The 1,153,433-nt window shown below is 43.1% G+C and overlaps 1 long non-coding RNA gene and 1 pseudogene across 1 annotated transcript; one reads left to right on the top strand and one right to left on the bottom strand.

The window, feature by feature from the left end:
• Window positions 1-14,361: 14,361 nt before the first annotated feature.
• On the bottom strand, window positions 14,362-14,451 carry LOC126102816 (U6 spliceosomal RNA; annotated as a pseudogene).
• A 361,581-nt stretch (window positions 14,452-376,032) lies between these two features.
• On the top strand, window positions 376,033-945,164 carry LOC126100922 (uncharacterized). The gene is made up of 3 exons (XR_007522229.1): window positions 376,033-376,115; window positions 734,155-734,222; window positions 944,990-945,164. It is a non-coding gene; the product is annotated as an uncharacterized LOC126100922 (long non-coding RNA).
• Window positions 945,165-1,153,433: the final 208,269 nt, after the last annotated feature.

A 1,153,433-nucleotide genomic window follows, 5' to 3' on the forward strand; every position in this document is an offset into this window, starting at 1 on the left:
CAAGAACATCTCCAACTGTAATTCGGTCTCTACTGTACGATTTGTGGTAGAGTTCGATGAGAACTGTGGCTTTGGTAATCATGAAACAATTGACGAAACAGAGCTGCCAGAGTTGATTCAAAGGATTTGCGGCACTTGCGTCGTCACTTTCCAGACACTCCTAGTAGGACTGTAGTGAACTGCCCTGTGTTCTATTAAGTAGTGCGACCAGTCTCAAAAATGGTTCAAATGGCTCTGAGCACTATGGGACTCAACATCTTAGGTCATAAGTCCCCTAGAACTTAGAACTACTTAAACCGAACTAACCTAAGGACATCACACACACCCATGCCCGAGGAAGGATTCGAACCTGCGACCGTAGCAGTCCCGCGGTTCCGGACTGCAGCGCCAGAACCGCACGGCCACCGCGGCCGGCGCGACCAGTCTCACATCCGCTTAGTACTCGCGTAGCTTCTGTGGGAATGAGGGGTAGATAACTCAGTGATTCCGACGTTGAACTTCTCTGAGAGGTAAGCCTCCACTTTTAGGCGCCTTTGCACGACGCACCAGACCCAGTTTGCCACCACCTCTGGGCCCAAATGGGTTTCTCAGTGCTTATTCTGTTAGCTGCGCCTCGCAGAACGAAATTGCTCTCAACTTCATTAGGGGAGTCGGCACCGCAGCGCGCTGTGCGTAGACCGCGGTGCCCTTAAGGGCAATTTTAGACTCGGGGGAACGAGCGGGTAACTTTAGATTTACCGCGTTGCTGCCGCTCAAAGCTCCATAGATTACAGAAGAAGACCATTTCTGTCGACCTGAAGTTGCGTGGCAAACTTGTTACGACTTCCACTGAAATATTTACACATTTCTTTCCGTTAGAAGCAATTATTTAATGTGGCAGTACTCATTAGCACTTTATTTATGCTCAAAGGTCTCTTCCAGATTTCTTCATATGTTAGTAGTAGAGCCAGAGACATACTAGGCGAATCTGATGTTATCGACGGCGACGTAATGCGTTGTTGGTAGATTTCTCCATCTCTCCTCCACCCATCCCTCTGGCCAATTGCCCAACGTATAAAATGGCGGGCAATTCAAATATTAGAACGAAATTCCAACAATCGGATATGATGGAGATGGTCACTTATCCTACGCAAAAACTCCAAGTGACGCACGGCAGAGTATTCCGTATGATGCCAGAATCCTAAAGGCGATCGAAAATGGTGGACTAGTGTACATCTACATCTACTTGGATACTCTGCAAATCACATTTAAGTGGAGTGTTCATCGAACCACCTTCACAATTCTCTATTATTCCAATCTCGTATAGCACGTGGAAAGAATGAACACCTATATCTTCCCGTGCGAGCTCTGATTTCCCTTATTTTATCGTGGTGATCGTTCCTCCCTATGTAGGTCGGTGTCAACAAAATATTTTCGCATTCAGAGGAGAAAGTTGGTGATTGGAATTTCGTGAGAAGATTCCGTCGCAACGAAAAACGCCTTTCTTTTAATGATGTCCAGCCCAAATCCTGTATCATTTCTGTGACACTCTCTCCCATATTTCGCAATAATACAAAACGTGCCGCCTTTCTTTGAACTTTTTCGATGTACTCCGTCAGTCCTACATGGTAAGGATCCCACACCGCGCAGCAGTATTCTAAAAAAGGACGGTCAAGCTTAGTGTTGGCAGTCTCCTTAGTGTAGTTTTCCTAAAAATAAAAATCTGAGATGGTGGACACTGCACACCAAAACGATTATGTTCAATAATGTTCATCGATGCATTACCTGTTCTCACATATAGCCATATGACAGTATGTCTAGTATTGTCGAACATGGTCGTTTTGGAGATCCATGCGTAGGGCGAAATAATGTTGCATGGGTACACAGACAACAAATCTTTGAACATGGTACAAGTTCTGTCATCGTTATTGTGACACTGTACTCCTTCTCTATGTATGAATTCGGACCTTGACATCAGTTTTATGGATAACAATGTACCACCATTTCTAACAGCAACGTTCGAGGAGCTCTTGAAACGAGAGGATATTCAACAAATGGGGTGGCCTTCCCTATTTAAATCCCATCGAACACAATGCGTTGGAGAGTCGTATTACAGCACTGCCACTTGCAGCAACTGATGGAGAAATGGAACACGCTACCACATGAACTCCTTACCAATCATGTGGTCAGAGTGGGATGGCAGCACGTTGAGGAGCATACATTGCTGTCCGAGGTAATCATACATCCTGTTAAGAAGGATATCCCACGTTTCTAATGTCAAGGGGGCCATCATGGATCGCTCTGAGCTCAGTGTAATTATTGTTTACAAATAAAACTGTCATTTCAGCTCATCTAATTGCGTATTTCTTTCAGTTACTTTTTGTATTATATTACAGAATTTCGTCCTGTGTATGGTCCAAGTTTCATCCAGCTGTTACTCGACACTGACGCAACGTGTGAAAATCACTTTCATCCTTAATTTTTGTGCGCCTCTGCGTATTATTATACAGTAGGGTGGAGAAAAATATAACAGTTCAATCCGGAATTGCCGTAATATAAGTCCAGAAATGGAAACAGTAATACCAGCGTACACTTTTTATTATGAGTGGCTTATAACTGATTTAAAATATCTAGAGGACATGTGATGACGGTAGGGGTTTATAACCCGTAAGAAGGGAAATACAGGAGGTGGAAAATTCTGTGAAAAGCTACACACAGTCATCAAAGAGAGTAATAAAACAGATATACCATACGTCTATGGGGACAGGAATGCCGGAGTTGGCAATACTCGTATCAAGGACGATGTAGGAAAGTTCAGAGCAGACAGAATTAACAGTAAAGTAGGGAAAAGACCATAATTTTCCACATGTAATGCTTTAGATCTAACTAATACGATTTAAAGGTAAAGAGATATTCATAAATACACTTGGAGCGATAGAGATTGAACCTTAGGTAAGAGAAGAGAAGCATTTCTGGTAAATTCTTTCTATACACAGCAAGCGCCATACACTGCGACCATTACCTGCTGACGGACGAAATACTTCCAGAACTTGATAGTTATAACTAAGAATTAAATTATTACTAGAAAAGAAAACGAAGGAAATTAAAGAACTACACTGTTGAAAGAAAAACCCATAGCAGACCTCTATCAGCATAAAAAAGATATTTAGTGGACAATGAAAGAAGAAGGATATTAAAGAAGAATAGAATGGGATAAACAACTGTATGCAAAGAGCAATGGATAAACTTTTAGCCCAACAAATCACCTTGAAACGAAAGAAGTGGCTGAGAATATGCAAAGACGAAATACGAGGGTTGTTTTTTAAGTAAGGGCCGTTTTTATTTTTAAAAAAAGATACAAATACTTTTGTAAAAAAACTTTTATTTTCTGATTATACACACTTTTACCTATTTTTTTACATAGTTGCCTTGTTTATTTAAGCACTTGTCATACCGTACAACTAAGTTTTTAATTCCATCTTCAAAGAATTCGGCCGCCTGCTCCGACAGCCAAGAGTTCACGGCCGCTTTCACTTTATCGTCGTCATTGAAGCGCTGCCCGTCAAGATGGTATTTCAGGTACCGGAAAAGGTGAAAACCGCTAGGAGCAAGGTCGGGGCTGTATGGTGCATGGTCCAAAACTTCCCAGCCAAAAGAATCAATCAAATCCCGAGTCTTTTGAGAGGTGTGAGGCCTAGCGTTATCGTGCAGGAGCAAAACTCCTTTTGTCAGCATGCCGCGCCTTTTGTTTTGAATTGCTCTGCAGAGCTTCTTTAGCGTTGCACAGTAGGCATCTGAGTTGATTATCGTTCCTCGTGGCATAAAGTCCACAAGCAAAACACTGCGCCGGTCCCAGAACACAGTTGCCATAATCTTGCGCTTTGACAGCGTCTGTTTGGCTTTGACCTTGACGGGTGAGGTTGTGTGTCGCCATTCCATCGATTGTCGCTTGCTTTCGGGAGTGATATGGGATACCCATGTTTCATCTCCAGTGACAATTTGACTCTCCTTCCTCGTAACGAATCAAAAAGTCCAATGAGGTGGCAAATCTCTTCCCTTTGTGGTCCTCTGTGAGGAGTCTGGGTACCCACCGAGAACACAGTTTCTTAAAGTTTAGGTTTTCAGACACAATTTTGTACAAAACCGATCTTGAAACATGTGGAAATTCCAAAGAAAGAGTGGAAATTGTGAATCTTCTCTCCTCACGAATCTTTGTTTCGACTGCAGCCACCAAATCATCAGTGATCACAGAGGGCCGGCCTGAGCGTTCTTCGTCATGGACGTTTTGACGGCCATTTTTAAACTCTCTAACCCATTGACGCACTTTACCTTCACTCATTGCATTCACGCCAAAAACTTCTGTTAACTGACGATGAATTTCTGCAGCTGATAGACTTCTCACGGTCAAAAAACGTATCACTTTGTTTCGACTGCAGCCACCAAATCATCAGTGATCACAGAGGGCCGGCCTGAGCGTTCTTCGTCATGGACGTTTTGACGGCCATTTTTAAACTCTCTAACCCATTGACGCACTTTACCTTCACTCATTGCATTCACGCCAAAAACTTCTGTTAACTGACGATGAATTTCTGCAGCTGATAGACTTCTCACGGTCAAAAAACGTATCGCTTTGTTTCGACTGCAGCCACCAAATCATCAGTGATCACAGAGGGCCGGCCTGAGCGTTCTTCGTCATGGACGTTTTGACGGCCATTTTTAAACTCTCTAACCCATTGACGCACTTTACCTTCACTCATTGCATTCACGCCAAAAACTTCTGTTAACTGACGATGAATTTCTGCAGCTGATAGACTTCTCACGGTCAAAAAACGTATCACTTTGTTTCGACTGCAGCCACCAAATCATCAGTGATCACAGAGGGCCGGCCTGAGCGTTCTTCGTCATGGACGTTTTGACGGCCATTTTTAAACTCTCTAACCCATTGACGCACTTTACCTTCACTCATTGCATTCACGCCAAAAACTTCTGTTAACTGACGATGAATTTCTGCAGCTGATAGACTTCTCGCGGTCAAAAAACGTATCACTGACCGTATCTCACACGCGGCGGGCGATTCAATACTCGTAAACATTATAAAGTAGCACAGCGATGCGTACACGTCAGCTACAGAGCTGCAGTTGTTTCATTTTCTTACAATAATCATTTCCAGACAATAATGAGTTTGATTAGACCAGAGGGCCCAGTGCATGACAGTGCTTTGTTGACAACTTGGGTACATGGCTTCGTGGGTTCTGCGCCACACTTGAATCCTACCATCAACTGTTTCCTACTTAAATAGGGACTCACTTGACGACGACGCGGCCTTCCAGTTGCTAGCGCCCGAACGATATTGTGACAAGTCCAGGAGAAGTGCTGTAAGCGATATCGTGCATTCTGAGGTGGTCTCGTGCTGCATGCTCACGTGAAACGTTCTTCCCTGAAACTTTTTTCCTAAGGGATCCCACGACCAAAAGATCTGAAGAGGAAGGCGTAATGCCAAACCCAGTCAAATGCAAAGGAAACGACCATGAATATGGGTTCGTACAGTTCACTTAAGATGTAGTGATGTGTCAGCTACCTACGATAACCCACCAACAGCAAAAGCTGTAGTGTCTGCGTCTAAATCAGAACACTGCTAGGAACTATGTGTTTAAGCTATTCACATTAGTCGCAGCTGCAATTTAACATAGACAATTAGAGTTTTCAGCAGTTATGTCAATTTTCAGATTTACAAAAGCTGGAACAAAAATGTATAAATAGAGAAAAAGAAGCTATACTTCTAAATCATAATGAATTGCATACAGTCGTTTGGAGACTGTCATAATTCTAATTGTGAATCAGCCACGCATTGCGCGAAACATTATAAACAGTACACAAACAGTTTTAAAGCTTGGAAGAATGTTTCAGGGTACGTTATGCTGAGAAGTAATTGCTAAGAAAGAAATTCAACGCGTTGCTCGGTTTTTGAGTTAAGCAACTCTGAAGTTAGCCAGACAGACCGTTGTGCACGCAAATTCAAGTTGCCCACAAGATACAATTAGTGTCAATTGTTCTCATAGTGTGGATGATTGCATTCTGTTTGTCAGCCCAACCTATTCTGCAACGCCTTAACAGGTTTTTTAGCTCGTTTCTGACCAACCCAGTGTATAATATTAAACAAAAAACTGTGTATACGACAATTTATTGTTCAATTTTCTTCCTCGAAATTTATTTTATCAGAAAACGGGAAATCTTTATTTATGGACCTCGGCTTATGGTTAGAAAACTACTCTGGAATCTGAATTGTCTGAGACATTGTTTTCCTACCTATTCGCAGACTGAGACTATGTGAAATACTGCGATTGAAGCTACTATCCTCGCAGATATGGCAACTGGGGAGGTCTCTCTCATACTCCGTAGAAAAATGATCACAAACGAATTACTCATTTATTTTAAGCTACTTCAATTTCGGATCAAGGTTTCGTTTGCAGTACCAATAAAAAAAGGTCAGAGAGAAGGGGAGGAGAGGGGAAGATAAGATGGACAGGGGAGGAAATAGACAGGGAGGAGGTTATGGATAGAGAGAGGGGGAAGACGAGGAGGAAGATAAAGAGAGAGTTAGGACTGAGATAAAGAGAGAGAGAGAGAGAGAGGGGGGAGGGAGGGAGGGAGAGGGAGATTAGGACGTACATACATACCCAATTACATTTAGCATTTGCGAAGCACTGTCGGGTCCAGGGTCCGCTAGTATGAAATACTAAAGCTGTAAACTGAAAAGAGCTAAAGATATCTCAGGACATTTTCGTAGCTACAAAAATATTTTCGTATGCGGTCTAGACGACGCTAGATCACGGTGAGTGAAGTATTCAGCTGAGGTGTCAGCGGTGAACACCATTGACTTGTTTTCCGGCACAGGGTGGAAGCACGGGGAATTTGTATGTGGTGGCTGATCGCCATAGGGGTGCAGAACAGACATGCAGGTTATTCGTACACACCTTCAGAGTTTTCGAAGTATATGTGCTGATTGAATCCATTTCCCAAGTTTGCAACATTTCCTGGTTTTTGTGTATCTGTATTTACGACTACATCTATACTCTGCAAGCCACCTTATGGTGTGTAGCGAGGAGTACATCGTGTAGTAGTATCACTTCACCTCCTCTTCTTCTCCTGTTCAGTCACGTATGATCTGCTGGAAGAACGACTACTGGTGAGCCGGCATGTGGGTTCCAATCGCTCTGATTTTATCTTTCTGCTCTTCTCGTGAGTTGTACATAGGAGGAAACAAAATACAGGGTGGTCCATTGATAGTGACCGGTCCAAATATCCCACGAAATAAGCATCAAACGAAAAAAATTTAAAGAAAGAAACTTGTCTAGCTTGAAGGGGGAAACCAGATAGCGCTATGGTTGTCCCGCTAGATGGCGCTGCCATAGGTGAAAGGGACATCAACTGCGTTTTTTAAAATAGGTACACCCATTTTTATTACATATTCCTGTAGTACGTAAAGAAATATGAATGTTTTAGTTGGACCACTTTTATCGCTGTGTGATAGATGGCGCTGTAATTGTCACAAACGTAAAAGTACGTGGTATCACGTAACATTACGCCAGTGCGGACGGTATTTGTTTCGTGATACATTACCCGTGTTAAAATGGACCGTTTGCCAATTGCGGAAAAGGTCGATATCGTGTTGATGCATGGCTATTGTGATCAAAATGCCCAACGGGCGTGTGCTATATATGCTGCTCGGTATCCTGGACGACATCAGCTAAGTGTCCGGACCGTTCGCCGTGTAGTTAAGTTATTTAAGGAAACAGGAAGTGTTCAGCCACATGTGAAACGTCAACCACGACCTGCAACAAATGATGATGCCCAAGTAGGTGTTACAGCTGCTGTCGCGACTAATCCGCACATCAGTAGCAGACAAATTGCGCGAGAATCAGGAATCTCAAAAACTTCGGTGTTGAGATTGCTACATCAACATCGACTGCACCCGTACCATATTTCTATGCATCAGGAATTGCATGGCGACGACTATGAACGTCGTGTACAGTTCTACCACTGGGCACAAGAGAAATTACGGGACGATGACATATTTTTTGCACGCGTTCTGTTTAGCGACGAAGCGTCATTCACCAACAGCGGTAACGTAAACCGGCATAATATGCACTATTGGCCAACGGAAAATCCACGATGGCTGCGACAAGTGGAACATCAGTGACCTTGGCGGGTTAATGTATGGTGCAGCATTATGGGAGGAAAGATAATTGTCCCCCATTTTATGGATGGCAGTCTAAATGGTGCAATGTATGCTGATTTCCTACGTAATGTTCTACTGATGTTACTACAAGATGTTTCACTGAATGAGAGAACGGCGATGTACTTCCAACTTGATGGATGTCCGGCACATAGCTTGTGTCCGGTTGAAGCGGTATTGAATAGCATATTTCATGACAGGTGGATTGGTCGTCGAAGAACCATACCATGTCCCCCACGTTCGCCAAATCTGACGTCCCCGGATTTCTTTCTGTGGGGAAAGATGATGGATATTTGCTGTCGTGATCCACCGACAACGCCTGACAACATGCGTCAGCGCACTGTCAATGCATGTGCAAACATTACGAAAGGTGAGCTACTTGCTGTTGAGAGGAATGTCGTTACACGTATTGCCAAATGCAATGAGGTTGACGGACATCATTTTGAGAATTTATTGCATTAATCTGGTATTTACAGGTAATCACGCTGTAACAAGATGCGTTATCAGAAATGACAAGTTCATTAAAGTACATGTATCACATTGGAACAACCGAAATAAAATGTTCAAACGTACCTACGTTCTGTAATTTAATTTAAAAAACCTACCTGTTACCAACTGTTCGTCTAAAATTGTGAGCCATATGTTTGTGACTATTACAGCGCCGTCTATCACAAAGTGAAAAAAGTGGTCTAACTAAAACATTCATATTTCTTTATGTATTACACGAATATGTAATAAAAAATGGGGACTCCTATTTAAAAAACCCAGTTGATACCCGTTTGACCTATGGCAGCGCCATCTAGCGGGCCAACCATTTCGTTCTTTGTAGTTTTTTCGTTTGACGCTTATTGCGTGAGATATTTGGCCCGGTCACGATCAATTGACGACCCTGTATAGATTTTCTGCTCTAGCAATGTATGATATCAGAATTTTGATAGTAAACCTCACTAAGATGAACAATGTCTCTCTTGTAACGTCTGCCACAAGAGTTGGCTGAACATCTCCGTGACACTTTCGCTCTTATTAAATTTATTTGTTATGAAATGCGCTGCTGTTCTTTGGATTTTCTATATTTACTTAATCAATCCTATGTAGTACGGATTCCAGACTGACGAGCAATATTCAGTTATTCGTGAAACTAAGGATTGTAAGCTACTGTCTCTGTGAGTGGACTGCACCTCCTAATACTTCTTCTACAGGCTGTCTGCCATCGTGGCCGAGCGGTTCTACGCGCTTCAGGCTGGAACCGCGCGACCGCTGCGGTCGCAGGTTCGAATCCTGCCTCGGTCATGGATGTGTGTGATGTTCTTAGGTTAGTTAGGTTTAAGTAGTTCTAAGTTCTAGGGGACTGATGACCTTGAGTCCCATAGTGCTCAAAGCAATTTGAACCATTTTGTCTGTCATCTTCCTTACTCTAATTAATTTTATTTGACGTTACACTTGACATCGCTTTGTGTACATGTTTCTAGATGTTTTATGGATGTCATTGTTGGCAGCTATCAGTCTTCTGTCGTGTAATCATACTACAATAGGAAGTTCGGGCCTGCCACTGTGGCCGAACTGTTCTTGGCGCCTCAGTCCGGAACTGCTCGACTGCTACGGTCGCAGGTTCGAATCCTGCATCGGGATGGATGTGTGTGATGTCCTTAGGTTAGTTAGGTTTAAGTAGTTCTATTTTCTAGTGGTCTGAAGACCTCAGATGTTAAGTCCCATAGTGCTCAGAGCCATTTCATCCATTTTTAGGCAGTTTCTGCTTGATGATATGCAATACGTTATTTATTTTGCACATAATAACGCAGTGTGTGTGCGATGCGTTGATTCTCTGCAGGTCTTTCTGCATTTTGCTGCAAGTTTCTAGTCTTATGACTTTTTTGTATGTGATAGCATTATTCCCGAAAACCTCGCGAAATTTCCGACGTAATCTATTAGGTACATTACAAACGGTTCTATAACACTCCTTTGTGCCAGATCCGAAGTCAATCTCACGTACGTGAGAGTTTTCTGCTGTGAGAGCTAGGAAGTTTTCAGTCTAATCACACTGCTGCTCCGATATTCCGTACGCACGCATTTGGTTCATTAGGCAGCAATGCTAAACTGTTTCTAACGCCTTCTGGCAGCCAAGGAACGTGGGACCAAGGTACGTACCACAACCTATTATATGACAGTTAGACAAACAGAGCGTGCTGTGGTAACTATATATTGTATGTTATTCGGGCGTATTTAGCAGATGACTTTTTGGTGGCCTCTGTTGAACTGTCACGTTACTCAATGCTGCATTCTGACTATTTTCGTGTTTGCAGTTGTACGCCGACGCTACTTTGTTGTGTCACAGTAGTGTGCGCTCTTTAAATTGCAACCCAAAGCTACTGTTGGGTCTGCCTTACGTAAAATCTCACATTCTTCGCATATTGTTTTTTACCCATCGCAGAAATTGAATTTTGTTCTAATCGTGCTGGCGATGCGTCTTTAGTTGTACCTTCTAGGTAAGCGTACTTAAATCAACACACAAGATCTACTCCAAAATCATTTCTGGGTAATTTAACGAATAATCAGACATTTTCAAAAATGCCAATCAAGATTCAGGACAGGGAGGAGCTATACTGTTAGCCTACTTTGAAGCAAATTGTTGAAAAATATATGGAGGTAATAAGGAAACATACATGACCGTAACTGCTATCATTAGAGCTTTTGATCATATTAAAAGACGTGGGCTCTTTCACATACTTAACACGAGTTTCCATAAACATGTAACTGAAGTCACAAAAAGTACTCATGAAGAGTCATATATAACTATTACAACCAAAGATAATCAAAGCAGATAGAGCGTCCACCTACTGAAGTGTATCACCCAAGCTTTTTTAATTATACGTACATCAGAGAAATCATTTTTGCACGTATGAGTGAAGTACCATTTTAATCTTTTAATCTCAAAAATCTAGACAATGTAAGGACGATGTCATTCGTTTATGATCCGGTAGTAATTGCAAAGACTGACAAAAATCTACAACGAGCAGCTTATCAACTACAAACAATGTGTACTTCGAAGAACCTGCTGATATCTGACTAGTAACGATGATTTCATTTCATGGGAAAAATCAGCTTATATCCAGAATCAGCAGAGGAAGTAAGGAATTTGAATAAGCAGGATGCAGTGTACTGCATGAAGACATAATTGATTTTCTACGTAAGGTACAGGAATTTGGCTATTGGTACATTTAGACCAAATTCAAAAAGGATTGTAAGAAAAGAGACACTTCTGAAGTTTTTCGAAACAGTGTCACTTCCATTTATAGTTTATGAATGCAAAACCTAGATAAGAATTTAAAAAAAAAGACACTCAAAGAAACGGTTTGCGGAAATGAGAGTTCTGACATGTAGCAGGTTGCATAAAGGAAATTAGAAAGCGAAATATAGATGTATGAGCGGATTTATGTTTGTAAATTAGAAAAAAACCGGATTTATGTTTCTAAATTTAAAAAAAAAAGAAAGAAAATATACATGAGGAATACAGGAGGAACTAGAAAGAGAACATCTGTGGGTTGGACAATTGCAAACAATTAAAAAATACTATAAAAATAAACCAGATAGACGAAACAACTTAAGGAGACCTAAAACCCGATGGACTTGACCAATCCCTATACGCAGACCTGGCATTCAGATCCTAATATGACCAAGAGATGAAGATGACGATGGTGATATTCTGAAAAAAACTGTCGGATACGAACGGAAATTTTCCTTCTAAATTTCGGTAAACCAAGCATTTATTTAATTTTGACGTCAGTGTGCTATTTATATTTCGTTTTACACCGTGATCCACGTTTCGTCTAACCCAGTGAAATCAGTACCATGAAATTCGTTTCTTGGTATCACCTGATTCAGCATATTTATCTCTTTTTTTTACTTCAAGTAATTGATGCCCTGTAGTAGCCTTACGTCTGTTAATGAGCGAACGAATTCAATCTTGCTACGTCTCTGCAGATGGCAGTCTCGTCGATGATGATAGCCGTACACCGAAGTATATGTTTGATTTCAATGTTTTTATTGTTACATTTCTCTATGGTTAAACGTAGAAAATTTTAATGAGTGTTGCTCTCCTGTTCCACAATAAATGTTAGATATTTTATTAATTTCGCGCTAGTAGTTGTCCAAAAAGCTAAAATCTTCCACAACTCTCGTAAAGTGCAGTGAGCGCTATTTCAGTGGTAACCTCACCACCGAGATACAAGAACACAAAAACACATAAAAAAAAAGAATGCGTTCTGTGCCCTAATTTACCCGCCGCATCTTCTACGATTTTAAACTGCAGTCAATTCCACATCGCTCTCCGCTCAAAAAGGATATATCTCGAAGTTAACTGCTGCAGTCTGTGAAAGTGCTGCGCAGGACTTCAAATGAAAAGCTGCTTCTTTCTTTTGATCTGACTCATTCCTCAAAGTTCCCAGTCTGAATTTCCTGCAGTTACACTAATTGCTGTCATTGTCATTAGTATTCAATTTATTGTGGAATAAATTTCTATGGCTATTTGAAGTGAAACGATACGTTCCGAAACTGTCAGTGCATCGTCGAAATCCATGGAAACCAAGGAAATTGCCAACGACTTAATTATTGTTCTTCCTCGTTAATATGCAGAAATTTTCTTCTGTGGAGGCTGACGTGCAACTCAATTGATCATTCACGTATTGTGTTGCTAGCGAGTTTCCACCATGACTCCAATTGCTGTGCTAGAAAATGTCCGCACTGGAGAAGCAGCGAAAGAGATGCATCGAAGATCTCTTCCTGTTTAACTTTGTAAACTTTTTGCGAGTTTTGGTCTGTGTAATGGATACTCGGAAACTTTCCAGCCAAACTTTTCCAACAATTACTTATGCAGTTCGTGAAATGTGGATGGATGTTCCCAAACAGCAGACATTTTCCTGATAACAACATTTTCACACTTGTTTCAAATAGCCAACCAGATAATATGCCATATTTCAAAGACATGAGTGCATGTATTAATATCTCTTCTCACCAATTTATCTTTGATTTATTTTTTAGTATGATTCTCATTTATGACGACGCACTTGCGCACAATGCTCCGTTCGAATAATTTACGTCCAGAGATTTTAACCAAGCTGTGATTGGTGTCCCTGCAAGGCGCCTACGTACGTCTGCCATGCGAAATTGTGAATCTGAAAAAAATTGAAACTCGACATCTCGTGGTAAGTAAATTTCTGTAGCTGCGCTATTAAAAAATAAAAACATCTGACTTATAAGTGTTGTTATTCAAAAGAGTTAATTAAGGTTAATCAACCTTAAAACATGTAAGAGTTTTCAGCTCCACTTTCCAGAGGCAGGCAGCATCACTTCCCGATCGCAAGAAGTAACAACTAAATTTTTTACACTTTAATGTCAATGGACAGCTTTGGGGATAAGCGGCACTTATGTCTCCAAGCACCAGTCTTCAGATGTACTGTCTGGCAACATAGGGAGAATGTAATTATAGAAATGACTCATATGTTTTATTATGAGTCATTTCTATAATTACATTCTCCCTATGTTTCCAGACAGTACATCTGAAGACTGGTGCTTGGAGACATGTCATAAGTGCCGCTTATCCCCAAAGCTGTCCATTGACATTAAAGTGTAAAAAACTTAGTTGTTACTTCTTGCGATCGGCAAGTGATGCTGCCTGCCTCTGAAAAGTGGAGCTGAAAACTCTTACATGTTTTAAGGTTGATTAACCTTAATTAACTCTTTTGAATAACAACACTTATAAGTCAGATGTTTTTATTTTTTAATAGCGCAGCTACAGAAATACAAACAACAAGCAAATTTCTTTTTCGTGTAATCAGAATTCTATAATTGAGAATGAGAGGAATCTGTCGAAAGAGAGAGTGATATCGGACTTGATGATGATGAGGTCCCATACTCCGAGGAGCGTAGGGGACGATGCGGGAGACCCGCAACGTAGTACGAGGCCAGGTCCTAGCTGAGGTGGTTTGCCATTGCCTTCCTCCGACCGTAATGAGGATGACCGATGATGATGAAGACGACACAACAACACCCAGTCATCTCGAGGCAGGGAAAATCCCTGACCCCGCCGGGAATCGAACCCGGAACCCCATGCGCGGGAAGCGAGAATGCTACGGCAAGACCAAGAGCTGCGGAAAAATGTGGAACGCTTCACGATTTTGCGTGTCATCCTTGCGCAGGGGCCATGCTAACTTACCAGATTAAAAATGAGACGAAAATTGGACCAAATAGCGTTAGCGAAAAAGCACCCAAGCTGACAACTTTAATTTGAAGTGGTTTCAGCATCCATAAATTTGCTGAGTATATAGTGTTTAACATTTTAGATTGTTTCAATCTCGAGTAGTAGCTCTTTCGTAATGATCATTAAATTAAATCTAGTGTAGAGCATTGTTGCATATGGAAGCAAAGCTTCAAAAGTTGCTTTTAGTGAATGCAACTGTGTAATTTTTTGTTGTTTTTTCGAGCGCAAATATTTATATACGTCCAGTGTTAGCAGTTTCACTGTATACCAACAACAATTTTTTTGTACAAGAAGTTGACTTTGTCACTATGATAAATGAGCTACGCGTCAAAATTTCTGAACTTTCTATGAATGTAGGACTGATCAGCGTTATAACTCAGAACATCAATCAAATTAGTCCAGTCTCTGAGGAAGTTGGTCAAGCAATTTTGGAAGAAATAGGAAGTAAAGTAGACAGACTCTATACGGAGGTCAGCAATAAGTTTAAAAAATGGAGCACCGTTAAAGATCAGCAGTTACATAAAATCGCTGGTGAGTTCACCTACGTGGATAGAAATCTAAGGACAGAAATGGGATAAGCCAATAGAACAAATTTTTAAACACTGTTGTGAACGAGAGGCATGTAGATGAAATATTGCCGAGAGAGATCGAAGATTTCGAAACTATTTCTGACACTGAAGAAAAAGAAGAAGACTTCAGAAAAGAGTGGGCGGCGGCAGGGCAATCCACAAGCATGTAGAAGATGGATGTTACGTGCAGAAACGACAGTATTTCACCTGTCACTTCATTCTCACTCTGCGAAATTCCTTTGGTTCCTGTCTGACGAATGTCAACTTCGGCAACTGTTGTTAAGGATACAATGCAATGTTTATGTTGTTTATCGTTGCCATTGCTCTGTTCTGTATCAACACCACGAGCACTGTAGCACTGCTGTGCGCTACTTGTCGATTAAGCAGTTCAACGAGGCTCCATAGCCTCAGGCTGTGCTCACCATTGAATACCTTCAGTCCCGCACCCTGTTGCCATTAGCAGCCAATATTGTAGTTGAATGGTAGACAATACGTGGGGCGTCGAATGCCGTAAACAACATTGGCGTTTTACGACTTCGCACTCTTGGGTTTTCTTGTAATTAAGATGATCAAAAGTTGCATTGTATGTCAACGTTAGAAAGTACCTAAAATAAATAACAATATAAGAGCTTTATTAAATACTAATACAAACGTGTTTACTTGATTTAAATCATACTCTATTGCATGATATACATAAGTAGCAATATTAAGTATGAGCTTTTTAACATGAAATAGTTTAAAAAGTAGATAGTCTTATGCACAGTTAACAAACGGAAGTATCAGTGTTTCAAGTGAAATAGTTTATAAAGTTTATACATGTATTCTCAGGTAGCTTGATACACTCATATGCAAGCAAAGGAAATATCACAAACTTTCTACACACATTTTAAATATTTTCTTGGAGCATTGTGAATAATTGAGTTTATCACATACTTGTAGGCCACCATTTTTTTTCAGTGTGAAGGGAAAATAATGAGTTCTTTTTCTCTTCCCTAGCTTGAAACTTCTTTCTCTTTTGTTGGATCCCCATCTCTTTGCCATTCAAAGAAACTATCTGAAATGGTTTTCTAGTCGTTACCCGGCCAGTCTGGAATTTGTAACATTATATGCATATGTCCTCTGATTACGCTGAGTTTTATTGTCGTTCTGTGTAGTGTCTTAGTATCACTGTTGGGCGCTCTGGAACTCCCAAGTTAAATAGTTTATCTCACCGTGAAAAGCTGTGTCCATTTCGGTGTTATGATTTACCCCTTCCTGGACAGAGTCAAAACCACCTTGTTCATTCTCGGACGTGCTGAGAATATCATACATACTTATTTCAGGATCCCTGTCATCGTCTGAATCTGATATGTAATGTTCTTCCGGAACATAGAGATGTCTGAATTATAGTTCTAATCACTCCTGTCGAAGTGCACCATTCTTTTGATGACAGAATGGAGGCTTATACAACCCTATTACACTGTTACTGGCAAAACTTTCGTGGTATAAGGTGGTTGGCCACGAAACTCTTCTGTATCCCACCATTAGTAGCCATCTACAAATAATGACATATTTGAAAACTAGGGAGTATAGTACAAAAAACTTACTCATTTAAAGCAATATCCGTCTATTTGGTGGAGAAAAAATCTTAACTTTACAGTAATAGCCACTTATCAGACAATGTGGCTCACGTGTGTGCGAGAGTAAAATAATGCTGTCGCGAAAGTGAAACGATAATGTCCACGTAATACCAAGTTCAGCTCACAAATTAAGCATAGAAAAAAATTTCAGATTAGTTTGACTGTGCAGGTGTGCCAACTATACATTCAGAAGTGTTGTGCTCCCCTATGAGACGGACGTTAGCAACTGAACGTAAGTAAGGTTACAATGAATGTAAATTCGAGAGTTACCGCTTTGCACCACACAGTCGTAGCCGAGGAAGTTCGGAGTGCCCTTTCAAAATGAGTTGCCTCTCTAAGATGACAGCCCGGAGAGTACCTTATTCATGGCGACTCAGACGAGACTAAAATAGCTGCAGATTATGCAAGTCCACAGAGTAGAAACGAGGCATTTCTTAGAGGAAGGTATGCTCAAGCACTGACAATTTGCAACTCTTTTACCAGGGAAGAAAGAGAACGGCAAACGAACGATGGTATTCACTGGCGTATTTATGTAAGGCAGTGTCACCTTGTGGACTGCCGAAGCAGCATATCTGTGTAAAACGTTTGAGAATATCGAGTAAACTTCCCTTGGCAAATATTGGTCAAAAAGCATTCAAAAGAGTTTGAGGGAATGTATCATGAATCTTTCAGCACCACCACTAGAAATCTTCATCGATATTTCGAGAAATACTTGAACAAGGCCATCTTCTGGGCCCGGGAGATTCACAGACGGATATTCTGCGAATATTAAAAAAAAATTATCCATCGGAGCCGGAGAGAGAAACTGGTCATTTTCCCTGAAGATGACATGGATCTTTTCTGTTATTTGTAGACATATTGGATTTGCTCGAAGAACAAAGGACAGCTATTGAAACAACTAATGAATAAGCAACATTCAGGGATCCTTGTGATGTAAAGGATATGCGCTTTGCAATTAAAGAATATTACAGCCAGTACGCACTCTGTGAGCATTTCAACCTTTAGCGAGTGTCAAGGCAGATTAATGACGCACAGACATCCTACTGACACAATGGTGATCGGGATTTCACGGACTGCAAGTCCGGCTGAGCAGACGAAACGGTAGATATCGACCAAGCTATCAACGTAGACAATGAGAATTTCAGATCTGCTACAGACATAGCCAGGAGTTAAATCGATGAGAACAGTGTCACTCACTGCAAAGGCTAGGAAATGTGGCGAGAATAGAAGCGTTAAACTGAAATTAGCCGATGAAAAGTGCTGTCGTGGCCTCTGGAACATTGCAACCATTTAACACAAGACCAGTTTGTTAAGTTATTAGCACGGAGACTTGTTGCAAGATGTTTTACACGCCGAACTAATGGACTGTTGTACGAAAAAAGTGAAATAATCAGCAACTGAGATGAAGGTCTACAGAACAACGAACGTAACAGCCGTTCAGGAAACGGACGCAGAACTTTGTGTTATGGAGAGTGAAACATACAAAGAGATGTATAGATATGTGTATTTAAAGTTGCATAAAATATTTTTGTCTGCCAGTAACGTATCCAGTGGGCCTTCACCACCACCCCTCACCCTGCAGGCAGCTGCTGGACGCACAATTCAGTGATCAGCCGGAACATTATGAGCAATGACCTACTACCGATATAAACCCGTCCAGGCGATAGCAGCGTCACATAGCGAGGAATGACTGCTACTTAGACACACCCACGTGCAGGTAGTATAAGTGAGCGTTCTGTCCGTTTGTAGAACGGGTCATGCACGCTATCTATCACTGAGGGCTGATTGTGTTGGCCCGAAGTGTCGGCACGAGCGTTCTGGAAACTGCACGACTTGTCTGGTGTTCTAGGAGCGCAGTGGTGTGTCTTCAACACGTGGTGAAACCAAGGTGGAACCACGACCACATGTCGTGGCTAACCTTTCTTACAAACGTCAGACGTCGTAGGTCGAGCAGACTGGTAAGACAGGACAGGTGGCAATCTCCGGCGGAACTAACATCAGACTGAGATGTTGGAAACAGTACCAACGTATGTGAACACACAGAGCATCGGGACTGGACTTTGGAGCAGTTTCAGAACGCTGCAAGGTCTGATGAATCCCGATACCTTCTTCATCATGCTGATCGGAGGGCCACTTGACACTTGTATTGCTGACTGGAACAACCTGACGGCGGTTCCATTACGCTATGGGGAACTTGTGCATCCATAGGTCCAGTGGAGCTCCTGCAAGGCATCATGACGGCCAAGGAGTATCATACACTGGTTGCAGGCCACGTACACCTCTTCATGATGATCGTGTTTCCCTATGGCAGTGGTGTTTTTCAAGAAGATAATGCAGCATGTCACAAGGCCAAGAGTCTGCTGGAGTGATTCGAGGAACCGTGGCGAGTTCCTATTGACATGATGTCCCCCCCCCCCTCCAACCCCCAGTGACACCCCTCCAACTTGGCAAACCTGAATCCGGTCGCACACGTCTGGGATGTGATTGATCTCATCGTCCACCTCCCCGAAATTTACGGGATTAGGTGACTTGTATGCGCAGATGTGTTGCCAACTTCCTCCAGCGACCAGGTCTCACTGCTTCCTTGCCAAAGGTGGACATACCGGCTGTTAGGTAGATTTCACCTAGCCGTACTGTGTCGATAAGTCGCGGTACGTCTTCCGCATGCCATCTTTGTCTTTAGCTGACGCGAGCCGTTTTGATGTAAACAAGTGGCAGTGTGAAATGGACGGCGGCAGGGGGTGGAGCAGGAATGGTTATTCAGACAAGGCGTGTTGTGATTTGAGCCGTGATATTTCTCTAAGAGACGACTGGATTTCAATATTCGCGTGTTGAAGGATAAGTTTTCATCCTGGCGGCTCCGGAGGATATGAGGCGGCCGAAGTTATTCCTACTGCGAAAGTCCGTGATTGCGACGCCTTGGTTAAGATGGAAGCGCGGCGTCTTAGAACTATGGTGAGTTACCTTACTTCTGTTAAGTTGATTTGATGACAGTGTAAGGCTCGCAAAATGTTCCTTTATATTCTCTTCCAAAGAGCGGCGCTATTTGCTTATGCGACTTACTCGCCTTCACGGTGATTAGAACTCAATCTTCCTGCTTGCTTATGCCCCGGTCTTGAATATGTTGAGCTCGAGTTCAGAGACCTGTACGTGTTTGTGCCGACTACGGATTATACCAGCGTTAATTGTGATTTTCTGTAATTAAAGCATACCGTGTTTTTTACCTTTTATACATGATAGCTTTGTGGAATTTAAGTTACCTTACTTATTGCTGCACAGTACCTTTGATGCTGGCTAATTAACTTATCAATTCTGGGAGAAAGGGATTCGTGCCAATTGCTTGGTATTTAAGGTACTACCTGCTAATGTAACCAAAGTACTTTGCCAAACCTGTGCATCTATTCAAATCTTGTAGATTTTCAGTCCTGCGTGGCAGCTCCTTGCTACCGTCACGCTATCGGGCGTTGTTTTGAAACAATTGCGATTGGCAGGCAAATTTTCGTCAAGAGTTTGGTGCGTGTTCAGTAATAAGGCTCGGTTGTCTTTTACTTTTAATACTGGATGGTTTTGTATGTGGGTGCGTAGTTACGCTATTAGCCGTATTATGTTCAGTTTAATAACTGAGGGGCTAAGTATCATTTATGATTTTATGAATTGTTGAAGATTGTTTTTCTTGCCAGGTAATACTTACTAGTAAATACAAGCGCCATGCACAGAATTTTCTCTATTGTCTGGGAGGTTTCTGTATCTGATTAATGTTGAGTAACTACCTGGGTGCAGTCACGGGCTGCCATACCTCTTGATCAACAACCTCTATCGATTCTTTTTAAAAATCATGCATTTTTTGAAATGTCTGAGTGTGTCCTTTTGGGGAACTGAATGTAAATTTAAGATAATTGTTTTAGTAAGTTCTCATTCCTTTCTGCGATACCAAGCAAATTGTAAACCAGTAAACTGGCTGTCAGAAAATACGATAAAGTGAATTGTTAAGTTGTTTGAGACACAAATTCTTCTGGTTGTAGCTATTGCGTTGAAACAAAGATTGTATATTTAATTTTTGTATCGTTCTTTGTCACATATGCTTGTACTAAAACTCTTTTATCCTAATAATTACATGGCACCTCATTACAGGAATTGAAATTTATTGATTAGTGATTCATTCTCAATTAACTGCAACAAATTTCCTTGCCTTTGTGAGAAGTGTTGTTGAAAGTACTTGCTTCCATAACGGTGATAGGTTCGAAGCTTCTTTACTGTCATTGAACATAAATATTTTCATAACTATACACAAAATTTTAGGTGTACATTGGTTTGAACAGTATAACGTAGGTCAGTGTGACAGTGCATTAAAATTTACTTGGATGCAAAGTGCACACTGCAGCGCACGTCCAGGGACGTGCATATTTATGAAATTCTCTTGATACTTGTTGTTGTTCTTAACTTGCCTTTCTAATTAATTGTTAAAAGATTACAAGCAATTTTTTCTTAATGGGTTTGGTTGACCCTCTAAACAAACGATGTTCAATAAAATTTTGCTCACGAATGATGTTCAGCCCTTACTTGGGCCTAGTCCTCCTCCTGCTAGACAACCCCACGGTGGACCTGTGTACCAGTCATAATGTTATGCCTGATCAGTGTATATAGTACGATACAGGAATTTCATGTATGTATAAGGTAAAGAGTATGTATATAGTTAAAGATTTGGAAGCCCGCCCGACTAGCCGCGTGGTCTAACGCGCTGATTCCCGGGTGGGAAGTTGTGCCGGTCCCGGGCACCAATCCGCCCGGCGGATTAGTGTCGAGGTTCGGTTTGCCGGCCAGTCTGTGGATGGTTTTTAAGGCGGTTTTCCATCTGCCTCGGCGAACGCGGGCTGGTAACCTTATTCCACCTCAGTTACACTATATCGGGGATTGCTACGCAAACACTGTCTCCACGTACTCGTACACCATAATTACTCTACTACACAAACATTGGGGTTACACTCGCCTGGTATGAAACGTTCCTGGGGGGTGGGGGGCGGGAGAGAGAAACAGGGGGGGGGGGTTGACCACTGGGGGCCGAACCGCACGATAACGTTGGGTTCGGTGTGGAGCGGCGGTGAGGTCGGTGGACTGCTGTGGCCTGTTGTACGGCTGCGAACCACTGAAGGCTACGACGGGACGAAGCCTCTCCGTCGTTTCTAGGTCCCCAGTGCAATACACAATAAAATACACGCGAAGTATGAAGATTTTGGTTTAGACGTGCCTTGTCCAAACACAGGGCAGTAGCAGTAATAGCACTTCTTTATTACTGGCACTGTCAAAGTGAATAAATGAATGTGAGTTGATTTTGTTTACAGAACATATTAAGTACAATATTTTGTAGACTTGAGATAGGATTGTACCGGTGATGTTTATGGTATGAACAGATAGATCTGTTCTGATTTCGTCAAGCGATAGAATAGAAGGTTGACAGACTGTTAGGATATGATAGAAATTCGGCTGTTACAAGAAATATATATGGTTTTAAAGATCCATGGAGTTCTTTTTGCTAGTGTAGTTTGTTTGTATTCCATTTCATTAGCTCCGTTCTAATTTAAATAGACTGATGATGTGTCTGTTGGCGGCTAAGTAATCTCAACCTACAGTAGCTAATGGAAATCAAAAAATAATAACACACGAATGCTGAGCTACAGTTAGGAAGCATGTAATATTTCGGAAAGAAACGCGGAAATAAATGTGAATCACCTACTATTGTGTAGAGAGTGAGGAGTTGTAAGCATCTACTCACGGGGAGGGCTGAAAACCGAGAGATATGGACGCATTGTATCATTTCATTCGATTAAAAACTACACACCATTTGAACCACAATGTTAAACCGTCGCTAGGACTGATGTATTATTGGTACAGTTGGTATGCAGGAAGTATTAGGTAATATTGATTTTAATACGAAGTAGATCCAAATGTAATGGAAAACAAGAAAGAGACAGAAAAGCAACTAAGGACTAACAATGCATTAGCTTATTAAATACGTCGACACAAATATTTCTATGTATTGTTTGTTTGGATTTCCGTTCCAGCTGGATAAACTTTGCAAGTTAATAATACATAATAATTTCATTTATGCATGTATAACAATGTAGCATCCGTGGTCTAGGGATAATATATTTTATTAATAATGAAAATGTCCTCGTTCCCGGGTTAAAAACCTGCCACCGCCTAAATTTTGATTAATAATCAGCATTGGCAGTGAAGACTCCCGGCAGAGGAAGTCACCTTCACTCTCCCAACGGTCTTGTCAAAGAGTCGGAGAGCGGACAGACGTTCAGGATACACTCTTGTCCTTGGGATGAGACATTGTCCCTAAAGGAGGGAGAATAGTGATGACAAAAGTATGAGGATGCAGCAGGCAATGGAAAACACAGAATTAAAGATACATAATGTGTATCCATAGGACATGCGGCCTTTAATTGTAAAAGTGTCATGATGATCTCTCCATTGGTATAAGATTCCAGAATAGTTCCCAATTCGGATCTCTGGGAGGGGACTGCAATTGGGGATGTGACATGACAAAAGGATTCAATAACCAAAGAAAGGATAACGTTCTACGAGTCGGGGCATGGGATGTCAGAAACTTGAACGTGGTAGGGAAGCTAGAGAATCTGAAAAGGGAAGTGCAACGGTTCAAACTAGATGTACTAGGAGTAAGTGAAGTGAAATGGAAGGAAGACAAGGATTTCTGGTCAAATGAGTGTAGGGTAATATCAACAGCAGCAGAAAATGGTATAACAGGACTAGGGTTCGTTATGAACATGAAGGTAGGGCAAAGAGTGTGTTACTGTGAACAGTTCAGTGATAGGGTTGAGCTCATCAGAATCGACAGCAAACCAACACCGGCAGTGAGAGCTGAGGTATAAATGCCGACGTCGCAATCTCAAAATGAAAAGGTAGGGACAGTATATGAGGATATTGAAAGGGTAATACAGTATGTAAAGGCAGATGAAAATCTAATAGTCATAGGGGACTGGAATAGAGTTGTAAGGGAAGGACTAGAAGGAACGGCTACTGGAAAATATGGGCTTTGGACAACTAATGAGAGAGAAGAAAGACTAATTAAGTTCTGTAATAAATTTCAGCTAGTAATCGTGAATACTCTGTCCAAGAATCACAGGAGGAGTAGGTATACTTGGAAAACGCTGGATGATACGGGAACGCTTCAGATTATATCATGGTGGGACAGACAATCCGAAGTAAGATAGTGCATTATAAGGCGAACCCAGAAGCAGATTTGACTCAGATCGCAATTTTGTAGTGATGAAGAGTAGACTGAAGTTTAAAATATTAGTCAGGAAGAAACAATACGCAAAAAGGAGGGATGCGGAACTACTAAGGAATGACGAGATACACTTGAACGTAACTACGGCTACAGATGCAGCAATAAATCGTAGCTCAGTAGGCAGTAAAGTTGAGGAGGAACGGATATCTCTAAAAAGAGCAGTGACAGAACTTGGAAAGAAAAACATAGGTACACAGAAAGTAGGTGTGAAGAAACCATGGGTAACAGAAGAAATACTTCAATCGATCGATGAAAGAAGGCAGTACAAAAACATTCACGGAGATACAGAAATATACGTCACTGAGAAATGACATAAACAGAACGTGTTGGGAAGCTAAGCGGAAATCTCTGCAATAAAAATTTGAAGAAATCGAAAAAAGGAGTGACTCAGCATATAGGAAAGTCAAAATATCCTTCGAAGAAACTAAAACAAGGGTGGTAACATTAAGAGTGTAACGGGAATTCCACTGTTAAATGCAGAGGAGAGAGCGGATAAGTGGAAAGAGTACATTGAAGGCCTTTACACATTTCCGAAGAGTGCGAGAGCTGATAAGTGTAAGAATTACCATACATTCAGCGTAAGAGCTCTTGCATCAAAGTTATGTACAAGATTTACCTACAGAAGAATGCAAAAGAAAGTTGAGAAGGTAAAATAGTGCAAGATATTAGAAAAGCTTAGAAAAGTAGGGGTAAACTATAGGGAGAGACGGGTAATGTACAATATGTACAAGAACCTAGAAGGAATAATAGTGGACGACCAAGAACGAAATGCTTGTATTAGAAAGGGTGTAAGACAAGGATGTAGCCTTTCAACAATGCTGTTCCATCTGTACATCGAGGTAGCAATGATGGAATTAAAACAAAGGTTCAGGAGTGGGATTAAAATTCAGTGTGAAAAGATATCAATGATACGATTCGCTGCTGGAAAGTGAGAAGAATTACATGGTCTGCTGAATTGAATAAACAGTCTAATGAGTACAGCATATGGACTGAAGGTAAATGGAAGAAAGACAAAAGTAATGAGAAGTAGCAGAAACGAGAACTGCGAGAAACGTAACATCAGGATTGATGGTAACGAAGTAGATTAATTCGAGGAATTATGCTAGCTAGGCAACAAAATAACCAACCAGGGACGCAGCAAGGAGGTCGCGAAAAGGAGACTAGCACTGGCAAAAAGGGCATTTCTGGCCAAGAGATGTCTAATAATATGAAATAGCTTTTAATTTGGGGAAGCAATTTATGAGGATGTACGATTGGAGCATAGCATTGTATAGTAGTGAAACATTACTGTGGAAAAACCGGAACAGAAGAGAATCGAAGCATTTGAGATGTGGTGTTACAGAAGAATGTTGAAAATTAGGTGGTCAGTTAATGTAAAGAATGAGGCGGTTCTGCGCAGAATCGAAGAGAAATGTGTTGAAAACACATATTATGAACCTTCTAAACTTTTCACGCTGATTAACACCATAGAATCAGGGTACTTTCTGATTGTCTTTTTTTCTAATGAAAAAGCGATTCTGGTAGCTTAAGTCCAAAGTTTTTGTTAATCACTTCATTTGCGTCCTAGTGGTGATATTTCCATAGAAACTTCGTCCTGTAATTCATATTTCCTTATGTGTACACGAGAATGAAATACCAGTTTTCATAGATTTAGCTGTTTTCGTTTTCTCTTTTTTTTTAATATAATTAAATATTTTCCTTACAATTTCCATCCCCTGTTACACCTCCTTAGGAGTGTAATTTCGGACGATCTCTTCTTAAATGATACCTACAGAATAAAATCAAACCCACTACAAATTTCAAGTTTGTATCCTTAGCGATATGGGCTAGTTTATGACGAGTTAGTGAAACAGTGTGGCCCTATTTCACCCCGTAGAGCTTGTATTTCCAAAAACAGTCAAACATGTATTTTTCTTTAGTTGTAACCGAGGAGTCAAATACCAGTTGTCATTGATGTACCTATAAAAACATTTTAGTAGTTGTTTAATAGCGATTTATTTTCAAGAAACTTTCACCCACTATTTGACCCCCATAGGGGCTAAATTTAAAAAAAGGTTGAAACATGTATTTCTATATTTATGACCGGGAAACCAAATTTGATTTTCCTAGGTCTAACTTCAAAATTGTTTCAGTAGCGACATGTTTTCAAAATACTTTTCATTCCCTATCTCACCCCCTCAGGGGTCGAATTTCGAACAATCCCTTCTTAAACGACGCTTATAGTACAAGCAAGATCAACACTATCTTCAAGTGTCAAGTTTTTATCGCTAGCGGTATGCGCTGGGCGATGATGAGTGAGTCATTCATCACGAACTCCTGCTCCTTCGGCAAATGGACCGACGGGTTTACCCTCTGTTCTGAAACAGCATGCCTAGAAAGACTAATCGTACTACCCAACGTGTTTACTGAATAACGGAAAAATGATTGAGGAAACGTTTCAAGACAATGGCTACCTGTTTCGAAGGTAGAATGCCCCTAATGTAGAATGGCTGAGTAAAGATTGCAAAGTGCTACTAAGGCGTAAAATCGTTAGAATTGGAAATCTTATGGCAAGGAAATTCCAGTGGCTTTGAGAATGTTTGATCAGAAAAACATATAGTTAAAGCGAAAATACAATTAGGACTCAATGGCACACACATCATTGGTGCGCAAAGTGAATGGTAGAAAAAACCATAGCACATGAATTGATTGCAGGAAAAAATCTGTCTCTCAAGAAATATTTAAACAAACTCATTGAATGGGATTGTGACAAGTTTAAGTGCCCCAATATTTAGGTGGATTAGCCGGCCGCGGTGGTCTAGCGGTTCTAGGCGCTTCAGTCCGGAGCCGTGCGACTGCTACGGTCGCAGGTTCGAATCCTGCCTCGGACATGGATGTGTGTGATGTCCTTAGGTTAGTTAGGTTTAAGTAGTTCTAAGCTCTAGGGGACTGATGACCATAGATGTTAAGTCCCATAGTGCTCAGAACCCTTTGAACCATTTGGGTGGATTAGTCGAAATCAGATTCTGTGCTGTGTACTGATATTCACCCACAGCACGCTCTAAAGTTCTGAAAATACCGTGAAATACATGCTTTGAGAAGGTCTATTGCTCGGTACACAACTATCTCTGCAGAGTGCTTGCTATTGTTGTTAAACGGAGTATGGCAGTAGCGAAAGTTGAGAATGTGACTACAACATTCAAACAAATGAGACAACATAATACAAAAATTCTACAAGCATGGCTTGAAAATCAGTCATAATGAGATTAAAGGTAATGGATACTGAATGCATCGAAAACAAAATTTGCAAAAATAAATTGTCAACTATGAGAATTAGCTATTGGGTTTTATATTTTTACGAGCTGAAGCCAACTTGTAACCTGCCCACTGTATTTTTTCTGTATGGACTGTAGCCCTACTTTACCTCCCACTCTACATATTACCAAAACTATGTACTCGCAAATTGTTATTCAAGTTAAACTCATACGCTTACCTTTGACTGAACAGAACCTATTTTGAACTGTAACTGATATGATAGAACTTCTCTTTATATTAAATGCGCAACTGAAGTAAAAAAATTATCTAGCCCTAATCAAAATTTCCACTCACCTCGCGTGTTGACAACATTGTTACAGATTTCTCGAAAGCACAACAGCAAGCAGGCAGCGGCTATGCTAGATTTCTGTTCCTAAATAAATAAACTGTTGCATACCACATGATACAATGTGGTAGTGCGTAATGACAGTGAGATGGGGAGAGTCCAAGATAATCATTTTAGAATGAAGTATTCAAAAAGACAACGTAAAACTTCGCGTGATCTTCACACGTAACTTTGGTCTGAATAATTCTAAGCTTAACAAAGTGAACAATGACTATAAAAGAGTACAGTGTTAACAGAGATTTTTATAAAAACCAAACTTCTTAATAAGTTGACACGTTAATGCATAATTCAGGGAAGTGGGGTGGTCTTTCTCTCACCTCTGCGCAAGTGAACAGTTAACTAGCTACCAACAATCATTTCTACTACTTAAGTGCGCCGTGTTGCAGTCGTACTTCAAACTTCTTCATTAAAAAAAAAAAATCATGATTCTAAATTTATATTGTCTCCACTTCCAGTATACATATCTTATTCGTCCGTGCTGTCATTTACAATAAATGTTTCTTCGTCTAACAGATACAGTCACAAGTCAACACAGCACTACTAAATATGTCCATCGCATACCACCCTGCATTTAAGAATTTATCAGATCGCGCAGAGGCAAAGACAGTGTCACGACAAGACCAAAGATAATTTAACAGTAACGTAATTTGTTCTCTGTTGTGCACATCGATAACACACAAAAATCAAAATGACATGTCCACCTTACAAACTGGTCAGGAAAAGAACTCAACAGGAAAGTAAAAACCAGCGCACAACTATGAATAGGATTCACGCACTGAGTTTTCCGTATAAAGTTAATTTTTTCTTCGTACATCCATATTTAAATTGGATGAGTGTGGGACACAGCTGGTATAATTTTTGACAAAAATGAAACTCCTCCAACTGTACTTAAAATTTTATATTTATTTGGCTACTAGTTTCGACGTCGCGACAACGCTATCTTCAGGCCCGTACATTGTTATGAAATCAATTGTGTGTGGCTCAGTACTAGATGTCCGCTGTGACACCAACACGTGCTTCACATGGATGGCAAGCAATAACTAGTGTGAAGTTAAAACCAGTGGCTTTTTGAAAATCAGTTATAATGACTTGGGTGACTTGCGTGCCCCTAGCCTACTCCAGTTTTCCAACCGATGAAAGGGGACCCACAGCTCAATGTGGAATCCGAACTATGTGTCGATGCTAATGATTCCACGCATCGCTGGGAGGTAAAGGCTTGGTTACAACAGAAACTGAAAATTCCATGATCCGACCAAAATTCGATGCAGTGACACCTCCTTCACCCATTTTCTTTGGCATTGTTGTCGATGTTTGGTCTGGGCATACGTAACATAACCCCTCTTCAAGTTGATAGGTGAATACTGCACTGCTTTCTTTCTTTTTTTTTAATTACAGAGGACATCCAGCCCTCTGACTGAACGCTCTGTGCTACTGCGTCAGCACCGTTAGACCTCCAGGCCGGTTATGTATCTAGGCAGCTCCTGTATAGGGTTTGAAGACCGAGTTAACGAGTATCAAAATAAGTGACATTATGGCCGTTCCTTTTAATTGTAATTACAGCCAAGGGACGGTATACGTTATTACGTAAATTTAAATTTCAACTTGATACCTGTACCCGTTGCTGACGAAAAGGTGTCTTAGCCAACGCACAGTCTGACAGACCAGAAAAAAATTACAAAAAAAGTATTTTTTAATGTGATATAATTCCAGATCAACAATTTTCGGAATTTTTCCTTTACTTGTACTGTGAAACCTTCTCTGTTGTCAAATTTCATGGTCGTGGGTCAACGGGAAGTCCCATTAGGCTTTGATGAATGATTTTACCTGTATCGAAATATGTGGCATAGAAGGCCGTATCTTTTGACTGCTGTGTCTTAGGGCCTTATATTTTTCGCAGCACTTACACCACAGGATGTGACATACATTTCAACGTGATATCTCTGCCTGTTCCTGAGAAAGAGGGATCTTAACAGTCGGACCGACAGACAGGAAGACACAGGGACTGACGGATGGGCAGAAAACAAATTGGTTCCATAAGGGTTCCGTTTTCACCGATTGATGCAGGAATCCTATAAATGGCATGGGATGTTTCTGTTAAACCAAATGTAGTTTTCAAACCAAGCCTCAGATGTGTGTGAAACGCGAATTTCACTAATCGCTTGAACTGCAAGTTTTGACTTATGACAGCGAAACTACGAGGGTTATTCCAAAAGTAAGGTCCGATCGGTCGCGAAATGGAAACGACTATGAAAATCCGATAAAGCTTTGCACAGATGTGTTGGGTAGTGTCTCTAGTATAACCCCAGTTAGCATCACGTCGCTCTTCTCATTTCTGAGCTCGCAGTGAGTGCGTAAAGATGTCTAGAAAATAGTGTCTGCCGCCAAGTACGAGGGCCTGGTGAGAAATTTCGCCTGAAGCTATGCAGCCAACATTACATAACTGTCGTGCTGTTTCGTCTTCACGACAATTCTCAGCCGCATTCTGCAGGGGCAATGAAGATGCTCCTGCATCGTTTGCAAATGGAAATGTTAGATTACCCACAATACAGTCCGCAATTGTCTCCCCCTGAGTTTCATCTCTGGTCACATGAACCGCTGTCTTTGACGACAACATTTTGACACAGACAACGAGGTGTAGGCCAGCGTGGAGAATTGGCGGAAAGCACTGGCGGCTACCTTCTATGATGAGGCTATTGAAAAGTTGGTACAACGCTATGACAAAAGTCTAAGTCAGAACGGCGACTACGTAGAGAAGTAGCTGAAAGGTGTAGCTAATTGTTACAAGTAAAACATTTCTGATGTTCACTGTGGTTTCAATTTGGCAATCAATCGGACCTTACTTTTGGAATAACCCTCGTAGATTTTTAACGCTCATTGTATTACACAATATAGTGCTTGTTGGGTAACCTAGTACTGGATCAGTGAACAGACAGCAATGGAAAGCGCAACCGAATTTGATGAAGTGGGCATGTCATATGCCAGGTGGAATGAACTAAAGGTGGACCAAGGATTCCAACAGAAGAGGGTATAATGGATGACTGACGAAGTCAGAAAACGTACATAGACACACGTAGATAAAAGCCAAGAACTTTACTCCACAGGGAACGCTAAATTTTCAGATTTTTTATAGTGTATTCTTCCACTAGTATCTGTACACGCAGTAGTACCTACATCACGTTTCGTGTGATACGTGTCCTACAGCGAGAATGGGTCAGCATGTTTATACCAGACTATCAATATTCAAAAACTGCCAAAACTGTGGCTGGTCAACATCAGTAGAGGGTGTTCTTTTATGAAGTATCTAACGTGGGAATGTGACGAAACCCAGCGCTCAGCGTTCGAGACCATTCGGTGTCTAATATTTTCGTGATGCATTCCTTCTGCTTTCCGGACGTTTATGACGTGATATGTATTTCAGTAGTAAAGTTTCTTTTCCGCAATAATGGTGAAACGCGAGGAATAAATCGCTATAGCGACATACTTTCTTTCTATCATCAACTTTCTATAAATTTTGCAAATTTAAGTGAACTTTTGCAGTACTTGAAATTATTACTTTTGTGTTTTGTGTATTTTAAGCACGTCAAGCCTTTGTGGTATTTACGCAAGAGTTAGTTTGATACACGTGACGCTCTGAATTCGCATTCTGGCGCGTTATTTTCAGCCAAAGAGGAGTTCTTGTGTTTAATCCAGTACTAAAATTTCTAGATTTCATCGTCTTAAATTCCGTGCCCTGTGTCACTGTCCAATTTTCTGGTGTTTACCAGGTTTCGGCTAAATTAATATAGTCTTCTTCAGAAGCACAAAATTACTATAACATGCTATAGTAAGGTACAGTCAACATTAAAGTTAAAACCTATAGTACCGTGGTGCCATGTCAAAGTAGTTTTAATTACTCTGGCATGTTATAGTAATTTTATGCTTCTGAAGAAGGCTAGATTACTTTAGCCGAAATCTGGTAAAGACTAGAAAATTTGTGCATTTGAGGCTGATTCTTCAAAATATTAGTCCCTTGATGCCTTAGAACATGTCCTACCAACCGACCCCTTCTTTTAGTCAGGTTGTGCCACAAATTCCTGTTATCCCCACTTCTGTTCAGTACCTCCTCAGTAGTTACGTGATCTACCCATCTGATCATCACCATTCCTCTGTAGCACCACATTTCGAAAGCTTCCATTCAGTTCTTGTATAAACTATTTATCGCCCATGTTTCATTTCCATACATGGCTACACTCCATCAGAATACTTTCAGAAAAGACCTCCTGACACTTAAATCTATACTGTATGTTAACAAACATCTGTTCTTCACAAACGCTTTCCTTGCCATTGCCAGTCTACATTTTATGTCCTCTCTACTTCGACGCCGGCCGGTGTGGGCGAGCGGTTCTAGGCGCGTCAGTCTGGAACCGCGCGGCCGCTACGGTCGCAGGTTCGAATCCTGCCTCAGGCATGGATGTGTGTGATGTGCTTAGGTTAATTAGGTTTAAGTAGTTCTAAGTTCTAGGGGACTGATGACCTCAGATGTTAAGTCCCATAGTGCTCAGAGCCATTTTCTACTTCGACCCACTGGACTCGCATTCGGGAGGACGACGGTTCAATCCCGCGTCCGGCCATGCTGATTTAGGTTTTACGTGATTTCCCTAAATCACTCCAGGCAATTTCCGGGATGGTTCCTCTGAAAGGGCGCGGCCGACTTCCTTCCCAATCCTTCCCTAATCCAATGAGACCGATGACCACGCTGTCTGGTCTCCTTCCCCAAACCAACCAACCAACCAATCTACTTCGACCATCATCAGTTATTTTGCTCCCCAAATAGCAAAACTCATCTACTACTTTAAGTGTCTCATTTCCTAACCTAATTCCCTCAGTGGGATGTACCACGAACGTATCTGTTAGGACAGTGCAGCGAAGTTTGGCGTTAATGGCAGCAGACGACAGACGGGAGTGCTTTCGCTAATAGCACGGTGTGGCCTGCAGCGCCTCTCTTGGGCTCCTGCCCATATCGACCGGACCCTAGACGATTGGAAAACAGTGGCCTGGTTATATGAGTGCCGATTTCCGTTGATGGAACTGACGGTAGTTTTCGAGTGAAGCACAGACACCATGAAGCTATGGACTCAAGTTGTCATCAAGGCACTGTCCAAGCTGATGTTGTCTGCATAATGCCGAGTGTTCTGTTTTCATAGACTGGACGAAGCGATCATTAACTGTAAATCGTTATATTCGTCACTTGGAGACCATTTGTAGCTATTCATGTACTTCACGTTCCCAAACGACAACTGAATTTTTCTGGGTGACAATGCCCCTCGTCAGAACATTCTGGACAGTTCGAGGGAATGATCTGGCCAGTCAGATCGCCCGTCACGAATCCCATCGAGACTTAATCCAATGGAAAATTCGTGCACAAAATACTGCATAAGCAAAACGCTCACAATGTGAAACGCTGTAGGGACGGCGTGGCCCAATATTTCTTCAGGTGACGTTAAAGAGTTGTTGGATCCATGCCACGTCGAATTTCTGCTCTGCACTGGGCAAAAGGAGGATCATTACGATATTAGGAGGTATCCTATGTTTGTTGTCACCTGACTGTACGTATTCAGGCTACGCTTCGTTCGTGGCGTCATCGGACCGCTGCTGGGAGACCCGGAGATAAAGTAGTTGCAATGACGTGATTTGTAGATTGTCCTAGCATAGTAACACTCCGATTTGATTAAACTATGGTATCCGAGAAACGAACTTTGTGGGACCCTGGTCCGAGTGCATGTTCTGCTACTGCCGATATGTAGGCGACAATTTCTTTTATGTTCCTTAAGCCACGTGTTAACGCTTCTCTTTGTAGTTCCCATGTAGACGGATTCAGTGTATAAAATCCATTCCAAATGCGATAAGCATGCGTAGAAACTACGAAAAGGAATCATTAACAAACGTCTTAATGAACGTAGGAGCATTCGTAATCTGGACAAGATGGGTTCTTCGGCAGTAGCTGAACATGTGCTGGGACCAGGGAACCATAGGATTCGTCTCTCTGAGGCTACGCCACAGAAAGCATAGAGATTAAAAAACACAAAAACAACTTCAACAGAACAGAGAAGTATTAAAATTAGACAAGTTGTGGCCTTAGTAACACTATCTAGGTTATGTATTAATCGATGATCGAGATTATAAAGGCGATTGTAGATGTTATATTTGTTCCAGTACTATAACTACATCTAAAAGACTGCATAAACTCATGTCAGTGACACTCCACGACCTTGTGCAACGGTATGATGTCACGAACCGACCATTTCCTATAAACTTATAAACAGTTCGCCTTGAGGAGCTCCTTTGATAGTATAATTTCTTTACGAGTTGTTTTAGCCTCTGTTGATGTCTCCACCACTGGAAGACTAAATGTTAGGCAGAGAAATAAGCCTTCTACCATGGCCTAGTGCGCATAAAACAAATATCACCAAAAACTTTACACCATATACTGTTAGTTACCGGTTTGGTCACAGTGGGTAGATCGAACTTAGCATGCTGTTAACAGTTGTAAATATATGTAGTTGCCTGTCGTATTTTATAGCTTTCCGGTTTTTATATCAATTTTAATTTATCGTCTTGTCTTTGTGTTCATTTCTTGTGAGTTACAGAGGGGACTTATCAACGGAGAAATGGGGCATTGTCCGGTTGCCCCCAGCCTACATACGCCGATGATGGGATTACTAAAGCCAAGATGATAGCAAATGAGCTTGATTGATTCAGTTAACACGGGGATATACTAAAACATCTTCAACATTCAAAATATCCCTCATTGAATACTGCCTTGTCACTGGAAGAAATTAAGCCCATTTAGTGCTACTCAGCATTTCTAATGGAATGGGAGACTTTCTTTTTGGTTAAAGAAGCCAAACTATTTACGTTATGTGTGCATCGATAACGGAAATTATTCTGGTTATTGTAGGTGTCAAACGTGACCCTGTATCTACATCTACATCTGAAAGACTACTCTGGAATTCACACTAGATGAATTAATCGAATTTCTGAGAACGTTGCACTGAAAGCCCAGTAGAAAATGAAGACTGCTAGAGTTTTCAACGTCTCTTGAATGAAATTGTGTACCGAATTAGCAAATTTTGCGACAGTTCTTATTTCTTAAATTATTGTGTTTAAAATTCCTTTTCAATTTACTTTGCGCCACGTACGGACGTGGGAATGAAAGCCACGTTCTAGGATCTTCAGCACTTTACGTCGATTTTTGCAAATTACTTTTTCACCACTTTCCGTCAAGAGATTCCTCCTCACAGTAGTATCTGAAGGCATACTGGCCTTTGCGCAGATGCAGGTAGGGGATTAGAGAACGTTGGCGCTCGTGGGGGGAGGAATTCATTCATTGACGGCTACTTTTCTCCGCTTTCCTGCTTCTCAATAAGACCGAAGGGAAGATACGCCCTTTCCATTCAAATAAGTTCTTTCTTACAATCTCCTTAGCTCGGCTCAATATTCATTCCGCGTTCCCGATGAAACGACTTGCCGCTGAATCTGTTAGGGAATGGAGTGACGTCATAGAAGTTTAATATATGGCCCCGTTAGCCGCTGTAGAAGACGATGTAACACTTCAATGAAGACAGCATCATATTTGCTGGAAAGGTCAACAAATATGATTACTTTCCTTGAAACATTTTTCTTCCATTCAAACAGATGTTTATTAACTGTGGATAAACCGAGTAGTAGTCAGCGTTTCCATAGAGAAAGAGAAATTCGTTTTATTCAACCTTCAATGGCGATGTGATACTCGTAAGGGCTCACGTTCCTCAAGAATGTGAATCCAGTGTGCTAAACACGCTACTAACCTGGAGCGAATTGTATAATTTCATCTGTGTGCTTTGGTAGTATAGTTTCTTGAGTTTCTGCGTGTTAATTTAATATTTAATACAAACAATTCTCCCGTTTTCCTCTGCAGTTGCAGTCGCTTGTCCAAATTCAGAGGAAACCTCTCTGCCTGCAAGATTCGGGCAATCACGGAGGGTGGGATTATTGGTAGTTGTGAGCTCCACCTGAAGGATAATTTGGAAAATATTTCGAGTAGATTTCCCCACCATGTTATAGTTCTGGGTGGAGATTTTAATTTGCCGGATATAGACTGGGAGACTCAAACGTTCATAACGGGTGGCAGGGACAAAGAATCCAGTGAATTTTTTTAAGTGCTTTATCTGAAGACTACCTTGAGCAGTTAAACAGAGAACCGACTCGTGGCGATAACATATTAGACCTTCTGGTGACAAACAGACCCGAACTATTTGAAAAAGTTAACGCAGAACAGGGAATCAGCGATCATAAAGCGGTTACGGCGTCGATGATTTCAGCCGTAAATAGGAATATTAAAAAGGGTAGGAAGATTTTTCTGTTTAGAAAAAGTGACAAAAAGCAGATTTCAGAGTACCTGTTGGCTCAACACAAAAGTTTTGTCTCAAGTAAAGATAGTGTTGAGGATCAATGGACAAAGTTCAAAACCGTCGTACATTATGCGTTAGATGAGTATGTGCCAAGCAAGATCGTAAGAGATGGAAAAGAGCCACCGTGGTACAAAAACCGAGTTAGAAAACTGCTGCGGAAGTAAAGGGAACTTCACAGCAAACATAAACATAGCCAAAGCCTTGCAGACAAACAAACATTACGCGAAGCGAAATGTAGTGTGAGGAGGGCTATGCGAGAGGCGTTGAATGAATTCGAAAGTAAAGTTCTATGTACTGACTTGGCAGAAAATCCTAAGAAATTTTGGTCTTATGTCAAAGCGGTAGGTGGATCAAAACAAAATGTCCAGACACTCTGTGACCAAAATGGTACTGAAACAGAGGATGACAGACTAAAGGCCGAAATACTAAATGTCTTTTTCCAAAGTTGTTTCACAGAGGAAGATTGCACAGTAGTTCCTTCTCTAGATTGTCGCACAGATGACGAAATGGTAGATATCGAAATAGACGACAGAGGTATAGAGAAACAATTAAAATCGCTCAAAAGAGGAAAGGCCTCTGGACCTGATGGGATAACAGTTCAATTTTACACAGTGTACGCGAAGGAACTTGCCCCCCTTCTTGCAGCGGTGTACCGTAGGTCTCTAGAAGAGCGTAGCGTTCCAAAGGATTGGAAAAGGGCACAGGTCATCCCGGTTTTCAAGAAGGGACGTCGAACAGATGTGCAGAACTATAGACCTATATAACGTCGATCAGTTGTAGAATTTTGGAACACGTATTATGTTCGAGTATAATGATTTTTCTGGAGACTAGAAATCTACTCTATAGGAATCAGCATGGGTTTCGAAAAAGACGGTCATGTGAAACCCAGCTCGCGCTATTCGTCCACGAGACTCAGAGGGCCATAGACACGGGTTCACAGGGAGATGCCGTGTTTCTTGACTTCCGCAAGGCGTTCGATACAGTTCCCCACAGTCGTTTAATGAACAAAGTAAGAGCATATGGACTATCAGACCAATTGTGTGATTGGATTGAGGAGTTCCTAGATAACAGGAAGCAGCATGTTATTCTCAATGGAGAGAAGTCTTCCGAAGTAAGAGTGATTTCAGGTGTGCCGCAGGGGAGTGTCATAGGACCGTTGCTATTCACAATATACATAAATGACCTGGTGGATGACATCGGAAGTTCACTGAGGCTTTTTGCAGATGATGCTGTGGTGTATCGAGAGGTTGTAACAATGGAAAATTGTACTGAAATACAGGAGGATCTGCAGCGAATTGACGCATGGTGCAGGGAATGGCAATTGAATCTCAATGTAGACAAGTGTAATGTGCTGCGAATACACAGAAAGATAGACCCTTATATCATGTAGCTACAAAATAGCAGGTCAGCAACTGGAAGCAGTTAATACAATAAATTATCTGGGAGTACGCATTAGGAGTGATTTAAAATGGAATGATCATATAATGTTGATCGTCGGTAAAGCAGATGCCAGACTGAGATTCATTGGAAGAATCCTAAGGAAATGCAATCCGAAAACAAAGGAAGTAGGGTACAGTACGCTTGTTCGCCCACTGCTTGAATACTGCTCAGCAGATGCCGGCACGGTAACTCAGCGTGTTCGGTCAGAGGGTTTAGCTGCCCTCTGTAATAAAAAAAACTGAGTGAACGGATCAACGAACAACCTGAACGTGTGTCATCGGACGTCCGCGACGAACAAATTCAACGAACAATATGGCACAAAATGAGATTTAAAAAAAAAAAAAAAAAGCAGTGTGGGATCCGTACCAGATAGGGTTGGTACAAGACATAGAGAAGATCCAACGGAGGGCAGCGCGCTTCGTTACAGGATCATTTAGTAATCGCGAAAGCGTTACGGAGATGATAGATAAACTCCAGTGGAAGACTGCAGGAGAGCCGCTCAGTAGCTCGGTACGGGCTTTTGTCAAAGTTTCGAGAACAAACCTTCACCGAAGAGTCAAGCAGTATATTGCTCTCTCCTACGTATATCTCGCGAAGAGACCATGAGGATAAAATCAGAGAGATTAGAGCCCACACAGAGGCATACCGACAATCCTTCTTTCCACGAACAATACGAGACTGGAATAGAAGGGAGAACCGATAGAGGTACTGAAGGTACCCTCCGTCACACACCGTCAGGTGGCTTGCGGAGTATGGATGTAGATGTAGATGTATGTGCGTTAGAGAACCCCATAGGGACATGGTTGCCAAGGAGGGGAAGAAAGCCAATATGCACTCCTTGTGTATACCGGGTGGAGTCATTCCGGACGTGGGAAGGATCTTTCCGGATGCCATGAAAAGCACAGCACGCAGTAAACTGTAAGTGTTAGCTTACGTCGGTGTCAGAGACGTATGTTGCTTTGGATCGAAAGAGATTCTCTCTGCGGTTAAGTGGTAAGGGCTGCCAGTCTCGCATGAGAGATGAAAGAAGAGCTCATTATTTGCAGCATGGTCGACAGGACCGATTGTGGAGGGCATGAATCAGATGGTTCTGCAACCGCGAAGGCTGCAGATTCCTCGACTAACGCTATAGGGTGGTTTGATTTCAGGTTCCGCAGAATACGTCAGGAATCCACTACACGCTGGAGGCGGTTACACGGGTGGCAGAGACTGAGTGGCGTGGACTGGGTGGTTTTTTTTTTTAGGTTAGAGGGCCTCGGGGTGACACAAAAAGGGCTTCAGTATCAAAGAGTGCAAGTCGAACAGGAAGAACGTAGATCCAGGAACCATCAGTATAACGGCTGTAACCTGTCTTAGCTGTGCTGGGAAAGTACTAGAGCACAAAGCTCTAATAGAAAGCACTGATGTTCAAATCGTTATAGGCATAGATAGCTGGCTGAAACAGGAGATAAGTTCTGCGGAAATTTTTACGAAGAACTTAACGAGTTCAGAAAGCATAGGTTAAATACAGTTTACGATGGCGTGTTGTTGCTCTTAGAAGTAGTTTACCTTATAGTGAAATTGGCGTAGATAGATCCTGTGAGTTAGTATGGCAGAGGTCATAATTTGCAACTGGTATAAAATAATAATTGGATCCTTTTACTGGCCTGCCAACACATATGATACAATTGCTGGAACACTCGAAGAAAACTAAATTCAAAAACGTATCCGAATCATAAAATTATGGTTGACGGAGACTTTAATTAACCCTCGATGTGTTGGCGAAAATACGCATAAAACATCATCCGAAATTGTGCTAAACGCCTTCTCTGAAAATTGCAGTTGGTTCATGAGCTCAAGCGAATAGTAAACGGTTGTGAAAACACACTTGACCTTAGCAACGAATAAACCTGACCTAATAACGGATACAGGGATTAGTGAACACAGGGTTGCCGTGGCCAGGCTCGATACTGTAGCCTCCAAATCCTCCAAAAATGAACGAAAAATATATTTATTCAGAAAAGCTAATAAAAATTCAGTAGACGACTTCCTGACAGTCAGTCTCCACTCCTTCCAAATTAGCAATGCAAGTGTAGACCAGATGTGGCTTGAATTGAAAGAAATAGTATCGGGGCCAATTGAAAGATTTATACCTAATATATTAATGCACGACGTAGCTGATCCCACTTGGTACAGAAAACGGGTCAGAAAATTGTTGCAGAAACAAAGAAAAAAGCTTTCCAAATTTAAAAGAACGCAAAATCTCCAAGATTCGAGTTCTTTTACAGAAGCTCGAAACTTAACGCGGACTTCAAAGCGAGATGCTTATAATAGTTTCCACAACGAAACTTAGTGTCGAAACCTGGCAGAAAATCCTAAACCTGGTAGAAAATCCAAAAAGATTCTGGTCGTATTAAAGTAGGCAAATGTTAAGACACAACGATGCCTTCCCCACGCAGTAGCAATGGAAATACTATTGACGACATTGCTGCTAAAGTAGTACTGCTAAACACTGATTTCCTAAATTCCTTCAACAAAGAAGATGAAGCAAACATTCCAGAATTCGAGTTAAGAACAGCTCCCACCAAGAGTAGCTAAAAACTAAGTATCTTCGGAGTTGTAAAGCAACTTAAATCACTTAATATAAGCAAGTTTCCCGGTCCGTACTGTATCGCAATCAGGTTCCTTTCAGAGTACGTGAATGCAGTAGCTCCATACTTAACAACATTATACAATCGCTCACTGGGCGAAAGATACGTACCCAAAGACTGGAAAGTTGCATAGGGCACTCCAATATTGAAGAAAGGATGTAGGAGTAATCAGATAAATTAGAGGCCCAGATCATTAATGTCATTAACCAGCAGGATTTTGGAACATATATTGTGTTCAAATATTGTGAATTACCTCGAAGAGTACGGTCTATTGACACACAATCAATATGGATTTAGGACACTTCGTTCTTGTGAAGCACAACTAGCTCTTCACCCACATGAATTGTAGAATGCTATGGACAAGGGATTTAAAACTGATTCCGGATTTTTAGAAGGCTTTTAACACTGTACCACACAAGCGGCCTGTACTGAAATTGTGTGGTTATGGAAGTATTCTCAGTTATGTGATCGTATTCGTAATTTTAGTCAGAGAGGTCACAGTTCGTGGTAATTGACAGAATTCATCGGGTAAAACAGAAGTGATTTCTGACGTTCCACAAGGTAGTGTTACAGGCCCTCTGCCGTTCTTTATCTATAAATACGGTTTAGGAGACAGTGAGAGCAACCGTACCAGGTTGTTTGCAGCTGGAAAATTTGGAAATTTGTGGTAAGTTCCTATGGGACCAAACTTCAGAGGTCATCGGTCCCTATGCTTACACACTAATTAATAGAATTTAAAATAACTTACGCTAAGGCTACACTGTGCGGCTAGAAAATTTAACAGATCTACTGAAGAGATTGCCTAGACTACTCTTGTCCTTCCTCTTTTGGAGTACCGCTACGAGGTCTTGGATCCTTCCGATATAGGATTTACGCATCAAAAAGTTCAAAGAAGGCAGCACGGTTTTTAATATCGCGAAACAGGGGAGAGTGTGTCACTAACATGATACAGGTTTCGGGATGGACACCATTGAAACAAAGGGGTTTTTCTTTGCGGCGTAACCTTCTCACGCAATTTCAGTCACCAAGTTTCTCCTCCGAATACGAAAATATTTTGTTCACGCCGACCACCTTGGGGAGAAATGATCATCATAATAAAATATGGGATACTAGATCTCGCACGGAAAGACATAGATGTTCGTTTTTATCCGCGTGCTGTTCGAGATTGGAATAATAGAGAACTATTGTGTAGGCGGTTCGATGAACCCTCTGTCCGGCACCTATGTGTGATTTGCAAACAATCCTGATACGTCCGCTAAACAAGCTGGGCAGAACAAGTAATTAGAGTTGTGGAAAGGGCAAATAAGGTTGGGGTGAGTTTCACCTTCTAATTGTAATTTATTGTAATTTAATAACACCTCTACAACTAAAGCGGCACATAGCCTGACCTTTATCAAATGCAACCCTTTCACGGCTGAAGGTCTCCAAACAAGAAATTTGAACAAATGAACAAGATAATACTCCAATTAAGATGGTAAAAAAGTAATAAAAAAAATCACAGCAAAGTAGATAGAACAAACATATGCAAGGTGCAAAACCAAAGGCTGAAGGCCAAAATTAGGTTTGAAAATTTTAGAACATATTAGAATAGACTTTTAAAGGCAGAAAGCCAGAATGTTTAAAAACAAGAAATCTTAAAAATCAACAAGATAAAAATGCAATTAAAAGGCAAATAAAATAAATAAATAAATAAAACATATCACAGGTAGCTGGAAAGCCTCAGGGTAAAGCAGATAGAACAAACATAGGTAAGGTGCAACACCAATGGCTGAAGGCAACAATCAAGTTTCAAAATTTTAAAATATATTACCATAATCTTTTAAAGGCAGAAGGCCGCAATGTTTAAGCTTGAAAGTTATTTTAAGTAATTAATTTTGCAAATTTTTTAAGATGAAAAGAAAATACAATCATAAGCCTAAAATTTTAAGCAGCTGAAAACAGAAGCCTCGAGGGAGGTCGGTCTGCCCTCGTTCACTTAGGCGAGACAGGTGGTGAGCCCAACTACACTTGATCCATCGGAACCCAACCAGGGGACAGCCACGGACCGACCGACACAACGACTTGCTTCCGATCAATCGGTACATGATAACTCAAAAACAAAATGTTACGGACGTAATTATCCACAATCAAATATGTACAAACACTCGGCGTTGTTCACAGGAACACCTCCCCCACAGCGAACCACCGAAACGAACCACACAACATGAATGGACGTGGCTTGGGTAGTTGAAACCAATACTCATTTTTGAGGTCCTGGGTCGGAGAACCAAGAAGCTCATAGCGATCGGACAGCTCCATACACGCTACGACACTGCGCAGGGCCCGGCTGCCGACCAAGGCGACTGCAAAGCACAGAGATGTCCTCCCTGTTCCGCAGCAACCAACCTACTGCCCTCAGATTGCTAAAATAATCGTCAGTGGACATAACGCCAACTACACGCACAACCTGACAAACACTTGCATGAAGAGGTGAACGATACCCACCAATAACTAAGCACGCACGAAGACAAATCGGCAGTCGATGGACACCCACACAGCTGACTCATGAACGACCGGCGACCCAAAACGCGTCGTCCGGTACGACGACCGACCGACGATACACCAAGACCGTAGCCGGGCTCAAGTGATGCGTGGCGGCAATGGTCGGGCGAGCCATGTCGACGCAGACCGCACTGCTGCTCCAACCCGACTGCACTAGCGCCGCTTTGCAACTCCCAGACTGGCAGGTTCGGACTGCGCTCCAGACGCGTTCCAACTGACTGGCAGATCCGAACTCGTGACCCGAACTGGCCTTACGACAGACAACGACCGGGAAGTAATAGCAGACGAGCAAAGATACTACGAGAGGGGATATATCAATAAGCTCTGCTAACGCCGGCCACGGTCAGGCAGAGCAGCAACTCAGTGCCAGTAGTAATTTAAATTAATGTAGTGACGTGGGAGTACGTTAAAAACAGGGTGTAAAATACATGATGGCAGGAACATGAGCCACGCACAGTTCAAATCCATATACATGTAGACACAGACGATCGAAACTCCAGAAAGCTTCATTTTTTTTGAACTTCCAGTGTAACGTTCTCAAAGATTTGATTAATTCATATACGTCTATCCTGCGTGGAGATAATTGATCGCAGAATTATGTGTAGTATTCCCCACTAACGTGGCTTTGCTCTGGTCATTTGCGCTTCCGTGATTCATTCTTTCTACATTAGATGGTAACCATCGAACTCATATGACGTTGTGTTAATCACAAATAAGGTTAAATGATAATGCTGCTGAAAGGTGTTGTTGACATGCCATGATGGGGACAGCTGAAAACGTGTGCCCCGACCGGGACTCGAACCCGGGATCTCCTGCTTACATGGCAGACGCTCCACCCTTCTGAGCCACCGAGGACACAGATGAATAGCGCGACTGCAGGGACATCCCTTGCACGCTTCCCGTGAGACCCACATTGCCAACTGTCCACAATCTACATAAGTAATGTTCCTAATAGATATTTGCCCATCCACTCGTTTCTCGCGCCCATTTAAGTTGACGATTCCCGTAAGAGTTCAGCTAACCTGTGCGCACTCGCACAGACTCCTCGGTGGCTCAGATGGATAGAGGGTCTGCCCTGTAAGCAGGAGATCCCGGGTTCGAGTCCCGGTCGGGGGCACACATTTTCAGCTGTCCCCATCAAAGTATGTCAACAACACATGCCAAATTTAAAAGAACGCAAAATCTCCAAGATTCGAGTTCTTTTACAGAAGCTCGAAATTTAATACGGACTTCAAAGCGAGATGGTTATAATAGTTTCCACAACGAAACTTAGTGTCGAAACCTGTCAGAAAATCCTAAACCTGGTAGAAAATCCAAAAAGATTCTGGTCGTATTAAAGTAGGCAAATGTTACGACACAACGATGCCTTCCCCACGCAGTAGCAATAGAAATACTATTGACGACATTGCTGCTAAAGTAGAACTACTAATCACTGATTTCCTAAATTCCTTCAACAAAGAAGATGAAGTAAACATTCCAGTATTCGACTTAAGAACAGCTGCCACCAAGAGTAACTTAAAACTAAGTATCTTTGGAGTAGTAAAGCAACTTAAATCACTTAATATAAGCAAGTTTCCTGGTCCATACTGTATCGCAATCAGGTTCCTTTCAGAGTACGTGAATGCAGTAGCTCCATACTTAACAACATTATACAATCGCTCACTGGGCGAAAGATACGTACCCAAAGACTGGAAAGTTGCATAGGGCACTCCAATATTGAAGAAAGGATGTAGGAGTAATCAGATTTCAATTAACTACCATTTACTCTAGAGAAACTGCACGGTCGTCAGTAGTATCTATTCTTTCAAGAACAGTTACTATCTTGATACAAATGAGGTTTGAGTTTTATAGACCTTCGACAACTGGTGATAGATATTTCAGGGGTGGACATAAGGATGGAAACACCACGAGAATTTTTATGAACGGCAGAGCCCCTCCACGCCCACACCGGCGTCCTGACCAGCTCCGTATCTGTTAGTTGCTAATCGAGGACTTCGCGGGATGTGGAGTCGTGATGTTATCCATGCGTCTCGGTAGGGTTAACCAGTAACACTGTCGCATCAAGGAGATAGATGGTGGACGGAAAGTGAACGAAGGGTAGCAGTTTCAAGAGCATAGGAAAAAACGTGCCAAGGGAAAAAAACCTCTGCAACAGTCTCGTCGGGTAGTAATGGCAGTAATGGTTTCTATCTATCAGCGACAGATCATGCCAAGGTAGAGTGGTTGTTAGTTTTGGATATAGTGCATTGCCGTGTACCATTGTCCCAGCTTAGGTCGTCATCAAGTGTGTCAGTCTTTTCGAGGAATGGTACTGCTGGATTGGGCACCTACGAAGTTTCCTGGGCCAGCTCATCGTTGGCAATTTATCGGCTAGTCCATACCTGGCAGTGCCAGTTAATTTTGCTGAGCTGCTGGGATTCACCAGTATTTGTCATGTATAAGTGTTGGTATTATCCATAGGTGGTTAATTGTCCCTATGTAGTTGTTGTTGCGGTCTTCAGTTTTGAGACTGGTTTGATGCAGCTCTCCATGCTAATCTATCCTGTGCAAGCTCCTTCATCTCCCAGTACTTACTGCAACCTACATCCTTCTGAATCTGCTTAGTGTATTTATCTCTTGGTCTCCGATTTTTACCCTCCAGCTGCCCTCCAATGCTAAATTTGTGATCCCTTGATGCCTCAGGACATGTCCTACCAACCGATCCCTTCTTCTAGTCTAGTTGTGCCACAATCTTCTCTTCTCCCCAATCCCATTCAACACCTCCTCATTACTTATGTGATCTACCCATCTAATCTTCAGCATTCTTCTGTAGCACCACATTTAGAAAGCTTCTATTCACTTCTTGTCCAAACTATTTATTGTCCATGTTTCACTTCCATACATGGCTAAACTCCATACAAATACTTTCAGAAATGACTTCCTGACATCTACATCTACATCTACATCTACATCCATACTCCGCAAGCCACCTGACGGTGTGTGGCGGAGGGTACCTTCAGTACCTCTATTGGTTCTCCCTTCTATTCCAGTCTCGTATTGTTCGTGGAAAGAAGGATTGTCGGTATGCCTCTGTGTGGGCTCTAATCTCTCTGATTTTATCCTCATGGTCTCTTCGCGAGATATACGTAGGAGGGAGCAATATACTGCTTGACTCTTCGGTGAAGGTATGTTCTCGAAACTTTGACAAAAGCCCGTACCGAGCTACTGAGCGTCTCTCCTGCAGAGTCTTCCACTGGAGTTTATCTATCATCTCCGTAACGCTTTCGCGATTACTAAATGAACCTGTAACGAAGCGCGCTGCTCTCCGTTGGATCTTCTCTATGTCTTGTACCAACCCTATCTGGTACGGATCCCACACTGCTGAGCAGTCTTCAAGCAGTGGGCGAACTTAAATCTATACTCGATGTCAACAAATTTCTCTTCTTCAGAACCGCTTTCCTTGCCATTGCCAGTATACATTTTATATCCTCTCTACTTCGACCATCATCAGTTATTTTGCTCCCCAAATAGCAAAACTTCTTTACTACTTTGTCTCATTTCCTAATCTAATTCCCTCAACATCACCCGACTTAATTCGACTACATTCCATTATCCTCGTTTTGCTTTTGTTGATGTTCATCTTATATCCTCCTTTAAAGACACTGTCCATTCCGTTCAACTGCTCCTCCAAGTCCTTTCCTGTCTCTGACAGAATTACAATGTCATCGGCGAACCTCAGTTTTTATTTCTTCTCCCTGGATTTTAATACCTACTCCACATTTTTCTTTTGTTTCCTTTACTGCTTGCTCAATATACAGATTGAATAACATCGGGGAGAGACTACAACCATGTCTCACTCCCTTCTCAACCACTGCTTCCCTTTCATGCCCCGCAACTCTTATAACTGCAGTCTGGTTTCGGTACAAACTGTAAATAGCCTTTCGCTCCCTGTATTTTACCCCTGCCACCTTTAGAATTTGAAAGAGAGTATTCCAGTTAACATTGTCAAAAGCTTTCTCTAAGTCTACAAATGCTAGAAACGTAGGTTTCCCTTTCCTTAATCTAGCTTCTAAGATAAGCCGTAGGTTCAGTATTGCCTCACGTGTTCCAAAATTTCTACGAAATCCAAACTGATCTTCCCCGAGGTCAGCTTCTACCAATTTTTCCATTCGTCTGTAAAGAATTCGCGTTAGTATTTTGCAGCTGTGACTTATTAAACTGATAGTTCGGTAATTTTCACATCTGTCAACACCTGCTTTCTTTGGGATTGGAATTATTGTATTCTTCTTGAAGTCTGAGTGTATTTCGCCTGTCTCGTACATCTTTCTCACCAGGTGCTGGAGTTTTGTCAGCACTGGCTCTCCCAAGGCCGTCAGTAGTTCTAATGGAATGTTGTCTACTCCCGGGGCCTTGTTTCGACTCAGGTCTTTCAGTGCTCTGTCAAACTCTTACGCAGTATCGTATCTCCCATTACATCTTCATCTACATTTTCTTCCATTTCCATCATATTGTCCTCAAGTACATCGCCCTTGTATAGACCTTCCATCTTTCTACTTTCCCCTCTTTGCATAGGACTGGGTTTCCATCTAAACTCTTGATATTTATACAAGTGGCTCTCTTTTCTCCAAAGGTCTCTTTGATTTACCTGTAGGCTGTATCTATTTTACCCCTCGTGAGATAAGCCTCTACATCCTTACATTTGTCCTCTACCCATCCCTGCTTAGCCGTTTTGCACTTCCTGTCGATCTCATTTTTGACACGTTTGTATTCCTTTTTGCTTGTTTCATTTACTGCATTTTTATATTTTCTCCTTTCATCAATTAAATTCAATATTTCTTCTGTTACCCAAGGATTTCTACAAGCCCTCGTCTTTTTACCTACTTGTTCCTCTGCTGCCTTCACTACTTCATCCCTCAGAGCTACCCATTCGTCTTCTACTGTATTTCTTTCCCCCATTCCTGTCAATTGTTCCCTTATGCTGTCCCTGAAACTCTATATAACCTCTGGTTTAGTCAGTTTATCCAAGTCCCATCGCCTTAAATTCCCACCTTTTTGCAATTTCTTCAATTTTAATCTACAGTTCATAACCAATAGATTGTGATCAGAGTCCACATCTGCCCCTGGAAATGTCCTACCATACAGTAAAGCTGCATGCCCTCGTGAAAAATTACGGCTGTAGTTTCCCCTTGCTTTCAGCCGTTCGCAGTACCACAACAGCAAGGCCGTTTTGGTTAGTGTTACAAGGCCAGATCAGTCAATCATCCAGACTGTTGCCCCTGCAACTACTGAAAAGGCTGCTGCCCCTCTTCAGGAACCATACGTTTGTTTGGCCTCTCAACAGATACCCCTCCGTTGTGGTTGCACCTACGGTACGGCTATTTGTATCGTTGAGGCACGCAAGCCTCCTCACCAACTGCAAGGTCCATGGTTCATGGGGGGAGGAATTGTCCCTAAGTAGTACTATTTTTAGGCGGTTGTGTTTCCACTTACTGTTTTGATAATAGTTACCCAGATTAAGGATAAAAGGATTGTTCGAGTGTCTCGCTTTCTTGTATAGGGGTGTAGCAAGTTTTTTTATTCCTCCGTTAGAGCCTGAAGGAGGTATTCTCTGTGAAAGTCCATCCGCGGTGCGATTGTGTCGTGGAGCGTTGCTTATGATACGCAGCACATTGTTCTGTATGTTCTGCAGATGGCGCAGACGTGTTGGAGCTGCGTATCCCAAAAGTGAACTTTCATACGTCATCAGTGGTCTAATTAATGAACATGTTCCTCGACACACTCCTACTCAGTGCGCTTTGCTTGGTGAGCATTGGGTATAGCTGTTTGAGCCTCGCGTTTGCTCGGTTTGCGGTTGGTTAAGTATTCAATGTGTCCCTCCACCCTCCCCCCCCCAACCCCTCGCACACCCACGTAAGTGTCTGGTCCAGCCAGGTACCGTTTTATCTCATTTTGTTACAGAAACGTAATGGGTGTTTCGGTTTGCGTGTGAACATAACACCATCTTTCGAACAAAGGCTCGCAGTCCTGAGTGCTGTCTGTAAACAAATTGCTTCCAATCACCGAAATCTGACCAAGAAATTTGGTTTTGAGGTAAATCTCTCCCATTTATTCCTAATTCAAAACCCAACTGCTCCACAACAAGCTCTTCCGGCACTTGGCTGATAAGAACCACCGCACTATAACGGGTTTAATCTAAGAAATCCACTCACTCCTAGGACTAGAGAATAAAAAGTGCAAAAAAAAAACCTTCAACGTTTACCCAAACAGAAATTTATCTTTGTGGATGTACTCATCAAAGGAGGCGCTAATGATTTAAGGAGTCTGTGATATTGAGATCATATGATGAGATGCTACGGATTTGGGTTCAATTACTCGAGTTTTGAAGACCATTTTGTCTTAATTTACGGATTTTAATGTGCGTTGTGTACAAATTTCATCTTGATATGAGCATTAGAAATGCCTTTCAAATATTACAATGTTAGTGTGTGTACTCGCAGCCACATCACCTTTTAGGCCAATTGTGAAATTGATATGCGGACTCCCCTGATTTCAAAACTGTAATAGATAGTAAACTGTATACTGTGTGGGCCACATCCAAAAGAGGATTGGAGGAAGGAGACGTCACGTACCAAAAGGAGAAGAAATGTGAAGCGCGTAGGATGGAAAACCGCTAACTGGAGATGGCAGCCTTACTCTTCAGGAAACTGATTCTCTTCTGTTATATTATTGGAGAGCTATTAGGAAAAATACAAATAAGTTAGATGCAGTGGGGCGTGCTGTGTGAGCAATTCACGTTCACAAGCTATCTATCGACCAAAGATCAATGCATAATCTGTGCCGAAAGACGGATAGTGTAGGTACAACATAATAAATGAAACATATTCACAAATGTACTCACTACTAGGACCTATTAATAACTCAGGTTTCTTGCAGACCATGATTTATTGATGAAGTGTCGTCATAGAAATACAAAAACTGCAAATGAAAGTTGAAATAAATTAATTTGGTTTAGATGCTCAAAAAGGACGTCTGTGGACTGGAGTCCTGCAGATAGGTATACGTGACGCCGTTTTATTATTCAATGAACTACCGAAGCTCTCCTGCGAACCCTGCAGTACTTTCTTTCAGGAGTGCTACTTCTGCAAGGTTTGCGGGAGAGCTTCCGTAAAGTATGGAAGATAGGAGACGAGATACAGGCAGAAGTAAAGCTGTGAGGACGGGGCGTGAGTCATGCTTGGGTAGCATGGTAGAGCCCGCGAAAGGCAAAGGTCCCGAGTTCGAGTCTCGGTCCGGCACAGTTTTAATCTGCCAGGAAGTTTCGAGATGCTAACAACTAGAACAATTATTCCAGTATTAATGTTTCCAAATAATGAGAAGTAATGTATTGTGTCCCATGGTGCAAGCGTCCAGGTGATAGGATGCATTCTAAGTCAGGACATGAATGACAAGCAACATGCAAGAGAATTTACGTCAAGGTGATGAAGTAATCCAAATGGAATTACTAGCCTAGGGGTACAGAGATGCTGAGCCTTGTATCTGGTACTGCCTATTTGCATCGTTACCTGCATAAAAGAAAATCCTTTTAGTACGTGACATCTCCTTCCTCCAAGCCTCTTTTGGATGTGGCCCAAACATTATATAGTTTACTATTACAGCTTTGAAAGCAGGAGAGTCCCATCACAATTTCGCAAATGTGGCTGCGAGTACACACCTGAACATTTTAATGTTTGAAACGCATTTCTAATGCACATATCAAGATGAAATTCGGTGTCCAATGAGTTAAACTGCCCAAAGGATTTTTTGATCCTAATATCCACTTTAATGCTGCATTTAAGTGAATTGGTAACTGAGTAGGTGAAAATATTGGCAGATGATGAAGAGAAGAAGGGCGTTGATCAGTACGTAAATAGTTACATACCAGGTTGACAATGTGCAATCTTAGTCATCAAGGAATACTACTGGAGGCATCCAAACCATCAGAAATGACAGGAATGGACATCTTTGGTCGATTCCATCTAATGCAGATGGTTAACTGCTTTTCATGTTATGCTGCAGTGGTCGCAGTCCTGAATTAAGAACCAGGTACAATGGAGCATGCAATGGTAAGCAATTAGGTGTTAAGGTTTGGTATTCCTGTTACAATAATTACAGATCAAGGCGCCAGTCTCACGTCTGAGCTGATTAAGTATGTGTGTCATGGATTGAAAATTTGGGATCAAGCAATCAGACAAAATAATGGAATACATCCATCATATTATTAATAAGATGTTAAGTTATCAAATGAACAGCCATCAAAATGATGGGGAAATTTACCTGCCCCATGTCATGGTTGCATACAATTCTAAAGTACATCACAGCGATGGGCTCCTACCACCTGAAATGGTATATTTTAGAAAGATGTCAGAGCCTTTTGGAATGATTAAACCTAACTTTGGAAATAATGGGGAGTCGTGAAGAAATCTGAGAGAACATTATGGGATGCATGTAAATGGGTAAAGAAATTGGATAATAAAGTATTCAAGTGTAAAAAACAAAACGGACAGTGTGTTGTTAATCTACCTCAGTGTACAACTGTACGTGAGTTATGGTGGCAAACCTCCACTCATCAAATGGAAAAATGAAAAAATCACTTATGTGGTATCAAGGGCGATGTCAGCTCATAGAAATGATGTCACCCAGAAATGTGAAGTCACAACTACTGATTCTCTGTCTGTTTATGAATGGTGTGTTAAACCTTTTACATGTACAGGTTCCTGTATCATGACATGGAGAGAAATTTAAACCTAAGAAGGGAAGGAAGGAAGTGGTAACTGATGAGCAGAATGCACATAATGTGCTTTACACACTCAATTTATGTAAATATATATCGAATTGTGCTATGTTCCAGGCCGGCAGCTGTCATATGTGCTTAGTGGTAAATTGTGTGATAATTTTGTCCTGCCTTATTGTGTTGGGATTCTTGTAGTTTATTAGATTATGTTATTAGGTTGTGTTATAATTATAAGTGAATCTGAATATTCTGTGCTAATAAAGTGCTTGAAGCAGTAAAGACCCATGTAAAACTTAGAATAGTGAGAATGATACAAATTGCATTCCTCCACACGGCATACCACCAAGAGCATCCTCCATGAGTACGATAATTTTAATGAAACTTTAACTCTTCATGGTAAAAGTAGTGGATGCACTATGGAAATGACTCAAAGCAGAGTTCCGTGTTTCAGGCAGGCAGCCGTCATGTTAAGTAGCTAGTGGTGGATGGTAAGGGTGACCTACAACACATGGGAACTAAGGAATGACCTACAAAGGTTGAAAGAGATATTCACCATCCTGCACCACAGAGCTCAGAGGGAAGAAATATTAAGGGAAATACAGGGAGAGCAGCAGGATTTGGAGGCTTATATGCGCGATTAAGGGAACACCAGCGCCTAATGACAGATTTAGCACCACATAAATTGCTACAATGGAAGAGCGAATGGTTCGATGCAAGTGCCAAGTTGATAAAAATGCTGTTTAGTACAACATATAGTCGTCCAGTGATAAAGTCTTTGATTAATAACCAAAAGTTTGAATAAAAATCATCAGCAGTAGCGGCTATGAACTTCTAAGGAGTCACCTTCACTTTGCCAACAGCTTTGTGAAAGAGGGCGGGGAGGCGGACAGAAATTCAAGGCATTCTCTCGATCTTCGGTAGGAAATTGTCCCTAAAAGGCGGAAGTATCAGCAATGGTTAAGAGCATGAGACTGTAGAGGACAGTTGAAACCACTGCTTTAAAGTCGCATAATATGCAGCCACAGGACATAGGAGCTGTAATTGAAAAAGTGTCACTATGAACTCTACATTGGAAAAAGATTTTGGAATAGTCCTCCATTCAGATCTCAAGCAGGGGACTGCCAAGGAAAAGGAGACCATGAGAAGAGATTGGAAAGAAACAAATGGATAACATTCTACACGTTAGGCTGTGGAATGTCAGGAGTTCAAACATGATAGGCAAGCTAGAATGTATGAAATCTGAAATGCTAGTTCTCAGTCTAGATTTAGTAGAGTCATTGAAGTGAAATTGAAAGAAGGCAAGAATTTCTGGTCAGATGAGTCTAGCGTAATATCAACAGCAACAGAAAAAGCTATAATGGGAATAGGGTTCATTATGAATAGGAAAGGAAGAGAGAGTATGTTATGCTACTGTGAACAGTCGTGATAGAGATGCTCTCATCACAATGGACAGCAAACTAACACCGACAACAATTGTCCATTAGATTTCGGGTATGTAGTCACGCCTATAAAAGTTCTTCCACTGATATTTCGGCTGCGTATTGTGTCGCAAGACTGTGAAAGTGCCAAGCGCTGCCTTACATGCTCCACTAGTTACGCACAAGGACAGACATTTGATTCGCTTATCGATGTATGTTCTATGGCGGTGACAACATGAAGACTTCCCTGTAGTTTAATTATCCCAAGAGCCGAATTCCATGCTTCGTCCAAATTAAAACCATTATCTCTATTAATTAAATTATTAGCTAATCCAATCTCTATAGGTTCCTTGAAGATAGGATCCCAAAAGGAAGAGGTGGATGTTAGAATCTTCACATCACTGTAGTTCATGGAATGCCCCATATCAATAAGATGTTCGGCCACAGCTGACTTGTCTGTCTGTGATGAGCGTGTGTGCACAGAGGCTTTCAGACAGTCGTTCTTCCCGCGAACCATACGCGACTGGAACAGGAAAGGGAGGTAATGATAGTGGCACGTAAAGTGCCCTCCGCCACACACCGTTGGGTGGCTTGCGGAGTATAAATGTAGATGTAAATGTAGATGTAGATGTATCTTCGATGTTCCACACATCTCTCATGAACGGTGCGTGTTGTTTGACCTCTGTATGAATTCTCATAATATCTACAAGGAATCTGCTGCACACCCGCCTTACGAAGCAATAAACAACATACACTGTTAATGAGAAATGTGTGGAACATCGAAGATACACATGCTTATCACAGCCAGACAAGTCATCTGTGGCCGAATATCTTACTGATACAGGGCATTCATGAACTACAGTGATGTGAAGATTTTAACATCCACATCTTCCTTTCTATATTCTGTCTTTAAGAAAGCTATAGAGATCAGGTTAGCTAATAGCGATAATGGTTTTAATTAGGACAAAGCATGGATCCGGCTCCTGGGATACTTAAACTGCAGAGAAGTAGTCATGTTGTCACCGCCGCTGAACATACATCGATAAGCGAATCCAATCTCTGTACGCTTCAGCCACAGGCGGCGCGTTTGTAAGCGTATCTCTTTGCCACCGCCCAGCGTCTGTGACCCGCGTCGCAGTACCGCCGAGGCCGCGCTTGGCAATTTGTGTTTAGTCTTGCGACTATCTGGGAGGATGGCCGGACGATAAGCGGCCGAAATATCACTACATGCCCGAAATTTAATGGACTGTACATTACGCCGGTAGAAGTTGAAAATGCAACCATAGTTCAGATATAAATGCCGACCTCGTAAACAGAGGATGAAGAGATGGAGAAAGTATATTAAGATAATGAAGCGGTAATTCAGCACATAAAAGGAGATGAAAATCTAATAGTTAAGGGAGATTGGAATGCGTTAACGGGAGAAGGAGTAGAAGAAAGGGTTGTGGGAGAATATGGGCTTGGTAGTAAGAATGAGAGAGGCGAAAGACTAAATTGTGTTCTGCAATAAGATTTCATATGGTGATAGCGAGTACCCTCTTCAAGAATCACAAGAGGAAGAGGTTTACTTGGAAAAATCAGGGAGATACAGGAAGGTCGCATTTAATATGGTGGTCAGGCAGAGATTCCATAATCACGTATTGGATTTTAAGGCATACCCAGCAGACTCAGCCCAAAATTTGGTGATGATGAGGAGTAGGCTGAAGCTTAGGAGAATAGGCAGGTTGAATGAATGCGCAGAGAAGTGGTATACAGCAACACGAAGAAATGAAATGATACACTTGAAGTTCTCTGAAGCTGTAGATACTGCGATAATGAATAGCATAATAGGTAGTATAGCTGAAGAAGAATGGACATCTCTAAAAAGGCAGTCACTGAGATTGGAAGAAAAAATATGAATACGGAAGATAACTGCGAAGAAACCATGGATAATAGAGGGAATACTTCGGGATAGATGAAAGAAATAAATACAAAAATGTTCAGGGCAATTCAGAAATACAGAAATATAAATCATGTAGGGACGAAATAAACAGGAAATGCAGGGAAGCTAAGGCCAAATGACTACGTGAAAAATGTGAAGAAATTGAAAAAGAAATGACTGTTAGAAGGACTGACAGGATATAGAAGCGTCAAAACAGTGAAGTAAAACAACAAGGGCGGTAACATTAAAAGTGAAATGGGAATTCCACAGTTAAGGGGCTCCGGAACGCCCTATACTTGCAATGTTAAAATAACGCTTATAAATTACATCTTTCCTAACAAAGTATTTGAGGTAGGAAGTTGAACTTTTTACAGATTATTTATTGGAATATGGGCTACAACTTAACACAGGGATTTTACAAAATTTTAGTTCAGTTATTAAAGATGATTTTTTTCAATTGTAATGAAAATTCACAACCTTTTTTTGCAATTTTTTATTTATACTCGTATATTCAAAAATATACAGTTTTTTGGAAAAAGGCTGTGTTAAATTATGCAGAAGGTACTGTGTAACATTTACTGAAAGTTTGAAACAAATATGTTTGGAAGATCCTTAGAAAACATGTAATTAGTATGAGAAAATAAAAGTTTTGGGAATCGAGCGACAAAGATTGGATTAACATTTTAGTGCATTCCAGGTCCATAGGATGGATTATCTTCATCCTCTGCAAACTCCTCCTCCAGCTTCCTCTTGTTCCTCCTCCTGTTTACTCTTGCTTGTATTTTTAGACTCTTTACAGCCCTGTCTGCAGCCCGAAGGCGTTCCTTGTCTAAAGCAAGCATCGCTCGTACCATGTTAGAACCTATCTTCATTCTCATATTTCTAAATACCTTGCACCTTACAATGTTGCCATCATTGAAAGTCGCAACAGCATCATACACACCAAAGTGAAGTGTTTCTATTCCAACAAATACAGTCTTGGGGATTATGAAGAGTTCCAGACCAACTTCACTACAATGAATACATCTTACACAGTTTGAAAAAATTCCTTTGAGAACCGACATATCAAATATTTCATTCACATCCGATTCGCCCATAAAACATTCAGTTTTCACTCATTGAACCAAGCTTCTTCTGTGAAGTATTTTCTTTCCCACTTTGACTGCTATGGGCAGGTGTACTTGAGAGGTTAGGTTCACTCACTTGGTTATCGTCTTTATTGTTTACAGTAATAACACATACCTTTGGCTTTCCAACATTTCTCCTTTTCTTAAAAGCCTTCAGAGGATTTCTAATAACTTTACTTTTACTCATTATTATACTTCAACAAAACAGAGACTCAAGAAACAGAATTAATTACGAATATTTTCGAGATAACGACAGAGTAAATAAACATGAAACATTCGACAGTCACACCAGCGATATATATTGAACCATCACAGGTTAGCCACAACACATACTTTATCTCACATCACTAAAATGTACCTGATGAACACGGACGTTAATAATAACACCATTTGACAGCAGTTTAACAGCGCCACAGTGGGTCACCCCCATGTAGAACACATTTCAAAAAAATTTTAAAAATAGTTGTAGTCTTCGGAATTGAATAAATTATATATCTATTAAAAGGTAATAGTCTGCAGATCCAGAAAACGCAAAAAAGTAAAAATTGAACTTTTCATGATTTTGAACCTTTCCGGAGCCCCTTAAATGCACAGGAGAGAACTACTGAACTGAATGTGTACATTGGCGGTCTCAATGAGGGTAAGTACTTATCTGATGGCATGATGGAATAAGAAACAGGAGACGATAGGGAAGAGATAATTGATCCAGTATTAGAATCATAATTTAAAAAGCTTTGGAAAATGTAACATCAAATAAGACACAAAAGATAGAGAACGTACTAATTGGGGGAAGTGGCAACAAAACGAGTATTCGTGTTTGTGCTTCGAATGTATGAGATCGTCGATATATCATCCAGATTTCTGAAAAACATCATCCGAGTGGCTGAAAAGAATAATAAACAGAAGAATGGAAAAAGAAATTGAGGATCTGCTAGATGACGATCAGTTTAGCTTTAGGAAATGCAAAGGCATCAGGCAGTCAGTTAAGACGTGGCTGTTGATATAGAAGCAAGACTGATAAAAATCAAGGTATTTTGTTGGATCTGTCGGTCTGGATAAAGCGTTCTACAGCATAAAATGGTGCAAAATGTTCGAAATCCAGAGAAAAATAGGGGTAAGCTGTAAGGAAAGACGGGTAGTATCCAACATGTATAAGAATCAAGAGGAAAAAATAAGAGTGGAAGACCAAGAACGAAATGCAAGGATTAAAAAGCATCTAGTTTTTCGTACCTGATGGAATTCAGAGAACGGTTCAAGAGCATCTGTTAAATGGAACGAACAGTCTAATCAATACGGAATATGATCTGGGAGTAAATCGAAGAAGGACGAAAGTAATGAGAAGTAGCAGAAATGAGAGCAACGAGAAATTTAACACCAAATTGGTGATCATGAAGTAGGTGCATCCTAAGCTGTGAAATATCCCATGATGGACGGAACAAGGAGGACATAAAAAGCAGACTAACACTGCCAAAGGCTATTACTGGTCAAGAAAAGTCTAGTAGCATCAAATACTGGTCTTAGTTACAGCAACAAATTTCTAAGAATATACATTTGAAGCGCAGAATTGTACAGCAGTGAAACATAAGTTGCGGGGAAACGGGAACATAATACAATCAAAGCATCTGGGATACGCTTCTTAGGAGTGTTGAAAATTAGGTTGGCTGATAAGGTAAGAAATGAAGGGTTTTCCACAGAATGGGCGAAGAAAGAAATACATATGGAAAACACTGATAAGAAGAAGGGACAGGATGATAAGGACATGTATTAAGACATCAGGCAATGACTTCCATGGTACTAGAGGGACTTGTAGGGGTAAAGTTGAAGACGAAGACAGTGACTGGGATACAATTAAGCTGGATTTGGACATGTACAATCTTGACTGAATTTACTGTTTGGAAGAATGGCTGTAGCCAAGCTGCTATGATCCTTGGCAGACATCCTAGGTGATGCAAGGGTGTAGGTGGCACCATTGGCAGGAGGCGATGCATCATTTGGTACATGAACAGTTAACTCCTCCGTAGCTCTCTTCCTGAGAGTTCCTTGTTTGGCAACAATTAACGCCAAAACTCTAGCATATAGGAGAACCAACGTAACAGAATTTGTCATTGTTTTGTCATAGCGTAACAGTGTTTAACATTACGAAAGAGGGAATGAATAATCATGTTTAAAGTCAATTAGTTTAAAATAGGAGACTGACAGTATGGTACATAATTGTCAAAGTATGTATTGGGACATTGCGGAAATGCCATGAGCTGGCTCCGTATATATAGGTATTTTGAATGAGCCAGGTATTTTGTGCTGCAGGTAATTTACTGGGCACAATAGAATAAAACTGACACACCTTTTATGGCTAATATAAGAGGCTGCGGATGTGGGTTATTTTCGACCAGTCAGAGGAAGTTACATAGGCTTTGTCCCTGAAATGCTGAGCAGTTACCACATAGCCCAGAACAGCACGGGGAGCAGGGACGTGATACTGAGTCATGATATTATCAAAGCAGCAGAAAAGCAGAGCCACAATAGTGTATGTACAAAATTGTTAAGGCTTTCGTGGCCACTTAGTGACAAACTGCCTATTGGCTTCTGTCTCAGATTCTTCGGCCGACGTTCATATAATGATTTTCCTGACGTTTCGCCAGCGCGAGTGGCTGGCATTGTCAAAGCTTCACCCTCCAAGTCGGTGGTGAACTGGAGCCGAGCTCGCGGCCGCAGACTATATGTACCTGGCGGGCCAACGTCCGAGGGCTTCCCTGCGGTCATTTCCGGTGCGGTTCTCCTCTTGCTATCTGCGACGGTCGTTCGCTGCAGTACGGGAAGCCAGGATCCGTTTACCTTAAGGCTTTCCTCTTTCTTGTTCAAACTGTTCGCGTGTTTTTGTATTTCTACAGCTTCTCTGAACAAGCGCGTGTGATAGTGCTTCTCTACAGCCAGAACTTCCGTGTCGGCGAATTTTATTACGTGGTCGGTCTCATTCAGTGCGTGCTCTGCCACGGCCGATTTCTCCACCTGCCCCAACCTGCAGTGTCGCTTATTTTCTTTGATCCTGGTGTTGATGGATCGTCCAGTCATTCCGACATAAACTTTTCCGCATGTGCAAGGTATACGGTATATTCCCAACATTGCAAGTGGGTCTCTTTTCTCCTTCGCCGATCTAAGACACTCTTTGATCTTCCTTGTCGGTTTGAAAATCGTCTTTACGCCATGTTTGCGCAATATACGGCCGATTCTGTCCGTCACTCTGGGAATGTATGGCAGAAAGGCCGTACCCGACATTTCTTTCTCTGGTTCGTTACTTCGCCGAGTGTTTGCCTCTGTTACACTTCTAATATAATTTGTGGAGTACCCATTGCTCCTCAGGACAGTTTCCAGGTGTTACATTTCTCGTTTGAGGTGTTGCGGCTCACATATTCGTTCTGCTCTCGTTACGAGCGTACTAATCATGCCTCTTTTCTGGCTCGGGTGGTGGTTTGACAGTTTGTGCAGGTATCGGTCCGTGTGTGTCGGTTTTCGATACACGCTGTGTCCCACTGGACTCGGCGACTTGCAAACCTAAGGTGTGGTACAGGTACGTCGATGATACTTTCGTGGTGTGGAGCCATGGTGAAGAACAGCTCGGTGACTTCCTAAGACACTTGAACAGCCTCCATGCCAACATAACATTTACCATGGAAGTAGAAAAGGACAAGAAACTGCCATTTCTATATGTGCTGGTCACAAGGGACGGCGAAAACCTGGGACACAGCGTGTATCGAAAACCGACACACACGGACCGATACCTGCACAAACTGTCAAACCACCACCCGAGCCAGAAAAGAGGCATGATTAGTACGCTCGTAACGAGAGCAGGACGAATATATGAGCCGCAACACATCAAACGAGAAATGCAACACCTGGAAACTGTCCTGAGGAGCAATGGGTACTCCACAAATTATATTAGAAGTGTAGCAGAGCCAAACACTCGGCGAAGTAACGAACCAGAAAAAGAAATGTCGGGTACGGCCTTTCTGCCATACATTCCCAGAGTGACGGACAGAATCGGCCGTATATCGCGCAAACATGGCGTAAAGACGATTTTCAAACCGACTAGGAAGATCAAAGAGTGTCTTAGATCGGCGAAGGAGAAAAGAGACCCACTTGCAATGTCGGGAATATACCGTATACCATGCACATGCGGAAGAGTTTATGTCGGAATGACTGGACGATCCATCAACACCAGGATCAAAGAAAATAAGCGACATTGCAGGTTGGGGCAGGTGGAGAAATCGGCCGTGGCAGAGCACGCACTGAATGAGACCGACCACGTAATAAAATTCGCCGACACGGAAGTTCTGGCTGTAGAGAAGCACTATCACACGCGCTTGTTCAGAGAAGCTGTAGAAATACAAAAACACGCGAACAGTTTGAACAAGAAAGAGGAAAGCCTTAAGGTAAACGGATCCTGGCTTCCCGTACTGCAGCGAACGACCGTCGCAGGTAGCAAGAGGAGAACCGCACCGGAAATGACCGCAGGGAAGCCCTCGGACGTTGGCGCGCCAGGTACATATAGTCTGCGGCCGCGAGCTCGGCTCCAGTTCACCACCGACTTGGAGGGTGAAGCTTTGACAATGCCAGCCACTCGTGCTGGCGAAACGTCAGGAAAATCATTATATGAACGTCGGCCGAAGAACCCGAGACAGAAGCCAATAGGCAGTTTGTCAATAGTGTATGTGCCTTGATTGCTTAATGTTTGGACTATGGTCCTCTTATGGCTTACGTGACAGATATTTACCGTTAGCAAAACAAGGACGTGCCAAATCCGTAAACATACTTCTCATTTCTAGGGGTACTGTAGTCTACCACCCACCAGCTACGAATGGGACCTACGACAGCTTGTGAGACTAAATATGTGAGTCTACATGGACCAACCAGTCTCCACCGCCAAACTCTGCCTCTGTTAGTTGCGATCCTGCTGCTCCTTCTGTCGAATGCCCTCCAAGCGGTGGACTATCTATGAACCTACCTGAGCCACTCCCAGTCACCTATCCTGGATGTCTACTGTACCAGATTGGAAGCACGGAGCCATTCAGCCACCATTGCTAAAGTGGGCAAATTACTTGATGCCTGCCTCCGCTCATTTGGACAGATGCTGCTGCTATCATTTCTTACACGCTGGGTGTACGGTGATTCTGCATGCCTCTCCATTCTCCATCCTATGCTAAAAGGCAGTAACAGTTTCTGTACCATGTAACTTGCCTGTACAATCACCAGGCAGCATTCAATGAAGCAGTCGGCAGTAGTCATATTTCGCTGGAACATCGGTTCGTATTAGAAGTCTGTGAAGTGGAATGAAACGAAGGTATCTCTGGTCAGACGAATTTTGGATAATATCAACAGCAGCAGACGTGTGGATTTTAGAAAGGCAATGAAACTGTTTTCAAGTCTTTATGTTCGTTCTTTCTTGTGACACTGAATTTTATTTGTGACTGGATCTTTTACAGGGAGTGAGAAACAAACTACGTATTTTGAAAGCAGGAAATAGGGCTTCAAGCTTGTCTTAATAAACAATGTGGGACCGGATCCCTAGAACTAAAAGGACGCAGACCCCTAATGACACCATTTGAAAGTTAACTACTCTTTATAGACAACCAGTTCTACTCACAAGATGATGGGCTTCTCATGGTGTCACCATTCAATGGAGCTATAGCCAACATCTTCCTCAACCACATTGAGAAAAGAATATTTGAAACCACGTAAGATCTAAACAATTCAGGGTAGTATTCGCTATGTACGAGGGCAGTTCAATAAGTAATGCAACACATTTTTTTCTGAAACAGGGGTTGTTTTATGCAGCATTGAAATACACCAGGTTATTCCCCATCTTTTAGCTACACAACACTATTTTTCAACGTAATCTCCATTCAATGCTACGGCCTTACGCCACCTTGAAATGAGGGCCTGTATGCCTGCACGGTACCATTCCACTGGTCGATGTCGGAGCCAACGTCGTACTGCATCAATAACTTCTTCATCATCCACGTAGTGCCTCCCACGGATTGCGTCCTTCATTGGGCCAAACATATGGAAATCCGACGGTGCGAGATCGGGGCTTTAGGGTGCATGAGGAAGAACAGTCCACTGAAGTTTTGTGAGCTCCTCTTGGGTGCGAAGACTTGTGTGAGGTCTTGCGTTGTCATGAAGAAGGAGAAGTTCGTTCAGATTTTTGTGCCTACGAACACGCTGAAGTCGTTTCTTCAATTTCTGAAGAGTAGCACAATACACTTCAGAGTTGATAGTTTGACCATGGGGAAGGACATCGAACAGAATAACCCCTTCAGCGTCCCAGAAGACTGTAACCATGACTTTACCGGCTGAGGGTATGGCTTTAAACTTTTTCTTGGTAGGGGAGTGGGTGTGGCGCCACTCCATTGATTGCCGTTTTGATTCAGGTTCGAAGTGATGAACCCATGTTTCATCGCCTGTAACAATCTTTGACAAGAAATTGTCACCCTCAGCCACATGACGAGCAAGCAATTCCGCACAGATGGTTCTCCTTTGCTCTTTATGGTGTTCGGTTAGACAACGAGGGACCCAGCGGGAACAAACCTTTGAATATCCCAACTGGTGAACAATTGTGACAGCACTACCAACAGAGATGTCAAGTTGAGCACTGAGTTGTTTGATGGTGATCCGTCGATCATCTCGAACGAGTGTGTTCGCACGCTCCGCCATTGCAGGATGGTTGGTTGGTTTTTGGGGGAAGAGACCAAACAGCGAGGTCATCGGTCTCATCGGATTAGGGAAGGACAGGGAAGGAAGTCGGCCGTGCCCTTTCAGAGGAACCATCCCGGCATTTGCCTGGAGCGATTTAGGGAAATCACGGAAAACCTAAATCAGGATGGCCGGACGCGGGATTGAACCGTCGTCCTCCCGAATGCGAGTCCAGTGTGCTAACCACTGCGCCACCTCGCTCGGTACGCCATTGCAGGAGTCACAGCTGTGCACGGCCGGCCCGCACGCGGGAGATCAGACAGTCTTGCCTGACCTTGCGGCGATGATGACACACGCTTTGCCCAACGACTCACCGTGCTTTTTTCCACTGCCAGATCACCGTAGACATTTTGCAAGCGCCTATGAATATCTGAGATGCCCTGGTTTTCCGCCAAAAGAAACTCGATCACTGCCCGTTGTTTGCAACGCACATCCGTTACAGACGCCATTTTAACAGCTCCGTACAGCGCTGCCACCTGTCGGAAGTCAGTGAAACTATACGAGACGAAGCGGGAATGTTTGAAAATATTCCACAAGAAATTTCCGGTTTTTTCAACCAAAATTGGCCGAGAAAAAAAATGTGTTATTACTTATTGAACTGCCCTCGTAGATGACATCACATGCCTTCTAGACGAAACACCCAGTCGCATCCAGCGACTCCACGATGACGTAAACATGGTTCATCGAAACAAAACTTCCACCATAGAAACAGAAAATGATAAAATGTTAAATTTCACAATACATAGATGTAACAACCAAGATCGGTTCCCCATATTCAGGAATGTCACCATCAAGAGCACAGCCGCACATAAATGCTCGGATCATCTGATTGCGTACAAACTAGGTGGCTTCCGACACATGCTACACAGACTGGAAAAATATCTGCTCAATGAAGACAACTACAAAAATGAAGTATAGGCAATGAAACAAATAAGTGTAGAAAATGGATGTTACAAAAGCATTATAGACAAAGTGAATCACAATATTAAAACAAAAGTAAAGGGGTCGGGCACACACACACACACACACACACACACACACATACACACACTCACACTCACACACACACACACACACACACACACACACACAAAATCACGAGCGCGTTCAGGATTAATTGATGGTGGACCTAACAACAACTGTTCTAGTCGTAAATTTTCGAGCTAAATAAGTTTCCTACAGTAATATGTGTATACCTGCTGATAACAGACTGTGGAAGGAAAACAACTGTAATACAAAACATAAAAAACCAGGAAAACCGCCATAAGTGCTAACAAGGTGTATACGGAAAACTTTGTCTACTTTTTCAAATTAGTAAATACGTTCTTAAAAACTTGAATTTTTATATGAACAAATAAGAAAGTACCTTTCTCCTGTTGTTTAACTGAAAGAAAATAGAGGCCCACTCATATCTGAGTAATAGAAAGAAATAAAAATCTGTGTTCTGCTCAACACGGACCTCATCTAAAATACGAGGAGGTTCAAAATACGAGCATTTGCAGCTAACTCCAGATAGTTTCTACTGCTGCTGACGTACATTTCGCGTGGAACTGCGAAGAAAAGAGGATTTAGGATCGTAAGGAAGCATGTCGCTTCTCCTTCGATCTATTTGCTAGTGCCGGCCGAAGTGGCCGTGCGGTTAAAGGCGCTGCAGTCTGGAACCGCAAGACCGCTACGGTCGCAGGTTCGAATCCTGCCTCGGGCATGGATGTTTGTGATGTCCTTAGGTTAGTTAGGTTTAACTAGTTCTAAGTTCTAGGGGACTAATGACCTCAGCAGTTGAGTCCCATAGTGCTCAGAGCCATTTGAATTTTATTTGCTAGTGGAATAGGAAAGGAAATGACTAGTACTGGAACATGGTACCCCCGCCATTCACCTCACGAAGGCTTGCGAATTTTGTATGTAGATATAGATATACATCCAAAGAAAGGTATCAAATTACGTTACGGGTTCGTTTATTGATTGTGAGGGGGTAGGGAAATACAGATCGAAGTCTAGTGGTATACTACACGTTACGGAGGCGTTACGTAATACGGAGAAACTCACTGTTAAAACAAAGCACCAAATTATTTCCTCCCATCAGTATGTTGCGATGTAACAGTGACAGGACGATTAAAGAATGTACAACTCATATGGAGGCATGCCAACAGTTTATCTGGAAGCTCATAATTTACAGGTGTGACAGAAAAACTGCGAAGTGGCAGACAACTGTATACGAAGCTGCCTCCACCACGGACCGTAAGATGGACTGCTGTTGTATTACATGTTTTATCCTGTGTGATCTCGACAAGAAAGAACGTACCTTTCTCAATAGTGTTGATGGATTCTGCTGTATAATCTGCGGGTAGGGTCATTGTCACTGTAATTTACATACGCAAACTCTCTAGTTATACTTGATATAACACGTAATGTACTTCTCTCAGTGTGCGAAAAGCAGATACTCTGTGTTTGGCTCTCTCTGTTAGAATATCTACTTATAGAGTTTCACATTCTGCGCTTTATCAGAAAGCACATTCATGTTATCATGTCGTACACAATTTGGTATGGATAAATAATTACGTATTTTAATATTTGTAAATTGTGATAAAAGTAATGAACAACATCAAAAGAAAGAGATGTGCAAAAGAACTGAGGCTGCTTAATGTATGGTAATCTAAACATTCCTATGCCTAAAATATTCAGATGGTGCAATTCGAGGATGTATGAAATCCCAGTCCGAAAGTCTCACTCTCTCATGCTTTGCATAAGGTCCTGAAGAGCTGGCGCAAACCATGTCGAAGCAGAAACGTTCGTTCAAGTTTACCACTCAGAAATGATATAAAAGACCTACAAAAATGGAATTTTAAAGTGGCTTATGTAAATTCCTGCTCTTTATACAGCAGAGCAGAAAACTACAGTGTCAGATGCTATCCTCTGTTTATTTCTCTTTTTGTCAGTCAGTCCTTTTTTCTTTCTTATCTTTCAGGCTACATCATAATTATGCTCGCAACACCATGCTGAAACTCTCAAAGCTGTCTCCTGACTTTCTCGCGAAAAGTACCCCAATACTTTCTTGGTATGAGTTATCTGGGACCGCCCTGTTGCTATGGTCGCAGGTTCGAATCCTGCTTCGCGCATGGATGTGAGTGATGTCCTTAGGTTGGTTAGGTTTAAGTAGTTCTAAGTCTAGGGGACTGATGACCTCAGATGTTAAGTCCCATAGTGCTTATAGCCATTTTTTTGACATAAGTTATGCGATAATTAGTACTAATCATTCATTATGTAGATTTTGTTGCCCTTATTCGATTAGGATCCAAAGTTAGCTGTGAAGGACGAAGCGCTTGCTATTCGAATATCTTCTGTGAATTACATGCAGGGAAATGTAAGAGCTATCTTTAAGCTATTTTTAGGAACATCTTTTTAGAAGTTTCGAGGATGTTTGTGCAACTCTATAGAAAGAAAAAGATGATCATATTATAATTTAGAATCCGACTTACAAGTATACGCAATAATAGATCTTCATTGTGACAATCCAATCTGTAGTGTTTACATAGCGAAGGTGCTGAGCTAAATCACATTCTTAAACAAGTCTTCTCGAGTACAGCTCATGGAAATGCACCACTAGATAGAGCGATAGTTGGAAACCTCTGTTGCCTGACTGACTCGCACTTTGTACCGCATAGCACTATGCAGGTGTTCTTGAAGAAGCACAGAATTTTAGCATGTTGAATTATTAATCGTTGACTAGATCTGTTAGTATCAGTAGGATATAAGTGGGGCCTAATTGTTTTACTCTATCAAGCAGTGGTTCTTAACATCTGTAGACATTTGAATCTGTAGTTTACGCAATCGTTCAGTCCATTCTGCTAAGGGAAACAATGAAAGTTGTTATTTATCATCCGCTACTGGAATAAATTATTGTTAGTAGCTACGTACGGGTATTTAAGCATCGAAATCAAACATATCATAGAACGGAAAAAATTGTTCTGTCGTGAAATCAATAGGGTGTAATAGGTTTTTTGCATTAATTTTCGGCCTAGTGTTTGAGAGGAATCCAATGTGTAGATACCTGCCAGTCGATGAAGGGTGAGGATAGCGAAATATCTGCATATTCCAGGAAGTAGTCCAAGGAACAGTAGAAACCAGAACTCTAATGACAAAGCTTACAGTAAACGAAGTAAATATCAAAAAAGCCGGATGTTTATGTGTGTTTGAATGAATGAATGAACGAATGAATGACAAGGTCAGCACAAAACAGAGATAGTGAGTGGCATCAAAGCAGTTTCTGAGTTTTGAACTTCTGCCCTTGAGTGAAGATTCGCCTCTCCTTTCCTTTGCTATCAGTGGGTTCCTTCGTTTCGAAATGTAGTATCCATCATTATTTCAAAGAAAATTTAACTAAATTTTGCTTAATTTAATCTGTCTGTAGCTTACGTTAAATCGCTGGTGAGAATCTTGTTTTGTATGATTCCACTTTTTATCGATTCCTGTGGTATCGTGTCTGGATGTGCTAACGGGCAGTACACAAATTTTAGCTGCTCCTGATACACACCGCAGCTCAGAAAAGACACTAAGAGGCCTCAGAAGATGGCACAAAAGGGCATCCACTGAATCACCCCTTTTCCCGTGGCTTTGATTTCCACAACTTTGGCAGCTGGAAACGACGGTTCGGAATACGTTCAGCTACAAGAAAATATAGAAATCCACGCAGAATTGAAGCTGTGGGGACGGGTCGTGAGCCGTGCTTGGGTAGCTCAGATGGTAGAGCACTTGCACGCGAAAGGCGAAGGTGGGTTCCTTCGTTTCGAAATGTAGTATCCATCATTATTTCAAAGAAAATTTAACTAAATTTTGCTTAATTTAATCTGTCTGTAGCTTACGTTAAATCGCTGGTGAGAATCTTGTTTTGTATGATTCCACTTTTTATCGATTCCTGTGGTATCGTGTCTGGATGTGCTAACGGGCAGTACACAAATTTTAGCTGCTCCTGATACACACCGCAGCTCAGAAAAGACAGTTCGAGTCTCGGTCCGGCACACAGTTTTAATCTGCCAGGAAGTTTCATATCAGCGCACACTCCGCTGCAGATCATTCAAGAAAATATCCTTAACTACTTCTGACACTTCTGACATCTTCCGACTTTTCAGTCCTTCTGTAGGGATGCAACCCCACTGAATGTGGTCGTATTACTTTGAGTGCAGCGCAACCGTACACATCCGCTCTTGTACAGGTTGGAACCATTAGAGATAGTTCAAAATCATTTGACGAAATTTGAACGCGATCCGAAGCAGCAAAGGGTACTTTTCCTTTCGCAACAGTCCCGTGGCGTGATCACGCCGGAGTGCAACATTGGTATGTGCGTGAATAAAATGGCAAGACCCACACGAATCAGCTGCATCCTCGGTGCCATCCACGCAGCTTTGTTGTGTCTGTTACATATACATCTGTCAGAAACGTTGACATCAGCTCAGTCCGACGGCTACTCTACCGCTTGAAGACAGGTAAATCCTACCCTAGGAGCGTCGAAGGTGTTGCCTAACCCACAGGGGATAGAGCAGCCACTAGGCTGACTCTGTGTCGTAATTTCTGCAGGCACACTTTCTGATCAAAAGTATCGGGACACCTGGCTGAAAATGACGTACAAGTTCGTGGTGCCCTCCATCGGTAATTCTGGAATTCAGTATGTTGTTGGCTCACCCTTAACCTTGATTCCACTCTCGTAGCATAAGTTCAACCAGGTGCTGGAAGGTTTCTTGGGGAATGGCAGCCCGTTCTTTACGGAGTACTACACTGAGGAGAGGTATCGACGTCGGTCGGTGAGGCCTGGCACGAAGTCGGCGTTCCAAAACATCCCAAAGGTGTTATATAAGATTCAGGTCAGGACTCCGTGCAGGCTAGTCCATTACGGGGATGTTATTGTCGTGTAAACACTCTGTCACAGGTCGTGTGTTATGCTAGATCGTGTTGAGATGCAGTTGCCATCCCCGAATGAAGTCTCCATAGTAGAGATCACTAACAAACATTAGTGTGATACCAGTCGATACGAAGATAAAGCGGTAAATCATTCTGAATGCTGATTAGAAACCCGTGGTTTTGATGAGTGTGTAGGCGAGCAGGGGGTGGGGGGGTGGGGTGGGGTGGGGGAGGAGAGGTGAGAGGAGGGGTAGAAGAAAAATAAATTTCCTCCTGTACAGATTTTCAAATAGTGTGCCAACTTTCCAGCAGTTGAATTTGAAAGTAAAAGCCAAAGTAGAGTCCTACACTCAGCGCCAAATTTACGTTACATTTTTAGTACAAAAAAAAAAAAGAACTACAAATGTTATATGACATGATTTGCCTAACAGTAACAAGTAAAATACAGGGTGATTCAAAAAGAATACCACAACTTTAGGAATTTAAAACTCTGCAACGACAAAAGGCAGAGCTAAGCACTATCTGTCGGAGAATTAAGGGAGCTATAAAGTTTCATTTAGTTGTACATTTGTTCACTTGAGGCGCTGTTGACTAGGCGTCAGCGTCAGTTGATGCTAAGATGGCGACCGCTCAACAAAAAGCTTTTTGTGTTATTGAGTACGGCAGAAGTGAATCGACGACAGTTGTTCAGCGTGCATTTCGAACGAAGTATGGTGTTAAACCTCCTGATAGGTGGTGTATTAAACGTTGGTATAAACAGTTTACAGAGAATGGGTGTTTGTGCAAAGGGAAAAGTTCTGGACGGCCGAGAACGAGTGATGAAAATGTAGCATGCATCCAGCAAGAATTTGTTCACAGCCCAGGAAAATCGACTCGCAGAGCTAGCAGAGAGCTGCAAATTCCACAATCAACTGTATGGAGAGTCCTACGAAAAAGGTTAGTTATGAAACCTTATCGTCTGAAATTGGTTCAAGCACTGTCTGCAGCTGATAAGATTAAAAGAATCGATTTCTGTGATTTTATCCTTGCTCAAATGGAAACAGATGAATCTTTCGTTTCAAAGATTGTGTTTAGTGATGAAGCAACTTTCCACACTAACGGGAAAGTCAACCGTCACAATGTCTGTATATGGGGCACTGAGAATCCGCGGAAAACAACTCAGTATGAACGTGACTCGCCTAAGGTGAACGTTTTCTGTGCCATTTCAGCCAATAAAGTTTTTGGTCCCTTTTTCTTCGAAGGTGCTACTGTAACTAGACTACAGTATCTGGAGATGTTAGAGAATTGGCTGTTCCCTCAGCTCGAACAAGAAGCACAGCAATTCATATTTCAGCAGGATGGAGCGCCACCACATTGGCACTTATCTGTCCGTAACTACCTGAACGTAAACTACCCGAGGCGATGGATCGGCCGCCAGGCAGCCCGTGACAGAGCACTGGCCTCCAAGAAGCCCTGATCTTACCCCCTGCGATTTTTGCTTATGGGGGTATGTTAAGGATATGGTGTTTCGGCCACCTCTCCCAGCCACCATTGATGATTTGAAACGAGAAATAACAGCAGCTATCCAAACTGTTACGCCTGATATGCTACAGAGAGCGTGGAACGAGTTGGAATATCGAGTTGATATTGCTCGAGTGTCTGGAGGGGGCCATATTGAACATCTCTGAACTTGTTTTTGAGTGAAAAAAAACCTTTTTAAATACTCTTTGTAATGATGTACAACAGAAGGTTATATTATGTTTCTTTCATTAAATACACATTTTTAAAGTTGTGGTATTCTTTTTGAATCAACCTGTATATTAGAAAAACATCTGACTCGGTTTTGAATGATGTCCGAAGTAATGCTCATCAAATTGGGTGCCGTTTGGCAATGCTTCTTCTCTTTCCTGGTGTTTAAAGTATTCTCTACTGAAAAGTTTTTAAGGCTGAGAACTTGTTGGGCAATGGCTATGGATGATCATGATAAAAATATATCAAGAACGCACTACAGCATACTGTACGGTCTACATAATCCAGCAGACCAATGTCCTCTAATACCCTTTACAATTCTAAGGTTGTAACACTGGACTTTAAATTCTGAAACGGCATCTCATATGCTGAACTTCTTACGCTAGTAAAATATCTATAGAACCTATTTTTTAAAGGTGTTTTAGTTTCAAGCTTTGTTGAGAAAGCGTGATGTTTTAGACACCTAATTCATTTTCCTGGCAGGCTAAATTTATTATTCCATTCGGAGGGGGCCACTTTGACAGTTAAATATAGAGTCAATGCTGCTTTTACACGCAAAATTTCTAAACATTGATGAAATTAGCGTTTTGACACTTCCATTAGCTAGCAGCAGCTGCTCGGTAAATATTTCAGTATTCCCTAAAGTCACAAATGAAGTTTTTTGTAAGTACCTTGATTACTTTCATTCAGTTAAACATGTTTTAACAAATCACTGTGGTCGATTTGATACCACAGTTGCCCACTTCTCACTTTTCGCTTGGCAATAAATATTCGACCAAAGCCCCTTTGTGTGATTTATAAGGACGTTTGTTTTTTCTTCGCTCAAACATCAGAGCAACAAAATTCAGTATATCCAATGGTATACCGAACACGAATTACCTTTCTTTCCTGCTCTGTCGTTTTTCTAGGTATGTAACCAAATTGTCATCCATGCGTTCTTTTTCGTACTAACTCGCTCGACAGTGACATACAATAGATAGTTCAAAATGGTTCAAATGGCTCTGAGCACTATGGGACTCAACTGCTGAGGTCATTAGTCCCCTAGAACTTAGAACTAGTTAAACCTAACTAACCTAAGGACATCACAAACATCCATGCCCGAGGCAGGATTCGAACCTGCGGCCGTAGCGGTCTTGCGGTTCCAGACTGCAGCGCCTTTAACCGCACGGCCACTTCGGACGGCACAATAGATAGTACCAAAGGACTCTCAGTTATAATCAGAGACGTCTTACAGATTCTAGAAGCAATGTAGATGCCTCCAATATTCGGTGTTATGATCTCTAGATTGACTTGCTCAAGGTGACTTTTTTTTTTTCTTTTTGAGTCATCAGTCTTCTGACTGGCTTGAAGCGGCCCGCCATGAATTCGTCCCTAGTGTCAAACTTTTTGTCTCAGAGTAGCACTTGCAACCTACGTCCTCAATTATTTCCTGAATGTATTTCAGTCTGTCTTTTGCTACTGCTTTTACCCTCTAAAACTCCCTCCAGTACCATGGATATCATTCCCTGATGCATTAACATGTGTCGTGTCATCCTGTCCTTTCTTCTTGTAAGCGTTTTACATATTTTTTCCTCGTCGATTCTGCGTAGAACTTCCGGATTCCCTGAACATTCTTCTGCAGCACCACATCTCAAACGCTTCTATTTTCTTCTGTTCCGGTTTTTCCCACTGTCCATGATTCACTACCGCACAATACTGACTCCAAAACTACATTTGCAGCGGGGAGGGGCCGTTCTGTCGTCCTTTCGTCTCCGTACTCTCTCTGTCACTTTCATAGAACAGTTCACTCAGCGCCGCCAGTTTCCTGTCACCGTAACCCCCGGACGTGCTTCAGCGACCACCGTATGGCGCGGCGGTGGAATGTTGTGTGCTGCGGGGAATGGTAATCTTGGCTTTACCGCCTGGATTGCGAGGAAGGACAACCTCTATAAAAACCCCTCAATCTTCCGGTGTGCTCCGCGCCTATGAGATGCATGGCTGTTGGGGTGGAACAGTCGCAAGCGGGCAACCTCTGGGGCACCTGCCGCACCCCAGTTGTATGAGGCTTACTCAGACACGCGGGGCTCTGTCTGAGCGGACCTTTAGTTCCCTAGCTGCTCGTGGGGCGCACATGGCAACCACGTATTTCCCTTTACCAACTTCGCAATCAGTCAAGCGCATGAGGGAGGCTAGTCCTCCAGATATGCAGATGGAAAAGAGTAACAGGGCTCATGGAGTCGTAAATGACAATGTTTTCATCGTGATTAAGAGGAAGGAGGGCTCATTTGAAAAAGTGTCTCCTTTCTACATACATAAAGGTGTAGAAGGACTCGCAGGTACACTGAAATCTGTCAAACGCCTGCGGAATGGTACCCTGTTAGTTGAGACTACTAGGGCAAAGCAAGTGGAGCTGCTTCGAAACTCAACCAAGTTAGGCGAGTATGATATTACTGTCGAGTTGCACAATTCCCTCAACTCCAGTAAAGGCGTTGTCACCTGCCGTGATTTAATGGATATCGATGTCGACGAGCTGAAGCAAGAATGGGCGACACAGGGGATTGTAGACGTGGAACAAAGGACACGTAGGAATAATGGAGTTATTGAGAAATCTGCCACCTTCATTGTGACTTTCAATTCGCCTGTCTTACCTGAATACGTTCTGGCTGGTTTCCTCCGACTTAGGGTTCGGCCTTATATATCTAACCCTATGCGCTGTTTCAAATGTCAGCGATTTGGCCATACGACAATGAGTTGTGAGGGTGAACCAACCTGCGGTATATGTGGCAAGGCAGCTCATGAAGGTGGGACCAACTGCACATCTCCAGCGCTGTGCATCAACTGCTCTGGGAGCCATCCCGTCTGGAGCAGAGACTGCCCCGTCTTTGCGGAAGAACGAAAAATTCAGGAGATCAAGGTGACAAAGAGGCTACCTTATGTGGAAGCCAAAAAAGAGTATAGGGCTAAAAAAAACCTGTCTTTGCTACATCCTATGCCTCCTTGGTGCACAACCGTGCGTCGCAAGTAGACGCTTCGACGCAGACCATGTCCAGCGTAGCAGTATCCTCCACCAATACCTGTACCTGCGTTTGTACCTGCCAGAGCTCTCCCACTAACGATATAGCTATTCAAGCTGCTCCGCCTGCACCAACCGCTATTGCAGAGAAAGCTACAGTGAAGCCTTCCAAGGCCCTCCAGAAACAGAGTGCCTCTCCACTTCCCCCATCCCCAACTTCCACAAAGAAAACGGGACCAGGGAAAGGGGCACGGCGCTTGACGTCAAACCTGCCAAAGGCACCATCGGATGTCTTCATGGCATCCCTGACTGATGAGGAGGAAATCGTCATGGATTTGGATACCTCTTCCCCAGAACCTGGCAGCCCCTCTGCTGCCACTCGCTCTACAAGTGCCTCACCAGCGCGGCGCAAAGACGGGGGGAAATCTAAACTGAAACGCTGATATGGCTCCATACCTCAGTGGAATCTGAATGGAGTCAGACCTCGCTTTGCAGAATTGCTGCTGTTAGTACAGGAAAACCCCTTTTGCATCTCTTTGCAAGAGACACATTTTAAAGAGACTGACACGCCTGTACTTACAGGATATCACATGTACAGGAAAGACGACCTGACTGGTACTAGGGCTCAGGGTGGGGTGGCAGTGTTCATTAAGGACACATTCCACTCCTCACCTGTGACCTTAACCACAACGCTACAAGCGGTTGCAGCTCGGATCCTGGCCCAGGTTAATGTCACAGTGTGCTCCTTGTATTTACCACCCGCTGAGCTCATTGACAGTGAAGCCCTCGCATGGCTCATTGATCAGCTACCCCGTCCCTTTCTCATTTTAGGAGACTTTAATGCTCATAATGCATTATGAGGTTCCAACAAAACCTGCCCCAGGGGCCAGATGATTGAGCAGTTGTTCAGGACTTCCGACATCATACTGCTGAACACAGGTTAGGCCACGCATTTTAGCACCGCTTCAGGTTCGTCTTCTGCCATAGACCTCTCTATTTGTTCGCCTGTGCTTGCGGACATTGCTCAGTGGGTCGTAGACGACGACCTTCATGGCAGCGGCCATTATCCTATCTGGCTCCATCTGCCAGTTGAAATGGGTCGTGTCGCACGGCCGCCGAAATGGTTGTTCCGGAAGGGCAACTGGACGCTCTACCGGCAGTTGGCTGTTTTTGAACGGTGTGAAGGCGTCCAGGATTGGGTGGATCACATTACGGCGGTGATGCACCATGCCGCTGATGTATCCATACCAAAGTCAAAGGGAACACCTGTGAGGCAGCCTGTCCCTTGGTGGAATGACGACTGTCGTACCGCCATCAGAGACAGACGGGCGGCTTTGAGAAGATTCCGTCGGTGCCCCACTGCTGCGCATCTGACAACTTTCCGAATAGCACGGGCGCGAGCGAGAAGAATCGTTAGGGAGAGTAAACGGAGGTCTTGGCGTGAGTTCCTGAACTCCATCAATAGGTCCACATCTTCAAGCAAAGTATGGGAAGCCGTTAGGAGGATCTCAAGGCGATACCCTCGACCGCCAATAGCAGCTATACGTGAGCGGGGGTGTCTCCTAACTTCTCCCAGAGACATCGCCCGGGAGTTGGCAGAATCTTTTCAAACTATTACGGCCGATTCTAGCCAGGACCCAGAATTTCTGCGCTATCGGGGTACACAGGAGAGGGCTGGTTTTGATTTCCGTTCAAAGAACGCTGAGGAATACAATCAGCCTTTCTCTTTGTGGGAGTTGGACTCTGCACTGTCCGTATCTCGGGATACCGCACCTGGTCCAGACCTGATATCGTATAGCATGCTGCAGCAGTTGGATCTGCGGTCAAAGGAAGTCCTCCTTCAACTTTTTAATGAAATTTGGAAGACAGGCGACTTTCCTAGTTCGTGGAAAGAATCGATTTTAATTCCACTTTTAAAACCAGGGAAGGATCGGACCGAACCCAGTAGCTACCGTAGCATTAGTCTCACGAGCTGCGTCGGAAAGACATTTGAGCGTATGGTCAATAGGCGCCTGGTGTGGGTTCTCGAATCCAGATCCTTACTTACCCGCTGCCAGTGTGGGTTCAGGAGGTATCATTCCACCCTCGATAACCTGATCCTACTCGAAACAGCGATACAAGATGCTTTCCTACGTAAGCAACACCTTATCGGGGTTTTCTTCGACCTGGAGAAGGCGTACGATACTACCTGGAGGCATACCATTTTGCGGCAGCTTTATGAGTGGGGTTTCCGTGGGGTTTTACCCACACTCATCAGATCCTTTCTGTCGGACAGGTATTTTAAGTATAAGGTTGGGAATGTCCTGTCTGACCGTTTTAAGCAGGAGAACGGTGTCCCTCAAGGAAGTGTCCTCAGTGTGACAGCTTTCGCAATTGCCATCAATAGTATTGCGACCACAGTACGACGGCCCGTGCAGTGCTCGTTGTTTGTGGACGATTTCTCCATTTTCTGTGCGTCTTCCTCCCTCACAGCTGCTACACGCCAATTACAGCTGACACTCGTGCGATTGGAGGAATGGTCTAAGACCACGGGCTTTAAATTCTCTTTGGAGAAGACCGTTTGTGTAGATTTTAACCGTTCCCGTTCTCTTTTTAATCTCCCTGTTTTAAAACTAGGAGACACTGTTCTCCCCTTTATGGAAAAAGTGAAATATCTCGGGCCTATTTTTGATGAGAAGCTCACATGGTTGCCACACTTAAAGGATCTAAAAGTCCGCTGTTTCAAGGCTTTAAACGTCCTTAAATGCGTCAGTCATAGATCCTGGGACGCTGACAGGGCACGTCTGCTCCAACTTTATAAGGCCTTTGTGCGACCTCGACTGGAATACGGATGTCAAGCTTATGGATCTGCAAGACCTTCCTACCTCAAAATGTTGGATGTGATTCGCCATGAGAGTATTAGGCTTTCAACGGGGGCTTATCGCACGAGTCCAGTTGCTAGTCTGTGTGTCGTGGCGGGAGAGCCTCCGCTGTCCATTCGGCGTCTTCTCCTCGTCGTACGGCACGTGTACAGGGCCAAGTCCACTCCTCTTTCATTGGCGTCCAACACTTTTTCCCAGCCGGCACTGGCACGTCTCTTCCGCCACCGTCCGGCGGCAACAAAGCCGTTTGGCATCCATGCAAAGGAGAGTCTCGAGTCAGTACACCTGGAGGGCATTAAGGTACTCCACCAGGGATGGAGTAGGGGATCTCCCTGGCGACTACAAAGGCCAAGATTACTTCTTGATCTGGCTGCTTACAGGAAGTATGGTACCCCGGACCACCTTTTTAAAATTCAACTTACTGAGATTTTAGTACGCCATTCCGATTTTATTACTGTTTACACGGATGGGTCTAAACAGGGGGATTTGATGGGCTGCTCTGCTGTGTTTCCCGATACTGTTCATCGGATAGGGCTTCCAGAGCAGTTCTCAGTTTACTATGCAGAACTGTTTGCCATTCTGCAAGCATTAGAGCATATGCGCCAACATCGTGGCACGAAATTCATCATCTGCTCTGATTCCCAAAGTGCTCTACACGCTCTTGAACAGATGTACCCAGCAGATCGGATGGTGCAAGAGGTGCAGGACGCACTCCTGCTCTTGCAACAGCAGGGTAAGGATGTAATTTTCTGCTGGGTTCCAGGGCACATAGGGATTCCTGGAAATGAACTTGCAGATGCGGCTGCCAAGGAGGCTTGCTCCATCCCACCTCCTGCTCGCTATTCCGTCCCCCTGCAGGCCATTACGTCTTTCGTGACTCGGAAGGTCATGCGATGGTGGGAGGCTCAGTGGCTGGACGTGAGGGATAATAAGTTGCGAGCGGTGAAGGATTCTGTCCGACCATGGCTCACCTCCTTCCGACAACGACGCGCTGAGGAAGTAGCCCTTACACGGCTTAGAATAGGACATTGTCCTTTGACACATGGTTTTCTGTTACGTCGTGAGAAGCCACCAACGTGTCAAACATGTGGGACACAGCTGTCGATACGACATATTTTAACTGAGTGTGTTTTATATGCGGGTTTGAGGGAAGATTTCAGTTTCCCACCAGACCTACCCTCTCTTTTAACTAATAATGGGGCGAGTGTCGCTAGAGTTTTACGTTTTTGTGTGATGTCAGGCCTGCTTCCCAAAATATTGGGATTGAAGTATTAATGTGCTGTCCAGTGGTTTGGTCACCCATTATTTGTAAGTGGTCACTCAGCCGCCGTTAATTATTTTTACCTGTTTGTACTGCTATTTTATTTTTAGTTTTATCTCCCTGTTTTGATGTGCTGTGTCCAATCTTGCCATTTGAACGATACCAATTCTCTCACCATTTGGCTCTGAATTGAACTTTTGGGAACGGGCGCTGATAACCTCGCTGTTGTGCGCCCTAAAACACTAATCATCATCATCATCGAACAGTTCACCTACCCCTATATTGAAACTTCCTGGCAGATTAAAACTGTGTGCCCGACCGAGACTCGAACTCGGGGCCTTTGCCTTTTGTGGGAAAGTGCTCTACCATCTGAGCTACCGAAGCACGACTCACGCCGGGTACTCACAGCTTTATTTCTGCCAGTACCTCGTCTCCTACCTTCCAAACTTTACAGAAGCTCTCCTGCGAACCTGGCAGAACTAGCACTCCTGAAAGAAAGGATATTGCGGAGACACGGCTTAGCCACAGCCTGGGGGAGGTTTCCAGAATGAGATATTCACTCTGCAGCCCCTATACTTCTTCCATTCGATGTTCCGATGTACCTTCACGCTGCAGTAGTAGATACACGCTAGGCAGTGTAAAGCAACATTGATGAAACCACTATCTAATACCTACCGCACAGGGAACCTGTAAGGTCATTTTCACAAATTTCGGGCGGTAGAAGAACGCAGTTTAACTGCAGTAAGCATTTGAAAATTCTGTTAACGCCTTTGTATACATAAGAAAGCTCATGAAAAGGCTATGAAGTCATTATTTAATGATGAAAATGCTTTATCATCCAAGCTCACTGTGTATCTAACATATTTCACACTTAAAAGTAGCCAGAATTCCTGTAAGTCCGTCCCTATTTATTTTTGGCATCTAACAGTCACTGACCCACCACTATTAACGAGTTTAACTTTCAGTCCGTGTCAGAAGTGCTCGTCAAAGTATTCCATCAAGAACACGGAATATGCCACGCGGAATTGTCTGTACGATCAAAAGATCACACGCTTATAAAACTTCAACTGATTAGTCCCGAAATATCATCCTTTCCTCAAAATGTTCGTAACTTAAACCGCTTTAGTCACGACATGTTCTATCTGAAGTGATCTCACTAGCTCTTCATTTTACATACTATTTTCTCGGAGACACCTAGCTAGGTGTTACTCAGAAGCACGTTAGCGAGTGATTCTCCCGATGCTCCTCTCCTCTCTGCCTGTCTAAGTATCTGCACGAGAGGACCGCTTAATTCTGATTGGCTGTTGATCTGAAATTTTGACAGGATCCCATTCTTAATAATAAAAGATTGCCTACCAAGTTTGAACAAAATCGGATGATAATTACTATGGTTTATTTAGATTTGTACGGGGTATGAATTTGCGTACCGACTGAATGTTACTCGAGACAGTTCTCACGGCTGGTAACGTCAGCTGCGCTGTGAGTCACAACGAAGAAAAAACATAGCCATCCTGAAGCCACCGTACAACATGGCTGCGTTTCTTACTGCACCGAATGTTATTTCGTAATAACTTGCTACGTTACACATTCTCAGAAATTCTTTCTTTAGACTAAGGCTTATGTTTGATTTAGTAGACTTCTGTTCCAGGAATGCCCTTTTTGCCAGTGCTTATTTCTTCTATGTCGTCTTTGCTCCGACTATCATGGGTTATTTTGCTACCTAGATCACAGAATTCCCTAACCTCATCAACTTCTTCACCCCAAGTCTGGTGTTTAGATTCCCGCTGCTCTTATTTCTGCTACCGCTCATTATTTTCGTCTTTCTCCAACTTATTCTCAACAAATAAATTGTACTCATTATACTACCATTCCATTCAACACATCCTCTAACTCTTCTTCACTTTCACTAAGGATGGAAATATCATCAGCAAATCTTATCATATACATTCTTTCAACCGGAATTTTAATCCTGCACTTGAATCTTTCTTTTATTTCCGTCATTGTTTCTTCGATGTATGGGTTAAATGGTAGGGGTGAAAGAGTACATCCCTGTCTTACACCCTTTTCGTACTTGGTCTCCACTCTCATCGTTCTCTCTTGATTTTTGTACATATTGTATGTTACCCGTCTTCCCTAGCAGCTTATCCCTACTTTTCTCATAACTGCAAATATGTTGCACCATTTTATACTGTCGAACACTTTCCAAGGTCAACAAACCCTATGAACATGTCTTGATTTTCCTTCAGTCCTGCTCCTATTATCAACCGCAGCTTCAGAACTGCGTCTCTGGTACCTTTACATTTCCTACAGCCAAACTGATCGTCATCTAACAGAACTGCTATTTTCTTTTCCATTCTTCTGTATATTATTCTTTTCAGAAACTTCGATGGATGAGCTGTGAGCTGGCAGTGCGACAATTCTCGCACTCTGTACGCTCTTGGTATCTTAGGATTTGTGTGGACGATGTTTTCTCCGAACGCCTCATGGTATATCGCCAGTCTCGTACATTCTACCCACCAATGTGAATAATCGCTTTGTTGTCACTTCTCTCAACAGGTTTAGATATTCTGATGGAATTGTATCTGTCCTTCTACCGTATTTGATCGTAAGTCCTCCAAAACTCTTTTTAATTATAATTCTAGCGCACCCGGTTAAACGTGCGGTCTAACGCACTGCTTTGCGGGAGGGTGGGGGTGGCGGTCCCCGGCACGAATCCGCCCGGCGGATTAGTGTCGAGGTCCAGTGTGCCAGACAGTCTGTGGATGATTTTTAGGGCGAATGAGGGCTGGTTCCCCTTACTCTGCCTCAGTTACACTATGATGTCAGCAATTGCTGCGCAAACACTGTCTCCACGTACGTGTACACCATAATTACTCTACCGCGCAAATATTTGGCATTACAATCGTGTTGTGTGAGACGTTTCCGGGTAGGGGGGTCCACTCGTGGGAGCCGAACCGCAAAAAACCCTGGGTTCTGTACGGGTCGGCGGTGGGGTGAGTGGACTGATGTAGCCTGTTGTGGGGTTGTGAACCACTGAGGGCTGCGGCGGGGACGAAGCCTTTCCGTCGTTTCTCAGACCCCTGTTCAATACAATACAATACAATAATTCTAATTCTAATATTGGATCCCCTATCTCTTCCCTGACAACTAGTGTTCCTTCTTCCATCTCATCATCAAGCAAGTCTGCCCCACATAGAGGCCTTCAACACACTCTTTTTGTCCATCCACTCTCCCCTCTGCACCTAGTAGTGGAATTTCCACCGCAGTCTAAATGTTACCGGTCTTGATTTTAATTTCACCGAAGGTTGTTTTGACTTCTGTATGCTAAGTGAGTCCTTCCGCCAGTCATTTCTTTTTCATTTTCTTCACTTTTTCAAGGAGTCATTTCGCATTAGCTTTCCACCACTTCCTATTTATTTCATTCCTAAGTGGCATGTATTTCTGTATTCCTGAACTTCCCTGAGCTTTACTTAGTTTAGCGTATGTACTGGGCGTCTGGTGTATGGCGCAATTTGTCGTCATTCGTCGTGCATGATTTACACAATGACCATTAATGTGTAGCGACGTTATACTGCATATGGGTTACACTTTTAATTAAGGTTGTCTTTAATCATGACGTGTGTTCTGATTGTTAATGCACCAATTTTTAAGCTCTCATTTTAAAGAAACATTTAGCTATTATTACTCTAATTCATCGGATGTTGTCTCGGAGATTTTGAAATTTGAAAGTGTGCTGGGTCCGCTAATTTCTTAAGTTATCATTAGCATGGGTAAGTTTTTAACTCAACGGTTGGATTGTCGTTTTATTAAAAATCAGTGTCTGTTAAATTAACTGTATGGCAATCATTCATAATTTAAAGAAAAATTACTCTATATATGTAGCACATCGTTGAAGTGTAATGAAGTTTGCAAAGTATCCTCACCAGCAGGTTCTTTTTCTTTCGTTATCGTCGTGATAGTCAGCAAGGTGAACAATTTTACCTTATAGTACTCTCGCTTTGCGTTAGTGAAAAACGGAACGTCAGCACAAAATTGAATCTACACTCTCTTAAACACATATATAGCAGAGTACAACATGAAATAACATCGGCTGTATAGGTATAACGCTGTGAAGTATGGCATTCAGAGAACTGTTTGTCTTAAAGTATGTAACTGAGCTTAAATGTTTCTCCACAGGAAAATTACATTAGACGCACACCACCGACCGCATAACTGAATGTCGAAATACTACAATGTTCTACTGAAAATTCGATCTATGTGGAATACTTGTAATGAGACTGATGCCTACTAGGCAGAATAAAACGGAGGTAATACATGTTCTCATGTCTTAAATAAACGAAAAGCAGAATTGTATACCAGCGATGGGATTCTAAGTCGTAAGCAGGTACTATAGCTGCAGAGGTTAATTAAACCTAGCAGTAAAAATAAACTTGGAACATTACAACCGGTAAAATAGAGTTCATTTTCTGTGCTTCAGTGGATGTAACGTATAGGTATGGTGACTTTCCTGTCCTGGCACGTTTCTAATTAGTTCTGTTTTTCAGGTTAGTAAATGTTTCGACTTGTGTATTATATTTAAGCTGGTGCTGAAGAAAGATAATATATATGATAGCCTGTAACTCTTACACGAGCATTTATTCCTAAGGAATGACGGCAGCTGTTAACTGCGTTAACAAAATCTGTGGAACTGAGCTAGGTAATTCATATGTGAATACTTTGTTCTATCACGAATCTGTTGGATACTGATTAACAGAATTTATAATATTAAGATAACAAATAACAAGTCTCACTGCTCTTTAATCTCCCAGTCTATCACTCCTACTACTTAGCTGTGAAGCCGAACATACCAGAGACTGGTACATTCGGAAACCTCGCTGTACTGCCTTATAACTGATGGTTGTATAGATTGTTTAGAAATTTGATCTTATTTCCTTCGACATCCAATGCAGTTTACTCTTGTCAGCATGTATTTAAATCTACTACCAGTATCATCTTTAAGAGATTAGATTAGTACTTGTTCCACAGATAATGAATACGACACTTCGTAATGATGTGGAACGTGTCAGGTTAATAAAAGGTGTCTATACAAGTTATTACATTAGACAAAATATTACATGACACTCTATTTTTTTTTTTTTTTTTTTTTTTTGTGGAGGTCGGGAAATTACCCTCTTACTATATCCAAAAAATCATCTGATGAGTAGAAGGAGTTGCCATTCAGAAATTCTTTTAATTTCGTTTTAAATGCTATATGGCTATCTGTCAGATGCTATTAGGTAAGTGACCAAAGACTTTTGTGGCAGCATAATTTACCCCCTTCTGAGCCAAAGTTAGATTTAACCTTGAGTAGTGAAGATCATCCTTTCTCCTAGTGTTGTAGCCATGTACACTGCTATTACTTTGGAATTCGTTCGGATTGTTAATAACAAATTTCATAAGTGAATATATCTATTGTGAGACTGCAGTGAAGATTTCCAGGTCTTTAAATAAGTGTCTGCAGGATGATCTTGTATGAGCTCCAGCAATTATTCTGATTACACGCTTTTGTGCAATGAACACTCTTTTACTCAATGGTGAGTTACCTCAGAATATGATGCCATACGAAAGCAGAGAATGAAAATAGGCGTGGTAAGCTAATTTACTCAGATGTATATCGCCAAAATTTGCAATGACCCTAATAGCATAAGTAGCTGAACTCAAACGTTTCAGCAGATCCTCAGTGTGTTTTTTTCAGTTCAACTCCTCATCAATGAATACACCTAGAAATTTTGAATATTCTACCTTAGCTACCGATTTCTGATCCAAGTCTATATTTATTAATGATGTAATTCCATTTACTGTGTGGAACTGTTTATACTGTGTTTTGTCAAAGTTTAATGAGAGGAATAGGCAGAGAACCACTTAATGATTTTGTGAAAAACATAGTTTACAATTTCACCAGTTAATTCTTGTCTGTCGGGTGTGATAGCTATACTTGTATCATCGGCAAAAAGTACCAGCTTTGTACCTTCGTGAATATAGAGTGGTAAGTCATTTATATATATTAAGAACAGCAGAGACCCAAGACCGAACCTAGCGGCGCCCCATTCATGATTGTTCCTCAGTTTGAGAAAGCACCAGTTTTTTGCATATTATGTGAACTGTTTATTTCAACTTTCTTCACTCTTCCAATTAGGTATGATTTAAACCCTTTGAGCACTGTCCCATTCATACCACAGTACTTGAGCTTATCTAGAAGTATTCCATGATGTACACAATCAAAAGCCTTTGATAGATCACATTGTTCTTCTAGTCAGTACGTTTGACACGTACGTACTAGAAAATCTACTTGCAGTACAGCAAGAAACGATTCCAAAGAACTAGAAACGGACAGCAGCATGGACCATTTAATCTATTAATCTTTAAATAATTTTCGTAACTCCAGTGGCAGTGTGTAGAATCGTAAACGCACCCATTACCTGCTAAGTTGCTACCATGTGCTGAGCTATGGCGGCCACGCTGTTGTGGACGATGCTGCAACGCCTGCGCGGTGTTCAGCCGCAACAAAAGCGAGCGCACAGTGGCTGGGCGGTCCGCCGATCGCTATCGGGCCAGCGACCGCGCTGCGGACGGACATCAGCGGCGCTGAGCGACGGCCTGTATTAAAACGATGCTATCGCGCACTAACTCACCCTGATGGATGTCCGCGGACACGCCGCCCGCCAGCGCACATTTAATTAAATTCCTCAACTATATATTTCCTTGCGCGCACGTCTCCTCCTCGGGCTTCTGCTGCTGCAAGGTGGAACGCCCGTCTCGCCAGCTGCGTGTGTCGTACGCTCTGCTGTTAAGGGCCAGCGGCATGAGCGGCACTCCAGAGAACACGAGAGACAATCATTTGCAAATATGCAACATCCGAAACATGCCTAGCGTACAGACGAGAGAGGCGAATTGATTCTGTAACGATTACAGTTTCAGTGGCGAACATCTGCTGCCTATCACATCGTTTAAATGCTAATGGTATAGCGATATGGAAAGGAACAAATACAGGGAACTACAGAAGAGTGCAAGATTTAATTTGGTAGAAGTCATTTGGGTAGATGCAGTTAACTTTATGAGGAAACCATATGTGTTTGACTACACAGTCTCAAATGGCTCTGAGCACTTTGGGACTTAACTTCTGAGATCATCAGTCCCCTAGAACTTAGAACTAATTAAACCTAACTAACCTAAGGACATCACACACATCAATGCCCGAGGCAGGATTCGAACCTGCGACCGTAGCAGTCGCTCGGCTCCAGACTGTAGCGCCTAGAACCGCACGGCCACTCCGGCCGGCGACTACACAGGTTAACAGCCAATGCTCACTTAAACGTTCTTCATTGGCTAAACCATTTTCGACATTTCAGTCATTCCCAGTATTCCTAGAAACATTATAAAGAAATACACTTGTCCACAGTAAACTAATAATTTCAATAAACGCTTTGTTACGATAAATAGTACTGTTACATGTTTTTACATGATGTTGGTAAAATATTTCAGTGCGACGGAAGTAAGACGTCCCAGATATTACATAACTGATTATTGTCCGACTTTTTATAGCGAAACGAATGTTCGGACATCAACAAAAGGAATATAAATGTGACCGTCGTAATGTTTAGCTTTGCAAAAAAATATTTCACTGCTTGCAAGTAATTAGAGCTATCAAGAAAAATTTTATTAGTGGTTTCAGCGAAATTTGAAATGCACTGTTAGAAAGTTCGTCTTTTCGAGGCCTAGCTGTTTGGCGCATAGAAAGTTACATTGTCGTGAAGTTCTTTTTTTCGTATTGAAGAAAATTCTAATTACAGAGGAAGTTGAAATTTCCCTGCTTTCTCCTAATTTAAAAAGTGCTCGTTTAGGCTTGAGACAGCTAAATATCTCATAAACGACGCATAATTACTATTATTAAAGGGGACAGCGGCGTGTGCAATAGCGGGTCACCACCTAATGACCCCTCCAGAGTGGGTGGGATCAATTTTGTATTTTCAAAAGTGAACCTTCCATTTTCATTGTATACCCGAGTTATACGACAAAGAATGCTATTCACACTTATTTCGCATTGTTGTAGATGATACTGAAATCGACTTATACTGAATGGGCCTTTTTTTACAGTGAAGAACGACATATCTGATTCTAAACTTCATTTACGATGTCAATTATCGATGTGATTGTAAGCTTATGTGTTCTAACTACTTACACTGATGTTCTAATGTTACTTTAGCATTGCTACTGTGATTATACAGTACAAATAACATGGCTAGACATTGACATTTCTGGCAAACAAGTTACTTGTATGGTTACGTAGTTTTCTATTGTGAGTGAGTGCCCAAACCATAGGAATGCCTCATTTCGTTGGTCGCCCTAGAACGCCGCCATCAGAATGCGGTGCTGTTCCCACGCAAGAGCCGCAGCTTTGGCGCTTGCCGCTACTGAGCTACCGGTGGAATACAAACGACAGAGAACCACTGTAATAACGTAAACTGTCCGTGAAGTGATAGTGACAAGCGCACCTGCGATATACTATAATCAGTGAAATCAAGGCCTCTCCAAAGTTGAAACTTGCGGCGACCGACTCGGGCAGTGTCTTCTCCAACATCGTCACTCCAGCTCAACCTCGGCCATCCCCTTGCTCTTCTTTCTCCAGGTACACCAAAGTGGGCTTTCCTTGGAGGAGCTGTCTCATCGAGTCGTATTACATGTGCAGCCAATCTCAGTCTGCACAACTTTATGAACTTGACCACTTGATCCTCCTTGTAGCAGTCATAAACCTCGTCATTCCTTTGCCTTATCCATCTCCCATTTTCGTATACAGATGCCAAGATTCTCCTCAGTATACTTCTTTGGTGTGATCTCAGTGTTTTTTCGCCCTGCTTTGTGATCGTTCGTGTTTCTGAACCCCAAGTAAGTACCGGACCTGTCAACGTTTTATAGAATCGGAACTTAGTCTCTCGTGACAGAAGCTTGGATTTAAAATGTCGCAGCATTCTAAAATAACATCGATTACAAGCACATGTGCGTTATATAATTTCAGTCGAATTGCTGACATTAGCTTCTAACTCTGCGCCCGGATAAGTGAAACATTCCACTAGTTCAGACGTCATTGCATCAAGGCTTACTGTCGTCTAAAAGGATTTATTTGTGCCATTATATATTTGAGCATTCCTTCATTAATTCTCAAGCCTATCTTCTCCGCACTCAGATATGAGAATTCACTTTGCAGATCTCTAAATTATTTCTCACTATGTCCAAAACATCTCCATATCCAAACAGTTGTACGGACTTACAGCAGATAGTACCTCTTGTCTGCATACCCGACTTACGCATAACTTTTCAGTGCGTCACATCGAAGAGTAGGCAGGAAAGGCCATCCCCTAGTCGTAGCCAAATTCGTGTGGGAAACTGGGGTGATAGCCTAGGCTACACTCGCGCAGTACATTGGAATGCCTTAGGGTGATCTCTATCAAACGCACCAAATTCCCAAACCCCCTTAAATTCCCAGATTGTCTCATAAAGTTTAACCCGATTTATTGTGTCAACTTTGCAAGTTTGAAATTAATGAAAAGCTGGTACACACCAACATTAAATTCGCTGGTCTTTTCTTCTCTTTGCCGGAGGGTAGATATCTGGTTCACTTTCCTGGTCTGAAATCACATTGACAACTGACAGTAATGTTTCCTGTTATGGGTGAGTGCCTGGTAAACGAGATAATTGACAATAATTTATATGCAGTATTTAGGAGTGTTATGCCTCTGTAGTTGCCGCATTTAAATATATCACCGTTCTTGCAAATCAAACACGCCATCCTTACAACCTATTCTTATGACAACTCTCCATTTTCCCAGGTGAGGCACAAAATCTTGTATAATTTGCGATTTAAGTGAACTCCTCAGGCTTTCAGTAGATCTAATGTTATATTATCAATCCTTCGTGCTATATTGATCTTCAGTCGTCGATTGCTTTGTCCACTTCTTGAGAGAGGGGAGGGACTATAGCCTCATCATCTTGTTCTGTGTGGATTAGGATCTCTTCAACAGGGGGCTCATGAACAGTTCAGTAAAATACTACACCCAAACGTTCCAGTATCTCTTTGGAATCAGTTAGTAAGTCTCCATTTTTACTCTTTCGTGTACTAATACACGGCTTAAATGCTCTTCTTTCACTATTAATTTTCTGATAGAATTTTCTGTCATCATTTGTTTTCCCAGTTCTCTCCAATTCTCCAGTCTGCTTTCTTTCTCATTCCCTTTTGTTCTTCCGATGCAGTTTCTTCCCCTTCTTTCCTTTTATCTTGATCATTTCTTACCGCTAAAGGGGATTACGATTTCTCAAGCACTTTCCTATAAGCCAGATTTTTCTCATAACTTATTCTCTTACGTCTTCATAAAACAAGGAATTGATTGGTTGTTTTTCTTCTTTCACTAGCATTTCTTCTGCTCCCTTAATGCCCGCGTCCATGCTAGCACTCCAGTCCTGATCCAGAGTATTACTTACAAGAGGAGTGTACAATGCAAGATTCTTAGTAACTTCCTCGGAGTACACTTTAGCAATCTCTTCAGTTTTAGTTATGGTACCACATCCTTTCTTTGAAATGTTCCTTTCACTTTTCTTGCCTTAGCTACTCGATGTCTTAGTTCCCCAATTATAAGGTGGTGATCTGAATCCACATTAACGCTTCTGTAGATACGTACGTCTAGTAAATCTGAGAAATGCCTGCCGTCATCATTTAATGATAGTTTTGGTTGCAGGTATGCTGATCAGTGCTACACAGTGCTGCTTCATGGATCCTTTTGTGTGGGAACATAGTGATATCTATAGCCATGCTATGTGCCAGAGCAAACTAAATAACTGTGTCCATTATCATTTATGTATTCATGGAGGCTATGCTTGCCTGTTGTTGGACGGTAATGATCTTATTTTCCAGTCTGTGCATTAAAGTGTCCAATAAATAGTTTAACATCACGCACAGGACAGCCGTCAAAGGCTTCTTTGATGTTCTCATAGAAGGTGTTTTTATCCCGGTCATCTACTACTTCTGTAGATGCACGTACATTGATCAATGAATAGTTAGCAAATCGGGTCTTCAACCTCATTTGTATGATTCTAGGTGTTATTTCAGTAAATCCACCCATTATATGTTTAAATTTTTGTCTTACTGTGAACCCTGTACCAAATGCATGGTTACTCACTGGACCATGGTAGAAGACTGTGCAGTTTCCCATATCAAGCAGTCCGCGCCGTTACATAGTGTTTTAGTGTTTTCTATAGGGCATCTATGCCTCCCTTGGTTTTATCGAGCTGTAATGTGTGTAATTAACTTACATTCCAGGTTCCAATAGACACATCACTTTTCCTTTTTCGTTTGCCGTCGCTTTTCCCTTTAAAGGTGCTGTGTAGTCCATGTCTCAGTTCGACTTCTTTACCTTCAGTAATTTTTGAGAAATTTTTCGTTAAGGACCGCGGCTTTCTCAGTTCTTCAAAATGAACATAAACAGTCTCTACCGCAAGACACCTTTACTTTTGCTGTTACCGGTTTTGGTGAGTTGCCAACCATCTTCAGACCATTCTACTTCTTTAGGGAAGTTGGCTTCACTACACCTCTAGAGCCCTCCCTGCCCTATGTTGTGGGACGCACTTTGACTGGCTCCTCCGTCCAGATCAATCTGGCTTGGGCGATCCTATCAGTAGCTACGCTATGCCGGTACATCTCTTCGAGGGAACCTCCAAGGTGCGTCCCTTTGAAAGGTATATGCTCTTAATGATAACACAATACTGATAGAGATTTAAATATATTATATTTAATGCTTTCTGAACAAAACTTTAAAACACAAAAATAAATTAAATTTTGTCATGCGCCGCACAGAATTTTCACAGTACTCCGCTTGAAAATTGTCGAATGGTGAAATTGCGATAGTGGATTCAAGAATAATTAGAGTTTGATGTGAGGGATGACGATGACGATGTCGATGTTACAGAGACGTAAGCTGGATGACTCTTCGCTTATTATAGACATGACTGGTACAGGACGGGAAGTAATTCGTAATATCAGCACGAACTACCCTCTCGATTATTAGCATACCTCAAGGACAAGCTTGTAGTCTTAGATTTAGGACCATCTTCAGACCACTCTACTCCTTTAGGCAAGTTGGCTTCACTGCGCCTCTAGAGCCCTCCCTCGATAAAACCAAGGGAGGAATATCTTCATTCAGCGAAAACGAAGGAAGGAAGAAAGGAAGATTAGGGTTCAGCGTCCAGTTGACAAAGAGGTCATTGGAGACAGCACAGTTGAGACGGCAGGAGGATGCCTTAGGTTATCTTCAGTCAGATATATTCTCAGCAATTAGTAATAAAGTAAAATTTATTAAGTATAAAGAAATACGGCTGCTGCGCTACGAGTGTTTCGAGCGCGGCTTATCGATTGCGGTGCTGGACTCTCTGGAGTCATGAGGACCATCACCACAAGCGCAAGCTCTGATCGTTTTTTAAAGGATGTGGAAGGAAATCATCCTGTGCAAGACTCATTATCTTCGAGTAGTTACTGCAGCCTACATCTCTCTGAATCTGCTTAGTGATCCATCTGTTGGTCTCCTTCAGTGGTTTTTACTCTCCTCGCTTCCTTCCAGTACTAAATTGGTGGTTTAATGGCACACAGATTGCTCTTCTCCCCAGTTCAGTTTAGTATCTCCTCATTAGCTACGTATCTACTCATCTAATCTTCAGCATTCTTCTGTAGCACCATATTTCAAGTCTATTCATCGTCCAAATCTTACTTCCTTACATGGCTTCACTCCATACAAATTCTTCGAGAATTAATACGTTATTGGAGATGGTAATGGGATGCGTCTGTCGACAGAATATTCCATAGCCATTCAATGTCCACTTCCATGCGAGCAAGAAATTCCAGTGCGAACGTTTGTCTTGCTGGTAGTTCAGCAGGAAGCAACTTCTTAACGTGGGTGTTTTTGTACCGATAGCGATGCAGGATGTTTCGCAGGATTTTGTGCCACGACGTTTTCTTCTGCGTTAATAATATGCTGTTCAAATTTGACGTCATTCTGAGCAGCAGTTCTGTTTCTTTTCTTTTTCTTTTTTTTTTTTTTTCATCAGTCTACTGACTGGTTTGATGCGGCCCGCCACGAATACCTTTCCTGTGCTAACCTCTTCATCTCAGAGTAGCACTTGCAACCTACGTCCTCAATTATTTGCTTGACGTATTCCAATCTCTGTCTCCCTCTACAGTTTTTGCTCTCTACAGCTCCCTCTAGTACCATGGAAGTCATTCCCTCATGTCTTAGCAGATGTCCTATCATCCTGTCCCTTCTCCTTATCAGTGTTTTCCACATATTCCTTTCCTCTCCGATTCTGCGTAGAACCTCCTCATTCCTTACCTTACAGTCCACCTAATTTTCAACATTCGTCTATAGCACCACATCTCAAATGCTTCGATTCTCCTCTGTTCCGGTTTTCCCACAGTCCACGTTTCACTACCATACAATGCTGTACTCCAGATGTACATCCTCAGAAATTTCTTCCTCAAATTAAGGCCGGTATTTGATATTAGTAGACTTCTCTTGGCCAGAAATGCCATAGCGAGTCTGCTTTTAATGACCTCCTTGCTTCGTCCGTCATTGGTTATTTTACTGCCTAGGTAGCAGAATTCTTTAACTTCATTGACTTCGTGACCATCAATCCTCATGTTAAGTTTCTCGCTGTTCTCATTTCTACTACTTCTCATTAGCTTCGTCTTTCTCCGATTTACTCTCAAACCATACCGTGTTTTCATTAGACTGTTCATTCCGTTCAGCAGATCATTTAATTCTTCTTCCCTTTCACTCAGGACAGCAATGTCATCAGCGAATCGTATCATTGATATCCTTTCACCTTGTATTTTAGTTCCACTCCTGAACCTTCCTTTTATTTCCATCAATGCTTCCTCGATGTACAGATTGAAGAGTAGGGGCGACAGGGGCTACAGCCTTGTCTCACACCCTTCTTAATACGAGCACTTAGTTCTTGATCGTCCACTCTTATTATTCCCTCTTGGTTGTTGTACATATTGTATATGACCCGTCTCTCCCTATAGCTTACCCCTACTTTTTTCAGAATCTCGAACGGCTTGCACCATTTTATATTGTCGAACGCTTTTTCCGGGTCAACAAATCCTATGACAGTGTCTTGATTTTTCTTTAGCCTTGCTTCCATTATTAGCCGTAACGTCAGAATTGCCTCGTCCTTTTACTTTTCCTAAAGCCAAACTGATCGTCACCTAGCGCATTCTCAATTTTCTTTTCCATTCTTCTGTATATTATTCTTGTAAGCAGCTTCGATGCATGAGCTGTTAAGCTGATTGTGCGATAATTCTCGCACTTGTCAGCTCTTGCCGTCTTCGGAATTGTGTGGATGATGCTTTTCCGAAAGTCAGATGGCATATCGCCAGACGCATATATTCTACACACCAACGTGAATAGTCGTTTTGTTGCCACTTCCCCCAATGATTTTAGAAATTCTGATGGAATGTTATCTATCCCTTCTGCCTTATTTGACCGTAAGTCCTCCAAAGCTCTTTTAAATTCCGATTCTAATACTGGATCCCCTATCTGTTCTAAATCGACTCCTGTTTCTTCTTCTATCACATCAGACAAATCTTCACCCTCATAGACGCTTTCAATGTATTCTTTCCACCTATCTGCTCTCTCCTCTGCATTTAACAGTGGAATTCCCGTTGCACTCTTAATGTTACCACCGTTGCTTTTAATGTCACCAAAGGTTGTTTTGACTTTCCTGTATGCTGAGTCTGTCCTTCCGACAATCATATCTTTTTCGATGTCTTCACATTTTTCCTGCTTCCATTTCGTCTTAGCTTCCCTGCAGTTCCTATTTATTTCATTCCTCAGCGACTTGTATTTCTGTATTCCTGATTTTCCCGGAACATGTTTGTACTTCCTCCTTTCATCAATCAACTGATGTATTGCTTCTGTAACGCATGGTTTCTTCGCAGCTACCTTCTTTGTACCTATGTTTTCCTTCCCAACTTTTTTAGAGATGTCCATTCCTCTTCAACTGTACTGCCTACTGCGCTATTCCTTATTGCTGTATCTATAGCGTTAGAGAACTCCAAACGTATCTCATCAATCCTTAGTACTTCCGTATCCCACTTCTTTGCGTATTGATTCTTCCTGACTAATGTCTTGAACTTCAGCCTACTCTTCATCACTACTATATTGTGATCTGAGTCTATATCTGCTCCTGGGTACGCCTTACAATCCAGTATCTGATTTCGGAATCTCTGTCTGGCCATGATGTAATCTAATTGAAATCTTCCCGTATCTCCCGGCCTTTTCCTAGTATACCTCCTCCTCTTGTGATTCTTGAACAGGATATTCGCTATTACTAGCTGAAACTTGTTACAGAAGTCAATTAGTCTTTCTCCACTTTCATTCCTTGTCCCAAGCCCATATTCTCCTGTAACCTTTTCTTCTACTCCTTCCCCTACAACTGCATTCCACTCGCCCATGACTATTAGATTTTCGTCCCCCTTTACATACTGCATTACCCTTTCAATATCCTCATACACTTTCTCTATCTGTTCATCTTCAGCTTGCGACGTCGGCATGTATACCTGAACTATCGTTGTCGGTGTTGGTCTGCTATCGATTCTGATTAGAACAACCCGGGCACTGAATTGTTCACAGTAACACACCCCCTGCCCTACCTTCCTATTCATAACGAATCCTACACCTGTTATACCATTTTCTGCTGCTATTGATATTACCCGATACTCATATGACCAGAAATCCTTGTCTTCCTTCCACTTCACTTCACTGACCCCTACTATATCTAGATTGAGCCTTTGCATTTCCCTTTTCAGATTTTCTAGTTTCCCTACCACGTTCAAGCTTCTGACATTCCACGCCCCGATTCGTAGAACGTTATCCTTTCGTTGATTATTCAATCTTTTTCTCTTGGTAACCTCCCCCTTGGCAGTCCCCTCCCGGAGATCCGAATGGGGGACTATTCCGGAATCTTTTGCCAATGGAGAGATCATCATGATACTTCTTCAAATACAGGCCACATGTCCTGTGGATACACGTTACGTGTCTTTAATGCAGTGGTTTACATTGCTTTCTGCATCCTCATGTCGTTGATCATTGCTGATTCTTCCGCCTTTAGGGTCAATTTCCCACCCCTAGGACAAGAGAGTGCCCTGAACCTCTATCCGCTCCTCTGCCCTCTTTGACAAGGCCGTTGGCAGAATGAGGCTGACTTCTTATGCCGGAAGTCTTCGGCCGCCAATACTGATTATTTATCAAAATTTAGGCAGTGGCGGGGATCGAACCCGGGACCGAAGACGTTTTTATTATGAATCAAAGACGCTACCCTAGACCACGGGTTACCCCCGTTGTTTTAAAACTGGAACTTTAATTATGGTCACACTGTATCCTGGTTTACAGAGCAGACAAGACTCTGCCAACGTTCATATTCTGTGATGAGGTCTGGATGTCGAATACCCAGTCACCTGTTCGCTAGTTCATCGTCCGTCAACCATGATGCCGAAGACAGTTGCACAAGTACAGCGAACCAGCTTCGTCGTTTCAGAGGCGCTTGTTCAAAGGCGCCTTTCCATTGGAATCTTCCCTTCGTCAAAGTCACTTTTACTAGTGGATTTCCTCATTTGTGGGCCGTATCGTCGCTAGAACAATTCGCCATTCATTTCAGCTATGCTTAGCTCGTCTGGCGCCGTTAGGAGGTGTCGAGTCTAGCGACAGCCAGCGGCAATATTGTTTTGGCTCATCATTTTACCTATCCGGGATGCTTAAAAATGTCACCTATTCCTAACTGGAGTAGTATTAGCCAAAAATCTTGGGAGAAAGGTTTATTGAAAAGGAAAGAGACCTACATATGTGCTTCATAGATCTAGAAAAGGCATTTGACAATGTGCTTTGGGACAAGCGGGCGACTATAATGAGGGAAAAGAGAGTGGACTGGAAAACCAGAAGACTTATAAACTCATTATATCTTAATCAAAAAGTTTCAGTTAAAGTGAGAGGAGAAAGTACAAACTGGATCAGACTAGGAAAAGTAGTAAGACAAGGATGCTGTTTATCACCTACTCTTTTCAACCTCTACTTGGAAAATATGATTGACCAATGCTCATTAGATGACAAAGGAGCAGAAATTGGAGGAAGAAGAGTAGGGTGTTTGAGATTTGCTGATGACATGGTCCTTCTAGCCACAGTGGAAAAGAATTACAGGATTTGGTGGACACCATTGCAACTAACGAAAAAAAAAATATGGAATGAAAATTAACACAAATAAAACAAAAGTATTGGTACTAGGAGGAAATAAGGAAATAAAAGTTATGCTGAATGGAGAAATACTAGAACAGGTGCAAAATTTTAACTATTTGGGAAGCAGGATAGACACCGACTGGAAGTGCACCACAGAAATTAAAACAAGCATAGCAATGGCAAAAGAGGCGTTTTATAAGAAACGGAGAATTTTCTGCAGCGGTCTGGACAGAGAACTCGGAAAGAGACTCGTAAAATGTCTTGTATGGACTGTTCTTCTATATGGCGCTGAAACATGGACTATGAGGAAAAAAGACAGAGAAAGGATAGAGACTTTTGAGATCTGGACATGGCGGAAGATGGAAAGAATAAGTTGGATAGACAGAGTAAAAATGAAGAGGTACTGAGAAGAGTGGGAGAGAAAAGACAGTTACTAGATGTAATAAAGAGAAAAAAAATCAATTGGATTGGGCATATATTAAGAAAGAATGCCGGACTGATAAAAACTGTTTTAGAAGGTTGTTTAGAAGGGAAATGGAAGAGAGGAAGGAAGAGATTCCAGATACTGGATGACATGATGGACGGTACAACACACAGCAGCCTTAAGAAGGAAGCAATGAATCGCAGAAAATGGAGAGGCAAAGGACCTGCTAATATAGCAGATAACAGATGATGAACCTCCATCATTGTTGAGTATTCACTTCTAACTTCCATCACTGCTGGCTGTTAACTTCCAACTGCGAGTCCGACCAGTCACAGTGTCTCTTAACAGAGAGCTCACAGCGCTGCCAACACACAAACTCATACTGGCTACTTACACCGTTAAATGACCCCATAGCCAGATATCCAACGGATTCAGCTCCAGTGAACAGGTAGGCCGTGCTACCGGATTTCCTTTGCCAATCCATCTTGGACGATGGATTGATCAAGGAGATCCATCGCCTCGCGGTGTGGCCGCGCGGTTTAAGGCGCCATGTCACGGACTGAGCGGCCGCTCCCGCCGTAGCTTTGAGTGCCCCTTCGGGCATAGGTGTGTATGTTGTTCTTAGCATATGTGAGTTTAAGTTAGTCTAAATAGTGTAAGTCTAGGGACAGATGACCTCGGCAGTTTGGCCCCATAGAAATTTACACACATTAGACTTTTTTTTCTGAGGAGATCTACTAGCATAGTCTACTCATTCACCAGACCAGAAGCCGTTGGATTTCTGGCTATGGGGACATTCAACGGCATTGGTGTGTGCCCAACACGTCAACATTATGCAGATGTTGTAGGAGCACGTGACCCATGCAAGTAATGCAGTCCGACTATTTGAAAGTGTGCGCGATTCATGCGAAGAGGGACTAAAGGATGCGTCAGGATACGTGGTAGCCACCTGCAGCTCTGCCTATGATATCTGTTTCTACGTACCAGACAGGTAGCGATAAGAGGATAGATTGCCCCATATCGTAACAGGTGTTAGTTTCTGGACATATCGCCTCGGGAAACATTCTTCGTGCTTTGACGAGTACTACCTCTTCTGGGAATATGTGACACTATATTTTTTAAGTACCATGCACTGTGAACAAGAATGGCCCTTGCAATACATCGGACAGTACTTTTCTTCTGATGAAGTCTCTCCATTACGAATGACATACTGAGCTTTGTTTGTCAAAAAGTAATCTATCCTATGGCCACTGACAATTTTCATGTTGAGAAGCGACTATGACAACGCTCAGTTTGTCAACAATGTCGCAGAGACATCGGCGGGAGAACACACAGCTGAGGTACCTTAAAAGCGAGGAGAGTCAAGACGATGGGCTATTTGTTGGTAGCTCTTCCTAAAACCGCATCATACTGGCTGTGAACTGACCTCCCCCTGCGAAACACGGCGAGTACGCCAAGATACCGATAAAATTCCACACACCCATGATGTTGCCTGCAGTGTTCAAGCTGGTAGATGTACAAAAGGTAAGCGCAGCTCCTCACTTGCTAACAAGTATTCCCGCCACCCAGGTAGTGCCGTCCTTCACGGAGTTCTTTCAGAGGCCTCGGTCCAGGTGGACAGAGCGGCGGAAGTCTTGCAGCAGAAGCAGAATTTGAAATTCAGAACGGACCGCACGGCTCGGCGCGTTTTGTTGCAGGCCCGCCAGCCGGGCTGTCGGCACCTTGTTAGTAAGCCTGCCGAGGGCACTAACGAGGCCCGCTGATAACATCTGCTGCGCCGACACTTTGCGTCTTCGTCACCACCCTGACACCTTTGCTCTGCATGCTTCCAACTACACCGACCAGAATCACCGCTGGCTGCCGGGGTATTCAGGAATGTTACTGCGATGCTCTGTGTTATTCAGCCTCAGCCTCGCTTACTCTGTACATGTGCTTTCGAAGTTCATCGCGTCAATCTCGTGATTAGGAGGGATCACATCCGTTCATGCCATGAAAACTGGCTTGATCGCTAAACTTACCCTCTCTGTTAAACACAAACATTTTACTAAATGTATATATGAGCACATCAGAAACCGACTATGTTACGCAATCTTTATTTTTCAGAATAATTCATAGATGATATTTAATTTCGTACCTCGCTACATAACAGCACATAACTGAAAGTTTTAGTCTATATTTACGGTTTTACGTGGAACATATTTAAATTGTGAGACAAAGTCCTCGTGACTGCTTCATGAAATATATCTACAGGGTGGACCATTGATCGTGACCGGACCAAATATCTCACGAAATAAGCATAAAACGAAAACACTACAAAGAATGTAACTTGCCTAGCTTGAAGGGGGAAACTAGATGGCGCTATGGTTGGCCCGCGAGATGGCGCTACCATAGATCATACGGATATCAACTGCGTTTTTTTCAATAGGAACACCATTTTTATTACATATTCGTGTAGTACGTAAAAAACAAACATATGGCTCACAATTTTAGACGAACGGTTGATAACATGTAGGTTTTTTAAAATAAAATGAAGAACGTAGGTACGTTTGAACATTTTATTTCGGTTGTTCCATTGTGATACATGTACCTTTGTGAACTTATCATATCTGAGAACGCATGCTGTTACAGCGTGATTACCTGTAAATACCACATTAATGCAATAAATGCTCAAAATGATGTCCGTCAACCTCAATGCATTTTCCAATACGTGTAACGACATTCCGCTCAACAGCGAGCAATTCGCCTTCCGTGATGTTCGCACATGCATTGACAATGCGCTGACGCATGTTGTCAGGCGTTGTCGGTGGATCACGATAGCAAATACACTCCTGGAAATTGAAATAAGAACACCGTGAATTCATTGTCCCAAGAAGGAGAAACTTTATTGACACATTCATGGGGTCAGATACATCACATGATCACACTGACAGAACCACAGGCACATAGACACAGGCAACAGAGCATGCACAATGTCGGCACTAGTACAGTGTATATCCACCTTTCGCAGCAATGCAGGCTGCTGTTCTCCCATGGAGACGATCGTAGAGATGCTGGATGTAGTCCTGTGGAACGGCTTGCCATGCCATTTCCACCTGGCGCCTCAGTTGGACCAGCGTTCGTGCTGGACGTGCAGACCGCGTGAGACGACGCTTCATCCAGTCCCAAACATGCTCAATGGGGGACAGATCCGGAGATCTTGCTGGCCAGGGTAGTTGACTTACACCTTCTAGAGCACGTTGGGTGGCACGGGATACATACGGACGTGCATTGTCCTGTTGGAACAGCAAGTTCCCTTGCCGGTCTAGGAATGGTAGAACGATGGGTTCGATGACGGTTTGGATGTACCGTGCACTATTCAGTGTCCCCTCGACGATCACCAGTGGTGTACGGCCAGTGTAGGAGATCGCTCCCCACACCATGATGCCGGGTGTTGGCCCTGTGTGCCTCGGTCATATGCAGTCCTGATTGTGGCGCTCACCTGCACGGCGCCAAACACGCATACGACCATCATTGGCAGCAAGGCAGAAGCGACTCTCATCGCTGAAGACGACACGTCTCCATTCGTCCCTCCATTCACGCCTGTCGCGACACCACTGGAGGCGGGCTGCACGATGTTGGGGCGTGAGCGGAAGACGGCCTAACGGTGTGTGGGACCGTAGCCCAGCTTCATGGAGACGGTTGCGAACGGTCCTCGCCGATACCCCAGGAGCAACAGTGTCCCTAATTTGCTGGGAAGTGGCGGTGCGGTCCCCTACGGCACTGCGTAGGATCCTACGGTCTTGGCGTGCATCCGTGCGTCGTTGCGGTCCGCTCCCAGGTCGACGGGCACGTGCACCTTCCGCCGACCACTGGCGACAACATCGATGTACTGTGGAGACCTCACGCCCCACGTGTTGAGCGATTCGGCGGTACGTCCACCCGGCCTCCCGCATGCCCACTATACGCCCTCGCTCAAAGTCCATCAACTGCACATACGGTTCACGTCCACGCTGTCGCGGCTTGCTACCAGTGTTAAAGACTGCGATGGAGCTCCGTATGCCACGGCAAACTGGCTGACACTGACGGCGGCGGTGCACAAATGCTGCGCAGCTAGCGCCATTCGACGGCCAACACCGCGGTTCCTGGTGTGTCCGCTGTGCCGTGCGTGTGATCATTGCTTGTACAGCCCTCTCGCAGTGTCCGGAGCAAGTATGGTGGGTCTGTCACACCGGTGTCAATGTGTTCTTTCTTCCTTTTCCAGGAGTGTATCATTCAACTTTCCTCACAGAAAGATATCCGGGGACGTCAGATCCGGTGAACGTGCGGGCCATGGTATGGTACTTCGACGACCAATCCACCTGTCATGAAATATGCTATTCAGTACCGCTTCAACCGCATGCGAGCTATGTGCAGGACATCCATCATGTTGGAAGTACATCGCCATTCTGTCATGCAGTGAAACATCTTGTAGTAACATCGGTAGAACTTTACGTAGGAAATCAGTATACATTGCACCATTTAGATTGCCATCGATAAAATGGGGACCAATTATCCTTCCTCCCATAATGCCGCATCATACATTAACCCACCAATGTCACTGATGTTCCACTTGTCGCAGCCATCGTGGATTTTCCGTTGCCCAATAGTGTATACTATGCCGATTTACGTTACCGCTGTTGGTGAATGACACTTCGTCACTAAATAGAACGCGTGCAAAAAATCTGTCATCGTCCCGAAATGTCTCTTGTGCCCAGTGGAATAACTGTACACGACGTTCGAAGTCGTCGCCATGCTATTCCTGGTGAATAGAAATATGGTACGGGTGCAATCGATGTTGATGTAACATTCTCAACACCGACGTTTTTGAGATTCCCGATTCTCGCGCAATTTGTCTGCTACTGATGTGCGGATTAGCCGCAACAGCAGCTAAAACACCTACTTGGGCATCATCATTTGTGCAGGTCGTGGTTGACGTTTCACATGTGGCTGAACACTTCCTGTTTCCTTAAATAACGTAACTATCCGGCGAACGGTCCGGACACTTGGATGATGGCGTCCAGGATACCGAGCAGCATCCATAGCACACGCCCGTTTGGCATTTTGATCACAATAGCCATACATCAACAATATATCGACCTTTTCCGCAATTGGTAAAAGGTCCATTTTAACACGGGTAATGTATCACGAAGCAAATCCCGTCCACTCTGGTGGAATGTTACGTGATACCTCGTACTTACACGTTTGTTACTATTACAGCGCCATCTATCACAAAGCGAAAAAAGTAGTCCAACTAAAACGTTCATATTTCTTTACGTACTACATTAATATGTAATGAAAATTGGAGGTTCCTATTTTAAATAACGCAGCTGATATCCGTTTGACCTAAGGCAGCGCTATCTAACGGGCCAAACGTAGCGCCATCTGGTTTCCCCCTTCAAGCTAGACGAGTTTCGTTCTTTGTAGGTTTTTCGTTTGATGCTTATTTCGTGAGATATTCGGCCCGGTCACTATCAATGGACCACCCTGTATATGAGAACGTCTCCGTTTTGTGTTGCTGTGAATTAATCTTCTTTGTTTTGCGTCATGTCTCTTGTACTTCTTATGCCATAGCAAGTAAGTACACGCGATATTTACCATAAACTACCTTAACATTTAAATATGTTTGCTGACACGCCGCTTCCTCACCACTGCTCATTCCACTGCATTTAGAATTACCTCAGTACACGTTTCTCAATCCTGTTCTGTCTCGTATGCAATTTGCATGGCCTTTTTTTTAACGCTGCGTTCTATTTACAGTTGATTTTTTTTCTTAGATAATCCTGCTTTGAACCAAGACTACGTTGTCTACAAATTTTAACGCTGGTAGATGCTACCGTCATAGATATCATATTGTTCTGAATTTTAAGCTTTGCACCCCCCAACTTCAGATTTAGTTTATAGATTTTTCAAAATTAACTACATCATTCTATCTTCAGTAGCTACTATGCACCATTCTACATTCTCTGCATTTCATCTTTATTCTATTAAACGAACGTCGTACTGCACCTTATTATTTCAAAGACCTTTTCTTGCTCAACAAATGTCATGCATTGAAAAAGGCATTCCATTACATATCCGTCAGCTATTAAGTGTAAGTTTCGAAATGTTACTCATCTGTGTGTGGTCTTCGCTCACTCGAATGTTTCTTACACGTCTTCAGTATATTATTCATAACATAATTCAGAAACTTATGATTGTTCAAGTATTCTCACATTCATCCCTTCCTCTCATTGTGATATCGAGATGACTAATCTATATTTGAAATCTGTTCCATTATTTCGACGCTAGATAAAAGAACCCACGTGGATTTAATGTAACCGTAATACTAACTTCTCGTAACGTGTGACATGTCAGATAATCCAGGGCTGTAGCAAAATCTGAGCCGACCGCTGAATTTCGCGCTTCTTTCCATCAACCTGCTTCTCTAAGGCTCTCAGTAACCAGTAACTATCTTATCGCTTTTGTGAATATATAGCGCTTCTTTCATTTGCACTTATCTGAAATTTGACATGTGCCCTTCAAATATCTTAACTTCTTATTCGTCCCGACAGTTTCTCTTCCATAATACTACAATTTCCTGTTGGTTACTTCTCTCTTGTTAACTCTAGCTTTTTATTAATTTTTTTATGAGAAACTCTGAAGAGTAGGAGATGGTTCAACTGGCTCTGAGCACTATGGGACTTAAAATCTGAGGTCATCGGTCCCCTAGAACTTACAACTACTTAAACCTAACTAACCTAAGGACATCACACACATCCATGCCCGAGGTAGGATTCGAACCTGCGACCGTAGTTTTCGCGCAGTTCCAGACTGAAGCTCCTAGGAAGAGTAGGAGAGAGTTACTGATAAAATTGAATCTGCGGACGTTATTTTAACCGCATATCACAGTATGTAACATCTTCGCTTGCGAAACGCTAGCGGCTAGGTTCGATTCTCAGTCCAGCACCCACATATACTCTGCTAGGGTATTTCGCAATATCACACACTTCTACATCTACATTTATACTCCGCAAGCCACCCAACGGTGTGTGGAGGAGGGCACTTTACGTGCCACTGTCATTACCTCCCTTTCCTGTTCCAGTCGCGTATGGTTCGCGGGAAGAACGACTGTCTGAAAGCTTCTGTGAGCGCTCTAATCTCTCTAATTTTACATTCGTGATATCCTCGGGAGGTATAAGTAGGGGAAAGCGATATATTCGATACCTCATCCAGAAACGCACCCTCTCGAAACCTGGCGAGCAAGCTACACCGCGATGCAGAGCGCCTCTCTTGCAGAGTCTGCCACTTGAGTTTGGTAAACATCTCCGTAACGCTATCACGGTTACCAAATAACCCTGTGACGAAACGCGCCGCTCTTCTTTGGATCTTCTCTATCTCCTCCGTCAACCCGATCTGGTACGGATCCCACACTGATGCGCAATACTCAAGTATAGGTCGAACGAGTGTTTTGTAAGCCACCTCCTTTGTTGATGGACTACATTTTCTAAGGACTCTCCCAATGAATCTCAACCTGGTACCCGCCTCAGCAACAATTAATTTTATATGATCATTCCACTTCAAATCGTTCCGCAGGCATACTCCCAGATATTTACAGAAGTAACTGCTACCAGTGTTTGTTCTGCTATCATATAATCATACAATAAAGGATCCTTCTTTCTATGTATTCGCAATACATTACATTTGTCTTTGTTAAGGGTTAGTTGCCACTCCCTGCACCAAGTGCCTATCCGCTGCAGATCTTCCTGCATTTCGCTACAATTTTCTAATGCTGCAACTTCTCTGTATATTACAGCATCATCCGCGAAAAGCCGCATGGAAATTCCGACACTATGTACTAGGTCATTTATATACACTCCTGGAAATTGAAATAAGAACACCGTGAATTCATTGTCCCAGGAAGGGGAAACTTTATTGACACATTCCTGGGGTCAGATACATCACATGATCACACTGACAGAACCACAGGCACATAGACACAGGCAACAGAGCATGCACAATGTCGGCACTAGTACAGTGTATATCCACCTTTCGCAGCAATGCAGGCTGCTATTCTCCCATGGAGACGATCGTACAGATGCTGGATGTAGTCCTGTGGAACGGCTTGCCATGCCATTTCCACCTGGCGCCTCAGTTGGACCAGCGTTCGTGCTGGACGTGCAGACCGCGTGAGACGACGCTTCATCCAGTCCCAAACATGCTCAATGGGGGACAGATCCGGAGATCTTGCTGGCCAGGGTAGTTGACTTACACCTTCTAGAGCACGTTGGGTGGCACGGGATACATGCGGACGCGCATTGTCCTGTTGGAACAGCAAGTTCCCTTGCCGGTCTAGGAATGGTAGAACGATGGGTTCGATGACGGTTTGGATGTACCGTGCACTATTCAGTGTCCCCTCGACGATCACCAGTGGTGTACGGCCAGTGTAGGAGATCGCTCCCCACACCATGATGCCGGGTGCTGGCCCTGTGTGCCTCGGTCGTATGCAGTCCTGAGTGTGGCGCTCACCTGCACGGCGCCAAACGCGCATACGACCATCATTGGCACCAAGGCAGAAGCGACTCTCATCGCTGAAGACGACACGTCTCCATTCGTCCCTCCATTCACGCCTGTCGCGACACCACTGGAGGCGGGCTGCACGATGTTGGGGCGTGAGCGGAAGACGGCCTAACGGTGTGCGGGACCGTAGCCCAGCTTCATGGAGACGGTTGCGAATGGTCCTCGCCGATACCCCAGGAGCAACAGTGTCCCTAATTTGCTGGAAAGTGGCGGTGCGGTCCCCTACGGCACTGCGTAGGATCCTACGGTCTTGGCGTGCATCCGTGCGTCGCTGCGGTCCAGTCCCAGGTCGACGGGCACGTGCACCTTCCGCCGACCACTGGCGACAACATCGATGTACTGTGGAGACCTCACGCCCCACGTGTTGAGCAATTCGGCGGTACGTCCACCCGTCCTCCCGCATGCCCACTATACGCCCTCGCTCAAAGTCCGTCAACTGCACATACGGTTCACGTCCACGCTGTCGCGGCATGCTACCAGTGTTAAAGACTGATGGAGCTCCGTATGCCATGGCAAACTGGCTGACACTGACGGCGGCGGTGCACAAATGCTGCGCAGCTAGCGCCATTCGACGGCCAACACCGCGGTTCCTGGTGTGTCCGCTGTGCCGTGCGTGTGATCATTGCTTGTACAGCCCTCTCGCAGTGTCCGGAGCAAGTATGGTGGGTCTGACACACCGGTGTCAATGTGTTCTTTTTTCCATTTCCAGGAGTGTATATTGTGAAAAGCAATGGTCCCATAACACTGCCCTGTGGCACGCCAGAGGTTACTTTAACGTCTGTAGACGTCTCTCCATTGATAACAACATGCTGTGTTCTGTTTGCTAAAACTCTTCAATCCAGCCACACAGCTGGTCTGATATTCCGTAGGCTCTTACTTTGTTTATCAGGCGACAGTGCAGAACTGTATAGAACGCCTTCCGGAAGTCAAGGAAAATAGCATTTACCTGGGAGCTTGTATCTAATATTTTCTGGGTCTCATGAACAAATAAAGCGAGTTGGGTCTCACACGATCGCTGTTTCCGGAATCCATGTTGATTCCCACATAGTAGATTCTGGGTTTCCAATAACGACATGATACTCGAGCAAAAAACATGTTCTAAAATTCTACAACAGATCGACGTCAGAGATATAGGTCTATAGTTTTGCGCATCTGCTCGACGACCTTTCTTGAAGACTGGGACTACCTGTGCTCTTTTCCAATCATTTGGAACCTTCCGTTCCTCTAGAGACTTGCGGTACACGGCTGTTAGAAGAGGGGCAAGTTCTTTCGCGTACTCTGTGTAGAATCGAATTGGTATCCCGTCAGGTCCAGTGGACTTTCCTCTGTTGAGTGATTCCAGTTGCTTTTCTATTCCTTGGACACTTATTTCGATGTCAGCCATTTTTTCGTTTGTGCGAGGATTTAGAAACAGCTTTGGAAAAAGGTGTTTAGTATTTCAGCTTTACGCGTGTCATCCTCTGTTGCAATGCCTTCATCATCCCGGAGTGTCTGGATATGCTGTTTCGATCCACTTACTGATTTAACGTAAGACCAGAACTTCCTAGGATTTTCTGTCAAGTCGGTACATAGAATTTTACTTTCGAATTCACTGAACGCTTCACGCATAGCCCTTCTCACGCTAACTTTGACATCGTTTAGCTTCTGTTTGTCTGAGAGGTTTTGGCTGCGTTTAAACTTTGAGTGAAAGTTTAGTTTCTGAAAACTACCCGTAGACTATAGTTACCTGGAACCCCTTGGTCTCAGAGCTCCAGTCGAGGAAGGTATGAAGGAGGGCTTCAGCACAGTAGTGAAAGTGAAAGTAATGTGCTGCCAGAAATGAGATTACGACGACGGGTCACGATTTGCGGCTGGAAATCCCTCGTAGCTGGAGCATTACCAGTGGAAGACGGTGCGGCGCCTCTTGGTCCGCTTCCGCAACGCACAATTACGAATGTTTCAGTTTCTGTTTCGTCTCATTCTTCCTTAAGTTCGAAATGTCCAACTTCTTTTTATTATTATTATCATTATTATTATTATTAGTTGCTGACTACTATTCATCACTACAAAATTGCTCTTAGTGTTTATACTTTCCTATGTCATGCGAAACCGTATTCGGCCCGTAAACGTTTCTCTGATCATGCTGTGGTTTCCTTTCAATCTTACTGTATATTCTAGACTTTTCCAAATATATAATTTTCTTGTTGTTTTAAATAACGGTGTTTGCTCCAACTAAATGAAATGAATTATTGTACTCTGGCAGTTCTTCCTTGTTCTGTTCTTCCTGTTCTCAACTCCTCGCAGTTACATTGCTGCTGTACTATCATAACCTCACAGGCCAATGAGAATTTCATTACACGTAAAATGTAACAACATGTTCAATTTTCTCTACCTACATATCATCAGCTTTGAATTGCCCATACCCCTGTGCAGTGGTGTTTGCATCGTTTTAGTTCTTAGAAGAAATAGTAACAGGCTCTGTACCAAAGTTATTAACTCGTAGCTCTGCAAATCGCCTGTTCATAGATTCGGTGATGCTTTTCGTGTGGTCTTCTGTTTAGTCTTTCTTTTCTTTGCGTTCCACTGCAAAAGCTTCTACTTATTTCGAAACAAATAACTCTGTTGAGATATTCTATCATCCCTAACACAATTGAGAGACAAGCTCTATAGTGTTACTTACAATGTACTCTTCCTGAGCAGCTCGAGTGCATATAATCGAAGGTCCAACTTAAAAAAGTCTTCGGTAAACACAGAAGCTGAAGTAATCAATTAAAATTTGTGCTATGGGTGGGACACGAACACAGATTTCTTGCTTACTAATCAGATGTATTATGCATAAGACCACATTGGCACTGAGAATAACAGAGCTGCTCGGACTACACGACCGATATCCACCCTAACACAAACTTCAGTTCATGCCTCAGCCCAGTTTGAATTTCTTCTTAAGGAGAGGTTTACTATCTTTTGGCTCAAAAAACTGATTTTTTTAATTGCATTTATGGACCCATAAAAGTATTTAGAATCCACCCCTGAAACGGTTTTTCCGAATATGGAACGGAAATGCTCGTTATTCGCGGTTGAACAAAATAGTGCACCTGCCTGAAATCGGCCTTTTAACGCACCTGTTTTTTTCTTTCGGAGGATGAGTTATTGTACCGGTGCAAGAGCAGAAACACACAAAACTGAAATGAGAGTTTTAAGTCGTGTGTTTGGAAGTTAGCCACCAAGCTTTTGCATTCCGGTCTCTGTGGAGATTGCGAATTTCCTGGCAGTGAGCAGCTTCAATGAAGGGTATTCAGCAATTCGGAAGACCATGACAACGATGGACGTCACCCTGGGACTCTATTCGACGCAGTTCGCCAAGCTTTCGGACAACCACCGGATTGAAGCGGCCGAAAACCGTTTGTCACCGGCCATACGAGCGGCTCTGGACCAGCGCAGGATGGCCGAGATCGAGCAGAACGCCCTCTATGAGGAAGAGGAAGGACTAGTTTATGCACCCCGAATAGAAGATTGAACGTAAGTTGCATAATATTGCATTTATATGTAGTCAAAACTTCAAACGCGTTTTTCTCGAAATGATTTTTTTTTTCGCGCAGTATGGTAACTTCAAATCTACTGAACCCATTGGCATGATTCTTTGTTTCCGACGAAGGTAACTAAATTGTACCACGTATATTCCGATCCATCAACTATAAGTAATTTTACTTGGCCGACGAAATCGAAAAATCCATGAGAAAACCCTATTTTTTCAAATGGCCGCCATTTTGTTTCCTATGGTCCAAATTGTGGTGTCACCGCCAGACACCACACTTGCTAGGTGGTAGCTTTAAATCGGCCGCGGTCCATTAGTACATGTCGGACCCGCGTGTCACCACTGTCAGTAATTGCAGACCGAGCGCCACCACACGGCAGGTCTAGAGAGACTTACTAGCACTCGCCCCAGTTGTACGACGACTTTGCTAGCGACTACACTGACGAAGCCTTTCTCTCATTTGCCGAGAGACAGTTAGAATAGCCTTCAGCTAAGTCCATGGCTACGACCTAGCAAGGCGCCATTAACCATATCTAGAGAGAGTCTCACTTGTATCATCAAGAATGCTGTATACAAATGTATACAAAAGTATTCCAGAAGCTACGTACTTTTCTTTATAGCATTCATTACGTATCCTGTTTCAGACTTAAGCACCTGCGTGAGTTGACGCGTGCATTTCGGCCTCCTGTTGCCCCACAGTGTTGGCTCTTCTGCCAACACTACACTTAAGCGAAGTCAACTCAGTTTTGATTTCAGACGAGCCGGCTGACCTGTGACATACTGCGAGTGGAGTTCTACATCGAGATTTGGTTTCATTCCGACGGCACTTCCGTCTTCGACATTTCAGGTAGAAAAAATTCTTGTTTGTAGAGGAAATATTAGTAAACATTTTGACCAAATTTGACATAGATATCTATAACACATCCCGAGAAAAAAATTCTCAAGGGACATTCTTTTTTATGGCTAAAGATAGTAAACCTCCCCTTAAATCGTCAGTGTTACCAAGGTTGCCTGATGCTGTAATCGCACCCAATATTTGAGATGAGAAATCCTGCTTGTACCTCAGGCGTAGGTGACCTACTGTTGCGATGGAACGACACTGATCTTAAGACGTACTGAGTGTCAATTTTTATCTTCAATACGGTGCCGTGGATTACACAGTTGTCTAGTAATCAGGAGACCCATGTTAAAACCCTGGCTGTGACACAAATTTTAAATCATTACTTCAGCTTCTGTCCCAATCGAAGATAAAATTGGGCTCAGTATGTCTCCTGGGAAACGTAATTCCATCTGATCAATCAAAAAGAATTGCCAGTGTCCAATAACAAGATACTGCATCTGCCTAATAAGCAGGAGGCCTGGGTTCGAATCTTGGTGCTGGTACAAATTTTAATTCATTGCTTTAAAGAACTAAACTCCTTCCTGACAGGCCATGAAGGCTAGACGGTACCGTCGGGCCGCTGTGTCATCCTCAGTCCACAGGCGTCACTGGATGTGGAGGGCCACGTGGTCAGCCTATCGCTCTCCGGCCGTATTTCAGTTTACGAAACCAGCGTTACAACTTTTCAATCAAGAAGCGCCTCAGTTTGCCTCACAAGGGCTGAGTGCATCCCCATTCTCAACAGCGCTGGGCAGACTGAATGGTCATCCATACAAGTGCTACCCCAGCCCGATAGCCTTAAACTTCGGTGATCTGATGGGAACCGATTTTACCACAGCGGCAAGGCCGTTACCAGTTCATTGCTTTAACCTACATCATTATCACAGATGAAGGTGAGACTCATTATGTCCCAGTAATAACGACTGTTTAAGATTTATGAAAAAGTATTTTGCAAAGCAAGTAGACAGCATAAAGTTTTATTAGATGACTCTTATGTCTTTAATCAGTGTTTTCCGTTACCTACCACATCACTGCACAACTGATCACAGCCGAATCTTCCGTATTTTGGTGAAGGTTCCGTAGTGTATCGCATTTAGTGTTCTCTTATCGGTATCTCATTTAGCCATTGTTCCCTCATCAAATAGCTGTTTGTTGTATGTGGGTGGATCACTAGACTACACGTCTACAACAGTGACAGTTATCTTGATCAGAGACCTTAACACCAGCTGTCATCGTGCAGAGGACTTTCAAAATCAGGTTGTCAAATACGTTAAACGCAATGCTATTGTAAAGATACTTGGATAATTTGAGGAAAATGAGAGTGAGTGTCGTGCGAATTACGTTGTCTGGTTTATATACAGGAGCCCGCTGGTTTGGGAGGCCCTACGAGAAAACGTGTTACACCGACCTGACTTTCAACTTAATGCGAAACTCGGAAACCACTCCGCGAGCACGGGAGCACGTTAAGGCGTTTCCCCCAGGAGATGTTTAAGGCACATAGAGGAGAATTTTCAAGTAAAGAATATCTACGACATGTCTCTCCATTTGCCTCTTTCATGCATAGATTTGGTTCCAGTTGTCACTGGTAGCGTCTGAGAAGCGACGCTGCATTCAGTACGGATCAAAGTTGCACTTTAATTTTTTTTTATTGATCGATTTCACGTACATATGAAAAAATGTGTTCTGCGTTTAGCTTACAGGCTGCTGTCAGGCATTAGAAACCGCGGAGGGGGGAGAGCGTGAGGGCGGGGGGGGGGGGGTCATACGTTCATGTTCGTGCCAAATGCCTTAGCTCTTTTCTGTGGATGATGAACTGTTTGATGTATACGTTCTGAGGATGTTCAGGTTGAAATTAAAGCAATATGTGAATTGCTGTATCAGTTTTACGACCATGCGTCAGTAAAAACAGATAACATAAAAAGTATGCAAGAACCAAGAGGGAACCAAAGGATGGAACACCATAAGAGAAATGCCTGGAATAAAAATAGCGTAAATCAGAGATCATCCACCCAACTAAGCTGCACAGAAGCAATGACATCTGTTAAGGTAAGTTTGAGGAGTGGGATTCAAATTCCGGGTGAAGGATATTAACGATAAGATTCGCTGGTGATATTGCTCTCCTCAGCGAATTTAGGGCAGAGTTACTCGACCTTTTGAACGGAATGGATAGCTTCAAGGGTACGGAATACAGACGGAAGGGAAATCAAAGGTATACGACAGTAATGAGTAACACAAATGCGATTAGTGATAATAAAAGCAGACTAAGGGAATGAATATCGCAATTATGGATATAAAACAACACATGGCGGATGCAGTGTGGAAGATATATGAAGCAGACTAGCGCAGGCAAAAAGGGCCCTCCTCACTAAGAGAAGCCTGGTCCTGCCAAATGTAACTCGTAATTTGAAGAAGATCATTCTAAGAATCTACGTATGGAGCACTATATTAAATGAAATTGCATCATGTATTGTGGCAAAACCAGGAAAGAAGAGAATCGAAGCGTCTGACTTGCGGTGGTATAGAAAGGTGTTTAAAATTAAGTTGACCGATAAGAAAAAGAATTCTTCGTAAAATCAGCAAGAAGAGCAATATTTAGGAACCATTGATTAGAAGAAAGGACAACCGCATAGGACAAAAAATTCCAGGGGAAGACAGACACAGGAATATATCAAACAAATAATGAAGTTGGGTGTAAGAGCTATTCTTGAAGAAGCTGTAATTTCTTTAATGCAATGTTCTGATCCGACAGCGTCTTTCTTGTCTAAGTCCTTTCCTTCAGTCATTCTGCATCTTCCTTATGTTCAGAGGCAATGTTCGTTACAACATGGACGAATCATATGAACTCTGCAAAGGCGACCAGCGGACATCATTTTTGTACACTACCTAGTCAAATATTTATGAAGCTTCCCATTTTCCCAAACGTCCCAAGGGATCCCTTGGGCTTCTCACCCAACATGCAGATGGTACTCTTCCACAGCAGTGAATGGTCTGCTATATAAATGCAGTTGAACTTACTGGTTGTCCAGGGGACTGCTTGCCAGTGTTTCTCACTTGTAGAGTAGTTCATCTGGGAGCTTTCAGTAGTATGGAGGCATAAGAATCACTTTTTAAGCACTTTTTTCAACGCAGTCATGTAGCCACTTACATCACTGGGAAAAGCTTGAAAATCTGTTACAATAATTCGTATTTATATGTCAAGAACGACTCCGTTTACATTAACTATGTGGCTTCAGATGCCCTTAGAACTCCTACTAAAACATAACGACTCAAAAGGAAGCCCGCAAGTCACCATCTAGGGCGACTGCAGCCGCTACGTCTTGGTGAATGACGTCCACGCAGGACAATAAAGAATCAATTGGGTGAACCAGTTAGCCCAACATAGGAAAATTTGTAGGACAGCGTCAAACCACTCCAATGTTTGATGACTTACATAAACAGAAATGAGACCTCAAACATTGATTGAGGATCGGACGTTGACACAGGATATCTGCAGTCCGATATGATCATCAGTCTAATAAAATGGTCAAACATTGTAGTATCTCACGTATTCAGGTCACGACATAAAAATGAACGCTTCCTTGTTCTGCCACCAGTCACCAACCGTGCTAGTTAAACTAGCAGTTGTATCCCATAGAAGGAAGTCACGGCATAGAGAAAGAAAAAGTTGGAGGGCTCAGCTTTGCCAACATCTGCTGCAGATCCACACACAAGATGATCAGCGTTAGAGGACGCGAAACGTAACACAACTGAGAAGTGTGCCTATCCCACGCCCATCAGATACTGTAGTGCAAACATGACCCAAGTCGAGGATGAAGCCACGGTTCGTCAGCAGTTCGACGCTCAGTAGAGCTACAGCGCATACCAGTTTAACTAAAGGAATTTACCATCACAACTGGAATTACTGGGACTATACAATCCTAATGTTATCTGCAACCATATTATCTGTGAGGTAGTATATCTTGGTGTCAGGTGACATCAGAGGGTCAAATGAGACTTATTTTCCAGATTACTGCAAGAAATTCTACACGCATAATTATTATATGGTAAGCTGCCGTGTGACAATGTGGATGACGAGTAACTATATTAGCAACGTTGTAGACCCTTCCTCCACTGCCGCTGCGATGTCACAAAACTATCAGGTAAATGTCTGCCTTTTTTTTGTGGCTTTAGGGCGCACAACTTCAATGGTCGTTAGCGCCCAGACTACGTTAGGAATGCACCGCGAGGCACAAGTTTAAAACAGCAACTAAAAGGGAAAAACACGATTAAAGACAGACTGACAGGCATAGGATTAAAAAAAAAACAGCATAATCAAATGTCCTTAGAGAGGTTGGTCAAGTTGATAAAACGAAGAACGCGAGCAGCTGCTCGTGGGTCATCCGCTATAATGGCATCTAGACTACATGGCAGGCCAAGATCAAGACGCAGTGTGTTAAAATCCGGACAGAACGTTAAAATGTGGTGGACCGTCAGCTATTGCCCACATGGGCAGAACGGCGCCGGCGCAGCCGTCAGCAGATGGCGATGGCTGAACCGGCAGTGTCCAATTCGTAACCGGGCCAAAACGACCTCCTCCCGCCGAGAAGGGCGGGAGGAGGACGTCGTCCAAGCCGCGGGAAGAGGTTTCAAGGCCAGAAGCTTGTTGTCCGTAAGTGCAGCACAATCGGCATGCCACAGCGATAAAATGCGCCGACAAATGACCCTGCTACAATCTGACGAAGGGACACAACAAGAAGCTGTCCGAGGCTGGAGGACCGCAGCCTTGGCCGCGGCATCTGCAGCTTCGTTCCCAGGGATACCGACATGGCCAGGAACCCACATAAAGCTAACCGGAGAACCGACGTCCACCAGCTGCTGAAGAGAGCGTTGGATCCGGTGCACGAAAGGGTGAACCGGATACGGATCACTGAGGCTCTGGATGGCGCTCGGGGAATCGGAGCAGATGACATAAGCAGAATGTCGGTGGCGGCAGATGTAAAGAACAGCCTAGTAGAGGGCAAAGAGCTCAGCTGTGAAGACCGAACAATGGCCATGGAGCCGGTATTTGAAACTTTGTGCCCTGACAATAAAAGAACACCCGACCCCGTCATTGGTCTTAGAGCCATCTGTATAAATGAAGGTCACAGTAATGAACTTCGAACGAAGTTCGACAAAACGGGAGTGGTAGACCGAACCGGGGTAACCTCCTTTGGGAGCGAGCTGAGGTCAAGGTGAACGCGAACCTGAGCCTGGAGCCAGGGTGGCGTGCGGCTCTCGCCCACTCTAAAGGTTGCAGGGAGTGAAAAATTAAGGTGTTGAAGGAGGCGACGAAAGCGAACTCCAGGGGGTAGCAGGGCAGAGACATACAACCCGTATTGACGGTCGAGAGAGTCGTCAAAAAAGGAACGATAAGACGAGTGGTCGGGCATTGACAGTAGCCGACAGGCATACCGACAAAGCAGTGTATCGCGCCGGTAGGTGAGTGGCAATTCACCAGCGTCAGCATGAAGACTCTCGACGGGACTAGTATAAAACGCTCCGATCGCAAGACGTAAACCCCGATGTTGTATGGAGTTGAGGCGGCGTAAGATGGATGGCCGTGCAGAGGAGTATACGAAGCTCCCATAATCCAGCTTGGAGCGGACGATCGACCGATATAGACGAAGTAGGACGGTTCGATCCGCTCCCCACGACATACCACTGAGAACACGGAGGACATTGAAAGAACGGGTACAACGGGCGGCCAAATATGACACATGTGGAGACCAGCTAAGTTTCCTGTCAAATGTAAGACCTAAAAATTTTGTTGTCTCCACGAATGGGAGAGCAACGGGACCGAGTCGTAAGGACGGTGGGAGAAACTCTTTGTAGCGCCAGAAGTTAATACAGACCGTCTTCTCGGCAGAAAAACGGAAGCCATTGGCGACACTCCAGGAGTAAAGACGGTCAAGAGAACGCTGAAGACAGCGCTCCAGGAAACATGTACGCTGCGCGCTGCAATAGATGGTAAAATCGTCCACGAAAAGGGAGCCTGATACATCAGCTGGGAGGCAATCGATTATTGGATTGATCCCTAAGGCGAAGAGACCGACGCTCAAAACTGAGCGAAAGGTGTCTGACAGGACAGAACCCACACGTACCCTTAACTGTCGATCCATTAAAAAGGAACGAATAAAAAGAGGGAGGCGACCGCGAAGGCCTCATGTATGCATGGTGCGGAGAATGCCCGCCCTCCAACAGCTGTCGTAAGCCTTCTCCAAATCAAAGAACACAGCTGCGGTCTGGCGCTTCCGCAAGAAGTTATTCATAATGAAAGTCGACAAGGTAACCAGATGGTCAACAGCAGAGCGGCGCCTACGAAATCCACATTGTACATTGGTAAGTAGGCGTCGAGACTCGAGCAGCCAAACCAAACGAGAGTTAACCATTCGCTTCATCACTTTACAGACACAGCTGGTAAGCGAGATGGGTTGATAACTGGAAGGCAAGTGCTTGTCCTTCCCTGGCTTAGGAATCGGGACAACAATAGACTCGCGCCAGCATGCGGGAACATGTCCCTCAATCCAGATGCGATTGTAAGTGCGAAGAAGGAAACCTTTACCCGCAGGAGAAAGGTTCTTCAGCGTCTGAATATGAATAGAATCAGGCCCTGGAGCGGAGGACCGTGACCGGGCAAGTGCGTTTTCGAGTTCCCGCATGGTGAATGGGGCATTGTAACTTTCACGATTCTAGGAGCGGAAGTTAGGTGGCCTAGCCTCCTCTGCCTGTTTTCGGGGGAGGAAGGCAGGGTGGTAATGAGCGGAGCTCTAAACCTCTGCGAAAAAGCGGCCGAAGGCATTGGAGACATCCTCAGGGGCCACAAGGACGTCATTCGCGACCGTCAAGCCAGAAACTGGTGAGTGGACCTTAGTGCCAGATAGCCGGCGCAGGCTACCCCAGACAACAGAAGAAGGAGTAAAACTGTTGAAGGTTCTTGTGAAAGCAGCCCAGCTGGCTTTCTTGCTTTCTTTAATAATACGACGACACTGTGCACGTAATCGTTTATAATTGATACAATTCGCCACTGAAGGGTGGCGTTTAAAGGTGCGTAAAGCACGTCGACGAGCACGTAAAGGTTCTCTACATGCTGCGGTCCACCAGGGGACCGGTACGCGACGTGGAGAAGAAGTAGGGTGAGGGATGGAATATTCAGCAGCAGTGAGAATGACTTCCGTGAGGTGTGCGACCTGACGATCGCAGCTTGTGAAGGTTTGATCCTGAAAGGTCGCCCTGGAAGAGAAGAGCCCCCAGACTGCTTTGGAGATGTTCCAACTAGATGAGCACGGAGAGGGGGTATGCTGCAGGAGATGGATAACACACGGGAAGTGGTCGCTCGAATATGTATCAGAAAGTGCATACCACTCAAACCAGCGTGCAAGTTGGGTAGTACATATAGAGAGGTGTAAATGGGAATAGGTGTGAGATGTGTCCGAAAGAAAAGTAGGGGCGCCAGTATTGAGGCAGACAAGATTGAGCTGGATGAAAAGAACTGCTAACAGGGAGCCCCTCGGGCAGGATGCTGGAGAGCCCCAAAGGGGATGGTGGGCATTGAAGTCTCCAGTTAACAAAAATGGTGCAGGTAGCTGAGCAATAATTTGCATCATGTCTGCCCTGGTAACAGCAGACGACGATGAAGTGTAAACGGTACAAATGTAAAATGTGAAAGTGGGGAGAGTAATTCGGATGGCAACTGCCTGCAGGCCGGTGTGCAATGTGATGGGATCATAGTAAATATCATCCCGGACCAGCAACATAACCCCTCCATGAGCCGGAATACCTACCACAGGGGGTAGGTCAAAACGCACAGAGGTGTAGTGAGCGAAGGCAATTTGATCGCATCGGCGTAGCTTCGTTTCCTGGAGGGCTACGACGAGCGGACGGTGCAAGCGGAGCAGCAACTTCAAGTCCTCTCGGTTGGAGCGAATGCTGCGAATATTCCATTGAATAAGTGCCATCGTAAGAAGAAAAGGAAGATGAAAGAAGGGGTCACCTCGAAGGCCGCTGAGGACCTGGCTTCGAGCGAGCACTGCCGCCGCGTAAATGTCTGCGTTTTTCGTCCAAAAATATACCAATCTCCGGATGGGGACTACTCAAGAGGGCGTCGCTATTAGGAGAAAGACAACTACCGTTCTACGGCTCAGAGCGTGGAATGTCAGGTCCCTTCATGGGGCGGGTAGGTTAGAAAATTTAAAACGGGAAATGAATAGGTTAAAGTTAGATATAGCAGGAATTAGTGAAGTTCGGTGGCAGGGGGAACAAGACTTTTGGTCAGGCGAATACAGGGCTATAAATACAAAATCAAATAGGGGTAATGCAGGGGTAGGTTTAATAATGAATAAAAAAATAGGAGTGCGGGTAAGCTACTACAAACAGCATAGTGAACGCATTATTGTGGCCAAGATAGATACGAAGCCCACGCCTACTGTAGTAGTACAAGTTTATATCCCAACTAGCACCGCAGATGACGAAGAAATTGAAGAAATGTGTGATGAAATAGAAATTATTCAGATAGTGAAGGGAGACGAAAATTTAATAATCATGGGTGACTGGAATTCGACAATAGGAAAAGGAAGAGAAGGAAACGTAGTAGGTGAATATGGATTGGGGCTAAGAAATGAAACAGAATGCCGCCTGGTAGAATTTTGCACAAAGCATAACTTAATCATAGCTAACACTTGGTTCAAGAATCATGAAAGAGGGTTGAATTCATGGAAGAATCCTGGAGGTACTAAAAGATTTCAGATAGATTATATATTGGTAAGACAGAGATTTAGGAACCAGATTTCAAATTGTAAGACATTTCCAGGGGCAGATGTGGACTCTGACCACAATCTATTGGTTATGAACTGTAGATTAAAACTGAAGAACCTGCAAAAAGGTAGGAATTTAAGGAGATGGGACCTGGATAATCTGAAAGAACCAGAGGTTGTACAGAGTTTCAGGGAAAGCATAATGGAACAACTTACAGGAATGGGGGAAAGAAATACAGTAGAAGAAAAATGGGTAGCTTTGAGGGATGAAGTAGTGAAGGGAGCAGAGGATCAAGTAGGTAAAAAGACGAGGGCTAGTAGAAATCCTTGGGTAACAGAAGAAATATTGAATTTGATTGATGAAAGGAGAAAATATAAAAATGCAGTAAATGAAGCAGGCAAAAAGGAATACAAACGTCTCAAAAATGGGAACGACAGGAAGTGCAAAATGACTGAGCAGGGATGGCTAGAGGACAAATACAAGGATGTAGAGGCTTATCTCACTAGGGGTAAGATAGATACTGCCTACAGGAGAATTGAAAAGACCTTTGGGGAAAAGAGAACCACTTGCATGAATATCAAGAGCTCAGGTGGAAACCCAGTTCTAAGCAAAGAAGGGAAGGCAGAAAGGTGGAACGAGTATATAGAGGGTCCATACAAGGGCGATATACTTGAGGACAATATTATGGAAATGGAAGAGGATGTACATGAAGATGAAATGGGAGATATGGTACCTGCGTGAAGAGTTTGACAGAGCACTGAAAGACCTGAGCCCCCCCCCCTGTGGGTCCGGGGTAAGAATAGGCCCAAGGTATTCCTGCCTGTCGTAAGAGACGACTAAAAGGAGTTTCAACCATTTCAGCATTCCATGTGATGCTCCCCCTTGGGGTTTGACCTCCTTTTTTCAAAATTCTACAGAAGTACGAGCCTTTTGGGGAAGGATGCCTTACGTGGTGTACCACTGGTCCTCAGTGCACTAAGACCTTGGCACTCAGCATTGTACTGGCGTTGTAACCGTACACACTATTCCTCAAATTGGGCCTAAACGCCTGATGGGTTGTACAAGATACGCTCATAGTGCGTCCCCATCTGCACCTACGATCCTGATGGACTTCCCATGGCACCCGAAATCCAGCACGGTAGCCAGCCCGTTGTGGTGGGGTCGTTATGTACCCTCTAGTTTGTATCCCCCTGACAACACAGGGATCGTACTGCCGATACCTGAGCTGCAACCTCCCCACGTCGTCCAAGGAGTAGATGCACGTCTCCTTGGGGCATCAGGACTCCCGGCAACGGTCATCCTGCCAGGTGGCCCTTGCTGAGGCTGGGTGGCGCCTGTGGGGAGAGCCCCTGGTCGGAGTGGGTGGTATCGGGGCGGACGTTTCGCAGATGAAACGTCAACACGTATCAGGTCGCTCTGCGGCCGAGTCTTTCAAAAGAAAAGTTACTGTCTCTAGTTCTAGTTCTCCTGCCATTTCCTCCTTGGCCACTCCCTGGGAGGAGGGACAGGCCCGCCGGCTTGGGGCGAAGTACTTCCCCCGCTATTTGGTCTGTTCTCGAACCGATGGGGGGACGTTCGCCGCCTCCAAGCCCATGTTCTTTGTTCAGCACATTGAAGACATCTTCGGGGAAATCGAGGCTCTCAGCAAGATGCGTTCGGGGTCCGTTCTTATAAAGACCACCTCCGCCACACAGTCGGCGGCGCTCCAGGCGTGCGACCGCCTCGGGGACATCCCAGTGTCCATTGTCCCGCATCTAGCACTAAATAGGACGCAGGGGGTTATTTTTCATCGGGACCTCCTGCTGAAATCTGATGAGGAGCTCAGGGCCAACCTGGAGCGCCGAGGGGTGCATTTCGACCGGCGAGTCCAGCGCGGCCCCAAAGACCGTCGCATCGACACCGGGGCCTTTATCCTCGTCTTCGAGGGGGACGTTCTCCCAGAGAAGGTAAAGGTGATGTGCTACCAGTTCGACGTGCGATCTTACGTCCCACCTCCTATGCGCTGTTTTCGCTGTTTGCGCTTTGGGCACATGTCGTCACGGTGTGAGGCTGAGCCCCTTTGTGGCGATTGTGGATGTCCTCTTTGTGAGGAACATACATGCACCCCACCACCTCGGTGCGTTAATTGTCCTGGCATCCACTCGCCTAGATCCTCAGACTGCCCCGCATATCAGAAGGAGAAGAAGATACAAGAACTCAAAACTTTGGATCGTCTCTCTTATTCTGAGGCCAGGAAGAAGTATGACTGCCTCCATCCCGTGCCATTGACCGCTTCGTTTGCCTCAGTTGCGTCCACTCCTTCTGCGGTATCCTCATCCCTATCCTGTCCCCCGTCTGCCTCCTCCCCCCATCCGGGGTCTCTGGCTCCACCTCCCAAATTCCTCCCTTCCAAATCCTCCTCCCCCATGGCCCCCGCCCCCTCTGCCCCAGGGGCCACCCTTCCTCTTCCTCCTCCTCCTCCCCCCCCGCCGCCTGAGAAGCGATCCTCTTCTCAGGCATCCATTGGGGAAACGTTCGCGACCCCAGCTTCCAAGGTCCGGAGTTCCAAAACGGACCCCGCGCGTGAAGACTTTCTTCGGGTCCAGCCCACCATCCCTGTGCCTCCTTGGACTTCCAAGAAGGCCTCCAAGAAGAAGTCTCTCTCCCCATCTCCACCCCGGCGCGTTTCGTCTGACGCTCCATCCGTGAGTCGCTGCTCCCGGCCGTCCTCAGTTTCGCCAGGACGCTCAGCTGCCAGGCGCTCAGCAGGCCTCTCGTCGGCAAATGATGCCGCCCCTCCTACACCACCAGGGACAGCAGCCGCAGCTGGCGACGACTCGATGGAACAGGATCCGCCTCCCGCCAGTTGTAGCGTTGTTCCCTCGAAACCTGGCCCTCCGCGGCCGTCGAGGTGACCAGCTCTTCCCCCATCTCGTTCCCCCTCTTCTTTGACTAGTGATGGCCTTGTTACATTGGAACATAAGAGGTATTCGCTCTAATTGGGAGGAATTACAACTGCTCCTCCGCCTGCACTGTCTGCTCGTCCTTGGTCTCCAGGAAACCAAGTTGCGCCCGACTGACCGTATTGCCTTTGCCCACTATACCTCGGAGCGGTATGACCTCACCCCTGTGGACGGTATCCCAGCTCATGGTGGGGTCATGTTGATAGTTCGGGACGATGTCTATTACCATCCTATCCCATTGACCACCCCACTCCAAGCAATAGCTGTCCGTATTACTCTTTCTGCTTTTACTTTTTCCATTTGTACCATCTACACTCCACCGTCATCTGCAGTTAGTCGGGCTGACATGATGCACCTGATTGTTCAGCTTCCTCCGCCGTATTTATTGTTCGGCGACTTCAATGCTCATCATCCCCTTTGGGGCTCTCCTGCATCCTGTCAAAGAAGCTCACTCTTGGCGGATGTCTTCAACCATCTCAATCTTGTCTGTGTCAATACTGGCACCCCAACTTTCCTCTCGGCCTCTACTCATACCTACTCCCACTTGGACCTCTCGATCTGTTCTACCACTCTTGCCCGTTGGTTCGAGTGGTATGTCCTTTCTGATACCTATTCGAGCGACCACTTCCCCTGTGTCGTTCGTCTCCTGCACCACACACCATCCCCACGTCCTTCTAGCTGGAATATACCAAAATCCGACTGGGGTCTTTACTCCTCCCTGGCGACCTTTCCGGACCACGAATTTCTCAGTTGTGACAGTCAGGTCGAATACTTCACGGCTGTTCTCATCAATGCTGCCGTACGTTCCATTCCTCGTACTTCCTCTTCTTCACGTCGCGTTTCTGTCCCCTGGTGGAATGAGGCTTGTAGAGACGCTATCCGTGCTCGACGACGTGCTTTACGCACCTTTCGCCGCCATCCTACGTTGGCGAATTGTATTGGATACAAACGACTCCGAGCGCATTGTCGTAGAGTCATCAAAGACAGCAAAAAAGCTTGTTGGGCCTCTTTCACCAGCTCCTTTAACAGTTTTACTCCCTCTTCTGTCGTCTGGGGTAGCCTGCGCCGGCTGTCGGGCATTAAGGCCCACTCCTCGGTACCTGGCCTGACCTCAGGTAATGAGGTCCTTGTTGATCCTGTGGCTGTCTCCAACGCCTTCGGCCGATTTTTCGCGGAGGTTTCAAGCTCTGCCCATTACCACCCTGCCTTCCTTCCCAGGAAAGAGGCAGAAGAGGCTCGGCGACCTTCCTTCCACTCGCTGAATCTGGAAACTTATAATGCCCTCTTTACTATGCGGGAATTCGAACGTGCGCTTGTACTGACCCGGCCCTCTGCTCCGGGGCCAGATGGTATTCACGTTCAGATGCTGGCACACCTTTCTCCGGCGGGCAAAAGCTTCCTTCTTCGTACCTACAATCGCGTCTGGACCAAAGGTCAGGTCCCCATGCGTTGGCGTGACGCCGTCGTTGTTCCTATACCCAAACCCAGGAAGGATAGACACCTTCCTTCTAGTTACCGCCCCATTTCTCTTACAAGCTGTGTCTGTAAGGTGATGGAGTGCATGGTTAATGCTCGGTTAATCTGGATTCTTGAATCTCGATGGCTACTTACCAATGTCCAATGCGGCTTTCGTCGCCGCCGCTCCGCTGTTGACCACCTTGTGACCTTGTCGACATTCATCATGAACAACTTTTTGCGACGGCGCCAAACGGTAGCCGTGTTCTTCGATTTGGAGAAGGCTTATGATACCTGTTGGAGAGGAGGTATCCTCCGCACTATGCACAGGTGGGGCCTATGCGGACACCTGCCCCTTTTTATTGATTCCTTTTTAACGGATGAAAAGTTTAGGGTTCGTGTGGGTTCTGTATTGTCCGACGTCTTCCTCCAGAAGAACGGAGTGCCTCAGGGCTCCGTCTTGAGCGTAGCCCTTTTTGCCATCGCGATCAATCCTATTATGGATTGCATTCCACCTAATGTCTCAGGCTCTCTCTTTGTCGATGACTTCGCGATCTACTACAGTGCCCAGGGAACATGCCTCCTGGAGCGCTGCCTTCAGCGTTGTCTAGACAGCCTATACTCATGCAGCGTGGCAAATGGCTTCCGGTTCTCTGAAGAGAAGACGGTTTGTATCAACTTTTGGCGATATAAAGCGTTCCTTCCGCCATCCTTACATCTCGGTCCCGTTGTTCTCCCATTCGTGGAAACAACTAAGTTTCTGGGGCTCACGTTGGACAGGAAACTGTGTTGGTCTCCGCATGTCTCTTATTTGGCCTGTTGTACACGTTCCCTTAATGTCCTCAGAGTTCTTAGTGGTTCATCTTGGGGAGCGGATCGCACTGTCCTGCTTCGCTTGTATCGGTCCATAGTCCGATCGAAGCTGGATTATGGGAGCTTCGTCTACTCGTCTGCTCGGCCATCCCTCTTACGCCGTCTCAACTCCATCCACCATCGGGGGTTACGTCTTGCAACCAGAGCCTTCTACACTAGTCCTGTCGAGAGTCTTTATGCTGAAGCTGCCGAATTACCATTGGCCTACCGGCGCGACATACTGCTGTGTCGGTATGCCTGCCGGCTGTTGTCTATGCCCGACCACCCCTCTTACCAGTCCTTCTTCGCCGATTCTCTCGACCGTCAGTACAGGTTGTATGTGTCTGCCCTGCTGCCCCCTGGAGTGTGCTTCCGTCGCCTGCTTCGACAATTGGATTTTGCCCTCCCTACCACCTTCAGAGAGGGTGAGAGCCCGACACCACCTTGGCTCCAGGCTCCGGTTCATATTTATCTCGACCTCAGCTCACTCCCAAAGGAGGGTACTCTGGCTGCAGTATATTGCTCACGGTTTGTCGAACTTCGTGCTCGACTTGCCGGTCACACCTTTATTTACACCGATGGCTCCAAAACTGCCGATGGTGTCGTCTGCGCCTTTGTCGTCGGGGCCGCCACCTTTAAATACCGGCTCCTCGACCAATGTTCTAGATTTACGGCCGAGCTTTTCGCTCTCCATCAGGCCGTTCAGTATGCCCGCCGCCACCGCCATTCATCGTATGTACTCTGCTCTGACTCACTCAGTGCTCTTCAGAGCCTTGGAGCTCCCTATCCGGTCCATCCCTTGGTTCAATGGATACAGCAGTCCCTCCATTCTTTCGCTGATAATGGTTCTCCTGTCCGCTTTCTGTGGGTTCCCGGACATGTAGGAGTGCCTGGGAAGAGGCTGGGGATGCTACGGCCAAGGCTGCAGTCCTCCTGCCTCGGCCAGCCTCCCATTGTGTCCCGTCATCTGACATTCGTGGAGACGTTTGTAAGAGGCTTGTGTCGTTGTGGTGGGATGCTTGGTCATCCCTCCAAGGAAACAAGCTCCGGGCAGTAAAACCGCTCCCGACTGCTTGGACAACCTCCTCCCGACCATCTCGGCGAGAGGAGGTCCTTCTGACCAGGTTGCGGATTGGGCATTGCCGGTTTAGCCACCGATACCTGCTCTCCGGTGACCCAGCCCCGCAGTGCCCTTGTGGTCAGGCATTAACAGTGTGCCATGTTTTATTGTCGTGTCCCGGCTTTAGTCAATCTCATGTTGTCCTGTCCCTGCCATCTACTTTACCGGATTTTTAGCTGATGACGCTGGAGCAGCTGCTCTTGTTCTGCGTTTTATAACTTTGACTGGCTTGTCCAAAGACATCTAACTTTTTTACTATTTTATCTGCATCTTTGTCAAGCCTTTCTGGTGTTCCCCCTCCCCTTGAGTTTTACTACATTCCCTGTGCTCTAATAACTGTGACTGGGCGCTAATGACCTCAGTAGTTGAGCGCCCTTAAACCACACCAAAAAAAAAAAAAAAGACCTAAGTCTAAACAAGGCCCTGGGAGTAGACAACATTCCATTAGAACTGACAGCCTTGGGAGAGCCAGTCCTGACAAAACTCTACCATCTGGTGTGCAACATGTATGAGACAGGCGAAATACCCTCAGACTTCAAGAAGAATATAATAATTCCAATTTCAAAGAAAGCAGATGTTGACAAATGTGAAAATTACCGAACTATCAGTTTAATAAGTCACGGCTGCAAATACTAACGCGAATTCTTTACAGACGAACGGAAAAACTCGTAGAAGCCGACCTCCGGGAAGATCAGTTTGGATTCCGTAGAAATATTGGAACACATGAGGCAATAATGACCCTACGACTTATCTTAGAAGCTAGATTAAGGAAAGGCAAACCTACGTTTTTAGTACTTGTAGACTTAGAGAAAGCTTTTGACAATGTTGACTGGAATACTCTATTTCAAATTTTGAAGGTGTTATGGGTAAAATACAGGGATCATAAGGCCATTTACAATTTGTACAGAAACCAGATGGCAATTGTAAGAGTCGAGGGGCATGAAAGGGAAGCAGTGGTTGGGAAGGGAGTAAGACAGGGTTGTAGCCTCTTCCCGATGTTATTCAGTCTGTGTATTGAGCAAGCAATCAAGGAAACAAAAGAAAAATTCGGTTTAGGTATTAAAATCTATGGAGAAGAAATAAAAACTTTGAGGTTCGCCGATGACATTGTAATTTTGTCAGACACATCAAAGGACTTCGAAGAGCAGTTGAACGGAATGGACAGTGTCTTGAAAGGAGGGTATAAGATGAACATCAACAAAAGCAAAACGAGGATAATGGAATGTAGTCGAATTCAGTCGGGTGATGCTGAGGGAATTAGATTAGGAAATGAGGCACTTAAAGTAGTAAATGAGATTTGCTATTTGGGAAGCAAAATAACTGATGATGGTCGAAGTAGAGAGGATATAAAATGTAGACTGGTAATGGCAAGGAAAGCGTTTCTGAAGAAGAGAAATTTGTTAACATCGAGTATAGATTTAAGTGTCAGGAAGTCGTTTGTGAAAGTATTTGTATGGAGTGTAGGCATGTATGGAAGTGAAACATGGAGAAGAATAAAATAGAAGCTTTCGAAATATGGTGCTACAGAAGAATGCTGAAGATTAGATGGGGAGATCAAATAACTAATGAGGAGGTACTGAATAGAATTGGGGAGAAGAGACGTTTGTGGCACAAAGCGACTAGAAGAAGGGATCGGTTGGTAGGACATGTTCTGAGGCATGAAGGGGACACCAATTTACTGTTGGAGGGCAGCGTGGAGGGTAAAAATCGTAGAGGGAGACAAAGAGATGAATACACTAAACAGATTCAGAAGGATGTAGTTTGCAGTAGGTACTGGGACATGAAGAAGCTTGCACAGGATAGAGTATCATGGAGAGCTGCATCAAACCAGTCTCAGGACTGAAGACCAGAACAACAATATGTACGAATATTTGATCAATTCATGTGCTCTTTTCTAATTTTTTAAAATACGTACTTGGACGTTATTGGTTCGTTCTTGGAACTACTGTTCATCTGCACTACGGAGGAGCCAAGTTCACGGGGAAAGCGTGAAGTAAACATCTCGTGAAAGCCAGACTTTAGGATTAGTGGCAGTTGTAAGCAGAATGGAGAATAAATAAATCGACTGCAGCATTAAACTCTATAAATATGAATTACAACGTGTAAGGGAGTCCAAGAAACGACGCCACCCCATAATTCCGATCCACCATATCCAGTTTATAAGCCTTCGGATAAAGTGCTTTTCGCTTCTAAATTACAGTCACTTCTTGATGAATTTTTTCCTGTGTTTGTTGTTTGCTTGTGGTAGAGTACATGATTGACCTAATACATCATTACCTGAAACTAGGTCGTTCTTTTTATATTTACATCGTCGAGAATCGCTTACTGGAATGAATCAGAAGAATAATTTTCTGAACCAAGCGTTGTTTGAGGAAGCTGCAATGCTCATATGTAAAAATAAGTTAATCTAAGGTGGCTTTCACGTTTCTAAACTAAGTGGCCTTTTGACTGATACACAATTGAATAAAGTCTTCTTCACCTCTGATCTTATTTTCTTAATATAGAGTTTTGAGCGTATAAGTGCAGATATTGGTGACTGCGTTTACTGTACTGAACAACATTACATCACTATTGACTTCCTTTGTAGACTAATTATTATAGTAATATGACTTTAGGTTGGTTAGTACCTCCAACCAAATGTGGCAAGAGTAAGCCACAAATGCCTTTTTTCTCCTGGGCAGCAGATCAGGTATTGAAGTGTGGACACTTGTATACAAAACAGGTAGTCTATGCTGACAGAAGTATTTTACTTATTGGTGTAGTTACGGCTGTGCAGAAAACATCAGGTAGCAAACTATGCGACGTGTTTGCTGGAAGGCTGCTAGACTTAGAAAAAAAAAGGTAACCCACTGAAGTGGGTACATATTAAGGTACCAATAATGACAGAATCTGCAATTATGCCCCAAACACCCTACATTCACATATTTAATGCGTCTGTATTTTAAACATACTTTTCGCTGCTTCTCACCTGATAAGCAACATTTTTGCATAGCTTACCATTTTTTTAAATTTGTAACTGTATTCCAATAATAATCGGCGAAGAAAATTGAAGTTCTGGTTAGATTGGGAAAAATTTAATGATTGAGGTGAGAGTATGTGTGTTGCTACACTGAACCACTGGCTTGTGTCCTTGTAGCAAAAGTCATGATATAGTTTGCAACCTAAAAATGAGTGTTATCAAAATTTCCAATGTAAGTGATACAGTATAATGTAAATTTATTAGTAAGAGTGGCGTTATACTTCTTCAGAAAATAAGAAATCGCAATGCACATGAAGTAGTAAAATATAAACCCTGCCGCCACGCGTGGCTGGTTCTGCAGTAAACTTTTTTATAATTGCATAGGCGATACGTTTGCTTTAAAAGTGCAGACTTTTTTTTTACAAACATTTTGAGCAGTTTCAGCTCCACTCGTAGCAGCATTATAATTAACCAGTTTATTAATTAGGACATCTGAGTGTCAAGTTGCAATCGTTTTTGACTGTGAGCGATACACGTCCCACGATTAGAGATGGTTGTATTCACCGTATGCTAAAACACATCCACGTACGGTCGAGTGATTAACCGATCGGAGTGCGGGAACGCTACAGATCCTTCTTCTGGTCATGCTCTCACTCGACTGTTATCAAATGTCAAAGTGCTACACACAAACAGAGTACAGTAGGTATTACTCGACAAAGTGAACCATTGGTAACTTGACCAACTACAGTAATCTCTCCGTTCAAATCAAAGTACCGGTACGTTGTTACCTTACAGTGTAAACACCAAAATCCATGTTGGAAAAAGTCTTTGCAGAAATGTATTTGCACCAAATAGTGAGCTAAACTAACGAAAGGAAATTTACTGATCACTAAGAAAACTAAAAAAATAAATGCTATGGCTTATTGTGTTAAATACATTATATATTAAGAGGGTCAATCTGAGTGGAGCTGGCCAGAGAAGGTTTGGAATTAAAAATGGCTTAAAGCAGGGATGTAATATTTCCTCGTTACTAACGAACCTTTACATAGAAAGAACAGATAAGGAAGATGTGGAAAGATTCACATGTTGCACTAGGAGCCATTAATAACAATCTTTGTCGACATTACTGTTATCTCTGAACGTGAGAAGGAATTACAGAGCCTGTTGAATGGGATAAACATTCGACGTAACAGAGGAACCAATGAAAGACCGAAATATTGGGGATTTGCAGAAATAACGTTAGCAGCAAACTTGCCTAACTGAGGACTATCAAACAGTGCTAAGAATACTACTCTCTAATACTGGGATCTTGGGAGAATGCTAATTCTTGGTGGGTGAAATAAGGAACCATCTTACCAAAGAGAGCATCTCTTGTCAAAAGAAGGTTATTAAAATCAATAGCAGACCTTAACTTGAACAAGAAATATCTGAGATAATACTTTTGAGTATGTGAGTGAATCATGAACTGTGAAAAAACCAGAAAAGAAGAGAATCGAAGCGTTTGTTATGTGGTGTTGAAGAATGATGCTAAGAGTTAAGTGAGCGGAGTAATGAAAAACGAGAAAGGTCTCCGTTATTTCAACGGAGAAAGGAATATGCAGAAAAAACTAACTACAAGAACGGATCAGATGACAGCTTTTGTGTAAGGACAGCAGAGAATAACAGATTGGCAGCTGTGTAGGACCCATGAAAAATGTGTCAGACGACGTGTGATTTAAAGAGAAAAATAAGTTCGCTTGAATAATTCTGACGGATCTGGACGAATACCATCCAAATAGAAATAGAAGTCTCCCTTTATTTAAGTGGTAATTAGGCCCCTTGGAGCAAATCAGGTGCTTTGCAGGCATTTCATTTTTTTTAATATTAATTAACTGTTTCCATAGTGGCTATGTTTGGGAATGTTGACTAGGTGAAATAATGTTGTATTTATATTTTCTGCAACAGTAATTTTTGTCTTATCTTTCATTTCACATAACGCAGCACGATTCAAGCAATATCTGCCCATCTTCAGGCATTTATGCACAGAGAATGACTTGCACTACATTAACATAGAGCGTTTTGTTAACTGTACTTTTCTGTGGGAGCTGTTGGGTATTAGGAGGGAGGGAGGGGTGAGGGGGCACTGTTGGCAACAGACTGACGTCCAGCGATCTCTTCTGCTTGGACTGAGATGTGTCTTACTGTTTATTATGACTGGCACTTAATCTTGTGTGCGATATAAGATAGTATTGCATCAGTTATTGTGTTACGGTAACTGTACAATACACTTTTCAGCATGACAGTTGTTCACTTACGATTTTGGCGCCTGGAAGCTTCTTTTTCATCCTTGGTAGCCTGGCTGTGCTGTTGTGTAACATTACGCTGTGTATTATTTATTTTGTCGCTGTTTCTTGCCATAATTCGCTGTATAATTTTTTCTACATACACCTAAACACGGTATGCTTAATACAATATGGCGGGTTTGTAGCCTGGAGGAGTATCCATCGCCTCATTTTACAGCGATGTACAGGATACTGACAGTCTGGCAGTCGTTTGTTTAGATTGGCACACCTTGCATGTCTATTGCGTTAAAATTGTCATAAGACTACTGCTGATTTGTTACATTTATCCAGACTCTAACAGTTTATACGTTCTTTAAATCGACTTCCAAAATTACCCATCTACTGAACCAGTACGCACCGACGAGAACTGGGGCTCCTCTCCCTCCCTCCACTCCCCCCACCACCACCGGACACACACACAAACGCACGATCCTCACGTGTTGTAATCCAGTGTATTAATGACAGCTTCCAACGTTGTCTCTCTGGATTTACGTTATTCGACACCGAAACAACCCAAAAATAGAGAAAAACCCGTTTCCAAATATGAAAACTGAAATTATTTCTGCTTTCGGAAAACACGGAACGTACTCCATCTACTAAGAAGCATAATGTATTTGTTTCACTTCGGTAATACGTGATTGTTATTGAGCTTTTAAATAAGCACTGTTATTTTACACAGGTACCGCAATTTTAATTTCAGCTCGTGTGTTATCTTACACAACATTTCATACTTGTAAGCGTATTACGCAAAAATATTTTCAATTTCAATCATATTTAAGAAAATGAAGTATGAGGAAACGAATGAAATATAAAATAAAATCGTCCCGATCTGGAGGTCATTCGTTCCGATGACCTTTGTGACTGATGGCCACTGTCGACAAAGTTCACATACATTTTTAATTAGTTTCAACCAGTACACCATAAAAAAGTCGTCAGATAAAGAGAAACGCTATCATCATTGCCATTAAAATAAAAATTAGAGTTATCGGCCTGTCCGACGTCAGAACTGCTCACGCCCTCTTTTTTTAAAGGTTGTATGGCCAGTACTTCTTTTTCCTCTGTGATTTTATTTACTGAAATAATAGTTCCAGTCACTTCGAAGCGTCGATTCCCGCAGCTAAAAATTACGTCTGAACTGCGGCACACCATTGTCATACAGAAATATTAGTATTTACAACTTGTTACGATACTTAAGGTTAACAACGTATGGGATTATCCAGACACGTACACATTTAGGAGCTTCAAAAAATGGTTCAAATGGCTCTGAGCACTTTGGGACTTAACTTCTGAGATCATCAGTCCCCTAGAACTTAGAACTACTTAAACCTAACTAACCTAAGGACATCACACACATCCATGCCCGAGGCAGGATTCGAACCTGCGACCGTAGTGGTCGCGCGGTTCCAGACTAAAGCGCCTAGAACCGCTCGGCCACACCGGCCGGCTAGGAGCTTCAACAGGAAACTACAAGACACTTTTTCAGGTGGCAACTCACAACTTGAAATATCCATACATGTTGTAAGAAATGTGTGTGTGTGTGTGTGTGTGGTAAGCGCGTGTTAGTTCCAATCACCTCCTAAACCAATACATCGATTTCAACCAAATTTTGTACACACATCCCTTACAGTTATGCAATAGGGTGGGGGGAGGGGGTGGGGGTTAAGAATCAGCTTTCTGTCACTCCTGCAGTCGGGTCAACATCAGGAAACCACTGACACCTGGCAGCGTTTCTGACATCTTTCTACCGATAAACACACTGCTGTAGGCGAAAACGGTTGCCGTCTATAGCGCTATGAAGTAACGTTAACAAAATCACGTTGCAGACACACGAATAAGCTGCGCTAAGCAAACATAAACTGTTCGGGATACTGTACTTATACATTTGTACATTTTGCATATTTCTTTGTAGGACTGTTTCATAATTTCAAAGGTGTTTCTAGAATACATGTAAATGAAATTTTTTCGTTATCACACTACAAATACAGTTTCACCCCTCCAGCTTATAAACGATAAAAGAACGATGTCAATTTATCACTTTCTCCAGTTATTATATTCGTAAATCACTAATGTAGTAATAATTTTCCACAGTGTTTGCTGTTGTTGCAGTAAAGTCGTAAGCGTAAGGAGACACACTAAGGGACATCTAAATGCCGTATCTTTTTTTCTGTTTTCTCACGCGACGAGGAAAGATAATGATATGTTGTCTCGAAAATGGTGTTCATACATAGCGCAGTTAATAAAGCAACAAAATGTGCATAGTTCATAAAAATGCAGCTGCTACGGATTTTCCTGCGCAGTTCGGACAAATGCAGAGGGTGGGTATGCTAATCATTGGGAGCTCCAACGTTAGACGGGTGATGAAGCTCCTCAGGGAGATAGCAGGCAAGGATGGAAAGAATTCGAGTGTGCATCCATCCAGTATGTTTGCCGGGAGATCTCATGCGTGATGTGGAGGAGGCCCTGCCGGTGGCTATCGAGCGCACTGGGTGCAACGGGCTACATGTGGTGGCTCATGTCGGCACGAATAACGCCTGCCGGTTAGGTTCTGAGGCCACCCTCGGTTCATTTAGGCGGCTGGCTGATTTCGTCAAGGAAACTAGCATCGCACGCATGGTGCTAATCTGTCCATTTTTAGCGTCGTACATTGAGTTGATCGTGGTCCTCTGGTTTGGAGCCGTGTGGAAGGTCTAAGCCACAGGCCCTGACGGTAACAGATGCTAATTCCTCGACCTCCATTACCGAGTTCAGAATTGTGGGGTTCATCTTAATAGGTCAGGCGTGCACTACACGCAGAAAGCGGCTACTATGGTAGCGGAGTACGTGGGGCGAGTACACGGGGCTTTAGGCTAGAGAACCACTCTCTTGGGATCACACACGATTTGCCTGTTAAATCAGTCACAACGACCGCAGAGAATCTTGGTCCTCGCAGATCAGACACAGAAGAGATTAATATGATTTTAGTAATCTGATGGAGCATCCAAGGAAAGATCCCAGAACTAGTATCGCTTACTGAAGGATGGTATGGGGAACAGAAAGCTGGTTGAAACCAGACATCAATGACAACGAAATCCTAAGTTAAGGTTGGAATATTTATCGCCAGGATAGGTTAGTCGCCAATAGCGGTGGCGTGTTTATTGCAGTAAGAAATTCTATAAAATAAAGGGAAGTTATCACGGATTCCGAATATGAATTAATCTGGGTCAAACTGAACATCAAAGAACGGTCAAAAATGGTAATCGGTTGCTTTTATAGACCACCTGGGTCAGGATGTATAGATGTAGAGCGCTTCAGACAGAACGTTGTAATAGGGGGTGACTTCAACTTGCCAGGTAGTATGCCATTAAAAATGGTGCCATTGCTCTGGATGTCTGGTCCTAAAATTACCTTGAGAAGATAGAGAACTAATTTGAGAGGGTAACGTCTTACACCTCCTGGCAACAGACCTGAACTTATCGAATCAGTTAATTAGGGGAAGGTATCAGTAATCATAAGGCTGTGACATCACCTATGACGACGGGTCCTACAAGGAATGTGATACGCTCTGCTAAACCGGCAGGACAGGACAGATAGAATAATTTGTGCAAAGTGGCCTAAATAAGGGGCTCTCAGTTACACTCGAACATACAACTTTATTATTTGATCAAACATTACAAGAGCCCATAAAAGTTTAAACATACAGCTTTAACCCTTGGGTCTTAATTACCGGCAGAAAACCAGTTTAATTTAAAACGGCTGAAGATCAATAACTTAAAACGCAAGCATAATCAGAAATTGAAAAGACAAGCCTTAGTTAAATTCAAATCGGCTGAAGGCCGAAGACTTAAAAATAGAAAAAAAAAATTTTTTTAATGCCAAAGGGCTTGCGTGAAACAGTACTTTAAATTAGGCTGAAGGCCTTAAGAGTAAATCAACTCTAAATTTAAACACAAAACCGCCTAGAAGCCGTACAAGTATCAACAACAAGAACAAATTCAAAAAAAAAAAAGGCCGTCCACACAAGGGCGCGCAGATATTCGACGGTCGGCCTGTGATTTACACAGTAACGCACGCTTAGGTGAGACACGCAGTCGGGCCAACCATTCACGATCCGACGACAACCCAACCGACCGACAGTCAGCGGACCCACTGACTAGATAACTTACACGTCACCCGACCAGGGCTCAACTGGGAGTTCAATCGAGCAACGTAGAAGATATTGGCGCCCACAACCAATCATACACGGAGCTGTCAAACTACACACCGTGCTGGACACCATCCACATTGCCTGAAATTTACGTCAACGCCCAGGACAGGTACCCGGAACGTTAACGGCTACAACGCAGAAGATTCCGCTGGTGCACTTCAATTCAAATAACCAAACACAGTGAAACTCCACCGGAGGGTGGCTAGAATTTTCCAGCTTGAAAACCACATTGTTGTTTGCGGGAATACCGCAACAGCCGACAACGAACTCCAAACGACACAATGTGAACAGTCTTGACTTGCTGGTAGGTTAAATAACAACTCAACTTTCGTGTCCAGGATCGGTGAGCCACGGACCTCGTAGGAATGGAAACAGCGCCACACTGTCCGACAACGCGTAGAAACAGCCAGCGGGCCAAACGTCGCCCCGCCGAGAATTCCTCACTGCTCCACGCCAACCGACCGACTTCTTAGAGCCAGTAAGCCTTCAACATTTAAAATAACATGTCAAACAAAATCACACAAACTACACACAGTTTCACGAACACTTGCACAAAGAACTAGACAATGCTAACGGCAGTGACTGTACGATAACAGGGACGAAACACTAGTCGGCACACACAGCCAACCCATAAGGGGGCACACGACGACCGGGAATTAATAGCAGTCCAGCAAAGATAATACGCAGGGCTTATATCGATAAGGGCTGCTGCTGCCGCTCACGGGCAGGCAAAACAGCAACTCACTGATACAAGTAATTGAAAATAACATAACGAGGTGGCAGTATGGCAAAACCAGGATGTTAAATAAGAGATGGTATGAACACGAGCCACGCATGGCTCAGAATGTTAAGAACGGTAGGAGGATACATTTGCTCAGCAATGGTGACAGTATAGTCACGACGGACCATCTCGTTATGTTAGATTCAATTACTTGAGTCACTGAGTTGATGCTTTGCCTGCCCGTGAGCGGCAGCAGCAGCGCTTATCGATATAAGCCCTGCGAATTATCTTTGCTGAACTACTATTACTTCCCGGTCGTCGTTTGCTCAGCAATGGTGACAGTATAGTCACCATTGCTGAGCAAATATATCCTTCTACCTTTCTTAACATTCTGAGCCGTACGTGGCTCGTGTTCCTGCCATCTCTCATTTCAGAATATCTCAGCAGTCAGCAACAAATATTTGGCGATGAGAACGAAGATGTGGAGAACATATGGCAAAAATTCAAAGGCATCGTTTAATGTCTCATAGGCAAGTATGTTCCGAGTAGGGTTTTAAGGAATAGGAAAGATCCAACATCGTTCAACAGCCGTGTTAGAAAAGTGCTACGTAAACTAAGAGCACTTCATCTCAGACTCAAGAGAAAACCTAGCGGACAAACAAAAGCCGAACGAAGCGAAAATGAGCGTAAGGAGAGCAATGAGAGAAGCGTTCAATGATTTTGAAAGTAAGAAGTTGTCGACCGAGCTGTGTAAAAACCCCAAGCGATTTTGGTCGCACGTAAAATAATTAAGAGGGTCAAAATCATCTATTCATTCCCTCAGCGACCACACCGGCACCGAAACGGAAATTCACAGAGAGAAGGTCGAAATACTGAATTCGACCTTCCGAAGTTATTTCACCGCGGAAGATCGTAACACTGTCCCTCCTTTGAATAGTCGTACGATCGTCGAAATAGCGGCTATTGAGATAACCGATCACGGAACTGAAATGCAGCTACAATCGCTTAGTAGTGGAAAAGCGTCAGGACCAGTAGAGATACCTATAAGATTCTATAAAGATTATGCGAAAGAACTGGCTCCCCTTCTAGCAGTAATTTATCGCAGATCGCTTGAGGAACGGAAGGTATCTAACGACTTCAGAAAAGCGCAGGTCATTCCCGTTTTTAAGGAAGGCCGTAATACAAAATGGTTCAAATGGCTCTGAGCACTATGGGACTTAACATCTGAGGTCATCAGTCCCCTAGAACTACTTAAACCTAACTAACCTAAGGACATCACACACATCCATGCCTGAGGCAGGATTCGAACCTGTGACTGTAGCAGTCGTGCGGTTCCGGACTAAAGCGCCTAGAACTGCTTGGTCACCGCGGCCGGCGCCGTAAGACACATCTACACAATTATAGACCTATATCGTTGACGTCAGTCTGTTGTATAGTTATGGAATACGTTTTATGCTCATGAATTATGACGTTTTTTGAATTTGAAGATCTCCTTTACAAAAATCAACATGTATCTCACAAACAGAGATCCTGTGAAACTCAGCTCACTCTGTTCCTCCATGAGATTCACAGCGCAGTGGGCATGCAAATATGAATTGTGAGGGTCATTTCTCTTCTTTGTTTTCAGCGCCCTAAATCTCTATGAGCGGTAATGTGTCTCAACAGTTGTAAATTTCAGGCACGGTGTCACATCAATCTGTCACGTCACAAACAGGGACGATCAACATTTCCATCATTTCCCCTTGCTCTTTGGTCCATATCTTGTACGCATCAGCTCGGTACCCTTCTGGAAACTTCGTTTATTTTCTCGGAGGTGATAGCTGATAAACCGAACCGCTGCTTCCCCGGAACTCTGCCATTGGTGACATTGCTTCATCTCTCACAGCCATGACACTATCATTTTTTTCATCAGATGCCTCTTTATCTATTAAAAGTGTACTAATCTCTGCTATTACAGCATCCTTTTCTGTCAACATTTGATGCTTTATTTTTTCTTAAACAGCACATCCTTCTGCTACTGATGCATCTTCTGCAATACCAAAGTAATGCCGAAGAATAATTATTGCCGGTCTCATTATCCAGGGTGAAACACCATCTCTGAGAACACACTTCCACACCACAAAGGTAATTTAATCTACTGTAACAGGAAATATAAACTCACCTGACGTACGGTGATTGCGCTGCTTCCAGAGCGATACGAAAATGTAGGGCTTTAGTAGAAACCTATAATCGGCCTGTCTATTCCTCAGTCTCCTGTCAATACCGATGCAGTATAGCAGCTAAAACTTTACAAAGAGTGTTCCTTTCTGGTCAGTAACAATACAACCTCGACAACTACCGTAACATTTTCTTATAAGGTAACAAGTTCACATGGCTATGTAACATTTCACTTTCATTCAGCCATGAAGCATTTAATTAAAGACAGCAACTCATTTAAAGACAGCACTCGCTCTAGGGGGAAGGGATTATTTTTTGCACTATACGTGACTAGCATGTAGTAACACTTTGTAATTGCTTCAGCATGGTAATTGAACGTTAGAAAAACCGCTCGATATCAGTTTCTTCGATTACAGCCAAATTCTGAGTACTGAATGGTGCTGACGGACCACCTCGAGAGCGCCATCGCCAAAATAAAAGTGCGGTGGACAACAAAACAAGATTCGTTTTCGACTTTTTCAAAGGACAGACGCTTCTCGATACACCAATACTGTACAACAGGACCGCTGAGCAGAAATACCATCTATAATCAGCGTCATGCTATTTGGTACAGAAGCCACCGATCCACAACACACAGCATAGAGGTTAGCATTTGCTCAGGAGCACTTCAAGCTCGAAGCATGGATTAAGATCACCTGCTCTAATGAACATTTTTCTCTTTTTTCTCCTTTTTCTTAGTTTTTTCTACCTATGACACATATGTACACGTTGAACAAAGGAAACGGATCGTCGGAAAGCACATATGACGACACATACTATGTGTCAATGAGGCAACGTCCATGTAGATGGTGAATGTATTCTCTTGAATTGGTGCGGGGAAATAGGGGGGGGGGAGTCTGTTGGGGACCTCAAACGGAATAATTAATGCGGCTGCAGATGTGTCTGCCATTGTGTTTCTCCGGTACAAGATCCTACAAGCCGATTAGGCGCATCTATACACAGGGTGTTGCATTATCCTGGTAGGTCGTGCCGGTGTGTTTTTATTCTGACTGTACCTGTTCCGATCGCATAGTTTGCCCTAGACAATGTTTGTAAACAACCAGTTACTATTAATGCTACCTCTGGATAGAACGTCGCACCGGAATGCATTGCGGTATTTCAATTGAAAGTAAAGTACCAGTAGAGACGCTTTAGAGACGTCTGCGAAACTGTGATGATAAAATCAATCATGGTTCGAAGAACATCCACGACTAATGATAGTCTGCATGATTACGTTATGCGCAGGTATTGTCAACGAGGGAAGTTGCCCGCCCCGTGCACCGGAGACGAAGTGATGTGGTGTGGACATGGAATCAGTTGCAGTCGACAGGTACTGTTGAGGACTTAAACTGCATCGGCCGTCCACATTCGACAGGTGCATAGGCTGATCGATACCTACGACTTTGGAGGCAAAAGAAATCTGCGATGAGTGCTCCTAAACTCAATTCGTCGTTAGAAGTGGTTTCAGGACGTTATTTATCGCTTAGAACTGTCAGGAGACGATTGAGGATTTAGATCTCCGTCCCTGAAGGCCATGACGAGAACCATATCTACATTTCAGCTTGGTAGACTCCATTCCAGATCAACAAGATATCATGTTGAATGGGCGGACCAGGACTGGGGTCGGATGAAACTAGGATCTGTTTGTTCGCTGATACTCGCAGAAAACGAGTTTGTGTACAACCCAATAATATTCACCGCCTTCAACCCTACGTCACACATCTGCAATAAATTGATGGTGGAGTGATGTTCTGGTGTGGCATTACATAGAGTCACTGTACACATATCCTGGTCGTTCAGGGCAGTCTCTCCGTTCTACAGTACAGGAACGAGATTCTGCAACCAATAGTGGAACCGTATTGTCAACATTTTGATGTCAACTTCATTCTCATAGACGGATAACTTGGGTGCTTATCGTGCTGTTCTCGTGAACACGTTCCTGCAGCATGGTACGACCACCAGAATGGAGTGTCCTGCCGTTTCTCCGAACGTGAACACAAATGAACATATATGATCGATGAAAGCGAGTTATACTTGGACGTCGACAACGATCACGTACTGTGCGTGACTTAACTCACAATCGCCATTGAAGAGTGGGACAAATGTGACCTGGGCTGGCTTGATCTCATCGATTTTATACCACAACAGATTCAAGTCTGCATCCGAGCAAGGGAACGAACGTTCATACACGTATTGATGCAGCTCTGGAGATCGGCGATAAATCCCTATGGGGGGAAAAAAACGATTTGGTCATTACACAAATGTTTGTTTCTTCGATTAGGTGGCCTGACCACATTGCACATCAATATATTCGCATGCCTAAGGGTCAGTTTTTCTTTTCTATGCCATGAAATTTGAAGTAACTGGATGATGAAAATCTTTTGTTGATGTGTGTATCTGCAAGAGCAGAGCACCTTCAGCGGTCCCATCGCTCAGAAATTGTGCCATAATGTCTTCACGTACACAAAACGGATGTAATAGAGTTAGAAAGTGTCGACAGCATTGAACCGTACTAAAGCGAGTGAATTATATATTGCCATTGTTAAATTCCGTATAGCGTTTCCAAAGATAAACCGGTGTTAATTTCAGTTTATACGCTCAGGTTTCTCAAATTCACAGCTGTAATTTTACCCTTCTTTGTTTCTTTTATGATGTTGTTATTGCTTTTTTACATAATTCATCTTTACCATTTTAGTTGAATGTACTCTGTCATTAAACTACTTCAGTGATTATAATTGTTTATTTTTATATTACGCCGAATCTGCTTCACTTGTTAAGAAATTTTACCCTATAGGGAATATGCTCCTACCACTTCAGTAGCACAAAAGAAATAGAGACTTACTTACGCTTTGTAGGATAGCAACAGTTCAGTAATTTCACCTAGTATATTAAACAAAATTTAAGTTTCGTTGTCGTCTGTAGAATTCTTTCTCCTCTTCTGTGCTACATTATTGAGAGGGGCGCCATTAACCGTGACACTGTAAGCGAACTGTACGTGGATCAACAAAATGAGAACCAATTTTTTTGGGCTCCCATCCTGCTTCGTGATAAGTTCAAAGATTTTTTTGGTGAGGCTTTCATATAGCACATAGAGTCCCTTCGTGTCGTTTAGATACCCGCAATCTATCATAAGTGCCTACACATATCAGAACAAGGCCTTTAAAGCACAAAACGGGGAGTGTTCTGTTATATATACAATATTGGTAGGGTGTAATTTATCTTGTTATCGATGCAAATGTAACAGTTTTCCAATATGGTTTTAATGGTATCTGAAGCTTTTGGAAAGAGTTGTGCAGTGACATATATCTTATTAATGTTTTAAGGGAATCTTTGTGCATAAATACGCAGAAAATGTCATTGCGAGGGTCGTTGAGCATAGTTTACAGCTCAGCCCAACAAAAACTGGCTATCCTGCCATTCTGGTGTCTTCGGATCTGCCACTTTCCCGGTTATTGTCCTGTTTTAATAGACGTGCAACTGCAAATATTAGATAGGGTTATATCCCTTGCACTTATTTTCAAAAGGTGTCGTGTGTCCTTCAAAAAATATTTCATAAAATATTTGCCTCAATACGAATATCTCGGTAAATGATATGTTCGAGAATAATAACCGTATAGCAGCACCTTCGCTTATTTGCTTCTTATCACCGGCGAAAATCTTGTTTCGATATCATTAATGATGCACATAATTGACCGAAGACTGTTCATGAATCTTCCACAGAACACGCAACTAATCGACAAAATTAGTGTGCTTTAAGATGACACGTTTGCATAATGAACGCAGCGATCACGTCGTTATTGCTGCTTTGCTGTCCAATTATGAAAAGTATGACAAGCCACTAGCCACTTTCTAAGCAGTACATGCACATAAAATAACCTTACAACATGTGTCTCAATATTACTGAAGGAATTATAGGCCTTACAAAGGTGTTGATGTAACAGGAATGAGTTTAGTGATGGCGTGGTAAGCCGTATGTAAATTACGGAACGTGAAATCAAATTTAATTTCTTAATAGTATAAAAGCAGATGCTCTGTGACTACTGCAGACATTTAGTACAAGCTGAGGTACACGTGGTATGCAGTGTACGGACAACATGTCATGCTACGTCCACCGGCTGCCACTTTCGATGATTCACAGCGAGAGCTACTCAGGACGAGAGGGAACAATGAGAAGCGTGCCGAAAACTGATGAACCCATGCAACCACTGGGGTGGAACATAGACACTAAAAGCGTCAAGAACGCACACGTGCAGGTGTATGGATCTTCTTCTGGCTGGGAGCAGGCGTTTTTATCTGCCCTAGAAATCGAGAACGAGTCGACAATTCCAGCACCCCACAGGCACTGAGACGGAATGCAGACAAAGCGCCAAGAATTCGCACAGGGAGCCGTGTGACACTAAAGTCAGGCTGCTTAAAAGAAAGGAATGGAAAAGGGATCGTGAAGATAAGATTAGAATAATTATTGCACGCACAGAGACATTCAAACAATCATTCTTCCTGTACTCCAAGATTAAAACCTAATAACAGGTACAATGGGGCATCCCCTCTGCCATGCATCTCACAGTGGTTTGCGGCGTATACATACAGACGTAGAAATTGGCCGTGAAATTTGTAATTTATTGTCTCTTATGTATGTCTGAAAGTTAATGGAATAAATGGCATCGTTTCATGTTTTATTCATGATTCCATCCGTCTTATTACACCCTTACTCTCATCATCGCTTGTTTCACGATTTCACTTAATGATAATATGTAACCTCCCCCTCACTTATCGACCTTAATGGCAGTGAAAAATTAAACCGCGTGTACCTAATGGAAATTTGGGAAAAGCAATCGTCACAGAAGTTAATCTGTCGGTAAAGAGGGAGGAAAGGGTTACATCTAAATGAAAGGAAAAATGCAAATGAAACAAGTGGAAATTAATTTTGAAAAGGGGTAAAGTTAATAAAGAAAGTAAATGTGCGGCCGTTACGTTAACAATTAACTATTGGTAATTACATATTTGAGATTTGGGGGAAATTACGGTCACCAGTCCTAAGGACAATTACTATAGTAACTGAAAAAGAAAGATTACTACACATATAATTAGCACTAGAAGCGTGGCAACTGAAGGTTGACAAGTGTAGTGTGAAAACTGAAAGTTTGTCAGAAGTAATAAATTTCGCTACACTCTGACTTAATTTAGCAAAAGAATTAATAAAACCGGAAAATCGAAGTTAATTTAGTGATTGAAATTAATAGTGAGCTTTCTTTCTGAACCACAACGAAATTCAGTAAAATACGGCTAGTCTTGGACTACCTCAACAGTCATTTCAAAAGCTACTTGAATCTACGCAATTTAGAAATAAGAGATTTAACTTTGAACTTGAATTAAATGATTCTGAACAATTAACAATAGTAAAATTTAGTACGTACCAAGCTGAGCTGCACTCACAGGTAAGCTAAAATACGGTAACAAAACTCGCACTCTTAATTTTTGCTTGTGTAATCTAAATATTGTAGCCAGCTATGAATACCTTAACTGAACTTTGAAATTAAAGAAGTGAAATAGAATGATGCTGGCGTTTGAATTTCAACGACACTCGGGTTCATTCCGGAAAAGGAAGGGACCCTGCTTGGTAATGCAATTGGGACAATGAGCAACAAACGTTCATTCTAAGTTGCTGTAATTTTGTGATGCAACAATTTTAAAAGTTTGAAAAGCTGAGGTCTGCCATACAGTTCTAAAACTTTACGTGCTTCCAGTCTTCCTTGTTTGTTGATTGAAGGTTTGAAGCCGTCGATCGAGGAGGTGGCGACAGTCACTCATTGTCGGCCGTCGCTGTTGCAGCAGCTGGATGTTGGCGCGCCTTCTTCTCGACACGGTCACCAGACGAAACGGGCTCTTGATGTGCGCCAGCTAATGCTTCTCGTCCGTGACACCATGTCAGAAACTATCATCGCAAGTCGAGCGCAATTACATGCTGCCAAACCCAGAAAGCGCGGCAACTCGCGGGAGCTTCACACAACACACCTGCTCCACTCGCTACTCCAGCCAGACTGTTCTGCTCTGCCCGCGCTCCACGCGACAGAGCTAACACTACCAAAGATCCTAAACACTTTCGTTCCCCACACGACCTATCGATGTAATCGTTCGATAGCAGTTTTCCCTAGGCAAGACCCAGCGTAAAAATACAAATAATATTTACAAAACAAACCAATCATACATCGACATAAATGCATAAATATATATATACAAATAGTAAAACAATTACAATATGTAAAGACACAGAAATGTCATATATTCAGGTAACAAAAATAAGGAAAACAAATTTATAGTACAATAGATGGAAATAGGAGGATATGCATTTCCAGCGTTACAAATATCGTCATCTTCTTGTAGAAATAGTAAACAGCCAATCAGCCGTAAGGTCGAAGGGCTATTAAAACCCCTTTACCATGGTTTCAACGTTTATAAAAAGGTCTTCTACATAGGGAAATATAGACAGCCTAAGCAAATTAACAGTACACACTGAAGAGAAAAAGAAACTGGTAAACCAGCCTAATATCTTATAGGGACCCCGCGAGCACGCAGAAGTGGCGCAACACGACGTGGCATGAGCACGACTAATGTCTATAGCAGTGCTGGAGGGAACTGACACCATGAATCCTGCAGGACTCCCATAAATCAGTAAGAGTACGAGGGGGTGGAGATCTCTTCTGAACTACACGTTGCAAGGCATCTCTGATATGCTTAATAATGTTTATGTCTCGGGAGACTGGTGGCCAGAGGAAGTGTTTAAACTCAATAAAGTATTTCTGGAGCCACTCTGTAGCAATTCTGGACGTGTGTGGTGTGGCGTTATCCTGCTGGAATTGCCCAAGTCCGTTGGAATGCACAATGGACATGAATGGCTGCAGGTGGTCAGACAGGATGCCCGTCAGAGTCGTACCTAGAAGTATCAGAGGTCCCATATCACTCCAGTTGCACACGCCCTACGCCACTGCAGGGCCTCCATCACTCCCTTGCTGACACGCAGGGTCCATGGATTCATGAGGTTGTCTCCATACCCGTACACGTCCATTCGCTCGATACAATTTGAAACGAGACCTGCCCGACCAGGCAATACGTCTCCAGTTATCAACAATCCAGTGTCGGTGTTGACGGGCCCTGGCGAGGCGTAAAGCTTGTGTCGTGCAGTCATCAAGAGCATGCGAGTGGGCCCATATCGATGGTGTTTCTTTGAATGGTTCGCATGCAGACACATGATGGCACAGTACTGAAATCTGCAACAATTTGCGGGAGGGTTGCGCTTCTATCACGTTGACTATTTCAGGCGTCGTTGGTCCCTTCCTTACAGGATCTTTCTCCGGCCTCATTGATGTCGGAGTGATGCTTTACCGGATTCCTGGCATTCATAGTACACTCGTGAAATGATCGTGTGGGGAAATCCCCACTTCACAGCTACCTCGAAGATGCTGCCTCTCAACGCTCGTGCGTCGATTATAACACCACGTTCAAACTCACCTGCCATTGTAGCAGCAGTAACCGACCTAACAACTGTGCCAGATACTTGTATAGGTGTTACCAACGGCAGCGGCATATTCTGCCTCTTTACATATCTCTGTATTCGAATACGCATGCCTATACCACGCCACAGACACTGTTACAGGCATGCGGATCTGTGTTTGCAGGGTAATCCCGCATCCACAGTCGCCCTGTACACAGTCACAGCGAGGGCAGTATGGCACAGAGAAGACTCCTACTGCTGTGGAGGGCCACAGAAAGAATGCAAGCAGGAGCGTCGCAAACAGATTGGGGCCGGTGGCAATGTGAATCATTCTGTTGTTTCTCGGATGAGGTGATAGTTGTCTGGAGACCGAAACTGTATCCTGGAGAGCAGGACAGGGCCAATCACGTGTGCCATCAGGAGGGGTGGATCGTTATTTGGCTGTAAGGGCACAGCGATACCTCCTTAGGCGACCTCGCAGCATCCACTGGACGTGTTGTACCGAGGCAGGCGGTGTACAGAAGGCTTTAGCAGAGCGGCCTTTGCTGTCGGAGATCTGCTGTATGTGTAACTCTGACGCGTCTTCACACAAAAGTGGAGCCGTCAATATGTCACCTGGACGATCGAACAATGCACGAATGTGCCTTTCACAGATGAGTCCCGATTTTGTCTGGAGAGTGATTCCTGACGTCCTTTCATCGAGTGAATCTCTGCAAATCACATTTAAGTGCCTGGCAGAGGGTTCATCGACCCACCTCCACAATGATTCTCTATTTCAATCTCCCACAGCGCGCGGAAAGAACGAACATTTGTATCTTACCGTGCGAGCTCTGATTTCCCTTATCTCATTATGGTGATCGTTTCTCCCGACGTAGTTCGGCGTTAACAAAATATTTTCGCATTCGGAGGAGTAAGTTGGTGGTTGAACTTTCCTGAGAATATTCCGCTGAAAAGAAGAACGCCTTTGTTTTAATTATGTTCACCCCAAATCCTGTAACATTTCAGTGGCACTGTCTCCCCTACTTTGCGATCATACAAAACGAGCCGGCCGGAGTGGCTGTGCGGTTCTAGGCGCTACAGTCTGGAGCCGAGCAACCGCTACGGTCGCAGGTTCGAATCCTGTCTTGGGCATGGATGTGTGTGTGATGTCCTTAGGTTAGTTAGGTTCAATTAGTTCTAAGTTCTAGGTGACTGATGACCTCAGAAGTTAAGTCGCATAGTACTCAGAACCATTTGAATCATACAAAACGTGCTCCCCTTTTTTGAACTTCCTCGATGAACTGCGACAATCCTATCTGGTAAGAATTTCTATGTGTTCCTTCCAATTTAAGGTGTACGAATGTGTAATTCCTAGGTATTCTTTGAATTTACGGCATTTAGATTTGGCTGGTTTCTCGTGTAACCGGTTTAACGTATTCCTGGCGTCGCACGTTTCTTTATTTAGGGTCAAGTGCCAATTTTTGCATTATACAGATATCTTTTCTAAATCGTTTGGCAATTTGTTTTGATCTTCTGATTATTTTAATAGACGATAAACAACAGCGTCATCTGCAAACAACCTAAGACGTACGCTCAGGTTGTCTCCTAAATCGTTTATATAGACAAGGAACAGCAAAGGGCCTATAACACTACCTTGGGGAATACCAGAAATCACTTCTGTTTTACTCGATAATTTTCCGTCAATTACTACGAACTGTGACCTCACTGACAGGATATCGCTAATGCAGTCAGATAACTGAGCGACTTCGTATTGATGAACGATAATGCTCGACCTCATAGAGAACTAGTGATCGATGTTTTTTGGGAAACAGAAATAATTGCACGCATGGCGTTGCCTTCTCGCTCTCCCTATTTGAATCCCATAGAGCATGTCCGGGTTGCAGTACAGAGACGGGTTGCATGACGTCAGCATCCACGCCATATCGTGTAACATGATACAGTCACCATGTCATCCAACATCGCATTTATCATGTAGTCCAATACAACGTGTCATAGTATCGGTTGCATGCATCCTCACTCTGGGATACTTCCTATAATATATGCAGCTCTCGGCTACTTCCTTTTGTAGATACATTCAGCTCTCTAGAAGCGCTTGAATTTGTGTCTACTTATTCTTACACCACTAACCTGTATGTAACATGGGGTGGGTTTAGGGGAGAAATAGTCGTCGCGCACAAAAAATCTAATCCTTCCCCCAGCAATAAAAAGTTGTCTACACCTACTCCCTGAAACGAATCCATCCCCACAAATTTTCTCTCTCCAGAAAAACAGTTTCCGCTATTACGTGTATGCTCTTTAGCCATATGACATTATGTATTGTTAAATAGGACTGGTGAATTTTCTGGATTTTGGGCACAGCAGCAAGGACTTTAGCCTATAAATTTCAGGACGCAAGTGTACCAGCTTCTTGTAGATAAGAGAGCTGACTACGTTTGAAAAGTAAGGTTACCTAGCAAAAAAGCGCGAATATATAAACATATGTTGATTTACATATCTTTCAAGCTGCTAGATGACTCGAAAAACTATTTCCCTTCTTTTACAACCCTAACTCTTCCCAGGACATACTCGCCTTTTTTCTGCTATGAAAGAAACACTTTTTATACTCAAAATATCCACGGGTGTACTGCCGTCTACAGTGTCTAACGGGTTCAATATTTCGGCGATCATACATGTCGCCATCATCAGGTGAACTGACGGACTGAGCTCCTGTGAACGTGCCGGTACGGAGATCCGTACGCTATGACTGCTCAGGGGGAACTGGCTTCGGTCGCGGCGGCGGCCGATTTAAATACCCTCCGCCCGCGGCGCACTCCCTCCGCCGTCGGCGCCCCGCGCCACAGTCGCGCGGTGGAACAGATTGCGACGGCGTCGGTGTGATGGCTCTGTCCGCCGTGATCGTCACAACTATACGTTTGCTCGATTTACTCTTGTACTCATTTCCCCCCTAGGTAGCCATAGCGTACGGATCTCCGTACCGGCACGTTCACGGGAGCTCAGTCCGTCAGTTCACCTGATGATAGCGACATGTATGATCGCCGAAATATTGTGCCCGTTGGACACTGTAGACCGGCAGTACACCCATGGATACTTTGATTATCAAATACGCCGGGAGAAACTCAAGAATCACACTTTTTATACTGGTTGCCAACTTTTACTCTACGATAATATTCTTGTTAGACTGCCGTAGCTTGGCAACTGATGGATGTTTTTGTTGACTCGGGTTACGTCTGCTCTGTTGCACGTTGCTGCATTGTTTTTCTAACCATGTTGCTTGAGTTGGGCGTAGTTGGTCTGGCTCCTCTAAGGAAACCTGGTTGAACATTTCCAGCATAGGTTGCTGTGTGCTGAGAACATACAAGCCTCAGCATCAGGTCAGGTGTCCGAGGGAGGATTTTGATTTGTTTCTTAACGTTTTCATATTTTTCATTCTCATTTTTGTTGTTCCGCCATTTTATATTTGTATTTTATAAATTTTGTTTAACTTTTTATTGCACGCAGAAGTGGCCGAGCGGCTCTAGGCGCTACAGTCTGGAACCGCGCGACCACTACTGTCGCAGGTTCGAATCCTGTCTCGGGCATGGATGTGTGTGATGTTCTTAGGTTAGTTAGGTTTAAGTACTTCTAAGGGACTGATGACCACAGAAGTTAAGTCACATAGTGCTCAGAGTCAATTTTTATTGTTTACTTTTTAATTTTTTGTTCTTAGTTGCACATATTTTATTCGTATACGCATGGGACTGTATACGCAAACATCTGAGCAAGTAATAACCATTAATATCCCATACAGTGCACAGTATAACAGCAGAATTAATTATGATACTGAACGAATGAATAAATTCTGTGCGAAGTTCAAGATAATAATTTATATAAATAATTTATATTACTACATAAACTTACGATACAACCATAACACATAAACAGACTTACTTAAAAGCTTACTAAATCGCATACTGAACGATTGGCGCAACAAATAATGAACTACCGAAAAGCTTAAATATTGTTATTATCTCCTATCTTAAAATTTATGTCATTCTTCATTTAAAGTATGCAATAATAAAAACTGGAAATTAAGAAACCACTGCTGGAAAACCCCTGTGAATAACTGTGGCGCGAAATGTTGCAACAACAAATCCAAATTAGGTATGGGTATGATTAGATGAAATAAGCAGAAGTAATGCGACACAGTGTATGCACGACAAAATGCTATTATCTTTTCAATCCTGCACGAAAACTGACGATCTTAAGTTTGATTTATCCTAAAATAAATTTTCTACAATGCAGTACAATAATTTTTGAAGAAAATGCAGTGAAACGTTTTCTGTTGTTTAGAAATAACGTGACATATTTCTTTGAATTATTTTTATAGCAGTTTTCGGGTTTGTTTACTTTTCTTCGTGGTCATCGATAAAACTTTAAAAGCTCGATCAAACAGTATATCATTTTGTACAGTGCTGGCTAAAATTCTGGCTTGGGACATGCATTGTTTTACATGCCCAAAGATTTTTCAATGATTTTAAGCCATTGGTGAGTACCATCAATAACGAAACGATAATTAACCGTAATAACCAGATTTTTAATTATATCCACATGCAGGGCTTAAAATGCAAAGCGTTTCTGTGTAACAGTTTCACGTGCAAACGTGTGATTTTTCGCACGTAACATTTTTACTGACAATTCTTAAGTACCGTAAGAGTACATCTTTTATTACCGTTGTATCACTTAAAATTGTCTGACGACGTGATATTCTCGTAAAACCCGATTTTATGTGCAACTTTAGACCACTGTATCATGGAAACGGGAACAGTTTTCACGAAACAAATTTGAACCGATTCCTACAAGTTAGAAAAACAGAAGTAGCATGCATAAGGGAATTCACAAAAAGTGTGTTTTGATTATTCATAGTTCCACACAACTTCTTCCTGTTTTCTCGATTGATCTGTGTTCAGTTTTTCAAGGCCTATCCACTATGCCAACTTACAACTAAATCTGAGGGGGGTGCGATGGGGAGGTTGCCTTGTAAGGATGACTGGTTTTGCTCGTAATATCCGAATGGTGGACGTAGTGGTGACAGCCCAATTAAAATCTTTTGCAAAAGGAATTAATCGATTCACACAAACTCGCCCGGGCTCCAGCTGAGGTTCGTCGTTCAAACATTGCTTATTATATATTAAGATAGTTACAGTAGGACAGAGGTTCGAATGACTATGACTATACGAAAGACTGCTAGTAAGGGCCAAACCAAAACCATTTTCTCATGTTCCTAGCTCAAATAGAAACCAGTCACCCAAACCTCCGCCCGTGATTATTATGCAAATTATTCCTTTGCACTGACGGTTTCGTGTCGTGAAGCTTACCGCTTCCAACGCTGACATCTGGCTCGGATGGCCGTAAAATAAGTTATCCAGCAAGAGAAACTGCTCTCAATTCAGCGCAGCATTTCTACGTCAAATTGCTATACGGGATGTTCAGAAATTCCCGTTACAGACTTCTAGGAATTGTAGAGGGCAGTGTGCAGATAATATTTTGGTAGGACCAATGTCCGTGCTACATCCGTTTGACAACATGTTTGGTATATAGGTATGCAAGAGGGGTTAGTCATGGTTTGTGGGGGTTGGGGTGTTACATCGGATCGGCTAATGTTGTCTGTCATCTGACATCTGTCTGCCTCTCTGACCTGATTGTGTTAGGACAACAGCCGGCCGCGGTGGTCTCGCGGTTAAGGCGCTCAGTCCGGAACCGCGCGACTGCTACGGTCGCAGGTTCGAATCCTGCCTCGGGCATGGATGGGTGTGATGTCCTTAGGTTAGTTAGGTTTAAGTAGTTCTAAGTTCTAGGGGACTGATGACCACAGAAGTTAAGTCCCATAGTGCTCAGAGCCATTTGAACCTTTTTTTTTTTTTTTTTTTTTTTTTGTTAGGACAACATGGCTGCAGTGTACAACGACACGATACTTGTAAATGATGAAACTTCCGAAACGGAGGAACCGCTCGTCGCTTGTATCAAGGCCGTCCTCCACAAAGTCCATCGCATTCCCTTTTCGCCACAGTTACGCAACGACTTCGAGGAAGGGTACCATCACCGTCAGCAGACGTGACTGGTGCTCCAGGCAGACTCCTCACATCCGAATTTGAAGAAGCCGTACTGCATCACGTTGAAAAGAACCCGCCGTGCATTTTATTTAGCGATTAATGAGTCGAACTATAAAACATGTGATGTGAGGGGCCACGCCTAATCAGTTACTACGTGTAAAAGTGGTCGCGTATGTCAAAGTGTTTGCAAATGGTTCTAGTACGGAAACGTTACGTTTCCGGACAAGGGACCAGTTCAGTATTCTATCAACTGCTCATTCTCCTCTACAAGTGCTAGAAGTTTTTAACACGAATTCCAGAAAACCGTTTATACATTTTCATCATCTATAGCTGTCGTCAGTGAGATGCGCCTTATCTTCAACACTTTACCTTCTTGTCTGAAAATTAAAATGAGAGCCACACCGGGACATATGAGGTAGCATTACACCATTTCTGCAACGTCGGGTACAGATATTTCATTGATTACAGATTTCTTGTGAATTTCTATGAAAAAGTACCTGCAGTATTGCTTAACTACAGATTCATCATTTTCGAACTCGACGGGAATTACTGTGGATTTATCAATCTCTGTACAACATGTATTTGCTCATACCTCAGGATCTGCAGGGCAAATTGTATCTTGTAGCCAAGGCTGACCACAAGCTACACAGAAAAGTACCGAAATACTGTCCCACAGTTATCTCTATCGCTGCCTCGGACATTCCCAGTCGAGATGCAGAGAAGGACCATTCAGTTATCCTGGGATGTGAAGTCCACTGTAAATTCCTCATCTTCCTCACCATCAACACGTCTTCAGCACTCATGATCAACGAACTCCTCGTCCACGGAGTGGACGCCCAAAGGATATCTACCGGCCACCGTGTCATTCTGTGCCAGGCGACGTTACGTGATTGCGATATTGAGGGTCTTTTGTGGTCAGCAAATTCTCTCCCAGTCGCATTGCCGACCTTCCACATTGCGAAGCGGCTCCTATTCGGTCAAGTAGCTCTTTAATCGGCATCAAGAAGCTGAGTGGATCCCGTACCAATCCTCCCGCCAATTAAAGTCTTTCGCAGTACCAAAATCTGTACACAGTTCCCACCAAGATATTTCCTCTCTAACTCCTTCTGCACAGCCTAAAGACAAGAGCAGTGTATGTTTTCCCATGCGCGTAAAAGACGTGTCGCAAAATAGGTGACACTACATTCAGTTCTTCACGACAGTGCGATATTTCGCCGATACTCAAGTACTATCATTTTATAGTACGTGTGTGCTCCTGTGTGCTTCATGTGTGTACCCATACGTAACAGTCGGAAGGCGAAAAAGTTTTCTGCGGTAGAAGTGAGAAGAAAATTCTGAAATATCGAAGTCGTAAAAGAAGTGTACTCCAGAAGTTGACAGCACTTTTAATACTATAGCGCGTAACACAGCAAGCATGCAGTCACACAATCAGGAACTGTGCTTCTCAATTGGCATCTCTGGGAAGATGGCAGATTGGGAAGATAACGGCCGTCTTGGTTCAGTGCTAACCTAATGAGTGAATTGTATAGGCCTGTTTAAGGGTTTTTTTCAGAGCTTTCCCACATTCATCTAGTTGAAGTGCACTTTACACAAACAATCCAGAAACGTATCCTTCATAACACATTTCGTTCAAATTTAATTAGGCCACTATTAAAAACCCCTATCAGAATATGATGCAAAGTTTTGTAAGCAAAAAGTGTTATAGACGCTAAGTAACAGGTAAGTTGACGGCAACCGTAGGCTTCCGCGGCCAGAGTCAGTCGACATACAAGTTTTCTGGGTATGGTACCGCGTCATATTGTATAAAATTACTGCTGCTGGAGAGAAACCAACGTTTCGGCCACAGTTGCAGCTGAAAACTCCTGGGTGTACTGGTGCGTTCTGGCTACGCAGTGTCCATTATATTTTGTTATTATTCACTTCGCATGCCATTACGTCATAATTTTAAAAAGATGGTTCGTTTCATTGGTCACTTGAGGAAGAAGGACATGGTGGATGCATTACACACTGCAGGCGTTTCCAAAATGGAATGCGAATGTGGAGAGGCATACATGGACGAGACTGACAGGTCAATAGCAACGCCCATTGGGGAACACAAGTGCTATGTTCGTCTTGGGCAACACATCAAATCTGCAGTGGCAAAACATGAGCGAAGCTGTGGAAAATAAGTGAAATTCAGGGAAGCATGCGTGTTGGCTAATCAGCCGTTTATGACGAAACGGAAAATCATAGAGGCCACTGTAATACTTACACACCATAATAACATGAATAGGGAGGATGGACTCAAGCTTGCACCATCTTGGCTGCCAGCAATCGGAGCCCAACGGACCGCAGTCAACACGAGGCACGAGCAGTACCGGCGAGTAACTGCCGCCGCGCGGCCGACGTCCAGCATTTCGTAAACAGCAGCAAACTTCTCATTCGACGTTGACTACCAGTCATGGCACATGACACAAGAGCCAGTAGACAACACAGGTTACGGTCTCCCTCCACCGCAATAACCTTCTTCCTTAAATGACCAATGAAAGGAAGTGTCTTTTTAAGATTATGACATAATGGCATGCGCAGTCAACAGTAACAACAAAATATAAGGGACACTGCACAGCTAGAACGCACCAGCGGACCCAGAAGAGGGCAGCTGCAACCGTGGCCTAAACGTATGTTTTTCTCCAGCAGCAGTAGTTTCATACATTATGACGAGGTACCATACGAAAAAAAATGTTCAAATGTGTGTGAAATCTTATGGGACTTAATGGCTAAGGTCATCATTCCCTAAGCTTACACACTACTTAACCTAAATTATCCAACGGACAAACACACACACACACACACACACACACACACACACACACACACACACACACCCATGCCCGAGGGAGGACTCGAACCTCCACCGGAACGAGCCACACAGTCCAGGACTGCAGCGCCTGAGACCGCTCGGCTAATCCCGCGCGGCGGTACCATACCCAGAAAACTTTTATGTCGAAGTGGCTCTGAGCACTATGGGACTCAATATCGTAGGTCATAAGTCCCCTAGAACTTAGAACTACTTAAACCTAACTAACCTAAGGACATCACACACACCCATGCCCGAGGCAGGATTCGAACCTGCGACCGTAGCAGTCCCGCGGTTCCAGACTGCAGCGCCAGAGCCGCTAGACCTCCGCGGCCGGCTTATGTCGAAGTAATCCATGTTTCAGAAGTAAACCACTGGCAGCTATATGTTAAATTTTCTCTCCTCCCACCGAAAGTTCGAGTCCTCCCTTGGGCATGGGTGTATGTGTTGTCATTAGCATAAGTTAGTTTAATTTAGTTTAAATAGTGTGTAACTCTAGGGACCAATGACCTCAAAAATTTGGTCCCTTAGGAATTCACACACATCTGAACATTTTTTTGAAATTTTCTTTCTGAAGAGGTGATGTGACACCACGAAAGCGTTCGTGCTCCTACAAATAAAAACAAAAATTCATTTACAGCTGAGAGAGGTTTATTTCTGGAACATAGACATTAAGCAGCTTAAGATTTTATTTGCACACGATGGTTGTCTGATCCTAGACCGAAATCGATCGTCTCTATTACAATATAACGTTACGGCTGTGTACTGCATAATGAAGTTCTTAAGGATTTTAAGTTGACGTTTATCACTACTTACTGGATGCCATTTCTTGCTGTTTATTTTTGACGATATCCAAGACGATTTTCTTTGTCTTTTTCATTCTCTTCTACGAGGGCGTTCAATAAGTAGCGCAACAAATTTTTTTCCTGAAGGAAGATTGCTTTCTTTCAAGTTTCCAATATACTATATTTTCGCTACAAAATCATATTTTCCTACCCAATCTCCGTTCAATGTTACGGCCTTACGCCATCTTATTGGGAGGGACTACTGGTCGACGTTGGGGCCAGCATCGTGCTGCATCAGTAACCCCTCCCACCCCCCCACCCCCCTACCCCATCATCCATGTACTGCTTCCCGCTGAGTTCATCCGGGTGCGTGTGAGGCCTTGTGTACCCATGGAAAAGGACGTTCGCATTTTTGCGGATACGAACACGCTGAAGTCATTCGTTTAATTTCCTGAGAGCAGCACAATACATTTCAGAGTTGATCGGTGCACCACGATTGAGGACATCAAACAAAATAACGCCTATAGGGTCACAGAAGACCGTTGCCATGACTTCACTGGATGGGGGTGCGGCTTTGAACTTTCTCTTTGGAAAGAAGGTTGTTTGGCGCCACTCTATGGGTCGCTGGCTCTGAGTACTATGGGACTCAACTGCTGTGGTCCCCTAGAACTTAGAACTACTTAAACCTAACTAACCTAAGGACATCACACACATCCATGCCCGAGGCAGGATTCGAACCTGCGACCGTAGTGGTCGTGCCGTTCCAGACCGTAGCGCCGTTAACCGCTCGGCCACTCTGGCCGGCCTATGGGTCGCTGTTTTGTTTACGGTTCGAAGTGATGAGGCCTTGTTTCATCGCCTGTCACGATATTCGGCAAAACATTTCTGCATCAATAACTTCCCCATTATCTACGTACTGCTTCCCACGAAAACCATACTTCGTTGTCCCAAACAGATCGACCGGTAACGCGCAAGCAATTCCGCACAGATGGTCCTGTGTTAGGCACCGAGGAACCTGTCGGGTACACACCTTTGAGTACCCAATCTATGGACAAGTGCGTGAGCACTACCATCAGAGACGTCCAGCTGGGCAGAGAGGTGTCTGATCCGTCGATCACCTCGAATGAGACTGTCCACGAGTTCCAACCGTGCGGGAGTCACAGCATTGTGGGCCGCCCGCGACGCGTGAGAGTGGACAGTTTTGCGCGAGTTGTTGCGATGATGACGGATGCCTCACCCAACGACTCGTCGTGCTTTTGCTCACTGCGAGGTCTGCGAAGAGTTCTGAAGCACCTGTGAATATCTGCGATGTTGTGGTTTTCTGCCAAAACAGTTTGAGCCATGCTGCGGCTCGCGTTGGTGCCGTTGCTAGGTTGGCATCGATTAGCTGGTATAGTTTGTCGTCTTCTTCTTCTTGCGTTCATTAGCGTTTCTGCCCGCTAGTGGCAGCAGCGGCGGTTATCGATATCTAGTAACAGCAGCGGCGGTTATCGATATCTAGTAGCGGTGGTATTATCTTTGGGGCAACGTTGTGGTGTTTGCGTATCGGGTGAGTTGGCTATTCGGTTGGGGACGGACGAGCAGCCAGGTTCGCACAGCATGAGAACACGTCGGGACCGCTGGCAGCACACATGCACTGCCGAATGGAAGGGCTGCAGTCGCGAGGGGTACAGCCTCGTTTTCAACCGGACTCAGGAAGTTGGGTGGACCTTAATTCAAGTTGAGTGGACCTTAATTCATGTAGTGAAACCTCCACCATTGTGAGATCTCCCCATTTGCTTGCATGTTGCTGCTCGCAGTGTCGCCGAGACGGAGCAGCGACTGGAGTCTTTGGGGATGGCGAATCTAATTAGCCTTCCTTCACTTCTTATTATTAATTGTTTCATTCTATATGTGATTACTTGTGAAGTTCAACCAGTGCTATTTTTCCTGCCTACTGGCCGCTAAGGCCCCAGTTACCTGCGCTAGAGCTTAATGTATGTTACGGCAGTGTACTTTTCCTCGCCGCTGCTGTCCGGTAAGGTGTGTAGTTCGACAGCTACCTTGATTTGTGGGCCGGGTGGTGTTTTCTTTTTCCTAATCTGGTAGTAGTGGTTCCTTTCTGCTTCCGGATGCTCTAAACACCGGAGTCCAGACCGCTGTTTCCGGCTTGGGTGTGTTATTCAGTCGTTGCATTGGTCATCGGACATTAGGTAGATTCGGCAAATGATTATGCGTTTAAACTGCCACTAGTCTGAGTTATCATCCCGTTAAGTGAACGCAACTCTTGGCTACCTGTCTCATCGCTTTCCCAGGCCGATACTTGCAGCAAAGTCTGGGACCGTCCCCCCCTCCCCCCCCCCATCTTCCACTTGGTTTGGTCAGATTCGATGATTGTTTTTTTTTTTAATATTTTAATGATTTTAATTTCAAGTTGAAGAAGTTAACTGCTTCTTAAAAGATTGCTATCAGGCCTTCAGCCATGAATCAGTTTTTAAATTATTACTGTTTGGGCCTTCAGCCGAGAAATAGTTGAATTTATTGTCGTCAAGGCCTTCAGCCGTGAGTGTTACTTGTCTTAAAATTTTAATTAGACAATTGAGCAGTGAGAATTTAATGGATGTTCTTTTAAAAATATTTTAATAACTGTAATTGCTGGATGAAGTAGTTTAACTAGTTCTTAAGATTGCTATTCAGTCCTTCAGCCGTGAAACAGTTTTAAATTATCACTATTGGAGCGTTTAGCAGAGAATTACTTTGAATTTGTTGCCATTAAGGCCTTCAGCAGTGGAACACTTATTAATTTATTGTCACCTCTTATCTGTTGTTGTTTCCAAATAAAGTGTGCGTGACTGAAAAATAAACTAACCAACAGTATGTGGTTACGACCCCGTCCACAAGCGCAACCCAATCCTGCCTTCCTTGGTACCACCAGGTCTCACAGCTCCCTGGTTTGGAACGCATCGCCGTTTCAGACATTATTTTGAAGACTATGTATAGGTCCGCCACCTCCATGAATCTATAGGGGCAGAAGTGTGTATATTCCACGATGACCCGCAACAGATTCCGCACTTATTTCAGTAGAAATTGACCAAGAAAAAACGCTCCTTGCATATCAAGTTCTTAATACTACATGCCGACATAACGAATTTGGTATATGAATTTTGTGAATAATTTCTCGCTCTGTTTACTGACGCCTTGGATATGCTTGATTTGGCCATGTGTGGATCTACTTCCAGATCATTAAAAACGGTAGATTCCACGTTCATAGCAATAATGAAAAGGACGTATTTTCATTTACCGCTGACATTTACTTATCTTTTGGATACCAATGTTACTTACTTTCAAAATTATTTTGAGTGGGTAACTGTCACTAGTTTTTTCTTTAAAAAAAATGTTCAAAGAACTTCTTTTCAAATATGGTCTTGCATGCAAGAGCCATCTTTCCTTTTTAAAAAATGTGGTAGGGTCTTATGGGTCCATACTGCTGAGGTCAACGGTCGCTAAGCCTACGCACTGCTTAACCTAACTTACGCTAAGGACAACGCACGCACATAGGCCCGAGGAAGGACTCGAACCTCCGACGGGGGAAGCCGTTATACAAAATCGGCTGTTACGTCTTGGATAAATTTCTGTGGACGTTCCAGGGAATGCTCCTCTCAAGTGAATTTATTATGAAGTTACAGACAAAAGAACTGATATCAGGATGAATATTTTAGGCATGTACTAAACGGAAACTCCTTGTAGATTCTGAACTGCCTGTAGGTGGTTCCGTGAAAGATGGGTAGGAACTGTTTGTAAATAAGCAAGAAAACGTCTTTAACGTTTCATTCTGAAACTATACCTGATCTTTTCATCCATCACAATGTTTATATCATCTGCAGATTAAACGATCTTCCGATTTTGTAGTGTTATCCTTGAAAGTCGTTTAATATATGCAAGTGTTCATATACAAAATAGTACTCTGTAAGATGTAATCTTCTCAGATATCACATGTAATTAATTACCATTCGCACTGAAAGGTGTGTTTGTGTTTGCGAAAGCTACAAAATCTCTCATAGGAAGTGATGAGCAAGCCCTGATATTCTAGTGATATGCAACATGTCATATGTAATTGCCATGGTTTTCTAATGCTGCCTGACTCAAATAAATGTACATTTCCACATTAATAAATCCAACGGAAGGTATAAAGGCCTGCATATCTCAAAAATAATACAAGAACATATTATGTAAATCACTTTCTGACAGTAACAAGTGGTAGAAATACGTACAATATAACAACTCATCAATTATAGCGATCAGCGATGAAGTTGGTTTGTTTCCCAAAGGATATATTTATAAATTCAGGGAGAATTCAGTAGTTAATTCTGATAAGGTATTACATAGCGCTTCAATATCTTTCTCAAGTGAAATAATAATGATTCAGTAGTACAGTGCACACATATAACATACCAACGCCAGCAACATGGAACATAGGTCTACTTATCTTACTTCATTCCTGAAAACTAGCATGCAATCAGATAATGCTAAATTTTATCACCAGGTTCCAGTCATGTAACTCGATACATAAACTTAATCATCACAATGTCTGTTACATCAGTACTTGATGTATGACATCTTAACAAAATGGTGTTACATTCTTTGAGACATATTTAAGTAGGGAATGAATAAAGAGAAGAATCCCTCTGCTAAATTACTATCTAAATCGTGTTGTTAATAATAAATGTATTATTTCTCGTAAACGTGAATGAAAATTACAATGCCGGCCACGGTGGCCGTGAGGTTCTGTCGCTGCAGTCCGGAACCGCGAGGCTGCTACGGTCGAAGGTTCGAATCCTGCCTCGGGCATGGGTGTGTGTGATGTCCTTAGGTTAGTTAGGTTTAAGTAATTCTGAGTTCTAGGGGACTTATGACCTAAGATGTTGAGTCCCATAGTGCTCAGAGCCATTTGAACCATTTTCTGTCAAAGGAAATGTAATCCAATACGATCAAAACAAAACAGATCTTGAACTAGTTATTTTTGACATGGAAGAAGAAACATGAAAAGAATGTAAAATGATGAGTAAACAGCTTTGTCAGGAATAATCATGTTAAGTGCGTAGACTCACCGCGACAAATACATCGTGTTAATGTGAAATCACCTAAGAGTATGCTATGACGTGGTTACTGTTTTGTACTTTCAGTCATCGCAGAGACAGATAGAGAGGGTGTGGGGGGGGGGGTGGAGGGAGAGGAAGAGAGTGAGAGGAGAGAAATAGTTAGTTGGTTGGGTTGTTTGGGGGAAGAGACCAAACTGCGAGGTAATAGTTCTCATCGGATTAGAGAAGGACGGGGAAGTAAGCCGGCCGTGCCCTGTCAAAGGAACCATCCCGGCATTTGTCTGGAGCGATTTAGGGACTCTAACCCTTATATCCCACTTTTCGCGAGCAGTAATTTTAACCATTGTTTGTTTTCTTTTCTTTATTTTGCTCCGAGTTGTTCGTTGGGTTTGGTCTGGACGGACGTCACACGACATCCGTTCAAGTTGATCGTTGACTCCTTTACTCGGTTTTTTTATTGCAGAGTGCCACCGCCTCTCTGACCGAACACGCAGAGCTACCGTGCCGGAATGCAGGCTGTCCTTGTACGACTGACGGCCCGACCAGAACATCCATCAACCTCCCATAGTGCTCGCATGCAAATCATATGATTTACGCGCAGGGAGATAAATTGTTTTTGTTCGTCAGATTGCGTTGTTTTGCCGTGAAGTACGGCAGAGCAGTGGTTGTATTTTACAGTGTCTGTACAGTTCGAGGGAATGTTTCTTCGGACATGAATGCACGTCCGAAGGAACGTTGCGTCTAACTATACAGACACTGTAAACGTAGACACCGCCCTACATCAATAGCGCACTATCAGTTGAACAGCTCACGCATTCAAGTTGCTGACAAATATAATGTACAGAAGAATGTAAAAGACAACTTAAGATCGTTTAGATGACGATCAGTTTCGATTTATGAACGGTAAAGGCACTAGAGAAGTATTTCTGGTATTGACCTTGATGAAGGGCGTAAGATATTAAATAGATATCAGAACATCTACCTACGAAAAACAGCAATGGAAAATGCTGCAAGATACACATTATTCTCGGGCAAATGGAGCTAACCTCTGTGTAAAGACAATAATACACAATATGTAGAAGATTTAAAATGCAACACTGAGAGTGGATGACAAACAATGATGTGCTCTGATTATAAGATCGTTCTTACTGTTCAGTAATATACAGAAGAAGCAATGACGGAAAGGAAGTTTCAAGAGTGGGTTAAAATTCTGGTGACAGGATATCAATGATACGATTCGCCGATGAAATTGCTATCTTCAGTGAAAGTGAAGAAGAACTACATGGCGAAGTAGATGAAGATTGAATTCTGCTACTCGGAAGGAAAATATACGTGACGAACGAAAGCCATGTAGGAAATAGAATATAAAGTGCCGACAAACACATACGTTGTTGTCGTAGGGAAGTCTACTAGTATGAAATATAGACCTTAAATTTGAGGAATAAGTTTCTGAGAATGTACTTTTGGAGAGTAGCACTGAACTGATGTGAATGACGAAATGTGCGAAGATCGTTAAAGAAGGAATCGAAGCGTTTGAGATACGGTGCGGTATGGGAAAGTTGAAGATTAGGTGGATTTTTTAAGATAAGGGATGAAGAGGTTCTCCGAAGAATCAGCGAAGCAAAGACCATGTGGAAAATACTGACAAGAAGAAGGAACAGAATGATAGGACGTGTGTTGTTATATTAGGAAGTAACTTCCTTGGTACTTCAGCGAGGTCTAGAGGATAAAAAGCGTAATGACAGGCATTGGAGAGTACTCAACAAGTAACTGACGACACCGATGGAAGTGCTATTCTGAAAGAAAGAGGTTAGCACGAGAGAGGATTTCGTGACCGGCCGCATCAAAGATTTGGAAAAGAGATGCCAGAAGAAAATGCAAATAAAAGAAAAAATACATTTGTATGTGGCACCTGCAAAGTTGCTCACTATCGGTGACAGCAGTCGACTTAACTGCTGCCAGGCCGTACTGAACATAGACCGGTGGAAGAGGCGCGCCTTCTCATTCGCGTGAGAACGCGACCGTGCGACGTGACGCTCCTGATTGCTAAGGCCTGATAGATACACTCCTGGAAATTGAAATAAGAACACCGTGAATTCATTGTTCCAGGAAGGGGAAACTTTATTGACACATTCCTGCGGTCAGATACATCACATGATCACACTGACAGAACTACAGGCACATAGACACAGGCAACAGAGCATGCACAATGTCGGCACTAGTACAGTGTATATCCACCTTTCGCAGCAATGCAGGCTGCTATTCTCCCATGGAGACGATCGTAGAGATGCTGGATGTAGTCCTGTGGAACGGCTTGCCATGCCATTTCCACCTGGCGCCTCAGTTGGACCAGCGTTCGTGCTGGACGTGCAGACCGCGTGAGACGACGCTTCATCCAGTCCCAAACATGCTCAATGGGGGACAGATCCGGAGATCTTGCTGGCCAGGGTAGTTGACTTACACCTTCTAGAGCACGTTGGGTGGCACGGGATACATGGGGACGTGCATTGTCCTGTTGGAACAGCAAGTTCCCTTGCCGGTCTAGGAATGGTAGAACGATGGGTTCGATGACGGTTTGGATGTACCGTGCACTATTCAGTGTCCCCTCGACGATCACCAGTGGTGTACGGCCAGTGTAGGAGATCGCTCCCCACACCATGATGCCGGGTGTTGGCCCTGTGTGCCTCGGTCGTATGCAGTCCTGATTGTGGCGCTCACCTGCACGGCGCCAAACACGCATACGACCATCATTGGCACCAAGGCAGAAGCGACTCTCATCGCTGAAGACGACACGTCTCCATTCGTCCCTCCATTCACGCCTGTCGCGACACCACTGGAGGCGAGCTGCACGATGTTGGGGCGTGAGCGGAAGACGGCCTAACGGTGTGCGGGATCGTAGCCCAGCTTCATGGAGACGGTTGCGAATGGTCCTCGCCGATACCCCAGGAGCAACAGTGTCCCTAATTTGCTGGGAAGTGGCGGTGCGGTCCCCTACGGCACTGCGTAGGATCCTACGGTCTTGGCGTGCATCCGTGCGTCGCTGCGGTCCGGTCCCAGGTCGACGGGCACGTGCACCTTCCGTCGACCACTGGCGACAACATCGATGTACAGTGGAGACCTCACGCCCCACGTGTTGAGCAATTCGGCGGTACGTCCACCCGGCCTCCCGCATGCCCACTATACGCCCTCGCTCAAAGTCCGTCAACTGCACATACGGTTCACGTCCACGCTGTCGCGGCATGCTACCAGTGTTAAAGACTGCGATGGAGCTCCGTATGCCACGGCAAACTGGCTGACACTGACGGCGGCGGTGCACAAATGCTGCGCAGCTAGCGCCATTCGACGGCCAAGACCGCGGTTCCTGGTGTGTCCGCTGTGCCGTGCGTGTGATCATTGCTTGTACAGCCCTCTCGCAGTGTCCGGAGCAAGTATGGTGGGTCTGACACACCGGTGTCAATGTGTTCTTTTTTCCATTTCCAGGAGTGTAGGTCAGGCGCGGGACTGCGTCGCTTTGTCTACAGAAACAGCTCCGCTCTGTGTCTGCCGCCACAGCCAGCCGCTGTTCAGGGGCCACAGCTTCCAACTGCGCGTCCTCTGGTGATAACTGTCTCGGAGTCGGTGGGAAACTCTCTACCAGAAATGTAAGCCAGACTGGGCAGCGGCATTAATAGCGTGTGGCAGCCGGTGCGCTTGCCTTCGCAGCCATTTCCGTAGGCCTGTATCGTGGTTCTGAGCACTATGGGACTTAACATCTTAGGTCATCAGTCCCCTAGAACTTAGAACTACTTAAACCTAACCAACCTAAGGACATCACACACATCCATGCCCGAGGCAGGATTCGAACTTGCGACCGTAGCAGTCCCGCGGTTCCGGACTGAAGCGCCTACAACCGCACGGCCACTGCGGCCGGCCCTGTATCGTGCGAGATGAGGAAAAAAAATTAAGAAGGCTGAAAGGAAATGGAAACAGGCGGATTGGATGATAAGATAAGGAAAAAAAAAGAATAAGAAAAACCAGAAGAAAAGGAATAATTACGAGAATAACGAAAAGGATTCGAGGATACTAAAATAGTAACAGGACAGAGATCTGTGAAATAAAATCATGAGGAGATTCTGAGTCCACCGTTTAATAACCGTTGGTGATATAATTATAATGAATGGTCGGCTCCTTTTCTTTAGTTTCAGACAGACAATAGCATTGATCTATTCCTATTGGGCTGATTGTAACGGAAATCTCTTTCATTTTTTTTATTTTATTTCTGTTTTTAGTCACAGTCTTCTGACTTGTTTGATGCGGCCCGCCACTAATTTGTCTCCAGCGCCAACTTCTTCATCTCAGAGTAGGACTTGCAACCTTCGTCGTCCGTTACTTGCTGGATGTATTCCAATCTGTGTCTTCCTCTAGAGTTTTGCCCTCTGCAGCTCCTTCTAGTAGCATAGAAGTCATTCCCTGATGCATTAACATATGTCCTATCCTGTCGCTTCTTCTTGTCAGTGTTTTCCACATATTCCTTTCGTCTCCGATTCTGCGGAGAACTTCTTCATTCCCTACCTTATCAGTCTAATTTTCAACATTCGTCTATAGCACCTCATGTCAAATGCTTCGATTCCATTCTGTTCTGGCTTTCCAAGAGTCCACTTTTCACATCCATAAAATGCTGTGTTCCAAACGTACATTCTCATAAATTTCTTCCTCAATGCCTATGTTTGATACTAGTACACTTCTCTTGGCCAGGAATGCCCTTTCTGCCAGTACTACTCTTTTGATGTCCTTCTTCCTCCATCCGTCATTGGTTACTTTGCTGCCTAGGTAGTAGGATGTATGGTAGACACTACCGTAGGTAACACGGTGTGTGAAGCCCGCTGACGTTCAAAACAGTTTCCAGTCCTCTAGGAATAAGATATTCTTATCCCATTCTCGCTCCAAAATAGTGGTATGGTTCAGGTAAGGATGACGTAGGTGGATAGCGACCAAGCACGCTTCCCTCCAAAGCAGACTACAGTAGCTCAGTAACACTGAGATATGATGTCTGTGGTGACCAAGTGAAACGCGAAAATTTGTCCACGTGCTCATGAAACCAGTCCAGGGTGAAGAGAGCTGTGTGGAAAGGGGCCCTGTCGTCTTGATCACTGCATCACCTTTGAGGAAAAAACATTTAACTACGGACTGGATTTGATCAGCCAAAATGGTTACAGATGCGACCTTACAGACTGCCCATGGGGCCCGTGGAATGCCACGATATGGTTGCCCAAATCACCAGCAAACCCCGGCACGTTTTAGTCTTGGGTTTTACTCGGCCAGACACTACAAAATGTGTGAAACAAGACTCATCCGACCAAATGAATCTCCTTCAGATTTCCACAGGGGCTTCGACACCATGTTTTCCTGTTACTGGCATTTGCATCATTGATGTGCTGTTTCGGAATTCGAGATCCCCCTGCGATTTACAGCTTATATGGCTCCATCCGTATTCTTTGTTGCTGACATGGTTCGCGAGTGCAGTTCTGCAATGACTTTTGCTGCGATGCTCTTCTTATTTTTCGTTACAATCTTCTTCAAAGACGCGCGGGGTAGCTGTGCGGTCTTAGGCGCATTACCACGATTCGCGCGGCTGCCCCCGTCGGAGTTTCTAGTCCTTCTTGGGCATGTGTGTGTGTTATCGTTAGCGTAAGTTAATTTAAGTTAGATTAAGTAGTGTGTAAGCCTAGGGATCGATGACTTTAGCAATTTGGTCCCATAGAACTTAGCACAAATTTCCAATTTTCTTCTTCAAAGACCATCTTCCACGATCACATAACACATACTTTCTTTCGCGTTATGACTTACCAGATAATGTTTTTTCCGTTTTCCCTGTATGCGGTATACATCTTCTACACGTTGCCGCTTGAAACACCAAAGAATTTGCCTCTCTTAGTTACGGAAGCACCTTCTATTCAAGCAACAGCATTTTGCCCACGTTCGAATTCACTTTACTTCCACATAACGCAGTCACAAGTACACTGTTCTGGCCGCTGGCAACGTATTCACTGCATTGCACAGGTGCTGTTAGTGGTCGAATAAAGCAGTGCATCCTACAGGTCTGCCTATCATCCGCATTTATGATAAAGCATTTGTTTCTCACCGTGTGAACATATGTTCATGCCCTGACCAACTAATTCGCTTGTGCCGAGAACGATGTAACTCAACTGGTACGCTATCGCGCTAGTTCGGCGCCAACTAACCACTGACCTGCAGTTGATAAGAATTTCGAGACGTGTGCCACATACCTACGGAAGCCTGTCGAGGACTTTCGGTATTATTCCATGCAGAATAACTGCAGTATTGCGTTCGCATGGTAGACCAACACGGCAATAATCTGGCGGACATAATGTTGCTCCATCAGTGTTTTCACGAACTTTTATCGGTTTGTTGTGGAGAAATGTAAGACACACACATACACAATAACGAGACATTAGTAACCCAACCTAAAGGAGGAAGTCTAATCCTCGAATTTTACGGGACGGTCACGCTACTCCGAAACTATGGAGCATTGGTTCAAATGGCTCTAAGGACTACGGGACTTAACATCTGAGGTCATCAGTCCCCTAGACTCAGAACTACGTAAGCATAACTAACCTAAGGACGTCACACACATCCATGCCCGTGGCAGGATTCGAACCTGCGACCGTAGCAAGCGCCTGGTTCCGGACTGAATGGACTAGAGCCGCTCAGCCACAGCGGCCGTCTATGGAGCAATCTCCTCTTCTTTGCTGCCACGTTAAGTATAATTTCATTATGTGGAAGAACTGAACCAGTCGCTGTCTTGTTCTAGTTCGAACCCACTGTGTGATGAAGAGTTGTGCGAGCAGCTGGATATTAAATATCTACTACATTTCCACCCTGCTTCAGACGTATCGGTTCCAGCGTAGGCTTGTCGGCTGGTAGCCAGTTTGCAGGACGTCCAGTTTGACATTTCGATACTGTCCGGCTCTTTTTCAAGAAATAACACAGTCGTACTACCAATGCGGTTCTCATTCGTCGTCATATTTTCTGTCTGGGCCGTGCAATTTGTGTTACGACAAACACGGAGCTGCTGTTAATTTAGTCTCTCTCGTCACGTACGCTCCATGAAAGAGCTGTACGGAACACACACACGCCACTGCGCTATACAGAAGCTTTCCTGCTGCAGGAAAGCATCTGCCGGAAGAGCAACCAGCTACAAGTTCGCAGCTAAAGCTGATGGTGTGTGTTCCCTAATTGTCTGACAGATATACTGAATGCTGCAACATGTGCTTACGGGTAACGTAAATACTAGCTCTCAGGCACTTCGTAACTCGGATGACTAATGGTGAAGGTTTAGCTGTAGCTGTGCTAGCTTCTTTATCATGGAAATAATCCTACTGCACATGAATTTCCACGTTTTGCCTGTTGCTAACGGGCAGTCTGTCAACATTCACTGGAAGAAGCTACCTCAAAAAGAGTAAACAAGGTAATCTACTGGTGGCGTGTTTGTGTAGAGAGAAAAGCAGTGGTTCCGGGTGCTGTGGCAGAGCGGTTCTAGGCGCTTCAGTCAGAAACCCGGCTCTTACGGTCGCAGGTTCGAATCCTGCCTCGGGCATCGATGTGTGTGATGTCCTTGGGTTAGTTAGGTTTCGGTAGTTCTAAGTCTAAGGGACTGATGATCTCAGATGTTAAGCCCCATAGTGCTTAGTCATTTGAAACATTTCAAAAGCAGTGGTCCGAAATAAAACTCGTCCAAAGAACGTACGCTAAGTAACAAATATATCAATGGTGTGCTTTCAGGAGTGCTTGGGTAGCTCAGTTGGTAGAGCACTTGCCCGCGAAAGGCAAAGGTCCCGATTTCGAGTCTCGGTCCGGCACACAGTTTTAATCTGACAGGAAGTTTCATATCAGCGCACACTCCGCTGCAGAGTGAAAATCTCATCCTGTTCAGAGAGTTATCCAAAAAATTTCGACGACCACTCCAGCCATCTTCTTTCGCTCCGCGTACTCACGGTGTGGACTCCGACACTCGGTGTGCCACTTCATTTTTCAGAGTCCGTTAAACAGCCCAGTTATTTAGGTTTCACGACTTCTTTATTTAGGTAGTAAGCGTAATTACGCTAACCCAGAGACTTGCATTTGCACCAAGACCATTGATCTCGTCGTATTTTTTTTTGTAATTATACTCTAGATAGTGCTCCGCGACAACTGATTCCCTTTGTTCTTTTAGCTGGGTATGGTTCTGATATTTCTTGCACAGTTCCTAGACTGTTGTAGAACTCGGGTCCAAGTACTGAATGATCACTTCCACATAGCAAAAAATCGGCAAACACCGAAAAAGTCCAGTACAACGAAGTGACAAGCACAAATTCATCCCCTGACTCACCAACCCTGAGAGGAATGGGAATAGACCCCCAACGGATATACCCCAACCTGGAGCATGCACTGCAACTCTCCAGATTGGAGGAGCCGGCAATCCTCACTACGGCACTACGACATGTGGTACGTGTCGGCCTCGAATATGGCAGAGATGTCACCTTTCCAGTAATGGAGGCTGTGGACAGAATCCAGCTCAAGACAATGAATCTCCCCACCGACTTCGGAGCCCTGCGAGATCTAGTCAAAAAGGTTTTTGAAAGACGCAATGAGAAATTCGACATAGAGGAACTATATCATCAAGCAGTAATAACCAATGGCAGAATAGCTCACGACTGGTCCAAAAACTGGCCAGAATCCCACATTCACACCTACTTCCCACGTGAACCAACTAAACGTGGGTCAGATAAACGCACATAACAGTAAACTAGTCTTGCAGGAACTTCGGAGGGTGGTGGAAGAGAAGAGTCTAGATGTACTCTGTTTACAGGAACCGTACTCTCAAGCGGGACGGATCCCATACATGGCTGCCAATTGGCAAGTAATATACACTGGAGCAGAACCAAAAGCTGCAATAGTAATTACTGACAGATCAATAAGGGCCACGGTCCTCGCGCAGTTCTCAAGCGAACACTGCAGTGTCGTGGAACTGCAAACATCGACAGGAGTGATCTACATCTCCAACATATATTTCCAATATGGGCGAGAAATAGATGAGTTCTTGGAGATACTCACACTGGTTACCACGGCACTGCGGGGACGCAGGATGATAGTCACGGCAGACATAAATGCAAAGTCCCCCCTTTGGTTCAGTGGCACTCACGATGAACGTGGGCTAAAGGCTGAAGAAACGATAATGGCATTACAACTGGTGGTTGCAAACCAACAAGGGAACCCACCCACCTATACAGGTGGCGGGGGAGATGGCACAAATATAGATGTTACGTTGGTAACACCGAACCTCATCACAAAAATCAATAACTGGAAAGTGTGGGACAGAGCAACCACCAGTGACCATAACCTGATTTCTTTCAATATTGGGGAAAGGGAGTGCCACTGGGACATGGGGTGGGAGCTGCAGTTCAATTATAACAAAGCCAACTGGGACCGTCTCGCGGAGGAGTGCAACATCCCGACATTACTGGAGGGTGATGAAAACGTGGACGAGTACGCCGAAGAACTGGTACAAACGATCACCAGGGCGGTGCGAGCCGCTGTACCAACCAGGAGGAGAGCCGTTGCGGCCACCCCCACACCATGGTCGGCTGAACTAGAACAGATGCGCCAGGCTGTAAGGAGGGCAAGGAGGTACTACCAGCGGAGTGTCGTCTGGAGAGAAAAACAAAGATGGTTACAGATCTACAGAGAGTGTAAGGATCAATTTCAACAGGAGCTCAGGGCTGTCAGACTCAGAAGTTGGGAAAACTACGTGAAAAGCCAATTGGCTATAGATCCCTGGGGAGTCCCATACAAATTAGTTCGTGAGAAAATAAGATCACCTATGGTGCTATCCACCGTCAGGGACGGGGACCGGATGACGGGCACGTGGCAGGAAACTGCTGAGGCCCTCCTTCGGGTCCTGTTACCTGACGATGTGGAGGAAAATGAGACAGAGGAACAGAAAAGAATAAGAAGAGAAGACCAAAGGGACTATAACAACAACATAAGAACTTACCCCTTCTCTGAAGAGGAAGTCGCTGCCCAGATAAAGGCCCTTAAAAAGGGAAAAGCTCCTGGCCCGGACGGCATTACTGCGGAAGTGGTGCAATTCCTTGCCCCCCAGCTCGTAGCTCCTCTCACTAAGTTGTACAACGAGTGCTTACAACTCGGGAAATTCCCAGCAATCTGGAAGAAAGCGAATGTAATCATATTAAAAAAGGGTCCAGACAAAGATCCTACAGAAATCAAATCTTATAGACCCATCTGCTTGCTAGATGTACTGGGCAAACTTTTTGAGAGGCTACTAGCACACAGACTGACAGCACACCGCATGCTGTGTGGGATGAGCGGCAGACAATTCGGTTTTCGGTCCGGGTGTTCTGCGTCTGACGCAATCGCCCTGGCTGCCGAGGTCTGTGGCTCTGCCCCGCACAAGTATGTCGTCGTCATCATGGTAGACATCAGTGGCGCCTTCGACAACCTGTGGTGGCCCTCACTCTTTTCCCGCCTGCGGGAGAAGAACTGTCCAGGGCTACTATACGGCTGTCTGAGGAGCTATTGTGTAGACAGGGAGGTCTGTCTATCAGCCCCTAGCGGCACGGTCAGGAAGATTGTGACCAAAGGACGTCCTCAGGGCTCTGTCCTGGGACCTCTCTTTTGGGACATCAATATGGAGCCATTACTCGAAGATCTAAAGAACTGTGACGATGTGCTAGAGGTCATAGCATACGCAGACGACCTCCTCTTGCTGGTCGGCGGCAGAAGCCGTGAGGATTTAGAACCGAAAGTGGGAAGAGCAGTAACTGTACTTACATCATGGTGCCACAAAAGTAAAATGACAATAGCGCCCAACAAATCAACATACTTGCTTCTCAAAGGCCAATTGGTCAGAAATCTCACGGTAAGAATCAACGGCACGCCAGTTCTTCGGCGCCGTGAGGCCCGATACCTGGGTGTAATCATCGATGAGAGGTGGAACTTTGCATTGCATATTGATACCGTATCCCAAAAGTCACTGGTTTTATTAAATAATCTTATTGGAATTGGACATAAGAGGTTTCACCTTCCACCCAACCTAATAAAACTATACCATAATAGTATTCTGACCTCCATAGTAGGATACGGATCAGGAGTCTGGGCACACAGACTCACGAGGGTCATGCCTGCCATGGCCGTAAGAAGAGTGCAGCGGAATATGCTTTTACGTTCAGCAGGGGCTTACAGGACTACACCAGGAGGAGCCTTGTTAGTACTAATGGGGATTTGTCCACTAGACATAAAAATCCGGGAGCAAGCCGCCTGGTACTGGGCGAAGAAGGAAAATAGGGATAAAATCAGGGAAATACTTGGGGTCTACGCGGGGGACAAGTATGCTATCAAAAAGAGAGGAACTGAACTTTGGCAAATTCAATGGAGTAGTGAGGACACGGGACGCAGAACTTACGAATTGCTACCAGATATAGAGGAAAGGTTGAAATTTACATTTTTCACACCCACAAGAGGAATGCTGCACTTTCTTACTGGACATGGACTATACCCAACATATTTATGTCGGTTTGGGAAGCAGGCTACACCTGCGTGCAACTGTGGTGCTGTGCAAGGTACCCCAGAACATGTGGTGTATGAGTGCCACCTCTTCGATGATGTAGCCCATGATCTACGACAACAGCTACCGAACAACGACACGTACCACATAATAAGGCACGAAAACACCTTTAACATTCTAAACACTCTCACTGATGCAATATCAAAGAAAGTCATCAAGAACTTTCTAAGGGACAACCACCAGTAAAGGACAAAACTTTCACCGACTAAGACTCCGTGCACCCTTCCTGTACCGCCAAGTAGGGACCTGGCCAGCCGTAATACGGCTGAAATCCGCCTTACCTTGGACTAGGAGGGAGGGGGGTACAAAACACCGGATTTGACCGAACACCAATTATGACATGTAGTTAGATTAGATTAGATGTAGAAGGTAGGATAATACCTAGAGTAGACTGCAGCGATACTAAGTTAAAGGCCAGCCCAGTGCCAGGGGCACGCCCACTGGGATTAGCTCAGTGGGCCGGGCCAACACCAGTAGGTTTATAGTAGCACTGGCACACCTGTAACGCTGCAGGTAGAATGTAGATTCTTAGATTAAGTAGCTTAGAATCCCATAGCTGTAAGACTAGAGCATAACAAATAGAAGTACCTGTAGTGTAGAATATAAGCTGCATTAACTGTCTCACTATTAAGACCCACTAATGTAGTTAGGTAGTGGGTTACACATGTATAATGTAATGAATGTTGAATAAAGAATTTAAAAAAAAAAGTACTGAATGATACTTTTGCACTAAACTCGGTACTTAGGTAAGCGGTTCTTGGCTTCCCTTTTTTTACTCCGTTTCAGTCTTTTCCTCGGGAGTTGTTAACTTCGACTGCAACGTCCGTTTTGTTCGTCTATATGAGTACTCATTCGTCAGAACACCGTTCGTAGGTGGTATAATACTGCGGAGAGGATCTCCTTGGCTAACGGACTTTGAGCTCCTTGGACGTCTTTAGTACGGAGCGTCCTTCTGACAGATGGAGATGGTTCGAGGCGTGGAGATAGAGGTCAGTCTGACTCAAGTACACCAACAAAACATCACAGTCTGGTTGGTACATCAAAAGTCGTAGTACTTGAAGAAGACAAGTGGGTCACCCGTAGAAATATAGTGCATAAAATGGAATCAACAATTACGCTGAACGCTCGGAAGCACACCATCAACACATCACTACGAGAAAACAACGATCAGAGCAAAGCGACGTCAGAAAACCAGCAGAACATTATAAAACAAAACTCAAGTAAAGATTGAATGTAGAAAACGCCGAAATAAAAACCGCGAAGCCATACAGCATTACATGTGGAAATTATAAGCCCGTCGTGTCAGAAGATCGCGAACAAGGAATAGTGAAATCCCACGGCGCGTAAATTTAAAAAAAAAAATTGCGGGAATGCATCCCAGTGGCTTCTTCATAAGCCCGTCGTGTCAGAAGATCGCGAACAAGGAATAGTGAAATACCACGACGCGTAAAATCTAAAAAAAAATTTTGCGGGAATGCATCCCAGTGGCTTCTTTGATAGTGTCCAATATTTATGCAGCGGAACACGATGTCATTTTCAAGACACAAATGCAATTAGATAGCGTTGCGCAAGGAAATTTAAACATCTCGTTAGGTACGACGATACTAAGAACCATAAAACGACATTTGCAGAAAGATAACATGCCAGGTGGTTTTAATTAAATTCCATCTACCACACAGGTCCAGTGTGGGCTATAATTATCATATGCAGAGAAAATAGGTAGATATTTTGATGTGTTAATGCAGAACCGATTTAACTGGAAAGCAGTTTCGTGCTAGTTTTGGGCACCAGGAGCAAATCTGGCGTTGTGAATGCAAGCAAAACATATAGAAATGTTTCCATTTGTAATGGATTAGGAACTGAACATGGAGCAGAAAAGGCCAAAAAAGCGAGGAAGCCATAATGTTGATTGTATTATTAACAGTCGCTTACACAATTTGTTCAGTATGAGACCCGGAGACGTCAACGAGACGTTGTTTAGCGCCAGATTTGCATCTGATGGTGAAAATTGAAATTATTTGTTTTCAACGTACATTGGTTCCGCATTAATAAATTAGCATATTTACCAAGTTTCGCTGACATACGATAATTACAGCTCTCACTGGACCTCCGTGAGTAGCTGCACTTTAATTGTAACTATCTGGTACATACCGGATACAACTAGCTCCACCACACAACCAATGATGACGACTGTCGGTAACTTGTCGATAGTGAACATAATTGCCATCAGGTGAGCAAGAATCGATAACTTCATAGCTCTGTCCTGTGGCTAGGGAGTGAGTAAGGTTTCAAGCAGAATTAAAAAAGAACTCCAGTCTCTTGTTAATTTTATCTCAACTGCTGCCTTAATAGCGTTAAGTGCTTGTGCTCGCTAGAACGTGTATTTTTGCGTAGTCGTGATACTACCACGCCAGTTCTCGACAAAATATCAGAAACATTGAATGTCGGCACTGCAGAACTGAACAGCCAAGCCCCAAATGTCTACATTTATGAAATTACGTCTCGGGGATATCTTTCAAAAAACTGGCTTTTCCTTTTTTCTTTTTTCTTTTAAAAAAATGGCGTCGCAACAAAGTAACAGCAGAATCTAGACGGGCAACATAACAACATCTATCTAATCCTGAACAGTTGAAATTAAATGTTTAATAGATGTTTATGAAGCTATTACTAGTGTATTCGCTGTAGCTTTAGGCTAAATATAGGCCTTGGGTGATAACGATCAGTTATCAGCAGGAATGATTAAATTGAAAATGTCTGAGATGAACGATGGTGGTTATTTTATTTTCGAGTTCATCGTATGATTTTCAACAAGTTATCGACTGATACGTGCTTACCGGAGGATTGCACGTTAACGTACTTTAAGCCGCACTAGTGTCAAGCAAAGTTCTACCCGTTGGGATAGAAGCAATCATTTTGGTCATTAAAAGTTCTTTATATCGCATGGAGAAGCTTCATAAAGTTCAGATATAATTAGGAAATGAAACTACTTAATGATCTGTGTTGGAGTAAATGATTAACTAAGTATTCAGATATCAGTTTTGTTCGTAAGAATTTTCAACAAAGGAACTAATATTCAGAAATTTCTAGTCAATAATGGTTCAAATGGCTCTGAGCACTATGGGACTTAACATCTTAGGTCATGAGTCCCCTAGAACTTAGAACTACTTAAACCTAACTAACCTAAGGACATCACACACATCCATGCCCGAGGCAGGATTCGAACCTGCGACCGTAGCGGTCACGCGGTTCCGGACTGCAGCGCCTAGAACCGCACGGTCACCGCGACCGGCTTCTAGTCAATATATTCGTTATAAGAGAAATATTTTTAATGATGGTTTTGTATTTACTCAAGCAGTGCTTCCTGCTAAAAGTACTAGAGACGTTAAACGGAGCACGAAGGTTTAATTATTAAAACTTGAGCGGTAGTCATGGAGGCCGAAAACCGTAGAAGCATTTAGAGAGGCGTTCTCTGCCGAAAGTCTACAATATACGATGTCTGATTGCGTATCTGATAGCATCAAATGTGCTTTGGGAGAAACGATCGTCGTGGGTGGATCCAGTGGCACTGGGAATAGTCGTCTCATTAACGTCAACTTGCTGCCACTGAGGAGAATTGGAAAAGCGTCATTCGATGTGGCATCACAGACAGCATTTACGTTATGTGGCAAAGTAAAGCCACAGGTGAGCGCTTATGACCATAGCTGCTTTGCGCCCTAAAACCATAGTCCAAAACAAACAAAACTAAGTAAAGGCACACCTCAGTCTTCAAAAAATGATTCAAATGGCTCTGAGCACTATGGGACATAACTTCTGAGGTCATCAGTCCCCTAGAACTTAGAACTACTTAAACCTAACTAACCTAAGGACATGACACACATTCATGCCGGAGGCAGGATTCGAACCTGCGACCGTAGCGGTAGCGCGGTTCCAGACTGTAGCGCCTAGAACCGCTCGGCCACCCCGGCCGGCCTCAGTCTTCAGATTGCAAGTGATAAGACCCCACAAGAAGTTCTGTCAGTGACATTTCTAGGAACAGATGTCTCGCTGCCGTTGGTTTCTTATAGTATGACACAAGCGAATACTGGAATTTAGCTGTACCTTACATGCTAACGCCTCACCGATCAATCTATGCACAGCAGAGGATGGCTTAGGTGGTAAAGGGCTGTACAAAGCCGTCAGGTCTGTGGCACAGTATTACACGGATTCATTTAAACATGACTATGCAGACCCGAGAAGAGAAAGATGAAAAAAGAATGCGTCACGTTTCATGCAAAAAAAAAGAAAGAAAAACAAAACTCCTCTTTCGCGAATATCTTTTCTCACGAATGTGTTTCAATTGCATATGTTTTTCTATCAACGTATTGACTTGTTAAAGCGTAAATTAAGTGCTGGGACTTCTGCCAGTGACCTCTGACGAATCTTAGTCCAGACGCCCTACCTATCCCTCTCCCTCCCGCGTTCCAAACGTATTGTTGCAAATTTATTGTTAAGCTTTGTTGAGTTACTTTACCGAGTCACTGTGCCTTTTTTTATTTATGATCGTAGCCCTTGACGTCAAATGTTAAACATTAAACATGGCAAGTGTGTCTTGAAACAAAAAGTTGAAGTTCAAATGGTTCAAATGGCTCTGAGCACTATGGGACTCAACATCTGTGGTCATAAGTCCCCTAGAACTTAGAACTACTTAAACCTAACTAACCTAAGGACATCACACACATCCACGTCCGAGGCAGGATTCGAACCTGCGACCGTAACGGTCACGCGGTTCCAGACTGAAGCGCCTTTAACCGCACGGCCACATCGGCCGGCAAAGTTGAAGTGGTAAAAAGACTTGACATGGGAGAAAGTACTATTAAGTTATCACTTGAATATTGTGTCGGAAACGCAAAGATTAATGAAAGAAAAAAAAATCGCGCTAAAATTGGTTTCAAGTTAAATAACTCTTGAAAAACGGTAGAAACACACAGTCGTGTTGAGATGAAAAACTTGGCGAGGCCTTATTCTTGCCGTTCCCTCAAGAAAAGCAGAAAGGAATCTCTATTTCCGGTCCTTTGGTAAAAGAAAAGGCCCGTCAACTGAGCAAGCTTATGGGCGGTGACCCATAATTTTTAGATTGCTGTGGGTTTTTGGATCGTTGGAAGAAAAGACACGGAATTAGACAGCTCGCGATTGCTGGGGAGAGGCTGCTAGCTGACAACGAATCAGATGCCAATTACCTAAAAGAACTTAAAAACTTTGTTTCTTCTCAAAACTGCTCACCATAGGCAGTTCACAGCGTGGATGAAACCGGACTGAATTTTAAGGTTTTGCCTACAAAAAGCCTAGCTTCACAAGAGAAGAAATCTGCCCCAGGGTTTAAAATGGGCAAACAACATCTAACAGTCTTAGCTTGCAGTAACGCCTCGGCCACAAACTAACTTCCGCTGATGGTAAGAGGCAAAACGGTGAAACCACGAGCGTTCAAAAACATTAACATCATTTCACTTCCTGTGTATTACAAGAATAAAAAAATTCTCGGTTCGAGCGCGACTGGTTCCAGAAATCTTTCGAGCGCCAGTTTTTCCATAAAGTGACTTCGTTCGATAGAGAAAATAGATTGCCTAATCGTCCTCTGCTGTTTATAGACAATGCTCCGTCCACGCAGAAGAAACTGGACATTTTCTGGAAACTTTAAAGCAGTTTTCCTGCAACTTCAATTCTTCAGCCTGTGGACCAGGGTGTGTTGCAGGCCACTAAACAAAAATATAGAAAAATGCTGCTCCGAAACTTACTTGAAGAGGATGAAAATGAAATCACAATTCACCAAAAACAGGAAAATTGCAATGAAAGAAGTGATTTACTGATTTGCTGAAGCACGAGATTACACCACTAAAGGCGAATTACGTTGGAATTTGTTGAAACAATTTACGCACCAGTGAATGAGACCTCCTTCCACTGTTCAGCAACACCCATGGCGGCGAAGACACAGCACAAAGCTGCGCTGAGTAGTGGACTGCTGTTGACGACAATGGCCACCAGGAGTCCGGAGACGAAGACATCGTAGCAGTGGTGCAGGGCTCATCATCTCAGATCTACTGGGAGGATAGCGTGGAGGAGTTGAACGCTCAAACCGATCTCGCATCACACACAGACGCCGAAAATGCTCTTGACCTCCCCATACGCTACATTGAACAGCCCGCTCGATCAGAACCAAATAATGCCGTGTTTATGCGGCGATGGCGGAACATTGCACCCTCAAATCGATTCAGTGCTCTTCACCAGAAAAAAAAATACTGACTCTGCTTCTTAAAATGGTTATTTCTTGTGTTTAGCAATCTCAGCATGGGCTCTATGTATGTCTCTATTTAAATTTTTTGTATAATAATACGAGGGCCACTCCAAAAGAAATGCACACTATTTTGGTAAAAATAGTTTTCATTCCGCATGTATGAAAGTTTTACAGTGAGTAGATGCATCCTTCCAGCATGTTTTCAAACTGATTTCAACCTGTTCCCGTGAGTGGCGCCGTCACAGCATGTCTTCAAGATGGCTGCTACACTTGATGTCTGTCAGACGCAACGTGCTGTCACAGAATTCCTGTACTGTGAAAACGAGACAGTAGGAAACATGCACAAGAGGTTGAAAAAGATGTATGGAGGATCTGCTGTCGATCGCAGTACAGTTAGTCGGTGGGAAAGCACGTTACGTGATGAAAGCGGGCACGACAATATTGAGGATTGTCCTCGCAGCCGCAGGCCTCGTACTACACAAACTCCAGACAATATGCAGAATTGCTGACTGCTGACAGACGCATCACAGTGAACTAATTGTCACGCTATGTTGGGATAGGGGAAGGAAGTGTTTCCAGAACACTGAAAGCGTTAAAATACGTTTGTGCCAGGTGGGTTCCCAGGATGTTGACAGTGGCTCACAAAGAAACAAGATAAACGGTATGCAGCGAACTTTTGGAACAGTACGAGAATGGTGGAGATGAATTTCTTGGAAGAATTGTGACAGGTGATGAAACATGGTTCCATGATTTTTCATCAGAGACGAAGAGGCAGTCAATGGAGTGCCCTCATGCAAATTCACCCAAGAAAAGAAATTCAAAACCACGCCTTCTGATGGAAAAGTTATGGCTACGGTGTTTTTTGATTCCGAAGGACTCTTGCTTGTGGACATCATGCCGAGTGGAACCACCATAAATTCTTATGCCTATGTGACGACACTGAAGAAACTTCGAGCTCGACTGTGTCATGTTCGACTACATCGGCAAAAGCAAGATGTTTTGCTGTTGCACGACAATGCATGGCCACACGTCAGTCAAAAAACCATGGAAGCGATCACAAAAGTCGGATGGACAACACTGAAACACCCGCCTTACAGTCCTGACCTGGCTCCATGTGACTATCATATCTTTGGGAAAGTGCAAGACTCTCTTCGTGGAAAAAGGTTTGAAGATGATGACTCCCTTGTGCACGCTGCCAAACAGTGGCTCCAACAGGTTTGTCCAGAATATTACTGTGCGGGTATACAGGCGCTGGTTCCAAGATGGCGAAAGGCAGTTGAGAGGGATAGAAATTATGTCTAGAAAAGAAAATATTGTTGCTAAAGGATGTATCTACACACTATAAAACTCTCAAACATGTAGAATAAAAGATGGATTAAAAAAATAGAGTGCATTTCCTTTGGAGTGACCCTCGTAAATGTAAGTTTTTTCAGGAACGTCTTTTTAATTTCTCTTGTCTTTAAGTTAAGAAGTCGATATTTTTCCGAACTCTGTTCATAATAAACGGATTTTCAAAGTAGCGGTGTTCGGAATAACGGGGCTGTACTATACTTGGCAATATCATGTTTTGCCACAATAGTAGAGTGCAGTAATTACGATTCTGCATTGTTATACACTGTTGAGCAAAAAATGAGGACAAAAATGAATTTCGTGAAACTTGTGCCATACAAAGAACGAAGTGTTACGATACAGCAGAGCAGAGCACAGAAGATAACTGAAGGAAATACGCAATGAAACGAACAGAAAATATACTGTTATTCCACGACAATTATTACACTGAGCCAACGACCTTGCCGCAATGGTAACACCGGTTCCCCTCAGATCACCGAAGTTAGGTGTTGTCGGGCTGGGCTAGCACTTGGATGGGTGACCATCCAGTCTGCCGAGCGCTGTTGGCAAGCGGGGTGCACTCAGCCTTGTGAGGCAAACTGAGAAGCTACTTTATTGAGAAGTAATGGCTCCGATCTCGGGAAGTGATATACGGCCAGGAGAGCGGTGTGCTGACCACATGCCACTCCATATCCGCGTCCAGTGACGCCTGTGGCCTGGGGATGACAAGGCGGCCGGTCGGTACCGTTGGGCGTTCATGGCCTGTTCGGGAGGAGTTTTCTTTTAGTTTTAATTATTACACTGAAGTCATCCTAGATATTACATATGGCGAGACAAGTTTCTTAATATAGTGTGTGATCACCAACGACAGTAGTGCATGCTCTGTATTGTGCTCTCCTTCTTTCCACAAGGTTGTGAAGGAGCTCTTGTGGTGGAGCTTTCATTCCTTCACTAGCACGGTTGGCAACTAATGGATAGCCGTTGGCACATGTAATGCTCAGTGGCATTTAAATCGAGGAAACGGGCAGGCCAGTATGTTCACAGAATATCTATTGCCGGCCGGTGTGGCCGTGCGGTTCTACGCGCTTCAGTCTGGAACCGGGTGAGCGCTACGGTCGCAGGTTCGAATCCTGCCTAGGGCATGGATGTGTGTGTTGTCCTTAGGTTAGTTAGGTTTAAGTAGTTCTAAGTTCTAGGGGACTGATGACCACAGATGTTAAGTCCCATAGTGTTCAGAGCCATTTGAACCATTTTTTGAATATCTATTCTCTCGTTCCGAGAGCCACTCGAACTGTAGCCGTGCGGGGCATCCGCGTGGTCAGAGGCGTCTTGTGACGATCCGCGCGGCTTCCCCTGTCGGAGGTTCGAGTCCTCCCTTGGGCAAGGGTGTGTGTGTGTGTGTGTCGTCCCTAGCATAATTAATTTATGTTAGATTAAGTAGTGTGTAAGCTTAGGGACTGATGACCTTAACACAAAATTTAAAAAAAAAAGTAAAATACCAATTGCTCGAACTGTGCAGTTAGTTAGAGGCATTCGCGCGCTGACACCACTAAAAATGAAAGAGCAGAATGCAAACTAGGAGAAGAGGCATGTAGGGAAGGCGTTTAGTGTCACATTAATGTTGACCGATAAGTGTACCGTATTCAAAGATAAGGAGGTCAGTACGCCACTGTCTAATTCCTATACATAACTCTTAAACACCGTAAATCATCATGTTGAACAATTTTGGATGGACCGTCAGATTGCGAGAAGTGGGAACATGTAATACTACAGGAATATTGCCGAACATTGTCATTGAGCCATGGTAAAAATTGCCGTTTTGAAGAGCGCGCCGCAGCGCGTAGTGTGAAGCAGTCGCCCTCCGTTTCTGGCGGTGGCGCCGCTGTGGCAATCGCAGCTTTGGTGTCTCCCTCTGATGGGAAAGGGGAAAGGTTGCCTGTTCACAAAATGGTTCAAATGGCTCTGAGCACTATGGGACTTAACATCTGAGGTCATCAGTCCCCTGGAACTCACAACTACTTAAACCTAACTACGGACATCACGGACGTCCATGCCCGAGGCAGCATTCGAACCTACGACCGTAGCGGTCGCGCGGTTCCAGTCTGAAGCGCCTAGAACCGCTCGGCCACACCGGTCGGCTTGCCTGTTCACATGCATTTAAGGATATATTGGTGGGGCAAATAAGTGGCCCAGTTCATTTCCGTCTGTCGCGGCGTTCGGACGTTCCCGCTAGTGCGCTCCGCGTGGTCATGCTTTGTTTACGTTTCGCGAACGAGTGTGTTGCTTCGTACTCATCGTCCTCTAGTATTTCCCTACTTACGTCGTTCGTTTTCAAGGAGAATCGTTTACGTGCAGTGTAGCGTACGCGAGACTGTGTGCCACACGTTCACGACGGTAGTGCTATATAGTTCACCGTAAAATGGCCCTGATACCGGTGACGTCGTACATTCGGCACTAGAAATCTACCGTCAGCACGTACCGACAGATTTTCCGTTGCTACCGATGTCCGAAAACCATGGTGAGATTTCGCAGGGTGAATTATCACACCACCAGGACACACAGTTTCTCCAACGTCAACAGCAACGACAGAAACGACAGCATCAACCCGAACAGCAGCTTCTGCACCACCATCATCTACATATGCGGTTTCAGCCGCAACAACTGTGTCAAAAACAGCACTTTCAACTGTTGCAGTTACAAAAACAACACCTCGAGCAGTATCACCACTAACAGCAACAGTTGCATCAGGTTAGTGAGCAAGTTAGCCATTACAGCGACCCTCCCAGTTTCACGGTTGAAGCCAATGCACCCGCAGCAGCAGGAAAGTGGTCCCCTAGGTAAATGGCTGTGTGTCTACTCACCACCTGCCCCAGACTGTGCTATGCGTGTGTTAGTGTGTTACCGAGTTCGGATTTCCCTTCCAGTAATGGGACAGTGCAGGCAAACTCGGAAAACTCTGAGTCAACCGTTGACTTCCACTGCTGCGGTCGTACGGCCAAGTGTCAACAGACGGTACAGTCGATCAGATGCAGGTCCTTATTGTCTTTGTGGAGAGCTTAGATAAGAACGTTGGTAATCTCCGCTTTATGTCGGTAGAAAAGTTATTATTTTCCTACAACTCGCATCTCAACCACGACATTGTTGACATTAGTCCATCAGGCAGAAACAGTGTCAAGATAGAGCTGAAAACTGCTGCGCCTACCAGCGCTTTGATAGAAGTCCTAGTTTTCAAATATCGTAAGTCTCGTGTTCTTATACCGAACTCCCTGCACCATACGCATGGCTTTATTCTTGATTTTAGCATTAGCTTGACAGACAAGCAGAGCATATATTCTGTCGTAAGTATCAAACGATATACGAAGAAACATCAGTCACATCCTGAACAACGGTGCCGATTACGATCTGTCTAGCGGCGTTTCGCTCCCACGCTCTGCCCTAACATGTTGCTGTTCTGGGGACGCGTTGTTCAGTGGAACCGTCGCTCCAGTCACCCGATGTCGAAATTGCTGCCGTCATACTCGTTTCAGAAAGTGTGGAGGTCCTCACCCGGCAGATTTATCCATGGCGCCGTCTCGGACGTGATCAAATTGCTCTGGTCCGCAGCCAGTGACACCATTAATACGTGGCTTTCCTCCTTCTACAAGAGCTGCAACGTGCCAAAATCAACGCCACTTCCGGGAAGGTAATAGGAAGCTCGTAGCTCTCAACTGCATTCCGCCAGCCTCCTAGTCCCCAAAATCCCCTGGGTTTCCCGCCCTCCGAAATCAATAGTCGCTTTACGAGATTCTTCTACGCGACCACGGTCACCACGGGCGTAGCTCCAGTTAGGCTCTCTGCCCTAGTGTGCCGTGCATCGTCAACAAGACTCCCAGTCGGCAGACAGATAGGTTGCCATCTCTGCCACGAGTACAGTCACCAATCGCCCCCACTCTGTAATAGCAACGCATATGTCATCGAAAAGATTATCTCGTTTATAGTGCACCTCTTGGAAGACGCGAAGACACAGCCACCTGGAACACATACAGCTTCTACGACAACTATTAACGACCCTACTTGCAACTAACAGCTGTGGTGGACATAGGATCCTCCAACAGAATGCACAACCTGCGATTTCCAATGAAGGTGTCCTTCAACATGAACTTTTTGTGCGGAAGATAGCAGTGGATGCCATCTCAAAGTCGTGGTTCCAACCAGGTATTGTTGTCTGATTTCGAGAATACCAGGTTTATCGCCAGTGTGGAGAAGATAGTCGAGGAGGTGTCGCTCTCTTAATTAATAATGGGCTATATCACACCCCAGTACAAATATCCCAAGAGGTTATCGATAGCTTTCAGGCGTTAGCAGCCAGGCTCTCTACTCTCGTCAGTCGCCTAATGATCGTGGCTGTATACAGCCGGCCAAGGTCGTATATTCCCCGTGTAAGTAGGCTGTTTACGTTTTCTTATCGGCAACGTTACGTAGCGCTCGGTATGAAAATCACTGGCTGTGCTGTGTGCAGTCTGTGGCTAGTTTGCATTGTTGTCTGCCATTGTAGTGTTTGGCAGCGGCAGCTGGATGTGAACAGCGCGTAGCGTTGCGCAGTTGGAGGTGAGCCGCCAGCAGTGGTGGATGTGGGGAGTGAGATGGCGGAGTTTTGAAGTTTGTAATACTGGATATCATATATTATGACTATTAAGATAAATACATTGTTTGTTCTCTATTAAAATCTTTCATTTGCTAACTATCCCTATCAGTAGTTAGTGCCTTCCGTAGTTTGAATCTTTTATTTAGCTGGCAGTAGTGGCGCTCGCTGTATTGCAGTAGTTCGAGTAATGAAGATTTTTGTGAGGTAAGTGATTTGTGAAAGGTATAGATTAATGTTAGTCAGGGCCATTCTTTTGTAGGGATTTTTGAAAGTCAGATTGCGTTGCGCTAAAAATATTGTGTGTCAGTTTAAGCACAGTCATGTATAATTTTTCAAAGGGGACGTTTCACCCGTGAACAGTGGCACGCACTGGCTGTGGGAACCTCCATTCCTATTTTGTGACGATTTTAATGTGTACAATAAACTGTGGGGCAGTGGATGTAATGATAGCTTGGGTGACAGGATTCTTGAGATTCTCGGTAAGTTCCTTCTCAATGATGGATCCCCTACATTACTTCCGTTACCTGGACATAGGCCCTCAGACGATTCGGTGTACAGCGTTACTTTCTTCGTTTTCTACATCCTAAGGGATCCAACCACTATGTTCCTCATTTGTCGACTTTCACTGCCATGGCTATCACGGCTCATAAGCCATCTCGTGAATGGAATGTTATGTATGCAGACTGGTCACGGTATGGCGCACTACTGGATGCCCAACTACCATCAGCTGTGCCCATAATGATAAGTTGGACGACGCGATCCCACAGATTCTCAATGAGTTCACTCATATCCTTCTCAATGATAGATCCCTACATTACTTCTGATACCTCGACAGAGAAACCTCAGCTGTCGATTTGACTGTGTTCGGCGTTGCTGTGCTGGTATTAGTTGTAGGGAAGGGAATTTTGTTAAAATTCAGTAAAGGCGCCCATGGGCGATGAAGTCTGGGGCAACTGGCAGTATATGGTAATAGTCGGTAGCCAGTAGGCCAGACAGAGTAAACATGAGTGGAGCAACAGGAAGGCGGGAAACTGCAAAGTTGCTTTAATTTATTGCTATGTATGAGGCGAGGCAGTAGGACAGAGCTGGGAGTGGTAAGTGGCTGATGTACGTGAATTTAACCGTGCCATAGTTTCTGTCTCTCTCTAACACTGCGTCAGAAGCGAGGGGAAACAGAATATTTTTAGCTTGAGGCGTGTGCCAGGTCAGTCGACAGTCGGGTCGGACCTGTGCTGGTCTTTTCTTATAGAGGCCAATCTGGCAGCGACGTTGTAAATATTCTATGTAAACCTGTACTTTGTTTCCTTGTACTTGTTCGGGCTGTAATCCGCCTCCAGGGGCACAACATCAGGGCAGGATGGAACGACAGCCTAATACTTGGAGACTGCATGGTCTGCCTGAAGGAGGTCAGTGACAGCAGTCTGCAGTGGGTCCAAGACGGGCCACGTTCACCTCCCACCTGGCGTACCGGGGTCCGGGTTAGGCGTACACTTCACGAGGTGCAGCAGCGCTGTAACAGCCCCAGGGACAGTGGCGGTTGTTGCCATCCGGAGCAACACTAGCGGCAAGTTGCGGCACTGCATCGAGGAGGGTGCAGGTTCGAGTCCGGGCCTGTCCTGGGAGCAGCAGCAGCTGAGGGCCACGGGTGATCAGTACAACCACCTTTGTCCCACGGTCGAACAGAGAAGGCCAAACGGGGCAGAGGGCGGTGGGGACCAGTCTCCGGAATCACGGGCAACTACATGACGCAAGACACGACGCGTCAGTGGGTGGTAACCGGGTGGAGTGCGGCCGACTCCCAGCTGAGCAGCCTTGATGATGGAGCAGTGGCATCAGCATATCAGGTGTTGCTCAGCCCGCTGGACTCGCGGAACAACGCTATGGGCGACAGGCCGACACTATGCTGCAGCCATCGTAGTACTGTAAATTATGTCAATAAGGGAATACTTCCGAATACCGCTGTATCACTCTGCACTGCCTCTTGACGCTACTGAACTTGCTCCGCCTCCTGTCGAAATACGGCCGGATGAGTCCCGGCTTCAGCTTGGCCATCTGGAGTCCCGGGTTCACCATCCACGCCCCGAACACAACGCCCCGCTACAGCGTCACGGCCTGTAGGCCATCTAGTAAATGGAAAGTTATGCATACAGATCAGTCATACTATGGTGCACTAATGGATGCCCAATGCTCGTTATTCCCCACCGTGGCGTCCCCGCAAGCAAGGTGCAGTATATTTAGGAATTATATCAATGTAGTGGCATCACATTGTATCCCACAGGAAATGATGATGACTGGCGCCAGCCAATTCCCGGTGGCGTCGGTTTGCGTACATTGTGAGGAAACTATGTTGCCTACAAATGGATGGATGTGTCCATTAAGAGCATTCTCGAGGTCCCCCAAGAAAGAACACTGGAGGAAGTTCTGAGACCAACTATGCATGCACACTCCTACTGGACGTATATGGTCGTTGGTGAACTCTCTCACACCTAAGGCGGCACCTCCCAAAATATTGCAGTTCTGGATAGACGAGTTTGCCGCCATTGTCGCACCTCCAACTGCGATGTCAGAACAGATCGACCTCGTGGCAACAGGTGCTGCTGCTAATCTAAGAGACAGTTTAACCACGCCATTCTCTCTCGCCAAACTCTGGATATCCCTGACGTCCTCATCAGATACATCGCCTGGCTACGACCTGATCCACTACTCCATGATTCTTAATTTGTCTGACGTTGCAAAATATGTTCTTGAGAACATCATTAATGACATCTGGAGGGACGAAAACGTTTCCGAGGACTGGAAGATTAAGATACTGGTACCCATATTAAAGCCTGGGAAAATTTATTCAAGCGACATCATATTGCCCACATTGCACTGTCGCTTTGCGTGTGTAAGACATTCCGTCCCCTCAAGTTTCGCTTAGATTGCTCCCAGCTCCCACAGACGCAAAACGGCTTCCGTAAGGGCAGAAGTACTTATGATAATATTACCTTGCTTGTGATGGACATTGAAAACACATACTTTACTAAAGGGTATTTAACAGCCTTATTTCTTGACGTTTCGAGGGCGTATGGCAATATGCTGATACCGGAAATTTTATCAACAAATTGCTACTGCTAAATCTCTCAGTGGGATTTTACAGTTTATATACAGTTTGCTTGGCTGCCGTGTCGTATATCTCCACGATGAGTACGATGTGCTGCATGGACCCCGTAGAGTGTCTGTGGCCTCCCACAGAGCGTGGTACTAAGTCCTTTACTATATTCGAGGTATGTTGCCGACCTAGAAACTTTGTGCAGCCTCACCGTCAAAGTCCTTCAATATGCGGATGACGTCTGTACATATGCTCACTCATCGTGCGTTTGGGTGACTGCGTTTGGGTGACGCGCCTATGGTCTACTGACAGTTGTGAAATGTTGGCCACATGCGAGTTCAAGAATAGGCTAAATTTGTCGCCTGACGTATCAGTTGTAGTAATATTAACGAGGAAACGGAGTAATAACTTCTCAGCTTCATCTTGGCCCATACACATTTCCCGTTCGGACACACGGTAAGTTCCTTGGCGTCTACTTCGACAGCAAACTCACGTGGACGCGACACACTGCGTAGTTCATCGACAAGGTGGATAATACTGTGAATATCTTGTGTATGCTTGCCCCCGTATGGTGGGGAGTGGAACCGATTATGCCCTTGATCCGTTCTGTCTTAGGTTATGGTAGTGTTGTCTACGCCACTGTAACACAATATAATTCGCACAAGCTATATGTCGTCCATTACTGAGTGATTCGTCTTGTCCTCGGAGCCATGAGATCAACGCCCACCAACGCCCTGCTTGCGGAAGAATCCGTCATGCCGTTGTCTGACAGACGGCAGCTGTTGCCTGGTATTTTTCTCCTCAGTCGATTTTCCATATCAGATTGTGCCTCTCTTTAGACGTTGTTTCGATTCTGGAGACTCACACCCTCATGAACGACGTCCGACCAGAACCCATTTACTAGCACGAGCCATCCCTTTACATCCGTTCTACAGGACACAACACTCCCCCGTTTTCGATTTTCGTTTAGTCTGTTCTTCACTCCAGCCAAAGTGGCATACCTTCGTTCAGATTTTCGAACGAAGACCAACATCACTCGCGACCTGGAGCACTTTCTTCAGCATACAATGGCCGCAGTACGCTCACAGCTATACGGGTGGTTCTAAATATGAGGCGGGTGTGGGATACGACTTCTTTTGCCCTCCTAGTGGCGCCTACCAAATGTTTGCGCTTCCACCTAAATCTTCTACCTACACGGTGGAGCTACTGGCCATCAGGGAGGCTATTAATTGTGGTACCGGGACATTCAAGTTCGTCCTGATACTTATGGGTCTCCAAGGGTGCTGCAGAAACTGCAACATCCCGCTTTTGATAAACAGACCAACAGGTATGTTCTGGACGTCTTGGGGGCCATAAGACGCGGGCAGACCTTGGGCGTTGCCGTTCAGTTACTCTGGATTAAAGGACATCATGTCATTCTTCATAATGAAACTGTTGACCGCCTTGTCAAGACAAGTATTACAGAAGGCCTGTTACGCCCAACGCTGATCCATTACACGGATCTCACATCGACGACACGGAAGGCTGCTTATCACGCTTGGCACTGTGAATGACATACCTCTCAGCACTCTAAGGGCAGCCATCTGGCGGCCATGCAATTGAACTACTGTTCTTGACCATGGTTTTCCTCGGCGCAGCTTCATAGACGTCTTATGACTTCTATCATTAGCATAAGGCTGGGGCACGTGTGCTACCTCGCGAAACTGTTATATCAGTTGAAGGTTGTCACGTCTGGACACTGCGATAAGGACACAACGGCAGTAGCGCATCTTAACCATATCCCATCGGCATGTTCCAAGTACACGACTGCACAATCAGACTTGTGTAAGAAATTGGTTGCGAGAGGTTTTCCCCTCCCTATCAGTGTTCCCATTTCACTCCACCGTTCTGATAAATATAACTTGCTCACAGACTATTTGAAAGCTACCGGCATCCAAATTTATGAGTTGCCGAGGTCTTCATTTTCAAATGTCATCAGCCCGGTTCGTAATGGGGTGAGTAGTTTTGTATTTTAATTTGCCTACGGACCTTTATTTGTACATTGCATTTTCATTTTTACTTTCTTGTACATTTTATGCCACTTTTCTCCTGGCAATATAGTATATACAGTTGGTTGTATTGTGTTTGTAATTTTGGGTTATACTTTTGCTTTAAGTATATGTATCTGTATGGTTTAATTGTCGCAATGTCATACACTGAAGCGCCAAAGAAAGTAGTAAAACCAAGTGTATCCAAATACAGAGGTATGTAAACAGATAGAATACGGCGCTGCAGTCGGCAACGCCTATATACGAAAACAAGTGTCTGGCGCAGCTGTTAGATCCGTTACTGCTACTAAAATGGCAGGTTACCAAGATTTAAGTGAGTCTGAACCCGGTGTTATAGTCGGCGGACGAGTGATGGGACACAGCATCTCCGAGGTAGCGATGAAGTGGGGATTTTCTCGTACAACCAATTCACGAGTGTACTGCGAATATCAGAAATCCGGTAAAACATCAAATCTCCGACATCGCAGGTGCCGGAAAAGATCCTGCAAGCACGGGACCAACATCAACTGAAGAGAATCGTCCAGCGTGACAGAAGAGCAACTCTTCCGCAAACTGCTGCAGGCTCCAATGCTGCGCCAATAACAAGTGTCAGCGTGCGAGCTATTCAACGAAACATCATCGATATGGGCCTTCGGAGCCGAAGGCCCACTTGCGTACCCTTGATGACTGCACGACACAAAGCTTTACGCATCGCCTGGACCCGTCAACACTGACAGCGGACTGTTGGTGACTGGAAACATGTTGCCTAGTCGGACGAGTCTTGTTTTAAATTGTATCTAGCGAACGGGCGTGTACGGGTATGGAGACAAGAATCCATGGACCCTGAATGTCAGCAGGGAACATTTCAAGCTGGTGGCGGCTCTGTGATGGTATGGGGCGTGTGCAGCTGGGGAGATATGGGACCCTTGATACGCCGAGATACGACTCTAACCTGTCATATGTAGTAAGGATCCTGTCTGATCACCAGCGTCCTCTTTTGTCAAATGTGCATTCCGACGGACTTGAGCAAATTCAGCAGGACAATGCGTCACCCCACACGTATAGAATTGCTAAAGAGTGGCTCCAGGAACACTCTTCTGACTTTAAACACTTCCACTGGCTACCAAACTCCCCAGACATGAACGTTATTGAGCATATCTGGGATGCCTTGAAAATGCTGTTCAGAAGAGATATGCACTCCCTGGTACTCCTACGGATTTATGGACAGCCCTGCAGGATTCACGGCGTCAGTTCCCTCCAGCAGACATTAGGCGAGATTATGTCACGTCATGTGGCACTTCTCCGTGGTCGCAGAGGCCTTACACGATTAGGCACGATTAGGCTCTTCAGTGTATTCTCTACTTAACCTGTTGTACTTACCATATGATGTACGGTGTTTGTTTAATGTTTCGTCTTTTCTGTAAGAGCATGTGTATGTTTGTCATAATGTTACTGTATAGTGCTGTTTGCAATTCAGCTCTAGTGTCATTATCATCACTGCCGTCGGTTCTCTGGTGCTTGTCTAATTGCTAATTTATTTTACTTTAAGAGTGTGCTTATGTGCTAATTTCGTAATTTTGTGCCATTATGCATTTTTGTAGTTATTTATATTTGGCACTTTATAACCGTTGTTGTCTTTATGGTCCTTGTAATCGAAAGCCAAAAAAAAAAAAAAAAATAACGTGCCTAGAGAACTGAGTTCCAGGATACGAAGAAATTCAGCAGATGAAGGGAAGTAAGCACTAACCTGACTATGGCAAATACTGAAAGTGACCACGATTCATCTCTAACACTGTCGACCCTAATCAGCATGTTGTTGAAGCAGGATAGATTCTGGACTCCTGTAATTGCTACAGTCTCACCCTAAATGTTCTGCTGCAGTTCTGGATGACTATGACGCTTGTTGCAATACAACTTAGACTTGAGGGCTCCCCACAGAAATTAATGGCACACTGACAGATCAGATCACGTGGGTAGCCAACTGAGGCAGCGATTAGATTGACCTCTGCTAACAACTCTGCCAGGCGGGAGGACTACGTAAATATGCTCTACGTTTTGACCGGCTGTATGAGCAGTTGATTTATCCTGCTTCATCCTCCTCCGTTAATGCTGCCACTCTTCCCGGCCACTGGACTGCATTGATACCAAAGGTCATCACTTCGAACACCTTCTGTAAATGGACGTTCATGCCACCTTTGTGACCTTCGTTGACCTTCGAAGACCTTAACGTTACACATCATTGGATTCGTCCCTGTACGCGCTATCATAAAGTAAGTACCAAACTGTAGCATCCCTTTTATAATAACAAAGTTGACCGTCACATCTCTTAAGCCACCCCACCTAGCAACAAAAAACCAACGCCATATTATGGCCGCTATTGTCCCATGCAACTTTTGTCCCACAAACATGTCAGCTCCTATCATACTTTCGGAGTTATCCTTCGCGGCAATAGTTAGACTCACCCTGTATAAAGATCAGCTTCAGAAATGCGTCTTCGCAGTTGGCGTCCGGTCAAAATAATTTGGGTAAAAGTGCTTATCAAGAAGTTATGCATTAAAGAGACTACCGATATATTGTTAAATAGAAATTTTCATCGTGGGTTTAAGTACTGTCTGCTTGGATTTCTTCATCGAAAAATTTCTAACTTATTACTTTTTGCTGGCTAAACAAGATCTCAACCTTAAAAGAGAGAAATCTCCGTTTATCGGCAGCATACGTATTCGAAACACTAAGGACAGCACCAGCCTACGATGGACGGGGAGATGAACTTCCGTCGCTGATTGGCTCTTAAACATAACAGGCCTTCGTGCTGGATCGTATCATCTCCAGGTCACTTTCTACTCTTTTGAGAGCCCTCAAAAACTGTTCATCGCAAATGCTTTAGCCATTGACATTCCTTGGCTAAATTTTTTGGATGTCGAAACCATGGTTAACGACAGATGTCGCCGTTTATGAAGAACAGGAGGACGAATATTTAATCGTCTCTCAATCTGACTCATCTCCAATTTGGAAATAGTCTTCTCTCACAGTTGCACTACGACTATAACTGATACACTGACATTACTCGACAAAGAAGTCTTCTGTCGATAACACCCCATTCAAAGAATTCATGATTGCTAGTGATCAATAAAGGCCGCTATTAACAGCACATACAAAGAGCCACATGTTTATTCTATAATCAAACCATTATGTTTATTTCAGACTACCTTTAATAAAACACAATGGCGATTGAAGTATGACCACTTAGTTCTCGTATCAATCCAATACCCATTAAAGTAACGAAGTTCATAAAAAGTTTTACCGACACATACGGCGTGATTCGTAAGTTGCATACCATAGTCACAGTACTTTTTCCAGTCCAACAATTAAAACACAAGCTAAAAGCAATTATAACACGATTAAAGTATAATATCTCCTTAGCATTCATAAACAATTCCAAAGCGTCACAGACAACGCAAAATGTCCATAATAATGCCTACGAAAACACGCCGTTGGCGTCAGATGATATGTTTCTTGTTATGTAGTTCGGGAATTGCACAGCATTACTACACATGTATAAATTACGAAGTTGTCTGTAGAGTATCCAAGAAGGCGGCGTATGAAGTTCTCGTCTGGGTTGCTTTGTTGTGATCTCCACTTCAGAAGTTGGGCTAACTTTAGACATACCCAATAGCCATCATGTTATCCAAAAATATCTTGGTCTACGGGAATGTCTTTTTTCTGTACCGTACCTAAAATAATGAAAATATGCTAGCATAAGGGTCAAATTTTAATCAAAATATCCGACAGACGTGGAGATACTGGTGTATCTCGTTGATCGTCTTCAGCCGACTTATTGCCATAATACTTTCCATTTCCGACAGTGTATTTTAATTTCTTTATTCTCCGACATACAACTTCTTTGAAAACGTGATTAAGAAAATTTTTAAGTCCACTTCAAACTGAGTACGGCGACGCTATACTGAAAAATTACTTCAGATGCTGCCTACGTGCATACAATTTTGTGTGGAGGCGCCTCATGAAGATCATTTGCAGACCTCCACAATTTTAGGCATAGGGCTAACAACGCCACCTCGTAAAATGGATACGTTGCGGATATCACACATCGGTCTTGGAAGGATACAGGTTACACGGCAAAAGAAGGTTAATGAGGAAGAACATGGATATCATGATAGCCTCCTGGAATGTAATGACATTAAGAGGTCTGGCAAATAGCAGGACACTACAGACAAAATGTGTAAGTATAGAGTCCCGGGTTCGATTCCCGGCGGGGTCGGGGATTTTCTCGGCCTCGTGATGACTGGGTGTTGTGTGATGTCCTTAGAACTACTTAAACCTAACTAACCTAAGTTCTAGGGGACTGATGACCATAGTGCTCAGAGCCATTTGAACCATTTTTGCAAACATAGAGTGATAAGAGCTGCACTACAAGAAATACGATGGAAAGTACAGGGAATGATCGCATTGGGAAAACATATTTTGCAAAGTGGAGAGATGCAGGCCATTGCGGCACTGGTTTTGTCACATATGGTGCAAATAATTATTTTCAAAGCAATTAGCGAAAGGCTATGTTTTTGAAAGTTAGGACTCCATCTTCAGTGTTACGATGACGTATGACTGTGCCCCAGCGGATGAATGAGATTAAGTCGAGTAGGAGGCATTTCACTCCTCAACCAGGAAACCAGCGAAGTTCAAAGGCATGTTGCAAAGATGATCCTTGAAGATCTGAATGCATTAATATGGAATGAAGAAATTTATAGGCACATAGTAGGGAAAGGATGCCTGCATTAATTCAGTAATGATAACTCACTAAGCCTGAGAGACTTCACCAGTGATAATGAAATTATAATATTATTATTTAATAAGACATCCATGGAAACACAAAAAGCATTGCACATGGGCATTTCCAGAGGAAGTTACAGGAGACCGGATATGCCATGTTATTACAGACAAACGGCACGCACTAAACATTATGGAAATTAGTAGCTGTAGAGGGGCAGACAGTGCAGATACACAGAAGATGGATATGGCAAGATATAAAAAAGGAGTAGGGGAAAAGTGAAACACAGTAAAGAAAGTCTCCAAACTAAATAGCATCTGGGAGAATACAAGGCGAAGTTAGAAGAGATTATCGAGAGTTTACTTCAAACTGAGCACACTGTAATGGAACATTCCCTCATATTTTATACACGCATATACAATTTTGTTAGAAGGTGCCAGTTGAAGAACATTTGTCGCCTTCCAGAATTTTTCTTCAACTGTAGAAGGGCCACGGGAGCAGGAATTTGTCCGTAAAACCGTTCGTTATTCGCGGCGTCGCATATTTGAATTCGTTAGTATCTGGAGCAGGTCGGCCATTTGTAAGCCCTCTATTAGATTCTCTTCCGTATTCAGCCTGGTGCCAAACTCGAATGCATCAGCTGCACGCACGAGACATCCGTCTTTCATGTCAGGCAGCGTGTGTGTTGGAATGCTGTCGTACTTACAGGAAGGAAATACAAGTTTCCTTTTCTTTTAGAGGAGCAAAGATCGCCTGTTTGTTTGAAGGCCCCGGTTTTCCTTAATGCATGGGCCGTATATACTGATCAGCTAGAACATTATGGCCAGTAATCTGCTGTCGATATAAACCTGTCCAGGTGACATGTGTGTCACCTGGCGAAGAATGACTGCTAATCAGACACACGCACTGTGCATGTAGTATCACTGAGCGTGCTGTCCGTGCATAGAATGGAGAAGGCGCGCTATCTATCTGAGCTTGACCGATGACAGATCGTGATGGCTCGGAGGCTTGGCACGAGCATTTCGGAAATTGTGCAATTTGTCTGGTGTTCGAGGAGTGCGAATGCGTCGTCTTCCGAGGAGCGCCTCCTTGACGCCTGTGCTGCGGGACGGAGACAAGCTGGTTGGCGGCACCATTATGCTCTTGGGAAACCGTGGCGAAACCATGGTGAAACCATGTCCAGACGTCGTGGGGTTGGGTGGGCACCCCTCATTACGTATGTCGGACGACGTAGGATGGGTGAATTGCTAAAACAGGGCAAGTGGCGAACTGTTCTGGAACTAACGTCAGACTTTAATGTTGAACACACAGTGCACCGAACACTCCTAACGATGGGCCACCACAGCCGATGAACCATGCATGTGCCAATGTTAATACCACTACATCGACAACTACGACTGACACGAGCACGTGACCATCAGCACTGGACGTTGGCGCAGTGGCAGAGCGTTGGATGGTCTAACGGATCTTGATACCATCTTTATCGTACCGATCGCAGGACGCGAATGCGTCGTCTTCCAAGGAGCGCCTCCTTGACGCCTGTGCTGCGGGATGGAGAAAAGCTGGTTGGCGGCACCATTATGCTCTTGGGAACATTATTTCGGCCACCCATGGGGCCAGTGGAGCTTGTTCAAGGCACCACGACGGCCAACGAATGTCGTACACTGTTTCCAGACCAAGTACATCCGTTCATGACGGTCACATTTCCCTAGGACGGTGGAATTTTCGACAAGGAAATGTGCGATGTCACAAGTCCAAGAGTGTGTTGGAATGGTTCGAGGAACACAGTGGCGAGTTCCAATTGATGTGGTGGCACCCCAACTCGCCAGATCTGAACGCGATTGAACACACCGCTTCCATCTTCCTCCAACGGCCTACCAAGGCCTCACTGGTTCCACTCCGCTACGCCTCGCTGCTGGCAGAGATGGCCATGCCGGCTATTTCGTACGTGATCATAATGTTCTGGCTGATCAGTGTAATCAAATACGTCTCCTGGTGGAACTGTCAACATCATGACTTTGAACATTACGTTCATCTTCTCAGATCCTATGATTACAATTATCAACTATTTGTTTTTTTTTAAGCTACGCTTAAAAAAGGGAGGTTAAAAAGGGATATAATAAAGTAAGCGGAGTGAAATTTCAACCATACAAAAATTTGTGAAATCTTGGAATGAACATGCTCTCAGCCATCGGTCTACCGGCGCCATGTGTGTCCTCCTCCGACGGAACCGCTCCTAGTGAAAATTCGACCCCACTCTAATAATGAAAGTAACATAAACATTCTCTGCCAGGAGAAGATCGTCAGAAATTGTCGACATAACACGCTATTATATACACTCTTATACACCATTATAATGTACAATGCATTTAGACTAATAAACGATTGAATATTTGCTTTTTCTATCTGGCGGCATACGGCTCTAAGCTTGTAAAACAAGTTCACCTAGATCCGTCCGCAGCTCGTAGTCTCGCTGTCGCGTTCTCGCTTCCCGAGCACGGGGTCCTGGGTTCGATTCCCGGCGGGGTCAGGGATTTTCACCTGCCTCGAGATGACTGGGTGTTCGTGTTGTCCTCATAATTTCATCATCATTCATGTACGTGACGAGAGTGGACTGAGCAAAGGTTGGGAATTTGTACGAACGCTGATAACCGCGCAGTTGAGCGTCCCGCAAACCAAACATCAACATCACATCATCATCTAGATCTACATCATTACTCTGTAGTTCACAATTAAGTCTCTGGACGAGGTTCACCAAACCACCTTCAAGATACTTCTGTAACACCCCTCCCCTCTCCTCCTCACCGGCGCGCGGGGAAACGAACATTTAAATATTTCCAGACGAGCTATTGATATCTCTTACTTCATTATAATGACCGTTCCTCCTTATGTAGGTAGGCGCCAACAAAATATTTTCACATTCTGAGGAGAAATTTGGCGATTGAAATTTCGTGAGAAGATTCTGCCCAACGAAAAACGCCCTTGTTTTAATGACTGTCACCCCATATCGCGTATCATATCCGTGGAACTCACTCGCTTATTTTGCGATAATGCAAAACGAGCTGCCCTTCTTTTAATTTTTTTGATGTACTCCGTCAGTCCTACCTGATGCGGATCCCATTCCGCTTAGCTAGACTCAAGAAAAGGGCGGAAACGCGTAGTGTAAGCCGTCTCTTTAGTAGACCGGTTACATTTTCTAAGTATTCTGGCAATAAATTGCACGTTTTATTAAGCTTTCGTCACAACGTTATGTATGTATCTTCACTCAAACTCGTATAACAACTTTGCACCAGGCAAAATGCCTTACAATGGTACATCAACTGAAGGCTCTCATTATCCACCATATACAATTATTGCGAACGACACAACACTACCGCAATATATCGCTCCAGTATAGCTTATTCGTAATTGTAATTTTTATGTATTTACTTCAGTTTATAGCCTTTTGAACTTTGTGATATATAGTTTAACCGTCATGAGGATGACTTCACACATTTCATTATTTAGAATCAATTGCCACTTTTTGCGCCATACATATATCATTTCGGAATTCGGTTTGATCATCTGACAACTTTACAAGACGGTAAATGACAGCATCATCTATAAACAATCCGGGAAAACTGGTCAGGTTGTCTCCTAAATCATTTACGTAGATCAGGAACAACAGAGGTTCTATAACACGTCCTTACTGAATGCCAGGTATTACTTATGTTTTACTCGATGACTTCTCCTCAGTTATTACGAACTGTGTCATTTCTGACAGAGAATCACGAATCCAGGCACATAACTGAAATAATACTCCACAGGCACCACAAATTTTGATTAAAGGTAGCTTCTGAAGAATGGTGTCAGAAGCCTCATGGAAATTTAATGATATGGAATCACGAGCTACGTGACCGAAATATCGTGCAAGTACGACGCTGATATCCGGCAGAACACCCGACAACCCAAGATGTCGATATGGAATGTTTGACGTCAGTAGTGGGGGAACAGCACTGCTGGTGACATTTTTTTCTGCGGGTTGCCTACATAAGGAGCAGATTTGCACTCAGGGGCAAACCTATTGTTCTCCTTTGATTGACAGGCAGTAACCTATTGTTCTCCTCTGATTGAAAGGTTCTTAACCAACTGTTCTGCTAAAAGGATCCTTCCTTTTGACTGACAGGTCCTTAACCTACTGTTCCCCGCCACTCCTCCCCCCCCCACCCCCTCAGGAAACCTCCTACCAATCCCCTCCCCTCGCTGCCACTAGTACACTTTCAGGTCTGAATTACTGGAATAGCCCCTCTTATGAGTTTGACTAACTACATGACTAAATTGATCAGTTAATTAACCCCTTCCACTCGGGTATACACCCTCCCCTGCCCCCCCCCCCCCTCCTGGAAATTAGTGGGAGAAGGCTCAGTTGAAGGGAATTCGATTGAAGCTTATGGAATATTGTTTAAACAAATTAGACAATGTATAGAATGTTGTTTAATAATTTATGTCCGTGTAAGGAATATGGTTTATTTATTTAGTTAAAGAATCTGTCTGGAATTCGATTGCATTTTATGGAATACCATTTAAACCATTTAGACAATGTATAGAATGTTGTTTAATTATTTATGGCACTATACAAAATATGGTTTATTTATTTAGTTAAAGAATTTGTCCAGATATCAACTTCAGTGTGTGTAATATTGTTTAAACAATTTAGACAATGAGCAGAATATTGTTTACTTAAACAATTTATGGGATTCAAGACAGTGCATGGGAAATACGGAAATCTCAATCACGGATATATTGTTTATTTGTAAAAAATTCAGTTTGCGATTATTGGATTTCTCTTGCTCATCATTCTCTGCTGTCTGGAAAGATGTAGGTCTTGTAAGATGTGGTTACATGGGGCAAACATGTTTCATAACCTAATGTTCGGCACTGTACTCTGCTTTGATACCAAATTAAGTAATTGCTTATGTCCTCTCAGCATTTTCCGGTACACTTTCCGAATTTCACATGCTTTTTAGCGCCATTTCTGGCGAACTCTTCTTTGCCACCCCCCCTTTAAACTATTGTACTGCGTTTTACATAAAAATTATGCAAATTAACCTAGTCTTCTGCACTTAACCTGCTGTTCTGCTCCATGTCACTCACCCACCCACACCCTCCCCTTAACTTTTGTACCACTAACACCATATTGATATAAAAAATTATACAAATTAATTATGCAAATTAATTAAATCGATATCCTTCAGACGTATTGGCTCGCCACCCGACACCTGACGCCAACACCTCCGACTCCGCACACGCCCCCAGGAGTCTGGATGCACCAGCAGCCCCTGCGAACTGATGACATGCCTTTCAGTTGCTAAACCTTGCGTTGGTGTCAATTCGGGTCCCACAAGGATGAGGATGCGACATCTCTTTCAGACATGACACCTGAGAAATACCTTTCAAAACACATGTTCACCTACGCACCGCTGCTGGTGTGATAACGATAGCTGTGGGTCCAGTGCCGAGAGAGATGTTTGCATAACGACTCACCCTCACAGATGCAGCTAAAAGGATCTCTATATTATACTGAGGCTACATGTCTATGTAAATAACAGCCAAGTCTATATCTGGAGGCGCTATAGAAATCTGCGGGAATTCTTCGCAAAATACCACAGGTTGCATTCTCCTTAGCCATCCTATTGGGACAGCCCATCCCACTGATGCACAGTGGTCAGATGTTTGCGTAACATGGCTGGTATTTTTGGTGTCCTGCAGCTGCTGGTCTGGAGATGTCCTAATGCCATAATGGCAGGTGAGGGACAGCATCCTGCTGGATATGGATGGTCTGCTTCAATTTGTCTCCCAGAACTTTTTATTGATACCTTGCCCTCTATCTTGCTCAAACCAGTCTATAGAGACTCCTATGCCCCAGCACAAAGGATGTCTTGTGACTAAATAGAGTACTCTGACTGGCTCTTACTGAAGTTACCTGCCAAATTACTTACGCTTTCGGTTCTGCAGACAAGACTTTCAGTGGCAAAAGTATCTGATACAGATCGCCATATTGCACTGACAGTCAAACCCCGCAGAAGTGGTCTAAAGATCATCAAATTCATCTCACATACACACCGTGCCTCAGTGCAGCACCAATGGAGGAAACTGCCGCCGTAAACGCGGCTCACGACCGCAGCCGCAGCCAGAGAGAGACCATCTGGCCATGGACAACCTCCACCTCAGGAAGATCTAGGTGGCAGGAGTTCGAACCCTATCAATACTCACAGTGGAGACACTTGTCGTATCGAATCTTCTCAAATTTTCACAAAGTATACACAAACATACTTGGTCCTGATGGCGAGTCAACGCAAACTTGTTATTAGTTCACTATTCACCCGTCCAGTAGGAGCTGTGAGCGAAATTGTCATAAGCCAGAAGCTCCCTTGGACTCTCGGAAAGTGTACAAAAGATGGGCAAGCCTCAGCTCTGAACAAAGTCATCTGCTGAGATGTTGTTTGTGGCTGCGACCTGCTTGCTTGCTGCTGTGCTTTCTACAGCCATGTCCAGACTCACAAGAATGTTGGGAATCAGGTACATATTTATCAGCGTAACTACAATTAAATATTAGGATTGCTGCTACAGTCTGACGCCGAGCTATGTACTGGAAATGTCTCCTCTTGACGGCTGTGGTTCTAGAATGATATTACGTATAATCCATCTGATTGCAAAAATGTTTATCTAATCTAAGGACATCACATAAATCCAGGCCCGAGGCAGGATTCGAACCTGCGACCGTAGTGGTCACGCGGTTCCAGACTGTAGCGCCTAGAACCACTCGGCTACCCTGGCCGGCCATAAGAGATGGACTTAAGCACAATCATCAATCACGAATTACTTGCAAAATGCGGAATGCTGCACCATTGAATTTGTAAACCAAGTTAAAGGTAAGCGCTAAGATGCTTCAACAAACTACAGACAACCGAGACTGGCGAACAGAAAGGTGAAATGGAACGTGGAAGGGTGTGACTCAATCCTCAAACGGAAAACCAAAGGAAGCTTTGACCCGGCATGGTACAAAATCCCACGCTGACTTTTCCAGGAGGAACGTCAAAACCACGCCAACTGCAGCAGCCAGACAGATGTAGGTTCGTCAAGGGCGTTACGTGAACAACCGCACAGTCCTGAAAGATAAACACCGGCTGACGACGTTCGCACCAGAAACACCGTGCGCCAGCTATACTGGTCAATTGCTCAGCATCCAGCACGTACGCTCCGCCGGACATCACTACCAAAAATCGCCGCCTTTGACCAATTTTTTCTGGCTCGCTCCACTCACTCCTTCCTACCACAGAGACAGACAAAAGACCCTAGAGCTGACAGGACAGCTCACCTGGCGCTAGCTTTCGACGTCGCTGCACGGCTCAATATGGAATCTGGCTTTTGCTCTTTGTTACGTTATATATATTAAAAATTATGTATATATTTTATTATTGATTTATCATGTGAAGCATGATTCTTTGTCTCAGTGATATTATCTTTTGTTGTCACTTTCACTTACGTGCACAAGCAAATACGAAACGGGATCTTGAAGGGCCGCTGTTATTCATGAAAACTTTAGATTTTGAACGTGATGACTAAAATATAGTTGCCGTTAACTGAATTGAATGTAATTTTGTTAATTTCTATTTATTGATTGCAAAGCAAGGCTCGAGAGAATTTATATTGTTGCCGTGGAGCGGCCAACATAAAACTTACTAAACTCATGGAATCTGTATAATTTAAAAAATGAACTTTAACGTCAAATTAACTATCTATTGCAATTTAGAAAGGTTCTTACAACGAAATTTCTCGCATTTACAGTTACTGTTAACACTGTGAAAAATAAAATAATACATCGGCGCGTAATGGCCGACCAGAAGTTGCATCGGAAGATGAGCTTTCCGCAGCGCAAATTACTGAAAAAATGATTATTAAAAATAATTAGCTGCTGCAACGATTTGAGGTGACAACTATTACAAAGAAATTCATTTTGTGATAACAATAATTAATTTATTTCAGCACAATACCAAATAACTTACATAAAATATGTGTAGCCGCTCAATCGCTGCCTTCCGTAACACGAAACAAAACAGTGTGATTACCATAAAGTACGTCCTTCCTCCTCGGCGGTACAATCGCGCCTCTTTTCGATCCTTTGTTATTTTCATAGACACGTTTTAAATAAAGATGCTACTTTTAAATTACCGCTGCATATCAGTTGTTTGAAGAACATTGACTTTATTTTTTTTACTAACTACGTTCATAAATTTTTTAAGTGTTTACAGATAATATTAGTTCCCCCTTAACACTTCACAATATTGTCACTGCTTACAACCGATAAAAATGTCAATATTTGTGTGACGTACCGTCACATCTTCATCCACAGTTCGCAGGATATCATTTGAGAAAAATGCAAGCTGAGCTTCATATGAGCATGCTTTCTACAACATTATTTAAATTTTCCCAGTTTTTTCGCATCAAAACATGGTAACCCAAGCCGTATCAAACAAGTCGGAATACTTCCGGCGGAATTCAGTAAAAACTAAATAAATAAATAAAAGAATTGCCGAACACCGAAAGTGTGTGGATAGTATCGTACAGTCTTTGTTGCTGGAGTTAGTGGACCTATCTTTTTTCCGGTGTCGGTGTCCGTCTCGGTGCGGCAGAGGCGACTGTGTGTGTGTGTGTGTGTGTGTGTGTGTGTTTCGGTGAGGGGATGGGCAGCGACGGCGCCCATTCGGCGGCCGCTCATGAATAATGCACGCCTGCCCTGGCCGCCTGCATTTTCGTCCCTCCGCCTCGCTTCGCGGCCCTCGCCGTCGCCGTCGCCGTATGGCAGAGAGATTGTAGCGTTCGAGGGCCGCGCATCGCGTGACGGCGAGCGGCGCTGCGCTGTCAGCCGCAGCTCGGGCCGGGCCGGCGCGCCTCGGGCGCATCTGTCGGCGACCGACGCCGCTTCCCAGGCCCGCCGTATGCAAAGGACACTGCGAGAAGCATCGGGCGCCGTAGGCCCTGCGAGGCAGGTGAAGGCGGCCGGTTGACGGCCGGCCTCATCTCACATTCTCGCTTTATTCGCCCGTTCGTGGATCCGTAGAGGACTGTTCCGTAAACAAATCGTTCCGGTTGTCGTATCGGCCAGCGCGCAACCGGTCGGACGTATCTATGAGGCTGAAAAGGCGAACTCTTCGCCTTCCTTCATACCGAGTTATTCTAATCAAAATATAGTTGCTTACAGGGGTCCACTGAGGGCTGTAATTAAGCTAATGCAGCGAAACATGATAGATATTCTAATGTGACATTGCGAAAACGAATTGCGCTGGAAATTTCGGGTACGAGGTGCAAGTCTGGCGCTGTGAATGCAAGAAAAACTTACAGAAACATTTCCTTATACAGGGTGGTCCACTTATAGTGACCGGGCCAAATATCTCACGAAATAAGCATCAAACAAAGAAACTACAAAGAACGAAACTTGTCTAGCTTGAAGGGGGAAACCAGATAGCGCTATGGTTGGCCCGCTAGATGGCGCTGCCATAGGTGAAACGGATATCAACTGTGTATTTTTTAAATATAGGAACCCTCATTTTTTTTATTACATATTCGTGTAGTACGTACAGAAACATGAAAGTTTAGTTGGACCACTTTGTTCGCTTTGTGATAGATGGCGCTGTAATAGTCACAAACATATGGCTCACAAATTTAGACGAACAGTTGCTAACTGGTAGCTTTTTTAAATTAAAATACAGAACGTAGGTACGTTTGAACATTTTATTTCGATTTTCCCAATGTCATACATGTACCTTTGTGAACTTATCATTTCTGAGAACGCATGATGTTACAGCGTGATTACCTGTAAATACCAGATTAATGCAATAAAGGCTCCTAATTACGTCCGTTGACCTCAATGCATTTGGCAATTCATGTAACGACATTCCTCTCAACAGCGAGTAGTTCGCCTTCCGTAACGTTCGCACATGCATTAACAATGCTCTGACGCATGTTGTCAGACGTTGTCGGTGGATCGCGATACCAAATATCCCTCAACTTTCCCCCAGAAAGAAATCCGGGGACGTCAGATACGGAGAACGTGCGGGCCATGGTATGGTGCATCGACGACCAATGTTCCTGTCATGGAATATGCTATTCAGTACCGCTTCAACCGCACGCGAGGTATGTGCCGGACGTCCATCATGTTGGAAGTACATCGCCATTCTGTCATGCAGTGAAACGTCTTGTAGTAACATCAGTAGAACATTACGTAGGAAATCAGCATACATTGCACCATTTAGATTGCCATCGATAAAATGGGGGCCAATTATACTTCCTCCCATAATGCCGCACCATACATTAACCCACCAATGTCACTGATGTTCCACTTGTCACAGCCATCGTGGATTTTCCGTTGCCCAATAGTGCATATTATGCCGCTTTACGTTACCGCTGTTGGTGAATGATGCTTCGTCGCTAAATAAAACGCGTGCTAAGAATCTGTCTTCGTCCCGTAATTTCTCTTGTCCACAGTGGCAGAACTGTACACGACGTTCAAAGTCATACCATGCCATGTAATTCCTGGTGCATAGAAATATGGTACGGATGCAATGGATGTTGATGTAGCATTCTCAACACCGACGTTTTTGAGATTCCCGATTCTCGCGCAATTTGTCTGCTACTGATATGCCGATTAGCCGCGACAGCAGCTAAAACACCTACGTGGGCATCATCATTTGTTGCAGGTCGTGGTTGACGTTTCAATGTGGCTGAACACTTCCTGTTTCCTTAAATAGCGTAACTATCCGGCGAACGGTCCGGACACTTCGATGATGTCGTCCAGGATAACGAGCAGCATACATAGCACACGCCCGTTGGGCATTTTGACCACAATAGCCATACATCAACATGATATCGACCTTTTCCGCAATTGGTGAACAGTCCATTTTAATCCGGGTTATGTATCACGAAGCAAATATCGTCCACACTGGCGGAATGTTGCGTGATACCACGTACTTATACGCTTGTGACTATTACAGCGCCATCTATCACAAAGCGAAAAAAGTGGTCCAACTAAAACATTCATATTTCTTTACGCACTACACTAATATGTAATAAAAGATAGGGGTTCCTATAAAAAAAACGCAGTGTCATAATGTGTAATAGGTAGCCATCTGTCCAGACCATCACACAGGAATTCCAAACTGCACCAGGATCCACTGTAAGTACTATGGCAGTTAGGAGGGAGGTGAGATAACTTGGATTTCATGGTCAAGCGGCTGCTCGTCAGCCACACATCACGCAGGTAAATGCCAAACGAGGCCTCGCTTGGTGTGAGGATCGCAAACATCGGACGATTGAACAGTGGAAAAACGTTTTGTGGAGTGACGAATCATGGTACACAATGGGGTCATCCAATGGCAGGGTATGGGAATGGTGAATGCCCGGTGAACGTCTTCTTCCAGCATGTGTAGAGCCAACAATAAGCTTTGGAGGCGGTGGTGTCATGGTATGGTCGTATTTTTCATGTAGGGGCTTGCACCCCTTGTTGTTTTGCGTGGCACTGTCACAGCACAGGCCAACATTGATGTTTCAGCACCTCCTTGCTTCCCACGCAGACTTCGTGCCAGTCCTCACAGACCGATATCGATACGTCTCCGCAGTGCAGCACACCGTGAAGAATGTGGTGCCATTCCTCAAGAAAACTTCCAGCACCTGATTGAACGTATGCCTGAGAGATCGGAAGCTGTCATCGAGGCTAACAGTGGGAAAACACCATACTGAATTCCAGCATTACCGATGGAGGGCGCCACGATCTTGTAAGTCATTGTCAGCTAGGTGTCCGAATACTTTTGATCACATAGTGTAGCTGCATGTCATGAAGTCTCAGCTACAGCACCAATTTAAAATAGCCCGCAAGATTTTCCATACTGTTGACAAGAGGGTGGACAATATTCGTGACACTGCACTTCCCCGGGGCATGTGCTGCCCTGCCAGTTACAGCAACAGCAATCTTCTCAGTAACTTCCACCGCATCGGACGCCTTTCAGGTGACACATCAAGCTCACCTCTGTTTTCCGCATTCATTATCATCTTCTCTAAACCATTTAATGACATCGCACCTCTCCTCATACCTTTCAGTCAGTGATTCGCACTGGATGCAGCACTGCAATTCCTCTGTATCACATAAAACAGTTCCACAAACAGCGCACGCTCTGTCTTCTCGACAGTCATACTGTTCACTTTTTGTCAACTGGCAGCGTGAATTGACGTACAAACAGCGTACAATGTGAGTTTTTCACTTGGTGAGAAAAACTTGAACTATTTTTTTCCCGTCTAAATCGGTTTGCATTAGCATATCTGCGAAGTTTCTCTGCCATCCGATAATTACATCCCCACTGGACCTCTGTGAGTAGCTGCACTTAATTACAACCACCCATTGCTTTGAGCAACGACATCGTGTTTAAACCTCGTCCTCCTTGCCGTGAAATCAGATTCAATAGCTATCGTCTAGTTGGATTGATTCGCATATCAGCTTGTATTATTGTTGGGTATGCTATACTTCAAAAACGTCCTCTAAATCAAGAGCTGCACAACACTTTATGCACTACCATACACTTAGACTTGTTCTTTATCTTACATAGCACACAACATACCTCTTTCTAAATTTTTCTTTTTAGTTGCAATTATGTGTACTAGGAAATGAGCTCATGTTTTTGTCTTAAATCTCGTAGGGGTGGTGCTTACTGGTAGTCGCCTGCGGACGGAAAGCTCAGGCACGTGCTCTCTCTAGCAGTTGCTGTGCAGCGTTGATCCTGAAGTCGGTACATAAGTTCTGTTTCTTTCCACTTATTTCCATGTAAACAGTGCAGCAGTTGAAAATACGCGTAACAGTAAGATGTGTCTTTTTATACTGCTTCACTGCATGTCCCATGATTGGAGAGGGAGCTGTCATCTGGTTTTGAAGATCTACGTCACCAACTCCCTTGTCATACTCGACGGTATTTTGAACTACTGTTTCTTTATAATCCTAATCACTAAATGTCAAATATCTTACTTCGTTATCACTGTGGAAAATAGTATCAACAGGCTTATGGAAATTGTCCTCATTCTCACCGTGATTACTAAGATTATCTACAACTTGACGCACTTGGCGTTTCAGAATACGCTTAAGAGCCATCCTTTTAGCTTGAAATCTAACTCAGTGATCTGATATAGTGAAGCGCTCATTTTCAATCTGATTTCGTCATACGATTCAAATGCTATAGCAGCTTCGTGATATTACAGCTCGTCATTTTATGCGATTGAGTTAAAGGACTTATTGCTCAGTTGTCTTGAATAACATCCGCATGGCTGCTCTTGTAAATAATTTATTTAACGACCAGTTTCGTAGCATAGAAGGCATATCACCATATGTGAATTTAGAAAAAGCGTTCCCTAAAGTTGTGTTCCACTTTGTTTCAATCAATAGTGAGAAAAAGCAAATTACGTACAGGGGTGAATCATGACATCAAAGTTGCGGCGTGGACGGGATCGGACATTCCTTGTTTTTGAATAAATGTAGACTTTCTGCTTACCTGTAAGTTACCTAAGTGTGTCATTTATCCGAAGACAAGGAACGTTCGGTCTCGTCCACGTCGCAACTTTGATGTCATGATTCACCATCTAAGTAATTTGTTCTGTTTCTACCTATTTATTGTAGCTGCAATTCGACCACAACTATAGGGAAAGCTGTTTCTAATTTAACAGACTTAACCTGATGGAGTGGCTTCTAACATACGAAACCGGTAGTTAAATTATTTACAAGAGCGGCGAAGCGGTTATCATTCAAGATATCTGCTTCTGTCTGCGGTTGTCCTTAATACAAGATAGTTCTTACTCAGTGTCTCAACATCAATTTCGTGAAGTAGTATGACACAATTCTCAAAAATACTGCGCTATTAAGTAAACAACGTCTCAGTCTAATCAGTGGAGTAGCTGACACTTGGGTGGTATAGTATCAAAGCCGTAAATAGTAAAGTTGTTGATTCGAATATTGCTGGCGGAAACTTTTTTTGATTTTGTTTAAATTGTATATTTACTAACAAATACGAGAACATGATTTTAACTAAAACTCATGGCAATTATACATTTAGGAGAGACAGTTGTACCTTCAGGACAGTACATCTAGGAACACATGTTTGTTGTTCGGACTTTGAAGCTAGTAGCCAATTTCAGAGTGACACGAAGAAAAACCACTAGCGACAGCCATAAGTGGTTTTCAGCGAGTTGTGTTTCGTGCAGCAGTACTGTGAGCCCTACATGAGCTCTACACGTTTAAGTTCTGTACAATGTATTAAAGATATTCGGAAGATATACCTAACTCTTCAATTACAGAACTTTATTGTTAGTAAAATTCTCTATATTTGTAAAGTTAGTTCTTTAACATGTTGACGGTTAAGCGAAATTTTGCCAGCTTGAAATTAAAAATCTGTATTAGTCTCTAACAGCTTCAGAATACACACACATAAAAAAAAAAAAATTTGGATCACCCTGGTTCCCAGAACTCCTGAAAAGAGACGTTGACTGTGGGTAGTGTATCACAGACACAGTCTTTCTGACTGTTCAAAGATGTCACTAAGGACACCCATAGATGAAAACAACCATGCATGAGCAGCGCCTATTACACGGAAGGGGTCCGACAGCCGATCAGATCCAGTCATTCAACCAGGAAGGAGGTACATGGCTCTTGTTGTCTGTGGTTCAACCATGCCTACACGGTCAACACCACAGTTCGATCGCACCTGCATTGTTTGTGCCAGGAAGGGCTCTCAACAAGGAAAGTGCGCAGGCCTCTCAAAGTCAATCAAAGCGATGTTGTTCTGACGTAGAGGACATACAGAGAGACAGGGTCAATGATATGCCTCGCTCAGGGCTACTACAGCAGACGATGACCGATACCTACGGATTATGGCTGATAACAACGCCACCATGTTGAATAATGCTTTTCTTTCAGCCACAGGACGTCGTGTCACGATTCAAACTGTACGCAATAGGCTGAATGATGCGCAGCTTCGACGTCCATGGTGAAGTCCATCTTCGCAACGGCACCATGCAGCGCGGTATAGATGGGTCCAACAACATGCCGAATGGACCGCTCAGGATCGGCATCACGTTCTCTTCACCGATGAGTGTCGCATATGCCTTCAACCAGCCAATCGTCGGAGACTTGTGTGAAGGCAACCTTGTGAGGCTGAACGCCGTAGACATACTGTCTAGCGAGTACAGCAAGGTGGAGATTCCCTGCTGTTTTGGGGTGGCATCATGTGGGGCCGACGATCGCCGCTGGTGGTCATGGAAGGCGTCGTAACGGCTGTACGATACGTGAATGTCATCCTTTCGACCGATACTGCAACGATATCAGCAGCGAGGCATTCGTCTTCATGGACGACAATTCGCGCCCCCATCGTGCACATCTTGTCAGTTACTTCCTTCAGAATAACGACATATCTCGACTAGAGCGGCCAGCATATTCTCCAGACATGAACTCTGTCAACCATCCCTGCGATAGATTTCAAAGGGCTATTTAAGGACGACGTGAGCCACCAACCACTCTGAGGGATCCACGCCGAATCGCCGTTGGGGAGTGGGACAATCTGAACCAACAATGCCTTGATGAACTTGTGTATAGTATGCCACAACGAATACAGGCATGCATCAATGAAGGTGAACGTGTTAGTGGGTATTAGAGGTACCGGTGTGTAAAACAATCTGGGCCACCACCACTGAAGTTCTTGCTGTACGGTGGTACAACAGCCAATGTGTGGTTTTCATGAGCAATAAAAAGGGCGATAATGATGATTATGTTGATCTCTATTCGAATTTTCTGTACAGATTCCGGAACTGTAGGAACCGAGGTGATGCAAAACTTATTTTAATGTGTGCATTTAAGCTGTAACTGGTTTTTTCATAAAAGTTCTACTGTTTATGTGTATAGTAAAGGCGCAAGATGGCTGCGAGTCGTGTGACTGACGTGCGCTAGTTCGACTCGACCAGGCCACCGAGAATGATTGGATGGGACCGACAGAGGGAGTAGTGGCTGCGTCTTCTCGCACAGCTGACGTCGCCGCACTAGTCAAGCCAGAGTTTAGTGACGTTCTACAAGCACAGGATACACTTGTGTTTGTTGTCCAGGCCATGACTGATGCGGTCACTGTAACATTGACGGACAACTTACAGCAAACTTTGGAGACGAATGTGAGTGATATTGGTTGCTTGAAAAAATCATTAGAAGATACCTCAGATAGGGCACAATTGCTCGAACAGAAACTAGTCGCCAAGTCTGACGAACTCGATCAATGTTAGAAACGCAGTAATCTCAGACTTTTGGTGATTCCAGAGAATTAAATTGAGGATACAGGCTATTTAGTGATGAATTTGGTCCACGAGAAGCTACGTATGCAGGTGACACTGAAGGACTGTGGCAGAAGTCATAGAATGAGACGTAGGACGCCAGGATTTACAAAACCCAGACCAATTACAGTGAAGTTCATGTCGTAAAGGAAAAGATCTGAGACCTTCAAGGGGGAAACAGGCGAGATCAGGCTTGACAATACGAGATGATCTCAACTCTGAAAGATTAAGGAGTTTGTACTACGAGGTTGTAAGATCTGAGCTGCAAAACGTATGGGCAAATGATGGCAGGATAATGGCGAATATCGAAAATGGGAAATTCAAAAGAACTCGACAGTCTGTGCTTTAGGATCTAATGACATGCCAACTCTGGCTGCCGCTAGATTGTGTGTTTATGTTGTTATTGTACACCACGAGAGAAACAAAATTAGTACACCTGGAGAGACGATGTCGAGTTTGATCCGATGACGGCATGTGCCACCTGCCACATAGAAAATAAACTGATAATGGTTTCAGCGTCATCCGCCAACCGCTATCAGAGGGCCGTCTACCCATTAAAATGGAATACTCATAGGCAGAAGGCTCAGTGTGGAGCAAACGAATGAAGGAAGCAGACAACGACGTCGCAGAGACACACTCGTACTTCCTCCAGCCAAGTGAGAGAGATTCAAGCGGGTCAAATTTTGGCTTACTGATCGGCTGGATGGTCCTTTCGGTGAACTGCCACACAAGATGGACGTGCTGCGTGAGATGTGCAACGATGCTGGTATCGGTGACCACATGAACATTCTCATGCTCATATCGAGCTTCTGGACGCCAACGCAACACAGAATAGGCCAGGATCATCGTTCTGTAAGGGCAGCAGTGGAAAATCGCACATCTAGTACAGCATAAATAAGACGGCTTGTGAACCGGGAAGTGTCAGTACGAACTGTTGCGAACCAGTTATTAGCAGTGGGACTACGGGGACGCACGCCTCTAGCTCGTCTTCCACTCACGCGACAGGGTCGGCATGCACGGCTCGACTATGGCGTCAGAGGTTCACTTGGAAGATGAAATGCCAGGCCGTGGTCTTCAACTATGAAAGCAGTTTCTGTACGTAAGTGACGGTCGTTTGCGCGTACGACGTAGACCAGATGACCACTTTCTCGTAGGCCGGCCGCGGTGGTCTAGCGGTTCTGGCGCTGCAGTCCGGAACCGCGGGACTGCTACGGTCGCAGGTTCGAATCCTGCCTCGGGCATGGGTGTGTGTGATGTCCTTATGTTAGTTAGGTTTAAGTAGTTCTAAGTTCTAGGGGACTTATGACCTAAGATGTCGGGTCCCATAGTGCTCAGAGCCATTTTGAACTTTCTCGTAGACTAAGATACATTGGCCCCACTGCAGGCCTTTTGGTGTGGGGTGCGATGAACTTTAACTCTCGTTCACGGTTGGTGTTTGTGGAGGGGAAGCTAATCAGCGCTTAGTATATGCAGAATGTTGTTGGAGCCGTTCTTGCGACAGGAAGATGATGCGTTGTTCCAACAGACGCGAGGAACTTTCTTGGCCAACACAATCTCCAGACTTGTCAACAACTGAGCAGGTGTGGGATGTGATGGGTCGAGATGTGACTCGTGCGACTCGTCAGCCCACAACTCTTAGGAATTACGCAAACAGGTCGAGCAGACTTGGCATAACGTATCCCAGGACAGCATTCGCCATCTGCTCGATCTACTGGATGCCAGCGCCAGCCCCTGCACTTCCGGCTGTGAAGGCTATTCCCCGTACTACTTCTCGTGTTTCAGCATGCGTCGCTACCTGGTACCTCAGAACCGCTTGTGCTATTGATCTGTAAATCTAATCATTTCATGTACTCGATATGCACTGTTGCAACAATAAATTTTGAGTGAATTGGATGCCTCTAAAAAGGCGTACTATACCCTTTTTCCTACTGTGTGTATTGTAGTTAACCATAACATAACTAATACGTTAACTGTTTTGTTTTACTTCGTTACTCATTTCTGTTTCTACTGTTTTTATTTGCTTTGTCTATTACTGTATCTACTTAGTATTGCTTCCATTTACAATTTAGCAATTTGTTATGATATTATTCTTTGTTATTCGTCATTAGCACCTTTAATTTCGTTCATCTTGTTTTCAGTACTGTTGCACACAGTGCTCTGTTCACCGTGTTTCTTTTCCAGCCGCCGGTCAACTATTTAACGATCGCTGAAAAGGCGGCTGGTCTTGGTCACTAAACCTTCCTCTTTCCTGTAAATAACTGCCGCTTTCACTTCCATGAACACGTACCTCTACCACAGCATGCTACGCTACGCTATGCTCTGTTCCCTCACCGGCGTTGACCGAGTCGCTAATGCCCAGCAGCGACATCCTCGCAACCTTTGCACCTGAACATACCAATCTCCACATTGCACACGTAAATGTGCAGTCCCTCCCCTCTCACCTTGGCGATTTCCGCCACATAAATTTCAGTACATAAACATCCATCTTACATTTATATCAAATGCGCGGCTCAAACCAATTACTCCCACAAGTTCGGTAAATCCAGGCGGCTACATCTTTCTGAGACATGACAGATGTAGCAGACAAGAGATTGGCGTAGGCGTGAACACATAGCCCGATTTATCACCTACTGTGCAACACACATCCAACAATAATGAATATAAACAAGTGGAATTTATGTTCATTGACATCAAATACTAAACACAGAGTATGTTGCATGTGTCCTCTACAAATCTCCTAAAGTAAGAAGGTTGCCTGTTACGAAAATGCTCTTTCAAGTCTCGAAACCACAGACGAGCGTATAATTATATCTGGTGACATTAACAAAAGTTTGCTATGCACTACTCCTTCCAGTGCAAAATTTAAGAGGATTATATCTTCTTCAAATGCGTCGCTACTTCAGCCTGCTCCCACCCATCATGTAAACAGTTGTCACACACTCATAGACACATCTGCAACGAAATCCACGGAATAATTCGTACCAGTCTAATATCTCCACAGCCGGCCGGTGTGGCTGAGCGGTTCTATGCGCTACAGTCTGGAACCGCGTGACCGCTACAGTCGCAGGTTCAAATCCTGCCTCGGACATGGATGTGTGTGATGTCCTTAAGTTAGTTAGGTTTAAGTAGTTCTAAGTTCTAGGAGACTGATGACCTCAAATGTTAGGTCCCATAGTGCTCAGAGCCATTTGAACCATTTGATAAATATCTCCACATGTCATGTCTATCAATGACATAATCTTCATAAGATACTCGTTAGAATGTCCCAGAAATAAACCGCGACTGTCTACGTATCGTAACTTCAAATACATTAATTTATCTGAACTTGCAACTAAGGCGTAAGAAATATAATGGTGGTGATGAGGCGCGGAGGGTGGGGAGGGGGTGACGACTCTTCTATTCCTTACTTTAGTTTTTGGGTCGTCAGTCTTCTGACTGGTTTGATGTGGCCCGCCAAGAATTCCTCTCCTGTGCCAACGTCTCAGAAAAGCACTTAGAACCTATGTCTTCAATTATTTGCTGGATGTTCTAAGAGATCTGTCTTCCTCTATCCTCTACAGCTCTCTCTCGTACCATGGAAGTCATTTCCGCATCTCTTAACAGATATCCTATCATCCTGTTCCTTTTGCTTACCAATGTTTTCCACATATTCCTTCCCTCTCCGATTCTACGCAGAACCTCCTCATTCCTTAACAAATCAGTCTACCTGATTTTCAAGATTCACCTGTAGTACCACATCTCAAATGCGTCGATTCTCTTCTGTTTCGGGTTTCCCACAGTCCATGTTACACTAAATAGCAATGCTGTACTCTAGACATACCAGAATTTCCTTACCTCAAGATAAGGTCACTCTTCGATACTAGTAGATTTCTTCTGTCCGGGAATGCCGTTTTTTCCAGGGCTAGTCTAATTTTGATGTCCTATTTCTGTCCGTCATTGGTTATTTTGCTGCCCAGGTAACAGAATTCCTTAATTTCATCTAATTCGTGACCATCAATCCTTATGTTAAGTATTCCGCTGTTCTCATTTCTGCTACTTCTCATTACTTTGGTCTTTCTTCGATTTACTCTCAATCCATTTTATGTACTCATTACATTCAGCATATCAGTTAATTATTCTTCACTTTCGCACAGAGAATCGTGTCACTGATATTCTCTCAGCTTGAATTTTAACTCCACTGCTGAACCTTTTATTTGTTTCCATCATTGGTTCTTCAGCGTACGAACTGAATAGAAGGGGTGGAGGAGGGGAGGGGGAAGACTACATCCCTGTCTTACACCCTTTTTAATCCAGTCGCTTCGTTCTTAGTTGTCCACTTTTATTATTCCCCATTGGCTCTTGTACAAATTATATGCCTGTCTCTCCCTATAGTTTAACCCATATTTCGAAAATCTTGCACCACTTTACATAGTCGAACGCTTTTTCGAGGTCGACAAATCCTATGAACGTTTCTTCATTTTTCTTTAGTCTTGTTTCCATTATCAACCGCAACATCAGAATTGCCTCTCTGGTGCTTTTACCTTTTCTAACGCAAAAGTGATCGTCACCTAGCACATCCCCAGTTTTCTCTTCCAGTCTTCTGTGTATTACTCTTGTCAGAAACTTGGATGCATGAGATCTTAAGCTGTTTGTGCCATTATTCTGACACTTGTCAGCCCTTGCAGTCTTCTGAACTGCGTAAATAACATTTTTCCAAAATTCAGATGGTAAGTCACAAGATACATTCCACACTCCAACTTTAGAAATTCTGATGGAATGTTATCTATCCCTTCTGCTTTATTTTATCTGCATTATTTTATCTTCAGTCCTCCAAACCTCTCTTACATTCTGATTCTAATACTGGATGCTCTATCTCTTCTAAATCGACTCCTGCTTCTTCTATCACATCAGACAAATCTTCCCCCTCATAGAAGCTTTCAAAGTACTCTTTCCACCTATCCGCTCTCTCCTCTGTATTTAACAGTGGAATTCCCATGTTACCACCTTTGCTTTTAATGTCACCGATGATTGTTTTGACTTTCCTGTATGCTGAGTCTGTCGTACCGACGTTCATTTCTTTTTCAATTTCTTCACATTTTTCACAGAGCATTTCCTCTTAGCTTCCCTGCACTACCTATTTATTTCATTCCTCAGCGACTTGTATTTCTGTATTTCTGATTTTCCCGGAACATGTTTGTACTTCCTCCTTTCATCAATCAACTGAAGTATTTCTTCTGTTACCCATGGTTTCTTCGCAGCTACCTTCTTTCTCCCTATGTTTTCCTTCCCAACTTCTGTGATGGTCCTTTTTAGAGATGTCCATTCCTCTTCAACTGTACTGCCTACTGCGCTATTCCTTATTGCTGTATATATAGCGTTAGAGAACTTCAAACGTATCTCGTCATTCCTTAGTACTTCCGTATCCCACTTCTTTGCGTATTGATTCTTCCTGACTAATGTCTTGAACTTCAGCCTACTCTTCATCACTACTATATTGTGATCTGAGTCTATATGTGCTCCTGGGTACGCCTTACAATCGAGTATCTGATTTCAGAATATCTGTCTGACAATGATGTAGTCTAATTGAAATCATCCGGTTTCATCCGGTCTTTTCCAAGTACACCACATCCTCTTGTGACTCGCGAGCCCAGTATTCGCTATCTCTAGCTGAAATTTATTACAACACTTAGTTAGACTGTAACCATTTGTTCTACTCCTTCCCTTTTACTGCTCTTTATAGTACCCTATACTCACCGACCAGAAATCCTTGTCTTGTTTCCATTTCATTTCATTGATCCTTACCTCATCTTGATTGAGCCTCTACATTTCCCTTTCCAGATTTTCCAGCTTCCCTACCACATTCTATGCCCCGATTCGTAGCACATTATCCTTTGGTTGATTATTCAATCTTTTCTCATGGTCGACTCCCCTTTGGAAATCCACTCTCAGAAATCCGTATGGGGGACTATTCCTTCACTGATACCTACTAAATCTAGATTGGGGCTTTGCATTTCCCTTTTCAGATTTTCTAGCTTTCCTACCACGTTCCATGCCCTGACCCGTAGAACGTTATCGTTGTTTATTTAATCTTTCCCTCTTGGTTGCCTAATCTTTGGCAACCCCCTCCCAGAGATCCAAATCGTAGACTATTCCAGTATCTTCTGCGAATGAAGATATCATCGTGACACTTTTCGATTACATGCCACATGTCCTGTGGATACACTTTATGTGTTTTCATCCTGTGATTTCCATTTCCTTCTACATCTTCACTCCGTTGATCATTGCTCACTGTTTCGCCTTTAGGAGCAGTTTCGCACCCCAAGGGCAAAATAGAGCCCTCAATCTTTGTCCGTTCCTCCGCCGTATTCGACAAGGCCGTTGGCAGAATGAGGTGACTTCTTTTGCCGGAAGTCTTCGGCCGCCAGTGCTGGTTTTTCAGAGTTTAAACGGGGGGGGGGGGGGGGGGTAGGTTGGGATGTTTCGAACCCGGGACCAAGGACGTTTGCATTACTAATAAAGAAACTATCCCTAGACCGCGCATGCGAAATCTATTCCCTTCTTAGATACAAACGAAGTACTTCAACGACTAACTAACGAACTTAATCAACTATATGACAAATAAGGACCGTAAAAGTAAGAAGGAAAGCTGTATCTTGGCTAACTGAAGAATTAAAACAACTCATGATTCTCACTGACGCTGCATATTGGGCATACAAACTGCACCCCATGCCTGACGATCATATTGCTTGCAAACAGAAGCGGAACAGAGTCAGTCAAGCAGTGAGAAATACAAAACTCAGACATTCCCATACATTAACAAACAACAGAAGTAGAACAGCTGTCACACGGAAAAACCTGCATCGTCTTGGTATTGGCAAAATAAAAGCTGTAGCTGATCCAACTGTCGCAGTCAAAAAACTGAACCGGTACTGACCCGTAATCGCAACTGAACCCCAAACGAAACAGACATTCGTTGATTACTTCATGGCGGAAGACGATTGTAGCCACAAAAAATTTCTCTCTAAAGCCTGTTACTTCCAGAACTGTCAAAAAAAATTATCATGCATATTAGATTAGAATGTACTGGACACTACGACATCACAGTCCAAATGTTGAAGCTTGTTATTGACCCAGTACTGCTCACCGTAACGGATATCGTCAACCACTCCTCAACCAGAAGCGTTTTTCCTGAGGCATGGGAACAGTAACTAATTAAGCCACTACCTAAAAAGAACGATGCCATAGCACGCTCTGATTACTGGTCTGTTGGCATTCTTTCTGCGATGTCCAAGGCCTTAGAGTAAATAGTCCACGAGCAACTAACAAACTATCTAAGTACAGACAGCTTAGTAAACAAATACCAAGCACATCTCCGTATACATCGCAGCAAACTTCCGCCTTAACCCTTGTGTCCGCACACACACACACACACACACACACACACACACACACAAATTGTACCTTGCTGTGTAATCATGTTACAGGGGTAACCCATTGAGTTTACAGTCGTACAGTCACATTCAGTAACTCCCAGTTTTGAGTAATAATGAAAATGTTCCAATAATGCATTCTAATTGATGCTGGTTACTCTTCCGGAATATTAGGAGTTATTAATTTTGGTGTAAGCTGTGCTACAGTGAAACTCCGGATTCTCATGGATGATATACTAGAACTCTAAATCTGAATAAAGCAGATTCTTTAGTGAAGAGACAGCAGATTGTATTAGAAAGTTATTGTCTACATTGACCCAGAACAGGACAGAGCCACAAATTTCATTGAGAAAGATTGTACAGACAAATGGATTCTGAGAAAGGAAGATGCTGCTGCTACGGTTATTGAAGATGATACTGATAATTATAGCGATAGAGTCAACTAAAGTTGAAAGAGAGAGTGTGGTAACAGTAGCGTTGAAAATGACAGAAATGACGAAAACAATGAAGCGATTGCGCCTTTTGTAGGCATTCAACGTGGTAAAGTAGGATCTGAATAGCATAGGGAATCTTTAGTGACACAAAAGTAACTGAAACAGGATCATTTGCGGGAAAGGGCTGGTCCATCATGTCCAACACTTTTAAGAGTGTATTCACAGACGTGACACATAGTAGTAGTCCTACATGAAATCAACAGGAAGGCAAATCGGTATTGACAAGTTACATCAATTCAGAAAGAACAGTGCAAGGCTTGAAAGAGTTTACAAATGAAGAATTTGATGCGTAACATGGTATAGTGATCACAGCTGGAATAATATCATCTAACACTGAACACACAAAGGACATCTGGAAAACAAATGATTTCCCATTGTACCCTACAAGGTTATCCCTCAACAGGTTTTGGCAGATAAGCATATTTATAAGATTTGTCAATCCGAACATCATGGCTGAGCGTCTGAAAAGAGACAAAGCTGTTGCGATGCCTCACACTTGTGAAATGCTAAATTCAAGTTTTCGAAGAAATTATGTGCCTACTGACTCACTGCTGGTGACCAGTTTTTCCTTAAAAAGGAAAGGCAAGATTTAGGCTATACGTGCCCCCCAAAGTCAGTCAAATATGGCTTGAAGGTTTGGTGGACTTGTGATTCTCGAAATTCTTTTTCAGAAAGTGGCTAAATTTATACAGGTAAATCTGCTTCTGCAAGTGAGACTAATCAAAGGGAGGGAATGGTAACAGATTTATGTTATCATTTCAAAGATACTGACAGACCTACAATGACTGACAATTTTTTTCAGAACCCTGCCATTAGCAATGCTGTTGACGACTTGGAGTCTGTCTGTAGTTGGTACTTCAGAAATAAACAGGCCCTGTATACCCACAGATACGCAGCCTTCCTCTCCACGTGAAGAACTGTCTTCTGTATTTGGAGTCCGTGAACTTCCTCTGTAATCATATGTCTCAAAGAACAAGAAATCAGTTCTAATGCTAACCATTATTAAATATGATGGATCCACTTTTGGCCCTCTTTCAAAGTTAGATGTTATACATTATTATAACAGCTCAAATGGGGGCGCTGCCAAGACAGACCATTTGTGTTCTATTATATCGAAATGATAAGAATATAGAGATGTAACCTAGTAGTTTTTACCACGTTCTGGATATTGCTTGCTTAGAGGCGTTCACAATTTACACAGAAAACAACCCTCAAAAAAAATATGACTCAAGGTGTAGACTGTTTCTATTGAATCTGGGAAAACATTAGATAATGCCTTCCATTATTTGTGCGTAGATCAACAAATCCTAAAGGCTCGAGAAAATTTTCAGTTCTCGTCAGGTACTGACAGCATGACGGCATGGAGGCTCAATCAAAACGAGATACTCCTGGACAACTGAATATCACTGGTGATGTTTCGTATGTAAATCTCAATCAAATAAAAATAAGAGGATAACGGGAAAAAGTTGCAAAAATGCAAAAAAAAAGCATATGATGAACATTGGACTACAACAACACTGTGTGGACTATGTGAATAAATAATAATTCCAAGTTTATATTTCCGCCGTAAACTTGGAATTGTATTTCCACTGCACCCCCCCCCCCCCCACCCCGCTATGAACAATAGACCTTGCTGTTGGTGGGGAGGCTTGCGTGCCTCAGCGGCACGTATGTCCGTAGGTGCAACCACAACGGAGGGTTATCTTTGAGAGGGCAGACAAACGTATGGTTCCTGAAGAGGGGCAGCAGCCTTTTCAGTAGTTGCAGGGGCAACAGTCTGGATGATTCACTGATCTGGCATCCCTATGGCTTACCCCCACTTTTTTCAGAATCTCGAACAGCTTGTACCATTTTATATTGTCGAACACTTGTTCCAGGTCGACAAATCCTATGAAAGTGTCTTGATTTTTCTTTAGCCTTGCTTCCATTATTAGCCGTAACGTCAGAATTGCCTCTCTCGTCCCTTTACTTTTCCTAAAGCAAAACTGATCGTCACCTAGCGCATTCTCTATTTTCTTTTCCATTCTTCTGTATATTATTCTTGTAAGCAGCTTCGATACATGAGCTGTTAAGCTGATTGTGCGATAATTCTCGCACTTGTCAGCTCTTACCGTCTTCGGAATTGTGTGGATGATGCTTTTCCGAAAGTCAGATGGTATATCGCCAGATTCATATATTCTACACACCAACGTGAATAGTCGTTTTGTTGCCACTTCCCCCAATGATTTTAGAAATTCTGATGGAATGTTATCTATCCCTTCTGCCTTATTTGACCGTAAGTCCTCCAAAGCTCTTTTAAATTCCGATTCTAATACTGGATCCCCTATCTCTTCTAAATCGACTCCTGTTTCTTCACATCAGACAAATCTTCATCCTCATAGAGGCTTTCAGAGTATTCTTTCCACCTATCTGCTCTCTCCTCTCCATTTGACAGTGGAATTCCCGTTGCACTCTTAATATTACCACCGTTGCTTTTAATGTCACCAAAGGTTGTTTTGACTTTCCTGTATGCTGAGTCTGTCCTTCCGACAATCATACCTTTTTCGATGTCTTCACATTTTTCCTGCAGCCATTTCGTTTAGCTTCCCTGCACTTCATATTTATTTCATTCCTCAGCGACTTGTATTTCTGTATTCCTGATTTTCGCGGAACATGTTTGTACTTCCTCCTTTCATCAATCAACTGAAGTATTTCTTCTGTTACCCATGGTTTCTTCGCAGCTACCTTCTTTCACCCTATGTTTTCCTTCCCAACTTCTGTGATGGACCTTTTTAGAGATGTCCATTCCTCTTCAACTGTACTGCCTACTGCGCTATTCCTTATTGCTGTATCTATAGCGTTAGAGAACTTCAAACGTATCTCGTCATTCCTTAGTACTTCCGTATCCCACTTCTTTGCGTATTGATTCTTCCTGACTAATGTCTTGAACTTCAACCTACTCTTCATCACAACTATATTGTGATCTGAGTCTATATGTGCTCCTGGGTACGCCTTACAATCCAGTATCTGATTTCGGAATCTCTGTCTGACCATGATGTAATCTAATTGAAATCTTCCCGTATCTCCCGGCCTTTTCCAAGTATACCTCCTCCTCTTGTGATTCTTGAACAGGGTATTCGCTATTACTAGCTGAAACTTGTTACAGAACTCAATTAGTCTTTCTCCTCTTTCATCCCTTGTCCCAAGCCCATATTCTCCTGTAACCTTTTCTTCTACTCCTTCCCCTACAACTGCATTCCAGTCGTCCATGACTATTAGATTTTCGTCCCCCTTTACATACTGCATTACCCTTTCAATATCCTCATACACTTTCTCTATCTGTTCATCTCCAGTTTGCGACGTCGGCATGTATACATGAACTATCGTTGTCGGTGTTGGTCTGCTGGCGATTCTGATTAGAACAACCCGGTCACTGAACTGTTCACAGTAACACACCCTCTGCCCTACCTTCCTATTCATAACGAATCCTACACCTGTTATACCATTTTCTGCTGCTGTTGATATTACCCGATTCTCATCTGACCAGAAATCCCTGTCTTCCTTCCACTTCACTGACCCCTACTATATCTAGATTGAGCCTTTGCATTTCCCTTTTCAGATTTTCTAGTTTCCCTACCACGTTCAAGCTTCTGACATTCCACGCCCCGAATCGTAGAACGTTATCCTTTCGTTGATTATTCAAACTTTTTCTCATGGTAACCTCCCCCTTGGCCCTCCCCTCCCGGAGATCCGAATGGGAGACTATTCCGGAATCTTTTGCCAATGGAGAGATCATCATGACACTTCTTCAATTACAGGCCACATGTCCTGTGGATACACGTTACATGTCTTTAATGCAGTGGTTTCCATTGCCTTCTGCATCCTCATGTCGTTGATCATTGCTGATTCTTCCGCCTTTAGGGGCAATTTCCCACCCCTAGTCTTCTGCATCCTCATGTCGTTGATCATTGCTGATTCTTCCGCCTTTAGGGGCGATTTCCCACCCCTAGGACAAGAGAGGGCCCTGACCCTCTATCCGCTCCTCCGCCCTCTTTGACAAGGCCGTTGGCAGAATGAGGCTGACTCCTTATGCCGGAAGTCTTCGGCAGCCAATGCTGATTGTTCATCAAAATTTAGGCAGTGGCGTGGATCGAAACCGGGACCGAAGAGGTTTTGATTATGAATCAAAGACGCTACCCCTAGACCACGGGTACTGGCCTTGTAACACTAATCAAAACGACCTTGCTGTGCTGGTACTGTGAACGGCTGAAAGCAAGGGGAAACTACAGCCGTAATTTTTCCCGAGGGCATGCAGCTTTACTGTATGGTTATGATGAAGAGGACGTCGTTATCAGGAGAAAGAAAACTGGCGTTCTACGGATCGGAGCGTGGAATGTCAGATCCCTTAATCAGGCAGGTAGATTAGAAAATTTAAAAAGGGAAATGGATAGGTTAAAGTTAGATATAGTGGGAATTAGTGAAGTTCGGAGGCAGGAGGAACAACACTTTTGGTCAGGTGAGTAAAGGGTTATAAATACAAAATCAAATAGACAAAGCAGGAGAAGGTTTAATAATGAATAAAAAAATAGGAGTTCAGGTAAGCTACTTCAAACAACATAGTGAACGCATTATTGTGGCCAAGAGACACGAAGCTCACGCCTAGGAACCAGGTTTTAAATTGTAGGCCATTTCCAGGGGTAGATGTGGACTCTGACCACAATCTATTGGTTAAAGACCGTATATTAAAACTGAAGAAACTGCAAAAATGTGGGAATTTCAGGAGATGGAACCCTGGATAAACTGACTAAACCAGACGTTGTGCAGAGTTTCAGGGAGGGCATAAGGGAAAAATTGACAAGAATGGGGGAAAGAAATACAGTAGAAGAAGAATGGGTAGCTTTGAGAGATGAAGTAGTGAAGGGAGCAGAGGATCAAATAGGCAAAGAGACGAGGGCTAGTAGAAATCCTTGGGTGACAGAAGAAATACTGAATTTAATTGATGAAAGGAGAAAACAGAAAAATGCAGTAACCGAAGCAGGCAAAAAGGAATACAAACGTCTCAAAAATGAGATCGACAGGAAGTGCAAAATAGCTAAGCAGGCATAGCTAGAGGACAACTGTAAGGATGCAGAGGCTTATCTTACTAGGGGTAAGGTAGATACTGCCTACAGTAAAATTAAAGAGACCTTTGGAGATAAGAGAACCACTTGCATGAATATCAAGAGCTTTGATGGAAACCCAGTTCTAAGCAAAGAAGGGAAACCAGAAAGGTGGAAGGAGTATATAGAGGGACTGCACAAGAGCGATGTACTTGAGGGTAATGTTATAGAAAGGGAAGAGAATGTAGATGAAGGTGAAATGGGATTTACGATAGTGCGTGAAGAGTTTGACAAAGCACTGGAAGACCTGAGTCGAAACAATGCCCCGGGAGTAGACAACATTCCATTAGAACTACTGACGGCCTTGGGAGAGCCAGTCCTGACAAAATTCTGCCATCTGGTGAGCAAAATGTATGAGACAGGTGAAATACCCTCAGACATAAAGAAGAATACAATAATTCCAATCCCAAAGAAAGCAGGCGTTGACAGATGTGAAACTTACCGAACTATCAGTTTAATAAGTCACGACTGCAAAATACTAACACGAATTCTTTACAGACAAATGGAAAAACTGGTAGAAGCCGACCTCGGGGAAGATCAGTTTCGATTCCGTAGAAATATGGGAACACGCGAGGCAATACTGACCCTACAACTTATCTTAGAAGATAGACTAAGAAAAGGCAAACCTACGTTTCTAGAATTTGTAGACTTGGAGAAAGCTTTTGAAAATGTTGAATGGAATACTCTGTTTCAAATTCTGAAGGTGGCAGGTGTAAAATACAGGAGCGAAAGGCTATTTACAATTTGTAGAGAAACCAAATGGCAGTTATAAGAGTCGAGGGATGTGAAAGGGAAGCAGTGGTTGGGAAAGGAGTGAGACAGTGTTGTAGCCTCTCCCCGATGTTATTCAATCTGTATATTGAGCAAGCAGTAAAGGAAACAAAAGAAAAATTCGGAGTAGGTATTATAATCCATGGAGAATAAATAAAACTAAGAGGTTCGCCGATGACATTGTAATTCTGTCAGAGACAGCAAAGGACTTGGAAGAGCAGTTGAAGGGCATGGACAGTGTCTAGAAGGGAGCTTATAAGATGAACATAAACAAAAGCAAAACGAGGATAATGGAATGCAGTCGAATTAAATCGGGTGATGCTGAGGGAATTAGATTAGGAAATGAGACACTTAAAGTAGTAAACGAGATTTGCTATTTGGGGAGCAAAATAACTGATGATGGTCGAAGTAGAGAGGATATAAAATGTAGACTGGCAATGGCAAAGACAGCGTTTCTGAAGAAGAGAAATTTGTTAACATCGAGTATAGATTTAAGTGTCAGGCATTCGTTTCTGAAAGTATTTGTATGGAGTGTAGCCATGAATGGAAGGGAAACATGGACGATAAACAGTTTGGACAAGAAGAGAATAGAAACTTCCAAAATGTGGTGCTACAGAAGAATGCTGAAGATTAGGTGAGTAGATCACATAACTAATGAGGAGTTATTGAATAGAATAGGGGAGAAGAGGAGTTTGTAGCACAACTTGACTAGAAGATGGCAGGATACGTTCTGAGGCATCAAGGGATCACCAATTTACTATGGAAGGGAAGCGTGGAGGGTAAAAATCGTAGAGGGAGACAAAGAGATGCATACACTAAGCAGATTCAGAAGGATATAGGCTGCAGTACGTACTGGGAGATGTAGCAGCTTGCACAGGATAGAGTATCATGTAGAGCTGCCACAAACCAGCCTCAGGATTGAAGACCACAACAACAACAACAAAAACATTTCCACCGTAACGAAGAGCAAAGTTTAGTAACCATAGTCAAACACCGATAGAAAAATATTCATAGAGCCATGAAAATGATATTGTTATAGCAGGTTAATTGTTATAGTGGAGGCTTGTTAATAATAACTAATACAATATTCTACCTTAAAAATCAGTATATACAGTATTGCAATATTTTTATGATCAGCAGTAACATTGAAAGAGAAATAATGAAACATATTTTATTCATTCTATTTATTAGTGGGATATATTACTCTTCGGTACAGAAGAATTCAATTGTTTTCCTATGTTTCCTTTTTCCTAACAGTTCTTTCCTAAATATTGTCTTTATGACCTCTAAAGCAATCGACTGTTCCTCTGAAACACTAGTGACTGAAAATGCTACTTCCTAATAGTTTACAACTGATCTATTAGCTGCATCAGAGGAGGAGGATTCTCATTGTCATCATCAGAATCTTCAACAGTTGTATTATCCTTTAACACTTCGACGATAGATTCGTCGGAGTATGCTTGAAATACCAACGCCTCATCATCCACTGACACGTTAAAGTACTGATACATATATCGTTCTACCAGTTACTTCTGAATACCTCTCAAGATCACTCTGAACATAATCCTGTATTTTTTTTCATCCACCACAACATTTTCACAAACATGTTCACTTTTGGTAATCGTTACTTCTTTCCAGGAATTCTCAATCAGTTTCGGCTCTACACTGTTCCAGGAACTGGCATTTATCTCTCAAGCCTACTTCACATTGAAACTACAGTGATTGCCCACCTTTCTTTCAGTGTTTGCGATCACGTGTTAAACTAGCCGTGAACTATTGTGTCTTGAAGTTCTTAACGATACCCATGTATAATGGCTGAAGGGTCGTACAGATCTGGGGGGAGGGGGGGGGGAGGAAGTAGCTTAGTTTTTCATTCTTCAACGTTGGCACGTTGTTATGCGCAATAGAACTATCCACCAGCAACATGATTTTTTATTTTTCCTTACCGTCCCTTTATTGAGTGAAGGCAGCCACTCACTAAACAGGGCAGTCGTGATCCATGTTTTTCGATATGCCTGCAGCTGACCACAATAAAAGAAACACATTTAGAAAAATTAAAAAAAAACACAAAATTAATCTGCTAGAGAGCTATACTGTGTGTGCTCTTCATGCATAGACATAGCATTACATCTGAAGATACTGACTCAGCTTGTAAATTAAAGTAAGGTAAAATTAAATGTATGTACTATTACGTGGCAAGCTTCTTCCAATTTTTAAGCGTCGGTATATTATGATCGTTCGATCACCAGCGGTGGCAACATGCGTGTCCCCAACGCCTTTCTGCAGAAAAGAACCGTCATGCGGACTTCAGGTAGCTTCTCTCCTTTACATTTTTACCATCGTCTTCTCTGGCACCAGCTGGTAAAACAATTCAGTCTCATCTCATCTGCATTGTAATGTCTTCGTGACTGTACCTCTCCACCAGTTTACACGTGCTATTTTCATGCCAACATTCTGCTTTACCTAAAGGTGCTGATTTTTCTTCGCGTGAAATCACTTTAAACAGGTTCCATCTCTCCCCTTAAATCTCTGCAACCATCCGTTACTTGTCTTAAAATCACTAAGCAACATAACGATATCTAAGCCTTATTGTCGTATCAGCGGGCTATTAATTGGTATGTCCTGCGGACACTTCTCATGAATCCACCGCAGTGCAGCACTGTCCACATAGTCAGCAGCAGCCGTCTGCATTCTCTCTCTTGAAGGGTCACACTTGCCACCTGTAAAACTTATTTTCGTTTTTTAATGAATGCAGCTAACGTTAATCGTACAAGTTCATGCTTCTTCTCCGCCTCTACCTCTTTCTTTCCGTTACCGATGTCTTTGAGAACCTCCATTCTTGTCTCTAGCCTCATCTGCTTTCTGGTTCCAGCCATTGTTTAAATCTTATTATCGAAATCCAAATACTATTTACATTAACTTAAAAACATTCACAGACTGCACAAATCTCCGATATAAACTGTGTATGAGCCCAGCTCAGCAGTGTACAGACTATAACAGTTAACACTGGTTCAAACACAGGAGCTCTGCGACCCTTGCTATTTGCCGCTCAGCACAGCTAGCCCGCGGCTACATGCTATTCGCTATGTGCTTACTGTCAGCACAGCATGTAGCGATGCTTCTGAAAATACAGCGCTGGAGGTCGAGAGGTCTAACAAACAATACGTACCATTATGGCCAGAAAATAGTTAGATCCTGTAAACCTTGTCTTCGTTATACCTGGGTGTTGCTACAATCACTTCATCGTTGTAATGAGGGGTGCGCATAGGGAATCAGCTGGGGCCACATAAACTTATCGCTGTGCCCTGGTTTACCGTTGGGTCGATAATCGTTGTACGGGGCTTCCACTGAATATTATCTTATGTAACTTACTCTGTCACAGTGAGTAAACATATTATGTATTTTCACATTTACATGACTATATCTGTTACATTATTATTTAGTTACCTAATAAATAATAAAACTACCAGTATAAAAAATGTCTTTCATTTGTGAACTTTTCACGTTTCCCAATGGAGATTTGTGGATTATATTTTTCTTTTTATTTTAAATGTTCTTCTTAGAACTATTTAAATTTTCGTTTTATTGCGACATTTACAAAGATTCAATTGAGAAATAACCTGAGGCTTGTATAGAATAGCTTCAGTATACCTTATAAATTGGCAGTTGTAAAGGTTTGTGCGAAACTAACAAACATGAAGACACCTATTGAGAATCTCAATACCGACCTGTGTGCATTATCAAAATGGCACAGGACATAGGGTCACAGCTCAGCCTATTCAAAACGCAAGCGGCTGTGGCCTGTCATTCTAGGCTGATTAGCCCCAAATATCGGAAACCCTACCATCTTTAACCCTGAAAGAAGAGTCTAGGAGTAATAACAGATTGAACTGAACACGTAACTGCAATGTGCAAGAAGACATCAGCATCTCTACATGCCCTAAAAAAGTATAAAAAGTTTTTCCCTCTTCACCTGAAAAAGAAACTCGTTCGAACATTTATCTCTCAGTTATTGATAACGATGATATTCTGCAAGGCTTTAGTCAGGAGAGCTCACGGCGTCTGGAACTGGCTATGGATGCCTGAGTTCGTTATATGTGTGATGTTGGACTCTTTGATCGCATTTCATCATTATAGCCACAGCTTTTCTGCTTTTGTGCAGGCAAGCACAGAGATTTTCGTACCGTATTTTCTACTGTCTTATCAACGCATACTGTCCCCCATTTCTCTCTTCGACCTTAACACTCTCGTTAGAACAGCAAGGCAGAAAGCCCCACTCCCATCACAGCAACATCCTTACTGTCCCACTCCGTCCTTCAGCCACTTTCCCGAAGCCCTTCTCAGTGGCAGGAACCCGACTCTAAACGAATACCGTCTTCAGCGATAGAAGACAGGTGATGACATATTTGCCAAAACACCAACAATAGTTACCGTTTTTTGTGTGTGCACTCGTTAGAGTTGTACATCCTTCTTTACAACCAGAACTTCCGCATTTCCCAGTAATCTTGGGTCTTGTTTTCTTCTTATATTTCTTTTCCCCAGCACTCGGTATGTCAGAAAATATATATGTTGTACACCTACAATTTTGTTTTGTTTCTGCCTGCATTATTATTATTATTATTACTGTCAGTATTAATGTGTAGCGCCGTATTCTGACTGTTTAAATATCTCTGTATTTGAATATGCGTGTCTATATCAGTTTCTTTCGCGCTTCAGTGCATCTGCACATTTAAAGAAAAAAAAATTAAAAGTGTCTTCTACACACTATAATAACTAGCAGACCCGGCGAACTCTGTTCCTTCTTAAAGCCAATAAATAATCAGATTTTGGATGCTAAGTTCAATGTTTTATTAGGAAATACAATTAAAAAAAATAACTATTTTAATGATTCTTTTTTCGTTATGTTTATTGGTGCATAGCTTCCACTCTTCAATTAAGTACCTCGTGATACACGATACGATTATCAGGCGTAAGAACAAACAACGCAGATGGTCTTCCGACCCGTGAACATGCCACATATATACTACTTTCCCACTAAGGCAGCACAATCCGTGCGTTTCTCCGGAAAACTTCAATGCGCCGCAATACTCGCAAAATACGTCCATCGGCCCAATGCAAACGCAAGGATGCAGGCAGTAATCAGTGCTGCAATCGGATCTAAACGCTGCTCGATTCAAATCATCACGTGATATATCTCTTCTTGTGCGTCGAAAACTATCGACATGTTGATCTCTGTTGTTCGCTCGATGATTTCGCATTGTCAACCGAGCCGTTTTACGGGCTGCCTCATTTTGCTCTTGTGACTGAGAGGCACGAAGTCGAGCCATACTAACGCGGGGCTCTTCACGGGCAATTTGATGTTCTCCTTCAGTCCTTTCGTTCGCAATGTTCTGTATCCTTCTTGCATTACGGCTTTGTCGAGAAATATTAGATCGTCTTGGTTGCGGCATTGTTAATGATGATTCAAAGAAAATGCAAATTATTTCTTTAAATTTTTAATCTATATACACTCCTGGAAATGGAAAAACGAACACATTGACACCGGTGTGTCAGACCCACCATACTTGCTCCGGACACTGCGAGAGGGCTGTACAAGCAATGATCACACGCACGGCACAGCCGACACACCAGGAACCGCGGTGTTGGCCGTCGAATGGCGCTAGCTGCGCAGCATTTGTGCACCGCCGCCGTCAGTGTCAGCCAGTTTGCCGTGGCATACGGAGCTCCATCGCAGTCTTTAACACTAGTAGCTTGCCGCGACAGCGTGGGCGTGAACCGTATGTGCAGTTGACGGACTTTGAGCGAGGGCGTATAGTGGGCATGCGGGACGCCGGGTGGACGTACCGCCGAATTGCTCAACACGTGGGGCGTGAGGTCTCCACAGTACATCGATGTTGTCGCCAGTGGTCGGCGGAAGGTGCACGTGCCCGTCGACCTGGGACCGGACCGCAGCGACGCACGGATGCACGCCAAGACCGTAGGATCCTACGCAGTGCCGTAGGGGACCGCACCGCCACTTCCCAGCAAATTAGGGACACTGTTGCTCCTGGGGTATCGGCGAGGACCATTCGCAACCGTCTCCATGAAGCTGGGCTACGGTCCCGCACACCGTTAGGCCGTCTTCCGCTCACGCCCCAACATCGTGCAGCCCGCCTCCAGTGGTGTCGCGACAGGCGTGAATGGAGGGACGAATGGAGACGTGTCGTCTTCAGCGATGAGAGTCGCTTCTGCCTTGGTGCCAATGATGGTCGTATGCGTGTTTGGCGCCGTGCAGGTGAGCGCCACAATCAGGACTGCATACGACCGAGGCACACAGGGCCAACACCCGGCATCATGGTGTGGGGAGCGATCTCCTACACTGGCCGTACACCACTGGTGATCGTCGAGGGGACACTGAATAGTGCACGGTACAACCAAACCGTCATCGAACCCATCGTTCTACCATTCCTAGACCGGCAAGGGAACTTGCTGTTCCAACAGGACAATGCACGTCCGCATGTATCCCGTGCCACCCGACGTGCTCTAAAAGGTGTAAGTCAACTACCCTGGCCAGCAAGATCTCCGGATCTGTCCCCCATTGAGCATGTTTGGGACTGGATGAAGCTCACCTCACGCGGTCTGCACGTCCAGCACGAACGCTGGTCCAACTGAGGCGCCAGGTGGATATGGCATGGCAAGCCGTTCCACAGGACTACATCCAGCATCTCTACGATCGTCTCCATGGGAGAATAGCAGCCTGCATTGCTGCGAAAGGTAGATATACACTGTACTAGAGCCGACATTGTGCATGCTATGTTGCCTGTGTCAGTGTGATCATGTGATGTATCTGACCCCAGGAATGTGTCAATAAAGTTTCCCCTTCCTGGGACAATGAATTCACGGTGTTCTTATTTCAATTTCCAGGAGTGTATATAAAAGAATGTTGTCTTAGTTACACTATTTATAGCTCAAGAACGACTGGACAGATATGGCTGAAAATTGATGGAGAGGTAGCTTACAACAAGGAGACGGACATAGGATATCCCGTTCGACCCCTATAAAACGTGGTACAACAAAAACGCATCTGGCATGGAACAACAAAACCCAAATGTCAGCTAAACGTCACTACAAAACGTGGTATAACAAACTCATCTGACATGGAATACCAAAACGCAAATGACAGCGAATCGTCAATCATTAAGTATCACTATGTATCATTAATTAAAAATTTAAAGAAATAATTTGTATTTTCTTTGAATCATCATTAACAATGCCGCGACCAAGACGCTCGAATATTTCTTGAAACAGCTGGTTTGGAATAATGAACCACTAGCTTTAGTTATGCTATTTTTGGCTAAATGTCCACTTTGCTGTTTAGCAGTAGAATCGGTCTTGAACTGTTAGATATCAGGTAATAGACCTATTAGTCACTGACGTCCCAAAAGTGGCCCACTATTCCTAAAATGCGTGTTGTGTCATCGGTACATCGCTAGCGCAGTTGTGGATCGTGATCAATATGCAATAAAATAAAACTTTGCGCGGTCTGAGACAAAAGGCAGAAAAACAACTCGTGAAGATCTACAAGGTGAACAGTTTAAACATACAAATAACAGTAATAAAAAAACATAATAAGGAATAATTAAAATACTTAATTTTTTATTTGTATTTCCTAATAAAAAATTGAACTTAACATCCAATATTTGATTATTTATTGGCTTTAAGGCGGAACAGAGTTCGCCGGGTCAGGTAGTTAATGATATACACTGATACTTAACCATAGACGTTCAGCTGCCATTTGCGTTTTGTTATTCCATGTCAGATGCGTTTCTGTTATACCACATTTTATACTGACGTTTAGCTGACATTTGCTTTTTGTTATTCCATGTCAGACGCGTTTTCGTTATATCACGTTTTGTAGCGGTCGAACGAGAAAAAAAGTATCCTACGTCCGTCTCTTGGTTCTAAGCTACCTATCCACCAATTTTTAGTCAAATCGGTCGAGCCGTTCTTGAGTTATAAATAGTGTAACGAAAACGACTTTCTTTTATATATATAGATAATTAGTATGATAATAATAATAATAATAATAATAATAATTATTATTATTATTATTATTATTACTTTTCTTATATTATTATCATTACACCTATTAGTGGCAGTAACAGCAGTAGTAAGTGGGCTGCCTGTGTTAATTTTATAAATTCATAGTCTATATTATTTACTCACGTTGTCAATATAGACATTCATAGCATTTTCATATTGTTTCTCACATCAAAATTGTTACTTCTTAGGTACCTTTGATGTAAAAAAGATATTGTACGTGTGAAGCCCAAGTCTGAGGTAAGGGAGGGTTTGAGGGCTCTAACCAGATAGTCAAATAAATAAGTAAACAAATAAATGAAAATAAAAAGTAGTAGAGTAACAATATAACAGATGAGGTATTAAACACAGTTCTGTCAAGATTTACTCAGTTGCAACGCTTTAATGTTTCAATACAATGCTCGTTCGCAGCTACATGACCATCATGTGCCTGGGAAAAATTTCGCATTTTGAGAATCCTTTCTTTCCCGGACTCGGTTTTGTGTTTTCAGAAAAAGGTTGCGTCACACGAAAAGTCGATGTTATCATTCAAGAACGGAACAACAATTAATATTAAACTTCTGTTACAGTGCTGGCTAGAGGAAAAGTCTGAAAACTGTTCCAAGCTACTCCCCTTACAGTAGTAATCAAAAAGAAAAATACAACTTAATCTCTGTTGATTAACGCTTCCATTTACTGATAAATGGGGAAGTCAAATAGCAGAAAAAAAGTTAATCCTAACAGTTTGGAGAAAATCGAAGAGGGACAGTCCCTAAGCTCAGCTCACTTTGTGAATAGGATCGGTGTGATTTTAGAGAGAGAGAGAGAGAGAGAGAGAGAGAGAGAGAGAAAGAGTGAGAGGAAGAATGAGGGAGGCGAACGGGAGAGAGAGAGAGAGAGAGAGAGATAATTAATAAATTAAAATGCCTCAAGACACGTGCCCCGTCTCGGAAATGTTAAATAAGAATTTAATTAAGCTTGTGCTGAGCTGCATACTCCATGAACAGTTTTCTCGAAAATGTGTTCGAAGTCTTTCCCAATGGAATCCTTGCATCAAAAGTTCTCGGTCAAGTTTCCACATAAAATTCAGATAAAATCCCACTCTTTCGATAACTTCGTCCACGTGATAATGGAGGTAGCCATCGCAAGCTTGCTCTTTTACCTTCTATAGCATATTATTTTGATTGACCCAATCAAATGCCTTTGACAAGGCACTGAAGATCCGATCTGGTGATGTGTTATTACTTTATAATTTTAGTCTTGTCTTGTCACTTTAGTGTGACCACCTGCCAAAACCCTGAACAACCATCATGTTCAGCGTCGACCACTGCGAGACGTGTAGCAACAGAGTCACTGAGGTTTCGGAGGGTACCGACAGGGATATGAAGCCATGCCGACTCCACTACCGTGGCCAGCTCTGCTAGGTTTCTCAGATGGGGCTCCAGGCGTCATGGTCCACAGGTTCTCGACCGGGTTTAAATCCGGTGAGCTTGGTGTCCAGCAAAACGGTAAACTCATCCTGTTGTCCATGGAACCGTTCGCGTACACTGCCAGCTGTGTGACATGTTGCACCGTACTGCTGGTAGAAGCCATCGTGCCGAGTAAGTCGACTGCATGCCCTAGGGGTGGTAATGATCCGAGATGACAGACGTTCATCCACTGTCCCTCCCAGAATCATGAGAGCAGCCAGGGAATGGCAGGAAAACATATCCGTTCCGAAGAAGGTTGCAGCGTGTTTGCTTTTAGACGTTTCGCGCCGAATTCGTCAACGATCTACTGTTCGACAGAGGATAAAAAGTGATGCATTCCAAAAGGTCACCTGTCGCCACTCAATGGACGTCCAGTTACCATACTGGCGTGCATATTCCACGAATTGTTGACTATGAACGCCAGTCAGGAAGGGTGAAAGAGCCAGAAGCCTGCTGCGAGGCCAGTATGCAGTAACGTTCGCTGAACGGTCATTGTGGACACACTGCTGGTAGCATCTCGTCGCTCGGAAACTCGGTAGTTGCATATGTGTTCGACCGTACACACCTTCGCAGCTGTCGGTCGCCCTGTTATCTATGGCCCGTGGAGCTTACCTCGGTGCCGGTTTTCGATAGCGCCACTTTCACATGTACTGCATACTCTACCCACGGCGGCACACGATAAGTTTATAAACTTATCCGTTTCGGAAGTACTTCAACTCCTGGCCAGGGATTCATGACGTTCTAGACGTCAGGTAGTTCGCTGCGTTTCCGCATTACGACAGTGAATGCACTCTTTTCGGCGTCGAAACCCCAACATTCCCCACCCAATTGATACACTTAATAATTCCTCCACATGGTGTGCTCCCACATGTCGTATGTGAGTGGTTATTGTAAGTTAAGTTCGAAATATGGGGGGTCATTTTAATGAGACTGGACCATATAGTATGTGCTAAGTAAATGTTTAAATAGCTGTCTCAGTAGAGCGCCCGCTTTAAATAGTCCAAGTACCACATTACCATAAAGGAGAATGAAAATCTTGGAGTATATTACCATCTCAAAAATTTTAAAAAGTGATAAAAGAGCTGACAATGGCCAGAAGTAATTGAGTCACTCTTCTTACAGAGACTTATAACCTTGGCATATTTCAGTCTACCCGGTGAAACACCTTGAAATAATTACATGAATGACCAAATATACTACATATCATAGGGCCACAAATTTTTTGTGCCTCACTGAAGGTATTACCTCCTCCCGCCTCACATCCCCCCACCTGCACTCTGCCCAAATTGTTCTACGTTTAACCTCTTGATCATTTTCGTTGTTTGAAACGCGGATATGAGACGAAGCTTGCATTCATCTAATTGTTCTCTGTATCGTTTCTGATTTTTCTGTTTTGTTTTCTCTTCTGAACTACCCTGAAGAGCCAAAGAAACTGGTACACCTGCCTAATATCGTGTAGGGCCCCCGCGAGCAGGCAGAAGTTCCCCAAGACGACGCGTCATGGACGGCTAATGTCTGAAGTAGTCCTGCAGGAAACTGACACCATGAATCCTGCAGGGTTGTCCATAGATCCGTAAGAGTACGAGGGGTTGGAGATCTCTTCTGAATAGCACGTTGCAAGGCATCCCAGATATGCTCAATAATGTTTATGATTAGGGAGTTTGCTGGCCAGCGGAAGTGTTTAAACTCAGAAGAGTGTTCCTGGACGTGTCCCTAGACGTATGGGCTATAACATTGTCCTGCTAGAATTGCCTAAATCCGTCGGAATTCACAATGGACATGAATAGATGCTTACGTACGTGTCACATGATAGAGTCATATTTAGACGTATCAGGGGTCCCACATCCCTCCAACTGCACACGCCCCAAACCATTACAGAGCCTCTCACAGCTTAAACAGTCTCCTGCTGACATGCAGGGTCCATGGATTCATAATGTTCCCTCCACACCCGTACACGTCAATCCGCTCGATACAATTTGAAACGAGACTCGTCTGACAAGGCAGCATGTTTCCAGTCATCAACAGTCCAATGTCGGTGTTGACGAGCCTAGGTGAGACGTAAAGATTTGTATCATGCAGTCATCAAGGGTACGCCAGTGGGCCTTCGACTCCGAAAGCCCACATCGATGATGATCGTTGAATGGTTCACACGCAGACACTTGTTGACGGCACTGCACTGAAATAAGCAGCAATTTGCGGAAGAGCTGCGCTACTGTCACGTTAGACGATTCTCTTCAGTCGTTGTTGGTCCCGTCCTTGAAGGATCTTTTCCGGTTGATGTTTCACCGGATTCCTGATGGTTCAAATGGCTCTGAGCACTATGGGACTCAACTGCTGTGGTCATAAGTCCCCTAGAACTTAGAACTACTTAAACCGAACTAACCTAAGGACATCACACACATCCATGCCCGAGGCAGGATTCGAACCTGCGACCGTAGCGGTCGTGCGGTTCCAGACTGTAGCGCCTTTAACCGCTCGACCACTCCGGCCGGCGGATTCCTGATGTTCGTGGTACACTCGTGAAATGGTCATACGAGAAAATCCCCACTTTATCGCTACCTCGGAGATGCTGTGTCCCATCATTCGCGCCCCGACTGTAACACCACTTTCAGTCTCACTTAAATCTTGAAACCTGCGATTGTAGCAGCAGTAACCGACTTAACTGCGCCAGGCACTCGTTACCTTATACAGGCGTTGTCGACCACAGCGCCGTATTCTGACTGTTTACATATCTCTGTATTTGAGTATGCCTGCCTGAATCAGTTTCTTTGGCGCTTCAGTGTATCTGCACATTTAAAAATAATTAAAAATGTCTTCTACACATGAAGTCTTTTACGATGCTTTTACTCTTTTAACAATATTCCGAACTGAGTTGATTTTATGGCCTCAGTTATGAGGTGCCAATGTCTACACATGTCAGTGTTACTCTGAGTTGGGAAAAGTCGTGGAAGTACTACTCCTTATCGTAACCTCAAAATTTAACTGACGTAGTGGAAAATTAGGCATGCTGAGCTAAATCTCAAGCTCTCTATCGAGCAGATATATCTGGTAACGGGATTAATTTTCGCCCCGTCCCCATTTTGTCATTCTCAGAATCAGAAACACAACAGACACGTTATATAATCTCGTCAGTTCATCATCATACAAAAGTTGTACTTACAGGTGTAATATGACCATTGAAACGACTCACCCCGATTTATACTCAATTATTTCGTGTTTTCCGACAAGGCACGTGAACTTTCGCGAGTTATGGAAAACTCTCTTTAGAGTATTTTACAGAAATTATTTGCTTCTATCAGCGTCACGACTCTTGTATTCCGTTGTTAATTCATTCCAGCACAACTGGTGCTTAAAGAGCAGAGCGCTGCAGGTCTACGGACATGTATTTCATCTGCTAACACCGTCGGTATGTGTAAGTCAGCCTCGATTAATTTCTTATCATGACAATAGCGTCAGTACACTACTGACACTTGACAGTTCAAAGTGCTTACCTTTAAGGAAGTAAGTATGGTTCAAATGGTTCTCAGCACTATGGGACTTGACTTTTGAGGTCATTAGTCCCCTAGACGTAGAACTACTTAAACCTAAGTAACCTAAGGACATCACACACATCCATACCCGAGACAGGATTCGAACCTGCGACCGTAGCAGCAGCAAGGTTCCAGACTGAAGCGCCTAGAACCACTCGGCCACAGCGGCCGGCAAGGTAGTAGAAAGACTCGTAGCATTGACTCACAGAATGGTATTCCATCTACATATACACACCGGTTCATATGTACGAATTTGAAACCTGGTTCCTATAATCGCTTTCAGTCTATTTCTCGGCCGTTACATTCTTGAATAGCACGTAGGAAGAATTAATACCTCTTTCCGTGCGAGCACTGATTCATTTTATTATGAATGTCACTTATCCCTATATATATATATATATATCTCTGAGAGTCAACAAAGTATTTTGTTATGAACATCATTTCTCTCCATTTATGTCGGAACAATTACCACTTTGTGCACACTGTGTAAATCACTTTGCAATTTGTTTCGATCTTCTGATTAGAAGCTGATAAAATAATCAGTACGCGATTTAAAAGAGCTGCTATTAATGTCTTCGGAATCATTTATGTACGAGTAGATGAAGAACGGCAGAGGACCTGTAAAAACTTCCTTGGGAAACGCCATATCTAACTCCGGTTTCACTATCTGACTTACCATGAATTACTAGGAGTTGTAACGGCTTTAACAGGAAATCACAAATCCATTCGCACAACTGAGAGAATACAGACAGTTTTATTGGAAGACGTTTGTTTGAGATGGCGTCAAAAGCCTTCTGAAAATCTATGAATATGGAGGAAACCTGAGATCTCTTCCCTATAGCATGCATTACTTCGTGTGAACACTCAGCCATATTCCAGAAGAATAAACCGTGCTATGTATGTGTCAATAGATCGTTTTCTTCGATGTATTTCATAATGATGGACCACAGTATGTGTAGAAAAATCCTACCCGAAATGGATGTCGGTGATAAGAATTTATACTCATAATTCACTGCATTACCTTGTATTTCCTTATTTGTGTACTGGTGTGACCTTGTGACCTGTGTAACTTTCAGCCGTTTGTTAAGAATCTTTCAGTTCATCTTCGACGGTGGTCCTGCAGGCACTTATTATAATAATGAAATAATGAAGCAGTCTTGTAATCCACTACATTAAGTAACTAGCATTTCAGTTTTCCTGAAAATGAGTTAATCGAGGACAGGGAGTCCCAGTTCATGAATCAATGACAACACACTGGTCGAACTAGGCTTAAACTGTGCCGTACATCTATGGCTGAATGTTCGAACGGGAAATGATGGCACACGTAATGTTACTGGCCGTTAAGATTGCAGTTCTCCGAGTGCATGTGGAATTGGAAATTATGCTTTCGACCGTAGTAAAAAATGATAAACGATGGTTGGTATGCGAAAGATAACCGGAAAACTGCGTTCCGTGTCATTACAGAACAACGATTGCACGACTACGCATGTATCTAGCGCAAGATGAGATAGTACGAAGACTTTCCAGTCACGAATACCTAGCTTATATTCAGGTCGGTGTTATTACGGAGCATACGTAGGTCTATATAACACGCAGATGAGCAGTTGAATTTACACCGGTTACGCTTGCACCTGGATGGCCGTAAGAGATTTCAGAACAATTTATTTCAGCTAAACTTCTATATGCGACAAAATGGAGGTTGTAGTGTTTCGGCCCCTTAAATTGTCTTGTGGGCCAGGTCTCTGAGACGTGGGCGCCCTATGATAAGACATGGTAGCTTTTCCGCCTGCAGTGAAGTGCGTCTCACATAAAGCTACTCGTACTTCCATAAGATAAAGGGTGAGAGCTTCAAATGGCTCTGAGCACTATGGGACTCAACTGCGGAGGTCATTAGTCCCCTAGAATTTAGAACTAGTTAAACCTAACTAACCTAAGAACATCACAAACATCCATGCCCGAGGCAGGATTCGAACCTGCGACCGTAGCGGTCTTGCGGTTTCAGACTGCAGCGACTTTAACCGCACGGCCACTTCGGCCGGCGGGTGAGAGCTGTGGCTCTCCCGAATTGCGTATGCGATGCATCCCTTAAGCTGTGAATATAGCGTTGTGAAAAATACTGTTTTAGTTATGGAAAGAGTCTATCCATATGTCAGTGAGAGGTTATGTAGTTTCATAGTTCTATTATACATTGTTACAGAACACATAATAATAAATAATATCTCGGCCTCGCCCAATTAACGCAACATTACTTAGACTTGCTTTCGTACATGTGTTAATACATGCCACATTTCAGGCAGCAGTTCACTGAAGTTGTGGTGCGCTTATTTTTCAAAATAGGAAAACGGAGTGTTGCGCAGCGATTAAATTCTCCGTGAAATAAGGTCTAACACAGACAGAAATTAATTTGCAGCTTATAGGTGGACATGGTGGCTCTTCATTTTCAATTAACGCCGTGGAGAAATGGGCGGTGGAGTTTATACGTGGCTGTGAAAGCGTCCTAGGTGATCCACGCGAAGGAGGTCCAGAAATTGCAAGCATTCCGTAAACCGTCGACAAAGTGCATGACATGATTTTGGAAGATCTGCGCATAGAGATATGTGAAATTACTGAAGCTCTAGCGATATCAAAGGAACGTGTTGGTCACTTCGTGCAGGATGGGTGCTGCGTGTGCTTACTGCGGGTCACAAATGCATTCGCACGACATTTCCGAAAAAAAAACAAAAAAACCAGTAGGGCTGTTTTGCATCGATACGTAAGGTGAATGGATTCATCACTACACATCCGAATCTGAACAGCAGTCTCTGCAGTAGATGGAAGCCGGTTCTTCACTTCCAAAGAAAGTAAGGACGGAGCAATCAGCGGGATAGATCATGATGATGATGTTTTGGGATGCGGGAGGAATTTTGTTGACTGGCTACTTTGAAAAGGTAAAAAACATAACTGGAGAATATACTCGCAACTTCTAATGAAACTGGACGCAGGCTTTCCTGAAAACAAACCTGACTTATAGAAGAAAAACAACCATCTTCCGTCAGGACAATGGACTTGCCCACAAATGTGTGAGAATGGTGAAATTTACGGATTTGAGTTATGGAACGCATGAATTTCTACTCTATTCCCCAGGTTTGGGACTCTCGGTCTTCGATCTGTTCCCGAAACTCAAAAAATTCCTCACTCGTCAGCATATTTCCTCCAATCAAGAAGCCATTTCGGCGCTAGATAGGTACTTTGCAGCAATTCCGAAACAACACTTCAGAGGTGGGATAATGCCACTGGAAAACCACTGCATGAAATATACTGATATTAGAGCAATATATATTGAAAAATAAAACTTCTTTGAAAACATAAGTTGTCTTTGTCATTATGAGACCGCGAAATTTTCAGACCGTCATCTTACAGTGCCTGGTAAAAGAAGTGAAACAGTCAGAACATTGGGTCCGACGTCAGTGACACTTTCCGCGCGTAAACATCGTCGCGGGTACTTAGACGAACAGAGCTGAAATTCTCTCTGACAAGTTCAAATGGCTGTGAGCACTATGGGACAACTTCTCAGGCCATCAGTCCCCTAGAACGTAGAACTACTTAAAACTAACTAACCTAAGGACATCACACACATCCATGCCCGAGGAAGGATTCGAACCTGCGAACGTAGCGGTCGCGTGGTTCCAGACTGTAGCGCCTAGAACCGCTCGGCCACCCCGGCCGGCTCTCTGACAAGTACGATCGCTACCAGAGTGCATTAATGTAGTTCTTGTTTATTGTTGTTACCAAGCCTGATAAGATAGATAAGGGGCGTGAAGACCGTCAGATATTGAGAGAGAACTGTGAAGCACCCGTAGATACCGCGTACTCGAATGAGAGAGCGTTATACATTGAAGCACCAAAGAAACTGGTATTGGCATGCGTATTTAAAAACGGATATACAGGTATGTAAACCGGCAGAGTACGGCACTGCGATCGGAAACGCCTGTATAAGACAAAAAGTGTTTGGCGCAGTTCTTTGATCGGTTACTGTTGCTACAATGGCAGGTTATCAAGCTTTGAGTAGTGTTATAGGCGGGGCACGAGAGGTGGGACATAGCATCTACAGCACCTACGAGACAGCGACGAAGTGAGGCTTTCCTGTACGACCATTTCACAAGTATACCGTGAATATCAGGAATCCCCAAAAACATCAAATCTCCGGCAACGCTTCAAGAACGGGACCAACGACGACTGAAGAGAATCGTTCAACGTGACAGAAATTCAAGCCTTCCGCAAACTGATGCAGAATGCTGGGCCATCAACAACTGTCAGCGTGCGAACCATTCAACAAAACATCATCGATATGGGCTTTCGGAACCGAAGGCCCACTAGTGTACCTTTGATCACTGCACAAAGTAAGGCTTTACCCCTCGACTGGGTTCGTCAACATCGACATTGGGCTGTTAATGTGTGGAAACATGTTACCTGATCGGACGAGTCTCGTTTCAAATTGTGTCGAGCGGATGGACGTGTACAGGAGTGGAGACAGCCTCATGAATCCATGAACCCTGCACATCAGCAGGGTACTGCTAAAGGTGGTGGAGGCGCTGTAATTGTGTGGGGCGTCGGCAGGTGCAGTGATATGGGATCCCTGATACATCTAGATACGACTGTGGCAGTTGACACGTAGTAAGCATCATGTCTGGTCACGTGCATCCATTAATGTCCATTGTGCATTCTGACTTGGGCAATTCCAGCAGGACAGTGCGACACACCACACGTCCAGAATTGCAAAAGAGTGGCTCCAGGAACACTCTTCTGAGTTTAAACACATCCGCGAGCCACAGAACTCCCCAGACATGAACATTATTGAACATACCTGGGATGCCATACAACGTGCTGTTCAGAAGAGATCTCCACCTTTCGTATTCTTACGGATTTATGTACAGCTCTGCAGGATTCTTGGTGTCAATTCCCTCCAGAACTACACTCCTGGAAATTGAAATAAGAACACCGTGAATTCATTGTCCCAGGAAGGGGAAACTTTATTGTCACATTCCTAGGGTCAGATACATCACATGATCACACTGACAGAACCACAGGTACATAGACACAGGCAACAGAGCATGCACAATGTCGGCACTAGTACAGTGTATATCCACCTTTCGCAGCAATGCAGGCTGCTATTCTCCCATGGAGACGATCGTAGAGATGCTGGATGTAGTCCTGTGGAACGGCTTGCCATGCCATTTCCACCTGGCGCCTCAGTTGGACCAGCGTTCGTGCTGGACGTGCAGACCGCGTGAGACGACGCTTCATCCAGTCCCAAACATGCTCAATGGGGGACAGATCCGGAGATCTTGCTGGCCAGGGTAGTTGACTTACACCTTCTAGAGCACGTTGGGTGGCACGGGATACATGCGGACGTGCATTGTCCTGTTGGAACAGCAAGTTCCCTTGCCGGTCTAGGAATGGTAGAACGATGGGTTCGATGACGGTTTGGATGTACCGTGCACTATTCAGTGTCCCCTCGATGATCACCAGTGGTGTACGGCCAGTGTAGGAGATCGAACCCCACACCATGATGCCGGGTGTTGGCCCTGTGTGCCTCGGTCGTATGCTGTCCTGATTGTGGCGCTCACCTGCACGGCGCCAAACACGCATACGACCATCATTGGCACCAAGGCAGAAGCGACTCTCATCGCTGAAGACGACACGTCTCCATTCGCCCCTCCGTTCACGCCTGTCTCGACACCACTGGAGGCGGACTGCACGATGTTGGGGCGTGAGCGGAAGACGGCCTAACGGTGTGCGGGACCGTAGCCCAGCTTCATGGAGACGGTTGCGAATGGTCCTCGCCGATACCCCAGGAGCAACAGTGTCCCTAATTTGCTGGGAAGTGGCGGTGCGGTCCCCTACGGCACTGCGTAGGATCCTACGGTCTTGGCGTGCATCCGTGCGTCGCTGCGGACCGGTCCCAGGTCGACGGGCACGTACACCTTCCGCCGACCACTGGCGACAACATCGATGTACTGTGGAGACCTCACGCCCCACGTGTTGAGCAATTCGGCGGTACGTCCACCCGGCCTCCCGCATGCCCACTATACGCCCTCGCTCAAAGTCCGTCAACTGCACATACGGTTCACGTCCACGCTGTCGCGGCATGCTACCAGTGGTAAAGACTGCGATGGAGCTCCGTATGCCACGGCAAACTGGCTGACACTGACGGCGGCGGTGCACAAATGCTGCGCAGCTAGCGCCATTCGACGGCCAACACCGCGGTTCCTGGTGTGTCCGCTGTGCCGTGCGTGTGATCATTGCTTGTACAGCCCTCTCGCAGTGTCCGGAGCAAGTATGGTGGGTCTGACACACCGGTGTCAATGTGTTCTTTTTTCCATTTCCAGGAGTGTATTTCAGACGTTAGTCGAGGGCGTTCTGCGCACTTCTGCGGCGTGCTTGCGAGGCCCCTCACGATATTAGGCAGATGTACCACTTTCTTTGGCTCTTCAGTTCCTGACAGAGTTTGAAATGGGGATCATTGGGGTTCTCCATTTGGCCGGCAGGTCGAATCGTAAAACATTCAGATTCGTGGAGAATTCAGATGTAAAAATGACTGGGTATGTACGTGATCGCAGGAGTACTCGTTCTCTACATTCCAGTCCACCACGTGTGATCGCCGCAATGGAGGATCGTCATATTGTGCACCAAGAACAACGTAACGGCTTCAGAGTTGCATCTGGCAACCGGGAACAAGTAAAGGACTCCCTGCAACGTGTCATTCTGCATCATTGGTCGGAGTCTAGCAGCAGCCGGAATTAGCGATTTCCATCCCAGACGCCGGCTGCCGCTGCTGTTAACACCTTCGCACAAACTGTTGCATTTGGTGTGGCGCCGCTTTGTGTCCACCGATGAATTGGCGTGCTGCACTACCGTGTATGTCTATCGTCCACGAATATAGGGGCCACATTGGGAGAGGTCCGATTTTTCCAATGTTGTAGAGGGCCACATCGATGTTATACTGCTGTCAAGACGAAGACGCCGTGAAGTACGACTTCAGGGCGCAACTGGTAGTGAATCAAGGAATTCTGGCGGCACAACGGTACGTAATGGAGATCCTCCATCCTCATATATTACTTTCCCAGTGACAGATTCCTGGTACACTTTCCAACAGGACAAAGCTCGTCCACACACGTCACGCGTCTATGAACTGCGTGATGTTGACGTACTCTGATGCCACCAAGGTTCTCAGATCCGTTCCCGATATAACAACTGTGAGGCCAACTTAGGTGTCCGTCCTAGCGTCGGTATCCAGGATATTAAGGGTCAGTTACAACATTTACAACATTTGTGGACCAGCTTGTGTCAGGAGAGGATTCAAAGGCTCCCTGAAAGACTTCCTATCGGAGTTAGTGCATGCATCTAGGACAGAGTCAAGATGATGAGCGGTCTCATAGTGGCAACTTCTTTGCAAATTAGACTCGATTTTGTAATCATAAAATAACATGACATACCCTGTCAGCCCGTGAACTTTTATTTCGTTTCCTCCTCTCCTTCTGGATGCTTAATTTATTTTTTCAGTTGGTCTAATTACTGTTATTATTGTTGGTATACTTGATATCATTTATATTTTTACATAAAATATGACTATACGTGTATATATACTCTAGAAGTCACTGTATAATGTGTCATGGAGAGTACTTCATACCAATCTCAGCGCCTTTACGTCCTTCGTACTCGCTTACTGTCTGGTACCAAGCGGGTTTTAAATACGCGTCAGACGGCATGGTCCTCGATTACCACTGGAGAGCTATCCAGCCGTCGCGCGCTAAGCCGTGGCTGAGCATGTTCCTGTCTGGTGTATAAAGTGAGGACTCCACGGTGGAGCACGTGGTCCCAGCAGTCAATAGCGACGTACTGTATCCTATATATAATCGCGTCTCTCGCTCACCTAGGTCTCACCACTCGCCCCTAGCTTCCAATACTTCGATCAGTTACCCCCCTCAGACATCAACTCTCCTACCACTGCACACGACATCACTCCGCTCTAAATGCAACACCACCCCTCGTCATGATGGCGTCACTTAATGCCACCTCAAGGAATTCCCCCCCCCCCCTTATCCTTCCTGGCTGTCTTTGCTACCCTGTACAACGTCCTCCTCTCCACTGGATTTTACCTCGACCTGTGGAAGACTTCTCATGCCCTGCTGTTCCCTAAACCCAACAAACGCCCCTCTGATACCTCTTCCTACCGTTCCATCTACCTCACCTCCGTGTTCAATAAGGTCTTCGAGACATCCTCTCTCACCATATTCGCCGGCACCTTACCCAGCACCACCTCCTCCCCCTTACCCAGTGTGGCTTCCGGCCTTCCTTCTCAGCTGACAACCAGCTCCTTAACCTTACCAATCTTCTTTCCCTCCAACTTAACTCCTGTCACTATGCTATCTTTGTTTCCCTCGACCTCCATAACGCCTACAACCGTGTCTGGCATCTCGGGCTCCTCTAAAAACTCCAGACCTATGCTCTTCCCATCAACCTCATCCGTCTCACTGCTTCCTTCCTCTCCTGTCGTCCCTCCAATGTGCATATCCACAATTCCAACTCCTGTAGTTTCTATCCCTCTGATGCCATGCCGAAAGGCTCCATCCTTTTCCCTCCCCTCTATCTCCTGTACACTGTTAATATGCCCAAACCTCCCCTACCTGTTCATCTCCTCCAATTTGCTGATGACACCGCCTTCCTAGCCCTATATCCTACCCTTCAACAGCCCCAACGTACCCTCTAAACCCACCTTGACCAATTCACCGCTTGGTGCAAACAGTGATTCCTTCGTGTCAACACCTCCAAGACCCAAGCGATCATCATAGGCCGCACCAACGGCACTTTCCGTCTCCATGATATTTATCTCACCATTTATGGCCGTCCTATCGACCTCACTCCTACCCTCAAATACCTTGGTCTCACCCTCGACCGCCACCACACCTGGACTCCCCATCTCCTTACCATCCAACACAAAGCTCATAACACACTCAACCTCCTGAAACTCCAGTCCGGCCAGACACGGGGTCTGCATCCTTCCACCATCCTTCACACCTACAAATCCTTGATCTGCCCCATCCTCTGTTATGCCAGCATTGCTTGGATGTCCGCCCCTCTCAGGTTCTATAAATCACTCCAAATCCTTGAACGCCATGCACTCCGCCTCGCCTTCGGCATCCGCCTTCCATCCCTCATGTGCAGCCTCTACGACCTCATCCCTTTCCCCAACCTTCTCCTTTTTCTCGAACACATCTGCACACTATATATTGTCTGCCACCTTGATGCCCCACACCCCCTGGTGTCTCCATTCCTCTCCACCCCCAGCCTGTTGCCTTGCCTTTACCATTGTATCCCACCCTCTCTCCATCGCCACACCCTCCACCTCCTTTCCCAACGCAGCTCCTGAATAATGAGCTTAAAAAATGGTCCAAAGGGCTCTGAGTACTATGGGACTGAACTTCTGAGGTCATCAGTCCCCTAGAACTGTTCTCTGCCATTGTAAACAAGGAAGATTAACGTTGGTGTCTTTTCTCATTATTCGTTACACTTTTGGGATGCGTACTACATATTCCGGGAAAGAGAATCTTTCTACAGCTTTCACAGTTACTTTCATTCATACACTCAGACTTTTATATTTACATATTATTTTTTCCGGGATCATTGGCAAACTTACAAAATTGTAGTACGTATAATAGTTTTTTCTTAACCATACAGTATCATCGTATCATAAAGTGTCCCAGAGGTAGATACAAAGACAGTAATTTTTTGTAGAACATACACCGGGTACCATTTGTAGCAGTATAAACTGATACAACAGAAATGAAACAATCTTAACGATCAGCTGTACAGCAATTCAGAATGAAATTTTAACTCTGCAGCGGAGTGTGCGCTGATATGAAAGTTCCCGGCAGATTAAAAGTGTGTGCCAGACAGAAATTCTAACTCGGGACTCTTGCCTTTCGAGGGCAAGTGCTTTACGAACTGAACCACTCAAGCAGGACTCACGACCCGCCGACAGCTTTCCCTCGTGTCCTCCGTTCCACACTTGAAAGAAGCTGTCGTGCGAAATTTACAAGGTCTCGAGTTGAGTCTCAGTCCGGCACACAGTTTTTATCTGCCAGGAAGTTTCATACAGCATACCGTTTATCAAGGTCCTATAGTAAATCAGTGCTCATACAATATATTTCTTTCTTGTTATGTGCACATCGCTATATCGTATTAATGTGGTTTACAGAATTACAGAGTGGTAATCGCTGGTCATATCCTCACCAGTAATCGAAAAAAAATAAATTTTTACGAAGTGGACACAGAAATGAATGGAACGTCAGTATGGGTCATAATACCGGAAAGAGAAATTCAGAGATTTGTGCACTGCTATAACACATTTGCAAGACACTAAAATGAATTTAATTAAGTACTCAGCAAATTCCATAGTCGTGTCAACTGACAAAAAATTGAATCTCATGAATGGGGGGAGAAAACGAAATGAAACTACATTGATGGTATGTGGTGTTATTTCACTGATCACAAAATGTGATCTAATTTACTAAGAACTTGGCAGTACGAGCCCCTTATCACTATGGCGTTTGCACCTCTTCTGGATTGGAAGTATGTGCTAATTCGGTTGGGAAGGGCACTTAAGTGTGATTTGCAGAGTATCCATGTAGCTGTATAGGCTGTTGTATGCCTCCAGTGGCAAACTGGCTTTTGATATCCGAGATACCGTCACTGGGACAGAGCTGACGTCTTAGCTGGTCCCGCACGTATTCTAGGTGGGGGTGGTTAGTGTTTAACGTCCCGTCGACAACGAGGTCATTAGAGACGGAGCGCAAGCTCGGGTTAGGGAAGGATTGGGAAGGAAATCGGCCGTGCCCTTTCAAAGGAACCATCCCGGCATTTGTCTGAAACGATTTAGGGAAATCACGGAATACCTAAATCAGGATGGTTGGAGACGGGATTGAACCATCGTCCTCCCGAATGCGAGTCCAGTGTGCTAACCACTGCGCCACCTCGCTCGGTGCACGTATTCTACTGAGGACGGATAACGAAATTTTGCTGCCCACAAGAGTACCTTAGCAAAACACACATAGTTCATGAGACGCGTGACACGTGTGGGGGACCATTACCCTGTTGAAAAATGGCACTACGTTACTGTAACATGAGAGGTAACACACGAGGACGCAGTATCTCCGTGACATGCTGTCGTGCCTGCAGATGTCCTTCAGTAACTTTCAGCCGTGACCTGAAGTCATACCTGATAGCTTACCATTGCACAGTGTCAGAAGTAACATCGCTGTGCCTTTCCAAAACACTGGAATAATGCGACTTCTCCCTTGGTCGCCACCATACTCGCCGACGATGGGTCTCCGTGGTAGTGCAGAACGGCGATTCATCGTTGTACTCAATGGGTCAACATTAATGAGCATTCTTGGTGCTTCCCAAAGGCAGCCGTTTGTGCTGCTGTGTTAACAGCAGCGCACAAGTGGGACAATAATTGCATACTGCAGTCCAACCAATGGTACGGAATGACGTAGAATGTTGCAGGGAGTCTGTTACTTGTTGTAGGATGGCTGGCACAGTTCTGAAAGCGTTACGAATTTTTTCGTCAAATAGTTACACGATAAAATTGTCTTTACAATAATTTATAAAAAGTAAAAAAGCGTGGTGAGTGTCATCACCCGTTAACTATATAAGTTAATACCATTTTAGTACGTCAGATAATACGCCAAATGTGCGCTACCTCTTAGCGGTGATCGCACATCGCTCAGGATCTATTTTTGACTGCCTCTCGTAACTGCCTCAAACCACAGAATTTTAAATATCTAATTGTGGTGTTCAAAGTTCCCGAACTACACTTCTTTGTGAATCTACATCTACATCTACATCTGGTGGAGGGTGCCCTGTACCACTGCTAGGCATTTTATTTCCTGTTGCACTCGCAAACAGAGCGAGGGAAAGACGTCCCCTATATGCTTGCCGGCCGGTGTGGCCGAGCGGTTCTAGGCGCTTCAGTCTGGAACCGCACGACCGCTACGGTCACAGGTTCGAATCCTGCCTCCGGCATGGATGTGTGTGATATCCTTAGGTCAGATAGGTTTAAGTAGCTCTAATTTCTAGGGGACTGATGACCTCAGATGCGGTCCCATAGTGCTCAGAGCCATTTGAACCATTTGAACCTATATGCCTACGCACGAACCCTAATTTCTCGTATCTTATCTTCGTGCTCGAGCCAGCTTCAAATGCCGATTCTCTAAATTTTCTCAATAGCGTCTCTCGAAGAGAATGTGGCCTTCCCTCGAGGGATTCCAACTGGAGCCCCCGAAGCACCTCCGTAACATTTCTGTGTTGTTTGAACCTACCGGTAACAAATCTAGCAACCCGCCTCTGATTTACTTCCATGTCTTCATTCAATCCGACCTGGTACGGTCCCCCAATTAACCGAAGGCGACCATTCGCCTTGCCTGCCACAGTTCTCACATGCTCGTTCAATCTCAAATCACTTTGCAACGCTACACCCGCACATTTTAACGACTTGACTGTGTCAAGCAGGACACTAGCAATACTGTAGCCGAACATTACAGGTTCGATCTTCCTACTCATCTGCATAAACTTACATGTTTCCACATTTAGGGCTAGCTGCTATTCATCACACAACCTGGAAACTTTGTCATAGTCGTCTTGTATCTTTCTCACTTAACTTCGACACCTTAGCATACACCATGGCTTCATCAGCAAACTGCAGATTGCTGACCATCCTGTCCGCCAAATTATGTATGTATATAGAGAACAACAGCTGTGCTACCACACTTTCCAGGGGTACTCCTGACGATACGATTGTCTCTGATGAAAATTCGCCGCCGAGGAGAAAATACAGGTATCTATTGCTGACGAAGTCATCGAGTCATTCACATAGGCTATCTGCGAACTTATTCCATATGCTCGTACCTTCGTTAACAGCCTGCAATGGGGTACCGTGTGAAATGCTTTCCAGAAATCTAGGAATATTAGATTTGGCTGTTGCTCTTCATCCATAGTCCTCCGTACATCAAATGAGAAAGGTCAAGCTGACTTTCACAAGAGAGATGCTTTCTAAAACCATGTTTTTTCGTGGACATAAGCTTCTCAGTGTCAAGAAAATTTATTATATTCGAACTGAGAATATATTCGAGGATTCTGCAGCAAACAGAAGGATACTGATGTGTAATTTTGCGGGTCCGTACTTTTATCCTTGTTCTATACTGGATTCACCTGTGCCTTTTTCCAGTGGCTTGGGACTTTGGGTTGGGTGAGAGACTCACTATAAATGCAAGCTCGATAAGTAGCCAATGCCGTGGAGTACTGTTTGTAAAATCAAACTGGGATTCCATCTGGACCTGGTGATTTATTTACTTACAAATCTTCCAGTTCTTTCTCTGCGCCAGGGTTTCTTATTACTGTATCGTCCATACGGGAGTCTGTCCGATGGTCAAATGACGGTATCTTTGTAGGATTCTCCTATGTCAACGATTTCTTGAACGTGACATATAAAACTCGAGCTTTCGTTTGATGTCTTCAAATGCCACACTAGATTGGTCAACAAGAGACTGAATGGAAGCCTTACACCCGTTTAGTGATTTTACGTGAGACCCGAATTTATTAGTGTTCTCTGACAGATCTTTCGCAAATGTATGACGGTGGTAGCTGTCGTATGCTTCGCGCATACATCTTTTCACATACACCCGCATCTCTACTAACCTTCACTTCTCGTCATTTTTGCTTTCTCTTTTGAGCCAAGAGCGCAACAGCCTCTGCTTCCACAGCATCCTTTGAATTTCGTTATTAAACCATGGTGGGTCCACTTACTAGGCCCATAACTCTCTAGGCCACGTTTGACAATCTGCTGAAACTTTGCTCATAATTCCTCTACAGCCATCTTACTGGAACTAAGTGATGCCAATTGACTGTCTAACTGAGATGCTAATAACTGCTTATCTGCTGTATCTAGCCGAAACACTCTCCTGGCCTTCTTGACTGATCTATTAATTTTCGTAATCAAATTTGCTATAACGAGATCATGATCGCTAATCCCTGTTTCTATACTGACATTGTCGATAAGGTCTGAGCTGTTTGTACCTACAAGGCCAAAGATATTTCCATTGCGTGTGGTCTTCTGAGTTACTGCTCAAGACAGTTCTCAGAAAACGTGTTCAAAAGTATTTAGTATGATTGCCAGTGTGTACTCCCACAATGAATCCATAGACAGTCTATATTCGGTAGGTTAAAGTCGCCCCCAACAAATATTGCATAATCTGGGTATTTAGTAGCTATTCATCCAAGACTATCTTTGAACGAGGCTACAGCTGTAACAGTAAAATCGGGTGGCCGGTAAAAATATCAGACAATTAACTTGGTTTCACTAACACCTGTTAATCGCGACCAGATAACTTCTCCACCTCGACTACGCTAGAGAAAATTCTTTTGTTATCTGCAATGAACTCTCCCCCTCCTATGGCCTCTAAACTGTCTTTCCGATCAACGTTCCACGACTCGCTAAATATGTCACTTCGGGTTTCAGTCAGCTTTCGGTCCCATGAATAATTTGATAACTTTCGCAGAGAGCAGTAAATTCGGGAAATTTAATACGAATACTTCGATAGTTTACTAATGAAATTATGACAGTCGAAGTGTCTTTATTCTGAACGTCGTTTGACTTCCCTTGCTGAATATCGACTGGCGAGCTTTCATCAGAGCAACTCAACCTACTGTCTAGTTTAAAAAACCTTCATGTGCACTCCACAAGGCTTCCGCTACCCAAGTAGCTGCATCCTTTACCTAGTACCACTGACCTACAAATCCCCACACGATAATGCAGGTATGGAAATGAGCAGCCAAGACGGTCACAGAGTCGACGAAGTGTTCGGTTGAGATCCTCTACTCGTCTCGAAACCAAAGGGCCCAGATCAACTCTGGGAACAATTCTACAAGCTGTGAACTCTGCTTGCACCCTGCGCACAAGGCCAGCAGTCATCACCACCTCCGCCAGCCGCCTGTACGAACTGAGGATCGCCTCAGAACCCACGCGACAGGTGTCGTTGGTGCGACGTGAGCCACAACATGCAGACAACAGCACCCTGCACAATCGAAAACATCCACCATCTCGGACGAGACACCGGGCAGACACAACAAGTGCACATTTGCCATCTTTCCAGCCCTGAATGCTGTTCCCCAAAAAGGCTTCGAAACGCGAGTAACATTGCAGTTTCCAATAACTAGTAAACCTCTCCCCGTGCACCTGCTCGGACCCTGATGAAGGAACGGCCACCTGTCCACGCACAGGGAACGGGTGAGGTCAGATGGCCAGTCTCCACTTTGGCCCTCCACCCTGAGAGACGCGAACACGTTGTCACCCGCCCTGCTGTGAGGGTGGATCCACCGCGTCGTGTGCACTAGCAAGTTCCTCGAAAGTAAAGCCAATGGTCAAAACAAGAGACACCTGAGATGTACCATGCGACGCGCAGATTCTTCGCCGCCGCTACACCCAGAGATAGCAATCTGATGGTGATTAACGGTAGCCAAATGTGCATTCAGCTGTTCGCGAACTGCGGCCAGATCCTCCTCCGTTCGCACACAGCATGCACACTTCCTGGCCATCCTGGAAAGACTAACTGAAGAAGTAAACTATAAAAGCATCGGGTAACCGGTATTGTTTCGATATATAGACCTAAAGGATTGCGATCTCCTAAGGATAAGCATATCATACATGAATGGAAGAGTGAATGATCAACTGCGAAAGGCACTTGCAGTAAATGGTTCAATGACTAGTTTTTAAGGACGAAAACGTTTGTTATGTGTCCTTTCCATAGCCATCAAATGACCCGCTTCTAAGATGCTTGTTATTGAAAATTACACTGATCACTACATCCAAGCGTCCTGGATGTATGCATGTACATCTGTTATGAAACATCCCAATTACTGTGCTTACGTTATTTGATTTTCAAACAGCTGAGCAAAACTGAACGTACTCAGACATTTCTCTCTTTACTTATTCTGATCATCACTAAACTGACAAATAATATTTTTAACGCAACGCAGTCTGACTTTCAATCATCCCCACAAAAGAATGGCCGTGACAAACAATAATCTATACCTTTCATGAATCACTTACTACATACAGAGCGCTACATGGCGTTACCAACATAAAAACCTAAACAACATATATACTCTGCAAGCCATCTTAAGGTGTATGGTGGAGGGTACTTCAAGTACCATAGTCCCTTACACCTATTACTACTCAGTCGCGTATGGTTTGCGGAAAAGCGATTGCTGGTAAGCATCCGTGGGGTTCGAATCTCTCTCATTTTATCTTCATCGTCTTCCCGCAAGGAATACGTTGGAACAAGAAATGTACTGATTGACTCTTATAGGAACGTACGCTCTCGGAATTTTAGCAAAGGATCATGACGTAATAGAGAACGCCTCTCTCGCATCATATGCCACTGAAGTTGGCTGAGCATCTCTGTGACGTTGTCGTACTTACTAAATGAGTTGTAACGAAACGTGCTGCTCTTCTTTGGATCTTGTGTATTTCGTCTGAGTCCTATCTGATACGGATTTCGTACTGACGAACAGTATTAAAGTATCACTACCTTTGTAGATAGAAAACATTTACTGAGAATTCTTCCTATGAGTCTGCCTGGCATCTGCATTGCTTGTGGTTAATTGTATACGTTCGTTCCACTTCGAATCGCTCATAGGCTTTTTTTGGAAATAACTGCTTACAGTGAGTGTCCTGCAATTTTGTAATCATAAAAAAAGGATCTTTCTGTGTATGTGTTCGCAATACGCTACATTTGCTCATGTTGAGGGTCAATTGCCACTCTCTGTACCAAGGATCGATCCACTGTAGGTGTTCCTGCATTTTTCTACAATTTCCTAGGATCGTTACTTCTTTGTATACAACAGACTCATCGGCGAAAAGCTTCACATCATGCAGTACTGCACAAGTTGTCTTTGATCTAGACGGTGAATAATGTCTCCAAAGCCATCAAGAAGGTGTTTTAAGTTTTAAAAACAGGCTATAAATTCATTTGCTTTGTTACAAAAGTCATTTTCGTTCCTTAGGTGCCAGACAAATCTCAGATATCTCTTGCTACTCTTGTAGCTTTACGTTCCAAGATTGGTATGTGTTCAGAACCGTAAAATAAAAGTTTGTTTCTGTTCTTCGTGAAACTTCGTGGACAGTTCATGGATTTGTGTGCGAATTTATTTGAGAACAACATTTCGGCACCCCTCAGATACTCACATCATTACAAACGAGTGGATACCGTTACGTGAGCGTCACCTGCTCGCAGTGCAAAAATCAGCCACGAGCGCCGGATGCCACGTAGGTTGGCCCTCTGATTACCATGGACCAACGACAATCGGTTATCTCACGACGTAGAACGCAGCTGCCAAAGATCATTCCATGGAAGAAAGCGTCAAGTAGCTACGAAGGCAGTCCTTAATTTGCGATAGCAGTTTATAAAAATTTACATGTGGACCACACCATTGTATGGAAGTAATATGCGGACTCTGGGTAAGTGGAAAAGAAGAGAAGCGAAGGATCTGAAGTGGATTGTTACGGAAGGATTCAGGATCTTACCTCCGCTGATTTTCTGAGCATGTGAATGCACGTGGCACACCAACAAGAATAACGTGTAGGATGATAGGATATGTGTTTACACATTAGGAAATGACTTCCATAGCACCAGAGGAGCTATAGAGGGTACCGCAAGACACAGATTGGAATATATATATATATATATAAAAGTAATATATATATATATATAAAAGTAATAATTTGATTTGTTGCTATTGCTGTATTCCGTCCACTGACTGGTTCGATGCAGCCAGTCATGAATTACCCTCGTGTGCCAACCGCTTCATGTCAGTCTCTTGCGGTCTTTCCTCTCTGTATCAACCTCAAGTAGCATAGAAATTGTTCCTTGATGTCTTGACACGTGTTCCTTCTTATCAATGTTTTCCACATGTTCTTCTTCTCGTCGGTTGTGCAGAGAAACTCCACATTTCTTATATTACTTCCCCACCTAACTCTCAAAGTTCCTTTGTAACACAACTTCTCAGACTCTGCAATTCATTTCCCATTTTCCCGTTCTCCATGAGGCACTTTAGCACAATTCTGTGCTCCAAATTGACGTTTTTAGAAATTTCTTCCTCATACAGGGTGTTTCAAAAATGATCGGTATATTTGAAACGGCAATAAAAACTAAACGAACAGCGATAGAAATACACCGTTTGTTGCAATATTCTTGAGACAACAGTACATTTTCAGGCAGACAAACTTTCGAAATTACAGTAGTTACAATTTTCGACAACAGATGGCGCTGCGGTCTGGGAAACTCTATAGTACGATATTTTCCACATATCCACCATGCGTAGCAATAATATGGCGTAGTCTCTGAATGAAATTACCCGAAACCTTTGACAACGTGGCTGGCGGAATGGCTTCACATGCAGATGAGATGTACTGCTTCAGCTGTTCAATTGTTTCTGGATTCTGGCGGTACACCTGGTCTTTCAAGTGTCCCCACAGAAAGAAGTCACAGGGGTTCATGTCTGGCGAATAGGGAGGCCAATCCACGCCGCCTCCTGTATGTTTCGGATAGCCCAAAGCAATCACACGATCATCGAAATATTCATTCAGGAAATTAAAAACGTCGGCCGTGCGATGTGGCCGGGCACCATCTTGCATAAACCACGAGGTGTTCGCAGTGTCGTCTAAGGCAGTTTGTACCGCCACAAATTCACGAAGAATGTCCAGATAGCGTGATGCAGTAATCGTTTCGGATCTGAAAAATGGGCCAATGATTTCTTTGGAAGAAATGGCGGCCCAGACCAGTACTTTTTGAGGATGCAGGGACGATGGGACTGCAACATGGGGCTTTTCGGTTCCCCATATGCGCCAGTTCTGTTTACTGACGAAGCCGTGCAGGTAAAAATAAGCTTCGTCAGTAAACCAAATGCTGCACACATGCATATCGCCGTCATCAATCCTGTGCACTATATCGTTAGCGAATGTCTCTCGTGCAGCAATGGTAGCGGCGCTGAGGGGTTGCCGCGTTTGAATTTTGTATGGATAGAGGTGTAAACTCTGGCGCATGAGACGATACGTGGACGTTGGCGTCATTTGGACCGCAGCTGCAACACGCCGAACGGAAACCCGAGGCCGCTGTTGGATCACCTGCTGCACTAGCTGCGCGTTTCCCTCTGTGGTTGCCGTACGCGGTCGCCCTACCTTTCCAGCACGTTGATCCGTCACGTTCCCAGTCCGTTGAAATTTTTCAAACAGATCCTTTATTGCATCGCTTTTCGGTCCTTTGGTTACATTAAACCTCCGTTGAAAACTTCGTCTTGTTGCAACAACACTGTGTTCTAGGCGGTGGAATTCCAACACCAGAAAAATCCTCTGCTCTAAGGAATAAACCATGTTGTCTACAGCACACTTGCACGTTGTGAACAGCACACGCTTACAGCAGAAAGACGACGTACAGAATGGCGCACCCACAGACTGCGTTGTCTTCTATATCTTTCACATCACTTCCAGCGCCATCTGTTGTTGAAAATTGTAACTACTGTAATTTCGAAAGTTTGTCCGCCTGAAAATGTACTGTTGTCCCAAGCATATTGCAACAAACGGTGTATTTCTATCGCTGCTCGTTTAGTTTTTATTGCCGTTTCAAATATACCGGTCATTTTTGAAACACTCTGTATTAAGACCATTATTTGATACTAGTAGATTTCTCTTGCACAGCAATATCATGTTTGTCTGTGCTAGTTAGTCATTTTCTCCTTGCTTCTACTGTCGTGTGTTATTTTCCTTCCAAGGTAGCAGAGTTTGCTCCGATCATGTACTTCGTGGCACCCAATTTTCATTAGCGCTAATACACACGTCAAAAAAAGTTTTGCATCACCCCAGTTTCCAGAACTCCTGGTTATAGACATTGACTATGGATATTGTATCACAGACAAAGTCCCTTTGACTGTTCAGAGATGTCACTAAACCCGCCCCAAGATGTATACAACCATGCATGAGCAGAGCCTATTAGACGGAGGGGGTCCTACAGCCGATCAGTTCCAGTCCACCAGGAAGGAGGTATGCGTCTCGTGTCGTCTGTAGTTAAACCATGCGGTCAATACCGCGGTTCGATCGCGTCCGCATTGTTACTTTGTGCCAGGAAGGGCTCTCAACAAGAGAAGTGTCTCGGAGTCAACCAAAGGGATGTTCATCGCCCTTGGAGATATAGAGAGACAAGAACTGTTGATGACATGCCTAGCTCAGGGCTACTACTGCAGTGAATGACCGCTACCTATGGATTATGGCATGGAGGAACACTGACAGCATCGCCAGCATGCTGAATAATGTTTCTCGTGCAGGCACAGGACGTCGTGTTCCGACTCAAACTGTGCACAATAGGCTGCATGATGTGCAACTTCACTTCCGTCGTCCATGGCGAGGTCCATCTTTGCAGCCATGACACAATGCAGCGCGGTACAGATGGGCCCAGCAACATGCCGAATGGTCCGCTCATGATTGGCATCACGTTCTCTTCACCGATGAGTGTCGTATATGCCATCAACCAGGCTATCGTCAGAGACGTGTTTGGAGGCAACCCGATCAGGCTCAATTTTATTTATTTTTTATTCACACGTGAAGTTCCGTAGGACCAAATTGAGGAGCAAATCTCAAAGTTCATGGAACGTGTCAGTACATGAAATTGCAATGTAAAAGTAATAACAGATAAAAATTAATGTTCATGAACCTGAAAAAAGTCCAAACGTTTAAGCAAACGCTATCAGCAATACAATAAGAATCAGCCTAATTTTTCAAAGAACTCCTCGACAGACATGCCTCAGACACACTGTGCAGCGAGTGCAGCAGGGTGGAGGTTCCTTGCATTATGTGGGGGCGACATACGCCGCTGGTGGTCATGGAAGACGCCGTAACGGCTGTGCGATACTTGAATACCATCCTACGCCCTATAGTGCAACCATATCGGAAGAATATTGGTAAGGCATTCGTTTTCGTGGACAACAATTCGTGCCTCCATCGTGCACATCTTGTGAATGACTTCCTTCAGGATAACGACATCGCTCAACTAGAGTGGCCAGCATGTTCTCCAGACATGAACCCTATCGGTCATACCTGGGATAGATTGAAAAGGGCTGTTTATGGACAATGGGACCTACCAACCACTCTGAGTGATCTACGCCGAATCGCCGTTGAGGGGAGGGACAATCTGGACCAACAATGCTTTGATGAACTTCCGGATAGTACACCACGACGTATACGGACAGGAATCAAAGCAATAGCACGAGCTACTGGGTATTAGAGGTACCGCAGTCAGGACCACCCCCCTCTGGTGGTACAAAATGCAATAAAAAGGGCGGAAATGATGTTTATGTTGATCTCCAATCGAATTTTCTGTACAGGTTTGGGAATTCTAGGAACAGAGGGGATGCAAAACTTTTTTGATGTGTGTATTTCTGCTACGCCTCAGTAAGTGGTCGGTCTTAAGTTTACTCCAAGGCTACAACGTGTGATCATTAGACTGTTTATTCCGTCCAACAGATCCTGCAATTCTTCTTCAGTGTCAATGATCAAAGCCATATCAACAGCCAGTCTTATTGATATTGTGCACTGAATTTCAGTTGCACTGTTTAAACTTTTCTGTACTCCGGGCGTTGCTTCTTAGATGTATAGACTGAACGTAGGACAGGTTACATCCCTGTTTTACACCCTTTTAAATCCGAAAACATATTTCTTGGTCTTCCATTCTAATTGTTACCCCTTGGTACTTGTATATATTGTGTATTAGCATTCTTTCTATACAACTGAGAATTTCCTGAGAATTTCGAACATCTTGCACCATTTTACACTGCCCAATACTTTGTCTAGGTCGACAAATCCTACGAAATTGTGTTTATATTTCCCAAGTGTGTCCCCGATAACAAGCGCAACGCCAGAACTTCCGCTCTGGTGCCTTTAATTTACCTAAGGCCAAAATGACGAGCGCCTACCAGAATCTCAGTTTTATTTTAGGTTGACATGTTATAGACGCTGCCCTGGAATGAAGAGACTGTCACGAGAAAGGAAAATTGATGACAAATGAGAAAAAGAACATCACAATTTCGAATCAGTAGTAATAATTGAAGTTTATTGTTTTTACACGTGTTCTAACGCTGAAAACTTATATGGTTCCGTGTTTGATGAAGATAAAATCGCAGTGGTGCTTGTAAATCAAAAATTTTAACAGATATTTTGAGGATGCTCCACACCGTAAAGGTTGTCTGGGTAGAGTAATATTTTCACGTGTCAGCTAGTCAGTAAACAGTCATGAAACAAGACTGTGCCACCTAGAGCCACAAGCCACAGGAGCTGCACTGATAATTGTTTGTAACCACCCTATTTCACTGATTTCAAGTTTGACAGAACACTTACTTCGCGTGAAAATTAAATGTATCTTTACTCGTTTATATGGAAATTTTATATCAACCATCTAGTCTTGGTGATTTGAAAATGTATGCGTAGGTTTGGTTGTGACAACTGTTAACGAGCTTTTCAACTTTATGCCATCTACTAAGTATGTACTCAGAAGACTGGGTGTTGTTTTTGAGAAATAAATCGTTTATTTCTCAAAATAGCTTTATTGTTGTATTTTTGGCAGGTAAAAGTTATTGATGGAACGTATTGTTTTGAGTAGGATGTTTTTATTTACGGAACAAACACTTTGTTTCATGGATTTGTGTTACTAATTACTTTCGCCTTGTTGGGTGTTTTCAAGTTATATGGTAGAGAAACAAGTGACACAAGATACAGAGCCTTCAAAACTAGAAAAATGAAATCAGAAATGTACATTTGCAGCTTATTACCCACATTCGTGACAGTGATCAATAGTGGTCACGTATCACAGCTTCCAGACATTACCGTGAAGGAAGTGTCTTTTAATAATATCGCTAATAAAGGCTAACTGTGAACGCGGTGGTAACGGTTACAACCGGCATGTATTACAACTATTCGGCACAGTAAGAATATGAATTATATTTAATATTGCCGTCAAACGACGTAACAACTTACTTGAACACATGTGAATTCAATATGTAAAATGATAAAATCCAACACTCGAGCCGGTTTCCTGTAGCTGTACCAGCGTAAACTACACAAAAATTCGCTCGCATAAGTTTCAAATAAAACTTCGCATTACGTGGTCAGTTTCAAAACCAAATGGCATACATGTCAGCGAATTTAACTGCACGATTGTGTCATCAGCGATAGAAAAACTATCTGAAACAAACGAAATAAACAGTTGTTCAAAGACATTACTACATGTGCTAAATTAAAAGCTATGCAGAAAATTCCGTACGTGTAACATGCTTAAATCGGAGACATGAGAAGCTTTAAGAAAATTTCCTTGGAAGACAGGGTACATAGAAACCCTTTATTAATAATTAAAAAAAGGAAAAAAACGTTACCAATAGTTCACAAAACAGATATGTGTCAACATATTCCTGATATACCTGAAATTACAAGAAACAATTATCATATATTAACTCACGAAAACCTTATATTGATGCTGTTTCTTTATTTTGTAATACCTGTTTAGCTTCATTTCCTAGAGGAAGTTAATTTACTGTTACAAAAACGTTTGCGCTTTTGTGGATGGAGAATTGTTATTCAATTACAAGCATAGAGCACTGAATAATTATTCAATATTGTGAAATATGTATGAAAATAATTAATCGAGAAAAATATGAATTTTTACTATTTTTCTACTGAACATAGAGTGGGAAGCGTATTCGTAGCTGCAGTAGATGGTTGTACGGTAAAAAACAGTCTATTTCATAAAAGGAACAAAAGTTGCTTACCCTTTTCCTGATGTCCAACGAGATGGTTCCACGAGTCATCACGTTTTCCTTTTGTACTATTTACCAGTAAAAGCTGAAGTGCAGGCTCTCATATACCATTCTGTCTGTGCTCAAAATACTTGGGATCTGTTTCTTTCTAATTCTACTGCAGGCCCATTCTTGCTCGTTTGGTGTGCGGAAATAAAACATTACAGAAACCTATCCTCGGCCGAGCCCTTGCAGCAAAATACGCACGAAGGAACTAATTTGCTTCGCCTGCAGCCAAAAGTACAAGCCTCAGTCAGTCAAAATAATTAAACGAGAAGGAAAGTGAAAAATTTATGAATGCCAAAGTGGACTACGTAATCCTCTTTCTCGCATGAGTGAACTAACATGTTACCCTTGGCTAGCTTTCGCTTTATGTTTCCATTTCCCTGCAACAAGGATTTCAGAAGGAGGTTTCTGTGAAGAGATGTTCCGTGTGCTGTAGTGGAACAGCTTCATTAAAACATGTTTTAGAACTTTCGACGGCCTAAAGCATATATATTTACGTATTTGTTCTCCCCCTGATTGTGAGAACTTCTACGAGATGAGACTGAATTTTTCATAACGTAATGGTTCTGAAAAGAATTAATTTTGTAATTTTTTAGTACTTGTTGTCTTCATTTCAGTGTATTTCGATGCCTTTGATGACTCAAGTATGGTTTCTGCTAGCAGCAGAATATATACACTCCTGGAAATTGAAATAAGAACACCGTGAATTCATTGTCCCAGGAAGGGGAAACTTTATTGACACATTCCTGGGGTCAGATACATCACATGATCACACTGACAGAACCACAGGCACATAGACACAGGCAACAGAGCATGCACAATGTCGGCACTAGTACAGTGAATATCCACCTTTCGCAGCAATGCAGGCTGCTATTCTCCCATGGAGACGATCGTAGAGATGCTGGATGTAGTCCTGTGGAACGGCTTGACATGCCATTTCCACCTGGCGCCTCAGTAGGACCAGCGTTCGTCTGGACGTGCAGACCGCGTGAGACGACGCTTCATCCAGTCCCAAACATGCTCAATGGGGGACAGATCCGGAGATTTTGCTGGCCAGGGTAGTTGACTTACACCTTCTAGAGCACGTTGGGTGGCACGGGATACATGCGGACGTGCATTGTCCTGTTGGAACAGCAAGTTCCCGTGCCGGTCTAGGAATGGTAGAACGATGGGGTCGATGACGGTTTGGATGTACCGTGCACTATTCAGTGTCCCCTCGACGATCACCAGTGGTGTACGGCCAGTGTCGTGCCATGATGCCGGGTGTTGGCCCTGTGTGCCCCGGTCGTATGCAGTCCTGATTGTGGCGCTCACCTGCACGGCGCCAAACACGCATACGACCATCATTGGCACGAAGGCAGAAGCGACTCTCATCGCTGAAGACGACACGTCTCCATTCGTCCCTCCATTCACGCCTGGTCGCGACACCACTGGAGGCGGGCTGCACGATGTTGGGGCGTGAGCGGAAGACGGCCTAACGGTGTGCGGGACCGTAGCCCAGCTTCATGGAGACGGTTGCGAATGGTCCTCGCCGATACCCCAGGAGCAACAGTGTCCCTAATTTGCTGGGAAGTGGCGGTGCGGTCCCCTACGGCACTGCGCAGGATCCTACGGTCTTGGCGTGCATCCGTGCGTCGCTGAGGTCCGGTCCCAGGTCGACGGGCACGTGCACCTTCCGCCGACCACTGGCGACAACATCGATGTACTGTGGAGACCTCACGCCCCACGTGTTGAGCAATTCGGCGGTACGTCCACCCGGCCTCCCGCATGCCCACTATACGCCCTCGCTCAAAGTCCGTCAACTGCACATACGGTTCACGTCCACGCTGTCGCGGCATGCTACCAGTGTTAAAGACTGCGATGGAGCTCCGTATGCCACGGCAAACTGGCTGACACTGACGGCGACGGTGCACAAATGCTGCGCAGCTAGCGCCATTCGACGGCCAACACCGCGGTTCCTGGTGTGTCCGCTGTGCCGTGCGTGTGATCATTGCTTGTACAGCCCTCTCGCAGTGTCCGGAGCAAGTATGGTGGGTCTGACACACCGGTGTCAATGTGTTCTTTTTTCCATTTCCAGGAGTGTAGGTTTTGATTTAGGATATGTAGGCCTACTCTGAATGAGCTGTTGCAGCCACATTATCTTTTAAACAAACATTTAATTCCCAGCCGGCCGGTGTGGCCGTGCGGTTAAAGGCACTTCAGTCTGGAACCGCGTGACCGCTACGGTCGCAGGTACGAATCCTGCCTCGGGCATGGATGTGTGTGATGTCCTTAGGTTAGTTAGGTTTAATTAGTTCTAAGTTCTAGGCGACTGATGACCATAGAAGTTAAATCGCAGAGTGCTCAGAGCCATTTGAACCATTTAATTCGCTTGTATTCGACACAGTTCAATTTCGGTGATCAAAGAAATCATTCACAATAGCACATCACATACACAGTACAGCAATTTACCATCAACTTCATTCAATAGCAACATCCAACTAATTCGGTAGCAAAGGTTATACATATACCAAAGAAATTAATTATGTTAACAAAAGACTTACGTGTCGATTGCCTTTTCTGAAATTCTTATGAAAATTCATAGTTAATAATTCCGATGTCAATGTCGTCAAATGTAAGAACAATTTTGAAATAAATCGAATATATGAACAATAATTATGTTATTTGGAATGTAATTAAATTATTAATATTTATATTCGGCACATTGTTTTAACGTATATTTTCAATATTTGAAAAAAAAAATAACACGTTACTTTACTTTTTGTTAACTAAAGAACGAATTTTTCCCCTGTATCACAAGGATATCCGTGTAGCGAGGAATACGCTTATTTCTTTGTATCGGGTAGTCGGATTATTTCTGTGTATCGAGTAATCCGATTATTTGTGTATATCGGCAAAGCCAATATGTGGCGAAAATGAACCATCGATCAGTTCTATTAGAAGTTGAAAACGAGGAGCCATACAGGTCATAGACTTCTAAAAGTATTACATTTCCAAAATATGTTGGCGACTAAGACTATAGTAAGTGTTTGGGCAACACATGGGCGCAGACCCATTGAAGGAAATCATGTAAAAAGTAATGACGTATTACTGTTCCCGTTCTGAGCTTCACGTTCTGCACAGTAACTGGACAAATGGTTCAAATTGCTCTGAGCACTATGGGACTCAACTTCTGAGGTCATTAGTCCCCTAGAACTTAGAACTAGTTAAACCTAACAAACCTAAGGACATCACACACATCCATGCCCGAGGCAGGATTCGAACCTGCGACCTCAGCGGTCTCGCGGTTCCAGACTGCAGCGCCTAGAGCCGCACGGCCACACCGGCCGGCAGTAACTGGACAAAAACAGTGATTTGAGATACTGTAGATGTCAAAGCAGAGATGTCAAAACGTAAATCTCTACATAATAATTTAAGTTTTGTTTAGTTCCAGAAGAATACTTATAACAAATAAGTGCGTAGTCAAATAAAATATAAAAGTTGTTAATTATTATTATTCTGTATACGGTTGTAGTTTTTAAAATGAACATTTCTCTATGGAACAACGTGAACATTTATTACAGGAACTATCGAGGAAGTTTAAAATTCACTGCCTGTGAATCACGTTTACAGAAGTGAAAATCGTTATTAAAGCACGTAGAGAATAGCGTTTAACCCATTTCTCTTGTTCACTACTTGAAAAGTTTACATGAATGGAGCCTCCACCAAGGCGTACTTTGTGCAACGTATGAAATCAATGAACATTTCCTGGAGGCTAATCCATCCAGTTCCAGAAGTGATCATTGCAATCCATCTTTCTTAATTTGAAACATTAGCGCTTTGAGGTATTCGTAAAATACAAAATACTTAATTTATACAACCTGTGTCAGTCATTTGACCATCTTCAGGTTCATAAAAGTATTCACAGCATCATGATAGGCTAAATATAAAATCGTTATCTTCTACTCATAAAACTTGTTATCATTTCGTAGTATAAATTAGGTCAGTCTATAAAAATCAATCTGTAAAAACTGTGCTAGGCAGAGTACACATTGATGTTAAAATTGTAACTGGTATTAACGCTCTGACAGATTCGCATACGATTCTATTAAAATATGATAACCGTGTGTAATTCATGATTTTTTCACCTGACGATAACGATTTTATATTCCGCCCAACATGATGCTGAGAATACTTTTATGAACCTGGTGGTGGTCAGACGACTGAAACTGGTTGTTGAAATAAAGTATTTTTACCAGCAACTAGAGACGGTAATATGACATTTTTCAAATATATAAGAGCGGTAGGTGCCATCGCCTGAAAATATATTTGGATCTTTCTTAAGACTAATTTCGACAGTCATGTCTCTCAGGACAGAGGAAATATCTGCAGCAAAAGAGGAAACCTCCCAGAGTCATTTCTGTGAATATCAGTCTGAAATCTTGTCTGCCCAGGAGGTTCACAGAATACTCCTTTAGTAGTGTAGTGCTTGACACAGTCACGTCGATTAAATATTTGGGCGTAACATAGCAGAGCGATATGAAGTGGGACAAGCATGTGATGACAGTTGTGGGGAAGGCGGATAGTCGTCTTCGGTTCATTGGTAGAATTTTGGGAATATGTGGTTCATCTGTAAAGGACGACCTATTCTTGAGTACTGCTCGAGGGTTTGGGATCCCTATCAGGTCGGATTGAGGGAGGACATAGACGCAATTCAGATGCGGACTGCTAGATTTGTTACTGGTAGGTTTGATCATCACGCGAGTGTTACGGAAATGCTTCAGGAACTCGGGTGGGGGGCTCTGGAGGAAAGGAGGGTTCTTTTCGTGAATCGCTACTGAGGAAATTTAGAGAACCAGCATTTGAGGCTGACTGCAGTACAATTTCACTGCCGCCAACTTATATTTCGCGGAAAGACCACAAAGATAAGAGAGATTAGGGCTCCTACAGAGGCATATAGGCAGTCATTTTTCCCTCGTTCTGTTTGGGAGTGGAACAGGGAGATAAGATGCTAGTTGTGGTACGAGGTACCCTCCGCCACGCACTGTATGGTGGATTGCGGAGTATGTATGTAGATATAGATGTAGAACCACCAAATAAGACCTAAGGTAGCTGGAACATATCTTTTAATTGAACGATCTCATCGACAGTAATGCATTGCAATGTTCGTCAGATCTGTGTAGCGCCGCCGCTATTTATTTGGTCAAGTTTACTGCAGAAACTGTCAGCTCAGTCACAGAAATTGAAAATCCCTTGGGGAGCTGGTGGGCGCTTGGGTGCCAGATTTTCGGTTTCAGCAACAGGACTGTTATATAGTATGAAGAAGACTAAACGAAGCAGCGAAGATGGCGGAACAATATGGGACACCAAGCATCTGCCGTGATGATGGTCCTTCACTTCCATACCGACTTGTAGCACTCAGTGCTCAATTCAGGAGCTGGTTGTCTGCCTGCAGGCTCACTGCAGCAGGAGCTGGACTCCCAACTTGGACAGCACTAGATCAGGTACAGTCTCTCACCCACATGTGCTGGTATGGGAACTTTGGTACCACCCTTCGCCACTTGCAGGTGTTCTCACCCAACACCGGATTGTGGCATCCCCTGTACGTTTTCGATTAGCCATGTTGAGCCTAACAGGGGCGCTCACTGTTGGGCAGACTTCAGGTGTCAGCACTCCTGGGCAAAGAAATGACGGACGGCCCACTGGCCGTCAGCTAACAGTCAGTGCACAGAAAAGCATGTGCCTCACCATATGCTGTGGCCACTGCACATGACGCAATGAGTATAGTTTACTTTTGTTGTTATATGCGGTACCATCGACCTACACCTAATCTGTGATCCGCCCACACAACCCTGACCAGCATAGAAGTGGCCCTCCAACTGGGCCCACTTCATTTGGTGATAACGTATGGGTGGAAAATGTCTAAAACTACCATTCGTGGAGGTGCCTCGACTACTGCCCTCCACCCTGTGTCCACTTCATTTGGTGGCAAAGCAGTGGCAGGCAGTGCCTACAACCGCCATTAATGGATGAAGAAGGTGTCTCGACTACTGCAGCGTTGAAACTTCCTGGCAGATTAAAACTGTGTGCCCGACAGAGACTCGAACTCGGGATCTTTGCCTTTCGCCGGCAAGTGCTCTACCATCTGAGCTACCGAAGCACGACTCACGCCCGGTACTCACAGCTCTACTTCTGCCAGTATCTCGTCTCCTACCTTCCAAACTTTACAGAAGCTCTCCTGCGAACCTTGCAGAAGGTAGGAGACGAGATACTGGCAGAAGTAAAGCTGTGGGTACCGGGCGTGAGTCGTGCTTCGGTAGCTCAGATGCTAGAGCACTTCCTCGCGAAAGGGAAAGGTCCCGAGTTCGAGTCTCGATCGGGCACACAGTTTTAATCTGCCAGGAAGTTTCATAACAGCGCACACTCCGCTGCAGAGTGAAAATCTCATTCTGGAAACTACTGCAGCGTTGCAGTCTTGTCTACATATGGTGAACTGATCGCAGTCTTTTTGTTCGTGTTTTTCTTAGATTGCGAGTATCAATGGATGCAACATGTAAATGGGTTGTTCAATGTGGGTGGGTAGTCACACAGAGTGTTCTCTGTAGTTAAGAATGTAAGTTTGCAATATGTGTTATCAGGAGCAAGAGATCTGGCCTGTTGTCTAGAAGTTTATTTATTGAATAATGGTTTAACGAAGCTGGAGTCTGAGAACTGTAGGGAATGTATGTTAATCTGCATTGTTTGGGATGGACAAACGTGTTTAAAAAGGAAAGTGTTTCGGTGCATGAGCTAGTAACGTAGTGAGAAGTATTGGGACAGTAGCACAATTAAGTGTTCTTATGGTTTGTTCCTGAGTAATGGGTAAAGGATAATCATGTTGCTTTCAGTGACACTGGAAGCACAGTTTTCAGTACCACAGGAACTACCATGGAAGAGGGAGAGTGTAGAAGACGAAGCAGGCAAGACACGAGTGGACAATGTAAAGTTGTCTGAGAGACCGGAAGCCCATCGGGCTAGGCAGACAGAAGTAATTTACCGCGAGTCGCCTAAATACGAGGATGATTCCCAGAGGATATTTTAGGGAGTGAGGAGGGGAAGAAGGATAAGAACAGAAGCAGAAAGGAAGGTGAAGGAGGAAGTGGAAATGGAGGAAGTCAGGCCTGTGGCCACTTCACTTGTTCCCACAAGACCACTGACTACGTGGACAACAGGACAAAATTTGAAGACGGGTGGAAAAATCTTTTGAGTGGGAAAATTAAGATGATTAGTGAAGGGAATAATGCCGTTGTGCAACTTCCTGTCGGTTTACTCAGTGTACGATGTATCATTGTTGTTTATGTTAAGGGAAGTAACGTGGATGTCTCAGCTCCTATATCATATGGAATTGGGGAGTGAGAAGTAGCTGTAGCGCCAGACGAATTGACCTTGTGCTATGCATGACTGAATGAATGTAAAGATAGCAACACGGGTGAGTTAAGTGCAGTAGTATCTTCCCTACCAGAAGATAAGGGATTTTGTTTAGAGGCCGTTGAGCATTGGGCAGATGCACAGTTAAGCACTCGTGCCACTGAGTATTGTGTCGCGCAGTGTGGAGCTGCAAATGATGATGTTATGTTAGATTCTATGGGGCATGCACAGGAGGTTATTGAAGTTGATGGTTGTACAAGTTGTGGAAGAAAGAGTGCAGACGCACATATTTCCTCACAAGCAGGGTGAACGTAGGAAAGCAAAGAGGAGACAGGTCGTAACGTTAGTGATCGGGCCAACAAGGTTTAATATGTCTAAGAGTATACTCCTGCGGTGCAGAATGTTGCCGTAGAGCCAGTCTGGGCCACAGTCTTGCAGAGGAAAGTGCTGACACGAGCTATGAGCTGATCACGGCAGCCTGATGTGCGTTGTGAGTCTAACTTACGTCAAAGATGCGAGGCAGATCTGAGGTTACATCGTCCGTCCAAGCATCATGCCAGAATTAACATTCAGCGACGCATGGTGAAACTTACATGGACCAAACTCCATCTAGTGGAAACTGCCTCCAGTGGATTACTGTTGCACAGTTCGTCTATCTTTAGGAAAAAAATCGATAAAATTGCGGCAAGACACCTAAGGATTATGAGGCGTGCACGGCTCGCGTTAATCCCATTTATTGTTTGTCATCTTCTATTACGGTACTGCCGCCTCGTGTTCTTATTCCATTTACTCACGTCACTAACTTCCTGCCTTACTTGCCCGTGAGCGGTAGCAGCAGCGCGTATCGATAAATGCACTGTGGTACCATCTCTGGAGCGACCGGTAGTATTTCCGGGTCTTCGTGTGGCTGGCAGTCCAGCGGTGCAGTCGCGACGCAGCAGCAATAAAGTCGGGGACGGAGCGCGGGTAAGCATTAGGATTGTTTTGGGGAAGAGACCAAACAGCGAGGGCATCGGTCTCATCGGATTAGGGAAGGACGGGGAAGGAAGTCGGCCGTGCCCTAACAAAGGAACCATTCGGGCATTTGCCTGGAGTTATTTAGGGAAATCACGGAAAACCTAAATCAGGATGGCCGGACGCGGGATTGAACCGTCGTCCTCCCGAATGCGAGTCCAGTGTGCTAACCACTGCGCCAGAGCGCCGGTAAGGCACCGACAGCCAGTGCTCGCCGACCGCTGGCGACTCACAAGAACTCTCCGACGGAGGGAGATTGGAGCTCGACGACCGTTGGGTGGTCGTTCGGTTGGTCATCTCATCGGCTGACGTACATTTGGTCCTTTCACCGTTTCCTGGCCTTCAGTTGGTCGGTTGGTGTGGAGCAGCGAGGAAATCTCCGCGGCACGTAGTTTGGCCGGGCCGCTGGCAGCCTCTATGCGGTGTCGGAGTGTGTGGTGCTGTTCCCATTGCTACGAGGTTCGTGGCTCACCGATCCTGGAGATGAAAGTTGAGTTTTGACTTAATTTACCAGCAAGTCACAACTCTTCACATTGTGTCGTTTGGAGTTCGTTGTCGGCTGTTGTCATATTCCCGCAAGCAGCAATGTGTGTTTTCAAGTTGGCAAATTTTAGCTACCCTTCGCTGGAGTTTAACTGTTTACTTGTTATTTCAATTGAAGTGCACCAGCGGAATCTTCTGCATTGTGGCCGTTAACGTTTCAGTTACCTGCCCTGGCCGTTGACGTTAATTCACGCAGTGTATTTTCCTCATCATGTTGTCGCTGTCCAGCACGGTGTGTATTTTGACAGCTCAATGTATAATTGGTTGTGGGCGCCAATAACTTCTACGTTGTTCCATTGAACTCCCTGTTGCCGGCCGAAGTGGCCGTGCGGTTAAAGGCGCTGCAGTCTGGAACCGCAAGACCGCTACGGTCGCAGGTTCGAATCCTGCCTCGGGCATGGATGTTTGTGATGTCCTTAGGTTAGTTAGGTTTAACTAGTTCTAAGTTCTAGGGGACTAATGACCTCAGAAGTTGAGTCCCATAGTGCTCAGAGCCATTTGAACCATTTGAACTCCCTGTTGTGTGCTGGTCGGTTGAAGCGGAGGTTATTTTGTCGGTGGATCCGTTGACTGTCTGTCGGTTGGGTTGCCGTCGGATTGAGCATTGTTGGGACGACTGCATGTCTCAATCAAGAGAGCGTTAGTGTTTGAATTCCAGGCCGACAGTAGAAACTTCTGAGCGCGTTTGGGTGTACTGCCTTTTCTTGTTTGTTCTTATTGTTTGTACTTGTATGGATTCTAGCTGATTCTTAGATTAAGTTTGTTTTGCCCTTAAGGCGTCAGATGGTTTGGGCCTTCAGCCTAATTTAAGAACTGTTTTACGTAAAGCCTATGGTATTTTAAAATTAATGTTATTGAGTCTTATGTGTTGGGCCTTCAGCCGATTTTGAATTTAAGTTGTTTGCTCTTAAAGTGTCAGATTCTTTGGGCCTTCAGAATAATTAAGGAACTGTTTTAAGATAAGGCTTTGCCTTTTAAATTTCTGATTTTCATTGAGGTTTAAGTTATTGGCTTTCAGTCGTTTTTAAATTAAGGTGGTCTTGCCCTTAAGGCATGAGATTGTACGGCGCATTCAGCCGCTAATTAAGTTCCAAAACTATAGCTGTGTTTTCTTTTTTAATTTTTCTTGGCTCTTGTGTTTGATCAAATAAAAGGGTGTGTATTCGAGTGTAACTGACAGTTACTTAATTTGGCCCCTTTCCACAACTTAAACTACCTTTCCTGTCCTGCGGGTTTAGCAGGGCGCCTCAGCTTAATTCGTACGACATAGTCCAACACGGCATCAGGATGTTGTTTCGGGGCGCATGGGTATCACAAAGCCATAAATTTAGACAGGAACTGAGTCTGTGATGAGCGCTACAGTGATAGAGATGAGTGGAACTGGATTACGTATTATATGTGGTAGTACAGATGCGAGGATAGATTTGGAAATATGATTTCTAAGGAAGAATAAGGGGAACCGTTGTCGCAGGGATGAAGTGCCGAATGGTGTTCCAAAACGGTAGGTGAAACAAACACCGGACAGGCAAAACAGATGAAAACAGTAAGAATGTAACGGAATCAAACAATGTGCTGTTAATGAAGATTTCTATCTATATCCGAATCCCGCTCCAGCTACTGCCGGGTCTGGGTCCTGACGAGCCCTCTCAATTGGGCTCGGTCCTCCCACCACTTTTCTTTATCCACTTGCTGCCAGGTCACACCTCTCCTTTCAACAGATTTTCCACCGTGTTCTTGGGCACCCTCTAGGTCTTTTCCCATCCATCTTTAGTTCTTCCATAATTTTGGGGAGTCTCTACCCATGCATCCTCTTAACATGCCCATACCATCTTAATCTCTTTCTTTCAATTTCTTCTCTCATACTTTCTTGTTTGAGGTCCTTTCTAATCTCTACATTCCTTACTCTGTCCATTCTTGTTTTTCCCTTAACTGCTCTGAGAAATTTCATTTCCCCTGTTTGCAGTCTGCTCCAGTCCCTTTCTGTCATTGTCCATGTTTCTCCACCATACGTGACAATAGGGATGTAATAATTCTTATACATAAGGAGTTTTGCTATTTCTGAAACTTCATTGTTCCAAATCAGATGTTTTATTGTTTGGTAGAAATTGCCTCCCTTCTGTAACCTCCTATTAATTTCGTTAGTTATTCTTCCATCCATAGATATTTCACTCCCTAAATAAGTGAAACTTTCTACCACTTTGACGGGTTCTCCATTCAAGGTAATATTTCCGTTGATTCCTTTCTCCCTTCCAAATACCATTACTTCACTCTTATCTTTATTTATTTTTAATCCATACCTTTTCATTATTTCCTTCCACGCATCAAGCTGTAACTGTACATCTACCTCTTTATCACCCCATATTACCATATCATCTGCAAAAATCATCTTTTGTCTTTTTCTTTTACTATATCTTTAACTGCCCTATTCATTCCCTCCATCACAACGTTAAAAAGCGCAGGAGATAGAATACTTCCTTGCTTAAGTCTTTGTCTTATTTCGAAGTATTCAGAGTTCCCCAATGGTGTTCTAATTCTACAATTGTGGCCTCTGTACATTGTCTTTATAACATTAATGTGTCCATCTTCTATATCTATCTTATTCAGTTCTTCCCAGAGCCTTTCCCTGTCAACTGAGTCATATGCCTTTTCTATGTCTATAAAAACCATTATCACGCTTTTGTTATACTCCCAACTTTTTTCCATCAGTTGACGGATAGAAAATATCAGGTCGATCGTGCTTCTTCCTTTCCTACACCCATGCTGTTCTTCACTCAGCTCCTTTTCTATCTTTTCACTTATTCGATTTAGTAAAATTCTTTCAAAAATCTTGGCTGTATGACTCATGAGGGTTATTCCTCTGTAGTTTTTACAAAGTCTTTTATTGCCTTTCTTGAAGATGGAAACAATGTCTCCTGTTCTCCAGTCGTCAGGTATTTTACTATTTCTCCACATGCTTGATAGTACTCTATACAGCCACTGCATTCCCACTGGACCTGCTGCTCTTATCAAGTCCACTGATACTTCATCCGGTCCTGGGGCTTTCCCCCCATTCATCTTCTTCACAGCTTTTTCCATTTCTTCCCGTGTAATTTGTCCTAATTCTGCTTCCCAACTTCTCTCAATTTCTTCATTATTTTTTGTTTCCTCATGTACCTGCTCCTCAGCGTTTAACAGCTTCTTAAAATGTTCTTTCCAGAGATCTTTTATATTCCCTGGATCTTCAATAATGGTACTGTCCTCTGTTTCCATCTTTACTGGTACTTCAGAAGCCTTCCTTTTATTTTTCATCATTTTATAGAACATTTTCTTATTGCTCTTCACATCTTCTTCAAGTTTTTTTGTAAGCTCTTCCCATGCCTTTTTCTTTGCTGTTTCCACTATTTCTTTGCACTTCTTCTTTTCCTCTATATATCTTTTATGGTCTTCATCATTTTTAGTTTTCCACCATTTTGTCCATGCTCCATTTTTTCTTCTAACTGCTTGGATTGTGGTATCATCCCACCAACTTGTCTGTCTTATTTTTTCCTTTCCAGATGTTCTGCCACATACTTTTTATGCTGCTTCGACTAAAGTGTCTTTGAATAAACTCCATTATTTTTGTACACCGCAGAAAACTTCTTTTAATGAAGATTTATTCGGGATTATTTATTAAGAGAGAAAGAGTTTTTCAGTTTCAAAGTGAAAAGTAAAAGCTAATTGCTAAGTGAGTGAATATTCCTATGTGAGTAGTGTTATAAATCATGTTTCCTAGTTTCTACGATACTGTAAAGCACTACTCATCAGGGGCCGTTTGTAGTCAAGGTTGAGATTAAGCGTGACACGGTGGCATCCAAGAGTGATATGTCTAGAGTAAGAAGACGATAGCAGTTGAGAGTTGCGTTGTAGGATGTTATGAGGAACTTTCATCAGCTGGCACATGGTCGCGTATACAAACAGTGATCCAATACTGTCAAATGTTTTTTATTCCAGTCTTTGATCACAATATGAATTCTTTAGACGATGACCGGTTTCAGTCGGTAATGACCATCCTCAGATCTTTTTAACACCATCTCCTAACGTGATAAGGCCGTAATGGCATCGTCAAAACATATAATCAGCATAGCATTGTTATATAGATCTAAAATAAGGTGTAGAATACGCCGCATCGTTCACACAGTCATTATTTTCTTCATTGTTCCAAATCAGATGTTTTATTGTTTGGTAGAAATTGCCTCCCTTCTGTAACCTCCTATTAATTTCGTTAGTTATTTCCTTATTTTAGATCTATACGACGATGCTATGCTGATTATATTTATATGTTTTGACGATGCCATTTTGGCCTTATCACTTTAGGAGACGGTGTAAAAAAGATCTGAGGATGGTCATTACGGACTGAAACAAGTCATCGTCTAAAGAATTCATATTGTGATCAAAGACTGGAATACAAAACATTTTATGAGGAACTGTTTAACGTTTAAAGATGAAAGCTGAAGGTGTAACCCACTGATTGTGAACTGGGGTAACTGTTGAGGTTATATGAACTCCGAGCCAGAGGGCTGACAGCTACAGAGCAAACTTCACGACGCACCGGCCGCCCCTGTGCACCGCTACCCTTCCTCAGCGTTTGCTGAGAGGGCGTATGGCAGACGCAACGCGATACTACAAATGTAGCTGCCAGAGTTTTTCATAAAATACTTTACTTTTCAAATTTTGTTTCCGTGAGGATCCACAGCATCTAAATACTTCATAAAAATTGCAGTCAAGAGATTCTTTTGCTTTAGATATGTACAACCAGATATCATATTCCATAATTACATTAGGAATGAACCCACATCAAAAACGCTACAACCTCACGTCACATATTGGTAACTTTAAGTACTACCACTCGATGACTTATAGCAGCTCTTATGATGTCGAAGGTACACATACGTCCAAACATACGACAAACATAGATAGTAAACCTAAAAGGCTCACTACATATATTGATGGCAAACCAGAAGCAGTTGATGTGGTGTCACCGCCAGACACCACACTTGCTAGGTGGTAGCTTAAATCGGCCGCGGTCCATTAGTACATGTTGGACCCGCGTGTCGCCACTGTCAGTACTTGCAGACCTAGCGCCACCACATGGCAGGTCTAGAAAGACGGACTAGCACTCGCCCCAGTTGTACGGACGACATTGCTAGCGACTAGACGTACGAAGCCTTCCTCTCATTTGCCGAGAGACAGTTAGAATAGCCTTCAGCTAAGTCCATAGCTACGACCTAGCAAGGCGCAGTTAACCATATCTGGAGAGAGTCTTACTTGTATTCACCATAGAGATGTACCACACAAGAGAATAAAGTTAAGTATATGAGATGCTCCGTTCTTTTCTCTATAGCATTCATCAAGTATCCTGTTCCAGAACTCACGCCAGCCGGCGTGTGTGTACGCGTGCCTATCGGTAACCTCACCCTGTGTCTAGACTGTCTTGTATAGACACAACAAAACATGGCGACGAGTTAAAAAAGGGTTTTGTTCTTTCTAATTGCTTACATTTACTTGTGTCATGGCTTCGCCACAATCTCCAGATGTACTGTCCGAATTTTATCGCTTGCAGAATCAGCAGACGCAGGCGTTATTGGATGCCCTTGGACAGCTCGTCCAGGGTCAACGTGCCATTCAAACCGATGCGGCAGCCGCCGCTTCGCCGCTCCCGCATCCACAACATGCAGTTGCACCGCCGTTTCGCAACTTTGACGCGGCGCAGGAAACATGGCCGGAGTGGTCCCGACAGTTTGGATTCCATCTCGCCGCCTACAGAATTCAAGGTAACGAGCGGCAGCCTCACTTATTGTCTTGTGTCGGCGTGCAAACGTATCGTGTGATAGTGAAATTGTTTCCCCGACGCGACGTAGCAACTCTGTCCTACGAAGAAATTGTGTCGGCTTTAGATGCCTATTTCAAAGAAACAGTTAATGTGGTTGCAAAAAGGTATACGTTCTTTCGTACAAAACGTACGGCCGGTCAAACTAATAGGGAGTGGGTTGCAACTTTGCAAGGCCTTACTAGGGATTGCGCATTTGAATGTGACTGTGGCCTTCCTTATTCAGATACAATGGTGCGTGATGCAATAGCACAGAACGTTTCTGATGTTCGCATAAGGGAACAGATTTTAAAACTAGTCAATCCCTCCCTTCAACAAGTGATAGACATATTGGATAGGCAAGACACACTTGACTTTGCTCAGGCATCATTTGAAACTTCGCCAGCTGTGTGTCGCATTAACCGGCCCGCCGGGAGCGCTGCAAGGAACTGTAAACAGCCTTCGCGCACGCCAAGCGCACCATCACGTGCCCCGCGAAAACGAGCGAATGCAGTGCTGAAATCATGCCCGCGGTGTGCAACTAGACATTCGCGTGAACATTGCCCGTCACGCCAAGCTATTTGCTTTTTCTGTAATAAGAAGGGCCATGTTCAAAGTGTTTGCCAGAAAAAGCTCCGATCGGACGCTACCAACCATTCCGGGCCCTTTGCTTCGCGCCGGAATCAAACCAAGGACACTCAGGCTCGGGAACATTCGCCCATGGACATTCATGTAGTTAATGCCACTCCGCCCAGTGTTCCTCTCTCTAACTGTGACTGTGTTTGTCCCACAAAAAGTGTGCGTCGACGTCGACGGCAATCCCGTCACGTCGCAAGTGATTCTGTACCAGTGTCTGTTCAAGTTGCACAAAACAGTCGCTCTTGTCGTCAGCAGGACAATAAACTTTTTGTCGATTTGGACTTTGCCGGACAAGTGATACCGTTCCAGCTCGATACCGGAGCTGCAGTTTCATTGCTCAATCACGCCACGTACAAACAACTGGGCGCCCCGCCGTTGCGTGCCGCGAAAGTTCAGCTAACTAGTTATTCAGGACAGCATATCCCTGTGTTAGGACAGTGTAGCCTTCTTGCCACATACAAGGGACAAACAAAACTTGTCATTTTACGTTCTTCGTTCTTCTGCTGCAGTGAACTTGTTTGGTTTAGATTTATTTCAATTGTTTAACTTGTCAATAGTGAATCAGGTCCTATCAGTGAACCAGACTGTGCCTTCCGCCAGTGTTTCTCTTCTATGTGAAGAATTTGCAGACATTTTTGCACCGGGCCTTGGTTGCGCTAAGAACTATGAAGCACATTTGGAACTAAAAGTCAACGCGCAACCGAAATTTTTCAGAGCGCGCAATGTTCCCCACGCATTGCGTGATGAGGTCGCAAGAACATTACATGATTTAGAATCACAAGGTGTACTTGAACGTGTGCAGGCTTCTCTCTGGGCCTCACCCTTAGTTATTTTGCAAAACCCTTCCGGAAAATTGAGACTTTGCGTGGACTTCAAAGCAACAGTGAATCCACAGACTATTGTTTCCGACAATGGCCCACAATTCATGTCCGCAGAATTTCAGTCATTCTGCAAGGCCAATGGTATTCAACATCTGACGTCCGCGCCGTTTTCGCCTCAGTCAAACGGTGCCGCTGAACGTTTGGTCCGGACTTTCAAGTCACAGATGTTGAAATTGAAAGCGTCGCATTCTCGGGAGGCCGCGTTGTTGCTATTTCTGTCTTCGTATCGCTCTCAGCCCCGCGATGGTCGCTCGCCGGCTGAGTTGCTTCACGGTCGTCCTCATCGAACCTTGATGTCTTTGCTGCATCCGCCGCATCAGGTTCCTGTGCAGCGGCAGACTCCTGTTTTTGCTCCAGGCGACGTTGTATTCTATCGCAACTATCGCGGTTCACGGCGTTGGCTCGCAGGGCGCATTCTTCGCTGCCTCGGCCGCGCGATGTATTTGGTTTTGGGGGCCTCTGGTGAGGTGCGTCGGCATCTCAATCAGCTGCGCCTCTGTCGTCGCCTGGGTTCTGCCGCTCCCCGTCTGCTTTCAGCGACGGAGCCGTCCGGTCAGCGCCCTGGGGACCCATCTACTGGCTCGCCTCATCCCCAGGTGTTGCCGACGATGCATTCCATTATGCCCCATGGCGTCGCGCCGCCGCCGCAGCCGCCGCCCGCAGTGGACGCTTCGCTGCAGCCGCCAACCGCCTCCCTGGGTCACGCGCCGCCAATCGCTTCCCGTGACCAGCTGTCCTCCGCCATGGAACACTTGCCCTCTCCGGACCACATGGCGTCATCGCGCGTCGGATACCCCGACGCAATGGAGGTCGACCCTTCGGTCCCTCGGCCCTCCTGTCTCTTTACGGGCGCATACGCCGCATGTTGACGTGCACCCTGGAGTAGGTTTCCAGGCGTTTCCTAGCTCCCCTCGGACCGAATGGCCGGGTGCGGGTGGCACAGCCTCGCCTGTTGTTAGGCTCCCCACCTCATCGCATACGTCAACATGGGGCCCTCCCCACGGCGGGCGGAAGCCTTATAACACGACCGTTCGCCGATTTGCGGGGGAGGAATGTGGTGTCACCGCCAGACACCACACTTGCTAGGTGGTAGCTTAAATCGGCCGCGGTCCATTAGTACATGTTGGACCCGCGTGTCGCCACTGTCAGTACTTGCAGACCTAGCGCCACCACATGGCAGGTCTAGAAAGACGGACTAGCACTCGCCCCAGTTGTACGGACGACATTGCTAGCGACTAGACGTACGAAGCCTTCCTCTCATTTGCCGAGAGACAGTTAGAATAGCCTTCAGCTAAGTCCATAGCTACGACCTAGCAAGGCGCAGTTAACCATATCTGGAGAGAGTCTTACTTGTATTCACCATAGAGATGTACCACACAAGAGAATAAAGTTAAGTATATGAGATGCTCCGTTCTTTTCTCTATAGCATTCATCAAGTATCCTGTTCCAGAACTCACGCCAGCCGGCGTGTGTGTACGCGTGCCTATCGGTAACCTCACCCTGTGTCTAGACTGTCTTGTATAGACACAACAGTTGATGTACTGCTTTTCAGGTAATCAAGGACCAAAGACCACTTAAAAACGTAGAAACAGAAGCAATAAAATATTTTATGCAGTACATTACAAGTATTACATGATGGAAGTACGAATTTCGTAAAATAATGAACGACGGACACTCCGTTAATTTTCGGTGTGGTAAACTTAATGAAAGCATATTATCGGAGGTAAAATAACCCGAAGACTATGTATAGACTCAAAGAAACCAGCCTATTAACATTTTATGGAGAAAATTAATCCATTAAAGTACAAGATTAATAATTTTTAAACTTGAATCATATTATATTAGAATTGACGAACCAGCAGAATCCTCTTACGGAGGACAATCTACAGACACAAGCAGATGGCTAAGTAGTGATAGCAGGTACCAGAAAGAGGAAAACAGCGAATGTAATCAAAATTCATTCCTGAGTATACCTCATTGCAATCTACATCCGCAATTATTTCTGGATGTATTCCAATCTCTGTCTGTCTCTACAGTTTTGACCTCCTACGGCTCGTTACCCTATCATAGAGGTTATTCCCTGATGTCTTAACAGATGTTCTGTCATCCTGTCACTTCTCCTTGCCAGTGTTTTCTGTAGATTCCTCTCTCCGCCGGTTCTGCAAAGAACCTCCTCATTCCTTACCTTATCAGTCAACTTAATTTCCACCTTTCTTTAATATCAACAAGTATTAAATTCTTCGATTCTAATCTAATCCCGTTTTCTAGCAGTCCAATTTTCACAACCATACAATGCTATGCTCAAAACAATACATTTTCAGAAATTTCTTCCTAAAATTAACTCTGTCTGATTCTCGTAAACACCCCTTGGCCAGGGATGCCCTTTTTGCCAGTGTTAGTCTGTTCTTTATGTCCTCCTTGCACCGTCCGATATGGGTTACTCTGCTGACTTGGTATCAGAATTCCTTACCTTCATCTATTTGTGATAATCAATTCTGATGTTAGGTTTCTCGCTATAGTCGTTTCTGCTACTTCTTATTACTTTCGCCTTTCTTCGCTTTATTGCTCATTTACTAGACTGCTCATTCCATTCAGCAGATCCAGTCTATCTTCTTCATTTTCACTGTGGATAGAAATTTCATCAGCAAATCTTATCACTGATATCGATTCAAGTTAAATTTTAATCCTACCCGTGAAGTTTTTCTTTTATTTCTGTCATTGCGTCTTCGATATACAGTGTGTTTCAAAAAGAATTCCCTAGTTTTAATGTGTCCTGAAATCTGTACAAAGTGACACATACTATTCCAGTTTGTCGTGTTTGATTCATCAACTCTCCAAGTTTGGCTTCCCTGCAGTTGGGAGGCCTGCTTGACGTCGAGACGGCACCAGTGCTGCTTTTTTCCTCTGTTCCCTCAGTTCACTCCAGGCGAGCGTGCAGTGCACTGCAGAGCAGCTTAGCAACAATGCGTACTTCGTCCGCCTTCGTAGCGTAGGGGGAGCGTTACCACCTACCACACAGGGGGCCCGAGTTCGGTTAGCGGCAGGGGACTGGTTTGTTTTGTGTCCTTCATTGTCATTTTCATCATCATTGACGCGCAAGTCGCCAATGTGATGTCACCTAAAAAGAACATGCAATACGACGGCCAAATTCCCATGAATGGGGCCTCCCGGCCAACAATGCCATACGATCATTTCAATGCGTACTCCACGCAGTTTTATTTGGCTTGTGAGAAATGAGTCAGTTATAACAGTGCAAGGTAATTTCAGACGTCAGTATGGTGGTGAATCACCTACAGCCAAAACTATGTGTCATCGGCTAAGAACTGAGAACTTATGAAGACGTTGTTGAACAGATCCTGTTTCGTGTGTTTAGCCCGAGGAAGTCATTGGTCAGACATAGTCTACGAGGGCTGTTCAGAAAGCAGGGAATGTTTTGCCTTTAAAAAAACTAAGTACATGAAATATATTTATTATATACATCTGAAAGAGCGATTGTCTTACTACGTTTCCAAATAGTCACCAAAAACATTGAGGCACTTATAATAGCGGTGGACAAGCCTTGAAAGACCTTCGTCTTAAAATTCTGCCGCCTGAGACTTGTGTTAGCCTAGCTTTTCAGTGACAATTTCAAACAACAAAGTCCATGAAACTTCTGGAAAAGAAAGCGAAAGCTCCGTTATTGTGAAGCGACGATTTTCACGAATAGTTTCATCAACTATAGCTACAATACCGTCAGTCACAATGATCGGGCATCCACTCTTCTCTTCATCGTGAACGTTGGTTCGGCCATTTTTAAACCGAATGCACCATTTCTGGACGGAACATTCACTCATTACGTTGTTTCCGTACACTTCGCACAATTCACGAGAAATTTCTATAGGTTTTAGGTTATTTGCCAACAAAAACCGTATCACAGACCGCACCTCACAACTGGCGGGATTTTCGATTGCAACGCACATTTCAAATTCTAATATCGGAAAAACCAAACACACAGAGACGTTCCCACTATCACGGATGGATGCCGACTGAGCTGCCGAGCACGCAAATACCAAAATATAAGCAATCGGTGCGCACCTAGCAGCGTCAGACGGGAACGTTCTCTACTTTCTGAATAGCCCTCGTACAATTAGGAATTCCTGAAGGTACTGTGTATGTTTAAAAGACTTAAATTGCACGCCTACAAATTGCAACTGTTACATGAAATAAAACCTACTGATAAAATCGAAAGGTATGAGTTTGCTGTTGACTTTCTACACAGAATTGTTGAAGATGTCAATTTTTTTAAAAACAGATTCTCTTTTTTGGTGAGGCTACATTTCATGTCAGTGGAACAGTTAATCGTCATAACGGCAGAATTTGGAGGGCAGAGCATCCACATGAAGTTATTCAGCATCAACGTGACTCTCCCAAAGTTAATATCTGGTGCGATTTGATGGAAGATCGTGTGATTGGTCCTTTCATTTTTCTAGGAAAAAAATAAACGAAAACGTTTACTGTGGCATGTTGACAGAGTCCGTCTTTCCCCAAATGGACGATATTAAGGCGGAAAAATGGTTTGTGTTTCTCCAACAAGATGGCGCCACACCTCATTATAATAACCATGTGCATGCGGCTCTAGACACTTGCTTTTCAGGAAGGTGGATAGGCAGGGCTGGCCCAATACCTTGGCCACCACGAAGCCCAGACGTAACCCACTGCACTTTTCCTTTTGGGGCCACATAAAAAATGTTGTGTGCAGTGAAAAGATCAGAGACATCAATCATTTACAGGAAAGACTAGCCGCAGCGGTTCGGACAGTTATACTTGAAATGTTGATGAATACGTGTCGAGAAATGGAATATCGTCTCGACGTGTGCAGGGCAACAAATGGATCCCACGTTGACGTCTACTAACATTCAACAAAACTTGAAGGAATTCTGTTTCATGATATGTACTCATGGACGTAATTTTTCATTAATTCCCCATCAAATTTATACTTTAAACAAGGGAGTTCCTTTTCAGACACCCTGTATAGATTAAATAGTAGGGGTGAAAGACTACATCTCTGCCTTTCAGCCGTTTTAATTCGATCACTTCGTTTCTGGTCTCCCACTCTTATTGTTCCTTCTTAGTTCTTGTTAGTATTTCATATCACTCGACTTTCCCTACAGCTTAATCATATTTTTGTCAGAATTTCCGACGTCTTCCGTAACTTGGCATTGACGAACGCTTTTTCAAGACCAACAAATCCCATGAACGTGTCTTGAATTCTGTTCAGTTTTGCTTCCATTATCAACCGCATCGTCAGAACTGGCTGTCTCGTGCGTTTACCGTTCCTAAAGTCAAACTGATCATCATGTAACAGACCCCTAAGTTTCTTTTCCATTCTTCTGTATATTATTCTTCTCAGCAACTTGAATACATGAGCTGTTACGCTGATTGTGCTGTAAATTTTGCATCTGACGGCTCTTGCTATCTTCGGAACCGTGTGGATGATATTTTCCCGAAAGTCTGATGGCATGCCGCCAGTGTCACACAGTACAGACACGTACGTGAATAGTCGCTTTGTTTGCCACTTCTGCAATCATTTTAAAAATTTCGATGGGATGTCATCCATCCCTTCTGTCTTTCTTATCCTAAGCCCTACATAGCTCTTTTAAATTCTGATTCAAGTACTGGATCCTCCATCTCTTCTTTGTCGACTCCTGCTTCTTCTTACGTCATGAGACAAATTCCCCCTCATAGAGGCCTTCAATGTATTCCTTCCGCTAATCTGGTCTCTCGTCTGCATTTAGTGGCGGAACTCCCATTGCACTCGTAATGTTAACGGCTTTACTTTTAATTTCACTAAAGATTGTTTCGACTTTTCTGCATTCTTAATCAGTATTTCCGACAGTAGTTTCTTTTCCGCTATTTTGACATTATGCACGCAGCCATTTCGCATTAGATTCCCTGCAATTCCTGATTATCTCATTCCTATACGCCTTGTATTTCTGTATTCCTTAATTTCCCTGAACATTTTTTCACTTCTTTCTTTCCCCGATCAGCTGCAGTATTTCTACTACTACTTTATGTTTCTTCACAAACATCTTCTTTTTGCCTGTGTTTGTCTGTCCGGCATCTGTCGTTTTCCTTTTTAGAGATGTCCATTTCGAAACTGTCTAATGAAATATTCATTATTGCATTATCTATAGCGTCAGAGAACTTCAAGGGTGTATCTTCATTCCTGAGTACTTCCATATCCAACTTCTTTGCTCATTGATTCTCCCTCAATAGTCTCAAACTTTAGCTCATTCTTCATCACTATTAAATTGTCACCTGAATAGGTGCGCCTCACAGTCCATAACGGTCAGGAACTTCTTCCTGGACATTATATAACCTATCTAGGGTCTTTCTGTATCTCCCGGCCTTTTCCAAGTATACCCCCTCCTCTTGTGATTCTTAAACATAGTATTTTCTGTTACTAGCTTAAATTTATTCCAGAACCCAACCTTTCTCCTCCGTTATTTCTACTACCAAGCCCGTATTCTCCCGTAACCCTTTCTTCTACTCCTTCGCCTGCAATTTCTTTCCAATGTCCCATGGCCATTAGAGTTTCATCTCCTTCATATACTTTCCCTGTCACGTAAACTTTTGGTTACGGTATCAGCATGTGTATCTGAAACATTGTTGTCAGTGTTCATTTGCTGTCGATTCTGATGAGAACAACCCTGTCTCTGAACCATTCGCAGTAAACCCTTCTCTACATTACAGTCTTATTTACAACGAATCCTACTCCCGTTATATAATTTTCTTCTGCCGATGACATTACGCCCGCATCTAGTGGTCGTGCGGTAGCGTTCTCGCTTACCACGCCCGGGTTCCCGGGTTCGATTTCCGGCGGGGTCAGGGATTTTCTCTGTCCCGTGATGGCTGGGTGTTGTGTGGTGTCCTTAGGTTAGTTAGGTTTAAGTAGTTCTAAGTTCTAGGGGACTGATGACCATAGATGTTAAGTCCCATAGTGCTCAGAGCCATTTAAACCATTTTGATGACATTACTGAATACTCATCTAACCAGAAATCTTTGTCTTCTTTCTGTTTGACTTCACTGAATCCTCTATAGACTGAGCCTCTGAATTTCCCTTTTCAGACTTTCTAGCTTCCCTATCACGTTCTACCTTCTGACATTCCACGTCCCGACCCGTAGAACGTTACACTTTCGTTGATTTATTCGCTCTTTTCCTCATGGTCATCTCCCCTTTGGCAGTCTCTCCCGGAGATACGAATGGGGGACTAGTCCGTAATCTTTTGTCAACTGAATAATCACTTTTTCAGTTACAGGCTATATGCCCTGTCGATACACACTGTATGTCTTTCATGTAGTGGTTTCCATTGCCTTCTGCATCCTCCTTGCTCATTACTCCGAATTTCAGAGACAGTTTCCTATAACAAGGACACGAAAGTGCCCTGAACCTCTGCCCGCTCCACAGCCCTCTTTGATAGGGTCGTTGGCAGAATGAGGTGCTGACTTCTTATGCCGGAAGTCTTCGGTCACCATTGCTCACAATTTTTACTCCAAATTTAAACTGTGGTGGTCGTTTTGACTACTAGTGAAAGACGCTTCCCCTAGATGCATGACGTGCATCGGCGAGAATATGACCTAATACAGACCTCTTAACAACAACAACAAAAAGAAATTGTTCAAATAAAATTCAGAACAATTTTTTTAGAAGTCCATAGAGGACACAAGAAGATTAACATATTTTAATCTATAGCCACAGATATGAAATGAAAGGCAAGGCAGCTATAGTTCTGATGTATTACCCTCACCACTACTCGCCACCGCAACCCAGACTGCAGATTAGTGGCCGTTCACCCCCGGCCCTGTGCACCGGGTTGTCAGTGCTCTCCTCAGGACTCACAGACAGAGGTGAATGATGTTGAAATTCTGTCAGTTGAGATGAGCAACAGCATAGTTTCACCAGTGTCTAAACCATATGGTACAAGTTCCTCTTTCCATGAACCAAGCAATGCACTTAGCCAAAGCACTCAGTCTGTTGTATGGTATTTCAGTAGTTAAAGTAGAGTGACTTCAATAGTCATAGCAGTGTTTGAGGTTATGAAACTGACGATGAGAATTGTGAAGCGATGATAGAATGAGATGATTATTCCTATTTGAGGTTTGAACACGACTGAAAGTTATAACCATCATTTAGTTATGGACGTTGGAAACGCAGTTATAGCCCTGACCTGGTTTACGTTAGCGATTCGGTTTTCTCCCAATGCATCAAAAGCATAAGATCCCCAGTCCCAATCAGTTTTGTCCTATTGTATGTCGAACATTTTTCATTGTACGACCTAATCCAGTCCTAACCGACAGACGCTGCAGCTTCAGGATGGCTAAATGCGGAATTTTTTGAGACACTAGAGAGTGTCGTGTGCAGGATAAATCCACTACATGACTCACATGCTGATTTTGAGGCTGCTGCGCAAGAATCATCTAGCAATTCAATTCCACTTGGGTTCCACAGGTAATATATCCTTCTATTTAATAGAGAGAATATTAAACTCTGTAGCAATGTATGAAACATTTTCGTGAAGATACATTCGGCGAGAAAACTTTCGATACTGTCTTGAAACTCACAAGCTCACTCGTAGAAACTGGGAAAAAGTGTTAGAAAGTGTGGATATGACAAGAAGAAGTCACAATGGGCGAACAGTAATGATCTACCAAGAAGGTAAGTCACTCAAATCAGATTGCTCATCAACTACTGATAAACGGAAAGAGGGGCAAGCGATGTTCTGGATCTAACAAGGAGAGGCAAGTTGAGTTGCTAACTAGTGAATTAATTCAAAACTTAGTTCTGCAAGGTTTTTGTTTCCGTCAAGTTTGGAATTGCATGTACCAGTAGTAATAATTCACAGTACTTCATTTTACGGCGGTTTCCACGAAGTAAAGAGAATCCCAAAAATCATTGGACAGTTACGTATTCTAGACAGCTTGTCACAAAAGGAGTCACTCTCATTGCCTAATAGAGCTTCCATGTAAATTAAGTACAGTTTCCTTTGAGAGGGTCCCATCGCACACTCTTTCCACCACAATTACGCAACGGCTTCGAGAAAGGGTATCTTCACCGTTAGCAGGTATTGACTGTGGTGCTCCATGAGGCGCCACATCCCGAGTTGGAAGAGGCTGTGCTGCATCACGTTGCAGAGAACCAGTCAGCGCTTACACGAGCAATTTCTTTGGTTATCGATGAGTGGCACTGTAAAACAAGAGAGTTGCTGGGTCTGGCCAAATCAGTTACTAGTAAATGTGTTCGGGCTACCAACATATTTGAAAATCGTTGTGGCACGGAAAGATAGCGTTTCCAGACATGGGCTTCAAATCATAATATTATATACTGCCGCGCGGGGTAGCCGCGTGGTCTAAGGTCTTTTGTCACGGATCGTGCCGTTCCCCACGTCGGAAGTTACAGTCCTGTCTCGGGTATGGGTCTGTGTGTTGTCCTTAGCGTAAGTTAGGTTAGATTAATTAAGGTGTAAGCCTATGGACCGATGACCTCGGCAGTTTGATCCCATAGACCTTACCACAAATTTCCAATTTGCTATTATCTACTCTATCCCCTGTACAAGTCCCAGAAGTTTTTAACGTGAATTTCTGATCACCCTGTATATGAAATGGAATACATACGTAACATAATTTTAAACAGATCGACAAAGAACGTGATAGTGAGACAGCATATCCTCGGCACTTACTGACAGACGTCATCAGCTAAGAACTGACGACTGTTAGTATGTATCTGAACAGTTCCTCACTAGCAAATGACCAGTGTCGAATTAACCCAGAGAGGACAATGTTACGTTCGAATAATGTGGTGAGTTTATTTTTTCGTACGTTTGCCACTGCAGCATTATTTATTTTAAGGCATAGAACGTTGTTCCCGACCGTGTCTTTGAGAATACTGGAGTATTCAGTAGGAAATGGATAAAGGTCTAAATCAGCTGACAGTGATTTAAATGACAGTGATGGTGAAAAATACAATTGCCCTTGAACAACTGCACCTCTATTCTTGACAGTTGTTATTTCAAGCTGTTGCAGTAGTTTTGGCGCGGACATTGCTTAGATAAGGATCGAATTCCTTTGTATTAGCAGCTCTTGCGAGGTCCAAAGATAGAAGTAACAAATAATAAAGAAACCGCTACCATCTGGCCGAAGGCAGCCTTCAAGCGAGAGAAGGCCGGATGATACCGACGAAGTGACACTACCGTCACGCGACAGCTTCCTTTCAACAGTGCGTGTCGAGGTGCAGAAGTAAACGTAAAGAACTTACCGATGAAATATCAGCGCAGCAATGCGGTATATAAGTGTGTACGTGTACGTGTACGTGTGTGTGTGTGTGTGTTCCGAAACGATAACTTTTTCAATGGTAGTTCTTTTCTCAAATGTACTAATGTAGTAGCGACTTCCAAATTGGGCATCCAATAGTATAGAGACCCTGTTCTACTGTCAGCCGCAATTAAAATTTCTGGGGCCAGACAGTGGAAACTAAACCCTAAGTTATAGTCATACAGGAGGGAACAGGATATATGAGAAACTTGGGGGGAGGGGGAGAGAGGTGAAGAGGGGCACCCCCACTTCAGGTCACTGAGGGCCTCTAAATCTCGAGAATATCACAACTTGACGACCAGACCATTATCAATCAAATCCCAAACAACGCCGAAATATGTTCTGTAAATAAGTGGCATTTTGGAGTTCAAGACCCCATACGTATCAAAAATTATAAGTATTGGTACCTGTTATGGCATCTGTCAGTGGCTGTGTTCCGTAGCATTTTTGTAAAATGTTCATCAAACTTGAAAGCTGTAGAATAGTATCCAGTTGTCTGCTAGATGCGGTTATTCTACGTCAAACATTCTCTATCTATGCAGTTCTAAAATATGCGAATTAGTGCAGTAATTGATCAATATTTTGATTAAATTACCACAGTCTATATTTACTTTTACAAATGTTATACGCAAATACGTTCCTCACCATTAATATTTTGGTCACATCGTGCAAGAAAACTTTTCTGAACTGAAAAGAACAAAAAATTATCTTTGTTCTACGGTGAATCAAGAAAGACTAGCCAATCTGTCCATTTCATGAGTTGAAATATTAAAGTTTAAACTGAGATATCAATGAAATTGCTGAGAATTTCAGTAACACAAAGGCACCAAAACATGGAGAAAACTGATTTCAGTAGTATGACGGTGCTTTCACGAATTAAAGCAGCACCTTTTTCCTAAAGCAGGTGTTTTATTCAGGATTACAATAAACCATATTATTTCCCACTCTTTTGGCTACAAAATCCTGTTTTTAAAAAATAATCTCCGTTCATTGACTTTTCATAACTGGGATTCACGGTCATGTAAAAATTTTTTGAAAGTCATCATGATTACGCCAGTGACTCTTGAACTTTTTATTTCCACTATTGCAGTTTCGGCCTTAGGCCATTATGAAGTGCAGATGTTTTGGCTTTAAGCCATATCAAGTTTATACACGCTGACACATTTATGAGTCTCTGCCATTTTCTGTCACGAATGTTTATAACAGCTAATCACTACGAGATACAAATGTGTCAGCGTGTATAAAGCTGACACGGCTTAAAGCCAAAACATCTGCACTTGATAATGGCATAAGACCGAAATTTCAATAGTGGAAATAAAAAGTTTAACAGTCACTGGCGTAAACATGATGTCTTTCAAAAAATCTCCGTTCAATGCGATGGCCTTAAGACACTTTACTGGGAGGTCCTGCTTTCCCGCATCGTCCAAACTACTGGTGGACGCCGCAGCCAACGTCTCGACACATCAATCACCACCCCATCATCCTCCTACTGCTTCCCACGGAGTACATACTTCACGCGGCCAAAGAGATGGAAGTCTGAAGAAGCGAGATCTTGGCTGTAGGGTGGGTGAGGACGAGTAGCCCAATGAAGTTTTGAGAGTAACTCTCCGGTGCGACGACTTGTCCGAGGCCTTGCATTGCCATGGAAAAGGAGAAGTTCGTTTGCGAATGTCGTAAGTCGTTCTGAGGGTAGCACAACTGGCTTGATCGTCGCACCATGAGGGAAGGCATCAAACACAATAACTCCTTCAAAATTCCGAAGACCGTCGCCATGGGTTTACCGTCTGAGGGTGCGGCTTCGAGCATTTTCTTCGGAGGACAGCGGCGTGGCGCCAATTCATGTATTGCCGTTTCGTTTCAAATTCGAAATTATGAACCTATGCTTCATCACCTGAGACGATGTTCAACAGAAGGTAGTCACGATCAGCCTCGCAACAAGCAAGCAGTTCCGCTCTTTATGGTCTTTTGTAAAGTGGCGAGAACCCAGCGGGCACAGACTTTTCAGTAGCCCAACTGGTGGATGAGCGTGTAGGCGCAACCAACAGAAACTTCAAGTTGTGCTGCGAGGTGTTTGATTGTGTTTAGTCGATCACCTCGAATGAGAGTGTCCACATGTCCCAACATTGCAGGCGGCACAGTTGTGTGTGGCTGGCCGGCACCCGAGAGACCGGACATGTTTGCGTGACGTTATTGGGATTATGACATACGCCTCGCCCAACGACTCGCCGTACTTTTTTTCACTGCCAGGTCTCCGTAGACAATCTATAATCGAGCATGAATACATGTAACGCTCCTCTTTTCCACCGAAAGACACCCGATAATAGCTCTCTGCTGTCAACGCATCTCTTTTACAGACGCCATTCTGAAGGCTGACGGGGGGATCTTCTGGGAGGTGCATCGAGTTATGAGCTCCCACTTAGTCTGCTTATAGTGTGGGTAGGTACCTATCACACCCTAAAATTGTAGGTACCAATGCGGTTACGTTTTTGAAATATTGCCTGTTAAAATTTGGGCAGCTCTATTATATACAGAAAAGATTCACTAATGTGGCAAATGAGATGTAAAAAAGATCTGAAGATGGTCATTACAGACTGAAACCGGTCATCGTCCAAAGAATTCATTTGTGATCAGAGACTGGGATAATAAAGCATTTTACAGGATTGGATCACTGTACACGCGATTATGTCGCAGTTGGTGAATCAAGCGAGAATATTGTGCGATGTCCCACAGAAAATTCAGCAATTTTTGAATCGAAATTGGCAGAGAAAAGAAACATGTTGAATTACCTATTGAAAGCCCCTGGTGACTACTATCTCTTATCGAAATTATCAAATTAATTGATAGTATAATTGTACAATCCATGTTTCCAGGTTTTTTTTTTTCTTTAATCTCTACCTGATGGTTACTATGCTAAAGGGTGATTCTTAGTGTAGGTTTCTCAACTATGTACACTACGTGATCAAAAGTATCCGAACATCCCCTGAAACATTGGACGATTGATCAGTGGAAAAACTTTGTGTGAAATGACGAAGCACAGTACGCAATGTGGCGGAGCGATGGCAGGGTGTGGGAATGGCGAAAGCCCGGTGAACGTCATCTGCCAGCGTGTGTAGTGCCAACAGTAAAATTCGGAGGCGGTGGTGTTATGGTGTCGTCGTGTGTTTCATGGAGGGGAATTGCACCCCTTGTTGTTTTGCGCGGCACTATCACAGCAGAGGCCTACATTGACGTTTTAAGCACCTTCTTGCTTCTCACTGTTGAAGAGCAATTCGGCGATGGCGATTGCATCTTTCGACACGAACGACCACCTGTTTAAAATGCATGGCCTTTGGCGGAGAGGTTACACGACAATAACATCCCTGTAATGGAATGGCCTGCACTGAAACCTGACCTGAATCCTACATAACTTTGGGATGTTTTGCAACGCCGACTTCGTGCCAGTCCTAGCCGACCGACATCGATACCTATCCTCAGTGAAGCACTGCGTGAAGAATGGGCTGCCATTCCCCAAGAAACCTTCTAGCACCTGACTGAACGCATGCCTGCGAGAGTGGGAACCGACATCAAGGCAAAAGGTGTGCCATCACCATGTTGAATTCCAGGCACCTCGAACTTCTAAGTTTTTCAACTGGGTTTCCGGCTGCTTTTGATCACATAGTGTAAGCATGTACACCCATTGCAAACACACAAGTTTTTGTCAACAATTACCTCTATATTATTAATACTTTTAGTATGTACACTAAAAATACACTAGTTCCTAAGCAGATTGGGGATCTCATTTAGTTTCACCATCCCAGGTCTCCGGTGGGCTTAGTCTGTCACTGAAATTTGGGTAATATTTAAACGAGGAACAAGAAAATAACATTTACTTTCCATGCAACAAAAAGATTTAGTTGGATAGTACGTTTTAGAGTCGCCTGACTTCGATAGGTTTACTACACATTAATTTTTCCCTGTTGGCAACTGATTGCGTTTTATAAGACATCTGCATCTTTGCCTTGAACTGTACTTTTTTACGCTGGTATCACCTCGTTACACGTTGCATTTTAATATGTTCTTTAACTGATGTTCAGTTTTATATTGGACTTTGATTATGGCTTGGACGTTATACTGCTGACAGTTACCTGTTGGTATCCTTTCATCATTAGGATTCCGCGAGATGGCTTCATGGAAAAAATGTTGACAAAAGTTCTATTTGATAATGATGAAACACGGACAGTCCATTGCCACAACATCTACACTGAAACTTTATATTTATCCACAGTAGCATATCCAGCGTTGTTAAGTTGTCGTCAACATGAGCTTCAGGAAACCCGTAACTAGGATTATCCAGAGATGGTGTACCCTGAGGTGACATAGGTCATGGGTTACCTACTGATAAACGTGTAGGACCACATTTTGTCCACCTGGTGCCGGTACTCAACGTGGTATGGACTCAACAAACCGCTGGAAGTCTCCTGCAGAGATACTGAACCATGCTGCCTCTTTAGCAACCCATAATTGCGAAACTGTTACTGGTGCATGAACTGATCTTTCGACTATGACCCATGTATGCCTGATGGGATCCATGTTGGGTAAATCATTTGCTCTAATTGCCCAGTATGTTCTTCAAACCAATTGTGAACAATTGTAGCCCGGTTACGTGGCGCATTGTTACCCGTAAAAATTCCATCGTTCTTTGGGATATAATGTCTACGAATGGCTGCAGATGTTATCCAAGTAGCCGAACATAATCACTTCCAGTCAACGATCAGTTCAGTGGACCAGAGGATCCTATCCATTCCATTTAAACACAGACCACCATATTTTGGAACCACCACCAAATTATACCGTGCCTTATTCGTCGTGTGTGTTCAACACTGGAAAGCTACCATCAGCTCTTACCAACTGAAATCTTGACTCATCTGACCAGACCAGGGTTGTACAGTCGTCTGGGATCCAAACAATATTCAGGAGCGCGTAAGAGGCGCTGTAGGCTACCTCGTGATGTCAGGAAAGGAGCTGGGTCGCCTGCTGACATAGTCCATTAACGCCAAATTTCGCCGAACTGTCCACACGGCTACATTCGTCTCACGTCCCACATTGATTTCTGCAGTTATTTCACGCAGTGTTGCTTATCTCTTAGCACTGGCATCTCTATGCAAACGTCGCTACTCTCGAGCGTTAAGGCCACTGGTTTGTCTGTGGTCAGAGGTAGCGCCTGAAGTCTGGTTTGGTTCAAATGGCTGTGAGCACTATGGGACTTAACATCTGAGGTCATCAGTTCCATAGACTTATAAGTACTTAAACCTAACTGACCTGACATCACACACATCCATGCCCGAGGCAGGATTCGAACCTGCGACCGTAGCAACAGCGCGATTCCAGACTGAAGCGCCTAGAACCTCTCGATCACAGCGGCCGTCTTAAGTCTGGTATTCTAGAAACACTCTTGACACTGTGGATCTCGGAGTATTGAATTTTGTAACCATTTCCGACATGCATTCCCATGACTTGCCCCTGCAGTGTACATAATCATTTACATCCCCGGTACACTAACGCCGACAACAAGTACCTTCATACATCGATTCAAACTATTCACATTTTAAGTGCCGCAGCAGAGCATATATTACCGCACGCCAGATATCTGTATAAGCATTCGTTCTTCCACTGGATAGCAGGTCATTATTGTTAGTGCCAACGTTAATCACATGAAAGTCCGCCACGTCACTTTGCAAATTAAAATGTGCGTTTAACGTGGTCAACATCTTTAAATCTAAGGGCCCAGACATGTCGGCGAATTTAACTGCGCCGTTGTGTTATCAGAGATTTAAAAACAGCATCAACAATAGAAATAAATGCTTGGTCAAAGACGTTGTAACGTATGCTAAATTACATGTTACACAGAGAATCTCGGAAGTAAAACCGGAGACATGTGAATCTTTAAGAAATTTTTCACGGAAGATGGGTAATCTACAAGCCCCTTATTAAAAAACGTTGTCAATAAATAACAAAACTGACACCTATATTCATTTATTTATTATTTTGATTGCTGGGAATGCAAAAGTTACACTCCTGGAAATGGAAAAAAGAACACATTGACACCGGTACGTCAGACCCACCATACTTGCTCCGGACACTGCGAGAGGGCTGTACAAGCAATGATCACACGCACGGCACAGCGGACACACCAGGAACCGCGGTGTTGGCCGTCGAATGGCGCTAGCTGCGCAGCATTTGTGCACCGCCGCCGTCAGTGTCAGCCAGTTTGCCGTGGCATACGGAGCTCCATCGCAGTCTTTAACACTGGTAGCATGCCGCGACAGCGTGGACGTGAACCGTATGTGCAGTTGACGGACTTTGAGCGAGGGCGTATAGTGGGCATGCGGGAGGCCGGGTGGACGTACCGCCGAATTGCTCAACACGTGGGGCGTGAGGTCTCCACAGTACATCGATGTTGTCGCCAGTGGTCGGCGGAAGGTGCACGTGCCCGTCGACCTGGGACCGGACCGCAGCGACGCACGGATGCACGCCAAGACCGTAGAATCCTACGCAGTGCCGTAGGGGACCGCACCGCCACTTCCCAGCAAATTAGGGACACTGTTGCTCCTGGGGTATCGGCGAGGACCATTTGCAACCGTCTCCATGAAGCTGGGCTACGGTCCCGCACACCGTTAGGCCGTCTTCCGCTCACTCCCCAACATCGTGCAGCCCGCCTCCAGTGGTGTCGCGACAGGCGTGAATGGAGGGACGAATGGAGACGTGTCGTCTTCAGCGATGAGAGTCGCTTCTGCCTTGGTGCCAATGATGGTCGTATGCGTGTTTGGCGCCGTGCAGGTGAGCGCCACAATCAGGACTGCATTCGACCGAGGCACACAGGGCCAACACCCGGCATCATGGTGTGGGGAGCGATCTCCTACACTGGCCGTACACCACTGGTGATCGTCGAGGGGACACTGAATAGTGCACGGTACATCCAAACCGTCATCGAACCCATCGTTCTACCATTCCTAGACCGGCAAGGGAACTTGCTGTTCCAACAGGACAATGCACGTCCGCATGTATCCCGTGCCACCCAACGTGCTCTAGAAGGTGTAAGTCAACTACCCTGACCAGCAAGATCTCCGGATCTGTCCCTCATTGAGCATGTTTGGGACTGGATGAAGCGTCGTCTCACGCGGTCTGCACGTCCAGCACGAACGCTGGTCCAACTGAGGCGCCAGGTGGAAATGGCATGGCAAGCCGTTCCACAGGACTACATCCAACATCTCTACGATCGTCTCCATGGGAGAATAGCAGCCTGCATTGCTGCGAAAGGTGGATATACACTGTACTAGTGCCGACATTGTGCATGCTCTGTTGCCTGTGTCTATGTGCCTGTGGTTCTGTCAGTGTGATCATGTGATGTATCTGACTTCAGGAATGTTTCAATAAAGTTTCCCCTTCCTGGGACAATGAATTCACGGTGTTCTTATTTCAATTTCCAGGAGTGTATTTTCTTGACTGAAGTCATGGGATAACGATATACTCATTTACACATGACGTTAGTATCGCGAACACAAGGTATTAATAGGCAGTACATTGCATAGCTGTTAATTGTACTTAGGTGATTCACATGAGAAGGTTTCCGATTTGAATAAGGCCGCGCGATGGGAATTAAAAAACTTTGAACACGGAATAGCAGTAGCAGCAGCTGCTAGACTTTTGAGACAATCCATTTCGGAAATCATTTGGGATTTCAGTATTCCGAGATCCACAATGTCAAGAGTGTGCCGAGAACACCAAATTTCAGGAATTACCTCTGACCACGGACAACGCAGTGGCCGACCGCCTTCACTTAACCACCGAGAGTACAGACGTTTGCGTACAGTTTTCAAGCTAATAGACAAGCAACATTGCGTAAATCAGTATGAGACTTCAGGCAGTGTATCCACTAGGACACTGCGGCGGAATTTGGTGCTGAAGGTCTGTGGCAGCAAACGACAGACGTTAATGTCTTTGCTGACAGCACGGCATAGCCTGCATCACATCTCTTGAGCACCCGGCCGTATCGGTTGGACCCTAGACTACTGGAAACCGTGACTTAGTCAGATGTATCCCGAACTCAGTTGCTAAGAGCTGATGGTACTGTTCGAGTGTGAAACAGTCCCCACAAAGCCATGAACGCAAGTTGTCAACAAGGCACTGTGTAAGCTGATAGTAGCTCCATAATGGTGTGGGCTGTATTTATATGGAATTGATTGGGTCTTATGGTCTGACTGGAAATGGTTTTTCTGTTAGTTGGAGACCATAACCGGCATTCATTTTCACAAAAAACGATGGAATTTTTATGGATGACAATGAGCCGTCGGCGGACCGCAATTGTTGAGTCCACGCCAAATCGCGTTGCTGCACTACTCCCTGTAAAAGGAGGTCGGAAACGATATTAGGAGGTTTCCCCGACATTTGTCAGCTCAGTATATATAAACAACACTTACGCACTCTGGTGATCACTCTGTCACAGAGAATTTATCTAATCACTTACATACCCACCGAAGGTATATACGTGTACGAAGTTACAATGACATCAGATTGTCGCTGGATGTCCCACTTTTTGTCAGTCAGTGTCAGGAGTCATACACTGATGATGAATGTCATCGCTTTGTGTTCAACGATGAATCAAGGCTATGCCCTAGTGCAGATGACCATCGTCGGTGACTTTAGAGGCGATCTGAGGCGGGATCACATTATTCCAATGTTTCAGAGAGGCACAGAATTGTTACTTTTGGTATCACTGTGTGCGGAGCCCTTGGTTATGATTTAGGGTCACGAGCGGTAGTGATTGAAGGAACTCTGATGGAACAACGGTACGTCGTGCACAGGCAGGGTTGTGTTAAATTGGTTTGTCCTATTTCCCAAGACCATTATCAGGAAGCTCTGACCATAAATGTGAACGAAGTTGCGAATTTGATAAACGTACTCAACCTCTCTAATATCGATATCTTGTTCGGAAGACTGTGCAAACACAGTGGCCAGGTATGTTAGTCAGAGAAGTTACTTCATTAGAAGAGAGTTGGACAGTCTGGCCATGTATCTGGTGTCAAAAGGATGGAAACTGGCCTGTCGTTAGCGGAGGCAGCATCATTTAAAAAAAGATTTTGTAATAACATTTTTGATAAAAGATATTGATGAGATTACATTAACAGAGGAATGAATAGCCAACTCTTAAGCTAATTCATTTTTTTAATAGTTGTAGCTATGTAGTTTCTTATTGTTAGAATACTTCGTATGGCTGAAATCTGCTGTAGACATCTTATAATGCAACATATGGCCTTGTCTTATAGTTGGAACTGGTGTCGGAGAATGTAGTTGCACACGGGAGAGTTATTAAAAAATATTCTGCTAATTTTTGTAGGTGTTAAAACATTATGGAAAGGTGTATTGTTGTCATTTCTTAATGAAGCATAGTTAAACTCGGAGTCTTTTTTCTGATTTATTAGTCGTTAAACTTAGTTCCCCATTTTCATATTTACTTTCATGACTGTGTTTGCACACTCTTATTGCAAATCTGGAGTTGTTTACTGAGAATCAGTTATAAAAATTGGTAAGATACCGTCTTGAATTCCACACAAGTACGGTAAATGAATAACTATTCCTAATAACGGCAGGTTTCATTGCAGACGAGCGTTCCTTGCGCACAGGTAGGTCAACAAATTTAACTGCCATCAAATTTCATGTCCACTGTAAGGCACAGTGATCAGAGGCTTAAGACTAGTAGAGTTCAGTAAACTGATGTCTGCGACTTTTCAAGTAATTTTATCAGAAAGTTAGATGCATTAGTTGTTATGTTCATTTGCTGTGTAATTATAATAACAATTCTAGTACACTGACTGTTTGCAATACTAACGACAAAGATTATCAAAATTCTGGGTCAACATTTTGATCTGAATCATTTTGTTTTGCAGTCAGATGGCATATGTAAATTTCATTGATAACGGATTGCTTTCTGGCAGGCGAATTGCATATGTACCGGCTAATCTGGATTTCGCATCGTGTAGCGTGAGCTCCACGTATTCCCGTTCAAAATTAAATTTTCACGTGGTTCTGTTGGCCTTCATCGCAAATTACATATTCCGATATGAATTTCGGTATAACATTAAACTTTGACATGGCGTCATGTGTCAATAGGTCAATTCTCTTCCACTCTAGGCACGTGTCTCTAAGAACTTTGTGTGACACTGAGGTACTCCGATGGACGACAAGACCTCCATCTCTGTCCCCGACATTACAATTGTTATTGGCCAGCTTACCTCAGGGATTTCGCGTGAAAATGTGGGATGCAACGTCATTCTGAGATGTGGGCTCATAACGCCAAGCTCTTTGTAAATTTGACTCAACATTGTAACCCCTGAAATAACGTCACTTACCCGCCCAACCTGTTAAGTTTCATAAGCTTCATTTCATTTTCTCCTCCACATCTAGGCTCTTCACATTTATTGTCAGACGGTGTTAAGTCACGTCCCATGTAAAGATTGTTCATAGGTCACAGGCTGCATGTGGTAATAATGTCCAATAAAAGAGAAGTTTTCCATCATTGTGCAAGCAGGTATGGATTTCTACCTCGCTGAGATCAAAAATTCGTTAGCCAGTGAGCCACTAGCCGCTCAGCAACTGGGTGTGCCGACGAGGCCCGTGAGACGGTGTAAACACAGATCTCAGCTGACTAGTCGACATATCAGCGGTGAATGAGTTGAGATAGCCCTTATTCTCATTTTTTGTACGTTCATACCCCCTACCCATCTCTTCTGTATCCTCTAAAACTGCTGTATGGGTTCATTTGCGTCATACTTCACGAATGTTTTTCCACCTGCTGTAGCCACCGACGGCAGCAGTAGAGATCCAGACAAAAAGGTTTGTCAGATCGCAGCAGCGACAATGCTCCAATTCACTGGTCTACACCGAGGGTGGTGCTCCAGGCAGCGGACACTCCATGGCTAAACGTAGGATCACATGACGTCAAACAGTGGTCCCCTCGATTATGTCTCTGCCTCTGCAGTGCACACAAACTGCCGAAAAAAGTTCTGTGTAACAAACGCAACGACAAAGTGCTGCGATATTCAAGAAGAAACATTTTTCATTTGAGCTCTGTACAGCGTGGTCGTAAATTCCCGTTACAAACTTCTAGGACATGTAGAGGGTAGTGAGTACATAACATTTTGAATAGGAGATCATGTTCAGAAACGTATCGTTTCCGTTCTACGACAGTTTCATCCACACCCACGTGAGGAATGTACTTAGGCGTGACCCAGTACAATTGTTGCAATCCATTTGAAAAGCATACTGACTCGTTCCGTTATTACTTACGCATTTGCATTACAACTTACACTTTATGGTTTATATTAGTCGACAATAACAAGAACCCAGCATCAACGACACCAGCCGCAACATACCGATGCATTACAACAGCGGCTCAATGTGGCGACCACCAACGTTGTTACACACATTGTATCTCTGAAGCATGTTCTGGTACACTCTCTCCATCCCACCTGGTGTCTCTTCAATGTATTGTGCACAGGTCAGAACTCGTGCCAGCAGATCTTCCTCTGTCTCTTCAGGTGTCCCATAAATTAGGCTCTTCATACGACCCCACAATAAGTAGTCCATAGGGGTAAAATCCGGCGATCGTGGTGGCCACGCTGTTGGACCACCATGACCTATCCATCTTTCACCATACCGTCTGTCGAGATGTCTCCAGACAGCCAGTAAATAGTGAGGTGGTGTTCGATCATGCTGAAACCACATTTCCTGACGGACATTCAATCGCACAGCTTCCAAGAACGGGTCCATTACGTGTCGTAGGAAGACTAAGTATGCGGGACCCGTGAGCTTGGATGGAAGGAGGTATGGTCCAATCACATGACTGTCCAGAATACCTGCCCACACGTTAATTCCAAACCTGTCTTTAAATCCCTGAACATGCGTGGCATGAGAGTTTCCGTCCATCCAGAGATTACTATTTCGAGCATTTAGAACACAACTCCTTGTGAACCTACATTCATCCGTGAAGAAAACTGGACGTGGAAACAGGGGCGCAGCGATGCAACGGTGCAGGAAACAAGCGCAGAATGCGACGCGCTGTGGAAGTGTGCTGGACCCATAGCGTGCACCCTTTGCAAGTGGTACGGATGTAATTGTTGCTCATGCAGGTCGTCCAAGACGGTAGTGTGACTAACAGGTACTGCACGCGCAATTGTTCGCGAACTCGTTGACGGGCTATCTTCAAAGCGACGCAATGCACCTTCTTCAAACTCGGGAGTGCGGCGTCGCCGTGGAGCACCACAGTCCAGCCTCCTCACGGTGAAGGTACCCGTTTCTCGTAGCCGTTGTGTAACTTGGCCAAAGAGTTTGTGCGATGGAGTGTGACGGTGTGGAAAACATTCGTGATACAGCCGACTAGCAGCTCTTCCGTTAACTCCAGCTTCGCCAGACACAAGGAGCATGTCTGTGTATTCCGCAAACGTGTACTGCCCCATGTTTCCTTTATCGGTGATGCACAGGTACTGACTCGGTCTCACAGCCATGGAGGTAAGAATAAGGGGAGATGGCGCTACGTATCCCAGCCGTACTACGTTTTGAAGCCATGGGGGGGGGGGGGGGGGGGTGGCTCGCTGCCATGACACTCTGACCTAAACATTGCCAGTGTGCTATAGCGCTGCGTGTGTTACAGTCGCTAATTGCATCATGTACGCATGTAACGTCATCAGATTGGTTGTTTCAAAGTTTTTGTTTAAAATAAAATCTCGTAAAGGCGAAATTCCGCGTTTCTTCTGATTAAAAATATTTTTTAATGTAATATTACGAATAGCTAGTCTTCAATGTAAACGATACAATTTTGTTAATTCAGTAATAAACGTGTATCACAAACTAAATAATAGAAACTGAAAACTAAGTTAGCTATACCCTCCCTCCAAAGCCCCATAAATACATCTTGTTTGTAATACGTACTGGGACATTTCAGTTACGTTACACTACTGGGAAACACTGTTCATTACCACCAATATTTACTGAAATACGGTACATAGAATGGCAAATCTACACAGTGTCCTGTTTAGGCCTATACTTTACGCCAGTTAATGTAGTGTTAGCTTCTAATTTGGTACATGATGAAGACAAAGTGAGTTACTCAACATTTCGATTATCGATACGTACGTATTATACTGAAACGTGAACTTGAAAACTAAGAATTTAATTCTTTGAATTAACATACCTTTTGCAAATGTTTTGGGTGTGTAGGGAAAACTGATGGTACAGCATTATCTCGGAGCCTTACTGTTGAAAGGGAAGTTCGGTCTATGTCCTCTTCTCGGAAATGCTGAGAACATATAGTGCTCCATTTAGACGCACGCCAATTCTTCCTCCTCACGGCATTCTCCCACAGAGCTTTCCGACTTTCATTTTTAGGAAATCTAAAACCATACAGGAGGAAAACATGCTATAGTACAGGTCCCGATGTAGCACACGTTCATTCACAATGAAGTTGTAAAATCACACTTAACGAGACAACTTACACATGAAATGTTATTCCCTTCGAATTCGCATCACAATCAGAACGATTCGTACATCCGAACACCACACAAGTCACCATAATAGCGCAAAATCCTTCCAAAAGCGAGCGACAAGCCTATGCACACAAGCTTACAGCAGCAATGTTTTGGTCGGATTGAGATGGCTCGGCTTCACATAGCTTCGCAGCTGTGACGTCACGGCGTCTCCCTCCCTGCTCCCTCCATGCTCAGAGCACAGCAGACAATAAGTGACATCTGGGGATCGTTTGACGTAGTACACGTCAACGTGTCTACCCTGTTGCATACCAGGACAGGGAACTTTGAGACGTTTCTCTTTCCCTAAGCAGACGTTGACGAGGTACACATCTGAATTCGAACTGTCGCAGAACGGAAACAATTCGACTCCGGACATGGGTTCCTATTCAAAATGTTCTGTACTCGTCCTAGAAGTTTGTAACGGGAATATCCGACCAACCTGTATTTCTGATGACGTTCGGTAATACCCTTGAAATGATAAAATCCGTTACAATGGTCACTTTTCAAGTGAATTGCTTGTGCGGGGGCTAAACAGGACGTCCCAGTCTGCGAACAAAGAGCAGTTTGTGCTCGGCTATCCTGTGCTCCCATGGCACTGGAGTTACCAGAAAGACGAAGAGCTCATATTCAGTAATCAGTGTTTATCTACGGGCTGGCAATAAAATAATTAACTGTGTGGGCAATAGGGAAATTATCACCCCGTCTGACGACGTAATTTCAAACGGCTTGACAAACTTTGCCGTCACTGTAATTCAGATAGCACCATAATATAGTGAAATCATTCAACGTGTATCGATATGAGTGTATTACTGATTCACTTTCCAATCTGTGGGCTAAACCCATGCCACATTCACATCTCGACCTGTAAGGCCTGCAGGAGATTGAACCGCGATTGTTTCGGTTTATAAAGGTAATATAATTCGGCTCATGTATTTTGCAAATAGCGAAATGGAATTTCCGGTAGCCAAGCGCATTTGCTTGCCGAGCGAACTAATTTGTCTGTGTTCCTAGCAGCCTTGATTACCTTAACAATGGGACCGAGGTTCAGAATGCACTCAGCGGCCATGCTATTAGCCTACTGTCCCATTAGCATACGTGAGCAGCTGAAAGGACGACGAGGCCCGTTTGGCACCACTGTCCATTGTCACCAGACGAGCACAGGAAAACGCAGTCACCCGAAAGAGGCTATTCATAGAAACAGAAGCAATTAAAAATTGTTTGCGTTTTATTACATGTTTCCGTTTTGTGAATTAAATGGAAAGAGTACTGTTAACTTTTCCAGCCCTGGGGTTTATGGATAAAAAATACATACTGAAATTTTCTATATACCTCCACTTTTGTTGGGATTAATATAACTCTATATTCGCATTTAGTAAGTGAGTCGAGATGCCTCAGTGAAAACCGGTTTTTCAGATTTATTACCAAAATGTTTCTTCAGCCGTTCGCAATATGAGATTGTCGATTGTTTGTGATACAATGTATAAAAACTGAACCAATATTCTTCCTTCTAGCCTACCCTCATGTGCGCAAGTTTGTTATTACTACTAGTCTGACATCAGTGCACTATAACTTATATTACGGTCTTTACTGGTGTTCTTTCGTATATGTGTAATATACCAATCAATGGAAGGCTGCAACACAGGTCTTAATTTTGGCCGGAACGGCATTTTGGCTCCTCGCAGGGAAATTTTTTGAACCCTCTGGAAAAAGTCGGTAGCGGTAATTTAAAACAGTACACGTATATTGATTCGCAGCGTAACTATAATTTGCTGCCGTGTTGCTGAACGTGAGAATGGGGACCAATGTAATAATCAATATTCTCGTGTGATCGGTGGAAATAGCTTTGATATGAAATCTTCTCGTTTTATTGTTTTGATTAAAATAAATTATGTTTTAAAGGCTAACTTTAGGAACAGTATTTTATAAGATATAATTTCCCGGGGTAAGATGTATCACAAGATTTCAAAAATCGAAAACTGTAATTTATATGATTTTTGGAAGGGGGAGAGGTCATTAAAAGCACCTAAAATTATAGTAATTAACCAATTCAATTTACGCATTCACGTGACTTTCGATTCTGATTCGCAGGCGTTGATACAATATAGCAGATATAATTTTTGACTTGTGAGCATTTTAACAACAGCCAACTATATTATTCCTTTCCACTTTCATTATGTCAGCTGCACAAAATAACAATTATGTATACTTGCAACATTTGTCCAAGTACCACTTATACTTACGAACGTCGGTAGGTATTTTACTGCCACTGAATATCGGTTATCCTTGGTGAAATATGATCACAAACTGCCAAAGCTTCAAGTTTATAATAACTTGTTTGGTAAATATGGATCTAGAAGAGCTGTGGGCATGTAATTGTGTCTAAATTGGACAGAAGTATCAATAGGCAACTCACAAATACTATAGGAATGTTAACATCACTTCTCTAGGCTATAAGCTGTAGCAACTCTAGTGAATCTGCTTGGATTTAAAAAGCTGACTTCGCACAAGAGCAGACAGACTCTATAAAATTACGTCAGACTGAATCTGAGCCGTGGGGGAATCGCTGGCGCCAATGATTCTAGTCTGGGCAGCAATCCATGTTGTTCTAGCATGCTTGTTTTCTCTTTGGTTTTCTTCTTCTGGCAGGTATCTAATTGTGGCGCTTCCGGCGACGTGTTTTGGTTTTCCGCTCGCGGACGCTAGAGGTCGCGCTTGCCCTTGGGTATGGGTGTACGTTGTGTTGTAGTCTCGCAGTGACTGGTACGGAGAAGCGTTGGTTGCTCGCGGCGCCTTATTATGATCTGAGATGTGTGTCGGCGCCGGACTGGTGGTGATAGCCTCTAATGTACCAGCGAGAGCGTGTACAGTACGACTTGCTTGATGCTGGATGCCTATGTACGCTATGTGGAGTCTCGTCGCTTGTTGTTAGTAACAGTGGGCACCCGCTATTTTCTTTGAAGTGACATTGGTGGTCAATCTGATTGTAATTTGTGTTCACAGCCAGAAACAGTGTTTGACTGTGATTATCTCCGCTGAGACGTAAATAAGGATTCACTTTTGGTTCCAGTAGATATATATTTAATAGTGGTATTAAGAGTATAAAGTACAACCCAGTGACGAGACTGCTAAGCGTGAATAGTGTGAAACCTACACGAGTCATTCTAACACAGTGCGGGGGCCATGTTTTGCATTAATACAGTGGCTTTCTAATCTACTTAATCATCTTGTGTTTTCTACTGTGGTCTCCGTTTGAAGGGGCCGTGATCTTCGTGTCTTGTATTGTAGTTTTAATATTCTTGGTTTGCCAGGCCTTAACTTTTTCTGACTTCATGCCCGTTAATGGGTGCGGGGGAGAAGGGGGGGGGAGGGCTGTCTGTAAAAAATTTGAATTATCAACTGTAAGAAGGGAATAATTTTCCATGTCATTTATTTGAGGTTTTCTTTCTGTTAAGGATGTTAAATTTAAGGGGGCATAACATTTGAATTAGAACGTTTTGTGTGGCCTCTTTTGGTTTGGTTGTCTGTCTTTCTTTTGTTTTAAAAATGTTGCAGTGTACTACCCGCGGCGGGCACAACCAGTTCCGGATTGACTGATACAGGGGGCGGCGCCTTTGGCCAAATGTGTTCGGAGGCCGTTAGCTCGGAGAGCTACGTTTTGGTGGCTCTCCAGCTACTTGGCTGCATCCTCTCAATGTCGCTGTTCGCCCCAGTAGTTAACAGAAGTTGAGTATTTTTCCCTCGCTATTATTTGGGGATTTCCCTCGTTAGGGTGTTCAAGTTGTTCGTAGTAATTGGTTTCTCTTGCATTTGTGTGGGTCATTCGTCGGGGTGTGCCCGCTGTTGCGTGGAATTTTAAAGTGACTGCTAAAATAATTGTTTTGCACATATTTGGTGTTATACTTGGAAGGAATTCGACGAGTGAGTTCTGTGAAATAGTCTTTATATTATTAGTGGAATTCCGTTGAACTGTTTAATGGACTAGGCTTCCCACTGCTGAAATTTCTCTCTAACAAGTTGTTATTAAATTTTCTAACTATTGCTTAATACACCTGTGGGGACTTTGTACCGGTAAATTCCTGTTACCTTTGTGGGAAATTACGATTGTCATTCATATTCATTGGGGTCCGTATATTTGTGTCACTAAAATTGAAGGATCTTTACTTAACTTGTTTCATTCTATGTACTCATGTAACGGGCTTTGATTATCCTTGTTATTGGTGGCTATTGGTAACCCGGTTTTTTAATGTGTAATAAATCTTTGGAAACTACAAGCCTGTGTTTGCGTTTTCTTGTGATTTCACGACCCAGAGTCTTTGACACTGTAGCTGATTGCATGCTCTAAGGAAACTTCCTGATATATAAGAACTACGTGCAAGATCGCGGCTCGAATCTGGAACCATGGCTTTCATGTGCCCTGAACTAACAGCTGCTTTCAGCCTGAACTATGATACCAGCCTCGCAACGATTAACTAGACTGTTGAAGACAGTATGCTATTATATTCATCCAAACTTTGAACAGAAGTAGCCACATAAATTCAGGGCGAGGGGGGGAGGGGGGTAGGGGCTAGAGGGGACCTACATTTTATTATCGCCTTCTGAACACGTTAAAGTAGTCATTTTTTACATCAAAACATCATTTGGTTGATTTGGTTGTACTATAGCCTAAAATACTCTGGCAAAGTTCAGGGTTCGATTCCTGGTTTCATTGGTAATTTTAAACTGTGAGGAACAGACAACGAAGACATTAAGAGATACTAAGCGAAAGTAAAGAAGGAATTATAGGACTTGTTGGATGGAAAGAACGCTACTGTGGGAGGAAAATGTGTTGACAGAAAACCAAATGAAAGACGAAAATAATGAGGAGTAGGAGGAATGTTATCGTTGGGGTCTTAAACCCAAAGGCTGATTTAATGCAGCTCTCCATGTTACACCTACCTGAGTATGTCTCGTTTGCTTCTTCATCTCTGAATAACTACTGCTAATTGCTTGCTGTACTCATCTCTTGGCATCCCTCTACAATTTATAACCTCCACACTTTCCTCCAATACTAAACTGGTGATCCCTTAAGGTCTCAGAATGCTCCTAATGAAGATATACTTCTTTTTACTCTATATATAGCACAAATTTCTTTTACCTCCAGTTCTACTGAGTATATGCTCATTAGCTACGTATCCTACCCATCTAATCTTTAGCATTCTTCTGTAGCATCACATTTCAGTAGGTTCTATTCTCTTGCTTTTGTGCTGATACGACTTTCTTATTGTGTCGTAGCGTTGTTATTCAGCCAGAAGTACGTATTTAAAACAATGCGCCTACTCTTCGTCATATCACGAGCCACACTCACAGAGATCGCACCTCACATCTACCCGAAGTTATGATAGGTTCTTGTCCGCTCTCGCATTCTGGAAGCGGGCGATAGTTCTATAAGGCTCCCAGCAAACACTGTTTGGTTGTGTTGGAAGATTATAGGGAATCGCACTGCTGTCCCTCTTCCTGTGCATAGATTATCAGCAACGTTCTTCGCTAGTCACAGCAAATCTTGTTCTTTAAAAACCAATTACTGAACAGTCATCCAATTATGTGTGAATACTGAATGCATAATTTGAAACACTTTTAACATATAAAAGATATATGCATGTAAAGCTTCGTGTAACTTCCTAAGTTTGATCTTTAGATATATTCCTCGTAATTTATTTTCATCAGAGATTATAACTCCCACTCTGTAATTGAATGATAATGTCTTTGATTAACTGCAACTTGGTCTTGAAATGAAACAATCACTTCGCTGAACCTTTCAGAGTGTTCTAAATATTTCGTTATCTGTTGTCTCTTGAAGCCGATCTCTTATTAAAAACCAGATTAATCAAGCCCAATTGATTAAGTTTTTATCAACTAAAGATAACTTTCACTTTTCATTAGTGTTTATTTAAATCACATCTTATATCACTGTATTTTCTTTAATTTTCATTGCTCCTTCTATTGTAGTACCAATTCTTCAAATATTCTGATGTTAAAACACCAAGAACTTTAAATAAATTTGAAAACTTTTATTCCATCACAAAGTATAAGGCGTCTTGCCACGTAAAAACATTTTTACAGTAACTTTGTAATGTATTCAATAGATTGTGGCCATTACGACGTTACTTAAACCAGATTAAAACTCTTGACAAATCGAGATCTCGTAACAGACTGAAATATTTACAATACAATTTTTTTTCTCTTTATCCATTCTCAACATAAGTAGGCATATGTTACATGGCAACTTATTCCTAAACTCAACCCCATGGTCATTGTAGTCGATCATTAAACGCTGCATCATAACTGCAGTCTATATCGAACAGTGTCAGTAACTACTCAGCCAATTAGTTCTGCTCCCTTCTTTTTATTACGCTGAGGAGCCTATTACTTTCAGCAGCCTTGAACGTCTTCTGGCTGGCACAGACGACATATAAGTTTATTGAAAAGGCCAATAGGTGTTCTTGAAAGGAGGTAGACTACACATTCTAGCCTATCTGTCACAAAACACCATTTTGAGACACCTAAGGAAATCCTTTTGGAAAGATAACGTTTTGAGCAAGGTTCAGACGCTAGAATGTGAAAATATAGGATTCATCATTGCTCTGCGGTGTCAGCGCGAAAGAACATTAGTTTAAACTCCTCGCAACGAGTTCTCTGACTGGCTCACGTTTAATTGTTTCTGAAGAAAGTGCGCTAACCCATGTGTATCTATGCCACACGATATAGGAGGGTTTCAGACCAGTCTTGGAATGGGAGAATAATTTCTTTCTTCCTCCACATGGCAGGCCATAGTTGGTTAATCACGACAAAATCTGAAATGTGGAGTTTTAACTTATTTACAAAATTATTATTGGCTGGAACTCACAAGGTCTGCTGCAGCAAGTCGGGGAGATATCTACGTTGGCAGAACCAGCCAAGTTTTGCAAAGTTCAAGTTACAAAAACGCTTGTGGATAGACAACTATGAGAGCAAATATTTTTGCTTGGAGATGAAAGAGTACAGACTTGCTACCACACGGCCAGTGACATGAGACCTGCATGTTGCAGACTGACGTTTCCATGTTAGCACGGAGTACAGACGGATGAGCCTGAACTCAGAATTTCCAACCATTACTGCTGCGATCTTCCACATTCACGCTATATAAGAGTGGTAAATATGAGCCGGTGATTTAGACACTGGATTAAGGGGGACACAAGGTTAGTTAACTTACATCAGGGTGTAATTGCACAGCCAACTAGCTACTTTCGTCGTGCGCTTTGGCCATTCTACTGGTGTGTATGTGTATTTATCTGCGTTCTTTCTTTAATCTATTAGCCATTCTTGCAACCATGGCCCCCATCCACAATTCACTGTCGAAGTTATGATTTTATTATGTCTCTCCATCTGTGCCAAGGTCAGACGTTATAATTTTAATCTCCTGTCCATTTATTAAATGTTGATATACTATCACAGTGGATAATTTGTATGTTGATGATTTATCGTAATAAACCTAATTGTTACAGTGACCTCTTGTTTCTTACAGATTTACAATACAGCTCCATCCCTATATACTAAGTAATAAACAATTCACACACAATTATTATTGTGGCATTGACTTGATTCTGCTATCTTCTTTCACTATTCAGAGTCATCTATGCCCGATTTACATTTTATTCTAGATGTGAATGGTTATTCCGTTTAACCCACTTTCACTTCTTTTATGTCATATATGCTTCCGATACATTCTCTTGATACTATGGTTTAAGTAGAAACGTATATTTTTTATCATCTACCATGTGCATGATGCTCATTTTTCGTCTCTAAGTAATGTTTTCATTTGATTTTTCTCTTATTGGCTGTCACAACACTAACAGTGTTTCCTAATGTCTTACTACCTTTATCCACTTACATTATTAAATGCGCACCCCATAATACGATTCCATATGGGGAAATATCTTTTTTCACTAAAACTTTCCAATCTGTGGTACTTCAGGTAATAGCTTTCAATATATTTTTTTCGTGACGTTACATTACATATAATTTCAACAATAAATTACGTACGGTAAATAACACTTTCTTACTAAGCTTTGTCATACGTAAACAGAAGCAGATACATTGTAACCACGTTGTTTCAAACATAAGTGAGGCATCTCTTCCCACAGCAAAAGCTCTTAAAATGATGATATAATTTCAGTGCTTTCCCCATTTCATTTCACCTCTTCCTCACCAAAAGTGTCGTTAGCCCTTGCTATTACAAAACGGGAAACAATATATACTACGTCTTCTTGCAGATTTATGCGTATATAAATATTTAAAAAACAGGAAGTGCCGAAAGTCACGGGATACCTCTTAAAATAGAGTCGGAGCTCCGTTTGCCCAGGTTAGTGCAGGAACTCAACGTATCATGGACCCAACTAACCGCTGAAAGTCCCTGCAGAAATATTGAGCCATGCTGCCTCAACAGCCTTCCATAACTGCAAAAGTGTAAGCCCTGCAGGATTTTGTGCATGAACTGACGGCTTGATTGCCGGCCAGTGTGGCCGAGCGGTTCTAGACGCTTCAGTCTGGAACTACGTGACCGCTACGGTCGCACGTTCTAATCCTGCCTCGGGCATGGATTTGTGTGACGTACTTAGGTTAGTTAGGTTTAAGTACCTCTAAGTTCTAGGGGACTGATGACCTCAGATGTTACGTCCCATAGTGCTCAGAGCCAGTTGTTTTTTTTTTACCGCTTGATTATGAGAGATTCACGACTGGAGATCCGGGTGTCCATTTCATTCACTCGAACTGTCCAGGATGAACACATCGTGAACGATTGTGACCTGGTGATATGGCACATTGTCATCCACAAATATTTCATCGTTGCTTGGGAACATTAAGTGTATGAGTGGCTGAACATAACCATTTCCAGTCAATGATCGGTACAGTTGGATCAGAGAACCTTTTCCATGTAAAGACCGCTCACACCTTTATGGAGCCAACACCAGATTTCACAGTGCTTGTTGACAACACAGGTCTTTGGCTTCGTGGGGTCCGTGCCAAACTAGAACCCTACCATCTTCATCTGCGTCTACATGGCTACTCTGCAAAGCATAGTTAAGTGCTCGGTAGAGAGTTCATCGAACCACTTTCACAATAATTCTCTGTTATTCAACTCTCGACCAGCACGCGGAAAAAAAACGAAACCTACATCTTTCCATGCGAAATATGATTTCCCTTATTTTATTACGATGACCATTTCTCCCTACGTATGCCGGCGTCGACAAAATGTTTTTGCATTCTGAGGAGAAATTTCGGGATTGAAATTTCGTGTGAAGATCGCGCTGCAACGGAAAACGGCTTTGTTTTAATGATCTTCACCCCAAATCCTGTATCATGTCCATACTCTCTCTCCCCTATTTTTCGGTAATACAGATGTGCTGCCCTTCTCTGAACTTTCTTGATGTACTCTGTTAATCCTATCTGGTAAGGATCCACACAACAAGCAGCGGAACTCCAAAAGGGGACAGCTAAGCAAAGTGTAGTCAGTCTCTTTAGTAGATCTGTTGTATCTTCTAAGTGTTCTGCCAATAAAATTCAGTCTTTGGTTCGCCTTCTCCAAAACTTTTCCATATTTTGTTTCCAACAACTTGTTCATAACTGCAATTCCTAAGTATTTAGTTGAATTTACAGCCATTAAATTCCATTGATTTATCATGTAACCGAAGTTTACCGGATTCCTTTTAGCACTCATGTGGGTTTTAACGGATCTTTTACGTTGGGATAAATTTATTTTATTTTTTGTTAGATATTTTGTTAAATAGCTGAATAAATTGTAATTAGGAATAATTTAATCAAGCAGAGTAGAGCAGATAAAGTCAAAGTGATGTTCATTGGGTGGACATTGTCGTAATGTAACGTCATTGCGTTGTTCGGTTGTTAAAACAAGTCGTTTGTGTACCGTTCTGCTGTTCGGGCGTGCGCGTATCTGAAAGGAATTAATTCGGGGACTAGAATAAACTTTCACATAATAGTTACGATTCGATGTTCCGACAAAAGAGGTTAACGTCAGTGTTAATTTGAATTGTGGGCGACAGGATTAGTTTTGACAGATGCGTGAAAACGGACGTAACGAAAGTTGTTCGCATATCATCCTTGAACGTGACTTTTTATTTAATTAACGATTGCAGGCTCATTGAAATCTATTATCTCATGATTAGGATCAATCCCTCTTTCCTCCTAGATAGTGATCATTCATTTTCATTTACATCATAAGAAAAATGATTATTAATAAAAGTGATGTTACATGACAATTACGTGTTATTCCGTTAGTGTGGAACCGACATAATATCTCTGAAATGACATTGATATATAATTTGTGTTAAATACTGAACTGAGAAAGGAAGTAAATTGAAATTTATGAACATTTGATACTAAGACTATAGAAGCAGAAGCGCTTAAGGTTTCTCTTCTCTAAAATGGCAAAATAGGTACGAACTTTAACTCAATAGTCGACATTATGTATTCCAAAGACATTAGCATTTCATACTTATTTTGACGACGCGCTGTTAAACGAAGGAACGTTGAGTCTCTGTACCAGTAATAAAATTAAATCTAAAAACATAATTAATAACCGCGAACTCCGCTTTAACGAAGTATATTGCGTGTCGTCACCGGGCAATAACTGCTCAACCCTGGAGACTTGTGTGATGAAATTAGAAGTCGGGCATATGAAACAAACTTAAAAATCCATTCAAGCTACAGTGGAGTCGGCACAACACGACGTGGGGAGTTATAGGGTGACCTCACACTTTTTATTATTCAGCATCAATTGCTAATTTTCGCACCATAAGCTATCTTAGCTAAATGGTTTTGCAATTGTTTTGATCTTCTGATGCCTTTACTAGGAGACAAATGACAGAATCATCTACAAACAACCTAAGACGGCTGCTCAAATTGTTTCCTAAATCGTTGATATAGATAAAGAGCAGTAGAGGGACTGTAACACTAAATAGAGGAATGCCAGAAATCACTTATGCTATACTCGATAACATTCCATCAATTACTGTGAAGTGTGACCTCTGCAAGAGGAAATCATGAATCAAGTCGCATAACTGAGAGGATATTCCATAAGCACGCAATCTGATTACAAGCCACTAGTGAGGTGCGGTTTCAAAAGCCTTCAGAAAATCCAGAAATATGGAATCAAGCCTAAAATCCTTGTCGATGGCACTCAACACTTCGTTTGAGAAAAGAGATATTTGAGTTTCACAAAAGCGATGTTTTCTAAATCTGTGTTACCTGTGTGTCAATAGAACCACCTCTTCGAAGTAATTCATAATGTTCGAACATAATATATGTTCCAGAATCCTGCCGCGCATCGATGTTAATGATATGGTCTAAATTTGTGAATTACTTCTAGTGCCTTTCTTGAATACTGGTATGAACTGTGCAACTTTCCAATTTTTTGGTACGGATCTTTCGTCGAGCAAGCAGTTCTATATGATTGTTATGTATGGAGTACCAGCATACTCTGAAAGGAACTAATTGATATACAATCTGGACCAGAAATCTAGTCTTTATTATGTGATTTAAGTTGCTTCACTGCTCAAAGGATATCCAGTTCTAAGTTACTTATGTTGGCATTGATTCACATCCTAGAACATTTACTTCGTGTCCCTTGCTGTACAAGTTGTGGAAAGCAGTGTTTAGTAGTACTACTTTAGGAGCACTGTATCGACAATATTTCCATTGCTATCACACAGAGAATGCACTGATGCGTCTTGCCACTAGCATAACTCAGATACGACCAGAAACGCTTTGGATTTTCGTTTGAAAATATTATGATAGACTGTTCTCTCTTAAATATTTTCCATCTTAGGTTTCCCTTGACGTATTCAGGTAAAATTAAATACTACAGTAAAATATAAAGAGAACAGCTATACCATATATCATCCTGCTTTTTTTTTCTCGCCGTAGAGGCCTAGAAATATTCCGCACATCTGGACGTCTTCGACATTGTAGAGACCTTTGTATTCCCCTGTAACCAGATAGTTAATGTTTCTGTCTTATGTTGTTCAATAGCCACGACTTCGCAAGTTGCATGGTTGTGTCAGTGAAACATTTTTATTTTCTCTTTACACTAATCACTAAGCCTCCCTCCCTTCTTAAGTGGCCTTCTTTTCTGTGCACTCTGTTTCTGTCGTTGTTAAACTGTATGGTGAATAAGGATTACCTCTATTGTACACTGGGATGGCCATTTTAATCTGTTTAATAAAGTCTGTCCTGCTATTTAACTGCCCTAGATTTCTAATGCTGCCAGTACTGCACTCCCGTGTGACGGCTCGTTCATTAGTTTCGAAACCTCTAAGACGTTATATCCCTTAACTTTCCCTATTCGCGCCGGCCGGAGTGGCCGAGCGGTTCTAGGCGCTACAGTCTGGAACCGCGCGACCACTACGATCGCACGTTCGAATCCTGCATCGGGCATGGATGTGTGTGATGTCCTTAGGTTAGTTAGGTTTAAGCAGTTCTAAGTTCTAGGGGACTGATGACATCAGACGTTAAGTCCCATAGAGCTCAGAGCAATTTTTTTCCCCTATTCGTGCATTACGCTCTCAAAATCGTGGCCTAAAATAAGCGTCTTTCACTCTAATCAAAACGTCCTGGGACCAAGGTTCTAAAACCGTCACTGCTTAAATTTTGAATAAAAATTGCCAGAAATTTAGGCCAAAGACATCCAGCATAAGAAGTTATTTTCGCTCTGCGAACGGCCTTGTCATAGAGGATGGAGGAGGGGACATACATTGTGCAATATCTTGCCTTTGGTTTGGGCAACAACTCCTAAAAGGCGGAAGAATCAGCAATGATCAACTGCATAGGATACAGAAGGCAATGGAAACCAGTGCGTTAAAGATACGTAATGTAGCCGCAGAAGATGTGGCTTGTAACTGAAGAAGATGGTGACAGATTCCGGATTAGTCCCACATTCGGATATCCAGGAGAGGAAGTTGACCATGAGGAAAATATGAAATAACCAACGGAGGGAAACATTCTACGAGTCGGAGCATAGAATTTCGGACTTACAACCTAGTAGCAGCGCCACAAAATGTGAGAAGGATAATGCAAAGGATCAGTGTAGATAGTCGGAGTCGGAAAGTGAAATGGAAAGAAGATAAGGAATATCAGCAGCAGCAAAAAATTGGGTAATGAGAATAAAGTTCGTTATGAATGGGAAAGTACTGCAGAAAGTGAGGTGCTAAGAGCAGTTCTGTGGTAGGGCTGTTCTTGTCAGATTCGACAGCAAACCGTCAATGATAGTCGAAGTATATGTGCTGACGTCGCAGGCAGAAGATGAGGATTTCACAAAATATATGAAGATATCGAACGGGTAATTTGCTTTATAAAAGGAGATAAAAATCAAATAATCACGAGGGATAGGAAGCAGTTGCAAGTGAAGGATCATAAGAAAAGTTTACGGGAGGAATTGGTTAAGACAGTATGAATAAGAGGAGAAAGAGTAACTGAATTCTTCAACAAATTTCAGATGGTATTAGCGAATCAAAAAAAAAAACAAGGAAGTATACTTCGAAAAAACACGGAAACACCGGAAGATTCTAACTGGATTACACCAAGGTCAGGCAGAGGTTCACTGGATTGTAAAGCATACCCAGGAGTAGCTATAGACTCAGATCGTAATGTAGTAGTGATAAAGCTGGTGTGTCGGATCTCTGACGACGTACCATCAGTCATTCGTAAAAATATTAACTACCCAATTCTGAAGATAGTAACGCTGACAAGTGCGAAAACTAATGCACAATTAACTTAGCATCCAAGCTGATGACAAGGATAATTCACTGATGCGCCAAAGAAACCGGTGTAGGTATGCGTATTCGAATACAGTGTTACGTAAACTGGCAGAACATGGCGCTGTGGTCGGCAATGCCTGTATAAGACAGAGTGTCTGGCGCAGTTGTTAGATCGGTTACTGCTGCTACAGTCGCAGGTTATCAAGATTTACGTGAGTTTTAACGTGGTGTTGTAGACGGCGCATGACCGATGGCACACAGCATCTCCGAGGTAGCGATGAAGTCGGGATTTTACAGTACACTCATTCCACGAGTTTAACGTGAATATCAGGATCCGGTAAAACATCAAATCTCCGAAATCGCTGCGGCCGGAAAAGGTCCTGCAAGAACGGGACCAACGACGGCTGAAGAGAATTCTTCCACGTGATAGAAGTGCAACACTTCCACAAACTGCTGCAGATTTCAGTGCTGGGCCATCAAGTGTCAACGTGCGAGCCATTCAAAGAAACATCATCGATATAGGCTTTAGGAGGCGAAAGTCCACTCGTGTACCCTTGATGTCTGCACAGCGCAAAGCTTTACGCCTTGCCTGGGCCCGTCTCTACATCGACATTATACTCCGTAAGCCATCTAATTATATGTGGCGGAGGGTACTTTCGGTGCCACTACCTGATCCCTCCTACCCTATTCCGCTCTCGAATAGTGCGTGGGAAGAATGATTGTCGGTAAGCTCTAATTTCCTCAGTGACAGTGAAGAAATTACAAGATCTGTTTTGTGGAATTCCAGGTCCTGTAAACTGGCATATGGCCGGGAGAGCGGTCTTCTGACCGCATGCCCCGCTAATACGACATCCAGTGACACCTGTGACGACACGGCGGCCGGTCGGTTCCGTTGGGCCTCCATCGCCTGTGCGGGCGGATTCCTGTAGTTTTCGTTGTATGGAATTAACGGTGTAATGAGTACAGAATATAGACTGAAAAGAAACTGGAAAATGACAAAAGTAATGAGAAGTATCAGAAACGAAATAGTATGAAACTTCTCATCAAAATTTATGATCAGAAAGAAGTCGAAGAAGCAGACTAGCAGAGACTAAGAGAAGCCTGCTGGTATCAAACATAGGCCTCAAATCGGGTAAGAAATTTCTGAGAATGTACAAAACACAGCGATGTACAGTCGTGAATCATGTGGGAAAACTGGAACAGAAGCGAATCGAAGGGATTGAAATATAGTGCTACAGAAAAAAAGTTGACATTCAGCTGGACTACTAAGATAAGGAATCAGGAGGTTCTCCACAGAATCGCTGACGAAAGGAAGTTACGGAAACACTGACAAGAGAAAGGAAAGGATGACGAAATGCATCTACAAAAAGCTCCACAGAACCTTAGGAAACTGCAGTGGGTAAAAACTTTGGAGGCAGAGATTGTAATACATCCAGCAAATGACTAAGGATGTAGGACGGAAGTGATACTCTGAAATGATGAATTTTATACAGGAGAGGAATTCATGGAGAGACACATTATACCTCAGAAGACTGATCACAATAAACGTTCTGCATAACTGGCGAAATTCCTGCGTTGTCCGACTTACAGGGTTTTCTTCAGGACAGACCTTTTGTATTCTTGTGTGTTTCATTCTCATGCCTTTTAAGAATCTTGTGAACCTTTTACCAGGAAACTGGCTGCCATTGTTGAACACCAGTCTCATTGGCACTCGATATTTCACAAAATAATTATCTCTTAAACACCTGATTGTGATGGAAGCGATAGCCGTTTTAAACCATGCAGGTGCACCACACTTGCCAATATTATTGTACAACAAGGATGTACTGTAGAACAATCATTCCTCTGATAATGGGTCCAAGGAATCTGACACACACAAATCTTATAAACCCTTAAGTATTACTGCATAAAATTTTAATCTACAATCATGGTTTTGGTCCTTCGCCCACTCACATTTAGTACATCATTGAATATTGCTCTCAAATAATCTTGCTAAGTTCTTGCAATAACAAGACTTATTTAGATGCATCCAGCAATTTTTTGTAAAAAAAAAAATCCCCTATTGCAGATGGATACAGGGTGACTTTTTCTATCGTGTACGAACTCTAGAGATTCATCGATGAGAGGATACGGAACAAGAAAGATCTAATGAACTTATGTCCGGAAATGCATGGTTTCTATGCTAGAGACCTTTTATTCAATCATACTTTGTTACAGAGATTGCGGTCTAATATGCGCTGTACGGTGCAGCCACATTTACAGTATCCATGGTTTCCTTCCAGAAGGTGATACTGTTCCTCATACGTAATGCCCTAGAGTCCTTTCCTGCTGTAGTAATTGGTAATGTCGTCAGATTCACTTCTCTTGAGGACTCACCTTGCAGTGGATGTGATACAGCGTTGTACACAATCGTTCCGTATTCGAATGGAGAACTTGCCGGAAAGGCAAATGGCAACGGGTGGCGGTCAGCGAGGTAGTATCAAGAGACATATCCCCGCCGACAACAACCACAGCATTCAATATTCGTAACAGTGTTTCACTGTTTGTCTGAGACAGCATCTTTTCATCATGAAGGACGTAACCGAAATGTTAGGACATCAGACTTGGTGGCAAATGGTGATTAACACTCAGGAAGGCGACCACCGCGTCAATAACAGGCAGTTGGCCCTTATATACCGGGTAAGCCAGACGACCGTGTGGAACAATCCCCGTGACGATCGTTACTACGCTCATTACTTACTCACGGGGAGGGCAGTTTTGTCACCGGTTTCTTCGTCAGGCAACCACGATTCCGGTATTTATGTCATCCATCCTATTCGCCGATGATGCCACCTTTAGGCTGAGTGGTATCTTCAACTTTCACAACAATCATCTGTAAGATAGTATGCAGAAACGTCAAGATATTATGACAGCGAATCATCAGTATCGGTGCAGGCGGAATGTGTGGGCCAGGATACTTGGCGACCGTATTTGGGGACCAGTCTTCCTTCCACATCACGTAACTGACCAGAACTATCGGCGTTTTTTGCGGGTGACTTTGCCTCCCCTGCTGGAAGACGTGCCACTGGTGATTCAAGGGGTTATGCGGCTGCTGCATGATGGCGCTTCAGCCCACTTCGCCGTTAACGTCTGGACGCTTCTCTATCGTCTCTTCCACGGTCGATGGATCGGGTGAGGGGTTCTAGTTGCATGGCCTGCTCGTTCAATGGATCTCAACCCAGTGCGATTTCTGGTTACTGGGCCATCTCAAAAGTATCGTGTATGCAGAGCCCATTCCAGACGTGGAGACACTGGAGCAGCGTATTCATGCTGCCTGTGACACTATTCGGTTACAGTCTTGTCGATGTGAACATGTGAAACAAAACACCCTACGGCGCATACAAGCACTCGTTGAGGCACATGGAAACCATTTTCAACACATACTGTACCTGTGACTGCATGGTACAGCGCGTATTACTCGTAGACTGCAGTTTCTGTAACAATGTATGATTGAATAAATGGTGTCCAGCATGGAAACCACGCACTTACAGACATGAGTTCATTAGACCTTATTTATTCCACATCCTCTTATCGATCAGTGTCTACAGTTTGTACACGGTGCAGAGAAGTCACTCTGTATATATATATATAAAACAACTGATGTGTTACATGCACTGGTCGGCCAATTACTTTTCACAACACTTCTCCAATAGCCGGCCGCGGTGGTCTAGTGGTTCAGGCGCTCAGTCCGGAACCGCGCGACTACTACGGTGGCAGGTTCGAATCCTGCCTCGGGCATGGATGTGTGGATGTCCTTAGGTTAGTTAGGTTTAAGCAGTTCTAAGTTCTAGGGGACTGATGACCACAGATGTTGTCCCATAGTGCTCAGAGCAATTTGAACCATTTTGAACTTCTCCAGTATAATATGTCCTGGAATATTAACCAATAATCACACTTCTCTCTTAGTCAACGATTGTCCTCCAAAGCTTGAATTACCTGGAGTACATGAGGCCGATCTTTCCTTCTTTCACTCTCCCTTGCAGCAGAGTTCATTCATTAATGTCTTTTATGCGATTTTACCAAATAGATGTGTGGTAGTTTCTTGGCTACTAATTGGTGCACCATCCATACAGATTGGTAAACGCGAGAGAGCACCAGCAATTCCATTTTGTTTTCCTTCCACATACACCAGCACAAACCAAATTCTTGCAGGTAGTATACCCACTACTTGAATAACTCTTGTTATAATTTGCTATTTATTAACAGCAACAGAGTTTTATGATCAGTATAAGTAATAGATTTGTGTCCAGTTAGAAGGTCTTGACTGTCTAAACCACGAAACGAAGGCTAAAGCCTTTTTTGCAGTTTATGACTGCTCAACAAGCGACTTGCTTTGCCAATGCTTCTGTGGTTCTCAGGAGCCTTTAAATCTCCACGAAATACCGTAATCAGAGGCATCTGGAGAATTTTGAATACCTCATTAAATTATAGATGGTGTAGAGCATTGGAATTCATTAATTCCCTCTTAACGATGTTGAAAGCCTCCTTCTCTCTCTTACTCCGCGTCAAAAAATTAAACACGTCTTGGTGTCTTGCGCTAAGGTCCAGCAGACATTCACTATCGATTCCTACCATGGTGAGAAAAAATATTAATTTCTTCTTTGACTCCAAATAAGGACAGTTGAAAATTGCTTCTGTTCTGTGCAGGTCAGTCTTACGTCTGCTCTACTGACGATATGACCTGAATAATTAAATTCTTGGCCTGCAAATTATGATTTCCTCAGTTTGATAGTAGTACCTTTTTTTAAGGAACGTGTCCATTACGTCTTGCAATATGCTCTTCACATGTTCTAACAATAATCAGATCATCATTTAAATATACTATGAGCTCTTGCCATAAATGTGGACCAAAAACCTTGTCCAGAGACATCCTAAACACACTCACTGACACAAGCAGACCGAATGGTACAACAGTAAATGATACGATCGACCTCAGGAAAGTAACTTGTTATGGTACTAGATATTGGATGTAACAGAACTTGCCAATATCCAGCTTTCACGTTCAACACTTTATATACTTCAATCCTCCTAATTTTACCAAAATTCCCTTAGTCAGAATTGGTCTGTCTCTTTTCACTTCTGTATACTGGTTTAGCAGACATATGTCAAGGACTTGCCATAAATTGCCATAGAGCTTTTTCACAACTAAGAGAGGATTCTGTACAGACTGTATCAGCATTCAGTTACTCCTTGTACGAATATCGCAGTAATTTCATTCTTAACACATTATTAAAGCAAAGGGTACTGCATAAGGATTCACAAACAAACATTTAGTCTACATAATTTTTAACTGATACATTGTAATGGGACATCCTCCTTTAGCATTACTTCTCCTCAACAGTGGCTGTCAATACAAGTATTCCTTTTCGAATTTTGGACGGGTCAGAATTATATCAGTTGATTTACTGAAAAATGTCATATAATTTTAAACACAGTGTAAGGTGGCAGAATAAATGAAGGTAAATTAAGCAACCTTACATAAGAGTTTTATACTTCGTAATGGGAAGGTGAATATGACACTTTGGCAGTAGTGAGTCGATTTGCCTATAAGGATGTAATGCAAGAGGGATGACGCTTAATCAACGGTATGAACACCCCGCTCCTATATAACGCATGTCAATGAGCAGCAGATGAAACAAGCAGCGAGAGGAAACGTTTTGTGTGGAAGCAGGCGCGGGCAGAAACAGAGGCCGCACCACGGAAGGCACCAGCGAAAACCTCTTAGGGGGTGTCCTGTGGTGGGGGTCAGCGTCCAGACAGATGATGCATACTGGAGAGCAAGTAATGGGCCAACAGAGGTAGGACAGAAAGTAGCTTTAGAAATCCGCGTTTTGGAATTCCAAATGCATATGAACAAAACCAGTGATGCAGCTGATAACGTGAACAGCGAATGGTACACATGTGATGTACGCATGTAAGTTCTAAGCATCTGGAGTGGGTGCAAAGTGTATGACTGGCGGAAGTGAACTAGAAAGCAGTAAAGTGCTGAGATTTTGACGCAGTTTAATGGTAGGGCCCTTGCAACTGGCAGAGAGAGTTCCCACAAAAGTAAGAGGAACGCTCCTATTTCTCGAAAAAAGCAGTGATGTGAAGAACCATGGTGGGGAGACAGTTCGGCTACGAGAAAGACAATAGCAAAATTTTCGGGGACTCTTCTGTGAACTGGTTTCAAGTACAGGATGGAGTGCATAATGCTCTGTATGATGCAGAGGAGAAGTCTGTGTGAACACTGCATTCCCTGCAGCTGACATTCAGCTAGATATCAGCTGTAGCATAGCTCCAGTTGTGGAGAAATGAACCAGCCCTTTTGTTAATTGTACCTGGAAGGGCTGAGAGGGCATTTTAATATGCACGCTGCTCCAGCCATGTGCATGTATATCGCCATATTCCAAAAGTATGGATGAGTAACGAGAAACATAGGGAGAGTTTCTGCTGGAAAAATCAGCAAAGACTTAACTAGTTTTTATAGGGATTTCAGAGGATGAGAGAAGCCATGCAGACAACAGGTCATTAAATGCCACGAGCAGAGGAGTAAACTTGTTGGTTCACCAGCTTGCATCCACTGTAAACTAGAGCGACCTTAGGTAACCTTTTGCTCAGCTTGTCACTGAACTAACCATCCTCCGTAAACTTGATTGTCCTCCTAAATAGTACCAAACTTCGAACTGGAATTGGATGATTTATCGTAGTCATGGCCAAAATCACGATGTAGTCGTGAGAATAATTTTGTAAATAAACTTCTAGTTCAAATATACCATTGTTGTGTTTAGGATTATTTCACTTTCTACGGATTAGATGCATTCTTCTGACAATTGTTAACATTGTCACATTGTAAACTGTGTAAATGTGTGTATCTCTGTGATAAGATTTCAACATTAAACCAAAAATATTTACAGCTCACACAGTTGTTGTTCTGTCCTCAAAACCTTACAACAGTATGTTATGTTTCAAAATAAAATTTATGAAAAGGAATTACTTTATAGAACATTCTTTTTTCAATGTTGTGATCGATAAGTACTAGTTCTGAATATACAGTTAAAATTATTTCTTAGAAACATTTGAAATTACGGAATATCGGCACACTTAAGATTTATTTTATTAATTATGCAATTCTGTATTGTTTACTATATTTATTTCTAGATTCATTGATGAAATAATATAAATCAAAGCTAGTAGAAATTCGTTTGTTAAGAAAAACTGTAAACCCTTTGGAAATTATTTCCATAGAGTGAGAGAGTCGTTAAGCTTGCCTCTGTTGTGATCAGACGTGTTTTTGTAATTTTGGGTGAACAATGTAATTATGCTTTGTAAACGTGAAAAATCAAAATACTGTACGATATACTGAAATGTGAGGAAATATATTTACGTCAAAAAATGCTGCAACAACAATCTTCAGCTTTATTTATTTCAAACCAGCCGTTAAGACCTGATGTGAGATTTTGAGCTTAAGCATCAGAACTCTAGGCAAGAAGAACTGGAGCCATCTCAGCATGACAAGCTAGGTAAACTAGAAAGCTTATTTTAATCTTAACCTTCATAAATGACTTTGCTTATTAATTACTTGGACGGAACAATAGATGGAAGTAGAAAGGAGGTGAAGATTACAACATGTAACTCTGTATAGTTCCATGTTGATTTGAGAATTCTTTTCTGTATCATATAAGTATGTCCAATAACTCCTTCTTTTCTTGAATACTTAAGAGTTCACTACTTCGAAACTTCTTTACTGTTCTCCAGTCAAGTTCTTTATTTTCAATCTCTATGACTTTATTTTCTAGAGTTCATCCTACAGACATGATTTCATATATGTTGCAGAAAATCTCCAATTGGTTTTTACACGTTTTCGCATTTGCCCCATTAACAATGAATGGTATTTCAATATGTTGTTGTTGTTGTTGTTGTGGTCTTCAATCCTGAGACTGGTTTGATGCATCTCTCCATGCTACTCTATCCTGTGCAAGCTTCTTCATCTCACAGTACCTACTGCAGCTTACATCCTTCTGAATCTGCTTAGTGTACTCGACTATTGGTCTCCCTCTACGCTGCCCTCCAAAACTAAATTGGTGATCCCTTGATGCCTCAGAACATATCCTACCACCCAATTCCTTCTTCTAGTCAGGTTGTGCCACAAACTCCTCCCCAATCTTGTTCAATACCTCCTCATTAGTTATGTGATCTACGCATCTAATCTTCAGCATTCTTCTGTAGCACCACATTTCGAAAGCTTCTATTCTCTTCTTGTCTAAACTATTTATCGTCCATGTTTCACTTCCACACATGGCTACACTCCATACAAATTCTTTCAGAAACGACTTCCTAATACTTAAATCAATACTCGATGTTACAGAAACGCTTTCCTTGCCATTGCCAGTCTACATTTTATATCCTCTCTACTTCGACATCGTCAGTTATTTTGCTCCCCAAATAGCAAAACTCCTTTACTACTTTAAGTGTCTCATTTCCTAATCTAATTCCCTCAGCATCACCCGACTTAAATCAACTGCATTGCATTATCCTTGTTATCTTTTGTTGATGTTATCTTATACCTTACTTTCAAGACACTGTCCATTCCGTGCAACTGCTCTTCCAAGTCCTTTGCTGTTTCTGACAGAATTAAAATGTCTTCGGTGAACTTCGTAGTTTTTATTTCTTCTCCATGGATTTTAATACCTACTCCGAACTTTTCTTTTGTTTCCTTTACTGCTTGCTCAATATACGGATTGAATAGCATCGGGGAGAGGCTACAACCCTGTCTCACTCCCTTCTCAACCACTGTTTCCCTTTCATGTCCCTCGACTCTTATAACTGCCGTCTGGTTTATGTACAAATTGTAAATAGCCTTTCGCTCCCTGTATTTTACCCCTGCCAACTTCAGAATTTGAAGGAGAGTATTCCAGTCAACATTTTCAAAAGCTTTCTCCAAGTCTACAAATGCTAGAAACGTAGGTTTGCCTTTTCTTAATCTTTCTTCTAAGATAAGTCGTAAGGTCAGTATTGCCTCACGTGTTCCAACATTTTTACGGAATCCAAACTGATCTTCCCTGAGGTCGGCTTCTACCAGTTTTTCGATTCGTCTGTAAAGAATTCGCGTTAGTAGTTTGCAACTGTTACTTATTAAACTGATAGTTCGGTAATTTTCACATCTGTCAACACCTGCTTTCTTTGGGATTGGAATTATTATATTCTTCTTTAAGTCTGAGGGAATTTCGCCTGTCTCATACATCTTGCTCACCAGATGGTAGAGTTTTGTCAGCACTGGCTCTCCCAATGTTGTCAGTAGTTCTAATGGAATGTTGTCTACTCCCGGGGCCTTGTTTCGACTTAGGTCTTTCAGTGCTCTGTCAAACTCTTCACACAGTATAATATCTCCCATTTCATCTTCATCTACATCCTCTTCCATTTCCATGATATTGTCCTCAAGAACATCGCCCCTGTATTGATCCTCTATATACTCCTACCACCTTTGTGCTTTCTCTTCTTTGGTTAGAACTGGGGTTCTATCTGAGCTCTTGATGTTCATGCGAGTGGTTCCCTTTCCTCCAAAGGTCTCTTTAATTTTCCTGTAGGTAGTATCTATCTTACCCCTAGCGATAATTGCCTCTACGTCCTTACATTTGTCCCATAGCCATCCCTGCTTAGCCATTTTGCACTTCCTGTCGATCTCATTTTTGAGACGTTTGTATTCCTTTTTGCCTGCTTCACTTACTGCATTTTTGTATTTTCTCCTTCCATCAATTAAATTCAGTATCTATTCTGTTAGCCAAGGATTTCTACCAGCACTCGTCTTGATCCACTGCTGCCTTCACTACTTCATCCCTCAGAGCTACCCATTCTTCTTCTACTGTATTTCTTTCCCCCATTCTTGTCAATTGTTCCCATATGCTCTTCGTGAAACTCTGTACAACCTTTGGTTCTTTCAGTTTATCCAGGTCTCATCTCCTTGAATTCCCTCCTTTTCAATATAATGGCCTGGATTTGGCAGAGTTAATTTCTTATTGGCAAAATCCAGAACCACTCTATATTTTTCTAACCAGTTCAGTCCAGGGGGCGGTGATACATTATAGCAAGGAACTATTAAGAAATTTTGAACACACAATGGTTCAAGTAGAATGGGTAATAATACCTCTCCCTTATAGATTTTATTTGAACTCTAAGAATTCTGACTACATGTAGTCCCTTTGTACACCATATCATACACTTCCCTTTACCTTTCAGTTTCTCAAAACAACTTCTTACTTAGAACATTAATTTCAATGCCTGAGTCTCAAATCATGTTCGCAATGTATCATCCCATTTTTACCACTGTTATTTCATTTGTGGTTTTATTTTCTGGGAAAACTTCTCTTTCTTCAATAATTACCCTCTTAACTGTCATCCTTGACTTCAGGTCTGAGAATAGTAATCTGCTGGGCCTGTAGTTCATTATTCCTTTTTGAGTGTAATGGATCATCTCACAGAATTTTCTTCATTTTCCACGTTTTCAAATATTGTCATCCCAGTTTGCTGCTGATTTTTGGATGGACCACAAGGGTGTTGACCTTGGTAGTTATAACTAGTGTGGTTTCTCGTTCTTTGATTGTTAAATTGGTTCTTCCAGTTTCACAAAACTGATTACTAATTGTTTCCACCTTTGTTTTTGGATTATCCCAGTTATCTGAAAGTACACTTTGATTTTGCCAGACCACCTCTTCTTCTTCCTCTTCCTCATGGAGTGTGTTTAAATGTCCAAAATAATGTAACAGTTCATTAATTGTGGTGCATCCCTTCGTGAGTAGCTTGGGCTGTACGAAGATAGATGGGTGATTAATTAATACGCAGATTAACTGCACTTCATCTTCTGGTCCACCTAGGAGTTTGGCAATATGTAAATGCAATTTGAAATAATTTTTATACACTTTCCATTTCCTTCTTGTGGGTTATCCGAAAGTTCCAGGGCAATTTTCTCCTAGTCCCCTGTATTCTTCAATAATCTGATAAATTCAGTAAAATACTCCGCATTCATGATTCCCCTCTCCAGAACCCCATCCCCCAATTTATCCATGACAAACTCTACATTTTTGTAGTCGTCCATGAACAACGTAACCCCTCTTCGAGTGACTTCAAAAATGGGTCGGATGCAGTCCATTCCAAGGCTTAAATGACAGGATCTATTTAGTCCACCCTATTTCACTCTCACATCCCCATTCCTCCAGGACGTTTCTGCCTGAACCAGAGGGTTCTTTCCTTCCCGCTATCGTTTCATTTTCCTGCCCTCTTACCACTTCGTGAGTGTACTCTCTACAGGTCACTTACCCGTTTCTTCCAATATAAATTTACAGTTTCCTTGATTCATCTCCGTCCTGCTGAGGAAGATGTAGACTCTTAACCTAAGTTCCCATATTTTCTAGATCAGTCGTACCGCTTTCCCATTATCATTTTATACAACACACTTACGCCTGTAAATTACCTAAAATATATCGTAGCTTTTCAATAGTGTGCTCTTGTAGTCGACCATGATCAAACTTAGAAATGTCCAGTGACGCACTGATTTCTTCCCTAAGATTTTGAACCTTGTTATTTACACTGACGGGTGTCCTTAATCTTCTCTTCAAGATCTAGGCCAGACATAATCCTAAAATTACTGATCTGTTCACCTAACTTACCTATTTTCTTATTCATTACTACCTTTTCTAGTTTATATTCGTTTACTTGGGTTTGTAGTGTTGTTATCTATTAACCTGACAAATCTTCTTTAAATAGCACTAAGCCGGCCGCGGTGGTCTAGCGGTTCTGGCGCTGCAGTCCGTAACCGCGGGACTGCTATGGTCGCAGGTTCGAATCCTGCCTCGGGCATGGGTGTGTGTGATGTCCTTAGGCTAGTTAGGTTTAAGTAGTTCTAAGTTCTAGGGGACTTATGACCTAAGATGTTGAGTCCCATAGTGTTCAGAGCCATTTGAACCATTTGAAATAGCACTACTTGTGTTTTAATAACTTCCTTTTCTGCGTTTTTCATTAATATGAACATTTAATTGTTCGTTTACTTTCTTGTTTGAACTCGTTTCTAATATTGTGCTGAACCTTCTTCAGTTTTTCTCCCATTTCTTTCACACAGTTAGCATTATTTCTAAATAGGCTGTTATTCATCGATTGGAATATTTTTATATTCATAGGGAGGCGTGATATCAGGCCTATTGGCAATCACAATGGAAGCTGCCAGGTGTATACTAATTACAAAGCCACACATACTGAAGCAGTAACTAGCATAACCCATTTTCGATACAACTCGCGGTACAAACATTACTTATGGAGATACATTAGAGCCTCTTTATCAGCCTTGTTGTCTTTAAGTACGCATTATCGCGCTTTAGAAATAGTTATGTAACTTCCACGTGCACCTGAAAAGGATTAAAGACAAGTTAACGTAATGAAGGAATACTTAAAAAAGTGACTTTACTATTTTCGGTATTTTTATTGAAAACATAGTCGACGGTGCTCAAACATCTGTAATTGATACGCTTAAGCTGCATTATAAAGTTACTACAAATTTATAAAGAACGAAATTCTTTTTGGTGTGCTCCACTGCGAGAATTCTACTTGAAAATTTCTCTAGAGTAGTTTAATTTTTACATAAATTCGGAAGTTCAGAAAACATTATTTAATCAACTTCATAAGGTTAATCTTGGCTTTGCGCAAATTGAAAGTACTCTGAATTATTTTTTCTCTTGCGAATTCAGATGGTTTTACTGTATCCATCCAAGTCAGTTCTACAAGTGGATAATCTTGTATTGGACTCGCCGTATATTTTCAAAGAAGATTTCTCAATTTTATTTCATTACGTGTGCAATGAATATCTTAAAAAGGACTCACAATACCTTTGCCTGTTTTGTTAGGAAAGTTTTGAAATAATGAGTTGCAGTGACGTATATTACGATAAAGCACTTACAATAACGCTTGGCGAAGTCCAAAATGAATAATAGGACTTGGATGTCCGGAAAACGTTGGAGAGTGCTCGACAACTACTATGCAGAAAATTTGCTCAGTGAGAGGTAAAACGAAACCTAGTCCACATATAGCGTCACGTCCGTTTCCAAACGAATGTGAGGGTCAGCCATATTGTAGTACTCGCTGTATCATTTCTATGGAAGATCTTTCGCATTCCACACTTGGTGGACGTTGCAGTTGCTATAATCGCATAACTGTTTTTGTTACTAAACACATATTTCGTTTCCCAGGAAAAAATAATTCCTGAAATATAGAGTTAATTTTACTGCTCATTCGGAGATCTGTTTGTAATTACTTTTCGCCATTACCTCTCAAACCGGTTCCCACAAATCGAAAAAGAAAACCACTATGATCTCCTTTAAGCGTACACAATCAAAGACCGTTGTTCAGCAGAGTTGTTAACACGATACACGTCCGGACAGTATATCAGCAAAAAATCTGAAACAGTCTTTAAGTAATCCCTCTTGTAGGTGAAATGTAATTTATCGCTGTTTTTATGGTCAAGTGGTGCCTTCGCATGCTCCATGTACTATTTGAGTGGTTAGCAGCTGTCTTACTGGCTCCCGTGTATCGATGCTCAGATAATATCTTTACGTGACTAGATGAAATTTAGAATCGTTGACTGCAACTTATTGACAGAATAAAACTTCGCGCCGTTCCAGGACTCGAACCCGGAACGCTGCTTTCCATGAGTGTGTTTTAACAGACCGGGTTATCCAGGCACGACGCACGACCCACCCTAACAGCTTCAGTTCAGCTAGTACCTTCACCTAACTTTCTAAACTTCTACGGTTCTCTGAGGACGAGTCGTGTGTCAAAGAAGGACCAATAAAGAAAAGCTTAAAAAATACTCCGCTCCAAACTGAAACAGTAAGTGTTGTTGTTCTGACACTACATCTTGCTCTTTATTTAGGACCAAGTCTCTTCAACATCTTAAGGACTTACTAAACGCTGCCAGATTATTCACACAATTTTTCTTGCGACGAAACAACTGAAATATCCAGCCATTTGTCACTGTAGCCTCAGAAGAAATTAATCCGGTTGTGATTTGTTGGATGTAGGTCCGTCAGTTACGCAAAACATCGATTTTTCCGATTTCTCAAACATGTTTCAGTACCTTTGTGCCGTCATTAGTGGGTTTCTGTTTTATTTAATCTGTAATGTGTACATTTTTACTAGATTATTACAAAGTTACAGGAATATTTAGATCAAACAACTATTTGATTCATCTAGTTAGTACCTTTACACCGGATTTGATGGTTTTAAGCATCACTTGTGTATTATTTATTACTGGTAGCTTGTCATCTGCAACCAAATGATGTTGATGGGAAGTCTTATTGGGAGTTATCCTATCGTTTTATGCTCTAAACGTAATTTAGTTCGTCGTGATATTCATTTTTAATTGCGTTGTTGTGTGGAAAGCCTTTTTTTCTCAGCATCTTGACGAGGTGTTGTGAAGCAAACGTAAAATTACACATATTTTCACAAAATATGGCCGTAAAAGCACTTTGCACTTCAGCCCAGTCAGTATTCATTTGTTCACCAGCGAATTTGGCGCCGAATTTGAATTTTATTTGTATTTTATCTTTGTATTTATGAGTGTTCTGTACGCTTCTTAGCCGTTGTCTTTTACGTGGTGTTCTTTTATTGTGTAAAATGGTGAGTCTCTGCCGAGTGTAGTGTTTCCATTTTTCGTGTGGTGTGTGTGTGTGTGTGTGTGTGTGTGTGTGTGCGTACGTGCGTGCGTGCGTCTAGACTGACTATTTAGCTGTTTGTGTTGTCTTTTTGTAAAGTATCTTTAATGTGTTAAACAATGTGCCCTTGCAGAGTGTAACGTATTCATTTATGACCTGTTTTCCTTCCTCTATTGTCTTTTGTATGTGGAAGATTTCTTCAATGGTCAGACTGCTTTATAGGCTATGGCTGGGTTTTAGTATTCTTAAGTCTGTTTCTATTGTGGTTGGGTGGTATTGTGGGTTATTAGGTAGTCAGCAAATGTGATATGGGAGCTGTTACTTTTTAATGCTCTGAGATGTTCTGAATACCTGGTTTTTAAGTTTCCCCATGTCTGTCCTACGTATAGTGATTGGTAAGTGTTGCATGTGAGTTCATATATTCGCGATCTGTTGATTTTAGCCGTGGTTGTTTCCCATGTTATGATCTCTTTCTGTGTTGTGTTCTCTGTCCTGTATCCTATTTGGAGTCCCTGTTTCTTCAAAGTGTCTTCTATTCTGTGAACAATTTTGTTATTGTAGCTGAGTATGTGTTATTTCGTTCTGTATGTTGTAGCTCAGTTGCGTGTTGTGTGTGGTCATTGTTTGCGTTTTTTTTTTTTTTTTCGTGTTAGCTGAGGACTTGTGTGAGTGTGGTATGTTCATTTTTAACTGAAAACACGGTAAACACAAGGAACTGCAAATCCAATTGATGAACAATCCGGTTTTAATACTCTAGGGAGTATCAGGAATAACCTTTATAACAGTTAAACAAACTAGCAGAGTCTCAAGCAACTCGACTTTTTCAGTGTCGGCTATTCCGAACTATTTTTTTTATTTTTGTTGAGAGACAGTATTGTTTTCAGTCAGCTGCGGGTGTTACACTACATAGCCTTAATCCATTTGATAGGTACTAGAGTCACTGCTTCGAACCTTTGTATTCCTAGCACTGCATCAGGCCAGCACGCCGTTGTAAAAGTGTGTCAACGAAAATGAGTGTTGAGACAGTGCGGTCTCAGAAGTTTGAAGTGAGCGTCACTGTCAAGAAATTATCTCTACTGAGAAAAGTAGAAGTAAATACCAGCCCATAGCCGTTTCTCTTTGTTTATTTACAGTATGTTTATACGTATCTGTTCAGTTTCATATTAGTTGCCTAGTGTTTATTACGGACTCTACATGATCACTACATATGCAGTATTACTGTAAGAAATAATTATTACCTCTGTGGTGGTAATGAAAGGCAATGACAATGGGAGAGAATTTAATGTGAACCTGTATAGAACGCATGAGTTGGATTCGTTCGGAACGTGGATAGGAAGAAAGTAATTAATGATGGAACATCGACTGTGCTGTTTCTGAAGATGGTATCAGTTACAAGCGTCAGATATCTAGTAGACTGCACCTGGAGCGGTTCAAGATGGAGCGTACACATACATTTAGTTGTAGAGAGATCTCTAGGAATCAAATTTCTTCTTTTAAGAAAGAAAATGCTTTGACGATACTGGAGTTGCTTTGGTTATAGATGTATCGTTTGGAAATGAGATGTACTGCCTGTCGCTGTATCCGTATCAACAGACAAGAGCAGTCTCACTTGCTGATCGTTTGTTGCCTGGACTATGCAGACATCAGCCTGCATCACTTATAGCAGGCATTTCCGTTTTCTGGGCTAAAGAAGGTGAAAGGAGGACAACTACATATTAGCATCAGACAGTTAATTTACAATAACTCAAATATATTGACTAGTAAAACACACAGATGCAAGGTTTTCTCGTTACGAAAAATGGACTTCAGCGAATTCACGATTCTGGGGTACAGGGCGAGATGCTGACTTGCTGTACCACAAAATAAATATTCACGAAAACCTACGAGAGACAAAAGGGAAACGTGATGACTCGTACAGTCTCTGGGGAGGGTGATGATCGGAAAAACTTATAAGGACTTTGGGGACTGAGAATCACGAATGAAAGCAGTTAGACATGAGGAATCAAGCAATAAAAGCACACAGACAAGAGCGACACAACAATGCTTACCACCTTAGCATGGACGGAAGTTGTTGGTGGAGAAAATAATGTATTTCTATCTTAATCATGGCCGAAGTAGCCACTAGCGTTCTATGATGAAACATCTTGACTACAGCTGATTAATTCTACACCTGCTTGGTTCCGAAGTAATGGAAGCCGACACATGTAAGGGCGGGCCGACCAAAGTGGCCATAGCGAACAAAGTGTCCTGGGAGCTACGAAGTGCCGAGATCGCGTGGCAGATGCATCACCTCATACTCCCTGGAGCGCCCATTGAACCAGTGAAGACTACGTTGTCTGTTGTGTAGGACTTTGGAGCTATAGTATTTTTGTACATTTTAGTTCTCCTGATACAAGGTACAGGTAAGTAATCTGTGTATTTCTTAATGATAGGAAATATCACTTAAACCTTGTTAAATGAAATTGTATTGACATTGTCATATCTTGACACCACAATTCCAATTTATTTATCGAAAATCCGGTCATCCTATTAGAGGTCTTCCGGTTTTTGTGTACAGTCTTCAATGCGGGCGAAGTGACCTTATCGACACTGGCTTTTGCCCACTTTGTGTGGGGGGGGGAAAGCGTGAAAGCAGGGGTCGAAAGAAGAGCTCCGCGGCGATCCTGACAGGAATTTCTCATAAAAGTGATCTAGAAGCGGTAAACAACGAAAGAATAAAGAAAGCAAGAATAAGGAAAAGCGGAAAGCTGCCGAAGTGAAGGAAGGCGACAGAAAGCTAATACAAGGAAGAATTTTAAAGGCCAGAAGAGCAGTGTATTAAATACTGTGTTGTCCCTGGGCTCACGAAATCTATACGAGAGAGGTCACTGTTTGACTTTTATTTGTTAAAAGTGTAATTCAAATCATGTTTCACAATGAAATATATTTCTTTGTTAAAACATATTTTGTCTCGTATTTTTTAAGTCTAAGTGGTCACTTTGCCCGCGCATGTCCGAGAAGTTGGCCATTTTGCCACTTTGCGAAAAATGAGTTGTTTGAGTTCTTCATCTGATCCTAAGGTGATTAAACTATTCCAAATTCCACTTCAGCAGCCATAGATTACGATCACTGATAGTGGTGAACTGTCTAAAATATAGGAATACCTTAGCCTGGCCAATTTGCCTTGCTCTCCCCTACAGAAAAATGGATGCAACTCCTGCACTATTACTAACAACCAGGTGAATCCAGCACTAAACTTTAATGATTCTGGGCTGGGAGAGCATCCCTCCATACATTGGTACCTTGGATGCAGCCTCTCTTTTCCTCTATGGAAAAAGGTTTCTAAACGCAACTGGAGTGGGTATGGCAATGCAAACGGTTCGTGCTGCTGTCAGCCGGAGGGGCAGCTAGGCGTCCGAAAGCTCTGGTTGGTGACCCTGCGGTGGCGCCAGTTCTCTGAACGTGGGTTCAACTTGTGTCCTCACACGTCAATACGATCGCAGCTTGAATTTGAAAGTAACTACCCCAAATTTCTACAAATTTTCTCCAACTTGTGACTTTCCTGAATTAACTGCTTACAGAAAATGAAAATTACCATGCCTGCTCTCCCATTTGATGGTCCTCTACTCAGGCGAGCAATCGGCAGTTTCACTTTGCAGGGGAAAATTAATTTCAGTACATAAATTGACTGTTTAATTTCATAAACTTTTTAATCAACTGATTTAGATACCCGTGATTACTGTCACTGAACTCTTACCTACATAATATGAACCCATGACTGGGAACGTAATTTCAATTTAATTCATCTCTCTTTCTTTGTGAGGGGACTGGACTGCACAGCTCCTGAGGCTTCTCCACGTGCTTTATACGTCTTAGAAAACTCTCCGGGTTTCAACGTGAGTGGGCAAAAGACGAAAATGTCTCTTCTGTCTTTCTCTAATAGGATTCGGCAAATTTATTATACTCTGTGGCAGAAGACCTATTGACTAAAGGCGACCAATTTCTCCGTAACACGTGATCAGTGGATATTCGCAAAAAGATACTTCGTTATCAGTGGCAGCTTGTTGAACACCTTCGAAAAATGTATAAACCAGGCTTTCCACATGACATTAGTGTGTCATTTATTTGTTGGGGTCGTTGTGGTTTTGTTATTTATGCTTACTGTATTCATACTTATAGTTTATATCATTTTATTGACACATTCATATCTAATAATGAAAAATACTGCTATTAAGGCGTTGATTATTCATTCTTCAGATGACTGTCTGCAGAGCATTACACCATTACTTTTGGCATTTACGTTTAGGCAGCCACATGATGCTTTTAAAAAGTGGTAACTGCAATTTTGTTGAAAGAAAATGTACGAAGACTGAAAAGACCAAATCTCTTTATTCACGATATTGGTGGTACACTTGCCAGCACGAATAATGCGAAAACGTATGCTCAGTTACAAGTGAGTTCTCGTCATCAAACGAGGACATGGTAGTTTGAACGGATGAAGCACTATACTCACTATGTACGGAAGAGCTCCAACTTGAAAATAGATGACAGAAATTTCAAGACATCGCTTCTGAAGTCCAAGAAGGGATCCAAGGACAAGGAACTGTAGATATTTTCGAAAATCTGGAGCCACGGCGACGCGCGGGATTAGCCGAGCGGTCTCAGACGCTGCAGTCATGGACTGAGCGGCTGGTCCCGGCGGAAGTTCGAGTCCTCCCTCGGGCATGGGTGTTTCTCCTTAGGATAATTTAGGTTAAGTAGTGTGTAAGATAAGGGACTGATGACCTTAGCAGTTAAGTCCCATAAGATTTCACACACATTTGAACATTTTCTAGGAGCCACTGCCACGTGCACTTGCTGCAACGAGTAGTATGCCGAATCAACAATAGTATGATGAGCACGACATAGGCCTGGTGTTTGCACTGAAGAAAAAGTTCCTCATATCCAGACTACAGCCCAGTATTTTGAGTTAAATTCCTCCTCAGAATCTTGTGCAGTGACGGCATCTGACACTCTCTTCATTGTTATCTGTCTTACATATGAGAATGTTAAGCCTAGCAGAACCCCTGGTGCAGACGACAGGAGTAGGTTAGGTGCCAGCAATGGGTTACACTCTATCGCTACTATTATTATCACATAACATGAATATATCATCACCCTATACACATTCGTTGCAGTGGCCTAAACCCAGCACGTATGATGAGGCACAGGGCAGCATGTGAGGGAAGTGATAAGGTGGTGGCCCAAAAATAGCACGTAAACTACAGCAGGACCAGACTGTTGACTTCCATATCCATCAAAGACTAGCATACACGAATATTCCAAAGTCCGGACGTGACATATTTCATCTTCAGTAAAATAGTCGTTTACTGCAACAGCACTGAAAGGTGCAGTTCAGCAAAACGTAACTGACGTCGCCTTGGACAAAGACAAGACTTGACTTAGACTAAATCAAAAATGTAATGTAGCTAAAACTGAGGTCTACAACCTTTAAAAAAGGGTAATTTAATTAAAGAGAACCAAAAGATGTATTAAAGCTAAACGTGGTGTGTGCCACCGTTAAAAAAACACAAAGTCACTGAAACAGTATTGAAAGATATAAAATATAGCTTAGAGATGATGTATGCCACTTTTAAGAAAAAAGAAATTTACTTAAAGACAATCAGAAGATACAGCATAGCTTAGACGTGACGAATGACACATTTAAGAAAACAGAAGTTTATGTAAAGGAATCAATAGATACGATACAGCTAGGATTTAGGAAACCCATCTTCAATTAAAACGATCCCAAACTATACACTAGGAGGACGTGAGTGGCGTCATCTTCAAAGGAAGCAAGTATTGTTTTGCTTCAACAATTTACACCCGTGTCAGGTATGCAAAATCATATAAGACCGACCGCGCCTAAGTAGTATGGAATGAGAATCTTTTAACAGCCAAGGCCGGCTATGAAACAAGCGACTCCAGGTCGCACAAGGGATAACGGTTCCACAAAAGACAAACACAAAAGTAATATATCCAGATTTTACAGTAACCACCGCTCCACGCTGAAGTCTTAGCAGTAGTTACTTCAGTGGGGTAATCAGATAAGAGGTAACAGGTTTTGGTTAAGGGGTAAGTTTGAACTGTGGCATTAACAGCGCCTACTGCTGAGAAGATATTAATTAGCATTAAAACAAGATATTAATTCATAGTGTTATTCGAAGGAACTAAATTACTCACCAAGTCAACGAGACTCGATACACAAGAAGCCACTACGCAAACACTTTAATTACAGTTATCAGCACCAGTGACGAGACGAAAGTCCGCTCTACAAGGCAGAACGGCACGGACGATACACAAATTTAAATTGAGCCAAGGAGCAACGGTCACCTGGCCTCAACTGGCTTCTGTTAACTTAGCAGTGTACTTCCGTACGTAAGCTAGAGTACAGACCGAAGTACAGTAATTAAGTAAAATACAAAGAGCAGAATAGAATCACCTTAGCAACACGGTATTGACATCAACAGACACAGTTCTGCCCGAATTTACCTTCGACGCAATCAGGTCTGAACATTAACAGACCTACGCAAACGACAGGTACATAAATATTATAGAGATCAGTGACTCTTGCACTTTCAAAATTAAGTAAACGCCACGTGAAATATAATGAAATTTATACATCGTTACGAAATATCTTAATGTTAATTGGCGATAATCAAGAAACGCCGCCAAGACAGAAATTAAATTAAAACTTATTTATATACTGGAAATGACCGGTGCTATCTACGACCTACAGCAGAAGTTCGACTTTACTCATCTACTATGATGAGCACCAATTGGACATAGATCGTGTGACTCATAGTATCTGACATTCAAGTAACATAAATCACAAGGTACAATAACCGCTGACACTGTGCAATCCTCACTGTTGCGACACTGGTACTGAACAGAAAGGCGAGTGAATCCCGCGGGCTTGATAACCACGTATTTCCAAAAGCGAGCTTCTGTAAGCCTTAGCTGCACAAGTGCTGTAGGAAGTAGCCAGGCGTGCCGCAGGATCTGTGAATACAGGCAGAACTACACGTGTCGGAACTTCGTGACGCACAAACGCTAGCCGCCGCCTCCAGCACTCATCAGCCGAGTTCACTGTAACAGCCCGGCGAAGCTACTCGCACATACTTCCAAGCCGTGAACACCACGCTGTTCACACACAGCCTCCCAACCTCTCGCCACCGGAACGACCTCCAGCGGTCAGTCTCCCCCTCACCCCCGCGCGCGCCACCCCCACCACGAAATTCTTGATACGCGAGTTATATCAAAAAAGGCGAATAGGTAATTAATATACCCGCTGCATCGCACAAGATACACGGACGACACAAGTCCCACGCATCGATAAAAAAAAGGGCGATTGTGAGTGTGAGGTGTGCCTAATGAAAACAGCAAAGCATCCAGAAGGGGAGGAAGAAACGAAATCAAACTTCACGGGCTGAGAAGCAGTATGATTAAAAAGTTGAGTCAAATTTATAAAAGAATTGGCAAAAGGCGCCCACTTACCAATATTAAGCTGCATCTCTCTTCTCTCGATGGTTCCAGTGATTCTGTTGGGAATGGTGTCATGAAGTCCTTGTATCCTCACGTGAGGCGAGCTGGTCCACAACTCTTGCGTCTTTGATATCTTGGATGCTGGCATCGGAACAGAGTTGACGTGCAAGCTGGTCCCATGCACGTCGTATCGGGAACAGATCCAGGAACCTTTCTGACCATACGAATATCTTACAATCTTGCAGACAGTTAATAGAAACAAGTGCCGTGTGTGGACGAGCATTGTCCACTGAAAAACCACGCCGCGGTTGAAATGACAGAGACCATGGAGCGCAGAGTGGCAAGATGCCAAACCTGGAAAAAGACAGACTTCAGCAGCATTTAAACAATATTAACCATCCAAAACAGTCGTTATAAGAGCCACCATAAAAATATCAATGAATACCATAATGAGAAAGACACTTCAAGTTCTGGTTTTTTTAGTTTAAAGTTCTCCTCATGCGAATTTTGAATGTAATAAAAATGAGAAACTCAATGTTAATGAAATTTAAACAGTGAAAACGAGTGATGACATTAAATCATAATTCAAGAAGCAAAAGAAGTACATTTCGTTATTAGTTAGGGGCTAACATAGGTGACGAACCTGAGCTGAGGCCAGACATTAGTCCCTTCATTCAGTTCAGATTTGATAAATAGAAAACACATAGCCACAAGGTGACAAGTAAAATAAATTCTTGTAGCAAAAATCTCAGACTTTGTGGCTCAGCAATTTCGGAAATAATTGTGGCAACTCAACAAACGAGTATTTTAATGAGCGAAGCATTAAAAAATTAGCCTCACAAGAATGTAGTGCATAATGCTTTTGGTTCATGAGTTAACATCAACTAGAGTTGTTAGTGTTGGTGGGTAGTGATCTTTCGTGTTCTTTGAAATTGTGCATGTGGCTACTATTTGTGGATTGTACTGATTATCATAAATAAAGAGGAGATTGCTTGGGGTTCTGCAAAAACAGACATGTCATACAAACATGCAAATTATTCTGCCCTGTGTGTGCTATCTTATCAGTTTTAATTAATTGTGAACATAAAACTGAAGAGAAATAAACCTGTCACTTGACTTACGTGGTGAGATGTAAATTCAAACTGACGTGCACATGTCGTAGTTTATAGCTGAGAATAATCTGGATTTCCCCTCGCGTTACCAAGTCTTGGCATGGCATATTACTAGTTTATGTGAAGTTATAGAATTCGGCGATTTCTTATCCTACTAGTTTTGACGAATTACAGCGACCATAAACTGCCTAGCTGCCGTGCCTTGCACAAGGCGCAGCCGTTTTTCTGTCGTCGACTTTGACTTGAAAGGACTATTCCGCAAGAATTACTTGAAATGAGCTATAATAACCAAATAATCAAAACCCAGGTAAAATATTATTACATTGTAAAATTATACTGGTGGAACTCCGATATGACGAAAGAAACTGTAGGACATTGGTTGTAAATATATGATTTGTAATCACTGTGAGACTACATTAATGTATTTTGTAGATCCTGACTATTGGTGGAGGATTGACGACACCAATTATAAGCAAGGAGTGGACCGAAAAAACTGGAGGATAAGTTTCTGAAAATCACAAGCCAATAGGCTACATTTTCATTATTCCATTCGCTTGGGTGGAATAGTTGATTAGAATTCTGGAAAGATCTGACATTTTTCCATTATTGTAGTGTAGAAGTAGCTACCATCAGTTACTAAGAACAGTGCACATGATGTGTTCTTTTTGGAATCACAATTAAATTGTTTGTTAGTAAATTATATAGATACAGCTTAATTGGGGCAATATTCAGCTAATATCAGTATATTAGAACTTCTTGTTGCTCTACATGTTAATATTAGAGGAGATTTTAATAAGGATGGTTCAGATCTAAAATCAAATTAAGATGGGAACCGTACAACAAGGTGATGTTCAGCAGGTCTTGGTGGATACTGGACTCGCCACTAACGACCAATATATTGTGGATCCGTTAGTGGAATTGTTATGCAAAATTAAGAAATTAGACACGACTGTGATCTTACGTAAGATCTGTGTAGTGCGTATAAATGGATGCACCGTCTAAATAACAGGAGAACATGCCAACTAAAATCGATATAGCAAATGTTCACACTGCCCTATGAAGAAAGATATCATAGTCACGAATATAACAGACAAGCAAAATTTCATAGTATCAAGCTACGTTAAGCAAGGAGACCTGTGAATCTCATTTCATTTTAGCTAGTGAGATATCTGTGTTTATGAGGGCCCATCAACACTTGTTGGAAGCAATTTCATATTTAAGCATGAAAGTAACTGAAATCTGTCAGTGCCAAGAACCAAAAACCGTTAGAAGAATCTCTATGGTTAACTTCATTCTACAGTGCTTTTATTCGGAATCATCTACTAAATGCTGAACCATTGTACATTTTAAGAAATGCATTTTAAAAAAGAGTATAACATGGCACTGGCCCTGAGACTCTCAGACTGGAATTAATAGAGTAAACAAGGCCCTCGTGATCTCAAAACTATTACATCTGGACATGCCACTAGATTTTGGAGTAATGCCTGAAGCATGACCATATGGACGGGTGCATGTTTATTCAAAATGAAATCCTTACAGGGAATTTAAAAATTCTGTGCAATAACATTTGCAAGCAAAATACCTAATACTCTCAGACTGCGAATGTGCTTGTACCACAACTGAACTGGAAGTATTTGCAGTTTTATGGTCCTTCAAGAAATTTCAGTATTATTTAGCTGGAACTCATGCAAAACTTTATTGTAGCCATTTGTTGTCGTGCTGTTTTGCTTTTTGCAGAGCTGTAAATTAATCCATCTATGACATGCCAGGTATATCTTATTCTACAGGAACGTTTATGTGAAAGGAAAGTATAACATTATGACAGGCCCCTTTTCACAGTTACCGGAAGGAATGAGTGAGAATGAAGGCGTTTAAGACTAATTGTTGGAATTCCGGCTTTTATTGATGAACAAACAGATTAATTGCAGATACTACTTAGAATTATGTCAGAACAAGTCGAGGCTGCATAATGTTACCAAAAACTATTGCTAAATGATAATCAAAAGGTAAAATTACTGTATAATGTGCATCAAGAAGTATTACTTAATGGTCAGAACCCAGATTTTGATCAGTGGTGTACTTGTGTACCCCCGGAATATGAAGATATTTCATATGGTACACACCCCTTATCTGATGGCTTTTTGGGATAATCAAATGTGCACATTAGTATTGGAGCTACTGTCATGTATCACATCAACAGATGAAAGTACAAGCTCTACTAAGATCTTATTCTCAGAGTCAATAGTTTAAGCACATGAATCAAGGCTCTCAGGTTCTCTTACATTCAGTTTTGCCAGAAAATCCACTACAGATTGTATCTGCTAATGAAATAGGACCACTCCCATGGGCCTATGATGGTGTAAAGTATATTGTCGCATTTTACCGATTGCTCACCAAGTATGTGAAGATTTATCCAATTAAAATAGCAAAGAGCAGAGCGATATTAGAAAAATTTACTGAATATTACAGACCATGCGTTAGCAAGTTGCACGTATTATTGTCAGACAATGTTGCTAATTTCACACAATCTGACTGAGAAACTTACCGAATGTAACACAGATAAACGGATTTCATCATTGTACACCCTCCAGAAGCCAACCCCATAACACGCATATTCCATGTTTTCAGTCAATTCATATACTCATATGCCATAATAGGCAGAATGTTTGGATCAAGTACTTACGCCTGTCTCAGAAAATATAAAATAATTTAACTGTTCTTCAAATGATTATACACATGACGAACTTATATTCAAGAAAAAAATGGTGGGTGTTTCCTTGCTGAGGACTCTACATCATAACGTCTGGGAACAATGAATCTGTGAGGTAATGTTCACCCTCACAGCAGACATAAAGGAAGATTATGACTGGAATATTAAGATGCTGTTATAATATTCCTAAAAATCTATAGTTACATTAACAGACACAGAAGCGCGTGATTCCTGTATGCTGGTTAAAAATAAGACTTTGGTGGAATGATTGATGAATACCTATAATCAACGTGTAGATCTATGCACTGATCTGGTTAACAATAAAAAAATGATCTATCTGAATTTTGAAGTATATTAACTATGTGATATCCTTAATGGGAGTGAGATTAGTTAAATGCTGATCTTAGATTTTGAAGGAAGAATTGATCTTTGGGAAGTAGTTATTTTAACCCTCATGAGCATGGTACTATTTAGGTGAGTCATAGCAATGAGTAGAGTGTACTGCTGCATTTTGCTGTAGCCAGTTCCTTGCATTAACATTCCTTGTGACTCCTGAGTCGGATGCCCTTTCAATTTGTAGTTAATAAGTAATGTTCAAAATCAGAATAATGTCATTTGCAATTATACTGTGTTTACAAACTGTAATCTCTCGAAATTCTGAAGAATTTAAGTAGTGAGACAGTGATATAAGAAAATGACAGAGATACTGAATCGGTGGACGGGCATATCAGTGCACTGCTGTTGTGTATGACTCATATACGGTGATCTTGTGCGAAGATTATGTGATCCAAGTGCTGAGTGTGACTTGTGAATAAAAGTAATTTATAATGCCAGCTTGTATAATGATATGCTGTCCATGAACTTTATATACGAGTTTCATGTGATGATATCTCTTAGCCGCACACGAACTGCATTTAAGCTGCCATAACGTGTGACTACGTTGCATAGCGACAACAGAATGATGTGATTTTCGATTGCTCCGACAGCTGCTTCTTGTAGGCATTGCTCAGTGAAGAACATGGGTTGTGGTCTGATTAATAGGACACCCAGTGACTGTGATAGCATCTATGCAGTGTGAACGGAAGATAATGTGATCAAAAGTATGTAAATGTTAACGAACGGGTACTTCTAAAATCCTAATTATCGTAGGAATTGCGTAACACAGAGCTGCAGGCCTCGCTCAGCTACTTCCTGGTTTTCTTCGCACTATACTCAAATAAGGAGGCAAATTAACAGTGCAGAAGTAAACCATATGCAACTCTCAACCATGTAATTGTAGGAAAAGCATTGTTGCAAATACTCTGGTATGTTGCATAAAGTCAACGTCAAGTAATTTAACACACATGTGCATGAGGTCCTTGTGTGTGTGATGTTAATCATAGAGCTACTTTCTAATTATATGGGAAACCATGCCATATACGCACGTGAATAACAGTTCAAATGTGGTTCTATTCTCTAACGAAACATGAATGAAATTACTGTTCTGGACTTCAGCTATTAAATAGCGAGCAAGGAATCGTAGCTGGCACAATAGCAATCTTTTGTACTCTGGGAACTGCACCAACAGTTAAACCTTGCAAAGTGCCATACATATCATCAAATATGGAAAGACTATTACTCAATTACACTGCTCTCCCACTGAGGACAGGAGCTTGAATATTAGAGTGTGAAACCGATCTCAAACTGTGGTGTGCATACTGTAAGACCTTCGGTACACACACCATCAGATTATTTGACTTGTTGCTCTAACGAGGTAGGCGAGTGTCAGCAATATGTCTTGTGGTCTTATCATGGCGTGTTTATCTTCTGCTGTTAGGTCAGACGACGGAAATGCACGCTTAGAGTAGCAGATTGACAGTGACCAACTTTAAACAGAACTTGATTAATTTTCACACACATTTATTAAAATAATAAAAAGCATAGAAATTACTTAAATTGATTCTGGATGCTGTTTACAATTGACAATCTGAAGTTCCTTTGGTCTTGGTATGTTAATCTTATTCTCACATATCTCTGATAGTTGACAAAGTGTCTATACATTTCTCTTCATGGCTATGTACAGGAATATGATAATCTTATTAGGCACAGACTGAAACTTGACTACAGACTAATGCAGACTAACGCAGACTGACCCGTGAGGAGAAAATGTTCTACATTAGCAGCAATCTCATTGGCTGCATTACATATTAATACGCGGATTGGCGGAAGCAGAATTTGGTCCGTCTCTATGACAGTGCCATCTCGTAGTGGGGCGACTGACGAGCGCTGCGCCTGCGCTGTTGTGCTTAGCAGGGCGCGCTCTAGTGGGAAAGTTGTGTACACGCTGACTATGTGGAGCTATGTACACAACACAAACCCAGCAGTATATCTCCGAGTACCGTGTCGATGTAGTAAACATACAATTCATATCCTCCACCATACAGAATCATCCCTTTTACATCAGAAAGCCGTCAGTAGATCGAAGTCACTCTCAGACTTGCCCTTTCCCCCTAGACACAAACGCATTACTGTTTCTGGTCCGGACCTGCTTCTCTGCTTGCTCGTTTCTACACCTATCTCCAGACTCTGGGATTACAAGAGCAAATATATTTTCGCATGGTTTGCACACAGCAGTATTGTATCCATCGCTCACGCAGCATAATTTAAAATATGCGGACTGGGAATTATTTCTGTACAAACCCGAAACTTTAGCTAGGTCGAGCGCGTTCTAGACCGCTGAGTAACTAGGAACAAACAGACGAAAAATGATATTTCCACCCGCAAATACCGATCTCGGTGATGTAACAGTCTAAATTATCCCTATAATTTACAAAGTCTATTAAACTGTTTCTTATGTCTAGAAAACAGGCAAATGTGTCTTCCGCATGCTAGATGTACACCCCACAATCGATCTTCCCTCAACTAAACAAAGGCGCGAAATATGCAGAAGGAGTCAACCAAACAATATACATGGGAGGGAATAACGGTCCAGCACAAACGCAGCTCCATACACAATCTTCTCAAAATTCCACTTGATCACGAAAGCCGCTATTCAGTCATCTAGAGAACGGCAAAGTTAGGTACATTCCTACACTCCAACAGGCCTATGCATTCAGACGGCTGCTGCCATTAACGAGAAACGTGAATCATTACCTCCCAGGTCACGCTCGAGTACACACAGGTAGGATTATTCATCCTCAGAAATCGATCACATACATTTTACCCCTGTACTTACAACTAAATGTCACGATCGCGGTCTCAACTGAATGGCATTCGACAGTGAGTGAAGTATCGGACATACACCCTGCTGAGTGCTGTGGCTCTGGAAATGGAAATATCTGTACCATCCTTACGAATGGACATAGTCATTTCATTTACACACATCGGAACACAAACACATGCATTATAAGCCTGATGCCCAAATGAGAACATATCGCACACCCACCACTACTACTAAGTATAATACTTGACCAATAAAAGATTCCACGCGATGCAAAATAATACTGACCGAAAATCAATAACGGGCGGTCATGTCTCTTAGGTTTTTATTGCGAGTACTACCACTTTGTCTTAGAAAGAGAGATGTAATAGGCCAGATGTTAAATAAACCTGATCACAACAACTACTGTACGTTACTGTCACAATTGGTCTAGGTTCTACAGCTGCATGCAAGTATCCATGTTAAAAACAATATCCGCTTTACAAATCGAGGTACGACATTACCTCTGAATGAGATGGTTTCTTTCTGGAGAAATACCATGACAGTGATGGTAGGAATGTGCATTATCAGACCAACACGTAGTCCATGATGCAACCTTATGATAAAATTAACGCATTTTTAAAGTGATTCAGCTAAGGAACGCAGTATGTAAGCGGTATCTGCAACTCCCTCACACCACCGTAGCTAGATAATTGTATAGTATTTGTAGCGCATTTTGTCTCGATACCGTATCAGAGGTTCCGCAATATTTCCACCGACTTATAGGCGACGACTAATTGAGAAGGAACACAAACATTAGTAGTAGATGATGTGCTGACTGAGGCCGTAAGAAAATGTACACTAGCTTCCCATATCTCTAGTGTTATGCTATCCGCTAGAAATGATGTCCATGATTTGGAATCAGGTCTTTCCATTCAAGCACATACCTGCGTTGTATCCTATTGACAATTCCTCTAATGATTACAACCACTACTCAATCATATTTCTGACACTCATATCTCGCAACGGGTCACCTTCCTCGAATCTGTCCACTACAGTAAAATTATAACCTGATTTCAGTCACTACGCATCTTGCAACTGATCCCACTTCTACAGCTTCGCGCATGTGATCGTTCCAATTTAAGTTGGAACTGAGCAGAAGTCGGAGAAAGGCACATCCACCACCTTCTGCAAACCATGCAGAAACATAACGACCTGAGTCAGTGCAACAGGAACGTGTTTTGACCAGTCGGCGGAAATGCGCCCAATGTGGTACATATCCAAACTAGATACAGATACTACAGTCCGAAGCAGATCCACGTCCATTCGAATCAATCAGCCCCACATACTATCATCGTTATTCTCTAATTCTCTACCCCCCCCCCTACCCCCAACAGAGAAAAATTACAAACTATATAAGCTCCACTACCTTCATCCGATGTAGAAGACACCTAGGCACCAATGGTGATGCAATGACACATAGCTGCGGTGCTATCCAGCACGGAGAAAGAGACTTCACAATACTCCCCAGAACAGCGCAGCATGCATCCCTCCAAGCATTCCTAATGGTATACCCAGTCGCTCACCTAATGTACACCTCAAACTGCTGCTGCTACTGCCACCAGTGTGACACGATCCTATTAAATATACAGGCACTGCAGATGACACCTTAGAGTTTGATCATCTATACTCTGGGCGAATGATCGTATTCCACAGACTATACTAAATCGCATGAGACGTTCCCTCTGGTCCTGTTTCGTTGTTTGAAACACTGTTTTCTAACACGACTTTGTACAATGCTAAACATTTTCTGCCACGACTTCGAGGCCTGTGGCAGGCACTAAGCTGACATTAAGAAGCTCTGATCCGCGGCATTTCGCAGGAAACTAGACCTGACCTTTCATGGTGTAAATCATGTTCTAATGGCGGATAGCATAACACGCCCCACACTGGATGATATTAAATAAAAGGCAGTTACAACATAAGGACCCTGGAAGAAAGTTATGGCGTTAGCGTAGGTTTCCAAACTACAATCCGAAGGTGGTTCACGAGCTCTACATTTATACTCGTCTCTCACACTTACAGAATAGTTGATGGCTCTGCGTTCCCTTACGACTGGTTCCTTATATTGCACTCATGTATGCGATACGTGTTTCGGTGCAATCCATCCATAATGATATTAGTCAATCATTAATATGGTAACCAACAGCATGCCAGTACACAAATGGGATGGGAAAGACACGGTCGATGTACTCTAATAATAAGCATCAAAGTTGGTAGCACGAACAATTTTACCAATTTTACAGTAACTTCAACATAGTCCAATGATGTGGCACCATGTTCCTCCAATTTCAGTATCACAGCTAAACCACCCCTTCTCCACTTTGCGAATATCAGTGTGAACATGGATAGATGACTGTGCAGTACGTCCATTCAGTCTTAATTCTCGAACACATAAATCATCAATGTCACCTCCAGCAAAGTGTTTAATTTATGATTGTCTGAGTATGGTAGTCGCAGAGCATTCTCACTGTCTTACGGTGAGAGTGAAAGACCCTCCTCACACTGTCATTGACCTGCAACACCGTTAGCGAATTAATGTGCAACCGACCAGAAGAAGACCGCTACACTCCACGTCTCGTGAATGAATGGAGCTTTCCGAGTCTTCACCCATCTCGAGATGCGCCCAAGTCGAGCAGCTTAGCACTCCTTATCGATGTATAGTAACAGATTTCAAAGTGCCGTGATGTAATAGCAGAGAGTTAAGAACAAGAAACGAATGATTTTTATGGAGCTCCAGATGGATGGAGTTCCATCCATTTTTACGTAAATCAACCAAGCTGTCAACTCTAAGGTATTGTTCTAGTGCTAGGATCGGTACCTGGAAGGTATTGGCAAGAGAGAACATAAACACACACGCTCCTACAATGTTCTCCACTTAAAACGGGCTATAATGTTAGATCGCCTGCGTCTCCGACCTATCAGTCGTATGGAATGTAGAGTTGTTAATATTTCATCGTGAGAAATAAGTTTGAAGCATATGACATACATTCTTCTTCCCGGTTTCTCTACGATAAATTGTGTGGCTTGGTAATTTCCTAGTCCAACTACCACTCAGCAAGTCCAGGTGCAGTTGTGAAGGGGTTACTGTGTGCTTGGTGCACAACACACTGATCCTCCGTTGTTGTGGTCACACATCGACCGGAACCCTGACAATGCTGAAAAATTTGCAACTGCAATCATTTACATACCCATCGATGGCGTATGTATGTATGTATATGAAGTTACACTGACACCCAACCATGTCTTCTGGATGCTTTTCTTGACAGGCAGTGTAGACAGCTGAACCTGTGAGTTACCGATCATATCGCTCTCATTTAAATATTTGGGCGAGAGTCAGCCTTCAGGAATTGTGAAACGAATATTGTCCTCCAGGACCGTGTGCCACAAAGAGCTCAGTTTCGCCGCGAGATGGGGAAATTCACAGACGTCTATTGTGCAGTAGTGTGCGAGGGAGACAGACGATTACATGTCATAGGGAAACCCCGTAGAATCTGTTTGTGGCCAGGGAAACGTAGCATTGTTCAATATGGCGGACCTTAGATCGGCCATAAACATTTATGAAAACTGTTTCAAATGGTTCTAATGGCTCTGAGCATTATGGGACTCAACTTCCGAGGTCATCAGTCCACTAGAACTTAGAACTACTTAAACCTAACTAACCAACGTAAGGACATCACACACATCCATGCTCGAGGCAATATTCGAACCTGCGACCGTAGGGGTCGCGCGGTTCCAGACTGTAGCGCCTAGAACCTCTCGGCCACCCCGGCCGGCAAAACTATTTCATTCAGTAGTAACTCAGGGAATGAATCCACAATAATTTTAACCTACCACACTTCATAAATTTTCATGGTGATCATATCTACAATAGTTTAGGATTTACTGTTAAAATTTAATTTTAACAAAACCTGAATTCTGAAGTCTGAATCCTTTGGTCGATCTTCGACATTTCGTATAGAAGCGCATCATTAAAATGAGAAATGTTGTAAATATCAACTCTGTAACTTTATTTGTTTAAAAGATATAGTAAATTTAAATTATCAGTATTTTCAGTTAAGCATCAGATCATTATTTCCTCCACATAAAACACATTGAACGATGAGAGCATCACACCTTATTGAATCACTAGGTAATAGAATATTTGTTGTAAACTTAAGTGCATAATAGTTACGTTTGTACCTTATTTATTTGTCAGAAGGCACATTGGTGCAAGGCTACTGGCCATGGCATTCAAAGCTAAGAAGGAAATTGAATTGGTTTATGTAAGAGAATTTAACGTTGATTATTTAATGGATATTATTGTTACTTTACCTAGAATGTGAAACTGGTCAAGCTTTGATTATTTAAATATGTTAAAATGTAAAGAAATGTAGAATAAGCTGAAGACAATCAGACGGACGGATTCAGGAAAGGGAACCGCACGACTCAGTTGAAGGAGGATATTCGGCGCGTGGAAAACGCTGCCGGGGACGGGTAGAGGGTCAGTTCCGATTGTGACGCGAAGGTGGACAGTCGGTCCTTAGGTAGCTAGGAAGTGAAACGACTTAGAAAATTTGGCTTTGTGTGGCATCGCGGGACATAGTCTCTGAGCGGTGAGCAGCCGCGAGCCTGGTGTGAACTCTAGCTTTTCGCGTAGATAACGAAGTGGAGTATTGGACTTGTATTTCGCGGTAAGACTGTGAATGATCGAACTGTGTCAAATGGATATGCGATCGTGAGTAACAGTGACTCTAAACGCGACCACTTTCGCTATTAGTTTGCTTTTTAATAAACCTTATTCAAAGTAAACGGCAACTGTGTGGGCTACATCATTGATGGACGGTTAATTTATTTCCCGATGTTTCTGTTATTATATGTTATATTAACTTTGTACTTCGCAAACTTGCCTTCATCCAGACAATTTAACCAATGGGTCACAACTGTCTAGTATAGGGCGTGTAATGCGACACCTGCAGTTCAACCCCCAGACGAGTTTGAGCCAAGGCATTTCGACGAAGAGGAACCGCATGTAAGCCCGAATGTCTTCGGGATGTTAGCTCGAAAGCCCACCGCTCAGAATTTCCTAAATAAAGCTGCCATAACACTTTTTTTCTTTCTTCCCTCTTGTACCGCCATCACAAGCGGTCTGCTGGATTATTTGGTCGAGTAAAACTTCCAAAATAAAATTTATCAATAGTCACGAGCACACTGAAGATGCATAACCTTCAGCAGACAGATAGGATCAGCGCTAGGCATCGTGCCCTTGAATCTGCGTCTGTCACACACGAGTCCAAAACCAGACTCCTACAGTTTTCAAGAGAGAGCTGGATGGGGTGCGGTGGTGAGAACATAGCTACTCTCGAGAACGCCAAGAAGCCATCATTGACAATAAACTTTTATAAGCAGCAATATGTAATTGTTTCTCCAAAGCGTTTCTCCAAGGCGGACAGAGCGCGGCCTCATCAGACGAAGAGGGCTGTGTATGCACTTTATTTGGGGTTCCCCAGCTTCGTGAAGCTTTGGGTTGGAGCGGTTACATCATGGGGTGACTGTCGACCCATGGACACCAGCAGCCTCCAGATCTATGTATCGATCACTGAAGTTCTCTCGTTAACATCGAAGATTTGCACTCGGAAGTCATGCCTCCAGGCCTACCTGAAGTATTTGCTGACTCACAGGTATCGGTGCGGGATGAACAGGATTAGTGGCCCTACCTCTCGAAAGCGGATGATGAACAGAGTCCTGGTTATAGAGTGATGGTGGTCTCTGCGGCCCATCAGCAATGCCTCAGAAGCTGGCAGTGCAGCTAGAAGCAGAGGCGTCCTGCCAGCCCTACTTGTGCTCCATAGCCGATCAAAGACAGCTAAGCTTCCGAGGGTTGACTTCCATAGCCTCTCCGCTGCAACTGACATAAGGGATGAGACTGCACACTGGACAGTTGTCAATCCACACTCAGCATTTGTTAAGAAGGTGGGGTATTTACGTTGGCGCTTCTCAAGCACACTGCAATGGTGGTGATGGCAATGACATCACTTGTCCTGCTTTTCCCTCGCTGTCAGCCCTCCTAGTGACTTCAGACTTTCACAACTTCACCTTTCTTTTCTGCTGATTTGTTCAAAATGAAACTTCCTGGCAGATTAAAACTGTGTGCCCGACCGAGACTCGAACTCGGGACCTTTGCCTTTCGCGGGCAAGTGCTCTACCAACTGAGCTACCGAAGCACGACTCACGCCGGTACTCACAGCTTTACTTCTGCCAGTACCTCGTCTCCTACCTTCCAAACTTTACAGAAGCTCTCGCAGGAGAGCTTCTGTAAAGTTTGGAAGGTAGGAGACGAGGTACTGGCAGAAGTAAAGCTGTGAGTACCGGCGTGAGTCGTGCTTCGGTAGCTCAGTTGGTAGAGCACTTGCCCGCGAAAGGCAAAGGTCCCGAGTTCGAGTCTCGGTCGGGCACACAGTTTTAATCTGCCAGGAAGTTTCATATCAGCGCACACTCCGCTGCAGAGTGAAAATCTCATTCTTGTTCAAAATGGTTCAAATAGCTCTGATCACTATGGGACTTAACTTCTGAGGTCATCAGTCCCCTCGAACTTGGAACTACGTAAACCTAACTAACCTATGGACATCTCACACATCCATGCCCGAGGCAGGATTCGAACCTTCAACCGTAGTAATCGCGCGGTTCCAGATTGTAGCGCCTAGAACCGCTCGGGCACTCTGGCCGGCGCTGATTTGTTACCTGAATACTTAATGTTGCATTTTACCTAGGCCTCCTTACTACTCTGCTTTGTCACTAGAATGACAGTACCTCTCAGCAAACTTGGGCCCTCGTTCGTTCCCCCATACCGCAATAGCTCCCATGTCTGCTGCAACTGGCCCAGTATTTCCCTTTACCTGGTTGTCTACTGGTCATTGACACAGGCGGTTTGGCTTCTGGGAGCAGCCAATACAGAACTTGGGCGAATTTTTAGTGTCCGCTGCGCTTACTATGCTGGGGCGTAACATCTCCCAGTTCATTTAGAAAATACGACTCCAATTATTCAGTTTGGAGTAATTGTAATAACCTCATCCCACATCTTTTGCAACAGTAGTACGTATTACGCCAAAGACCTTGCCGCCAGATCACCGAAGTTAAGCCGCTGTGGGCTTGCCTCTGACTTGGATGGGTGACCGTCCGTCTCCCAAGGGCTGATGGCAAGCGGTGAGCACTCAGCCCTTGTGAGGCAAATTGAAGAGCTACTTGGTTGAGAAGTAGCGGTTCCGGTTACGGAAACCGACGCTGGCCGAGAGCGCCATGTGATGACCACATGCAACTCCATTACCGCATCCAGTGTTGCCTATAGCCTGAGGATATCACGGCTGCCTGTCAGTAGCGTTAGGGTCTACCAGCAGCTGTTGAGACGGACTTTGCTTTAGTTTTAGCATACATTATATGTATTTAGTTATTGTTCCATTACTAGAGAGCTAATTTACGTCATTTTCAATTGTTGAAATAACGAATCGATAATGTGCGCCTTAGCAGATGTTATTTCTTACACACTAACATAGTTATCCATATAATTATAGGTTCGTCAATTAGTCTACATTTGATTCCCTTACTATGATTGAGCTTTATTTTCATACCAGTCAATGTGTATTTGGTGTACAGATAAATCTGAGCAGTGTATTGACTTTAGTTTAAAACAGAAATAGACCACACAAACCGCAATCAGAACTTGCTGAGCCGCAAGTCGTACTGTTCATTATTATTCCACTATCCTATAATTCTACTCTATTAACAGCTGTTGTTTTCCTGAGTTTGTAACAGTTTATTATGATAACCTCCAGTGAAAATACTGAGTGCACGCAAAGGGTACCTATTCGATGGAAATGCAGACACAGTGTTAACACTTCCCAGGAATAACTGGACTTCACATGATTGTACATCAGTCTGTATCATCCTGCTTGTGGAAACCGTAACAGTTTCCCTGTGGCATCTCTGTAGGTCTTCCAACGTCATTAGAGCGTAGGCGCCTCCTTGCTCTGAAATGATTAATACATCTTTGGTCCGTACTTGTACCTATTTCCCCGCAGTTTCCTATCTAACTGGGTAGGAGAGTAGGGTAAAACATTGACAGCAAGCATTAACGCCTGCTGCTGGGAATCGAATTGACACATGTAACTTTCCACCATCGGAACTGATTTCAACGATGGACACGTGATAGACTAGAGTCGAATTTCCATCTGTTGGTTCCTCTATGTGCCATAATTCTGCTGTAACTTCTTTCTGCGCTTAACGTAGGCCGGTTAGGAATTGCAGTGGTGATAATAATGCATAACTTAGTTATCCACGTATGGAGTGATGCACTGCTTCTTGCTGCGTGCCTACTCCCACCCTTGCATCATTGAGACCCTCTCTTTGTGCTCGTACAAACCCGGCTATGGTCACACTCCCATCCAGCTCTTTCAGTCCATTTTGCACTCTCTGTGAATCACTGTTGAAGATCTGCACCGTACCTCGTGTATTGTGCACTAGTTCGGCAATTAGTTCTCGCACTGTCATAGTAGTGTTTAGCACATGCTGTTCTACGTTTGACAACTGAGTGGTATGCTTCAACTCTGGATCCAGTAGCCTGCATTACTTCATGTATTAGTCCCAGTGTATCGTTCAAATTCAAGATGCTTTCTCTGTCGGCTGTGCGAAACATTGTTTTTATTAGTTTCCCATCAGCGCCTAGTCATAAGTTGTTTCCTTAGCTTTTTATCTGAGAGTTTCAAACCACGGTATTCCCCTTGTACTTTGGTTAAAATTCCCTCTTCCTGTGTTTCTTGATGCAACTTCCCATATTACGTACAATCTACGCGCTTCTTTCGTAACCTCCCACACACTGAAATTGAGTCGAAGCACCAACAAATTGTTTTTCAGTGGGACACAAGGTTACGTGGAGAACAGTACTCTAGACTTGACAGATTGGGTCGGTAACGCAGTTGCTACTCTCCTCTTGGCAAGGAACGACACCACCATGGCCATGGCACACATCCGGCCCCCCAATTCTGTAATAAAATCTGAGAGAGAGGAATCTTTGCTACTATCGTCCTACAAAACAACATTGTTTCGATCCCTCTATAATGGAACATAAAAAAGTATTTTAAAACATACTGTAAGCAGAACAAAATAAAACTGGTATACTTTTTAATAATCTACACAAGAACAAATGAAGGGTAACATAGGCAAACAACAACCTCAAATGTTATTATTCGACATGGCTTAAGGGCGTAAGGAATTTTCGACGTACTCTGGTCTCCAGTCTTCTGTTTCTTCTTTGTTCCATGAGGCTTCGCATTCTGTACTTCTGCTACTGCTGGTATCTTCGGCAATGCATCGATGGTTCCCATGAAAGACTTAATGCCCCATGTGAATAATCTAAGTCTTCATTGGCATCTGTATTTTAACATTGACAGATGACGTCATTCCCACTGCTTGGTATTCCATGGTATCGGGTCAGGAGTTTCTTTGGTCTTCCATTTGATGTTTACGGATTCGTCACTAATACCCACTGGCCAAGACTGAATTGCAAAAACCTCCATATGCATTGTCCTGTCAGCTCTTGTTGTTCTAAGGCTTTCGCATTTGCACGTTTTACTTGTTGTCAAATGCCTCATAATTCCTTAGCAAACATTTTTACTGATCCGGCGTCGGATCCAAGGTTTGAAAGGTGAAGGCATTTTTCTTCCACATGTTACCTCGTGTCGTGAAACACTGGTAGCTGTATGGAATTTTGAATTATGTGTACCGGTTATAAAATGTCTCCTAATTTTCGTGATTATTGCTAAGGTAATAGCTTGGAATCCTGAAAATCATATGACGAATTCTCTCCGTTCTCCCATTGGCTTTAAGGAGAAAGGGGCTTGTACGCAGCTTCCAAAATTGGAGCAGTCACCACAACTGCTTCTTAGGATCGGATGTAAAACTGGTATACTGGTCTGCAGTCAATGTGTCCAGAATTCCAGATGTGAACAACAAATTATTTGACAAACGCTTGAGCAACTGTAGCCACTGTTGGGTCAGGATTTACAACCATTACTATACAACGCAAAAGATGTTCATTTATTTTCAATCTATATTTATTTCCTACTGGTGTTTTATTAAATGGGCCTGAAATATCCATCCCAGGCATTTCAAACTGTTTAGACGATTCCAGTAGACGATCTGTGACTATGAGCAGCTTGTTGTGCACAAGGTGCGCAGTTCCTCGTTGTCTAGCCCTCGACCAAAATATTTCGCCAGTTCGTCTATCAGTTACTCTTCGCCACCATGCCCTGAGAACATATGCTCATGTGCTTCGACCAATAATTTATTCCAGAAAGCTATAAAAAATGGCTCTGAGCACTATGGGACTTAACAGCTGTGGTCATCAGTCCCCCAGAACTTTGAACTACTTAAACCTAACTAACCTAAGGACATCACACACATCCATGCCCGAGGCAGGATTCGAACCTGCGACCGTAGCAGTCGCGCGGTTGCGGACTGCGCGCCTAGAACCGCGAGACCACCGCGGCCGGCTCCAGAAAGCTATAGTTATTACTACTTATAGCGTGCACTTCTTTGCTCTGCACAGCAAGCCATTGCGCATCACGAACTGAGATTGTGGCTTTGATAGTCGGCAGCAGCAGCTTGAGCATTTCGACCTTCGGTGATGCTCTGCCCAGTGTTTGCAAAACTTCTTTTTTTCTACTCATACTGTCAGCATTAGCATGCCTTTTCCCTATCTTATGTATTACCTCATAACCAGAGGTACTCAAAACGGAGAGCCCACCTTAATCTGCTGTGAGGGTCTTTCACTCCTAATAACTATTTGAGACCAGGGTGATTCGTCCCTGGAAATCGTGTAGAAAGGCAGCAGTGTAACTGGGAATATCCAGACGCTCCGTCCAATGCACTCTTAAAAGTGACCTCCATATGTACCCATACAAGATGACCTGTGCACGGAAGCTCACTGGAGAACACAAGCAGCAGAGGCTACTCAGTGGGCGGATGATAGGGATGAAACTCTCAACAACGTTTGGTTTTCAGACGAGGCGCATTTTCATTTAGACGGTGTGGTTAGCAAACAAAATGTACGCTTTTGGGCCACTGAAAACCCACAAGTGCTTCATGAACGACAACATTATGCTCCGAGGATTACAGCGTGGGCAGCAATTTCCAGTCTTTCTTTGAAGAAACTGTGAACAGCGAGCGTTATTTGAGCATGCTTCGCAATAGCTTCATTCCACTGCTTCTTGCTACTGACTTGCCCTTCAACACGCAGTGGTTCATGCAATATGGAGCAAGGCCACATTCTGCAAACACTGTCTTGGAGTTTTTACACGAGCATTTCGACATGCGGATCATTTCATTCAGGTTTCCAGGTCACTTCAATGACGGGCAAAATTGGCCCCCAAATAGTCCATACCTCAGTTCATGTGACTTTTTTCTTTGCAGGTACCTAAAGGAAAATTTTTTCTCGAAACGTTCACGTGATTTAATGGAGCTCAGAAGACTTATTCTTCAAGCTTGCAGTGAAATTACGGAAGACATGTGACGTAGGGTAATCACTAACTTCAGTGTTCGTTAGAAGGAAGTTAGGAAACGAAATGGTGGACATATTGAACATGTGCTGAGTTAGAACAAATCTCCATGGACGGCTCTTCATTGTAGTGTATGTTCCTTTCAGACTGTATTGACAATAAAGTTTATATTCAAAAACAAAATAGTAACACAGTTCGTCAGCAAAGAGGGCCAATGTGAAACCGACTTTCGGCTTCTGCCGGTGCAGTGGAGCGTTGGGTAGGGCTAATTGCATCACTGGGTGGTCTTCGATCAATGGACGTCGGCAGCCTCTACATATCCCTCTCCAAAATTCTGTCGTTGAAACCGAAGATTGGCACTCAGGAGTTACACCTCCAGGCCCATCTGAAGTACCCACTAAATCAGAACGGGATGAACAACAGCAGTGACCCTCTCACTCCAAGGCGGATTATGGACAGCGTCCTGGTCACGCAGGTCAAGGCTCCAGCAGGCCTGTAGCGCGATGGTGGCTTTCGCGCCTCATCATTGTTGCCTCAATCAGTTGTTATTGCAGCTGGCTTGTAGCCGAAATCGTGGCTCCGTAGGCAACAGAAGACAGCTAGGCATGCAGAGGTCCGATCTCTATAGCCTCCCCTCTCGAAAATGGTTCAAATGGCTGTGAGCACTATGGGACTTAACTTCTGACATAATCAGTCCCCTAGAACTTAGAGCTACTAACCTAAGGACATCACACACATCCATGCCCGAGGCAGATTTCCAACCTGCGACCGGAGCGGTCGCGCATTCCAACTGTAGCGCCTAGAACCGCTCAGCCACCCCGGCCAGCCCTCCCCTCTCACTAGACAGCTGCAGCTGATGCTGCGGCTGAAACAGCGCACTGGGCAGCCAGTATATCACACTCAGCAATCAGATATTTGTTAAGAACAATGGGGTATCCATATTGGCACTTCCTGTGCTCTCTACGGCAGTGAGGAAGGTAGTGACATAATCTGCCCTTGATTTCCCTCACTGTCAGCCTCCTAGTAACTTCAGACGTTCCCAGTTTCACCCTTCATAGTCTCTTTTCTGCTGGTTCAGCACATGAATACTTATTGTTGTGCTGTACTTGGCCTCCTTACACTCTGCTTTGTCACTAGTATGATGGTATCGCTTAGCTTCCATGATGACACTATGCTTGGCCTGCAGACTGCCGCAACTGACTTTGTATTTCCCCCTACCTAACTGTCCACAGGGCATTGACACAGGTAGCTTGACTTCTGGGAGCTGCAAAACAGAAAACCTTTGGGATGTTTTGGAACGCCGACTTCGTGCCAGGCCTCACCGGCCACAATCGATACCTCTCCTCAGTGCAGACCTCCTTTAAGAATGGGCTACCATTCCCCAAGAACCCTTCCTGATGGAATATATGCTTGCGAGAGTGGAAGGTGTCATCTAGGCTAATGATGGGCCAACATCATGTTGAATTCGAGCATTACCGACGGAAGGCGCCACGAACTAGTAAGTCATTTTCAGTCAGATGCCCGGATACTTTTGATCACATAGTGTATACAAAGGTGTATTGCACTGTAATATTGCTTAGCAATTTCTAATTGTGTGATCCAGTTTCGATAGATCTTATTACCTGTGGAAACATGAAACCTTCGTTTTGCCAATCTGTGTGCAATAGTACCGGAGAGTATGTCGACTTGTTTTTTTGAAGTTCCTGTATATTAAGTGTGATATATTTTTCTGTTGTTCATACAGTTTCTGAATATATGTGAGTGGAAGTAGATATCAAGAGGTTGCAACAAGCATTTTGAGCATGGGATATCTATTGCTCCAGAATTATTTTTGTTGTGGCTCGCTTTGTGTACAAAGTATGATTAACAAGAGTGCATTTTGCTCAGTGTACTGTTGGTCTAGTGTAAATGTCGTGTGTGAGATTAACGCTTTCACATTTTCAATTTCTGGGATCTTGTTAATCCTTAATGAAATCTATATACTTTGCGCTTGTTCAACATATTCTGTCATGCTCGCAGCTTCAATTCTTTTTCTTTACATGCATTTAATGCGTTAAGAATAACGCATAAACTATAATACTTCAATAATTATAAAATATAGAGCAGAATAATTAAAGAAAGGCTTCGAAACATATATCGGCTATCTAATAACTCAAGGTAGAAGAATTTGGACAGATAAATTTCTAAATACCGAAGATCAGGCAGTCATACAGGACAATGAAGGCGAACAATAAATAGCGATACCTAGGCTAAATAATATGAACCTAAATTATCTCCTCAAATTAGCAACAACAAAACTAAGAACACTGGCCTTTTTAGGAAAATGTCCCATAGGAACTAAGAGGAACATCAGTTACATAACAACAGAACACTTGTCCAGTTTCCAGTACCTAGGATATGACACGACTTCTGCGGAAGAGAAACACACAAACCATAGAATTCATACCTCTCAACACATATGTGGCACTTGTGCAACAAGTCTCTAGCGTGCGCTCGGCCACTCTTGCTCGGGACGTCAAGTACGAAAGTAGTATAGCCTTTAGCTGATAGGAAGCAACCTCTAACAAGGCTCTTAGTTAAAGTATGGCCTATGTGATACCTCTATAGCTCTCTGTTTGTAATTATATTATATTGTGTGATCACTTTTTACAAGACATAGCTCTGCATAACTTTTCTTTCAGCTGTCTGATCCGGGGTGAAGCAGGCTACGAGCAAATTAGAAGAAAGTGGCAAATTTTCCTCTATTGCTACACGTCGACTAGAACTCTGCCGATGTTGTTACGCACACAGTAGTACGAGAGAGCGCCTAAAAATAATGCTTCCTAATTTTTTACGCTAAAACCCTTGATGTTTTTTATAAATCAAACAAATGTTATTAACATTCTGCATTTTTAATCTTCATTTCTACATATTTCTCAACACAGTCATCTTAGCGACGAACGCATTTCTCCCAGCGAGAGACCAGTTTGTTGATACAGTCACTTTAGAAGGTTTGACTTTGTTGACGAAGTTACAACCTCGCCGTAGCTTGCACCGCTTCGTCACTTTCAAACTGAAGTCCTCGAAGATGTTCTATATGTCGTGGAAACAGACGAAAATCGAATGAGGCCAAGTCGGGACTGTATGGATGAAGGCGCCGGACTGTAGCAGACGTGACAGCACTCGTGTGTGATGTGGCATTGTCGTGCTAAGGGAGAGGGTGTTCCATGTGTGGATGAACACTTTCTAATTCGAATCTTGTTTACTGCGCGCTGGTTCTCTAGCATCGACATAGGTTCATTACACAGCCCCGTGTTATACGCTACCATTCGGAGTTCTCTACGACAGAGGACTGAAAATATGAAGACATGGAGAACAGACATGTAAAATGTTAATAACGTTTGTTTCATTTAAAAAAATATCTTAAGAGCTTTCAGATTAAAAATTCAGAGACATTAATTTTCAGCTCGCCTTCGCAGAACAGATGGTAAGGCTTGTACTGTTGTAGCCAGAATTGTTAGCCGGTGTGCCCTGTTTGTTAAAGTAATTCTGTTGTTCGATACGATCTTACTTCTTATGCATGTTTAGCAAATTTTACTGATTAATGGTGTGCTCCATATAATTGTTTTTTGCTACGCTTAAACAACCAGTCACATGAAATATTCAGATCCAGATGAGATATTCAGATTCTGTCAGATACAGTACAAATTATGAGTCAGTTGTTTTTGTTTGCTAAAAATCAGTCATATATTCTTGAACACTTCATATTAATCAGGTCAGCTTTCTACACTTTAAAATGCATTAATATTTAACTGTACATCTCTCAACTAAAAGTAGCAGAACAAGCGAAGTAAATATCAGCAGGAATCAAGTAGCCACGTGTATTATATCAGAGACGTAGCTAGCATGAACTGAGCAGTTCATACACCCTGGATGCAGCATCATTCGTATTGTCAGAGAGGATGATTATCGAGGGGAGTGTAACATTGAAACGTGTTATTAAGATCATAACTGCACACAGGATAAAAATCTAAAGCAAATGTCAGGAACATATGGCTCGTTCATCGCTTAGAAAACAATGAAGAGGAGACACCCTCGAGAAACAGATGTATCGAGGAGAACTCGGATCGCTGCGCCTAACCAGCGACCAAAAGCCCTGGAACTTTCTTTCTCATCACGTGAAATCATCGACCCTGCTAGGAGATTCTAAAAGCAGATTGGTGTGAACATACGTAAAATCGTAACAGAGGAACTGACGATCTAAGAAGAAACTGATCATCCACGGAAGGGGTATGAGAAACCAGAGAACCAGCGGTAACCTTCGTTCCAGGAACTACAGTATTTAAACAAAAATCTGTACTCGTAGAGGCTTTGTTGGGACGACGACTGAACAACGATGATAGCGGAACAAAAGCAGGAGGGTATACGTCTACCTATCAATTTACTTTAACTGGAATCGGTTAGAGGCAAGAACTAAGAAATTGCTCAAACGGAAGAAAAGGGAAGTATAGCAGAACTTCAGTTATTTATAACTGTAGAACACAGCCCTGGCGCTCGTTAGGTGTCAGATAAAAAGACGGTGACAGGCGAAGAATTAAACCGAGCCCTGATTTGGGGTAAGTTTACACATAGGTCTAACTCATTACCCCTTCTACGTGAATGCAGACTTCCCCGGTGTGTGGTGTTAACGAAATCCTATCGGGGTTCCATCAGGGTGGCTACATTGATATTCTGCGACGTTTCGATGAGTGATATTCTCATCTCCTTCGCCAAAAGGAGATGAGAATTTCAGCGCAGCCACCCGGAAGCTGATGAGATTGACACTCGTCGAAACGTTGCGGAATTTCAACGTAGCCGCGATGGTGGAAGCCCGAGAAGGCTCCGTCATTAGCTCTCGGTATCAAAACTGCCCATACAGTCTTTTAATCACGCTAGGGGCAGGTTGTCACGAGTCGTTACTAAAAAAAAAAATAGAAATCCTTCTGACAACGCCCTCAGCTACAGGTCCACATGACTGCTAAAATATGTATGAGAGGTTTAGTAAAGGATAAGTCCGCCCCCTGTAGCTGAGTGGTCAGCGCGACAGACTGTCAATCCAGAGGGCCCGGGTTCGATTCCCGGCTGGGTCGGAGATTTTCTCCGCTCAGGGACCGGGTGTTGTGTTGTCCTAATCATCATCATTTCATCCCCATCGACACGCAAGTCGCCGAAGTGGCGTCAAATCGAAAGACTTGCACCAGACGAACGGGAGGCCCTCGTCACACGACATTTCATTTCAGTAAAGGATAGTTAAGCATTGTAGTATGAAACACAAGATCTGATTCTCAGGACGGTTTTCGCCTTTCGACAAAGGTGCACCACACATTATTCATTTTTAGTATCCACTGATGTACCACTGGTCATATAAACACTAAATGTTCCACTATATCCTAATATAAGGATAACAGGTGTTCCCCAAGGCATAAATTTATACCCCCACGTTCAAACATGTATGGACTTAAACGGTATCTTAAAAACATTCATAAGCCACCTACAGTATGTTAACAGATCACTCTGTCACTATTTTATGGCACAATTTCATATTTAAGGCAGTGAAACAAGTATCTGATGACGTATTGAACTACACAAAGGGCGGAAAGCTGGCAGTGGCCAGCACAAAATACGTATACTCATTTTATATCACGTACAGTTTATACAGGGTTCTTACAAATGATTGAAGCGATTTCACAGCTCTACAATAACTTTATTATTTGAGATATTTTCACAATGCTTTGCACACACATACAAAAACTCAAAAAGTTTTTTTAGGTATTCACAAATGTTCGATATGTGCCCCTTTAGTGATTCGGTAGACATCAAGCCGATAATCAAGTTCCTCCCACACTCGGCGCAGCATGTCCCCATCATTGAGTTCGAAAGCATCGTTGATGCGAGCTCGCAGTTCTGGCACGTTTCTTGGTAGAGGAGGTTTAAACACTGAATCTTTCACATAACCCCACAGAAAGAAATCGCATGGGGTTAAGTCGGGAGAGCGTGGAGGCCATGACATGAATTGCTGATCATGATCTCCACCACGACCGATCCATCGGTTTTCCAATCTCCTGTTTGAGAAATGCCGAACATCATGATGGGAGTGCGGTGGAGCACCATCCTGTTGAAAGATGAAGTCGGCGCTGTCGGTCTCCAGTTGTGGCATGACCCAATTTTCCAGCATGTCCAGATACACGTGTCCTGTAACGTTTTTTACGCAGAAGAAAAAGGGGCCGTAAACTTTAAACCGTGAGATTGCACAAAACACGTTAACTTTTGGTGAATTGCGAATTTGCTGCACGAATGCGTGAGGATTCTCTACCGCCCAGATTCGCACATTGTGTCTGTTCACTTCACCATTAAGAAAAAATGTTGCTTCGTCACTGAAAACAAGTTTCGCACTGAACGCATCCTCTTCCATGAGCTGTTGCAACAGCTATCTTCAATGATATTTTTTCGGTACTCTGAGTGCGACGTGATCGTATTTATAATCCTGAAACCACTCACAAGCGGAAATTACAAGGAAACGCAAACACAGGCTTGTATTTCACAAATATTTATTACACATATCCCCAAAAACTGTTTTACAAAATCTTTTACACAACCGGAGTTCCAATAGCTACCAATAAGGAATATTATTAACAACCTTATGCGGCCCTTACAAGAGTATATGGAATGAATCAAATTAAGTAAAGGTTCTTCCTTTTAAATAAATAACAAATAGCCCCAGACAAATATAGATGACAAGCGTAACTGCCCATAAATTTAACAGGAATTTACCGAGACTAAATCCCCATTGGTAAAACAAGCAACCGTACAGAATATTAAATAATAAATTTTAAGTAAAGAGCAAATTCCCCTACGGGAATCTTAGACCATTAAACAGATCATAGAACCACGGAACTCCACCAATTGTATAGTGACTTATTCCACTGAATCCTCTCGTGAAATCCCTTTTAGGTATAACAACAATATTTAGGCAGAAAAGAAAGTTAATGGTTTAAGTTCGACGCAACAGTGGGCATACCACAACGGATGACCCACCCTAATACTCGAGTGACCAAACTACTAGGAACAGGGGGCGCACCTTGGCGCAGCCCAAACACATTAACGAGAGCAGTCTCCAAATAATTACAAGAGAGGATACCCAACTTTTGTCAACTACTGGAGCGGGCAGTGACTGACAGGATACTACGCAATAGCGCCGAGCGTCACCAAAACGTAGCTGGCCGAGCTAACGTCGTCCGAACATATTTCAATCAAGGCGCCGACCCCTGTATTGCTCAGACTGGAACTGATTCTACCCGCCTCTCGTAGTATACTGTGACATTTAAGAAAAAAACGATGACAGACAACCAAACCAAAGATCACAACACAAACCATCTTTAAATTTAATACCCTTATGCAAGACCTGAAAAAAATTACATGGATATTTATACACTTCATACAGCTCATATTTCTTTACTCTTACAGGTAGACCCCAATAACAAGAATAAAGTCTGGGGAAGTTTAGGGCTTGCCGAACCAAGAGCATAAAAACCCATAATAGAAGACACCAAAGTTACGGCCCCTTCAAACGGAGACCACAGAATAAATCATAAGATACTCAAGTAACATTACAAGCACACTGTCTCAGCACTAAACATGGCCTGTGCACTATCGTAGAATGACTCATGCAGCCTTCACGCTACTCACACTTAGTGCTCTCGTCGCTGGAGCAGTGTTTTACACTCTTAACACCACTGCTCCACATGTACCGGAACCAAGAGTGAATTCCTTATTCCCGCCACGGCGGGGATAATCGCATACAAATCACTGTTTCCGGCTGTGAACACAAATTACGGTCAAATGGGCCACAAAGAACAAATTCAGAGAAATAGCAGATTTCCACATAGCTCACATACGCATCCAGCATCAGGTAGTACAATCAATATACACACTTGCTAGCGCGTTGGATGCCATCCCCACGAACCCGCCGCCGACACACTCCTCAAATCACAACACAGCGCCGCGAGAAGCCAACGCTCCTCCGTGACGGACACACAAGATATGCCCAAGGACGGGCAAGCAGGACCACTGGGGCCCCGAAACGAGAAAACAAGAGAGCCATAGCTGGAAGCGGCGAGCTTAAATAGTGGCCAGAAGAGAAATACCAAAGAGAAAGCGCGCATGGCAGAACGAACGGGATTACTGCCCCTACTAGATAAGAGAATCACTGGCATCGGCGACTCCCCCACGGTTCACTGAAGGAACGTCTCCAGACTCAGAGATGGTAGAGGTCGACGTCAGTAGTACAGTTGACATTTCTTGCAATTATGTTAGGAATTTCTAAGGAATGTAATCTATTCCTTCCGTCCCCGATACTGTTAAAACTTCTGAAATTCCACGCTCTGTCTCGTAAGGGTTATCCTTTCATTACGATCTTTTTCTCATGGTTATTTACCACTTGGCAGCCACCTCCGGGATATCCGAATCGCCGGCTAATGCAATTGAGAGCTCATGAGGACATTCTTTCAGTTATGGGTACGTGTCCTTGTGGGTATATATCGTGTGCCTTTAATGCAGTGGTTTCCACTGCCTGCTGCATCCTCATGCTATCTTTGTTTATTACTTCGCGTTTTAAAAGCAGTTTCCCAACCTGAGATTGGCGCCCGATCTGTCTGCTCCTACGCCTTTTTTGGCAAGTCCGTTGGCGGAACGACGGTGACTCCCTGTATCACTTAAGGCAGGGCCGGCCAGAAATTCTGCACGCGTGCGGTGCTCTTGCACATGTGCAACTTCCCGGTCACAGCGTGTACGCCGCAGCCGTCAGCGTTCATGTAGTGCATGTTTCTACGCACAGATGTCGCTCCTCTGTTACACAAAGTGCGTTATCGACACCTCGTATGTATATCACAACCTGGGCTGTATCTGTAAGATCTGTTGCTTCATCGAGCGCAACAGAGAAAGCAACAAAGTCTTTAGCCTTATTTATTAGCTGCCTGTGCAGATCGCCGGCCATAGCACTGATACTTGTCGCTGTTTGTTTGGATAGATTGATTTCTTGAAACCTGCTAACGTTCGTGGGAGACACAAGTTCTGCAGCATCAATCAGACACCGTTTCACAAACTCCCCTTCGGAAAATGGTTTCCCAGATTGTGCAATTCTTAATGCGATTTTAAAACTTGCTCGCAGTGAACATTTAGTGTGTTTGTCATTCTGGAAAATTGAAAACAGTACATTGTACAGCTTACAGTAAAACAGACATAAATGTAACACAAGAAACTAAGAGTTCAAGAAGTATCAGTTACTTTGACGTACAGTAAAATCGAGTTGATGTGTCTCATCCATTTTCTTAAGGACATTTAATTTTGCTTGCCGTTCTTTACTGCTGAGTACACTACACTCGTCTTTGTGATATGTATTGTAATGTCTTTCAATTGAAAACTTACGCTGGACGCCTATTATTCAGCGGCACAGCAAACAATTATCACCAACGGCTGCAAAAAAGAAGTGCAGTTCCCAGTCAGTTTTAAACGACTGAGAACATAGAGCTCCCGTCCTTTGCTTTTTCACAGTACTTGCCACTTCTCAGTACTTCTCTGTTAAGGTTGCGGTCACCAGGGGTAAACGAGGCTGGATATAATGCGCTCTTGCTTGTACGACAGGGAAGTGGAGCCACCGCCGTTCATTTAGGACACATGCCTAATAACAGATGTCGCTGTCGCACACGTGCGCACATGTGCAGCACTTCCGCACCTCTGCACACTGTGCAGCGTTTGGCCGGCCCTGACTTAAGGGAACCAGAAAGCGAAAATACATAAATGAAAGGAAATAACGAATATTTGTGCCGAGTTACACCCCATCTTTGCTGAACCAAAATATGTATGGTTTCAGTATGTTTCATGCATATTAACAGGAACTTAAGAGCATTTTCTAAACAACTACACGCCTCCTTCTGTCTGGTATCAATTAAGCTGTTCGTCGAGGCTACAGCAGACTTGGCCTTATTCCATTTATTCTTTAAATACAGTTTTGCAAGTTGGTCAGCTTGGTATTAAGCGAGTGTAGGAAACAGTCGAACATCGGTAGAGCGTTCTGTTTTAGTTTTATTCGTCGAGGTGATGTGAAATAGTAATTGATTTTAGGAAATAATTGTATTGGGTTGATGGTTACATCTTATTCCGCGCAAATCGTAAATATGTAAAGGAAAAGGAAGTTTAACAGCAGGAATAAATTTAAAGGTAACAGAGGATCCTCTCAAACGATGTGTCTATCGGGCCTCTAATCGCGGTGTAAATATGACAGGGGGAATGTATAAACTGGTGATGAATATTGGCCCTGGCCTACTAATGTCAATAGCAGTTGTTATGAAACATATCTACAGATATTGTGAACCAACTAACAAACAGACACACAAAAACTAACAATGAAAGTTTCAGTAACTGTGTGTGGGAATGCTTTCCTAAAACAGTGTTCGTGGGCCCCAAGCCCCTTAAAATCTGGTGACATGGATGCAGTGTTGTTTCAATGATGGGTCAGCAAGCATGCTGGAAGTTTTGTGATATGGGCAGCTAATGTGGGGTGAATATGAAGAATGCTGTCATTTGACCAGCTGAGGGTGCGGGAGACTGAGGAAAGTACCCTACAAGTCACAAATGTGGCCGCTGTTCAAATGAGGGCGACGAGACGTAAGGGTACAGAAACCCGCAACGGTGACAGCTATGGGCTTGGAAATGTTTGAACTTTGAAATCACTTTGAAATATTGTAAACGAATTAAAACGCATTTTCCCGAAAGCATGAAATTCTTAGCTTTAGGTGCAATTTTCTCTGATACCAAGACATCTATATTAATGAAACTTGGTACATCATTTTCGTTAAAATGTACAAGAATTACGGCAATCAATTAAAAGGTTTTGACAAAGATTTTAATTTCTTTTTAAATGTCAATTTTTCAATTCACGTACCTGTTTTGAAATTTATACTGTGATAACAAGGGTACTGTTGTATCACTAATGCACTTTGAAGGAAATGTGACAAATTACGCATTTTTCAAGTTTAGTTTGAATTGAAAAAGGAGGTTTTGAGGAAAGCATATCAACGATAGTATGATCAACCGTAGGACATTCCCTAACGATTGGGTCCACTTAAGTTTCCGTCCACCATTGCTGGTGATTTTTATTCAATATTTCAGCATTGGATGGGATCTAACCCTGGACCCAGGACTTTTATAAACAGTCAAAGATGCTACACTTAGACTACAGTAGCCTGTTCTCACACCTTCAGGCAAAAGAAGACATTCTCATACAAAATCTTAAGTAGACACATTTAATAAGTGCCAGTTACAAAAGATTCGTTCTATGACAGAAGGACCACGCATTCAGTTTGGAATAGTGGTCATTTTTAATATTCTTCTCAGTGAAGTAAAACTCTGGTGAATTTTGTAGATCACACACATTGCTATAACGAGCGAAAAAGCAAAGTATATACTACGTTCACTTATTCAGCGGGATGATTTTTTAATGAACGCTTTATTACGGTTTCATTTTCGATATGCCTCTCCACTATTTTTTATGCTGAATAAATAGTCGCTTATTAATTTGTCTCCACTGAGCTGTGTTCACTGTGGTCTCTTCTTCTTTTTTTTTTTTTTTTTTCTTTCGATCTGGGACTTATTTCTGAGTCTGAGACTGATATAACATTTCACCCCCAAGTATGTTGCTCATAGAAATTAAGTGCCTCAAGACGAAGCCATAGAGCTTAGAAGTCGATCATAAAGATAGCTGAGTAAAGACAAAGTTATAAGTGAATAAACTTTATTCTGCATAGTAAAATATTTAACAGCTGAGAAATCTGAGCCTCTCCTGGCATACCGAATGCTCTGATCACTTAGGGAACTGCAGCCGAGTAATGTCCTTGGCAACGTTCGATGTTTTGACATGTGAACACCCATTTATTATCAAAGAACAATGAAAATGAGAAATCTCTGTGCATTGCAACACTCGATGGGCGGGTTACGTCAACCAGAAACAGAGGACGGTGTATGGATAGGGACAGCACTACTGTTTACAATTATTGACATCACATAACCAAAGATACCCAACGCCAGAAGTTGTCGACAGTGATATAGTAATTAATGGGCCGTGAGAAAGTCCGCTAAAATTGTCCCTGTCTTGTTCTGAGTACGGATATTGCAGGATTCCAGGCAGAATTTAAGCATAAACCTCCACCTTTATAAGGGCAGTTGCTAGTTTAGTCTCAACAGATTCCTTAATAACAGAGTCCGAGTTACTAACTGCACTACCCAGTGTGTTGCCTTAGTGAATGGGGCGGCGGCAATAAGGTTCCTCCACAGTCCAGCTGGTATGACCTATGGATGGAATGCCATCCGCCTTTTGCAAACTAATAGCTTCCCTTACGGTTTTTATTTGGGCCAGAATGTATGGTGGTCGAAAAACGCATTTCATGCCATATGCTCTCACAATCCTGTTAAAAATACTACTTAGGTCTGGTAAGAAATCTGTGGACTTAAGCGTTGCACAGTTATTTTCATTGCTCATCCGATTCACGACTGTTCGACAGCACGACGAGCGCCCGATTTGCTCCCACTATACACATTTTAGCTACTTCAGTTGACAAACTTCCAAGATTTGGGACGCCATGCGTTCTATGGGCCCAGGTGTGAAGTACTTCTTCACTTTGGGCCGGATGGTGCTGACTAGCAACTTGAAGATATAGATCCGTGTGAGTCCGCTTTATTGATCCGTGTCAGCTGGCTTTCTGTAAAATGCACGTCCCAATATGCAGTCATCCTTCTTCCGGACCAATATATCAAGAAAGGAAAATCCGGCTGTTCGTTTCCGTCCCTCAAACTGGAGCAATTATTTGGATGGATAGTATGCCGGCTGCAATCCTACAGAATTCAGAGCAGGTTCCTCGAAATATTCCATAAAAGAATTGGCCACAATACATGACGAAGTGATCCCAATGCAACTCCTTTCATAGAATCGGACATCGATTAATAAGTAAGTCGAAGGCTGGGGGCTGGGGCTGGTTTAGGGAAGGAGACCAGACAGCGTGATCATCGGTCTCATCGGATTAGGGAAGGATTGGGAAGGAAGTCGACCGTGCCCTTTCAGAGGAACCATCCCGGCATTTGCCTGAAGTGATTTAGGGAAATCACGGAAAACCTAAATCAGGATGGCCGGACGCGGGATTGAACCGTCGTCCTCCCGAATGCGAGTCCAGTGTCTAACCACTGCGCCACCCCGCTCGGTTAAGTCGAAGGTTTCGACAGAGATACGCTACTGAAGAGAGAGACAGTGTCAGAACTTATTAAAATACTAGGCTCTTGATGCAGTAATTAGTCACTGTGAAATCACACCTACCGATTACTGTCCGCAGCTCGTGGTCGTGCGGTAGCGTTCTCGCTTCCCACACCCGGGTTCCCGGGTTCGATTCCCGGCGGGGTCAGGGATTTTCTCAGCCTCGTGATGACTGGGTGTTGTGTGATGTCCTTAGGTTAGTTAGGTTTAAGTAGTTCTAAGTTCTAGGGGACTGATGACCATAGATGTTAAGTTCCATAGTGCTCAGAGCCATTTGAACCATTTGAACTACCGATTACTAAGAGCTAGACCTAGAGGAAGATGGAACAAAGAAAGATACGAGCTCCACAAATTGGGTAAGTGCTGACATACGGATGTAGCATTCGGTGTATGTGCGTCATTTGTGTAAAAATGAAATGATCGTATGGCATTTATTGGCCGGGATATCTCCTTCCGCGTTCGGCCGCCGTAGTGAAAGTCTTTTTAGTTGACGTCGCTTCGGCGACTTGCGTATCAGTAATGATGAAAATGATGATGTAGGACACACAACACCCAGTCCCTTGCCTGGAATTTTTTTTATCTCATTTTGTTCGTTAATGTTCGTTGTATATGTTCGGGTCGGACGTCCCATGATGCTAGTTCAAGGTCACCGTTGATCCATTAACTCAGAACACTCTGACCGAAAACGGTGAGCTACCGTGCCGGCTAGGTATCGAACCCGGGCACCCTTACGTGGTAGGCGGTAAAGCTACCGCTGTGCTAAGGAGGCAGACCGTCATTTGTGTAAGAGCTGCAGATACTCGAAGAAGTTCTGTACCATCATACCTTCCCACCCCCCTCCTCCCACCTGACCTTCAGTTACGATCTGTACCACGTTGGTCTTATGCAACATCGGCGTCTGAGTGTCTAGAAGATAAAGACCTCAACAATGTCCTGTTCAGTTTCTCTGTTACTAAACCTGTAGGCGGCATATAAATCTTCTGCAAGCCCGAGAGTATGTGAGCCAGTTTTAAACACGTTCACGTAAAATGTGACAGGCTATCAGCCACCTGAACAGCGCCCCGATGGTAACAGAAAGGACGTCTGTCGAACAACAGCCTCTTGTTTGGCAGCACTGTCTCTGTCTGGGCAGTGGCCTTACTGTACATACGACCTTTTTATACTGAAGAGTCAAAGAAACTGATACACCTGCCTAATATCGCGTAGGGCCCCCGCGAGCAGCAGAAGTGCTGCAACACGACGTGGCATGGACGCGACTAATGTCTGAAGTACTGCTGGAGGGAATTGACACCACAATTCCTGCAGGCTGTCCATAAATTCCTAAAAGTACGAGGGGATCTCTTCTGAACAACACGTTGCAAGGCACACCAGATATACTCAATAATTTTCATGTCTGGGGAGTATAGTGGGCAGCGGAATTGTGTAAATTCAGAAGAGTGTTCCTGGAGCCACTCTGTAGCAATTCTGGACGTGTGGTGTATCATTGTCCTGCTGCAATTGCCCAAGTCCGTTGGAATGTACAATGGATACGAAACGATGCCGGTGATTTTTCTGGAGACTAGAAATCTACTCTGTAGGAATCAGCATGGGTTTCGAAAAAGACGGTCATGTGAAACCCAGCTCGCGCTATTCGTCCACGAGACTCAGAGGGCCATAGACACGGGTTCACAGGTAGATGCCGTGTTTCTTGACTTCCGCAAGGCGTTCGATACAGTTCCCCACAGTCGTTTATTGAACAAAGTAAGAGCATATGGACTATCAGACCAATTGTGTGATTGGATTGAGGAGTTCCTAGATAACAGGACGCAGCATGTTATTCTCAATGGAGAGAAGTCTTCCGAAGTAAGAGTAATTTCAGGTGTGCCGCAGGGGAGTGTCATAGGACCGTTACTATTCACAATATACATAAATGACCTGGTGGATGACATCGGCAGTTCACTGAGGCTTTTTGCAGATGATGCTGTGGTGTATCGAGAGGTTGTAACAATGGAAAATTGTACTGAAATGCAGGAGGATCTGCAGTGAATTGACGCATGGTGCAGGGAATGGCAACTGAATCTCAATGTAGACAAGTGTAATGTGCTGCGAATACACAGAAAGATAGATCCTTTATCATTTAGCTACAAAATAGCAGGTCAGCAACTGGAAGCAGTTAATACCATAAATTATCTGGGAGTACGCATTAGTAGTGATTTAAAATGGAATGATCATATAATGTTGATTGTCGGTAAATCAGATGCCAGACTGAGATTCATTGGAAGAATCCTAAGGAAATGCAATCCGAAAACAAAGGAAGTAGGGTACAGTACGCTTGTTCGCCCACTGCTTGAATACTGCTCAGCAGTGTGGGATCCGTACCAGATAGGGTTGATAGAAGAGATAGAGAAGATCCAACGGAGAGCAGCGCGCTTCGTTACAGGATCATTTAGTAATCGCGAAAGCGTTACGGAGATGATAGATAAACTCCAGTGGAAGACTCTGCAGGAGAGACGCTCAGTAGCTCGGTACGGGCTTTTGTCAAAGTTTCGAGAACATACCTTCACCGAAGAGTCAAGCAGTATATTGCTCCCTCCTACGTATATCTCGCGAAGAGACCATGAGGATAAAATCAGAGAGATTAGAGCCCACACAGAGGCATACCGACAATCCTTCTTTCCACGAACAATACGAGACTGGAATAGAAGGGAGAACCGATAGAGGTACTGAAGGTACCCTCCGCCACACACCGTCAGGTGGCTTGCGGAGTATGGATGTAGATGTAGATGTAGATGTAGATTAGACGTACGTGTCAGCTGTGAAGGTCGTACCTAGACGTATCACGGGTCCAGTATCACTCCAGCCGCACACGCCCCACAGCATTCCAGAGCTCCACCAGCTTGAACTGTCCCCTACTGCAGGGTCCATGGATTTATGAAGTTGTCTCCATACCAGTACGCGTCCATCAGCCCGATACAATTTGAAACGATAGTCGCCCGACCAGGAAAAATCAGTGAGTGCTTCACCATGTTAAAGAAAGGAAATTACGTAAAGCACTGTACTGTGGTCCAAGATCTTTAATAAATATTTTCTTCTAGCAAAACCAACTGCTCTCATTCTCTAAATTACCAAACTGGTACGAAAATAAACGAAAAAATCATGCAAATTTGCCTGTCATGTTTCAAACTAATACCAATAAATCTCATTTGTGTCCGTGTAAATTGGACTGTGGTGTTTTTGAGTGAAGTCGGGCAATGTTCCTGTTTGTTTTAATGGAATTATCAATGACAGTAGGTAATACCCAGGTTGAAATGGTACGCTGAATTCTGGAGGAGTAAACATATTCCAGTAAAGTGATCAGACTTAGAAATCCATCCTGAAAGTAATTAAATAGCTACAAAGGTTTTGATTATTGACTTATGAGTTGTTAAGTTTAATCTTGTCTCGAGCGCCAAACGACTTGCAGCCCTTATTTATATTGATTACGTAATGTTACAGAGCGGAAAGTTGATCAAGGTCCTCCAGTACACGTTTCCTACTAAATCCGCGGACCAGGACGCCGTGTAATCGGTCTCGTTGCCACGAGAACGTGGATCCTCGCCGGAAGCGCGAGTATGATTTCACTCGAAACCACTGGAAGTTCGAGAACGGATGAAAGAAACGCTTCACTGTATAAGGTGAGGTAAAAAAACTACTGTGAATGTTTATTTTTAGAACAACTGCTGACGCTACAACCATTTGATATAATTTATCCGATAGCCTCATCCGTTGAGACAGATGCGTCAAGTTGTAACGCGTTCTGACTTACCAGTCAGCATCCAGAGATAGCTAGAGTGAGGTTGTATCTATCGTGTCTGTTGCGCATCATGGATTTCGAACAACGCATGAACTAAATTCAGTGTCAAGTTACAAAGAAAGTGCCAAAAATCTCATAAAATGTTGAAATTGGACCATGGCGATAACGCTGTAACTCTGAAGATTATTTACAAGTGGTATGAGAGATTTAAAACGGGAAATGAATCGGCAAAAGACGAGTAACATGCAGGATGTGCATTAACATAAAAAACAGATGAAAATTCGAAGAAATAGCAAAAACCGTTCAAATACGCTAATAACTATTTGAAACCTTGCCGAATAACTTGGCACCTAGTACGGGTCTGAGCAAAGCATTTTAACCGATAACTTGCAAATGAGATGAGTGATTGCAAAATTTGTTCCTCGACTTTTGAATAAGAAACAGAAGGAATAAATTCGGAGAAATAGCAAAAACCGTTCAAACACACGAATAACTATTTGAGACCTTTCCGAATAACTTGGCACCTAGTACGGGTCTGAGTAAAGCATTTTACCAAAAAAATGGTTCAAATGGCTCTGAGCACTATGGGACTCAACATCTTAGGTCATAAGTCCCCTAGAACCTAGAACTACTTAAACCTAACTAACCTAAGGACATCACACACACCCATGCCCGAGGCAGGATTCGAACCTGCGACCGTAGCAGTCATGCGGTTCCGGACTGCAGCGCCAGCACCGCTAGACCACCGCGGCCGGCAAGCATTTTAACAGATGACTTGCAAATGAGACGAGTGACTGCAAAATTTGTTCCTCGACTTTTGAATGAAAAACAGAAGGAATATCGTGTGACGGTTTTCGCGGAGTTGAAGGATCGTCTCCATTCCGATCCGGAATTAATGTCGAAAATTGTAGCTGGATATGGAACTGGGGTCTATATGTATGACCCTCAGAAGAAAATCCAGAGTTTTCATTGGATCTGCTAGGCCTAAAAAGGCATCTCAGTCCGAACCGAATGTGAAAGTCATGCTCATTGCATTTTTCGATATTGAGGGCAGAATACGATGAAAACTCGTTCCAAGGGCCACAGTTGTAAACACCAATTTTTGCAAGGCCGTATTGCAATGTCTGCGGAATGGTGTATGAAGATGGAGGCCAGAATATTGGGCCAATGCCTTCCTTCTTCCGCCCGCAACGAATTCCTGTTCTGTGCCAACCTCTCCTCTGAGTGGCATTTACAACCTACGTCCTCAAAAACCTTTTCCTCGAATTAAAGTCTATGTTTGAGACTAGTAGACATCTTGTGACCAGGAATGCAATTTTTGCTGTGCTAGTCTTCTTCTGATGTCCTCCATGCTCCGTCAACCATTGGTAAGCCGCGCGGGGTAGCCGCGCGGGTACAGGACGCCTTGTCACGGTTTCCGCTGCTCCTTCCGTCGGAGGTTCGAGTCCTTCCTCGGGAATGGGTGTGTGTGATGTCCTTAGCATAAGTTAGTTAGGTTAAGTAGTGTGTAATCCTAGGGACCGATGACCTCAGCAGTTTGGTTCCATAGGGATTTACCACAGATTTCCACACGTCATTGGTGATTTTGCTGCCTAGGTATCAGAATTTTCTGCAGCGTTCTGGACAGAGAACTCAGAAAGAGACTCATAAAATATCTTGTATGGAGTGTTCTTCTATATGGCGCTGAAACATGGACTATGAGGAAAAAAGGCTTTTGAGATCTGGACATGGTGGAGGATGGAAAGAATAGGTTGGATGGACAGAGTAAAAAATGAAGAGATACTGAGAAGAGTTGGAGAGAAACGAGAGTTACTATATGTAATAAAGAGAAGAAAAAGAATTTGGATTGGGCATATATTAAGAAAGAATGACGGACTGATAAAAACAGTTTTAGAAGGTTATTTAGATTGGTAAACGAAGCGAGGAAAGAAGAGATTCCAGATACTGGATGACATGATGGACGGTACAACATACAGCAGCCTTAAGAAGGAGGCAATGGATCGCAGAAAATGGAGAGGCAAAGGACCTGCTAATACAGCAGATAACTGATGACGTATCAGAATTCCTTAACTTCATCTACCTCGTAACCATCAAATGGTTCAAATGGCTCTGAGCACCATGGGACTTAACAGCTATGGTCATCAGTCCCCTAGAACTCAGAACTACATAAACCTAACTAACCTAAGGACATCACAAAACACCCAGTCATCACGAGGCAGAGAAAATCCCTGACCCCGCCGGGAATCGAACCCGGGAACTCGGGCGCGGGAAGCAAGAACGCTACCGCACGACCACGAGCTGCGGACTCGTAACCATCAATCCTGCTGTTAAGTTTCTCGCTATTCTCAATTCTGCTACTTCTCATTACTTTCGTCTTTCTTCAGTTTACTTTCAGTACATATTCGGTACTCTTCAGATTGTCCATTCCATTCAGCAGATTCTGCATTCCTTCTCCACTTTCACTGTGGATAGCAAAAAATCTAATGGTTCAAATGGCTCTAAGCACTATGGGACTCAACTTCTGAGGCCATCAGTCCCCTGAACTTAGAACTACTTATACGTAACTAACATAAGGGCATCACACACAGTCATGCCCAGGGCAGGATTCGAACCTGCGACCGCAGCAGAAGCGCGGTTCCGGACTGAAACACCTAGAACCGGTCGGTCACAGCGGCTGGCTGAGGATAGCAACGTTATCAGCGAATCTTACCATTGATATCTTTTCATCCTTATTTTTGATTCCACTCTTGAACATTTATTTTCTTTTCGTCATAGATCATTTCGATGTATAGATTGAACAGTAAGGGCGAAAAACTACATCCCTATCTTACATCCTTTTTCAATTGAGCACCTTCTTCTTGGTTTTCCACTCTTATTGTTCTCTCTTGAGTGTTGTACAGGGTGGTCAATTGATAGTGAAGGGCCCAAATATCTCACGAAATAACTACAAAGAACGAAACTCGTCTAGCTTGAAGGGGGAAACCAAATGGCGCTATGGTTGGCCCGCTATAGGGCGCAGCCATAGATCAAATGGATATCAACTGCGTTTTTTAAATAGGAACCCCCATTTTATTACATATTCCTGTAGTACATAAAGAAATATGAATTTTTTAGTTGTACCACTTTTTTCGCTTTGTGATAGATGGCGCTGTAATAGTCACAAACGTATAAGTACGTGGTACCACGTAACATTCCACCAGTGCAGACGGTATTTGCTTCGTGACACGTTACCCATGTTAAAATGGACCGTTTACCAACTGTGGAAAAGGTCGATATCGTGTTGATGCATGGCTATTGTGATCAAAATGCATTATGGGCGTGTGCTATGTATGCTGCTCGGTATCCTGGACGACATCATTTAAGCGTCCGGACCGTTCGCCGGATAGTTACGTTATTTAAGGAAACAGGAAGTGTTCATCCACATATGAAACGTCAACCACGACCTGCAACAAATGATGATGCCCCAGTAGGTGTTTTAACTGCTGTCGCGGATAATCCGCACATCAGTAGCAGACAAATTGCGCGAGAATCGGGAATCTCAAAAACGTCGGCGTTGAGAATGCTACATCAACATCGATTGCACCTGTACCACATTTCTATGCACCAGGAATTGCATGGCGGCGAGTTTGAACGTCGTGTACAGTTCTGCCACCGGGACGATTCACAGATTTTTTGCACGCGTTCTATTTAGCGACGAAGCGTCATTCAGCAATAGCGGTAACGTAAACCGGCATAATATGCGCTATTGGGCAACGGAAAATCCACGATGGCTGGGACAAGTGCAACATCAGCGACCTTGGCGGGTTAATATATGGTGCGGCATTATGGGAGGAAGGATAATTGGCCCCATTTTATAGATGGCAATCTAAATGGTGCAATGTATGCTGATTTCTTACGTAATGTTCTACCGATGTTACTACAAGATGTTTCACTGCATGACAGAATGGCGATGTACTTCCAGCATGATGGATATCCGGCACATAGCTCGCGTGCGGTTGAATCTGTATTGAATAGCATATTTCATGACAGGTGGATTGGTCGTCGAAGCACTATACCATGATCCGAACGCTCACCGGATCTGATGTCCCCGGATTTCTTTATGTGGGGAAAGTTGAAGGATATTTGCTATCGTGATCCACCGACAACGCCTGACAACATGCCTCAGTGCATTGTCAATGCATGTGCGAACATTACGGAAGGCGAACTACTCGCTGTTGAGAGGAACGTCGTTACACGTATTGCCAAATGCATTGAGGTTGACGGACATCATTTTGAGCATTTATTGCATTAATGTGGTATTTACAGGTAATCACGCTGTAACAGCATGCGTTCTCAGAAATGATAAGTTCCCAAAGGTACATGTATCACATAGGAACAACCGAAATAAAATGTTTAAATGTACCTACGTTCTGTAGTTTAATTTAAAAAACCTACCTGTTACCAACTCTTCATCTAAAATTGTGAGCCATATGTTTGTGAGCGAAAAAACTGGTCCAATTAAAAAATTCATATTTCTTTACGCCCTACACGAATACGTAATAAGAAATGGGGGTTCCTATTTTTAAAAAAACGCAGTTGATATCCGTTTGATCTATGGCAGCGCCATCTAGCCGTCCAACCATGGCGCCATCTGGTTTCTCCCTTCAAGCTAGACAAGTTTCGTTCTTTATAGTTTTTTCGTTTGATGCTTATTTCGTAAGATATTTGGCCTGGTCAGGATCAATGGACCACCCTGTATATTGCATATACAGCTACATCATGCGTCTCAGATGTAGCACGAGCGAATTCTGGCTCTTCTCAAAAATTAAAACTGTGCTTAAAAGGAAACGTGTTGATACCATTCCAGACACCGGGAGGGTCATGACAGAACAGCTGAAAGCCCCTCCAAAAGAGGCGTTTAATAATTTCTTCCAGCGGTAGATTGAACTTTGGCTTAATTGCATTGCTAGGCAAGGACAGTACTTTGATGGGGACTACATCAAATTATATGTAAAATTATGTTATTTCCGTTAAAGTTACTCACTCTATTTTTGTATCGCTCCTCGTATGTTAAGAGACAGAGGGAAATCCATATGGATATTAAGGAATATTGTATTTTATAGTTTTGCTCCAGTAATGGTCCAACTTCCAGTGTAGCACCATTGCCACGATTGTTTACCCTTTCGTGCTGCGTGGGCCACGCCTCCAGCGCACCGGACCTCCGTGGCCGCTGCTCAGCACCTGTTCCTCCCGGGCAGCCGGCAGGTGCCGAGCAGCGCCTCGGCGGCAGAAGAGCGACGCTGCCGCCGTCCGCGTGGGTACGGCCGCGAGCGCCCCGTGCGCATGCGCGCGGCCGGCGACGCCGCCGCTGGCGCGGTTTGCGAGCGGCCGCCAGCCGCCGGCCAGTGGGTCCGCGGCTCCCAGACAGCTCGCGCGCCACCGCAAGCCAGGCCCTGGCCACGGCCCTCCAGCAGCCGACGGCGGCGCGTCACTCCCGTGAGTACGGCCGCCGCTTCCTCTCGCCGCCGTGTCCTGTGTCCGCACACCACAACGCCCCTCCGTGTCTCACTGGTGTCCACAGTGTTCCGCTAGTGGAGACACGCGTCGTGTTATTCACAACAAAACAAATCAGGGGCCTCCCTATTACATTGTGACTGCCGAATAAACACGACAACCTCCTGCAATCAGCCTCGAATATAATTGAGCATAGGCTTCCGTGACCATTGTTACTGCTGACCAAAATCTACTAGACGTGTGATTGTATCATAATACGAGTGTAAAACTAAAGGTGGTCTTTGTTATGGTTTATGCTTCACATCGCTGTTTGAACACAATATTTAATAACAAACTGTCTCCAATCAATGCTCAGTGCCTCTTTTCTGTTAACACTTACGGTGCTGCTCTGTTAGATGCCATTACCCGTGGACTGGCTAAAATATCTTGAAGTTATAACTCGTGTGTACAAATATTCAGTCATAATTTCAGAACTTTTAGGTTTATTAGACTTTCTGGTTTGACTACACGTATTTTGCTATTGCTAGTAATAAAACTTGAATACGTAGACGGAACTTCAATTTCGCCGTAATCATAATAGTAATTGCAGAGAACTGCTCGTTTTCAAATATCTAAGCAAACACGTAATCTTTCTGTATACATTTCTTTTACAGCCAGTTTACGTCTAAGGGAACACATAAAACACAATATTCTTTGACGACAACACCGACTTTTCGAATCTGTGAAAATAATACGATAAACGTATGCAGCAGGTCATCTTCCAAAATGTATAGAATTCCTACAGTTTTCAAATGTCGTTTAATCTGAATCATCAAATATTTAGTTTTTATCGTCTATAGACTCGTTGAGGTCTTTTTAAATCAATCTTTGCAAGCGTTTCTCCTCTTCGGTGCACATTTTTGACATATCAAAAACCACACAAAATGCACGAAACGCAAGTCGAACATCACCGAAAGCCTACGAAACAAGAGGCGATAACAAAGATGTCAATAGCGCTACTGTCATCTAGACAGCCTGCAGGTCTCACAGATCATTATAGGAGCCGTAGAAATACTTTCGAAACAGCTGAATGCCGTCATAACTACCGTGAAATAATATTAAGTCCGCCGCACGATAAGTGTTAATATATTAATACAGGCTGAATCATCTAAGGCTTGCAAGATTTTTACTGTATGAACCGGTCAAGATATCGAAATTAGATTTACAGCATGTGATAGCGCACAAAGGGTCGCGTAATTGTCTTGTATCTTTACTTAACTCGTATCAACTAATCGAGTGAGGTAACACATCGGTTAGCTCGTTAGACTCGGATTCGGGAGGACGACTGTTAAAATCCCCGTCCTACCATCCACATTTAGGTTTTCCATCAGTTTCCTACATCCTTCCGGGAAAATGTCGGGATGGATCCTTTGGAGATGGTAACGCTGAATTCCATCCAAACGGGATTCTGAAGCAATTACGTCTTTTTTTTTTTTTGTTAATATAGCGGTATACAATTTTAAGGACTTCCGAAAAATCTGGAAAAGACGAATACAGTGATATAACGGACGTTAATTGGTGCTAAAATTATATATCTGAGAAATATAAAAGTGAAAGGCTAAGCGGCCGTTAGTGGCTTTTGTGGTGTAAACACGGCCAGGATACATCGTCTTGTCAAACCTTTCGACAGTTTGTTTTCAAGGAAGCTGTCATTGAAACACATGTACATGCAAATGAAGTAGATTTACTAAACATCTTCAGATACGCTAGAGGTTATCATATAATTCAAATTAGAATAATATGTCGTATATCGAAGGGCCGAGAGGAAATAAATGATTAATCTTAGAAGAGCAGAGCTATCACCTTGCTGCATGTAACGACGGAGAGTGGCATAAGAGCCCCATATACGCCACAATAGCGAATTTCAGCTCATTCCTCACACGCACGCACGCACACACACACACACACACACACACACACACACACACACACACACACCCGCGCGCGCGCACGGACACGTAACGTTTCAACGCTCACATTAGGAAGCTTTATACTATCATTACAATTCTTTTCAACAAGTTTAGAACGCTGTCAGAAAAATACGTCATTCCAATTAAAAAATACTTGCTTCTGCATCTCGTGGATACAGGAATTATGAGGATTAAATATGGAAAAACAAAATTAGCTGATTCTCTGCGTTTTACCATAACGAAATCTCTGTTCCGATATCTTGAACGATTCACGAAACAAAAGTGGTGTAAGTTTTTGCTGTTTCACTCTGTATATTTAAGATACCCATCACGTTTAGGAATTAATATATGGACGAAATATAGTTAAAATCGACTACACGTAACATCCGGGATGCACTTGAAACTAAAATGCCAGTTAACTGTGCTTAACGCAGCCTTTGCTTTCATTTTGAACTGGTACATCTTTTTTACCCTTATGCTCTCATCCAGTCATCTCCTAGTTCATTACTGATTTTTGAAATATTATTGCGAATTGTCGAGGCCGGAGAGGGATCGACATCGAAGAACAACGATAATAATGTGACTGATCCTGTAGCACTACGGTGTGACCTAGATCGTCGTTTTCCGATGGAAGGTCTTCATACTTAATGAAACTTTTGTTCGTTTGTGATATATTGTAAACGTTTGCAGGTAGGTGACATCATAAACGTACAGCATTCCCACAGTATACACCGCAATGGCAGCGTGAAACACAAATTCACATTAGAAGTGGTTGTAAAATAACATTCCTGTAATATATTAACTGTTGCTGGAACTAAACTGTAATTTAGACAACTGTCTCACTTTCAGAAAGATCGGAATTTGAAGTGTACTCTCATTAAATATGAGCTCACCGTAATGCAATTAAATTACTATTATACTGTTCAAAATGCAATGTGTGCGAACATGATATTCACCTGCTTGATATATCCAGACTGCTAATGGTAGCAGATGCTTTAAGTCAACATGTATTTGCTTTTATAGCGTGAAGACAGACGTATACAGAGAAGATGGTTTTGTTAGTTATCTCCCTAGTTAATTTTTGTCTGTGATGAGAGCGTAATTCCCTAGACGAAATTTCAGTTAATGTATTCTGGTCACTTTCAGTCTTTATTGCATAACGAGTGATTGTGACTTCAAACGTTCATGTTTACGAGAATATGCCCAATATTTCTCAAAAAGTTAGTGACGGAATAGAAATGGGAAACTCTTTAATTCAACGTAATTATGTTTTGCCACTGATTAAAATTCCTGCCATTTGATATTTTTGTAATTTTCCATCTTAAATACCAGTCTGTACAAACTTTGCACGCAGATAAAATAAGTGTATTGTAATTTAATGATACAACAGCATGAACATTTCTTTGATGAGAACATATTCTATGTAGTGAAATGAATTTAACAAGTTTTTGCTCGCAACGGATTATTAATAGAAAGTCTACGCCCGTATACTACTAGTGTATAAAAATGACTGATGTAGCGCAATTTTGACTACAACGTTAGTTCAGTTACTGCTCACGTTTGCAAATGTGATCGGTTTGGTTCTCTTTAATAACATCTAGTCATTACCTAAGCTTTTCGCATTAAATTCTATTTTGCTTCGAAAACTAAGGTAGTGATTAATTATATACCTTCGCGAACAGCGACGTAAACGTGTCGGAAGCAATAAGGAGCAGTGTTTTAACCGATAGAAACGTTACATGGAATGTTTCTTGAAAGACTTATTGTGTGTTCAGCATTGAAAGCAACTATTATTTATACGGAAGCCACTAAATAGGCAGCTAGCACTGCGACTGCAAATTACTGGTCCTTCATCGATACTATGAAAGTCGTGTTATTTTTAGCCACTACAGCAGAGGATAGCGTTGAGCACATAGATGACTGGTGCAGAAATGTAAATATGAAAATCGCAGTTGCTTGCATGCCTGTAAACTCGTGTGTGCTCTGATTGAAGTTTCGCTACTGGACTATTCTCCACCATTACTCATTTCAGATCAGTTTGTTGCAGAACAATTTTATAAACAGTGAAAAAACAGAGTACCAGAATTTAACAATAGATTCTCCAGAGCAATAAAGGTTTGATGCTGGTGTTTATATATTTCAGTTTTCACCATGCAAAACGTCGGTGATTTTGACTACTAGCAAGACATAAACGCACTACATATTTCTTCCGTCGTATCTCGGTTTGCTTATCTGAAGGAAGCATGAGAATACATTTTGTGAAGCTACACAGAGTTCCATCCGTGTTCCTTTGTGCTTGTGCTTCGTGCTACGGCTCAAACGTTAAGTAAAATGATGGATAAAAATTATGAATTGTCCCTAGCGTTTTGCGTCTGATTCACAAAAATAACTAAGGAATATTGTTCTATATATTTCACATTCGACGTATAAATGTACGTTTTACACTGCATCCAGTGCATCTACATATCTTTGTGAGTAAAACTTCTGATTGCGGTGGTGTGAATTCATCGTAGTTTGCCAGCGACTTATTTACGATGAATCATCAAGCCACTATTTGTTAAACATCTCTAATGTTGTAATCTTTCGATACTTTCAGTTTCTCCTGTTAGTCCTGTTTAATACGGGTCCGGCACACTAGAGTTAACTTCAGAGAGTGGGTCACACGAGCGTTTGGTAAGATACCTCCTCTGCATAGTGACTGCTTTTTCCCAGCACACTAACAGTCAGTTTGCTTTACCTGTCTTGAGACGGTATGATCATTTCATTTCACATCCCAGCCAACTGTTACATCCAGGTATTGGTATGGATTGACTGATTTTAGTTGTGACTCAGTGACCATACGGTGGTACTTTTCATTTTGTGAAGTGCACAGCCATACATTACTCAACATTTAAAGCGTGTTACGAATCTTTGGACGACGTAGAAATCGTGATCTAGTGACATTTATGCTGTTTTTTTCGGATAGTAACTTACTAAATTATAGTTAACAGAACCAATTACGAAAAACCTGATGCTACTATTACGAGTGAGTGTAAAACTGTCTTTTAATGCAAATGAAAGAAACGACTTACCTCAGTGAAACATTTTTATCTTTGAATGCAGTCATCCAGTAACGTAATACACTCGAGGCAGCGATTATCCAAGGCTTGATCTGATATGGAAAACCACATTCCTCCATACGTGCAAAATACCCGTCAACTTCGGCCGTCAGTTTCTCGTTTGCAGAGAATCTCCACCCACCGAGGAAAATTCTGGGCTTAGGAAAGAGGTGAGACTGAAATCGCCAAATCAGGTGAATAAGATAGGGTTTGGTAACAACTGGTATATTTGTTCACATAGTTTTGCCACAGCAATGACACTTGTGCGTGGCTGCGCATTGTGTTGATGAAAGATGACTTTCTTCCTTGCCAAACCTAGCCTTTTTTTCGGCTATTTGACCAGTGGAAAGATAATCTATCAGCATAATCTATTTCACATCTCAGAAATCCGACGACGTTTCCGCTCACCACTATCACCTTTCCTTTCTTCGGTGGTGGTGAATCAACTCGTTTCCACTGCTCTGACTGTTGTTTCCTCTCTGGAGTATGGTCGTGGAAGCAAGTTTCACCTGTTGTCGTAATATTGTCTCCATGGCCAGTAATAACGGTAAGGATCCCAGCGGATTTCTCTGACCCAGCGCGCGTAGAGTTACTTGTACATCTACCAAACACTCTCCGTCCAAAATACTATACTATGTCTTCCCTACCAAGTGATGCTTAATTAAAGTAACAATTTAATAGTGTAAAAGCAATATACGATTTACATGAAATCGTACTAACTTATGTTAGTTATTAGTTATTATTATGGATATCCTTTCTTCCAGGAGTGCTAGTTCTGCAAGGTTCGCAGAAGAGCTTCTGTGAACTTTGGAAGGTAGGAGACGAGGTACTGGCGAAATTAAGGCTGTGAGGACGCGGCGTGAGTAGTGCTTGGGTAGCTCAGTTGGCACCTAACGGCCCTGGTTCGATTCCCGATTGGATGGGAGGTTTCTCCGCTAGGGACTGGGTGTTGTGTTGTCCTTACCATTATCAGCCGGCACGGTAGCTCAGCGTGTTCGGTCAGAGGGCTGCGTGCTCTCTGTAATTAAAAAAACCGAGTCAAGGAATCCACGATTAACTTCAATGTATATCTTGTGCCATCCGCCCAGGCCAAACGTAACGAACTATATCGAACAAAATGAAAAAAAAGTTGGTAGAGGACTTGCCCGCGAAAGGCAAAGGTCTCGAGTTCTAGTCTCGGTCCGGCACGCAGTTTTATTTGATGTAACGACTTCAAAGGAGATAATTCTTCCGATGTGAAGCCGGACCATAGACGGGCACAAACCCACGATCATTCTTCATGGATTCCAACTCTCCGAATGCCGTCTACTTTAACGGTAACTATCTCAGTATGTTTTATGGAAGAAAATTATTTTACCTTTTCAAATATCTTTGTTTTATTCACAGAAATCGTTTTGTAGCTAACTGAATACTTCTAAACCTATAGCACGCCGCAGACCAATCCAGAACAAAAGTAAATTCATAAATAAATATTCTCGTAACATACAGTGAATCAGACGTAACCTAGCATCCCCGAGTACTGCAGCGCCTGTAACAGATTGTATGTTGTTATGTCCGGTTACGAATAACTCTCAACTGGGGTAAAGTTCATTTACAACTGTTGCGTGAAAGATGCAGTAAGTCAAATTTAAAAGTATTATCTCTCATGTCTGTGGTCTATATTAATACTATTTCCTGTCAATACGTTTTAACTAACGATAAATTAATACACGCACATCGTGTCATTATATTTGATCCATTTTACAATCCACTCACTAATTTAGTTTGAAACAATGTGTGACCGTACTTCCATTAAAACGTGTTGGTGTGTCACCAAGTCAAACGTTTTCATACTGCATTTGCCAGACTGCCTTTATCAGTAGATTTCAGGATGTCGTGTCACAAGACCCGTGTTGGTATTGTAGATAATTTAAAGTATGTTTACCTTTAGGTATCAAATTTACGGCGTTTATAGAAGAACAGAGGCTGTGAGATGGTGTGAAATATGAAATTATTTGTATATGTGACGAAGAGCAAGCGCCTTCGTACGTTGGCGTACCGACGCCTCTTGGTCGGCGCGGTTTAAAAAGTCAGCCTGCGGGTCGTGCTCGCGTCCGCCTTCTTCCGTCTCGCCGAGGCTGACTTCTGCAAGGTCGTTGAACGACCTCTGCGCGATAAAGCGCCGCCTTTCGCATTGACTCACGGCGCTTCCCTCGCCTCACTGGTAAACACTGCAGCCGCGAAGCACTTTCGGCGAGATTGGAAGTGCCCTCGACAATACGTCTCTGTTCCCTCACTAATTATGGGCATGGGAACAGCAGCCCGTTTTTTAAGGCACAAAACGAAGATGCCTACATTTAGAGGACGTCATCGTTTTCTCGCTGCTGATGATTAGTGCGTTAATAAGCTTCGAAACAATGGAGGTACTCTTAGCAGATGGCGTGAACTGGTAGTTACTTGATTTCACAGTAGCTGCATGCGAGTGAAGCCAATATACGGACTTGAGTTTTTGTATCCATGAGAACATTACGCTTCTGAGACATCATAAGAACCTTGTTGGAATGCAGCAATGGGCCCGTTGTATTAATAAGGAACGAATGTCCCTGTAATTATCTGGAAACGGCAATTTCCCGGGCTTTAAATCACTGTAGTGCCCTCTATTGCGTATCAAATCATTCATCAAGTACACATGCAACAAAACTTATAAGCCTTGTTGCGGGCTTTCCTTGTGCTCCTCGGTCCATGACATCTTGTCTTCTTCTTGGATGCTCGGCTCGATGTAGACGAATTCTTGGAATCTCTATGCGGAGGAGATCGTTGTTGAAGGCATAGTCTGGTATGATTTCTAAGTTTTGACTTTGGTTTCTATGTTCCAAAACTCAAACATCTTTGTAGTTAACCTCTTTCTTGCTTTCGGTTGAGATTCCAGGGAACTGTGCAACATTTATGATGATCATTTCTTCCTGAAAGCTATTCTTTTGTGACATGAATAATACTTGAGAAGAAGGCTAAGTTTTAAAATAAAGTTCATAAACAAGGTAATTGAATGTGTTAGTATACACACACTTTATACACTAAAGAGCCAAAGAAACTGGTACACCAAACTAATATCGTGCAGGGCCCCCGCGAACACGCAGAAATGCTTCAACACGACGTGGCATTGACTCGACTATTGTCTGAAGGAGTGCTGGAGGGAAATGACACCATGAAACCAGCACGGCCGTCCACAAATCTGTAAGAGTGCGAGGGGTGGAGACCTCTTCTGGACAGCATGTTGCTAAGGCATCCCATATATGCTCAATAATATTCATGTTTGGCGAGTTTGGTGACCAGCAGACGTGTTTAAACTCAGGAAAGTGTTCCTGGAGCCAATCCGTAGCAATTCTGGACGTGTGTGGTGTCGCACTGTCCTGCTGGAATTGTCCACGTCCGTCTGAATGCACAATGGACATGAATGGATGAAGGTGATTTGACAAGATGTTTACGTACGTGTTACCTATGAGATTATCAGGGGTCCTACACCACTCCAACTGCACGGGTCCCACGGTATTACAGAGCTTCCACCAGCTTGAACACTCCTCTGCTGACATGCAGGGTCCATGGATTCATGATGTTGTCTGCATACCCGTACACGTCATCCGCTTGATTGAAGAGAGATTCGTCCGACCAGGCAACATGTTTCCATTCATAACAGTTCAATGTTAGTGTTGACGGGCCTAGGCGAGGTAAGGCTTTGTGTCGCGCAGTCATCAAGGGTACACCAGTGTGCCTTCGACTCCGAATGCCCATATCGATAATGTTTCGTTGAATAGTTCGCACGCTGACACTTGTTGATGGCCCTGCATTGAAAACAGCAGCAATTTGCGGAAGGGTTGCACTTCTGTCACGTCAGACAATTCTCTTCAGTCATCGTTCGTCCCGTTGTTGCAGGATCGTTTACCGGTTCAAAATGGTTCAAATTGCTCTGAGCACTATGGGACTTAACATCTGAGATCATCAGTCCCCTAGAACTTGAACTACGTAAACCTAACTAACCTAAGGACATCACACACATCCATGCTCGAGAGAGGATTCAAACCTGCTACCGCAGCAGCAGCAGCAGCAGCAGCGCGGTTCCGGACTGAACCACCTAGATCCGCTCGGCCACAACAGCCGGCTGTTCTTCCGGACGCAACGATGTCAGAGATGACGTCTTTTACCGTATTCCTGATATTCGTGGTACACTCCTGAAATGATCGTACGGAAATATCCCCACTTCATCGCTATCTCGGAGATGTTGTGTCCAAGCGGGATGGGGTAGCCGAGCGGTTCTAGGCGCTACAATCTGGAACCGTGCGACCGCTACGGTCGCAGCTTCGAATCCAGCCTCGGGTATGGATGTGTGTGATGTCTTTAGGTTAGTTAGGTTTAAGAAGTTCTAGATTCTAGGGGACTGATGAGCTCAGAAGTTAAGTCTGATAGTGCTCTGAGCCATTTGACCATTTGAAGATGCTGTGTCCCATCGCTCGGGCGCCGAGTATAACACCACGTTCAAACTCGCTTCAATCATGATAACCTGCCATTGTACGAGTAGCAGGACTAACCGATCTGACAACTGTATCGAACATTTGTTGTATTACACAGGGTGTTACAAAAACGTACGGCCAAACTTTCAGGAAACATTCCTCACACACAAATAAAGAAAAGATGTTATGTGGACATGTGTCCGGAAACGCTTAATTTCCATGTTAGTTTCGTCAGTATGTACTGTAAATTTTCACAATCAACATGTGTGGGCTGACGAGAATCCGCACGCAATTTTGCAATCACGTATTCAACACAGATTTTCTGTGAACGTTTGGGCAGACATTGTTGGTGATGTCTTGATTGGGCCCCATGTTCTTCCACCTACGCTCAGTGGAGCACGTTATCATGATTTCATACGGGATACTCTACCTGTGCTGCTAGAACATGTGCCTTTACAAGTACGACACAACATGTGGTTCATGCACGATGGGGCTCATGCACATTTCAGTCGAAGTGTTCGTACGCTTCTCAACAGCGGATTCGGTGACCGATGGATTGGTAGGGGCGGACCAATTCCATGGCCTCCACGCTCTCCTGACCTCAACCCTCTTGACTTTCATTGATGGGGGCATTTGAAAGCTCTTGTCTACGCAACCCCGGTACCAAATGTAGAGACTCTTCGTGCTCGTATTGTGGACGGCTGTGATACAATTCGCCATTCTCCAGGGCTGCATCAGCGCATCAGGGATTCCATGCGACGGAGCGTAGATGCATGTATCCTCGCTAACGGAGGACATTTTGAACATTTCCTGTAACAAAGTGTTTGAAGTCACGCTGGTACGTTCTGTTGCTGTGTGTTTCCATTCCATGATTAATGTGATTTGAAGAGAAGTAATAAAATGAGCTCTAACATGGAAAATAAGCTTTTCCGGACACATGTCCACATAACATATTTTCTTTCTTTGTGTGTGAGGAATATTTCCTGAAAGTTTGGCCGTACCTTTCTGTAACACCCTGTATAGGCTTCGCCGATCACAGCGCTATATTCTACCTGTTTACATACATCTGTGTTTGAATATGCATGCCTATACCGATTTCTTTCGTGCTTCAGTGTATTTTACTAGGTGGTGAATGGAAAAATATGGGAGAGATGTTCAATATACAATGACTTAAGATCATCAACTGATTTTCTCGAAGCATACGTGTGGAAAATGTGAATGATCCTGGTTTAGACATTTATTTCGAGTGAAAGTTTATTTCGACAGAAACTTTAAGAAAACAGTGAGACTGATTAATGACCAAAGTACTGAAAATTTAAAGAAAACTTAAAAAAAATTCTGAATGAGGTCAATATTACAGTAAAAGTAATGCTAATTCTAAATTGAACAAATTTATTAATGAGCTGGTGTCCATTTTTGAGGGTAAATTTCCTAAAAATGCAATTGCATGTAATAACTGAATGTTAAATAAACGGTGGCTCACTACACCTAACGAGAAAGGGATTGTACAAAATATCCAGAAAACCTAACAACCTAGAAATGGTTTCTTATTATAAAAAGTACACTGACATATTATGGAAGTTCTTAAAAAAACCTAGAGTTGCACTTAGTTACTTGTCGACATCAAAATAAACTGTTCATGTGTCCAGTGTTAACTTGGCTAATACCCATTTAAAGTCAAAATATAACGCTGGCCTTTTTATATTTTACGCATAACCGAGGAATTTTTACCTATGGTGTAGAACCAGTCTCACTTTTTTGTGATGCTACAACAAATTTTTTTTTCGCTGAACTTGCTCCTTATGTCTTAGGCAAGTGTAAGTGCAAGTTATTGCGTGATATGGTTGTTACTACTATACCCAGTTTTTGTTCAACCTAAGTCTAATCTTGGCATCATATTTTAACTTTTACGTGTGTACGCAATTTAGGCATTTAAAAGATTTTGAAAACAGAATTTTTTACATTTCAACCAATCACAGTTCGGATTTCCAGTGGGCCATTGTACCGAGTCAGGTATTTACTCATTTACTGAGCACACTTATCAAAGGTATATGATTGTGTCGGCCACAGCATTCTCTCACAAAAGTTGCTTTTATGAAATATATAGTCAGAAAATGGCTGGATTAGTTCTTTTTTAAGAAATAGAATGCAGAAAGTTAGCATAGGCTGTTCTCGTAATACAAAGAGGGATATGCTGTATCATGTGTATGGGAAGATACTAAAATGGAAGTCCCACAGGATTCTGCCATTGGCAGACCACTACATTTCTTGTTTTATGTTGATGATATGCGATTTTATTTGAATCAGGAGGCAGAATTAGTCCTGTTGGTAGTTACATTTTTGAGATGCCGAGTAAAGAAGTATGGGCAGAGAAAATAACAAATAATTTTTTGTGAAAATTACTGAATGGTTTTGCACAAATAGGATGGTTTCAAACTTTGAAAAAACCAGATTATTTAATTTCATACCGTCAAAATCATCCCACCTCGTGTTACTGAAGTATACCATCAGGAAGTAAAAAACAGGGCAGGAAGCTGTAATGTCTTAGGTGTGCATACTGATGAATACTTTTCAAGAATACATTAGACCAACTAAACTGCTTAGATTCGGTTACCTTTGCCACAAGAACAGTTGCCAACTTTCGGGACATAGAAGCCAGTAAGTTAACATATTTTGGATGTTTTCATTTGTCTTAGGGGATAGTACTCTTAGGTAAAAATTATTTATTGCAGAAAACAAAGTAGTTAGAATTACACGTGGCGTTGACACGTGTACACCTGGCAAGTCTCTTTTTAAGCAGCTGGGAGTTTTAGCCGCAGCCCACACAGTATATTTATTCATTTAAGAAACTTGTCAACAGTCCATTTAAGTTGGAGAGTAACAGAAATAATAGTAGTAAACAAAAAAGGAAAAATTATCAGCATTACTCTTTAATGGATCTAACTTTGTCACAGAAAGGGGTGAAATATGAATTTATAAAACTCTTTGACACTCTACCCACGGAAATAAAATGTCTGAGACATAACAGAAGTTTTGGAAATGCGATGTAAAATTTTTGCTCCTCTTCTGTACAATAAAGGAATTCTTCAATAGAGATAATTAGTCGGTATTTTAAAAAACTGTTAATGATCTGCACGTATCCATATAAATATTATTTTTATACATGTTTTTAAGTTGTGTATTTCTGTTTGTTCCGTCCACATTCGACATCATACCGTTTCTAGTGATTGTGATCTATGGAACCGAACTAACTAACAGAAAACCTAAACTTATGCGGATTGGGACTTTTCTCCATAGTTGCCTTGATCTTTGCGTAGTTCTGGCCAATAAAGTGTTACAGGAAAAAGGCGCATCTCCACGTTTCTTCAATCGAAGAACAACCACTAAAAACCTTCATTGAGATGAAACACAGCCCCTCATTTAACTCGCACATTGACAGATTCTATATACGGACTCCAGAGAGCAACCTAATGAAAAGAAATAGAACTGTTGAATATCATAGCCACATAGAGTTTATCGGTCCTAATTTAGATTTCCCATTGTTTTTCTTGGATAAATCCTAATGAATGGGTGGACGCTTCTGACTAAGAAGCGGTTGTCGAAACTACATTTTTGCCTTTATATGTGCTATCAATACGATTGATAAAAGTACTGCATTACTTTATTGTTTAGTTATTAGAATTGACACTTTTTATGTTTCTTCACTGCCAAAAGATTATTCGATAACATGATTTTCCGCCGAGATTCTGAACTATTTTCAAAAACCTCTGCATCAACTTCAACGGCTAATTTCAAGAGAAACTCATGCATGTGTAATTCATTACCTTCTATCATGTTTTCTTAAATTATTACCCTTTATTGAACACTTTCTTTTTGATTTCAATGCAAGTATGCACGAAATACGACGACAGCTTACCGTTTGTTTTATTTATGATGCACATTCATGATTATGTACATGCAAGTTACGTTTAACTAGGCTTCCAAAGATTAAAATGGCTAGTTGATATTAAAAAACACACGTGTCTACAAATAGTGTACAGCCTTCCCAAAAGTTTGTAAACCTTCAACTTTTTATCTTCGTATGGATCAACAAGAACCATGTTAAAATTGTAATTCTTCTACTTCCCTTGTTCTTCCCTATTTGTCCAGTACACCGTCTTTAGCAATAGAGTGTGGGTAGTACACACAAGAGTAAGACCATTCAGCCACTCAGGCTGTATGGCCTCCCTAAAATTGACGTATAGGATGGCAATATTCGTGCTCATATATATGACTTACCTAATCATCTTCCTTCCTTGAAGAGACCCACGATAGCGAAATGCTCACATCTTATATGTAACTTGGTCAATTTGATCAGTAGACTGGGAGCTCTACTTCTAAGCAGTTCTGACAGTTTAGTTAGCTTTATAGTATCACTGCTTGTAAGGGTCCTTCTTGCAGAGTCTTTGGCACTAATTAGTAATACATTTGAGATGGACATAATTGATTTATGTAAGTCAGCAGGTTTTCGTGGCCGTTGTCACTGAAGTTAAAATCTTCTGGGTTACCAGGCCGCGTCATGTTTCTTCTAAAATGATCGATGTTTCTACCCCTCTGCTGGGATCTTCCTCAGAGTCTTCCGGTGCCCACTACTGCGGACGTCCACGATGCTTCTGGTACCAACTGTCAGTGTTCTAGCAGTAGCGGACACCGGAAGATCCTGAGGAAGATCACAGCAGAGGAGTCGAAAAGTCGATCATTTTAGAGGAAATGTGACGCGGCCTAATAACCCTGAAGATTTTAAGTTCATCGTTGTTTTATTTCGGAATGGTCTTTCTTCAGCCTATTTTATGTTTAACCAAGAATTTTTTTAGTAGACTAATGGCATCTCCATGGGTAGTCCTCTTTTTCCTCTGGTGGCTACCGTTTTTATGGAGGACTTTGGAATGAGAGCGTTCGAATCAAAAATGGTTCAAATGGCTCTGAGCACTATGGAACTTAACATCTGTGGTCATCAGTCCCCTAGAACTTAGAACTACTTAAACCTAACTAACCTAAGGACATCACACACATCCATGCCCGAGGCAGGTTTCGAAACTGCGACCGTAGCAGACGCGCGGTTCCGGACTGAGCGCCTAGAACCGCTAGACCACTGCGGCCGGCTGCGTTCGAATCAGTGGGCTCTAAACTAACCGTAATTTGGATATATGAAGACGATACTTCCAAAGTGTGTCTTCATGGAGAAGATATATTAATGAAGTTCTTGCATCACCTTAGTTCCACTCGTAAGAGCAATCGATTGACTGGTCATCGGGGCTCAGTTCGAAGCGGGATTCATGATTGAAGACAATTCTAGTCCAGTAATAATATTCCAGGCCAAAGACCTGTCTGGGGACTACCCGGACAGTGGGGGTATAACAGTTTGATTGTTACCCACCAGACGGTCCGACAACCAGGAGTGACAGAGGTGCCATTAAAGAACCCCCTTGGTTTCATCGCGGCATCTTTACAGCACAGCGGTACGTTGACGATCCTGTACGCCCTGTTTCGTTGCTCTTCATGGCAAGCCATCCCTGGACTACATGTAAGCAAGGTAATGCCCGTCCGCACATAGCGAGAGTTCGTACTTCATGCTCGCTAAGCTCTAGCATGGCCAGTGACATCGCCGAATCTCTCACGAATTGAGAGCGTTTGGAGAATTGTGGGCAGGGCCCTCCAAAACCCCGGGATGACCGAACGGGCCAGTTGGACACAGTCTGGCATGATGTGCCTCAGTTGGACATCCAACAATTCTGCCAAGCAATTTCTAGCCGAATGCATGCTTGCATAATGGCCATAGTTGGATCAACATTTTATTGACTTGGTCAATTTGTTAAGCTGTTTCTCTTGAATAAATCATCTAATTTTTCTTAAGTCGTGATCATTTGTTAGCTGTAAATTTACATCACATCTACTGATTTTAGTTCAAAAGGCTCTGAGCACTATGGGACTTAACATCTGAGGTCATGAGTCCCCTAGACTTAGAACTACATATACCTAACTAACCTAAGGACATCACGCACATCCATGCCCGAGGCAGGATTCGATCCTGCGAACGTAGCAGTCGCGCGGTTCCGGACTGAAGCACCTAGAACCGCTCGGTCACCACGGCCGCCCGATTTTAGTCCCACTCAGATAATTCCTTAATTCCTTTGTGGTACTTCTTGTTTTTTGCTTGGGGTGAATGTGGCTGGACAAGTCGGGACACGTGTACAATTTTGATAACACCCGGTACTATTTTCCTTGTTTCCCTGATCGTAGTTTCCAATGTTGTGGCGACTCACCATACATAAATTGTAATGAAACACTTTTTCGGTAAACATCAACATAAACAACGTCCGCAGTCTTCTAATCTGCCATAAATCACATTCTCTCTCAGACGCATCAAATGCACTCTATGTCTGACTAGCGCGTCTAACAGTATACAACCCGCTCAAATCTTTAAAAAATATAGTAATGTTTGGCAAATTGTTTGGTTGTGCACGTGGAAAGTAACATAGATGATCGGATAACAGAAATGTCAGTCTTGTGAAACTCTGTAGGGTGGATTTAGAGAACCTGTATTCGACGAAGGATGCGCCTACCATTCCGCTGTCACCGTCATACACCTCGCATATAGTGGCCACGTGAGAGAGATTAAGGCGCTTAGTACAGAACACGCGAATGTTGTTACGAAGAACTCTAATTCCTGCACAGTACAGTATGCGACAGAATACAAATGCGTATTTAGTGCCGCACAACTATTCACATGTAGATCGTTTCACTTACGTTAGCGCAAGTGCGACTTCGAACCATTTACGTGTTCACTAATCTGAAGTAGCCTCCCCTTCAATTTGTATGATCCAATGAATCTTTTGCATTTACTCCAGTTTTTGGCAGTGTTGTTTCGCATAAGTACCAATTGCAAATGTATTATACGGCACAACATTATATCTAGTGATGTGTTGATCATGATTCAGCATGGATATGTGATCTTATAACACACACACACACACACACACACACACACACACTCCCCCTGCGGGTCCGGGGATTAGAATAGGCCCGAGGTATTCCTGCCTGTCGTAAGAGGCGACTAAAAGGAGTCCATCCCCCTCACGGGGGTAGTTAGCGCCTGCGTCCGGAGACGGACGGTTCCACGACCTATAATTGTGGTCTTTTTGGTTTTTCACTTCTCGTTTCTTCCTTCCTTTTGTTGGTTCCTTTCTTTGCTCTACTCCACCTCACTGTCTTCCTTACTCTTTCCCTTGACTTCTCCTTGACTTCTCATTGCCTTCTTCTCCTTGCCTTCTCATTGCCTTCTTCTCCTTGCTTTCTCATTGCCTTCTTCTCCTTGCCTTCATCTCCTTGCCTTCTCATTGCCTTCTTCTCCTTGCCTTCTCTGGTCTCCGCCTCGCCGTTTGAGACAGTCTGTCCTCTTTCTCCCTCTCTCTCTTCTTTTTCCTCTTCTTCCTTCCTCCCTGTGCGTGCCTGAAGGCCGACCCACGCGTTCGCACGCGTAGCCGGTGACGGGGTAACGCGTAATTCCCCGCCCTGGGTAGACATGTAAGGCAAGCGCGTACCCCCTGGTAAAGGCCAGGCCCGGGGAGGGGTGATTGCCTGAGCTGATACCTTCTGACCATGCCGATTGGTCCCTCCGTCTGTTTCTCGGGACGTGTGACCTGAGGTGTAAACATTCACCTAAGGCGGGAGTGCCCTCTGAGAGGGTCCCCACAAGGAATGAGCGCGCCATCGGAGACGCTGGCAATCATGGGGGATTCCTACGCAATGGATTCTACTCCATCTCTCTCGACTTCTGCCCAAAAACGGAAACGTGAACAGCCACCAGTGACAAAAATACTACCGCCTGCCCCACAGTTCCTCGTCGTTTCTCGATCTGAGGACGGAAAGGATTTTTCCTCTGTCAACCCTTTCGTTATTCAGAAGGGCGTAGATGCCATAGCCGGATCTGTCAAATCTTGTACCAGGTTGCGTAACGGTACCTTATTACTAGAAACTGAGAGCGCCTTTCAGGCACAAAAACTGCTTCGGGCCACACTCCTGTACACGTTCCCTGTCCGGGTGGAGGCCCACCGAACTTTGAATTCGTCTCGTGGTGTAGTCTATACTAGCTCCCTCGACGGATTGACTGACGAGGAGATTCAATCTTTCCTCGCTGAGCAGGGCGTGACGGCTGTCCATAGGGTCATGAAAAAGGTCAACAATGACCTTGTACCGACCCGGACACTTTTCTTGACCTTCGATAGTGTTAAGCTGCCATCGCGCATCAAGGCGGGCTACGAGGTTATTTCTGTTCGCCCCTATGTCCCGACACCTACGCGCTGCTACCAGTGTCAGCGTTTCAATCACACTCGACAGTCTTGTTCCAATGCGGCTAAATGTGTCACTTGTGGCAGGGATGCCCATGAGGGTGACTGTCCACCTCCGTCTCCTCGTTGTGTGAACTGTCAGGGTGACCATGCCGCATCCTCCCGCGACTGTCCTGTCTATAAGGAAGAACGCTGTATCCAAGAAATTCGGGTCAAAGAGAAAGTGTCCACCTCGGCTGCTCGCAAGCTATTGGCTAGTAGGAAGCCCACGCTGCTCCCAGCGGGGAAATACAGTACTGTCCTCGCCTCTCCTCGGACTACCAAGGAGGTGGCAACCCAGACATGCGATCTGACCTTCAGCACCACGGTCGTCCGTTCGGCCAGTGCTAAGATCGCCCGGTCGACGTCTCCTCTTCCTCCCATCACCCCACAGACACCAGCCCCTTCATCAGCTTCTGCTAAGACGAAGACCCCGAAGTCAGATGCACGGGCCTTCAAGAAGGAACCATCCCGTGCAGACTTCCTACGTACCTCGACCTCCCAGCCTTCGACCGGTCCTTCCACCAAACGTCCTTCGAAAAAGGCTCATAGGAAGCACAGTTCTCCTTCTCCGCCACGGCGCATTTCTTCTCCCGCGCCACCCAGCGGTTGCCGCCCAAGGCCGTCATCCGTTTCGCCTGGCCGCACCGCTGGTAGCCGTACATCTGGCCGTTCACCGGCGGAGGAAGCTCCCCCTCCCGGCCATCCTCCCGAGATGGCCGATGAACCTATAGACCCCATGGACGATGACTGTCCGCCTACTGATAGCGGCGGCAGTGCTCGCTCGAAGCCAGGCCCTCAGCGGCCTTCGAGGTGACCCCTTCTTTCATTTTCCTTATCTTACGATGGCACTTATTCACTGGAATATTCGCAGCATTCGCTCCAACCGAGAGGACTTGAAGTTGCTGCTCCGCTTGCACCGTCCGCTCGTCGTAGCCCTCCAGGAAACGAAGCTACGCCCATGCGATCAAATTGCCTTGGCACACTACACCTCTGTGCGTTTTGACCTACCCCCTGTGGTAGGTATCCCAGCTCATGGAGGGGTTATGTTGCTGGTCCGGGATGATATTTACTACGATCCCATCACGTTGCACACCGGCCTGCAGGCAGTTGCCATCCGCATTACTCTCCCCACTTTTACGTTTTCCTTTTGTACCGTTTACACTCCATCGTCATCTGCCGTTACCAGGTCAGACATGATGCAACTTATTGCTCAGCTACCTGCACCATTTTTGTTAACTGGAGACTTCAATGCCCACCATCCCCTTTGGGGCTCTCCAGCATCCTGCCCGAGGGGCTCCTTGTTAGCAGACCTTTTCAACCAGCTCAATCTTGTCTGCCTCAATACTGGCGCCCCTACTTTTCTTTCGGACACATCTCACACCTATTCCCATTTAGACCTCTCTATATGTACTCCCCAACTTGCACGCCGGTTTGAGTGGTATGCGCTTTCTGATACATATTCGAGCGACCACTTCCCGTGTGTTATCCATCTCCTGCAGCATACCCCCTCTCCGTGCTCCTCTAGTTGGACCATCTCCAAGGCAGACTGGGGGCTCTTCTCTTCCAGGGCGACCTTTCAGGAACAAACCTTCCCAAGCTGCGATCGTCAGGTCGCACACCTCACGGAAGTCATTCTCGCTGCTGCTGAATATTCCATCCCTCACCCTACTTCTTCTCCACGTCGCGTACCGGTCGCTTGGTGGACCGCAGCATGTAGAGACGCTTTACGTGCTCGTCGACGTGCTTTACGCACATTTAAACGCCACCCTACAGTGGCGAATTGTATCAATTATAAACGATTACGTGCTCAGTGTCGTCGTATTATCAAAGAAAGCAAGAAAGCCAGCTGGGCTGCTTTCACAAGCACCTTCAACAGTTTTACTCCTTCTTCTGTTGTCTGGGGTAGTCTGCGCCGGCTATCTGGCACTAAGGTCCACTCACCAGTTTCTGGCTTGAAGGTCGCGAATGACGTCCTTGTGGCCCCTGAGGCTGTCTCCAATGCCTTCGGCCGCTTTTTCGCAGAGGTTTCGAGCTCCGCTCATTCCCACCCTGCCTTCCTTCCCCGCAAACAGGCAGAGGAGGCTAGACCATCTAACTTCCGCTCCTCGAATTGTGAAAGTTATAATGCCCCATTCACCATGCGGGAACTCGAAAACGCACTTGGCCGATCACGGTCCTCCGCTCCAGGGCTTGATTCTATTCATATTCAGATGCTGAAGAACCTTTCTCCTGCGGGTAAAGGTTTTCTTCTTCGTACATACAATCGCATCTGGATTGGGGGACTTGTTCCCGCATGCTGGCGCGAGTCTATTGTTGTCCCGATTCCTAAGCCGGGAAAGGACAAGCACTTGCCTTCCAGTTATCGACCTATCTCGCTTATCAGCTGTGTCTGTAAAGTGATGGAGCGAATGATTAACTCTCGATTGGTTTGGCTGCTCGAGTCTCGACGCCTACTTACCAATGTACAATGTGGATTTCGTAGGCGCCGCTCTGCTGTTGACCATCTGGTTACCTTGTCGACCTTCATTATGAATAAATTCTTGCGGAAGCGCCCGACCGCGGCTGTGTTCTTTGATTTGGGGAAGGCTTACGACACCTGTTGGAGGGCGGGCATTCTCCGCACCATGAATACATGGGGCCTTCGCAGTAACCTCCCTCTTTTTATTCGTTCCTTTTTAATGGATCGACAGTTCAGGGTACGTGTGGGTTCTGTCCTGTCCGACACCTTTCGCCAGGAGAATGGGGTGCCACAGGGCTCAGTTTTGAGCGTCGCTCTCTTCGCCATCGCGATCAATCCAATAATGGATTGCCTCCCAGATGATGTATCAGGCTCCCTTTTCGTGGACGATTTTACCATCTATTGCAGCGCGCAGTGTACACGTGTCCTGGAGCGCTGTCTTCAGCGTTCTCTTGACCGTCTTTACTCCTGGAGTGTCGCCAATGGCTTCCGTTTTTCTGCCGAGAAGACGGTCTGTATTAACTTCTGGCGCTACAAAGAGTTTCTCCCACTGTCCTTACGACTCGGTCCCGTTGCTCTCCCAATCGTGGAGACAACCAAATTTTTAGGCCTTACATTTGACAGGAAACTTAGCTGGTCTCCACATGTGTCCTATTTGGCCGCCCGTTGTACCCGTTCTTTAAATGTCCTCCGTGTTCTCAGTGGTATGTCCTGGGGAGCGGATTGAACCGTCCTACTTCGTCTATATCGGTCGATCGTCCGCTCCAAGCTGGATTATGGGAGCTTCGTATACTCCTCTGCACGGCCATCCATCTTACGCCGCCTCAACTCCATACAACATCGGGGCTTACGACTTGCGATCGGAGCATTTTATACTAGTCCCGTAGAGAGTCTTCATGCTGACGCTGGCGAATTGCCACTCACCTACCGGCGCGATATACTGCTTTGTCGGTATGCCTGTCGGCTACTGTCAATGCCCGACCATCCGTCTTATCGTTCCTTTTTTGACGACTCTCTCGACCGTCAATACGGGTTGTATGTCTCTGCCCTGCTACCCCCTGGAGTTCGCTTTCGTCGCCTACTTCAACACCTTAATTTTTCACTCCCTGCAACCTTTCGAGTGGGCGAGAGCCACACGCCACCTTGGCTCCAGGCTCAGGTCCGCGTTCACCTTGACCTCAGCTCGCTCCCAAAAGAGGTTACCCCCGGTTCGGTCTACCACTCCCGTTTTTTGGAACTTCGTTCGAAGTTCATCAACATGACTTTCATTTATACAGATGGCTCTAAGACCAATGACGGGGTCGGGTGTTCCTTTATTGTCGGGGCACAAAGTTTCAAATACCGGCTCCATGGCCATTGTTCGGTCTTCACAGCTGAGCTCTTTGCCCTCTACCAGGCTGTTCTTTACATCTGCCGCCACCGACATCCTGCTTATGTCATCTGCTCCGACTCCCTGAGCGCCATCCAGAGCCTCCGTGATCCGTACCCGGTTCACCCTTTCGTACACCGGATCCAACGCTCTCTTCAGCAGCTGGTGGACGTCGGTTCTCCGGTTAGCTTTATGTGGGTTCCTGGCCATGTCGGTATCCCTGGGAACGAAGCTGCAGATGCCGCGGCCAAGGCTGCGGTCCTCCAGCCTCGGACAGCTACTTGATATGTCCCTTCGTCCGATTTTAGCAGGGTCATTTGTCGGCGCATTTTATCGCTGTGGCATGCCGATTGGGCTGCACTTACAGACAACAAGCTTCGGGCCTTAAAACATCTTCCCGTGGCTTGGACGTCCTCCTCACGCCCTTCTCGGCGGGAGGAGGTAGTTTTGGCCCGGTTAAGAATTGGACACTGCCGGTTCAGCCATCGCCATCTGCTGACGGCTGCGCCGGCGCCGTTCTGCCCATGTGGGCAATTGCTGACGGTTCGACACATTTTAATGTCGTGTCCAGACTTTAACACACTGCGTCTAGATCTTAACCTGCCAAGTACTTTCGATGCCATTTTAGCGGATGACCCATGAGCAGTTGCTCGTGTTCTTCGTTTTATCAATTTGACAAACCTCTCTAAGGACATTTGATGATGCTGTTTTTTAATCCTATGCCTGTCAGTCTGTCTTTTATCGTGTTTTCCCTTTTAGTTGTTGTTGTCAACTTTTGCCTCGCGGTACATTCTTAGAGTAGTCAGGGCGCTAATGACCATTGAAGTTGTGCGCCCTAAAACCACAAAAAAAAAAAAAAAACACACACACACACAGCTGCACCAAAGTAATGATGTTCATGAGATAAATTCTGCTCTTAACAATGAATGTTTATTTAGATTGTGTAGTTTCTAGTTATTATTCATCCTTGGCAGTTTCACCCTCTTCAGGTTGATTAGTATCTATTTCTGTGGTAGCGTTCTCGCTTCCCACGCCCGGATTCCCGGGTTCGATTCCCGGCGGGGTCAGGGATTTTCTCTGCCTCTTGATGACTGGGTGTTGTGTGATGTCCTTAGGTTAGTTAGGTTTAAGTAGTTCTAAGTTCTAGGGGACTGATGACCATAGATGTTAAGTCCCATAGTGCTCATAGCCATTTGAACCATTAGTATCTATTTCACTCCTTTGACGAAGTAGGGTATTTGTTCGCAGTTTACGAACCTGTTTTCCAGTTATCTACATTTCATGCTTTGCAGACAATTAAACGTCTATTACATACACAAGTGGCAGTGTAATTCTTTTGTAATCATATTTATCCGGATTGGTTTTTTATGAAGTGACACAGACTTTATGTACTACTTTTATACAGAATTTTTGATAATGGGACGCTTCAGGAAGACTGCGAACAAGAACGTTAAACAATTAAAATTAAATCATTGTACCTGTGGAACACTTTCATTTTTCAAAACGTATCTCTTTAGATACTGCAAGAAGAGCAGTAATTTAAAATACGTATTCGGGACAGTATAATCAAAAAATTAGAAAATACCTCAGAAATGAGAATCATTGTACCTTTGCTAGGAATTGTTTAGAGGAATAAGGAATAAGAACAAAGAGTTACGAATGTTGACGTAGAAGAAATTATAGTGAATTAGGTTTTGTCTGAATTTATCATTCTTTAGTTGGTTACTTTATGAAAACGGAGTACATACTGTAAAAACGGACCACGGAAAGATGGTAGTCGCAAGAAAGAGTGTATATATATAGCTCACATTACATGTACCGTAAATAGGAGTCCAACAATAATAGCTGACGTTTTATACGTGACGAAAGAAGTTGACGACCTTTGCTGCACTGGAAATAACTCAGAGGCGACAGATAAAACTGTAAGCCGGACCAGGAGCCGAACCCGAATCTCCCGCTTTACACAAGCTCTCAGCTGCGCGGGGTAGCCGAGGGGTCTGTGTTGCCTTGCCATGGTTCGCGCGGCTACCGCCGTCGGAGGTTCGAGTCCTCCCTCAGGCATCGGTGTGTGTGTTGTCCTTAGCCTAAGTTAGTTTAAGTTAGATTAAGTAGTGTGGAAGCCTAGGGACCGATGACCTTAGCACTTTGGTCGCATAGGAGCTTACCATAAATTTCCAAATTTCCACAAGCGCTCACCTGAATCGTTTCGGCTATCCCAGCACGTCTCCTGTCCGACCCAAATCTCGATATGCCGCACACTACAGGACAGTAGTCTACGCTATTCCCGGGAGAGATCGAATATTATTCTGCAGATGCACAAAGAGATCAATCGATACGCCGTCGGACCCATACGTTATGTAGTTGTGGCGTGTGATCTTTCATACATGCATGTCCGAAAGAATAGACACCATATCTATATAACCGACGCTTCATGTTCTTGCAGGTAATATTTTTGCTTAATTTTTTGTTGTATCTTCTGATGAAATACTTTTGATCACGGTTTTGTAAGCCGGCCGGGGTCGCCGAGCGGTTCTAGCCGCTTCAGTCTGGAACCGCGTGACCGCTACGGTCGCAGGTTCGAATCCTACCTCGGGCATGGATGTGTGTGCTTAGGTTAGTTAGGTTTAAGTAGTTCTAAGTTCTAGGGGACTAATGACCTCAGATGTTAAGTCCCATAGTGCTCAGAGCCATTTTTTGAACGGTTTTGTACACCTGCTATTAACAGCGTTTTGGTGGATGTGAGTCAGCTATCTAGATGGAGGGCGTTAGATGTGACCCTCAGCGTTTGTAAAGCTGGTGCTACGCGAATGACGAGTAGAAAATTTTCATCAGTTTTATTTTCTTCCTGAAATTACGCTGTCGGAACTTACAATGCCATTCACTTCGTTAAATTTACTAGAGAGACACTTAGAGAGGCAATTCATGGAATACGTTTTAAAGTCTCTAACTGCGTTGAGTTGCATTATGGCTGTATTACGGAGCGCTTTACTCTCTTCACATCCGTCGTAAGTGGCCGAGAACGTAGCGCGGAATGGTAGTTCGCTGCACCCTGCGGATTGGATGCTTAAAAGTAGATGACGTTGCAAATTGTGATCTAAGTTGCGTCTAATGGGACGTACCATCAACTTTCTAGAGGTGGAGTGGCTCTATGGTAAATACTTCGCAAACGTATTCTGAAATCAACTTTTGATCTTACGTTCACAGTTCTTAAGCGTAAGGAGGTGAAGGCTCAGTATGCTGTGGACTTGGGAGTCCACTACGATGAAAATCTCGCTGCAGCTGGTAAAGACTAATACAAATGTCCTAGTAGGACGGATGCGTGTGTTCTAGGACAGCATACTTACACAATGAAAGCAGCACAGAATACTGAATAGTAAAATATATTACTCAACTTTAGTAACGCTGGTTACAGCAACTGTAGAATACAGGTTTAGCCTATCTGCCCTGCTCTGACTACAGCTCCATCAACACATCTAAGCTTTGTTCTCTGAAGTAAAGTCGGAAGAAAGCTTATCTTCTGTCTTGGAGTACTGGTCGAAGAACAGTTCCAAACTAACAGTACTCAACTTCATCTCCTAGCAGGCTGTCTCTGTCCATTACACTATAACTATATTCACTGTGCTGTTTCTGCTGAAGACTATTCACTGTTTCTTCTCAAGAGTAACCAGTGTCTATCTATCAGTCACTGTTTCCGTATTATTCGATGACTAGAAGACTTGAATCACGACGGAAGTTCTGCAGAAACTCCCTAGCAAGAGTTGGACTGACTTAGGACTTGCATCTGACGACCTCTGCTCGTGCACGGTTACTTAAGCGCGTGTCCTGGTGTAGCTGCCGCTCCACGTGGGTGATTCTCGCGGGCAGCGGTGTTGGTTTACGTGCAGCGATGTTGCTGCTGCAGTCGGACGTCCGTGATGCTTCTGGTACCAACTATTGCAAAATTTCCTTGTTGATACCTCAGTGCAACACCCAGTAGATCGCATGTAAATACTCTCACCAATATTGTTGTACAGACAGGAGGGGTACCCGATGGTGACCAAAAAATATCCAAAGGTGCTTCATTTTATACAACAGGAGGATCTTTCACGCTCGTTCCAACGCTGTCCGATCCACGACAGATCTTTGACAGGTAACAATACGTCTAATCATCTTTTTGTAGTCAGAAGATTGCTGTTGGAGGCTTCTTTCTTCGCCTCACTATCTGTTTCACCTTGTTCTCAAATAATACTCGGACGCATCAGCTTGAAGGATTTGTCACTGTATCAGCTAAGTTTCATATAACACTGCATACCACAGTCACACACCATAAGTCCGATCATTAATAATTTTGGCATAGGTAAAATTCTAAAGGGCAGCATTTTGTGGGGTTCCTTTGAGGTAAAACGAGCTCTGATATTCCGGAGCGTAGTTCCTCGCCCAAAGAGTGTTGCGAAGCGATAGTTACATTTTCTATGAAAGACTGTTTACGTCACCGAAGCACTTTTTTTTTTTACTTGCCCCCCTTTTGAGGTCAAGGCATTTTCTCCCACGTTTAAATGTACTAACACGGTCTCCTTCGTTTCAGAACAATACTAGACAAAATTTCACGTTATTTTGGAATAGGCAGATGGCAGAGCCGGATTAAAATTGATGAAGTAGGCCCAATATCCTAGAATTCTCGTTGCAAAATAGGCTTTCATTTAACTGATGACTATCTCTTAGGTACTTTCAGGCCTCTTCTAGCGTAATTATGTACCTACTTCGCCCAGAATCCTTTCGTAGATTTCTTTAATTATTCTACTCTTGTTCCGGTTAATCGGCATACGAAACAGTTTTGCATAACAAAAAATGCTCCATATTCTTTCCAGCATGTGAAATCGACAATGCATTTTTTGATACCGACTCATCAGCTTCCACTCAAAGTTCAGACTTCGGTTCGATTTGTGGTGTGAAGTTACAGCCTCACATGCGTGACACTTCTGGCGCTAGAGGATTGGAGTTATAAACTCTGATAATTTCATTAACGTAGCAAACTGATCTGTAGCGCAGGTCGAGGTCTGGGTTAGTTTGAAGTGTGACAATTTCGTTGTGAAGTATTTATCACATTCGTGAAATGTATTCGCAGTGGCTAATATGGAAAACCGTCAGCCGTATAATGGATGACGAGAATCAAAATTTGCGCCGGACCGGGACTCGAATCAGTATTTCTCCCTTATCGCGAGAGGTCGCCTTACCATTTGGCTATCCGAGCATGGCTCACGGCCAGACCCAAACCTCCATATGTCGTCAACCATGTGTCTACACGTATTTATTACATTAATTGTGAATTGCTGGAGCCAATGAATAAGAATTAAAATTTGTAGCTGATTGATCAGTAGTATCACCCGATATTTTCGTTCTTGTCATATTTAAAGCACTTTATGTTGTAAAAACTAATACTACCAAGTACATTCAGAAAAACATTATACAGGGTGGTCCATTGATAGTGACAGGGCTAAATATCTCACGAAACAAGCGTCAAACGAAAAAACTACAAAGAACGAAACGCGTCTACCTTGAAGGGGGAACCAGATGGCACTATGGTTGGCCCGCTAGATGGCGCTGCCATAGGTCAAACGGATATCAACTGTATTCTTTAAAAATAGGAACCGTTTTTTTATTACATATTCGTGTAGTACCTAAATAAATATAAATGTTTTAGTTGGACCACTTTTTCGCTTTGTGATAGATGGCGCTGTAATAGTCACAAACGTGTAAGTACGAGGTATCACGTAACATTCCGCCAGTGCGAACGGTATTTGCTTCGTGATACATTACCCGTGTTAAAATGGACCGTTTACCAATTGCGGGAAAGGTCGATATCGTGCTGATGTATGGCTATTGTGATCAAAATGCCCAACGGGCATGTGCTGTGTATGCTGCTTGGTATCCTGGACGACATCATCCAAGTGTCCGGACCGTTCGCCGGATAGTTACGTTATTTAAGGAAACAGGAAGTGTTCAGCCACATTTGAAACGTCAACCACAACCTGCAACAAATGATGATGCCCAAGTAGGTGATTTAGCTACTGCCGCGGCTAATCCGCAGTACCAGACAAATTGCGCGAGAATCGGGAATCTCAAAAACGTCGGTGTTGAAAATGCTACATCAACATAGATTGCATCTGTACCATATTTCTATGTACCAGGAATTGCATGGCGACGACTTTGAACGTCGTGTACAGTTCTGCCACTGGGCACAATAGAAATTACGGGACGATGACACATTTTTTGGACGCGTTCTATTTAGCGACGAAGCGTCATTCACCAAAAGCGGTAACGTGAATATTGGTCAACGGAAAATGCACGATGGCTGCGACAAGTGGAACGTCAGCGGCGTTGGCGGGTTAATGTATGGTGCAGCATTATTGGAGAAAGGATATTGAGCCCCTATTTTATCGATGGCAATCTAAATGATGCAATGTATACTGATTTTCTACGTAATGTTCTACCGATATTACTACAAGATGTTTCACTCCTTGACAGAATGGCGGTGTACTTCCAACATGATGGATGTACGGATCGTACCTCGCGTGCGGTTGAAGCGGTATTGAGTAGCATATTTCATGACTGGTGGATTGGTCGTCGAAGCACCATAGCATGGCCCGCACGTTCACCGGATCTGACGTCCCCGGATTTCTTTCTGTAGGGAAAGTCGAAGGATATTTGCTATCGTGATCCACCGACAACGCCTTACAACGTGCGTCAGCGCATTGTCAATGCATGTGCGAAAATTACGGAAGTCGAACTACTCGCTGTTGAGAGGAATGTCGTTACACGTATTGCCAAACGCATTGAGGTTGACGGACATCATTTTGAGCATTTATTTCATTAATGTGGTATTTACAGGTAATCATGCTGTAATAGCATGCGTTCTCAGAAACGATAAGTTCACAAAGGTACATGTATCAAACAACCGAAATAAAATGTTCAAACGTACCTACTTTCTGTATTTTAATTTTTTAAAAACTGCCTGTTACCAAGTGTTCGTCTAAAATTGTGAGCAATATGTTTTTGACTATTACAGTGCCATCTATCACAAACGGAAAACAGTGGTCCAACTAAAACATTCATAATTCTTTACGTACTATACGAATACGTAATAAAATATAGGGGCCCGCATCTCGTGGTCGTGCGGTAGCGTTCTCGCTTCCCACGTCCGGGTTCCCGGGTTCGATTCCCGGCGGGGTCAGGGATTTTGTCTGCCTCTTGATGACTGGGTGTTGTGTGCTGTCCTTAGGTTAGTTAGGTTTAAGTAGTTCTAAGTTCTAGGGGACTTATGACCACAGCAGTTGAGTCCCATAGTGCTCAGAGCCATTCACAATAAAATATAGGGGTTCCTATTTACAAAAACGCAGTTGATATCCGTTTGACCTATGGCAGCGCCATTTTGTTTCCCCCTTCAATCTAGCGAAGTTTCGTTCTTTGTAGTTTTTTCGTTTGACGCTTATTTCTTGAGATATTTGGCCCGCTCACGATCAATGGACCACCCTGTATAACAGGCAAATGTCTGATAATTATTATTGTGCATGTTATGTAGATACATTGGACATCAACTATGAAAAATATTAGGGGATTCCACTCTGTAATTCCTACCCATTCAGTTCCCGAATTGGGTTGAAGTCTTCTTAAATGTGTACGAACATTATTGAAACACAGGTTTTCGCGTTCAGATTTGGTCACCGGTTAACAAACACGGGATTCACCTTGCAGGAAGATTTAGAATATGCAAATATGCCAATATGGCAGTATCACTTTAGGACATGGTGTAAAATAGGTCGGAGTATGGTCATTACGAACTGAAACCGGTCACCGTCTAAAGAATTGATATTGTGATCAGAGACTGGAATAAAAAAGCATTTTATATTTGAATATTCCTTTAGAACTTATTGTGCTCTTTAAGCTACATCCATATTTTTTACGTATTTTTATTTTTTCCGTGTGACCAAGTGAGCTAAAGATACTTAGTCATAGAACGGGTGAGAACGTACTTAACAGAACAGCAAAAAGCAAAGTTCCGCGGTCTGTTCCACAAGGGCCTGTCGGGATGCACCGGCCACCGTGTCATCTACTGCCAGTAGCATCATGTGGATGGGGTATTGAGAAGCATAAGGTCAACACACCGATATCACTGTCGTTATCAGCTTTCTCGCTTTTGGAGCCTGTACATCTCATTCAAGTAGTTCAATTGGTATTACAAGACTATGTGAACCTAGTAGCTTTCAAGGAACAAATCCGTGGCGATACCAGGAATCAAGCACGGGTCCTTCATGTAGCAGCCAGACACACCGACCACTGAGGTACGCAGCCGCACGCTTTACAGTATGTTGTTAGAAAAATTATAGATGAAGGATTAAAAAAATAATAAAACACGGGTGAGGTGTCAGGTCAGAGGGGTGTTCTGAACACAATTTCGACACGAAGCAACTCAATAGGCTGTGGAGTGGAAGGGGTAAGCTAGCAATAAAACAGTGCATCACCGATGACTAGACACATTTATTGAACACATAAGTCAGGTATTACCCAAAAGGAACAATCAGTACAAATTACAAATAATATACTTTTCCTTCAAGTCACTGAAACATTTAAACAGGCAAAGAGCAATCATTTAACTGAAAGCCTTTTAAGAAAGCAAGACTAGAAAACTTGAATGATGAGTTAAAATTATAAATAATAGGCTCTGACATAGCACATATTTTGAAACGAAACACTTCCTTTAAGGAACCAGCGATCAAAATTACATAATCCTCGACAACAATATTACATCCAAGACATTTAAGATTAAACAGTAATATATAACATCAGAGAGCTGCAGTCCCAAGTTTTAAACTGCACGTTTCAGATGGACTGCACTTCAACAGTACAATACAAGTCCCTCAGAGGATCTCCCCACACAGGAAGTTATTGCCGCAATCGACAAAATATCAACATCATTCTGTGTACAGACCTAAAACAAACTAAAAGCTCTCTTTAAGTTTGGTACAGTTAATTCCCTTTCAACATAACATACATCACAAGTCTATCCCTAGGACGGCACCGACACCCCGCAATTTAGCACGCGAAAAACTACAGCGATGTTCTCATCACGTATCCTTACACAATCCAAGAACAGAGCCGGCTCCCCAGTAGCGGAACATTTATCCACGCGCAACGCGCGGGTTTGCGGGATACTGATCTCGTCCTTAAGCTCAACCAGTTCAAATACTAGTCAGCCTACAATCTTGAACCACCATACACATTCATTTAGTTACTGCATAGAAAGCCAATGTGATAGGCAAACAGACCAGCATATGATGAAAGCTTAAGTAATTTCCTTACTAGACAACCCTTATGAGTAGTAGCGGTAATTATTTTTTTTAAACGTGAGCACAGCCACAATCAAAAGACAAACGACGTCAATCATAAGGACAGTAGCACATAAGCAAGTAGCAATGGTAACTTATGCTTAGATTGGCTACAAATCAGCGAGTGATTTAACACATCACAGAACAGTCTTTACAACATAACCATCAATACAATAGCAAATTACTCACACGTGTACTCCCCCACGATTTCGATTCGCAAAGACATAGACAATACGTGGAGAACGTATCACTTAGACCAACACAATGGTGCTCCTTCTCTTACCCCAAATAACTGACTCCCTTAGTTGCACAGCAAAGAACCACACCTAATGAAACCACCACAGTTTTCACCTCTAAATTGTCACAGTACAAGTGAGACTCAATCAAAAATGTAATTTTACATCAGTTCCCGTATAGTCAATACAAGCGCCTGATTTTCACCCGTTTATAACGGCAGGTAGCAACATCGTACGGAAAAGAGCGTAGACACAAGCTCTTACCAATTCTCTTCTCCGAAAGCAGCCACCGCAACTCTCGGGAACCACTGGGACATACAATGCAAAATTCGTTACTCCTTCACACAAATTACAGGACGCCCGCTTCCCGCTGCTTGCTACGGCGCCTTCCGTTCAGGGCCAACTTGTATATCTCCATGCGATAGATCCGGCCCCACACTCGCTGCGTCAACCCGACAACCATGTTCGACGACGTCCCGGAGCATTCCCCCCCCCCCCCCCCCCCAGTACCTCGCCTCGTTACTCCTCGCGTAGGCCCCAAAGGACGCTGCTTACCGCCCTGACCGTGGCAGGAAAGATAAACCACCAGAGTGGCACTATCGATATGAGCCGCCACGGCTCAATGGGAAAACTGTGAGAGATTATAACAATAAATTGCACATTCCAAAGAAAAGTTCACCATTACTGTGAGGAAGTCTGGCACAGAATAGGAGTAGTCTACCACAGGGAAACTTTTGAACTCCGTGTCACCTACTGCACACAGTTTACTTCATGTGCTGTAGCCGTTCAAGGATTTCGTGCATCGTTGCAGTTTGTGGACGCTCTTCACTTGGACCACTGCCGGTCGATATACGGGTACGTCCACAATTTAATCCGGCTACCCATTTCTAAACAGGCGTAATGATGGATTCTTCGTCTTGCAAGACTTCATCTACCATTAAATGGACGCCATCAGCAATAAACCAGCCGTAATATAGAATTATTATCTTAGCTGAAAGATGTCAGTATGCCATCAGTTATTCCGAAATGGTGACATCGCTGAGAAACGCACCGTTTCGAATTTTTTCTTCAAACATATTAGCACTATTGAATTATAGCTTTGCGAAATATACAGGGTGTCACAAAAAGGTACGGGCAAACTTTCAGGAAACATTCCTCACACACAAATAAGAAAAAACGTTCCGTGGACATGTGTCCGGAAACGCTTAATTTCCATGTTAGAGCTCATTTTAGTTTTGTCAGTATGTACTGTACTTCCTCGATTCACCGCCAGTTGGCCGAATTGAAGGAAGGTAATATTGACTTCGGTGCTTGTGTTGACATGCGACTCATTGCTCTACAGTACTAGCATCAAGCACATCAGTACGTAGCATCAACAGGTTAGTGTTCATCACGAACGTAGTTTTGCAGTCAGTGCAATATGTTTACAAATGCGGAGTTGGCAGATGCCCATTTGATGTATGGATTAGCACGGGGCAACAGCCGTGGCGCGGTACGTTTGTATCGAGACAAATTTCCAGAACGAAGGTGTCCCGACAGGAAGACGTTCGAAGCAATTGATCGGCGTCTTAGGGAGCACGGAACATTCCAGCCTACGACTCGCGCTTGGGGAAGACCTAGAACGACGCCTGCAATGGACGAGGCAATTCTTCGTGCAGTTGACGATAACCCTAATGTCGGCGTCAGAGAAGTTGCTGCTGTACAAGGTAACGTTGACCACGTCACTGTATGGAGAGTGCTACGGGAGAACCGGTTGTTTCCGTACCATGTACAACGTGTGCAGGAACTATCAGCTCCACGGGTACACTTCAGCGAATGATTCATCCAACAGTGTGTCAATACTCATTTCAGTGCAAATGTTCTCTTGACGGATGAGGCTTCATTCCAGCGTGATCAAATTGTAAATTTTCACAATCAACATGTGTGGGCTGACGAGAATCCGCACGCAGTTGTGCAATCACGTATTAAACACAGATTTTCTGTGAACGTTTGGGCAGGCATTGTTGGTGATGCCTTGATTGGGCGCCATGTTCTTCCACCTACGCTCAGTGGAGCACGTTATCATGATTTCATACAGGATACTCTACCTGTGCTGCTAGAACATGTGCCTTTACAAGTACGACACAACATGTGGTTCATCCACGATGAGGTTCCTGCACATTTCAGTCGAAGTGTTCGTACGCTTCTCAACAACAGATTCGGTGACCGATAGATTGGTAGAGGCGGACCAATTCCATGGCCTCCACGCTCTCCTGACCTCAACCCTCTTGACTTTCATTTATGGGGGCATTTGAAAGCTCTTGTCTACGCAACCCCGGTACCAAATGTAGAGAATCTTCGTGCTCGTAATGGGGACGGCTGTGATACAATACGCCATTCTCCAGGGCTCCATCAGCGCATCAGGGATTCCATGCGACGGAGGGTAGATGCATGTATCCTCGCTAACGGAGGACATTTTGAACATTTCCTGTAACAAAGTGTTTGAAGTCACGCTAGTACGTTCTGTTGAGGTGTGTTTCCATTCCATGATTAATGTGATTTGAAGAGAAGTAATAAAATGAGCTCTAACATGGAAAGTAAGCGTTTCCGGACACATGTCCACATAACATATTTTCTTTCTTTGTGTGTGAGGAATGTTTCCTGAAAGTTTGGCCGTACCCTTTTGTAACACCCTGTGTATTACTGACTGTTTGAGCAGTCCGAAACTGGTAACGTTAACAAACAAATGTAAGTAGCGGTAAACTTGTGTGTTGGCAGTACAGTTCCTCAGCTGATAGAGAATAATCTTGCGACGGCACAGTATTCCAATTTATCCATATGATTAAACACATACATGGTGTGTAATTTAGAAAGCTGTACAAACTAAAATGTATCCGATGGAAGCTTGACACCTAATTGTAGTATTAAGCCTCAAGTTACCAGCACAACAAATAATTTGTTTGACATGAGCACCATCTCTTTGTTACGGCTAGAGACATCTTTATAGCCTTGAGATTTCTCAGAATCGCTAAAATCAAACACCGGCGTGATTACTTTTAAAAGGACACTGCCGATTTCCTTCCACATTTTGATTCAAACCGACCTTGTGCTCCGTAAATAATGCATTGTCGCGAGTTTAAGCCTCAGTCTTTCTTCTTCCCTTCTTGCTTGTCCGCTTATTTGATGGGAAAAGATTTGTGTAGCAAGCAACTTTCTACATTAACTTCACCAAACGTGGAAAGAAACACTAGGAAGAAGCTTAACGGCGATCTTTATGCTGCCGACCCAAAAATGGCTCCACCATCCACCCCAGCATATCATTCGACACTGACTGCCGTGATATCTCTAAATAAATTCAATCCAGTGCTGAGATGGTTCCTTATCAACTAACTAATCAATTACACCTCCTGTCCTTGTCGAACTCCGCCAGCACACCATCGTCGGTGGCCCTCATAGTGCACCGGAAGCTCAATCAAAGCAAATTAAAAGACTTCCAACTACATCTGCTACCGAACATGCGAATCGATGCTCAACGTGGATGTTTTCTCGGTGGTTGTAGATATCTACACACTGTACAAGCAGCCAACGAATCCAGAGGACTCTGGCGTTGTGTTGCTCTGGTTCTAGTTGCTATAACGGTTCTTGCGGCGTCAGCCGTTTCCACGGACAATGTGCAGGTCACTCTTATAATACAAGATAATATCTAAATTAACGTCCAGCTGTAGCAATTAGCGCCCGTATTTCGCGGAACAAATCAGAGCATCTGGTCTTCCTTATTCAGACATCACGAATCAACGTTCCCGATCGCGTGTCAGAAGCGGCTGTGCGTTTGGCGATGAATAATGTCGCTCGAGGCTGCTGATCAATGTGCCATCAGGGAACTGACACGAAATCATTCGCGAGCTCTGCGACCGGTGTGGTCTGCCACAAGTACTACTCAGCCATAATCGTTTTGAACACCATCTGGATAACCTTTACGCCTCAAATTACTTCAACAAATAAATTAATTACAGTATTATGTAGGCAGAACTACTGGAATTTTGAAACGACGTGGAACGTTTTAGTTTGTGAAATACGCGACTCCTAAGAAATATTCCAGCAGACAAACAGAATTCAGATCGGATAATGAAACCACGGAAGCGTGAAGTACGTTGAAACGCAGCGCAGACGTCATTAATTCGACGTTAGATAAGCGTTATCTTTCCGTACAATTCTCCTTCGAATGGAGGGAATCCACTCATTCAAGTTCTCTCTGAAAAAATTTGTAGCTTTCGTTTGTGATGCAGGAATAACTTTGCTCTAAAATCGATCAAAGGATTAGGATGACTAAAACGGACACAGAAATGATTTCGCATTTCTCCAGTTACGGGCTAACAAGTGTATGTACACTGTATTGGTAAACAGCTCCGTACCATTTCGAATTCTCTCCATCGAATCCACATGGATAAGTTTCGCTTTTATTGCAACGCTAACTCTTCCACGTACGCTTTCCATTAAGGAGACACACATACTGCTACACTTTCAGTGCCAAATTTTAGGATCGATGTAATTAAGGGATATCATGGCAAAGGTAAAACTGGTCAGTGGGAACACATTTGCTCTCACACTGAATACACAAAGGGGATGTTTGGCACCTTGTGTCAAAGAGATTTCGATACATTGTTAACTTTTCTCTGGATGATATTCTTCCGCAGGCTGTAAAATCTTCTGTATACACTAATCTTTTACAATTGAAGTATTAAGAAAACGCTAAATTTTTAGGCTGTATGAAGATCTTAATCTCTGAGAATTTCTTTTATATGGCGAAGAAGTAAATTTTATGGATGCTGTGAAATTTCAACAACAATTTGATGTCCCGGACCACATAAAAGATTTCCTAAGTAACTAGACGACTCAAAATTTATGATTCTTTCAGCAGCTTTCGTCCTTACCCTAGCTTGTCTCTCTAAATTCTTTGGTTTCCCCTCAGCATTTCTTTTGTTCTCATTGGATATGAAAGCCATAGCGCCACTCATGTATTTTACAGATCACATGCCAAGAATATTATTTTGCTGTAAGTGGCAGTAGCATCAAATAATACAAGATGTAGAAAACAATATTTACTGTGTACAAATCTTGAATCCTTACCTGGCTTATTTTCACATACCTGTTCCAAATGCAACAGACACAGTCTCACCGCATGTTTTCAGATATAACTCTAATCTGTCAATCGCTGTTATGGACATTATACAACCAACTTTTATACATCTGACTGGTACTGTTTTACTGAAGAGATGTCTGCATGCTAGTTCACAGAATGAGAATTAGAGTGTGAATAACGCGATTTGGACTACAATTCTGCTCCTCAAATCGTTTCAGTGAATGCTGATGTTTCCTCACACACTATCTCATGACTACACTTACTCTGTTCCTTACATACAGTATCTTCTTGGATGTTCCTCTATTTAAAAACATTACTGAGTCGCTCCACGTTCGCACTAAGCTAAGAATACAATTCCCATAGTAACAACAAAGTTATTACGTTATTCTACAGAAACACCGTCTCAGTAGGAAACAATAACTATAAGTGCCATGTTAGACAACTGTGGTAACAAACTTTGAACGACAGACTTCGGGGAGATGAAATGTCGCGACAAACATATATCACCACATTTTTAGAAAATTAAGTAAACAATTCTTTACGTTATAAAAACAGAAAACAGATTTTTCAGTACCTATGACCGGATTCCAGTTAATGAAAGTTTAATTTGCTGTTAATTTCCAATCGTCGTAAAGCACGATGTACAATTTTTATCTTTTTTTCGAACAACCGATGCTCTATTTTATCTTAAAAAGTTCATTGCAGTTCATGTTGAAGTTCGATCACCATGTTAGAGCACATCATTCTGTTTTATTTTTCTCTTTTGGAGACGAGCATTATTATTCTGTTAAAGAAAAGGAATAGTGTCAACAGTCACCAAACTGTGGAAATGTCTGAAATGGAGTAATGGACACTAAGTTCATCATCCGCTCAAGAGCAGGAGTAGTTAAGGTCATATTGGCACTGGCGCTCAGCTGGAAGGCTGCCGGTTCGAAACCTAAAATAAATTTTCATTCCCGGTATTATATTAGCAAGGGGTGGTGGCGTACTGGTATGAAGCCCATGCCCGTTAGATTTTGCGTCAAATATCAACTACATAAGATACCTCTCTGCAGTGTCTCGTGGAATTCATTCATTTCTGTGTCCGGTCAGCATTTCCAGAAGGTAGCAACTCCGATTGCTCTGTTGTTTCCCTCGTTCAGGTCCTGTGTTGTGCAGGGTTGTTAAAGTTGAGGACAGATTAGCAGGTGAGCTGGGTCCTGTGTTCTTCCGCACTCGCAGGATGTATCTCCACCAACTGGAAGAATGCTCCATATTCGCATGTTGGTCTTGCAAAGAGGAGGTCCGCCCTAAGACGATTGAGCGATCTCCAAATAGGTTAGGACATTCCACTTGGTGATGGGGTTTGGCTCTGGTGTTCCCTCCAGTGTTTGACTCCTGGCGATGAAGAGCTTTATCGACGTCAGTCGACGGACTGGTCGTGAAGTGGATGTCTGGGATCATGTTTGCTTAGCCCTCTCTACATCAGCAGCAACAGCTCTTCTGATAGAGGGGGACGCTATTCCAACAATCGGGTAGATTTTATCGACTAGAGTTGGCTTCATCCCGACATTGCTTGCAATATCAACCTGTTTGGTGTGATGAGTGGAATGAGGACATATAACGCTGTTGGTGGTGATCCGCCTGTTGAATGGGGACCTTAATCTCGGCGTTGTTCGGGCCTAGTGCTTTTCGAGAGGAGCAGGATACGTGCAGGCACCGAATTACGTCCTTTATATTCTTTGATCGTCGGCATTCGTCATCATCATCATCATCATCATCACCACCATCACCATCATCATCATCATCGACGAAGACGACAAAAATTAAAACTTGATACAGTACTGTACACTCGGAGAGAAGCTGTGTGTGAAGAATTAGGGAGCTATATTTTACTCGCTGATTAGTAAGTTCATTTTGCCCCGACCTATGCTGACGGCTCAGTCACCAAGTAAGAATAGAAGTCTCAGCTCATTACAATATTTCAATCAACATTCACTCCCAATGCACGATCCATTCAGATACCGTTGCCTAGGTATCAAGGAGCATATACGCTGACGTGACAGAAGTCACGCGATAAAGATATGCGCATGTACAGATGGCGGTAGAAAATGGGCAGTGCATTGGTGGAACTGTCATTTGAACTCAGGTGATTCATGTGAAAAGGTTTCAGACGGTGTTACGGCCTCACAGCGGGAATTAACAGACCTGCAGCGAGGAATTGTAGTTACAGCCAGACGTATGAAACATTCCATTCTGGAAATCGTTTGGGAATTCAAAATTCCAAGATCCACAGTGCCAAGACTGTGCCGAGAATAACAAATTTCAGAAATTACCTCTCACCACGGACAACGTAGTGTCCGACAACCTTCACTTAACATCCGAGAGCAGTGGCGTTTACGTAGAGTTGTTAGTGCTAACAGACAAGCAACACTAAGTGAATTCAGAATTAAGTTTGGGAGGAACGACGAACGTATCCGTTAGTGCTGTGAAATTTGTCATTAATGGGCTATGGCAGCAGGTGATCGACGCTAGGGCCTTTGCTAACAGCAAGACATCGCCTGTAGCGCTCCTCCTGGGTTTGCCGCCATACTGCAAAACCACGGCGTGGTCGGAGGAATTCGAATTTTGGTTAGCAAGTGCCAGGGCAGGGTTGGAATGTGGCGCAGACCGCACGAAGCCGTGGACCCAGATTGTCAAGAAGACATTGTGTAAGATGGCGGTGGCCCACAATGATGTCCTCTGGTTATACGGAACGGAGTGGGTCCTCTGGTCAAGACGAACTGATCATTCACTGTAAATGGTTATGTTTGCCTACATGAAGAAGTTCACAGCCATTTGTGAACTTAACTTCATGTTCCCAAACAAAACAACGGTGGAATTTTCATGGATGACAATGCGTCCTGTCATCGGGCCTCAATTGTTCGCGATTGATCTAAAGAACATTCTGGACAATTCGAGCGAATGATTTGGTCACCCAGATGGTCCACATGAATACCATTGAAGATTTATGAGACATAATCGAGAGGTCAGTCCGCGTACGAAATCTTGCACCAGCAACACTTTGGCAGTCTTATTTACAAAGGATTGTTGAATCCATGTCACGTCGAGCTGCCTTAAGCCGGGGAAAAGCTGGTCCTACACAATATCGGAAGATATCCTATGACTATTTTCACCTCACTGTAATCCCAAATAAGAGGACAAACGTTTCATAAAATGTTTTACAGCAGCATAAAACGGTTGTAGTCTTATGGGAAAAGTAAGATGATGAAGAGGTCAAGGTACCGGATTTGCATATGGGAAGAGTGGATGTAAATCTTCCACTGAAGGATGGTTTCTTTGATCAACAAACCCCGATTTGCTTCCTCCTCCTCAGTTTCTCCATAACATGAAATGCCGATTTTAAGGGGAGGTTTACTATCTTTGGCCCGAAAAATCATGTTCTTTGAGAATTTTTTTCTCGGGATGTGTTATAGATATCAATGTCAAATTTGGTCAAAATGTTTATTGGTATTTCCTCTACAAACTAGAAGTTTTTCGAACGGAAATGTCGAAGAGCAAGGGCTTACATGCCGTCGGAACGAAACATAATTTCGATGTAGACCTCCACGCGCGGTATGTCACAGGTCAGCCGTCTCGTCTGAAATCAAAATTGAGTTGACGTTAGCGAAGTATATAAGACTCTTTAGGAGTAGCACCTCGCTTAAGTTATTTGGACCATAGGACACAAAATGGCGGCCATTTGAAGAAAATAAAGGTTTTTTTCATCTATTTTTCGACTTCGTCGGCCAAGTAAAAGTATTTATAAAACTTCCTGGCAGATTAAAACTGTGTGCCGGACCGAGACTCGAACTCGGGACCTTTGCCTTTCGCGGGCAAGAGTTCTACCAACTGAGCTACAAGCACGACTCACGCCCCGTCCTCACGGCTTTACTTCTGCCAGTAACTCGCCTCCTACCTTCCAAACTTTACAGAATCGGAGTTTCATATCAGCGCACACTCCGCTGTAGAGTGAAAATTTTATTCTAGAAACACCCCCAGGCTGTGGCTAAGCCATGTCTCCGCAATATCCTTTCTTTCAGGAGTGCTAGTTCTGCAAGGTTCGCAGCAGAGCTTCTGTAAAGTATCCTTCAGCGTGACAATGCCAGACCACACACGAGCGCTGCGACATCTGCAGCAATCTGACACTTTAAGTTCACCGTCACCGATAGCCCTACATACAGTCCCTTCTTGGCCCCATGCTATTTTCAGCTGTTTCCAAAACTTAAAAAGCACCTTAGAGGACTTCACTTTGGTAGCGATTAAGCGGTGCAAGCAGAGATTCTACACTGAAGAGTCAAAGAAACTGGAACACCTGCCTAATGTCGTGTAGGGCTCCTGCGAACACGCAGAAGTGCCGCAACACGGTGTGGACTCGAATAATATCTGAAGTAGTGCTGGAGGGAATTGACACCATGAAGTCAGCACGGCTGTCCATAAATCTGTAAGAGTACAAGGGATAGGGATCTCTTCTCAACAGCACGTTGCAAGGCATAACAGATGTGCTCAATAATGTTCATGTCTGGGGAGTTTAGTGGCCAGCGGAAGTATTTAAACTCGGAAGAGTGTTCCTGGAGTCACTCTGTAGCAATTGTGGACGTGTGGGGTGTCGCACTGTCCTGCTGGAATTGCCCAAGTCATTCGGAATGCACAACGGATGTGAATGGATGCAGGTGATCAGACAGGATGCTTACGTACGTGACCTGTCGGAGTAGTATTTGGGCGTATCAGGGTTGTCATATCACTCCAACTGCACACGCCCCGCACCTTTACAGAGCCTCCACCAACTTAAACAGTCACCTGGTGACATACAGGGTCCATGGATTCATGAGGTTGTCTCCATCCGCTCGACACTATTTGAAACGAGACTCGTCCGATCAGACAGCATGTTTCCAGTCATCAACAGTCGAATGTCGATGTTGACGGGCCCAGGTGAGGCGTAAGGTTTTGTGTTGTGCAGTCATCAAGGGTGCACAGTGAACCTTCGGGTCCCGAAGTCCATATCGATGTCGTTTCGTTGAATGGTTCGCTCGCTGTCACTTGTTGATGGCCCAGCATTGAAATGTACAGCAATTTGCGGAAGGGTTGCACTGAACAAGCCTCTTCATTCGTCGTTGGTCTCGTTCTACCAGGATCTTTTTTCCTGCCGCAGCGATGTCGGAGATTTGATGTTTTACCGGATCCCTGATATTCACGGTACACCCGTGAAATGGTCGTATAGGGAAATCCCCACTTCATCGCTTCTCGGAGATGCTGTATCCCATCGCTCGTGGGCCGGCTATAACACCACCTTCAAATTCACTTAGATCTTTATTACCTGCCATTCTAGCAGCAGTAATCGATCTAACAGCTGCGTCGGACGTTTGTCGTCTTACATAGGCGTTGCGCCGTATTCTGCCCGTTAACATATCTCTATATTTGAATGCGCATGCCTATACCAGTTCTTTTGGCGCTTCAGTGTACAGTGACGTTATCAACAAAGAGGTCTATCGCTGGGAGGAATGTGTTCGTCGCCAGGGTAACTACACTCCTGGAAATTGAAATAAGAACAGCGTGAATTCATTGTCCCAGGAAGGGGAAACTTTATTGACACATTCCTGGGGTCAGATACATCACATGATCACACTGACAGAACCACAGGCACATAGACACAGGCAACAGAGCATGCACAATGTCGGCACTAGTACAGTGTATATCCACCTTTCGCAGCAATGCAGGCTGCTATTCTCCCATGGAGACGATCGTAGAGATGCTGGATGTAGTCCTGTGGAACGGCTTGCCATGCCATTTCCACCTGGCGCCTCAGTTGGACCAGCGTTCGTGCTGGACGTGCAGACCGCGTGAGACGACGCTTCATCCAGTCCCAAACATGCTCAATGGGGGACAGATCCGGAGATCTTGCTGGCCAGGGTAGTTGACTTACACCTTCTAGAGCACGTTGGGTGGCACGGGATACATGCGGACGTGCATTGTCCTGTTGGAACAGCAAGTTCCCTTGCCGGTCTAGGAATGGTAGAACGATGGGTTCGATGACGGTTTGGATGTACCGTGCACTAGTCAGTGTCCCCTCGACGATCACCAGTGGTGTACGGCCAGTGTAGGAGATCGCTCTCCACACCATGTTGCCGGGTGTTGGCCCTGTGTGCCTCGGTCGTATGCAGTCCTGATTGTGGCGCTCACCTGCACGGCGCCAAACACGCATACGACCATCATTGGCACCAAGGCAGAAGCGACTCTCATCGCTGAAGACGACACGTCTCCATTCGTCCCTCCATTCACGCCTGTCCAGACACCACTGGAGGCAGGCTGCACGATGTTGGGGCGTTAGCGGAAGACGGCCTAACGGTGTGCGGGACCGTAGCCCAGCTTCATGGAGACGGTTGCGAATGGTCCTCGCCGATACCCCAGGAGCAACAGTGTCCCTAATTTGCTGGGAAGTGGCGGTGCGGTCCCCTACGGCACTGCGTAGGATCCTACGGTCTTGGCGTGCATCCGTGCGTCGCTGCGGTCCGGTCCCAGGTCGACGGGCACGTGCACCTTCCGCCGACCACTGGCGACTACATCGATGTACTGTTGGAGACCTCACGCCCCACGTGTTGAGCAATTCGGCGGTACGTCCACCCGGCCTCCCGCATGCCCACTATACGCCCTCGCTCAAAGTCCGTCAACTGCACATACGGTTCACGTCCACGCTGTCGCGGCATGCTACCAGTGTTAAAGACTGCGATGGAGCTCCGTATGCCACGGCAAACTGGCTGACACTGACGGCGGCGGTGCACAAATGCTGCGCAGCTAGCGCCATTCGACGGCCAACACCGCGGTTCCTGGTGTGTCCGCTGTGCCGTGCGTGTGATCATTGCTTGTACAGCCCTCTCGCAGTGTCCGGAGCAAGTATGGTGGGTCTGACACACCGGTGTCAATGTGTTCTTTTTTCCATTTCCAGGAGTGTATGTTCGCAAATAAATAAGTAGATATGAAGAATAACTATGTTCACAAATAAATATGTAGATGTGTAAAATAAAGATGTAGGATGTTAACAAAGTTCATTTTATTTAGAAAGCTTTATGAGTTTTCACATTAGAAATCGGAGGCATTACTTTTCTGCACGCCCTTACATTTTCGGTATCATGAGGGGCTACACACTGAGATTACCATGAACTTGATTCCATATGTTTTTTTCGGCATCCTCGGGGACCAAGATTACCTTTTCTTCTTCATGATGGACAAAGAGGATAGTTATAAAATCCATGGAAATAGTTTTAAAAATCGCTATACATAAATGGCTAAACATAACGTAACAAGTGAGAGAATACGTACGTGAAAGACAAACTCTCGAAGTTTTCTATGGAAATGGTGCCGCCAAGTTAGTTTGGGAAACCGTCGAAAATACCACCACAAATCTTAGTTGCTAAAAAAGGGTGCGAATAAGGCACAAAAAGCACTTTGTACGCTAGAATGTCTGTTGCCAGTTGATAATGGGTGTGCGACGAGATATTCTGAAAACTTTCACAAGATACCACCAGCTTACAACAGCATAGTGGAGTGGTACAAGAAATCTGTGGAGGACTGTTGGTTGTGCAATGCAAAACGTAAGGACCGACCAGACGAGTCAGACAGTGCACCGTGTGAAGGACTTAATGTTGCAAAGTCCCACGAAGTCTACCTATTTAAATGGTGCGAAACTGAACATGCCTCAGCCAACAGTATGGAGAATCCTTCACAAACGATTAACAGTGAAACAGGAGAAATTGCAGCTTCTGCAAACCATAAGACACGGTACCAGACTGTGCCATCTGCAGTTCTGCGTTGTTATTCAGAACGATGTTAGAGATGACCACTACAGAAGCAAATTAATCTTCTGCAACGAAGTCCCTTTTCATCCTCCGAGGAAGTTCAACGGACGCAACACACACACTTGAGTGGGAAAGAGAAGTGAAATGCGTATGTCGAAAACGTGTGTGATTGTGTGATTCTGTAAAGTTAACGTCCTCTGTGCCATGCCAAAAACACGATCAATGGACTATTCTTCTTCACTTAGAGGTCAGTGGTGTATCAGCAGTCTCCACATGCTGATACTGATAGCATTGCTTTTATCTTCCAGCAAGGTGGCAAACCTCCAAATTTCGTCGATTGTGTAAGACACATTCTGGATGAGACTTTATCACGCCGCTGGTCAGGCTGCGTTGATGACGTTCATCTGTCGCTACTCTCGTGGCCACCATTCTTTATGTTTGCAATTTTTCCTTGTGGGGTTTCATCAGTGATAGCGTTAATGCTGCACCTCTACCAAAGAACCTCCACAACTTGCGGCATAACTGTGTAGAAGCTTCTGACAATCTGGGTCGGGTATGGGTAGAACAGGACTACTGATTAGATGTATGGTTCAAATGGCTCTGAGCACTATGGGACAACATCTGAGGTCATCAGTCCCCTAGAACTTAGAACTACTTAAACCTAACGAACCTAAGGACATCACACACATCCATGCCCGAGACAGGATTCGAACCCGTAACCGTAGTGGTCGCGCGGTTCCAGACTGAAGCGCCTAAAACCCTCGGCCACCATGGCCGGAAATTAGATGTATGTCGTGTCAGGAGGGGAGGACACAACCTTCTAAAAATATTACAAAATTATTTTTATTTTATTTATTTTATTTATTTATTTATTTATTTATTGAGAGTGTGTCTTTCACATTCTAATATTACGTGTTATTTCGCTGTCGGCAGTTTTTCTGTACCGATTTCTTTAAAAGGTATTGTGGTTACTCCCATCTTGGAAGATGACGACAGATCTGTTCACGCCGGCCGGGGTGGCCGAATTGTTCTACGCACTACAGTCTGGAACCGCGCGACCGCTATGGTCGCAGGTTCGAATCCTGCCTCGGGCATGGATTTGTGTGACGTCCTTAGGTTAGTTAGGTTTAAGTGGTTCTAAGTTCTAGGGGACTGATGACCTCAGAAGTTAAGTCCCATAGTACTCAGAGCCATTTGAACAAAAGATCTTTTCACATACATGGAAGCATACTTGCGTGGTACGACACACAGATCCCCTATCATACCACGGCAAGCTATCTAAACCGAGTAGAAGTTATTTGGAACTGTTTGGAACGTGAAACATGGCAGTCCCCTCAATCAGCAACTCTGCGGGCTTTAGTTATACAGAGCTGTGCAGATAGAATACAAGAATGTGTGTCATTTAGCATGGCATCGCTGTTGGCCTGCGCGAATTGTATGTGTGCTGCATTGAGGAATGCCTGCCATTTGAAGTTAGGCCCTTGTGGAATTCTGAGAATGGAGCTTTCGCTCTCGAGACGTATTTTTGAAAATTATGAACACTCCATGACACTTTACTGACTGCTTCGTCGCGATTTCGAGTTGAAACGACATGAGGAAATCCCACATCGTCGGACGAGCGTACGGTAGGTGAGAAAGTTCCAGACTCCTGCATCTGCTGCAAAGGAGAGAACTTTAGAGTGACGAAGGTCGTGACAGACCGCGGAGAGAGTGGACTTGTTGCATCAAGCACTTGCCGGAAGACTTCTGCTGCGAGAATTGCCTTGGCGCAAACAAATTCAGGTCGTTTCCTCGGCACACCATCTGTGACAATCTGTTCTTCCATCCATAAAAAACTGAATGTCGCATAGTAAGTAAACGAACAATGCCATCGAACCTTCACCTTGCACTTCCTGCAACTTTCGGGTGCCGACCCGCAGATGAGGAACAACTGACTGATATGGAATGAGGCCCATTATCATCTAGACCGTGGTGTAAATAAACAGAATTACAGGTACTAGGCCGGAAGGGGTGGCCGAGCGGTTCTAGGCGCTACAGTCTGCAACCGCTACGGTCGCAGGTTCGAATTCTGCCTCGGGCATGGATGTATGTGATGTCCTTAGGTTAGTTAGGTTTAAGTAGTTTTGAGTTCTAGGGGACTGATGACCTCAGAAGTTAAATCCCATAGTGCTCAGAGCCATTTGAACAATTTTTGAACGGATACTGGGCGACATGTCAACTAAATGGGAAAACCATGCAGGTCATGGAATTATTCGTTCGCGGGCTGGAGGAATGCAAGAAATCTGATAGCGATAATGTCTATGGTATTATATTCAAAACCGCCGCGCGGGATTAGCCGTGTGGTCTAAGGCGCTGCAGTCATGGACTGTGCGGCTGGTCCCGGCGGAGGTTCGAGTCCTCCCTCGGGCATGGGTGTGTGCGTTTGTTCTTAGGATAATTTAGGTTAAGTAGTGTGTAAGCTTAGGGACTGATGACCTTAGCAGTTAAGTCCCATAAGATTTTATTGATTGGCGACTCCATGTTGTCTTGTGCACTACGACCAGATAACAGGTATACTTGAAAAAAGAGACAGCATTGGTCGTATATTTTTTACTATCGCAAAATCGATTTTCTGTCACTGAGTGATCATCTTCAGTGCTATATTGTATAACTTAAATTAGGATGCACTGTTGTCACTAAGCTTACGGCAATCACAATTGATGTGATTGCCGTAAGCTTAGTGACAACAGTGCATCCTAATTTAAGTTATACAATATAGCACTGAAGATGGTCACTCAGTGACAGAAAATCGATTTTGCGATAGTAAAAAATATACGACCAATGCTGTCTCTTTTTTCAAGTATACCCATAAGATTTCACACACATTTGAACATTTTTTTTTAAAATTCAAAACCAAGTATTAGGGCGAATACGATATGTAACGGCATATGTTTTTCTTTGTTTTCAAGGTTTATTTCAGTAAGTTTGTTTACTTTTTTCCGAAGTTCTATCGCTTTCGTATCCTACCACTCATTCTCGTTGATAATGTGTGGCGAGTCTGAAGAATTTCTGTACTCTTCCTCGGAACTGAGGCCGTTATCCACACTAGCGGCTGTGTTACACGTAACAGAGTAATGTCTCCTGAGGCTGACTAATTTTTTATCCAGTGTAATAAATTTCCCTCACAATTTCTGCTTGTTTGTGGCATGTGCCATTATTTTATTCTCGTCAGAACGTATAAAACTGGAAGAGGAGTATTTTATACGACTGTTTTTAATTTTTGAATTCATATTATCTTCTCGGAATTATTTCAGAAACATCATGACATTATAGCAGAGTACAGAGCACTGTGCGTGTCGGCCATCACACCACTGCAGACTCTCTACTGTGCGCCGCGCAGACAGAAGACTGTCGCCGGAAGAGAAGCCCGCCGCGTGGTTGCGTCGAGGGCCCGAGGCGCGTACGGCGCTCAGAATGAGTCGGCCTGCAGCCTGCACAACGCCGCCACGCCACCCACAGCCGCAAAATTGTTCCCGAAACTGTACAAAATGAGAGCGAAAAAAATGTGGCGGCAGTCGCACTCGGAGACGAAATGAGTCGCGTTTATGAGAACACGAACAAAAAGGCGACAGCAATATGAAACTCGAGGGGGAGAGGGGGGGGATGCTGTCGGTAAATAGTGAGCTGAGTGCTGCCTGATTATCTTAAAGGGATACGGCATCGCCTATCCCCGTAATGTGAAATTATGCCTGTTGTAGGGAACATTTGCTCACAAACTACAGGCGTTTAGTTACGTTTAAGTAGCTCTAAGTCTAGGGGACTGATGACCTTAAATGTTAAGTCCCATAGTGCTTAGAGCCATTTGAACCAATTTTTGAGCTAGAGAGATAAAATTTTGGCCGTATGTTCATTGACATGTTGTAACAGTACTGAAGCAACAGTATTTTCAGAGAAATTACTTACAGAGATATTTTATATTTACCTTACAGTAAATTTTTTCTTCACTTTTCAATTATCACCTTTAAATCTTTTGTAAATGAAGTAATTCGATAATCAGTGTTTCAGTGTGTACAAAAAACCAGTGTGGCTGTGCCGCGAATATTTCAGACTTCTGGTTTCAGCAGTAGCTGAGATAATGTTGTTACAAGAAGTAAAAAGCAAACTTACGGAAACATTCCTGATCCATAGTTAACACAGAAAGGTAGTTGCAAACAGAATGTCATCAGCATGTTATGCCCATAGAATCCTATCATCAATGTGTAACATACAGTGTCTTTTAGTTACATATTATTTATGTGTAGACTCCGTTCTTAGCTATGGTATTCTTTCTTGGGGAATAAACGCACAAAACATGAACACAATTTTCAAACTCCAGAGAAGAGTGATAAGAATAATAACCAAAAATACTAGTCGAGCTCATTGCAAAGATCTGTTCAAAACACTGGAGAATTTAAGTGCTCCATGTGAATACATTTACCAGTCAGTTGTACACATCAGAAATAACGTTGTTAATTACTTCACACACAGCTCACTCCATGACCATGCAACAAGGGATAGACTCAACTTATATTTACGAAGAAAAAATATACATAGAACTCAAAACAGCATTTGCTACCAAGGAATAAAATAAATTACCAAAAGAGATTAAGGGAATTGCAAAAATACACTTATTTAGAAAAGCAGTTAAAAAGTACCTGTTATGCAATACATTTTATACATTGAAGGATTACTTAGATAAAACAGAGTAGAGGTTTGATAAAACAAATGTTGTACAAATAAGTAATAATAATAATAATAATAATAATAATAATAAAAATAATAATAATAAAACATCCAACATTCCACATAACACCTTCACTTCATGTTTTTTCTTCCTTCTTCTTTCCTTTCTAGGAGAGTATCCATAGCACAATACTAACACCTCTTCCTCTTTCCGAGCTCAACATCTTACTCATTATGGAGGGATGCTGACTCAGTTTTTCAGGATAGCGAATGGGAAGTTGCACCACAGAAAATGGCCCATTAATCACCAGTCTGTGTGTGTGTGTGTGTGTGTGTGTGTGTGTGTGTGTGTGTGTGTAGTGAGTGAAGTGAACTGCCGGCCGGTGTGGCCGTGCGGTTCTAGGCGCTACAGTCTGGAACCGCGTGACCGCTACGGTCGCAGGTTCGAATCCGGCCTCGGGCATGGATGTGTGTGATGTCCTTAGGTTAGTTAGGTTTAAGTAGTTCTAAGTTCTAGGGAACTGATGACCTCAGATGTTAAGTTCTATAATGCTCAGAGCCATTTGAACCATTTTGAAGCGAAGTGTTATGAAACAATGTGTGTATAGTTTGTGCAGTGACTGATAGTGAGATATGAGTGAACAGTGTGGCATTACATTATTTAATAAGTTAGTTGTAAGAAAAGTATTGTATACCAGGAGAAAATCTAACGATTGTCTCTAACTATAATTCTGTAAATATATTAAACTGATCTAAACTTATAAATACTTTAACATGTCCTATATCCTTGTAAAAAGAGATCTACGGATGAATAAAGCTACTACTACAACTACAACTACCCCATTCACATTCATAACCATCTTCAAGTCTCCTATGGCACCTGCATTGCGTTTTTCATTAGCGTCTTGATTATCAACTTTCCAAGGACGTTGAATTTAGTAATACTCACAGGACTGAATGTTGCCCCAGCATCAGACACTCCAAAATGCACTGTATTAATTCTAGCTAATACTTTTTTTGGGAGGCGATGCCATATCACACTGTTCAAGCTGTCGTTAGGGTTCTGCATCCTTCCATGAAGGCATTTCATCAGAAGAGTTCTATGAGCCAGATCTCTGCAGGTGGTGTTAATTTCTTCCGTGACGGTTACTGGTAGACTGTGGTGATGACCATTGTTCTCCCCAGTTATTAGTTCAAATGGCTCTGAGCACTATGGATCTTAACTTCTGAGGTCATCAGTCGCCTATAACTTAGAACTACTTAAATCTAACAAACCTAAGGACATCGCACACATCCATGCCCGAGGCAGGATTCGAACCTGCGACAGTAGCGGCCGCGCGGTTCCAGACTGTAGCGCCTAGAACCGCTCGGTCACTCCTGCCGGCAGTTATTAGTCCCCTGTTGTATTTACACCAGTTTCTTTCACTTTTGGGGCACAAACAGTGTTCCGGATGCTCATCTGTGGATGCGATGGGGAAACACAAAGCCCATACAGCTTTCTTCATTTCTTCAACGTTGCCTGTACTTCTCCTGATTGCTAGGCCATAGCAATTCCGTAGGAGTCTTATCATGGAATCAGTCAATCATCCTTCCCATCCAAGGTTTTCCCATTATGTAGGACCTTTTTTTTTATAACTGATTATAACCTTCTCAGCCTGGCACCCAGTCTCTTCTGCACATTTCATATATATTAAAGTTTGCTTGTACTTACACTGCTCGCATCTGGTTTGCTTTCCAAAACTCCTTCTTTGAATGCTTTAGAGTCACTACCTCGAACATACTGAACATAGAGTACTTTATACCACTCAGAAGAGCGATGAACTTTGTTTTTCATGCCAAAAAACTGCATGCCACAACTACTACCGTAATAATTACTAAGACAATGATCGCGATGCTCATTTTTCAGCCTAACCGTTAATCTACAGTATTTGGACATTATCGCAACACCAGTAACCTTATCAGTATCAACATCAGTTACTGTGATACTACCATTGTTGTAGATATGACCCCTTTTTTGGCACGTGCCATCAAAACCTGCTACGAGGTCAGAGTTGTCATTATCTTTAACTAGTTCTTCCACAGCTTGCTCCACTGACTTCTGTGCTACATCTTCAGATGCGGATTCTATTACATTGTTGTAAGCACAAGACTTTGAAGGCAGAAAGGGAAGATTAAGAACATCACATAGCATATCATCTGCTGCTTTCCATTTACCAATTGTTCGTAACTCATAGACTAAGCTAACATTTGCACTATAAAATTCAGTTTTCTTGTGTCAGTTATTTACAATTACTGAAACAGAGCTTGGAAACCGCTGTATTTACAGTCACTGCATACTAAATTAATGTGGGCAGACAAGCCGACGTGGATTCTGCTTTCAGAGAATCATTTCATTGACTTTTTTTGCAGCATACACTGCTTTCAAGAGCTTCGCACAATATACTCTTATCAGTGAGTTCAAAAACTTCCTTCCCTTTATGAAATAAATTATATTTCTCTTCCAAATTTCTGAGTATTTTATGAAATACACTGTTTTCATTTGGAGTATGGCTCTGAGCACTATGGGACTTAACATCTGTGGTCATCAGTCCCTTAGAACTTAGAACTACTTAAACCTAACTAACCTAAGGACATCACACACATCCATGCCCGAGGTAGGATTCGAACCTGCGACCGTAGCCGTCGCGCCGTTCCACACTGAAGCGCCTAGAACCGCTCGGCCACTCCGACCGGCCATTTGGAGTAAGTTCCTTCTGCAAATCAGAAGTAAATGGTCTCACATTTTCCAACAATGATGATGAAATTATGCTTCGCTTTGCTACTGAATCATCGTTTTTTGTTTTTGTTTTTGCTAGTTCACAAGTTTTTTGAACACTTATGTCCTGCCTCTAGGCACTGAGGGAAATGAAGCACTAAATATGAAAGAACTGGACATAACAACTTTAGTGTAGTACACTGTTTACAAACAATCCAGAGTAAAAAACCTCAAAGAGTAACTTCATGGAACCAGAGAGAAATAATTTCTGTCAAATGGTGTGCACAGAGGTACTGGAAAGCGGGATATTTGAATTCATGTCACATGAATACACTGCCAAAGAGGTCCGCCTGCTTAGCTAAAAGGTAACGTGTTTGCCTACCATGCAGTGGGCCCGGATACGATTCGCAGCCGGGTTTGAGATATTCTCCGCTCGTGGACTGTCCGTTGTTTTGTCATAATCATTCTTCATCACCGACACGCAAGTAACCCAGTGTGGCGTCTCCTGAAAAAGGCATGCAACTCGGCGGCAGAACTTCACTGGAGGCCTCCGGCTATCAATGCCAAACGACCATTTCATTTTTCACTGCCAAGAAGTTTTTGGTCAGCCATGACGGAAGTGTATCACAAAAGACCAATAACCGATCTAACAAATATATAAAAATAAAATAATTTTGGTAGAGCCATGTATGATATGTCATTTTAAAGAGAAAACTCTGAGGAATGTAATAAGCCAATAAAACGAAAATCGTTTTCACCCAAAATCCGATTCCGTATCCCATTCAAACCACGAGATCGCGAATCCAACGTAATCCAGCTCATAGTTCCGTTAAGACCGTACATTCAGGTGATCCAACACCTGGAGGAGAAATAAAGGCTGTGAACGAGGCAACTTTTAAAAGTGAGTTACACGTTATTATCGGGGGCCACGTAAATTCTATGGGATGCTGCACTATACTTCAAAGTGACACAGATATATGTCTATTTTCAGCTGTGGGAACGCTGTACCAATCGTTAAGTTCCTTGATGACAGAAATCCGCTACTTTGTCACGGAGTCATTCGAGAACAGCTGTGTCAACGTCGGAGAATCTACGATAGCTGCAGATCAGTTCCTCGATTGTTCGGATATTATCGTTTGTGGTCGATGTCAACTGCCTTCCTTCCCGATCAGCATCACCATCGTCTTTGCGGCCTTGGTTAAATTATTGACACCATTTCAGTACCTAGAGAACGAAAAGCTTAGGCCCAGAAATCAGGGCGATTTCTCACATGATAACCCGGAAACTATGATGAAGAGCAACAGGCAGCTTCCAAATTTCTACATTTCCGAAAAGCATTTGACACAGTACTGCATCGAAGACGGTTAACGGAAACAGGAATATATGGAAGAGGTTCCCAGGTATGTGAGTGGCTCGAAGTAACAGAACCCAGTTGTTGTCCTTGACGGCGAGTGTTCACTAGAGACAAGGATATCGTTAGGAGTGCCCCAGGAAACTGTGATAGGTCTGCTATTATGTTGTTGTTGTTGTGGTCCTCAGTCTAGAGACTGGTTTGATGCATCTGTCCATGCTACTCTATCCTGTGCAAGCTTCTTCATCTCCCAGTACCTACTGCAGCCTACATCCCTCTGAATCTGCTTAGTGTATTCATCTCTTGGTCTCCCTCTACGATTTTTACCCTCCGCGCTGCCCTCCAATACTAAATTGGTGATCCCTCGATGTCTCAGAACATGTCCTACCAACCTATCCCCTCTTCTAGTCAAGTTGTGCCACAAGCTCCTCTTCTCCCCAATTCTATTCAATACGTCCTCATTAGGTATGTGATCTACCCATCTAATCTTCAGCATTCTTATGTAGCACCACATTTCGAAAGCTTCTATTCTCTACTTGTCTAAACTATTTATTGTCCATGTTTCACTTCCATACATGGCTACACTCCATAGAAATACTTTCAGAAACGACTTCCTGACATTCAAATCTACACTCAATGTTAACAAATTTTTCTTCTTCAGAAACGCTTTCCTTGCCATTGCCAGTCTACATTTTATATCCTCTCTACTTCGACCATCATCAGTTGTTTTGCTCCCCAAATAGCAAAACTCCTTTACTACTCTGTCTTATTTCCTAATCTAATTCCCTCAGCATCACCCGACTTAATTCGACTACATTCCATTATCCTCGTTTTGCTTTTGTTGATGTTCATCTTATATCCTCCTCTCAAGACACTGTCCATTCCGTTCAACTGCTCTTCCAAGTCCTTTGCTGTCTCTGACAGAATTACAATGTCATCGGCGAACCTCAAAGTTTTTATTTCTTCTACATGGATTTTAATACCTACTCCGTAGTTTTCTTTTGTTTCCTTTATTGCTTGCTCAATATACAGATTGAATAACATCGGGGATTGGCTACAACCCTGTCTCACTCCCTTCCCAACCACTGCTTCCCTTTCATACACCTCGACTCTTATAACTGCCATCTGGTTTCTGTACAAATTGTAAATAGCCTTTCGCTCCCTGTATTTTACCCCTGCCACCTTCAGAATTTGAAAGAGAGTATTCCAATCAACATTGTCAAAAGCTTTCTCCAAGTCTACAAATGCTAGAAACGTAGGTTTGCCTTTCCTTAATCTTTCTTCTAAGATAAGTCGTAGGGTCAGTATTGCCTCACGTGTTCCAACATTTCTACGGAATCCTAACTGATCTTCTCCGAGGTCGGTTTCTATCATTTTTTCCATTCGTCTACAAAGAATTCGCGTTAGTATTTTGCAGCTGTGGCTTATTAAACTGATAGTTCGGTAATTTACGCATCTGTCAATACCTGCTTTCTTTGGGATTGGAATTATTATATTCATCTTGAAGTCTGAGGGTATTTCGCCTGTGTCATACATCTTGCTCACCAGTGCTATTATGTATTATGTACATAAAAGATATGGCGCACAGGAGGAGCAGGCCTCTGCGGTTGTTTGCTGATGATGCTGTGGTTTACGATAACTACTCGAATTTGAGTGACTGTAGGCGGATACAAGATGATAAGCAAAATTTCTGGTTGGTGCAATGAATGGCAGCCAGCAGGAAATGTGGAGTAATTTAAGTTAATGCTGATGAGTAGGAAAAACAAACCCGTAATGTTCAAATACCTCGTTAGTTGTCTCCTACTTGACACAGTCACATCGTTAAATGTCTGGGCATAACGTTGCAAAGTGGTATGAAATGAAACGATCATGTGAGGATTGTGATAGGGACGGCGAATACCCGAATTATTTTTAATGGGAGAATTTTAGGAAAGTGTGGTTCATCTCTAAAGGAGACTGCTTATAGGACGCTGGTGGACCGGTTCTTGAGTACTGCATGAATGCCTTGGATTTGCAACAGGTTAGATTAAAGGAAGACATCGAAGCAATTCAGAGGCGGGCTGCTCAATTTGTTACCGGTAGATTTGAACAACACACAGTTGTTACGGAGCTGTTTAGGGGTCTCAAATGGGAATCCCTGGAGGGACCGTGACGTTATTTTCGAGGAACAGTATTGAAAAAAATTTAGAGAAACGGCATGTGAAGCTGGCTGCAGAACGATCGTACTGCCGCCAACGTACATTTCGGGTAAGAACCACGAGGATAAGATACGAGAAATTAGGGCTCATACGAAGGCATATAGAAAGTCCCTTTTCCCTCGCTCTGTCTGCGAGTGTGACTGAAGTGGAAACGGCTAGAGGTGGATCAACGCAACCTCCGCTACGCACCATACGGTAACTTGCGGACTATGTATGTAGATGTAAATATTCCAATACAGTCACAAGTCCACGGTGGATCTGTGTACAATTTAGACATTTTGCCCAAAAGATTCTTATTTCAACTTAGCAGTACGTTCCCAGTTGCCGTGCCATTTCATAGAGCGGCAGGTCTGGAGCACATTGTACGGTGACCAAGTCGAATTTGTTTCTACTTTCGTTTTATTTATTTTATTTTAATTAATTAATTAATTTACTTATTTTTGAGCGGATTTTAACTGTGCAGTGGTGTGTGCTCTGATTTGAAACTGCTAGGCAGGGTAATTAAAGCTGTGTGCAGCACAGGGGTTAGAACCTGAGTTACCTAAGCAAGACTCACGACCCGCCCAGACAGCTTTAATTCTGCCAGTACCTCTGTCTTATCTCCCAAATAACAATCTTTACAGAAGTTCTTCAGTACACCTAGTGGGACTAGCACTCTTGGAAGAAACCATATAGCAGGTAAATGGCTTATCTAAAGCTTAAGAGATTCTTCCCAGTTTGAATTTTTACTCGGCAGCAGTTTGTGCATTGACTCAAAACCTCCTGGCTGGCAAAAATTGTGAATCGGACTGGGATGCGAGTCTGGAATCTTTGTATTTTGCAGTTAAGTACTCTACCAACGGAAGTTCAAGAACCAATTGATCAAACAGTTTTAATCAACCAGATTTATTTATTTTTTGTCTTTTCTCGTGTTTTGATTTCTTGACGTTATTTGTTGCAAGTATTTCTAGCAACTGACCACAGTGGAATGCAAAACAAACATGTGGTTTCGAGTTGCCTCAGATCCAAAATTCACAAGGAAATAATGTGGTAGTTGATCAACACGAAACAAATTCAGCACGAAGTTACTCAGATTAGATTCTCCTAGATCTTCCGAAATATCAGTCAAATAAAGGAATGACCACTGATACTACCACGGCCGACTCTTTCAAGCATTCTTATTCAATATTACCGAATGATCCTGTTGTTGGGACTTTACACGTCTCTCTTCCTAACAACCACAAATCATATATGTCAAAACACATTCGGAACAGTCTTTCATCAGGGGCCGACTGTAACAGTTGCTAGGATGTACAACAAGTGCACAGTGCGGCCGGAATAAAACCTGACCTTAATGTGTCAGCGTTCAGATTCAGTATGTCCGGAAATATGAACACAGAGAGCATGCATCATATACTAGAACCGTTTGATGCTATGTCTTCTGGCTACATGGAATCTCATCATCACACCCAAAATCCTCTACAGACTGTTATGAGTACTCCAATCTTTGTGTTTTCCTTCCTCTACTGCTCCTTCCAGTTCTATTCCTGGATGGGGTAGCCGGTGTTCCACTAACCTGTCACATCTTATGCTAAGGGTTTTCCGTAGATTTATCTCCTCATTGTATGTGTTTGCTATAGGGGGCAGTCAAATGAAAACGAGGCAGTTGGAAAAAATTAAGCAAATAATTTATTATTTCAATAGCTATCGCCTTAGCAGTTAATATATTTATCTCACTGTGAGATGGCTTCATGCAAAAATGTTTCCGGTTGCCTACGGTACCTGAATGGAGGATGTGTAATGGTTTCCCAGTAGAATTTTCTCAACGTAGTCTAAACAACCGTGGCACATGTGGGCTGGCATTATCCTGCAACACAATAATGGCATCCGTCAACATTCCTGGCCGTTGGTAGTTCAAGACGCACTTCAATTTTTGCATAGTTATCACCTATCGCTGCGCGTTAACTGCGATGCGATATTCCAAAAGTCAATGAGTAGCGGGCCCTTGCAAATAATGAAAAATATCTCGTACACTAAGGGATCAAAAGTATCCGGACACCTGGCTGAAAATGACTTAAAAGTTCGTGGAGCCCTCCATCGGTAAAGCTGGAATGCAGTAGGGGTATTGGCCAACCCTTAGCCTTGATGCAGTTTCTACAGTCGCAGGCATACATTCAGCAACGTGCAGGAAGATTTCTTGGGGAATGACAGCCCATTCTTCACGGAGTGCTACACTGAGGAGAGTTATCGGTCGGTAAGGCTCTGCACGAAGTCGGCGTTCCAAAACATCCCAAAGGTGTTTTATATGATTCAGGTCAGGACTGTGCAGGCCAGTCCATTACATGGTTGTTATTGTCGTGTAACGACTCCGCCACAGGCCGTGCATTATGAACAGGTGCTCGATCGTGTTGAAAGATGCAATCGCCATCCCTGAATTGCTCTTCAACAGTGGGAAGCGATAAGGTGCTTAAAACATCAATGTAGGCCTGTGCCGTGATAGTGCCACGCAAAAAAGCAAGGGGTGCAAGTCCCCTCCATGAAAAATACGGCCACACCATAACGCCACCGCCTCGTAATTTTACTGTTGGCGCTACACACGCTGGCAGATGTTCACCAGTCATTCGCCATACCCACACCCTGCCATCGGATCGTCAAACTGAGTGCCATGATTCGTGAATCCACACAACGTTTTTCCACTCTTCAATCGTCCGCTGTTTACGCTCCTTACACCAAGCGAGGCGCCGTTTCGCATTTACCGGCGTGATATGTGGCTTAATAGCAGCCGCTCGACCATCAAATCCAGTTTTTCCACCTTCCGTTTAACTTTCGTAGTACCTGGAGTAGATCCGGATGCAGTATGGAATTCCTGTGTGATGGTCTGGATAGATGTCTGCCTATTACACATTAAGACCCTCTTCAACTGTCGGCCTTTACGCTTGTGTGCTGTGCGTGCCCCTTCATGTTTCCACTTCACTATCACATCGCAAACGGTGTACCTAGGGATGTTTAGGAGTGTGGACATATCACGTACAGACGTCTGACACAAGTGACACCCAAAGACCTGATCAAGTTCGAAATCCGTGAGTTCCGCGGAGTGCCCCATTCTGCTCTCTCACGATGTCTAGTGACTACTGAGGTCACTGATAAGCAGTACCTGGCAGTAGGTGGCAGCACAATGCACCTAATATGGAGAACGTATGTTTTTGGGTGTGTTCGGATACTTTTGATCACCTAGTGTACATTACCGCGTCTGACGTGCCTGTTGTTTTGACTACACTTGAGAAGTTCCGCTGGGAAGCCCTCACACATCGACCATAGTCTCGGTCTCTCTCCATGCGATTTTCATATTTTTTTTTAGTTGTGAAGAAATACATTCGTTGTCGTCCATTTGCTTCCGATTAACAGGCACACGCAGTCATGATTCCGGAGGAAATCACAAGCGTTTTTCCACGAAGCATGATCTTGTCTCACAGCTTACAAATGTATCATCAATTATGTCAGTTCCTTTTGAGCCGGCCGGAGTGGCCGAGCGGTTCTAGGCGCTACAGTCTGGTACCGCGCGACCGCTACGGTCGCAGGTTCGAATCCTGCCTCGGGCATGGATGTGTGTGATGTCCTTAGGTTAGTTAGGTTTAAGTAGTTCTAAGTTCTAGGGGACTGATGACCTCAGAAGTTAAGTCCCATAGTCCTCAGAGCCATTTGTTAGTTCCTTTTGAAATAGTAAACAGCTTACTCACTTTTCTCTCCATCTGTCTCGTTCTTATTTGACTACGCCTCATACGTACCTTCATTTCGGCCTATCAAGTTCATTAATTTTGTAACATTCTTCAATACCGGCACAGTTAAAATACTTCCTGTTTCATCTTCGGATTTCTCAACGCCTCATTATCAAAATAATTATGAAAATTCTGTCTCGATTGCACAAAGTACCTGCTGTTTACCTTAGTTTCAGCATGGGTAACCAGGCCTCCTTCAGAACAAATATAAAACAGCTTGCCTAAATAGGCATAGTCAAAGGCTAAAATCAACACCTAGGTAAACACCAGGTAGTTTGTGCAATCAAGGCGGATTTTTCATAATTATTTCGATACCTACGATTGCTGACGCGCTGCAATGCTGAAAGTTCTTAGCCTCATTATCACTTCCGTACAACGCTGTTCTCAAGAAGCGCAATAGAGGGAAGTGGCGCAATTGTGAGCCACTAATTTCATATTCCATAGGAGATCCCGCGTGGCTATCCACATTTAATTTCGGTAGGTTTCCTGAATCGCTTCTTCATGTAAATCTATATCCATAATCAACAAACCATGGTGAACTGAATCAAAGAGCATACTTTCACCTGCACCTCTTATAGCACGTTCTGAGTAGTGTAACCTTTTTCTGGATCCCTACGGAACGTTGAACAGTGGGACGCAGTAGATTTCTACATTCATCACTTAAAGCTGGTTCCTGAAACTTTGCAAATACTATTTTTTTTTATAGTTAGCGTCTATCTTCAGTTTATGGTGTCTCTCCGTGACTGACATGAACAAGACAAACCTGTGACCATATGTGCCGCCCTTCTTTTTATACATTAAATATTTACTGTTAGTTCTATTTACCATGGGTGCCACGCACTTGAGTGATGTTCTAAGATGGGTCACACCACTGTTTTGTATGGAGTCTCCATTGTGGGCTGATTTTATTTCCTAAAATTCTACCAATTATTCAAAGTCAGTGATGTTATTTACCTCCGACTGGTTGTACGTGATCGTTCCATTTCATTTTTCTACTTATTTTAACACCCAAGTATTTTTATGAGGTGACCGATTCGAATTGTAGCTCTTTGATGCTCTAGACGTACGATACTACGCTTTCCGTTTCATGAAGTGCACCGTTCTACGAATGGGAACTTTTTAAGCTAGTTGCTAATTTTAAAATCTCATCTCGAGCCGACTGAATATTTGTGGAGCAATTTTTTTCAGGCAGTACTTCCTTGCACATTATGCGTCATCCGTGAAAAGTCTCAGATTACAATTAATATTTACCAAAAAAAACAGCTGTTTGTTTTCAGAAGTTATTTTCATTAGACGACCAGTTTCGACATCTCATTAATGCCATCTACAGGCCCCTGCATGTTAAAAACGAGTATACATGTATACATGTCCAGTAGGTATCTTTCACTGAAGGAAGCTTTCTACGCCTGTGCCTGTGTACTTCCGGTATTTTCCGCGCTTCACTGTCCTCTACAATCGCGTGACTGACCGACCGCTCACGGACACTGAGGACCGCACACCTGAGCGTTACATCGGGTATTGTGTTAGTAAGCCACTAAAATGGACATGTACGGTAATTATCTGTTAAGCTAGATCTGTATCCTGAATGAGGTGAGTATGTGGGATTTTTAGGGTGCATCCCCCGCCCCCTGCCCCTTTACTTACCTCATAGACTCGCACGCCCATAATGCAGCGAAGAATGGCTGTTCCGACAGCAGACTGCCGTGTCGCCATATCGACAGCGGAACATCCCGTGACAGAGGCGACCGTGATTAGAACAGGGCGTGCTATCACCGTGGCGTGTTTCGCGCTGCACGCAACATGGCGCAGCCGACAACGGCAGATAATGAGCTTTCTGATTTAGACCCCACAGCTGATGCTTCACTACTTCTAAAATTTACGTTTGTCTGCTCACATAATGAAGCCCTTATACTCAAATTCCCTCACCTGTTTAACAGTTAAAGATACTGAATAGGAAACAATGAGACACTGTGTCCCACAGGGCTCTATCTTAGTTCCTTTTTCTGTTTGGTATACATTAATAAACTTTCACATTTCAGTACTGCAAGGTCTAATTTTCTCCTACTTGCATGTCAAGTACAAGTTACAGAAACCAATTTTACTGCTCCACCTGGAAAAAAAGCTAATGAAATATTTAAAAACAACAGATTGTTAAAAATGAGAGCGATCATCTTTGGATTTCAACTACATTCAGCAAAAACTGTTGTGTGTCACCTAAAATAAAACTGCAATTTGCTTTGAAGACTGAGTCATTTTGCGACACTTCAACAAGATTACAACTCGATTGGGGAACCTTAATGAATCACCTCAGTTCCACTTCATTAGTAGAATGCTTTACTGTCGGTGATTCAAGATTGAAGAAAGCAGTTTACTGAAAAATTTAAGTAACAGTTAGTTACTGAAGTCTTTCTTTTGGAAAGTGGTCGCACTTCCACAACACACAAACGCATTGTAACAATTGTATCAGTTGCTAGTACTAGATCCTCTTGCAGATGTTACTTAAAAGAAATAGAATAAAACTGATCTTGTGGCAAGATTGTGACATATTCAGACAGTGTCCTCCGACGCAATAAATCCTGGTCATTTTTGAAAAATAGAGCAAAATATGACCATGGTATTATTACTGGAGGCAATGTATATAAAGATTATGAGTGTTTAACATTACAAATGATATGCTTCATACACATCGGTATGAATATATTCTGTAACCTTACAGGGAACGCTACTGTAAGTGAAATATGTATATAGTAGTGTCTTACCTTTGATTTTCGTCACAGTTGTATTTATGGAACGTAAATTTTTGCTAGGCGGTTGTCTAAGGTATAATATTTTATTTCATTATCGATTTCGGCTTTCATCCGTTTTATAACGATTTTGAAGCGACGTGGTCCTTGCTACAGATTCGAATGGAACAACCAACTAATGTGTCAAGTATTTAAAGCCCTCAACAACGATCGTATACAATAACATGAACAAACGCATGTTATGTTTCTTTCTATAGCCTTGTGCACAGAAAACGGTTCAGTCACATTAATGTGACCCACCTAAGTCCGATGTCAACGTGCATAATGACTCACAGATGTCATGTGGCAGCACTAGCATTGGAGGAAATATGAAGTGTGTCTGACGGGGGGAGGGGGGGCGGGAGGGGGGGGGGGGAGATGCGGAAAGATAATGTCGTCGTCGTCGTCGTCGTAATGCAGAAACGGAGCGATTTATCTGATGTCCAAAAGCACATTGCACATTGCTTCTGAATCGATTAAGTTCACGTTGCATCGAGGTTAAAGTACACCGCGGATGGAAAAATGGCGCCATCCAAATCCGGAAATGTGTAAGGGCGAACAGCCGTGCAAATGTTGTGCAACTGCCGGCCGAAGTAGCCGTGCGGTTAAAGGCGCTGCAGCCTGGAACCGCGAGACCGCTACGGTCGCAGGTTCGAATCCTGCCTTGGGCATGGATGTTTGTGATGTCCTTAGGTTAGTTAGGTTTAACTAGTTCTAAGATCTAGGGGACTAATGACCTTAGCAGTTGAGTCCCATAGTGCTCAGAGCCATTTGGTTGTGCTACTGACCACATCAAGAAAAGGCTACCTATAGTGTCTCCTCAACGAACATTCAGCGAACGTTGCTGATTGCTGTTTTTCGACGACGAGAGTCGGTATTTAGACGTCAATATCTCAACTGGACGTCCACTGAAGGCGTCAATTGGCTTTTTCGAATGAATTACGTTTTATACTCCATCGGGCATCCACCCTGCAACAACGTTATGCTCTGGGGGGATGTTTTTGTGGCATTCCCTGAGTGATGTCGTCGTTCTGAATCTTATACTGGGGGATCTGTCCACAGCTGGTGGTCTAGTGGCTATCGTTGCTGCCTCTCGATCACAGGATCCTGGCTTCGATTCACGGCCGGGTAGGGGATTTTCTCTGGCGGGGACTGGGTGTTTGTGTTGTCTTCATTATTTCATCATCACCATCATCATCATCATCATCATCACCATCATCATCATCAATCGTGACAGTGGCTAGATTGGACTGTGCAAAATTTGGGACTTTGTAACGGCGCTGATGGCTGCGCAATTGTGCCTCCCACAAATCAAACATCATCTTTGGGGACCACGCCCACCCCTCGTGCAGTTCGTTTCTTCCTCGGCACGATGGCATCTACCAGCAGGACAGAGCAACGTGTCATACAGCTCGCAGTGTACGTGTGTGATTTGAAGAGCAGAACAACGAGTTTACCACATTCCTCTGGCTCCCTAGATTTGAGCCCACTCGAGGATCTGTGGGACTATTTCCATCGGGCTGTATTCGCCATGGATCCTCACCCGAGAAATCTAGCGCGGCTGACGGCGGCACTGGAGTGGAAATGGTTCCACATCCCTGACGGTACCTCTTAGAAGCTCGTTGACACACTTTCTGCACGTCTCGCAGTGGTCCGCTTTGCAACAGACGCATATTCATAGTTTTAACATAAAGTCGCATTATTTTGATTCGACAGTATACTACGCCACTTAAATAAATAAATAGCGAAACTGAACACAAGCTGTCTAACTGACGACATATGAAAAGGGAGCTGGTTCAAATGGTTCAAATGGCTCTGAGCACTATGGGACTTAACTGCTGAGGTCATCAGTCCCCTTGAACTTAGAATTACTTAAACCTAACTAACCTAAGGACAGCACACACACCCATGCCCGAGGCAGGATTCGAACCTGTGACCGTAGCGGTCGCGCGGTTCCGGACTGTAGCGCCTAGAACCACTCGGCCACTCCGGCCGTCGAAAAGGTAGCCTCATGATTTCACTTACTCGTATGGACGAGCCCGTGCTCTCGATGAAACTTTATTCTTTGAGGTCACGTTGGTGGTAGCTGTGCAAAGTGGACTGTATGTTGACAGCAGATTTCAGTTTTCTCATTCCTTACATTTCCATCACCCGTAACCGCTTTCAAGTGACTGAACACTACAGAAGATTGATTTTACAAGCTTCCAGCGTGCTAGATTAATTGCAGGGAAACAACTCGTGTTGATCAACTGAAAAACATCCAAATATGGAATTTTCACATTTATTTACTTGACGACTTATTTTCAGAACATCCAGATTCTCAAAATTGTGTTTTCCAAAATATAACTACCATATCAAGATATCATACTTATTGAAAATGGGTCCCGACCTGAAACCAGTCATAAGAAAAAATGAAATTTTCAACTTTCGTTGTTTTTCTGTTGTAGTGAAAATTAATTTTAAGGACAAGTTGGTACAAGCAGATAAGCTAAAGCAATAGCGTTGTTTCCGCGAAGCAACAAATGATATACCTGATTGGCTGAGTTATTAAATTTTAAGTGAGCCACATGGTTGGCGAACAACACTTACCACTTAATGGCAGGTAAATTTCTAGATTGCACTAAATTATCTGTTTACTCCTAAACTATTAAATTAGGGATAACTAACCTCTAGTGTGTTGCCTCTCACATAGGCAACTCTTGACCTCAAGACATGAAAAACATCTGGAAGACAACCTAATCCACAGGGTTGAACTGCCGCACGCAACATAGAGGCTGATCGAAGCTAAGGCGCCCACATTTCGCTCGATGTACTCCGAGAAAACCTCAATGGGAGGGAAGAAATACAATATGGTGACTGTCTCTCAAACAATTCATTCAATTGGAGAGCTGTGGTTTGGCGCATTGTGTTACTAAAATTAAAGGTTGGCATGTGCCTCCACAAATGGACGTGAATAATCTAAAAGCTTCCTTTCGTGGTTTGATGATACCCTTCACGATATCTCCCCTTTGCATACCTATTCATATCACAATAACATTTGCATTCAGCATTCTGATTTTTTTAAAATACATTCTTCCCCTACAGTTTTTCCTGTCCACGTCTCTGTTTGGTATTGTAGTATCATGGAATTACTTACTGATATCTTACCAAATGGTCTGTTCTCATGCCAAGGCTTCTGGCAGGGATGGATGTTGTACCTTGGCCGGTTCATTAGACTAATGACTGATTTAAAAATCACATGAAGCAATCTTCACACACCGTAAACGTTTTGGTGTTGTTGGACTTCAGGTGTGTTCTGTTCAGCATTTGTAAATATTTCGTGTTCTACACAGGAAAGCGCTGCGTAACATAATAAATCTGTTTAGAATATTGTTAATTCCTGAGGTACAAAACTTTATGGTAGGTAAATTGGTATATATTTTCAGTATTTATAAAACAACTGAACAGCTGAGCTATATTTTTTCAGTCGTGAACCATCCTATATCTTGCATCAGCACAAGGTTGTTTACCTCGGAACATGTAATACCTACAAATGAACTACGTTTCTTTGTTGTCTTCTCAATTTTACCTGTCTTGAAAATGGGTTATGTTAGCTTGTAACAGATTCTGTTCCAAAATCTATTTCACTAAGAACTTTGAAAATGCTTCTGCTTAGTTGGAATTCTCTTACTGACAATTGGTGTATAGCAGAGTAATAATGCACAGACAGACTACTAAATACAGTACTGACAAGATCAAGTAGACTACAACGCTTTTAAATCTCAGACGGACACTTGTTTTTAGGACCATTACCATATTACACCTGGGAAAAACTGGAGTATTTCTTGTAATTTCAGAGAAAAGAATTCAGTACATGAAAAGTGAAACTCATCGCATAAAAATGGAGTAAGAAAGCCTATTAAACTTTTCTTACAGGTAGAGGCAAAAATCTGAAAATTGTATCAATGTTCGACACTCTGCCCTATGTGTTTCTCCTTATATTCTTTTCTTCACCATTCCGTGGACGATGTCCTTTTTCCTAGCCTGTTCACTTAATATTAAGAATACTTCAATAAAACCACATCTCTTGCCATTTTCGCACAGTTCACGATTCACTTCGATATGGTGCTATACTGTAGACGTACGGCTTCTGAAATTTCATGATACCGAGCCTTACCTTTCATACTAATGAACGTCTCTTGGCAAGACATGTCTCAATATCTATGATAATATGTTTCTCCGACAAGCATTATTTTGCTTACAAGGTACCGAGATTCCTTCACTTCATTTAGAACGTGGTCCCAGGTACTGATCGTGAGTTTATCGCTGTCTTTTCTGGTATACCTCTAACGCCTTACTTCGTTTATTCTTAATCCATATTTATGCTGTACATTCCAAAACTGGTTTCCTGTTTCGTTTACGGCGAGTGACGATGGCGCCATCTTTTCTCACATAAACATTCTCCACACAACTGCCTTCTTGAATGAGAGCCGAATAGTGAGTGTGATTACACTCCAACTACCCCTTGTACAGTCCCTGGTCGTTTAGGCAATGTTTACGTGTGTACCACGACAATGTTGCCTCTGTCAAGTGCGAGGAACCGAGAAACAGGTACGGGCAGCGTACGGCTCCTTGTGAGCTGTCGTCCAACATTGATCTGGTTTCTGACTGGCTGCCCGTCTATTCATAGCTATGTGCTGATACAAGGGGAAGCCTAGGATGTACTCGTCGTACCTACAGCCAACGTTTCCCTAACAAGAGCCATCCAGCTGCACTTCGTGGGCGCTTCCGAAAAGCAAGTATTCTTCAGGTAACATGTTGTTTCCTAAGGACATTAGTAAGAACACTTGATGATACAAGTGAAGTAGTAGGTCTTGTAACGCAGCTCCAAATAATTCACGTGAGGTGGAATGTGCTATGGGCACACATTATTTAACTCTTTGGTTATTCTAGGAATAAAACCTACGCATACATCATTTTCAGAAGTCTTAGTTACACACATCGATTCCATAACTCATTAGGAATTTTTCAGTGGCTTCTTGGCGAAAAGTCTATTTCACATGGCATATGCACAAGCACATGGACACACTTCCTAGCTTTTGGAATAAATTCTTTGTGTCCTGCTGGAGTACACACAGCAGGGCCAGTTGTGTTGACAGTTCGAGCGGTGCGATCTATTGCCCGACGAATTTGAAGCAGTTCTGAAGCGAATGCCGTGAAGTGTTTCCTTCAGTTTAGAAATCGAGTAGAACTCACGAGGGCTTAAGTCAGGGGAGTGCAGTAGGTGGTCTAGCACTTATCAGCGTCATCAGTCAAACACATCATTTACAGTTTGAACTGTACGTGCTTCAGCATTCTCCTGCAAAATGTTGGTCAGATCCTGCACAATGTGTCATTACTTCTGTCTCTAAGCTTGTTGTTTATTATGTTCGAAAAATGAACAGCATCGAGACAGAAGTGATGACACTTTCTGCAGGACACAGTGCAAGATGTTACTAAGGGCTATACAACCTACTGCACTCCCCTGACTTAAGCCCTCGTAAGTTCAACTCGACTTCTAAACTGATGAAAACACCTCACGGCATTTGCTTCAGAACTGCTTCAAATTCGTCGGGCAATAGCCTGCGCCGCTCTAACTGTCAACACAACTGGCGCTACTAACAGCACCATACGACTTCCCCTTCGCTGGCAACTGGTTATGCACAATGCGGGTGACTACTTTGAAGGTCAGTACAACTTCGAAACACAAAATCTATTTTGTACGAGCTGTAAATAAATAGTTCCCACTATTAAATATCAATCCTCGTATAATGAGAATTGTAGTTGGATGTCTCTGTCTTCTATTCAGGTCAGTTGTTAGGTCTACTGGATAGGACCTACTCTTAAGTACTGCTGCAGTGTTTGACAGTATTTTGTATGTAGCTTCTTTGGCAGCAGCACTGTTGTCGCTCAGAGTCTTCCCATTAAGATCTTCCCTCATTGCTAATTCTGAACAATCCTCCTCTCCCTTTTCATTAGTTTCAAAGTAGAGTATTAAAGTGTAAGACTTCCTTCAGATTAAGCTGCGTATCTCTACTAAGCACTGTATTTCAAGCTACTGAAATACGCTCCATGAATAATCATAAACACAATAGGCAGAACAAATTTATGTTCAAACTCAGGAGTGACAAGAAAATAACGCAGAGGTAACAAAATTTTAAAGTTATGAAAGCTTTAAACTCCCAAAAGCTTTACATTAAAGAAAAATATTGTTAATTCCACGCCGTTAGAAAACGGGAGCAACACGCTCCCAGGCCCTAGTTTATGCCAACTGCCGCCGACTGCAGCAACATACAGTCTCCATAAAAGTTGATACAGGAAACGTCTAAAACAAGAAATAAACATATATACAACAAAATACAATCATTTTCAAACCCTACAACTCACCCGAGTTCTAGAGTTGTAATAAACAGTTACAGCAGTTATTAAAGAATATTTTAATGTATAAGAGGAAGATTTAGGTTTCTTTAAAACCATCTTTAAATAAAAGATACACTGCATCAGATACCGGGACCGCAATAACCATTCAGTAGTGGATTTGCCTGCAAGAAATGAAACTAGCAGTGACAAAGGAATTTTCCAACGGTTACTGCCGTAAGCAAATGGAACAATGATTGCAAATTAAAATAATTTAATCAGAGTCTCAATAAGCTCATCACCGCTTAAGATAGCTTAGTAAAATCTAAATCACTAGAACGCACCTTCAAGGCAGCTTTAACATAACGTACATTAATAAAACCACGGATAATGAAGATACACAGAATTCATATAAAACTAATAGAATTTAGTGCTCTTGGGAACAGGGTGAAAGCCACTAAAACAGTTAAAGCAGCGGCACTGTCAATGAACAAAGTCTTACAGACTTGCAGATGCTTACCCTTATCACGGCGAAGTGGAGTTCACATTTATTCAACCTTATAGGATAACTTTCCACTAACCGAAACGCCTTCCAATGCCACACCGACTAATGGCACCTAGCGTCCAGTGTGTAACTTACGAAGGGGGGAGGGCGAGTGTTACACTTAGGATGGAGGGTCAAGGTCTCTATAATGTCACTCCTTAAACACAACAACTAGCAATTCAAAAAATTGATTAATTTATTTTGGACCACATTAATCGAACAGCTAACATAGAACCAACATGTGACCATCATTAAGACGAGAAATCACAGCTTACTTCTAAAGCGAGCAGGAAATTACAATTACTTAACGAACAGTAAATTATATCGGAGTGATTTAAAGAAATGTGGAATGTAGCACCAAATATATATATTTGAGCAATAACACAAGTAAGACGTAACAGTTAATATAATTCATTGACAAAGCAAATTTAATTTTTTGAAATTATACATGCTAGTTTATCAAACGGGCAGAGACGCCAGGCTGACCTGGGCAAAAGGTGAGTTAACTTAAAATGCCGGAAGCAGCAGACCAGTCATCCAAACAAAACCTAAACGGCGGGGCCCAACCGGGAGTCACTTCCCATTACACGGCACGTCAAAGCTTCTGTTTGGTATGCAGAAAATTACAACTAGACTACGACCTAATATCTTCAGTAGCTTACAGTCACTACATCTTTCGGGGACGCTGATTTCCTTAAAGGAAGTATTGACTGCTGGTCTCCTTCGTCACACACCTTGCCGGCTGCTCTTACTTCATCGACCAACCAACCAACAAGTGACAGTCGCTACAACGCAAATGGTTCCACGAAACGAAGGCACCAAAACCACTTACACCTCCGATGGGAAACGTTGTTCGAGATTGTCTCGAGGAAATGGTCTGTTCGAAAAAACTGGTACCAGGGCAAGGCGACATGCAGGGCCCGGAGTTGAGATCAGGCAGCTGCACCACTAACTCGCGACCGTCCTGCCAGATGGACCGGACCCGCCGCTGCTGTCCGAGCCCGCGTGTTTCGCTCCTTCGTACCCTGAAGCACGTCCTAGCGCCTCGTAGCGAGTCCGACGACCATCTCCCCTACGGCAAATACCAGCCGCCAGATCGCAACAGGGGCAAAGATCGTAGTACAGCCGGGTAATCGATAGTACTGCCAAAGAGCTGGTGTTCCAGAAAAGGCGCACCACGTATCACAGCGTATATGACTTTTCCGAGCCGTACGTTGCTCGATCTCAACTACTGTCTACCTCAACAATTAAAGTTCACGTAGGCACCACACCACCTAGTGCCTCCCGTAAACTGAAATTCAGGCGGAGCACAGCAACCCGTTCGGTGTGTCAACTGTCACATTCATCTGCTCCTGCCACCACTGTCCGTCCATCTGCCGGTCTGTCTTTTCTTCCTTGCGGCCTCGGTGCTCCACTACCACCGTCTCGCGGCGAGCGATATGTCGGTGGTGTAACGCAACGTTCTCTGGAATCAACAACGGACTATCTCACATTCCATGGGAATCCTCACCCTGTTACTCTGCACTAAAAGTACTTGCACATCATTGAAAATACATGTGATACGGAATAAGTACTATGTTCTTAAGTAATGCGTTTATGTTGATGGTGCTCCCATTTCGCCGCTCAGTTAAGGCTACATTGCCAAAACGTCCCCTCTTCCTTCAACCCCTCCAAACTTCCTAGGAAGAAAGAGTGCCGTATGCGACGTATAGGAAGGGTCACGAAAACAAAGAGTAGTGGAACAAATCTGCGCGGTAAGGTATTGTTCATACCAGACGCCTGGCTTTTACAATATCCGATCAATATGTTGACAGCCGACATCTCCTACAGATTTTACAGCGACGCACAAAGATTCTCAAGAACAATAGTGCAACGGCTCATTGTGGGTTGTCAGGCTCAGTGCGTCGCACAACGGAAGTGGCCACAAAGTTGCCGCCGACATTGCCAGACTCCCACTGGTGCACCAGTGGATGGAGCAGTCCAGCTTGCTAGCTGACCAACGTGAACTATTTCGACTGTAAGGCTTTCGATTTGGATAACAGGAAATTCAATAGCTCACTGAATATCTGTTCGATTTGTGCACACATGTCAATTTTATTTCCGGTTTTATATTCCCAGTAGCCCTATTGTATAATTCAGAAACATTTGTCTAAGATCGTATACGAAGTATCATAGCTGACACAGTTCAGTTCTTAAGGAGCAAATGGGCAGCCCATATTTCTGCGCTTCCCGTTTTGCCTCATTTAGAGTGATTTCCTTCGAAAGGAGTGTGTTTTCTTTCATAAAATTACGAATTTGTAACTGTTTAAAGGTGTCATTTTTATTAGAAGTAACACTGGCCCCAGAATAGAACCTTGAATGCCTCCTGCAGAAATTAGCAAATCATTCGAACTGTGATTATGTACGATGATATATTTATTTTATTTAGTAGATATGACTCATTGTCCACGATAACATTATGTTAACTGTCGTATGAGTTGCTCCAGAGGACTTACCTCATCGCCGGCCCATATGGCAGATCGGTTCTAGACGCTACAGTCTGGAACCGCGCGACCGCTACGGTCGCAGGTTCGAATGCTGGCTCGGGCATGGATGTGTGTGATGTCCTTAGGTTAGTTAGGTTTAAGTAGTTCTAAGTTCTAGGGGGCTGATTACCTCAGATGTTAAGTACCATAGTGCTCAGAGCCATTTTTTAACTTACCTCAACCATGTTATTCGAACAATCCAATTAGAGGTTGATGAGAGTCTAAAATATTTTCATCCGGAGCTATGTGTTCTTATGTATGATCAGGTAAGATAATTTTCGTCATATTTTTCAGTTCAAAAATGCAGGATGATTTTGATTAATGAGGAAAAACAGGAGGAAACGCCCCCCGAGAGGAAAATGAGCGGAAAAGGTCATGCAGACATATGATTGGCAATTCATTCCAAGTTTCGGGGCTCGATATACAAGATGAAACTCCCTGGCAGATTAAAACTGTGTACCGGACCGCGACTCGAACTCGGACTTTTGCCTTTCGTGGGCAAGTGCTCTACCGACTGAGGTACCTAAACACGACTCTCAACTTCCCCTCACAGCTGTACTTCAATTAGTACCTCATCTCCTAACTTTACTGGCGGAAGTAAAGCTGTCAGGACGAGTCGTGAGTCGTGGTTGGGTACCTCAGTCTGTGCAGTGGTGCTCGACTTGCAGGTAAGTGAAAACAAAAGTAAGTATAGGACTTGCCAGTGAAAGGCAAAGGTCCTGAGTTCTCTACTCGGTCCAGCACAAACATTTAACTTGCCTGGAAGATTCATATCAGCCCACATTCCGCTGCAGAGTAAAAATCTCGTTCTGGAAACTTCTCTCAGGCCTGGCTAAGTCATGCCTTCGCGATATCCTTTCTTCCAGGAGTGGTAGCCCCGAACGTTTAGCGAGAGAACTTCTCAGAAGTTTGGAAGGAAGGAGACGTAGTACTGGCGAGGTCAAGCTGTAAGAAAATGTCGTCAGGTGTGCTTGGGTAACTCAGCTGGACAGAAATTTCTTGCGAAAGGCAAAGGTCCGAAGTTCGAGTCTCAGTCCAGCACACAGGACTGCCAGGATATTTTATACTAGTGCACACTCAGCAGCATAGTGAAAATCTCATTCCAGATAAGAGCTGTTTGACAGTGAAGGTTTTAGTGGTGGAAAGCGCACAGAAAATACACCAAGAAAGTGGGTTGTCCTGTCGGTGCCAGTGTTATATATCCACTCTCAAGGGGGTAGTGAATAGGAGAACCATGGGAACGAAGGGTAATCACTTCGTACCAACAAAGCCACGACCACCAGGTGGGGAGGCTGCTATATGACCAATGTCCAGATTGTACAAATATGCCTCGCCTGTGAGTTGTTTCGTAAGGATAACTGGTACCATGCAGCGGTTACAAAAAATTATCGCCCGAAAATTGAAGCTGTACCGGTACTCAGGATTCGCTACCACTCTACTATGGGAATTTTCCATAACGCTAAAGAGGGTGTTGTGAACGTTGATGATATCATCACAAGTAAAGCTAAGCCTCATCTATGAGCAGGATGGGTGACAGCGATCGATAGTACTGATGTGTGAGCGCGCCCCACCGTGATCAGCATTAGTGCCCTCTTCACTTTGGTGTTGAAATACTAGTATGGACATAAAAATTCCCTTTTCTGGATTTTTCTCGTGTGTGCTTTCAAACACTAAAAGCTACACTGTCAAAGATCTTTTCTCTCTACCATCTAGTAGATGTACCTAGCTTGGAATGCATTTTCGGCCATCTTTCCCCAAGCGGAAACCGCTACTACCGGTGCATAAGAAAGAACCTTTGAAATTTTTCCGAAATATTTTGGCATGTGAACATACTCGTGATTTTTTAACATGCAACTCACCTCAAACTCGCAGAAGCTCCCCTAACTGTAACTCACTCACCCACTAGTCCACTACTGTAAGTGTCTCATGTCCATCCACTCCCAGTTGTCCTTTCCCACTCACTCATTCAGCCCAATTCATTGCCATTATCCCTTTGCCTCTCGCTACCACTGTCTCTTACGTCACAGCCACAGGCCATACCGTTCTGTGCTACAACGACAATCTTCTCTGTCTCTGTCTTTCTCTCTCTTGTTGCTAAAATATCATTCCTTCCATTTTACTGCAGCTGTCTCTTGTCACTCACTATCTCTCAATGTCTTCCTCGTTTTCGTTCTCATATATTATGTCTCTCATTGCCACTGGCTCTCACCCACTTCTACAGTCTCTTTATTCCTCCTCGTCCCCTGGCACTCTCTTTTTCACCCCTTTGCTAAGATTGTTCTGTCGCCGTCAACTATGTTCTACTATGTCCTCCTCTTTCTCTCGCACTGCTATATAGTCCAGTCAAATAGCAGATATACCTTGCAAACGGTGGGGTAGAAGATTTTATTTTTTCAACTCGTTCATATGGTTTGAAAGATTAGAAAACCAAGTTTTGCCAACAAAATTTCGCTTGGGAAAACCTTCTGCAGTCAAATAACTTGGAAAATTTCGGCCTTTTTTCAGTTGCTTCAAAATATCTCACTATTTTTGCTCCTATCGCTTTAACGTCTATTTTCTTTTTCTCTACAAATTTGATTCTTGCCATTTTTTTCTACTCCCAATATCTAAGGCGCTACAGCGCCTCAAAAAATACCAATTTTTCAAATTTTGAGCATAGTGGCAAGATACCTATTTTTTGAACACAATTTTTTCTGTTTGTGTAGTATAAATATATATACATCATGTTATATGTTGGAATTTACCACCTCACTTTCAGGTATTCAATTTCTCTGTATGCAACATGAGGATTGCTGGGCACCCAACTATAGTGATTCTTACATCACTACCTGATGTTCACTGTGGGCCACCTCAGCCCTGGTATTTGTAAAAGTATAAATATAAAAATACATCATTAAGAACCTTCAACATTGCAGCGCGTCAGCAATCGTTGGTTAATATATTAAAAAACTAGAAACCCGTCTCGACTGCGAAAATAGCACCTAGTGTTTACCTAGGTCTCGGCGTAGATAACTACACCTTCTTCAGAACAATAAAACCCACAAGTGCCTAAGAAGACTTTTGTCAATGATTAAAAGAACACCATGGCTATACATTTATAAAAGAAAAAAGGGAAACACAAACAGTACATATGTACAAAGTCTAAAACGTTACTTAACTTAGTGGTGTAACCTCCACCTCACACCGGCCTATGTTCGATGGGCCATGACCCGCCATAAACTGCAGCTACAAATGGTCGCTCACTTACACGCTCGACCCGCTACCTATGCACATGCGCAAGACAAGGGAAGTTACTTGAAAGCGCATGCGCATACGAATACGTGAAAGTTTGTACATAGCTCGTGGCTAAATAGCCCTTATATTCCCAACCGTGGATCAACGTATATCAAAAAATAGAATGGATAGAATAAGTGACGAGCTAAATAGGAGATGAAGCTTAAAAGTAACCGCACACGGCTGCTTATGCTAGGAAAGGAACATATATGAAGCTATCTGACAACAGGAGGAACTCTTACAAACTATTCCTAAAGCCAATAGTTAGCCTGGGGGGTGGGGAGGGGGGTGACGGCGGCGGCTGAGGGGACGTAACCTAAAGACGTCGTGGTAATAAAGATATAGGGATAAAACGTGAGGTGTTCAACGGGCTAAAATCACCTTCATCATAAAGGAAATGAGGAAGAAAGAAAAAGGATGAACAACTTGACCAACCGCGCGCGCCAATCAGCGCACGCATGTGAAAATCCCCAGATCATCAGATTTACAAGTATGAAGAACAAATTAAAGGTGCGAAACCTTCAAAAAATTTTCTGTTTCTTAGTAGGAGCTGGTCGTTAAGGATATTGTCTTCATCATGTTGCAGATGCTTAAAGATCTCTATTTCTTCCAAAACATCCAGTTTTAAGCCCTTAACCGCGGCATGATGTAACTCGATATTAACTGGAGGACTCGGCGCATGAGCCGTTTGCACAAGGTGTTCCGCATAAGTAGAGCCCTTAGTACCGTCACCGCTTCTAGTAGGAATATGCTCTTTATACCTAAGACCCAGAGCTCGTCCCGTTTGCCCAATGTAAAATTTTGGACAATCCCCGCATGTAATTTTATATACTCCTGATTGGGAAAGTTTATCGCTCTTATTGTGCAAGGAGTGGATTAAATTCCTATGTAAACTATTATTAGTACAATAGGCGACTCTGAAATTATGGGCTCTGAGTAAACGCCTCAATTTGTAACTTATATTGTCCATGTAAGGGATAGATATCGTTGCCACTTGTTTGTCATCTAACGCATCCCCTAGGGTGTAAGACGTAAAATTATTTTTATTTATTTTCTTGTTATACATCTGCCGTACCAACTGAGGCCTATAGCCATTATTTATAGCAATATTCTCAAGTGTGACCAGTTCAGTTTCTACCGCATCTGGTGCAAGAGGGATAGCTGTAACTCTGTGAATATTAGAATGAAAAAAGGCCATCTTATGGGCGTACGGATGGGCGGAGTCTGCAGGTATAATATTGTCGTAAAACGTATTTTTCCGAAAAATATCAAATTTAATGTGGTTGTCAATCACAGTTAAAGTGAGGTCCAAAAAATTTAGTGACCTATTATCGGATTCTCGCTCAATTGTAAAACTGATATTATAGTGAAGCTCATTAAAATCGAAAAAATATGGTCTACATCACTTTGAGAACCGTCAATGATTAATAGAATGTCGTCAAGATCCATTTGTAAAATTTTATTCTCCTAAGAATCTCTCTGTCACTGGCAAAAAAATCAGACTCTAAGTAGTTCATAAAATTTTCTGATAAAATCCCAGGAGTAGAAAAAAATGGTAAGAATCAAATTTGTAGAGAATTTTGAGCTCTTTAAAAACGAAAATAGACGTCAAAGCGATAGGAGCAAATGAAACAGAGATATTTCGAAAAAACTGAGAAAAGGCCGAAATTTTCCAAGTTTTTTGACTGCATAAAGTTTTCCCAAGCGAAATTTTGTTGGCAAAACTCGGTTTTCTAATCTTTCCAACCATATGAACGAGTTGAAGAAATAAAATCCTCTACCCCACCTTTTGCAAGGTACAGGCTTTTTTTCTGACAGTTTCACAGGACTATATAGTCCGCTTCGCTCATTGTATACCACAACCACTGTCTACTATCTTCAGTATTCATCACTTTTCCTCTCTTTGCCATTGCAACTGCATTCTTCTCTCTCAGAATTACGAAAGGACGAATACTTTCGCATCAAGAGTATTTGGAATCTTTTTAAGGTAGAATGAGGCAGCTGGTAACCCACTTTTCAGTCTTTTAAGTGAACAGCGAGATAATCGCAGTTTTGGGCTCCGGTAGGAACATTTCTCCACTGGTCCCCTTCTTTTCCCTACTGCAGGAGGGCATGTAATTCATATGAAAACAAATGTATTGATCAGTAAACTGTAGATGTTTCACTTATCTGAAGCTGAAATACGCAAAACTAATTTTATACCTCAGACCGGATTTCACGTGCAAAAAAATTTGCATGTGCTTCCGTACTACAACATTGAGTTCCAGATAACGGAGACTAGTTTTATAACGTTTCTCCGTGCATTATTATTTTATGAACTACGTTTACGCCTCACATCAGAGTTTACGACCGTATTTTACGTGTCCAAGAAGCGTAACTTTGAACCTTTTTGTCTCGGAATATGATAAAGATACGAAGATAATTTTCCAGTTTGTTCCAGATCAGAATCCTAGAAATACATCGTAAGAATTTTAACTGTTTTCTGTGTATAGCCGTTTTTGAATCCTCGCCTCGGTTTTCGTCCGCTGGTGATGGTGAAAATACAGTGGAAAAATCTCTTTTTTTGTGGGGATTTCCAGGACCTGCCCATGAACTAATGATGCCTTGCAAGTTCCATCAAACCCACCGTAGACTACATCAAGTGCAAAAAGAAACAACCGATTGTCTCCATTTGCCTAAGCAGGAGGAGGGGTGTAATAGTCATACTTTGGCCCTCTACTGTAGGATATGACTATAAGACGATCTTTCTGTTAGCTATACAGATGGTCCCCAGCGCAGTGACTATCCAATGCAATGTCCGCCGCTCGTGGTCTCGCGGTAGCGTTCTCGCTTCCCGAGCACGGGGTCCCGGGTTCGATTCCCGGCGGGGTCAGGGATTTTCACCTGCCTCGAGATGACTGGGTGTTTGTGTTGTCCTCATCATTTCATCATCATCCAGGAAAGTGGCGAAATTGGACTGAGCAAAGATTGGGTAATTGTACGGGCGCTGATAACCACGCAGTTGAGCGCCCCACAAACCAAACATCATCATCATATCCAATGCAATGCTCGCCAGGTTTCGAGAGGGTGCGTTTCTGGATGAGGTATCGAATATATTGCTTCCCCCTACTTATACCTCCCGAGGACATCACGAATGTAAAATTAGAGAGATTCGAGCGCGCACGGAGGCTTTCAGACAGTCGTTCTTCCCGCGAATCATACGCGACTGGAATAGAAAAGGGAGATAATGACAGTGGCACGTAAAGTGCCCTCCGCCACACACCGTTGGGTGGCTTTCGGAGTATAAATGTAGATGTAGATGTAGACCCTACTGTTTTACCAGCAACAGAACTCGAATTAAGAACATGCTAGATACGTTTCTTGTTGGGTGCATAGCGATAAGATTTATTTTGCTCTTTACCTCTCAGGGATCATTTCCTGCAGTTTATTCCGATTTACGGAAATAATCCTGTATAGTTTAATAAGCTTATCTAAGTATTGCTTCTCATTCTGCCAATTATTTCCTTACAAGTTCTGAAACATAGTATACGTGCTACCGTGCTTAACTGACCTATGAATGCATCGAAGCACCGCGCGAATGATAGCATGGATTTTGAATGCAAACCGCTTTTTGTGTTACGCTCGTTAAAACCAGAACGAAATTTACGTTGTAAAACATTTGATCGATTGAATATAGCAACTGAATTAACGGTCCGTCGAATCCTAATACATTATTTAGCGTAGGAATTGTGTCTGTTCCCTTAAATCCTATTTATAAGACCGCGTGTTATACGAAAAATACAACAAGCATTTCAAATAATGACGGAAAGCTTTTTTCCCATTCCTGTGCTCAACGTCCACCTGCTGTCGGAAACATCAAACGAAGCCTAGTAATGAATATCAGAAGCGTAAATGTACGATAACGCTGAGATTTCGTACGTAAACTAAACGGACGCGGACGAAGCGACGAGCCAGTGGCCATTATATTTCTCGATGAGTGTGACACGGGGTGTTAATATTGTAGTGACTGTAATATAATATAATGCAAGGATACAGATGGAGCACTTCGTTCTAGGCAGAGAATCAGGAGCAACGATGAACAACAGTCGCCCAACGTCAAGGTTTTTCTTCCGTTCATTTAGTAAGGTCACATATCGCATAGGGAAAGTATTAAGCAAGTATGGTGTGGAAACTATTTTCATACAAACCAGGAAAATAAACGAATACTTAAGATCTGCCAAAGATGCACTTCGCCCTCTGGTTACACCGGGGTTATGTAAAATTCCTTGTAGTTGTAGACAGGTGTATATCGGTACTACAAAAAGATGCGTGAACACCCATCTTGTTGAACATAAGAGGAATTGCCGCCTGGGTCATACGGATAAATCGGCCGCACCAGAAAATGTTTACCGGGAAGGTAATCATGAAATAAAATTCAGCGAGACTAACACCATATCTAAAACTTCGCACTATTATGCACGCATGTATAGAGAGGTTATCGAGACTGATAAATACCGAAATAATTATAACAGGAAAGAGGAAGGTAACTGGATAAAATTTGGATGCCAGCGTTGTACCGGAAGCGTGACGATCGATTACTTTGAATCGAGAATGTTGGCCTTATCAGAAGCAGTCTCATAGCCGACACCACGTGATGGGCAGTGGCGCCCTCTGTACTGCCGACATAATCAGCGCTTCCTCGAATTCTCTTTGCATTTCGCCGATTTACCTCGGAGGATGTCACCCGCAGCGGGAGACGAAACGTCAGGGGAGAGTTTTATACATCGACTGCGGCCTCTCAGTCCGGAAGTCTTAAGTGAAGTGATTTATGTACGATATTTTCGATGTTTAAAGTGTCCAGCATGTTGTGTGTGCTGTTTAGTGTGTGTGAGACTGTGCACAAATAGACCATAAGAAAACTCTAAGTACAGATTCTTCTACATTTCGCCACTAACTTCACAAAAAGATCGATAACCAACTAAAAGTCGCATGTTTCTTATATATTGCAGTAGAGTCAACGAAATGAAGGAAACTCTCACACATCGACAACATCACATAGAAATGGCGTGATACGTACAAAAAATGCACTTGAAAATGGGAATCATTTCCCGAAACGCGTCATGTGAAAAGTAAATAAAGAAAATCGTGATTGGTAGCAGACGAATTATTTATAAACAAACCGATTATTCTTCATTATCTTTCTTCACGTGCATCAGGCCACCTTGTTGCTGCTCGTCATATAGTTCATCTTCATTTCAAACGTTCCATAGTTAAAAGTATGAAAGTGATCTAGATTCCTAAACGTAATATTTTGATATAATGAATTAATCCCTGTCCGCAGCTCGTGGTCGTGAGGTAGCGTTCTCGCTTCCCACGCCCGGGTTCCCGGGTTCGATTCCCGGCGGGGTCAGGGATTTTCTCTGCCTCGTGATGACTGGGTGTTGTGTGCTGTCCTTAGGTTAGTTAGGTTTAAGTAGTTCTAAGTTCTAGGGGACTGATGACCATAGAAGTTAAGTCCCATAGTGCTCAGAGCCATTTGAACCATTTGAATTAATCCCCCACCTATGAACTATGCAACTCGCCAGCCCGCCCGGTTGTCCGTGTGGTCTAACGCACGGCTTTCCGGGCGGGAAGGAGCGCCTGGTCCCGTGCACGAATCCGCCCGGCGGACTTGTGTCGAGGTCCGGTGAGCCGGCCAGTCTGTGGATGGTTTTTGGGCGGTTTTCCATCTGTCACGGCGAATGCGGACTGGTTCCTCTTATTCCACCTCAGCTACACTATGTCTGCTATTGCTGCGCAAACAAGTTCCCCACGTACGCGTACACCACCATTACTCTACCACGCAAACATAGGGGTTACACTCGTCTGGTGTGAGACGTTCCCTGGGGGATGGGGGCACCGGGGCACCGGGGGACCGAACCGCCCAGTAACCTTCGGTTCGGTGTGGGGCGGCGGAGGGGTGAAGTTGACTGCGGTAGTCACCGTCAGGTTGTGGACCACTGCGGCTGCGTCAGGGACGAAGCCTCTCCGTCGTTTCTAGGTCCCCGGTTAGCATACAATACAATATACACAATGTAACCTGCCGCAGTGGGGGGGGGGGGGGGGGGGGCTTATGTGCTGCAACGATGCAGGTAGCCATTTCGTAGTTGCAATTCCCCAACAAAAAAAATGGTTCAAATGGCTCTGAGCACTATGGGACTTAACAGCTATGGTAATCAGTCCCCTAGAACTTAGAACTACTTAAACCTAACTAACCTAAGGACAGCACACAACACCCAGTCATCACGAGGCAGAGAAAATCCATGACGCCGCCGGGAATCGAACCCGGGAACCCGGGCGTGGGAAGCGAGAACGCTACCGCACGACCACGAGCTGCGGACGAATTCCCCAACAAACTCGTATACATACTGAAGAGATGCAGCAACCTTTTCAGAGCGAATGGCCACTTGATTTCACAGTTCAGCATTAGTCATCATGGTCTACGTCGTTATTACGGACAGCTGAAAACAAGGGGGAAGTAGAGCTGCTTTTTGTTTTTTTTTTTTTTTTTTTTTTTTTTTTTGAGGAATAAAGTGTAGAGATAATCGTCCGGAGATAAAAACAATATTCTGTTTCAATTTTTCGGGCGGGGCTACTCGGCCTGATGTCATCAGAAGAAAATACTGGCGTTTTACGGGACGGACGTTGAATGAGAGATCGCTTAATCCGACATTCAGGTTAAATAATTTCAAGAGAGAAACGGTTAAGTAGTAGTTGTTGTATTAACGCATAAGAAAAGAGAAAGGCGGTTAAGCTACTATGAACGGAATAACAAACGCATTATCTTAGCCCAGATAGACACGAAACGAACACCCACCACAGTAGTAAGAATTTACATACCTACTAGCTCCGCAGATAAAAAGGAGATCGAAAGGATATATCATGAGATAAAAGAAATTTTTCAGGTACTGAAGGGAGACTAACATTTAATTCCAATGGTGAATTGGAATTTAGTACTATTGGCAACATCGACTACTCGACAGGAATGAAGAAGGAATTCAAATGGTAGAATTTTGGACAAAGTTCAATTTGATCGTTGCTAGCACCTGGTTTAAGAATCTTTAAAGACGGTTGTACACGCAGAAGGTACCAGGAAGCACCGAAGAGTTTTAAGGACAACAGATTGGTAAGACAGAGATTTTTAAATCTAAAATTGTGGGCTACAGAAAGGCAGAGAATGAAGATGTGGCCTGGGTAAATAAGGAAAATCAGAGGTTATTGAGGGTTTCAAAGGGAAGCTAGCCAACGATCGACTGAATGAAGGAGAAGGAATGGAGTAGAATATGAAGGGGTATCTTTGAGGGCTGGAGTAGTGGAGGAAGCAGAAAATCAAATAGTCAAGGACCCAGTAGCAATCTTTAGATGTCCTACGAGATACGGAATTCAACTGACGAAAGAAGGAAGTGATTATACAGCAAGTGAAACAAGCAAATGTATAATTAACAAAAAGTACAATGTGGTAGGAGCATGCATAACTATGGGAAAGATTGAGGCTGCCACTAAGGCAATTAAAGAGAAGGGAGCATCTTCCTTTATATTAACAGCTCAGATGGAAGGCGCATGATAAGCAAACAAAGGAAGGCTAAAGGTGAAATGAATAATTGTTGAAGGAATTTAAAGGAAACGAACTGGAACTGGATGATGATGAGATGTGAGATATGCGCCAAGAATAATTCGACAAAACATTGAAAGACCTACGTCAAAACAAGTCGGAGTAAAAGACATTGCCAGGGCCTAAGAAGAGCCAGTCATAACAAAACGATTCCACCTGGTGTGCAACATATGTGAGATAGGTGAAATACTTTCAGACTTCAAGGAGAATGCAATAATTTAAATCCGGAAGAAAGTAGGTACCGAAAAGCGTGAATGTTAATGTTGTGGGTTGGCAGGAGAGCCAACACCGTATTATTAGAGGAAGCCGAAAGGCACGCGTTTTAGCTCACGGAGGCTGGCGTGAGGTCTGGAACAGGACAAGGAAATTAGAATTTAGAAAAACGGAAGTAGCTGGTGGAATACTTAACTTTAATCCATTAATGATGAGCGTCGCTCTTGACGGTACATGATTACAGTATCAATAGTAACTGGTAATGGCGCCTTGCTAGGTCGTAGCAAATGACGTAGCTGAAGGCTATGCTAACTATCGTCTCGGCAAATGAGAGCGTATTTTGTCAGTGAACCATCGCTAGCAAAGTCGGTTGTACCACTGGGGCGAGTGCTAGGAAGTCTCTCTAGACCTGCCGTGTGGCGGCGCTCGGTCTGCAATCACTGATAGTGGCGACACGCGGGTCCGACGTATACTAACGGACCGCGGCCGATTTAAAGGCTACCACCTAGCAAGTGTGGTGTCTGGCGGTGACATCACAGTTAACTAACCGTCAGCTTAATAATTAAGTGTTACAGAAGTCTGCATAGAATTGTATACAGGGGAAGCGGAAAAGTCAAATACACTAAACTTACGAAGAGATTGGTTTGGATACCGCAGAAAAATAGGAACTCCCGAGACAATCTCGGCACAACGGCTTACTTTAAAAAGGCAGACCTGCAGTTGCAATAGTTGTAGACTGGGTAACTTTATTAAGTGTTGAGTGAAATATAATCCGAGTCAGAGGTTATCTACAACTTGTACAGATACCAAACTGCAGGTATAAGAGTCGAAGATCGTCTAAGAGAAGTAGCAGTTGTGAGTTTAGTGAGAATGGGCTGTAGTCTACCTCCGATGTTATTCAGTCGATGCATTGACTAAGGGGGAACGAAGAAGATATTTGCAAAGGACATGATGATGCAAGGAGAAGAAGTAAAACTTTGAGGTTTACCGATGACATTGCAATTTGGCAGAGATGACGACTTGGAACAGCAATTTAACGGAAAGAACAGTGTCTTTAAAATAGATTATATGATGAATATTAACAAAATTAAAACAAGAGTAATAGGATGTAGTCGAATTAAATAGGGTGCTGCTAGGAGAATTAAGAAAAGAAAAACTGAAAGCAGTGAATCGGTTTTGGTTTTCGAGCAGCAACATAACTGACGGGGCAAGAAATAGAGTAGATATGAAGGAAGACAGGCTATATCCGGAATTAGGGAAAGCATTTCTGAAAAAGACAGCATATTTCGAATATACATTTAAATGTCAGAAATTCTTCTCCGAAATGGATTGATTGGAGCGTAGTTTTGTGGGGAAGCGAAACGGGAACGATAATAAGTTACGGGAAGAGGGGAATAGAAGCATTCGAAAGATGCTAGAGATGAGTGGCTCGGATTACTGATTAGGACGTAATGAATCGAACTGAGGATAAAACAAATTTGTACTAGAACTTGACCAAAAGAAGTAAAGAAGGGGATCGTTAAGCGAATTCTGAGGGGGAGGGGGGGAGGGGAAGAGATCGTTAAGGAAAGCCAATGCTTGACTATAGTGGGCAAGTTCATATTGATGAAGGTCGCAGTAACTAAGCAGAGATGAAGAAGATAGGCCAACTTGGAGCGGAGTATCAAACTACTCTTTGCACTACATGGATTAATGGTTGAAAAGATTTCAGACTGTATGAGCTCTTGATACAGCAATGCGTGTGAGATATTTGCAAACTGCTTATATTTACAACAACCTGCCGCATCAATATATATTACACTAACGCCTGTGTCAGCAATAAATGACTGGTGGCAAAAAATGAAGCATAGCAGGTACCAAGCTCCATCGATAGATTTGATATACGATGCAGCACGATTCAGTGCACAGGAAGCTGAACGAACGTACAGAAAAAAGTTTCACAACGTAAGCCATAAAAAATTTGTAGTGCATGATAGAAACTTACTAGTAAGTATTCGCGTCTTACAATTTAAGGAAATGATGTTGGATCGTATGAGAGAAGATTCCTCGATAAGCAGTTTCAGCTTGTCTGAGTAGTGTACATTTCGGAAGAAAGGGCGAAAGGAAGGAGCGAAGATTATTGTTTTGCGTCCCGTTGAGAGCTAGGTCATTAAAGTACAATCTCGGATTTAGAAAGGTGTGGGAAGGGAAGTCGATCGCGCCTTCTCAGAGGAGCCAACAGGAAACATGCCTGTAAGTTTACTGTAATTAGGGAAACACTAAATCTTCATGACAGTCACAATAAATCGCACATTCGTTTAAGAGAAAGGGCAGATAAACTGATTTTTGACTTCTTGTCTGAATATCATATACAATCAAACATAATGTGGCGTACTGAAATCTTTACCCCACAAACAGTAGTAGTTTATAAAAATGATATAGTGATGGATCTTCCGAGGAACACCTATTTTTGCTACATAAGAAAAACTCGTCATATTAGTGATATTTCATTTTAAAGTGCTACAGCATCCGAAGTTGAAACTCATGGTAACAGATATTTCCACGTAGCATAGAGCACATGGAACTCTAATCCTCTGTGGTCACCGGTCGGTTTGTCAAAAACAATCTGTACCAATGGTTTCAATCTGTGACAAAGGGTTCCTTACAGGCTACACACTTCACTTATGTTTCCCCTTATCTGATGGGGCAGTTAATGTTTCGCTGCTCATCGAACGAGAGGTTGCAGTAATGAAGACCTTAGACTTCACACCATCCTCTTCTCCTCCACAGTTAAAAAGTCTCCTCTTCCCTTTCGAGCTACTGCTACCTTACAAAACTATACATCCATCCAGATTTCCAAGAACGACGACACAGATGAGTGCTGGAGTTGTTCCCTTAAAGCCAAGGTTAACGCTTTCCTGTATGTTCAGGATGAGCTAGTTCTTTGCCTTCGACGACCTAAATGTTCTTACTCAGGCTAACTGATAGGTGGTTGTGTCTGTGACGTGTCTAAATATTACATGAAAGTGACGACGTCGGAAACATTAGAACTGAGGTGGCCATCGAGCTTAAATACTCATGAAACGGACGAATCTACCGCTGTTCTCACAGGGCATGACAATATATACACCGTCCATTTAACCGTGGCGTACAAGCGGTGTCAGCGCAGTAACTACGGTATCAGCTTAACAGCTGCAGACAAGAGATATGGATTCGAACAGGCAATTGTGAGCAAGCAGTGCTAAGCAGTGGACCCTGGACGTGTGGCCGTAGTGTCAACACTGTTGACTTATATAACTCAATGGAGCAATGAACCAAATATCTGTAAATGTTTTTACGGGCGCTGTGGCCGAGTGGTTCTAGGTGCTTCTGCCTGGAACTGCGCTGCTGCTACAGTCGCAGGTTCGAATCCTGCCCCAGGCATGGATGTGTGTTATGTCTTTAGGTTGGTTAGGTTCTAAGTCTAGATGTAAAGTCCCATAGTGCTTAGGGCCATTTCAACCATTTGTAAATGTTTTGAAGAAGATAAACATGTGCGTAAAGTTTGTTTTGAATACCTCGGCTCTCGAACAAAATCAACGCCGCTTGGACGTCTGTTGCTATTTGTTTATAATGAAAAATGCAAATAAGGTGACGGATGACGTGGATTGGTGTTGTAATGAATCTATCAGGTATCTGTCATAATCTTTCATAAAATGACCAAGAGCAGAATAGACCTATTATGGTTGAGAAACACAGAAAAAGATGGAGAGAAGCGTTATGTCAGTTTACGAAGTACGTCGCTTATATGAAATTGGCCTTTCATAGTTAATGGTCGGGTTGGACAAGGAACGGACCGGTGAGGCGGCTGAGTGGTTAGCATACTGGACTTGCATTCGGATGGACGACGGTTCAAACCGCCTCCGGCCATCCTAATTTAGACTCTTCGCGATTTCCCTAAGTCGCTTGAGGAAAGGGAATGGCCGACATCCTTCCCCATCCTCCCCTAATCCGATGGGACCATGACCTCGCTGTTTGGTCCCCTCCCCAAATCAACCAACCAACTTACAGCAGTAACGAACCAGACAAACGAAATGATTTCGGTAAACAGAGGGAACCGATGTCAGCATTGCCGGATGGGTATTATAAGTTCCATTAACAACCGCGTCATTACACTTGCATTATCCCTTTCTAATGTGAAAACGAAGAAAAACATATTGCTATAATATTCATTTATCTCTCAACACCAATCGCTACAGATGACAGTGCGGCCATGATGTTGAAGAAGGAAGTTGGTTTCTGTTTTGTAAAGCTCAAGTACTCTTTAGATTACCAGAGACAGTCAGCCTGCCTTTTTCTTTCGGGTCATGGCCCATATATCTATCTCAACAGTGGAATTGAAGTATGGCGATACGAATGTAAGGCGATTGCAACACACGGTTGGGGACCACAGAAAATCTCCGACCCGGCAGGGAATCGCTCAGGTCCTTTGGGTCAGATATCCACAGCGCTGACCATACAGCTGGGAATCACTCAGGTCCTTTGGGTCAGATATCCACAGCGCTGACCATACAGCTACAGTGGCGGACAGGCAGCATGCTTCTTTGCTGTCCTTATCCAAATATATCACAACGAGCTAATACATCGAATTGCGGTTTCTTCCAAATTATAACGAACAGTGTGACACATTTTCAGGCGTATGAAAGTAATTTTTTAATATTTATCACCACCGAGTTATTACATAAATATTTATTTCTAGAACAGAGCTATACATTTTTTTCTGTGACCCTTCGAAGAATTATTCAGAGCAGGCTTTCACGACGACATTTAGATTTTTGGTGATTTGTCTGTGCATTAGCGAGAGATCCAAAGCATATTTCCCCGCCTAAAATTCCGCCTTCTAATGATGGAGATATTATTAGAGACTATAGAAACTAAGAAAGCAGCTATAATCTGAAAAAGCTCAACCAGCCGAACTGTTTATACGTATCCACGCAACGCTGGACAGAGCACCGAAACTACACGAGGACGAGAACAAGAGCAATTGACGTCTGGGCAACACTGATAAACTGGCAGCAACCTAACATTCAGCGGGATCAGGGAACCACGGGACTCGTTTCTCCGACAGTACGGTATTATCAAGATCTAATCATTCCTATGCTACGATGTAAGGATCAAGAGAAATTTGCGATACCAACAGTCAGCTTTGACCTGTGACATCAGTTAACGAGATGATGCAGAGGTTAACACACTTGACTCGCATTCGACGTCGTTTCGCTTTCGATGATGCTGGTTTAGTTTTTCGTGATTTCCCTAAGTCGCTCCAGGCAAATGCCGAGATGGCTCTTGTCAAAATGGGCACAGCCGATTTCCTTTCCCGTCCTTTAATCATTCTGAGCTTGTGCTCCGGAACTAGGGACTTAGATGTCGACGGGACGGTAAAGCCTACTCTTCCTACCATTTCGTGATGCCATTTCTTGGTGCACAATTAGATTTGCAGTTCTTAATAGCGCTATAAGTTGTCGTATTATCTTCAATTACGAGAGAAATTATAATTTTAATCTTTTCTGGGTATGAGGTACGAAATAGAATCTGTTTTGTTTCGAAGAGAATCCTTACCACATTTTTTAAAATTCGGACTGTTTATAGTGGTCCCTACTACAGCTGAAGCGTTTCCTTACGACATTCGGTTCGTTTTCATTCCGATGTATTGTTTGAGTTCTTGTGTGATAATCGATTTGGTTTACTATTGTTACGTACATATATTTTTGTAACTGCAGTCTCCACTTGAGCTACTTAGCTAAAGTGCCTTTTCGATACCAGCTTTGATTTATTTACGTTAAATATGGTTTTAGTCCCTAACGTGTATTGTGATTCCCACTGCAACTGTTTCACGATTCTCGACCTGTTTTCTTACCGTTGTAAGGTGTAAGTTCTTTTTGTGACTATCATTTCGATTTAGCACTGACAAGTATGTATGTACTGAACTGTGTATAGTAGTCTTCTCTTGAGCCTTAGCTAAAGAGAATTTTCCAGTACTAGCTTCATACTGTGTGTCACGGAGAAAACTACAGCTGTATAGTTGTCTTCATGATACTCGATTTGGCCGCATTCCGATAAATAATTAAGTAGCTTCTTGTCACTAATATTCCGATTTACTACTTGAAAGTACGCACGTACGCAACTGCGTGTTGCCATCTGCTCATGGAGTGTGAAACATAAAGCTGAAGTATATTTTCTTCACGAAAAATGTGTATTCTCTAAGTTAGTACTGCGTTTCCTTACGTCCATCATAGCTGTGCTGCTTCTTTTTACGGCATTCATTTTCGTTTATTCTTGACAAATATTTAATGTGCTTCTCATCAAATTCTTTTCGATTTACTATTGCAAAGCCCCTAAATTCGAAACTGTGTTTCGCAACATCCACTTGAGCTATATAGGTAAAGTTCCACTACTAACTAGCATTTCTTTCGACAAATATTTTTGTTATGCTCCTACCACATTTTGTGGTTACCGTTACAGCTGTTTTGACGATACATGGTTCCGTTTCTTCATCAGTAATTAAAGTGCTTCCTGTTAAGCTGTTATAGATTTTCTGCTGGAAAGTACATATATTCGAAATTCCGTATCACAATCTCCTGTTTACTCGTCTTTTACATTTGGTCCTCTGCAACTTGTAGAAATTGTAAGTATGTCATATTAATAATTGACTGTTGCACACAAGCTGCTTGTTGATAGTAATTTATTTTATACGAGTAGTTTCGGGATTTTCCCATTATCATCGGTTTCTTATACTCTATGTTCTCTAGAGTATGACGCTGACAATATTTATTCACGTAAAAATACGATTATATGACTTATACACTTATACATGTAATCAATGTAGGGATAAGGAATTTTTACGAAAATATACTCAGTTGCCATTATCCTGTTTGCCTGTATGTACACTGTATGAATGATATAATCGTAGTTTCACATGAATGTTGCGAAATACTGTAACTGTCATTCGCTAGAGAACATTACGTGTAAGATACCGCTGATGCTCAGCAAGGACCGACGCTAAACTAAACTCTGTCCGAACATCCTCGAAAGGTCCAACAGTACTGACCGACCGCCGTGTTGTTCTCAGCCGAGGAGCGTCACTAGACGCGGATAGGAAGGTGTATGTGGTCAGCACACCACACTCCCGACCGTTGTCAGTTTTTGTCATCGGAACACCCGAACCTAGTCCGGTAAAATAAAACACTTCCAACGAGCAGCTTGCGGAAAACAATTCGTTATTGGTATGACATAAATGTCTTGACCTATAGAGGTGAAGCACATTTTTCCGATGCCAGGTGCCATCCACCAACGATAAATATTTATTTTTAGTCCGTAATATATCTCTAGATGTCAGCTTACTTTAACCACAATAGATTTGTATTATTGCAAAAAATGTTTCACTTATTTATATGCAATTGATGATAATACAGTAGTGGAAGTGAATATAAAGGCAACATTGCTACGAAAGTAACAGCACATCGTCAGAAGCATTCATGTAAAGAATTTATTATGAAAGTAGTAGATACATGTAATATATAAACAATCATTTTGGTACTACACAGTCTTATAACACGTGTAACAAAATAACGTGCTTGCATTTGCCGGATGGAAGTTGGTATAAAGGAAGTTAGTATAAAGGAAGTTAGTACTTTGTCTAACCTCCATTCTTCCTAATTACATCAAAAATTCTCTTCGACATTGACTTCATTAGGGTTTGTCGTTCTTGCATTCAAATTATCGCCCAATCTTCTGGTATCCTCTTTATCTTCTTTTCAGCTCATATATGGTCTTAAATTCCGTTTCATTCCGATAAACACGCCTTGTAATTATTCCCCAGAGCTTTCGCACGGGGTTCAAATCCCGGCTACTAGCAGGAAAGAACAAGGCATCGAGATATTTTTCTTCATACCACTATTCGGTTGTAGCAGAAACCTGCAGAGATGCGATATTTTTTTTTTAAACATTTTGACCTCGGTCCCCTATGTCCTTACACATTCCGATTTGTCTGCAAAATCTCGGTGTACGTTTTGGAGTTCATTCTAGTGATCAACCAGGCAATGTGTAATTTATATTTAGCACAGACGGCTGCCCAGATTACTTCCACCACCAAATTTTCTGGCCATTCGTACCTGTTATTCTGTTGTCAGCTCGCCAATTACACTCCTGGAAATGGAAAAAAGAACACATTGACACCGGTGTGTCAGACCCACCATACTTGCTCCGGACACTGCGAGAGGGCTGTACAAGCAATGATCACACGCACGGCACAGCGGACACACCAGGAACCGCGGTGTTGGCCGTCGAATGGCGCTAGCTGCGCAGCATTTGTGCACCGCCGCCGTCAGTGTCAGCCAGTTTGCCGTGGCATACGGAGCTCCATCGCAGTCTTTAACACTGGTAGCATGCCGCGACAGCGTGGACGTGAACCGTATGTGCAGTTGACGGACTTTGAGCGAGGGCGTATAGTGGGCATGCGGGAGGCCGGGTGGACGTACCGCCGAATTGCTCAACACGTGGGGCGTGAGGTCTCCACAGTACATCGATGTTGTCGCCAGTGGTCGGCGGAAGGTGCACGTGCCCGTCGACCTGGGACCGGACCGCAGCGACGCACGGATGCACGCCAAGACCGTAGGATCCTACGCAGTGCCGTAGGGGACCGCACCGCCACTTCCCAGCAAATTAGGGACACTGTTGCTCCTGGGGTATCGGCGAGGACCATTCGCAACCGTCTCCATGAAGCTGGGCTACGGTCCCGCACACCGTTAGGCCGTCTTCCGCTCACGCCCCAACATCGTGCAGCCCGCCTCCAGTGGTGTCGCGACAGGCGTGAATGGAGGGACGAATGGAGACGTGTCGTCTTCAGCGATGAGAGTCGCTTCTGCCTTGGTGCCAATGATGGTCGTATGCGTGTTTGGCGCCGTGCAGGTGAGCGCCACAATCAGGACTGCATACGACCGAGGCACACAGGGCCAACACCCGGCATCATGGTGTGGGGAGCGATCTCCTACACTGGCCGTACACCACTGATGATCGTCGAGGGGACACTGAATAGTGCACGGTACATCCAAACCGTCATCGAACCCATCGTTCTACCATTCCTAGACCGGCAAGGGAACTTGCTGTTCCAACAGGACAATGCACGTCCGCATGTATCCCGTGCCACCCAACGTGCTCTAGAAGGTGTAAGTCAACTACCCTGGCCAGCAAGATCTCCGGATCTGTCCCCCATTGAGCATGTTTGGGACTGGATGAAGCGTCGTCTCACGCGGTCTGCACGTCCAGCACGAACGCTGGTCCAACTGAGGCGCCAGGTGGAAATGGCATGGCAAGCCGTTCCACAGGACTACATCCAGCATCTCTACGATCGTCTCCATGGGATAATAGCAGCCTGCATTGCTGCGAAAGGTGGATATACACTGTACTAGTGCCGACATTGTGCATGCTCTGTTGCCTGTGTCTATGTGCCTGTGGTTCTGTCAGTGTGATCATGTGATGTATCTGACCCCAGGAATGTGTCAATAAAGTTTCCCCTTCCTGGGACAATGAATTCACGGTGATTTCCAGGAGTGTATATTGAAATCCATCTGGACCATCTAAATTAAAACATATCACTGAAGATAACTTCATCCCACTATGAAATCTATGACATGTGTTTCTCAGCAAACCACAATCTAACCTCTTTATATTTCTGTGTTAAAGCAGGTACCTGCGGTGTTTGTTGAACGGAAGATGTTTGTCATGTCACAAGATTTGTCTTACACGTCTGGCAGTTACTGGCAACTGTACATCAGCAAAAAAATGGTTCAAATGGCTCTGAGCACTGTGGGACTCAACTTCTAAGGTCATTAGTCCCCTAGAACTTAGAACTACGTAAACCTAACTAACCTAAGGACATCACACACATCCATGCCCGAGGCAGGATTCGAACCTGCGACCGTAGCGGTCACGCGGTTCCAGACTGTAGCGCCTAGAACCGCTCGGCCACAAAGGCCGGCGTACATCAGCAACAAAAAAGAATAACGACTTGTGGTTCTTGCTGTACGCAGAAATAGCCACTTCGATGCCTATGGAAATTTTCTACTTTGGTCATATATTCCGTCTGGTCCACATCTTGCGCACAATGTACCGAAATTATCGATCACTTTACATGAACAGTTCAAATTCTTGACGATTTGATCGGTTTTTTGCTTTTTCATGACATGATAATTGTTTTCTGCATGACATTGTCACAATCGTGCGCCGGCCGGAGTGGCCGTGCGGTTGTAGGTGCTGCAGTCTGGAGCCGAGCGACCGCTACGGTCGCAAGTTCGAATCCTGCCTCGGGTATGGATGTGTGATGTCCTTAGGTAAGTTAGGTTTAATTAGTTCTGGGATCTAGGCGACTGATGACCTCAGAAGTTAAGTCGCATAGTGCTCGAAGCCTTTTTCTTTTCTTTTTTTTTTTTTTTTTACAATCGTTCTTTATGTACACAGCACGCACTGTCACTAATGTTTCCTATCTGCAGTTGAAGTACTACCGCTCGTATTAACATAGCATAGAGCCGACAGCCTTTACAATGTGTTCCACACTCTACCGCCTGAAACGTTGATATTTTGTTATGTACTGTACCAATGATATCAAGTGAAATAGCGTTTGACTGCATTTGTCGATTTGCTGGATCTCATACTATTGCATATACACTGTGTACAGAATTCGAGCCGACAATATTAATTTTCGTACAATTATTCATGCCTTTATACTGATTTCCACTACTGTAGTAATAGTTCGAAGTATTTGTTACGTGGTGCATTAAATTCTCCTAATGATAACTGTATGTGTGCTTTACGCATGAAAAAAAAAGTCGATGTTGATGTGAAGTTGCAGTGAGCGTGTTCTACACAACGCTTGTTGTTGCTTACGGCGTCACTGGTTAAAATCGGCGGGTAGTATCGCAAATTCCTCCTCATCCGGATGTTTAGAGGCCATAAAAATTCAACACCATGGAAACTGAAACAGAGAAGGAGAAGTATTGAAATGAGATAAGTTGTGGTCCTTAGTGCATTTTTTAAAAAAAAAGAAAAAAATTAGGGGCGACTCATCCGTTCTTTCTATAAGCTCCATAACACACGTCGGTAATATTAAGGTGACTACACACTCATGCGAGCGTGCTTACGCAAGCAGGCACAAATTTCCGCGCCTCCACGTGGCTCAGGCTTGCCTGGCTGGTTCAAATGGCTATGAGCACTATGGGACTTAACATCTGGGGTTATCAGTACCCTAGAACTTAGAACTACTTAAAACTAACAAACCTAAGGACATCACACACATCCATGCCCGAGGCAGGATTCGAACCTACGACCGTAGCGGTCACGCGGTACTAGACTGAAGCGCCTAGAACCGCACGGCCACACCGGCCGGCAGGCTTGCCTGTACAAGCATCAGTTTCTTTACCAGGAAATGTCGAACTCAGACAACGACGCACTGCCTTTGGCAATCGCTTTGTTTGTGCTACTAAAAAAGCAAAAGAGGAAACGTGATATGTGGAGTAAATCATGGTTAAGAACCGAAATCATTCTTCCGAAAGTAATTATTCACGGTAGACACGCTACAATATTTCCGTTTTTCTTCTCCTTTACTTCATTTAATATTGTATTCTTTGATTTGTCGTACGTTACAGAATAACCTTTCTAGAGAACGTAATTTAAAAGGACAGAAGACTTAAATCAATGCCAGACCACACACTAGCGCTGCGAATTCTGCAACAATCCAACATCTTGTGTTCACTTTCATCGATCAGCCTCCATCCGACTTGCCCCCATCCTATTTTCATATGCTTCATAAAGTTGAACATTCATAACGATGAAGCGGAGAAAAGAGAAGTGCGACTGTGGCTCCGTCAAAGAAATCAAACATTCTACATTGACGTTATCAATAAACTGGTCTCCCGTTAGGAGAAATCTGCTAGTCCCCAGGGTGACTATGCTAAGAAATAAATATATAAATATAATGAATAAATATTTACAACGTTAATAACATTTGTTCTATTTAAAATGCTTGAACAATTTTCACATAACAGATTCGGAGGCATTTCTCCTCAGCATGCTCTCCTATTTAAATAGGAGTGAGATACATTACATGCTTTCTGGCTCTAAGGACATAATAGGAACTGACAGACCTACAAGAGTTCTGTGTAATGGTTTCTTCCAGAATCCCGTTTAATTTCGGAAGTGACCAGTGAACTGCATTCAACGACATTCAGTTGCCAGGTCTTACGAGAGGCACTACTGTGTGTGGCGTATTGTCAACGTGGACATCTGACAGCTAGGTTGGTTCTTTAATCACTGGAGTGCTTTAGCGTCCTCAAGAGTTAAATCGATTCCTCCTGCACCCACCCAAAGTAAACGTGAGCTCTCACCATGACGTATAATCCGGACGTTACAAAAGTTGGAACGTCTCGAATGCCCTCGGAGCAGCGAAGGCTGTACTCTCTCATGCGAAAGCAATCGCAAAAGTGCTGGAATTTCTGTCCGTCCAGTGAGAAGCCTTTTTTTACGCTCTACCTCCCACGATCTGTCCTTTGTAGCATCAAGTATGCGGAGAACTTGAAGTGACAACGAAAACCTGCGAGCAAGTTCTCGCCCAATTCTTAATTTTAATTTATCTTGCTCCAAAGAACTGTGCGAGCCAAACCTACTTGGTCACTACTTACGAATCACTACTTACGTCACAAAGAGCTGTTTACTACATTTAAAGTCAAGAAAATAAGACAACAAACTTTAAAAATTCAAACAGAATATTTAAAATAGTGTATGCTATAAATATCACGTTACTGTGCAGTAATGCAAACTACTGCGGGGAATTTCTAACTGAATTTACCCAAGAAACTAATTTAGATACAAGGAGTTAATTAAAGTTAGATACATGGGGCTAATAACTCTCTCTCTCTCTCTCTCTCTCTCTCTCTCTCTGTGTGTGTGTGTGTGTGTGTGTGTGTGTGTGTGTGTGTGTGTGTGTAATGTGTAAAGAAGTTGTATACAAGTATTCTTTCTTCCAGGAGTGCTAGTTCTACAAGGTTCGCAGAAGAGTCTCTGTGAAGTTTGGAAGGTAGGGGACGAGGCAGAATTGAAGCTGTGAGGGCGAGTCGTGAGTCGTGCTTGGGTAGCTTAGTTGGCCAACCACTTGCCCGCGAAAGGCAAAGGTCCCGTGTTTGAGTCTCGGGCCGGCACACAGTTTTAATCTGCCAGGAAGTTTCAATGTGTTTCCTTCCCCGTCTAGTGTATACTGGGCGAGTGTGGTAGATTCTCTTAATGAGTTCACTGTAACCCTAAATACCACGAGAAACATAAGTTAGAATCCCCAGACTCTTGAAAACGGGGCACTAAGTTCACGAACTGACACGCCGGTTCGTTTTCTCTGTCCTTTTGTGGGCTAAGGCCCTTGTTACAAATGTACCTAGCTTTTTGAGAGTGTAAAATAGGACATATCATAGTGCACCTAGAATGTAAACATGATTTTATGTTTTAGTGTCTGGTACAGTGGGGAGTATGGTTGTAGTAACTATAGGAACATTAAAGGTCTGCAAAAAATTCTAAATGCGATATTTCCAACAGAGCTTTTGTCATAAATTTTCGACCTCATTGACCTTTACCGTATTATAACAAGAAAATTTCGCTTCTAGACATTCATAGCGTGATGATGACCGAATGATACTTCAATGCCACAGAAGACTTGTGAGCAAATCAAAATCTGTAATCTCCACAGTTATTCACGAGCCTTTGTGGGTGATACTAGATAAAACCCTAACCCTGTTACCTTTTTTCTCTTTATTCTGTTAAGGATCGCCGACTATGGAGCTCCTTTTAAAGTTATATGTTTTAAGTGGGATATTTCTGATAGAACGAAAATTTCTTCTTAGAAAAAGAGATTATTTAGTTTTATTTGCTGTTCCTTGCCACTATAACATTGTTCCTTTCAGAGCCACCCATCCATTTCCGTCATGCATCCATTTATCATTTTGATGAAAACCGCTTTATAAAATCGCATTGACAATATAAATATCGTGATGAATATTTCTTCATTGCAATGTTGCTTTCGTATTGGTAGCTCTCACAAGTGAACCAATTTGTTTCCATAACTCATTTGAATTTGGTATCGGCATTTCAGTTCAAACTGTATTAACAGTTTTCATAGTTACACTCACGTAATTGAACTGCATATTTTTGTTGATAGCAGTTGTTTTAGTAATTGCCTGACGCATTTCGTTTAGCGTCCATCTGTAACTGTAAAAAGAAGACAATGTTTCAAACAGCAGTTACGTATTTAACTAGACTAGCAGTTATTAGTTTACTTATTGCGTGAACAACATAAATACAATACATCTTTTAAAATTCCCAGTATTTCCTGATCCAGTTGTTAGGTAACAAGTGTTGATATGGACGCTAGATAAATATTTGATAGTAACTACATGTAAGGAAACCATTTTATTGACATGTTTCGGATATATGCATCATCAGAATATCAAGGAAGGGAGAAAAAATACAGCCAGTATGGGTTCATGTGAAATATTACACATTTCAAAAACCTTATGTTTTTGAGTGTGTAATGTTTACATAATCCCATTGTGCCTCGATGAATTCTTTTCCCTTACTTGATTCTGAAGATGAATGTATTCGAAACGCGTCAGAAAAGCAGTTGCCTTACGTCTAGTGACTATTAAATATTTATCCAGGGTCCACATCAGCATTGTTCAATATTTTAAATTTCATTAAATGGACGCTTGGGTAACGACATGTCACATCTTGAACAATGTGTCTTCTCACTTTTACTAATAAAACAAAGATGTAAGGGAAGCGGCAAGAGACTATTTTTCTATTTTTTTTAAACGGTAGTAAAGAAAGAGGTTAAGTACATAATACCATCAGCTTAGTGTTCAGACGTACCATGAAATGAATCGATGCTAAGCGTATCATCAGTTTAGTCGCTAGAAACTATAATAGCAGGCTAATAGTATTCGGAAACAGCGTCTAATAAGAAAACTGTTTGCACACTGAATGGCATTGTGTATCGCACGAACAACGAATAATTTGATATCAAGTAATCGCCTGGCACACCTTTCAAGTACTGAAGGGCTAAACATCTGCAAAGGTTAGAATCTGTATACGGTTAATAAATAATACTGGTTACATCAATATACAATGATGAAGACAAATACGAAGCCATTAATGCAAAAACTATAATGCTGTGGTAAAATAAATGGTTTAAATCTCAAGTGTAATATCCAAGTTTTGTGAAGAACGAGATACAGTCACAATAATTTTTTGATCCCAACATATTTAGGTGACATTAACGCATTTTCATCTTAAATGTAAAAATTATTGTAGTAAAAGTACAAAATAAATATTCAGTTACATACGGGGTGTTAGGCCCGTAAATGCAGATACTGTGATCGTTGGGACTATAGATGTTCCCACTTCAGTCAGTAGTCCTTTCTCTAGATCCATTAACGGCTTGCTCTTGCCACATTTTCTTGGAGCTACTAATCAACCCAAAACTATACTATTCCGAAAATCTGTAATTATTAGTATGAAAATGCAGTGAATATTGATGTGACGTTGTTCAGTAGACTATTCTCCCTCACCAATAAAAATATCTGCACCTGTACCCTTAATACCCTGCATATGCGTTGTCATAAAATAAACCTCTAATCCATCACCAATGACGAAATGAAATAATCATATGGCAGTCTTGGCCATAGTCGCCTGGTGGTAGTACATCTATCTGATGCCACTTCAGCGACTTTCGTTTCGATAAAGATGAGATGAAAAGATAAGGACAACGCAAACACCCACTCCTCGAGCGACGAAAATTTTCGACCTGGTCGGGAGTCGAAGCCTGTACCTCGAATCTTTAAAACCAATTTTTTATGTGGCTTTTTTTAAGTGGACTGGTCTGGGAATCAAAGTTGCCAGTGGTTAGTAAACGAGCATTTAATACAGTATCTCCAACGCCGAATAGGAAGAAATGGAAGGGTTAATTTCCACGAGAGAATACTCATTTATTGATTGACAAAAAAATAAATCTGCCTTTGCCATGACGTACCTCTGTCACCCAGATTTTTAAAAAAAACCATTAGATCACAAGCTTCAGACACCGATGATCTGTAACTTGAGGCTAAGATGTCCATCCTCTTAATTGTTTTACGTATTTCACAATGAAACAAGTTCACTGACAAGTCTGTACAGGTAATATGCTTAGGTGACGCATTCGTATAGACAATATTGTCCATCCAGTGCATAACTGAAAACCAGCTGCCAATCTAGCAAGCTGTGAATGATAATAGCATAACATCTGAGAGATCGTATGAATTATACGATCTTCATCATACACTGGAAAAATCGTACAATATCCATTCCATTAAGATCAAATGTAAAGAATAACACATACACATCTACAGCTTTATTTGGTACGTGGTGGAACTGTCGCTATAAATGAAATTATGTGTACATGTGAGAAACATAAAATACAAAAAAACATGTGGAGGTAAGTGGAGGGCAGAAATTATGACGATTCTACTTATCACATATTGGGAGCGTACACCTAACACCGCAGCTGCTCGCAAACTACACTTAGGAAATAGGGTCCCGAATGCCTGTAGTTGTATTAATCTGCGAAGTGGCATGTTTGATTTGCCTCACAATTGCGTGAAACATTCTATGCCAAGGTTTTAGTAGTATCTGAAACGTAACGTATCAGCCGATATTATCAATGCAACGGTCGATGAAGCTCATGAGAAACTTCTTGTACATCGTAAATGGTGGCTCGACAAACCCCCTGCCAGGCTCTTAAGTGCGATTTGCGGAGTATACATATAAATGTAGATGAAAACACAGTCGTCCTCCGCCATTGAGAAACGGAAGATCTACTCGTACTTCACAAAGAATACAAGTTTGCGATATGACTGTGAAAAGAGGTGAACATTATTCGTGAAATATAACATGGTAATGTACCTACGCATCAACACGCTGAGGGAAACTAAGGGCAGTAGGGTGTTGGTCGCAATATTCCTCGTTTAATGCAGCCATAACCATCGCAGTTATTTCATATCGCGCCAGTCGAATCGGTGTTCGAATAGAATTGTAGGTTCAGGAAGGATAGCGAGCAATAGGAAACCAACGAACAGGAGAAAAAAACTGTTACATTACGAGAATCGGCGTCTTCTATGACGTAAAGCAGTGCTGGTGTGCAAACTAAAGATACTGATGCAGACTCCTCCATTTATTACAAGAACAGGGCTCACGTATTTTAAATGACAATTTTCGCAGTAAGTCTCGTCAAGAGTACAATACTATTATTCAAGTACTGATTATAATGTAATATCATGACGAGCGAGAGAAGCGTCCAAAGACGATAAACCTGATCCAATAGTTATAGATAAATAGAATTAGTTATTTCTGTTAAAATATGGTAGTTACGTATTCACGTAAAATTTCAGGTTGCCACGTGTTGATTTTGGTGAGGCACTATACATCAAGCTACTGAAGCGATTGTCGACGTCATTGTTGGAAGAGAATGACCCATTAACTAACAAGATTCTAACGTAAAAACGATAGGCAAGGAACTAAAAGCGATACAACGTAAGTAAGGAAAGAACACGGAAAGTATTCGGCCGTTATATCCTCGAACTATTCGTCGTATAAAGTTACGGTTATTAACATGGAAAACAATCATGTCTCACATTTTAAATGAATTCCAGGTACGCAGTTTTAATAATACCTTCTATTTAACTCAAAATTACGGTACATAGAAACAGGGATGCTTATGTTACAACAGTCGGACAATAAAAGAAGCATAAATATGGACGAGAATGAAAGAAACGCAATATTTAATTTGTTTTGTAGAAAAAGATACACAGAGTTCCTTGCCGTTGGGCCTCTTTTCCAAAAGTCTCTTGTCAAAGCTCATTACGTTCATCTACATCTACATCTACATCTATACTCCGCGAGCCACATTACGGTGTGTGGCGGAGGGTACTTATTGTACCACTATCTGATCCCCCCTTCCCTGTTCCATTCACGAATTGTGCGTGGGAAGAACGACTGCTTGTAAGTCTCCGTATTTGCTCTAATTTCTCGGATCTTTTCGTTGTGATCATTACGCGAGATATATGTGGGCGGTAGTAATATGTTGCCCATCTCATCCCGGAATGTGCTCTCTCGTAATTTCGATAATAAACCTCTCCGTATTGCGTAACGCCTTTCTTGAAGTGGAGCTTGTTCAGCATCTCCGTAACGCTCTCGCGCTGACTAAATGTCCCCATGACGAATCGCGCTGCTTTTCGCTGGATCATGTCTATCTCTTCTATTAATCCAACCTGGTAAGGGTCCCATACTGATGAGCAATACTCAAGAATCGGACGAACAAGCGTTTTGTAAGCTACTTCTTTCGTCGATGAGTCACATTTTCTTAGAATTCTTCCTATGAATCTCAACCTGGCGCCTGCTTTTCCCACTATTTGTTTTATGTGATCATTCCACTTCAGATCGCTCCGGATAGTAACTCCTAAGTATTTTACGGTCGTTACCGCTTCCAATGATTTACCACCTATGGAATAATCGTACTGGAATGGATTTCTGCCCCTATGTATGCGCATTATATTACATTTATCTACGTTTAGGGAAAGATGCCAGCTGTCGCACCATGCATTAATCCTCTGCAGGTCTTCCTGGAGTACGTACGAGTCTTCTGATGTTGCTACTTTCTTGTAGACAACCGTGTCATCTGCAAATAGCCTCACGGAGCTACCGATGTTGTCAACTAAGTCATTTATGTATATTGTAAACAATAAAGGTCCTATCACGCTTCCTTGCGGTACTCCCGAAATTACCTCTACATCTGCAGATTTTGAACCGTTAAGAATGACATGTTGTGTTCTTTCTTCTAGGAAATCCTGAATCCAATCACAAACCTGGTCCGATATTCCGTAAGCTCGTATTTTTTTCATTAAACGTAAGTGCGGAACCGTATCAAATGCCTTCCTGAAGTCCAGGAATACGGCATCAATCTGCTCGCCAGTGTCTACGGCACTGTGAATTTCTTGGGCAAATAGGGCGAGCTGAGTTTCACATGATCTCTGTTTGCGGAATCCATGTTGGTTATGATGAAGGAGATTTGTATTATCTAAGAACGTCATAATACGAGAACACAAAACATGTTCCATTATTCTACAACAGATTGACGTAAGCGAAATAGGCCTATAATTATTCGCATCTGATTTATGACCCTTCTTGAAAATGGGAACGACCTGCGCTTTCTTCCAGTCGCTAGGTACTTTACGTTCTTCCAGCGATCTACGATAAATTGCTGATAGAAAGGGGGCAAGTTCTTTAGCATAATCACTGTAGAATCTTAAGGGTATCTCGTCTGGTCCGGATGCTTTTCCGCTACTAAGTGATAGCAGTTGTTTTTCAATTCCGATATCGTTTATTTCAATATTTTCCATTTTGGCGTCCGTGCGACGGCTGAAGTCAGGGACCGTGTTACGATTTTCCGCAGTGAAACAGTTTCGGAACACTGAATTCAGTATTTCTGCCTTTCTTCGGTCGTCCTCTGTTTCGGTGCCATCGTGGTCAACGAGTGACTGAATAGGGGATTTAGATCCGCTTACCGATTTTACATATGACCAAAACTTTTTAGGGTTCTTGTTTAGATTGTTTGCCAATGTTTTATGTTCGAATTCGTTGAATGCTTCTCTCATTGCTCTCTTTACGCTCTTTTTCGCTTCGTTCAACTTTTCCTTATCAGCTATGATTCGACTACTCTTAAACCTATGATGAAGCTTTCTTTGTTTCCGTAGTACCTTTCGTACATGATTGTTATACCACGGTGGATCTTTCCCCTCGCTTTGGACCTTAGTCGGTACGAACTTATCTAAGGCGTACTGGACGATGTTTCTGAATTTTTTCCATTTTTGTTCCACATCCTCTTCCTCAGAAATGAACGTTTGATGGTGGTCACTCAGATATTCTGCGATTTGTGCCCTATCACTCTTGTTAAGCAAATATATTTTCCTTCCTTTCTTGGCATTTCTTATTACACTTGTAGTCATTGATGCAACCACTGACTTATGATCACTGATACCCTCTTCTACATTCACGGAGTCGAAAAGTTCCGGTCTATTTGTTGCTATGAGGTCTAAAACGTTAGCTTCACGAGTTGGTTCTCTAACTATCTGCTCGAAGTAATTCTCGGACAAGGCAGTCAGGATAATGTCACAAGAGTCTCTGTCCCTGGCTCCAGTTCTGATTGTGTGACTATCCCATTCTATTACTAAAATGTAAACTTTCACGGCCGGAAATATCATGTCCATTATAATTATCCGGGCTGTTATGCCGTGGTCGGTTGATGAATGCTGTGGTGATTCCCAACGTTTCGTCTCCGACTGCGGGAGACATCTTCAAGGGGGTCCGTAGCTTGATGGAAGGTCCAACACACACACTGGCTCGCTACTGACTGCCGCTAAATTCCGTGTCCGCGCGCCCCCGCGCCGCGGCGTGACGTCACGTGTTTTGAAAACGTCAGTGCAATTGGCCGCTGTCCGTCGCCGTCGATCGCCGTTGCCATCACCCAGTAGTGGACGAGTGGTACACATCTTCTTTAACACCGGCATCCATATACCGTTTAATTTGACGCCCTCCTCCTTTCGGTTGAAATTATTTGGGTGTTTAGCAATTTCGATCGCCTCCCTGTAGAGCCTTTCGTAATATCCGCTCGTGGCCGCTAGTACTTGCGTCTCCTCGAAACGAATATTGTGGTTCCCTGGCTGGAAAGCATGCTCTGCAACAGCTGATCGTTCCGTTTCTCCTCTTCTACAATTTCCCTTGTGCTCTTCCAAACGTTTAGAAACAGTTCTTTTAGTGGTACCCACATAAACATCACCACAGCTGCATGGGATCCTATACACTCCAGATTTTTCCAATGGTTTTCGAGCGTCCTTGGCAGGCCTAAGGTATTCCTGTATCTTCCTGGTGGGCTTGTAAATTACGGTAATATTCCGCTTCGTCAAGATCCTCCCTATTCTTTCCGTTACATTTTTAACAAACGGCAGGAAAACCTTAGATTTTGCAGTAGCCTGTACGTCAGTATGATTTCTGCGTGGCTGCCTCAACGCACGTTTTATTTCGGCGGACGAATATCCGTTCTTCGTTAGTGCATTGTGGAGATGTTCCATCTCAGCGTCGAGCAACTCAGGTTCACAAATATTTCTAGCTCTGTCCGCTAACGTCTTGATAACACCCCGCTTCTGTTGTGGGTGGTGGTTCGAATCCCGGTGCAAATAACGGTCTGTGTGCGTGGGTTTGCGGTACACTGAGTGACCCAAACTACCATTTTCGTTTCTAAACACAAGCACATCGAGGAAATGTAGTTTGCCGTCTGCCTCCTCCTCCATTGTAAACTGAATTCTTGAGTTTATACTGTTCAGATGTTCGTGGAACCGGCTTAGTTCCTCCCTACCATGTCTCCACAACACAAACGTGTCATCCACGTATCGGAACCATGCATTTGGTTTCTTGCTGGCAGTACCTAAGGCCTGTTCTTCGAATTTCTCCATAAAGAAGTTTGCAATTACGGGACTTAGGGGGCTTCCCATAGCCACGCCATCCGTTTGCTCATAAAACTGTTCATTCCACTTGAAGTATGTGGTCGTCAAACAACACTTAAACAGCTCTAAAATATCGGCAGGAAAAATTCGATCCAGCTGTTCCAATACATCATTAAGTGGAACCATGGTAAACAGCGATACCACATCGAAGCTGACCAATATGTCATCCGGCTGGACCACTATGCCATTCAATCTGCTAATGAAATGTGTCGAATTCTTTATATAAGAGTCGGAACGGCCCACATGTGGTTTTAACAGCGTAGTCAAAAACTTGGCTAACGAGTAGGTGGGCGAACCAATGGCACTTAGTATCGGTCTTAACGGAACATTTTCTTTATGAATTTTGGGCAATCCATAAAGCCTCGGTGGTAGCGCAACCGAATTGCAGAGACCTTTCTGTACACTCTCTTCAATGGAGGACTTTTTTATTAACCGCGACACAGTTCTGAGAACGTTGTTAGTGGGGTCCTTATTCAGCTTCCTATATGCTTGCGGATCCAGTAGATCCGTAATTTTTCTCTGATAGTCGGCCACATCCATAACGACCGTTGCGCTTCCTTTGTCAGCTGGGAGAACCAAAATACTATCGTCGTCATTCAGGAGTTTTAAAGCTCTTCTCTCACCCACAGTTATATTACTTTTCGGCGGTTTTGCATTGGCTAATATTCTCACTGTTTCTATACGGATTTCTTCAGCTGTTACAGAATCTACACTGCGAATTCCTGCTTCTACATTGGCTATAATTTCTTCCGTGGGCACAAAACGCGGACTAACAGCAAAATTTCCTCCCTTGGCAAGCACAGATGTCTCATCGTCAGATAACGAACGTTTAGACAAATTGATAACGGTCCGGGAAACGTCTAAATGCCGAACAGTCTGATTAGGTAGCAAATTATCAAACTTCTTCTTCTGTCTACTAGACGTCGTCAACATACGCTTCCCCATGGTATCATGCAGTAGTCTATCAATTTTATCCCAGTCACCGCTGCACAGTTTATTACTGATCGTAATATGGAGAGACATTAACTTACAGTTTGTGCTTGCCAAGTCCCGTCGGGTCTGCTGAATGCGCTCTCGTAGTAAGGCCTCCTCAGTCCGTTTGAAAATGCGTTGTGCCTTGCCCGAATAGAACAGTCGCTTTATCTTCAGAAACTTCGGTATAACGCCGACGGCTCTGCAACGAGACAGGAATGTGAGGGAACACAAAAGCTGCACTCTCTTCTTCTGGAGTCCTTCCAGGCGTCGCACTTCTCATCAACCGACCACGGCATAACAGCCCGGATAATTATAATGGATATCCCATTCTATACCTGGTAGATTGAAGTCTCCCCCTATTACAATAGTATGATCACGAAACTTCTTCACGACGTTCTGCAGGTTCTCTCTGAGGCGCTCAACTACTACGGTTGCTGATGCAGGTGGTCTATAGAAGCATCCGACTATCATATCTGACCCACCTTTGATACTTAGCTTAACCCAGATTATTTCACATTCGCATTCGCTAATAACTTCACTGGATATTATTGAATTCTTTACTGCTATAAATACTCCTCCACCATTGGCGTTTATCCTATCCTTGCGGTATATATTCCATTCTGTGTCTAGAACTTCGTTACTGTTCACTTCCGGTTTTAACCAACTTTCCGTTCCTAATACTATATGCGCACTATTTCCTTCAATAAGAGATACTAATTCAGGAACCTTGCCCTGGATACTCCTGCAGTTTACCAATATTACGTTAACTTTTCCTGTTTTTGGTCTCTGAGGACGGACGTTCTTTATCAACGATGATAATGTCCTCTCTGGTAAGCCGTCAGGTATTTTATCGTTTCGCCCAAGGGGGGGTCCCTCTAACCTAAAAAACCCCCGTGTGCACGCCACACGTACTCTGCTACCCTAGTAGCTGCTTCCGGTGTGTAGTGCACGCCTGACCTGTCTAGGGGGGCCCTACAGTTCTCCACCCAATAACGGAGGTCGATGAATTTGCAACCATTATAGTCGCAGAGTCGTCTGAGCCTCTGGTTTAGACCCTCCACACGGCTCCAAACCAGAGGACCGCGATCGACTCTGGGCACTATGCTGCAGATATTAAGCTCAGCTTGCACTCCGCGTGCGATGCTGGTTGTCTTCACCAAATCAGCCAGCCGCCGGAAGGAACCAAGGATGGCCTCAGAACCCAAGCGGCAGGCGTCATTCGTTCCGACATGTGCTACTATCTGCAGCCGGTCACACCCAGTGCGTTCAATAGCTGCCGGAAGGGCCTCCTCCACATTACGGACGAGACCCCCCGGCAAGCACACCGAGTGCACACTGGCATTCTTCCCCGACCTACCCGCTATTTTCCTGAGGGGCTCCATAACCCGCCTAACGTTGGAGCTCCCTATAACTAATAGGCCCGCCCTCTGTGACTGTCGGGACCTTGCCGGAGAATCGGCCACTGGCCCAACAGGCGAGGCATCCTGTGGTGGCTCGGAAACGATGTCATCACCACTAGGAAGCACCCCGTACCTGTTGGAAAGGGGTAAGGCAGCTGCCACGCGGCCAGATCCCACCTTCGCCTTTCGGCCAGGCACGCGCGAGCCCACCACTGTGCGCCATTCACCCTGGAGTGATGGCTGACCGGTAAGATGCTCACTGCCGGAAGACGCAGCGACATCAGGGGTTCCATGTGATTCCAAGGCCACCGAAGTAGGCATAGGTCTCACCACAGTTGCCCCAACGCCACTACGAGCCGACGCCTGCGCCTCGAGCTCGATGAGCCTAACAGACAAAGCCTCCACCTGCCCCCGAAGAGTGGCCAATTTTCCTTGCGTCCGCTCACAACAACCACAGTCCCTACACATGACTATGTTTACCCTACCCTATACGGTGACAAATTCCCAAGATAATCTTCTGATGAGCTACTCTGATAATCAAGAAACACTCACTGAAATACGAGACGCGAAAACTACGCTAGGTTTTCCCAGAAAAACTATTTAAAAGCTAAGCGCAGCAAATAAGTACAAAAACGCTTTATACAAACAGTACTCGCTGCTGCTGGTGCTCTCGCTCTGGCTGTCACAAGACAACTGCTGATTCAAGTGACTAGTGGCTAACGGCCGCGAAACAAACAAAAGACGGTTTTAGGGCGCTTTCTGTTCTAAACGATCAAGAAAACACTAAGAAATCTAACACGAAAACTACGTAAAGTTTTATCAAGAACTGTTAGTTACTATGCAGAGCAGATAAACACAAATAGAATCCCTTCCTTAGTGGAAGGTCGTAAACAAAATGCAAAATAAACGCTTTATACAAACAGTACTCTCTGCTGATGGTGCTCTCGCTCTGGCTGTCACAAGACATTTTAATTAAATGGAGTACCTCCCAAAAAAAATTCTGTATAGGGTTATGTAGTTTCATGCAGTGACGCATTAATACAGCTAACACATACAATATTATAGTCCCAACTAATACGCTTGGACAGAATACTGATAATTAGAATAGTGAAATGTAATTGAGATTAGTAAATGCTGTAGCAGTGCATTAGCTTATGAAAGGTAATTTACTGCGACTAGGCAGTAACATTAATTATAAATCAGGAATTGAAGAATGAATTATGCTCAGTATCATGGACCAGGTGTTTCATCAACAGATTACAGAGGAATTCCGAGTATTTCCTGATACAATTGTTTTGGAATGGATATTGTTAGGTAACAAGGACTACTATTGTTCCCCCAAGTGTTGCTCAGTCAACAGCAGAAGCATCACCAGCACTTACCGCAGTTAATATACTAAAGAATGTATCAGTTTTGCCAGCTATCTCTGCGTTCTATCACAAAAAACTGCGGTAAAATCCTCACCTTCTACATCACAATATAAATATATTGTAATGGGTATTGGTATAACTGCAGATATTTTATTCTGTGGTACTTTGATACGTACACACATCAGTGTGCTTGTAGTTTAATCGCTGGATCGAGTAGTCTTCCCACAATCAACAGTACAACCTGATGTTTTGTCCATGGTCATACATGGACTCTGTACAATGCCTGGAAATATAGACTATTCATTTCGCGCCTATGCCTCCACACTTCAAGAAGCGACCTGTTGCCAGGGGAACTACGCATTAAGGGTTTGCTCTTGCCAGATTTACTCGGAGATACTAACAACTTAACACCCATAATAGGTATACTTATTAGTTTTGTTCAGCACACCATCAACGTCACTAATAGAAATACCTCCACTTATACCTGTTACAACCTGTGTGTGTGTGTGTGTGTGTGTGTGTGTGTGTGTGTGTGTGTGTGTATGAAATTCTGGAGAAAAATAGTACACCTGGTAAGACAATGTCTGATGATGGCATGTGCCACCTGGGCGATAACATATGTACTAACGAGAGTTTCAGCATCTTCCGCCAAAAGACAGCGTAGTGGCATAGCTGCCAGAGCGCCGTCTGCATCTACCCTTTAACAGGGAATGCTCACAGCCAGAAGGCTCAGTGTGGTGCGAACGTGTGAAGCAAGCAGGCAACTGTGCCATGGAGATGTGTTAGTGCTTCATACAGCTAACTGAGTGAGTTTGAAAGGGGCCAAATTGTGGGCTTCCGAGCTGCATGGTGGTCCTTTCAGAGAATTGCCACACAAATTGGTCTTGCTGCATCTATTATGAAATTATGCTGGATCAGTGGTCACTTGAACATTCTGACACCTGCAGATGAGGTCCTGGATGTCAACGCACCAAAAACGCAGGCCAGGATCTTCATATTGTAGGGGCAGCAGTGGCATGTCGTACAGCTACCACAGCAGAGATGGTAGGGCTTGTGATCCCAGACGTGTCAACACAGACTGTCGTCAACCGGTTATTAGCAGTAGGACTATGGGCACCCACATCTCTAGCCCGTCTTCCACTCACGCCACAGCGTCGACATGTTGAGCACGACTGGTCCCGTCAGAAGTACATTTGGAAGATGGAAGGCCGCGCCGTGGTCTTCATTGATAAATGTAGATTCTGTTCGTATACAAGTGACGGTAGTTATCACGGACGATATAAACCTGGTGAGCGCTGTCTCGTATTCGTCCAAGACACACTATCCCCACCCTAGGCCTTCTGATCTGGGGTGCAATAAGCCACAACTCCTGTTAACCTTTGGTTTTTATGGAGGGGACGCTAACAAGCACTCGCTATGCGCAGTATGTTGTTAGAACCAGTCTTTTGCTGTTTTTTGAACAGTTAGGTGATGTTCTGGCAGTAGAATGTTCGCCCACTCAGTGGCTTTAAAATAAAATGTGCTCTGCGAGACGTACAACAACTTGGCTGGTCAGTACATCTCTGGACCTGTCTGCAATCAAACATGAGTAGGATATGATGGTCGAGATACATATTCTTAGAATACCCGAACAGGCGTACCGCATTATGTTTAACTCATCTTATGCCTCATAGAAAGAGTAAGAGATATGCTGAAGAGAGAAGCAGGTATTAAGTACCCCCTACTTCTGACTTTCGAATTTCCACTTTATGGCGCCTAGAGACATGTAAAACTAAAACAAAAGCAGGTATATAAAGTAGAATCACATAAACTGTCTTTCGTAAAGAGTCTACAGCCATGTGGAAGTTGATTTTGTGAAGAATGTGAGCGATGTGGCGCGTATTAGCAGTGCTTATTGAATATCATTTGGCATGTAGTCACGCTTGCTCTAACAGTCTGCGGTCAATCGAAATCTTAAGTTTCAGTATTTAATGTGTAATTTGCATTTGGTTACTAAAGAGTATTATTACACAATTTTTAGAATTAACAAATTGTACCCAGATACCTAGTAAAATAACACTGCAGAAAATAAATCCATGCAATAACAATAACAATAACACGCAGTAACAATCAATCTTTTTTTATTGTGTAATGTACCAACATGTTCCTTTGTTATTCACAATAAGATGCGTTGTTTTTATGACTTTTTCAGTTGCTACATCGACATAGATCTATTACCGATTTCGCCGACTGGTGTGGCCGAGCGGTTCTAGGCGCTTCAGTCTGGAACCGCGCTGCTGCTACGGTCGCAGGTTCGAATCCTGCCTCGGGCATGGATGTGTGTGATGTCCTTAGGTTAGTTTGGTTTAAGTAGTTCTAAGTTCTAGGGGACTGATGACCTCAGAAGTTAAGTCCCATAGTCCTCAGAGCCATTTTTTAGTTCCTTTTGAAATAGTACACAGCTTACTTACTTTTCTCTCCATCTGTCTCGTTTTTATTTGACTACGCCTCAGATGTTAAGTACCTAAGTGGTTAGAGCTATCTGAGCCATCTGAACCGATTTAAAAATACAATAACAAGAAAGTTGAGCTAATGTGCAGTAAGGAAATTAGATATAACATATAAGCGCAGTCGACACAGTTTTCTCATTGAAATCTGGCCAGCCTACTTTATTGTCATTGTGGAGGCTACACCGAAACTAGTGTGAGGGTTTCAGCAAAAAGTCAATACCTGGTACCTCAGAACCACTTGTGCTATTTATTTGTAAGTGGAATTATTTCATGAGTAGTAGAGCAATAACAGTTCCACCCAGGAATTCATTGAGAACAGCACACAGTTCTTCCTTATGAGTGGTATCCTATTACATCTGAGACAATTGCAAAAGTCACATTTTACTGACAGCAGTATCAGCACTGCCTTATCTCCAAAATCATTACAGGAATCATGACATCCTGCCACGTGTTAACGTCGAGGAGGGGACGTTCTACCCATCACATCACAGTTCTGCAAATTATGCTTGAAACACGCCTACCCTGAGTCCCTCTCCGCCCCCTCCCCCCACCTGCTAACCAGCATTCATGGGAAAGGGACTTGACTATCAAAATCATTACAGGAATCATGACATCCTGCCATGTGTTAAGGTCGAGGAGGGGACGTTCTACCCATCACATCACAGTTCTGCAAATTATGCTTGAAACACGCCTACCCTGAGTCCCTCTCCGCCCCCTCCCCCCACCTGCTAACCAGCATTCATGGGAAAGGGACTTGACTATCAAAATCATTACAGGAATCATGACATCCTGCCATGTGTTAAGGTCGAGGAGGGGACGTTCTACTCATCACATCACAGTTCTGCAAATTCTGCTTGAAACACGCCTACCCTGAGTCCCTCTCCGCCCCACCCCCCACCTGCTAACCAGCATTCGTGGGAAAGGGACTTGACTACAGTTCGCATGCGTGTCACATTTCACAGACATCGAAGACATGCGCCAATATCCACTTACACAAATTTTCAATGACGCACCTCTGAACCCTTTGACTCGTCTCTGAAACTATTTATATCTATGTCTATATATCGACACGGCACCATAGGTGTTTGGCAAATGCTACCTTGTTCAACTACTTGTCATTTCTTCTCATGTTCCACTCCCAATGAGCCCTAATTTCCTATATCTTACCTTCGTAGCCCTTAAGCTGGGGCAGAATAATTCAGCAGTCAGCTTCAAGTGCAGGATCTCTAAATTTTCTTAATAGTGTTTCTCTCAAAGTCGCCTTTCTTCCAGGGAAAGTTCCCAAAGCATCTCTGTAAAAGTCTCATTTTGTTCAAACCTACTGGTAACAGATGTTACAGCCCTCCTCTGAAATGCTTCTAAACTTTCCTTCAATCTTACCTGGTACGGAAACCAAACACTCGAACAGTACTCAAGAATAGGTTACGCCAGGGCCCTATATGCGGTCTGCTTTACAGGTGAACCACTCTTTCCTAAAATTCTCCCAATAAACTGAAGTCAACCATTCGCCTTTCCTACCACAAGCCTCAGATGCTAGTTCCATTTCATATCGCTTTGCAACTTTACGACCAGAATTTTACCTCAAATACCAACCCACACACCTAGAAGATGACAAGTAATTGTAAATCCCTGTTCCTCCAGTCAACAGCAGGTAGCTGCAGTGAAAACATCGGCCAGTCTTTGTACCACACCAATAAATGGTTCCAGCTGCAATTAATAAACGCAGCAAAATCTCAAATCAATTATTTTTATTTCAGATGTTACAAATACTTTAAAATGTCTGCAAAATACAGCAGTAGAATGAAAAAGTTCGGTGTTTCCATTCCTGATTGAGGTTAATACATGAAAAACACACTGATGTCACAACATTACAAAAAAAAGTCTGCACTGAAAAAGAAAACACAATTTCATATCCCCAAATTATTGCCCAAATGTCTGGAGTGTGTATCTCAATAGAAGATTTCAGCATTTGATATTCAGCTAGTTAAGCCTACAAATACCATGACATAAAACTAACCTGACCAGACGTATAGCTGCAGATAAAAAAGTGTTAGCCAAGCAAACATATATACTGAATATAAACACTCAAATAAAATAATTCTGCAGCAGTGCAGAGAGTATTACGTTTAATTTGCTGGTTGAGGTTAATATATGAAAAAAACGCTGTTTAATACGGCAATATTAAAGAGTCTGCAATGTAAAAAGAAGCGTCAGTTAACTTACACTTGAACAAATGGTTCAAATGGCTCTGAGCACTATGGGACTTAACTTCTGAGGTGATCAGTCCCCTAGAACTTAGAACTACTTAAACCTAACTAACCTAAGGACATCACACATACCCATGCCCGAGGCAGGATTCGAACCTGCGACCGTAGCGGTAGCGCGGTTCCAGACAGTAGCGCCTAGAACCGCTCGGCCACCGCGGCCGGTGCACTAGAAGAAATATTGGTTAGATTCGTGCCCAAAATTCCGAAGTAATTACATCAATGACAGACAGATTGTAACAGTTGACACTTGGAAATGTAGGACTTACGATTCGATGTTGTAAAACTATCCTGACTAGGCTTACAACAGCGGAAAAATAAGTGCTCGCTAAAGAAACGAACAGACTGAACGTAACTAATTAGGCACACACTCAAATAAAATATTCCCGAGACAGGGCTAAAAAACTATGTTTACATTTCCAATTGAGATTAATACACCCTCAAAGTTCATTTTACAGTACTTAAAAAAATTCTCAAGCACCATTTTAGGAGGGGCAAGGATAAAGTATTACAGACGATGCAATTCATTAACAGTCGTTGCTATTATTATAAATTACAAACACCTACTGAAAGCCATGTAAATAAAATAACAATCTGCAGTCAGAAGGTCTGCTAAAAGATTTATGCTCGTAGACTGTATTTGTGTGACATTGCCCACAATATTTTAAAAACTACGTCAGCAACGCTGCTCACGTTGTTAAATACGGTAAGTGGGCATTCTATCAGCGCTGTGGCATTTCCGCAAACTATGGTTTGTCAAAATAAAAGCCAGTAACCAACTACATCACCACAAGCAGATGCTAAACAGCATTGTCTGTTAAGGAAAGGAAGGAAAGAGGAAAGTGTTTCTTATTACCAAACATTTTGCTTAAACAACAGAAGAACATATAGCCTACAGCTTGTAAACACATGACCAAGTCAGTAAAAGTGGGAAATATATTTCCAAACAAAACGTCAGAGTCGATAACTCAGAAAAACTACTTACCGTAATACACTCATGCTCATAAATTAAGGATAATGCTGATACATGATGAAACAACGCTGTGGTGGGCGGTTTGCGGGTTTAAATCACCTCGGGGCATGACCATGCAGTGCGTTTGACCTGCGGTCGTCGCACGGTGGCGCTGGCAGTAGTCCACATACGCAGAGGTGTGTAGGTGCATGTCACAGTACGGTGCAGCGAGTAGGTTTTCAAACGTTTTCAGACGTACCAATAGTGAGTGTGTGTCGAAAATGGCTCAAAGAACACATACTGATGGTCCGCAGCTCGTGGTCGTGCGGTAGCGTTCTCGCTTCCCACGCCCGGGTTCCCGGGTTCGATTCCCGGCGGGGTCAGGGATTTTCTCTACCTCGTGATGACTGGGTGTTGTGTGATGTCTTTAGGTTAGTTAGGTTTAAGTAGTTCTAAGTTCTAGGGGACTGATGACCATAGATGGTAAGTCCTATAGTGCTCAGAGCCATTTGAACATACTGATGACGTTATGAGGGGTAGAATACTAGGGCACAGGAGACTGGTCAAACACACCAGGTCGTAGCACAGGCCCTCTGTGTGCTACAAAGTGTGATCTCAAGATTATGGCAATGATTCCAGCAGACAGGAAACGTGTCCAGGCGCTACAGTGTGTGACGTCTACAGTGTAGAACACCACAAGAAGACCGATATCTCACAATCAGTGTCTGCAGTCGGCCACGGAGTACTGCAGTTTATCGCCAGCAGTTCTGCGAGGATATCGCGTGACACCACTGAAACACTCCATTGTTTTTGTTAGAGGTGGTGGCCAGCCACGTGACCGAACCCGCTACCACGCCAACATTGCTAGAGTACTGGTTACACGCTACTCGTTATCTAATTCCATCGTTCATTACTGTACAGATGTGAAATAAAAAGACGATATCGATAACAAGTCTTTACTGCGAGCCCAGTCTGAATGACAGCTTGTCCGTTTGGTTCAATACAATAGTTATTCTTGTAAGCTCCTTCTTATCTCGAAATACTACAGTTCATTTGAAGGGAATCGGACTTCTAGAAGGGACGCTGCATACAAATAGACACCGCCCGGAAAAAAAAATTTGAAACCAGTTGGCTGCGACTACTCATTCCCATTCATACACGACCCATTCAGATTAATGTGAACACCGGCTGTCGTCGACGACAACGTGCAGTAACCACTTACAGACGGTAGGTGGCAGCACAGGCAGTGCAGAGTATAAAAGTATTCCAGGGGACGCAGAAAACAGCCAATCATCGTCATAATTTAGAAACGGGACGATTTATCCGACATCCAAAAGAGTTTGATCATTCGCTTTCGGGCCAAGGGCGAAAGCATTTGCCACATGGCTAAGTTTGTAAGCTGTTAGCGTGCTACTGCTGTTAAAGTATACCGTGTATGGCAAAATGGCGCTATCCAAAACAGGCGAAGAGGCAACTGTGGTGAAGCAAGGTCCATAAATGACATGGGTGACCGATGGCTGCGGAGACGCGTGCGGGCTAACAGACGTGCAACCGGTGAGCAATTGACAGCACAGATGGGCCAAGGGGTCGCATAGAGAACGTTGCTGTGCATTGGCCCTGGTGGCAGCCTCTTGATTCACGCACCCATGCTAACTGCTGTTCGTCGGTGCCGAAGTTTGGATTTTACATGGCAGTACCGCATCTTTGCGTCCACTGATTGCCAGCAGGTGCCCTTTGCAGATGAATTGCGTTTTATGCTCCACCGGACAGATCACCGTTTGTGTGAACAGTGTGGAACGTTTGAAAGCGAACACCTTGCCACAAGGAAATAGCCTTACGCTCCGGGAAATGTTTTAGTGGCACTGTCTGGGTGATCTCGTCATTCTGAAAGGCAGAATGAATGAACAAACACAAATATGCGTCTGTATTTGGGGACTATTTAAACCCGTACATGCCGTTTTTTCCTCGTCAAAATGGCACTTACCAGCAGGACAATGAAACGTGTCACAAAGCACGCAGTGAACGTGCGTGATTCTAAGAGCACCAGTAAAAGTTTAGCGTACTCCCATAGTCAACAAACTCCTTGATTTAAACGCAATGTAGAATCTGTGGGACCGTCTCGATAAGGCTGTTGCACCATGGACGCTCAACCGAGAAACCTAAAGACACTGGGGTCGACATGGTTCCATAATCCTGTCGGTTGACTCTCTTCCCAGACGTCTCAAGCTATAAGGGTGATTAATCACGCTTTTGACAGGTTGTCATATTAATGTGACTGGAGAATGTATAATTCCCAAATCACAGTCCGTTAATTACAGAGAAGCCACCATTTGTTCATGTCATTGAGGCACGAATCTGATTAGAAATGTAGCAATATCATCCACAAATTATTCCTAATGTAGCTGTCTGCACTAACAAAAGGTATTTGCAAAACGAGAAATGTTCTCCAACTAACCTCATTAAATTAGCAATTATATACGTAACAATATACCCCTAGATATATTGTAACTCCTTAAATACTTCTCATGTCAACTTTCATGTGTCCATTTCCTGCGCCTCTATGCCCTGGTGACTAAATCGACCTCAACCAACTCCTGCTAGCTCGGCGTGTTTGCTGCTACAAGCATTAACGGCGCAACAACGCGATGCTCTAGGCGCCAAGAAACATGCGTAACTGAAAAAACGCAAGTAAGGCTCACTGCCAAGCGAATGCTAAGCCAAAGACACCGTGATCTAATACTGTGTTACTACCCCTTCGATATTGTAGATACGAACTACTCGTCTGCATTTGTATTTTATTCCGATTCAGAGTTTACAATCTTTTTACCTCTCTTCTGATCATAGAATCTGGATGACGAAAGTGTGTACTAAGATTATGATTTTTTTTTATTTCAGATTTGATGCAAGATTACAACTGGTTTTACCCTGTCCATAGTGGTTAGTTATCAGCGATATTCTGCATCCAATTGTATCAGCTTCTTAGATAACCTTACGTAGCAGAGATTTACTGCTGCTGATTACTTTGGTCTAAGGTAGTGTGTCGCATTCAGTGCATCTGAGCCGAAAATATTACTACCAGAGTAAATAAGTGCACCAACTGTAGTGCCAGAAAGATTCATTTTAATTAAGATTGCCTCGCTCAGTGGAAGAGCTCGCTTAATTAGAAAGTAAGCACCAAGCCCGCCGTGAAATGCCAAAGGTGTCCCGGTGTTTGTCGTTTCGTCTGCTATTAAGGCTCGCAGTTCCACGTTTTAGTTCTTGGTGGTATTTCCCAAAAGTCGTTTCCAAGGTCCTGTTTTATCTAAAGTAACAATCAAATTCTTAGAAAAAGTTGTCGTTTAGATTAATCAGCCGTAAAATCAACGTAAATTATTGCAACCATGAGATATGTAGCAGTAAACCTAAGCAAAAAATTTAGAGAATATGCATACATTTCTCTCCTTTCTGTTGTAAGTACAAGAAAACATTCTCCTGAGCTCAGAAAGAATGACTATTATGCTTATCCATTACGGATATTTTAGAACCGTGACTGTATATTAATGTAAATAAGTTATACACAACTGCAACCAGTAACTTTTTTCAAAAATAATGCTTTATTACATTAACCGGTTTTCGAACCCTTTCAGGTTCATCTTCAGATCATTTCGGGAGGATCCGGGAAGTTACATCATTACTGGTAGTAGCATAATGCTGGGTGCTGGTTTGCGACAGTATAGGCGGCTTTTTTCGTATCCGTCTGCCTCCATTTTGATGTCCAGAACACTTTCACACGAACTATATTAGTCCACACTTTAACAGTGACACTTTACCAGCATCCAGCATGCGCTTTACGATCACTGTTAAAGTGTGAACTAATATAGTTCGTGTGAAAGTGTTCTGGACATCAAAATGGAGGCAGACAGGTACGAAAAAAGCCGCCTATACTGTCGCAAACCAGCACCCAGCATTATGCTACTACCAGTAATGATGTAACTTCCCGGACCCTCCCGAAATGATCTGAAGATGAACCTGAAAGGGTTCGAAAACCGGTTAATGTAACAAAGCATTATTTTTGAAAAAAGTGACTGGTTGCAGTTGTGTATAACTTATTTACAGAATGACTATTGTTGGCGTTTCGGACGAATGTTATTGTATTTCTGAGGCAAACGAATTTCCAAACTGCTTGATGCATCACTGTGGCAGTGGCGGCTAATGAATGGACCCACCAACCCCGTGGCGGACAGCCACAGAGAAAGCTGTGTGACAACCCGGGTTGAACGTCTAGACTACGATGGTGCTTTAAGATAGATCGGCCGGTTGCAGATTTGCCAGATGCCCAACGTACTCGCGCTCTGCCCAGAAATCCAGATTCCTAATCATAAATACCTGCACTAAGGTGAGTGAAATTTTTAGTGTCTATACCGTACTACTGCTGATTTACGGCGTGAAGGCACTTTAGTACTACGTATGCTGCGTAAGTCAAACGGACGTCAGAGGAAAGACTACAATATATTACTTGAAGAACACGAAGCTGTGAGTGCAGCATTATGATTTGCGAGATTAGCGGTATTTCCTGGGACTATTAAACCACTTCCACGCCGTTTGATCGGTTTGGGTACGAGTCACTCTACTTTGTGACTGTTTCCTTGACGAAATATGGGTTCTTTGGCTTTCAGCGTGCATTGGAGTCCATATAATAAGTCACTGTCGCTGTCATTGGAGCAAACTGAGATGCTATCCGCAACTAAATAACTGTTTGTAATCAAGTTTCTCACGAGCGCAATATAGCTTGCCAGCGTACGTTCTTACTTGAACAGATACGTTGCGTTATTTTCACCCTCAACGACTACGTGATAGCCGTTTTCCAAGTAAATACTGCACTTGAAATGGATTCACAGTTGCAATTGTGGACAACCATCTGCTGTATAAGACAACAACGAAAATTGGTCCCGGACCAAGTTTCGAATACGGATTTCCCGCTTATTGTGAGCAGTCGCCTTACTATTAGGCTATCGAAGTAGCTGAGAATATTTCTCTTGTGCTTCATAACAGCTCTAGTCATCGCATTTCCTATTCCTTCGGACATCCATGCATCGTCTTAATCTCAAGGTAGACTGAGGCCTCAAACATAATGGTTTAAAAGTTCTCAGTGGGGCAGAAATCCGTGGACCTTTCTGGCCTTGCATCATACTTCTGAAAACACTGCAATACCGTATGCGAACATTTTGACCAGCGAAATAAATGAGAACTCTAAGAGAAAAAAACCAACACACCAAAAATAAATTATTCGAATGGCACGCAAATCGGTAGATGTACACACACAAATTATTTCAATTCCTGAAAACTATGTGATTTATTCAACAGAAAGGGCTTCACAAATTGAAAAAAGCCAATAACGCGTTGGTCAACCTCTGGATCATGCAAGCAGTTATTCGGCTTGGCATTGATTGATTAAGTTGTTGGATGTGTGCTCCCACGGGATACCCTGCCAAATTCTGTCCAATTGGCGCGTAAGGTCATCAAAATCCCGATCTCATTGGAGGGCCACGCCTATAATGTTCCAAATGTTCTCAGTTATGGAGACAGTCGGTGACGTTATTGGCCAAGGCACGATTTGACAAACATGAAGTCAAACAGTAGTAACTCTCCTCTTGTGATGGCCTGCATTAACTTGCTGAAATGTAAGCGCAGCATGGCTTCCCATGACGGGCAACAAAACAGGGCGTAGACCATCGTCGACGTACTGCTCTGCTGTAAGGAAGCCACGGATGGCGACCAAGGGGTTCCTGATAGAAAAAGAAGTGTCACCGGGGGGCCATCATTACATGCTGTCGGACTGAAAAGCTGCCGTATTTGCGATCTTCAAAAAGTGTTAATCACGCTTAAGACGTCTCCTTACGACTGTTCACGAAAATTGAGTCTATGAAATAAAGAATAGACTTTGTTCTACAATGGAGACATCATAAGGCGAAAACCCTTAGGCGACAGAAAATTGCTGAAAGCACTATTCTTGTGCAGTTACCACCTTTATGTTGCTAATAAAGAAATTTTTCAATCAACATTCCTTCAAACGTAGCTTATGCGTAAGCTTTTACATTCCAGTTAGGCTTATTGTAACTGTTTGTGTGTTTTGTTTTGGAATACTAGGTTTTCAGCTGACACTCGTACAAGACGGACGTCGTTAAAAAGTAAAAACAGTGATCCAGGGAAAACTCTTCATAAATTATCAATTATATTTATTTGAACTCTAATATTTAGCCTTGACTTTGGAACTTTGTCTTGAAAATTGTATGACAAAAAAAAATCTTTCCATCTATCGCACTACGTTGAACAACAGTTTGTAAGATGAGGACCCAGGAAAGGTTTATATCAGCGTTCTTTGGCTAGGTAGATTTCGCGATACGGCTTAAGAGGGGATATGATCATCACGGATGACAATCTACCCTCTTCATCATGCTCCCACGCTGGCCACAATTTTACACGGAGTTCTTGTGCTAATAAAAAACAGATAATCTGGGTCATTTCTTTTATTACCGGTTTCAATGTGCGCTGTATAGCATTTTCTGGTATAGCTGGAACAGAATAAAGAGGCAAAAACAATGAAAATCGTCAACGTGTGACGGTATAAACATTACCACCAAAAGATGCATAGTTAAAAACAAAATATGATGAAAACTCACATCTCCATGTCTCCACAAAGCGCCATTGAACAACCATCGTGCAATTGAAGGGTCGGGATGGGAGGGTGGGAGTAAAAATTTTTGTATCGTCGCGTAACGTGTGAATATGACGTTGGCTGGTATATTGAAACACCACCAGAGATATTCTACCATAATACAATAAATTAAAATAAAACACAAAACCAAGGACTAGTAGACGTGATCATGAAATATATATCCGTATGTAGTGCCCTGACCATAATGTTCCATATATTCTCAACTGGGGAGAGATCCGAAGTCCTCGCAGCCCAAGGCAGAGTGTGGCAAGTACGAGGAAAAGCAGCAGAAATTTTTGCCGCATGCGTGCAGACATTATCTTGGTGAAATGTAACCCAAGGACGACTTGCCTATAAAGGGCGACAAAAGAGGGCGTAGAATATTGTCGGACTACCGCTGTGCTATAGGGGTGCCGCGGATGACAGTCAAATGTGTCCTGCTATGAAATGAAGTTCCACTCTAGACCATCACTCCTTTTTCCAGGGCTGCATGACAGGCGATTGTTCGATTGGTATCCCACAGTTGTCCGGGACATCTCCAGACGAGTCATCGCTGGTCTGATGCATGGCTCATCAAGTCTGCTGCAGTCAGTAAGATTCCAGGTCGAAGACCTGTCTGGAAGCGCCACAGACAGCGGTCGGTACGAGCATGACTATCGCCCGCCATACGGCAAAACAACGAGGAGTGATGGTCTTGGGTTCCACTCCCTTTCATAACAAGACCCCTGTGGCGGTCACTTGCGGTACCCGTAAGCACAGCAATACGTCGACGACATTCTACACCCTGTTTTGTTGCCCTTCACAGTAAGCCATCCTGCGTTTACATTTCAGCAAGATAACGCCTCCACACGGTGAGTTTCTACTACTCGTCTTCGTTCTTTCCAAATCGTAACTTGGCCAGCAAGGTCGCCGCGCCTCTCCCAAATAACGTTTGGAGCATTGTAGGCAGGGCCGTGCAACAAGCTCGTGGTTCTGATGAGCTAACACGCCAATTGTGCAGAATTTGACACTACATCCATCCGGAGGGCATCCAACAACTGTATCAAACAATGCTAAGCCGAATAACTGCTTGCATGAGGGCCATAGGTGGACGATCGCGTTACTGACTTCCTCATTTTGTGAAGCTCTTTCTCATGAATAAATAAACCAATTTTTCTGATATTTCCGCGAAAGGTATCCGCGCGGTCTAGCGCGCCTTCGCACGGTTCGCGCGGCTTCCCCCGTCGGAGTTCGAGTCCTCCCTCGTGCATGTGTTTTGTCAAAAAAATGGCTCTGAGCACTATGGGACTTAACATCTGTGGTCATTAGTCCCCTAGAACTTAGAACTACTTAAACCTAACTAACCTAAGGACATCACACACATCCATGCCCGAGGCAGGATTCGAACCTGCGACCGTAGCAGTCGCGCGGTTCCGGACTGAGCGCCTAGAAACGCTAGACCACCGCGGCCGGCTGTGTGTTGTCGTTAGCGTAAGGAAGTTAGATTAAGTAGTGTGTAAGCCTACGCACCGATGACCTCAGCAGTTCGGTCCCACAGGAACTTACCACAAATTTCCCAATTTCTCTGAAAGTGTAAACATTTGTTTGTCTGCACATGCACATCACATCAACCTACTCCCGTCCCATTAACATAATTCGCTTATGTTGTGCCTTTCTTGTCTTAGAGAGTGTGATCAATTACTGTTATTGAAGTTCAATTGACGTATGTCTGCTTTGTTGAATTTATCTGAAGTTGTGCTTAGCGTTTGTAACATTGCTTTTCAATGTCAACACGAATGACTTCTGTATGTAATTGATCGTTTCTCTCTCCGGTTGATATACTGGTAAAACTGGTCTGATTATTACAGTAACTGAGTACAATACGTACAGTACTCGCCACATCCGACCTTGTTCCAAAGCAGTCGGCATCTTTTACTAGCAAGACCCGCAATGCATCATTCGTCTCCCGTGACAGAGGGGTTGTGACGTCCGTTCCGTCCAAGCAGCTTAGAATTGATTCTAATTTCCTTGAGCCCGCCAAAAACTGACGAACTCCAGGATTAGAAAGCAAATAAATAACCAGGTCGAGACGCAAGACCAGTTCGACTTCACAAACAGTAGTCCCCGGCACTGGCCCCTTACCTAGCTTGCATCCATCATGAATCTCTCCCCCCAAGCGACTGGAAAAAGGTGCAGGTGACTCCAGTGTATTAGAAGGGTAAAAGCACGGACCCGCAAAGTTTAAGGCCAATATCCCTAACTTCTGTCTGCTGCAGGATCCTTGAACATATTCTCAGTTCGATTATATTAAACTTTTTTGAGTCAGAAGCTTATGTCCAAGAATCAGCATGGTTTTAGAAAGCTCTGCTCGTGCGAAACTCAGCGTGCCCCTTTCTCACATGAATATTCCGTACTAAGGACGAAGGGCAACAGGAAGATTCAATATTTCTAGATTTCCAGAGAGAATTCGAGACGACACCGCTTTACTGGCTGTAAACGAAGGTACGTGCATTTGGAATAAATTCACATGTATGTGAATGGCTCGAAGACTTTTTAAATACTAGAACTCATTATGTTGCCCTCGGCGGCGAGTTTTCATCACAGACAAGGGTAGCGTCAGGAGCGCCCATGGAAGTGTCATAAGAGCGCTGTTGTTCTCTGTATACATACATGATTTGGCGGCAGGGTGGGCAGCAATCTGCAGTTACTTTCTGATGACGCTGTGGTGTACGGTAGGTGTCTAAGTGAAATGACTGTAGAAAGATACAAGACGACTTAGAAAAAATTTCCTGTTGGTGTGATAAATGGTAGCTAGCCCTAAATTTAAGGCGGATGAGTAGGATGATCAAACCTCTAATGTGCAGAAACAATACAACTAGTGTCTCGTTTGACAGTTTAAATACCTGGGCGTAACGTTGAAAAGCGATATGAGGTGGGACGAGGATGTGAGAACTGTGGTAGAGAATGCGAATGGTCGACTTCGGTGAACAGAGAGAATTTTTGGAATGAGTGGTTCATCAGTAAAGGAGACCACATGTAGCACGTTGGTGCGACCTGTTCTTGAGTACTGCTCGAATCTTTGGGATCCGTACCAAGTCGGATTGAAGGAAGACATCGAAGCAATTTAGAGGCAGGCTGTTAGGTAGCTTCGAACAAAACTTAAGTGTTACGCAGATGCTTCATAAACTCAAAAGGGAATCCTTGGAAAGAATACTAGGAAAATTACGTCCTTTTCGAGAAATACTATTGAGAAAATTTACAGAACCGGCATTTGAAGGTGAGTGACGAAAGATTCTTCTGACGGAAGGGCCACGAAGCTAGGATATGACAAATTAGGGCTCATACGGAGGCACACAGGCAGTCGTTTTTCCCTCACTCTGTTTGCGGGTGTAACAGGAAAGGAAATGAGAAGCAGTGGTGCAGGGTGCCCTGAGTTATGCACCGTGCAGTGGCCTGCGGAGTATCTATGTAGATGAAAATGTAGAAGCAGATCGGACTCACTGAGACCAAGCTGTCGGCCGACGTTATCGGGCGCCCTCTGGCAATGGTGTCTGGCGACCGTTGTCGGCGCCATTGTGACCGCTGCGATTCTATAGAAGCTCAGAGGACAAAACAGAATAAATGTTTCAGTATACGTAAAGAGAAAAAAAAAACTATTAGAGGTACAGGTTTCAGGGAAACTTCTGTTTGCACGCCTCAGTGAATTCAAGCGTTAGTGTATCACGATTAGCGAAAAAATATACGTTCTAAATAAGAAAAGATCATTACCATATATACAGAAAGATCTACTTTGTGTCATTCTACAGTGATAAGGCAAGTAATTTACGACCGCCGTGTTGATACAGTATTGAACCGCAAGCGTGGATATCGACAGCAAATTCTCAAATGATGATTGTAAGTCACGTAAAACGTAAGACTAGGTGGCCGGAAGAGATTCTGAAACGCTGTGTTCCGGAATATGAGTTCAGTTCCGTAGCTTGGTGACACCTCACTCTGTCCTTGACTGTGTGGAAGATGGCAGTGGAATGCGTATCCTTCACTTGGTTTAGTAGTATTTATCAATTATGGCTTTCTTGTGACTGCCACTACCATAAAATACTGGGCTCCAAAGGTACTCATTCAGAAATCTCTTCTTCCAAATAATGCCTGCGGTATGATAGTAAAACAGTTCTTTCGGCTCTGAACGTTCTTTTTGCCTTAGCTAATGTACATTTTATGTCGTTCGTCTGTCACGACTAATCAGGCTACTAAGGTCGCGGATTCCTTCACTTCGTCTAACTCGTAGTCACCAACTGTGATATTAAGTTAATGGCTAATGTTATTTCTGCTACATCACGTTACTTTCGTCTTTATTAGGTTTACTCTCAATCTGTCTACTGTGCTCAGCAGATTAGTCATTGTATTCAGTATGTCCTGCACATCTTTATCTCTTCGACTGTGGATAGGTATGTCATCAGCGAATCTTATCATTAACGTTATTTCACTCTGAATTTTACTCCCACACGTCAACCATTCTCTTACTTCCATCACTGCTTCTTTGATGTACAGATTGATCTGTACAGACAGAAGCCTGTACTCTGTCTTACAGAATTTATATCCGAGGACTTTGTTCTTACACTAAAATATGGCGTTAATGATGTACAATAGTGGAAAGGAAAGGTAATTGATATTTTGAAAATTTTACAGAGCGAAGAAAAGAAACATCTGCCACCAAATCATAAAGAAATTGTGACACATAATGCTGATCAACCATGGTTATAAGTTATTTAGTTTTTGTTCTTTGTGTGTATCCTTAAATTTTTTTACTCCTAAAACATATCTCCAATCGCAAACTAAGTTTTGAAGTTGAAACTAATTTACTGTGTGGGTGTACGTCCGATTGCTCCACACTTTAGACATCCTTTTCTAAAATCATAAAATGAAAGAAACACCAAAAGAATCTTGAGTGGGAAACCAATCTTTCTGCACCTCGATATGAACATATGTTGGCATTTTTCGTATTGGTGGGAAGAACTTTAAGGAAATAAAAACAGAGGAATGAGAAATAATATACTATCATTCCACAAGATTTCGGGATTGCAGCCGGATCTCATCGACTTCTTTCCACGATATTTCGGCTGACAACCTTACAGCCATCTTCAGGCGAGTGTTTGACACTGGAGATTGCTACTGCAAGTCGCTCTATTTATACGTAAAAGTGCCGCAGGCGCGCATGCGCAAGTTACCGTAGCATGCGCGCCACCTGTCGATTCCAAGGTCCTCTACAATATTACTGCATCTATGGAGCGCAAACGAATGCGTGAAAAAAGTAAAACATGCACGCAGGCGTGTCCAAAACAATAAAATGCAAAATTTCGATATTAAAATTAAAATTACTTGTCGCTCGACAAGTCAGAAGCCATAAAAAGTTTTCTTTTGGTTGAAATTAAAGAAATCAACTGGTCCCAGGCCTTATTCAATAAAAAGCCGCCATCACGATTAATGAGATTTTCCGCTAAACGTATTTCCACGGATTCCTTCACAACTGAATCCCAGAAGGATCTCGATGGGGCCAAGATTTTTGTGGCCGAATAATCCATAGTATATCCTGTGGAAATACAATGTTCGGCTATGGCCGACTTACTGGGCTGTAAAAGGCGAGTGTGGCGCTCATCTTCAACGCAACGGTCGTGTACTGTGCGTGTGGTTTGACCAATGTAGGCCTTCCCACACTCGCCAGGTATTTTATAAATTCCAGCCTTCCGTAGTCCCAGATCATCCTTGGCTGAGCCCAGAAGAGCCACCTACAAAGACTTGTGCTCTTCTGGGCACGAATGGGAAAGCGTCATTTTTTGGGATGAATACAGGTTCTGTTTACAGCATCATGATGGTCGCATCCTTGTTTGGCGACATCGCGGTGAACGCACATTGGAAGCGTCTATTCGTCATCCCCATATTGGCGTATCACCCGGCGTGATGGTATGGGGTGCCATTGGTTACACGTCTCGGTCACCTCTTGTTCGCATTGACGGCACTTTGAACAGTGGACGTTACATTTCAGATGTGTTACGACCCGTGGCTCTACCCTTAATTCGAACCCTGCGAAACCCTACATTTCAGCAGGATAATGCACGACCGCATGTTGCAGGTCCTGTATGGGCCTTTCTGGATACAGACAATGTTCGACTGCTGCCCTGGCCAGAACATTCTCCAGATTTCTCACCAACTGAAAACGTGGCCGAGCAACTGGCTCGTCCCAATAGGCCAGTCACTACTCTTGATGAACTGTGGTATCGTGTTGAAGCTGCATGGGCAGCTGTACCTGTACACGCCATCCAAGCTCTGTTTCACTGAATGCCCAGGCATATCAAGGCCGTTATTACGGCCAGAAGTGGTTGTTCTGGGTACTGATCTCTCAGGATCTATGCACCCAAACTGCGTGAAAATGTAATCACATGTCAGTTCTAGTATAATATATTTGTCCAACGAATACCCGTTTATCATCTGCATTTCTTCTTGGTGTAGCAATTTTAATGGCCAGTAGTGTATCTGTCGTCGTCGACTGGAATGTCGTGTTCGCAGTGCAGTGATCTACGCAGTAAACTCCGCGATCTGCCTCTGTAGTGATGATGTATCAGAATCGGGCGGTGAGCTAAGAACCGCTACCGTTTCAGGCTGCTGCATCTCCGCGATACGGCCTGCGGTCTGCGCTAACACGTCAAGGCCCCCGGAGCATACTGTAATAATCTTCTGTGCGTCTGGACGGAGACGTGACTGCCAGATGGTCCATAGAATGCCTTCATTGACGACATTGCTCGCTAGTCTTCGGAACTGGCGTTGCAACTGCGAGGGACTGCGGTCTAACTCCTCTGCTCACAGCAACTTCTCAATTCGTAAAAGTACATCAAGGTCTAATATCTCACCTGGCGAAGTGCGTTCCTGTGCTTGAGGTCCCAATCTTCAGCGGTACCAGCAGATCTTCTTTGACGAAGGCGATCGGCTGCATGAAATTCATAATGCCTAAAACCAGTTAGTGTCGCAAATAATAAGTAAAAAAGGCTCTAAAGCTGAACAGATTTTGTATGAGAAGTACTTACTGCCCCAGCGCCTTCATTTTGAAACTCACATTTGCGCTATAATAATTTTAGATATGCTTACTTTCACTGTCAATGATCTCCCCTCAGTATGACCAATATAAAAAGCCGCATGTCATTCCCATACAATCTCCTCGCCGACTGTTGCTTCGGAAGCTGTTAGTGCCTGCTGCAATGCACTGCTTTCGTAGAAGTAACTTACTGTACCACTAAATGCCTCTGTCTTGCAACAGCATCGGCAGTTTCATGCTAAAACCATTGATATTTCAAAACAAAACTAACAAAATAATCTTCGTTTATCCATTATGGGCCGTGGGACGACGGCTGACATGAACTTCTTGGTGCACTAATTTACCAACAGTCGTATGTATTGCAGAAATTTATTTTATTTAATGAACTTCTATGTGCTACCAGTTTCGGCATTACACTGGTGCCATCATCAGGCCCCACTAGACATAGTCGTACAATCGCTATACATGGAAGGAGCCATATAACTCGATGCGTGAGTCAAATCGTCCTGCAACAGCTCTTGGTGGCCAGGCGATCCGCGGATCCAGTTATATGGCTCCTTCCGTGTTTAGCGATTGTACGACTATGACGAGTGGGCCCTGAAGATGGCATTAGTGTAATACCGAAAATTGTAGCACAAAGAAGTTCATAAAATAAAATAAATTTCTACAGTACATACTGCTGTTAGTAAATTTTTGCATCAAGAAGTAACAAAATAATGGTATCAGGCAGCAGCCGCTGGCACACAAAGGATTAACAGCTAAACAACGCGGTGGCCGCCGTAGGGTCCAACATACACGCGTCCACAATGCTAGGACAGTGTAGCCTAAAGGCTTAACTAAGGCGATGGCAACGTTGATCTAAGCTTCGATGACGATTGTTGGAAGTTGATACTATGTATGGGTACTAATATTTTTTTCCTTTAGTTTGTAATCTACGCCAACTTCGGCATAGCAAACCACTGTGAAGTACATGAAAATCTTCCTACCTAGGAATCGAAGTCCACCACCAACTTTACCTGCAACTGAACCTACGTGGTCTGCTTCACAATCCGACAAACTGTTGTATTCAAGTATCTGTTGGAACTGAATGATTCCTCACATGACTCATTCATATTGTAATCGTACGATACCTTTTTTGTGTATTCTGTAGTACTGAGGCTCACATTTCTCAACATTATTAAGAATTATCTATTTCTTCGCCACTTTTAAATGTTATCAGTATGTGATACATTATATTTGCAGCTTCTATGAGTCACCACTTCATCTGACAAATCGCTCAGGGCAATCAAAAAGTTTGTGTTTGAGGGTGTTGCTGTAGTGCATATGCAAAATAGCTCGACTCCGATGCGTTTATGTAAGCATCGAAATCTAAACAAAAGCGTTGTGTTTTATTCGTGTCATTCCGACATGTCTGCGGTAAACGCGGAAATATTTAATTTGGCGACCTTGTTACCAAACGCGTCCAAACAGAACCAACGAGCTGTGTTCTTTTCTCGGTTTCCGACATTGTAAGGATGTGTCAGAACTCTCCATTACCTAAAACAATGTATCCAACTTAACGCTGTTCTTTGCATTGTGTAAGCACTAAGATATCGACAGTAACAATCTGAGGGACAACATGGGAGCGCGATTCTAACAAGGGAACCTCCCCATCGCACCCCCCTCAGATTTAGTTATAAGTTGGCACAGTGGATAGCCCTTGAATAACTGAACACAGATCAATCGAGAAAACAGGAAGAAGTTGTGTGGAACTATGAAAAAAATAACCAAAATATACAAACTGAGTAGTCCATGTGCAAGACTGGCAACATCAAGGATAGCGTGAACTCAGGAGCGCCGTGGTCCCATGGTTTGCGTGAGCAGCTGCGGAACGGGAGCTCCTTAGTTCAAGTCTTCCCTCGAGTGAAAAGTTTACTTTCTTTATTTTCGCAAAGTTATGATCTGTCCGTTCGTTGATTGACATCTCTGTTCACTGTAATAAGTTTAGTGTCTGTGTTTTGCGACCGCACGGCAAAAACGTGCGATTCGTAGACGAAAGGACGTACCTCTCCAATGGGAACTGAAAACATTTGATCGCAAGGTCATAGGTCAACCGATTCCTCCACAGGAAAACACGTCTGATATATTCTATACGACACTGGTGACGGCATGTGCGTCACATGACAGGAATATGTTGTCGACCCACCTAACTTGTACACTGGGCGAATGGGAAAAAAGATTCTCCTACCTTGCCCGATTTAGGTTTTCTTGTGGATGTGATAATCACTCCCAAAAAAGTGATGAAAACATAAGACATTGTCACATAAACTGCTACAAATGAATGCAACAGTTTTACAGTCGCACAGTTTTCCTTGTATTCTGCCAAAACATATGTTTTTAACGTTTTCAAATTTTTCCGTGTGTAGACCGTCAAATCCTGCATATGTCCAAGCAAATCTGAACGTGCTCTGGAATTTTGGAGAGCGAAGTTGATCATGTGTGAGTGCCTGAACTTTGATAATTGTCTGAAAATAAAAAATTAAGCTTTTCGCTCGAGGGAAGACAAACTAAGGACCTCTTGCTCACGCTAACCACGGGACTATGGCGCTCCTGAGCTCACACTATCCTTGATGTTGCCTATCTTGCGCATGGACTACTCAGTTTGTATATTCTGCTTATTTTTTTCATAGTTGGTTGGTTGGTTTGCGGATTGAAGGGACCAGACTGCTACGTTCATCGGTCCCTTTTCATAGTTCCACACAACTTCTTCCTGTTTTCTCGATCGATCTGTGTTCAGTTTTTCAAGGACTATCCACTGTGCCTACTTATAACTAAATCTGAGGGGGGTGCGATGGGGAGGTTCCCTTGTAAGCATTGTTGTGAAATGAGGCTTGTCTGCGAGAGTGGACGAGTTGTGTCGGTCGAGAGCTCGGAGACACGTGTCACGCTGCCCTCACGTCGATGATGGCTGATCTTGCCACACTGAAGGCCTGATTTAATTTATATAGCCAGGAGAGATTTAGATTGCTTAACTACGCTTGAAGATGGAATTCAAAGTAAAATTCGCAAGCACAGCGCAAAAGCAACTTCAGCGTTAAGTTCTTGATTGTTAGTCTGAGTTTGCAATAATCTCATGTTTTGCTTGTCAGTGAGAGAAGTCTCCTTATCCTCCAAATAATAATAATTATTCTCCACTTCTAAGTAACATGCTGTGGTTACTAAATGTTATTGTAACTTTGAAATTGAAATAATTAGTTAATCTGACGCTCAGCCATTATTGAGACATATATTACTTGTCACTGTCATTACTCCTTTTTCTTAAATTCATTCTGAGTAACAATAAATTTTAGCCGCTGCTTCTGCATGCTGTAGCGCATTGCTGTAAACCACACGCAAAAAGGCAGTTATCTAGGGCCAAAACAGAGACACCGACACACCACAACATGTCGTGTACACTAGTCTAGTAAATTCCGTTGCCCAATTCAGATTCAGTATCACTTCTAAATTCTTGTTCAAAAACGCAGCCAGATAGCTTATGCAAAGTTAGTTTTAAGTTCTTCATGTAACGGTCAGTTGAGGCCTTAAATGGCAGGGTTACTGGCACTCACACAACACGCACATTGTATTATGCAGGTTAGATTGAGTTTACTGATAGCTCAGGTTGCTTATTAAGTCCAGTTTCAAATACGAACATAGGCAATATTCGCTGTAGCAATGTTATATATTTGTTGCACATACATTATGCGATCAAAAGTATCCAGAAACTTGGCTGAAAGTGACTTGGAAGTTCATGGCACCCTCCACGGGTAATGCTGGAATTAAACATGGTACTGGCCCACCTGTAGCCATGATGACTGCTTCTACTCTCGCAGGCTTACATTCAGTCATATGCTGGAAGGTTTCTTGGGGAATGGCAACCCATTCTTCACGGAGTGCTGCACTGAGGAGAGGTATCGACGTCGGTCGGTGAGGCCTGGCACGAAGTCGGCATTCCAAAACATCCCGATGGTGTTCTACAGGATTCAGGTCAGGACTCTGTGCATGCCAGTACACTACAGGGATGTTATTGTCGTGTAACCACTTCGCCGCATGCCGTGCATTATGAACCGGTAGTCGATCGTGTTGAAAGAGGCAGTCGCCATCCGCCATCCCCGAATTGCTCTTCAACAGTGGGAAGAAAGAAGGTAGTTAAAACATCAACGTAGACCTGTGTTGTGATAGTGCCACGCAAAACAACACGGAGTGCAAGCCCCCTCCATTAAAAACACGACCGCACCATAATACTACCGCCTCCGAATGTTACTGTTGGTAGTACACTCTCTAGCAGACGACATTCACTGGGCATTCGCCATACCCACACCCAGACATCGGACCTCCACAATGTATACCGTGATTCGTCACTCCATACAACGTTTTTCAATCGTCAAATGTTTACGCTCCTTACACCAAGCGAGGCGTTGTTTGTCATTTATCGGCGTGATGAGTGGCTTATGAGCGGCTGCTCTACCATGAAATCCAACGTCTCTCAACTCCCGCCTAACTGTCATAGTACTTACATTCGATCCTGAAGCAGTTTGAAATTCCTGTGTGATTGTCTGGGTAGCTGTCTGCCTATTAAACATTACGATCCTCTTCAACTGTCGGCGGTGTCAGTCAACAGACGAGGTCGGCCTGTAAGCTTCTGTGATGTCGGTGTCCATTCACGTTTTTACTTCACTATCACATCGGAAACAGAGGACCTAGGGATTTTGAGGGGCATGGGAAGCTCGCGTACAGATGTATGTCACAAGTGACACCCAATCATCTGACCACGTTCGAAGTCCGTGAGTTCCGCGGATGGCCCCATTCTGCTCTCTCAAAGTGCCTAATGAGTACTGAGGTCGCTGATATGGAGTACCTGGTAGTAGGTAGCATCACAATACACCTAATATTAAAAAGGTATGCTTTTGGGGTGTCCGGATACCTTTGATCATATAGCATACCTTACAACATGCATCGGAGAATGAAGAACGTGTATAGGGCAGCATGTATGTCTAAAACAACTGTTGTGTAATGGTGCGTGGCATGGGTTCTGCTGCTTCAAGATAACGCACGTCGTCATCTCACAAATGCCGTAACGCAGATGTTACACCAACTGAAGTGGGAGACACTGGGATCTCTCTCCATGTAATTATCACGCCTCTGGTCCTATAAAAAGGCCTTGGAGGGTCGATGACTCCTGTCGGACTAGGATGTGGAGGCATTTACGGCCTTCTTTCAAGCAACGGGAAATCGTGTTTTATTAAATGGGTGTTTTCAATCTGGCACGTCGAAGGGATGATTGCCTCTGTGCTCACGGCGATTTTACCTTATTGCCATACAGATTCTAGACTGTACGGCTCTCCAACGGAAAATTTTTGTTTTCCTCTTATATTAATATTGTCTTCTACGTCATTAAGATATAACAAGTGCAGTGATCATCCAAAACTCTTCCCCCTGGCACAGCTGAAGTTTCTTCAACATCTGTCGATGATTCCCCGTCCAAGATAAAATGCTGCATCGTCCCCACCTAGAAACATTCAGTCCATATATATATGGTTTGGCACCCCATGTGATAACCTAACGAGTTCCGTGATTTCCTTAAACAGCTGTAGATAAATGGTTTCTTTGTAAGGGCACGGTCGATTTCCTTCCTCATTTTTGAAATAATCCGATCTGGTCCTCCGTCTCTAATGACCTTTCTTTCTTCCCATATGACAGCTCTGCGTTAATAAGCGCAGATGTAGTCCTGAATCCAATGGTTTTCGGAAGACACATCTCTTTTCTTCGTTATCATTTTCCGACAATGCGTGCATACACGTAGTTTCGCTTACCAATTGATGCACAGACCGATGTTCGGTGAGCTACCGCCTCGAAATTCTGGTGAATTTCTATATTATATTTTGACTCAAACTAGGTAGCAACCGACAGACTGCGCACTTAACTTGCCATTAGCGGACCCCTTGTAAAAGTATCTGACGAACAAAAATTGCGGATACAGCAACACCAAGTAAGTTTAACAAATCTGCAAAAGTACGACTCATGACCGTTAATAGGTTGCGGTGGCCCCCAGCTGAACTTGGTGATTAAGAATCCGTTAGTAGTTATGCGATGTACAAACGCTTGTCGGGGAAGGAGTTGCCGTAAACAGCAACACTGGTTTTTCCGCACGGCGTCCGACGAGGGAACTCCATCGGACCAGCAGGTTTAGAAGAGACCGACACACGCCCGTGTTCAGCTATCCCAGTTGGTGAGAGTTAAAAGACACAAATGAGCAGGTCAGTGAGAGTCTTCACATCCGATATACTTTTAAATTGTGAATGGTGCGTGATATCTTGTTAGCGTTCATCATGGACTATAGGGTATCGACATGAACATCTACATACGTACTCTACAAGCCGTCGCGTGGTGCATGGTGGAGGGTACCTTGTGGCACTGCTAGTCATTTTCTTTCCTGTTGTAATTGGAAATCTAGAGAGAGAGAGAGAGAGAGAGAGAGAGAGAGAGAGAAACGACTGTCTGTATGACTCAGGACGAGACCATATTTCTCTTACCTTACGTTCGTGATGTACTAAAGTGTTGGATGTTCTCCGCTATAAGAATCCATCATTCATGTATCGGGAAGCATCCACAACTAGTAGAGCTAGCCTGGCAGCTTCGTCTCATCGGCGCACACATAACACCTCTGCTAACGGACAGTATTCGCCAACTGTACACTACACCTCCGAGGGCCGGTCTCCTCCAAGGTACACTGTGGCGATCATCAAACAGCTGCCTGTCCATCAGCATAGCCTGCAATACCTCTTCTCTCGAACGGAGACAACAACTGACCAGCAAGGGATGTCACTGTTAGCCAAGGATCTTGCAGACGGGACACTCAGTAGGGTACCGAACCAACTTTCCTTCACAGATTTGTTTAATACTGACAGGATATGTAGGGCACGACTGCAACATATGAAAATAGGAAGACGCAAGTCTTAACCGTTTTCGAGGAAACCGAGTTTGAAAATTTTACGCTTATTTATATACTGCGTACGGTCTCAGCTGAGCGTGTTAAGTGGTTAGTTTCAGTGGCGAGAGGTCGATGGATGGAACAGCCCTGCCTGCACTTTTTTTCTCCCCACGTAATTATTATGACTACGCATACCGGCATTACTGAATGCTTGATTTATTATTTTCAGAATCTTCATATTGAAAAATTTTTCTTAGTGACATTGCAAAGAAATGATACACAAGAACTTTCGCACAAATTAGTAGAGCCCATAGCCATTTTATTTATAGTATTTTATTTACACGTGTGGCAAGTGTAATGTGTAACCTGTGGAACACTGTAGGATTTAGGGTGACATTGGTTACAGAAACATGGGAAACCACTATTGCGATATACTGCACTTGCAATAAACGCCGAATCTTCGCACGTGCATTTTTTTTGTATCTATTGCAAAGTATATTTGGGTTATATTTCGCAAGTGGTTCTCCGACGTCACACAATTTCGTGGCGTACCACGCATAGTTGTGCTAAAATTACGTGGGAATGTGATCAAAAAGACTACCCGAAGCGAGATTCGACCCACATACCTTGCGTTTATGAAAGCAAGCATTTAGTCGCTTGGCTGCGGAATCCTTGGTTACGAGCGACTATAACAAGCACGTAAGCAATCTTAAAACGTTCTAACTCGATTTTCTCGGAAACCGTTGATAGCTGTGTGTTGTTGTTTACGTATGTCGAGGTGGTACTCGTGCCCTTCACAGCCTATCACCAGGAATCACTGGGGAGAAGTTCGTGGGTTGGGTCCATGTGTCAGACACCTCACCCAGCCGGACCGCGTGCGACACACGAGGCGCCAGGCCAGCGCAGCCTCGAGCACCGTTAGAGATCTCTACCTGTCGATAGCGGACAGGCTCATATATCATCACATTATATGCATGAAGACATAATTCCGAATGTGTGGTTGCAAGTCGTCACTGTCCTTCAGTAGAAAATATTGTTCTACTTAGTAAAAACCTATTTGAAATATTAATTTTGCTATGAAGTTTATATCTAATTAGGCTCCAATTTCACTTTTGGCCCACCTTAATAACAAATGCAGAAAGATTTCATAACATTCAATGATACAATTTGTGGTACACTCGCAACTGCTGAAGCAGGTGGTCCACGTGTCAGTCTGGCATTTGGCTGCTATACAGCACTCATTTCTGCAGTGAGATACTAATTCTTCCAAACCACTGTGGATCATCACGTAAGGCTTGACAAGGCCTGAAACCTACCCCCTACTTGCCAACGAACTGAACTAAGTACGTGAAATATATGACGTTAGAAAAATGTCCTGAAAATGTCCCCCTTTTTTGCCGGCCGCTGTGGCCGAGCTGTTCTAGGCGCTTCAGTACGGAACCGCGCTGCTGCTGCGGTTGCAGGTTCGAATCATTCCTCGGGCATGGATGTGTGTGATGTCCTTAGGTTAGTTAGGTTTAAATAGTTCTAAGTCTAGGGGACTGATGACCTCAGATGTTAAGTCCCATATTGCTAAGAGCTATTTTTTGCCCCCTTTTTTGAAACATTTTGTCCCAAGAATATTAACGCTATCTACCCACGGTTTTGTGGAATATTTCAGAGTGAGTTGCTTTTATTGCGCAACTGAAAATCACGTGCAATGAGGATATACAACCTCACACTGTAAACCTAACGTCTATCTACAAAATAAAACGAAAAGTTGAACGTAATTTAGCAATGCTGACTTACTTTACAATAAAATACCTTCTCGCAATAAGTTAATGAATAAGCCTAAGTGAATTCTCCCAGTGATACATGTAATTTCTGAATATTAATGATCAGTATGAAAATCAAGAGAATTCAGTCTCAGAGAGAGTCTTTCACAGTGTCAAAACTGAACATGAGCGAGGAGATACTTTTATCCTGGCGTTAATAGCACATATTGTGTCAACTGAACGTCGTTTTCCGATGTAGCAATGCTACTAGTTCGCTGGCGTTCGTCGTACAGCTTTCTCAAGAACGTTGTAGTTTGCTTGGTGATGGTGCTGGAAGAAGTTTCATAAGCTGGAATTTATGAACAAGTCATTAATCGATCTACATAGATCGCCCGAAATTCTCCCGTGTGCAAGTAGGGCTTTATGGATGAAAAGTGGATAGTAATGTCCAATACGCGGATATTAAATATTTCGTTAAAAGAAAAACAGTAAATCTCTAAGGAAATGTGACCGTGACTGCAGATTCCTACTATATATCCATTCTGCATGAATTTGCGCGATCTATGAGATGCCTTAGGATGCCGTAATGAAGAATCTGTATTCCTTGAAATAAAATCTCTGCATACTTTTTGAACGTTACTCAAAATTATATTCACGAATCAGTAGTACACTTTTCTACATAAATCGACTTGGCTCTGATTCTAGCTGAGTCCTAGTATTTCATATTAATATAACGTAATATAAAATTCAATAATGGCGGCTCACTGTACTGTGTCTTGCCTGCTGCCACTCAACCATCTTCCTGCTTGCGACCTGGTTCTGCTATCCCCTTCATTTTTATGTATGGACTACGTCTTTCAGGGCGCTATTTGCTCACAATTTATCAGATGAAGACAAAGTATGTAAATGGATCATATTTTGGCACTTTATTTGTAACGGTCCGTCTTGATCTCACATTTGAAATCTTTTTTACGACTTGACGTGAGTGATGGAAAGTGGCTCTAAGGCAGTTACCTTTCGGCGATGACATGTCAGAAAGAATCTTTATAAGCTGAGGATGCGCTTGTAACTGACACGAAACCGGTCGTGACTGCTAATAAAAGATGTTCTACAGTCAATGCGGCTAATTCCTTTCAACATATGGAAAAGTCTGGTTGGCGTTGTCCGCAGTTTAAATCGTCATGTTCAGTGATATGTTACCTATTTGTGAATGGATTCTAGCAGAAACGTTAGTTTCTTCTTTTAACATCACTTATAGCGGTAGTGACGCACAGTTAAAATGCAACTGTGGTAAGGTGCCTCTTTAATTCTGTGGTGTAGGTTTTCCAGTATTATTTCATTATCTGATTACGCTACTTTTATATAATACGACTTCCATAAGAGCCGGCCGCAGTGGCCGATCTGTTCTAGGCGCTACAGTCTGGAACCGCGTGACCGCTACGTTCCCAGGTTCGAATCCTGTCTCGGGCATGGATGTGTGTGATGTCCTTAGGTTAGTTAGGTTTAAGTAGTTGTAAGTTCTAGGGGACTGATGACCTCAGAAGTTAATAGTGCTCAGAGCCATTTGAACCAGTTCCATAAGATGCCCAGGGGGTCAACAAGTTTTTTGTGGATACGTGCATGGTGAGCACGGGACCCCGAGCTTCTGCAGCTCTCTTTCCTTTCCAGGATGTATACATTTTCTTTCCACATCCCTCCCTGTCCGCGATCCACCCCCCCCCCCCCCTGCCCTTTCCGTTCCCATTCTCCCTCTCTTTGGGAGTATGTTTTGCGCTTGTAAACGAATGTAAAGTATCTGTCCTTCCTTTGTACTTCTCTTTCTTTGATTCTTCACATTACCTCTTCTTCTCCGATGCGGCGTTTTAGAATTCTTCTCTTCTTTCCTTTTCTTTGTTCCTCCCTCTTGCCTTCTTTCCTCCCTGTGCGTGTCTGAAGGCCGAACCACGCGTTCCCCCACTTAGCCAGGGACGGGGTAACGCGTAATTCGCCACCTCAGGTAGGTTTAGGCAAGTAGGACACCTACGGACAACCTGATGAAGTCCAGGCTCAGGGAGGAGTGACTACCCGAGCAAGTACCTTCCGAACATGAAGATTGGTCCCTCCGTCCGTTTCTCGTGAGGTGTGACCTGAGGTCCCGACAATCTCCTAAGGTGGGAGTGCTCTCAGAGAGGCCCCTCACTAGGAAGGAGCACGTCATTGGAGACAACGGTAATCATGGGAGATACTTTCACAGAGGTTTCTTTTACTTCTACAACCTTTGCCCACAAGAGAAAGCTAGATGCGTCTCAGCCACAGAAGACTCTTCTATCAGTGCCAAAGTTCCTTGTTGTTTCTCGGTGAACCTTTTCATTATTCAGAATGGTGTCGACGTAATTGCAGGTCCTTTTAAGTCTTGTTTCAAGTTACACAATAGCACCTTGTTAGAAACACAGTGCCCTCCAGGCACACAAATATCTTCGAACTACACTGCTACAGGCCTTCCCTGTCGGGGTGGAAGCACACCGTACTTTAAACACCGTGGGGTGGTTTATACAAGATCACTCGACGAATTATCGAATGAAGACATTCAAAATTACCTGTGTGGTCAGGGAGTAACGGCCGTATATCGAGAAATGAAAAGGGTTGAAAAGGAATTGCTACCAAACCGCACTTTCTTTATGTTTGATAGAGTTCAACTTCCATCGAATACTAAAGCGGGCTACGAGTTTCAGTTCGCCTTTCCATCCGCAACCCTATGCATTGCTATCAGTGTCAGAGGTTTAAACATACCCGACAGTAAGAAACTTCCTGGCAGATTAAAACTGTGTGCCCGACCTTCGCAGGAGAGCTTCTGTAAAGTTTGGAAGGTAGGAGACGAGGTACTGGCAGAAGTAAAGCTGTGAGTACCGGACCTGAGTCGTGCTCGATAGCTCAGATGGTAGAGCACTTGCCCGCGAAAGGCAAAAGTCCCGAGTTCGAGTCTCGGTCGGGCACACAGTTTTAACCTGCCAGGAAGTTTCACATCAGCGCACACTCCGCTGCAGAGTGAAAATCTCATTCTGGATACCCGACAGTAGTTTTCCGATCTGGCCAAATGTGTTACCAGTGGCACGGATGCCCATGAGAGTGATTGTCTACCCTCATTCCATTAACCGTATGGGTGACCACGCTGCATAAAGATGAACGAATTATTCAAGAAACTCGAGTGAAGGATAAGGTGCTTTGCTGCTCATGAATTATTCGCCAGTAGAAAGCCCACTGTGCTCCCAGTGGGTAAATAGAGCATTGTCCTCGCCTCTCCTTGACCTACTAAGGAGGTGGCCACGCAGACTTGCGATCTCACCTTCATCGGCTCCTGTTAAATCATAGGCCCCAAAATCGGACGCCAGGACTTCCAAGAAACGGCCTACTCATGAAGAATTTTTACGTCCCCAGACCTCACAACCCTCGACTCCTCCTCCATCTCAACGGCCTGCTTCTAAGAAGGTTCATAAAAAACACAGTTCCTCTCCTCCTCCACCATGGTTTGTGTCTTCTACAGCGCCACCCAGCGGTAGTCTCCTCTACCGTCTTCCGTGTCACCAAGACGCACCGCTGGCGGCTGATCAACCAGCCGATCACTGGCAGCACTGGATCAGGATCTTTTGCCTCTGGCTGAACGCCATTCCACGCCATAGGCCACCAACTCTCAGCGGTCGCTGAGTTGACGGCAACTGTGGTGTGATTTTTCTCTTTGTCGTCCACCCTATGTCAATTATCCATTGGAGTATCCGCGGAATCGCTCCAATTGGGATAAACTGTCGAGCCTCTTACGATCATACTCACCAGTCATCTTCTATCTGCAGGAAACAAAGCTACACCCCCATGATCGCTTTGTCTTCCCTCATTTCCAATCAGTCTGATCTCCTCTCTTTTGTTGGTGCTCCAGCGCATGGGGAACTTATGATTCTTCTCATGACACTATCCATTATGACTCAATCCCCTTACACAGCTCCTTCCAAGCGGTTGCTCTACGTCTTTCCCTTTCTCTCGTTGTACTACATACATTCTATCGTCCAAACCAATGGCAAGAGCCGATCTCCTTCATCTCCTAGGTCAGTACCATCCCCCTTTTTGCTGGTTGGGGACTTCAGTGCCCACCATCCACTTTGGGGATCTTCGCATCCTTGTCCGAGGGGCTTCCTATTAATTGACCTCTTACACCATGCGGATCTCACTTGCCGCAACACTGCGGACCCTACATTTTTGTCTTCTTCCACGTCAACCTGCTCCCATTTGGACCTTTCGGTTGGTAATGTTAGGTTAGCTCGGCACTTTGAATGGTTTCTTTTTTGCTGATACAAACTGGAGTGAGCATTTTCCATTTGTTCTTTGATTACAGCCGCAGCTGCCATCTATGCGCCCAAGCCACTGGAAGTTTTCCCAAGCCGATTGGACACTTTTCTCCTCTCTAACTACATTTGATAACCGTCGGTTTCCTAGAATTGACGATTAGGTCACTGATGTTATGGAAGTTATTCTTACAGCTGTGGAACGTTCAATACCTCATACCTCCCCTTTGCCTCGGCCCCTCCCAGTTCCTTGGTGAAACGAAGCGTGCCATGACACAAAACGAGCTTAGACGTGCTTTTCACGATTTCCGCTATCATCCTACGTTGGCCATCTGTATCCGCTATAAGCAGTTACGTGCACGATGCCTTCGCATCATACGTGATAGCGAGAAGGCAAGCTGAGATTTCTTTACCACCATCGCTCCCTCATCTGTAGTTCGGAGTCAAATTCCACTGGTTCCAGCATGTCTAGTTTTTCTCCGATCTCTCGGCTGTCGCGCAAGATACTTTAGTGGACACAGTCGCAGTTTATATTTGGTCAACACTTTGCTGAGATTTCGAGCTCTTCTAAATACCCACCAGCCTTTCGCCTGAAGAATCGGCGAAAGTGCGACATCTTGCTCTCTCAATATCAGGAGACCTATATTTCGGTTTTTTATATGCGGGAACTCCAAAAGGGACTCGCTTCCTCTCACTCCCCCCTCCCCCCCAAGACCAGATGGCAACCACGTCCAAATGTTACTGCATTTATTATACCCTAGTCTGCGTTACCTCCTTCACCTTTATAATCGAATTTTGAGTGACAGTATCTTTCCCAGAAGATGGCGGGAAGCTATCATCATTCCTGTTTTGAAACCTGAAAAGGACAAACAACGCTATCGCCCAATCTCTCTCGCAAGTGCTGTATGTAATGTTTTGGAGCCTATGGTAAATTGCTATCTAGGCTGGTGGCTGGAGTCTCGAAACCTTTTAACAACTGCTCAATGCGGTTTCCGAAAGCATTGTTCACCAGTTGACCATCTTGTTGCTCTCTCCACTTATATCATGAACAGTTTTCTCAGGAAACGCCAAACGGTAGCTATATTTTTTTATCTGGAGAGTGCATACGATACCTGTTAGAGGACAGGCATCCTCCGCACACCTCTTGGGCTTTCGAGGTCGGCTGTCCCTTTTCATCCGTGAATTTATGACAGAGCGCACAGTTAAGGTGTTCACTATCCCATACTTTCTCCCGATAAAACAGGGTGCCGCGGGGCTCCGTGCTAAGTGTTGTATTGTTTGCCATCCCCATGAATCCAGTTATGGATTGTCTCCTCTCCAATGTTCGGGCTCCCTCTTTGCTGAGTATTTTACAATCTGCTACAGTTCTCAACGAAGTAGCCTTCTAGAACGACGTCTTCAAGGATGTCTCACTCACCTCCACTCATGGAACATAGAAACTGGCTTCCAATTTACTCCCAGTAAGACTGTAAATTTTTGGCGTCGTATTGTGTTTTATTCGCCTTCCCTGCGTCTAAGCCCTGTTGACCTTCCGTTTGCGGACGTCACCAATTTCTTGGGACTTACGTTTGACAGAAAACTGTTCTGGTCTTCCCACATGTCGTAACTTTCAGCTTGCTGTCTGCGACCCCTCAACACTCTCGATGTTCTGAGTGGTACCTCCTGAGGAGCGGACATAGTGGTCCTCCTCCGCCTCTCTCGCACTTTAGTGAGCTCGAAATTGACTATGAAAGCATAGTTCACTCCTCTGCAGGGCGCCTGTTCTTCGGCGTCTAGATTCTGTCCACCACCATGGATTGTGTTTAGCGTCTGGAGCTTTCTACAATAATCCCGTGGAAAACCTTTACGCTGAGACTGCTGAACCTCTGCTGTCCAATAGGCGAGCTGTCCGCCCGAGTCGTTACGGTAGTCATTTGTCTTCCATGTCTGCTCACCCGACCCATACCCTTTTCTCGGCGCCTCCTTGGATTTAGAGTATGCAGGCAGCCCTCTCTCTACTACCACTGGAAGTCCGAACCCGCCAACTGTTACATTTACATTCCTTCCAATTTCCTAAACCTTTCTTCACAAATGGGGGTACGACGCCACCTGCCTTCTCCGTGACCTTTGTCAGCTTCCCAACGACAGTAACCCCCCCCCTCCCCCCCGGCATTTGTTGCTCTATACGCACAAATGGAGGATGCCAATTTATTTACACTGACGGCTCCAAGACCACGTTTGGTGTCGAGAGTGCCTATATTATTGGCGACACCCCTATTGGATTTCGGTTTCCCGACTAGTGTTCGGTTTTCACTGTGGAGGCTCACGCTGTTCTCCAGGCTGTCCAATGCATCAGTCGCCATCAGCGGATCCAGTATATGCTCGGATTTGCTCAGCTTTCTTCTCAACCCCAAGCTCTTTATCCCGTCCACCGTCTGGTTCACCAAATTCAGGACTGCTTCTCCATGCTACACTTTGGGGACATCTCTGTGGCATTCCTCTGGATCCCAGGGCATGCTAGGGTATGCAGGCAGCGGAAACGCAGCCGATATAACAGCAAAAGCCTGCTGTCTATCTTCCTTGTCCCGCTGTTCGCATGGTTACCATTGCCGATCTACAGAGCGTTTTATGTTGTTGTTTTGATCTTTAATGGAACACACATTGGTCTACACATCAGGATGATAAATAACAGCACATAAAACCTCTTCCCTGTGCTTGGACCTCTTCCTCCCGGCCTCACCATCGGAAGCATGTAATTTTAACTGGACTCCGGATTGGTCACTGTCATTTTAGCCATCGACATCTTTTAAGTGGTGATGCTCCCCCGCTTTATCCTCACTGCTCTCAACCGATGACAGTGAGACACCTTTTACTTCAATGCCGCTATTTTAATCCGCTACGCACCCGCTTACAGCTGTCGCCTGATATATCTTCCCTTTTAGCAGATGACGCGCACTGAGCCGATCGCATCCTTAAGTTTACAAGTGTTAATGTTATGATATCGGTCACTTGAATCAGTTTTCAGGGAAAACAGCCCCTCTTCAATAGCACTTTTCTAATATTTCCTTCCGTTTTTCGCTTCCCTCCTTCTCGAGTTTCACTCCCATCGCTTCTGACTTAAATACCTGTTTCTATCCTTCACTAAGCCATGATGGGCACTTACGACCGCAGCTGTTTTGCGCCCTAAAACCATAAGCCAAACAAAAAGAATTCCGTAAAATTGATTAAACTAAATGTGTGCTGAGTTTTGTCAAAATTTAATGGTAACCGTTTTGTTTTGAACCACTGTTGATGTTTTCAAATCTTTAGTCAGCTAATATTATATAAGACAACTATCGTAACTTTTTAAACCTATCTTTACTGGTGTCATCTATTAGAAGGAGAACATTTGCAACTACTTCCGATATAGATGAGATGTTATTTATGAATACCATAAAAGAAGTTAGGTCTCAAATAAAACCAGACTCACACCTGTGTGATTAGTATAAAGTAATGGTTAACTGATTCTAGTGCATCATATATCAAGATTATTGTAACTAATTCATCAGACGGCCTTTTTTAAAATACAAACTCTTTGTTAATGACTTAGAGTTCTCTTTACTGAGTCTTTAGAATCTATTAGGAACATGTATGTAGATTGTGGACAGTTGGAAATGTGGGTCTCACGGCAAGTGTGCAAGGGATGAGTCCCTGCAGTCGCGGTATTCATCTGAGTCCTAGGTGGCTCAGATGGATAGAGCGTCTGCCTTGTAAGCAATTATTAGAACTGTTTGAAAATTTGGGGTTATCTTATAGCAGCAATTCCTTTCCAGAAATCTGCTCGGTTGCCGTATCTGTTTTTCTTGTCTCATCTTCTTATCTTCTTCCTGGAATATATTCATTTTCTTCAAACAAATGTGCTGTTTAATGTGGTGATGACTTTAATTAGAGTTTTACAGTTAAGTCGTCAATGCGATTTTATTTTTATCATACGAACGTTGTTACAGAATACATTACAGTTTCCATTAACACCACGTTCGTTCTAAGCAGCTACCCAGTCTGTACTTTGCAAATACATTTGATGTCCTTAATTTCTTTTCCATTTTTTTATTTATAGGTTTCGAAGCTATCAATTGTTCTCTAAGAAAGCGACCATGCGACAGTATTGTAACTCTTTCAGTGACAGTCGGTCGTTTCCGTAGGAATTGCAATTTATGAATACCGCGAGCGACAACACGTCCTCGAAAGCAGAAACGAAAATAAGCCGAAAGTGTGCAGGAACGCCTTGCAACTTAAGCATAAAATCGTCTTTTATTTGTCGCATTCTTCGTTAGCCCATCGCCTGTATTATTTTCCGTGTGAAACTTTTCACCGGCATCACAGGTTTACAACTGTTGAAATTCCGAGAACTTCTACATTCTTCGCGCGCGGAATTTCAACACTCAGTCGCACAACGTAACACCACCGCTGGACCACCCGTAGTGCAATCTGTTGGCGTGTCCTCCAGACTCAAATTCTCTCCTCCGGCAGAGGTAATTTCCCTTTCCGCCTGGGAAAAAATAATCTGTAGAAATGATACCTCCCATCTGTGGTGTTCCTTAATCGCAAACTCCAGTGAAGGCGTTACACGAACCTCGAGTCGTAAGAATCCTGAGGTTCCAGAAATATAATTAACGGAAAGCGTCACTGTTTATCAAGATAATACGAGCCCTACCGTAATTTCTGGTAACTCTGTGCTGTAAGAAATAACCCTAAAAGTGTGCAGTCTTTGCAGGAAGATATAAGAAAGCAGTTTTGATTATTTAGTTTCCACTGCCGATTAATGTGCCGGTAAGAAAACGATCACGCCTGTTATTTTAAGTTCGTTCATTAAGCCACGAGCAGTTTAATTCCACAAGAGTATCGTTATGTGATTAAATAGCCAGAAATGTGTCGGTGTCACGATTAAACATTTTAATTGCCTAAGTGCCAGCCACTTATTTAAAACTACTTCCACCTGTGCAAGCCCGTTATCTCTCTCTCCTTCACCCAGTGCTGGGAATTTTCACTATAATCTGACTCTGTAGCTCAAGAAATGACGGTAACCTATTTTTCTTACTTTGGACTAAAGCTTATTAATTACTTTTTAAGTAAATGTTCATTACATTGTTCTTTTGTTAAACCTCTCATCATCACAGGGCGTGAAAAAATCTACTTTTCAGTTGCAAAAAAGATTATATTTTAATTTCATTTGCAATTTACAATGGCAAAAGTTTGGGTTTAAATCTACATACATACTGCCCAAGTTCGGTTGAGTCGTAGCTCCTGCATAAATGTCACTTCGGAAGATGGAAATCGTTAGTCGTAGTAAGTTCCATAATTCCAGAGAATTGTTCGAATTTATAATAAATTCGAGAATGAATAGGAATATGTAGTGTTACGACGAATCTCATAGGTTATAATTTCGTGGATCGTTGTAGCATTTTACATGAGACAACCACGCCGCAAAGAAGAATAACAGTACATGGAATGTAATCTTAGAGTGTCGGGTGCTTCTTTACGATTTTTGAAAATAATTGCAGGACAATTACAGTGACGGAATGTCCTATTACAGAACGTCAGGCCTGCAAAGTAAGTCAGCAAAACACTTGCTGAACTTGATACGTACCTGGATAAATAAGTAATGGAAAATCGAGGCCAGTCAAGAAGAGGTATCGCACGGTATGTAAGAAGTGCGAAAGTATTATTTCCTTTCACCTCACAGATGACAATTCGAGCTGCGAACTGACACCAAAGCGTTCTGTACTGAAGTTTTGATTACACTTTTTTTTTTTTTGACAAGAACAAATACTGTCTCAAACAGCAGCCGCATTATCGAATCCCACTATCTTTCGTTGTTGTTGCCCATTTTGTTGTTGACTTTGGTCCGAAGACTTCTTTGAAGCCACTTCGTCTTCTAGTAACTACTGTATCATCCTCTATGCATCTGAACCTGCTTACTGTGTTCATGGCGATGACTTCCTATAAATTTTTACCCCACACACTTCCCTCCATTACCCAACCGATTATTCCCTGATGCTTCAGAAAGTGTCTAATCAAGCTGCGCTATAAATTTGTTTCACCAATTCCATTCGGTACATCTTCAATAGTTATTCGACCGACACATCTAATTGACAACGTACCCTCCAGGTTAGCCGAGGGCGCTAATGTGCTGCATCCTGGACTGAAGTAGGCGCTCCGGTCCCGGATCGAATACGACTGGCGAATTAACGGCGAGGGCCGAGGTGCTGGCCGGCCTGGATGTGGTTTTTAGGCCGTTTTCCACATCCCTCTAGGTGAATACGGGGCTGGTCCCCACGTTCCGCCTCAGTTACACGACTCGCAGACACTTGAAATCGTTGGCACTCTTTCATGGCTTACACTAGACAGCTGGGGTACACTAATTCTGACCTGGGGGGTACAGGGTGGCGAAAGGAATGGCATCCGGCCACCCTCTGGCGCTAACGTCGCCAAATCCATAGTAACAAGGCTGACCCTGCGTTGAAGTGGGACAAAGGCCCAAAGTACTCACACATCTAATTGTCAACGTACTTCTATAGCACCACCTTTCTAAAGCTGTTATTCTTTCCTGAACTGCTTATCGTCCACTTTACGCTCATGCAGAAAGCTACTTTCCAGAAGAATAACTTCAAAGACCACTTCCTAATATATAATTTTGTGTTCAAAGTAAACTTAGTACTGTTCTTCAGAAAAGATATTCATGCTATAGCCAGTGCGCATTTTAAATTACATTTTAAATTGGTCATCATCAGTAAATTTCCTGCCAACAAAACAAAATTCATCTACGTTTTACAGCGTCTCGTTTCCTAATGTAATTCCTGTAGCATCGCGTGATTTGTCTACATTCCATTCCAGTTCCCTATCGCCTATAAGGATTGCTTTGTGGACAGAACATTAAACTATAATCCTCCCGGCTTTCCTTCCTTCTTCATAACCTTCGTACCCTTTCCACTGCCCATTTTTTAATGTCGATGGTCGTCTCGTAAACTTTTCTCGAGACACTATCGACACTCTTCCAAGTCCTCAGCAGGCTCGGACAGAATGACTTCATCAGTAAAGCTTAAAGTTCTATTTTTTTTTCTCCCTGAACTTTAATTCCCTTTCAGAATTTCTGCTTCGTTTCATTTACTGCTTGGTCTCTGTATGGATTTAAAAACGCTTCGGACAGACCAGTGGTATCCAGCCTGGAGTAATTACTTTCTGAGGTGAAAAATGAAATTCTCTTTGACGTAAAAACAAATTGGGTTCGATTGTGTTTCAGTTACTAATAGTAATTAAAATTATTACTTTTCATAAGACTCTAATACTGGTCTGGTAACGCATGACACAATGTGGTGGGGGTTACAGTTTGTGTAACAAATATACGAACAAAACTTCCTCACATACTCGACTTACAAGACAGATGCTTTGCACTTTGCACCATCCAACTATGACAGTAAAAATTCATACACATCACACACTATGTGAGCAAGAGTATCCGCACAACCCCCAAAACATACGTTTCTCATGTTACGTGCATTGTGCTGCCACCTACTGCCAGGTACTCTATATCAGCGACCTCAGTAGTCATTAGACATTGAGAGAGCAGAATGGGACGCTCCGTGGAACTCACGGACTTCGAACGTTGTCAGGTGATTGGGTGTCACTTGTGTCATACGTCTGTACGCGAGATTTACACACTCCTAAACATCCCTAGGTCTACTGTTTCCGATTTGATAGTAAGTGGAAACGTGAAGGGACACGTACAGCACAAAAGCGTAGAGGCCGACCTCCTCTTTCGACTGACAGAGACCGCCGACAGTTGAAGAGGGTCGTAATGTGTAATAGGCAGACATCTATCTAGATCGTCATACGGTCATTCCAGCCTGCACCACTATCCACTGCAAGTATCATAATAGTTCGACGGGAGGTGAGAGAAGTGGGATTCCATGGACGAGCGGCCGCTCATAAGCCACACATCACATCGGTAAATTTCAAACGACGCTTGTAAGGAGCGTAAACATTGGACGATTGAACTGTGTGGAGGGAGGAATCACGGTACACAATGTGGCGATCCGATGACAGGGTATGAATATGACCAATATCCGGTGAACGTAATCTGCTAATGTGTGTAGTGCCTCCAGTAAAATTCGGTGGTGTTATGGTTTGGTAGTGTATTCCATGGAGGGGCTTGCACCCCTTGTTGTTTTGCGTGGCACTATCACAGCAAAGGCCTACATCGATGTATTAAGCACCTTCTTGCGTCCCACTGTTGAAGACCAAATCATGGATGACGTTTGCATCTTTCAACACGATCGACCACCTGTTGATAATGCACGACCTGCGGCGGAGTGGTTACACGACAGTAACATCTCTGTAATGGACTGGCCTGCACTGGCCTGACCTGAATCCTACACAACACCTTTGGGATATTTTGGAACGCCGACCTCTTGCCTGGCCTCACCGACCGACATTGGTATCTCTCCTCAGTGCAGGACTCCGTGAAGAATGCCATTCCCCAAGAAACCTTCCAGCACCTAATTGAGTGTATGCTTGCGAGAGGGGAAGCTGTCATCAAGGCTAAGGGTGAGCCAACACCATATTGAATTCCAGCATAACCGATGGAGAGCGCCACGGACTTGTAAGTCATTTTTAGCTAGATGTCCAGATACTTTTGATCACGTAATGTATATGCTTAAATATCTCATGATAATGCCTTCTCTAAATTGTACGTGGTGGACCCAAAGTATCAGAAGTTGCTTCATTACTCACTGCACAACAGTAACTGTGTAATGGTTGCTATAATACTGTGGTGCCTACACAGTATTATTATTATTATTATTATTATTATTGTTATTATTACTAGTGGCAGTAGTCATGCACAAAGGAGTACAAGCCCGAAGCCTTGCAGCTTCTGCCACTTTAGACTAAGGATGCCAGCAATCAAGAGATTTAGAAACAGTAAATGTACTTTGTTCATTGTAACTTGGTTAATTTTGCATGGGAGTAAAGGGCATGTGTGAATCACATGTCACTAGGGAGAGGAGTACTGCAGAGGAAGCATGTTTTGTAACAGGTTTCTACCCTCAGTGGAGACAGTTACCTTTCTTTTCGCATGTGTTCTAGGTGGCACTCGAATGCATTGACAACAGTGTCATTCTGTAAAAAAATATAAGAAAACGTTATGAGAGGACAGTAATACGTATTGTCTTATTCACACATTAGTTTGTGGTTTAATGAAACATCAACAAAAACCAAATATTAAGAAAAATCTGAAGTTAGACACTAATCTTTATGACGGTGAAGATGTGAGGGAGAGGCAGGTATTAGTCAATAACTGATTACAAGTTGAGCTAATGGGATCAGAAAGGTTGAGAAGCGCTGGGATAGACTAACCGTGTCTTACTCTTTTTTCAACTGCTACTTCCCTTCCGCGTCTTCGTTGCTTATAATATTCCAATCAGAATTTTGTAAAACTTTCAAATAACCTGCCATACTTAGAGAAATTTCATCACCATTAGGAGTAATAGCGTCAGGAATAACGTCACACTCGTACCCATATAGAAGCTCAGAGAGAAAAGGTATTAGATAACGTTGTGAGAGAGGCTGTTTTTCGGAGATTTTACGACTAGAAGTTCCCTTGGTCTTTAGAAAGAACTGAAAATACTTTTTATTTGTGATGAAAAATGTCCTCCTCCTGACGAATCTGTTTTTGGGCCGTCACGCGTGAAACGTGGGGAAGATTCGTCGCTTCCGCCTCCCTCTCCACTTAGGGGTTCGCAGCTGACCCGGAAGAAAGTGGGCGAGCCATAAATATCCACGCGAAGGGGGAGCGGCCAACTTCATACATACCTAATTGAAAATGTGAATATATTTAGTGCCACCACCCGCCTGTGAAGTCCGTTTGCAGACCAGATAAATCTCTCCGCCACCGCACTTTCTGCTATCGCCACCAAATTATGTTCTGTCAGTTTGGAAAGCCGAGACACCCCCATAAATACAGAACTTAGGGGCTGAGACCGTTATCTGATCAGCGTAGCGAATTCAGTAAGGCGTATTACAAATAAACGTAGACGCCGATGTCTTTACGTCAGCGAACAGTAAAGTGGATGCAGGCGCTGGGTAACTTACCGTCTGATTCACCGGCGCTATCCGGTCACTTATTTATGGCAATTTCTCAGAACATAAATTCATAGGAAAGAGTTTCTTCAACGCTATATAGGGTTCTGCTCATGTCTGAAACTACATAACTATTTGCCCCTCAATACACCACACATAAAAAGCCATGTGGACCCTCATCAAAAAGGTAAACATCTTCGAAAACTAATTATTCGACATCAATTACCGTAGTTTTCCATCACTTTCATATGCTACCACATTACAAGCTAAGCTGCAACACTTACGGCTGGGCCGGCCAGAGTGGCCGAGCGGTTAAAGGCGCTACAGTCTGGAACCGCACGACCGCTACGGTCGCAGGTTCGAATCCTGCCTCGGGCATGGATGTGTGTGATGTCCTTAGGTTAGTTAGGTTTAAGTAGTTCTAAGTTCTAGGGGACTTATGACCACAGCAGTTGAGTCCCATAGTGCTCAGAGCCATTTGAACCAGCCACTTACGGCTGATTAGTTTGTCTTGACTGCATAAAGATTTTTTGACAGTTGTAATGGAAGAGAGAATTATGATCTCTTAAGTGAAGATCACTTTGGGTTTGGGAAAAATAAAAGCACTAGAGCCACTTCGCGCTTGATAATGAAAATAAGTCTTAAGAAAAATCACCACACATTCACAGGCTTTATCGTCCTAGAAAATAATGTAGTGAGATGCAGAATGTTAACAGTTTGAAGAAAAATATATGTAAGCAATAGGGAAAGGCAATCGTTACAGCGCATCTGAAAAGGCCGCGCGCAAAATCGCTGTTGGCGGTGTGGGATGTGGGTGGAGGGGGGAAGGGGGGGTTGTCTTCGTGCTCGATTCCTACTTGGATTATAAACATTGGGAAAAAGTTTTTGGTTTAGACTGGACAAACGGCCATTTCTATAGCCATTCGAACATCTGTCTTACTGTAGCAGTGTTACGGTATGTGAAGCAAGATTAGACCTCGAACCGGAGCAGGCGCCCAGGAAAATCATGCAAATCGTTTAATTCATTTTGCATATATTTTAATTCGGCTGAAATAATTGCTCAGGTAACTGTACCATTTTTATGTGCGTCGTTCCGATTTTACGTGCAGAAACAGTAGTTATTAAATAACTAATTACTGGGCGAGACTAATTGTTCATATCCGTTCCACCGGTGTTTCGGATCTTGGACTATGGTCAGTTCTAACAGTTTGCAAAAATCGTGCTCCGTTAGGATTTTACATGCAAAAAACACGTTTTTATTGGAGGTTTTTGAAGCGTGCCGTTTGTGTACTTTATTATCTAGTACAAATAGCTTTCAACTTCGCACGAAGGTAGAAAAACGGATAAAATCAAAACGACATTTTTTATCCAATAATCCTTATCCGTTGTCGAGATACAATGGTATAAAGTCGAGTTAAATGTACCTCTTAAAATTCTCTCTTATGTGAATTGAATGAACGGAACTGGTTTAACCCTGCTGTTCTGTTCACTTTTACTTGACATATATACTGTTCGGGTCAATATGACCCGACATATCAAAATGCTTTAGAAACATAAATTTTGGTACAGTTTTAGCTATCGACATTGTTGTTCTATTCCAGTACCTTGTTAGTAATAATAATAATAATAATAATAATAATAATAATGGTAATAATAATAATAATAACAATGCATACAACTTTATTGAGGGATATTTTTCATTTAAATATGCACATAAATTTGAAACAACAGACAGTTTCCATTACAGGCATTCAACTTAGAAAGCACTACAGTTTTTCCATACTTCTATTCTTATTGTTGACAGTTTAGACGTAAGTATTGACATTTTCTAACAACAGACAGTTGTCATTACAGATATTCATCTTAGAGCACACTACAGTACAGAACACACTACAGTTTTTTTATTACATTCCAACATAGAAAGCACTACAACTTTAGAATCCTCTCTTCTTACTGATTGTAGTTTAGGCACAAGTATTCACATAAATTTGAAACAACAGAATTTTCAATACAATCATCTTATAAAATACTACAGTTCTTTTCTTACTGCTTGCACTGTGGACACAAGTAGGTTACATGTTTCTTGCAAATATGTTTACTACATTTTCCACACACCATGTTTGTTTTATTGTCATTACTTGATGGACAGAACTTACAGCGTGCACGTTTTGTAGATTTTCTTGTTGTTACCGATTCTGACACACCACCCACATCATTCGGGTTTTGGATGCTTGTGACCATTCTCAAAGAATCTTCTGTTCTTGGGAAATGCGTTCTTGATGCAATATGTTCTTTTATCAGTGACTTTCCAAGTTCCTCCAAGAATATTCTCCTTCTAGTCAATTTGCTTGCATTCCAATTAGGGTCAACCGAAATCCACAAAACGTATGCATTATAAGCAGAAACATCAAGAATATTGTAGAAAACTATCATTGGCCACCTATTACTTTTTCGTTTGCATGTATATGTACCTAATAACTGATCAAGCGTGTCTACAGCACCTTTGGTTGAATTATAGTCCAAAATCATTTTTGGCTTCTTATCAGCCCTGTCACTGATTTCCGCATCATGGTGGAGAGTGCTCATAAGTACAACATTCTTGTGTCTCTTAGGAATATAATTAACCACAGTAGTGTCATTTGTGAAGTAAAATGAAGAGCTGTGTACCTCCTTGTTGGTCATTTTGTGTGGAAGCTCCGGCTTATTTTTCCGTATAGTTCCCAACATAGTCAATTTCCTTTTCAGAAGCAGCTGCCCCAAATTGTACGACGTAAAAAAGTTGTCACACGTGATATTCTGACCACGTAACTCAGAAGTGAGATCAGATACCACCCTCATTCCCTGATTTCTTTCTGGTGCCGCTCCACTCACCTTTCCTGTATAAATTTGGGCTTTCAGTACGTATGAAGTTTTGCTGTCACACATGGTCCATATTTTGATCCCATATTTTGCCGGTTTACTTGGGATATACTGCTTGAATGGACAGCGACCTCTAAATGCTACTAACTGCTCGTCAACAGTAACATTTTCTCCTGGATTATACAGTTTAGGAAGGACCTCTACCCACTTCTCCCAAATACTACGAATTGCGGCAAGTTTGTCAGTACGTCGTCTTTCCTCTCTAGTAGATTTCTTGTCAAATCGCAGGACACGTGATATCTTACAGAATGTTTCATGAGACATGGTTGCTCGAAATATGTTTCGCCCAGTATCTTTATCCCACAAACTTTTTGTAGACTCCCCATGAGATCGATATACACCCGCTAGGAGTAAGAGTCCTAAGTATGCATGGAAAACAGAACCATCAATATCTGTCCACTGTTCACCATAAACTCGCTGCCCTTCAATATTTGTCATCTCTATTATTTCATTTTGAAGCGCTGTGTGAAATACTGCTTCAAATGAACATTTTACATCAGATATTCTGCTGACTGCATACCTGGTAACTCCTGGGGTACTCTTGATGATGTTCGAAGCTGGTAGGCGACCATGTTGTGCTGGTGGATGCAACTGCCATTCTATATTCCCATTTTTAGAAAGAAAAGTCTCTACACTATTTTGTATGGGCTGTGGACTGTCGTAACTGTCATCGGAACACTCGCTTTCAGATGCATTGCTGATGTGATCTTCAAACTCAGAAAGTGATCCTTCATCTGGTGAGGCATTTACTATTTCTTCCAACTCACGATCATTCAATGGTCTCATCGCCATGGTGTCACAAGTCAAACTGGGCAGAAACAAAGCATTCCAATTATTGAGAACTGCCAATTATTATTTCCTGGGGAAAGCAACAAACAAGCCCATTGTTGTGAACGCATGGAGCTTTAGGTGATTGTTGAGAGTAAGTTGGAATGATGCAGTCACTATTCCCACACAACACAACAAAAATAATTTTCGCCATTTCCAGATTTTAGAAATAAATACGAGTTACACTAAACATATTTGTGTCGGGTCATTATGACCCGAACATTACATATGCAACTATTACAGTTGAAGCCCAAACTTCTTAAACTTTTTTAAAACCTTTTAAAACACATGCTGCTCATCCATTTTCAGACAAAGTCACAAAGTTTCATAAATATATATTGGTATTTACATAATGTAAAATAACGTTCATATTCGTTTCGGGTCATATAGACCCGAACAGAACAGCAGGGTTAAAGTGAATCAAATAAATAAATAAAAAAACATTATCACAGTAAAGTTGGAAACTCGCTATCAAAACTCTATCTTCATTCAGATTTTCCATGCGAAAAACTCGTTTTTTGTGAGGGCCTTTTCTTACGCGCGCTACTTCTGTTTTTCAGATTTGTTCATATTGATTAAAATTTTTAATAAGATAGATGGAACTAATTGCCGTCCTATTGATTTATGAAACTTAATCCGTTGCCGCAACATATGAAACATGGTTCGGAAGGCAATAAAACACGTACAACGGATCGTCGTCACTCGATTCAACAAAAATCTACATCGGTTGCAAAACAATGCCGGTGTAATGACAAAATTATGGCAGAATAAAATTTTGGGACCACAACGAAAAATGCACGTATCGCAGCACAAAAAAGCCCAATATCTTCTACATAGAGTTAAGGATCTAAAAGACAGGATCTAACTTTCGACTTATCTGGCACCATCAAACACATTTAAATCGAAGTATCGTGAAATATTCGCGCTTTTTTTACGAGTTAACACTACTTCCCTAGCGCAGTGATCTTCCTTAGTCCACCGCCTGTTACATGTATAATGAGAGTTGTCAGAACAAAAAAAAAAGTGCTTCTAGAGAGTGGGATGCATCTACAATAGGAAGCATCAGAGAGCTGGGGAAGTACTTCAGAATGAGGGTACATCCACCCTAATGACACGTAATGTTATACCGGACGACATGACAAATGATATGTTGGATGACATGATGGCATGTGTCATGTTATGCGACATGATATCATGTATCATGTAACTTTGCTTTATAAGATGCAATATACTACGTAATATGGGTACTAACACTAAAAAGTAAAAAAAGCTCGAATATTTGAAGAGGTTTCGATTTAAATGTCCTTGAAGCTGCCAGATAAATCGAAAAGCTAGTTCCCTTCTTTTACATCCCTAACTCGACACAGGTTGTATACTATGTGAATAAGAACCAATAAGGAACAATAGCAACGGAAGACAAACCACGAAGTGCTACGAGGGAAGGGGATGTAAGACAGGAAAGCCTCCTTTGCCGTTACTGTTAAATCTGTACACTGAAGAAGCAATGACGGATATGAAAGGTTCATGGGAGTGTTTACAAACCAGTTTGCAAGAACGTCATCGATAAGATTCGCTGATGACGTTGTTATACTCACTGAAAGTGGAAAAGAACTAAAGAGCGTACTGAATGTAATGAACAGTCTACCGAGCACACAATAAGGATTGAATGTAAACAGAAGAAAGACGAAAGTGCTGAGTAGCAAAAATGAGGTTAATGACAAACTAAATATCAAAACTGGAGATCACGAAATAACGAAATGATACAACTCTCCTACCTTGTAAAACAAGGCAAAGAGGAGAGCACACTAGCACAGGCAAAGTGGTTATTCCTGGGCGAGGATTTCCGCTACGACGTCGTGCTGAAAAGTAATGCCTCCGACTGATTTATTCTGTTTGCAATATTGGCTGAGGTATTACACGTCATGCGTATTACTCGGCAAACTTTTCCGCTTCTCTAACGCAAGTTGCTAGCCTCTGCCGTTGGAGGGCTCCTAACTGCAGCTTTTAATATGGCAGCGTGTGTGATAAACAGCGTACGATAATCGAGTTGATGACCTTAGCAGACGTGCCTCCAATTGAACTCCGTAGAAGAATGAGAGCTGTGTACGGTGACCATTCTGTCGACATCAGTAATGTGCGGCGTTGGGTTGTTCGTGCTCTTAATGAAGGAAACAGTGGCGCTAGCCTCAACGAGTGTGGCAGAGCCCGAAGTGGACGGCAATCAGCGAGAGTCATCGGAATCTGGTTCAGAGAAAATCGTCACATAAAACAAGCATAGTTTTCATGTAAATACAGCATGTCACGAGAGGCTGTACCGCCCATAATTGAAAACCTGCGGTGCAGAAAACTGTGTACACGGTGAGTGCCTCGGATGTTCTTCTGACACGAAACAGAGGGTATTGGACATCTACCATCAGTTTCTTTTACGGGTTGAATGTGAGGGGGATGCGTTCCAGGTTAACACTGTACGAGGCGATGAAAGCTGGGCTCGCCATTTTGACACCGAAAACAAGAGAGCACCATTGCAATTCTGCCACAAAGTACCACCGACGGCAGCGAAGTTCAGTCCATGCCATCAGCAGGCAAAGTCAGGCTTACAGTGTTCTGGAATGCTCAGAGAGTAGTGTATTTGTAACTCTGCAAGATACGGCCAGACACTCAGAAAACTGAAACCACGAGTTCGAAGATTTGGACTAAAGATGAAGCTACCCGTCCTTCTGCATGACATAGGCAGACGTCTTGGGTTCACTGACATGGATCATCTGCCATACAGTACCCACTTGGCCCCATCTTATTTTCATTTGTCTGCAAAAATAACGCTGTCGAGGACATCATTTTAATAGTAATGAAGTGGTGAAAGCAGAGGTGAGGTTGTGGCAACGGCAACAAAGTACAACATTATACAGTGACGGTATCAACAACCTTGTCTCCCGTTGGTAGAAAGATGTTCATCACCATGGCGACTATGTTGGGAAATAAAAATTTAGATATTAAGAATAAAGACATAGAATGTCAATAAATTTTCTTTTATTTAAAAACTTTAAGGGTTTTCAAATAAAAAGTTCGGAGCCTTTACTTTTTAAGCACACCCTCGAAGTGTCGAAGATCGGCTTTAAACTGCTGAGAACGTACGCCTGAAGCCGAGCGTTGTATGCAAGCGAATGGTGGACTGTAGGGTAACTGGAAAAGAAGGAATTCGATGTGTCTGAGATGCGATGCTGTGGAAGTATGTTGAAAATTAGGCGACCTGATAAAAGGTGAGTTCTCCGCAAAATCGGCTAAGAAACGAACATGAGGAAAACATTGATAACACGAAGGGACTGGATGACATGACATGACTAATAAAGGAATAGCTGCTACGGTACTTGAAGGAGCTATAAATCGTAAATATTGTAGAGGATGACACACAATGAAATATTTGCAACACTTAGTTGAGGGAGAAAGTCGTCGTTTCATCAAGCTGTATTTTGAAACAGTACTTTATTAAGCAAGATTTGTTTCGAAACAGTGCTTTATTAAGCTTAATAAAGAATTGTTTTTAAGTATAGCCAGGTACAACGATTTCTTTCTCCAAATTTATAAGGCTGCAGTGCCAGGCCAGAAGAAGTCAAATGACTCAGCATGATGGGGGCAAATGCTCTGATATGAAAAATGCACCGTGGAGGAATTCGCAGCGAATCACATATGACAGCAGCCGGTTGGCCGGGGGGGGGGGGGGGGGGGGTGACAGGTACCGGCTATGCATTTTGTCCTTGCCATCCGCTAGCTTTTCGTGTTTCTGCGTGGATCCATAAGTGATCTACATTTTGTTTGCACCCTTAAATATGAAATCGTTCAAGGATTCAAGGAAAGGTGTCGTTTGAAAGATAGGAGACGAGGTACTGGCAGAATTGAATCTGTGAGGACGGGTCGTGAGTCGTGCTTGTGTAGCTGAGATGGTAGAGCACTTACCCGGGAAAGGTAAAGGTCCCGAATTCGAGTCTCGGTCTGGCCCGCAGTTTTAATCTGCCAGGAAGTTTCATATCAGCGCACACTCCACTGCAGAGTGAAAATCTCATTCTGGGGAAGACAGTGTTTCAATACATCCAGCACATAATGGAGGACGTAGGTTGTACTGTAAGACCTACTCGAAGCGTAGAGACTGACGCAAAAGTGGAATTTGTGGCGAGGGGCATCAAACTAGACAGGAGAATGAAGAGTGTCAAATTCGGCTGATATCATTTCACGCGCTTATGAGTTACTCTCCTCCCCCCCCATGAACCATGGACCTTGCCGTTGGTGGGGAGGCTTGCGTGCCTCAGCGATACAGATGGCCGTACCGTAGGTGCAACCACAACGGAGGGGTATCTGTTGAGAGGCCAGACAAACATGTGGTTCCTGAAGAGGGGCAGCAGCCTTTTCAGTAGTTGCTGGGGCAACAGTCTGGATGATTGACTGATCTGGCCTTGTAACATTAACCAAAACGGCCTTGCTGTGCTGGTACTGCGAACGGCTGAAAGCAAGGGGAAACTACGGCCGTAATTTTTTCCCGAGGACATGCAGCTCTACTGTATGATTAAATGATGATGGCATCCTCTTGGGTAAAATATTCCGGAGGTAAAATAGTCCCCCATTCGGATCTCCGGGCGGGGACTACTCAGGAGGACGTCGTTATCAGGAGAAAGAAAACTGGCGTTCTACGGATCGGAGCGTGGAATGTCAGATCCCTTAATCGGGCAGGTAGGTTAGAAAATTTAAAAAGGGAAATGGATAGGTTAAAGTTAGATATAGTGGGAATTAGTGAAGTTCGGTGGCAGGAGGAACAAGACTTTTGGTCAGGTGATTACAGGGTTATAAATACAAAATCAAATAGGGGTAATGCAGGAGTAGGTTTAATAATGAATAAAAAAATAGGAGTGCGGGTTAGCTACTACAAATAGCATAGTGAACGCATTATTGTGGCCAAGATAGACACAAAGCCCACGCCTACTACAGTAGTACAAGTTTATATGCCAACTACCTCTGCAGATGATGAAGAAATAGATGAAATGTATGACGAGATAAAAGAAATTATTCAGGTAGTGAAGGGAGACGAAAATTTAATAGTCATGGGTGACTGGAATTCGTCAGTAGGAAAAGGGAGAGAAGGAAACATAGTAGGTGAATATGGATTGGGGGCAAGGAATGAAAGAGGAAGCCGCCTTGTAGAATTTTGCACAGAGCATAACTTAATCATAGCCAACACTTGGTTCAAGAATCATAAAAGAAGGTTGTATACCTGGAAGAATCCTGGAGATACTAAAAGGTATCAGATAGATTATATAATGGTAAGACAGAGATTTAGGAACCAGGTTTTAAATTGTAAGACATTTCCTGGGGCAGATGTGGATTCTGACCACAATCTATTGGTTATGAACTGCAGATTGAAACTGAAGAATCTGCAAAAAGGTGGGAATTTAAGGAGATGGGACCTGGATAAACTGAAAGAACCAGAGGTTGTAGAGAGTTTCAGGGAGAGCATAAGGGAACAATTGACAGGAATGGGGGAAAGAAATACAGTAGAAGAAGAATGGGTAGCTCTGAGGACAAATGTAAGGATGTAGAGGCTTGTCTCACTAGGGGTAAGATAGATACTGCCTACAGGAAAATTGAAGAGACCTTCGGAGAGAAGAGAACCACTTGTATGAATATCAAGATCTCAGATGGCAACCCAGTTCTAAGCAAAGAAGGGAAGGCAGAAAGGTGGAAGGAGTATATAGAGGGTTTATACAAGGGCGATGTACTTGAGGACAATATTATGGAAATGGAAGAGGATGTAGATGAAGATGAAATGGGAGATAAGATACTGCGTGAAGAGTTTGACAGAGCACTGAAAGACCTGAGTCGAAACAAGGCCCCGGGAGTAGACAACATTCCATTAGAACTACTGATGGCCTTGGGAGAGCCAGTCCTGACGAAACTCTACCATCTGGTGAGGAAGATGTATGAAACAGGCGAAATACCCACAGACTTCAAAAAGAATATAATAATTCCAATCCCAAAGAAAGCAGGTGTTGACAGATGTGAAAATTACCGAACTATCAGTTTAATAAGTCACAGCTGCAAAATACTAACGCGAATTCTTTACAGACGAATGGAAAAACTGGTAGAAGCCGACCTTGGGGAAGATCAGTTTGGATTCCGTAGAAATGTTGGAACACGTGAGGCAATACTGACCGTACGACTTATCTTAGAAGAAAGATTAAGAAAAGGCAAACCTACGTTTCTAGCATTTGTAGACTTAGAGAAAGCTTTTGACAATGTTAACTGGAATACTCTCTTTCAAATTCTGAAGGTGGCAGGGGTAAAATACAGGGAGCGAAAGGCTATTTACAGTTTGTACAGAAACCAGATGGCAGTTATAAGAGTCGAGGGGCATGAAAGGGAAGCAGTGGTTGGGAAAGGAGTGAGACAGGGTTGTAGCCTCTCCCCGATGTTATTCAATCTGTATATTGAGCAAGCAGTAAAGGAAACAAAAGAAAAATTCGGAGTAGGTATTAAAATTCATGGAGAAGAAGTAAAAACTTTGAGGTTCGCCGATGACATTGTAATTCTGTCAGAGACAGCAAAGGACTTGGAAGAGCAGTTGAACGGAATGGACAGTGTCTTGAAAGGAGGATATATGATGAACATCAACAAAAGCAAAACGAGGATAATGGAATGTAGTCAAATTAAGTCCGGTGATGCTGAGGGAATTAGATTAGGAAATGAGACACTTAAAGTAGTAAAGGAGTTTTGCTATTTAGGGAGTAAAATAACCGATGATGGTCGAAGTAGAGATGATATAAAATGTAGACTGGCAGTGGCAAGGAAAGCGTTTCTCAAGAAGAGGAATTTGTTAACATCGAGTATAGATTTAAGTGTCAGAAAGTCATTTCTGAAAGTATTTGTATGGAGTGTAGCCATGTATGGAAGTGAAACATGGACGATAACTAGTTTGGACAAGAAGAGAATAGAAGCTTTCGAAATGTGGTGCTACAGAAGAATGCTGAAGATAAGGTGGGTAGATCACGTAACTAATGAGGAGGTATTGAATAGGATTGGGGAGAAGAGAAGTTTGTGGCACAACTTGACTAGAAGAAGGGATCGGTTGGTAGGACATGTTTTGAGGCAACAAGGGATCACAAATTTAGCATTGGAGGGCAGTGTGGAGGGTAAAAATCGTAGAGGGAGACCAAGAGATGAATACACTAAGCAGATTCAGAAGGATGTAGGTTGCATTAAGTACTGGGAGATGAAAAAGCTTGCACAGGATAGAGTAGCATGGAGAGATGCATCAAACCAGTCTCAGGACTGAAGACCACAACAACAACAACAACATGAGTTACTCTTGCTTTAACCATCGATGATTGTAGGAGTGGAAAATCTATCTCATTCTCAAAGTATTTCTTTTCTAAATGGGTCCCAAATTCAGACGATATCTGTACCGTAAGCAACTCCCGCTCGCCACCAATCCCAACATCCTTCCAAATATACAGGGAAAGACAAAGACGCTCACGCAGGAACACACGCACACACGCACGCACACACGCACGCAAGCACACACGCACGCACGTACGCACACACGCAAACACGCACGCACAAACACACACACACACACACACACACACACACACACACACACACACACACACGTTATAAACCGGATCGGAGCAATTGCAACTTTTCAGTATCTCCCAAAAAGGTAGTAAGTACATAAGACAATTCATGTGCAATTATTACATTATAATGTAGCCCTTGGTAGAAAAGTGCACGAGATGTTGTACACCCGAACAAATTGAGCGACTGCACTCACGTGGGAAACATCGTAATTCCTATGTACTCACCCGGCAGCCTTGGACGGATGATGTCCTGCAAATGGGAAATCGTTTCCCTTTTCGTGATTTTCACAAATGCATCTTCAAAAATCTACAGGACCCTGAAAGTTTCTTCCAAAAGCAGATTCGGAAAGGTGTTATTTGTTGACCATACTCTTTGCCAAAGAATGAAAACCCGAAACAGGTAAAGGAAACAGTAGTTTTCGTGTGCAGAATGGTTCAAATGGCTCTGAGCACTATGGAACTTAACATCTGAGGTCATCAGTTGTCATTTGTTGTCCTTCAGTATGTCTGTCGGACTGTTAAAAACCTTTCTTCTCGGTAACGAGTAAACGTATCAACTTGATTGTTCAATGGCTCCGAGCACTATGGGATTTAACGTCCGAGGTCATCAATCCCCTAGAACTTAGATCTACTTAAACCTAACTAACCTAACGATATCACACACATCCATGCCCGAGGCAGGATTCGAACCTGTGACCGTAGCGGTCGAGCGGTTCCAGGCTGAAGTGCCTATAACCGCTCGGCCACTAAGGTATATCTTCCGTTGACGGTGTACAAAATTGAAGCTTAAAAGCTCAGTGCACTCAGAAGATAGGGCTTTCCATGTCACTGTTTTGTCATTTGTTATCTCACCGTCCGTCCGTCTGTTAAGATCCCTTATTTTCAGGAACGAGAAGACGTTTCAAGTAGACGTTTGTAACATGCTGAGTGCAAAAAATTTAAACTTCTAAGTCATTTATGTCACATATTTGATCCTTGCCGATTCATTCATCAAACCCTGTAGGGTACCTCCGTTGACCTAGAATCATCAAATTTGGCATGAAGGAAGAGTGCATAGTACAAGTAAAGGAAAAAAGTCCGAAACTGTTAATTTGTGTTCATATCACACGGATATTTTTTAGTTTCTTGTCCGACTACAAATTTAAAATTAAAAACTTTTCGAAAATCTTGGAATTCCGGGGACAGGTATTTTGACAGTGTCAAAAGAATATTTGAATTTGAAGTTTTGTTGACCACGAGATCTGAGAGACAGGAAGTGGGGAAGGAAGTAGGCTGTGCCATTTCAAAGAAAACCATCGTGGTATTCGCTTCTAATTATTTAGAAAAATCATGAAAACCTAAATCTGAGTGACCGAATGGAAATGTCAACCGTCATACTCGCGAATATGAAACCAGTGTCTTACCATTGTGTGTCTTCCCTCTTTGGTGTTTCTTTCATCCAAGTTCAGTTTCAGTTTACTGAGAGTTAGTTAGAGGTGTGTGTGTGTGTGTGTGTTTCTTTCATCCAAGTTCAGTTTCAGTTTACTGAGAGTTAGTTAGAGGTGTGTGTGTGTGTGTGTGTGTGTGTGTGTGTGTGTGTGTGTGTGTGTGTGTGTGTGTGTGCGTGCGTGCACAAGTAACAAAGTAAATGTATTGGCTTTTATCACTGTACTACGTAGTACTATTGTGAAATCGTTCTTCTGATCAAGAGAGTTCTGGTCGCAATATGAGAGAACTGCCAAACAACTCATCAGTTTGATATTTTTCTATCGATAAATTGTTTGATCTCGTAATACATGTTCTATTCATAGTCACGATTATTTTGGCCATATATCGTTTGCAGTTACTTCTAACTTTAGGTCGAGAACAGACTAAGATCAATAATCATATTCGAATGTATACAACGGAAGTATGGATCAAATATTCATTTAAAGCCAGTGCTGATGTCGGAGGCACGATTCGAGCTCGTGTTCAGCACTTCACGAATTCTAATTTCGTGGAACGATCTTTTCAGTGAGGATACTGTTGTCTTCTTCGGATGTGTGGTTAATATAGTTTTAATTGAAGGACATTTTGAAGTTTTCCACATTGGCTGTTTTACACAAGTATTTAGTCCACATACATTTTGCCAGGTTGGCCAATTTCGGTCCTACAGGTAATTTTTCAGCACGGTAGTTGTCGATGTGTTGTTTCTTTTTTTCGTTTATCGTTACTTCATCCTCCACCGCCCCATACGGCCGTACAGATTACCCGCTCTTCAGCCAACCTGGCAATTCAAATTAAATGCAACGGAAAAATGAGAAACAGAAGGGTGGGATATTACAGTGAATTTAAAAACTCTGAAGATGTGAAAATGAAATTGAATTTTTTTATTTATACGAGAGATAGGACTTCTTTAAATTGTATTTAAAAAACGAGATAATAAAAGGTAAAACGAAACATAACAACATAACAAGAGCATATTTAAGACTATTTAAAACGTGATGCCGAAACATTGATATTTAAAAGAAGCACTTTCGTGGCACTGAAAAGTTGAAGGAGCTATCCTGAGATAGGGAGTCGGCTGTTGAATGGGAAAAGATTGGCCAATGAGAAGGGTAGGAATGTAGTGCTGTAAGGATGGAGGTACAGTGCATGGTATCGATGAGGGAAGAGTGGTATTTGGTTTCAGATTACTAATGAAAAGTTTTGTCACAAGCAGTTACCAGCTGACGAGTTGAAGCGTAACTGCACGACCATGCAAGGCCGCACTCTGCTGCATTAAGGAGGGGAAAACTGGAAGTAATTCATTCCGTGATTCTGGAACATCCTCCTTACAATTCAGGTCGATCACCCTAGTGTTACTACATGTTTGAACCACCCGAACAAGAACTTAGGGATTTATCACAACGCAGGTGTAGAAGACTTTACGCACATGAGGCTGCCCACACGTACTCATTCTTTATCGAGGATCGCATAAAAAAGTCGCCAGTTCTACGGCTAAAATGTGTAGAAAAGTGAGTTAACTACGTAGAAAAATGAGGTTAGTGTATTTCTGTTTTAGTTGGTTCAATTACGGTTCATATTTGGTCTCCCATTTCTACGAGGGACGTGTAGAAAAGTGAGTTAACTACGTAGAAAAATGAGGTGAGTGTAGTTTTGTTTTAGTTGGTTCAATTACGGTTCATATTTGGTCTCCCATTTCTACGAGGGACGTTCTATACGTAGTGCAAGATTTTTTTCTGAAAGCAGTTTGGTTTTATTCAGGATTACGCTACACCGTATTATCCCCCACCCTTTAGGCTATAAAACCCTATTTTTCAAGGTAATCTCCGTACAACGAGACTGCCTTACCTCTATCTAATTACGAAGGCTTGTATGCCCACACGGTACCACTGTACTGGTCGACGTCGTAGTCAGTGTCTTGCTGCATCAGGAACCTCCCAATAATCCACGTACTGCATCCTTCATTGGGCCAAACAAACGGAAGTCGGAAGGCGCGAGATCCGGGCTGCAGAGTGAATGAGGAAGAACCGTCGAATGAAGCTTTTTCAGGTCCGCTAGTTTGCTCAGACTTGTGTGAGGGCTTGCGGTATCATGGAGAAGGAGAAGTTCGTTTGCATCCGTCGATCACCTCGAATGAGAATGTCCGCAGGTTCCAGCATTGCAGGAGGCAGAGTTGGGTGCGGATGTTCGGCACGCGGAAGTTCGGACAGGTTTGGGCGACCACGTTGGGATGATGAAGACACATCGCCCAACGACTCACCACTCTTTTGTTCACTGCCAGGTTTCTGTAGATATTTCGGAAGCTCCTACGAGTATATGCGATGCTTTGCTTTTTCGCCAAAAGAAACTCATGACAGCTGTCTGCTTGGAACGTACCTCCGTTACAGGCCCCATTTTCAAAGCTACGTATAGCACCACTATCCGTTGCAACTTTATGAAAGTAGACGAGCTGAAGCAGATATATTCCACGAAGTCCCACAGCAAATCTCACATTTTTCAACGGAACATGGCCGAATTAAATATGCTGCATCACGTACTGACGCCCCTTCGTACAAACCCCGCTACGGCCGCGATACTTTGCCACGCACGCTGTCCACGTGTGGAACTCGAGAGCTGGTCGGAATGCCGAACTGTTGCGGGTCGCGGGGCTGTGTGACCTGACATGTGTCGCTAGCGCTGTCACTGCCGTGATTAATAGGCGGCCGGTGACACGGAGAAACAGGAAAGCGTGCGCCTGCTCCGAAACAGGCAGCCGCCCGGTGTAGGGACTACCTGGTAAACCATCTGCCACACATACTTTCACTTTGTTCTTCACATCTTTCTCAAAACAAATATTTACATACGCCACAAAAAGCTGCTAAGATCTTTGTAATTTCGCTATCGGCTTGGACAGTTCAGTCACCTGGCAGAAGCAACATACTGTCGCTTCGAAGCTGCCGCGTGACGACGACGACGACGACGACACAAATTGTCGAAACTACCTTGAAATTAATAATGAATTTAGCCAAACCTTTATGTTTCGCACGAGTTGTGTTTAACAAATAACCACAATTTTATAATTTCACATATTTACTCATATCGTGAGATGTTACCCGGTGTTGTTTTGATACAGAAGTCTAAAAAGTAGTTTCTCAGCGTTAGCTCTGTAACGCATTTACAAGGGACGTTCAATAAGTAATGGAACACATTTTTTCTCGGTCTATTTCGGTTGAAAAATGCATAATTTGCTGTGGGACATTGTGGAATATTCACGTTCCGGCCCCCATAATTCCTATCGGTGGTGAGCTATACGTAGCCTTCAAAACTGCATCTGTAACGGTTGTGTGTTCCAAGCAGAAAGCTGTTTCTTTTGACGGAAAACTAGAGTATCACAGATATTCATAGGTGCTTGCAGAATTTCTACGGAGACTTGGCAGTAAACAGAAGCACGATGGGCAGATGAGCCAGGTATCTGTAATCACCGCAACAAGGTCGCGCGAATTTGTCCCATCTCCCTCTTGCCGGCCGGCCGCACACAGTTGTCACTCCTGCAGTCTTGGAACGTGTGGACACTCTCAATGGAGGCGATCGACAGATCGTAATCATAAACATCGCTGTCGACTGGATGTCTTTTTGGCACTGCTGACACAAAACTTCGTCGGACCGTTCTTCCTTATTCATCCACCATAGTCGCTGGTACTCGCACCTACCGACTTCTATCTGTTTGACCAAATGAAAGATGCACCCTGTGGAAAGAAGAACGTGGATGATAAGGACGTTATTCTTGAAGCAAGACGTTGGGTCCGACGTCAACCAGTGGAGTTGTACAATTCGAGGGAACATGCACTTCTAGTAAGGTGGTGTAAGGCTGTCGCATTGAACCGGGGATTTTGTAGCCTAAACATTGGGCAGCAATATTGTGTGTTGGAATCCTAAATGAAACCAACCTGCTTTGAGATAAAAAAATTGTTGCAATACTCGCTGAACGCCCCTCGTATTTTGTTGACAGCTGTATAAAAGGTTACACTCGTTATTTTAGTATCGACCATTATGAAGTTTTGGAAACTGATCAGAGAATTTCTATTGTATTTTACTATTGGTGCGCAGTACGCGTGTCAGGCAGTCTGCGATAGGTTGTGAACTTACCCTTTATTTCAACAGTACACACTAAGCTGGATTTATTCAACATCCATTGGAAGAAGCACTTTCTGTTGCACTGACTGCTAAAGAAACAGAAAATTTTACGGTTATAAAGCTGTACTAGATTGACTAATAGCAAACACATTAAGTGCAATAATAAAACTGTATACCACGATGAAAGTGCAGCAATTTCTTTCTAGGAGGAAACGTTAAGATTTACAATCCAAAATAGAAGTATTGCCCACAAAAAGTAACCATATAAGAGAATTACTACATCGCCGGATTGCGGAGGAGAGCAAGGCACGCAAAGGAAAAGAGCGCCCTAAATTAGTGTTAAATATTGCACACTGTACGGTACGATAGTGAAAGCCAACCTTCATAAAATTAACAGACCTTAAATCTCCTTGCGTTTGGCCGGTTCAAGAATCAACAGTGCATACAAGGAGTGAGATCAACAATCATTCAGTTGGCTGAGCCACACTTACATAACACATTTAAGTAAATAAATCTAGCGACTACTCAACTGTCAAATTAGCCAGTTAACACTTCAACCGTTTAAATGAGGGTGAAATAAACAAAAAATTAAAAGGAGAGTTGCTGTAGGCGAGCTATGATGAAGACTCATCGACGTGCTATACACCCCTGTCTTGGGGAAGTGCAGTGGGCTCGAAAAGATTATATGGTGAAGAACCATTTATCACCCGGCTGGCCATTAGGTCGGGCGTGGACTTGGCTCCGCTTTCGAACGCTGCGCTTGCTCTACCAACCCGGCAGAATTAAACCAAGGCCCACCAGAATAAACGCAAGTGGTAGGCTAATTAACATAGAAATGTAAAACTTAGTGCAGGAACTGGGCCAGGCGCGACAGCCATAATTACAGTAACAAGAAAATCTTGTAAATAGTTAACGAAGTGACGAAACTTATAAGGCGGGAGAAATCTGAGAACAGCTACCGAGCAGGATATTCGTGGCTATTAAATGGTTCTGAGCACTATGGGACTTAACATCTATGGTCATCAGTCCCCTAGAACTTAGAACTACTTAAACCTAACTAACCTAAGGACAGCACACAACACCCAGCCATCACGAGGCAGAGAAAATCCCTGACCCCGCCGGGAATCGAACCCGGGAACCCGAGCGTGGGAAGCGAGAACGCTACCGCACGACCACGAGATGCGGGCTAGGATATTCGTCTGCCACCCACAACTTGTACCAAACTTGTGCTACATGGGCGAGGGGTAAACAAGTAACGAGCACGTGGAGCGGAGCACTAAACCCCAAGCTAACGCACTTGGTTGGCTAACGAACCCCTGACTAACACAGGAAGAACAAAACTTTTGAATAACATTACAGCCACATATAAGATAGTAGTAACAAATGTAAAGTAATGACCTCACCGAGAGAGAATAATTATGTTGAAGAGGCGCAATCCTTACAAACAGTTAAAAAAAGAAACAGAAAAAACGAAAAACTTGGTAGTATAAACACCAAAAAACACAATAGATGACATTGTGCGCTCCAGTAATAGTATATACAGGACGTGGCATATGAAATGAACCCACTTAAAATATCAATGTGCGCCGCCACAAACCCGGCCCCTTACAGGAAATAACACTGAGAATGGAGGTTTAAGTAAAGAAACAAATTAAGTACTTTTGTAGGAGAACACACACAGCTTTCCTGCCTTCCTGCCCAGAGACAGAAACAGGATCAATAACCAGAAGTCTGATATGGATCTGGGCGTGGACCTCTAACAATCAGAAAACTACCGGAATAAATAGCCACGGTACTGGTACAGGAAGTGGCAGTTACAGCTATGGTTACTGCCGGTGCTTGGGTCGCTCGCAATTGATATAAAAAATCAGAAGTCCACCAGACATATCTGTACAACAATCCAGAATGGTAGGGTGTAGCCGACACACAACTTCAACACAGCGTATCCAGGGACCGGTCAGTCGCTGAAGCACATAACACGCTCATTCCCTCGGTACGCGTCAAACACGTCCAAAGGTTTCCAGTCGGCCGCAACCGAGATGATAATGATTTGCAATCCAGGAACCCACGTGATTGTCTGTTCCTGATGTCGCTGCTACGCCCAGAGCCTGTGACTGTAAACTGCCGAACTTGTATGAGCCATCAACTGCCGGCAAATTACTCGCCCCCCCCCCCCCCCCCCGCTACCCTCTGCCCACTGCCAGGTTCCAACTCCGCCGCCTCACGTAGAGTGCACTGTTTCGACTTCTCACTCTTACTGCCACTGTCCTCTCGCTTCCATTCTCCCCGCGAACCACGTCCTCCTTAATCAAAAACGTTCTGGTAGAGACCGTTCCGCGACCTATCGATTGCGCAATGGTTCAGCTCCAAGAACGGAAAGAGTGCACCAAAGTTATAGAAACGGTAAATGTTGCATTGCCCGTCTGCTGTGAACAAAAAAAGTTTAAAGAGTGGTATAAGAGTTTCGTAGACTATCGTGAAGACGTTGAGAATCAAGACCGCCCTGTTAGCCCCGCAGATTATGACCCTATGAAATCGTGGAGAAAGAGAAATGTTTATGAACAATCACAGTAAGTGAAGTTGCTGATGGTGTTAACATATGAATTCGTTTATAACAAGAAATGTTTTCGAATTTTTGGCTACAAAATGTGTGACAGCAAAATCTGTTTCAAAATAGTAGAATAACGAACAACAGAGTGATTGCAAGATACTCAGGAGTCATAATAGGTAACGAAACATGGGTTTAAGGATATAACGTCAATATTAATGCTGAATCGTTTCGGGGGAAACATTGTGGATCGGCAAGACCGTAAACGCTTCGACAACTGCTGTCAAATATAAAGGTTCACCTCACTCTGCTTTTAAGAGCATAGAGCTCCATGAGTTCTTCTCACAAGATATATCATTAAAGAGTACTACCGTAATTTTCTTTGTGTGGTTAAACAATTCATGGCTTGTGCTCCACTCCGATGCACTTGCTCACACTTCATTGCTTGATCGTGAATTTTTGGTCAAAACTATACTGTAATGATGCCCCAAGCCTCGTATTTGCAAGACGTGGCATGTTACTTTTCCTGTCCTAGAAAAGAATCTCAAATGGCCGCCGTTTTACGAGCGTAGATTAGATTAAAATCCACATCAGTGAGAGAGTTAAAATCATTTCGAAGACCTGCTTCTAAAAGTATTTGGGGATTAGAAAAATCATTGGCTAAGGAATAATATCTAATGGGCCTCATTCTCGCGCTTATAACATTCATTTAAACGCATAAATAACACTGCCTCCAAACAACAAAACTTCCCGTTATTGCTTGAACAGACGCTCTATAAAAATGTCATCTGCTGAAACATTGTTCTCAGCCACAGTGCTCAATGAAACTTTGCTTAAGGGACTTCTGCTTTAATGAAGATAGTGGTCAAGTCTTTCCACATACGATCATGACAAAGTGTCCAGATACTCCATGTTTAAGTACTCCACAAGAGCAAAGCACCCTCCAGTAGAAATCCTATCAAGTCTCCTGCTTACTCCAGCGAGCTCCGAAATTCGCCCTGCTGGGAACTTTACATTTCATTAATCAAACTGAATTATTGGTTAAGTTTTCGTTGACCTTCAATGACATGTCATTTCGCATGCCGGAAAATACATTGTTACACAAATTGTGTCAAAGAATTCCTAAAAGAGTAATGAAATAAGGACCAGTAGGGAGCAGATCAATAAACACACGAAGATGGGAGAGGAGACATCGAATAGTAACTCTTCGCAGACTAGAGCGGCACAGAACAACAGGACGTAACGGGTAAACGCCTAATACTGAAAAAAGAAAAAAAGGGCTCGATATAAATGGTGCAGCGGGAAATACAATAGTTGGTCAAACATATGGGAACACGGCGAAAAATGCATGCATGAAGATAAATGCAGATATTCTCTAAGTTTGCAAGCTGGGATGTTGTATTGGACCACTGGGGGCACCGTCACAAATGTCACTCTAGGTCAGAATAGTGTTCTATGTATATTGTCAGTGGATTACGTCAGATAGAAGTGAATTCGAACTTGGGTAGGTTGTTTGCGCTGGTATGATGGGTGCTTCCTTAACCAAAGGAGCAGAAGTGTTAAATGTTTCAAAAGGCGCCATACACACACAACAAAAGCAGTCTTGCATCACCTCGTTTCCGAGAGTCCCGGAACCTGTACAGAAAAATGGAATAGAGATCAACATAAACATCATTTCCGCCCTTTTTCTTGCTCGTGAAAACACCGCATTGCATGTTGTATACCATACATAGAGACCTTCAGTGGTGGTGTTGCAGATTTCTGTAGACACCGGTACCGCAAATACGCAGTAGCACGTCCTCTTGCAGTGATGCACGCGTGTATTCGTCGTGGCATACTATCCAGAAGTTCATCAAGGCACTGTTGGCTCAGGTTGTCCCACTCCTCAACGGCGATTCTGCGTACATCCCTAAGAGTGTTTGTAGGGTCACTTTTCCTACAAACAGCCCTTTTCAATGTATCACAGGCATGTTCGATAGGGTTCATGTCTAGAGAACATGCTGGCCACTCTAGTCGAGCGATGTCGTTATCCTGAAGGAAATCATTCACAAGATTAGCACGATGGGGGCGCGAATTGCCGTCCAGACGAATGCCTCGCCAATATGCTGCCGATATGGTTGCACTATCGGTCGGAGGATGCCATTCACGTATAGTACAGCCGTTACGGCGCCTTCCATGGCCAACAATGGCATATGTCGGCTTGACATAATGCCACCCCAAAACGTCAGGTAACCTCCACCTTGCTGCAGTCGCTGGATAGTGTGTCTAAGGCGTTGAGCCTGATCGGATTGCCTCCAAACACGTCTCCGACGATTGTGTGGTTGAAGGTATATGCGACACAAATAGGTGAAGAGAACTTCATGCCAATCCTGAGCTGTCCATTCGGCATGTTGTTGGGCCCATCTGTACCGCTCTGCATGGTGTCGTGGTTGCAAAGATGGACTTCGCCATGGATGTCGGGAGTGAAGTTGCGCATCATGCAGCCTATTGCGCTCGATTTGAGTCGTAACACGACGTCCTGTGGCTGTATGAAAAGCATTACTCAACATGGTGGCATTGATGTCAGGGTTCTTCCGAGCCATTATCCGTAGGTAGCGGTCATCCACTGCAGTAGTAGCCATTGCGAGGCCTGAGCGAGGCATCTCTTCGACAGTTCCTCTCTCTCTGTATCTCCTCCATGTCCGAACAACATCGCTTTGGTTCACTCCGAGACGCCTGAACACTTCCCTTGTTGAGAGCCCTTCCTGGCACAAAGTAACAATGCGGACGCGATCGAACCGCGTTATTGACCATCTAGGCATGGTTGAACTACAGACAACACGAGACGCGTACCTCCTTCCTGATGGAATGACTGGAACTGATCGGCTGTCGGACCCGCTCCGTGTAATAGGCGCTGTTCACGCATGGTAGTTTACGTCTTTGGGCGGGTTTAGTGACATCTCTGGTCAAAGGGACTGTGCCTGTGATACAATATCCCCAGTCAACGTTATCTTTAGTATTTCTGGGAACCGGGGTGATGCGAAACTTTTTTTGATGTGTGTAGAAGGCTTATACCACATACAAGGAGGGCGAGCAAACACCATTAGCCAAGCCACCACGTGGACGAGTGTGTGTGTCTAACAATAGTGACGGACGCTTATTGAAGAGGATTGTGACGAAAAATAAGAGGACGACAACTAAAAAAGTCTCTGTAGAAAAGAACTTTGCAGTCACGTACCCTGACAACACGAAGAGGTCCTAAGCAGAAAATGGCAAAACAAGCACGAATACCGAAGTCATAAAACCTAGGGTACTGAGCAGAGGAAGAATTCCAGTTGATCGGGTGACACTCGTTTCACAATGTTTCGGCATTCCAAGGGTGGTATATGGCACGGATTAGCTGATAATTTGGGAAGCCATATCGTGATATTCCGTAGGCCCCATGGTTACTTTGCAAGTTCGCATTACTTCCAAGGGTTACTTCGCTTTTATCACTGATCATATCCATCCCGTTGTTCAATAACTGTTCACCAGTGCTGTGTTCCAGGACGACTCGACCCCGCCTAGCGGTTGCAGGCGCTACAGTCTGGAACCGCACGACCGCTACCGTCGCAGGTTCGAATCCTGCCTCCGGTATGGATGTGTGTGATGTCCTTAGGTTGGTTAAGTAGTCCTAAGTTCTAGGGGACTGATAACCTCAGAAGTTAAGTCCCATAGTGGTGTGAGCCATTTGAACCATTTTTTCACGACCCCTATTCACTCAGCTCACATCGTCCAGGAATTGTTTTGCGAGCTCGAGAATGATTTTTCACATCTCGCTTGGCCACCACAGTGACCAGTACTCACCACAGTTGTGTCTTTGTGGTCCAATTTGCAGGAAAGAGAGCGTGTTCACCATCCACCTCCATCATCGCCGGCTGCCGTGGCCGAGAGTTTGTAGGCGCTTCAGTCTGGACCCGCGCGACCCCTACGGTCGCCGGTTCGAATCCTGCCTCGGGAATGGATGTGTGTGATGTTAGGTTTAAGCAGTTATAAGTTCTAGGGGACTGATGACCTCTGATGTTAAGTCCCATAGTGCTCAGAGCCATTCGGAGCATTTGAACCTGAACTTGCGACACATTTTTAGCATGAGTGGTATAAGAATCCCTCGAAGTCGATACAATACCTTTATTTATCCGTTCGGAGACGGCTGGAAGTTTTGTTTCAATGGCAACAATTTCCCTCCACCGTATCATCCACGATAATGTGTTGTGCTTTTGGTGTTTCCGTTGTTTTGTCCATCCCCGGTAGCTTATGGCATGCACATAACGGTGGTTTGGTTTTCTGAGTGTAGTTGTAAATGTAGGCAAAGTGCAAGCATGCGGGTGTAGCTCGGAGAGCATTACCGACGGAAGGAAAGGTACATCACCGCGGCAAAACGTGAGAAGCAGTACGTACGCTTAATACGACGATTGGGACCCGAAACGTCATGTCTCCACTGTGTACGAAATGCCAAGATCTGTCGGACACATCTCGAGGCAGTGTTGCAATTCCCACTGTCTGCAGAATTGGATGGGTGATTTGCACATCGGCCATCCTGTTCTCGGGTCACGGGCTGTTCAGGACCGGAGACAAGAAGCTGGCGGTAATAATTCATGGGCCACCGAACGCCGTCAGCTCAGCATTCCTTGAACGGGTGCCAGCATTGTCTGCAGGAGCCGCCGTCTTCCGCGCCGCCTCCTACGCTGCGCCGCGCGGCTACAGCGCCGGCTAGTGCTCGGTGCGCGCGCCTCCAGCCAATTACATCCTTCGGCGTTCCGGCGCGAACCAACCTCGTAAATCGAACGCTCGCTCCGGCCGAGCGGCCGCGCTGTCCCGGGGCAGCGACGCTGCGCGACGCCGGGCGACGTCTGACAGACAAACGGCGGACGCGGACGTTCTGCGTCGTGCGCCGGCTGCAAGAAATGCCGGCCTGCCCCTGGGGCGCAACGCCCGCCTGACAAGTGTCCGCGACCGGGCGAATGTTTAGCAGGTACTGCGGCGTATCCAGTGGCCCGCGGCTTGACGGCCCGCGACATGACAGCTGCAAGCCGTCACCGCAGCCGGGTCCCGCTTTCCTCCGCTTTATGTATACAGTACCAGACGCAAAAGCAGCTACCCCTCACAACAGCCTGTTTCTTGTCAAACGAGATTCTGCGAAGTTTTTCCAATTTTTATTTTTTTTAATTTTCGAAACTCAAGCGAAACAAGAAAGAGAAGCGAATCTAGCATGTGCAGTTCCTTTTTGCTGTAGCTCGTTAAAAATTAAATGGCAAGATAAATGAACAAGTTCTAAAACTACTTTCTGCGGAAATTGTAGGAAAGAGAGGAAACGAGTTGTGTCACGAATCCACCGACCCTCAATACTTGCAATAAATTCGCTGTCACGATCCCCTTGCAAGCGGTCAGTCGATGCTGTTGCGGAGACGGAAGGGTTTTACAAGCTCCAGATCGGCGCTGGACACCGGATGTTACCACTTACTTTCTTTTTTTTTTCTAAATCTCATTTTGTTCGCTTTGGTTCGTTGCATCTGCTCGGGGCGGACGTCGAAAGACATCCGTTTAAGTTCGTTGTTGATCGATTAACTTAGTTTTTTATTACAGAGGGCAGCTAACCCTCTGACCGAACACGCTGAGCTACCGTGCCGGTGAATTAAACTTTTCGCTCGAGGGAATACTTGAAACCAAGGACCTCTCTTTCCGCAGCTGTTCACGCTAATCACGGGACCACGGCGCTCCTACTTACTGGTCACTCTTGACTATACGAATAGGATTGTTACCTAAAGCTTCCCACGAGGGCAACATAGTGTGGGGCGAAGGAACAAAAGTTGGTCTCCATTAGCATGGAGTGGCTGGAACACAAGAGACTTCACCACCTGCTGGAGGCTAAGCAAACTGGCCTCTTTCTGCTTCTTCTTCTTCTTCTTCTTCACTTCATGGATTAGGCATTAAGCTGTTATATTTTGAAGAATCAGTCTCGGTTGTGCAAATTTTCTGGTGTTTACCAGGTTTCGGCTAAATTAATCTAGCCTTCTTCAGAAGCATAAAATTACTACACTCCTGGAAATTGAAATAAGAACACCGTGAATTCATTGTCCCAGGAAGGGGAAACTTTATTGACACATTCCTTGGGTCAGATACATCACATGATCACACTGACAGAACCACAGGCACATAGACACAGGCAACAGAGCATGCACAATGTCGGCACTAGTACAGTGTATATCCACCTTTCGCAGCAAGGCAGGCTGCTATTCTCCCATGGAGACGATCGTAGAGATGCTGGACGTAGTCCTGTAGAACGGCTTGCCATGCCATTTCCACCTGGCGCCTCAGTTGGACCAGCGTTCGTGCTGGACGTGCAGACCGCGTGAGACGACGCTTCATCCAGTCCCAAACATGCTCAATGGGGGACAGATCCGGAGATCTTGCTGGCCAGGGTAGTTGACTTACACCTTCTAGAGCACGTTGGGTGGCACGGGATACATGCGGACGTGCATTGTCCTGTTGGAACAGCAAGTTCCCTTGCCGGTCTAGGAATGGTAGAACGATGGGTTCGATGACGGTTTGGATGTACCGTGCACTATTCAGTGTCCCCTCGACGATCACCAGTGGTGTACGGCCAGTGTAGGAGATCGCTCCCCACACCATGAAGCCGGGTGTTGGCCCTGTGTGCCTCGGTCGTATGCAGTCCTGATTGTGGCGCTCACCTGCACGGCGCCAAACACGCATACGACCATCAGTGGCACCAAGGCAGAAGCGACTCTCATCGCTGAAGACGACACGTCTCCATTCGTCCCTCCATTCACGCCTGTCGCGACACCACTGGAGGCGGGCTGCACGATGTTGGGGCGTGAGCGGAAGACGGCCTAACGGTGTGCGGGACCGTAGCCCAGCTTCATGGAGACGGTTGCGAATGGTCCTCGCCGATACCCCAGGAGCAACAGTGTCCCTAATTTGCTGGGAAGTGGCGGTGCGGTCCCCTACGGCACTGCGTAGGATCCTATGGTCTTGGCGTGCATCCGTGCGTCGCTGCGGTCCGGTCCCAGGTCGACGGGCACGTGCACCTTCCGCCGACCACTGGCGACAACATCGATGTACTGTGGAGACCTCACGCCCCACGTGTTGAGCAATTCGGCGGTACGTCCACCCGGCCTCCCGCATGCCCACTATACGCCCTCGCTCAAAGTCCGTCAACTGCACATACGGTTCACGTCCACGCTGTCGCGGCATGCTACCAGTGTTAAAGACTGCGATGGAGCTCCGTATGCCACGGCAAACTGGCTGACACTGACGGCGGCGGTGCACAAATGCTGCGCAGCTAGCGCCATTCGACGGCCAACACCGCGGTTCCTGGTGTGTCCGCTGTGCCGTGCGTGTGATCATTGCTTGTACAGCCCTCTCGCAGTGTCCGGAGCAAGTATGGTGGGTCTGACACACCGGTGTCAATGTGTTCTTTTTTCCATTTCCAGGAGTGTATAACATGCCAGAGTAAGGCACAGTCAACATTAAAATTAAAACCCATAGTACCGTGGTTGCATGTCGAATCAAAACTACTACTTCGACAAGATACCACGGTACTATAGCTTTCAATTTTAATGTTGACTGTGCCTTACTCTGGCATGTTATAGTAATTTTATGCTTCTGAAGAAGGCTAGATTAATTTGGCAGAAACCTGGTAAAGACCAGAAAATTTGCGCAACTGAGGCTGATTCTTCAAAATATTAGTCTATCACAGTTGCTGACTGGGCTGCAATATGCTAAAAATCGTTACATTTAGCTGTTCCCTCTTCGCAAATTGTCTGTTGTACCCAAAGCAGAATTTTTGGAAACACATCTATTGGCTGAAGAGCTATGAATAAAAACCTAACCGTAAGCTTATGAAAAAGACACTTGGAATACTAGCACAGTGGTCTGCTGAGATGGTAATCAGACCCATGTCAAGATGTTTAAGCAACTGCGCTAAATGATTTTGATCCCGCAGTTCAATTCTAGCAGTGGGTCATCTAGCAGTGGGTGCACTGCAAATTGCTGCCGTTACTTCGAATGATTGCTGTAACATGCGTGATGGTAGGCTATAGTAACTGTGAGAGAAAGCCAAAAACTGTCTGCACAACATTTTTATAGTTATAACAACAACAATACAAAATTTTCAATGACTTTTTTTCAATATAGTCACTCTGATTTTCAGTTCACTTAGTCCATCGTTGCACACTCTTTCATATATCCTCAGGGGAGATCAACGAGTCACTTATGCACTGTTTCATTCAACTCTTCATCGCTAATCAGTCAACAGCCTGTTCAGACCGTCTTTAAGTGGGACAAACAAATGGAAATCAGATGGGGTGAGAGCAGGACTGCATGTAGGTTTCCCCATCACCTCTAAATGCATATTATGGGCTGCGAAATGTAGATGTCCGTTAAAATGAGAATTTAAAGAACACTGACAGCGCAAAGTATTTCATACTCTGGGCATCCGAAGCTGCAGAAGACCTTGATGTTAAGAACTCTGCTGTCAGCTGATAAAATTTCTGTTTTCTTTATACACAACCGGTTTGGCGGCCTAATGCGCTGTCATCAAACGCAACAAAGGGAAAGGTCGTACCTGTACCCATCGCTACTAGTCAAGATATGTTATTCAGTGAATATCGTCGCCAACACAATGTAGATAACATTCACTGAATAATATATCTTGACCAGAAGCAGTGGGTACTATTATGATTTTTTAACATTGCTGCACCTGATGACGTGGCTTTAGACCGGGAAAACCGGTTTTGTACCAAGAAAACAACAATTTTACAAGGTGTTAGCAGAGTTCTTCATGTGTGAGACAGTAGATTTCAGCATTGTCTAGAATTGCAGGTTTTACCTTGCTACATATCGTATAACTGTAGCGCAAACTTTACACTGTTGACCCTTTTTTCCAGAATTACGCTCGAGCATCCAACGAAAAAGTTTTGTGTTTTTCCTGCAGAGGATTGAGTGTATAATCTACTTTTGGTAGAAGAATCATAATTGTTCCTTTCAATGTTGAGGCGCTTGCTCTCTGGCTCAAAGTGACGGAAAACCCTTTGATGACTAGTTTCCATAGCATTTCATCAACAGTTAATCATCGGCTATTTGGAATATTGTCATGGACTTGCTCCGTCTCGGCATCAGTAGGGCATGTGACTGGGTGGCTGTACAAACTGTTCTTTCCTTGATTTTCATTGCTATAAATTGTTCATTCCACTGGTAAACACTTCGCTGTGAGAAAACGTTGCCCCCGCATTGTTCTGATGTGTTCTACAGACACCTCCTGGTACAAGCGCTGTTCTTTATTGGTACGAAAGGAGACTGGCCCAGTCATGTTTAGTTGGCAAGAGTCTATAGTGGCAGAAAACGCTGATACCTGCGTCAGTACAAAGGGACTGTGTTTTCCAGCGTTTGGTGGGTGCTGCGAACCTAATGAGGATTAGTATCCCCTTACATATACAGCGTGTAACGAAAATGTACCGCACAAGTGGCAGGGTACATTCCTCACATGTGTATGAAGAAATTATGTTACATGAGCATGGGTCTGGAAACGCTTTGTTCCCGTGTTATTACTCATTTTCTCCAACTCGTTAATCATAGGAAATACACACGAACACAACGCATCATTATACCACATGAAACTCTTTCTCTGTTCAGTATGTCCTCTGGGGGCATTGATACATGCATCAGTGCGTCGTCATAGTGAATTTCGGATGCGCTGATGTATCCCTGGATTATTTGGTTTCGCAACTTTCCATAATACGGGCTCGGGGTCTCTGAACAGATTGTGCACCCCACAAATAAAAGGTGAGTGGGTTTAGGTCCGGAGAGCATGGAGGCCAGGCAACAACTCCAACTCACCTATACATCTGTCACCGAATCCGTTACTTAGAAGCCGATGGACATTACATCGAAATGGCAGGTGTTTCATCGTGCATGAACTACATGTTTTGTCACACATTTAAAGGCGTATCTGCCAAGCGACCAGGTAGAACATTCTCTCCGAAATTATAACAACTTTGTCCGCTGAGCCTGTCAAACTGTCACCATCAGCGCCGGCCCATATACAGACAGGAAATTCTTGTTTACGACTTGCTTCAACTGTTGGGTGAGGATCGACGTCTGCCAATGCATGCCGATTGTGCAAATTTACAGTCTAATCTCGTTGGCCGGCAGATGTGGTCGAGCGGTTCTAGGCGCTTCAGTCTGGAACCCTGCGACCGCTGCGATCGCAGGTTTGAATCCTGCCTCGGGTATGGATGTGTGTGATGGCCCTAGGTTGGTTAGGTTTAAGTAGTTCTAAGTGCTAGGGGACTGATGATCTCAGATGTTGTCCCATAGTCCTCAGAGCCATTTGAACCATTTTGATCTCGTTGAAACGACACCTCTTCCTTGAACAGCACCATATCACTAAAATTAGTGCAGACACTTTGTTGAATAAACCATTCGCAGAAGAGTACCCGTGCAGGAAAATCACCTACTGATAGTGCCTGGACGTGCTGTAAATGATACGGATACAGTTGATCCTCGTGTAACATTTCCCAGACAGTCATGTGGCCAACATTCAATGTTGCGGCTACATGTCTTGTACAGACACTAGGGTCGTCGTCAGTCGCATGAAAAATTGCCGCCTCCCGTTGCGGTGTCCTCGTCATTCTAGGCCTCCACTGGTCTCGACTAGTATCACGGTTAACGCTCCGTGTTTCCTAAAACGATCAGTGGCTTCGAACGTTATCCAGTCGGGGCACCTTCGTCCTGGAATTCTCTCTCCGGTACGAACATCATCTACCATCTCTGCATTTGTGCAAACTGCCATTACACGAGCCAAATCTGTGATTACATACTAATCTCTGTGCTTGCAAAGGTCGTAATGATCCCTGTGACTGTTTACGTTACCCACAAACAAGCAATGATGTACGTCGCATGGCAACAGGGACACAATGTAACTGGACTTCACCTAGTGTGCGTGTTCCCCACGATTCTAACGTCCTATTCATGTGTGTTCCCCATGAGAAATGGGCTGGGGGAAATGAGTTGTAAAATGGAAACAAAGCGTTTCCAGACCCTTGTTCATGTAACATAATTACTTCAGCCACATGTGAGGAATGTGTCCTGAAAATTATGCCAGTCATTTTTGTTACGAAACTCCAGCGACCATATAATTAACTATTCAAAGATCTCTCCCTCCTGCGCCTCACATCGTCGTCTTTCCACCGTATTCTCTTACCGTGCCAGCAACGACTTCCTTCTCCTACTTCGTATGACTGTAGGAAGACTGAAAAAGAAGATAACCCAAGTTCTGAGGATATTTTATAACAGAAGGCTGCTGAAAAATAAGTTGATTGATGAGAGTTAGTAAGATGCTCCGCAAAATTGCCGAGGAAAGGAATAAATGGTAAATGTAAAACAGAACAAACGAAAGGACGGTAAGGACAGAGTTGAAATATACGAATAACTCAGTGCAGGGGGCCAAAACTGGAGGAGAATAGAGAGGCTCTAATATGGCCGACATGCAGTATCATGCAGGACTTTGTGTATTATGACAAGATAAAACTGCAATTGTCCGGTCATGACTGAGAATTCGTTTATTGCTCTAGGAGATGACTGACTGGAACTATAACATATGAAACATTAGTTCACTTTATTACAAGAATGATAAAAATAATTAAGGAACTTTATACAACTCATTGCCATAGGAATGAGCCGAATATTTACAACTGGCTTTGAACAGCAATATATCACTTGATGTACACAATTACAACTCTACTCTTGAAGCACGAGTTCAACACTTGGAAAAGTAAAGTTCTATCTGACACTTGAATAGCATTGGTGTCGTAACTGGTCACCAACTGGGGGTCTATATCGACATCTGTACAATGGCGCTGCAGTGCTGAGAGAGAGAGAGAGAGGGCGTGTCTTCAGGAGCACCTGCCATTCGTCGTCGCTAATGTCTATGGCATCTATGAGCACCCGTTGGATACTACAATTCATCACACCTATTCAGTACATGTGCTGAACCAATGCGGGAACGAAAATGTTACAAGTGTGTTAGAGTAATTTAGATGACTTCTTTAGTCGCCAAGTAACAATGGACGAGCTTGCGTCTATCACTTTGTCCCTGAAACAAGTGGGCAAAGCAAGCGGTGGAGGTTTGTAGATTCACTATCCCCGAAAATGGTGAAGACCAAGTGGTCATACCACCAAAATCTCCTGATGAGGAGAATTGAGGGAGGCTGTCCTAGAAGAAGTAGTCCTAGAGTGTGTTAATGCCTCACAGTAACACCGCAGCTCATTCTCCATATTACACAGTCATTCATGCTTCTCCTTTCCCTCATGCTGCTTTTTGGAGGCTAACGCTCCGCCCTCCCTGTTTCGTATCCTCCAGATGTGTCACACAGACATCTTAACTGTTTATTCTCGTATGACGAAACCATTTCGTGGCAAGCATGTCCAGTTGGAACATTTCCTGAACAGGCAAAACGCAGTCTTCTTCTGGGTGGTTGTACTCACAGAGGTCCCTTGTGGACCGTAATTATCATATTGTATCGTATGGCCGGCAAAAGTGATAGATGTTCTAATGCATTACTGCTGGAAAAAAATTAGTTCCAGTTTTGGCCATCAAGTGCGTATTTGCCCCTGCAATGCAAGGAAGACGCATAAAAATGTTCCCACGTGTAATGGATGTGGAATGGTTTTTGGGTAGAAAATGTCAAACAAGTCAGCCAGGCATGATGTTGACTTCATTACTAACCATCGCCTCCACACTTTGTTCTATATGACCACCAGAGTCGTCGATCCAGGCATAGTGTTGATTTTATTATTAATCAACGCCTACTCAGTTTGTTCTACCTGCGCACCAGAGACGTCGACAAGATCGTGTAGAGCGCCAGATTTGGCTCCGGTGGCCAAAATTGGAACTAATTTTATTTAGTCATAAATCGGTTCCGCAGTAACACCTTAGCAAATCTACTGAGTTTTTATGCTATACGATAATTAAACCCACAATGGACCTCCGAGAGTAGCTTCACGTTAACCGCACCGAACAATCGAGGTCTCCTTCAATCCATTAAGATTTGAGAAAGAAGTGTGTCACATTAAAGTGAGAACATGTAAAGAAGTACTGACACCAAATTTTACTGTCGCAGCGTAATATGTAACATTCTTCTCGCGGTGTTAACTGAAGCCATGTTCTTACCTCTAACGCAATGTGTAAAGTAACAATAGCACGAATATTAATTGTCTGCTGTATTTCACGTTAAGTTCAGTGTCACCGTCTCCATCCTCTTTACGTCTACAAATTTTGTATAAGTGTCTCGTAAATCACTCTTCTCCTTATAGAAATAAGAAAGCATTGGCCAGAGGATGAAATTCGGAGTAATTGTGTTTGTGGAAGCGAAACACGAACACCATAATAAAACTGGACAGTTTCACTAAATAGAATTTCCTAGCAAAAAATGAAGACCTATAATTTGATTTTCGTTTGTGCAAAGACCAGTTCTTCAAGAATAAAAGTCGTCTTCTTTATGGCAAATTTCTAAGTCGAGCCGTCTGTCAGGTTAAAAGCATGTTTTTGAAGCATACAACCAGGTGTAACTGCTATTAATTCACGCAATTATCGTCTCAATTAAAATAAATTTTTTTTGCTATCATAACAGTGTTCATGTACAATGTACGGAAAATGAGTATTAGCTTTGATTTCTCTGATTAATTTACTACATTCCTTGACACAAGGGTTCTGTCATACAAAAACTCGGACAGACTCACAACGCCGCTTCGGTTAAGACTACAAAGATAATGTGAATGTCCTTTCTAGTACCACGGAACTGTAATGATGTCACAATTCACAAAGAATACTTAAAACGATATCGTACTGTCGAATATACGGTCTTCAGTTTTCGTAGGGTATTTGTACGGTGCGCGTACATGCAGTGAGGGTTCTTTGACAGTAACACTGTATTCGCTTCATTTCCGGCGACCGTGATGTATGGATGTGATGTCAGCAGTCCCGCTTCCTTGCTTGGAAGAGGGACAAGTGATGGATGATGCAGCCGACACATGATGAAATCTGCCGCAAACAAGCACCTAATGGAGACGCCAGTAACCGTCCTATAAAGACTCCCTATAAATCTCGGAGTGAAGCTTTTATAAAAACGTGAATGGTGGTAACAGTCGTCGAAGTGAGAGACAAGGAGCAAACGGAGCTTTATGCAATTTCACTTACGCAGTTACATAAATGATGTATTTAACGTAAGCAACCAGATAAATTTGAAGCATCTGCGATAAACATCTCCGATTTTTCGGTTAATTCATTGTTGGATAAGGAACAAAGAACATTCATTTAAAAGGAGATATGAAATGTCTTCAGATTAATTTAGCGAAGAGATGAAGTTTTTGTCATTAATACTATAAGAATATTTTCATTACTGCAGTAGAATAACTTTCTATGGTGAATGTAGAATGAACTATGTGCCCGTAATAGTATTCGTCTCGATAATGTGTATACAGCTGACGTAAAAATTCTACCTTACATGTTTAAACAGGTGAACTACTTTGTACGGAAGATGGTGGAAATAGCCACCATTTGACATCGAGGCTAACTTGTCAGACTGTGGGACACACGTAGTTTTCTGTGTGTGTGGGGGGGGGGGGGGGGTGGGGGTGGTAGAACTACTGTTTTAATCGGCTGTAGCTCTTCCACCGTATAGAAGATTATCTAATCTCAACTGACCCCACACCTAGGGATATAAGGTGGTCTTGTATGATGGGCTATTTCATTGATTTTGCTTGCTGTCTCCTAACCACAGAACACCTTATCAATTCGTGGCAAAGTTGCATCTTCGGTATGCTCTGCCGTTCCATCTTCTTCAAAATATATGTTTAACCGAACACCACCTTTCAGCTGACCCACAAATGGATTACAGACATACAGGTCAGCTTTAACAATTTTGGCCCAATTTTTAAGTTTTCCCACAAATAAATCTGGATGCTGAAGTCGAGGATATTTGTGTTTTACAAATTATGACTTTCACAGGTTTTTAGGGATCTTTCTTAAGCATAGAATTTTTAAGCAGTTCATTGGTTATATGCATTATAGTAATAGGTCATTTCAATATCTTACGGAAGCAAGGAACTATATCATTACATGTTTAAACTTTTGTGATCTACATCATGAAATATATGGTGTAAATGGCTCTGAGCACTATGGGACATAACATCTGAGGTCCCCTAGAACTTAGAACTACTTAAACCTAACTAACCTAAGGACATCACACACATCCATGCCCGAGGCAGGATTCGAACCTGCGACCGTAGCGGTTGCGCCGTTCGAGACTGAAGCGCCTAGAACCGTTCGGCCACTCCGGCCGGCATGAAATCTATGTAAGATGAGACAAAAGGAAAGACTTACTGTAGAATTACATACTTATCAATCATCATAATTTTTAACGTTTGTAGCTCAACGTACTTCACTTTGCTAAGGATCACAACTGACAGATGAATTTTGGAAATAAGCTACCATATATGTGTATTCCAAGTCTTCTTACAGTATGAGTAAAAGCGACAAACAAAACACACACACACACACACACACACACAAACACACACACACACACACACACACACACTCACTCACTCACTTTTGAGTGGTGTAGCTGTAGAAAATATCGTTCCGTATCACAAACCACAAATAAAATTAATAAACAATGAGAATGACAAAATTATATTACTGCAGTGGAATGCAGATTAATCTGTTTTTGCCCGCCGAAGCGTAAACTGTTTGAATGTTATTTGAATTCATACATGTACCAGGATGAAAACGGAAGACACCTGTATCACCCATTTGGCACATACATGTGACCGACACATACATTCCACCAACTGAACCTAGTTGCTTCTCACTCTAGGTATTTTTAGTGTCGTGACTGTGTGATATCTCTGTAGTACATGCTTCAGAAGAAGATAATTTACATCATCATCGGAAAGCTTGAAACTACGTTTTTGAGAGTAATGAGTTGAGTTAAAATTGTTTAGATACGAGTATAAACAAACATGTGACAATTCAAGATCCCACTATATATTCTTCACAAACAATCGTTATACTGAGACAGAATAAGTCATTCAGTAGACAAAAAGGACTAAGCGGTGCAGTGAGCAACTTAAAAAATAAAATTCACTGAGAGTGAACCACAGTTCTATGTTAGGGAATTCAGATAGTCTACTTAAAACGAATGGAGGACTTGTCAAATCATAGAACAAATTTGGAAGAAAAATTATTCTTGAGAAGTGCTGTTTTTTCAGTTATGAGAATGCATTTCTCCATCATATACAAGACAGGATAAATAAAAATTATTGAAGATTGCGCAATGCTATACTAAGCATAAACGATAAATGTTAACAAAACACAACAGCGGTGTAGGTGAAGTCGAGAAGTATAGTTTCATACAGGATACTTTTGGTCTAGGAACTCAGCAGAGAACAACCTCAAATTGTCCTACAAAATCCACCTAAATCACGCCACATGCATGCGGAGCAAGATTTTGTCTAAAATCGTCTGTTTATGTTCAAAATCCCTTTCGTTTTCACTAACACAATTTTGAAATTACGTCTGTTCCGCTTCAAAATATTGTGGATTTAAAGGGCACCAACCCACAGTTTAAATCGTTCAGATCAGTGGTCCTGAAACTGCGACCCGCGGGCCGCATGCGGCCTGAATACCGTACTCATGCGGTCCGCGGTTCTCAGCCATATTTTATAACAACACTAGCTGACAAATCAGGTATTGCCCGGGGATTCATTTTCCCAATTTTCTGTTAGAAACGAAAACAAGATACGAACTGTATTTGTAGTGAAATGTCGGAAAAATTTCATTTCCATGTATTCGTGGAAGCATTTTTTAAATCATGAAACAGTTTCTGTACGTTAGGTGAAGCTGCTCCGCATGCCTGCAACGCGATTTTTTTAAGGTCTGTATGGCAACGCCCCTTCGGAATTCTATAAATAATAGTTGAAAGCTGTCAAAAGTGCTGCCAGTTGTCAGGGATTTCCTTAAATTGCTACGACTGTAGGATTGTCTTAGTAGCGAAGATGCATGATGCGACATTTTTTCACTCATCTCATCGTTAAAGACGTCATATCTCCTGAACTATGATAGCTAAGTGGTTCTTACTCCAGCAGCGGTTGTTACCCGACAATAAGGGATAAGTGTGTCAAATTTTGCTGACGTTGATCCTGTGTTTAGGAGGAGATGTGGAGCATACGAACTCACACACATCCATCCATTTTTGTAACTAACTGCGGAGTCCACAAGGTCATCTAACGTGAAGGTGTTCTTAAGAGTTTATCTTTCCTGCTCAGTAACTAACAAAAATACTTACAGGTACAGTAATATTTTAAGAGGTGCTTTATGTTAATTGACCTGGGTGAATTCGATCGTGAGCTGAGTATTGTTGGTAGCTAACCTAGGGAGCAGAGCGGTGAGTAGAGCAGCCACTGCAGAGTTGCAAGGTGTGGGAGGAGGAGTGTTTTACTGTTCGCCTTCCACTACTGACAACTCAGTGGTGCGCTGTGGAAGACATTTTGACAGGGAAGTTCTATGGATTCTGTTACGCGCATTGCAGAGACAGTCCACCTTCAAATGCGGTACTTAATTGTAGCAAGGGATATTATATTATATTGAGACTGTTATAATACAACACTTTTCTTAGAAGATAACTGACGTTAAAGTATTTAGTAAATATTTTTGATCGTGTCTTGTATTGCATAAAGCATTTAGATGTATGTACAATTATTGTTATTAAACGCCCAGCACAAACTGCAAACAGTGGAAACTTCAAATGTGGAGAACGTGTGGATCTTATGCTGTAGGTGCCATTTATGAAGAGATTTTTCGAAATTACAACCCAAGCTGTGAAATAGGGGATGAAGGACTTTTTGAAAAATGTCGCTATTAACTCGCTTTTCAAGCTAGACCTACGAAAATTAGTATTTGGTTTCTGGGTCAGAAACAGAGAAATACATGTTTCAGCATTTTTGGAAATTTAACCCTCTAGGGATGAATAGTGATTCAAAGCATTTTCTAAAAACTGTATCATTATTAAAGAACTATTAAAGTATTTTTAAAGCTACATCTATGAACACTGCTATTTGACTTCTCGGTTACAAATAAAAAATACTTGTTTCATTGTGTTTGGGAACTGAACGCCTAAGGGAGTGAAATAGGGGATGAGATTTTTAAGAAAATATTTTATTATGAAAGCATTTTTAAAGCTAAATCTATGAAAACTTAAATTTGGATCCTTATTTAGAAATAAAAAAATACGCATATTACTGTTTTTGAAAATTCAACCCCTAATGGGATGAAATATAAAATTATTTAATTGCGAAAGCATCATTAAAGCTAAATCTTTGATAACTGGTGTTTGGCTTGACGGTTAGAGATGAAAAAATATTTAGTAAATTCGGAAATTCAACCCTCTAGTGGGTGAAATAGCACCATACTGATTTACTGAATCATCATTACTCGGCCCAAGCCACTAAGGATAGAAACTTGAAGTTTGGAGAGGGGGTGGACCTGATACTATAGCCATCGTTTAAGAAGGGATTGTTCGAAATACCACTCCCAAGGGTGTCAAATAGGGGACGAAAGTCTTTTTGAAAGTATGTCGCTATTAAAGAAATTTTGAATCTAGAACTAAGAGGTGCATTCAAGTTCTAAGGCCTCCGATTTTTTTTCTAATTAACTACTCACACGAAATCTATGAAACTGGCGTTACTTCTCGACGTAATTGCCCTGCAGACGTACACATTTTTCACAACGCTGACGCCATGATTCCATGGCAGCGGCGAAGGCTTCTTTAGGAGTCTGTTTTGACCACTGGAATATCGCTGAGGCAATAGCAGCACGGCTGGTGAATGTGCGGCCAAGGAGAGTTTGTTGTAAAAAGCCAAAAGTCACTAGGAGCCAGGTCAGGTGAGTAGGGAGCATGAGGAATCACTTCAAAGTTGTTATCACGAAGAAACTGTTGCGTAACGTTAGCTCGATGTGCGGGTGCGTTGTCATGGTGAAACAGCACACACGCAGCCCTTCCCGGACGTTTTTGTTGCAGTGCAGGAAGGAATTTGTTCTTCAAAACATTTTCGTAGGATGCACCTGTTACCGTAGTGCCCTTTGGAACGCAATGGGTAAGGATTACGCCCTCGCTGTCCCAGAACATGGACACCATCCTTTTTTCAGCACTGGCGGTTACCCGAAATTTTTTTGGTGGCGGTGAATCTATGTGCTTCCATTGAGCTGACTGGCGCTTTGTTTCTGGATTGAAAAATGGCATCCACGTCTCATCCATTGTCACAACCGACGAAAAGAAAGTCCCATTCATGCTGTCGTTCCGCGTCAACATTGCTTGGCAACATGCCACACGGGCAGCCATGTGGTCGTCCGTCAGCATTCGTGGCACCCACCTGGACGACACTTTCCGCATTTTCAGGTCGTCATGCAGGATTGTGTGCACAGAACCCACAGAAATGCCAACCCTGGAGGCGATCTGATCAACAGTAATTGGGCGATCCCCCAAAACAATTCTCTACACTTTCTCAATCATGTCGTCAGACCGGCTTGTGCGAGCCCAAGGTTGTTTCGGTTTGTTGTCACATGATGTTCTACATTCATTAAACTGTCGCACCCACGAACGCACTTTCGACACATCCATAACTCCATCACCACATGTCTGCTTCAATTGTCGATGAATTTCAATTGGTTTCACACCACGCAAATTCTGAAAACGAATGATTGCACGCTGTTCAAGTAAGGAAAACGTCGCCATTTTAAGTATTTTAAACAGTTCTCAATCTCGACGCTGGCGGTAAAATTCCATCTGCCACATGGTGCTGCCATCTCTGGGACATATTGACAATGAACGCGGCCTCATTTTAAAATAATGCGCATGTTCCTATCTCTTTCCAGTCTGGAGAAAAAAAATCGGTGGCCTTAGAACTTGAATGCACCTCATACGTAAACTGGTATCTGGTTTCTCAGTCAGAAAATAAAAGAAAAGTGATTCAGCATTCAAGAAAATTCAACCACTAAAACGGTAAAATAGTGGGAGAAAGATTTTTTGGAAATAAATCATCACTAATACTAAAGGGTTTTAACGATATATGTGTGAACTTAGTATTTGACTTCTCGCTAGCAAATAAAAAGTACATGTTTGTTTCTGGAAATTCAACCCGTAAGGGAGTGCAATAGGGAATGACAATTTTTGAGAAAATATTTCGTTGCATTAAAAAAATTTTAAACTTAAATTTATGAAGATTGGTATTTCACTTCTCAGTCAGAGATAAAGAAATGATTTTTAGGTGATGAAAGTTGCTATGGAAATATCTGTACAAGAACGCAATAGGCATGATCAACATAACATATATAATCCAGCTACCAGAATAACTTTTGGTGAGAAGTACATATGGAAAAGATCATGCTTATATGGCCGTACTCAGCCTGAAAAGCTTATAAGATGGTGCAGTTCGCGAACAAAATAAAATTCGATTACATAAAAACAAAACAAATTTCTGCAGGCAATACAGTCTACGCGAGCGAAGCAGCAGGTGCTAAGCTAGCAGTCGGTTGATAAATGGCTTTGGGGTTGCTGAGCTTGGCAGGAATGTGAAACAGAGAAAATTCGACACGAACTGTTCAGAATGGTGTCGACTTTCAACAACGAGTAGTACCTGGGGGGGGCGGCCAACTCATCGTGCCCTCAGTATACAGGGTGAGTCACCAACTATTGCCACCAAGAATAACTCCGAAAGTATGACAGTAGCTGAAACTTTTGTGGGATAAAACTTGCATGGGACAACGGGGGCCATAATATGATGTTGGTTTTTTGTTGCTAGGTGGGGTCGCTTCAGAGATATGAAGACCAACTTTTTTTTTTTTTTTTTTTTTAATGGGATGCTATAGTTTGGTACTTATTTTCTGATAGCGGCTATCGAGATATACCGTACAGGACAAAAATAGGTTACACAATATGACTGTCGTGTGTCATAGAACACACGGTAGAACAATGAAAGCTACGAAAACCGAACTCAGATATGAACAGATGAGTAGAAAACATGTAAGAAAACATTGTAAGAAAAGGGAGAGTCCCCACAATGTATTTTGAACGTAGTGTTTCCACATGTTTTATCACGTCAGGCCACTAAATGGAGTCTTTACAAATTTAACGTGAGTTTTTCTTTGAGATACATTAACTTAGAGCATTTGTAACAAATATATTGCGTTTTGCTGTCTTCACACACGTAGCACCGTCCTCTCTTAGGCACCGTACTCTGGTTCACACTCCAATCGTCTTGCTGTTCGACCCCCGCCAGTCTGTTGACAGATCTTTTGAGACGTCGGTTGATATGCTTACTGCCAGCCCTGTGTAGTAATTGGCCTCTGAGAAGAGCCTTCCCAAGCGATTTCAGAAAGTCTCTCCTCGTGGTCTCCTCCTGGTTGTTAGCTCTGAAGACGTGTTTTTTTTTTTTTTTTTTTTTTTACTTTATCTAGACAACATACGTGAATGTGAAGCCATTTTGTGCTCCCTGTCCTTAACAAATCAGACTGATACGCATGTCGGGACTGTGAGACCCCTAGTAGCAACGGTGGTACAAACAAACACAGTAGCAACGCGGGGTTAATGAAGAATTGTGTGATGAGGACCTTATTATATTTCAGAGTTATGCCACAGGTACTTTCGATTGCTCTATCGATATTACACTGAATTCTGCGCGAGGACTCCTAAATGCAGGTAATATGTAAGCCCTGATACTTAATATTTCCATCCTTACTGGTTTGATTATAACAATATGCTGGACTGAGATTCGTACCTGGAACCGTAATTTGCTGACTGAGAAATCCAGGTAAGACTCACGATCCGCTTACAAAGTTTCACTTCTCTCACTACCTCCTTCCTACCTTCCGAACTGCTCAGAAGCTCTCCCACAAGTCTTCCTGGTTCAACACACCTAGATAAACGAATAACACGAGGAAATAGTGTGCCCAGAGGTTCAAAATGGTTCAAATGGCTCTGAGCACTATGGGACTCAACATCTGTGGTCATCAGACCCCTAGAACTTAGAACTACTTAAAACTAACTAACCTAAGGACATCACACACATGCCCGAGGCAGGATTCGAACCTGCGACCGTAGCGGTCAGAGGTACCCAGAGGCTGCGGATTGTATCCGTATGAAACATTTCAGTTTCAAGCGGAGTGTAGGCTGTTTTTGCCGGCCGGAGTGGCCGAGCGGTTAAAGGCGCTACAGTCTGGACCCGCACGACCGCTACGGTCGCAGGTTCGAATCCTGCCTCGGGCATGGATGTGTGTGAAGTCCTTAGGTTAGTTAGGTTTCAGTAGTTCTAAGTTCTAGGGGACTTATGACCACAGCAGTTGAGTCCCATAGTGCTCAGAGCCATTTGAACCATTTGTAGGCTGTTTTGAGATATCCTGACAGATTAAAACTTGTGCCGACCTGGGACTCGAACCAAGAACATTGCGTTTCATGGGCAAAGTAGTTGCCGACTGTGCTTTCCAGGCTTCCTGCAGCGCTAATCCAATAAATTGTGCACGAGAATTTTTCTTAAGTTTGGGATATAAGAGAGATGTACTAATAAAACTATAAGGACAGGTTGGGAGTCATGACTGAAAAGCTCAGTCGTTAAGTGTATTGTCTGCGGAAGTTATGTTTCCGACTTCGAACACTAGCCCAATCACAGTTTTTAATATGACAGGAAGTTTCAAAACAGCGCACTCTCTACTACAATGTTAAGGATTCTTTCAGCTGGGTTTCTCTCAATATCACAGGTAACATTTTAACCGAGCGATGTGATTTATAGGTTAGTAACGTACACGTTAAACTGGAATCGCCAGGTGCGAAATGGGCCTTAGTCATTCCATATTACTTTTAAAAAAACGAGTAAAACGTAATTACACTTAAATCATTCTTTCTTTTCTCCTGAAAAATGCATAATGCATAATATGGGTGCATCAGTGTTCGTTCCACATTTTGAAAAAATAAAAATTGTGGGCATAAAAACAGTTCAAACTTCGATGACTGAAGTAGTTTAACAGTAGGTACTGTCTTTTCTCTAAATAAATTAGTCCAGGAGTGGCTTCAATAATAACAAATATTAAAGATGTATTCCAAGAAAATACACTTTTGCTCTACGTCAAATGCACCTTGTAACTGGCAAGAATGTGGATTTTCTTTTCTCTTGGAACATTTTTATGGAAAGTTTCAACGTGGACACAAGTCTTCTTATAAAATTGCTGCCAGAAAGTATTGAAATACTGTACGTCTGTGGTAACAGTAGCTGTCACAATAAATTTTTGGCCTTCGCTGGAGTTCATGAGCTTTGATAGTTTGTGTATTGTATAGCATCTGTCATGCTTTCTAAGTTCCCTTTTAATAGTGCTATAATAGCTGTCACAAAGGAGAAAAAGAATGTCCCCTGACAGATAAATAGGTCAATTTTCTCAAACTCTTTAAAATCTGTCATTGCGAAAAACATTGTCGATACAACAAGATTTTTTTACTGTCCTCCACTACTGTTGGAATAGAAGTGCAGGTCAGCGGCTGATGAAGGACCGTTCTGCAGAAACGTATAGGGGAAGTGCATACTTTATTGGCCCCTTGTTTTCCATTGCCTTCATTACATACATGGCGTGCGAGAAAAGTAATGAAAATGATAACACTGCAAACGATCTGGCAACGCTCTGTTGTTCCAGTTGTGTTGACCGGTGTGTCCACCTGAGTCCGAGTTTCATCTCCGTAGAGCCATCAGGTGGTTTTTGAGATCGCCATCAGAGAAGTTGTGTCTGTCGCCCCTACTGTTCAATCTGTACATCGAAGAAGCAATGTTGGAGATAAAAGAAACGTTCAGAAGTGGAATTAAAATTCAAGGCATGTCAATAATACGATTCGCTGATGACATTGCTATCCTGAATGAAAGTGAAGAAGAATTACATGTACTCCTAAACTGAATGCACAGTCTAATGACTACAGAATGTGGATTCGGGGTAAATCAAAGAAAGACAAAAGGACTGAGAAGTAGCGGAAATGAGAACAGTGAGAAACTTAACATCATGACTGATGGTTACGAAGTAGATGAAGTCAAGGAATTCTGCTACCTAGGCAACAAAACAACCAAGGACTGAGAAAGGAGGACATCAAAAGCAGACTAGCACTGGAATTCCTGGCCAAGAGAAGTGTGCTAGTATCAAACACAGGCCTTAACTGGAGGAAGAAATTTCTGAGAATGTACGTTTGGGGCTCATCATTGAATGGTAGTGAAACATGGACTGTGGCAAAACCGGAACAGAAGAGAATCGAAGTATTTGGGATGTGGTGCTACAGATGAGTGTTGAATATTAGGTGGGCTGATAAGGTAAGGAATGAGAAAGCAGCGCGCGGAATCGGAGAGGTAATGAATATGCGGAAAACATTGACAAGGAGAGGGGAAGAACATCTATCAAGACATGAGGGAATGACGCTCTGGGTACTAAAGAGAGCTATAGAGGGCAAAAACTGTAGATGATTACATCCAGCAGATCAAGTGCTACTCTCACATGAAAAGACTGGCGCTGGAGGGGTATTCTGGGGGGCCCCATCAAACCGGTCAGAAGATTGATGACTGAAAAAAGAAAAAAAGAAATGGCCTTCTTTGGCTCTGCTAGCAAATAGTTATCAGCTATCCATTCGGCTCAATGTTGTATGGATCCATTCACAGCGATAACCCCAACGCTGTTGTAACATGAAAGAGTTCACTCCCTAGCAGCGCTTATATATATATATATATATATATATATACACGACGTAACTTATATTACGATGTAACAACAGGTAAAGTAGCGTTTATGTTTTTATGAAATGATTTGTTCATAATGGACTACATCATTGTAAATGTCAAACTTTTATTTTCAGTTAGTAATTCATGGGTATATTATAGGTATATTATCTGATGTCAATGATTTTATATTCGTCTAATATGACGCTGCAAATGCTTTTAAGTGAGTATGTAACATTTAACTGTGCGTGTGTGTAGTTGACACTCACATAAACTAACAGAACTGGTAATGCTACTTATGTATTATTTCAGTTTGTTGTGCAGCAACCTGATAATGACCAGTCGACCGAAACTGGTTGTTTGGCTAGAGATTTTATCAGCAGGTCAAGGCGATAAACATAACTTTTTCTAATATCTATGAATTCCAGGGCACCTGTCCTGAAAGTATATTTAAAGCAAATTAAAATACGACGGAAGATGCAAGGAGGACGTAAACAGTAGAGCATCACAGGAGAAAAAGACATTACAGGCCTAAGATCTCTACTTGTATAATGGAATTTATGAGAGTGCACGTATAGACCATAGCATTGTATGGCAGTGAATCATGAACTGTGAGAAAATCAGAAAAGAAGAGAATCGAAGCTTTTGACGTTTGTTGCTATATAAGGATGTTGAAATATAGATCTACTGACAAGATAGGCAATGACGAAGTTCTCCGCAGAATTGATGAATAAAGGACCATATGGAAGACGGTGAGCAGAAGAAAGACACTATGATAGGCCATGTGTTAAGATATCAGGAAATAATTTCCACGACACTAGAAAGTGAGCAGTAGAGAAGGAAAATTGTGGTGGTAGACAGAGACTGGAATACATCTACTCAGTAATGGAGGACGCAGAGCGCAAGTGGAAATCCGGTATGAACAGGCTATCACAAGAAGCAAACTGGTGACGGTCTGCACCAAACTTGTCAAAACAATGATGACGTACAGAAACTCTCACGTCATGGGTAACATCCATTGATGCTGCTATCCTCACATGCGACTCTGCCCAACAAGAATGTACATGTCAGCCTGTTTCTATATCATAATATGAAAATCAATTCTTTCGCTTGAAACTGTCACAAGAACCGAATTGAAATATAGCAATGAAACACAGCCAAAAGCGTAAATGGCACCATATAAAGATTAGCATTTTAGTAGTCTTCAGCAACTCTAGTCGTATATAATGAAATAATAAGCAACAAGTTACACAAAGGAAATTTAATTTCTTTACCGGTTTCAGACACGTAGTACCCTTCTTCAGAAGGTGATGCATATCGCATTTCATGCAAGTGGTTGCTTTGTATTTCACTATATCGTATAAAGGATTTATATAGTCTGCGTACCAATTTTACGAAACGTTAGTGGATAAGATAGTATGGTAACAAGTCTGAGTACGCCATCAGGTGGCTTACTTCTGTGTGATAACTTTAAGGCAACAGTAAACCCACAAACTTTCTCGGATTCATTTCGTCTTTAACGTCCGGAGGAACAGATGGACAAGTGGGACAGGGCAGATACATTTCAAAGATAGATCTGCAGCAGGCGTGTGTAAAGGTATCGGTGGACGAGCAGTCCAAGCAATACTTAGTCGTAAACACTCACTTCGGTTTATTACATTTTCAAAGAACATCATTTGGAGGTGTTTCCTGGAACAGTTAACAGCGAAAGTTCCTTCTTGTGCCAACTATCAAGACGATATTGTCGTGGCAGGTTATACGCTTACAGAACATTTAGCAAGTTTAGACTGCTTATTTCAGCTTGTCCATTTACTATAGTAACGGGTCTTAGTAGCGATTTTGTTTTACCTTGGGTTACGTCGTAGAGTATCGAGATCTTCTTCAACGATATGATTAGACAAAGTACATTCTCATAACAGAGATGCATACGCACATATGCTCTCTTTGTGTTTGCTTAAAATAATGTAGATGATTATTTTATGAAAAGGAACGGAGGGATCTAAGAATACAACACCAACTTTAGTACAGGTACGATATTTTATCAAAGTCAAGACACTCCATTACGTCTGAAGACTTGTTTGTTCTCAGTTTAATCACAACTTTTACCGAGTTTGCAGAGCACCAGAGAGGCAAGTTGGCCGCTTCCCAGAGGGGCTAGTGCAACTTTTAAATCAATCAAAACCCAGCTGCACAATTCCACGCCGCGCACTTGAGACCGCGGATGAAAGTGTCGCGGAAGGAATTTTTCTGCTCGCTGTCGGAGAGTGATGAATAGCACCCTTGCCCAGGGGTCTCCCACTGGGACTCCACTAGCTTCCCGTCACCGGATAGCCAGAGCTGCAGATGTGTCTGCCAGCGTAATGAATGCAGTCCAGTCGAATTAGTTTCTCCTTGTTCTACTGAGCGAAAGCGTCCTCTGTAATAAAATACTTGCAACTGCCGAGGCGACATTTAAAGTTGGCTGCGACATTTAGCCGCCAATGCAGTTCACGTTATTTGGTAAGACTTAACGAACTGCGTTCTTTGGTATCCGGAGAGGAGGCTCAGTGGTTAAAAAGGTCCATTCTTGTTTTACAGGAGTTAAGTTGACATTCCTGCCCGGGCGATCAGATATAGGTTTTACGCCGTTTCCCCAAGATTACAGCATTATTTGTTAGGTTACCTTTGTTGCCCTTTGCATTTTCCATCCTTTCTCGGGAATGTGCATTTGGTTCGAAATGGTTCAAATGGCTCTAAGCACTATGGGACTTGACTTCTGAGGTCATCCGTCCCATAGACTTAGAACTGCCTAAACCTAACTAACTGAAGGACATCACACACATCCATGCCCGAGGCACGATTCGACCCTGCGACCGTAACAGCAGCGCGGTTCCGGACTGAAGCGTCTAGAACCCCTTGGCCACAGCGACTGGCCAACAACAACAACATGGGCAGCTATGCATCTTCCGGAGACGGTAATGTCCAGCTGTGGAATGAATAAATTGTTAACTGATCGCATACGACTCAGAAGTAACAATCCCTTGTTACTGTCTCAAAGGGAAAAAAAAGTCTGTCGATTCCAGTGTACTGTCCAATAGCACCCTGACGACGTCGTTTCTGGGCGAACTTTGGCCTGCTCACGAATGATTAGCGGGTTGTAGAAGCTGTGTGTACTGACATTATCTCCCAGCAGTAATTGCTGAGCCACTTGCGGTTTATAAGGATGAATAAATCTTGATTCACAATGCTGTGCATAAACGTGCGATGGATTTGTAATGTTCTGGAATGGCGACGGACATATCGTTGTGGGCCTCGTTGTAGAAGTGCTCGAACTCGCCGGATATTTTCTGGCGTTCCATCTGTCATTTCACGTCCCTTATGTTTACTTTAGCTCGGTAGACAGTTCAGTTGAAGAAGGATCCACATCCACATCTCCAAAAATCACAGCAGTTGGTAAGACGAACATGGACGGTAACTGCAGAGAAACCATGGGCAACAGAAGAAATACTTCAGTTAATCGGCAAAAGATGGAAGTGCAAAAATGTTCAGGGAAATTCTGGAATACAGAAAAACAAGTCATTTAGGAATGAAATAAATATGAAGTGAAGGGAAACTAAGGCGAAATGTGAACAAATCGAGAAAGGAATCATTGCCGAGAGGACTGAAACAGCGTGTAGAAAAGCCAAAACAACCAGCACGAAATTAAAGGCAAGGGCAATAACATTAAGAATGCAATAGAAATGGTTAAATGCAGAGAAGGGAGCGGATATATGAGGGGCAGGACCAATCTGATGACGTGATAGAAGAAGAAGTCGATAAGTAGGGGATCGAGTATTAGAATCAGAATTTAAAAGAGTTTTGCTCAACTTGAGGCCAAGTAAGGCAGAAGAAATCATATAACATTGCATTGGAAATTCTAAAATCACTGGTGGGAGCGGCAACAAACGACTCTACACGATGGTGCGTGGAATGTATGAGAATGGCGATGTACAATCAGATTGTTGGTAAAAGCATCATCCACACAATTCCGAAGATGCCAAATGCCGACAAGTGCGAGGATTATCGCACGAGCTGCTTAAAAGCTCATGTGTCCATATTGCAGAGAGGAATAATGTACAGGAGAATCGAAAATTAAAATTGAGGGTCTGTAAGATGATGATCATTTTAGCCTTCGGAAAGGAAAAGGGGTCAGATGCAGTTCTAACGTTGCGATAGATAATAGAAACAAAACTTAAGGAAAATCAGGACACGTTCATAGGCTTGATCGACCGGGAAAAACCGCTCGACTGTGACAAATGGTGCAAAATACACGTAATTCTGACAAAGTAAGGGTAAGGTAAATGGGCATACTGGTAATGTACAACATGTAAAAGAATCAAAAAATAAGAGTGGATGACCAACAACCAGGTACTCGAAATTAAAAGAGATGTAAGACAGGGTTGTAGTCTTTCACCGCTATTGTTCATTCTATGCATTGAAGAAGCAACGGCGGAAATAAAAGAAAGTTTCATGAGTAGGATTAAAATTGAAGGTGAAAAGATAAGTTTCGCTGATGACATTGCTATACTCGGGAAAGTGAAGAATAATTACAGGATTTGTTGACCAGAATAAATAATCTATTGAGTACAGAATATGGATTGAAGTTAAAACGGGAAAAGATAAAGGTAATGAGATGTAGCAGAACTGAGAACAGCGAGAAACTTAACAGCAAAACGGGGGATACCGAAGTAGCCGAAGTTAGCGATCCTGCTACAATGGAAGCAAGTAGGACGTGAAAAGCAGACTAGCAGTGACAAAAAGGGCATTCCTGGCCAAGAGAATTCTACCAGTATCAAACGTAATCCTTAATTTGAGAACGACATTTCTGGGGCACACCATTGTATGGTAGTGAAACATGGACTGTGCAAAAACAGGAACAGAAGACACTGTTGTGCTACAGACGAATGTTGAAAATTTGGTAGACTGATAAGGTATGCAATGAGCGATGAGGAGGTTCTCTGCAGAATCGGGAGGCAAAGAAAACGTGGAAAACACTGACGTGAAGAAGGGACAGGATAACACGATATCTGTTAAGACATCGGGGAGTAACTTCCATGGTACAAGAGGGAACTGTAGAGGGTAAGAACTGCAGAGGAAGACAGAGAACCGAGGCTGGAATACGTCCAGTAAATAATTGAGGGTACAGGTTGTAAATGCTAGCCTGAGAAGTGACGTTTGGCACAGGAGAGGAAAGAGAGATTCGTGGGATCACATCAAACCAGTGAGAAGACTGATGCTAAAAAAAAAGAGGGGGGGAGGGGGCAGAGTGAGAGAAAAGATTTACGTTGCATATAGAACCCGTCTCACGCCATTGTTTTTTCCATCTGGATGTAGTCTTACTGCGTCAGAAAGCACCTGCGCTAGCCAATGTCCCATACTGAAGTGACCCACGACATTGAGTGCCTCCGATTAGATAGAGTAAATGGTGCGAGCACATCTACATCTTAGGAGGACGGCCAGGTGGAAACGTACCATTTCCCTTAGCCCACCCTGTACTTGTGATCATTCCACTTAAGGACTCTCCCGATAGTTATTGCTGAGTATTATGCGGTAGAGGCTGTTTCCAGTCTCCTACAATGTTATTGACGAGCAATGGATCTCTCCCTACTTATACACAGTACATTATACTTATTTACGTTCTGTGTCAACTGTCACACGTTACCGTTTGTTGGCAGCGTACAGCCAGAGCAAACATTAATAATGCAAGTCATACTTGGAGATGTCAGTGAACAAAGAGAACGTTGCTTCAACGATGCAACCAGCGTACACGTTGGTACGTCCGCTGTAAGTGCCCCTTCCGTATCGAGCAGTAAGCGGTACAGCCGCAGCAAACGCACGACTGGTTGCCTCGCATACATACCGCGTTTATCAAGCCGTCTGCTCTCAGTACTCGATGCTATCACACATCCGGTAGCTGCGGTAAAGGTATCCTTTAGTTTTAATGCTGAGGCAGTACTACCACTGATGCCTGCCTCTCACCATAGTGCAACTGCAGAACTCCCTCGATGCCGAAGTTGGGGCTGGTCGTCGGATGGAGGAAATGTTATGAGTCTTCTGTCTGGCTTGATGCAGCCCTTGATTATTTCCATCCTGTTCAAACCTCATCATCTCAAAATAGCATCCAACGCCCATCAATTTTTTGTTGTATGTACCGTAACCTTCGTCCTGACCTAAAGTTTCTTCTCTCTACAGCTACCTCCAGTACCGCAGTATTTATTCCCCGATGTGTAAACACAAATACTAGCGTCATTTCTCTTTTTCCACAGTTTATTTCTACGCGGACCTGCGGATGTGCACCATATTGCCTTTGTCAGCGTTCCACTTATTTTTAACTTTTCTAACGCCACATCGGAAGTGCTTTTGTTGTGTACATAGTCCCGCGTAGTCAGCGCGCACACAACTTTCCCACTAGAGCGCGCCCGCTGAGCACAACAGCGCAGGCGCAGCGCTCGTCCGTCTCCGCACTACGAGATGGCGCTGTCTTAGAGACGGACCAAATTCTGCTTCCGCCGATCCGCGTATTAATATGTAATGCAGCCAATGAGATTGCTGCTAACGTAGAACCTTTTCTCCTCGCGGATCACACTCGCGCAGTGATACCAGAACGCGCGAGGTACTGTAACTAGTGTACAGACCTCCAATTAATCAGTCTGCATTAATCTGCATCAGTCTGCAGTAGTCTGTAGTCAAGTTTCAGTCTGTGTCTAATAAGATTATCATATTCCTGTACACAGCCATGAAGAGAAATGTATAGACACTTTGTCAAGTATCAGAGATATGTGAGAATAAGATTAACGTACCAAGACCAAAGGAACTTCAGATTGTCAGTTGTAAACAGCATCCAGATCAAGTTAAGTAATTTCTATGCTTTTTATTATTTTAATAAATGTGTGTGAAAATTAATCAAGTTCTGTTTAAAGTTGGTCACTGTCACTCTATGGGTGCAAGTGGCATTTCTATCGTCTGACCTAACGGCTGAAGATAAACATGCCAGGATAAGACCACGAGACATATTGCTGACACTCGCCTACTTCGTTAGAGCGACAAGTCAAATAATCTGATGGTGTGTGTACCGAAGGTCTTACAGTACGCACACCACAGCTTTAAATTCAGTTTCCCACTTTTCCGCAGATCATTATTCATTTTCACACAATTCTGTGTTCCAGACATGCAGTATTATGCCAGATATTTTTTCTTTACAATTTCAGACGTTTGATACTAGTAAGACTTCTTTTGGTGTGAAAAGACCTCTTTGGTGCTAGGTTGTTTCTTACTTTGTCCTAGTTTCTTTCGTCATGTATTCTTTTGGTTCCTAGATGGCAGGATAATATCACTTTGTGTACTGCGTGTTTTTCGAATTGAGTAACGCGTTGAACTGAACGACGTACAGAACTTTCCATGGTTCTTCAACTGAGGCTTTTCAGTTGCGCAGCAAGCCATTGCAATATGTTTTCCGTGAGGATCTGGAGACCTGGTGGCCATGGCTACGGTCGAGCTCTCATTGTATCGAGGTTGGTCCGGACAGCACAGAAAACATTCGATGTTGTACAATCGCTGAGTAGTGGAAAGGCATGAAGACTAGATGAGATGTAAGATTCGACAAATATTATACGAACGAGCGTACTTCCCTTATAGCAGCAGGTTTTCGTAAACCGATTGAGTAACGGGTAGCTAGCGAGAGGAAAAAAGCGCCGGTCATGAACATAACTGACGTCAATCTACTGTATCTTTGACGTAAATACGCTGTAAAAAATATGGAACACGTCTTACGTTCGAAAATTATCACGATTCTGGAGAACGAAAATTTCTCTATAAAGATCAAATGTATTCCGCAAACGGAGATCTTGTGAAACTCAGATGGGTTTGTTCCTTCACGATATCCGTGACACTGTAGACACACTACTCAGGATGATTCTGTGTTCCTTGACTTCAGGAAATGATTTGATTCCGCACTACGTTTTAGTGAAAAAATACTTGCTTACCGAGGGACCAAATTTTCTACGGCATTTAAGGCTTTCTTACAGACGGAACTCAACAGGTCATTTAATTTTTATTTATTTTTTTGAGTCATCTGTCTGGTTTGATGCTGCTGGCAGCGAATTCCTCTCCTGTGCCAAATTCTTCACCTGATAATACCATTTGCTAACAACGTCATCATTTATTTGTCGGATGTGTTCTAATATCTGTCTTCCTGTACACGTTTTACCCCCTGTAGCTTTCTCTAGTACTATAGAAGTTATTCCCTGACATCTTAATAGATATCCTATCATCTTGTCCGTTCTTCTTCTCTGTCTTTTCCAACTTATTCCCATCCCACCAATTCTACCGAAAATCTCATTTCTAACCTTACCAGTCCACCTAATTCTCAACCTCCTTCTGTAGCACCACATCCAAATGGTTCAATTCTCTTCTTTTCCTGTCTTCCCACAGCCCATGTGTCACTACCGTACAAATTCTTTGGTCCAAACATACATCCTGAGAAATTTCTTCCTCAAATATAGGTCTTGTTTCATACTAGTAGGCTGCTCTTTCCCAGGAATGCCCTTTTTGCCACTGTTGGTCAGTTTTTTATGTCCTCCCTGCTCCGTCTGTCCAGGTAGTAGTATTCCTTAACTTCATCTACTTTATGATCACCAAGCTTGATGTTAATTTTCTCTCTGTTCTCATTTCTGTTACTGCTCATAATTTACGTCTCTCCTCGATTTACTCACAACCTATAGTCGGTACTTATTATACTGTTCATTTCATACAGCAGAACATGTAATTCTTCTTTGCCGTTCACGTCATGCTTAACGAAAGAAATTCGACAAATGTGAAGGTAATTTTCGGAGTACCCAAAGGTAATCTGATAGGACAGTGACTGTTTACAAAGCACATAAATAATCTGTGATCCAGTTCTCTGCAACGTCAGAAAGCAGTATCGACTTGTAGGACTGCCTGCTGAGGATCGATGAATGGTGCAGGCTCTGGCAGTTTTCCCCTGAACGTAAATAAAGGTAAAATATTGCGCATATATAGGTTAGGTTAGGTTAGGTTAGGTTAATGTTTATCGTCCCGTCGACAACGAGGTCATTAGAGACGGAGCGCAAGCTCGGGTTAGGGAAGGATTGGGAAGGAAGTCGGCCGTGCCCTTTCAAAGGAACCATCCCGGCATTTGCCTGAAACGATTTAGGGAAATCACGGGAAACCTAAATCAGGCACATATAGGAAAAGAAATCAAGTACTATACAAGTACACTATTGAAGACAACTTGCTGAAAACAGAATCTGCCGTAAAATACCTAGCAGGAACTATTCCGATCGGCCTTAAGCGGAATGACCATACAGAAATGAAAGCAGGTGCGAGACTGAGGTTCAGTGGAAAAATCTTAACGAAAAGTGCCTCATCTACAAAGGAAATAGATTACGAGGCTCTTGTTCGACCGATTCTTGAGTATTCTTCATTAATCTGGGATTTTTTTCAGGTAGGACTGATAGAGAAATTCAACGAATCGCGGTTATTAGGCGCGATAGCTTTACCGAAATCCTCAACAAACTGCAGTGGTAGCCAAGAGCGGCGTTGTGTATCACGCAGAGAGCACTTTCTTGGAAGAGTTGGCCAACATTTATTTCCTTCCACGTACATCTACCGAACTGACCACGATTGGAAATGTCGAGAAATTAGAGCTAATACAGAGTATGTTATCGATAGCTACGATGCCACGTCTTAGGTTGGCACTACGACAGACACCGACGACAACGCCCTGTATCCGGCGCGAGAGCGCTCTAGGAGCATCGCTACAGATTCTTCCCATTTCATCGAGAGCAGACGGCCGGGACACTTTGCACCTCATGCCAAGTTATGTATTCATTTTGCTAGAGTAAAGGTGATTAAAATTCATACTGCAGTACCGACGTGTATTACCTTTTCTTGCTCCTACCCACGCGCCGCCTTCCAGGCGGGATACAAAACAGAGGATTACCGACAATCATTCTTCCCGCGCACGTTTGGCGAATGGAAGAGGGAGGAGGATTAGTTAGTGGTAGTACAAGTACCCTCCGCCACCACGAGACTTCAGAAACGTAAAGCACGCTTTCCAAATTATCGGATATGCAAACCGGGGGTAATCGTGTTGTGCACCCTATGGTATCCCATACATTCACGTCGGATTCTGGGCTCTTATGACGATGACGACTGGAATACGGGAAGACCTGTTTTCCTCGGAACCTCCACACACAGCTATGAATCACAACGCAGTACGCAGGACCATGACTCTTTTGTAAACACAAATGGTACAAGCCTATGCCTAGTGTTCTTGGGCGCAACAGTGTCATCGTGCCTCTCTCTCTCTCTCTCTCTCTCTCTCTCTCTCTCTGCCGGCCGGAGTGGCCGAGCGGTTAAAGGCGCTACAGTCTGGAACCGCACGACCGCTACGGTCGCAGGTTCGAATCCTGCCTCGGGCATGGATGTGTGTGATGTCGTTAGGTTAGTTAGGTTTAAGTAGTTCTAAGTTCTAGGGGACTTATGACCACAGCAGTTGAGTCCCATAGTGCTCAGAGCCATTTGAACCATTAAAAAAAAAATCTCTCTCTCTCTCTCTCTCTCTTTCATTGCCGCCACATCGAAGGGAGCCACCTCAGAAGTCGTCGTCTCTCTGTCCGGTTACTTGACTTGCTGCAAACCACCCCATTTCACGACTTTAAGTACGTGACGTGACTATACGATCTAGCACGGGTGAGCGAGCTGTCCTCTCAGGTAGAAGTTACACTGATACGACAAATGTCATGGGATAGCGATATGTACATATAAAAACTTCGAACGGGGAATGGTAGCTGCAGCTAGACACATAAGACTTCCCATTTCGGAAATCGTTAGGGAATTCAGTATTCCTGGAATTCAGAATTCCTGGATTCACAGTGTCAAGAGTGTACCAAGAATACCGAATTTCAGGCATTACCTCTCATCACGGACAATGGAGTGGCCCACGGCTTTCATTTAACTACCAAGAGCAGAGCAGGCTGCATAGAGCTGTCGGTGGTAACAGACAAACAACGCTGAGTGAAATAACCGCAGAAATAAATGTGGAACGTACGAAAAACGTATCCGTTAGGTCAGTGGGGCGAAATTTAGGTTAATGCGCTATCAGCAGACGACCAACGCGAGTGCCTTTACTAACATCTCGACATCGCCCGCTGCGAGTCTATTGGGTTCGTGACCATATCGATTGGACCCTAGGCGATTGGAAAATCGTCTGGTTAGATGAGTCCCGATTCCAGTTCGTAAGAGCTGATGATAGGATTCGAGTGCAGGCCCCACGAAGCCTTGGACCCACGTTGTCAACAAGGCACAGTGTAAGCTGGTGATGGTTCCATAATGCTGCGCGCGTTGTGTACAAGGATCATTGACTGTAAATGGCTACGTTCGGCCATTTGGAGACCATTTTCAGCCATTCCATTTTCAGCCATTCATGGACTTCATGTTCCTAAACAACGATGTGTTTTTTATGTATGACGTTGCGCCATGTCACCAAGCCACAATTGTTCGCGATTCGTTTGAAGATCATTTTTGACGATTCGAGCGAACGGTTTGGCAACGCAGATCGCCCAATATGAGTCCCATCGACATGTATGGAAATAGTCGAGAGTGAGTTCGTGCACAAAACCTACACCTGCAACATTTTCGCGATTATTGACGATGTAACGTCCCCTTAGAAAGATTAATGAATTACTGTGCTGGTAAGCCCCTACGTTATTTGATTTTCAAACAGCTGAGCAGAACTGAACGTACTCAGACATTTCGCATTTCGCTCTTTACCTATTCTGATCAACACTAAAATGACACACAATATTTCTAGCGCAACGCAATCTGAATTTCAATAATCCCTACAAAACAATGGCTCTGACTAAAATTAAACTATACCTTTCACAAATCACTTACCTCACAAAAATCTTCGTTGCTCAAGCTACTGCAATACAGCGAGCGCCACTACTGCCAGATTAATATTGTTCAAAAGTCATATTATATATATCAGTTCATGACATCCAGTCTTACAAATTTACTGTATCTGTCCAGACCATCCGCTCTCAAAACTCCGCCATCTCACTCCCCACATCCACCACTGCTGGCGGCTCACCTCCAACTGTGCAACGCTACGCGCTGTTCACATCCAGCTGCCCAACACTACAATGGCAGACAACAATGCAAACTAGCCACAGACTGCACACAGCACAGCCAGTGATTTTCATACAGAGCGCTACGTGGCGTTACCAATAAGAAAACCTAAACAGCCTACTTACAACGGCTATAGCGGGAATAGTAAAAGTGGACGACCAAGAACGAACTACTCGGATTAAAAAGGTCATAAGACAGGAATATAGTCTTTCGCCGCTACTGTTCAGTCTGTACATTGTAGAAGCAGTGATTGAAATTAAAGAAAGTTTCAGGAGTAGAATTACAATTCAAGGTGAAAGGATATACGATTCGCTGATAACACTGCAATGCTGAGTGAAAGTGAAGAAGAATTACATGATCTGCTGACATATCAGATTAGTGGTGACAGATCCTCTGTTGTTGATTATAGAATGTGTTTAGAGATCCGTTACTCAATTGGTAAAAACCAAAACTTTGAGGATCACTTTTTTGTCCACCCTCTGTCTACTTGTCTGTCTGTCTGTCTATCTGTGCGACTATTGAGATTCCGTTTTCAAAGAAAAAATGAAAATATACCAAGCTGAAATTTATGTCACATACTAAGGTCTACTGACTACGTTTAGTTTTTAAGTCCATTGCAATCAAAATTTACGGTCATTTCTTGATACTAACTCACTCATCCAAACCTATAGGTTACTTCCGTTGCCCAAGAATTACTAAATTTGGCAAGAAGCTAGTTCCACAGTACATGTAAACGAAGAAATCCGAAAACGTCACTCTGCAACTGTATCACATAAAAATATTCTTTTGACATTACAAAGTGACGTTCCACTCGTAATGCGACAAAAATCTCGGGAACTACTGTACAGATTTTGATCTTGTATTCACTAACAGGTATAGTGTTTCACGAGGAAGTTTCGTATATGTAATTTCAAATATTTCTCGCTAGTTGGGTAACCTACAATGAAGTGAGGGCCCGGCCGCTGTGAAAACGGTGCCTTTGCCATTAGCGGTGATAGGCTTAACGCCGCCCGACTACCCCACTGACATTCTATGCCTACTGCCCGTACGGCATCTGTAATGTTGCAGAGAAAAGAAATTCTGGTAACTGCAGGAGGATTGCACTTCCACTGTTTGTGATGAGTTTCCGATATCCCATGAAATATCCGTCGAAGCATTCCACAAAAAGTTCGACATTTGCGTAACATTAATAATATCACGGCCGACTGTACCATTTGCTTCTCTGGACACTTCACTCACCGCTACGGTCGCAGGTTCGAATCCTGCCTTGGACATGGATGTGTGTGATGTCCTTAGGTTAGTTAGGTTTAAGTAGTTCTAAGTTCTAGGGGACTGATGAACTCAGCTGTTAAGTCCCTTAGTGCTCAGAGCCTTTTTTTGTTTTTTTGTTTTTTGACACTTCTCTCATACCTTGCTACTTGCCAAATTTTGTAATCGTAATAGGTCAACAGGAAATAAATAGCCTATGGGTTTTGATGAGTGAGTTTGTATCAAAAAATGTCCGTATTTTTTTATTGCATTAACTTGAAATTTTTACACCTCCAGTGATCAGTATTCCTTAGTACGTGGCATAAATTTCATCTTGATACATTCTCCCCTTTCCTTTCAGCACGGGGTCTCAAAAGGTGGATGGAGAGACAGACAGCAGACAGACAAACAGACAGAGGAACTGACATCAAAGTGATCCTCAAGGATTCAGTTCTGAGCCGGCCGAAGTGGCCGTGCGGTTAAAGGCGCTGCAGTCTGGAACCGCAAGACCGCTACGGTCGCAGGTTCGAATCCTGCCTCGGGCATGGATGTTTGTGATGTCCTTAGGTTAGTTAGGTTTAACGAGTTCTAAGTTCTAGGGGACTAATAACCTCAGCAGTTGAGTCCCATAGTGCTCAGAGCCATTTGAACCATTTTTTGATTCAGTTCTGACCGATTGAAGTACGGAGCTCTTAAAAACATTCAATCACCAGCGACAGACATTATAGGATCTATATAATTCTTACTGTAATAAATGGAAAGTCAATAACAGTCACAGAATATATAATAAACAAGCAGGCTACAACGCGAAAAATGTCCATAGCAGATACACAATGTCTGCACAATGCGTCTGTAACGAGGCGCCGAAAAGCAGTTTCAAGTGGTATTGAAAGTCTAAGGTAGGTAATAATGTGATTTAAGGCTCCAACAGTTTCCCCAATTTAAAGAAAGCACTCCAACAAATCTTGTCCGGTGACTCCTAACGGAAATGATTAGCCTTCATTAATTACCCTTTTCCTGCGACTTAATCTGTGTAATTTACGATGCTCCCTTTTGAATTAGCCTGGTAACAGACCAGTTAAAGACAAAGGTGTCCATAAACCTGTTTTATCTCGTCTGTTTGGAGTACATATGTTTTCTTATTGATTTCATTTTAAACACATTTAGCCTTTTTTGATTCAGTGAATGTTCGTTGACGTAATATCAAAAACAGGTTTCTTATCGTACTTGCCGAATAAGACATATAAAGATTAGACTAATGGTAATCAGCATGTTTCTTTACCGGCAGATGCTGAAGTATTTAAGTTATTTTCATAATAACGTTCGTCCGCAGCTCGTGGTCGTGCGGTAGCGTTCTCGCTTCCCGCGCCCGGGTTCCCGGGTTCGATTCCCGGCGGGGTCAGGGATTTTCTCTGCCTCGTGATGACAGGGTGTTGTGTGATGTCCTTAGGTTAGTTAGGTTTAAGTAGTTCTACGTTCTAGAGAACTGATGGCCATAGATGTTAAGTCCCATAGTGCTCAGAGTCATTTTTTATAATAACGTTCTTCCCCTTTGCAACACATTTTACCACATTAAAAGAAGCAATTGAAGATGACAGTCTTAGTTCTCTCATGGAAAGTTTCCCTCAGCTTACCACTTTTTTAGCCATTAAGTTGTTTCTTAAATCTTTTCGGGCAGATTTATAAAAACGCGTATATGTAATTTATGTGATCAGATTAATTAAACTTTCTTTATCGAAAGACGTGGAGCCATTCGGGTTTATAGTGACGAGAACAGACGAAGTAAATGCATCTCCGATTGCCATTCAGCATAGCTTCTTAACATAACTCCAAAATTCATAAAATAGAAAGTGCAAAATTACAGACGAAATTTAAACTTGAAACTTAAAATTAATACATTCTCGAAAGTCTTGGAGTTCCCGAAAGCAATATCTTGCCGGTATCGATTCCCCGGGTATATAAACTATCTCTATACTGAATTTGTACTGAACCATCGGAGTGCGAATCCTCCTCCGCACTTTTACGGGATTTTTAGATACTTTAAATCATTTTTTGATACTGGTCTCCATTGTTTCAAAAGATGTGATAAATATTCAGATGTCGTGGTTATCATTCTGAGGACTGGCTTCCTGCAATTTTCCACATAAGTCCACCCTGTTGGAAGTCATTTCCTCTTTGCATCATTGCTGTACCCTGCAGTCACCTGAGCCAGTTTACGGCAGTCAACCCTTACTGCCGGCCGATGTGGCCGAGAGGTTCTAGACGCTTTAGCCTGGCACCGCTCGACCACTACGGTCGCAGGTTCGAATCGTGCCTCGGGAATGGATGTGTGTGATGTCCTTAGCTTAGTTAGGTTTAAGTAGTTCTAACTTCTAGGGGACTAATGACCTCAGATGTTAAGTCCGATACTGCTCAGAGTCATTTGAACCCATGGCTATTAGATTTTCATCGTTCTTCAGTACTGAATTACGCTTTTAATATCCTCTCCATATCTTCATATTTTTCTTGCGACTTTGACGTATATACCTGAACTATCGTTGTCGGTGTTGGTTTTCTGTTGATTCTGATAAGAATAACCCTATCACTGAACTTTTCACAGAACACACTCCCTGCCCTGCTGCTGTCGATATTACCCTACACCCATCTGACCAGAAATACATGTCTTCTTTCCACTTCACTGACCCCTGCTATACCTAGATTGAGCCTTTGCATTTTCCTTTTCAGATTTTCTAGTTTCTCTACCACGTTCAAGCTTCAGACATTCCACGTACAGATTTGTAGAATATTATTTCGTTGAGTATACAGTCTTTTTCTCATGGTAACCTCTCCCTTAGCAGTCCTCTCCCGGAGATCCGACTGTACCGGAATCCTTTGTTAAAGAAGAGATCATCATGACACTTCTTCAATTACAGGCAACATGTCATGTGGATAAACGTTACGTGTCTTTAATGCAGTGGTTTCCATTACCTTCTGCACCCTCATGCTTTTGATCTTTGATTCTTCCGCCTTCAGGGGCAATTTCCCACCCCCTAGGACAAGAGAGTGCCCTGAACCTCTGTCCGCTCCTCCGCCCTCTTTGACAAGGCCTTTGGCAGAATGAGGGTGACTTCTTCTGCCGGTAGTCTTCTGCAGCCAGTGCTGATTATTAATGAAAATTTGAGCAGCGGCGGGATTCGTACTCGGGACCAAGGACGTTTTGATTATGAATCAAAGAGGCTACCCCAAGACCACTATTAGAATCAGAATTTAAAAGAGCTTTGGACGACATACGAGCAATTTAGGCAGAATGAATACAAAACATTCGATCGGAATCTCTAAAATGATAGGGAGAACTGGCAACAAAGCGACTATTCACAAAGATGTGTAGAATGCTCTACACTGGTGACGTGCCATCAGACTTTCAGATTTATATCATCCATATATTTCCGAAGATAGCAAGAGGCGACAAGTCCGAGAATTATGGCACAATCATCGTAACAGCTCATCCATCCAAACTGCAAAGACGTATACAAGAATAATAATTGGGAATATGTTAGTGACGTTCAGTGTAGCTTTACGGAATGTACAGGCACCATAGAGGCATATCTGACGCTATGGCTGATAATGGAAGCAAGACCGAACAAAGAACTTCGAAAAGCGCTCGACCATGTAACACGGTGTGAGATGTCAGAAATTTGGAGAAAATAGTGGTAGGCCATAGGAAAAGACGTGTCATGTACAATACATACAAGAACAAAGAAATAACAATAAGACTGGAAGACCAAGAATGAAGCGCTCGGATTTAAGGGGCCAAGGCGGGGATGTAGTCTTTTGCCTCTACTGTTCAGTCTGTGTCGAAGAAGCAATAACAGGAATATAAGAATGGTTCAAGAAAGGGGTTAAAATTAAAGGTCTAAGGATATCAGTGACAAGATTAGCTAATGACGTCACTATTCTCATTGAAAGTGAAAAATAATTACTGGGTCTGCTGAACGGAATGAACGCTCTAATGCGCACAGAAAGTGGACTGAGAGCAGACGTAAGAAAGACGAAAGTAATGACAAGTAACAGAAATGTGAAAGCGAGAAATGTCAGAATTGGAGATTCCGAAGTAGATGGAGTTAAGCAATTCCGCTACCATCAGCAACCAAATGATCCTACTGGACGAAGCAAGGACATAAAAAGTAGACAAGCACAGGAAAACAGCCCATTCCTGGCCAAGAGAGGACTACTAGTATCAACCATAGATACTAATTTGAGGAACAAATTTCTGAGAATGAACGTTTGGCAGTGAAACATGGACTATGGGAAAACGGGAACAGAAGAGAATCAAAGCATTTGAGACGTGGTGCTAAAGGAGAATTTTGGGAAATAGGTGGACTGATAACGTAAGGAATGAGGAGGTTCTCTGCAAAATTGGTGCGATAGGAACATGTGGAAAATACAGACCAGAAAGAGGGAGAGGATGATAGATCTGTTCAAACAAACGGAAAATATCTCTCATAGAACTAAAGGGAGCTGCCGAGGGTAAAAAGTGTAGAGGAAGACATAGATCGGAATAGATCCACAAGTAATTGAGTATGTACGTTGCAAGGGCTACTGTGAGATGGAGAGGTAGGCACAGGAGGCGAATTCGTGGAGGGCCGCATCAATCCACTCAGGAGACACATATCTCAGATTTTCTTTTTTTTTTTTCGTTCTACTAGTCTGGTTCCCCGAGGTTACTACTGATGAGGTAAACTTTCACTCCGTAATCTCTAAATATGCAGACCTATTGTACATGTTAGTACACATTGCCAGCCGTCCTCTTCTCAAACACTCCTCGAAAAAACTGGGAAGCACCTAGAAGGGATGTTCGATTGACAGTATAACTACGTAAACCGTCGGCGAGTATGTGATTCATTAGGTTTGTAAATCTCTGTGACAGGCAGAACGGCCACTACAGTGCATTAGTGTTGTTTATGTTTGGTGTTTTTTCCAGATATGATAGGATACACAAAGTGTGTGAAGAGCTCGTGCGAGTGTTATCAGCGCCTCAAACAGTTCGAAAGGGCCCTCATTTTGGGTCTCCTTTTTGCCAACTGGACGAATAGTGCAACATTCAGATAACTGAGGCATTCGGATGTAACAGTGATCCTTAACTGTCAAACTACAAATTAATCTTCTAACATAATCCTCACCACTGTTTATTAATTTTTGCCTAATTCTCCCTTTGAAACTTGATAATGCGTGGACAACGAGCATCCCATTTCGGGTTACCTCAAATACAGCAGACCCATTCCCTTCCGCTTTCAATTTCTGATCATCTTTAGCAAAATAAATAATACTTGCCTCAGTTTTGCCTCTGGTTTCTGACAACCTCGGTGATACGGCCCTTCTTACCCACACCTAACTGATGACTGCAAAGTAGCAACAGTTTATATTACCGTGACTGTTGGTATCCCATGAAATACGTATTGTCACGTTATCCTCCTTTTTTGCCATCTATATACGTATCTTTTTTTTATACGGCAACCAGCTAACCACATCAGCAGCTGACGAGATGGTATTTAACGGGACGATGCTAATTCGGCACTGCTAGAAACAGCCCGTTCGCCGCCACAAGTGACACAGTTTGCAGACCTCCCGCAACGCGGAAATCGCGCTCCCGGTAGCGGATGCCGGCATCCTGCGTAGCACATCACAGCGCAGCACATCGCACCGCATCGTAATCGCCTCCCCGCACGCCATGGATCTTGCCGCAGCGCGAACTGGACCAGTGCTTCGGATTTTCCTGTGTTTTGCAGCGCACGTGATTTTGTGGCTAGACTTCATATAATGCCGAAGTTTAAGTCTGTGTAATAAGACCGAAGAAAAATATTTTTCGTAGAAACAATTCATTGACAAGTGATGTGATAAGTCGTTCATCACTGTAGAAGTATATGATGACCAGAGACCAGATTGGAAGATAAAAAGCTCCAAATATACATGAAAATTGCTGAAAATACGAATCAGAAGTGTCGAAACGGGCAGTACAAAATAATAAAAAGCATAGTAAGTGCTACGTGCGATAAATCTCGAAGTTGGTCTTGTACATATCGATTACGAGGAAGAGCGCTAGGACGCGAAAAATTGAGATGCTCATCTCGTTATCATTGTACTTTGTTGTAGAGGTTTGGCAGGATCCTTTAAAGAACAACGAAAAGAAGACACACTCCTTATTTCAATATTGTTACTTCTATGCTATTGTTGTCGTTAACAAGCGAATACGATGTTAGTTCGTCGCCGCGAAACAGTCGATAGGCACAAGTATAACTGCCGGCCGTGGTGGCCGAGTGGTTCTAGGCGCAACAGTCTGGAACCGCGCGACCGCTACGGTCGCAGATTCGAAACCTGCCTCGGGCATTGATGTGTGTGATGTTCTAAGTTCTAGGGGACTGATGACCTCAGAAGTTAAGTCCCATAGTGTTCAGAGCCATTTGAGCGATTTTTGAACAAGTATAACTTCGAGATATATCACACGCAGAGGTGCACGCAGCGTTAACGTTTAATTAATATTATCGGACCAAAGTATCATTTAGAAATTATTTTATGTTTTGTTACTGTTGTAAACACAAAAGATCAGGTACTGTTGCAAAAGTTCGATAGTAAGTTTGTGTTTTCGATCACTCAGATTATAAATGGTTTCAAATGGCTCTGAGCACTATGCGACTTAACTTCTAAGGTCATCAGTCGCCTAGAACTTAGAACTAATTAAACCTAACTAACCTAAGGACATAACACACATCCATGCCCGAGCAGGATTCGACCCTGCGACCGTAGCGGTCGCTCGGTTCCAGACTGCAGCGCCTAGAACCGCACGGCCACTCCGGCCGGCTACTCAGATTATATTTAGAAGCAGAAAAGGATCGTTCTACATCAAGTAAGGTAACTCGACACTATATGAATTTGAGTGCTATGGTGGCACTTACTGTTTCTGGCAAAACTTAACTCCTCCCATTAATAAAACACTCAGTTTGAAACAAGGGTTCGAAACCTAAGTTATTGTTCAAAATGTTTTAAAACTTTTCTTTAAGTTTTTTCGGCAATACCTCCGGTAATGAGGAGTTCACTAGACTAATTTTATTTATCAAGTGAATAGATTCATTCAGCGCCTAACCTTGAGTTTCAAGCTTTTCAATACTCGCAGCTATACGGTAAAAATGAATACTGGTCATAGACATTTTTTTAATACTGGAATCATTGAATGCTTCCTCCACAGGCAAACCGCCAAATCCTCGCCATTATCGCAGTCTTTACAACGTCTCTGATGGCCTCGAAAAGTTCTTTGCAAAACAACACAGCTTCGATCCATACAGTCCAACAAGCTACCACTGATTCGGGAAGTAAGGACAAATTTGGTAGTTTTTCTTTGTAGGTCGTTATGCGTGAAGGTATGTTAATAAATACTTTCTTTGTGGATGAAATCAGTTTATTTACATTCCCAAACGTGGGTTCTTTTTCGCAAGCAAAGCACGTCACATGAGTCAAATTTGGACAAAATACTTGCAGAGCTTTTCCTGCTTTGATCATACAGGGAGCAGCATCTGAGAGAAACACCAACACTCTTTCATTTAGAGAAGATTCTTGAAATATTTTTCTAATACCGTTATTCACAGATCTGAAAATCGTAGAATAATTCGTCTTTTCAAGTTTTTTGGAGGCATTAAATAGGAAGAAGGAGGCTCTTGTTAACTCACAAGCGCTGGCCGTTGTGGCCGAGTGGTTCTAGGAGCTTCAGTCTGGAACCGCGAGACCGCTACGGTCGCAGGTTCGATTCCTGCCACGGTCATGGATGTGTATGATGCCCGTATGTTAGTTAGGTTTTAGTAGTTCTAAGATGTTAAATCCCATAGTGCTCAGAGCCATTTGAACCATTTAAAGCACCAGCAGTTATTAAATTTTGCTATTTAGCGGCCACAATTGTCGGTACTTTTGTCATACGAAATCCGAATAATATTGTCCTTGAGTTTATTGCGTATTTCTTCCATAATATCTAGGTAAATTGTAGGGATGTAGTTTTTACGCAACGTTGATTTGGCTAGTATATTTTTATTTAAGCAACATTTGCGCACGAAATCACTGAGGATAGGGTTTGTAAGTTTGTGAAGAGGAATGCACGCGTCGTATAAGTCCATGTTAAAGTGACTTTTTTTGTTTACCTTTGGAGATTAAATCTCTGTTAACGCCACTTGTGGCTGTCAAAAATTATTGCTGTGTCCTTTACTTTGCACTGCTGCGACGTGAAGGCTTGTCTCGACATGCTTCTCTATTTGAAACTCTTTTGTTTTGCAACGAAAGTTTTTCTCGAAAATTCGAAAATAAGAAACATTTCCATCATATGTAAATGTTCCAGGATGGTCAACTATCCATGAAACGACAGTTATTTTTTCGGGCGGTGTGGTGCACAACACGTTGCACGCTACACTTAAACACGTTAAAGTTTGTACAAATAAAAATAAAATTGAACTGAAACAGTGGACGAGCGACTAACAACTTGTTGTCGACGCGTTCGGTATGAGAGGGGAGGGGATTAACCGGTGGCGCGTGCGGGGGCGGCAGTCGCATTGACTGTGCCCGCCTGTTCCTGTTCAGGAATCTGTTCTGTGAGCAGTAGCCTGTCGGTTAGCGATCGCACGCAGTTGTTTTGTACGTCACGGTCACTCTGTGAGACATCAAAACGAGAAAGAGCCACAGCCCGCCAATCTCATCAGTGACGACATCACAATGCCATTTAGTTCTCCAGTCTGTCCCAGTACTGGAGCAGTCAGCCTTTGCCACTGGCACAAATGATCTTAATCCTGCAGCAAGCAGTCGGTTTATACCTGATGACAAGGCCGGTGCAACATTTGCCCGGATTTCGTCCCTGGATAATGTTCGGTCGGTCACCGCTGCTCACACAATACGTCGAACTTGATGTATATCTGTATTACGTGGACGTCCAGGTTCTGGTCTAGAGGTGTTTCACAGACCACTGCCTTCAGCAGCGATACAATGTGCCCAACACGTGCAGCAATCCGTCGATACATCCATCCAGCTTCCCACAGCCCGACAGTGTGACCCCGTTCGTGGCCGAAGCCACTGAGTATACCATCTTGATGATAAAACAAAGTAGTAGGCTTTACCAGCAACATCGAACCTTAGACAATGTGTCTAATAGTGTGTCTTAAATACTACATTATGCCATCTTAGGCACTGTATAACACTTTTAAAAAGCACTTGACAATGGCACTTTGAAGCCGAAATCATGATCGTGTAAATGTAACACAACAAATTAAAAAAAAAAAAACAGTCTAATGGCGGTACTCACTTCAAAGAAATATATTGTGACTGTGGCCCCACATTATGGAAATCATATTATCCGGATTTACTTTTTTTTGTTTTATTTTTTTCTTTCGTTCTTTTTCTTGACGTGAAATTCTACTGGAAAACATCAAACGAGTATACGGAACACAGCTTTTCCATAAAATAATTGAAGAATAGGGACAAGTTGTTGTGATTACTGTACTGAAATCGGTAGAGATCAATGATGTTGCTTTTATGGTTGCATCTTATTTGGATCAGGTTACTGAACTACCGATTTTAGTCAAGGAAAATAGTGTGTATATGTACTACTTATTTACAACATTCTGGAAGGCATGACGTCAGCAACTGTATGATTTACAAATTATGCAATAGATTGAAAGAGAGAGGTCGAAGTTGCAATGTTAATTTTTTTTATTAACTTATGACTAGTGTCGAGCCTACGTTCATTGCCAAATCATCCACTAACCTACTCAGTCATATCCGACAACCACGTGACTATTCACTCTACTTAAACACTTCTTGTAAATTAGTACACAGCTAAACTTTATTCATCTGAGATATCGCAGTGTGGAAAATGTTCCACAGTTAGGTAAAGTGTTGAACTAGAATGAAGAGCCATCTGAATGCCGTAATGGATTTTACTATATAGGTTAGTGGATAATTTAATAATGAGCTTAGGCTCGAAACTAGTCATCAAGTAATAAAGAAAATTAAAGTTGCAACTTCGACGTTCTCCGCAGTTAGTTGCTTAATTTTGAAAATAGTATGACCTGCAATTTGTGATCCCACTGCTGAACTGGTCAATACATCTGAATTCCTTGCAGTTGTTGAAAATTTTCTTGATGCTGTGATGTAGACGATAGTGACGTAGATATCTGGTTGTAGTGTGGCAGTGATGCTGGTTACGGCATGATAACCGAGGGCGAAATTTGTATTGCGCCTCTTGTACAGCATAGAACAGCAGTGATGGTAAAGCGGAATACGGAAGTGGCCTTTCACCTATAGACTAATGACTGGCGCGGAGGCAAAGGCACAACTGGAAAATCTGTTTACCTAGAATATCAGCTGCATTCTGTTCCAGCTGGTTTGATGTTAGTGATACCTGTACGAGATCACACGACTCTCAAATGACAACCACGTTTGCAACGAAAGGAACTTACGAACTATTTGAGTAAATATACGAGAGTAGACTACAGTAACTATACATTTTAAGCGCCAATGAAGGTGGTTCTTGTTGGAGGCAAAATAAAAGGTTTGTGAATCGTAGTGCATATGGGAGTTTTCGTATTTATAATGAATGATCAAAAACTTGTCCGAATTCCGTACAGAATAATCGTGCCAAACAGACAGAATAAGCGAGAGCGTAGGGGCAATCACGCCACCGACGCACGAGGTTTAAGATAGCCGTTTGGTAAAACATCAAGTACTGCTGCGTGAAGAAGACCGTAAGTGCCTGCTGCACATCCTTGACCGACAGGAATCATCGATACTTAATTCCTTTATTAAGGAACCGAGATAATCTCATTGGGAGAGAGTAGGATTATAATGGGAGTGTTCGAGTGGCTCCCAGTTTAGTTGGCGTAACATCTGCACCACGACGTAGCGATATGAGGACGTGCATTATCAGGAATCCAGCGCACCATTCCATAACGCTGGTTTTCGACGGGCATGCTACCCTATACACATTCTTCATTTGCCGGTGAATGTCTACCGGCGTTCGTCCTTCGGCAGCCAAGAGAAGAATAACAATACGTTCGCACGGTACGGATGCATTCGGTAATAACGTCGCCACAGGTTACACTCCCAAATTTACCGCATGCAAGTCTCAAATACGCGTAATACCACACTAATCCCTTGCCCAGATATCGGTGCTTAAATACTCACATCGGAGTCGCGGAACGTTGCATATACGCTGCATCAACGCCCTCAAATGTAAATTTTTGATCGCTCCTTACAGTAGAATATTTCCAGATCATCTGGATTTTCGGTAATCCTGATTACACCAGGTCCCTTCTAGTCCGGATAAACGTGATTTCTGTGCACCTCTAAAGCCGGCCGTTGTGGCCGAGCGGTTCTAGGCGCTTCAGTCCGGAACCGCGCTGCTGCTACGGTCGCAGGTTCGAATCCTGCCTCGGGCATGGACGTGTGTGACATCCTTAGGTTAGTTTGGTTTACGTAGTTCTACGTCTAGGTGACTGATGACCTCTGATGTTAATTCCCGTAGTGCTTAGAGCCATTTGAACCATTTTTGTACCTCTAAAACATGGTTGAAAAAGTTTCAACAGCTCCTGGAAGTGACGATTGAAGTACTCGCGCATTTTGTGTTTAACATAAGAGAACAAAAGTGATTTCGTTAGGTGAAATATCAGGTGAATACGAATAATGCAATATTAATACAATATTTTTTCGTGAAATTATGAACTGACTGAAGCGAAGTGCCTCATCTGTCAGCATCATGATGAAAAGGAGTTTGAAGTTTTCGGTTGCTTTTTGCAATTTCCTAGGTCATTTATGGCAAACAGATTACTGAGTACCATTCATGCACTGTTAATCAATCCTTCAAAGCTAAGGTCGTGAGTCGTTAAGGGAAATCATACTACGACGGACGTTCAATAAGTAATGCAACATTTCTCTGAAAGCAAGTTGATTTTATTCAGGATTCTAAAAGACCACTCTGTTGACTGCAAAACCGCATTTTTCAACATAATCCTCGTTCTACACGACGGCTTTAAGCCGAAGGACCTGTATGACAGCACTGCCACTCTACTGGCCAACGTCAAAGTCAAAGCCTTATTGCATCAGTAACCCCCTAATCATCCATGTACTGTTTCCCGCTGAGTGGTTCCTACGTTGGACCAATCGGGTGAAAGTCGGAGAGTGCGAGATCAAAGCGGTAGTGTAGATGAGGAAGAACAATACACTGAACAATAAGTTTCCTTTCATTTACGTCTATGGTCAAACCTTTTGTTAACAGATGACCGGTTTCGGTCTATAACGACCATCATGAGATCTGTTTGTTTTTATAAAATGTACTGCAGCCATAGTGGCATCGTCAAATGTTAAATGCAAAATCAGCACCAGCATCGTCAAATATAAAAAAAACATCATATGCACGAGTCATGTTGTCAGTGGCTACACCTAATGATGGTTATAAAAGACCGACACCGGTAATCTGTTACCAAAAAGTTTGTGACCATAGACGTAAATTAAAGGAAACTTATTGTACATACGGGTCACTGTTTTATTCGCGACAATGTCAAAGTTTGTGAATCCACTGGACTATAAACTCTTTCTGGCAAGCAGACTTGTCTGAGGCCTCGAATTGTCATGGAGAAGGAGAAGTTCGTTTGCATTCTTGTGGCGACGAACACGCTGAAGTCATTCCCTGAACTCATTGTAATACACTTTAGAGTTGATCGTTGCAGCACAACGGAGGACATCAAACAGAACAAACCCTTCAGAGTCTCAGGAAACCGTCGCCATGACTGTACCGGCTGAGAACGCAGCTTTGAACTTTTTGTTGGGAGGAGAGATGGTGTGGCGCCACTCCATGAATTGCTGTTTGGTATCCGGTTCGAAGTGATGAATCCATGTTTCATCGACTGTGACAATGTTCGACAAAAAATTTTCACGATCATCCTCGTAACGCGCAAGCGATTCCGTACAGATACTCATTCGTTACGCGGCAAGGAACCCAGGGGGTACACCTTGGAATACCCAAACTGGAGGACGAGCGTGTCAGCACTACCAATAGACACGTCCAGTTGAACAGCGCGGTGTCTGATTGCGATCCACCAATGTGCTCAAAAGAGAGTGTCCGCACGTTCCATCGTTGCAGGAGACAGATCACAAGTGTCTGCCGCAAGCCGGAGCGCAGGAGATCGGACAAGTTTGCGCGATCTTGTAACAATAATGACGGAAGTATAGTCCAACGGCTCACCGTGCTTTTGTTCACTGCCAGCTCTTCGCATGCATACTGCAAGCATCTATGACTAACTGCGATGCTCTGGTTTTCCACCAAAAGAGTGTGAATGATAGCGCTCTGCTTGGAACACAACTTTCTTACAGACATCATTTGAAGGCTAAGTATGGCGCCGTCACCTACCGAAAGCTCATGAAACCTTAGGGGCTGAAGCGGGAGTACTACGCGATGTTCCGTAACAAATTCAGCATTTTTTCAATTGAAATTTGGCGAGAAAAAATGTGTTTCAATACGTATTGAAAGCCCATCAAACAAGCGATCATTTACTTGGAAACGGAACGGATCGCTTTCGTTGACTGCATTTCATCTAGGAACGCCGAAGCAATCACTTGCTGCTTCAGTTCCGGTTCATTCACCCAAGTTTCTAACGGGGTTGTATACTGACTTCTTTTCCATTACGTCGGTTGAATCTTTTGAGAATCTACTCAAAGCAATTGATACGGTCCTTGTCTCGAGCTTCGGTTTAATTGTGTGGCTCGCATGGAGAACAGACCTCTTTCAAATCTAGTTCGTTACTTAGCTAGTTGTGTGCTCCATGGATTACTTCTTTTACATGCACAGCAAACATTCGAATGCAAATATGGCTACACGAGGGCCAGTCACAGGTATAATTTTCCAGAATGTGATTTTCACTCTGCAGCGGAGTGCGGGCTGATATGAAACATCCTGACAGATTAAAATTGTATGCCGAACCCAGATTGGAACTCGGGACCTTTTCCTATCGTGGGCAAGTGCTCTACCAAAGAGTCCGATTCATGGCCCAGCACACAATTTTAATCTGTCAGGAAGATTCATGTGTAATTTTTTAAATACTGTTTTGAGTTATTAATTACTATCTTAACAGTCCCTTTCCATCAACACTGTAGAACATGAAAATGCAAGGCTCCTTTGAGACGAAGCTCTGTATAATCATTAATTTAAGATTAAACTTCAAGCAACAAAAACGGAGACAAAGAAAAATTGTAAATGCATGAGGAATGACAAATTACGTTCAAACTCGGGAATTCTAGCAACATAACCTAAAGGCAATAAATTTTAAATTCGCAATCATTTATTAGAGTATTTTACATTAATTAAAAAGTTGCAACAAAAGTACTATTAATAACAATGCTCTTACAAAGCGGCCACAACCCGCTCCCCGACCATATATCATGTCAACAGCGGCCGCCTGCAGTAACATGAACAGTCTGATTACAGGGTGGTGCAGATAGCATCTAAAAACAAGTAACGAGCATACATATAACAACAAATACAGTTACTTTGATAGCCCAAAATCCGCACCGAGCTCAGGATTATAATACACAATCACAGCAATATCATTATTAAAGAATATTTTCATGAATAAGAAAAGCTTTAAAAACCCAACTGTAAATAAGAAATACATGGTAACAGCTAATGGCGTTGCTAAAATTAGTGAGCAGTTAATTTACTTGTAAGAAATGAAACTCTGGCAGTAACCGGCCAACAGAAAAACAATTTACGATCGGTTAATGTGGTAAGCTGATGGACCAATCATAGCAAACTGAAGTAATTAAGTAGGAATCGCTACATCGCTAAAGATTGTTCAATAAAATCTAAATCAAGCAACAGCTTTAAAACAACTTTGAAACATAACAATAACAGAAGTCAGTGCTGTTAGGAACAGGGCGATAGCCTCTAAATCAATTGCAGCACGAGCAGTGAACAAAGCTTTACAGACTTGCAGATGCTCACCCACATCATGCCGAAGTTGAGTTCATCTTTGTTCAGTCACAAAGAATAACTTTCTATCATCCACAATGCCTTCCAGTGTGGCAACAACTAATGGCAGCAAATATCCACCGTATTCTAGTTGTGCGAGCTACACTATGTGGCCGGCAATTGTGGTTACAACGGCCGAATCAGCCAGCTGCAACGTGGGACTTCCATCATACCAGGCGCCGTATCTCCATGCAAGCCCTTACGCAACTGGTTAATAACATTCCACGGCATTGCTCTATCTCCCCTGCTACCCACCATAACTTTTAAAGTACACTTGGACACCGTACCACCTAGTGCCTGCCATAAATTCAAGTCCGAGCGAAGCACAGCAAGCCACTCGGTGTGCAAGCAGCGACATTAAGCCTCTGTCTCAGCTCTGACTCCCCGGTCTGTCTTTTCCTCCCGTGAAGCTTCGGTGCAAATGGTTCAAATGGCTCTGAGCACTATGGGACTTAACATCTATGGTCATCAGTCCCCTAGAACTTAGAACTACTTAAACCTAACTAACCTAAGGACAGCACACAACACCCAGCCATCACGAGGCAGAGAAAATCCCTGACCCCGCCGGGAATCGAACCCGGGAACCCGGGCGTGGGAAGCAAGAACGCTACCGCACGACCACGAGATGCGGGCGAAGCTTCGGTGCCCCACGACGCCACCTAGCGACGAGCAATACCTCGCGGACCGAAAGCAACACCTTTACGACTAAGGACCATCCCACTACCCACCACCTTTTACACATTACGAAAATTGAAATCCTCATACGCAGTAGAAGGAGTTGGTGTGGAGCAACGTTTTCAGTTTGTTTTAAAATTTAACTTTGCTCTCTGTCAGACATTTCATATTCTTGAGTAGATGATAAATGATCTGTATTGCACTATAGAGCACCAACTTTTGTGGTAAAGATAACTTTTAATATACACTCATGCTAATAAATTACGGATAATTGTAGAATGTGGTGCCACACAACGTGCCACTACACAAAACTGGCGCTAATAGTATCGGTACATAAGGAACACACATGACACAGATCTGTAAGTCTTCAGTATTGGTAATAAGTTGAGAAAACCGTCCCGAAACACCTATACTACAAAACGTCACTGTTTCCTGCGGTTATACCCCGACATCAATATGGGATATGATCACCATGCACATGTACACAGGCCACACAACGGGTTGGCATACTCTGGATCAGGTGGTCGAGCAGCTGCTGGAGTATAGCCTCCCACTCTTGCACCAATGCGTGTCGGAGCTCCTGAAGTGTCCTAGGGGTTTGAAGACGTGCAGCGATACGTCGACCGAGAGCATCCCAGACGTGCTCGATGGCGTTTAGGTGTGTAGAACAGGCAGGCCACTCCATTCGCCTGGTATGTTTCAAGATACACGATAGCAGCTCAGTGTGGGACCCACTGCACCACTGAAAAGACGGACATGCGCAAAATGATGTCCTGATACACCAGACCTGTTACAGTTCCTCTGTCAAAGACATGCAGGGGTGTACGTGCACCAATAATAATCCCACCCCACACCATCAAACAACGCCCTCCATACAGGTCCCTTTCAATGTCATTAAGGGATTGGTATTTGGTTCCTGGTTCACGCCAGATGAGAAATCGGCGAGAATCACTGTTCAGACTATACCTGGACTCATCCGTGAACATAACCTGGACCACTGTTCGAATGACCATGTACTGTGTTCTTGACACCAGGCTTTACGGGCTCTCGTGTGACTGGGGTTAAGTGGAATGCACCTTGCGGGTCTCCGGTCGAATAAACCATGTGTTTCCAGTCGTCTGTAGACTGTGTGTCTGGAAACAACTGTTCTATTGGCTGCGGTTAGATCCCTGGCGAGGCTACCTGTAGTACTCCGTGGCCGTCTGCGGGCACTGATGGAGAGATATCGGCATCCTTGTGGTGTTTTACACTGCGGACGTTCCGTTCTGTAGCGCCTGGACACGTTTCCTGTCTGCTGGAATCGTTGCCATAGTCTTCAGATCACACTTTGTGACACACGGAGGGCCCGTGATACGACCAGCTGTGTTTGACCAGTCTCCAGTCGCCCTTGTATTCTACCCCTCATAACGTCATCAATATTTCATTGGGCCATTTTCAACACACAGTCACCATTAACACGTGTGAAAACGTCTGCACACTTACTCGCTGCACCGTACTCTGACATGCACCAACCCATCTCTGCGTATGTGGACTGCTGCCAGCGCCACAGTGCGACGACGGCAGGGCAAATGCACCGCATGGCCATACCCCGAGGTGAGTTAAACCCGAAAACCTCCCACCAGAGCGTTGTTTCACCATGTGTCGGTATTATCCTTAATTTATGAGCACGCGTGTAGAATAATGAATATCGTTTTTCTTCTACCTTTGTAATTATCTAAACCGTTGTTCCCTTTCAGCTGTAGTGGTTATTTACAATACACTTTATGACAGAATAAGTATTCTGTGAAGCAGTAGTCAAAATGGATAACAACTGCCAACAAGATGATCGTTGGTGAACGCCATACTTTTGAGTGATGAATTCTTTTTTCAAGATGAGTCACTTAAGAAAAATTACTGCATGTCACATGAAAATGTAAACTGAAGGTAGAGGTGGCGAGGGGGGAGGGGGGGAGGAGGAAAAGAGAAGAAGCTACTGATGTCAGCTTCATTGGGACTTTAGGCGGAATCAGCGGTGACGAGTGAAAAATGTTTGCCGGACCGAGATTGGAAACTAGGTTCCCTTGCTCACTAAGCAGATTGGGTATCCACCGCGCTACGCGAACATAGTTTTTATCACAACCGGTAGGTTAACTCGGCACACCTCCTGGTTGACCCACATTCCCACCTAGCACCACCATCCCTGTCCATGTCCTCTACACTCACTACTCTGACATACCAGCAGGTAGTCGAAAGTAATTGTGTATTCATACTCAAAGTGGTAGATTCATCGAGGAGAGACACCATGTATTCACATGATCATATAATACGACATAATTGAAAGGAAAAAATATGTTAACTTACAGATTTTTCTGCTATCAATATTTGCAATGATTCAAGGTGAAAATGTCGTTGAACTAACTCGTGTCAGGAGTTCCAAAAAGTATGTCATTTGCAAAAAGAACTAATTTCACTATACTGAAGGTTGTTTACATATATCAGAAACAACAGTGGATGTAAGACTGACCTTCGTAGAGCCCCGTAAGTGATTTATCTCGTCGGAAGAACCTTACCTCGTTACAATGTTTGAATTATCAAACACAACTTTCTGTTTTCTTTCGGTTAGATATGACATCATCCTTTGGTTGCTTATACCATCAATTCAATAAAAACTCATTTTATCTAGGAGAATGTTGTGAATCACATAATTAAGTACTTTTGCAAAATCGAATGAATGTGCTGTAAGATGCTTATATCTCACGATAAATCATGAGATGTAGCACGGAGAGTCGACATTGCTTCGAAAAACAAATGATTTTGGTCGATCCTAATGAAATTCATGGCTGACGAAAGCACTGCGACGTAGAAAGTTTGCAAATCAATCGTCTGCAGTGTGTTCCGAAGGCAACAGATCACTGAAAGTTGAGAGAAGCGACTTAGGAAATTGAAGTTAAGTAATACCCTAAAGAAAACTGTAGAGAAACATCAAACGGAAACTTTCAGGTGATCTGTCAATATTTCATGACACTGTTTCTTTCAACGCTCACTGTAAACGAAGTACTCGGCCAATTTGAGACCTGCCGTTATTTTAAAAAGTGACACACTTTCCAATAATAGTACTGCGGTACCCCAGTTGCGTATTGTAGTGCTTGACATAATTACGTAGGATTCAGCGTGTAATCCATCCCCTCCTTCCTACTTGCAATTATTGTCCACTATAAGAAAAATATGAGAGGAGCGAAGATTACAATTAACTTCCTAGTTTACTTAGCTTGTCACGTATAGTTGGCTCCAGTTATTCTTGTCTCGTGGTCTGATTCTTGAAGCAGAAAATGTCACATTTTGGGACCTCACGGTAGGATTGATCTAAATAAATTTGAATATAGTTGTTGCAGAATTCTTGTTTTTTTGTCACATGTTAGTATATCATATAATCTTTCGATTTTTCACATTAACAAAGCCGAAATTACGTTGTTTGCGTAACACATCAGAGGCATGCTTACGACTCTCACTCTCTGCGGAAATAAACATGTTCCAAAGGCGTTACAATTTTTCTTAACAAAAGAATTTCTACTCGCTTCTGTTTTATTATTACTTTCGATTATTATTTCATAAATGAATCCAGAAATAAACATAATATCCAGTATGGTATTGCTTGATTAATAATAGATATTTTAACTGAGCCAATAGTTCGTAATTTAAAATGTCTCTCAAAATATAATTTTAACTCTACATTCAGGACTAACACTTATAGATTATAACATCGACACTAAAACATTTTATAACGTAATTCATTTTCATAAATTTTAGCTTGAAATATAACATGCTGTTTTAGAATTATAATGAAATTTTCAGAAAAGCAACTGAGCTAATACTGACCTGTCCAAAATTCGAAAAATAACACTGGTATCGACAACTACTGTTGAGGAAAAGTAATGTTAGAGGAGGATGTCCCGTTAGAAGTGCTCCGTGTCGTGACTATTAGAATTGTACTGCGTATAGTACCGCGTTATTGTGTAGAATACGTTAACTATAAACTGTAAAACCAACGTTTCGACCGTGTTTAGGGCAAGACTATTTTTGGTGGGGAAAAGGTTCCTCTGTTTATTCCAGACAATCGGTGCCAATACGTCATGCTTGCAAAACTTTATTGGTCCTTAAATACAACAGGAATGGGGGAAAGAAATACAGTAGAAGAATGTGCTGTTTGAGGCTTTCCCGGCGCTGCATCTGCTTGATAGGTTCCCGGGATTTACGCCGGATCATATTGTAGAAACCGCACAATATTTCAGCGAGACAACTGCCCGCCATCTTCAGGTGCTACTGTCGCGTCGCTGAGAAGCGCGCCAATTTATATGCTGGCTTTCTAGAACAGCGCAGGCGCCAGCGGGGCATAACGTCATCGAAGACCAATCGTAGACAGCGTCGAATACCAGAGTCCTCTGCTGAAGAAACGGGTCGCGGTCTGCGGAAGCGCGCCGCGGCGCGGGAAAATGCGGCCGGGAGCGACGGACCCCGTTCGCGCGCGCGATTTAAGCATCTGCGCTAAGGCTTCCCATCTGCGTTGACTCGGCGCGGTTGCTAATCTGTGGCTGACGGTTCCTTAGTGCCGCCAAGGCTGGTTCCCAGGCTTTGCTCAGGTGAAACCCCGTGTCTCTGTTTAATAGGTCACTGCTTATACGTATTTCGACCGCCTCCTTGATGATGGAGTCCCAGTATGTGGAAGCATGCGAGAGGATCTTAGTTTTTTCATAATTCATGCCGTGTCCCGTGTCAAGGCAATGCTCAGCAACCGCAGATTTCTCTGGTTGACCCAACCTCGTGTGACGTTTATGTTCGTCGCATCTGTCTTTGACCGTACGACACGTCTGGCCAATATAAGATTTCCCACACTGGCACGGGATCTTGTATATTCCTGGTCTCCTCAGGCCGAGGTTGTCCTTAACAGAGCCCAGCATCGATTTCACTTTTGCTGGAGGCCGGAAAACACATTTAATCCGATGCTTCCTGAAAATTCTGCCCACCTTAAAAGACACGCCACCGACATACGGTAGAAAAACCAACCCCGTGGTGTTATCTGCTTCTTCAGGTTGTTCTTGAGGTTTGGAGCGTGCTGGTCGAAACGCGTTCCGGATCTGCTTCTCGGAGTACCCATTCTGGGCAAATACAGAGCGGAGATGGTTGAGCTCTGCCGATAAGCTGTCCTGATCTGAGATGGCTCTAGCCCTATGCACTAGCGTCCGTAATACACCGCTGCGCTGTGAGGGATGATGACAGCTCGTAGCTTGTAAATACAAGTCTGTGTGCGTAGGCTTCCGGAACACACTGTGACCCAAGGAGCCGTCTCCTTTTCTACGCACCAAAACATCCAGAAATGGGAGCTCACCATCTTTTTCTACCTCCATGGTAAAACAGATATTTGGATGGAGGGAGTTCAGATGTTCCAGGAACGAAGGAAGCGTTGCTGTCCCATACGGCCATACCACAAACGTATCATCTACATATCTCCAAAAACATTTGGGTTTCCGAACCGCCATCTGAAGTGCTTTGTCCTCGAAATCTTCCATAAAAAGATTTGCTACTATGGGAGACAAAGGGCTACCCATAGCAACACCGTCAGTCTGCTCGAAATACTGGTTGTTAAATAAAAAGTAAGTCGAGGTAAGCACATGTTTGAAAAGGTGTAAGACATCCCCTTCGAGCTTGGCTCCTATAAGTTGTAATGAGTCCATCAGAGGCACCCGTGTGAACAAGGAAACCACATCGAAACTCACTAGTAAGTCTGTAGATTCAAGACGCAGGTTCTTCATTCGCCGTATAAAATCTTCTGAGTTTCGAATATGGTGTTCACATTTCCCCACCATGGGACTCAGAAGAGAAGCCAGATGTTTAGCTAGATGGTATGTTGGGGCACCTATATTACTAACGATAGGGCGAAGCGGAACATTCTCCTTATGTATCTTAGGCAGGCCATAAAGTCGTGGCGGAACTGGCGCTCGTTCTCTTAAACTCTTCTTCAGATGGTCAGGGAGTTGGCTGGATTTGAGGAGAGCGGATGTCCTCCGTTGTACGGCATCCGTCGGATCTTTCTGGAGTCGACGATACGCTGTATCCTGTAGTAGGTCCATCATCTTGCCAAAATAAGATGTAGCAGGCATAAGAACAGTGGCGTTACCCTCGTCAGCTGGTAAAATTACTATATCATTGTCTTCTTTTAAAGAACAGAGCGCTCTCCTTTCTTCAATGGTGACGTTCTGCTTGGGTGCAGGCATCCTGGTTATTGAAGAAAGGAGAGCGCTCTGTTCTTTAAAAGAAGACAATGATATAGTAATTTTACCAGCTGACGAGGGTAACGCCACTGTTCTTATGCCTGCTACATCTTATTTTGGCAAGATGATGGACCTACTACAGGATACAGCGTATCGTCGACTCCAGAAAGATCCGACGGATGCCGTACAACGGAGGACATCCGCTCTCCTCAAATCCAGCCAACTCCCTGACCATCTGAAGAAGAGTTTAAGAGAACGAGCGCCAGTTCCGCCACGACTTTATGGCCTGCCTAAGATACATAAGGAGAATGTTCCGCTTCGCCCTATCGTTAGTAATATAGGTGCCCCAACATACCATCTAGCTAAACATCTGGCTTCTCTTCTGAGTCCCATGGTGGGGAAATGTGAACACCATATTCGAAACTCAGAAGATTTTATACGGCGAATGAAGAACCTGCGTCTTGAATCTACAGACTTACTAGTGAGTTTCGATGTGGTTTCCTTGTTCACACGGGTGCCTCTGATGGACTCATTACAGCTTATAGGAGCCAAGCTCGAAGGGGATGTCTTACACCTTTTCAAACATGTGCTTACCTCGACTTACTTTTTATTTAACAACCAGTATTTCGAGCAGACTGACGGTGTTGCTATGGGTAGCCCTTTGTCTCCCATAGTAGCAAATCTTTTTATGGAAGATTTCGAGGACAAAGCACTTCAGATGGCGGTTCGGAAACCCAAATGTTTTTGGAGATATGTAGATGATACGTTTGTGGTATGGCCGTATGGGACAGCAACGCTTCCTTCGTTCCTGGAACATCTGAACTCCCTCCATCCAAATATCTGTTTTACCATGGAGGTAGAAAAAGATGGTGAGCTCCCATTTCTGGATGTTTTGGTGCGTAGAAAAGGAGACGGCTCCTTGGGTCACAGTGTGTTCCGGAAGCCTACGCACACAGACTTGTATTTACAAGCTACGAGCTGTCATCATCCCTCACAGCGCAGCGGTGTATTACGGACGCTAGTGCATAGGGCTAGAGCCATCTCAGATCAGGACAGCTTATCGGCAGAGCTCAACCATCTCCGCTCTGTATTTGCCCAGAATGGGTACTCCGAGAAGCAGATCCGGAACGCGTTTCGACCAGCACGCTCCAAACCTCAAGAACAACCTGAAGAAGCAGATAACACCACGGGGTTGGTTTTTCTACCGTATGTCGGTGGCGTGTCTTTTAAGGTGGGCAGAATTTTCAGGAAGCATCGGATTAAATGTGTTTTCCGGCCTCCAGCAAAAGTGAAATCGATGCTGGGCTCTGTTAAGGACAACCTCGGCCTGAGGAGACCAGGAATATACAAGATCCCGTGCCAGTGTGGGAAATCTTATATTGGCCAGACGTGTCGTACGGTCAAAGACAGATGCGACGAACATAAACGTCACACGAGGTTGGGTCAACCAGAGAAATCTGCGGTTGCTGAGCATTGCCTTGACACGGGACACGGCATGAATTATGAAAAAACTAAGATCCTCTCGCATGCTTCCACATACTGGGACTCCATCATCAAGGAGGCGGTCGAAATACGTATAAGCAGTGACCTATTAAACAGAGACACGGGGTTTCACCTGAGCAAAGCCTGGGAACCAGCCTTGGCGGCACTAAGGAACCGTCAGCCACAGATTAGCAACCGCGCCGAGTCAACGCAGATGGGAAGCCTTAGCGCAGATGCTTAAATCGCGCGCGCGAACGGGGTCCGTCGCTCCCGGCCGCATTTTCCCGCGCCGCGGCGCGCTTCCGCAGACCGCGACCCGTTTCTTCAGCAGAGGACTCTGGTATTCGACGCTGTCTACGATTGGTCTTCGATGACGTTATGCCCCGCTGGCGCCTACGCTGTTCTAGAAAGCCAGCATATAAATTGGCGCGCTTCTCAGCGACGCGACAGTAGCACCTGAAGATGGCGGGCAGTTGTCTCGCTGAAATATTGTGCGGTTTCTACAATATGATCCGGCGTAAATCCCGGGAACCTATCAAGCACAGTAGAAGAAGAATGGGTAGCTTTGAGGGATGAAGTAGTGAAGGCAGCAGAGGATCAAGTAGGTAAAAAGACGAGGGCTAGTAGAAATCCTTGGGTAACAGAAGAAATATTGAATTTAATTGATGAAAGGAGAAAATATAAAAATGCAGTAAATGAATCAGGCAAAAAGGAATACAAACGTCTCAAAAATGAGATCGACAGGAAGTGCAAAATGGCTAAGCAGGGATGGCTAGAGGACAAATGTAAGGATGTAGAGGCTTATCTCACTGGGGGTAAGATAGATACTGCCGAAAGGAAAATTAAAGAGACCTTTGGAGATAAGAGAACCACTTGTATGAACATCAAGAGCTCAGATGGAAACCCAGTTCTAAGCAAAGAAGGGAAAGCAGAAAGGTGGAAGGAGTATATAGAGGGTCTATACAAGGGCGATGTACTTGAGGACAATATTATGGAAATGGAAGAGGATGTAGATGAAGATGAAATGGAGAGATATCATACTGCGTGAAGAGTTTGACAGAGTACTGAAAGACATGAGTCGAAACAAGGCCCCCGGAGTAGACAACATTCCATTGGAACTACTGATGGCCTTGGGAGAGCCAGTCCTGACAAAACTCTACCATCTGGTGAGCAAGATGTATGAAACAGGCAAAATACCCTCAGACTTCAAGAAGAATATAATAATTCCAATCCCAAAGAAAGCAGGTGTTGACAGATGTGAAACTTACCGAACAACCAGTTTAATAAGCCACAGCTGCAAAATACTAACACGAATTCTTTACAGACGAATGGAAAAACTAGTAGAAGCCGACCTCGGGGAAGATCAGTTTGGATTCCGTAGAAATACTGGAACACGTGAGGCAATACTGACCTTACGACTTATCTTAGAAGAAAGATTAAGGAAAGGCAAACCTACGTTTCTAGCATTTGTAGACTTAGAGAAAGCTTTTGACAATGTTGACTGGAATACTCTCTTTCACATTCTAAAGGTGGCAGGGGTAAAATACAGGGAGCGAAAGGCTATTTACAATTTGTACAGAAACCAGATGGCAGTTATAAGGGTCGAGGGACATGAAAGGGAAGCAGTGGTTGGGAAGGGAGTAATACAGGGTTGTAGCCTCTCCCCGATGTTATTCAATCTGTGTATTGAGCAAGTAGTAAAGGAAACAAAAGAAAAATTCCGAGTAAGTATTAAAATCCATGGAGAAGAAATAAAAACGTTGAGGTTCGCCGATGACATTGTAATTCTGTCAGAGTCAGCAAAGGACTTGGAAGAGCAGATGAACAGAATGGATGGTGTCTTGAAGGGAGGATATAAGATGATCATCAACAAAATCAAAACAAGGATAATGGAATGTAGTCGAATTAATTCGGGTGATGTTAAGGGTATTAGATTAGGAAATGAGACACTTAAAGTAGTAAATGAGTTTTGCTATTTGGGGAGCAAAATAACTGATGATGGTCGAAGTAGAGAGTATATAAAACGTAGACTGGCAATGACAAGGAAGAGAGATTTGTTAACATCGAGTATAGATTTAAGTGACAGGAAGTCGTTTCTGAAAGTATTTGTATGGAGTGTCGCCATGTATGGAAGTGAAACATGGACGGTAAATAGTTTGGACAAGAAGAGAATAGAAGCTTTCGAAATGTGGTGTTACAGAAGAATGCTGAAGATTAGATGGGTAGATCACATAACTAATGAGGAAGTATTGAATAGGATTGGGGAGAAGAGAAGTTTGTGGCACAACTAGACTAGAAGAAGGGATCGGTTGGTAGGACATGTTCTGAGGCATCAAGGGATCACCAATTTAGTATTGGAGGTTGGCATGGAGGGTAAAAATTGTAGGGGGAGACCAAGAGATGAATACACTAAGCAGATTCAGAAGGATGTATGTTGCAGTAGGTACTGGGAGATGAAGAAGCTTGCACAGGATAGAGTAGCATGGAGAGCTGCATCAAACCAGTCTCAGGACTGAAGACCACAACAGTAACAACAGTCATGACGAGTGGGAGAGGGTAGGAAAGAAGCTATTTCTGGTCGAGCCTTCTTATCAGTGCCTGTTGCAAATCCGCGTTCGGCTACTGGTGTGAGCGGAAATACACTGACAATCTAGTTTTTGTATGTCCATCCTACTGACTGGAAGTCTTGGGGACGACGGCCGTTCACTATAGTGAGAAAATGAAACCCCTACAGTCATCCTAATGATTTCACTTATTTTGTCGCTACCAGTTTCGGCGCTTCAATGCGCTATCTTTAGGCAGTTACACTTGGAGTACTGACACCACGTTTTCACATAGACCGCGTAACCAGTTATATTGGCGACTGATGCGGTGTATATAGGGATCGTGTAAATCCTTTCAGCATCAACTACAGCCCGAAGATGGAACCTTGAAGCGCCAAAATTGGTAGAAATGAAATAAATAAAATCATAAGGACGGCTTTATGCGTTTAATTTTCTCACAACACTGGCATACCGTCAACAACTGCTTAGGCTGTCGCGTCCGTGCCAGGTGAGACTTCCGTCCCACGACCGCACGCGGTCCTTTGGACAGGGGTAGCCGTCCTCTCTGGCTGCTTAATAATTTCAATCGTTTCTCGAATTTTGCGTGGACGCGTCGACGACACTTACTCAAGCACAAGGGCTTCGTGGAACAAGGTAGGCTTGCCACTGTCACAGTGGGCTTCCGCTATCGCCGAGTTATTATCGTGTGCTACTCGCACGTAGATTTCGTGTTCTGCTACTCGTGTGCTAATTGGTCTCCGTGTCTCCCATATGGAAGCAGCTCCGCACTCACAACGTTATTAATATACTACTGCAGTATTTAGTTTTTTGACTGCACCCTTAGTGGGTACTATCATGTTGGGGGTCTTATGGCTACTGTGAAACTTCGACGGCGGAGGACGTTTCCTATCCGTTCAGGTACGCTCTTCACATAGGGCAAGTGCCCTAGCAGAAGTTTCTCTTCCTTGCCCTCTCTTCTTATTTTGTTTCGGTTGGCCTTGGTCACCGTTCTTATAATACTGTTGTCGTAACGGTTGGCGCGAAACGTGTTGTACAGCTCCCTCAATTCTTCTTTGAAGTTGTTGGACCAACCGAAATAAAACAATAGTAGAAGGCAAAAAGAGAAAATTCTGTATTGACACTGATCGTCTGCAGTAAAAAGAGGCAACTTTCCTCCACCAAATCCAGGCTTGTCCTCAGGAAGATCATTGTAAAAGTGCCAAAAAAGTTCGTTTTACAGTTTATTTTTTAAGGTATTCTGTACAATGACGGAGTACCACACCCAGAAGAATTTTAATCATAATTCTAGTGCTTGTTTGGAGATACTCATTAGACGACAGCGGACTTGAATAACATTTATGTTACAACATATTCAACGGATTATTGGAACCAACAATGCGACAGTCCTTCAAAGATAAATTATTCTCTTCTCATAATTGTGCGGCATCTTGGCGAGTTTCACATCAGTTAGTAATAAATTATCATATTCTAAATTTATTCCTGAATCAGATTATCATTCCATAGAGGAACATGACTAGTATTTTCTTCTGTTTTAGTTCTTTTATGTACAATCCCCATAACATACATAACTCACGCGACTGCTTTCTGTGATATCCTGACAATCGTTAGAATCTTTAAGTGTTGAAATGGTTCAAATGGCTCTGAGCACCATGGGACTTTTCTAAGGTCATCAGTCCCCTAGAACTTAGAACTACTTAAACCTAACTAACCTAAGAACATCACACACATCCATGCCCGAGGCAGGATTCGAACCTGCGACCGTAGCAGTCGCGCGGTTCCAGACTGAGGCGCCTAGAACCGCTTGGCCACCACGTCCGGCTTTAAAGTGTTAACCATGCATAACTAACCGAGTGTACTGGACATAATTACGACTTTATAAATAAAAACTAATATTCGACGTTCTTCAGAAATCAAGTAACTTAACCAGCATCTGCCCATTGGGATGTGCAAGACATGAATTGTCACTCCGAGATACATCAGATGCAGCATATCCACTCTTCTGATGTTGAAGGTTCCTGTCTGCTTATCTGGAATTTACTACTGTGTTTCCCTTCCTCCGTGTGACTCAACTGCTAAGGAGCAAACTACAAATCCAAATGAAACTTCCTGGCAGATTAAAACTGTGTGTCCGACAGAGACTCTAACTCTAGACCTTTGCCTTTTGTAGGCAAGTGCTCTACCAACTGAGCTACCCAAGCACGACTCATGACCCGTCCACACAGCTGTACGTCGCCAGTACCTCGTTTCCTACGTTCCAAACTTCACTTCACAGGAGAACGCACACTCCGCGCACAGTGTAAAGCTCATTCTGGATGCAAATCCTGATATCTGGGGTCAATTTCTCAGTTCTTCCTAATATTATTTCAGTCATCTATTTTCAGCTGCGACAGTAATTTTTAGTATGTAAAATGCTGAGTTGCGCCACGTTTCAGAGTCTGCCCCCATAGTTGGCTTCAAGAATAAATTCATTGTTTGGAGAATAGCAGTGTCAGAGAAACTTAGAATTGAATATATCTAGTAGATCACTGTTGTCTTTCAACAAACCTCCCTCTTGATGTCATACATACATAAGACATCTTTACGTTTTTTTAATCCCATGGTGGTTAAGTAGGGAGAGATTTTCCTCTGGATAATTCGGAAGTGGGATTAGAATAGAAAGACTGGAAGGATGTCAGTGATAAGATTCGCTAACGACGTTGCTGTGCTCAGTGTACGTGAGGAACAGTAGCTGTATCTGTTAAATGGCATCGACAGTTTAATGGCAATTAACAAGGTGAGTAAACTGAAGAGTCAAAAGTAATGAGTAATTACACAAATGTTATTAACAGACATTAAACTTGAGGTCGACAAAATAGATAAGAGAATCAATTCTGCTACCTTAGAAGCAAAATAACCCACGACGAACAAAGAAGGAGCACAGTAAAAGGCGACGGGCACAGGGAAAGACAACAATTCTGCCTAAAAGAAGTCGATTGGTATCAAATTTAGGTCTTAATATGAGGAAGAAATTTCTGAGGTTGTACGTTTGCAGCACAGTGTTGCATGGCAGTGAATCATGGACAGTAAGAGAACCGGAACAGAAGTGAATCAGAGCATTTGAGATTGTGCTGCAGAATACTGTTTAAAAATAGATTAACTGATAAGTTAACGAATGAAGTAGTTCTTCGCAGAATCGGTGTAGAAAGGAACATATGGAGAACACTGACAGCTAGAAGGGACAGAATGATAAGACGTGCTAAGATATCAGGAAATAACCTCCACAGGAATGCATCCAGCAAGTAACGAGGTCGTAGGTTGCAAGTGCTACTGAGAGATGTCAAGGTTGATATAGGAGAGGAACTCGTGACGGGCCGTATCGCTGACGTATCAAAATCGAAAGGCAGTTGATAAAAAAAGAGGATAATTTCATGATGCAAGACGTCATCACATTATCTTTATTGTTACATAAAGTATAGAAAACGCTACTGACAAATGATGAAGAGCTTTAGAGTGTCTTCTGGAAAGAATGGGTGATAGAATCATATGTACAGATACGTAATGGCCTCTGCAACCTTCGATACATATGCGAAAAATAAAGCAATCTATCCCCGACGTATGGACGCTATACATCGTAGGAAAGGTGGTGTATTTTGTAGGCTTCCACCACCTACGGATACCGATCGCCTCTCGTATTTCGTGATGTACTGAGAACCTTATTGTTCCCGTCTCCAACCCTCCCCCCTACGTAACATTTACAGAGAAGGAAAACCGTCGTACGCGACTAGTACGGCTGTCGACGGTTAGAGACAATTCTCTGGCAGTCCAAATCCCCGAAAAGACCATTACTGAAAGTACATTCGAATCTATAGAAGAAGAATATACCACTGAATAATATTTTGTACATTAAAAAATCCGAGAAGACGTCCGATAACAGAAACGATATCAGCAGAATCTCTGGGTGTGATAATTTCTTCTTCTACGTCAGCAAAGCACGTTTGTCATGTTCCGCTTTTGTTATGTTTTACAGTGAGAAAATTTCATCCACGAAATGATTTCCTTGGAGGTCTGATATATACGCTGCCTGGAAAAAAGAGTGGGATGCCCATGAAATGATTGTGAGCGTATGTGAGACTACTTCAGTGATTACGCCCTCGAATCAAATTTACAAATAACTTCGCAGTATGAAGTAACTTATGAGTATGACGTTGCACTCCTGACCTGTATGCGCCTAATTGGGTTCGGAAGGGTGTATTAAAGTCGTTGTATCCTCTCGTTAGGTAAGCTGGCCCACGACTGTTGCAACTAGTCCTTGACAGTGAAATGGAGATGACATCCCAAATAGTCCCGTACGTGTTCTATAGCAGGCAATTATGGGGATCTTCCTGGCGACGGAAGTACTTCAAAATCACGCAGACAGCTCATAGAGACACATACCAGGAGTGTGAATGCATTATTCTGTTGAAAAATGGCATCATGAAACTGACTCAGGATGTACCTTCCGCAGCTCGTGGTCTAGTGGCTAGCATTGCTGCCTCTGGATCATGGGGTCCCGGGTTCGACTCCCGACCGGGTTGAGGATTTTCTCTGCACGGGGACTGGGTGTTTGCGTTGTCCTTATCAATTCATCATCATCATCATCATCATTCGTGACATTGGCTAGATTTGACTAAAAAACTGGACTGTGCGAAAAATTTGGACTTTGTACAGGCGCTGATGACCGCGCAGTTGAGCGCCCCAGAAACCAGACTTCATCATCAGGATATGCTGACGTATCGTTATGTCATCAGCTCTCGGATTTCCAGCCGGGTGGCAGTATTAAAACATCTCGACAAAGGTCATACTCATCATCTTCAGACGATGTGTCGAAATTGCGGATGCTGTGGTATTTATACTAGTGGAGTGCTGCCCTCCACCTAGCTACGAACGGCTGTGTAGCGTGGTTTGGAGTGAGGCTGCAGTAGTGGGGGTGGTGGGTGCTCCATGGGCGAGTTGGAGTGTGCTGGCTGCCCTCTCGCCTTATTGCTGCTAACACCAGACTCCCTGCCGCTCTTAGTTGGTACACTCCGTCTCTGTTAAGAAGACCGTCATGGACCCGTATTTCAATGGATTCCTTTCTGACGCTATTCCAATAGTTGTTTTCTCGGCAAAGCACCGTGGTATGGAAGTCAAAGGGTGGTTTTCCTTGAGACTATGCTCTACCATCGCTGATTTCTCTGTCTGCCACCATCGCACATGCCAGATATGTTCCTCGCAGCTTTTCCAAATACAGCGCTGCATTTTCCCGGTGTACTGTTGGCCACATTCATAGCCCATGCTGTATACACCAGGTAAATTCATTTTTAGTATGTCTTTCGCAGAGCCAAGCCTCTCTTTCGTCTTTGGCGGTGTTCGTAAGACGGTTTTTATGTTGGATTTTCCAATAGCCTCACAGTTTTGGCTGATAGTGGTCTCAAGAGCGGAAACAAAGCGTGTCTTTTGTCTTTGCGTCCTCTTTCCCGCTTCCAGCTGCTTTAATGCCCTATTATTACGCCCTTTACTTTACCCATTTTGCGGAACACTTCCTTCACGTGTTGTAGTTCGTCCAGGAGGCTCTCTTTACTGCAGATGACATGCGTCCTGCATGGTGGACTGCCTGCCGTTGCGCTGGATGGTGGCAACTCATTGCATGCTCTGTGTCTTCTTCCTATATACTGAATGGCCTAGCGTTACCATCTGCCTCTATCCTTATCTCTATGTCGAGGAGTGGGAGACAACCGATCTCCTTTATTTCCATGGTAAAAGCAATGTTCTGATGGGTGTTCTTAAGGTGATCCACAAACTCTTCCAGCATCCGTCTGCCTTGCTCCCATACCATAAAAGTATCGTAGACCTAATGGGAGAAGACCGTGCATTTCTAGTGACCGGTTTGAAGATCCACCTCCACGAAGTGTTCCATATAGAGGTCTGCGACTCCTGGAGCCAGTGGGGACCCCATGGTCACTCCATACATGTGTTCATGAAACTCTCCATTGCACATGATGTAGGTGGTCCTTATTGCACAGTCAAAGAGTTTAATTATTTGCGGCTCAAAAAATTAAGACAACAGTGCCAAGAAGTCTTTTAGAAGTCCTTCCGTGAACAGCCATGTAACGTCGAAATTCACGAGTAGGTCATCTCTTCGTGATCTCATATCCTTCACGTATTCACTCATATACTTCAGGTATATTCTGTCGATCTATACCTGCTTCATCTGTCCAGGCTCTGCATTCCTGTCTCTCTCTATCCAGCTCTAAATCAACCCCATCCAAATGAGAGGTGGTTCCCACCCACACAGTACTGAGGGATTTAGGACATGTTTTGAATAGCATTTAAAACTTAGAGCGCGATGCCAGACGTCGTTTACAGATCCTTCTAACTTTTTTGATAGTTTTCAATCCTTTCCGATACTTCCAGTACCTCAGGTACTTCTCTATACATCCCATACTTGACTTTATTTTCGAAATTGTTTAGATTCTTTCCAATTTTTCACGACACTTGCCCGGTGGTTTAAGTACTTCCGATATTTTTCCATACTCCCTAAACTTTTCGATATTTTCCTATACTATTTCTTGATGCTTCCCAAACAGTTTTATAGCGATGATAAGCGGATTTATAGGAATAGCAAGTAACTTCATACCACTAAATACTGGCTTTATACGTATTCATTGATTTTATAGAAATATCAATGGTCGCTTGGTGTGACCAATTTCGTCGTGTGTCATTAGGTATGTGTAGAAGTGTCGGCTTTCTTTTCATTTTTCGTCGATGCAAATGGTACAATTCTGTGGCTGAATATCATGGATATTTGAGACGTTTCAGTTGTGAAATTAATAACTGGTTCGTTCCGTTAGGCTAAAAGAAAGCAATTCGAAATGACACACTCCAGCTTCGTTTGGACATTGCCTAACTCTGGGACAACAAGGTCTTCACAACATACTCCAGCCGCGTTTTACGCTATCTACCACTGTGCTAGCGTCTGTACACAAAGTGTGCGATTTAAAACTTCTTTAACAGTAACATAATAGTTGTTAATGTATATTATGAAACTGAATTTTAAACTGTAAGTTGTAGGTCTAGCAGAGATATAATTGTAACACACAAGTTATTGATGCAGCAGAGATGTTTATGCAGTATACTAAAATTTTTATCTACGTGTTGTAGGTGCGAAAAAAATATTAAAAGTCATGTAAATGTAATAGTAACTGAAATTGTAGCATATGACTGTAAATGTAGGTGAGATGATGTATTATTACAATAAAATGAAAAATCTTCCCTACTTCTGTTGTGATACATATGTCAGACATTTTCTTATAATCTGTGCCATTGACAAGGAGAGGCAGGGGAGAGAGAGAGAGAGAGAGAGAGAGAGAGAGAGAGAGAGAGAGAGAGAGAGAGAGAGAGAGAGAGAGAGACTGATGGTTCAAATGGCTCTGAGCACTATGGGACTTAACATCTGTGGTCATCAGTCCCCTAGAACTTAGAGCTACTTAAACCTAACTAACCTAAGGACATCACAAAACACCCAGTCATCACGAGGCAGAGAAAATCCCTGACCCCGCCGGGAATCGAACCCGGGTACCCGGGCGCGGGAAGCGAGAACGCTACCGCACGACCACGAGCTGCGGACAGAGAGACTGAAATGGAGAGAGAATGTTAGTACCTATTCTAATCTGGCTAGCGGACTCAACTTTACATCTGCTTCATTGTTGCGTGCTTTTACCTAGATTACATTGTGTAGAAACTTATGTGTAGTGGCTTACTCCGCGTGAGAGTACATTGCCCACTGTGTAAGGACTTGCCTGTGTGCAGAATAGTCAAGTGTATGTCTGTTCCAATCTGCACGGCAAACAACTACTGGAAAAGTGTTCAAAAGACACGCAGCGCTTTGTCCACTGTTCCAGTAATCAAATATTCCGCTTACTCAGAATTAATGGATAAACGACATATCTGATATTCTCTACGAACTTTCGAACCACGTAGTTCGTGTCATCCTCATGTTTGCAAAAGTGACTTCATCAGGAAAACGCAGATTTGATTAGCTTGTCACCATTTGCGTATCGTTCACTCATACTACGACACTTCCACAGCTGTGACGCAGACTTCAAGTATATTTAAAACAAAGTGGGTGCTAACGCGCATGCTTGTCGTAAGGCTACACGTACTTTCTACCTACTTTAATTCCAGATGATCTGCCAATATATACGGTGTAGCTAAATTCCCTTTACATACCATGAGGATAGGTTCCTTGGTCCAGTACAAGAAAATAATGTCTTGTAAACATGGACTATAAAATGCATGCATGCTTACCGTAGTTTGGAAGCAGATGGTATGGACCGAAACATAAAAACGTCACACAAATATGGGCTCTATGTTGGTTACTTAAAGAACTATGATCACTTGTTCATCTTCTACTAAAGAGAGCTCACCCCTTAGAGTATACATTTCACAGTCCATTATCACTAAATACTATTTTCTGTTTTGGTCCATTCTACCTCCTCCAAAAATCTGGAGCACAAAGAGCTTGTAGTTGAAGAAATGAGTTGCACAGTATCGAAGATGAACAAGTGCTCAAGCATATTAAGGTATGCATTTCACAGCCCCTGTTTACTACAATTTTTTTCTATTTTAGTATCAGGAACTTGTATTCGAAGTTAATAAAAGAAATTTAGTTATATCATGTAAAAATCTCTAATAGCTGGAACATATAGGGTGAATTAGCTGCCCTTGCCACTGGGTTTTATGCAGCTCTTGACACATTCAAATTCCGTGCAGAAGATCTTCGTATCCTCTCGCTTGCTACCTGCAAAGTATTGACCCTAAGAAAATAATGAACAGGACATTTTTGTAGGAAATTTAATGTACTCAACTGTTGTACTGGGACATTTTGTCGCTGGAGGCAACGGTTTTCGACTTATTCAAGGAAAAATGCTTTAGAAGGTCAGTTTTCTGCAGCCTCTGCTGAAAATACATCACTGTAAAAATTGCAACTACATTTCCAACTAAAATATCCTGTTCACTTCTTTTTTGTGCGTAGTGGCCGAGAGACTATGAAAATCTTGCCCATGGTATCTGAAGGTATTGAGGGTTGCATAAAACCCAGCAGTAGGGACAGCTGAATCACCCTGTATAAAAGACTCACTCCATTCTCTAGAATTGCAGTCCACAATTTAGAGAGACGAATGACGTCATAAGCTTCCTTCTCATCAGTGAAAACTATATGCTTCTATACAATTCTTACCGTAAATTTCCGGCATGGAAATAATGAAAACTGCAACATTCAAAAAATGTTCAAATGTGTGTGAATTTCTAAGGGACCAAAATGCTGAGGTCATCGGTCCCTAGTCTTACACACTACTTAAACTAACTTACGCTAAGAACAACACACACACCCATGCCCGAGGGCGAACTCGAACGTCCGGCGGGAGGGGCCTCGCAGTCAGTGACATGGCGCCTCTAACCACGCGACCACTCCGCGCGGCTACTGCAACATTCAAATGGCTCTGAGCACTATGGGACTTAACATCTATGGTCATCAGTCCCCTAGAACTTAGAACTACTTAAACCTAACTAACCTAAGGACATCACACAACACCCAGTCACCACGAGGCAGAGAAAATCCCTGACCCCGCCGGGAATCGAACCCGGGAACCCGGGCGCGGGAAGCGAGAACGCTACCGCACGACCACGAGCTGCGAACTACTGCAACATTCACAAGATGGTTACGAGAGGTCCTGTTTGCTTCCTTGTGTACGTCCACTGTTATTGTCGTTGCTGTCTGGTGAAACGTACTGCGTTCCAGTAGTCAAATGTTACTCTAACCAATCACATATCTGCTAAGTTTGAAAGGTGTCTACTGGGGCACATTCTATGTGGCGCCCAAATATGATTTTGTAACCGATGTATGTCTCTGATAGACTCGATAATGTGGATCGCTAACTGTGCACGACCGCAGACCCAAAGATACTGTTACTGAGTTGAGATAGTAGTGTTTGAGTAAGAGAACACTTGGCCCACAGTTGTAGCGAAAGACGATGGAATACGCAGTTTTTGTGGTGTGCTGAGTGAAGTCACCAAGTGTTAGAGTAATGTACATATGTCAGTAGTGTTGAAAATGGAAGCAGAAGTCTTCATGAAAACAAGGTAAAGATGTTAAACAATTATGATTTTGTTTTGCGAGTTGGCTGACAATTTGTAATTGTTGAGTAACCCCAGAATGTACGTAGACTGCTTTGATAAAAAGACTAGTTAGATATTTCAGTTTTGTAATGCTTCTACGATTTAACAGAGCTATAAGAAAAAAAGAAAAAAATTAAAAAGAGAAAAAGAAAAATATAAAAACAGCTTTACGCTTACGTTGAATGAATGTCAGATCTGTGGGATGGGTGCTGAACTCGAATTATCGTGAAGCGTGTTGTAACTGCAACTGGTATGCTTACTCTGTGTTATTTTTAGCAAAACTGTACACGAATTGATTGGGCAATGCAACTCCCAGTACCAGTAAAGAAATACAGTCACAACAAAATACATTCAGCACCTTATTCACTGAATTCTATGGTACTGTTCAAAACTAATATCTGTGGTCGCTGTGCACATAAATTATAAATTAAATTGTCTTACCTCTAAAGCATTAACGGAGTAACACGATATATTCTTTTCTCACATGAAAAACAAAAAATATGCCAGCTGCAGGCTGAACGGTGTGTAATGCTGGCCATAATACTTTTACAGGAACATGAAATTGTTTTGGCTGATAAACGAGAACATTTAAGAAACATTCAACTTCTTTGAAAAAATATATGACCTGGGCTGGGAGGCGGTACTGATTATGGTGAATTACTGAGTATTTTTGGCAAAATTATATTGCAAGTTAAGTTTGTCTTTTCAAAAGCATGTGACAATTGAAGTTACATAATTCACAAGTGATCCACAAACAAGGAGGTTTAAACACAAGTATTATCTAACCACACTAATCCAATGTAAATTCAAAATCACAGTTAGCTCTGTTAACAAATCCTAGAAGCATTACAAAACTGAAATATCTGGTAATATCCAAGAATGATGGCCTATCGAAGTGGCGGGGTCCATACAATACATATCGAACGTGCGATCGTAAATCGATCATGTGACCCTGTTGACGGACGTTATGAGTAAGCTTACGGTGGTCGCTACAGCAACGACAAAAGAAGACCGTTACAACAATACTTATAATTGCAAGGGAGACGACTTACCTTACTCGTCGTCGGTGTTGTCATGATGTGAAAGTCCATTACGGTGGTCTGGATGGATTATTTGGAAGAGACGAACCATGTATTCTTCCTGATACTCGTTTGTTTTCCACACTGTACTCAATGAAATTGTAAACGGTATTTCAGCGTAGAAACTGTTCTTACGAAGTTTTACACACTTCGCACCACCGCAGTGTATATAGTTCCTTCTTTCCTCGTGCAGTGGTACTCCATGTTTGCGAAAAAAGTCGAACAATTTTCTACGCTGGATATATATGGAATTAGATTTTTCCATATGAGAGAATCGACCCAAGAATCGTCAAGGACATCCCACTCCCAACGACACAAATCGTCTGGGATTCCGCAGCAACTCACAAATAATTCGCAGAGGTATGTAATTTAGAGCAACTAATGGAATGACGGAAAACAGATGAAAATGACGATCACAAATAATTGATGACAACGCCTGCCACCAGAGTCGCATGATCGATTTACGATCGCACGTTCGATACGTATCATATGGACCCCGCCACTTCGATAGGAAATCATTCTTGGAAATTACCAGATATCTAACTAGCCCTTTAATCAAAACAATTTACGTAGATTCTGGGGTTATTTAGCAATTGCAAATTATCAGCCAAATTATCTATACTGACGTTCTCACAAAAAAAATCTTTACCTTGTTTGCATGAAGACTTCTGCTTCCATGTTCAACACTATTGACATACGAACATTAATCTAATACTTGGTGAGTTCACACAGCACACCATAAAAACTGCCAACTCCATCGTCCTTCGCTCACAGACAAACCTACATCTACGCGCCAAGCGATTTCCAGCACTACAATCTCAGACCAAAAACAGTATCTTTGGCTCTACGGTCGTGTACAGTCAGCGATTCTATCAGAGGCATACGTCGTTTATAAAATCATATTTGGATGCCACACACAAATGTGCCCCAGTAGCCTCCTTTCAAGGTTACATGTTTTCTTGGCGTCTTATGTCTGTAGCTGAGCTCTGAGCTGCGAAAGACAGTTGACGCGTAGCCTGGCACAATGCGTTTGACCAATATGGCGGTCGGTGTCGGCGGAATCCCGCGGCAGCGCCCGCTCCACGCTCGCGGGGTGGATTCGCAGAATGCAGCAGCCATTAGCGGCAAATTGCTCCCCGCCGGTTGCCGTGCTGGGAACAGCAGAGTGTGTGATTTGGCGGAACCGTAATAACTGCGTGGGCCCGGGCGCCGTCTCCGCAGCAGCCGCTAACACAGCTCTCAAGGAGTCCACTGCCGGCACTTCGCGGGCGCGCGCGCCGCCGAACATCCCCCTGCGTACGATTACGACGGTAAAAGCAGACATCGCGTACGTTGTAATTTTCCTTCTCGAGTCGGTACGTACGTTTCGCACCTGTTACAGCGAACGTTTTCGTCAATAGCTCAATATGCTTGGCGGTTGCGAGTGGTCCTACTCACAAACGGTTACTGCTGTATGTAACTCCCATTGGCTGCCATTCATACATTCATTTTTTTCCTCTCGGTATGTCTGTGTGAAACCCCGTGAGTTAGGTGAGTTTCGTGCTGTTGTCAATCGTTGATAATAATGTGTGGGACGATGGATTATTTCTACCAAACGTAAATTTCTCCGTGTCATCGGTCAATTTTCTCGTATAATATCACAAAAAAATGGTTCAAATGGCTCTGAGCACTAAGAGACTTAACACCTGAGGTCATCAGTCCCCTAGAACTTAGAAGTACTTAAACCTAACCAACCTAAGGATATCACACACACACACACACACACACACATGCCCGAGGCAGGATTCGAACCTGCGACCGTAGCGGTCGCGCGGTGCCAGACTGTAGCGCCTAGAACCGCTCGGCCACTCAGGCCGGCTTATAATATCACAACACGGATTAAACATATTATGAGCTCCAGGAAGAGTAATTATTCGATGAGGATTTCAGTTCGAGATGTGATTTTTACGCTCTTTGATTACGACATGGCAAATATCCCCATTGATAAGAAGAAGCGTTGCGGGTTGTTACAAAATCAGGAATCGAATTTATCTCGCAATGGCAAAGTTTTCTGTGCCTATCCTAGCCACCAACAGTTTACTATTCGAGACAGATGTGTGTAATCGAGCTACACATGATTTAACTTTAATATGTTAAGACTAGATGACAGGGTAATACTGTGTACCAGACCGGGAATCGAATTGAGAACCTTCGCCTTTCGCTGGAAAATTGTCTACCAACTGCGCTATCCAAGCAGGACTGACGACCAGGCAAACACAGTAATACATCCGCCACTACCTCTAGCTTACTCATCATTTATTCCGGCAGTGCTAGTACATCAAGATATGCAGGATACTTTCTGTGATATTTGGAAGGTAGCAGAGACTTGCTGGTGGAATTAAAGCTGTGATGGTCGATCGTCAGGCGTTCTTGGACAGCTTAGTCAGTAGAGCACTTGCTTACAAAATGCAAAGTTTCAGCGTTCGAGTCCCGTTCTGGCGCACACTCTAATCTGCTTGGAAGTTCCAAATCAGTGATGACTTCAAAGCGGAAAGAAAATTCAATTAGAATCTAATGTCAGTAACTACACGTAGAAATAAAAAAAGACACTGTGGCTGGTTTTGACCTCCTATTGTGACAGCGTTCGGATGGTGTTAACTGCAGTTTTTAGGGAAAGATGCCTCATTCACACAGATACTTGCATGTTTTAATTACCACCATCATCATTACCTTCCTCTTCGTCATGAATCTGCATGCCTATTCCAGTCCGTCTATCTCTTCTTTGCCATTCTCAAACATTTTTCCCTATCGGTCGGTGTTCAAAACCACGTTCCGGTAGCCGTTCGTTGCCCACTAGAAGGACATTTACGAACCAAATTTATCTCTATTCTCGGACTTTTCTAGTGTTCAGAAGATCTTCAATTTTCATCTGATGTCTACATTGCAGTTAATATCCAGTTTGCTGCAATCTTTCAGTTCTCTCGAAAATTCCATAAAAGTTGTTTAAATCCGGGCTCTGGCGATGGCCCTGGGAACCATATAACACTGCCACAGGGAGTTGGGGTTTCCTATCATTTACCTTGTAGAATACTGTCTTCATGCAGCTGGTGTTCGATAGTCCTCTCCAGACAGCGTTGTATATCTATGAGAAACCAGCTAATTGTCTCTCATTTTCCCATTACTTAATTTGATATTCGTTCATGACAACTGCCGTCTAAATGTATTATTTTTATTTTCGCTGTAGAGTACTGTAATAACGTAGATTATTTCATATAAATTGCATTTATAAAGGGTGTTCCCTTAAGAGCGTTCCAAAACTTTAACAGTACATAGAGGCCGCTTCAATGAAAAATTTGAGGTAGTGAACCTGGGGTCGTAGAAGCAGGCTTAAGGAAACAATAGGAATAAAATCATAGCACTGAGTACTTTTTAATTACATTGGTTACAGTTAACTGCAAATGCCAGCATTGACACAATGAACGCACCACTCGTACTGTACCTTACGAAATGTGCTGAAACTAACGGTCTTCAACGTCAGTGCAAACATGATATCGGTGAATGAGGATCTGACGCACCCTGAGAAATATACCTGGCGTTTTTCGAATCACATACAAGGCACCTACAATTCTAGCAACTAATTTTCTCCGTATCCGCTGGGGTCTCATACACAGCCCCATAGGAAATAATGAAGAGGATTCAGGTCAGGTGAGCTCAATAGACCATATATTAGGTCCTCCCCCTCCAATCCAGCGACAAGGAAATACTTCCTAGTAATCAGGCTCGTCCTCCTAGTTTCCTGCAGGAAATAGGAATGCACATGTAAGCAAACAGCACAGTACATGTAGACTTGTACGCATGTTAGCTGTAAAGAAGGTGGAAAACAGTAAAGATAAACAGGTAGACGAGTTTACTTCCACATCTCCTGAAGCTGGCTTCTCCGACCCCACGTTCTCTACCTCAAATTGTTCAGGGGAGCTTTCTCTATGTCCTGTTACATTTTTGCACGTTCTTACCGAAACACCCTGTAGATAGCTACGTCATGTGTTTATATATTTTACCGCAACAGACGACGAATGTCTTAGCTTATGACGCCTACTGATTCTGTAAAGTCGTCTACTTGTCACCGTTATATTATTCGTCTTGACTGAAACATCTCATTCACCTTTCTCTATGTCATCAATCTCATACGCTTATGACAGATCATCTCAGTAATGGCGTACATCGTTATGCAAATTTCTCACACGAGAATTCGCCCCCGGAGAAATGTTCTGCCAGTTTTATTGGCGACTAGCCGTCCATTGAGAGCGCCAACTGCAGCCTAATTGCTCTCTAATAGCTGCGCTGTGTGTTCGTTCCGCACTCGCGGGTCAATGTATGATTCGAAGAACGTCGTTATAGAGCTGACCATCTTCACTCTGTTTCGTAGTCACATAACGCCGTAGTTCAGATCACTAAAACTACTCGTAAAAGCTGGGGTCTTAATCTAAAATAGGAAGCTGCGTTCGCCTTTTTGTCACACCTATCACAAAAGTTCTTCACCGATTATTCAGACTTTTCATTAGTTTACTAATTCTTATCTTTGTAAATCACTGGATGGATAAGTGAATCGTCGTCAAAGATGTAAATCAGAACCTTCTGCCACATTACCTGCAAAGTGTTTTGTTGGTATTCCATATGCATGTGTGCTTTTGGGGCATGACAATGAACAAGTACGCGTCAGGCATTATGTTAGTGACCTTGTTATGGTTCATTCTGGGAACATAGCGACTGATTTTGTTCTATATTTAATTCGGTTTCCAGCTTTTTCAGAGTCAAGGGAAAATCTTGATGTGTGTTCAGTGGCAACGATCGAAACTCCAAATCACTCGCCTCCAATTTAAAAGTATGCGCAGTGGTCTATTATGGTCCGATGTATTGGCTTTTCTGACAGCAGCTGCAAATACTTCGAACAGCTGTTGGTGAGAAAGAATCACATGTAATAACAGCGCACATGTTGAACAACACAGTCAAAAAATTACACGTTCCACACGAAGATTGCTGTACCGCTCTGGTTTGTCACCACTACCACCACCACAATCACAATCATCATCATCAATATCATCATCATCATCATCAGTTTACGGCCCAAAGGCAGGTTTTCATGTGATAACTTTCTATGCTCTCTTGTCTGCTGCCATCATCTTCAGTCCCTGTAACTGCCGTGTTCTTTTATGTCGCCTGTCGTCTTGCATCGTCTGTTGTGTTGACCTCGGATGCACCAGTATTCTGCGAAAACAGGCTGTTTTCTCAAGGAAGTCCATACAATTTTAGCCATGTTGACCCTCCGTAATGCTCCAGACGTCATCATATGGCTCGTGTGATACTTGTCTTGATGCATATTAGCTCATTTCCTGATTCAAGCTATGTGGTGTAAATGTGCCATCCAGCAGAGCTGAGCGAACAGAATATCTTAACTATCAGGCACTAGGGATTGGGATTCTGAGTAGTGTTGACTGTGGTCGTCCTGTAACCTACGATTGAGTATTCATGTGCCATTATTAGGATTCCGACGAACGCAATAACCACGATAAACTGCATTCTGGATAGGGCACGATACTCTTGCGATTGAATTCCGTCGTTTGTTAGTACACGTTTATTTTTGTTACACGAGGCATAACACAAAAGAACTAACATTTAAACGCAGTTTCTGAATGAGGTATCTGCTATGTAATAATTCCTTACATTCAGAATGTGCAAGGCGTTATTCCAACTACCTTGTTCGGAAATGTTTCTTATTTGTATATCCAAGATTGTACAGTGAGGAGCCAAAGGAACTGGCATACCTGGCTAATGTCGTCTAGGGTCCCCGCGAGCACGCAGAAATGCGGCAATACGACGTGGCATGGACTCGAAGTCTGAAGTAGTGCTGGATAGAACTGACACCATGAACCCTGCAGGGCTGTCCGTAAGAATATGATGGGATGGAGATCTCCTCCGAACAGCACATTACAAGGCATCCCAGATATGCTCACTAATATTCATGTCTGGGGAGTATGGTGGCCAGTGGATGAATTGAAACTCAGAAGAGTGTTCCTGGAGCCATTCTGGACGCGTGGTGTGTCGCATTGTTTTGCTGGAATTGCCCAACTCCGTCGAAATGCACAACGGACATGAATGGATACATGTAATCAGACAGGATTCTTCAAAATGGTTCAAATGGCTCTGAGCACTATGGGACTTAACTGCTGAGGTCATCAGTCCCCTAGAACTTAGATCTACTAAAACCTAACTAACCTAAGGACATCACACACATCCATGCCCGAAGCGGGATTCGAACCTGCGACCGTAGCGGTCGCTCGGTTCCAGACTGTAGCGCCTAGAACCGCTCGGCCACCCCGGCCGGCGACTGGATTCTTAAGTACATGTGACCTGTCAGAGTAGTAGCTGCTGACATGCATGGTCCATGTATTCATGAGATTGTCTCCATACCCGTACACGTCCATCTGCTCAATAAAATTTGAAACGAGACTCGTACGATCAGGCAACAGGTTTCAAGTCATCAACAGTCCAATGTCAGTGTTGACGGGCCCAGAAGAGGCGTAAAGCTTTGTGTCGTGCAGTCATCAAGGGTACACGAGTGGATCTTCCGCTACAAAAGTGCAGTTGTTCGCATGCTGACACTTGTTAGTAGCCCAGCGTTGAAATCTTCAGCAATTTGCGGAAGGGCTGCACTTCCGTCACGCTGAACGATTCCCTTCAGTCGTCGTTGGGCCCGTTCTTGTAGGATGTTTTCAAGGCAGCTGCGATGTCGGAGATCTGATATTTTACCGGATTCCTGATATTCACGGTACTCTCGTGAAATTGTCATACGGGAAAATTCCAGCTTCATCGTTACCTCAGAGATGCTGTGTTCCATCGCTCGTGCGCCGACGATAACACCATATTCAGACTCACGTAAATCTTGTTAACCTGCCATTGTAGCAGTCAGTAACCTATCTAACAACTGCACCAGATACATGTTGTCTTATGTAGGTGTTGTCGACCGCAGTGTCGTATTCTGCGTGTTTACGTATCTCTGTATATGAATACGCATGCCTACATCAGGTTTTTAGGTGCTTTATGTAGTACGGTTCACACCAGTTCCACATTTTTATTCATGGCACCTTTATGATGATCAGATGTGAATTGCCGGCCTGTGAGTATACACCGTTGAGTCACAATAATGTGACGACCGCCTATGTTCGACATCAACGTGTCGGGGCAGGGAGGATTGGGAGGGCGTGGCAAATGTGTAGCCGTTGCCGTTACGCGAAACGGAGCGATTTATCTGACGTCCAAATGAGCATGGCCATTGGCTTTCGGGCCAAGGATGGAAGCATTTCCAATACGAGTAAGTTTGTAAACTGTTCACTTGCTGACGTTGTGACGTATACTGTGCATGACAAAATGGCACTATCAAAAACAGGCACAGAGGCAACTGTGGTGCGCCACGGGCCAGAGATGACGTGGTAAACGACGACTGCGGAGATGTGTATGGGCAAACAGACATTCAACTATGTGGCCACTGACCGGCTAGGTGAACCAAGGGCTTACTAGCAAGCAGCGTCTGCTCAACGACCGTTCAACTAACGTTGCTGGCTGTTGTCCTCCGCAGCAGGCGTCTGCTTAATGCACCCATGCTTACTGCTGGTCATGGGCGATAAATGCGATGAAGACTGGAATTTGCACGCCAATACCACAAGTAGCCCACTGAGTAGGTATCTAAAGCGTGAAACGTTTGAAAGCAGATACCCTCCATGCGTTATGGTCTGTGTAAGGTTTTCGATACATCTCTGGGTGCAACTGTTCATTTACCTTCTTGTAAAGTCATCAGATGATCAAAACGAATAGCAAAATGATTTAGACAAGATATCTGTATGGTGAAAAAAGTGACAGTTGACTCCATATAATGAAAAGTAAGAGATCATCAAAAATTTCCGTTACAAGATAATTCACACAGCTCTGAAAGCTGTAAGCTCAACTAAATTACGGATTACAATTACCAATAATGTAAATTGGAACAATCACAATGTTGTGTGGAAAGCAAACTAAAGACTGCGGTTTTTTTTCTTTTTTTCAGTACACAGGTCTACTAAAGAGACTGCGTACACTACCCTTGTCCGCCCTCTTTTGGAGTACGGCTGCTTGGTGTGGGATCCGCATGGGAAAGGATTGACGGAAGACACCGAAAAAGGTCAAAGAAGCGAAGCTCGTTTTGAATTATTGCAAAATAAGGGAGATAGAGCCACGGATATGATACACGTGTTGGTGCAGTCGTCGTTAAAAACATAGGCATTTCCGTTGTGGAAGGACCATCTCATGAAGTTTCAATCATAAATTTTCTACGCATAGTGTGAATATATTTTGCTAGCGCCAACCTACATAGGAAGAGATGATCATTGTAATAAAATAAGAGAAATCGGGTATCGTACGAAAAGAGTTAAGTGTTCGTTTTCAACGTGCGCTCTTCGAGAGTGGAATGGTGGAGAAGTAGCTTAAAATTGGTTCAATGAAACTTCTGAGAGGCACTTAATTATGAATTTTAGAGGAGTGGGAATAACAGGTCTGGAAGAAATGGTGTTCAGTGATGGTGAATAAGAATGTACAAATCTGTATTGAAAATGTGAGATATATATCATACAGGATCATAATCTTAAACCTGAGATTCCAAAAAGAAACACTAAAAGTAATCCAGATTTATGCACCTCACGTGGGATGTAGCGAAGAAGAGAAGATGGACTTTTAAAATGTGTTAGAAAACCATATAGAGAGTGCTAATATAGTGATGGGAGATTTTAATGCACAGCTAGGCAAAGACAGAAAGGGATTTGGGCAAGTATTGGGATGTTTTGGATATGGAGGCAGAAATGAAGAAGGGGAAAGACTCCTGGATTTGTGCCAGAAGATTGGAATGTAAATAGCAAACAGCTGCTTTATGAAGAGAGAAAGTCATGTTATCACCAGATACAGTTGGGATGGAAGAACCAAGAGTGTAATTGATTATATTCTAGTAGATAGGAAATGGGGAGATAAAGTAACAAATGTGAAAGTAATTCCAAGTGTGAGTACAGATGGAGACCACAGATTACTGGTGGGACAACGGAAAATAAATCAGTGTGTGAGAAATAGAAAACAGAAGAAAGTGATGAGGATACGGGATTGGAAACTGAAGGAGAGTGAATGTGCTGAGAAGTACACAGAATTAATCACAAAAAAGTTTTCAAAAGAAGTTTCCTGCGATGTAGAAAAAGAATCGAGTTTATTCAAAGCCACTTTAGTCGAAGCAGCACAAAACGTTTGTGGCAGAACATCTGGAAAGGAAAAAATAAGACAGACAAGTTGGTGGGATGATACCACAATCCAAGCAGTTAGAAGAAAAAATGGAGCATGGAGAAAGTGGTGGAAAACTAAAAATGACGAAGACCATAAGAGATATACAGAGGAAAAGAAGAAGTGCAAAGAAATAGTGGAAACAGCAAAGAAAAAGGTATGGGAAGAGTTTACAAAAAACTTGAAGAAGATGCGAAGAGCAATAAGAAAATGTTCTATAAAATAATGAAAAATAAAAGGAAGGCTTCTGAAGTACCAGTAATGATGGAAACAGAGGAAGATACCATTATTAAAGATCCAGGGAATATAAAAGACCTCTGGAAAGAACAATTTAAGAAGCTGTTAAACGCTGAGGAGCAGGCACATGAGGAACCAACAAATAATGGAGAAATTGAGAGAAGTTGGGAAGCAGAATTAGGACAAATTACACGGGAAGAAATGGAAAAAGCTGTGAAGAAGATGAATGGGAGGAAAGCCCCAGGACCTGATGAAGTATCAGTGGACATGATAAGCGCAGCAGGTCTAGTGGGAATGCAGTGGCTGTATATAGTACTAGCAAGCATGTGGAGAAATAGTACAATACCTGACGACTGGAGAGCAGGAGACATTGTTCCCATCTTCAAGAAAGGCAATAAAAGACTTTGTAAAAACTACAGAGGAATAACCCTTATGAGTCATACAGCCAAGATTTTTAAAAGAATTTTACTAAATCGAATAAGTGAAAAGATAGAAAAGGAGCTGAGTGAAGAACAGCATTGATCTAGGAAAGGAAGAAGCACGATCGACCTGATATTTTCTATCCGCCAACTGATGGAAAAAAGTTGGGAATATTACAAAAGGGTGCCGGCCGGAGTGGCCGAGCGGTTAAAGGCGCTACAGTCTGGAACCGCACGAACGCTACGGTTGCAGGTTCGAATCCTGCCTCGGGCATGGATGTGTGTGATGTCGTTAGGTTAGTTAGGTTTAAGTAGTTCTAAGTTCTAGGGGACTTATGACCACAGCAGTTGAGTCCCATAGTGCTCAGGGCCATTTGAACCATTACAAAGGGTGATAATGGTTTTTATAGACATAGAAAAGGCATATGACTCAGTTGACAGAGAAAGACTCTGGGAAGAAATGAAGAAGATAGATATAGAATATGGATACATTAATGTTATAAAGACAATGTACAGAGGACACAATTGTAGAATTAGAACAGCATTGGGGGACTCTGAATACTCCGAAATAAGACAAGGTTCAAATGTTTCAAATGACTCTGAGCACTATGGGACTTAACATCTATGGTCATCAGTCCCCTAGAACTTAGAACTACTTAAACCTAACTAACCTAAGGACATCACACAACACCCAGTCATCAATAAGTCAAAGACTTAAGCAAGGAAGTAGTCTATCTCCTGCACTTTTTAATGTTGTGGTGGAGGGAATGAATAGGGCAGTTAAAGATATAGTAAAAGAAAAAGACAAAAAGATGATTTTTGCAGATGATATGGTAACATGGGTTGATAAAGAGGTAGCTGTACAGTTACAGCTTGTTGCGTGGAAGGAAATAATGAAAAGGTATGTATTAAAAATAAATAAAGATAAGAGTGAAGTAATGGTATTTCGAAGAGAGAAAGACGTAGAGGGCGTCCAAGAACACGGTCGAAAATGGGAGTGAGAATATCAGTAGAAAGGAGAGGTGTGACCTGGCAGCAAGTGGAGGAAGAAAAGTGGTGGGAGGACCGAGCCCAATGGAAAGGACTCGTCAACACCCAGACTCGGCAGTAGCTAGGGCGGGATTCGGATATAGACAGATAGAGGATTTAGATTTATACGTTGATATGGACGTTATCTTGTCATTTTGAAGGGCACAAAGAGTCAACAGAAGTATGCCTCTATCTTTGGGACCATGTCCACCCCTATATACAGTTCGTTTTCCTCAGCTCGATGGCATCTACCACCAGGACAATGCAACGCTTCACACTACTCGCAGTGTACAGGCGCTGTTCGACGAGCACCAGAATGAGCTTACCGTATTCCCTGGACCATCAGCACACCAGATTTAATCCCAGTCGAGACTCCGTGGGACCACTTTGGCTGGGCTTGTACACCCCATGGATCGTGAAAAGAGAAATCTAGCGCAGCTGTCCATGGCATTGGAGTCAGTACTTTCCTGCATCTCATACAGTCTCTTCCTACACATCATACAGCGGTCTACGTTGCAACAGGCGTTTTTTCGAGCTTTCGACACGTGGTCACATCAGTGTAATTGGATAGTTTATCAACACCAAACTACTCCGTCACGAGTCCTTGGAAATTATGTGCTCCTTTGATGAAGACACACGACAAAAATGGCTAAGTAATTGTCTGTCGTTATTTCTAAGCCATCAACAAAAATAGTTTTTCAGGTAGACTTTTTTTGGCATAATGAATTACGTAAGAAACAGCAGCGACGTGAGAATAAACAGCTTACAGTGTCAACGATATGTACACGTATGCTAAATGTGGATTAATTATTTCGGCAAGTGTAACAAAGTAGCAGTATTGAATGGAACGAGCATAAGAAAGGCTGTTATAGGGAGATCGAATACAAGGTTACTGTATGCTTATAAAATATACCGCATCTGCCACGGATTATAAGTACTGGACGAGGATTTGACCTTCTTTTCAAATTGTCGTGAGACACGAGAGAGAGGGAGGGAGGGAGGGAGTATGTATTTTAAAATGTGTTTTCAAGTGCAGTGTTTTAATTTCCAGATTTATACAGTTCAAGAGACTTGCTTAAAATGAGCTTTTTATGTCGCGGAAAACAGTGAAGTGAAATCGGAGAAACCTTATTAATTATGAGAGAAAAAACTTAGAGCTTAATGTCCCGTTTATCACGAAATCATTAGGAGTGGAGTATAAGACTGGACTGGGAAATGAACTACCATGTCTTTTCCAAAGAATCCATTCCCTCAATTACCTTAAATGGCTTTGGGAAACATAGGTCTGGTTGGTCCGATGAGGACTTGAACAGCCATCCTCTGTCTGCCCACTGCAAAGCCTCGCTCAGCACAAAGTAAATATTTGATGACAATGATCATTGTACATCCTCTTAGTAAGGTAAAATATATTTCGAGCAATATAAAATAATTCGTAATACATTTCACGTGAAACTCATAAGAACGCGCTAACACAAATAGGATAAATTTAATATTTTGGGCACCACAAAATAATGAATAAGAAAGCCAGTAACTGATAGTATTGTGCTCCTTTGTTCCGTGTTTTTGCAGAGAACATGAAGCCTTGATCTAAGAGCCGTGCACACTTCATCAAAGAAATAGTGACACCTATAATACTTTTGACAGACGTAGTTATTCTTTGTTGAAGTCCAAACATTTGAAACTGAGGTGGTACGACCCACAAATCAATAACAAATATTTTATTTACATGACGATTACGTGACGCAAAGCACAATGTTGTTTTAAACAGCTACATCAGTCTGTATAAATTGTCAAAAGGCGTCTGGATTCAACTCACTGTGTACAAACTTCTGCGTTATATTAACAGTGGCAAATTAGATTCTTTTTGCTTAAGGTTCAACCATCCAAGTGCGTTAGTGATACATTAACTAAAGCAATGTAATATGTACTCTGATTATTAATTAGTCGTCAGAGTATTAAACATCTTCACCAAAGCAATAGGACACATATAGCTCAATACTGTCTGAAGTGCAGAAAGCCAAAAACCAAGAATTAGGAAGCAACGTATGTTCTACAACGATAAGTTCAGCCCCTTTTGGGCGATGAAGGTGACTCACAAAAGCAAACCACTCAGTTTAGTTCGTAGAAGTAACAGTGGATAAACATTTCTACGCATATGTGAGAGGTGGAATGAAAAGGAGAAAAAGTGTATGCATTGTTAACATTGGCCTTGAATCAGTTCAGTAGAACAATAAGTGCAAGTTTTTTGTTTAGATTGTCAGCAAATAACGATAATTTACTACTTGTTTTTTCGTTTCAGATATTCTATATCATGGCAAGATATGACAAACATCGTCTTTGGGATACGTAAAATGATAACATGGTTGACATAAAAATAATGCCACACTATTACTATCTATATCATGACAAGATATCACGAACATCGTCCTTGGAATACGTAAAGAGATAACACGGTTGATATAAAAATAAAGTCTATTTTTTCTTTGTTTCTGGGTAAACGAACAATGGTAGGTCTTTTGTAGCGTCAACAATCATCTTAAGACACAGCACGCACAAAGACAACAGTGCACTGCCTTCAGGTCCTCAAAGTTCCGTTGCTTTGTCCGAAAGCTATCAAAGCGCGCTTTGTCTCAGGAGAACAATAGAGGGTTTAGTCTATGGAAATGCAACCGGAGCGTCTCCCTCGCTCACTTCCTATATAAACTAGCAGAGGAATTGACCATTTATTTGGTTGACGCTTGGGAATTTTGTCTCAGTGGAACACGTGAAATTGAAAGGTGTATATTTTATTTCCGGGACAGCATCAGTTTGAACCTTTTGTTAAGTTACGTAATGCTATTTAATTTTAGATGGATTGCAGTCTGGTAGTGAAGGATTCGTACAAAGTACTTTCCACGTTTTACTTAAATTTACCAAACAGTGTAAATGTCAACCGCTCATTAATTTACTGGGGGCAACGAACATTTTCGCTTCATGAAATAGACGTAATATATGCATAAAGAACCAGTTTTTACTTTCGTAGGAAACATTCCTGCTAAGACAGTCATAGCGTATGATATTGCCTATAATTTTGGAGATAATGTTTGTAACTATAAAGCATGAGCATACGTCAATTAGGTTAACAACTGTGTAGTAATTCATCAGTACTAAATTATATCCAACCCAGTATTTTAATGTATGTCAGCCATCGATTGCCCATGAGTTTGCTTTCAATATGGCTGCTAGTGGTATAGCAAATACTACTTCAACTAACATGAGATTCTTTATATTCTTATGTTATAACGGAAACTGTCAGGAGAGATAATTCCTTTACATTCACTTAATTTTTCGTCGATACTTGACTGAACATGACAATAATATTAAGTTCAGTTCAAAATGACAATGGGAGAGTCTTCTCTGAATTTCCTGGACTTTAACATAGACGTTAACCCTCATTTACACTATGTGGAAAAACATGTACCGGTACTGCAAGTTCCCTGAATCCAAGAAGTCACAAACATCAGGTTTCTGTCCAGTGGTCCATCGCTTCAGGCCAATTCCATTCTCTGAATCGCTTTTCCATAGCAATTTATAGCCAAATTTATCACTTAGGATAATGGCTGTAGCTCTGACTTGCGGAAAATGTTGTATGGAAAAAAACAGAATCAATCAGGAGAGACAAAAACTGGTGTCCTATACCATAACAAAATTTCAGATAGTTTTACAAAAGAGTTAACGTCTCATGACTACAGACTTGTGATCTAAAATAACAACATGGCCGAATCACAGTTTAATAGTAAAGACAACATGGAACCTTAGGCACAGAGTGGCTTGTATGACAGTACCAGCTTCACTTTGGAGAAATATATGTTGTTGAGACAGCCAGACCTGTGGCAGACTATCAGAACATGAGAGAACTGGAGGCTATGTAAGGCAGATTCAAACTTTGCGGAATATGAGAGCAAAACTTGTTGTCACACTTCACTCCAAAGGGGTCAGATCACTTTCAGTAGGGTCGCAGCTCCACGATGTACTGTAGAGTTGACTCGTACGGAGAACGTCTACTATGTCGGGCATTGTTAGTATTGTCAGTTTGTTGCTCAGTGCACTGCGAATAGACGTTTTAGGCAGCGATATGTGTGGCACCACAAGGGAAGAGTCGCTTTCCTTCACACCCGTTGTCATCTCATATGGCCTTCATTCTGGTTGGTGGTGTGTCTGAAGTGCTTTCCTCGGCTACCCGTATTAAAACCGAGAGTCTTAAAATCTGAGCCTCACGGTTCCGATCTCCTTCGCAGAGGAGGGTTAAATGAGGGTAGGAATTGGTGTAACGAGTTTTTCATCGTGTGACACGGTCATCAAGGTGGTCAGAATTGTGGTGAAAATTGGAGCCAATGTAGAATCAGTAACCCAAAATACACCCCACACAAATCTGAGCTGATCTCTGGTCTTTCTCTCGCCAGTGTCGACCCCTTGCTGTTTGAAGCATAGTCGAGCCTGGTGGTGACAATGCGGGGCGCCACGCTTTCACACCATTACAGAAGAAGGTTGTAGGCACCTTTTAGCCAAATTTCAGACTTACGTGTCACAATGGGAGACAATTACCGGTTTTCGAAAAAGTTATCTTTTAACTGTGTTGCGCACTATATTTTCAACGTCTCTTGTAGGATGTATGACAATTTTTTTTAGATGCTACTAGTTTGGAGTTCCGTGTTTTGAGAAATCGGCTGACCCTCATGCAAGAGACCGTTTTGTTCAATGTAAGTCACGTTGAAACTCATATCATGTTTTGCAAACAGACTGTTGACCATTGGAATTGAATGACAAAGAACGAAATTTTATTTGCTTGGTGTTTATAATACAACTACATCGATTCTCCTTAAGCCACAGCACGGTGACCGGCGGATGGTACCCCGTACCAGCACTAGTCATTTCCTTTCCTGTTCCACTCACAAATAGAGCGAGGAAAGGACGACAGTCTAATGCCTTCCTATGAACCCTAATTTCTCGGATTTTATCTTCGTGGTCCTTACGCGCAATGTATGCCGACGACCGTAGAATCGTTCGGCAGTCAGCTTCAAATGCCAGTTATCTAAATTTTCTCAGTAGGCTCTCTCGAAAAGAACGTCGCCTGTCCTCCAGGGATTCCCATCTGAGTTCCCGAAGCATCTCCGTAACGCTTCTGTGTTGTTTTAACCTATAGACAACAAATCTAACAGCGTGCCTCTCAATTGCTTCGATGTCTTCGTTTTATACGACATGGTACGGATTCCAAACATTCGAGCAGTACTCAAGAACAGGTCGCACCCGCGTCCTGTATGCAGTCTCCTTTACAGATGAACCACTGTTTCCTGAAATTATCCCAATAAGCCGAAGTCGACCATTCGCCTTTCCCAACACAGTTCTCACATGCCCGTTCCATCTCATATTTCTTTGCAACTTTACGCCCAGATATTGAACCGACGTGACTGTGTCAAGCTGGACACTATTGTTATTGTATACGAACATTATAGTTTTGGCCTTCCTATTTTTCCACACATAAGCTAGCTACCACTCTTAATACCACACGGAAATTTTGTCTAAGTTGCCTTGTATCCTCCTAGAGTCACTGAACTTCGACACCTTGCCATGCCTCACGGCATCAACGGGAAATAAACGAAGATTGATGCCCACCCTGTCCGCCAAATCATTTACGTACATAGAAAACCTGTAGTAGAACACAATACACGTTTTAAATTTTCATAGTATTGGACTACACAGACTGCGAAATTAGAACCCATAACTGTCAACTCTGGCAACGTTAATGGCTCCACTCAAACTGGGCCTCGAGGACAACTGAAGAGTGATGACATCTGAAGACCATACTGATTGGGGTAATAGTGAAACGTATTTTTTATCAAGATAGGTCAAGGCTGCACAGTTAACATTTGGCGTTTCGCCTTGTGTAAAGTAAACGTCAGAGGGAACTTTGAAGATAGTGCCCAGCCAACGGCTTTAACTCGCCTAAAATTTGACGGCTACTGTCCGAATTTCTGGCTACGCAAACGAGAGGTAGTCGCGTTGTGAATCGACTGACACCGAAAGCCATAAGCCTGGGTGCTGTGCAGCCTAAGGATGACGAGCGTAATCTCCTCCAACCTCGATACACGGATACGTCCTTGGTGCTGGGCACAGCACGGTGTGTAGAAACATCGCTCGTGCGAAACTCAGCTTGCCATTTTCTCACAAGTTATGCAGCGAACTGTGGGCGAAGGGCAACAGGTAGATTCCATGTTTCTGGAGTTCCGAATGTCACTGGAGGTGATGATCCACTGGAGACTGTTAATAAAGGTACTAGCATATGGAATAGGTTCATAGACATGTGAATAGGGTGAGTTCTTATGTAATAGAATACAATACGTTGTCTTCGACGACGAGTCTTCAGGAAGGCCCCATGGAAGTGTGAAAGAACCGCTATTACTTTCTACATTCAAAAATGGACTGGAGGACAGGGAGCACAGCAACCTTTAGTTGTTTGCTGGTGATGCTGTGGCGTAAGGGAAGGTGTCGAAGTTGAATGAATGAAGGAGGACTTAGGCAAGATTTATAGTTGATGTGACTAACGGCAGCCAGCTGTAAATGTAGAAAAATCTGTGGTAATCCAGATGAGTAGAAAAAACAAATCTTTAGTGTTTGAATACAGCATTAGTAGCGCCCTGGGTGACACAGACACGTTTAAATATCTTGGCGTAACCTTGTAGAGTTGTATGAAATGGAACCATCATATACGGTTTGTCGTAGGGAAAGTGACTGGTCGATTTATGTTTACTGGGAGAATTTTGGGAAAGTTTGGTACATCTGCAAAGCAGACCGCATATTGGATGCTAGTGCGACCTATTCTTGCGTACTGCTATAGTGTTTGGGATCCAAATTAAAGGAACACATCGAATCCATTCAGAGGTGGTGTGCTAGATTCGTTCCCCTGAGCAACTAACAACGTCCAAGTAGTACAGAGATGCCTCGGGAACCCAAATGGGAATCCCTGGGGGGAAGGCAACAATATTTTGGAGGTACACTAATTGGAAAATTTAGAACATTCGAAGTTCCTGTAGAGCAGTTCTTCTGCCACCAAACAAACATTTCGCGGAAGGACTACGAGGACAAGAGATGAAAAATTAAAACTCATACAGGGGCATACAGACGATCGTTTTTCCTTCGCTCTATTCACGAGTGAAATGGTATAGGAAACGACTACTGGTGGTACAGGGTACCCTCCGCTCTGCACCGTACGGCGGCTAGCGTAGTAAATGGCTCTGAGCGCTATGGGACTCAACATCTTAGGTCATAAGTCCCCTAGAACTTAGAACTACTTAAACCTAACTAACCTACGGACATCACACACACCCTTGCCCGAGGCAGGATTCGAACCTGCGACCGTAGCAGTCCCGCGGTTCCGGAACTTGCGTAGTATGTAGAGCATGTATGTAGATACAGAAATTATACCGAACGTATATGTACAAACATTATGTACTTTCTATAAAATATTTCTTGACAATCTTGCTAAAATTCACTGCACCAATGCTTATACGACAAACAGATTTGTGTATATAAATATCCATGTATCAAGAAAGAGATCGAAGTCGCATCGATAGTAAGAAAGATCGTTGTATTTTTTTCTCTGGCTGACGGTTATAATTTTCCCACGCATTCATATACATCAGACATAATATGAACACTTGCATATAGTGTGTTTTTTTTAGTAAACGTTAGATGGTTTCTTTATATGTGACATTTTAATATAGCTGTAATGGTACTGTTCTCGAAAGCAATTTGCATATCATGCACCTTATATTTTGGGTGGCCGTTGTGCTGTGTGCATACACTAGTGGTACCCGATTTTTTAATCAACTGACAACGATGTGTTCACACATATAACTACAAGTAACTGCTATGTTTGTTTAACATACAATATAGTTACATGACTTTCGTGTCTTTGCTCTCTTCTTTTGCTATGGCCTGTCATAGGCTTTTTAGACGCACTTCAAAATGGGCGGTCTTTGGAACCAGTAGTGCATATAAAGTAGTGTGAAGCACAGCTTATAGGGATCATGCCATCCTCCTCTCTAGACAGAATGCGGTCCAGCTGCAGTCGAGTTTTTAAAAGCCCTGAAGGATGCTTATTAGACATATCACAACGTGATCTTCTCACTAACAAACAACATCCGATTTCTACTTCTGAAGGAGAATCTCGCTGCGTAAGACAGAATACAGATTGTAGATCTGTTAGTGATACCTACTTCGTGTGTACTACAGTACACCTCACACCAATTTGACGTTTGTTGCATGCTGGCTGGATGGTGCAACTGGATGTGAAAAGTGCTTAGCCTTTGGAGTACGGTACAAACAAATTATAGTGAATCTATCCAACCTGAAAATTTTGTTGGAATAGGAAGCAATTTCAAATACACGCGCAGGTAAGAATCCTCTGAAAAATCGCAAAAATCATACTTTTATTTTCCGTATTCCATTCAGGAAGTGAGACGGAAGCGACTTATATCCATTCTACATAAACCGCTAAAATGTTCACGACAGTTGTTGCAGCGGCCGGGCATAGTGACATGAAACACGTGTTGTCTAGCCTCCAGGCGTCAGCATGTTGACTCGTGCCTGAATGAGACAGAAGACGCAGTACACTGGAAATCACAAGGGAACGTTCCTTTAGGGTTCACTTGCGATGTTTTCATCTGAGAGTTTGAACGTTGAGGGATTTTATTTATTTTGTTTAACATATGGCTAGTATCACGTCACACAAGGACAGTCACAGCTGTACAGTGAATCAGCACATCTTCCACTATTTGTCCTTATTCTTTTGAGTGCAGACATGATCTTGCGACGCTCTTCAAACCCTGGTATCCTAGTAGAGATGATCTGCAGCTGAGATAGCGATGTGCTGCTGTATTTCTATCCGTCTGTCTGCTGTTGTTGCTCTGTTTCCCACAAGAGATTTTACACCTCTTCGAGGTGGGTGATGGGAGCAAAGTCTGTTTTTACAGAATACAGGAATGTCCTCTTGTATAGTGAGGTGATGATCACCAACTATTTTTGCAAACTGCCGTTTGAGACAGGCTTCAGGGCGTTAAAGTGGGGAGATGTGTGGGTGAGAATAGGCAGCCAGAAAGTGGGAGTGTTTCTGATTATTCCTGTGATGATGGGTATAGTCTCGTTGAGTTACGTATCGACGAGTCTGGTGCATCAGCAGTTGATCCAGAATGTCGCGCAGTATTCCGTCACAGGGTACAGTAGCCCAAGAGCGGAAGTTCTTAGTGTTGGAGCTGATGACCCCCATGTCGTGCCACAAAGTTCTTCTAAGATATAGTTCCTAGACTTCACCTTAGCGGCAGTTTTCAACCGGTTCTGTTTGAAGCTGACGGTCCTTACAAGAGTTACCCTCTAGATAAGGCGGACTTTTGGTAGGAAAGAGCTGTTTCCCTTCAAAATATACTTTATTATTCTTTTCTTTTTTGCGAGCTTGTTGTTAAGGTGGAAGCTGGTGACTTCTATTTCGGAAGCACTTGCCTGTATGTTCCAGGTACGGAAGTAATTGCCAACAATTTGTAGGTCTTCAGTCAAGATAGAATCTGTGACGGCGAAGTCTTTTTCGGTCACAGTAATCCAAAATTTCCTTGATGTTGTCTCAGGCATGTCTGCTATGTACACAGAAAACAGAACAGGGGCTAGCACTGATACTTGTGGAACACCATTATCAAGCTGCATTAGAGGACTAACCTTGTTGCCAATTAGGACGTTTACGGTAAATGTGTACAGTTAAAGAGATAGGACCTTCTTTACGCTTTTGCAGGATGATATGTGGCAACAAGTATTTATATTATCAAGGAAAGTAAATGTCGAATATCATTATTTCCGATATCGCGATATTTTAGTGGTTGTATTACTACATTCTTCTTTTGTAAAATGTAAAGCATCAGTCGTAAATAGTGCAATTCATTAAACATATTTTTAATAATTTTTGTGCAGGGTGAACATTAATAAAAACCACAAGCTGCACGAACGGATTTCAGACCGGAAATTGAGAAAAAATGATTCTATGAACATGAACATGTGTACGGAAATGCATCATTCCCATGGTAGACGTCTCTGAGGAATAAAAGTTCCTCTGAGCACGTGCTGTGTGTTCCTTGTGTGTTGCAGGCCTCCTAATTGACGCAGCATATTGTAAGGAGAAGGATGGTCTTGTTGGGAACAAGATGAGATGGTGTTTGTTTACGCCCAGGCAGATGGAAAAGTTTGAGAGCCGGAACGGCTGTACCAAAACAAGTATCCTCATAGACATCAACCACGTCATACAACATTTCTGGCCCTTTTTCGGAGTATGTGTGATCATGGGTCTTTCAGACAGACGAACGTGCAAGGAGGCGGGGGACTGTGGATCCACCAGCTCTGGAGGGCCGGGTTTTAAAGGATACTGAGACGAACCCTTATACAAGCCATCAGTACGAGCTTCAAGCTTTACAAGCACAATTATTAAGCTACATGCAAGACATTTAAGAACTGGCTCAGAAGAAATGAACACATACAGTTTAAAAGAAACCCGTTCAAATTTCCAGAAATGAACAAAATTTAACTGCTTGCATTATCGTGCTGATTAATGTATCAACGGCTGTGTCCAGTGTCTTATTCAATTAGGTTATAATTCAACCACTGTGAGACTCTGTCACCAAACTTGCCCACTTCAATAACTTCACAAGTATCGGGACAAATTTTATCACAGTTCACATAACTACACCCAACTCGTTCGCGGAGTCTTTCTTCTGCTTCTTTTGGCAGACCATAAGAGCGCAATGAAGCTGGTAGGCTTGACCATTACAATAACAATTTCCCAAGGAAATTTATCAGGGTTCACCATTAAACAAATGAAGTCTCCACAACACGCGAACAAATCAAGCCGGATCGACAGGATGTTCACGCTCCAGGTGAGAAGGTACCATCGTTCTGCAGTATCAACAACGGTCCGCCCGCTTAGCTGGGTGGTAACGTGGTCGCCTCCCATGCAAGTGGGCCCAGGTTCGATTCCCGGCCGGGTTGAAGTTTTTCTACGCTCGGGGACTGGATGTTGTGTTGTCGACATCATCATTTCATCCTCATCACCGGCGCGCAAGTCACCCAATGTGGCGTCGAACGAATTAAGACTTGCACTTGGGGGCCGAACTTCCCCAAATAGGGGCCTCCCGGCCAACGATGCAGTACCATCATTTTCATCACGACAGCCATGGCTCCCCTCAACACGTACAGTAGAAGTTTCCGTTCACTATGGCCCAAGCCAGCGAACTCTTTCGTTGCGTCGCCCTTCAAAATACCACGGCAATATACGCCTGCTCCATCCGTTTGTCACTCAAGTCCGTAGCAGGTACGCAGCTACCACTAAGAGCGCACCAGAGCTCACGCCATCTCAACGAACGCCACCAACTTTTCTGCTGGTCGCTCAGCAAGCGAGCACTACTGATCATCCGATCCCTCCGTCATACCCACTGGTCGCAACCGCAGAGCTGAGACAAAGAGGATATTCGCGCAACGGTTCGAGGTTGTCTTTGTGAATCGGCGCGCCGGTCTTGCTCCTACACGTTCTGTGCTTTTCTCTCGCTGATGTAGTCCCTCGTAGTAGCTGGAAACAGTCCATATGGCTATTAATTGGCTTGGGAGTACCTAATATAAAAAAATGGCCCTGAGCACTATGTGACTTAACTTCTGAGGTCATCAGTCCCCTAGAACTTAGAACTACTTAAACCTAACTAACCTAAGGACATCACACACATCCATGCCCGAGGAAGGATTCGAACCTTCGACCGTAGTGGTCGCGCGGTTCCAGACTGTAGCGCCTAGAACCGCTCGGCCACTCCGGCCGGCGTACCTAATATATTTAAATAATATTCCGAGATGCAATTACGGTGAATTTATTGAAAAACGTCGTAAACAATTTACAGTTACTCAGTCCGATAACTTAATTTCAAATGATATGGAAAATTGAGAGCATGGTCGACGCCAGCAGTACATCATATCGACGACTGAAATGCTTCGCGAGCAACAGAAATCTCTAGCAAACTTCTTACGATATCGTAAACATTCGTACATACTGCACCGTATTAACCATGATTTATTTTTTATTACAGTTTGATTACTGCGTAGTGAAACTCTTATACTTCCCACAGAATTTATAATTCAGACACTGAAGTGTAAAAATTAACTTTTGGTGAACAAAATGCCATAGTTTCGAGCTTAATTTTTGAGAGATTCCACGTGTATAAGACTGCACGCTCTCACCACTTGCTCGGTCCCCGTTGCCACTGCCACATGGCGTTACCCGCCTCGTTGTCTGCGTTTCGACCATGAGAACTCCCTTCTTACTAGTTCCTGTAGTAATCTGTACCACTTCTCAACATAAAGACTTAATCTTAACGGCAGCGTTCGTATACTGTTTGAAACGTCCCCCGTCCCCTTAGAACAATTATACACGACTGTGGTTAAACTGACACACAATATTTTTTTTTTTTAGCGCAACGCAATCTGACTTTCAAAAATCCCTACAAAAGAATGGCCCTGACTAACATTAATCTATACCTTTCACAAATCACTTACCTCACCAAAAATCTTCGTTACTCGAACTACTGCAATACAGCGAGCGCCACTACTGCCCGCTAAATAAAAGATTCAAACTACGGAAGTCACTAACTACTGATAGGGATAGTTAGCAAATGAAAGATTTTAATAGAGAACAAACAATGTATTTACCTTAATAATCATAATATATATAGCAGTTCATGCCATCCAGTATTACAAATTTCAAAACTCCGCCATCTCTCTCCCCACATCCACCACTGCTGGCGGCTCACCTCCAACTGCGCAACGCTACGCGCTGTTCACATCCAGCTGCCGCTGCCCAACACTACAGTGGCAGACAACAATGCAAACTAGCCACAGACTGCACACAGCACAGTCAGTGATTTTCATACAGAGCGCTACGTGGCGTTACCAATAAGAAAACCTAAACAGCCTACTTACATGTTTTAAAACGGAAAATAAATATTGTCTGAAATAAGAGGGGTCTCAATACACACTCTATATAGCAGCACGTTGATAGATCTGCGGTACCTTTCCTGACAGTGCCACAGTAGGTGTACTTTTCGCTACAATCAACAGGATTCAGCTTTGTACTGTGATTTCATATAGCTTGCAATGATGAGGTCCCACACTCCGAGGAGCGTAGGGGACGATGCGGGGAGACTACGCAAGGTCTTCGGGGAGGTGGTTTGCCATTGCCTTCCTTCGATCGTAATGGGGATGAATGATGAGGATGAAGACGACACATCAACACCCAGTCATCTCGAGGCAGGGAAAATCCCTGACCACGCTGGGAATCGAACCCGGGCCCCATGAGCGGGAAGCGAGAACGCTACCACAAGACCACGACCTGCGGACAGCTTGCAATGGTAGGACTGAAAATTTTAAGATCACCTAGTACTCTTGTACAACTAGGCGTAACTGCATTATAAGGACAAACGTTCTCAACACCGTAGAAAAGTTATCCAGTTAAAGTGTATGGAACTTTGTCTATTTTCGTACTGCAAATTAATATCCGTGAATCCTGTGACCTCTATACACAAAATGTGTTCAGAAGCCCTGCATCAAAGAAACTTTCAATAGCAGGTGCCCAAGTGAAGCTTTATTAACCTCTGTAATCGAGACAAAAAGCTTCAGAGGAAGTCTCACATTCCTGTGTAATTCATCAATTTTTCCATAGAGACTGGGGGTGCATGTGCCATTTGGACTCATCACGTCTCTGTTTCTCTTCTCCTGTGGTCTAATCGGATTCTGTTTTGGAGATCTCTGTTGCAAGAAATCTCTCTTGTCAGTCGCTAGGGATTACTGCTCAGAGACAAAACAAGAGATTGAATGTTAGATAGTCAGTTTCAGTCCGGGCATCTATGTGTTTATCATCCAATTTCTGCTTATTTAGTTTTCTCATCAGCATAACTCAACCAATCGATATTATTTTATATAACTCACTGATGCGATATCTTCATTTCTACTTCAAGTGCTTCCTGAAGATTTTGATTGCAATCTGGCCTAATTTATTTTTTCCTGAGTTTCCTTTGCTAACTTTGTTTGAATAATGTTGTTGCTGCTTCACGTTCCTTACCGCTAAATTCACTGAAGCAACCCCAGGTCCTGTCGATAAACTACCCAGCAGCCGAATGACATCTCTACTTTCATGTGTGAACGAGTGGCTATTTCTGTAAATAAAATCATTTTAAAGTTGCTTGTACAAAATTTCATCACAGGTACTCAAATACCACATAAATATGTTCTCCAAGAATTGCTGTCACGATTAGCCACGAAAGTGTAATAATGATACCGCTACATGAGATTTCAGTACATTAGCTGCTCGTTTCGTCTGTTCATAAATTCATTAATCAACTGCCTTGAAAGTCTGGATGAAGCGTTGACGTTTTAGAAAACATTTTAATTGCCTGTATGCAACAACAGAAATACTGTGCAGTGAAATTGTTACAGTATATATAGTTAAATTACCACTTTTGTATGTTTACTGTGTAATAAAAAATGCCTGTTAATATTTATACCTTGTAAATGTCAAGGACATACTATAGAATCATCGACATGTGATATTTATTCTTGATTAATGGATTCGCTAGGCTTTATGTTAGAAGACTTGTCGTGTTCTGTCTTCTACGTTGGTTTCCAGAGAATGTTAATAACGACCACTGTCTTACCTGCAACATACAGCGAGTCCTGGTTGTGTGCGTTGCTCCTCTCACGGTACCAGTCAGAGGGAAGATGATTAAATTGAAGAAAAACCCACAGTTACTCGATAAGAATTGTAAATAATCATTTTGATCAGGTTTTTCAGCAAAAATTTTTACTATAAGAAATTAGTACCGACTGCACAATGCTGATTAATCATGTTATACATTTTGTCGATATTTAACATCACCTCCGTACTTGTTTCGTTATCTGACTTTTAACACTCGCACCTTTTCGCAACCTCGAAATTCTATGTCAAATGTCAATCTTCTCAATACGCTGAACGCACTTTCTTTTGATCCGTCGTCGCCCCCCCCCCCCCCCGCCCACCGCCCTCGCTGCTGCCATCCGATTCACAATGAATTAGCGTCCTTTATCTTCCGTGCAACTTTCACGTGACCACCAGAGAAGCGTAGTACTCTTCTGAACATTTCCTTTTTCTTAAGGCACTTTTGTAATCAAACAACATCAAAGGGGCACTGAGATTAAGGGCAAATTTAGATATTCAGTTACATATAAAGAAGTTTAATCACCAGTAAAGTCTGATTCCGAGTATATGGTCATCTTAAAACTGTTACTCACAAAATTACGGTCTCTGTTTGGTTCAACACTGATTCAGGGAAGCTGACCAGAATACTCACATGATGGACACTAACATCCATTGTTTTCTTATTGGTTTCATGATATCTTTCACGACTTTCTCTCTTGTAACAACCACCTCATTGTTATTTGTTGTATATATACCAGTCTCTGTCTTCGCCTGCAATTTTTACCCTCAGCAGCTGCCTCCAGTGGCATAGATGTGCCCTGATGACTTAATATATGTCTGTCATTCTCTCCTTCATCTTCTTTCTTCATGTCAGTGTTACCTTAAGTTCCTTTCCTCACCGATTCTGCAGAGAACCTCCACATGTCTTTTGTTATCAGTACACACTGATTTTCAACATCCTTCTATAGCACACATTTCAGATACTACGATTCTAATATTTTTTAGTTTTCTCGCAGACCATGATTCGCTGCCAAACAATCCTAAAACTGTACATTTTCAGAACGTGCATCCGCACGTTTTTATATAAGTAGAATTCTTTTAACAAGTAATGCCCACTTTTCCAGTGCAAGTGCTTTTTGTGTGAGTCTTGCTTCGTTCTACATGTCTCTTTGCTTCAAAAAATAGAATAATATCAGTTTCGTCCCCAGTTTTCATATTAATTTTATCGTTATATCATTTCTGCGACTCCTCATTACTTTCTTCTTTCTTTGGCTAACTCTCAGTCCATACTTTGTGCTCACTAGGCTGTTCAGTCCATCCAACAACTCTCCTTATTTACTGACGATTTACCTTGTTGTTTATGGCTTTCTTCTGTCTAGCTGTTCTGAAACTATGGATTTATTCTATTTTTTGCAGCAAAATTACATGACGGACGAAGGAAGAAGAGCGTAAAAAGCATATGCAAAAGATGGCGTTCCTTGCCAAATAATTCTACTGGTATAAAACTTTGAGGAAGGAAGTTTAGAAAATGAAGTGAGAGAATCTTTATTCATCACCGTTGGGAGGGCGGTAAACCCAACCATTGTCATGGCACATAAACTTTAATCAGGTCACATACATTGGCTACAGGGGTCTAGATCCAGGTCTGTTCTAAGTTCAGACGAATGAAGACGGCTGTGTTTTAGTCTTCTATTTTCCCGAGGGGCCTAAATGGAGTTTGCTTATTTTCTGTGAGAGTAGCAATTTCAGATACAGCAAAAAAACTACTCCAGCAAATGGCTCTCGAAAATATTCCTCATCAGCCATTTTATATGAGACCATAGAGATACGGTCATTTGCAGTCACATCACCGACAAAAGATCAATTTTATAGGTACACATCTCGTGGAGTAGGAGGTAACTGACATGTGTCCAGAACTCTACGCACCAAGGATCCCCGAAATGGCACGTTGATCAATAACACGCTGGAGTCAAAGACCAAATGAGTAGGATTTAAATAGACATCCTGACTTATTGATGTAGATTCTTTGTTGCCTCCTCAAACTTTCGCCTCTTCAACAAGGTTGCGGGTTATTTCTTTGAACAAATGTCCTTTTTAATAGATTTCGAGGTAATGTCTTTTACCTCCATATTTTTGGCACTCGAATTTTTATAACAAGTTATTTAACTGGCATAATCCGTAATCGCATGAGTGACCTGTTCCGATAATTTACGGGCATCAGCATCTCTAGTATATGTGGTTACATATACAGTTCACCACGGACGCAAACGCGAGGGCCTTTCAGCTATTTTTTAATCCACGCAAACTGCTGTAACTGGAAAGCTTTGCTTGCAGATTGGGTTTCTACCAGTTGCATATGCAACAATGTAAACAAGATCTGACAGTTGACGCTAACTGATCATAAAGCTAGATACTGCATGTCGTCATCAAGATCACCACCACCACCACCACCACCACCACCACCACCACCACCATCAACATCAGCAACAAAATCATCATCATCATCATTATCATCATCAGAGGCACAGTAGCACTTCTGTAAAATGTTATTCCATTCCCTCTTGTTTATTGCCAAACTTCTCAAGTTCCAAATTCCTAAGTCTGACTCCTTCCTCCCAACCCTCCTGGTTCATTGAAGCACTGTGTTGAGTACTTTCCTGACCAAACCGCCTTTTTAACCTTAGTTCAAATGGCAATGTCTGCTTTATTATTTAGATTATATAATGTGTATAAAAACACGTATGCAAAATGATTGTGTGTTTAGATTCATGGCCACTGGCATCTACATGCTGTCTCTAACATGCTTATAAGAAACCGCTGTTTTACAAATAATGGCCACAGCTCCTGCGAAACGACTAACCAGCTCTTCTGGAGTGTCTGTTGATGTCGTAAATAAAACTTTTCACCTCACCCTCCCTCCTCTCCCGCATACCCACAGAAAAAGAAATCCGCGAGATGTCAGCAGCATCTCTAGAACAATACCAAATGGCTGAACACCGCCTCCGAACATATCAATAGTTGTTTTCGTCATATAAAAAGTTGTTACTGTTTACATGTTCTGAACATTAAAAGTTCATACATGTAGTTTTTTGACACCCAATATAATTCGTATTTGAGGCTACCCTTTCAGACGCCAATTTCTTTTGGTTGGCTCAAGAATTTATCTTCCTTTCAAATATACTACGTTGCTTTTCGTAGAATTTCAGTCGCTTCTAAACTGGATGTCATCAATATTGTTAACTTGCTTACTAAAACAGAGTTTCCATTCCCAGACAAGTACATCGAAAGGTTACTCATCTAGAGATCAAGTTGTCTATGGATCGAAAATTGTTTCAACTGTACTGCGCAGAAGCCTTGAGCAGTTGGTATAACAGACCAGTCAGGCATTGTCTTGTTGAAGTACGAAGTGTTGTCAATATTATACAGAGGAAATGTACTCACGATAATATGCAAGGAATTCTCACATGACCTAATGAGAGATTAAAATGAAGTCTCAAACATACGTTGTAACACATTGTTTACGTCTTTCTCTTTTGACGTCTTTATACCTTTTCTAAACTCAGAGGTGAATTGCAGTCTGGTGACGACCGCTAATGAAGGCCTCTCTAATGACGGGGCTGTGGACGGGACGTTAAACTCTAACCTTTCCTCCTGCCTCTAATTAAGCTACATGTCATAACCTGTGTCTGCAGTGCTCCATGTGTATAACTGAAGCGTCTGTGTAACCTGATGTTTAAACGAAGTCCTCTGAACAGAAGGCGCCATTGAACCGTGGCGGCAGATACATCCAAGCTTTTTGCAGTGGACGCCAATATCACAGCTGTTCTAGCACTGGTTGGTTCGCAGCTGTGTGAGTGGGTTGACTCTGACATCATGCGGCGTCAGCGAGTGGTTCTTTTCTGCTGGGGCATGTCACAGGTTCTGTCTACTATCTCTAAGCCGCCTTTTTTCTAGTAACAAGTGAATGGTAATAGATGATAATAATAATAAATAATACTAATAATAGTAATTTATTAATTATAATAAAGTACGTAAATTGTTTTAACAGTACGAACAATGTGTTTACTCCAGTGTTTAGTATACCACTGTAACATAACTCCCGAAGTCTTACAATTTAGAGAAATACGCACCTGATAAGGATTCGTCAGAAAATTTAAGTACCTGTGTCAAGCAATTGATTTACGACTACTGTAGCATCAAATCTCTCAGAATTTTACAAACATATTGGTTTACACAGTATAGAATCGTGGTGTGCCCTCACATTATCCGTATATAACTTAGAAGTACTATTCTGAACGAATGGGCTATACGAGCTGGTAGATGAGAGTAATGATGTTTCTTTCAGTTGTTTCCGGCTATGTTCGGGAAGTCAGTCTTTCTGTCGCATTCTTCTTAGTGAAGGGTCGTTCCTTATGAGCTTTTATTTGCCTAGACCGCATGTAAAATAAAAATAGAAAATACTTATGTATATCTTCAGGCTTTCCCGGCGATCTGTTAGCATACTGAGGCGTCGGGTGTTCTGCCGAATACGAGTGTCGTCCATGCACAATATTTTGATAAGGTGAGTCGTTGTCTTCATCTGGTGTCACCTGAGGCTGTTGTTATGTCTGGATGATACTGGTGTCCCACAAAACACCGGACGACTTATGATCCCAGAGGAAAATATTGTCCATAAAAAGTTCTACCTACTTACAATATGTATAATACGAAAAAAGAGTAGAAAGTTACAATGAACGCGCCATAAAATATCGGTATAGAATGTAACACGTCACATGTTGTAAAATCAGATACTGATTAATAAAAAGTGCTGCGTGCTTCCTGATTCTGCTATTTAAAGTAAAAACAGACTTGCATCAGGTAGAGGATGAAATTGTATGTACAATTACAGAATACAATTTATCATAAGAATATGCAAAGAAATATTGTCAGGTTAACTTCAGAGAGTAAGAGAGTTCAAAAAGTGAAAAAAATGAGATGTGGAGACAGCAAACGAGAAAATGAAATAATAATTCTAATGTGCACGCTAATAGTTGACAATGGATGGTGCTTGCAATTTACTAGAGAGAACTGTCCGTTATCAACAAACCTGGTATTGGAATCTAAACCCTTGTATATGAAGCCTGTCAGCTAACCACTTTCCCTTTAGCTAATAAAATTTTATTTCAGAAATTTAAAGACAATACAATTTAATTAAATATAATGGATGCATGGTTACCACTTGACAATGGCCGAAGAGCACTTGACCGAAGCCTTGTGGACATTTAACTACTTGACTCAGCCGGAAGTTCGAGAAAATTTTATCACAAGCAGTACGCTCACCCTCGATTCCGTGAAGTATCGAACTCCCATGTATGTTGAGAACTGTTAACATTTTTGTGAAAAGCTAGTTTTCCTCTTTTGGAATGTGATGTAATTTTATGGATGTCTTTAGTGGTACATATGGATACTACTACAAAACTAGATACGATGCTAAGTTAGTGGAAAGAAATAATAAATTAAGACTTTATGTTTGATGCTGAAGTTTTACTGCATGAGCAATGATCAGGTAGTAAACGATAAACGGTTTTTCATTCATTATTTTGTGGGATTGTAAGCGAAACTAAGTTTAGAAACAATTTGAAATTATTTTTAAAGTTTGTTTTAAGTCGACAAGTGCTCCCATTACCAAACACTGAATAAATGAAGTCTGAGTAATTTGTGGGCAGTGCATCAAGACGTATATAATGCTTCTAGCTTTCATACTTGACTCCTTGTGTTGAACCTTTAACGTAAGATTGTGCTTCTCAACGAGTAGATTGTGACAGCACTTTAAAGTATTAAAATCCATTCATTACTTGCATGAAATACTGAAAATCAAATTTTTGTTGCTCTTGTACAGTGATAGGCAAGTGGAAATGGTTAATCGTTCCGTTTCGTAACGTAGATAACAGAAAACAAACTCACTTTATAAATAATGACTTACGGCGTAATACATTCACACTAAAATTTTCACTGTGAAAATTGCAAGTGTGCGCCTTTTACTTCTTATCCATGTTGCTTCTGTTATTCGCGAACGAAATATATAAATATGACTCATTTGCAAGCGCTGTACTTTGCTTCTGACATCTCTTTTTCAGGTTTGGTTCCCGTGGTTTTGACAACGAAAGGCGGCATTATTACTGTCAAGAATGTCGCGAAGTTTACTCTATTTTTCTGATGTTCCCGTGTTTTTTTTTGTTTTTTTTTCGTAATAATATACTAACAGTAATCCTTTCTCCACGATACCATGTGGCCTCTATATTTGGCCAGTGAACAGATTCTTTTTGGTTATTGTGTGACGTCCCCATGAGAGAATTTTTCATTCGGACTTCTCCATGTAACCTGTGTTCCGCAGCTTAACATCCTTTGCTCTTTTGTTTCTCGCAAGATGCATGGCGGACACATCGGTGTGAGCTACAGAGCACCACGCTATCCCGTACCTAAGTGTAATGTATTCCACTATTTAAAAAACGCACTAGTTTTCTCTAGGAAACTGCTGCTCTATGTGGTCCGTCTAGTGTACCAGAACTAGTGTGAAAGTTCATTGTTTCTTTTCCGCGGAAAGAGCGCGACCATTTTCAAAAAATGGTTCAAATGGCTCTGAGCACTATGGGACTCAACTGCTGAGGTCATAAGTCCCCTACAACTTAGAACTACTTAAACCTAACTAACCTAAGGACATCACACACATCCATGCCCGAGGCAGGATTCGAACCTGCGGCCGTAGCAGGCGCGCGGTTCCAGACTGTAGCGCCTAGAATCGCTTTTTTTTTTTAACTTCATTTTGTACGCTCTTGTTCGTTGCATCTGCTCGGGGCGGACGTCGTAAGACACCCATTTTAGTTCGTTGTTGATCCATTAACTCAGTTTTTTTATTAAGAGGGCAGCTAACCCTCTGACCGAACACCCTGAGCTACCGTGCCGGCTATAGAATCGCTCGGCCACTCCGACCGGCGAGCGACCATTTTCACTTTATTGACACACGTTTGGAGGTACTAGTCGGTAACTTCGCATCAGCTGGCCCAGGAGTTAACCCCAGTAGCGAAATAAGGGCATAGAGCGCACTAGTCAGAAATGCCAACGTATTTGCCGTTTCTACATCTACATCTATACTCCGCAAATCCTCTTACGGCACGTGCTGTCTCTGAATCATACGGTCTCGGTTTCGAATCCCGGCCGGGTTGGGCATTTTCTCCGCCCATGGACTGAGTGTTTGTGTTGTCCTTATCATTTCATCAGCATTCATGAACATGGCGAGATTGGACTGTGTGAAGATTGGGACTTTATACGGGCGCTGATAACCGCGCAGTTGAGCGCTCCACAAACCAAACGTCATCGTCATAATAATCATCATCATCAACATCATCGTACAGCGTGTGGCGGTGGGTACCAACGGTATTCCCCTCCCCCGCCCCCATTTCCTGTTCCAGCCCAAACTGCGCATATGAAGTGTTATTGTTGGTGTCTCTCAGTATTAGCTTCAATTTCTCGAATTTTCTCGTTGTGATCATTTTTGCGGGACGAAGTAACACATTGTTCAACCATTCTCAGAACGTAATCTCTTGGAATTACAGTATTAAATCCATCAGTGATGCACAATGCCACCCTTGTAGCCTTTGCCACTGAACTAAGGCTTTCGCACCGGCTCGCGTAGCGAAACGAACCACTCTATGATGCAACTTCTCTATCCCAGACTGGTAAAGGTCCCAGAATGTTGAAAAGTACTCAAGCATCGCTCGAAACACTTATTTTGTGGATGAACTATATTTTCTTATGATTCTTCCAATTAATTTCTTCCAGACAACGGCTTTTGCTACAATTTGTTTTACTTGACCATTTCACTAACCTCAGCGCAATCTAGATTGGGTTGCCGCCAATTCTGTAATAGTGCGTTAGTGAATTTCTTCGTCCGTTACGTGTAATACGTCACATTCATTTACGTTCCGTATCAGCTGTCAGTCCCTTAACATAGATACTTTGTAGGTCTTCGTATAATGCGTTACTCTCTTATGATGTTGCTATTTTTTATGCACAACGGCATCGTGTATGAACAGTCTCATGGAGCATCCGACTTTTTTCCATCATATCATTTATTTATGTTGTGAACAATAACGATCCTATCACACTTCCTTGGGTTGGTCCCGTAATTACCTTTATATGTGGCGATTTTTTTCTGTTAATAGTAACGTGGTAAGTCCTATACTTTCTTATTTTTTCCTGAACGACAGTGCTAAATCTCATGGATCAATAGGAGCCAACAAAGATATGTCTATTTGTAGAATCGATTTTGATTTTTATAGAGGAGATTTTCGTTCTCTGAACACATTATTATATGTAAACATAAAACATGTTGTTAAGTACTCCCTCTCTTCAAGCCACATTTCATTTCCTTATTTTACAGTTTTACAATTTGTATCGTGTCTGCATACTCCATGCAACATTCAGTGATTAAAGAGGTAGCGCAGAACGCACACATTAGAGAGTGAGATGTGAGTTCCCACGGGGTAGAATGAGCCGATAGACCATACGACGTTGCCAGTGGTCGGTGGCGTGAGGCGCTGTGGCTAGACATCAAGTAACGCCTGTTTCGCCAGCAACAGGGTACATCTACATCTACATCTACATCTATACTCCGCGAGCCACCTTACGGTGTGTGGCGGAGGGTACTTATTGTACCACTATCTGATCCCCCCTTCCCTGTTCCATTCACGAATTGTGCGTGGGAAGAACGACTGCTTGTAAGTCTTCGTATTTGCTCTAATTTCTCGGATCTTTTCGTTGTGATCATTACGCGAGATATATGTGGGCGGTAGTAATATGTTGCCCATCTCTTCCCGGAATGTGCTCTCTCGTAATTTCGATAATAAACCTCTCCGTATTGCGTAACGCCTTTCTTGAAGTGTCCGCCACTGGAGCTTGTTCAGCATCTCCGTAACGCTCTCGCGCTGACTAAATGTCCCCATGACGAATCGCGCTGCTTTTCGCTGGATCATGTCTATCTCTTCTATTAATCCAACCTGGTAAGGGTCCCATACTGATGAGCAATACTCAAGAATCGGACGAACAAGCGTTTTGTAAGCTACTTCTTTCGTCGATGAGTCACATTTTCTTAGAATTCTTCCTATGAATCTCAACCTGGCGCCTGCTTTTCCCACTATTTGTTTTATGTGATCATTCCACTTCAGATCGCTCCGGATAGTAACTCCTAGGTATTTTACGGTCGTTACCGCTTCCAATGATTTACCACCTATGGCATAATCGTACTGGAATGGATTTCTGCCCCTATGTATGCGCATTATATTACATTTATCTACGTTTAGGGAAAGCTGCCAGCTGTCGCACCATGCATTAATCCTCTGCAGGTCTTCCTGGAGTACGTACGAGTCTTCTGATGTTGCTACTTTCTTGTAGACAACCGTGTCATCTGCAAATAGCCTCACGGAGCTACCGATGTTGTCAACTAAGTCATTTATGTATATTGTAAACAATAAAGGTCCTATCACGCTTCCTTGCGGTACTCCCGAAATTACCTCTACATCTGCAGATTTTGAACCGTTAAGAATGACATGTTGTGGTCTTTCTTCTAGGAAATCCTGAATCCAATCACAAACCTGGTCCGATATTCCGTAAGCTCGTATTTTTTTCACTAAACGTAAGTGCGGAACCGTATCAAATGCCTTCCTGAAGTCCAGGAATACGGCATCAATCTGCTCGCCAGTGTCTACGGCACTGTGAATTTCTTGGGCAAATAGGGCGAGCTGAGTTTCACATGATCTCTGTTTGCGGAATCCATGTTGGTTATGATGAAGGAGATTTGTATCATCTAAGAACGTCATAATACGAGAACACAAAACATGTTCCATTATTCTACAACAGATTGACGTAAGCGAAATAGGCCTATAATTATTCGCATCTGATTTATGACCCTTCTTGAAAATGGGAACGACCTGCGCTTTCTTCCAGTCGCTAGGTACTTTACGTTCTTCCAGCGATCTACGATAAATTGCTGATAGAAAGGGGGCAAGTTCTTTAGCATAATCACTGTAGAATCTTAAGGGTATCTCGTCTGGTCCGGATGCTTTTCCGCTACTAAGTGATAGCAGTTGTTTTTCAATTCCGATATCGTTTATTTCAATATTTTCCATTTTGGCGTCCGTGCGACGGCTGAAGTCAGGGACCGTGTTACGATTTTCCGCAGTGAAACAGTTTCGGAACACTGAATTCAGTATTTCTGCCTTTCTTCGGTCGTCCTCTGTTTCGGTGCCATCGTGGTCAACGAGTGACTGAATAGGGGATTTAGATCCGCTTACCGATTTTACATATGACCAAAACTTTTTAGGGTTCTTGTTTAGATTGTTTGCCAATGTTTTATGTTCGAATTCGTTGAATGCTTCTCTCATTGCTCTCTTTACGCTCTTTTTCGCTTCGTTCAGCTTTTCCTTATCAGCTATGATTCGACTACTCTTAAACCTATGATGAAGCTTTCTTTGTTTCCGTAGTACCTTTCGTACATGATTGTTATACCACGGTGTATCTTTCCCCTCGCTTTGGACCTTTGTCGGTACGAACTTATCTAAGGCGTACTGGGCGATGTTTCTGAATTTTTTCCATTTTTGTTCCACATCCTCTTCCTCAGAAATGAACGTTTGATGGTGGTCACTCAGATATTCTGCGATTTGTGCCCTATCACTCTTGTTAAGCAAATATATTTTCCTTCCTTTCTTGGCATTTCTTATTACACTTGTAGTCATTGATGCAACCACTGACTTATGATCACTGATACCCTCTTCTACATTCACGGAGTCGAAAAGTTCCGGTCTATTTGTTGCTATGAGGTCTAAAACGTTAGCTTCACGAGTTGGTTCTCTAACTATCTGCTCGAAGTAATTCTCGGACAAGGCAGTCAGGATAATGTCACAAGAGTCTCTGTCCCTGGCTCCAGTTCTGATTGTGTGACTATCCCATTCTATACCTGGTAGATTGAAGTCTCCCCCTATTACAATAGTATGATCACGAAACTTCTTCACGACGTTCTGCAGGTTCTCTCTGAGGCGCTCAACTACTACGGTTGCTGATGCAGGTGGTCTATAGAAGCATCCGACTATCATATCTGACCCACCTTTGATACTTAGCTTAACCCAGATTATTTCACATTCGCATTCGCTAATAACTTCACTGGATATTATTGAATTCTTTACTGCTATAAATACTCCTCCACCATTGGCGTTTATCCTATCCTTGCGGTATATATTTCATTCTGTGTCTAGGATTTCGTTACTGTTCACTTCCGGTTTTAACCAACTTTCCGTTCCTAATACTATATGCGCACTATTTCCTTCAATAAGAGATACTAATTCAGGAACCTTGCCCTGGATACTCCTGCAGTTTACCAATATTACGTTAACTTTTCCTGTTTTTGGTCTCTGAGGACGGACGTTCTTTATCAACGATGATAATGTCCTCTCTGGTAAGCCGTCAGGTATTTTATCGTACGTAGGTAAAGCATAGTTACTCTGGCGGGAAGCAGGTAATCTTGCTTATTAAATATTTGTAAACATTTTCCAATACAGAGTACACAGGTTGTAAGTACTTTCTTAGAACAATATTGCAACGCCATGAATCTGTCGTTTAATAAATAAATGAGTAATTTCTACGAGCCGTAGTAAAAATTGCTGGTTAGCAGAGCGCGCCCCAGTAGTCGCCCTCCGTTTTTGGCGGTGGCGCCGCTGTGGCAATCGCAGCTTTGGTGTCTCCCTCTGGTGGGAAAGGGGAAAGGTTGCCTGTTCACGTGCATTTAAGGGACCCTATGAGCTCGCCAGTCTGTCAGTCTGGGTCAATCTCTCGTCCCCAGCTTGCTATCTGTCTCTCGTCCGCATTTGTCAGGCAGTTAGTGTCTGTCTGTCGTTCAGAGTGATAGCATGTCTCTCGTTCGGACCAACCTTTAAGGCCGGCGAAATGAGAGTGTTTCCACTCCGCCAGTAAGAGAACTCAGCGAGTGGTCGCCCGGTCGGGGTTTAGTTCCTGCATCTGAATCTGCGCGTTAGGCCGCCAGTTTGCTCAGGCAATGGTCATTGGCGGTTGGATCGATCGGTTGGTCGGTCGCGCACTGAGACACAAGGTGACTTGTCCGTCTTGAGCGTCGGCGCATGTGAGGTCGCTACGTGAATCCAGTGGGCCACGGCGTATAGCGAGGGGTAGTGACTTCGCGGTCGACACGAGAGCAACAGGAGTAAATCCACGACATCAGTCTGGCCGGTGCGAGCTGCGAGATCGGCGCGCCTTCCTGCGTCCGTTGAAGCGGCTGGCAGCGGACGGTTCGGGAGAGCGATTTGGGGTGCTGCGAAAGGACTCCTCGAGAAATCGTAATTTACTAGAAGTTAAGTGATTGGTGATATGTTGTTTCATTTACTTGTTAAATTCTACTTATTTTCTTGGTGAGGTCACCAGCCGTTTTGCTTCGGGGTCGTCCCACCTTTCTTCTCCGTTTGCCCACCCGCGGGATGGTGGTTGTCTATAAATTGGCTGGTCCGTTTTTTTTTTTTTTTCCTTTGTGGAGTAGGGGCGGTTAGAGCAACCTGCGGTTCGGGTTGTTTGGTAATTTACCTATCAATCTACCGTACGTTAGTAGCTGCCTCTGTCATGTTTGTCGGATTTGGTGTGTTAACGAATTTATTGCTTGGAGTGTAATACCTGTATATGTTTTGATCTTTGGAAACTTTGATATTATTGCCTATGATCACGAGAAGCGGTATATGTGTACTGTAGAGCATCTTAACTTTTATTTGGCCATCGTTGTAGAATTTTATATAAGATTGCATATCATGGGCTTTTATTTAAATGATCATTTTAGTGTATAAAGTTGCCACCCTTTCACCGTAACACTTTTCGTAGAAGTTAAAATCAAGTTGCACCTTCGGTCGCAAGGTTAGTATTTTAACGGTTAGTACCATTTCCATCCCTCCTACGGGGGGTGCATAGTTTGTGTGCTTATGTAAATTGTTAAAACTCTTCGTTTAAAGTAATCTGGTGTGTTGCAGTTTTGCACCAGTGTAGTCTTTCAGAGACTGTTGTGAGCGGTCGCAACTACGGCCGTGTCAAAAGGGAAGGTTCTCTGCCCGAAAGCTCATACAGTCAAAACTTGTTTCTTTCTGCCTCTGAATAGATTGTAACTTTGGTATTTAGAGGGTGCTTTCTAATCATAATTTTAAATCTGTTTCCTTTAAAGAATGCTTTTAGGCACTATTAAAGTGAATAAAATTCCCATTTGTTAAAATGGCAACTACTTCCATGCTTACATAGTGTGTGTTCCTGATGAATCGCTAGTAAATAAAATACATTCTAAATAAGATAAATTCTTAAGAATATTCTTTGAAAATAAATTGCGGGTCAGTCTAAGCTAACGAAAGTGTACGAAGCTACAGTAGTCAGTCGCCAATAGGGTCCTTCCGATCTAGTTCTGTCGTAATACCATGCTCTCATAAAATCTTTAGTTTCAAGTTAATCATTATTAATTGTGGTGATGTTACGTTTATGGTGTTTAGTAAGTAAATATATCGTAATAGCAGCTCCTTTGAACGTTATTCCGAATAATGCGAGCTTCCAGCTTCGTAATTTAGAATCACAGGAAGTAGATCTGCACTTCGCCAAGAATCGAACGGCGCTGATATTGTTCCTGCGAGGGGCATAAACATGAAGAGGCTCTCAGCAAAACAGGTAAGAAGAGTCGTACACGATGACTCACTAAGATCCATCCAAGGATGGATTGTCTTAATCTCCGCAAAACTCGGATGGAAAAGCATGGCCATCCATCGTGTGCGCCTCTTATGCCATCCTCTACGGACTCACTGGTTAAAATGAAACATTTCTAGAGGTTCAGACCAAGTACGGGTTCTTTCAATGTTCCGTAGTTCTCCAACAGACAGACGTCCATGGTATGGCCTATAATTACGTGCATCTCTCCTACGGTCCTTCTTGAAAACAATAGTGGCCAGAGGTTTTTTCCAGTTTGTAGGTGCCCTTCGTTATTCCAGCGACCGGTTCCGCTTAGCAGCTCCACTGCCCACTCAAAAAAGACCAATGTATATGTTTTCGTGTTCGAAGAAGTAGTTCAGTGACCTGCTTCTAGTCTACAAGACACTGAAGGATGTGAGACTAAGGTGCGTCTTCCCACAAGCCTATAACCTGTCCTCTTTCATAACCTGTAAACTGCTTACACGGCGTCCTTTGATATCGAAGAACTATTTTGGACAGTTTACAGTTCGCCCGGCGATGCACTTGTGGTCAATCTGATCAGCCGTTATCTATTTATAACGGCCACACTATACGTCGGAGCAACTCAAGAGACAAGAGAAGCTAGTCTGTTCTGTACTTACAGCAAGCTGTATTTCCTTCTTTATATTTTCCACAAATTCTCTTCTGCCGAATGGTTCACGGTATTGTTATCTAGGTGTATATGAACGACCGCTCATCTTTACGACGTCTGTGTAGCTTACTTTCTCTTCATTATGTATTCATTCCTTTCTTTCCCCTTATTTCTTGTTATATAGTTTTCGTGGGACTTTATTTTTGAGTAATCAGTTTTCTGACTGGTTTGATGCCGCCCGCCAAGAGTTTATTTCCTGTATCAACCTCTTCATCACAGAGTAGCAGTTGCAATCTACGTCCTCAATTATTTACTTGATGTATTCCAATATCTGTTTTCCCCTACATTTTTTCCCCTCTACAGCTCCCTCTAGTGCTTTGGAAGTCATTCCCTGATCTCTTAACAGATGTCATACCATCCTGCCCCTTTTCCTGGTCAAGCCGCGTGGTCTAGGGCGCTTTGTCATGATTCGCTTGGCTTCTCCCGTCGGAGGTTAGAGTCCTTCGTCGGGCGTAGGTGTTGTCCCTCGCGTAAGTTAGTTTAAGTTAGGTTAAGTAATGTGTAAACCTACGGACCGATGACCTCAGCAGTTTGGTTCCATAGGAGCTTACCAGAAGTTTTCTTCTTGTCAGTGTTTCCCACATATTTCTTTCCTCCCCGATTCTGCGCAGGACCTCCTCATTCCTTACCTCATCAGTCCACCTAAATTTCATCATTCGTCTGTTACACCACACCCCAACTTCTTGGATTCTCTTGTGTTCCGGTTTCCCCACACCATGTTCAACTACCATACAAGGCTGTGCTCCAAACGTACATTCTGAGAAATTTCTTCCTCAAATTAAAGCGCATGTTTCGTGGTATATGACCACTAAGAAAAGAATCTCACAAGACACAAGCTTTCGACCTGGTGTAACCCCGTTCGGAAATATAATATTCATGCAACATTCTCTGAGGCCATGATGCCACACAGTCCAAGCGCCAAAAGTTTGACTGTGTATTTGACTGTGTGTCTGGCGCCCAAAAGGTGATATATTGTCGCCGAAACGTTAGAGTTATTAGGAGATACGAATACTGTTTGTAACTTTTTTCAGGGCGTTTTTACAAGGAGCTGTAAAATTTCAATGGTCACTTCAAAAAAGTCAACCTCCGACTTTCTCTCCATATTCGCCCTTTAGTGCGCCGTGGTCGTCTCAGCTATGGATAGCTTTGAGGATACCTTGGTTGTAGAAATCTCCATTTTGGCTGTCCAGGATATGATCCACTTGGCAATCACGTCCTATGGAACAGACACCACTCTCAAATATACACGTGTGCCTTCGTTTCTTCTGTAGAACGTACTAGTATATGATTTACAGAGCCTTCAGTTCTCAGAATATCATTCCGCTCTCATCTGTTTCCCCATAGTTTCAGTAATATTTTGCACACGTTATGCGATTTCTCGGAATTTTCATGCTCTTTTTTAAGTCTGACTGTGTGGTTTGGACTTTGCATTCGAAAAACGAACGAGCTTCAAGCTGATCGGTTTTCAGTTCTTGTTTTGTACCGGTAGGACTTAAATTACGTTGCCCTCAGGTGAGTAGTTTCTTCTGTCCAGTTTAGGTGATTTAGTATTCCTGTGAGTTACTGAAACAATATTTTCGATCTGAATGTATCTGACATCTTAATCCTTTTTCAATTCCACGGCGTGTGGTTTCTGTGCTTTAGTTAGGCCGATGGAGCAACCTTTGCGTCTTTCATTTGTTCGTGGTACATATTGTAATCTTTCCAGTTCCTTTTATTCCTTCTTCGTGGTGTTAGCGTGAATTTGGTGAGCATAACATTATTCGTGTTTTACGAGTATTCAGTGATTTATAAGTCCATCAGGAAAGGTATTTGGCTATCTAAAGCAGGCACCAGCAGCCATAGTATCATTATGTAAATGTTGTTCCAATTGTTAGCATAAATAAATGTTTATTCAAAGTTTGACTTCAATTTCACAGTTACTGTTATCCCACAGTTCACAACCTATGTTTAATAGGCTGCATCGTACAACATCGTTCTCCTGTGCAATGACCCATTCCTTTATTATCTTGTTAAGAAAATATTCACTATATGAACTGAACTGCTCAATATACACTGAAGAGCCAAAGAAATTGGTACACCTGCCCAATACCTCGTAGGGCCCCGTGAGTAAGCAGAATTGCGTCAACACGATGTGGCATAAACTCAACTAATGTCTGAAGTAGTGCCGGAGGGAACTGACAGCATGAATCCTGCAGGGCTGTCCATAAATCCGTAAGATTACGAGGGGTGGCACGTTGCAAGACATCCAAGATACACTAAGTGATCAAAAGTACTTACAAGTTCGTGGCGCCTTCCATCGGTAATGCTGGAATTCAGTACGGGGTTGGCCCACCCTTAGCCTTTATGACAGCTTCCACCCTCGCAGTCATATATTCAATCGGGTGCTGGAAGATTTCTTGGGGAATGGCAGCCCATTCTTCATGCAATGCTGCACTGAGGAGACGTATCGATGTCGGTCGGTGAGGCCTGGCATGAAGTCGGCGTTCCAAAACATGTTTTCTATAGGATTCAGGTCAGGACTCTGTGCAGGCCAGTCGATTACAGGGATATCATCGTGGTGTATCCACTGTACCACCGGCCGTGCATTATGAACAGGTGCTCGATCGAGTTGAAAGATGCATTCACCATCCCCGAATTGCTGTTCAACAGTGGGAAGCACGAAGGTGCTTAAAACATCAGTGTCGTCCTGTTCTGTAATAGTGTTACGCAAAACAACGATGGGTGCAAGCTCCCTCCATGAAAAACACCACCACACCATAACAACACCGCCTCCGTACTTTACAGCAGGCACTACACACACTGGTAGAGGACGTTCACCGGGCATTCGCCACACTCACACGCTGCCATCGGATCGCCACATTGTATACAGTGATTCGTCACTCAACACAACGTTTTTCCACGGTTCAATCGTCCAATATTTACGCTCCTTACACGAAGCGAGGCGTCGTTTGGCGTTTATCGGTGTTATGTGTGGCTTATGAACAGTCACTCGACCATGAAGGTTTCTGACCTCCCGCCTAACTGTCAAAGTACATGAAGTGGATCATAATGCAGTTTGGAATTCCTGTGTTATGGTCTGGACAGACGTCTGCCTATTACACAATACGACCTCTGTAAGGTGGCTATAATTTTGCACCTTACAAGCACTCATTCACGTACTTTGCTGTGAACTACAACCACAATTAAATATAATTTTATAAATTGTACATCGTGTACATGAATAATTAAATGAGACTGACATTGATGTGACTTCTGAAATTTTCCCGGCGTATTTCTTCTTCTAATAATTTCCGGGTATGCAGCCGGATCCCGTCGACATTCTGCCACGATATTTCGGCCCAGAGACGTCCGGCCATCATCAGGTGAGTACACAACTACTGAAGAGCCCAGGTGCAGTCGCGGTCTAGCTAATTCCTGTGTTTCAGCAGGACCAACACCTGTGCGGGCCTTCCACCCAGAGCTTGAGTTCTGTCTGCTGTTTCATCTCCATTGGTGATCCAACCTCTATTAGTATAGACGCGACTGCACCTGGGCTCTTCAGTAGTTGTGTACTCACCTGATGATGGCCGGACGTCTCTGGGCCGAAATATCGTGGCAGAATGTCGACGGGATCCGGCTGCATACCCGGAAATTATTAGAAAAAGAGACTGACATTGTCACGTACGTCTTGTAAGTAACTGTTAATGCTTATTGCATGAAAGGTGTAATGAATGGCTGCCTATACTAATAGAGGTTGGATCACCAATGGAGATGAAACAGCAGACAGAACTCAAGCTCTGGGTGGAAGGCCCGCACAGGTGTTGGTCCTGCTGAAACACAGGAATTAGCTAGACGGACGTCGTGGCAGCTGAGCTCTGGAGCACAATAGGGTGACAGGCGGCCGCTATTGTAGTAGGGGCTGGAAGGATAACCGGATAATACTTCCAAACTCTGAAAATTTTGGACGCAGGTGAGAGGAACGAAGAAGCGGCACCTCGGAAACCACGCAGGCTGGGTTATTTCCAAATATTTTTACTCAGAAGCGTACCATTGTAAGAGTATAGCTTTTTTATTGCAAACTTTCCGCGCTGGACGACAAAAGACTAAAATATGGTTGGTCGGCGTTCAGAAGAATCTGTAGAGAGGGAGAATATTCCGTGGTTTCGGGAATATGATTCGTTTTCGGAATTGCTTTGGTGGGGAGCTGAGCCTTGTTGGGAAGCCAGCGCTGGAGAGACGAGGTCTTCCGTTGTGAGCACCCGTGTGTGACGGTCGCTCGATATCAGCTTCGTTGATACAGACGGACTGGCTTTGCTCTCAGGAGAGTTTATAGTTAGAACAGTTAGGCACTGCACTGTTGCAAACGTATACAATCCTGGACTTTACCTCCGGGTTGGAAGTCGTCCTTGAGTACGCAGCGTATCCTGAGAGCACTTCCTCTGCCTATACTTACGTTGAGACGTTATCTGAACTCCGTCCTTGTGGTTGACAGTTCGCGTTTCTCGTCTGTAGAACACAAAGAGGAGACTACAGTATTAGAGTGTATTAGTCAGAGGAACGCCTTCTGCCGTGCTAGTGTAGCAAGAGTTTATTTGTGGCTGGAGTTCTTCCATCGTAGCAGACGAGTACGAGAACCATCACTTCGACGCACTGGACGCAGTACACACGGTGATATTGCAGATTGCTTCAGTTTATTAGGACTATAAAAGTTAAACAGTTGTCATCATGTTTATTTCTACTGAGATTCCACACCACCGTAGATCATCTTTGAAAGTAGTGTCTTCTAGTATTTGGTACGTAATGATGTCAGTCATTTCCCGTTATTGAAATTAGATCACGCAGTCATAATAAGTGGCAGAGTTGGGCAACTGGTTAGTAATTTTACTGAGGAAATGTAAATTTTGTAATATAAATGTTCTTTTCTAATCTACAATAAATACATAAGCAGGAACAACGTTTATCATTTAGTAGTATTTGTTCCCTTAATCATTCATTTATGTTTAGTTTGTAATTTATATGTTAAATATGATCTGCTTCAGGGGGTAGTCAGATGGGACCAAGTCTTCATTTTAGCGTTTATTATTTTCCGTTGCTCACATTTGTTTTTACACCTGCCTGGAGTAGCATATTGGACCCTCTTCAACTGTCGGCGATCTCTGTCAGTCAACAGACGAGGTCGACCTCTACGCTTTTGTACTGTACGTGTACATTCACGTTTCCACTTCACTGTCACATCGGAAACAGTGGACCTAGGAATGTTTAAGAGTGTAGAAATGTCGCGTATAGATGTATGACACGAGTGACACCCAATCACCTGACCACGTTGGAGGTCCGTGAGTTTCTCGGAGCGCCCCATTCCTCTCACGATGTCTAATGACTGCTGAGATCTCTGATATGGAGTACCTGGCAATAGGTGGCAGCACAATGAAGGTAACATGAAAAATTATGTTTGGGTGTCAGGATACTTTTGATAACATAGTGTATGCTCAATAATGTTGTCTGGGGTGTTCGGTGGCCAGCGGAAGTGTTTAAACCAAGAAGAGTGTTCCTGAAGCCACTCTGTACCAATTCATGACGTGGGGTTGTCGCACTGTCCTGCTGGAATTGCCCAAGTCCGTCGGAATGTACAACGGACTTGAATGGATTCAGGTGATCACACAGGATGCTTATGTACGTTTCACCTGTCAGTCGTATCTAGACGTATCGGGGGTCCCATATGACGACAATTGCTCATGTCCCAAGCCATTACAGAGTCTACACCAGCTTGAACAGTCTCCTACTGACATGTTTGGTCCACGGATTCATGAGGTTATCTTCATATCCGTACACGTCCATCCGATTGACAGTCCAATGTCGGTATTGACGCGCCCAGACGAGGCGTAAAGCTGTGTGTCGTGGAGTCATCGAGGTTACACGGGTGGACCTTCGACTCCGAAAGAAAAAATCAATAATGTTTCGCTGAATGGTTCGCACGCTGACATTTGCTGATGGCCCAGAACTGAAATCTGCAGCAATTTGCGGAAAGGTTTCACTTCTGTCAGGTTGAACGATTTTAGTCGTGGTTGCTCACGTTCTTGCAGGATCTTTTTCCGGCCACAGTGATGAAGATTTGGTGTTTTGCCGGATTCCTAATATTCACGATACACTCGTGAAATGATCGTAGAGAAAGTCTCCATTGCATTGCTGCCTCGGAGATGCCGTGTCTCATCGCTCGTGCGCCGATTATAATACCACGTTAAAAGTTACTTAAATCTTGATAACCTGCAATTGTAGCAGTAGTAACCGATCTAACAACTGTGGAGACAGTTGTTGTCTTATACGGGGGCTGCAGGCCGCAGTGCCGCATTTCATCTGTTTACATATCTTTGTATTTGAGTACGCATGCTTATACCAGTTTCTTTGGCGCTTCAGTGTAGGAACAGATGGTTGTTTGACTGATGAGAAACGCTCAACTTTCCATACGCTCAAAGAAGCAGTATTCGAATGTGCACTACACTTTGGTGATAGTGGCTTATCCTGTGCTTGCTAAAATTAAATTATTACTGTCGCGCTAGAAGAATCACGTAGTGCTGTAGCTACTTCTAATTAACCTTGAAACTTCGTAACTAACTACAACATCGGCTCATTTAATTTATCGCGTGTAGATCAATTGATCAGTCGATTATTATTCAGTATTATTACAACTAGCTTGTAATGGCGACCGTGAATAAAACCTGTGTTTTGTATATTGACTTACGGCTTACAGAATTTACAGAAATCCCTATTGAATACACGTATACCTCTATCAACAGAGTAATATACATAACGTTCGTCTTAAAATTACTAAGAAATCGTTAAAACTCTCAGCATCTCCTTGCCCAATGACAGTTGGGTCTAAACCATTTCCTTTGGTGGAAAACCTATGTTTTCACTCCTTTAATGCAATGATAATCGCAAAGAGCAGCAGCACTATTGCTGCTATTTTGGTAAAACAGCTTTGCGAATAAAACCCTGCTCACCTAGTCCAGACCCATTTTGACTGTCTGCAAATTAATGCACACTGATGCTTATGTTTCAACCATAGGTCGCCATACCAATATCGCCGCAACACATCAAGTCATGACACTAACACAACTAACAACGCAAATTCCACTGAACATAATTCCTGTAAAACTAAGCGATTATACAGTAAATAGTTTTCCCTCTGCACTGCCTCAAATAGCGAAATTTTAATTGTAACCAACCTGTACATCGCTTTTCAAATAATTAAACACTCCAACACGTCGAAATAATTGCAAGCGAGGAGCTAGGTGTGGTAAGTTACCAAGCTATAAAAAACACAGCAATTCACCCAGAAAGGTTTATTAAATAGACATTCCTCGAATGTTCTAAATTTCATTTGATATACATAATTAACAAGTTCAAAATATTCAAAGAATCGACAATAAATTTTTTGTATCCTTCTCATTAATGGTCTTCACTTACGTAATAAAATGAAACACCTGCAGGCATCAAAAATGGTTCAAATGGCTCTGAGCACTATGGGACTCAACTGCTGTGGTCATCAGTCCCCTAGAACTTAGAACTAATTAAACCGAACTAACCTAAGGACATCACACACATCCATGCCCGAGGCAGGATTCGAACCTGCGACCGTAGCAGCAGCGCGGCTCCGGACTGGAGCGCCTAGAACAGCACGACCACCGCGGCCGGCGCCTGCAGGCATCGTTTCGGTGTTATTCTGCTATACTGGAACCACTTTCGGTGACTCAGGACACCATCCACAAGCCTGTGTGCATAAATAGTGATGATAGCATGCCGCGCGGGGTAAACGAGCGGTCTATGGCATCGTGTCACGGTTCGCGCGGCTTCCCTCGTCTGAAGTTCGAGTCCTCCCTCGGGCATGGGTGTGAGTGTCGTCCTTAGCGTAAGTTAGTTTAAGTTAAATTAAGTAGTGTGTAAGCTTCGGGACCGAAGACCTCAGCAGTTTGGTCCCATAAGACCTTTTCAGAAATAAAAAGTGGTAGTACCATTAATTTAGTAACCACGCAGTTACAAAGACAGATTAAAAACAAAATAAGACTCAAGGACAGTATTATCTCATTAGTTGGATTTACTGTCTGTCCGACAGTGTTGTGCGCTCTTACTCTCACTTGGGGATAGATAGGAGTGACGCCTTCGGAGGCACATTTCTTGAAACTTCCTGGCAGATTAAAACTGTGTGCCTGACCGAGACTCGAACTCGGGACCTTTGCCTTTCGCGGGCAAGTGCTCTACCAACTGAGCTACCGAAGCACGACTCACGCCCGGTACACACAGCTTTACTTCTGCCAGTACCTCGTCTCCTACCTTCCAAACTTTACAGAAGTACTGGCAGAAGTAAAGCTGTGTGTACCGGGCGTGAGTCGTGCTTCGGTAGCTCAGTTGGTAGAGCACTTGCCCGCGAAAGGCAAAGATCCCGAGTTAGAGTCTCGGTCGGGCACACAGTTTTAATCTGCCAGGAAGTTTCATATCAGCGCACACTCCGCTGCAGAGTGAAAATCTCATTCTGGGCACATTTCTTGTTAAAGTAGTTTGCCGGTGCTATCTTCACTAGCTTGATCTTCTTACTAATAGATATAACGGATGTTTCATTTTTTTTACTTAAGTGAACGGCCGAGGTCCTGTAGACCATCAATCATAAGGATTGACAAAAAAAAACTTGATGTACCGTACCAGATAATGGGGTAGTCTCGCAGAGTTATGAGTAACAAGGTCACTCTATGAAGACAGCATCAGGCATCAACACCAACAAGAGATGTGTCTCTAAAGGCGTTACACCCAACTATATCCAAGTGAGAATAAGAGGAGACAAAACTGTCACGCATAAAGTACAGCAGAGTGGTTCCTAAGTTGATGACTGTGTCATTACTGTTTATGCATACGGCCTGCAGATGGTCAACTGTGTCACCGAAACTGGTTGGAATATAGTAACACATCAAAACAAGGGCTGCAAGAGTTTCTTTTTATTGCGTCACCAATAAATATTTAAACCATGAATTTTAATTTTAGAAACAGTGAAACTGTGTAAACCTTGACCTCAATCAGCTGCTTCTGCCACTATCCACGTTTCATAAGGCACAGTGTGTCTTGTATTACTACTAGAAGAGAAAAAAACATTTTAACTATCACATGTTCCATAAATTATAAATGAAGCATCTAAAAAAGTTTAGTTAACGGTTCAGATAACAGCTGTAAACACAGCAGAGCAAAAGAGGCATGGAACAGCTACAAGACGATGTGAAATATGTATCAGAGAAATATAAATAATCAAATAAAATGCAGATCGCAGACAATGAACTGGTACATGATTTAAAATTGCTGTTATTGAAGCTAGCCCTTATTTATAGAATATTGTAATATATAGAAAGCCCTCAAGGCTTCACTTAAAAGATCAAACAGTAAAATTAATTCTGAGTATCAAAATCAGTTGCATAGAGGAAGGACAAATAATATTCATAAATTACGAACCATGAGTAATTCTCATAAAGAGAAATACCAACGACATAAAGAATTGTACCAATGTAAGTTAGCCCAGCAGGTGAACACTTCAAATAAAATTGGCATTAAGTCTGGAAGCGCATAGTATGAAGAATTGTATGGCAATGCGGACAGCTGTGTAACTATATAAAAATGAACTGAATGTATTTTCTCTACTTACATGTGAAAACTGGACGGGAAATGCTGGAGAAATATAGCCTGTACTCAAACTGAAAACTGAGCAGCGCTCTTTGAGAAGAAAGTCACTTTTGCGAAAGAACACTGCAACCGACATACAGGACGAGTAAGAGTCAACTTCCTCTGTAGCACTGTCAAACGGAGTGCAGAGATTTACGTAGATTCTGTCAACGCGCTTTTCTTCCGTTACTATTATTAGTACTTCATATTTGTGGCTCATATAATACTAATGCTTTTTGTGGAAAATAAACACACCCTGGCATGTGTGCCACTGCTTTACCAGTTATTAGTAAGGCGAGCTACGGAAGGGTCGGTACAACTCTGTGGAACACCCGGTAGCTGCATTTTGTGATGTAGTGTTGGAAAGGAGAATTGCCTGCTCGCCCTTCGTTTTACTGACCCACGAATGAAGGCAGTGCATGAGCACAAATCGGCGACCTACCTTCCCTCAGGCTTATAACCTCCACCTCCGGGCTTATAACCTCCACCTCCATCCCCACCTTTCTAACCTGTTCAAAAGAATGTAGATACCTCAATACTGTTCTACTGCACATAGATGTAGGACACACATTTAATAAGGATTTTAACATGGCTGTCAATCAGCGACTGTAGTATAATACAAAAGTGTGAAAAATACAGCCCTCAGTCGCGAACACAATTAATTTGTAACCTAGGTTTCGGTGTCACAAGGGACACTGTGCTACAGTCAACACAAAACTGTTTTGTGTTGACTGTAGCAGAGGACACATGGCAGCCCCTAGTGGCTTGCACCTCTGTTGCATTTTATTTTAATTTTGACTATCTGACGCTGTCATGTATGACCGCAGCTTTCATATTTTTTGGTACGTTATGCTGTAGCATTTAGTTTTAATTTTGTCCGAAGAAGGTGTCCCTTGTGACACCGAAACCTAGGTTCCAAATTAATTGTGTATGCGACTGAGGGCTGTATTTTTCAAAATTTTGTATTACACATTTAATATCTGTTCTTAACCTGCGATTTTCAACATACATCTTTTTCATATAATGGAAATACTATTTTTAATAATGTACGATTCTTCCATTCCCCGCAACGTGGAAACTATTAGTCCTGAAGAAGTAAACAGGACTTTTTGTAGGAAATTTAGTGTAGTTTAATTTTGTACTGGAAACACATATGCTAGAAGCCGCGGTTTTCGAGACAAACATTAAAAGCTACCTTTAAATGCCCTCTCCCTCATGACCACACCACACCGGTCATTATTTATAGTACGTTGTTCATGACACTCCAGCCTCTTTGCGACTACACGATTTTTTTCTCCCAGTCGACATGTTTTTGTCTTCCCTGACAGGGAAATACGTCCACTGTCTCGAGTCTACACTACAGTCAATCAGCGCCGCTAGACACACACACACACACACACACACACACACACACACACACACACACACACACACACACACACTACACTGAGATGACGAAGGTCATGGGATAGCGATATGCACGTATACAAATGGCCGTAGAACCGCATACACAAGGTGCGAAAGGGCAGCTCATTGGCGGAGCTGTCATTTGTACTGAGGTGATTAATGTGAAAAAGTGTCCGACGGGATTGTGACCGGATGACGGGAATTAAGACTTCAAACGAGGAATGGTGGTTGGAGCTAGTCGCGTGAGACATTCCATTTCGAATTTCTTTAGGGAGTTCAGTATTTCGAGATACTTAGTGTCAAGAGTGCACCGAGAAGACCCAATTTCAGGCGTTACCTGTCACCACGGACAACGCAGTGCCCGACGGCCTTCACTTAACGACGGAGAGCAGCGGCGTTGCTTGTAGTTGCCAGGGATAACAGACATGCGACACTGCGCGACATATCTCGAGAAATAAATGTGGGAAGCATGATGAACGTATCCGTTAAGAGATTGCAGCGAAATATGGCGTCAATGGGTGAATTACCTTTGTGGGCCCTTGACCTTGTTGTGGAAAACCCGTGGCGTGGTCAGAGGAGTCCCGATACCAGTTGGTAAGAGAGGATGGTGGGGTTCGTGTGTACCGTAGACTACACGAGGACATGGACCCAAGTTGTCAACAAGGCACTGTGTAAGCCTGTTGTGACTCCATAATGGTGCGACTCTGTGCATGGAATTGACTAGATCCTCTGGTCCAACTGATCCTATCGTTGGCTGGAAATGGTTACTTTCGGCTACTTGGAGACCTTTTGCATCCATTCATGTCCCCCAAAAAAGATGAACTTTTTATGGACGACAATGCGCTTTGTCACCGTGTCATAATTGTTCGCCATTGGTCTGAGGAACATTCTGGACAATTGGAGCGAATGATTTGGCCAGCTGGATCGCCCGACGTGGGATATAATTGAGAGTTCATTTCGTGCACAGTATCCAGCACCGGCAACACTTTCGCCATGATCGACGGCTGTAGAGCCAGCATGCCTCAATATTTCTGCAGACTTCCAACAACTGATGTAATCCATGCTGCACTAGGCCGCGTAAAAGGAGGTCCCACACGATATTAAGAGCTATCCATGCGACTTTTGTCACTTCAGTGTAGATAGTGCAGTAACAGCGGTAGGTTCAAAGCGTGCGGGCAACAGCCACAATGTGATTTAGGAATGAACGTGAAACCTCGTGAGTTACAATTCAGGTGAGTTTTAACACTCGTTTTAGAATCTGGAACGAATCGGCAGGAAGAAAGCAATAAAGGGAGAAAGAAACTAATTTTTGAAATGCGAAAATTCATTTTCCAAAATTACTTAATAAAGGACTAGCTAGTAGTGAAAAAGGTGCACTGAAGTTGTCTAAAGGGAGGTACTTTCTGACGACGTGACGGAAGAAGAACCAGCGAATCCAGTGTTAGAGATAGTTTACAATAGAGTTCTAATGTGTGTGAATTCCTAAGGGAGCAAACTGCTGAGGTCATCTGTCCCTAGACAACTTAAACTAACTTATGCTAAGAACAACACACACACCCATCCCCGAGGGAGGACTCGAGCCGCCGGAGAGAGGGGGGGGGGAGGGGAGGGGAAGGGAAGAGTGGGGGGTGGCGCGCAATTCGTGACATGGTGCCTCTAACCGCGTGGCCAATAGAGTTCTGGAAGATTTGCGATCAAATAAAGCGAATTGCCTAGATATTCATTGGGGGTTCTACAGTGAGTGGGGGCGTGGCACCCAAACGACTATGCAAGTGGTTTATATAATCTGTGTCTCGATACATGTCACCAGACTTTTGAAAAAATATCATCAGTGCCGAATGTAACTAGGGTGAGTAAGTGTAAGAACTATCAAACAATCAGCTTACAAGCTTTTGCATCCAAGTTGTTGAGAACAATAATATGCAGAAGGATATAAAATAAAATTCAAAGTCTGTTACATGACAAACAGTTTGCCTTTAGGAAAGATGAGGTCACCAGAGAGACAATTTTGTCGTTGCTCTTGATAATGGAAGTAGGACATAACAAATATCAATATAATAACTACATGGAACGTTCGACAATGTGAAATGGTGCAAGTTAATTCGAAAAATAGGGATAATATACAGGCAATGACACATAGTAAACAATACGTACGAGAACCGAGAGTGAACAACAGGAATGGAAGACCAAGAAAGAAATATTTATACTAAAACGGAAGACAGAAACCCTCGTTTGGTCGCTAATATTCAGTGTATACATCGAAGACGCAAGGTTCACGAGTGGGATTAAAATTGTAGAAGATAGGATCCCCTGATGACATTGCTATCCTTAGTGAAATTCAAGAACGATTACGAGACCTTTACAATACAATGCTAAGGGGACGGAAGAGAAACGAATGTAATGAGGAGTAAGAGAAATGAGATCAGCAACAAAGTTAACACTAAAATTATGACCACGAAGTGGACGAAACAGGATCTTTGCTTCTTTGGAACCAAAATAACACATGACGTACAAAGCAAGCAGCACATAGAAAGCAAGCTATCATACACTAAGAGGGCATCCTAGGCCAAAAGAAGTCCAGTAGTATCAAACAAAGGCGTTAAATTGAGGAAGAAATTTCTGATAACGTTTGTCTGAAGCTCAGCATTGTACGGAAGTGAATCATATGCTATAGTAAAAGCGGAAAAGAAGACAATCAAATCATTTGACAAGCGCTGTAATAGGAAGCCGAAATTAGGTGGACCGATAAGGTATTAAACGAGGTTGTTGTCCGCAGCAGGCCGCTGTGGCCGAGTGGTTCTAGGCGCTTCAGTTTGGAACCGCGCGACCGCTACTCTAGCAGGTTCGAATCCTGCCTCGGGCATGGATGTTTGTGATGTCCTTAGGTTAGTTAGGTTTAAGTAGTTCTAAGTTCTAGGGGAATGATGGCCTCAGATGTCAAGTCCCATAGTGCTGAGAGCCATTTTTTTGTTGCCCGCAGAGTATACACGGAGCAATAACATCTGGAAAACATTGACAAGAAAAGGTGACAGGATGGTAGGGCACGTGTTAAGACGTAAAGGAATAAATTTGGTACTTGATACTTTTGGAGCATGTAGAGGATAAAATCCGCAGGGGTGAAGAGAGAATGTAATACTGCCAACAGCCGATAGATTAAGTGTGATGAGTGCAGCACTGAGAAGAGGAGAGGAATTCCTGGTGACGTGCATCAAAACCATTATAAGAGAGGTGACCCAAAGAAATCAATCAATTCCATTTGAGGGTCCGTGGCTGATAATGGATTTGTTTAGGAAACAGAAGTTCCATTGCTAATCTGGCAAGCTGCAACCTGACATCATCATTGGATACAATTAGACAAAATCAGAAAGGAAAGAAACCATGAATGACTGGCGTATGATGAAGGAAATAATGTGAGGTAACATAGTAAATGTCGGATTAATTACCCGTATAATCGATCTAGCTCTAAACAGACGCACATGGTAGACAAGTGATTTTAGACGGGCACTAGAACTCTTGGAAAGTTAAGAACATAATTATCAACACGTACGAATTGTCTAGATATCAGGGAAGTTATGGACCAGGCAAGCAGCTGAAAGCAAAGCCTACTAAATAAATAAACCACGAAATTGAAATCCTTGTTCTCTATTCAATGGTTAAAGATTTAAAAGTAGTGATTATAGACAAACTATGTTCTACTTCAGAACATAAGAACTACCAGAAACTGCTTTGATACTTCATTTCCAAATACCTTATAAAGCCGTATCTCTCCATATTCTGTTATTTTCCATCTGAGGACATAAAAAGACGTTTTTCGCTTGTGTGTTAGTTCAGAACTTCCAGTTGCTGGTCGCATAGTACACGAACTAGAAGTGTATAATTTCAAAAACTTAGACAATCTACAGTAATTTTGAGAACTTGCTTAGGTTTCTCGTGAATGTAACCTGTAAATAGTCTGCAGCGCGTTTTCGCTGTTTGTGTTGAAAATTTTGCTATTTTGGGCAGATTTACTGGAATAATCCTGGACACGTACATAATAAATCTATAAATACAGTGGGTGAAGACTGATGATTTTATTCAAAAGTATAAACATCAAAAATTGACGAATGGGAGGAAGAAATAACATTGATGATCTCTTTCTACTTGAAAACAAAGAAACAGAACTTTCGAGGGAAAGGTAGGTGCAGTCAGGTTTGAAATTCATGCAGTCACAGATGGCAGGAAATCGCTACCATTAGCTAAAGCTGTACGTGGTACGACACAGCTCCACATTCGGATGAGCTTAAATTCATTCCGTGTGCTGCAAACAGCACAACTCGATGCGCACATGGATAAATGTATATAGGCGGGACAAGTCCTTTGACTATTTCCGTGCTATATCTAGTGGCAAATTACGAGCAAATTCCTACGTTAAGCGCTTCATTTCGTGCTGTAACTTCGCTATGTAGATCGTATGAACCGGATCGGAAACTCTTGGCAAAGATCATTGCCGGTTGATAGTAAGGCTTAAGAGGTCCCAGCACCTTCATTATCTTAATCATTCCCTTCGTATCTTACAGCGATCGAGTGCCAGGGTGATTATCGATACACAGTTTAATTACATACACATGGGAGCCTACTAGTTAATTGCAGGGTATCGAATCACAAGGAAGTTCACCATTTAATTAACGTCTCAGTTATTGGGATCTGCATTAGGCAAATTATTTCTGACTTCCAGCGGATTATTACGGCACTTTACACAGATTCTCAAGGCGCAAAGGGAAATTAAGTGTAAGTGCACCAATTTAGAGTAAACATACAGCTTCATACCATCGTAACGGAACCAACGAGAGCGGACGAAACTGTTGTCAAAAAATTCGCAACATAGTTTTTCAATCTTTGTAACTACGTCATGGTGCACAATCTTGTAACCTACAGTCAAAGTCATTTATTTATGAAAATTTTGTTTTGAAACACCACAGCAGAAGGCTTAGTTATTAAGCACTTGGTGATAAAAGCAGAAATGAAAACAGGAATATGTGAGGTACTATAAAAACATACGAGTAGTGGTATAAAATTTTAGAGTACGGCCCAAAAATGCAGAGAAAACGGAAATGGCAGGGAACATGGATCTCTGAGCACTAAGACGCTGAGTTTAACAAATACGAACATTTTACTCGTTTATTTTGCCTCAGCCGCCTTAAATAATAGATATAATAAAACCCAACTAATTTATACAGAATTTTAATAAACTAAATGAACTCAGAACTATTTATCCACAAAAAATTTTAACACATAGCCCGAATTCAGAAAATATCGTTCTTGTGAAGCACAACGAGTTGTTTATTCGCAAGGTGCAATTATTCCTGTCGACAGGTTATCCCAGATTGATTCCATAATCCAAAAGGCTTTTCACACCATTCCTCACAAGAGACTTCTAATCAAACATCGTCACAGCTGCGCCGCTGGATTTGCGATTTCCTGTCAGGAAGATCACACCTCGCAGTAACTGATGGAAAGTCATCGAGTAAAGCAGAAGGGAAACATGGCGTTCCCCAAGGAAGTGTTAAAGTACTTTTGCTGTTGCTAATCTATGTAAAGGATTTAGAAGATAATCTGAGAATCCTTATTAGATTGTTTACAGGTGAGGATGTCATTTACCGTATAGTTAAGGCATTAAAAAGTCAAAACCAATTATAAAATCACTTACACACTATATCTGTATAGTGTAAAAAGTGTCAGTTGACTCTAAGTAGGGAAAAGTGCGAGGTCTTCCACACGAGCACTAAAAGGAAACCGTTAAATCTCTGGTCATACGATAAATCACACAAAACGAGGATAATGGAATGTAGTCGAATTAAGTCGGGGAGATGCTGAGGGAATTAGTTTAGGAAATGAGAAACTTAAAGTAATAAAGGAGTTTTGCTATTTCGGGAGCAAAATAACTGATGATGGTCGAAGTAGAGAGTATATAAAATGTAGACTGGCAATGGCAAGGAAAGCGTTTCTGAAGAAGAGAAATTTGTTAACATCGAGTATAGATTTAAGTGTCAGGAAGTCGTTTCTGAAAGTATTTGTATGGAGTGTAGGCGTGTATTGAAGTGAAACATGGACGATAAATAGTTTGGACAAGAAGAGAATAGAAGCTTTCGAAATGTGGTGCTACAGAAGAATGCTGAAGATTAGATGGGTAGATCACGTAACTAATGAGGAGGTATTGAATGGAATTGGGGAGAAGAGAAGTTTGTGGCACAACTTGACTAGAAGAAGGGATCGGTTGGTAGGACATGTCCTGAGGCATCAAGGGATCACAAATTTAGCATTGGAGGGCAGCGTGGAGGGTAAAAATCGTAGAGGGAGACCAAGAGATGAATACACTAAGCAGATTCAGAAGGGTTTAGGTTGCAGTAAGTACTGGGAGTTGAAGAAGCTTGCACAGGATAGAGTAGCATGGAGAGCTGCATCAAACAAGTCTCAGGACTGAAGACAACAACAACAACAACAGCATGAAGGCTGTCAGTTCAACTAAATACCTAGGAATTTCAGTTAAGAACAAGCTAAATATCACTAAGAGATAACGTTGAGATAAAGGTAAACCAAATACTGCGTTATTGGCTAAAAACTTAAAAAAATGGCTCTGAGCACTATGCGACTTAACTTCTGAGGTCATCAGTCGCTTAGAGCTTAGAACTATTTAAACCTAACTAACCTAAGGACATCACACACGTCCACGCCCGAGGCAGGATTCGAATCTGCGACCGTAGCGGTCGCTCGGTTCCAGATTGTAACGCCTAGAACCGCACGGCCACTCCGGCCGGCAAAAACTTAAAAGATGCAACAGATATACGAAAGAGGCTTCCTACACTACATTTATCCGTCCTTTGCTCGTGTATTTCTGCGTGGTATGGGATCCTTATCGGATAGGATTTACAGAGGACATTCAAAAGTCCAAAGAAGGGCAGCTCGTTTTATATTATCGCGAAATAGGGGAGAGAGTCTTTCAAATGTGATAAGCGAGTTACGTTGGCAATTACTGAAACAAAGGCATTCAGTGTTGAAAAAAAAATATTTTATTGATGGCAATCAATGAATGATCATCATAGTAAAGTAAAAGTAATCAGATCTCTTACAGATTTAAGTGTTACTTTTTTTCTCACTTTGTTCGATATTGGAACCATAGAGAAATAGTTCGGTGAACCCTCTGCCAGGAACTTGAAGTGCATCGCATAGTAGTCATGTAGATGCAGATATAGTTTTAGATGCTCACCATTTGTTTCTACGAAAACCATGTTGAAATAACGAATGATGGCAGTAGTACATCCATTAACTAAGGCAGCAGAAATGGAAGCTACACAGACAGAGACGATGCAACCTGTAGCCACGCAGTCAGGGAGTAATTCTTCGCTGGCGTCGGCATGTTCTTCATAGTGAAAGATAACCAACAACAGCGCGGTGTCAATTTCATCAATTTTCGTAATGTATTTAATAATCTGGTATGTTTTTCTAGCAGTTCGTAATGTTAACATTATTTGTTAGGGAGAGGAACTTTCCGCTATAATTAGTGAACCACTGCAGCTGTGCACAGGTTTTTGTCTTATAAGGTGACTTCATAGTTTCTAGCCTTTGCGTAAGAAATAAGTGACTAAGTTTACGAAGATTACGAAAGCACTTAGCTGGAAACTGCTGAACGTTGCGGTGGTTGTGTCGTCTCCTGGCGTATTTTTCCCTGTGAACATACTGAAACAAATGATTTAATATTCTTTCTGTAATATGTGAAAAACATTAACATTTTTTCATGTGAAGTGCATCGACTGAAATGGACAAAGACAATAATCAGGATTTATTATCTGTGAAGATAATGATTAAAGATAGCAATACATATACTGCTCAATTTCATTAGTCTGATAAAAGAGAACGTACCTTTTCGAGTATTACCGCTAATAGGAAAATAGGAATGCGGGTAAGCTACTACAAACAGCATAGTGAACGCATTATTGTGGCCAAGATAGATACGAAGCCCACACCTACTACAGTAGTACAAGTTTATATGCCAACTAGCTCTGCAGATGACGAAGAAATTGAAGAAATGTATGATGAAATAAAAGAAATTATTCAGATAGTGAATGGAGACGAAAATTTAATAGTCATGGGTGACTGGAATTCGGGTGTAGGAAAAGGGAGAGAAGGAAACGTAGTAGGTGAATATGGATTAGGGCTAAGAAATGAAAGAGGAAGCCGCCTGGTAGAATTTTGCACAGAGCACAACTTAACCATAGCTAACACTTGGTTTAAGAATCATGATAGAAGGTTGTATACACGGAAGAACCCTGGAGATACTAAAAGGTATCAGATAGATTATATAATGGTAAGACAGAGATTTAGGAACCAGGTTTTAAATTGTAAGACATTTCCAGGGGCAGATGTGGACTCTGACCACAATCTATTGGTTATGAGCTGTAGATTAAAACTGAAGAAACTGCAAAAAGGTGGGAATATAAGGAGATGGGATCTGGATAAACTGACTAAACCAGAAGTTGTACAGTGTTTCAGGGAGAGCATAAGGGAACAATTGACAGGAATGGGGGAAAGAAATACAGTAGAAGAAGAATGGGTAGCTTTGAGGGATGAAGTAGTGAAGGCAGCAGAGGATCAAGTAGGTAAAAAGACGAGGGCTAGTAGAAATGCTTGGGTAACAGAAGAAATATTGAATTTAATTGATGAAAGGAGAAAATATAAAATTGCAAATAAACTGCCTACAGGAAAATTAAAGAGAACTTTGGAGAAAAGAGAACGACTTGCATGAATATCAAGAGCTCAGATGGAAACCCAGTTCTAAGCAAAGAAGGGAAAGCAGAAAGGTGGAAGGAGTATATAGAGGGTCTATACAAGGGCGATGTATTTGAGGACAATATTATGGAAATGGAAGAGGATGTAGATGAAGATGAAATGGGAGATAAGATACTGCGTGAAGAGTTTGACAGAGCACTGAAAGACCTGAGTCGAAACAAGGCCCCCAGAGTAGACAACATTCCAGTAGAACTACTGACGGCCTTGGGAGAGCCAGTCCTGACTAAACTCTACCATCTGGTGAGCAAGATGTATGAAACAGGCGAAATACCCGCAGACTTCAAGAAGAATATAATCATTCCAATCCCAAAGAAAGCAGGTGTTGACAGATGTGAAAATTACCGAAGAATCAGTTTAATAAGCCACAGCTGCAAAATACTAACACGAATTCTTTACAGACGAATGGAAAAACTAGTAGAAGCCGACCTCGGGGAAGATCAGTTTGGATTCCGTAGAAATACTGGAACACGTGAGGCAATACTGACCTTACGACTTATCTTAGAAGAAAGATTAAGGAAAGGCAAACCTACGTTTCTAGCATTTGTAGACTTAGAGAAAGCTTTTGACAATGTTGATTGGAATACTCTCTTTCAAATTCTAAAGGTGGCAGGGGTAAAATACAGGGAGCGTTGTATAACAATACAGCTGTTGATTTCAGTTATTATTATTCAAATTCTTGCTCACTTCGTTATAGAGTACTTGGCACTCGGACATTAAACAGCTGCAGTGGAGCGGGGCGAGTGACAAATAACCGGTGCGCGCGAAGTATGTAAACTGTACTTTCAGAATCTACTCAGTGACCATGCGGGCACCCAAACGAATGATAGCAGAGAGAAGGCCGAAATACTCAATTCGGTCTTCCGAAATTGTTTCAGCGCTGAAGCTCTTAACACTATCCTCCTAGTCGGCAGCTGTCGCCGAGCGGTTCTACGCGCTTCAATCCAGAATGGAGCTGCTGCTACGGTCGCAAGTTCGAATCCTGCCTCGGGCTTGGATGTATGTGATGTCTTTAGGTTATTTAGGTTTAAATAGTTCTAAGTCTAAGGGACTGATGACCTCAGACGTTAAGCCCTATAGTGCATAGAGCCATTTGCACCAGAATGGAAGATATTGAGATAACTGATCGTGGAATAGAAAAGTATCTCTAGCAGCTGCTTACGTAGTTCTCTGGAGCAGCGAATGGTAACCAGCGATTCGAAAAATATGGACGACTAGGACGACTACTTCGTATCGTGTCTGTGCAGCATGTAGTATACATCTCAGCGAAAGATTATTGCAGCCTGCTCATTGAAAATTGTTTCAATAAAGACATGTTGCTGCTCAATAATACATCGTCTGACGTGACAGTCTTCGCCATTCCACTTTCGCAACAACTTCGTTAGAAAGAAGTTTGCTGCCACATCGTTGCACTGGCGTTTATCCTCACGATGGTAGCCACTAGTTTGCCTATCGACTTTAGAACTTCAGTGGAAAGAAGTCTGCTGCCTTATCTTTGGAATGGCGTCCAACTTCACCAAGGCAACCAGTGGTTCCAAATGGTTCACAAGCAGGCCTTGAGAGGGCAAACCATGTACTGTCAAACCGAAGTTCATTTATCCTACATATTTAAATATTTTAACGCTTCTTAATTGACAATAGCTGTTTAATGAGCTAAGTTTAGTGTGTGTTTATTTTTATTTCTTGACAATGTTCATTTAACTAAGAAATTTTACATTGTTGTTCGACTTATACCTCATTGGTTAGTAATGACATCATGCCGTCAGAAGTGGGTGGAGCCTCCATTACATATAGTAAGACGTGCACTGGTTTCTCCAGTAGTGTTTCTCCAGCAGAAAGAGGCTTCTGCTCAATGGTAATTCATCGTTTTATAGCTTTATAACTTTATGTATTTTATTTAATGTATGTAGCCCTCTAATTAAAGCTTTGTATACGACTGAAGATGACCACAGTAGTGGTCGAAACCGGTCACCTTAATAAATAAATCGTGATCAAGACTGTTTTTAATAGTAAATATTTGTAACACATTGATCACTGTCACTCCCATAATGTATTCAAAAGTAATTGATTCGAAAAAGACTGAGATCATTCCCATTTTCAAGGAGGGTCGTAGCACAGGTGCTCATACCTATAGAGCTATACCGTTGACGTCAAACTTTTTGTAGAATAATGGAACAGGTATTATGCTCAAGATTTATGACGTTTCTGGAGAGAGAAAATCTCCCCTATAAAAAAAATCAACATCGATTCCGTAAACATTACGAATCAGCTCTCTGCTGCTCCATGACGTCCTTAGCGATGTGGACAACGGTGCTTAGAACGACGCCATGGTCCCTGATTTTAGGGTGGCGTTTGACACAATTACACAATTCAATGTAAAAAGTACGACCTTACCGAATGTCGGATCAATTTGGTGACTGAATTCAAGACTTCTTTGGAGATAGACGTCAATACGTCGCTCTTCACACAACAAAGTCGACAGAAGTAAAGGTAATTTCCGGAGTACACCAAGGAAGTGTGAGAGATCCATTATTATTTTCAATGTATATAAATGAACTAGTAGAAAGCGTCGGAAGATCTTCAAAACTATTCGCAGATGATGTGGTTGTCTGTAAGAAAGTAGCAAAGTCAGAAGATAGTATCGGTTTGCAAAAGAATCTAGTCTCTGGCAGTTGACCCTGAATACAAGCAGTTTTAATATATTGCGCATACCACTACTGATGAAAAATTGGTGGAAACGGTATCTACCGTAAGATATCTAGGACTAACTGCACTATGTGATTAGAAGTATCCGGATATCTGGCTGAAAATGACCTACAAATTCGTGGCACCCTCCATCCGTAATGCTGGTATTAAATATGATGTTGGGAATATGATGTTGGGCCACCCTTAGCCTTGATGACAGCTTCCGCTCTAGCAGGCATACGTTCAGTCAGGTGCTGCAAGGTGTCTTGGGGAATGGCAGCCCGTTCTTCACGGGGTGCTGCACTGAGGAGAGGCATCGATGTCGGCCGGTGAGGCCTGGCACGAAGTCGGCGTTTCAAAACATCCTAAAGGTGTTCTATAGGACTCAGGTCAGAACCTTGTCCAGGCCAGTCCATTACAGAGATGTTATTGCATTACGCCACAGGCCGTGCATTATGAACAGGTGCTCGATCGTGTTGAAAGGTTCAATCCCCATCCCCGAATAGCCCTTCAACATGGGAAGCGAGAAGGTGCGTAAAACACTAATGTAGTCCTGTGCTGCGATAGTGCCACGCAAAACTGCAAGGGATGCAAGCTCGTTAGCTGAAAAACACGACCACACCATAACACCACCGCCTCCGAATTTTACTGTTGGCACTACGCACGCTGGCAGATGACATTCACCAATCATTCGCCGTACCCACTCCGTGCAATCGGATCGCCATATTGTATAACGTGATTCGTCACTCCACACAACTTTTTTCCGCTGCTCAGTCGTCCAGTTTACGCTCCTTACACCAAGCCTTGCGTCGTTTGGCATTTACCGGCGTGATGTGTGGCTTACGAACAGCCGTTAGATCATGAAATCCCAGTTTTTTCACCTCCCGTCTGTCATACTACTTGCAGTGGATCCTGATGCAGTTTGGAATTCCTGCGTGATGGTCTGGATAGATGTCTGCCTATTACACATTACGTCCCTCTTCAACTGTCAGCGTTCTCTGTCAGTGAGCAGAAGAGGTCGGCCTGTACGCTCTTGTGTTGTACGTGTCTACGTTTCCACTTCCTATCACGTCGGAGTGGACCTAGGGATGTTTAGAAGTGTGGAAATCTTGCGTACAGGCGTACGACACAAGTGACACCCAATCACCTGACCACTTTCGAAGTCCATGAGTTCCGCGGAGCGCCCCATTCTTCTCTGTCACGATGTCTAATGACTACTGATGTCACTAATATGGAGTACGTAGCAGTAGATGGCAGCACAATACAACTAATATGAAAAAAGTATGTTTTTGGGGGGTCCGGATACTTTTGATCAGATAGTGTATTCAGAACCAGAAGTGGAATGACGAGATAAAACAAATTATTCGTAAAGCAGACGCCAGACTCAGATACATAGGAAGAATCCCAACGCAAATGTAACTCATCTACGAAGGAAGCGGCTTACAAGGCACTTGTTCGACCGATTCTTGAGGATTGTTCATGAACCTGAAACTCCTACCAGGTAGGAATGATGCAAGAGAGAGAGAATTTCCAAAGACGAACGTGGCGTTTGTGATGAGATCGTTAAGTCGGCGCGAGGTAGTTGCAGAGATGAAACTTCCTGGCAGATTAAAACTGTGTGCCGGACCGAGACTCGAAGTCGGGACCTTTGCCTTTCGCGGGAAAGTGCTCCACCAACTGAGCTACCCAAGCACGACTCACGCTTCGTCCTCACAGCTTTACTTCCGCCAGTACGTCTCATACCTTCCAAACTCTACAGAAGCTGCCCTGCGAACCATGCAAGACTGAAAGAAAGAATACTGCGGAGACATGGCTTAGCCGCAGCCTAGGGGATGTTTCCAGAATGAGATTTTCGCTCTGCAGCGGAGTGTGCGCTGATATGAAACTTCCTGGCAGATTAAAACTGTGTGCGGGTCAGAGACTCGAAGTCGGGACCTTTGCCTTTCGCGGGCAAGTGCTCTACCAACTGAGCTACCCAAGCACGACTAATACCCCGTCCTCACAGCTTTACTTCCGCCAGTACCTCGTCTCCTAACTTCCAAACCTTACAGAAGCTGTGAGGACGGGGCCTTGCCTTTGCGAGAACGCCAAAAGGATGCGCCGAACAACATTCTGCAGTTACCGAGAGCCGGTTAGCGTTCTTTCAGAAACACTGAAGGTGAATGAGAGCTGCAGCTTGTCTGGGTCTGTGTGCCTTGAACGGATGCACTTTACGAGAAAGCGCGCACCAGGACTATGTCGTGCGCGAACGACCATTACTTGCGTGCAGACACACTCTGCTTTCATCGCTGAAGACAACGGCACAGCATTCCAATTGATCCCCTGACGGCACTAACCGAGCTGTCCACGTCGATGCTGTGGGGTGAGTGTAAGACGGTCTAGAGGTGTGTGTGTCCACTGCTCATGACCGGTTCGTAACACTTCGTGTTTACTATCTGGGCTAACAAGCCCTCTTATCTGTGCTGTGGTGGCTGTACAGTCTGCCACTGCTGCCTTTACAATACGACGATCCTGACGGACGCGTTTGTGCTGCATGAACGTCCAGCACCTTGTCTACTGGTGTGAGAGTTTCCATGTGACTACTGATACCAGTATCGTTGCACAACTAACGCAGAACGTCCAATCAACGTGGAAAGTCTCTGAAAGGACCATCCCGCCATTCTGAAGGCCACAATTTGACCCTCTTCAAACTCGCTCAGTTGGGTAGGAAGCACGAGTGCGTCTCCGTGGCATGCCTGCCTGCTTGCTTCAAACATCTGCACTACACTTAACCTTCTTGTTGTCAGCATTATCTATTAAAGGGCGAAAACAGATGGCGCTCTGGTAGCTATGCCACTAAACTATCGCCGGCAGATGTGGCCGAGCGGTTCTAGGTGCTTCAGTCTGGAACCGCGCGACTGCTGCGGTAACAGGTTCGAATCCTGCCTCGGGCATGGATGTGTGTGATGTCGTTAGGTTAGTTAGGTTTAAGTAGTTCTAAGCTCTAGGGGACTGATGGCATCAGATGTTAAGTCCCATAGTGCTCAGAGCCATTGTGAACCACTACACTGTCTACTGGTGGACGTCGTTGAAACCATTATCAGTAGAGGGAGGGGTGTAAATGTGGAAACGTCTTGTTGCATAGTGCTGCACTGTAGTGGGACAGCCAGAAGTTATTGCAATAGTTCCTATTTGTCACGGTAGAGGGTTACAAGTCAGTTGAGCAACAGACGCCGTGACAGTGATGCAATTTACGTTCACGCATTTACTACACCTTTTTCGAAGTAAGTTGTGCTATTATATTTATCTATATACTTCGTAGTTATCTTTCTTTACGTGTGATAGCTTATAAAGGGAGGTGCATAGAAGGTTTTAGCAGTCCTTTGTCAACCTTAAATGGATATTTGCTTAATGTAATCTACCGAAATTTAAAATGGCCATTGTGTAGGTAATGTGGGGCATACATACGATGGCACTGTGGAAACGTTTCCAAAATACCAGCATATTACTTCCAATACGTTTTGCGTCTGTTTCCAGATGCCACGATAGCTAGCTGATCGGAAACCAAGAGCTATTGTGAAGAAGTGGGATGCTGAAAACATGATTAAGACTATAATAGCCTCAAGGGAAAGCAGGTGGGGTTAAGAATAGCCGTAAAAGCTTTCCGTGTACCTCAGACGACACTTTAAAAGGTTTGTGCATAATGATGTGTCACCTGAAGAAGGTGTTTATTTGAGACTTGGACGTAAGCTGTTGGTGCCGTATCTCATTGAAATGGATAAAACAGAAAGTCAACATCGTTGTCAAATACCTCATCAAGTACGTGTATGTCTCCACAAGATATCATGCCAGTCCCTCCTCTAAAGAGGACGGTTTCCAACAGAGGTCTTAAGCCAGGTTCATCAGCTGTTTTGACATCTTGGCCTTATAAAACACGCCTTGAAGACTCCTTACTGAAGGGTAAACAGAAGCTTCCTGTCACCTGCGAAAAGCAAGAGGAAACGTGAAGCTCCTCCTAGAAAACCGTGCAAAAAACGGCTCAAGTTATCTGAGGATTCAGATGAAGAGCCCAATGCACCAACTCTCTCTTCAGGCGAGTAACATTTGGATCTCACAGTTGGGGAAGAAAAACCTACTGAAGAAGATGAAATTTGTATTTTTTGTGAAGGCGCATTTTCCAAAGACATTCGGGGAGAATTATGGATTAAGTGTGTAGTGTGTGAGGATTAGAGTCACTCTTTGTGTGCCGGAAATGAAGGAGATATTTACATACGCGATTTTTGCAAGTGAACTTCGCTTATGAAACATTTTTCTACTACAGTTGCGTTTAAAAATATTTTTTGTATAATTTAAATTTGATATAAAATAAAATAGTTTCTAACATTTTCAACAGTTTTCGTTTGAAGTAGTCAGTTTCCCACAATTTTAAGGTGTTTCCACATTACCCGCACTTCTTGAAAAATTAGTGAGTTGTTGTGCAAGCAGAAAATGTTTTTTTTTTTAATTTTTAACATATTTAGTTTTTGTGTTTCATTGCTAAAATATTATGAATTAGCTTTGGCTAATTTTTGAAGCTGAAAGAGAAGTAAACATTTCCTTTTCACAACAAAAACAAACTGGGTTTGCCGTCATCGTATCAAAATCGACGTCGTCTTTCCAGGTGTATTAAATTTTTTTTTTCGACAGTGTATTTCGGAGATATTGTGCACGGAATTAAGATTAGATTTCTGGAGATGTTCTTGTCGTCGTTTTACAGTACCTCTATTATGTATAGTGTATTGTTTTATGCCCTCTTATTTTAAATCTGAAGATATTCTGAGTGGAAGAACACGGATCACTTGGTACACAGTTCGTTTTTGTAGACTGAGCGCTGGATTTCTGCTTAAGATTCTCCTGTGCGCGCCGTCGCATGTGTTGCGTTTATTAATAAGTGTATATAAAACGAGTCATCCCCTATCCACTTCCCACGCTCACAGTTTGCTGCATCAGACTATCAATAACGATTCGCAAACATAAGTTACAAAGTGACTGTACGTACTCCTAAACATTGAGCTGTTACTTGCAGAGTAGCCAACTATTACGTACGACACTTGGTCTCCTATCGCGCACACATTGTATAGAATATTTTGGTAGTGCGAAGTGAAGTCGTAATCAAGATTGGTCGAGAAAGATAGAACTGAAAAGACGTTGTAAAATTATTTCCTACGTCAGCAGTGGAAATCAGTCTGTAACGCTATAAGAGCACGACACAAGACTAACCTAGCATAGTGGTTGTCCCACGCCGGACGCGCGCATTCTCAGCACATCCCCTGTGCGTAAGTGGATTGCCTTGCAGGGAAGGGATTAAGCGGCTGTCGCCAACTGTAAATCGGACTGCAAATGCCGACACACATGTTTACTGGCTTAAGGACCTAAGGTTTCTATTGACTTATTCCTCGTGTTATAAAGATGTTTCTAATGCTTCGTGCAGAAATCTAGTCCTCTAGAATCACAGAAAATATTCCTTGCTTATAGAAAATCTCAGTGGTTATAACCTAAGTGTTGAATAATTCATCACTGATAATGGGAATGACAGTGAAGTAATACGCATACACCATTGTAATTGAAACTATGAACCAGAACATTTTGATAGATTTCATTAATATTCAAAAGACATTTGGAAGTAGTGTCCCTCCTGATTTCTTTGGTCGTGTGACGTTGTCTGATTCACTAGATCAGTATGATTGCTCATACGATGTAGTGTAGTCCTGATAAGCTCCATTATAGAAAGAGACAGAGTAGGAGGTTGGCAGCTGTTGGTCATTTCAGGGTACCTATAAATTTCCTTACGGTGTTATTCTTTACTCTCCTGTTCATTTCCTAGTGATACAGATTTCGCGGTCGTAACATACCATCATCAGAAATTTGACAGAAATAGTCTGATAAACTTCCACAAAAGACTGCAACCTAGCTTTTGATTAGACTATGCATCTCTGCCAGGTGCCTGATGATGTAATCATGCAACCAATAAAACTTTTTGGCTCTCCGCGACTTCCTCATCTGTGTCAACGTCTTCATCTCGGAGTAGCTCTTGAATACCACGTACTCTGTTATTTGTTTGAGGTATTTCGGTCTGTCTTCCCACACAGAATTTACCCTCCCTCTGGTACCATGAAAATTATTGCTACATGTTCAAATGGCTCTGAGCACTATGCGACTTAAGTTCTGAGGTCATCAGTCGCCTAGAACTTAGAACTAATTAAGGACATCACACACATCCATGCCCTAGGCAGGATTCGAACCTGCGACCGTAGCGGTCGCTCTGTTCCAGACCGTAGCGCCTAGAACCGCACGGCCACTCCGGCCGGCTGCTACATGTTCCCACATGTCCTATCATCTTGTACCTCCTTCTTATCGCTATTTTCCGTAAGTTCCTATCTTGGAAGAACTTCCTCATTCCTTAGGCCAAGCCGACCGCGGTGGCCGAGCAGTTCTAGGCGCTTCAGTCCGAAACCGCTCGACTACTACAGTCGCAGGTTCGAATCCTGCCTCGGGCATGGATGTGTGTGATGTCCTCATGTTAGTTAGGTTTAAGTTCTTGGGGACTGAGGACCTCAGACGTTAAGTCCCATAGTGCTCAGAGCCATTTGAACCATTTGAGCCGTAGTCCACCTAATTGGCAATATATTCCTACAGCATAAGTCAAATCCTTCTACTGTCTTCTTTCCCGTTGTTCAAACAGTCTGAGTTTCACTACCATACACTGTTGTAGTGGAAACGTGAAAATCTCAGACATTTATTTTTAAATTTAAATGTATGTTTGACATAATTAAATTTCTTTCGACCAATGATGCCCTCTTTGCTGTGGTGTTCTACTTTCATGTTCTCCTTGTTTCGTGTGTCCCGTGTTATTTTGCTTCCGCCGGGCGGTGTGGCCGTGTGGTTAAAGGCGCTTCAGTCTGGAACCGCGTGACCGCTACGGTCGCAGGTTCGAATCCTGCCTCGGGCATGGATGTGTGTGATGTCCTTAGGTTGGTTAGGTTTAATTAGTTCTAAGTTCTTGGCGACTGATGACCTCAGAAGTTGAGTCGCATAGTGCTCAGAGCCATTTTTTTATTTTGCTTCCGTGGCACCAGAATTTCCTCATATTGACTACTTTGGAATCCCCAGTATTTGTGTTAACTTTAACCCTAATCTGAAGTCCGCTACTGTTTTATACTTTCGTCTATTTTCAGTTTACTCTCAATCCGTATTCTCTAGTGATTAGCTTCCTCGCTCCAGTCAATAGTTCCTGTAATTCTTCTTCGCTGTGGACAACAAATCTCATCATCGATATCCTTTCATCCTGATGTGTGGACTGAACAGTAGGATCGAAAGACTGTATCCCTGCTTTATACCCTTTTAATCCGAGCACTTCGTTCTTGTTCTTCAGATTTCAGATGATTCATTCTTCTTGTTTCCTCTTGCTTCTTGTACTTATCGTACGTTACACATTTTCCCCTGTGGTTTACTGTTTTATTCAGAATTTTCAAAGATCTTGCTTTGTGCAAATCGACAAATTCAATAAAAATGTCTTGATTTTCTGTTAAGTCTTTTTTTCTTTGATGTGTGATATGAACTTCCTGGAAGATTAAATCTGTGTACCTGACCGAGACTCGAACCAGTGGCCTCTGTCTTTCGCGGGCAAGTGCTCTACCATCTAAGCTATCCAAGCACGACTCACGACCCGTCCTCACACCTTCAGTTCTGCCAGTATCTCGTCTCCCACCTTTCAAACTTTACAGAAGCTCTTCTGCGAACCTAGCAGAACTATCACTCCTGGAAGAGAGGAAATTGTGGAGACAGGGCTTATCTACAGCTTGGGGAATGTTTCAAGCATGAGATTTTCACTCTGCAGAGGAGTGCGCGCTGATATCAAACTTTCTGGTAGATTAAAACTGTGTACTGGACCGAGACTCGAACTCGCAGAAGAGCTTCTGTGAAGTTTGGAAGGTAGGAGACGAGATACTGGCAGAACTGAAGCTGTGAGGACGGGTCGTGAGTAGTACTTGGGTAGCTCAGATGGTAGAGCACTTGCCCGCGAAAGGCAATAGTCCCGAGTTTGAGTCTCGGTCCGGCACACAGTTTTAATCCGCCTGGAACTTTCGTATCAGCGCACACTCCTCTGCAGAGTGAAGATCTCACTCTGGGATGTGAGATCTGCTATCTAGTTCTTTTACCTTTGGTAAAGCCAAACTGACCGTCATCTAAGAGATCCTTTTTTTTCATTTAATTCTTCTGTATATTATCATTTTCAGCAAATTTAATGCATGTGTTGCTAAGCTGACTGAGCGATAGTATTCGCTTTTCTCTGCTGTTACTATCTTCGTGATTGTGTGGACGATGATATGTCACCAGATATATATGGATTCTACACATCAACTTCAATAACTGATTGGTTGCAACTTCCCGAAAAATTTTAGAAATTGCTATGCAATGGTATCTATCCCCTCTGACCTCCTCGATCGCAAGTGTTACGCCGAATCAGTCCTTACGACGACCATCTCATTTTCAGTTCCTTCACATTTTTCCGGTAGCCATTTCGTCATAGCTTTCTTGCACATCCTATTTATTTAATTACTATGTACCTGACACTGACGCATTCCTGTGCATTTCTGTACTTTCTTCTTTCGTCGATCAGCTGGAGTGTTCCTGTTGTATCAGTATCTTCGCTGTTACTTCCCTTGTACCTATATTTATCGAGCACACTGGACTCTCATTCGGGAGGACGACGGTTCAATCCCGTCTCCGGCCATCCTGATTTAGGTTTTCCGTAATTTCCCTAAAATCGTTTCAGGCAAATGCCGGGATGGTTCCTTTGAAAGGGCACGGCCGATTTCCTTCCCAATCCTTCCCTAACCCGAGCTCGCGCTCCGTCTCTAATGACCTCGTTGTCGACGGGACGTTAAACACTAACCACCACCACCACCACCTATATTTATCTGTTTAACTTCTGTGATTGCCTTGAGTTTTGATGTCCATCCCTCTTCAACTGACCTGGCTATGGTGGTATTCATTGTTAAAGTACATGCAGCTTTAGAGAACTTCAGATGCACCTCATCATTCCTCAGCACTTCTGTATCCCAGTTCTTTCACATTGATTCTTCTGGGCCATTCTCTTAAATTTCAGTCACTTAATGATGAATATAAATTGTGACCCAAGTCTATATAATCACTTGCGTAAAACTTAGAATCCAGAATCGGATTTCAGTAACTCCGTCAGACCATGATAAAATTCAGATGGAATCGTCTCCTGTCTGCAGGACTTTTCCAATGTAATTCCTCCTCTTCTGATTTCTTAACAGCTTATTCACTATTACTAGCTGAAATTTATTGCAAACTCAATTAGTCCTTGCTACAACCATGCCCACATTTTTCCGTTCTTTCTTCTATTCCTTCTTGTGCTGTCCCGAACCACCCCTCTCCTCCCCCCCCCCTGAAAAGTAGATTAACATCTCCTTCTACATACTTAATTATCCATTAAATAGCCTCATACTTCGTCTATCTCTTCATTTTGTGCTTGTGACTGTAGAATTATTACCAGAGCTATTGTTTTTGGCCTTAATTTGTTGTTCATTAGCATGAGAATAATTCTATTACTTAAGAGTTCACAGTAACAAACTCTCTGCTCCATCCACCTATCCCGTATTCTACAAATTTTAATATTATCCTGTATTCGTCTCACCAAAAGTCCAGTTTCCATTTCACTTCACTGTAACTGTGTCCAGACTGAGTCTTTGTAGTTTCGGTTTCCGATTTTCTAGCTTCCCCACACATATACATACTTCTGATATTCCACGTCTCCACTCGGTGAATGCAACCCTTTCACTGATTATTCAATATTGTAGTCCATTTCCGAAGATCTTAATGGGGTCTAAGCCAGAATATTTTGCTAATCGAGAGATCTCATGATACTATTTCAATTGCAAGCCACATACCACTTGTCTTTAATGCAGTTGTTTCCGTTGCCTTCTGCATCCTCATTCCGTTGATTGCTGATTTTTCCGATTTTTAAGAAAAATATCCCATCCAAAGCGCAAGAGATTTTCGTTAAACTTTGGGCAACTTTGTCAAGCCGTTGGCAGAACAAGGGTCAGTCATTACATCGGACGTCCTCGTCTATCAGTTGCTGTTGATTTTTATTCAAAATTTAAACAGTTCTCTCTTCAAATCCGAAATCTAGGATTTTTTTCCATTACTATTCACACATGTCTCTAAACCAAAGGTCTTTCTAAAGCACCATGAAAGAAGCAAGATTGGCCATGTTTTGTGGGGTAACTGAAGGTAATTTCACAGTGCAGTTCTTAACGCCATGTGCAGTTTAGTGGCTAGACTGGAAATATTCTGATGGTGGCAGTACTGCGTACGTAGCGAATGACGTAAGGGGTGAGTTTCCTCTATATGCTTGTAGCGTCTTTGCACCAACACAAACCTCGGAGTCGGACAGCCATACGAAAGAGGTCCCGTGGTTAAGGTTGCGTTCTATTGACGCTGAATATTTTCCGTGAGTTAAAGGAGGCACATACAAATGTCTAACGTAATTCTCATTTAATTTTCTATTAATGTGTGATTAAAATGCATTCTTTCGTGTATTAAAGCATATAAAATGATTTTTGAATGCTTAAATATTTTTCAATACATTTGTTAAAAACTGTGATAAGACATCTGCAGGTAGTAACGCCATTTCTATATTTTTTTCAAGTAGGTGACGATATGGGTAAGCCCTGTCAAAATCTTCGTGGAAAGTGGACTAATGCGGAAGGCCATTGAAACGAATATGGAATTAATGGTTCAGGTTCTTCAAGGATATTTAACATCCCACGAAGTACTCTTCGGCACTGCCTGATCAAGGATGAAGGGAAGACGCGAACTAGGAAACTTGCCCGTAATCCTGTGCCGAATCGCAACATGCAAAGCTGCGAACTTAAAAAAAGACTTGTTGGGCAGCAGCAAGTTGGTTTTGGTGTCACCAACAAACTTCTGTTGCAAGAAGTCAGCTGAAAGCAGCACAGCCTTGGCTATACAAATGCATTTTGGCAATCGATCAGGTAGACGTTGGTTTGAAGGATTTCTAAAGCGTAATCCGCACGTTAGTCTTAGGAAGGGTGAAAATTTACGTTATGATAGGCTTATGCGATTCAGTATGCGCACAGTGAAGGACTTCTTTATGTCTGTTTTTCTACGTTTGACCAAACAGAACTGTTGTCCTATCAAAATCATAATGTAGATGGGACTGGGCTTCAGTTAATTTTCAGTGCTGGCGACAAAGTTCCCCCTCGAAAGGGCAGTAAAAGACGGCATGTGGCAACACATGGACACCAAGGAGAAACAATTGCATGTTTTAGTGCTACTGGTACGCGGATTCCGCCCGTGGTGTCATGAAGCATGTGATAATGAAGCTGTAAAAAAATCAGGACTGTTTACATTGTGCGAAGATGGCTGTGCTGAAACTGAAATTGAATGAATCAGAAGTTCGTAGCATGCTGAAATTTTGCGTTGTTTTCGTAACTGTAGAGTGTATCACTTCCATTATTGGTTACATATATGCATGATTTTCATTTTTGACTGTTGCATGTTACGATGGGTATCATAAATGTGAGAGAACAAAGTGGCCTTATCACCTTCAATGCTCCTTAGAAAAACTAGTTTTCCCTGTCCTACATAAAAATTATACCTGAAAAATACTGAACATATGGCAGTTATGTTTAAAGGAAACCGTTTGGGAGGTACTAGAACAGGACTCATGAAAAGTTGGGCATTTAGCATAAATCTATACAACGTTAGAGACAATTAAGTGAAAGCATGGCGTTATTACCTTCATTTACATTACCCTTTATTACACTACTGGCCATTAAAATTGCTACACCAAGAATAATTGCAGATGATAAGCGGGTATTCATTGGACAAATATATTACACTAGAACTGCCATGTGATAACATTTTCACGCAATTTGGGTGCATAGATCCTGAGAAATCACTACCCAGAAAAACCACCTCTGGCCGTAATAGCGGCCTTGATACGCCTGGTCATTGAGTCAAACAGAGCTTGGATGGCATGTACATGTACAGTTGCCCATGCAGCTTCAACAAGATACCACAGTTCATGAAGAGTACTGACTGGCGTATTGTGACGAGCCAGTTGCTCGGCCACCATTGACCAGACGTTACCAATTGGTGAGAGATCTGGAGAATGTGCTGGCCAGGGCAGCAGTCGAACATTTTCTGTATCCAGAATGGGCCGTACAGGAACTGCAACATGCGGTCGTGCATTATCCTGCTGAATGTAGGGTTTTGCAGGGATCGAATGAAGGGTGCAGCCACGGGTCGTACCACATCTGAAATGTAACGTCCACTGTTCAAAGTACCGTAAATGCGAACAAGAGGTGACCGAGACGTGTAACCAATGGCACCCTATAACCATCACGCCGCGTGATACGCCAGTATGGCGATGACGAATACACGCCTCCAATGTGCGTTCACAGCGATGTCGCCAAACACGGATGCAACCATCATGATGCTGTAAACAGAACCTGGATTCATCCGAAAAAATGACGTTTTGCCATTCGTGCACCCAGGCTCGTCGTTGAGTACACCACCGCAGGCGCTCCTGTTTGTGATGCGGCGTCAAGGGTAACCGCAGCCGTGGTCTCCGAGCTGATGGATATACCATGCTGCTGGAAACTTCGTCGAACTTATCGTGCAGATGGATGTTGTCTTGCAATCGTCCCCATCTGTTGACTCAGGGATCGCGTGTCACGATACGATCAGCCGCAATATCGATAGACTACAATCCGACCTTTATCAAAGTCGGAAACGTGATGGTACGCATTTCTCCTCCTTACACGAGGCATCACAACAACGTTTCATCAGGCAACGCCGGTCAACTGCTGTTTTTGTATGAGAAATCGGTTGGAAACTTTTCTCATGTCAGCACGTTGTAGGTGTCACCACCGGCGCCAACCTTATGTGAATGCTCTGAAAAGCTAATCATTTGCATATCACAGCATCATCTTCCTGTCGGTTATATTTCGCGTCTGTAGCACGTCATCTTCGTGGTGTAGCAATTTTAGTGGCCAGTAGTGTAAGTAATGTTCCAACAGAATTGAAAGTTCTTTTCCTTTGTGCTGAAACATTTCGTTACTCGCATATTATCTTCTCCACACACAGTTCGTGTCCGACTCAGACGGAGTACGTAGTTACAACATTCACTCGTTGAGCGCTAGACAAAAAAAGTGCATGTTTTGCACAGAAAAGGGTGCAAGTTTAATTTTCTGTAGGTGTCCAGCAGAAATCAAAAACTGAGTGATAAACCCCAAGCTTTCAAATGCAGTTTGAGGGATTTCCTTGTTGCACGTTCCTATTCTGTGCAGGAATTCATCGCGGTAGGTGACAACTTTTGTATATCACCAGTTTTCTGCTGTATAGGTAGGTCTTTCGTGTCACCACTTCCTGCGATCTGTTGCTTCCGCCCTTACGTTGCTGCATGTGCCGCCCTCGGTCACATCATCCAAGATCAGAAACCACCTCCTCATTTGCCTCCTCTTCCCTTCCCACGTACCCCTCTTCCTTTCCGAATGTATATCCTCGCCAGTTCCTTTTCCTCTTCCTATTTACATTCAGTGTCTGATCTCCCGCTCATTTCAGTACCTCCTCACTTCTTACTCTATTCACCCAATTTATTTTTTCCATTATATACCACATCCACATCACAAAATACCGCAGACTTTCTCTTTCTTCCCCATGTGTCCACGTTTCATTACCATGCATGACCATATTTCATACAAAATATTTTATTACACTTTTCCTCAAATCTTCCTCCTTATTGATGCAGAAAATTCCCTTTTTCCTACAAAATGTCTCTTTCTCCAATGCTGTCCCGGCTTTAATTTCTTTGCTGCTCTTCCAGTCGGTTTCTATCCTACTTCCCAGATGTTTAAGGCTTTGCACATGTTCTAATGTTTCTCCATTCAACATGTCCTTTACCCTTTTATTTCCTCCTAGCGTCAACACCTTTGTTTTCATTTCATGACCCATTATTTTCGCTTCAGTGTTGCCTGCTATATTTTGTACTGATTTTCCTTCTGATACTAGAAGTACTGTATTGTCTGCAAACCTCAAACACCATTTATTCTTACTTCAGTTTCACTGTCACGTGTAACTCTCTCACGATTTTATTGTGTTGCAATTCTTTCCAGTTATGATTTTTCTAGTGAGCATTCTATAAAGCATGTAGTGACCGATTCAGTGACCAACTATGTTTGGCTTGTGAGGCCCCAGGGAACCTGAAGGGTAGTTAAATAAAAATAATTATTTCTGTGAAAAGTAAGTTTTAATATACCACATTTTTTAATCAGACTAAAAATTATAAGCAATTCTCTTGACGCCATGCAGATTTCTAATCCTAATATGGATGGTTCTGAAAATTTGTGATTGTGAATTTTTAACAGCTATGAAGATACTACTAATTTTATAACGTAAAGCTTGGGGTGCCTGAAACAGATCATAGTTAGGGAGTAAACTATTCATGCAGCAATTACGTATTGTATGCATCCTAAATTTCTCGTTATAAATCTTAGAAGTATTTTCAAACCTATTAAAAATTCAAAGTCAGAAATTTTTTGAACTATTTGGGTAGGATTAGGAATCTGTACGATACTAGGAGAAATTATTTTATAGTTTTTAGTCTGATATAAAGAAAATGTTATATTAAATATTTATTTTTATTAAAATGATTATTATTGCTGCAAAGTACCATGGCCGGAATAGGACAAGGATTTCGAATGACTGCAAGAAGCAGCACAGGATGTCTAACCTGGAAGAGGCCTTCCAACAGCAATAACCTGAGTGTCAATACGAGGAAAACAGCACGAGAAAAACGATCAACAGAGATGGCCCAGAATAATAATAAAGTTCAAATGAGCAATCCAAAAGCAAAAACCTAACATGCAGGGATATTTCAGACCAAACCAATGGTGTCGGCCTGACCATTCTTGTGTCAAGTGGGACTTTCCGATTGATGGAAAATTCAGTCACTATGTATTTAAAAAGCCCGATGATGACTAAGCGCATCGTCGAAACCGGTTGCCTATACATTGATAACGAACTTACAGCTGATGGCAGTGTCGAAAATTGTGATGATAAACCAATGGGGTGTTATGAGAACGATGTGAGAACACTGCGAATATGTAACTGTAGGCAGAGCTATACCTCTGTTGTGTGGCCAAGAGCAGGAATTGACTGGAAAGGTGGTCGTGGCCCTGTGCATTGCTGCAGAGGCTATGCTAGTGCTCGAAGAGGAGGCAATGCTGTCTAGTGGCTGTCACGGAGCTCAGTGCGTACTGCGAGGAGGTTCGGGAACACTTTCAATTATTTATTGCACAAGAACTAAACATTGTGCAGATTTCATACATATTGCATTTTGACGAGAAACTCTGAAAGTTTTTCTTACAAACATTTGATATGCAAACCATGAGGGACCCGGCAGACGTCAATACGGTTATTGATTTCTTTCCATATCCGTCCCAGCATGGCATTGTCGACTGTAGCAGTTTCTTCCAGTATTCTCTTCCGGAGCTCTGCTACATCACGTGGTAGAGGTGGTACATACACCAGATCTTTTATGTGTCCCCACAGAAAAAAGTCACAGGGAGTGAGATCTGGTGATTGGGGAGACCACTACATGAAACAGTTGTCCTCCTCTGTAGCACGGCTGATCCATCGATACGGCAGCTCCGTGCTTGCGAGTAGCGCTATCGGCAGATGACCAAACCTGGTAGTCAAGGAAGGCAGGATTCGGTTACGATTGTGGACGGGGCCGTAATCTGTCACTGTTGGTTCCCTTTCGCAATTACAAACATTTATTTTAAAACGGTAATTCCAGACTCAGAAATAAATAAAGATATCACACGTTATTGATGAAGGAATAAACATCTGTGTAATTAATAGTGCTTTAGGTATGTTCATTTACCAGATCAGCATAAAATACAGACACAGCAAATAATGTTTTAAAAACAAACCAATGTGATCCCAATTAGAATTTTAAGGCAAGTATCTACAGTCACAGCTGAAGGCCATTAACGACAAGAACTGCAATTATAAAAAGATTTAACAAACATATTGTAAAACAGCAATGCAATAGCAAGGTTAATTTAATAAGACAGGCAACTGATCACCAAACGAGTGAGACAAAATGATGGGAAACTTGGCAGGACAACCATTTCAACCTGCTATAGCTCCAAGACTGGCAATTATATAAAAAATTTAGAACCATCCAATAAAACATCAAATACAGTAATAAAATACAAGGGCGTGGCACAGACGGTGCACCAGGAATTGACCTCTGAGTAGGTCTGACAAAAACACACTCGCGAGCGATGAGATAGTCAGCCAACAGTTGTATTCACTTCTCAAGATGGTAAGTTAGACTAGTGACAGTCTAAAGAATGACTAATGATAATCTTGCTGAGGCTACCTGGGTCCGATAAACCAAATGCAAAGATGGAACAATTCGCCAAAGCCGGAACCGGCGGTGTGGAATCTGCCCGCAGAATACTGTGCTTACAGCGTGTGGAACGAGGAAGGAATCACTACCCCTAGAGTAGAAGAATCGCCAACCAACCTACAATCAAGAATGCTGTCGAAACTACACGCCTCACATGGCAGCAGCGGCAAGGCGAGCAAACGTACACTACCATTACATACACCTACCCCCAGGGCAGGTAACTGGGGCGTTAGCGGCCACGAGGCAGGAAAAATACCGTTGGTTGAACTTAATAGCAACAAACTGAACGCGATAAATAGTAATTAGAAGTCCAGGAAAGATAATCAGATCCCCCTTCCCCAAGCACTCCACTCGCAACTCTTCGCTTCAACAACAGTACAAGCAGCAACACGAACCCAAGTCACTGGAGAACCGCAAGATCTCACAATGGTGAAGATTTCTCGACTTGAATACAAATGCACTCAACGTAAAATTTGCAGGTTCCAGTTTACGACGAGGTCGTGCATCTTCGTGACCACAGGCCTTCGATCGGGCAGTCCATGCGCGCCGCCAGCTGTCCTGGTGTGTTCTCGTACTGCGCGGACCTGGCTCCTCCCGAGACCCCAACCGAACTGCACACTGACGCGACCCGGAAGAACCGCAGAGTCGCCCCAAAGATAGGGCAACAGTTGCTCCATATCGACAACCGTCGCTGCTGCCACTAACGGACAGGCAATGCTTGCAAAACCAAGTGGCGACAGTCAACACAAGAAGAGACAAACAACCGCAATCATGTGAACTAAATGATACAGTCTGACCTCCAACAGAGGACAGAAAGCTACAAACAGCACCAACACGAGCAGCAGCATGGCTCATACACTGTGGCGGTATACATGAAAAAAAAATTGGGTTTCTCTTCAAAATGACGCATGTATGATATCTGTACAATGTTTCGTTCTTGTGCAGTAATTGAAAGTCAACCTGAGCTTTATGTACACCCTGTACAATAAGATAGTTCTGCAAGGCAGCCGAAATGTAGGGCGCTACCAACCCTCTTCACACCCGCCTGCACCCATAGAGGGTTAGTCATACAGAGAAGAAAGCGAATGTTAAAAATACATATCGGCTCAATCGTATAGTGTAAAACACTGACGCGTTTCGGAATGCAAGCTTCCATCATCAGAATAATAAAAAATAAAGAACCTGTTAAAACTCGCTAAAATGGAACATGCACCAGGCACAATAAAATTGATGATAAAATTAAAACATCGTGGCTACTTCCTTTGTTGCAGCCGTGTCTTCCAAGGTGCATCTCCACATAGTAGTCAAAATATAAAAAGCTCTAAAATGGTGATGCCTATGGTGTTCAACCACATGGCTCTCTCCTCTATAGTCGCAAGCCGCCCGTGCGTCTCCGTTGATATCACACACCACGTAGCCAAACACCATACTGAAACGCGAGTGAGCTCACGCGCAAGTAAACAAGGAAGTCACAGAGATGTCTATACAAACAGATAACTTATACAAGTTCCAAGGACCTCATGAAATGATGGTATCCTGCCAATTGCTAAAAATGTAGTTTCTAAAAGAAACCGGTGAAATGTTTGAAAAAGTTATTTGTATCACCAGTTAGCTGTTCATTCAGTGTGATCTGATTATCCACGCTATGTATCGTAATTTCCAGCTGTTGTAGTAGATCCAGCTTTTTGCCTTTGTCCTGTCTATGTAAAATATCGAGATCCTGATCTATTCCCAACATGGGGTGTCCCGTTTCCCAAATATGCGTGGCTACAGCTGACTTTTCGAAATTATTAAGCCGGAAAGCATTGGTATGTTCTTTGTAACGTACTTTAAAGGACCACCAGTTTGGCCTACATAGCTGGCCTTGCACGTGTTACACTGAATTTTATAGACCCCAGTTCTCTCATATTTATCGCTTTCCTGCTGTAAATTATTTCTTAGTTTAAACCGCAGCGTATTATTGGTCTGAAAAGTGGTATCAACTTCAAAAGGTTTGAAAATGTTAGCCACTTTTTGCGAAATATCACTGAAGTATGGTATTGTCACTCTCGTAATATTATTTGCGGCACATTCGCGGGCTGTTTCTGTCGTACTGATTTATTGACAACGTTTTGGTGATATCCGTTAGCTCTGGTTAGTTGTTTCACGATGTTCAGCTCTGTCATTCTGTCTTCTTCATTTATAGGGACTCTAAAGGCTCTATCTATCAAAGATCTAAAAGCAGAAAGTTTCTGGCTATTGGGATGGCAGGAATTATTTTGTATCAACACATCAGTTGTGGTTGGCTTCCTAAATATTTTGAAAACATGCCTACCATTTTGTTTCCTAATACTTAGTTCAAGAAATTGCAGTTCGCCATTTTTCTCTTCTTCCACAGTGAATTCAATTTTACCGTGTAACTCGTTAAATTTATTTACTATTTCGGCAACTTCTTTTTCTTGTCCATCAATATGAAACAGCGTATCATTTACATAGCTTTTGCAACATACAACTTTATCCACGGGATGCTGCGGATTAACGAGGAGTCTTTTTCCAAATCATTTATAAAGATGTCTGCTATGGTTCCATATATACTGGAACCCATAGCCAGTCCATCTTTTTCCACATAAAATTTATTGTTAAAAGAAAAATAATTATATTTCAGAACGAATTCTAACAGTTCGATGAATTCGACTATTTCTTGTTGAGACAGTGTTTTGTACTTAAGCAAATTTTCTTTGATGACCTTAACGGCCTCATTTACCGGCACATTCGCATAAAGGTTTTTAATGTCTAGAGATACTAGGAGGGCCGTGTCAGCGATAGGCTTATCCTTCAAAAATGGTTCAAATGGCTCTGAGCACTATGGGCACATCTGAGGTCATCAGTCCCCTGCCGGCCGTGGTGGCCAAGCGGTTAAAGGCGCTACAGTCTGGAACCGCGCGACGGCTACGGTCGCAGGTTCGAATCCTGCGTCGGGCATGGATGTGTGTGATGTCCTTAGGTTAGTTAGGTTTAAGTAGTTCTAAGTTCTAGGGGACTGATGACCTTAGAAGTTAAGTCCCATAGTGCTCAGAGCCATTCATCAGTCCCCTAGAACTTAGAACTACGTAAACCTAACTAACCTAAGGAAATCACACACGTCCATGCCCGAGGCAGGATTCGAACCTGCGTCCGTAGTGGTCGCGCGGTTCCAAACTGAAGCGCCTAGAACCGCTCGGCCACACCGGCTGGGTAGGCTTATCCTTAATTTCATTTATCAAAGCTGAATTATTATTGATAGAAAACTTATCCTCGAACACGAAAGATTCTTTTAAAATTTTAACGAGCATTTTAGTAATTTTGCATAAAGGACTGTTTCTAGAATTCACAATTACTCAAGCACGACAATTTTCCTTATGTACCTTAAACTGGGATCTAAGTCGTGGAGCTTTCGGATTCATGACGGAGCAGCGTATTTTTTCTTTTTATGTGAAGGGGAAGAAAGTCCTCTTCAATAGCTTTCTTAACTCGGCTTGTACCTTTTTTGTTAAATCCAAGCCGATTTCTGTAATATCGTTTTCCGAAAAGAACTGCAATGTTTTACTAATGTACTGCTCTTCAGTAACAATAACAATTGAATTTGATTTGTCCGCTTTGGTAACGATTGCGTTATTTGAATCAAGCTTTTCGTTAATAGAAGTAACGGTTTTGTAATCTTTACTATGACTGTAAGCTTTATTCGAAATTTTATTTTGTTCAGCTTTAATTGCTTTTGCTAATTTATGCCCCACATGCCTTTTATCATTTGTATTTAGTTTAGCAACATCAGCTGCGATATTTGTTGCCACAACCAAACCTTTTATTACCTTCTTATTTAAAGCCGGTTGTACATTAAATTTTAGTCCCTTACTAAGTAAATTTAGCTCGTCATCGTTGAAAACAATATCAGTTTCGTTAACAACCCTGGGGTAAAACTAGAACCTATCTACTTGTTGCGTTCTCTCTATTCTACCATTACTATACTGTTGTCGTAATCTCTCTAATTTAGTATCTTGCCTGCTTTTTATTTTTACGAATTTGTTCTGTAGCCCCTCGATTATTTCGGCTTTAACATTGTCCCATGTCGCACTGGATACTCCATTCGCCGCTTCTAAGTGGGCCCTAACTAGCTGTTCGTTAATTACATCTTTTTCCTTATGGAGGAATTTTATTTCCGCTGCCAGCCAAACTTTCTGTGCTTTCTCGATCACTATTCTACGTACATCGGATTTTAAATTACATAATTTGACTTTGATGTAATTGGGGATATATTTATATGTCACGCACGCCTTGTTAAAATTTAAATTAGTTGTTGTTTTTAACCACTTTCGCTTCAGGTTCTTGTTCTTATAAATACACCTCAATGGTTCGCCTGGCAACTGAACTTGGATTTTATCCATAAACAGGACAAAGGCAAAAAGCTGGATCTACTAGAACAGCTGGAAATTACGATACATAGCGTGGATAATCAGAACACACTGAATGAACAGCTAACTGGTGATACAAATAACTTTTTCAAACATTTCACTGGTTTCTTTTAGTAACTACATTTTTAGCGATTGGCAGGATACCATCATTTCATGAGGTCCTTGGAACACGTATACGTTATCTGTTTGTATAGACATCTTTGTGACTTCCTTGTTTACTTGCGCGTGAGCTCACTCGCGTTTCAGTATGGTGTTTGGCTACGTGGTGTGTGGTATCAACGAAGACGCACGGGCGGCTTGCGACGATAGAGGAGAGAGCCATGTGGTTAGATGTTGAACACCATAGGCATCACCATTTTAGAGTTTTTTGTATTTTGACGACTATGTGGAGATGCACCTTGGAAGACTTCGCTGCAACAAGGGGAGTAGCCACGTTGTTTTAACTTTATTATCAATTTTATTGTGCCTGGTGCACGTTCCATTTTAGCGAGTTTTAACAGGTTCTTTTACTTCTTTTTATTCTGATGATGGCCGGCCGCGGTGGTCTAGCGGTTCTGGCGCTGCAGTCCGGAACCGCGGGACTGCTACGGTCGCAGGTTCGAATCCTGCCTCGGGGATGGGTGTGTGTGATGTCCTTAGGTTAGTTAGGTTTACGTAGTTCTAAGTTCTAGGGGACTTATGACCTAAGATGTTGAGTCCCATAGTGCTCAGAGCCATTTGAACCATTTTTTATTCTGATGATGGAAGCTTGACTTCCGAAACGGGTCAATATTAGTGTTTTACACTGTAAACAAGTGGGTGAGCCGATATATTTTTTAACATTGACATTCACAACCACGACCTCTCATACAGTATGGATAAAATCAAAGAAAGCTTATGATGTTGCCGTTTCATATTGTTCTGAGCCGTTTTAAATTTGAGGTTTCTATGTCATCCGGAAGGTGGTTTAAAATTAATTTCAAACTTTATACAGAACACACAGATAAGAAAGTGGGTTAATAAAAAAGCATTAAAAATAGAAAATTCATCGCACACCAAAAATCGAGCTGAGAGTGAGTGCAAAGTACAGCGAGATTGCTTTACTGTGTGTTACTGACCTAGGCTACGAAGGAGGCTGGAATATGACGCAGCAGTGTTTTATTTCGTCCTGAGGGAGAGCAGTCAACAGTCACCAGGAAGATCTCGAGGGGCGTAAAACTGCGCGCGACCTCTGAGTGCCTTCTTGGCTCGGTGGTGGGGGTAACTGGAGGTCGTAAATCCCAGCCGAGCTGTACTCCCGGCGCCCGGTAGCGGCAATACCAGAAGCTGCCTCCGCTCTGGGGAGGGGAGGTCACGAATAGCGGTGCCCCATACTGCCGCTGCACGGGCTGCTGGCTGACCGCCGCTCCTCTCACTTCATCCCGAACACCCCCACCCCTGTCCCCCTCTTCCCCCCCCCCCCCGCTCCACCCACTTTCCCTACATTCTCCGCCCTCCCACCGCGTCTTCCGATGAGAAAACCAGGACCAACAGGCCTCCGTTCGTCGGAGGGAGTACCGCATCTGTACAAAGAAGCCACGTAACCGATTCAGATACTTTTTTGCCGTTCTGCAGCTCGCAATGAAAACCCGCCCACTGCTGCTGCTTCTTTTTCTCCGTCAAGTGTTGCGGAAGGACGGAGCGGGCTTTTAAATAATGGACCGGCCTGTGCTGTGGTGCGGAAGCAGTGCGCATCGGAAAGTCGGCGGTGTAGCGCTGCGCGACGCCCGCTCGCCTACTGGCCGATGAATAAAACACGGGGCTCGCAGCCGGGCGGGCGCGTTTTTGTTCCACAGAGTGAATGTCTTTCAGCGGCTTGCAGGTACAAAACTGGTCAGTACAATCGTATTCAGAAAAGGAGACACGTGTTCCAGAGCAGGAATGAGTTGCAAAACTTGCAATCGCCCTGTGTTGTAGCACCACACACACACTCACTCACTCACTCACTCACTCACTCACTCACTCTGTCCCACGCAATTCATTCCCGTTCACCCTATGACTGTCATTCTAAACTTCCCACACGTTAACCATCAGTTGACCCGTTTAGTTTCGTGATTTACACCGTCATTCATATGCATCTGGATACATATTTGGCGAGGCAGGTACCAAGGATTCTGTTCCCTGGGGTAGTGGTGGCCAATCAACGAGTGTCTCCTCATCTCTCCTCACATCGCTCCCCGTACAATTAGTTCACCACAGTTGCGTCGATTGTAATAATTATCAATAATAACAATACGAATTACTCTCCTGTGCCAGCCTCATTGTCTCAGAGTAGCCACTCAAACCTACATCTACATCGATACTCTGCAAATCACATTTAAGTGCCTGGCAGAGGGTTCATCGAACCACCTTAACAATTTTCGATATAGCGCGCGGAAAGAATAAACACCTATAGCTTTCCGTACGAGCTCTGATTATCCTTATTTTATCTTTGTAGATCGGTGTCAACAAGATATTTTCGCATTCGGGGGAGAAAGTTGGTGATCGGAATTTCGTAAGAAGATTCTTGGCAACGAAAAACGCCTTTATTTTAATAACGCCCAACTAAAATCCTGCATCATTTCTGTGACACTCTCTCTCAAATTTCGCGATAATACAAAATGTGCTGCCTTTCTTTGAACTTTTACGATGTACTCCGTCAGTCCTATCTGGTAAGGATACCACAGTGCGCAGCAGTAGCCTGAAAGACGACGGACAAGCGTAGGTCTGTTACATTTTTAAGTGTCCTGCCAATAAAACGCAGTCTACGTCCGCAATTATTTGTTTGCTGGATGTATTCCAATTTATGTCTTCCTCTACAGTTTTTACTCTCTACAGCTCCCTCTAGTACCATGGAAGTTATTCCCTGATATTTTAAAGATGTCCTATCATCCTGCTCCTTCTTCTTGTTAGTGTTTTCCACTTCTCCCTTTCCTCTCCGATTCTGCGCAAAACCTCCTCATTCCTTATCTTATCAGAACACTAAAGTTTCAGCATTCGTCTGTAGCACCATATCTCAAATGGTTCGATTCTCTTCTGCTCCTGTTTCCCCACGGTCCATGTTTCACTGCCATAAAATGTTGTGCTCAAAGCGTAAATTCTCAGAAATTTCTTTCTCAGATTAACTCTATGTTTGATACGGTAAACTTCTCTTGGCAAGGAATGCCCTTTCTACCAGTGCTGGTCTCCTTTTGATGTCCTCCTTGCTCCGTACGTTCAAAAAAATGGTTCAAATGGCTCTGAGCACTATGGGACTTAACTTCTGTGGTCATCAGTCCCCTAGAACTTAGAACTACTTAAACCTAACTAACCTAAGGACATCACACACGTCCATGCCCGAGGCAGGATTCGAACCTGCGACCGGAGCGGTCACGCAGTTCCGGACTGAAGCGCCCAGACCGCACGGCCACATCGGCCGGCTGCTCCGTCCGTCATTGGTTATTTCGCTTCATCAACTTCGTATCCATGAATTCAAATGTTACGTTTCTCGCTGTTCTGATTTCTGCTGCTTCTCATTACTTTCGTCTTTCTTCGATTTACTTGCAGTCGATATTCTGTACTCATTAGACTGTTCATTCCATTCAGCGTATCACGTAATTCTTCACTTTCACTCGGGATGGCAATATCATCATCGAATCTAATAATTTATATCCTTTCACCTTGAATTTTAATCCCAATCCTGAACCTTTCTTTTATTTCCATCATCGCTTCTTCGATGAACAGATTGAACAATAGGTACGACAGGCTACGTCTCTGTCTTGTCCTTTTAATTCGATCACTTTGTTCTTGGTCACCTACTCCTATCTTCCCTCTTGCCTCTTGTACATACTGCATATTATGCGTCTCTCCTTACAGCTTACGCCTATTTTTCTATGAATTCTAAATATCTTTCCACATTTTAGGTTGGCTAACGCTTTTTCCAGCGTCAGAAATACCTCCCTTGCCCCTTTACCTTTCCTAAAGCCAGACTGAATGTCATCTAAGACATCCTCAATTTTCTTTTCCATTCTGATGGAATGTTATCCATCCCTTCAGTCTTCTTCGATCTTAAGTCTTCCAAAGCTCTTTTAAATTCTGATTCTAATACTGAATCACCTATCTCTTCTAAATTGACTCTTCTTCTTCTTCTTCTTCTTCTTCTTCTTCTGTCACGTTATCGGAGAAGTGTCTCCCCCTCGTAGAGGCCTTCAATGTACTCATTCCACCTATCCGCTATATCCTCCGCATGTAACAGTGGAATTCACATTGCACTCTAAATGTTACCACATTTGCTTTAATTTCATCGAAAGCTGATCTGACCTCCATGTGTGCTCAGTCCGTTCTTCCGACAATCATTCGTTTCTCGATTTCTTCACATATTTCCTGCAGCCAAATCACTGTAGCTTTCTTGCACTTAATTTCATTCCTAAGTGACTTGTATTTCTATATTTCTGAACTTCCCGAAACATTTTTTTTTTACTTTCTTTTTTCATCGATCAACTGAGGCACTTCTTCTTTTGCCCATGATTTCCTCAGAGTTAGCTTCTTTGTATCGATGGTTCTCTTTCCAGCTTCTGTGATTACCATTCCTCTTCACGTTAACTGCCTTCCGAGCTATTCCTTATCGCAGTATTTATGGTCTTCGAGAACTTCAAGCGCGTCTCTTCATTCCTTACTACTTCCGTATTCAACTTCTTTGCGCATTGGTTCTTCCTGACTGTTGTCTTAAACTTTAGCCTACTGTTCAACACTGGTAAATTGTGATCTGAGTTTATATCTGGTCCTGCGTACACCTTACAATCTAATATATGATTTCGGAATCTCTGCCTGACTGTGATGTAGTCAAGCTGAAATCTTCCTGTATGTCCAGCCCTCTTCCATCTTCTCCTCTTGTGGTTCTTTAACAGAATATTCAGTGTACTAGCTGAATTTTATCACAGAACTCAGTTAGTCTTTCTCCTCCTCTCATTCCTAGCACCAAGTCCATATTCCCCCGTAACCCTTTGTTCTTCACCTGCAATCGCATTAGAGTCATTCATGACCAACAGATTTTCATCTCCCTTTGTGTAGTATATCACCCATTCAATATCGTGATATAATTTCTCTATCTCCTCATCGTCAGCTTCTGACGTTGGAATGTATGCCTGAAGTATTGTTGCCGGTGTTGGTTTGCTGTCGACTGAGATGACAACAACCCTATAACTGAACTGTTCACAGTAACTCACTCTTTTCCCTACCTTGCTATTTATAACGAGTCCAACTCCCATTATGACATTATCTGTTGCTGTTGGTATTACCCTATATTCATCTGACCAGAAATCCTTGTCTTCTCTCTATGCTTTTGACAATCCACGCCACGACTAGCAGATCGTTATCGTTTTGTCGGTTATTAAATCTTTTTCTCACGGTCTCCTCCCCCTCGGCAGTCCCCTCCCGGAGATACGAATAGGGAAATATTCCGGAATTTTTGCCAATGTAGAGTTCACCATTACTCTTCTTCAACTGCAGATCACATGTGCTGTGGATACACCTTGTATTTTTAATGCAGCGGTTTCCATTACCTTCTTCATGCTCATGCCGTTGATCATTGCTAACTCCTCCGCCTTCAGGGGCAGTTTCCCAGCCCAAAGACAAGAAATGCCCTGAATCTCTGTCCCATTTTCCGTCCTCTTGACAAGGCCGATGGCAGAATGAAGGTGACTTCTTATGCTGAAGGTCTCCGGCTGCCAAATCTGATGATTTTGTATGTATTTATGTGAGTATGAATGTACGTATGTTCCACATCTCGTAACCACTCGATTGATTTCAACCATATTTGGTACACATATAACTTACTATCTGGAAATACTGTCTGCAGGGGGTATGAATCACATACCTATCAAAGGGCCAGTGTTGAAGGTGAAAAGGAGTGTAGCCCATGACGCGCGAATATTCAGGCTCTATTCATACTGTATTGGAGAGTTGAAGAAAACAGTAAATCGCAAAAAACTTTAGATGTAATTTCAATGCTTTACGAAACTTTATCTCACTGCCAACCCGCACAAAACGATGAAACCAAACCACTTAACCACATACTACTTTTTCGCTGTTCGTGAGTTAAATTGACGCTTGAGACACGACGTTTTAGTTTCTTAGTTCTTTAATATTACTTGTATGGGCGACACACTTTGCAGTACTCAAATAGAACACTGAATGTGCTTGCAAATTACATAACTTAGTAAACCAGGTATGATGTGATAAATATTGAGCTTCGTGAAAAACTGCTGCATTATGCATGACGTTTAAATTTCTCACTTCTTTGCTACTTACTCTATACGCATCATATTTCGCAGACACATATGCTGCTCACTCAATGTATTTGAAACGTTATACCATCGTACGCCGCAAGCTTCTGGAGATGTTACGTCATGAACATTGAACTGTGTGAATACAAAACTGCAGGGTGAAATTCGCTACAGATGCTGGTGGAACAAGTGTACAAATATGTGTAAAATATATTAAATACATTTGAAATTTGCTTACGTGGGTAAAGCCACGGGAAAAAGCTCCTACTGGTTAGAGGTGATACGTGGAAAGAAATGTGGGAAGGAGGACATGTATAGAGACTGGAAGGAGGAGAAGGGAATGGACAGAGCAGGGAGGGTGGAGGGGGACGGACAGGAGATGGAGAGAGAGAGAGACAGGGGGGAGGTGGCCAGCGAGGAGGAGGACGAAAAGATGAACAGAGAGGAAAAGGAGTAGGAGAGGAGTATGAACAGAGAGGGAGGAAGAGGAGATGGGCAGAAAAAGGGAATACGAAATACACAGGAAAACGAAAGAGGAGAAGTTGGACACAGGGGAGAGGAGAGGTCAGAGATAGAAAGAAGAGAGGAGGAAATTGACGCAGAGGGAAGAGGAGACGAAGTAATGGAAGACTGTCATTAACATATATTGCAGCAACGATGGGTACTCACCTAGTGCCTTAATATAATAATAATAATAATAATAATAATAATAATAATGACGAAATTGAACACGTCAGATTGATGTGGGACTTCTGACTTCAGACCGATCGATGGTGGTACACAATCCAACGGGCATCAGAATTGTGGAGAAAAGGAAAGTGTGGATCAATGACGTTCCATTCCTCATCGTAACAGGATCGACAAGAAACAACTTGCAAAACTAACATGTACGGAAATTTGAAAATCGAACTGCGGCACTCTGCATAAACCAGTGAAAATAGTTCTAGTGTTTCTCAGAACACTGGGAGCTTTTGTAAAGGACTGTAGTGGATATTTGAAAATCACTGCCATTGATCCATTGATAAAGTGAACATCCGCTAACGACAAAGAGCCACTTTACGGGGATCTGTGTGAATTATATGCCGATACATCCCGTGGTCTAAGACACTTTGGATGTGACCAGCAATAAAATAAAAAAAGTTAGTATAGTGAGCTTATTTTCTGTGTACACACTTGTGACAATAATTAATAATAATAATAATAATAATATTTTGGTTGCATCATTACTTATTGTCTCGCCTTAGCACGGTTTTCTAGAAATCGTTATTCAGAAAAATATAAAACTTGAAATATAGGGTGAGTCAGGAGGAAAGGAAAGTGATAGCGTTAGTGATTCTGAACAAAAAACTTGATGTGCACATATGCCCTATTCCTAATGGTTTCCGAGATAGAACACTTTTAATGGACATTTCTATTTATTTTCTGTGTTCTTCATTTTCGTTGTTTACAACGTAAAACAGTAGTATAGAGGCAGTTGAGACGAACATTTTGATGCAGGACGCTTGTGGTCGATCAAATCGAAAAACTATCTAAAACTGGATTACAAAAATCACTTACGGTACAGCGCGTCGTGCGAGGTTTCCAATATTCTAGCGAACTCTTCGCGCAAACTGTTAGTCCTAGACAAAAAATAAATAGGAAGTGGTTTTGTTGCAAATTTAATTTACTTTAATTTTGTACTGAGACACGTTTTCGTTCGAGAGTGCGGTTTCGTGTTATTAAAGAAAAGCGTACAAATGTGATATTAAATGCGTTCTATCTCGGAAACCATTCGCAATAGGGCATATGCCCATATGAAGCTTTTTGTTCAGAATCACTAATACTATCGTGTCTCGTGTCTCCTGACACATCCTGTATATTCTTTCGAAAATTTGGGGAGTAACTGTCGTGCAGTTGATTTAATAATCTTAATACGAAACAAACTCTCACAACTTTGACGATTTCATAATTGACGTGGCATAAAACAGACGAAGCGTTCCAGTATTTCTCTAAGCGCGACAATTTTTTTTCTTTACCCTCCATCTATCCCTGTATAGTTCCCCAACGCCCTGATTTCTACCAGTTCTTTACGTGGTGCACTAATGAGATTCACTGACAAAAGAAATAACTACGCTTTTAGCATATCCAGCACTGATTTATTCACGTTTCCATCTGCAGTATTTCAATCTAGAGCAAACTCACAGGTTATTAGTATGTTTAAAGTATCCTCAGCCTGAGTGTTACTTTAAACACTACAGGACTTTTTTCAGTGTGGCGATATTGGACGTGATACGACTCTGCAACCAATTTATCCAGCTAGCCATAAAAATAGTTTACGTGAACGCCAAGACACGAGGCGACTTGACATTTTTCACATTATCAAATCATCCTCACAGATGAAAGAAGGGTGTGTAACTGCCGAGGTTTGAACTTGACATTTTAGACAATGAAATGTATTTATAATACTTTAAACCAAAGACGATGTTCGAAATCACCGTCAGCGTCAAGGTACTCATTTTTAATGAATTCTCCAAATACACTCTAAAGAACCTACCTTAAGAAGAATGTCTTATTCTGCTAACATTTCGAGTGTGTGTTGTTGTTTTGGTCTTCAGTCCTGAGACTGGTTTGATGCAGCTCTCCATGCGACTCTATCCTGTGCAAGCTTCTTCATCTCCCAGAATCTACTGCAACCTACGTCCTTCTAAACCTGTTCAGTGTATTCATCTCTTGGTCTCCCTCTACGATTTTTACCCTCCACGCTGCCCTCCAATACTAAATTTGTGATCCCTTGATGCCTCAGAACATGTCTTACCAACCGATCCCTTTTTCTAGTCGTGCCACAAACTTCTCTTCTCCCCAATCCTATTCAATACCTACACATTAGTTATATGATCTACCCATCCAATCTTCAGCATTCTTCTGTAGCACTACATTTCGGAAGCTTCTATTCTCTTCTTGTCGAAACTATTTATCGTCCATGTTTCACTTCCATACATGGCTACGCTCCATAATTTCAGAAACGACTTCCTGACCCTTAAATCTATACTCGATGTTAACAAAGCTCTTCTTCAGAAACGCTTTCCTTGGCATTGCCAGTCTACATTTTATATCCTCTCTACTTCGACCATCATCAGTTATTTTGCTCCCCAAATAGCCAAACACCTTTACTCCTTTACGTGTCTCATTTCCTAAACTAAGTCCCTCAGCATCACCCGACTTAATTCGACTACATTCCATTATCCTCGTTTTGCTTTTGTTGATGTTCATCTTATACCCTCCTTTCAAGACACTGTCCATTCCGTTCAACTGCTCTGCCAAGTCCTTTGCTGTCTCTGACAGAATTACAGTGTCATCGGCGAACCTCAAAGTCTTTATTTCTTCTCCATGGATTTTAATACCTACTCCGAATTTTTCTTTTGTTTCCTTCACTGCTTGCTCAATATACAGATTGAATAACATCGGAGGTAGGATAAAATCCTATCTCACTCCCTTCCCAACCACTGCTTCCCATTCATGCCCCTCGACTCGTATAACGGCCATCTGGTTTCTGTACAAATTGTAAATAGCCTTTCGCTCCCTGTATTTTACCCCTTCCACCTTCAGAATTTGAAAGAGAGTATTCCAGTCAACATTGTCAAAAGCATTCTCTAAGTCTACAAATGCTAGAAACGTAGGTTTGTCTTTCCTTAATCTAGCTAGGGCACCCGTGGCCTAGAAGTAGCGTCTTTGATTCATAATCAAAACGTCTTCGGTCCCGTGTTCGATCCCCGCCACTGCCTAAATTTTGATAAATAATCAGCACTGGCGGGAGAAGACTTCCGGCATAAGAAGTCAGCCTCATTCTGCCAACGGCGTTGTCAAACAGGGCGGAGGAGCGGATAGAGGTTCAGGGCACTCTCTTGTCCTAGGGGTGGGAAATTACCCCTAAAGGCGGAAGAATCAGCAATGATCAACGACATGAGGATGCAGAAGGCAATAGAAACCACTGCACTAAAGACACGTAACGTGTATCCACAGGACATGTGGCCTGTAGTTGAGGAAGTGTCATGATGATCTCTCCATTGGCAAAAGATTCCGGAATAGTCCCCCATTCGGATCTCCGGGAGGGGACTTCCAAGGGGGAGGTTACCATGAGAAAAAGATTGAATAATAAACGAAAGATAACGTTCTACGAGTCGGGGCGTGGAATGTCAGAAGCTTGAACGTCGTAGGGAAACTAGAAAATCTGAAAAGGGAAATGCAAAGGCTCAATCTAGATTTAGTAAGGGTCAGTGAAGTGAAGTGAAAGGAAGACTAGGATTTCTGGTCAGATGAGTATCGGGTAATATCAACAGCAGCAGAAAATGGTATAACAGGTGTAGGATTCGTTATGAATAGGAAGGTAGGTCAGAGGGTGTGTTACTGTGAACAGTTCAGTGACCGGGTTGTTCTAATCAGAATCGACAGCAGACCAACACCGACAACGATAGTTCAGGTATACATGCCGACGTCGCAAGCTGAAGATGAACAGATAGAGAAAGTGTATGAGGATATTGAAAGGGTAATGCAGTATGTAAAGGGGGACGAAAATCTAATAGTCATGGGCGACTGGAATGCAGTTGTAGGGGAAGGAGTAGAAGAAATGGTTACAGGAGAATATGGGCTTGGGACAAGGAATGAAAGAGGAGAAAGACTAATTGAGTTTTGTAACAAGTTACAGCTAGTAATAGCGAATACCCTGTTCAAGAATCACAAGAGGAGGAGGTATACTTGGAAAAGGCCGGGAGGCACGGGAAAATTTCAATTAGATTACATCATGGTCAGACAGAGATTTCGAAATCAGATACTGGATTGTAAGGCGTACCCAGGACTCAGATCACAATATAGTAGTGATGAAGAGTAGGCTGACGTTCAAGACATTAGTCAGGAAGAATCAATACGCAAAGAAGTGGGATACGGAAGCACTAAGGAATGACGAGATACGTTTGAAGTTCTCTAACGCTATAGATACAGCAATAAGGAATACCGCAGTAGGCAGTACAGTTTAAGAGGAATGGACATCTCTGAAAAGGGCCATCACAGAAGTTGGGAAGGAAAATATAGGTACAAAGAAGGTAGCTGCGAAGAAACCATGGGTAACAGAAGAAATACTTCAGTTGATTGATGAAAGGAGGAAGTACAAACATGTTCCGGGAAAATCAGGAATACAGAAATACAAGTCGCTGAGGAATGAAATAAATAAGAAATGCAGGGAAGCTAAGACGAAATGGCTGCAGGAAAAATGTGAAGACATGGAAAAAGTTATGATTGTCGGAAGGACAGACTCAGCATACAGGAAAGTCAAAACAACCTTTGGTGACATTAAAAGCAACGGTGGTAACATTAAGAGTGCAACGGGAATTCCACTGTTAAATGCAGAGGAGAGAGCAGATAGGTGCAAAGAATAAAGCCTCTATGAGGGTGAAGATTTGTCTGATGTGATAGAAGAAGAAACAGGAGTCGATTTAGAAGAGATAGGGGATCCAGTATTAGAATCGGAATTTAAAGAGCTTTGGAGGACTTACGGTCAAATTAGGCGGAAGGGATAGATAACATTCCATCAGAATTTCTAAAATCATTGGGGGAAGTGGCAACAAAACGACTATTCACGTTGGTGTGTAGAATATATGAGTCTGGCGATATACCATATGACTTTCGGAAAAGCATCATCCACACAATTCCGAAGACGGTAAGAGCTGACTAGTGCGAGAATTATCGCACAATCAGCTTAAAAGCTCATGCATCGAAGCTGCTTACATGAATAATATACAGAAGAATGGAAAAGGAAATTGAGAATGCGCTAGGTGACGATCAGTTTGGCTTTAGGAAAAGTAAAGGGACGAGAGAGGCAATTCTGACGTTACGGCTAATAATGGAAGCAAGGCTAAAGAAAAATCAAGACCCTTTCATAGGATTTGTCGACCTGGAAAAAGCGTTCGACAATATAAAATGGTGCAAGCTGTTCGAGATTCTGAAAAAAGTAGGGGTAGGCTATAGGGATAGACGGGTCATATACAATATGTACAACAACCAAGAGGGAATAATAAGAGTGGACGATCAAGAACGAAGTGCTCGTATTAAGAACGGTGTAAGACAAGGCTGTAGCCTTTCGCCTCTACTCTTCAATCTGTACATCGAGGAAGGAATGATGGAAATAAAAGAAAGGTGCAGGAGTGGAATTAAAATACAACGTGAAAGGATATCAATGATACGATTCGCTGATGACATTGCTATCCTGAGTGAAGGTGAAAAAGAATTAAATGATCTGCTGAATGGAATGAACAGTCTAATGAGTACACAGTATGGTTTGAGAGAAAATCGGAGAAAGACGAAGGTAATGAGAAGTAGTAGAAATGAGAACAGCGAGAAACTTAACATCAGGATTGAGGGTCACGAAGTCAATGAAGTTAAGGAATTCTGCTACCAAGGCAGTAAAATAACCAATGACGGACGGAGCAAGGAGGACATCAAAAGCAGACTCGCTATGGCAAAAAAGGCATTTCTGGCCAAGAGAAGTCTACTAATATCAAATACCGGCCTTAATTTGAGGAAGAAATTTCTGAGGATGTACGTCTGGAGTACAGCATTGTATGGTAGTGAAACATGGACTGTGGGAAAACTGGAACAGAAGAGGATCGAAGCATTTGAGATGTGGTGCTATAGACGAATGTTGAAAATTAGGTGGACTGATAAGGTAAGGAATGAGGAGGTTCTACGCAGAATCGAAGAGGAAAGGAATATGTGGAAAACACTGATAAGGAGAAGGGACAGGATGATAGGACATCTGCTAAGACATGAGGGAATGACTTCCATGGTACTAGAGGGAGCTGTAGAGGGCAAAAACTGTAGAGGAAGACAGAGATTGGAATACGTCAAGCAAATAATTGTGGACGTAGGTTGCAAGTGCTACTCTGAGATGAAGAGGTTAGGACAGGAAAGGAATTCGTGGCGAGCCGCATCAAACCAGTTAGTAGACTGATGACAAAAAAAAAAATAAAAAGTCGTAGGGTCAGTATTGCCTCACGTGTTTCAATATTTCTGCGGAATCCAAACTGATCTTCCCCGACGTCGGCTTCTACCAGTTTCTCCATTAGTCTGTAAAGAATTCGCGTTAGTATTTTGCATCCGTGACTTATTAGACTGATAGTTCGGTAATTTTCACATTTGTCAGCACCAGCTTTGTTCGGGATTGGAATTATTATATTCTTCTTGAAGTCTGAGGATATTTCGTCTGTCTCATACATCTTGCTTACCAGATGGTAGAGTTTTGTCAGGACTGGCTCTCCCAAGGCTGTCAGTAGTTCTAATGGAATGTTGTCTACTCTCGGGGCCTTGTTTCGACTCAGGTCTTTCAGTGCTCTGTCAAACTCTTCACGCAGTATCGTATCTCCCATTTAATCTTCATCTACATCCTCTTCCATTTCCGTAATATTGTCCTCAAGTACATCGCCCTTTTATAATCCCTCTATATACTCCTTCCACCTTTCTGCTTTTCCTTCTGTGTTAAGAACTGGGTTTCCATCTGAGCTCTTGATATTCATACAAGTGTTTCTCTTTTCTCCAAAGGTCTCTTTAATTTTTCTGTAGGCAGTATCTATCTTACCCCTAGTGAGATAAGCCTCTACATCCTTACATTTGTCCTCTAGCCATCCCTGCCTAGCCATTTTGCACTTCCTGTCGATCTCATTTTTGAGACGTTTGTATTCCTTTTTGCCTGCTTCATTTACTGCATTTTTATATTTTCTCCTTTCATCAATTAAATTCAATATTTCTTCTGTTACCCAAGGATTTCTACTAGCCCTCGTCTTTTTACCTACTAGATCCTCTGCTGCCTTCACTACTTCATCTCTCAAAGCTACCCATTCTTCTTCTACTGTATTTCTTTCCCCCAATTCCTGTCAATTGTTCCCTTATGCTCTCCCTGAAACTCTGTACAACCTCTGGTTTAGTCAGTTTATCCAAGTCGCATCTCCTTAAGTTCCCACCTTTTTGCAGTTTCTTCAGTTTTAATCTACAGTTCATAACCAATAGATTGTGGTCGGAGTCCACATCTGCCCCTGGAAATGTCTTACAATTTAAAACCTGGTTCCTAAATCTCTGTCTTACCATTATATAATCTATCAGAATCCTGTCAGTATCTCCAGGCTTCTTCCATGTATACAAACTTCTTTTATGATTCTTGAACCAAGTGTTAGCTATGATTAAGTTGTGCTCTGTGCAAAATTCTATCAGGCGGCTTCCTCTTTTATTTCTTAGCCCCAATCCATATTCACCTACTACGTTTCCTTCTCTCCCTTTTCCTAGTACTGAATTCCAGTCATCCATGACTATTAAATTTTCGTCTCCCTACACTATCTGAATAATTTCTTTTTTTCATCATACATTTCTTTAATTTCTTCATCATCTGCAGAGCTAGGTGGCATACAAAATTGTACTACTGTAGTAGGCGTGGGCTTCGTGTCTATCTTGGCCACAATAATGTGTTCACTATGCTGTTTGTAGTAGCTTACCCACACTCCTATTTTTTATTCATTATTAAACCGACTGCTGCATTACCCGTATTTGATTTTGTATTTATAACCCTGTATTCGCCTGACCAAAAGTCTTGTTCCTCCTGCCACCGAACTTCACTAATTCCTACTATATCTAACTTTAACCTACCCATTTCCCTTTTTAAATTTTCTAACCTACCTGCTCGATTAAGGGATCTGACATTCCACGCTCCGATCCGTAGAACGCCAGTTTTCTTTCTCCTGATAACGACGTCCTCCTGAGTAGTCCCCGCCCGGAGATCCGAATGGGGGATTATTTTACCTCCGGAATATTTTACCCGAGAGGTCGCCATCATCATTTAACCATACAGTAAAGCTGCATGCTCTCGGGAAAAAGTGTCTAGCAGGAAAACGTGCTCCCAAGACTGTCGTGTTTTAAATTCCAGATGCAACTTTTCAGTCGATTCCTTAAATAACTGCAGGCGACTGTCTAAATATTCTTGTGAATGGGCATCGTCGAGATCCATGCCGGTCTTTGGTCCGAGCATCCAGCAAAATTGAGGAAAATATGTGTGATAAATGTGATACTATGTAGCTGCAAAGAACGGCTAAATGTTAATGGCCAGATGATGATAAATACATTCAAAGGAGCTGGTGACAACGTCAGCTCGTATCATCTGTTGAAAGTAAAGACCGCCAATTACAACACATGCATTACTTTTATTCCTAAGCGGATTACGATACTGGACACATCACTGTATTAAAGCTTGAGACGTTCACACCGGCGATGAGAATTATGCTTCTCGCTATGGGGCGGCGAGCAAATTCATGCTTTCCGTCAGCTTACGGCACTACTTTTCCTGTTCCTCGCCGGGGCACCCTGGTTAAATTCCAGCGCCATAGGCAGATGTTTTAATATGCTAACCTTTTATTTCGAAAGTCCATTTTTAAAAACAACTAAAGATCACATAAAATAATTCTACATAGTTTTCACAAATTACCTGGTAACTCACTTTTTTTTCCCAAAGCTCTGTCGTTGAAGGGTCACACAGAACTGCATTCACAGCAGTTAGTTGCGCCTGGCTGATAGGTAATAAATCAATACGTTAATGCATTGCTGGTACCGTGGGTTGTAGAGCAGAACGCGTACCTTCAGCTGCACACTCCAGCCACTCGCCGTCAGGTAGCTAGCGGAGTATTGATATAGATGTTCAGTAAAAATAGTCCGAAGAAATTTAATACATCTGTGGTCCCAATCATAAAATTGGCCATTGGTTTCAAGGTACATTCGTGGTAACAAACAGCCTGATGATAACGTTGTTTAGTGTGTGTGTGTGTGTGTGTGTGTGTGTGTGTGTGTGTGTGTGTGTGTGTGTGTTTGTTGCGCTCAAGAACGAAGTGACCAGCACCCAAACGTAATTAGTAGAAGCGAATGTCGTTAAAACGGAAGGAATTCCTTGTTTTAGACGGACTGGCTGATATCGCCTAGATACAATGCATGCTACACAACGATACGTCCTCGGTATACATGAAGAGCTTTTGGGATGTACGCTCTTCGTCAGCCAACTCTGCGCTCCCCGTCCGCCTGTGGAGGTAACTGCGTTAGGCCAGATGCCGTCGCTCCTGAATACGGCAGTGACGACGGCCGCTGTAATCAGAACCAACCTTGTTTCCTATGCGTGGGACCGGCGACAGAGTTTGTCGCGTGAAAACGTACGGGCAGAAACTGGCGAGCGAGTCTGCTGAGTCCTTAACGAATGCCCATAGTCTCGGGGCACAACTGAGCTACGACTGGCACTGCGAACAATTATTTCCAACGTTCAATCATCCAATAAATGGGAAAGTCTGTCTAGTCAAAAGTTTGCTCGAGTTTCCAACAGGTTTCATACGATGAAGGGAGAATTCATTTTCGACCGTCCTGCATAATCCTTTTTCCCCTTTCAATTTGCTCTTCGTTTGACTAAGTTTTACACAAAGTAATTTGGATTTTCATATAATCGTATTTTTAATAATTTTTTAGTCATTATTATATTAGGTTCAAATGGTTCAAATGGCTCTGAGCACTATGGGACTTAACATCTCAGGTCATCAGTCCCCTAGAACTACTTAAACCTAACTAACCTAAGGACATCACACACATCCATGCCTGAGGCAGGATTCGAACTTGCGATCGTAGTGGTCGCGCGATTCCAGACTGAAGCGCCTAGAACCGCTCGGCCACCAGCCGCCGGCTTATTATCTTAGGATTATGCATCAACATTTCATAATCCATGAGCATAAGGAAACAACTACTACAGTATTCATAGAATGAGGACTTTTATGCATTGTTAAATATTTACACGTCGCAAGAGACTTTATCAAAAAATGGTTCAAATGGCTCTGAGCACTATGGGACTCCACTGCTGTGGTCATAAGTCCCCTAGAACTTAGAACTACTTAAACCTAACTAACCAAAGGACATCACACACATCCATGCCCGAGGCAGGATTCGAACCTGCGACCGTAGCGGTCGTGCGGTTCCAGACTGTTGCGCCTTTAACCGCTCGGCCACTCCGGCCGGCAGACTTTATCAAAGGTACATTCACTGTCACTCTAAGTGGTAGAATTTCTGTGTCTCCTACTGCTTCTCATGCTTTCAAATATTCCTCTTCTAATCCATGGCCTTATTTATGATTCTGTACTTGATGCGTTCCCCTGTGATTTATTTACGGCAAAACATGACTACAAAGAAAAATCTCAAACAACAGTTTCGGCATCGTAGAGTGAGGTGGCTCAGTCGTTAGCACACTGGACTCGAATTCTGGAGTACGACGGTTCAAACCCACGTCCACCATCCTAAGTTGGGTTTTGCGTGATTTCCCCAAATCGCTTCAGGCCACACGAGGGGCAGTGCTGCGGTGTAGAGGTGGGGAGTGTAGAGGTAGAGACTCCGAAATTCTACAACCTGCGGCTGTGGGGCCCAAAAACAAACCGTTCAGTATATTGTATCTGAGACTAGCCTGTAAGAAAGTATCCAAAACCATTCAGTGAGTTCGTTAATGCTGCTTCTCTGCTACCAACTGTCTTCATTCACCAGATGCTGAACTCTGATTGAACGTAACTATTTTAATTAACAGTCCTAATTTTATAGTTTATATGTTCTCCTTTTCGGTATTACGCATTTGGTATAACACACTAATTTTCAGAATTTAAAGATACTCTCCAATACCAAAAAGAAAAGAAGTCGCACTATGAAGGAATTATCCGAAACTTTACATATGTACATGTGCAGAAAAACAAATGATTACAATTTCATAAAAATTGAATGAATCATTCAAGATAAAGAGCTTCACAAACTGAGCAAGTCAGTAAGGCCTTTGTCTGCCACTGGCCCTTGTGCAAGCACTTACTCCGCTTAGCACTGATAGGTTGTCCTCCTGAGGAATATCGTGCTAAATTTTGTCCACCTGTCGCGGTAGATAGTAAAATCCCGAAATTGGGGACCTGGCCCATATTGCTAAAAATGTTCTCAGTTGGAGTGGGATCCGGCCACCGTGCTGGCCAAGGCAGGATTTGGCAAGCACGAAGACAAGCAGCAGGAACTCTCGCTGTGTGCGGACGGGCATTATCTTGCTGAAATGTGAGCCCAGCATGGCTTACCATGAAAGAGAACAAAACTGGGGACGGAAGGGGCCCTGCTATGAAACAGAATGATACCTCAGACCATCACCCTTGGATCTCAGGCCTTAAGGTGACGCCAGTGAGGTTGCTACCCCACCTCTGTACGGGGCGTCTCCAGATATGTCTTGCCTGTTCATAGTGACCCATTTGAAGTGGGACTCATCAGTGAAAACAGTTTTATTGTCAGTGACATTCCAGGCCGAATACTACTCTGGAGACGCTCTAGACAGCGTTGGGATGACAAATTAACTGTCACCTACCATATGGTCCTTCAACAAATAGTCATGGCCTGAGGTGCCGTCACTTTTCATAAGACGACCTCTGTGGTTGTCATCCGCAGCATCCTTCCACCACAGCCATACATCGGTGATATTTCATGACCCGTTTTCTCGCCCATCATCGCAAGCCATCCTGGGCTTATATTTCAGCAAGTTAATACGCGCCTTCGATAGCGAGACTTGCTACTGCTTGTATTCGTGTTAGCCAAACCCTGCCTTGGCCAGCAAGGTACCCAAATCTCGCCCCAACTGAGAACATTTGGAGCTATATGGGCAGGGCCTCCAACCAGCTTGGGCTTTTGACAATCTAAAGCACCAGTTGGACAGAATGTGGCACAATATCACCCAGGAGGACATCCAACAACACTTTCAATCAGCACTATCAATCAACACTATCAACACTGCTAGCATAAGGGGCAGGGGTTGACCAACGAGTAATTGACATAGTAAATTTGTGATGCACTTTCTCTTGAATAGCTTTTTTATGTCCATCCTTTTAGCAGGAGGTCTCTGGCACGACGGCCGTTTACTATCGTGACAAAAAATAAAAACATCTACAGCCGTTCTTTTTATTTTATTTTGTCGCTACCAGTTTCAACTCTTCATTGCGTCATCTTCAGGCTGTTTTGATGCGGTACTGGTTGATACAATCCCCATGCACAACCCATCAGTTTCCAGCATTACTGGATTCTCAGATAATGTGTCAGCACTCCAACCATCAACTGCAAACTCTTGAATAAGTTTTTCTGAAACTATAATCATTTGTTTGTCTGTATACATATATCAGAACTACCGATTTCCGTCCCATTCGGATGATTCCTTCGTAGTATGTAGTTTTTGTGCGAGTGTGTTTTACCTTCTGCCTAAATCCTTAAATGTGAAATTGAAAACTATATGTGTATCGTAGCTGGCCAGTGTGGCCTAGCGGTTCTAGGCACTACCACTACGGTCGCAGGTTCGAATCCTGCCTGGGGCATGGATGTGTGTGATGTCCTTAGGTTGGTTAGATTTACGTAGTTCTAAGTTCTAGGGGACTGATGACCTCAGACGTTAAGTCCCATAGTGCTCAGAGTAATTTGAACCATTTTTGTGTTTCTTAATATTTGCTGTCGTCGCCATACGATAAACAAATAAATAATAAACGGCCTCTGACCCTTAAATTGCAGTCTAGATTCTGTTTAAGCTGTATATACCCATCTCTCCTTGTGTTTCGTCCCTGGCAACTTCAAACTTCCAAAACAAAAAAATTGATCCGTCGGTATAAAAAGATTTTCTAGATTTACATATTCTGTAATTATAGGTTTGACTTTTTTCAATCTATATGCTATGATACGTCACGGAGACCAAAACTAGAAGAGACAAACCAATAGGTCATGTTGAGTGTAAGATCGTTGAGATGAGAAAATAAGCTCAAAATATAAAAAGCTGCCGGCCGGGTTGATCGAGCGGTTCTAGACGCTTCAGTCTGGAACCGCGCGACCGTTACGGTCGCTGGTTCGAATCCTGCCTCGGACTTGGATGTGTGTGATGACCTTAGGTTCGTTAGGTTTAAGTAGTTCTAAGTTCTAGGGGACTAATGACCGATAGTGCTCAGAGCCATTTGAACCATTTAGAAAAAGCTGGGGGACTAATGACCGATAGTGCTCAGAGCCATTTGAACCATTTAGAAAAAGCTGGGGTGCAGCAACGACGTATATAAGTATCATTGGGTAAACTGAGCAAATGTAGATTACCTCGACTGCACGCTACAGTTGCATTTGAATTTGAGCTTCGTCTGAAATGTGATATGCTCAGTCCATTAGAAGTTACTCGTTCCCACACGGTTGCCTTTGCATGACTTATAGACGGCTGAAGTTAAGAAGCCGACTAAAATATTTAAGACCGTCAGTCCCTATCTCCTCGGTTTCTTTAAGGATCACCTTCAGAGGTGCTTCACCCGAATGAAGGAGCAGAGATATCTCCCTGAAGCTTTGGTTCCCATCTGAATCATTAATGCACACGCCGCGGCAACACCGGCAGATGCCATCGAGTGCACCAGACGGAGTCTGTCGGCCGTAATCCGCCGACAGCAAGTTTTCCGAGGAAGCAGAGAAAGCACGTGGAAGAGGCAGCGGCCACGCCACGCCACGCTGCCGGAATGCGGTGGGGAGTAAACTGCTTTAGGCGGACTTCCGAGTAAACCGAGAGATGGCGCCGGGATGCCCTGCAGAGAGAGTCCGTGGCATTCACAGGAGCAAGCGGGACGCTGCTAACAGGGCCTCTGATGTTTTAATAACGTAAGCACGACACGGCGGTCGCGCTGCCTCAAAGCAAAGGCGAACAGCGGCCTTTGTTGGGGCGTATGGCCACCTTGTGCCAGCCCGTACACAACACCGCATGACAGAATCCGTAAAATTATGGTGGAAAGAGGCGAGTGGGTGGTATTTCAGCACCTTCACAGACGCGGCTTATCCAAACTGTCACTACTTTCCAGGCTGTGTGAGAGTTTGTAGTGGTCAGCGATACCAAAATGTCACTACCTTTTATGACTGCGCGATGAAGATGTTTGTAGTGGTCTGCAACAAATACGACAGTAGCTTCCACCTGATGTATCACCGCCAAGTTCAAATGGTTCAAATAGCTTGAGCACTATGGGACTTAACATCTAAGGACATCAGTCCCCTAGAACTTAGAACTACTTAAACCTAAATAAGGACATCACACACATCCATGCCGAGGCAGGATTCGAACCTGCGACCGTAGCGGTCGCGCGGTTCCATGCTGAAGCCACCGCCAAGTAGCATACCTCGACGGACCTTGGACTGTACACAGAAAGAACCACTACAGTGCAGTAGATTATAGTGTAGTACAATAGAGTACAGTATAGTACAGTGCAGTACAGAAGATGAAAGAAAGAAATACGTAATGAGACGAACAGAAATGACACTTTTATTCAAAGACAATAATTACACTGAAGTAACCGCGACTTCTGATGGTCCACTGGACATTATAAAAGGTGGGGCATGATTCTTAATAGGATGATCACTACGGAGAGCAATGCTTGCTTTGCAACCTCCTTCCATGCTGACCAAAATGTTGGTAACGAGTTCTTGTAGAATAGTGTTCCATTCCCTGCACCAGGGTGGTTGCCTGCTATTGGATGGTTGTTGTTGCATGTGTATATGCTGCAGTGCGTCTCCCCAGTGCACCCTGGACGTGGTTGATGATATTTAAACCGATGGAACGTGGCGGCCAGTCCATTCCAAGAACTGTCCACCTGCTCTGTTCGATGAGGTTGTGCACCGTCATACACGGAAATAAAGGCAGGGGCGAATGCACCGCTGTTGAGATACACATGTGGTAGAAGTACATTGTCACAACAGCGTTGACTGGTGAGTGTGCATTGTTCAAGGATATGGAGATCGGTGCACCCAGTCAACACTATGCCTCTCCATACCATAACAGCTAGATAACCATTGTGGGGTCTTCCCCACTCGTCTCGTGTAGGGTGTCTAAAGGATGCGGCGTTGTCAGAATGCTATACAACAATTCAAGCAAATAACATCAGTAGTTTTATTTCAATAAGCAGATTGAAAATACTTAACTCTGAAATAACAAGGGTGTGTCAAGCGATGGGCGACATGCAAACAGAAGTGTTCTCCCCTATAGACAATGTCCAAACAAGCATTGGACATGGATAATTAGTCTCGTAGCACTCTCTACTAGGCCGTGCTAATAATCTGCCAATACAGTCCACTAATGTCCGGATGAGATTGGTGGGAGAGGCCCTTATATTCACTTCTTGCAGAGGTCGTTCCTTTCATGGCACAGTCCTTGTCAGAGGGCTGTTGGCTGCGACGTCACCTCACCTACCTCTCTGGTCTCGCTATTTTCCTCTTCGTTCGGGCGCTTTTAGTTAGGCCAGTACAACCAAATCGTTCGTGCTTGACAATGTTGTACGTATCAGAGTGCATGGGGAGAAGGGGGGGGGGCACCCGTGCACCCGTGCACCCAGTAACATAGTCGAACATGGTCGTTTTGGTGGTTCATGTTTATGGTGTGGAGCCTGCTGACCTCCAGATCATTAAGCACGTACAATGTCCTCCCGTTTTTAATGTCCACGAGACAATCACGAATCGTGGTCACTTCAGTTTGATTGAGGTTGGATTCCATTGGCAACCAACTGTACAATAACAGCAATATTAATATTGCTAACAAGAAAAATTGATAGTGTCGATCTCAAGACGACTCTGCCAATATTCTTGTGTACCGTTCAGTTTAATTATTGTCTTTGAATAAAAGTGTCATTTCCATTCGTTCCGTTCTTTTAGTTGCCTCCTGTACCATACTGTAGCAGTTCTTACGTGTGGTCAAAGTTCCATCGAGGCATGTTACTTGGTAATGACACAAAAAGCGGAAGTTAGTTTAATCCTTCAGTTTTGTACAGCAGTGTATTTTCTGGTTATGAAATTATAAGACATTTATGTTCAAAGTGAAGTTTGTATGTTGATTTCGTACCATTTACGTAGTACACGACCTTTATTCGTGTACTACCTTATTTGGAAACGAACTTAACAATCAGTGTTAAATGTAGTGTAATTCCCAAAATGCATATATTATAACGTTTACTCATTTCTTGTTGCTTAATTTCCCTTCCCAGATGAATCGGTGACACCCAAAATTTGTAACGCTGAAATGCGTGCAGTATTATTCTCAGCTGTGTAGGTGACTCCTACAATTGTTCTTCCTTCGTGATGTAAACCACCTTTCACATGCATTTTATTTTCCTTTTGATATAAAATATATAGCTGACATTCCTGATATGACAATTCTGATACGACTTTGTAACAGGTATTGTGCGTATTGTAACTGAGACATGCATTTCTGAAAGTATCCTCTCCCTCCTTATTTTCCATCTCACATTTATCTAAATTAATATGAATTCATAGGTTCTAATACTATATGCTCTAAATACTTATATTATTCATGATATTGGTCAACATCTATGATCCTACATAGATTCTTACACAGATTGTATTATTCTCACTATATAGAGGTGTGGTTCACTTCCGTCATTAAATTTGTGCTCTCTGACGATGTCACTAATGTTGCAGCTAATATATTTTGGAAATCTGACGTTTAATTATTACAATTCTGTATGCCAGTGAACTATACACTATTATGATACACATGTATTGTGTCTTTGATTTTGCTGTGGGATACAACAGCTGACTGGACTTCCGTCTGCTTATGGATGTAACGAGTGTATAAGTTGAGATTAATATATGACAAAACGTGATTCTTCGATGAGTGGATACCAGTTTCATCCCTAAGCTGTACTGGAAGTTATTGTTTCAAATTTTTTTAGAATTTGTCTGTTCGTATCCGATACAGACCATGCCAATTCTGATGTGTGTTACCATATGTGGTCCGATACTTACATGAAACATTTTCTACGGCTTGTTTCATTGAGATAACATTTATGTGGGTACTAGATACTACCATATATCAAATCCACGACTTTGCTATTTATTATGTTTTTAAGATTGTTTGGATTTGTTACACAAGTAATGTGTTTTGCTCTTCCGTGCTTGGGACGTTTTTGAAGGAGTTTGATAGTGCCTTCACAGTCGCAACTGGCCAATAGCAACAAACAAATGGAAAATTTTACAGCCCACAACGGAAAATCTTTTCTTTCGAAAAACATATAGCGAGGCTGTGGACTCGGATATAAACAAGACTGTTCGTAGCGTTGTTATCGAAAAAGAAATAGTTCAATTAGTCACATAGCACTCCGACAAAGAATATTTATTTATTCCGTATTTGTACAAGTCAGCTAAATATGCTTCTCGTGGGACCGCTTCTAGGTACATTACAGCTGAGGCCAAAATGTTTAATTGAAAACACATTAAAATAAGCTCCCCCAATAATAATGCAGAACATTGAACCAAATCTTCTGTGGATACACTTATCTTGTGGTCGTTGTTTATTCAGGTAGGAAATCCCCTAATCATATTTTTCTTCTTAATGTTAACTTCATAAGTAACTAACAAAAAATTTAAGTAGTGTTTGTTTGTTGTTGTTCAATACGAAAACATTACCACAGGTGAAGTGCACTGAAATACTTCCATGCATCAGAATTCCTACAACCACACTAGGTCAAAACAGTACAGCGCCATCTCGAAAACTAAGCACGTCTATTGTTGTCAAATCATCTCTACCTGCTACGCTTATCGAACGAAGAATCTCAATACAGCTGCCACCTTCAGCAGAGGATGCCTTTATTCTCATAGTTTATGACGTCGTTATCATTGCGTCAGACAAGCACTACATTAGGATTCCGACGTATCTTGTGAATCAAATTAAATTTCATGTTTTTAAAACTGCTGATGGTCAATTACACTAATAATTCAGTGCATTCAAACTGTCACTTCTGTTCATATACAAATCGTTTGTATTACATTTATTGATCGGAGTGGAAACAGGGGGTGGAAGTAAAAAAAAAATTTGCAAAGGGAACTCTCTAGAAAAGTGGCAGAGTAATATATCAAACAGAATGTTCTTGTGAGGCATCCCAAAGGATTTAATTTGATCAGAGCATTAGAAAACTATAACCGAATTTCGTTTAGCCAGAAGCTTATCAAAGTTATCGATATATCTTTATCGATATTTCAGCAAACTAAAAGTACTTCACAAATCTTCATGTATGAAATTGTTGCTATAAGATCGAGGTACTTTAAATTCGAGCATCGATTCAAGTAACTTAATTATTTCAGAGCTTTTCTGAAAGGTGTGAAACTTAATATGAGCAGTACTGCCGTATTAGGCTTTGTAGTTCATGGCAGGTATATCCCATAACAGTCGTGATGTTACTGCGAATAAGAGGCGCTTCTTAATTCCAGCCGAAAGATGGGTATAATTTCTAAAACAAACCATGTACGAAATGTTGAACTATACGAAGAAAGCTGACAAAGCGAACAGAATTAGAAAGATCGATATGGAAAGGGAAATTTAAATTAAAATAATTTTATGCAGTGACCGAAAGTGTCTTATTATGTTACATTACAGACAGCTTTGTTACTGTATTGTTTTGTATTGTATGGAACTGGGGACCTAGAAGCGACGGAGAGGCTTCGTCCCCGCCGTAGCCCACAGTGGTCCACAACCCCACAACAGGCTACAGCAGTCCACTCACACCACCGCCGACCCACTCCGAACCCGGGGTTATTGTTCGGTTCGGCCCTCTGTGGAACCCATCGGGAACGTCTCACATCGGACGAGTGTAACCCCAATGTTTGCGTGGCAGAGTAATTATGGTGTACGTGTACATGGAGATAGTGTTTACGGAGTAAGGGAAACCAACCCGCATTCGCCGAGACAGATGGAAAAGCGCCTTAAAAACCATCCACAGACTGGCCGCCACACCGGACCTCGACACTAATCCGCGGGGTGGATTCGTGGCGGGGACCGGCACGCCTTCCCGCCGGGAAAGCAGTGCGTTAGACCGCACGGCTAACCGGGCATCCGCATTAAACGTAACTTACAATATCTAGCGACTTGAGTATAGTGGTCCGCCACAGCTGCGCTTCAAGTGCAAAGATTATCTTTGTCTGTTGATTTATAACAGTTACTTGAAAACTTATTTCGCCCGTAGTTTGATAAGCCTATGTTTCTGCAATGTTATGAATTTAGATTTATCTACTGTATGCCTGCTAAAGAAAATCTCAGCATCCTTTTCGCCATGACGTATAGCCTATAAAATATCGCTTCCGTGCATCCAGTATTCCAAAGATAGCATTATCACGTTTAATTTGATCTTCAAGTCTAAAAAATCGACTTCACTTAATCCAGAATATACTCCACTCAGACTCCATTCGTAACAATTATCTTCATATAAACTTTTCGACTGAACACTTCAAAATTAACAACTTCACTTTTTATCCACTTTATTACAGTGAAATCATACAGTTATAAATAGCCACATACCAAACATTAACAACGTGGATGAGTGAGTTTGCACCCATTCGTGACTAAAGCTGAACATGAACTCTCTCGATCTTTACAGTATCAATTCCATACAAAACCTTTTTCAGTTTTTAACCTTCTTATTTTTTCCATTATTACGGAGAGGTTGGGCGAGTCGCTTCGGGACGTCTGCTTTGGCACTCTATCGTCGTTGTCACGCTTCTCATGGCCGGTAACTCTGTGTGAGTACGGGAAAACCTTTCCTACCGTCACAGGCACCCCCCCCCCCCCCCCCCCGCTCGTATCATGAAACAGAAATAAACACATTTCTTCCAGTATTACAGTTGTAGCAAAAAAATATAAAATTCATTTTAGCATATCTAAATAGTATAACAAACTTACAGCTACTTATATTCTGTGTGTCACGTGGCGGGGACAAATGGATGGTGCAGCTCTCCTAACACGGTATCATCACAGTTACCTTCGTTTATTTGTAGCGTCGACAGTGAAGCACGGATCAGGTGGTGCTAATATATGGTAGGGATTTTCGTCCTTACGGCGTTTTCCTCTTATGGCGCTTAAGAAAATACTAAATGCAGAGGAATATTAATACTACATCCACTAGACGAACACTTTGCGAACGGTGGTTGATTGTATCAGCACGACAATGCCTCAGTGAGGCAATGTTTTGTAGACCATAACATTCCAGGAATACTGCGTCCTTCCCAGTCTCTGCTTGAATCCAATGGAACACCTTTCGGACGTGTTAAAAAGTCAACGAATTTCCCGAGTTCGAGTCTTGATCCGGCACACAGTTTTAACCTGTCAAGGACTTTAATTCTTCACGTCTACATATTCGCAGCCCTGTGCCTCTTGATTGCTCCGAATTGTAGTGGTGTGTAACGGAACTATGTCGGTGCATGAAATACAGCGTGCTGCAATAGAGTTTATTTTAAGAATTCATTCACACATGGCGCACCCTATCCTTCAACACGACAGTGCCAGTCCAAGCCGTGCGATGAGACAACTGCATCAGTCCCATCCTTGCGTTCACCGTCATCAATCGTCCTCCATACAGACCCAAATGGGCCAAATTCAATTTATCTGTTTCCTAAACTTAAAGAACACATTCGAGAACTTCACATTGCTAGTGATGAAGTGGTGCAAGCAGAGGTGACGTTGAGGCTCCGAGAAAAAAGTCAAATATTCTACAGTGATGCTGTCGACAAACCGACGTGTTGATGGGAGAAATGTGTTCATCACCAGGGCGACTATGTTGAGAAATAAATATGTAGATATGGAGAGTAAAGAAGAAATGTGATAACAACGTTCGTTTTACTTAAATATCTTCAAAGTTTTTTCAGAGTAATAATTCTCAGGCATTACTTTTCTTATATAAACGGGGCAAAGACTGATACAGAACCATTCTAGAAAAGACAAAGACCGCAAATGGAAAAAAATCCGCTAACATAAGCGTCACTTTGACAAAGGAAAGATTGTTACGGCCAGTTTCCTGGGAATTATCATGTCGAAAACGGCGAACCTGGTCGACTGTTAACGCGTTAGTGTTGTCATAACCTGTGGAAAGTGGTTAAGGTTGGTGAAACCACTAGTAGCAATTACGTAACGTTACACTGTGTAATCACACTTTGGGAAACTGATTAATATCGTGACTCAACTTGGAAATCTGAAGCATTTTATTCACGTGTCTTCATTATAAACGCTAAAGTGAGTCCAGTTATTGCAGTCGGCAACTAATTTTAGAATGGTAGCACACCGGACTCGCATTCGGGAGGACGAAGGTTCAGTCCCGCGGCCATCCTGATTTAGGTATTCCGTGATTTCCCTAAATTGCTCCAGGCAAATGCTGGGATGGTTCCTTTGAAAGGGCACGGCCGATTTCTTTCCCCATCCTTCCCTAATCCGAAGAGACCGATGACCTCGCTGTTTGGTCTCTTCCCCCAAACAATCCAATCCAAAAACTAATTTTATTTATTTAATTATGGATATTGCAGTAAAGAAATAAATAAAAGTGTTGTTGATGAGTACAAACGAATGGAGGTACTTTGCGTACCACAGGTATCAAAGTCATTAACACAGCGCTTCCATGGTCAGTCTTATGCCGTCGACTTAAAGAAATCGGTGTATTCAGTGCTGCGTATCACTTCCGTACAGGTCACACTAGAGTGCCTCCCATATGAGTCTACATGTTCCATGCAGGACTTTCGTTTTGTAAAGTTGATACAATATTACGTTTTCCTATGTGCCTTGCCTAAGTACACAAGCATATTTTAAAACGTGTTTCAGATAGCTATGTTGGTTGCTAACGGAAACATTTCTCTGTTTCAGGCGTACTGAAAAAGCAACTGATCGACGGCAGTTTCATCCCGAGGCCCAGTAGGCGGAGTATTCAGTGTGTAAGTACATAAATCGGATTCTGTCATATGATTTCTCTTACCGGTTGTAGACGCAGTCTTCCAGAAACGTACTTGTGCGTTTCAACAATTATGTAACACTTGCCTAACTCATCTCACTGTTAGGGAATGATATCTTACCCAGCAGTACCAGAGCGCGTGGGGAGGGGAGGGAGGGGGGCATAAAATGCACCCAAGCACCCATGCACCCAGTAACATAGTCGAATATGATCGTTTTGGGAGTTCAGGTTTTTGGCGTGGAGCCTGCTGACCTCCAGATCATTTGACATGTACAATGTCCTTCCGTTTTTAGTGTTGACGAAACAATCACGAATCGTGGTCATTTCAGTTTAATTGAGGTTGGATTCCATTGGCAACCAACTGTTCAATAACATCAATATTAATATTGCAAAAAAGAAAAATTGGTAGTGGCCTCCTCTTTCAGTGGCCTCCTGTACCATGCTGTAGCAGTTCTCATGTGTGGTCAAAGTTCCATCGAGCCCTACAGGTCACTTGTGTATCCGTGTCTAAATAAGAGGAATTTCTTTCAAAAAATGGCTCTGAGCACTATGGGACTTAACTTCTAAGGTCATCAGTCCCCTAGAACTTAGAACTACTTAAACCTAACTAACCTAAGGACATCACACACATCCATGCCCGAGGCAGGATTCGAACCTGCGACCGTAGCGATCGCTATTGTATCTGCCGGAAGGCGCGCTTCAGTACTCAATGCAGTTTTGATGACCACTGTCCCTGAATGGCTCAGCAGTCAGAGCATCTCCCTAGTAAGCGAGTGACTCGGGTACGAATAGCGGTCCAGCTTTCCCCATTGGATCAGACTCGATTAGATTCAATTTTCGTCCCATAGAACCAAACATGAGATGATCCTTGTGGGCATGGAACATGTCATAAATTACAACATAAAAGACATAAGACATTTGAATATAATACCCACTTTCTTACCATTTGTCATGAGTTTGTCAAAATATATGACTCAATTACAGTAAATTGGAACCGCTAATATTTAAAGAATTAATACGCTGTCAGAATTAAACAAGTTAGTGCACTTTTAATAAGTTTATCATACACAAAATACATAACCTTGACTGTTGTGACTAAGTGCAGTCAAAACTGAAATCCAACAGATATTTAAGCTGATCCAACAGTCCAACAGAGCTGCCTGTCAAAATGTCTTTCAATCTCTGTTTAAACTGTACTTTATCTGAAACCGTTTTTAATGGTTGCTGGCAGTTTATTGGAAATGTGTGTTCCTGAATATTGGACCCTTTTTTGGACCAAGGTAAGTGATTTCAGGTCTTTATGTACATTGTTCTTATTCCTAATACTGATACTATATGTTGAGCTATCGGCTGGAAATAGGGATATCTTATTTGCAAAAAATTTCATTAAGGGATTAATGTACAGAGAAGCAATGGTTAGAATACAGATTTCCTTGAACAGGTTTCTAGATGATAATGTTACATCACAAATGAGCCTTATTACAAGCCTTTGCATTTTAAAAACTTTTGCTCATTTTCAGAGTTACCTCAGAATATGATCCCATACGACATTATAGAATGAAAGTCAGGAAAGTAAGCAGTTTTTTTTAATGTTTATATCCCCTACATCTGACATCATTCGCACTTCAAATACAGACTCGTTTAGGCGCTTGAGCAATTCCATGGTATGCGCTACCCAACTGAATTTATTATCGTCTTCTAATCGTATAAATTTAACACGTCAGTCTCTTCGTCTTCGATTAATGTTAATCAATACCCGCTATCGTCTACATGTCGTCATTCCTTTGTGTCTTGATTGATAAAGACTACAGGCTCAATATGGTCTCCGCTCTTTCGGACATGTCCAAAAGTCCAGACGCCACACATACAGGGTGAGTCACGTAACATGTAACTCCCCTTTTATTTCGTGAACTGTTACACACATTGAAACGCGGTTTTCGGAAAATGTTAGTGCGTCGACGGACACATTTTTTTGTTTTTTGGTATTTTCAGCGCTTGTATCAAAGGAGATATTGAAGTAAGTACATTTTTTTAAAGTGGAACCAAATACGAGCTTTTTTAACTGAATTCGACAGTTCTTGGGAAGACATAGCGTTTTTTATTGTTGACGTTTAAACTACTAGTAAAAAAATTCGAGAACTATAATTAGAGAGCGCGGAGACCGGAATCGGCATTTGCGTTTCAGACATCGTCAAGCAGCACTCTCGTGCTACGCTATGCCATAAAGTTAACACATTTGCCTATTTATTTGTCTGCAATGCAGGTGGTGGTAATTTCCTATAGGACCAAACTGCTGAAGTCATCGGTCCCTAGGCTTACACAGTACTTAATCTAACTTATATTAACTTACGCTAAGGACGACACACACATCTAAGCCCGAGGGAGGCCTCGAACCTCCGATGGGGGAAATCGTGCGAACCGTGGCAAGGCGACTCACTGCAGAGCACTGCTGGGCCCTCATTTCTGCTTCAACATTCGTTGAGTGCAGACATGTCCACAAATGAAGAGAAGTTGATGTCTTAGTTTTATGAAGCGAATGTAAAATAAATACCGCAAAAACCGTACAATCGTATAGGCCATCTGTCCGGATAGCCAATGTCCAACGCGCCAGGCCATTGCATTAACTATTAACTCAGTACTGTGGACAGGTTACTTGAACGTCAAAAAGAGGATATGAAAGAACATTGCAACTGACAGAGAACACGAAGAAGCTGTTCTGGCTACGACGCTAATGAATCCGCACAGTTATACGAGACACATTGCATGGAATATGGAATCAGCCACACGAGTGTCATTCGTATCCTGCGTCGACTGCATTTCCATTATCTCACACTGCATCAGGCACTCGGTTTGCCCTTCAGCAACAGAGAGACAAAATGGTTCAAATGGCTCTAAGCACAAGGTCATCAGTCCCCTAGACTTTACTTAAACCTAACCTAAGGACATCACATACATCCATGCCCGAGGCAGGATTCGAACCTGCGACCGTAGCAGCAGCGCGGTTGCGGACTGAAACGGCTAGAACCGCTTGGCCACAGCGGCCGACAACCGTGAGACAATCCTACATAATTTCTGACGTGTGCTCTTTACCGACAAATCTTGGTTTTCTAACCACGATAATGTAAATTTGCTTAACATGCACTACTGAACAGCCGAGAATCCGCACTGGTATCGTCATGTGCAACGTCAGCGGCCGTGGACCGTAAACTTATGGTGCTGCATCATAAGAAATTACATTGTGAGACCTTGCTTCATCTCAGTCGTTCTAAATGGATATTCGTACGCAAGCTTTCTAAAGAACATTCCGACGGCTCTTCTAGAGGAGGTACCATTGGATATTCCACCGTGTATGTGTCTGCAACCCGTGTTTCAACGCAGATACTGAATTGGAACTTTCCTGGCGTTGGATAGGACGAAATTGTCAAATGGCCTGCGAGGACCCCCGTTTTGACCTCTTGATTTATTACCTTGGGAGGCATTCAAAAATACAGTCTATGACGATGCCCAATCTATGTCTAGTGATATGTGTCGTCGAATCGCCTGCGCATGCTCTTCCATATAATCAACTGTAATTACAACTGTTCATCGTTCTTCCGAACGGCGGTTGCAAATGTGTCTTTCAGTCCATGCTCAACAATTTGATCTCATGCTTAAATAAAGCATAAAGTTACTTTTTTGGAAGACAAAATTATGTTACATGATTTGGGTAGCTACAAAATTATTTTTAGTAAATTGTTTGTTAGATTTACTTGTGTACGAAATTGCATTGCAATCTCTAATAAATCGACAATTGTACTCCACGCATCTGGTAACACTGTCATTAAGCGCTTACGTTGAGAATGAAACGACGTTTCGTTATGAAGAATGTTTATTTTACGGTGTACAGCTGGTCACCAAAACATTTTTAGCAAAATTTTTCGTTTAACGAATGTATCCCATGCGATATAATTTAGAGCAGTGCAGGTAGAGACGAGTTGTCCGACAGCAAGTAATTTACCTGTGTGAAACATACCGCCTGGTACAGTAAAAGATAGACCAAGCATTCTTTGTAACATTTGGATATTTAATACAGTAATCGTTTTTTTTTCAGCCAATAAGTTCTCTTTTAGTGAACAGTTGATTTCTCTGTTTCAGCTCACGTAGATCTGGGAGGATAAGGCCCATTGTGATGAACTAGATTATAGCATAGGCCGTACTTCCATATACAACATTGATAGGTGAACCTGCATCTCGGCCGTAAGTTGGTTCAATGGGAAATAAACCTGTATTCTTGTGGCGCAGACCTACCTTACGACATAAAACTACGCAGCCTGGTCCGAGACGCCTGCTAGGCAGTGTTCGCACCGCAAAGGCGTTTCCGACCACCGTGATCTCACATTATGCGACATTTCTCGAATTTTTATGACAGGTTTCAACGTCAACATTAACAAACACTATATCACTGTAATTGTCTTCTCAAGAGGGACGGAATGCAAATATAAAGATTGTAGATTCCATGAAAGAAAAGTACTTACTTCCGTATCTCACTTGATACCAAGGCTAAAAACATTACCAAACAAAAACCTACGCGCCACTCGACGCTCTGAGATTTTCGTGTAAGCGTTCACAAAATGAAAGGGATGTTATTACATCTTACATGACTCACCATGAATAACAGCGCTTGTATCGCTTAAGTATGATTCGGAATGAAAGGAAATTATCAACAAAATATAGTGTTGTCAAAAATTTTTTTGTGTAATCAAAATTTAACTAAACATCACGTTAATTTCGATTATCAATCAAACACATTGCAGTCTGTAAGAGTCTGTTCAAAGCACTGTATATACATAAGAAAATAAAAAAGAAAATTTCGCAGAATCGCCTTATCTCATGCATGCGAGCTGCTACCAATAACACTATACAGATGATTAGAAATGAATGCTGAGGACTTATTATACGCCGATCAGTTTGGTTTTACAGCGATAAGAAATTAGGGAGGCAGTTCTGATGTTACACTCGATAATGGAAGGAAGCTTCAGAATAATCAAGACATATCATAGATGATCTTATAGATCTCTTAATTAAATTTTCCCCGCGACATCTAAATCTCATCTTTATCTACGATAATGGAAGCTGAAGAATTAAAATTTGTGCCACGGCCGGGACTCGAACCCGGCCTTCTTGCTTATTAGGCAGTTGCTGCTGGGGAGGGCATTCGTCTTGGGTAGTTCGTGCAGAACTGTTGACCATAGCGCTGTGGTGGTGTAACGATCAGTATTTTTGCCTAGTAAGCAAGAAGACCCGAGTCGCAGCCATAACACAAATTTATATTCATTTCTTCAGCTTCCATCATTGTCGTACAAATCACACATTTTGTCGACGTAGAAAAAGGATAGACAATGTAAAATGGAGGAAGATGTTCTAAATACTGCGATAAAGAGGACTGATAATATGCAATATGAACAAGAACGAAGAAGGCACAATACGAATAGGTGATCAAGAACGAGGTGGTCAGATTAAAAATGGTGTGTACGACATGTATGCAATATTTCTGCCCTCCTGTTCAATCTGTACATCGAAGAACAAGCGACAGAATGATAAGACAGGCTCAAAAGCGCGAGTGTAACTAAGGTGGAGGATATCGATGATGCCCGCATGTCGTGGTCGTGCGGTAGCGTTCTCGCTTCCCACGCCCGGGTTCCCGGGTTCGATTCCCGGCGGGGTCAGAGATTTTCTCTGCCTCGTGATGGCTGGGTGTTGTGTGCTGTCCTTAGGTTAGTTGGGTTTAAGTAGTTCTAAGTTCTAGGGGACTTATGACCACAGCAGTTGAGTCCCATAGTGCTCAGAGCCATTTGAACCATTTGATATCGATGATATTAGCTGCTGCTATTGCTCTTTCCAGTCAAGGAGAGAAGACTTACGGAATTTGTTGAGCGGAATTGTCCAGTGATATGGAATATGAATTCAGAGTAAAATGAAGGATGAAAGTAATGAGGAGTACAGAAATGAAAATAGTGATAATCTTAACATCAGAATTGTTGATCCCGTCTCCGACCATCCTGATTTAGGTTTTCCGTGATTTCCCTAAATCGCTTCAGGCAAATGCCGGGATGGTTCCTTTGAAAGGGCACGGCCGATTTCCTTCCCCATCCTTCCCTCACTCGAGCTTGCGCTCCGTCTCTAATGACCTCGTTGTCGACGGGACGTTATACACTAATATCCTCCTCCTCCTCAGAATTGTTGACCACAAACTAGAAGTTAAGGTGTCCTGCTATCTTAGAAGCAAAATATCCCATGACGAACTGAGCAAGGAGCACATAAAAAGCAGTGTAGTTCATACAAAGTGGATATTCAAGCTGTTGAGATACAGTGCTAGAGAACGATATGGAGTAATGTGACAAAGCGGGTACAGTGAGCAATGATCTGTCATGCCTGTCTACCCCTTATCAGCGATTTACAATCCCCTCCTCTCCGTCCCACCCTCTCCCATTACACCAAATGTGTAATGTAGAAATGGCAGGCTGTCATGCTATTGGTTAGCCTTCTGACTTTGAATGTATAGACACTTCCTAGCTCCCTTCCTTCTATTCTCTTCCATCTCTCTAAGCCACTTGGGTTGTTATCAAATGTTTATTTAGGATCTAATTCGTTGCCCAATTTTGACTGCACTCTCCTTATTGCTGTAGGTCAGTGTGATATCCTTGCTATTTATTACAAAATTAGGATAATTTATAATAAGGTGGCGTCCAATAAGGCTGATACTATGGTATAACAATCAAAAATGGCTCTCCAAGATGGCGGATAGTCAGATGGTCACCAAGAGGTCGGCTATTGTATTAGTCTGTCCTTATGACTTTATTGTAGGCATAGCCTAGTGCTAAACGGCGATAAATTTTTAAAAAATCTAGCAAGTTACCATTGTTGTCCCACCAAAAAGAATTCACACGCAGAGTCTTCGCAGATGATAACAGAAATGCAACAAAATGTCGTTATTAATTGATCTCTGTGTTTTTAGGGGGTCAAGAACATCTCTAATGACAATAAGAAAAGAGTGGATAGGCATATGGTGAATCTGTTCCATGCTATGCATCAGAACTATGGATTTTAAATTATGACCTAAAATGAAGAATAACAACTGTGGAAATCGGTTATTTACGAAGGAGTGCCAGAATATCAAGAATCGAAAAGAAAACTAATGATGGAAACCCGAATGAAGGCAAATGGAACACTGATAGACAGAACTGAAAGAACAGAAAGAACTGAAGAAGACTAGTAAGCTATACCTCCACAGACTTTCAGGCACTTCTTTGAAATCATTTCCAGCAGAACATTAGCCATGTTAGAAAGGAAGAGTAGTCACAGTCCGTGTTAACGCTTACGAATAGGTGACCAGCTATTGCCGTTTACAACATTATGCCAGAAAGCTGCACAATTTTACCGAATGACTTGGTGTCACACGTTACAGTTGCGTTAACGTGGAATTATCTGAGCCGTGGGCAGTTTTACTTTGCACGTGAAACATAACACACAGAAATTGCGACGCAATGCAGTTATTGAAAAAACAAACGTACGGAAAACTGAGATTGGTGTTGGAGAGACCCGTCACTTTTCTGCGACAGGGAAGCGGCTTTGATATGCTGGTAGCACTCTGAAAATTTCCGTGCTTGCATATTGCAACCTGTTGCGTGGTTGTTGACAGTCAAGTAACGTTTACAGTGGGCAACATTATTGCTTGTTTGTGATAGTGGTAGGTGATTTAAATCAAAATCTTTGTAAATCTGCCCCGAACCATGTTCCCCTTGTTAATGAAATGCTGTTTACGGAGGATGCCAGAAATGTTATCTGTTGAGGTCCAGAAGATTTTATTGCCTTTGATGTCTCTTCATTCCTCTGCAAACACATGCTAAAATGAGCCCAGAGTTACGTATCTTGAGTGCGCTGATGTTCATTGTTGCTGAAAATATACGGGTAATAAATCGTTTATCAGTTAATGAGCAATTACATTAAACAGATTCCGGACATACAGTCAAAACTAACAGTTTGCTGAATGAATCGTGCTGATACGGAAAACAAACATTCATAACCAAATATCATTCATTGTGTTATTTATTATTAATATATCGATAAAGATGCTAATTTCGTTATGTATCATGACGCACCCTAAAGAAAAACTAATGTAGCTAGAAAGAATCTTAAAATAGAGATTAAAATTCAGTGGGCAAAGGTATCTATGACAAGTTTCACAGACGTCTTAATTCCGCTATACACACTATTGGCCATTAAAACTGCTACACCGCGAAGATGACGTGCTACAGACGCGAAATTTAACCTACAGGAAGAAGATGCTGTGATATGCAAATGATTAGCTTTTCAGAGCATTCACACAAGGTTGGTTCCAGTGACGACGCCTACAACGTGCTGACATGAGGAAAGTTTGTAACCGATTTCTCATCCACAAACATCAGTTGACCGGCGTTTCCTGGTGAAACGTTGTAATGATGCCTCCTGTAAGGTCGGATTTTAGCCTATCGTGATTGCAGTTTATCGTATCGCGACATTCCTGCTCGCGTTGGTCGAGGTCCAATGACAGTTAGCAGAATATGGAATCGATGGGTTCAGGAGGGTAATACGGAACACTGTGCTGGATCCCAACGTCCTCGTATCACTAGCAGTCGAGATGTCAGTCATCTTATCCGCATGGCTGTAACGGATCGTGCAGCCACGTCTCGAAACCTGAGTCAACAGATGGGGACGTTTGCAAGACGACAACCAACTGCACGAACAGTTCGACGACGTTTCCAGCAGCACGGACTATCAGCTCGGAGACCAGGGCTGCGGTTACCCTTGACGCTGCATCACAGACGGGAGGGCCTGCGATGGTGTACTCTTCGAAGAACCTGGGTTCACGAATAGCAAAACGTCATTTTTTCGGATGAATCCAGGTTCTATTTACAGCATCATGATGGTCACATCCTTGTTTGGTGACATCGCGGTGAAGGCACACTGGAAACGTGTATTCGTCATCACCATACTGGCGTATCACCCGGCGTAATGGTATAGGGTGCCATTGGTTACACGTCTCGGTCACCTCTTGCTCGCATTGACGGCACTTTGAACAGTAGACGTTACATTTCAGATGTGCTACGACCCGTGGCTCTACCCTTCATTAGATCCCTGTGAAACCCTCATTTCTGCAGAATAATGCACGACCACATGTTGCAGATCCTGTACGGGCGTTTCGGGATACAGAAAATGTTCGACTGCTGCCCTGGCCTGCACATTCACCAGATCTCTCACCAATTGAAAAAGTCTGGTCAATGGTGGCCTAGCAACTGGCTCGTCACAATACGCCAGTCACTACTCTTGATGAACTGTGGTATCGTGTTGAAGCTGCATGGGCAGCTGTACTTGTACACGCCATCCAAGCTGTGTTTGACTCAGTGCCCAGGCGTATCAAGGCCGTTTTGACGGCCAGAGATGGTTGTTCTGGGTACCGATTTCTCAGGATCTATACACCCAAATGGCGTGAAATAGTAATCACATGTCAGTTCTAGTATGTATATTTGTCCAATGAATACCCGTTTATCATCTGAATTTCTTCGTGGTGTATCAATTTTAATGGCCAGTATTGTATATGTAATGAATGTTCAGAAGAATGGTTGAAAGGAACAGATAACATTCTCAGCTGCGAACATGGCTTAAAGAGGAGCAAAGACAAATCCGATAAAGAATAATGGAAATGAAAACCAAGACATGCTTAAAACCAACGTCGTTGAACGAAGATGTATTGCAGGGAATAGAGGGACTGAAATTTATCGACAGATTAAAATTGTTTGCCTGACCGTTTCTCGAACCTGACGTCTTTCAAATAATTCGATCTAGTAAGCAAGATTACGTAGAATGGCCAAAGTAAATAGGATTTCAGAGTTATATTAGCTCAGGAGAAGATTGGTTTCTCCAGGAACGAGCTCTAGTGGTGTAAAGGGACTGAAGTAATAGTTGCAGAAAGTGTTTGCCTAAATCACAGTATTGTCGGGAATCGGACCATCGAAAATCGGAAAAGGAGTGTGAAAATGATGCGGGTCGTGAAATCTGTAGGGTATACTTTGGAGATCAACAGGAGTGAGGAAGATGGGAAATTTTATCAGGCAACGGCGTAGGACACGAAGTGATACAAGGATGTAGAGGTGTTAACAGAACTCGGAGGAGAGCGGAAATCCTCGCGACTCTCGCAGGGAAGAGTATAGATCCCATGAAACTTTTGAGGTGAGAAAGGTGGAGGAAATAGCAACTCTTTAACGCTAGAACGCCACTACTCCTATGTAGCGGAAACTGCGCTGACGAATTATAACTGTCTAAATCGTACCTGAGTAGCTGCTCCAGTAACTGCGATATCCGGAAAAGCAGGGGTTTACATCCGAGCTCCGGCCTGGTTCATAGTTTTAATCGTTTAGAAACTTCCAGTCCCGATGTTACTAGTTTTGATGGTTTAGTTTCATACTTCACTTGTCATCATGTATGGTTTCCATGACATCTGGCAGGGATTATAGTCCTTAGTAAACAATTTTTCCATTCCACTATGGGAAGATTGTACAGCTACCGGTTTTGAACTACTTCAGAATAAAAGCAGCCTTTGTTGCAGAGTTATTTAATATTAATAACGCGTTTCACGCTTTTGGGGCATCATCAGATTGCGTAAAAGTAGCTAGGTATAAAACTCATTCGCCATCAAGCCAAATAAAATGGAAAATGGATGCAAAAGTAACTGGATAAATAGTTCTTATGAACGATGGGTTCCACATTCATTTTTCATTTTATACGGCTTTATGATGAATGGATTACTTATCCAGCTATTTTTACAAAATCTAATGATGTTCCAAAAGGATGGAAGCAGTTATTAATATTAAATAACTTTGCAACCACGACTATTTTTACTCTGAAATCCTCATTAAACATGTAGATTATAGTCCTCACTAAAGGATCAGTCTGAGATACACTCCTGGAAATTGAAATAAGAACACCGTGAATTCATTGTCCCAGGAAGGGGAAACTTTATTGACACATTCCTGGGGTCAGATACATCACATGATCACACTGACAGAACCACAGGCACATAGACACAGGCAACAGAGCATGCACAATGTCGGCACTAGTACAGTGTATATCCACCTTTCGCAGCAATGCAGGCTGCTATTCTCTCATGGAGACGATCGTAGAGATGCTGGATGTAGTCCTGTGGAACGGCTTGCCATGCCATTTCCACCTGGCGACTCAGTTGGACCAGCGTTCGTGCTGGACGTGCAGACCGCGTGAGACGACGCTTCATCCAGTCCCAAACATGCTCAATGGAGGACAGATCCGGAGATCTTGCTGGCCAGGGTAGTTGACTTACACCTTCTAGAGCACGTTGGGTGGCACGGGATACATGCGGACGTGCATTGTCCTGTTGGAACAGCAAGTTCCCTTGCCGGTCTAGGAATGGTAGAACTATGGGTTCGATGACGGTTTGGATGTACCGTGCACTATTCAGTGTCCCCTCGACGATCACCAGTGGTGTACGGCCAGTGTAGGAGATCGCTCCCCACACCATGATGCCGGGTGTTGGCCCTGTGTGCCTCGGTCGTATGCAGTCCTGATTGTGGCGCTCACCTGCACGGCGCCAAACACGCATACGACCATCATTGGCACCAAGGCAGAAGCGACTCTCATCGCTGAAGACGACACGTCTCCATTCGTCCCTCCATTCACGCCTGTCGCGACACCACTGGAGGCAGGCTGCACGATGTTGGGGCGTGAGCGGAAGACGGCCTAACGGTGTGCGGGACCGTAGCCCAGCTTCATGGAGACGGTTGCGAATGGTCCTCGCTGATACCCCAGGAGCAACAGTGTTCCTAATTTGCTGGGAAGTGGCGGTGCGGTCCCCTACGGCACTGCGTAGGATCCTACGGTCTTGGCGTGCATCCGTGCGTCGCTGCGGTCCGGTCCCAGGTCGACGGGCACGTGCACCTTCCGCCGACCACTGGCGACAACATCGATGTACTGTGGAGACCTCACGCCCCACGTGTTGAGCAATTCGGCGGTACGTCCACCCGGCTTCCCACATGCCCACTATACGCCCTCGCTCAAAGTCCGTCAACTGCACATACGGTTCACGTCCACGCTGTCGCGGCATGCTACCAGTGTTAAAGACTGCGATGGAGCTCCGTATGCCACGGCAAACTGGCTGACACTGACGGCGGCGGTGCACAAATGCTGCGCAGCTAGCGCCATTCGACGGCCAACACCGCGGTTCCTGGTGTGTCCGCTGTGCCGTGCGTGTGATCATTGCTTGTACAGCCCTCTCGCAGTGTCCGGAGCACGTATGGTGGGTCTGACACACCGGTGTCAATGTGTTCTTTTTTCCATTTCCAGGAGTGTATTTCCGAGTTTCCGTTGGACGGTTTCAAACAAAACATATTTACCGTATATAAATAGCTAACGATTCGTTACATAAATAAAAAATTGGCTTAGGAGTCAAATTTAGTAGGTAAACTGCCTGACGTATAGTTCCAAGACACAATGTGACCTGACGTTGAAGTTAATCCTCTTGAAGACTATTCAGTGCAGTTATTCTCAATGCTGTGAAGAATGCCTTACGTTCTCGAGACGACTGTGCTCGTGACCTATGGCCAATCCGTTGAACACTTGTTATTCTAAATGAGCTGTGAACTGCAATTCACCACTAAGTGAACTACTAGTTCAGCTCTATTTGTCGGTGAAAATATAGTTATTAAGATTGTACAATTTTACATTGTTAACTCTTTCCAGGCTTTTCTGTGGAACAGATTCGCTCTAGTTCACATCTGTTTTGCATTTTCTGCTACTCTCAGATCACTCACAGTGTCTTAGTTCAAAATGCGACCCCGAGATACCATTTCATTACTGAAACAGGTTCACTCTTTTCTTTTCTTACGCTGATTTATAGTACCTCACTGCCGAGAGCAGAATACATTGGATGCAGTTATTCAGTCCAGATAATTCCTGAGGCTTATAGCCGCAGGTCTGGGGTGTGGCCAGCTGCGTGGGGCGCTAACGGTCTCTCAAAAGAAATGCACTGCCCGGCATTTCTGGCACAGTGCCCATTACGTATGTAGCAATTCCACAAATCGGGGTGCAATTCGTGACGCTCTCAACTGCATGCTGGAATTATTCCGTATTTATGACGATTCAGCCTGATCCGTTCAACACTACTGTGCAGAAGTAAAGCTCAGATTATGCGGAGACTTGCAACACGTTCATGAGCAACTAAAGCGCATCATTTCTTTTATTCGAATGTACGATTAGAAGAGAGCAGTAGCAAGTGGTATTACCAGTGCCATTTACTTCACATGCAAAGGATTTTCCGCGACGCAGAAGTACTTTGCTGCAAGGAAGATTTCCAACAAGCCAACGCAAATTCGGATTCGTATAGTACCTACTGCAGCATTTTATTCACACGACTTATCAGGATTTTCTGAAAGACCATCAGACACAACAGATTCTCAACTTTTTACGTTTTTATCCGCTTATCTTTTTGATACACATTCTGCACGGGTAAATTTATCAAGGATAGGAATTAAGTAGCAAATACACCGCGAAAGCCAATATCAGACCTGGAGCCTCTTTTCAGGGCACGTGCCGATACCACGGCATATGGTGTAAGAGATGTATCATCATGCTTCCCGAAACAAATGAATGACGTGTATTGAATGAAGTCCAAAATGGTGGATTGCAGGGAATTAACTACAGGGAGCGTACAAAAATATTGAAACACCAAAAACGCTACACTTTACCATGCCTAATACGGTGTATGATGATGATAATTATGATGATGATGATGATTGGTTTGTGGGACGCTCAACTGCCCGGTCATCAGCGTCCGTACAAAGTCCCAAGTTTTACATAGTCAATTCAAGCCACTGTCACAAATGATGGTGATGAAACGATGAGGACAACACACCCAGTCCCTGGGCAGAGAAAATCCCCAACCCGGCCTGGAATCGAACCCGGCGAACCCGGGCCCCGTGATCCAGAGGCAGCAACGCTAGACACAAGACCACGATGTGAGGACTAACACGGGAAAGGAAAGCCATTAGCGTTCAAAACAGGTTCTATTCGTCTCGTAATGAATAAATACAAGTCTTGTATGTTTTTTGAGGGAATCTTAAACCATTCTTCCTGCAGAATAGTGACGTGTTGAAGTAAGGATGATGGAAGTGTATAAAGCACCATTGTCTTCAAAGTAGACCACAAAGATTCAATAATATTGACATGCGTTGACTTTGGAAGCCAGGAAAGCTGCGACAGTTCATGCTCGTGCTCACAAAACCAGTCCTGGGCGGTGTGATCTATATGAACAAAGGTCCTGTCGTCTTGAAAACACAATCTCCACTGAGAAACAAACATTCCACCCTGGAATGTATCTGATCAACCAAAACAGTCACATAATACTTGACAGTAATGCGACCTTGCAGAATAACCATGGGGGCACACGGAACACGCCGAAGTTACAGTGTGATACAAGAATTCTCCGTTCAACTAACTTTCTTCCATTCCGACACAATGCAGTTTTTATGGCTTCGGCACTAAGTCTTCCTGTTACAGGCATACATCACTGCTGAGTGGTTTTGAAATTGCAACTCCCCCTGCAGTCCGTATTTTCGGAGCTCCATTAGTCGTTTTTTGGTGGGTGACAGAGTTCGTGAGTGGGACATTCAGTTCTGCAGTGACTTTTGCAGTTGTCGTCCTCTCATTTTTCGTCACAGTCCTCCTTGATGATCGTGTGTCACGATCACTCAACACAGACTTTCGTCCGCGTAGTGACTTTCGGTGGGGGGGGGGGGGGGGTTGATGGTTTTCCGCTTTCCCAGTATGCAGTACAAACTTTCCACACGGTGCCTCTTGAAACACCAAACACTTCAGATTTTAGAAAGCATTGATGACTGGAGCATAGCGACTGATATAAAATGTTAAAAATCAATAAAAAGAGCGTTTTAAGATTTTATATTTGTTTGCGACTGGTTTCGGTCCCTTCATCGGCTGACTACCATACTTCTACGGATCTCGCTCCGTCCACCGCCACCAGCAGCTGTAATGGCGGTGTAAGCCTGGAGATGGTCCTGGGAAAGGGCCAAAACCGATTTCCAACAAATACAGGGTGGTCCATTCACAGTGACCGGGCCAAATATCTCACGAAATAAGCATCAAACGAAAAAACTACAAAGAACGAAACTCATCTAGCTTGAACGGGGAAACCAGATGGCGCTGTAATTGGCCCGCTAGATGGCCTTGCCATAGATCATGAAACGTCCCCTTAGAACAGTAGCATATCGGTCATTGTTACGTCGTGTCGGCGGTTCCATCTCAAAATTCGGTGCACCTTGCCAATTTCTTTCATAATTTCCGAAATGCCCTGTGTTATTATTTTGTGGCTTTTCCTTATTTATAAGTTCCTCTTCCAGTGTTGGAGCTCGAGTGTCCTCTGAAATATGAAATTTTTGTATTACTTGTGCCAACTGATCTTGTACTTCCCGGATTTCTCTTTTGTATTGCGTATTAATTTGATTCTGATTTTGTTTGAATTTCTTAATTTGTTCATACTCTTCTGTGTTAGTGATGGCTACAGGTCTTGTGTCATTCAGATCATCATCTACCTTTGCAGATAAGTTAGTGAACTGATCCGAAAGTTCGGCTACTTTCTCCGATAGTGTACTTATTTCCTCAGTGTGTTTTTCTGAATCAAGTTTCAGAGTGTCCATTTGTGTTGAAATCGTATCTACTGTGTCCTTTAAGTTTTCTTGAGTTTTTGCAAGTTGCGTAACCGAATCGGTAGATGCAACTGAGTCAATTTTAGCTTGCAAGGTCTCATGATTTTCATGAACAATAGTTTGTAGTTCTTTTATGGCTGCTTCGTGATTCTGTAATGCATTTTCATGCCGCGAAAAAATAAGTTGGAAATGCTCACAAATTTGTGTTTTTACGTCATTAGAGACCTTTTGACATTTCGATTCGATTTTATGTAACTCAGTTGTTAAATCTTCACGTGTTTGTTCAAGCGTATGTTCCACTGAGTCTAACTTTTGAAGCTTTTGTTCCATTGTGTCTAACTTTTGAAGCTTTTGTCCCATTTGTTGCATTAATTGTAATAACAATGCACTGGTGTCTGAAACATGTTCCTCAGTGCTTTTCGGCAGTGAATTTGCACCGGCAACATTCACATTTTGACAAGCGGAAAATGTGTCTCGACTCATTTGAGAAAACGGTGAGAACCCAAAACCTGAGTCTACAGTATTTGCAATATTGTGTTCTGTCATTCCTGATTCCTGAGGCGAGCTGTTGCCGACCGACCGGTCGATAATGCTTCCCTTTTCACTACCTGTTTCACTGTCTACACCATTATTTGACGCCCGCTCCATTTCCCTATGCACAGTTACCAAATTACTACTTTGAATATTAGTTAATTCATTACATGGTAGCGTTAACACACTGCTTTCGTCTTCACTGTCATTTCTCAGTTTACTTTGGAGCCTAGTATTACGTCTTTCACACGCCATTATTGTCACAATATTTCACACGACAACACAGAAAAACACAATTTGAAGAGCAACAATAAGAGAACACATTAACATAGCACTGAAAATAATATCTCGTTAATTGCAAGCGCAGCTGCGAAATACTTGGTGCAAATCTACATGCATGCCACAACTGTTTTACTGTACAACAATGAAAGGCTGCAACTACAAAGGAAATTCTCTCTATAATTACGCGCTAGCAATAAACAATAGCTACACTAATTACACAAACTACAAGAAAAAATCAGAAGATTCCAGTGAGGTATCCTCGGCTAAGGGTCGACATATGAAACGTCCCCTTAGAACAAATTATACAAGACTGTGCTTAAACTGACACACAATATTTTTTAGCGCAACGCAATCTGACTTTCAGAAATCCCTACAAAGGAATGGCCCTGACTAACATTAACCTGTACCTTTCACAAATCACTTACCTCACCAAAATCTTCGTTACTCGAACTACTGCAATACAGCGAGCGCCACTACTGCCAGCTAAATAACAGATTCAAACTACGGAAGGCACTAACTACTAGTAGGCTTAGTTAGCAAATGAAAGATTTTAATAGAGAACAAACAATGTATTTACCTTAATATTCATCAAAAGTCATAATATATACAGCAGTTCATGACATCCATTTTACAAATTTCAAAACTCCGCCATTTCTCTCCCCACATCCACCACTGCTGGCGGCTCACCTCCAACTGCGCAACGCTACGCGCTGTTCACATCCAGCTGCCGCTGCCCAACACTACAATGGCAGACAACAATGCAAACTAGCCACAGACTGCACATAGCACAGCCAGTGATTTTCATACAGAGCGCTACGTAACGTTGCCGATAGGAAAACATAAACAGCCTACTTACAATCAAACGGGTATCAACTGCGTTTTTTTATATAGGAACCCCTATTTTTATTACATATTCGTGTAGTGCGTAAAGAAATATGAATGTTTTAGTTGGACCACTTTTTTCGCTTTGTGATAGATGGCGCTGTAATAGTCACAAACGCTTAACTACGTGGTATCACGTAACATTCCGCCAGTGCGGACGGCATTTGCTTCATGACACATTATCCGTGTTAAAATGGACCGTTTACCAATTGCGGAAAAGGTCGATATCGTGTTGATGTATGGCTATTATGATCGAAATGCCCAACGAGCGTGTGCTATGTATGCTGCTCAATATCCAAGTGTACGGACCGTTCGCTGGATAGTTACGCCATTTAAGGAAACAGGAAATGTTCTGGCACATGTGAAACGTCAACCACGACCTGCAACAAATGATGATGCCCCAAGTAGGTGTTTTAGCTGTGTCGTGGCTAATCCGCACGTCGCGAGAATCGGGAATCTCAAAATCGTCGGTGTTGGGAATGCTACATCGACATCGATTGCACCCGTACCATATTTCCATGCACCAGAAATTGCATGGAGACGACTCTGAACGTCGTGTACAGTTCTGCCACTGCGCACAAGAAAAATTACGGTACGATGACAGATTTTTTGCACGCATTCTGTTTAGCGACGAAGCGTCATTCACCAACAGCGGTAACGTAAACCGGCATAATATGCACTATTGGGCAACGGAAAATCCACGATGGCTGCGACAAGTCGAACATCAATGACCTTGGCGGGTTAATGTATGTTGCAGCATTATGGGAGGAAGGATAATTGGCCCCCATTTTACCGATGGTAATCTAAATGGTGCAATGTATACTGATTTCCTACGTAATGTTCTACCGATGTTAGTACAAGATGTTTCACTGCATGACAGAATGGCGATGTACTTCCAACATGATGGATTTCCTGCACATAGCTCGCGTGCGGTTGAAGCGGTCTTGAATAGCATATTTCATGACAGGTGGACTGGTCGTCGAAGCACGATACCGTGGCGCGCACGTTCACCGGATCTGACGTCCCCGGATTTCTTTCTGTGGGGAATGCTGAAGGATATTTGCCATCTTGACCCACCGACCACACCTGACAACATGCGTCAGCGCATTGTCAATGTATGTGCGAACATTACGGAAGGCGAACTACTCGCTGTTGAGAGGAATGTCGTTACACGTATTACCAAATGCATTGAGGTTGACGGACATCATTTTGAACATTTATTGGATTAATGTGGTATTTACAGGTAATCACGCTGTAACAGCATGCGTCCTCAGAAATGATAGGTTCACAAAGGTACATGTATCACATTGGAAGAAATAAAATGTGCAGACGTACCTACGTTCTGTAGTTTAATTTAAAAAAAACTTACCTGTTACCAACTGTTCCACTAAAATTGTGAGCCATACGTTTGTGACTATTACAGCGCCATCTATCACAAAGCGAAAAAAGTGGTCCAACTTAAACATTCATATTTCTTTATGTACTATACGAATATGTAATAAAAATGGGTGTTCCTATTCAAAAAAATGCAGTTGATATCCGTTTGACCTATGGCAGCGCCATCCAACAAGCCAACCATAGCGCCATCTGGTTTCCCCCTTCAAGCTAGACGAGTTTCGTTCTTTGTAGTTTTTTCGATTGACGCTTATTTCGTGAGATATTTGGCCCGGTCACGATCATGGACCACCCAGTATTAAACCTGAAAACGCGACCGAGAATGTTCTCTTTGATTTTTGTCGAACACTTCGATTACATTGGTTGCGGAAGTACGCACGCTGCGAGCATCGACAATTCACTTAGCTCCGACATAATGCATTCACAACTCCACTACACAGCACAGTGTTCTGTCCACAAATGATACTTTCATCGTACTGAAGACATTGCACAGTTGCCTTCCTCTGGCAAATACACCAGCGCAACCTGCAGGCTTCCCTAGCCTCTGGGTTTATTTTCGAGCCTGAATTTATTGCGGTGTTTCCACATTTTTGTGCAACCCCTATAGGTTCACGATATTAGTAGTTTCCCCCCAACTCCACCCCCGCTTCATATTTCTTGCCTTGTGAGTAATGAAGTGAAATGATCGATCACAAATGCAATGGATGAAGGATGAACTATTTTTATTAGAACAGCTCTCCTTCAGAATTCTGTTAAACGACAGCGGCACATTTGCCGCATGAATCATTGACTCCTGTGCGATCTAGTTCAAAGGAACTAAACAATCGTAGATGTCTACGAAACGGACTGATGTAGGGGCCTCTACACGTAGTTCCCAAAATTTACTTACTAGTCCGCACGCAGTAGCCTATACACTAACTGTAGGATATTACGGCCCTGATGCGTCCCAGAATCAGTAAAGTTACGTCCCCATACGGCCATGTAGTTCGCAACCCATTAATGATGAGAAGTTGCCGTGTCGCCAGGAGCCGTGCATGCTGTAGGTAATTACGTGAGTACGTAGGTAAATACTTGGTTTTTGTCCAGAAGGTGTTGGAAACTATGAAAAATTCTTTATTAGACTGTCGCTGTGTTTACTCCTAAGCCAATACCTTTAATCTGTGAATCCATTTTTTATGTTTATGAGAACAACAAAATCTTACCTGTTATATAGACAAATACTAAGGCACTTGACAATTTGTAGTCTCTAATACCGAAGATAATGTGTGTGTCTGTGTTGTTCCTGTTATGTATGTGTGTTATTTCTATTATGCATGTGTGTGTTATTTCTGTTACGTATCTGTGTGTGTGTTATTTATTTCTGTTGTGTGTGCTGCGGACTACATAAAATATCTTCATGACTTCAATTTTCTCTGTCTCACAACTACCACTACTACGTGTTACCAACACGACAGTGGCGAAACACTGCAAAAGGAGATACTACCTTTCCCGCGCCAACAGCTCTGCACAAACAATTTACGCCACATTTCAATTAAGCTTGATTAAACACACTACCTGCTCTGTACAGTTGGCACGGTCACATACTACCCTCTCAATATAAAACCTCAAAATTGGAATTTATTGCAGCTACATCTTTCCCATGTCAATCCACAGTTACTTATGAGTCATAATGACTATTCGTTACTATTGAGGATTGAGACGTCGGTATGATTTTTGCTTTCGACTGAACGGCAATGGTGCAAACCCTATCTACTGGTGCGTTACAGAAAAGTGGATAACGCGAAAAATTTCTGCGTTTTCGCATAGCCATGTATACTAATTTTGATGGCGATCGACTGAACTGTATGGAAGTTGATGTGTTGCAGAAAACTGGACTGCAAAACAACCTTCTCCATAGAAGAAAACTATGTGACAAATTTCATGGGAATCGGTCGAGCGGTGTCAAAGGATATTAATTTCAAACAGATATACCAACATACATTTTTATATTTATCTAGATTTTAATCATATACTGCTGCGTTTCGATCATCAACCACGATGGATAGTCAGTGCCATCTGTAGTAAATCTAATTTTGTATCTGAAAAGATATATCAGCTAATAACTGTTCAACAATGTAAATATGTTAACAACCTATTGTTAGTGAACGTCAACATAGGTCCCAACTTACTTGATCTACGTCGACGCAGTATCTTCTCTTATTCAGTCATACTCTTCGAGCTGCGAGGCACGCCTTATCAAGTATTTCTTAACCACCTGACATTTACAAGTATTTGCCCGGAAAGTGGTGGATCGTGTATGCTGTGAGAACGGAAAAATCAAATATTTAATTTATTTCCTAATGGTTCACATAACAGACACATGACTTAATTTCTTTACCCAATACTATTCTCGAGCAAACAATAACATTTCTACTGGAAATAACGAAATATTTGTTCGTGTCGCGATAAATAAGAAAGATAAAAAAATGTTTGTTATTTTATAAGGTGCTTTTGACTGTTAAGACGAAAAAATCATCGTGTCGGGTAGTATATGAGGCGAGACAATTTGCTAGCGCTGTATGCACAAAAGAAGAAATTAATAATATTTTGACGCTATTTAATGACTAGTAAGTACCACAGAAGCTTCGTTTCCTTCCTTTATGCAGTTTTCTTGAACAGTAATGTACTTCCTTTAAGAAGAATACAATGAAATAAATGTATTGCGAATAGTTCTTGTATTATTCACGTAAGACGCCTTGCTGGAAAGTAATGATACGATTTGCTGATGACGTTGCTGTTGCTGAATGGAATGAACAGTCTAACGAGTATAGTATATGGATTGAGAGTAAATCGAAGAAAGACGAATGTAATGAGAAGTATCAGAAATGACAACAGCGGAATACTTAACATCAGGATTGATGGTCACGAAGTAGATAAGGAATTGTGCTACCTAGGCATCAAAGCAACCAATGACGGACAGAGGAAGGAGGACATCAAAAGCAGACTAGGACTGGTAAAAAGTGTATTCCCGGCAAGAAGCAGTCTACTAGTATCAAACATAGGCCTCAATTTGAGAAAGAAATTTCTGAGAATGTATGTTTGGAGCATCGTATTGTATGGTGAAACATGGAATGTATGAAAACCGGAACGGAAGAGATTCGAAGCATTTGAGATGCGGTGCTATAGACACGAAAAGATTCTGCGCCAAATCGGGGAGGGAAGGAATATGTGGAAAACACTGTCAAGAAGGGACAGAATGATAGGACATCTTTTAATGCATCAGTGAACGACTTCCATGGTACTAGAATGAGCTATAGAGGGCAAAAACCGTAGAAGAAGACAGAGACTGGAATACATTCAGCAAATAATTGAGGACCTAGGTTGCAGCAAGTGCTATTTTGAGATGAAGAGGTTGCTCAGTAGACGGATTTGTGGCGGGCTGCATGAAACCAGTCAGACGACTGACGCAAAAACAAGAGGGCACCACTATATGTCGCGTGATGCCATGTGACTACTCTGGATAACATTATCATTCTCGATTAAAAATAATCGATTGTCATTAGAACCACGAAAAGAAGTGTCAACAAAGGCATAACCCCAACACAAAATAAGCCGTCGTCTGGGACATATCAAAAAAATAGCAGAAAATAATTTTCGAAATAGGAAACATGAAAAAAAATTTTGTCAGACGAGCGCTTTAGCAAGGGCATTGCGTTATAATGCACGCATGTATAGAGAAGTTATAGAGCGTAATAAATATCATAACAATTTTAATAAAATGATGGTTTGAAGTTAGATAAAATAATGATATCGACTTCGCGCCAACAGGATGACAGTCGAATTTTTTGTATACAGAATTATGGCACCATTATGACATAGTCACTCGGTCGGCATCACGTGACGTATGGTGGTGCCCTCCACGCGCTGTATAAATGTTAGGCTCTCAGGCTTTAACGGCAGAAGTAGTTTTACCTCCTACAATTGGAGACGAAATGTCATGAAGCATTTTTATACATCGACCACGACCTTTCAGACGGGAAGATTTTACTTAAGGTTCTAGGTCTTTATTCTTCATGTCTACGTAGGCCTATATATTTCTCTCAACCTGGCGACAATCACGTTTCTCCCAACGAGAGACCGGATTGTTGACACAGTCACTATACAACGACTTTGTTGACCAACAATCTCACCTATGTTTGCACCACTCCACCAGTATCAAGGTGTTGTTGAAATGGGACGGGACCAGGTCGGGATTGTGTGGAGAATGATCGATGACAGTGAAAACAGGACGTTGGATTGTCACGAAATCGCAGCGCTCGTGTGTAGTCTGACACTGTCATGCTGAAGGAGAGGGTGCTCCATGTGTGAACTCTTCTGCTTCGAAACTCTGTTACAGCACGCTGTTTCTCACGTACCGACATAATTACCTTACACAGAGCCATATTACATGTTAGCTGCAGAGCGCTGCAAATATCTGCACTTGAGGAATAAAGAAGTAGAATCCCAATAATGCTTGTTTTATTTAAAAAGCCTAACAAATTTCACATAAAAAATTCATATCCATTACTTTTCAGCACTACGTCACACTATTGACACCTGAGATTCCACTTGAAGAAGTTATGTTGTTACCATAGCGTTTCCGTAAGAACTTTGCGTCGAATTTTAGCGGAACACGGCTCATCTCAATAGGATTCCATTCATCTGATAAGATAGACGTGTGACAGACATAAGATGAATTAGTCATCTCCTGCTAATTTCTTGTATCACCGTTTAGTGATAAAGGTGACAAAGGACTTGCACAAGAGCCTCAGTTATGTCTTATTCAGCTGAAGCCACTGTCCAGCTGTCAGATTGCATGATCGTTGAACCCTACGATTCACCTGCTGTTCCAAATAGCCGCAGATATTTTCTACTGGATTGAGACCAAGGTGAGAGGGTGTCTGAGCAGAATCGCGTGCCTTAGTGTTCGTCATATAGGAATGTATGCCTGCAGCCTTTTGAAACATTCTGGTTCGCGTTCATCGTAACAATGATGCGAAAACACACGCGCGAACATCACACTCTCCAAACACTGTCCCCGTATTGGACAGTCGATGTACTCTATGCTGTGCGTCATTTGAAAAGCAATATCTTGAGCTGTTGGAAAAAACTCCAGGGTGGGCCAGAAGTCACGACCGGAAAGTATTCACGTAACTTAACATTGTTATAATTGTGGTTAACGCCTGGAAATATTTTCTAGGTTGAATATTCCCTGGCCGTTGTGGGTCTGTCCTCTGGTCGAGGTCGTTCAAATTACAACAATGAGGGCACCACTCCATTAAAAAACACTGCATGTGATCCTATTCGTTTGGTTTTGGTTCGGTGAATGTTATGAAAATGTATCGTATTCTGTTTTGCTACCAAGATCATACAGTTGGAAACATTTGTGTTATAATGGCGGGTACAAGCAGTTTCACAGTTGAAGAACGTCTTCTCATTACCGTATGGGTGTATGAAAAGGAGCGAATGGGTGTGACATATGATGAAATTAGGGGAAATATTTTAATTGCTTCCAGAAATCGCTTTTGAAAATTGAGTCTGTGACAGACGCACCACGCAGTGGAACACCAAAGAACTATGAAAACAATAATGCAATCACTGAATGCTGAAATGCATTGCTGCGTTGAGCAGAAAAATTGACAAAGAAGCTGTCGGCGGCGATGAACGTTTCCTGAGCCTCCATACGTCATTGGATGAAGAAACATTCTTACCGTTCATTTTCGACCTAGGAGCATCAATGAATTAAGTGATCATGATAGGAATAGGTGACGTGATTTTTACGAACGGTTATGTAACTCCACAAAGTTGGCCTGCTGAGCGATGGTTGCTATGATGCAAGATGGTGACTCTGGACGCTACTGGATTCCTGTTCGCCGGTCGTTGTGGCCCAGCGGTTCTAAGCGCTTCAGTCCGGAACCGCACGACCGCTACGTTCGCATGTTCGAATCCTGCCTCGCTCGTGGATGTGTGTGATGTCCTCGGGTTAGTTTGGTTTAAGTAGATCTGGTTCTAGGGAACTGATGACCTCTGCTGTTAAACCCCTTGTTCTCAGCCATTTGAACTACTTTTTGATTCCTGTTCGATACTGGTTCAGATGGTTCTAATTACTCTGAGCACTATGGGACTTAACTGCTGAGGTCATCAGTCCCCTGGAACTTAGAACTAATTAAACCTAACTAACCTAAGGACATCACACACATCCATGCCCGAGGCAGGATTCGAACCTGCGACCGTAGCGGTCGCGCGGTTGCGGACTGAAGCGCCTAGAAAGCCTTCATTCTACAATCAGAAGACTCTACGGGAAGGATTTCTCAAAATCAGTTAGACGCCTGGAATTTTTACGTAAGAAGAGAGCACATTTAATTAGTACTTTAACTTTTTTGTTACGTTGTAGAGACTCGCCTTCTATACCGAACTTTTTAAAGCTGAAGAGGATGTTCCGGACAGCTCGTGTACATCGGATTTATGATTATACAGAAAGAGCATTACTTCGAGAAAGGATACATTACACAAGACGAGAAATGGATTCTGTTGACTGTGAGTTACTGAAGCTTCATTTATTCTTAGCTTGTAAGATACAGATAGACCTGTGGAATAAAATTGATTATCTTACGTTTACAACTATGGAAGCTACGATAGAAATGACTACTAGTAGACATAAGAAAAAGTTCGGAAAGTTACAAGCTAATGTAACAACTACAAGTAATACGATGATGACTGGTACTGTTATAAACAAGTCAAAGAAAGTGTTATCTCAAGACGAGATTTCTGTCCTTGCAAAAGGAGGAAATTACGCTATAACACCTGTAAAAGTACCACTTGAAGATATTATCGCGAATATAGAAGTAGGTATACGAAATTTCCCTAAGGCAACCGCGAATGCAATTCGAATTGAAACCACTAGAGTTTTAAGCCACAGCAGACCTTTAGAAAGTAATTTAACAAAAGGTGAGAGGAAGGCTCTTAAGGATTTGAATACAGATGAAGAAATAGTCGTTCTTCCCGCAGATAAAGGGAACGCTACTGTTGTTATGAATACAGAAGATTACCGAAGGAAAATTTTGAACCTTTTAACGTCAGGACAGTATAAAAAACTTGCGAGGGATCCTACAGCCAGTGTACTTAGGAAAACAAATAATTTGATTAAGTCATCTACCTCTATCCGAAAAGAAGATAAAAGAACGTTATTGAAAAGTGAAGCTATGTGTCCTCGATTGTATGGTGTACCTAAAATTCATAAAATAGATTTTCCTTTAAGACCCATAGTCAGTGCCATCAATTCTCCCACTTATGAAATAGCAAGATATTTAACAACTTGTTTACAACCATTGATTGGAAAAACTGACTCATATATAAAAGACTCGCGTCATTTTATTGCAAAACTAGAGGGACTAACTCTGGCCCCTGAAGATATTCTTGTAAGTTTTGACATTGTGTCCTTATTCACAATGATTCCTGTTAACGAAGTTATGATTTTCATAGCGGATATTTTTCCAGAAGATTTGACCGTTCTTTTCAGACATTGTCTTACATCAAGTCAGTTCCAGTGGGATAATGAATTTTATGAACAACTTGATGGAGCAGCAATGGGTAATCCATTAGGCCCTGCGACTGCCAATCTTTATATGGAGAAATCTGAACAATCAGCCCTGGACAAAGCTAATAACAAACCATCTCGTTGGTATCGATATGTAGATCACACATTCGTGGTTTGGTCCCATGGCAGAAAGGCCTTGTACGATTTCTTTGATTATCTAAATAAAATTCACCCAAAAATACAGTTTACCATGGAAATAGAAAAGGAAAACAGAATATCTTTCTTGGATGTCTTAGTTATGAGACGGCCCGATAGAAGCTTGGAATATAAAGTTTTTCGGAAGGCAACACATACGGACAGATATTTACATAAAAATTCTAATCATCATCCTCAACAAAAAAGAGGTGTCATAAAAAGTCTCGTCGATCGAGCGGAACGGATATGTACACCTGAACATTTGGATGCTGAAGTGAAACATCTGAAGCAGGCTTTTGAAAAAAAAAACGGCTACTCAAGAAAAGAGATAGACAGAATTTTGCGTCCAAGGAACAGAAACCCAAAAGATAAGAATGAACCACAACAACAGAAAAATACAGTAGTTCTCCCTTTTATTAAAAATGTAACAGATCGGATCGGTAAGATTTTACGCAAACATGACATAAAACCGATCTTTAAAACAACTAAGAAAATAAGTCAAGTACTACGATCTGTGAAGGATAAACGCCCTCCTCTGTCGACATGTGGTGTGTATAAAATTCCATGTGCATGTGGTAAAGTTTACATTGGTACTACCAAAAGAAGCGTAAACACGCGACTGAAAGAGCATAAAAGTCTTTGTCGACTTGGAGAAATAGAAAAGTCAGCTGTAGCGGAACATGCTCTTCAACCAGGCAACCACCAAGTGAAGTTTTCGGATACCGAAGTTTTATCTACAACGTTAAATTACTATCCACGGCTTTATAGAGAAGCTATCGAAATTTATAAACATAACGATAATTTTAATGGGAAAGAGGAGGCTATGAAACTTTGCGATATATGGACAGTGGCTCTACAAAACTGCTAACAATTTTTATCTTTGACAAGGTGGTAATCGATAGTCAACCTTATCTTTGCTATGGATTATCACTGCTCATCACGTGTCACCTGAACCACGCCCCCCTTTCTCACAATATATAAGTCGCTCTCAGACACCCGACCAGTCAGTCGGCAAGACTCAGCAGAGCAGCGCCTCTGAGGAAGTCCAGCGCAGTCCTGGACGAAACGTAAAGAGCAGAAAAGTTCTTGGACCACGACCTCACATCCCGGAAAGTATATCAACAGCCATGTCAGCCGGTCGTGAAAGCCTTCATTCCCATACAATTTATACCCTCTGCAGTACCCTCTGTTACCGTGAAGGTTCTCTTTGACACATTAGATGGACTCGGAACTGCGAATAATGACTACGATCAGCTGTAGAATGGAATGACTACAATGAAAACCTGTGCCGGACCATGATGCAAACCCGACTGGCGGTATATGGAAGTTTGGGTCTGATCGTGAGTCATGCACGGATAGCCAAATGGTAAGGCGACCGCTCGCGATAAACGAGAACTACGGACTCGTGTCCCGGTAATCATTCCATTCTACAGCTGATGGTAGTCATTATTCGCAGTTGCGAATTCGTCTAATGTGTTTAGTAACGGCTGTGCTCGCCGCAGTGCATCGTGGTCAGAATAACACCGGCACTGTAATATTGTATGTTACTCCGTGATGTCGTAATACACACTGACGTAAAAGATCGTAACGCTAGAAAATTATTCGTATGGAGTTTTGGGTACAAATTTGTCTAGGTAACATATTTAAGTGATTGACTTTACAAGATCACATGTTACTGTAAACGAGAGCTAAGCCATTGCAAATGTGAAATGGTGCTACATAACCGGTGCAACCGCCAGAATGGTGACTGCAAGGACGCAAACGTGCATGCATTGTGTATTATAGGTACCGGATACCAGTTTGTGAGATGGAGTTCTATGCCTGGTAGTGCTTGGTCGGTCAATACAGGAAAGAGCAATGTGCTGTTTGTGGATGACGCTGGAGTTCTCGTCCAATAAAGTCCCATATGTGGATTGGAGACAGATTTGGTAACGGAGCACGTTAGGTTACAACAGCGGTATGTGGGCGAGAGTTATCCTGTTGGAAAACACCCCCTGGAATGCTGTTCATGAATGGCTGCTCAACAGGCCGAATCTCCAGACTGACGTAGAAATTTGCAGTCAGTGTGGGTAGGAAAATCACGAAGGTGTTTCTTCTGTCATACGAAATTGCATTATTCCAGACGATAACTCCAGATATAGGTCCATTATGTCTAAACCGCAGTTAGGTTGGTAGCAGGCGCTCTCCTGGCCTCCTCTTAACGAACACACGACCATCACTGGGCCGGCAGGGGTGGCTGAGCGGTTCTAGGCGCTGCAGACTGGAACCGCGAGACCGCTGTGCTCGCAGATTCGAATCCTGCCTCGTGCATGGATGTGTGTGATGTTCTTAGGTTAGTTAGGTTCAAGTAGTTCTAAGTTCTAGGGGACTGATGACCTCAGAAGTTAAGTCCCATAGTGCTCGGAGCTATTTGAACCAATTGAACCATCACTGGCATCGAGACTGAACTGACTTTCATCAGAAAACACAACATACCTCCTTCCTCCAATGAGCTCTCGCTTGACACAACTGGAGGCGCAGAGGGTGGTGATTTGGAGTCAGTGGAACACGCGCTACATGGTTTCTGACTCGGACCTGTCCTTCAAGTAACCGATTCCTAACAGCTCGTGTCTCGGTAGCGTCATGTGGCCGTCCGGAGCCCCATCTTCTTGCTTCTGTGCCTCCCAGCGTCCACCTCTGCCAGTGGCCACATTCCTGCCAAGCCTTTCCGCAGTATCGCAGAAGTAACATCGAGTTTTCCGTAGCCCTGTTACACGCCCTCGCTCAAAGTCAGTCAGCTGCTTGTAATGGCGTCTTCGTCGTTTTAAAATGCACCCTTGACTGATTTCAGTTCAGTACTTCCAGCCTCAAGGATAACTAACGCTCACGGCCGTTACTGCGACAGTTTAAAGAAAACTTGATTTGCATCATCATCATAGTGACGCTACCTGCCCCACTCCCATACGACTGGCGCGGAACTTGAATGGACATCATCTTTCAGATGTAGAAATACACACACGAACTATCGTTTTGTGTTGCACAACTCCTTTTTTGGGATTTTTTTTTCTCCGTGTCATATAATATCTGGTAGCAAAAGAGTACCTGTCATTCATGTACTCAGGCATCGAAAGAGGCTCGTAAAATCAGACATTCCATACTCACTACGCTACTCGTGAATAAAAATGCTACACCACGAAAATGACGTGCTTCAGACTCGAAATTTAACCGACAGAAAGAAGATACTGTGATATGCAAATGATTAGCTGTTCACAGCATCCAATCCACACAAGGTTGGCGCCGGTGGCGACACATACAACGTGCTGACATGATGAAAGTTTACAACTGATTTCTCATACACAAACAGCAGTTGACCGGCGTTGCTTGGTGAAACGTTGTTGTGATGCCTCGTGTAAGGACGAGGAATGAGTACCATCACGCTTCCGTCTTTGATAAAGGTCGGACTGTAGGCTATCGCGATTGCTGTTTATCGTATCGTGACATTGCTGCTCGCGTTGGTCGAGATCCAATGACTGTCGGCAGAATATGGAATCGGTGGGTTCAGGAGGGTAATACGGAACGCCGTGTTGGATCCCAACGGCCTCGTATCACAAGTAGTCGAGATGACAGGCATCTTATCCGCATGGCTGTAACGGATCGTGCAGCCACGTCTCGATCCCTGAGTCAACAGATGGGGACGTTTGCAAGACAACAACCATCTGCACGAACAGTTCGACGACGTTTGCAGCAGCATGGACTATCAGCTCGGAGACCGTTGCTGCGATTACCCTTGACGCTGCATCACAGACAGGAGCGCGTGCGACAGTGTACTCAACGACGAACCTGGGTGCACGAATGGCAAAACGTCATTTTTTTCGGCTGAATGCAGGTTCTGTTTACAGCATCATGATGGTCGCATCCGTGTTTGGCGACATCGCAGCGAACGCACTTTGGAAGAGTGTAGTCGTCATCGCCATACTGGCGTATCACCCGGCGTGATGGTACGGGGTGCAATTGGTTACACGTCTCGGTCACCTCTTGTTCGCATTGACGGCACTTGGAACAGTGGACGTTACATTTCAGATGTGTTACGACCTGTGGCTCTACCCTTCATTCGATCCCTGCGAAACCCTACATTTCAGCAGGATAATGTACGACCGCATGTTGCAGGTCCTGTACGGGCCTTTCTAGATACAGAAAATGTTAGACTGCTGTCCTGGCCAGCACATTCTCCAGATCTCTCAGCAATTGAAAACGTCTGGTCAATGGAGGCCGAGCAACTGGCTCGTCACAATACACCAGTCACTACTCTTGATGAACTGTGGTGTCGTGTTGAAGGTGCATGGGCAGCTGTACCTGTACACGCCACCCAAGCTCTGTCTGACTCAATGCCCAGGCGTATCAAGCCGTTATTACGGCCAGAGGTGGTTGTTCTGGGTACAGATTTCTGAGGATCTATGCACCCACATTGCGTGAAAATGTAATCACATGTCGGTTGTAGTATAATATATTTGTCAAATGAAAATCCGTTTATCATCTGCATTTCTTCTCGGTGTAGCAATTTTAATGGCCAGTAGTGTACATTTCTAATGACGCACTTACCTTTCGACGTGACCATCTGGTAGCAATACTACAGTCTCAACAGCAAAGCAAACTACAGCGTGCTCTTATAAAGGTGTGACTAGCGTTTTGTCCTGTGAGCTTACCGGTCGCGTGTGATGAGGTGGGCTCAACCAGGACGCCACCATGCTGTGTGCCACTCAACGCGCCGCGTCAGCGCCGAGAGGTGGCGGTTAACACGCAGCAAGTGCTCTCTGGGCACTTCAGAGTCATTTGCATCCAGCCGGCGCTGTCCCTCGCGTATACTCGTGGTGCTTGCAGACAGAAAACGTGAAACACGGATGTTTCGATCGCCGCACATGAATCTTCTGCTGACGGCCCTGAGGGTGAAATGTAGCAGCATCCGAGTCGTGCATCGTGAGGTGTCTCGCAGGTTCGTGATCTGATTACAAACAGTTTGATTACACAGAACAAATGACAGAAAAATCGGAAACGATGGAATAAGTTACTTTCTGTATAGTAACATTGTTTGAAGGTGTCAACTGCTTATGACATAGCCTGATTTGCGGGTAACGTCAGTTTCAGGCTTTCGTTTATCTAGACATTGTAGGATAGGCTTATACAGATGTTATCGATAGTGTATACAGAAGGGCAGCGTGAAAAGTCACAGCCATAAAGCAAAGATTGCGCCTGGATTCCCCTGGGAATGACACTCATTTGATCTCTCACGAAGTCTCCTTTGCGTTCTTGTTTGAGTGACGTGAGAATAGAAAATGCTGAAAAAATCTCGTAAACATCACATACTGAAAGTAAAATGAAAATCTGATTGGCAAAAATGAAGGAATTCAAAATAAATTTCCATTGTGAAATTTTTCCTTTATTTTAAAGCCGGTTTCTATATTAACAGAACATCAGATACGTTTTTTGTTCCTAATTTAGTAAATAAAACGTAAGAGTGTAAGCACGTTGGTTTATTAGTGTAAAAACGCAGACTCATCAGATGATTAGATCACCGCTTTAGGAGGACAGGCACATCTGATGGTACTCTCACCGACAGAACCAGGCCATAAAACACAGAAAAAACGGCGTTATCAAAGCCTTTTAGACTTTTCAAGAAATTTTAAATAGTGGGTCGCTGCATGTTTGAATGTTGTTGTGCGGTCTAATAAGCTTATGAAATGATTTTCAGAGTATGATCTAAGAATCATCCTTAATCTTCAACGTCGCTCTCATATGAAGACCACGAATATGAATTTAATAATCTAGCTCAGGTGCGAGTGAACTATTATCACACTACGTCCAAGATTAAAACAGGAAGGTACGATAATGTATGGTACATTCCTTAAAAATCATCGTGGTCCAGAGATAGCGCTTTTGGGTAGCAACATAAAACATACGTGGTTCAAATTGTTCAAATGGCACTCAGCACTATGGGACGTAACATCTTAGGTCATCAGTCCCCTAGAACTTAGAAGTACTTAAACCTAACTAACCTAAGGACATTACACACCTCCATGCCCGAGGCAGGATTCGAACCTGCGACCTTAGCAGTCCCGCGGTTCCGGACTGCAGCGCCTAGAACCGCACGGCCACCGCGGCCGGCAAAACATACGTGGTCCTGGGTTTGATCACAACTTAGTGTAAGAGTCATCAGAAATGGCGGTCAAAGACTTGTGGTACAAGGAATCACCTTTGTTCTGCTAAGACCTTGACAACTAGGGCGAAGGAGCGTACAGAAGTTCGGAAGAATAACTTCGCCTTGGGGCGCGAAATTTACTCTAAAACGCGGAGGAATCAGCAATCATCAGCAGTATGGGGATACAAAAGGCAATGAAAACAGCAGCATCAGTGACTTATGATGTGTATTCGCAGGGAATATGGGCTGTAAGTGAAAAAGTGTCATCATTATCTCTCCCCTGGATAAAGATACCGAGTTAATCTTCCTCTAAGATTTCCGGGAAGGAGAGTGCCAAGTGAGGGGTAACTGTAAAGAAAAGATGGAATAACCATGAAAGAGTAACAAAATACCAGTCGGAGAGTGGAAGTCAGATGCCTGAATGTGTTAAGAAAGCTAGAAGTTCTGAGCAGCAAAGGCACAAAGCGAGTCAGTTCGTTCCTTGAGGCGCGCCGCCTTCACAAACAGTGATTGGTAAAACATGACAGCCATGCTGTAACTGCAGTCCGTAAGAGATGGATTTGACAGATCCATTCCGGCCGGTGTGGCCGAGCGTTTCTACGCGCTTCAGTCTGGAACCGCGCGACCACTATGGTCGCAGGTTCGAATCGTGCCTCGGGCATGGATGTGTCTGATGTCCTTAAGTTTGTTAGGTTTAAGTAGTTCTAAGTACTAGGGGACTTGTGAACTCAGATGTTAAGTCCCAGCCTTAACATCGGTTCCAGGCGTTACAGTCTGGAACCGAGCGACCGCTACGGTCGCAGGTTCGATTCCTGCCTCGGGCATGGATGTGTGTGAGGTCCCTAGATTGGTCAGGTTTAATTAGTTCTAAGTTCTAGGCGACTGATGACCTCAGAAGTTAATTCCCATAGTGCTCAGAGCCATTTGAACCATTTTCACAGATCCATCTCATTTGTAATGGTTGCGTTCGGAATTACAGCAGTTATGTGATGTGTGTAAATAAGCACGCAGGCCATTCCTATGATGGAGCGTGGCTACAAAAGGCATGCAGATACCTTACGCCCTTCAATATGCACACTGATATGTTATAAGCTTTTTAATTAATGTGTGACAACTTCTGCACCACTTGTTAGCAGCAGACACAGTGGCTGCGCCAAAGACTGAGACGGCATGGAGTTTTACAATTATTTATTGAACTTTCTTTACAATTTCTCCCTCGTCGTCACTGCCCAGCCCTGCGGATCCCTCCACCTGGCTGCTGCTGTGTAGATTCTCCGACAATGCGCGCCTGATCGTACTCTACAGCCTCAGGCCACCAGTGCTCCGCCGAAGCCAGGATGCCCTGTGGTTGAGATGAACTCGTCGCCGCTCGGCGCTCCATTACGGCACGTCCACCTGCGTCGCCATGAGGTCAGCTGCCAACGCCTGCTGCACCGGCGGCTGGGAAGCCGTTAGTCGCGATGTCCGCGAGGTTCCGTCATACCACGCGCCGTGGGGCCGGGTTGACGTGAAGTCCGGGCGTCAGTCCCCTGCGGCGCCTGTGACCAAAACCGCGCCGCGACTGGTCCTGCTGGAAGTTCAAAACTGGCTCTGAGCGCTATGGGTCTTAACATCTATGGTCATCAGTCCCCTAGAACTTAGAACTACTTAAACCTAACCAACCTAAGAGCATCACACAACACCCAGTCATCACGAGGCAGAGAAAATCCCTGACCCCGCTGGGAATCGAACCCGGGAACCCTGCTGGAAGTTCTTGCTGTAGTTAGCGATGGTGCCAACCGAACTCGGGCCTATCTCGAGAAGTGAAGTTGACATCTGGTGGCGAACGGATGACTCCTGCGAGCTGGAACAGACTTCCGGAATCGACACCTACTAAGATTGAACATTCGGACACGGACCACGTCCGTCCTCCGATCTGAATTGCTTCCTAGTGGCTTCTGTCTGTTGCTGCCTGTGCTCCACTATTTACATCCGGCAGGAGGACGTTTTTTTACCTTCGGTGACAGCATTTTGTTATTACTCCTGCCGTATATTGCAGCGTGACTTAGCGTGCTGGCCTCACTTCCCCTTACTCAGCACTCTCCAGGCTTCGATCGGCACTCGGTCTGTGTGCGTCCTTGCGTCAGTCTGTTGGTAGACTGCTGCTGTCAGCAAGGCTATCTATGCCTGCCTACTTCGCAACATTTTGGTCTCCGGCGTGCCCGTGTTTTGCCATTCTCCACTGGGTGAAGCAATGCTTCTACATGTGGCCGTAACACTGCCTCCTCCTAAAGATTAAATTCGTCCCCAAATTAACCCTATAAGTAAACTCATCCACTATTCTACTTCTTCCCTATATACATCCAGGTTGCCCTGACTCATGCCCTACTGCTAATCCATTCTACAGGAATCTCATGGAGCGGTCTTGCATTAACATGCTAAATCCTCTGTTTTAATAAGACATATACCACACTGATAAATACAATCAACACGGTAATAGTACTGGTTGAAATACCAATGGTCATTATGCTATGTTTCCACCTATATCGTACTCCTCCACATGCCTTAATAATTGCTGCATTGAAATTTGACCTTTCTGTTCAAATGGTTCAAATGGCTCTCAGCACTAAGGGACTCAACATGTAAGGTCATCAGTCCCCTAGAACTTAGAACTACTTAAACCTAACTAACCTAAGGACATCACACACATCCATGCCCGAGGCAGGATTCGAACCTGCGACCGCAGCAGTCATGCAATTACGGACTGAAGCGCCCAGAACCGCACGGCCACCGCGGCCAGCTGACCTTTCTGTATCTGTAACCTTGGTGACTCCCGTGACTGTCGCTGGTAAGCTGAAACAATGCCCTACTATTTCACAGTTTGTCCCATTGATTAGCAAACCACTGTCCCGTAATTCCATCTCCGTGGTTGCTACCCAATTCGCATTGTCATAACACCTGGCTGATATCCTCTAAAAAAATGGCTCTGAGCACTATGGGACTCAACATCTTAGGTCATAAGTCCCCTAGAACTTAGAACTACTTAAACCTAACTAACCTAAGGACATCACACACACCCATGCCCGAGGCAGGATTCGAACCTGCGACCGTAGCAGTCCCGCGGTTCCGGACTGCAGCGCCAGAACTGATATCCTCTCCGTAGGGATTATTGAATACAACCAATGCCTCCCAACTTGCAGAAAATGTGGTGTAGGCTTCACTATTATTCTCTGACACTCCAAAGCTTCTGCTTCTGCCCCAAATAACTGGATCTCACACGACCCCTTGCCCGTGAAAACAACCCGTGATGGACAAATGGAAACTGACTCCGTTAGACACCTACGCAACTCTAAACTCGACATGGTAGGATGAGTATCCCCCGCCTTAGAAATTAATAAAACCTCCTATGTCCTGAACTGTACGCCCTTCCCCATGCGCTCCCATCTGACCAGATAAGGCTGCACTGAGTAACAGTGATACTGTCTCCCCACACTAGTTACTGGAAATCTAATCTGTATATACATCTTAACTAGATCCGTTGTTACCTTAATCCTAGACGTATGATAAAAAAGTGACATACTCGCTTCAATTATCGGCACTACGTGCTCTACCGCCTCTGGAAACTCTCCCTCCGACTGCTTCAGACTCCGTCTGAATTTTTCTGGTGCCATCAACGTCACACTCACCTGCCCGTGCAACGCGTGATGTACTGCCTCTTGCAATTCATCCATCCTCACTCGTGCACCACCAATGCTGTTAACCAGTTCCCGCCAGCCGAAGTGGCCGTGCGATTCTAGGCGCTGCAGTCTGGAACCGCAAGACCGCAGGTTCGAATCCTGCCTCGGGCATGGACGTGTGTGATGTCCTTAGGTTAGTTAGGTTTAACTAGTTCTAAGTTCTAGGAGACTGATGACCTCAGAAGTTGAGTCCCATAGTGCTCAGAGCCATTTGAACCATTTGAACCATTTAACCAGTTCCCGCAGCAATTTAGCCATTTCCAGCTTCCTTTCCACTATACCCAATCGCGTTTGTACCTGTTCCAGATCCGTATTCAATAATTTGTGTTTGTTCTATATATGCTCGTAACTCTGTAGCTATCCCACGCACCACGTGTGTCACATTCAACAACTCTGTACCTAATCCCCGTATCTCTGTTGTGTGTATATCCACTAACTTCCCTATGCTTTCCTCTCTGTCGCGAAAAACAATTGTCCAAACCCTCAATAAAGTCTCTATCCACTGTTCCAAAAATTGTTTTCAGCAACTTCCTACCTGCATTCAACCAACCCCTCTTTACTCTCTTTCTCATCCCTGGAATCATGCTCACGACTTGATGCAGTTGTTCCCTTATTTCCTTACATGACCTATCCAAAGCCTCGTACTCTTCTTGCACGTCCCGTAATATTCCGTTCTTAGATGCAACCGTTTCTACACTCGATACCATCTCCTGTAGCTGCCACATCTCGTTACTTACCTGCAGGATGTTGAGTTTAAGCCGAAGCGTCCACTCGTGACTAGTGAGGACCACATCCGGTTGTTTCCCGAACAACACCCCACTTCACAACGGCATATCCTGTACCTGTCCAGCTTGTGTCAGCTGCCAGAGGACTACGCCCCATACTATCCACTTCTACCCCATCCTGCGTCACCTACAGAATGGAGAAAGAAGGAAGAAACTCCCATCACTACCCCTTAATACCAATAAAATAACGTGCACAAAAATAATACACACATGTTAATTAATACTAACTACACATCCCTCGAACGCAACTTATACTTAATACCCGGTTTACTGTCTGCTTCTGGCGCTCCTTTTCGCTTTCTGCCAGAAGGAGAAGTACATATACAGGGATCTACTACCCCCTGGAACGGCTTAACTCTACTAACGTGAACCACCGTTGTCTTGGTAGGCAATTGTAATTTAAATTGACAGGTAATATCATTTCTACTACTGGTACGGTCCCTGGAACTTGTTTGTGAAATTCTTGGTTCTCCCTTTTGGAATATCGGATTAGCTAGTAGCACCCATTGGCCTACTCTGTACTGTGGCAACTTCCTCGATGTTCCTCCCATTCGTTCTTGTCGTTCCAAAGCTTTCGTGTTAGCTCGTCTAACTCTCTGCCATACTTCCTTAATAGTTCTCGCAAATTGCCTTACATGCTCGCCCTCCGCTCCAACCTTCGACGAAACATGTCAAAAGGATTCAAATCAGGCCTCTGTGCAGGCCAGTCCATGACTGGGACGTTATTGTCATGTAACTACTCCGCCACAGGCCGTGAAATATAAACAGGTGTCCAATCGTGTTTAGAGATGCAATCGCCATCCTCGAACTGCTCTTCAACAGTGGGAAGCAAGAAGGTCCTTAAATCACCAATGTAGGCCTGTGTTGTGATAGCGCCACGCAAAACAACAAGGGGTGTAAGCCTCCGCCATGAGAAGCACAATCATACAATAACACCACCGCCTCCGAATTTTACTGTTGGTACTACACACGCTGGCAGATGACGTTCACCGTTCTTTCGCCATACCCACACCCTGCCCTCGGATCGCCACGTTCTGTACCGTGATTCGTCACTCCACATAACGTTTTTCCACTGTTCAATCGTCCAATGTTTACGCTCCTTACATCAAGCGAGGCGTTGTTTGGCACTTACTGTCGTGATGTGTGGCTTATGAGCAGCCGCTTGACCATGAAATCCAAATTTTCGCACCTCCCGCCTGAGTGTAATAGTACTTGTCGTGATACCTGATGGAGTTTGTAATTTTTGTGTGATCTGGATAGATGTCAGCCTATTACACATTACGACCCTCTTCAAGTTCGGCGGTCTCTGTCAGACGAGGTCCTCGTTCAAATGGTTCAAATGGCTCTGAGCACTATGGGACTCAACATCTGCGGTCATCAGTCCCCTAGAACTTAGAACTACTTAAACCTAACTAACCTAAGGACATCACACACATCCATGCCCGAGGCAGGATTCGAACCTGCGACCGTAGTGATCACGCGGTTCCAGACTGAAGCGGAGGTCCTCGTGCACACTTTTGTGCTGTACGCGTCCTTTCACGTTTCCACTTCACTTCGGAAACACATCGGAACCAGTGGACCTAGGGATGTTTAAGACTGTGCATATCTCGCGTACAGATGTATGACACAAGTGACACTCAATGATCTGACCACGTTCCAAGTCCGAATGTTCCGCCGAGATCGCCATACTGCTCTCTCACAGTTTCTAATGACTACTCAGGTCGCTGATTTGCAGTACCTGGCAGTAGGTGGCAGCACAATGCATTTAATATGAAAAACGTGTCTTTTTGTGGGTGTCCGGATATTTTAGATCAAAGCCGAGTGACAGGCTCGAGCTTGGCCTGCATACGACCCGCATGTGCTGCGCGTGTGAAGTTTGGCAAACCGTGGCCGCCTTGGTTTAAATGAGGTGTCACGTGACGGCTGTAATGTGCAGATAACCTGTCATTCTGGAAGATCACGCCAGTCCTTGAGGCCAGAGGAAGCTCTTTGTATAATGCAGGAAACTCGATTTCAAGGTAGGCTGTGTAGCGACACACTGTATGACATTGTGGTAACCCAACAGACTGAATGAACAGATTGTCTAATGGTCAACGCCAAACCTTTGCAGAGAAGCGTTCTCCACAAGGTCATGTAGATTTTTTCAATGTGTGTAAAAATTCTTTGTTTGCTTGTAGAAGTTGTAAGTTCTGACGACTTATGAATTCTTCTTCACTCATACTTTCATTTGCACCTGCAAATGAAACTCGACTACTCGGCAAAGCTGCGTCGCGTGCAGTTCGATGAAAACACGTGTAAACACTCCTAAATCTGGGGCTCTGCAGATCTGAAATCATCTGCGTGTTCTCTACAAACAACGTCCATTACAAAATCTGTGTCCAAATAAATCGGTAATCCAGCAGTTGCAAATACGTGCGGAATTCTGAAACGATACGGTAGAATCGGGCAACAATTCACAATTACAGCTGAAAAGTTTTATTATGTAAATTAAAAGACAACTTCACAAGTAGTAAAGCGATCGGACAACTGTCTCATGAACCGATAATACACACCATTTGTCAAATATGCGATACGTTTAACACTAGACGTTGTGGAACTACGTTATCCCTTTGTCTAGTGCTATAAAGCAAGGAAACAGATTAATACAATACCACACATATTGACAACTACGAGGCGTGTTTTTAAGTGAGATCCGTTTCAACCTAAGTACACAACGAAAGGTTATTTCAAAAAAAGTAAATTTATTTTCAGAAAGTCCCTACACTATTTTTCGACATGGTTGCCAAGTTTGTTCAAAGACGGATCATACCTCTGAACCAGTTTGAAAATACGCTCTTCATAAATACTTCCCACCTCCGATAACCAAGAGTTCACTGCCGTTTCCACGGTTGCCACTGTGGTGTTGTTTGTGGTAGAGGAACAGACAGTAATCGCTTGGCGCAAGATCAGGACTGTGGGATGGGTGGTCTAAGACTTCCCAGCGAAAACTGTCCAATAAATCGCGGGTCTGGCGTGCAGTGTGAGGTCTTGCACTGTCATGGAGAAGGACAATTCCTTTTGCCAGCATGCAGCGTATTTTGTTTTGAATCGTTCTGCGTAGCTTTCTCAGGGTTCGGCAGTAAGCTTCTGCATTGATAGTGGTTCCTCGTTGCATGAAGTCGACAAACAAAACACCATGCCTATCCCACAACACTGACGCCATGATTTTCACTGAGACAGAGTCTGTTTGGCCTTCACCTTTACGGGCGAGTGTGTCTGTCCCCATTCCACGCTCTGTTGCATCGATTCGGGCGTGAGATGCGAAACCCATGTTTCGTCTCCAGTTACGATTTGACTCAAGAAGCCGTCACCTTCTTCGTGATAACGAGTCAAGAACTTCATCGCACATTCAAATCTTCGGTTTTTGTGATCCTCTGTTAGGAGCTTCGGGAACCAACAGGAGCACAGTTTCCTAAACTTTAGGTGTTCAGAAACAATGTTGTAAAGCACTGATCTCGAGGCCTCAGGAGATATGTTTGAGAGACCTGTTATTGTGAAGCGCCTGTTCTCACGAATCCTCGCTTCAACTGAAGCCACCAAATCGCCTGTAATCAAAGAAGGGCGACCGGAGCGGTCCTCACCATGGACGTTGTCACGGCCATCTTTGAATTCTCGTACCCATTTACGCACTTTTCATTCACTCATAAGAGTATCACCGTACACTTCTCTTATCTGTCGATGAATTTCTCCAGCAGACAGGTTCCTTGCCGACAGAAACAGTATCTGAGCGAACCTCGCACGAGGCGGGTGAGTTGATAGTGTTAAACATTTTTAAAGCACAGAACAGAACCGTACAGGTTAGCTACAGAGCTGAAACTGAGCACAGTTGTTGCCGAGGCTTGCCGGTAAACGAAGCACGCGCTCGTTTCAGTATGCGCGTGAGCTACTAGTGTCTACAAAAAAAGGATCTTACTTAAAAAACACGCCTCGTATGTAAATCTATACTGCCCTGTGGTATAACATATCGTAAATGGAGCAGAGTCTGACGTATGGGATTGGCACGTGGGAAAACTCGATTGGGAAAGCTAGAGTTTGTGAGATCCATGGGAAACGGTAAAAAATTTAAACACAAGAGGCTGGGTCAGCGGCTGTAGCTAAGCACCTTAAGGATGAGCAGCAGCTTCTGGGTAGCATCACAGAAAGTATGAGTATATTGCAATTTAACGAAAAAGTGTGATTGTTATCAGATTTAGGAAAATGTTGAACCCTTTTTTGCCCTTTAAGAAAGCAATACGCCAGCGTGTTAAATGAGAAGTCAGAAATGTCCAAGCGGCATTTCTGAGCCACTTTAAAACTGTTCCGTTTGAGAAGCAGCCACGAAACTATATTCCTTAGGTTATAATGTGTCCTGTCTGGCATTTTACATACATGCACACATTGCAGTATAAGTGCAGTATTGGTTTTTAAGAATTGCTAGCACTTCTCATATTTTTCAAAGATTTTCTAGTAGTCAGTAGCAGTGTTGGGGTCTGTAATATATGTATTATAGACGTACTGAAATGTAATGCCTCCAAAATTTCTGTGTGAATATTCTTAAAGATTTTTAAATAAAACAAACGCTCTTATTATTCTACATCTTTATTTTTCATGTCAACGTATATGGTGCCCTCTGCAGACTAGAGGGCTCCGTATTGTAGCGTATAATGTAGTACTGTGTAATGTAACTATGTCAGTGTGTGAGAAACAGAGTGCAGTAATAGAGTTCCGAATTCGAAGTGTTCGTTAGCACATGGACCACCGTCATCTTCAGCATGCCAATGCGACCACACATGAACGCTGATCCGAGGCGTTGGTTTCGCGGTCATCAGTCAATCTCGATACAATCCGGACTTGGCCCTATCACATTTTCGTGTTTCTAAAACTTAAAGAACTTCAATTTGATAGTGATGCGGCGGTACAAGCAGAGGTGAGATTGTGGTCCCATCAACAATGTCATGACTGGTCTCTCACTGAAAGAAATGTGTTCGTCGCCAGGCAGAGAAACAAATATGTAGACATGAAGAATAAAGTTGTAGAATGTTAATAATGTTTGTTTTATTCAAACATCTTTAAGAGTTTTTACACAGAAAATTCGGAGGCATTACTTTTCAGCACACATTCGTACTATCGCTGGAAGGTTTTAGTTTACAACTGCGCCATAGGCGAGTATTACGCGCAAACATGAGATGTTCAGTTCACGTTTGCTGCTGGGTTTTTACGTTGGAGGTGCCTAACGGCATAGAAAGTTTAATGTATGTTATGTTGCAGAATATTATGGGTATCAGTATTTATTGTACTGCGATGTATTTGATTTTTGATTTATAGCACTTGACAGTGAGATAACTTAATTACGAAATACGTTGTGGTAAACGTATCAGACATTTGGGAACTGGTGTGTAACCGTTTCAGTACTGCTACAGCTTCACAACTTGAACTTCTAAATAAAAACGAGGTACGAGAAATAAATCGATTGTAACTATTATGCCAAAATGCGGAATGAAAACTAAACTCTCTAGTAAAAAAAATTGCAGTAGTGCAGTGTGTATTTGACGTTGTCTGTATAGTTCGATGCACGTTCCTTCCGACACGCATGCATATGGAAGTTCGGGTCGATTCTGTAGACGTGGTCGGATAGGCGGAAAATTCGGGTCCGAGTCCCGATCCGACTCAAATTTCCATATGTTTCTAGTAGTGCAGCTGTCGTGTAACCGTATTCGTAATTTGCGGACACATTTTTAATTTAACGCGGCCGCTGATCGTCAGCAGCGACTGTTCCTTCGGACATGAAGGCAACCTGACGAAAAATAAAATGAGTCTCTCCCTGTGCGCGAAGCACATATTGTGCGAACACTATGAGATGTAGAAATGGGGCAATGGAAGTCTGGCTCGAGCCAGGAAGCGTGCCTGCATAGCTAACGTGGTTAAGGCAGACCACATATACATCTACATGTACAACTACAAGGACACTTCGCGGATCCCACTTAAGTGCCTGGCAGACGGTTGATCGAACCACATTCACTATAATTCTCTATTACTCCAATCTCGAACATTGCGCGGAAGAAATGAACATCTATATCTTTCCGTGCGAGCCCTAATTTTCCTTATTTTATTACGATGATGGTTTCTCCCCTTACACGCCGGCGACAGCAAAATATTTTCGCATTCGGAGGAGGAAATTGAGATTGACATTTCGTGAGAAGATTTCACCGCAACAGGAAACGCATTTGTTTTAATGATGTCCATCCCAATTCCTGTATAATGTCAATGACACACTCTTCCCTGCTTCGCAATAATACAAACCGTACTGCTCTTGCGGGCCGTGGTGGCCGAGCGGTTCTAGGCGTTTCAGTCCGGAACCGCGTGGCAGCTACGGTCGCAGGTTCGAATCCTGCCTCGGGCATGGATGTGTTTGACTTCCGCATGTGAGTTAGGTTTAAGTAGTTCTAAGTTCTTCTAGGGGACTGATGACCTCAGATGTTAAGTCCCATAGTGCTAAGAGCCTTTTTTTGACGAGATCGATCAAACTTCCGCGATACCATCTTACCACCTTACGTGGCGTTCTCGAAATGCCCATGCGAATTCTATCTACAGTTCCAGGATCCTTCACTATAGGTCGCCTATTCCTCTGCATATTTCTTGAATAGTGCTTGTTAGGGGGGTGGGGGCGCTGTGTGTTTCCAGGATACATCGCTTGAAACACTTCTTTCCATTTCATGATGGAGCCTGTCGTTATGTAAAACTGCACAATACCAATTCGCCGTTCTAATGCGAACTGCCCCATTGCTGCAGCAACGCATCAAGCCGAGCTTCTCACAAGAAATAACACACCAACACACAGCTGCACTCAACTTTCCGATGAAATCCAGTGTAGCCAGCTTTCGAGACAGTGTAACCAACTTCTACTAGAACTGAAACTTGAAACTCCCTGGCAGATTAAAATTGTGTGCCGGACCGAGACTCGAACTCGGGACCTTTGCCTTTCACAGGCAAGTGCTCTGCTATCTGAGCTACCCAAGCACGATTCACGCCCAGTCCTCACAGCCCCACGTCTGCCAGTACCTCGCCGGCATCTCGTGGTCGTGCGGTAGCGTTCTCGCTTCCCACGACCGGGTTCCCTGGTTCGATTCCCGTCGGGGTCAGGGAATTTCTCTGCCTCGTGATGGCTGGGTGTTGTGTGCTATCCTTAGGTCAGTTAGGTTTAAGTAGTTCTAAGTTCTAGGGGACTGATGACCATCGATGTTAAGTCACATAGTGCTCAGAGCCATTTGAACCATTTTTGCCAGTACCTCGTCTCCTACCTTCAAAACCTTACAGAAGCTCTCCTGGGAACCTTGCAGAACTAGCACTGCTGAAAGAAAGAATACTGCGGAGACATGGCTTAGCCACAGCCTGGGGGTGTTTCCAGAATGAGATTTTCACTCTGCAGCGGAGTGTGCGCTGATATGAAACTTCCTGGCAGATTAAAACTGTGTGCCGGACCGAGACTCGAATTCGGGACCTTTGCCTTTCGCGGGCAAGTCCTCTACTAGAACTGATTATCTGTACGTGAGGCGTACTGGTTTTATGTGGGACTCCGTCTATACTTCCTGTCCCACCTGAACGCCTTGTATGCTACAAATGAAAGTTAGCATTTTAGCCCGCTCGCCTGAGACTAGCAGTTCTCCTCATTTTCGTAGCTTGAGGAACTGTGAGGTCTAGTTCTGAAGGAGAGCACCACCGTCAGAAGGCTTCATCTCGAGATGAGTTAGCTGCGCTTCGCGCTCCCTGGGCGCCGATAGAAGAGTGCGGCGTCGGGGAACCTCAGCCAGCCGTGATGGCGCGGCGCCCCGGTATTGCCGCCGTCCGTCACCACAAGTGCCGACTCCCTCAGGAATCCGGGAAGCCGGTGGAGGGGATGACCGGGGCGCTACGCGACGGGAATCCAGGCCAGAGTGTCGCCGGGCCGCGCGTGGCGACTGCTGCTGCCACTGGCGGGGCGGAGAATGCGGCCTCGCGACGGCCAGCTCGCCCGTCCACGCATGATTTGCGCGCTGCCCTGGAATGCGGAGCATGGAAGCGACTCTCGCACGGTCAGCTGTCAGCGAAGCGTCGGTTGCTATTTTCTGTTTCATCTGTTGATGGCCTCGGCGATTACCCAGAAGCAGATTGCGGCCAGTCATCGAGTCTCCAGAGCACCAGTGAAAGCGTTGGAATTGATACATGTCACAAGAGAAAGCAGAACTAAAAATATTATTACGAAGTTTTTCACGACTGAGTCCTTGTATATGGAGTTCTTGGTTCATTTGCCGCCTCAAATTCGGATAAAATTTCCAAGCATTCGATGATAATACCCTCCGTCATCGTCGTCAGGGACTGAAACTGAGCCGGTCGAGATGGCCGAGCGGTTCTAGGCGCTACAGTCTGGAACCGCGCGACGGCTACGGTCGCAGGTTCGAATCCTGCCTCGGGAATGGGTGTGTGTGATGTCCTTAGATTAGTTAGGTTTAAGTAGTTCTAAGTTCTACGGGACTGTTGACTCCATATGTTAAGTCCCATAGTGCTCAGAGCCATATGAACCATTTTTGACTGAAACCGACAGTCGTGAACTTTTCTTTTGTGTTCGGTTGCAGCATCACCGGTGTAGAGGGCTCTAACTGTCTTGGTGTAGGAGTAAAATTTAACTATCTCACAGTGACATCATCGCAGTGATATCATTGTTTTGCACGTTGAGGGTGTGGTGGTGTAACTTCAAATTCCGTACCATCATCCGACGGTAGGAGTTCAACGTCGCCGGTAAGAGGTTGTAAGGTGGCTATAATTTCGCACCTTACAAGCACTCATCTACATACTTTGACGTGATTTACAACCAGAATTAGGTATCATTTGATAGGTTGTACATCGTATATATAAATATTTGAGGAAGACGGACATTGTCACGAATACCTTGTAAATAGTTTTAACGCTTATTGCATGAAAGGTGCCGGAGTGTCTGTATTATAAAAACGGCGTAATCAATGATTGCCTATTCTAGTAGAGGTTGGAACGCTAGTGGAAATGAAGCGGCAGACGTAACTCAGGCCCAGAGTGGAAAGCCCGCACAGGTGTGTTGGCCCTGCTTAACACAGGAAGTAGCTCTAGCCGGACAGTAGGGACACCTGAGCACTGAAGCACAATAGAGTGGTGGCTGGCCAGTATTGTAGCTAGGCCAGAAGGATAACCGGAAACACTGAAAATCTTGGAAGCAGCAAAGAGGAACAAGGGTGTGTTCCTTCGGAAATCATGCAGGCTGGTTTAATTCTGAGAAGCGTACCATTGTATGAATTCCTGATTAACGGGGATAGGTATTTCCTCACAAACTTTCCGCGCTGGACGAAAAAAGATTAAGATATGGTTGGTATAATCTGTAGAGAGGGAGAACATTCAATGGTTTCAATAATATGATTCGCCTTGTGGAGTTATGAGGGAGGGGAGAAGAGCTTTCAGTCCGGAACCACGCTACTGCTACAGTCACAGGTTCGAATAGGGAGAACATTCAATGGTTTCAATAATATGATTCGCCTTGTGCAGTTATGAGGGAGGGGAGAAGAGCTTTCAGTCCGGAACCACGCTACTGCTACAGTCGCAGGTTCGAATCCTGCCTCGGTCGTGGATGTGTGTGCTGTCCTTAGGTTAGTTAGATTTAAGTAGTTCTAGGTCCATGGGACTGGTGAAGTCAGATGTTTAAGTCCCATAGTGCTTAGTCATTTGAACCATTTTTTGGAGCCGAGTTTTGCTGGGAAGCCAGCGGTGGAGAGAAATGGTCTTCCGTTTCGAGCGCCCGTGCTTGGCGGTCGCTTAGTATCAGCTTTTGGTGGTAAGATGGAATTGCTATCAGGAGGCACTGTACTGTTGCGAACTTGTAAGATTCTGGACTTCGCCTCTGGGTAGGGAGTTGTCGTTGAGTACGCAGCGTTCAGTAATTGAGAGCACTTCTTCTGCCTATACTCACATTGTGACGTTATCTGAACTCCGTCTTTGTGGCTGGGAGTTCGCGTTTCTCGTCTGTAGAACACGGAGAAGAGAAGGCCGTATTAGATTATACTAGTCAGAGGACCGTCTGCTGCCGTTCTAGTGTTTGAAAGAGTCGTTTTTATATTTTGTGGCTGGAGTTCTTCCATCGTCACTGACGTATACGAGGACAATCACTCCGACGCACCAGACGCAGTACATACCGTGATATTGCTAATTGCTTCGGCTTATTAGGGCTATAAAGCTAAACAGCTGTGATCACGTAACTTTTATTTCCACTGAGGTTGCACACCACCGTAGATCATCTTCTAGTGTTTGCTACGTAGATGATATCAGTCATGTCACGTTATTTATATTAGATCGTGTAGCCATAAAAAGGAGCATATTTGGGCAATTGATCACTAATATTAGTTAGGACATTCATTTGTGTCGCTTTATCTTAACTGGACATTAATGTATAAACATTTGTAACATATAAAGAGGTTTAATCTACAATAAATGTACAAGCAGAAACAGCATTTATCATTTTGTAGTTACTACTTCCCTTAATCATTCACTTATGTTTATGTTGTAATTTATGTGTTAAAGACAAGAAAGAGGAGATAATATCACCATTAAGACATCCTAAGATCTGCTTTAGGGAGTAGTCAGACAGGGTCAAATCTTCATTTTCGCGTTCAGTATTTTCTGTTGCGCATATTCATTTTACACCCGTCCGGAGTAGCATCTTGGAAGGTGACACAACTACATAGGCAGTGATAGTGGTGTTGGTGGTGGTGCTGCCACGGGTTTCACATTATGAGTGGGTGTATCGTGGCGTGAACATGCGAGGTTCCTTCTTTTATACGCATCCAATTGGATGGATTGCGTTATGATGGCGCGTACAGAGGTGGTGCCCCCTGAGTGTATAGCTTTTGCTTGCGCACTCTGCCTAGCGATGCTTGCAGCGCCACCCTTCTCATCAGTCAACTCCGAGAAGTATTCCTCTGCTTTTTTAACTTTTTTTATTTATTTCTTTTTTCAACTGCACATCTCCATGCATTGCTAATTGCAGGTGGTCTAGCGGTTCTGGCGCTGCAGTCCGGAACCGCGGGACTGCTACGGCCGCAGGTTCGAATCCTGCCTCGGGCATGGGTGTGTGTGATGTCCTTAGGTTAGTTAGGTTTAAGTAGTTCTAAGTTCTAGGGGACTTATGACCTAAGATGTTGAGTCCCATAGTGCTCAGAGCCATTTTTGTTAATTGCATAGCCATTGTCTCTATTGAAGTTGTTTTCAGATGTGGCCATCCATCTTGATTCCAAGAGTAAGCATCTGCAATGGGTGTTCAGAGGAATGAGAGCTCTGTCCGTGACATTATATCAACACTGTTGAGAAAATCAAGACAGGACGCCGTTCAAGCAAGCTATGAACACGAACACATAGGGTGTCTTCCATTCTGTGGTGTAACAACTAGCAAGTTATGTAGTGACCTAAATAGGCAAGGAGTCACAGCGGTCTTATGGATACCCAGAAATTTTGAAGAAATGTTCCTACTAGTTTAAGATAATCCTGGCCTGAGAGTGCCAGAAATTTATAATACTTTTTGCGGGTGTGGTATGAGTTAGGTGGACCATTATATATGCGTCGTGCATTAACGTCACCTTAAATAAAGGCTTTTGGTTAAGTTAGCAGTGGCTGAGAGGGTATGGGACAGGGTAGGGAGGGTGTGGTGGTGAAGGGATGGAGGAACGTGGTGGTGAAGACGAGGCAGCATAGCAGGCTTGGTGATCAGAGAGGAGAGAATGGGGTTAGAGAACGATATTTTCACTCTGCAGCGTAGTGTGCGCTAATATGAAACTTCCTGGCAGGTTAAAACTGTGTTCCAGACCGAGACTCGAACTCGGGACCTTTGCCTTTCGTGGGCAAGTGCTCAACAACTGAATTACCCAAGCACGACTCACACTTCGTCCTCACAGCTTTACTTCCACCAGTACCTCGTCTCCTACTTTCCAAACTTCACAGAAGCTTTCCTCCCGAGTCTCGGTCCGGCACACAGTTTTAATCTGCCAGGAGGTTTCAGACAATGGGGTTATTGGAGACTAGTTTTCGGACATCATAGGAGATGTTCGATATGAAGAGGTATTCGATGTGGGTGAGGAGGGATGGGAATTTGATGAGAAGATAGAGGATCCAATGGGGGGAAGGTAAACGAATGCAGAAAGCGAGACAAAGTGCATGCCGTTCGAGGATTTTGAGAGATTTACAGAACTTTGCCTGGGCAGAAATCCACACAACATTTATATAACAAAGGATGGGTCGCAACGGGGTTAAGTAAGCGTGAACGATGTGGAGCGGTGTAATCCCAAGTTTCGACCTGTTAGTGGTTTTTAGTAGTTCGCCGATCTTCAGCCAAGAGATTACATAGAATACTACAGGGAAACATACATAAATATGGGGGTCAGCACTGCCACAGCACAACCTGTTAAACAAGCATAAGCTTTTGTTTGCATAAATGAAACTGCTTCCTCAGCTACGAACTATTTGTGAAAACAATTTGAGTAGGGACCCCTGTTACGCATTTGGGTGCATCGACCCATGCAACTGACAAGGAAGAAATACAGCGGAATACTTCTCGCAGTTCACAGCCTGATTCGGTGGTTGGCGCTGCAAGCATCTCTAGAGAGCACAAGCAAAAATGTATGGACGTATAGCACGTCACCTCTGTACGCACCGCCACGACGTAATCCAAGCAATCGGATGCCATCCTGTGGGTGTAAAAGAGGGCACCTTGTCAGTTCACGACAGTCAGTTTTAGTCCCTGATGACGATGGTGAAGGGTATTAGCATCGAAAGTTTGGAATTTTATCAGAATTTGACGGGGCAAGTGAATCGACTTTTTATGCAACTAAAAATACTACTTCTATAATTGAGAAGAGGCAAGGTGGGAAGTAAATTAAAATTTCATAAGACTATTTGAACTATGAGGAGTGCAGGTACCATTGTGACGCACAGAAGCGTTCGATTCTCAGTCAAGCACATAAATTTAACCCCAGCAATACCAGGGCATTTTTCATAAAGCCCATTACCAAAGGGTGGGAGGGGGCAGCGAGCAGGGTACTTTATGGCCACTCGAGAAACATTTAAGAAATAACAAAATTTGTTACTGTTGTTGAATTATAGTAACAACGTTCTTTTTAAACAGGTACGGCTGTGCAAGAGATTTCCGGAATACTTTTTCAGACAGTTTTAGCAATAGCAATGCACTTTCGATAACATACGCTACTAACTTTATGACCACCAAAGGAAAGAAATATGCAATTTCGTTCCTTGTTGGTGACTTTTATTCTCAATATACTTTTTAAGGAGACACTGATATGTAAGTAAGGCCCTGACCCTGGAGATACCAAATAAGATATTCGTAGGGCATCCGCTAGTGAAACTTAAAATTTTGGTTTAAGTTGAAATGAAAAACTTAAAACAAACGAGTATATACAGTCTGGTAGAATAATTCACTAAAAACAATATTTTTTTAAAATTTTTAAAATATAAAGTAACTGGATTACAATATTTTCTGAAGGGGAGCACAAAGTACCACCCAACCCCACACCTTGATATTGCTAGGGTTGCGGGACTGCTACGGTCGCAGGTTCGAATCCTGCCTCGGGCATGGGTGTGTGTGGTGTCCTTAGGTTAGTTAGGTTTAAGTAGTTCTAAGTTCTAGGGGACTTATGACCTAAGATGTTGAGTCCCATAGTGCTCAGAGCCATTTGAACCATATTGCTAGGGTTAATTCTTATAAATGATCGAAATCTTGCTTCCTTTTTAAATCCACCGTCAGCGAAAATTTTACGAGGAGTAGGTGGGACGTTTTTCTCAGCCCTGTTACGTGTGTTCAGCTCCCTTGAATCCATTCCCCCCTCCCCAATTCTCTACGAGATACGGAGAGCCATAGACACAGGCGCTCAGGTTGATGCCCTATTCCGTGAACGCCGGACGGAATACGTACAGTTCAGCACTGTCGTTAAGTGAACAACCAATACATTCACTGCGCACTACCAATGGTAATACTGTTGATGGCAACGTCACTAAAGTGGAGTTACCAGGTACAGTGTTCTTAAATTCCTTCATCAAAGAAGACAAACTAAATGTTCCAGAATTCGAATCAAGAACAACTGCCAGTTTAAGTAACTTAGAAGCAGAAATCTTCGGTGGACTTAAGAGACTTAAAACACTTAATAAACACAACTCCACCAGTCAACGTAGCATACCAGTATTGAGATCCTTTCAAAGTATGCTGATAGGCCCATATTGCACAACCGTATACAACCGCTCGCTCAACAAAAGATACGTTGTACAGGCCACACCAATGTTCAAGAACGAAATAGGAGTTATATGCTGAATTGCAGACCTGTGTCACTGACGTCGATTTGCAGTAGCATCTTGAAACATATACTGCGTCCGACCATTATGAATTATCTTGCAGGTAACGGTCTATTGACACATAGCACAAATCAGAAAATCTCGGTCTTGTAAAACACAACTAACTGCTTATTCGCTCGAAGTAATGAGTGCTATTTACAGGGATCTCAGACTGATTTCATATTTCTAGTCATCCATAAGGCTTTCGACTCCGTTCCCCACAAAGCAACTTCTAGTCAAACTGCATGCCTATGTAGTAGCGCTTGAGTTGTGGGACCGTATATATAATTTCCTATCACAAATATAAAACAGAAGTGATCTCTGACGTTACCTAAGGAAGTGGTATATTGCCTCTGCTAAACTGTAAACACGATTTAGGAGACAATCTGAGTAGCACTCTTGGATTGTTTGCAAATTCTTCTGTAATTTATCGTCTAGTTCAGTCATCAGAGGATCAAAACCAATTCCAAAATGACGCGAAAATGTTGCGTAACGTGACAATTGTTTTTGAATAAGAGTTGTAAGGTCACTCACGTAAGTGCTAAAAGAAATCCGTTAAATTTCACTAACACTAACACAAATCTAAAAGCTGTCACTTCAGATATATAAGAGTACCTAGGAATTACAATGAAGAATTATTTAAAATGGAGCGCCCACATAGATAATGTTGAGGGAAAGGAAAACTGAAGAGTCCATTTTTCTGGCAGAACACTTAGAAGATGCAACACATCTACTAAAGAGGCCGCCTACACTACGGGATCCTTACGAGACGGGATTGTCGGAGGACATCGAAAATGTTCAAAGAGGGAGAACTCACTTTTTAGTATTGCAAAATAGGAGAGGGAGGGTCACCGATATGACAAGTGGGTTGATGTGAGAATCATCTAAGCAAAGGCGTTTTTCATATTAGGTGCATTGTGCTGCCACCTACTGCCAGGTACTCCGTATCAGCGACCTCAGTAGTCATTAGACATCGTGAGAGAGCAGAATGGGGCGCAACGCGGAACTCACGGACTTCGAACGTGGTCAGGTGATTGGGTGTCACTTGCGTCATACGTCTGTACGCGAGATTTCCACGCTCCTAAACATCCATAGGTCCACTTTTTTCGATGTGTTAGTGAAGTGGAAACGTGAAGGGACTCGTACGGCAGAAAAGCGTTCAGGTCGAACTCTTCTGTTCACTGACAGAGACCGCCAACAGTTGGAGGGTTGTAATGTGTAATAGGCAGACATCTTTGCGGACCATCACACAGGACTTCCAAATTGCATCAGGATCCACTGCAAATACTATGACAGTTAGGCGGGAGGTGGGTCGAGCGGCTGCTCATAAGCCACACATCACGCCGGTAAATGCCAAACGACGCCTTGCTTTCTGTAAGGAGCGTAAACATTGCCAGATTGGACAGTGAAAAAACCTTGTGTGGAGTGACGAATCACGATACACATTGTGGCGATCCGATGGCAGGCTGTGGGGCACGTCTTGCAGAACATGAATTGCCATCTTGGTGACCTTAGCCATGCAGCCGAAGCGGCGTCGAATAGATAGACTTGACCAGGAGACCGAACAACCCCTGAGGTTAATAACGCTATATGAGCATCTCTTTTTGACTGCATTGCTCTTGCTATTGCAACTTTCCTGTCGACAGCTTCGCCAGCAGAAAGTAGAGTGTCATCCACTAGCTCACTGACATGAGTTGTTAATAGTAGCATCACTTCAACGAAATTAGCGACGGTGTAGAATATCAATAATTTTTGTTTTATTTAAAAACCTTTTCACGTAAAACAATCGTATGTATTACGGTTTAGCACGCCCTGTTATATTCCTCTCCTGACCGCCCCCGGTAGCTGAGTGATCAGCGCGACAGAATGTCAGTCCTCAGGGCCCGGATTCGATTCCCAGTGGGGTCGGAGATTTTCTCCGCTCAGGGTCTGGGTGTTGTGTTGTCCTAATCATCATCTTTTCATCCCCATAGACGCGCAAGTCGCCGGAGTGGCGTCAAAGCGAAAGACTTGCACCCGGCGCAAGGCCTACCCGACGGAAGGCCCTAGTCACACGACATTTACGTTTTAATTCCTCTCATTCTGTATTGATTTCAGTTACCTTCTCTACTATACTGTAGCAGTTTTTTTCTATGCATCGACCTAGTTTCATCGAGCCATGGTACTTGGCAGTATTACGTCATGCGGAAGTCCCTTCCGTCCTTAAGTTTTGCACACCTGCTCTGCGTAACTGGCGTAGAGTGTGTCTATACCATCACCAGAAGACCTTTGTTATACCAAAGAGCTACTATCCTTGTTTTCCACCCCCAAAATTCACTCACAAAGTGGTATCTGATGAAAATTTCCTTCGACCGTTTTTTTTTTCTTTATTACAACGTCTGATAACGTTGTCAAGTGGAATTAACAGAGAAGGTATTGGAGAGACAAAGGAAGACGTCGTGTTTAGCCACGGAAACGTTTAGTAACAGTGAGGGAGTTACGGAGATGCATTATGCATCAGAGAGAAGTGGCTGTTAAAATTCCAAGAAGAGTCGGGCAGCAAATTGCTTCCGCCAACACACTTCGACCCAAACAGCTAAGAGCACAAAATTAAAGAGATTTACAAGGGCCTACTGGCAGTCGTGCTAGTGGTCCATCTTTCGGAGTTACAAAATAAAAGCGGGAGAATCGTATTGGTGCCGTAATGAGACGCCACAATTCCACGGCAATTAAAACGCCTCGCCAACATGACGTCAGGCAGGTATACTGTGAACGTCGGCATATGCGGCCGTTCATGGAGCACGCATCTTTGTCTGTGCTCTGGAAACCAGAGCTTTTGAGTGTACGCCGACCTTTGCAGTGGATCGTCAGTTGTGGCCGTGCGGCTACGATGGTCCGGCGGGTACAACATGATGGCAACGGGCTGTTGGAGGCTATGCCTCGGGCCTTTGAATTGTCTGGATGTCGCATGTGGTCGGTATTTCTTATAAATGGCCGAGTAAACGCTGGTTAACCCAAAAATATTGTATGTAACTACCGTATTTGATCATGACTTCAGTAATTATGATTTTCAATTAGGGCGAGATCGTAACCTGTGTATTCAGTCGTCCTGTAATTGAGGTGTTAGAGCACTGGTGACCTTGTTTGGATAACTAACAGGGTTATTGTTGACAGAGTGATTAAATTGGAATTAATTTTTAATCGCCCATAAATCCACGATCTAAGTGATTTGACAGTTAATGTAGAGTTGTTCAATTATATTTATTATTGCTCATTTCATGACTGTTAATGTTAAATGTGTTTTACATAGTACTGTGGAGGTCCTCATTAAATTAATTTTTGTTCAAATGTTTTATGCATTATGAATCTTGAGTGCTCAACCATGCACTCATTAATGTTCCCTTTTTCTTGCTTGATATTTTTTTCGGGACTAAAACACGTTTATGAAGAATTATTAATCACAGCTGAACCCACGCCTACTACTTCCCTGTTTCATTACAATATTTCTCACCATAAATATCCTCTGCAGCACATGAAAACGGGACATGCAGAGGTATTGATGTAGATATAGAAAATTCGCTTGTTTCTCCTGCTTTACATATCTAACGGCCTCATCTAATGACCTAAAATTTTCTTCATTCCTTGCGCACCATATTATTCACAGTAACCAAGTTAGCACTACGCTCCACTTATTTCGTGGTTTCTACTGACAAAGTTCTCCTGTACTGTTCAAATTGCCATAGCTTTCCTCCAGTTTACTCTGTTTAACACAGATCAAGATGACCTGTATCCGAACACGTAAGAACTAAAGTAATGACAGACAATCTGAAACCAACGTAAGCTGCATATACGGCGTTGACAGTCGTGTAAGTAAACAATTCTATTTCCATGGAATTTCGGTAAACCGACTGAGCCAGGTGCTTGTTCGCTGATCATTCATCGGTTACCACTAGACGACAGTCATTTTCACATAATCGATATTTCGGATATGAGATCGAATCTTGCAACACAAAGGAACCATCTCCTTAAGTTAAACGAATGATTACACCGGACAACATTTGAGGGCCAGTCATAACCCTCGCTGCGATTGAATACACAACTTTTGTACTCTAGTGTCAGTGCTACGTAATTTGTTAGTTATCGATCCTTCATCTACTCTGATCTCATCGTTTAGTTTAGTCTTGTAAAAAGAAGTGGGCAAGAAAGGAAGAAGTATTACGGTTTCACGTTCACTCAGCAACGACGTCAGTAGAGAAGGCTCAGAAATTCGCATTTGGAAAAAGACTGTGAAGGAACCTGATCGCGTCCTTTGGGAAGAATCATACTAATCCCGGCGAGTCCACTGTTCGTGGTGTAGTGGCTAGCATTGCTGCCTGTGGATCACGGAGTCCCGGGTTCGATTCCCGGGCGGGTTGGGGATTTTCTCCACTCGGGGACTGAGTGCTTATTTTCTCTTCATCATTTCGTCCTCATCATTTATGAAAGCGGCGGGATTGGACTGAGTAAGGATTGTGAATTTGTACGGGCGCTGATAACCGCGCATTTGAGCGCCCAACAAACGAATCATCATCATCTTCATTCCGGCGTCCGTCAGGGAAACATAACTCCGGACAGCCAGAAGGGGATATGAGCAGGCGCCTCCGCCAACGCGAGTCAAGTGCCTTATCATTAAGATATATTTACACATGTGCCTGTGTTTCTCCTACATGCAAGAAGAAGCATTCGTTAGGCGAATGTATGTTTTCAAAACGTGATACTCCCCATACCTAGAGAGCAGCATTCACATTTTCCAGTTTTCAGGATGTCCACTTTGCTATCAGCAACGCCGCCGCACAGAAAGTCTATACATAGATGTTGGGCGTTCTACGTGACTGTTGGGGCACGAGAAAATTGCATTGCAAGGTGAAGATGTCTTCGAATATCTCAGGTGTGACCTCACGTTCGTATAAATGCACGGATGATTTGTGTGTAAATGGACATCTGAATTTGCCTCTGAGCTCAGACACTCTTTGTTGTACCTGTTTGATTATAAGTGTAAAGAGCCACGCGGTCTGCCACGCCTTGTCACTGTCCGCGTGGCTCCCCACGTCGGGGGTTCGAGTCTTCCCTCGGGCATGGGTGTGTGTGTTATCCATAGTGTAAGTTAGATTAAGTAGTGTGTAAGCTTAGGGACCGATGACCTCAGCAGTTTGGTCCCATAAGATCTTACCACAAATTTACAAATTTTTTACCGTAAAGAAAAGGAAATGTTCAGTAGAGTACTGTTCTCCTCCAACGATTACGTAAAAGGCTCAGGTTTTGTTGCTGACACGCTGACGACCCCTATGTCTTGTTGACCTGGTCACAGCGTCGAACGCATCTAGAAGGTACCTTGATGAAGGTATGCCAAGTCAGCTACGGAAGGTAGCAGTCAGAGGACAGAATTGGATTAATATGTAGTCGGTGTGCATACGATGAATCAACAAAACTAACATTTTAGATAGGACATCGACGGTACAAAGAATCTTGCGAGTATTACAAGTACAAAAATTAAACAAGTACAAAAGTGAAAGGCCCTGCTTAACCCGCAGGACACGACAGATAGAATAAACTGTGGAAAGGGGCTATCAAATACACTCTAACATACAATTTTCTTATTTCATCAAACGTTACAAGAGCCAAAAAAAATTCTTAGACACACAGCTTTAATCTTTGGGACATAACTACCGGCTGAAAGCCGCTTTAATTTAAAAACAGCTGAAGGCCAATAACTTAAAAAAAAGCATAATCAGAAATTTAAAATTCAAGCCTTATCTTAAAACAGTTCTTTAGTTAGGCTAAAGTAAACAAAAAATCAAATCGGCTGAAAGTCGAAGACTTAAAAATTCAATTTTTTTTTAATTCCAAAGGGCTAACGTGAAACAGTACTTTAAACTAGGCTGAAGACCATAAGAGTAAAACAACTCTAATTTTAAACATAAAACTGGCTAGAAGCCACACAAGTACCAACAACAGGAACAAATTAAAAAAGTAAGGCAGTACACACAAGAGGGCCCTGAAGTTCGAGCGTCGGCCTGTAATTCAAAAACTAACACTCGCTTAGGTGAGAGAGGCAGACGGGCCAATAATTACGATTCGGCGACAACCCAAACGACCGACAGTCAGCAGACCCACCGACAAGATAACTTCCACTTCACCCGACCAGGTCACAACAGGGAGTTCAACGGAACGACGTAGAAGATATTGGCGCCCACAACCAATCACACACGGAGCTGTCAAACTACACACCGTGCTGGACAGCAGCAACACGATGAGGAAACTACACTGCCTGAAATTTACGTCAACGCCCAGGGCAGGTAACCGCAACGTTAACGGCCACAAGGCACAAGATTCCGCTGGTACAATTCAAATAAACAAATACAGTGAAACTCCACCGGAGGTTGGCTGGAATTTACCAGCTTGAAAACCACGTTGTTGCACGCGGGAATATCCCAACAGCTGACAACGAACTCCAAACGACACACTGTGAACAGTCTTGACTTGCTGGTAGGTTAAATCAAAACTCAACTTTCATGTCCAGGGTCGGTGAGCCACGGACCTCGTAGCAATGGGAACAGCACCACACACTCCGACACCGCTTAGAGACCGCCAGCGGTCCCCGACCAAACTACGCCCCGCCGAGAAATGGTTCAAATGGCTCTGAGCACTATGGGACTTAACTTCTGAGGTCATCGGTCCCCTAGAACTTAGTGCTACTAAAACCTAACTAACCTAAGGACATCACACACATCCATGTCCGAGGCAGGATTCGAACCTGCGACCGTAGCGGTCGCTGGGTTCCAGACTGTAGAGCCTAGAACCGCCGAGAATTCCTCATTGCTCCACGCCAATCGACCGACGCCTCAGAGCCAGTACGCCGACAACATTTAAAACAAGTTGTCAGTCAAATCATACAAACTACACACTGTCTCACGAACACTTGCACGAAGAACTAGACATTGCTAACGGCAGTGACTACAATAACAGGGACGAACCGCGAGTCGGCACACACAGCCAAACCATAAGCGATCGTCGGCCAAATACATGTCCTCCGGCAAGACGACCGACCGACGACCAACCAAAGTCGTCCCCACTTCAATGATATGTGTCGGCAACCGTTTAGCGAGTCACGGCGGTTCGGACCTCACTGCTGCCTCGACCCGATTGAACTTGTGCCGCATGCCAACACTGTCAGGTCTTGACTTGGTGGTAGCGTAGCAATGGAAACACCGCCACACACTCCGACACACGACGACCGGGAAGTAATAGCAGTGCAGCAGAGATAATACGACAGGGCCTATATCGATACGCGCTGCTGCTGCCGCTCACGGGCAGACAAGGCAGCAACTCAGTGAAACCAGTAATTGAAAATTAACATAACGAGGTGGCAGTACGGTAAAAACAGGGTGTTAAATAAGAGATGGCTCGAACACGAGCCACGCACGGCGCAGTAAGTTATTTAAATGTTTCACAAGGGGTCTAACATAGATGATGCAGGTTGTGAAATCGGTACTAGTTTTGAATGTTGACAATTTGTTCCGAGAGCTAAGTAAACAATACTAATTTACAACACAAAAGAAAAGTAATTCTTGGTTTCATCTTTAATTTCGTTACCTTACCCCGAAAATAACTGCCAAGGAAATTTACAGTAATACCACCACACTTAAAAATCGCATTTCCTTTTCGAGGTAGATTACATCACACAAAAACAAAGAGTGAAAATAACATTTTCAGAGTAATTAAAATTAACAGACAATTTTTATATCACAGAATAAACATTCCAAAGTGATACATGTAATCAATTATACATGAACTGTGGGAATTAATTCACATCTCAATTTTGCCGTGGTATAGTATAACCATTACTCACTGTAGTAGTGCATTGACTAATTTATATTTTATAATAAGAGTAAATCTATGTAAATAAAATTAAATGCCGCATATATGAGGGATCATCACCCGAGAACGGTTTGACCGAATTGATCGGCTTTTGTTGTTTGTTGCTTTGGCTGTGTTCGTTATTATTAGGATAGGCTTTGTACGAAAGGAAATTTTTAGAAAATCCAGCGGAAAAGTCGATAATTAACGTCAATTGCCGCATATATGAAATATCATCAACCAAGAATTTGGGTGATTTTTGTTTTTATTGTGTTCTTAATTCTGAGGACAACGTTTGTATGAAAGAAAATTTTTGGAAAAACCACCGGAAAAGTCATAAATTAAAAGCAGTTGTGAAAGATCAGCTCTTGCGAACGGCGCGACTGATCTTTTTTTCGTAGTAAGGATGGCAATACTACTTTTGGTATAAAAAGGAAAATTGTTTTCATAACAAAAAAATTAATTTCACAGTTATGTATATAATACATAAATACATGAGTAAGGTATGACGGAGAAACGTTGTTACATATATGTAATATATGAAGAACAAGAGGATTTACCACAAATCTCGAAAAGTTCTTGACCGATTTACTCCCAATTTTTACACGATCCTCTGATGAACATTCGGAAGGACATAGGCTGCGTATTTTCGTAATCTATTATATGTATAAATGTTTATGTAATATACACATTATGCTCTACTTAATATTCAGGTGGAAATGGACGTTGAAAGTGGGGAGGAGAAGATGGGCAAAGAGAGTGGGAACAAGGAATTTAGGATGTATATGCAGTTCCCTTACGTATTTAGCAGCTGTAAAACAGTGCCGGGTTCGTTAGTAAGTGAAACAGTACTGTTCCTTCATTATGTTTCTCTTAAGAAGTTCCTATAAACCAACAACAATATTAGTTATATAAATAGAAAAAAATCTGTAATTTTCTAAGGACTTTAGTTATTAGAATAAAGTGACGGTGAATTTCATTGACCACGCATATGTACCGTCGTAACAAAAAGTATGACAAATTTCACGAATGGATTAACTTAAGGTGAGTTAAAATTTATGATGCACAGCAGGAAGCATTTTCTGCAGCATACTGATCTTCACAATACACGCACTGGCTAACATCTAATGAAGAAACAGACAGCTTCACACGGGGAAGAATCCTCCTGAAACTAGAAGGAGGTTGAAGTGCGATTAATATATCCCATGAGCATGATATTGCTCACAACATTGTTTCAGACGTATGGGGAGCATTCCGAACTAAGCGGCTACCAGCTGGACAGTGCATGGAATCCCATCATCTCCACGATTTGCTCAAATCGAAGACGACAGAGTGCGTCGACGGCCGTGGCAAACAGCAACGCAGAGGGCGACTGAGTTCCGCAATTCCACCAGCGAGGGCGCTGCCGGCGGGCAGTGTGGTTCATCTATCAAGTTTTCGACGCATGAGGAGAATAGTTACAGTACGCTATATATTGCGGAACGGAGGACGTTTTCGCCAGTCTGCGACGGATCACCTGAAGATGACTGGCTGTTGCCCAGTTGAAATATCGTGCGAAGTATTGAACGACGACCGGCTGCAAACCGAAATTTGTTTGAACAGTCAATTCGCCGGGAAAATTTTAAAATTCATTGTTCACCCCTGTCACCTATGTCTCATAGTGCATCAACGTTGTCTCGGCTTCGGTTCTGGATATCGCCGTTTTCCAGTGAATAGGTATATTTTAACCACGGCGGCGTGCGAACTTAGTCGTTTCGGAAATGCATCCACCATCGTGCAGAGAGCCATTGTCCTGTGCTTTTGCCGTGAAACTCCATGGCAGATTAAAACTGCGTGCCGGACCGAGACTCGAACTCGGGACCTTTGCCTTTAGCGGGTAAGTGCTCTGCCATCTGAGCTACCCAAGCACCACTTACAACCCGTCCTCACATCTTTACTTCCACCAGTACCTCGTCTCCTACCTTTCAAACTTCACAGAAGCTCTCCTGCGATTTAGTACTCCTGGAAGAAAAGACATGGCTTAGGTACAGCCTAGGAGATGTTTCCAGAATGAGAGCTTCTGTGAAGTTTGGAAGGTAGGAGACGATGTACCGGCGGAAGTCAAGTGAAGCTGTGAGGGCGGATCGAGCTTTGGTATCTCAGATGGTAGAGCACTTGCTTGCGAAAGGCAAAGGTCGCGAGTTCGAGTCTCGGTCCGGCACACAGTTCTCGTCAGCCAGGTAGTTTCATACCAGCGCACACTCCGCTGCAGAGTGAAAATCTCATTCTGGAAATCGCTCCACTTCCGCATTGTGACAACGACTGCACTGTTTTGCGTGTCTTTTCTGTAACATTGCTAGTGTCACCACCTACCGTCTGTGAGTGGTTACTGAACGTTTATCTCGAACGTGGGTGGTGGTCATAGTAATCCGATTAATCTACGTATAATGATTTCTCAGAATTCATCATTATGAGAACAGGTTTTCCCGGTTAAATAAAATGCATTGTACTTACATGACATTGGTCGTCTCATTATCAATATTAAGATCTAGCAAGTGTTTTGCTCCTCATTGTAAGCTCTTGGACTCCAGCCCGCCTTTAGAGAAGAGGTCTGTGCCACCAGCTTCGCTGATGCACGCCGACAGTACACCTGGTTCACCTGTGGTTAGAGCGTCATCAGTGAAGAAGCTTATGAGTGCTTATTTGCAGGTTTGCGTGAAATCACTGATGTGCACATGTTGAGAAAGGGACATGGACCTACACTTGACTCTACTCACATGTGGGGCAAGCTCAGTCACAAGGTGACTAGGCGCAACGCACGCAGTGTGAATGCAGCTTTCGTATAACGGCCGCACGCAACTTGAGCGCACGAGAGGTTGCGCAGGTGTGCACACCAACTAGCTCGAACAAAAGATCTGTATGCGGTGGTGGGGTTTGGTAGGTGGAGGGGGGGGCATTCTGACGGAATGAAGAGCTTTTCCCTGCCTGCAGATAGCGACAGTGTCTCTCTCAGAGCTAGACACGTGCATCGACTTCGACTAGAAATTACTGGGCAGACGGAACCTCAGGACGGACCAGTGTTTGCCTCTGCTGTGTGTCAGCGCATCCAAATACTCCACCGTAAATGGGTCGGCGATCCTGTGTGGGGTCAACAGCGCTGACCCTGCCTCTGGCCAGGGCGCGATAGTGGCGCCCGTCTGCCGGCCGATGTGCCTCGCACGACGGGCACAAACACCGCTGAGTGGCTGGCCTAAACAAACAGTTTCGAGCCGGACCTCGACTCCACGAGGTGAAGAGCTGTGCTCCCGACTTATCCTAACAGCTTTGCTTCCCTCAGTACCTCGCCTCCTATCTGTCGTGAGGATGGGTTATGAGTCGTGCTTGGTTAGCTTGCGAAAACCGAAGGTCTCGACTTCGTTTCTCGGTCCAGTACAGTCATATCAGCGTACACTCCACTGCAGAGTGAAAAATATCGTTCTGGAAACATACCCTAGGCTGTGAATAACCCGTGGCTGCAATACATTTTCTTCCAGGAGCGCTAGTCTTGCAAAAAATAGTTCAAATAGCTCTGAGCACTATGGGACTTAACATCTGAGGTCATCAGTCCCCTAGAACTTAGAACTACTTCAACCTAACTATCCAAAGGACATCACACACATCAATGCCCGAGGGAGGATTCGAAACTGCGACCGTAGCTGTCGCACAGTTCCAGAGTAAAGCGCCTAGAACCGCTCTGTCACAATGGCTGGCTGCCAGTCTTGCAAGTTTAGCGGGAGAGCTGCTGTTAAGTCTGGAAGGTAGGAGATGAGGTTCTGGCGGAAGAAAACCTGTCAGGACGAGGCGTCGGTCATGCGTTGGTAGCTCACTCAGTACAACACTTGTCCGCGAAATGCAAAGTTCCTGAGTTCGAGTCTCGGTTCGCCACACAGTTTTAATTTGCCAGGACGTTTCATAGTGGAACGTCAACTATGATGATACGAACGTACGGATAACAGAGTAGAGAAAATCTCCGACCTGGTCGGGAATCGAACACGGGCCCCTTTGTTCAGCAATTCGCCATGCTGACTTCACGGCACCTATCGATGCGGACAAAGAACTAATGTTGACATGGGAACAGACTGTGATTGTCACATTGGATACTTAGCTATGCCAACATTTTACTTGATGGGAACCACAATACAACATCTTCAATTCACTCCCATTCACTTCCTCGTTTTTCCTTCCTACCTCTGCACTGGACTGTTTATCGTTTGTGTAACACCTTTAGTAGAGACATTTCTGTAACCTGGTGTTAAAAAATTCTCTTTTTTCCTTTATATTGTCACTCTGATTTTTACATCCTCTCTACCTTGATCAGTCCAAATAGCAGTCCAAATAACAAAACTCGGCTACTACTTTCAGTGTCTCATTTTCTAATCTAATTCCCTCAAAGTCGCCTTATTTAATTCGACTACATTTCATTACCATTGCTTTATGGCCGTGGGATATTTTCTGTCGGAATGTTAATCCTTCACCCGCAAGACGTTTCTCCTGTGGCGTTACTCAACATCATGCACCTCTCACGCCTTGTGAACTAACCTGTAACACACTGCCGGAAAAAACAATTAGTTAACTCTTTTACGGTTCTAGGCGCTTCAGTCTGGAACCGCGCGACTGCTACGGTCGCAGGTTCGAATCCTGCTTCGGTCATGGATGTGTTTGATGTCTTTACGTTAGTTAGGTTTAAGTAGTTCTAAGTTCTAGGGGACTGATGAGCTCAGATGTTAAGTCCCATAGTGCTCAGAGTCATTTGAATCATTTTTTAAACTCTTTTAGACGTTTCCAATTCACTCATGATTTATTGTTGCAACAGCACATATGGGGTATATGAAATGATTACATTTACAGACGAATAGCACAATCAGTTCTGAGATGCCATGTATCGACCCGTGCTGAAACGCACATTTTAGTGCGTGGAGTATGAGATGTTGTATTTTCACACCGCCACATCTCGTCACATAAAACACTCATTTGAATAATGAAAGAGGCCAAAAGCCATTTCCTTGTCAATGTATAATATTGAACTACGCATTGTAATGATGTATTTTGACGATTTACAAGGAGGAATGAATCCAGCGCCACTGACGCGCCTAAGAAACTATAGACTAATTCAACGCGCATGTAAAAACATCGATATTAAAAACAGACTCTGAAGACATTTGAATATTAAAAAAAGAGCAAACGCGCAACCCATCGTCCACTGCCGGACGATATCACTCTCTTATCTCATGTATAATACGGACGCGCCATTACATAGGCGTCATTATTAGTCCTGTAATTTGTTAAACCCTACAGGTAAATACTGTTATTTTGTAGCAAGTGGGACTAGTGTGTGTAAGAAACGCAGTTAACGAATGGATATTTCTACGTGACTTCTAAACTTTTCAAGCCACTCAAGCTCTGTAATTGTTCAAAAATGGTTCAAATGGCTCTGAGCACTATGGGACTTAACATCTGAGGTCATCAGTCCCATAGAACCTAGAACTAATTAAACCTAACTAACCTGACACCACACACATCCATGCCCGAGGCAGGATTCGAACCTGCGACCGTAGCGGTCACGCGGTTCCAGACTGAAGCGCCTAGAACCGCTCGGCCACACCGGCCGGCTCTGTCATTGTTATTGACGTAAGTGTTAAAGTGTTATATGTACGTTAAGTCCAAGATCTTTATTGTAGTGTCAATTACTCTAAATTTGTGTTTCCTTAATCATTTACTTCCTATGTGCCAAGGTTTATTACATAGCCAACCGTGTCCGACGTGTCATTGTGCGGACAGAACACTCTAGGCCGACGTTAACATACTGCTTATATTCCCCCTTGTAATATTCTTCAAACTCAGTTTTAAACTGGCCCTTAGATGCATTTTCAGTGCGAGTGAAGTTTGGGAATTTCTTAGCAAGCTTTACTACTCCAACCGCACATCGCTCGCACAAAGCCTCACTGTTCCACAATGGTACGGGGCACTTTGTAAACGGGAAAGGGAGCCACGCAAGTATATGTTGCTTCCCCTTATCAATCGGATGCTTAATAATAATAATAATGTTTCCTTCCATCAGAAGTAGCCTCCAGGGGCGGCAATACAAGCGCTGGCTCTGGCATCCAGTCGATCGTACAGATGGAGAATACGGTCTTAGGATACGTTATGTCACGCCTGCTCGACCTGTTCACGTAGTTCTGTAACAGCTGTTTGTCGACTCGTCGCGTCAGCGACTTCTCGTTCCATCATATCCTACACGTGTTCGAGTGGAGACAAGTCCAGAGATCTTGCTGGCCAGAGAAGTTTCCTGCACGTCTTGCAGAGCACGTTGAGTTTCACGGGCAGTTTGTGAGCGATCATTGTCCTGTTGGAAGAAAATATCACCTTCCTGTTGCAAGAAAGGCAAAAGAATTGGTCTAATGGTACAGAGCGCTGGTTAGGGTGACTTCTAGAAACACCAAAGGTGGACGAGGGTTGTGGTTTATCGCTACTCAGACCATAAAACCTGGGGTAAGGTCAGTGTGTCTTGTACGAATGCACTCTACGAGACAGCTCTCACCAGATCATCGTCATAAACGCAAACTACCATCACTTGTGTGTCGGCAGAATCTGCTTTTATCGCTGAAGACCACGGCACACCATTCCAACTTCCTCTGATGGCAGCAGCGAGCCATGCAGTTCGATGCTGTGGCATGAGTGGAACACGAGCAAGAGTTGCGCGCCCCCGCAGTCCTTATGCTAGTAACCCGTTTGTAACAGTTCGTGCTGAGACGTGTGGATACAAGCCCTCTTATCTGTGCTGTAGTAGGTGCACCATCTGCCACTGCTGCCTTTGCAATACGACTGTGCTGGCAGGTGTTTGTTGCGCAGGCGTCCAAAACGTCTGCGGGTGTGAGAATGTTCACTTGATCACTGAGTCCGGCGTAGTTGGACAACTGAAGCAGCACGGTCAACTTGAGTGGGAATTCTCAGAAAGGACCATCCCGCCACTCGGAAGGACACAGTTTAACCCTTTTCATACTCGCCCAGTTGGCTATAGGAACCACAAGTTCGTCTGCGTGGCATGTTTACCTGCTTGATTCGCACGTCTGCACCGCAATGAGCGTTCTGACTGTGAACAACCCCTTCTAAAGCACAGACACAGCTGGTGCTCTGGCAACTATGCCACCACGCTATGTGTTGGCGGGAAACGTTGAAACCATTATCAGTATATCTACTGTCCTTCGGGTGGCATATGGCATTGTCGAATGGGAAATCGAAGTCGTCTTTCCAGGTGCACTTTTTTTCGGACTATACATCGTGCTGCTTCTTCTTTTTTTGTATTTCCTTTCGCTGTTCCAGTAAATGAAGTCGAAGTAGGTCCTTTTCTAAAGAGGTTTAGTTATAGGGGCTACCGGTATTACAGCTGTGAGGAAGAGAGTACGGGCAGTGGTCGTGGACGCCGCTGCGCCTCTGACCACCTATCGACACTGTGCGACGGCGTGGCTGGCCTAGCGCCGCCAACGAGTAATCGCCACCGTCTGATATCGCCAAGAAAGGTGTGGCACGGCGACAGTCTAATGGCATCGGCGACGGATGGCCTGCGATACGCGAAGCGAGGAGCGGTGCGCGCTTTGTGTACGCCGACCAGCCGGTGGTATCCGCGCCTCTGCAAAGTGCTCACCGCCTCATGCGAATATCAGACGCTGGCTTACCTGCACCTGGCCCTTATGGAAATTGTTCCCACAAGCGCGCTTCGCAGCTAACCAATACTTTTATGTTGGTTTGTGTCTGTCATGGCCTGAATTACTATATGTGATGTAAATATAGCTCTTTACTGTTGCCTCTCCTGTACAGTCCCCACTCCAACGGGTCAAGTATACGTAAAGCATTCTTTACGAGGGAACTGGTCATCGTTAGATTGTTTATCGAATATTGCGTGCCTTGTGGATATTCTGTGGATTTCATCTCGTTAATGCATTTGTTTCTATGTTGATCATTGCCGGCCGTTGTGGCCGAGCGGTTCTAAGCACTTCATTCCGGAACTACGTGGCTGCTACGGTCGCATGTTCGAATTCTGCCTCGGGCATGGACGTGTGTGATGTCCTTAAGTTAGTTGGGTTTAAGTAGTTCTAAGTCTAGGAGACTGATGACCTTACATGTTAAGTCTAATTTTTTTAAGTCTCCCGTTTTGAATTTGTTGATTATTATCGATTCTTCCGCATTTGGGGAGTGGGGGAGGAAGTGTTTCTTACTCAAGCAGGCTCAAAAATGGTTCAAATTCCTCTAAGCACTGTTTAACTTAACAGCTGAGGTCATCAGTCCCCTAAACTTCGAACAACTTAACCCTAACTAACCTAAGGACATCACACACATCCATGCCCGAGACAAGATTCGAACCTGCAACCGTAGCGGTCACGCGGTTCCAGATTGAAGCGCCTAGAACCGCTCGGCCACATCGACCGGCTTATCTTCCTTCAGTTTACTCTCAATCTGTATCCTGTACTCATTAGACTGCTCATTCCATTCAGCAGGTCTCGTATTTATCTTTCATTTTCATAGCAATGTCACCAGCAAATCCTATCATTGACAACCTTTGACCACGAATTTGGATCTCACTCTTGAATCTTCCTTTTATTTTCTTCTTACATTCTATTAGACACCCGTCTTACACCATTTTTAATCCGAGCACTTCGTCCTTGGTCTTCCATCTTTATTATTCCCCGTTGATTCTTGTACATATTTGTATTATCCGGCTCTTCGTATACCTTAGTTCTATTTTTCTAAAATTTCCAACATCTTGTTCCATTTTACTGTGTCGGACGTTCTTCCTGTGCCGACAGACCCTAGTGCCACATATGAAGCGTAATCTGGATGGTGAATATCAAATCTAATTGTCATACGTTTTACATCAACGCGACGAAGTTATATCGATAGAGCGAGCAGAGGAATTGGAACATCACCTTTATTTACATACGCGAGAGACGGGCACCGTCAATTGGTGCTATAGATACGGTTGTCATAATCTATGCATAATACAAGGTGTACTACCTTCTGCTTCTGAATGGGACACCAGAAGTTGTTACCTGGATATACGTATAACAAAAGGACGAAATTTTATGCAGACGACCACAGCAGCGTTACTTCCCCATTCCAGTATCCGGCTATTGCAGTTAAAATAGCAAACGATGTCACTATGCTATTAATATGAGTCGATTATTGCAGTTATCTTGTGTCAGACCACCAACTGTAGATTTGCTCTCTAGAAATCAGCTGTCTGTTGTTTGTGAGGTAATGTGTCCATAGTGCCGCTATATTGCCTATGGTATTTTGTGGAGTATTACTGTCGTACAACTATGCATTCCTATCTTAATATATTGTTATCGGTGCAATAGTACCTTGGTGGAAAGAAAGTGAAGCAATCTTAATCGAGAGCCCGCTAAAAATATAAAAGGTTTTGTATGTTATAATTTTATTTGTGATCCCTGTTATGGTTGTATCTCCAGCGATCTTAATCCATGTGTAGAGTATTGACACGTTCTGAGGCTCTGCAACAAATACGTTACGATGCACTCAGGTTGTACTGCGTAATATAGAACTCGCGTGGCATAATATGTATTTTATTAAAGTTCCTCGAGCAAACTTACACGATGCCATACGTAGTACGGGGCGCGATTTCTGGGAAACGTTTCCGATATGCATGTTTGGGTATGTTTATGAATATGATCAAACTGTAAATATTTGGGTCAGTATAACGGAAAACCAGATCAACGCTGTGCGATATTTTCTATGCATGTGGGGTCACATCTCCTCTTCCTGACGAAGAGTCAGAAGCAAGTGGCGGAAGCGACAGTGCCACCCCCACAATACAGAAAATTACAACGCACCAGCAAGTGTAATTTTCACGCTTGACCTCTGATCGGCTGTTAGAAACCATCACAGTTCTAACCTAAACAAAACAAAATGGAAAAATTATAAAAAATGGCTCTAAGCACTATGGGATTTAACATCTGAGGTCATCAGTCGCCTAGACATAGAACTACTTAAACCTAACTAACATAAGGACATCACACACATCCATGCCCTAGGCAGGATTCGAACCTGCGACCGTAGCAGCAGCGCGATTCCGTACTAGAAGCGCCTATAACCGGTCGGTCGCAGCGGCTGGCTGGAAATCTTAGAAACGACTACAAATAGATTGTGATATTCCTTATAAAGCTCTTTTTTTGGGGGGGGGGGGGAATAAAAGACTTATGAATGGTAGCTCCAATCCGCTAACAGTATTGTTTCATTTATTTTCGAAGCATATTCTATGGCTTGTAGCACGTGAATGGAATTAATATACCGGGCGTTCGGTAATTTCCGTTACAAAATCTCTAGAACTTGTAGAGGGGACTGAGATCATAATATTTTGAATAGAAACCCATGTTCTGAAACGTACCCTTTCCGTTCTACAACGGTTTCAGTTCAGATTTGTATTGCGAGGGAAAGAGAAAAGCTTCAGAGTTGGTTCAAATGGTTCAAATGGCTCTGAGCACTATGGTACTTAACATCTATGGTCATCAGTCCCCTAGAACTTAGAACTACTTAAACCTAACTACCCTAAGGACAGCACACAACACCCAGCCATCACGAGGCAGAGAAAATCCCTGACCCCGCCGGGAATCGAACCCGGGAACCCGGGCGTAGGAAGCGAGAACGCTACCGCACGACCACGAGATGCGGGATTTCAGAGTTGCATGTCCTGGTATGCAGTAGGGTGATAATCATCTTAGGTACAAACTTTGTAACAACGTTGGTGGTCGCCGCATCGAACCACTCTTGTAATGAATCCTCGTACGTACAGCATGCTTAGTTATACATTGCTTTGTAATAACGTAAACACGTAATGTTTAAGTGTTAGTAGAAGAAATTGAGCTTTAGTGATAAATTTGAGTTTCGTTACGTTTCCTTTCGAATTGTTACCTAATGACTGTACTGCGTCAAGCCTAATTGAATTCATTAAGCAGAAGTGGATGAGTTAAACATCTGAATTGAAACTGTCGGAGAATGGAAACGATACGTTTCTGGACATGTGGTAGTTCTAGAAGTGTGTTACGGGAATTTTCCAACACCCTGAGGTCGATTTTGAACCACTGTCTTACATCCGGTTTTCGGCGCTAGCCCCAGCGTTCACATTGGGAACAACTTCTTGTACACACATTTTCTAGCGTGGTAAATCTTTCGATTATCGCGTTAATTTATCACTTATGCACTGCCGTTTATTTGTTTCCTTGTTATTAATACAATGGAGCAGACTTCGGTAACGGACGAACGTTTCATTAGCTACAATGTTCCTAGTCGAGCCTCGGAATGATCCAATAAAGAGAATCCGAGAGTTCGCAGGATCCATTTCTCGTCGCACCAGCGAAATTTTCAATCTGCCTTTAATCGGCCCCCACATATCAACGATTTGGGGAGTCACTAGGATCTACAGGATTCCACGTTAAACACTAGGTCCTATTTCCGAAGTTGGATCACTGCGTTGGATCAGAGACACGTAAGAGGTCCCTACTGTCGAAAGGGATCCACCCAGCCACCAAGCTACATGAAATTATTGTTAAGTTTACGTAGTTGTACATGAGCTGTTTGCTGTTACGTCGAGCATTATTACAGTATATTGGGTTTCTTTGGTGTCAGAGTTATCGATCAGAGTTCAGTCCCAGTCTCTGTACTGACCCATATATCTCGAATTCGAACTTTTGCTCAGTCACCAATGACCGCGACTTTGACGGCTAGCAGCAAGTGTGTCAGAACCAGTTTTTTCTTTAAAGCAGTGCATGATAAAGGTGTAATATAGAGGAAGTAGCGATCAACTATCAGTAAACAATTAGAGTATACACACTTTAATCAAACTGTGGTGGCCATCAACTAAACTGCACTCCACATCATAAACTTTTCTAGATTGCCTACACTTAGGGATGCGTTAGTGTACGGGGTTAAATTATTAAATACTAATAAGCCACTTTAGCGACAGTTTCCAATGTCAGATCAGTAATGTTGTTGTTCTGGTAAGAGACATCCGCTGTACTATGCCTTGTCGACTGTACTTCTACGACTGGTGTAGATGGATACGTATGACTTCTTAAAAGTTAGGTTTTGTATAGAACTCATCTATTTTTCGAAATTAGGTCGTCGAGTAAACAAACATTCTTGCATGTCTAGCCCCATTAGAAATAGTTAATTACTATTTTGCCATTTCATGTTACAGAGATATTTCATACGGTGATCCACTGGTTGTTGCTGATACGTCGACTGTATAAAAGCAGCACGGTGTTTCTGATGAAGTCTGCGTTCCCAGTACGCTTGTTTCTCCACTTAGCACACAGCTCTTTTGCGGAGTTAATTTTCGCAACCGTCACCCGGAATACTAATTTACGCTCTTTTGCGGCGTTAATTTTCAAAACCGTCACTCGGAATACTAATTTACTTTACGACAGTGGTCGTTACAGAAGGCTATTAATGGTACAAGTTCGTGTCCCAAGTGGAAGTTTATAAAACAGCGGTTGGCATTCGATATCCGACATTACTCTTGTGGTGTGTTAACAACGAAGAAGATGAAAATAAAGCACCTATATAGTTGTTTGTTTTATCGGTGCTTGTCAGTTTCGCAGGAATGTAGAACTGTCGAAACGGTAGTAACAGTACCTGCGCTAGGTACCAGTCAGTACCATTTGCGGCAGTGAGATAGACAAACAGGCTGCAATTATATGATTTTTTTTAAATGCGATTGTACAAAGAAAGAAAATTAGAACTACTCGTCATAGACACGTTTGTTATTACTACATAAAAGCTCGTCACCCATTCTCAAAACCTGCTGGGGTTTACAAGTCTGTAACGCTCTTATTGAAAAGTTACCATTGTATCTGTTTTATTCGTTACGTTGAAGATACATCCAACTATATTCGTTTATGACTACTTTGCGCATAGTAGACGGAGAGCCTCTATTAGTAGGTACTACCAATCCTTACCACCCGCACAAAACACTGTCAAAAGCGTGGGAATCTGTAAGAGTAGTCCAAACAAGTTGAACTATAGACGTGAACTATGTGAATGTAGACTTCCTTTCCTGGCTGCAAAACATCTTTGTGACCACTCGAACAGTCTACGGGTGTACTGCCGGACCATAGTGTCCAACGGGAACAATATTTCGGCGATCAGAAATGTCGCCATCTTCAGGTGCGCTGACGAACTGAGCTCCTCTCGCGTGGATCTGCACGGAGATAACTTGTCCTCCGATATGTGGAGTTCGCAGCAAGTATTGCTTGGCCTCCCATGCATGTTGATGTAATGCGTCCTCACTTGGTGACTGTCTTCAGGGGTGCTTCCGCAGCACAGTTCGGCAGCGCTAGCTAGGCAGCTAGCAGGTGTGGCCATCTGGTGGTGACGCTGCGCGGCAGTTTGCGGCCCAGCGTCCGGATTTGGTTGTTGTCTGACCGGCCTGCACGTTCGTAGAAGGTGCGGACGGTCGTCTTGAAGAAGTCACGGAGCAGTGGTACTTCCGCGATGTCGTGAAGATGTGCGCTTGGGAAGGCAGGTGTAAGGCCAGCCGAAGTATGCGATCCTGCAGCGTCTCCAGCTTCTTCAGGTTGGTGTCGGCGGCGTTCCCCCAGACGGCGGAGGCGTATTGTAATACAGGGTGGAACAGCGCCTTGTACAGAGTGATGCCCAGCCGTGGTGATAGTTGGGAACCGGGGTTCAGCACCGGGTACAGTTTGCGGAGCCTGTTCCGCACTTTGTTCTTCACCTCGCGGATGTGCGGACGCCACGTGAGACGGCGGTCGATGGTGACGCCGAGGTAATGCGCCGTTGGACGCCACGGGACAGGGCTTCCACCGACGGCGAACTGTTGGAGACCTGCAAGAACGAGTCTCCTGGAGACGAACTGCGTCTTTGCCCCATTGAATTGTACACGCCACTTGACGGCCCAGGCTTCCAGGGTGTCAACGGCGAGCTGCAGACGGCGGCGCAAGACAGCGGCATTGAGGCTTCTCGTATATAGAGCCGTGTCATCCGCGTACAGGGCGAGCCGCACACGGTCGATCTTCGGCGCATCAGAAGTGTACAGCGAGTACATGAGTGGCCCCAGTACCTATCCCTGCGGCACACCGGCGTTGATGCGTCGGACGGTGGACAATCCGTGTGCGGCGCGCACATGGAAGGTCCGATCTTCGAGATAGGAACGGACAATACGGACGTGGGACGCTGGCACCCCAAATTCAAATAGTTTGAATAAGAGGCCACACGCTGTCGAAAGCACGCGACACGTCCAGGAACACCGAGCCGAAGAATTCGCGCTGCTCGAGGGCGATGAACGCATCTTCCACTAGCCGAAGGAGTTGGTGAACTGCTGAGTTGCCCCTGCGAAATCCGAACTGCTCTTCGGGCAGGAGGCCTTCCTCGTCAACGTGGCGCTGCAGTCGTTCAAAGACCTTGGAGACGGCTGGCAGTAAACTAATAGGCCTGTAGTTCGTGGCCTGGAGCAGATATTTCCCCATCTTCGGAATCTCCACGATCTCTGCATGCTTCCAGGACTGAGGAAAAATGCAGGACCGGAGGATTTCATTAAAGATGTTGGTCAGATGAGTAACAGCCACTGGCGGTAACTTCTTGAGAAGGGCGTTGGAAACTTCGTCAGGGCCCGCAGATTTCCTGGGGTGGAGGGCGGGCAGGATGGATGACACCTCTGCCGCCGTCGTCTCTTCAATGACGTCATCGTCGTCGCATGCCTCAAAGTAGCGCGGGAGCCGGTCAGCAACCAGCGCGTCTTGTACAGCATCTGTCAAGTCTTCTATTGGCGTAAACACAGCCCAAAAGACGTCTGCAAGGGCATCCACATTTGCAGCTGGATCGCAGACAGCCTGACCATTGACCATCAGCGGACGGATACGTTGTGTGCAGCGTAGAAAACTCTTCGTCGTTCGCCAGGCTGTGCCGTCGTCAAGGCAGAGAGTGGCGACCTTGTTATTACAGTCGCGATGTCGATGGTTGTCAATGGCGGCCAGGATGTCTCGACGTATCCTGTTGAGGAGGCGCTTGGTGTCGGTATTTCGTGTCCTCTGCCACTCCTTGTAGATCCGGTTCTTCTCAGTGATGGCCGCAAGGATCTCCTTCGGCAGATGTCAGGAGTAGTCAGGCGGAGTCCATGGTAAGGGCGGCGTTGCTGCCTTGGCCGCGTCTATCGTGGTGGCCGCGAAGTGCAGTAGTGCTGCGTCCGCTCCAGCGTCCGCATGGGGCGGCGCGGCGGCGAGTGAGTCCGTCACGGCTGCTTGAAACCTGTCCCAGTGGATGCCAGCACGCGAGATGCCGCTCCTGGGCTGTTGTAGGGCGTCGAGGTCTATATCAAAAACCACTGGGACATGATCAGAAGACAGTGCCATCCTCATCGTGGCAGTTGTCCGATGAGGGATGCCCTTCACGACCGCGATGTCGATTATATCCGGGTGGCAACGGACAGGGAAGATTGTCGGGTCATACGGCCCCACCACAAGCGCATTGTGACGTTCTGCTACCCTGAGCAGGCAGCGTCCAGCGGCCAGCGGCATTGGTGATGCTGGAGTTACAGGTGATGTTTGCCAGTGAAGTCCTCGGCGACGAACACCAGTCCCCTCAAGGAGAACAGAGCATCGATGTCAGCAGGGTCCAGCGGACGGGACGGCGGTCTATAGGCAGCGACGAACGTGATGGCGCCCGCTGAGGTATGAACGACGACACCAGTGGCCTCCAGCGTTGCCAGTGGTGGAAGTTGTATTATGTGATGACGAATGCCATTGCGGACGTAAACGGCTGTCCCTCCGCCCGCCGTCAGTCGATCGGTGCGGTAGCTGGAATATTTCGCCGCCCTGACGCCGACCCCAGGCTTCAGGTGGGTTTCGTTGATAAGGCAGACGTCGACGGCTTCATCGCGAAGAAATTGGCGAAGTTCGCCGGCTTGGGTGCGGACGCTGTTGGCATTCCACGCGACGATCGTGAGCCCTCTAAAGGCCGGTTCCCACTAGGGCTGCCGCGCGTCAAAACCGCGCGTCAGCGGCGTGGTTGCCATGGAAACGGCGTCAGCGGCATGGCGCGGCGGGCTCTGCGTCGCGGTTTGACCATGTCGAACCGCTTCCGCTGCCGCGTGCCGCGCTCCAGGTGCGCGCCGCCAATCACAGAACGCGCTGAGCGTGACGTCAGGTACGGAACCCCGGGACACACGAACTTTCGCCGAACCGCTGGCGCGGACGCGGCGGCAGCTATGAAATACTTATCATACGATTCCGAGGAAACTATTCGGCAGAAAAATTTGATTCTTGGACATGTTACAGCCTGATATCTTCTCTCGATAAAGGACCGAATTTCTTTTCGTTATTCGTCGTGGTTACTTGCTGTATCACATTTACGTAAACCTTTACACGAAATTTTAATGAGTATGCAGAGGTAAAAACGCATTGCGTGGACTTTGCGTACAGTTCATTTTAGGTAATACATTATTGTGTATGAAATTTAGTCAACATATCGAAATTGTTTTTAAAGCTGAGAGCAGATCGATAGCTATCACCGTTCTCGAGATATTGAATGATATGTCGGCGGATGGGCTGTGCCGTGACCGCGCGCGGGTTGCTCGCGACGCGACCGGTACTTCGTCCTGCTCGTCGTAAACCATGTGGTTGTATCAACCGCAAATTTCGTAAACGGTTCAAGAAATCGAAACTTGTTCTTTTGCAAACGATAACTTGTAAAAAGTCATGTATTTCGTCGCTTGATAAATATCCAAAATCTGTTTATCTACTGAGATACGAAAGTAAGTACAGTTTTTCAGGAGGGATAGACGAATTTTTTTAAACGCCATTTATTAGCATGCGAAATGAGAAGTTAAACCGAAACTAATTTGCTGGTATGTCATAAGATGTAATTTGCTAAGTATCTACAGCTATTGATTATTTCCTTGGGTAAGTAACAACTTTTTTTTCTTTATCCAGTGTACTTTATTGGTTCAAGACGCGTTTCGCCTTTTACTTTAAGGCATCTTCGGTGGAATTTAGAATTATTCAGTTTTGTTTTGATATGTGACACTTGCAGATTATAAAACAGTTCACATCTTTTTTTACGTGAATAACTAATTACTTACAGTGAATCGAGTTTTTGGCGGACATCTGCATTTCCTCTCACCTGGTCACATGCTGGAGGTTGAACTAAAACTTAGATTATGGAACATAAGCACATTTTCATGTTCGATCTTTTTGCTTCTGTCACCAGCTGTAGACATTTTACCGAAAACACTGATCTGAAGTCGTAACTACAATGTGTTCACCTCATGTCCCTTCCTGTTTGGCCCGCATCTCGTGGTCGTGCGGTAGCGTTCTCGCTTCCCACGCCCGGGTTCCCGGGTTCGATTCCCGGCGGGGTCAGGGATTTTCTCTGCCTCGTGATGGCTGGGTGTTGTGTGCTGTCCTTAGGTTAGTTAGGTTTAAGTAGTTCTAAGTTCTAGGGGACTGATGACCACAGCTGTTAAGTCCCATAGTGCTCAGAGCCATTTGAACCATTTGAACCCTTCCTGTTTGGCTTGTTTATGTACATGTTGCCAACCTAAAGAATTACATGCTGAAAACTTTGTTTATTTCTGTTCTCCATATATCTATATGTGTGTGGGGCTAGCCAGTGATAGTTATAGAAAGTTGAAAGTGAATGCAGTAGTTGTCAGACAGTGGTTGAAAGATTTGGTGTTCAGCTGAATAGCATTTCAGCAGAAGATTATTATCAGAATACTATCACCCAACCCCTTTGTCCTCACTCTTTGACGCTTCATAATATGTCCTGTCAACAAACCCCTCTTGTAGTCAAAGTTTTGCCATAATTTCCTCTTCCTCCTCTTATTAATTCTGTACCTCTTCTTTAGTTACACGATCCTCGTTTCTAATCTTCAGCATTCTTATTCATCACCACGTTTTGAAAGCGTCCATTGTCTTCTTGATAGAACTGTTCATCATCCACGTTTCACTTGCATACAAGGCTGCATTCCATACAAATGCCTTTGTAAAATAGTACCCAACCATTAGAATTTATATTCGATGTGAACAAATTTTCTTTTTCAGAACGCTTTTCTTGCTATTGAAAGTCTTAATTTTATATCCTCTCTACTTCTGCCTCCTCAGTTACTGCTTCCCTTTCAAGTCACTGAAGTCTTAGAAATGCAGTTTGGTTTCTGTACAAGTTGTAGATAATATTGTGGCCCTGTTTTTATCGATGACATCTCCAGAGCTTCAAAGAATATTTTAATTAAGATTGTCAAAACCTTTCTCTAAACAAGCAAATGCTATAAACACAGTTTTGCAGTTCTTCAGTGTGTCTACTTAGCTAAGTGGTAGGATCAGTATTGCCTTGCGTGTTCAGACATCTCACATGAATCTAACACTGTGCTTATGTTAGTTTGTACAACCCCTCCCCCTCTCCTCTCTACATACTCCTTCCATTTCCTAGCCTTCTCTTATTTGCTTAGTTCTGGCTTGCCAAATGAGTTCTTGACAGTTGCTTCTCCTTTGAGCAAAGTTTTCTTTGTTCTTTCTCATTTTCATTCCCCTGTTTTCCAAGTGCAAAATTGCATTGCAATTTTGGACTTTCTGTCAACGTCATGTTTAGACATTTCTATTTTCCATGGCCTACTTTATTTGCTGCATTTTTGTATTTTTCCCTCTTGTCAAATTTAATATATCACGTTTTATCTAACGATTCCTACTGTACCTTCTTCCTGTTCACATACTCTGCTGCATTCACCACTTCTTCTCTCAAAGATATCCATTCGTATTCTAGCGGATTCCTTCCTCTGTTTCAGTCAGTCATTGCCTTACGGTAACTTTAAGATTATCGAAAAACTGTGGGTCTTGACTTATTCAAGTTCCATTGCCTTAATTTGCGACCGTTTACTGTCTCTTTAGTTGTAAACTGCAGCTCGTAACCAAGCAATTATTGTAGCTTTGCGTCTGCACCGGGAAATGTGTTGTAATTTAAAATTTGGTTTCGAAAACTTTGTTCCAAATATGTGTTATTCTTTCGTGATTCTTAAGCAAGGTGCTGGCGATGATTACATTATGCTCCGTGCGAAATTCTATCAGGTGGCTTACACTTTCATCCCTTCCCCAAAACCTTTGTGTTCTTACTGTTTTCTTGTACCTGCTACCGTATCACATACTAAATTTTTGTCTCGCTTAACTATCTGAATAATCTCTTTTGTTGTACATTGTTTCAATGTGTTAGGAGAGTGAACAATCATGAACGGTAATCATGAAATCTGTTTATGGTGAAATGAGAAATCACGAATAATGAAATATGTGAAAGAGTACATTGTACAGAAAATGAAAAGTTGGTACATCTTCACCCAACTTCGTCTTTCCTTCACGTAAGTGTATGATATAGTTAATCAAACGCACCGGGCGTTTCAGTGGGTCCCACCCCGTACCTCAGTGGCTGTCCGTCATTGGCTACCGCTAGCGTCTGCCGCTTCCAGATGGGAACGCCAATTCCGCGAGCCGCCGCGTCAAAGCGGAAAACGCTTGCCGCTGCCGTTGCCGCACGACGCGCTGCCGCGCTCTAGTTGGAACCGGCCTTAACGCTGCCCACGGTGCAGCTGTGGTGGGTTGACAGCGGTAGTGGCCGGTGTGGCCGTCGGCACTGCAACTGAGCTCCTGAGGGCGGGAGGCCCTCTTAAATCCCCTCCACTCGCGAGGCGTTCTCTCCACGGTCCGCACCCGCGCATCAGCGGTCAGTGAGACGCTGCCATCGGCATCTGTGGTGGCGTCGGTGTAATTGCCTCGTCCGCCCTAGTCGTCCATTCGTTTCCTTTGCTGAGCGTCTTTTTAATTAGACTCAATGCTGGTTCTCATACCCTGCTGAGGTAGTAGCCGCAATCTAGGTTCATGAGTCCGTCCCCGGTACGAATTTCGATAGCCTCTCTAAGTACGCTGTGCCAGTATTAAGATGTCTGTGACAAGACCCTGGTATGTTGGTAGTCCATTTCATGATTTTCGGACAAAAGGTGCTCTGCGACCGCCGACTTGTTGGACTACCCAAGTCGAGTGTGCCTCTGATGTTCTCGGCGCCGATCTTCGATGATGCACACTGTCTGTCCAATATACGTCTTCCCAGATTGACACGGAATCTGATATATGCCGGCCTTCCGCAAACCGAGATCGCCTTTGACACTTCCCAATAATGCTCGCGTTTTATTTGGTAGGCAAAAGACAGTTCCTACTCGGTGTTTCCTCAATATTCGTCCTATTTTCCCCGACAGTGCGCCAGTATACGGTATATAGCCAGTGGCTATCTCTTTCTCCGTGACTTCTTCCATCTCCACACACTGTACTGTAGAGGTGTGGCGAAGATCGCGTCTGATCTACCATTCCTAGAACCCGTTTTCCGGAATACAGTTTTGAGGCGTTCCAGCTCTTGGGGCTTACTCTCTGCGTCAGAGATGGTGTGCGCCCTGTGAAACAGTGTTGTTAGCACCCCATTTCTCTGCTCAGGGTGGTGGCAGCTATCCGCTTGCAAACACAGGTCGGTGTGCGTTTTCTTCCTGCATACACCTTGGCCCAGGGTGTCATCCGCTCTTCTTTTGACCATGACGTCCGGGAATGGTAATCTTCCTTCTGTTTCGGTGTCCATATTGAATTTGATGTTCAGATGTAAGGAATTCAGGTGTGTACAGAAGTCTAGGAGCTTGTCCCTTCCATGGGGACAGATCATGAACGCATCATCATAACGTAAATAAGCCATGGCTGGCTCACGTCTCGCCTTGTTTTTTTATCATTGGTTGCAGTCCAGTGGTGTCTTATTTCTTCCTCAGTTACCACCTTAATGTTGCTGTCTTCTCTCTGTGAGTGGCAGCAGCAGAGTGTATCGATACTAGCACTGCTGTAATATCTTTGGTGTAGCGGATATATTTTCTGGGTGTGCTGTGTGTAGCGGTCGGTCAGTTGGAGTGAGCAGTGAGGAATAGTCCGAGGCGCGTGGTCAGGCTGGAGTTTCTGGTGGCATGCACACGCGGTTGGAGTTGTGAGGCGCTTCTTGCGAGGGTTAAGAAGTTCGTCGCCCACTGATCCTGGACGCTAAAGTTGAGTGCTCACTTAACCTACTATCAAGCCTCAACTGCTATCATCTCTCTTTGTTTGATCCTAGTTGTCGCATTCTGGGAGTTTCCTGCGAGCAACAACGTGTGTGCATTGAAGGCAGCTAGAATTGCAGCCGTCTTCTTGTGTGGTGTTTAACTTAATTTAATTCATTCCTTCATTAATGAAGTGTACCAGCGCTATCTTCTGCCTTGTGGCCATTGATTTTCCGGTTTCCTCCCCTGGCACTGACGTAGTTTTCGGCAGTGTGTGTTCCTCGTCGTGTTGATGCTGTCTAGTATGGCGTGTAGTTCGACAGCTGAGGTGTTGTTGGTAGTTTTGGGCGTTTATTCTGACTTGGCTGGATTGAGCACCAGTATCCAGTAAGTTGTGCTATTGACATATTCTTGTCGTTTTGCTGGTTGGGTGGAACAGAACTGATATTGTTGGTTGGTTCTCTGGCTGGCTATCAGTTGGATTGCCTTCCGATTAAGAGGGTGTCGGTCTGGCTGCTTGTCTCATCTAAACGTGCGTTAGTGTTACCTTCCAAGGTCGACCCTTGGAACCTACTGATCGCCGCTCCTTGTGTTTGACATAATGACCTTCTTTTTAGTCTTAAGTACTCTGTGTGGCCTTCAGCCAAGTTTTAGCTCATTAAAATTGCAAGGCTTTTCTTCGTAAGCCTTAAGTCATAAAAAAAGGTTTTTTCTTGTTTGGTGTGTGGCCTTCAGCCGAGTATCAGCCTTTAAAAATTAAAATTGAAAATTCCTTGTGCCAAGGCCTTAAGCTGTAAATTTGTTTCAAGTTGGTACGTGGCCTTCAGCCAAGTTTTATGTGAACCATTTTAGGATAAAGCCTTTAGCCTATTTTAGTTGAAATTTAGAAGCTCTTCCCTTTGGCCCTTAAGCGGTAAAATTGCTTTCTGCATGGTGTGTGACCTTCAGACGAGCTGTAATCTCTCTTAAATTAAAAATTAAAAATCCTTGTCTTGCCCTTAAGTCATAAGATTTTTATTCTTTAGTATGAGGCCTCCAGCCAAGTTTTACACAAAATATTTTAAGATAAAGCCTTCAGCCTTTCCAAATTGAAAGCTCTGCTTCATAGGCTTTAAGCCGTTAAATGGTTTTGTTGATATGTGGCCTTCAGCCGAGTTTTCAACCTATATAGATTAAACATTAAAAATCTTGGTCTCGGCCTTAAGCTGTAACATTGCTCTTGATTAACATCTGGCCTTCAGCCAAGTTCTATGGAAAAAATTTAAGCTAAGGCTTTGAGCCTATTTATATTGAACACAATTTTTTTAAAGAAGTTAAACCTTCAGAAGAACTCCTGTATCTCAATTTCTTGCTTAGGCCTTGTACCTTGGATTTTCGATGTGGCTTTCAACCGATCTAAATTAAATCAAAGGAGATCTTTCGTTAAAAACTTGAAAAGTTTTGATTCTTGCTTGTATGACTGTTTGTTTAAGAAATAAAGTTTATATGTTGAGTGTAACTGACAGTAATTTATTTTGGCCCCTTTCCACAAATATATCCTCATTTGCAGTGCCCTGCTAGCCCAGGGACTTCAGTAGAGGCCACATAACGCTGGAGGCTCCATGCAAGACGGTCATCAAAAAATGTTCAATTGTGTGTGAAATCATATGGGACTCAACTGCTAAGGTCATCAGTACCTGAGCTTACACACTACTTAACCTAAATTATCCTAAGGACAAACACACACACCCATGCCCGAGGGAGGACTCGGCCCTCTGCCAGGACCAGCTGCACAGTCCAGACGGTGATCAGTCTCACGGATATTGACCTGACTGGGAATGCAGTTTCTGTTCTGGAGGATAGACTTAATTTTACTGCCACACCTAGGTTCACGCCGATAGCGGACATCGTCAGTGCAGTTGAACAGGTTCCTGTGCGACTATCACCTGAAGCAGCTCAAGAGGTACGCCGGGAAACCTGCCGTACTCTAAGGGCAACTAAACGGATCAAGTCGAATATTACCAGCAAGGAGAGAGCAGCCATTCGCGACCTGAGACAGAGCCCTGAGATTATTGTCGCAATGGCTGACAAAGGGAATGCTACGGCTGTTCTTTCACTTCAGGACTACATCGAGATGATGCAGAGCCTGCTAAATGTCGAATCTTACAGGAAGATCAATGCTGACCCCACAAAGAAGATGGAGAACAAGACTAGAGCTCTTCTCAAGGACGAAGATTTAGCAGAGGGTGTCGCCAAGAAATTGACACCTCAAGGACCTGTACCGTCAAGACATTATGCACTCCATAAAGTCCACAAAAAGCGGTGCCGCTACGCCCAATTGTCAGCAACATTAGGGCACCTACATATTTGTTGGCAAAATACGTGGCAGAATTACTAAGCCCTTATATGGGTAAATGCCTCCATCACGTTCGTAATTCTGTGGATTTCGTAAAACGTCTCGACAACTTCAAGCTGAAAGACTCAGATGCCCTGGTGAGTTTTGGCGTTGTTTCATTATTCACCAGGGTGTGCCTCTTCGAGAGTCAGTTGAGCTTTTTGCACAGAAATTCGACGAGAACACTACCGACCTTTTCATGCACGTTCTGACCACGTATTTTCTCTTTAATGTAGAATACCATCAACAAAGAGGAGTCAGAATGGGGAGCCCATTCACGCCTGTGGTCGCGAATTTCCATATGGAGTACTTCGAGGAGGAAGCTTTCGAATCGTCCAAATGGAAACCTACTTGTTTTCTACTTTATGTTGATCACACGTCCGTGATCTGGCCCCATGGAAGAGACAGGCGCCTAGACTTCCTTACACATCTGCACTCCACGCATCCGAACATCAAATTCACTATGGAGAGCGAAACAGAAGAAAGATTATTATTTCTGGACGTCATGGTCAAAAGAAGAGCGGATGGCACCCTGAGCCATGGGGTATACAGGAAGAAGATGCGCACTCCCTGTATATGCAAGCGGATGGCTGCCACAACCTTGCGCAGGGAAATGGGGTGCTAACAACACTGTTGCACAGGGCGCACACCGTCTCTGACGCAGAGAGTAAGCCCCAAGAGCTGGAACGCCTCAAAACTGTATTCCGGAAAGACGGGTACTGGGAATGGTAGATCAGACGCGATCTTCGCCACACCTCTACAGTACAGTGTGTGGAGATGGAAGAAGTCACGGAGAAAGAGATAGCCACTGGCTATATACCGTATACTGGCGCACAGTCGGGGAAAATAGGACGAATATTGAGGAAACACCGAGTAGGAACTGTCTTTTGCCTACCAAATAAAACGCGAGCATTATTGGGAAGTGTCAAAGGCGATCTCGGTTTGCGGAAGGCCGGCATATACAAGATTCCGTGTCAATGTGGGAAGACTTATATTGGACAGACAGTGTGCATCATCGAAGATCGGTGCCGAGAACATCAGAGGCGCACTCGACTTGGGTACCCCAACAAGTCGGCGATCGCAGAGCACCTTTTGTCCGAAAATCATGAAATGAACTACCAACATACCACGGTCTTGTCACAGACATCTAAATAGTGGGACAGCGTTCTTAGAGAGGCTGTCGAAATTCGTACTGGGGACGGACTCATCAACTGAGATTGCGACTACTACCTCAGCAGAGCATGGGAGCCAGCATTGAGTCTAATTAAAAAGACGCTCAGCAAAGGAAACGGATGGGCGACTAGGGCGGACGAGGCAATTACACCGACGCCACCATAGATGCCGACGCCAGCGTCTCACCGACCGCTGATTCGCGGGTGCGGACCGTGGAGAGAACGCCTCGCTGGGGTAGGGTATTTAAGACGGCCGCCCGCCCTCAGGTGCTCTGTTCGTCAGAGCACCTGACAATGGCGACATGTCTGATCGCCGAAATATCGTGCCCGTTGGACACAGTGGACCGCCAGTACACCCGTGGACTGGACTGCTCGAGCAAGAAATACGCTGGGAGAAACTGAAGAATCACATATTTGTGACCAATTTCATTCCGTTTTTCAACGACGTTTGATAAAGTTTTCTGAAGGACTTATTAATAAAAAGAATCTACAGGTCTTTAACATGATCGTTTCTGATGACTCAGATCCCGTGTAAGTATGCTTGAATAGAAACTGCGTTTTAGGAATAAGTTTTAAAGGACAAAAAGTTTCGTAGATGTTTGAAGTAAGATTATTTTTTAAAACTGTAAGGAAATTAAACATACTGGTTCTTCATTTCATAAACTTACATGTACTAAAAAAAATAATAGGGCATCTAATTAGTCACGAGACGTTATTCAATAACTCCGTGATCGCTTATGAAGCAATTCATAAAGAAAGAAGTAATACTAATTACGTGCAGTTGCTCGCACATATAACTGAAGGAACTGTATGATGCAACGCAGGAAATTGGCAGGATAATCAAAGACAAGAGAAGAAAAAACAGGCTTCAGTGCAAATTAATGGAAAACGCACATTTTGTTCAGATAGGAGTATACATAAGTAACTCTCTTAAAAGAAAATACGCCTCTGATTGTGTGATAAACAGTGTAGGAAGTATCTGACAGATTTGATAGGAACATCTGAGAAGTACGATTACCTTCAATGTGAAGACCATTCTATGCTCGATGGCTTTTACTTGTTAGCAATGCACATCTCGATTTTTATATTTATGAAGCATTGCCACTGGCCTTTAATACACTGCTGCCCATTAAAATTGTATCATTAAGAAGGCAGAACGCGAAAAAAAATCAATTTGACATGAAGTATACTGCGTGTCTGGATATATAAATGGTCAGAAAGTGGTAGGCTGGAGTATCACCAACAACATTCTGTGTAGAAGAAAAGATAATGTAACGGGTTTCTCATTCATGAATGGCATTTTATCACTACACGCTTCCTCTGTGATAATAACGTGGTGGAAGAAAGAATGTGTAGCAGCACTTGTAGGAATTCGACAGCAGCAGGATCACAGCCTATCGAGTCTGTGATTAATCGTTCCGCGGTACTGTTGCTCGCAATAGTCGAAATCCAAAAACTGGGCGTATGGATATGGAAACAGTATGTTCAGGGGGTACGTTCTCAATGGACCGGCGCGACTAGTGCCTTAGAGGACAGAGATATTATTCGCTCAACAGTGCAGGATCGTACAGTCACGCCAACTACCTTGTTTACAGCGAAATGAGTACCCACATGGACAGTGCTACGACTTGCGGATCATACCGGACAGCCGCCAAGGCGACGATTGTTGCGGCTTCCCCTAAAGCATTAGCAAACGGTGACATGTCAACAGGGGTGTACTGAACAACAGTGGAACGACGTCATCTTTTCAAGTGAGATCCGGTTTCGCGTAAGGGATCAAGACGGACATATCCATTTGTGGAGTCTCTGAGGACAAAGAACGTCGCCAGACTGCACGTGTCATCGTCATACAAGTCCAGCTGTTTGAGAAATGGTTCGGAGAGCTACTGCCTACAAGATACGATCAACTCTGGCTTGCATAGGTGATTGATTGGACAACAGGAGCTACGTTTCTAACGGGCTATGACCTGTGGCTGTGCCCTGTCTTCGAAGTCTCCGTTATCTTCTCCAATAACAACATAATGCAAGACGGCAAGGACCCCATGACGTCCGGACCTGTCTCGGTATAGAGAATGTTCGACTGTTGGCCTGGCCAGCACGACTCCAGTTCTCTCATCCGCTGTGAACATCTGGTCAGGGGTTACTGAGTGCGTGGTATGCCACCACTCACCAGCCGCTTTGACCCATGAACTCTGATGTAGCGTTATAGAAGCGTAATTGACATATCCAATCTGTTATCCAACCTCAGTTCGACGGAGGGACCTCTGCAGTTAGAGCGATTCGTGCTGGCAGATGTGTTACCTTCGTGTACTTCTTTTCGCTCCCTGTACAATCGCAAAGCAGTTTCAGATAGAATAATCTATTACCTCTACCGTATCAGACTGGTACAATGAACTAAATTTCTGTTTTGTATCCATCCTAACGTTCTAGTTTTTTTATATTAGTTTTTCAGTATACAATTTATATCGTGAGACTGAGTGCTATTGCCATCTTAGGCTAAATTTTCTCGATCATGATCATCATCGTTACGTTTTACAGGTCGCTGATGATGTTCCTTTAACAAAAGAATCGAAAAGCTGATGGCGAACGACCTATTTGCAAAACTTTGACAAATGTCTGCGAAGACAATTCCCAAAAACTGGAACAATGTTGTATTTGTTGCTGCAGGCGAGGAAGAAAATAAAACAGGACTAACAAGACACTCACTGATCCATCAGCCTCCTGTTAGTACTGTAAAATTACCTTCACCTACACAGAAACTACTGATTTCAATCAGGAAAAGGAAGAATCGTGCTTTATAAATGGATATATGCCGTTAGACCACATCTAAATCGTGAACGATGTGAGAGAATGAGGTAACCAGTATATTTTGTCTATGATTTATATATTCCGTTTTGGACTCAGTGTCAACTAAAACTTTACTGAGAACCTTTGACAGCCAATGAACGGATTCAAAATGGCTCTGAGCACTATGGGACTTAACAACTGAGGTCATCAATCCCCTAGAACCTAGAACTACTTAAACCTAACTAACCAAAGGGCATCACACACATCCATGCCCGAGGCAGGATTCGAACCTGCGACCGGAACGGATTCAACTTCTACTCGTATAATGAAAGCACAAATGTCAGTGCTACAGCTTCCATTAGATTTTATCAATATAGTAAGTAATTCAAACCCATTCACATCATTCTGAGAGGACATTTGATATTACTCGAGATAGGAAAATGAAGAAGGAATAATACGTGTTAATGGATCATTTTTTTGTGTATGACATTGTTCTGTTTAATACATTTACGTAAAAAAGAGTGGAAGAATGTTACTGAGTAAGTTTGGAAGTAGACTTGGTAATCAATTACATTAAGGAAGAAGTATAGTGTATAGCCAACACAGCATGTCTAAGACTGACCAGCCATCATCAGCTGGTTCTCTAGGACGAGAAGGGGATGTGGGGGAAAGGGAGACGAGTATATGGGACAGTAAAGGTTACACTTGCTGCGCAGTGAGGAAACAGTGCTGTGAAGATTGGGGGCTCTGCATCTAGCAATAACATGCTCATAAGGCTTTGTAAGTACCTGGGAGTTGCAGTAGTAGAAGTCCCTTAAGTCTGTCTCTTTGAGAGGTGGCTCTCCACTCTCACACTTTAACAATATTGTCAGGCGTATTATCAGTCATATTGTCGAAGAAGAAACTCCGAAGCACAGTCGCTGTGGTAAGTGGTTATGGAGAATCGTGAGTTCAAAACTCACCTGAACTGTAAAATTTTAATTTCTGTATTCGGTTCGAGTGCATTCTAGAGGAATCCACAAATGTCAAGAATCATTTTACTGAAATGTTCTGTAACTGTATATATACCGCCTTTGTTCTAGCCGGAGGCAATTCGCTCTGCGGTTTTGTATGTGCAAGTGCTGAATAAACTTTCGTTAAGTGAGGTTAGTGTTCCTCATTCATCTAATTACGCCCTCTTCTACGTGACATTATTCTGGTGGAGACGCTGCGTATTGGAACTTGTGATACCGCACATTATCGGCGACACAGTGGGTCCCATCAGGCCATGAGAGAGCAGCCGTTTACGTGGCGAGAAACCCGAGTTCGAGACATATTCAGCAAATGGCTGGCTGTCTGAGACAGAAGAAGAAGAGGACATTAAGATTACAGCAACTGTGTGCAGCCACATCCTTCTGGGTTCTCTGGTGACAATGGCCAAGATTAAAACAAGTGGCTGAAGGTATATGGGCGCATAGTCAAATGTAACAAACCGTGTGTTTTGCTAACGTATTTTTCTACTTGGAGGGCACTGCCAAGCATTGGTATGAGAACAACGAGGGGAAGTTCACAATCTGGAAGTATTCCAAGCGGAACTGCGGAAATTTTCGGCGACACACAACAACAGATGTGCAAGACTGAAGACCTCTGGACTGAAGACCTCTGGCCGAAGCACTCTCCGCCTTCTGCTTAGGGTCAGATAGAAGGGCGCCAGTACCCAATACATTTTACATGGGCCAGGCGCAAGTCCATCATGGAAGATAGCTGAAAGTGGAAGCCATTTAGGAAAGTCTGCTGTAAATTTTTGTGCAGCTTGCGGGAAGGTCATAAAGCTCTGTGCATTCTTATGTCAGAAGCTGGGGCGATATGGACAAAGTGGCTGGCGTATGTGTCTAGAGGTGGTGTGACTGTAACCACTCCCCTTGATGCCAGGAAGACACCACAGTCTTTTAATGAGTAGCAAAAACATATGTTTCGCAGGCACAACTGTCTGGGAAGTTTAATAGCTTTTTTTCAGAAATTGGAAGTTGGCAGCCCAGAAAGATAAAAACACAACATAAATGAGGGACTGTGGCCCCATCTAGATAGATGTTGTTTGCCAAACTATGGCCATGCTTACCGTTAGAACGACGTCTCGCTAGTTTAAAAACTTCTTTTTTCAAAAACTTTCCTTTTTTTTAGACTGGAGAGAGAGTTGACGTCGCTGATTGGCTCCTCTCAGCATATGCGAAGTAGGGGTTTGCTTCCCCAGCGTGGTAACCGGCGTATATTTGTTAAATGATGCAGGCCGCCGTGGTCTCGCGGTTCTAGGTGCTGAGTCCGGAACCGCGCGACTGCTACGGTCGCAGGTTCGAATCCTGCCTCGGGCATGGATGTGTGTGATGATGTCCTTAGGTTAGTTAGGTTTAAGTCGTTCTAGGTTCTAAGGTACTGATGACCACAGATGTTAACTCCCATAGTGCTCAGAGCCATTTGAACCATTTTTTTTAATGATATTCACAGCTCCCTGTTCTCAGGTGAACCATAGTTTGCGGCATAGTTGACCATGGTTGATTCCACTTGAACACCGTTGGGCCTCATAGTGGATTCACGTAAACAAAGTCAGATTCTGTAGTAAAAGGGATTAATTCGGCGGAGAGTTTGTATAGATTCCAACCCAATGTATGCTTTGCCTAGCAAACACCATTCCTTATCTTATTTGTGTTTGTCATTTTTGTGTGAGATTTATCAACTAGTCGTAGTCTCTGAGGGTTTACTAAAACTTATAATTATTTTGTAATATTAAACACGCCACTGTCCTCATTCATACCCTCTCTACTATTCATTGTTTTTATTTTATTCTGCTGGTACATGAGTAGCTTCACTTAAATGTATATTTACGATTAAAGCGAGTGACGACTTGCACCTTATTCTGTTAACGTTCCTTCGTTACATATATTTCCTGTCTTTTCTTTTTAGAACTTTTTCATTTCGTGTGTCACACATCCTCCTGTACTTAACTTACTTCGATGGCATCAAAGTATATCAAGTGCATCCAATTACCATCGCGTATCCTCCATGTTTTCTTTCCATACAATTCTTTGCTCCAGATGTACAGTTCCAGTAACTTATTCCTTCATTGTACGCAGGTACATAACAACAGAATGACTCTTCTACGGAAGAAACCTTCCTTTGCCAGTACAGATCTACTTCTGACTCCTCTCTTGGTTCAGCCATCCTTTTAAGATGACAGACACACGCGAACACAGCGAGGCTACAACTACGTCCAAGGAAAATGTATGTGTGCGAAAAAAATATTCAAATGTGTGTGAGATCTTATGGGACTTAACTGCTATGGTCATCAGTCCCTAAGATTACCCACTACTTAACCTAAATTATCCTAAGGACAAACACACACACACACACACACACACACACACACACACACACACACACACACACACATGCCCGAGGAAGGACTCGAACCTCCGCCGGACCAGCCGCACAGTCCATGACTGCAGCGCCTTGTACCGCTCGGCTAATCCCGCGCGGCTGTGTGTGTATGCGGAGATTGTCGTGAGCTGTCGAAAATAGTCCAACAAAAAGTATGTGAAATTTAAGGACCCAAGTAGGGTTATTATAAGAAGATAGTTATGGTGCGAATAGTTATGGTTCATAAGCGGCAGAGAGGTGGGCTGACTAGCGTGGCGCCCAAGTTATTCAGTAGAGTTGTCTCCGCCCGTTTCACGCGGCTCTTGCAGTCCCGTATGGCAGAACGGTTACTATCTGCGCGAGCCGACAAGCTTACCAGGCAACAAGACGACTAAGGTGTGTCTTGCAGGAATATACTGTGTGATATAACTTCCCATATAAAAGATTTCTTTCAGTTTTTTGCTACCATGTCGTAGCCATTTTTTATGTAAGTTAATCGCTTTTCTCTTTCAGCACTACGGAATCATCTTTGCTTTATTACCTTTAAAAATATTCCTTGTGTAGCATGTTTTCCCTTTCATAAACAGCTTTTTTAACTATTCCTAAACATTAACTACAACCGTTATACAATCTTCGAACATTAGCATTACTGTTTACTTCCCTTCACCTTCTACAATTTTCTTTCAGTCCTATCACCATTACTTATACCTAAACAACAGCGCTTTGCAGCTGTAACCCTTGTTTGTAATGTTCTTAAAGCGGATTTGTGTTGCTTCAACTTCCAAGACTAATTTTTGGTATGTTTTAGATCTTCCGTCTGTTCTGTGCCTTAGCTCTACCCGCTTCAGGACTTCGAACAGTCAGTGCCTCTCCCCCTGTCGGAGGTTCGAATCCTCCCTCGGGCATGGGTGTGTGTGTGTGTGTGTGTGTGTGTGTGTGTGTGTGTGTGTGTGTGTGTGTGTGTGTTGTCCATAGCGTAAGTTAATTTAAGTAGTGTGTAGGCTTAGGGACCGATAACCTACGTAGTTTGGTCCCACAAGACCTTATCACAAATTTTCATACTTCAAATAGCTAGGGATGTGCTATTAATTTTCTTTATTTTCCTCCCTATTGCGAAGTGCAGAAACGAAACTGATTCGTGTGCCTTTTAATTTTCTGAAAACAAGCTGGTCTTAGCCCAGAGTGTCTTTAATTCTTTTTTTTTTCTTCTGTATATTGAGCAAGCAGTAAAGGAAACAAAAGAAAAATTCGGAGTAGGAATTAAAATCCATGGAGAAGAAATTAAAACTTTGAGGTTCGCCGATGGCATTGTAATTCTGTCGGAGACAACAAAGGGCCTGGAAGACCAGCTGAACGGAATGGGCAGTGTCTTGAAAGGAGGATATAAGATGAACATGAACAAAAGCAAAACGAGGATAATGGAATGTAGTCGAATTAAATCAGGTGATGCTGCGGAAATTAGATTAGGAAACGAGACGCTTAATGTAGTAAATGAGTTTTGCTATTTGGGGAAGAAAATAACTGATAATGGTCGAAATAGAGAGGATATAAAATGTAGACTGGCAATGGCAAGGAAAGCATTTCTGAAGAAGAGAAATTTGTTAACATAGAGTATAGATTTAAGTGTCAGGAAGTCTTTTCTGAAAGTATTTGTATGGAGTGTAACCATGTATGGATGTGAAACGTGGACAATAAATAGTTTAGACAAAAAGAGAATAGAAGCTTTATAAATGTGGTGCTATAGAAGAATGCTGAAGTTTAGATGGGTAGATCACATAACCAATGAGGAGGTATTGAATAAAACTGGGGAGGAGTTTGTGGCACAACTTGACAAGAAGAAGGGACCGGTTGGTAGGATATGTTCTGAGGCATCAAGGGATCACAAATTTAGTGTTGGAAGGCAGCGTGGAGGGTAAAAATCGCAGAGGAAGACCAAGAGATGAATACACAAAACAGATTCAGAAGGATGTAGATTGCAGTAGGTACTGGGAGATGAAGAGGCTTGCACAGGATTGAGTAGCATGGAGAGCTGTATGAAACCAGTCTTCGGACTGAAGACCACAACACCAACTATTCTTCTATGCATTATTTTGGTTAGCAGTTTAAATGCGGCATTTATCAAAAGAATGTCGAACACGTTTCATACTTAGCAACCTGTACCTACACATCTACTGAGCTTAACTTTAATACCGGAAAAACTGTGTTCTAACCCTGGTCTTGCAATTCGGATTCATTTTTCGCAATTGTGTTGAGACAAATTTCTGTTAAAAAGACATTTCTGTGCACACGTTTAGTGACCTCGTTTTTGAAGGGTGAGCAAACAGTAATCTTCCTACCTAACATTCTATCAGATCGCATTGCTTGACAACACATTTCTTCTTTATCTATATTATCCCCCTTTATGAAGCCTCAGGGTATGTATTATCAATTGCACAGACCGCTTCTGTAGTCTATACCCACCGTCTATCTCCCGTTATTTTTTCTGCATGTAATGCAGCTGCCCCACATCACACGTTTACATGTTACTTCTCCTAGGTTTATTCAGTCTTCCTATACAGCAATTGATAATTCCTACAGTCTCCTACTGTTTTGCTGTGGTTTATTTATATCACCCATTCTGATTTATGTTCACTTTCTCGTTCTTAGCATTATTAAATTAAGTTCTTTAGCAGATAAACTGAGTGAGTGATGGTGCTTTCAGTGTATCCATACTGTAATGTCCTTCCTTAATGATTTTTCACTGCTTTACATTGTACTCACTTTTGTTGATATGTTATTTGCATCACTGCTCATTAAATCTAATAATTTACTGTTCATCTCCATTGAGTCAGAACTTTTCAGCATAATAATTTTAATATACCATTTTTTCCGTTTTGCATGCCATCCTCTTTTCTTACTTTTTTAGGCCCTTAATGGTTGTATTAGTAAATGCTTCCTTTTATAATTGGATGTTCGTGCGTCACTCATTGAAACATATTACCCGGGGCCACAAAAATACGAGAAATTGAATTTACGTTGTGGTACATCTAGGGGAGTACCTGTGGGTTTTTTTAACGTGTGTATCGATATGTGTGAGTATGTCCCTTATCTATTTATGCCCATCAGTTTTAGATTACTCATTGATTTCCGGATTGTGATCGGAGTTTATTTCCGCATTTACGTATGCTTCCCAGAGTAGAATTTTATTGTTAAATCTAGGCGAAAATAAGTAGCAAAACCGAAAAACGGCAAGACAGTGAGACTTCCTTGTTTGTTCGCTGTCAGGCAATCTCTAAAAGTACGTCACTGTCCACAACTTGTTTACTATTCGGCTGTATCTATATCAGCTGTAGTATTAATCAATAGTCCTCCTTTTCCACTCCTGGCGCCTGTATTTGACGAACTAAGTTGACTTCTCGGTCTGCCTCTGTTTATGTATGGAGGCTTGATAAGCGCTTAAGCACTTTGCTTTATTTTTACACAGTAGCTCCGTCACCAGAATTAGCGCAACTTAATTTTAGAACAGCGGGTATTTTGCTGGTAGGCCTATATTTGGCGCAATATGACAAGCAACGTTTACCCACTCTTTTAATCTTTATCTTTTTGTTTGCTCTCTAGGTTGCCAAAACACGACAGATTCTTAACACACTTCCTCTTTTTAGTTTTTTTTTTCATTTCTTGTGACGTGAGATGCGTTAAATTGATATAGCCTTCCACAGCAAAAGTAAATAAGCTGGACACAGCATATCGTAAATTTAAAAAAAAAAAAGAGTGATGCGGGTGAACGTCACAAGAACAATGGCATTTTGTGCAGGCGAGTTCGAAGCTGACGGCAAAAAAGCTGTGGGATGTACCGTAGCAAATTTTGACACCATATTTGTGGCGCAGGCTTTTCCAAAGCGACAGTAACACTGTAGCAGAAACGGACAGCTTGACGTCAACGGAGACTACCATGCATTAACGCGGACCTTAATTAGCGAGCGGAGTGAAGATGGAAATTTAGCTTGCGGCGCGATGAGAAGAATTTTCGGTGAGTGTTGAAGTTAAGCTGATGCAGTGTAATATCTTCTGTCGCAACGGGACTCGTGTGAGCTCGCTGCGTTTTCTCTAAAGATCAATGCTATTGTAGTAGACTCAGTGCATTGCTACGTCTATATTCCCCAAACCACTGTGAATTGATTGGTAGAGGGCACTTCCCAATGTACCAGTTATTACGGCTTCCTCCCGTTCCATTTGCGTATGGAATACACGAAAAATGATTACTTATGCCTCCGTAGCGCTGTAATGAAACTAATTTTCTCATCCCGAACAAAATGGATGCAATATGTAATGAAGAATATATCACTTAGATCCCTCACTTAAAAGTGTTTCTTGAAACATTGTATCTTGAACAGGACTCCAAAATGAAATTCAACTCGGAATTGAAGTGTGTGCTATGTGCCAGTTCAATACTTCCTGGCAGATTAAAATAGAATTCCGGACCGGGACTCGAAATTGGGAACCAGGTTCGACGCCTAGTCTGTTGGGGTTTGTTTGGGGGAAGAGACGAAACAGCGAGGTCATCGGTCTCATCGAATAAGGGAAGGAAGTCGTTCGTGCCCTTTCAAAGGAACCATCCCGGCATTTGCCTGGAGCGATTTAGGGAAGTCACAGAAAACCTAAATCAGGATGGCCGGACGCGGGATTGAACCGTCGTCCTCCCGAATGCGAGTCCAGAGTGCTAACCACTGCGCCACACCGGTCGGAGCTTAGTCTGTCAGGCAGGTTAATTCTGCAAGGAAGTTTCTTCCATGGGTCAGTTTGGTTCTGTATTCAAGTATCTGTCATTTTAATTTTTCAGCATATTGGTCCGCGGTCAAACGTGTCAAACAAACCGGTGACTATTCGTGCTTCCTTTCCTTGAACACCTTCAATTACCCCTGTTAATCAAATTTCGTATGGATCCCACATACTTGGGCTACATTCTCGGATGGATCTCTATAGTGTTTCACAAGCAACCTCTTTTGTAGACTGTATTTTTCTAGAGTCACACCTACGAACAGTTGTCGGTCACTGCTTTCGGAACAACTATCTTGAAAAATAGTGCCGTACAGAGTTCAGAACGGATATTGTCCTGCAGATCCCTTCATTTCGTCATCACTCTCATGGAGGAATTGAAGCACGATGAATTTCGACTTGTCTACACTTCTAGCAACTATATCTCTGGCGCATTAAGTTCTTTGTTGCGAGAGTAATTTATTGGTATAAATTGCTCTTTGCCATTTGCTTCAATTTGTAAGCGCTTAGCATAAAATAGAGTCGTGCAGTCATTTGATTTATGTAGTTCGCAGAGGTCTACAACAACCACTCTACAGAGCCATAGACATCTATGGACTGGCAAGTATCACGAAGAAAACTGATTCTCTGTGTGCGTTTTGTTGTTTCGAGTCCGTGGTATTGCAATGCTATTTTTATTCTTTCAAATTTTCTAGAATCTTCTAAGTCGAGCAACCATAGATTTCATCTTTGTTTGCTCAGGAATGTTCAGCTTCCTATAATGTAACAGAGATTCCCAGCGGGGTCAGGTATTTTCGCCTGCCTCGAGATGACTGGGTGTTTGTGCTGTTCTCATCATTTCATCATCATTAATGAAAGTGGCGAGATTGGACTGAGCAACGGTTGCGAATTTGTAGAGGCGCTGATAACCGCGCAGTTGAGCGCCCCACAAACCAATAATAATCATTATAATCATCATCTGTAAGAGAGGCAGGAATGCTTGTGCATTAACGCGTTCTGAGCTTCAGGATCTCTTAATCAGATACCATGATTTATTCTGAACCTCTGTAGGTGTTACACATCACATTTGTAAAGGTTACATTTTACTTGTAAATGAACATGTTACATAATGACGTACACATGGAAACTAACACAAAAATTTGCAAGCATTCTAGGGAATCAGGGCCTCTATACGGCATATCAAACAGTAAATACCCTGGAACGTGTTTAAACACCTCAGCACCCAAGAAAAACACATTCCAAGTATCATTGTATATCAACTCAAATTTCAGAACTCAGTAATTTTTGATAACATTTCTCTTCCATTGGAGAACAGCGTTTCCTTTTTTATTACTTAAAAATGCGCATCCACAGTCACAACCGCAAGAAAATTGTTTTTTATAGGAGGTTGCGGGGTATCGGTCTATTTTAGACCATCTTCAGACTTACCACCATCATGGTAGACGGTGGCGATAAACGGAGCAGGCGCTACTACTCCACGAACGCTAACTGCTCACTGAGCAGTTAGCGTAGCGCCTGCCCCATTTACGGCCACCGTCTACCATCACGTTGGTAGGTCTGAAGATGGTCTAAAACAGACCGAAACCCGCAACTTCCTATTAAAAAAAGATGTTTCTTGAGGTTGTGACTGTGCATGTGCTTTTTTAAGTCAAATTTCAAAGTTGTAATGCAGTATATGTTGGACTATCAAGCAAGAGTTTAGCAGCAGATGTAAGAAGAACATCAGATGCTGGAAGCATGACACTTATCACTCCACATTTGCAGAACATTTAAAACAGTACAGTCATCAGGCTAAGTAAAGAGCAAGACATGGAAGTGCTAGAATAAATAATCACAACATATGATCAGCATAGAAAAAATTATCGCATTCAAAAATCCATAGCAGAGAACAAGCAACTGATCACTGACTAGATGTATTTAAACAGCAACTCACTACTAAAACCTGAACACACACACACACACACACACACACACACACACACACAAAAACACACAAATGTGCGCAGGAACATTTGCACATATATAAACAATGACTATAGACATTGAAAAACACGACACATTTGGCAACAAAACACTAAAACGAAATGGTAGAAGGGTGTGTGGGCAATGCTGAAAATTTTTACATTGCTATAGACTCTACAACAGCGTCAACAGCGTTAAAATGCGTTTAGGGCAATATCAGGGCACGCAGTTAATAGCAAAACATGCATTGAGGAAAATGTGTCTAAGTAAGAACTGTTCGTAGCTTAAATGAACACTAACGCAATATGTACGCTGAAAGTGCTGCGTAAGCCTGACAGTATTTTTTATGGCTACTGGTGCTGCCTTCATAAACTGATACGAAACACTTCTGACAGAACAAATGTATTGTCTTTACTCAGTAGCATAGTGGAATAGTAACCTAAAAATCGGCAACATAATATGGTGCTTGCTTCTTCTGACTCTTACAGGACGTGGCATTGACTCCAGTTTTTCGGGTTGAGCTCCGGCTAGCACCAGCTTTTGTAAGATTTATAATTTGTACCATGAGCATGAACCATCTAAGATGGCTTAGAGCGTGGAGATTATTAGAATGAACAATAGCAACAGAAAACTCCTAACAGGAAAACTTTTACCTCCAGCGCTCTTGCAGTGTAAAAGAAAGTAATAAACGACCAAATTGATGTAAGTAACAAGGCACTTATCACGTTAGACACTAAAATATCACACTAAATAACAACTTACTCTGTCAATTCCATAAGTAAACTAGTATTTGCTATCCCTCCACTTAAATTTCGCCCACTTCCCAATCCAAAAATTGCCAGAAAACACATAGCGACAACTGGAAATACTGGCAATAGTAAACACAGACAACCACCACAATTTAAAAAACAATGTCTGAGTTAAATATGCCCGGAAACGCCGAAAATTGGGTATCGTGATATAGAAAAGACATCGAGGTACAATTATTGGGCGTCGCATAAACAGTAAGCAGGACCAAATGTAACTTAACCTTAAGAAATTTGATCTCCTACAAGTTGTTACTTAATTGACGATAAGAAAATAACGAAAACGCTCTAATTAAGCAACATATCTGGACACATTATACCACATGTTTACCATACTAAGTGTGTTATAATGAATGGTGTAAGCTCATACGGTTCAAAGCACGTGATACTAGAAGGAACGTGATGACTGGGTGTTGTGTGATGTCCTTAGGTTAGTAACGTTTAAGTAGTTCTAAGTTCTAGGGGACTGATGACCATAGATGTTAAGTCCCATAGTGCTCAGAGCCATTTGAACCATTTGAACTAGAAGGAAACACATCCAAGTAAACATGGGTTCGAAACAGCGTACCTTAAGAGCAATGAGCACTTATTCAACTTCGATACTGCGAAACATATCTCTTCTTCCGTCACCTCTTTGCTTCCATATTTTAGGAGAAGGTAGTACGGGCCAAAACAAGAGAAATTCGTCCATTAAACATGAGCTCTAAACCGCATACCTTAACAACTATGAGCGCTTGTTTAGAGGAAGAGGTATGTTTAACGGTATCGAGGATGAAGAAGTGCTCATAGCTCCTAAGATATGCGCTCTAGAAGCCATGTCTATTAAGACTTTTTTATGTAAAGCTTTAGCTTCTAGGTACAGTGCACTTTCAACAGTTGGCGTTTACGTCATTATTCTTGATGCATTCAACACTCTTTATACATAAAACTAACATGTATTACATGCAACCGAGGACGCATCATAAATAAAATTAAATGAAACATGCATGGCATAAAAAAGACATTTTTTACTTGCTTCGGCGGACCGCCTGTCCAAGAATAATTTTTCTTCATTTTCCGTGGTGCTTGGTGTGGCCACTTGCGTTCTTGCATGGTGCTTGGTATGGCCACTTGCGTTCATGTTTCGCTTGGAAATTGTGTAACCAACGTATGAGTGTCTGGGATTCGTTTTTGCAACTAATATGGTTATGGAGTCCTCAAACTATCAACTTTAACCAATCATATTTAAAGTAGGGCTCCACCTCCATTCCCGTGTATTAAGACCAGAACGGCGCAGGCTGCAATCTTTATCCGGGCAGTAAGGTACAGAGCTTCTTGATAGGACGTCTTCAAGTGGCCAAATTAAATGCAGGGGTGTACTAATTTCAACTTCCTCGACGTCAGTGAAACGTGACGCGAATTGTTCCCCTTTATGTTACAGCTGATTCCCACTGGTTTGGTAGCTGGCGTAAATAACAATAAGTGATTTGTGGACTCATTTGTGTGTGTGTGTGTGTGTGTGTGTGTGTGTGTGTGTGTGTGTGTGTGTGTGTGTGTGTGTGTGTGTGTGTGTGTGGAGGGGGGGGTGGATATCTATCCAGTCCTACTACTATAGTATAGTGTCAGTAAATGCTGCAACTGTTAGTATTTTAGCACATCCATAGTGAAAAACGTGGAAGATATTTACACATAATGCAGTAATTGTTGTGTTAATAATCACAATAGTAAAAGATAAATACGCCACTGCTTCGACGAGCAGTGTATGTCAAGTGATTGTATCAACTTTCAGCGATGCTGTAGATTACCCTCTCTATTTAATGGTAACACATTTCCTTCCATATCTTCTTCATCTCCCAGTACTTACTGCAACCTACATCCTTCTGAATCTGCTTAGTGTATTCATCTCTTGGTCTCCCTCTAAGAATTTTACCCTCCACGCTGCCCTCCAATGCTAACTTTGTGATCCCTTGACGCCTCAGAACATGTCCTACCAACCGGTCCCTTCTTCTTGTCAAGTTGTGCCACAAACTCCTCTTCTCCCCAATTCTGTTCAATACCTCCTCATTAATTATGTGATCTACCCGTCTAATCTACAGCATTCTTCTGTAGCACCACATTTCGAAAGCTTCTATTCTCTTCTTGTCCAAACTATTTATCGTCCACGTTTCACATCCATACATGGCTACACTCCATACAAATACTTTCAGAAACGACTTCCTGACACTTAAATCTATACTCGATGTTAACAAATTTCTCTTCTTCAGAAACGTTCCTTGCCATTGCCAGTCTACATTTTATATCCTCTCTACGTCGACCATCCTCAGTTATTTTGCTCCCCAAATAGCAAACTCCTTTATTAGCTCATGAGTCTTATTTCCACGATAAAAAAGGTGGAAAAATAGTGTAAACAAAGATTCTTGGTATTTCCAAGATGAAAGGATGGTTCAGCATAATTTTTTCCTCCAGCGTACTACTGTTAACGAACGTAAAGGACCTGCAAGTACTAGAACAATTATGTGAAGCATGGTGAAAAAGGGATATGATATGTATTGTGGCAATCAAGGAATGACTCTTTCGTCATGACAAGACCCCTCACAGCCCCTTCGCCCCCCCCCCACCACCACCCTCCCCCCTCCGAGTACCACACACATAACTTTCAGGGACAAGATGCTTTGATGGAAAACAATTGTAATCGCTATCACACCATCTCCATGACATTTTCTCTAGAATGATAAAGCGAAGCCTTTTCAAAGCACAATGTAGCATAAATCTGGACAGTATTGAGAATTGTTTTGTTCAGTGGGTTAAAGGTCTGGACAAGTACACCTGCTTTAATGTGCACTATTTAGAAAGTGAAACAGTTTTAAAAATTTCTATGTAACATAAATTATTAAATTGAATTTTTCTGCCGGCAGGAGTGGCCCTGCGGTTCTACGCGCTACAGTCTGGAACCGCGCGACCGCTACGGTCGCAGGTTCGAATCCTACCTCGGGCATGGATGTGTGTGATGTCCTTAGTTAGGTTTAAGTAGTTCTAAGTTCTAGGGGACTGATGACCTCAGCAGTTAAGTGCTATAGTGCTCAGAGCCATTTGAACCATTTGAATTTTTCTCCTTACTATTTTTTCTTTTCTCGTATAACCTGTATCCAAAACAAAACTCTTTACATTGGAAAAAGTGAGCCACATTAGATGTACGATGATATATTTTCATACTCATTGGAGTTACACAATGTTACCATTTTTTGACGAGCTAAAAACAATTTTCCCAGAGACTTGGACTCCTTCCTTCTGTCCACAGCGCTGTTATCATTACGCCCGTTATAGAAATCTATAGTTTTCTTGGAGACGATCCTATGGCAAATGGTACCTCTGAGTATTTGCGTGAGATGTGTTCGGAAGGAGGACAGGTTTAACATCCTATCGTCCACGAGGTCATTAGAGGCATGGTACGATTTCGGACTGAAAAGGGTTGGGGAATAAAATCGGCGGTGCCTTCCGAAATGAATCATCCCATTATTTGCCTCATGCGAAATTTACAGAAAACACTATACCTCAAAGGTCGGTGTGGAACTAAACCGTCCTCCTCCAGAACACAAGGGCATTGTATTACTCTTGTACCAATTCGCTCGATTAGAACAGGCGAGAAGAGAATGTTAAAGATAAGATTCGCCGATAATATTGCCTCTTCTCTGCGAAAGTCAGAGCAAGTTGAAAGATGGCGAATGAACTGGACACAGAATTTGGTAGAAGTGTTAAGAAAGGTAAGACTACGATGATTCTTATTAGCATCAAGAGGAATAGCGACGAGCTTAAAATTTAAACTGAATAAGACACTAACGGATAAAGTACATAAATGCTGCTATTTAGGAGATAATATTATACAGGATGCAGTTGAAATAGCTGAAGCATGCCTCCATCAGTAAAAGAGCAATATTGGTAATAAACATTAGTATGTAGCTCTGGGTGAAGTTTCAGATCGAAAATGCATCTCAGTTTGTGTGAAACATGGAAAATGGAAATATCTGCAGAAATCAATGGAAACGGAGAGCAATCAAAGAATATTAAAAATTAACAGCTCAGATAAGTTACAGCATGAATAATTACGGGAGAGAATTGGTAAGGTTAGAAGTGTGTGGAAAACATTTACCATAAAAAGGAACAAGTCAACAGGATGACTGCTATGACATTCAAGAAAAGTTTATTTGGCTTGAAAAATCAAGGGGAGGAAAACAGCCAACATACAAAAACAGAATATAAGGGATTTTTAGGTGTACTATGTTGTCGTGTGGAGATGAAACAACAGACATAAAATAAGAAGCTGAAGGGACCATTCAAACAGTCGGAAGATATAACAAAAATAATTGAAAATAAGAAAAAATGCGCAATAAACTGACTTGGAAACGAGACTAGGGAAGATGGGAGCTAAAGGATAACAAATTGAGATAAGTAGAACGTAACTGGTATTGACTGTTTACGTCACTTGACAAAAGACCCCCTGACCGTCTTAATCCACATTTAGAAAATATAAAACTTGAACTGCTTGTGCTCAGTCTCCTGTCAGGGAATTACGTACTGAATACCATAAATGTCAACAGCAGTGTCCTATATTGCCTTCTCATGTCTGCTCGTTTATATTATCTCTTCTCACATGACCACTGAACAGAAATACACAAAACAACACACAGCAGTAGAAGAGAGAGAGAGAGAGAGAGAGAGAGAGAGAGGCACAGAAAGGAATGAGTAGTGAGAATGCCTGATAAGGCAAGAAGCCGCCCGATGTTGTGCAGCGGCGAGCTCATTCACGTTGCACGGCCTGGCAAAGTAGGCCGCCCGCATATCGCGGCGTATTTGTCAGCCGTCAGCGCGTGCCGCCCAGTCCCTAATTGATACCAGCGCTTAGTTATAGGCAGACAGCACGCCACACAGTATTCTTGGCACAACATGCCGACATTTCCTCTCATCTTAAACGTCATCATTTACTATCTTGTTGCTACTACAGCGCCTACTCGTTAGTTTAATCGTTCAAACTGGATAATTCGCATAGTGGTCAGTGTACTGATTTCGTACTAAATACCCCTCCTGCCATCTAAATTTAGATTTTTCATAGTTTTTCTAAATGAATTAAGGCGAATGCGGGACGCTTCCTTGGAGCATAGATCGCAGTTTGTTTGTATGCTCATTCACAAGCTGCCGTTCTACTCCTAACGACTTCCTTATAGACGGATATTAAGGTTTACACTTCGTCCTCCATCCAAAAATCTCCGCTTTTAATGGTACTGGCCAGCCTCTATGGCCGAGCGGTTCTAGGTGCTTCAGTCCGGAACCGCATTGCTGCTACGGTCGCAGGTTTGTATCCTGCCTCGGGCATGGATGTGTATGATGTCCTTAGGTTAGTTCGGTTTAAGTAGTTCTAAGTGTAGGGTACTGATGACCTCAGATGTTAAGTCCCATAGTGCTTAAAGCCATTTGAATCATTTTTTTAGTGGTACTCATTGGATACACTCAAGGCAAGGTCGGTATCCTTTCCTTTTGTTAGTGTAGCGTCTAAACCGTAAATGTGCCATGTGTTTGCTTGTGACCAATGTTTGTGGAGTGACGTGATGCTACTTATTGTCATCAAACTACAAGCCTAAGTCGACGACATGGCTGACCTATTGTGGTAGCATTGATACATTTTCTGCAGTCACCGTGAAACAAGAATCGTGGGTTTGAGGCCATGTAGTATGCAACACAGGATAGTACTGTGCAGCGTTGTGAGAGACTTACGAAAAATGATTGTTTCCTATAAGAAGAATTAGAAGAAAGACTGTATTGATTTGGAAGTCCTTTGTTAGTGATATTGCTTTGCTCTACTGCACAGTCCAACGTTTCGTCGTCCTTGCTGAGGCGTTCTTCCGCGATCTGATTGCACGTTTCACGGTTATCGAAGGATAATGTGCTTCAGTAATAGAAAGGGTATTAGGTTAAATAGCACAAGACTTGTAATGGATAGTAATAACGGTCAATTTAGAGACTGCTGGCTACTTTTCCAAAGTCGGAAAAGTCTGTGATTGGATATTTATTTGGAAAATTTGGGAATTTGTGGTAAGGTCTTATGGGAACAAACTGCTGAGGTCATCGGTCCCTAAGCTTACCCACTATTTAGACTAACATAAACTATATATGAAGACAGCAACTGTTCTCGAAAGAACAGATATCATTGATGACCGTGCAGCCCCTCTAGAATAAATGATAATTAACTGAAACCCTCAGCTGCCGACAGATGTTGTTGCTGCACGGTCATCAATTGTATCTATTCTTTCGAGAACAGTTACTACCTTCATGTATAGTTAAATGGCTACCCGGCCGTTGACCTTAGTCTGTGCGAATGCGCACAGGTTGCCCGAACTCTTACGGGAATCGTCACCTTATGCGCGAGTAATGAGTGGATGGGCAAAAATATATTACGAACATTACGTATGTAGATTGTGAATAGTTGGGAATGTGGGTCTCACGGGAAGCGTGCAAGGGATAAATCCCTGCAATCGCGCTGTTCTTCTGTGTCCTCTGTGGCTCAGATGGACAGAGCGTCTGCCATGTAAGCAGGAGATCCCTGGTTCGAACGGTCGGGGCACACATTTTCACCTGTCCGCATCGAGGTATATCAACAACACCTGTTGGCAGCTGAGGGTTTCAATTGATTATAACTTAAACTAACCTATGCTAAGGACAACACACACATCCATGCCCGAGGGAGGACTCGACAAGACGCCTCAGATCGCGCGACTATTCCGCGCGGCTGGAAACTTAATTTAGACGAAAAGTAAGGTATTAAAGTACTAATAACACACTTGGGAAAAATACAAAATTTGTATTTGATTACACCTTTCCTTGGGGAGCAATTGTAAAATTTTGACGTAGGCTGTAAATGCCGACGTCAGTAACCAAAAATGATAAACCGGAAATAAGTAAATTATTATAAAATTAGAAATTCATATAGAAATGAAAGGTTCTAAAGAATAATTATGGTCATAGGTCACAAGTTACTGCCTGTGAACATCAACCAAGGTTCATAAAACACCATTAATAGCTTTCAATAAATAAATTACAAGTTAACTGCCTTTTGTCGCGTGTGGTATCAATTATTAGAAAGATGCATCTCGAATAACGAGAGTGACGTAATCAGCTAAGCTCAGAAAGTAAATTTAACGGTTTATTTATTGTTAGATTAAAGTGGATGAGTGCACCGCTTGGAGAATTCATCTCAGCACTGTCAGTGAAAGAAACATGAAACAGAATTTACACAGTTAAGAAAGAGAAGCGGAAATAACGGGGAAGAAGTAACATATACAGTCAGTGATCTGTTTGAGAAAACATGCACGATGATGACATGGACGATGGTGATTGGTTGTGGTAGTGTCGGCGTCACCAGGACCCTCAGCTGCGTGATTACCAGCGTCTATGCCGAATATGACGATATATTCTACGGTACGCTAAACTGGGTGATGCCATGATGGTGTTACAAACTTTCAATAATTTGTCAGCTTAGGGTAAGGACCCTTGATGCGGAAACGACCAAATCGAAGGTTGTCAGCGAAAATCGTTCCGATACCTCTGACAATGCAATATAAGCCCCGGTACTGTTGTTGGTATCAGTGTGGAGTAGGGAAACTTTCAGAGCTGGTAGTAGGGACCAGAGGAAGACAAAAATATATTGTAAACATTGGCAGTAAAATGCATACCTTAAGAAGTATGAGCACTTGTTTATCATCACTCCGGTGAAACACATCTCTTATACTCAACAAGTGCTCATAGATCGTTACGGACGCGTTTTTTCCTAGTTTTCGTCTACACTACCAACTCCAAAAATTGCCTGCCGTATATCTTCGCAACAACAAAATCGGTACATGTATTCCACTGTCAGAGGTATTGCTAAGATTTTCCATAATAACTTTGGAGACGGTCGTTTCCGGATCATGGTGGCTTACCTCAAATCATTACAATTACCATTCCCCACGATGCCTGAAAGTATGTAACATCATCACAGAATCGTCCTATACATGAGAGCACTATACACTGGTAAAAGTAGCTCAGTTCGAAGCGGGACTCATCGCTGCAGACACTTCTACTCCAGTCACTCAGATTCCAGAGCGAAGACGTGTTTCCCCGGGTAGTGATAGGATACTAATCTGACAGTCGCCCTCCATACAGCTGGACAGCCAGGGGTGATGGTCTGGGGTGCCCTTTGATTGTCATCTGCGGCACCTTGACAGCAGAGGGGTACGTCAACAATATTCTACGCCCCGTTTTGTTGTCCTTCATGGCAAGCTACCCTGGGCTCACATTTCAACAAGATAATGGCCGCCCGCATACGGGGAGAGTTTCTACTGCTGGTCTTCGTACTTGCCAACCGCCGTCTTGGCCAGCAATGTAGCCGGATCTCTCGCCAAATGAGAAAGCTTGGAGCATTATGCGCAGGGCCCTCCAATCTTCTTTGGAGTTTGACGATCTAACGTGACAGTTGAACAGAATTTGGCAAGGTATCCCTGGTAGGACATCAAACAACTCCATCAGTCAATGTCAAGCCGAATAAGTGTTTGCATAAGAGACAGAGGGCGACCAGTCCTTTCGACTTACTTAATTTGCGAAGCTCTTTCTCCTGAATAATCATTCGATTTTTGTGAAATTGTAATAATTTGTTTGTCTCTACATGTACATCACCCTACCGATTTCCATCCCGTTCTAATAATTTCTTTGTTATGAGTCTTTTCTTCTTAGAGTGCATTTTTTAGGATGTGTAGAACAGTGGACACGAGATTAATACTACTGAGACGGCGGACACGTACTGTCTCGTGTCAGCCAATCGGGGCTACCGAGTTTCAAATCACCGTCCCATCATCCAGCTTTTGCTTTTCCAATTTTTATTTCTGTCTGACATAAAAAGGAGATTGTACCTTTCTGGAGTATGACTACCGCATCTAGCTGTTTCCGGTTTCGACCTTCTGAAAGCGTCAGGTGTGCTGAAGACAGTCTTACGAACTTTAATATCGTATTTATTTAAATATAATTTAGAGCAAACGTGGCAGCTTTGATGGTATCTTTTAATACCGCAACAAACGACCAGTTTCGATCACGAGATATAGGAAATCGTGTCTACAAAGCTTAGACTTTGTATGGTACCTACCTCGGGCATTTTCCACTGCTGACATATTGGATCGTATGGCATGTATGCGCCTATCACATCGGATTGTTTCAGAAAACCAAAGATGTTGTCTCGACAGGAAATCAAACGCTTCAAAGTTTGAAAAATTTTCGAAAACTCCACATACCACTTTCAAGCAGGAAAATGTTTGGCCGCAGGTGGTCTCCAAAAAGAAGATTCTTTAATGTACGATGTGTACCATAGCTTCCTTGGATGCTCAAACTACCTAATATGTCTCTCACCGCACATTTCTGGGATATGATGGTCGCCAAATTGTTCATCACAGATCCACAGAAACACTATAAATCTCTTACAAAAGGAGTGGAGGAAGATTTTCTGCTTCCTTGCGTGAGGAATTCATGTTAGAGGAATTGCGCAGAACTGTAACCCTGTTATTTCATTGTTACGTAATTCTTAAAGGTTTAATATTAATTTCAAGGAAGGAATACTATAGGTAAACACCTCAGCAACGACGCCATCGGTTGAAGTAAGGACGTGGAAGAAAATTGAGCGTGTCCTTTCCAGGACAATCATTTTTGCATTTGCTTGAACCGATTCAGGTGAACAACAGACAAGATAAATATGCCGTGGCGGAATAAGTATCTGAACCACTATCCTTCCGAATGTGCCACCTCGACCTATGAACGTGTACGTGTACAGAATGCCAGTGTACAAATGTTTATTTTAACATCAACTTGTGTGTGAAACAGAATTCTGATTTAATGTTTTTCAAAGTTTAGGCCATTTTCGCAGACACGTTACTACAGTATGGTAACTACAAAATAACTCTTCATCTTATGCTTGACAAGTCAAATTCGCCAGAGGAGTCGAAGTAAAGAAATTTTTTGTTAGTTTTCTTGATGGCACAATAAAGGAAAAAAAGATTATATACACAAATTTGCCACCCTTGGAATACTGTACCAACAATTATAGGCACATTATTCAATAATGGGTATTGCCACCCAGTAATCCACAGATAAGTGTACTTTTGTGCAGTGATACAATGCTAGTTCCGTAGTTTGATGAAAACGCAATTAACAAAGGAACAGCAGAAACATTTTAACCACGCATCATTAAGGAAATATAGAAACATATGCTGAAAGTTAAAGAAAAGTCAACAACCAACGAGATTGCTATAGGTAGGGAAACAGATAAAAAAAAAAAAAAAGACTTAGTTCGCAGTTATTGCCCACTACAGTAACATTTCTAGAAGGGAAGCACAAATTTTTAAAAACATGAAAATCGAAATCGATATTTGCGTCAAAAACAATATTAAAAGTATTATTAGACACACCACTCATAAACAGGAATAATTAAATGAATTAAAACTATTATTTCTCATAATCAAACTCTCTAGCTCACACCTTACACTACAATTACTTTTCTACAAAATTCTGCATATAAGTTACATAGTTGGAATATTCCTTGTTGGCCGTTCGGATCCTTCTCTGCTGTCCCATTGACCACGCCAGTGGCCCGTAGAGGCGGTCTGGATTTATATATAGACATTCCTCAAGCCAGGCGTTAGTTCGCGCGCCGAGCGTGCCTCTAAGTACGTCATGTTTCTTTGTTATCGGTCCTATGGTGACACTGCTCTCTTCCGAAAGTTCTCCCAGTTTAACATACATGAAATGAAATTTTAATTAATTTTTTGCAAATACGCGTAGAGTTTCTGCAATGTATTGACATTGACATATAGTCAGCTGCAGTATTTTATTAAATGAAGACAGCACATGGATTCTTCCGGGTTTCATCCCTCGAGTATCGCATTGTCCTGCTGGAATAGCACAAGTCCGTCCGAATGCAAAATGGACATGAATGGATGCAGGTGATCAGATAGGATCCTTACGTACGTGTCACCTGTCAGAAATGTATCTAGATGTATCATGGGTCCCATACTACTCTAATTCCACACGCCCACACCATTACAGAGCCTCCACTGGCATCAACAGTTTCCTGCTCACATGCAGGGTCCATATCCGCACATCCGTCCATCCGCTCGATAAAATTTGAAACGAGGCTCGTTGAGCCAAGTAACATGTTTCCAGTCGTCAACACTTCAATGTCGGTGTTGGCTGGCCAAGGTGACGCGTTAAGCTTCGTGTCGTGTATCGTTGATTGGTTCGCACGCTGACACTTGTTGATGCCCAGCATTAAAATCGGCAGCAGTTTGCGAAAGGGTTGCACTTCTGTCACGTTGAACGATTCTCTTCAGTCGTCGTTGGTCGCGTTCTTGCGGGATCTTCTTCCTGCGCAGCGACGTCGGAGATTTGATGTTTTAGCGGATTCCTGATATCCGCGGCACACTCGTGAAATGGTCTCACGGGAAAATCCCCACGTTATCGCTGCCTAGGAGACTCCCATCTCTCGTGCGCCGATTATAACACCGCGTTCAAACTCACTTAAAACTTGATAACCTTCCACTGTAGCAGCAGTAACCGTTCTAAGAACTGCATCAAACACTTGTTGTCGTATATAGGCGTTGCCGACCGCGGCGCCGTATTCTCTCTGTTTACGTATCTCTGTGTTTGAATACGCTTGCCTGTACCAGTTTCCTTGGTGCATCAGTGTAGATCCTTCAGTAAATTACTCAGTCAAAAATTGTGGTGGAGCTGGCAGTTAAACTATGGGCCCTCTGATACAGACACCTTAAGGTGCTTGGTTCTGGCACTGATGCATAGTGCCGCAAAATACTGGGCATGTGTTTGGTACAACAGCGTCCCTGCAGCAGTAGTGGAAGGAGAATTAAGGGGCATAATATACCTACTCTAGCAACACATTGGATTACGGAGTGTGCACGTCTTCCCGGCTTGAAGCACATTGAACCACCTTCAGTCAGACGAGCCTTACTGGTAGTTAAGCAGCACAGCCAGTTCGTGCACAAATGCCATCTTCCAGACGCCACTATATAATTGGCAGTAACCGCAAGTTTTCTATTGTGTTAGGCAGGCGAAATACTGGAGAAATAAAAGATGAGACGCAGATGACCTGAAACATGCAAACCTAGGAATCGTACTCATATGAATGAGCCACGTTCTAAGAGGGTTTTCTTCAGCGTCAGTAGGAAACGTGTGGTGGCTTCGGATCGAATGACGGCTATCGTGCTGATGGAAGATGATGATGATAATGATGACGGCGACGAAGAGGGCGACTGTGTGAAACCCAAAAGATGACCATCTGTTTGGTTGTATACCGACTGCATGGAGCTCATACTGGAATACGAAATTACGACGTATATTGACAGGACGAGACCTTCGACAATAATATAATTGCTGAAGTACAAAGCGGAAACAGCTAGAGAAATTTGCACAGGTTTGTAGGATTAGAATACTTTGCTTTGGAAAAGTATTCAGTGGCTGGAAGAAAGTACCTTTCGCATGATCCGTCGCTGACAAGAACGAAAAACACAGCCCAATGACACTTGGGCCATACATAGAAAGTGCAGCTAAAATGCAGTATCGTACGGTATTTTACGGTACAGTACAGTACGGAGGGCTACCGAAAGAAATTCGCAATGCCCTTAACAGAAATGAATCTCTAATTAAAGCTCAGTGACGACACTAAAGTTTTCGAGATAGTAATGGTCCCCTGAACATTGCAAAAGATGGGACGTGATTCTTAATATTTTTGAAACTGTACGTTTGGAGCAGAGCATCGTATGGTTGTGAAACATGGACAGCGGGGAAACTGGAGCAGAACAGAAAAGGAGCATTTGAGATGTGGTGCCACAGAAGAATATTAAAAATTAGGTGGCCAATAAGGTAAGGAGTGAAGGGGATTCTTTGCAGAATGGACTAGGAAAGGAATATATGGAAAACAGTGTCAAAAGGATGGACCGAATACAGTACATTTGTTAAGACATCACGGAGTAGCTTCTATGGTAGTTGAGGGACCTGTAGAAAGCAGACTGTAGAGAAAGACAGAGACTGGAATACATCGAGCAACTGAGACCTCCCCCCCCCCCCCTCCCCCCCTCCGAGGGCTTGCCATTCTTTGTTATTTGGCGCGTTCGTGCTTGGTTACCACAGGGCCCTAGCCTTTGGAGAATTTTAGAATTTCTTCCCTTCAGTGCTGCATGTCTACCCTCTTGCTATTCTTTTTCCCCTCCCTTGGGGAACATGTCTGGGGTGTTATTGGGAATGTTCTGCATTGTCTGTTGCTGTCGTAAGAACAGTCTCACCTTTCTTTTTCGCTCCCTTTTCTTTTCTTTGTTTCCCTTCTTCTCTCGTTCCTCCGCCTCAGCGTTTGAGGTTCATGTTTTTCTTCATCCTCCCTGTGCGCTACTTAAGGCCAGCCCACGCATCTGAGGCGTAACAGGTAATGCGTAATTCTCAACCTCAGGTCGACTGGTAGGCTTCGCACATACTGCCTGGAACATGCCAGGCCCAGGCAGGCGTGCTTTCTTGCGTTGGTCCCTCTGACAGATGTCTGGGAGGTGTGTAGATGCGCCCCTTGTGAACAGAGATCCCAGTTGGAATGAGTGTGCCATTGGAGACGCTGGCAATCATGGAGGATTTTCTCACAATGATTCAATCTTCTTCCCAATCGACGTCTACGAAATGTAAACGTAATGAGAGTCCTGATTCAAAGACCCTTCCCACGGCACCCCCGTGTCTCGTGGTCTCACGGTCACTCCTTCGCTACGGTCAACGCATTTATTATTGAGAAAGGTGTTGACGCAATTGCTCTCGCTTGCGGAATGGCATTTTGCTTTTGGAGACTGCTTCTGATTCTGAAGTACAACTGCTTCCTGCCTTCCTGCACAGCTACATTGTTCATGTCGATTTCCATAGAACTTTGAATTCTTCTCATGATGTAATTTACACCAGGCTGCTCGACGGCCTAACTGAGGCTGAAATCCAGTCTTACCTCTCTGATCACGGTCTCATTGCCGTTCATCGTGTAATGAAAAAGGTAAATTCACTTGCAGACTTTTCTTCACCTTTGATAGAGTGGTACTGCCGTCCAAGATCAAAGCAGGCAATGAAATTCTCACAGTCCGGCCATAGATTTCGAACGTGACGTGCTGCTGCCAATGTCATCGTTTTAACCACACTAGAACGTCTTGTTGACACCCAAACAAATGTGTAACATGTGGTATGGATGTGCACGAGGGAGATTGTCCGCCTCCTTCTGCCCGCTATATCAACTACAATGGCGGCCATATCAACTCCTCTCAGGATTATCCCGTCTATCGTGATGAGCAGGCTATCCAAGAGATCAAGGGTAGAGGAAAAAGTGCCTTACCCAGTAGCTCGCAAGTTACTGGCTAGTCGCAAACCCTGTCTTCTCCCGTCTGCCACCTATAGTTCTGTTCTTGTTACCCCTCGCTCCATGAAGGACATGTCCACGCAGACATGCGGCTTCAAATTCGGCTCTGCGATTGTGAAATCGCCCAGTGTCAAGGTAGCATCGCCATCCGCCCATCCAGGTGCGCAACAATCCGTCAGACTCTCGCCTCAAAGGACAAAGCCACCAGCTACACAACTGCGGAAAAGACAAAGGATTACTCCCATGCAGACTTCCTCTGTCCCTTCAGTCAAACAACATCCGGGTCTTTCTCTAGCCGGAAAGACTCGAAGAAATCCACCAAAGGCAAATGGTCTTCTCCTTCACCAACTCTAGATCCTCTTCGACGGTGTCAACCTGTGGTACTTTACGCAGGCCGGCATTTGTATTGCCGGTGCGCACCACCAACCGTTTTTCAACGTTGGACTCCACGGACAATCCACTCAAGAAAGCTGATGCTTCGGTGGGCCCCATGGAGCAGGATCCTCCTGCTTCTGTGCCATATAGTATCTACCCCAGCAGTCTCTCGGCGCCCGCCGAGTTGACATCCTCATATCTCTCTTCCTCATCATAACTGTTCTCCAATGGAATGTTCACGAACTTCGGCCCACAAAGAGGATTTACAGCTGCTTTTAGCATCACAGCATCCCCTTGAACTCTGCCTTCAGGAAACTAAATTGCGCCCTCACAACCGCTTTGAGCTTTCCCATTACTTACCGATTCGTATGACCTTCCCCGTGAGGTCAACATTCCATATCATGGGGGTGTGATGCTGCTCATACGGGATGACATTCAGAGTCAACCCATCTCTCTGACTGCCCATCTTCAAGCTGTTGCAGTTCGCTTTTCCCTTCCCCAACTGACTTTCTCCCTCTGTACCATTTATATCCCTCCATCATTCGATGTCACCAGGGCAGACTTCCTTCAATTTATTGGGCAGCGCCTCCCCCATTTTTGCTACTCGGCGACTTTAATGCGCATCATTCCCTTCGGGGTTCTCCCAGGACCTGTCAGAGAGTTGCCCTCTTGGCCGACTTCTTAACCAACTTAACCTCTTCTGACTTAACACTGGCGCACTGAGTTTCCTTCCTGACTTCTCGCACGCCTATTCCCATTTGGACCTATACTTTTGCATTGCCCAGCTTGCCCATCGTCTTGATTGGTCCGTTCTCTCTGTCACCTACTCGAGTGACCATTTCCCGTGTGCTATCCGTTTTCTGACTCCTAAGCCACCCGCATTCACATCCAAATGACAGCTTACTAAATCTGAAAGCTTTACTCCTCCATGCTAACCTTCAAACAACAAGATTTCCCCAGTTGTGATGACCAGGTGGAAAATCTCACAAACTTGATCCTTACTGCTGCAGAACGTTCCATTCCTCACACCCTCTTTCTCACATCGTGTACCAGGCATGTTGCATCGCAATACGTGCATGGAGACGTGCTCTCCCCATTTTGACCGTCCTCCTACGATGGCAAATTGCATTAATTATAAACAGATGCGTGCAGTGTCATCACATTCTTCGCGATAGCAAAAGAGCTAGCTGGATTTCATTCACTACTTCTTTTAACAGTTCCACCCCTTTTCTCTTGTGAGGGGCCAACCATCGACGGCTCTCTGGGACCAACATCCATTCCCCAATTTCCGGCCTGACACTAGCAGACTATGTTATTGTGGAAGCACCTTTCTCTTGCGGTCAAGGACTTTCTGCTTAACACGTACAATCACATCTGGGCAGAGGGAACATTTCCTGGATACTGGCGTGAAACCACCGTCATACCCATACCTAAGCCAGGTAAGGAGAAAAACCTTTCGTCTAGCTACCGCTTCATCTCTCTTACCAGCTGCGTTTGCAAGGTGATGGAACGTATGATTCATGCCCGGCTGGTATGGTGGCTCGACTTTCGCAATTTACTGACGAATTCACAGTGTGGATTTCGAGCGCGGCGTTCTGCAATTGACGATCTCGTTATTTTGTCCACCCATGTCATGAATAGTTTTCTGCGGAAATCTGTGGTCTACGACACCTTCTGGAGAACTGGTATCCTCCGTACTCTTTACACGTCGGGTTTCCATGGCCGCCTGCCTGTTTCCATATGGCATTTTTAAAAGATCGAGTTCTCAAGTTGCGTGTGGGTTCTGCCTCGTCGGACACCTTTATCCAGGAAAACGGTTTGCTAAGGACACTACTCCAGCCTCGGTCTATCGCCTTCAGTTTCATGACCTTCGCATGGATCTTCATGATAGTTCCTTTGTATACAGTGTTGGCTCTCGAAGCGTCCGTGGGGTCGGGTGTGCCTTCGTCATTGGCACCCGTGTCTTTCGACATCGGCTGCCGGCACACTGCTCAATATTTACAGCCGAGCTCTTCGCCCTGTATTAGACTACGGAGCACAACCGGCTACACAGCCTTTTCGATTGTGTCCTCTGCTCAGACTCACTCAGCGCCCTTTAAATTCTTCGTGGACTGTACAACGCCCATCCCTTAGTGCAGCGGGTCCAGGAAAACTGTCACTTGCTCACTCTTGGTGGAGCCAGTGTGATGTTTCTGTGGGTTTCTGGTCATATCAGTCTGCCAGGAAACGAGGTTGCTGACTCTGCTGCCAAGGCTGCAGTCCTCGTACCTCAGCCCGCGAGTACCTATATTCCCTCCAATGATCTCTGCGTTGCCGTCTGTCAGGAGGTGGTGTCCCTTTGGCATCGCCAATGGTCCTCACTTCACGGGAATAAGCTCCGGCTTATTAAGCCTCACCCATAAGCTTGGACGATCTCCTCTCGCCCCCCCCCCAACCCCCCCGCCGGGGGCAGATCATTTTAAGCAGGGTGCGTATTTGGGCACTGCCTCTTTAGCCATCGTCATTTGCTAAGTGGCGCTATCCACCACTTTGTACACATTACGCCCAAGTTTTAACTGTCCGCCATTTCCTGATGGAATGCTCACTTTCTAACCGTTTACGTTCAGGCTTTGGTTTGCCGTCTGAGTCATCTTACGTTTTAGCAGATGACGCGCAGGCTGTCGACCGCGTTTTACCTTTTATCCGCCAAAGCAATATGGCGGTGGCCATTTAATTTTTAGTTTTGGACCTCCGTTTCGGTATGGTGTCTTTTTTAGCCCTTTTCCCACGTGCTTGTTTTTAGCTGTCTTCTTTCATGTCCATTGGGACTGATGTACAGTCCTTTCTTATGGTTCCCTTAGGAATTCCCACATAGTCGATTTTTTAACTTGTCTCTGTCTTTGTGTTCTATAGTTTTGACTTGGGCGCGTCTGACCTCAGTTGCTTTTTGCGCCCTAAAGCCAAACCAAACCAAACTAAGTCAGGACGTCGGTTTCATGTGCCACTCTCAAATGGTTCAAATGGCTCTGAGCACTATGGGACTTAACATCTGAGGTCATCAGTCCCCTAGAACTTAGAACTACTTAAACCTAACTAACCTAAGGACAGCAGACACATCCATGCTCGAGGCAGGATTCGAACCTGCGACCGTAGCGGTCGCGCGGTTCCAGACTGAAGCGTCTAGAACCGCTCGGCCACTTCGGCCGGCTGCCACTCTCAGACGAAAAGTTTGTCACAGGAGAGCAATTCGTGTCGGTCGCAACAAACCAGTCAGATGACTGATGATTTAAAAAAAAAAGGGGGGGGTGAAGAAGGAAGAAGAACAAGAGTCGCCACATACTGCAATGCGTGTTTTGTTAAGTGCCGTCATGCTGCAGTAATGGTATGGAATTGTTGTGGCAGGGCGTTTCATCTCCTTACCAGCACGACTGACAACTGGTGCATGCGACCGTGCGTAATACGAAGCTGTTCGACGGTGGTGAACGAACCTTCACATGGCGAAAGGTGGGAACACGCAATGCACCTGAGAATATTGAGAAAGATGATAGTTTTGGTACTCCAGGTTTATGTTGTGAGGTGGCACAATGTTGGTACGTGGTACTTACAGGAATTAACGAAAAAGTGAAAGCGAGGACCCACCAATATAACTTTATTTTGACACAGCCTGTTTATTTAACACTATATAAACTGTATTTTACAGATAATCGAAGCATATAACCATACAATTTTATTTAACAAAATAAACAAATTAGCAGAATTCTTTTGATCTTAAACCTTAACTTGAACAAGCTTTTTATCTGAAATGCAGTATTGGAAAAGAGCAAACAACACGACAATAATTACGAGACGATCGCACCTGCAGCCCGCCCGTTATCGGGTGAAGCATCAGCGCTTACTACCGCGCTGGACACAGTCTAACTTATTAAATGCCCTTCTGCAACACATGAGACTATACAAGCACAATTGATGACAAAAATGATTCAGTTACTCAAAACAGAGGACTTAACATTCAATTTGAAAGCTGTATGTCGAAAGATTCGGGGTTAAGATGTGCACCAGTGCTTAAAGGTTAAACAGATTAGCAAACAATATGAGAGTGATAAGGCTTACTTCAAAGCAACCAACGTCTTAATTTCAGTCGGCAAACAAGGTGCAACTGGAGCCCAACCCGTCCCTTCTGGCAATTTACTAAAGCCCTGCTGACAGTTGGCTGTTAATATTTTCAAAGTTAAACTGATTGAAAGTTATTAAGACCGCTCTGAAGGAACGTCTTAAAACATCACTTGTGAACATTTATTACAAGAGAACTCACTCGGCAGAACCACAAGATCCAGCTAAAATACACCAATAATGACCCGCTCAGAAATGAACAGCTTAGTATTAATATATTGTTCACATTATGACTAATGACTGAGAAATGCAATTCCAATTAAAGAACTGAACCGGTTTACAGCCAAATCTAACAACGAGATCCCTTATTTATTTAACGGCAACCTGTGCCTTGGTAGAATAGTTCCGGCTGTATTTACGTCCAAGAGATGATCAATTAGAACATTAATGATCGGGTGCAAACCAGAAAGTAAGGGCCATATAATTGCGGGACAAATTTTGAAACAACTAGTGTCTTAGTACAATACTACTGCCTATATCTACTACCGAAGCACCGACCAAGTAAAACTGTGATGGTCGGGTTCAAACGCGAAAATAATAAGGAGTGCAGGTAGACAATGACACAAATCACCACGACGAATATAGAATGTTACTCCCCTTTATCAGCAAACAGTTCCATGGATCTACGGTACGTCGCAGCGGTTACTGAGTGGGGCTGATGAAAGCTAGGTAGAAGAGGGCAACCAGGCCACGAGCCGTCGCCCGACACGAATGTTGCCAACCAACCGACGAGATGTCAGCCTGCTGCTTGTAGCCGACGCTGACACCGGTGAAGTACTCCGGTATCTTCACTCTGCGCAGGCCCTCCTTGCGCAGCTCGTGGCTTCGGCTTCGGCCGCTCGAACCTCGTGACCACCTCTTATCGCGACGCTACCGCCAATCCCCAAACCTCGTGCCTCCCTCTCGGGCCAGCGAACCCCTTATATACATCGGCGAGCAAAGACCTTCTAAAGATACAGATACCAACTCTTCCTCATAGATATTGGCAACGGGGACGCACGAGGGATAGTCGATACTACACTCGACCCAGTGGCGCCAGACAGGACACTTGAGTAACTCAAAGGTGCCACGGCTCAAATGTTGCATGTGCCTACTGACTTCCATATCTTTGAACAGGGTACACTCACTTGTTAGTGTTGTCGTGATGGTGTACTTCTTCCTCATGTGCGTCTTTTAAAGAATGCATTGGGCCTGACTTTATTTTTATGGGTGACAACGGTTGACCGCATTCAACAGCGCGGGTGGAAGAGCTCTTGGAACAATAGGATATTCGGCACAGAAACTGACCGGCCTGTTCCTCTAACGTAAATCAGATCTAGCAAGTGTGGGATGCGTTGGGAACACGTAGAGACGTATTGCAGCACGTCCATATGCACCAACTGCCATCCACCACCTGTCAACCTCGCTGGTGAAAGGATGGAATGCCCTACAACATGAACTGCTAACCAACCTTGCAGAGTCTGCGTGGGGGCAGGTTTCAGAGCATGTGATCACACACCCTATTAAAAGACGTACCCCTCCTCTTCTCTTTTCCAGGGCAGCATCGTAAATCGCGGTGATTTCACTGTAATTATTGTCTTTGAAGAAAAGTGTCATTTATATTCGACTAACATTGTATTTGCCTCAGTTGTATTCCCTACTGTGCGGCCTAAGTTTCATCGAACTATTTACCTTGGCAGTGACACATTATGCAGGATTTCTTGAGATTTGTAAAGTCGTATGTTGTGAATAATTTACAATTATTTGTATTCAGTCGTGATGTCGAAAATGGAAAATAAGTAAACATGAAGAAGAAGCCTGGACGACTATGACGTCCCAGTATATTTTAATGAAAACATTTTGAAGTTTACAAATGCAAATAGGAGACCGTAATGAAACAAGGTGGAGGACCGCTGCGAGATGAACATTTGTGTCGAGAGGCTGACGGTTCTGAGTAAATAAGGAGCACTCGCCATGCCGTGACTTGCGTATAGCGCGACAGGAGCTGGAGTATGTCAACAGCGTGCCTCTCTCCATCTCGTTAGAGACCGCGTGTGTGGCGCCATGCATCATGTAACACGACCAAATGAGTCCCCTACCTGTTCCGCATGTATGCTGTTCGCCAGTTACAGAGGCATCCGGCGATACTAGCTCTGCAAAGGGGCCCATTGCTTTGCACCCTCTGTCTGGTTAGGCACTCCTCCATGGGAAATAAGGACTTCTTATGGTTCCAAAATTTTAGAGAATTCCACCTCACAGAGAACATTAAAATTCTAAAACGAAGACAATATTATCCTAAATGTATGTCGTTGAACACTGTGATCGTTCCTTTAGAGGGAAACAGTGAAGAAATTTCGGTCTTTACCCCATGTTTAAGTTTTTACACTCAGTTAAGTCTTTACAAATTCAGTGTTGCAGTTTACGAACATAAAAAGGTAAATTGTGTAATCTTGGAGACAATGAGAATCGCAAAGTGACAAGAGACGAATAAACTAATGAACGTATAGATGGAATATCCACATGATATTTGGCTATCTGTCTCCAAAGTAGTAGTTTGGAGCGTCAAATTTCTGTATTCACATAAAATTTACAATTAAAACGTTTTGAACTGGGAACGAAATGAGAATTCACAATACAGAAATAATGGTCAAATAGACTGGAATTCTCATGTAGAGAAATGTTACAGATATGAAAAGATAGAATACATTAGAAATTACGAAAACTATTACACAGTTTAAGAAATACTGTCAAATTATAGTATTTCACTTTTTTGATACGCCACATGTTGTATTAAGTATTCTCTTATTATTGATAAATGTAAAGAGCCGTAGTTACAGTTATTGTTTTGATTCAAAGGGAGTAATGTTTGAAACATTATCTGTTACTTAAAGAAAATTCAATATGTATGCCGAAATTGAACAGCGAGTATAAAGTAATCTGTATTCCTAAAGCGAACTTTCAGAGAATTTTTAGAAATAAAGTAATTTACGTGAAATTATCTCATGTCCTAAGGAGTTTAAGTAGAGAAAGTTTTCGTAACTTGTGGTTGTGAGAGAACAACAGATTATTGCTTTTGTTTCTAAATAAATCATGGAACATTTGTAGAACTTATTTGCCTGTACACTGTACTTTTTTCATTGGGGATGAGAAGTGACGAGTTGGAATTGTGGATGCAAATATGAAGTTCTTCAAGGAGATTCTATTTCTTTCTTTTCTTGACATTTTGTAAAGTCTGAAGGCTGTCTTTAATATCTGCGGTTGAATGACAACGGAGATGCCAGCACTCTAAAGCAAAGGCTGACGGAGCATGCTGAGCTCATAAGCAGGTGAAAACAGCCAGCCTAGGGAAAGAAAAATCTTGAAAACAGACCCACCATCGATTGTAGTTCATTCTTCTTCTGCTTGTTCTTTTTCCTGGTCTTTGCCACTGTAGTCATAGATTCAGCATATTGTTATTCAGGATTTGGCAACGTTAGTGGCAGAGGATGGCCAAGATGGCCTTGCTGTCACCAGCCCCCCTTCCCACGTCCCCCAGGTTCCAAGGAAACGAATGTTTTAGAAACTTCGAGGACTTGCGGAGGAAAGGGAGTTCATAATATTCTGAATAGGAACCTATGTCTGAAAACGTACTGTTTCAGATATTTAACTCATCCACTTCTACTTGAGGAACTGAATTAGGCGTGACGCACTATAATTATTTGATTACAATTCGAAAGGAAACGTAGTGAAGTATGCATCTATCAATCAAGTACAATGGTTTAAATTAACAATTAAACGTTAAGTTTTTAAATTATTCCAAACCAAAACAGAATCCAGCATACTGTATTTACAGAACAGTACTGATTCGTTACAACAGCAGCTCGATGTGGCAACCACCATGACTATCACAGACACTGTACACGTCAGCTTGTCAATCCTATTGCGTGCGAGGACAAGCAACTCCTAGACTTTCCTCTTTCCAGGCGTCGACGCGTTACACTTCTGAACTGAGACTGTCGTTGAACATAAATGTTAAGTTTTCGGGCACGTGCTTGTATTCAGGAAGTTATGTGCTCACTCTCCGCTGTCTACGAGTCCTACTACTTTGAAAGGGTATTTCAGAACACGCTGCATATTGGTCGAAATTAGTGAGCGCCTGTCTGTGAATCGTGAAAACTTTGTTCTGTTACCATATTTTGACTGTTTGTGTATTGTATTTCACGAGGTGAAGGCTGAGGAACAGCCCATATTTTGCCTAAAAATGTGTGGGAAACCACCTAAACACCACCCTCAAGATGGGCGATATACCACACCAACGGTCGCTAACTTGCCGCAGGGATTCGATCCAAGTTCGGACTCACCTCCTTGCCTCAGAGCCGGCCTGTGTGGCCGAGCGGTTCTAGGCGCTTCAGTCTGGAACCACGCGATCGCTACGGTCGTAGTTTCGAATCCTGCCTCGGGCATTGATGTGTGTGATGTCCTTAGGTTAGTTAGGTTTAAGTAGTTCTAAGTTCTAGGGGACTGATGACCTCAGATGTTAAGTGCCATAGTGCTCAGAGCCATTTGAACCATTTGAACCATGCCTCAGAAGCTAGCGCACTGCCGTTACGCAGAGTGAAATCTGTATTCATGTCGTGATATTATACCGTATGTTCGGAACTATTCAGTCATTTCACATATATTATCAATGTGTGTGACAAAAGATTAATGTTAAAGTAAAAAGCGGTGAAATACACGATGCCTTTTGAAATTTTTGAAGGTTAGTCGCATATGCGACTCCCTTGTTTGTCGGCATTCGTGCACAAAATTGGACAGTTGATGAAAACACTATTTTGGGTCAAAATCTCAAGCAAATGTGCTTAATTTCAGGGGTCGTGTTCATCTTCATCACTCCTCCCAACCAAATCATTTTACTTTTCGATTACAGTAACAGGAAGCAAGACTGCATATTAATCACTTGAAAAAATATATCGTTATAAATTAAGGCACTCTTCCCTGAACACATTAGGATATAAATGTTACCAAAACGGTTCTCCATCAGAAAGCAAAATGCTATAATGACTTTTTTTCACAGTGCCATCATATGGTCAATATATACCGAAACTGCTTTCACATTTTAATAAATTTTATACAGCAGGTGGTGGTGTACAACAAATGTTTATTCATACTTGTCTATAGAAGGTGACCCAGAAGTCCGGTAACGTATGAAAATTCAATACTTCACGATAAAAATTGACACACATGCTTGAAATTACATGGGATTGTGTTGAAATAAAATAAGTGCACAAAATGCCCATGAGATGGTGCTTCCTATGACACATAAACAATAATTTGCATAACAACTGAATTTTAGCATCGGCGATGTTCTTTGTAACAAACGCTGAACATATCGGCCAACATTAATCAACAACACCTGTAGCCGAGAAGCAGTGTTGTGACAATCGGTACATAGAATAGCAGTAGATATGGTGAGAAAATTCCATCGGATGTTGTCTTTTAGCATACCTAATGAGGTTGGACGTTCGTGGCAGACTTGCGTCTTCAGGTAACCCCACAAGCAGTAATCATACAGTCCGCGACCTTGGAGGCCAATCACGACGGATGTGGCGGCTCTGCACGCGATCGTCAGCAAACGATATGAGGAAGAAATCTCTCACACGTGTAGCAATAGTGGGTGGAGCGTCATCCTGCGTAAAAGATGTACCTTCCAGCGGGTGTTTGCCAGCTAATCTAGGGACGATCTAACTCCGTCTGTCATTACAGCTCATATTATACACGACTCTCGTGCGGCGTCATTGACGTGTTACCGTCCAGCGCCCTCTGTTGACCTGGTTTAGCAGTCGTTTTTGGTTTCAGTATAACCCCATGTAATTTCAGCCAAGTGTTCCCTCTCTACCTTCATTGTTACGTGAATTAGTACATTTTCAAACGTTACGGACTTTTGAGTCACCCTGTGTATTATTAATTATGTTGATGCCCTATCCTTACATTTATTGCTGAAGAGATATGCTCCATAAAAACGAGTCATACAGAGACACAAATTTAAATAAAAAGCAGTCCGTACTTAAGAGCATGACATGTATCCTTCCAGTTGGCTTTTATGCGACCAACAGTTCTGGACTTGCGTCACGAGTGCGCCTTCATGTTCTTGACTAGTCATGTTGGTAACATCTGTCGCATCATTGTGAATGTGAAGTGCTGGTACTTGAGAAGAATTTTTTCATCCAGGCGCAATGCAATGTCACGCCAGCTGTGTCTGTCTGATTACATTTGTTTCACAGTTACGAGCAGAAATGGTGGCGACAGAAATTTCTCTTTTCCCCAATTCTGTTCAGGTCTTCCTCATTGGGTACCTTATCTATCCATCTACTCTTCAGCATTCTTCTGTAGCGCCACATTTCAAAAGCTTCTGTTCTCTTCTCGGCTGAACTGCTTATCGACCACGTTTTACTTCCACACAACGTTGCGTACCGTGAAAACGCTTTCAGAATAGACTCCCAAACAACTTCGATGTTAACAAATTTTTCTTTTGTTACCATTGCCAGTTTACATTTTGTACCCTACCGAGATTATATTTATCCAGTATTTGAGAGCACTTAACGACTTGCAACAAACTTCGCACATGATTTTAGTCCTTTACGAAACTTTATTCCCTGACACCATTCAAAAAATGAAAAATGGAAAAGAATATAGCGCTTACTAGATTTTCGCTGTTAGTGCAGTACAATATCCGCATTAAGCATGGTGTTTTAATTTATTTCTTCTCTACTACCAATTGTGTTAGCTGGCTGTGTCCTCGTGTAGCACTGAATGTACCTGCAGAATATGACATCATCAACATTAAGTTGCGTGAAAAACTAGCTTTTGCTTAAAACGGAGCACAAATTAACGAGAATATAGCTAGCCAGTCTTTGTTAATGAGAGCACTTAGCAACTCTCAACAAACTTTAAGCATAATTTCCAACATTTTCTAATTCTCTCGCTTATATTCTTAAGGACAAATATATAACACCTGTACTTATTTAAAAGTAATCGAAATTTTGAAACGTATAGAACGGAGATCGATTCTTTAAGGAATCGGAGTTTATTGCTTCTATCCTAACTTGTTACATTACCACATTTAGTAGGATATCCGAAAATAACAAAGCGACCAAGAAAACAAATGAAACATACGTATGACATCAGCTATAACTTTATTCAGATCGTAGAGTTATGTGAAAAAAAATGCTTAAATTTAATTTCATTTTGAATAAATAGTATAGTTTTGCCATTAATTACGTTATATATTATGTTAGTTTTAATAATATTGTTTAACTTGTCTCCATTTTCCAGTCTCCATTATTTGAAGGTATAGCGAAACATACACTCCTGGAAATTGAAATAAGAACACCGTGAATTCATTGTCCCAGGAAGGGGAAACTTTATTGACACATTCCTGGGGTCAGATACATCACATGATCACACTGACAGAACCACAGGCACATAGACACAGGCAACAGAGTATGCACAATGTCGGCACTAGTACAGTGTATATCCACCTTTCGCAGCAATGCAGGCTGCTATTCTCCCATGGAGACGATCTCTACGATGCTGGATGTAGTCCTGTGGAACGGCTTGCCATGCCATTTCCACCTGGCGCCTCAGTTGGACCAGCGTTCGTGCTGGACGTGCAGACCGCGTGAGACGACGCTTCATCCAGTCCCAAACATGCTCAATGGGGGACAGATCCGGAGATCTTGCTGGCCAGGGTAGTTGACTTACACCTTCTAGAGCACGTTGGGTGGCACGGGATACATGCGGACGTGCATTGTCCTGTTGGAACAGCAAGTTCCCTTGCCGGTCTAGGAATGGTAGAACGATGGGTTCGATGACGGTTTGGATGTACCGTGCACTATTCAGTGTCCCCTCGACGATCACAAGTGGTGTACGGCCAGTGTAGGAGATCGCTCCCCACACCATGATGCCGGGTGTTGGCCCTGTGTGCCTCGGTCGTATGCAGTCCTGATTGTGGCGCTCACCTGCACGGCGCCAAACACGCATACGACCATCATTGGCACCAAGGCAGAAGCCACTCTCATCGCTGAAGACGACACGTCTCCATTCGTCTCTCCATTCACGCCTGTCGCGACACCACTGGAGGCGGGCTGCACGATGTTGGGGCGTGAGCGGAAGACGGCCTAACGGTGTGCGGGACCGTAGCCCAGCTTCATGGAGACGGTTGCGAATGGTCCTCGCCTATACCCCAGGAGCAACAGTGTCCCTAATTTGCTGGGAAGTGGCGGTGCGGTCCCCTACGGCACTGCGTAGGATCCTACGGTCTTGGCGTGCATCCGTGCGTCGCTGCGGTCCGGTCCCAGGTCGACGGGCACGTGCACCTTCCGCCGACCACTGGCGACAACATCGATGTACTGTGGAGACCTCACGCCCCACCTGTTGAGCAATTCGGCGGTACGTCCACCCGGCCTCCCGCATGCCCACTATACGCCCTCGCTCAAAGTCCGTCAACTGCACATACGGTTCACCTCCACGCTGTCGCGGCATGCTACCAGTGTTAAAGACTGCGATGGAGCTCCGTATGCCACGGCAAACTGGCTGACACTGACGGCGGCGGTGCACAAATGCTGCGCAGCTAGCGCCATTCGACGGCCAACACCGCGGTTCCTGGTGTGTCCGCTGTGCCGTGCGTGTGATCATTGCTTGTACAGCCCTCTCGCAGTGTCCGGAGCAAGTATGGTGGGTCTGACACACCGGTGTCAATGTGTTCTTTTTTCCATTTCCAGGAGTTTATTTGTATCGTTTGCAGTGTTACGAATTCTTATTCACGTGTGGAAATCAACATGAAACTGTACTCATATGTCTGTTTGGCAAATAGGCTATGTGGTGTCTGAGGAACGCTGCTATTTCCTCAGCCCTTGGTATCGAAGGTATACTAACGAAATGGACGCCGAAGCCGCGTATTGTCGGAAAATCGTTACCTGGTACGCCCCGAGCTTTTCACGTACCTCGCACATTAACTGAAATCTAAAGCATCCAATCCATTAAGCACTTACATTCATACTTCACTTTTTACCAACACTTTACTCCAAAATACGGCCAAAACATTCTTTAGTGACTTTGAAGTTAAGCCATATTGAGAGATATGAATTTGGTCTAGATATTTATGATACGTGTAGCTATGAGTCGAGTAATGAATTGAGTGAGAGGAACGAGCCTTGAAAACCATGAACATTTGCGAGATGAAATACAGATCTACTTCAAAATTAAGATTACTTATGCGAACCGAAGTATGGCAGGTAATGGCTACACCATATATAGCAAGAGTTTTCAATGAAAGTTTGTGGCCATATCAAATGTCGACAAGGAATAGAAAAAAGTTTCTGCGTTTACAAGGAACAGCGCTTCGTCAATGCGACGATGGACTGTTGGGAGAACAAAGAAAAATAAATTACATGAATGGGATAGCACAGATGGAGAATGTGAATTAAACTGAAAGTGGTAGTAATAAACGAAGGCGTACTACAAATAAAAAGTGAGAATGTAATTCTATGAAAGTCGTTTCCAGAAGAACAACACAGGGATGTGAGAACTGAAGAACTAATAGAAAGGGAAAACTGAAATGATACTACTAGTAATAATAGTAATAGTAGCAGAAGCAGTAGTAGTAGTCGAGCTTCTTAAGGTATTATAAATGGGGAAGAAAAAGGTTTCGCAAAAAATACAATTTTTTCAGTGTCTCACAGGTATTAGCTGCGTACGCGAAACGGATTCAGTAGTAACGAGACGTACGTAGTGAAGACTTTCGTACGTTAGACACCACTCAGCTGAGAAAGGTACACAGCACTGCAATGTAATGTCATGGTAGAATTTACAAAGTAATACCAGAGCGGCAATTTTTTTTTCCTTTTTTTTTCAGAATAGGATCCTCCGACTCCTTGAAGCGTTGAATGTTGCACAACGACGATGTTTCCGAGACACGGGAAAGTAGAGAATAACCAAATGAGACAACTGGGAACGAGTTTGTGCAACTGATCGGTACGAGGAAACCAAACGTAGTTTGTGAGACGATTACGAACAGAGCCTGCTGTTGCTCACGAGATGTAATTACCCTACAAAATATATGTGTAGGCTGCACATCCGGCAATACGCACCCCACGCATGGCAGCAGAGAGACAGGTCGATTGTTAGGGGATCAGCAACATCTCGAATGGACTGTAAACAACGCAAGAATTTGCTCTTCATACGTAATCCCGCTTCAGTCTGTGGAGTGATTGTCTTCTGAAAGGGATGTGGTAGCTGTTACAAAACCCGAAACACTGTGCAAAGAGACGTGCACGTCAGTGGTGTTGTAATGGATAACGACATTGCACACTAGCTCACAGAGGTTGAAAGGTAGCCATATTCGTAAAAGTGCGTTTCCTCGTTTCTATCATCGCACGAAAGCCGAAATGGTAGATACTGAGATAAGTCATGGCGGAACAAAAAAGCAATCGCAATAGCTTAACAGTGGAAATTCATCTCTACCAGATCAGGTACGTGTGAGCTTCTACACAGATTATGAGAAAGAATTTGGTTAGCTTCTAATAGTAGTCAGAGCAACGAAGGGCACCTATCTAATGAAAAAAGCGGCCATTACTGTTTGCAAGAGGTGTTGTCGGACACATGTAAATAATTATAGGCCTAAATCACTGACGTCAGTTTCTTGTGGAGCATGTTTTATGCTCAAGAATTATGACATTTTTTGAGAACTAACATATTCTCTACAAAATAATTAAAAAAGCTCATGGATTCCCTAAGTAGATATCTTGCGGAACTCAGCTCGCTCTGTTCTTCCACGTGATATAGAGTACTGTAGACAGCCTCATCGGTTGATGCCGTGTTAGATTTCTGCAAGGCATTCGAAACAGTTCTTGACTGCGGTTTGGTCAGCAAGTTTATGAGCCTAAACGGTATCGGACCAGATATTCAATCTCGTTCATTTTAGAGCGGCGTGTTGGGTTCTGTCTGCACCTTAAGATGCAGTGCGGAGAACCTGTCATATAATGCTCTGTTCCAAATTTATGTTCTTGGGAATTTCATACAGAAACTGAGAAATTTGTTTTATGTTAACACACTTCTTTTGGTCAGGAAAGCCTACTTAACCTGTGCTACTGTGCTCTTTATGTCCCCTCGCTTCGTCCGTCATGAACTTTTTTGCTTTCTCTTTCTTCTTCTTCTTCTTCTTCCGAAAGAATATGCACCACGCGTAACCCGCGGCTGTGATACATATTGTGTAAGGTGTAATGTGATGACGGGGGAAAAGATAGGAACTACTGATATCAGTTGCCTCGGGACATTATGCGAAATCAGCGGTGACGAGTAAAAATTTATGCCAGAGCGGGATTCGAATCCGGGGTCTCCTGCTTACTACGCAGCTGCATTGATCACTGCACCACCCGGACACAGTACTTATCGCAGTTCTATGGACCAGTTCGCACCACACTCCCACCTATCCCCACCTATCCCCAGTCCCTGTCTATGTCCTCCAGGCTCTATGATCTATTTCATACCGTCGGAATCGCGATGTGGGTGCTCGCAGATCACGTACTAGTTTGTAGGAAGGGAGCACCACCCGAAGACTGCACCAAATTACAGGAAGACCTCCAGAAGATCGATGATTGGTGCAGTTCTTGGCAATTTACCCAAAACGTAAATAAATAATTTTACGGTGTGGGCATCCACAGCTTAAATAGACGAAACAAATATTTTTATGAAATTTAAAAAATATATGTATTAAAATCTTCCAAATAACTTTTGGAAGCTGCATTAGCTGTTACCAGTTCCTTTATTACAGGCTCATACACAGCCCCGTTTGCACCCAACGTCCTCAGCTACCTGCTGGATGTTCTCCAGTCTCTGTCTTCCTCTACAATTTTTACCCTCTAAAGTTCCGTCTGGTACAATGGAGGTTATTTCCTGAGCCCTTAAGATACATCCTGTTATCCTGTCTCTTGTTCTTGTCAGTGTTTTACGTATGTTACTTCCTTCATGGACTGTGTGGAGAAACTGCCATATAATGCTGTGTTCCAAATGTACGTTCTTGGGAATTTCTTACTCAGACTGAGAAATTTGTTTTATGTTAACATACTTCTTTTGGTCAGGAAAGCCCACTTAACCTGTGCTACCCTGCTCTTTATGTCCCCCTCGATTCGTCGGTCATGAGTTGTTTTGCTATCTCTCTTTTCTTCTTCTTCTTCTTTTCCTGGTACCTTATCCCGCAGTTTTGCAGAGTCGGCATTGCTAGGAATGGATTTGGATTTGGCAATGCCACTTTTAAGGGTGGCAGGATGCCCTTCCTGCCGCCACCCCATACCCTTGGGACGTGTACCGAGCTGTCCGCGTCTAGTGTAATCCATGGTACAGTGTGGGCGTGTTCAGATGTCTGCGAGCCGTGAAAATGAGGCGGAATGTGGGGACCTGCCCAGTATTCACCTAGTGGGATGTGGAAAACAGCCTAAAAACCACATCTAGCCTGGCTAGCACCCCGGCCGACGTCGGTAGTCCGCCGGGCGTATTCAATCAGGGACCGGCGCGCCTATCCGAGTCCCTGAAACAGCGCATTCTCGCTCTCAGCTAACCTGGTGGGTGGAGTTGTCTTGCTTCCAAGGTAGCAGAATTCTTTAACTTCGTCTACGCCACGGTCCCAAATTTTGAGGTGTGTTTATAGCTAGTCTCATCTCTGCTACTCTTCATTACTTTCGTCCTTGTTCGGTTTACTCTCAATCCATATTCTGTATCCATTAATTTTTCATCACATTTAACTGATTCTCTAATTCTTCTTCGCCTTCAATGAGGACAGCAATATCATAAGCAAAATTTATCGTTTACCCTTTAGCCATGAATTTTAATTCCTCTCTAGAACCTCTCTTTTATTTCCATCATTCCCTCTTCGACCTGTAGGCTGAACAGAAGGGACGAATGACTCTATTACTGTCTTACACCCATATTTATCCGAACACTTCGTTCTTGGTCTTCAGGTCTCATTGTTTCCTCTCGGTTCTTCTGCAAACTGTGTATCACCGGTCTTCCCTTCAAACGTACTCCAACTTTTCACTCAATTTCGAATACCTTGCACCATTTTACGTTGCCGAACGCATTTCCCAAGTCAAAACATCCTACCAACGAATCTTGATTTTTGTATCTGGGAATCAACGCCCAAAGAGAAGAGATGGTTTCACTGATGCCCTTTATTCCCCATTACCGAGGCCTTTTCATGTCGATTCTGAGCGGCAGTGTTCTTAAATGTTTTCCTCGGCCACCCATAGGAAAACCGCAGTGACATCAACGCTGGGCGTCGCGGTTCTGACGTCCTGCGCAGAGGCATCAAGAGAAGGGTTCAAATGTGGGTGAGCGGCAATGCGACGACCTTCCCGTCGTACGACACGTCCACTGTGGCACTGGGCATAGTTGTTGTAAACTTGGTGCCAATGTTGCATCACTGAACCACTTTACACGTCACATGAACATCAGAGCTGTGGCCTTTCCTTCGCAGAGCCCGAAGGTGACATCGCAGGGCGTACTGTTTTACACAGGTAACCGAGGAAGATTGTAGGCAACTACGAGTCAAGTTACAAATTTAAATGTCAGACTGGGAAACAATTATTATATTTAGAAAAAACGAACCTTTAATTCTGTTGTGCAGTGTCTTTACAGAATTGTAAAATTTGAAGAATCACTAACTAACTAACAAATAAAAACCGTTTATTCGTTTTACCTTCTGTATTTAAGAATATTCAGGTGACTAGTTCAAAAGATATGAGCTGCAACGTTGTAAGTGCTTTCTACGTCTGCAAAAACCACGTGTACTTCTCACAAAAGGTTCGACAAGATTCCTTCTACGGCATCCAAAACGTGACAGTTTGTCGCAATAATTGAAACGTGACTGCCTCTTACAACCCTTCCCACCAAGTGGGAGCGAGATTATGTTTGAGGCAAAAGAGTTTAAATCATTTACGTCGCTGTCAAAGTCATTCTTTAAGTTGACTGGTATATGAAACTTCCTGGCAGATTAAAATTATGTTCCAAACTGGGAATCGAATCCAGGAGCTTTGCCTGTCGGGAGAAAATCCTCTGCCGACTGGGGTACCTAATCACGGCTCTCGACACATATTCATCGTTGTAATGATACATACTGATACACGCTGATAGTAGCTCATTACTCTAAAAAAGTCTGAAATTAGCTTTATTTCTCAATGTACTGGTGGCACTGCCGTAAATAGCTTTCATGAATTGAAGCCGCATGCTGGGGTAGAAAAAATAAACGTTGTCTGTAGGTATCTGCTGCATAGGAACACAGGATGATAATCTGAGGGTTCGCACCAGTCACACGACGGAATGTGAAGTGAATCGTATCCGCTGACCAGCTCAAGCTCTGGTGGGACCTACGAAGCGCTGGAGACGACACGGTTCCTTCAGTACTTCAACACTCACTGTTGTGCTTGTGTACGAAGCCGTAATCACCCACTAACTATCTGAAAACATAAAAAAATATGTATATTGAGGATGAAACTATACATCACGTATTTACTTACTACCAATGTTCACCTACATGAGTCCAGTGGATCATTTCTGTGATGCATCGGAAACACCTCTAAAATTTAACGCAGTACATAAAATATTTAGTGCTTCCATTGATGTTCATGCGTTAGTGCTTTTTACTGCTACATCTTTGTGTGTATGTGTGTCTATTTCGGCCACTGAGCTAATTACTTTGACTTCAGTAGTGATTATATAGATATTTCTAGAGCTTGCAGCAACAACCATGTTTTAATTTACACATTTCCGCAGTAAGTTTTGTTATGTTAGCTAGTCTGTCGTGGAAGTTTTATGTGAACGGACAAATAGCACCGTTGATATGTTTACTTACTCTGCATAACTTAATTTGAAAAATGAATGTAGCCAATCTTGCTCTACTACAATTCTCTTGCGTAATTCTTTGACAGTCGAATAAAGTTGTGCTACAATTGGGTTGTTGTTGTAAGGTTGTGAGCATTAAGAATGGAATTTGAAACAACTAGTTTAATTTGTATTTACACTCCTGGAAATTGAAATAAGAACACCGTGAATTCATTGTCCCAGAAAGGGGAAACTTTATTGACACATTCCTGGGGTCAGATACATCACATGATCACACTGACAGAACCACAGGCACATAGACACAGGCAACAGAGTATGCACAATGTCGGCACTAGTACAGTGTATATCCACCTTTCGCAGCAATGCAGGCTGCTATTCTCCCATGGAGACGATCGTAGAGATGCTGGACGTAGTCCTGTGGAACGGCTTGCCATGCCATTTCCACCTGGCGCCTCAGTTGGACCAGCGTTCGTGCTGGACGTGCAGACCGCGTGAGACGACGCTTCATCCAGTCCCAAACATGCTCAATGGGGGACAGATCCGGAGAACTTGCTGGCCAGGGTAGTTGACTTACACCTTCTAGAGCACGTTGGGTGGCACGGGATACATGCGGACGTGCAGTGTCCTGTTGGAACAGCAAGTTCCCTTGCCGGTCTAGGAATGGTAGAACGATGGGTTCGATGATGGTTTGGATGTACCGTGCACTATTCAGTGTCCCCTCGACGATCACCAGTGGTGTACGGCCAGTGTAGGAGATCGCTCCCCACACCATGATGCCGGGTGTTGGCCCTGTGTGCCTCGGTCGTATGCAGTCCTGATTGTGGCGCTCACCTGCACGGCGCCAAACACGCATACGATCATCATTGGCACCAAGGCAGAAGCGACTCTCATCGCTGAAGACGACACGTCTCCATTCGTCCCTCCATTCACGCCTGTCGCGACACCACTGGAGGCGGGCTGCACGATGTTGGGGCGTGAGCGGAAGACGGCCTAACGGTGTGCGGGACCGTAGCCCAGCTTCATGGAGACGGTTGCGAATGGTCCTCGCCGATACCCCAGGAGCTACAGTGTCCCTAATTTGCTGGGAAGTGGCGGTGCGGTCCTTTACGGCACTGCGTAGGATCCTACGGTCTTGGCGTGCATCCGTGCGTCGCTGCGGTCCGGTCCCAGGTCGACCGGCACGTGCACCTTCCGCCGACCACTGGCGACAACATCGATGTACTGTGGAGACCTCACGCCCCACGTGTTGAGCAATTCGGCGGTACGTCCACCCGGCCTCCCGCATGCCCACTATACGCCCTCGCTCAAAGTCCGTCAACTGCACATACGGTTCACGTCCACGCTGTCGCGGCATGCTACCAGTGTTAAACACTGCGATGGAGCTCCGTATGCCACGGCAAACTGGCTGACACTGACGGCGGCGGTGGACAAATGCTGCGCAGCTAGCGCCATTCGACGGCCAACACCGCGGTTCCTGGTGTGTCCGCTGTGCCGTGCGTGTGATCATTGCTTGTACAGCCCTCTCGCAGTGTCCGGAGCAAGTATGGTGGGTCTGACACACCGGTGTCAGTGTATTCTTTTTTCCATTTCCAGGAGTGTATTTTTATAGGCTCTTTTGATTTCAACTTTTATACATGCCACGTCACATTTCTGCTTAACTACGCGAACGGAAATGAGTTGGTTTTTATTTGGTACAAGAGCGTACGTTGGAGTAATCTCAGGCTCTAGGGATTATTTGTTGGAGCGGATTTACGCGTTGATTTTCATGACCTCTCCTAAATCACGAACGGGCAGAATTCACGTCAGTGCATAAATAAACAGGAGTTGCGAGTGCATATTTACAGATTAAATAAAGTTTACAATAATCGGCGCTGACGCTAACTGAATACTAATTACACTGTTGGAAGCATATGTATACAAAAATATAAAACTACAGAGTATTGTACATTTCTAATTCTCTATATTTAAAAAAAGATACATGTTAAAACTATATATCAGATCGTTTCACGCTTGATAAAAGAACGTAACACACTACGTAAGGTGAAAGTACGAAAATTTTTGTAAATGCGCTTTTACGCTTCATCTGTACAATTGAATCATAAATGCATTGTACGAAATGTGGTATGTAGCATCGCCGCTGCAATAATTTTATACATGACAGCACGCAGTTTTAGAACATTACATGGAATGTAAAGGCGATTTTAAAAAGCTTTAAAGCGTGAGATATTAATGTAAGGCGAGGCTGCTATCGGTATGAAGCACAGTTCTTAAAATAAAGGTGGAGGCACTTTGGATGAGCTACCATGCACCTAGATAACATCCAGAAGAGCTCTTCTTACAGAAAATCTCTAAAAATGTAAAGTACGTCCTGTGGCGGAACTCGCATTGTTCATTTAGGCAATTAAGGTAGTTGTTTTTCTCGGTTAGCGCCTTTTCGTTCTCGATGAGGACCTTTTAAATATAGTGGGATATCGTTCATAGAGTGTGCCCAGTTATATGCCCACCATATGCTTTTTTGTAATTCTGTTTATAACTGTGTTCCTTACATTGCGTAAAGAAGTTTATATAAGTCTTATATCATGTAAAGAAGTTTACATAAAACATTGTCAGAAGTGGACGACACGTTAAATGCTAGAGAAAATACTAAGACCAAACGAATTACTAAATTCAAATGTTGGTTGGACACTAAGCAAGGTATGTGCCTGTTTTATTCAATTTATTTGAGGCGATCGTCACATCTACACGGAAGTGTTCTCAATGAAAACTACAAATATTAGTAGATGGTTCACGCCTGAATCCCCAAAATCAGTTAGCCTGATAAAGAATCTCTTGCTGGCCTCTTTCGTCTTTACTTGGTAGAACAATTTGAAAAACACGAACTTGTGCCTTGATTTTTTTGCTTATAAGATCGTCGTCACAGTCAGATACCGTTTCGCCAGACAAATAAAGTAACACGTGGCCGCATCTTTATCATTATAAGTGTAAGGTACAGGCTGACAATTATAGAATTATATGAACATTAATTAGTTGCAAACTACGGCGTGCACGCACTTTATAAACGTCACTACAGATATTCGGAATTAGCTTATAACGTGGTCGATATCCGTGACATTATTGGCGATGATGCGGCGCAGACGAACAGCGAAATTCTGCGTGGCCCGCTGAATTGTCGGAACATCGATGCTGTCAATGACCTCCTGAATAGCTGTTTTCAACTCAGCAATGGTTATTGTTGTACACCTTGCATTTAATATAGCCCCACAGAAAGGAATCATATGTGTTCAATTCCGGAGAATATGGCTGCCAATCGAGACCCATGCCAGTGGCCTCTGGCTACCCTAGAGCCAGAATGCGGTCACCAAAGTACTCCTCCAGGACTTCAAACACTCTCCTGCTTCGATGGGGTCGAGCTCCGTCTTCCATGAACCACATCTTCAGGAATAGTTTGGATAATGGGGATTAAATCATCTTCCAGAACCTTCACGTACCATTCGGAACTCACCGTTCCATCAAGGAACATCGCACCAATTATTCCGTGACTGGACATTGAACAGCACACACAGTCATCCGTTGAGGTTTAAGAGATTTATCCGCGAAATGCAGATTCTCAGTCCCCCAAATGCGCCAATTATGCTTATTGGCGAACCCATCCTAATAAAAGTGGGCTTCGTCGCTCGAGCAAACCATACAATTCCCATCATGTCCTGCCGCCAACCGTGCAGTTTGAACGTCCTACCTCAAACCGTTCAGAACTTATGACGATATTATTTCATGTAGTTCAATAACTGTCAACCTGTAAGTCCGCTTGGAAACGGGGCCTTCGGTGTAGAGTCGTTGTATGTCGTTCTAGTGGGTGAACGTGTTTGCTGAAACATGATGTGATGGTCCTCGCAATTGCACAAGTGACGTTAACGGCTCCCCACCTCTGGTTAGTTAATACCGCTTATCAGTGCATTATGGATTCTCCCCAGTCAACACAAAGAGCTGTTATCCTATTTTTTTGGCGAAGAAGGAGAGCATGCTTCACAAATTTATCGCAAGATGAAAGAGAGCAGTGTTTTGCACGGTGTACAATATTCTGGTGTGTCAGAGTTATGAGGGTGACTGTATGGCAAAGCATGCCCTTCGTCTCCTTAAGAAATTTCGATGGGAGGTCCTGGAACATCCTCTTTACAGCCCAGTATCTCTCCATGACAATCGCATTTGTTCGGTCCCTTCAAGCAGTCTCCGAAACGTCAGAGTTTTATCTACGACAAAGAAGTGCAGGACACAGTGAAAGAGGGGACCCGTGAACCACCCAGCACTTGGATCGGTGTATCAATCTCAGTGGCAATTATGCAAAGCTATATCACTTCATATGAATTGTAATTATAATATTGTTTTCAAAATTAACTCAAATATAACTGTAGGCTCCTTTCACTTTTGGCACACCTTATTCTGTAAAACTAAAAAATTACTCAGCAATTACATATAGGTCACATGAATCACCTTATTTTGTTTAATAGACGTTTATATAACCTCCTTCTCATGGCAATAACTGAAAATTCTATCTGTGTTATAATATATCAGGCTTGGGTAATATATATGCCACGAATTCCGTTCTTTTAAACCATACTTACCACGTAGTCTCTTCAAATGGGGTGAGGAGGACATACTGGAACAGTAAAAATTTGTCTTTTACTCCCGTTACTTTGTGGTCGGTTAATCTGGCAACACAAAATCAGAAATTGATTAATGTATACATAATTAATGAAACGAGAGTATACTGAATAAACTTTCTTACTGTAAAAATCTTTTACTGCCTGGACTGCAATTTATATTGTACAACCAAAGCATGATGACTATTTTCAGTCGCTTTCAACAATCATCTTCAGATTGTTCAAATCGTAAAAACGAATGCGTTGAAAAGCATCAAATGGTTCAAATGGCTCTGAGCGCTATGGGACTTAACATCTGAGGTCATCAGTCCCCTAGAACTTAGAACTACTTAAACCTAACTAACCTAAGAATATCACACACATCCATGCCCGAGCAGAATTCGAACCTGCGACCGTAGTGGTCACGCGGTTCCAGACTGAAGCGCCTAGAACCGCTCGGCCGCATCGGCCGGCCTGAAAAGCATCAGTAGCAACAATCATGCAATGACATCTATTGGTAATATAGGCCAACAAGATTACGACATTAAGTAGATCTTTGAAAGGGTCATCCAGAGCGATCCAAAGTGTAAACCATAATTTCACGAGATGCGGCAATAAAGAAGGAAAATAACCAGTTACATAAGTAAAAATTGAATCAAATGTCCATTACCTTCAATTGTACAGCGGGAAAAGTATATGCAACGGTATGTAACATCTGTTCTACAGTTACATATAACGGGCATTTGATGCTATTTTCGATAATGCTACTAATCACTTTCCTTCTTTATTATTGGCAACTTGCGATATTATGTTTTGCAACTTTTCTCGCTCTTGATGAAGCCTTTAAATACCAGATGGTTATCATTAATCTTTCCCTATTTAACTGGTTATAACGCGGAAACAAACTACCGTTCGAGGACCAAACTTGGTAGCATTGATGTCAAGAACACGGGAAAGAGAAATAATGCAGAATCAATTCAATTGAACCACTTTTGATGTGCTACTACGGTACATACATTACATATTATGCATCTGGACATTAATGCTACCAAGTTTGGTACTCGTACGGTAATTAGTTTTCGTGTTATAACGCGTTAAATATGGGAAGTTTAATCATAACCATCCGGTACATACTTTTCTAGCCTTGTTGGCCGATAATATGAAAGCTTGTCATTGCAAGAGTGTTGCTAATGATGATGTTTTGCAGGGTATATTTAACTGGTTTCTACGACTTAAACGATCTGAATATGGTTGTTGAAAGCGACCGAAACTAGTCATCATGTTTTAATCATACAATATAAATAGCGGTCCAGGCAGCAGAAGTTTTTTCCATTAAAAATTTTTTTGTTCGGAAAATTTAATTAAGGCCGCTGTTTCCTTCCTGACAATTTCAGGCTTCACTAGCAAAAATAGCTGTTTTTAATTTTTTGTTTTTGTTTTTTTTATTGCTTCTAGTACAAAAGTTAACATGACACAATGCATGCACTCAGTACAGTTACCACTCAGTTTCACTTCAGTACATATTTCCGCAATAATACCCGAACGCTTATGCCTCTTGTAATGGCTGGTAATTGTATATGGGGGAGCTTCTCACGAAGACGTGTAACTCAACAAGCTTACTATCGCAAAATCTTCTACCTGCTATCGTTCTCGTTTTTCCATAAAGACGTAGACGACTGAACATCCGGAGAGTAGTAACACGTAGTTTCCTCACTACAGATCGAAGAGGTCAGTATAAACAGTACGTAACAACATGAAAGCTGTTATGATGCAGGTTTAAACAATGAAACTTAAATATTCCATGTTGATTTAGTGAAGGACACTGTAGAATGGTCACAAAGTTTTTATTTAAATCCAAATTTGACAACAATCCACCGTACCAAGCCATCACAAAAACACTTGTTTTGTTATTTTAATGTCCTTTACAACATCCGCAAACTGCAATTTAATTATTTAATTTCATTAAGTAAAAAGAAGAGAACGACGACTTTTTTCCTACACTGTCTGGCTAGCAAAGAAAAAAATGCACATCTTTGTGTCTGAACTGTGCTACAAAATCTACATATTATTGAGCCCACGCTGCGTAGTACAAGACTTGGTGTCTAAATAAACTATAAGAAATAAACATTCCTTTCGAGAACCCTTAACTTTCTACGATCAACAAACAAAAACTGGTGGTCTTCAGTCCCTTACCGTTCCGCAACTGGGAGCCCGTAAATTTTCCATCCAAACGATAAAAGGGTGAAATTTCGGTACTACGTCGAAACAGGCAAAGGTAATATTCGCCAGTGCAAATGTAGAGACTGCCGGAAGAACAGTTCGAAACTGAAAGAAACTAAAACGCGCTCGTAGCAGGTGTAATGTCTCTCAGAATCACAGATGGGTGAAACGAAGTTTCGAAGCCCTCTTTACAAGAGCCCTCCTGGGGCGTTCTCTCTGGGAACGTCGTTTCGCCCACCCCCCTCACCCGACGCTAGTTTCCGCCGCCGCTGGTGCTTCCCCTGTGTCAGTGGCGGCCCGGCCACACCCCCTCTGTTCTGCTCCCGTACGCACCGATCACACAGTTTCTGCAGCCGCCTCCTTCGTCACACTCCGTCGGGCGCTGCCGATGCGTTACATGTGTTTCTCCACAGCGAACACAAACTACCGCCGGAAATCTTCTTCCTCCTCACTCTACCAGTTTTTTTTAGACTATTTCTCTCGCGGTGGAGACGCTACGTCCTCGAGTTACGATAACGGAACGTGCAAAGAAGAACTTTCAGAAAAAATTGCATGTCCCCGGGGCGTCCGTCACTTGGGAAATACTACCACCCAGCTGCACATGCATCGCTCCGGGAGAGGTAGGTAGGGTTGAAAGGAGGGGGGTTAGGGGACGTGACCTGTTGATATAGACTGGCGAGGCACAGATATAAAGCAAGGAAAGTGGGAATCGCGCTGTGTATGACCGGAGATAGTGGCTGGGATTGCGTTGACCGGAGGAAGCTCGTAGCAGCGAAGCGACGGCATCTGTATTTTTCATGGCGGTCTTTACACTGACATATTGCTCTGCTTTACATCTGCAGACTTTTCAACTCCTAACACACATAACATGTATCTAATGACAGCCAGTTTCTGAACATGCAAAATTCCCTTCGCATAGCTCGTTCTAGTTCCTGTTGCGTTAGTACACGTCTGAGTATCCTCTTTTTTCTAAAGACGAAAGATACGTGGCATGCTGAAAATTAATACCTTCGCATTTTTTATGTGAAAAGCCTTAAAGCTTTTTAAATAAAACAACTATTATTAACAAAAAATGGTTCAAATGGCTCTGAGCACATCTGTGGTCATCAGTCCCCTAGAACTTAGAACTAATTAAACCTAACTAACCTAAGGACATCACACACATCCATGCCCGAGGCAGGATTCGAACCTGCGACCGTAGCAGTCGCGCGGTTCCGGACTGAGCGCCTAGAACCGCTAGACATTTTACATCCTTACAATTCATGTTTACATGTTTGCAGCCCTCTGCACTAGCACTTAAAACATGGTGGTGTGTGAGGTAACTATGTCCGTGTGTGAGAAGCAGCATGCTATAATTGAGTTTCGAATTCGAAGATTTTGTACATACATGGAGTACCCTTCTCTACAGCATGACATTGCCCGACTCTGCACGAGCGCAGCACATCTCAATAAATCAAATTCCTTAGATTCACTATCACCGATCATCCTTCATACAGTACAGACTTGGCACCATGCGCTTTTCTACCTTCTTTGGACCTTCGAAGACTTCACTTTGATACTGTTTTGATTTGATTTGATTTCAACCATATTACCTACTATCTGGAAAGAAATATTCTGGGATAAGAATCAGAACCACCTGGTGGGGTAAGGGTTATAACGAGCAGAGAGAGAAATGGGAGAAATAGACAGAGAGAGGGAGAAGGAAATGGAATAACAGAACCACAATAAATACTAACCCAGGCAAGATCAGACATCCTGCCAGATTTATAATAAAACTCAAAGTAAATGGTACTACATCGTAGCGAAAAAGTGCATAAAATAATTGGGGCCCAGTAGGTCTTCCTCACAATCGCTACATAATGAAATACTCAGATAAATCAGAGTCACTGCAGACTACTTTACCCTAAAACAATATTAAACAGTTTCTCACAACCAGCTGTAATAATTATACACAGAATCAGCTAGCAGCAATGACATAATATGGTCATCTCTGCTCGGAACCACTGCCTGTACACGTTGCGTAGCCTAGGGCCTGCTCATTTTCGTGGAAGTACAACGCCAGCCGTATAGCGGTCAAGCTCAACAACTCACTAAGGATCTTGAAAAACACTGTATGCTAGATGTATATACATCTCAAGACACTGTCCCGCTCATGCCTTACAGTAACAAAAAGGAACCAACTTTTGGGCACCAAGAGAATACAGGAAGTCCCGTACTCCCAGCCCTCAGGACCGCAACATCGTATGGTCAGTAGGCCAGAGTGGCCGAGCGGCTCTAGGCGCTACAGTCTGGAACCGCGCGACCGCTACGGTCGCAGGTACGAATCCTGCCTCGGGCATCGATGTGTGTGATGTCCTTAGGTTAGTTAGGTTTAAGTAGTTCTAAGTTCTAAGGGACTGATGAACTCAGAAATTAAGTCCCCTAGTGCTCAAAGCCATTTGAATTTTTTTCGTATGGTCACTCGGCATCCGCCGCTAGGCAGCTCAGGCATCTCTGTCAGTCCACCCTTTCCCATTGCTCAACAACGCACCTGGTCCTCATGAAACTGCGGACGTTCGCTCGTTGCCTCGCGCTGCTAATGGTGCGACACCATTCCAACTACGGAAAAAAATTTGTGGTAAGGTCTTATGGGACCAAACTGATGAGGTCATCGGTCCCTGCGCTTACACACTACTTAATCTAACATAAACTAACTTACGCTAAGGACGACACACAGACCCATGCCCGAGGGAGGACTCGAACCTCCGACGGGAGCAGCCTCGCCGCCCGTGACAAGACGCGTCAAACCACGCGGCTACCCCGTGCGGCTCCAGCTCCAATTACGAAGGCGTACTGAAAAGAAATTCTCCCGATTTTTTTATGTGCAACTTCTAAAAAGCTTATTAAATGAAACAAACGCTATCAACCTTCTACATGTTATTCTTCTTCTCTATGTACTGTCACGTCCAGAGAAAAAGGAAACACTTTAAACGACTAGAGATCACGACGTTCATATTCACAGGACATGTACCTTAGTTGGTTGGTTGGGTGTTTTGGGGAAGGAGACCAGACAGCGAGGTCATCGGTCTCATCGGATTAGGGAAGGACGGGGAAGGAAATCGGCCGTGCCCTTTCAAAGGAACCATCCCGGCATTTGCCTGGAGCGATTTAGGGACATCACGGAAAACCTAAATCAGGATGGCCGGACGCGGGATTGAACCGTCGTCCTCCCGAATGCGAGTCCAGTGTCTAACCACTGCGCCACCTCGCTCGGTCATGTACATTAGTATGTACTGCTCAAATGATAAGCATTGCAGCTATATCGGCCTATATCGAGGACCAAACTGATGAGGTCATCGGTCCCTGCGCTTACACACTACTTAATCTAACATAAACTAACTTACGCTAAGGACGACACACAGACCCATGCCCGAGGGAGGACTCGAACCTCCGACGGGAGCAGCCTCGCCGCCCGTGACAAGACGCGTCAAACCACGCGGCTACCCCGTGCGGCTCCAGCTCCAATTACGAAGGCGTACTGAAAAGAAATTCTCCCGATTTTTTTATGTGCAACTTCTAAAAAGCTTATTAAATGAAACAAACGCTATCAACCTTCTACATGTTATTCTTCTTCTCTATGTACTGTCACGTCCAGAGAAAAAGGAAACACTTTAAACGACTAGAGATCACGACGTTCATATTCACAGGACATGTACCTTAGTTGGTTGGTTGGGTGTTTTGGGGAAGGAGACCAGACAGCGAGGTCATCGGTCTCATCGGATTAGGGAAGGACGGGGAAGGAAATCGGCCGTGCCCTTTCAAAGGAACCATCCCGGCATTTGCCTGGAGCGATTTAGGGACATCACGGAAAACCTAAATCAGGATGGCCGGACGCGGGATTGAACCGTCGTCCTCCCGAATGCGAGTCCAGTGACTAACCACTGCGCCACCTCGCTCGGTCATGTACATTAGTATGTACTGCTCAAATGATAAGCATTGCAGCTATATCGGCCTATATCGAGGTCCACTTCGAAGCTCTCGTTGTCGCTTTAAATCGAAGGTAATGGTTCAGTGTGACGTAGGCAGTCTTGGAGGATGCCTCGCTGACGTCTGCGGGAACCGTATCGTGACATCTGTGAGTTCGAAAGACGGTGCATTATTAATATGAGACAATGCCTGATAGCAATGGTGATACTATCGAAGACAGTGCTGACAAAGCAGAGTTACTAAACACAGCCTACCGAAATGCCTTCGTAAAAGAAGACGATGTAAGTATTCCAGAATTCGAATCAAGAACAGCTGGCAACGTGAGTAACGTAGAAGCAAATATCCTCGGAGTAGTTCAAAAATGGTTCAAATGGTTCTGAGCACTATGGGACTTAACATCTATGGTCATCAGTCCCCTAGAACTTAGAACTACTTAAACCTAAATAACCTAAGGACATCACACAACACCCAGTAGTGAAGCAACTTATATCACTTAATAAAAGCAAGTATTTTGGTCAAGACGTATACCAATTAGGTTCCTTTCAGAGTATGCTGATGCATTAGCTCCATACTTAACAATCGTATACAACCGTTCGCTCGAAGAAAGATCCGTAACGACATACTGGAAAGTTGCACAGGTCACACCAATATTCAAGAAAGATAGTAGGAGTAATCCACTAAATTACAGGCCCATATCATTAACGTCGATATGGAGCAGGATTTTGGAACATATATTGTGTTCCAACATTATGAATTTCCTCGAAGAAAACTGTCTATTGACACACAGTCAACATGGATTTAGAAAAAAATCGTTCTTGTGTAACACAGCTAGCTCTTTATTCGCATGAAGTGTTGGGTGCTATTGACAAGCGATTTCAGATAGATTCTGTATTTCTAAATTTCCGGAAGGCTTTTGACACAGTACCACACAAGCGGCTTGTAGTGAAATTGCGTGCTTCTGGAACATCATCTCAGTTATGTGACTGGATTTGTGATTTCCTGTCAGAGAGGTCACAGTTCGTAGTAATTGACGGAAAGTCATCGAGTAAAACAGAAGTGATTTCTGGCGCTCCCCAAGGTAGTATTATAGGGTCTTTGACGCTCCTTATCTATACAAATGATTTGGGAGACAATCCGAGCAGCCATCGTAGGCTGATGTTTATCGACTAATAAAGTCATCAGAAGATCGAAACAAACTGCAAAACGATTTAGAAAAGATCTGTGAATGGTGCGAAAATTGGCAATTGACCCTAAATAACGAAAAGTGTGAGGTCATCCTCATGAGTGCTAATAGGATTCCGTTAAACTTCGATTACACGATAAATAAGTCAAATCTAAAGGCCGTAAATTCAACTAAATACCTAGAAATCACAATTATGAACAACTTAAATTGGAAGGAACACAATGAAAGTTTTGTGCGGAAGGCTAACCAAAGACTGCGTTTTATTGGCAGGACACAGGCCTACTAAGGAGACTGCCTACACTACGCTTGTCCGTCCTCTTTTAGAATACTGCTGTGCTGTGTGGGATCCTAACCAGATAGGATTGGCGGAGTACATCGAAAAAGTTCAAAGAAGGGCAGCACGCTTTGTATTATCGCGAAATACAGGAGAAGTTGTCACTGAAATAATACAGGACTTGGGTTGGACATCATTAAAAGAAAGGCGTTTTTCGTTGCGACGGAATCTTCTCACGAAATTACAATCACTAATTTTCTCCTCTGAATGTGAAAATATTTTGCTGACATTGACCTACATAGGGGGAAACGATGACCACGATAAAATAAGGGAAATCAGAGCTCGTACGGAAAGATATAGATGTTTGTTCTTTTCACGCGCTATGCTAGATTGGAATAATAGAAAAGGTGGTTTGATGAACCCTATGCCAGGCCCTTAAATGTGATTTGCAAAGTATCCATGGAGATGTAGATGTAGAATGCGGTGCATCCATCCGACAAACGGCTGCTCATGTGGGTCGAAGTGTTTTGGCAGTGCAATGGGTGTGTTCGGAATGGTTCACGAAAGGCAGTAGAAAACAACGAGATGGGTCAGATATCGCCACCCAGAACACTCGTCGAGAAGATCGACAGCTCATCCGAATGGCATCGCAGGACGGCTCTAGTGTAACTGGAACAGTGGAACACATCGTACACTATCAGGGCGACAATCCGTTCCGTCTATTACGGCACGAGTTACATGCGCGTCGTCCACTTCTCCGCCTACCTTTGACGAATGTGTAGAAACATGCTAGATGATAATGGTGTATGGAACCAAGTCAGTGGGGACAGGAAAAACATCATATAGTATTTTCGGAAGAATCCAGGTTCCGTTTGTTAGAAAATGGAGGCCGCATTTTGGTTCGCCGCAGACAGGGGAAGCGGCATCACAGTGCCTGCATTCGCACAAGACATACAGCGCCAACCGAAGGCATTATGGTGTAGGATGCTACTGGTTACAACTACAAATCACAGGTGGTGCATGGCCTCGGCTCTGTGGCCTGTGTGACCTACGTCAATGACATCCTGCGTCCCGTAGCCATAATCTTTCTGTACAACGTCCTAGACGCAATTTTTTCGGCAAGACAATGCACGACCACATGTTGCTGCATGAATAAGTGCCATCTTGGTGTCACAGTACTTCAGCCGTTTGCCCTGGCCACAAGATCACCAGACTTGTCGCAAATCGGAAACTTGTGGGATATGGTGAAACGACGGCTGTAGCGCTGCGATCCAGCGCCAACCATCACAGATGAACTTTGGAGACAGGTGAAAACAGGATGAATGGTTATAGAACAGGACGCCCTTCTCGCCTTATACGCATCGATGCTATTCCTAATAGAATAATTTATCAGGGCCTGTGGCGGACCCTGTGCCTACTATGGAACAGGACACACGCTGAAAGGACGTGTCGAAAATGCTAATCACTTCTGCTGAACATACTACTGTACATGAACCGTGAATATGAACGTCTGATTGTTGTGTTCTGGTTTTTGTGAAAATGAGAGTATTCATTTGTCACCATAGTCACCCTACCGACGAACAGATTTGTGCCTACAAGACAGCAGTTTCTTGATATCGTCGCTGGAGAATGTTTGACTTCCTTAACGGACCCCAACCTCATCTTCACTTGAACCGCTTCGCCATACCTCGAAGGTGTTCTTGAGCTTCTGGAAACAGATGAAAATCGGACTGTTTCAAGGATGACGGGTGAACCAAAGGTGTCGCAGTTCTCGTGTGCAGTGTGGCATTGTCATGCTGAGGAAAAGGATGCTCCATATGTAAAGTAACTCTTAAGAGTTCGCAACTCGATTACAGTACTCTGTCTTTCATGCACCGACATAACTGTTACACACCGCCATGTTACACGCTAATATTCGGAGCACTCAAACGGCAGAGAACTGCAAATATGCACACATGTAAAATAGAGCTGTAGAATGTTGATAGCGTATTTTTTATTTAAGAAAACTTCACGAGTTTTCACACAAAGAATCTGCAGCCTTTACTTGTCATACCAGCGCCCTCCTCAACATGCCAATGGAACTGCAGCAGCGTTGGCGCCGCCTGCTTCACGGGACGGAACATGCTGTGCCGCATAATCACAGCACACCGTTAATTCGTCTCTGTTAGGTACCTGAGATTTAACTTCTCCATCGGCAATATTGATATAAAAATCTCCCTGATTTTCCTGAATTATTTCATATCTATGCCTAGCTCGTCCTATCTTGACCATCGTTCTGTCCCAGTCTGGTGATTCGTTGTTGAGCTGGAGATATGCTAAAGAAGTTATCATCAAAGTTCACTTACAATCGATTACAACAGATGTACTTGAATGTGATACATCGAACAAGTGTAGTTAAAAGAAAGACTTCAAAAATTCATAGAACATCTTAGTGATTTTTCTCTAGCTTGTTTATCCCGAAATAACCAGCGCAAATGACTGCATCAAAGACGTTGGGCATCGCGTAAAAGCTTACTCGTACATTTCCAAGAACTTTAGCTTAATGACGAGTTGAGAAACACGTTACTTCTTATGTATAGGATTCAGGTGAAACAATCTAACGACGTCAGAGCAGGGTAGTTATTGCAAATGACCGTAGGTAGCAAATGCATCGTTATGCACATACGGCCATAAACTAAATCCACAAAAGTGACTGTTTTGAAACCAACACTCCCCAGCTAGCTCCTGTAATGCAAATGAGCACAGTTAATAATTGAATTATGTGAAGATGATGGTTTTAGACGAACAGTCAGAGCAAGACAAACCCTAAATCTAAGTTAGATACGAAATGTCTGTGATATTTACTGTGTAAAATTTGACTATAAAATGCACTTCGCTAAAAGTACTGTTAAGATGATGAGCTGTATTACAGAAACGACACTTTGGTAATGCTGTAATTTGCGAAGTTGTTTCTAATGAAACACAGTGGTGTGCGAAACCTAAGGACTCGAGTGACTTGCGCAAGTCGTGTCACTGCCAAGCAACACAGCTCGGTAAAACTTGGATCATCCATGGATAGATCTGGAACAGTGTAGTACAGAAGATAACTGAATGAAATATGCAATGATACGAAAAGAAATGACAGTAATTACAATGAACTCTCCGCGTCGTTTGATGATCCCCTAAAAACAAATACCGTCGCAACAGACCTTGAAGGCCCAACGGTACCGACCGGCCTCCGTGCCATCCTCAGCCTTTCGGCGTCACCGGATGCGGATACGGAGCGGCGTGTGGTCAGCACACCGCTCTCCCCGTTGATGTCAGTTTTCGTACCGGTGCCGCTACTTCTCAATCAAGTACACACCTGGAAATTGAAATAAGATCACCGTGAATTCATTGTCCCAGGAAGGGGAAACTTTATTGACACATTCCTGCGGTCAGATACATCACATGATCACACTGACAGAACCACAGGCACATAGACACAGGCAACAGAGCATGCACAATGTCGGCACTAGTACAGTGTATATCCACCTTTCGCAGCAATGCAGGCTGCTATTCTCCCATGGAGACGATCGTAGAGATGCTGGATGTAGTCCTGTGGAACGGCTTGCCATGCCATTTCCACCTGGCGCCTCAGTTGGACCAGCGTTCGTGCTGGACGTGCAGACCGCGTGAGACGACGCTTCATCCAGTCCCAAACATGCTCAATGGGGGACAGATCCGGAGATCTTGCTGGCCAGGGTAGTTGACTTACACCTTCTAGAGCACGTTGGGTGGCACGGGATACATGCGGACGTGCATTGACCTGTTGGAACAGCAAGTTCCCTTGCCGGTCTAGGAATGGTAGAACGATGGGTTCGATGACGGTTTGGATGTACCGTGCACTATTCAGTGTCCCCTCGACGATCACCAGTGGTGTACGGCCAGTGTAGGAGATCGCTCCCCACACCATGATGCCGGGTGTTGGCCCTGTGTGCCTCGGTCGTATGCAGTCCTGATTGAGGCGCTCACCTGCACGGCGACAAACACGCATACGACCATCATTGGCACCTAGGCAGAAGCGACTCTCATCGATGAAGACGACACGTCTCCATTCGTCCCTTCATTCACGCCTGTCGCGACACCACTGGAGGCGGGCTCCACGATGTTGGGGCGTGAGCGGAAGACGGCCTAACGGTGTGCGGGACCGTAGCCCAGCTTCATGGAGACGGTTGCGAATGGTCCTCGCCGATACCCCAGGAGCAACAGTGTCCCTAATTTGCTGGGAAGTGGCGGTGCGTCCCCTACGGCACTGCGTAGGATCCTACGGTCTTGGCGTGCATCCGTGCGTCGCTGCGGTCCGGTCCCAGGTCGACGGGCACGTGCACCTTCCGCCGACCACTGGCGACAACATCGATGTACTGTGGAGACCTCACGCCCCACGTGTTGAGCAATTCGGCGGTACGTCCACCCGGCCTCCCGCATGCCCACTATACGCCCTCGCTCAAAGTCCGTCAACTGCACATACTGTTCACGTCCACGCCGTCGCGGCATGCTACCAGTGTTAAAGACTGCGATGGAGCTCCGTATGCCACGGCAAATTGGCTGACACTGACGGCGGCGGTGCACAAATGCTGCGCAGCTAGCACCACTCGACGGCCAACACCGCGGTTCCTGGTGTGTCCGCTGTGCCGTGCGTGTGATCATTGCTTGTACAGCCCTCTCGCAGTGTCCGGAGCAAGTATGGTGGGTCTGACACACCGGTGTCAATGTGTTCTTTTTTCCATTTCCAGGAATGTAGCTCCTCAATTGGCTTCACAAGGGCTGAGTGCACCCTGCTTACGAACAGCACTTGGCAGACACGGTCGGTGACTCATCCAAGTGCTAGCCAAGCCCGACAGCGCTTAACATCGCTGATCTGACGGGAACCGGTGTTACCACTGCGGCAAGGCCGTTGGAATGATGGTCTCCTGGACATAACAAAATACGGTACATGCTTCTTAACAAGGTGCATGACCACCGCGGACAGCGATGCATGTTCTACAATGTACTCCACAACGCAGTTCACACCTGCTCGATTGATTGCAAATCGGGGGAATGGACACGCCACTCTATTCGCCGAATATCCTCTAGTTCCAATGACTGCTCCACATGTGCTGGTCGATGTGGTCGCGCTTTGTCATCCATAAACATGAAGTCAGATATGAATGTGGGAAGGAGTACAGTATCGGGATAACGTAGACCGGTGACTGTGCCACGTTTAGAGATATGGAGGGCAGTTCGCCCATCGGACATTATTCCTCCACACACTGTAACATATAGACACCCAAAACAATCATTTTCTACAGTGTTCCTCGATGTATTACGCGTTCCTACCCCTCGCCATATGAGGGTACGTCCTGAATCACTGAGACTGAATCTGCCCTCATCCGAGAAGACCACGTGGCACAGCTCCTCGTTGGTCCAGTGCCTATGTCCTTGAGACCAGCGCGGTGCCTCCAATGTGTTGCTGTCAGCGGAGCATTATGTACAAGTGGCCAGGAAATAAACAACCCTCATGCGGTCACCGTGCCACTGTGGAGGGTGAAACTGCGTGCCTAGCAAGTCTCTTGAATGTGGTTGGAATTGCATCCTCTCGCTCGGGCATTAGTGCTTGTGGTTCGGAATGCATGCTATAGGCAGTACCAAACTCCTGGACTACACGCATCGCACTATGTCCTTCTGGCAGTTTTCTTTTGATTCTTCCCCGAGTGACGTCATCCAGATTTTGTCCCTGGGCTATATTGTAATCAAGGCCACCACCACAGTGCTCCGTAATCGCTCGCTGATTGACACTACTTTTTCCCGTTCCTTCAACTGCCCGGTGCAGCGGGACCAGCCCCATTTGGCGCTATAGTCACACTGACCTCACGACAAGTGACATTGAACTTCCTGAGAGTCCTCTGCTAACATATTCCCTCACTTTCATTCATTTTCACCGGAATTAAGTTTTAAAAAACGTTTTTTAAGGGCTACAATCTGCCCGGACAGCCACGCGCGTTATCACAATGCTTCCGGGATTTAGGGAGGCGCGGTGCTCTCTGATCGCGGAGTGACGACTAGTGCCGGAGCCGGCCGGAGTGGCCATGCGGTTCTAGGCGCTTCAGTCCGGAACCGAGCGACTGCTACGGTCGCAGGTTGGAATCCTGCCTCGGGCATGGATGTGTGTGATGTCCTTAGGTTAGTTAGGTTTAAGTAGTTCTGAGTTCTAGGGGACTGATGACCTCAGACGTTCAGTCCCATAGTGCTCGGAGCCAATTTGAATTTGACTAGCTCCGGTAGGTTGGCTGCCCTAAATTTTGTTTTTTTTTTTATGCAGTTCCCACATCCGACAAGGCGAATACTGGAATGGCTCCCAAGTCTTGCATCAGCTACATGTTTCACAAACACTTCTAAAACGTTCATACACTTTCACATTGGATAACACTAGACGCAGATAGGTGAGATGAAGACACGATATAAGGTCAGGAAAACGAATGAAACGACATGTTTTAAGTTACGCTAGAGCACTGAGCCCATGAATGAACTAATATAAGAACTACAATAAACCAGTAAGTTTGAATTAAGATAATAGCAAAAAAGAAAACTTAATTTTAAAATAAATGTAAAAAGGCGTCAGAAATAGAAGTTTCACTGCCCAGATAGCAATTGATACTTATCCGATTATTAGTTTCAACAAAGTTATATCGCCCTCTTCAGATCATTGGTTTCGTGAATTATATAATTCACGAATCCTATGATCTGGAAACGGCAATATCACTTTACTGAAACTAGTAATCAGAGTATGTATCAACTGCGAACTGGACAATAAAACTATTTTCGAAGCCTTTTCATAAGGGGCGTCCAAAAAGGAACGAGCCGGAGGCATGATTGCAGGAACCAGTACCTGTATGTTAGAAGTATTGACGCTGGCTGTTGAGACATTTGTCCCACTGTGACACAAGGCTGTGAATGGCTGTCTCATAAAATTCCCGGGGCTGCGATGTTAACCAGTTCCGCACGTACAGCTGGACGTCGTCGTCCGAGGTGAATCGTTTTCCCCTCAGAGCCTTTTTAAGGGGACTAAAAATGGCGTAATCACAGGGAGAGAGGTCCTGACTGTATGGAGGGTGGCCGAGAACGACCCATTTGAATGTCTGCAGAAGTGCCGCGACTGTGTTGGCCGAATGAGGCTTCGCAGTGTCCTGGAGCAGAATGACCTCACAAATGAGATTGTCTGGTCGTTTTGATTTGATCGCTTGGCGAAAGGTGGTCAAGGTTTGCGAGCAACGCTGGGCAATCACTGTTGTACCTGTGATTACGTCAATTTTGGTCCCCCTGAAAAGGCTCTAAGGGGCAAACGATTCACCTCGGACGATGACGTCCAGCTGTACGTGCGAAACTGGTTAACATCGCAGCCCTAGGAATTCTATGAGACAGAAATTCACCACCTTGTGTCACAGTGGGACAAATGTCTCAACATCCAGGGTCAATACTTGTAATATACAGGTACTGGTTTCTGTCATTATGCCGCCGTTCGTTCCTTTTTGAACGCCTTTTATACACTGATATACAGATCGCTCTCCTTCCGACGACGTCAGGTAATTAATTTTAAAATGTTGTACATGGCTGGAGCAGCTACGGTATGATGGAATCTTCGTGAAGAAATAACGAAATGGTTCTGAGCATTATGGAACTTAACATCTGACGTCATCAGTCCCCTAGAACTTAGAACTACTTAAATCTAACTAACCAAAGGACATCACACACATCCATGCCCGAGGCAGGATTCGAACTTGCGACCATAGCAGTCGCGCGGTTCCGAACCTAAGCGCCTAGGACAGCTAGGCCACCGCGGCCGGCGAAGAAATAACAAGGAGCCAGTCAGTTGCAAATTGAAAGGTTAGTAAGGATGCAACTGATTTGCTGCTTCTTATTTCTTCACGAATGAAAGCTAACTCAAATTTTAAACCTATTTTCTTGTCTAACCAGTGCTTGATTTTCTTGCGTCCAACATCGCAACATGGTTGACGTCGTCAAAGAAATGATTGGAGCACCTGTTCCTGGCATACTGCGAAAGACTGCCGCTGCTAGACGCAGCCTATCCCGTTTGCTTACGTATGAACTTTGTGTACTCGACATTGATTGGCTGTCGTTTTATGACAGTATCTGTATTTCCTATCAATATTTATCTGGAAAAGTTTGCTTGAATCGATGCCCACCACACTGCTCTAACCTTATTATAAATTTTTTTACGCACCCTGTACATTTCTTGAGTAACTAAAACTGGAAAAATTCGCTTTTCTAGGAGGTTGGCTGAATTCTTATAAAAGACCACAAGATGTTTCTGTAGGCACATACATGTATCTTGTGGTTTTACAGTCTCCAGACTAGCATAAGTTACGAAAGACGCCTGACAGAAGTTATTCATGGGCGTCTGGCGCACCTATGACATGCGGATGATACTATAAATAAAAGCTGAGGTTTCAGAGAGATGCTGTCATCAGTACGCGCGTTGAGTTCGCTGAATGTCATAAAGGTGGCCCTTTGAGATCACAACCGTATCATTTTAAAAGTAATGTACACATTGATGTCTGAGGTCATACTCTACAAGCTGGCTCACGTTCCAAAGAAAGCGAGGATATTCGAAATAAGACAGCGTATAAATTTAGCCACTGACACCTCTGTCAGCTATGCAACTACATGTGTCACCTTCGCGGATCTCTTCAGGGCGTTTATTTTTCACCATCGCCATATGCTGCCCCATCCTATGTTTCGCAGTACTAGCCGTTGCCACAAGCAATTCACCATAGGTTTTAGTCTTTTACATCAATTACTGATGCACTTTTCCGTAGTGGTCAAATCATTTATTCCGGATGAATATTCTATTCAACGTGTCAAGATGACGATGTTGGAGCTTAACTACTATTAATGAATTCACAGGCTCCTATTTTATTGTAACTACCTTTCTTTATTTTAAGGTAATCACAATTATTTTGCCAGTCTTAAAAGCTAATAAGCTAATGCGAAAGTATCACCCCCCCCCCGCCCCTCATTGCTGTGGCAAGATGAACTTGATTTTGGGGCAAGGAGACAATACAGATAAAAATTGAATACATATTTATTCTTACTTTAATTAATTAAACATTATTGTAAAGGTTATTTCGTTGAAAGTTAATATAACTTTACGTTACTGTTTTTCAACAACGCAAGTTTTGCTGTTCTGAAGATTGAACTCTTCTCATCCCATCGTATGTGTTATTTGCAGCACTCAATCAATTTTTCTGATGGAGGGTCAATGTAGAGCTCATCACATGCAAGGACGCTGCACTGAACTTGATAGAAAGTGTCTTTGTTTTTAAAATGTTCATTGTTCCACACTGAGTGCTTCCTTATTAACTGTCATTAGTTATACAGGTGGGTTTCTTAAAATATTTACGCGTACGTAGCGTCCTGGGCATTTCACGTTTTTTTTACACATGGTCTCGCTTTAACCAGTGGTTTAAAATCAAAAATACTTCGGTGCGATTTCGGATTAATGGGAGCAGTATGTATTGAAGATCCTGGTGCTTCATTATGAGGTATCTCACGTTCATCAGGACATTCATTAGGAGTTTCTTTGCGCTTAGGTGCCGCAGCATGAACAAGAGCATCTTCAGTTTCAGCATTTCAGTAACACGGACACGGCCGGCCGAGGTGGCCGAGTGGTTCTAGGCGCTACAGTCTGGAACCGCGCGAACTCTACGGTCGCAGGTTCGAATCCTGCCTCGGGCATGGGTGTGTGTGATGTCCTTAGGTTAGTTAAGTTTAAGTAGTTCTAAGTTCTAGGGGACTGCTGACCTCAGAAATTAAGTCCCATAGTGCTCAGAGCTATTTTTTTATCACGGACACGATCTGTGGTTTTCTCCGCAGCAAACTGATGCTCATTAAACACCTGTCACAAGGTTCGCATTCTGCTATGTGTCTGTTGTTATGACCGATATGTCGCCACACAGACAGTTACCGAATCGCACCTGTTAACGTAACGCTTCATGCTGCATACTTCTTGTCATTACTTTTGCTAAGGACTTATACTTTTTGTTAGCGTCAGTACAGTATTATCATGATCTGCCAAGCACCGACGTAAAATGGTTCAAATGGCTCTGAGCACTATGGGACTTAACAGCGGAGGTCATCAGTCCCCTAGAACGTAGAACTACTTAAACCTAAGTAACCTAAGGACGTCACACACATCTATGCCCGAGACAGGATTCGAACCTGTGACCGTAGCGGTCGCGCGGTTCCATACTGAAGCGCCTAGAACCGCTCGGCCACTATGGCCGGCACCGAGGTAAAATTGTTAATGTTATAAATTTAAATGTTAGGAAGTCTTTTTGTGAAAATATTTGTTTTCAGTGTAGCCTTATATGGAAGCAAAACGTTGACGTTAAGATGTATAGAGAAGAAGAGTGAACAAGTTCGGGAATTGCTAAAGATTAGATTGGTACATTAACTAAAATGTTAAGTACTGATTATAAGTGAGAAGAAAAGAGCATTAAGGTTAAACTTGGATCGACTGATAGGACACGTTCTGAGGCATTGAGAAGTGGTCAGGATTCCTGTCGTGGAAAGTGTCTTGGGAAGGAGAGGGGGACAAAACCGTAGGGGAAGGACAAGGTTTGGCTAATAATACTCAGATCCGTGTGGATATGGGCACAGTAGCTACGTAGAGATGAAGAGGCTTGCATGGAGAGCTACATCAAAATCAATCGTCAGCATGGAGACCACAACGACGACAGCGCCAGTGTGTCAACACATCAGCGCGGTGAAAAAAGTTTACGTGTTACGACGGAATGTTTAATTAAGGACTTGCCGCTGCCCCTTTGTCAGTAATCGCAGCGATCAGCGGCGGTCGATCGGCGGCTGGACGTGTGTTGACATAACGGTGGGCGGAGTGTGTTCCGTGTTAGCACAGGCTCTGTCGGTGGCGAGGTAAACTATTCTCTGCAGAGCTGCGGCGTCGCCGCTTCCTGGGTTGATTGTTTTAGGATTGGAGCGAAGTATTTGTTCTCACGGCGTGAGGGATGCTGTCAACAGGCAGGGAAGCGTCAGACGCTCACTGGCAGCGTGCTTACTCAGTCCCCCACCGGCAGCTGTGTCCATCCGCTAAGGAGACAGCGACAGATCAGGCAGCCGAAGCGCTCAGAAAATCTGGACACGGTTCTCTCGCGAGGTGACACTGAGACAAACACAGAGAGTATCGACGGACAGGGCACCTCCGAGCGGAAAAACTGTCCTGACTCTGAAGAGCCTCATCTCGACAAACGATACACGGAAAATAAGTTTAACACCCCATCTAAAACCACCTGGCCAGTTATTGTTAAATAAGTTATCGTATGCGTTATAATCCATTTCAAAACAAACTGCCAGTGGAAACATACATTCATGAAGTAACAGTTAACAGGAAGCTAGACACTGTATTTTTATATCTGTTTTGTTAGCCGTGACTAGACGTACAAAACTATTTACTGTCTCATAGCTATCAATCTAGACAGAACTAGCAAGTTCAGTCATCAAATATACTTCCACATATAGTAGAGTGGACTTGATTTCTTATCAACAATTACAATGCACGTATCTCTTTCTACTGTTTACTGTTGACACCATTGTTGTTAAAAGTATTAAATCATACTTTTAGTTTTCATCTGCAAGTAGAAGAGCGTCATCTTGGCACCTCTAGAAGCTGGAGTTTGGACCTCGCTTTCGCACTTGTAATGAAGAGTGAAGATAATATCAGAAGTGATAGTAACAGTGCAGATAGTCCGAATGATAGTGACGACACACACATTCTTTGATAAGTCAGCGTAAATAATATTCTGAACATATTTTAATGACTGTTAGTTCATATCTTGTATTTATGCAAAATACTCAGCTATTTAATTTTGATACTCGAGGAATGTAGAGACTCAGCTGTTTTAATGTTTTGACAGGTCAATAATTGCTTCATTACACCAAACGACATGGGGGCTTTCAATGAAAATGGGGTATCTGGCCAAGGTATCTCCAGAGCGTCGGTTCAGCGGACTGGCCGCCCACTGTAATAAAAGACTAAGTGAAGGTTATATCGAAGGCGTATGAGAAACAGAACTGCAGAAGAACAACTATGAAAAAACGGAAAGAAAACACAAAAAGTGATGTAGTGGTTAGTGTAGTGTTGCAGCTTTTAAATCGTGAGGTACTGAATTCGATTCCCGGTCGGGTTGCAGATTTTCTTCACTGAGGATCTCGGTCTATTTGTTGTCCCATTATTCCATTTCATCTTTACTGTCGCGCTAGTGACCAAAGTGACATCAAATGGAAAGATTATACCAGACAGCTGAACAACACTAGACAGGGCCTCCTGATAAATAATATCATACAATCATTTCATTTCATCAATGTGTCCATTATCCTTTCGCTTTTGCCTTAGTTATACAATGTTTACTTGAAAAAAAATTTAGCATCTCGGATACACTCTATCTCTCTCTCTCTCTCTCTCTCTCTCTCTCTCTCTCTCTCTCTCACACACACACACACACACACACACACACACACACACACACACACACACACACAATCGTCTGCCTCTTTGCTGTTTCTAGATCTCTGGTTTCACAAACCACTCAGATTTCACTGGCTTGTTATGATGCTTCTATGCACGAAGGGTGTAGTTATTTGCAGGAAATGATTACAGAGTTATGTACCTGGAGTACCTGGTCCACTAGGCCGTCACGGATAATGGGTGTCACTCATCACGTATTTTTCAAAACAAACAGCTGCTTCAGCACACCATGCACTTATAACGTCCCGTTGTTTCACTAGACGGACTTTTCCTTTAAAAACTTAGACGCAAACCTAACCTCACAATTTTGAGTCAGCCAATACAATAGCACCCTAACGTGTGATCATAAACCCACAATTATGAGTCAGCCATATTCAGCCCATACAATAGTACTGTAAGGTGTGATCACAAAGAGTAAACAGTTACGCACCATAACATTAGGGGCGTTATAAAAGATGGGTATGAGGAACATAATGTTTTACACCAGGAGTGTGCTGTATCATCACCCTGGCTTCTTTAGAGCCACAGAGTTGTTTTAAATTTGATTAATTTAAAAAAAAATTCCAAATATCATTTCTAGATATGTGTTTAGTAATATTATAGATGAGCTTTAAAAAGATTGTATATACATAGAATCAAAAGTGCTAAAGTGGGACAATCCCTTGCCTGTCCAAAGTTCTCCATGATAGTGTTTCCAGAATCCGCCCACCAAATTACTCAGTCTATCATGTGAGCTGTACGCGTTTATGAAGGCATTGAGGCAGATGAAACGATGACAATAGAACTTGTTTCTCATCTGCTCCAATGTCCTTAGCGCTTTACATGTCATTCGACAAATATCTCCAGCAAAGAACGTAGTACAACATTATTTTTTCTCGCTGCAGCGGCATAGAAAGGTGGCGATACTCTGGTAGGGACTTGGACACCTGGGAGTAAAGAGACATGAGCAAGCAGACGTAGCAGCGAAGAAGGCTTGCAGGGATAACAGACCTGAACAGTATGATACTCGCTTGCAGGTTGTGAACTCGCTGTTGAATCAAAAGCCGCGTGCACCATTTAGGGGCAGAGTGGTTCTAGGTGACGGGAAACAAGCTGCGGGCTATGAGACACTCTGACATTCGCAACGTTCCTGCTTCCGGTCACACAGGCGGGATGAAGTCCTGGTCACTTGTCTCCGAATGGAACAGCATGGTCTTTTCCTTCGGCGAGAGGACCAGTCCATTTTTGGTGTCTGTGGCGCACGCTTTCCGCTACGTGCTATTTTAACACAGTGTGCTTTTATGTTCTGACGAGCGGGCAGCAGCAGATTTAAGCGGGGACCAGGCCCTGTTTTAGTGGATTACGAGTGTGATTCCCTATTTAAAGTTTTGTGAATGTCTGTAGTCCATCCTAAGCTGTTAGGATAAAGGTTTTGGTGTGTTACAGATTGACTGGTTCACCCTTCATTAGTACGGTGAACAGTCTTCCGCAATTTCTGCTTTACGCCTTTCCCTATGTCTTTCCTCTTTTAATTGACAGTTTGAGAATTGACTGCTGAAGTGGTGTGAGTTTGTGTGTGTGATCCAGAAACATCGTAGTGGCAATGAATGTTCTGCAACTGTAATGCGATGACTGTCGCACACGGTGCAACGTTAGATTTTCATTTATGTATAAACTGACACAATGGCGTCACAGCGGACCTTTGTATAATATAAAACTCAGGGAGACTCAGCAGACGCTAGAACATCTGTGCACTTATTTCTGCGACTAAATGATAATTTGTGAGAGCAAAATCCTTATTTTAGGACGGCCTGCATGAAGTTGTTACTTTGGGGCGAGCATATTCTCCATGTGATGCATGTTCTGGAACCATCTTGATTCTATCATTGTTTCTAGGTAAACAATAACGATGTTGCAGGATTTTACATTCTCTAGATGTTGAAAACTGCCATCTCTTACGGGAAGTATGTATGAATATTAACTTCTTCGTGGTTAAAATTTGTTTTGCATATATTTGAAAAATAAGAGGTCAAGAACCGTCTTCCTTCCTACTAAGTGATGCATTTTCACTACCAAAAAAATTTTAAGATGACCTATTTAGAAAATTATTGAAGTTGGCCCATGTATCTCAGGAACCTACCCGGATCCATGTTTTCATTTTAACCTAGGGTTTTCAGAGTTAAATTGGTAATTTTAGAACGATTTAATCAGGATAGCAATTATAATTCCAGAACACATTTATTCTCGTGGCAATGAAGATCACGAAATATTGCCCATAAGTTTTCAACTTAACATTTGAAGATGTCTTTGACATAACACACACCTATGTCTGTGAAATTTTCCGGAACGTATACGTCCCACTGCATACAAATTATGCACGAAACAGCAGATGTGTAGTATTGTTTCAAAATACTGTCTGTGATGTATAAGAAACCACAGTTAGTTAATTCAGACATTCTTGAATTATATAACATGGTGATTTGATCTGATTTTCGTGTGCACTATGCCGCCCATAAACATGTGCCGCCACATCTGATCGCTCACAGCATTCTACACTGAAGCAAAAAAAAAAAGCAACGCCAGAAATTATTAATGTATAGTTATGAAATTCCGGGAATATATTTGTCTCGATAACTTACTTAACGGAGCTGCAATTGGCACGAAAATCCTGTGAGACAACATAGCCATTTGGGTACACTTATAATAACTTTTTTTACGTCTTGACTACACTTTTATTTTCCCAACATCCTTACGTGTTTCGACTTTCCGTAATTTTTAAAGGCAGTGTAATATCAGTCATATAAAATTGTTCATTAGATACATATTGTCACGTCAACATTCTCAATCATCAGACAAGTGCAAAGTCGTTGGAAGATCACAAGTTAACGTAAGCGCGAAATAAATCAAATGCGAAATGCTGATATATTAATAACCATTGTAACCGACAGAATGTTGAACTCAAGCATGCAGACGTTCATGGACGTGCTGAGTGTAGGGGCCGTTAATGGCGTTTGTGGGAGACGCTGGAGTTATCGTCCGATGATGCTTGATTGGAGACAGATGTGGTGATCGAAAAGGCCAATGCGATATGTTGACACTCTGTACAGCATGGTGGGTTGTAATAGCGGAAGGTGGGCGACCATTATTATGTTGAAAAACAAAAAGCTGGAATATTGTTTATGAATGGTAGCACAACAGGTACAATCACTGACTGACTTGACAATTTGCAGCCAGGCTGCTTGTGACAACCACGAGAGTGCTGCTGCTGTCATACGAAATCGCATTCCCAGACCATAACTCCAGCTGTAGGTCCAGTGTGTCTAGCACACAGACTGGTTGGTTGCAGGCCTTCAATTTGCCTCCTTCCATCAAACACACATCCATCATTGGCACCGAAGCAGAACCAGTTTTCATCAGAAAATTCAACAGACCTTCATCCAGACCACCAATGAGGTCTCGTTGACACCACTGAAGTCGTAAATGGCGGTGGTTTAGAGTGAGTAGAATGCGCGTCTGGGTCGGAGCTGTCCTTGAAGTAACCGATTAGTAACATTTCGATGTGTCAGTGCGGTGCCAAATGCTCCTCAGTTTTCTCCTACAGATGTTGTACGAAACGCCAGAGGCATACGCCGAAGATGACGGACTTCCTTCTCGACAGTGGTACGTGACTGTCGGGAACCCGGTCATCTGGCGACCAAACATTCTCGTGAGAACCGCTCCTGGGAATCATATATAGTGGGTACATTCCAACCAAGTCATTCTAAAATACTGCAGAAGGAACATTAAGCTTCTTGTAGATTTATTACACGATTTCGCTCAAGAAGATGTTGGTAAGTGCGCCCTCATCGCATTAAAAGCATTCTTGACTAATATCAACTCACCACGTCCAGTCTCAAGCGTAACTAACACTCACGACAATGACAGCGTGTATTTAATGCAAACACGATTTGCATCCTCACATAGGCGCTACTAGCGCCTCTCTTATGTGACTCGCACGAATCTTGAACAGGAATTGTCTGTAAGATGTAGAAACACGCCTACCAACTTTCGTTTATGTCGCACAACTCCTCCTTGGCGTGCGATTTCTTTTTGTCATCAGTGTATACAGGGTGGTCCATTGATCGTGACCGGGCCGAATATCTCACGAAATAAGCGTCAAATGAAAAAACTACAAAGAACTTGTCTAGCTTGATCTAGCTATGGTTGGCCCGCTAGATGGCAGTACCATAGGTCAAACTGATATCAACTGCGGTTTTTTTTTAAATGGGACCGCCATTTTTATTACATATTCGTGTAGTACGTAAAGAAATATGAACCACTTTTTTCGCTTTGTGATAGATAGCGCTGTAATAGTCACAAACATATGGCTCACAATTTTAGACGAACAGTTGGTAACAGGTAGGTTTTTTTAAATTAAAATACAGAACATAGGTACGTTTGAACATTTTATTTTGGTCGTTCCAATGTGATACATGTATCTTTGTGAGTTTATCATTCCTGAGAACGCATGCTGTTACAGCGTGATTACCTGTAAATACCACATTAATGCAGTAAATGCTCAAAATGATGTCCGTCAACCTCAATGCATTTCGCAATACGTGTAACGACATTCCTCTCAACAGCGAGTAGTTCGCCTTCCGTGATGTTCGCACATGGATTGACAATGCGCTGACGCATGTAGTCAGGTGTTGTCGGTGGATCACGTTAGCAAATATCCTTCAACTTTCCCCACAGAAAGAAATCCGGGGACTTCAGAGCCGGCGAACGTGCGGGCCATGGTATAGTGCTACGACGACCAATCCAACTGTCATGAAATATGCTATTCGATACCGCTTCAACCGCACGTGAGCTATGTGCCGAACGTCCATCATGTTGGAAATACATCGCCAATCTGTCATGCAGTGAAACATCTTGTAGTAACATCGGTAGAACATTACGTAGGAAATCAGCATACATTGCACCATTTAGATCACCATCGGTAAAATGGAGGCCAATTATCCTTCTTCCCATAATACCGCACCATACATTAACCCGCCAAGGTCGCTGATGTTCCACTTGTCGCAGCCATCGTGGATTTTCCGTTGCCCAATAGTGCATATTATGCCGGTTTACGTTACCGCTATTGGGGAATGGCGCTTCGTAGCTAAATAGAACGTGTGCAAAAAATCTGCCATCGTCCCGTAATTTCTCTTGTGCACAGTGGCAGAACTGTACACGACTTTCAAAGTCGTCGTCATGCAATTACTCGTGCTTAGAAATATGGTAAGGGTGCAATCGATGTTGATGTAGCATTCTCAACATCGACGTTTTTGAGATTCCCGATTCTCGCGCAATTTGTCTGCTACTGATGTGCGGATTAGCTGCGGCAGCAGCTAAAACACCTACTTGGGCATCATCATTTGTTGCAGGTCGTGGCTGACGTTTCACATGCGGCCGGACACTTCCTGTTTCCTTAAATAACGTAGCTATCCGGCGAACGGTCCTGACACTTGGATGACGTCGTCCAGGACACCGAGCAGCATACACAGCACACGCCCACGCCCATTGGGCATTTTGATCACAATAGCCATACATCAACAAGATATCGACCTTTTCCGCAATTGGTGAACGGTCCATTTTAACACGGGTAATGTATCAGGAAGCAAATACCGTCCGCACTGGCGGAATGTTACGTGATACCACGTACTTACACGTTTGTGACTATTACAGCGCCATCTATCACAAAGCGAAAAAAGTGGTCCAACTAAAACATTCATATATCTTTACGTATTACACTAATACGTAATAAAAATGAGGGTTCCTATTTAAAAAAAAAAAAAAAACGCAGTTGATATCCGTTTGACCTATGGCAGCGGCATCTAGCGAGCCAACCACAGCACCATCTGGTTTCCCCCTTCACGCTAGACGAGTTGCGTTCTTTCTAGTTTTTTTGTTTGATGCTCATTTCGTGAGATATTTGACCCGATCACTATCAATGGACCAACCTGTATAGCTATCCATAGTATTTTTTCCAACTCTTGAAAGCATATCGCTACCTGTTATCATTATAATGATATGAGATGTAGACGTCTCAACGCACAAAACTGTGTATTACTGTAGTGAGATACGTATCGCATCAATCTAGAACTTCTGATTGAAATATATATATAATCATCTTTCCGTATCCTACATTCTCCTTTTGTGAATTTTGTGCATTATGAAATGTGTAATACAATGCAGTGGGAATGCACATTTAAAAGCCGCAATGCTTAATAACTTTATTTGTATAGCTCGCACAAGTGAACCGACAGTGTGGTGATATCTGTGCTATGGTTTCTTAACAGAGTTTCATCTTTTTTCAAAACCTCTCATCGCACGGTCATCGCATATACAGTTTGGTGCTAATGGGGGGACCAACAGTAATTACAATAATCAACACTTATATATTATCCAACTATTGTTGAAGAACACGATACGTTTTACAGAAGTGGCTTTTGAACTGAGTGAACATCTAACTGAAGAGGAAGCAGTTGGTATAAGGTATGGTTTTGCATCATAGACACAAGAATTGCAAGCACAATCTGTAATAATTCGTTCTTGCTGACTGCAGGGTGTTGATTTTAGCAGAGATTTCATACGACTTTTACCTCTCGCAGTCAGCTGGAGCGCCACTTTCTTATGTTGCGCCGGCCGTCCCGTAAGTGCTGAGTGGGATGGAACCCCTGCCTCTGCAGAAACTTCAAGGCAGACGTCGGAAGCAAGTTTTGCGTCGGCGTGATAACTTGCCGTGCAGGGAAGTTTGCTTGCAGGGGTAAGCACTCGGAGGTGCCTCTTTGCCACTCACTTCGCTACTCCTGCGCGAATTTCATTCCCACGTCACGTGCTATACGCGACTTGTGATCTTTCCATCTTCCTTTCACTTTTATCATATCTGCGGTTAATGCCCTTACCTACTTTACATTCATCACAAATACTCAGAGCGATCTGGAACCTGTAGAATATCGTAAAATGCAGTACGTGGTGGCACACCGAATGTTATTTGCTTCATATACTTTGAATCTTTAACGTTGCATTCTAAAGTATTTTGAGCGTCTCACTTGAAGCGGAAAGAATACTTTTATCCCAAAAGCTTGTCTTAAGTGGCGTAAATTTATTAAATGATCTTAGGATTTTTAGTGACATTGTCGGATTTCCACTATTTTTCATGAGCAAAAAGTTACCTCGACGGCTGATGTTTTTGTTGAGACTGTTACAAACTTTGTTTGGATGTGTAGTTTATTCAGAGGTCTTCTGATGATCCCAGCAGTTTCTTTCACAAATTACCAGTGTTTCGCCATAATTTTCGTTTCTCGTACCCTTGATATTATAACTGTACTGCGTAGCATTTCCTTTTGAAACGTAGCGCGGCTATTGCGGACTCTAGGCAACTTTTGAGTGGGCAGTGTGCAGTCTGTCGAATCTAGAGCCGGACAATGGACGCGAGGCGCTTGCTTAAGTAAAGGAAACGAAATGATATCGCGAGTTATTTGCGCAGAATGTGTCTTACGTCGATTATTTCAGGTATCTCGATTAATTACCGCTGTTGATGAACGTACGTCTGTATAGGTGCAACAGCGAACAGTATGTGAGTAAGAATTAGAAATCATAGCAGCTGATACCTGATAATAAATTGCCTAGCGGAGTGAAATATGACTTCAAAAATTATTATTCAATACTTCCCATACATTAATAGAACATCTCATAGTAATGACTGAATGTGATCGTATTAGTTAAGAGACATGGACATTATTAGAAGCAAACACGACAAACTGACGTGAGTGCAAGTACTAAGTAAACAGTAATATTGTCGCAAATTACATTATGAATAAAATTTATGAGTAATGGGCTTACAATACGGCTCATCTTATGAACACTAGTGACAAATGATGCTATAAGTGGTCATTATTAGTCAGCAAGCGATCAGAAATGATAGAGATTATTTCAATATAAACAAACCTGTACCAAGATCCTAACAAGGAGGTTGGGCACAGCTTGCTGTTGTCCCGTTTGGCGCTAATCTGAAGAAGCTGGCTAAGTGTGAACACCGAGTTTCACATTCCGTTTTACATAAATATCTATACACCACAGACAACGTTACCTTGTGAAATATGTGGCAATTTGGGTGCTACTGTCAAGTCCCCTTTCTCCATTTTGATGTGCACGCGAAGGGTCAGTGTTGGTAGGCCTTTAATTTTGTCGTCAATGCTATTTAATCACGTAATCGAACATGATCTTTCATAATCTTAATAGGAAAGCCATCAGTGATGCAACGTGCCTCACGAGCTCTTTCTGACACTGCAGTTGGTTGATCATCTCCGTGACGCTCCCGCACACACCAAACTAAAACGCGACGAAACGCACTAATCTTCATTTGTAGCTTCCCTTCCCTCTCTCTCAATACTCCCAGATAAGGGTATCAGAATGACGAACTAACAAATCAGTTCAACGATGGAGTATCTTACATTTTTCCGGTGAATTTAAATCTGACGTTTGCCATTTTTTTAACTAAAGGACTTTCCGTTGTGGATATATAGCCTGTAAAAAATGTTAAGTATGTGAAAGAGTAAGAGGAAACGAAGTGGAACTTCACGGATTGAGAGGGTGTACGATGCCAGGTCGCTTATTACAATACCGAGTCGGTTTTACAAAGAACTTGGCAATGCGGTTTATAAGCCCACTTATCAGTATGCCGTTGCACCCCATCTCATCTGAAGGGATGCACTGCTTTGGTTAAGAAGGGTGTCAAGAAGACGTTGTATCCCCTTATCAGAAAAGCTGATCCACCGCTTTTGTATCTGGCAATCGATATCCTGGGAAGAAACTGACGTTAAATATAGTCCCAAATATACTCTATGAGGAACAGATTTGGGAATTTTACTGAGTGCTCGAATATTTCAGCATCATGCAGACAGCTCATAGATATACATGGCGTATGTGGACGGGTATTTTCCTGTCTTAAAATGGCACCACGAAAATGACACACGAGGATATACACTGAAGACCCAAAGAAACTGGTACACGTGCCTAATACCGTGTACAGCCCCTGCGATCACGCAGGGGCTCCAGTGTTTGAAGTAGTGCTGGAGGAATTTGACACCACGTCTCCTGGAGGGTTGTCCATAGATGAGTAATTGTAGGAGGAGGTGGAGATCTCTTCTGAATAGCAAGTTGCAAGACATCCCAGGTATGCTCAATAATGTCCATGTCTGGGGAGTTTGGTGGCCAGAGGAAGTGTTTAAACTCAGAAGAGTGTTCCTGGAGCCACTCTGTATCCATTCTGGACTTGTAGGGTATCGCACTGTCCTTCTGGAATAGCCCAAATCCGTCGGAATGCGCAATGGACATGAACGGATGCCTGTGACCAGACAGGATGCTTACTTACATGTCACCTGTCAGAGTCGTGTCTAGACGTATCGGGGGTCCCATATCACTGCAGCTGCACACGCCCCACACCATTACAGAGCCTCCAGCAGCTTGAATAGTCCCCTTCTTACATGCACTGTCCATCGATTCATGAGGTTGTCACCATACCCGTACACGTCCATTCGCTCGATATAATTTGAAACGAGACTCGCCTGACCAGAAACATATTCTCAGTCTTCAACAGTCCAATGCCGGTGCTGACGGGCCCAGGCGAGGCGTAAAGCTTGGTGTCGTGCAGTCATCAATGGTACACGAGTGGGCCTTCGGCTCCGAAAGCCCATATCAATGATGTTTCGTTGAATGGTTCGCACACTGGTGCTTGTTGATGGCCTGGCATTGAAATATACAGCAATTTGCCGAAAGTTTCACTTCTGTCACGTTGAACGATTCTCTTCAGTCTTATTTGATCCCGTTCTTGAAGGGTCTTTTCCCGGCCGCTGCGATGTCGGAGATTTGATGGTTTGTCGGGTCCCTTATTATTCGTGGTACACTCGTGAAATGGTAGTACGGTAAAATCCCCACTTCGTCGCCACCCCGAAGATGATGTGCCCTATCGCTCATGCGCCGACTATAACATCACGTTCAAACTCACCTAAATCTTGATAATCGGCCATTGTATCTGCAGTAACCGATGTAACAACTGCGCCAGGCGCTCGTTTTGTATAGGCGTTGCCGATCGCAGCACCGTATTCTGCATATTTACATATATCTGTATTTGGATACTCATGCCTATATCAGTTTCTTTTGCGCGTCAGTGTAGGATGTCTGTGACGTATCGTTGCCGGCCGGAGTGGCCGAGCGCTTCTAGGCCCTTCAGTCTGGAACCGCGCGACTGCTACGGTCGCAGGTTCGATTCCTGCCTCGGGCATGGATGTGTGTGATGTCCTTAGGTTAGGTTTAAGTAGTTCTAAGTTCTAGGGGACTGATGACCTCAGCTGTTAAGTCCCATAGTGCTCAGAGCCATTTGAACCATTTGACGTACCGTTGTGCCGTCAGAGGTCCCTCAATAACTACCAGAGGTGACCTGAAATGCCTGATGGCTTCCCACACTAAGACGCCACTGTGACTCTCCAAAATATTGGAAGAATGGGACCTCTCTCCAGGTCACCACCATAGTCGCCGACGACGGACACCTGGGGTAGCGCAGAAGCGCCGTTCATGCAAACTCAACGACAGTCCAGAACAGTCCATGCATCCCGGTCACGGCACATCTCTAAACGCAGCCGTTTATATTATGATGTTAACTGCAGCCAACTTACGGCACGACACTTCCCTGTTCCAGCTGGTGCTAGTCTCCAACCAATGCAGCGAGGTTGCAGGAAGCCCATTACTTGTCCTTGGATGACAGACGCAATTGTGAAGAGGTTACGATCGGCTTGGTGCACAATATGGTGGTTCTCCCTTGTGGTGGCTAGGAGTGGTCGACCAGAATCTTGACGATAAGTGCGCGTACCCTCTCGTTCCCATACAGTTCAGCGTCAGGCTGGTCTCACATCCGAATGCCCACAAGGCGTGATACTGCACGAATTGACAGGTCTGGCAAAATGGAGACCTACAATGAGGTCCATCTCAAATTATGTTACGTGCTCTCTTACACGGGTACGCATCTTAGATTAATCAGTCAACAACATCCGTCGCCGTTTACGCCCCTTATACGCCATACCGAGCCTGGAGTCGTCATTAAACACAAGGAGCACTAATGAAAGCTGTGGCCGTTCTAACTATCGCGGATAAGTGCAACTTTAATCACCTACATATCCGGAATGGAGTGCCTGTGCACGAAATTACATTCACATCCGACTATGCCTTCTGAAAGCCTCAGTCTTTTGTCAAGTAGCGCGCTTGGTTCTAGTAGGGTGGTCACTGTTCTCTTCAAACTTTTATTCTGAAAATTATACGTAAAATGTATTACGCATTATCATCAGAAATTATACTCTATATTTCATTGCTATCGGTGAAAATTGGCCTAACTGTTTAAGTTCTTTGGATAAGAATGTTACAACTCTTTTATTGGAAGATTTGTGGATACACTCTTCTTAATGGCAGGACAAAGTACCGATGCCCTTGGGTTTTGGTTTACGAAATAATAATATAGCTACAACATTTCTGTAGGATAATTCTTGAGAACTACCAAATTGCAGTTATAGTTATTAATTGTCGACTTCTGTTAAAAGACAATTGAAGTATATACTTCAAATGTCATCCAAAATTACGTTTAATTGCTTAAGGATAGTTCCAAGGTGGTGGAGACAATACAGTCTTCACTAATATACTGTTATTTTGATTAATCATTTAGCCTTTTCATTGATCGAGTATTTTTCATTAGGCCGCCATGAAATTTCGGCTACTAAATGTTTAACCTTTATGAGGGATGCAGAGAAGAATTTGCTATTTTGTTCTTACACTAGCGCTGCTCGTTTTCGATACAGTTACGTTTTTGCTCACTTTATGTCCTTCATTGTTTCGGATAAATTTGATTGCTCAAGCACGTCTAGGGAGACACTGTGTAATCGCGAAGTCGATCACGTGAATTAAATACCATCAATAAAACAGGTGAAACCGATAACAGTACTTTAATAAAACACAGCTGAATGCCCATAAGGTTCCACCCAAGAAGATTAATAAAAAAAAAAGAAATGAAAAATATGTCTGTGACCACCTCTGTGGAGCAGTGGCTACATCTTTCGGATACGGGCCGAGATTTACCAAAATACTCAGTGATAACACAGACAAAAACAGTCGTACTGGTAGTTAGAGGTCGTAATTGAGTCTGACACATTCGATCCCACACCCTGAATTCTGTCCCTCACAGAACCCTGTCGAAAACTACGAAGAGAGTTCAAAAAGTAAGTTCCACATTATAATGACACACTACACTTCACAGTGACACAGATACACTATAGTATTTTTCGACATGGTCACCAAGTCTCTGTGAATCGAAGAAATTGAAACGAAACTATTAGGAAATCATAAATGCCCAGTCCCCGAACGATGAATAAAATTCCAGCGTCTGTCGAGAATCGAACCCATTCCCGCCAACTCTAGCGGCAGCAACGCTAACCACTGGACCAAGACTTCCGCAATGCGGAGTGTATCGTGGGTCAGCGTCACCAATGTCCGTGCATCTTTCGTCAAATTGTTGGCACCATTTCACTACGCCTGGACTGACACTGAGTTTTGTCCATAAGACGTGAGAATTTCACTGTGAATTTATGTCTAAATTAGAGATTTTGCGGGCGGCCGGAGTGGCCGTGCGGTTCTGGGCGCTACAGTATGGAACCGAGCGACCGCTACGGTCGCAGGTTCGAATCCTGCCTCGGGCATGGATGAGTGTGATGTCCTTAGGTTACTTAGGTTTAATTAGTTCTAAGTTCTCGGCGACTGATGACCTCAGAAGTTAAGTCGCATAGTGCTCAGAGCCAAGAGATTTTGCCCACAAAAATCTTACAATCTTGAGTACGTCAAACTTGGAGTGCGTTTCCAGTTTTCGCTCCATTTCAGTCACCCAATGTGATGCACCTGTTATCCATACTGTTGGAGAATTCTCTCTGCTGGACATCCAAAACATGTGCTCTCACTCTTTTCTGACTATGCACCATCTTCTTGTACAATGGTCTTAGCTTAGACGACATGTGTAACGCTATTTTCTGAAGTCCTTACGTACTTCTCTCAACCGCAGGATGTATTGAGGGTAGTTCTTTGAGTAAATCGTAACTGAGAGAGGATTTGACATTCAGCGACCACTGGGCCCGCATTCGGGAGGACGACGGTTCAATCCCGCGTCCGACCATCGTGATTTAGGTTTTCCGTGATTTCCCTACATCACTCCAGGCAAATGCTGGGATGGTTCCTTTGAAAAGGGCACGGCCGCTTTCCTTCCCCGTCCTTTACTAAACCGATTAGACCGATGACCTAGCTGTCTGGTCTCCTTTCCCAAAACAACCCAACCCAACCCAACATTCATCGAAAGTGATGATAACAGAGCTTGCTATTGTTTTTAATTACCCGACCTATAGATTTCACGCATCGTGTATTGCACATCACATTCCTCTGTTCAAACGGATTCTATTTTACTGGTTTATTTTACTGGTTTATTGAATATGTTACTAGCTTAACAATTAACTAATGCCGTGTTTTAGTGTTCTTTACCGTGATATCACATAATCAAGAGTAAAAATCTTGAGATGATGTTACTAGAGGGGAAAAGAAGACTATATAAGGACCTGATCATAAACTATTCTAATTCGACGGTGTTTTTGAATATGTAATTTGACACTGATATGTCAGATGAAAACAGGATCGCGTATCGTCCATGGAGATGTCTAACCAAAAAGATAATTTAGTAGTCGACAGTGACATGGGCGTAAGTATTTCAGTAGAAGACAATCTGTTAAAAGCGGATCAGTTTGGCTTTGCGGAAGTTAAAGACGCGATAGAGGTGGTCCTGATGTTACGCATAGTAGAATCAAGACTTTCAAAAAATCAAGATGCTTTAATTGTTTTTGTTGACCAGACAAGAAAATGTGGTGTAAGCCGAAATTCTTTGCAAAAGAGGTATACACTATACAGGATGTATCGTAATTAATGGCGAACACATACAGTTGAAAGTACACGATACTAGAAGCAAAAAGGTCTCAGTAAACATAGAGTCGAAAATGCATACCTTAAGAGCTACGAGTAATTTTTCATCTTCGATACTGTGAAGTAAATCTCTTCTACTGTAAGGTCTTCGCTTTCCACATTTTGGGAAGTAGTAGTATGGACCAAAACAAGAAAAAACGTCCAGTAAATATGTACTCTAAAATGCATACCTTAAGAGCTATGAGCACGTGCTTATCTTCGCTACGTGATGCTTTACTGCAGTAATTTTAGTTGGAATTCTATAGTTTTTTTTTATTCATCAGTCTACTGACTGGTTTGAGGTGGCCCACAGTGGTATAGAAAAGTGAAAAATGTCTTACAATGGTCTCTTATTTCAGAATACACAAGTTAGAAGTGTGCTGAAATATTATGAACTCTTTTGAATACTCGAACCCAGTGTTTTGAATCTCAAAGCTCTATGTAACTGCAAAGACGGATGTCGGATAGAAAAACGATTTCATATTCTAACTACAATCTCATTTAGAGTTAATTACAAAACACATTAGATGACTCTGGACGACCATCAGCATTCCATGAACGTTGTAGGAGACTTTAAATTAAGAGGTCTGGTGATGTTAAATGTTAAGAACCACTGAGTTCTTGCTTGGTTCGCTCATTTTGAAGCACTACAACGCACACATCTGATAGTGTTACCAATCTAAGAAAGGTTTTGAAGATTGAGATTTTTTGTCGGCTGCATTCTCATCGTTGGCTGCTTATGTAGAACTCTTGCGCCATGTTAGCAGTGGGAGGGGCAGACGTATTGGCAGGTGAAGAGACAGATGAAGGGTACAGAACCGGTAGTGAAGCAAGGCTGTAACGTGATAGGCATTCCGTCTGCGGCAGCCAATAAAAGGAAAGTCGTGCATTGTACCCGGATTACTGGGCCGCTGTGACAGCCAGGTGGCTCCGCGCTGTCGGTTGTAGAGAACTTATGGCTGTCTTCAGTGTCCGTGCAGTTGTCGAACCAGCTAGACCTTCCTTGTATCGTGAAATAAATTTCATGACGATTGTTCTGGCACATTATTTTGTAAAACACAGCACTCATTTTTACGGCAATTGGAAATTTATCTCGAACATCTTTACTGCGCGATGAAAAATTCTCCGTTTTGCATTTATTTGAAAGAGTGTATTCCATACACCGCCTAGTCCGGAACAGCCGGTTTTTAAAGGTTCTTTTATTGTTTGTTAAACTCCTCCCTTCATAACAAACCATTAAGTGTCCATACATAGCAAATGCCACGTATCGGACAATGATGCTCAGTATAGGTGCTTCCTTGTTTGACATGGGGTTTTCCCCTGACGTTTGTAAATTTTTACTAATAAGATTTTGATGCAAAACTGATTGCGTAAAAAAAGATGAGTAACTATATTCTCCGTATGCTCCAACATGTATGTAAGTGAAGTCATAATTCTCAGCACATAAAGAAAGTAAAACGACGGAAAAAATAATTTTTATAATTATAGTAAGGTATGTTCCTTACGAGAAAAAAGGCATAACATACTCCACGTCCACTTCGCTCAGCTGATCGGTCACCACTGACCGTCAACTGTCCGACTATATTGGCTGCTTACCATTGCGATTGTCCAGTGCGTTATAGTCTAAACTGTTGAGGCCATCCGCCTATAAGCACTTCTTTGTTTCAGTGAAGTTTGCTCAGCTTGACGGATGGTTTCAGCACTGCAGTGCTTTACTACGCATGGTGGTGTGCCCTTGACTTCTACCGTCTGTGAACAATATAGCCACTTAGAGGGAGATCTACATTTCAACACGTACTCTGAAATACGGTGCAATTTGACTTGGTATTAATGTCATTGTTATACATAAAAGAAGCGACTAAGAGATAAAAGCATTTAGCCAACAGGGGATCGAACTCTAAGTCTATGTTTTATAGTCTGCAACTTAAGCCACTCAGCCACGAAGGCACATTTCTGGGCAAACCATTAAAAAGTTATGTATAAGACAGAAACTGCACTGAACCAAGGACACAAATACTAATTTTGTACAACAACTAAGGAAATAAAATATAAAGGCTTTCTATGTTATTCGTTATTTAATTTACAGATAATTTATTGGCGAATAAATCTTTTAGAATGATCTGCTTATTCGAATAATTATCCAGATAGAAATATATTTGAATAATACCCATCTCTTTTCACCACTACACTTTTCACTTTTGTTCTCTTTCTGTTCATATTATCAAATGTAAGAGGTCCTACTGCCCACTTGCTCGATTTTTTCATGAAAGCCTACAGTGTTAGCAGCTGACTGAAAGTGAACATTAATTCATCAGCTAGTATTTCACGGAAATGTGCAGTTCCACAACTGAAACAATTACCTTCAATAACATTCAATATTCGGTTATCACTTTAATTTTCGTTATGCTCTAGTAACACTTAGTGACTCTTGGGCAAACAGCGCACACCTCCTCCATAGACAACATGGAAAATCGACAGCTACAAAGAAATTATAATTGCAATTAAACGCTTGGCGGGCCATCAGTGCCGCTACATTGTGTCGAATCTGTGAGCGCCCAGTTACGGCCTCTGACGTCACCTGCAGGGGTCTGACAAGAGTGGGAGACATGTGAGCCAGACCGAATTCCTGTTGCCTGTCTATTCTGTTACCCGCATGGCGAGATCGCGCGGCTGTGGCCGTCAAATCCGCAGCTCGTGGTCGTGCTGTAGCGTTCTCGCTTCCCGCGCCCGGGTTCCCGGGTTCGATTCCCGGCGGGGTCAGGGATTTTCTCTGCCTCGTGATGACTGGGTATTGTGTGATGTCCTTAGGTTAGTTAGGTTTAAGTAGTTCTAAGTTCTAGGGGACTGATGACCATAGATGTTAAGTCCCATAGTGCTCAGAGCCATTTGAACCATTTTTGTGACCGTCACTCGGTGAGCGAGCGCCGCGTGATACACAGTGAGTGAACTGCTAGCCGCGTGTTGATGTATAAGAGTGCTATTGACACGGCTTCACCATGTGGCTGGGCGCACGACTTTAAACCATGGATGAGGTGCATCAGGCAGATTCCATATTCACGTATTTCCTGAACACGTTTGAGACGGTGACCCACTGCAGACTGTTGACGAATGTCCGCCACATGCTTTAGGTTCCCAGATATGCTAGGGTAGTGGGGCAAAGATAGATCTGGGGCAATTTCAATATTAAACTGATATAAAATTAACTGACTAATTAATCCCCTTCCTGACCCTCAAGCACTGGGAAATTCCATCCACCCCCTGGGAAATCACCCCTCCTCTCTCCCTCCACACCCCTCTCCCCTCACCAAGACATAGTGATGGGAAAGTCTAATTTTGATTGTAAAGTCAAATTTTCGCTGTAAACTCAAATTTACGCTGTAAACTCAAATTTTCTCAGTAAATTCAGTCGTCAATTACATTGCAGAGGATATAATAATAATAATAATAATAATAATAATAATAATAATAATAATAATAATAACCCCCGTGGAGGCCCGGGAAAAGAATAGGCCTCCGGTATGTTCTGCCAGTCGTAAAAGGCGACGAAAAGAACAAACCACTAATAGGGCTAACCCCCCTTTTAGTGTGATTACTTGGTTCAGGACAGAACTAAAGAAGCCTCGGACAAGCGTCGTCATGGTCGGGGACGACGCTTGAACCCTATGCCCGCCCACAATGGTAACGACTCTGCTAGCCAACTGGAAAATGATTTAAATCCAAATAGAGGTGTTTTGCAGGATATGCTTCCTGCAACCACCCTAGAAGGAAAACAAAGACAGAGGATGAGATGGTCAGATGAAGTCAATCGACACCTCATGTTCTGTTATTACCAAGCAACAAACCTAGGAACCAACACAACTGGATACAGATCACAAGTATACACAACATTTATTACCAGATACCCGGAATTAAAATTTTTAACAGAACAACGACTAGCTGATCAGATCCGTGTAATAATCAAAAATAACAGGATACCCCAGTCAGAATTAGAAAACATCAAACAACAAGTACAACAAATACTGGAACAAAATAATGTGCAATCAGAAGAAGAAGAAGAAGAAAACACAGTAATGGACTCAAACATCCCAGAGCAAACAAACAAAGACCAACACGCATCAATTAAACAATCAGAGGAAAACGAAATCTTAAGACAGCCACCAGAACAAGCACAAATAGAACACGAAGAGACACATGTGTTAGATATAGAAGAGAAATTTCAGCTGACATATATAGAATACAAAGACACAAATACAGACATTAGACCATTCCTGCATAGACCGCCAAATAACCCACAAGTCGAAACAACAATAAAAACTATCAACACAATCATACACAACAAAATAAATGAAAACACAACTATGGAAGAGTTACAACTACTGGTTTATATAGGAGCACTCACTACACTAAATATACACACTAGGCAGAGATCAGAACAAACCAACACACAGAAGAAACCCACAAAACCAGCATGGCAACACAGGTTACAGATCAGAATAGAAAAACTGAGAAAAGATATCGGACAGCTAACACAATTTATAAGAAATGAAATATCAGACAAAAAACGAAAAAGGTTAGGTAAAATCTCACAACAAGAAGCAATAGGGCAATTAGATGAAAAAAAGCAGAAATTGCAAGCATTGGCCAAACGACTTAGAAGATACAAAAAAAGTGAAAATAGAAGGAAACAAAACCAAACATTCAACACAAACCAAAAGAGATTTTACCAAACAATGGATAACACACACATTAAAATAGACAATCCACCAAACATAACAGACATGGAACACTTCTGGAGCAACATATGGTCAAACCCGGTACAACATAACAGGCATGCACGGTGGATACAAGCAGAAACAGACACATACAAGATGATACCACAAATGCCTCAAGTGATAATTTTGCAACATGAAGTCACCCGAGCAATTAATTCTACACACAATTGGAAAGCCCCTGGAAATGATAAAATAGCAAATTACTGGCTAAAGAAGTTCACCTCAACACATTCACATTTAACTAAATTATTTAACAGTTACATTGCAGACCCATACACATTCCCTGATACACTTGCACATGGAATAACCTATCTGAAACCTAAAGATCAAGCAGACACAGCAAACCCAGCTAAATATCGCCCCATAACATGCCTACCAACAATATACAAAATATTAACTTCAGTCATCACACAGAAATTAATGACACATACAACACAGAACAAAATTATAAATGAAGAACAAAAAGGCTGCTGCAAAGGAGCACGAGGATGTAAAGAGCAACTGATAATAGATACAGAGGTGACATATCAAGCGAAAACTAAACAAAGGTCCCTACACTACGCATACATTGATTACCAAAAAGCCTTTGATAGTGTACCCCACTCATGGTTACTACAGATTTTGGAAATATACAAAGTAGATCCTAAATTGATACAGTTTCTAAACACAGTAATGAAAAACTGGAAAACCACACTTAATATCCAAACAAATTCTGATAACATCACATCACAGCCAATACAGATTAAGCGTGGAATATACCAAGGAGACTCATTGAGTCCTTTCTGGTTCTGTCTTGCTCTGAACCCACTATCCAACATGCTAAATAATACAAATTATGGATACAATATTACTGGAACATACCCACACAAAATCACACATTTGCTATACATGGATGATCTAAAACTACTGGCAGCAACAAATCAACAACTCAACCAATTACTAAAGATAACAGAAGTATTCAGCAATGATATAAATATGGCTTTTGGAACAGACAAATGTAAGAAAAATAGCATAGTCAAGGGCAAACACACTAAACAAGAAGATTACATATTGGATAACCACAGCGACTGCATAGAAGCGATGGAAAAAACAGATGCCTATAAATACCTAGGATACAGACAAAAAATAGGTATAGATAATACAAATATTAAAGAAGAACTAAAAGAAAAATATAGACAAAGACTAACAAAAATACTGAAAACAGAATTGACAGCAAGAAACAAGACAAAAGCTATAAATACTTATGCTATACCAGTATTGACCTACTCATTTGGAGTAGTGAAATGGAGTGACACAGACCTAGGAGCACTCAATACACTTACACGATCACAATGCCACAAATATAGAATACATCACATACATTCAGCAACAGAAAGATTCACATTAAGCAGAAAGGAAGGTGGAAGGGGATTTATAGATATAAAAAACCTACATTATGGACAGGTAGACAATTTAAGAAAATTCTTTCTAGAACGAGCAGAAACTAGCAAAATACACAAAGCAATCATTCATATAAATACATCAGCTACACCATTGCAATTTCATAACCACTTCTACAACCCTTTAGATCACATAACATCAACAGATACAAAGAAAGTAAACTGGAAAAAGAAAACACTACACGGCAAGCACCCGTATCATCTAACACAGCCACACATAGATCAAGACGCATCCAACACATGGCTAAGAAACGGCAATATATACAGTGAGACGGAAGGATTCATGATCGCAATACAGGATCAAACAATAAACACCAGATATTACAGCAAGCATATTATTAAAGATCCCAATACCACAACAGATAAATGCAGACTTTGCAAACAACAAATAGAAACAGTAGATCACATCACAAGCGGTTGTACAATACTAGCAAATACAGAATACCCCAGAAGACATGACAATGTAGCAAAAATAATACATCAACAACTTGCCATAAAACATAAACTAATAAAACAACACGTTCCCACATACAAGTACACACCACAAAATATACTGGAGAATGATGAATACAAATTATACTGGAACAGAACGATTATAACAGATAAAACAACACCACATAACAAACCTGACATCATACTCACCAATAAAAAGAAGAAATTAACACAACTAATAGAAATATCCATACCCAACACAACAAATATACAGAAGAAAACAGGAGAAAAAATTGAAAAATACATCCAACTGGCTGAGGAAGTCAAGGACATGTGGCATCAGGATAAAGTCGACATTATACCAATTATACTGTCAACTACAGGAGTCATACCTCACAATATTCACCAGTACATCAATGCAATACAGCTACATCCAAACATATATATACAACTACAAAAATCTGTAATTATCGATACATGTTCAATTACCCGAAAGTTCCTAAATGCAATATAACATATACCATACAGTTACAAGGAAGTCACGCTTGACCGAGGTCCGCGTCACGTTCCATTTTTAACCAGACTTAAGTCTGAGAAAAAAAAGTCAATAATAATAATAATAAAATACAGAATACCCCAGAAGACATGACAATGTAGCAAAAATAATACATCAACAACTTGCCATAAAACATAAACTAATAAAACAACACGTTCCCACATACAAGTACACACCACAAAATGTACTGGAGAATGATGAATACAAATTATACTGGAACAGAACCATTATAACAGATAAAACAACACCACATAACAAACCTGACATCATACTCACCAATAAAAAGAAGAAATTAACACAACTAATTGAAATATCCATACCCAACACAGCAAATATACAGAAGAAAACAGGGGAAAAAATTGAAAAATACATCCAACTGGCTGAGGAAGTCAAGGACATGTGGCATCAGGATAAAGTCGACATTATCCCAATTATACTATCAACTACAGGAGTCATACCTCACAATATTCACCAGTACATCAATGCAATACAGCTACATCCAAACATATATATACAATTACAAAAATCTGTAATTATTGATACTTGTTCAATCACCCGAAAGTTCCTAAATGCAATATAACATATACCATACAGTTACAAGGAAGTCACGCTTGACCGAGGTCCGCGTCACGTTCCATTTTTAACCAGACTTAAGTCTGAGAAAAAAAAGTCAATAATAATAATAATCCCCGTGGAGGCCCGGGAGAAGAATAGGCCTCCGGTATGTTCTGCCAGTCGTAAAAGGCGACGAAAAGAACAAACCACTAATAGGGCTAACCCCCTTTTAGTGTGATTACTTGGTTCAGGACAGAACTAAAGAAGCCTCGGACAAGTGCCGTCATGGTCGGGGACGACGCTTGAACCCTATGCCCGCCCACAATGGTAACGACACTGCTAGCCAACTGGAAAATGATTTAAATCCAAATAGAGGTGTTTTGCAGGATATGCTTCCTGCAACCACCCTAGAAGGAAAACAAAGACAGAGGATGAGATGGTCAGATGAAGTTAATCGACACCTCATGTTCTGTTATTACCAAGCAACAAACCGAGGAACCAACACAACTGGATACAGATCACAAGTATACACAACATTTATTACCAGATACCCGGAATTAAAATTTTTAACAGAACAACGACTAGCTGATCAGATCCGTGTAATAATCAAAAATAACAGGATACCCCAGTCAGAATTAGAAAACATCAAACAACAAGTACAACAAATACTGGAACAAAATAATGTGCAATCAGAAGAGGAAGAAAACACAGTAATGGACTCAAACATCCCAGAGCAAACAAACAAAGACCAACACGCATCAATTAAACAATCAGAGGAAAACGAAATCTTAAGACAGCCCCAGAACAAGCACAAATAGAACACGAAGAGAGACACGTGTTAGATATAGAAGAGAAATTTCAGCTGACATATATAGAATACAAAGACACAAATACAGACATTAGACCATTCTTGCATAGACCGCCAAATAACCCACAAGTCGAAACAACGATAAAAACTATCAACACAATCATACACAACAAAATAAATGAAAACACAACTATGGAAGAGTTACAACTACTGGTTTATATAGGAGCACTCACTACACTAAATATACACACTAGGCAGAGATCAGAACAAACCAACACACAGAAGAAACCCACAAAACCAGCATGGCAGCACAGGTTACAGATCAGAATAGAAAACCTGAGAAACGACATCGGACATTTAACACAATTTATAAGAAATGAAATAACAGACAAAAAACGAAAAAGGTTAGATAAAATCTCACAACAAGAAGCAATAGAGCAATTAGATAAAAAAAAGCAGAAATTGCAAGCATTGGCCAAACGACTTAGAAGATACAAAAAAAGTGAAAATAGAAGGAAACAAAACCAAACATTCAACACAAACCAAAAGAGATTTTACCAAACAATGGATAACACACACATTAAAATAGACAATCCACCAAACATAACAGACATGGAACACTTCTGGAGCAGCATATGGTCAAACCCGGTACAACATAACAGGCATGCACGGTGGATACAAGCAGAAACAGACACATACAAGATGATACCACAAATGCCTGAAGTGATAATTTTGCAACATGAAGTCACCCGAGCAATTAATTCTACACACAATTGGAAAGCCCCTGGAAATGATAAAATAGCAAATTAATGGCTAAAGAAGTTCACCTCAACACATTCACATCTAACTAAATTATTTAACAGTTACATTGCAGACCCATACACATTCCCTGATACACTTGCACATGGAATAACCTATCTGAAACCTAAAGATCAAGCAGACACAGCAAACCCAGCTAAATATCGCCCCATAACATGCCTACCAACAATATACAAAATATTAACTTCAGTCATCACACAGAAATTAATGACACATACAACACAGAACAAAATTATAAATGAAGAACAAAAAGGCTGCTGCAAAGGAGCACGAGGATGTAAAGAGCAACTGATAATAGATACAGAGGTGACATATCAAGCGAAAACTAAACAAAGGTCCCTACACTACGCATACATTGATTACCAAAAAGCCTTTGATAGTGTACCCCACTCATGGTTACTACAGATTTTGGAAATATACAAAGTAGATCCTAAATTGATACAGTTTCTAAACACAGTAATGAAAAATTGGAAAACCACACTTAATATCCAAACAAATTCAGATAACATCACATCACAGCCAATACAGATTAAGCGTGGAATATACCAAGGAGACTCATTAAGTCCTTTCTGGTTCTGTCTTGCTCTGAACCCACTATCCAACATGCTAAATAATACAAATTATGGATACAATATTACTGGAACATACCCACACTAAATCACACATTTGCTATACATGGATGATCTAAAACTACTGGCAGCAACAAATCAACAACTCAACCAATTACTAAAGATAACAGAAGTATTCAGCAATGATATAAATATGGCTTTTGGAACAGACAAATGTAAGAAAAATAGCATAGTCAAGGGAAAACACACTAAACAAGAAGATTACATATTGGATAACCACAGCGACTGCATAGAAGCGATGGAAAAAACAGATGCCTATAAATACCTAGGATACAGACAAAAAATAGGAATAGATAATACAAATATTAAAGAAGAACTAAAAGAAAAATATAAACAAAGACTAACAAAAATACTGAAAACAGAATTGACAGCAAGAAACAAGACAAAAGCTATAAATACTTATGCTATACCAGTATTGACCTACTCATTTGGAGTAGTGAAATGGAGTGACACAGACCTAGAAGCACTCAACACACTTACACGATCACAATGCCACAAATATAGAATACATCACATACATTCAGCAACAGAAAGATTCACATTAAGCAGAAAGGAAGGTGGAAGGGGATTTATAGATATAAAAAACCTACATTATGGACAGGTAGACAATTTAAGAAAATTCTTTCTGGAACGAGCAGAAACTAGCAAAATACACAAAGCAATCACTCATATAAATACATCAGCTACACCATTGCAATTTCATAACCACTTCTACAACCCTTTAGATCACATAACATCAACAGATACAAAGAAAGTAAATTGGAAAAAGAAAACACTACATGGCAAGCACCCGTATCATCTAACACAGCCACACATAGATCAAGACGCATCCAACACATGGCTAAGAAAAGGCAATATATACAGTGAGACGGAAGGATTCATGATTGCAATACAGGATCAAACAATAAACACCAGATATTACAGCAAGCATATTATTAAAGATCCCAACACCACAACAGATAAATGCAGACTTTGCAAACAACAAATAGAAACAGTAGATCACATCACAAGCGGATGTACAATACTAGCAAATACAGAATACCCCAGAAGACATGACAATGTAGCAAAAATAATACATCAACAACTTGCCATAAAACATAAACTAATAAAACAACACGTTCCCACATACAAGTACCCACCACAAAATGTACTGGAGAATGATGAATACAAATTATACTGGAACAGAACCATTATAACAGATAAAACAACACCACATAACAAACCTGACATCATACTCACCAATAAAAAGAAGAAATTAACACAACTAATTGAAATATCCATACCCAACACAACAAATATACAGAAGAAAACAGGAGAAAAAATTGAAAAATACATCCAACTGGCTGAGGAAGTCAAGGACATGTGGCATCAGGATAAAGTTGACATTATACCAATTATACTATCAACTACAGGAGTCACACCTCACAATATCCACCAGTACATCAATGCAATACAGCTACATCCAAACATATATATACAACTACAAAAATCTGTAATTATTGATACATGTTCAATTACCCGAAAGTTCCTAATTGCAATATAACATATACCATACAGTTACAAGGGAGTCACGCTTGATCAAGGTCCGCGTCACGTTCCATTTTTAACCAGACTTAACAGTCTGAGAAAAAAATGTCAATAATAATAATAATAATATGTTCTTTATTAATATCACTTCAATGTGCATATATGTTGGTGTGGAAGGTTGTAAGACGCATACTTTATTTCATCATTTTGGAAGGAGCAAGTATTACACTTTTGGAGGATTGACAACTACATACACTAATTAAGTAATTACACAGCACACATCATCAAAAGTAGCCCATTTAAAAGAAATCATATATATGTACAGCTACAGGTCCAATACAAGAAATCAGTTCCCTAACACAGCTATCATAAAAAAGACACTCCTATGTACCACAGGTGAAGTCTAATGATCGTGTGTAATAGTAATAATTGCACCTTTCAAGTGAGATGGTGGAGCAAAGTGCTCAACCATCCTATCCACTCTCTGCCATCACCCATACCCATATGAGGCCACAGCACTGTGCTGAGTAAGGCATGAGTAAGTGCCCCGTGCAGCCATCACTCACCACAGTAGCAAACCTGAGACTGTGCCTGAGACTTCTAGTGGTTACCAAGTCAACTGAGTCCTGCATGCTGGTGGTTGTGACCTTGAGAGACCCATAAAACGATGGGTGGCCTATTATGTGCTACCCCACCAGAGTGACATGTGCCATAAAAGGAACCCTGGTGGTCTTGTGTGCCTACCTGGAAAGGCAAGCAGTTTGTTGTTCATGTGAACCACCCAAACTGCTCACTGCGGGTTATGTATACTCCAGGAGACATATGCTGATGGCAACTTGCTTTCAGTCCATCTGTGGTCTTGAGAACTGGCGGGAAACACCAAAATACTTCCTGTCAAATTATTGAACGTTCATTCTGTGTCGTCGTAAGGATGTGAACAACAGCTTTATATCTGCCTTCATGCCTATCTGTCCCAAGCACATCAGAGCCTGCAGACCTGGGTTTCCCCAGGCCCAGTTTGTCACCAGTTGCTTTGTTGACTGGCTGATCATAATGTCCTTTTATGAGCAGCATGGAACAACTACAAAGAGCGAAGGGATTGCAGGAACAAATGCACTCTTGAAAGATACCAATAAAGAGTGAAAGGATTCCTGGGTCACCAGCACACACTTGAAAGATGCCAACAGAGAACAAAGTGGTCCGTGACCTGCACACATGAAAGACATTGACAAAGAGCAAAGGGAAGTCTGGAAGGATGGTGACATCTGGACACTTGAAAGACACTGACAAAGATCGAAGTAATCCCTCGAACACCTACTCACATGAAAGGTGCAGAAACAGTACGAAGCATTTTGGAAGAACCTCTGTTTCCAGAAAGGTTGAAGAATGTTTTCAAATGTTTCCAAGTCTGCAGACCCAGGTATTTCCTTTGACAGAGATTTATTATTTGTTGACATCAAAAAAGTGGTCAGAGCTTGAGTATATATACCTCTGAGAAGATGGAACTCCAATATGCCAACAAAATCGGCACATGCGCCTGCAACGCTACCCTGTCAGAATGCATCTAAATACCTATTAATGGATATTAATATGAGTAACAAGATATACATTGTTAACTTACATCATACTAATTTAGAAATGTACATTTTCAAAGCTGTAGCTTTTAATGAATTATGGCCAACCTTCAGTGAACTCAAATTTTATATCACTGTTATATAGTTATTGGCAACAGCCTTGCCGCAGTGAATACACCGGTTCCCGTGAGATCACCGAAGTTAAGCGCTGTCGGGCGTGGCCGGCACTTGGATGGGTGAACATCCAGCCGCCATGCGCTGTTGCCATTTTTCGGGGTGCACTCAGCCTCGTGATGCCAATTGAGAAGCTACTCGACCGAATAGTAGCAGCTCCGGTCAAAGAAAACCATCACAACGACCGAGAGAGCGGTGTGCTGACCACACACCCTCCTATCTGCATCCACAAATGAGGATGACACGGCGGTCGGATGATCCCGATGGGCCACTTGTGGCCTGAAGACGAAGTGTTATATAGTTATTTGTATGACTTGTCATGTATCGAACATATACTTATGTGTAAATGTCATTTGTTCTACCTGTCTAAATCATGTCGCCACAGATCCTCAATTTTCTTTTTCCATTCGTCTGTTTATTAATCTTGTCAGCAGTCTGCCCCTGTTGTCTACGGAATTGTGTGGTTGATGTTTTATGGAAAGGCTGATGGTACGTCGCCAGTCTCATGGATTCTGCACACTGACGTAAATAATCATGTGGTCGCCTTTTCACCCTAATCAAATTAGAAATTCCGATGGGGTGTTATCCATCCCTTATGTTTTACTTGTGTCTCAAGTCTTCTAGAACTCCTTCAACTTGTGACTCTAATACTGAATCCCCTTGTCGTCTCCAGTTTCTTCTTCTATAAAGTTGTAAGACAAATCCTCCCTCTCATAGATCCCTTCACAATACTCTTTCCACCAATTCATTCTTTCCTCCGTGTTTAACAGTGAGATTCCTATTGCACTCTTAATGTTACCACCCTTGCCTTCTTATTTCACTGAATGATTTTCCTTTTACTTTTCTATAAGCTAAATCAGTCCTTCCAACGACCATTTCTATTTAGATTTCACTACATTTTTTCCCTGCAACCATATCGCTTTGACTGCAATGTGCTTCCTGTTTATTTCGTTCCTAAGGTATTTATATAGCTATATTGCCCTCTTTCTATGAATATTTTCTATGAACACCAGTTCATCGATCAATTGAGGTACAGCCACAAATTTTTTCATTGCAGTCACCCTGTGAGACGAATGTTAGACGTAATCATATGTTTGCTCACAACAGTTAGAAGCAGCAGTAAAGATATCACCTCTCAGTCTCCCTATTGTCAGAGTATGGCTTACCTAAATCCTCCCCTCCCCCCCCCCCTCCCCGCCCATATTCACACGAATCTTTCAGTCTTCGATGTATAGCGATACACATCCCTAGCCAATGCACAGACCCCTGCTAAGTTCCTCGAAACCCCATCACGTTGCGACAGCACATGGCATTAGTAGAAGGCTATCTAGCCCTCTACCCATCACTGAGTGCTATCACAATGAGAAAGAAATAACACACTAACATTTAGGGAAGTATGTGTCATGATATACTATTGCTGCTGCTTCTAGTGATTTGTAGTCAGTGACGTAATAGAACAATAGCATGTCTCTTCAGGTATTTTAGATTCAATAGTTACAGTTATGTACATTCAGCTCCAATGCCATCAACCCTCAATCCTCTGCAAATCGCTAATGCTTACTAGTGGCACAAGCCTGCTATAGTTAGGAGCCAGCATCTAAATACAAACGAGTTCCACAAACCACTGTGCACTATGGACTATGTCATAGCAGCATTATTGATTTCTCTGTTTTCCAGCTACATACATAATGAACGAGTAAAAGTGAATGTATGTATGCCTCTATATCTACCCCAATCTCCTCTATGACTTTAATGGCCAAGGAAGCCTAACTGCTGCAGCTTTAGTACACGAGAACTGCACAAAGAAAATCTCATACATTTACAATTCATCAATATCGAATGATTGTCTATAAATATGTCTCTGTACATGTCTTAACCTCCTTTATCATATTCTAATGACCGCTACAGCGAGTGGGAGAGGGATTTTCCAAGTGGGAGGAGGGACTTCCCAATGTGTTGAGGAGGGGGATGGGGTGGACATTAATTTAGTTAATGAGTCAATCAATTTAATATCAAAATAGTGTCAGAACTCTCCTTGCAACAGCGATTGCGAGTGCTCCCAAGACGTTATTTTTAAGCAACGGAACCCAGTACACTATTTCCCAGTGGGATAGGAAGGATAATGACTAATAGTGTTACATACTACCATCCACCATGTACCGTACAGTGCCTTGTGAAGTAGGTTTGTAGATGAAGATGGAGCAAAGCGGGTGTAAGAAGGAGACTAACACGCGACCTCATTAGTCATTAGACATCGTGAGAGAGCAGAATGGGGCGCTGCGAGGAAATCACGGACTTCGAACGTGGTCAGGTGATTCGGTGTCACTTGTCATATGTCTGTACGCGAAATTTCCACATTCCTAACCATCCCTAAGTCCACTGTTTGCGATGTGATAGTGAAGTGAAAACGTGAAGGGACACGTTCAGCACAAAAGCGTTCAGGCCGACCTCGTCTGTTGACTGACAGAGGCTGCCGACAGTGAACAGGATCGTAATGTGTAATAGTCAGACATCTATCCAGACCATCATATAGGAATTCCAGACTGCATCAGGATCCACTGCAAGTACTATGACAGTTAGGCGGGAGGTGAGAAAACTTGGATTTCATGGTCGAGCGGCTGCTCATAAGCCACACATCACGCCGGTAAATGCCAAACGACGCCTCGCTTGGTGTAAGGAGCGTAAACATTTGACGATTGAACAGTGGATAAACGTCGTGTGGAGTGACGAATCACGGTACACAATGTAGCCATCCGATGGCAGGGTGTGGGTATGGCGAATGCGCGGTGAACGTCATCTGCTAGCGTGTGTAGTGCCAGTAGTAGAATTCGGAGGCTGTGGTGTTATGGTGTGGTCGTGTTTTTCGTGGAGGGGTCTTGCACCCTCTGTTATTCTGCATGACACCATCACAGAACAGGACTACATTGATGTTTTAAGCACAATGCTTCCAACAGTTGAAGAGCAATTCGGGGATAGCGATTTCATATTTCAACGCGATCGAACACCTGTTCATATTGCACGGCCTGTGGTGGAGTGGTTACACAGCAATAACATCCCTGTAATGGAGTGGCCTACACAGGGTCCTGACCTGAAGCTTATAGAACACTTTTGGGATGTTTCGGAACGCCGACTTCGTACTAGGCCTCACCGACCGACATCGATATGTCTCCTCAGTACAGCACTTATTGAAGATTGGGCTGCCATTCCCAAAGAATCCTTTCATTTCCTAACTGAACGTATGCCTGCGAGAGTGGAAGCCGTCATCAATTCTAAGTATGGGCCAACAGCATATTGAATTCCAGCATTACCAATGGAGTGCGACACGCACTACTAAGTCATTTTCAGCCAGATGTCGGTGGATTGATAATATAAGAAATGATGACGTTCTCCATGGATTTGGAGAAGAGAAGAATATCGAATAGTGGGCGTACTAAGTTTTCTTTTATTTGCATATTTTATTTATTGTTTGAGTTCTATGCACCTTGAAACGGAAAGAAACAAAATTTTTAGTCTTTGTGGGATTTATACGTTTATTGCAGAAAATAATGGGAATAGAAAACCGAAAATCTGTACCCAAGGACTGGAAAGCTGCACAGGTCACACCAATATTCAGAAAAGGCCATAGGAATGACCAACTAAATTACAGGTCCGTATCATTAATATTGATATGTAGCTGGATTTTGTAACACATATTGGGTTCGAACTTTATGAATCACCTCTAAGAGAACGGTCTACCGACACACAGTTCAAATGGCTCTGAGCACTATGAGACTTAACATCTGAGGTCATCTGTTCCCTAGGCTTAGAACTACTTAAACCTAACTAACCTAAGGACATCACACACATCCATGCCCGACGCAGGATTCGAATCTGCGACCGTAGCAGCTGCGCTTTTCTGGACTGAAACACCTAGAACCGCTCGGCCACAGTTGACGGCGACACACAGTCAACACCGATTTAGAAAACATCGTTCTTGTGATTCACAACCAGCTTCTTACTCGCAAGGAGTGTTGAGTGCTATTAATAAGGGATTTCAAATTGTTTCTGTATTTATAGAGTTCCAGAAGGCTTTTGACACGGTACCTCACTAGTGGCTTTAGTCAAATTCCGTGATTGCGGAACATCGTCTCAGTTATGCGACTGGATTTATGATTTTCTGTCATAGAAGTCACCGTTCATAGTAACTGATGGAAAATCATCGAGTAACACAGAAGTGATTTCTGGCGTTCCTCGAGGTAGCTGTATAGACACTCTGCTGTCCCTTATCTATGTAAACGATTTAGGAGACAATCTGAGCAGACGTCATAGGTTTTGTGCAGATGATGCTATCGTTTATCGCCTATTAAAACCATCAGGAGGTCAAAACAAATTGCAAAACGATTTAGAAAAAATATCAGGATGGTGCGAAAATTGGGAATTGATCCTAAAAAATGAAAAGTGTGAGGTCACTCACATAAGTGATAAGACGATTCCGTTAAACTTCGGATACGCTATAAGTCAGTCAAGGCCATAAATTCAACTAAATACCGAGGAATTACAATTACGAACAACTTAAATTGGAAAGAACACATAGAAAATATAGTGGGGAAGGCGAACAAAAGACTGAAATTTATTGGCATAACACAGAAGATGGAACACGTCTGTTAAAGAGACTGTCCACGCTACGCTTGTCTGTCCTCTCTTGGAGTACTGGTGCGTGGTGTGGGATCCGTACCAGATACGATTAAAAGGTACATCCAGAAAGTTCAAAGAAGAGCAGCATGTTTCGTATCATCGATAAATAGGGTAGTGAAAGTCACGGACGTGATAGAGGATTTTGGGTGGACATCATCAAAACAAAGACGTTGCAGAAGACGTTGCAGAAGAATAGAAATTTAAATCACCAACTTCCTCCTCCGAATGTTAAATTGTTTTTAACGTCAACCTATGTAGGAAAAATCAATCATCATAATAAAATAAGGGAAATCAGAGGTCACACGGAAAGATGTAGGAGTTCGTTTCTTTCCGAGCTCTTCGAGAGTGTAATAATGGAGAATTAATATGAAGGTTATTCAATGAACCCTCTACCAGGATCGTAAGTGCGATTTGCCGAGTCTCCATGTAGATGTAAATGTAGGTGTTGAACTTGTGGCTAGTATACCACGAAGAATACAGGCATTCACCAATGCAAGAGGACGGGCTACTGTGTATTAGAGGTACCGGTGTGTACAGCAATCTGGAACACCACCTCTGAAGGTCTCGCTGTATGCAATTTGTGTTTTTCATGAGCAATAAGAAGGGCTGAAATGCTGTTTATGTTGATCTCTATTCCAATTTTCTGTACAGGTTACGGAACTCTCGGAACCAAGGTGACGCAAAACTTTTTTTGATGTGTGTAAGTGGAACACACCTTCTACGTTGATTAAATGCAGTTAAAGGCAATCAGCTAAAAACCAAAGTAATGGGCTGATGCCAGTTAAGGGAACCTTCGAGTCGTGAAATAGCTCTCCAACTGAAATTAATGGCTTATTAACGATATGCACGGCAAGGATAGTGTGTAGTATGTAGAATTCAGTCAAACAAGAAGTGACTATAAATTAAAGTCACCTGGTTTCGCGTATTGTAGAGTTTCACTCTCTCAACTACAGGGTTGGACAAATAAATGGAAACCCCGCGCAACACAAAAGCTTGAAAATAAACGGAAATGCTAGCTAAGTCTGCAGGCTATGCTATTGTATTTGACCACGAATGTCACTTGCTCCTTGTCCTCAATACTTTGCAAGTGTCACTCGTGATCGTAACAATGTTCTTTGTACTTGTGAGTGCATCATGTGGGAGCTAAGTGAATTCGAGCGTGGGCGAACTTTTGGAGCTCGTATGGTTGATGCTTCCGTAACCAAGGTAGCCGAAATATTTGGTGTTTGGGGAGGCACCATATGGAAGATATCCGTTTACGGGGAATCCTGCCAACTGTGGATGAAGGGCAACATGTGGATTCCATAGTCATATATTTTAGTAATGTATTTGATTCGGTGCCACGCTGCCGATGGTTAACAAAGGTACAAGCATACTGTACAGATTCCCAGATATGTGAGTGGGCTGTAGACTTTTAAGTTGCAAAACCTAGTATATTGTCCTCGTCAGCGTGTGTTCATCAGAGACTGAGTATCATCAGGATTGCTCCAGGGAACTGTAACAGGACCACTGTTATTTTCTACACACATAAACGATATAGCCGACATGGTAAGCAGCAGTCTGAGGCAGTTGGCTGATGGCGCTGTGGTGCATGGGAACGTGTCGTCGTTGCGTGACTGTAGAAGGATGTAAGGTGACTTAGACAAGATTTCTAGTTGGTGTGATGAATGATAGCTTGCTCCAAATGCAGAAGAAAGTAAGATAATGGAGATGACTAGGGAAAATAAAACCATAAAGTTCGAATGCAGCATTAATAGTGTGCTGCATGACACAGCCATGTCTATTAAATCTCTAGGCGTTACGTTTCAAAGTAATATGAAATGCAATGAGCTTGCAGGGGTTGCAGTAGGGAGGGCGTATGGTCGACTTTGGTTTAGTGAGGGAATTTTGATAAAGTGTGGATCATTTTCAACGGAGGCTGTATAGAGAAATCCATTGTTGAGTACTGTTCCGAGTGTTTGGGATCCGCACCAGGTCCGACTAAAGAAAGACATCGAAGAAATTCAAAGGTGGACTGCTAGATTTGTTATCGGTAGGTTCCAACGACACGGAAGTATTATGGAAATCTTTTGAGAACTCAGGTGGGAATCACTGGAGGAAATGTGACATTTTTCCGAAAAGTGCTATTGAGAGACATTTGAGAACGAGCATTTTAGGCTGACTGCAGAACGATTCTACTGCCGCCAACGTAGGTATCGCGTAAGTACCTCGAAGGTAAGATTAGAGAAATTAGGACTCGTAAAAAGGCATATAGATATTCCTTTTTTCCCTAGCTCTGTTTCCGATTGGAACAGGAAATGAAATGGGTAGTAGTTTTACAGGGTACCCTCTGACATGCATCGTACGGTGGCTTGCGGACCATGCATGTAAATGTTGGAGTAGAAGTAGAAAGCGGAAAAACATCACGCAGTAAGCCAATACGCAGATGACAGTATTTGTTGAGTGATCATGACAGACCGCTCTTGAAGAGGATTTTGACGAAAAATTAGAGGACGACATCTGCAGCAGTAACGGCAGAACCCTATTAACACCGAGGAAACACGAAGAGTGCTCCATAAGCAGGGAATTGCACGGCGATCTGGAATTCCAAAACCACTCAGTTTATGCAAATTCCCATCATAAATGATGCAAATTCCTGTAGCAGGAAAACATGGTGCCAAAGCTACAAAATGGGGCCGAAGCCATAAAACGTAGAATGTGCAGCAATGGAAGAAAGTCATTTGTTGGGATCAAATATGGCAGGGGTTCGGTAATGATTTGGGGAGCCATACCGTGATCTTTCAAGGACCCCTTGGTTATTCTGCAAGGTTATATTACTGACAGGATTAGGTGACCCTTCTAGTTTATAAATTCCATCGCATGGTACAATGTTTGTTCGTAAATGACGAGGCTATCTTACATGACTACTTCTGTGAACACGAAGATTAACTGTCGCATCTTCTCTGGTCACTACAATCACTAGACCTCAATATTATTAAAAACTTTCTAGTTTGCTTTGAAAGCTAAATTACCTGAACATGTAACTATTTTGCACGACGAATGGTATAAGGTTCTCTTGAAAACAATTATAGGACTCGTATGCACCCGATCAGACACCTGGAAGGTGTTATGAATGACAACGGTTTTCCTACATGTTTTAAGCATGATTATCTATTGGTTTTGCTCTGTCAAGTATCTTTCCGATCTCTGTACGTCAGGTCATATGAATATGTGCTTGTCTGAAGAACCTTTGGTATGACACTGCTTCTGAAGTAGCTTTCTCTGACACGTCTACACCCCCGCAAAGTGTCGACGCAAAAATAGTAGAAGTCGTTGGTAAAGCTTAAACCTGCCACGGCTTTTAGGACAAAATTGCTAGTTGTAGTACCCATAACCACGTATATTCCTCAGATATAAATTGTGCTAATCTGTAAGTTGATGTTCTTACCAAGGCTGCAAGAGAATTCTCTACGCTCTTATCTCTGGAAGATGACAGTAAAACGGGAACTACGTTACTTTGATGGTTCATTTCTCAACTTTGAAACCCGCTTCACTTATATGCCTTCTTTTATTCGCGGAAGCTCTTAAAAGGTTTGTTTGGCTTCTTGAGAAAAAAACACATCAAAATCCTCGACGAGGGGAAAACAAGACGTAACCGGAGAACAGCTGAAGACGAGAATGTAGTTAGTAAATCACCCGCCATTCGAAGTCTCACTTAACTTTTCCTGGTAGTACATTAAGGTTCTATTATCGTTTCAGTGTAGAAAAGTAACAATATTATACAATAAAGCGACGAGGATAATATGTAGGTATCTAATATTTATTCATAAGAAGCAAACGTTTGAACAGTTTTTTTTAGCGCAGTATTTCGTACGCTGTTGTATAGAGGTGGCAGAATAACATAGACACAGTGGTCCACCTACATTATCCACATAGTGGGTAAAATACAGGAGGTATTAGTTATTTTCGGAAGGAGCAAGAAAATACTTGTGACTCAACCTCTGTTCATTCATAATACCAAACTCCGCTTTCCCCGTCATCTTTGCCAAATACTTGTTACTTCCGGTACCTTTAATGTTATAATACTAATCACAACTCTAGTAAGAGATGATCCGACAAAATTCCCGACATTACAGTAGAGATCTTTTGTGTCATTTAATACAGTTGCCTCCTAGTTTTCCTACTTTCAATGAATATTGATCACCATGCCTGGTGCAGGTCTGTTTTCTGCTTCTATCGAGTTGTGTTCCAATACTCCTTGCTGTGCTAACGAACTGCTATCAGCAACTTATTAGCTATACGGATTCAAGCGTAGGTAAGGCACCAACTGGTTATGTCACGGACGCTTTTCACCCTGCTCTTTCTGCTATAGTCTGAGAATTTCATTCAAAATTTCTTCTCCTGTTAGCACGCCTGTTTATTTGCATTCTCTGATGTTAAGAATTTGAGGTTTTCTGATGAGTAATCGCATTTCTGTTTCATATGTAAGTCATCTTATCCTCTCATTGTCCATATTTACCACCGACAGTCGTCTTCGTAATATACTGACCGCCATCTTTATAAACCGATATAGGTCCCATGTTAAATATGGCACACATGATACCGATATAATCGTCCTACATTTTCTGCTTCAATCCGTGCGAGAAAACGTTCCATACTCTAGCAGAAGACTTAATTATTTGTTAGTCTTTAGCCAAATTTGTTTCATTACTCTTATCACATTATCACTGGGCGCTTATCTGTTTTCCATAAAATGCAAATTTATAAAGTATCTCTCACTTCATTAGGCCGTCTGCTACAGCAACCACATGCGGAATATTTGAATGTAAATCAGTCTCGGTTGCAATTTATTCATTTCATAAAGGACCAAGACTGTTTCTAATTCAAATACATTTTACGTCTTTCCTCATTATCTCTCCACTTAACCCTCATGTCTATACTTAATTCAGGATACCAATATTGTTGAGATGGATTGACGAAACCTTGTTAACTGTACTGGATTTTGATTTTATGCCTTATTGCAAATTCCGCATCTTTGACGAAAGTTTCTTCATACATGCCCGCAGTTTTAGATGTTACAACACGACTGCAACGGTATGGAGCGCAATCTCAAAATTCACAAAACGCATTCTTAGAGCAAATAAAGACATGCACCGATGCTGTCAAACTGTGTTTCGATAATAACAAACACATAATTACGTCGTCACTGGAAGGTTGTTTCTGCAAACCATAGCACAGTGTGATGTTACAACTATATAGGCGGGTTATTTGTCCACCTAGGGGTGAAACCGAAGAGAGCTGTATCACTTTGCTTGATTGGGTATGATTAAGGCGAGATCAGGTGAAGACACAAGGAGCGCGTGCAAATCCTGTGGCTGGGATTATTTCGTGCTTAAATGGACATAAACTCTACAAGAAATGGTGGAGTGTCAGATAAGCCGAAAAATGGCTTCTTACAGTTCTTCAAGACTCTGTAACAATTTCACAATCAAATATTAAACATGTGAATACAACTTCGATATCAGAAAAATGAGATGCATCCAGTGACAGAACAGTAGTTCAACCTCTTTAAAACTATTTAATATTTCGCAATGGATAAAATTTTCACAGTGTACCTCTGAATTAACAACTTTTAAATGCTTCAAGCGATTTCAGCATACGATATCTCAGATGATATAATTGCAGTATAGCTATCATTACTGAAAGCTACCTGTCTGTATCTACTTTATTTCCTTATTTATCTCATTTTTGTCATCTTTCCGTTATGCGGGTATTTGTTGGAACATCATATCCTCCACGATTACATAGCAATTGAATAAAGCATAAAATATCTCACATTTTTTCATACTTCCATATTTATTTATTTCTACATTTAGTTTCATTTTGTCATGCTTCTGTATTTATTTAATGAACAGTTTACTATTTTGCCACTACTTTTATTTCAATATTAATTACAATTGGTAACACAAAATACTGTAATTTAAGAGGTCATCAGTTGCATGTGGTAGCGGACACCACTTTTGTAAAAGAGTGCGAAAAGATGCTTCTGACAAGCAGTCCCAAATAATTCAGTCAACAACATTTAACAACAAATTACTGTCATTTATCATGAGTGCTCTTGTGAAACAATACTGACTTATTTATTTATGGGCGAATCTTTATTTATATTTATCGTGAATAGTCTGAGAATAATCAAATGTATATAACATTACCATATTTAAATATTGTTATAATATATCAGTTTAGTCTGTGAAGTGCTCAAGTTGAGTCAAATCAAACCTTCAGCCAACGGAAAAGCGAACAGTGATTGGACACTATGGGATTCAGGTGGAGAGGGGGGTTTTTCGAGTGAAGAACTCAAGGGCGATTGTGGACTCTTTTGCATTTGTGCTTCAAAATGACAGACTGCCTTTGATAGCGAGTGGCATTTAATCATGTAACTGATTGAATGTGGGCGGTGAATGGTCGCCACCATACTTTAACTTCGGAAGAGAGATCTGAATGTGCTTATTCGTAGGATTCTTTTCCCACTTGTATTACAGATTTGCAGATAAACAGACTGTGAGTTATTATTCTTTGTATCACGTGTGATATTTTGTAAATCATTGTGTTGAACTCTGAACTGTTTTGAGATGCTGAATATTTCCTGTACTGTGAAAATGAAACTGACTTACTTTTCGTGTTTCTTTGATTGCTATTTAGTTTGGGGATTTTGTTGTCTCAGAATGTTAACAAAGCTCCCAACGTAACTTTACTGCATTTGGTAGGGATATTTTCTATCTCTATTTTAACTGAATGTGATACGACCACTACCCATTTATTTAGGATGTCCTTTCTTCAATAAACATTATTCAGCATAATTGTCTGTCATCTGCATCAGTTACAGACATTAGAATAGAACCGTTTTTATTAAATAATTTAGTTAACGTTTATTTTGCATTTCTGTGTATTTTATATCTCGTAATTGTAGCTAATGCGTAGACTGTTTGACAACGGGGTCACAGCTGCATATTATTATTTGCAGTGAATTAGCTGAGGGGCATGGAAATAGACGTGTTTGGATCGATCGAATGACTACTCTGAGTTATTCTTTTCAAACATAGCCGTGCACTGTCATAGTAATTAAAGTACAAGTAACCACAGGTAAGGACACAACTGGTTTACTCGTCTGGGATGCTGTTTAGAAGAGCAACTCAGTGCGGAATACTGTTAGGTATGGTCTCAGTGGGTATATCAGTATGCAGTATACGTTCACCGTGCAGAATACGCAGACATGTTGTTTGTGGATGGTTACTGTGACGGCATTGCCTGTATGGCTGTGACAGAATACCAGAGATGTTTCCCTGATTTACGAACCCCTTGTGCAGGGTATTTCAAACATTCTGTTAATCTCGAAATATACCCAGTGTACACGTAACATCAGTACATAATGCCATCCAGTCCGTTGAGGAAAGTGACTACGTTCTTGCAATGGTATACACACACCACAAGTATAGGGTACGTTACCCATCAGCTCTTTTTGAACACCTCTTGTAAGATGGATCAGTCATGTGTCCCACCATTATTCTGTCCAATACAGAACCTACACAGCATTTCAGTAAGTCATATTCTCACTTATCTTCATAATCATTCATGGATGTGTGTATTTAACTCGCTCCAGTTCTGTAATAATCAAAAACAAGACACATGTTCATATGATTTTTCTATTTATTTCACACAAAGAATCACCTCAAATTATGTAACATTCCTCCTGAACCACCCTGTGTGTGCCAAATGTTGCACAGTGCTGAGCCCATTGGACTTGCATCCAGGAGAATGACAGTTCAAATCCATGTCTGGCCAACCAGATTTAAATTTTCTGTGATTTCTCTAAATGATCCAAGCAAGTGCCAGTATGGCTTCTTTGAAGGGTATTGCCGATTTCCTTTCTCATCCTTGACACAATCCGAGCTAGTGCTCTCTCTCTCTCTCTCTCTCTCTATCTCTCTCTCTCTCTAATGACTTCAGTGTCAAACGTCGATGAGACATTAAACCCAATCATCTGTGTATATATATATATATATATATATATATATATATATATATATACAAAAAGAGAGAGAGAGAGAGAGAGAGAGAGAGAGAGAGAGAGAGAGAGAGATGGTAAAAGGAGACAGGATACACTGCCTGGTATGAAAGTGAGGCAGTCAAATGTCAATGCAAGTTCGTATGTATACATACCATTGGCAAGTATGTGAATGATAAGAGTTACAGTTCCCTGTGACATTCTAGAATGGGCACCAGGGTGCATTAGTGTTGGGTCTCTATTTTGTCAACTTTTCGAATCACGCAATGTTCAGGTTTGTTGGACACTTGGAAGTGACATTTGCCCAATATTGGAAAGTTGTGGGAATGTTGGAGCAGTCATACTCGCCGCCTAGGTTCCCGTCAACCACGTCCTAACAAAACAAGTGATGAGCACAGTTCTATACACCCAGCACATCGTATCCTATTTTCATTTGCATCTGCTGTCTGAGAAAAGTAATGGACTCCTTGCAACATTCTGTATCATCCCACACCATTGGTAGGGGACCAGTACCAGCCAAACAAAGGAATTAGCGTCCCAAGCATAGAATGCCATTAGCTTCTCAACACAAACTATTCTGTTTGGAGTAGTGACATAACAGTGAAACTCAGACTGCTGATGAATAACGTTGCATTGTGCTCAGCAATGAATCGCAGTTGTGCATTACCCTGAATGGCCATTGGTAGTGACAATGGCCGAGACTTGGAAGAGACCCCACTCCACTAGTGTTTTGCAGGGCCATGGTGATGCCAATTCTGGTGTCATTGTGATATGAGCCATCCGGTATGACAGCAGGTCATGTCTTCTAGTGATTGAGGGATTTGTTATGCCACAATAACACAGTATATACATCTCATGCGTTACCTCTCATGTGACAGTATCATATTTTTTTTTATCTGGACAACGCTTACCAACACATGGGATGTGTCTCTCTGAACAGTGTTTGCTATTGAAATACACTAGTGGCAGGCAAAATCTCCAGATCTCTTCCCAATAGAATGTGTATGCCATCAACTTAGAAGTCATCTCTGTCCCTGTAGAACTAGTTACAGTGGTGTGGGCAAGCTTGTCTCAGGAAAGCATACAACCACATTAAGGTACCCTTTCTAACCGATTAAGGCATGTGTTCCTGAGTTTGCGAAGGGAGGTGCACCTTCATACTAGTAAGTGGACTCATACTGTCAAGTGCTTTGCACATCTGAGTCTGTGTTCAATGTTGTAATAAGTAAATAACATCACATACCTTTTAAATCAGAACAGTTCGATTTTATCTCCCATTCATCTTATGGACAATTCACTCGTTTGTCAGGCAGTCTAGAAACATTAAATGTGCAGTGATAGACTACCTGTCAACCAAAACTATTCTAATTATTATTTATAGGTACCCACCCACCCAAACACACACACACACACACACACACACACACACACACACACACACACACAAAAGCTATTCAAACCATTTATGACCACCCTGTTCATACTACTCCACTGCAACACGCTTGCTGTGCAGGGCAGCATGCATGATGTGACCTGGAAAACCGTTACTTGTCCCCAGACATCTAGGCTGCCCTCTAAAGCTGGTCAGTAAGATAGGTCAGTACTATTCGTACACTGCACACCTGTTGTGCAGGGCAGCCTATATGGCAATGGTTGAAAAACACGATTTTAGCCATACCTCCATTGCTAGGAGATCATAAACCCCACAATATATACTTGTGAAGTTTGCTGTTTCTGTGACAAATTTGGCTGAAATGGAAGCAAGGGCTTGGGAGAAGTTCTCAGACATGGTTGTGTGTACCTAACAAGAAAATAAATATCACAGACATGGGCACTAAAATCCATACCTTAAGAAGTATGAGCACTTTTTCATTTTCGCTACTATGAAACAATTATCTTCTACTGCAAGCTCTTTCATATTACGAACAACCTATACTATGCAGTAAACAAATGGGGACACATTCTTCTGCTATTTTACTTCACTATAGGATTCAGTGAACATCTGTTAACATTGTTGCTGTAAACCATATTTACAATTCTCAAATGGCTCTGAGCACTATGCGACTCAACTTCTGAGGTCGTCAGTCGCCTAGAACTTACAACTAATTAAACCTAACTAACCTAAGGACATCACACAGATCCATGCCTGAGGCAGCATTCGAACCTGCAACCATAGCAGTCACTCTGTTCCAGACTGTAGCGCCTAGAACCGCATGGCCACTCTGGCCAGCCTTACAATTCTCAGTAATGAAATGCATACACTAGTTCTAATTGGACCAGTCTATGTTTAGGTAAGTTTGTGGAATGCTTTTACATTTTAGTTTTACCTTTACACTTACCAGAATAATGGAAGTACAGTAGTACACATGGGAAATTGCAGACATCATCTGCTGTTTAATATAGCAAGTGCAGGTGATACGTAATAGCCGGCAGATTGCATCAGAAGCTCTACTTTTTCACAGTAGCAGGATTTGTGTTCTGTCTTGTTTACTCATTTTTTACTGCATTCATTAGGTCGTTCATAAGAGCAGACAGCTTGAAGTAGAAGAGATGTGTTTCACAGTAGTGAAGAAGGACAAGTACTCATAGCTCTTTAGGTATACATATTAGGCCATGTTTAAGACGACCACTTCTTAGGACAATTTTTAATAACACTTTTTTAGTTGACGAAACCTTCGCAACTTCACCATTTCCCTGATAGTGGTCCATTTAGGTACTGACACTAGCGATGTTCAGCGACGGTGTTAGGCAATAACACCTCCCAATTTGTTAGGAATTGATGGTAGAATTGCGTAGGCAAATAGGAAGTAACATTCTGGTTGAATGTGCACTGGTTTTACTAATGGATTGGCAGGTACAAAATTATCTGTGTCTATTAGTAGATAGGGATTAATTAGATGTAATATAATTAATAATGATGTTATTAATACAAATGTGATAGAATCCTTGAAAGTAAAGTATGGGATGTAGAAAGAATAAGTGGATTGCTGCTGTAGCTGCAATAATAAATGGTAGTACAAAATGGAATGTAAAGAATCGATTTAATGTCTCATTGTCAACAGCATATTCCCCTAATACTCATTGGACTAAGTATGTTCCTAAGTATAAAATTCCTGATAATAAATTAGGAATTACTGTTCCACATCAGAATGATATTTGACCTCAAGGTAAAACATATCCTATAAATGCAGTTGCTGTAACTAAGAATAGAATTGATATTCAGGTGTGTATACAGGGTGTTACAAAAAGTTATGGCCAAACTTTCAGAAAACAATACTCACACACAAATAAAGAAAAGATGTTATGTGGACTTGTGTTTGGAAACGCTTAATTTCCATGTTAGAGCTGATTTTAGTTTCGTCAGTATGTACTGTACTTCCTCGATTCACCATCAGCTGGCCCAATTGAAGGAAGGTAATGTTGACTTCGGTGCTTGTGTTGGCATGCGACTCATTGCTCTACAGTACTAGCATCAAGCACATCAGTACGTAGCATCAACAGGTTAGTGTTCATCACGAACGTGGTTTTGTAGTCAGTGCAATGTTTACAAATGCGGAGTTGGCAGATGCCCATTTGATGTATGGATTAGCACGGGGCAATAGCCGTGGCGCGGTACGTTCGTATCGAGACAGATTTCCAGACCAAAGGTGTCCCAACAGGAAGACGTTCGAAGCAATTGATCGGCGTCTCAGGGAGCTCGAAACATTCCAGCCTATGACTCGCGAAGACCTAGAACGACGAGGACACCTGCAATGGACGAGGCAATTCTTCGTGCAGTTGACGATAACCCTAATGTCAGCGTCAGAGAAGTTGCTGCTCTACAAGGTAACGTTGACCACGTCACTGTATGGAGAGTGCTACCGGAGAACCAGTTGTTTCCGTACCATGTACAGCGTGTACAAGCACTATCAGCAGCTGATTGGCCTCCACGGGTACACGTCTGCGAATGGTTCATCCAACAATGTGTTAATCCTCATTTCAGTGCAAATGTTCTCTTTACGGATGAGGCTTCATTCCAACATGATCAAATTGTAAATTTTCACAATCAACATGTGTGGGCTGACGAGAATCCGCATGCAGTTGTGCAATCACGTCATCAACACAGATTTTCTGTGAACGTTTGGGCAGGCATTGTTGGTGATGTCTTGACTGTTCTTCCACCTATGCTCGATGAAGCACATTATCATGATTTCATACGGGATACTCTACCTGTGCTGCTACAACACGTGCCTTTACATGTACGACACAACATGTGGTTCATGCATGATGGAGCTCCTGCACATTTCAGTCGAAGTGTTCGTACGCTTCTCAACAACAGATTTGGTGACTGATGGATTGGTAGAGGCGGACCAATTCCATGGCTCCACGCTCTCCTGACCTCAACCCTCTTGACTTTCATTTATGGGGTCATTTGAAAGCTCTTGTCTACTCAACCCCAGTACCAAATGTAGAGACTCTTCGTCCTCGTATTGTGGACGGCTGTGACACAATACGCCATTCTCCAGGGCTGCATCAGCACATCAGGGATTCCATGCGATGGAGGGTGGATGCATGTACCCTCGCTAATGGAGGACATTTTGAACATTTCCTGTAACAAAGTGTTTGAAGTCACGCTGGTTCAAATGGCTCAAATGGCTCTGAGCACTATGGGACTTAACATCTTTGGTCATCAGTCCCCTAGAACTTAGAACTACTTAAACCTAACTAACCTAAGGACATCACACAACACCCAGTCATCACGAGGCAGAGAAAATCCCTGACCCCGCCGGGAATCGAACCCGGGAACCCGGGCGCAGGAAGCGAGAACGCTACCGCACGACCACGAGCTGCGGACGCTGGTACATTCTGTTGCTGTGTGTGTCCATTCCATGATTAATGTGATTAGAAGAGAAGTAATAAAATGAGCTCAAACATGGAAAGTAAGCGTTTCTGGACACATGTCCACGTAACATATTTTCTTTCTTTGTGTGTGAGGAATTTTTCCTGAAAGTTTGGCCATACCTTTTTGTAACACCCTGTATACATATAAGATCCATAGTAGATTCCTCACCATACATGTAAGTAAATGCAAATAAAAAATATAGATGTTTCACTTGTATGTTCGAATGATTTTTGTGTTATTTACATACTGACAGATGTGTACTACACTACTGAATGTTATTACAATATCTGATGTATAATGCACAGCTAAAAATAGTCCAGTCACGATTTGAATTACTAAAGACAGTCCTAATAGGGATGCAAAATTTCATCAAAATGCAATATTTGTTGGTGCAGGTAAATCAGCTAAAGAATTATTAATAACTTTAATTAAAGTGTGTCTTAATCATAGGGGTAGATTCATTAGTAAAATTATCTTATTTTACAAATAGGTCCTTGGTTATATTAGTAATTTTAACTACTGCTAATACAGCTAAAAGTAAATAAATTATTATCATTATTATAATTGTAAATGTGATGTCTCTTATATAATTTTTATAAAGATAGTGTTATTTCTTGATAACTGATTGAGTTATCAATATTTATAGTTTCGGTATTTTTGAAGAAATCTATAAATATTATAATTTCTACAATAATTTGTTAGTTTAATAAAGATTCAAGTCAAAGTGACGATTCTAGTAATTGATTTAGGGTAAAATATTTCATTTGATGCAATTCTTGTGATATAGATAAATAGAACTAATATACCACCAAGATGTATTAAGAATAGAATATATGACGATCAATAACTTCCCATTATTGTTCCTGTTACTAATCTGACAAGGAAAGTTTGAAAGATAATGAAGAGTTTTATTGATATTGGGTGTCTTAATTTAATAAAGTTAATATTTATCATGTTTGATAGTGATGTTATTTTAATCATTTCAGAGGGTAGTTCATTAAAATATCTGTTTTGGGGACTGATGATGGGTGCGTTTCGACCCTTGAAGTTTTAAAGCTAGGGGGCTAGACTTATTTCCGGGTTACAAGGCCAGTGTTGTTTTAAACTGTTAAATGTAATCTTAAAAATCTGTGGTTGTACTTCTTTATTGGTATATGTTGCTGGGGTTTAATGTTTTTTCTTCTAAATAAAGCATTTACTAATGGTTCTTCTGAGATTGGAGTTTATTGTTCTTTCTTTGTTCATGTTGATTATTATTTTTCTTATTGAATTTGATTATGATTTTATTCTGTTATTTTTTAGTTTTTTCTGGCTGTGAGGGAGCCTTAGGTCTTTCTATTTTGGTTTCCATAATTCAGTCTCATGGTAATGATTTCTTAAATTCTTTTGGGTTGCCTTTAAGTTGAAGTATTTATTTATAACTGGTTTTTTATGCCTCTTTGTTTATTAAAGAATTGTTGATGATTGGTTCATTTTTTAATGTACCTGTCAAGTTTTGTTTTTATTGTTTGGTTATATTCATATGCTGATTTGAATATAATTAGATATTATTTTGGTATTGATTACTTTTCTTTTGGTTTGATTTTGTTGAGTTTTTGGATTTGTTCATTAAAAATTACTGCTGGAGCTTCAGTTTATTTAAGTTCATATAATTCTAATTTTTTATTTTAATGATTCGATTTCAATAATTGTATTTGAGTGTTCATTTGCTAGATTGAGTTTTCTTTCTTTTTACACTTTTTTGAGGCTACATTGGTTGCTACTTTGCTTTTAATTTAGGGGGGTTACTAACCTGAGTGTTTGCAGGCTGGAGTTTATTTAATTTTTTATACTTTAGTTACTAGATTACCTTTATTGTTAGTTTTATTTAGGGTTTTTGAGTTTTCTAATACTTTATATTTTCCATTGTTGTTTGATTTTGGATCTCATTATTGTATGTTTTATATTTTTACTATTTTAGCTTTTATAGTGAAGATGCCAATATTTTTGGTTCATTTATGAATCCCTAAGGCTGATGTAGAGATCTCTATTTCTGTTAGAATAGTTCTTGCTGGTGTTTTGTTGAAGTTGACTGGTTATGGTATTTTTGTGTGATAAATGTTATTTCTTATTTGGGGTTGAAGTTTAATTATTTCTCGTTGTCTTTAGGTTTATCTGGTGGAGTTATTGTTAGATTACCTGTTTTCATCAAGTTGATTTAAAGCCTGCAATTGCTTATTCTTCTGTCACTCATATAAGAATGGTTAATCGTGGATTAATGACCATGAATAGATGGGGTTGTATAGCTTCACTTTCTTTAATGGTTGGTCATGGTAAATGTTCTTATGGTTTGTTTTGTTTGTCTAAAATTATTTATGAAAGTTTAGGTAGAAGAAGATTATCAGTTAATAAGGTTATTTATTTAATTTGATGCCTAGAATGGTTTTGTGGTGATTTCATTTAAGATCATCAAATGTAGCGGTTCCTACTTCACGACATTTGGTAGGTGAGCCAAGATTATTAAATAGAATTTTGTCTTGCTCTTCTTTTAGATTTTTGTCTCCAATTTCCTTTTTTTATCAACTGTTAGCACTGTGTTTATGTAGTCTCATTCTCAACATGGGAATTATTATTCTGGGATTTATACTTGTTCTCTTGGTTATTTTCAGGAGTGTCATCTTTTCCTTTTACACTGGTTTTCTTTAAATATTCTTTGTTTAAAGTGCAAATATTTCTCTGTGTAAATTCCTTATGTATCTTAATTAAAATGTTGTTTTATGGGATAAATGATATGAAGATTTTAATCTTAGGCTGTATATTTATTTTCTATTTGTCCTTTCGGTTTTACTTTGTTTTTTTTTCTGAAACTATAACCTTTATTTTGGGTATCTATTATTTAATAATTGATTATAGAGTTTTGTTGAATGAGAACTTGAGTTGAATGGTTGTATGGTTGTTAAGACTTCAATTTTGGATTGAATGTCTCTTATCATTATGTCTTTTGTTATATATATTTCTTCTTTAGTAATTTATTAGAGAGAGGATTATATATTAGGTGAAAAAAATATAAATCATTTTATAATTACTATTTTAATATCTATACTTTCAATAGGGTTTTTAATAGTTATTCCTAATTTGATAGAATTTTGTTACGTTGGGATGGATTGGGTTTGTTTTCTTATTGTTTAGTTATTTATTACCAAAATGTATAACCTTATAGTGCTGGTATATTAACTGCTCTGTCTAATCAGATTTGTAATGTTGCTGTCTTAATTTCTATTGCTTGAATGTTAAATTTTGATGGTTGACATTACATTTATTATTATGACTTTTTTCTAGTTCTTTTGAAATAAAGTTTAAGCTGTTTTACCAGATATAGCGAAAAGAGCTCAAATTCCCTTTTCTTCTTGACTTCCTGCTGCTATAGCTACTGCTACTCCTGTTTCTGCTTTAGTTCACTCTTCTACCCTTGTTACTTCAGGTGTTTATTTATTAACTCATTTTAGACAAAATTAGATGTGTAATTGTGTTTTTTTTTTAATTTTAATTGGTTATATAACTATGTTTATGGCTGGATTGGGGGCTAATTTTGAATCTGATTTGAAGAAATTTATTGCTCTTTCTACTTTGAGACAACTTGGTTTAATAATGAGAATTTTGGCTACAGGTTATCCAAAGCTTTGTTGGCTCATGCTTTATTTAAGGCATTGTTATTTATGTGTGCTGGTTCAATAATTCATAATTTGAAGAATTCTCAGGATATCCATTTTATAGGTCAAATTGTTGAGTTTATGAGTTTGACTTCTGTTTGTTTTAATATTTCTATTTTGTCTTTGCGGTATACCTTGTTTGGCCCAGTTTAATTCAAAAGATTTAATTCTTGAGATGGTTTATTTTAGATGGACTAATTGTTTAATTGTTTTCATCTTTTTCTATCGGTTTAACTGCTTCTTATTCTTTTCATTTATTTTATTATTCAATATCTGGAGAAAATAGTTTTTACTCAAAATTTCTTTAATAATATGGGTTATTATATTTCATTTGGTATAATTGGTTTACTGTTTCTTGTTGTTTTTTGGGTAGTCTTTTATCTTGATTCATTTTCCCTATTCCTCATATGATTGCTTTATCTTATTATTTGGAGTTTTTGACCACTACAGTTGTTGTTTTAAGTGCTTATTGGGTTATTGTATTTCTAAATTTGATTAATCTCATTACCTATTTTCTTTAAGTATACTTTCTTTTGTTACATTTGCAGGTTGTATGTGATTTATACCCTTTCTTTCAACTAAATATGTTACATCATGATTTTAAAGTTGAATTATTATTCATCAAAGTCCTTTGATTGTGGTTAGGGTGAGTTATTCGTCAGTCAGGGCTTGTATAGATTATTTATTTATTTAATTAGTTATATTCAATTTTGATATGACTCAAATTTTAAGATTAATCTCTTTACTTTTATTTTTTGAGTATTTATGTTTGTAATGTTATTTTTCTTATACCTAAACAGCTTATAATTAGAGTGTGACACTGTTATTCAGCCACTTTCTGATGCCATTCAGTAATGATCATAAAAAATACTAGTTCCCCTAATTTAACAAAAAATTTAAGACTGTATTATGCCACTTTCTACTTCCTAATTAGAAAATCATTGCATAAATGTCATGAGTAAGTTACATTTAATTTTCATTTGCTGCAGGTGGGAATTAATATTGCACATACAAATAATAATGAGACCAAACAATCACTGAGAAAATTAGGATACATCTGCATGATGAACGATTAAAATACGGCCACCTAGGATATGATGAATAATCACTGATAAAAGTATCATATATATACAGGACAAACAAATTTGGGAAAACAGCTGACAGCCAGTCACAATGCACTCAGTCTTTCCAAAAGTGACATAAAAGTACACATTCCTAAATTCTTATTCACAGAACATGTAGAAATAAAAAATAACCACTTCAGTGAACCACTGAGAAAGTAAGATTAATGAATTGTGTTTCAGCATTCACGACTGCACAGCCGAGAGCAAGAATCTGTTCGTAATAAATATGTTCATTAGTACCGATGGTTATAATTCTGAATAACCAGTGCTTAACATAAGAGTAAAAGTTTCCATAGCCGTTATCACTGAAGATAAAATATTCTAGGTTGTTACGCCACATCATGATGTCCTTCAAATTTTTTCATATGGCATCAACTTTTCGGCCCCGATTTTTTTTTTTTAGCTACTATTAGTGTGTCATCTTCATTAGATATGCAGTGAAAGAGGCAGCGAAAGTTCCTCCTCGGAATGTGTACAAAAACTTTGTTGTCACCCTTCAGAGGTGGCTTACTCGTAGTTGTTTGCATTCCTTGCACACCGTGGCTGCATATTTACCTCCTTGATGGCGCGAAGCCATGAAGCTAGAACCCTATACCCGCAATCTCTACTGAAACTACCCTGGTTCTTAAAAATATCAATGCTTCTCTGACTTTCCCTCAATAACTGTTGCATCCTTTGGCTAGAACTCGTACACCTTTGCTAAAACTACTTTCACACTTTGTTTTAAGCACATGTAACTTTTGTACTCTTTAGCATCTTCCTTTACTGTCCTTTCAGTGTGCAATGTTGAGTTGATCAGGTGTGTCCATTTTGAATCAGAGAAAGTCTTATTTTGTTCTGTCTGCAAAATGAGGTCTTTTACAATTCTTCCAAAGAAACTGGCATGTGAGATATTAGCTCTAGAAACGAACAGTAACGCGGAATGGAAGGTATTTCCTCGACCTTGCTAGCCTAATTAATACTATTTCGTTTGAAAGTCCTCTACTTAGAGAAAGCATTGTAGTGCCTTTCTTAAGAAATTCAACTGCTTGCAAGCTTATTTTCAGTGATACGTAAGTCACGTGAAGACAGATTATTGAGCACTACATGCGTCTGGGCTTGTTGTTTCTGATAAGAGGCATCTAAATATCTATTCGTGTACACTTTGAGCCCTATTATCAATTTTTCTATAGATCAAGACATCTGAGACGGGAGACATATATCACTATCACGAACGTTAATTCGATTTTCGGATGAAAGTCTCTTAAGAGAGTGGGGAATCTATGAAGTTTTTCTTACTGTGTGGCTATATAACAAATGTATCATCCAAGTATGGAGCCAATAATAAATCTTAAGTCACGTGTTATTTAATGTCTGCTCCATAAATTTAACGCATAATCTGATGACGCTAGTGGACACAATTGTTTGAATAGCGAAGCACGAGGTGGTGACTATTACAAAACTTACCATTACAGTGACGAGCTGGTTGGGATTTTGTTTGGGCCTGTGTGTCATGCTTACACTGGATCTCAATGCGAACAGTAGGCTCTGTATTCGTCAACATAAATCTTCACTGTTTAGTTTGTTGAGACTCATATAATCGACAACAGTAACTTGTTTGAAGAATCTATATCTTGGTTACTTTTGTTTCACTTAATTGTACTGAAGACACCGCATTTTATTATGGTCGCCTAGACATTACGAAAGATGGTAAATGGTTCATAGTGTGATGTGTGTTCATCACGGAGAGTAATGAGTGCTCTGCAACGTGGTGCTATGCCGATAACAAGATAAGTAATGAGCTATTGTGGTAGGGCGGTCCAATCCTCGACCACCGTGGAAGAAAACTTCTGAATGGTCGTCGGTGCATGTGGACATGCTTCAGCACATCTCCCCAAAGCATTCGACATGCCCTCAATGGTATTTGAAACAGGGGAATCAGGAGACCAGTCCATTCGCCCAATATCCTCTCGTCTCGAAAACTGGGCCAGAAGTGCCCTTGAAAAGACACACACTGGAAAGGAGAGCATTGTCACAGTAACTTCGACCTGTGAGTTTACAATGTTCAGAGGTCTTCAGAATAGAAAGTTCATGCAACGTTATATCTCCCCACACCATAGCACCTGGACCACCAAAACGATCATGTTTGACGTTTTTCTTGTTCGCATATCGTGTTCCGTCATCTCGCCACATGTTGTTACGTCCATCACTGCGCAGATTGAACACGTGATCCTAGTGTTTGCTGATCCAGTTCTTACTTAAATCTGTGGACACGGAACACCCACCCGTCCAAGTTATTTTGACACTTTACTCCTTATTATGTTATTGTACAACGTCAGTGATAAGAGTTTACGTAATGCAATGTCTCGATCAACAGCTGTTCATTAAATATTACAAAATTTTATTCGCAAAATGAAAGTATAAGTTTGTTTTGGTGGTCTTATTTATCAGTGGCGTATGAAAATTTATTCCGGAACGGGACTCCACCCAGATTTCTCGCTTAACCTGAAGAGTTACCTTAACGACTTCGGCTATCCGATCACGCCTCAAGGACCGAGCCAAACCTCCACACGCCACAATTGCCCCAGTCTCCTAATGCTCGCGCACACATTCTGTGTTTCCTTCCACAAAGGAACATTCGATGTGATCGTCGTCTTAACCGTTCGAGTATGTAAAATTTATGTCCTTGTACAGTGTCTGAGTTGTCAATTCACCTCATACAATCTTATTGCAGACGTGCCTGCATATCTTAAGGCACAGACACTGAGTGACGATCCGCAGCTGCACTTTAAACATTACAAAAATTTGATTCGCAAGTTACGAAGCTGGGTTGTTTCAATTTTTCAATTTGAAAGAAGCCAACTTCTCAGGCAACATCGCATTTGTAGAGCCATTATTTACGATGACCGGTTTCGGTAAACAACCATCATGGGATCTGTGAGCAATGCAGATAAAGTGTATATATGTTACATTATGGAATATGGCATGCAATGTCATGAATGTAATACGTAGAGTGAATTATTACATGCCGGCCGCTGTGGCGGAGGTTCTAGGCGATTCAGTCCGGAACCTGCTACGGTCGCAGGTTCGAATCCATGGATGTGTGTGCTGTCCTTAGGGTAGTTAGGTTTAAGTAGTACTAAGTTCTAAAGGACTGATGATCTCAGATGTTAAGTCCCATAGTGCTCAGAACCATTTCAACCATATCTGGTACAGGATCACCGCAGGTAGTATTAGAGAACATGTTTACATTTTCCGCTGCTAGAGGTCGCATGTTTTTCATGTCATTGTCAATTGGAAATATAAATATGTATTTCAATAAAAATATGTTAATGATACATATCTTTAAAATTTTTGGAGCTGGTAGAAGCTTAAACATTTTATGGAACATTATGGAACAGCAAGAACATACGAAACCATACAAAGGTAAAACAAGAAGTCGAAGAAGACAATCAGTAGATGTGAAATACGCGTTCAGTCAAACAAATGATTACAATTCCAGAAAATCGAGATGATTTATTCAAGAGAAAGAGATTCTTTTGTAAAAAATAAAAGGAGTGTAATTTATTCTGTAAACATAAAATATTGCGGAAGCGAAACGTATCAAACTATCACAAAATATTGGATAAATTCGCTACAAATTCAATACAGAGAACTATATCATTTATATTGACTACATATTACCAGACAGAAAAGTCACTCAAAGATGCATTATGGACGTAATTCCACCTAGATATAAGGACACAATAATATTATAAAGAAACAACGTTAGAATTTAGTACGATTTAATATAATAATGATGGAAAATACAGTGACGCAAGTACACGATAATAATTATAATATCTCAATAGAGAGACACGAAAAAATTCCGGCGAAAAGAGATCGTTGTGAATCAGTGCAATAAATCACGAGTTAAATAAAACAATTTGCTGCTAACCTTGTACCAGCTGAAAGCCGGTCGTGGTGGTCTAGCGGTTCTAGGCACTCAGTCCGGAACCGCGGGACTGCTACGGTCGCAGGTTCGACTCCTGCCTCGGGCATGGATGTGTGTGATATCCTTAGGTTAGTTAGGTTTAAGTAGTTCTAAGTTCTAGGGGACTGATGACCACAGATGTTAAGTCCCATAGTGCTCAGAGCCATTTGAACCATTTGAATCAGCTGAAAGAAAATTTCATATTTTCTACGCTGTAGGCCCAGCAGATAGTTTGTTAAAATACTTTTAAGTGATGGCGTAACGTATGTTACGATCACGCAGCTTGAGAAAATTTTGTATTTACTTGTCAAAACGTTGCCAACGCATTTCTCATACTGCAAACATTTTTTTCTCCATTTTCGTTACAAGCGTTAAGTGTAAAGCGAAATACTCACTTGTGGACCGACTTTGGTTTGTGAAAACTCCGTTCCGCTGTTCGGCACCGTTTAGGAAATATTTGGAGTGCCGTGTATATTCACTGTGCCGACAGCTGCTGACGGTTTTCTTCTTCCATTTCCATGTTGCAGCAGCGGGCAGAGATTGGAGAGACGGGCCGCAGCCGCGCATAACTGGCGCTGTTTCATCGACGGCTGGAAGGTATCGACAGGCGCCACTCGAGGCCGACAGCTGGAAGCGAGTGTCCAGAGAGAGGGAGACGGGTATTGGAGATAAGGGCGGCCCGGAAAGAATAGCGAGGGCATCAACAGCGTGTGGCGGCCAGCATGCCGGCGGCAGGCGTCGCGACGCCGGTGTCGGCCGCGGTGCGTGAGTGCGTGAGGCGAGCGCGGCCGGTGCGTGAGCGGGCCACCTGCTGAGCGGCGAGGCGCGACACGCGGCCCGAGCAGACATGGACGCCAGCGGCAGCGACGGCGGCAATGCGACCGCCTCCAGCCTCTTGCCCGGCGACGGCGCTGACAACCTCACAGCGGACGCCGGCGCCTCCAACGACACCCAGGAGGTCATCAACTCCTTCTACTTCTACGAGGTGAGTAAATGCGCACCATCGATCGTGTGCATTTCCCTTGACATTTACTCCTGCTACTTATTGACGCAACTCCCTGGCGAGCTTTATTTTGCCCGCCAGAACTTAGCCAGTAGCGGTGCTGGTGGGAAATACCGGGTGATCAAGAAGTCAGTATAAATTTGAAAGCTGAATAAATCACGGAATAATGTAGATAGAGAGGTACAAATTGACACACATGCTTGGAATGACATGGGGTTTTATTAGAACAAAAAATACAAACGTTCAAAAAATGTCCGACAGATGGCGCTTCATCTGATCAGAATAGCAATAATTAGCATAACAAAGTAATACAAATGGTTATGAGATGTAGATTAAAACTGAAGAAACTGCAAAAAGGTGGGAATTTAAGGAGATGGGACCTGGATAAACTGACTAAACCAGAGGTTATACAGAGTTTCAGGGAGAGCATAAGGGAACAATTGTCAGGAATGGGGGAAAGAAATACAGTAGAAGAAGAATGGGTAGCTTTGAGAGATGAAGTAGTGAAGGCAGCAGAGGATCAAGTAGGTAAAAAGACGAGGGCTAGTAGAAGTCCTTGGGTAACAGAAGAAATATTGAATTTAACTGATGAAAGGAGAAAATATAAAAATGCAGTAAATGAAGCAGGCAAAAAGGAATACAAACAAAATGAAATCGACAGGAAGTGAAAATGGCTAAGAGGGATGGCTAGAGGATAAATGTAAAGATGTAGAGGCTTATCTCACTAGGGGTAAGATAGATACTGCTTACAGGAAAATTAAAGAGACTTTTGGAGAAAAGAGAACCACTTGTATGAATATCAAGAGCTCAGATGGAAACCCAGATCTAAGCAAAGAAGGGAAAGCAGAAAGGTGGAAGGAGTATATAGAGGGTCTATACAGGGGCGATGTTCTTGTGGACAATATTATGGAAATGGAACAGGATGTAGACGAAATTAAATGGGAGATATGATACTGCGTGAAGATTTTGACAGAGCACTGAAAGACCTGAGTCGAAACAAGGCCCCGGGAGTAGACAACATTCCATTAGAACTACTGACAGCCTTGGGAGAGCCAGTGTTGACAAAACTCTACCATCTGGTGAGCAAGATGTATGAGACAGGCGAAATTCCCTCAGACTTCAAGAAGAATATAATAATTCCAATCCCAAAGAAAGCAGGTGTTGACAGATGTGAAAATTACCGAATTATCAGTTTAATAAGTCACGGCTGCAAAATGCTAACGCGAGTTCTTTACAGACGAATGGAAAAACAGGTAGAAGCCGACCTCGGGGAAGAGGTATTGAATAGAATTGGGGAGAAGAGGAGTTTGTGGCACAACTTGACTAGAAGAAGGGATCGAAAAATGGGACTTAACTGCTGAAGTCATCAGTCCCCTGGAACTTAGAACTACTTAAACCTAACTAACCTAAGTACATCTCACACATCCATGCCCGAGGCAGGATTCGAACCTGCGACCGTATCGGTCGCACGGTTCCAGACTGTAGCGCCTAGAACCGCTCGGCCACTCTGGCCGGCAAGAAGGGATCGGTTGGTAGGACATGTTCTGAGGCATCAAGGGATCACCAATTTAGTGCTGGAGGGCAGCGTGGAAGGTAAAAATCGTAGAGGGAGACCAAGAGATGAGTACACTAAGCAGATTCAGAAGGATGTAGGCTGCTGTAGGTACTGGAATGAAGAAGCTTGCACAGGATAGAGTAGCATGGAGACCTGCATTAAACCAGTCTCAGGACTGAAGACCACAATAACAACAACAACAACAGTTATTAACGCAACACCCTGGCGAGCATTATTTTGCCCGCCAGAAGTTAGCCAGTGGCGATGCTGGTGGAAAGTACCGGGTGACCAAAAATTCAGTATAAATTTGAAAACTGAATCATCCATGGAATAATGTAGAGGGAGAGGTACAAATTGACACACATGCTTGGAATGACGTGGGGTTTTATTAGAACCAAAAAAATACAAACGTTCAAAAAATGTCCGACAGATGGCGCTTCATCTGATCAGAATAGCGATAATAAGCATAACAAAGTAAGATAAAGCAAAGATGATGTTCTTTACAGGAAATGGTCAATATGTCCACCATCATTCGTCAACGATAGCTGTAGTCGAGGAATAATGTTGTGAACAGGACTGTAAAGCATATCCGGAGTTATGGTGAGGCATTGGCATCGAATGTTGTCTTTCAGCATCGCTAGAGATGTCGGTCGATCACGATAGACTTGCGACTTCAGGTAACCCCAAAGCCAACAATCGCAAGGACTGAGGTCTGGGGACCTGGGAGGCCAAGCATGACGAAAGTGGTGGCTGAGCACACGATCATCACAAAACGACGCGCGCAAGAGATCTTTTCACGCATCTAGTAATATGGGGTGGAGCGCCATCCTGCATAAACATCGTACGTTATCAGCCAGGCTGGGGATGATGAGATACAAAACCAGAATTTTGTGAACTTTTTTCCTTGTTTTTTTTTTTTTTTTTTTTTTTTTTGTTCTTATAAAACTCCATGTCATTCCAAGCATGTGTGTCAACTTTTACCTATCTATCTACATTATTCCGTGGTTTATTAAGTTTTCAAATTTATACTGACTTTTTGATCACCCTGTATATACGGAAGTGACAAAAGTCATGGGATGACGATACGCACACATACAGTATAAAAGGGCAATGCATAGGTGGAGCTGTCATTTGTACTCAGGTTTCCGATGTGGTTATGACCACACGACGGGAAGATTATTATCCGAATATTTTAGTGAAGTTTACATGTTGAATAAAGTGTGTGCGCGTGCCTTAGTTTCTAGCTAATTTACGTTTTTTATAACTTTTTTCGTATACTTCAATAATTATCACCCTATAAGACTGATCACAACCAGTGATTAACAGGTCTGGTGATTCCCTTGTGAGGCTGTGCAACTCATAGCACACAAACTACATTCTTGCATTGCTTGATAATGAGTACACTCGACGACTGCCAAGAAACCATTTGAAAACTACATTTTTGCTTTACTTGCAGAAAAACTGCACATCGGGCATGAGGTTTTAATTTATTACTTCTGGACTATCATAAGGTGCACTCAAAAAGAAACGTGCCAAAAACTGTACAATAAAAACCGCTGAAGGGATCGTAGTGCCATTGCTATGAAAGCAAGTGTGGTCTCCATAAAAGCGATAAGACACCAGACTTGGCGCTCGATCGTCACGGGCGCACACTCACGACAAAGCCAGCGTGTACAAGCGTCGACCGCCCATTGTTTCAGTGGTGCCGATAATACAGAAAGTGATGTTTCAAAAGAAGAGCGAAGAGGTGCAGTATGTTTACTTACAGCGGAAGCAGTGCGGATGACGGAAATTTATTAGGCGTGACACAGTTGAATGAACAGCACTGCGTGTCCATTGTAAGGGTCAAGGTGTGACATAAGCGATTCTAGGAGCGACGGATGTCGTTGGACGCTCTGGAACGCTACACCTCGTTACGGATACCATTGCCCAGCGGGTTGGTGCGCTCATTGTTAAATACGGATGACCTACAGTGGCAGCGATTGCCCCAGAATTGGGGCTGAGCGTCGCAGTAGCAATGGACATCCAGTGCTCTTCGTAGTCTTATATCATTCCTCTATGTATTTCCGCTCCCTGCATTCCTTCAGTAGTAACACATTATATTCCTTTTCTGTATTTCTAAAACCTCCATCTCAATATTTCCAGCTCTACTGTGAAGTGACGGTCGACGGCCGGCCGCGGTGGCCGTGCGGTTCTGGCGCTGCAGTCCGGAACCGCGGGACTGCTACGGTTGCAGGTTCGAATCCTGCCTCGGGCATGGGTGCGTGTGATGTCCTTAGGTTGATTAGGTTTAAGTAGTTCTGAGTTCTAGGGGACTGAAGACCGCAGATGTTAAGTCCCGTAGTGCTCAGAGCCATTTGAACCATTTTTTTGAACGGTCGACGCGTGAGCGTGATCGTTCTGTCGCCACGTGGGTGTGCGGGCCCGTGACCATCCAGCGGCGAGTTGGGCGTCTCTGCGCTTTTATGGAGACCACATTTATTTTCATAGGGAATGGCATTACGATCCCTACAGCGGTTTTTTGCAGCTTTTGGCTCGTTTCTTTATGAGTGGGCCTTATAATTTTATTCGTACGCATTTCGAGAGAGTATCAACACATTATTTCTGAATGTACCTGCAAAGTTATGTCATTACGCGACGTATAGTTCAGTAAGCTTTTCATGAAACAGTTAAGGTAGTTAAGGTCTTCTTGTCCACTTGACAAATCGCATGTTGGCTTTTGTCTCGGAATCTTCGGCCGACGTTTCTATGTAAAAAAAAAAAAAAACAAAAAAACAAAAAAAACTGTGGCAAAAGCCAACAGGCAGTTTTATAAACATAGAGATGAGTGAAAAAAAGAAAAATCTGCCAGGTGCAAGTAGAGCTCTCGTACTTATGTGTAAAGGCAGTTCATCCATTCTGGGAATCGAGGATCTCGACCATTTTTCCCTGTTATTGACACGTACTGGGAAGATATCGCAGACCAGTCTGCGAATGTTTGTTTCACTTACAACTTGAAATGTCATGTCTAAGTGCAGTAGTCAGTCCTGGATATCCGAGGATGTACAAATTCCGAAAAGCATAATATGACCAGTGAAGCCCTCTCTGGCCTGACGTTTGCCTTTCACCATTGCGACCCAGTCAGCCTGAATGGAGAACTACTGATTATTTTAACGTCTTCAACCCCTGCGTCCAGCAAGCTGGACATTACTTTTCCATTTTGCTTTAAGTGTGATTACAGTTCTTCTACCCAGTAACCATGTGTCCATTACGCTGGAGACTTCAGCTGTCTACAGAATTTTTTTCTCAGTGATACTTTTTCCGTTGTATGTCATGGCGCTCGCTGCCACCGATCTCTCTGCAATGTCTTCCCGAAACAAACGTAAGTATAAATATCGCACACGTTATAAATAGATCAACAATATATGTTACAGTAACTTAACATCGTTACTGCTTAATTATTTGCAAGTCTAAACTATGACGTCCAGCCGGATGGGCGTAGGAAAATCTGTGCTCGGTTGAGTAGTAACTAAAACCTACCAATACAGTGCTCATTTATGACGTCCATATGCCATACCCTTAGCAAAAAATATTTGAAATAATAAAACAGTTTTGCTTGGGCCTGAAGAGGTTATTTTCAACTTTGACGTCAGATAACAAATAGCAAAAAAATTTTCATTTGTTACAATTGCACATTAACAATTTTCGAATTTCTTCGTTTACTTGTACTGCGAAACCTTGCTTCTTGTCAAATTTCATCTTCTAGTCAATGGGAAACATCCTATCATATTTGATGAGCGAGTTTACTAGTATGAAAATATGTAGCCTAAATGGCCGTATCCTTCTTATTGCAGTGACTTAGAAACTTAAATATTTGACACCGTCAAGAGAACATAGATAGGTGTACCTGTTTATGAGATAAGCAGATTTTAGCAGTCGGACAGACAGACAGACACAAGCAGACAGACCGACCGATGGATGGACAACGAAGTGACCCTACAAGGGCTCAGTTTCTACCGACTGAGGTACTGAACTCTATCTGTCTTTTCTTAAGAAGGGGCCCAAATTACCCGTCTATAGTCATCCTGTGTTTGATAATGAGAGAATTTATGGTCTTCCAACAATCCTGTTCTGAGCATTTTATACACGGTATTTTGATTCGTTACACAATGGGATAGTAGAGTAAGAGCGGGTGTCACCGCCATTTCTATAATTCAAAAGAAAGAGGAATGAAAAACACTGACTCAATGCCCTTTTCATAAATATCCTCTGTAGATATTCTCCTATGTTAGAGCTGTACATGACAGAGCAGTTATAATCCGGTCTTCCCAGTGGCATGCTAACTGGAAGCATCTGTAATCGTGAATTCCTGCAGGGATGAAAGTTTCCCTCATATAGAAAATTGCCTTTATTTACTGTTACTTTAATAAATAATAACCGCGCGTAAGCATTTATCAGTGCGGCAGTTGTTCTGCGACTGTCTCCAGCAATGAAGGGAAGTTAACGAGGCAATGTTGCCGTGAAACCTCTCGTTATGAGTCCTGGGGCGGAGAATCTCAGAGGGCAGGAGAGCTTATCTATTTTTAATGGAAATTTTAGTGGCCACCTATTTTGAGGGCCGTTAATTTCTAATCAGTATGCAAAGCGTCCGGTTCGTTCGGGCGACGGAGCCTCTGGAATAAGTTCACTGGAGCAAAAGCGTGGATGCCGCCGCTTAGCTCAAGGCACGGACTAGCCCTGCCGAGGGCCGCACCAGCCGAGGTCTCGGCCCAGGCCTAGGCTATTACTTAATTTATGGAGAACCATTAATTTATCGCAGCTGTTACTCATACTGATTATCCCACAGTGGGAAGGGGTTGACGCAGCTGCCTTACGAAGTGACGTACTGCTTGCGTCTTACAATTTTTTTTTCCTTTTGTTGAGAATTAAGACCTGTTTCGGTCATTTTCATAGAATATGAATGGTAGTTATTATAGAAAACGTATTACAAACTACAGTGTCATCAATCATGTGCTTGAATGCTGATATGTGCAATACTAGCATTGATATTCAGAGGCTCTTTTTGATTATTTCAGCCACACATTGTGTAATTCATCGCTCATGCTTTTAAATAACATCAGAAAAAGTCTCTTTCTCAGTAGGTGCATTAAAAAATTAAAATGGCTAGTTGTGGTACTCAGATTTCTGTCTCTTACGAAGGATTTGTGGTTCTAGCTCCATTAGAAGCTCTTTGTTTCCCTTACGACAACATATTTCAGCGTTGTCTAAAAAATGGGTAGTTTTAAACCCTTTCATTTCCATGTATCCCCTTCTTTCAGAGAGGAAGATGTATTAAAACGCTGAAGATGCTTAGACTGTCAAAACATGTTGGAGTAAGACTGTTACACCTTGGCTTAGTGAAAAGACACTGTAAAAAATTTTGTTCGTGAAATTTCCTCAGCTCATTTTGCTATAAAACCTCCACCTCCAGTTTATTTGACAACTTCGATGTGTATCTAACATGTAATGGAAATACACTAAAAAATACCACACACAAAAACACAAACACACACACACACAGAGAAACATGTGTAGAACAATTGCATTATGAGAATAAATTTGGAGGGAGTGAACGATAATGCCAACATAAAATTTTCGGTATTTACTGCACCTAAATGTTACAATCGTGCTATGATTACATAATAAGGCAATAATTCTTCGAATAACATTAGGGCTATCCGCTGCCGAATGCTGAAAGTCTACAGTGTCTTTATTCAGTGGTATATGATGACGTCATATAATGTGAATGATTTTGTAGTGATTTGCAGTAGATTACTACTACATGATTACTAAGTATTCATTTAGTATCATTCCACCTGTCTTCAGCAGAATATAGAGTGCAATAGTTTTCAAGTTAAAATTTCATATTCACTGTTCATATTATACTCCATTTGCCCACCTGGCTAGCCACGCGGTCCAACGCGCTGCTTCCCGAGCAGGAAGTTGTGCCGGTCCCGGGCACGAATCCGCCCGGCCGGTTAGTGTCGAGGTCCGGTGTGCCAGCCAGCCTGTGGATTGTTTTTAAGGCTGTTTTCCATCTACCTCGGCGAATGAGGGCTGTTTCCCCTTATTCCGCCTCAGTTACACTATGTCGGCGATTACTGCAAAAACACTGTCTCCACATAGGCGTACACCATAATCACTCAACCACGCAAACATTCGGGGCTACACTCGTCTGGTATGATACATTCCCGGGGTTGTACGCTGGAGGCCAAACCACACAATTACCCTGGGTTCGGTGTATGGCGGCAGGGAGGTGGTTGGACTGCTGTGGCCTGTTGTGCAGTTGTGAACCACTGAGTGCCACGGTGGGACGAAAGCTCTCCATCGTACCTAGGTCCCTGGTTTAATGCACAATACACCCAAGTCCTCCATTTGCTTCTGCATGAGCATGCTTTCATCGAATTGTGGATTGTCACACCATATGAAACACCACCAAAACTGTATCCAACCAGTTTTCTGGCATCTACAATGTACTTTCAAATGTATTTTCAACAAGATAACACAAGACCACGTATCGTCCATGGTTCTTGATGTGCCTCTAAACAGAATGTATTTTACTGTTGTTCTAGCTAGATTATTCTTTGTGTCTCTAATAACATCTGATCATTGATTGATGAGACTCTGCCATTCCACTATTCGCCAGTCGCTACAAACTCTAGCAAAGTGTTGGATCAACATGGAATAATGTACCCACATATATCCTCTCTGGGGATTAAGTGTAGGATTCCTACAGTGGCAGGTGAATTGAGTTGGTGATGTGCCACGATGTAGTGCAGTGCTTCCACAAGGTTGGGACATGGTGGTGGTGGTGGTGGTGGTGATGGTGGTGGTGGAGGCAGGTGTTGACTGGTGGTCCATCATATCAACATACTTGGTTGAGAAAGTCATTTATCATAATATTTACAGTGTCAGATGAAGCTGGAGAGGCAGTCATTGGCATCTGTGATGTAAGCAGCCGCAGCCACTGAAGCATACCAGCGTCAGCAGTTGTCTGCCAGGAGGATATCGCATGACATCCAGTGCGATGGTGGCTTGCAGCATCATACTGGAAGCAGCACTATAGAAGTGCGCTGATGCAAAGCAGTGGCAACTACGGCAATGGGCAACAGTAAGCAGCCTCAGCTGCCAGCTTGCCTTAATAACTCAGTTGAAAACATATCGGAGCAGATAGGATTAAACCACATCCTCCAGAATGGCTAACGTTATGGCATGTGCTGACTCTAGGAGATGAACAGTGCTGATGCATGGGTTGGTAGTGGCTGGGCTACCTTCTGACCCAGACTCAAATCCATTGCTCATTAGGGAGGCAGCCATCAGAGTCGAAGGTATTACATAAAGATTCAGCCAAGGTATACAGGGTGTTACAAAAAAGGTACGGCCAAACTTTCAGGAAACATTCCTCACACACAAAGAAAGAAAATATATTATGTGGACATGTGTCCGGAAACGCTTACTTTCCATGTTAGAGGACATTTTATTACTTCTCTTCAAATCACATTAATCACGGAATGGAAACACACAGCAACAGAACGTACCAGCGTGACTTCAAACACTTTGTTACAGGAAATGTTCAAAATGTCCTCCGTTAGCGAGGATACATGCATCCACTCTCCGTCGCATGGAATCCCTGATGTGCTGATGCAGCCCTGGAGAATGGCGTATTGTATCACAGCCGTCCACAATACGAGCACGAAGAGTCTCTACATTTGGTACCGGGGTTGCGTAGAAAAGAGCTATCAAATGCCCCCGTAAATGAAAGTCAAGAGGGTTGAGGTCAGGAGAGCGTAGAGGCCATGGAATTGGTCCGCCTCTACCAATCGATCGGTCACCGAATCTGTTGTTGAGAAGCGTACGAACACTTTGACTGAAATGTGCAGGAGCTCCACCGTGCATGAACCACATGTTGTCTCGTACTTGTAACTGCACATGTTCTAGCAGCACAGGTAGGGTATCCCGTATGAAATCATGATAACGTGCTCCATTGAGCGTAGGTGGAAGAACATGGGGCCCAAACTAAAATGAGCTCTAACATGGTAATTAAGCGTTTCCGGACACATGTCCACCTAACATCTTTTCTTTATTTGTGTGTGAGGAATGTTTCCTGAAAGATTGGCCGTACCTTTTTGTAACATCCTGTATATACATACCTTGGCTAGAATCGCTACCGTCTGCAGCTCGTGGTCTTGCGGTAGCGTTCTCGCTTCCCGCGCCCGAGTTCCCGGGTTCGATTCCCGGGGGAGTCAGGGATTTTCTCTGCCTCGTGATGACTGGGTGTTGTGTGCTGTCTTTAGGTTAGTTAGGTTTAAGTAGTTCTAAGTTCTAGGGGACTGATGACCATAGATGTTAAGTCCCATAGTGCTCAGAGCCATTTGAACCATTTGAAGAATCGCTACCGAATGATTTTGTAGTATGTATATATAGAGATGCAGCTAAGGTTGAGAGGTGTGTGTGTGTGTGTGTGTGTGTGTGTGTGTGTGTGTGTGTGTGTGTATACCTCTCAACCTCAGCAGAATCTCTATATACACTCCTGGAAATGGAAAAAAGAACACATTGACACCGGTGTGTCAGACCCACCATACTTGCTCCAGACACTGCGAGAGGGCTGTACAAGCAATGATCACACGCACGGCACAGCGGACACACCAGGAACCGCGGTGTTGGCCGTCGAATGCCGCTAGCTGCGCAGCATTTGTGCACCGCCGCCGTCAGTGTCAGCCAGTTTGCCGTGGCATACGGAGCTCCATCGCAGTCTTTAACACTGGTAGCATGCCGCGACAGCGTGGACGTGAACCGTATGTGCAGTTGACGGACTTTGAGCGAGGGCGTATAGTGGGCATGCGGGAGGCCGGGTGGACGTACCGCCGAATTGCTCAACACGTGGGGCGTGAGGTCTCCACAGTACATCGATGTTGTCGCCAGTGGTCGGCGGAAGGTGCACGTGCCCGTCGACCTGGGACCGGACCGCAGCGACGCACGGATGCACGCCAAGACCGTAGTATCCTACGCAGTGCCGTAGGGGACCGTACCGCCACTTCCCAGCACATTAGGGACACTGTTGCTCCTGGGGTATCGGCGAGGACCATTCGCTACCGTCTCCATGAAGCTGGGCTACGGTCCCGCACACCGTTAGGCCGTCTTCCGCTCACGCCCCAACACCGTGCAGCCCGCCTCCAGTGGTGTCGCGACAGGCGTGAATGGAGGGACGAATGGAGACGTGTCGTCTTCAGCGATGAGAGTCGCTTCTGCCTTGGTGCCACTGATGGTCGTATGCGTGTTTGGCGCCGTGCAGGTGAGCGCCACAATCAGGACTGCATACGACCGAGGCACACAGTGCCAACACCCGGCATCATGGTGTAGGGAGCGATCTCCTACACTGGCCGTACACCACTGGTGATCGTCGAGGGGATACTGAATAGTGCACAGTACATCCAAACCGTCATCGAACCCATCGTTCTACCATTCCTAGACCGGCAAGGGAACTTGCTGTTCCAACAGGACAATGCACGTCCGCATGTATCCCGTGCCACCCAACGTGCTCTAGAAGGTGTAAGTCAACTACCCTGGCCAGCAAGATCTCCGGATCTGTCCCCCATTTAGCATGTTTGGGACTGGATGAAGCGTCGTCTCACGCGGTCTGCACGTCCAGCACGAACGCTGGTCCAACTGAGGCGCCAGGTGGAAATGGCATGGCAAGCCGTTCCACAGGACTACATCCAGCATCTCTACGATCGTCTCCATGGGCGAATAGCAGCCTGCATTGCTGCGAAAGGTGGATATACACTGTACTAGTGCCGACATTGTGCATGCTCTGTTGCCTGTGTCTTTGTGCCTGTGGTTCTGTCAGTGTGATCATGTGATGTATCTGACCCCAGGAATGTGTCAATAAAGTTTCCCCTTCCCGGGACAATGAATTCACGGTGTTCTTATTTCAATTTCCAGGAGTGTATACATACTACAAAATCATTCGTTAGCGACTATATATTCTTGGTTATTGAATGTGTGCTGTTATGTCATAGCACCCAGTCATTCAGCTTATGTGCACTTACTTCCTGCCGGCCGGACTGGCCGTGCGGTTCTAGACGCTGCAGTCTGGAACCGAACGACCGCTACGGTCGCAAGTTCGATTCCTGCCTCGGGCATGGATGTGTGTGATGTCCTTAAGTTAGTTAGGTTTCATTAGTTCTTAGTTCTAAGTGACTGATGACCTCAGAAGTTAAGTCGCATAGTGCTCAGAGCCATTTTTGAACTTCCTTCCTCACGGTCCGAACCTCATGAATCGATGCGGGATACATTTTTTACACGGGCAAAACTGTGATGCAGCACATCCAATCTCGATTCGACTCAGTGGACAGCTGTTTTAGATCCTTTGTTGCTGCTGGCTCTGTGTTGTAGTTGACATGCCAAGCATACCCTCAAATCATCCACTAATTTGTTCTCCCTACATTCTGTTCATGCAAAATCGGTAAATATTCGTTATTTGCTAACGTTCCTTGCGTTTCAGCTGTAATGGCCAGAATTAAGTTTAGCAGAACATATGTATACGATTCACAACCTTCGCCATACTTTGTCGTTTCTATCCCTTTAGAGATAGCTCCAAGAGATTGATTGCACTGAGAGATACTACCCTGAGGAACAAGGCACGTGAAAGCCTTTCTTATGACGTTATTTCTCGTATTAGCAAGTGAAGTGACTACAGATTTTCGTACTAAAGAGTGCAGCGGCTAGAAGTCTAGTCCTTTCGTGTGAGGCCATGACGGTCCTAAGCTGGACCTGCCACAGAGCCCTGCGGGTCACACATGCAAATTCCGCGCGGCGGACGTTCCTGCATAATGACGGGAGCCCAACCAGACACGCCCACCTTCGTGCCGGCAGCCTCTGCACCGCGATGATGGCTGCTGGACATCGACCCCGAAGGCGTCCCCTCTAGTGGAGGCGGTGTGTTTTTATGACGAGTATTTGCGAAAATTAACTACGCCTAACGTGCACGTTTCGTGTCCCTAGGAGCTGAAGAATTCACCGTTTGCGTGCAATCGTCGTTTCCATTGGCGACTGCCACTCTCCGTACCACAAACTGCCGCTTCGAAGCACCGTTTTTTCCCCCCTCAGTGCAGATTACATGTCCCGTAGTCCCATGTCTGCAGACACCTCGTTGGAAATTAGAATCTGGCTTAGAATATTGGCATGTCTGTTACTTGCTTCTACAGATCACTCAAAACATCGCTAAGTAATAATGACGTTACATGTCAGTCGTGTATTACATTCATACATTTAAATGATCATGCTATTATCATGAAATGAACGCCTGCATTAATATCATTTCCATGCTTTGCATTTGTATAACAATAGATACGTCGATAAAGGCCCCAAATTCTAATCATATGTGCTAGCCAGATCCGTAGTTACAAATCCAAAACACAAAATAACTCCCCTAATAACAATGACGTGGCTATTTCAAATCTCGCTGGACGTCAGTAAAGTCTGCGACGTATAACGTGGACGTTATTTATTAGTTAATATTTCTGGAAATTTGTCGTAAGGTCTTATGGGACCAAACTGCTGACGTCATCGGACCCTAATCTTACGCACTACTTAACCTAACTTAAACTAACTTACACTAAGGACAACACACACACCCGTGCCCGAGGGAGGACTCTCTTCCGACGGGGGGAACGGTCCAAAAGAACAGATACCATCTTCATATCGTTAAGGCTAACCAGCTGATGGCCTTCTTCAGTGCGGATGCACACTACTTGCCTGAACTCTTAAGGGACTCGGTGGATTGTCTGCCGCGAGTAATGGGTATAATGGCAGGGGCTCTACGAATGTAGTGTGTGGTCTATAAATTGAGAATGTGGGTCTTACGGGGAGCGTACCGGCGATAAGTTCCTGCAGTCGCACTATCCTTTGTGCCCTCGGTGTCTCAGATGGATAGAGCGTCTGCCATGTAAACAGGAGATCCAGGGTTCGATTCCCGGTCACGGCACACATTTTCAACTTTCCCCGTTGATGTTTATCAACGCCCGTCAGCAGCTGATGGTATTGATTTAATTGTAATTTCATTACATATAAGTAGTGGTCTCTTTCAAGAGTAACATTACTCGATGTAACACCCTTCAGCCGCAATTACCGCCTCCTACCTTGTCTTGAAACGATCGCACGCACTTTTTAAAACAGTGCTGTCCATATTCGTGAATACTGCTTCGATAGTGGTGCGTAGAAATGCGACATTAGAGCGCCTCGTCTTATTGGTATCTCTTTAGACCACTCTCCAAACACAGTAGTCGAGGTGGCTCAAATCCTGGGGCCAGAACTCATTTGACCGCAACATGTCATTGTTATCGGAGCCAGTTTTGGACTAAATGACTGGTATAAGGTCCTTCTCTGCCACCCGACGCATTGTTCGCTCGCTGACATGCAATAGGGACGCCATTTCCCTCATCGATTGCCTCGGGTCCTCCGAAAACAGCGCCTGAGCCTCTTCGATGACTCCCGTAGATCGTGACACGCATTTCCTCGAATGAGGCTTCCTCGTCGGATTAGCGGAACCTTACCCACACTTCTCCGAAGCATTACACTTGGCCACAACATCGTAAACAACTGAACTCGGGTACCCGAAGAATCGAAGTATGTCAGTGGGCGAACATTCAGTGCGAAGACTTTCGATAAACTCGCATCTTCGGTTGTACTTGCACTTGTCCCTAACATCTAGGCCATTTTGAGATTCTGACTGTTTACTAGATGTCTATGGTTTTCAAGAACGCCAATCGCGACCACCGGCGGAAGTACGATATGGCAGGAAATTCATGTTGAAAGTTGTCCGGATTTAAGCGTCGCGCACTGTATAAGCTGTTACATCATACGCATGTTATAGTGGCTTTTGGGCGAACCTTTGTGTTTCTGAACAGCAGGTCACCACGTTCCCTGGAGTTTAATCCACTAGATTTTTATTTGTGGGGACACTTAAAGGAATAAGTTTATAGTAACGCACCCGTGGATGTAAAGATAACAGCTCACGTGCATGCCACTTCGGCAATGATGGATGTAATTGTGTTGCGTAGGGTCCAGCAAAGTATGATACATCGAGTAATGAAGTTTTTGCAAATTCAAGATGGCCGCTTTCAACATCTTTTCTAACGTAAATGATGCTCGTATTTGTACGTACCCTCTCTCTGAAGATAAGCCAGGACGTCAAACGCACAGAATGGAATTTTTATGCGTAGCATATAGTACAATCTAGCGTAGCCTACCTATTGTGTGCTTTTGTACGTGACTGGAGGCAGGTAATGTTACTGTGTCCATTATTATTTTCTGTGGGCTTTATTTGTGTCATGGAAAAAACAAAGTTCATGTTATGTCTTAATGTTCAATAAAGATAACGGTCATAGATATAAATACATAAGATATCGCACTACGGGGGTGTAAATTGGATACAATTTGGTGCTTTAACCAAAAAAAACGTTTCGCATGAACGCAACTCGAACATCGACGAATCTGGGTATCTGTTGCCCGCGGCATTGCCTCGCCTCACTGAGCTTAATGGGAGGGCTTCGGCACAACGCAGACATCATGCTAGCTGTTCTTCGTCATGCTACACACAGTTACAGCGCTGCCCGAGCGCTATTTTTTTATTTTGGAAAATCGCATTGTGGTACTATTTTTGGTAGAAAAATTTTTGTGTTAAATTGGGATGATCAATCACTTGCCATCTGCGAATTGTGGCATTTTTTCTACACACTGTAGAGCACACACTGGCGTCCGTAGTCACTATATGTTTCCTTCAGCCCATTAAATGAACTTCAGTCTTCCTACGACGAAAGTATTATGTCATCCGTAAACAGAAAATAAATATTAGAGGATGGCTCGTTCTTCTCCCTAGTCTTTTCTTGCATGCGTCATTAACCAAAGTTGTCGTTGCTTGTTACAGGTAATTTTTTTTCTTTCTAGGTATCACTACCCACAGCCGTCCCCTATGGTTTCTTGTTTCGGATTTTACGTTTTTCTTACACTAATTGACATGTATGTTACATGAATCTTGAAGTAACCTATGAAAATTTACTTTCGCTGATTTGTACTACCACGTGTCTTTTGTACAACCGTGCAACAGTCATTGGTTAATGTCTCACCTACAACTCCATTGTAATATTTACCCGTTTAATAGGACTTGACAGACATTACATTATTTTCCAGGTTTGCCACAATCGTTGTGCCTTATTTGCAAGGAATGGAAACGGTAGAAACTGCAGTATTCTTCCAGTCCTTCTAAATGAGAGAACAACGTTTCTGTAACCGTACAGAATAATAGATCCCCTTGATATATGTCTGTACCAAGAACAACTCTAGCTTATGATCTGAAGCGGCAGCAACATGTATCACCAGAATTAGGACAGTATTCAAAAAGTAAACGAACAATGGTCTGTGTTGATTCGTGAGCGAGGTCAGTTCTCGCCTGTTTCTTATGCTTGCCCGCAGAACAACTCACTCGTCTCCGGTCCTTCTTTTCCCTGTTAATTGCACGACGTCTTGCTCTCCAGTGTAACACAACTATTATTCACCTTTTGCATGAAGCAGTGCCGTCCTACTCAATGAAGTGAAATGAGAAAAGTACACTCTTACCATTCGAAATAATACGCAAGTACCTTGTTATTTTTGGCACGATGTACCTCCTCAAATAAGTGTTCGCATCAGCTTACCAATAAACCAGTATGTCTGCCTAGTTTTTAAGTAGTTAACTGCTGCCTGAAGTGAGTCGAGGAGTGAGATGGAATTATTGTTATTATTTACTTTTACGCCCTAAGGAAACACGAGCTGTACAATATGAGGCATTATCAAGCTTTGTTTCAGCCTTACTTCGGGCCCGCATTACTTTCAGTCGCTCGGAATGGTCTCTTTTTCGTTCATCAGCCCAAGTTGTTCCTGAATTTTTCTGACAGGCCAAATGTCTCGTTTGAATTGACTCTCTAAATATTTTCGGCTCTTATTTTAGTCGTGTTATACCTGCACATTTCAGTTTCTTCCATTTTTTTGCTTCAGTTTTTGCTTTACTGAGAGTTTTGTTGAATTCCAAAACCTGTTAAGTTTTAATATACCCATATAATTTTAGCCTGCGATTTTACATAACGAAACGATGGCGTATCCGCTCTGTTTCCATATTAGTTGAACAACGTCCAGTGGTTCGGTTTTTGCTTTCTGAAGCTGAAAAACTGGCTAAAACCTTTTATTTTACAGTACAGTGAAAGCTGTTTGAACCGAGGACATTTATACAAAAAGGTAAAACAGTTCAAAAACTTTCAAACATCAGAGACTGCTGAGTAACGTCATGGCCAGCCAACTGGAGTATCAATCAAATATTATCAATGATGACATTATCCCTGAAGACCGACATGTTGTAGTTCACCATACAACAAGAAAACTTGCAGTTTTGTCTCCGATCCTAACGTCATCAGTAAAAAGCTCAAGTGCAGCAAAATACGTGCAAGATGTGTCCCGAAATAGTTAAGGTAACATAGCAGGAAAATAAGACTCGCAGTGTGTACAGATTTGAATGAACGCTATGAAACAGAAAGGGACTCTTTTGTAAGCAGTATTGTAACATATAATGAACTCGAGTTCGCCAGCTTGAACCGGAGTCCAAATGATAAAATAGGGAAAGGAAGTACACCATCTCCGTGTACGACAGAAATTCAGAACGCAAACATCAATGGGTAAAGCCATGGAGGTCATTTGGGGGTACCCGATGTGTCGTCTTTCGTTACTATTTAGAATATCAACGTACAATAAACAGCGCCTATCACTCAACGTAATGATGAACAAAGTAAAGCGACCAATGCGACGAAAACGTCGCGAATCTCACAGAATAGGTGCGCTATTGTCACACGCAAGGCTCTCTCTCACACCGTCGAGTTGACTCAAGAAACCATCGGAAAAATGGTTGGATAATACTACTCCATCCTCCTTACGGTGTATATCTTGCTCCCTCGGATTTTCATTTCTTTGGTCCACTCAAGTACGCATCACGTGTATAAGAGTTCAGCAACAACGAGGGGGTCAAAGACATGTGGTAAAATTGTTCAGACAAGAAGACAAAGATTTCTTTGGATTATGTATAAAAATGTAGTTCATCAGCGGGACGATTGTGTTAATATTGATTGGTATTATGGTGAGGAATAGTAAAAGTCTTATTTTGTAAAAGTACGAAGTTTTTATCTTCCTTAGTTGATGTATCACTACTGAATGTCCTTTCTACATGTCCACGTACTTTCAGTTTCTTTATTTCCCCCTATTCATCTCTACTTTTTTTATTTAGCGTAATTTGGATCTAAACACTTCTTCAATACGTTCCGTTCGTTCTTTCGATTTCTTCAATATCGCTCTTTCATTTAAAGTAAGTTTCTGAGCACCATAAAGAGACAATGGTTGGGTGAATGTATATTAATGTCTCAGTTTGACGTATTTTGAGATGTGCTTTTTGTTACAGATGCCTTTTTTAAGCTGCATTGCTTGTAATTTTTTCCGCCCAGTGAATATTCGATGGGGCTTCGGAAATGGCAGACGGATGACGTCGACATCTTGCCACGATATTTCTGCTGTCAGCTATTCAGTCTTATTCAAGTGATTTTTACCAGTAGGTCGCTGAATATTTGTCAGCTGAAATATCGCTATGAGATGTCAACGTCATCCACCTGCAAGTCAGAAACCTCATGGAATAAGCCTGAAAGTTGTTTATATTTCGTAACAACGACTTTCGTAACTAATATTTTCCAGATGAGTTGCATGGATGGTTTTGCCTATTTATTCCGACTCGATATTCACGTATTTAGTTTTTAAAATTTTTGGTGCCACATTGTTGTTGCACATGTATTTTGTTTTCCTAAACGGTACTTGGTGCCTCTCTCTTTCTGCTGTTTCTGTAAGAATGTCTGTTTTTTTGTATGGTGTTTGAATGTCCTGAAATAGAACCGCTGGGTCATGTGCAAAAGCTATTCAATCAATCCAAATAGTAGTTTTTCTTAATTTGATTGGTCTGCCAATTTTTTGGTCTGCTTTTAATTCTTCTTGGCTTAATTTCTCTAAGACACCCGCTGAAAAACGGCAGAGAAACACAATCACCTTGTGTCAGGATTGTTTCAATTTAAAAATTTTCCGGAATTTTTCCTCAATTTTGCCTTAGATTTTGTACCGTTTAGTGTTAAGCTTATGATTGCAATGGCTTTTGGGTACACATATCAGTCTTTCACAGTATGGAACAGGAGACTCTCGGTCTAGAGATTCGCAAGTCTTTCTCAGATCAACGAAGGTACAGATTACTTTCTTACTGTAATTGTGTTTTGACTGTCAGTTTGTTAAGATCTATTTACTCCGAAACGTGCTTGATAGTCGCTAATTTTGCATAAAAGTTATTGTTGACCTCGGTCCAGGAGACATTGTAATACACCTTTATGTGGGACATAAAGAAGAGAAATTCCTCTATAATTACACTGACGGAAAATATTACAGCACCAAAACATTATTAATGTAGAATAATGAAATTCCGGGACTATATTTGTCTAGGTAACATATTTACGTGGTTAACATTGCAAGACCACAGCTTAATAGAAGTCATAGATAAACCATTGAAAATGAGTTTCACTGGTACATTAATAACAGTGTAACCGGGAGAATGTTGAATGCAAGCATTCATAAGTGCATTCACTGTGCCCAACGTCACTTTGTGGGGTGGAATTCCATGCCCATTGCACTTGATTGGCCAGTACAGGGACGGTTAATGCTGTTTGTGGATGACGCTAGAGCTGTCCTACGACGATGTCGCATATGTGATCAGTTGGAGACAGATCTGATGATAGAGTAGGGCAAGGAAACAAGAGCATATTGGATTACAACAGCGGTGTTCAAATGGCTCTGAGCACTATGGGACTTAACTTCTGAGGTCATCAGTCCCCTAGAACTTAGAACTACTTAAACCTAACTAACCTAAGGACATTACACACATCCATGCCCGAGGCAGGATTCGAACCTGCGACCGTAGCGATCGCGCGGTTCCAGACTGTAGCGTCTAGAACCGCTCGGTCACTCCGGCCAGCAACAGCGGTGTGTGAGCTACCGTAGTTGTTGTTGTTGTTGTGGTCTTCAGTCCTGAGACTTGTTTGATGCAGCTCTCCATGCTACTCTATCCTGTGCAAGCCTCTTCATCTCCCAGTACCTACCGCAACCTACATCCTTCTGAATCTGCTTAGTGTATTCATCTCTTGGTCTGCCTCTACGATTTTTACCCTACACGCTGCCTTCCAATACTAAACTGGTGATCAATTCATGCCTCAGAACATGTCCTACCAACCGATCCCTTCTTCTGCTCAAGTTGTGCCACAAACTTCTCCCCAATCCTACTCAATACTTCCTCGTTAGTTATGTGATCTATCCATCTAATCTTCAGCATTCTTCTGTAGCACCACATTTCAAAAGCTTCTATTCTCTTCTTGTCCAAACTATTTATCGTCCATGTTTCACTTCCATACATGGCTACACTCCATACAATCACTGACACTTAAATCTATACTCGATGTTATCAAATTTCTCTTCTTCAGAAACGCTTTCCTTGCCATTGCCAGCCAACATTTTATATCCTCTCTACTTCGACCATCATCAGTTATTTTGCCTCCAAAATACCAAAACTCATTTATTACTTTAAGTGTCTCATTTCCTAATCCAATTCCCTCAGCATCACCCGACTTAATTCGACTACATTCCATTATCCTGGTGGAAATCTCCCCCTATGATGCTGTTCGTGAATGGCAACACAAGAGATCGAATCACCAGATTGACATACGAATTTGCAGTCAGACTGCGTGGGGTAACCACAAGAGTGCTCTTGCTCTCATACGAAATCGCAGCCCAGACCATAACTCCGGATGTAGGTCCAGTTTGTGTAGTATGCTGAGAGGTTGGTTGCAGGCCCTCAACTGACCTCCTTCTAGCCAACATATGACCACCACTGCCACCGAGGCAGAACCGGCTTTCATCAGGGAACACAACAGATCTCCGCCATGCCCTGCAATGAGCTCTCGCTTGACATCACTGAAGTCTCGAATGACGGTAGTGTAGGGTCTGAGGAACGCGTGCTATAGGGCGTGTGGCTCGAAGGTATCATTGAAGTAACCGATTTGTAACAGTTTATTGTGTCACTGTGGTGCTAACGGCTGCTCAAATTGCTGCTGCAGAATCCGCATGATGCGCCAGAACCATAAGCCGAACATGATAGTCTCCCCTCTCGGTAGTGCCACGTGCCCGTCCAGGGTCATTTCAACGCATCTTTTTCGACGCGCCAATTTCTGAAATGGCGTCAAATAGAAATACTTGCATCGGGCGGACGAATAGTACTAGATGGGGTATCCGGGAAATAACGCAGTACAATCATATCTTATTCTTTTATAAATTCTCTAATTTATATCGTTAGTCTGGCTCAGTTTATTCTGTGCAGTTATCTGACAAACGCCAGACACGTCGTCCTCATAATTTCTAGACTTTTCCACTTTTTAGTAGAATAAGTTTTTCTATGACTTCACTGTCAGCTGCAGTCGTTATTTCCGTTATGATTAGTTTTAGGGTTCTGTATCTCAATTGGTAAAAGTGTAATCCCTATAGGATAAATTAGTTGTCCGCCTGGCTGTCTTTCCGATTGTCAAAAATCGTTTTTCTCAGTAACGGTTAGACGAACCAAGTTGAAATTTATGTCACATGCTAAGGTCCGTGGGCCCTTGGGTGTAGGACGAGGATGTAGTCCTTCGCCCAGTCTGTTCAGTTTAGAACGTCGAGAAAACAATGACGGAAATGAAAGAAAGGTTCAATATGGCATTAAAATTCAAGGTGAAAGGATATCAAAGTTAAGAGTCACATGTGACACTGATATCCTCACTGAAAGTGAAGAAGGATTACAGGAGCTGTTGAATGGAATTAAGAGTCTAATGAGTACAGCAGAATATGGATCGAGAGTAAATTGAAGAAAGACGAAAGAAATGAGAAGTAGCGGAAATGAGAACAGCGAGAAAATTAACTTCAAGACTGGTGATCACGTAGTAGATGAAGGTAAGGAATTCTGAAACCTAGGGTGTAAAATATATTTTGATACTCGCAAACGCAGTCTTCAAACGCAGTAGGGTGTTTCCCGTTTCTCCAGAAACAGGAACTTCGACAAGGAGCAACGTTTCACAGTACAACTAAAGGAAGCAATCCTACAATTATCAATTTGTAATTATATCACACGGAAAAATGTTTTGTTATTTGCTGTCTGATTTTCAGATTGTCATTCGGTATATTAATACCCCTTTTTTCCTCGGGAACGGATATACGTATTAAATTGAAATACTGTTGTCTATAGGCTCTTGGCGGTGTAATTAATGTAAGCTTCCAAGTCAGTGCATCCGAAAGATAATACGGCCACTCATGTGATGTTTTTTGACAGCCGCAGACTCACTCGTCAAAATCTATAGGCTACTTTCTTTTCACCTAGAATCACGAAATTTGGCAAGAAGCAAGGTTTCGCAGTACAACTAAAGGGAAAAAAATGAAAATTGTTAATTTCTAACTAAATCACAGGAAAAAAATTTCTTTTTCAATTCGCTACTCAACGTGAAATTTGAAATTTAAACAATGTCGAATTCCTTGGAGTCCCTGGTACCGATATCTCGCCAGTATCAGTTTCGATAATACACAAAAATGGTAGTAATTTTCCAATTCTCGGAATGGGTGAAGAGTCTGTACACATAAGTTTGTACGGAATCCTCAGTACGCGTGTCCGACTCTTAACTGGTCAGTTTTTCATAGTAAGTTACTTATGTTGTTAGAAATGTTGCAGAGTGTTCGGATGACAAGCTAATCTCCAAAACAAACATTCAGTCCACAGAGGAATTTCGGCAATCCTCTCAAACTGTCATAGATGCTTACAAAGATTTTATTTTTCTCGTACATTAGGTAACAAAGGTATTTTAATTTACGTAAGTCTACACACTTTCATAGCCATTGTCATTGACGACAAAATCTGAGTCGCTAGGCCGTGTCGTATTCCTATTCAAACTTCTTCAGTGCTGGACGTTTCGATCCATTTCTTGGGATCTTCTTGGCGTTTGCAGTGGCGTCCTTGGATGACTCAATGGCATCTTCCAGAAAATACCAGCAGAGAGATCAAAACGTCGAGCACTGGGGGAGCTTGAAGTAGAATACAGCGTGCCCTAACGACTCAAGATTTCACCGTCAGTAATTTAATGTTGTTTTAATGTATTCCGAAAGCTCTCCTGAAGATGAGCACGAGCTCGAAACTTGTTGCAGCGCACCAAAATAAAACTTGGCAGCAACTGGAATAACTAACCAAATTACAGTCCCTTGTGCTGCGTTTGCATACTTTACGCCGCCTGCTCGAGACAGGGCGCGCCTCTGGGGCGGAGAAGCGGCGATAAATCCGGCCGGCAGACAAGGCGCCCTGCGACTGAGCGACGGCCCGCGTGATGCGTGACTGCGTGACCGGCCACGTCACGCAAGTGCGTGCCGCTCAGCTCTCCGCCTTCCCGCCTCCCGAGCCGCAGCCTCCCGTCTCCACGTATAAATACCGCGATCCTTAACGGCCCCGCCTCTCGCTGCTGTTGCGAGACGAAACGCGCTGCGGAATTGCCTCGTGTCCTTTACATTACCCACAATTACAGTGGCCACGTCACCGTTCACTTTATTCACTCACGTAGGTAACGTCTCACTGTCAAGAGAACTTTTTAAAGACGCGCTGAGTTATGCGATTGTTTGCTACCATGTACCAAAAGCGTTCGTTAGTGATTACTGACCAGTTTCTCTCCTAAAATGTGTCTTTAATCCTCTGATAATCAACGGGAGGTATGTGTCCCACGACAGTTTTTCAAAGAACCGATGGGAATTTGTTGCTTGTTATTGCTATGTAATAGCGTCCCACTGGTAAAGGGAAGCCTACTAATGGCTAGCAGAATTATTATTATTACAAGTTGATTGTGATGTGCTCAAGTTTCATTATTAACCATCACCACCATATTGTCATATCGGATTAGTTCGCACCTGCCGATAGGCAACCCAATTTCCAAATTGGAAATGCGGACTGCCTTCTCGCTTTCCCGAATATATCGTGTCAATGACTTGCATCCATGAATTGACGCTTGCCCCATAACAAACGGATCCCTTATTGAGCACCTGTGGTGTGAGTTACAAACTTGGAGAGATGTTCTTTGCACTGAAATACATTTGTTTCCAGTATGTCTTGTGGTACTTGCGCAGAGGCTTCTCAAATTCTCTAGATACTTATAAATAATCCTGTATGTTATAATCCTCGACACCCCCCCCCCCCCAACCCTCTTGGCAAACAAAACGGTGGGAAATATTCTTTTCATATTATTACTTCTGACTAATACATTAACTGAAATAACCATGCCTTAATGTGTTTGAAATAAAAGTGGTTGTCAAAAGGTTAAAGTCTCGGAAATGTTGACTGAGGAGAGCTAGTGCTGGGTGCCATTGTTATACTAACACCAGGATTTCGAGATCTACCCCAACCGCTCTCAAATGCACCGCTTCCACAATTCAATACTTCCCGTCTAATGAGAAGAAGATCATAATATGACGCCGCGTTTATAGCATTACATATTATAAATGAATATGGTTTGAATAAGTAAGACCGCTGCGATTGTTAGAATTCTTTACTGGAGAACACGACCAAGTTCGTAAATTAAATTTACATCTTCGGATGCTTCGCTGTATACAAAGGATAAAAGAACTCCTCAGAAACTTAGCCATGCCAAGAAACAGACAAATAAAAGACATAAGGTCTTTGTTTACTTTCAGTCCAAAAATTATGGTTCTATTTAAACCGGATAGAGCCATTCCCATCATTTATACCCTGGTGTTTAAGACTTCGCGAATGTGGGAGCGTCTATGATAAAATCTGTGGGAGGGGGGGGGGGGGGGCGCAAAGGGCATCAAAAAAATGGTTCAAATGGCTCTGAGCACTATGGGTCTTAACTTCTGAGGTCATCAGTTCGCTAGAACTTAGAACTACTTAAACCTAACTAACCTAAGGACATCACACACATCCATGCCCGAGGCAGGATTCGAACCTGCGACCGTAGTGGTCGCGCGATTCCAGACTGAAGCGCCTAGAACCGCTCGGCCACTCTGGCCGGCGCTAAGGCCATCCCCAACCTAAAAAAGAGCCCAGTAAAAACGTCAAATTATGAACGTAGTAGCTTTTAGAATAAGTTATAATAAAAAGCAATTAAAATACTTAGCAAAATCGCCGCGGTTGTAACAGTAAAAGAGAAACAGTGTGACACTTTACCTCCATTGTGGACAGCCCGGAGAGGACCCGTTACTGTTTCCGGCGAGAACTAACCGCAGTATGTAGCGAGGCCTACGTGGAACGCCGCGCATGCGCAAAGTCGGCAAACACTAAGTATCTAGATACCTTGATTGAAATGTTGGGGCTGGTTGCACATTTTACATTGCCAAACTGCAGTAATCAGAAACAATACACTTTTTTATGAGTCGCGTAGGTCAGAACTGCTTTTACAGCTTTCGAAGCAAAAGGGAAAAGAAAACTGGTATAAAATTGTTTGAAGACAGGAAAAAGAAATTCAGGGAAACAATAAAGGAATGTGGGAAGGAAAGGAAAGAAAAGAAAAAGTTTAACAATTGATGTTGGAATGTGGTCTGTGAAAAAAGCTTTGTCGCAAGAAGAAGAAGAAGAAGAAGAAGAAGAAGAAGAAGGAGAAGGAGACAGGAAATCCTTTAGTCCCTCTTTCTTATTTTTTGCCTTCGGCCACTGTCCATTTTGTTAGAGATTAGCGACTTAAATTGTCAGGTCATGTACCCATTTATGTTGTTATACATTTAGTGAATCCATAATCAGAGGTTCGAAACCAAGATCATTCGATTCCATTAGCTCCGCTTCACGGAGCAGCGTTGACAAGCCAAGACAGCGGAGACCGATAAGTAGCTCACTATACTGAACAACAGGTTTCTGGTCGAGTGACTTCTTTGTGTTGTGGAAACCTGTATTTGTTGTATTCCTGTACGATTATTAAACATTAGAAATATCGTTTTCACGGTGAAATGTAGCAAATTAATGAAACTGATACAGACTCAAATCTCTGCAGCACCAGAAGATCAGAATGTTATCCGTTTTGACGTAAAGCAATTCGCATCTTCATCGCAGGATAAAGTTTGCGAACGACAGGGAAACTGGACGCAAGTGTGTGACAGGCCACATTCAGATTAATTAACCGGAAAGCGCATGGCCTTAAGACAAACACAGAAAACTGTTGCTGCAGAATTTGTTTCTTTTTATTTTATTTTATTTTATTTTATTCGTTTTTGCCCTTTAAAATAACACACTCCTGCTTTAACCACGAAAGGCACCTGTTCCGTTATGCAATATAACTTTGTATTATGTCTGAAACTTTGATTCCGTAGCTTTTCCTTGATGCTCAAGGTTTTATTGTGAAAAATTTAGGATTCAAAATATTGGTCATATCTGAACACTGGTTTCTCCCACCTTTCGGGCAGCGTACGAATCCTTCGGTGGTAGAACTAGTCGTCTTTCGAGGTCGTCCATGAATCGATACAATTTTGTATTTGTTCATGTGATCGGGTGTGGTGGTCAGCCAGATGGTGAGCCATTTATCGAAAAATGTCGCAGAGAGAAGGAGCCTGGAGAATACGTCGGGTGGGGTAGGACTCCCCATTTCAGAGTTTCCAAAATTGTTTTAATGGTTTTTGCGACATGGACTCGGTCGTTGTCATTCTGCAAAATCACCGTTTCGTGTATATCACAGTATTATGGCCGTTTGTCTTTCAATGTTTGGCCCAGATATATCAGTCGCTTTCGATAACGATCTCCTGCCATTGTTTCTATCTATTTCAGTAGCTTCGAAAGCCTTCTCCCTTCCATCGCCGTGTCGGTCTACGACGTCAGAACTACCGTGCTTGAAACTTTGAAACCATTCTCTGCGCGTTTTCTCATTACCAGTTGCCTCAACATAGGCATTACCCAGCATTTTATGGACCTCACTCGCAGACTTCTTCATGTCAAGGTACTAAATCAAAACTTCGTTAAATCAAAACTTCCAGCAAATAACGAAAACTGAACTCGTAGCTTTTTGTGCAACCACAGTCAACAAACATTTTGATGGCATTATGTTTACAAATGCCTAAGCTCATTGCATGTCACTTACAAGCAACAACCTGCAACACCATCTGCCACTACTGCCGTATACTGAAAATCGGTGGACGCAATGTTGTAGACCTAACAAGTAAAAATCTCTAACATATATGCTAAATAAATGTAAATGTCGTGTGACTAGGGCCACCCGTCGGGTAGACCGTTCGCCGTGTGCAAGTCTTTCGATTTGACGCCAGTTCTGTGACTTGCGCGTCGATGGGGATGAAATGACGATGATTGGGACAACACAACGCCCAGTCTCTGAGCGGGGAATCGACATTCTTTCACGCTGACCACTCAGCCACCAGGGGCGGACAATATATCTGCCGAGACCACATCCTTGAGAGAGACAGTAATAATCTGAGATAAAAGGCAGCTGTTCTCTTGGTTGTGAAGTTAGGATGTCGCCATTGTTTTTCGGTATAGTACGACATACCTGTCTCTACATCCCACTCCTAGCGACCATAGGGCACATTTTCAACAGCACTGTTCTGATGTTACTGAAACGAAATTTTTAAATAATTTATGTTTATATCCAACGTACACGGTACTTAACGTAACTGGTGTTCCAGTGAATAGACGACAGAGATTTGTTTATTATGTGTAACGCAATGTACACCGTTGTTGCTTCGGCGAAGTGGACGAAAGAAGTAGAATAATTCAGAATCAGAGGCTACTCATTAATACGAACGTTGGAAGAATTCGACTAATTATTCGTGTTTCCAGAAATAATGTCCACTCTGCAACGGAGTGCGTACTGGTTTTAAACTTCTTCGCACCCAGTGCGGTAGACAATTTTAATGTATCGAGAAGTTTCAGTTGTTCATACCCTTGTCGTACTGAAACTATGAGCTAGACCGGAACGCGAAGCGGGTGTTTACTTTAGGCCATACAAATTCTGCTCAGACACAGCTTTGATTTTCGACACAACACACGGTTTTCATCAGTAAGAAAACTTTACAAGAAAGATTAATATCAGTGGTAATCCATACAGTGGTGCTAGATCGAAAGATTGAATCCTGTAGAAAAAGGAATTCTTTTTAAACACAGCACTTTATTTCCTTCCATAACATCGAAAATTACTAGGAAAACTAAAACGGGGCCGTCACGGAGGCACTGAAAATCCAACGTGGACCGTTGGAAAATTGCTCAAGTTGAAACTGAAAATGTTAGAAACGTAATGGCATAGAAGGTGTTACCTGCGCGACAGAGCTCGCAGTGAAGAAATAGTGAAAACGACAGACGAGATGAAAAAGTGAATTGTACCCGGTATGGTTTCCATGCACAATCGACTTAGGGATGGAAGAAGTAATAGAGAAGAAATATTGCACAGTGTGAAAGAAATGAAAATATTCTAAGTAAAGTAGTCATTATCAGAAATGGGATGGGCAGTAGGTAAGAAAAGACAAAAAAAAAAAAAACGCACCATGGAGTTAGGCAAATTGGTCACTAGTTGACAGCCCTACAGGTATAGACGGAAAATGGTCGGTGGATGAGTGTGTGGCGCTGCAGCGCAATTTCACCGCGCAGATGGCAAGGATAGTAAACAGGAGGTACCAAAGTATGCAGTCTTTCCGAATTGCATTCCGTGTACTCAGTTGGACAATAACTATGCCTCACAGACAGGCACGTGAACAAAATACGCAGATATCAGCATCTGAGAGATGAAATGTAGCTGGGCTCAAAGAAGACGGTTGGAGTAATCGACGAGTCACTCGACGTTTGCGGAGGAGCGATGTCACTATTTGATGATGGTGGCAGCAATGGATAAGTCTTGGCTGAACATAGCGCCAAGGAGGAGCGGTCGATCTAGAGAGAGGATAGAACGTGAGGACCGAGTAATCGTCGATGAGACACTCCGAGGCCCAGATTCATCATTATCATCGATCCGACGTACAAATGGTACTTCAGTGACCACAGGCACCCCTAATAATCGGCTCACAGGAAAGGGGCTGAGCTCAGGTGCCCCTTGCGCTGACTGCCATTGAATTCTATACACTAACAAGTCCGTTTGCAGTGCTGTGTGGCGCATCCGGCCTGGAAACTTTTGTTGACTGAAGTAGAATTGTTTACAGTGATCGATCCCACTTAGAGCTGAGCTGCGATGCCCAGCGAAGAAGCTGGCCGGGGTGGCCGAGCGGTTCTAGTCGCTACAGTCGCAGGTTCGAATCCTGCCTCGGGCATGGATGTGTGTAATGTCCTTAGGTTAGGTTTAAGTAGTTCTAGGGGACTGATGACCTCATAAGTTAATTCCCATAGTGCTCCGAGCCATTTGAACCATTTTTTTCTTTTTTTTAACCCAGCGAAGATGCGACTGGAGACGTCCCAACAGAAGTGTGACACCATCTCCACCGTCGCCAGCCATCCGGCCCGACACCAGCGGTGATGGTCTGGGGAGCCATTTCATTTCATAGCACCCTTACAGCACGCCGGCACGTCGACTATATTCTACGCTCGGTTTTGTTGCCTTTTGTAGAAAGCCATTATGGTGTTACACTTCAACAAGATAATGCCCTTCCACATACGGCGACAGTTTTTAGTTTTCGTCTTCATGCTTGCCAAAACCTACGTCGGCCAGAAAGTCGCCGGCTGTCTCTCCAGTTGAGACCGTTTGAAGCATCACGGGACAGAATTTGGCATAATGTCACTCGGTAAAACATGCAACAACTCTCCCAGTTGATGTCAGAGTGAATAACTGCTTGCATAAAGGGCCAGAGGTTGACCAACGCGTTATTGACTTGCTCGATTTGTGAATCTCTTCCTCTTGAATAAATCTTCCAATTTTTCTGAAATTTTAATCATTTGTTTGTGTGTACTGTCCATTATGTCCACCAGTTTTTGTCCCCTTCAGATAATTCCTTCGTGGTGCGTCGTTTTCTTCCTCTTTTTTTTGTTTTACTTGCCTTTTTCCTTAAAGTAAATTACCGTAAGGTAGAAAGAGATGCAATTGAACGCTTGATCACTAACTGCCGTGTCCTTACACTAGCCTGTGGCAGAGATAACAACAATGAACACTCGGACACACTTATGCTGCTAGGGGCTCTCTCCCACCCCAGAGTACCGCGGTGAACTGTGTCTCGTGGCAGCCGACCCCACAGGGCCATGACGTAGGGGGAGTGTGATCTAGAGCGTTGCTATCAATCAGTTCGGAACTGCGGAGCAGGTGCTTAAGTTGTTTGGGTTTTAATGCTTCAAACTACTGCTCGTAACAGCCATGTGATGGGTTCTTGCCTGCGAAACTTCGGTGCCTCCACTTATCTGCTGTTAGATACCAGTTAACACAGAGTATAGGTGGAAATAGCACGCTGAAGGTGACTTTGAGAGAGATAGCTTGTCTGATGACATAACAGAAGAACAAACAGCAGCCGATGGGAAAGTGAGCTTTGGAAGACTTACAATCAGAAAAGGCAGAAGGGATACACAGTATTTCATCAGAATTTCTAACATCATTGAAGGAAGTGCCTACAAAACGACTATTCACGTTGGTGTGTATAATGTATGAATCTGTAAATATACCATCTGACTTTCGGAGGGTTGTAAGCTCCGATAGGTGCGATAATTACGTCACAATTAGCTTAACAGCTCTTCTGTTGAACTTACTGATGAGAATCATATACCGAAGAATGGAAAGAATTGAGGATGTGTTAGATGATCACTTTGGCTTCAGGAATGGTCAAGGCGCCAGATAGTTACGCTCCAGCTTGTAATGGAAGCAAAACTGAAGAAAAATCAAGAAATTTTCATAGGGTTTGTTGACCTGGAGAAAGCATGGTGTAAGACGTTCGAAATCATGAGAAGAATAGCGGGTAAGGTACAGGAACAGACTGGTAGTATACGGTATGTACGAGAACCAAGATGGAACAATAAGAGTGTAAGAAGCAATGACGGATATAAAAGAAACTTTCAAGAGTGGAATTAAAAATTCAAGGTGAAAGGACATCAATGATAAGATTCTGTGATGACATTGCTATCCTCTGTGAAAGTAAAGAAGAATTTCAGGATCTTCTTAATGGAATGAACAGTCTAATGGGTACAGAATATGGATTGAGAGTAAATCGAAGAAAGAAGAAAGTAATGAGAAGTAGAAAAAATGAAAGCAGCAAGAAAGTGGTCATCAGAATGGGTGATCACGAAATAAATGAAGTTGAGGAATATTGCTACCTTGACAGCAAAGTAATCCATGACGGACGGAGCAAGGAGGACAAAAAGCAGACTAGCACCGGCAAAAAGGGCATAACTCGCAAAAAAGTGTACTAGGATTAAACATATGTCTTAATTTGAGGAAGATATTTCTGAGGCTGTACGACTGGAGCACAGCATTGAGTGACAGTGAGGCTGGGACTTTGGGAAAACCGGAACAGAAGAGAATCGAAACATTTGAGATGTGGTGCTGCAGAAGAATGTTGAGAATTGGGTGGACTGATAAGGTAAGGAATGAGGAGGTTCTCCACATAATCGGCAAGGAAAGGAATCTGTGGCATACGCTGACAGGAAGAAGGGAAAGGATGATAGGACGTGTGTTAAGACATCATGAATAACTTCCATGGTTCAAGAGGGAGCCGTTTAGGGCAAAAACATAGATTGGGATACATCCTGTAAATAATTGAGAAAGTAGGTTGCAAGTGCTACTCTGACATGAAAAGGTTTGTTGTGGAGAGGAATTCGTGGCGAGCCGCATCAAATCGTTTAGAAGACTGACGACTCAAAACAAAAAAAGAATGGCATACGTAATCAACTATCTTTTATGGGCCCCGACTAAATACATACAAATAGTTATTGGTACATTGCGCGTGACTTTTATGTTTATTTTAACATGATAACGTGTTTAGATCGTAATGTAATTATCCTCAGGTGGGTTGTGGTACTTTACATTGTTGAATTTGTTTGCGACATATACAGGTGCTGTATACTTAGTAGACAGCAATTTGGTAGGAAGGCAATACGTCGGCTTGCACTGGCGGAGGAACGTTAGCGTTATTTGAAGCAATGAAAGTGTTTATAGAGTTTTTTATGAGCGTGGAATCTGCGCTTCTTGGTTGCCACTGCATACTTTTCAAAATGGTTCAAATGGCTCTGAGCACTATGGGACTTAACTAGTGACGTCATCAGTCCCTTAGAACTTAGAACTACTTAAACCTAACTAACCTAAGGACTTCACACACATCCATGCCCGAGGCAGGATTCGAACCTGCGACCGTAGCGGTCGCGCGGTTCCAGACTGTAGCGCCTAGAACCGTTCGGCCACTTCGGCCGGCTCATACTTTTCCTTGCCACTTACTAGTCCTGTTTTTTGAAAATATTTGGTTTCACAGAGAGGCTGTTCATCTGGCAACAGATGCGTGGTATAAGGTACGCTCGAATTAAATTTGTTTCTTTAAAAGTACCTATTAAAAAATGAAGAAGTCTGTAATAAACAATCATCAAAACATGTCAGAAACGTCAGAATACCGCATATCGTTTTAAATTTCGCTCCTATAGGTATCTAGGAGGAGGCATTGCATGTCGGGTGGAACGCAACTGATTTACAGTATTCCTCGGCCAACGGTTAATGATTCTCAGTGAAACCCAAGATGGTAGATTTTCTACGAGTGTGTATCCAATTAGAACAGCGCGATTTTTTTGTGCTGAGGGTCAGTCCACAGAGCACGTCCACAGTGTAATTCGTCTTGTGTACGATTAGAACAATATTTCATGAAAATTTGTGATCAACTGGACACAGGAACTCACCGAAGGACAAGGAGCGTCTTGGTGGCCCTGGCTGTCCAGTGATGTCACACGTTTTCCCCGTTAAGATGAATTTCTCCTTCCCAAGGACACATCGGTCTTTTGGTTATAAACTTGTTATATACTGAGAGCTCAGTCGATAGATGCAAACTCGCAGACACTAGAATTCTATGCTCCGGAGTTTAACGCCTTGTCGAACGGCTGGATACGTATTCACAAGAGAAGTAGGTTGAAAAGGGAAAAAAATTCAGGATGGTACACGCGGTTTCGACGTCTCTGTCCTTTTGCTATTTATTTTATGACTCACACTCAAAGTAACGCAATGTCCATCACTGCAATAGCGCCGTTACAGTCTCTCCAGGAACTGCTCAGCATAGTGTCGTTGCTCTGCTGGGTGCATGTGTTGTATTCACCATTTCATCATCAGTCAGGAAAAAGGCGACACTGGACTACTCATACACGGTCTACAGATCGGACAAATATCCATCCGTAAGCCTTTCCGTACGGCAACTCCTGTCTATCGCTGTTAAACCACAAGTACCAACGTCGGACAGAGTTGAGAAGGAACCAAACAGCACGGAATGCAAACTCGATGGGTAAGAGTAAATGGGGTATTACTATTTACAACTACTACTAAATGGAACAGGTTTGTAACGAACAAAGAAACAACAAAGGCGGTCGTGCTGCATGATTTTCACCTCGCAGCTGAACAACATTTTGCTTGAGACAACTGTTACCGTATTTGTGCGAATCTAATTCACAATTTTTTTCCTACCACATGCTGTATTCGAAGTTGTGGAGAGCAAAGATTCGAAGACACACTACATTCGACTACAAATTTGAGTCCGTTATTCACCGGCGCAAAGCATTCTTGTAATTCTTAAGTTCGTCGTGTTATTCTAGGCCTATAACTTCCTAGTGTGTTTGCATTAGGTAGTCAAGAAACGGAAGGCAAGCAGAGAAGAACATCGTTTGATGCTACTTTGAAGCGCAAAGTAATTCTTTATGCAGGTCTGCAGCTCATGGTCTAGTGGTTAGCGTTGCTGCTTCTGGATCACAGCGTCACGGGTTCGATTATTGGCCGGGTCGGGGATTTTCTCCGCCCGGGGGGTGGGTTCATGTGTTGTATTCATCATTTCATCATCAGTCGGGAAAAATGCGACACTGGACTACGAAAAATATTGGGAATTTGTACGGTAGCTAATAACCGCGCCTTTATACATCCCACAAACCGAACACCACCATCATCATCTTTATACGGAAAAATATGGTAAAAGGAGGGAGAGACGAGGGTTCGTGGGAGCCGAGAGCAGCGTTCGGTTGTGGAAGAGGCAGAAATTGGCATTATTCGAACTACCGCTTCTAGAAATAAATTCACTTGCCTTCGCAAAGGAAGACATCCTGACGCTGAAGTTAGAGTTTTGGAATTCATCCATGAAAGAAGGAAGAATGGCCATACTGTGACTCGTGACACCATAAAAACCAAAGCAAAAGAGTTGGCTAAATTCCCTAATACTCCGAGTCAAGAGTTTAAGGTTAACCGTGCGTGTGCTGATCGCCTAGTACAACGGACCGGCTTCTCTCCACGACGCCGTACAACAGCATGCCAAAAGCTTTCACTGGATTTTGGAAAAAAAAAACTTCCAGAATGTCAGCACACTTCGGAAAGAAAAGAACTTTTCCATGGGCTAAATAGGCAACACTGACAGAGACGGCACTTTGGTTGGATATGCCACGTAATTACGCCGTTGATGGTAAGGGGACAAAAGAAGGTAATATGAAAACATCAGGGTGTGAAAATAACTGTAATGCCGGCAACAGCAGAAAATCGGTGCATACTTCCCGTTCCTTAATTTCTAAGCGGAGAACAAGCCCCAAGACTTCTAAAAATGAAAATCTGTTACGTGATGGCGTCGTTGTTCGAAATCAATGGAAAGAGTGAATGACTGTAACTTTAATGCTTGACTGTCTGCAAAATGCATGATAACGCCTTCTTGGTGCGCTTTCCGTACTACCAAAAGTGCTTTGTGTTGAAGCGTGCCGTGGTTGTCTCACTGACGACACTGGTATTATTCCCGGAGGAATGACTTCTGTGTTGCAACTCCTGGACGTTGGTACAAATAAACCATTCAAAGATTACGTTTAGAGAGAGTACTAAAACGATTTTGCGAACCGAACCGTGACCTGACTCCTGCAGGAAAAATTAAGCATGCAGCACCCCACATTACTTCAAACAGTGACGTTACTGCACACTTTGTTTCGGCTGTCTGGAAAAGCATCGAAGCAGCAGTGATCATAACATCTTTCATGAAATAATGTAGTTCAAATAAGCTGGACGCCAGTGAAGACAATGTGCTCTAGAACGAGACCGAGGATGATGGGGGAAAAGAGGAAATGAATGTGTTTCTGCTGCAGACTCCTTCGAGAAAACTAGTAACGGTGGCATTAGTGGATAATGGTGAGTAATTTACGGTATGTTTGTTTACGTATGATGCAGGTAATCAAGCTAGATGGTGAAACTTCCTGGCAGATTACAACAGTGTGCTGGACCAAGACTCGACCTCGGGACCTTTGCCTTTCGCTGGCAAGTGCTCTGCTAACTGAGCTACCCAAGCACGACTCACGCCCCGTCCTCATTGCTTTAATTCCACCAGTACCTCGTCTCTTACCTTCCAAACTTCACAGAAGCTCTCCTGCGAACCTTGCAGAACTAGCACTCCTGGAAGAAAGGATATCGCGGAGACATGGCTTAGCCACAGCCTGGGGGATGTTTCTAGAATGAAATTTTCGCTCTACAGTGGAGTGTGCGTTGATATGAAACTTCCTGGCAGATTAAAACTGTGTGCTGGACAGAGATTCGAACTCGGGACCTTTGCCTTTCGCGAGGAAGTGCTCTCCTTTCTTCCAGGAGTGCTAGTTATGCAAGGTTCGCAGGAGAGCTTCTGTGAAGTTTGGAAGGTAAGAGACGAGGTACTGGCGGAATTAAAGCTGTGAGAAAGGGGCGTGAGTCGTGCTTGGGTAGCTCAGTTGGTACAGCACTTGCCCGCGAAAGGCAAAGATCCCGAGTTCATTTCTCGGTCCGGCACACAGTTTTAATCTGCCAGGAAGTTTCATATCAGCGCACACTCCGCTGTAGAGTGAAAATTTGATTCTAGAACGTTAGATGGTCTTCTTTCAATAACGAATGTGTCGCTTAATGATAGGTCACTTAAAAGTAGTTGTTGATTTGATAGTTCATGTGTAATCCGTTGTTGTGTAAAATAAATTTAGCCTACCAGCGATGCGCCTACAGACTACCTTCTATGACTGAAAGTAATGGCTATAATTCCATCATAAGTTGTATTAAGAAACATCTTTTTTATTTCTCGATGGCGACAAGTTTTGGTTCACCTGAGAACAGGGAGCTGTGAATATCATTTAACAAAAAAAAAAAAAAAAAAAAAAAAAAAAAAAAGCAAGGTTCAAATGGCTCTGAGCACTATGGGACTTAACATCTGGGGTCATCAGTCCCCTAGAACTTAGAACTACTTAAACCTAACTAACCTAAGGACGTCACACACATCCATGCCCGAGGCAGGATTCGAACCTGCGACCGTAGCGGTTTCGCGGTTCCAGACTGAAGCGCCTAGAACCACTCGGTGACAACGGTTGGCTTTGAGACAATCCAGATCGTAAGTGTGACAATTCAGACGAAAGCCTATGTACAAAAATGTTCATTTCAGTGACGATCAGAGTGGCACTATGACCGGATCAACAACAGTAAATAGTTCACATAGGACAGACGATGGAGAACTGGTGTGTAGGGACATCAATGTTTTCAGGTAAAACCCTTAAGTCTGCTAACAGCGGCGCGCGTCAAAATGTGTGTGTGTGTGTGTGTGTGTGTGTGTGTGTTTGTTTGTTCGTTCACTGTGGTATTCAGAATTCCCGACAGCTTACTGAAGATTGTAAGTCGAAGAATTAGGACGGGTTACATACAATGTGACGCTCGTTTCACGCAATGGTACTCCTTATTCCGAAACGATAGCAGTGGTCTCAATTTCGCGTAGTACGTCCTGATAAAGACGTCCGGATGGTCGCGTTAGTAAATCGATACAGGCGACAAAGAGGCATTTAGATGGCAGCGATCGGGAGGAATGTTAGCTCTGGCTGGGAATTTCGTATCGCAGATATTTGTCACCGATGAGATTGTCGCTGGCCCTCTGGCGCCAGAGAGAGGAAAGGGCGCCATTTCGCAGCGCCTGCTACGTTCTTGCCGCGTCGGTCCGCACTGAATGTTCCCATCTCCTCGATCACCGTGGAAATCGGTGCAGCAGAAAACGAAGAGATCGCGCACAGAGCAATAACCAGACTCTTGCGGACGTCTGTGATCTGCCGGGAAAGGAAACAGGTCTGAGCTGCAATAAGCGAGCGAGCACATTATGCCAGTGCATCGTAATCATATTGTACGAGAATAATCTGTGTCGGAATAGATTCTGCTGCCTTGGTACGCTTACGGTGAGCAGGCTTTCCATGTTCTGAAGAATAGGTCACCATACTGAAAGTCAAAGATCATACACGTTTCCGTAATAAAGGACTGACCAAACGATGCTAGCGTTCGACAGAACTCGAGACTCCCCGATACGCCGCGGTGTTCGGTACAGTATCGGTAGACACGCGACAGATTGCCCTATCTGACATGTTCCGAAAAGCCGCGAATAAATACGGAATTCTTTCGGCACTCATACCTCGGGTTCTGTTGGTGACGTAAACGTAAGGTCAAGTGTTTCGAAGTGCCCTTGGGCAAGGGACCATTTATATGCCCAACAGAAGAACCGTCTTAGTATTACTATTCAAAAGAACAGGGTCGAAGAATGAATATTATGCGCTTCCTCCTGCTTCGGAAAATGGGCAAATCGTTGTTTATTTTCGTATTTGATACGTTCTACGGGGGTACTTGAGGATTTTATCGAGTGGCCATTAGTTCGTCGGCGGTTCCCAAGAAAACCAAAAAAAAATTTTTTTCTTTACGAATTTTTCATACCAAAACCGAGCCGCGGACCCCAAGACTACTATGCACAGCCAATGGTTGAAATTTGTACGATACAGTTTCAAGATCCCGATCTCGAATAACCTTGAAAATTATCTTCATATTTTTATGTGTTTCCGAGATACAGTGGTGAAATACGGTGTGAGGCGAAAATGTAGTATACACAGTGATGCAGCACGGAGAAATAGGCTGTAAAGTGCATTGGATGTTGTAGCGCCATACAGCGATTCCTTCAGAGGTGGTGGACCAGATTGCTGTACACATCGGTATCTCTAATACCCAGTAGCACGCCCTCTTGCATTGATGCATGCCTGTATTCGTCGTGGCATACTATCCACGATTTCATCGAGGCACTGTTGGTCCAGATTGTCCCACTACTCAACGGCGGTTTGGAGTAGGCCTCTCAGAGTAGTAGGCTGGTCGTCCATAAACAGTCCTTTTCAATCTATCTTCGGCATGTCGATAGGGTTCATGTCTGGAGAACATACTGGCCACTCTATTCAGCGATGTCGTTATCCTGAAGTAAGTCATTCACAAGATGTGCATGATGGGGGCGCAAATTATCGTCCATGAAGGCCAATACCTCGCCAATGTGCTACCGATGTGGTTGCACTATTGCTCTAAGGGTGGTATTCACGTATCGTACAGCCGTTACGGCCCCTTCCATGACCACCAGCGGCGTACGTCGGCCCCAAATAATCCCACCCCAAAACAGCAGGAAACCTCCACCTTGCTGCACTCGCTGGATACTGTGTCTAAGGCGTTCAACCTGACCGGGTTGCATTCAAACACGTCTCTGTCAATTGTCAGGTTGAAAGCATATGGGGCACTCATCGGTAAAAAGAACGTGATGCCAATCCTGAGCGGTCCATTCGGCATGTTGTTGGGCCCATCTGTACCGCGCTGCGTGGTGTCGTGGTGGCAAAGATGGACCTCGCCATGGAAGTCGGGAGTGATGTTGCGCACCATGCAGTCTATTGCCCACAGTTTGAGTCGTAACACGACGTCCTGTGGCTGCACGAAAAGCGTTATTCAACATGGTGGCGTTGCTGTTAGGGTTCCTCCGAGCCATAGTCCGTAGGCAGCGGTCATCCACTGCAGTAGTAGCCCTTTGGCAGTCTGAGCTAGGCATGTCATCGTCAATTCTGGTCTCTCTATCTCCTCCATGTCCGAACAACAAAGCTTTGGTTCACTCCGAGACGCCTGGACACTTCCCTTGTTGAGGGCCCTTCCTGGCACAAAGTAACAACGCGGACGAGATCTAACCGCGGTGCTGACGGTCTAGGCTTGGTTGAACTGCAAACAATACGAGCCGTGTACCTCCTTCCTGGTGAAATAACTGGAACTGATCGGCTGTCTGACGCTCTCCGTCTAATAGGCGCTCCTCATGCATGGTTGTTTACATCTTTGGGCGGGTTTAGTGATATCTCTGAACAGTCAAATGGACTGTCTGTGATACAATATCCACAGTCATCGAATTTCTCCAGGGGTTCTGGGAACAGAGATTATTGAAAACTGTTTTTGATGTGTGTATATTAATAACGCCAGGACACGACCTTGAGATAGTACCAACAGAAGTCGCTAGATTGCGAGGCGATAGAAAGGTCGAGTACAACCCGAGATTTCTCGAACTGTGTCGTAAACTGCTCGCAGTCTGACTGTACGTGTAATTCATTTGTGTATTGCAGAGATCTCTGTCTACACTTGGCGTCCGAAAGGGCCAGCGAAAATTCCTTATACTAGAACATGGTGGCCATAAACTACCACTAGACCGAGCAGCCACATGATCCTATTACATCGAATGTTCCAGATTTGTGAGGAAGAACAAAATAGTTACAAAACAGCTGCAAAGAGCAGTGAATGCTCTACCATTTCGACACACTGACCTGATGTGCTCACTGACGGGTACTTCACTTCACTTACTATTCACTTGTAGTGCAAAACAACGCCATGAGACGAGGTGCAAGTTGATAACTTAGATATTCTATTAGCAAATCCTTTGGGTGCATGTAATTCGTAAAATTTATATACAATGCAGAAGGCTGCTGACTACTGATGGTAAAAATTAAGGAATGCGAGAGTGTATTTCCCTCAACATGACTTTGAATGTCGAATTTGCAAGAATATTATCTGCTGTTATGGGTACTGCAGATAGCTTATCTTAGCATCGGAGGTAAATACACGGATTTCGTGAGTAGTGTTGCAAATGTCTGTCAATTCCTTCAAGACTTACACACTAAATATACAAATCACAATGAATATTTCTTGTGCACGAAATTTTCTGATGCCATTTGCAGAAATAAGCAAGCGATCAAGCAAAGCTCAGCTGTCTGACCCAGATGGACCAGTCGGGATCGGCCGACCACTGTGTCATACTCTGCGAATGGTGTCATTTAGGTGGCTTATAGAGGTACAGAGGGGCGTGGTGTGGGGTCAGCATACCGCTCACCCGTCTGTTGTCGACTTTCTCGACTTGGAGCTCCTTCTTCTCATTCAAACAGCTCTTCATTTGGCATCACCACTCCCTCTACGAAGGAAAAATCCGTGGCAGTACGGGGAATCGAATCTGGGTCATCTGCATATCAGCCAGATACGCTGACCACTGAGCTACAGAGGCGAACTTGCAGAAATAAAACAATATAAATTGCAAAATTTGTAATTACTTGCAGGAAGGTGTTATTCGGTTTACGTCGTTGTCTCGTAATGAAGTATTTCAATTTCAGAACGAATCAGTTTCACGAGCATGTCATTTTTTTTTCAAAATAAGAAAAATAAAACCATGATATGTTTCGGAAAAGCGCGATCCCAGTACCAAGTTCTATACTAGTAAACAAGAAAAATACGAATTATTACATCGCATTATTTCACATACTAACAAATACGTAATCTGTCTATGTTGCTCCTGAACGTAATACCGGGTTCAGAGACCATAACAGAAAGAGAACGTCGTGCCGACGGTAGCAAAGGACCTTAAGAACAGCAGCACTGTGTAGGTAGCGTCACACGTACCTCGCACATACGGTATCTAGATGAAAAAGGTTGAATACTGTCTAATTTAGGGCAAATAGAAATATTTTGAGCTTTCAGAGGTGAGCAAGTGAATGTGTTAAACAAAAAGATGAAAGCGTCCAACGATCATTTCTGGACTCACTTTAGCGATTTTCTTCGGTAACGAATCCGCTTTGGTAGTAGTAAAGCTTATTAAGTTCCTTGTTATATGTAATGTATGTGGTGAGCACAATTTTGAATATGGATCTCGTGTCAGTCATGAGTAGATCTATAAAACTACAGTGCGCTGTCATGAGTAAGCGTAGACCGCAGTAGATTTCCTAGTAGCTTTGGTCAGCAAAGATCGTAACCGCATACCTGTACGTTAGGCGAGTTGCATACCTATCGGGCTTTCTTTACATATGCGATCAGTGACAAAGAGTATTTTTAGCAAGACTGAAATTTTCAGTGTTTAATTCAAGTGTTATTCAAAACCTGTTGATTGTAACGCGAAACAGAAGGATATTGCAGTAAAAATGCAAAAAAAGCAGTACGAATTTATCGTACAACGCTAGAAACGCAATTACCTATAACAATGGTGAAATTAAAAAAAAAGAAAAGATACGACTTGGCAAACAAATGGTAATGAGATGAGGAGCTATTAATATCAATGGGGGCTACTCTGGGAAGAAGGTAGAGCTGGCAGAGGCTGCAAGTAAGATGGGGCTGGACGTTTTAGCTGTTAGTGACATTCGGGTAAGGGGTGAGAAAGAAGAGGAAGTGGGAGAATACAAGGTCTACCTGTCAGGAGTCAAAGCAGGAATAGCACAATGGGGTGTAGGGATTTACATCAAGAAAGAAATGGAACCCAGCGTAGTTGCAATAAGGTATGTAAACGAACGACTGATGTGGATAGATTTGACAGTGTCTAGCAAGAAAATTAGGATTGTGTCAGTATATTCACATTGTGAAGGGACAGATCAAGATAAGATGGATAGTTTTTATGAGGCATCAGTGATGTAGTTGTTAGAGTAAAGGACAAGGACAGTGTTTTGCTCATGGGTGATTTTAACGCCAGGATTGTAAATCGAACAGAAGGGTATGAAAAGGTTATGGGTAAATTTGGAGAGGATATGGAGGCCAACAGGAACGGGAAACAACTCTTGGATTTCTGTGCCAGTATGGGCTTAGTAATCACAAACTCCTTTTTTAAACATAAGAACATTCACCGGTATACTTGGGAAGGCAGGGGAACCAGATCTGTCATTGACTATATAATAACAGATCAGGAATTCAGGAAGGCTGTGAGGGACACACGTGTATTCAGGGGATTCTTTGATGACACTGATCATTATTTAATCTGCAGTGAAATTGGGATTGTGAGGCCGAAAGTGCAGGAGGTCAGGTCCATATGTAGGAGGATAAGAGTGGAGAAACTTCAGGATAAGGAAATCAGGCACAAGTACATAACAGTGATCTCAGAAAGGTACCAGTTGGTTGAATGTAGTCAATTACAGTCATTGGAAAAGGAATGGACAAGGTACAGGGACACAGTACTAGAAGTGGCTAAAGAATGTCTTTGAACAGTAGTGTGTAAAAGTAGGATGAAGCAAACAGGTTGGTGGAATGATACAGTCAAGGCAGCCTGTAAAAGGAAAAAGAAGGCGTATCAAAAATGGCTACATACCAGAACCCAGGTAGACAGAGAAAGTTATGTTGAAGAAAGAAACAAAGCCAAACAGATAATTGCAGCATCCAAGAAGAAATCGTGGGAAGACTTTGGAAACAGGTTGGAGACTATGGGTCAAGCTGCTGGAAAACCATTCTGGAGTGTAATTAGCAGTCTTCGAAAGGGAGGTAAGAAGGAAATGACAAGTATTTTGGACAGGTCAGGAAAACTGCTGGTGAATCCTGTGGATGCCTTGGGCAGATGGAGGGAATATTTTGAAGAGTTACTCAATGTAGGTGAAAATGCGATCAGTAATGTTTCAGATTTCGAGGTAGAATGGGATAGGAATGATGATGGAAATAGGATCACATTTGAGGAAGTGGAAAAAATGGTCAATAGATTGCAGTGCAATAAAGCGGCTGGGGTGGATGAAATTAAGTCGGAACTCATCAAATACAGTGGAATGTCAGGTCTTAAATGGCTACACAGGATAATTGAAATGACCTGGGAGTCGGGACAGGTTCCATCAGACTGGACAAAAGCAGTAATCACACCAATCTTTAAACATGGAAACAGAAAAGATTGTAACAACTACAGAGGTATCTCTTTAATCAGCGTTGTGGGTAAAATCTTCTCAGGTATTGTTGAAAGGAAAGTGCGAGTATTAGTCGAGGACCAATTGGATGAAAATCAGTGTGGGTTTAGGCCTCTTAGAGGTTGTCAGGACCAGATCTTTAGCTTACGGCAAATAATGGAGAAGTGTTACGAGTGGAACAGGGAATTGTATCTATGCTTTATTGATCTAGAAAAGGCATATGACCGGGTTCCTAGGAGGAAGTTATTGTCTGTTCTACAAGATTATGGAATAGGAGGCAAACTTTTGCAAGCAATTAAAGGTCTTTACATGGATAGTCAGGCAGCAGTTAGAGTTGACGGTAAATTGAGTTCATGGTTCAGAGTAGTTTCAGGGGTAAGACAAGGCTGCAACCTGTCTCCACTGTTGTTCATATTATTTATGGATCATATGTTGAAAACAATAGACTGGCTGGGTGAGATTAAGATATGTGAACACAAAATAAGCAGTCTTGCATATACGGATGACTTGGTTGTGATGGCAGATTCGATTGAAAGTTTGCAAAGTAATATTTCAGAGCTAGATCAGAAATGTAAGGACTATGGTATGAAGATTAGCATCTCCAAAACGAAAGTAATGTTAGTGGGAAAGAAATATAAACGGATTGAGTGCCAAATAGGAGGAACAAAGTTAGAACAGGTGGACGGTTTCAAGTACTTAGGATGCATATTCTCACAGGATGGCAACATAGTGAAAGAACTGGAAGCGAGGTGTAGCAAAGCTAATGCAGTGAGCGCTCAGCTACGATCTACTCTCTTCTGCAAGAAGGAAGTCAGTACCAAGACTAAGTTATCTGTGCACCGTTCAATCTTTCGACCAACTTTGTTGTATGGGAGCGAAAGCTGGGTGGATTCAGGTTACCTTATCAACAAGGTTGAGGTTACGGATATGAAAGTAGCTAGGATGATTGCAGGTACTAGTAGATGGGAACAATGACAGGAAGGTGTCCACAATGAGGAAATCAAAGAAAAACTGGGAATGAACTCTATAGATGTAACAGTCAGGGCGAACAGGCTTAGATGCTGGGGTCATGTTACACGCATGGGAGAAGCAAGGCTACCCAAGAGACTCATGGATTCAGCAGTAGAGGGTAGGAGGAGTCGGGGCAGACCGAGGAGAAGGTACCTGGATTCGGTTAAGAATGATTTTGAAGTAATAGGTTTAACTTCAGAAGAGGCACCAATGTTAGCACTGAATAGGGGATCATGGAGGAACTGTATCAGGGGGGCTATGCTCCAGACTGAACGCTGAAAGGCATAATCAGTCTTAAATGATGATGATGATGATGATTATGAACAAGACAAAGACGTATCATATCAATCAAAGGCTTTGTCGAGCTTATATAAAATATGTTTCTCTTAGTCATAAACAAGTTTCACTCTTATCAACAATAATAGAAACTCTTGCCTTTGATCCTGATGAAGAATGCTCTGTTGCGTACATAATAACAACAATAAATATACAGACTTCTTATGTTTGTGCATGTAAACTGTACTTGCATCATAAGAAATAGCTTCGATAACACAAAACTGCAGAAGTTACACGATCAGCTAACTTTTATTGCTAATAAAACGCAATTTATATTTTGTAAGGATATAAAATACACAACGGACTAACAACAAACCATGTGCTGTTCTAATTATGAGCAAAACGAAAACAATGAGAAGTCGTCACTTCTCAGTTCCTATATCACACACTCATTTTTGTTTATTTCTCAATCAGTACTACCAGTGCTGCTAGTAATCCTACCATTCATTACATCATTTATGTATTGTACAGAATTACCGAACCGTAATTTTGGTACAGCGTAGCAATAGTCATGAGGACTCGAGTGCTTCCCACCAGTTGTGTACCTTGGATGATATATAGTGAATTCCATCAAACATCAATAGATTCAAAACTTTGTAACATAGCTGTAAGTATGTTGTCAGGTTTTTCTGTGCATAGTCATATAAATTTTCAAAGACCTTCGAGTCGACAGTTGCCTCGCTTGTGGGCATTGATAGCTACATAACAAGGTATTACGACGCTTGGTTGATGAATGGCGATTGACTTTCGTTGGTTAGTGAACAGAGTTCTGTAAGAGAAGTGCCACCAGCAATTAAGATCGTTGTAATATGACGTATAGTGGAGAGTCTTGTACTGGATGTAAACGATAACTGTTTATGGTTCAAATGGCTCTGAGCACTATAGGACGTAACATCTAAGGCCGTCAGTCCCCTAGACTGAGAACTACTTAAACCTAACTAAGAACATCACACACATCCATGCCCGAGGCAGGATTCGATCCTGCGACCGTAGCAGCAGCGCGGTTCCCGACTGAAGCTCCTAGAACCGCTCGGCTACAACGACCGGTGATAACTGTTTACAACGTACCATAACGGCGTAGAGGAACTCGATGTCAACAGATTAACAAAGGGCACTCGTGGTCTTTCTAGTCGGGATACAACCTTAAAATGCCCCACAAAATCGCTGACGCTAAAGCTCATACGTACCGTGTTACATTATGAATATCCTATCGCCCTTTTAGTCATCGGTTTTGTCGATATTCGTGGTCTTAGTCATCTGTAGTTCATTTCTTTCCTCACCTAAATCGTCCTTGAATGTTAAACATAACTTGTTCTTGCATTTACATATTGTAAAATTGATGTTGTAAAATTCGCGGTGTAAATTTTAGTTCAAAATTTGTGAATATTTAACAGAGTAAAATTAATATATAAGTAGTTTTGTTCCCCTAACCTTGTTACTGCGGAACTACTGTGGCTGTAGGTGTTAAATTTAGATCGAAATGTAAAGATTATCGGTTTTTGCATAAAATTTAGAAAAGGCTTTTTACTGTTTGTACCCTGAAGGGAAATATTAAATTACTAGTGTCAACGAAATAAAAAATTTCAAATAACAGACTGATCAAGCCGGCGAGAAATATTTAAGGTCTCACGCGGTGCGCGTGTGCTGTACCTTGAGTAGAAAATTTGGTGTTGTTTCCCAGCTTGATGTACCCCAAGTGCCCCACGTGAAATTGCTCCCCGTGAGTTCCTCTGCACCTCTGTGGGACGTTGTGTAACAAATATCGTACACACACTGTGTGTTTCACTATAGCCTTCCGCTTCTTACTTCATTTTGACTCTTAGTAATGGCATAACAATTTAAGCTTCGTGATTACTACATGGAAAACATGGACGGATATCCATTACACATACGACGGTCTGTGAAAAATATGATATAATATTTTGTCTTTTCCGTGTTGATAGACCTTGGCAATGAAATTACGCACAAATTTCAAATTCTGATAACTGATGCCTCATAATATCATTATTGAAATCGTAATATGGCTTCATTACACGTATTGCAGTTTTGTGCTGATTTGTTAGTCCCCTCTTCCAGACACTGTTACAGTCAGTTACATAAGGGTCGTAGCATGAAACAAGAAGATATTCCCTCCAAACTGACAGACCGATCGTAGCCATTTGTCTGATAATAATATGACGAATAATGCAGACGACAGAAACTTGCAGGCAGTCGTAAGTTATACATTCCCCGACTCGAGTTCTCCATTTATGTAGGCCAGAGATCAGTAATTTATTCGCACATACATTATTTGTGTTGTAAACTTTATTTCAATAATGTTTATATTCAGTGTCTTACAATCCATATAAACATTGGTGTGTAACTGGACGCGAAATATTCATTTCTTCGACCTGGTTGGAATACTGTCATGAAAGATAGAAAAGGTACCACTACGTTAATAATGTTCGTTTTGATGTAGAGTATGACCAAACTTTTTTGTTTGAAATATTTCTCTCCGAGATCTGGTGTGTTCATTGGTAATGTGGAATCAATGGTGTTGCCGATACGCAGAATTCTGCAACAAGGATAGGGGACTGAGGTATCTTTGAAGAATCTGCTCATCATACGGTAAAAGTGGTGTGCGAAACCGTAGAAAATGTGAAACAGGATAATGTATTCCATTCTTCTTTTTTAACGTATGAAAAATTCACTGAACTTTGTTTCAACCACAATAACAATTTTTACATGGTCATTCAAAATAGACTTTACATGGTCATTCACAAAGGACGTCCTTAGAAAATTCATATAAATTAATTCATAGTGCCTATAGAGGTGATTATAGTCTCAATTGTAGGGAAATACACCAAGTTTTGCCTCGTGTAGTTCCCTAGAGCCGAATCGCACAGTAAGGAGCGCTAGCGGCAGTTGAGTTAAAGATGGCAGCCTTCACTGGACCCGAACATGATAGCTATCTGTTTTGGTTTGAAGAATCGAAGCCGGCGATAACAGTTCAGTGTAATTTCCGTATCAAGTTCGCTAAAGATCTTCCTAGTAGGCCTACAATTTGGGAGTGGCGTAAATGTTTTTCAGAAACAGGGTGCTCGGTAAGACATGGGAAACCGTCCGGTCGTGCAAGCACGTTTGACGACGTCGTTGAGCGAATGAGACAACGTTTTGTCAACAGCCCTACGAAATCGACCCGTAGTGAATCTCGCGAAATGCAAATCCCACATACGACTGGCGTGTGTCGAGAAACCATTTTCACTTGAAACCGTACCGACTGGTGATCACACAAACAATAAGAGAAACTGATAAAATTGCTCACAAGAACTTCTGTGCGGATATGTTATATAGATTACATAAGTATGAACATTTCTTGGACAAATCCATATTTTCTGAAGAGCCGACTTTTCACTTATGTGGCTAAAAGGATTTGGGGCAGCGAAAATCTACGTTAAATATTGCAACATATTCGTGATAGCCCTAAACTGAATGTTTTTTGTGCATTGAGTAAGAACAAAGTGTCCTGCCCCTTTTTTTCGTGAGAGAACCATCAATGGGATAGTGTACCCGGATATGTTACAACAATTTTTGATACCTCACATCAATGAAGATGACCAAGAACGAAATGTTTATTTCATGCAAGATAGTGCACCACAGGATATCGACAGGAAGTGCAAAATGGCTAAGCAGGGATGGCTAGAGGACAAATGTAAGGATGTAGAGGCTTATCTCACTAAGGGTAAGATAGATACTGCCTACAGGAAAATTAAAGAAACCTTTGGAGAACGGAGAACCACTTGTATGAATATCAAGAGCTTTGGTGGAAACTCAGTTATAAGCAAAGAAGGGAAAGCAGAAACGTGAAAGGAGTATACAGGGGGTCTATACAAGGGCGATGTACTTGAGGACAATATTATGGAAATGGAAGTGGATGTAGATGAAGATTAATTGTGAGATATGATACTGCGTGAAGAGTTTGACAGAGCAGTAAAGGACCTGAGTCGAAACAAGGCCCCCGGAGTAGACAACATTCCATTAGAACTACTGACAGCCTTGGGAGCGCCAGTGTTGACAAAACTCTACCATCTGGTGAGCAAGATGTATGAGACAGGCGAAATACCCTCAGACTTCAAGAAGAATATAATAATTCCAGTCCCAAAGAAAGCAGGTGTTGACAGATGTGAAAATTACCGAACTATTAGTTTCATAAGTCTCAGCTGCAAAATACTAACGCGAATTCCTTACAGACGAATGGAAAAACTGGTAGAAGCCGACATCGGGGAAGATTAGTTTGGATTCCGTAGAAATGATGGAACACTTGAGGCAGTACTGACCCTACGACTCATCTTAGAAGAAAGATTAAGGAAAGGCAAACCTACGTTTCCAGCATTTGTAGACTTAGAGAAAGCTTTTGACAATGTTGATTGGAATACTCTCTTTCAAATTCTGAAGGTGGCAGGGGTAAAAAACAGGGAGCGAAAGGCTATTTATAATTCGTACAGAAAGCAGATGGCAGTTATAAGAGTCGAGGGGCATGAAATGGAAGCAGCGGTTGGGAAGGGAGTGAGACAGGGTTGTAGCCTGTCCCCGATGTTATTCAATCTGTATATTGAGCAATCAATAAAGGAAACAAAAGAAAAGTTCGGAGTAGGCATTAAAATCCATGGAGAAGAAATAAAAACTTTGAGGTTCGCCGATGACATTGTAATTCTTGGAAGAGCAGTTGAATGGAATGGACAGTGTCCTGAAAGGAGGGTATAATATGACCATCAACAAAAGGAAAACGATGATAATGGAATGTAGTCGAATTAAGTCGGGTGATGCTGAGGGAATTAGATTAGGAAATGAGACACTTAAAGTAGTAAAGGAGATCTGCTATTTGGGTAGCAAAATAACTGATGGTGGTCGAAGTAGAGAGGATATAAAATGTAGACTGGCAATGGCAAGAAAAACGTTTCTGAAGAAGAAAAATTTATTAACATCGAGTATAGATGTCAGGAAGTCGTTTCTGAAAGTATTTGTATGGAGTGTAGCCATGAACGGAAGTGAAACGTGGACGATAAATAGTTTAGACAAGAAGAGAATAGAAGCTTTCGCAATGTGGTGCTACAGAAGAATGCTGAAGTTTAGATGGGTAGATCACATAACTAATGAGGAGGTGTTGAATAGAATTGGGGAGAAGCGGAGCATGTGGCACAACTTGACTAGAAGAAGTGATCGGTTGGTACGACATATAATGAGACATCGAGGGATCAACAATTTAGTATTGGAGGGCAGCATGGAGAGTAAAAATCGTAGAGGGAGACCAAGAGATGAATGCACTAAGCAGATTCAGGATGTAGGCTTCAGTAGGTACTGGGAGATGAAGAAGCTTGCAAAGGATAGAGTAGCATGGAGAGCTGCATCAAACCAGTCTCAGTACTGAAGACCACAACAACAACAACAGTGCACCACTCCACTACCTGGCTGACATCAGGGATTTTCTCAGTGAGCGCTTTCCAGATCAATGGATTTACCATGATGCACCAACTGCATGGCCCTGACGTTCCTCAGACCTGACACCAGTCGATTTTTTTTTAATGGGAATTCATCAAGCATATCATGTTTGTACCTACGGTGCCGGCTTCTCTACCTGAACCTAGAGCAAGAATTTACACCGCCACTGAGCAAGTTACATCTGCAATGCTACAGCGAGTATGGAAAGAAATTGACTTCCGATGGGATGTGTACAAGATAACCAACAGAAGCCACATACAACATCTTTAACTTAAGTAAAAATAAAAAAAACTTGATGTGTTTCCCCGCAAAATAACACTAAACCCAGCTCTATAATTTATATGAATTTTTAAACTTGTTAAGTCCTTTTTGAAACACACTGTATTTCTAGTCGGGAACCCTGACCTGAATAAGGCAACAAAAGTGTGAAATTAGCTGTTGGCTACTCGTCACTGACGTCACCCCACACTGTCGTCCAGTCACCAGTTAATTTCACTACGAAACGTTGGCACACAATTAGTGTTATTACATGCAAGTTCATGGGCGTGCGTTCTGCGCCCTCAGTGACCGCTATAATTGAAAATTCCAGTATTAACTGCTGGAGCTCCAACACGTACCGCACACATCTCAAGCACCTGCCAACAGCATATTTAGTGTAATCTAATTACCCTTGTCGTGTCACTGAGAGCGATGAATTAGTAGAGATGTAACCAGCAATCTTTTCAGTACTGTATACCAGGGCACATGCTATAAGCCGTATAGAACACTTATTTGAAGCTATGATACGTTATCCGGTATGTTATCACGCTGAGATTTTGTTTCACAATATAACTTTCGTGTTACTGCTATGAAATGCCCCTCACAGGTCAGAGCGCAGATTGCTTTGTTACGTCACAAAACAGTAACGTCAAGCGGAAACAGCACACCACAGCGAACGAACAGAATAATCAGTGGCGCATACAACAAACGGCGTTGTGGTAGCAAAACACTCTATGTTTAATGAGTGTGCCCATTGTGTCGAATGACCTGCGGTCATAATTTACTTTTTTGACGTCTCTTAATGAAAATTTTTAGAAGGTGCTGTTTCACTGCTATAAGATGTTCGATAAAAGACATATAATTATGTGTAATTACACCATTAGCCACTGTATAAACTGTATTAAAATCCAACTTTATTAAGATGTGCTTCTAGGTTTGGTGTATGTTGATAATATTTGTGACATACAACATAAATACTCATACTTGATTGGTTTACCGAGCGAGGTGGCGCAGTGGTTAGCACACTGGACTCGCATTCAGGAGGACGACGGTTCAATTCCGTCTCCAGCCATCCTGATTTAGGTTTTCCGTGATTTCCCTAAATCGTTTCACGCAAATGCCGGGATGGTTCCTTTGAAAGGGCACGGCCGATTTCCTTCCCCATCCTTCCCTAATCCGATCTTGCGCTCCGTCTCTAATGACCTCGTTGTCGACGGGACGTTAAACAACACTAACCTAACCTAACTTGATTGGTTAAGTCAAAATGAAGGCAACTAAGTTTAACTCATTAAGAAGCAAAATGCAGTAACGACAGGTGCCAGAGGACGGTAAATCGAGACTGGAGCCAGTGCCAAGTTGTAATAAAGTTCATACAGCAGCTGACTATGTAGCTACATAACTAAGTCAAAATTTGCTTATTTTCATCAACACATCCTTGTTGAAAACAAAGTTCACATTTTCGATGGTTTCACAGCCTGCGACAATCTTACATCAGTCCTGTTCAAATTATACACTTTTACTGTTCTAATTTTCTTCATTTCTTCCTCAATAATTTTTTAATAGGTGTGTCACTTTTTTGTCAGTTTCGAGCGTTGATTTTTTATAAGTTTAATCTACATCATGTTGTTTGCCTCCACATTATTATCAGGTACTAAACTGGCCGAGGTTATTGCGTTACTAAGGAACTGAGAATTTGTTGCTGCCTGTATTGAGAAATTGACATTAGTTCTTACTAATTATTACCATTCAGCATACTTATTTTGAGGCAGTTCTTAGGTTTCTGTTGCAGTCCTATGAAATTTCAAAACAGTGTTAATAATCTCGCTACCACGGCACTTTCTATTTGTTATTCTAGTTACGTACGGAAATGAATTATTTGTAGAATCAATAACGAATCTAAAAGAATTCACTCATTCTAAAGGTTACAATAATTGTTCATATTAGTTCTTCGTGATGGGTGTTGAATGACAACTTCAAATGGAGTACACCAAACTGGTTCCATGTTTAAGATTTCATCCATGTTTAAGATTTCAACAATAGAGAAGAATATATAGAAATGTACTGGTGTATATGTTCTTGCGTGCACAACAAACACCATTATTATTTTGGTTATTATATTATTGTGAAAGAATGTATTTCTTAAATTGTCCTACAATATAAATACAAGAAAGCAGATCGTCTGCGAGTGGACTCAGTTGTATTCTCCTTAGTAGCATAAATGTTCATCGGAAATTGGAAACTGATTTTCTTAAGAGTGAATCACTGGCAGAACATGTTGTGTACTGGTACATATATGTTGATATTCTTGGTATGTGATAAGGTTGCAAGAGACAAGTCCCCAAATTTGTGGAAAATATGAACCAGTGGCACACTAATGTAAAGACCAGCAAGGAGTTAGGCGGTCCAGTACAAATTTCCGGACATTAGCTTAAAAATAGAAGACAGTAATCATAAATTTAAAATTTATCGAAAAAGCTCCTTCACTGACATTCATTCTGGCTTGCTACCAGCGTCCTACAGCCTATAAACATGCAGCATCCCACCACATGGTCCTCCATCTCCTTTCTACCATCATGTCCCAAGAAGACTTTGACCAGAAACTTAATACAGTAAAAATAATATGCCAACGTCGTTGACAAAATTCTAAGTAAAAAGAAAAAGAAGGAAGCCAGGGCCATACTGTCCGCATTGAACAACACAGACGAACTGGAGAGAAATGTTACAGATTACATTTTATAGGCAAAACGTCAAACAGGGTAAGTAACGTTTTTGAAGCAAATGTTTCTCTGCACTTTTCTATGTGCCCCAGACAATAGGCAGTTCCTTATTCAACGCAAAATACAAACAACAAGCCATCACAAAAAGTGGAGTTTGTAAGACCATATGCAGTGAGTGTCAATTTCACTACACTGGACAGACTGGGAGGTCAATCTGCATCAAGCTTAAAGAACAGTATAGAAGCTGCAGATTGAATAAGCGTGATTCTTCCTTTGCAGAGCATTGCCTTAACAAAAACCACAGATATGTAATACACTCCTGGAAACTGAAATAAGAACACCGTGAATTCATTGTCCCAGGAAGGGGAAACTTTATTGACACATTCCTGGGGTCAGATACATCACATGATCACACTGACAGAACCACAGGCACATAGACACAGGCAACAGAGCATGCACAATGTCGGCTCTAGTACAGTGTATATCCACCTTTCTCAGCAATGCAGGCTGCTATTCTCCCATGGAGACGATCGTAGAGATGCTGGATGTAGTCCTGTGGAACGGCTTGCCATGCCATTTCCACCTGGCGCCTCAGTTGGACCAGCGTTCGTGCTGGACGTGCAGACCGCGTGAGACGACGCTTCATCCAAACATGCTCAATGGGGGACAGATCCGGAGATCTTGCTGGCCAGGGTAGTTGACTTACACCTTCTAGAGCACGTTGGGTGGCACGGGATACATGCGGACGTGCATTGTCCTGTTGGAACAGCAAGTTCCCTTGCCGGTCTAGGAATGGTAGAACGATGGGTTCGATGACGGTTTCGATGTACCGTGCACTATTCAGTGGCCCCTCGACGATCACCAGTGGTGTACGGCCAGTGTAGGAGATCGCTCCCCACACCATGATGCCGGGTGTTGGCCCTGTGTGCCTCGTTCGTATGCAGTCCTGATTGTGGCGCTTACATGCACGGCGCCAAACACGCATACGACCATCATTGGCACCAAGGCAGAAGTGACTCTCATCGCTGAAGACGACACGTCTCCATTCGTCCCTCCATTCACGCCTGTCGTGACACCACTGGAGGCGGGCTGCACGATGTTGGGGCGTGAGCGGAAGACGGCCTAACGGTGTGCGGGACCGTAGCCCAGCTTCATGGAGACGGTTGCGAATGGTCCTCGCCGATACCCCAGGAGCAACAGTGTCCCTAATTTGCTGGGAAGTGGCGGTGCGGTCCCCTACGGCACTGCGTAGGATCCTACGGTCTTGGCGTGCATCCGTGCGTCACTGCGGCCCAGTCCGAGGTCGACGGGCACGTGCACCTTCCACCGACCACTGGTGACAACATCGATGTACTGTGGAGACCTCACGCCCCACGTGTTGAGCAATTCGGCGGTACGTCCACCAGGCCTCCCGCATGCCCACTGTACGCCCTCGCTCAAAGTCCGTCAACTGCACATACGGTTCACGTCCACGCTGTCGCGGCATGCTACCAGTGTTAAAGACTGCGATGGAGCTCTGTATGCCACGGCAAACTGGCTGACACTGACGGCGGCGGTGCACAAATGCTGCGCAGCTAGCGCCATTTGACGGCCAACACCGCGGTTCCTGGTGTGTCCGCTGTGCCGTGCGTGTGATCATTGCTTGTACAGCCCTCTCGCAGTGTTCGGAGCAAGTATGGTGGGTCTGACACACCGGTGTCAATGTGTTTTTTTTTTCCATTTCCAGGAGTGTAGATGTAGAAGCATTACACATAGAAGAAAAGTGGGCAAAATTATGCTAGTTATAAATTAAAAGAAACAGATGTTTATATCCCTACACCTATTATTAAATAAGCAAACTCAGTTCAATCAGCCATCTCTTTTACATAATATCAAAAGGCGTAGACAGAAATAAAACTATGGACCTCAATCCACGAGTAGATAGAGAGTTCTGGGCAAATGCAAAACTTTATTCCTAGGTATGTTTAGTCATATTAGTGTAATTGTTGACTTGTATGTTTCCACTTGTAATTTATCAAAAAAGCGTTAATTGAAGTAATTTTACATTAAGCCAAGTATTGGTGCATCAAGAACTTGAGTCGTTAATCTTTGTTTTATCAACATGTTTATCTTTGCTTTATCATCTTTGTAATTAGTAATGTACTTGACCTTGGTTCTGCAGTAACCATAACAAAATTTGTGAAACGAGCCAAAAAACCATGTTTGCGTGATTCAGAAAAATAATATAGTTTATTACTGCCTCTCCTATTCCCGTCATAACTAAAACACATCATGGGAACTAGTGGTCGTATATGAAGCTAACGGAAATGCGAGGTGAAACGTTGAAGGATGAAGTGCATGCAGAAATCCCACCACGTTTCTGCTTCCCTTATCTATAACAAACAAAATTCGTACCATTAGTCGCTGCTCTAATAGACACGAAAGCGTCCCTAGTATACCGAAAATTCCCAAACACAGTACAAACACTTTAAGTTCAAAGTATTGATTGCACCCTAAATTTTAGAAACGATTTGTAGGTAGCTGACGTTAGCATTTACACTCTAAAACATCCTTGTACAAACTGTAAGCGTAATTAACTTAGGTGAAGACTATAATCTGCTTACTGAATCCAGAAAGCCGGTCCGGATAGAACAACGGAGCTGGCGCGCCAGTATTTGCATTCCTAAGCGGCGGCAGCTCGGTCGTTCCGCTGTAACGTCCGACGGGCAATTCTCTCGGTAATTGGAGCCAGCTATTTTGCGTATAATTGGAGGTTAATTGAGTCAGGAAGGATTTTCGACTGCAGCAGTCACCAATTTTCATCCTGGACGTGATGGGAACAGCGTAGAAGGGATGGCAGGCTGAGAGGGTTACCGACGAATAGAGTAAATCTTTGCGTGGAGCAGGTCGGGTTATTGGTTAAAGTTATGTGGAACTACGTTGTTTTGCGTTTGACGAACTTCACGCTTGTAACACTCCTAAGACTGCATGCTAAGAAGGGGGGAAAAGAGTTCATGTGAATCCAAATAATTGTGGACTTCGCTGTAAGTTCGGAGCATTCGGAAATTCACTGTGCACTTGACTATGGCGTAAGTATGTAGGTTACGATGAAAGCTGGAAACCAGATTGGCAGAACACAAGTTGGCAGAACTGTTTTTTCGTATATGCGCAATGTTTTTAATTTTTTCTAGTGTAGCGTATCATTTAACTGTTTGATTCAGTTCATGAAAACCACTGAATGAGATGACTAGTATTTAGATGTTCAATTTGTTTTTAGGTTATGGTGCTTTCAACTGAGGAGCGAATTCCCCTTATTGGACACGTGTTTTGACAAGGCGATAAATGCATAGATTTAGTATAGTAGTAAGATTCCCGGAAATATTTGGATGAAGCCAACATTTGTGTGACTTCACACGGGAAACAATCTACGGGAAAGTGGCATAAGGACGAAGTGTGACGAATGTTGCCCAGGAGATTGGTATTGCTCACATCATTGTTTCACGTGCGTGGAGAGCGATCCGAACAACAGGCTCGGCTGCACGAAGAATGTGGCCGACCACGCTCAACTACAGCAGCAGGTGACTGCTACACTGTGAAGCAACTAAGAAGCGACCCTCGTCAAAAGACGGGTACAATTGCAGTAACATTTAACAAGACGGTCAGCAACACGGGATCACACTTCACGGTGTCACGGTGACAATGTGGGGGTGGTCTCTTTGCCGGATGACAAGTACGTTGCGTTCCGTTGCCACACGCAGATCGGCGGCACAGTTTGCGATGGTGCCACGAGAGTAGGGACTGGGTCGACAAGAAAATGATATCGCATGCTCCTTCCTGTGGCGAGACACAATGTTTCATGGGTACACTGAACACTAAATCTTGGAACGTGGTACGCTCCCTGGTCAACTCCTTTCCCACGTGTGTCTTCTCAGAGGGGGGGGGGGGGGGGGGGCGTTTGGCCCTGACTTCATTTTTATGTCGTCAACCACGTTGGTGGAGGGATGAAACGCCTTAGCACAAGAACTCCGCACCATGGGTCTGCATGGGACACGTTCTAGAGCATGAACTACCGTCTGTGGTCATTACACGCCCTATAAAGAACAACGTCCCTTCCTCTTTAATGTCCATCCGACCATTTAAATCACGGCGAATTTAGTGTAATAATTATTGTTTTTAAATGAAAGTGTCATTTCTGTTTGTCCCATTCCATATTTCTTTCAATTACCTATTTTACTAAATCTTACTAGTTCTTTCCATTTATAGTCCGTCGAACAATGTTACTTGGAAGCGACACATAATCTAAAGGTGACTTTCATCCTTATGTTTTGCTCGTCAGTGTATTTGACAGGTATATGAAAGAAAATCCGGGATTCGTCCAGATCAAGTAATAAAACTTGGGACTGAGCCGTTTCGTAAGATATCACTCTAGAAATATACGACTAGCATCTATCCTAATGATGAGTGTGCTCGTACAGGAAGATAATGTCAGTAAGGGGCCCACAAAAACTTCCCTCTGGTCTTACGTACATGTCCAGTCCACGAATCACTTACGTGACTTACGCAGATACCGGGAAGACGTGCTCCGTATTTGAGTGCAACCATTGGTTACCAGGAGAGAATTAGCGTAGAAGCGAGGAACCGAAAAATTCTGATTGTTTTCTTTTTGAAATTATCTACCTTATCTTTTGGAAGATACATGTTGGTATACGGTTGAATGAACAGACATGATAAATAGATTGGACGAGATAAGTGTTAACCGTAACAATACTAACGCATTTTCAACAACACACATTACCAAAGGGGAGGCAGGAGGGGGGTGGAATTCTTTATGCCTAACCTAAAAAAAATCTTTCTAGTGATAGAACACAGCAATCAATCGTTCTTTTCTTGCAGGTTTTATTCGGGAAATCTAGATTTCTGGTAGTGCCTATCCATCATCAGTGTAGCATCAACCAACTGTGACAGACGCCCCAGCAAGAGGACGCTGACGTACTAGAACATACATTGATACTATGAAATGGTGCACTCATAATTGTTAGGCACTAGCTGAAATCTAGATTTGCCGAATAAAATCTCCAAGAAAAAGACGACTGAATGCTGTGCTCTATTATCTGAATGTCGTATCACCGTCGTCCACTGCACTCGCGATCCTAATGGAAGGTAACTTGTCTAAAAAGATCCGTTACGTTTTGTGCAATTATATTAACAATATACTTTTTAAAAAGGCACTGATTTGTAAATAGGGTCCTGAACCTGAAAATATCTTTTAGCACACTCTTAGCAGTATCAACGCACTTTCAAAAACGTGTACTACCGACATGCGGTGGGGGAGGAGGGGGTTATGGTGGGTGCAGGAAGACGTCGGGTGCTTTATGACCACCACAAAAAATTTGAAGAATGCTAATTCCATTCATTGTTATCAACTTTTATTCTCAACACACCTTTTAAAAAGATACGTATGTGTAAGTAAAGCCCTGTACCTAGAAATATTAGATATAAAATTCATTGGGGAAACTGACGTTTGCTATAGAGACTTAAATATTCGTGTTAAGTTTAAGAGAAAAATTTAAAACATGTATGGAATCAAGTAGAAGATTTCATTAAAAACAATTAATACTTCGTTCAAAATTTTAAATTATAATCTAACTGACCAGGTAGCAACATTTCCAAAATGTGGACAAAAAAGTACCCACTCCACGCCCCTTCATACTGCCAGCGTTAAGGTGTATCAGACATGGTCACGGATACTTTTATCGATGCTCTGCCTCAGAAACTATAGTGCCGCGACAGCTACGGGGAAACTTGGAGAATATTTTGCGTACATTTGCTGGTCATTTTATAGTTTTAGGTGAAAATTTTAACTCAGCATCTGTAGATTTGGAGACTTGAGTGATTAGTACGGTTAGTAGCGACATAGAATAATGTGAAAGTTTTCTAAGTGCCTTACCCGAAAATTACCTTGTGGAATTAATCAGAGAACCCATTCCTGAAGACAACGTGTTAGACCTGCTGGAGGCAAACAAAACCGAAATTCTCGACTCAGCGCATAACAAGGAATCAGTGATTATAACGATATTACAGCATCAGTGAACGTCTTAAACAAGAATGCAAAGAAAGACAGGAAGAACGCCAAGAGACAGACTTGAAAGTATCTGACAGTTCATCAAGAAAGTTTCATAACCAGCCAAAAGCATTTTTGGACAGAGTTCATAGGACAACATGCTTTAGACAAAAATAGGCAACCTGCAGATATTGAGGTAATGTTTTGATGCGTTCATGCAGGTGATTCTACAGCACTTCGCCTGTCATAAGACGTCTTCATTAACTCACATCGATGGTTTCAGTATCCTGTAGACTAGTGATTTCCAGCATGGGGGTAATTACTCTTGAGGGGTAAAGCTAAATTTTGTGAAGGGTAAAAATAATAGGGTTTGATTGTGTTTCTTAAGCGAATCTAAATTTATTTTTAAACGTTTTTGCTATCATCACTATTTCATAATGCTGTAAGACTGATTACAAAAGTAGCGAAAAATTATATTTTCTTCAAATGCAAGTTTGTGAAACAAATGTATGAACACCATCCTCTTCACATAGCGCATCTACTACACATATACTTTGTACCATGCATCTAAGGCAGTAAAATTGAAACCTGTACGTCATATCTCTTGAAAATGTGTACTTCTAAGTGGACCAGAAACAGATAAACGAACTCATTGACAGTACAACACAACAGTACTATGTAATGACTGCTACATTGCTGTGGAGCATACATAGTATTGTTATTTTTACGAGTATTATTATTGGCAGTACTCGGACATAAAGAAGTAGCAGTCTTCAAGTTTCTCTCAGATCATAGGTAAGGACTCCAGCAGTCAAACAATTTACAAATATCACTTAAAACTTCCGTGCTAATAGGCCACTGTCGATGTATAAAATTTTCTCCTAACATTTCCTTTTCGACTGCGGGAGACATCTTCTCAGGTAAAGCGCCCCACTGTAATCGGAACGCGAGGCAGAGCCGAATATATGGGCAGTGTATAGGGCACCACAGTCCATCATGTGACGGCAGCTACGATGTTATCTCTGGTAAATCGAACATTCTCGATTGAAAGTAATAGATCATCGTTCTTACGGTGCAACGTCGACATCCAAATTTTATCTAATTTAACACATTCTTCTTTTTTACCCGCCAAGGTAGCCGAAAGCGCGAACGCGCTGCTTCCTGCACTCGGGTAGGAGGGCTGGCCCCGCGTCGAATACGCCCGGCGGATTAACGACGAGCGCCGGTGTGCTGGCCAGCTTGGTTGTGGTTTTTAGGCGGTTTTCCACATCCTGCTAGGTGATTACCGGACTGGTCCCCACGTTCCGCCTCAGTTCCACGCGTATCAGACATTTGAAACACGTTCTCTCTATTTCACGATTTACACTAGATGCAGACAGCTGGGGGTACACTGATTCCATCCCTGGGGGTTCGGGGTGGCGGCAGGAAGGGCATCCGATCACCGCTAAAACTAACCTTGCCAAATCCGTTGTAACCACGTCGACCCTGCGATCGCTGCGGGACTATGGTATAAGCGAAAGAAAAGAAAGAAAGAAAGAAACACATTCTTCCTTTTTGTTGAAATTATTCCGCTGTTTAAAAATCTCAATAGCCTCTCTGTAATGTGCGCGTGGTAATGCGATGTTTTCAGAATGACTCTCGTCTCACTGAATTTTATTTCATGATCACCCTCTTGGTAAGCACGTTCCGCCACGGACAGTTTCTTTGTATGTCACGTGTCGCAATTCCTCTTGCGTTCAACCCCATGTACATTTCGTGATACTAATATAAATCAGTCCACAACTACAAGGAATTTTATATACACTCGGTGTAGCCAAAGGATGTCGTATAGATGACTGGGTGTTGTGTGATGTCCTTAGGTTAGTTAGGTTTAAGTAGTTCTAAGTTCTAGGGGACTGATGACCATAGATGTTAAGTCCCATAGTGCTCAGAGCCATTTGAACCATTTTGATGTCATATATCTTTAGCCAGTCTTATGCATTCTTTTGTCTTCCTGGCCGAGCGGTTCTAGAAGCTACAGTCTGGAACCGCGCGACCGCTACGGTCGCAGGTTCGAATCCTGCGTTGGGCATGGATGTATGTGATGTCCTTAGGTTAGTTAAGTTTAATCAGTTCTAAGTTCTAGGGCACTGATGACCTCAGAAGTTAAGTCCCATAGTGCTCAGAGCCATTTGAACCATTTTTGTTTTGTCTTCTTGGTGGGTCTGAAGGTAGTTTGGACACCATAAACACTTTTTCAAAGCGACCAGTAATTTTACTGATGAACGGAGGGAAATCTTTCCCCTCGGGCGCTGTTGTTCTTCGTCAACCCTGATTGTCTCCCTACGGCGAAGTGCTTACTCTGTCACCTTACTGAATGACCATTCTTCTTGAAGGCCGACTGAGATTGAACATTTACAGTCGACATTCACGAAGAATTGTTGTTTCAGCAACGTGACAAATCAAGCACTTCGCCATTGCGTCTGTCTCCAAGTATCTAAAAAAATGTTCAAATGTGTGTAAAATCTTATGGGACTTAACTGCTAAGGTTATCAGTCCCTAAGCTTACATACTACTTAACCTAAATTATCGTAAGGACAAACACACACACCCATGCCCGAGGGAGGACTCGAACCTCCGCTGGTCCGTGACTGCAGCGCCTGAGACCGCTCGGCCAACCCCGCGCGGCCTTAAAGTATCTACCAGTTCAATTTCCTCAGTATTTTCCATGAGACAAACAAACCTGTCACCGCTCTTATTGTCCTTTTTTGCCTGCGTTCAGTACCAGTTGTTTTGCTATTTGGTACGGCCCCACGCATTTGAACGGTATTTTAGGATTGGTCGCATGTTTTTTGAGCAGTCTTCTACTTAGAGTGATTCTACTCTACCAAGGAACCGGAGTCTACCGTGGGCTTTATGTCGACTTCGCCTATGCGATCGTCTCACTTTGTTACACTATCAGTTATCACAAGAAGTTATTTTTATGACTGATTCCAGTTGTGATATTATAAGCATACCTGACTATGGTTTTCGTTCTGTAAAGTGCAGAATATTACATTTCTGAATATTTGAAGCAAGTTGCCAACATTTACCCCTCTTTGACATCAAGATCTGACTATGTCAGGGTTCTTCGGAAAGTACTTCATTATAACGCCATCATCTGAAGTGACAGCTGCGGTGAACTTTTTTACTGTTCCCACGCGTAACACTCCACTTAATGCATTTTCCCTCAATCCATATACTTTGCTTTTTAGGGTTCCGTCCTCAGTCAGTAAAAACGGAACCCTTATAGAATGACTTCGTTGTCTGGCTGGCTGGCTTACCTTCCGTCCGGCAGTTAAGAGCTCTGCAAACCACATTTAAGTGATTGGCAGAGGGTTCATCGAACCACCTTCACAATTCTCTGATATTCCAATCTCCTATAGTGCGCGGGAACAATGAACACCTATATCTTTCCGTACGAGCTGTGATTTGCCTTATTTTATTGTGGCGGTCGTTCCTCCTTATGTAGATCGGTGTCAACAAAATACACTACTGGCCATTAAAATTGCTACACCAAGAAGAAATGCAGATGATAAACGGGTATTCATTGGACAATTACATTACACTAGAATTGACATGTGGTTACATTTTCATGCAATTTGGGTGCATAGGTCCAGATAAATCAGTACCCAGAACAACCACCTCTGGCCGCAATAACGGCCTTGATACGCCTGGGCATTGAGTCAAACAGAGCTTGGATGGCGTGTAAAGGTACAGCTGCCCATGCAGCTTCAACACGATACCACAGTTTATCAAGAGTAGTGACTAGCGTATTGTGACGAGCCAGTTGCTCGGCCACCATTGACCAGGCGTTTTCAATTGGTGAAAGATCTGGAGAATGTGCTGGACAGGGCAGCAGTCGAACATTATCTGTATCCAGAAAGGCCCGTACAGGACCTGCAACATGCGGTCGTGCATTATCCTGCTGAAATGTAGGGTTTCGCAGGGATCGAATAAAGGATAGAGCCACAGGTCGTGACACATCTGAAATGTAACGTCCACTCTTCAAAGTGCCGTCAGTGCAAACAAGAGGTGACCGAGACGTGTAACCAATGGCACGCCATACCATCACGCCGGGTGATACGCCAGTATGGCGATGACGAATACACGCTTCCCATGTGCGTCCACCGCGATGTCGCCAAAAACGGATGCGACCATCATGACGCTGTAAACAGAACCAGGATTCATCCGAAAAAATGGCGTTTTGCCATTCGTGTACCCAGATTCGTCGTTGAGTACACCATCGCAGGCGCTCCTGTCTGTGATGCAGCGTCAAGGATAACCGCAGCCATTGTCTCCGAGCTGATAGTCCATGCTGCTGCAAACGTCGTCGAACTGTTCCTGCAGATGGTTGTTGCCTTGCAAACGTCCCCATCTGTTGACTTAGGGATCGAGACGTGGCTGCACGATCCGTTACAGCCATTCGGATGAGATGCCTGTCATCTCGACTGTTACTGCTACGAGGCCGTTGGGATCCAGCACGGGGTTCGGTATTACCCTCTTGAACCCACCGATTCCATATTCTGCTAACAGTCATTGGATCTCGACCAACACGAGCAGCAATGTTGCGATACGATAAACCGCAATCGCGGTAGGCTGTTGTTGTTGTGGTCTTCAGTCCTGAGACTGGTTTGATGCAGCTCTCCATGCTACTCTATCCTGTGCAAGCTTCTTCATCTCCCAGTATCTACTGCAACCTACATCCTTCTGAATCTGCTTAGTGTATTCATCTCTTGGTCTCCCTCTACGATTTTTACCCTCCACACTGCCCTCCAATGCTAAATTTGTGATCCCTTGATGCCTCAAAACATGTCCTACCAACCGATCCCTTCTTCTAGTCAAGTTGCGCCACAAACTTCTCTTCTCCCCAATCCTATTCAATACCTCCTCATTAGTTACGTAATCTACCCACCTTATCTTCAGCATTCTTCTGTAGCACCACATTTCGAAAGCGTCTATTCTCTTCTTGTCCAAACTAGTTATCGTCCATGTTTCACTTCCATACATGGCTACACTCCATACAAATACTTTCAGAAACGACTTCCTGACACTTAAATCTATACTCGATGTTAACAAATTCCTCTTCTTGAGAAACACTTTCCTTGCCATTGCCAGTCTACATTTTATATCCTCTCTACTTCGACCATCATCGGTTATTTTACTCCCTAAATAGCAAAACTCCTTTACTACTTTAAGTGTCTCATTTCCTAATCTAATTCCCTCAGCATCATCCGACTTAATTTGACTACATTCCATTATCCTCGTTTTACTTTTGTTGATGTTCATCTTATATCCTCCTTTCAAGACACTGTCCATTCCGTTCAACTGCTCTTCCAAGTCCTTTGCTGTCTCTGACAGAATTACAATGTCATCGGCGAACCTCAAAGTTTTTACTTCTTCTCCACGCGGTAGGCTACAATCCGTCATTTATCAAAGTCGTAAACATGATGGTAAGCATTTATCCTCCTTACTTGAGGCATCACAACAACGTTTCACCAGGCAACACCGGTCAACTGCGGGGGTGTTTGTGTATGAGAAATATGTTGGAAACTTTCCTCATGTCAGCTCGTTGTAGGTGTCGCCACCGGCGAAAACCTTGTGTGAATGCTTTGAAAAGCTAATCATTTGCATATTACAGCATCTTCTTCCTGTCGGTTAAATTTCGCGTGTGTAGCAGGTCTTCATCGTGGTGTAGCAATTTTAATGGCCAGTCGTGTATTTTCGTATTCGGAGCAGAAACTTGGTGGTTAGAATATCGTGAGAAGATTCTGTCGCAACGAAAAACGCCTTTCTTCTAATGATGTCCAGCCCAAATCATGTATCATTTCTGTGACACTCTCTCCCATATTTTACGATAATACAAAACGTGCTGCCTTTCTTTGAACTTTTTCGATGTACTCCGTCAGTCCTATCTGGTAAGGATCCCAGACCGCGCAGCAGTATTCTAAAAGAGGACGGACAAGCGTAGTGTAGACAGTCTCCTTAGTAGGTCTGTCACATTTTCTAAGAGTCTTGCCAATAAAACGCAGTCTTTGGTTAGCCTTCCCACAACATTTTCTGTGTGTTCCTTCCAATTTAAGTTGTTCATAATTATAATACCTAGGTATTCAGTTGAATTTACGGCTTTTAGATTAGACTGATTTATCGTGTAACCGAAGTTTCATGAGTTCCTTTTAGCACTCATGTGGATGACCTCACACTTTTTATTATTTAGGGTCAACTGCCACTTTTCGCACCATTCAGGTATCTTTTCTAAATCGTTTTGCAGTTTATTTTGTTCTTCTGATGACATTATTAGTCGATAAACTAGTGCGTCATCTGAAAACAACCGAATACGGCTTCTCATATTGTCTCCCAAATCGTTTATGTAGGTAAGGAACAGCAAAGGGCCCATAACGCTACCTTGGGGAAGGCCAGAAATCACTTCTGTTTTACTCGATGACTTTCCGTCTATTACTACGAACTGTGGCCTCTCTGACAGGAAATCACAAATCCAGTCACATAACTGAGACGATATTCCATATGCACGCAATTTCACTACGAGCCACTTGTGTGGAACAATGTCAAAAGACTTCCGGAAATCAAGATATACGGAATCGATCTGAAATCCCTTGTCAATAGCACAAAACACTTCATGTGAATAAAGAGCTAGTTGTGTTTCACAGGAACGATGTTTTCTAGACCCATGTTGATTGTGTGTCAATAGACTGTTTTCTTCGAGGTAATTCATTATGTTTGAACACAATATATGTTCGAAAATCCTGCTGCATATCGACGTTAACGATATGGGCCTGTAATTTAGTGTATTACTCTTACTACCTTTCTTGAATATTGGTGTGAACTGTGCAACTTTCCAGTCTTTGGGTACGGATCTTTTCTAGAGCGAACGGTTGCATATGATCGTTAAGTATGGAGCTAATGCATCAGCATACTCAGAAAGGAACCTAATTGATATATAGTCTTGACCAGAAGACTTTCCTTTATTAAGTAATTTAAGTTGCATCACTACTCCGAGGATATTTACTTCTACGTTACTCGTCTTGCCAGCTGTTCACTACTCGAATTCTGGAATATTTACTTCGTCATCTTTTCTGGCGACTGAAAAAAATTAGGTTTCTAAGTCAATGGAATAAGAAGGTACAGCCATTTTTCGGTACTCGCAACTTCACTCATCTCAACTTTCCCGCTGACCTATTTGGAAAGAACAAGAGTACAAGTAAAGAAAAACCCCAAAAATTGTTAATTTGTAATTATATCATATAAAACTATTTTTTGAGTTTACTAACTTACATCGCTTTCCTGATCTATCAAAACTCTCGGGAACTACTGTAGAATTTTATTCTTGTTTCCAATAACAAGTAAAGTGATTCACGAGAAATCTTTGTGTGCATAATTGACAAATATTTCATGCTAATTGGCCGTGATAGGATAATGTCCCCTTCTGCTCTGGAAACGATGCCTTCGGCGTCTCGCGATGACAGGCGTAAAGCTGTCCGTCTTCCGCGCCAAGACGGACGAATGTATTACAGTCTATTTCGGTCGTTTTATGTGCATGGTGTACAAAATTTTATGTCTTAAGCATTTTTTACAGATTATCGTTGTGGCAATTATTTTGAATCACATGAATGTGTTACTTATTATTTTCAGTAAAAAAAAAAATACGCAGATATGATGCAATATACTAAAAAAACTGCGTATGTAAAAGATAACTATTTAAAATGCAAAACAAACGCAAATAATATAAATAACTAGAATAATAATGAATGTTAACTTGTTTCAATTGGCTATGTTGAAAATACTCAGAGCCGGCCGAAGTGGCCGAGCGGTTGTAGGCGCTGCAGTCTGCAGGTTCGAGTCCTGTCTCGGGCATGCATGTGTGAGATTTCCTTAGGTTAGTTGGGTTTAAGTAGTTCTAAGTTCTATGGGACTGATGACCTCAGATGTTAAGTCCCATAGTGCTCAGAGCCATTTGAACCAAAATACTCAGACAACGCATTGTGTGCAGCTTATTCTCCGAAAATGGTATTTCAGAAACCAACTTTATTATACATGGATGTATATGGCTTGAAAGCTTCTCTAATTTATGTTGTAACAAAAGTTTTCATTTTTCAAACTTAATAAGTGGTTTTAAGGTGTTTTGCAAAATTTGAAATTATTACAAAATTTGAACTGTAGAGGTATCAAGAATGTTAATTATATATCAACTGTATATGAAAAACATTTTTGTATGTCATCGTTGAGCAGATACTCCATCTAAATTTATTACGCCGTATTATTTTTTGCCGTGTTTTTTTGTGCCTTTAAAGCGAAGTTTGGTACAAACAAAAAAAAATTCGTATTGCATTATTTTACCGCCTCTACACAACCAACAAGTTTCACCAAGACCTCTTATTCACGCTTGGTAATGTTCCCTTACATTCCTTCTAGGTTCACGTCTACTGAAAAATCACTTGAAACAATATTTTTCACTTTGTGTCCAGTCTTAACATCTGATGCAGCTTCTTCTTTTTCCAAGTTAATCCTACATGAAAATAATCGAAGCCAGTCCGGGAAGTGTTGCTGGCATGCTAGAACGCGTCGGTGCGTTCTCCGTTCACCGTTCCCATCGCGCCAGATCGTTCCTTATCGTGCGATATGCCGTTCATTAGTCTGTAAAGTCCTGCAACTTACGGGAAGAAAATATGACACTCTGATGTTACGTACCACGTGCTTGGCTATTGGCTCTTACACTGTGGCTATGAGCGAGTGCAGCCTGCAAAAATCTCATGCCTTTAAAGTGATAATTGTTCACCTTACACAAATACAAGAGACGTTATCGACATTCTGAATGAAGTAGTTCAGGAAATAAGACACTAAAAGTAGGAAATGGCTTCTGCTATTTCTACAGCAAAATAATTGAGGATAGTTGAGTTACGAGGTGCATTCAAGTTCTAAGGCCTCCGATTTTTTTCTAATTAACTACTCACCCGAAATTGATGAAACTGGCGTTGCTTCTCGACGTAATCGCCCTGCAGACGTACACATTTTTCACAGCGCTGACGCCATGATTCCATGGCAGCGGCGAAGGCTTCTTTAGGAGTCTGTTTTGACCACTGGAAAAACGCTGAGGCAATAGCAGTACGGCTGGTGGATGTGCGGCCACGGAGAGTGTCTTTCATTGTTGGAAAAACCCAAAAGTCACTAGGAGCCAGGTCAGGTGAGTAGGGAGCATGAGGAATCACTTCAAAGTGGTTATCACGAAGAAACTGTTGCGTAACGTTAGCTCGATGTGCGGGTGCGTTGTCTTGGTGAAACAGCACACGCGCAGCGCATCCCGGACGTTTTTGTTGCAGTGCAGGAAGGAATTTGTTCTTCAAAACATTTTCGTAGGATGCACCTGCTACCGTAGTGCCCTTTGGAACGCAATGGGTAAGCATTACGCCCTCGCTGTCCCAGACCATGGACACCATCATTTTTTCAGCAGTGGCGGTTACCCGAAATTTTTTTGGTGGCGGTGAATCTGTGTGCTTCCATTGAGCTGACTGGCGTTTTGTTTCTGGATTGAAAAATGGCATCCACGTCTCATCCATTGTCACAACCGACGAAAAGAAAGTCCCATTCGTGCTGTCGTTGCACGTCAACATTGCTCAGCAACATGCCACACGGGCAGCCGTGTGGTCGTCCGTCAGCATTCGTGGCACCCACCTGGATGACACTTTTCGCATTTTCAGGTCGTCATGCACAATCGTGTGCACAGAACCTGTTGTGGCGTAGCAAGACAGCCACACCACTCGGAGGTAGCCGAAAGGCACGCTAACTAATGCAGACGGGCGTGAAGTCTGAAACAGGATAACTATTGAATGGTAGCAAGAAAAGTACGTAGTTGCTTTATACTTAACTTTTATTCTCTGATGAATACAGCGTTCTTCTTGAGACATTTATACTATAACTCTCAAAGTAGGTAAGGCTAATGGCGCCTTGCTAGGTCGTAGTCATGTGCTTAGCTGAAGGCTATTCTAACTGTCTCTCGGCAAATGAGAGGAAGGCTTCGTACGTCTAGTCGCTAGCAATGTCGTCCATACAACTGGGGCGAGTGCTAGTCCGTCTTTCTAGACCTGCCATGTGGTGGCGCTAGGTCTGCAAGTACTGACAGTGGCGACACGCGGGTCCGACATGTACTAATGGACCGCGGCCGATTTAAGCTACCACCTAGCAAGTGTGGTGTCTGGCGGTGACACCACAGAACCCACAGAAATGCCAACTCTGGAGGCGATCTGTTCAACAGTCATTCGGCGATCCCCCAAAACAATTCTCTCCACTTTCTCGATCATGTCGTCAGACCGGCTTGTGCGAGCCCGAGGTTGTTTCGGTTTGTTGTCACACGATGTTCTGCCTTCATTAAACTGTCGCACCCACGAACGCACTTTCGACACATCCATAACTCTATCGCCACATGTCTCCTTCAACTGTCGATGAATTTCAATTGGTTTCACACCACGCAAATTCAGAAAACGAATGATTGCACACTGTTCAAGTAAGGAAAACGTCGCCATTTTAAGTATTTAAAACAGTTCTCATTCTCGCCGCTGGCGGTAAAATTCCATCTGCCGTACGGTGCTGCCATCTCTGGGACATATTGACAATGAACGTGGCCTCATTTTAAAACAATGCGCATGTTTCTATCTCTTACCAGTCCGGAGAAAGAAAAAACGGAGGACTTAGAACTTGAATGCACCTCGTACAGAGGATAAAAAACGCATACTAACCATAAGAAGAACAGGAGCTCTGAAAAATAGAGGAATTTGGTAACGTATATGCGTATTATTCTTTCTCTATATATGTTACGGCTAATATCAGAATGCTCCAAGCGTAAATTCTCAGAAATTTCTGCCTCAAATTTAGGTCAATGTTTGTTGCCAGTAGACCTTTCATGGTCAGTAACTCCCTCTTTACCTGTGCTAGTCTCTTTTTATGTCCTTCTTCCGTCATGCGTAATTTTTCTTCCAAGGTAGCAGCATTCCTTATCATCTTCTACTTTGTGATCCCCAGTTTTGATGTTCAGTTTTTTGCTGTTCCCTCATTATCTTTGTCTTTACTCAGTTTACTCTCAGTCAATATTCCTTATTCAGTAGACTTTTCATTCCTTCCAAGAGATCCTTTAATTCTTCTTCACGTTTCCTGATAATAGCAATGTTCGTAATAGGGGAGATTAAAGATTGAGATCAAGACTTGAATACAGTAAGTGGATTCAAATGGATGTAGATTGCAGTATTCATGCAGAGATGAAGAGGCTTGCGCTGGACAGGCTAGCGTGGAAAGCGGAAGCAAACCATTCATCGGATTGAACAGCACCACAACTATAAGATGAACATGACTGATTTGCTCTAGTTGGATGCTGAGAAGAATGTTGAAAGATATTCAACCTGGGGTGATGTTTCTTCATTTTTTATTGGTGTCGAATACAATCTGATGATATAAAAATCGTATGTAGATTCTGTAACTAGTTGGAGGTAAAAGACATGGTTAAAGTGGCAGTATAATGAAGCATGGACGATCACCATTGATTCAAATCGCTTCCAAACCCTTTTGCATAGTTAAGCTAAATAACATTAAAGACTGTTCAAAATGGTTCAAATGGCTCTGAGCACTATGGGACTCAACTGCTGTGGTCATAAGTCCCCTACAACTTAGAACTACTTCAACCTAACTAACCTAAGGACAGCACACAACACCCAGCCATCACGAGGCAGAGAAAATCCCTGACACCGCCGGGAATCGAACCCGGGAACCTGGGCGTGGGAAGCGAGAACGCTACCGCACGACCACGAGATGCGGGCTTAAAGACTGTATTCAGGGCTTTAGAGAAGAACCCAATGGCAATAAGCTGGCCCAGTGTGTGATCAACCCATCAGTCCGTGGGAGCGACCTACCGCCGTGATATCCACCTGGCTTAGCTAGCCCAGAGGGAGAGTGCTTCGCAGTGCAGTGTCTAAAGGTAGCTGACCTGTGTACCCTACGGAACAGGCCCTTAGGCACAGGGTGGGGTGGTTGAAGCTGGCACTCTGTATCACTGCATCCACTCCCAAAGGACGGCTTGCATCAGGCGCGTTGTCGATCATAGAGAACAACCTCTTCAAGTGTCTAGTGTCAAGTGCCTAGCAACCCTATGCCCTGTACAAGCTGTGTTCATTGTGCACTGATGACGAGTAGGCAGTCGTCCTTTCCGTGATACCAGTAAGTCTGTCCATCTTCCTGGAATCCTCATCACTACCATGTGATAAAGATTCAAGCTCCTTCTTCCTGCTTTCCCATCGAATTTGTATAGCCCGTCATCTACTAGTGATATCATATGTTCGCAGAATCAAACATTTTTTACGAGTCCAATGCAGTTTGCCAAATACATTGCCGAAAAAAATGCAACGCCATTAAGTACTGTGTGCAAAGGCCCCAGGATATAATATGCGTATGCTGAAGTTAGTGTTAGTTCAAATGGTTCAAATGGCTCTGAGCACTATGGGACCTAACATCTTAGGTCATCAGTCCCCTAGAACTTAGAACTACTGAAACCTAACTAACCTAAGGACATCACACAACACCCAGCCATCACGAGGCAGAGAAAATCCCTGACGCCGCCGGGAATCGAACCCGGGAACCCGGGCGTGGGAAGCGAGAACGCTACCGCACGACCACGAGATGCGGGATGGTAGTGTTAGTGACACATTTGTCACTGTCATTGGAGACCAGACACTGCTCAGGAGGCTCATCTGTGAACACATTGTTTTGACTGCAGACAGTAACTCTGCTGAACTCAAAGGTGAACTGTATATTACAACAGTCATTCTAGGGCACAACCATGCCCACTCCATAGTTTCAGGTATTTGAATGGGGTCGCATTTTGGATCCTGCAAGAAGCGGGACAGATTTCTGCTCATGCTGGCACAACTTATCGTTGGCGTGTCGCTGCTTTCAACAGTTGTCCGTGGAACATACCCACACCTGTAGACCAGGTTCTGGACGTCAGCGTAATACAAACGCACGTCAATATTGCCGCATTGTGCGAGCAGCGGTGACCGACCATATATTGTCCAGGCACAAAATACGAGCACATCTTGTACGTGCTTGATGATCAGGGACCATTGGGAATCATCTGCTTGCAGCACGTGTGGTTCTGCTAAGGCTACCTCTGATAACACGCCACCGCTAACTACGCCTACTCTATTGTCAAAGACTTGACAACGCCGGTCTGTTGTCTTTAGAAAATAAAATACGTTCTGTCGGTATGCGAGTGATGGATGTATACATTTATGGCATGGAGCTGATGAGCTGCCTGTTCCAGAGTGCATTTGCCCACAAAACACAGATTACATCCCAAGCTTCGTGGTTTTGGAGGCCATCAGTTACAACTCGAGGTAACTTTGCTGATACATGACACGGTCTGTTATCCCAGTCCTACTCCCATTTCTTCGACAGAAGGCTGTAAGCTGCCCCTCCTTCCTACTACCATCTATTTTCCCCATTAAACAATGTCCTGCCAAATGCATTATTTTAATATTTAAGAGGAGCGTAAATTACAATAAACTTTATAGTTTACTTAATTTCTCATGTTGAGATGGCTCCAGATCTATTTGTGTAACGGTCTGCTTCTTGAAGCTGAAAATCTCACCTCTCGTCCTCACGGCTGTTTTGAACTTAATAAATTTGAAGATTGTTGTTGTAGCATTTTTTACGTAAATATATTTTCTCACATGTTAGTATGTCATATAGTATTTTGATTTTTCACATTAACAAAGCCGAAATTACACTGTTCGCAGAAAAATACAGAAATACGTCCGATCGCATCAGAGGCAAGCTTACGACTTCCGCACTCTGCGGAAATAACCAAATTCCAAATGTTTTACAATGTTTTCTTAACAAATGAATTTCTTCTAGTTTCCGTTACGTTATTATTTTAGAGTATTATTTCATAAATGAATACAGAAATAACTGTAGTAAAGAGTACAGGGTTGAGTAATAAATAATAGAAATTTCAAGTGTGGCAATACTTTCTAATTTCAAATGTCTCTAACAAAATATAACTGTACGTTCAGAACTAGTACTTATCGATTATAACATCGGAACCAAAATATTTTATAAACTAGGTCCTTTTCACAAATTTTACCTTTAAATATGACATACGGTGTGTAAAATTATAAGAAAATTTTCAGAAAAGCAACTGGGATAATACTGACGTATCCAAAATCCTAAAAATAGTACTGGTATCTACAACTACTGTCGAGGACAAGTAATGCTAGAGAAAAATGTCCTGTTACAAGGGGTTGTGTTTTTTCAGAAAAACAGTGCACTGCCAAATACGCCGGCCGTGATGGCCGTGCGGTTCTGGCGCTGCAATCCGGAACCGCGGGACTGCTACTGTCGCAGGTTCGAATCCTGCCTCGGGCATGGGTGTGTGGGATGTCCTTAGGTTAGTTAGGTTTAAGTAGTTCTAAGTTCTAGGGGACTTATGACCTAAGATGTTGAGTCCCATAGTGCTCAGAGCCATTTGAACCATTTTTTTGCCAAATACGGTTCCACGACGCAACATTCTCTTCGTGATGTACATCTACTGTCGTGGTCAGCACGTCATCAGATCTTTCGCCAATTGAACGCGTTTGGAACATGATCAAACTGAATCATACTCGTCTTCTACGGCCAGCAAGAACCACTGCCAAACTACATCAAAAGGCTCAAGATGATTGGGAAAATGCATTGCGGGATGCCATTCGGCACCTTTATGTTCTTCTGCATGCGAGAATACATGCCTGGGTATCCGCCAGAGTGGTTACATTGTGTACTGATACGACTGTTTGGAGAAAAAGTTTACAGTGACGTGATTGTTTGATTGGCTCTGAATTTGTCACACACTGCTACGATGACGAACTACCTGTCATGTCGCTAATGATCTTTTCGTTGAGGGTGTTGCATTTTTTACGACAGTGGAACATCCAGTCAGTGTGTCCAAAATATCCACACGCAGATAGTCTGTCACACACTAAGTGACCTTCTAAATACATGTTCAGTTCGTGATTACTGATAGCTCGGGTGTTCCAGAAGACGACTACACGAAACTGCTGAAAATACGCACATATCAATAAAAAACATCTCTCGAAGTCCCACATTACAAGTGCTCAGTGCGGACATCTTTTGTAATGCAGCCAACACCAACACGTGTGTGCAGTTCATTGAAATCAATTCTGAAGCCCAGGAATGCGCTAAATTAGCAGCCCGCTTTGGAAATGTGTTCATCGGGTTGCTTATCTGCAGGCGCGAACTGATTCGATGCGGCAATACGGAGCGGATGTTGTGTGTACTGTATCCGCATACAAAGTTGACACTCGTCGTGGTGGCTGCTGATAGCATTTACCATATACAGACGCTCCCATCAGACACCGCGCCGGGTGTCAACTTTGTTTGCGCGTTTATTACATGTTCTGACACTCCTGCTGCCTAGTGACGAGATCTACAGCTACGCACGGCGCGTGTTCCATATCGAGACTTCGCGAGGTGCTCTATCCACTGATTAATGTCATCTTCCTGTATGTTTTTTAGTTTTCACAACGTAGGAAAACCGTGGAGATACTTACGAATAATCCTGTACATCACGAATCTGAAACGTTTGAAGCCTTCTTGCATTATTTTGCATCCAAGGAAGCGTAAATCCTTCACTTTTACTATCGGTGTCCCATGTTTTGATACTAATTCTGTATCACACTTCTGTTACTTGCTATTGTTCCGTTTCTCTTGATGTCAATTAGAGGCTGCCTGTGACGAATTATGTAATGGATAAAGTCTATTATTCTTTCTCTAACGCCGGCCGGAGTGACCAAGCGGTTCTAGGCGCTACAGTCTGGAACCACGCGACCGCTACGGTCGCAAGTTCGAATCCTGCCTCGGGCATGGAGGTGTATGATGTCCTTAGGTTAGTTAGGTTTAAGTAGTTCTACGTTCTAGGGGACTAATGACCTCAGAAGTTAAATCCCATAGTGCTCAGAGCCATTCGAACCATCCTTATCTAACTGTTATTGTGACAGTGTGTCGCCAAACCACAGGTGCAAACCGTAGTCTAACCAGAAAATAGACGAACTCGGATCATTCTTCATCCACTTCACGTTTTCTACTAAAAAATACACTACCGGCCATTAAAATTGCTACACCAAGAAGAAATGCAGATGATAAACGGGTATTCATTGGACTTATAAATTATACTAGAACTGACGTGTGATTACATTTTTACGCAATTTGGGTGCATAGATCCTGAGAAATCAGTACCCAGAACAACCACCTCTGGCCGTAATAACGGCCTTGATACGCCTGAGCACCGAGTCAAACAGAGCTTGGACGGCGTGTGAAGGTACAGCTGGCCATGCAACTTCAACACGATACCACAGTTCATCAAGAGTAGTGACTGGCGTATTGTGACGAGCCAGTTGCTCGGCCACCATTGACCAGACGTTTTCAATTGGTGAGAGATATGGAGAATGTGCTGGCCAGGGCAGCAGTCCAACATTTTCTGTATCTAGAAAGGCCCGTACAGGACCTGCAACATGCGGTCGTGCATTATCCTGCTGAAATGTAGGGTTTCGCAGGGATAGAATAAAGGATAGAGCCACAGGTCGTAAAACATCTGAAATGTAACGTCCACTCTTCAAAGTGCCGTCAGTGCGAACAAGAGGTGACCGAGACGTGTAACCAATGGCACCCCATACCATCACGCCGGGTGATACGCCAGTATGGCGATGACGAATACACGCTTCCAATCTGCGTCCACCGCGATGTCGCCAAACACGGATGCGACCATCATGATGTTGTAAACAGAACCACGATTCATCCGAAAAAATGACGTGTTGCCATTCGTGCACCCAGGTTCGTCGTTGAGTACACCATCGCAGGCGCTCCTGTCTTTGATGCAGCGTCAAGGATAACCGCAGCCATTGTCTCAGAGCTGATAGTCCATGCTGCTGCAAACGTCGTCGAACTGTTCGTGCAGATGGTTGTCGTCTTGCAAACGTCCCCATTTGTTGACTCAGGGATCGAGACGTGGCTGCACGATCCGTTACAGCCATTCGGATGAGATGCCTGTCATCTCGACTGCTAGTGCTACGAGGCCGTTTTGATCCAGCACGGGGTTCGGTATTACTCTCTTGAACCCACCGATTCCATATTCTGCTAACAGTCATTGGATCCCGACCAACACTAGCAGCAATGTTGCGATACGATAAACCGCAATCGCGATAGGGTACAATCCGACCTTTATCAAAGTCGGAAACGTGATGGTACGCATTTCTCCTCCTTACACGAGGCATCACAACAACGTTTCACCAGGCAACGCCGGTCAACTGCTATTTGTGCATGAGAAATCGGTTGGAAACTTTCCTCATGTGAACACGTTGTTGTTGTCGCCACCGGCGCCAACCTTACGTGAATGCTTTGAAAAGCTAATCATTTGCATATCAAAGCATCTTCTTCCTGTCAGTTGAATTTCGCGTCTGTAGCACGTCATCTTCGTGGTGCAGGAATTTTAATGGCCAGTAGTGTACTGTTTATGAATGGCAAATCCCTTTCAGAAACAAGAAGACAGGGATAATTTTGGAAGCAGAATGTCGAATTCCACTCATGGCAAAAAAATTTTGAGTTTTGTGAAACAAACGAAGTACCAATCAATCGATATTGAAACTGTTCGCTACTCACTAGTGACAATGTCTTCCTTCTTGTACATTTAGTACGAAAGTTTCTTTCGATACGCCTTTTCCGGGTTCATAACAGTCTAAATAACTCTCTGGATTTATATTAGTATCAGAACTTCATAACTATAGGTTAAATATCTATGTTCTCTTCAGGTATGAATCGCAGACAGAGATAACACTCTCACTAAGATTCGGGATACAGCGTGCTAAAATATCACCTCGGTATTTGGTATAGTTGGCTTGAAAGATAAAGGCAATCATATAACAGTTACAATTCAGTCGTATAAGTTCCTCATTGAAGCCTAATTTCCCTTAACGTGTCAATTCAGATCACTCGGCATAACTCACATGTACTAAATTCGTAACTTCCGTAAAATAGGTGTTAGGTTAATGCACTTTTTACAATAGCTACATGAGCCTCTGGAATCCAGAAAACACCTTTTAAAATTCAGTACGTGATTGTATACTGGCGTGTCAAATTATTAATCCAGTTTTCTCACTCTTCACCCGTCAGAGATATTAATTTCACTTCCGATGAAGTCGTCTGCCATCTGCCAGCCATCCGTTGGACTCCAATAGCGTTCAGTATATCCGTTGCCGCGTCGTCAGAACCGCACTGGAACGACTTGCCTGGCTACAGTACAAAATTGTAGAATCTTTTCATTCTTTTCCGCCATAGCTCAGCGGAACGTATCAGTGGTTACCATGATTTATCATAATCACTGAGTATTCCTCGGTACTTTAGTGTTGCTTTGGTTTCCCGTTAGTCTATATTCGGCGCATAGATCCTGTAACTTTCGCTCGCTTTCACGCCGCTACCGCGACGTACTCCAGATGTGCCCTCCGGAAACTTCCCGCCTGCCCTCAGACCGTCCGATACTTCTCGCGGTGCAGGTCTGCTTCAAGTCCGGCGGCGCGTCCGTGAATCGATGCCGCCATTCCAATACAGTCGCACGTCACTATCAGCCGCCCACCCCAGGTCCGCAGGGTAATCCGCCGCCCACGACTGCTGCTCCTTCTGCCGCCCCGCCGCGCCCGCCGCCCACGCCAGTAACAGCTCCGAGGAGGCACTTCCGACGCCTCCACTCCGCCGGCGCCCGGAGATTGGCGAGCAGGCCGTCATGTAGAAAAGTCACGTAGTCCGGCGTCCACTTACCGTGGTCCCGTGTGACCACTGTCCGTCTGTTGCACGTCTAAACCGCGTGTGTTCGCTTCAATAGTTAATAAGGAAAATTATGATGACGAGAAGAATTTACTTTGCCGTCAGTATCGAAGTCAACAAAGACGAAACATAAACACAGTCACACGAAGATAAAGAAAGAATTTTAAATGGGAACAATTTAAGTTACACTTCACAGAGACTTTTTTTTCAGTGTTACCAGTGTATGAAACATAAAATAATAATTTTTTCAAAGAAAATTCCGCACTGGCTGTATGAATGATTTTTATTAAGTCTGCGACCGGTTTCGCACCACTTATGGGTGCATCCTCAGGCAATCTGTACAAAAAATATTATAAGAGCACATATAAACTATTCGATCCCACAATTCTGAGGTGTAAATCAAACTTTTAAATAGCCAATTTTTTGAGTGAAACAAGAAAGTACTCACATACGCTATTTATATCATAATAACGTTGAACATTGCCCTGTAGCCACTCCCCACCATTCACGTCCAATATACCGTCATCTAGTGAAAGCAGTAGTTAAAATTTAAAAATCTTTAAAAAATTTCAAGAAATATTTTTAAATTGTAACTACCGCTTTCACCAGATGACGGTATATTGGACGTGAATGGTGGGGAGTGGCTACAGGGAAATGTTCAACGTTACTATGTTATAAACAGCGTATGTGAGTACTTTCTTGTTTAATTCAAAAAATTGGCTATTTAAAAGGTTAATTTACACCTCAGAGTTGAGGGATCGAATAGTTTATATGAGCGCTTATTATATTATTTTTTGTGCAGATTGCCTCAGGATGCATCGATAAGTGGTGCGCAACCGGTCACAGATGTAATAAAAATCATTCATGCAGCGAGTGCGGATTTTTCTTTGAAAAAATGTCAAAGTTTGGCGGTGGTTGCCCGCCCTACAAAACAACATGTTAGAAAATAATAAGTTGCGAACATAAGGAAGAAAAAATCCTATTAGAGAATTATTCTGAAGACATTGCGGAGACTTTTGGTTGCATATATCAACAGAAGTACAGGGCGTCCCAGGAGGAATGGTCAATATGCAGGAATATGACAGGAACGGTCACTCGAAGTAAAATATTCTTGTAACCATGGGCTCTTCAAAGCATACCTTAGGGGCTATGAGTACTTGTTTAATAGAAGATATGTGTTTCACAGTACCGAATACGAGTAAGTGTCCAAAGCTCTCAAGTGTGGACGCTAGAGCTATTTTTTTCTATTTTCGGTCCATGCTACCACCTCTCAAAATATGGAATGCAAAGAGCTTGCAATAGAAAAGGTTTATTTCACAGTATCGAAGATGAAGTGCTCATAGCTATTAAGGTATGCATTTTAGACCCCATGTACAGTAGACCTTGTTCCTTCGAATGATCGTTCCTGTCATATCACTGAACATTGACTGTTCCTGGGAGGACTTTCTGAATATACTGAATTAAAAAAAAAAAATTCCCGACGCCCTGAATAGACACAGAACTTTTGGGCTTGATGGCAGTCGTCGCCAACTGAAATCAACGATATTTCTGGAGGATTCCGGTTAACTTGAATGAAATATTGCCAACGAGAGGGAAAACCTTGGAATTTAGCCGATGAGCTGTCTCTCGTATCCACTTCCTGGTTCTTGCTTTTAATTAGCAGTGCCCCACTAATCTGGTGGCTTATTTGAATATGTGGTGTCTCTCTTATCCAGGTCCTGGTTTTTGTCTTTAATTGGCAGTGCTCCGCTAAACTAGTGGCTGGAATACCAGTTTTATTTGAATAATTTCTTTAGGCGGGAGAGAGAACTGCTCGGAGAAAATGGATATCCCAGTAGTCAGATTCACAGGGCACTGTCGATTAAAGGCAAATACCAGGAAGTTGATAAGGAAGACAGAATGCCAGTAAAATCCCTAGCTGTTCTACCCTTTGTTGGCAATATATCATTCAAGATAAACGGAATCCTAAATAAATTTCGGGTTAAGTGGTTTTTCCACCAACTGTCTAAAACTTCAGACCTTCTAGGATCACTGAAAGACGATTTGTAATTGCAGAAGGCCGGAATCGACAAAATACCGCGCCAGTGATGTGTAGCTTACAGAGGCCAGACCACGCACACCGAGGAAGACCGCTGCACCATTCATTAACAAGGTAGTCACTTTATGCAATCAACCAATTCTGTTACTACTGGACATCGTATCTATACCGGACATCCAATGGAGTATGGTAAAAGAATAAAACTATGCAACAGACGAAAAAACCGAAAAACACATGTTCAGTATTTTCAAGAATACTATCGAGCGATACAAACGTTGTTGATTGACCCTGTCCCCCTCCCCCCCCCCCACCACGGGGTAGAGCAGGGGCAACTTTGAAACCTTAAATAGTAATATTTCACTTTTATCGTAGAATCAGATGATATGGGAAAAAACAGTAACTTTCGTATCTATCACTTTCATCGTTGCGCGATAGATGGCGCAGTGAACGAAAAACGGTACTATGTCAAGTCAAAATCAGTTAGATCAAAAACATAAAAAGAAGTGTGTGTCGCAAACGACTTAGTTTTCTGCGGTTTTATCCAGGTATCTGTTTTGAAACATTTATCCATCATTCATTACTTGACTTTACCTTATTGCTTGCCGGCCGCGGTGGTCTAGCGGTTCTGGCGCTGCAGTCCGGAACCGTGGGACTGCTACGGTCGCAGGTTCGAATCCTGCCTCGGGCATGGGTGTGTGTGATGTCCTTAGGTTAGTTAGGTTTACGTAGTTCTAAGTTCTAGGGGACTTATGACCTAAGATGTTGAGTCCCATAGTGCTCAGAGCCATTTGAACCGTTTTTGAACCTTATTGCTTGCTCAGCGTCCCTCAGTTCTTAAATACGTTCATTCAGATCCTGACTACATTACTAGTTACAAAGTAGGCTGCTACGACAGAAGCCAAAACTGACATGGTTTACATTTATGAAGAATATGGAAAGAATATCTAATATTCTGTAAACCTTTATGCTCAATATTTTCCAAATATGGTGCGAACACGCGTTTGTTTTGTTGGGTTGCTCGACAGCTCTCCACGGAGTACAACGTAAAAGGAACCGTCGAAGAATAGTTGCTGCAGACAATAATGAAATTGTGATATTAGCTGTAGTGAATCAGAATTCAGCATTAACACTCGGAAATTAAGTCATGAATCGTAAATTTGTCGTAGTGTGCGTAATTTTGAAGCGCAGAAAATGTCATCCGTTTCATATTTTACCTCCATCAGGGACTTATAGCAATGATTTCCAGAGCAGAGTAACATTTTGCCAGTGATTGCTCTCAAAAATAGACTGCTCTCTGGCGATTAAACTACAAAACATGAGTTACTGGAATATGGAAATCCCACATTGGTTACGCCAAGCTGAACACCAGCGCCCGAGAAATGTGGACATTTGATGGGGAATGATTGGTGAAAAACTCATAGGCCCCTGTCTTTATCGATGGTATCTTAAATGGTGGTAATTATGGAACATTCTTGATGGTCTTGCAGACCTTCCCTTGAACTTGCGAAAGCAATGCAGTTTTACATGATGGCTTTCCAGCACATTATTCTGTATCAGTATGAGTTCGAGTGTATAGTCATTGGTGGATCGGACGAGGTGTTATAGTATCTTGACCTACAATATCGCCAGGCCTTACTTAGCCTTACTTTTGTTTGTGAGATTACTTGAAGGGTGAAGTTTATAATGGACTGCCAGCAACGGGTGATAAATTGATTCATTGTACCGACTGTCAGTGGATTTCATGGAAAACATTTTGAGCACTTACTGTGAAGTAATTCTTACAAACAAGCACCCCAATGATGAGAGGTTAGAGGACACACCTCAAAGACGCTTTCTTCACAATTACTGAACACGTTTTGTTTCTGACCCGACGCATTTTTCTCGTGATAGTATCAATTTGGAACTCAACTGGCTATTCGTCGATTAAAGCACCATCTACCGCGCAACGACAAAGATGGTCTATACAAAAGATACATATTTTTTACCTGTAGTGTTCGATGCTGTAATAAAAATGGTATGTTCCTATTTAAGATTTCAAAGTTACCCCCCCCCCACCCCCACCCCTTGTTGTGGGGCAGGGAGGTGCTACTCGTATGGTCGGATAACATTCTTAAAAATATTAAAAATTTTCCCTTTTTTAAAAAAATTCCTTGCGTAGTTTTTGGTATATGTCGTTGTCTGAAGACAAAAAACTCGCTCTATTTAACCGCGTGTATGTGTTGCGGGTGCGAGATGGGGGGAGGGAGCGGGACGGTGCGGTTGAGAGTAGAGCGCAGTTTTAATTATGGCAGAATTTTGGGCTGTTAAGCTTACATCCATTACATGATATATCCACGCAATGGTTCAGGTATCACATATACGTGTGTGGCGTAGCTCAGGTGAACAGCCTATTCGGAGTGAATTCCCCCTTGACTCACAGGTCCCATCCCTGGCTTCGTGGTGTGGGTACTAGCATTTACAACTCGCCGTCAGGTCTGGTGTTTCTGCAGGGTAAAGTAACCAGTACACGCTACATTGAAAACTCTGTTACACTCTTGTATTGTATTGTATGTTAACCGGGGGCCTAGAAACGACGGAAAGGCTACGTTCCCGCGGCAGCTGCAGTGGTCCACAACTCCACTATGACTACCGCAGTCCACTTCACCCCTCCGCCGCCCCACACCGAACCAGTCTTTCAGGGTTATTGTGTGGATCGGTCCCCGGTGGATCCCCCACCCCCCATGGAACGTCTCACACCAGACGAGTGTAACCCCTATGTTTGCGTGGTAGAGTAATGGTGGAGTACGCGTACGTGGAGAACTTGTTTGCGCAGCAATCGCCGACATAGTGTAGCTGAGGTGGAATAAGGGAACCAGCCCGCATTCACCGAGGCAAATGGAAAACCGCCTAAAATCCATCCACAGACTGGTCAGCTCACGAGACCTCGACGCAAGTCCTCCAGGCAGATTCGTGCTTGGGACCAGGCGCTCCTTCCCAATCCGGAAAGCCGTGCGTTAGACCGCGCGGCTAACCGGGCAGGCTCTGTTAACGTCTTACTTTGGTTCAAATGGCTCTGAGCACTATGGGACTCAACATCTTAGGTCATAAGTCCCTTAGAACTTAGAACTACTTAAACCTAACTAACCTAAGGACATCACACACACCCATGCCCGAGGCAGGATTCGAACCTGCGACCGTAGCAGTCCCGCGGTTCCGGACTGCAGCGCCAGAACCGCTAGACCACCGCGGCCGGCTAACGTCTTACTTCTGTTGTTCCTTCGACAGGAAGGTGATGTACTTTTTCAGCAGAACAACGCACGTGCGCATACGGCTGTGGTGACGCAAGTTACGCTTTGTGGTCCAAAACAACTGTCCTGGCCCGCAGATTAGCAGGTAATCTGCCAATTGAAAACGCCCGAAACATCATGAAGCGGGAACTTAATCGTTCTCCAACGCGAGGAAGAGCCATTACGAACTGAAACAAAAAGCACAAGATGCTTCGGACAGTGTATAGCCGGATATCATTGGGCACCTTTATGATCGTTTGCTTATGATGATATATACTTGCGCTACCGTCAGTTGAGGGTACGCTGTGTAGTGATGGAACTATTTGGATACCCTTTATTGTGATATGTGTGTTCCATTTGGTTCAAAAATGGTTCAAATGGCTCTGAGCACTATGGGACTTAACATCTGTGGTCATCAGTCCCCTAGAACTTAAAACTATTTAAACCTAACCAACCTAAGGACATCACACACATCCATGCCCGAGGCAGGATTCGAACCTGCGACCGTAGCGGTCACGCGGTTCCAGACTGAAGCGCCTAGAACCGCACGGCCACACCGGCCGGCGTTCCATTTAGTCTCAGTTTGTTATCATATACTGCTACAATGATTAACTACTTGTCACATCACCTGTCAGTTAAATGACCTTGTCTTTGAAATGTTGTACATTGGTCGGAAAAAAAATCGCGACACCAAAAGATAATTCATCTAGACTAATTAAATTTCGGGAACCCGTTCGGCTACATAACATATTCGAGTGATTAAATTGCAAGATCACAGGTTAATTTAAGCGCGAAATAAACAATAGCAAATGTGAAGTGCTCCTACATTAGCAACCGGTGCAACCACCAGACTCTTGAAATTACCTTTGAAATCCGTCACTGCCAGAAATCACGCCAATGGCTACATTCCCGTCAAGTCTTTCTGCAATATCGCAGGAGGAAAATGCAGATTGTCCTAGCATTATTACACGACCTCGTTCAAACTCAGTGAAGTGTTGATAAAGGCATCTTTGTCGCCTTTGAGGCATTCTTGACTAGCATCCATTGTGTTGTAGCGTATCAGATGTCAGTTTGTGTGATGGAGTTCCATGCTTGTTGCAGTTGGTCCGACAATACAGATGCGGTTAATGCAGTCGACTCTTTGCACAACACGTTGGGTTACCACAGCGGTATATGGGCGAGTGTTGTCGTGGTTGGAAACACCTCATGACCATTCGTGAATGGCAGCACGACGGATCGAACCACCAGTGTGACGTACAGTTTTGCAGTCAGGGTGCGTGGGATAACCACCAGAGTGCTCTGACTGTCATGCGAAATCGCACCCCAGACCATAACTCATGGTTTTAGGTCCAGTGTGTCTATACGCAGACAGGTTGGTTTCAGGCCCTCAACTGACCGCCTCCTAACCAAGATATGGCCATCGCTCGCACCGATGCAGGACCAGCTTTCATCAGAAAATTCAACAGACCTCCACCCTGCCCTCCAATGGGTCTCACTTGACACCAATGAAGTCACAAATGGCGGTGGTTTGGCGTCAGTGGAATGCACGCTGCAGGGCGAACCTCCACCCTGCCCTCCAATGAGGTCTTACTTGACACCAATGTATACACAAATGGCGGTGGTTTGGCGTCGGTGGAATGCACTCTGCAGGGCGTTTGGCACGGAGCTGTCACTGAAGCAATCGATTTGTAACAGCTCGATGTTCATTACGGTGACAACTGTTGCTCACATTGCTGCTACAGATGCGGTACGGTGCACCACAGCCATACACCGAACACGATGGTCTTCCAACTCCGTAATGCCACGTGGCCGTCCGGAACCTTGTAATCTTGCGACCGAACAGTCCCGTGGCAACCGCTGCCAGAAATCACGCACAGTCGCTACATTCCTGTCAAGTTTTTTTTTTTTTTTTTTTTTTTTCAATATCGCATGACGAAATCCAGGTTTTCATACAACTATTTTACGACCTCGTTCAAACTCAGTGAGGTGTTGATGAAGACATCTTTGTCGCCTTAAAGGCATTCTTGACTAACATCAACTCACAATGGTAACTAAGGCTCACGACCGTTACAACGTGTGTTTACAGCAAAGCTGACATGCACCCACTTACGCGAATGGAGTGAAATTTGAAATGACATCATCTTTCAGGTGTAGAAACGCCTACCAACTTCCGTTTATGTCGTAGAACTCCTTCTTGGTGTTGCAGTTTTTTTCCGTTAGTGCAATGTTCTTCCCGGCAGTGTGTAATTAATTCCTCGTAATTATGGAAGATTTAATAATGTATGCTGCTGTTAAAATTGTAACTGGTAACAGTGAAATTGCCGTTTGAATCGGTAATCAAGGAAAACGGCTATAGAATCTTATGTTTAAGAAGCACGTCTGTCACTCAGTTACTTATCAGGGCAGTTATACAATATGCACTACAGGGAATGAAGATTAAGGTTTAATTTCCCATAGACGAGGTCCTCAAAAACTGAGCTCGAAGTGGGGAAGGACAGACAAAGGAATTTGCCCTGCTCTTTTCAAACTAGCATTTGTGGTATCTGTCTTTTTAGGAAAAGGACGCGAAATCTAAATCAGGCAGGATGAACCACTGTCCTCCCAACAACGATTCCTGTGTCTATACCAGTGTGGCGTCATGCCAAGTTTTTAAAAGCAACTAAAATGGCAAGTCTATTTTGCAGATATTTTTGTGGAAAACCATGTAAACTCTTAGCTTATAATTACTTTGGTAGAGAAAAAGCGACTAAAAGCGTTTTGATGCTCTATAACAAAGTGTGAGCAGAACAGATACAATTTGTAGCTCTCTTTTATTACTAGCGCATGGTTATATGTTATACTATGTGATCAAAAGTATACGGACACTCCCAAAAACATACGTTTTTCATATTATGTGCATTGTGCTGCCACCTACTACTAGGTACTCCATATCAGCGACCTCAGTAGTCAATAGACATCGTGAGAGAGCAGAACAGGGCGCTCCGCGGAACTTAGAGACTTCGTACGTGGTTAGGTGATTGGGTGTCACTTCCGTCATATGCCTGTACGCGAGATTTCCACACTCATAAACATCCTTAGGTCCACTGTTTCCGATATGATTGTGGAAACGTGAAGGGGCACGTATATCACAAAAGCATACAAGCCGACCTCGTCTGTTTGCTGACAGAGAGGGTCGTAATATGTAATAGGCAACATCTATCCAGACCATCATGCAGGAATTCCAAACTGCATCAGGATCCACTGCAAGTATTATGACAGTTAGGTGGGAGGTGAGAATACTTGGATTTCATGGTCGCTCATAAGCCACACATCGTGCCGGTAAATGACAAACGATGCCTCGCCTGGTGTAAGGAGCGTAAACACTGGACGACTGAACAGTGGAAAAACGTCATGTGGAGTGACGAATCACGGTACATGATGTGGCAGTCCGATGGCAGGGTGTATGGCGAATTCCGGGTGAATGCCTTCTGCCAGCGTGCGTAGCGCGAACAGTAAAACTCGGAGACGGTGATGTTATGGTGTGGTCGTGTGTTTCATGGAGTAGACTTCCACCCCTTGTTTTGCGTGGTGCTATCACAGTACAGGCCTACATTAATGTTTTAAGCACCTTCTTCCTTCCCACTGTTGAAGAGCAATACTGGGAACGGCGACTGCATCTTTCAACACGATCGAGTACCTGTTCATAATGCACGGCCTATGACAGAGTGGTTACACGACAATATCATACCTGTAATGGACTGGCCTGCACAGGGTCCTGAGCTGAATACTATAGAACACCTTTGGGTTGTTTTGGAACGCCGACTTCGTCCAAGGCCACACCGACCGACATCAATACCTCTCCTCAGTGCAGCACTCCGTGAAGAATGGGCAGCCATTCCCCAAGACACCTTCCAGCACATGATTGAACGAATGCCTGGGAGAGTGGAAGCTGTCATCGAGGCTAAGGGTGGACCAACACCATATTGAATTCCAGCACTACCTATGGAGGGCGCCAAGAAATTTTAAGTTATTTTCAGCCATTTGTCCGGATACTTTTGATCACACAGTGTATAAAGTTTAAATAGTTGTTGCTCTTACTCTGTCACTCTAGGAATCTCATCCAATCATATGAACGTGTCCTGATTTTGCTTAAGACTCACTCCCATTATCAATCATAGCGTCACAACTGTCTCTAATATCTTTACTTTATCATAATTCGAATTGATCGTCTGTAACATACCCTTAATTATCGTTGGCATTCTTGTTTGTATGATCTGTTAAGCAGATTCTGCGATGGCTCTCGCACTTGCAGCCGTTGTCATCTTCAGAATTATGCGGACGATATTTTTCCGAATGGTTGGTGGTCTGTTTCTAGTCATTCAGGCTATACTTATCAAGGAAAATGCACCCCGGTAATTCAGTCAACAGCCTTCAGTTGAAGGTTTGTGAGAGTATTACGTCTCTGCGAGTTCTGCGATTTCGTTGTCTTGTCTTGAAAAATACCGTTTCCTGAAACGTCAAACAAGACGAGAATACATCCCTTGGAAAGGTGGGTTTTTTTGTGTACGCAGTTGTAGGCGGCAAATATTTATACTACAAACATAAATACTATGCCGTGGGTAAAATCTACATGTTTCTACACTCCTGGAAATTGAAATAAGAACACCGTGAATTCATTGTCCCAGGAAGGGGAAACTTTATTGACACATTCCTGGGGTCAGATACATCACATGATCACACTGACAGAACCACAGGCACATAGACACAGGCAACAGAGCATGCACAATGTCGGCACTAGTACAGTGTATATCCACCTTTCGCAGCAATGCAGGCTGCTATTCTCCCATGGAGACGATCGTAGAGATGCTGGATGTAGTCCTGTGGAACGGCTTGCCATGCCATTTCCACCTGGCGCCTCAGTTGGACCAGCGTTCGTGCTGGACGTGCAGACCGCGTGAGACGACGCTTCATCCAGTCCCAAACATGCTCAATGGGGGACAGATCCGGAGATCTTGCTGGCCAGGGTAGTTGACTTACACCTTCTAGAGCACGTTGGGTGGCACGGGATACATGCGGACGTGCATTGTCCTGTTGGAACAGCAAGTTCCCTTGCCGGTCTAGGAATGGTAGAACGATGGGTTCGATGACGGTTTGGATGTACCGTGCACTATTCAGTGTCCCCTCGACGATCACCAGTGGTGTACGGCCAGTGTAGGAGATCGCTCCCCACACCATGATGCCGGGTGTTGGCCCTGTGTGCCTCGGTCGTATGCAGTACTGATTGTGGCGCTCACCTGCACGGCGCCAAACACGCATACGACCATCATTGGCACCAAGGCAGAAGCGACTCTCATCGCTGAAGACGACACGTCTCCATTCGTCCCTCCATTCACGCCTGTCGCGACACCACTGGAGGCGGGCTGCACGGTGTTGGGGCGTGAGCGGAAGACGGCCTAACGGTGTGCGGGACCGTAGCCCAGCTTCATGGAGACGGTTGCGAATGGTTCTCGCCGATACCCCAGGAGCAACAGTGTCCCTAATTTGCTGGGAAGTGGCGGTGCGGTCCCCTACGGCACTGCGTAGGATCCTACGGTCTTGGCGTGCATCCGTGCGCCGCTGCGGTCCGGTCCCAGGTCGACGGGCACGTGCACCTTCCGCCGACCACTGGCGACAACATCGATGTACTGTGGTGACCTCACGCCCCACGTGTTGAGCAATTCGGCGGTACGTCCACCCGGCCTCCCGCATGCCCACTATACGCCCTCGCTCAAAGTCCGTCAACTGCACATACGGTTCACGTCCACGCTGTCGCGGCATGCTACCAGTGTTAAAGACTGCGATGGAGCTCCGTATGCCACGGCAAACTGGCTGACACTGACGGCGGCGGTGCACAAATGCTGCGCAGCTAGCGCCATTCGACGGCCAACACCGCGGTTCCTGGTGTGTCCGCTGTGCCGTGCGTCTGATCATTGCTAGTACAGCCCTCTCGCAGTGTCCGGAGCAAGTACGGTGGGTCTGACACACCGGTGTCAATGTGTTCTTTTTTCCATTTCCAGGAGTGTATTTACAGTACTTACATGTAGTCAAACTGGTAAAAGCAGTAATTTTCCTTTGTCTCACTAAATACCTTATTTTGTTCTAAGCAGTTGTTTCTAGTAACTGAAGCTTTTACCGCAGCCATACATTGCAGCCTTCCAAGATTAGCCGTGTCTTCTGCCGGATCTCTTCGTGCGACACGTTACTCGTATGAAGAAGTTCGGATGGATCCAGTTTGCTCCGGTATGGGCGTGACCATTAGCAGTGACCTCTATCTTCATCCGTCGGTCTTGCTGCAATTGGTGGAAAATCTGGAGCTTGCGGGGCGCCATCTGGCGGACAGCCTGGAGTTATCAAACCCGACCGAGTTTGAAGCGGCGCGAGGGCAGCGTCATGTGCGGTCGGCGTAAGCACTGCCGATCTAGGGCCCCACGAGAAATAGTGTCCCCGTAACGAACTTGTGACGTCACCCTAGTCGCCTTGTGGCCAACGAGAAATACGACCCTGTGACGTCACACTACTCTGCTCGTCCGCCACACTTAGCGAGTGCTCGGCCTCGTGCAGTGCCCACAAGAAGTCAGTTGCTTAGTTTTTTTCTTTTTTTTTTTTCCTCATCAGTCTTGTGACTGGTTTGATGTCTTAACAGATGTCCTCTCATCCTGTCCCTTCTCCTTGTCAGTATTTTCCACATATTTTTCCTCTCTCATTCTGCGCAGTACCTCCTCATTCCTTACCCTATCAGTCCACTTAATTTTCAGACTTCGTCTGCAGCACCACATCTCAGATGCTTCCCTTCTCTTCTGTTCCGATTTTCCTCAAATTAAGGCCTATGTTTCATACTAGTAGACTTCTCTTGGCCAGGAATGCCCTTTCTACCAGTCCTAGACTGATTTTGATGTCGTCCTTGCTTCTTTCGTCATTGTTTATTTTGCTGCCTAGGCAGTAGAATTGTAGAATTCCTTAACTTCATTTTCTTCGTATCTATCAATCCTGATGTTAAATTTCTCCCTGTTCTCATTTCTGCCACTTCTCATTACTTTCCTCTGTTTCCAATTTACTCTCAGTCCATATTCTGTATTCATTAGACTGTTCGTTCCTTTCAGGAGATGATGTAGTTGTTCTTCACTTCGACTCAGGGTAGCAATACTATCAGCGAATCGTATCACTGATATCCTCCTACCAGGAATTTTATGTACACTCCTGAACCTTTCTTTTATTTCCATCATTGCTTCTTCGATGTACATACTGTACAGTAGGGGCGAAAGACTGCATCCCTGTCTTACACCCTTTTTTATCCAAGTACTTGTTTCTTAGTCGTCTATTCTTATTATTCCCTCTTGGTTCTTGTACGTACTGTATATTACCTTCCTATAGTTTAGTTCTACTTTCGTCCGAATTTCGAAGAACTTGCACTATTTTACATTTTAGAACGCTTTTGCCACGTCGACAAATACTATGAACGTGTCATGTTTTTTCTTTAGTCTTGCTGACACCATCTAATCAACGTCAAAATTGTCTTTACCTTTCCTAAAGTCAAACGGATCGTCATCTAACACACGTACAATTTTCTTTTCCCTACTTCTGTATAATGTTCTTGCCAGAAACTTGGATGTATGAAGTGTTAAGATGATTTTCCAATAATTCTCGCCCTTGTCAGCCACTGCTGTCTTCGGAATTGTGTGAATGATATTTTTCCGAAAGTCATATGGTATGTCGCCATACTCGTACATTCTATACACCAACGTGAATAGTAGTTTTGTTGCTATTTCCTTGCCGGCCGCGGTGGTCTAGCGGTTCTGGCGCTGCAGTCCGGAACCGTGGGACTGCTACGGTCGCAGGTTCGAATCCTGCCTCGGGCATGGGTGTGTGTGATGTCCTTAGGTTAGTTAGGTTTAAGTAGTTCTAAGTTCTAGGGGACTTATGACCTAAGATGTTGAGTCCCATAGTGCTCAGAGCCATTGCTATTTCCCCCAACGATAGTAGAAATTCTGATGGATTGTTATCTATCTCTTCTCCGTTATTTTGATCTTAAGTCCTCTAATGCTCTCTTAAATTCTAATTGTAATACTGGATCCCCTATCTCTTCTAAATCGATTCCCGTTTCTGTCTCTATCACATCAGTCAAATCTTCCCGCTCATAGTGCCTTCAATGTATCCTTTCCATGTATCCGCTCTCTCTTCTGCATTTAACTGTGGAATTCTCGTTGCATTCTTTATGATACCACCCTTGCTTTTAATTTCACTGAAGGTTGTTTTGACTTTTCTATATACTGAGTCAGTCCTACCCACAATCATTTCTTTTTCGATTTCTTCAGATGTTTCATGAAGTCATTTCGTCTTAGCTTCCTTGCACATCCTACTTATTTCATTTCTCAGCGACTTGTACTTCCGTGTTCCTGAATTTTCCTGAACTTTCTTACACTTTCTTCTTTCAGCGCTCAGATGAAGAATTTCTTCTGCTACCCATGGTTTCTTTGCATTTACCTTCTTTGTACCTATGTTTTTCCTTCCAGCTTCTGTGATTGCCCTTTGTAGACATGTCCATTCCTGTTCAACTGTGCTGCCACCTGACCTATTGTTTATTGCTGTATCTACAGCCTTAGAGAACTTCAAACGTATCTCGCCATTCGTTAATAGCTCTGTATCCCACTTCTTTCATATTGATTCTTCCTGACTAATGTGTTAAATTTCAACCTACTCTTCACCACTACAATATTGTAATCTGAGTCTATATCTCCTTCTGGGTATGCCTTACAATCCAGTATCTTATTTCGGCTCTGAGCACTATGTGACTTAACATCTGAGGTCATCAATCCCCTAGAACTTAGAACTACTTAAACCTGACTAACCTAAGGACATCACACACACCCATTCCCGAGGCAGGATTCGAACCTGCGACCGTAGAAGTGGCGCGGTTCCAGACTGAAGCGCCTAGAACCGCTCGGCCACACAGGTCGGCTCTAATTTCGGAATCTCTGTCTGACCATTATGTAATTTAACTGAAATCTTCCCGTATTACCTGGCCTTTTCGAAGTATATCTCCTCCTCTTGTGAGTCTTGAACAGAGTATTTGCTATTATTAGCTGACATTTATTACAAAAGAAAATTAGTCTTTCTCCTCTCTCATTCTTCGCCCCAAGCTCATACTCTCCTGCAACATTTTCTTCTTCTCCTTACCTTACAACTGCATTCCAGTCTCCCATGACTATTAGATTTTCGTCTCCCTTTACGTACTGTATTACACTTTCAATATCCTCAAATACTTACTCTATCTCTTCATCTTCAGCTTGCAACGTCCCCATGTGTACCTGAACTATCGCTGTCGGTTTGCTGTCGATTCTGATAAGAACAACACCATCATTGAACTTCTAACGCCAACACACGCTCTGTTCTACCTTCCTATTCATAATTAATCCTACTCCCCTTGTACCATTTTCTGCTGCTGTTGATTTTACCCTGTACTTAGCTGACCAGAAATCCTTGTCTTCTTTCGATTTCACTTCACTGACACTTACTACATCTAGAGTGAACCTCTGTATTTCCCTTTTCAGATTTTCTACCTTCGCTATCACGTTGAAACTTCTGACATTCCACGCCCCGACTCGTAGAACGTCATCTTTCGTCGGTTATTCAATCTTTATCTCATGGTCATCTCCCCCTTAGGAGGACCCATCCAGAGATCCGAATGGGCAATATTGCAGAATCCTTTGCCAATGTTCGTGTTCTTTCGAGAGTTTTCATGCATTTGTAAAAACGCAGACAAAATTATTAAACCCCGTTTTAGATAGTTACTCGTTCCCCACCGGAGAGGGTGCCAGGGCAGCCGTAAGACCTGCAGTGCCACGTGCCGTGACGTTCGTGCCACTACCTATCTTTGTCATGGACCTCGAGTCGCCTTGCCCGCCACACCACGCGAACACTGGTCTCCGCGCAGGCCCCAAGGAAGCTGTAGATACCAAAGAAGGTCCTAACTTTGTCGGATCTATCTACCTACGCAGTTCAGAATTATTAAACTCGCCTGAAATCATAACCCGCTCTCCACCCTAGATGACCGCTGGCACTCATGAGCACTGTTGTGCCACATGCATGACGCAAGCCACAGGACGCATGGATCTCGTTGACCCCTTGCCAATCCTCCAGGGTTCTTATCAGGATATCATTCTTTATAGACGTCATCTGCATGAATAACGTTATGCTTAACTTAACCACAATTTAAAAAAAGTCATGGCACTGTTTTCGATGGTGGGCTGCCTTTACTGTACGCATCATATAATTTAAAACTACCACAGTACTGCACTACAGGTACCCTTAATGTAAATAAGAAAAAAGTTACCGTTCTGCTAATTCAAATTCACCGTAGATGAGCAGCACTCTACCCCTTCTTTCTTGGTGTGCACTGTACTCAAACAAATCTTCAAGTGAAGTCGGTTGACTGAATGATAGATGTAATTATTTCCCGTGTTTTCACCTGGCTACTGTCAGTTATAGCAAGTAGACAAGTCACGTTACACCAGGTACCTGCACCGTGTTTTATTTAAGATCCAGTCAGTTTTTTGTTACATTTTTAATAAAGTCATCTTTACGTAAATGAAACACTGTGTTACCGTTTCGAAGAGGTCTTGAGGAGAGGAAGTGGATTACCAAACATAAAACATAGGATACTATTTTTAAAAAAAGTGCTGCTGTTCATATCTTCGCAGCAAACAATTTCAGAAGAGAGGTAGTCGTTAAAAACAAACACGGTGCGTAAAAGAATAATTTTAGTAGAGAAAATCCAGAGCTAAGCGACTCTTTTCGCGAAAATCGTAGCATCGGAAAACAACGCTGAATGTCTTATTCTACACTACTTTCCATTAAAATTGCTACACCATGAAGATGACGTGCTACAGACGCGAAATTTACTGACAGGAAGAAGATGCTGTGAAATGCAAATCATTATCTTTTCAGAGCATTCACACAAGGTTGACACCCGTGGCGACACCTACAACGTGCTGACATGAGGAAAGTTTGCAACCGATTTCTCATACACAAACAGCAGTTGACCGGTGTTGCCTGGTGAAACGCTGTTGTGATGCCTCGTGTAAGGAGGAGAAATGCGTACCATCACGTTTCCGACTTTGATAAAGGTCGGATTGTAGCCTATCGCGATTGTGGTTTATCGTATCGCGACATTTCTTCTCGAGTTGGTAGAGATCCAATGACTGTTAGCAGAATATGGAATCGGTGGGTTCAGGAGGCTAATACGGAACGCCGTGCTGGATCACAACAGCCTCGTATCAGTAGCAGTCGAGATGACAGGCATCCTCTCCTCATGGCTGTAACGGATCGTGCAGCCATGTCTCGATCCTTGAGTCAACAGATGGGGACGTTTGCAAGATAACAACCATCTGCACGAACAGTTCGACGACGTTTGCAGAAGCATGGACTATCAGCTCGGAGACAATGGCTGCGGTTATCCTTGACGCTGCATCACAGACAGGAGCGCCTGCGATGGTGTACTCAACGACGAACCTGGGTGCACGAATGGCAAAACGTCATTTTTTCGGATGAATCGTGGTTCTGTTTACAACATCATGACGGTCGCATCCGTGTTTGGCGACATCGCGGTGAACGCACAATGGAAGCGTGTATTCGTCATCGCCATACTGGCGTATCACCCGGCGTGATGGTATGGGGTGCCATTGGTTACACGTCTCGGTCACCACTTGTTCGTATTGACGGCACTTTGAACAGTGGACGTTATATTTCAGATGTGTTACGACCCGTGGCTCTATCCTTCATTGGATCCCTGCGAAACCCGAACTTTTAGCAGGATAATGCACGACCGCATGTTGCAGGTCCTGTACGGTCCTTTCTGAATACAGAAAATGTTCGACTGCTGCCTTGGCCAGCACATTCTCCAGGTCTCTCACCAATTGGAAACGTCCGGTCGATGGTGGCCGAGCAACTGGCTCGTCACAATACGCCAGTCACTACTCTTGATGAACTGTTGTATCGTGTTGAAGCTGCATGGGCAGCTGTACCTGTACACGGCATGCAAGCTCTGTTTGACTCAATGCCCAGGCGTATCAAGGCCCTTATCACGGCCAGAGTTGGTTGTTCTGGGTACTGATTTCTCAGTATCTATGCACCCAAATTATGTGAAAATGTAATCACATGTTAGTTCTAGTTTAATATATTTGTCCAATGAATACCCGTTTATCATCTGCATTTCTTCTTGGTGTAGCAATTTTAATGGCCAGTACAGTATGAGTTACATGCCACCAGCGTTCGCAAATACCTCTTTACTCAGCAACACAATCACATGAGCGTATTTAAGAAAAGACTTCGACTCTCGTCTCTCTCAGTTTTTCTCGGCTACATTGGTCAGCCCGGTAGTACCTCCGAAATCTGGAATAAAATCAGTTGGTCACTCATTGTCGGTGTTTTCATAAGGGATTTCTCTATTGATGACTGTTAGTGCAAGTTTGTTTACGACGCAAATAGAAATAAGATCGAGTTGGCGCAGTTGTGTAAAGTTGGCTACCAAATCATGAGGTTCGGCACTCGAATTCTAGACCGATCATTCCGATTTAGATCAGTCAGAATGTCGGAGTCCTCCTCCAAAATACCCTGGCCGATTTCACAGTACTATCATTTTGTAGTTCATAAGGGCATTGCCTCTATAGTAATCTGTCTATTGGCATGACATTGAATTCTTATCATCTATTTTTTCACCAAATATACACTGAGAGCATTTTAATGGAAACAGGGTTCACGGTGGTAAATACATACGTATGCTGGAACTCACATGAAAAATATTGGTCTTCTTCATAATCATTTGAAGTTTGTTTCACTATGATTTACATATTAATCGCCCCTCCACATACTGTTCACTTCTCACGCCCGTAATATCCCTTATAATAACATAAAACTAACGTTGCTGCTTTAAAATAGTCCCTATCAAATATGTTTTCCCAAAAGAAAGGTACTTCAGTACGCCGGAAGAAAATCTCAGAGGAAGACTACCAGAACATGTGTCTTGGGTATTAAAACGGACGCTGCAAGAAGCTCAACGGGACGACTTTTATATGTAGCCACAAATCCTGCGGTCGTTTCCGACACTGTTTCTATTTGGCACGTTGCACATGCTGAGTCTCAGCCGAGACTCATGATTACATTTCACGGCCTTGGTTCGCGTAAGTGCTCGAGAATTACTTAGCGCCGTGTTACCCGCGAGGCGCCTCGTAAAATGCCATCCTCGCTCGCGAGCCGTGTAGTAAAGAACAGCTGCCGGGTAAACACCGTGATAAATTAGTTCTCGCCCGTTGGCTCACGAAACTTGAATGCGAGCTTAAGAAGACTCTGGCACCGACGTAATCCTTATGGATACCGCGAGCTTAGCCGTATTCCTCAGCCGGGTGACGCTTCTACGGTTCGATTTCGAAGAAGATGCTATTCTCTTGATAAAGGTACAAGGGCATTGAATATTCAATGCTTTTCATCCAATTGTAAGTTTCCACCCTGACATACTTCAATATAATTTTAGTTTTTAGAACAGTGTAGCTGGATTTTTTTCACACGAAGTGATCAAAACATTTTTCCTTATCGTTGCCCGGCGGGGTTCGCAATGACAAGACAATGGGCTCATATTCCTGAGGACAGCGGTTAAAATACTCGGCACGCCATCCAGATTTCGGCTATCTGTGATTTTCCTAAATCGATTAGGGCGACAGGACACAAGACCTTACACACCGTTCGTAACGACTTCGTTGTGGACGTAACGTTAAATTCTAATTTTCATTTTCGTTTCTTACGTTGGATTAGTAAGGAAACAAAAGAAAAGTTCGGAGTAGGTATTAAAATCACGGAGAAGAAATAAAAACTTTTAGGTTCGCCGATGACATTGTAATTCTGTCAGAGACAGCAAAGGACTTGGAAGAGCAGTTGAACGGAATGGACAGTGTCTTGAAAGGAGGATATAAGATGAACATCAACAAAAGCAAAACGAGGATTATGGAATGTAGTCGAAATAAGTCGGGTGATGCTGAGGGAATTAGATTAGGAAATGAGACACTTAAAGTAGTAAAGGAGTTTTGCTGTTTGGGGACCAAAATAACTGACGATGGTCGAAGTAGAGAGGATATAAAATGTAGACTGGCAATGGCAAGGAAAGCGTTTCTGAAGAAGAGAAATTTGTTAACATCGAGTATAGATTTAAGTGTCAGGAAGTCGTTTCTGAAAGTATTTGTATGGAGTGTACCCATGTATGGAAGTGAAACATGAACGATAAATAGTTTGGACAAGAAGAGAATAGAAGCTTTCGAAATGTGGTGCTACAGAAGAATTCTGAAGATTAGATGAGTAGATCTCATAACTAATGAGGAGGTATTGAATAGAATTGGGGAGAAGAGGAGTTTGTGGCGCAACTTGACAAGAAGTTGGGATCGGTTGGTAGGACATATTCTGAGGCATCAGGGGATCACAAATTTAGCATTGGAGGGCAGCGTGGAGGGTAAAAATCGTAGAGGGAGACCAAGAGATGAATACCCTTAACAGATTCAGAAGGATGTAGGTTGCAGTAAGTACTGGTAGATGAAGAAGCTTGCACAGGATAGAGTAGCACGGAGAGCTGCATCAAACAAGTCTCAGGACTGAAGACCACAACAACAACAACAACAACAACAACAACAACAACAACGCTGGATTACAGTAAATAATGGATCGTAAATCGGAAGATGTGATGGACGACAAACAAAAGAGAAAAAGCTCTACAAATTGAGCTAGTCAATAAAGCGTTGGTCCACCTCTCCCTCTTATTCAAGCAGTTATTTGGCTTGGCATTGATTAATAGCGTTGTTGGACTTTCGACTAAGGGATACCGTGTCAAATTCTGCCCGCGCGTTAGATCGTCGAACTCGAGATGGTTGAGGGTCCCTGCTCATATTGCTCCAGACGTTCGCAGTTGCGATAAAGGTCAGGCGACCTTTCTGACCAAGGTAGGGTTTGGCAAGCATGAAGACAGGCTTCGTGTGCAGACAGTCATTGACTTGTTGAAAGGTAATCCCAGGATGGCTTTCCGTAAATACATTAAAAAAAAAGTTACATGACTATTAAAAGGCCATTACTTTGATTTTTGTTGAGATATCCGTATGTTTTGCCTATTCTTTGCCCGCGTACTAAAGCAATTAAAGTGCCTCAGCGGAGGTAATTAGGACCTCGTCATCGGCTAAATAATGCAGTAATTGTTTAATGTTCTTCAATTGGAATACCTGCTGGTGACATTCACTTCCGTAGTTTCATCATTTCACCTGTGTACATGATGCATAAAACTGCGGCAGGAAAGAAGCGTATCTACCGTCTTAATGGATTTTTATAGGCCTAAAGGTGACGTCAGAAATCCTAAGAGCGTCATTGTATATTTGTAGACGCTTTTTGAACTTGCATCTGGTGTTATGGAAAGTCAGTTATTTACTATAGCCTTCTTCGTTTCACCTTGTCGAATGCTTGCTAAAGACACTGAACGTAATGTGTGTGTCAATATTCGGTTACACTGCCTGACCAAAAATTTGATGCACCCATAATTCGAGGGCGAAACGGAATTAGGCTTCACAGGTTGAGAACGTATGCGCTGTTACTCCTTTTATTATAAAATCGACGCTAATTTATAAAGAATTGACTGTATGAGCCCACTTATCAGAATCACGCTGCACCCCCTCAAACCTGTATGCTTTGCAGTCATTTTTGAATTTCGTGAGGTAAGGTGACCCACAACTGTTTGTTTCAGAATAAAAACACACTTAGTTTGCAAAATGATTTATTATTGCTTTTCGCCCTTATGGGGTACCGTCAGATAAGGCACAAGTAGCTGGATATGACACCTACCCGCCATAGAAGCAGTGTGGATCTACTCTGTGCTGCTGGGGCCTGTTGATGTTCTTAACACTTGCTTTCCATTTTATATGATTTTAGGGCGGATGACTTACACATCCAGCTACTTGTGCATTATTTGTTATGCCGCAAAATGGGGAAACGCTTTATTAGCAATCAAGACTGTTTTCATTCTGAAATGATTCAAGACGGTGGCAGTACCTCACTGTCACAACGGAACGGAAAAAATTTGTTGTAATTGGTTTTTGATACCCTGGGATGTAGTTAACGTCCGTTCTGGTCTCGCACATGTTCTGTTGAGGACCGATCTGGGCATGTTGGAGGCTACGGGAGTACTTCAAAGTCACACAGCCAGTACAGTCATACGGGCACATGCCATACGTGGAAGAGCATTGTCATGTTGAAAAATGACACCACGATACTGTCGCACTAGGAGTAATACAGAAGGAAGAAGTATGTCCCTGACGCACCGTTGTACTGCTAGAGATCCCTCAGTCACAATCAGCCGTGTCCTGAAGTCGTACCCGATGACTTCAGCACACCATGCGCCATGAATTACACCGGTGTGCCTCCCCAAAACACTGAAAGAATGGGATTTCTTTGTGAGGTCAGAATCCTTATCTGGTGTGCACATTTGGTTAAAGAGTTGCGGGTCACGATTCTACCCCCTACGCATTAGCAACGTTGGCCGTTCTACCTGTCACAGACAATTGCAACTCTAATCACTTACATACGCGCCGATGGTGTATAAGTGAATGAATTTATATTGACATCCAACCCCAATTTGCACAAGAAACAAAAGTAATAAAGAAAGAATCAAAACTACTGTACTGGTGATCTGCAGGTAAATTTAAAACCTTGGCAAATATTATCTGGCTAAATCCCCATAAGTTGTTTCAAAATTGTATACACCAGGAGAAACTCCGGTCTCACGTTGTTTACCTTTGAGGGAAGGAAATGTATCGATGTTTACGAAAGTTGGATAAACTTCGTAGCTATCAAGCTAGACTGAAATATGCTTTCTCATTTTTATTGAGGTGTCGTGGTGTAAATCGTGTTCCAAAATTTGCCAAGGTTGTGCGCCATATTAATTCTCCTGCCGCCAGTCGCGTCAAGCAACGTGATGACTTGGCTCTTGTGCGTCAAAGGATTTATTTTACTCGTCGACGTTTGGATTCTGTTTTCGAGGGATTGTTTCGTTTCCATTTAATGGTAGCTTCGAAATTGTCTGATTGCACATGGGACTGGTTGGACGGTGGCTCATGGACTCAAACTGATTGGGAATAAAATTCTCTTACTTGGCAAAGTTTGAACGTTCCCAACGCTCGGAGTCATCTCGACGTTCTGTGATAAATCTCACAGAGAAATTTTTTGACGATGAAACTTTATCCGTGCTACGGAAGGGTTTAAATTTTACACCCACACCAAAGAGTTTGCTGATAGTTGATTTTATTAGTTAAATTGAACAGGAACTTGCAAACTACCTCCTGACGCTGCAGAGGAAGTAGGAGGGATGCATGCCGTGTGTTGACTAGGGGGCTCGTCCACCCAAGAGTAATGTAACAGCAGCAGAGAAGGCTGCTTCACGCTCTCTCAAAGTTGATCCTGATATTGTTATTTTACCTGCAGAGAAGGGCAATGACACAGTTGTGTTAAACAAACAGGAATATGTACAACAGCTACAACGTTTATTATCTGACTCAGCGTATCGCAGAATCGATGTCGACCCCACGAAAAGAGTTGAGAGGAACACCAACAGCCTCTTGAATAAAATCGGTTTGTCGCAGGATATTATCGAGAGTCTTAACACCTCTAGTGCTGTTCCCCCTAGTTTATATGTCGTTCCGAAGGTACACAAGGAAGGGGTTCCTTTCCGTCCAATTGTGAACATCATCGGCGCTGCGACATATCGAGTAGCCAACTATCTTGCTTCTCTGTTAAGTCCACAAGTTGGTCGGTGTGAACATCATATTAGGAACTCAGCTGATTTCTTACGTCGTTTGCAGCGAATGTGGTTGAATGACTCTGATACTTTAGTAAGTTTTGATGTGGTCTGTCTCTTCACTCGTGTTCCTCTGTCTGATGCGTTGCGGTTGAGATTAGGTTTGGTGTTGAATTAACTATCTCTTTTGGCATGTGTGGACATCTACTTACTTTTTATTCAGTGACCAATATTACGATGAGGCAGATGGAGTTGCAATAGGTAGTCCGTTGACTCCTGTGGTTACAAATTTGTTTATGAAAGACCTCGAGGAACGTGCATTAGGATCGGCGCCTTTGAAACACAAAACTTTCGTTGTTTGGTCTCATGGTAGGGAAAACCTGAGTGCCTTTTTAAAACACCTGACCTCGATCCACCCGAACATTCGTTTTACGATAGATGTGGAAGAGGATGGTTGCATTCCCTTTCTTGACGATTTTGTTAGGAGGAAGACTGATGGATCATTGGGACATGCAGTTTACCGGAAACGTACTCACACTGACTTCTTTTTACAGCCTAATAGTTTTCACCATCCAGGTCAGCGTGAAGGGGTACTTCGTATCTTGGTACGCAGGGCACAATGTCATTTCCGACAGTGAGACTTTGCCAGCTGAGCTCTCTCATCTTGAAGCTACATTTCTTCAAAATGGTTATAGTGAAAGACAGATTGAACGTGCGTTGCGCTATCGACCAACTGTGCATCGGGTGATTGATGAATAATACTGAGTCGACACCTAAGTCTACTGCCTTTTTGCCTTACGCAGGAAGCACAAGATCAGTCGTACTTCACGGAAAAACGAAGTGAAATGTGTTTTCCGACCTCGATCTCAAATTAGAGTGCTTTTCTGTTCTGTTAAGGATGATATTGGTTTGCGGAAGGCGGGTGTATAGCGCATTCCTTGTAGCTGTGGTATGGCATATACTGGTCAGACCATCAGGCGGTGGACGACCGATGTACTGAGCATAAACAGTACACACGATTACAGCAGCCAAGTAGATCTGCTATTGCTGAAAATTGTTCTCATGCTGGTCATCCTATGTTATATAACAGTACCGAGATTTTGGCACGACGTCCAGCTATTGGGACAGCGTTATTAAGGAGCCTGTTGAGATTAAATTAACGAGCAAACTCAAAAGGGATGGATGTTTTTGTTTAAACTTTGCTTGGAATCCTGCTCTTTCCCTTGTCAAATGACAGGGACAGAGTCAATGTTACCTTACTTGCTAATTCGTAGTCTTTCACTTTCGATACCTCAGACTTTGGTCATATTTGGTGGCACTAGATTTCAGTGTGAATGTGTTACCTCTCCTAAATTACTCCAAGAACCGAGGTTTTAACTTTACCTGCACATCGCCTGTCCGTTGCAGTTTGTGCCATGAAAACGGCGTGGTGCACTCCCGCCGATATATTACCTGGCTGATTTCCCGTAAGTTGTTTGAAAATTGTATACGCCAGGAGAAACTCAGGTCTCACAATGTCTACGTTGCTTTACTCAACAGTATCCTACTTTTTTTCTTTTATCGTTACTTCATCCCTTTTGTCTCTTGTGGATGGGGAGTGAACTGTCAGTGGTAAAATATTTCGCCTTTCAGCCAATAACCTTTTCAAAAATATAAAAAAGGTGAGAGGAAAGAACACGAGGCTGATTTTATTTTTTAAATCAAAAATGAAAAGACGTACATCTAAAAAAAGAAAAGAAAATGTTTACATTTTTAAAGTGAAACGTACTCAGACATTTCTCTCTTTGCTTATTCTGATCGACACTAAAATGACACACAATATTTTTAACGCGACGCAATCTGTCTTTCAACAATCTCTACAAAAGAATGGCCCTGACTAACAATAACCTATCCCTTTCATGAATCACTTACCTCACAAAAATGTTCGTTACTCGAACTACTGCAATACAGCGAGCGCCAATACTGCCAGCTAAATAAAAGATTCTAACTACTGAAGGCACTAACTACTGATAGGCATACTTAGCAAATGAAAGATTTTCATACAGAACTAACAATGTATTTACCTTAATAGTGTTCAAAAGTCATAATATATATATATATATATATATATATATATATATATATATATATATATATATATATATCAGTTCATGACATGCAGTCTTACAAATTTACTCTTTCTGGCGGACACACGTCCAGATCATCCGCTCTCAAAACTCCGCCATCTCACTCCCCACATCCACCACTACTGACGGCTCACCTCCAACTGCGCAACGCTACGCGCTGTTCACATCCAACTGCCCAACACTACAATAGCGAATATTTCAACAATGCCAACCAGCCACAGACTGCACACAGCACAGTCAGTGATTTTCATACAGCGCGCTACGTGGCGTTATCAATATAAAAACCTAAACAGCCTACTTACAAAAGCACATCGCAGAATGGTGAAATCTTTTAGAAAAAGCACTGCAGCACTGTCCTTCCACCTCATACCTGAAGAACCTGCACAAGGACCACGTGTTCGTAAAGGCACAGCAGCATACAAGGGCTGGTGATCAGAAGGGTATCGAATTGCAGATAGTACAAGAGGTGCGAAGGTGCTCGACATCGGTGAGGAGGAGCGAGAATTTGATGAAATGGTAGAGGAGCCTTGTGGGAGAAGGTAAACAGATGCAGAAAGCGAGATGGGCTGTATAGAGTTCGTGGTTTGGGAAGGACTTATAAAACTTCGGTGCGGCAGAAGTCGATGCAGTATTTGCACAGCAAAGGATGAATCAGATCAGGTTTTTGTTGCTGTGGAGAAGAGTGGAGGCGTTTAATCCCAAAGTTCAGCCCGTTAGTAGTTTTAGTCTATTATGGAATTTCTGCTGGTTTGCTAGTAGGTGAGGGTTCCACATTAGTTGCTGGTCGAGGGTTAGTCCAAGATAGTTTAGTGTATTAGTTAATTGGATAGGACAGTCGTAAGTGGTAAGTAAAAGTCATGGAGATGGAAGATGTGGGTGGTTCATCCTATAATTATTCCCAGAGTTTAGGTGATGTTGATCTTGAGCAGCTTCTGGTTACAATGGGAGATAAAAATGAGGTGATTTCGAAGCTTCTTTGGTATTTCTGCAGTGTAGTCTAGAGGACGAGAAAAGCAGGGCCACCAGTGCAAAGCGAAGGAGGTGGACTGCCTGAGATGGTTTGGGCATATCAGCAGTGTAGAGGAGTCAAAAGAGAGAGACATGACAGAGACTTGGGGCATTCCTGCACTGGGGTGTAAGGTATGGGAATTGGTATTGTTAATAGTGAAAAACGATGGGCGGTTATATAGGAAAGATGTCTGGAAATTTGAAAATGACACCAGAAAAATGTGACATAAGTCACAATGGTTAACACAAAGGAGGTGTTGTCCATTCACGTATTGATGGATGTGTCAGGAGAGGATGGATTCAAAGACCTTGCTTAGCATAAAGATGATATCCTATATTTCTTATCTTTTCTTTCTTTTTCTTTATTGTAATTTCATTCCCCTGCCCATATGAGCAGGGCAGGGCTGGCAGCGGCACAATCCGCCGCTCTTCAGCCAAGTCACGTGACAAAAAATGAAAAGTGGAAACTTATACATAAAAAGGGGATATAAAAACACAGTAAATGGAGACAATCGAAGTTAAAATAGACCATGACATGGGGATGTTCATTGGGGGACAGTTAGAAAAATCGACATTAAGTTAAAATAACACAGTTGGCGGTTTGTGGAGTCATTCACACAAGTTAAAACTCGGCCACAGTATAAAAATACACAGAGCGAGATACACTTAAGAAAACATTGTAAGCGACGGAGCACACACAAAGAATAAAAGCTGCATGTAGGGACCTGCTGAGGGATAGGAGATCTGAGAGAAGGGAAAAAGAGGAAAGATGGATGTGCAGTGAAAAAGGGAAGGTTGGAAGGGGTGGGAGGAAAATAAGGAAAAGGAGGTCAGAAGGTGCACCAAGAGGCAGGAGACACATGGGGTGGGCAATGGAATGCAAGTCAGGAGGCAGCACAGAGCCACTGCAGGGGGGTATGCGAAACAGGGGCATAGGAGGGAGGAAAACCACTCAGGGGAAGGGAAGAGCAGGGGAGAGGGAGCTGTGAGGGGGAGGAGGGAGAAAGTGGGTATAGAGTTAGTAGGAGGGGTAGAGAGCGGGGCGAAACTCATCATCATCGAGGGGTAGGTGCAAGAAGTTGGGTTGGGAAAGGAGGCAGAGGGTGTGGGGATGTAGACAGGGCTGGACACAACAGTAAAGACACGGCAACAGGCTGGAGGTGGAGATGAGTGAAGACACCAGGGGGTGGGGGGATTATTGTACTGGGTGCAGATGTGTTCGAGGAAAAGAAGATGATGGGGGAAGGGGATTATGTCATAGAGGATTCGTGTGGGGGATGGAAGCTGGATACAGAAGGCAAGGCAGAGTGCATGACATTTTAGGATTTGTAGAACTTTTTAGAATCTGAAAGGGGAGGAATTCCAAGTGGTGCTGGAATAACTAAGGATGGATCAGATCAAGGATTTGTAGGTGTGAAGGGTGGTGGAAGGGTGCAATCCCAATGTGCAGCCAGACAGGAGTTTCCGGAGGCAGAGTCTGCTGTGGGCTTTGTGTTGGATCGTAAGGAGGAGTCCAGGTGAGGTGACGGTCGAGGGTGTGGCCAAGGTATTTCAGGGTAGGAGTGAGGCAAACAGGACAACCATAAATGATGAGGTAAAAATCGTGGAGCCGGAAGGAGCGCATGGTATGACCTATGATGATTGCCCATGTCTTGGAAGGGTTGCTTTGGATAAACCACTAGTTGCACAAGGCAGTGAAGTTGTCGAGGTGTGTTTGAGTGGTACGTTGGGACCATTGAAGGGCAGGATAAACGGCCGGGAAGGCGATGTCGTCAGCAAATTGGAGGAGATGAACAGGAGGGGGAGGTTTGGGCATATCAGCAGATGGAGGAGAGGGGAAAGTGTGGAGCCTTGGAGCATTCCAGCGTTGGGATATAAAGTACAGGAGTTGGTATCGGGGTACAGGAGTTGATATTGGGGATAGTGACATGGAGGGACGATGGGAAAGAAAGGAAGCAAAAAGATAGACAAAATTGTTGGGGAGCATAGGTCTGGAGTTTGAAGAGGAGCCCAGGATACCAGATACAATCGTAGGCGTTCTGGAGGTTGAGGGAAATAACGATAATGGAGCCAGTGAGGTTTTTGTTGGTGGGAAAGAAGATTGGTAAGGTTAAGGAGTTGGTGGTCGACTGAGGAGTGTCAGAAGCCACACAGGGTAAGAGGAAGCAGTTGGTGCTGGTTAAGGTGGTGATGAATACAGCAGGAGAGGATGGTCTTGAAGCCCTTACTGAACATGGAGGTGAGGCAGACTGGCCGGCCGGGTGGCCAAGCGGTTCAAGGCGCTACAGTCTGGAACTGCGCGACCGCTACAGTCGCAGGTTTGAATCCTGCTGCGGGCATGGATGTGTATGATGTCCTTAGGTTAGTTAGGTTTAAGTAGTTCTAAGTTTTAGGGTACTGATGACCTCAGAAGTTAAGTCCCATAGTGTTCAGAGCCATTTGAACCATTTTTTTGAGCCAGATGGGATCATAGGAAGAGGTGTCGGAGGGCAGATTTTAGGGAACAGCAGGACACAGGAAGTATTCCACAGGTCAGGGTAAAATCCAGTGCAGAGGAGGACGTTGTACAGGGTAGCAAGGGCAGCAAATAACCAGGGCCAGGCCGGTCGCGGTGGCTGTGCGGTTCTAGGCACTTCAGTCCGGAACCGCGTGACTGCTATGGTCGCATGTTCGAATCCTGCCTCAGGTACTGGTGTGTGTGATGTCCTTAGGTTAGTTAAGTTTAAGTAGTTCTAAGTTCTAGGGAACTGATGACCTCAGATGTTGAGTCCCATAGTGCTCAGAGCCAGCCAGGGTTAGGGGCAGTGTTGCCTTTGGAGTGGAGGACAAATGTGATGTTGTGTACAGTGATGGGAGTGTTTATGTCTGAGGGGGATAACAGACCCAAGTACCGCAAAGTAGGGGCGAACAGTGGGACAGAGATATCAATGCGTACATTTCTTATCCACCACTTATATTATATATACCTTTCCTTGCCGTTGCCTAGTTTAGAGAACGTTAGGTATATGCTTTATTTTGTTGTGCTACTCGTGTGGCCGTCTTGTTTGTCTTCTCTATTTATGTAATGTATTTCATTGGACGTGTGATCTTGTTAACTGACTGGCACAACGAATTGTTTGTGATTGTCTCCTTGACGGGATGATAGCGAGGTACACGGTGCACTCTGTTGGTTGTGTTTCTGCTACCCGTACTCGCCTTTGCCACAACCACACAGCTATGTCAACAGAGGACTACTTACTCCAGTCTAAAGTTCAATCCATCTTCTAGCTTCTTTTCACTAATTTTATTTAATTTTGTTAGTTCCTTAAGCTTCACAGGGGTATCTAAAATTGCCGCAAGTATGTTTTAGATTCACATGTGCCTTACCTATTTCATTTTTAAAATTTTATTTCTTTTGGGTTTATAATGTTTTTCATTTTATTACTATAGAAACTTACAATTCTTGTAATCCAATCTATCCAATCCAAAGCCCACAACCACCTCCTGCTCCTCGAACTCCTCTCTGGCCTGACATTGGGGTTGAACCCCTCTCCCATCCTCCACATCTACAAATCCATAATCTGTTATACCAGTCCTGCGTGGATATCGGCCCCCCTCCCCCAAGTTTTGTAAGTCGCTCCAGATCCTTGAGTGCCTTGCACTCCACCTCGGCTTCTGTGTACACCTACTGTCCAACATAGGGATCCTCTACGACCTGATTCCTTTCCCCCATCTGCTCCTTTCCATCGAACATATCCGCATCCTCTATACCTCCCACTGCCTTGATCCCCCCCATACCCTGGTTGCTCCTCTCCTCTCCAACCCCTTCCCTCTGCTGTGCCTCCACCATTGTGTTCCCCCTACCCTCCACCTCTACACACTTCATCTCCTTTCCCAAAGTGGCTTCTGTTGATTCCCCCTCCCAGATTATGCCCTCTCTCCCTCCATTGATCCCCCTTATCAACTCTGGTAATCAGCTCCCCTTCCTTCCCTGTGTCCTTTTCTCAGGCTCCTTCTCCCCCCCCCCCCCCAATGTTCCATCCTGTTTTCTTCCCCACCTACCCTCTCTCTGCTCCATTCTCTCCCCTGGAGTCATTTTTGCTCTCCCCTCCACTGCCTTCCCCACACCATCTCACATCTGCCCCGCCCCCCTTTTTCCTATGTCCCCTCTCTTCGTTGGCACTCCCCTTTTTTCCTTTCCTCTCCGCTCCCCTCTTTCCTGCTCATTGATCTGGCTCCTCCCCCCCCCCCCTCAAATCTGCTACAGTGTCGCCAGTATAGTGCTGTTTTAAGTGAGTGTTCAGTGTTGTGTGTCCCCTTTCAGTGTTGTGAACAACCACCACACTGTCGCTAGTTGTGTTTTTTTATCTCGTGCTAATGGAAACCAGACTGTCGACGTGTTTTTTAAATCGTGCATGTCTACTTAATATGTGTTTTAAACAGCATTTACCACTTTATCGCCTGCTTTTGTTTGTTTTTCATATCTCCTGATTGCGTTTTTTAACTTTTTTGTAGGCTTCAGAGCGGCGTATTGTGCTGCTGTCAGCGCCCCGCCACTCCAATAATCCAATAAAGGAAAAAAAAACGAAACAAAAATGTAATCCGAGAATTGTATATTGGTCAGATATGTATATAGAAGCGAAACATATTCACATTACGACATAAACATGGTTTTATTTCTTTTCTCTGTTGGGATATGTTTCAAGGAGGTCACATTTTAAGCACATGAGCACATGTATAGTAATTGCGTGGAGGTAACGTCTTTCATTATGTCAAAGTTATTAGTTAGAATACGTAGACTCCCTATTCGATGTATTTGGTTTCGCTTTTTTCTGCAGCCCTAATGATGGTCGGCACAGACCAAAATCGGTAAGCTGAAAATTCGTAAATAGTACTTTTGATCATAGACTGGAAATAAGAAGCAAATACACTACTGGCCATTAAAATTCCTACACCAAGAAGATGACGTGCTACAGACGCTAAATTAACCGACAGGAAGAAGGTGCTTTGATACGCAAATGATTAGCTTTTCAGAGCATTCACACAATGTTGACGCCGGTGGCGACACCTACAACGTGCTGACATGAAAAATGTTTCCAACCGACTTCTCATACACAAACAGCAGTTGGCCGGCATTGCCTGGTGAAACGTTGTTGTGATGCCTCGTGTAAGGAGGAGAAATGCGTACCATCACGTTTCCGACTTTGGTAAACGTCGGATTGTAGCCTATCGCGATTGCGGTTTATCGTATCGTGACATTGCTGTTCGAGTTGGTCGAGATCCAATGACTGGTAGCAGAATATGGAATCGGTGTTTTCAGGAAGGTAATACGAAACGCCGTGCTGGATCCCAACGGCCTAGTATCACTAGCAGTCGAGATGACAGGCATCTTATCTGCATGGCTGTAAAGGATCATGCAGCCACATCTCAATACCTGAGTCAACAGATGGGGACCTTTCCAAGACAACAACCATCTGCACGAACAGTTCGACGACGTTTGCAGCAGCATAGATTATCAGCTCGGAGACCATGGCTGGGGTTACCCTTGACGCTGCATCACAGACAGGAGCGCCTGCGTTGGTGTACTCAACGACGAACCTGGGTGCACGAATGGCAAAACGTCATTTTCTCGGATGAATCCAGGTTCTGTTTACAGCATCATGATGGTCGCATCCGTGTTTGGTGACATCACAGTGAACGCACATTGGATACGTGTATTCGTCATCGCCCTACTGGCGTATCACCCGGCGTGATAGTATGGGGATCCATTGGTTACATTTAGAGGCACCCACATGCCTTGCTCATACTGTGGCATCAAGCAGTCAGGCCTGCAAGATGAGTGGTCTGCCAAGCGAGTGGACTCATTCTTATTTATCGAGTAACATGAACTCTAGTACTCACAATTGTGTTACAAGTTATTCTCTTGTTTGAATATTACGCAACGGGTACGGAAACGCACATCTGACTATTAGTAATTTACACAACTCTGACTGTCACTACGTACTGGCAATACCACATTTTCTTTCTTATTTAACGGCTTTGATCAACACGTGGCCATCGCACTGAATATGAATGGCGCACACATTATAAATTCTGGGTGTCGTGACAACATACTATTCGAAGGAAACGGCCACCAATCTTTTTCTTTTCACTATCTTATTTATTCCGATAAATTCTATATCCTAAACACACAAATTCTATAACCTACAACAATAACAAATGAGAAATTCCGCCCAGTAGGCATGGCTTTACATTGGTGATTCTCTATCTTATGGTCTCGTAATTATTTAACGCTACTGTGCACTTTCTGGATATGATGGTGGATCTTTTTCTATATCTCACACTTCTGCTCTGACACTCATCATTACGAAAATTTCCTCCAGACCGAGTGGTACAAAAAGGAACATGCATAACCCACTGCCTCTGAAACTATCTTGTTACTCTCCCATGCCAACCACATATACTTAAATTTCATGAAATACATCACACTGACAACATACAATACAAAGAATATTCACAACGTTATAATCACATCACTTTCAGCTTTCCCACTTCAATTAGTATTTGTCCCAGTTTCACCCGACACTGCCCCAATTCGTAACTTTTCTTTCCTACTATGAACTCTGGAGGATATATGCACCTCTTCCTGTGCAATGCAAGCCCTGTGGTGTTGCTCGATCGACGACTGACTCACCTTGCTTCTCTCTCAGTGTATTATAGTTTGAATCAAGCGTCACACTGAAACATAACAAGTAAAGTAATATTAAGAACCTATTCATCACACACGCCGAGTCCTCAACTGATACCATGGACGAGTACTTCTCCTTATCCTTTGTCTCATACACAGATTGAGACTCTCACAGTACTCACCACGTGGAAGTACTCGTCTCTAATTTCAAGTCCTGCACACGCCATTTCTTAAATATTTCCAACTTATAGTACACACGCTAGTAATTCAGCTTAACTTAAGCACTCGGAAGTATTTCAACTTATTGCTACACGTGGTTTCATTGTGATCGTTGGTCACTTCCGAAGATTACTACGATCCCCTTAATATTACCTGCCTGACATTTAATTCTCCCCACAAAAGTTCCTGAAATAGAGAAATTATTATTCTAAACTACTCTATAGTATTTCACATGCATACCAAGTCTCCACTCTTTTGTCTTTACGGAACACACCTAAGACAGGTCTTACCAACACTAGATCCAGCGGCAGAGTGCTCAAACATGCCCGTTCTTCAGGTCATCTCGCACCTCCGTCGGGGTGGGGGAAGACCATGCTACCCATTGCTCAGCCACATTTCAGGCGCTCAAAGCTCCAGTAAATTTCATCTCTTTGGTTCCACCAAAGGTGACCCAAAGATCGTCTCAAAGATGATCATATGTTCACATTCACTATCTGCGGTTGGCAGACGACCATACATTCATTCATTTCACAGATCTCACCAAACTAGATGTAGGAATTTATTTTGTGGGAGTGCACATGTGATCAATTAAATAAATAAATTGTCATTCTTTCCCACACTGGTATCCGGCTTCGCTGTATTAGTTGAAATTGAGTTATTATTAGAAAAAATATGTTGTACTGACAAGAATAACGAAGAATGTTGTACCTATTTTCAATGTCGGGCGGTACTGTACCCTTTCAACATGTCTCGGTCACCTGTTGTTCACATTGACGGCACTTTGAACAGTAGACGTTACATTTCAGATCTGTTACGACTTTTTTCAATTTTTTTTTATCTCATTTTGTTTGCTTTCGTTCGTTGCATCTGCTCGGGGCGGACGACGGAAGACATCCGTTTAAGTTCGTTGTTGATCGATTAACTCACTGTTTGGTTACATCGGGCTGCTAACCCCCTGACCGAACACGCTGAGCTACCGTGCCAGCATTGTGGCTCTACCCTTCATTCGATCCCTGCGAAACCCTACATTTCAGCAGGATAATGCACGACCATATGTTGCAGGTCCTATACGCGCCTTTCTGGATACAGAAAATGCTCTACTGCTGTCCTGGCCAGTTTATTCCCCAGATCTCTCACCAATTGAAAACGTCTGGTCAATGGTGGTCGAGCAACTGGCTCGTCACAATACGCCAGTGACTACTCTTGATGAACAATGGTATCGTGTTGAATCTGCATGGGCAGCTGTACCTGTACACGCCATCCAAGCTCTGTTTGACCCAATGCCCAGGCGTATCAAGGCCGTTATTACGGCCAGAGGTGGTTGTTCTAGGTACTGTTTTCTCAGGATCTATGCACCCAAACTGCGTGAAAATGCAATCATGTCAGTTCTAATATAATATATTTGTCCGATGTTTATCATCTGCATTTCTTATTGGTGTAGTAATTTTAATGACCATTAGTGTACTTTGACTTTAGAGTACAGGTATTCGTATTTGGCTGCAGAAAAATTGCTGCTATAGGAATTTTAGTATTGAGTGTATAGACTTGCATCGAAATTCAGGTTTCCTGCTTTTAAGATAAAAACTGAAAACTAGATCAAGATCTGCAGCTGCAAATCATTCTCTATACAATGTGGTTGGAAATCACCCTCCTTGATAGTGGTGCGCGAAAGCGCCTCTTTCTAGGACGCGGAGGAGTGCCAGCCCCTTTCGGTTCTGCCTGGCGCATTATCGATGAAGGCTGATGTGTCGGGCATCCGGAATGTGGTTTTTAGGCGAGTTACCACACCACAATACATCAATACCGGGCTGTTACCCACATTCGGCTTCAGATGCACGCTACGCCAACATTTAGAACAATTTATCACGCCTCCACTCAGAATTTAGTCTAGATGCCGGCACATCCGGTACACTTAATCCGTCCTGTGAGGTGGCAGGGGGGGAGGGGGCGCTGAGTAGGAAACTGATGACTTTAGATATTTAGTCTCCTTCTATTCATAACCAGGAGCAGAACTGGAAATCACACTCTTCAACGGAGCGAAGTTTTTCTAGTGTTGGTCATTTAATGGCCCTTTTCTTGCATCCAGACAAATTTCAAATTCTACCCCGAGTGGTATGACATACACTCTGTAGTTTTACAAGCCATAACGTAGGCAGAATGAAATTTTCACTCTGTATCAGAATGTGTGCTGACTTTGAAACAGGCAAGTGCTCTACCAACTGAGCTACCCAGGCACGACTCACGACCCGTCCTCACAATTTTACTTCCGCCAGTACCTCGTCTCCTACGTTCCAAGCTTGCACTTTCCCGCGAAAGGCAAAGGTCCCGAGTTCGAGTCTTAGTCAACCTCACAGTTTTAATCTGCCAGGAAGTTTCAAAATCAGCGCACACTCCGCTGCAGAGTAAAAATTTAACTCTGAAAACAACCGCCGAGGCTGTGACTAAACCATGTCTCCGCAATATCCTTTTTTCCAGTAGTGCTAGTCCTGCAAGTTTGGCAGGAAAACTTCTGTGAAGTTCGGAAGGTAGGAGACGAGGTACTGGCGAAAGTAAAATTGTGAGGACGGGTCGTGAGTCGTCCTTGGGTAGCTCAGTTGGTAGAGCACTTGCCCGTGAAAGGAAAAGGTCTCGACTTCGAGTCTCGGTCCGGCACACAGTTTTAATCTGCCAGGAAGTTTCAAGCCATAACGTAAGTGAAAAGTATGGCCATCAAAAAGAGAGACCGTGCGGTGTTAGTGAAATTGTTTTCTGTGAACGGCAGCGATTACAGTGCTGCATTGAGAGAGTATCGCCTAGTGAAAGGTCTGAGGAGAGTTCTGATATCATTAACTGGTTTAAAGGAATTTGAAAGCACAGGTAAGCTCGGTGTGGCGCTTGGAAGAGGAAGGTATTCTATCCTGTTGGAAGTTACTGATAAGGTTGGTGTTGCAGTAACTGACCATGCAGCACCTGGCCTTGGCAGTGATAGTGGTCGTGCATTCCGTAGTCAACAGTACAGAAAGTTTTCTGATCTGTATTACACCAGTACTCGCACAAGATCCAGGCAGTGCAGCTACTGAAACCACATGATCTGCTGCAACGTTCTGAATTTGCTCTTCGGTTTGTAGTACAGATTAAAGTTGATGGCATGTGGCTGAGCAATATTCTGTGGAAGGACGAGGCACATTTTGCGCTACAGCGTGCAGTGTATACACATCTCTGCCCAATTTGGTTACTGTTAAACCGAGTATTGTGCACGAAGCGGCATTTCACTCGCCGTATGTGACTGCGTGGTGGGGATTCACAAGCGCCCTTTATTATCGGTCCGTTCTTCTTTGAAGAGAATACACCCAAAAGGCCTATCAGGTGTTCCGTCACGTCTGCACGTTATCGAGCCCTCCTTTTCGACAGCACGTGATTCCTTCTGTGGAAGAGCGGGACTGTGTGGAAACCACTGTTTCACGCGAGACTGGACAACACCTCATGTCGCTCGCTCAGTGCAACCCTCCACGAACGTGTTATCCCCAGAGATTATCCAGATGCATGGCCTACAAGATCATCTGATCTGAATCCATGTGACTTTTGGTTCTGAAAAGCGTTTACCAGGGTCTCATTCGGTCTCTACCTGATCAGAAGACTAGTATACAGAAAAACGTAGCTCTGATTCCACCGTGACAGCTGCGAGAAACTGTTGTTAAAGACGTTTTACCGATTCAGCATTTCATCGACGTCTCTGGTGCTAATACTGAACAATTTTTTTAAGCCGAAGAATAGTAAAAACCACAGTATGCCTTTCCCACATGCTTGGATTTCTTGCCCACGTCCTGTTCCTGATCCATTACACACAGAAACATTTCTATACGTGAAGAAACACGCGAGAAACATTCAGAGTTCCAGATTTGCACCTCGTGGTGGCCCAAATTGGCTCAGCATTAACGCATTAACACAGCAGCCAAGTTTCACTGTCATACTATAATTACAGCCCACACTAGACCTCTGTGGGTAGATGCCCTTTAATTATAACCACCCGGTGTATCTCGTGGGGCCGGAAATTGAAATTGCGGCATGGGTGCCTTTCTTGCTGCCCATACGGCTGTGGCGTACGTATGCTGGCCAGAGGGCGCAATTGGAGGGGTTTGAGCAGCAGCAGCAACGCCGTTTCCAGGGGGGGGGGGGGGGGCGATAGGGAAGAGTTTAGTCAGCTGCACCACGTGGTAACAAGACCATTATCTGGATGCAAACGGTGCCGCCACGGTGAAATCAGCGTATTAGACTGTGAAACGCTGTCGTAGCCAATGTTCAGTGCAGCAACCGAGGTACTCCGTATTGCCGGCCTGGACCTGGATGTGGCAGTCAACGTGACCGCGAGATGCTGCTACTACAACTTAGCCACCGCCAAAAGCCGCATTGGCTATCGTCTGATTCACGAACGATTGCGGTTCGCACAGGTCGAGCCAGGGACGGGGATTGTATTCTTTCCGGTTCTATAAATACTGGCTGCGACATTCTCATCTGAAAGCTCTGAATATTACTAAACGCACATAGGCTGTCAGAGAATGCGCGACATAGGTGCGCAGAAGAATCCTAAATAAGACGGCTGTCGTTCGTGACTCCAACTATAGCGGCGGATGAGTCATATGGCGGCGCCGGTTCTGGGTATGGGGCGCTGCCTGGACTTGTTTTGGGTGCGGCGGGGTGGACCCAAGTTGTAGTCACGGCCACAGTTGGAGCAGACCAGAGAGTTGGTCGTTGACCAGCAACCGAGACGAAAGTTCCAGATTGCACCTTGGTGTGCGTCTGAGCCAGGCAGCATGTACAGTCAATGTAAGCCAAGGCAAAGCTCTTGTGGTCATCGCCTACTTGGAGGCTGCGCGATGTCTTTGCACACTGGCCAGAATAAACGACAGCCATAGCCTGAGAGGGGGGACAGTGATATTCGTCGTTGAGTGATTGGTGGACAGCTGAAAAGCGTCAGACGGATGTTTTTGTACGGAGGTTACTCAGCACAGTGAAGACAGCTTGTGCCTGCTGTGTGTTTCAATGAGAATTATACATTTCTCTTTACAATACCAAGCTTCTATCGTCTATACAACTAGTACATCTTGCGTCTTCAGTTTGGAAGAACTGAAGGTAGGAGAGTGAGTCAAATGAAAACCTTAAAGTTGTAATAACAAATCGAAATTTCGCGCCGTTATCCTGTAAGTTGGTAAGCATCCTACAAACAGCGTGCAGAATGGCATGTAGATGGCAGCATAGTGCAGATGCACACATACCGTCGCAGTATCAGTATGAAGATGGCCGCCCCACTTGCGACTTGCACCGGGGAACAACAGCGTTCTGTTATTCCGTTTTTGCGTAGTGAAGCTGTGAAACCTATTGAAATTCATCGACGAATGAAGGTTCAGTACGGTGATACATGTTTGTCACAGCAGCAAGTCTACGAATGCAGAAGGAAGTTCGCAAGTGTTGTGACTTCAGTGGGTGCTGCTCCTCGTCCAGGTCAGGCACAACGAGTTGTGACTCCACAGAACATTGCAGCAACTGAAGCCATAGTGAAGGAAAACCGCCGAGTGACACTTAATGACATTGCAGCATGTTTACAGATTAGTCATGGGTCAGCACACCACATCGTACATCATGTGCTCCAGTTTCACAAAGTGTATGCAAGATGGGTGCCACGGCAGCTGACTCCTGAAATGAGAGAACAACGTGTTGATGCTTGTGAAGAACTTCTTCGGCGTTTTGAACGAGAAGGTGATGGCTTCCTTGCAAGAATCGTTACTGGGGACGAAACCTGGGTTCACTTCGACCAACCGGAAACGAAGAGAGTGAGCAAGGAATGGCGTCATTCCTCATCACCAAAACCAAAGAAGTTTCGAACAGAACCATCAGCAGGGAAGGTTATGCTGACTCTCTTTTGGGACGAAAAAGGCGTCATTTTGGAACATTACGTGCCTAGAGGGACCACTGTCACCAGTCCATCATACTCTGATCTCCTAAAAAATCATTTGCGACCTGCAATCAAATCAAAGCGACGTAGATTGCTGTCAGCAGGTGTCCTTTTACAACATGATAATGCAATAACCCACGCTGCCCGCACAACAGTTGCAACAATCACAGAACTGCATTTTGAGTGCCTTCCTCATCCACCATACTCACCAGACCCTGCCCCAAGTGATTTACATATGTTTGGACCACTCAAAGACGCAATGGGAGGAAAGAAGTTCCGTTCTGATGAAGATGTAGCGACGCGTTGCATGAGTAGTTGCGCGGACTACCAAAAGAGTTTCTTTCCAAATGAATGTATGCACTTTGTAAGTGCTGGAGGAGTTGCATTGAGCGTGGGGGAGATTATGTTGAAAAGTGATACAGTTTTGTACCACTTATGCACAATAAATAATATTTAAAAAAATATTTAAAGTTTTCATTTGACTCACCCTCGTATAACAAAATGAAATGAACATAAAATGATGCAGCAAACTTAAAATGATTCGCAACATCTTCAAACCTACACCACATCATGCGGAAGTGTACGAACTGGCACAAATGAACGATATCAATAACCTCAAACTATAGAACATATTTTAGCACTACATATAAATTGGAACTAACTCACATGTCATCTTGCATGTCATACAGACCATGAATTTCTATCAGACAAATATGATTTCATCAGAACAGCATGCCAAAAACAATTAATGTAATCCCATCGTACCCTGACTGTAATGACCGGCCGACCTTTGAACAAGGAAGCACACCGCATTCTCCACCGGCAAAGCACGCTATTGGCTGACGGCTAAATTCCAGTGCAGTCGATGAGTCAAGAGTTTGCGATGGCATCAGAATCAATCAATATACACACTAAGAAAAAATAAACTACGCACCACCAAGGAATTATCCGAATGCGATGGGAATCGGTACATATTATGGGTATGTAGAGACAAACATATTATTAATACAGTTTCAGAAATATTGGAGTATTTATTCAAGAGAAAGAGAGCTTCACAAACTGAGTAATTCAAAAACAAGCTGGTCCACCTCTGGCGCTTACGCAAGCATTTATTCCGTTTGGCATTGATTAGACCTCCTCCGGAGGGATATCATGTCAAATTCTTTCCAATTGGAGCATTAGATCGTCAAAATCCAGATCTTGTTGGAGGGCGTTACCCTTAATGTCATAAGAAACACATATCAAGACACTTGGGACAAATTAATGATAAATATACAACATGTTATAAATGGGAAATATAACGTTGCATGTAAAACGTTGAAAACTTTCATCAGCCAGAAATAGATAACGCTAAAATTAATGTAATTAACAAAGAACACTGGATATAACATTATAGGAACTTACGGTAGTGTAAAACCGCTGCTATAAATAAAGGTACCTAACATCCTATCACTACAAGATCTCAGATGAGGCTCAACAGCTTCTGAAAGCTTTGAAACATCGCAAGTGTTGTGCGCCAGATGGAATAAATGGAGGGACGCTGTGCGAACTAGGACTGTTGCATTTATTTAATAAATGCCGGTAGAGTTATAAAATCCCTTTTGACTGAAAACCGCCGAAATAATTTACATTTTTAAAAAACGCCAAAGAAATCCATTTGACAATTTCAGTGGTGTAAGTCCCACATATACAGTTTATAAACAATCGCTTGAAAGTGACAACTGATACATATTTGAGAGAAGAGAAGAGTTGATTTAGGAAAGGACGCTCGTGCAGCGATAATACGTTTAGCGGCAAAAGATTTTTAGAAAGAAGACGAGAAGTCATTATAGAAACGTATGTTGCTTTCATTTAGTTCGGAAAAGCCTTTACCTGATCATAAGAAGTAGGCTATGGACAGTAATGGACCAACGAGAATACCCCATACTTCTTATACAGGTAGTCAGAAACATATATCAAGACACCAAAATAATCTGAAATACAGGCACAATGGCATGAAGTAATTATATTCCAAGCAAATAGATACGCTTAGAACAATCTGTGTATAAGTCATACGAGTTGTAATGAAAACATTACAATCGAAATACAACTGATAATGAAACAAAATTTATGACCCACTGGGGAAAATTTCCAGTTCAATCTTAGATTGTTACCCGATATATGATATTTGAGCAAGTCTCCAGTTTCAGTTATTTAGACGGTGATATAGGTCTGGGCATAGACAAACACATGGAAAAGAAACCCAAAAAATTTCAGCATACATGTGGAGCTGTAAACAAAACGTTAACAAACAAAGTTAAAATATACACAAAATTGAAACTGTGAAAGTAACAATAATAATTTCGTTCGTGTCAGTGGCCTGGTACAAGTCTTTCTTTTGGACGCCATTTTGGCGACTTGAGTCGTCTTTTACCTATCGTAGGTATGCAACCGGGGAAAGGGGACCTGCAGTTCCACGTGAAAGTCTTCTCAAATCGCTGAGATTCGAAGGCTAGGTTAAAACGAAGACTGAAACATCTGTGTTCCGTTCGAGGTTCGATACCGCGGCAACTCTATTTCCATGCACGCGCTTTGCCGCTAAACTAGCTGGTCGGACCTGTGTGCAAATAAGAGGTTTGGAAGAATTGCGCTAACATCTGGTAAAATTGTTAATTTAAACACAGCCGGTTTCGCGGCCTAAAGCCGCACCATAGGGTGCATTAACGTTAGAAGGTCATAAACATGCCCATCGCTCCTAGTCCTAACTTACTGTTCAGTAAATATTGTCAATACTGCAATGTTAACGGTTGCTAGGGTGTCTACAGACCTTACACCAGATGTTGAAATCGATAAAGATCGCAACTGCTATTGTAAACTCTCTGGTTAATATGTAACTTTAGAATATTTTCAAAATAATCTGCAACTAATATTTTTCACTAAATCCTTTGAAGATCTTACATCAAATACCATATCTTCACCTCACAAATAGTATAATACTCCACATGAACTTTGAGTTTTCATAGCTATTCATTAGAGTTGATTTCAGCTGAAGTCTCATTCAGACTGTCATTTCAGGAAAAATCCTTCCGTGGAACAGTTCAGTACTCTCATTATTATAGAAATCATGGAAATAATTCGCGGAAAAATACTTCTGTGGAATAATTCAGTACGTTTATTATCATATAAATCAGGGAAGTAATTTCCACTACAGTTTTATTCTTTTTCAATCATAGCACACACGTATAATTTAATGCATGTCGGTCGTAAGTTGTTATTTGCCAACGCTGATATAAATAATGGCTGTGTTCGTATCAAAGTACAAAAATTAACTGGCTTTAATAAAACATACGTAATATTTGCTCGTTAAATAAAAAGAACATCAATCTGTAATTGAATAATAACCGCAGCAGTCGGTCACAATGCCGACGTTGCTTCACTGTCGGTTGAGTGACAGTGTTGAGCAGTTTCTCAGCTTGCAGATCCTGCTTCTGTCTCCTTACGACCATGAAACGGACAAAACACAAACAAACATGGTATTTCGCAACAGACAGTGTCTTTTAATTAGCATCAGTTACCATGTATCGCTGTGTGTGTCAGTCAGGACGTGCTAATTACCTCAATAAATATCAGCACACTATGTTTGATTTCCACTCACCTCTTTTCTTCATTTGCACTGTTCCCTTTCTCTTAATCTCCCACAGCTATCTCCTCCCATCTCTCTTTCTCTTTTACTGCCACTTTTCCTCTCTGACTATCACTGTCTCCTGTCTCTTTGGCTCCCATTGCTGTTGTCTTAATCCATCTCTATTTGTCCTTCGCTACCACTTTCTTTTTCACACCATCGCTGTCTCCTCTTTCTTTCGGCCGCTAGGGCACTATCTCCTCTCTCTTCCATCGTTACTGTCTCTTTGCTATTGTCTTCAGTGCAAAAAATTGGAAATACGTTTGCATGCCAAAATTTTCGGCGAAGAAGGTGGAATGAGGATGGAGGCAGCTGGTTCCCCACTTGTGTGTCAGTGTCTTTTAATGAGGCACATTCGCCTTTTTTGTGCCCCGACAGGAGCTTTTTCAGCTGTTTCCCTTGTTTACCCTGTTATAGCAGGGTGGGCTGGTTACATAAAACGAATTCTATACTTCGTCACCTATAAAAAAACAAATAAGGGCGCGTAATATAAGGTTAAAACAAAAGCGTTTCTGAGTAGATGTAATGTCACTTTACTTTACATAAAAATGAACAACATTTGGAGGCTACATATGCAGTATACCAAAACATACGATATTTGATTTTCAAGTACAAAGAATTGCGTGTGACAGAATAATTTTATATAAGGTCCTTACGCCGCCAGGTGGCATCATTGAATAATGTCCAGGTCAAGACAGTATGTATTGGCGTGAATTCGCCATTGTACAGAGACGGAACGTCATAAAGTTTTATTGGTGAAAAAATGGCAACTGAAAACATATATTTGTGATCTCAGAATCATTCCGATGACTTTATTTGAAACTACATTTACTCCTCAGACCATATATTACGTGTACATTTTATGTTCGCAAGTTCAGTAACTGTGAACCTCTGAATAACGGTTTCTGATAATGATATCGAAAATAGTTTCAATGTTTGTCGAACACATCATCTTAAGAAAACATTTCAGAGATTTTCCATGAACAGAAATTATAGAAGTGGCCATTCACGGAACTGGTACTTTTGATACTCAAATATCGTGGTTTTCCGGATGTATGTTGACAAAAGACGAAGATTGGTTGGTTCAAATGGCTCTGAGCACTATGCGACTTAACTTCTGAGGTCATCAGTCCCCTAGAACTTAGAACTAATTGAACGTAACTAACCTTATGACATCACACACATCCATGCCCGAGGCAGGATTCGAACCTGCGACTGTAGCGGTCGCTCGGCTCCAGACTGTAGCGCCTAGAACCGCACAGCCACTCCGGCCGACCAAGACAAAGATTCCACAAAACGGAGAAAGGGGAAAATGGTAGTTCAAGATTATGTCTAAAGAATGTACAGTTAAAATTTGAGCCATTTGCCACGGTTAGTTACTTAGATAATTATGGCCCACTGCACAAAAACCGCTAAGATAGGTTTTGACGTTTTCTGCATAACTACAGTAATTTTGAAGCTCTGGACCTCGGTAATGAATAATGGTATCGAAAAAAGTTTGTACGGTCCCTAAGAACATCATCTTAATAATGTATGGTAAAAATTTCGATGATCTACCATGAACAGAAGGTATAGCAGTGGCCATCCTCATGGTTATTCGTGGCTTTCATAGGAAGATCCCGTGAACAAGTGTTCACTATAAGCCGCCTCAGGCCCACCCTAGACCACACTTAATGCATAAGGTCCAATCGATTTTCTCAATTTAAGTCGGCTGGGGGAGGTATGAAATGTTAAAATTTTGACCCTGTACTGTAGAATGGCTACCGTACGTCCGTTCTTCTGATACGTATAAGAACGGTCGATAGGTCAAGGGCTATCTGAAACTCTTGACCATAGGCCAAAGACTGTCCAAAACACTTGATTACTTATCTCGGCGATCTGTAGAACCCAACATATGCTCCCCTGCAAAATCACATTTGCACACAGCTTTCCGGAATATGCTGATGCTACACAATACATCTTTTAAGTAGTAATCTAGTCTTCCTATTAGCTGGAATTTCTTTTCAGTCCTCGCACACGTTGGTGTGTTGCTACCCTTCCAAACACGGCTCAGCGATGTAAGAGCCTGTTTGGCGCCTGAAAATGCTACATACGCGAGTCCATCCACGGAGCCGCTATCGAGATTTCACGTCCACAATACAAACTGATTGGCGAAATGCTGCAAGGCAGTATATGACGTGAGCGGATTTCCCGTTGCTTCGTGGAGGGCGCCGACCCAACCGAAAGCGAACCTCCTGCTAAGAAGGCAGAAGTCAAACGCGGCGCTGCCGCCGCACCGAACTCTGCAGCTGGCAATCAGCTTTCACTGCGTGAGGCGTTCTTGGCTCCACCGCCAAACTTAACTCTATAAGCTGAAAAAAAAAAACTTTTTGATACCTTGCTCATGGCGCAAATGAAGATGACGAAAAATACTATGATACAGTCCGTAACTTAATTCAATGTTCGGAACCGACAAAAAAGAAAGAAAAAGAAATTGCATATCCTGAAGATTCACAGAACAATTATTCTATCTCTAATGCTCTATTGTTACCAGCAAGAAAGTGAAGTGTGATAAATAAATAAATAATAAAATTTTAAAAAATTCTATAATTTACTTTTCTTTTAAATTTTATACGATATTCGCAGTATAATGTGCTGCAATTTCTTCTGTTCTGCTCACAGTATTTATAGCAGTCGCGATTCCAAAGAACATGAATAACTCTTCTCCAACGGTGTTCAGATATTGTACATTCAGGAATCCCCTTACGAATGGTAAAATGCTGTACTATTTTTCGTTCCAGAAAGACAAAATAACTATCACGTCTAAGAATAACGAGGACTCACTAACATGCGAGTTATAGTTTGCCGGCCGAAGTGGCCGAGCGGTTCTAGGCGCTTCAGTCTGGAACCGCTTGACCGCTACGGTCGCAGGTTCGAATCCTGCCTCGGGCATGGATGTGTGTGATGTCCTTAGGTTAGTTAGGTTTGAGTAGTTCTAAGTTCTAGGGGACTGATGACCACAGATGTTAAGTCCCATAGTGCTCAGAGCCATTTGAACCATTAGTTATAGTTTCTAACTTATATCTTCGAGGAGCATAATTATAAAGTACCTACAGGAAATTCATTGGGCAAAAATTCGAGAGGACATAAAATACGATGAATGAAAATATGTTGAATGGACACAGTATAACTGCACGATTTTCTACGCAGTCGCAGAAAAATTCACAACGGTCGATGAATGGCTGTTTATATTTATTCCAGTTGCGGAGCACAATACTTCTTTCCACAGTTTTCATATTGCACTCGAAAATGGCATCAGTTTAAAAGCTGAAAATGGTTGTAGAGTAAAATAAAGTACTTTTTAACAAGTGGAGCTACTGTTCTTCAATTCAGTTTCACAGTACCAGAGCAGCAGCCCTCTCCCAACATGGAGAATCTAATAATATAAAATATTTGAGTACGTTTCATTAGCTGAGGTTTACTTTGGTTGATGATCTCCTTATGTTCTCTTCCCACGACACTAACCACTAGACAACGTCCGCTACATTCAACTGATCTTCTTCACCCTTTGCTGCATCTAACACAATTACAATGTCACAGGCAAACCTCAAAGTTTTTATTTGTTCCCATGAAACTTTAATTCTCTTTGCAAATTTCGCTTTGGTTTCATTTACTGTTTGCCCATATTCATTAACACGTACCTTTGCCTCCTTGTATTTTGTCCCTGGTAACATCAGAATTTTAAAGAGTGTATTCCAGTCAACATTTGTGGGGCTACATCCTTTACACTGTCTTCTAACTAGGAACCATTTATCAGGGTAAGTCAATTATTATCCGCAATGTAGTTATAAAATGTTGTTGTAATAAAATAGGAAACAGAAGAACATCATTTTTCGACATAGTGTCCTTGTGTTTCAATGCATTTTGTCCATCGTTGTACAAGCTTCCTGATGCCCTCATAAAAGAAGGTTCTCGGTTGAGCTGCGAAACAGGAATGCACCGCTTCTTTTACTGATTCGTCCGAGGCAAATTGATGGCCCCTTACTGCCTCTTTGAGTGGACAAAACAAGTGATAGTCAGAAGAGGCAAGATCGGGACTATCTGGAGGATGATCCAGTACTTCAAGTTTGAGTTTTTGGAGCGTTTCAGCACTGTAGGCAGCAATAGGCGGACGGGCATTGTCGTGCACCAACACACCACCTTTTGACAGCAATCCTCGACGTTTACTTCGAATTGCCCGCTTTAGCCTGGCAGTAAGCATCTCACTGTAACGTACACTGTATATTGTTGTGCCGCTGTCCTCATAACGTTCCAGTACTGGACCTTGTGCGTCCTAAAATATCGTAAGCATCAGTTTTCCTGCGGACGGTTGGGTCTTGAACTTTTTCTTGCACGGCGAATTTGGATGTTTCCTTTCCATTATCTGTCGTTTACTTTCCGGCTCGTAATGATGGATCCATGTTTCGTCACCAGTAATGATCCTGTCTAAGGCGTTGTCCCCTTCGTTATACCATAGCGATCCAAATGTTTTTTGCAGATGCCCAAGCGCGTTTGTTTATGCAACTGTGTGAGTTGCTTTGGGACCCATCTTGCACAGACTTTATGAATCCCAAGACTGTTGTTGATGATTTCGTAGGCAGAGCCGTGACTAATTTGCAGACTATGTGCCGCTTATTCAAAAGTTAATCGTCTAAGAGAATCATTTCACGTGAACGCTCTATGGTTTCTTCATTTGTGGCGGTATACGGTCGTCCGGCTCCTTCATCGTGCGTAACACTTGTGTGACCATTTCGGAATTTTTCAATCCATTCGCAGACTCTTCGTTGTGGCGTATCACTGTTCCCGTACTGTACCGAAAGTCTTCGATAAATTTCGGCCCCTGTTACGCCTTCCGCCCACAAAAAACGGATCACTGAACGTTGCTGCTCTTTAGTGCAAATGGACAGCGGAGCAGCCATGATTAACAGCACGGCACCGATAACGAAACTAACCTAGCAGCTTGAAAGTTGCAAAGATATAACAACAAATAAATAAAGCATGCGTCATCAATGTAGTAGACTACTACCAAAATAAACTACAAATACACTCCTGGAAATTGAAATAAGAACACCGTGAATTCATTGTCCCAGGAAGGGGAAACTTTATTGACACATTCCTGGGGTCAGATACATCGATTGATCACACTGACAGAACCACAGGCACATAGACACAGGCAACAGAGCATGCACAATGTCGGCACTAGTACAGTGTATATCCACCTTTCGCAGCAATGCAGGCTGCTATTCTCCCATGGAGACGATCGTAGAGATGCTGGATGTAGTCCTGTGGAACGGCTTGCCATGCCATTTCCACCTGGCGCCTCAGTTGGACCAGCGTTCGTGCTGGACGTGCAGACCGCGTGAGACGACGCTTCATCCAGTCCCAAACATGCTCAATGGGGGACAGATCCGGAGATCTTGCTGGCCAGGGTAGTTGACTTACACCTTCTAGAGCACGTTGGGTGGCACGGGATACATGCGGACGTGCATTGTCCTGTTGGAACAGCAAGTTCCCTTGCCGGTCTAGGAATGGTAGAACGATGGGTTCGATGACGGTTTGGATGTACCGTGCACTATTCAGTGTCCCCTCGACGATCACCAGTGGTGTACGGCCAGTGTGGAGATCGCTCCCCACACCATGATGCCGGGTGTTGGCCCTGTGTGCCTCGGTCGTATGCAGTCCTGATTGTGGCGCTCACCTGCACGGCGCCAAACACGCATACGACCATCATTGGCACCAAGGCAGAAGCGACTCTCATCGCTGAAGACGACACGTCTCCATTCGTCCCTCCATTCACGCCTGTCGCGACACCACTGGAGGCGGGCTGCACGATGTTGGGGTGTGAGCGGAAGACGGCCTAACGGTGTGCGGGACCGTAGCCCAGCTTCATGGAGACGGTTGCGAATGGTCCTCGCCGATACCCCAGGAGCAACAGTGTCCCTAATTTGCTGGGAAGTGGCGGTGCGGTCCCCTACGGCACTGCGTAGGATCCTACGGTCTTGGCGTGCATCCGTGCGTCGCTGCGGTCCGGTCCCAGGTCGACGGGCACGTGCACCTTCCGCCGACCACTGGCGACAACATCGATGTACTGTGGAGACCTCACGCCCCACGTGTTGAGCAATTCGGCGGTACGTCCACCCGGCCTCCCGCATGCCCACTATACGCCCTCGCTCAAAGACCGTCAACTGCACATACGGTTCACGTCCACGCTGTCGCGGCATGCTACCAGTGTTAAAGACTGCGATGGAGCTCCGTATGCCACGACAAACTGGCTGACACTGACGGCGGCGGTGCACAAATGCTGCGCAGCTAGCGCCATTCGACGGCCAACACCGCGGTTCCTGGTGTATCCGCTGTGCCGTGCGTGTGATCATTGCTTGTACAGCCCTCTCGCAGTGTCCGGAGCAAGTATGGTGGGTCTGACACACCGGTGTCAATGTGTTCTTTTTTCCATTTCCAGGAGTGTATAACTAAACTACGAATAATAATTGACTTACCCTCGTATCTGACCTCATATTTTTAGGAGAAAAAGAATCATACTTACAAGATATCAGCCAAAGCAATAGATACCGAGCGAAAATTTGGACCATAATTCTGACAGTAGATAAATATGGCTCTGTAAGTACTGGGTTCGAACTTTTGTGAGCACCAGTTGCTTGTCATTCGCTCGGATCCACCGTAGCCGTCTACTGTAGTGTTGTACAGCAGTGTCACAATGTGAGCTGTCTTATTTGAGCGATGGTGAAGACGAAGGAAGAGGAGGAGGAAGGTGGACACTAGAGATCAGAAATTATCTCCATACACTCGCTTTAAACTCGCCAGGGAGTCTTGTGACGTCATCTGCTAACTCGCCGTCTCCGTGTGCCCCTGGACTCGACCCGCAGTCCCTGTCGCAGACCACTCACCTGAGACCGTTGTCGGCTACAAGTCGACTAGAACTCACTCAGGAAGGAGAGCGAGTACACGAGTTCGCATGTGTAATGGAGGACTCGGGGCACTTCCTCTACATACGCAACAATTTTGATAGAAATTTCCGCCATTAAACTACAAATTACTGATCATTTATTTCACACAATCATGATTTCGGCTTTATAGTCATTCTCAAGTGGAAGTTGATGGGACCAAACTGCTGAGGTCATCAGTCCCCAAGCTTATGCACTGCTTAATCTAACTTACGCTAAGGACAACACACACACACACACACACACACACACACACATGCCCGACAGACTATTCGAACCTCCGACGGGAACAACCGCACAGACCGTGACAAGACGCCTAGACGGCGCGGCTCTAAATTACAATAGCTAGTTATATACCAATATAACGACTGATCGCTTAGCAGTGAATATTGTTCTCTGTGGACATACATTTATATAGAATAAACTTTTTTCGAAGATTGCTGTAAATTTAAGTTAATATGGAATATCTATTCAGAGTATGTCTAACCATTATTTTGACATAACGCATGACAGCGATGGTAATAATTAAATAACGACACATAAATATCATTAACTCTTTTAGACTGTATTTGTCAATCATAACACAAAAATGTTCAAAGCCAACAGATTTCAGGTAGCAGCAACAATTTAAAAACCGCGCACTTTGACGCACTGGACAAAGCATACTAACAAGTGAAAACAGTAACTCACAGACCTCTTACTCACACCACTGTATAGTTCTTCGCTCTCGGGTGTTAGGCGACTACAGAGGGGCAGAGCGAGTAACGGACATCCTGTGCGAGAAAGTTTAAAAGCTGTATTTTCTGTACTTCATAATAGCGATCAGAATGATGGCACAAATGTTCACACGGAATCGATTTCTGTGGCTGATTTCTTGCAAGTGTGCTTTCTTGTCCTTGAAATAAGAGATAAAGTTGGTGATGCTTCCTTGTGAATCAAGTCGCACGTTCCTATGTCCCTACAAGTCTCGTGCTGATCTTTCCGCAGACAAGATTTTGTCACTCATTTCATTCATCTCTCGATAATTTTTTATTGAGATTCGTCTGAAACATTCATTCTAGTTCTCATTACTGCAGTGACTGGGTTCACGTATGCACTGCAGTGTGAGATGGTTGTGTCTTCTCGACTGCAAAAGACATTGCAATGGAATGCGCAGCACCATTTTATCTCGCAACGCACAAAATCACTCTGTCAACTAATGCAGTCGTTGCAGGGCTCCAGTGTGGCGCCATCTCTGTCTGCCAATTAGTGCAGACTGTTACCTGCACAAGATATGGCTTTCGTCCCACACTGTCGCTAGAATTTCGCTGTGCTAGTTGCTGAAATATGATTACATTGTCTCTTTTTGTACATAAACATCACGAAATACGCTTACCCTCCCCCCTTAGAGCAGGTGAACACAGAGTTCATCCTGTTACTCGAAGATAGATTATGCAGCACTACAAACTATCTTGCATCTACCTGCAAAGACTCATACGCTGCGTCAACATGTATCTGTATTAAAACATTGTCGGCTATACTGATTCTATATTGCATAAGTGCCGGTATTTCTGCTGGCGACTGAGGATGGTGTACTGACCAACATTAAATCAGTATATCTGTCATTTGGAGGCTAATAATTATAGCTATTATAAGTATTATGTTTTTGGGTTGGGTAGTACCTCGATGTATGCATTGCACAAGCAAGCCATTAATGCTTATTTTGCCTTGGGCAGCAGGGCAGTTGTTGAAGTATGAACGCAGGGACGCAAGGCGGTTAGTCTATACTGACAGTTGTAGTCTACTCAGAGATGCAGTTACAACTGTACACAAAACATCAGGTCATAAAGTCTGCGACGCAACATGCTGATGTGTGTACACATTAAGACTCCACATATTAAAATATTTCCACTTATTACTCCTTGCATCTATGAAATTATAGATGTTACCAGATAGTATTATTTCGATTACTATTATTCAAGTTCGGAATGTCCCTTGTCAAGTTCGAGCTCTGCATACAAAGTAACTTAACAAGGTATGTAACAACTACACACAGTTTCCATCTGTATCACAAAGTCATGCTGCGTAATCACACTATGTAAGATAATAACTCGCCAAATTGAGTAACCAATAGTTAATACAAAACAGGTTTGCCTTTGCCAAGCAGGAATGTCTTCACTGGCCTAGAATAACATTTCTATGCCCGCAAAATTAAGCGATTTACAAAATAAAGGAGTCCAGGAGTATATTACCTAAAATTTCAGTTCTGTATGTGTTACTGTCGCTTTATTAAACAAGGTCCAAAATGGGACACTTAATTTCAGGCCCACTCACACACACAATTATATGTGAGGCACGTAATGTGTAAACTTCTCAGTAGTAGGACATAATCCACCTCTTACATACAGACGACTCTAACTCCGTTCCACTATCTCTGTGCCTGAAACGGCCTTCAGAATGGAGCACTATAATTCGCTCCACCACCCAGCCAATGAAGAAGCTCGTCGTTTTAGGCTAATTCATTTATAACTGCAGATCATCAGATTGATGTGTTGCCACAATCCACTACAATAGAGAATCAAAATAGACATCTGCATTCCTCTTTTAGCACATTCCATGAGGAAACCCTATCTTAGGTAATTGTTAGCTGGTATTCCACAATGATCAATTTAACCTTAGGCAAAACGTCTACGAATCCATTTGTCTTACTATCGCAATATCCTTTCACCCAGAAGAGGGTAGTCTCCTGTTGATGAACATGGACAAATATTAGCATTTCTTGTATCAACATTTCACCAGATAAATAACTGCTCTGAAATCTGATAATATGATATTGGCTTATCACCTTTCGATAGGCATATTGGAGACACTGTTAGATGGAAATCAGCTCTGCTGTGAAGATAATGTCGACCCAGAGACTGCCTACACCACACTTATACATACTCTTCTGGAGTACTGCTGTGTAGCGAGGGATTCGCATTTGATAGGATAGACAGGGATCTGTTCAAAGAAGGGCAGCATTTTGTTCTATTGTGAATTGTAGTCCAGAGGAACTGTGGCTGTTTTTTGAGAATAATTCTGTCACTGCATTGTATTTTCCTCTCCCTCCTCAACATAAGTATGATGTGGATGTGGTCTGAACATGCACCAATATTTTATAAAATGTTTCAAATCCTTGTACTTATTGGGCGCATCCTATTGGTGAAGGACGTTTCTGCAGTGCTACCTGCTGTATTTCCAGCGAGGAAATCACCATTCCAGCAACAGCACTTGTCAGAGATCACACTTCTTCTGTCTATGAACCTACAAGGGGCGTTCAATAAGCACTGCAACACATTTTTTTTCCTGAAAGGAGGATGAGAGAGGAAGCACACTATTTTAACATTTTCATTCAGATTAACATTCACATTTCAGGTCGTGAAGCACTGCATTTGCTATGAGTGGCTTATACCTTTTTTACAATGGGAAGTTATGTGCAGAATATTCTTATAATTGCACGTGTAACCTTTAGTGAACCTGTACCTGAGTGGCTATACTGGAGGCGATGGAGAACAGGGAGAGAGATGTGGACTTCTGGTTGTTTTGGCCAAAACATAGCCCTGCCTACCATGAGAATGATGCCTCCCTAGTCTAAAATCTTCTTTTTTCGAACAAGAGAGATTTGGAGTTGCTGGCTGGATCCCCTCAGCATATGCAAAGTAGAGGCTTGCTCCCCCAATATGAGAACCCCAGTACTATGCCAGATTCACTGAGTAGAGGATAGTTCGATTGGTTTGTGCAATGTGGGTGCTAATCAGGCTCGTGTATCAAGGCTTGGTGGAAAGTGATTGTGATCCTTTGTTTTCATCGTCTTCTGGTCCTCCCCTCATGGAGAACTTCAGGTCTTTCCCTGGTGGATGAGACTTTTGGTCTGTATCTTGTGGTGGACTAAGAGCCTGTGGGAGGTTCCAACTGGACTGACAGTGGAACAGCATATCACCTGTGGGAGTTTCCAGCTGGGCTGACAGTGGAACAGCTTATCATCTTGGACATATCGTGCGTCACGAGGGAGCCTACTCCGTCCAGAGTCGCCATCTGACGTCTGATAATTCCAGCAGACACTGCTGTCACTGTGAATCAAATTGGTTTGGCCAGACCACCGAACAGGTGCACCTCACACTGAAATCTGTCATGATTTCAAGGCTCTGATTAGGAAGTTTCCCATTTACTGATAATCAGAACGCCAGGCCACGTAGTTTGCATATTTTCATGGGCGCATCAGACCATACAGCCGTCACAGGGCACCGCACCACGCACACGGCACGTAATTTATGCATCTGCTGAACCAAGGCGAAAGGGTAAAGTGTTGCTGCACCAGCATAGGGTTGTTAAATGATACTCACAGCTCCCTGTTGTCAAGTGAACCATAGTTTGTGGTATATTTGATTGTAGTTGATTCCATTTGAATAGAGGTGGGGTCACAGCGGATTCATGTAAACAAAGTCAGACTATGTTCTAAAAGGGATTAATTCAGGGGAGAGTCAGTATAACTTAAACTGCAATATATGTTTTGCCTGTCAAACTCCATTCATTAACTGATTTGTGTTTGTAATTTTTATATAACATTTGTCAGCTGGTTCTCCAGTAGGTTGTAGTTACTAAAGGTTTAAGAAACTAGTCATTATTTAGTAAACTTAAATACGCCACTGTTCTCATTCATACTCCCTCTATTATTCACTGCTTATACACTCCCGGAAATTGAAATAAGAACACCGTGAATTCATTGTCCCAGGAAGGGGAAACTTTATTGACACATTCCTGGGGTCAGATACATCACATGATCACACTGACAGAACCACAGGCACATAGACACAGGCAACAGAGCATGCACAATGTCGGCACTAGTACAGTGTATATCCACCTTTCGCAGCAATGCAGGCTGCTATTCTCCCATGGAGACGATCGTAGAGATGCTGGATGTAGTCCTGTGGAACGGCTTGCCATGCCATTTCCACCTGGCGCCTCAGTTGGACCAGCGTTCGTGCTGGACGTGCAGACCGCGTGAGACGACGCTTCATCCAGTCCCAAACATGCTCAATGGGGGACAGATCCGGAGATCTTGCTGGCCAGGGTAGTTGACTTACACCTTCTAGAGCACGTCGGGTGGCACGGGATACATGCGGACGTGCATTGTCCTGTTGGAACAGCAAGTTCCCTTGCCGGTCTAGGAATGGTAGAACGATGGGTTCGATGACGGTTTGGATGTACCGTGCACTATTCAGTGTCCCCTCGACGATCACCAGTGGTGTACGGCCAGTGTAGGAGATCGCTCCCCACACCATGATGCCGGGTGTTGGCCCTGTGTGCCTCGGTCGTATGCAGTCCTGACTGTGGCGCTCACCTGCACGGCGCCAAACACGCATACGACCATCATTGGCACCAAGGCAGAAGCGACTCTCATCGCTGAAGACGACACGTCTCCATTCGTCCCTCCATTCACGCCTGTCGCGACACCACTGGAGGCGGGCTGCACGATGTGGGGCGTGAGCGGAAGACGGCCTAACGGTGTGCGGGACCGTAGCCCAGCTTCATGGAGACGGTTGCGAATGGTCCTCGCCTATACTCCAGGAGCAACAGTGTCTCTAATTTGCTGGGAAGTGGCGGTGCGGTCCCCTACGGCACTGCGTAGGATCCTACGGTCTTGGCGTGCATCCGTGCGTCGCTGCGGTGCGGTCCCAGGTCGACGGGCATGTGCACCTTCCGCCGACCACTGGCGACAACATCGATGTACTGTGGAGACCTCACGCCCCACGTGTTGAGCAATTCGGCGGTACGACCACCCGGCCTCCCGCATGCCCACTATACGCCCTCGCTCAAAGTCCGTCAACTGCACATACGGTTCACGTCCACGCTGTCGCGGCATGCTACCAGTGTTAAAGACTGCGATGGAGCTCCGTATGCCACGGCAAACTGGCTGACACTGACGGCGGCGGCGCACAAATGCTGCGCAGCTAGCGCCATTCGACGGCCAACACCGCGGTTCCTGGTGTGTCCGCTGTGCCGTGCGTGTGATCATTGCTTGTACAGCCCTCTCGCAGTGTCCGGAGCAAGTATGGTGGGTCTGACACACCGGTGTCAATGTGTTCTGTTTTCCATTTCCAGGAGTGTATTATATTGTTGTGGTATATGGCTACACAAGCAAATTTAAGGATCAGTCTTATTAAATTAGTTAATTTGATTATTAATTTGAGTTCTGAAAGTGATGACTGGCATAGGGCAGCAAAAGTGCCTAGAGTAAATTCGATAATTTATATATAAATATTAAGAGAGCAGCGCTTAATTTGAAGGTTACTAAAAAGACTATATTTTAATTTTTGTAAAGATAATAACATTTAGCTTCACTCAGACCGACACATACTCTCTATATAAAGCACATGACAGCTTGGAATTGGCGATCCTGCCAGGAGCTTGAATCATGACACTTTTGTGAGGTAGTTAGTGCATTATCTAGTGAAATAGGCAGGTCGTTTTCTCTGTTTGAAAGTGAATATTTAGCAATTTGTAGTATGTTGCAGTCATTCTATTTCAGTGTACGTATCGTCTTTTTCATTTCTTCTTTATTTATTTTTGTTTCTCATTGTGTCTCAATCTGTCGAAGATAAGGACTATAGGTTGATACAAAACGACGTAGACAAAATTTGTAGTTGGTGTGATGAATTGTAGCTGGCTGTTAATGTAGAGAAATGTAGGTTAATGTGAATGAGTAAGAAAACCAAACCCATAATGTTTGTATACAGCATTAGCAGTGTCCTACTTCACACAGTCATATCGTTCAAGTATTTGGGCATAATGAGGCAAAGCAATATGAAATGGAATGAGCAAGTGAGGATTGTGGTATGGAAGGTGAATGGTCAACTTCGGTTTATTGGGAAAATTTTATGTAAGAGTAGATCACCTGTAAAGGAGACAGCATATATGACACTAGTGTGACCAATTCTTGAGTACTGCTGTAGTGTTTGGGATCTGCACCAGGTTGGACTGAAAGAAGACATTCAGAGGCGAGCAGCTAGATTTGTTACCGGTATGTTTGATTAGCATGAAACTCTTACGGATATGCTTCAGAAGCTCAAGTGGGAATCCCTGGAGAAAAGAAGACAATGATTTCGCTAAATGAGAAAGTTTAGAGAAACTGACTGCAGAACGATCCTACTGCCGCCAACATACACTCCTGGAAATGGAAAAAAGAACACATTGACACCGGTGTGTCAGACCCACCATACTTGCTCCGGACACTGCGAGAGGGCTGTACAAGCAATGATCACACGCACGGCACAGTGGACACACCAGGAACCGCGGTGTTGGCCGTCGAATGGCGCTAGCTGCGCAGCATTTGTGCACCGCCGCCGTCAGTGTCAGCCAATTTGCCGTGGCATACGGAGCTCCATCGCAGTCTTTAACACTGGTAGCATGCCGCGACAGCGTGGACGTGAACCGTATTTGCAGTTGACGGACTTTGAGCGAGGGCGTATAGTGGGCATGCGGGAGGCCGGGTGGTCGTACCGCCGAATTGCTCAACACGTGGGGCGTGAGGTCTCCACAGTACATCGATGTTGTCGCCAGTGGTCGGCGGAAGGTGCACGTGCCCGTCGACCTGGGACCGCACCGCAGCGACGCACGGATGCACGCCAAGACCGTAGGATCCTACGCAGTGCCGTAGGGGACCGCACCGCCACTTCCCAGCAAATTAGGGACACTGTTGCTCCTGGGGTATCGGCGAGGACCATTCGCAACCGTCTCCATGAAGCTGGGCTACGGTCCCGCACACCGTTAGGCCGTCTTCCGCTCACGCCCCAACATCGTGCAGCCCGCCTCCAGTGGTGTCGCGACAGGCGTGAATGGAGGGAGGAATGGAGACGTGTCGTCTTTAGCGATGAGAGTCGCTTCTGCCTTGGTGCCAATGATGGTCGTATGCGTGTTTGGCGCCGTGCAGGTGAGCGCCACAGTCAGGACTGCATACGACCGAGGCACACAGGGCCAACACCCGGCATCATGGTGTGGGGAGCGATCTCCTACACTGGCCGTACACCACTGGTGATCGTCGAGGGGACACTGAATAGTGCACAGTACATCCAAACCGTCATCGAACCCATCGTTCTACCATTCCTGGACCGGCAAGGGAACTTGCTGTTCCAACAGGACAATGCACGTCCGCATGTATCCCGTGCCACCCAACGTGCTCTAGAAGGTGTAAGTCAACTACTCTGGCCAGCAAGATCTCCGGATCTGTCCCCCATTGAGCATGTTTGGGACTGGATGAAGCGTCGTCTCACGCGGTCTGCACGTCCAGCACGAACGCTGGTCCAACTGAGGCGCCAGGTGGAAATGGCATGGCAAGCCGTTCCACAGGACTACATCCAGCATCTCTACGATCGTCTCCATGGGAGAATAGCAGCCTGCATTGCTGCGAAAGGTGGATATACACTGTACTAGTGCCGACATTGTGCATGCTCTGTTGCCTGTGTCTATGTGCCTGTGGTTCTGTCAGTGTGATCATGTGATGTATCTGACCCCAGGAATGTGTCAATAAAGTTTCCCCTTCCTGGGACAATGAATTCACGGTGTTCTTATTTCAATTTCCAGGAGTGTACATTTCGAGGAGGTACCACAAAGATAAGATACAAGAAATTATCAGGACTCATACGGGAGCAAATAGCCTTTTATCTCTCACTCTGTATGCGAGTGGGATTGGAAAGGAAACCACTAGTTGTGGTGTGGTGTACTCTCCGCCACGCACCGTATGGTGGCTTTCAGAGTATGTATGTAGATGTAAATGTAGATGCAGACGTAGACGACTTGTCTGTGACTTCTGCATCACTTCTTGTCTAATATTGCGTCGTTGCTAACAGCGCTATGAAACAAATTTGGCTATGGGGACGTGTACGACATTTTAAATTGGGTTTTGTTTTATGGGCTTGGGTATAATTATATGCATTATTTAAAAGAAGATCAGAGTAGAGTTGTGGCGGGTGACGTGTTAGAATCGGAAACTTGCGGAAGTAGCAATCGATTTGAATACTTACGGAGAAGAAAACTAGTGTACGTAGTGAGAAAGACAGCGTTCTTATTTTGTCAAAAAAAGGACACGAGTACGCCATTGAGGCAGAATAAGATAGAAGGGCGGAAGAAGTTCATTTAGATCAGTCTCCAAACATAGCGCAAATGCCAAAACAGAATACTTCAGTAATGAGGGTTCAGTTCACTCAGGAAATGAAAATGAAAAGAATTCCGAGGCAGCAGGTCTTGTAAGTTCCGTAAATACGGAAAGTGTTACAGTCAGGGAAAGTAACCGATTTCGCGAACAAGGTGTCATAGAGCAGGTGAATCGCATGCGTCTAGTTTTGGGTACGTTAATGAAAGTGCGCATTTAGAATCGATCATTCAATTTATGCAAGAGTCAGAGAAGAGACGACAGAAAAGGAAAGAAAAGAGACGGCAGGAGAAACACCAAAGACAAGAGACCCTCATTAATGAAATTAGAGAAATTCGTAAACCACAAGACAAGGATGAAAATAGACAAGACTAAGTCATGAAATAAATTAAGGAAATTCAAAAGAGGGCTGACGAATTTGTCGAAACCGTAAATCAGGTCAGGAATGAAGTTAAGGGTGTGAAGGCAGAGGTTGAAGACATTAGGAAAACATCAGATGGGACACGAGAATTAGCGGTAGAGTCCAAACGTCAGGCTAAGACAGCCAGATTAATAGCACGAGATGCATGAAAAAAATATATCTTAATTGCGCGAGTACAGGCAGCACCTGGAAACGTCGAAGTGAGCTCGCCCAAGAAGGCTATTTCTGCTGTCAAAAGACAGGGACAGAGAGTAGTTGGAAATTCACAGAAAGAAATGTTAAAAATCAAAGACGAGCAAACGCAGAGTGAGCTGGCGAATGAGATGGGACAAATGTGCGAGAGAGTCGCTCGTGCAAAAATTCAGGCAGAAGCAACAGTACGTCGCCGTGAGTTTTCCGGTCACCAAGAATGTCAAAGCAAAATTTTTCAGCTTACCCCGAAACCAAACCTTCGGCATAGGCCGATATACGGCAGGAACGTCCAGTTAACGGCGTACGGCGATTCGTCGAACGGACACAGTTTTTGACGCCAGATGCACAAAGTACCGAGTCGGAGTACAGTTGCGAGCTACTCATACGTACGGAAACATTACTTCATGACTCTGGTGACACTTCATGAGGATACAACAGCAGTCACGAAGTTGTCGGCCATGAAATCTTGACGCACGCGCTCCAGAAGTCAGAGAAAGTCCAGTGGAGCAAAATTATGTATATTTCCACTTAAAAATTTTCTCTTAATTCAAAATTTTCAGGTTTACAAGGAGAACCACAATTTTGGACATCCCAAGTCATGGATTGCCCAGTATGGTAGAGTACTACACGCGTCAGGGCACTAGTATACAAATTAGAGAATGAAATTTTCATTTCTCAGCGGAGTGTGCGCTGATATGAAACTTCCCGACAGATTACAACTGTGTGCCGAACTGAGACTCGAACTCGAGACCTTTACCTTCCGCGGAGAAGCACTTACTCGTGAAAGGCAGTTCCCGAGTTCGAGTCTCAGTCCAGCACAAGTTTTCAATCACCCAGGAAGTTTCGTACAAATTGGAATTTGTCTATGGATACCTGGAAGGTTCAGTAGCAGAGCACATGCATAGCGTTGCAGCAAATTGCCGCAGATACAGCGAATTCAGAAAGGATTTTCAAAAGACATACTGATCACAGAACACCAAAGAAAAGATTAAATAAGAGATTGTGTTAGGGGAGCACTGCAAAGCATCGGGGTGGCGCAGTCCGGTAAAGCTTTTCGAGACGCTTGTCAACAAGAGCCGTTACCTGGGCCAACCGTATGTTAAAGAGATAATACGACAGTGCTACATGAAACTGTCATTGAGGTACCAGAAACTGCTCATTGTTAAATGTAATGACACGTTAGGGTCATTCAGAAGCATTCTACGAGAGTTAGACTTTGTCAAGGAAGCACAAAATGCAAGGGACCAAATGAGACATACTAAACGAAATTCGCAAGGTGCATCTTGTGGAAATAACGTCGGGGAAGATATAAATAGAAACAGGGCAACAAGAAACCAATGTCAGCGCCAAAGATTTAATAATGTGCCTCAGGGGAATGACTGAAGCAGACAGGGGACGTATGGTGGTAACTTTCAAGAAAACGTAAATAGAAACAGGAAGGAAACGCAAAATTCTAACCACTTCATGGAACTCAGAGCAAACAAGGAATAATGGAAGAATTGGTAGACGAAGTCCGCAACATGATCACCAGAATGACATAGTGGAAATCAGACCACCTAACCCCTCAAACAGAAACGCAGCAGGAATCATCGCAGGAATTGACAGTCGGCCACGGTGACTTCGTTATGTCATTAAGTTAGGGTCGGCCCTCCCGGTTAGCCGAGTGGTCTAACGCACGGCTTTCCCGAGTGGGAAGGAGCGCCTGGTCCCCGGCACGAATCCACCTGGCGGACTTGTGTCGAGGTCCTGTGAGCCGGCCAGTCTGTGGATGGTTTTTAGGCGGTTTTCCATCTGCCTCGGTGAATGCGGGCTGGTTCCCCTTATTCCGCCTCAGCTACACTATGTCGGTGATTGCTGCTCAAACAAGTTCTCCACGTACACGTACACCACCATTACTCTACCACGCAAACATAGGGGTTACACTCGTCTGGTGTGAGACGTTCCCTAAGTGGGAGGGTGGGAAGGTTTACAGCGGTGGCCGGACAGCACAATAACCCTGCGTTTGGTGTGGAGCGGCGGAGGGACGAAGTGGACGGCGGTAGCCGTCGTAGGGTTGTGGACCACGGCTGCTGCGACGGGGACGGAGCCTCTCCGTCGCTTCTAGGTCCCCGGTTAACATACAACATTCACGTTAGCGTTAAGAATGATATGTTTCCAATTAATTTACATGATTTAGTATATTGTCCTTATTTGTTCGCACTTCCACTTTTTGGATGATTTATTTTTATAATTAGCGGATAAGATCTCCTCCTATGACATATGATAATGAGTTACGCGTTTATAGTTCTCTTTAGAGTGTTTGCACTTCGATAATTTACCGCAAATTAGCGACGCACTAGTATCCTCTCATGTTTCAAGGTAGAAAATTATTTCGTTAATAGACATGTGCCGATTTCTCGGCGGGAACTTCTTAGGTCTGTGACAAAACTGGTTGGTTTAACACTTGAGTATTGCTATATTAGTAGCTTGTCATGCCACAGCGAATATATGTGTTGGAACAACGAGCAAATAGGATTTTGACTCAGAAATAATTGCACAAGTTTTGTAAACACAGTTCTTCTCAGAAATCTTCTTGGAATGTCGTAATAGTTTGATTTCTTCCGTTGATATTTTGTGCACTGCCAGTGAGGTGTATGCACGGTCTGTTCCACCATTTGGAGCGAGGAGGCTATAGTGGTGCCATAGAAGTTGATTTGCAACCAGATACTGGATCATGTCGTGGTTTTGACCATGCCATCGATGCCGAGGGGGGTATCTTGCGAGATGGACATGGGTTGTCCGCGACAGATGCGTCTTGACGTTCAATTATGTTTCTTTTTTTCTCTCTCTCTCTCTCTCTCTCTCTCGCTGTGGTGCGATTGGGGTTATCGCCAGTCGAATTAGTTGTTCTCGTTGGTGCTTTTCAAGTGTGGTTACACTTATGGATTATCTCTTATGCTGCGATATTTTCCGCCGGTGGTACTATTTCGTCTGTGGTTATTGTTTATGGATTATCGCCAGCAGTGTAATGATATTTGCCTTGTGATTGTGGATCGCCAGCGGAGCGTCATTGGCGAAGTTTTGTATTACGTGGCGGGTCACAGTAGTACGTTTTTAGATGAATAGGAACGAAACGGTGAAAGGATCAGACAAAAACGGACGATATCCTTAAGCACTGCAAATTACAGAAGAAACTGGTATTTTATATCTTTGCTGGAGCTGTTATTTGATGATGTCTGTACATCGATTTTTCAGAGATACTGGTGAGAAGGAAAGATGAATTTGTGCCGGAGTTTGGTCTATCCTGATAACAGAGAAAGGAGTGTACAGAAGGCAGTGAGCCGTGTTCGATCCAGATTCTGCACCAGACAGCCAAATGAACCTTACCATCCAATACGTTGACGTTCGATAGAAGTATTAGCGTATAGTAGAAAGGTTTGGTGGTAGCAGAACTTGGTAATGGGTAGAATATAATAAGTGTCGCATGGTGTGAGAATGCTTGAACTATAAATGTGTAGGCTGTGCCGACTTAGCCAACTGGGATGTACAGTATCAGTGGTGTTGGGAAACTAACAAAACACTGAAATACATTATATCAGCACGACTTCACCAGTAGCAAATGGTTAGTTTATTTCTTTTAGATAAGCGATTAATTACCGACGTTTATTAAAATCAAAAAAGGTCTGTAAATGTCCTCTTTTTGTTTTAAGGGATCTCAGTAGTAACAGCGATTAAATAATAGCCAGCCGCAGTGGCCGAGCGGTTCTAGGCACTTCAGTCTGGAACCGCGCGACTGCTACGGTCGCAGGTTCGAATCCTGCCTCGGGCATCGATGTGTGTGATGTCGTTAGGTTAGTTAGGTTTACGTAGTGCTACGATCTACGAGGCTGATGACCCCATATGTTAAGTCTCATACTGCTCAGAGCCATTTGAACCATTTGATAAAATAAAAGAAAACAGTAAGTCATGCTACAATTCCTTGCATTAATCGTGTTGTAAATTTTCAACCACAAACAATTCACATATTTTGTTATGATTTTCGATGTGTGTGTTGTTGCAAACATTCATTGTAAAAGCACAGAACTAAAATATGCGCTAAGGATTGTGTAGAAAACTACGGCATTCCAAATGGCGAGTGAGAAGACCAATGGCCAGCTGTAGCTAGAGAAATGCTGCATGGCCAGGTGATGGGTAGGTGGCAAATATTGCAAATTGGCTAGCAGGGCTGGCACGGCATAGCGCGACATTTCACACAGCTGCTGACGTGATGTCACAGCATGGCAGCCACCCCAGACAACTGACGAGCCCACGAGCCGACATGACGTCACCACATGGCCACACCGGCAGCTGCCAGCTACAGGAGACCTACTTCCCCACCACCAAGTGATATGAAAGGCAGCATCATGACACGGGGGCAGCTCAGAGCAATCAGAGGTGTGCACAGAGTCCTGCTCGTCCCTTTCACTCGTGCCAATGGTGACTGAAAGGAATTCCAGGTGCTGCAGCTGAAAGGAACAGCGGGAGTGCCTCGCCTACAGCCAGCAGGCAACGGAGGCTCTACCCTACCGTTGGGCGACCCACTGGGGCCACCTCTATTTGACAAAAGAATCTTGGTGGTCCGGACCTGAATGTAAAACTGATTACAACAAGAAACGAGGGACTAGAGAGCACTGGACCAAGCAATTGACATCTCCAGACCATCGCCAAAACACATCTGCTGGTGGAGGACTGGCTTCAACAAGAGCGACAGTTTGTCAACTGCTGCCCTTCTCTGGTCTGTCAATAGTTCAGATACCTACCTATTACTGCCATAGAAAGATACCACTGCTGTCACCACTGATGATGTTAAGTAAAGAGATAACCCTCCACATACCACCAACTCATCCCCTCCAGCTGCCACGTCCAACCTGTTACACACCTCATGATTGTAGTGCGGTGTTCATTCATGTGACTAATGTAAAGTAATTTCAGGTCTCCCAAAAGATCCTTGAGAACGGAGCAGTAGGAGACTTAAAAATATGTTTGTGTTTTAGTTCTTATATTTGTGTGCCTTGCTGTATTTATTTTGTTATGTTAAGTGTAATTTTCACTTTTCTTTCTTACTATGTTTTTTCATTCCTTCTTACTATGTTTTTTCATGAGGGACAATACCATTTTCAGATGAGTACTGAGGTAAAATATCACTCTCATCTAAAATGTAACATTGACAAAAGATCACACACTACATATACATTAATGTTCAAACCACTTTTAGAAATTGATTCATGTTTTTATTTTGTCTTTGTCATTTTTGTAAGGTCTCACTACGTTTCACATAACATTTAAATGTTGCTCATTTCGTGTTAACTCCATTTACTCCATTCTACAAAACGAACACAAAGACACCTTACTGTGAAATAATGTTATCAGATGACACACATTACATGAACACACATTTGACTCGCCTAGATTTGCTGGATACTTGGATAGAATTTGACGTGTTATTTGTCTGTTGTAAGACTCAATCACTGTAAATGCCTGGGCAGGGGTAAAAAAAATCTCTGAGACAGAGAATGCTGACTGCTCTACGATATTGCATTGTGGTTAGGGACCACCAATCATCTATGATCTCAGCTTCAGTTGAATGGGTTATGAAACGTCTGCATGACCTATTAACCATTTAATCATTGTGTTTAGAGTCAGAGGCCTACAGAAACAATCCTGACACCCAGTAGATCACAAAACTTTTGCAGACATGCAGCAGCGAGTGTGTATGTGACCCCTGGTTGAATGACGTCAAGACAGGAAAAGGTATTTTTTGATTTTTTGGATGGCGAAGCTGTCATGATCCGGCATTGTCATTCTCAAACACCCAGTTAGAGTGTCATAATTTCTTCTGCTCTGTGTCACACTAACCTTTTTATTGAAGTCTGACCCTCCCCACGCAGAAATTGTTGAGTAATGGGAAGGTAGCGACAGGTGACACGCCACTCTTAAACTTTAACAACATTTTAGGGTATGATCTTGATGTTCCCCAGCACTACATTTGATATGTGTCATTTATGACTTTTTACATGTAGCACACAATTTGAAGATTACTGCCAAGATAATATTTATCTGTGTGTAAAGATAACAATATTAGCTTCACTCAGACATGTATTTGTGATTAAAGCATATGACGGCATGCAATTGGTTGTATTTCATGATTCCGGTACATCATATTATTCCCAATTTGTTTGGCTACAAAACTGTGCATAATCGCCGTTCAATGCGACGGCCTTACGCCCTCTTACTGCGAGCGCCTGCATACCCGCGTGTTCCATTCCACTAGTCGATGCAGCAGCCAATGTCTTGCTGCGCCAATAACCGCATCATCATCCACGTATTGCTTCCCGCAGGCATCCTCCATTAGGCCAAAAAGTCGGAAGTCGGAAGGTGCGAGATCCGGGTCGTAGACTGGATGAGGAAGACCATTCCAATAAGGTTTTGTGAGCTCCTCTCGAGCGCGCAGCCTTGGACGAGGCTTTGCGCTGCCATGGAGAAGGACAAGTTCGTTTGCATTTTTGTGGCGACGAACACGCTGATGTCGTTTCTTTAGTTTCCTGATGGTAGCACAATGCAATGCAGGATTGATGGTTGCACCATTAGGGAGGACATCAAAGAGAACAACTCCTTCAGAGTCAAAGAAGTTCATGACTTTATAGGATGAGACTGCAGCCTCGAACTCCATAGGAGAGGTAATGTGACGCCACTCCATGGACTGCCGTTTTCCTTCCGGATCCAAGAAATGAATCCATGTACGACATAAACTTGTCATGATCAGCATCGTAACGCGCAAACAATTACGCACAGGGGTTCCTTCAATGCTCTTCATAATATGCTGTTAGGGGGCCAGGAACTCAGTGGATGAGTTTGTCTGTACTGTCAACAGGTACGTCCAGTTGTGCAGAGAGGTGTTTTGATTGTGGCCCGTCGATCACCTCGAATGAAAGAGTCCGCTCGTCACAACACTGTAGGAGTCACAGCTGTGAGCGGCCGGCTGGCAGGTGAGGGTTCGGACAGGTTTGCACGATCCTGTTGCGAAGATGACAGACGCCTAGCCCATCGACTCGCTGTGCTTTTGTTCACTGCGAGATCTGTGTAGACATTTCGCAAGAGACTACGAACATCTGCATTGCTCTGGTTATCCGTCAAAAGACTCAGTGACAGCTCTCTGTCTGGAATGTATCTCCATTACAGGCGCCACTTTAAAGGTTACGTATAACGCCGCTACCTACAGGAACGTCATGAGCGTAGGGGCTGAAGCGGGAATGTTTCACTACGTCCCACAACAAATGCTACATTCTTTTCAACTGTTTGGCGAGAAGAAAGACGTGCTGCGTTACTTATTGAAGGTCAATTGTAGAACCTAGGTGGCATGGGCCGGCATGTGGCTACACTTCCCATCGGCAGTAATGATCCTCTCGGAGCAGAGGAGTCGACCCCCAACAGCTAGGGAGCGGGAAAACAGTAACAGAGGCAGATTCCACCACAAAGCCCTCCACAGAGCCACAGAAACAGGCATAAAATGCCTGCAGATCGGGAAACGATGGAGTGGCATGTCGAATGAGGCAGACAGGAGTTGGTGATAGTGTTGTTTATAATCTGTTTCAAGTAGTTGCAGTGTATGCCAATGACAGATTGAAAGAAAACAAGTTTGGAAGATATGTAGATAAGATACTGGTAGGTTTAAAATTGTGAGGAAACGTCGTGAGCTGTGCTTGAGTAGCTCAGTCGCTAGAGCACTTGCCCGGGAAAGGCAAAGGTCCCGAGACGAGTCCCGTTCAGGCACGCAGTTTTAATCTGGCAGGAAGTTTCAAGTTGTAAGGCAATATTGTCGTATAGTTAGGTACTGAAGCAGACGCGGTTTTTAACAATAGTCCATACAGCACGTAACAGATACAGTTACAGGAATGGAAAATAGTTTTGCTTTTCGGTCCAACAGTGTATCTTATCTTATTAGTTGGGTTGTTTAGGAACTAAAAATTGCTATTGACAATAACAATTTTCTTAAGAATGAATACAGAATGTTTCTAAATTGTGCGTCACAGGGTATAAAATAATTAATAAATAGAATAAATAACAAATTGCAGATTTGAAATACGCCATCAGCAGTGAAGGGTAGCAATTTTCAATGTCATCGGTAACAAATGTTAGACTGTTTATTCGATTGCAATCTACTATTAGCTATAGACGTCACAGCGCTGTCTGAAAGAAATATCCTCAACGGTGTAAGAGAAATATTATGGCTTCACGTGCACTTCATTCTTAAAGGCAACTTTTCTGTGTCCGTTCGACGTACTTCCAGGAAGTGACAGAGAAGATAAAAGACAGGTCAAGGGGATTTCCAACCTCTGTTACTCCAAAATACGACGCCATTATCATAAACAATGTTCCATCGTCTTCAATGTGTTTTAAATGAATATGAGACGGTATAATGTCACTTAATAACATTTATTTTATTATTACTGTCTCAAATCTTGTTTATTATTTGATATAGGTGTGCCCATTGTGAACTCACAAGTGACTGTGAAAAATGAATGATATATTGCTTCGGCAGCTGTTAGCAATTAACTCTGGAAAAGAGCGCTTTCACTTAGAAGATCTTCTTTCTCATGTGACTTTTAGTTCTGGAACATAAATACACTAATGCTCATAAATTAAGGATAATTGAAGAATGTGGTGCCATACAACGTGGCATTACACAAAACTGGCGCTAATAGCATAGGCACGTAGTTAACACACACGACGCAGATCTGTAAGTCCACGGTATTGGTGATAATTTGAGAAAACCGTCCCGAAACGCATGTGCTACAAAATGCTACTGTTACCTGCGCATGTACGCCGACATCAATATGGGATACGATCACCATGCACATGTACATAGGCCGCACAACAGCTTGTCATACTCTGGATCAGGTGGTCGAGCATGCACCAGTGCCTGGCGGAGCTCCTGAAGTGCAGTGATAAGTCGACCGAGAGCATCCCAGACGTACTCGATGGGTTTTAGGTCTGGAGAACAGGCAGGCCACTCCATTCGCCTGATATCTTCCGTTTCAAGGTACTTCTCCACAATGGCAGCTCGATGGGGCCGTGCGTTATCATCCATCAGGAGGAAGGTGGGACCCACTGCACACCTGAAAGGACGGACATACTGGTGCAAAATGACCTCCCGATACACCTGACCTTTTACAGTTCTTCTGTCAAAGACATGCAGGGGTGTACGTGCACCAATCATAATCCTACTCCACACCATCAAACCACAACCTCCATACAGGGACCTTTCAAGGGCATTAAGGGGTTGGTATCTGCTTCCTGGTTCACGCCAGATGAAAGCCCGGCGAGAATCACTGTTCAGACTGTACTTGCGCTCGACCGTAAACATAACCTGGGACCTCTGTTCCAATGACCATGTACTGTGTTCTTGACACCAGGCTTTACGGGTCCTCCATTTCTTGCTGCGCCTGGAAAACAACATATTTCCGTGGAATCTGAGCTAGACTTCAAACTATTATTCAATTGAATTCATTGATAAAGACAAATTTGCGTTCGACAAATGGCGGCGACCACCATTCTTCATACACAGCTGTCAGCTGTTACATATATAACGCAGAGAGTATATGTGCATATGTAGAATTTACAGTGTTGCAACAATGAAATACAGCACTCAGGGGAAACCATTGTTTTCCGGACCTATGTATCTTACGATTACTTCCGTGTTTAATAATCCTCTGCTCGCCCCCTTTCATTTATATCTGTATAACTGAAACGCAAAATATATCAGATGATTCAGCGCTGTAGTTATGTTTATCTGCTTACGTTATTCTGACGACTATGGAATGTATATGGAAGTCTGATTTTCGAACGACTTTATAATGGTCAGGCGCCGACATGTGCAGATGTGAATACTGCTGTACAGGAATAATCATTTTAAAAATTTAAAGAGTTGTTTTCTGTATGGTTTTAACTTTCGAAACGTATCTAGAGTATCAAGTCAGTTCCCCGTAAATAGTCATCCTAGAAGTTGATGTGCTGTGACCTCAGTTCTCCAGTATTCGCTGCACTGCATCTGAAACTAAATCTTTTACATCTTACATAAGTGATTTACTTTCTTTGTTGCGAGTAACATGTGAGAACTTATCGTGGGAGACCTGTTGCACTAAGAAAATATTTACTGCTTATTTCGAGTTCTATTAGGTCGTCCAACACATCCAGAACGCACGCGAGTTATCATCCAGTCATCAAGTCTAACAGGAATTCCACGGCAGTTTGTTCTTTCGCAGCCGCAGCAAAACGTTAAAGAGCCCCCTGAGTTTACGTTGTTCTATTTGACGCGCCATTCTCGTAAATTTTGCCTCGCCGCTCAAATCGGCGGAGCCCTCTGTTTCCTCGTCTCTAAGAGTTACCTTTCGCGTTTGTCCGCGCTTTGTGTTAAGCAGAGTCCTTATCTTTCCTGCTTTTCCGCTTTTCAGATTTGTACATTCCCAGAAGCGCGCAACTTACATTTGCACGGTAATATTTCAAATGCTTACATTTTGTGACACGACGCGCACATAGCAGCCATTACCGCAACGAGGCGCTCGCCGCCAGGAATTAACAACGGGATGTCTGTCCTCGATACGTTAGTACCTATGATCAAAGAAGCAACAGAGAACTACTGACAACGCATTAATCGAGTGTAGTCCTGCAGAAACTGCAGTCTCTCGTCTTACTCTTCGTGAAAATTTTTTCTTCTGGAAACTTCTGGAAACGTTCTCACTGCGTTATTCGAACATCGTACCCTCCTTATTACTGTTACCTTATCGATGTAGCAAATCGATACCATGGGATTTCATTATTATTATCGTATTGCTTTTTAGCTTTTTCCCGATATCTCTGTGTATTTGAGGGAAGCTGTGTATTAGTATTAATTTCGGAAAACGAATCTTTTTAATGCATCGATACCAATGTAATTTTGAAGAAACTATTATATTACTGTATTGATTTGTGTAACACCTCTGAAGACTTCGAAACACATAACCTTGATCACAGTTTTCTCCTCATTACTGGCATTATGTTACTGTTACTGTTTTCTGTACCAAGTATTCTAAATTATCTCCATCAAAGCGCACTGGTAAAGACTATCTCAATGGATTACCTTAAACGAGAAGAAACAAGGATTGATTGTAGGTATTAAAGAGCCATTTCATCTACATACAAACTTTGAGTACAGTTAGCGGTTTACACTTTTTTATAACTCTTTATTTTGCTTCACGAAACGAAAGGAACACGGTTTTCTTCTTTTGTTGGTGGATGGGTGTGCTAACATACTTGGCTAACTTCCTTCTGAAGACGTTTCACCGGGTTAACAACGCACCGGACGTCGAACAATTTCCAATTCGGCCACAACACAGAGTGTATGGGTTATTGGAAAAGTAAGGAACGATCGGTTGCGAAATGGAAACCACAGTGAAAATCCGATGAGTTTTGCACAGGTGTCTTGGGCAGTGTCTCTAGTATGCCCGACGATCACGTTATGTCGTTCTTTTTAGTTCTAAGCACACAGGGAGTACATAAAGATACCTACATCAATAGTGTCTCCCGCCAAGTACGAGGGTCTGGTGAGAAATTTCGCCTGAAGCTATGCAGCCAACATTACGTAACTGTCGTGCGCTTTGTTCTTCAAGACAATTCTCAGCCTCATTCTGCTGAGGCAATGAAGATGCTCCTGCATCGTTTTCAATTGGAAATGTTTGATTACCCACAATACAGCCCGTGATTGTCACCCTCTGCGTTTCATCTCTGCTCACATGAACCGCTGGCTATGAAGACAACATTTTGGCACAGACAACGAGCTGTAGGCCAAAGTAGAGAATTGGCGGAAAGCACTGGCGGCTGCCTTCTATAACGAGGGTATTGGAAAGTTGGTACAACGCTACGACAGACGTCTAAGTGGGATCTGCGACTATGGAGATAAGTAGCTGGAAGTTGTAGCTAACTGTTGCAAAAGAAACAGTTTTGATTTTCACTGTGGCATCCATTTCGCGATCTATCGTTCCTTGCTTTCTGAATAGCCCTCGTACTATATCAACCCCGTCACCACCGATAATGCCACAACTCACACTAGCACACGACTGATACTGTGACCTCGGCAGATGCGCTTACGTCGGCATTGTGCCCCTGCGGGCGCGGAAAGTAAACACATTCTCGCCAGTTAACAAAAGATGCACTGACATAACTATACTATCCATCCCGCGCGTTCGCATAGGCCATTTTCATTATCATATGTCACGTCAGACTTGGTCTCCCTTTCGTGAAGCCGAACTAATCTTCTTCATACAGGCTCTCGGTGTTTTCTTATCCTCCATTTTTCTGTACCCTAGCCATCATCTTGTATCCCTGAGACGTCAAGCTGACTGGGCAACGTCAGGACCCTCCCTTGAGCTGCCAAGATGAAAGAGGCGCCAGAGACGCTACAACTGGAAGATTTCTATGCAGGACGTGTGACCATTATTAATGTTCGCTTGGAGAACCAAGCTGAGAGGGGCGCCCAAGTGCAAGATGTGTATACAATGTGTATTAGAACTAGTAGACAAAACTGACACGGTTGGAATTATAAGAGGGAAAACGCAAGGGAGGAAGGGGGAGGAAGTGTGCTCGAAGAGTAAGTCAGCCCCCGAAATAGTTATCACGTATACCTTTGGCACAGAGTTGACGATATTCTCCTTCAACCCAAATGGTATGTATATCGGCTGATAGATTCTACACATTAACTTTAATAATAGTTTGATTTCCTCTTACTTCGATGATTGTACAAATTCAGGAAGAATTTTATTTGTCTCTTTTGCCTATTTTGACCGGTAAGTCTTTCAAATACCAGTCAAACTTAAAAAGTTAGTTTTAGTTAACTGCATGCTCACGACCAGTTTTTTCCAGCTTCGTAAAACTTCGCTTTAATATCTTTGCAGTTCTCAGCTTTTTATTCCTTTCCCTCCTGTAAATACATGTAGTATATGTGGTTAGGAAAGAAACAGAAAGCTTGATGCCCTTATACTCGTGCAGTCTGAACATGCGTTCTAACAGATTCATCGTCACCAGGACGTTAAATTGTTATCTGCATCCAGAACAATAACAAGCATGGCCCTGAAATATAGGTATTTACAACATTCCACGGAGATTTGATAGTGGCTGTTGGAGAGAGTCTATTCGAACTTGTCGAGATTACGGCTTAACGCTAGTGCGGGTAAACTCTCCCGCGAAAACGATTTATCCTGAAAATCGTTGATAATTTTACTTCCTTTTTTAATTTTCTTCCTCTGTTTCTTTTCTGTGTGTTGTTGTAATTATTTCTTTCCAACAGAGTACAGTAAGTTGACCAAGGAACATGATCTATTCCTCTCGAATAGCACCAAACTGATGACCTAACTAGCTTTTAGCGCCTTATGGACGAATCTGCACCATCAGTGTCAAAACGATACTGCGTGAGATAAATAGTAGAGAGATCTGGAGTAAATTTCAGAATTCTCCAACAAAATTTGGTGGTCGTAAACGTCATGTCACCAAATTTTTATGCCGGTCGTGTATTTGAGATGTCTATAAGGATAGTGATGAGGAAACAAATGAAAAGGACATTGGAAGAATTTCTGAAGTTACAGTCCTATTGTCGGCTGTCGCACGCTTCGCGGTCGAGGAATTAGTTAACTCTTCCTGTGGGATCCACGTTACTAGATTCTAAAATTATGAATACCAGATATAAATTAACGAGCGAGGTGGCGCAGTGGTTAGCACACTGGACTCGCATTCGGGAGGACGACGGTTCAATCCCGCGTCCGGCCACCCTGATTTAGGTTTTCCGTGACTTCCCTAAATCACTCCAGACAAATGCCGCGATGGTTCCTTTGAAAGGGCACGGCAGACTTCCTTCCCAGTCCTTCCCTAATCCGATGAGACCGATGACCTCGTAGTTTGGTCTCTTCCCACAAACAACCCAAAAAAATTGGTTCAAATGGCTCTGAGCGCTATGGGACTTAACGTCTGAGTTCATCAGTCCCCTAGAACTTAGAACTACTTAAACCTAACTAACTTAAGGGCATCACACACATCCATGCCCGAGGCATGATTCGAACCTGCGCTCGTAGCAGTCGCGTGGTTCCGAACTGCATCCCCTAGAACTGCTCGGTCACCGTGGCCGGTTCAAACAACCCAACTCTAACCCCAACCCAAATACAGATTAATAGCATATTTATTCGAGGTTATTATTAATCTGCAATAAACACAAGGTAGACGCAGTTCCTATATGCCGCCAATTTGAATGAAATGATTATTAATGAATGTCACAGCACTAAGACATTTCGCTTCAACTGCTTGAAGGGATAGATTGCATAGTACACCCACTCACTTTGCTGGGAAGGCGCCCACAAGAACGCCACGCTTTCACTATAAATAATTTACAGTTATTCTAACAACAGAAAAGGCCGAAATACTGAATTCGCTATTTCGAAACTGTTCCACCGTGGATGATCGTAACGCGTCCCTCCTTTGAGTCATCGTACGAACGTTGAAGTGGCAGAAATTGAGATAACGAGGGCGCTAGAGCAACGAAGGGTACCTGCGACAGGAAAAAACACAGGTCATTCCTGTCTTCGAGAATAGCCATAGGACAGGTGTACATAATTATAGGTCTGTATCGTTTACGTCAATATGTTGTAGAATAGTGTAACATGATTTATGCTCAAGTATTATGATGCTTCTGCACAAATATCAACATGGATACCATAAACAGAGATGCCGCGAAACTCAGCTCGCTCTGTTCCTCCATATGATCCGCAGTATTCAGCTAAATCCCGGAACCTTGTCTTAAGGAAGGCGTTTGACACAGTTTCGCACTGCCAGTAAGTGAAAAAAATACCAGCTTACCGATTATCGTACCAGACTTTCGACTGGTTTCAAGACTTCCTTGCAAATATCACTCGACACGTCGCCCTTAACGGAACAAAATCGACGTAAAGGAAGTGTGGTAGGACCGTTACTATTGACAATTTATATAAACGATCTAGCAGAAAGCGTAGAAAGCCCTTTAAGACAGTTCGCAGATGACTTGGTTTTCTATAAGAAAGTAGCGGTGACAGAGGACAGTATCGATTTGCAGAATGACGTGCAAAGCATTGATGAATGGTGCAGCTTCTAGCAGTTGTCCCTCAACGTAAATAAATGTAAAATATTGCGCATACATAGGAAAAGAAAACCATTACTCTACAACCACACTATTGATGACAGAATGATGAAAACAGTATCAACCGTAAAGTATCGAGGAATAACTATCCACAACGACCTTAAGTGGAGTCACAGATTCACGGGACGAATCTTGAGGTAATTTATCTTGTCGGCGAAGGGAGTGGCTTGTAATGTGCTTTTCGGTCGGTTCTGGAGTTTTCTTTATAAATATGGGATCCTTATCAGGTATAGCTGATAGAAGACAGAGAGAAGATCCAACGAAGAGCGGCACGTTTCGTTACGGAATCGTTTAGTTGAGAGAATTACAGAGATGCTCAACTCTCCAGTGACATACATTACAAGAGAGGCCTTGTGCAACGCGGAGAGACTTGCTGGTGAAATTTCGGGAGAACACCTTCCTGGGAAGACGCGTACAGCATACTACTCCTTCCCATATACTTCTCGCGACCGGCAATAATTCTTCCCAAACACAATTCTCGAGTGAAAGAAGGAACGGCTGAGGGAGGGGGGAATCAATAGTGCTATCAGAATTAACCTCAGCCACAAACAGTGGCTTATGGAGTGAGATGTAGATGTAAATACAAGTGCATTATGGAACTGCGTAAGCACTGAAACATCACAAGGGTGTAGTTTGCCACTAGCGCATTGCAGCATTGTGCTGAGAAACCAATATACAAAGCTTTAGAAAAAGTAACATAACAGGAAAAGAAAAGGTAAAGACAATTAGTTGTGCAAATGACTAATCAACGTTGGCTGAACCAATGAGGAAACACAATTAATGAAGGAGAGAATTGTAAAAGTGGGAGACGAGTATTGAGTGAATATGAACGTATGAAGGAGCAAAGTAAGTATTCAATTAATTTATCATTGAAAGTAAAAGCTTTGGAACTAGCAAAACCTTTTAGGTATTTAGGAAGTTTAGAAACAGAAAGTAGTAGTTGTGCGGCGGAAATAAATTACAGATTACCTTTGAGTAACATAGGTATAGAAAATATGAAAGGCTATTCTATTTCCCAAAAAAATCCGAGGTAATTAAGAAACATTTAGAGTGTATGGCAGCGAATCATTGACAGTAAATCGAAGAGGAAGAATAATTGGACAGTTCCGAAACGTGGTTGTGAAGAAAAAAGATACAAACAAAATATACTGACAGAATTACGAATGGAGAACTGTGAGAATGTAAGAGAATTGAAAACTAGTGGAAATGAAAACATTTTAGTCGGGACGTATACTGCAAACAAATGACCTGCAGCTGAGCATTCCCGGAGGAAAGACTGCATGGAAAAATTGAGACTTGCTTGTAATATTAAAGGACATTAATAGTAGCTGAACTTATAGCAGATTTAAGAACAAGCACAGGACAGACGGAAGTCGTAACAGAGGTTTACCGAGGAGGACAACTGGAAGAAGACATGTCTTCCTCTGTGGGTGTGACTACCTCTTGCGTCATTAACAACGGACACACAAGCGAGTTACTAAGCCGTAAGTCTCAAAATGTGACCCATCCCTAGAGACAGCATTTCAGGGGTTTCTGAAGTCGATTCTCTGTAATTGTGGTACTTAGCTTCCACGAGTGCTCCTCCACCAAAACAGCCGTTGGTTTTCCCCCACAGAAGCCTTCGTTAGACCGAAACTTCTACAGCTTGTTTTCCCACGACTCGACACTACACTACACAGCCGCCATTTTCTCTGGCAGTAAATACAATGTGCAGCAGACTTCACCGTGCGGACATTAAATGAAATCTACCTTCTCTGAAGAGCTTCCACTCGCATCCCTTTGTTCAATTCACTCGTTTACTCACAGTGCCGTCGCGCGCAGCGCACACTGTAAGCGCCTGCCGGTACTTCTTGCACTGGCGATGTACAGCTTTTGCATAGACAGAAATGTGAACGAAAACGAGTCCAAAGTAAAATAGTTGATACAACCAGAACGTGGGCAGGAAGATAGTGATACAGAACAGCCGATTGCGAAAAAGACGCAAATAGAAACAGATTCTGAGTTCGTCGCAGCCATACAGAGTTAATACATTAATCAACAATGCAAGATTTGAGACGTAAAAAAGTTACATACACAAGAGATAAGGCAAATTTTAAGCTGTACAATACGCAAACATTACCGAGGAGCTCTTCATTCTTTTCTTTATTTTATTTTCATTTTCCTACTTTATTGTCATTTCCTTCCTCCAGTAGGGAGACAGGGGGAATCATTAGTGCTCGATGAAATAATGTTAAAACAGATACATGAAAAACATAATGACGATAGATCTTCAAACAGATGATTCAGATATACTAATGACTATGTATCTTCGTGATGAATATTTTGCAGGAGACCGTTGTGGCGTCTATGATAATCTGACTGGTGAAGAAGTGGTGCTTCTGGATACCAGCTCGATGGTGTTGTTTGCCGATGACCTGCTCCAGGAACAGATCAAAAGTAGTGAAAATGAGACGTGGATATTGCATGTAAAAGACTGGAAGCGGATATTGATGTGCACAATAACATATGGCGATAGTATAGCTTTCACTAGGTTTAAAAAGAGTAGTGATTTGGCGGCGCTGTCACTTGTAGTCATGTCATTTCCGACGTGTTTGTAGTCGCACGACGAGAATTAACAGACACTGAATGCGGAATAGTAGCTAGAGCTACACGCATGGGACATTGCATTTCGGAAATTGTTAATAATTTTAGTATACCGTGATCCACAGTGTCAAGAGTGTGTCGAGAACAAATCTGAGGCATTGCCTTCCAAGATGCTACTCCAGGCGGGCGTAAAATGAACGTGTGCAACAGAAAATACTGAATGCGAAAATGAAAATTTCGCCCTGTCTAACTACCCCCTGAAGAAGATCTTAGGATCTGTTAGTGGTGATATTATCTCCTACTTCTTTCCCTTTAAAATATAAATCACAACATAAACATAAATGAATCATTAAGGGAACTGGTAACTAGAAATGATAAATGCTGTTTCTGCTTATACATTTATTATATATTAAAACCCTTTTTAAATATTACCAGTGTTTATATATCAGTGTCCAATGGACATAAAGAGATACGCCGGCCGCTGTGGTCTAGCGGTTCTAGGCGCTCAGTTCGGAACGGCACGACTGCTACGGTCGCAGGTTCGAATCCTGCCTCGGGCATGGATGTGTGTGATGTCCTTAGGTTAGTTAGGTTTAAGTAGTTCTAAGTTCTAGGGGACTGATGACCACAGATCTTAAGTCCCATAGTGCTCAGAGCCATTAGAACCATAAAGAGATACAAATGAATTTCCTAACTAAATTGACTGATCAAATTACCCAAATCTGCTCGCTTTTATGGCTACGCGATCTAATATAAATAACTCGAGATGTCCGACATCATCTACACTAGAAGACACTACTTTCAAAGATGATCTATAGTGGTGTCCAACCACAGTGGAAATAAAATTTACGTGATCACAGCTGTTTAGCTTTATAGCCACAATAAGCCAAATCAGTTAGCAATATGACCGTATGTACTGCGTTCGGTGCGTCAAAGTGATGGTTCTCCTACACGTCTGCAACGATGGAAGAACTCAAGCCACAAAATATAAAAAAACGTCATTCAAACACTAGGATGGTGGAAGATGGTCCTCTGACTAGTATAATCCAATACTGTCTTCTCCTCTCTGTGTTCTACAGACGAGAAATGCGAACTCCCAGTCACAAGGACAGAGTTCGGATAATGTCTCAACGTGAGTATACGCAGAGGAATTGCTTTCAATCACTGGACGATGTGTACTCGACAACTCCCTACCCAGAGATGAAGTTCAGAATCGCATAAGTTCGCAACAGTACAGGGCGTACTCGTTCTAACTACAAAATCTCCTGAGAGCAAAGACAGCAAGTCCGTCTGTACCAACAAAGCTGATACTGAGCGACCGTCAAACACAGTCGCTCAAAACAGAAGACCCCTTTCTCTCCTCTGCTGGCTTCCCAGCAAAGCTTTGCACCCCTCCCTCATAACTGCAGAAGGTGAATCATATTCTCGAAACCACGGAATATTCTCCCTCTCTACAGATTCTTCCGAACGCCGGCCAACCATATTTTAGTATTTTGTTGTCCAGCGCGGAAAGTTTGCGAGGAAATACCTATCCTCGTTAACTACGAATACGTACAATGGTACGCTTCTCAGAGTAGCATTCCTCGTAAATAACCCAGCCTGTGTGATTTCCGAGGTAACGCTTCCTTGTTCCTGTCTGCTGCATCCAAGATTTTCAGGGTTTCCGAAGAATTATCCGGTAATCTTTCCGGCCCCGCTACAATACCGGCTGGACGCCGCTGTATTGTGCTCCAGCGCTCAGGTGCCCCGACCGCCGGTCTGGGCTACTTCCTCTGTTAAGCAGGACCAACACACCTATACAGGCTTTTCCACCCAGGGCTTGAGTTACGTCTGCCGTTTCATTTCCACTGGTGCTCTAACCTCTACTAGTATAGGCAATCATTCATTACACATTTTGATAATAAAGACTCTCCGTCACCTTTCACACAGTAAGCATTAACAACTATTTACAAGGTGTATGTGACAATGTCAGTCTTCCTTAAATATTCATATACACGATGTACAACCTATCAAATGATACCTAAATCCCGTTGTAAATCACGGCAAATTATGTAGATGAGGCCTTATAAGGTGCGAAATTATAGTCACTTTACACCCTCTCACTAAAGACGAAGCAAAATCCGATGGCTCTCACTTAACGATCCAGAACAGCGACCTTTGTGTAGAGTTGTCAAGGCTAGCAGACACGCAACACTGCCTTAAATAACCACAGAAAACAATGTGAGACGCATAACGAACGTACACTTTAAGATAGTGGGACGAAATCTGGCCTTAGTGGGCTATGGCAGCAGACGACCGACGCGAATGCCATTGCTAAAAGCACGTCATCGCCTGCAGCGCCTCTCCTGGACTTGTGGCCATTTCTTCTGACTGGTTTGATGCGGCTCGCCGCTAATACCTCTACTGTGCCAACCTTCCTATCTCAGAGTAGAATTTACAACCTGAGTTCTCGGTTTTCAATTTCTGTCGTCTCCTACAGTTTCTTCCCTCTACAACACCTTCTAATACCATTGAAGTTATTCCCTATGTCTTATGTCCTATCAACCTGTGCCTTCAACTTGACGGTCTTTTCCATACATACCTTTCCTCGCCGATTCTACAATGGACCTCCTCGTTCCTTATCTTATCAACCTACCAAGGTTTCGACATTCTTCTGTAGCAGCACCTCTCAAATGCTGCAATTCTCTTCTGTTCTGCTTTTCCCTCCGTCCATGTTGTAGTACGGTATAATGCTGTGCTCCAGATGTACAGATGTATCCGCAGAAATTTCTTTGTTCAAATTAAGGTCTGTGTTAGATACCAGTGGACTTCTCTTGGCTAGGAGTGCTCTTATTGCCAATGCTAGTCTGCTTCCTGCATTTTATGTCTTCCTTGTTTCTTCTGCTATAGGTATCTATATAGCAGAATTGAATCTAGTTTGTCTGATGTTAAATTTATCGATAGTCTTATTCCTGCTGCTCCTCGTTACTTTCGTCTTTCTTCTACTTACTTTGACTCAATATTACTGTTTATTCCATTCATCACATCCTGTAATACTTCTTCACTGTCACTGAGAATAATAATGTTATCAGTAAATCCTACCATTGATAACCGTTCACCTTAAATTTTAATCTCTCTCTTGAATCTTTCTGTTATTTCCGTCATCGAATAGTAATGATAAATATATGTCTGAGTGATGCTCAATGGTATTATCTTTGCGTAGAGAAAAGTATTACATTCTCCATAAGCTTCAAATCGTGAGTTACACCCTTAAGTTTTATATGTGAAATTAGTGAATTTACTCATGACACTTTTGTAGCCTACGCCTGCAGTCACTTTCAGAACTCAAATTAATAATCAGATTAATTAAATCGCTGATGTATCCACCGCAATAAAATAAACACAATGAATCGTTGAGGGAGTATGATTAAGAACAGCGACGTATTTAAATTTGCAAAATAATGATAAGTTTTAACAAACCCTTTCTAACTACAATGAGCTGATCAATCTTATGCAAAAAATGACAAACACAAATCAGAAAAAGGATAGTGTTTGATTTGCAAAGCATACTTTGAAGTGGAGGCTATACAAATTCTACCCTGAATTAATCCCTTTTTCCACACAATCTGACTTCGTTTACATAAATCCACTGTGAGGCACAAATTTATTCAGATGGAATCAAGTACGACCAAGTATAAGACAAACTGTGGCTCACCTGAGAACAGGAAGCTGTGAATACCATTTAACAACACTACACCGGTGCAGCGGAATTTTATCTTTATACATTGATTCAAGCGGCAGCAGAATATGAAGCGTTGTGGGCGAGCAGCGGCGGACTGCAGCAGCTGTAATGTCCTTACACATCCACAGAAGTTTGCAAACTGTGCAGTCTGGTTTTCTGATTATCAGAATGCAGAGCCCAGAAAACACAGCAGATTTCAGTGCGAGGTGCATCCGTTCTCTGGTCTGGCAAAACCAATTTTAGTGAGAGACACGACGGTGCATGCTGGAGTTGTCAAACGTCAGACAGACGAAAAGTTTATTCTCGTGACACACCATATGTCTCAACGGATATGCAGTTCCACTGTCTCTACAGTTGGGAACTACCACTGGTTCTTAGTCCACCACAAGATACAGGCCACCAGTATCACCTACGGGAAACACCTGGGGTTCTCCGTGAGGGAAGGATCAGAACATGAAGATGCCAAAGAATCACCACCACTTTCCACCAAGCCTCAGTACGGGGACCAAATCAGCAAACACAACTCCCCCCCCCCCCCCCCGCCCTCAATTGCTCAGGCCAATCGAACTATCCTCCACTCAATGGATCTCCACTCCTGAATGTCCTGTTAGCCTGGTAGCCAATCCAGACACAGCGCTGGCATAGCCTTACTGTAGGAGCAATCTTCCACTTTGCACATCCTGAGAGGAGCCAGTCAGCGACTCCAAATCTCTCTCGTTTCAAAAAAGGAGGTTTTTAGACACGGCAGGCGCCGTTCTTACGGTAAGCATGGCCATGTTCAGGTAAAAAAAATTCTGCCTAGATGGGACAATAGTCCCTCATTTATGGAGAGATCTTTCCAGGCTAACCATTTCCAGTTCTTGAAATAAGGGTGTTAAGCTTCCCAGACAGCTGTGCCCATGAAATATATATGTCTTTTGTCATTCGCTACAAGAACCTGGCGACTTCCTGGCATCAGGCGAGCTACAGTCTTTCCTTCACTAAATATGTCCACTAGCCGCTCTGTCCGCATCATCCCAGCTTCTAACAAGAGAATTCGCAGCGTTTTATGACAACCCCACCATTTGCACAAAGGTTTAGTATACAGCAGTCTCTCTCTGAAATGGCTTCCTTCACCCATTTTTCACCAACTGGCTGCCTTCATAATGGACTGCCGCATGGCCCACATAAAATGTTTTGTTAACCAACGCCTTCCTGTCCAACCCTAAGCAGGAGTAAAACAATGCTATGGCCACATGTCCCTCTGCAGGTACGATCCACTGAGTGCTGCTTCCCAAAATGACTCTCACAGCCTGATCTCTGCAGTCAGAATTTATGGCCCTCAATTCATCTCTGTCCCTGTAGTCCATCGTCTCCAGCATAGTCCCTCAGGTACAAGTTCTCAACTCGTTACACTTGCAGTTAAAAGAACACGTTGCCCGCAATTTCTCCATGTGAAAAAAAGTCATAAACCACACTCATCAAATGTAGTACTGGGGAATACCGAGATTGTGACCTAAAATATTAATATTAATCTGACCAACATTGTTGTTAAAGTGAGAGAGTTGTGTGCCACCTCTCAGTATATTACCTGTCTTTCCCCATAGCTTACCCCTATATTTCTCAGAATTTCGAACATCTTGCACAATTTTACAATGCTGAACGCTTTTTCCAGGTCGACAAATCCTATGAACTTGTTTTGATTCTTCTTCAGTTTTTATTCTGTTATCAACCACAGCATCAGAATGACTCTTTGGTGCCTTTGTCTCTCCTAAAGCCAAACTGATCGTCTGTAGCCTAACAGTTCCTCAGTTTTCTTTTCCATTCTCCAGTGTATTATTATTGTCAGCAACTTGTATGTATAAGCTGTTAAGCTGAATGTGCAATACGTCTCGAACTTGTCGTGTCTTGCAATGTTAGAAATTGTGTGAATAGCAAAAATGGAACTAAATAAACTCTCGATCACAATTTTTAGTCTTTTTGACCAGGTTTCAACACTTCTAAGACTGTGTTCATCAGAATTTAATTATTTAAAGTTGCCTGTAACATAATAACAAATTAATTGGAAAAGAAAAATTTTATATAAAAGTGTAAGTACTGACTAACAGTACAAGAAAGATATAGTAATTACATGTCACGTATAAAATAAATATCAAGCGAAAAGGGCTATAGTCACAAAAAGTTCAAAAGAATACACGAAACGCGAGCCACTGTGGGCTGCTCATACATATAAAGCCACAGGTAGCAACAGCCTGCAGTGACAGGTTGTCTTTGCAGTGCCAGGATGGACACGCTCGAAAGACTATTTTCCTGCTCACCCTCCACCCCGTTCGTGTTGATGCTCCGTCACTAAAAACCTGAATCGATATCTGCTGTATAATCTGTTACGTTTTGTACTACTTTCCTCACCTGGTTTATAACACAAAGCGACACCTAAACTGCCTTGGAAGTTTCTTGGTACACACGAAAAAGAAATTTTGTTCGTTCCAAAGTAGTATGTATAAGACTTTGAATGGGTTCATCAGTGCCCATCATTTGTCCGTGAAAATTAGACTGTACAAGATGCTACTACAAGAGGCAGCATGGAGAGCATGTTTTGCCTCTTCATTTTGGTTATTGTGGTCATCAGTTCCAAAACTGGTTTGATGTAGCTCTCCATGCTGTTTTTATCCTGTGCAAACCTCTTTCTGTCCAAATAACTACTGAAACCTACATCCTTCTGAATCTGCTTACTGTATTCATCTCTTGGTATCTCTCCACAATTTTTACGTGTCACACTTCCCTCCAATACAAAACTGGTGATCCCTTGATGTCTCTGAATGTGTCCTACCAACTGATCCCTTCTTCTAGTCTGGTTGTGCTACAAATTTCTATTCTCCCCAATTCTATTCACTACTTCTCGTTAGTTACATTATCTACCAATCTAATCTTCTGCATTGTTTTGTAGCACCACATTTCAAAAGCTTCTATTCTCTTAGTGTCTAAACTGTTTATCGTCTATGTTTCCCTTTCATACATGGCCGCATTCGATACTGAACCTTTAAGAAATTGTACATTCGATGCTCAAAAATTTCTCTTCTTCAGAAACACATTTCTCACCGTTTCCAGCCTACATTTTACACCCTCTCTACCTCTCTACTTCGGACGTCATCAGTTGTTTTACTGCCCAAATATCGGAACTCATCTGCTACTTTGTCTCGTTTCGTAATCTAATTCCCTCAGCATCACTTGATTGAATCGAGTAGATACCATTATCTTTGTTTTACGTTTGTTGATGTTCATTTTATATCGTCCTTTCAAGACAGTGTCTAATCTGTTCATGCCCTTTGCTCTGTCTGAGAGAACTACAATGTTATCTGCAAACCTCAAAGTTTTTATTTCTTCTCCCTGGACTTCAATTCCCACTACAAATTTTTCTTCGGTTTCGTTTACTGCATGCTCATTATATAGATTGAATGCCATCGGGGATGGGCTACAACCCCCTGTCACACCCCTCTCAACCACTGCTTCCCTTTCGTGCCCTTAAACTCTTATAATTGCCGTGCGGTTTCTGCACAAGTTGTCCCCTTCCTTGAGAGTTTAAAAGGGAGTACTCCAGGCAACACTGTCAAAAGCATCTGTAAGTCTACAAATGGTATAAACTTATATTTGCCTTTTCTTAATCTATCCTCTTAGGGTCAGTACTGCCTCGGATGTCCAAACTGATCTTCCCCAAGGTCGATTTCTACCAATTTTCCCATTCTTCTGCAAATAATTCGTGTCAGTATTGTGCAGATATGACTTTTTAAAATAATAGTTCGGTAATATTCACATTTGCGAGCATCTCCTTTCTTTGGAATTGGAATTATTATATCTGTCTTGAAGTCTGAGGGTATTTCGCATGTCTCGTACCACTTGCCTATCAGATGGAACAGTTTTTTCACGGCTTGCTCTCCCAGGGCTATTATATCTGTCACATAATTGAAAATAACAGCATACTGCAACAAGTTAAAATATAGTTCAGTGACTAAGAGATAGTCAGCATAAAACTGACGAACGATATACTGGATTTCACAGAATAATCTGGTGAAAACATCACACGGTATGACCCAAAACTTCATGTAGTTTACTGTCAAAATTTGTCCTCGAACTAAATTAAACCAAGCAGATAATACGTGACGAGCTTCCCGTGACATTTTTGGCCTCTTTTTCTCAGCATATGCTTCAACAAACGTTTAAGCAGACAAATTTCAATCAAGTCGGACCAAACTGGCTGTTCGAAGTTTGTGTAGCATAAGAGGTACTGGGACAAGATACCTTTAGCTGCTATTTTAAAAGAACTTATTGACTGTACTAAACACGAAAGTCCACGAATTGCAATATGACAAATTCCTGAAGCCTCTTGTAATTTAGACAGTGCATTCATTCAAATTTACTACTAAACCATGACAGTTTGATTAATGATTTTAAATTTATGTAAATTCCTTCAATGAACCAAAATATCAAAAGCTTTTGTAACATTAAAATTCTTTAGTTAATACTTACAAACCAAATAAAAGAAAGACATTTAAAATTTTAAATGAATGAAAGCAGATGTCAGTAATGAAATATCAAAAATAGCCCAAACATTTTGACAGCAAGTGGAAGTAAGGCGTCCTGTATCCAAAACGAGGCCATTTACTTAACAGCTCTAACGCTAGATTGAGCCCCAGCTCACAACATTTGTACTTGCAACCTCTATGGCTGCCAATTGGGCCTTACCTCAATTTAATACTAAATACTTCATCACTTAGCAATAGCTACTGCAGCACAAAAGCTGTTAATCATTCACAATGGCGAGCAAACCTGAATGCATATAATTTCTAAACGCTTAAAATCTTCATGAGGACTTGGCGTAATTAAGTGATGCTTACTTCATTTAATTTCAAAGAATTTCAGTCACCTAGAATGTTTATAAATTAATAACAAAAGGAGTCCAGAATTAAGTACAGTGATCGATTTAATCGCCAAAAGTACCTTGTACATTACCAGTACTTTAATAAACAGTTACACCAAATAGCTATAGTAGCTATAAATAACACGTGGCCAGCCGCGCGGGGTAGCCGCGCGGCCTTGGATGCATTGCAACGGTTGGCGCGGCTCCCCTCGTCAGAGGTTCGAGGCCTCCCTGGAGCAGGCGTGTTTGTGTTGTCCTTAGCGTTAGTTTTAGTTAGATTAAGTAGTGTGTAAGCCTAGGGATCGATGATCTCAGCAGTTTGGTCCCATAGGAACTTAACACAAATTTCCAATTTCCAACATGTCACGAATAGCCAACGGCTGATACCACAGATCACTATCCACAGTAAATCGGGTTAATTCACAAGTCTGAACAACAGTCACAAGTAGAAAATCTAGATATTGTTAAACAGCATCTAAATAGCTTGGCGCACGCCCACTTTAAAATCAGTGACTGGTCTTTGCACCATGTTACTACGCGAACACCAAAACAATGTCTTAATTAAAGAAAAAAGACTGTCTGGTAAACAGGATGGTGATCATCACAAAAGTTTACTACAACACATACATTTAAAACAGGGGAAGTGCTTACCAATAATCGAACTCTCACTCGGCCCTTCACTTTTTGTGCAGAAATTCTATTCCCAGAGACATCAGAACACTTAGAGACCCATCCGAAACTCGCCGCATTCCACCCACTGTCGGAAATAACATGTTCCACAAGCTGCATCTGGAATAGATCCTTTAATAGGGAACAAATAGCACTCACATTTCCTGAGATCCGCAACTCGCTCTTAGATCTATGCCAAGATAACACACACTGAGTGCAGACACGGAGAAGCTGACGGAATCCGACAATAGCACACACAACTGCAATTCCACACAGGACACAACACGCAGCTCTGTGGCCTACTGCTAGATGTTAGGCGGCTTCAACTCTATTCTGAGCAGCGAAGAGCTTTCACTCTCCGGTCGCGCGATGCGCACTCCAAGCCCCTTGCATTCGGCGTAAACCAGTTCGCAGCTCGTGGTCTAGTGGCAGGCGCTGCAACCTTTGGTTCACGGGGTCACTGGTTCGATTCCCAACCGGGATAAGGATTTTCTCTACTCAAGGACTGGGTGTTTGTGTTTTCCTCATCATCCCATCATCAGTCATGAAAGTGGCTAGACTGGATTGTGTACAGATTGGGAATGTGTACGGGCGCTGATGACCACGCAGTTGAGTGACCCACAAACCAAATATCATCGGCGTAAATCTCCAAGCCACTGGTCTCACTATGCCCCCCTATCGCGACCGTTCTCGGCCTTTTAATAGTTCCTCTATTAATTTGAGACTCCAACTTAGCGCGAGACCTCGAACAAAGACGGCGAAGCATAGTCAATCGCGCCACGACTGAACTTTATTGATTCTCACCAAATACATAGTTTTTTGGAAAAAAGTATATTCCGTTAGAGGTGACGATGATTGACTTATTATAATGTTCTATTTTTTAATTATGACTGAAACATTATTTTATGAAACAGTCACATCCCGTTTCGGCCTACAGTGTCCATCTTCAGATGCTATGGAAGACGTTTAGAGAACAGATGTTCATTCGTCGTTCATTCACGGCGTATGAACACTTGTTCACCAAATGGTTTCCATGGTACCTGAAGATGGCCATTGTGATTACTTACAAAATAGAAGTTCAGAAGTTTTGCTGCCCAGATCGCATTCGACACATATCTAGTTTCTGCAAAGATATATTCTGATCTTCAGATCTGTGTTAGAGAAGTGTTGCAAAAGTTTATATTTATCATACGTAATGTTGAAGAAACGTTAATTCAGTTTTACATACCATCGGATGCGTGAATTATAAAGTCCGTAAGTGTGGCACATTGCCATCTGGCTATTGAAAACGCAGAGGTAAACAGTGAAGTTAAAAATATCATGTAAAAGAAAGCGCTAAAAAAGTTTTGATGACTCCATCATCACAGATTAAAATAAAGTTTACCTGACAGGAAATACGCTCCCATGTAACACTAAGTACACTAAAATAGAAGCCGAAACTGTACCAGCAGGGCACAGAGGTGTCAAGAATATATCAGATAGAGCACATCAACTACTGTCAGATGTGTGTATGTTGATAAGCGGCTCCATACTGCCAGGAAGCCGTCTAAACAACTACATAACATTACAGTGCACTACCAGGTGACATCTGTCTCGTACATAATAACATATAATGTAAGAATAACGTTAAGCTACATGCAAAGTAAACCAAACTGTGGTTATGTTGGAAGAAAGTGATCGAGATTGATGTTAGTGCTGCTGAATTTTCTATGGATACTATTGAGTTTAATACAGAGTTTTCAGTTTCTTTCAAAATTGCCAAAAAGATTATAATTACCAGACTTCAGTGAAATGTAAGGACGTAACTGTATGCCCCATTTCTTCTTATTCTTTCTTCTTTTAACTAAACACAGGAAGACGTAGAGCACTCCTTTAACACTAAAATCTCTTGCAAAAATGTCTCAGTATTTTCAGAATTTACATCGTAATTCCTGCCCTGGTTTGCACAGCAAGAAATCAACGTCGACACTGTATGAATCTTTGAAAAAACTGTTAATTTTCTGGATGTCCGTGCGCATATATTTTAATTCGTCTTCGCAAACATCAAAACGTCGGCAACAGCAAAGGAAAGAAAAAATTAAAAGACTTGATTTAAGAGTATTTTTCTTGTTCGCTTACAAAAGCGTCACGTTTCTTTTATGAGCATTTCAATTAAGAAAACTTCATTGCTAGGGGCCACTGACATATTTTCATCTCTCTTTTTTATGACTTAGCGACCTAAAAAGAAACAGTGAGAACAGACGTATTTAATATTAACCCAGACTACAGAAGAAGCCATAAAACAGCACATATTGATTATAGAATAAATTATCTTTCAAAGCATTCAGGAGCAGTTCTCGACAGAAAAAGACGCAATGTGGAAGTAAAATAAGCAAAATGTAACACGTCGACATACGTAATCATATGGCAGCTGTCTAACAAGCAGTTCACGTACCGCATTATAGTCTTTGATCTTGTGAAGGCACTCGTAATATTTAAGTTGTGTTCATCAAAATTTTTATGTTGATCTGGGCAGATTACAATACGTAACGGTAAATTTGCCGTGTTATAGTCTAATATAGAGCACCGTAGTAGCTCGTTAATAAATCACCCTAGATTGTAAGTCAGACTCTTGGGTATATGCTGTTTCACTGGTGTCAACATTAATTTGTGATTAAGCCTAATCCATTCTCCAGCTTATCTTTCTTGCGATACAGTAGTGGACACTGTCACGTAGACACCAGAATAATTTAACAAATACGACAGTAGAGTCGTCACTCAAACAGAATCAGGCTTATTATACGGATACAGTCCCGACCACAGGCAAGTTTAAGATCTCTTTCCTCTTTGTACATATCGTTGAATATTCTAGATACATACTAAACCTAGTTAACAAGTAGCTCCCAGAATTTGTTATATCCACATATAATCAAAAGTGTTCGTAACAGACAGAAATCTAACTCGCGATCTGCATGTCACCAGACGGAGCTAGACATAGCGTACCAGGTGTAGAAGAATGAAACAGGAATCTGCTCGCAATAACTGCACGTCTGTTGTTTGAAATTGATAAACAATATTTTATTCAAAATAATCTCCATTGCTATTGATGTATTACTCCCACCTCTCCAGCAGGCTATTAATGCCACGCCAAAAATAGTTCTCCTTTTGAAATGAACCAATCAGCAAGCCCTTTCCGTACATTTTCATACGAATTGAAGCGTTGTTCAGCAATAGCGCATCCCAATTATGCAAATAGATGATAATCGAATGGGGCCAAGTCTGAAGAATAGGCCGCTTGCCCTAGTATTTCCCAACTGAAGGCTTCGATCGTTTCTCTGACTCGTTTTGCTGTGTGTGACGAGCTATTATTACGGAGCGATATGACTTTCGTTGCCTTTTTCCATATTCTGGTCGTTTTTCACTTATGCTCGATTTAAATCGATGATTTGCTGTTGGTAGCGATCAGTGTTAACTGTTTCTCCTTGTTTTAGCAGCTCATAATACATGACAGTTTTCTGATCTCACCAAACACAGAGTATTGTCTTCTTTCCAAAGCGATTTGGTCTTGCAGTGGATGTCGATGGTTTGCCTGGACTCACCCATGATTTACGACGATTAGGATCTCAAAATATATCCATTTCTCATCACCTGTCACTGTTCGATGGAGAAACGACTGGCGAGCAGCGTTTAAAAAATGGTTCAAATGGATCTGAGCACTATGGGACTCAACATCTGAGGTCATAAGTCCCCTAGAACTTAGAACTACTTAAACCCAACTAACCTAAGGACATCACACACATCCATGCCCCAGGCAGGATTCGAACCTGCGACCGTAGCGGTCGCGCGAATCCAGACTGTAGCGCCTAGAACCGCTCGGCCACTTCGGCCAGCAGCAGCATTTAAAGTCTTTCGATCTTAGTGCTGTCTTTCATTCAGTTCATGCGGAACCCATTTTCCCACTTACTGCTCCTTTACCATAGCTTTCATCCGAAGAGCAACGGCTTCCTGCGTCACATTCCATTGCTCCGCAAGTTCCTGTTGGATTTGAGTATAATCTTCTTCCAATAATGCCTGCAATTCGTTGTCTTCAAACTTTTTCGGAGGTTTCCAGCGCTCGTCGTTTCTCACGTCAAAATCACCACCAAAAGCTTCGACAAGCATTCGATGCGATTCTGTAGATCTTTTCTTCAAATGATCACAGAAAACCAAGCTGTCCGCTAATCGTAGTTTGTAGGCATAAAACTCGACATGTTTACGGGTGTCAAACATATGATGGCGCTGCAGACGCGGTCTCATGACCACTACTCTGACGGCTAGCACCATCTATAGGGAAAATCCCGTTTCTTACTTCTACACCTGGTAGCTTCTGGCATTGTTGACAGATTGAAAATTTTCTTTTGTCTGGAATAAGTGATAACAAATCACACAGACCTGCGTGCCGTGCGCAAATAAGTGTATCCGTAAAATAATTCCTTAAGTTGAGATTATCTGCGTGTACTTATGCATAATTTGCGAGATTCTTAGTCCTCAATGAACGCACTATTTATCAACATAAGCTTAATGAAAAGTAAAACATTTGCCTTAGGGGTGTTGCATCTTTCCAGTGCCGTCTTCAGAGGAGGTCACTACCTGCGTACGGAGCCATATAGTGCCTCAGTTTTCCAGTATTTTGCAATTATTTATTCGGACTCTAAAGTTTCTATGGTGCTTCAGTTAATCGAAGATGTACGTATCAAGCGTTTTCTGATATACGCTAATGAATTAGGGACATCTACATATGACGCCTTCCATCCCTCACCCTCTCCGACGCTGGTGATGCGTCGAGGCATAAACTCGCAAGAAATCTAAAGCGTAAGAGAGACCTCTTGATCGATGGCCGAAGAACCAATGCCACTATACGCACAGATTGATACGAGCTGTGCCCAGCATGCGACAACGTACCGAATACTAAATGACTGAGCATTTTTGTGGGAGAATGCTAACAACTGCCAAGTACTTTTTATTATAATGAAACAAGTTGGAAATACAAATGGATCAGCAATAAAGAGAGTGCAAGGAGGGTTAAGAAAACGAAGAACCTGTATAGAACACGTTAAGAAAACGAAGAATCTGTATAGAACACGTTTTAAATCTGTAATGTAAAAATCGGATACAGAAGAGTGAGGGCCAAAAAATTTAAATAGGACTTGTAGACTTCAAAAAGGCATATGATTCGATTGACAGGGAAATGCTACACTTGTCAGCAGTGGTATTTTGCCAGAATAGTTTCAACGGTTTTAGGTAAGTTCTGGTCGCTGATGTCGAAAATATCACATCAGCGACAAAAACACACGAGAAACAACAATGACATTATGAGACAGATATATCTCGTTTATTTTGGTGTACAGCTCGGAGACGAAGATAAACTCTGTGTTCCCCATCAAATATGAACAGCGTACGTGGAGTGTTTGCGACGGTGGAATAAACGTATAAAAAAAATTACACTGCGATGTGGAAAGAACACACAAACCAGCACCGTTATTTTTGTATAGTAAATGTGAAATGTTTCGAAATGTACAAAAAGCACAAGCTTGAATACCCAGATTTGGAATCAGCAATTCGATCTGTGAAACACAGGTAACAGTTACGAAATGCAAAACACAGGTGGGAGTAGTGGAAGTGACTATGACGTATGCGGCATGCTTTGACAGACCGAGGTCTCATAATAGATTGATCTGTTATTGTTGGTAGAACCGCTGAGGTACTGCGCTTTCGTGCTCTTCAATTCCGTACTAGACAAGGTAATCAAGGACTGGAGAAAAAGAAGAAGCTATTTAAATGTATATCTATAATTCACAGAAAAAGGGATAATCTTAAAATGAATTATTTGGTTGTAGCTGAATCTATGTAAGATGTAACAGTGCAGATGAATCTCCAAGAGACAGCTTCGAAAGCGGCCCTGTGTATGCTTTTGGGGAAGAAAAAGAAAATTAAAAGAATATATGACAGTTGCCAAAGCGGCACCGGAATAAAGGGAAACTGACTACAGAAGAGTAAATAAATCTACGAAGTTTAAGCATCTAGATGAAATAATACAACCAAATGTTTTGGACAAAGAAACAAACTTAGCAAGGACAAGGAAAACGGAAGCGGCTGTTAGCGAAGAACCTGTATAACAAGAAATATTTTGTTCAGAAATATAAAAGTCTGGGACTACACCACTGTCGTTAGAAGTAAATGCCTTTATGCTTCAGAATGCCTTTCGTTAAATACAGCCAAACAGTTACGTGGAACAGCAAAGAGTGAGAGGGAAATAATCAGGCCAATCTTGTGATCAAAATATGATAATGAGAAATGAAAATTAAGAAGTAATTAAGAAGTTTTTGAAAAATTAGAACACAAAGTAGGTAGACTGTGAAAAGGAGAAGAGTTGTATTGTATGGATACTTAAAAAGGCTAGACGAAAAAAGAAAACCAAAATAATTTTTAATTTTTTGTGTGACAAAAACGCAACATCAATGACGCAAATCAAGTTAACGTAGAACTGAGGGAAATAGAAGTAACTGAGGAAGAAATAAAAGAGAAAAGTTCAGGTGGCAGTATTTATACGGGTGGCAGAATTGGTCAAAAGTACAAGAACAGTTCGTACTCGTATAATTATACGTCTGAAAACCAATACGAGTGGCAGTATTGGTCAGAAGTAGAAAAACTGCTTAGTCGACGAGTAAATCGCAACAGTGCTACAGAGCTAGTGGCGTTGATACAAAGCAGAGCAATGGTAACGATAAACAAAGCAAACATTGCATTATCTACGACAGTTGCTGAAGTTTTTCGTTAGAAAGGAAGCCAATGAATCTCACAGAGTGAGAAAGAAGTGTTAGATGAAATATTAGCTTTTCTGCAAGATGAGTCAGTGGAATGTGTGGGTCGTATTCGCTCGACTGCGCGGACAGTTTAGGTGAGGAGTACAATGCTAACGATAAGTGCTTAATAAGTGAAAGTAGTATTGAAACGGGTGTCGAGTCATGTAGTTCATCAGTCTTGTCGGAAAAGGAACCATAAATTCCGTCTACAGTGAAACGTAGTAAAGGACAATCGTGATCCGTCACCATGTTGTCTGGAGGTAGCAAAATACGGTACGTGAAGTGACACAAAGTAATTATGATAGTAGTGTGTGCGTGTGTGCACAGCTACTAAACGTAATTAAGTACACATAAGATGGTCTGCAGCTTAATAAGAAAAGCAATTACGAACAGAGTTAGAATAATTCCACAGCATTATTACCGTGTAGTGCATAAGAAAAACTGCGGAATTTGACAGTGGGCAAGGTTACAAAAAATGGTGTTTGCGCATTTCAAGGATACTTGATACAATTTACAGGATGTGCATGTTACGCACATCAAATTACGTTCGACAAAGATGACAGTGATTTCAAGGGAAGCAGTGAGTGGTTGCATAACTTCAGACAGTGCTGCAGAAACAGTGCTGCAGGACTGGAAGACGTAAGATGACGAAACTTCGAACACAGCGTCAACTTGATGATTCACAGCTAACTGCGGAATAGGCCGGAAAATTTGTCGACGAGATAAATAAACTTATACCATAGTTCAATAAGGAATTTTTCAGCTCCAACCAATAGGAACATGAAGAGTAAATGCATATGAAAGGAAACCAGGAAATTAGATGTACGAAGACAGTCGTATCAAAATCAACTCACATCATTTCCTTAAGGCAAAACTGGTTCAAATGGCTCTGAGCACTATGGGACTTAACTTCTAAGCTCATCAGAGCCTAGAACTTAGAACTACTTAAACCTAACTAACCTAAGGACATCACACACATCCATGCCCGAGGCAGGATTCGAACCTGCGACCGTAGCGGTCGCGCGGTTCCCGACTGTAGCGCCTAGAACCGCTCGGCCACCCCGGCCGGCTCCTTAAGGCATTCGTGTACAATTATACCGACTGACAATCTGTATGTTAAATTCCCTGGAAAGTTGTTCACTGTGCTGCGAGAAGCTGGAGGTGATCTTTGCCTCTTACGATTCTCGTGTGCGCGATCTTGCAAGGGCAGTAGGGAATATATACATCACAGTAAACAAGTATGGGAAATGAGCGTAATGGAACTAAAACTATGGTATGAGTACTGCTTTTGAGAAACAGATGCTCAAAAGAACTTGCTTCTTGATCGGCGTATAAAAATCGTACACTTTTAGAGCAAACTATCCCTTCTGCAAGTGTGCGACATTGCAATTCATACCGCCATACCACCTGGAACCACTGGACAAATTTAGCATCTGGATGTTTGTTTTTCTAGTGCCTATAAAACATATTATGCCTTAAAGGGTAGCCATTTCCATGATACCGTCCACGATGGACTGTTTCGCATTCGGTAGAATGCCCTCACATTCCATCACTTCTAATTATCCCGTCACAGCAACACGAGTCTATAGGCATTCTGTAAGAGTGTATATATAGCTGAACGTCCTCGACGGTTTGTAACTCGGAAGGAGTTTCGTCTTCGATCTTGATGGTTCGAATCTTTGTGATCACTTTGACGCGCCACTTTTCATTCGGTGTTGACGATGTCCATTATATGAAGTGTAGTACATAAATGCCATAGATTTCTGGAGCTCCCGGACGCTCATTTCCTGTCACCATTAGCGGTAATATTTTTCCTGTCATAATTGTTGAAACGACAATTTAAAATGAGATTTTAAGAGAATGAGAATGATAATTTAAAGATTGAACTTGCTACCTCGCACTCAAGGGGTTCTCCTTGTAAGAAATTGCTGTACAGAAATACAGAGTTTGATAAGCATAAATTGGAAAATATGAGTTGTACTTTTGTTATCAGTTTAATTTAAGAGCTATAATAACAAAAATCCTCACCACTTTAATAACATCCCAACATGAAATCGAAGTGTCGCTCCCAATTGTCACTACTTCATCAAGCACTCCGTTGGTGAAAATATATGAAGAGAGCATCTGTTCTTTCGGTCATGTCCGAAAGAACGGATGCCATCTTCATATAGTTAAGGCTAACCGGCTAATGATCTTCTTCAGTGCGGATGCACTCGAATTGCCTGAACTCTTACGGGGTTTGGTGGATTGTCTGCCACGAGTAATGGGTACAATGGCAGGGGCGCTACGAACGTAGTGTGTGGACTATAAGTTGAGAATGTGGGTCTCACGAGGAGCGTGCAGGGGACAAACCCCTGCACTCGCTCTATCCTCTGTGCCCTAGATGGCTCAGATGGATAAAGCGTCTGCAGTGTAAGCTAGAGATCCCGGGTTCGAGTCCTGGTCGGGGCACACATTTTCAACAGTCCCCGTTGATGTATATCAACACCCGTCAGCAGCTAATGGTATTGATTTAATTGTAATTTCATTGGTGAAAATAGGTCTGCACTGCAAACTATGGCTCTGTCAGCTTGTACACGTCTTTCGTTTTTTAATCGTTGTCACCTAAGTTCGGGAGGCCAAATTTTTTTTTCCCCTGTAGTCTTTTTCCCTGTGTGTGTTGTAGTATTCTACCTGTGGATTCAGATTTACAGTTGACTTGTTTGACTGTTATCGGTCAAGCTTCAAGCACATACATGCAAGCAACTGAAAAGTGTCCTGTTTCAGACTTAGCCTGTAAATTTTAGAATTCCATATCATTTTCGAAGTTCTTAATATTCGTGCTAATCTATTCTCCGAAAGTTGGCTACAAAATTCGGAAACTGTTATGTACGAAAATATAAACTGTGCTATTAAATTTGAGGGGGACAGGGGGAAGGGAGGAATCATGGCCCTTCCAAAACAGACCAGTCCGCCTCCCACCGTTGGATCAGCACCTGACTGAAACTTTCAAATGAACCAACATGGTTAGTCTGCAGAGAGATTTCCAGCACCCATTACATTACCTACTGGAGCATTACACTACCGCTTTCGCCTACCGCTCAGCATGTAGACTGTTTTAATTATGCGCAGCGACGCGAAGATCAGCCTCCGAGTCATAACAACGGGATCTCTCTGCGTCGTAAACAACCGAAGCAAGCTGCGCGGCGCGAGAGATTTACGCGATGCCCGGTGAATCGCCGGCGCTCTTTTGGCAGCGAGAGTGGTGGGGGTAGGTGCAGACGAGGAGGAAGGGAGCTGGCGAGGGGACCTGTTATTATCCCAAACACTGGCCTCACACCGAATGAACCAACCAGCCTTTCCTCTTCTCTCTTTTGTAGTGGTCGCGAAAGCGCCGACTCCGCTCTCCCGCAACCTGCTAATATGAAGGAAGCGGCGAAAGAAACGCGACGAGAGCAAGAAATTTATTTTCGGCGCTGCTCATTCGCCCGTCTTAAATATACCTTACTTTACTGCCGGTGCAGTTCAAAGAAGCGCGATAAAATGTGCTGGCCGGAATGTAGAAGAATCTCGCCTTTCCGGACCAGTTTTTCGTACACGCGTGACTCTCGGATAATGTGCCTTTTAAAATTCGTTGAGGCGATTTGTTACCGTCAACGTCTCTGCTACATTTCACTATACAGAAAAGTGAATAAAAACTACTAGTGTTTGGGTTTTATATTTCACTGCTATGAATGGCAATATATCGGAGCATACTTAGTAATGGAAGACATAAATGTCCCTAGAATGTGTACTGACGCTGAACTGAAAGAATGATGGATTTGTAAGCCACATTCTCTGTGTGTGGACTGCATTTCATGAGGGTTCTTCCATTATGGTATTTGACTTTTCTGCGATTATTTTATGTAGTCACTCCGTATGCATGCTCCCATATATTTAATGGGTATGACTGCTTCCAGTGGCTGTCCTTGAACTGTGTAACCAAGAACTGGGTCTTTCCTCTTGTTTTCTCGCAATACGTCACATTTTTTTTATGTTGTGAGTGAATTGCAGATCCCTTCGCCAAGTGGAAATCCTGTGCAGGTCTTCCTGCATTTCACAATATTTTTCTAGCGTTGCGATTTCTCTGCATACAACTGCATCACCCGCGAAAAGTTACGTGCAGTGCCCGACGATGTCTACTAAGTCATTAATTACAAATGGTGGTTAGACACATTCGGTAAACATTGCCAGGGAGCTTCAGGGTAGGTTGTGCTGGGAAATAAATCCTGAGAAAAAATTAGATATTTTGCGCCGTTTCTCAGTTAATTAGCTTTGAAGTTAGCCAATCCGGAAGTTGTGCGTGCAAATTCACGCGGCCTGCCAATTACAAGTAGTGTCCTTCGTAATCATAGCCTTGATGATGGCGCATGAGAGTCCTCAGCCTTTGGTTCCAATTCGACCCTTACTACCTCCCATGCCCAATTTGTTTATTGCTCTCTTGTTCGGTTTTAGGAAGCCGAACGAAGAACACGTTTGGCATTATCGGCTCTGTCTTCCCCCCTGAATTCGAGCACGTATCGTTTTGTGTCAAACTGTTTTTTTCCACTGCTCCCTGCTTCCGATTATTATGTTGTAAGGCTTTCCGAAGCAGTTGGGAGTTATTATATAGTCGGCAGGCATTTCCCCAGCCATTCCTATATTTACCTCACTCACTACGTTAGTGTGTGATTCTGGACATCCAAATTTGTCAAACAAAACAGGATTCCAACTCCTACCTAAAGGATACCCCTTATCTCTGTAATATTGTCGTTGCCGGATTCCAACAGCTTCATTTACTACACAGACAGCTTCATTTACTACACGGTCCCAATAATGCGACGCGAGGGCAACCACCTGCGTCTCATCGTACAACATTTTACGTCCTTCAGTGAGACAATGTTCCGCAACCAACGATTTTTCCGGTTGAAATAAACGCATGTGGCGATGGCGCTCCACGCATCGATCCTGGACCATACGAATCGTTTGTCCAATATAGGCTTTCCCGTAATGGCAAGGAATTTTGTGGACACCGAGCTTCATAAAACCCAAATCATCCTTTACGGAGCCAAACAGCTCGTTGGTCTAAGCTGGCGGACGGAATACACTTTTAATATCGAGTCTCTGTAAAATCCTTCGTATTTTTGAAGATATGCTTCCCACGAAAGGTAGGTACGCCACCGGCATATTATGTCAAGATGAAGTTATTTCCGGCTGGAGACTCGATTTTAATATCCTCAATGACTACGCCAGGCAAGTTTACAGTTCTACCAGTCCCTTTCGAAGGCGTTTTTTAAAACAAGATTGGTTTCGAGCTTGTGCCCATCTTCATATGATTACATTCAGTATTCCAGAATGAGATTTTCACTCTGCAGCGGAGTGTGCGCTGATATGAAACTTCCTGGCAGATTAAAACTGTGTGCCCGACCGAGACTCGAACTCGGGACATTTGCCTTTCGCGGGCAAGTGCTCTACCATCTGAGCTACCGAAGCACGACTCACAGTTTTAATCTGCCAGGAAGTTTCATATCAGCGCACACTCCGCTGCAGAGTGAAAATCTCATTCTGGAAACATCCCCCAGGCTGTGGCTAAACCATGTCTCCGCAATATCCTTTCTTTCAGGAGTGCTAGTCCTGCAAGGTTCGCAGGAGAACTTCTGTAAAGTTTGGAAGGTAGGGACGAGATACTGGCAGAAGTAAAGCTGTGAGGACCGGGCGTGAGTCTAGCTTCGGTAGCTCAGATGGTAGAGCACTTGCCCGCGAAAGGCAAAGGTCCCGAGTTCGAGTCTCGGTCGCACACAGTTTTAATCTGTCAGGAAGTTTCACATTCAGTATTGTTTTTACACATTCATCGCTCCAGTTCACTGTTTGACAGGAAATTCAAATTATGTGATTGAATGTAGCAACGTGACTAGAGTTGAATGTACGTTGTCCTCGATGGTGAGTGTTCATCGGTGGTGAGGGTATCATCTGGAGTGCCCCAGGGAAGTGTGGTAGGTCCGCTGTTTTTTCTATCTACATACATGATCTTTTCGATAGGATGGATAGCAACGTGCGGCTGTTTGCTGATGAAGCTGTGGTGTACGGGAAGGTGTCGTCGTTGAGAGACTGTAGGAGGATACAAGATGACTTGGACAAGATTTGTGGTTGGTGTAAAGAATGGCAGCTAACTCTAAATATAGATAAATGTAAATTAATTCAGATGAATAGGAAAATGAATCCTACAATCCTGTAATGTTTGAATACTCCGTTAGTAGTGTAGCGCTTGACACAATCACGTCGATTTAATATTTGGGCGTAACATTGCAGAGCGATATGAAATGGACAATGCATGTAATGGCACTCGTGGGGAAGGCGGATAGTCGTCTTCGGTTCATTTGTAGAATTTTTGGAAGATGTGGTTCATCTGTAAAGGAGACCGCTTATAAAACACTAATACGGCCTATTCTTGAGTACTGCTCGAGCGTTTGGGATCCCTATCAGGTCGGATTGAGGGAGGACATAGAAGCAATTCAGAGGCGGGCTGCTAGATTTGTTACTGGTAGGTTTGATCATCACGTGAGTGTTACGGAAATGCTTCAGGAACTCGGGTGGGAGTCTGTAGATGAAAGGAGGCGTTCTTTTCGTGAATCGCAACTGAGGAAATTTAGAGAACCAGCATTTGAGGCTGACTGCAGTACAATTTTACTGCCTCCAATCTCCATTTCGCGGAAAGACCACAAAGATAAGATAAGACAGATAGGGCTCGTACAAAGACGTATAGGCAGACATTTTTCCTTCGTTCTGTTTGGGAGTGGAACAGGGAGAGAAGATGCTAGTTGTGGTACGAGGTACCCTCCGCCACGCACCGTATGGTGGATTGCGGAGTATGTATGTAGATGTAGATGAACGTGCTTATATATATATATATAAACATGTAACATAGTCACCACCAAATCTTAACATGTGACCTAGTCTGAAATTTTCGTGTTTTGCTGGATTATACATGTTGTTAGTGGTATTTTTGAGCATAGCTCAATGTTTTGTTTTGCTTCAAAGGGATCGATGTCTGCTGTTTTATCTACTATTTAAAGGAAATTAAAAATGTATTCATAGACAGTACTGTGACTGTAAAGTAATCTATATCCATAAACTGAGCTTTCAGAAGATTACTCGCTTTGAAACTAAATAACAGCTCTGTGTTCACAACTACGAATAATAAGAGCATATGTAATGCTGCGGAAGAAGCACGATAATTTCTGTGCACGTATTGCTGTTTCACAGAGACTATGTTACGTAATGCAATTTGACACTCTGTACCTCTTAGCTTTAATCTCTTTGATCATAATTTTTGTAATCGAATTTGAACACTTTGGATGCTGTGCTTCATGTTTCGTCCACAGTTTATAACACCTTAAGTGCAATTAGAGTGTGAATATGGAAATAAGGCCTTTTAAACTGTAGCATCTCAAGTATCGTAGCTTCTCTTAAATAATCGTATCTGTCAGTCTGTAATAATCAAAGGAAGGCAACCACGCAATTTAATTTTTGAGATGCTAATCAGTTTATATTCATTAGATCAACGGTCGTTAGAATGGGGCACCCATTTTGGTTTGTTTTCCTATACAGGCGTGGTTAACAAGTGTTGGCGAGCCGAGGAAGTCATGTATTCCTCTGAATATTAAGCGATGTTTTACATAATATTAATTTCAGCAACCACATCGTGATGTTATTAGTACGTAACTCAATGCCGCCGTAGCTGCCGCAGCGCCAGATGCCGTTACTTCCTCTCCAGACCTCACAGTCAAGCCAGGCACAGAACCGATCTCGAGAGTTTGGTCCTCCACAAGAGTTATCATCCTTTCTTCGCTATCCTGCTCTTTGCAAACCTTTATTAATACTTCAGCATTGTGTATTAGTCTTACAGTGTGTCAAAGCAAGGTCTTCAAGCCAGTAGTAGACTATGGTCAGAAGCATTGTTTGTTATGCTTACTAGCTTGCTTGCAATAGGGACAAATCGTATTTTATAATGTAAATTAAAATTTATGTTAATGGTTCCGAAGAATCAGTATGACACAGTACATATTTGGTACAATGAACAGTGCTGTTATTTATCAGTAGTATCCTTTGAGTATAAATTTTATCGTTTTCTGAACAACACTACCGCATTGTTTTGTACACGTCTGGCTCCTCATTATTTTCATTTGCTGAAGTCGCTGTCCTAGTACTCTCTTATTTTCTGCCGTGCGGCTATTCCATCCACAGTCATATTCTAGAATGAAACCCCTATGCCCGTAGGTGATGGACCGGATAGGAAACTGCCAGCAGTTTTAACAAACAACCATTGACAGCAGTTGACGTTGCGTGTTGTCCTGTCGGTACCAATCCTTGTCCTGGTGGCGGAGCCAGTGCTTCGCTGAGTGAATCACCTCCTCATCGTCCTCAAAATGTCTTCCACGAATGCGTCTGTCCTCGCGAATGACAACATCAGCTCGCTGCAACATATCAGGCGTGACAGCCGTGGATAGTCTCTTCGACCGCTGCAAATCGTAGATCTCCGCCGAACCGCCTTCTGATGACCTCACCCACCGTGCCCGGCGGCTAACTGTATTTCTGTCGACAGCAGATGCTCCATAGACTTTGAACAAGCGTTTGTAACCATTCCCCTCAGTTTCTTTCTCCGTAGTTAGAAATTCAATAATAGCACGTTGCTTGTAACGTACATCACCTACAGACTCCATTTTTAAACTGTTCTGCAGCTGCGCTATCTGTCGGAAGTGACAGAAACTTGGAACGCTTACTCAGGAGACTTCAAATAATACATACGTAACGTTTCGCATTCGTAGCATTGTTTCCGGCTGACAAAAAAAATGCGGTGCATTACTTTCTGAGCAACCCCCGTCGTATATTCTACTCTTGTCACCTTGCACATTCAAAATTTTGAGGGATGTATATTAGTCACAGTCCGCCGCTTGTGGTCTCGCGGTAGCGTTCTCGCTTCCCGAGCACGGGGTCCCGGGTTCGATTGCCGGGGGGTCAGGGATTTTCACCTGCCTCCTGATGACTGGGTGTTGTTGTGTCGTCGCCATCATCATCATCATCATCATCATCATTCATCCCCATTACGGTCGGAGGAAGGCAAAGGAAACCACCTCCACTAAGACCTTGCCTAGTACGGAGGCGCGGGTCTCCAGCATCGTTTCCCTACGCTCTGTGAAGGAGTATGGGACTTCATCATCATCATAATCATAGTCACCATCTCATAATTTGTCCTTCACGTTAAACGTTGAACTCTAAACACTGAATATGTTAAGATATAACTGAATGTAACTACATGAAGGAGGGCATAAACCCTAAACCGGTTGTGTTTTTAATAAACCGTCTTCAAAAGCGTCTAATTTTTAATTTAAAGGATCAGTAATAGAGTCCAGTAAACCAGTAGAAAATAGTTCTTGTTGTGTCTCATGCCGCTACCCCTGCCGTGTAGGCCTTCCCTTCATCTTAGCAGCGTTCAGCTCAGCATACATTAAAGTGAGGCCGGAACCAGCATGAGCTTCAGTGGCCACCAGCAGCAGCTGTACACTCTACGTGCATCAACGTCATCATTCTACCTGTAGAGCCAACGGGCGAGGAGAGTGTGATCTCCAGCACCTAACACGAATCAAGTGGATTCAGTGTAGCAATCTATGTAGCGATATAACCTGTAGACTGTCTGCAGCAGTCTTCTGCGAGCAGTCTCTAGTGTTCAGTCTTCAGTGATCAGTCCTTAGTGTCCAGTAATCAGACTTTAGAGTTCAGTCTTCAGTGAGTTGAGTGCACAGTGACCAGTCAGCTGACTTCAGCACAGTCCTCAGGCAGAGTTCACCTGGATTTAATAGCCACTATTGTGTATTGTGTATTGAACCGGGGACCAAGAAACAACGGAGAGGCTTCGTCTCGTCGTAGCTCTCAGTGATTCACAACCCCACAATAGGCCACAGCAGTCCACCTACCTCACCGCCGCCCCACATCCGCACCCAGAGTTATTGTGCGGTTCGGCCCCCAGTGGACCCTTCCCCCACCCCACCCCCCCACCCCCACCCCAACCATTCTCATACCAGACAAGTGTAATCCCAATGTTTGCGTGGTAGAGCAATTATGTTGTACGTGTACGTGGAGATAGTGTTTGCGCAGCAATCGCCGACATAGTGTAACTGAGGCGGAATAAGGGGAACTAGCCCACATTCGCTGAGGAAGATGGAAAACCGCCTTAAATATCATCCACAGGTTGACCAGCACACCGGACCTCGACACTAATCCGCTGGGCTGATTCGTGTCGGGGACATTCACGCATTCCCGCTCGGGAAGAAGCGCGCTAGACCGCGCGGCTAGCAGGGAGGGAATTAATACCTACCACATTAAAATACTCCGCTACCGTAAACGGAACGGCAGGGTTGGAACCACCAGAGCTGTAGAGCAGCAACGTGGGAATTGGCTCAGCCTCTGGGCAGGTGTTTACTATTGGAAACGGCTATCATTTACTGAGCTCAGTTATCAGTCTGTGCAGATTAAATGTGCAGCCAGAGTTGGACGTTTAAGTTATTTGTGCATCACAACAAAATGAGTCGTCTTATATCTGGATTAGTTTATTCTCTGTAGCGGTTACAGAACTCTTACATTAGCAGGTGCCTGGAATCCAACCACGTTTGTGATACGACCGATACAATGACAGTTACAATAGTTCTCATCCAGGAGGATGTCTACTTCTTACAGAGATGGATTTCTGTGGCTGTGGAGTTCGCAAACTTGCTGTCCGCTGTTGTTTAAAAAGATCCTTGGGCTACAGTTCTGTATAATGCTCATGACTGTGTTCGTTTATCATATGGACTATAGTGTCAGGGACACAAATTCTAATTGTAGTGATATCAGATTTCGTATGTACAACAATCTCTCTCATTTACGAGATATAGTTCTTTTATGGGTGATGGTCATCGCATATTTCAGAGTCAAAAACATTGCTCTCACATTTCAGCCGTATTCGGCGGTTTTAACAGACAGCATTGTTCCAGTCTTTATGACAGTGATAGCAAAAAAAAAATGGTTCAAATGGCTCTGAGCACTATGGGACTCAACTGCTGTGGTCATAAGTCCCCTAGAACTTAGAACTACTTAAACCTAACTAACCTAAGGACTTCACACACATCCATGCCCGAGGCAGGATTCGAACCTACGACCGTAGCGGTCGTGCGGTTCCAGACTGTAGCGCCTTTAACCGCTCGGCCACTCCGGCCGGCTACAGTGATTCAGATATAATGGGTCACCAGAACATTCACCCACCCTGATTACGAGCTGCTACTATACCTTATCTGCTGTTTCCCTCACCAGTCTATGCATCGCCAATACATGTTACAAACGCAACCTTGTGCCGTCAAACAGTAACAACTTCTAATGAACCTAACGTTTGAAATTTTCATATTCATTATTCAAAGAACTGGAAGCGAGGTGTAGCAAAGCTAATGCAGTGAGCGCTCAGCTACGATCTATTCTCTTCTGCAAGAAGGAAGTCAGTACCAAGACTAAGTTATCTGTGCACCGTTCAATCTTTCGACCAACTTTGTTGTATGGGAGCGAAAGCTGGGTGGATTCAGGTTACCTTATCAACAAGGTTGAGGTTACGGATATGAAAGTAGCTAGGATGATTGCAGGTACCAGTAGATGGGAACAATGGCAGGAGGGTGTCCACAATGAGGAAATCAAAGAAAAACTGGGAATGACCTCTATAGATGTAGCAGTCAGGGCGAACAGGCTTAGATGGTGGGGTCATGTTACACGCATGGGAGAAGCAAGGTTACCCAAGAGACTCATGGATTCAGCAGTAGAGGGTAGGAGGAGTCGGGGCAGACCGAAGAGAAGGTACCTGGATTCGGTTAAGAATGATTTTGAAGTAATAGGTTTAACATCAGAAGAGGCACCAATGTTAGCACTGAATAGGGGATCATGGAGGAACTGTATAAGGGGGGCTATGCTCCAGACTGAACGCTGAAAGGCATAATCAGTCTTAAATGATGATGATTATTATTATTATTATTATTATTATGTGAAGTTATAGAGGCACAAACCTTCTGAACGTGACCTATAAAATATACGCAAGTTTAATTAATGTCTAAGTAAGAAACAATATGGTATCGCTGATTTGCGACGAACAAATGGATTTTAAAAAAATTAGTAAATTCCATAATTTTAAAGAATCTAATTCCCATGTACAGAGCATCCTTAAACGCCGGATTACTTTGCAAATGAGTCGATTTGTTAAATATTTTACGTTAATCATGACAGAGAAAAATTTAGAAAAGTTTTGAAATAATGCGTGAAGTCTGCTCCCATTATGAAATACTGGACGATTGTAGTGTGGGTAATTTGCGTTTCCTTTTAAGAGAAAGAAAGTTTTTCACGCATCTCAATGTTTACGACGTTATATTTATGCAGGTAAATCCAGTGATACATTTAGATACTGGCTGAAAAGTATGTTGTAAATAGATTCAATAGTAATGAAGTAAGAAACTAAAACGTCATTTGTGATTCTCAAACTAAACTGAGCACCAGTATCAGCAGACACTATTGTCGCATGCATCTAAGTGTTTATGACACAGTATCTCCTGAACTGTGTGTCGTGCAGTGTAATAATATTGCCGGTACATTCAGGGATTGAAGTAAAGACTATGAGCGGTAGATGATGACGACGAGTAGCTGCACTCACAATTATTTTTCTATTTTTTTAGTATCTTTCAACAACTAAAAACCTTTCTGAATAGATACATAAACTCACTTTTTTTTTTCAAAATTAATTATATAGCTTCATTTCATCCACATGCCCACTTTTATACAGCATGAGTGAGGAGAAAAGGTATGTGCTTTGAGGAGAGACAATATAACTGATTCTGAATTTTAAAAAAGTCATAGGAACATACGTCCTGTTCTTAACAACTCCCAAGGAAGCTAATGAAAGCAAAGGGAAACAGGACAAATGCAGGTTATAGTAAATGAAACATTGTGATCTAATGTTTCGTTTGGTCGTGTAAGTTTCCTCACCATAGATGATCAAAAAGGGCAACGGCCTTGCCGCAGTGGATACACCGGTTCCCGTGAGATCACAGAAGTTAAGCACTGTTGGGCGTGAGCGGCACTTGCATGGGTGACCATCCAGCCGCCATGCGCTGTTGCCATTTTTCGGGGTGCACTTAGCCTCGTGATGCCAATTGAGGAGCTACTCGACCGAATAGTAGCGGTTTCGATCAAGAATACCATCATAACGACCGGGAGAGCGGTGTGCTGACCCCACGCCCCTCCGATCCGCATCCTCCTCGGAGGATGGATGGCACGGCGGTCGGATGGTCCCGGTAGGCCACTCGTGGCCTGATGACGGAGTGAGGTGAGATGTTCAAAAAGTTCACTGTCAACTACAAAGCATTTTGCTGCTCGTGTTGACAGCTGCTGTGTTGCTGATCTGAACTCATTAGGGGAGGCGAGCCTGACCCGAATCGAATCCTGCTTTACTTGAGCACCCGTACCTAAAATACGACCAAGAATTTCCTCCTTTGTGTCCACTCTACGCTTGTAGACTTAGATCATAAGCCAACCCCCCAAACAGCAATCAAATGGAGTAAATGGTTCAAATGGCTCTGAGCACTATGGGACTTAACTGCTGTGGTCATCAGTCCCCTAGAACTTAGAACTACTTAAACCTAACTAACCTAAGGACAGCACACAACACCCAGCCATCACGAGGCAGAGAAATCAAATGGAGTAAGATCGGGTGACATCGGCAGCCAAGGAATGACTACACGGACTCTTCGCCAATCTATGTTTAAGTGAAGTGCGTGTTGCAATGGTCGGTAAAGACAACAATGCCCATCCTCATATCGCTTTGGTTGTATTCGCATTTGAGTGCTGGAAAAGGACATTCGATTAACGCCAGTGATTTTGAAACAGCTGTATGTTGGATACTACACTACTGGCCATTGAAATTGCTACACTAAGAAGAAATGCAGATGATAAACGGGTATTCATTGTACCAATATATTATACTAGAACTGACATGTGATTACATTTTCACGCAATTTGGGTGTATAGATCCTGAGAAATCAGTACCCAGAACAACCACCTCTGGCCGTAATAACGGCATTGATACCTCAGGGCATTGAGTCAAACAGAGCTTGGATGTCGTGTACAGGTACAGCTGCCCATGCAGCTTCAACACGATACCACAGTTCATCAAGAGTAGTGACTAAGAAGAAATGCAGATGATAAACGGGTATTCATTGTACCAATATACTGGCGTATTGTGACAAGCCAGTTGCTCGGCCACCATTGACTAGACGTTTTCAGTTGGTGGGAGATCTGGAGAATGTGCTGGCCAGGGCAGCAGTCGAACATTTTCTGTATCCAGAAAGGCCGGTACAGGACCTGAAACATGCGGTCGTGTTTTATCGTGCTGAAATGTAAGGTTTCACAGGGATCGAATGAAGGGTAGAGCCACGGGTCGTAACACATCTGAAATGTAACGTCCACTGTTCAAAGTGCCGTCAATGCGGACAAGAGGTGACCGAGACGTGTAACCAATGGCACCCCATACAATCACCCCGGGTGATACGCCAGTATGGCGATGACGAATACACGCTTCCAATGTGCGTTCACCGCGATGTCACCAAACACGGATGCGACCGTCATTATGCTGTAAACATAACCTGGATTCATCCGAAAAAATGACGTTTTGCATTCGTTCACCCAGGTTCTTCGTTGAGTACACCTTCTCTGGCGCTCTTGCCTGTGATGCAGCGTCAAGGGTAACCGCAGCCATGGTCTCCGAGCTGATCGTCCATGCTGCTGAAAACGTCGTCGAACTGTTCGTGCATGTAGTTGTTGTCTTGGAAACATCCCTATATGTTGATTCAGGGATCGAGACGTGGCTGCACGATCCGTTACAGCCATGCGGATAAGATGCCTGTCATCTCGACTGCTAGTGATACTAGGTCGTTGGGATCCAGCACGGCGTTCCGTATTACCCTCCTGCAGCCACCGATTCCATATTATCTCGACCAATGCGAGCAGCAATGTCGCGATACGATAAACCGCAGCGCGTTACACTTCAATCCGACCTTTATCAAACGTAATGGTACGAATTTCTGCTCTTTAAACGACGCATCACACCAACGTTTCACCAGGCAACGCCGGTCAACTGCTGTTTGTCTATGAGAAATCGGTTGGTAACTTTCCTCATGTCAGCACGTTGTAGGTGTCGCCACCGGCGCCTACCTTGTGTGAATGCTCTGAAAAGCTAATCATTTGCATATCACAGCATCTTCTTCCTGTCGGTAAATTTCGCGTCAGTAGCACGTTATCTTCGTGGTGTAGCAAATTTAATGGCCAGTAGTGTATTAAGATAAGGCCATACGTACATTTAAAGTTTTTTGTTCAGTATCATCAATACTTTCACCTCGCTAAGCATGTACCTTCCTTCGTGCATCACCCTGTACCTTATATAATGTCAGTACTACGTCGTGCTTATTGATGGAAAAATAAATATATTCAGACGATATTTTTCTCGTGGTATTGGGGGTCTACTCATTTCTGTAGAGAATAGTTCGCAGTACTAAGAATATTTTTTTTTCTTCTTTAAGTTGGTGCTACTTTTGTATCGTTCGATCCATCGTGCAGCATGGAAAATCATTTGCTGCATATTCTCATTAACTATGATGGTACTGGTGATTTTTTAACGAAACGTGCACCTAATATTCCCTGTTGTTTGGGAAGGACATCTATTACGAAGAATAATGAATATCCGTATTAGTGCAGACACAGTTACAACCGATCGCGACTACTTTCACGCGATGAGAATAGAAAGAAATTTTGACCATAAAAGATAAAAATTAGAAATAAACTGAATCTGTTATAACTGAAAACGACGAATTATTTAAGAACGGTCACGAGCTCCTTGTGTGATCAAATACTTCTGTATGACCATTAATAGTTAATAGGCAATAATTACGAGCTAAACATTGAATTGTAATCACGCGAGAACGGAACCAAATACACTGACACGAGCTCAGATGTAAAGCCACTGTTAATACCGTTACTCATAGTTAATCACAAAACCAGCAAAATAATTTGTACTGAACACATGCCTGTAAAAGTTAATTGTTGGCGAAATAGTTCACTTAATGAATAACTTTCATTACTCACTCCGATGCTATTCGTTACTGATTTTGAGACTGCAAATGGTCATAAACACTTGTTTTCCATAATAGTAACTTATTTTCGTAAAGTTCGTAATGTTTCGTTCACCGAAGAATAAATAATTTTATACCACACTATCATGTAATCTGCAAATGATAGCAGAGTTTGCAGTACACACAAAAACATGAAATACACTGAAGAGCCAGAGAAACTGGTACACCTGGCTAATATCGCGTAGGGACGCCGCAAGCACGCAGAACTGCCCCAACAGGGCGTGGCATGGACTCTACTAGTATCTGAAGCAGTGCTGGAAGGAACTGACACCAGGAATCTTGCAGGGCTGTCCATAAATTCGTAAGAGTACGAGGAGGTGGAGATCTCTTCTGAACAGCAGTTTGCGAGACATCCCAGATACGCTCAATAATGTTCATGTCTGTCGAGCTCGGTGGCAGCGGGAGTGTTTACACTTAGAAGAGTGTATCTGGAGCTCGTGCGTAGCAATTCTGGATGTGTGGGGTGTCGCATTGTTCTGCTGGGATTGCCTGTCGGAATGCACAGTAGACATGAATGGATGCAGGTGATCAGACTGGATGCTCACGTACCTGTCACCTGGCAGACTCGTATCTAGACATCAGGGTCCCATATCACTCCAACTGCACACACCCCACACCATTACAAAGCCTCTACCAGCATTAACAGTCCCCTGCTGACATAAAGAGTCCACGTATTCATGAGGTTGTCTCCATATTCCTACACGTCATCTGCACGATACGATTTGAAACGAGACTTGTCCGACCAGGCAAAATGATTCCAGTCAACGGTCCAATGTCGGTGCTGACGAGCCCCGCCGAGGCGTGAAGCTTTATGTCGTGCATTCATCAAGGGTATTCGAGTGGGCCTTCTGCTCCGAAAGCCCATATCAATAGTGTTTCGTTGAATGGTTCGCACGCTGACACATGTTGATGGCCCACTATTTAAATCTACAGCAATTTGCGGAAGGGTTCCACTTCTGTCACGTTGAACGATTCTCTTCAGTCGTCGTTGGTCCCATTCATGCAGGATCTTTTTAGGGCCCAGCGATGTTTTACCGGATTTCTGATATTCACCGTCCACTCATGAACTGGTCGTATGGGAAAATCCCCACCTTGGAGATGGTGTGTCCCATCGCTCGTGCGCCGACTATAACACCACGTTCAAGCTCACTTTAAACCTAGATAACCTGCCATTGTAGCAGCAGTAACCGATCTTACAATTGCGACAGATACTTGTCTTATATAGGCGTTGCCGACCGTAGCGCCGAATTCTGTTTGTTTACGTATCTCTGTATTTGAATACGCATACCTTTACCAGTTTCTTTTGGGCTTTATTGTATATATTTTTGAAGTAATATTTTGTCAACATTCATTTAAATTATGCTTTTACTCATATACTGTTGTCGTTACTCTTTAAGTAGTTGTTGTACCAAGCGACAAAGTTCACTGCTGCTAAATGTCATTTTTAGATTGTTCTCAGTATTGTAAATTGCACATCTTTATCGTAGTTATCAAAATTAAATAAGTTCAACACTTTCAATATTTTACTATTCTTTTCACTGGTGGTATTCTCGGAGTCTGTAATGGTGATAGGACAGGGCCCTGTTAGGTAAGTAACTATGGCTCTGAGCACTATGCGACTTAACTTCTCAGGTCATCAGTCGCCTAGAACTTAGAACTAATTAAACCTAACTAACCTAAGGACATCACACACATCCATGCCCGACGCAGGATTCGAACCTGCGACCGTAGCGGTCGCTCGGCTCCAGACTGTAGCGCCCATAACCGCACGGCCACTCCGGCCGGCAAGTAACTATGGTAAAATCCATTTACACTATAACAGTTGCTACACGACACACTATGTTATTCAGTGAAGAGAAACTACAACGCTGGCTAGCCTTGTACAACTGGTCGGATCATACTTTGTTGAATTTCTGTTGGTGCGATGTAAGGCATTATTTGTCGACACGCACAGAAACACGCTCTCCTTTAACGTCGCCCCACATAACAAGTTTGGGCACACAGTATCTAATGTCGTAGTGCTCTGGTTTTTTTGTAACCTACATCACCACTTCGCACGCAAGGATTGCTCTGGAAAAGGAAAATATTAAACCTGTAAACCCAGGCCCTGCCAGATAGGGGGGTCACAGACACGTCCACTGTAAGCATCAGAAGAACAGCTGCTGACGGTGTTCCTAAAACATGTCAGTGAGGAAGGGGGACCTCTATTTCAGGACAAACAAACATTTTATTCAAATGGTTCAAATGGCTCTGAGCACTATGGGACTTAACATCTGAGGTCATCAGTCCCCTAGAACTTAGAACTACTTAAACCTAACTAACCTAAGGACATCACACGCATCCATGCCCGAGGCAGGATTCGAACCTGCGACCGTAGAGGTCGCGCGGTTCCAGACTGAAGCGCCTAGAACCGCTCGGCCACAACGGCCGGCAAACATTTTATTCCATGCACACAAAAACTTTTAATTACTTAAATTACCATACACATACAGGTTCATAATGCGGATGCGAAAATGGTAATAAGAGGAAAATCCTACACGGTCTAGGAAGATCCCGTGTCAAAGATTTAAGACAAGAAATGTATATTCATTAAATTTAACAAATCGTAATGTGGAAAAATATGAAAAAAGTGCAAGTAGAAATCTGAAACGAAATTTGTGCCAGAAAATATTCACTCTGACAACAAAAAACTAAGCTACTGTAGCTGGACAATGTTTCCTATCACCTGCATGACTTACCGGAATTTAAACCTCAGGATGACGTGGCTGCGAACGAACACAAGAGAGCTATAACTATTACGCCAATCTTACGCAGTTCTGAAGTGAAAGCAGGCTAGTGACTTCAACATGTAGTTCTTTGAAATGCGTCATTTACCTTTCGAAATGCGCAGTGACAGTGGTGGTGACGAGCTGCTCCATGCGACGTATTTTGCACCTATCAACCTAATAATAAGGAGACGAGGTACTGACAGAAGTAAAGCTGTGAGTACCGGACGTGAGTCGTACTTCGGTAGCTCAGTTGGTAGAGCACTTGCCCGCTAAAGGCAAAGGTCCCGAGTTCGAGTCTCGGTCGGGCACACAGTTTTAATCTACCAGGAAGTTTCCGTATTTGCTTGGTCGAGCCAATCAGAATTTTTTAGTAAACTTCTGTTCGCAATAACGTCGCCTTCTCCCTCCTTGTCTTCCTTTCGTTCAGTCAGTGCCCAAGTTTCTGTTATTACGTTTAAGTTTCGCCAGGACAGATGTCTTTACATACGAAGCCCGCTCGCTATTCATCAGAGGATCACGTGATCCGAGTATTTACTAAAACTGTGAAACATAGGGTTTTTTCCACCTGCTTTACATATGGGCAGAGATGAGAGCCCAGACCTTTGTCGCCTTAAAAATGGTTCAAATGGCTCTGAGCACTATGGGACTTAAAATCTGCGGTCATAAGTCCCCTAGAACTTAGAACTACTTAAACCTAACTAACCTAAGGACATAACACATATCCATGCCCGAGACAGGATTCGAACCTGCAACCGTAGCGGTCGCGCGGTTCCAGACTGAAGGACCAAGAACCACTCGGCCACAACGGCCGGCGTTTTTCGCCTTTAATTGACTCGCTGCGGTCAGGGTAGGATTGTTGTGCCTCGCTAGTGTTTCCTAAAGTGGATTTTCATATCCGGCTTCTGCGTCCTAATCTGAGCGACTGGCCCCTTTCACTTCAGTTCCACGTTGCTGCAAAAATGTATTCGCTTACCACCATGCAAATTCGAAATGGTTTACTAATATCCTATACAAGAGATCCACGCAAATGCCCATTGCTCATTGCATTCCTCATTATGCCCACATCAGTTGAATTGGCGTGTCGTAGAGAATGACTTGTGAGGTGGCAAAATACGTTGTCACCTTACAAGTACTCTTCTTGAATATTAATTACTCTTGATGACAATGTACTGTGCCCAGTGACAACCACATGATATGCCTGGCCCCATATTAAAAATATTGCACTTTATTCCTTAAATTCCCGCACACCGCGTCTGTACTTGACAACTTGTCGCTAACAACTCTCTCCGCCGACTACTTCTGCCCGAAGAGCGCTTATACGCCCAGAGACAAAACTCTGACTTGAAACGTGTTCTTTGACTCCATATAATAGCAAATTTACCAGACTAAGGCACCGTTTATACTGCATTATAATTACAATTATCTTTTTTAGTTAGTTTATTGGAAATAATTCTTTGACGTTTAATTATATGACAACATTAATTTTAAAAAATTAACGGTACATATGGCAGAAATTATATCACAGTTAGACGAAGGTGAGTCAAATGGAAACCTTAAATTTGTAATTACAAATCGAAATTTCGCGCCGTTATCCTGTAAGTTGGTAAGTGTGCTACAAACAGCGTGCAGAATGGCCTGTAGGCGGCAGCATAGTGCAGATGCACACATACCGTTGCATTATCAGTGTAAAGATTGCCGCCCCACTTGCGACTTGCCCCAGGGAAGAACAGGGTTCTGTTATTCGGTTTTTGCATAATGAAGGTGTGAAACCTATTAAAATTCATCGACGAATGAAGGTTCAGTACGGTGATGCAGGTCTGTCACTGCACCAAGTCTACTTATGGAGTAGGAAGTTCGAAAATGGTGTGAGTTCAGTGGAAGATGCTCCTCGTCCAGGTCAGGCACAACGAGTTGTGTCCTAAGAACATTGCAGCAGTTGAAGCCATAGTTAAAGAAAACCGACGAGTGACATTGAATGACACTGCAGCATTTTTACAGACTCATGGGTCAGCACACCACATTGTGCATGATGTGCTCTAGTTTCACAGAGATGGGTGCCACGGCAGCTGACTCCTGAAATGAGAGAACGACGTGTTGATGCTTGTGAAGAACTTCTTCGGCGCTTTGAACGTGAAGGTGATGGCTTCCTCGCAAGAATCGTTACTGGGGACAAAGCCCGGGTTCACTTCCACCAACCGGAAACGAAGGGAGCGAGCAAGGAATGGTGCCATTTCTCGTCACCAAAACCAAAGAAGTTTCGAACAGAACTATCAGCAGGGAAGAACGCTGACTCTCTTTTGGGACGAAAATGCGTCATTTTGGAGCATTACATGCCTAGAGGGACCACTGTCACCAGTGCATCATACACAGATCTCCTAAAAAGTCATCCGCGGCCTGCAATCAAATCAAAGCGACGTGGATTGCTGTCAGCAGGTGTCCTTTTGCCACTGACAATGCAAGGCCCCACACTGCCCGTAAGACATTTGCAACAATCACAGACCTGCATTTTTAGTGTCTTCCTCATCCACCATACTCACCAGATTGCCCCAAGTGATTTCGATATGTTTGGACCACTCAAAGACGTAATGGGAGCAAAGAAGTTCCGTTCTGATGAAGAGGTATGCCACGTGGTGCATGAGTGGTTGCGCGGACTACCAAAATAATTTTTTCTAAAGGAATTTATGCACTTTGTAAGCGCTGGACGTCTTGCATTGTGCATGGGGAAGATTATTTCGAAAAATGATACAGTTTTGTACCACTTCTGCACAATAAATAGTATTTAAAAAAATATTTAAGGTTTTCATTTGACTCACCCTCGTAGTATGGTTACAGAATAAATTATACGAAAAAATTATTAACCACTTTGTTGCTGTGTTTCAGACTCAGTCTAAAGAAACATCGATATCTTGGACGCCCTTTCCGCTGACGCTTAAAATATTACATCCGCGGTGCGAAACGAGAGCGGGATGTACACGCCTGGTGGTTAGTTGCTAGCTGTTAAGTTCTGTAAAAAGCGCACCGCTATATGCTATCGGGTAATTTGCGCCCCGGGGCACCGGCGCTTCTCAGCTGTCGGTAATCGCAGACCGGTTTCGCGAGCACGGGCAGCGATACGCCGCCAGTTTCATCAGGTGTTTCGCTGGCGTCCGTTTGATTGAAACGCACTGGTGCGGAAAATTAAATCTTTTGCATAACACTGTTTAGTGATCGATGAGACTCCCCTTCATTCCCTTTGAGTCAGCATCGGCCCACATTTACATAGCGGCCTCGTACAGGTACGATAAAGGCTTATTTAGCTATAATGTAGATGTAACGGCCGAGAAAAATATGAGAAACTTGATCGCCAATAAATTTCAACAGCGCACTCATGTCAGATCCAAGCAGACGAGAATTAAGGCTTCTGTATCCAATATAAAAAGAACACCAAGGTAATTTACGTCTAAATAGTTTCCTAAGAGCAGTGAATTTCACCATTGGTAGTGGTAATGTTTCATATCAGAAACTGTAATGAAATACGCCGCCTGTTCCTATTACTATCTGGTGCTTATTATTCATTCTACTTGCAAACATCCACTTTGCGAACTTGACTTACCCTTTCCGTCTGTTATCCTTTACAGAATACTACTTTACTTTCGCAGATACTTTACCATGACTTGAAAGTGGCTGTGTTTTCTTTTATCGACGCGTCTTCTTCCCTTATTTTTTATTATTATTATTTATTTCCATTTTTTAGGTCTCTTAGCTAGTTTATTGCGACCCGCCATGAATTCCTCCTCTGTGGTGATCACTTCATAACACAGCAGCCCTTACCCACAACTTTCTCAACTACTTGCGGGTGTAGTCCAGTCTCAGACTTTCCTGTTGTTGTTACTCTCTATTGCTCCTTACGTAGTATGGAAATTATTACTCAGTGTCTCACCACGTGCACTATAACCTCCTAATTTGAAATAAAATGTCGTAGCTCTGTCATAAGTTGCAGAAATATCTTTTTTGTTTTATGATGGTGACTACTTTGGGACACTTATGTCCACTTTCAAACCATCCGCATCGTAAGTGTGACAATACACTGGAACGACTATGTGCAGAAACTGTCTGTACCGTCACACTTACGATACGGATAGTTTGATAATGTATACAGGTGCCCTAAATTAGTCACAATTCAAGAAATAAAAAATATATTTCTTAATGCATTTTAAGACGTAACTACAACCATTTATTTTAATTATAAAACAAGTTGTGGGTCTATTTTTCACCTGTAGTATGCTACAAGATCGTAAAAACCTGCTGATTTGTTATTTACATCTACATGTTTACTCTGAATTTCACAATAAAGCTCCTGGCAGAGGGCTCAGCGAACCACCTTCAAGTTATTTCTATATATTTCATCACTAGACATCGTGAGAGAGCAGCTCTCCACGAAACTCACTAACTTCGAACGTGGTCAGCTGAATGGGTGTCATACGTCTGTACGCGAAATTTCCACACTCCTAAACATCCCTAGGTCCACTGTTTCCGATGTGATAGTGAAGTGGAAATGTGAAGGGACACAAAAGCGCACAGGCTGACCTCGTCTGTTGACTGACAGAGACCGCCGACAGTTGAAGAGGGTCGTAATGTGTAACAGGCAGACATCTATCCAGACCATCACACGGGGATTCCAAACTGTATCAGGATCCACTGCAAGTACTATGACAATTAGGCGGGAGGTGAGAAAATTTGGATTTCATGATCAAGCGGCTCCTCATAAGCCCCACATCACGTCGGCAAATGTGAAACCATGCCTCGCTTGGTGTAAGAAGGGTAAACATTGGACGACTGAAGAGTGGAAAATCGCTGTGTGGAGTGACGAATCACGATACATGATGTGGCGATCCGATGGCACGGTATGCGTATGGCGAATGCCCGGTGAACGTCATCTGCCAGCGAGCGCAAAATTCGGAGACGGTGATGTTATGGTGTGGTCGTGTTTTTCATGGAAGGGGCTTGCATCCGTTGTTGTTTTGCGTGGCACTATCACATCATAGGCCTACACTGATGTTTTAAGCTCCTTCTTGCTTATCACTGTTGAAGAGCAATTCGCAGATGGCGATTGCATCTTTCAATACGATCGAGCACCTGTTCATAAAGCACGGCATGTGGCGGAGTAGTTACACGACAATAACATCCCTGTAATAGACTGGCCTGCACAGGATCCTGACCTGAATCTTATAGAACACCTTTGGGATGTTTTGGAACGCCGACTTCGTTCCAGGTCTCACCGACCGACATCAATATCTCTCCTCACTGCAGCACTCCGTGAATAGTGGGTTGCCATTCCACAAGAAACCTTCCAGCACCTGACTGAACGTATGCCTGTGAGAGTGGAAGCTGTCATCAAGGCTAAGGGTGGGCCAACACCATACTGAAGTCCAGCATTACCGATGGAGGGCGCCACGAACTTGTAAGTCATTTTCAGCCAGGTGTCCGGATCCTTTTGATCACTTAGTGAAGCAACTACATACTGGTACATGGTGCTGCGTCCTTTCTGCATCATCATGTGGCATTTAAGAAATACATTTACAAACATTTGTTAGGCGAGTTTACTATTTTTTATTATTAATTCAGAATTAAGCGAATTCAGTAAAAGTGTTTTATAAGATTTTTTATTCTCATTTTGGTATGAAGAATCTATCATAAAAATTTGAAAGAAATTTGTGCTGTACATCCTGTATGAATGCATCACAAATTGTGTGACAGGATCACTCAGGTTCCATTTGAGTGTGAGTGTTTATTGTTCGCAGACTAACGTGCTCTTTATCGCACTTTTCTGATAGCTGGGCACCCTGTTTCCAAGTTGCTAGAAGTGTTCATTGTCGAAATATCAGGCTGTTGTGTTTCGTGCTCGCTAATGAAAATATTGTCGGTCGTCAAAACCATTGTAGTACGTTCTTAGCGTGGGGTTGCACTGTTGGAGTACGTTTATAAATATGTAATGAAGTACTTCCTAGATCTACTTCTTCATAAGTATTCCAGAAGCCACCGTCGGTGTATGGCGAAGGGTACCTTATACCCCTACTGGTCATTTCCTTTCCTGTTCCACTCGCAATTATTGACTGTATATGCCTCCGCATGAACCCCACTTTCTCTGGGTGTGTCTTCGTCGTCCTTACGCGAAACTTAAACTGGCCGCAGTAAAGTCATCCTGCAGTTAGCTTTAAATGCCGGGTCTCTAAATTTTCTCACTAGTGCTTCGCCAACGTCTTCCTTCCTCCGGGGACTCGCATTTTGGTTCACGAAGAATCTCCTTAGTACTCGCTTGTTAATCGAACCTACCGGTAACAAATCTAACAGCTCGTCTCTGAATAGTGCCGATGTCTTCCTTCAATCCGACCCGGTGGTGACCCCAAACACTCGAGCAGCATTCAAGCGTTCTATAGGCGGTCTTCTTCACAGATTAACCACACTGCCCTAAAAATCATCCCAATAAGCTGAACTCAACTATTCGCCTTGCCTACATGCTGGTCCTGCTTCATGCCGTTTTGCAATGTTACGCCAGTTTCAAGTTGCACATTACTAATGCTGCATTCTAACGTTACGGAATTGATTTTCATTATCACCAGCGTTATTTGTAATTTTTCTGCGTTTAGAGCAAGCTGCCACTCATCACATCGACTAGAAATTTGGTTTAAGTCATTTTGTATCCTCGTACAGTCACTCAACGTCGACAGCTTTCCGTACACTACAGTTACCATCAAGTAGCAACACATTGCTGCCCTTCCCGTCCGCCAGATCATTTATGTATATACAAAATAACATCGGTCCTACCGCAGTTCCCCGGCGCGCTCCTGACGGTACCCTTGTTTCTGACGAATTCTCATAGTCTAGAACAGGGGCGGGCAAACGTTGCACGCGGCTCATGAGCGCACAGCGCTACACGTGTGCTGCTCGCGTGCAGGCGTCGACCGGGGCTGTGGCGACAGCCGGCAGGTTGCGGCAGTGTAGTGCCAGGCTATGCAGCGGACGTTGATGCGAAACGAGCACTATGTAGTGAACGTTGTATTTCAAGAAACGGAGAAGTGGAGATTTGCTATCTTTTAAAAAGTAATGGGAGAATCATTTCTTCTTTGTGCAAAAACGTGAAAATTCGAAATGTTCAATATGTGGCAGTATTCTCGCTGGTCAACGGAAGTTTAGTATTGAAGGCCATTATAATAAATTTCACAAGGACGAGTACAGTTTATTGTCGGACTCTGAGCGGATGGGGAATTGACTGAGCTTAAGAAGAGCGATCTGACGATACCAGATGAATCTGTCGTAATTGGCCGGCCGGAGTGGGCGAGCGGTTCTAGGCACTACAGTCTGGAACCGCGCGACCGCTATGGTCGCAGGTTCGAATTCTGCCTCGGGCATGGATATGTGTGATGTCCTTAGGTTAGTTAGGTTTAAGTAGTTCTAAGTTCTAGGGGACTGATGACCACAGCAGTTAAGTCCCATAGTGCTCAGAGCCATTTGAATTTGTCGTAGTTGCTGTTGTCACGAGAGATCTGCGACTTTCTCTCGTCATGTCTCTCATCTAACTGATTTAACATTTTATGGAGCACTGTTTTCAAGTTTTCAGGACGACAAAATAATAGCCCAGCGGTATGTGCAAATTATAAGACTGCGCTTAATATAGCGAGAGCTGGAAAACCATTTGCTGAATTAGTAAGTCTCGGTTAAGCAAACATCAGTGATGAAAATTTACGTAACTGTTTGTGTTTGTCTGTATGTAGAAATTTTGGTCCAGATATTAAACGTATTGTAAACTCCACCTATGATAATTAAATAAATCGTATCGTAGGTAATAGGTACTCTTTCAAACTATGATTTCTTTCAAGCACTCCTACTAACCTTATTCATTCACTCAATAAAGCAAGCTAGGAAACAAAACGCATTACAGAGGATGGAGCGGACAGAAGGTATGGTGGGGATGGGAGATAAGTGGGTGGCCAGCTTGCCCCTGTGTGCACGCGGAACACCTGTTAACTGCACGCGTGCAAGTGCACCGCACATGTGCAGGATTCCTGCCCGACCCTGGTCTAGAACAACTTACTGGCTTTCATTACTTAAGGAATCTTCAAGCCTTCACGTATCTGCGGACCTATTCCTCATACTCGTGCTTTCGTTAACAGTCTGCAGTGGGGCACCGTGTCAAACGCTGTCCGGAAATCTAGAAATACGGAATCTGCGTGCTACCCTTCGTCTATGGTTCGTAGCAAATTTTCTGAGAAAAGGGCAAGCAAAGTTTCGCATGAGCAATGCTTTCTAAATCTGTTCTGGCTGGTGGACAGAAGCTTTACCGTCTCAAGAAAATTTGTTGTATTGTAAGTGTTCAAGAGTTCTGCAACAAACCAATGTTAAGGATTCTGGTCTGCAATTTTGCGGGTGTATTCTTTTACCCATATTATATACAGGAGTCAACTGCGATATTTTGAGTCATTTGGGACTCTGTGTCGGGAGAGACATTCACGTTAAATGCAAGCTGAATAGGGGGTCAATGGTGCCGAGTACTCTACGTAAACCTAAACTGAGATTTCATCGCCCTCTGGTGCTTTCTCTGTTTCCAAGTCTTTCAGTTGTTTCTCTGCGACAAGGATGTGTATTTCTACGTCCACCATGCTGGAGTCCGTGCGTTGTTCGTATGATCCTCTTGCGTGAATGATTTCTTAAAATTTGATACTTCAGCTTTTATTTTGCTGTCTGCTATTGCCACACTAGATTGATCGGTAACTTTTACTGGATAGAAGTCTTCGATCAGCTTAGCTATCTTACGCAGAAATACACTTTTCTAGAGTTATCGGTGTGATATCACAGGAGTCACCGACGAAGGTGGCGGTATAGCAGAGCCCTTTACGTATCGCTTCCGGGATTCGGAAAGGTGATCCTGTCGCTGAGCGGTTCCTTCTCGCGGATTAGCGACGAGGGCTGGTGAAGCCGCCAGAACGGGTGGTGTTTTTAGGCGGTCCCTCATCCAAATAGGTAAATACCGGGCTGGAAAGTATGGTCACACTTAAACGCGACATTTACTCTAGACGCAGACAGATGTGCTACACTGATTTCGTCCCTGAGAAGTGGTGGCCTCAGGAAGGGCATACCAAAATTGATACAATAATGCTGAACCATCAGAGAGACGGGTAAAGGCGAGGAGGAGGAGGAAGAAGAAAAAGAAGAAGAAGAAGACAGAACTTACCTCCGCAGAGGGCTTGTTATAGAGTGAAGTTAATTGACGATATGCTCACTCAGCATATACTACTGAAATAAACGTCTCAGCTTCTAAGTGGCGTAACAGCAAATTTGACAGAAACAAGAAACAGATATTTAACAAAATACACTACTAGAAAACGGAAAAAGAACACCTTGAGTCAAGTGACTAAGGCACGCCATACTTGCATGGGACACTACGAGAGGGCAGTTAATACGATGATCAAACCGCAGCCCTGCCGACAAACCAGGAACCGCGTTTTCAGCAGCAGAATGCTGCGGCCTTCACACAGGTCGTTTACTTCCAGAGCCGGTAACAACCAACTAGCATTTTGCAACGTCAACCGTCTGTGCAACTGACAGAATTTGAGCGATGGCGCGTAGTGTTTCTTTGGGAGGATGAGTCGTCACAGCGTAGAACTGCGTTACACAGGTCCGCGCAGTACATCGATGTTGTCGCCAGTGGTCAGCAGAAGGTGCACATGGCCGGCAGCCTGGATCCGCACACCGGCGACGCACAGATACAAGCCAAGACCTTCCGCGTCTCACACACAGAGTTCCGCAATTTCGCTACACATTAGGGACACTGTTGCTCCGGGGGTATCTGCGAGGACTGTTAGCAACCGCCTCCGTGAAGCAGGGTTGCTTTGCAGCGTGCGTTAGGAAGTCTTCCGCTCTCACCCCAACATCGTGCAGCCCGCCTCCAGTGGTGTCTCTATATGGGCTTATGAAAGCATGCATGGACACTTGTTGCCTTCGGTAATGAGAGAAGCTTCCGCCTCAGTGCCAGTGATGATCGTATGCTTGTGTGGCGTCGTGCAGGTCAGCACCAATGTCTGGAGTATATAACACAGAGGAAGAGGGGCTAATGCCTGGCATCATCTTGTGAAGAGCTATATCTCACAACGGGCATTCTTCTCTGGCTGTCGTAAGTGAACATTGAACAGTCCAAAAACATCCAAAATATCATGCAATCTGTCGTGCTATCGTTCATGTATCAACAAGGTAATGTGTTTTTCCAATAAGAAAATGCACGTCCTCATGAAACCCGTGCTATCTTCAAGGACAACGTCTCCTACGCTTACCAGCGCCGTCCCAAGGTCTGTCCCCTGTTGAGCACGTTTGGAATTGAACGATCTGTCATCTTGTGCGGTCTGCAAGACCGGCAGGAAATCTGGCGCAATTACAACTCTAGATGGAAATTGCATGGCAAGCCATTCCACAATACAACATTAGCCACCTCCACGATCGTCTCCCTGGGAGAACTGCAGCCTACATTTCTGTAGAAGGAGAGTATACACAGTACTAGTGCTGACATTACGAACGCCCTGTCGACTGTATTCAGTTACGTATGCCCTGCCATAGTGATCGTTTGTTGTGTAAGTCCTCAAGAGCGTGTGAATAAAATTTCCCTCTGCTCGGTCAGCGAAATCATGGCGTTCTTTTCCATTTTCCAGTTGTGTTAATCGTTACGAATAAATTCCATATTAATACAGTTTTGTAATTCGAGGACAGGATGATAATTTTGAGCCACCTGGGACGGAGGTTTTGTTGCACTGTGTAAGTCGGTAAACAGTGATCAGTAAAGTTGATCAATGAATTTTCGAAAACAATTCTCAAATGCGTAGATATCGACTTGGTTGCTGGACTGCCGCCAGGTCAGATATTGGTGTCTAGCGGGAGTACAAGGACTCGATAGGGAGAGACTGTACAGCAGACCGTGAAACAACTAACTAGTTGGAGGACTTAGTTTACAAATAACACGGACTTCGGGAGGACTATCAGAGGATAATAAATTCTCTTTTTCGTCAATCCCAATTAGAAGTGTCGAGTCAACGTTAAATTGTTGTCACGTGTTGATTATACGTAATGATGTGGAACGTGTCAGGTTAATAAAAGATGTCTGTACAAGATATTACATTGCACAAAATATTGCATGACACTAATGTTCAAGTTGTTATTTTTTTTTCCTTAATTTATATCTAAATATTCAGCCAATGAGTATAAGGAGTTGTCATCTAGAAATTCTTTTAATTTATTTTTAATTGTTAGTTGGCTATGTCAGGCTTTTGATGCTGTTTGGTAAGTGACCAAACACTTTTGTGGCAGCATAATTTACCCCTTTCTGTGCCACCCTGCATAGTGAAGATCATCCTTTCACCTGGTGTTATAGCCATGCACACTGCTATTACTTTTGAACTGGGTTGGATTATTAACAACAAATTTCATAAGTGAATATATATACTGTGAGGTTACTGTGAGGATCCCTAGATCCTTAAATAGATGTCTCCAGGATGACCGTGGGTGGGCTCCAGCAATTATTCTGATTACACGTTTTTGAGCAATGAATACTTTTCTACTCAACGATAAATTACCACAGAATATGATGCCAAACGAAAGCACTGAATGAAAGTAGGCATAGTAAGCTAATTTACTGAGATTCTTATCACCAAAATTTGCAATAACCCTAATAGCATACGTAGCTGAACTCAGACGTTTCAGCAGACCATCAATGTGTTGCTTCCAGTTTAACCTCTCATCAATGGACACACCTAAAAGTTTTGAAAATTCTACCTTAGCTACAGATTTCTGTTCAAAGTCTATATTTATTACTGGAGTTGTGCCATTTACTGTACGGAACTGCATTTACTGTGTTTTATCAAAATTTAAAGAGAGTCCGTGAGCTGAGAACCACTTAATAATTTTGTGAAAAACATCATTTAAAATTACATCACTTAGTTCTTGGTTTTTGGATGTTATTACTATACTTGTATCATCAGCAAAAAGAACTAACTTTGCATCTTCATCAATGTGGAATGGTAAGTCATTAATGTATATCAAGAACATTAAAGGACCTAAGACCGAACCCTGTGGGACCCCATACTTGATAGCCCCCCAGCTTGAGGAATCAGCTGTTGTTTTAACATTACATGAACCACTTATTTCAACTTTCTGCATTCTTCCAGTTAAGTATGAATTAAACCATATGTGCACTGCCCCCCTCAAACCCTAATGATTTAGCTTATCTAAAAGAATTCCATGATTTACACAATCAAAGGCCTTTGAGAGATCACAAAAAATACCAATGGGTGATGTCCAGTTATTCAGAGCCTTTAATCTCCAGCATTCTTCTGTAGCACCACATTTCGAAAGCATCTATTCTCCTCTTGTCTAAACTATATATCGTCCATGTTGCACTTCCATACATCGCTACACTCCGTACAAATACTTTCACAAACGACTTCCTGAAACTTAAATCTGTACTCGATGTTAGCAAATTTCTCTTTTCCAGAAACGCTTTCCTTTGCCATTGTCAGCTTACATTTTATATCCTCCCTATGTCCACCATCATCAGTGATTTTTCTGCCCAAATAGCAAAACTCATCTACCACTTTAGGTGCCTCATTTCCTAACCTAATTCCTTCAGCATCATTGAATTAATTCGACTACATTCATCATCCTTGTATTGCTATTGTTGATGTTCATCTTATATCCTCCTTTCAAGACATTGTCCATTTCGTTTAGCTGCTCTTCCAGGTCATTTGCTGTCTATGACAGAATTACAATGTAATCGACAAACCTCAAAGTTTTTATTTCTTCTGCATGGATTGTAATTCCTACTCCGAATTTTTCTTTTGTTTTCTTTACTGCTTGCTCAATATACAGATTGAATAACATCGCAGATAGGCTACAACCCCATCTCACTCCCTTCCCAACCACTCCTTCCCTTTCATAACCCTCGACTCTTGTAACTGCCATTTGGTTTCTGTACAAACTGCAAATGTCCTTTCGCTCCTTGTATTTATCCCTGTGACCTTCAGAATTTGAAAGAGACTATTTCAGTCAACATTGTCAAAAGCTTTCTCTAAGTCTACAAATGCTAGTAACGTAGGTTTGCCTTTCCTTAATCTTCCTTCTAAGATAAGTCGTAAGGTCAGTATTACCTCACGTGTTCCAACATATCCACGGAATCCAAACTGATCTTTCCTAAGGTCGGTTTCTACCAGTTTTTCCATTCTTCTGTAAGGAATTCGTGTTAGTATTTTGCAGCCGAGATTTTCTAAACTGAGAGTTTGGTAATTTACACACTGTCAACACCTGCTTTCCTTGGGATTGGAATTATTATGTTCTTCTTGAAGTCAGAGGGTATTTCGCCTGTCTCATACACCAGTATCACCAGATGGTAGAGTTGAGTCAAGGATGGCTCTCCCAAGGCTATAAGTAGTTATAATGGAATGATGTCCACTCCCTGGGTCTTGTTTCGACTTAAATCTTTCAGTGCACTGTCAAACTCTTCACGCAGTATCATATCTCACATTTTATCTTAATCTACGTCCTCTTCCAATTCCATAATATTGTCCTCAATTACATCGCCTTGTAAAGACATTCTGCATACTCATTCCTCCTTTCTGCTTTCCCTTTGCTTAGAACTGGGTTTCCATCTGAGTTTTTGATATTCATAAAAGTGGTTCTCTTTTCTCCAAAGGCCTATCTAATTTTCCTATAGGCAGTATCTATCTTTCCCTTAGTGATATATGCATCTACATCCTTACATTTGTCCTCTAGCCATTCTTGCTTAGCCATTTTCCACTTCCTGTAGATCTCATTTTGGCGAAGTTTGTATTCCTTTTCGCCTACTTCATTTACTGCATTTTTGTATTTTCTCCTGTCTTCAATTAAATTCATTATATCTTCTGTTACCCAAGGATTTCAACTGGACCTCGTCATTTTACCTATTTGATCCTCTGCTGCGTTCACTATTTCATCTCTTAAATCTACCCATTCTTCTTCTACTGTATTTCTTTCCCCCATTCTTGTCAATCATTCCGTAATTCTCCCTCAGAGCCTCTCTAAAACCTCTGGTTTCATCCGTTTAATCAGATCCCATCTCCTTAAATTCCCACCTTTTTGCGGTTTGTTCAGGTTTAATCTACAATGCATAACCAATTAATTGTGGTCAGAGTCCACATTAGCCCACGGAAATGTCTTACAATTTAAAACCTGCGGCTTCAATTTCTGTCTTACCAGTATATAATCTACCTGAATCATTCCAGTGTCTACAGGCCTCTTCCACGTATACTACCTTCTTTCATTATTTTTAAACCAAGAGTTAACTATGATTAAGTTATGTTCTGTGCAAAATTCTACCAGGCGGCTTCCTCTTTCATTCCTCACCCTCCCTCCAAATTTATCTACTACTTTTCCCTCTTTTTCTTTTCCTTCTATCAAATTCCGGCCCCCATGACTATTAAATTTCCGTCTCCCTTCACTATCTGAATAATGTCTTTTATCTCATCATTCCTTTCATCAATCTCTTCGTCATCTGCAGAGCTAGTTGTGATATAAACTTGTACTACTGTGGTAGGCGTGGGCTTCTTGTCTATCTTGGCTACCATATTGTGTTCACTATGCTTACCCATACTCCTATTATTTTATTCGTTATTAAACCTACTCCCACATTACCCCTATTTGATTTTGTATTTATAATCCTATATTCACCTGACCAGAATTCTTGTTCCTCCTGTCACAAAACTTCACTAATTCCCATTACAAGTGCCTTTAAACTACCCATTTCTCTTTTTAAATTTTCTAACCTACCTGCCCAATAAAGGGATCTGACATTCCATGCCTGATATGTTGAACGCCAGTTTCCTTTCCCTGAATAGCCACATTCTCCTGAGTAGTCCCTGCCCAGGGATCCAAATGGGGGACTATGTTACCTCCAGAATATTTTACCCAAGAATATGCAGTCATCATTTAATTGTTCAGTAAAGCTGAATGCCCTCTGTAAAATTTACAGCAGTAGTTTCCTCTTGCTTTCAGCTGTTCACAGCACCAGTACAGCAGGGCCAATTTGGTTAATGTTGCAAGGCCAGATCAGCCAATCATCCAGACTGTTGCCCCCGCAACTACTGAAAAGGCTGCTTCCCCTCTTCAGGAACCACATATTTGTCTGGTCTCTCAATAGATTCCCCTCCATTGTGGTTGCACCTACGGTACAGCTATCTGTATGGCTGAGGCACACAAGCCTCCCCACCAAATGGCAAGGTTCATGGTTCTTGGTGGTGGGGGGGGAGAGGGGGGGAAGACTACTGCTTCACAATTATGCTACAGACATCATAACCGCAGCACACTATAAAAAACTATGAATTAAACAGTGGGGGATGCATTTTTAGTTTTGCTCAGTGTTCTGGCATCCAGCCCAGTCCTGCAGTAAAAGGGCTTAATCTTAAACAGCGAGCTACACAATAACGATTCTTACTTCACAGCCAGCTGAGCTTGGTAACACAGATTCCTTGCTGCAGAGCGACAGTGGTCCTGTTACACAATGATAACTGATGACAAAAGTTGTATTGCTAATTGTTGTGCTACAGAGAACGACAGTAACAGTGAAGTGGAGAACAAAAGAAACTTACACACTATCTTTGTTATACATAAGCTGAGTACATGTGGGCCAGCCTTGGTGGCCGAGCAGTTCTAGGTGCTTCAGTCCGGAACCGCGCGACTGCTACAGTCACAGGTTCGAATCCTGCCTCGGGCATGAGTGTGTATGATGTCCTTAGGTTAGTTCGGTGTAAGTTGTTCTGAGTTCTAGGGGACTGATGACCTCAGATGTTAAGTCTCATAGTGCTCAGAGCAATTTGAACCGTTTTTGAGTACATGTGGGATCATCTCCAAAATCCCTGAATCGATTTCAACCAAATTTGGCACAGAATCAGCAGGCATCATCACTATTTGGCTCATAACTTCTAAGCTTCAATAGGAGCAGAGATATAGGCAAAAAACGAGTTTTTCCTGACCCTAATGCATAGGCTGCCCTGCACATCAGTACTGTTGTGTGGGAATAGCATCACCCAGCCAAATCTAACTGCTCTCCAGTGCAGCCTAGAGGTCAGGGCAAAGAAACAGTTTCCCTTGCCCTAATATGCAGGCTGTTCTGCATGACAGGCATGTTGTGTGGGAAGAGCATTAGTATGCCAAATCCATCTGATTTGCAGTACTGCCTACAGATCAGGGGCAAGAAACAGTTACCCAGGCCCTGTCATGTAGGCTGCCCTGTGTTACAACCCACCGAGCTCAGGAGATGTAATATGTCACAATGACCAATAGGTATGGTTTGAGAGAGAGGCATGAATCACGCCGAAGGGAGCAGAGAGAGACAGTCAAGTGTTTATCATATCAATGGTACGCAGTGTGGGGCTAGAATTTGCAGCGTAGGCACCTGGTCACCCAGCCATGCGGACGTAGCAATCCACTCGCTCATTGCTAAGTGGCCATCGCGTGTGTTGTTGCGCCTGATGGCCTGGAACAGGGCTGACTGCCCCCTCAGGCGCGACTGGACCCCATCTAGAATGCCGAAGGGAAGCAACTGACCGCCCTCGTTGTAGTGAGCCTTAGCAGCTCCGGCCGTCTGCCCAGGCAGCTCATTTAGTAGTCGCTGACACTTCTGCACTCGGGAAGTGGAGAGTTTGCACCCTGACTGCGCACCTGCGGACGGCAGCTTGCTGTCCGCCAGACGATACCACCCAGACAGTGGAAGCTAGCAGCCCTCTCGCACCTCTCACCGGTGTAGCTCCAAGGTGCTACGAGCCCTGCCACAGCAATGACGCGTCCGTGCAAAAAAATGGTTCAAATGGCTCTGAGCACTATGGGACTTAACCTCTGAGGTCAACAGTCCCCTAGAACGTAGAACTACTTAAACCTAACGAACCTAAGGCATCACAAACATCCATGCCCGAGGGAGGATTCGAAGCTGCGACCGTAGCGGTCGCGCGGTTCCAGACTGTAGCGCCTAGAACCGCTTGGCCACCCCGGCCGGCCGCGTCCGTGCAGCAGAGGTTGGAGATAGCTTCATTGGGTCGGTTGGCCAACGATATCCATCACAAAAAGTTCGTCGTGGTTGGCCTGCAACTTAAACAATTTCATTCTCTCTGGTTCTAGACGCTGACAGTATGGCGATACGACTCCTTGCCTTGATCCTTGGGTTCGCTTATTTATACGTCTTTCGCCTAAGTTTCTGAGATAGTTCCTCTGGAGCGGACAAGTGGAGTGCTCTTAAATAATTTCAAGGTCAGCTTTCCTCAGCCCCCTTCAACCCCTATACACAGGTCACTAGACGCTGTTGTAACTGCAGTGTATGGGTTCCCCACAGCGCGTCGGTGCCCTGTGCTGCCCTGATTACTTCACATTTGTATACAGTGCCCGCATGGCCGTGCCTTCCCGCCTGCAAGCGGTGTCGTAAACCTGCCTCGCAGACTCGTTTGCAAAATATCAACATTGTCGGTGCCTGCCGTCCGATGTGCCAGTCCGTCCCTTAATTACTGCCTGCCAGCCACAGCTGAGCGAAATTTACAAGAATTACCCAAATCCATGCACGACTTTATTCGTGGCACAGCATACCTGCTCCCTTCCGAGAAGATTCGTCCCGAATCTTTAACGTCATGCTCCGACTCACGTACTTTAACTCTGATAATTTACACATTGAGGACAGTCTCCCGAATTCGACATACAGGACGTACGCTGACATTGTACTACTACCATGCTCTAATTCATTACATAAGACCGTAAAACTTATTGCTTCCCCGACCAATGCCGGTCAACAATTCTACTGGTAAATGGTGTGTTGGCACATCCACAGCCTGTGTCTTCCTGCGTCTCACCCACAAATACAGTACGCAAAAGCTTACTGGAAACAGCCCACAACTGGTGGCCGATACACTCACCAGTAATACTCTGTGCTACGGCACTTCCCGGAAATAGTGTACATGCCGCCACGTTAGTTCCCTCGAAATTCCTCCTTCCTGGCACTCTGTTAATCTGTCCAA

This window comes from Schistocerca cancellata, chromosome 9 (genome assembly GCF_023864275.1).
Source record: "Schistocerca cancellata isolate TAMUIC-IGC-003103 chromosome 9, iqSchCanc2.1, whole genome shotgun sequence".
Classification (NCBI taxonomy): domain Eukaryota; kingdom Metazoa; phylum Arthropoda; class Insecta; order Orthoptera; family Acrididae; genus Schistocerca; species Schistocerca cancellata.